The sequence below is a fragment of the Stenella coeruleoalba genome (assembly GCF_951394435.1).
Source record: "Stenella coeruleoalba genome assembly, chromosome: 16".
Classification (NCBI taxonomy): Eukaryota; Metazoa; Chordata; class Mammalia; order Artiodactyla; family Delphinidae; genus Stenella; species Stenella coeruleoalba.
The window spans coordinates 10,648,830-11,767,179 of record NC_137162.1 but is presented as its reverse complement, the minus strand read 5'-3'; the positions used below and the strand labels follow the sequence as shown (position 1 = coordinate 11,767,179).

At 42.9% G+C, this 1,118,350-nt stretch overlaps 8 protein-coding genes and 1 pseudogene across 43 annotated transcripts; 6 read left to right on the top strand and 3 right to left on the bottom strand.

Annotated features, from left to right (window-relative positions):
- Positions 1-41,259: 41,259 nt before the first annotated feature.
- Positions 41,260-77,549, bottom strand: RGS10 (regulator of G protein signaling 10). Of its 2 annotated transcripts, XM_079900119.1 has the most exons (5): positions 77,456-77,549; positions 66,842-66,960; positions 65,366-65,452; positions 55,435-55,578; positions 41,260-41,677 (listed from the first exon to the last, which is right to left on the bottom strand). In XM_079900119.1, exons 1-5 carry the CDS (start codon positions 77,502-77,504, stop codon positions 41,531-41,533), a joined length of 546 nt encoding a protein of 181 aa, XP_079756245.1. In that variant the 5' UTR covers positions 77,505-77,549; the 3' UTR covers positions 41,260-41,530. The 2 variants fall into 2 exon arrangements, with proteins under 2 accessions (XP_079756245.1, XP_079756246.1); XM_079900120.1 differs by lacking the exon at positions 55,435-55,578.
- A 23,234-nt stretch (positions 77,550-100,783) lies between these two features.
- TIAL1 (TIA1 cytotoxic granule associated RNA binding protein like 1) lies at positions 100,784-124,543 on the bottom strand. Of its 11 annotated transcripts, none has more exons than XM_079900860.1 (14): positions 124,269-124,400; positions 122,106-122,173; positions 121,551-121,612; positions 116,523-116,619; positions 110,569-110,667; positions 110,275-110,329; positions 110,030-110,117; positions 108,064-108,139; positions 106,024-106,132; positions 105,266-105,361; positions 105,075-105,159; positions 104,747-104,870; positions 104,270-104,409; positions 100,784-103,431 (listed from the first exon to the last, which is right to left on the bottom strand). In XM_079900860.1, the coding sequence occupies exons 4-14, from the start codon at positions 116,532-116,534 to the stop codon at positions 103,305-103,307; spliced, it is 1,011 nt and encodes a 336-aa protein (XP_079756986.1). In that variant the 5' UTR covers positions 116,535-116,619; positions 121,551-121,612; positions 122,106-122,173; positions 124,269-124,400; the 3' UTR covers positions 100,784-103,304. The 11 variants fall into 11 exon arrangements, with proteins under 11 accessions (XP_079756986.1, XP_079756990.1, XP_079756989.1 ...); XM_079900864.1 differs by lacking the exon at positions 121,551-121,612 and adding an exon at positions 111,803-111,935 and having other exon boundaries at positions 124,269-124,399; XM_079900863.1 differs by lacking the exon at positions 121,551-121,612 and adding an exon at positions 111,013-111,095 and having other exon boundaries at positions 124,269-124,399.
- Positions 124,544-163,633: 39,090 nt separating this feature from the next.
- On the top strand, positions 163,634-186,405 carry BAG3 (BAG cochaperone 3). The gene is made up of 4 exons (XM_079899546.1): positions 163,634-164,126; positions 179,238-179,564; positions 180,940-181,344; positions 184,793-186,405. The coding sequence occupies exons 1-4, from the start codon at positions 163,941-163,943 to the stop codon at positions 185,606-185,608; spliced, it is 1,734 nt and encodes a 577-aa protein (XP_079755672.1). The 5' UTR covers positions 163,634-163,940; the 3' UTR covers positions 185,609-186,405.
- Positions 186,406-229,588: 43,183 nt separating this feature from the next.
- INPP5F (inositol polyphosphate-5-phosphatase F) lies at positions 229,589-322,878 on the top strand. Of its 4 annotated transcripts, XM_079899539.1 has the most exons (20): positions 229,589-229,928; positions 249,489-249,569; positions 269,878-270,014; positions 288,346-288,474; positions 288,699-288,866; positions 288,983-289,039; positions 291,121-291,319; positions 291,864-292,043; positions 292,938-293,005; positions 298,052-298,176; positions 298,939-299,016; positions 299,920-300,040; positions 301,616-301,744; positions 307,489-307,606; positions 309,973-310,171; positions 316,040-316,111; positions 317,089-317,162; positions 317,579-317,707; positions 318,301-318,388; positions 320,176-322,878. In XM_079899539.1, exons 1-20 carry the CDS (start codon positions 229,832-229,834, stop codon positions 321,329-321,331), a joined length of 3,405 nt encoding a protein of 1,134 aa, XP_079755665.1. In that variant the 5' UTR covers positions 229,589-229,831; the 3' UTR covers positions 321,332-322,878. The 4 variants fall into 4 exon arrangements, with proteins under 4 accessions (XP_079755665.1, XP_079755667.1, XP_079755666.1 ...); XM_079899540.1 differs by lacking the exons at positions 229,589-229,928; positions 249,489-249,569 and adding an exon at positions 251,311-251,913 and having other exon boundaries at positions 320,176-322,877; XM_079899541.1 differs by lacking the exons at positions 316,040-316,111; positions 317,089-317,162; positions 317,579-317,707; positions 318,301-318,388; positions 320,176-322,878 and having other exon boundaries at positions 310,026-310,170.
- Positions 322,879-322,931: 53 nt separating this feature from the next.
- MCMBP (minichromosome maintenance complex binding protein) lies at positions 322,932-390,973 on the bottom strand. Of its 2 annotated transcripts, none has more exons than XM_079899544.1 (16): positions 390,627-390,973; positions 369,321-369,406; positions 368,569-368,709; positions 368,396-368,437; positions 358,335-358,436; positions 353,004-353,148; positions 350,030-350,181; positions 348,224-348,324; positions 341,897-342,075; positions 341,434-341,557; positions 340,144-340,261; positions 334,811-334,976; positions 333,736-333,869; positions 332,634-332,798; positions 325,471-325,559; positions 322,932-325,076 (listed from the first exon to the last, which is right to left on the bottom strand). In XM_079899544.1, the coding sequence occupies exons 1-16, from the start codon at positions 390,682-390,684 to the stop codon at positions 324,950-324,952; spliced, it is 1,929 nt and encodes a 642-aa protein (XP_079755670.1). In that variant the 5' UTR covers positions 390,685-390,973; the 3' UTR covers positions 322,932-324,949. The 2 variants fall into 2 exon arrangements, with proteins under 2 accessions (XP_079755670.1, XP_079755671.1); XM_079899545.1 differs by having other exon boundaries at positions 322,933-325,076; positions 341,903-342,075.
- LOC307174937 (Y-box-binding protein 1-like) lies at positions 343,429-348,172 on the top strand (annotated as a pseudogene). The gene has a single exon. The product of its transcript is annotated as a Y-box-binding protein 1-like (transcript).
- Positions 390,974-402,096: 11,123 nt separating the features above from the next.
- Positions 402,097-492,393, top strand: SEC23IP (SEC23 interacting protein). Of its 5 annotated transcripts, none has more exons than XM_079900081.1 (19): positions 402,097-402,309; positions 407,622-408,154; positions 410,998-411,220; positions 412,022-412,215; positions 416,400-416,489; positions 420,347-420,467; positions 421,456-421,545; positions 423,312-423,453; positions 424,676-424,884; positions 425,250-425,368; positions 425,762-425,914; positions 427,399-427,494; positions 431,904-432,098; positions 436,300-436,455; positions 436,841-436,943; positions 438,242-438,427; positions 439,106-439,268; positions 440,091-440,192; positions 492,294-492,393. In XM_079900081.1, the coding sequence occupies exons 1-18, from the start codon at positions 402,147-402,149 to the stop codon at positions 440,170-440,172; spliced, it is 3,018 nt and encodes a 1,005-aa protein (XP_079756207.1). In that variant the 5' UTR covers positions 402,097-402,146; the 3' UTR covers positions 440,173-440,192; positions 492,294-492,393. The 5 variants fall into 5 exon arrangements, with proteins under 5 accessions (XP_079756207.1, XP_079756206.1, XP_079756208.1 ...); XM_079900080.1 differs by lacking the exon at positions 492,294-492,393 and adding an exon at positions 470,392-470,626; XM_079900082.1 differs by lacking the exon at positions 492,294-492,393 and adding an exon at positions 447,413-450,470 and having other exon boundaries at positions 439,109-439,268.
- Positions 492,394-524,212: 31,819 nt separating this feature from the next.
- Positions 524,213-1,015,812, top strand: PLPP4 (phospholipid phosphatase 4). 14 transcript variants are annotated; one of them, XM_079900493.1, is made up of 10 exons: positions 537,311-538,588; positions 538,690-538,795; positions 590,107-590,345; positions 740,438-740,496; positions 853,184-853,292; positions 862,210-862,300; positions 867,097-867,160; positions 869,476-869,600; positions 914,552-914,722; positions 925,182-926,011. In XM_079900493.1, the coding sequence occupies exons 5-10, from the start codon at positions 853,287-853,289 to the stop codon at positions 925,379-925,381; spliced, it is 657 nt and encodes a 218-aa protein (XP_079756619.1). In that variant the 5' UTR covers positions 537,311-538,588; positions 538,690-538,795; positions 590,107-590,345; positions 740,438-740,496; positions 853,184-853,286; the 3' UTR covers positions 925,382-926,011. The 14 variants fall into 14 exon arrangements, with proteins under 14 accessions (XP_079756623.1, XP_079756619.1, XP_079756617.1 ...); XM_079900492.1 differs by lacking the exons at positions 537,311-538,588; positions 538,690-538,795 and adding exons at positions 571,997-572,090; positions 581,103-581,209; XM_079900494.1 differs by lacking the exons at positions 537,311-538,588; positions 538,690-538,795 and adding exons at positions 582,615-582,932; positions 585,231-585,383.
- A 46,131-nt stretch (positions 1,015,813-1,061,943) lies between these two features.
- WDR11 (WD repeat domain 11) lies at positions 1,061,944-1,118,003 on the top strand. Of its 3 annotated transcripts, none has more exons than XM_079899229.1 (29): positions 1,061,944-1,063,835; positions 1,064,826-1,064,937; positions 1,071,158-1,071,311; positions 1,072,278-1,072,451; positions 1,074,510-1,074,696; positions 1,077,386-1,077,551; positions 1,077,978-1,078,092; positions 1,078,957-1,079,152; positions 1,079,491-1,079,591; positions 1,082,628-1,082,804; positions 1,085,541-1,085,625; positions 1,091,372-1,091,478; positions 1,093,840-1,093,915; positions 1,098,359-1,098,467; positions 1,100,455-1,100,579; positions 1,101,278-1,101,425; positions 1,105,588-1,105,694; positions 1,106,120-1,106,234; positions 1,106,615-1,106,786; positions 1,109,112-1,109,220; positions 1,110,159-1,110,221; positions 1,111,344-1,111,409; positions 1,112,186-1,112,363; positions 1,113,030-1,113,125; positions 1,113,658-1,113,823; positions 1,114,340-1,114,437; positions 1,114,879-1,115,024; positions 1,115,794-1,115,874; positions 1,117,075-1,118,003. In XM_079899229.1, exons 1-29 carry the CDS (start codon positions 1,063,750-1,063,752, stop codon positions 1,117,229-1,117,231), a joined length of 3,672 nt encoding a protein of 1,223 aa, XP_079755355.1. In that variant the 5' UTR covers positions 1,061,944-1,063,749; the 3' UTR covers positions 1,117,232-1,118,003. The 3 variants fall into 3 exon arrangements, 2 of the variants coding, with proteins under 2 accessions (XP_079755355.1, XP_079755354.1); XM_079899228.1 differs by having other exon boundaries at positions 1,079,488-1,079,591; XR_013824169.1 differs by lacking the exons at positions 1,113,658-1,113,823; positions 1,115,794-1,115,874; positions 1,117,075-1,118,003 and having other exon boundaries at positions 1,079,488-1,079,591; positions 1,114,879-1,115,017.
- The last annotated feature ends 347 nt before the right edge of the window (positions 1,118,004-1,118,350 follow it).

Sequence of the window (1,118,350 nt, the reverse complement as noted above, 5' to 3'; positions counted from 1 at the left end):
TGGGACAGAGGGGCCAAGGGAGAAACTCCAGCCCCACACACCGGCCACCCGTCCCTGATACCTCTGGGCCCCTTCCCAGGCAGAAGGGGCGGGCCAGGGGCAGACGGCCCCTCCCTGACCTCCTCTCACTACGGACAGCCGTAGACGTGGTAAGTGGGGGCTGAAATGGCCTCCAACTGACTTATTTTCAGCGAGGCTCAGCGTGGGCACCCCCAGGACACCAAGAGCCTCAGGACGCTATCCGTCTGGCAGGGGGCCTGTCGGGGTGGCGGGATCTACCTGCCACCCCTGGAGACTGAAGAGGAAGGAGACAAGGGACCCTCGGGGACGGGCACTCGAGCCGTAGCAGGTCAGGGCTCCTGGTACCACTTTGGCTGTCCCTCAAGCCAAGCACTGCCAGGCCAGGTTGGCTGTTGGGGGGTGGGGACAGGGCGGGCGGAACTATAGGAAGGAGGCCGTTCACTTGGCTCGAGGGCTCCCCCCTCTCAGCCATAAATCAGATAAAGGCCCTGCCTGTCCAGCTTGCATTCCAGGGGCATCAGTCCCCCCCCACACACAGATAAACCAGGGGTTGTGGAGACTCAGGCCAGTGCCTCTCACACTTAGGGAGCATAGCCTCACCTGGAGCTTCGTAAGCTACAGATTCTGATTCGCTAGGCCTGGGTCAGGGTCTGCATTCCTAACAAGCTCCCTGGAACGGCTGCTGGCCCACGGGCTATCTTTGAGGAGAGAACCTCAAACTGGGAAGTCAGGCCAAGGTCTCTGGCCAAGCCAGGGCCTACGTTCCCACTGCTGTCCCCTTCAGGCCCTGCATTCAGAGGTACAGATATCTTAGGAGTACTCGAGTGTGTCTGCCCTGCCCTCAGAGGGGCTCAAGCTAGTGGTTCTCAATGTCTGGTCCCCGGACCCGCAGCAGGAGCCTCCCTGGGAGCTCGTGCAAATCCTCACCCTGACTCCAGGCCTACTGAATCAGAAACTCTGGGTGGGACCTGGTAACAGGCCCTCCAGGTGATGCGGGGGCACACTCAAGTTTGCGGAACCCTGATTTACAAAGTGCTTTCATCTCCTTAAAATCTTGTTGAAGCCCACGGTCTCCCTGTGGACAGCTTGTTAAGCTGAGACGGTGGAGGGTTCACGTGGGTGAGGTTCATACCTATAATGTGGTTGGCTGCCCTCGTTCCTCAAAAATGAGAGCGAGGATGTAACATGTGGTCGTATTGCCTTATCTCTCTAAAAATGAAAGGATAAGCCAAACACTAAAAGAGAGAAAAAATTACCTAGAGGGAGAAGTAGCCAACAGGGACGTGGGGTGGGGGAACAGATATAAAAGGCAGACTTCTCTGAATGTGCCTGTCTCGTAGATTTGACTTTGAAAGCTACGGGTCAAACATAAAATAAATCTGAACTTAGGGGAGATTTTTATTCAAAAGGATTCTTGCCAAGGAGGAAAGAAGGGGTTATTGCCAAGAGGGGGATGGAGAATATCGCAGAAGAGAGGCCGCTTTGACCCTAAGATCTGCAAGGACTCAGGGGTTTTCGTTCTGGAGGAGAGTAAACACGCCGCCTCCCATCCCACTTCCCCACCCTCGTTCTTTCCAGAAGAGAACACTATAGAGGCCAGCGTATTGTCCAAGGGGCTGTGTGCTGGCTCAGGCTGAGGGCGAGACAGAGTTCAGGGTCTGGAGGAAGGAGACAAACGTAACCAAAGCTGGGTTGACAAGCATTTTGTTCCGACGGGCCAGTGAGGACCGACAGTTCAACTATTCATTTAGGAGGCAAAGGGTGGGAATTTGGAGGGTCTGTATCTGGCCTTGTCCTAGGCAAACGAGGGGGACATCCATGGGTCTTATCCAAGTCATATGGAAAGGGAGGTTCTTTGCAGTGAGCTGTTTTTTTTTTTCCGGAACTCAAAAGGGTGAGGGGTTATTTCTTTAAAGTCACTGTTTTGCAAGAGCCCAGGGGCTCAGATAAAATTCAACACTGTCACCTGTAAACGCTTTAGATGATTATAAAACAAAACTAGTATCTTTAAAAGCATTCCCTAAAAATCAAAAGACAAAACAAACCTATCTGGGTATGCAGCTGGTGGCGTAATCACACAGAGAACGCTCCTAAGTGACTTTGAAACCGAACAGGACCCCGTGGGGCCCTCCCAGCTACAAAAGCCCCTCCATGTCCCCTGTTTGCAGAAAAAAGGCTTTAGTCTCCTAGGCCTTCCCCAAGCTCCAGAGAGCAGCTCAGGCAGTTAATAGGACGGAGTCGCAGGACTTTGGGTTCCCCTGAAGGGATGTAGATAACAATCTAGAACATATTTGAGTTTTTCTGCAGAAACTAAGACACCCACCCAAGGGGAGGATGGTGACTACACGCTGACCACAAGCACGCAGACCCCAGACTGGTAGGAACCAGAAGGTTGAGGTTCTGGGGACATCACCCTGTTACCACCAACCAATCAGAAGAACGTCACACGCCCTGCAGCCACCACCCCAAATTTTACCTTTAAAAAGTCTTCCCTGGGATTCCCTGGTGGCGCAGTGGTTGAGAGTCCGCCTGCCGATGCAGGGGACGCGGGTTCGTGCCCCGGTCCGGGAAGATCCCACATGCCGCGGATCGGCTGGGCCCGTGAGCCATGGCCGCTGAGCCTGCGCATCCGGAGCCTGTGCTCCGCAATGGGAGGGGCCACAACAGTGAGAGGCCCGCGTACGGCTGAAAAAAATAAACTAATTAATTAAAAGTCTTCCCTAAAAGCCGCCGGGAATTTGGGTTTTTTGAGCACCAGCCGTCTGTTCTCTTTGCTTGGCCCCGAAGTAAACCTTTCTGTTCCAGATTCTGACATTTTGGTTGTTTGGCCTCACTGTGCGTCAGGCACACAAACTTGGGTTTGACCACAGCAGGGAGTCCTGTGGGACCCAGACCGTGGCCTCCAAATGCCATTTCCCACTAAAAGGACCCAGGGCTCCTGGGGAAATGGCCGACTCCAAGGCTGGGGGAGAAAATGCCCAGGAGAAACCTGGAGTATCTTGTTGTCCCAGAAAACAAGGAATTTATCAACGACTGCTAGGGTTGTGTCCAAAGTACTCAGGAGCAACTTGAAGGAGTTCCCAGTGGCCAAATAGGGGACAACTGGAATATTAGTAAGAACGACAGATTAAAACAATCAAACATGTTGAAATCCAGGAGTTTCTAATAATATTCAATAATTTTTTTTTTAAAGAAAAACATCATCAGTCTTTTTTTTTTTTTAGCTGCACGGCTTGCGGAATGTTAGTTCCCCAACCAGGGATTGAACCCACGGCCTCAGCAGTGAAAGTGTGGAGTCCTAACCACTGGACCGCCAGGGAATTCCCCATCAGTCACATTTGGAGGATTCTAGAGAACTAATACATTTTTTGGAAAACTAATAAATAATGGAAAAGAAGCAAGTCCCATTTATCGTCCAATAGAGTTTATGCCAGGAATGCATTGATATAGACTTTATGTCTCGCATTAGCTCTCTTAGCCACCTAGAAAGGGTTGAATACTCTTATGATGCCCATTTACAAATTAGGAAACCGAGGCCTTGAGAGAGTAATTTAACCAAGCTCTCCCAGATACATAAATAGAGGTGCTGGGACCTGAACCAGGCCATTGGGCTCCAGAACTTGTATGCTTGGCCACTGGGTCATACAACTGCTATAATGAAGACACTCTGCTTTGCCCAGCCAAAGGCAAAGACTTCAGAGAGACAAAAGCTCAGACAGGAAATGCCAGGGCCTGAGGCTCATTGAATCTTCGATGTCTTGTCCATGTTACTTTACAGAAAAACCTCACACCACTTCAAGCATGAGAATGTTCTCACTCACCTGATAATGGGCCTGGCATCCAGGAGACATTTTTTAAAAAATTATTTTCCTCGCTTTCCCGTCTTCCCCCCATAAAACAATAACAATGAAAACTACCAACTACATAAGGCCGAGCCAGAAAACCCTGTTTGGGGGTTGGGCTGATGGCTGAGTATTAGAACAGAGCCGTTCCCAGCATCAGTGCCCAAGTTTCTGCTAACTTGAAAGAACATTTGTCGTTGGCTTGGGCAGAAACCTCATCTGAATAAACCCTCTTGTGCAGATTTTGATGGTGATATTTTGAAGACGTGTCTACACTGGGAGTGTGAATTTCAGAGTAGGGTCCTGCATAAGCTAGCTAAGCACTGCACTTCCACGCATGTGTTATTTCACTGTTTATACCAAAGCATTTCAATGTAAATTACACACAAGATAACATTTGAGTGAGGCAAAAACCCCGGACCCCAGTATTATGGAGCTCATCAAAGCCTGAGAAAAGCTGAACTTGACTTTGGCACAAACTCCAAAGTAAGGATTTTCAAATAGGTTTTTCAAATAGGTTTTTCAGGCAAGGGGAAAAATTACACTTAGCAAGCCTGTGAAAACTGCCTTATATTTAAAGTGGGTTTCTTGTGGACCACATAGAATTGGGCCCTCCTTTTTTATCCAATCGGACAATCTCTGTCTTTTAACTGGCATGTTTGGACTACTCATGTTTAAAGTATTGTATTGGCCAAAAAGTTCATTTGGGTTTTTAACCAACCCAATAATTTCTATGAATATGGGTGGCTTAAAACCTTCCATCTTGTTAGCTATTTTCTATTTGGTCCGTTTGTTCCTATTTCTTCCTCCTTTTCTGCCTATGTGAGTTTAATTGAGCATTTTTTATGATTCCATATAACTCTTGAGTTATTATTTATACATCTTTTAAAAACATCTTAGGAGTTGCCATAGGGCTTACAATATACGTTTTAAAATAATCTGAGTCTACCTTCAAATAATATTATACTGCTCTGTAAGTCATGTAAGGATCTTAAAACTTTTATTCCCATTACTCAGCCATAAAAAGAAACAAAATTGATCTATTTGTAGTGAGGTGGATGGACCTAGAGTCTGTCATACAGAGTGAAGTCAGAAAGAAAAAACAAATACAGTATGCTAATGCATATATATGGAAGCTAAAAAAAGAAAATGGTCCTGATGAACCTAGTGGCAGGGCAGGAATAAAGACTTAGACATAGAGAATGGACTTGAGGACACGGTGGGGGGCTGGGCAGAGGGGGAAGCTGGGGCGAAGTGAGAGTAGCATCGACATATATACACTAACAAATGTAAAAGAGATAGCTAGTGGGATTGTTGGCAATCTGTATATCTTCTTTGGAGAAATATCTATTTAGGTCTTCTGCCCACTTTTAGATTGGGTTGTTTGTTTTTTTGTTGTTGAGCTGCATGAGCTGCTTGTAAATTTTGGAGATTAATCCTTTGTCAGTTGCTTCATTTGCAAATATTTTCTCCCATTCTGAGGGTTGTCATTTGGTTTTGTTTATGGTTTCCTAATGCTCAACATCATTAATCATTAGAGAAATGCAAATCAAAACTACAATGAGATACCATCTCACACCAGTCAGAATGGCCATCATCAAAAAATCTAGAAACAATAAATGCTGGAGAGGGTGTGGAGAAAAGGGAACCCTCTTGCACTGTTGCTGGGAATGTAAATTGATACAGCCACTATGGAGAACAGTATGGAGGTTCCTTAAAAAACTACAAATAGAATTACCATATGACCCAGCAATCCCACTACTGGGCATATACCCTGAAAAAACCATAATTCAAAAAGAGTCATGTACCAAAATGTTCATTGCAGCTCTATTTACAATAGCCAGGACATGGAAGCAACCTAAGTGTCCATCAACAGATGAATGGATAAAGAAGATGTGGCACATATACACAATGGAATATTACTCAGCCATAAAAAGAAACGAAACTGAGTTATATGTAGTGAGGTGGGTGGACCTAGAGTCTGTCATACAGAGTGAAGTAAGTCAGAAAGAGAAAAACAAATACCATATGCTAACACATATATATGAAATCTAAGAAAAAAAAAAGTCATGAAGAACCTAGGGGTGAGACGGGAATAAAGACACAGACCTACTAGAGAATGGACTTGAGGATATGGGGAGGGGGAAGGGTAAGCTGTGACAAAGCGAGAGAGTGGCATGGACATATCTACACTACCAAACGTAAGGTAGATAGCTAGTGGGAAGCAGCCGCATAGCACAGGGAGATCAGCTTGGTGCTTTGTGACCACCTAGAGGGGTGGGATAGGGAGGGTGGGAGGGAGGGAGACGCAAGAGGGAAGAGATATGGGAACATATGTGTATGTATAACTGTTTCACTTTGTTATAAAGCAGAAACTAACACACCATCGTAAAGCAATTATACTCCAATAAAGATGTAAAAAAAAAAAAGATAGCTAGTGGGAAGCTGTTGCACAGCCCAGGGAGAGCAGCTCGGTGCTTTGCCAAGACCTAGAGGGGTGGGAGGGAGGCTCAAGAGGGAGGGGATATAGGGATATATGTGTGCATATGGCTGATTCATTTTGTTGTACAACAGAAACTAACAGCATTGTGAAGCAATTATACTCCAATGAAGATGTATTAAAATAAAACCTTAAAAAACTTTTATTCCCAATTCCTTTCTCCCATCTTGTGTTATTGTTGCCATATATCTTATTTTTACACATGCTGTAAGCATACAATGCATTGTTGCTATTTTTCTTTAAAATTTCATTTATCTTTCAGCGAAATATTATAAGAAAAAAATACTTGTTTACCTTCACTTATTCCTTTCCCAGTGTTCTTCATCTCTCTGTGCAGATCCAAGTTTCTAACCTATATCATATTTTTTCTGCCTGAAGAACTGCTTTTGTCATTTCCTAAGTAAGTCTGCTGGCAATGAATTCCTTCATTTTTTGTTTGTCTATAAAAGGGCTTTATTTTTCTCTTCATTTTTTAAAAGACATTTTGCTGGGTTGAATTCAGGGTTGACAATTTTTTTCCTTCAGTACTTGAAAGGTGTAACCCCACTGTCTTCTTTCTGGAATGGTTTCTGATGTACTTTTTACCTTTGTTCCTATGCAGGTAATTTGTCATTTTTATTCGTCTGCCTTTAAGGTTTTCTTCTTTGTTTTTTAGCAGTTTGAATATGATATGCCTAGATGTAGTTTGGCTTTGCAATTTGTCCTGCTTCATGCTTTCTGAGCTTCCCAAATCTCTGATTTGCCTGTCATTAATTTTGGAAAATTTCAGCCTTTACTCCTGTAAACATTTCTTCTGCCCCACTCTCTCTTCTTCTAGGATTCCAATTAGGCATATATTAGACTGTTTTGAATGCTCTGGTTTTTTTCTCTGTGTTTGTGTGGGTAATTTCTATTGACCAATCTTCAACTGCACTGATACTTTTCTCAGCTGTGTTGGACCTAGTGGCGAGGCATCCTTCACCTGTTACCAAGTTTGATTTCTAGCATTTCCATTTAATTCATTATCATTTCTATCTCTCTGCTGAAATAACCTACCTGATCTCCCATTCTCCATTAAAGTTGTTCATATATTAATCAGTTATTTTAAATTCCCTGATAGTTCCAACATCTGTGTCATATCATCATATTGGATCATTGGTCTCTTCAGATTGCAATTCCTTTTGCCTTTTTGTATGCCTCAGTTTGAAAGCTGGATACATTGTATAGGATGGCAGATTCTGAGGAAACTGTTTTAATGCTTGGAGATGCGTGTGCTATCCCTTCAGTGTGCCTTTAGCGTGTGGGCTGTGTTCATCCAGTCAGTAGTTGGGCTGGGGTGCGGAGTTTATTACCTTCAGTTGCCAAGGCTTCACATTCCTCTGGTGAAACATTGCATTTAGCGAGTGGGCCAATCCACCAGAGGGATTCTCTCAGGGGCTGCTGCTGGCTTGGATTTTGGATCTGTCTTTGTACTGCCCTCCAGGGAACACCTGTCTCAGCCTTCTGAGCTGTATCCACTCGTTCCTTCTACTCCGTGCTTGAGTCATATGGTGGTAGAATGAATAGGGGTGGGGAGTGAGGTTGCATTCTCTGATCTTCTCATCAACCTTCAGTCTTGGCAGGCCTGGGGGAGCCTGGATCTTGAAGTAGGGCTCTCAGGTGGTCCACCCCACCTCCAACTTGAAAGCCAGGCGGGGCTCTATCCTGCATCTTCCCCGGGCAATGGGGGTGGGTCAAGCTTTTTTTTCCTAGTCCCTCCCCCAGCTGCAAAGGGTCTTTGAGTGTCTTACAGCTACAGTTTTTATGACCCTTTCCCTTGCAGTTGAAGGTTTTCGTTTCTTAGGGAGCCTGGAGAGCTGGGTTTCAAAGGAGTTTCCACAGTGGGAGCCATTCCCCTTCCCCCTGTGGCCCCTTGCAGAAGCTTTCTCAGGCTTCCCCCCATCTTCCCAGTGACTGTCTGGTGGGATCCTGTAGGAAAAGCCTGCAGGAAGGCATGAATCCCTCTGTGTTTGCAGCCCCAGTGGCTTCATACTCTCAGCCCGTTGCAGGAAGTTAAAAGTTTCTAGCTACATTTTCCTACCAGCATATACATGGCCAGAGGCACCTGCCCCCCAGATAAGAAAATGCTTAGGTCCTGTCTCTCCCCAGATTTTAGGTTAGTTGCTTGCCCTGCAAGCTCAGTTCTCTGATGGGTTTAAGAAAAGTTGTCGTTTGTAGTTTGCCAAGCTCCTCTCCTGTTGCTGGTGGGAACTATACTCTGTCTGGCTCTCTACAGCTCTGCACTGAGGCCAGAGGCTGGAAAACACTTTGAAGGCTCTAATGTGTGTCAAATCCTGACCGTGAGTCACGCTCCCCTGCAGGAATGCAGGCTGGGTTCCTTTTCCCAGCCTCTGCAGTCAGGAGCGATTCAAACAGTGACACCTGACCCCACTGAGACCTTGACCGAGGAAGAACAGAGGGCAGCTGGGGCACAGAGGTGGCTCTGAAGTGCCTCTGGGTGCTGGAAGATTCCTGGGCCAGGGAGGGGGTGCTGGGTGTGCCAGACCGAGGTGGAGCGGGGCCCCTTCCACCAGTGAGCCACAGGGCGGGAGACGGGAGAAGGGTCTTCCTGCCCCACGCCCGCCTCCTTCTAATTCATTCTCAGAAAGGCAGCCAGAGACAGCGTTAAACTTACTGTTCTAACAGGCTTTTCCCCTTATAACTGTGACCTGAGGAATAAGCAGTTCTTCCCCCACATCAAGGGTTTGCCCCAAAGTGGAGACTCATACATCCTTACGTAGTCTCCATATAGAAACGGGGTGGGAGGGAGGCGAGGACGCCGTGGTCAAATTAACCCAGCTGCAAGTAGAGAAAAAGCTCTCATTTCCAAATTCCTGCCAGAACCTGTGTATCCAGCAGGGGCCCCCCAGTGTGAGGGCTGCTGTGGGCCTCCGTCCTGCTCTCTCCACCCGTGGCCCTCTGCCCGTGGGCTGGCAGCTGGAGCAAGAAGCAGAGGCTGCTGGGCACCATTGTGTCCGCACCCGGTCAAGCGCAGAGGAGTCTGGGCAGCTGACGTTGTATCACAAAGGTCCCCTTCCTGGTGATGGATTCAGGTTGCCTGGCTCTGAGGATCAGTCTCTGGGAGACGGGGCGGGGGGTGAGGGGTGAGGGGCGGCGATAGTGTCATAACAGATCACTAGGTGTATGATCAAGCCACTTAAGATGGCTGTTCCGTTGCTCTCTGTACATCCCCTGCTCGACCAGGCCCTGCTTCACTCACATGACTATCCAACTTCTCTTAATTATATGGCCTGGTAACTGAGCCCACCTGACGTCAATTCCCCCATAAATAAATGGTAACCTCCTTCTCTCCGGAGTAGTAAAGATTGCTGTTGTGTTTGCTGCCTACAGTGGGGTCTCACTTCAGGACCCTTTGTGTAAGATTCCCCATCCAAGAAGCCACTGATGTCTCTGTCCCTGTCTCTGGGCTCTTCGGTCTTGAGGCTGGGCAACTGCTAGGCTTGCGGGCCAGCGGGGTGCAGCCCAACGCTAGTTAGCGCACCTGAAGGCCGGAGGAAGCGTCTGGAGGAGGCATATTTGCCGAAGGGCTCGCATGGGTGACTCGGTGGGCACCATCCAGGGAGATGGAAAACCCACCGGGGCAGTCACACTAAAGTCCCCCCAGGCGGGAGAATGTTCTAAGAAACTCAGATCCTTCTGAAGGTGCCAGGTCTTGGATTGCCCTAGTGGGTGAAGGTGACTAGGTTGGAAAATAAGACCAGTCTTCCGTTGTGGCTGAATGTTTGAAAAGTGTGGGGAAGGGAGGTGGACTGGCTCTAGGGCCGCTGCCAGGGAAGGGTCAACTTGAGACGATACTTGGCTCTGGGCTATGTCCTGGGGAGCCCTCTGGGGACATCTTTGTGGCTCTTTGGGTGATGGGAACTTTTTTTTTGCTGCACCACGAGGCTTGTGGGGTTTTAGTTCCCCGACCAGAGGTTGAACCCAGGCCCTTGGCAGTGAGAGGTGGAGTCCTAACCACTGGACCACGAGGGAATTCCCTGATGGGGACATATTTTAGGTCAGTTAAAAGCTGTGTCCTCCCACCCTGTGATGTAATTCCCTCTGTGTCCCACCTTCAGAAAAGTCTGTTCCAGATGCAGGGCCTCGTGCTGGGGTGGAGAGGAGACTAAGGGACCTGGGGCCTTCCTCACAACGCCCCTCTGCTGAGGCTGACTGGTGGAAGTGGCAGCATTCAGGCGGTTCTGGAGATGAGGCAGGAGCTGGTGGCAGAGGGGCAGGGGCCCAGGACAAGGACCCATGAGCCTGGGAGGGGCCCTTGGCATGAGGCAGCTGCCCAGTGGATGACCCCACCCCAGCCCTTTCTTTTTTTTTTTTAATTTATTATTTTTATTTTTGGCTGTGTTGGGTCTTCGTTTCTGTGCAAGGGCTTTCTCTAGTTGTGGCAAGCGGGGGCCACTCTTCATCGCAGTGCGCGGGCCTCTCACTGTCGCGGCCTCTCTTGTTGCAGAGCACAAGCTCCAGACGCGCAGGCTCAGTAGTTGTGGCTCACGGGCCCAGCCGCTCCGCGGCATGTGGGATCTTCCCAGACCAGGGCTTGAGCCCGTGTTCCCTGCATTAGCAGGCAGATTCTCAACCACTACGCCACCAGGGAAGCCCCCCAGCCCTTTCTTTAACATACTGAAAGAAGTGATCCTTAAAGAGGGGCGGGAAGGGATGCAGACAGAACACTCATTCCAGAGAGAAAACTGATTACGTGGTTCCCTGTGTCAGACCCTCTGTGGCTTCCCCATGCCCTGCCGCCTCTCCCCTCTCACTTTCAGGCCTTTGCACATGCTGCACCCCTCCCTGCACCACCCTCCACCCCTCTTTCTTATTTTTTTAATTTATTTTTAAAATTTTTATTATTTTTTTTGGCCGCACCATGTAGCATGCAGGATCTTAGTTCCCTGACCAGGGATCGAACCCACGCCCCCTGTGGTGGAAGCACAGAGTCCTAACCACTAGACAGCCAGGGAAGTCCTCTTTTTTTGGCAGGGGGGGGGAAATCCTCTTTTTAAAATTATTATTATTAATAGACTTTCTCTTTTACTAGACTTTATTGTTTTAGAGCAGTTTTAAGTTTACAGAAAAATTGGGCAGAAGGTACAAAGAATTACCGTATGCAACTTCTGCCCCCCCTCCCCCAGCTCCAGGACACAGTTTCCTCTGTTATCAACATCCTGCATCACTGTGGTACGTTTGTTACAATGGCTGAACCATTATTGATACTTTATCATTAAAGTCCACAGTTTACCCAGGGGCTCTCTCTCTCTGTGTTGTGCAGTTCTATGGGTTTTGACAAATACGTACTGTCATGCTTCCACCAGCAGAGTATTGAACAGGAGAGTTTCACTGCCCTGGAAGTCCCCTGTTCTCCACCTATTCATCCCCCTTTCCTCCCCCAGAACAAGTGACATCCCTTTTAAAATTAATACCCACTTTACTCTTTGACCTAGTTTACTTTCTTTCTGATTCCCTCATTGAGTTTACAAATCTTTGACATAGGTTGGGTCTATATTTGCATGAAGTGATTTATTTAACTTTTTGAAGACGATGCTTTGACAATGGAAGAACACAGGGAAAATGACAACAGATAGTTTGTACTTTCCCTTTTATAAAGGCTGAATGCTGTTACTGTTCTCTCAAGTGACTGGTACAACTACCCAGCAAGGCAGGAGCTCTTACCCCATTATAGAGATGAGCAAACCATGGTTTTAGTTGCTTAATCACTCACCCAAGGTCACACAGCTGGGAAGTGGTAGGGCTGGACTTGAACCCTGCACCGTCTGGCCACAGAGCCTGTTCTCTTTCAAGCATAACCAGAGTTGAGCATCTGTAATGTCACCTTCTATCCGTGAGCTGTTTTTCTTCCACAGCCTCGCCAGGCCTGACACTTACCTTGACACGGCTGGCCAGAGCAGGCTCTGCAGGCCTACCCACCCTCACTGCCTTCCTGGGCTCTTTGCCAGGATAACCATTGCTTCTGGTGGCTTCATTCGTGCTGGGGACTGAAGAGCCTATGTGGCCACAAGAAAGACAGGAATCTTGTGGGACTCCAAAATCAGAATATAAGAGGGACTTCCTGACGTCTGGACCAGGCTCCACGGTGGCCCCAGACCCCTGCCGTCACACCAGCGGGGGCCTCCCCTGGTGGGTGGCACACTTCCTCCTCTCTAGGCAGTCAGCTTCTCTTCCTGTTCTCACCTGTCCACCTCAACCTGGACCTCAAACTGCTGCTCCTCAAACCCCCAGAGCCTCGGCTGACTCCTGGCTGGTGTCTCCTGTCCGCATACAGCCTCCCTAGACCATGGGTTCTAGATCACCCTCCACTTCTGCTGCCCACTGCCCAGCTCTCCACGTGTCCTGCTTCAAATCCCGGAGAGAGCGCTCGATGGGGAATGAGAGGAGACAGCACGGAGTGGCTCTGTTTGGAAGAAATTTGTCCCCAAAGCCATCTCATAATTCTAGTAACCTGCCCCTTGACTGCCTGTTCTCGGTCAGTCCCTGCAGCCCCACAGTGAGAAGAGGGGGCAGAGAAAGTGGGCTGGCATCACATGATGTCAAATATGTTTGCCCAGGGGCATCCCCTCCCCCCAGGGCTGTGGGCAGGTTCCGACCTTGGCACCTGGATACCCCTTCTGCCCCCTCCCCACATTCCTGCCTGCTGTCTGGAAGCTGGGGGGATAGACACGTCACAGGTAAGACAAAGGACTGGAGTCCAGTTGAGTCTCCTAATACAAAGCTTATCTTCATTATTTTACAATGTTTTATCAATGCACTACAGGCCAATACAATACAGGCCACAGAGTACAAAACGTTAGCGGTTTTCAACTCACCTTACCCTACCTGCCTGTCCCACCCTACAGCCCTGCAAGCCTGTTTTAGATTTCTGACCTCTAGAATAGATTTGTGTTGTTTTAAGCCACTAAGTTTGTGGTAAGTTGTTACAGCAGAAATAGGAAACTAATGCAATCAGTGATATTCATATATTAATAGTGTCTTACACTCATTGTGCTTTACTATTTTTTTTAAATTTATTTAATTTATTTATTTTTGGCTGCATTGGGTCTTCGTTGCTGCACGCGGGCTTTCTCTAGTTGCGGCGAGTGGGGGCTACTCTTCGTCCTGGTGCGTGGGCTTCTCATTGCGGTGGCTTCTCTTGTTGCGGAGCACGGGCTCTAGGCACGCGGGCTTTAGTAGTTGTTGCTCGCGGGCGCTAGAGCACAGGCTCTGTAGTTGTGGCTCTCAGGCGCTAGAGCACAAGTTCAGTAAGCGCATGGGCTTCGTTGCTCCGCGGCATGTGGGAATCTTCCCGGACCAGGGCTCGAACCCATGTCCCCTGCATTGGCAGGCGGATTCTTAACCACTGCGCCACCAGGGAAGCCCCTGTGCTTTACTATGTACCCAGCATTTTACATCCTTGTCTCCCTAACTAGATTATAAATTCCTTAAGGATACGAACTGTCTTTTCTTCTTCTCTTGCACCCCAGTACTGGGTGGATGGGGTGGATGGGGGTTCCACACCCTCGGATACCAAGGGCCGACTGTGGTGTCTAGTATCTAATGGTTCTAGGAACTCGGTAAAGGAGGAGGAAAGAAGGAAGGAAGGGAAAAAGTGATGCTTATTTCCATACATTCTGTCCCAGGCACTATCCTAGGCATTTTACATGCTTCACCTCATTAAATCTTCACACTCCTTAAAGAAAGGCGGGGCGGGGGGGATGGAAAGAAAAAGAGAATCTCTCTATTTCATAAGTTCAGCGTTTCATAAGTCCTCATGTTTCCCGTGTTTATTTCCCTTTGGGCTTCACGGGTTGTCAGGAAAGTTCCATTTGAAAACCTCTATCCTTTAAGCCAAGGGAAACACAGAAATGCGACCACTTTGCCCACGCTTGGCCAGAGAGAAGAAAGAGCCAGGTCCAGAAGTGGGTCGAGAGTGAGGCTTTGAACCAAGAGAGTTGGGTGCAAGACCAGCTCTGCAACCCACTGGCTCCATGAACTTGGGCAGCTTACTTACGTTCCCCAAATCTAAATCTCTTCTGCTAAAAAACTCATGCAACGTTCACTACACAAATGAACACAAAAGGCACAAGTCCTGCTCTCACGGGGCGTACTTTCTAGAGGGGTAGAGAAAATAAATAGGACACATAAATATGCAGTATGTTTGTCAACAATGCTAACGGGAAACAAATGTCCTTCATAGGTGAGTGGTTAAATAAAGGGCAGTACATCCAATATCATGGAATATTCTAAGCAATAAAAAAAGGAAGAAACTATTGATACACACAAGGACTCTCGTGGATCTCAAGGGCATTCTGCTGAGTGAAAAGAGCCCATCTCAAAAGGTCACATGCTGCATGATTGCATTTGTATGTCATTCTCAGAATGCCAACATTGTAGAGATGGGGAACAGATTAGAGGTTGCCCAGGGTTAGGGGCGGTGGGTGTTTGGGTTTGACTACAGAGAGCAGCATGAGAGAAATCTTTGTGGTAATGGAGTATTCTGTACCTTGGTTGCAGTGGTGGTTACACAAATCCACACATGTATTTAAAATGGCCTAAAACTACACACACATTGGACCCGTGTCAGTTTCCCGGCTTTGATGTTGTACCATAGTGACGTAAGATGCCACCATTGGGGGAAACTGGGTAAAGGGTGCATGGGACCTCTCTGTACTGTCTCTCCAACTTGCTGTGAACCTATCATTATTTCAAAATTAAAAGTGTTTTTTAAAATATGTAAGAAAATATAAACTACAGTAGGGAGGAAGGGTAGGCACTATGTGGGCAGCGGGTGTTGAAATTTTGGATACAGCATGACAACCTCAGAGGGTAGAAGGGTGGTTTAAATGCAATGTGACACGAACCTAGAAATACTGCAGATACTCAGTAAATGCCAGCTTATTATTGTTTTCATTAGAGAGCTTAGGGTTCTGTTTAAATAACTCCTTTTTTATTTGATAATATTGCTGTGGTTATTTTTTTCTAGGTCCATAACTTTTGAAGATGCACACTGAGATATTTACAGATGACATGGTATGAGGTCTGGGATTTCAAGATAAAACACAAGGCAGAGAAGCGGAGGGATGTGGATGGTCAGGATTGGCGAGGGTTTCGGCTGTGATGGTGGCAGGGGTCCCTTGAATTCCGTCTCTAGCACACAGCAATCTCTCATCCCAGAGGGACCCCAAGCACAGCAGGAGCCAGTTCTCCTGCGGGTCCCTGAGGTCAAGACCACGCCCACATCATCGGCTTTTGGTGTTGCAGAGAAGAGGATGTGCCCTGCCAACCCGGTAGACCCACCTCTTTGGCTGGGGGTCTGTAGGAGTCCATCTGAAAGGGCTTCTCTTTCTGCTTTTGGAGTTGAGACCATCTCCTGGTTTGCTGTTTAGAGCTGGTTTTAGGGTTCGTCCCTGTGTTGTTTCTTTTTTTTTTTAATTTATTTTATTTTTGGCTGTGTTGGGTCTTCATTGCTGCACGCGGGCTTTCTCTAGTTGCGGCGAGCGGGGGCTACTCTTCGTTGCGGTGCGCGGGCTTCTCGTTGCGGTGGCTTCTCTTGTTGCGGAGCACGGGCTCTAGGTGTGCAGGCTTCAGTAGCTGTGGCGCACGGGCTCAGTAGTTGTGGCACACGGGCTTAGTTACTCTGTGGCATGTGGGATCTTCCAGGACCAGGGCTCGAACCCGTGTCCCCTGCATTGGCAGGCGGATTCTTAACCACTGCGCCACCAGGGAAGCCCCCTGTGTTGTTTCTTAGTGATCTGTTCACTTAGAAAATCGGGCTCTGAGGGCAGGCAGTGCAGCAGGATGATGCGTGTTTTTCCCAAACTTGTTTTAGCAGCAGAAACTTTTCTCCCCCCAAACAAATCCTTATGTGGCAACCAAATGTATGAAACAGACCACCTTTCTACATTTCTACCGTGTGATCTTGAGGAAAGTGCTTCTCCTCCCCTTCGGTTTCTTGGCACAGCCCTTTACAGTTGATCAGCTCAGCTCCCAAAAGTAGACGGGCTAGATGAGGTCCTGTCTTGGAGCCAAGGAACCTGGGAGGAGAGGGTTCCGTTATTTGCTCCAAGTCCTGTGGTTGAGAAGCTGCGGGGCCACTTTCTCCTGAGTCCTCCACTGTGCCCTCGGAAGGCTGGAAGTGTGGTCTCGTCCCTGCAGCCCTAAACATGGGGTCCAGTGATGCGTGTAAGTGAAACGCCTGTGCACGCTGCAGGCAGTCAGAGCCAGCCGGTCTCCGGCTGGAGAGAGCCACCTAGTTCCTGCCCTCAGCCCGCCCCTGGCCACCCAGGGGACATTCATGGCAACTAAGTTTCTTCCAAAGAGGGGAGTTTGCCACTGCCTTCGGGCCTCTAAGGAACAGTGACTTGTGCGAGGGGTCTTTATCAATAAAGATAATAACAGTTAACAGTATTTATTGGGTCAGGGCTCAACATGCATTTCTCACTCAATCCTCCCAACCACCCGACTGTTTGGGTGTCACTATGATTATTATCCCTATTTTACAGATGGGGATGCTGAGGTCTAGGGAGGTGAAATAACCTACCGGAAGTCAGACAGCCAGTCAGTGATGGAAGCAGGCCCCAAAACTCAGCTCTGTCTGATGCCATAGGCCTTGATTTTTCTTTTCATTTTTTTGCTTGTTTGTTTTTGGTAATAACTATCACACAACAATCCCCCTTCCCAGTGGAAGAGAGTTTTCCTTCTGGTGTAGGTCTCTGGAGCTATTCCCTGCGTATGTATTCCTTTTTAATCTTACTCAAAATGGAGGCTATACACATTACTCTCCACCTGGCTTTTTCACTCAACAGAGCATCTTGAAGATGGTTCTGAATCAGCATGTAACGATTGGCCTTGTCGCTTTTTTTTTTCTTTTTTTTAAATTAATTAATTTTTTTTTTTTTTTGGCTGTGTTAGGTCTTCGTTTCTATGCAAGGACTTTCTCTAATTGTGGCAAGCGGGGGCCACTCTTCATCGCGGTGCGTGGGCCTCTCACTATCACGGCCTCTCTTGTTGCGGAGCACAGACTCCAAACGTGCAGGTTCAGTAGTTGTGGCTCACGGGCCTAGTTGCTCCGCGGCATGTGGGATCTTCCCAGACCAGGGCTCGACCCCGTGTCCCCTGCATTAGCAGGCAGATTCTCAACCACTGCGCCACCAGGGAAGCCCGGCCTTGTCACTTTTTATCTGCTCAGTATTCTGTACGTATGGCCATATCGATTTTTTCTTCTATAAATGATCACTCAGGTGGGTTCCAGAGATTTCTCACCCTTAGCACTGCCAGTGCCTATGCCCACATTCAGCCAACACTCCTGACTGCCTCATTGTCAAGCAACACGGCCACGACCCCTCTCTGGGCCAAGATTCCTTGCAGTCCTAACCACAGCCTCTGATCCTTCAGTTGGGGAAGGGCCGGAGCAGGTGTTCTCAATACCTCCTGCCATGGGTCAAAGGCCCTGCAGGAGAGTAGGAGGGCCGGTGAAGGGTCACCTGGTCCATTTGCATCCTCCAGGCCCAGGCGAGTACAGACCTCCCAGAGGAGACCCACCCACCTGGCACACTCCTCCCTTAAAAGAAGAATCACATGGGAATACACTGGGGTCCAGTGTTCAGGACTCTGCGCTTTCACTGCCAAGGGCCCAGATTCAGTCCCTGGTTGGGGAACTAAGATCCCACAAGCTGTGTGGTGTGGCCCAAAAAAAAGAAGAAGAAGAAACACGTGGCACGTGCAGGTGGCCCTCACACCCCATCACTGTTTCCTGCTCTTCCCACTTGGGTACCAGCTTCTAACCCCGTTATCTATCTTGTCCCCTCAGGCCAACTTTCCTTCCTCACGTTCTCTCTGTGGAGGGTGGAGCAGATGGTGACCTTGTTCTCCAGGGTCAGTGCTGCCTCTCCTGGGAGGTGGCCTCAGATGACCCAGGGACTCTGCATTGAGGAGGGGGACCTGGTAGGCAGCAAGCCTGGGGCCTGTGACAGGAGCCGCTTGGACACGAAGCCAAGGCAGGAAGATGGGGCCATGAGCAGACTGGAAAGTCACTTCAAACCCAAAGTGCCCTCAGTGCCCCAACCAAGTCAAATGAAGCACTGACTGAACACGACAAAGCTGCAGTTGTTTTCTTTCTATTCCTACAAAGCTTAAGAGAAGCAGGAAGGGGGAGAGGAAAGACTGCATCCTTCTCAGTGTGGTGCTAATGAACAGGCACCTTGGGAGCAGAGAGATCTGTGTTTGAATCTTAGCCCTGCAACACACCAGCGACACGACCCAGGGCTACCCACTTTAGGCCTCAGTTTCAATAGCTGTAAAATGGGGATAAGGATACTAACCTTATCAGTTGCTGTGACAAGCCATGTAGAGCAATTTTTACTCTGCCTAGCACCGAGTAAAAACTCAATACATGTTAGCAATGTTGCTGTTTGTCTTGGGGCAGGTTCTCTAGAAGCAGAGGCTGAGACCAAGGTTCCTGTGCAAATGCAGGTATGGGCATACCTTGGAGATACTGCAGGTTCCGTTCCAGACCACCGCAATAAAGCGAGTCACGTGAATTTTTTGGCTTCCCAGTGCATATAAAATTTATGTGCACACTACACTATAATTTGTTAAATGTGTAGGAGCATTATATCTTAAAAAAGGTAAACCAATGTGCATACCTTAATTTAAAAATAATGCTGTTGGAAAAATGGTGCCGATAGACTCGCTCAGCCTAGGGTTGCTACAAACTTTAATCTGTGAAAAGAAAATGCAGTATCTGCAAAGTGCAATAAAGCAAAGAGAAATAAAACGAGGTATGCCTGTACTGAGGGAGTAAAGGAAGGAGGACAGGCAGCTGGGCAAAGATACCGTTTCGGGGGAAGTCCTGCCTCAACCTGACCCCACAAGGAAATCTGGAGTTACATTATGCAAAGAGGTGTCCTGGGGCTGGACTGTGACAGCTTTGCAGCCGTCAGCCATTGGCCATGGATATGAGGGGAAGGAGAGCTGCAAACCTGCCAGGTATCTCTGGTTGAGACTGCCGGGGCAATCCTCCAAAGAAGAATGTAACTGTGAGTCCTTAGCAGCCAAGCTCTGCAGCACTTGGAGTGTGGGCACACCCACCTGGTGAAGGACACCTGGGCAGGGCACCAGCAGCATCTGCTAGGTTGTTGTTATCATCAATAGAAGTAGTTGCCCTGAGCACTGTGTTGAGGAAGATTGTGAGGCTGAATGGTGGCTCAGTGGAAAAGGATGACTTGATCGGGACTACCCTGGTGGTCCAGTGGTTGGTTAAGACTCCACACTCCTGATGCAGGGGGCCCAGGTTCCATCCCTGGTTAGGGAACTAGATCCTGCATGCCGCAACTAAAAGATCCCGTGTGCTGCAACTAAGATCTGGCGCAGCCAAATAAATAAATATTTTTTTAAGTGACTCGATCAATTAGTAATGTCTGCAATGGGTGTGGGAGGGGAAATGATGGCAGTGGATTTGCTCATAAACTTGAGGACCTTTCCGGCTCTACCTCTCCAGAATAAATGCTGACCAACTACTCATTCATTCACCGTATAGTGATAGAGGAACTACTGAATGTGAAGTACTGCACCTTTGCAGGGCCTTCAAGGAGCTTACTGTCCAGGAAAGAAGAGAAGACGTGTGCACACAGAAAAGGTACCGGCTCACACACGAATGAGCACAAGCTAATAGTGGCTGAACCCACGCCCTCACTGCCAGCCATTCGATAGGGCCTGACAGGAAGGGCTGTGTTTTCCAGCAATGCAGAGCCATTCTCAAAACCTAACCTAAACAATTCAGTCCCTGGGTTTTGCTCATTTCCTCTTAACATGTGTCTAACTCTATGAGCCTCTTCCATTGTTCTCCAGGTGCCATACAACACGTTTATTAAGGCCTCGGGCTTTGGACCAAGAGAGAGCTGGGATCGAATCCTGGCTCTGCCACTTACTAGCTGTGTGACCTTGGGCAAGTTACTTAATCTCTCTGAGTCTGGTTCCTCACCTGCTACACTGATCTAACAGCAGCAGCTGCCCCATACGGCCAATGCGACATTTGCTGAGGTGGCATCTGTGTGCCAAGGAAGACATATGTCCCAAGTGAAAGAAGTGTTTCTGCAGAAGTGGGGGCCTCCCAGCTCACTGTGGAAAGTAGCACAGTAAGAGAGGCTGGTGGGATGGCCACCGAGAGGATGGGGGAGGGGTGGCTGCCTCGGCTACCTTCTCTTCCAGCTCTCTCTGCCTCTTTCCCTCTGCTGGGTCTCAAGTGCCTACCCCTGCCTCAGTGACCTGAGAGCCCGACCCCCCACAGGCTATGATCTTGGCCCAGTCGGGTGAGTTTTGAGCCTCTGTACCCTCAGTGCTGTCTGGGCTGCAGCAGGAGCCCGGGAGCCGCATCCCTGCTGAGGTTGCCGACACGGCCCCCGAGCCCCGAGAGACCCTCAGTGCTACGCCAGATTTGCAGGGGGCTCAGAGAGCCTGGCAGGGCCCGGAGGGGTGCACCCCATTCTCCCAGTGAGAGGAACTGGGGCGGCAGCTGGAGGGAGACCTCACCGCAGCCAGGCTTGCCTCCCTCTGGGAAGCGCCAGGAAACAGGGGCAGTTGTGGGGAGGAGGGTGTGCAGCTGGGCTGGAGGCGACCCAGGCGTCCCCGAGCCCCTAAGCGTCCTTCACACACCCCTAGAGGCCGCTGGGGAGGAGAAGGGGCCTCCAGCCCCCTGTGGACATTCTCAGTCAGGAGCTCCAGGGACCGCAGCAGCCTCATCAGACAGGAGCTGGGAGGGTCTGAAGCACGCCTGCACCTCCCCCTCGCCCTCTTTCTCTCTTGCAGCCTCTCTTGCTCGCTTCGTCTCTGTGGGTGTCAGTCTCTGTCTCTGTCTCTGTGTCTCCGCCCCGAGTCCATTTCCTCTGTCTGGCTCTGCCTCTCGTTCATCTCAGCCTGTCTCTGGCACCCTGGCCTCCCTCCCTCCTGCCCCACTTCCCTTTAGCCTCCTCTCACCTCCCAGGTTTTTCTCTCTCTCAAAAGAACCCCAGCCCCGTGAGGTTTCGGGAAGGTGGGGTTTGGTGACTCAGAGGCCAGGGTCCCAGAAGCCCGGCAGTGTGGAGGCCACGGCCCCAGGAGCTGCGGCTGTGACCACCACCCCTTCATTTGGTCTATTGAACTTCCTCATTTCTGACGCGTCCCACATGGAGTGGCAAACAAGCAGTCCATCCTCTCCCCCAGGGTCCCTTCCTTCCAGGGAACTTTGTCATCCAAGAGCATCTTGTCTCCAGAACAGGGAAGGGATGGAGCAGCGTGGTCCCAGCCATCAGGGTCTGGGGCAGCTAACCGGGCTTTCTGGGTTTTTCCCACAGCTCATCCGGCCCGGCTCGGTTTGGAATCGGCCGTGTTTGGCACATACTGGGCTGGAATGGCGTCACGTGTCCTGAGATGCCAGAGCCGTGAGGATGGGGCGTTAGGTGTTAGGAGACCCTCCTCATCTGTAGAAACATGTCTGAGACCCTGGCCGTCGCTGAAACTGGGAGCAAAGGGTGGTCCCCAGCGGGAGGTCTCGCCCAGCCTTGGCCCTGGATTCAGTTGGCAGGGTTGGGTCCTATTTGTTCTCTCTGCACCACCTGGTGGCATCCAGTGCCACCTGGCACAACGGACGCTACCCCTGGCACCTCTCAGCCGCTGGCCAAGACCTTCCAAGTTCAGCCCTTTGTAATTTCCAGGTGTCCAGCTGTCTGGGCCCCATTTTAACTGGAAGTAGGCTGGCACAGAGCTAAGCGGGCACTCCCGGCCAACTTCCTCACCGCCTAGCTTTTGATTCTAAAGCCATCTTTATGCCAATCCCACAAAAGGAAGCCCAGAGCAGCAACAACAAGAAGGGAAAGAACAACAGTAAAAATGTGATGGACTCAGTGGATGTTCACAGCAGGTCTTGCGGGTCCAGAGAGGTCCTTTTGTGCAGTCTGGGCTCAGCCCGTGACCAGGACGGAGCATCTGGGCCGAGTTACTGGCCCAGCTACAAAGGCGTCCCCTTCACAGTGGCTCAGGACTCGCCAAATATTCCAGAAACAACAAGAGGGTTTGAGGTTGAAAAGTGCAGTTCAGGGATTTTGTTCATGTTCTTGTAAATGATACACAAGCATTCATCCGAGTGAATGGGAAAAGCTTAGGCAATTTAAACACAATGCAGCAAACAAGGGCAAGGCAATGATGACAGTCTTGGACTCAGTCCCTCGCGGGGCCCCAGCCGTGGGCAGTTTTCGGAAAAGGCCTGGTCCTCTCTGTGGCTGGTCTTGAAGTTGGGTGCTGGGACATTTCTAGAGGACTGGGAGGGGGTTAGTGGCATCACACCTCTTTGTACCATAGTTTGTGCAAATTCTGAAAGGAGTGAAGGAATGAAAGGAAGAAGGAACACATTTTTTAAATAATCTTTTTATTCTCTAAAGAAGTATGGATTTGAGCTTTGTCTCTGTCCTCCTAAAGCTGCTTACTAGGTATTTCTCTGCTCATTTTCCCCCTGTCCTTCATGCACCCACCGCCCAGGTCTGAGGTCACCATTGGCGATGTTTTTCTGTTAGCCCATTGCCCAGTTGAGGATGTGTTTATGGTTTTTTTGAATGACCTCCCCCACCCCGGTCCTATGAATTAAAGAGAGATAGACAGACAAATGAGATAAATAGAGAGAGATAAATTGATATTTATATGTCTCTCTCTCTCTCTATCTGTATCCATTGATTGACCTAGAGACAAAGGAAACGATCAGAGACCAGGAATTGAAGGCTCTGTCACTTAACTGCCCAGAGACCCCTGCTGGTCTTCAGCGATATTAGGGACCACCCCTGCCTAGGAGCGCTCAGGGGTGTGCTAGAAAATAGTTAACAGCAGGCTCCTGGGGGAAGGGGAGGGGGGAAGCCCTGAGTGTAGCCTTTGCTGATTTCTGGGGTGTAAACATTCCCACCATGGCTGATGTCACACTACCAGTGTGATGTCACTGAGTGTGGAGTTGGGAAGAGATGCACCTAACTGGCTCTCACATAACTGGCTGTGTTTGCTGCATCCAGCACACCACACGGGAGATCATTATGGGGTGAGTACAGATGGCCTCTGTCCACTGCAGCCGCAGGGGTTTGAGGCCCTTTGCTCTCAGCCGGCTCTGACCCTTTCCCCTCAATTCCTGGTCCACCTTCGGCCCCTCCTCTTCCTCCAGCAAGTACAGACTAGAGGGTCAACCGTCCCTATCAATCTGCCAACCAGACCACAGCCAGAACAACGGGCCATTTTTTTTTTTTAGGACAGAACTATAAACCAAACCACATAAATGTATTATTTTCCCCAGATATGTAAAAAGAAAGTGTATCCTTGTTACTGAAAGCAGACAGTGAGGGAAAGGACTGGGTGGCAGCCGCTGAGGGAACAGACCCACTGAGGTGGCCCAGCCCCGGAAGGTCATGGCCTGTAACTTGTGGAGTTTGTGGTTGATGGGGTGGGGATGCCTCAGGAAAGGAGGATGTGTCAGAGTGGGCGACGGCGGGCCAGCCCAGAGCCCTGGGAGGTCCCACAGGGAAAGGGAGGCCGTCGCATGGATGCCGGGCCGGGCTGGGGAAAGGAGCCCCAAGCACAGTCTGAGGTCACCTCGGAAGCTCATTTAACATAGAGGTTCAACTCCACGCACTCAAGAGACAGAAGTGACCTTTTTAACAGTCGAGGCAATTCCACGAACCGTCCCACGCAGGAGCATACACTCCCTGAGCGAGCCTAAGGGGGACACGTGGGTCTGATCGGCTAGTGTTACTGCCCTACTTGGGGAGATCATCTTGCCCCTGTGTGTAAGTCTGCTGTTTAAAGACGTGCTGTTTAAAGACGTGACCCCTCCGTAGAGGCGACCTCTGGGCTAGAACCTGTCCTCAGACCCAGGAGTCTTTCCCATCCTGGAGGGAAACAAGACTGATCTGTCTTCAACATAGTGCCTTTCTGCAGGGGTTTCCAAGGGAAATTTGGACAAAGCACGATTTTCATCTGATGGAAGGAGCAGAGAGAAGGGGGCAATGAGGCTCACGAACATGAGGGAGGGAGAGGATAGGAGACTGTGGAGTAAAGTCAGTCCCAGCAGAGCAAAAGTCACCACTGTCTGACCTCGTCTTGACCCTTAGGGGGCTGAACAGCCCCCATCTCACCTTTACTGAGACTTTCACCCCTCTCCACTTTATGGTGAAATGAGGAGCAGAAGGCTCCCCCTTAGACAAATGGGGGACCCCTGAACCAGATGTGCACTCTTTCTCCAGCATATAAGATGCTTTGTGGTGGTGCTCAGACACAAACAATATTGTCAACATTCTAGGAAAGTGATTTCCTTCCCATTCATTTGTGAATCTTTCTGGCTATCTTACAGGGAAAGCTGCCACACCTAGTCCCATGGAGCAGGGGGCTTAAACAACAGAGATTCATTTTCTCACAGTTCTGGAGACTAGAAGGCCAAGAGCAAGATGTCTGCAGGGTTGGTTCCCTCCTGTCTCCTTGGCTTGCAGACAGTCGTCCCGGCTTCTCCCTGTGTCATCACATGGCCTCCCCTCTGTGCACTCCTACATCCTAATCTCCTCTTTTTAAAAAGACACCAGTCTTTTGGACTAGGGTCCCCCCTAATGGCCTCATTTTAACTTAATCACCTCTTCGGATTTCAACACATGCATTTCAGGGGGACACATTTCAGCCCATAACACCTCAGTTTAGTGCTGACATCACTCTCTCCCGACCTTCTCTCCTTTTTAGAAAAGAGAGAGAAGACCTCAGGCTTAGAGACTCGAAGGCAAAAGAACCTGAGTCAGAGCTAATCATGTCATGTTTCCATCAACTGTACATTGTCTTCTAGGACATTTGACACTGATTGGCCACTTATAGCAGTGATTTAATTTTTTAAAATAAGTACACTTGACAAATGAGTGAACTCTTCAGTATTATGAGGTGCATTATGAAGGTGGTACACAGAGTACTAAGGTTTGGGGAAATGTGATCTAGCCTAAGAGGCGTTGCAAATGGGATTGGATTGATGCCCAATGGCTGGCTGTGTTAGAGCAAGAACTGGAACCCAGGGCCCTACCCCCAAGCCAGATCCTTCGCAGCAGACCCAGTGCTATGCCAATGGGCGTTTGGTGTCATGCTCAGGGGGAGTGGAGCTCTGTGGTTTGGTGTCTTAGTCTGTTTAGGCTGCTATAACAAAATACCATAGACTGGGTGGTTTGTAAACAACAAACACTGGGCTTCCCTGGTGGTGCAGTGGTTAAGAATCCTCCTGCCAATGCAGGGGACACGGGTTTGAGCCCTGATCCAGGAAGATCCCACATGCCGTGGAGCAACCAAGCCTGTGAGCCACAACTGCTGAGCCTGCATGCCGCAACTACTGAAGCCCACGTGCCTAGAGCCCGTGCTCCACAACAAAGAGAAGCCACCGCAATGAGAAGCCTGTGCACTGCAACAAAGAGCAGCCCCCGCTCGACATAACTAGAGAAAGCCTGCGCACAACAACGAAGACCCAACACAGCCAAAAATAAATAAAATAAATAAATTTAAAAAAACAACAACAAACATTTATTTCTCACCGTTCTAGAAGCTGGAAATCCAAGATCAGTCTGCCAGCAGCCTTCTTCTGGGTTACAGATTACTAACTTCTCATTGTTACCACATGGCAGAAGGGGCTCAGGTTCTCTCTGGGTCCCTTGCATAAGGGCACTAATTATTGATGAGGGCCCCACCTTCATGACCTAATCACCTCTGGAAGACCCCACCTCCTAATACCATCCCCCTTGGGGATTAGGATTTCAACATATGGATTTGAGAACTGGGAGAACACAAACATTCAGACCATAGCATTTAGAGAGAATGGTCTTACAGGTGAGCCCACCACGTCCAGGCTGCAACACACTGGACACATTCCTTAAACACTCTGTGCCACTGTGTCTTTATCCACAGGGCTGTGGTAGAATTTAAAATGCTAATATACGTATGTGCTTAGCCTAGTACCTGATCTGCAGCGAGGCCTTGATTAATATTAGCTATTGATCATGACCATAAAAAGAATCATGGAACATCCTCTGAAACAACTGAACCCCAGGTGTGTGTGTTTATTTTTAAAGAAAAAAATCTAGAAACAAACATCCTGTGAGCACTTCCCATACATGTACTCAAGCACATGTAAGCACCCACTCTGGGTAATGAATGGAACCAGTGAACGGTGAATGAGTAATCAGTTCCCATCTGATGCTCCTGGGGCACATGTTAAAATGCAGATCCCTGGACCCAGAACAGGGACTCTAGGAGGAGGGCTTGGGAACCTGTTTTAACAAGTGCCCTGGGTCATTCTGATGTGCTCTATGTGTCAGAACCACTGACCTAGAGCCAGACCTGTCTGCCTGTATGGCCTGTGGGCTGGTCATCCTTTTGACAAGGCCCAGTGTGGGCCCTCCTAGCTACAAGATGAAAACAACCTTTCTCAAAAATGTACATTGTTGGAAGTATTTTCCCATAATTGGCTGTAATATGGAGATGTGGGGGGGGGGCGTTGTTTTTGCTTTGTTTGTTTCTTTTTTTTTTTTTTTTTTTTTTTTTGCGGTATACAGGCCTCTCACTGTTGTGGCCTCTCCTCTTGCAGAGCACAGGCTCCGGACGCACAGGCTCAGCAGCCATGGCTCACGGGCCCAGCCGCTCCATGGCACGTGGGATCTTCCCAGACCAGGGCACGAACCCGTGTCCCCTGCATCGGCAGGCGGACTCTCAACCACTGAGCCACCAGGGAAGCCCTGTTTCTTTTTTTAAGTGAAGTCTTTTATTTTGAGAGAACTGTAGATTCACACACAGTGGTAAATAATAGAGAGAGAGAAAGAGAGACCCCATGTACCCTTCATCCAGCTTCCCCCAGCAGTGACGTCTTACAAAACTCTAGTACAGCACCACATCCAGGACGGTGACATGGATGCTGTCAACTTACAGGACACATCCATCGGCACAAGGATTCTTCATGCTTCCACTCCTGCCCCACTGGATCCTTGACCCCTGACAGCCACGAAATAGAAAGGGAGGCCACTGCAGAAGGCACACACAGCAAAGCCACCAGCTCAACGGTAGGAAGGAGAACCCGTGGGCTGAGGGCATGGCAGCCTGAGCCACAGGGGCTCATTTTTTTAGGAAAACACTTCAGAGACAAATCTGTTTAAGGGAAAGCCTTAAACAAGGTGTGCGTGAAATTGAAATCTATAAAGACCCAAGGGTGAGGTGGAAAGGATGCAGGAATGGGCATCAGGGTCCCATGCTCTCTGCCGGCCTCTAGTGGGGGGGATGGCGGGGGGAGACAGAGGCAGGGGGAGACAGGGGTGTGGGGGGGAGTGGAAGGGGAGGCTGGGTGGAAACCCAGGGGGAGGTCAGATGATTTCTGCTTCTCAACATCTCAAACGAAGGAATCAAGAGATCAGCCAGCCCCTTCCCTCTCTAGACCTCTGTGATAAAGTTTTGCACAGTGAGTAGCATCTTGGAACCTGTTTTTTCTACAGTTAAAGAAAAAAACCAGTCCAGTGAACTGGTTTCACCTCTGAAGAAACTCTGTGGTTTCTACAGCTTGAACTTGAGCAAAACTGGAACATCAGAAAATTCTTTCCTTCTGTGGCATCTCTTAAAATCTTCCAGTGAGATGCCTGATCTGTTCCCTCACCCCATTTCCATAAAGAAAGCTGGGTGAATGAGGTTGTCTCAAAAAATATATTTTATTGTCCCTCCTTCTGCTCCCTCTGCCCCCTTCCACCGCCCTTGCCTCCTCTGGGACCCACAGAAGGAGGGTTCCTGCTGGAAGGGGTGACCTTCAAGCCAGTCTCTTCTTGAGATGAGCTGCCCAGCAGTTTGTTTGCTTTTCTTTTTCATCTAAACTCCAAATACCACAGAACCAGCACCTGCAATTTTCCCTAACACATCCTTTGAACTTGCTGCAAGTTAAACCATAGAAGGTTTCATTTCTCAGCTGCAATGTATGTCGCCTTCCCCCACCCGATTTGCTTCCAAGAAACACCCCATGTTCCTCCTTTCCTACCCCGCCTCCCAACAACAACAACAAAATGGAAATACAAACTTCAACAGCGCCCTTGCTTGACTCTATGTAAACAGCATAGCGAGAATAAAGCCCAGGCTCCCTCGCCCTTCTTCCTCTCACTTCTGAGCCGGGAACACCATAAATAGGGACCTCGCTGAGGGGCAGATAAGGCACATCCAGGCGGGAGAGGTGTAATTAGCGGCATCGTTCCTTTGTCTGTGCAGAAGACAGCAGAATGCCGCCACCCACATGATGCTTTGGCAAATGTACTGTCACTCATTTTCACAAACAATTCAATGGGTTTTTTAAAAGTGCCTACAACAGGCAAAGGAAGGCAGGGAAAAAAAACCAGAATGACAATTCAGCCAGTGTTCCAAAGTTACTTGAGAGTTGCTTTGGGGACAGCGAAGCCAAACTGACTTGATGACTCCTCAAGCCAAAGTTCAGATGGTCAGAGAGCCTAGGCTTCACGGGACAGGCAGGGGGCAAAGCACCAGATTCACAGTCAGGAAAATTAAGCTTGAATACCCCCGTGTTCTTCGTGCGGCTGTCACATGCCTCTGAGTCTTACTTTTCCCATCTGCTTAATGGGCATATTGATACCAGTGTTTTACCTCTAGACTTCTGGTGATCACTTGGAAGAGTGAGTGCTTTGGGATCTATAGGATAGGTACTGTTGTTTAAGGAAGCCAGAATGGCAAATCGCCCTGCAACACTGAGTATTAACTCTTCCACAGAGGCAACCCCTCTGGCCTCCCTTCATTAAGAACAAGGGTTAATAAAGTAACCCAGAACCTACACGCTCCACTCTCAGAGCAGCTGCACAGTTGATGAGGCACAGTCCAATGTGTTTTCCTTTTATTTCCTCCAAACCCTGAAGGAGATCCAAATACCAAGTTCTGAGAACTTGTTAAAATCCCTGTTTCTCTCCCACCCTCTCCCCGCACCCCCGGCAGTCGCCCTGGCACTCCTCCGTGCTCCTCTCTCCCCTCTTCCCCACCTTTCTGTAGGATGGAGCTCAATCTAGCCTCTCTGGGCTAGAAAGAATCCTTTTTACGTGTGAGGTGGTGATCCAGCTGGCAGTGATGGGATTCTTGAGGGCAGCTGGTTACAGAGGAAGGCTCTGGGGTTAATATTTATTTTTTATACCAAGGCGATTGTTTCTTTTGATGGTGTCCTCAAAGCTCTCCGGGGCCCAGACTTAAGAGTTTGTGCAAATGTTGAAAACAAATTATGCCTTTGGGGATTTTTTTTTCTCCTAAATCTCCCTTTTAAGCTCATTTCCTGCTTTCCCTCAGGGTGAAAATGAAGATTTGAGTTCCTGCCTTTCTTGAGAAGCATCTTCCAGAACATAAACCCACACAGTCTCTCAGAGCTGAAAGAGGCTTCAGGGTTCAGCTAGCCCAGTCGCAGGTGATGTCTGAAGGCCCTGTCCCACGCCCCACAGGAGGGTGCCCGGCCTCTGCTCGGATGCGTCCAGGGAGGGGGGATTCTCCTCCTACTTGAGGCTTAGCAGATGATGCCTCACTTCTTCCCAAGTAAGCCCTCCCTGAGGGGTACTCTGGCCTCTGTGTCCAGCCTCCACACCTTCCCACCCCACATACCCAGCTCCCAGGGGAGGTTGTAGGAAGGAAATGACCCAGAAATACCCACATCTCCTGTACAGGAGATGCCCCAAATGTCTGAGGAGATGCAAGTTTTGAAGGAGAATGACTTAACCTTGATCAACCAGAATTCCAGTGGCTTCTTCTCAGATTCACAGCTGAAGTTGTTTCCGAGAAGGGAATTGGAAAAGCACTGAAGTCAGGAGCATGGGCCGCAGCTGGGACTGCTGAGAGAGGCCAGCTCCCAACATTTCAATTGAGACGCTTAAATAATTCACCGAGGAAATATTGATATTCTCATGGGAAAAGGGCGCTCAACTCCCCTTGCCTACTGAGATTGAGGGAAATGGCCTCTTTGGTGTGGAATGGGAGGGGAGAGTCAATATCCCTGGAAAACTGCAATGACAGGGTTTAAATCCACCCTGATGTTAAGTCATGCCTTGGAGATACATTATTTATGTCCCTTTCCTCTCAGTGGCTGGAGAAACACAAGGGCAGGGCTGGCTTTGTTCATCTCTGGGTCCCACACTGCCTGGAGCTCAGGGACTGTCACATGAGATGTATTCAACCAGCACCTATTCAAGAGAACAGGTTTTCTAGAGAGGGGCGTTCACAAGGCCACTGAATCACTCTATTGGCTGGATTAAGACCCAGGCCTCGTTCGTTGAAACTTTATATCGTCTTTTTCCATTTTCTTCTCTGAGAGTGAACTCTGAGTCAGAGATGACCTCAGAGGACTTGTCCTAACACAGTGTCTTTGGGTTACTTACACCACCAGGGATGCTCCCTTTTTTTTTTTTTTTTTGGTACACGGGCCTCTCATTGTTGTGGCCTCTCCGGTTGCGGAGCACAGGCTCCGGACGCGCAGGCTCAGCGGCCATGGCTCACAGGCCCAGCAGGATCTTCCCGGACCGGGGCACGAACCCGTGTCCCCTGCATCGGCAGGCGGACTCTCAACCACTGCGCCACTAGGGAAGCCCATGGGATGCTTCCTTTTTAAACAGGTACTTGAAACCCCCCGGGTCAGTTTCCCTGGGGCAGGGTTCAGGAGTGTTCATTGCAGTAAGGTTCCCAGATGTTTCTGATGCGTAGTGAGGTTAGGAAGCACTGCTCTAGGTAAGGAGGTGGTGTTCTCTGTTCATTTAGTTGAGACAAACCTGTGCTTGTTCACTTTGTCTTCTGGCCACTTGCAATCCTTGCAGCTGAAGTTAGCAGATGCTGGATTCATACTGTGGTTCCCAAACTGCCCACCGAGGCACCCAGAGGCCACCGCAAACTGACAGGAGTGCCAGAGGATATCTTACACTTTCAAGGGAAACACAGGGATAGCTGACACTGAATTAACTCAAGGTGGTTCATGGTTTCAACACTAGATCATGCTACATTCCTTCTGATGGAGCCATATCTTTCTAAAGCTGGGTTTTCGGTGGTTGCCGTGATAAAAAGGAAGTACCGCATGAAAAGCGCTCTGGGACAGGATCTAAGGGTGGTGGCGTCAATCTGATTCCAAGGTTTGAGAAGCTGGCTGGAGCCCACAGGCGCACACATTCCATTAGTAAGTAATTTTGGTTATTTTTGAATGAAATAGAAATACTCTCTTTAAACGTTGATGTATGTGTGTGATTTTTTAAATCAATTATGAAGTTGTTAGGACACAAATACTTATTAAATTGTTTGGACCTGTTTAATAAATGGAACAGTTAGTTTGGGGTTTGTTTGCTTAACCTAAGAACACTGAAAAGATTTATGAGACTCCAAGGGCATCGTGAACTGAGAAAATTCAGGGGCCTCTGGACTAAGGAGAAAGGTCAGCATACATAATGTTAATTTATTCTCAGAAGTAAAGGAAATACAAGCTAAATGACACCATGAAGAAACAATAAAACAAGTCAGGAATGGGGAGCATTTTATACTATACTTAGCCTGGTTTCTTCGACAAAGGCAACGCCATTAAACAAAAAATATAAAAGATTGGGAGACTGGTCTAAATTACAGAGAGACATTACAATGCTAGCTCCTTGATTGGATCCTGGTTTGAAAAAAGGACACTTCAAAATGTCCTGTCATTTGAGAAGTTTTAATACGGAGTTGTTATTAGATGATATTGAGAATAATTGTTCAGTTTACTAAGTGTAATAAATGTTATTACTTTAGGTGAACCATTACATCTAATTTTCTTTAAAATAGTTTGGCAAAAAAATATGAACATATAGAGGAAACATGGCTAATAATTATTAATAATAATTAGTGGTAATTATTAACAATGATTAAATATAGACAATGGTTTTATTGTAATCGTATTTTTACTTTTCTGAATGTTTTGAAACTCTTCCTATAAGCAGTTTTTTTGTTTTTGTTTGTTTATTTATTTATTTATTTTTGGCTGCGTTGGGTCTTCATTGCTGTGCGCGGGCTTTCTCTAGTTGTGGTGAGCAGGGGCTACTCTTTGTTGCGGTGCACGGGTTTCTCATTGCGGTGGCTTCTCTTGTTGTGGAGCACGGGCTCTAGGCACGTGGGCTTCAGTAGTTGTGGTTCGTGGGCTCAGTACTTGTGGCTCACGGGCTCTAGAGCACAGGCTCAGCAGCCGTGGCATACAGACGGCTTAGTTGCTCCACAGCATGTGGGATCTTCCCGGATCAGGGCTCAAACCCATGTCCCCTGCATTGGCAGGTGGATTCTAAACCACTGTGCCACCAGGGAAGCCCTATAAGTAGTTTTCATAATGTAACAGGTTAGTGGTAAACTGAGCAATGCAACTGGTCAGCACTGAAGAAGCAGGGATGTAAAGACATGGACGAATCCACTGAAATCCCTCCCAACTTTGCCACAAAATTGTACAAAGGCAGAATGGCACCTTGGCTAGTAACTATTTTGCAAAGTAACTAATTTTCTTAATGAAAAAAATCAGAGGAAAGTCTCAAAGAGTTCTGTGCATGAAGGAGGGGCCACTTTATTCTCACTCCACACAGCTGGACAAGGAGTTGGGGACAGGGTACCGAGATCTCCATCCGTGAGAACCGAGACAGGAAATACAGAAGGTAGGATGAAAAAGCACAGCTTCTTGAGAAGGTGCCCCTTAAAAGCTGTCCCCCAGACGCTGGCATTTTTCTGTAGCTAGACATGGTAGTGATTCCATGTGTGTAAACAAATGTGGACAGTCACTGAGCTGCCCACTCGAGATTTGTATATTTACTGAACATTAATTATTCCTCAATTTAAAAAAAGAGCCATCCCCTTACCCGTAAAATAATAATGCAGCCCAGAGAGCTGGGGAGGAAAGAGTGAAATTTTAACCTCTTATCTTGGAGGCTTCAGAAATAACCACATTTCAGAACAAACACCAGAGATAAAAGATGAGGGTTTGGAGATATACTTTTAAAATCCACCGATTAGAAAGACAAATTTAATATCTCAACAATTTTAAACCTTTAAGCCTCTGTGCACAAAGCTAGTCATTTCTTGATCTCTTCGTTAATGCAGCTTTTGTACCAGGCAGTTTACTGTACAAAGTCCTGCAGTTCTTTAATAAACTCACATCAAAACATTGTTTCCAAGTGCTTAAAAGAAAATTAACAGTGACTTTAGAAATGAATGAAATGAACAAAACAGTTCTCTCCTGATGGCCTGTCTGGGTCTTTGGGGCCAGCAGAGGCCAAGGTGGGGGGCTGGGGGGAGCGAGGCCGGGGGAAAGAGGCAAAAGAAAACCTCAGTGTAAATGCAGGAAGTGCCTCATCCTCCTGCCTAAACAGCTGTGGGACCGTGGCGGCTAGGAAGAGTGCCCACCTTCCTGCCACTCACACCTAGAAGCCAGGGCGGTGGCCCTGGTCAGCGGGCATGGACCTGGCAGTTCCAGGGCTGCCCCATCCCCAGACCCGGGCTCTCGGAAGGTGATTAGCACAAAAACCCTTTTACAAGTGGACCTGGGGAGGGGGCACCGCAGGGCGCCTCTGGGGGGGTGGGGGACCCCTCCCTGGGGGTGGGTGTGGTGCCCAGGGCCTGGTAGGGTCCTGCCCCGCTGCCGGCCCCTCCCTGCAGAGAGCCCAGCTGTGCCCTCTCTCCATGGCTCAGCAGCTCCCCCGTGAGCCCGAGCCGGGAACTTCAGGAAAGCTGTCCCTGTGCCGGGTTCCCTCCTCTCGCAGAAGCAGAGTCGGGGACATTCTGGAAAGCACGAGGGCAGCTCCTCCCCGGGGAAACCATCATTCTCGCAGGCCGAGGGAAAGTCGCCCAGGATACGAGCAGCTCCCCAGAGGACATCTGCTGGATTCCCTTCCCTTTCCTTCAGACGCAGAGGGGCTCCAGAAGAGACCACCAACTCCCTGTTTTCACCACTTTTCCCTGGTCAGAACCCCTTCTGTCAGAGACCCTCTCTCAGACTTCCTGCCCTTTAACTTGGCCACTTGGCTGAACTAGGAGCCTGGCTCCAGGTTGGCAACGGAGCCCCCTCCCGGCCTTGACACCCAATCCCAAGCCCATCCTGGTCTCCCCTTCCCGCCCCCCACCAGCTGCCCTCCACGTCCTCTGGTGCTGACCCTCTCCTGCTCTGAGACCCACTCACTTTCTACATCAATCATCTGAGCAGTATTCAGATCCAGCTCCCTGGCCCTGGGGCTCTTCCTGTGTTCACTCAAATGACATAGAGGAAGAGCCCTAGCCAAGGACTCAGGAATTAGCCCAGACTAGGAATCTGCTACATCTTTCCTTTGTGACCTTGAACAGACTACATGACTCTGGATCATTAATATTTATGGACCCCCCTATGGGCCAGGAACTGTGCTATGTACACTATATGTATTATCTCATTAAATCTCATTGAGTCAATGTTATCCCCATCTAACAGATGAGGAGATTTAGGCTTGGAAAGATATGTGACTTGCCCAAGAGCACACAGCTAATAAACATGGGAGCTGGGTTAGAATTTAGGCAGTCAAACTCCATGACATGATCTTAATCAAAATTCTCATGCTAGTCAATAGTAAAAAAGTAATAATAATAATAAAAATAATTGAGAGAGATTCTTCCACTGCTAAGATTCTGGGGAAAGCTGCAAATTCAGTAGAAGTGGACCCACATTTTCATGTCTCCAGATGGGCCATGACCTTAACCACCTAAGAAAATTCAGAGAAATACTGCCTCCAGGAGGGGAAGGGACAGCCCTCCTGGGAGATCAGGGTCTCACCTCTGTAATCGCCAGGATCTGTAAATACAGATATTTACAAGGCAGCCAGTGGCACTATATTTCTTCCCCCATTCATCTGACGAGGGTACGAGAGGGGACATGTGGACCAAAAGCCACGTACTTGCAAAGGCATCCTTCCTCTGGAGACCAAGAAGCAGCAAATTCTTTTCCTGGGAACATCTCCATCAAGCAGACATCTGTTACTCTTAGGCGATCTGTATGCCATAACAGTTTAAAAAACAGAGTTTAAATGCTTAAATGAGAAGGAAACAGTTTGCCCGCGTTGCAAAATAGAATATAAACTGTGCTGGAATTAGCACAAGGGAAACATTTATCTTCCCTAGATAATCTTGAAACTGGACTTTTTTTTTTGGATGGTGTATAATTATGTTTACTGGCATGGAAAGATGGTCATGATATATCACTAACTGGGGAAAAAAACTGGTTGCAAATACCAAACCAGACTTTTTAAAGGAGCATTTGCCTCTACCTCCCTTGCTGGGGCAAAGTACTCTCTGCATATCCTGCGAGGGAAAAAGAAGGATGGGTCAAGACCAGCTGGGTGGTGGCCTTGTCCCTGAGAGAGCAGAAAGAGAGTCCCATTTTTTAGCTGGAATGGCCGAAGATTTGTCTGAGCTGAAATCTGGCCCAGCCTGGTATAGAGAAAGATGGTGGGCTGGGAGGGGGTGTGTGGAGGGGTCTAAAAGACCTGGGTTCCAATCCTGGCAGCACCAACCATAAGCCATGGTGACCTGGTGCAGGTTCAATGCCTCCAAAGGTCAGCCCCCTTTGATATAGTGGAGGCCACACCCACTGCCCAAGTTTGACACCCTCTGCAGTGCGCCTTGCACAATGCCTGGCACATGGGAGGTGCTCAGGAAGTGGTGGGCCTCCTAATTCTGCAATCACAAGGGTTGACCATCACCAAAGGGCAACACTGGAGTGCCAGGCTGTGAATGAGACCAACCAAACTTTGAGATCCTGACCCACTTGACATTCCTCTGCTCATGCAAGGAACGTTTATGGAGGGCCCACCACGTGGCTGCTCGGGGCCAGGCAGCAGACTCACCTCTGGGAACTCAGTGAAACACATCCCGTCCCTGTCCTTGGGGAGAGAGCTCATAAGCTGGTAACAGAGAAATAGCCACGTGCCAGGGCTCTGAAGGCGCTGGGAAGCGGGCAGGGGGATGCTTAGTGGGGTCCTCGGGAAAGGCCTCTCCCAGGAGCTGACATTTGGCCTGAGAGCCAAGGAGCCGAGGTCAGGAGGAGGCAGCCTGTGCAGAGGCCGCAGGAAGCACCGTCCGTGCCCTGCTCACATCTGAAATGAGCTGTAGAGGGACAGAAGGTGAGCTGGGGCGGGGCTCAGCTCTCCTGGCTTTGCAGTCCTGAGGCCATGGTCATGATCTGAGCTTTCATTCTGAGCACAAAGAAAGGCCCAGAAAGGGCTTATCCAGGTGAGCAACCTGGTCAGCGTTTTGCTTTTAAAAGGTGGATGCTGGATGAAGATGGGGAGGGGACGTGCAGTGAGGACTGACCTGTGCAGAGGCTCCATCCGGCAAGACACGAGAGAGGCAGATTGGCCAGGGCCCAGGGCTGTGGAGGTGGGAAGCATGGATGCACTCAACATAGATTTGGGAGCAGAATTTAGAGGACTTGCTGATGGATCAGACTAGAAGTCAGGAAAGGGGAGACCCTCAGGCCACTTCCAGGTCTCTCGACCCAGTGGCTTTCTGGGAGTTGGGAAAAGGTCCCCCCTTTCTCCAGGTGGATGCAACACTGTGAATGCCCGTGCAAGCACCCAGCCAGTGTACCCTGCAAGACCCTCACTCAGAGGCCCCAAGGAGGGACCCCCAGGTTTCTGCTTCAGCAACTTTGGACTTGCAAAGTTTGCAGTGCCTGTGGGAATCCAAGGAGAACAATTTGGGGACCATTTCGACAGAGATTCTACCCCTGCCCCCATCTGTGTGTGAGGTTTCTCCCCTGCCTGCCCAGGCATCAGTCCTTTCACAGTGCTCACTGCAGTGTATGAGAAGAAACACAGTTTTAAAACCCTGGAAGCTAATGGTACAACAAGACCACTTAGCACTTAAATAAATGTAAGTTCTAGAACATCCGCGGCCAAAATGAAAGTAAATAATGACAGAACGCGAGTCATGACTGCGCTTGCCTAGCATTTGCCAAGCGTATAAACAGTGTGCTCACAAATTCAGGGCGGGGACCTGGGAGTTGGGTACCAATTCATCAGCTCCCGACTCTAACACAAGAAAGGACATATTAGCAAAATCGTAATGGGAAACGTAGTTAACTAATTCTTCATTCTCTGGAGTTAATCTGAGACTGGAATTTAAAAAGTTCATCCCCCATCAGAACAGAGAGTACTTATTCTCATGTTTTTCAAATGAAATCACTTCACCGCCAGTGTCAACATGAAGCTTAATTAACCCCCTGACATTTAGGGAAAAGACAAAACAACCGAGCATGTAAACTTAAGAGATGAACACAACCGGCCAGCCCTGTCCCCTCAGTCTCTCTCCCAGGGGCTGGTCACTTTCTTTCTTACAGAAGAGTTTTTGGATAAAAACCCCATCTCATCTCCCGACCAGCTGCTGGCACGGTTGATGCTCCATTCTTTCTTTTTTTTTGAACTGTGTGTAGTATGACTTTTGTCTATTTTATGGCTGCACGTCACAGCCTGTGGGATCTTAGTTCCCTGACCAGGGATCGAACCCATGCCCGCTACAGTGGAAGTGCAGAGTCCTAGCCACGGGACTGCCAGGGAATTCTCCATGCTTCACTCTTTAATTCCCCTACATTCCTATAGCTAGTATGTGGCCTGGGATGTAGTAGGTGCTCATTAAGCATCTGTTGTATGAGTAAAGGAGCATCTTTACCAAAACGCCAGTATTCACCCCAGCGCTGGGCCTCCCTGGGGCCCTGTCCAGGCAGAGGATGAACCAAAAAGGGAGCTGGGGTCGGGAGATGGAAGGTTTGGTTCCAGTCTCAGACTCCACCACTCACAAGCACGTGTGAGTCATGTCCTTTGTTTTGGTTTTCCCATCTCTAAAATGGGAGAAATAGATGTTCTCCCACTTTTTAAGGTTTTGTGTATGAAGCAATGGGAAAGAAGCCTTTGGAAAGGTGTTCTTCAAGTGTGAGGTGACACCCGCCCTGCCTTGGAGGGGAGTTCTGTGATTGAGAAAGCAAGATGGTGCAGGAGTGTGAACCGCAACTGACTCTGAGAAAGCTGGGCGGGTCAGCAGAGTGGATCTGGAGGTATCATTAATGACTGAAAAGTCACAGAGGAAAATGTCACCAAGGCCGTGCTCTCTGCATACAGGAGATGGAGATCAGGGCACAAACTGTAAAGCCAGCAGAAAATGTAAACTGTGAATAGCCTGTTAGAAGGCAATAGGGAATGATGGGGCTTGTAGCCAACTGGAGATTACATTTGCGCTCTGCCCAAGGCAATTGCACTGAAAGCTTTCAGACACATGCCCCATCAAACACAACATCTATGGCCTGCGGGTTGAGATTTTGAGACCCTGCAGACTGTTGTCATAAGCGTGTTTTACTCTGAAGCTTTGACCTCTGGGTCCTGGCTGGCACTGGCGGGACTGCCCCTCCCAGCGCTAGCTGATTCTTAGAGACAGAAAACAACTGACAGATGCAGAGCTCACATCCCCAGGTCCCTTCTTTATGGGGCTCTCACACTCTGGGCCGCCTGCCCTAATGACTCAGGCCCAGGTACCAGTTAGGGACAGTCCCTAAGCCCCAGAGCCCACGGAAATGATACAAACTAGCCAAACCTACCCTTTGCCCTGCCTTTTCCAAGGGAACCACAATAAAGGCTTTTGCCTACGTTTCCCTCACTCTCTCCACCTTCTGACCGACCCTGGTGATTCCCCACGCGGCCCTGCACGGTGTGACCTGCTCCTTTCTCTTAGAAACTATCCTTTCAATGATAGTCGTCTCCTGATCTGCTGGGCTCACCACACCTGAATCATAATAAAGCCTACATTTTAGAACACCTGTGAACTAGAGCATGAATCGTCATGGCTGCTATCCTCCCCCCATTGAATCTTGGCACCTAACACAATCCCTAGCACATTGCAGACACAATTTAAATATTAATCAATAAATGGACGGATGGACAGACATAGGGTGAAAGTGAAAAGCTGGGTAGAAGCATGGGTCTGGCTACACAGATTCCCTACACTTCTGTCTCACTTCTGCAATGGCTTTAGGAAGCTGAATTCTGTACCTGCCTCAGTTCCGCGATTGGCAGGGATGCAGGCAGCCCGGCCAGAGCGAGCTGGGGGAAGTGCTGTGAGAAGTGAGCCGTGGCTGAACACGGGCAGCTCACCCTCCCACCCGCATTCAGCTCTTCAGGCAGCTCCTAAGCCAGAGGCTTTCTTCCGGCAGACAGTCTCCCAGCTAACTCTGGCTGCTTCCTTTATGTGCTTATGAAGAGCTCACCACCTCAAAGGGCCTCTGAACCCAGGGGTAAAAGGGTAAAAGCCAGAAAGAGCGTTCCCAGCCCACCTGCAGTCTCTGGGACCCGCCCAGCACAGGCTCTCAAAAGAGAGCACCAAGCAGCTCGCTCAGTTCCCTGGCACCTTGAAATTATCCTGCAGCTGCGACAGTGCAGTGGGTGTGTGGGTCCGCATCCCTGCACTTTTCTGGCTAGTAAACTGCAAGTGGAGCTAGAGAACCCATGTTGTTTTTATTCCTTACTCTTTCAAGTACATCAGTCTGCACTGCTTGAAGATGGACTGAATTTCCCAGATGACAGGGCCCTTGGGTGTCATTCTCAGCATTACTATCTCATCCCAGGCAGAGAGAAGGCATGTCGGGGATGACCTGGGGGAGGCAGAAAACCCCCTGTCGGGGGGATCAAGCATTTGCTGTTTCTGACGAATGCTCAGTTGGGTGGTTTGGTTGGCAGCAGTGAATGGCTTCCTAAGACCATCCCTTCCCCAGGTCCAAGGTGGAAGGACAGGGGGCATTCGACCACAGTGAATGGACAAGGAGAATCTGGGGAACTGCCCAAGTGGTCGCCCTAGGAGAGAGTGGTCAGTAGGGTGACTATGCAAACTGGTTTCACCGGGAACAGAACCAGCTGATGCCTATTATCCCAGCGTGATGATTAAGCTCACTCCCCTTCTCTCTCAAGTGTCCCGGCTTGATTGATAAATCATACAGTCAGGCTCATCAGCAGGGAATTTTGCAAATGGGAACGTCTGACTTGGAAGGCTCTCAAGTAAGAGTCTGGTTGCTCTGTTTGTGCAAACAGGAGCTTAAGGTTTGGCAAACATGCTGGAGAAGGTCTGGCAGCAGCAGACGGCAGGAACAATGAGCAGAAGGGAACCGTGCCTGACCTTGGGCTCTGCTGGGGGCGCCTGGGCCCAGCAGGACTTCACTCACAGCCTCTTCACCCAAGAGGGGGCTTCCAAAGACAGCATTTCCTTCCTCTGGTTGAAGTCTCAAGCCCAGAGTTAACAAGTCTAGCAAGGGGTAGGCATCAAGAAGAAAGGGTTTCACCAAAAGGGCTGCAAGAGAAGGGAACATCCCCCCAGCTCCATCATCGGCACGGGCCAGTGTCACCATCCCATTCAGCACCACCTTGCATCACCATGGGGACCCTGAACAGTCTCCCATTTGTCTTTCTTCCTGGTTGAGATCTTGTTTCTGTCAAAATGAACTATTTATCTTTGTTGCATGAAATGTCACGGATTACGGGCAAAACCAGAACAAACCCACGCGCAAGAAATAAGAGCCCTCTGACGATACCCACACGCAGCTCCCCAGATCTTTAGAGGCTGTGCTGAATTTTCTTTTCCCAGCACTGAACTTACTCTCTAGAAGTATTTAACCCAAGAGGCACCTGACAGACAAAACCCCAGTGACCTGAGCTTGTCAGATCAATTCATTCTTGAGCTGGTTCACCAAGTGAATCTGTGGACACATGTGACCCACACACAGAGGCAGGGCAAAGACTTTAGAGGTAAGAGGGGGCTGTATGTTCACCTGGTGGCCTCACATGACGCTTAATCAAGCTGTGAAATACTCAAACTGTCCAGTGTTTTAAGGACTGTCCCCCCTTTGGGTGTGTGTGAGAACTAAAACTTCAAAGCTATTTGTCTTTTTATGTAAGATTAGCCATCATGCAAAACTTACTGGTCAAGCAGGTAATAAAATACACATATTCCATGGAAGCGTTTTGCACATTTCAGTCCTTGCAGAAAACAAAGAGGTTATAAACCCTGCACGGTCCTGAGAGCGAGTTCCTTCGCTTCTGAAAGCTGCCAGTCCTGCCAGTGTCTTGGGGGCTCATGTATTATAAATTCTCGAAGCTCTTTTAGCTGCAGTCTGGGCATCGGGTGGACCTTCGTCCTCTTCCTCCGTTCGCTTGTGTTTTAAGAACAAGTCAGACTTTAAGAAGCGGCTGTAGCTGTCATACTTCATAAGGTTGAAGATCTAAGGGGAAAAGGAAACAAAAGCTGAAGGGTGAGGCTAATCATCTCATCGAATATTTATTAAATACCGATCGTGTGCTGAGGAAAATACGTGCCAAACACACAAAGAAAGTTAAGTACGTCGTGTGCTAGACAAGCTGGATTTCCTGGGTGTTTTGGGTCATTTTGAAATTTTCTCAATGGAATATAAGAGCTTAGAGAGTCACACGAAACAAACCTATCTATATCTTCCACGGAAGTATAGGTTCGCACAGCACTGATTTATACCTTTGTATCAAGAGGTCCTTTAAGAATTTCCACTTTATTTGGGTAGATAATACAGGGATGTATGGCTCCAGGAACTTGAGATAGCAGAAGAGAAACCATTTCTGTAGAGACGACAGTGTACTAGGCCACTGTCACTGTCATATCAGACGATCTCAATATTGTTAAGACCCCCGGAAGTCTGGCATCCCAGATCTCAAACAAACCTATCATTATGCCCAGAAACAAAATGGGGCTTATTCAATGCAGGTCAGGGAAGTGAAACGGTAGTCCTGGCGAGCAGAGGCTTCGGGAACAGGCCTTAATGAAAGAAAATAGCGGTCAGCTGCGGAATGCAAACACCTGCTTGCTCACACAGTTCCAGGAGTGCATCTCTGGGAGAGAAATCATTCCAAGGTACGTGCTCATCAGGTGCAAGGGGAGAAACCCTGACAGATTAGAGGGCTGCCGCCTGCCTCACCCCAAGTCCTCCGAGAGCTGCCCCCTCTCTTCCCAGCATCCCCTCTCCTCCCACCCCATCCTTTGCCACCACCCTCCTCCCTTGCCCTGCAAAGGGGTGGGAAGAGGAGAAGCAAAAGGGAAGCACTTTCTGGTGGTCGAGGGATACAGTCTCTTTTGAGAAATCTCTCTCCACCTCTCTCAGACCTTCAACCGAGCTTTCAAGGCATTCTGCAGACCGAAAATCCGCCCTGCGCACCCTGGTTCCTTCCCTTATTGCACCACCAATGGGCTCAACGAGTGGAAAGTTCCAGGGGTGTCTAGAATGCTGCTCACTGCCAGGCAGGGTTATCAAGTGGGTGGTAAAACGTCTTTTCAATCTGTCCTCTCTCAACAGGCACACAAACTACTTTGTAAATGAAATGTCTGATGGTGTCCAGGGACTCAGAACATCTACCTGGGGGCTGGGAGAACTGGACCTCAGCCTTGACACCTTCATTTTCCCAAGACGGCTTCAACCATGGGAGAACCGCTCAAATCATTTTGCTTTCAGCAGAGTTTGGGTTTTCTTTAAACTCTTCAGCTACTGCCTGCCCTTCCCTGGGTGTCCTTCCAGTCTTATCTCACTGCTCAGAAAGACCACGCCTCTGTAAGCTCCCACCTTGTGCCTCTCCATGGCAGCCATCTATTTTGTAGCCATCTTGTAATCCTAGACTGATTTGCTACGGTTTGGAGAAATTATTCATTAAAAAAAAAAGCACCTCCCAGAAAATACTAGAATCATAGCCAGGGGTGAGACGGGGGATGAGGAATGCCATTATCATTTCGTGCAGGTGTTGCCATCCCTCACCACCTGCATTATTCGGCCCTTCCTGGCACAAGAGCCCCCAAAGGGAACTCTGAGATGCCCACCAAGTTCACAGTTTGGAACGATGCTCGAAAAGTGACTAATGAAAGCAGCTTCGCGAGTGCCCCTCCCAGCCCCCAGCCCCGCACCCCATCCCGACCAGGTCCGCAGCGGATGGGACCCAGCTCTGCCAGCAGGATGCGGTTCGACCCAAGTGTCTCGTCTGAGTCTCCACGTGTGGGAGTGGAACATCCTGTTTGCCTGCTGTGGCTCTTCAAAGAAGAGAAGCAAAAAGGCTGGGGCTGGAGGCACCTGGGCCAGGCCGGAGGCAGTGGGGGAGGGAGGAGGGGAGGTGGCTTCAGCCGAGCGCCTGGCAGGACTCACTCGGCCTCCAGGAGATGCCAGGACACCACAGGCTTGGCTGCCCCTTTGGCACTCCTGGCATCAGCAAGCGTGAGGGGAGGGGGCTGCGAGCTATTTAACAAGAGCAGACGGGCTGCTCCCTGCCGTGGGCGGGTGTGAGATGCCCGTGAAGGCCTTCAGGCTGGGGCTGCCCTCTCCACGAGCCCTCACCTGCTTGCAGGTGCAGCTCCTGGTGCCGCCGAGTCAGGGGGTGGCAGCTGCAGCCATCAGACTGGGACAGATTTGAAGAAGAAAAGGGATGCTGATCCCAAGAGTCTCATTTTCTGGGGCTGTGAGCTGCCTGGTATCTCTGCACGGGGTCTTCACCGCCACCGGCAAAGGGTCTCCTGGGCACTGGCCTAGGAGCTCATGGCAATAGGCAGCTCCCATCCCAGGGCTCCTCGTGGTTGGTGCTCAGTGAAGATGGCTTAGAGGATAGAGAATGTCCTAAAAATCTCTTTCAAGAAAGTGGCCAGGACTTCCCTGGTGGCGCAGTGGTTAAGAATCCACCTGCCAATGCAAGGGACACGGGTTCGAGCTCTGGTCTGGGAAGATCCCACATGCCGCGGAGCAACTAAGCCCGTGCGCCACAACTACTGAGCCTGCGAGCCACAACTACTGAGACTGCGTGCCACAACGACTGAAGCCCGCACGCCTAGAGCCCGTGCTCCGCAACAAGAGAAACCACCGCAATGAGAAGCCCATGCACCGCAACAAAGAGTAGCCCCTGATCGCCACAACTAGGGAAAGCCCACGCTTCAAAGAAGACCCAACGCAGCCAAAAATAAAATTAAAATAAATAAAAGTTTAAAAAACAAAGTGATTGATAAATTTAAGAAAAGAAAAGAAAGAAAGTGGCCAAACACCAGGTACCCAGCTGCTGACCACAGCCTTCTTTATCATGGGGCAAATGGCCATGACGGAGGCCGAACAAACATTCACCCAGTGAATGAATAGACTCTACCCACCGAGCAATGACAGAGGGTTGGCAAAACAATTCAGGGTGGTACCAGCCCCACTAAGAGCACCTTCAAACCACACGCCAGGCAATGCATGGAGCATCCTCTCTAATCCTCACCGAACCCCAATCACACAGGGGAAGGACGGAGGACTTGGAGATTTGGTGTTTTGCCCCAGTGGCTGGTATGTTGTCAGCTCAGCTGCCATGACAAGTACTAAGGACTGGGTGGCTTGAAAATCAAAAATTTCTTTCCTCAGAGTCCTGGAGGCTGGAAGTCCAAGATCAAGGTGATGGCAGCGTTGGTTTCTCCTGGCTTGTAGGTGGCCATCTTCCCCAGGGTCATCTGGTCTCTGCTGTGTGTGTGTCTATGTCCTAATCTCCACTCCTTATAAAGACACTGGTCAGGCTGGAGTAGGGCCCACCCCAAGGACCTCATTTAACGTTAGTCACCTCTTTAAAGACCCCCATCTCCCAACACAGTCACATTCTGAGGTACTGGGGCTTAGGAGTCTGACATATGAATTTGAGGGAGACACAATTCAGCCCATAACAGTGAGTAAAAGAGGGTGCAAAAAGGATGCAGGATGCAAACTCTGGCCGTCCGGCTCTCGAGCCCACACTCCTAACCTCCAGGCTATCCTGCCACTCATGTGGCAGAGCAAGAGGCAGTCATTAAAAATGAAGACTGCATAGGAGTTTAACATGGAAAAATGTACGTGAGTGTTAAGTGACTGAACACAGAATTTTTAAAATGCACGTAAACTAAAAACAATGATCCTAAATACGTTCTTTAACGAGTGCTTGTGTGTATAAGTGGGAAATAAACATCCCCAAAGGTCAGTATAGTAGGTTGAATGGTGTGCCCCCCGAAGTTTAGGTCCACCTGGAACTTCAGAATGTGACTTTATTTGGGAATAGGGGTAGTTGAGGATCTCAAGATGACATCATCCTGGACTTAGGGTGGGCCTAAATCCAAGGAGTGTTGTCATAAGAAAAGGAGAGAACACACAGAGAGACACACACAGAGAGAGGAAGGCCATGCGAAGGCAGAGGCAGAGATTGGAGTTGGAGGGATGCAGCCACAAGCCAAGGGACACCAAGGGCTGCCAGCGGCCACCAGCAGCTGGAAGAGGCCAGGAAAGAGTCTTCCCTCCAGCCTTTAGAAGGAGCACAGCCCTGCCGACACCTCAGTTTCAGGCTTCTGGCCTCCTGAGCTGTGAGAGAAAAAAATGTCTGCGGTTTTAAGCCACTCAGTTTACAATAATCTATTACGACAGCCCTTGGAAATGAACACAGTCAAATTATTGATTTCACCTCACTCCTGCTTGTGCACAGAAAATGAGATGGCCCTAGGGGTTCCAGAAGGTTCCACAAAACCAGGACTCTCTGATAGGGAGGACTGGCCTCACTGGGGCTGGGCTGTGATCATCCCCTGACCATGAGCCTCTAGTTGTCTGCAGGGAAGCGAAAGAAGAAGGTGGAGACCCAGGTGGGCAGGGGCCGGGCCTGCAGGCTGCCGACCAACATCCCTTGACCAACACCCCTTCGGGGAGACAGGCAGCCTGCGGAGCAAAAAACTCAAGTTGGCAGCTAAGTTGCATTCCCTACCTTTTTTTTTTTTTTTTTTTGGCCATCACAGCTGTGGCCCAGCAGGTTTCAGGTTTCAGCAGCCCCACATCTGGGGGCTGGACGCCAGGACTGTGAATTGCTTAATGTCGTGACCTTGGGAGCCAACCCTCAGGCTGCTGGCAGTGGGACTCGAAGTGAAAACAGAGAAGGGGGTCTTCCTGCCAGGAGGTCTCCCCACTCAAAGTTGTTATACAAGACGCCCCGCCCTCCCCAGATCCCAGACCGGGCGACCGATTAGCATTCCCCTTTCTGCAAAGGAAAATATCCACGTGGTGCTTCAATTTGAGACTCTTCCGGGTCTGCTGCTCCCGAAAAGGACTCCCTCACAGACGCATATTCAGCCATATAGACAATGAGAAGCTTAACCAGCCTTGAGGGCCCCTCCGTGAAGGTTTCATCCCTGTCTCAAGTGCATTTCAAGTCTAATAAATCTTTTAACCCGTCTTAGGGGACAAGGCCATTAAAGACCTAAACTAAACACGTATCCTACCTCCTCTTCAAAGCCCTCCACCATGTTATTTCAACTGGATACCAGGAGGAAAAAACATGAATCCTTTACTGCAACAGAAAATTTTATTAATGGGATTTCATATTTGCTTCAAGAACCTGGTTTAGTTTTTACATGAAAAGGACTGAAAGAACACATAACTGTCCATGAATTGCAGTTCTAGAATGCAACTGCACACCTAGACCTCAGACATGCTTTCACACCACACGGACAGACACAAAGTGTGAAGAAAACCAGCCTCCACCTCCAGCCCTCAGGCAAGGATCAGCGGGGCGCCGCAGAGGCTGCTGGGGCCAGGCACAGATGGGGACGTCCCCACCCCTGATGGAAGATCACCTCCCGCTCTGGGGATGGGGGGATGGGGGAGAAGGCCTGAGGGCAGCTGGCAGAGAGCAAGTAAGAAGATAAAGCTCAGGCCAGCCCTTGTCCCAAAGCACCAGGGAAGGCCACACAGAAGGTTCTGTCGCCTGGACAGTGCTGCTTCCTGGACAGGCCCCCCACCGAGGTGGACGCCGTGCCAAGGTGAGAGCAGAAATCCAGAAAGAGGCCGAACACGGACAGAGACAGAGACCCCTGCCCGGCGAGCAATCCGCTCGCACACCCATGGGTTTGGTGCTGTCTCACTGCCAGGGGGTGGAGGGGGGTGATTTGTCCACTTGATCCTGGAGTCCTTAATACTCAAATCCAAAGCTGAAATGACATGCTTTCGACGTGGGGTGAAGGCGTTTTATTTTCGCCTTTGGCCGTCAGGGAGAAAGTTCAATGCTCTCTGGCACCCGTCCCCTACCCCCTCTTCTTCCCCTAAACACCATTTTAAAGTTGTAAAAAAACCCCCAAAACTCAAAGTATTTCAAATGCTGTCCTTGCCTCCCCACCCTCAGAAGCCATAGGGCCATGGCAAACGCCAGGATCCAATGCTCCTTCCACTTGAATGAAAACCCATGAACCGCTCTTTCTGGCTTTGCCCGTTGGAACATGTCATTCTCCGGACTGGGCTTGACCGTTGAGAGCAAAAGGCAGCTGGCACCAAGACTGAGGTGCCCAGTAAGTCCAGCTCCAGTTCCCACCACAGGCAGACTTGGAGAAGCAAGGGGCTAGGAGAGGGAGTGGACTCCTAGACGACCCTGGTAGGCGTGGCAGCCCCTCCCCCCACCCCTGGGTCCTCACCAGCTGGCCCAACCCTTCTTACTGAGGTCTACAAAGGAAGCACTTCTCATTTCTTGGGTTCTGGGGAAATTCAAAGAAACGACACTGCTAAAAGGGGGCCTGGTGCATGGTTCCTTTCGCTGTCAAGGATGTGGCTGGGAGTGCTGACATCTCACTGAAGTCTTTTGATATTTTTTTAAACATCAGAGGTTGAGGACTTCCTTTTCAGTGGAGAAAACCACCTCCACTCTGCCCTCCCCAGACCAGACTTAGCACCAACCCTGAAGCCTGGGTGAGGGCATCCTGGCAACACGCAAAATCTGCAGTAAGTGTAGGCACTGGGGTCCCTAAGATTTATGGAAGAAGAATGAGCCCCCCTGCCCCCCTCAAACCTGCAGGCTTCTCTTTCATGGTCCGAGAGAGCAATGACCTTGACCCTTCCCTCTTCTCCAATCTCCTTGCTATTCCAGGGAACCCATCATTCTACGCTGTGGAATTCAAACCAGAGGCTTCAGAGCAAGAAAGTTGTGTAAATTGGTGCCCAGAAACTTGCAGGAGCAGAATTCTGTTTTAAATCTTTCATATGGCACAAGCTCAAGTCACTGAGCAGATTTCAAAGTGTTCGGTTTTCAAACATTCGGGGGAGGGTCTGGAAGGATACACAACATAAGGCGGAAAGTGAGAGGGAAGAGGCAGGAACTGGGGGATTTTAGCTTTTCATCTCCTCTTGGATTATGTGAATTTTCTTCTCTTCATCTTAACAATGCATATAGTAATTTAACAATTAAAAATAATTTTTAAAATTAACTTGTCCAGAATCCTGGGCAAGGCCGTAACAGGATGTGCTCGTGGCTAATGCTGGCTGTGTTGGCCTTCCTCCCTGGAGTTCTAGCCACGTAGCTGAGCAGGACACATGTGTCCAGGCCACCAAGCTGACAGGGCCAGAACAGACTGGCACTGTCATTTCTTGTACATGTTAGGCTGCTGTGACTAATTTGATCCCTTCATGTCGTGGGTGACTCTCAGTGCCTTAGTGACTGATGGGAATATTCCAGAATCAGCCAGGGCTGGAGGTACAGGAGAGCACTACTGAGCAAGGGAGGCGAAGGTGGGAAAGGAGAAGAAGGTAAGAGTGTTGGCTGGTCTTTAATCGCCAAAGACCATGCCGCTGTACCAGCGCCCAGGAAAGGAAGAAGGCGGCACAGACCAGAGGGAGAACAGTAAGAACGAACACCACTGCTTCCCGTGGACCATGGGCCTCAGTGTGGCAGGAGGAGTCCGGCTGAACCAGAAGCGCCGGGTTCATGCCCCGTTTCCCCTCTTCCAGCTCTGGGACCTCAGGCCAGTCAGGTCACCTTCCCCTCAAGGGAACTTTCTCTCGTAAAGTGAGGTACCAGGTTCCACCTTTCCCGAGCCTACTTGATAGTCAGATAAGATGCACACACAAAAGCACAGTGTAAACTGTGAAGAGGTTCCGCCTTAATGCTTCCCCAGAATTCACTGAAGTGTAGAAAACTGACAGACATTATTTGGTGCTTTTTTGAAAGGTGGGGACCTAGCGAGGGTAAGGCACGTGGATTCTGCTACATTTCTGAAAGTTACGTTAAGCCAGGGTTTCTCCACCTGGGCACCACTGCCATTTTGGACCAGATATGTGTGTGTGTAGGGGGTCGTGGGGCGGTGGGGGGGCTCAGGGCTGTCCTGTGCATTGCAGGGTGTTTTGACAGCAACCTGACCTCTGCCCATTAGGTGCCAGAAGCGCACCCCCCACTCCGATCATGACAACCGAGAATGTCTGCAGACATTGCCCCATGTCCCACGACAGTTAAGAACTACTGCATTAAGGCAATTTAAAGGACATGCACAGTTAACACCTGTGGAGGGCTGGCTGCACGCCAGGTGCTGCACCAAGTCAGTGTTTCACAGACATGAGTGCATTTCATCCTCACAACTGCCTTATCATAACCTGCATTTCACAAATGAGGAAACTGAGGCTCAGGGAGGGATGGCATCTTAGCCAAAGTTTCAAAGCTGCTAAAGTCAAAGAAAAGTCGGCTCTACGGAAACAAGGTTGTGGCCATCAGGGAGCAATTTTTTAAAATGGGGCATTGGGACTTCCCTGGTGGTGCAGTGGTTAAGAATCCGCCTGCCAGTGCAGGGGACATGGGTTCGAGCCCTGGTCCAGGAAGATCCAACATGCCGCGAAGCAACTAAGCCCGTGCGCCACAACTACTGAGCCTGCGCTCTACAGCCTGCGAGCCACAACTACCAAAGCCCATGCTCCCCAACAAGAGAAGCCACCGCAATGAGAAGCCCACGTACCACAACGAAGAGTAGCCCCCGCTCACCGCAACTAGAGAAAGCCTGTGCACAGCAATGAAGACCCAACGCAGCCAAAAATTAATTAATTAATTAATTAATAAAATGGGGCGTTGAAGGCTTGTGGACTGCTTTGCTGCTTGGAGAGGTAGCCGTGTTTGCCGAAAGCCCCACGTTACCGATGAGGCCACAGAAGCCACACCAGGAAACAGGACCCACCTGGGGTCAGATGGAGGCAGTCTTGGAACATGAGCTCCCACTTCCCCCTCCAGCCTTACTTAACATGCAGTGACAGTGACAGTAAATCTGAGCTCAGCGTCCAGGAAGTGATGGGCAGGGAGGAGTAAGGGAGGGGGTAGGGGGTTAGGTCATCAGGGTACAAACAATGAGCCATGGTCAGGAGACTGCGGCTTCGCAGCTGAGTTTCTAGAACAGAGATGGATCTGCACCGAGTCATCTGCATTCTCCTGACTGGCTGAGGAGGGACGGGCACAGCCGGAGCTGGGGATCAGAGCCAAGGTGCCCGGCTTTCAAGAGAACCAAACCTTATGAGCCCAGCCGGCACATTCTACAGTCACTGTTGAAATTAAACTGGTTGCCATGGCCTCAGGGCCTAACCCCGGCCAGTCCCTTCCAGCTTAGCTTCTTCATCTCCCTCGCTCACTCCACTGCAGGCACAGACCCAGTGGATTCCTGCCCCAGGGCCTTTGCAACTGCCATTGGCTCTCCCTGGAAGGTCCTGCCCCCAAGTCTTCTCACGCAGCTCCCCCTTGCCACTCCGATCTCAGGCATCTCTTCAAGGAGTCCTCCCTGACCACTAGACCCAAAATAGGCCCCTCTCAGTCACTCTTAACCCGTCATCTGTTTTATCTCCTTCTTCGCATTTATCTCTGTCTGTCCTCTTGGGTGGACAGGTGCTGATTTCCTCACTGCACACACAGTTCCTAGCACAGTCCCCGGTACATAGGAGGCCCTGCATCAATATTTATAGCATAAAGGAATGAAAGAAAAAACAAGTTCACACACCAGCAAACCAACCAGAACTGAACTAGACCTCCCAGGGGAGTTTTTAAGACTAAAAAGCCACTGCAGTGAAGTGCAATCCATTGAAGAAAACAGCTCTTTGTAAGATCACCTCCTCCTTCCTGCTTCCCACAACTTAAAATTGTCCAACAGCAGCCTTTGACTGTAGGCTAGAGTTCCAGGGAGATGCCCCCAGTGCTACCCTCACCTCTCCTGGCTTTACAGGCACGTGCCGGGCACACACCTGGGCCACGTTGGCAGCACAGGATTAAATCAGAGAACAGTCTCTCTAATTATGAATTTTCCAGGTAACAAAGTTTTAAGCCCCCCAACTTCTCTTAAGATATAATTTATGGGGACTTCCCTGGTGGTCCAGCTTTAAGACTCCACGCTCCCAATGCAGGGGGCCCGGGTTCAATCCCTGGTCAGGGAACTAGATCCCTCAGGCCTCACTTAAAGATCCCGCATGCTGCAATGCAGATGCCACGTGCTTCAACTAAGACCCGGTGCAGCCAAATAAATAAATAAACAAACAAACAAATGAATAATTTTTTTAAAAAGATATCATGTATGATGAAATTCTTTTTTTTTTTTTTTTTTTTTTGCGGTACGCGGGCCTCTCACTGTTGTGGCCTCTCCCGTTGTGGAGTACAGGCTCCGGACGCGTAGGCTCAGCAGCCATGGCTCACGGGCCCAGCCTCTCCACGGCATGTGGGATCTTCCCGGACCGGGGCACGAACCCATGTCCCCTGCATCGGCAGGCGGACCCTCAACCACTGCGCCATCAGGGAAGCCCTATGATGAAATTCTTATTAAAACGCCTAACACATTCTTCAGTGAACACACTGACCACAATTTAAGTTTTGCTTTATAATCTGGGGTCATTAGGATCACTAACTGCATCACCGTCCTGTAGCACAGGGATGCCCCCAGTGCGGTGTGTGGGGCTGTGAGATTCCCCACGCTCAGTGGTTCCCAATCACTGTGCTGTGGTTTTGTGTTTAGTATCATTTTTCTGCTTCCTCCCTGGTTGTCAGCCATCACTTCTTGCTGCCTCTCACTCCACAGCCTCTACCAGCACTTCAAATGGGCTGTGAACTGAAAAACCAGAACCTGTTAGAACTGTGTGTAAACCAAGAATCAACAGGATCTGAATGAAGACCCGAGAAGCTCTCCTTTAAATGAGATTCGTGGATGTCAAGTCATCTCATCTGATGCTCAGGGAAGATCTTCCCATCCTTCTGCTCCAGCTGTGCCCCAAAGTCCACGCTGCCCTCTCAGCAGCCTCCAGGGCTCGGGGCACTGCCTGCCGTGGGAAGGGGCTGAGGCCTCTGGAGTTTTCCTGGTGAGCCGGTGCTGAATGCAGCCAGCTCAGACAGCTCGGCGATAAAGCCAGGCGGTGCTCAACGAAGCCAAAGCCGCTGAGGAGGCTTTTAAGTTACGTGAAATCTTATGGTTCCAAACACGCTCCCCTCAGCTTCACTCTCCTTCACTTAGGAAAGCAGGGCTCTTGTGAGGGCCTTTGGGGAGCAGAGACCCATAGACTCTGCTGAGCACACATTTTGACAGTTGCCAGCAAGGGCCCCAAGAGGCAGAGGTTTCTGAAGTGAAACAGAACCCAGAGGCCTTTGCAGGGACTCACTGTGGACTCAGCTCAGATTCCAAATACCTTCTCTCCACCCAATTATGCCCGAGGAAGATAGTTAGTACCTCTGTCTTCCCCTCAAATAAATGACTTTTAACAACAGGGTATAAAAGTATTTTATTTACAGTAAGTAGTTTGAACTGCATTGTGCCACATTTGTTAGACGTGTGTGCACATGCATATTTATAGAAAAAAAATGATGGAAGGTCTAGACGTTAAATGCTATCTCCAGGCATAAAATTATGAATTGTTTTTATCTTTATATTTTGGTTTTCCAAGTTTCTTTTGTTGAGCATGTATGATTTTTCTAGTTAGGTCAATAAAAGTTTTTCTTAATAAAAGTTATTTTAAAAATATTTTGTCGCTTAAAAAAATTGTCCTTGGTCCCTTGTATTTCCTCCTTTCTGCACCAGCTAAACCTCCCACAGTCTGAATCCAACGGGGGTGCCCTGGTCACAGAGGCCTAGCTCCATTTTGAGATGTGTCGTAGGCCTGACACAAGGAGAGCTGGTGGGACAGGAGAGCTGTCCCACCGCGTGGAGAGACAGCAGCCCACCTCATTCCTTGCGGCTACCTTGCCTTCGGCGATCCCAGAAAAGGATCGTGTTCGCGTGGCAATCCCTCTGCTCCAACCGGTCTCATGCGGCTTTGAGAAGCCATGAGGGGCTGCCCACGAGGGCGGGACAGCTGCACAGGCTGTGAGTGTGTGCGGCGTACAGTCTCTGAAGGCAGGTGCATCGGCCTCCAGCACGCCCTGTACCTATGGGACTTTGTGCTAACAAACCACTTAGTCTCCTGGAACCTTGCTTTTCTCATCACCAAAATGGGAATACTACTACTCACTGGAGATTAAATGAGATAATATATGCCAAGGGGGCACAGAAGGGCACCCCTGAAGGGTAGATATTGTTCTTATTGAGAATACCGAGAACACAGGGGCTTCAGTGCAGGTTCTCAGTCCTGGCTGCATTTCAGAGTACCCTAGGAAGTTTGTAAAAGATTCTGAGGTCCGGGTGGGGCAGACACCCCCGTGTGGCTACAGACACAAGAACTGCCTTTAACCACGCATCCCTTTCCCTCCACAAATCTATGTCCATGGCATCCCTCCCACTGGCTCAACATCACTACCTCCAGGAAGCCCTCAGCAAGTCTCCCATGCTAACTGGAGTCCCTTCAACACTCAAATTTGATTTAGAATTCATGTGGAATTTGCACTTGCCACTGTACCAACTGGAAAACCTTCTCAAGCTAATATTTGTATTTTCTACCTATTTGTTTTCTATCTGATGCTGAGCAAATGAGGCCTTCTGCATGCTGGGACATGGCTCTGGGCTCTGTGCAAACTCCAGGTGATCAAAAAAATGCCAACTGATGCCGTGGGCCAGTGGTTTTCAAAGTGTAGTCCCAGGACCTGCAGCATGAGCACCACCTGGGGACTTGTTAGGACGGCAAAGTCTCAGCCCACTTGGGAACCATCAAGTCCACTGGTTAACTCTGGGGGTGGGGCCCAGCTTCTGTTGTAACAACAGGTGGCTCTAGGCTTGCTCATGTTGGAGGAATGCTGAATCAAGCTAAGAGCTGGTCTCCACTTGTGTGCCAAGTAAGGCCTTTGCTTCCCCAATAAGAACAGGGCCAGCAGAAGTTTGAAATCTGTCAGTGTTCCATGGTCCACATGTGTGCATACAACGTTTCATAAGAACAGAGCATGCTATGAATAGTCACATCTGCAAATTCATGCCTAAAAAACTCTCTGCGATGCAGTTTCACCCCTCTTGCCTATTTTACTGCTGGCATTCCTCATACGAAAATTTGCCAGAACACTAAAGTTTACCCCTTCTAGGTCCTTTTTTTTTTTTTTTTGCGGTACACGGGCCTCTCACTGTTGTGGCCTCTCCCGTTGCAGAGCACAGGCTCCGGACGCGCAGGCTCAGCGGCCATGGCACACGGGTCCAGCCGCTCTGCAGCATGTGGGATCTTCCCGGACCGGGGCACGAACCTGCGTCCCCTGCATCGGCCACCTCAGCCACCAGGGAAGCGCGGCCCCTCAACCACCACACCACCAGGGAAGCCCTAGGTCCATTTTTTAAACCTAACTTTTCCTGCTTTAAGTGGACTACGTTGGCAAAGTGGACTATGGGGCCAACTGAAGTAGGAGGCGATGTTTGCACAAAAGCCCCAGGTTCCCCGCCACTCCGAGTCCACGTGCTTTTGCTTTTCTAGATTTTTCTGGCTGCTCCTACCTTCAGCGGTTACCACTCGTTGCTTCCTCAGTGTGGGTTCCTCAAATAGCTCCAGCTTCCCTTCCCATCTGGTTGAGAAGACAGATAACCCTGCTCGGTCAAACTACGTGTAGACCAAGAGGAACGAGGCCTGAGGGCGCCTCCAATGGGTCAAATCCTGGGCCTGGCAGGCCAGCCTGCTCTTTCACCAACCACGGCCCCCTCACGTGCCGCAGCCTGCCCGGTCGGGTGGGACGGCTTCTAGGGTGTCGAACATTTGGTTTTAACTGAATTCTTCCCGGCTGGGAAAAAAATGCCCGTTTTCCAATCAAGGTGCATGTAGGGAAGTCAGGTTACCTGGTCCTGGAGCTTCTGGAACATCAGTGGGTGCGGTTCCTCCAGTATCGTCTCATTGAGCCGGGACTGGCCCTCGACGTTGACTTGTGAAGAGGCCTTGCTGGACAGAAAGGTCATGTAGATCTCCTTCGCCTTTTCCTGCATCTGGGGGAGACACGGAGAGCCTGTCTGTTATCGGCGAGCACAGCCCTTCCCGGCCTGAGCCCAGAAGGAGCGCTGCTGTGAGAGCCCTGGGGGATCTGGCTGTGGCTCCGGAGCTGAGCTGGATGGGAGGGCGGGGGGCGGGGGGGCTCACGGTCGGCCTGGCCCCTTCCCCTCCTCTTCCATGCATCTGTAGGCCACACCTCCTGTCTCAAAACCACTATCCATTCCGAAATGATGTCGGAAAGAATCCCAGCCCGGAGTGAGGGACATTCGGTAGCATCCACAGCCATCCTGTGACTGCCCCAGATCAAGGCCTCATGGGAACATTACTCAGCAATAAAAAGGAATAAAGCACCAACATATTCTACCACACGGATGAACCCCGAAAGCGTGACGCTCAGTGAAGGAAGCCAGACACGAAAGGCCACACGTGACATGATTCTATTTCTGTGAAATATTCAGAAGAGGCAACTCCATAGAGATAGAGACATGAGTGGTCGGCTGGGGGAGGGGGAAACGGGGAGTGGCTGCTTAATGGGTAAGGGGTCTCTGTTTGGGGTGATGAAAAAGTTCTGGAGCTGGATAGTGGTGATAGATGTATAACACTGTGAACGTATTTAATGCCACTGAACTGTACACTTTAAAATGGTTACAATGGTAAACATGAGAGCCCTAAAAACTGGTCAGTGTGGTAAGGTGTGTGTCGTGTCTATCTTACCACAATACAAAAAAATCAAGTTAAACCATGAACACATATCCCAACCAGCGGTCAAGCCCCTACTATGTGCCAGACACGTTAGGTGTTTTACAACTATGGTCCCATTTCCTTAACCCCTTGGGCGCCCATGAAGTGCCCCATCCCTGACGAGGACACAGAGGCCAGGAGAAGTGACGTGGCTTATCCAGGGAGCCCACAGGGAGACAGAGGACCATCTGACTCCAAAGCCTGGCATTTCTGCTCAGGTCCACGCCTGCGCAATACATTATCCTCCCAGCAGGCGATGCACTGTCAGCCTTCCAGGGCTGGGGGTTGTTTCCAGGGAAGGAGGTATGAGAATTAGCAAGAGAGAGAACACTTGCTGCCTGCCCAAGGGCCGTCGGGCCGGAAGGCATCAACCCTACGGAAGCACTGCCCTGGGAGGGCTTGTCAGTGGAGTTCGAAAAGGTGTGTGCATCTGCACTTAGGTTGCACCAAAACCCAGCAGTGGCTGGTACGGGAATGCTCTCACGGCGGGTGCTCTTAAACACAGCAGGCATCCGTGCTGGGGTCCTGCAGGGCGTCCCCTGAGGATTCTATGTTCTCTGACTTCCTGTGCTCGCACCTCACAGGTGGCAAATATGGGGCTTTTCTCCAAACATTAGAGCCTCAGTGTTAGCTCACCCTACAGAGGAAGCCAGACAACATATGCCTCTGTCATGGAGCCACGGAGCTATGATTTGCAGGGGGATGCAAGGAGGCTTTTCGGGGTCTGCCTAGAGACTGCCATTCTCTCCAGAGAGCCCACCTGGGGCCTCCCACGTGCTGCAGAACTTGGCTTAGGAACCCTTTGGCCTCGTGGAAACCACCAGAAGGCTTCAATAGCAGGTGCTTGATAGAAGGCAAAAAGCAGTCCTTTAACTTCTTTAGGTACCGGGACTAGTTGACAAACGACCCCACGAGATGGAGGCCTGACCACCTGCCATCCCCCCAGAAAGAAAGCCTTGGCAAGACGTGCAGGAAGACCGTCCAAGTCGGGGCCTTAACATGGCTACTCCAGGGGACAGGCCTGGAGACAGCTGTGGAGACCGGATGGGGCAGTACTTTGAGGCCACCCGCCTCTTGAAGACCCACTCCCTCCAGGAAGCCATGAGCTTCCCTCCCACCACCCCCATCTGTCAGGAAGGAACGTTTTTGGAAAACCACTTCCTGTTTTAACAATACTTCATGAAAGTAGACTTTCAGCCAGTCAGATTAGCAAACTCCATGTGAGGCCCTGGAAGCAGAAATCACTTTAGGCCTCCCCTCCTTCTTCCCTCCCCCCCGAACACACACACACACACACACACACACACACACACACACACACACAGAGTTTTCCAGATGGATGCAGGCTGTCTTGGGTGGTTCTGAAAAGAAGAAGTACAACGAGTAGCTTGAGGCTTAGACATGGGGCGGAAGGGAAGACAGGAAGCAGGTTCCGGGGAGGCGGGGCCTGTAGGTATATCAGCCTCGGGCCTCTCAGCACCCCCCGAATGTCCCCAACACCCCAAGTCTCTGGGAAGAGTGTAGGGCCCCCGAGGCGCCCAGGCCAGGGCCACCCTCATTTCTGACTGATCACTCAGAATGACGGCTTCGTGGGCAGAGCTTATCTGGCTGGGCTAGGAAGCGTGACTGAGAAGGAAAACCCTGAGACTGCCAACCGCAGGCCGGTCATGGGAAGGCCTGGTGTCCACGCCAAGAACACTTAGCAAAAAAGAAGAACCAGGTCTCTTGAGTTATTTTGGTATATTTTCCAGAGCTTGGTTAACCCTATTGCAGCTCCCGTCGGGACAGGGTGAGAACATCCCCCACTGGCGAGGCCGCCTGGGTCTGGGACCCTCGGTGTGACCTGGAAAGATGGTCAGCCGCTCTCCTAGCAGACTCTACGGACTCTACCAGAGCAGCTGCCCCGCTGTGGACAGCAGCCGTGCCCAGCACCCAACCCTGCCCCAGACGGTGCCGGAAAAGGATCCCCCCTGGGTCTGTGTGGTGACTCCCGGCATCAACCTGAGGAATGCCCGTGGGAGCGTGTGCACCCAGGTCTGCTTCCCAGACACCCCGCCAGCCCGGGACCGTCCTCTCCGCCTGGCAGTGCGTCAGCCACAGCGGTGCTCAGCAGAAGTCAGCACTCCAACGCTGCTCCCAGGAAGTGCACACTTAGGAGAAGCAAATTCCCTTTAGTATCAGCCCCAGAAACAAAACTCGACCCAGAACAAAGGCAAAGGCATCGGCAGCCCATGCTCCGACGAGCGCTCCTCTCCACGTTCTGCCTCCTCTCCCTCATCCAATAAACGTGCTTTACATTTTTCCATTGGGAAAATAAAACAAAACCTTTTACCCACATCCCCCTATAGTTAATGACTTCTTACTGAAACATCTCAAAAGAAAAAAATGTGTATTTGTGTCTCCATTTTCTCCCTCCCACCTGCTCCCCAGCCCCTGGCTTCTGCCCACCCTGCCAGCCCACTGCCGTCCTTCTCCTGGACTGCTCTCTGGCCCCTGGCCCTGCTCAGTGCCACTGCCCTCTCAGGATTCCCCAACACCTCCCTGCTTCTGTCTCCTTCGCCAGCTCCTGTCCCTCTGTCCCCCCCACCCCCATAAATTCTGGGGGTTCCCAAGTTCTGCCCTAGGCCGAACGCTTTCCTAGCCACATGCTCTCCCAAGATCTCAGCCCATCCCTCTCCCCGAAGCTACTGACCATGTAGCCAACTGATTTCCAGTAATGTGGGCTTGGATGTCCCACAGACACCCCACACCTAACGCCAAGGAAAGAAGTGGGCCCCTCCTGGCAGGGGGTTCCTGCCGTCTCTACTCCAGGAAGCCGGGAACAGTGATCCCCCAATGCCTCTCTCACCCCGCACCCTGCCTGTCACTGAGTCTTGCTTATCTTGCCAGCCCATTCCCCTCTGTCCCCATCACTCTGCCAGAGATGGACAACGGGACAGGACACATAAGGAAATTAAAGGATCAAGCCACTACCTTCATTAATATCAACTTCAGAAAGAGAATGAGGCAAAGAAAATGTCAAGTAAATGATTTGAGAATATTTCTGAGAACAGACTCAGGAAATGGAACGCAGATGGAGGGACAGCGAATGACTCTGCAGAGAGCAGCAAGGAGAAACCTAGGCGCCTGCAAGGTTGGTGAGGGGAGGTGGCAGGGCTGGGGATGCAAAGAAACGTCCCAAAATGGCAGGAACTCAGGGGCATCTGGGAACCTAGGCAGGAGGGATGAAGAAGGCAGCAGAAAGAAGCCGTTAGACCCCCAGGTCCCGACCCCCAGCTCTGAGCAGTTATCCACGCCCCACCCCCGAGAGCCTGGAGTTTTCTTCTCTAAAGAAATTGACTCAGGGAAGCTGCAGACAGAGACACGAAGGAGGGCAAGGAAGAGATGCCAAACCGAACACAAGGGTTAAGTGAAATTCCGCACACAAACGTCCAGCAAATTTCTCCCAACCCAGCTGATTGGAGGTATGTTTAGTTTATAAACACATCGGGGGACTTGCCTGGTGGCGCACTGGTTAAGAATCCACCTGCCAATGCAGGGGACATGGGTTCGTGCCCCGGTCTGGGAAGATCCCACATGCCGCGGAGCGGCTGGGCACGTGAGCCATGGCCACTGAGCCTGAGCGTCCGGAGCCTGTGCTGCACAACGGGAGAGGCCACAACAGTGAGAGGCCCGCGTACCGCAAAAAATAATGATAATAATAATAATGATAATAAAAATAACAATATAAGAACATCTCCCAGAACTACAAATTTCCAGATTAAAAGGCTCCACCAAATGCCCCACACGATGAACGAACCTCATCCCGCTTTAAGCCTCTGACTGTACAGTTTTAGAATACTGCTGGTGAACAAGCAAAGAAAACAAAACAGATTACAGGTAACATACTGGTTCTTAATAAAAATGGAAGATAATGGGACAATGTCTTCAAAATTCTGAGTGAGTTTTAACCTAGAATTCAATTCTATGCTCCATCAGATTATCCATGACGCAGGAGAAGAGGAAAAAAATAGCATTTTCACTCAATACGATTCTTTAAAGGTCTACCTGCCATGTACCCTTTCTCAAGAAGCTATTGCTGGTCATGCTCCACCAAAATGAGGGAGCGACTCCAGACAGATGAGGATCTGGGTCCAGGAGGCAGGGGAGGGACAGACGGAATGGCCACTGGTGGCAAAGGAAGACAGGGGGGCGCCCCAGTGGGTGGGGTAGTCAGGGGGCCCCCGGAGGAGTCCCCAGGGGAACTCGGACTGCAGAGATGATCTGAGAGACCTGTGTAACACCGTATCGAGAAGCATTTTAAAGGGCTATCTGAGAGTATAAAAATAAGAAGAGCAAAAAATGGTCCAAGAAGAAAAAAATGTAATCGTAGCATCCTCTTTGGCTCAGCAGCAAACAGTAAACAGTAAAGTTTTAATAAGGAAAATGCAGTAGACAGGGATGTAAAGTAAGTGAAACCTTGGTTACAGTAAGAAGACAGTAGAGGACGTCGGAAAGTTACACAGTGAGGCAGGAAGGAGTGGAGATGCCGGGCAGGCCCATGCCAGACCCCAGCCCACACCGTGAGCAGCTGAGCTCCTATCCGGTCCCGCCTGGACCTGGCCAAGTCCACGTCAAAGGTCAGAAAGACACAGCCCAAACCAGAGACAGAGTGAAACCTGGAGGGTGCTGAGGGAATGAACCCTTCTTACTGCATCTGCTTGTGAACTGAATGACCTTCATATAAGGAACACTCATCACTTTTGGATTTTTAAGTAGTTTTTTTTTTTTTTTTTTAAATAAAGAAGATGGTGTTTTAGCCTTTCAGGAAAACCTTTACTATTACTTTAAATAAGAACATCAAACACTCTAAAACCCTGGATCAAGTTTTAGTGTTAAATAAATACAATAAAATTAATAAATACCATAGACCCCTCCCCCCATAACTGTTAACTCTAAAACACTATAAAAATGCATGGTACTATTATATTTAAATATCAGTGCAAGTTGCTCTCAGAGTTATGATTATTAGACATCTTGTACCACCCCACCACTTCCCCACCCCCACTCGGTTTGGTTTTTACAAATCTGTACGAGCCGCTGTATCCATCTTAATCCTTGTTACACGGTAAACAGGCCCAATATGCATGTGCAGATGAATGAATGAATTAATGAATTAATGAATGAATTCAGGGATAGCCAAAGAATGAACACCTTCTTGGAGCTTTTTCTGAGGTTTTATAAGACATAAAGTTTGCTTTATGTTAAAAGATAGATGGATCTCACATGCTAATTCATGGGGAGGAGGCTCTTCATAGAAAAATGTTAAACCACGAAGAAATAGCAAAGGGAGAGAACTGCTTTGAAAGCTGATTGTGGAATATGAACACCTGGCAATTACAACCCCAGGGAGGGAGGGTGGGAGGCATCACCCTCCCAACATCCTATAGCCCCAGCATCCCCACCATAAACACAGAGCGTTGAGACCCTCCCAAACTGAAGGGCTGCTTTCCTGTCTGCCAGGGGGCAAAGCAGAGACCAAGGAAGGCAGCAAAGACACAGCACCAGTCCACTGTTTGGAGCTTCTGAGAATGCAAAGCCCCAACAGAAAGGATGGCACGCTCCTCCCTCAAGTCCTCCCCTAAGGCTGCAACTGCAGCTCAAGGTGAGCGAGAGGGCGGGACCCTACCCACGGCAGATCCTCAGGTGTCAGCTGACCTAAGTGGAAATTGGGAAGGAAACAGTGAGCCCGGCACTGTCCTAGGCACACAGTCCCAGTGGGGGAGAAGACAGACAAAGATCACAAACCTTATAGAGCCTGCATGATAGAGGGAAAACCAAACTGTACAGAAGATAAACAAATTATACAAGGTACCAGAGATCTGGCTGGATAATGATAGTAAAAAATGAAAAAGAAAAAAAAAAAAAAAAACCAGCACAGGTCTTATTTAAATAGATGCAAAAGTGAGATTTGCATCAATCCCACAACTGCCTTAGTTCACTGTAGAGGTAAATGGTCCACAAACTTCATGCTGGATCAGATGTAATAAGTCTGATTGCGAAATGCAGTTGGGCTGACTTCTCCCTGTGCTATGTCCTCTCTGCTTCTTAAAATCAGTGAAACAGAACTTACTTCTGGTTCTACTTCCCCTGCAGCCAGACCCACTACATGGTCTGGAGCGGAGACCTGGGCTGCATCCTGCCTCTGTCTGCACCGAGCTGGACAGCTGTAGGTGAGCCACAGCTTAACCTCCCAGATCACAGACCAGCATCTGGAAGGGTGGGAACTGTCACGATGCTGAGTGTGATGACCCAGACCAAGGTGTGGACCCCGCAGGCCTCACACATGCTCCCCTCTTTCCCAGCTCTGTCTGCATCCTTGAGCAGCTGACGGCGAGGCAGCAGTCATTGCCCAGAAGCAACATCCAGGCCTCAGGACACAAACCTTCAAGGAGTCATATGCTAGGTGTCAGGGCTAGGGGAGCAGAGAGGGGCTGCCAGATTCTGGAAGCTCTGGCTGTAGGATGTGGACGGGACGGTGCACTCCAACCCCGTGGCTTTTCAGTGTTCACCTTGACACCCCGGTTCTCCAGCTGTGGCCCCAGTCTCAGACACAGCAGACCCAGCCTACCCCTCAAGCACAAGCCTCCCGCCTTCTGGTCTTCCTTCAGCTCTTCTCTCCAGGCCTTCCTCCCCACAGGCTGTCCCCTCTTACAGGAACACTCCCCCCATCTCCAAACTCCACTTAGATGTCAGCTTGAGAGTCACTTCCCCAAGGACCTTCCTGACACCCACTGCCTGTGCTCCCACGGATCCTGCACTTCCCATTTCTGTTCTCGTCACACTTGCAAAGGCTTGTTTAACAAGCAGCTTCCCCTCTAGAGGCCTGTTCCCTAAGGAGTCTCAGCTGTCTTGTCCCTGTGTGTCACCCATGCTTTTCACGAGGCCTGGCCCCGAGCAGGCGCGCTGCAAAGATCTGGCAAAACTCAACTGAATTGAAGGGCACGTCAGCCTCACGTGCAGTGAAAACGACTGGGCAGCTCATGGGGCAGGTTCAAGTCCCAGCTCAGCCGCGCGGTACCTCAACTGCCTGGTTTGTACACTGCAGGGGTGGCTGGCTGACCTGTCAGCCCCTCTAAGCTCCAACACGCAAATGAAGGCAGAGACATGGACATCTGTCTGCCTGCTTGACTCTGAGCTAGGGTTTTAGGGTGAGGCCGGATGAACCCATCGCCCAGGCCAGCATTTATTGACAGTTGTCCCTGGGCCCTGTGCTGGGTGCTGGGGGCAAAGGATTGCGATGGGCATGCCTGCCTGAAGGGGCACAGCCAACACCTGAGACCATTCACCAGCCCAAAGGGCTCAGATAAAGTCATCCAGGGTGAAGAAGCAGGAAGGAAGCAAATGCCCAGCATCATGCCTGGGATGGCTTTCTGGGCTGACCTAGGAAGTTCAGCTCAAGGGATCTTGGAATCCATCCTTGCCTGGACAGAGGGGAAGGTGACAGAGCGAAGGTCACACTGCTCCATCTTGGGGAAAGGGTGTCTGAGGTGGAAAAGCCTTTGAATAAACCAACGAGAGACATTTTCTGCAAACGCATAATGGCTTTTGGCCTCATGGATTCCAGCTTTTGGAACCAGAGGCTTAAAAACTGGCAGCCCACAAGCCACATCTGCCCATGGATATGTTTTTTTTGGCAGACAAGGTTTTACATTTTTAAAAAATTAGTTCCATCGTTTATAAAACTGGATGGTTTCACATAAGAATCCAAATGTCCAGCTTCTCTGCAAAAACAGGCAGCGTCAGACTAAAGATGGGAGAAGATGCCTGAGGAAGCAACGTCCCTCAGGGTTCTGGGGCAAGGGTGGGCAAGCGAAGACCTAGGTGGGTAGAACCCAAAGCTGGGAAAGCTCCGACGGCCATAGACCCCAAAGCGTTCACTGCCGAAGTCAGCTAAACAACCAGCTACAGCCTCTGGAGGCAGGGCAGGCCACCCCCTAATGGCCCCAGTCCCCACCACTCCCTGCAGCCTCATACAACAAACCTCACTCGTGCACATTGTTACCGGCTCCTGTAGGCATCTAGCCACTAGCCTCTTAGAAATACACAGGCATGAGCGTCGTAAACACACCCAGTCCACAAGCCTCCTTCCCCATAGTCTCCTCCACCACCCCAACACCCAACCTCCAGTGGCAGAAAATCTGGTTGGCATTGGAGCTAAAGGCTACCTCCTGCAAAGAGCACACCTCCACCTCCACCCAGGAGAACAGTGAGAAACTTTCTGTGTGGGATGCCTGCCAACTACAAGGTGTCTCGTAAAGATATACTGAATAATTGACAATCCATCGGACGTGCGTTGGCTTTTATCACCACACATCTGCTTGACGGTGTCCGTAAAAAACACAGACACGTCCAACTCTGGGGGAAGCATGCACACAACTTATTCATGAAAAAGCAATCATACTCGATGAGAAACTCTCAATGACTTAAATCATTATTTTTACTTTAAACATTTGAACAGCTCCATTTGAAAATAGATTAACAAGGCTTCCCTGGTGGCGCAGGGGTTAAGGGACACGGGTTTGAGCTCTGGCCCGGGAAGATCCCACATGCCACGGAGCAACTAAGCCCGTGCGCCACAACTACTGAGCCTGAACTCTAGAGGACGCAAGCCACAACTACTGAGCCCAAGTGCCACAACTACTGAAGCCCGCGCTCCTAGAGCCTGTGCTCCTCAACAAGAGAAGCCACCACAATGAGAAGCCAGCGCACCGCAATGAAGAGTGGCCCCCGCTTGCCGCAACTAGAGAAAGCCCGCGTGCAGCAACGAAGACCCAACGCAGCCAAAAATTAATTAATTTTAAAAAATAGATTAACACACTTTTTAAAAAAATTGTTAATATTTGATCAATACCACATAGGTTATTCTGAAGTTTAAATCTTCCCCCAAATCCAATATAGATCAGATTTCCCTAGGCAATTTCAAAATTTATTGGAAAGGCAAATGTAACTTTATAAGGAGAGAAGAAAATTACCAAGAATGTGATTATAGAGTAGAAGTACCTGCTTTTTATCTTGTGTTTTCTTAAAATCTTCACATGCTAGCCAAAATAAAACATTTTCTTCACTGAATTCCTTTTTTAAAAATTCCTGTGGATGAAAAGAAGAAAAAATATCAAACAGTATTCTACTTAAAAAACAAATAATCATTTCCCTTCAAGAACTAAGTCAAAATTCAACAAACGAGGGTGTTCATTCACCCTGTAAAAGCTCTACCCTGAAAACAAAGTGTATGTTTAATGTTAAAGCTGGAATTTCATATGCATTTGAACTTAATGGGTTTGACACTCTGAAAAAGAGTAAACATGAAGTAGGAATCTACTCACCATTCTCAATTGACAATAAGTTACCAAAAAGTAAATTAAAGTGGAAGATATATTAGTTCCTTCCAGACAGTGTTTAAACAAAGTACATTCCTTCAAAATCAGGCTCATTTTTTAAACAAAAGAAAAGAAAACATACTAAGCATGTCTAAAAATGCCACAATGAAAACCATTTCAAGCTGGAGGTGTGCTTTCTTTTGGCAGGTGTTGGGGGCTTAGTGGCACAGCCAGCTATCCTGCTGTGCACGGAAAAGTTTTCTCCCCGAGATCTAGACGGTGCTCTAGATGGTGGTCCTATGCCCAGAAATGCCTGCTACCCCCTCCTTGGAGTCTGCTACAGAGACCAACAGCATCAGGGCTTATCCTGGCCTGACCCAGGACTTAAAAGACAAAAGTCAGTGGGACTCAGGCAGATACAAGGCATTCTTGAAATTCACCTGTGCTTCTTTTGACACTTGGGGTTTCTGCAGGCCATTTCTAGGCAGCCCTGACACTTCCCCACCCACCTGCTCTCCTCTCTGAGTTCATCTTCACTTTGTCAGCTGATGTCCAGCCTCTTTCACTCTGTTAATATGTATCCTGAGAATCCCCAACATACAAGTGAACAAATCTTCACACCAGAGAGACCCAGACCACCCCCTCCCAGGTGTCACAGAGCTGGAAATTCTTTGTAGATTCTGCCAATGAGCACAGTACCTCTTCCTCATCACCCCACCCAGCTCCCATCTAGCTATATAAAAACCAGAAAGAGGGACTTTCCTGCTGGCGCAGCGGATAGGACTCTGCGCTCCCAATGCAGGGGGCTCAGGTTCAATCCCTGGTCAGGGAAATAGATCCCACATGTATGCCACAACTAAGAGTTCGCATGTCACAACTAGGGAGCCTATGTGTTAAAACTAAGGAGCCCGCCTGCCTCAACTAAGACCCGGTGCAACCAAATAAATTAAAAAAAAAAAACAGAAACAGTCTGTGCACGCCCCTCCGTGCTGGTCCACGACTGCCCAGGAAAGCATTTCCATCTTGGTCATGACAGGTGAGAAGGTCTGCTTCTCAAGTTGGGCCAGACAGTGTTAAAACCTGGCCTGTGCTCCACCCACAGGCTTCTAAACTTCTTTGTATGTGCGTCGAGCCCGGTGAACAACGAAAAAAGTCAAACCCTAAATCTTTTCACGCCTTCCGGGTCTTCAAGCAGATTCTCCAGAGAAGCCGCCCATTTGTCTGCGCTCTTGGGGTTCTGGTGGCTGCTGCTGGAACTCCCATCACTGTCATGGATGTCTGCAAAGCAAAGTTTAGACTGTGTATGTGGCCCAAAGATACTGTCATCTTATAATGGGCATTATGATCATCACCATCACCATTATGGCTAAGATGTAATAGTAAGTTATATGCCAGAATCTGCTCTCCGTGCTTGACACAGTGAATTCATTCTAGTCCTGACAACAACCTTATGAAGGGCATGCTGCTATTCCCTCCATTTCACAGATGCGGAAAACTGTGGCTCCGAGTTGAGAAGGGACTTGTCATTTCCCAACACTCCCCATATATCCTTCCCCCACCCACGTGTCCACTGGCTGACCCACAGGCAGCCTTCAAGTCTCCCTCAAGCCCTCCTCCCAGGGACCTTGACTCAACAGCAACTCTTCCCCCATTACATTCTGTGCACAGTCTTATAATTATCCTGCTGTGTTGTGACTGCACGACCGGCGCTCACCAGTCTGAAAGCTCCTCTGCATCTTGATCTTGTATCTCCAGCAGGTAGCTCATTGCCTGGCACATAGATTAAAGTGTGTACCAGGGCCGGGACTAGGGTGGGGAAAGGGAGGCACTGGCCAGAGGTGCAAAATTTAAGGGGGTGCTCAAAAAACTCAGGCATCAGGTAAATGAGGTTTTCATGCAATATTCTGAAAAATCAAAATTAATGCAAAAAATTCCAAAATGAGCAAAATACCAAAAATTTAAATAAAGACAGGATCATTATAACTGATTTTTCCTTGTGCCTCTCAGGCTCCAATATGTCTCGGCGGGACGCTGTTACGAAGGGCATAGGCTAAATGAATCAGTGACTTTGCACCTGCACATCTGCTGCACTCTCTTACTCTTACCTCTAAAAAGAGCCTCTTGACTAAAGGAAAGGGGACGGGGACCTCCAACTAACACACTCTGGCTACTTGCCTGAAGGAGGAAGTAACAACACAAACACACCTCATCTACAGAATTTGGCCCCTTCCTGGAGTCAAGGGAAAATCCATGGAATGTCACTTCGGATGGGCCCAGGTTCCAAAGCCAGTTTTGTCAATTCGAACTATGTGAACATGGGCAAAACTCTGTGTAAGATGAAGATAATCCCCCTATCTCTTGGGGTTATCAGAAGGATTAAAGGAGGAAACACATCAGGCACCTAGATGCTCACAGTGTACCCTCAAAAAATATTAGTTCTTCTCTCTGCTTCCTTAAAATAATGATTTATCAAGTGAACTATTTTTATAGCTAATACTTCTTTTCTCCACTGCTTTCTTTTTTTTCAAAGTAGAGACATGTCTCTCTAAAGAAAAGTTTGAATCTGGGAGAAAATAAACTTTAAATTAAGAAATCAGCAAAACAATCATTTTAAAAGGATAAATTTTAAAAGTCTTATGAATATTAATTGCTGCAAGTAGCTAGGTGGTCATATGGTTTCAAATGTTTTTGGAGGAAAGTTGTATCAGAATATGTTGAACATGGAAGTAATGCAGCTTCTGTGATCTACTGTATTCTATTGGAGGTCAACAAACATATTAATTTCTCAAGCAGCTGAGACTCGGTCTCCTAGCATCTGGGAAAACTCCCTGGGTTCTATACATTGATTGGCTGATTTAGGCTACATAAAGCAGAAGCAATATGCATTGGTGATGGAGCACATAAGAGAGTTGTTTGGGACAAATCCATTCCTTTACTTGAGAGGCAAACTCACTCAAACACCACAAATGGACCTGACACTTCTCTAAAGTGAATCTTCAGTTCGTGGAGATTAAATTAGTTCTCTGCTCTCTTTGCAAATGTTAAAACGGCAAGCTTCTGAACACTGCATTTCTTCCCAATGAAGTATAAATCAAATTAAAAGATCATTATCGTAAGAAATTTCTGCAACAGGGTTCATTCTGCCAAGCATTTCACAGATTTACTCCCTGTTCTCTACCCAGAGAATACAGTTTGACAGTTTACTCCACTCCCCTAGCAGATCTTCTCTTAAGTAAATAAATTAGAGACACAAGTTCGCTGTTCCGGAAAAATCGTAGGTAGCCAGAAATTTCTCTCGTCATTGCAGAACAACTGCTTTGGCTATAACTCTTCAACCTTGGCCTGTAGTGATTCCAAAACTCTTGACGTTCTTTTCAATAATAAACCAAACCACATTTGGGTTTTCACAGCCTCACTGTCTTGCAAATAAATACACTTGGTGGATTCCCATTTAGCCAATAGAGTGCTCTGGTTAACTAGGTCTTCTGGTTAACTGAGAGATAAGATAGCCATCCCCACGGTGAGACAATTGCTCCCTCCTCACTCCCCTCTTTTATTTCATACTCTAGTCATTTTGCATATTAGGTTTCTGTGCTGGCTTTCGTGTGAACAAAAAGTTTTACAACTCAAAACCCACTCATCTGATCTAGTCTCCTTATTTAACAGACTGAGAAATAAAGGTCCAGAGGGTAAGGTGACCCAGCTAAGGAACTGCTGGATGGAACCAGTACTGGGACTTAAATATGCGGGCAATTGTCCCCACCAGGACCACCTCTATGGAACCCCAGGGTGCCTCAGAACACAGGAGTTTGCAGATGGGTGGCCCTTCCTTTCAGTTCCCTCCTAGGCTACCATTTCCCTTCCATCGATATCATGAAATACGTCTATGGCTGACACTGTTACAGAGGCAAAGAATTTTCAGAGCTGGCCCAGAAAGCATATACCAAGACACAGAAGGTATCTCCATAGCCATGGTTATTAGTTTCGGCTTTGGTGCCATGGATAAAGAGAAATTTCTTCTTGCCCTTCTGCTCACCTTCTGCCCTAGCATTCCTTTTACTATAGGAATCTTCTACTCAAACTCTACTGCCATGTGTTTTCACTTTTCCAGAAATACTGACTTGAATTTTGCCAAGACTTCCTGATTGTCTTTTCATTTTGATTAAGGCCTTTGGCTATGCCTTTTTTTTTTAATCCTTCTTGATTGGTATCAATATAGATAGATATCTCTAGTTAGAGCAACATTTGCAAACTCCATTCACTTAATGATGTCTCTCCTTTCCAAGTCATTATCCCCAACCTCCAATGAGACTGGCAGAGGTCCACTCCATTTGGCAATGCCCTAAGAGACTGCCCCCTAACCTGAGGCATTTCCATTTCTCAGGATCCTCGTCGGTACAAGTAGACTTGCCCTATTTTCCGATGCATGTAAGTAAGGGCTTCCTAAGACAACTTGGTTCACTTTAAATGTTACAATCAGTCCAATGATGTATAGGAGAAAGAAATAACCTTTCTTCACAGCAAGCAAGTTTACTTCTGAGCTTAAGAATAAAGCAAAAACAAGAGTTCCCAGCTTCCCAACTCCTTCCCAGTTCCTGGCACTTGGAAACACAAAGGTCCAACACTCTTCTTTCCTTTTTCATTGATAAAAGTTTCCATTTTAGATAGATTACACAAGAAGGTAGGTTGGGAATGCACAGCTGGAAAAAGAGTTAAACCTATCTTTCTAGCAGCTTTAAGATCACTCAAGCTAGTAAGGAGCAGGTGGTGATGACATTTGTTCGTTCCCATTTTGTCCAGCCCTGCTCATTTGTTGTTGTCATTTAAATCATCTGTAAAACATTTCTGCAATGAAAAAAATAATTTTTTTTACCTCCTGGGCCCTTCAAAGCATTTTAAATCTTCAGATTTTTGCAGGCATGATACTTACGTTTCAATATACTCATCTTCAGATGAATCTGTCATTGGCTAATAATAACCATTAACACTTACGAATCATTCACAATGTGCTGGGTACTATTCCAAGTTTTTTCCATGGGTTAAATCATTCTGTTCTCACAACGACCCTCAGATGTGCTTAGTATTATCCTCACTTCACAGATGAGGAAACGGAGGCACAGTAACTCGCAAGGGGCACCCAGCTAGAAACGGGGAGTCACGGTCCAAGCCCAGGTAGTCCTGCCTCCAGAGCCCAGGTCAATGGGCTGCCATTGTTAGTTTTGATATCTGCTGATCTTCACATTCACAGAAGCCAGAACATGATGGCCTTGACAAGAATGATAACACTTATGTGTGAGAAGACTGCAAAAACGAAGAGTCCAATTCCTTGCAGACAAAAACCCACCTACGACTGGGCCAGAATCATCCACCACATAAACACAACGGGCAGACGCTTTCCATGTACGTTTACGTTGTTCTGTGTGGTAAAAGCTGTTATTTCAAAGCCGGCATAGCATCCAGGTACAGAGGGCTGAGGCTGACTGCTTGCAGCACATTGTGTGATGCATTATTTATAGATGCCATGATGTCATATCTAACAGAGACCTTCTCCAGACAGTAATTCCTTGGAAATCCATACTCAGAAGGCATCTCTAACACTCATCAGAACAAATTCCTGCTATTAGTCTTCAGGAAGGTCTGGCTAATGGTCCTGCCTAGACAATTTCCCCAAGTCAAAGATTTTAGTAAACTTTCAATATCCAGCTTCCTCAACAGCAGAGTCAACTTACATCTTCAGAGGGTTTGTCAAAGGCACCCCCCAAACGCACAGCACATTAAAGAAAACAAACTAAACCTTCAAGCCCAGGAAAAGGCAGAAATGTTAACCCTAAATTCTAATGTGGTTTGGTACCACACACACACACACCATACTCCTTTAAAATAATCAGGGAAAGTACATACCCCACAAAACTGATTTGAAACCTCATATCACCTATATCACATCAAACATCACATTTTTTAAAAAAGTCATCCCACTTAGAAGCAGAGAATCCGTTTTCACAACTGGTGATCCATGTAAGGCTCCAGAGAAACTGGGTCATGGAAACCCTCTATCTAAATATTACTTAAGTGTTTATCAGCTCCAGTATCTAGCTTCTGAGAATAATGAGCGTTCAGCATGCAATTCCCTTGGTAGGGAGGTTTGCATGAACTGCCATTAGCAGAAAATAAAAATAAAATCGTTTTGAAATAATCATACTGATAGCAAGCATCAAAGACCAGAGCAGGCCAACAGGCTGGAGAGGTCAGCTGGGCTCGGAAATGGCCTCATGGCAGTTTTCCCACGAGGTCTGAGGCCTCAGAAAAAGTCAAGTTGCTCAGCCGAGCCCTCCAGAGGCCCCCTGTGCACCTGCATCTGCACCACACACACCCCTACCTCTACCCTGCCCGCCAGCACCCAGTGATGGGTGAGCTGAGGGCATATCTGATAGCCAAAGGGGTGGGAACCCTTCCTTACGTGCCATGCTCTGGGGTCTGCCTGGGGAGGTCCCCGCAGCCCAAAACTCCGCTGTCTTCTCAGAGACGCTTTGTGCGAGACAGACGGGGGCTGTGGGGCTCCAGAGCACCCTTTTGGATCCAGAGGAAAAGCAAACCTCAACATCCTCTTCTGAGTGGACTAAACAACAGATGGCCCCAGTTTCCACTTTCTACCAGAGGGAAGGAAATAAGGACGCCAGACTGTCATCTGTAGCTTCCCTAGAATCCTCACTTTCTAGGCAAAGGCCCAGAAAAAATAAAAACTACCCAGGAGCCCAATTCTGGAGGTGAAAGTGAAGACCCTGTCCGTATTTCTTCTCACTTTCCAGAAGCCCCCATGCTTCCTCTGGGACCTGACTTATGCGGAAATGTGCCCTTGCTCTCCCCTGGCCCCCACCTCAGGGAAAATAAGTAACTTTTTCCCTCCGGTGTCAGTAGGGTAGACTGTGTATTTCTTGAGAGTAAGAGCTGTGTCTTTCTCAGGGTCTGCAGTGCCGGGCACTCTTGTATAGATTTATAGTGATAGCTGTTTTCTGATAGATTGTCAGGTTGAGCGGGGGACAAAACAGAGAGGAGGATGACGGTTGTAAAAAGAGATGGCATTTACTGACCACTGACTACATCCCATCTCAACCTCACAGCCCTTGGAGGTTGGGTCCATCGGTGGCCCATTTTACAGATGAGGAAACTGAGGCACAACAAGGTTAAATCACTTGCTCCAAAGGGGAAAGCCAGGAAGTCGATGAGCTGGGACTCAACCCTAGGCTGTCTGGCTGCAGAGGCTGTTAAGGGAAGGGCAGGGAAAGACGCAAGAAATAAAAGGCGGGTCCTTTTTCTCAGGGAAATTAAAAATAATTGAGAAGATGAAGCCAGGCATTCCCAGATGGCACCTGGCTGCAATGCCACACACTGCCATGAAGTTTTCTTCACTGGTCCATGAAAGAATGAGAATAAGCAGAAGGAAATATTTACCAAGTGAGCTGTGCTGATCGAGTGGGACAGTGTTGGGTTGTCTTTTTTAAGTAGGTAATTACATTTATTTACAGGGTACAAAAGACAAGAGCTACACAAGGGAGCACAGTGGGACAGGTCTTCCTATCGCCCCTGTCCTTCAGCGACCCAGAGCCTCTCCCCTAGAAGCAACAGCCTCTGGAAGATTCTTGTGTATCAGGACAAGTTCTTTACGTGAGATTTTATCTCTCCTACTATTTGGGGTGTTGAAACATCCTTCATTTGTGGGATGATAAAGACAGTTGATGATGGTATTGTTGCTTTTTAATGTCCCAACTGGAGAAAGAAAGAAAGAAAAGAAAGAAGGAAGGAAGTGGAGCAGAGAAGCAGGGAGGCGAGGAAGGAAAGAGAAAAGCCCACCGCTCCACACTCACTCTCTAAATACACACGAGCAAGATGACACACTGGATACTGTGTGAGGTCACGCAGGCAGCTCTGGGCTCGGTCAGAGATCTGAGTCCCCTGGTCTGTCCCTTCTGAAATGGGCGGCCTCTGCAGCTGTCCGGGGAGAGACAAGATGGGCAGGCTGCATTTCACGTGCAGAGAGGGAGGCAGGAGGCCTGGAAGAGCGGGCCTCCTGGAGCTTTGGGAGAGGACACAGGACAGAGGTGGGAATGTCCAGCCACCCAAGGGCGGGGCGGGCAGTGGGGGGACTGGGCGAGAAGGCAAGCCAGATGAGGGGTCCCTGAGCCCACCACAGAGCAGGGACAGCAGAGCCGACCCACAGGCACTCGGCGGGGCCCTCGAGAGATGGGAACCTACTGGGAAGGGAAATTGGTCCCCGGAAGTCTGCAAGGGACTGTTTGGCTCCAGTGTGCGCCTCCTGACAGCTCTTATCGAGGAGCTGCTTCTGTCGCCTGCCTGGGCCCCCGCTGCCACCCCCGGGGCTGCTGCCGTGGAGAGCTATCTGGGGGAAGCAGAAGAAACTGGTGAGCGTAAATTTAGTACAATTTAAACAGCAAGTTCCCAGAGCCCAGCGGCAGGGGGCCGAGGGGATTACTCAACCCCAGGGAGGGAAATGACTCAGTTCACCCAGAAAGCCCTAGGAAATGGCCCAGCCAGGCACCTGCCTGGTTTCCACAGTTTCTAACAGTGAGTAAAGGAGACATCAGTTCTGTGAAGGCAAGTAAAGCACCCCGAGCGCCCGGCACCCACCAGTCCGCGAGCTGCCCGCGGTGGTGTTCAGGTCGCCACACGTGTATAAACCACGCCCCTCGCTCAGCCCCGTCTCTCTGTGCCCGCTTCGTTCTCCCTGAATCTGAAGGCCCGGCTCAGTGATGTTCGGCAGGGAAAATTTCCCCCAGCAGCCAAGCCGGCCATTAAATTGTATGTCAACTGTCATCTTTAAATAAAAACTTAAGCCCTGCCATAAATCTGAAACTGGTCCCAGAGGTTTAATGGGATAATGTATAACAGGCTCTGGGCGGGGGAGCGGGGAATTCCCCTGGCGGTTCAGCCCGTGTTCTGCTCGCAGGGGGCGGTGGAAGGCCGTGGCTCTGGCTTTGCTTTTCAAGCGAAGAGCATCCCATGTACCATCAACAGTGCAAGTCGCTGTGGGGGGCAGGGTGGGTGCACAGAATGCTTGGCGGGGTCCTCACACTTAAGTGGCGTAAGAATCAACTGTCAAAAATGCAGCCAACTCTCCCTCCCACCTCGGGTCCGCAGGACTGAATCCGGGACGGGGCGGGGTCGGGGGGGGCCTGGAAAGCTGCATTTTGTCGAGCCCACCTCCACTCCCACCCCCTTGTGGTTCGTGAACACACTTTGAGAAAGCTCAGGAAGGAGAATATCTGCCCTTTGAATCGCACTTTGAAACTTGGAATTAAGCATTGGGAGCACCAAACTTCAGTTTAAAGACATTGTCTCCAATAAGATTTTGCAGAAAAGCAAGAAAGGTTTGGAGTAAAAGGAGCTGGGAGGCAGGACTGCAGCCAGGCTCAAATCAGGGTCCAGCAGGGATGGATCCGGGTTTTGTGAGGCCAGAAACTTACACAATCTGGAGAGCCACTTTAAGAAAAATAATTCAAAATCACCAAAAAAACACACACAAAAATCAGTCCAGGGTCCCATGGATCACTTGGCTGGCTTCCCAGTGCCTTTGCCTCGGGGCCCACATTCCCCCTTTCTCACTGCTGGGTGGTGATGACCAAACTGGCAGGGGCTCATTTGTCCTTTCCCATCAGGGGGTAGACATTAAACCTAAAAGTCATAAAGAAATCGGGCTCTTGGAAGTCTGGCATTTAATACCAATCCATGATTTTTAGCTACTGATCTTTCTATCAGTGACCTAACCACATTTCATCAGACTTAAAATGTGTTACCCTGAAAGAGGTACACTCCACTGGTGTCCCTAAAACTGCCACCAGTCTTTCTGGGGTACAACCTGCCCACATGCAACAGCACCCCAAAACCATGTATGTCAAAATTCATGTGTTCTATTTGGAAGACTTCAACCCAAAAGCGAACTGTGCAGGGATGTTCAAAGCAGCTCTATTTATAATAGGAAAAGGCGGAAAAGATAAGAGCTAACCATTATACTCAGTAATGCCATGCACTGTACTAGGGACTTCATATATATGCTTTCATGTATTTGATTCCACAGCTCTAATTGAACCCACTTTACAGATGGGAAAACGGACGCAGAGGTGTGCTGGTAAACCAGCTCTCCCAGGGAAAAACAGAAACAAAAAAGCTTGATTTTTAGCATCTGCTGATTTCCAAGGTGTAAATGGCCACCGGTAGCCAATTTCAAGCTACCTACGGTTTAGCAACCAGCTTCCAAATTTCCCCATAATTTAGCAATTGGCTCGGAGGTAAAGTAACTTGCCCAAGGTAGCTGAATGATAGAGTCACGGTGGGAACCAGGAGTTTAACTTCAGAGTCCAGGCTCTGACCACCACTCCGTAGGCCTGTGAATATCTAACAATAAGGAATGGCTAAAATGAACGCCCACAGGGGAATCCTTTGACCCACAGGTAACACAGAAAGGTTTACATGACCACTAACACTAACTCTGATATAAGCAATTTATAACTCTATGAAGTCCTACTTTATTAGAGTTGTCCTAAATGGTAAATGCAATAATTTGCAAAATTTGATGGATGAGAAACCAGCTTTGATTTAGCATTTAAAGAAGGGTATCTTATTCTCATTTTGCGGATCCTTATCTACACAGAGAGGCTCCACAGCTAGTAGTGGTGGAGGTGGGATTTGGACCCAGCAACCTACTTTCAGTCCAGACTCTTCACCACAGTGTCCCTCATAAAATACATTAGGTGAAAAAAAGATACGGGCCAACGCGTACAGCCTCTTGGTACTAGCAGAAGCGTCTAGGGGTGGGAGGCGGCAGAAAAGCCTCTGAACTCCAGAGTCAGGCCGAGCTGGGTTTGAAAGGTTCTCCATCACCTAAGTGTGACTTGGAGCACGTTACCTAATAGCTCTTGGCTTCAGTTCCCTTCTCCGTAAAGTGGGGAGAACAATGCCTATCTCAATGGGTTGCCCTAAAGGTGAAAAGAGAATTCACAAAACAGAGTGAACACAGACCCGGGCCCACAATTAGCGCTCAAAAGGGGCTTAGCTATTAGGAGCAAAAAGGGTAAGATGGTTGGAATCAAGGGCATGGTTTCATCTTCACCACGGGTTCTTTGTCCTATCAAATCGTTCCAAATTGTGGCTGGTCCAGAGTGACAGCCAAACTGTATCCTTTGTCGGCTCTTCCCTGGCGCTAACTGCAGATGCGCCCTTCACCTGGTATTTATTCACCCTCCTTCTCTGCCCCATAGTTCGGCTCCTCGGCGCAGAACAGGCCTTGACAGCCCTGTCGGATGCCTGGGGTCCAGGCGTGCCTTTCCTGGCGCCGCGTGGGCATCATCCGCACCAACGCCCGCAGCGGAGGCAGAGGACTCCCGAAGGGAGGGAACTCGCGCGACGTTCTGCTTTCGGAATCTAGAGCCCATACTACCTCCAAAGTTTGGATGTGTTTTGGATCTCCTTTTTCTCCCAGATCATCACTAAAAAGAAAACTGCTGTTGTTCCTCCTTTCAGACAAACTTCCTCCCCAGCGCGCCTCTCGGGGCTCTGCGCTCCCGCCGCGGCTGGGACCGCAGGGGCGCTGGACGGAGCAGGGAGAAGTGGCGCGTTCGGCCGGGGCTCCCCTCCGTGCGGCATCGCAGAGCCGCGCCCGAGCCTAGTAAGGATGCCCTGCGAGGGCAGCGCCTGCCCGGGCGGTTCATCGCAGCCCCTGCGGGCGCCCCAATCCCCAGCACGCGGGGTCCAGGGAGCTTACCTGACGGCGGCCGCTTCCTGCTCAGCCGACTCACGGCGCGGTTAAACATAGCCGCGGGCAACCCAGGGAGGAAGGAGGATCCGCTGGGCAGCGCGGCGGCTGAGCCGGAGGAAGGCGAGGAGGAGGAGCCCGCTCAGCACCGCCCCGGAGCGTACGGCCCCCACCCTGCCGCCCTCCTCCCGGCCAGACGCCGCGTGGCGCGCTCCGTGCGCCCTACCGGCCCGCCCAGGAGGGGGCCCTGCGGTCCCGCCCCGGGGTGCCTGGGCGGGCAGGGCGCTCCCGGGTGACACCCGAACGCCGGGACCCGGCCCAGATCCCAGGACGGAGCGCACTCTCTCGGAAGTAGTCCGCGCCGCCAGGGACTTAGGAACCCTGCCCAGGTGGTTCGCGGGTCCCGGGGACCCTTCGCCGCCCGGCGGGGTTCTCCAGAGAAGCCGCCCGAGCCCCGCCCTACCCTGCCCCCAGCTCCAGCGTCCATCCCTGCCTCCCGCCCTCTCCCTGCAGCCCTGGGAAACTGACGCGGCGCCTTCAGCGCACTGCGCTTCGTGGCTCAGCACGCTTTTGCCGGGCGGCCGGCGAGGGTCACCTCCTGGTTCAGAGACCGGAAAGCTGAGGCCTCGTGGTTCTGAAAAACCCAGGTGCGGCCCACGGCCTTCACCTCCTTGCCCTCGGGTTCCTGGATCCCTGCGCGCCCGGGCTTGCCCGTCCCGCGACTCCGTGGGCGCTGGGCCTTCCCACGGCCGCGAAAGCCAGCGGGGCATCGCCAGGACCCGGGCCGCGGTGTCCGCGGGCTGAGCGAGCCGAGCCGGAGCAGGTGGGCGCCCTCTCCCGGGCCGCGCTGCGCGGGCGCCGAAATTTGGGCGCCTTCTGCCCTCGGTCTTGAGGCGGACCTCGGGGGAATTCCGTAGGAACCCCTCAGGTTCCAGCGCGGAGCTGTGCCTCTGCCCCGCACACCGGCTGGCCGGAGACACTAACTTTCGGGACACGTGGCACACCTTTCGGCGGGGCCTTTGCGCTCAACGCTCGGAATCACTCGGGCCGCACTGCGCTCTACTTCTGATTTCTCCTCTCCCGCCGCCAGTCACCTGCTTAGGGCCGCCAGCTCCACTCGAATCTATTATCTCATTTCTTCTGCAAAACAGCCCAAGAGGGGGTATCGTTAGCCCCATTTTCTTGAGGATTTGGTTTACGAGTAATTGTCTTTCTGGCGAGTCCTACTTTTCTCCTGTGTATCTGGCTTTGTCTCTAAATTAGTCTTTATTTTTAGCTGTACTAATTGCTATTTTTCTAAACTGTTCCCCAGTCGTCGGTCCCCCCTCCACCCATCCTTTCTCAGTATTTTCACTAGTTGGCATTTTCTTTTGTGTCTTCTATTCTGAGCTTCCCATTCCGCTCATTTTTCCTCCCTCCCTCTACCCACCCCTTCAGCCCCAATCCCACCCCCATCTCTGGCCTTCTGTGGTTGTTTCTCATTTCTCTCCCTACCTTTCCTTCCCCTCTCAAAGTATTTTACTCAGAGTGTTTCTAAGCACCCTGCCCCTCTGCTGCGGGTTTTCAGCTGCAACTCGAGGAGGCAGGCTATTGTGACCAGGAGCAGAGTTAGAATCGAGCTGAAAAGCTCGGTTTTTAAAGCGTCTCCTGTCGCCGGCCTCCTGCCAGCTTCCTCTCCGTTATAACGGGATTGAACCGTGATGCTTAAACTCCAGGCAGCATGTTCAGCCATTTTAAGAGTAGGACTTTCAAACTCTAGAGAGTTCTGCGTACAAATGAGGTAACAATAACCAGGGAATTTGTGCAGCACCTCCCCAGGAAGCGTCTCCAGAGACCAAATTACAAGTAATTCTAACGCAGGAAGTAGGGAGACTGGCACAATGGGTGAAAGTTAGGCACAGCTAAATGTTAGGCCACTTTCCAGGTCCACCCCTGCTGTGTCCGGAAAAACACCTGCTGTGGCCTAGGACGTCCTTATGCATCTGTCCTGAGCTAAGACTGCGGCCAGACTTAGCTGGGTCAGCTTTCTGAAACGAAAGGAAAATAGAACAGCTTCAAACCACTTTTACTGTCCTGTTAGCACATCAGATAGTGAGTACAAAAATAAAGACCCATGATTTAATGTTCACAGTTTAAAATCTGTTTCAGGGCATGAAAAGACTGTCTTTATGAAATTGCTATAAATACCTGTTTCAAGTGTCTGAAGATCCAAAAGCCAGTTTTCAACATGTGCTGTGCAGAAGACCATGTATAGGAGTATAGAGCCTCACAGTTCCTAAGGCTTGCCAAAAGAAAACACACACACACACCCCTCCCACGTGATTCAAGTTCTGCCTGTGGTTTGCAATGGCTGAAGGTACTCTCCATCCAAACCGCATTGCTCAGGGGCTTCCCCTTCCCTTGTGGTCCAGTGGTTAAGACTCCTTGCTCCCAATGCAGGGGTCCCCGGTTTGATCCCTGGTCAGGGAACTAGATCCCGCATGCCGAAACAAGGATCCCGCGTGCCACAGCTAAGACCCGGCGCAGCCAAATAAATGAATATAAAAAAGAAAAAATAGCATTGCTCACTTTCTGTAGCTCATCTCAAGCCTTTACAAACACTGGTAGCCAGTCTGAGTAAGAAGAGGACAAGTGGTTTGGCCCCTTCCTACCCCTGCTGGTCTCACCTTTGGTTGAATAACTTTCACATGTCTTCTGGTAAAGCAGAATTTCAGAGTGATCATTGACTCTAGAGTTTGACTTTTTTTTTTTTTTTTGCGGTATGCGGGCCTCTCACTGTTGCGGCCTCTCCCGTTGTGGAGCACAGGCTCCGGACGCGCAGGCTCAGCGGCCATGGCTCACGGGGCCAGCCGCTCCGCGGCATGTGGGATCCTCCCGGACCGGGGCACGAACCCGTGTCCCTTGCATCGGCAGACGGACTCTCAACCACTGCGCCACCAGGGAAGCCCGAGTTTGACATTTTTAATTCTCAAAAACTTAAAAAAAAAAACTGGTAAGCTGTGAATACATTATAGTCTTTTACAATAAAATATATTTTAGTCTCTTATAAAGAATATGCTCAGCCATTTGAAGCGGATGAGATATAGTAAACTAAGTAAATACATAAGTGCGCAGCTTGAAGCCAAGAGACCTGGTTACCAATCCTGGCCATATAGCAGACCAGCTGTGTGTCTTCCCACACCCCATCCCCCCACCCCACCCCCACCCCGCAGCTTGTGGGGTCTTAGTTCCCTGACCAGGGATCGAACCTGCGCCCTCAGCAGTGAAAGCGCAGAGTCCGAACCACTGGACTCCCAGGGATTCCCCAGCTGTGTGTCTTTAAACACAGCCTCCTAGGATTGGACAAGGAAAGGATGCCACCCACATTCTAAGGGTGTGGTGTTCACTAGCAATAAACAAGAAAACACCTGGTATAGTGCCCAGCACATGTAGGCACACAAAAATGTACTGGAATCTGACTTACTCACTCCCCCTACAATGCTGTTTTAATAAATAATAAACTTTAGCTTACATGTGGTGAAAAGTGGCATTTTAGAAAGGAATTATAGGAAGTTGGCAGGGTTAGTAACAGCATGATGCAATTGACACGCACAGTGAAGGCGGGAAAGTAAATTGTTAACAACCTCTCTGGAAGGCAAGAGAGGCAGATGTGTTAAGATGATGTTTGGCAACATGCATTAAGAGCCTTCAAAATGTTTATACCCGTTGGACCAGTGAATAACTCTACAACTGGTAATTTATGCCAAAGAAAGAAAAGAAATACAAAGATTTGTGTGCAAAGTTGAACATCATAACACTTCTTTTATCAGTGCTATTTATGGTAGCTATAAATGTCCATTAATAGAATGACTAAGTTACAGTATATTCCTATGATGGAATATTGAACAGTTTTAAGAACTGAATGAAGAGTATTTGGTGATGTAGGGCAGGGGTCCCCAACCCCCAGGTGGTGGATGGGTATCAGTCCGAGGCCTGTTAGGAGCCAGGCCACACAGCAGGAGGTGAGTGGCGGGTGAGCAAGTGAAGCTTCATCTGCTGCTCCCCATCGCTAGCATTACCGCCTGAACCAAACCCTCCTGCCCCCGCCCTCCCTCCCCCATCCACGGAAGAACTGTCTTCCACAAAACCGGTCCCTTGTGCCAAAAGGGTTGGGGACTGCTGATGTAGGGAACGTGCTTGTGAAGCTGTCATTGAAAAAAAGCAGGATACAAATATAGAGAGTTTTCAGTAGGCGAGGAGAGGAAATATAGTATACTTATGGATAGAAAGCTTTGTGGAAACGATTCCCAAATGTTACTAGCATTTATCTCTAGATGATGGGATAATGGGTGATTTTAATTTCCATTATTGTATTTTCGTGTTTTACGAAATTTCTGCAGTGAATATGCTTTTCAGTGGGGTGGGGGGGAAGGGATCAGTAGTTGGAAACATCAAAATCTCTACTAGGTTTAATCTACAAATATTTAAGCCCACATCTTTACAACGTTAGTTGTGCTTTCTTTAATTTCCCGTGGAAGAAGCAAGCAGACATTGACTGCCTTTCCCATCTTTGATCTCCCTTGCTTTTCAAGTCACATATTCATGGCATATCACAGCTGGATGGATCCTTGGAGATCGGCATATTCCGCTGCAGATCAGGAAACTGAGGCCCAGATGGCTTTGGCTAGGATTGATGCTAGGTTTCCTGAGTCATAGGAAAGTGGTCTTCCTGGCACAGCACACTCTATCTTGTACCATGCTGCATCCATGAAGATACACCTGAAAAAGGAAGACCTTTATGTACGTTTAGGATTCAAGTCGGGATTCCTGCTAAACAAAGGCAGGTTAATTATTTCAGTATGCAATCATACTTGAATTTCTCCAATCTCAAAGCAAAAAAACACAAAAAAAACCCAAAAACAAAACAAAGCAGTTCTCTATTGCTCTATTTCACTGCAGCACTTCTCAGCAAAGTGCCTCAAATGAATTGTCTGTACTCATCGTCTCCCATCCCTCTCCTCCACTCTCCTAAGCCCTCTCGGTCTGCTTGCTTCTCCACCACCCCACTCAACTGCTCTTGCAAAATCACAGTGGCATACCCCTTGGGAAATTTAAGTCAGTTCCATCTCCATCTTACTTGAGCCACTGTCAGCATCGGACCCTGTTGATGCCTTCCTCCCTTGAACCACTTTCTTCCTTTGACTTCCAAGACACCACTCTCTCCTGGTGTTCTTTCCACCACGTTTGCTGTCCCCACTGCCACCTCTCCTTCCACTTAAAGGTGAACACTGCATCCTTAATTTTAGGATCTCTCGTCTTGCACACTTACTCCCTTGACCATCTCATCAAGTCTCATGGCTTCTAATACCATTAAAAAAAAAATAGACTTTGGGGACTTCCCTGGCTGTCCAGTGGTTAAGACTCTGTGCTTCCACTGCAGGGGACTCAGGTTCGATCCCTGATCGAGGGACTAAGATCCCTCAAGCCGTGCAACGCTGCTAAAAATATAAAAAATAAAAATACTTTGTTTTTTAGAACAATTCTGGTTCCACAGCAGAATTAAACAGAAAGTACACAGAGTTCCCATGCACCCCTCACTCCCCGCCCCCAGTACAGCCTACCCCACCAGGGTGGTACATTTGCAACAAGCGGTGAATCTGTATCGACACATCATTTTCACCCAAGTACGTGTGAAATACCATTTTTAACTTTTTAACTTTTTTTTTTGGCCGCACCACTTGTCTTGTGGGATCTAAGTTCCCCGACCAGGGATCGAACCCGGGTCCTCAGCAGTGAAAGTGCTGAGTCCTAACCACTGGACTGCCAGGGAATTCCCTGGAATACCATTTTCAGACCACACAACTCCCACCTTTCCATCTCCAGCCTGGACTTGCCTGTTTGACATCTCCTCTTGGATGCTGACTAAGACATCTCAAACTGAGTGTGTCCAAAACGGATCCGCCTCTTCCTGCCCACACCCACACTACCCACAGCCTTCTCCTCTCCCCTGAAGACAGCTCCACCCTTGCAGTTGCTCAGAGCAATTATCTCGGAGTCCCTTCTGATCATCCTTCTTCTCACACCTCACATCTAGTCCATCAAGTAACTCTGCAGGTTCCACCTTCAAAATAAATCCAGAAGCCCAGGCTTGCACCATCTCCATCTCCACATCAGCCCCGTCCAAGTCACCATCCAGTGCCCTGGTTTACTACAGCATCCTCCTAACAGGTCACTCTGCTTCCAATTGCCATAGTCTATTCTAAACGAACCAACCAGAGTGAGCCTTTAGAAACAAGGGACGTCTCACCATGTCAACCCTCTGTTCAAAGCTGCAGTGGCTCCCCATGTGGCCCCAAGAGAAAGCCCAAGACCTTATAAAGACTGACAAGACCCCACATGACTGGGACCTCTATTCCCCTCTGACCTCCTTTCCTGTTCTCCTGCCTCACTCATCTGTTCCAGCGAAACCTCCCCCTATCCCTCAATCGCACCCCCGCAACAATCCCACCTCATGACCTTTGCATTGGCTCTTCCCTCTGTCTAGGGTATGCATGGTGCGCGCTCTCAGTTTCTTCAGGTATTTAACCAAATGTCACCCCATCAGTGTTTAAAATGGCAATCCCATGTCTGTATTTCCACGCCCCGTTTTCCTCCACTCCTGCCATGTTTCTCTATAGCGCACACCACCTTCTAACGTGCTGGAACTTACTTCCTATGTATCTGTATTGTCTGTTTCTCTGTACAGTACCTAGACTCGCTCTACTCTCCACTCTCCCTAGAATGTAAGCCCTGCTGTCCCAGCACCTAGAAGAGTGCTTGTCACATTTGTCACATAGTGAGCACTCAACAAAAATGTGCTGATGAATCAGGACGAGAAATACTTATCCCCTGTCTCCCAAAACTCCACTAAGATGACAGAAAAGACCTTACAAATACAGTAATATATATATATATATATATATATAATTTTTTTTTTCGGTACACAGGCCTTTCACTGTTGTGGCCTCTCCCGTTGCGGAGCACAGGCTCCGGACGCGCAGGCTCAGCGGCCATGGCTCATGGGCCCAGCCGCTCTGCGGCATGTGTGATCTGCCCAGACCGGGGCACGAACCTGTGTCCCCTGCATCGGCAGGCGGACTCTCAACCACTGCGCCACCAGGGAAGCCCAATACAGTATATTTTTATAATAAGGTACAAACCTGCCTGGACGAGGGTACTGGCAAGGAGGCAATAATGGGAGAGATATTTCTTCTTTTTTAAATTGAAGTATAGTTGATTTACAATATTATAAAATGTCAACCAATCTGAAAGCAGATGGAGCAGCAGAAACTGCTTTAACACGATAAAGGAGCCACCACCAGAGGCGAGCAGCTGGGCACTGGTGAGGGCCAGTGTACACTGCAGAGACGCACATGAGTTCCGGACCACAGGGCAGGCAAGGGCTGAAAACGGGTTTTGGATCAATCTCTGTATAAGGAGGCCTCACTCAGCCTCCCTCCCACCCTAGCCTGGGAAACCAGAAATTGTTGTGGGAAATGTGGAGGCACAGAGGCTGTGGACTTACGGACCACTGGCCAGGCTGAGGTGCATATGAGACTCTGGGCTGTATGAGAGTTAAGTGAAGGTCTGCATCCTGAACTGGGAGGCCCCTTCCCCTCCCTGCATCCAGAAAGCCAGCAGCAAGTTGCTGATAAATAAAACAAATCATAATAGATATGAATGTTTAGGGATTCCCCAAAGTTATCACATCTAACTAATCATAAAGAAATACACCGTCCACAAGCCTCTTTCACACACATACAGCTTCTGAGAGCTTTTGATGCCTCCCTCTCCAATATGAGGGGTATGCGAGGATCACAGACGTTTAATGCCTCTGACATGAGAGACCAGAACAAACAAGATAAGAACTCAGGGGAAAGACAAGAGAGAGAGTAGAATAAATCTTTTTTAAAAACTGTATTTACCCGAGACAGAGTGAAGTTATTGCATCCATAAAACAAGAAACAGAGCTTGGAATATAAATATAAAAACAAAATATTTTTTAAAGGGGGTTGGAAGAAAAAGTCAAGGAAATCTTCTAAAAAGTAGAACAAATGAAGAAAAATGTATAATAGGAGAGAAAGAAAACTAGTAGAGAATCAGTCCAAGTAATAGGAGTTCTAGAAACACATTACAAGGAAAATAGTGGAGAGGAAATTAAAGATACAATTCAAGAAGATTGTCCAGACTAGAGAAAACTCATCTCCAAACTGAAAGAGCCCACAAAGTGGGCACGATGACACACCTACAACAAAGTACACCAGCATGAAATTTCAAAACAGACAATTTCCAAAAAACTTACAAAAAAGCATACTGCTGGTGGGAATATAAAATGGTATAACCACTTCAGAAAGCAGTTTGGAAGTTTCTTTAAAAGTCAAACATATACCGAGTGTATAATTCAGACATTCCACTTCTATGTATTTACCCAAGAAAAATAAAAGCATATGTCTATCCAAAGATTGTACATGAATGTTCACAGCAGCTTTATTTGTAATATCCTCAAACCGGAAACAACCCAAATGTCCATCAACAGCTGAAGAGATGGACATTCTGTGGTATATACATACAACAGAATCAATATTAAAAAATAATGAATTATTGATACATTCAACAGCATGGATGAATCTCAAAACTATTATGCTCAGTAAAAAAGCCAAAAGGGGTACATACTGTATGATTCCATTTATGTAAAATTCTAGAAAACGCAAACTAGACTATAGTGACAGGAAGTAGATCAGTGGTTGCTCGGGGATAATAGCGAGTGGAATGGGGTTGGGGGGGTCAGGTGGGAAGGATGGATTTCAAAGGGGCACAAGGGAAGTTTAGAGGTGATGGATATGTCCACTATCTTGATTGTGGTGATGGCTTCACAGGTGTATACGTTTGTCAGAACTTAAATCGCATACTTTATGTATGTGCATTTCATCGTATATCAAGTATACGTCAATAAAGCTGTTTGTAAAATCACCTATGAGTTGAGAATGTAAAGTGGTGTAGCCCCTTTGGAAATAGTTGGGCAGTTCCTCAAAAAGTTAAACATGAAATTACCGTATAACTCTGAAATTCCACTTCTGTGTATCTACCCAAGAGAAATGAAAACAAATGTCTGCACTAAAACTTGTGTGTATGAATGTTCAAAGCAGCATTATTGATAATAGCCAAAAAGTGGAAACCCAAATGTCCATCAACTGATGAAGGGATAAACAGATGTGGGTGTCCATACAAAGGAATGAACCCTGATGTATGCTACATGCATGAACCTGAAAAATATTTCACTAGGTGAAAGAACCATCACAGAATACCACATGCTGTATGATCCAGTTTAGATAAAGTTCGAAATAAGCAAATCTGTAGAGACAGAAAGTAGGTTAGTGGTTACCTAAGCCTGGAGGCAAAGAAGGAATGGGGGGTGACTGTTAATAGGTACAAGCTTTCTTTTGGGGATGATGAAAAAGTCCTAAAATTAGGTTATGGTGACAGTTGCACAGTTCTGTAAATATACTTAAAATCATGTAATTGTATGCTTTAAATAGGTGAACACTATGTCAGCGGTCCCCAACATTTTTGGCACCAGGGGCCGATTTCGTGAAAGACAATTTTTCCTCCGCGGGGAAGGGGGGGATGTGGTTCAGGCGGTAATGCGAACGACGGGGAGCGGCAGATGAAGCTTCACTCGCTCGCCCCCCACTCACCTCCTGCTGTACGGTTCGGTTCCTAACAGGCTGCGGACCAGTAGCGGTCCGCGGCCCGAGGTTGGGGACCCTTGCTCTATGGTATATAAATTACATCTCAGCAAAACTGTTAAAAAAATTTTTAATTGCAAAGATCAAAACCAGCTCACATACAAAGGTTCAGAAGTCAAACTGTCACTGGACTTCTTGGAAAACTACTGGAGGATATGGTGCAATATAAGAAAAGGCAAAAAGAGGGTAAAACTCAGGCTCCTAGGAACAGGGAACCCAACATCAAAGAGAGGCAAAGTCCCTGTTGGGATGCCGGTGGGCATGTGGTAAAGTCAGGACAGCCAGTCCAGAGGGAAGCATGACAGTGAAGCCTCCAGGAGCCTCATCTGATGAGTCTGAATGTTTTGACATTGTACTGAAAAGCATTTGATACATCTGTGGCTCTATTTGGTTAAAATTAGTGACAAGTTTATAGAAAACTAAGTAAAGAAAAATCAGTCAATTATTAACTCCAGGAAAAACCCCAAAGAGTACAAGAAAGAAAACAACTAAAATATACGACTTGTAATTAGTAATGACAGAGTCATAAATGCTTTTAACTGAAAACGGATACATTTGGGGGAGGGGGATTGAGGAGAACGAAAAGTAAGACAGCGAAATACTCATCTACCATAATGGGAAGTCAGCAGCAGCAGTATTGTATATTGTTCCTGTTATGTGGAGGTAAATATCAGAAGAAACAGTTAAAATTTTTAAACGATGGCCTCTGAGGAGTAAGCCTGGGAGAGGATGGTGAAGAGGAGTGCGCTTTTACTTGACTTTTTGTACTGTTTGACTTTTTAAGCTATTATATATCATTTTAAAATAAAAATTAATTAAAAAACTTCTAGTAGGGCTTCCCTGGTGGCGCAGTGGTTGAGAGTCCGCCTGCCGATGCAGGGGACATGGGTTCGTGCCCCGGTCCGGGAGGATCCCACATGCTGCAGAGCGGCTGGGCCCGTGAGCCATGGCCGCTGAGCCTGTGCGTCCAGAGCTTGTGCTCCGCAACGGGAGAGGCCACAACAGTGAGAGGCCCGCGTTCTGCCAAAAAAAAAAAAAAAAAATCTAATAATCATCATGTGTCTAGTACATAACAAAAGAGGTAAGAAGACTTGGTGATATCACCAGTAACAGCTAGATTTCACTGAGCAGTTTGTATGTGTGTGGCACGGTTCTAAGTACGGTTTTAAATACTGTTCTCATTTAACAACCCCTTGAGGGGGTCTTAATCCAGCTGCAAGTAAAATTGTGAGTCTCCATGGATTAAACAAGCACATTCACACACATTTTCATTTGATCTTCCCTAAACCTCATGATACGGGAATATAGATGTAGAAAACTGAGTCTCAGAGAGGTCTGGAGAACGGTTCAATGTCACAGGTACAACTGAAAAACAGGACTGGAATTCAGGTCTTTGGGCTCCTGGTACTCTTTATACACATGCCTCACATCCACGAAAAAATGATTTTTAAAAATCGCTGTTCCTGGTGTCTACTTTGTAACACTGTTCCCTCATATTTTTATTTTTTGATGTAGACCATTTTTATTTTTTAAACATCTTTATTGGAGTATAATTGCTTTACATTGTTAATTTCTGCTGTATAACAAAGTGAATTAGCTATACGAATACATATATCCCCATATCCCCTTCCTCTTGCGACTCCCTCCCACCCTCCCTATCCCCCCCCCCCAGGTGGTCTCAAAGCACCGAGCTGATCTCCCTGTGCTATGCAGCTGCTTCCCACTAGCTATTTTACATTTGGTAGTGTATTTATGTCACTTCGCCCCAGCTTACCCTTCCCTCTCCCCGTGTCCTCAAGTCCATCCTCTATGTCTGCGTCTTTACTCCTGTCCTTCCCCTAGGTTCTTCAAACCATTTTGTTTTTTAGATTCCATATATGTGTTAGCATATGGTATTTGTTTTTTTCCTTCTGACTTACTTCACTCTGTATGACAGACTCTAGGTCCATCCACCTCACTACAAATAACTCAATTTCGTTTCTTTTTATGGCTGAGTAATATTTCACTGTATTAATGTACCACATCTTCTTTATCCATTCACCTGTTGATGGACACTTAGGTTGCTTCCATGTCCTGGCTATTGTAATTAGAGCTGCAATGAACATTGTGGTACATGACTCTTTTTGAATTATGGTTTTCTCAGGGTATATGCCCAGTAGTGGGATTGCTGGGTCATATGGTAGTTCTATTTGTAGTTTTTTAAGGAACCTCCATACTGTTCTCCATAGTGGCTGTATCAATTTACATTCCCACCAACAGTGCAAGACGGTTCCCTTTTCTCCACACCCTCTCCAGCATTTATTGTAGACTTTTTGATGATGGCCATTCTGACTGGTGTGATGATACCTCATTGTAGTTTCCATTTGCATTTCTCTAATGATTAGTGATGTTGAGCATCCTTTCATGTGTTTACTGGCAATCTGTATATCTCCTTTGGAGAAATGTCTATTTAGGTCTTCTGCCCATTTTTGGATTGGGTTGTTTGCTTTTTTGATATTGAGCTGCATGTGCTGCTTGTATATTTTGGAGATTAATCCTTTGTCAGTTGCTTCGTTTGCAAATATTTTCTCCCATTCTGAGGGTTGTCTTTTCTTCTTGTTTATGGTTTCCTTTGCTGTGCAAAAGCTTTGAAGTTTCATTAGGTCCCAATTGTTTATTTTTGTTTTTATTTCCATTTCTCTAGGAGGTGGGTCTAAAAGGATCTTCCTGTGAGTTAAGTCATAGAGTGTTCTGTCCATGTTCCTCATCTTATTTTTAAATGTTAAAGGAGAAAAGGGTTTGGCATTTTCAAGTTTCTTAACCAGACCTTCCTTAAAATCCAGATGAAAACTGCTCTCTGAAAAGCCAAAAAAAAAAAAAAAAGGGAGAAAGAAGTGCATTTTTGCACACAAACTCATGCACAAATAAGGAATGACCATGACATAATAATTTTTTTTTGAACAATCATATTGCAACACACATCTCGCACTAAATGTGGTCCATTCTGTGTGATCATGCAGACACTCCTCAGCACTCCTGAGACAACGGGGTGCTGCGACTGCTCAGACCTTACAAAAAAACTTCTCCCTGGGTACGTCTAATGGTGAGCAATATCTTGCAGCCGTCACCAGTTTTGGGAAACTGCTAAAAGCCATTTGATGGAAATCAGCAGAATGACATGGGTGATACAGTGGTGAAATGCTGGTGGGGGACTGCGATACACAGCTGTAAAATAGCTGGGCCAATTTTCGGGTGTGGCTTATAAACCAATCTCAAAAACGACTTCAAAAGAATCAGCATTTGCCAAGAGGATTACAGGTGACTTTTTTTTTTTTTGCGCTACGCGGGCCTCTCACTGCTGTGGCCTCTCCCGTTGCGGAGCACAGGCTCCAGAGGCGCAGGTTCAGCGGCCATGGCTCACGGGCCTAGCCGCTCCACGGCATGTGGGATCTTCCCGGACCGGGGCACGAACCCGCGTCCGCTGCATCGGCAGGCAGACTCTCAACCAGTGCGCCACCAGGGAAGCCCAGGTGACTACTTTTTAAGACAAATATATACTTCACATTTTGGACATATAAAATCTGGCATGATTAAAAGAAATTCATTTTATAAAAGCAAAAGGTTACAATACTAAAGTTTACGGCCATCATATAACACACCCACAAATGTTCCTTAGTACTTAGTAAAAAACAATGGACATTTTTTGAACTAGTCAGTTCCATAAGACAGAATTCAATGAAGAACAATTTAAAAATTATTTTTTAACCCAAGCCTAATTGATATTGAAAAATACAAAAGTTTTAACGATTTTAATTAAAAGTATCTGGTTATTCATCTACACTTATAAACTAATCTCCAGAACTCTTTTAAATGCTTTTAAAAATCATAAAACCTAACCAAGGTAGAAAGCAATCTTCAAAAGACAGATCATTTATCAAGATGTTCCCATTTACCATTTCCAAGTACCATTTAATCAGCCATCAAATTTCACCTAAAAGCTATTTTATAGCTGTTTCACATGTAGTTGAAGAAAATGTTAAAAATGGTGGTAAACATATAAGAAAATCATCTGACAAAATACAGAGACTGCAGATCATGTCGTTCTTGCCTACATTTTAGCCAGATAGAAACTTCTGTGAATCACTACTTCTTAGACGTTCACTGACCAAATTCTCAGGAAATGTACTTTGGCTCACAAGTTTGATATTTTTATCAGATTTTTTTTTTATCAGATTTTAAAGGAACATTACATGTGAGTTTTTGCACCTTAAACCAAAAAGAAAAAAAAAAGCTGAAATAATATACAAAACCATAAGTCAGATCTTGAAGATACTTGGGGTGGAAAAATACACGTGTGTATACACAAATGAACATGTATGTACATATTCACCTATATGTATGCACATGTATGCATATATACATATTTAAATGAGTTTTTAAGCAAGCTGAAAAGCAGTGCGTTTTGTTGGCCCAGCAACTGGATAAATGCACTTTAGAAATGGTCTGCACAGCTACACCTCTCCAGAGTAGGCATTAGTTCCACACAGAGATCTGGCAATCATCAGATCCAAAGTTTTCAGCCCATAAAAAGGAGTTACCTTTATAGGGAGGCAAATACCACAAATTTCTGTTTATCAGGATTGTTAGATGATCTCTGTTGATAAAGACAGGAGAATCCACTAACAGTACCTAGTTTTACATGCTTCCAGTCATAAATACCAAAATACCTTCTTTAATAACTGCTAATCCCACACATTTACATCATAGGCTATAAAGTGCCATTTTTGATCCAGTCCGTATTTTGAAGGGATTTACAGATACAGGTAAAATTTGTAGCCAGGCACTATTTACAACCTTGAACAATCTTTCCAGATGAGGCCACGTCTGTTCTCGGCCACTACTACCCTCAACCTTTTTCAGTCAGGGTCACCAGAAAGTTTTTTCACCCTTAGCATAAACAGCAGTAAATTCTCCAAGGGCGAACATACCATATTCCTGACTTTATAGGATAAATGGATACGCGGCGGTTAAGGAAGACTGTTATCTGCTACTGCTACATTTTGCAGGCATTGTTCTCCTAGTGTTGCTGAGGTTGATGGCCTACCTTATTTCTTCATGTCTAATATTTTTATGTCATTAGGTTAAAAAAATGACAGTAGATTAAAATCACCTTAAGGCAATGTAAGAGGAAACTCACTAATAAGCTGATGACTAGCTGAGATCTTAACTCACCTAATGTCTTAAATAACTAAGTTCTGTCACATAAAATGAAAACTTGACAAAGCAAAGATGTGGAAGAGTACTGTTTCTCAAAAGGAAAAGTATCTAAGAACAGTCATCTAACAAGAAGAAAGCTGAGTAAATTTACACATTCTAATTCTGTCAGAGAGAAAATGAGAAGGATTCTGAGACCAGTTACAAATCTGAAAGGAAAATAGTGCCTAGGCCCAAGCAGTAACGACTCTGTTTATTATTATTATATTATTTATTTTTATTTTTATTTTTTGGGGTTGCGGGCCCCTCACTGTTGTGGTCTCTCCCGTTGTGGAGCACAGGCTCCGGACGCGCAGGCTCAGCGGCCATGGCTCACAGGCCTAGCCGCTCTGCGGCATGTGGGATCTTCCCGGACCGGGGCACGAACCCGCGCGTCCCCTGCATCGGCAAGCGGACTTTCAACCACTGCGCCACCAGGGAAGCCCTCTGTTTATTATTTTTTAATGTGAGCTATAAAATTCAAAACTTATATACTTTATTGTGTCGAAAATACACAACATAAAAATTTCCATCTTAGCCATTTTTAAGTGTACAGTTCAGTACGATCACATTGTTGTGAAATAGATCTCCAGAACGTTTTCATCCTGCAAATCTCAAACTATACCCATAAAACAATTCCCCTTTCTCTCTTCCCTTCAGCTCCTGGTAACCTCGCCTTTACCTTCTTTCTCTATGAATTTGACTACTTTAGATACCTCATATAAGTGGAATTACACGGTGATTTTCTTTTTGTGACAGGCTTATTTCACTTAGCACAACTTCTTCAAGCTTCATCCAGGTTACAGCGTGCATCAGAATTTCCTTCCTTGTAAAAGGCTGAAAAAATTCCATTATATATATATACGTTTTGTATAATCCATTCATCCGTCGATGGACATCTGAGTTGCTTCTATCTCTTGGCTATTGTGAACAACACTGCTATAAACATGGGTGTACAAATATCTCTTTGAGAATCTGCTTTCAACTCTTTTGGATATATACCTGAAAGTGGGATTGCTGGGTCATGTGGGAATTCTCTTTTTAATTTTTTGAGGACTCTCCAGATTGTTTTTCATAGCGGTTGCACCATTTTACAATCCTACCAACAGTGCACGAGTGTTTTAATTTCCCCACATCCTCATCGACATTTGTTTATTTTGTTTTTCTTTTTTATGGAGTAAAAAAAAAAAAAAAAAGCTATATACTTTTTACGTCCACAGTATTCAGTTTAAGGTAAGTTAGAAAAATGGAAATAACTGTCTAAAAATTTTCAAAATTTTAAAATGTATATAGCCAACTAGATCATTGTTCCCAGAACTTAAAACGTTTTAAACTCCAAGTTATTTTTACTTAGATCTTATTCTTATTCTTTCTTTTGAACACCCTGTCCTTATTCTAGCCCATCCAGGAGCAGAAGATAAGTAAGGGTGCATTCAACTGTAAACATGGGAACAGCTGCCAGTGGTAGAGAAGGGGATGAGGCGGGCGTGCATGACAGGAGAAGGGCAGAAGGGCAGATCTGGCACCTAGACCGGCTTCCCTCTTGAAGATTTCCTTTCCAATCACTGCCACAAGTACGTTCAGGAACATCAACAGCAGCTCCTGAAAGGAAGCTGACTTGCCTTTTCCCCAAAACAGCTGAGAACTGAGAGGCTCCCATCACCAGCAGTAGCCACCTAGACTGCCAGAGGAAGCTCTCAACGGCCCACTTGACTTTGGGAGTGACAAGGTGGAAGGCACAGCAACTGTGCCTTGAATAATAATAATAAATGACCCACACTGCTTCCTGTAGCAGTGCATTTCCCTCATTCTAACAGATCTAACCAGACCCAAGCTCCAATTTTGTACACAATGCATCTCTTTCCCTTCTGTTCCTACTTTATCATCATTATTTGCCATTAGGTCCTTTGTAAAGTTTGCAAATTTACCTCATAAAAACTTACTCATTCACTCAACAACTATTCATTAAGCATCTGATACATAGGTACTGTGAGAGTCGCAAACGAGACAAAATCACTACCCTCGTGGAATTTATAATCTGGTAGAATGCCATTAATCAAATAATCACATAACTATCTATGTCTATCGTTTCAAGGACCATAAAGAAAAAAATAAGGGATAATGCAAGTATAACTGGGCAATCCTTAAATTAGATGTGGGAATGAGGCAGTCAGGGAAGACTTATCTGAAAAAAATGACAAGTTGATACAAATAGCCAAGTAGAGAGTGGTAGGAGCTTTCTAGACTAAGAAGGCATATGCAAAGGCCCTGAGGTGGGAAAGCTCAGCCAGGGTGACTGGAGCTTGTTAACAGGGGGGAGGGGGAGAAGGGCTAGATGGGTAGGAAAGCACCCAGGGCTCTAAAGCATGTCAAGGACTTGAGATTTTATGCTAAGTCCAGTGGGAAGTTATTGAGGCATTTTCAGGCTACATGTTAGTAAGTGTTTATTAAAAATTAATGCAACTGTATACTAAGATTTATTAAGTGAATAAAGAAAGGTGCAGAAGCATATATACAGGGCTTCCCTGGTGGCGCAGTGGGTAAGAATCCGCCTGCCAATGCAGGGAACACGGGTTCGAGCCCTGGTCCGGGAAGACCCCACATGCCGCGGTGCAACTAAGTCCATGTGCCACAACTACTGAGCCTGCTCTCTAGAGCCCACGTTCCACAACTACTGAAGCCTGCACACCTAGAGCCCGTGCTCCTCAACAAGAGAAGCTACTGCAATGAAAAAGCCCATGCACTTCAATGAAGAGTAGCCCCTGCTCGCCACAACTAGAGAAAGTCCACGCACAGCAACGAAGACCCAATGCAGCCAAAAATAAATTAATTAATTTTTAAAAAGTGTATACAATACACTATCATGTGGAAAAGGGAGGGAGAATAAATGTTCATATATAGGTATCTCTGAAAAAAATACAAAACACTGATAACACTAGTGTCTCCTGAGATGGGAACTAGATGGCTAGGAGACAGTGGGAGGAACAATTTTCTACTGTATACCTTTTTTTTTTTTTTTTTTGGTGGTACACGGGCCTCTCACTCTTGTGGCCTCTCCTGTTGCGAAGCACAGGCTCCGGACGCGCAGGCTCAGCAGCCATGGCTCACGGGCCTAGCCGCTCCACGGCATGTGGGATCTTCCCGGACTGGGGCACGAACCTGTGTCCCCTGCATTGGCAGCCAGACTCTCAACCACTGCGCCACCAGGGAAGCCCCCTGTATACCTTTTTTTAATCTTTTGAATTATGTATCACACTTAAGAGTTACCTATATAACAGTAAGTTAAAAATTAAAAAGTCACTCTGGCTGTTGTGTAGAAAAGACTAAAAGGGTTAAAAGCTTAGGTTAAGACATAGGTAAGATATCGGAACAGTTAAAAATGAAAAAGATTGATAATATCTAGTGTTGAGGAAATGCGGGGAGTAACTGGAATTTTCACATGCTGCATGCAAGTGCAAACTGATGCAACCATTTTTGGAAATTATTGGGGAGCATCTGCTAAAACTGATCAGACACATATCCTATAACCCAGACTTCCATCCCTAGGTATACTCAACAGAAATGTGTACTATGTTCCCTAAGATTTATAAAAATTCATTACAGCACTATACATAACTCCCAAATGGAAAACCAAGTGTTTAAAGGAGAGTAGAATGGATAAACTGTAGCACATTCACACACTACTAGCACACTGAAAAACAGCTATATGCAACAAGAAACCCATTAACAGTAAATCAGAAACAAAAGAATATACACGGCTTAATTCCAGTTACATAGTCCAAAAACAAGCAAACTGATTTAAGATCATAGAAATCAGGCTAGTGGTTATCTTAGGGGAAGAGTGGAGGTCAGAGACTAGAAAAAAGCATGAAGGCTTCTGAACTGCTGTCAATGTCCTATTTCCCAATCTTGGTGGCACTACATGAACGTGTTCGCTTTGTAAAAGTTCAGAGCTGTACACGTGTGTGTACTTCTGTGTGTCGTGTCCTAACTTCTTAAAGCATAAATACCAGGTAGGAAGCTACTGTAGTAGTTGAAATCGAAGATGGTAGGTTAAACTAGCATAAGAATAGAGAACAGGGCTTCCCTGGTGGCGCAGTGGTTGAGAGTCCGCCTGCCGATGCAGGGGACATGGGTTCGTGCCCCGGTCTGGGAAGATCCCACATGCCGCGGAGCGGCTAGGCCCGTGAGCCATGGCCCCTGAGCCTGCGCGTCTAGAGCCTACGCGTCCAGAGCCTTTGCTCCACAACGGGAGAGGCCACAACAGTGAGAAGCCCGCGTACTGCCAAAAAAAAAAAAAAAAAAATAGAGAGCAAGTAAAGACGAGATTTATAAAGTGAGATCTACTTTTTTTTTCCCTGCTTTTTCTTTTTTTCACCAGTCTAGTAGGTCTAATAAAAGCATCAGCAAATTGAAAGTCAAGACAAAGCCATTTGCTTGAATGAGGTTAACAAATTTGAGTAAGGTTGTAAAGTCCTGGGAGTAAACACAAGTAATTTCCAGATATATTAGAATTTAAAACCTTTGCGTTTGACAGCACTAGTTTCAGGACACATTTAAGACCCAATCAAACTAGAAATACAGAATATAGGGCATTCAATAAACATTTACCCTTCGTGATAGAAGGGGAGACTGAATTTTAAATACACTATTTTAAACGTGCACTTGCAGGTGATACCATACCACAAGAGATCAATACTATTAAAATTATTACCTACTGTTTTCCTACAAGTCTTTTATAAACTGTCTTATTCTCACGTAATTAGGAAATTTCCTTATATCCTAACCAGTTTATCAGTATTGCTGAAGCACACACAAACTTTAGATGTCTATGTGATATATATATATATAGCAATTATATACATAATCGCTACTTGAAGAATCTCAACTGTGTCACTTCCTATGGTTATTTCCAAGTAGTCTATTATACTCAGATGCTGCGTGGCCAGGAACCCAATTCTGCCTTGCTGGTAGCCCCTCTTCTGAGAAAATAATGCTCCCCAAACTATCTGACACCATGGCCCAGTATCACTCATGTCCTTGAAGAGTGCTACACAGGAGTAGCTATGGTTCCTACCTGGTACATCCAGGTACATTACCATCAGGTGTACATTCTAATCACCTCTGAAAGATGCTTAACAAACTATACTGGGTAGCAATCATAGTGATCATGCACTCTAAAAAACTAGTTTTTCTGGGAAATGTGTGACCACTACCCATGGGATTTTCTTCCCCTGACAACGGCTAGAAAAGGAAGGAAACCATGCCAATGAGTTTTATTTCAGATTACATTCACCCACAACTGTGGAGCCTCAGAATCTGCATTTTAACAAGCACTCAGTTCATTCTGATCAAGTTCTAGTCAAGTAGAACACCAAGTGGTATTCTGGTTCTAAGAGGGAGACTAAAATATTCATTTACTTTTACTTCCTCAATCATGTTCATGCATTAAACATTTACTGAGTATTTACCATGTGCCAAGTATTCTTATGTAAGTCCTAGGGTTTGTGTAGTTACTAGAAGGTCCTGCCCCCATGGAGCTTACATTCTAATGGAGGAAAACTGACATAACCAAAGACAGAAAAATAGTGAAGCAACCTGGGAATGAAGTTATCCATTTTTAAAAATAAAAGATTCCTGGTTATAATAAACTAAATGTGGCTTTTGAAGGATATTGTAATCCCATCATTTTACTGAAAATGCTCAAAGGCAGTATTTTAAAAACAGCAGCATGTGCCCAACATTCTAATACACACACAGATACAAAAATAAAACACACATTAAAGGAAACTGAAAAGAAATGATCAGGGCCAGTAAACGACACAAAGATGTTGGTAATACTTTTTCAATAACCTGGTAAAGTCTCCTAGTCTTCTTGACAAAATGTGCAGTTTGAGCCAACACATTAAATATCTGCACCCAAATTCTGATTATCACGCATGGTTTACTACACTTGCCCAAGACTGTCTATTCCCATGTCAATGCTCTTCAGAATCAAGGACTTCTCCCCTCTTCATTACCCTAGTCACCACTCCTTTCCCAATCTCATTAAACAGATAACCAAGGATGAGCTGGTCAATATGCTAAAATATAACCTAGCCAAAGGAAGTTAAAAATGTTCTTCCAAGTTTAGTCCTTTTCAAAAAAAAGCAGCTAACTAAAATTATTGTACCTATTTTGTTTAGCTATGTTAAGATTTAAGAATTGGCTTTATTTTTGTGAGCAAAAGCAATCATATAAACCACATATGGAACAATTCAACTCACAACTTTTTTTTTTTTTTTGCGGTACGCGGGCCTCTCACTGTTGTGGCCTTTCCCGTTGCGGAGCACAGGCTCCAGACGCACAGGCTCAGCGGCCATGGCTCACGGTCCCAGCCGCTCCGCGGCATGTGGGATCTTCCCGGACTGGGGCATGAACCCGCATCCCCTGCATCGGCAGGCGGACTCTCAACCACTGCACCACCAAGGAAGCCCTCAACTCACAACTTTTAACCAGTAAAATGAACTGTGAAAATCTGAAATTTATGCAATATTAGTATCAATTTTCATAACAGGCACAGTTGCATATGGCTACATATTTCACGCCCATTTTGTCCAGATGGTGTTGGACCTCTCTTCATTGGTATACCAAAACCCAAGGAAGAAGGATACAGGAACAGGAGAAAAAAAAAACTTGCGGGTGGACAAGTTATGATATCCACCAGATATATATATATAGCAAAACCTGGCTTACCTCAAAAATACAATTCTGCTGCACCACCTGATAACCACACTGTTTGCAAACTCTTGTCAGTTCACGAGAACGACACACACAGTCAAGCTAAACCCAGCTGCAAGATCGACAAGTGGACAGCTCCACCCCAATACTTTTCAACGTAAAATTATCCTGGCTTTCCTCTGACAGCTATCCAACAGCACTTCGGTTTTTGTCATGTTTGGCAAACTTTCCAAGCTGACTTCAATATATTAGATGTGGATCACTTTGCCAGAGGAATATCTCAGAGCAACAATGGTTATTGAATTTTGAAAAATGCAACAATCTGGAAAAGTGAAAATTCAGCATTATGTATTAGAACTAGGTTGGAACGCTAAGGAAATCGTTTACTGGATACATACCTTTTGTCAACTGTTACTCTAACTGACACTGTTCAAAAGCCAAACTATGAACGTCATATGAATTAATCTTCTCTTCCCTTGAACAAAACCCTAATTCAACAAAAGGGTCCATGAGTATTAGCACCCCCCGCCCCACTTTTTTGTCTAAGATAAACGACTACATATAATTCCCCCTCCTCTATTCACATTTGGGCAATTCTAAAATCAAGTTATTCTCGCCCCTAAAAGAGATACTTATACAAAGTATGTTGTGAATTAGTTTCTAGTTTATCTGCACTTAAACCCACTCATTTGGACCTCTTAAGAAGGCTTATATAATAATAAAAGCCTAAAACATTTTTGCATCTTTCCAATGCCTACTAAAAATGCAAATTCAATGTTTATAACATATTAAGTGGAAGCCCAAATGCTGATTTTCAATGAATAGGTAAGAGATAATTTGGGTACACCTGCTAGAAAGGTGTCTAGATAATTTATTAAATTCTTTTTCTACTTTTTCTGTTTGTCGAGTGCAATCTTTACTCATAGGTACTACCAAAGATCAATCTAGAAACGGTAAAATTATGGTTCCCATTATTTGTGGTCTCTAATGAGATTTTACAATATTAATATTCAAGAGCATACATTTTTAAGGATGCAAATTTCTACTCCTCCATACCCAGAAATTAAATTTTATTTTATTTTACTTTATTTATTTATGGTTTTTTTGCAGTACACAGGCCTCTCACTGCTGTGGCCTCTCCCGTTGCGGAGCACAGGCTCCAGACGCGCAGGCTCAGGGGCCATGGCTCACGGGCCCAGCCACTCCACGGCATGTGGGATCTTCCCAGACCGGGGCACGAACCCGTGTCCCCTGCATCGGCAGGCGGACTCTCAACCACTGCGCCACCAGGGAAGCCCAGAAATTAAATTTTAATCCAACAAAAGCAAATAGACTTTTATCACTTATAGAGAACACAGAAATAGGTCCTGAATATATGTATACTCCATATACTAAGAACTTAAAAGAAAATGGAATTACTTATTTCACGGCAGGCTGCAAGGAATAATTATGTAATGAACGACAATAAGAAAAAGCCTCTTATCATATAGTCTAGTCTTTATTGAAAGACTTACTTCAACTGTTGTTTACAGCTTTGGCTTACGTTGGCCAGTCATTTTAGCCTCTCACTGCCAGCAGACATAAAAATCAAGTGGTAATGGCACGGGGGGAAATACTAGTAGAGAGATGAGAGCAAAGAAGATGGCAGTCAGAAACACATCACCAAAATAAATCTCAGAGTGATTATGAAATAAACATTTTCTTGCCTGCCGAAGAATCTCTGCTGCTGTTTTTAATGGACATGGAAAATGCAACGATTCTTAGGCTTAAATTGGATCAAGATAGCACTGACTTCACTTTGTGTTATAAAATAGTCTTGAATAGCTTGACAGTCGTATTTTAAAACGGTGCATTTCATCTGGGTGAGTAGCTTTATTTTTTAAAAACCATTTAAAATGAAATAATTTCCATTAATTGAACTGAGCATGTAATCTTGTTCTTTCAGATAAGATGAAGGACACTTCAATCATATGTTTACTATGAATATAACTAGTCTGCATCATTTTATTAAATCATAGAATGTACAAGCAGCTATATTTAGCTGGTACTGTATTTAGCTACTTAATTTACTGGCAGACCAAAAAAGGTAAATTGAGACTTTAATAGGCTTTTCTCAATATATATATAAAAAAAATCTTTAGTTCAAGTTTCATATATATTTAAGAAATTTTAACTAGGAGGTATAATTAATTTGAGCGTTCTCCTTATAAAATATAAAGTAACTTTTCCATAACATCCCCCAAAGACACTAACCATGAACAAAAGAAGTAAGGGTAAATTTTATAAGAGAAGAGTGTAATAGATGAGTACTGTGGTTAAAACTAAAGTGCCATAAAAAATTTGGCCCGAAGATGAACAACTTCAGACCCTGTAAATTTTCATGTTCAACACATTTCTAAATGGGGGAAGAAGGAAAATACCAAAATTATTGTGGAGATCAATTTATAAAACCATCATTATTTTAAAGCTAACTGTAAGACGTCAAAAGTTTAAAAAACAGTAATCTGTGGGTGCTAGCTGAATCTTATTACTTAACTGTAAAGAGTTTTCTCATTTTGGTGCCCAGACCTCAGAACATTTCAAATACGCTGCCTAAACATTTGCACCCCCTAGCTGTCAGAACTCAAAAACAAAGGATTTTTATCTCTTTTACATTCCTGCTATGATAGAAATTTGAGGCAGATTTTATGCACATGGCCTGAAAAATACCTCAGAAGCAAATGTCAATCTTACCCAATCAATTCATTTACAAACTCTGCACTCATACAACTCACAGCCTCTGTTCAGGTTTGTCATCCCATGCACACTACCCACAAGGAAAAAATTAATTAAAATAAAAGTCACAACTCTGTATACTATTTAAGTTGAATATCCAATTATAAATTGGTACATCAAACTGTCTAAATAAGATGTTTTAGCAATCTTGTTAAAAAAATTCTCGGGCAAAATATATCTAATTTTAAAAAACACCCCAAGATTTTTTAAAAACACTGTACTATACAACTTATAGGAACCTTGAAATAGGTTTACAAGGTTTTAATCAAGGTATTTACATACCAAATGATATAAAGCAAAAAAAGGAAAAAAAAAAAGAAATCTAATTTCCAATGACATTTTAAAATGTACTAATGCATCAAAGATTTGTATGAAATTAAAATTAAGGCTTTTTCTGTATAGTAATTTGTATAATTTTAATTTTACATAGTAGCCAACCTTGGAAATGTCAGTCTTAAACATTCTTATTCATCCACTGCATTCAATGCAGTGGAGTGTGTTAAGTGTTACTTCAAATAATTACATTGCTGCTACTTCTATGTTGAAGCATGCTTTTTAAACACTGTATTCAATATTTACAATGTATATCATTTAAACTTCATGTAAAAGCATAAGAATGACTGTCTGACTTTAATACAAACACCATACTTGGAATTTTCCCCCCAAAATGAAATGTAATTTACTACAGTTTTAATAATCAACACTTTTTAAAGTTTTAAAAATATGTCTTAATCTGGACCACCAATATTTGCTCAAGTAAGTCAGACAATGCTGTTCCTTATTTAGGTTGCAAAATTTCTTTTATCAGTCTGGCTTCAGTTTCTTTAGGCACAGAGAAAGTATTTCCTCCAAAGCGACTCCAAAATCATGCATTTCTTCTCAATATCACACTTTCTTTCTGCTGACTTCAAATGTGGTCCACCTTGGGGGAGGGGAGGGGAGTATCAAGGTTCAAGATGAACTTATTTGTGATTCCCAGTTTTCCATGATCCTCCCTTTTTTGCTCTTTTAAAAACACAGTGAGTTAAAATACTGAACAGCAAGATAAAAATGGAGTATCTAAGAATCAAAATGTATTACCCATTTCTCCTATTATATCAAAATTTGTAGTCAGAATTGTCTTAATTGACTTTATTGTAGTTTTTGTACACAAAGAAAAATCATGTTCATATCCATCATGAACAAAAACTTAAAAAGGCAGAACTAGAAGACATGTGTCCTTCACCAAAGCAAAGCTGTGCTAAAGGTTCCAAACATTTCAATTTTTAAAATAAATATTTTCATTTTCCGATGTCTACTTTCATGTCTTCAGAGTGTCACAAGGAAATTGAAGCTATCATGAATTACATTTTGTTTAGAGTCCCAGCTCACTGTGTTTGGTAACTGGCCATGCCATATCCAGCCTGGTTGGGAGGAGGTATTACAGGGGGAGGGGCTTGTCCTTGGGGAGGCTGAGCACCAAATCCACCCATCCAAGCAGCTGAAGGTGATTGACTTGGAAGAAAAAAAAAAAAAAATCTTCAGCAAATGCAAAGAAAAAATTATCTATACAGTTATACAAAAGTCAAGCAGAGTCTAATCATAAACAAGAAATCAACATACTTAAAACAGAGAGCAAAGAAATAAATCATATATATCCATATATGCAAAATATATATTCCAATATTAGTCTTAAATTTTTGCTAAGATAACATATGACTTCTCTGAAAAGTATCTCAAAACTGATTTTTTAAAAATGACAAATGATTAAACTCATCATCTACCCACCATATATTTGCACACATGGTATATCAATTTATAAACAATTTTAAAAACACCAGTTTACTTTGTAAGCAGGAGGAAGAACTGGTGAAAACAAAGGTTTGGGCTGGCTAGAAAAAGCACAAGGGACCAATGCAATCTATCAACAAAGGAAAAAAAGCGAGCTACTTTATATTAGATAAATTTCAGAGACTTCTCACACAAGCCAACAGGCATAAATCATTAAATTGCTGAACATATCCAGACAAAGATCTTTTCCATGAAAAAATAAACAAGTAGATAAAACAGTGTATTAGAAATGTAAATCAAATTCTACCAACTGCTCATAGAGATAGGAGGACACATCACATGTTACCCCAAACTCCCTTTCCACCTAGATAATAAAAAGCAAATTTTTAGCATTATAATTCATTTTTCGTAAGGTTTCTACAATGCTTATAAATGCCACATAGTTAATGCCACATAGTTCAATGTATTTAGCTTAAATAGATTCTCCCTAGGAAAACACACTTTTTAATTCCTTTTGTCAGAACTATGTGTTTCTATACTGGAAAAACTCAAAACAACTTACTCTACTCCAAATCCTTGTTGATTCCATGGTTGCCCATATACTCCATAAGGTGGTACTTGCCACCCATTTGCCATATACTGTCCATACTGTTGTGGGTTTCCATAAACTTGGCTCCACTGGCCCCACTGACTATAGTCAACCTAGGAAAAAGCAAATTACTGTTTTAGGGAACAAGTAAGAAACACAGTATTTGAAGAAAGTGGGAGACAAGGAAGAGAAAAACTAAGCACCCTTATGTGAATAGGACTCTGTTATTTATCATTGTCTAAGTTTATTGGGGTGGTGACACCTGTGAAAAGAAAGTATTAAGATTCAGTTAATACCGCAAAATAATCACTTTTGAAATAGCATTAATAAAATCAACTGAAAGCAGCTATATGCTTTACTTTTTTGTTTGCTTTCTTTTACAATTTCTAAAGCTTTTATGTAGATATGTAAGAAGGAGACCTTAAAAAGTGCTATGAAAAATTGGATTACCTGTTGGAAGTTTTTAGTCATATCAGGAGATTCTTTACCCCAATAGCATTTAACAACATGTCCTTCAATTGTAGTACCATTCACCGAAACAATGGCATGGGCCGCACTTTCATGGGTAGAAAATCTAAGAGAAGATGAGAATGAAGTTTTTTGTTTTTTATTTTTTTAAGTACTTAGTAAGTAATACAGAAACTCCTTAATTTATAAGTATCAACTTGGTATTTTCCTAAAGTACATCATGTAGGAGTTTAAAGTTCTACATTGCAAAGAAGTACTAAAATAACAAACTCTGATACCTGAGGGGATCAAACGTAAGGTAGGATTTTACCTGACAAATGAATAGCCCTTCTCTGGAAAAACTCTGATTTCCATAATTTGCCCAAATGGTGAGAATGTCTGTCTCATAAGCTGATCTGAAAAACAAACATACAAATAGAATATTTAAGGTTCATGTTATCATGAAATTGCTAATAATGATGAAGCTCCAGAGAAGGGGATTAGAAAAACCAGACACTGTACCTGTTAACCCAGAAGCAATTCCTCCACAGTACACAGTACAATTTTTTGGGCTTGACTGGTTTACTACATCTTCAAATCTCAACTGCTTAGTGTTATCTATATGCAGAAAGAAAACAAAAATGTTGATGGGGCTTCCCTGGTGACGCAGCGGTTAAGAATCTGCCTGCCAATGCAGGGGACACGGGTTCGAGCCCTGGTCTGGGAAGATCCCACATGCCGCGGAGCAACTAAGCCCATGAGCCACAACTACTGAGCCTGCGATCTATAGAGCCCAGGAGCCACAACTACTGAGCCTGCGTGCCACAACTACTGAAGCCCACACGCCTAGAGCCCGTGCTCTGCAACAAGAGAAGCCACCGCAGTGAGAAGCCCGCGCACCACAACGAAGAGTAGCCCCCACTCGCCGCGACTAGAGAAAGCCCGCGCGCAGCAACGAAGACCCAACGCAGCCAAAAAAAAAAAAAAAGTTGATGGTTATACAGCATTATAAAACTGATTACCATATACTATTAAGGTATGCCTCATTGTGGGGAGAAATAGAATTTTTTCTCCTTGACACTATGATCTGACCTATAAAATCACCTGGTTCACAGCTCCAAATATATTTGCATCAAAGCCCAGTTATTTTCCCACAATTATACTGAAGATAAAATGAGTCTTGAAATGCTAATAAAATTTCAATGTTAAGAAATTAAGACTAAACTAATACATGATTTTGTGAAGTATCCATAAAAACATATAAAGGAGACATATCTTACTTTCTTGTGTACTTTTAGGTGCAGGTGGTTTACGTGTGGCCCAATTGGTTCTGATTTGACGACCACCCAACCACTGACCTCCCATATGCACAATTGCATTTTCTGCATCCTACGGAGAAAAAGAAAAAAAACAGCAATTACAAACACAGAAAAGAGTGGTTCATAAGACTCATTAAGATGAAATAAAACATTGGCACTTCTGGATCCAATAAATCTTATCAGTAAGTGACTCATTAAAGCAATATTTATTTATAGATTTTAAAATACCAGGATAGGGACTTCCCTGGTGGTCCAGTACCTAAAACTCCACGCTCCCAATGCAAGGGGCCCAGGTTCAATCTCGGGTCAGGGAACTAGATCCCACATGCCGCAACTAAGAGTTCGCACGCTACAACTAAAGATCCTGCACGCTGCAACGAAGATTGAAGATCCCGCGTGCAGCAACTAAGACCCAGTGCAGCCAAATAAATAAATTAAAGTATTTTACAAAAAAAAACCCAGGATAGCATTTAATCATCAAGGGAAATTATAATTCAAACATAAAAGGAGAAAATTACAATCCCACTGATCACCAAAAAAAAGGACAAAATTGTTTTCAAATATCTTAATTTTATGGTTGATTTGTAATATGACTTTTACTGAAGTATCTAAAAACTCTTTGATACTATGGTCTAAATACCACCTAACTCCCCCAATCTACATTCTAATAACAATGGACTATGACACAAGATTTAAAACTTAAGACGGAAGACTTCTGCATTATGATTTAGAATGCTGTAAAATTGAGTTCTACAATAAACTGAGTAAGGTATGGAACTCATGCCCCCTACAGTGGAAGTGAGGAGTTGTAACCACTGGACTGCCAGGGAATTCCCAAAAAATGAATTTAGGAAGTAATGTGAATTTGCAATGAATCTAAGCAAAAAAAGGATACAACTCCTGCCCTTTATCTTACTGCTTCAATAAAATGTAAATAATTTAGGTTGTTGAAACTGTTCCAAAACATTAATACCAAAGCCCATTTTATTATCTGATGTTACAGTTAATGCAAATGCTTAGATATTTGGTACCTCGTTCTTAAATACATGCAAAAATCAAGACGAATTGCTTAAAATTTCATTTACATAATTTGCTGTAGTCATTAACGTCCCAGCTACAAAAATATGGATAATAATTAAAAAGTTAAGGGACTTCCCTGGTGGTCCAGTGGTTAAGAATCCGCCTTCCAACGCAGGGGATGTGGGTTCAATCCCTGGTCAGGGAACTAAGATCCCACATGCTGCGGGGCAACTAAGCCCACGCACCACAACTAGAGAGCCCGCGTGCCCCAGGTACAGAGCCCACGTGGTGCACTACAACTGGAGAGAAGCCCATGCGCCACAACTAGAGAGAAGCCCACAGGCCACAACTAGAGAAGCCTGCATGCTGCAACAAAAGATCCTGCACGCCGCAACTAAGACCCAACGCAGCCATACATACATACATAAATAAATAAAAGCATTTTAAGAAAGTTAAAATTGAGATTTTCATGGTTAAGACAAATATAATTTTTAAAAACATTTATTTATTTTATTATTTATTTGGTTATGCCGGGTCTTAGTTGCGGCAGGTGAGCTCCTTAGTTGCGGCATGCGAATCCTGAGTTGCAGCATGCATGTGGAATCTAGTTCCCTGACCAGGGATTGAACCCAAGCCCCCTGTGTTGGGAATGCAGAGTCTTAACCACTGTGCCACCAGGGAAGTCCCAAGACAAATATAATGTAACTTCCCTTCAAATTCTGAGATTAGCTCATTTGTCCTAGTTGTGAGTTTTACTTCTAACACATCTTACCCTTACCAAGTCACAAATGCAAGCTTCAACATACTTCATTATAATCAGCCTATTTTTCCCAGTTATTTCCAAGCTTATGAAAAAAAAAGAATGAACTACACCTTATTATTAAAACAAAATTACACAATAGTTGTTTGTAGTCAACATCCAAAAATATTCATTAATAACTAAATTTTGCATTAAATTCAAATTGAGTTGAAAGAACATACCAGTTTATTATAAAAAGATACAAAGCCATAGCCTTTGGATTTTCCAGTTGCCATGTCTTTAACTACTCGGGCATCCCTGTGAAAAGAAGCACAGCTAAATGAGGGAAGTAAAAGTCATCCTCAAAATAAAAACTAAAAGGAACCACACACACTGTATTGTGAGCATTTTTTTAAATAAAATTCCAGTTAGCCCTAATTAACTACAGCCATTCCTGAACTCTCCCTAACGCTTCTTTACCTGTTAGAAAAAAGCAGTAGGACAAAAACATGTAATAAACATGCAACCTAATCAAACAGCCTGTGCTTTCTAAACTAAATGCTCAAATTTGAAGATTAATAGGAACAATAGTTTCCTTTTCTAATATTCTATTCGCTAGTGTCCTCTAAGGTTTACTGGTTCTATAAATTACTGTAACAATGCTAACTACTTTACCATGCAATCTCTAAATAGTTAAATGTCTTCTGCCTAGTGATACAAAATATATGAAATATTAAAAAATTGAAAAAGAGGAAAAAATAGGAATTAAAAAGGCATACATGGCCTGTTAACAGATTTCTTTATTTTTCTTGGTCAATTCTCTACCATCATTTTGGAGTTTGGGCAGCTGTAAATTTTGAAAAATTGACATTTTCAGAAATTTAAGAAAGGAGAATAAAAAACTAACAACAATGCTAAGCACACCAGTACGAAAACAACAAATTTACACAGAAATTTTAGTGAGTAAGTTAAAATGATTGGAAATATAGAACTCCACTGAATATAGAATGTTAAAATGTAAATACTAAAATATGTATATATAAATAATGTATAATAAGAATAAATAGAAATGAGAAAAAAATCTACAACTGAGTTCCAGTGTGCACAGTTCCTTGCAGTTAGCCTTCAAGATCCTGTCCATTCTTATGAGCAATTCTGCAAAATAACCAGAATGCTATTACTTTTAATTGTGACTTGGACTTTAGAAAAACTGCAGGTCTCAGGTATAAATATAGATTGAAAAACAGCAACCTGTATTATTTTTTATACTGATTTTTAAAACAGTACTACTTACCACATCTAGATTAAAAAGCAAAGTAAATATCAAAATAGAAAATTAAGAATTAAATCTATCAAATAAATTAAATCTATAGAACAACAAATTGCAGAGAGAAATACTGTTGTTCTTAGGTGAAACGTATTTTTGTAAAGTAGTACTAAAACGTTTAACTTCAATCTATAGGAAATAAATACATAAAATAAAGTGATTTTAAGCAGATAGATAAATTGTGATAAACATTTTATAGAACTTTTAACACTTTAAATTTTCCAATATATTTGATCAAGTAACATACAGCAAAATCTGAGCACCAACTTTGTTTAAAAAAAAAAGAAAATCAAACCACAATTGGGCCCTACCCTAGCAGAATCAAATACCACTAACAGAAATATCTACTAATTAATCCCACATTTATGGCTCAGACATTGAAACATTTTACTACTATAATAATGCTACTTTTCAGCTAAAATATCAAAACACATTTATCATTATAATTAAACATGTACATTTCCAATTTCACAATATATCCAAGGATTTACCTACTTTCCCCATTTATAAATTCCTCCTATAAAAGTTTAATACACAGTATGAATCATTTATTTTTGGTTAACCCATATCTTTAACCACCAAAATTTGAAAACACTTGACAAAAAGCTGGACTTTATAATAAGTTTTACCACCCAAACATCTGCTTTAAAGATAACAAACAGAATCACTTAATTTTTAACATGTTATACACAGGATTAGATGAAAACAAGACCCCAAAACACTGAAATGACATTAACATTTTCAACAACATCTACTAATCAAAAAAACAAAACAAACAAAAATCACACTAACTAGGGAAAGAAAATCTTAATTCTGATACAAGTTAATCATGTACAATTTTGCCTATCACTACTGAATATAGTATTGATTATGATACTTACGATATTTTACCAAAGGGGGCAAATGCTGATTTGATATCTTCTGTTGTAATTTCTGGACTCAAATCCCCAACAAACACGTGGAAATGATCTGAAATCAAAGCATTTGGTAATCAAATACTTAAGAAGTCAGGTACTAAACCTTTTTTAGGCAACACTAAAGGAAGAAAAAAACCTATTTGAGCTGGTAATGCTGCCAAGGATAATTTCAGAACTCTTCCACAGTAAAATGCAGCAGGAGTACTTACTGGAAGTATCTTTTTTCTGGCTACTTGGTGTTGTTGCCCAGTTTACTTTGACCTCCTAAAAATAAAGATTATATTTAATAAAATTATTAGGCATGTCATTATGAATCACAACACTTACCACTTATTAAATCATTTTATCAAGCAGGATTATTTTGGTAAAAGCACTAGGCTGAATAAAGCAAAACCATCACTTGGCAGAGCTGAACATTTGTTAAAAACTTGCTAAGAAAGAATACAAACTAATTTGACATGCAAATATATATACTCATAAGATGCCATCATTTATTATCTTACCTTTCCCAAAATTTTTCTCCCATTCATAGCAGCTAATGCAGCAGCTGCATCTCTGTGTTCATAAAATTCCACAAAGCAATATGGGTCATTGCTTGTATGCTGCAAAACAGAAAATCCAACAGAAGAGTTGACCCTTCTGCTATCGGGTTGCTGAGAAGAAAATCCAGGAAAAAACATTACTGATAGCTAGGCATGTACGAGGTGAGATTGCATAAGCTTATGAAAGCCTAACACTTTAAAAATAAGATTTACACCTATACCTGACTTTGCACCTCAGAATACTGTTGTACTCAAACAGAACTACAAAGCAGTACAGAATCATGACTACCAGCATTAAATCAAAGTACAGAGTTCTGGTGAAGTATGTTAAATATAAAACAGAAGTTTATATTAGACCAAACAAAACCTCAAGTTCAGATTTGAGAGATAAGGACCACTCCTTACCACTGCTCTTCTCTCCCAACATTATTTTCAAAGGGATGAATTCTATTTATGCATCATAATCCTTCATAAACTGTATCCCATGACTATAAAAAAAATACAGAAATGAACCAACTTTACAAACTTTACTCCTGATCGAAACTAGGATTAGTACTATTGATACATATAATAAGACGAGATTATGTATTTCTTTTCTGTACAAGGAAGGAATAAGAATGAAAAAAGAAAAATTTCAGATTTATAACCAGCTGTTGAAATGAAATCCCTACCTTTCAAAATCTTCTGAAGCTCTGGAGAGTCTATACACTTTGAATTTGGTCTTCCAAAGACCAGAAAAATATACTAGTGATTAAGAAAAGATTTTCTGAAAATGTGTCTGAATAAAATATTCCACAACAAAGCTAAAATTTTATATCACAAAACACCAATATAAGAGAGTGAATACCTAAAGAGTGGATATAAGTATATGTATAACTGATTCACCTTCCTGTACACCTGAAACTAACACAACATTGTAAATCAACAATACTCCAATAAAAATTTTAAAAAAAAGTGAGTACCTAATATGACACCAATGAATATAAAACACCAATATAAGATGAGAAAGTACCTAAGATATAACAACTGTAACACCTATGAACCAAAATGGAAATGAATTTTATAAGACTGCAACCTATATTGAACAGCTATACAGTTGTACAAATATATTTTTTACATAAGGTTAAAAATATCACTATTCAATGTAAAATATCTAAAAATAATGTTTAAAATGTGGAATTCCAGTTGCACTTACAAGGGATTAAAAATACCAGATAAAATAAAGCTCTTTTCAACAACCACTGTTTTTCATTCCAGGGAAGTTTTAGCAGAAAAATCCAAAATAAGACGTCTAAAACAATAGTGGTGAAGCAACCAGAAGGCATTTCCTTGAGGGGGGAAAAAAGCGTAATCATTAATACTGACAAGAAAACTACTACGGGCTCTCATACAAAAATCCTATTGTTGTAGCCACGTGAATGCTGTTCTCAGGAGGCAGAGAAAGGAAATAGGGAAAAGACTCCAAACATTCCTTTTGTAGAAGAGTTAACGTTTACCAGTAACACTCACTGAAGAAAAGGTTTAAAGGTAAATATGAAGCTAACACTGTGCTAGTCAACTTTTCCTTGTACTCCTACCTCTTCTGCCCTGATGGTCTCTAAGGAAAACACTGTTAACCACAGCAAAACATACAGGAGTCCAATTGTAGAACTATGATAACAACGGGCTTTAGTAAACTAGTCTACTCGTGCATACTGACTTCAAATTTATCTAACTAGTAGTAGGCCAGATCCCATTCGATGTATGTACATACATGTACACACACACACACACACACACACACACACACACACACACATATATTCACATCACACTGCATTTCATCTCATTTAAGACACCATTTTTGGTCACTGTCAGAGATGTTAAAATTTTTTAACATTTGCCTTAGAATTGATAATATACATTTATTATAGTATACAGGGAAAGCTAGAATCTACGATAAACAGTATCTAAAGTAAAACATCATAAAACTAAGGGGAGGAAAGGGATTTCTCATACCCTAAAATGAAATTTATGAAAGGAAACGAATAGTCTGTACTAGAGTTCATGAGTTCATGCCCTTTGAAAGTTTCCCATTTACACCACCACCAAGTGACACTCTGAAATCAACTGTGTCCTTACCACGGTGTTGTCACCAATTTTTGTTGGATGACATAAATGTCAAGACAAAGAAATATGAAATTTTACAACTATTTACAAGTTCAAATATAGGAGTTGTAGAATACAGATAAATTATGAAAGTTCACTTCAAACTCCTCTACCCCTTCATATGGCTGGCTGTGCACACAGGTTTTAAAAAATATATGTATCAAATGTTTCTCAAAAATTTTCTAGCGACTCTCCACTTTCTCACATTTCATTCTTTCCTAAACCCACTCCAGTCAGTTTCCAACCCAACCATGGAAAGGAAACTTCATGTTGAGCTCACCAATGACCTCCCTGCCATCTCTGTGATCCCTTTTCTGTCCTCACCTTGACTTTCAAGCAGAATTCAAAACTGTTGACAACTCTCCTCCTCTTCTAAATATTCTCCTGTGGATTCCACCATACTCTCTTGGTTTTCCTGTTTCTTCACTGGAGGATCTTTCAGAAAGTATTTCTTCCTCCTTAACTCAAACTATAAATGTCACTTAAGTGTTGAGATGCTCCAGGGCTCGAACCTAGGCCCCCTCTACTCTCTTCTCTCTCAGCGCTCTCTCTAGATCTAGGAGCTAGATCTTATCCAGTCCCATGGCTTCAAATTATCACTGTAAGCTAGTATCATCAACACTGGTTTCTCTAGAGTTCCAAAACAGTTTATCCAACTGCCTACATATGACGTCCATTTATATGTCTAATGCACATCTTAAAATTAACATTGCCAAAACAGAGCTCGATTCCCACCACTCCCCACCCCCAATCAATCCTGTGTCTCCCTCAGTCATGCCATGCCCATTTTAGCAAACAGCATTAACATACACACAGCTGCAAACAAGAATCTAAGGGGTCTTTCTTGATGTCTTCCTTTATGTCCCACGGCCAATCCAGTCCTACTGATTCTACCTCCAAAATGTATCCCAAACTTATCTACCTCTATTTCTATGGTTATGACTCTAAAGAACATCATCCCCTACCTAGGCTAGTGAAATAAACACAGCTGGTTTCCCTCTCCTTCCACTCTTGCCCCCTACAATCCATTCTCCATATAATAATCATTTTCCGGGCTTCCCTGGTGGCACAGTGATTGAGAGTCCGCCTGCCAATGCAGGGGACGTGGGTTCGTGCCCCGGTCCGGGAAAATCCCACATGCCACGGAGCGGATGGGCCCGTGAGCCATGGCCGTTGAGCCTGTGCGTCTGGAGCCCGTGCTCCGCAATGGGAGAGGCCACAGCAGTGAGAGGCCCGCGTACCACCAAAAAAAAAAAAAAATCATTTTCCAAATAAAGTAACATTAAAAATGCAAATAAGGGGCTCCCCTGGTGGCGCAGTGGTTGAGAGTCCGCCTGCCGATGCAGGGGACATGGGTTGGTGCCCTGGTCCGGGAGGATCCCACATGCCGCGGAGCGGCTGGGCCCGTAAGCCATGGCCGCTGAGCCTGCGCTCCACAACGGGAGAGGCCACAACAGTGAGAGGCCCACGTACTGCCAAAAAAAAAAAAGCAAATAAGAATACTTCATCAGGACGACTTCCCTGGTGGCGAAGTGGTTAAGAACCCGCCTGCCAATGCAAGGGACATGGGTTCGAGCCCTGCTCCAGGAAGACTCCACATGCCGCACAGCAACTAAGTCCGTGCGCTACAACTACTGATCCTGCGCTCCAGAGCCTGCGAGCCACAACTACTGAAGCCCGCGCGCCTAGAGCCCGTGCCCCGAAACAAGAGAAGCCACCACAATGAGAAGCCCACACACCGCGAAGAAGAGTAGCCCCCACTCGCCGCAACTAGAGAAAGCCTGCATGCAGCAATGAAGACCCAATGCAGCCAAAAACAAACAAACAAATAAATTAATAAAAAAGAATACTTCATCGCCCTACTTAAAATCCCCACTGCAGAGTAAAATCCAAACACTGTGTCATGGCTCATACTGCCCTATGTGATTCCAAACCCTGCCTGCCTACTCTATTACACTCATTTCCCACCATTCACCAGGTTCCAGCCACCCTGGTCTTTGGTTCCACAAATGCACCAAGCTCATTACCAACACAAGGCCTTTGTATGGGCTGTTCCCTCTGCCTCCAGCTCTTAATGTAGATGGCACCATCTTGTTATTCCTATCTCAGCTCAAAGAGGTGATTTCTGATAGTAGTCATTACCATGTTGGTCCCATACCAAACATCCATAGTCTAAAAAAGACTCATTTGATCTTTTAGAATTTGGTTGAGTCAACTGCCCACTGATTACAGATTTCTAGATCACAGATCATAACCAAAAAGCCTCAACATTCAATTATGCAACTTCAGTTCCCATCTCCTTAAGAACCTACATTATTACTTTCACAATACAGATGCCAATTGCAGCAAGACGTCATCCCTCACCACCTAGCCTATACAGCACCAACATTGCAATCACCATCACAGAACTGTTATATTCTCTTAAAAGCTCTTACTCCTATCCAGAATTATCTTGTTTACTTATTATTTACAATACTCCCACTAACATGTAAACTCTTGTGAACCTCACTGGTCTAGCTCTGCATTATATCCCCAATGCTTTGAACAGTGCCTAGTACAAAGTAAATTTTTGATTAATTAAAGAAAGAATGAATAAATAATCAAAGACAGGAAGGAAAGAAGAGATAATATACCAGAAAAGAGTGATAATTATCCTTATTAGTTAAGAATGAAGATCAAAAGGCCACTTTGCTTTACATATTTCTAATAGTTCCCCTCCGTCTCAGAATATAACACAAACTCCTTAGCACAGCTCTGGCCCCTGCTGAACACTCCTGCCTCATCTCCCGGCATCTCCTAAGACTAATCCCTTTCGAAACTCCAACCACATTATGGTTTCTATCTTTCCTTCTATCTCACAAGCACTCCCGCTCTCTGTCTACCAGGCTTGATCAACATTCTTCTCTCTACCTGGATTCCCTTCTTTCTCAAATTCCTGTCTAGCCAGTTTCCATTACTATCCTTTTCGGTTTCAGCCTAGACACTGAATCCTCCCCTGACTGAAGACTGTACGGACCTACAAGCTCCTATAGCACTTGAAACTATCAACTTCCACACTATTTATTATCCTATATCATTAATGCCTATTATTTCCTCTGTCTCCCTCATAGACTGGAAAATTCTATCGCGCCAGGAACCGTTTTATTCACCACTGTATCCCTAGCACTTACCATGGTATCTGGTACATACTAAATAGTTGAAAAAGCAAAGTGTTAATAAATAAACTGAAAACCGAGTCATTGGGCACTGCTCCAGAGTCTTAACCAGGAAAGTATAAAAAGTAAGATTTTTTTGAAAAAAAGGAAAACAAATTATCCTAACAATTTAAATTCCTATCTACATAAAGTTGTTCAGTCAGCATTTACTAAAATTGCTGAAGATGCTTGTGTGGCACTATGCTCATAATAACCTAATGTTCTTCTACACACACCAATTCTTATTGGAAATATATGAAATATAACATTCTTATTGGAAATATAACCTAGTTTTTCAACATTCTGAGATAAGCTCTAACAACTTTACATAAGCAGAATCACTTGAAGATAACTACATCATGAAGGACCCTTTGAAAATAACAGCACAGAAACTCTGTCCTCTCAGATAAACTCCATTCTAAACCTAGTTTGTCAGTCAAATCAAATAAGTCAACACAACATGAATCTATCCATCTAGTAACTTGAAACTTAAAATGATACTAATCAACTCATGTATCTCAAAATGTTAAACATTATGCTAATTGTCAGCACAGGGAACTGGGAAGATCTTACCTCTGTTATCATTTTACAGCTTTTACAGGGTCCAATCTGACTGAATAACTGAAGAATAAGAACTTCTGTCACATCTCTGGAGAGGTTACCTACGTATCTGTACAGAAAGAAAGAAAAAAATCAGCTATTTCCCTTCAGCTCTAGCTCTAAAGCATTATCATCTACTCATCATCTTTTATTTCATTTTAACTTCCTCTGTCTTCAGTAAAATTTTTCCAATTAAGCCTGATCCTTTGAGTGTAAGATTAACTCTCATTTAGGAAAGCAATAATTATTCTTAGGTCACTAAAATATCACTTCAAAAGACTCTATTAAAAACAAATCAGGGGCTTCCCTGATGGCGCGGTGGTTGAGAGTCCGCCTGCTGATGCAGGGGACACGGGTTCGTGCCCCGGTCCGGGAAGATCCCACATGCCGCGGAGCGGCTGGGCCCATGAGCCATGGCCGCTGAGCCTGTGCGTCCGGAGCCTGTGCTCCACAGCGGGAGAGGCCCATGTACGGCCAAAAAAAAAAAGAAAAACCAAAACAATATGACCTTGCTTCCCACCCAAAGCATATTATTCTGTACCTATATATCATTTTCTCATCTTATTTGTTAGAATAAAAATTTAAATCAGTCTCAAGATAACTATAATTTTTAGATATGAAACACAATTCAAAATAACGTATAACACACACACATAATACCACAAATACTGATTCATTAAAACACCTGATCATAGAAGGATATCAGACACAAGGTGAGTTTACCTTAGACCCCCAACCAAAGCAATTACATGAACAAAGAAGAGAATTAAAGTTATAGCAAAACACAAAGATTGAAGGATTTTGTTCTTTCTACTTTGCTAATAAGATTGTTATCGATGGTAGGTCTTCATAGTTTTGTTTTAGGAGAGCAGGGTAAAATAAAATTCACACTCAAAAATGCATCAGAATCAACCAAATACATCTTAATGTAGATAACAAAGCAAATATAAAGATTTCTCTAGAAATTCAGAGAAAATTTAAGACAAATCCAGGTATACTTTTCTCCTCTGCGGTACGCGGGCCTCTCACTGTTGTGGCGTCTCCCGTTGCGGAGCACAGGCTCCAGACGCGCAGGCTCAGTGGCCATGGCTCACGGGCCCAGCCGCTCCGCGGCATGCGGGATCCCCCCAGACCGGGGCACGAACCCGTGTCCCCTGCATCAGCAGGAGGACTCTCAACCACTGCGCCACCAGGGAAGCCCCCAGGTATACTTTTGACTATAACATATCTAAAGATTTTTTTAAAAATTACAAATTGAATGTATGTATTTTGTATAAGAAACTTAAAATACACATAAGTTTAAAAGAAAAGAACACCACCACCCAGAGATGACCATCTTGTATCATGGATCTTTTTTCTCTTTCTTTTCTTTTTTATTGGAGTATAATTGCTTTAAAATGTGTTAGTTTCTGCTGGACAGTGAAGTGAATCAGCTCTATGTATACATATATCCCCTCCCTCTCCCCCATCCCACCCATCTAGGTCTTCACAGAGCTCAGAGCTGAGCTCCCTGTGCTATATAGCAGGTTCCCACTAGCTATCCATTTTACACACGGTAGTGTATTTATGTCAAACCGAATCTCCCAATTCATCCCACCCTCCGCTCCCCCCCCCACCCTGTCCAAACAACCGTTCTCTATGTCTACCTTTCTATTCCTGCCCTGCAAATAGCTTCATCTGTACCGCTTTTCTAGATTCCACATGTATGTGTTAATATACAGTATTTGTTTTTCTCTTTCTGACTTACTTCACTCTGTATGACAGACTCTAGGTCCATCCACATCTCTACAAATGACCCAATTTCATTTCTTTTTATGGCTAATATTCCATTATATATATGTACCACATCTTCTTTACCATGGATCTATCTTAATTTAGCTTAATAAACTTTAAGTCTTTCTCGCACTCAGCATATAGTTCCTAAAACTCACATCAGTTATGATCCTCATAAACCAACAACATTTATAAAATTTAACATATTTTCTTCTGGAAAGTAAAAGGACATAAGTTTTATTTTCCTAACTATAATACCTAACATCTGGAAACAATGTACTGAGACCAATATAAGCCTTGTATCTACAGTTGCCATAGTTTAAGACAGGATACTCTGAAAGGGAAAAATAAGACTAAGAAAGGTAAGGTTAAGTGTTAAAAAGAAAAAAAAATTTGATTAAGAATGAATAGCAATTTTCTTTTCACCTAAGAATTTCACTGCAATGGGTGCCAATAACTTTAACACGCTCTAAAAATGAAACACGAGTCCAATGTTACTTAAATGGAAGACTAAACCAGTGACAAACTGGTTTAGGTCCACTATGCCACCTTTTTGTTATATTTAAAGTAGAGCAGACCCATCAGTAGGCTGTGCAGTGACATACTTTTCCCAGCAGTAGTGAAAGGTTATAGGCTTCTGAGCTAGCCAGACAATTGCCTATTTTTTTTTTTAACTCATAGGGGTTTGTGAACCTGTATCCATGGAATTTCTTTTTGTACAAAGTAGACCTATCTGTAAAGAAAATGAACAGTGACCTTGGTCTCTGAAGTGTTAACACTCAACTAACCTAAAATGCTAATAGTTAGCTCATTTCTAAGAGAATAGGAGTGGATAAAACTGATTTTCACATATCAAAGCTAACTAGCAACAAAGTTAAAATTATCACTTGAATGTAACAAACGGTAAATGATTTAAATAATTTTAATCTGTATGACTGTTTAATGATTTTTCCAGGAAAAAACTGCACGGGCATTAACTACCTTACATACCTAACAGTCACAAAGCTGTTACTGTTTCACAGGATTTTTATTCCAAGTCAACCAATTTCTAATCAACTACAGATTCTGAAGAATTTCTAGAGGCACATTTAGATATATTAATTTATATTTCAAGCACTGATAACAAAGAGCAAAAGGTTAACGCAAGTTTAGAATGTCATGAAATACTTAGAGAAAAAGTTTAGTTTTAAGGTTTCCTACTTTTCAAATATCTCCACTAAAAGTTCAGTTGGTAAAGTAGCAAACTCCAAAAACTAATATAAGAATGGCCTTCCAGGGCCTTCCCTGGTGGCGCAGTGGTTGAGAGTCCGCCTGCCGATGCAGGGGACGCGGGTTCGTGCCCTGGTCCGGGATGATCCCACATGCCGCGGAGCGGCTGGGCCCGTGATCCATGGCCGCTGAGCCTGCGCGTCCGGAGCCTGTGCTCCGCAACAGGAGAGGCCACAACAGTGAGAGGCCCGCGTACCGCAAAATAAATAAATAATAAAATAAAAATAAAAATGGCCTTCCATAACAACATGTAGAACATCTTAATTTGCCAGGATAAAAAGGAGATAATTTGCCATATAATTTCACCTAAATTATACAGAAACCTGAGACTGCCTTTTCCTTTACTCAGAGTTCTGTAATTCATTCACCTACATTTGCCTTCATCCATCATAACACTTAATACAGAAACATTTTACAGCTTTTAAAATACTATACAGCTTAAGTACCTTTACGTTATCATAAAATTATCTGTCCCAAAATAAATACTAACAAAAATATTCAACTCTTGACCTGGTAAAAACATCATCTCTTGGTAGCATATAGAAATATTTACTTTTTCTTTCTAAATCATCTACACTTCACTTTCTTTCTGCTTTGGTTATAAAATCGTCAACACATTCTAAAGTTCCAAGGGTTTAAATATAAAATTTCTACTTGAAGAACACATACAAAATAACAGAAAAAGACAAATGGCTCAAATTATTGTAGTGAGATCAATCCAAAGAGTAAACACTTAGGAAATTCCAAAACGATTTTTAACTCAAGGGGGGAAAAAAAAGCAAACCTTAGGTCTATTTTGTCTTCTAAGAACAGGAACTGTAGGAACTAATGCATTAAAAATGGAAAATTATGTCTTTATCCCTAAAGTCAGGGTTAAAATCAAATTTGAGACTAGAACTTGGCAGTTTCACAGCAGGCAAAAGTTCACATTGCCAAACTACTTCCTATGTACAACCAGGCAGAATTTTAAGTTAAGAACATCATGCCTTTCAGAAGACTAATCACACTTTTCAATACTGAATGTGCTCTCACTCTGAGAAGATTAGCCCTACGAAGGCTGAAATTACCAGCACTTTTACACAAGACACTATGGCTAAGTAATATTTTTACTTTTGTTCTTGAAAATTCCTATATAAGAGGAGATTTTGCAACAATATCCTTCAATGGGCCTCTAATGTGCTGATCAATTTGTCGATATTTCATTTTAGGAAGGAGGCAGGGTGGAGGAAAGGTGCAGGAGGTACAAGTGAACTGACCAACTATATAAGGAATATCAACACACATACACATACATTTTAAAGAAACAGAAAATATGATTAAATTGTATGAGAGGTTTAATTACAGCCACAATATAGCCAAATGTATGGTACAGCTAATCAATTTTATAATGGGATTTAACAGTATTTACTGCTATTGCCCTTAGATGTTCAGATTATACTCTAAATGAATGGCTTATTTCCTCCTTTTGACTGAGTCTCTATCGGGGGGAAAAAACGGCCTTAAAGATGGCATTGCACTAACATGGTATAATTCCAGATCCACAATTCCTACTCATTTTGGTGCATCGAGTAGATGAAGAAAATAAAACTACAATAGAACACCATTACAATTTAATGTTGTGTAACAGATTCAGATATACCATGGATCAAATCACTGTACTCAAAGCTACACACAACACAAATCTGAAATGTGGGTCCCACAAGGTAGGTGTCAGGCAGTTCACTTCCAACACCAGTGTTATACAGCATGATCTCATTTGTTTTTTTAGATCCCAAGATACCCAATACATTTACCCCCCAATACAAAAAATGTTAAATGGGAGCAAAGAACATCAGAAAACAGACCTTCAAAGAAACTATATGACAAATTTTAGGCTCAACATCAAAGCAATTCTATATCACTTTAAATACCATCAAATAAATTAGTAATACTGTAGGTAATGAATATTTAAAGACCTACCTAGGCTATAAACACCATATTGTTTTCTGATGATAGAACCATATGTCTTAGCTTGTGTGTGTCTGCAGGAAAAAAACCTCACTAGTAACACACAGGCATATTAAGGAAACAGTTTAAGATAAGCTTTGTTAAGAGTACATTCTTTTAAAACATACCAGCCACTTGAAAGCCTAATCCAAAGATCACGATGTAAAATAAAAGAAGGATCTCCATAAATAAACAAAAAACCCTACTAGGTATCAACCTCTAAAGTCACCTTCAAAGTTTTTATCATGTTACCTGTATCTAAAAGAACCCTTTGAGAAATATGTAAAATGAACACTTTAAAAAATACGCATTTTTATTAAAATCTGACAAAAATCCAAATGTGAAACATTTGCTTTTATCTCAAAATTTTACATTTCAAATTTCAAAAAATATAAAAATCAACAGACCACACCACATATGACCATCATGTCTGCTTATATAATTTTAAATCAATCAGGACTTTTTTAAAAACGGACTTAATATTAATTTAATGAAAGGAAGTATAATCATTGTAAAATATTTGAGTACCTCTTATGTTCCAGGCAGTGAACTAAGTGCTGCAGGGTTAAGACCTAGGAAGATGTAGCAGTCCTTGTCTAAAAAAAAAAAAAAAAAAATCCTTCCCATGGAGAAGAGTGGGAGAAGGAAAAAGGAAGACAGAATAGTAAACATATACTGACATACAGGTACAACGAAGCTCAAGATGTTTCTTTACTTATATGTATACATGTCACATTTTTAGATAACTGTAAACATAGACAACTTAATTGTGTTTCTGAGAAAGAACAGGAGACTGGAGAAGGTAGAGGTAGGAAATAAGTGACAAAGAAGTTAGCTTATTAGTCTACGGTCTAAGATCTGATGGAGATGAGAAGGCAGACGCAAAGTGCTTGTATGAATTAAAGGTACTGCAATAGCATTTTGTTTAGCATGACAAAACAGGAATTCTTCATAAGGAACAGATAGATACAGTTAATGAGAAATATGCCTTGAGGATTTACCAATTATTCAGTAACTATTATGATGTGATGACATTTCAGATTTTTAAATACTATGTAACTTTTATCGTTGTTAAATACATGCTTGCTAGGCCTAAATCCAGCTTTCCCAGATGCTTCCATCAAAGAACACATTGCTAACTAAATACCAAGTCTTGGCTTCAACAGATGTTAGAGGACAAATTTCAAGTTTGTCCCAATCCTCTCTTTTCTGGGAAAAGAGAGCAGAAATGGAAGACAGCACAAAACATAAATATTGATACAAAACTTCCTACTAAGCAGACTTCCCATTCAAGCATTTGATGTACTTAAGTTGACCTCAAATTCTCAAAAGGGATAGCAGATACTTTAGTGAGACATTAGAGAAGTAGGAATAAAAAAGTGTAAGCCCCCCCCCACCAGCCAAAAAAACAAACTTGTATTAATGTTGAACATAGACATCTACCTTCTTTACGGAGCAAACTTTCTTTGGTAGGACTAGAGATGAGAAACTAGTCTAACTGCCTAAGTACCCATTCACCTTCATCTGTTCCCCAAAAAGTAATTTCCCCATCAGATAGCAGAGCCAAGTGAACTATGATCGTATCAATACCAGGCAGAGGCAAGAGAAAACAAAGCAGCGACCTGACTGACTCCTTGCACTCGAGGCAGGTGTGCTGAGCTTCGAGAGGCTAGGAAGACCCAAGGTGCCCAACTTAAACATTTAATTAGAAATTACACTTTAAAAAATGCAGGAAAAAAGAAAGGACTGCCACACTATTTGGAAAGGAATGCAAATGCTGAGTCATCACTCTTCATTAGGAAGGAAAGGAAACTCGAATAAGCGATTCAAAGACGAAATTCATTCATTACACTGGGCTTCAGAGTAAAGAGCAACAGCAAGATAGAAGAAAAAGTGCTCAAAAGACACATCGAATAGCTGATAAAAACATCATTTTATCCAACTCTGAAGGTCTCGATCCACAGATTAGGAGAGGGTAACACCACTGTAACAACTGGTTGTCAGTTTAGCGCAGGTAGCGCTCAAAGTAAACTTCTTCATCCAAGAAGGGAAAGATGCTCCGGCGGCAAGAGGGATCCCTTTTGCACTTTAAAAGTAGCGGGCGCTAGGCAAAGTGTTTCTGACAGCGTGGGCGGGGGCACGTGGGGCAGAAAGACAGTAGGGGCTTGAGTGGTGTTAGAATGTCCGTCTTCCTCGGAGAGCTCAACTTGGGATAAGAGCAGGGAGCGACTGGGGACTTGGAGGGCGTGAGTGCTAATTCCTCGCGGCCCGCAGGGGATGTGGCTGCGGTCCCACCCCCAGTCCCACCCCCACCAGGCCCAGCCCCCGTGGGGGACCGGCAGCTCCCGGCCCGGCCCAGGGCCCCCGGAGCAGAGGAGTAGCAGGAGCTCTCCCGGGCCTGACAGGCTCTGGCGTGCAGAAACCCGGCTTAGGAGGAGGTTGCAAAGAAGGGCGCGAGAGGAAAAGGTCGAAATAAGCCCCGGACCCCAGGAAGTGACTGTGTTTGGGGGAAGGGAGAGCTTCCTTTCTAAGGAAAAAGGGACAGATGAGGAATGCACTTCGCGTCCGCGCCACCGCGGCCAGGGAGCCGCCAAGAGTCCCGCCTTCGGCCCCGCTCTCCTGCTCCCTCCCACAGCGTCCCGCGGTGCCCGGGCCTCTCGGCGCCTGGCACCCCTCGTCTCGGGTACTCACAGAGTCCGGGGCTGCCCGTCGTCTTCCATCATGGTGGGTGCGACGGAGCGATCCCGGGACAAGGGGGAGGGCAGGGCCGGGGAGGGGAGGGGGTGGGGAGGAAGGGGAGGGGGGCTACGGGCACCGGCTGGGGACAGAGGAAAACGCACCGAACCCCGCTCTCGGGCTCTCTCCCCCCAGCCCGCTCCGGACACTGCGCTCCAACCAGGAGGAGCAGGAGGAGGAGGAGGATGAACAAAATGGCCGCCGCCACCAGCCAGGCAGGAAACGGGGCACAGCGCAGGCGCAGCCCGCCAGGTCACCGCTCAGGCCAGCCGCGACAGCCTGCAAAAGGGACAACTGAGTGAGGAGGAAAACAGGCCGCTGAGGAAACCCTGTGCCGGGTCACGACGGATCACGTCGTGGCTGTGCGCCGGCTGGTCGGCGAAGCCCGGCCAGCTCAAGAAGAGATAGAGTAAAAAGAGAACCGCCAGGAAGCTGAAGTCTCTGGGAATTGTGGTCCTGGAAATGAGAGAGGGAAGCACTTCCCCAGAGGGCTTCTGGGAACTGCAGTCCAAAGAAGGCGGCCGGCGCCCGCGGCGCGCTGGGACGCGAAGAAGAGAATTCTGGGGAGTGTAGTCGTACGTGAAACGTGTGGCGACCCGGAAGCCGGCGTGCTAGGAGGGGAGGGGAAGAATAAAAGCGACGTTAAAAGGCGGGGAAACGAAGCGAGAAAGACTGCTGTCCGGGAGGTAGACTACGACTCCCAGAGTGCCTCGCGCTGGGGGCTGTCCTAGGGCTGCTCCAGGCATTTTAAGGCTCTTCTGTTGGCTCAGCCCGAGCTGCTGCTCCGCCTCCGTCCAGCCCGAGAGCGGTTTCTTCAACTGCGGCTGAGGCAGTGCTTTGGCTCCGCGTGGTGTCTGAGCCCTCAGGCCCTTGCGGCCCTCCTGTATTCATCAAAACGGCCGGCCCACGGTCATCAACCGCCGCCCCGCGCGAAGGGCGGAGGGCGTGGGGTGGATCTCAGGCCCTCGCTGAGCTGCAGGCTGCGCTCGCCGGGGCTCTTCCCGCTTTCCCTACGGCCGGCAGCGTCCTGTGGGCGCGTTTTCCCGCAAATAGGTATTCTAGCCTGGGTAGGCGGCTTGTAGATTGCTTTACAAGTTTCAAAGGTTTCCCCATCCGTTAACTCATAGGATAAGGACGTAAGAAGGACAGCCCTCAATTCAAATGACTCTTCGAGTCAGTGCACAGGGGGTGATAATGCCCTCCTACCCCCTTATTTAGTTCTTAGAGAGGAAGTCTTTGGGCAGAGATGTGCACAGACTTAAGGTTATGTTTACAGACATCCATCATATGGACGGGGAACGAAGTCTTGTTCGAACGTGTGGGAAACCATGTTCAAACTGGCTACGTAACACTAGAATTTGCTTTGTCGCCCGCAGCAGTTCACGGTATGCTTCCATCCCCACCGCACCTCCCTCTCTAAGCATCTTTAGGAGAACGTGATTGAGTTCGTACCTGCTCTTGTAGCCTAGTGAAGGGTAATGGTGAAGAAAGATTTTTCAGCCTGTTGCCGGAGCTTGAGGGTCCCAGTTAAACAGTGCCTTGAGAGTTGGTTTTACAAACACTACCAGTGAATCCTAATCCTGTAAGGGGAGTGAACCGTGCAAGAAAAGCGTTGTAAAGTCAATATGAGGAGGAGGGGGTATTTCGCTCTGGGAGGCTTCATAGAGACCGTGAGGAGAGAGTTGAGCCCCATGAATCAATAGGAACAGCAAAAGGGCACAGAGGCCAGGACCCATGGCTAAAATGTATGGGTTTGGGGGAGGGAGGTGTGGGGGAAGACATGGAGTAGGGATATTGAGAGCTAAGTTAGAGAAAGCGAGCAGGGGCTTTATAGAACCGTGTTGTTAAGGATTGGTACCAGGCTGAGGAGTTTGAGCTTTATCTTCCAGTCAATGAGGAGCTATTCAAGGGTTTTATTTTTTTAACCGGACCTGGGTATAGAACTGTATTTATCATAATCCAATTCATCATTGATCCATGCCTGGCCCACTGTATTAATTTCCTATTGTTGCTGTAACAAACTTAGTGGCTTAAAACAACAGGAATGCATTATCTTAGTGTTCTGGAGGTCAGAAGTCCGAAATCAGTTTCACTGGACTAAAACCAAGGTGTTGGCCAGGCTGGTTTCTTCTGAAGTCTAGGGGAGAATGGTTTTCTTGCCTTTTCCAGCTTTTAGAAGCTGTCTGCATTCCTTTGCTTTTGGACCCTTTATCTTCAAAAACAGCAGCATAGCGTCCTCTTTCCTCTGACCTCTGACTGCCTCTCTCCTTACCTCTCTTTCTGACTGATCATCCTTCCTCCCTCTTTGACTTACAAGGACCCATTGTGATTTCATAGGGCCAGGATAATCTCCCCACTTTAAGACCCTTAAACACATTAGCAAAATCCCTTTTGCCATAACATAGTAAATTCACTGGGTCTGAGGATTAGGACATAGACATCGGTGGTGGGTCATTATTCAGCCTACTTTTAAAAATGTAATAATAACTGAGCCCTCCACCCTAAAAAAAAGTTATTAGGGCATCAATTTGCATCTAACTCTTCGGTTTGCCTCACACACACACTAACCCATCCTCCTGCCTCCCCTCACCTGGGTTAACCATCGTCCTGAATCCTGAATTTACCATTTCTTGTTTTCCTTTTTACAAAATTTTATTTTATATATATATATACATATATATATTTCCAAAAAGTGTGTGTGTATACACATGTATTCTTGAATTGTTTTTAAAGATGTTATAAAAAAGAATATGCCTATTAGAATGGCTAGAATGCCAAACACTGACACCACCAAATGCTGGTGAGGATGTAAAGCAACAGGTACTCTCATTCAATGCTGGTGGGTGTGCAAAGTGACACAACCACTTTGGAAGACATTTTGGCAATTTCTTACAAAGCTAAACATAGCTCCTAGGTATCTCAATGAGTTGAAACCTTATGTCCGCACAAAAACCTGCACGTAAATGTTTACAGCAGGTTTATTTGTAATTGTCAAAACTTGGAAGCAACCAAGATGTCTTTCAATAAGTGAATGGGACAACTATAGTACATCCAGACAATGGAGTGTTATTCGGTGACAGAAAGAAATGAGCTATCAAGCCACAGAAAGACATGGAGGAAAAGCCAGTCAGAAAAGGCTACATACTGTATGATTCCAACTGTGTGACGTGCTGGGAAAGGCAAAAAATATGGAGATGGTAAAAAGATGAATGGTTGCGGGAGATGGGGATGATAGGTGGAGCACAGGGCATTTTTAGTGGTGAAACTATTCTGTGTGGTACTGTAATGATGGATCCCATAGAACGTACAGCACAAAGTATGGACTTCGGTTAATAATAATCTGTCAACATTGGTCCATCGTTTGCAACAAACGTACCCATAAATGCAACATAGTAATAATAGGGGAAACTATATGCTGGTAGAGAGAGGATGTATTGGAACTTTGCACTTTCTTCACAATTTTTCTGTAAACTTAAAAACTGCTCTAAAAATAAAGTCCATTACAATGGGAAAAAAACAATGCCTTTGTATCCTTTTGGACTTTTTTCACCCACTGTAACATGGGAAGAGTCAGCCATATTTTATGTATTTAGTTCATTTATTTTCACTATTGTATGATATTCCAGTGTGTGAATGTGGCACATTTTGTCTGATTTCTCGTTAATGGACATCTGGGTTGCTTCCAGGTTTTTACTGTTGTGAGCAGTGCTACTATGACTATTCTTGTACTCCCCTGTTATAGATGTACAAGGGCTTTCTTTTGTTTATTCGAGTCTACACCTAAAAGTAAAATTGTTGAGTCACGGGGTATGTGAGTATTCAATTTTAGAAGATAATGTCAAAAATGTCAAACATTTTTTCCAAAGTGGATACATGGATTTGTACTCCCATTAGCATTATGTAGGAGGGCTAATGAGTGGATCCACAACCTCTTCAACACTTGTGTTTGTCAGACTTTTTACATTTTTATCTGTCGAAGTGGTAGCTCAGTGTGGTCTTAATTTGCATTTACCTAATCAATAAGATCGAGTGTCTCTTCATATTTAATAGCCATATGTGTTTCCTCTTCTGAAAAATGCCTATTGATATATTTTGCCTATTTTTCTATTGGGTTAAATGTGCTTTTTTTCATTGATTTTAAGGAATTCTTTTTTTAAAAATCAATTTATTTATTTATTGGCTGTGTTGGGTCATTGTTGCTGCACGCGGGCTTTCTCTGGTTGCGGTGAGTGGGGGCTACTCTTCGTTGCAGTGCACGGGCTTCTCACTGCGGTGGCTTCTCTTGTTGTGGAGCACCGGCTCTAGGCGTGTGGGCTTCAGTAGTTGTGGCACGCGGGCTTCAGTAGTTGCGGCACGTGGGCTCAGTAGTTGTGGCTCGTGAGTTCTAGAGCGCAGGCCCAGTAGTTGTAGTGCATGGGCTTAGTTGCTCCGCGGCATGTGGGATCTTCCCGGACCAGGGCTCGAACCCGTGTCCCCTGCATTGGCAGGCGGATTCTTAACCACTGCGCCACCAGGGAAGTCCCTTAAGGAATTCGTGATGCTAATCCTTTCGCAGTTATGTATATTGCAGATATCTTCTCCCAGTTTACAACCTCTCGCTCTCTTTAAATGTCTTTAATGAACAAAAGTGCTTAATTAATTAATTAATTATTTGGCCGCACCGTGTGGCTTGCAGGATCTTAGTTCCCGGACCAGGGGAGAACCCGCGCCCTTGGCAGTGAAAGTGCAGAGTCCTAACCACCAGACCATCAGGGAATTCCCAAAGGTGCTTAATTTTAAAGTGGTCAAATTTATTTGGGGTGTGTGTGTGTGTGTGTGTGTGTGTGTGTCTTGTTTAAGAAATATTTCCCTACCTCGAGGTCTAAATTATAGACTCTGAAAGATACTCATCCATAGAGTCTACTAAAAGTTTTTAAACTTAGTATTTGAAATTTAAGTCATTAATCTACCTGGAGTTAAATTTTATACAAATGTAGGGTAGGGATCCAATTTCATATTTTTCCATGTGGATAATCATTATTTTAAAATTCCATTCATTGAACAGCTCCACACGACCTTTCCCAGTGGATCTGACATGCTCCTTATGTCATCGTGTAATTTGGGTCCTCTAAGAAGGTAACAAGATGGAATTAGATGTGCAAGAGATGCATTGAGGGGAAACTCTTGTGAAGGATGAGAGAATGGGAATAGGCAAGAGTCCCACCATACAGGTTGGACACTTATAAAAAGAGAAGGGAGGAAGGAGGATAGCCTAGGAATTGCCTTCAACTTGTTGCAGCTGTAAGAAAGGCTTGGCTAGGCCATTGGGGACCCTCAGAGAAAAGTTTGCCTCTTAGAGGAGACCCATGTCAGACAGAAATGGCCCATCTCCTGTACCCCCGCTGTCTCAGTCACTGGCTGAAAGCAGCCTTGGGAGAGAGCATGGTCTCTACGTGAATGCTACAGTGGATATAAAGTTGCTGTCTTCTAACCTGGGCAAGCCCTGGAGGCTGTCCACTAACTATGCTCCTTGCCTCGCTGAGTCAGGAAATACAGGAAGAAGAACAGGTTTTAGGGAAAGTTAGTTTGGTTTTGCACTTGCTGATTGCACGTGTTCTTAAAGCTGCCCAACGTTCAAATGGATATGGTGGTCCAGAGCTCATGTAGGGACCAAGACTGGCTACGGGAGTAATTAATCTGTAGGTATAACTGAAGTCTTAGGTGAGAGAAAGTGTCACCTGGGGAGGGTATGGAAGGTAGGAGGGCTGAGAATATGAGAGGACACTAACACATAAGGAGAAATCAGAGGAAGAGGAAGGAAGAGGAAGTATACCTTAAAAATTGATAAGGCACAATCAAAAGGAAAGGCTACTACCCAAAACCCATTAGGATGGCTACTATCGAAAACGCCAAAAAACAAAACATAACAACTGTTGGTGAGGATGTGGAGAGATTGGAACCCTTGAGCACTGTCGATGGGAATGTAAAATGGTGCAGCCACTGTGGAAAACAGTATGGCAGTTCCTCAAAATTAAAAAGAGAAATAGCATATGCTCCAGCGATTCCACTTTTGAGTGTATACCATAAGGAGTTGAAAGCAGGATCTCAAAGAGAAACAGTACACCCATGTGGATAGCAGCATTGTTCACAATAGCAAAAGGTGGAGGCAACCCAAGTGTCCATTGATGGATGGATAAACAAAATGTGGTATATACACGCAATGGAATATTATTCAGCTTTAAAGAGGAAGGAAATTCCAACACATGCTACAACATGGATGAACCTTGAAGACATTCTGCTAAGTGGAATAAGCCAGTCCCAAAGGACAAATATTGTATGGTTCCACTTATATGAGGTACCTAGCATAGTCAAATTCAGAGAGAAAGGAAGTAGAAGGGTGGCAGCTGGGGGCTGCGGGAGGGAGGGATGGGGAGCTAGTATTTGATGGGCAGAGTTTCCATTTGGGATGATGAAAAAGCTCTGGTGATAGATGGTGCTGATGGTCGCACAATATGAATGCACTTAATGCCACTGAACAGTACACTTAAAAACGGTTAAGATGGTAAGTTTTGTTATGTATATTTTACCGCAATCTTTTAAAAAGACTCAGAGAGATTTCTTCAAGAAGATGAAATGTAATGAATACCTAATTTGCTTGATCTCATTGAAAGGAGACCAAACAACTGGGGGAAAATTGGAGGATAAGTTAATAAGTACATGGAAGACCGAGTGAACAGGAAATAAGACATTTACCAACTCCTTAAAAAGAAAATTATATAGGAAAGGAGAAGTATTGATAATTACATTGTATTATTTGGCTCAGCTGTACATGGTCATGATAATAAAGACACTGAATATTGATTTAACCAAAATTATGGTACATATTGGAGGATGAGAGGACAGAAAATATGTATTTGTATGGTAGATGAGGGGTGAAAGAGAGATAAATTCATATCTTTTATAGGGGCAAGTCAACAGATAATACCTAAAATTGAGGAACCGGGAAATGGCAATATAGTCAAGCTATTGAAAGATAGGGACGTAAATACTGAAAATGCAGTTGAGTTGAAAATGGATGATTCTGGGAATAGGAAATGAGAGAGGTTCCAGGATAGAATTTCTGGTTTTCCTAACAAGCCTTAGAGATTCTGATCCTTTAAACGATGTATATAGATCTGACAAAAATTAGAATTAATCTAAAAAGAAAAGAAAGCATCCATATGGTTGCACCAGTGGAAAAACTAACCCTCCCCTTCCCAATACTAAGCTTCAGACCTGAGAGTGCCCTGTAGATGATGAAAGGCCCTACTTTTGGTAAAATCAAGCAACTAAAGCATATATAGTGAAAGGCTGATCTAAATTTGAAATCAGACAAATGAGGAACGCAGACACACTGAAAACCTAGCCCGTAGCAATCTCATCCTCTACTGCATATAAAGTCATTTGGAAACAATTTCAAAAAATCACAGACCTCGGGCTTCCCTGCTGGCGCAGTGGTTGGGAGTCCGCCTGCCGATGCAGGGGACACGGGTTCGTGCCCCGGTCCGGGAAGATCCCACGTGCTGCGGAGCGGCTGGGCCCGTGAGCCATGGCCGCTGAGCCCGTGCGTCCGGAGCCTGTGCTCCGCAATAGCAGAGGCCACAACAGTGAGAGGCCCGCGTACTGCAAAAAAAAAAAAAATCAAAACCTCTGATCTGATGAAAGGTAAAGGGTTCTCAAATCTGTGGTCAGTTACAGTTGGGGACTGGGATCCATTATGTCCTCCAGAGGCCTTAACGTGCTCCTTCCTGTAGTGCTTTAACTCCCTGATCTCAAGTCTGTTCGATCAGGACCCTAACGTGGACACAGTCATCAGTTAAGAGACTCTACCTTAAGTTCTCACCCCCTTAACCACTTTGAAAAACAGTTTGACAGTTATCTATAAAATTAAACATAAAAATTGCTATATGATCCAGCTGTCCCACTCTAAGTTATTTACTCGAGTGAAATGAAAACTTATACTCACACAAAACCCACACCAGGAATGTTTATAGCAGCTTTATTCATGTTCATCAAAAACTGGAAGTATCTTGTGACAATTTTACATGCCAACTTGGCTAGACTGTAGTGCCCAGTTGTTTGGTCAGACATTAGTCCAGATGTTGCTCTGGGGGTATTTTGTAGATGTGAGTAACATTTACAATCAGTTGACTTTAAGTGCTAGAGATTACCTTCATTAATGTGGGTAGGCCTTGTCAAATCAGTTGAAGGTCTTAAGAGCAATCACTGAGGTTTCCCGGAGAAGAAGAAATTCTGCCTTGAAAATATAACATAGAAGTCCTGCCTGAGTGTGCAGCCTGCTGGCCTACCCTTCATATTTTGGACTTACTAGCCTTACAATCACATGGGCCTCAATAAATTTTTTGTCTCAGTAGATAGATAGATAGACGTAGACACAGATATTGATACGGATGATGTAGATAGGTATAGAGGTATATATGCATGTGTATATACGTATAGGTATATGTATACATATATACATATATGTATATCCTACTGGATCTGTTTCTCTGGAGAACCCTGACCGGTACATATCCTACATATCCTTAAACTTCTGAATAGATAAACTGGTACAATATTCATACAATGGAATCACACTTAACAGTGAAAAGGAATGAAACAGCAAGCATGCAACAACAGCAGTGAACCTCAAATGCATAATGCTAAATGAAAGAAGTCAGGTTCCAAAGTCTGTACTGTGTGACTCCATTTATATGAAATTCTGAAAAAGGCAAAACTGTAGGGACGGAAAACAGATCAGGGGTTGCCAGAGGTCGAGGGCTGGAAGAGGAGTTGACTGCAGAAGGATTAAGGGAGATTTTGGGGTGTGATGGAACTGTTTTATAGCTTGATTTTATGATAGTTACTTGACTGCATATAAATTATACCTTCATAAAAATACTCTAAGAAATGAATAGGAGGCAATCATGTAAAGAAAATTATTCTACTGAGAAGAAACTGTATGGTAACACAAAACTGCCTACTTAAATATATTAATGATACATAGAATTTGAGACTAAATCTGCAATATAATAATTATCTTAAAAATAATGTCGGGGCTTCCCTGGTGTCGCAGTGGTTGAGAGTCTGCCTGCCGATGCAGGGGACACGGGTTCGTGCCCTGGTCCAGGAAGATCCCACATGCTGCGGAGCGGCTGGGCCCATGAGCCATGGCCGCTGAGCCTGTGTGTCCGGAGCCTGTGCTCCGCAACGGGAGAGGCCACAACAGTGAGACGCCTGTGTACGGCAAAAAATAATAATAATAATGTCGGGACTTCCCTGGCAATCCACAGGTTAAGATTCTGTGCTTCCACTGCAGGCGGGCAGAGGTTCAATCCTTGGTCGGGGAACTAAGATCCTGCATGCAGTGTAGCCAAACAAACAAACAAACAAACAAAAAACCACACAAGGCAGTTAATAAAAATATTTTAAAAAATAATAGGTCATGTACATTAAATTTAATTGAGATATGTACCCTACATAAATTAAATTTAATTGAGATATTTAATTGAGATAAATTAAATTAAATGTAATTTAATTGAGATATGTACACTACATAAATTATATATTTTTTTATTGAAATAGTGTTATTTAAGAAATTTATATAAAAAAACCCAAACACCAGTAAACTGAGACTGTTAAAAACAAAAAATCCATGTTGTTGCATGTGGCTTTAGTTTTTTTTCTCTTCTGTGTTACATTCCATTGTGTGACCATTGCAGTGTATTCATTCTTTCATTAATGTGCACTTTATGCTATCATGAGTAGTGTTGCTCTGAATATTAAAGTATTATTTAGTAATAATAATTACCTTTTCCTGAAAATTTACCATTATCCCTATTGCCTACAAATAAAACCCAAAGGGACTCTTATGGCTGCATCAGTAGCTTGTCCTGGGCTCTGGCTTCTGCCTGCATTCAGCCAATGGAGAGTACTGGCTAGGTTTGCCTGATAAAATACAGGACACTCAGTTAAATTTGAATTTCAGTTAAACAACAATACTTTAGCATAGGTATTTCCCATGTAATCTGGCAACCCTCATATTAGCACGTAGGAGGAAAGAGAAGACAGTATTTATTCCCTCAACTTCCTGCCCACTGGGTGGCTACGCTACAATGGGCTGGCTGTGACACACCCCCGCTTCGGCCATCGGCTCTCAACATACAGCTCACCAGGTTCTAGTAACTGGTCCTTCTTGCTCTGTCAAGCCTAAAGTGGTAGTTGATAGCTCCCAGCTATTATTAGTACCAGGGTACTGTACCAACTCCCCCTTGTTGCTGTTACTAAACCCTGCCCACACTTTTGAAAATAGATCCCTGATTCATTTCCTTTCAGTTTCCCAGTTTGATTGTGTTGTCTGTGTCCTGCAGAGATGAGGCTGTTCCCAGCTTTTTGAGACAGAATATGTAAATCTTTCCTTTTTTGGCACTCCCACAGCAATTTGTGTATACCCTTCTAACTCCTGGAGAGGCCAGAGTATAGGGCCCCTCCTGCAGGCCCAACATAAGCTAAGCCCCTCTGATTCTTTCTCTCCTGCTGGTTTGTCACTATCATCTCCTTTAGGGCAGGAAAAACAACAAAAAACTGTTCCAGGGACCTCAGGGCTTCCTTTCCTCTCTGTGCTTTTGGTATGAGCTCTGTATTCTGAACCCTCCACGCTCTTGGTCTCTGAAACCTCAGGAAACCTTTTCTCTCTCAATAAGCCTAGCTCTTGCAATTGAAAAGTATAGCTTTCAAGACCATTGTCTTGGTTAAATGTTTGAAAAATCCACTCAGAAGCTCTGTGAACTTGTGACAGGCCTAGCCCTGACACACTCCCCCCTGAGATGATAAATGTCACTGCCTTTATGGATGAGGGCCAGAGAGCAGTAAGAAGATACTGGGATAGAATAAAGCCTCAGTTATCTCCACATTTTCTCTCATTGCACGGTACCTAGTATAGTGAGAGTTCAGTGCAATTGTGCTTAAGAAAGATGAAAAAAGAGTTAATAACGTAAAAATAGTTATTGAACATTTCATCTGGGCTGTGCAAACAATACCAGTCTTCACCACGCCTGCAAGGCAAGGGAGATTTCGTTTCAGCTCTCACCCGTCTACCCTGTGCTCTGTGATTCATGCCAGGGCTGGGAGTCTGCAAGGTACATTTCTCCTTTGTCAACTGGCCAAAAAAGGGCCACTAGGGGGAGTTTGGAAGGCAGAAGGGACTTGTTCCTTCTTATTTGCTTGCCAGGAACAGCAGATGGTTCCAATTTCCAACTTCTTTCCACATTCCCGGCATTGCTGGGTGGCGCCCACTTTTCAGCAGCCTGTGCCCCAGCTCCGTGAGACCCCTCCTCCAAAGTCCTGAGGCAGCAGTAGTAGCTGGAGCCCCCTCCTCTAAACTTGTAGGTTCTTGTGATCAACTGTTACACCAATGACCCTTGATGGATGACGCCTCTTGAAGTCAATGCCCTCGTGGAGTCCCCGCCAACATAACTTGGGCTAGGCCAGGTGATCTGCTGTGGCCAGTGGGATATCAGCTAACACAAAGCAGAGCCTGGATCAGAACTTACGCTTTGGGACTCACTTTCTTGGACTGTTGCTGCCACCATCACATGAGGGAGCCCCGTTTAGTTTCCTTGAGGATGAAAGACAGAGACAGAGAGAGAGGCCAACCACCAGGATGTCCCAACCTACTTTCCAGCAGAAGACTGCAGCATGAATGACCCCAGGTGAGACCTGCAGAAGAACTGTCAGGCCAGCCCAGACAATGTGAAGCCTCTAAGCTTTGGGTAATTTGTTGAGCAGCAATAGATGGCTGAAGCAATTCTAATAACCCCAACCTCTTCTCTCCACCAAAGGAATGGTAGCTGCCTCTTGTGGTTATTATCTGTAGCTTCAAAATACCTGTTTTGTTTTTTCAGTCTTCCAACACATGTTTAACAACTTCCCCATGTTCTCTCTGTTAAATCAACTAGTGTAATTTCTTTTGCTGACTGATACAGTATTATTATACCCATTGTACAGATGAGAAAACTGAGGCTCAGAAATTAAGAAATATGCCAAAGGTCACTGCTAATAAGGGTCCCAGGCTGACTCCAGAGCCCTTGCTATACTTCATAGTAACATTATTAATCTATAGCAATAGATAATTGTACTAGATAGTAAGCAAATTGTTATAGATTGTTATGATGACAATTATTTGAAGTTGATGTCACATAAGAAGGGTTTTGTTCAACATCTAGAAGTCTCCAGCTTGTGAGCCAGCAGAGGGAGCTCTGTCCCCAAGGACCCAGCCAGCCACTGGCTGGCCCAATGGGGAGTAAGGGTAACATACCTCTCACCATCAAAGGTTTGGGCAGAGGAGACTGTGGGCTCCTTGAGGAGAAGGGAAAGGAAGCAATGTAACATTTATTAAGCCTCAAGAGCCGTGTCAATTTAAATTTTAAAATATTAAACTAGAGCCACTTGTTTTGAGTGGATTGTCCTCCAGGAGAAGGAATCCAGGGTCCCTTCCTCTCCTCCGCCCGGCCTACGCCTGATTCCACCCTGAGGTCAAGAGGAGTTTCTCTGGAACTCAATATGGGCCACACTTGCCAGTGGACAGATTTACTGAGTTAAAGGGACCTCGGGTACAGTGTGGCTCTTTCCTCAGTCTCTTCCGGTAAAATGATAGCAGGAGTGGGAAAGGGCAGGCCTGCTCCCTCCCCAAGAACATGTGACCAAACTGCCTCTGATCGCTCCCCGCTTCTTTTCCCGACCTGCACCAGCTCTGCACTTGGCTCCTTGGCTCTTGCCCTCTGGCTACATTTCTCCCTGATGATGAAGGGTTTGTGTGAAGCCAACTTTTCCTCATCACGGTGGCAAAATCTGAGACTCAAGTCTGAGTTCTGGGGTAGGAAGTACTAGACCTCAGAACCTGTAAGCAGGCCTCACAGCCCAACCAACCCAGGCAAGAGAGGGAATACCGGTCCAGCCCAGCTTACCTCCTCTCCCTGCATTGGGGTTTAGAGCAAACAATCAATGACCCCTTGGCCTCCCAGTTGCCTGCCATTCCCTCCTGTTTTGGAACTAGGTCTAGCTAGAGCTGATAGGCCAAAGGTAACATTTGGGCATTCCGGACTTCCCCTAGCTAAATGCCATTTTAAAACATGAGGTAATATGTAACACATACTAAAGAATATATATAACATATGACAGTGTCAAGGATAATAAAGTGAATTCTTAGGAACCCACCACCCAACCTAAGAATTAGTACATAACCCACCCCCAGGTTTCTATCTATATGCTCCCCCTCCTCTCATCTAATCTCTACTCCTTTAAGTTAAGGGTTAACTTAAACTAGGCTGAATCTTTTTCCATTCCTTCTTCTTTCAAATACTAATTTATCACAGTTGTATTTCTTCTTTAATTACATTGACACTTTTTAAAGGTTCAGGCTCTCGATTTGGATTTGTCTCATTGTTTTCTCATAATTATATTCAGGCTAAATATTTTTGGTAGGAACACCTTATAGGTGATGCTGTGTCCTCAATACATCCCATTAGAAGCTACATGGTGTTGATTTGTCCCATTACTGATCATATTAAAGAAGATGCGAAGAAGATAACTGGTGAAGATGTCCACCAGATTTTTCCTTTGGAAAGGAAATTACTGTTTGTAATTAATAAGTAATCTGTGAAGTAATCATTCGAGTTGATGTAAATATCCTTTTCTCCAACATTTTTTCAGCAGTGGTTTTAGCACTTATTGATGATTCTTCCCTACAGTGCTTCCAAAGTTTTCTAGTAAACTCTTTTTCACCAACCCTCGTGCTCTCCCAGTATTTGATTTGAAGTCATATCCTTTTGTTCCCAGTTAAGAGCCATAAAGTAATCAAAAAGCTTATTCTCTTATTTCACCTTCATTCTTTAGTTTATTTTCTCCCCGTATTCTGAAGGTATTGGCTACTCTTTGCTGGCTTCTATTATTGGAAGTGAGAAGTCTCTTGGCACCTAGGGCTGCCCTAACAAAGTACCACAAACTGGGTGGCTTAAACAACAGAAAATTTTCTTCTCCCAATTCTGGAGGCTAGAAGTCTGAGATCAAGGTATTGGCAGCATTGGTTTCTCCTGAACCTCTCTCTGTGGTTTGCAGGTGGCTCTCTTCTCCCTGTGTTTGCACGTGGTCTTTCCTCTGTGTATATCTACATCCTAATCTCCTCTCTCATAAGGACATCAGGGCCTATGTGCTCAGGGCCCTAATGACCTCATTTAGCTTAATTCTTTAAAGACCCTATCTCCAAACACAGTCACATTCTAAGGTACTGGGGCTTAGGACTTCAACACATGTACTTTGTGGGGGAGGGAGGGTGGGGACATTTCAGTTCATAGCAATAAGAATTACAGTATATATCAGGTATGGTAAAAAAAAAAAAAAAGAAATCCACACCCAACACAATATAGTGCAGTTGCTGAACACCGAAGACAAAGAGACGATTGTAAAAGCAACCAGAGGAAAAGTTACGCCTCATTTAACAGTAGAAGGGCTCCCTGCCAGGCATCCTGGAATCCAGCTTCTAAAAGCTGTCAAAGCTCAGCTGCGCCCCGCCCCCCGCCGGATGTCTTGTCCTGAGGTTTGCCTTCTCTGAACTTACTCAGCACTAGTTTAGTCCCAAGCCTGTAATGTGGCCTTTCTGCTCACCTGCAGTAGAGGGGTTCTGGCAAAAGTCCCCAGGTGGAGCCAGACCTTAAATCTCTCTCCCACCCAGACCAAAAATGAAAAATCCACCTGGGTTACAGCACAGCTTTAAAAAGTAGATGGGGGACTTCCCTGGCAGTCCAGTGGTTACAGCTCCGCACTTCCAATGCGGGGGGTGCGGGTTCGATCCCTGGTCAGGGAGCTAGGATCTCCCATGCCGTGTGGCGCAGCCAAAACAATTTTAAAAATAAAAAAATAAAAAGCAAATGCGTGTTGGGGCCACGAAAGCTGGCAGGTGGGGTCTGAGTAGAGGGTCACTGTGGGAGATGAGGTGGGTCTGTATTCCTGGCTGGGGAAATAAAGGCGGCAGAGACTTTATAGAGTTCACAGTTTTGCCAAGGGTCGCAAAGGCAGATGTCTGTGCAGCTAATGAAATCATCCCTACTGCCCCTGACTTTCGTGCCCACAGTCACAAGTGCCTGAGGCCTGGCATCTTATGATTCAATTCGTCAGGTGGGGATGTTTGGTCTACCCATGAGACAGGTGTCTGTCTTAGCATTTCCTATAACCCCTATTTCACCAGGCATCTGTGTCTGTGCCAGGCAAGTGCTCAGCAGAGGACTGATGAGTGGGTTGATTGGAAACCCTGGAGGATCTTTGTATCCTGGAGCCTGCAGGAGTTCTGACCTGTTGGAGGAATTTATAACTTAGCTGTGCATCTGCTGCTGTAACAACTGTCTCCACCACTCTTGCCTGGAATATGGGCGCCACCTTCTCCATGGCGTTCCTTCCCTTCAATGAATTCTCCACATAGCAGTCACGTGGTCTCTGTGAAAAAATAGGAATCAGACTACATCACTGTTTTGCTTAACATCTTCTATGGCTTCCCATGGCACTGAGAATAAAATCCAAGCTCCTTGCTATGGTTTATACGACCCTGCTAGATCTAGGCCCCATTGGCAGAGTTTCTTCTCCTCCTCTTTGTCACTATGGTCCAGCCACCTGGGCTTTCTCAGTTCACCAAACATACCGAGCCCTTCCCCACCCCCAGGACCTTGGCCCTTGTTCATCCTTTTGCCTAGAATGGTCTCTCTCAGTTCTCCCCAGAGCCAGGCCCTTCTCATCTATCAAGTCTCAGTTCACATGTCCCCTCCCTAACGTCCTATGGAAAGTGGACTCTCCCAGTTACTCTCTATTTCATCACTTTATTTCCTTCTGGGTGCTAACCCTAAGCTCTATCCATTTTGTTTCCTTGCTTGTTTACGTCTGTCTCCCCAGCTAGAACCCTACAGTACAGGGACCCTCTCTCATTCTGTTGTCCATTGCATCTCTAGCTCCCAGCACAGTGCCTGGTGCATTCAGTAGGCTTCCTGTGCCAGGTGAGGTCTGCCCTGGGTCCTGGACTCTGTAGCAGAACTCTTTTCTTACATTCCAAGGGAAGCCAAAGCTCAGCAGAATCACCAGAGCTGCAGCCCTGGTGCAGTCCAGCTCCTGAGCATCCAGTCTATCAGAATTTAAATGGACCCCAGGAGCCAAAAAGAGTTGAAATGCAGAGCTAGCAACTGTTTACCTCCATAAATTCACCTCCCCATTGCTCACAGTATTAACTCTGGTTTCAGGCACTTCCACTTCCATTAAGACTTGGCACAATTCAAAATACCTCTGAACAGCGGGACACTGATTGAATTCCAGGTGCCAGGAAGCCAAATGGAAAAATAACAGTAAAACCACTGGTCCTTTGACATTATAGTTAAAAGCTTGAACAAACAACTATTACACTTCCTTTGATGTTGATTCTGTTCCAGATTAATCTGGAATAAGTGTAGTAACTTACACTGTTTTTAACAGGCCCCATTAGGCACGTCCAGTCCGGTCCACAGCGCTCTTGATCTGAGGTTCCAATTTGTCTCTCTGCACCACTGTTGGTACACAGGGCCGGTCAAGTCTATAAGATTTGTAAATGTTGTAAAGGATGTTTGAATTATTTCAGTGGTTCTTTGCATGTATGTTCAAATATAGAACCTCTGGACAAGTTTGTAATTATATATTTTAAGTGCTCTCCTTTCATCATATAAATTATGGTACCTATTCAATGAAATACTGCCCAGTTATTTAAAAAGAATGTGGGAAATCAATATGCATTAATATGGAAACATGCCCAAACTATTGTTAAGTGAAAACAGCAAGTTGCAGAGGGTTAAGTATAACATCTCTCTGTGAGCATGTGTATGTAGATAAATTTTGTTGTAAGCATGGAGTATTTCTGGAAAGAGACCCTACATCATCTCTGGAAGTACAATGGCTATGATGACTATCATTAACATATGTGAGGTGCTTGCTCTCCTCCAGGCGTTACACCAAGCATTTTTCAATGCCTTCATTTAATCTCCACAATAATCCTAAGAGGAAGATATCGCTATTATGCCTCAATTACAGATTAGGAAACTGAGGCCAGGAGAAGTAATGTAACTCAGTTTCGGTGTCCTAGATTTTTTCTTTTTTAACTTTGAATCTACATTACTTCTCTCATAAAATCTTTCCCTCTTGGATTTTGAAACTGAGAGGGACAGTAGAAATGTTCAGTCCCAACAGGTTCTATTACGACAGTGAATGAAAATCCAGGTTGCATCACTTCTCGCTGAATGCACTTTCTTCTGGCAGCCTTGCATGGAGAAGGTGATCGGGAGCCCCTGGAGTCATAGCAGAGCTCAGTGGAAGCAGGAAGGAAGAGAGGCCGGTGTGAGGCGCTTCAGGAGCCCCCGACTCTGGTTTCCTAAGCGTGTGATTATGGACGAGCTGACCCCACTGCCACTAGGGCGACATTAAGGAGGCCTCAGAACTGAAGAGTAGGGGCTTCCCTGGTGATGCAGTGGTTAAGAATCCGCCTGCCAATGCAGGGGACATGGGTTTGAGCCCTGGTCCGGGAAGATCCCACGTGCTGCGGAGCAACTAAGCCCGTGCGCCACAACTACTGATCCTGTGCTCCAGAGCCCGTGAGCCACAACTACTGAAGCTGCGTGCCTAGAGCCCGTTCTCTGAAACAAGGAAAGCCACTGCAATGAGAAGCCCGCGTGCAGCACAACAAAGAGTAGCCCCCGCTCTCCGTAACCAGAGAAAGCCCGCGCACAGCAATGAAGACCCAACGCAGCCAATAAATAAATAAATAAAATACTTAAAAAAAAACAAAAAAAAAAAACTGAAGGGTAGCACTGTCCCCCAGTAGCCTACATAATTTAAGATTACCCACTGACTGCAACCTTTTATCCAGTGGTACCTGGATAAAACCCATTACCATTCAACACTCATTGTGTTGCCAGGCCTTACATTAACAATTTGTTTGACACCCACAATTACCCATGAGCCTCCTTATCCCCATTTTAACAGCAAGGAATCTGGCACTTTGTGCAACTCAATAATTTAAGACCCACAGCAAACTGCAAGATTCGGACTTGAACTCAGGTCTGTCTGATTCCCTGCGAACTTCCATTGTGGGCTTCCCGTGGGTGACCTGATGGTGGACAGGTGTCACAAATTTCATAGGTTCAGCCCCCCCTTACTAAGCATCCTTCACCCAAATTGTGTAGGATACAAAAAGTGAACAAGTGCAAGGCTCCTGCCTCTTGAGCCAGCCTCTGTCTGCTCTCAAGTCTTCTTCGTTGGAGGAACATTGAGCAAAGTGGCCATCTGCTACCAGATTGCCCTATGGCCACCTGCCTAATGACCTCTGAAACTGCCCTGAATCTTGTTCCTGTGGTCTACAGCTGAGATCTTCCTGGACTGATTGTTGTGTCCTGGAATTTTCACCTGGGCTCTGGTGCCTCAGCCTCCATGGACTGGCCACTCTGCCACCCGTGGACCTTAATTTTAATTACTCAGGCCCCATTGCACTCTAGAGATCCAGCTTGGAAATGCAACTGCTTGGCCTCTGCAGAACTTGGGAGGGTTCATCGTGTTCTGAATCTCATGCTCTAGAAATCTGGTGTCTTGGAGATAAGATACCGGGGCAGTTCCTGAAGGATTTTCTGAGGCTAAAAATGATGGTGATGGGCAAAGCTAGTCTCCCAGCAATCCCACTTGAACATGGGGCTGCCTGGAGGCACAGGCACACACACGTGTGTGCACACACACACACACACAGCCACGCTCACACACCACGTTTCATACCTCTGGGTCCTGGCTTGCTCTTCCCTCTGCCTGAAATGCCCTCTCTTCGCGTGGCTGACTGTTACTTAATCTTGGAGATTCAGCTCGGATGTCATACCCTCAACCCCCAAGCTGAGCTAATGCTTTCACAGCACCAGGGTTTACCGCCATGCCAGCCTCCTACAGTGAAACACACCTTCCTCTTTGGACTGCATGTATTTAAGGATGGAGCCCAGGTTCAGGTCCCCTGCGGTTGCTCAGGGTCTCACCTGATGTCTGGCACGCGCGGGCACTCAGAGCAGGTAGTTGGCTCTGTCCAGCAGTTGTGTTCTGAGCCTCCAGGTGGCCTCTTCGTTGTGCTGCCACAGGTTCCCATTGTGTGGAAACGTTACCTAAGTGCAGGGCTTGTAAGTTTGCGGCTTATCTGAGGTTCCTCTGCAGAAGCCGCAATTAAAACAGCTTCCACGATGGAAAAATCACTTCTAGAATTCAATTTCCAAGCCTGTGGCCTGGAGCGTTCAAGCTGATTACCGGAAACGGATGGAGTGCTAATGTCCCTGTGCCGAATCCAAATGGGTGCGTTTACTAGGCTGAGAAATGTTAATCCTGTCTTTGGCCCCAGAAATGTCTGGCCTTCACTTTGGAGGAAAATAGAAAAATAGAGTAGTATAGCCAGCTAGGCTCAATTATATTCCTCTTAGGGAATGTTTTTTCAAAACAAAGCTGGCAGGGGGTGGCAGTGGGGTCCTGCCAATTCTAACCTGGGGCTGCTGGGGGACCTTTGCTGTTCAGGAGATAGTGTGTTACTGACATTGATTTTAAAAATTCAGAAAAAGAGTTGTGAGTAGTCAGTCTTTAGCGCCATCACACGGCTGGCCAAACGTCAAGAGAGTCTGAATGCTGAAGGAGGAGTGCGCCTAGGGGAAAGAGCAGAGGTCTGAACCTGCTCTCCTTATGTAAGTAAGAGGGCGCATGTGATCAAATGACAACAAGAAGAATTGACTGAGCCCTGGCTTCTTGCCAAGCATCATGCGGGGCGGGGGGGGGGGGGGGGGGGGGGGGGACTCTACATCCCTTACATCATTTGATCCAATAACTCTTGGAGGTAGATGCTAATACTAACTCCATTACAGCCAGGGAAATCAAGGTTCAAAGAGTGGCCTGTCCGAAGCAGTAGGTGTCCTACATGCTTTGCAAACACTTTTCACAACTTTAAACAATTTTTTCATCCCCCATCTATGGTAGGAACGCAACTGGCCCTGCTTCTGTGTGGCCGCCCCTGTGCTGTGTAGTGAGAATTCAAGTTGATCTGACTGAAAGATTGGCAGGTGCTCCCCAGGTGGTAGGGCAGCAGGTGCCCTTTTCTCCCCAGGACTCTTCCACGCAGAGCTCAAGACAGCAGAGACAACAGATTCATTAACTAAATGAGTGACCCGCCACCTGCTTGCCCCGTCCAAGCTCTGTGAGGGTCTGTCTTGGGTTACGAGTGCAGGGAGCAGCCATGGAGAGGAATAGACCTTTTGAAGCCCCATGGCCTGGCGTGGAAGTATCTCTGGGCCTCCCCTACCACCTTCCCACCAGTGCTAGGGAGACAGCAAGGAGGGAAGAGTCCCTCTTTGTCAATCAGGAACGCCGCCTCCTGGTGCTGGCACCAGAAGAGAGCGCTGAGCCTACCTCTGGCCCCTGGGCTCAGCCCTGTGACCCAGCCCCAGAGCCCCTGACTTGCATACACGGTTTGTGGAGCGCTGTAATTAGCTAATGAACCATCTGAATGATATTTCTCTAGTCGTTCAACCAGTCCCTCTCCTCAGGGTGGTAATTGTATTTGAGGTTATTTTGAAATGTTGCTGTATCCAAATAGAGTTTACATCAGCAGACAGCGTGATTAGTAATCCTGCTCTCCCTTGGTGTTTCTAAGCTGTGCTATGAACTGCCTGGTGAGTCGTGCAAAAATGGCTTCTCCAGCCACAGGACCCCCAGGGGGGCTTCTCTGCCAGAAATAACCAACCATCTGAGAGGGGAAGTAGTAAAAGTAACTTCTGGCCAGAATCCAGTTGACCTTGGTTTAGAACAGGTGTTTCCAGAAGAGGTGCGCTGCTGATCTGATCATCGTCTTGAGATGTGAACTCACTCTCCTTTATCTTTACAAGAAAATGTTCTGACACTAATCTCAGACTACCTTCCTTTACCACCTTTTATGGAATTATTAGAGTGATACAGTAAAAGCATGTAACCCTGCTTACTAAACATCTCCAAGCCTCCATTTCTTTGTCTGTAAAATGGGGATCATGGCAGTGACAGTAACAGGAGTTAACATTTTAGAGCTTATCATGTGTCAGGCACTGTTCCAAGTATTTTACATGAATTGTCTCACGTGAGCCTCAGGATAGCTCCGTGAGATAATATGATTAGGTAATATAACCAGATACCTATGATTATCCTCACTCTTCCTGTCGGGAAACTGAGTAGTGGAGAGGGTCAGTAACTTCTCCAAGATCACTCCCCTGCAAGTAGGAGTGATCCAAATTCTGGAGACTGATTCTAGAACCTACACACTAACCACTGTGCTACTCTGCCTTTTTCATAAGGTTGTGAGGACTCAGTGATATTCACTAAAGAAATATTTACTCTGTGCCAAATACTGTCACGGGTGTTAGAGTTAAGGACAAGTTCCCCCCCACCCCCAGCGCCCATAGATGTCACATCCAAGTAGGGCAGATAATCCATTTAAAGCTTTTAGTGTAACACTCAGGAGAAGGCCAGTGCCCAGTTCCAGGTGTTAGGGCTTTAGAAGTTTCTACATGGTATTTTAGTTATTTATATACATGTTTTAATGCTCCTGCTAGACTGTAAATTGCCTGAAGGCAAGATTAAATTCTGATTCCTTTCTATATGTTTTCTAACTCCTTACACATAGTAGGAAGTCAGTAAATATTTGTTGAATTAACAAACCTGTAGATCCTGAATGTATGTGAAAGAATTGCAAAAAGTGCTTTATCCATGTAGTAATGCAAACGTTTTCAATGTAAAGTTAATCTATAGTGGTAGTTATATCTGAAATGTATTCGATAGAATTACACACCCATGTCAATTGCTAAGAGGATCAGATGAGAGGTATATAAAATGCTCTTTGAAAACTAACACGCCAAACCTAAGTAACATGTCATTGGTATAAACAATACAGAGAGATGTATTATATCTCTTCTAGGCTTTCAGTGGAGCAGATGCTAATCCTAGGGCATAAAATGTCCCTAGAATGTGGATGAGAACCTACCAACCACACAAGGTAGCAGTGAGTAAATAGTGAGTGTTTACACACAAGCCAATACAAGAGATTTTTAAATTTTATTTATTTTTTTGGCTGTGTCGGGTCTTAGTGGCAGCACGTGGGATCTTTTGTTGCAGTGCGTGGGCTTCTCTCTAGTTGTGGTGCATGGGCTCCAGAACACTTGGCCTCAGTAGTTGCGGCACTTGGGCTCTCTAGTTATGGCACACGGGCTTAGTTGCCCCACGGCATGTGGGATCTTAGTTCCCCAACCAGGGATCCAACCTGCGTCCCCTGCATTGGAACTCAGATTCTTAACCACTGGACCACCAGGGAAGTCCCTACAAGGGATTTCTATTGTAAGAAACAAAAAGCTGTATTAGTCGTCTATCACTGTATAACATATTACCACGTTCTGTGGCTTAAAACAACAGCAAACACTTATCATCTCACACAGTGTCTGTGGGTCAGAAATTTGGGAGCAGCCTAGCTGGAGGTTTCAGCTCAGTGTTTCACGCAGTCAAAATGTCTGCCAAGGGCTTGACTGGGGCAGGAGGATACACTTCCCATGTGACTCACTCACAAGTTGGTGCTGGTTGCTGGTGGGAGGCCTCAGCTCCTCTCCATAAGGGCCTCTCCACAAAACTGCTTGAGTGTCTTCTCAACATGGTGACTGGCTTCCCCCAGGGGGAGTGATTCAAGAGACTAAGGCAGAATCATCAATGTCTTTTATGTTCTATCTTGGAAGTCACACACCCTCTCTTTCTCAATATCCTATTGGTCACATGAGTCAGCCTTATTCAATGTGGGAGCGGACTATACAAAGGCAAGTACCAGGAGGGGATGGTCATGGGGCCGTCTTGGAGGCTGGCTACCACGAAGGGAAACTGGAGCTCAGAAATCAAGAACGGTGGCCACAGCCAGGCCTCCCTGAGACAAGAGCTAGAGGGTATCCTGGAGCCAAGACAGCTCTGGACACTTAGGTAGCAGACATCCTTAAGTCTTCACTCTTGTTCTCTGCCCTTCATGTGACTCAGTCACACCTCTGTCTTCTGCCAGTTATTTCTATGTTTCTTACTTCACGTTCCTAAAAGCAAAGCTTGAGGGTTCAGTTCATCTTTGTTTCCCAGGTCATTGCAGGTCACATACCAGCCATTGAGTTGGCTTCTGGGGACCCACTCCTAGCCCAGACATTTAGGGGAGTTAAGGTTCACATGGTCCAAAACATAGACACTTTAGCATAGAGTTTAGTCCGTGATCAGGATAGTCTTGCTAAGATGAGATTGGGGGGAGGTGGGGTCAGAGCTCAAGAAGCATCGTCTGCCCAGTGTGGCTGTTGCTCACCAGGCACTGTGCTGGACAGATGGGCCGCAGATGGGGAGAAAGAAGAAAAACAAATACAAATAAGTTGATCCTTGGCCTGTCTGTTTAACGAGGAAGACGCCCATAACCAAATAATTATAATTTGTGTATCATAAAGTATACTAGTAGTACCTGGGTCAGGTGGGGAAAGTTTTCTAAGAAGACCCGTCTGCCGAGGTCTTGAAGGATGAGATGGATAGGATCCAGATGAAGAGAAGGGAGAAGGGCATTCCTGTCAGGAAGGAACCCATATAGGATATTTTGTGGGGAGGTGAGACTCTGTAGTGGGACTGGCAGGTGGGGTGGATGGGAGGAAAGCTGGCAAGGTCGGCTGGGATGACACTGCGGTGGGTTTGGCGGCATAGTGAAGAGTTTGGGTTGTTCCCCGAGAGTGGTGGGAAGTTCTCGAAGGTTCTGAAACAGGAATGAGGACTCCTGTGGGTGGCTCCCGGGGCTGAGGCTTCCTTCGAAGGCTTGATTAAACACACGCGCATCCATCCCCTTCAGGTTCTAGATCACAGGGGGTTGTGTATGATTTGAGGAAAGCTGTAGTCTCCATTACGCAGAGACATCCGTTCTTGTGAGGAACTAATCACTGCCCCTCCGCTGGCTTCGTTTAATAGCAGCCAAATATAATTCCACAGGCGTCCAAATTGAGCAAAGGTTTTTCAGCACCAAGAAGGCCACATCTGCAGAATGAAAAGATGTCGTCAGAAGTCTGCGAAAAGTCTCCCTGTGGACTCCTCATCAAATAACTTGTCATCCTCCTACCATAAAACCTCCCAACCAATTCAGAAAATAATATTTGGAAAATAACCCTTTTTAGCAGTTCAGGTCCTACCAATAAGCAGCTTACAGCAGACTCACAATTCCTATGTAAGTGAGCAAAGCCCAGAGATGCTAGTCGCAGGTTTTATTACTTAAATGTCCATGAGCCAATTTTACGTCTGAGCTTTCACTCTGTGGTTGCTTTGGTGAAGCCTGGTCCTGCGTAGGGGAACCATTATGCTGCAGAAGCTCCTGGAAGCCGCATGGCCCATGGTTAAGAGCCTGCCTCTGCAGCCAGCCTGCCTGGGCTGATGTCCTGGCTCTGACACTTTCTACTCTGTGACCTTGGGTAAGTTACTTGAGGTCTCGGCACCTCTGTTTCTCATCTGTGAAATAAGAATGGTCTTAGTCTGTTTGGGCTGTTCTAACAAAATAACAGACTTGGTAGCTTACATGAACAGAAATTTATTTCTCACAGTTCTGGAGGCTGGAGTCCAACATGAAGGAGCCAGTATGATCCGTTCTGGGGGAAGCCCTCTCCATTGTTCACAGCTGGTGCCTTCTCACTTTGTCCTCACGTGGTGGAAGATGGTCAGGGATATCTCTGGAATCTCTTTCATAAGGCCCTGATCCCATTCAGGAGGGCTCCACCCTCATGACTTAAGCACATCCCAAAGACCCCACCTACTACTACCATCATCGTTGGGGGTTAAGATTTCAACATATGAATTTTTGGGGGGGAGACACAAACATTCAAACAGAATGAATTAATCCTCATGGAAGATTCTGAGCATATGGCATATAGCTCCATGTAAGTATATGCTGTCATTATTACCCTAGTATAAATTAATTGATATGCAACTTTTCTCCCATTAAGCTGTACCTATAAATTTTTTTTTGTTTTGAGTTAGCTGTCCCAATCATAATAAATAGCACCAATCATCTGGTTGGGTTCATGGAAGAAACCATCCAATCAATCACCAAGTTCTGTTATTTCTTACTCCTAAGTATATTTTGAGTCTTATCTATTTCTTTCTAGTACATATGGTACATATGGTCATTAAGCCTACAGGCTTTGGACCCAGAGTGCCCAGGTTTAAATCCTGACTCTCCATTCACCAACTGTGTGACCTTGAGCAGATTTCTTTTTTTTTTTTTTTTGCGGTACGCGGGCCTCTCACTGTTGTGGCCTCTCCCGTTGCGGAGCACAGGCTCTGGACGCACAGGCTCAGCGGCCATGGCTCACGGGCCCAGCCGATCCGCGGCATGTGGGATCTTCCCGGACCGGGGCACGAACCCGAGTCCCCTGCATCGGCAGGCGGACTCTCAACCACTGCGCCACCAGGGAAGCCCTTGAGCAAATTTCTTAAACTCTCTGAGCCTCGACATTCTCTATAAAACAACAAAAATAATGATACCTACTTCATAGGTGTTTGTGAGGATTGAATGAAATAATGCAGGTGCCTGGCACTTAGTTATACATTCAATAAAACCTAATCTTCATTAATATTATCCCCATTCTAGTCCCAGCCATACCATCTCTCACTTAGATGTTCATGTTGGCCTCTTAACTTAGTCCCCTGACCTCCAATCTTGCTTTCCTATGAGGCATTCTCCACATGGCAGCTAAACGATTTCCTAAAAACACAAATCTGATTGTGTCACTCGCGGCTTAAAATTCTGCAAATGACGCCCGTTGTCCTTGGGATAAGATCCCACACCCTAGAGAGGCCTTGCTGGTTAACACAGACCTTCACACATACTGCAGAACGACTCCTCTGTCCAGCTAACTCCTATTCATCCCACAAGGGCCAGCTGATGTGTGACTTCCTCAAAGATGCCTTCCCAACCTTCTGGCTAGGATGGCTGTTCCTTCTTGGTGTTAACAATTGTGACTAAATTCTTATCTGTACAACTTTTGTGCCCATGGTCTAGAGTTTGTGCTGTTCACGGAAAATCCCCCGAGCTTGGTGTGGTGCCCTGTCCATAGTAACCACTCAATAAATATTTACAGAGTTGTGAATGAATGAACGGACAGATGTGGCATTCCCAGGGAACTAACCCTCTTCTGCAAGTGCCACTCTGCAGAGCCTTGATTCACTTTGCCTTCTTTTGCTCTCTGGGGCAGCGGTGGGGAAAAGGGACACACTGTTTAAAACCCAGCAGGCTGAGGACAGGTTGTCCTGTCACAGAATCAGAGCAGGAAGGCCCTTTAGAGGCTGGTCATTCAGTCCCCTTCCTTGTTAACACTGCCAGTGACCAAGAGCTCACTCTGAACTGTTAGCACGTTCTTCCCCATCTCAATCTTAATCCCGTCTCCTTAAAAGTTCCCATCCAGGGACTTCCCTGGTGGTCCAGTGGGCAAGACTCTGTGCTCCCAATGCAGGGGGCCCGGGTTCCATACCTGGTCAGGGAACTAGATCCCGCACGCTGCGGTGAAGATCCTGCGTGCTGCAACTAAGACCCAGTGCGGCCTAAATAAATAAATATTAAGGAAAAAAAAAGTTCCCATCCATGTGTGAGACTTTCATTTTCTTCTGTGACTTCTGTATTTTCCAACTTTTACAGAGTGTATATAAATTGCTTGTGTAATTACAGAGAAAACAATAAGAATCTTTAAATTCTAATCACAAAATCTAGTTATGCTTTTTACACGAACAAGAAAGAAAAAGAGAAAGAAACCTAACTGCTGGCCTCCTCTCCCACATGAGGTTGGTAACGGAGTCCAGCGTGAGCACAGCTTGGCCTCCCTTGTCTTTGGGACCTGCCTGCTATTGGCACGGACAGTGAGCTGTTAATAACTAGCATATGCTTTTCCCGACTTTCAAATGCACATTTACCAGCCTAGCGCTGTGGGCAAGGAATGCTGTATGGACTCCTAGGGTGCTACCAGGCCTGTCCCAGAGGGTGCAGGCTGCCTCACCATGTTGTAGATGCCATGAAGGCAAACACTGCCTGCTCCAGTTCCCAAGTAGGTCTTGGAACCTTGTGGCCGATCAACAGTACAGGATAGCTGGGTGGGTAAAATGAATATAATTAATCTGGGAAACAGAGACATTTTGGAAAATCATAACAGATTTTTCCCAGGTACAAGTGGGTTAAGATCTAGCCTCCACTGCGTAAGAACAACCCTAAAGAATGCAGAGAAAGAACAGATTAAGACATTGGATGAAATGCTTCATTTATACTTGAGTTTAAAATTTAAAACACATTTTCAAACAATGGTATATCTTGTATATTATTTATGTACTTAAAAAATAACACTAAAAAACTCCAAACATAAACAATGGAAATGCTGCTAATTATTCCTCTCTATTTACTGAGAATAATGCTTCTTTTTGTGAGTGAAGAGTGATAAAAACTAAACCAGTTTGGCCTGTCAGGGTGAAGAATGTGATCTTTAAACACAAACAATAACCCCCAAAATCATAAAACTAAAGAGGCTGAGTTGCCAGAGGGATCCACAGAAGAAATGAAAAGGGCCCTTCAAATTTAACAACCTATTTTGTGTAAAATGGGAATGGCTCCAGAGAAATGCCCTGAGAGATTTGTTCTCCACAGCCTCAGAAAGGGAAAGGAAAATGTGTATTTCAAGCACAGCAACAACTAAAGACCATGTGTCCAGCGGCCAAGAGGTGGTACAGAAACACCCAAGTTGGGAAAAGCTTTGATTCTGTGAGACTCTCTCAACCCTCCCGGAAGGCAGGGGAACCCTGTGTCTCTCTACTTTACCTTTGTATTTCAGTCCCTAACACACAGCAGTAGGTGCTTAATAAATATGTCGGTCCTGGTTCAAGAGCAAGGAGAGATCTGACAACGTGGCAATAATAACGTATCACATTCTACAGTTAACCATGATTAAAAAAAAATTTATTGGTGCATAGCTGATTTACAGTGTTGTGTCAGTTTCAGGTGTACAGCAAAGTGAATCAGTTATACATATACATACATCCACTCTTTTTTAGATTCTTTTCCCATATAGGCCATTACAGAGTATTGAGTAGAGTTCCCTGTGCTATAAAGTAGGTCCTTATTAGTTATTTATTTTATATCTAGTAGTGTATATATGTCAATCCCAATCTCCCAATTTATCTCTCCCCCCCCTTCGCCCCTGGTAACCATAGGTTTGTTTTCTGCATCTGTGATTCTATTTCTCTTTTGTAAATAAGTCCATTTGTACCATTTTTTATATTCTACATATAAGCAATAGCATATGATATTTGTCTTTCTCTGTCTGACTTACTTCACTAGTATGACAATCTCCAAGTCCATCCATGTTGCTGCAAATGGCATTATTTCGGCAGTTAACGATGATTAATGTTATTTCATTTCCATCTCATCTCTGGGCAGCAGGACTACAGATGTTCTATTTTCTATTTTTCTGCATTGTCTGAATTGTTTATGAGTATGTTTTGTGAAAAGAAAGTAATATAATTATTTCCCTATTGGGAAAAAGTAATTCTCTTAACCATCATCACCAATTTCTTGACCCCTTTTGGAGCAAGGTTGGGAATTCATTCTTCCATAGATTATAATTCAATACAAGGACAAAGTGAATACATTAACTCCATCAATAAATTTATTCAGCACCAACTTGTGGTAACAATTTAGGTAGGCATGGGGAATATGTATGCTTAAAAACCACCAGGTTATGGCCTAAGAGGGAGTCAGACATTAAACACATACTTCTACTAACAAGGTCCAGTTGCAACTCTGACAACTGCAGTGTGGAAGGTACCTGGAGCCAGGAGCACCTGTGTCTCCGGGATCATTCCCCTGCTTAGGCCCAGCTTTCCTCTTCCTCTTTCACCTCCCAGAAGGCCCTTCCTCCCTCTTCCACCTATTCGAACTTGTCCTTGCTTCAGAATCCTGCTCACCTCTCCAGTTCCTGCTCAAGGCCTCCCTGATGGCTGAGGCCCACCTTCCTCCCTCCCCTCAGCATCTCTCTCAGCTTGTGCTAAGTCAGATACTGCCTTGAGGGTCACACAGCTCACTAGTAGTTGTATTAGTCAGGGTTCTCCTGAGAAAGAGAAAAACAGAGTCTATCTATCTATCTATCTATCTATCTATCTATCTATCTATCACAAGGCAGAGGAGAGATGGAGAGAGAAAGAGATATTTATTTTAAGGAATTGATTCACACAATTGCGGAAGGGCAAGTCCACAAGCTTCACGGTAGGCCAGCAGGCTGGGCACCCAGGAAAGAGTTTTAGTCCAAGTCCAAAGGCAGTCTGCTGGCAGAACTCCCTTTTGCTCAGAGGACATCAGTTTTTGTTCTGATTAAGGCCTTCAAGCATTAGATGAGGTCCACTCACATTATGGAGGGCAATCTGCTTAACTCAAATTCCACTATTTTTAAAACTTCATCTCATCCAAAATACGTCTTTACATAAACATCCAAAATAATGTTTGACCAAGTATCTGGGCACCATGGCCCAGCCAAGTTGACACATACTATTAACCATCATAGTAACCTTATTTCCCTAACTAGAGTCTACCATCTTGGAAGGCACAGGTCAGCTCGTTTTTTTTTTTTTTTTTGCGGTACGCGGGCCTCCCACTGTTGTGGCCTCTCCCGTTGCGGAGTACAGGTTCCGGACGCGCAGGCTCAGCGGCCACAGCTCACGGGCCTAGCCGCTCCGCAGCATGTGGGATCCTCCCGGACCGGGACACGAACCTGTGTCCCCTGCATTGGCAGGCGGACTCTCAACCACTGCGCCATCAGGGAAGCCCCACAGGTCAGCTCTCGCATGTCTGTATCTTCCCACAGGGCCAAGCTCAGGGATTATTGTCAGGAGGTGTTCCATAAATCCCCAAAGAATGGAAAAATAGAACAGCAAGACTTGATAGACTCTCTGGAAGCAACCCTAGGCACCTTCTGGAAACAATAGGGGATGCGTGACCAACATCTGCTTAATCCCCAGAGTGCAAAACACGCGGCTGCAGAGAAACCAGAAGCATAACCCGGATCCTTTCTCTGTTCTGAAAACAGCTCTTCAGACATACTCAGTTACACCTTCCAAGATAATGACAGATTGAGACAGAACTGGCTGTTCGTTTGAGTTTGAACTCAGCACAGCCCTAGCCGGTGAAGAAAGAACAACACAAAAGCATGCTGTGGCCTAGGGAGGAATTTCTTAACCTGGTCTCTGACTGTCTTTTTAGGACTTATGTACCTGTTTCAAGCCTCACCTTTCTCCTAAACCTGTTCCAAATTCAAGCAACAAGCTCCCACCTTTTATGCCCCCTCCCGGCCCCCACCAACTTTGATCAGCCCCCTGGAGATAAACCAGGCTCAAAGGAGGGGCCCAGTGCTTTCTCAGATGACTCCCAGTCCAAGCTCAAATGTGCAATTCTAAACCCAGAATCTAGTTTCCAGGCTTCCCCTTGGCTCCTGAGCAGCCCCTTGCTTAGGCTGGAGAAGGAAGAAATCTCAAACAGCTGGAGAGGTGGTAGTTCCTCCAGCCATCCTCAGGGCCAGTCCTCATCTTCGTGTGCCCCACAATTATCTGACGCCCCTTTAAAACTCCATCTTTCTGCTTCTGTAAAAACCCTTTTCATTCCTCCTCAGTTTCAGCAGAAAAAAGGGCAAAGGATAGCTACAGGCTTAAAGAAAGGGAATACCAAATGTCTCTTAAACAGATGAAAAGTTGCTCAATTATGCTCATAATAATAGAAATGCAAATTAAAAATACAAAGCGAATATATCAGATTGGCAAAGGTCAGGAAGTTAGGTACACAGTCTGGTAAGATTATGGGGAAACAGGCACTGTGAACACGGCTCGTGCGAGGCTGACCTTTTCTGACCTCTTTGGAGAGCAATTTGGTAAAACAGCTCAAATTTTTTAAATGCCCTGATTCGATGACCAAGCACTTTCACCTCCAGGTATTAATAGATGTACTTGTACATTCATGCAAAATGACGTGTGCCAGAGAATATACATTGTGGCATTGTTTGTAATAGCAGAAGCCTGGGAACTATCTAAATGTTTATTAAGAGAGGACCAGTTAAATAAATTATAGATTGTTGTACAGCCACTTAAGGGAATAAAGAAGGTCTGTGTGGACTGATATGGAAAATTTCACAGGGTATTAAGTGAAAAGAGTAAAGAGGATGCCAGTGCACATGATGTGCTAGTATTTGTGTGTGGGAAGAATGCACATACATGCTGAGAGATGTATGGCAGAATACCCAGTAACCTGGGATTACTGGTTGCGGGCACCTGGGAGCAGGGACCTGGGAGGCTTGGGAACATTAGAGGAAAGGAGATTTATATTTTTCTGAGTACTGTTACGGGTTGCAATGTGACCCACAAAATTCATTTGTTGAAGTCCTTACCCTCAGTATCTCAAAATGAGACCTTATTTGGTAATAGGGTCATTGCAGAGGTAATTAGTTAACATGAAGTCATACAGGAGTAGTGTGGGCCCCTAATCCAACGAGCCATGTATCCTTATACAAAGGGGAAATTTGGAAACAGACAGGCACACAGGGAGAACATGGTGAAGAATGGAGATATTTTTGTTGAGGAAAAATGATGATAAAAATTTTGTCCTACAGTTGGTTGGGTGGGAAAAAAAGGACAAATTTGTATGGATCCAAAAAGTGATAAAAGGTTTGTGAAAAAGGAACTTTGAGAAAAGAATTTTGTATGTTGTCAGGATTAAGATTAGACTGAATTTAATTAGGTAAATGAATTGTGTTATTAACAGTAAATTGGTACAAGACTAAATGGTTTTCTCTCTCTGTTAAGAAAATTTTTTTTTCTAAACCAATTAGGATTATTTGGTATGTTTAATTATATGGAAAACATTTGATAACTTTCAGATCATACTGTTGAACTGGGTAAGCAATAAAAAAAAAAATCTGACCGAACGCTATTGTTTTGTTTCTAACCATACTTTTGACCCTGATGTTCAGGATGGAAAAAACTGTCCAGTGAGGTTGTCACAGAGTATAACTACTCATGATGTGTATCACTGCTGGCTCTAAGTTTACTGCTTAAAGCACATGTACAGTGTTTGTGTGAGAATTGGATATAAATGGTAAAGTGTATGGTCTATAAAGCATTTCCCGATTAACATACCTCTGAGTCTGTTCATATCTGATTAGTTTTCTCTCAACGTGGACAACTAGGCAAATATACAAACAAAAAGAGGCCTAGCACCGAGGGACATGAATCGATCCAGAGCAGGCAACTGAGCCACTCTGGAAAAATATATTGCATATCAGTGCTTTCTATGGAAAGAGTTACAATTAAAAGGGGGAAATGATGGAGGAAATTTTCACATATTGAGGTACGGGGAAGTCATTCTGGCTTATACATGATTTAACTTGAACTTCAAGCAAACCAAAACAACCTGTTTATGGCCTATTAAACATACATTGTACATCTGCTTTAACCATTAAGAAAAAATACATTCAGGGGCTTCCCTGGTGGCGCAGTGGTTGAGAGTCCGCCTGCCGATGCAGGGGACGCAGGTTCGTGCCCCGGTCCGGGAAGATCCCACATGCCGTGGAGCGGCTGGGCCCGTGAGCCATGGCCGCTGAGCCTGTGCGTCCAGAGCATGTGCTCCGCAACGGGAGAGGCCACAACAGTAAGAGGCCCACGTACCGCAAAAAAAAAAAAAAGAAAGAAAAAATACATTCAGAGAATAATACAAAGATGCATCTTGATTATTATCTTCATTGTAAAATGTCTACATATTTTCACGTGTTTGTCCAGGTACTATGAAAAGGAATCAAGGAGAGAGGTAATGTTCTCATAATACAAAATATGGATGCTAAGCATGGAGCTCGAGATTATTTCCAATTCTGTCCATTTCCCAAATTAGGCAGGACTATGCCCCACTTCAGCAAGAAGTAACCAAGAGCGGTCGTTGCCCCATTCCCTCAAACAGTTGGGGAAAATTGAAACAGAAATGGAACTAAACCCGAGCTCCTCTGCCAAGTTGATGACTAACCCTCTACCCAAAACCTTCTTCCCCTCTTGTTCTGTACCCATCCCTCCTGAAGATTGAGGAGTATCAAAGAAAAGAGGGCATTGAAACGGAGCAGGACCCTATGGTCCTTGCCCCCCATGTCCTCCGCCTGCCTTTTGTCTGCGGAAAAACTTTAGCCAAAGAATAAGTTTAATCAGAGAACTGAAAAAATGCAGAAACAGAGGAAAACAGTCAAAGGAGACCAAATAATAATAGTTTAGTCATTAAACATAGTCAAGACCTTTAGTTCCTCCTTAAGGGCTACAGATAACATTCTGAGCCACATCCTGCAAGCTGTCTTACAGGTACTGAAACCCTCACCAGGTAGAAGAAGCGAACTACATGGTGACCAGACTGTAGCCACGGCATAAGCTGCCACAATTCCGAGAATTGGCCTCAAAGAAATGGAAACAAACCGACCCTGGAACTGAAGATTAACTGTACCTAAAACAATCGAGATGACGCTGGTCAGATCACCGATGACCAAATTTCAAGATGACTGTCAGAGCTGGTTGTGCTGTTTCTGCTCGCAGCCCCTCCCTCCGTCTATAGACGCTCTTGTCCACTGATTGTCGGGGGAGGGGGGAGTCGGCCTTTGGACAGGCATCCGCCCTCCCCCCTGCTTGCCGGCATCCAAAACAAAGCAAACTTTCCTTTCCACCAACCTGGCCTCTTTATTGGCTTTTGAGTAGTGAGCAGCCGGACCCCACTTTCGGTTACAGGTTGATGCCTGCCTGGTGGGGAGATGAGGAATCAAGAAATTCTACCTCCCTGCATGGCTGTGTGTGATGAGGGACAAATGAAACAATTTGTCAATCATGCGCCAAAGGATGGTTCTTATTATGGATTACAGAAGCAACGTTTGGGTTAGACAATGAAGACTGGTAGTATGGCTGCTGTATTGGTTTCCTAGGGCTGCCTTAACGAAGTATTACAAACTGGGTAGCTTAAAACAACAGAAATGTATTGTCTCTGGGGAGGATCCTTCCTTGCCTCTCCCAGCTTCTGGTGTTTGCTGGCAATCCCTGGCTTGTCGGTGCATCACTCCAATTTCTGCATCACACGGCGTTTCCCCTGCGTGTGTGTGTGTGTCTGTGTGTGTGGCCGCATTTTCCTCCTCTTATAAGGACACCTGTCATCGGATTAGGGTCCTCCCTAATCAAGTATGACCTCATCTTAACTTGAACACATCTGCAAAGTAAGGTCACATTCTGAGGTTCTGGGTAGATATGAATTTGGGGGGAACGCTATCCAACCTAGCACAGCTGTTCAGCTGGGACTCACTGAGGATGGAGAAGCAGCAAAAGGCAAAGGCGTGTTTAACCTTGTCATTAAGCACAGGCCATGGAATCAGACAGATTTAATTTCAGATCCTTATTCTACCTGCTGATCAGCCATGTGAACTTGGGCAAGTTACTCAATATCTCTAAACCCGTTTCCTCCTCTGTGCAATGGGCTTAATGCATCCTAGAACTGCTGCGTGAGATAAATAAGGTCAGGTCCTGGTGTGCTTAGCACTGTGCCTGATATTTTTAAAAACTTAGCTTTTGGGACTTCCCTGGTGGTCCAGTGGTGAAGACTTGGCTTTCCAATGCAGCGGGTGTGGGTTTGATCCCTGGTCAGGGAGCTAAGAGCCCACTTGCCTCGCGGCCAAAAAACCAAAACATAAAATAGAAGCAATATTGTAACAAATTCAATAAGGACTTTAAAAATTGTCCACATCAAAAAAAAATCTTTAAAATAAAATTAGCTTTTAACACTAGCGTCCCCATTTCCACGGCTCCTGCCATCCTTTCAGGGAAGAACATAGACCGTTAGATAGCAAAGCAGAGTAGTTTATGATTAAAGGCCCAGATGCCTGGAACAGGATGTGCCTGGAACAGGGTGTACCTGCCACAGGAGGTCAGAGAGCACAGGGCGGCCGGGCTGGAGCAGGCGCAGACTATAACTTTTAATAACAAACAGATGCATAGTTAGTGCTGAAATCTGAAACTCTGAGCTAAGCCATATTGATTTTCCCCTCCCCCTCCACAGGGTGTATATCTAGAGCTTATCATTGAGGTCTACACAGCATAACCAGACCAGACATCTCCTATTCATCTCTCTGCTCTACCACCTACTGCCTGTGGCCCCTCCCAATGAATTTGACCATCAAGACATTCAAAAGAGGCCAGAGCTTCCATCCAGGTGGGCCTGGATGCATGTGTTGTTCTCTGATCACATCTCAAAGCAAACAGAAACAACCTGGGCTGATCAGCATTTTGCACAGATTGAGGAGAGCTGGCTGTCCTTCTATGCCAGCTCACATGTTCCATTAGAAATGGATTAAATCATCCAGACACTGAGATCTTTCAGCTGACATTTTCGTTTAGAACTCTCCTTTATGGCTGGGCTTGAGTCCGCTCTCTGTGACCTGTGTTATGAGTCAGCCAGGCCCGTCCACACCATTGACAGGACAGACTGTGATCGTCCCCAGACGTCTGCTGCTGCCCTTGTTTCCTCGGCATTGAGAAAATTATGTGCACAAAGCTTTGTTTCTCAATAGTAGCTTTAAAATTTTTTTTCCTTGGTGACTAGTGGGACTAAGCCATTGATTCACTTATTGTATTTATTGAGTGCCTGGTTAAAAGCGTAGGCTCTAGAATCAATTGCCTGAACTTAAATCCATGAGCTTTGTGACACTGAGCAAGTTACTAAACCTTAATTGCTTCATCTGTAAAGGGAGAATCTTAGTAACACTTACCCATGAGGCTGCTGAGAGGTTTGTTCCAGGTTTGGTTCCTCGGGAAGCAGATTGTGAGACAGAAGTTAGCCAGCAGGATTTTATGAAGGGATTCTCTTAAGAGCAACAGGGGTAAGAGGGAGAGCAGGAAGCGGGCCTGGACAGAGGGAGAAGCAGAGCTGGGATGCAGTCCCAAGAAAGCAGCAGGCAAACCCAGAGGGCGCTCTGGAGCTGGGAGAGCACGTTAGCCCCTACCCCGAATTGAACCCAAAGGACAGGGCAGTGATGCCCCTCTGTTGATCAGTCACTGGATCCAGGCTGCCCCTAGAAGGAGGTGTGACCATGTGCAAGGCAGTTTTCTTCAGCTGAGCCAATCCCCAAAGGACACCTGAGACTGGGTTTCCTGCAGTGTTCGCAGCATCTAGGTCCTTCATTCCTGAAAGGGGATCACAGGCTCCATCACAAAGATTAAATGAGATTATCCACATAAAGCTCGTAACACAGTACCTGGCACGCAGTAAATGCTTAATAAGTGGTCGCCATTACAATTGTTGCTGTTTTTATAACTGTTATTTGCCAGGCACTCTGCTATAGGCTGGGGACTCAGTGTTGATCAAGATTCTGCTCCTGCCCTTAAGAAACTCAATCCATAGCAAATCAGACCATCAAGCAAGCAATTGTAACGCAGTGCACTTGATAGGGTGTCACAGGATTTGTATGGGAGCATCCAGAAGGGACACATGACCCAGACTAGGAAGGCGAAGGAAAGTGATACCCAAGGTGATACCTGGAGGTGGAGAGGAAGGAGTCAGCCAGGCAAAGGGAGTGCGAGGCGTCGGGGGCGGGGAAGAAGGTTGAGGAAGCAGTGTGCGCATGATGCAGTCCAGCAGGGCCAGCACGGAGTGGGCGCCAGGAAGAGGGGAAGAAGGGTCTGATATACACCAGGGTAAGGCGTGTTGGACTTGGATATAAAGAGGGCCATGGGGAGCCATTAAAGCATACTAACCAGAGAAAGGACATGGCCCATTTGTGCTTGAAAAAAGTCACTCCGGCCACCATTTGGTCAATGGATTGAACATGGACAACATTAGAGGCTGTTTCCAGGGTCCAGATGAGAGATAAGGATGACCTGGACCAGGATGGTGACACTGAAGAAAGAGACGGGTACCCAAAGTCAAGGAATACTGAGGTGGTGGAATCTACAGACTTGGTGACGATTGGATGGTAAGAGAGAAAGGAAAATTCAGGGTCATGTTTAAGCTTCTGATATGGGCAAGTGAATTCCAGAAGGCCTGGTGTCTTAGTCCATTCAGGCTGCTATAACAGAATAACACAGACTGGGTGGCTTATATACAACAGAAATTTATTTCTCACAGTTCTGGAGGCTGGGAATTCCAAGATCAAGGCACCAGCTGATTCAGCATCTGGTAGGAGCCAGAGGAACAGCTGTATTCTCACTGTGCCTTCACATGGTGGAAGCAAGCAGTGAGAGAGATCTCTGGGGTGTTTTTTATAACAGCACTAAACCCATTCATAAAGGCTCCATCCTCATGACCTAATCACCTCTGAAAGGACCCGCCTCCAAATAGCATCACACTGGGGATTATGTTTCAACGTATGAATTTTGGAGGGACACAAACATTCAGTCTATAGCCCCTGGGGAATGTGTGTCCTAAGGCCTAGAAGAAAAAAAGCCAAGGACAGACATGCCCCTAATTATTCAGCATGGCTCAAAGGAGCTTCTTCCAGGCAGTTCTCCAAGACTTACAGCTCCTTTTTAGACAAACCCACTTGAAGCCCCCGTGGAATATAACTCTCAGAAGCAGCTATGTTAATCCCAGAGGAACCTGCCTCCTCCCTGCTCCTGTCTAGCAAATCTAACAAACAAACAAATGAACAAAACACCAGCAAAGAATGCTCTCAGTGTTTAAGCGTAGTTGTAGTGGAAAACAAATTGAGCAAAGGAAGAAGACAAAGATAAAAATTCACTTTGGAATCAATCTTCAATAAACATCAATATTTATTGAATATGAACTCTGGGCCCAGCCTTGTGCTCAGGGTTTCAGAAATAAGGAAGAATAAGAGAGCCACTGACTGGTGCATTTGAGGGTCTAGCTCCTTCAATAGTAATACTTCTTATGGTAAATTACTGCACTGGCATTTGGGTTTATACCCCATTCTCCTGTGTTTGGTGACCCAAGTCAGTCCCTGGGGCTTAATCATCTCTGTGTTTTCACAAAACTGAGTTTTTGTACTTTAAAGCTGATAAGTAGACCTATGTAAGTGAGAATCATTCCATTGGAAGTGATTGACAGGCCTCTCTAGCATTTGCTCCAAAAGGAGTAATTTGAGGGCGGGAAGACACAAAAGGTGTTGTCTCTGAGGTTCCAGAGTATTCTCTGCATTTGAGTTGGAAAGCTGGGCCCAACATTAGCCCAAGACAACTTCTCAAAATGTTTCTGGCTAAGGGAATGAGTCTGCGTGCCTAAGGATCTAAAATGGGACCCCCCCAAACATTCTGCCTCTGGGGGCGCACTTTCTCTCCCAGAGGAATTGAGGTGCTTGGCTGAGGTTACAAGTGCAACCCACCACTGAATTAACCAAACAAAATTTTTTCCTGATTTGAATTCTCCCCTACTTTCCAAATGAAGGTCAAATTAAGATAGCAAGAACCAACTTCCACCATAAAAAAGACCCAAACCCAAAAGAATATTTATTTTTCTTTAAAGTTGTTCAATGCAGTGATAGTTTCTACATTTGAGATTTGAGGTTCGGGAGCATAAAACCATGCGCTGATGCAATCTTTCTTTAGGTTTCGAAAGAAAGGCAGGTGAGTTTCCATTTGTACTTCCATTTTCTCCCTGGCTTGGTGATGGTGTCGGATCAACATTCCAGAGCTCCTTCCGGACCGCCCTTAAGCCTATGGAAAAAAGTGATTAAAACGTAACTGAGGGACGCCAATATCCTGGTGTATCAGTATATGGGGATGCAAAGGGGAGGTGGGACAGACTCGAGTTTAAATCCAGCGACTTTAAAGGTTAACGATGACTTTGTTTTTATACGAAGGAGCCAGTCCCGGGAACACCCGTGCGGCTCGAAGAAGAGGGAACGAGTCTGAAAACCGAAACCGGCCCAGGACACACAGACGATGTCCGCGGGGCTCGCTAGTCCTGCCGGCCGGCGGCACGCGGACTCCGCGGATGCACCGGGCCCACCCCAGGGCCATCTCGGCCGGGCGACCCCCGCCGGGGAAGCTGGGGCTGGGGAGGAGGTGGAGGGGTGGAGGAGGGGCGGCCTGGCCGAGGCCCCGCCCACGCCCTGCCCACGCCCCGCCCCGCCACGATTATAGCTGATGACTCAGGGCGGAGCTCCACATCCAAGCGGCGCCGCCGCCAACTTATCTGGATGGGACCAGAAGTTTCTAGCCGGCCAGTTGCTACCTCCCTTTATCTCCTCCTTCCCCTTTGGCAGCGAGGAGGCTATTTCCAGACGCTTCCAGCCATCTCCGGCCACGTCACCCCCTCCTTTAATTCATAAAGGTGCCCAGCGCCGGCTTCCCGGACACGTCGGCGGCGCGCACGACTCTAGCTCCGGTCGCGGCCAGCGAGCGACTCTGCACCTGGAGGTCCGGCACCCCGCGACCCCGTGACCCGGCACCCCGCGATCCGGCACCCCGGCGGCCGCCCCTCTGGGCCGACCCCGACCCAGCATGAGCGCTGCCACCCACTCGCCCATGGTGCAGATGGCGTCCGGCAGCGGCGCCGGCGACCGCGACCCCCTGCCCCCTGGCTGGGAAATCAAGATCGACCCGCAGACCGGCTGGCCCTTCTTCGTGGACCACAATAGCCGTACCACGACGTGGAACGACCCGCGTGTGCCCCCCGAGGTCCCCAAGGTGAGCAGGGCCCGCGCCGCGGCCGCCGGGTCAGCGCCTCCCCCCCCCCCGACGGCCAGCGGTCGGCACAGGGCCGTAGGGGGCGGCTGGACTGGGCCAGGCTGCGGGGACGCGAGGCGCCAGGTGCCTGCCGGCCGTAGCCCGCCTGAGCTGGTGCCCCGGAGGTCAGTGAAGGCCACCTGGGACGCACGGACCCCCCAGAAGGATACCAGCTCTCAGGGGGTCTGCCTGCTGCCCCCCCCAACGAGCCCCCTCCCATGGCCGGCGTCGGGGCGGGGGTCAGGTCCCGGAGAGGACTGTCCTCCCTGGGTCGCGTTTGGTTTCCGGGGGTCGGGCGGGAAGTGGGACCCGCGCGCTGGCGCCGGGTCTGGTCCACCGGCTCGATTCGAGGGGCCGTGGGCCAGGAGACGAGGGGAGGCCGGCCTGGTCAGCATCGGAGGCCCGGGCCAGGCCCCGCCGCGGCCTCCGCCCGGCTTCCAAGACCGAGATCCTGGTTTCACCCTGCTGACCGTACTTTGGCGGACGCCGGGGGGCCATTGGCAAGCTGGGGTGGGGGTCTTTTAGGGTCTGTTAGGAATTTTACCCCCTAAAGTTCCTGAATTCGATTGAAGGTGTCTTGACTTCACCCTCCCATCTCAGGCACAGAGTGACTCAGGAGACTGGATGTAAATTCATTCCTTTTTTTTTCCCCATTCTGTATTTGAAATTAAAATTGTATTATTGGTTGAAACTGTTTTCACTAAGAATATATTCTAGTATGACTTGTTAAAAACAAGATGCTGTTCTTCCAGGCAGTTTCTAAACTAAAGATGTGGGACTGTCTCCTAGTTGGCTATTGCCTTAGACATTGCCTCACACTGGCAAGAAAGAGACTTTTTTTTTTTAAATGGCAATACATTCCCTTCCTGGTTATGTTACTAAAATACCTAGGATTTGTTTCTAATACACAAATAACTGTGTAGTAATACTTTTGTTTTAGAAGGATGCCTCATTTACATATATGCAGGGATATATACTACTTAATCCTTAGAAGCATGAAAATTTGAAAATAGGAGCTTGGAATGAGTGTTAAAAAATTATAACTAATCGTACTACTCTTGTAATTTTCTATAAATTTGAACTTTTTCAAAATATAAAGCTTGACAAAAAGAAATATACTTAAAGGGTAGTGTTACGTTGTCTGGGCAAAATAAAAATAAAAGTCATAGAGAGTTAATAAGTTATTTTGAAGATTTAAAAATTCACAAAATTAAAAATGCTTTATAAATCATTATTTTAGAAGAAAGATCTGTGTTATCCACCTTCATTTTTATGCAGTTTTTTCTTAAAAATATTTATAAGACTGGTGCCCAACAGTGAGACATTGTAAATTCAGCAGCTTACATTTATAAGAAATTAATTGTATATTTATTTCTGAAAATTAGTACCAGAGGCTATAATTAGCTGGGATGGGCGTAACCATATATACTTTTTTGCTTGTCTGTTCGGCCCATTATGGAGTGAAACTGATGCTCATTTCAACCAGCTCTGTTACTGTGGCCTGCAAGGACCTAGATCTTTACTGTGGGCAAAAAAACACAAAAAACAAAAAAAAGTATCATTTTGAGGCTTCCTTCCTATAGAGACAGGGACAGTCGGAATCCGCTGGCATCCTTGGTGGTGAGCGAAGATCAGGTTTGGACACATCCACTGTGAGTGCAGGGTTAAGTCCCGCCTTGCTGGCGCTTTGTTTCCAACATGAAACTCACTCAGCACGTTGAGATCTTCGTGCATCTGTACAGTGGATGGGTTAGGCTGTGGTTTTATAAACTTTTTCAAGGGGGAAGAAAACAGGTTGAGTTACTATTATTGTTCTCGACAAGTAGAAAATGCAAGCTACTAAATCAGAAGTCTGATGCTGGAAAAGTTGATTTGAAAATTTAACAGTCAGAATTTTAAAGTGGAAAAAGGTCCTTAAAGACCTTTTACCCCAGCCTCTATTTTTCTGAGAAAGAAACCCAGAGAGGGGCTTCCCTGGTGGCACAGTGGTTAAGAATCCGCCTGCCACTGCAGGGGACACGGGTTTGAGCCCTGGTCCGGGAAGATCCCACACACCTTGGAGCAGCTAAGCCCGTGCGCCACAACTACTGAACCTGGGCTCTAGAGCCCGTGAGCCACAACTACGGAGCCCACATAATAAAAAAATTTATAAAAAAACACAAAAAGCAACCCAGAGAGTTCAAGTGTGTTTCTAAAGGCCACTCAGCTAGTACCAAGAGCAAAGAGAGAACTACACTGAAAAGTCGATAAGAGGCAGTGTATCTGTTCAGAGGAAGGTAGAAGTGTCTTAAATTTTTATGAAACTATGAAGCGTGCAGGCTGGAATACTTAATAATTTTTGTGTCCTCCCAACCATCAAGTATTGGGTGGCTGACTTCTGTTCTGTGACTACTTAGATGGTGATGGCTGGATGTGATCAACTCAAGAAAAGAGCTCTCTTTACCAAATTAATTACTTGAGATTTCTCAGCACGGTACCAAAACATAGGGAGAAAACTAACATTCAGTTCATTAGCTCTGGGCTTCATTGCTTTCAAGACTGTGCTTTGATATACACAGAACATCTGTGTGACTAATTCACTTTCACGTATATGAATGACACCTTACTTCAGAGTAAATACAATGGAAAATCCTTCACTGTTACTTTATATTCGAAATTTGGTTTCTTAATGTGGAATGAGAAAAGGGCTCTGGCAGAAAACAAAGGGTGATTTTAGAGGAACTGAGCTAAGAGGACCCTCTGAGCGTCCTTACTTTCAAGAGGAGATGCTGTCAATCAATAAAGAGCTATTCATTGAGCATGAAAAACAGAGAAAGCCCTCTTCTGGAGAAGACAGCTTCTGGGTGTTTACAGTTTAACCATGTAGGTACAGAAATGGCTTTCGCGGAAGGAAGATAAAGATTAGAACTTTGGTTTAGTCTTATCCTCTGTTGTCTTACGATTGATCCTCTCTCATTCCCCTGAGGTGGTTAGAGTGACTTTTCATCCCATTTTTACAGAGGCGGCAACAGAAAGCGAGTGTCTTGCCCTTCATTGCAGAGGCAGGACAGCTAGAGGCAAAGGCTTTGGGCTTAATCCAGCTCCACTCTGAGCAACTGAACCTGCAGTCTTCCCGGATATCGATTTTCTGCACACGTGGGCTTCCCACTAATCTCCTGGCAATTTCATACCAGTCCAGGCCCCGTCTCTGGCAGAGAGCTTGACGTCCACTTTGGAATCAGGGGATGTGCAGTTTCTGTGCAGCCACTCCTCCAGGCTCTCTTGCTAAATAAACAGAGGCCAGATATTTTGGAGTGTGGCGCTGTGCTGCTCCCTCACAATCCTTCCTGCGACCAGAGCGAGACCCTCCTCCCTGGAGGAGCAGGGCTGTTCTAGCTCTGCTGGTCTTGGAGGTCCCCGGCACGGATTCCCAAGCCCGGCAGTCTCCAGGGAAGCCTTTTAAGAACACACGTTGCCAGCTGGGTACCCCCTTGTTCAATGCGAGTTGCTCAGGGTAGGGCCCAGAAATCTGTATGTCAGAAAAGCCTCCCTCTTGGTTCTTGGTTCCGGCAGTCTGGCATTTGGGAGCCACCGAAGGACAAGGATCCCACTTCTTAGGGGGGCGGGGGAGCTGTGACTTCACGTGCGCCTGCGTAGGCCTTGGCATCCTCAAGGGGCCTGCTCAACATCTAACCTGCAGAGCCATCACCGGAGCCTCCCTTCCTTCGTGGTGAAACTCACCCGGTGCGTGGCTTCTGGGAACGAACATAGGGGTGGCATGGGGAGGGGTGGAGCCGGGTGGGGTGCCAGTGCCGGGTGTGGGGAGGTGGTCCCGAGACCCTCCTGAACCCCAGGAAGAAGCAAGCCAGAGTCTCTCCCTCTTGTCTTCCGCTGCCGGCAGAATCTCACCACAGTAATTTGACAGATTATCCTCAGGCTCTGTGCGAGACAGGAGCATCCTTTCAGAGGAAATCGGAAATGTTTTGAATGTCGACTGAAGTAGAGCCCCATTTCTTCCCCTTAATGTTCAGCGGAGCTTCCTGAATTTTCTTAAAGATGAGATCACCTTGTTCTTTGCAGATTGACTGCAAGCTCCTGTGCCTCTTAGAATTGGAACACAGTCAGGAAGTGAGCGGCCATTCTCTCCTTTGTATCTCCAGCAAGTTGCAGTTACTCTGGAGCCCATTTCTTTATGACTGATGAATAGTGATTTGCTGGGGGTGCATAAAGGACATGGCCAGATGCCTTATGAGTCCAGCTCATCCGGGACCTTCATTTTCCCTCTAAAGAACAGTCTGTGTTTGGCTTATGCAAGAACTGAGCAAAACTTGTCTCCTGTTTTGTGGAGTACATTTACCCTTTACAAGGGTAGAGTCAGTGCCTGGGAACCGTGGCAGCGTTTGACGTTAGCCAGGGCCGGGAAGGCTTGGTTGTTTGTTGCTGTTGGGCTGCCTGTGAGTCAGAAGGCTTCATACCACCCATGAGGCTTGATTAGCACTGTCCTCGTTTCTGGAATGACACACAGTTGCCTTATATAAACCACTCTGCATGTCTGTTACTTCCTATTGACATTTTAAAATGATCTGGTATTTTTCATAAAAATTAAGAAACCGTGCGTAGCCCAAACCTACTCTTTCTCCTTCCTAGTTTTGCTGTTTTCATGTTGCTCTTACATATTTAAGACACCTTATATAGAAAAACGGGGAGCAGGAGACAAAGGCCTTGCTTATTAGGAGCCTCCGAGGACCCTCTAGTGCTGATGGACACCGAGCAGACCTCTCTCCTACCTGACTGAGGAACTCTCCAGCCCCTCCCGGCTCCCCATTGCTCGGGAATCAAGTCCACACACCCTTTTGTGCCTCAGCCCTCAGACTCACAGCTGGACTTTTGAAGCTAGGCTCCGGATCCCCTCCTTCTGCAGATGTGGAAGCTGACCTCTAGCCCTTGTTCGGCGTGTGCAGCTGCGGGAGCTATCTGGTGTCTTAAACTCTTCACATATTTCTGCGACGATTTCTCTGGGGGCCTCGGCAGCTTCTCAGCAAGCCAGGCAGCTTGTAAAAGCTTAAGCAGAGAGAATTTCTTCAGGAAGGGATGAGCTATTTTTTTGTCTGTCAACATATTTATAGCTATGTGCCAGACGCAGGTGGGTGCTTTTCCAAACCTCTCTTTAAATCCTCAAAGCAGCTCACTAAGGTGGAAGCTGTCAGGCTCACCTTATGCATGAGGAAACAGACTTGGAGAGAGAGGATGTGCCTGGCCTGTCAGCTGTGACGAAACAGAAAGGCTGTTGTAGCCAGAGGTTTACCACCCCGCCCCCACCCCCGCCCCAGGTGACAGACAGGCTTGCCGCTAGTGGACCTGGCTGCTTCTCTATACTCAGTCCTTTATGCTCCGAGCTCGCCAGGCACAGTTCTGCGGATAAACAGCCTTGAGTCCATCTCTTACAGCCGATCAGAAATGTTGGCTCGTTTCCTGAGCCTGGGTCTGAACCTAGAAGATGGCCCCCAGTCTTCACTCATTCATCTCTTCCGACATTTTTGAGCACCTGCTCTCTGTAAGTCATGGTGTTAAAGGCCACACAGAGGACAGCGCTGCCTCCTCCGGTGCCATTTTCCACAAAGCATTTATTCCGTCTCTCCGGTGAAGTAGGCTGTCCCTGCTCTGGACTCCACATTACTTCCATTCTAATCTTTCTTCCAAAAGGCAGCACTTTTCTAGTTTGCCTTGGGGTCACGTCCCTGTGGGCTGGGAGTCCCAGAGGCACAGTCTGCGTCTCTTTCCCCTTTCTGCCTCTCAGAGCCCGGCAGGGTCTACAGGCTCAGTGTGTGAAGGATTCTGCGTGCGGAAGAGTAAAACATGGGCCTGGGTTCCAGAGTGGACAGGCTGGTTGAAGGAAAGCATCCCTTACTGAAGAGTGTGTCGCGGGAAGCCTCCTGTTCGTTCCTAAGCAGTGTTGTCTTTTGCTCCCCAATGTCTCCCGGGAGCCGGTTCCTTTTTATTGAATTTCTGAATGGCCTTTTCTCCACAGGGGACTTTGGTATTGATTCCCTAAATTCATCCTTACGGGTCTGGAGAAGCTCTTTTTTGTCCCCGCCAGTGACACAGCGTCTTGGAGCAGGCCTGCCGGGGAGGCCGGTTGCTGGCAACAGCCAGACGCCACTAAGCCACAGCGGCAGAGAGCAGCCCCGGCGCCACGGAAGGAGCCTCTCTCCAGTTTTTTTGTCCATGAGGCTGGCAGTAAGATCAGACGCTGCAGAGCGAAGCCTCTTATTCACTGTCAATTCTGAAGCGCCCAGGATGGTAGATTGCCTGCTGCCTACATTAGGAGCCTGTAAACAGTGTGCCTCCTGAGTCCCTGCGCAGAGCTGTGTCCCCAGTGATTGAGGCGAGACTTTCCCCTGAAAATGCCTTAGCATCCTTTTGAAGAGCAAACATTTCCTATTTTGAAGTAACTTCCTCAGTTTCTTGAAAATTTAATTTAATTTAAAGTAGAATTGTTGTTCTTTTCAGTTATTTTAAAAATTCTTCTTGGACAAAGAAAGAAAGAAAGAATGAATAGTTTAGAAATGGAAACGGCAGGAAGAAAGGAAAGGACGTGTGTGGCAGAGAAGGCAGCCACATCGCTTTTGAATCTTCCAGATTATCCCATGGACCCTGAGTGTCAGAGCAGGACCCGCTCTCCTGCTGGGCTAGACCTGGGTTCTGTCCCTGCAGAGGCCCCATGCTGGGCTTGTGTGGAGTCTTGGGGCTGTGGTGACTCAGGGGTGCGCCCCGCTCCCGCTGCCCTGCCTCAGCCAGGCAGTGACTCAGCATCAAGCCCTGGCTCCCTGACCAAGACCACACTCGAACTGAATGTTCCAGGTCTGCGCCTCAGCCCAGCTCCAACCGGGCGAAATGAAATGCTTTCCCTCCTGCTGCATTTCACCCCAAGAAAGTGAAGGGTTTGGAGACATTAGCCAATAATTATCACACAGTGTACAGGGGTGGCAGGAATAGTGAAAGGGTTAACGTACCCCCGGCCTTGGCGTCTGACAGACCTGGGTTCTGGTGATCTCAGGTAAATCACTCACCTTCCCCGAGCCTCAGTCTCTCCTTCTGAGAAATGGGCATACACCAGTACCTGTCCAGCAGGGTCGTAAGGATTGGGAAAGTGATGAGCCAGGGCCTGACCTGAGGCATGTGTGTGGTCCGTGGCGACAGTCCCAGTCTTCGCCAAGAAGTCGGAGGGGATTCACAGGCGCTTGGCTTTCCCACAGAGTGGACAGTGCTGGCTGGACGTGGGTCTCTTGGTTCCCAGATGGGTATGAAGTCTCGTTTCCCAAGACAAGGCCTCTTCTTATCGCCCCTGGACCACTTTAGCTGACACTCTCCTTCCACCAGTGTCCAGACACCCTCAGCACCCTTCCCGGGGGTTTCCTGTGTCCCTCGTGGGGGTGGTAGGTGCTGGGCAGTAACTCAGTATGAGGGCAGATGAAGGCTCTCAGCCAGACCTGCAGCCCACAGCCTCATCAGCCTGTGGACTCACCCCAGATCCCGTGCCCAAGATGGGCCAGCAGAATTGTGTATCCTGTGTTCTGCAGGGGGCGCTGTGTTTACCCTGAATCCCGACTGCTTGAGGCGGGGCTCTCCCTCCAAGTCTCTGCACAGGCCTGAGGACCGACCAGGTGCCCAGTGGTGTTGCGGGGAAACGGAGCCACGTTAAACGAGGGGCTGGCCGTCTGCACAGGTGTACTGGACCCTGCCCTAAGTGGGGGAAATGTCACCGTGGGTGGAAGGAGAGAGGCAGGGGGTTTCTAATTGCCACCACCCTTTTGGGGGAGGGTGGTTGCTGAGGAAGGAATGCTTTGAGAAGCTGCTTAGGGTGGGGGAGGAGTCCCTCCAGCAATCCCCCCAAGACTGCCACCATCTGTCAGAGTCTCCCCTTGCCGCAGCTGTGGTTGATGAATTGGAGATTTTTTTCTTTTGCGAAACGGTGTTTTGTACAAAATACATGTCCAGTGAAGCCCAGCACCCTGATAACAACAGATGCTTTGCATGGTTGACATCTCACAGATGGAGGAGCCCGGTGACTGAACAGTGTTCTACCTGAGTCTGAGAAAGAACCTTGAGAAACCCATGGAAATGTGTCCATGGGGATGAAGAGGTCTCTTTATCTAAATTCAGACAAGATTTCGCTTCCTAATATGGAAATTTCAGGTACTTTTCCGTTTGTGATTTATGCCTTTAGATTGTTCCCTACCCTTTTTTTTTTTTTTTTTTTCCTGAAGAGGAAGTAGGTAGTCTTTAATTTCCCTGAAGCCATTGAGCTCAGGAGCTGAACCCCAGTGACCGGGATTCTCTTCCTGGTTCTGCAGTCACTTCCCATGTGACCTTGGGCCACATCTGCTCCATGGTATCCTTGAGGAGGGGTCCAGGGGGCCCATGGGGGACTCTGAGCCCCGAGCGCTCTCCCCAGCAGGGGACATACCCAGCTGTGGCCTGGAGACTGCTTATATGCCCTGGGGGGACACACTGAGAATATTAGGGGGACACCAGCAGATGTTCTACTCCCAGACACCAGCCTGGCTTGGCTCTTTCCCCTGGGTCTCAGGGGCATGTGTGCAGGAACCACAGTCACTGCAGGTTGCGTGTTGATTCCTCAGGTGAGTTTGTCTGCAAGGCAGACCCCTTCAGCGCCTGGGGCCTGTTGAAGGGAGAGGGGAGTTTAGGGCTCAGGCCCCTAGAGTTGTTTTTAGCTGTGTTTGCTTCCAGATTGTGAAACTTTAGATACATTTCTTAGCAGAGAAAGTGCCATCCCTGCTAATTAGGGCTCTTAAGACTCTCAATAAAGGGGCTTCAGACTCTAACAGGCTCATTACCAACTTGGTGAGATCACTGAAGAGTTAAACCCAAATTCACAACTCTGTAAACAATAGGCCCAACCAACTGTTGCTTGGGAAAAGCTGGGTTCGTCAATAACTATTTGTGGCATGGAGGAACGTAGTTGTATAGGGCATGGGACAGCTCAGAGTTTACAAAGACTTTCTCATGCCTTATTTCACGTAAATCTTGCAAAAAGCCCTGGAAGGCATGGGGATTTTTATAGCTGGGGGAACTGAGTCTTAGTAGCAAGGAGTCCTGTCCGAGGGCACACACCTGGCGAGCAGCAGGGCGGGATTGGAGTCCCGAATGGCAACTTGAAAACAGGGGCTCATCTCTCTCATTGTAAGCACATCTTTAAAATGTGCTTTTCCCTAGCAGAAGCACATAGGGACACCCATCTGAGTAATCCCAGGATCAACTATACATACTTTTTTTTTTTTAATTTTTATTGGGGTATAGTTGATTTACAATGTTGTGTTAGTTTCAGGTGTACAGCAACGTGAATGTGTTATACATACACATATATCCACTCTTTTTTAGATTCTTTTCCCATATAGGCCAATACACAATATTGAGTAGAGTTCCCTGTGCTATACAGTAGGTCCTTATTAGCTCTCTATTTTATATATAGTAGTGGGTATGTGTCAGTCCCAATCTTCCAATTTATCCCTCCCCCATCCCTTACCTCCTGGTACCATAAGTTTATTTTCTACATCTGTAACTCTTTGTAGATAAGTATACATACTTTAATAACAGGGCATATCAGTTAAAACCTCCAAGCACCTGGGACTACGTTGCTTACAGCACAGACTCTTGTCTCACTAGGAGTGCTGTAAACAGACTTTGGTGGATGTGGACGTTACTTATTATGCAGAATATGCCCAAAGTCCATTACATGCCCCAAACAGGGCTGGGGGCAGTGGAAGAGACCCTTTACCACATTCCAGTGGGAACTTTGAGTTCGGCTGTGGGGATGTAGATATCTCTCTATATTATCACATTGGCAATACCTTATTTCATGTCTGTGGCCTGTAATGCCAAATGGAAAGTTTTGGTAGAATGTTGAAGCTCAGGTCTCTATGTGTGCTTTAGAAGGAAGTTTTTCTTTTGTTTTGCTTCCTGCCTGAAAGAGGCAAGCCAAGCCACTTTATTTTATTTATTTATTTTTTTTGCGGTACGCGGGCCTCTCACTGTTGTGGCCTCTCCCGCTGCGGAGCACAGGCTCCAGACGCGCAGGCTCAGCGGCCATGGCTCACGGGCCCAGCCGCTCGGCGGCATGTGGGATCCTCCCGGACCGGGGCACAAACCCGCGTCCCCTGCATCGGCAGGCGGACTCTCAACCACTGCGCCACCAGGGAAGCCCCAAGCCACTTTATTTTGATCCACGTCCTCGCTAGATGGGGAGTCCCAGGATTCTTATTGCCCGCCATCTTTTTTCCTTGTTTTAGGAGTTCTGAAGTGTCTTTAGTAAAAGTCGCTGCCTGGCAGGCGTGAGACTCTTCTGGCCTAAAAACCCAGTTGATAGAATCGGTGCCCTACTTAGGACTCCAGGCTGTTGAGGCGGAGGTGCTGCAGGGCAGCCCTCAGAGTGGCCTTTGTCGCTGTTCCCCTTCATTCAGACCGTGGTCTGTAGGTGTCGAGCCCCCGTTTGAAAGAGCACTGTACCGTGGAGCTGGGGTCGGGGCTCACAGGGGCGCCGCCGTTTTCAGGGTTTATGGTTCCGCCCTGCTTTTAAGGTGCAGGGTCAGCGGCTTCCTCCTCTTCACTTGGTTCGTGCAACTTTGGGGCACCTTGAATTCCAGAGAGTTCTAATGTGATTTAACTGGGTGCAGTCAAGAGTGGTCATTTTTAGATTTCCGCCACGTCAGCTTTTCCTTGTTTTTGAGCTTTATGTAGGTGTTTAGAGCTAGAAGAGATCTTGGAATCGGAGGTCACGGAGAACGTCAGGGCTGCAAGGAACCTCCTTTAGGTCAGTGCTCCCAGTGCCGTGGGGGCTGGACTTGCCCACACACCTCCTGAGTCAGACTTTGTTGGGGTCTGAACTTAGCGTCTGCACCGTTTTGCGTTTCCTGGGCGCTCCGGACGCCCCCTAGAGTCTGAGGACCACTGCTTTACAGAACACCTGGGCCTCCCCTTCATTTCGCAGCTGAGGAAACTAAGGCCCAGGGAGGGGATGTGAGTTGCTTGCGTAGCACACGTATTTCAGAGCGGAGTCAGCTTTAGGACCAAGCGCAGCCGCTTTCCAAGTCTCCTAGCTGTCCCCTAAGCACCCACATTGTTACTAAAACTCAGTAGTGAAGTTTAGCTGTGCTCTTAAGCAAACAAGACCTGTGTGAGCCGCGGGCTCATCCAAGCCCAGAACCTGGCCCCAGGCTTGTCTAGTAATAATACCTTGTGCTCGATAGGGCAGACTTTGGCTCACCTGAGGTAGTTTTCCCCGCTTTTCGTCCCGGCCTTTCCATGGAGTTGTTTGGCACCCGCAGGGGATTTTAATGCAACGCACAAAGAAGAAGCTTGAACCAGTTCATTTTATAAATTAATGCAGTGAGATAAGCCGTGGAAGTCAGGCTCTTATTTCCTAATTGGATTTCATGTGTATGTATTCCTGATGGCTCTGCCCACAGATAAGGATAATGAGCTGAGCTGATTGGAAAACGCTTCCTGTAATGCCGTCACTGCTCCTTAGGGAGCTTAGGCAGGTGGTGATGAGGAAGCAGGGCTGGCCGTCATCTGCGTGGTGACTGTGATGGCACCCCGTCCCTATCACGGGGTCACACAGAAGTGCAACCCCCAGGAGACGGAGTCCCCAGTCCCCAGCGAAGTCAGGGTGGGGCAGGTAGTGCCTTTCCTCTATGAAAGATGCTGGTTGGTATAACCCGTAGGCTTGGGCTTGAACTCGAGGACACTTCTTATGGGACTGAGGAGACATGTTCTAGTCATATTCTAGGAGAATTATAAATATTAAACATTTAAAAAACTTTTTTCTTGGACTTCCCTGGCGGTCCAGTGGTTAATACTCCGCCCTTCCAATGCAGGGGGTGCGGGTTTGATCCTACATGTCGCGTGGCGTGGCCAAAAAAAAAAAAAAACCAAACTTTTTCCTTGGAAAAAAATTATGTCTTTTTTTTTTTTTTTTTTACTAGACTGTGATGAAAACACCACAGAAGGTAGGAAGGGCAATTTAACTCTCTTGGGCAGTGCTTTTTGGTTAGTAAAACTGAAGCATTTGTTGTTGACAGGGCTCTGATGAGAGGAGAGTAGAAACAGAGGTGGTGTCAGCATCTGGTGCAGACCTTGTTATGGGTGGGCGTGTCATTTTCAGTTTAAATTATTCACGTACAAGTGTTAGTTTTCTATTCTGTAGAAGTGAGGTGGTCTTTTTAACTTACCTAAAGCAGTGTTTTCTAAACAAAGCCCCCACCAGAGTGGCAAGGCAGCCCACCTTCTTTCAGAGGCCATCATGAGAGATGTGTGGGTTTTTATCACATGACATAAATGGGTCGTTAATTCACACGGAACCAGGAGTGCAGACCTCAGGACTGTAGGAAAGCAGCCTCCAGGCCTCCCGTAGCCACCCTGCCTTCCAGCTTGGGCCCCTGACACCCCCAGCCCTGCCTGCGGTGACCGCACGCTCCCTCCACTGACCCGGACCACTACTCCCAAGACCAGGTCAGGTATCGCCTCCGCTGTCGCAGCCCCTGGGGCAGGTGGAACTGCTCTCCCGCCCGCCTTCCCTTCTTCCTTCCTTTTTCTTCCCTTTTCTTTTTCAGCTGAGGCACAAAATATGCTCAGGGAGATGCATAAAAAGCACAACTCGTGGCAGGCCCGCTCCAGTACCTTCTGGATCCGGGGGCTTCCCCCAGGAGCGGGCAAGCCTCAGCCAGGCCTCTGTATGGCTTCCAGGCCCCGGGAGGGTCTGAGGTGGAGGCCCAGCCAGCAGCTGGGGGTGGCAGCCCTCACCTGTTCGGTCTGGACAGTGTGGGTGGAATGTGGCAGGGGAGGGGCAGTGTGGGGGTCCCAGGGAAGTGGACGGTGTGAGAGACTTCGACACGGATGTACACCCGTTTACCACGACCCAGAGAAAGACGGAGAACGTTTCCATCCCCTCCAAAGGCTCCTTCCCAGACGACTCCGTTTTCTCCAGGTGCAGTCACCGTTCTACTCCAGTCACCACCAGTTAACTGCGTCCTTCAGCTTTGATTCCTCTGACACTTTGGGGTCTGAGGAGCATAATCATGGGCCTGTTTAGGGGGGATTCACATGCCTTTTGGCCTTCCCGGCATCACTCTTTTTTGTGTGTGTGCGTGGGGGGGGCGTCCCTCTTGACGTGCTCTCGTAAAACCTCACGACAGTCCTATGAAGTGGGTGTTGCTAGCTCATTTTCTAGAAAAGGGGATTAAGGCTCACCGAGGTTAAGAGAATCACCCCAGATGAAAGAACTGTTACTAACAGAGGTAAGAATGAACTTGCATCCTCTCTAGGAAAGCCCTCTCCTACTAGGAAAGCCCAGGCGGTCCCCCATCCGCAGGGCCTCCTGTGCTTTCCAGGTAGTTTTGCTTCCTGTTTGTTTCATGCAGCCCCCAGTTGGCAGGGATCGTGCCTTGCTGGTTTGGTGATCCCATGGTACCAAGCAACTCGGGAGCAGGACGTTGACCAGGGGCCAGTCAGCGGATGAGGGCCGCTGGCTGCTCAGCTCTGCTTTTGTGCGTGGCCAGGAGGAAGCCCGCAGAGACGATGCCCCGGCACTCGTCCAGGCCCCTGCTCCAGGCTGGAAGGAAGGTGCCCAGCGCGTGGAGAAAATGCCCGGACGGCCTGTTGTGAGTCAGCTCCGAGCAGCATGGCGTTTCTTCGGTCCCTCTTGCTGCCTCCCTTGTGGTGTCCCTCTCATGGCAGGAATTTGGTTCTGAATGTGAGGCCTGGACCCACTCCCTGCTCTTGGGTGACCTGAGTTAAGCAGGCTAAAATCATGCCACTGCCCTGAGCACGTGGCTATTCTAATCTGAGAGCGCCTGTCTGCTGGCGTCCCCAAGGGCATGGCAACACCCTTGCCTCTCCTTCTGCTGGAGGCCCTCTGGGGCGGGGCTCGGCAGGAGGCAAGCAGTTCATGGGTCTGAAAGGGCTAAGTTCCAGGGTCAGCCCTTGGCTTTCCCCACTTGTGACCAGTTTCGCCCCACTGGGAGTTACACCCTGAGGCTCCTAGAGCCTCAGCTCTTGGCGCTGCCTCATGAGGAAGGATCATGCTCCTTCGTAATAGTTGACCCACTCGGGTGTGTGTCAGCGGCACAAATCCTCAGCCCCCTCCTCTGTAAGAGGACCCTCTAGTGCTCAGGAGGTCGTCAGGACCGGAAGCCGTGGGGGTCCCTGGTTTCAGTTGCCCAGCCTCTGCTTGGGGAGAAGTGACATTGCCCGGCAAGTGACGGGCCAGCCTTGTTGTCTGAAACAAGATCTTTCTCTGTGGTACATCTGGAACTTGGCCTTCTCAAGGGTCCCAAAATAGCCGGGCCGCTGAAGGGAGAGCTTCGTGAGAGGACATGAGAGAGACCCAGCCGCTCCTCGCCAAGCAAGCTTTGTTGGCATCACAGGACCAGCACAATTAATCCCCGGGTTTTGTTCTCATCCTGTGCTGCTTCTGCATTCCTTGTGTATCTCCCTTTCTCGCAGCTTGTTCTGAAAATATTCCTGAGGAGGCAGCGTCCCGCTGCCGCCCCTTCTCGGCAGACTTCCAGGCTGTGGCCTGCGCTGGGGTCCAGCACGAGTCTGTATCGCTAGGAGACATGAGGACCTTTTAGAAAGCAGAGAAGCTGGCTGTGGCTTAGGGAGCTGGAATTGAATGCTCCTCGCACCTTCTGATCTGGGTCTGAAGATTTGGGAGGCGGTCAGTGACTCACCTATATGCACTGCCGCCGTGTCACCCAGAAAAGAAACCTGTCTTACCAGTTTGGGAAACTGGGACTTCTCTTATGCTCAACAGTTACCTTGGCTCCCCTGCTTCCTCTGGATGCTTCTGATTCTTAAACTGCTGCCCATACAGCGGCTTCAGTAGGGAGGGGGCGTCTGGAAGAAGTGGGGGGTCAGGGGAGGCACCCACACTCTGTGTGCTCAGCTGCCCTGGCTGGCACTGTGGGACCCAGGGTCACTCTGGAAGGTCGGAGTGCTCGGCGCCATGCTTGCCCCTGTTCAGGGCTGTCTCCTTCCCAGTTTCTAACAGGTCTGTGTTTCTCTTTATTTTAGGAAACCGCATCCTCTGCAAACGGGCCTTCGAGGGAGGGCTCCAGGCCGCTGCCCACGAGGGAAGGCCACGTTGTGTACCCCCGGCTCCGGCCAGGCTACATTCCCATCCCCGTCCTCCACGACGGTGCCCAGAGCCGGCAGCCACATCCTGTCTTCGCCTACCCCCAGCCTGGGACGCAGCGCTTCCAAACCGAGGTAGCCCCGGCGGCCCCGCAGAGGCCCCAGTCACCTCTGCGGGGAGTGGCGGAAGCCACCCAGACAGATAAACAGTGCGGACAGGCAGTAGCGGCTGCGGCAGCCCAGCCCCCAGCCTCCCATGGACCTGAGGTAAGGAGAGGCTTGGCTCGCGGGCCTGTGGGGTGCGACCCGGGGGTGCCAGGTTTTGTGCTTCCTAGGCTGCCCCAGACCCTGATGCGGTGCCCAGGGCAACGCCTGGTGAGATGCGGGGCATCTGGGCCTGGCCCGCAGCGTCAGAGGTCACCCAGCAAAGATCGCTTACAAGACAGCCCAGCGTCCCCCCAGCGTTTCACAGGTTGGTTTTTCAGGTGGGCAGGGATCATGGTTTATTTTGGTAGTTAAGGAATTGGGGCTCAGAAGGGTAAACAGCTTGGTCCACAATCACAAAGTTGGAAGTGGTGTCACTGGGACTGGAAGCCTGGCCTTCTGGCTCCTCACGTACACCCACCGAGCTTTCTATATCAGAAATACAGAGATACTCTGTGTTATTTCATTCAGTTCAGTGTTCACAGGTAAGTATTAACTGCTTGGAGCTGTACTGACGTGAAAATGAGACCGCGTACCTGCCCTTACAGTGTCCACAGTTTCAAAGGAAATGTAAAATGAGGAGTCAGGAAGGCAGCTGCTTTTCAGGTTTTAAGTCTGAAGCCGACACTTCTTGCACTAATGTCTAAAGAATAGTTCTTAATCCAGTTCTTAGCTGAGATTTGAAGGCCAGTGGACCCCAGTAGGAATCCTGAGCCATAAGCCCTCTGGGTTTTGCAGTCTGCACAGCATCCCATCGTGTGTCTCCTGCACTGCTCTTGAGCACAAATGCTTGCTCCGGGGATGAAAAATCACAGGAGGCTCTTTTCCCTTCCTTGGAGAAGCGGTACCTGAATTTGTAATGTTTTTGTTGTAAAAATCAAAAGTGACACATCAGTCAGAGAAACCTGAAGAAATTTAAGCTAGCAGGGCCTGTAGAAGCCAGCTGCGCAAACACCCTTCTGATTTTCTAGAACGGAAAGTAGGTGGCCGGGAAGGGAAAGGGGCCTGGCCTGCCTCGGTCCACACAGGGGACACAGTTCCCAGTGCCGAGCTGAGTTCTCTGTGGATAAGCAGGAAGAGAGTTACGGAAAGAGGAAATGCAGTGATAACAATAAATAAAATGTAGCGAGCGCTTCCTGTGTGTGGCACTGGGGCTGGGACACACGCACAGATTATTTTACCGAATTGTCAGGTCAGCCCAGTGACTGGGCTGGGGGTTAAACGCAGCTCCTAAAGCTATTGAGCTGTTAAGAATTTGAGCCCAGGCCTCTTGACTCCTGAGCTCCCAGTCTTAACACTACATTTTGAAAATGGAAAGGCTTACAGACGGGAGGTCATATTAAACCTGCTGCCCAGAGCAGGCGCGTGACGGGGACAGAGTCGGAGGGCCAGACAGCGGTGGCTCACGGGGCTGTGTATCACCCTTTGCGTCTTGCAGCGATCCCAGTCTCCGGCTGCCTCGGACTGCTCATCCTCGTCCTCCTCGGCCAGCCTGCCCTCCTCCTCTGGCAGGAGCAGCCTGGGCAGTCACCAGCTCCCTCGGGGCTACATCTCCATCCCTGTGATACATGAGCAGAATGTCACCCGGCCGGCAGCCCAGCCCTCCTTCCACCAAGCCCAGAAGACCCACTACCCAGCTCAGCAGGGCGAATACCAGACCCACCAGCCTGTGTACCACAAGATCCAGGGAGATGACTGGGAGCCCCGGACCGTGTGGGCAGCATCCCCGTTCCGGTCACCCGTCCGGGGTGCGTCCAGCCGGGAGGGCTCTCCAGCCAGAAGCAGCACGCCGGTGCACACCCCGCCGTCCGTCCGCGTGCAAACCGTGGTCGACAGGCCTCAGGTATGGGAGTCGGTGTCGGCAGACTAGCTGGGGCAGCATCTCTCCAGGGCCTGAGGAGCTCTGTGCAGGTGCCCTGGGTCCCCCCACCCCACCCCGCCCCACCAGCCCCTCCTGGTTTACGCATGTAACTGGGGGGGAGAGCGAGACCCTGAAAACGGCTGGTCATCAGCAGAAATGCAGGCGAGGGCTGTGAACCTCCAGTGCTTTCTACAGCTTTTGCTCATTTTTCGCTGCAGCTGCCTCAGGGGCAGAGCTCCAGCCACCACCGTGGGCAACGGCGGGCAGAACACAGCGTCACACACCTGTTGGGGGGGCCCAGGTGTCTCAGTGCCCACCATACCCTTGCAGTGCCCTGCAGCCCCTCCACACCCCACCCTCAGCCTCGTCTCCTGCCTCACTCACACCCCTTCCTGCACTCTGCAGGCCCTTCACTCTGTTGTCTCCTCTTTTGTGCCTTTGCTTGTGCTGGACCCACTTCCTGACATGCCTTCACAATCCAAGCTGTCCCCATCCTCCAGGGGACAAGCCAGCCTTGCCACTCCCACGAAGCCTCCTCATCTTTCCCACGGTGCCTAGTATGAGTCCCTTACAGTTCAGCTCTGATTATTCTGTGCATTTATTCCAAAAGTGTTCATCCACTCTGTTCAGCTCTGCTCTGACCTTGGCCACAGGGAGCATGTCTTACTCCTTTCTCCTCCTTTGCGGTAGAGGACCACGTTCCCTGGCCGATGCCTGGCTGGCTGGGCGGATGGGAAGCCTTCCTTCCTGCCTGGTGAAAGTTACAGGCAGGGCCCACTTATCCTTCAGTAGAGACGTGCAGGCACTGGTTCCTGGGGGAGGAAGTCTTCTAGTTTTAGCCGAAGAACACTCGGCAGCCGGGGCCGCTCAGCTGCTGAGTGAATTCTCGGCCACAGTTTTTATTTTTTATTGTTATTTAAATATTTATTTATTTTTTCAACATTGTGGAAGTGCCTTTACATTTATTTATTTATTTTTGGCTACGTTGGGCCTTCCTTGCTGCGTGCAGGCTTTCTCTAGTTGCGGCGAGCGGGAGCTACTCTTCCTTGCGGTGCGCGGGCTTCTCACTGTGGTGGCTTCTCTTGTTGCGGAGCACGGGCTCTAGGCGCATGGGCTTCAGTAGCTGTGGTGCGTGGGCTCAGTAGTTGTGGCTCGCGGGCTCTAGATCGCAGGCTCAGTAGTTGTGGCGCACGGGCTTCGTTGCTCCGTGGCACGTGGGATCTTCCCGGACCAGGGCTCGAACCCACGTCCTCTGCATTGGCAGGCGGATTCTTAACCACTACGCCACCAGGGAAGTCCCTTGGTCACAGTTTTTAAAAGGAAAGTGCTCTGTAAACAAATGCAGGGCATCTTCTTACTACAGATGGTGACACTGTTCAGGGCCCTCAAACAGAACTCCTCCTTTTATGGTTTTTTTGTTTGTTTGTTTGTTTTCCTTTTTATTTGGAAATGATTTCAACCTTACAGAAGAGAAGTCCAGTAAATATGAAGGTCATGAAAGCAAAGATTCACCCATATTTACTGTTAACATTTTGCTACATTTGCTTTGTCATCTTTTCCTCTCTCCATATATTATCTGTATTTTTTGTTTGAGGTTTAGTTGTAAATATCATGTCCAATACCCCTAAATATGTCAGCAGATATTTTCCTAAGAGAGCGACCTTCTCATTCATACCCACAGTAGAATTATCAGATGCAGGAAGTTTAACGTCCTTAAAACATTGTTGTCTCATACGCAGTCCCTTCTCAGATCTCCTTTATAGCAATTTCCTCCTGTTCCAGGATCTAATGTAGGATCATGAGCACTGCACGCAGATGTCGTTTTCCTTTAGTCTCCTTTAATCTGGAAAACACGTTCTCAGTCTTTCTCTGCTTTCATGACCTTGACATTTTTGAAGAGTACAAGCCATAGGACACCCCCTCTTAAGTGTTTCCAAAGTCACTTACTCAGCCATCGTTTTAAAACCCAAGAAGAGGCGTGTGGCTGGTTCATGAGTGCTAAGGGCCAAAGTTAAGCATTTCTGGTTGGCAGAAGAGATTTGATGGAAAAGGAGGCTACTGGTGTTCAAACAAAACAGCCAAGCATCCATCAGATCCTTACTCAGACTCAGTAATCCTTTCAAATGGGAAAGAAGTGCCCATTTGCAAAGCTGGAGATGTTTCCTCTCATGCCTTTCCCATATTATCAATATTTTCTGTAATTGGTGGAACAATATTTAATCCTATTTCCACTTAACCCTGTTTGTTTGTAGTGGCCTCCCTTTTATAGCTTGTCTAGAAATCCCTTTTTAGAGGCTTGCAGAGATTTGACCTAACTGAACATTATAGTGGGATTTAGTGTTTTTAATATGGAGTACTTTAGAAATAATGTAGTCCAACTCCTATTTCCCAGTTGATAAAATCAGTGTGTGAGATTTTTAAGGGGGTTTTAGATGTTCACTTAAATGCTAGGTGAACCAAGATGTTTCTGTTTCAAGCATAGTTAATTTTTTAAAATATCGCTATAGCTTATAGTCACATTAAAGAGTATCTCAGCCTCTGTAGCCGATGTAGTCAGTGCAGAGATTCTGCACTGCTGAATGTTAGCTCTGGCACAGATGTGTCCAGGCAGAATTCTTACTGCATTACCCATTTTCAGCATCTTGCTTATTCTCAAAAAATACATCAGTCTGGGCAGAAACCACAAGGCTGTCATAGGTTTTTTTTTTTTTTAAAAAAAAGACGATTATAACTTTTCTGAAACAGGAGATGGGAAGGCCACACCCTGAGCGGAGACTGTCACACAGGGTGATGAAGGGGGCCAAGTGGCCATTACTACTCCCTGGCTCCATCACCTGAAAGTCTGAGTCACCCAGGACTTTGCTTTGAGGTAAAGTAACTCAGCCGTCAGCATGCGTTTTTGGTATTTTCATTTTTGAAAATTATATTGGTTTTCTTTTCATTGCCGTAAGAATACCATCTCCAGAAAAATTCAGTGAGAGATGACAGACCAAGAGACCAAGGTTAACGAACGGAAGCATAACATGGTTTGGTCACATACATGATGAATATCATATTTTAATTTTGTAACAGGTTTGGCTGACTTTGAAAATCCCTCTTATACTATTAAACTTTAACAAAGTCATTTCTGGGCTTCCCTGGTGGTGCAGTGGTAGAGAGTTCGCCTGCCGCTGCAGGGGACATGGGTTCGTGCCCCAGTCCGGGAAGATCCCGCATGCCGCAGAACGGCTGGGCCCGTGAGCCACGGCCACTGGGCCTGCGCATCTGGAGCCTGTGCTCTGCAACGGGAGAGTCCACAGCAGTGAGAGGCCCGCGTACCGCCAAAAAAAAAGTCATTTCTGTTTTCTTCTAGTCAGTACTAGCTACAAACGACTGCCTGTGACTCTCAGCCAGGTATTAAAACTATCTCTGTGTCCTTGCCTCTTCTCAGCAACCCATGACCCATCGAGAACCTTCACCTATTCCCCAACCTGAAAACAAACCAGAAAGCAAGCCAGGCCCAGCTGGACCAGATCTCACTCCTGGACACATCCCGATTCAAGTGATCCGCAAAGAGGTGGATTCTCAACCTGTTTCGCAGAAGCCCCTGCCTCCCTCTGAGAAAGTGGAAGTAAAGGTTCCCTCTGCTCCGGTGCCTTGTCCTCCCAGCCCGGCCCCTTCTGCCGTCCCCTCTCCCGCCAAGAACGTGGCTGCAGAAGAGAGAGCAGCCCCCAGCCCTGCCCCTGCAGAAGCCACACCCCCAAAACCAGGAGAAGCTGAGGTACCCCCAAAACATCCAGGTGTGCTGAAAGTAGAAGCCATCTTGGAGAAGGTGCAAGGGCTGGAGCAGGCTGTGGACAACTTTGAAGGCAAGAAGACAGACAAAAAGTACCTGATGATAGAAGAGTATTTGACCAAAGAGCTACTGGCCCTGGATTCTGTAGACCCAGAAGGACGCGCTGATGTCCGCCAGGCCAGGAGAGATGGCGTCAGGAAGGTTCAGACCATCCTGGAAAAACTTGAACAGAAAGCAATAGATGTCCCAGGTCAAGTCCAGGTTTATGAACTCCAGCCCAGCTCCCTTGACACCGATCAGCCACTTCAGGAAATCATGGAGATGGGTGCCGTGACAGCAGACAAGAGCAAGAAAAGTGCTGGAAATGGAGAAGATCCCAGTACTGAAACCCAGCAGCCAGAAGCCAAAGCAGCAGCAGCTCCAAACCCCAGCAGCACGACAGACACAGCTGCAAACCCAGCAGCACCTTAGTCTCCACGAAATAAAAAATCAGCCCCGGAGACCGGGAACTGATTGTGTGCTTTAGAGAATTTTAAGTTGCATGCATTTCAGGGCCTTAAAACCAGTTGGTTTTTACTCTTCGTAGCTGCTTGGTAGGCAGTAACTTGGGTGGAGGCGAAACACACTAATAAAAGGCCTAAAAGGAGAATGATGCTTTTCCTGTGTATTCATATTCTGTACAAATAAAGAAGTTGCTTGTTACAGAAGTTTAACCCCATAGCTTGCTGTTTTGGAGCCCTCTCTGTATGGATCCCACATGTTAGTCATGGATGTGAACTGTCTTTCTACAGCTCTGGACTGAAGGAGTTTTTGCAGGGGTAGATGGGGAGTCGATTTCTCATCAGTAAATATGAAACCCATTTTTCAGAAGTGTTGCCATTTTAGTGGGATGATTTTTGTCATCTCATAGCTAAAATACTTAACTTTAGATAGAATAAAATGTGTAAGGAGCCGTAGGAATATCTGTATGTTGGATGACTTTAATGCTACATTTAAAAAAAGGAAAATAAAGTAATAATGTAACTCAAAATGTCTTCTGTGGTTTCTAAATTTTGAAGAGTGGCGGCATCAAGATGGTCTTTCACTGGCTTCAGGAAAAATAAACAGACACATTTGCAGGCCTGCTCTGGGATTCGTAACATCTCTACTGGCCCGACCCATGAGAAGATGAGTCTTGGTCATTTTTCATTCTCAGGTTGCAGCTGCAACCTGGGAAGACTCAGAGCTGTGAACCCAGGTAATGGGAACGTGCCCATCACACCTCTTCCGATTGCTCCAGCAGAGGTGCCTCTCTGCCCACCTGGCCCCAGGCCATCCGCAGACCTCACTGAAGGGCCGAGTGGGTTCAAAAGTGCACAGTTCCCAGTATTGTCTGAGGCTGGCCCAAGCGTTCCCTGGAGTCCAGCTCACTGGGGGTTGGGCACATGTTCTATGAGAGTCTTGGGGTCATCTTTATCTGACACTCCTCTGAGTCACCAAGCCAGTCCGAGACCAGGTTTATCTTCCCACATTGGGTTCCTCGAAGTCACTGGGGTTAGGGACCAGATGCACTGTGAAGCCACTGGGGGGAAGAAGGTTGTTCTAGGCAAAGGTTTTTTAAGGGCTTGGGAAGGACCACCGCCCAGAATGTGGACACGTGCAAGATTTTGTTTTCTTAAGTCCTTTGCCAAATAAACCTGAAATTGAGAAGGAAGAGAAAGATGGGTCTGAGATCTTGGAACTCCAAGGGAGCCCTCTGGCTTAAGAGCCCCTGGGCTGAATTCCTCATGACTGTATTGAGTTTAATATTGGTGCCTGACGATGCTGCACAAAAATAACACGCCAGCGTGCTCGCCACTCCCAGCTTCATGAGAAAGGTTGAAGTCATTCTGATGGGAATCGCCAACATCTTTACAGGGTGAACTCATTTGAGGAGTAAAAGCTGACTGCTAACACCACCACCGATTCTAGAAATGCAAATTTGTAAATAGGAGAAAAGCTTACTGGACTATTTCTTAGATGAATCACAGATAAAGAACGTGACCATCTTTTTGGCGACTTGGGCATCTACTCTCAACGGATCTCAACGTTAAGGCTTCTTAAGTGGTTACTGAATTAGGTTGATGTTTTATCACTGAAGATCATCAACAGGTAGCCCTTTAACGTGGTTAGAATGTTTTCAATCATCCAAATTAGATGGTACGTGGATATCAGGCAGGAGTTACCCGACCTGTGTTGGTGGTTCCTGGGCCTTGCATGGCGGCAACCAGCTGGGCATAGGGCTGGCTGCAAGGCTCTTGTTAACGTGCCTGTCCCTGTAGGAGTCAGGGGACATATATCCACTGAGTGTCTCCTAGTGTCAGGGGAGTTCGGCTTATTTAATCATCCCAGTGCTCTTTAAGAGAACATTAAAAAAAGAGAGAACATTATGGGCTTCCCTGATGGCGCAGTGGTTGGGAGTCCGCCTGCCAATGCAGGGGACATGGGTTCGTGCCCCGGTCCGGGAATATCCCACGTGCCACAGAGCGGCTGGGCCCGTGAGCCATGGCCACTGGGCCTGCGCGTCCGGAGCCTGTGCTCCGCAACAGGAGAGGCCACAACTGTGAGAGGCCTGCGTACCGCAAAAAAAAAAAAAAGAGAACATTATACTTTAGAACACAGGCTTGATTCAGAACTCCTGGGTTCAAATCAGAGCTTCACAGAAAAGCTCTGGGACGGTGGGCAAGTTACATAGCCTTTTCTTTCCTGGTTTCCTCGGTTGTAAAATGGGGCCAGGGGAGCGGTAATGATTAAATGAAATCAGACATGGGAAGCAGTGAAAGGAGTGCCTGCTGGCACATTAGCTGTAATTAACGTCCTGGTGTAATGGGCGCAGGAAGTGACTTGCGCTGGCCAGGCCAGGAGCAGGGGCAGGATTGAATCCAGGCCCAGGAGACACTGAAGTGCATGCTAGTCTCACCATCTTCTTTAACACCGAGAAGAAAAGGACTCCGCGTGAGGTACCACAGAAATTTGAGAATAACCTCTCACCTCTTCCTTGGTCAGAACGTCGGTTCTTTTTTTTTAACATATTGCGTCCAAATCCTATGAGATTATTCCTGTCTCTCAGATAAAACAAGTGACTTAGAACTATTTTTTTTTCGGCTGCGCCACGCGTCTCACAAAATCTTAGTTCCCCCGCGGCAGTGAGACTGCGAGGGAATTCCCAACTTGGAACTATTAAGTAATGGCGTCTATACTAGAGTCACCAGCAGACTCAACGCTGGGCGCCCAGACCCCTGGGTTTGGTTTCCAGAGGTTCCTGGAGCTCCCCTCCCCCTCTCACCTTGCCTCTGCTCCCCTCCAGCCATTCCCACCCAAGTCTGTGCCCACCCTTGAGGCCTACCTGTCTGTGAGACCTTCCTGGCTCAGACAGTACTCTTCTTCTCAAACTTCCATTTCCCGAGATTCCTAACAGCCTTCAATCTGTTTGCCAGGGGACAGTTGTCTTCCAGCTGTTTTAGTATCTTTAGTCACTTACTAAGCAAGACTGTAAGTCCCCTGAGGGCAGGTCCATTCTGACCCCTTATTCCCACATTGTTGTCCAGACCTGGCACATGGGCACCCTGGACGGCCAAGGTCCCTTAAAGTTCTTTTGACATAAGGTCTTAGGATTCCAAGGCTAAATTGACGTTTACTCAGAAATAAACATCGGTATTAGTTGACGAGAGTTTAGAGCCAGCTCTCCCACCAGCTTTCTCTTGTAATCCCCAGAATGTATGTTTAGGCAAATTGATTCCCTCTCTGGGCCATTTTCTCCCCATCTGTGAAAGGCAGGCGCTGACCCAGGCCCTGGCTGGTGGTCTGGACAATTCCAGCAAGTTGGCACTTCTTCCTGTTGTGGTCTCTGTGCTTCCTTTTTCTCCAGCCATGCAGCACGGAGCTCCGTCGTGGGCTGGGCATTCCTGCAGCGCCTGTGTGAGTGTGGCCGCCACTCTGTAACGTTATACAAACGTAATCATATGCCAAGGGACAGGATCCAGGGTTGCAGTTATTTTGGGACGTGCAGGAGCCTGTGGGAAAATGCTGGAACATGTCTGAGTCACCCAGGCAAATACCTTTCTTTCCGTGTTCCAACATGTTTTGAACTTCCAGGTGGCACAAAAGAAGCCCCAAGCAGGGCACACACGCCCTTTGTGTCTTTGTGCCCTTCCTGGGCTGCACCTCTGTTTCTCGGCTGTGTCCCTACATCCTCTGAGCACTGAAATGTTTGCATGTGGAGGGGTGCGAGGCGGGGCTGGATTAAGCCCTGGGAGGCCCTAAGCGTGGAAAAAATTGTGGTGCCTCCCCACAGTGTAATTCAAAATAAAAACAACCGTAAGCCTCAAAGGAGGAGTAAGGATGATCTGAGTTTGCCCTGCTCTATACTCTTGTTGCTTTTTTAAAAATTAAAAAATTCCTCCAGCTGTGTGTGTGTGAGGTTGGGCGGGTCCCTACTTTCCCGATACTCAAGCTGCCTGTTGTCCAGCGCTGCCCACTAGCAACCAGTGGAGACCAGGAAGGGCTGCTTCAGTCCCGGGGGAGAGTCCTGAGCAGGACGAGGAGGGTCCAGGAGCAGAAGAGAGAGCAGGAGAGGCCAGAGCTGGTGCCATCCGCTCTCAGTGGGAGGGGGCGGAAGGCAGCCACGGGTCATGTGCTCAGGTCCCCGTACTCGGGCGCCCAGGACAGTGGGGGGCAGAGTTCCTGGAGTCTCTGGAAGGCAGTCTTTTTTTTTTTTTGTATTGCTTTAATTTTTATAATAATTTATTCTCATGGCAATAATTTGTGTGGCTAAAAAGGCAGTCTTAAGGAGGTACAAGGAGGTGGGGAGGGCATGGGAAAAAGAATTCCAGGCAGACAGGGCCTTTTTCTAGAACACTCCCTTTCCTGTCCTTTCCTGCCCTAGCCAGCCCTCCACCCTGATGCCCTGGGTTGTCCACAGCCCTGTTGCTGAGGAAGCAGGTCTCTTCTGATCCAAAGAGAAATCCTACCATCAGCCCCTCCCTGTTCCTGTCCACCTCACCTCTCTTTCTCTCTCACCTGGCTCCTTCCTTCTCCTGAGCCTACAAAGTGCAAACCAAAAAGAGGCATTTCCTCCTCGATCCCCAGTTTACCCCCCTTATTATTAAATACCTGGGAAGAGCAGCTGAAGTCTACCTGGCCTCCCAGGCTCTGCTCTTCCTGCTGCAGTCCGTCCCCTGCCCGCGCCTGTGGCCCGGGCTGCAGTCCCGGCACAGCGGCCTGGACTCGCCCCCTCCCCTGCGCACTCTTACAGTGAGGTCGCCCAGGCTCCTGTCCCCATCCCACAGCTCCTATCACTGTGTGACGCTTAGTTTTCTGTGTCGGCTTGGCTGGGTGATAGTACTCGGCTATTAAGCAGACACTAGTCTAGGTGTTGCTGTGCAGGTATTCTGTAGAAGTGGGTGGGCCTCATAAAATCAGTCGAAGGCCTTAAGACCACTAACAGATTTCTTGGAAAAGAAGACATCCTGCCTCAAGATTGCAGGGTCAGCTGCTGCCCGAGTCTCCAGCCTGGGGACCTAACCCACAGATTCCCCACTTGCCTGTCCCCACAATCGCCAATTCCTTAAAATTTCTGGGGAACCCTGACTGATGATACATACTGTTTACATTCTCACTGGGTCACTGGCTTCTACTTCCCAGACCCCAGTCACCTCTGGGTCTGTGTTTCTGGTACCTACTTTCTCCTGAGCACCAAACTTCTATGCACAGTTGCCTTCAGGGCACACAGGAAAGTGAGCAGTCACTTGATACCCTCCAGGAAGCTAGAATCTAAACTCCAGGGTTCCTTCAGCACCATCAGCGCTGTCACAGCACAAGCCTTCCGTGGGGCACAATCCCAGATGCTCACGGAGGCCACCAGCTGGAGGAGCAGCAGAGCCAGCCATCCGAGAGGGCATGGCTGGGGGCAGATGCCACCCTCCTCAGTCCCAGCCCATGGTTGCCATGTGAGGACATGGGTCCAGTGTTGTAAGAGCTTTCCAATTTTCAAGCAAGGCCAGAAATCTGTTTCTGTGAAGTCTCTCAATTTTTAAATATTTTAAAATGTTAAAATCCCCCAGCAGGCCCAACAAAACCCATCTGCATGCCAGATCTGGCCTTCAGCTGCCAATTAGCAAGGCTCAAGTCCAACTGTGCTATAAATACTTAATTCTGTCTCGGTCCCTCCGTCCTTCCCTCTGCCCCTGGGAGTTGAGAGAGCAAGGCCTGTGGCCCAGGTTCTTGGACCACTGTGCCCCGCCTGGGGTGGACCACGTGACCGGGAGAAGTGGCAGCAGAGAGGCAGGGCTCAGCTCCCTGCTCCCCTTCTCTCCATCTTGTTGAAATCCTGCTTTATTCCCCACCGCATCCACGGCTTTCATCCTGCCCCTCAAGACCGCCAGCAGTGCCCTGTGGTGTCTGCTTCAGAGCTGGCCTGCCTGCGAGTTCTCCAGCCCCAACCGCTCTGTGCCAAAGGACTCAGGGGCCGTCTCCTGGCCCCCTCGTGCAAGCACATTCAAGTCCCTCCTCTTTTCCTGGCCTGCGCTCTTCACACACGGTTTAAGGGCAGCGGTTGGGAGTCGGCGCTGGCGTCAGATAGGCTGAGTCCCAATCCCAGCCTCATCACTCAATGGCTTTGTGACCTTAGGACAGGTTCGCTAACCTTTTTGAGCCTTGGTTTCTCCCTCAGCTAAATGGTGGTAATAAGAGCACCTCACGCTACGTGCCTTAACACATCTAATCCTGGGGACAACAATTTGTCCAACTGAGAACATTGTTTCCACCATCCTTCCCTACACACCACCCAGTGACAAGGAGAAGGGGCCAAGGAACCGTTCCACAGGTCCTTCTGGTCTCCAACCTCAAGATGGTATCTGGGCAGAGTCCAGGGGAGGGGTAATCAAACACATCTCGGTTTCTTCTCTCCCAGCCCTCCCCATCCCTCTCTGCAACCCCCCGCTCAGGCCTGGATTATGTCATTTTACAGTGCGTTCCAGGCGGGGAGGTTACAGTTGCGAGGAACAGGGAACAGAGACCCCCTCCCCGTATAAGATCTCAAGCAACAGGGTTTACCGCAAAGATCTTTGATCCCCAGAACCCAGGCAACACCCAGGCCAGGCCTTGAGAGGATCAGAAGCTGAAGGAAGGCTGGGATCCAGAGTGGCCCAGGATCTGCCATTGGACTCAGCTGCCAGCTCTCCCTGAAGTTGCTCTGCTCTTCTCTACCCAACAACGATTAGGACATAAGAATCAGGGCACATTATGCCATCAGGGAAGCACTCAAGTTGGCAACTACTGGCCATTCCAATTGCCATGAGATGGAACCTTTGGGGAGAATGACCTCAGCAAAGAGACCAGGAAACAGAGTGGTTCCTGGGAGCTGGAATCTGCTCACAGCTTCTGGAATCTACACACAAGAATATAGAAACGGGGGCTGTAAGAGCTCACTGACCCTTAATGCCCCGGCAGTTGGTATCTAACAATGGCAGTCACCCTTCAGGGCGCTTCAACACTATGTATATGGAAGGGTAATGTTTAAGGGGACAGTCCAGTTCCAAAACTGAGACACAAAAAGGATGCCCCTTTACACATTTCTAAACAAAATGTAAGCAAAGTCAATCCTAGGTGGTGGGATGTTGAGCCAGACAGAGCATGTGTGAGGACCAGCTCATGACCTAGATCCTTAAAGGCATACATGCCCAGCCTCAGAAAACCCCCCATGCCTTCCTAGCATCCTCCCACTGATACGGGAAGGGTGTGACAGAATAGACAAACTTCCAGCAAAAAGGCCTCGGTTGGGAATCAGTTACATGGAAATTCACAGTGGACAAGCTCCAGGAGGAATACCTACAATGTGGCTCTTTATGACCTAGAGATTCTTGGAACTGCTTAGCTTCGAATCACCACGCCAGTGTGGGAATAATGTGAAAAGCAGTGAAATCACACAGCTTTAGGAGACCTTATCACCTTCCTCCTCCTTCCATCCCTCCTAGCGATATAGCTTCTGTACACCCAGAACTTCAGTTTACATAGGCTCCTCATGGCCACATGGTCTTTCTTCATATCTGAACCGTTTAGCTTCCTCTCCCATTGTTCGCTGTTTCATTATCTACATGTCTTTTTCTTTTAAATTCATATACCATACAATTGACCCATTAAAATGTACAATTCAGGGCTTCCCTGGTGGCGCAGTGGTTAAGAATCCGCCTGCCAATGCAGGGAGCACGGGTTCAATCCCTGGTCCAGGAAGATCCCACATGCCGCGGAGCAGCTAAGCCTGTGCGCCACAACTACTGAGGCCACACGCCTAGAGCCCGTGCTCCACAACAAGAGAAGCCACTGCAATGAGGAGCCTGTGCACCGCAACGAAGAGTAGCCCCCACTCACGGCAACTAGAGAAAGCGCGTGCGCAGCAACGAAGACCCAACACAGCCAATAAATAAATTAATTAATTAATTAATTAAAAAACCAAACAACAACATTAGAACATTTTCATCACCCCCTAAACAAAACTCCACACCCATTAGCATTTACTCTCCCTTTCCTCGTAACCCTCTCCCCACCCCCAGCCCTTGGTCACCATTAATCTACTTTCTGTCTCTACCGATTTACCTGTTCTGGACATTTCATATAAACGGAAGCATTCAATATTTGATCTTTTGTGACTGGCTTCTTTCACTTAATGTAACGTTTTCAAGGTCATCCACATTGTAGCATGAATCAGGACTTCCCTCCTTTTTGGTGCTGAAAAACATCTGTTGTGTGGATACACCACACTTTATCCATTCCTCAGTGTATGAGTATTTGGGTTGTTTCCACTTTTTGGCTATTATGCATAATGCTGCTATGAAAATCTGTGTGTAAATTTTTGTGTGGACATATGTTTTCATTTCACTTGAGTATATACGCAAGTGAATATACTTGCTGGGTCACATGGTAACTCCTATGTGTAACTTTTTGAGGAACTGCCAGACTGGTTTCCAAAGCGGCTGCACCATTTCTACATTCCCACCAGCAGTGTAGGAAGGTTCCAATTTCTCCACATCTCACTCTTTACATATCTTAGTTAAAATGTTTGAGTATAGATTTGGCTGACAGCTCATCCCTTAGCACCAGGAGATACAGTTCACTGACTAGTCCACAGATTGTCTGCCTTGGGTTGGATATTCAGCCTTGGTCAACTCAGCGAGGGCCAGGGTGATGAAGCAGAATAACATGTTCAAAGCAAGGCTGCAGAACGCCCACACCTTCAGCACAGTCCGTGGGGAGGCAAGAGGTTTGAATGACGCAATTCCCTAAAGGCAGAGTGCTTGAGGATGAGACCAGCTTCATCTCAGGACCACACACACCCAGAGGGCAGCTGGCTACAGAAACAAAATGGTATTGCTTTTCTTGGGACTCTAAGCAAGGCAAATTAGGAGACCTTGTAACTAGTTTTATCTGCTTCAACCAATGCTTTGGGGTCCACATACAGTCAGGTCTCTAATTTTTCCAATTAGTTGCTGGGGCACCTGCGTGCCCTCATGGGCAAGAAGCCCCGTGTCTTCATCACAAGGCCTCTCCTTTCCTCCCTGAGTTATCCAAGAACCTCAGGAGGCACTCAGGTACAGAAAGAGAGAGAGAACAGGAGGTGAGCTTTTTTCACCAGCTAGTGCCTCAAAGTCACCCCGGTGTTGCCATTGAAAGCAGGCCCTTCCTTTTTGGGTGGACACTTGCTCCTTTTGCAGAGACCTGGCCTGGATCCCTAAGGCCACCACCTTGGGGCCACATTCCAGGCTCCAAGTTCATGGCTCTCTTGGATCACACTGATACAGCCAACAGCTGGATCCAGGACTTTCTCCTCAGCCATACCCTGTGCGGGAATCAGCATGTGGTCCCCATGAAGATGCAGCCCAAGCTTGAGGCCTAGGAGTAATGGACACGGACCTTTCCAGCTCATTGGATCGCACACTCACACACCTGTTAGCATAAGCCCATAAACAGTTTACTTAACACAAAGAACATGGCTGCTGAGAGGGGTTCACAGTTCACCTTCCTTCCCAGGTGTGATGCAGAACAGGTGTTTATCACCATAACAAGACTCTTCTGAACACCTTCACCTGAACAAGCGTCTTAGCCAACTTCAACAGAACGCAGCTGAAACAGTCAAGCAATTTTTACCCATGGACCTCCCCCTTTGGGCCTCCAGGTATGTCCTCCTGTGAACCTTCGCTAAGCTCCTTGCCGCCCCCCAACAATCTCCCCACCTTCACACCCCACACCCCTGGTCTCCAGTTCAGATTTCTCTCACAGAATTTCCCTTGGGGCCTTTGGTATTCTTTTCTGTCGGCAACCTTTCATCTATCCCAACAGGTTTCCTGTCTTTGAATCTCAGAGAGAAAGGCCTGGGATCTGGAGATTTCGCCCCGGCAAAACTCCTTAACTGTCAGGCAAGTTTATATTCTTTCTCCCTGGCAACCGGATTTACTTATCAGGAGGTATTAAGGGAGAAACGGGCTTCAGCAACCCTTTATAAACAAAGTTGACGTCACTTTCCACTCATGGCAACGAGTGCCTACTTGCACAGAATCTTCATAACTAAAAGAATCTACACGGAGACTCTTGCCTGAATAATGAAAGTTCTAAGATTACTCTGGGTCCGCCCTCCGACACAATCATAATTATGGCATAATTTATAAATTTCTCCCAATAGGTGCCAAGTTATATTTTTAAAAAATTTAAGATAATTTTGGTGAATTATTGGGTCACAAAGTTCTTTCAGACAAAAAGAGACAAAATGATCATTAGCTCCTATATATATATATTTTGTGTGTGTGTGTGTGATACACGGACCTCTCACTGTTGTGGCCTCTCCCGTTGCGGAGCACAGGCTCCAGACGCACAGGCTCAGCGGCCATGGCTCACGGGCCCAGCCGCTCTGCGGCCTGTGGGATCTTCCCGGACCGGGGCACGAACCTGCGTCCCCTGCATCGGCAGGCGGACTCTCAACCACTGAGCCACCAGGGAAGCCCCCCCAATATATTTTTAAACCCTGAGGGTTTAGAAATACTAAAAATATGGTAACTCTTCCATTTTGTTCATTATATTTCACCCTAACGATCAAGATTTTATAAAATACATAGTTTAAAAATAAAGTAACATTTCATAATAATGAAATAACATTTCATTCATTTCATGAAAGGTTTTAAGGATTAAGTTTCTTCGAATGATAAGAGAAAAGAGGAAGTAGGAGGTAGGAGGAAGGAGGGAGGAGGGAAGGAAGGAGGGGGTCCCAAGAATAACATTATCAATTAGTACAAAAGGTATGGCCGAGACGGTTTATTTTATTATAAATGTGATTTTATTTGTGATACATTGGAATGTGAAGCTCGAAATACTTCTTTAGAGCTAAGGCTTTACCAAAAGCTATTTGAAACTTGGAAATCTCCAGGGAAGTTAATTTATGAGCACAGACTAAAGCTGGCAGCTTCTGGCCTGGGTGGACTGTGGCTATTAAATTAGGCCCTGGGGTCCTGAGATCCTGGCTCTTCATCCCAGCATCCCCAGTAACTCACTCCGTGTATTAGCAAGCCGCTTCCCCTTGGATTCACGAAATACAGCTTCAGTTCCATGATTGCTAACAGAGGACTGAACGCCACAAATAATTAAAATCTGAGGTCAGTGATTTAACTCCATTGAGCGGTAGGGGGCGACTCATGACTGTGCTTTCCATTTTTACCCCAGCCCGAAGAAATCCTTTCCTGCTTTCTCACGAAGTCATTCTTGTGACTGTGGGCTGCATTTCAGAATGAATTCCTTCTTTCATTATTTTTTTATTTCTTATAATACAAGTAATACACTAACAGAGATCAAGGCCTTCCTTGAAAACCAAGTAAAAAAAGCAAGTACAGGATGTGGTGCTGGTCTAAGATTAGAACACAGCCATGCATTCATTCATGTTTTCATTCCATGAATAAATGAGACACCCCCATTTTCTAAAATTGGGGAGATTTGTGAATCATAAATAATCTAATTCACAATCTGATTAGAATTCTATTCCAGTAATGGAAACTGACCACACCCGTTGAGATGAGATGATATGGCCCACTCATATCTTGGTTGGTTTCCTAGCAATGTAAGCCTGACTTTGGGGGGAAAATGCAAATGGTCTTAGCACTTAATGCCAGGCTTATTCTTTCATAAGGAGCAGGGTCAAAATAAAATTTCCTCGTACAAGACAGAGCTATTTTATCCTTGTCTGAGAATGGAAAAATTAATGATGAGTCATGTTTACTTCTTAGATGACTAGTAAGACACCCCACCACCCCACAGCCCTCTCCCGTTGCTCTTGATGGTGGCAGTAATTATGGGAAATCAGAGCACCCATCATCATTCCTGCCACTGGGACTAGAGATGCCCCTCTCCAGGCAAAATGGGCAAGGTATGGGCAGAGAAGAAACTCAGCATCATGGTAAGCCCTAAAGCCTGCCTTTGAAAGACTTGAGAAAAGAGTCAGAAGCAACTTCCTCCCTCTGTGGAAAGCGATGGTTCCATAATGGCAGATCGGCAGATCAACCCTCCTATCGAGAACAGCGAGAAAAGCTGAACAAAACATCCAAGACATGTGTTTGAAGGTGAGCTACCAAGATGGTGAGGATTTGAGGGCCAAGATCCTAGAGAAAAGGGTTAACAGAGACGTTAGTTTTGAGATATTTTCTCATTCTTAAGAGGCAGAGAAGTTTCCAGCATCTTACGCTAAGGGGACAAAAATTGGAGCCCAAGGAGGAGGAGCCCAAGTGATCACCTTAGGCTTTCAGCTGGGGCTTCCAAAGGGCTACAGCAAGGAGTGGGGTGAAAATAGAGAAACCCTCGCAAAGATTGAAGTTCAGCTTCCAGTCAGCTCTATTTCTGATTGGCAAGTTTATATTCTTGCAAGGTTTCTCAACCTGAGCGCTATTGTCATTTGGGGGCAGCTAATTCTCTGCTGAGGGGACTGTCCTGTGTCGTAGGATGTTTAGCAGCGTCCCTGGCCTCTACCCACTAGAGGTGCCAGTAGTACCCCCTCTCCCAAGTTCTGACAACCAGAGCTGCCTCCAGGCATTGCCAGTGTCCCCTGGTGAGCAGAATCACCTCTGGTTTAAAACCAGAGTGTAAGGGTATCTGCCCAGACCCTACTGCCTGCCAGAAGCAAAAATAAATCTTACCATCATCCAGAGCCTCAAATTATATCTGTAAGTTTTCCTACATGATATCCAGCACCTGATAAAAACATCACTTTAAAATAGATGACAAAGTTGACAGACATAAAAACAAATAGACACAACCACAATCATAGCGGGAGATTTTAGGACACGTTTCTCAGGAATTGATGGAATAAGCAGGGGAAAAAATCAACAAGATTTGGGCAACAGGGTTAATAAACTGTGAAGAAGGGAGAGTTTCTAGAAGGAAAGAATAGGGCAGCAGGTCCAGTTCCACAACGGTGGGGTGCGGGGGCTGGAGGAAAGGGAGGCATTAGGGGAGATGGACAGAGATGAGGAGAAAAGGAGTGTCTTTGTGGACGCCCTTATTCTGAAGGCCTAATGCTATAAGACCTCTTCACTGTGGGTGGTACAAGGGAACTGCCTAAGTGCAGACATTTCTTTTGTTCCTTCCTCTAAAATCTATACTGGCTGCTCTGTGAGATCTCCCGGCATCTCAGTCCACAACTGTGGCCTCCATCACATTTAGTGATGTTTGTGTTAGCAAAGACTAGTAAGGCAGGCAAAGGAGTGGTAAGCACTTTCTGATCAACTGGGAGTGTGTCTCCAACAGAAGAGAAGCTGAAATTCTCCTCCTCCCGGACCCCTGCCATTGAGGTACCGTTGAATATCACCAGACTTAGAGTCCTATTGTCTGAGAGCAGTTTCCAAATTGGGAGACAGTAGGACTATCTGATTCCTGTTACCACTCTCCCCTCAATATGTTAGCAAGAAGCGCTCCAGGACACAGAAGAGGAGCCTGTCCCACCTGGGTTGCACAGGTATTGTTGATACCTGCTATGTGGCAGATGTTATTCTAATTGCTACCATGACACAGAGAGTATAATAAGGCTGGGATACAGAGATGGATGAGACCTATCCTTTGCCTCCAGGGAGCTCCTCCCAGTCTAGCAGGGGTGAGGGCCTGAGCAGCAGCAAAACAAGCAAACCAATAGTTTGAACACGGTGTGCTGAGGCTCTGCATGACGGAACATAGTATGCTAATAAAATGCAGGTGTAATGGGACTCGAGTGGTTCGTGGAGAGAGAGGACAGTAGATATGGGGAAGCTGGTTTAAGCATCTTCTGGGGAGCAGGAATAAAGTGAACAGAAGTCTGCAGGTGGAAAAGTATGAAGTTCATTCAGGGAAATTTTTACTCAATAGTTATCGAGTGCCTACTCTATACCAGGCCTCATGCTAGGAGCTAGATGTACGTCAGCAAGCAAGACTCAGCCCTTCCCTCTAAGTTGCTTAGGGCTGATCCAGTCGGGAAGTTTGAAAAGGAAACAGGTGATTTCTGGGCCTTGCTGGGGAGAAATGCTACAGTGAGCTGTCTGGAGTAGCTGGAGCATGGAATGTATACAAAGAAGTAGTGGGAAATAAATACATCTGTCAGGTTCCCTAGGGGCCATATTACGCCTTAAAACTCAAGGTGAGGCCTTTTTTGCCAAATTTGACTGATAATAGGGAGCTACTGAAGTCTATTGAGCAGAGAATTGGTGTTTTACACATGTGAACTCATTAGGCAAGATGCTGTCTTATCCTCGATCCCTTCACCCGGGCCAAATCAGAGCTCAGGGTGGAATGGACAGCAGCACGTGTGTGATTGATAGGATGGATGTTGAGGCCTGAGTGCAAGCTTGTGGGGCATGGAGGTCCCCTGTCAGTATCCATCCTACTCCCACTGCCTGGGAAGATCAGGTGCCTGGCCTGGTGGAGGGGGAAGGCTCAGCAGCTGACACCCTCAGCGTTTTTCTGGAAAAAAAAATTTTTGTGACACTGACTCCTTATAGCTAGAAAGGACATTAGAGATTTTGGGCACAGCTCTCTCATTTTCAGATGTGGACATCAGTGTCCAGAGAGTTTGGGTGACTTCCCCACAGGTAAGGCAGATCTCAGAATAAACCTGATCACCAATATGGGCCTCTGATGTTGTTGCCTGCTCACTGTTTCCCCTTCTGCTAACAGAAGAACCGCAGTTTTACTTTGGGAAAACTCTGATCCCCCACTATCAGGCCACCTGGCTCAGCTGGGGCCTTTTTCCTTTCTATACCATTTCTCAGGCTTGGCTCATCAGAGCCCCAGCACCAGCTCTGTGGCTTTTGCTGAAGCTATGAGAATCTTTTCCTGGAGAACCTGGAGCTTCCAGGGGTCACTGTGCAGAGAGAACATCCCACAAAACCGTCAATCAGGGGAGAACAAAGCTGAGAGGTGGAGAGAGTGAGACCAAGGTCTGATGACATAGTTTGACCCCTGGATCCAGCCATGCCTGATGGATATTGACTCCTGGACATTTTTTTTTTAATTAATTAATTTATTTACTTTTGGCTGTGTTGGGTCTTTGTTTCCGTGCGAGGGCTTTCTCGAGTTGTGGCAAGTGGGGGCCACTCTTCATCACGGTGAGCGGGCCTCTCACTGTCGCGGCCTTTCTTGTTGCGGAGCACAGGCTCCAGACGCACAGGCTCAGTAGGTGTGGCTCACGGGCCTGGTTGCTCCGCGGCATGTGGGATCTTCCCAGACCAGGGCTCAAACCCGTATCCCCTGCATTGGCAGGCAGATTCTCAACCACTGCGCCACCAGGGAAGCCCGACTCCTGGACTTTTCAGTATGTGAACCAATACATTTTCTTATTTGTTTTGTGCTGTGTTTCATTTGCAAGTGTGTCTGAACTAATACATTCCTGACGTGTGTTCCTTTTTCCTTTTGAGCCACAAATGCTAATCCTTGGGTTTCTCTGGCAGGGTCACTGAGGTCTGTGACACAATTTCTTTCCCCATCTATTATTGCCTTCTGCTGTGGAGACTCTCCAAGCAGGACAGTGATGGCAGCAAGGAGTGAGTGAGGCAGTTAGCCATGGGCCTGCAACATAGAGAGGAGGAACACCTAGGGAGTTCCCTGGTGGTCCAACGGTTAGGACTCAATGCTTTCACTGTCGTGGGCCCGGGTTCAGTCCCTGGTTGGGGAACTAAGATCCCGCAAGTGACACATGGTGTGGCCAAAAAATTAAAATAAAATAAAGACTTGAGCCTGCATTTCATTCATCTCAGTGGATTTCTGTAGTAACATCAACGTTAGCAGAAATACAGGCAACTTGTTCAAATGAGAAACTAACCAAGATATAGATAATTCATCATTTTTGTCTCTTGTTTTCAAATTATATGTATAATATGTGTGTGCATGTGTGTGCAGGTATACATATTATACATATATTAATATGTGTGTATATATGTATGTATATATAGATTATACATATATGAGTAAGTGAGATATATATATATATATATATACACACATATTCTGATTTTAGAAGTAATATACTACTTCCATTGAAGAAAATTCAGAAGGCAAAAAACATATGCAATGAAGAAACTCTTCCATAATGTTAACACCCAGGGAATACTGCTATTGGCATTATGTTATATTTACCTTTACTGTTTTTTCTATACATGTATAATTTACAAAATTATCAGGTTGTATATTCAGTTTTGAGTATTGTTAAATGAAAAAGCAAGCTGTAACATGTAAAAGAATGAACTTAGAACACTCCCTAACACCATACACAAAAATAAACTCAAAATGGATTAAAGACCTAAATGTAAGGCCAGACACTATAAAACTCTTAGAGGAAAACATAGGCAGAACACTCCATGACATAAATCACAACAAGATCCTTTTTTGACCCACCTCTTAGAGAAATGGAAATAAAAACAAAAATAAACAAATGGGACCTAATGAAACTTAAAAGCTTTTGCACAGCAAAGGAAACCATAAACAAGATGAAAAGACAACCCTCAGAATGGGAGAAAATATTGCAAATGAAGCAACTGACAAAGGATTAATCTCCAAAATTTACAAGCAGCTCATGCAGCTCAATAACAAAAAAACAGACAACCTAATCCAAAAATGGGCAGAAGACCTAAATAGACATTTCTCCAAAGAAGATATATAGATTGCCAACAAACACATGAAAGGATGCTCAATGTCACTAATCATTAGAGAAATGCAAGTCAAAACTACAATGAAGGGCTTCCCTGGTGGCGCAGTGGTTGAGAGTCCCCCTGTCGACGCAGGGGACATGGGTTCGTGCCCCGGTCGGGAAAGATCCCACATGCCGCTGAGCCTGTGCGTCCAGAGCCTGTGCTCTGCAACGGGAGAGGCCACAACAGTGAGAGGCCAGCGTACCACAAAAAAAAAAAAAAGAAGAAAGAAAAAGAAAAAGCAAGTTGTAGAAGAGAAGGTGAATGGCAGCTTTTTTGTTGTATTTATGTCTATATCATATGTTGGTACTCTCAGGTCTGGGAAATATATGTCATACTATTGATATAAATAGATTCTCTCTGGAATTGAAACACAGGAAACTTTTACTTTGTAAGTTCTACATTACTATAGTCCCTGAACTTTTTGGAAAAACTATGGGTTTCCCTTTGTTTTTGTTTTTTGGAGATTTTTTTAAAGCATTTTAAAACAATTAATTTATTTATTCTTGGCTGCGTTGGGTTTTGTTGCTGCGAGTGGGCTTTCTCTAGTTGCAGAGAGTGGGGCTACTCTTTGGTGCAGTGTGCAGGCTTCTCATTGCGGTGGCTTCTCTTGTTGTGTAGCATGGGCTTTAGGCACTTGGGCTTCAGTAGTTGTGGTTCAAGGGCTCTAGAGCGCAGGCTCAGTAGTTGTGGCATGCAGGCTTAGTAGTTGTGGCATGTGGGCTCCAGCGCACAGGCTCAGTAGTTGTGGCACACAGGCTTAGTTGCTCCGCGGCATGTGGGTTCTTCCCAGACCAGGGCTCGAATCCGTGTCCTCTGCATTGGCAGGCGGATTCTTAACCACTGTGCCACCATGGAAGTCCCTAAGTGTTTCCTTTGTTATCTAAATAAAGGTAAATAGCAATTTCTTTAGCATTAATTCCTCATTCCTTGTTTAATATCATTTATGCAGCTGAACATTACTATTTTTTTTTTTTTTTTTTGCGTTATGCGGGCCTCTCACTGTTGTGGCCCCTCCCGTTGCGGAGCACAGGCTCTGGACGCGCAGGCTTAGTGGCCATGGCTCACGGGCCCAGCCGCCCTGTGGCACGTGGGATATTCCCGGACCAGGGCACGAACCCATGTCCCCTGCATCGGCAGGCGGACTCCCAACCACTGCGCCGTCAGGGAAGCCCTGAACATTACTATTTATTTCCCAACTCATCTGCTAAAACCAGTGTTTAAGTGAGCTGTATCAAAACAGCCAGAATATAACCAACTCCATCGTTTTTTTTCCCTTTGGCTGCGCTGCGTGGCTTGTGGGATCTTAGTTCCCTGACCAGGGATTGAACCCGGGTCACCTGTAGTGAAAGCACTGAGTCCTAACCATTGGACCACCAGAGAATTCCAGCCAACTTCATCTCTGAAGCTCTTTATTAGAGCCGGGTGCTGATAAAGTCCAACGGGAAGCAATCACATACAGCAGTCAAATGTTACCAGGCAGTGACTTAGCAAGTCTGTGAGGCATTTGACATGACATATTATACATCGAACCCAAGCTGCTAAAGGCCTGATAGAATGACATGGTGGATTAAGACAGAGCACAAAGTCTTTGTGGCTCCTCCCTTACTAGGAAGCATGATCAGCGGGGCAGCTGAGAAGAGACCCACTCTGACCTGGGGAGCACATGCAGGTCAGATGCATCAGTGCCAATGACACTGGGCTCATGGGCTCTGTTTGAGGATGATCTCACCACCCACCTCTTCTGAGACCTTGCTTTATCCATTATCTCAGCTCTCTCGAGTGTCCAACTTCTCTCTCTCTCTCTTGATTTTCCCATCAGCATTAAAATACCCTTAAGTCATTCTCATCACTCTATCTAGTTAGTGCCCCATCTCTCTCCTCCCTTGCAAAACCAAGGTTCTGGAGGGAGTTGTCTACACTCACCACCTCTACTTCCTCACTTCCTGTTTTGCTCAAGTTCCTCTGGAATAGAGACACTTCTGGCTGGTACAAGGGAGCTGCCTCTTGCAGGAACACACTAGAAACCATGTGCAAATCTAGACATAAGACACTGAAACAAAGCTGGTCCCATAGAAACTTGGAATAAGAATTGCAAGCCCATCAGGATCAGATGTTCCTCATCTTTCCTCCCTTCCCCTCCACTCTTCTCCCTTCCCCTTTCCTCCTCTCCTCTCTCTCTGTTTCTCTCTGACCATCTCTTCTATTCTCCCCTCTCTCTACTTCTCACCTAGCACCATCCCATAATGACCACTCCAGCTCCAGTCAACCTCAGAATCTTTAACCCAGCTCCCACTGTCAACAGACAGATGCCCAAGAGAGATGGAACCTAATTAGCCTGGTAATTTCCTCAATAGAGGAGACGAGTCAGGTCTCTGACCTCATATTACAGGATGTGGCTATTTAGGGCCAAAGGATCATGCACGGGGCAGCCTCCCTTATAAGGGGCTGCGGAGGGGGAGAGCAGGCCATTAGAAGCATCTTTGTTTTCCTCCCATTCACTCTTCAACCCAAGGCAATTGGCTTATGTGCTCAGCAGTCCAGAAGCTGCTCTCACCAAGGTCATAAACAAGGTCTTCGTGGTTGAATCCAATGGCTAGTATTCATTTCTTTCTGTCTATGAACATTCCGTGGCTTTTAAAACTGTTGACCCTTTTCCTGTTCCTTTGCATACAACTTCCATGACATTGACACTCCTTAATTCTCCCCCTACCTTTCTGGCTGCTTTCTTCCAGCCTGTCTTGTGGGCTCCTCTTTCTCTAGCTCTCCTTTCTTTTTTTTTTCTTTTTATTTATTTATTTTTGGCTGCGTTGGGTCTTTGTTGCTGCACATGGGCTTTCTCTAGCTGTGGCGAGTGGGGGCTACTCTTCATTGAGGTGCGCGGGCTTCTCATTGCAGTGGCCTCTCTTGTTGTGGAGCAGGGGCTTTAGGCGCTCAGGCTTCAGTAGTTGTGGCTCAAGGGCTCTAGAGTGCAGGTTCAGTACTTGTGGCGCACAGGCTTAGTTGCTCCGCGGCATGTGGGTTCTTCCCGGACCAGGGCTCGAACCCGTGTCCCCTGCATTGGCAGGCGGATTCTTAATCACTGTGCCAGCAGGGAAGCCCTAGCTCTCCTTTCAAAGTCAGCCTTCTTCTGTGCTCAGATTTCCTTTCTTCTCCAGAGTCCTTTCTTCCTGCTGGTCCCTCTACAGGCACCCACACGGCCTTAATCACCTGCTCTATACTAATAACTTTCTCTACCTGCCTGACCTCCTCCCAGACCTCTTAACCAACTGGACAGCTCCACCTACGTGCCCCACAGGTACCTCAAAGTCATTGTGTGTACATTTGAACTCACCACCTTCTCCCTCAAACTTTTTCCTCCCTGGATGTTTTCTTTCCTTTTTCTTTTTTTCCTATTTATTTGGCTGTGCCAGGTCTTAGTTGTGTGTTCAGGATCTTTAGTTGCAGCACACAGGATCTAGTTCCCTGACCAGGGATCAAACCCGGGCCCCTGCATTGGGAGCACAGTCTTAACCACTGGACCACCAGGGAAGTCCCTCCCTGGATGTTTTCTACTTCAGAAGATGTCACCACCCCCTTGCTCAAGCCAAGAACTGGGCCTCATAATTTATGCCTCTCTTTCCATCACTCTCCACACCCAACCAAATACCAAAAAAGAACAGACAGTAATTCCTTAATATATCAAATACCTGGTGCTCCACCTTCTAAGTGTCTCTTCGTTTTTTTTCTTTTTCCTTCCCACCATCACCATTACTCCTAGGGTCATTCAAACAGCCTCTAAACCGGGCTCTCCACCTTCAGTTTTCCAACCACTCCAATCCAGTTACCCCACTATAGCCAGAGTAGTCTTTTTCCTTTTTAAAAGAAATATGGTTTTACTACTTTTATATATATACAAAAACTCAAACCACTATGAAAAATGGAGTCAGGCCTGCTTTACTATAAATATGTACTTTTATTACTTTTAACCTTTTTGCAGAATTTTGAATGTACATTAAAGAAGACAGAATACTATAATGTTCCTGTGTTCCTATTCCCCCAGCCCTAAAAACCATCAACCCAGACCAGACCTGTTGTATCCCTATCCCAACCTGCTCCCCACTCACATAATATTTTGAAGCAAATCCCATATGTCCTATGATTTCATTCATAAATATTTCAGTATGGATTTCTAAAAGGTAAAGACTTTTAAAATACCATTATCACGCTTTAAAATAATTAACAGTATAACTCCTTTTGCATCCCCATCGTGTCATTTAACTAGATCCTCAGTCTTCTGTATTTGCTATATATTGGTAGTTGGACTTAGGAGATATTTTAGTCAGGTCGGGCTGCCATAACAAAATACCATAGGTTAGTTGGCTTAAACAAGAGAAATCTATTTCTCTAGTTCTGGAAGCTGGGAAGCCCAGGATTAGGGTGCCAGCATTGCTGAGTTCTATGAAGGCTCTATTCCTGGCTTGCAGACAACTGCCTTCGTGCTATGTCCTCACATGGTAGAGAGAGAGCTCTATCTCTCGTCCTCTTCTTATAAGAATATTAATTCCATCATGGGGACCCCACCCTCATGGCCTCACTTAAAACTTAATGGGCCCACCTCCAAATACCATCACATTGAGAGTTATGGTTTCAACATATACATTTTGGGGTAGGGGGGGTAAGGGGGACACAAACATTCAGCCCATAACAGAGAGTATCGTATTTTATTAGCAGTATCATTGCATCACACTCTTAATATTCGGGTCTTAAGGTTAATTGGTTTTCCTTAGCATCAATAGTTTGAATTTCCTAGACAAGTAGATGTTTCTAAATCTGATTCTGAGGACTTCCCTGGTGGTCCAGTGGGTAAGACTCTGCACTCCCAATGCAGGGGGCCTGGGTTCAATCCCTGGTCAGGGAACTAGATCCCACACGCTGCAGCGAAGACCTAGCACAGCCAAAATAAATAAATAAATACTTTATCAATCAATCAATCAATCTGATTATGTCCTCCCCTACTTAAAATCCTTCAGCAATGCTCCCATTTTCCTCAGGCTAAAGGCCAAAGGAGTGATCATGTGATTATTCTCTGGCCATTACAGTTGGCTAAGGGGTGAATATGTGACCCAAGCTAGACCAATGAGAACGCTTTATCAGCTTTTTCTGCCAGAGCTGCTGGGACTCTCTTTTGCTGTCCACTGACCCTAGGTGAGGCTCAGAGAAATTCCTCTGGAACGTCTCTTGTTTCCATGAAGGGACCTCTGCTAGCACCTGGTTCTTAACCCTGGCTGCACAATCAGAGAGATGTTTTAAAAATACACTAGCCCATGAAAGAAGCCAGACACTAAAGACCACATATTGTATGATTCCATTTTATGAAACGTCAAGCAAATCCATAGAGAGAGAAAGTAAATTGGTGGTTGTCAGGGGATAGAGATAAGGAGGAACGGGCAGTGACTGCTAATGGATCTGAGGTTTCTTTCTGGGATGATGAAAATGTTCTGGAATTAGATGGCAATCATAGATGCACAACTTTGTGAATATACTAAAACCACTGAGTTTTACACTTTTAAAGGTGCGTTTTATGGTATATGAAGTATTTCTCAAAGAAGCAATCCACGAGTCCAGATGCCCCCCCAAGGCATGGACAATTTTGGAAAGCTCCCCAGGTTATTCTAACGAGTAGCAAGGCTTTCCATCCACTCTTAGACTAACACACCTGCTCCCTCCCTTCCCCACTCCCTCCTCTCCAGGAGAAGTAGAGAAGCTAGGGAGAGAGCTTTTAGCATGCCTGCTTGACTTGTGTCTCTGTCTCTCTCCCTTTCTCTTTCTCTTCCCTCTCTCAGATCAGTTCCCCTGGGAAGATATCAAGAAGCCCAGCTATGGCCATAGTCTCTGTTACGGACTGAATTGTGTTTCCCCCCATTTAAATGTTGGAATCCTAACACCCGGTGTGAATTTCTTTGGGCATAGGGCCTTTAAAGAGGTAACCAAAGTAAAATGAGGTCGTAAGGTGGGGCCCTGTCCTCATCAGAAGAAGAAGACACACCAGGGATGAGCTCACACAGAGCAAAGGCCATATGAGGAAAGAGAGAGAGTCTCAGGAGAAAGCAAAACTGCCGACACCTTGATCTTGGACTTCCAGCCTCCAGAACCGTAAAAAAATAAACTCCTGCTGTTTAAGCCACGAGTCTATAGTATTTTGTTATTGCAGCGCTAGCTGACTAATACAGTCTCCAGTCCAGCTGTTCTGGTGGTAGAGCACGAGGTAGGCAATCATATCTGTACATAATGATAATTTTGTCTTACCTTTTCTAAGTGTTATGCCTCTTATTTTTAAAAATTGTGTTATTGTGGTGTCTAGAACTTCCAGGAAAAATGCTGAATAATATCTGGAATAACAGACTTCCTTGTCCTGTCCCTTGACTTAATGCCTCTAGTATTTCACAGATAATATGATGTTTTCTTTTCATTTCTGATTGCTGAGTCAGGTTGCTATAACAAAGTATCACAGACGGGGTAGCTTATAATCAACGGATATTTATTTCTCACAGCCCTGGAGGCTGGAAGGCCGGGTGCCAGCATGTCGGTGTGATGGCTCTCTTCTGGGTCACAGACCTCTCGCTGTATTGTTATGTGACACAAGGGGTTAGAGACCTCTCTGGGGCCTAAGAGCACTAATCCCATTCATGAGGACTCCATCCTCATGACTTAAGCACCTCCCAAAGGCCTCACCTACTAATGTCATCACCTTTGGAGGTTAGGATTTCCACATATGAATTTGGGGAGGTTACAAATATTCACACCACAGCAGACAATTTTCTTCAAGTTAATCCAGCTTGACAAACCACCTTGTTCCCACCCAGCTGTCCAGACACTTCTGGGGTTTCCTCTACACACTCACTAGGCTATAAACAAAATGAACTACAGACTATTTCTTGGACTTGCCATTCTCTCTTGTGGCTCCGTGCCTTTGTACAACCTCTTCTTCATCCCAGGAACACCCTTCCCAACCTTCAAATGTCTGGCAGCTTAAAGAGAACCAGATAAAATTTTAATTCCTCTTTAGGCCCAGGACATAGGGAATAAGATTTCTCCTTCTCTTCCCATTTGGGAGAATATCAGAGGAAGCATTCCTATCACCCTTGCTCTCTCCTAGGGCAGAGGTGGACAGTCTGATTGCACCACTCTCAGCAGTGGGTGGGGTGAGTGATCTTAAAGGCAGGGCCCAAGCTGCACCCTTCTTTCACTTCCTGAGTTCACACATGATGCTGACCACATATGTGTGGTTAGCGCCCCTTGACAGGGCCACCCTCCTCGGGGTGGACCAGGGAAGCAGGGATCTGTCTTTCTCTCTTTTCCAACATCTCCACTGTGACTGAATGGGTAGATCCCATGACCCTTGCCCTGGGGTCCTGCTATCTTCAGCTCAGCAGAGAGAGAGGAGGACTACGTCTCCCTTAGGCCTAGGTTTAAGCATGTTCACGTCAGCTTTTATCGGAGCTTTGCATGAAGTTTGGTTTTCTATTTCCCATTTAGCTGGAGATCCTCGGACATGTCTTTAGCTGGTGTATATCCTGGAGTACGGGGAAGGTGAGAGACTCTCACGCAGTGCTCTCATCAGATGTTTGCCAGGTAAATAAGGGGATTGATTTATGTACCCAGCCTTTCCCTCCTCTGGTAATAGCTACCGTTTACTGAGTACCTTCCAGGAGCCAGGCCCTTACATGATCTCACTGCATTGTGCCAACGACTCTATCAAATATGTATCATTATTTCCATTTTATAAAAGAAGATATCCTATATACCACTACCATATTAACTCTCCTGGAGAAAATCTCTGCTTTAAAAAATCGACCCCCATTCCTTACAAAATCCAGCCCCAGTGTCATCAGTCTTCACTTCGGCTGACTCCTTGGGAGCTCAGAACCCACCACACCGCTGTGTTGGCCGTTGTGTTACTGATCTTGCTGAAACATGCACTCTCCTCCCTAGTTCCTTCATTCATTCAATCACACATATTTATTGAGCACCTACTATGTGCTGGGTACTGAATCAGGTGCTGGGACATGGCGGGTGATGAAGATAGACAGGGTCCTTGCCCCCAGGGGGCTTTCCTGTACCAGGTCAAGACTTGAACAAGCCCAGTGAGTGTTGTAGAGGAGAACTGAGGGCTGAGTGGGTGTGAGACAGAGAGACGTAATCTAATTTGGGGAGCCAGGGAAGGCTTTTGTGAAGAAGTGATGGATTTAAGCCTACATTTCTGTGTGCTTGCTCAGGCCGCCCCTTGGGCTGGAACACCCTTCCTGCTGGTTTTCTCTGATCTCCTTTCATTATTCAATATCCATGTCCATTGAAATCTCCAGAAGTCTGTCCTTGATCTTTTTGTTAAAATATGAAGTAAGAAGATGATAAGAAGTGCAAAAAAAAAAAACTTTAGAAATAATTTCATCATAGAAGTAGAGACTGTTCATTGTCTTCCAGTATCTCTTCTCCTCTTCTCTTTGGTAATAGAAACCTAAATTTTAGCTGAAGACTATTTCCCCACCTCCTTTGCAGCTACGCTTGGCTGTGGGCTGTAAGTGGAAGGGGCAGGTGCTACTAATAGATGTGCCCTTAAAAGGAGGAACGAGCTCCTTTTATTCTCCTTCCCATCCTATTGCTCAGTGGACATGAAGGCTGGATATCCATCTTGGACCGTGATAATGGGACCACCTCCTCAGGATGGGAGAAAAGAAGCTGCAAGTAGCCTGTGTCCCAGGTGCCTGGAGAAACACTGTTTCCTGTGGCTGCCATAACAAATTACTACTAAGTGTGTGGCTTAAAACAACAGAAATTTATTCTCTAACAGTTCTGGAGGTTAGACGTCCAAAATCAAGGTGTTCGTAGGGCCAGGCTCCCTCTGAAGTCTCTAGGGAAGAACGCTTCCATGTTTCTTCCACCTTCTAGTGGCCTCAGCTGCTCCTTGGCTTGTGGCAGCATCCCACCTGTCTCTGCTTCAGTGTTCACATAGCCTTCTCCTCTGTGTGTCTCTCTGTCTTCTCTTCTTATAAAGACACCAGTCATTGGATTTAGGGCCCACCCTAAATTGAGGATGATTTCGTCTTGATATCAACATAATTACATCCACAAGGACCCTATTTACAAATAAGGTCACATTCTGAGGTTCCATGTGGACATGAATTTGGGGGAGACACTCTTCCACCCACTATACCCACTATCCATCTCCAGAACTTTTTTCATCTTCCCAAACTGAAACTCCATACCCGTTAAACAGTAACTCCCCATTCCCCCTCTCCCCAACCCGTGACAACCACCATTCTATTTCCTGTCTCCCTAAATTTGACTCTTCTAGGTACTTCATATACGTGAAATCATACAATATTTGTCCTTTTGTGACTGACTTATTTCACTTTTCAGGATGTCTTTGAGTAGGCAGCATCACTCTTAACTGCTTCAGCCTAAAAGTGACACGTGTCGCAGTCCATTGGCTAGATTTAGTTACATGACCCCAGAGGAACTACAAGCAAGGCTGGGAAATGTAGAGGAGGACATGGAATATTTGGTGAGTACTAGGTTCCATGACATACACCCGTGTCACGTGACAAATTCTCTTTTTACTTAAGCTAGCTTGAGCTGGTTGCTGTTACAACCAGGGAATTCAAATCATACCCATTCTGTACATGCATCTCAATATCTGGTGAATGAGGAAGCTCAAAACTGGGGACTCTGGGGTTTCCCTGGTGGCTCAGTGGTTGAGAGTCCACCTGCCGATGCAGGGGACACGGTTTTGTGCCCTGGTCCGGGATGATCCCACATGCCGCGGAGCGGCTGGGCCCGTGGGCCATGGCCGCTGAGCCTGTGCGTCCGGAGCCTGTGCTCCGCAACGGGAGAGGCCACAACAGTGAGAAGCACGCATACTGCAAAAAAAACAAAAAACAAAAAACTGGGAACTCTGTAAACAACAAGGTCCTACTGTACAGCACAGGGAACTGTATATTCAATATGCTATGATAAACCATAATAAAAAGAATATATGTATGTATAACTGAATAATTTTGCTGTTCAGCAGAAATTAACACAACATTGTAAATCAACTATACCTCAGTAAAATTTTAAAAAATTTTTAAAACTGGGGACTCTGTTACTAGCTGGTAATATTTTTGTGCTGCTATTCAAAATCAGAAGTATAGGTTGTTGATGTTAAAGAACCCTGAGTCCAGAGTTAAGGTAATCTTCTAGTTTGACTTTCTGTAGACACGTACCCATTCGACCAGCATTTATTAGACAAAGTGCATTGAGCACTTATGACGGATGCATCAAGAACCATGAGGACTGTGGTGACACCACACCGAATAAAATTTGGCTCTATTCTAGTTAATGGAAAATATTGTCTTTCCTCTGTTGATTATAATTACTTGCTTGACCTATGACCCACATGTTTTATTATTAGACGGTTCTCTTGATGGAAATTTATGAGTATACCATGAGTATATTTTTGAGTTGTGTAATTTCACTTCCTTTTTCTTTCTCAACACTTTTACTATTGATAATACTGTATCAAAATTTCCCCTTTTTTCTTTTCTTCTTTTCTTTGTATATGTGCTGCCGAAGCAAGCACTCTTCTTTTCTTTGTATTTCTCTTTTTTGTGAAGTTAAATAACAACAATGCCACATTTCATAAACTTTTATGAAATCTTCTGCCATCTAACCGGGAATGACTTCTCAAAACTTTTAAGCAATGGAATAACTTTTCTAAATCTGTACTTGATGACCCAGAGCCTATGATTTGACATTACTGCACAGTGTAAGAGATCAGCATGGCAGTGATATGTAAATTTCTTATATGAATGTAGAATTAGGTACAAAGAAGGAATCAGTGATGTGTTGAGGTGATCAAGACACCTGGGTTCTAGTCCTGGGTCTGCCCACAAATTAACTGCATCACTTTGGGCAAATTCCTTAAATTCCCTAGACTTTGGCCCTTCATCTGTAAAATAAAGCTGTTAAACTAACTGGAAGTCCCTTTTCCCCTTAAATTTCTATGCTTTTATGATTCTAGAGAGAGCCATAGGAAGAGAGAGTGAAACAGCTGGGACAATTAGGAAACTGTTTGGAGAAAGAAAAAAGATAATGAGGGGAAAGGAAAATTCCAAGGACAAAGAAGCAATATAAAATAATTCAGAACAGCAGAAAGCAAAGGAGTAAAGTAAAACAAGGTGAAAAGGAGGAAATAGAAGCTTAAATTTTTTTTGGAATTGCAAAAGATAAATCATGTGAAGTTTTAAGCCAAAGAGGAAGAAGAAATCTATTTATATTTCTCTTCCATTAAGACAAATCCTTCAGAAGTTACTATGAATTGCCTCTCTAGGGTTTAGCAATTCTAAAGAAAAAAAAAAAAGAGCTGGACTTCCCTGGTGGCGCAGTGGTTAAGAATCCTCCTGCCAATGCAGGGGACATGGGTTTGAGCTCTGGTCTGGGAAGATCCCACATGCCGCGGAGCAACTAAGCCCGTGCGCCTCAACTACTGAGCCTGCGCTCTAGAGCCTGCGAGCCACAACTACTGAAGCCTGCATGCCTAGAGCCCGTGCTCTGCAACAAGAGAAGCCACTGCAATGAGAAGCCCTCACAGCAACAAAGGGTAGCCCCTGCTTGCTGCAACTAGAGAAAGCCCATACGCAGCAACGAAAACCCAATGCAGCCAAAAATAATAAATTAAATAAATAAATTTAGTTTTTAAAAAAAGAGCTGATATCTAGCAGTGACTTTGAGCTATCAGCTTGTTAATACTAGCGCATTGTCATTATTGAGTGAATAAATGCTTTTTAAGGAGAAGGTAGACAGAGAATGTTGTGGGCTAAAGTGAGACAAAGTGGGGTCACCCATGAATGAACCATTCAACTTTGTTGGTTCTCCTCCAGCCTAAGAAAGAGCGATTACATTTCATGACTTCCTCCAGCCTTCCAACAAAGCACAGTACAGAGGAGGAGAACAATGCTTAGCTCACAGCCACCTGACTCACATGACAATGGGGCCCTGTTGTAAGGTGTTGTATGAGTGGCTTATTCTGACTGTTGGTGGGTCAGAGGCAACACTGCACAAGCAGAAACAGCAGCCCCTAAACAAACCGTGGCTTAGTACAGAAAGAAGGAAGGAAGTGTCTATTCCTGGCTTTTCCCATCCTCTCTACTCTTCTTGCTGGTCCCAGTTGTCTTGCTCTTGTGGTCAGAAGTAGGGTGCATCTGTCCGTCCCCTTTATCCTCTTAGGGCCTCTGAGATGTTGGCAAATTCCTGTGTGCTCTGCCTCTTATCGTCCTCATCCCTAAATAGGGATGATCATGTACATCATGTTAAGTAGACTGATGGTGCCTACTACAGAGTCTCATGCAGAATGAAAGCTCAAAAATGTTAATCATTCTTATCACATGCTTTCCCTCCATGGAGAGCCTTTTTCCTTTCCAAAGAGTAGATGAATTGTTTAGAGCAGAATACCACATTTTGGAAGAAGTTTCCTCTGAAAAATGATGTTACCAGCTTTAGGGATGGGAATGTGAAATTTTTGTAATGGAAAAGTCACACAAGATATTACAGATAGAGTCTATGGGACAATAAGTTTTAAGTCATAGAATCATGAATCTTGGAGATGGAAAGAACTCCTAGAGAGCTTATTCAGAAAGGGATTCTGGGCTATTGCACCAGTAAACACGTTGTTATTCTCCCTTTTTGCCTGGAGAGTCATGGCTTTTGGTGGTTTTGAGAATATTTACCCTAGGTAAGGATATTGCTAATATCCTGTTCTTAAAATGACCATTGTGGATTGAATTGTATCCCCCCAAAAGATATGTTTATATCCTTACCCCTGGTATGTGTGGATGTGACCTTGTTTGGAAATAGGGTCCTTGTAGGTGTGATTGAGTTAAGATGAGGTCATACTGGAGCTCTAATCCAATGGCTGGTGTCTTCATAAGAAGAAAAAAATTTGCACACAGACATACAGACCCATAGGGAGAACACCACGTGACAATAGAGGCAGAGATTGCAGTGACGCATCTACAACCTGAGGAACACCAAGGGTTGCCGGCCAGCACCAGGAGCTGAAAGAGGCAAGGGAAGATTCTCCTGTAGAGCTTTCAGAGAGAGCATGGCCCTGCCAACACTTTGATTTTGGACTTCTAGCCTTCAGAACTGTGAGAGGATAGATTTCTGTTGTTTTAAGCCACTCAGTGTGTGGTAATTTGTTACAACAACTGCAGGAAACTAACACATTGACCAAATAACATCTCTTTGTCCCCTGTCTTATCTGTAGAATAGAACTAATTCTTGCTCTCAATAGCTTTGAAATTTCTGATGGAGATAATTATCAATACACAGTATTTTATATTAAAATAATATACATTTGGACTGGGGAAGCTTTCTGATGGCTGAGTTGGTAAGCTCCTAGGAGAAAGAGAGACACTCTCTCTACAAGTCCTCTTCTGTGCTGATCCATCCAGGGCAGGAGATCCTGTTGGGAGAAGCCAGGCCCCACCAAAACCATCTGTGAGCGCTACTGATATTTACTCCCTGCTACCTCAAAATAAAAATACGTCTTTTAAGTATTTTGAGCTCTATAGAGGCTGCTGTGGAAAATTAGAGGTAGCAGTAGCTTCCTTTGCCTCGTTTTTTTTTTTAAACTGAATTTCCCTTCCTCAGAGCTTATTATTCATATCTTTTCCCTCAGGACATCTTCTCCTTGGTACCTGATGATAAATAATTCTTGTTCTGATGTCACTGGTGATTCCACACCTGAGCAAGGTATTATTTTTCCATTCTATCAGGAACTCAGCTATTTATTTCCATTCGTTCATAGACTTGTAACCCAGAAGGATATTTTGGTTGAATATATTCCCTTACATGTAAGGTTGTAAAAATGAATTAAATGGAATACATCCCTAGCACTGTGGGGGTTTTTTTCCTTTTATATGTGAAACCCTGTTTTAATAGGTAAACCCTGTTGACTTCATGCTTTTTTTTTTTACATCTCTCACTGCTACAGTGAATCACATAGAACCTGCAACTGCCACTAAGCAGATGACTGGAAAAGGATCTGTTGCTTAATTACATCTTCATTAGTGATAAGCTCTCTGGTCTCATACTTTCTAACTCCAAAACAGGTTTTGTCTTGGCTGTTGAAAGAGAAATCCTCTGTCCTGGTGTTGGGAATATTTTTCTGTGCTTACTTTCTGGCTTCAGCGTTCATCTTCCTCTAGGGCATTGCTAATATTCTTTTTCTTCAAGCCCTAAAGAGAAATATGAATAGTTATTTGGTTTTATTTTTTTCTCCGAACACAATCCTTTGGCTCTCATTGTGCCTCTGAAATGTAGGCTTTTTCTTTTGCCCATCATTCACCTTTTTTCGTGTGCTTTAAGAAGACACTTTCTCACATTAGGGGTTGGTTATAATTGAGGTTTTTATGATTTAAAAAAAGTAATTATTCTCAGTCATCTTGCTAATTCACACTCTTGGTGCTATTTTTAGCATACAGCAAACCTGTTGTTTTAGATTAATTAATAATGGAACTGAATTTCTCAACTCTGGTTTTTTCCATTTTCTCAGTTAATGGAATACTTGTAATATGTCTCTATAATCATCATTTTTAATAGGTACTTTCATTTATCCAATAACTTTACAGAACATATCACTCATGGGTAAATTGTAAGTATCTGGTTTATATGTGTCTATATTATTTCATATATTTCACATTATACTTAGAGAAAAGATTCCACATCTTGTAGGGTGACTGGATGGATGGACCCCAAGAATGGGTAGGGGCTGATGGGAAGAAGAGAGAAGAGTAGGTAAGCTGACGATGAGCTCTTTGGCTGGTGTTTTTGCCTGAATTGTGTTCCCGCCAAATTCTTATGTTGAAGTCCTCAGACTGACTGTATTTAGAAATAGGGCCTTTAAAGAGGTAGCCAAGGTAAAAATGAGGTCATCTGGGTGGGCCCTAATCCCATGTGAGTGGTGGTGTCCTTATAAGAAGAGATTAAGACATATACAGCACACAACAGAGAGAGAATCACGTGAGGACACAGCAAGAAGGTGGCCAATTGCCAACCAAGGAGAGAGACCTCAGAAGAAATGAACCCTGACGACACTTTGATCTTGGACTTCCAGCCTCCATAACTGTGAGGAAACAAATTTCTGTTGTTTAAGCCACTTAGTCTGTGGTACTTTGTTATGGCAGCCTGAGCTGCTAATACAGCTTGGTACCAGCTTCAAGTCCTTCCCTCTAGCGGAGGTCAGCTTGAAGGGCAGTGGGAGGGGCTTGAAGGAGAAGGACGGGTGGCAGAGCTGTCAATTTGGAGATCTGCTTGGTACAACTCTGAAAGCTCTAAGTATGTCATCATATGTAGGCTGGCTTGCAGAAATGGGGCCCTTCTTGAGTGTAGGGAAGGGGAAGCAGTGCAAGTAAGAACAACGCATACTCAATATACAAACACACACTCCTGGATTTGGGGGGTGCTGGGGAATGGCTGCAAATATTCACACTTTAATAATTTGGTTGCTGTCATACTCGAGTCCCTGGTGAATGATGGTTTACTTTCCTTAGGAGTAAATAAATCTGGACTTTCTAGAAACAGAAGGAAGCAATACAATTAATTTGCGCAGGCTTCTATTCCTCTGTATGGCTTTTTGTTTCTGAGTGACATGAGGAACTGGTGTATTAAAAAGGGCAGTAAAAGAAAATCAAGCCATCCAAAGAGCCATCCACCTGTAAATCTCCCTTGGGCAAGCGCACTTGGTTGAATAGTATCCATCTCGCCCCCGCAAATTCACACCCATGAGGAACCTGTGAATGTGACCTTATTTGGCAATAGAGTTTTGGCAGATATAATTCGTTGTTAAGGTGATGTCATACTGAGTTACAGTGGGTCCTAAATCCAATATGACTGGAGTCCTTATAAGAAGAGAAGAACCGAAAGAGACACGCAGAAGCAGAGGGGGAAAAGGCCATGTGACAGAGGCGGCAGAGACTGGAGTAATTCAGCTGCAAGCCAAGAAATTCCAAGAGTTGCCAGAAGTCACCAGAAGCTACACAGAGGCAAGAAAGGATCCACCCCTAAGCCTTCAGATGTGTGTAGACCTGCCAGCACCTTGATTTTGGACTTCTAGCATCAGGAGAGAGCGATTTCTGTTGTTTTAAACCACCTAGTTTGTGGGGCCTGGTTACAGCAGCCCCAGGAAACAGATATAGAAAATGAGCAGGGCAGAGACAAGCACAGTGCTTGACAAGTGCTGGATGGCTTGTAAGTGTCATACAGTAGCTACAGGTCCCAATGAGAGATTTCAAACCTGTGGTGAGTATTACATAAGTGGGAAAGTGTCTAGCAGAGACCCTCAGAAATAGCTCCCCCCTTCCTTTCAACACATGTATTGTAAATGGAAACTGCCAATTGAAGTTCCATGAGGACATCTTGAGGGTATCCATTGTCTCAAAAAAGATAACACATGTAAAGAGCTTTAAAACCAGAATGCCTCATAAGCGGGGAGGTGATTAGTGCAGCTCCAGTGTAAAAAAATCTTCTCTACTCTTATATAGAATAGCTGCTTTGGGACATAAAGTCAGCTAACTTTTGAGAGAAATCTTTCCCTTTATGAGAAGAATGATCGTTTAGCAAAAGGTACAGAAAGGGGAGTATTGGAACTGCAGTGTTTTCTTACATCTTTCAGATGTAAACTTGAAATATGAAGCTCTGGTTTTAACGTTTAGTGTATGGTATGCTTGTCTTTTCTGCCAAAAGCAATCGTGTGAAGATGAGCGAGGTGTATATCTGAAGCTGATTGGGAATGAAATAGCATGGTTCCTAGGTAGGGAATTAGAGACAGGCTAGGCAGTGTGGTGGGAATCATACTGGATTAGAAATTCCTCACAGCTGGTTTCTATGAGGCCTGATGTCAATAATGTGCTGCCTGATCCTATGACAATTTGCTCCAGCTTGTGGAGTCTTCATGAGGCTAGATGATTGCCGGAGTCCTCTGCCGTTCCGCCACTGAGTGGGAGGGGTACGGCCCCTGCAGTGGGTTGAATAGTGTCCCCCCAAAAAGATAAGTCCAAGTCCTAACACTCAGTACCTGCGAATATGACCGTATTTAGAAATAGGGTCTTTGCAGATGTAATTAATTTTTTAGGTTGATTTTTATTTTATTTTATTTTAAAAAATTTTATTGGAGTATAGTTGATTCAGTTACAGAAGAGTGATTCAGTTATACATATACATATAGTCATTCTTTTTCAGATTCTTTTCTCATATAGGTTATCACAGAATATTTCGTAGAGTTCCCTGTGCTATACGGTAGGTTCTTGTTGGTTAACTAATATATAGTAGTGTGTGTATGTTAATCCCAAACTCCTGATTTATGCGCCCCCACCTTTCCCTTTTAGTAGCCATAAGTTTGTTTGGTTTTTTGGGGGTTTTTTTTGCGGTACGCGGGCCTCTCACTGCTGTGGCCTCTCCCGTTGTGGAGCACAGGCTCCGGACGCGCAGGCTCAATGGCCATGGCTCACGGGCCCAGCCGCTCCACAGCATGTGGGATCCTCCCGGACCGGGGCACGAACCAGCGTCCCCTGCATTGGCAGGCGGACTCTCAACAGCTGCGCCACCAGGGAAGCCCTTTGTTTTTGATATCTGCAGATGTAATTAATTTAAAGATCTCTGGATAGGGTGGTCCTTAAATCCAATGACAGGTGTCCTTATGAGAGACAGAAAAGGAAAAGATACACAGAGATACAGGGGAGAAGGCCATGTGAAGATCCACATGAAGACAGAGGCAGAGATTGGAGTTCTGCAGCTACAAGCCAAGGAATGCCAAGGATCATGGAATCTACCAGAAAGTAGGAGAGAGACATGGAAGGGATTCTCCCTCAGAGCCTCCAGAAGGAAACAATCCTGCCAACGCCTTGATTGTGAACTTCTGGCCTCCAGAATGGTGACAGAATAAATTTCTGTTGTTTTAAGCTACCGAGTTTGTGGTAGTTGGTATGGCAACCCTAGGAAACAAATACAGTCCCCTGCAGGTCAGGAGGGGTCCTGGCACAGTAGTCCTCTTCCCTGGTAACCCATGAGGAATCATTGCTGCATCTGATGACTAGAAGCCAGTGCTGCCTGTCTCTGCCAATCTTTGCCAGACCGAACACCTGCAGAATTCTAATGGAGATTGTATTAGTTTCCTATGACTTAAAACAACACGCCTTTGTTAGCTTATAGTTCTGGTGCTCAGAAGTGCAGAATCAGCCTCACTGGGTCAAAATCAAGTTGTCAGCCGGACCCTGCTCCCTCCTGGAGGCTCTGGGGCAGAATCAGCTCCTTGCCTGTGTAGCTTCTGGTGGCTTGGCATTCCTTGGCTGTGGGCATATCTCTTCCATCTTCAAGGCCAACATCTTCAAGTGTCTCTCAGCTCTGTCTTCATATCACCTTCTCCTCCGTGTGTGTAAAATCTCGCTTAGCATCCCCCTTTTTAAAATTGAGATGTAAATGACATATAACATTGTATTAGTTTTAGATGTACAACATAATGATTTGATATCAGTATATATTGTGAAATGATTAGCATGAGTTTAGTTTACATCCATCACCACACAGAGTTACAAATTTTTTTTCCTCGTGATGAGAACTTTCAAGATCTACCTCAACCTCCTTCTTGGAAGGTTACATGTGACTGCATTTGGGGCCCACCTGAGTAATCCAGGTTAAGAGCCTTAATCACATCTCAAGATATCCCATCATATTTTCAAAGATACTTTTTCCATATCAGGTAACATTTACAGGTTCCAGGGATTACGCTCTCATATCTGTTATCTGTATTCTGCTGGCTACAGGGGTCTAGACTGAGCTTTTATGGAAATGTCAGATAAGCAACCTGAAGCCGTCCAGTAGTGGGGCTGGAAGCTTTGCCTTCATCTAACTTACTCTTTTCCTCCTGCCACTCAGGGTCGTGGTGGGTGAGGCCCACCCGCTCAGTTCAGGCCTTCAGGGAGTATTCTGAATGGTTACTACCTGGCTCCTCGTTTCCATCTCCCATTTTTGAGGGTCTGTCTCCTGCCTTCCTTTAATTCCCCTTGCAGTCTGACGTCTCCCAGCCCCAATTTTGAGAATTCCAACCCTTCCAACAGGTTAGGACCTGTGCTTTATCTCCCCAAATACCTGTCCCTTCAGGCTTCATCCTGATGTGACTGAGGATGTTCCTCTGGCGGCTCTGGATCGCGTGTGGGAGCAGGTGTGGGGGAGTGAGCCAGGGCTCCTATGAACCGGGGAAGGACTGTGGTGCCTTGCTTGCTCCCAGGGATTTCCCTGACTAGGTGTGGTGTAGCCAGGTTCCTTCTGAATCCCTCAAAGATAAGCACACCTGGTACATGGAGTGCTACTTTTCTTCCAAAGACAGCCTAGTCTAATATCACATGATGAAAACACTTTCTTCCTATTTATAGTACTTTTGAATCCACTCTTGGAACATGTACAACCTTAGCATTATTGAATGAAAGAATTCTTCCTAGCTCTATTTTCACGGTAAGGGCTCCACATTAACTGGAATAGCTCTCTCTGAGTCATTTGGGATGAATGGTGCTATCCTTGAACACACTGTTTCCAGTCTCTAAATTTATCTCTTGATAGAAGTCAGTGTGTGTGTGCGTGTGTGTGTGTGTGTTCACCCAGCTATGTGAGTGTTAGTGGATTAGTGAATTAGGGGTAATAGAAAGTATATTTGAATTTAGAAAGAGGGGAGGAGCTAAAATGATACAAGAGGATGACCAAAGAGGGAAGGACAAATTAAGAGAAGACTAAGAGCAGGCCCCAAATTCTCCTGGGATGTAGAGCCCAGAACATTCTTTTATGCTAGTGTTGGGATCAAGGTTTGTGGCACCTGAAGCTTTTTTAACGTATGGCAGGTCCTCTTTAGAAAGAAGAATACAAAATAATGAATACAGAATTATGTACAGGGCTTTGGATGAAATCCAAGAGCCCTGAAGCTTAATGTAAAATAAATAAGCAACAAGGTTATATTTATGGCACAGGGAAATATAGCCATTATTTTGTAATAACTTGAAATGGAGTATTAAAACAAACAGAACTCCTGAAGCTTAAGTTTCATTAGCCTCAGGGCAAATCCTCTGTCTCTGGTTGGAAATCTGTGTGGTTAGGTCATTCAAGATGGCTGTTCTCTTGCTCCCTGTACATGCCCTGTTCGACCAGGCCCTGCTTCTCTCACATGATTATCCAATCCTCTTAATTGTAGGGCTTAATTAGTAACTGTCTACATGCTTGCCCCCTGCCCCAGCCGCTGGTTTCCCTGGTAACTGATGAACCAACCTGACATCAATCCCCCCTATAAATGGTAGCCTCCTTCTCCCCTGAGTAGCAAAGATTACTGCCTTTTACCACCCACAGTGTGGGTTCCCTCTAGGACCTTTGTTTTGGATGCGTGAGATCTCTTATCCAATAAATTGTTGATGTCTCTGTCACTGTCTCTGGGTTCTTTCTTCAGTCTCAAGGCTGAAGAAGACTGAAGGCTTTCTTCAGTCTTTGGGCTGCGGGGTGCAGCCCAAAAGGAATCAAGACTAAACATCCTTCTAGTTATATGATTAATATCTATTACTTTTATTTCCCAATGATTTGAGCTAAAACATCTGAATCATACCTATTAACATATTTCTTCTTTAATATATATTAATATATACGTATTAGGTATGTAATATATATGTTAAAAATCTATGTAATATGTTAGAAATCCATCAAATAAGCTGAGATCTAGAGGGGAAAACTACACATAAAGTACATTTAAAAAAAATTATACAATAACATTTCTTTAACACTTCATAGTTTGGGACACCCTTTCAAAGACAAGTTCATTTAATCCTGGCAATAAACTTGTGAAGAAAGTTTTCTATTTTATCTCCATTTTACATAAGGGAAACTGACCTTCGGGAGTTGGAGATTTGCCCAAGTACCTCAGGCTTAGGTAAACAGGGGAAGTGGGCGGGGACCCAGGGCTCTGTTAGCCTCTTGCTGGGAATGGGGGAGGGGGTAGGAAGAATAAGACAAGCGAGTTCATCTAAACTGCCTGCCTCCTGGCACTGATCCTTCCTACCTGTCTCTCTTCATCCCCCGCCACCCCTGGATTTCTCAGCTCCAAGCTCGACAGGCAGAACAGTAAGTAATTTGCTCCAAATAGGCCGGGTCAGCAGCAAACAAGGAACTGGCGTTGCTTTGGGGAATGCCTTCAGATCCAGTGCGTGTCCATCTCTGCTGGCAGATACCAGTTCCCCGAAGCTTGCTCTCTTTCTCTGAGCCAGATACTTGAGTTCCAATTGTGAAATCATAAGGGAAGAAAAGTCCAGATAGTAACCTGGGGCTTTTTAAATGTAAGGGCCCCAAATAAAATTGTTTACAGGCCATATTTTTTCCCATTCAAAATGAAAATAGTTTAACCAAATCCCAAGGGAGAAATAGGCTCATGCTGAAGTGATGGGATAGACTTGTTAGTGTCTGAGTGTTCCCAGCCTGTCCCCTTTTCCCCACAGCTGGAGAGCTTTCTGGCGTAGTCTTCCATTTCCTCCTCTCTCCCATCCTCCAAGGAAGGCCAGGCCTCTCCAGGGGAGATAGCCCTGAGTGGTCAGATTTCACAGCAAAGAGCTGAAAAGGGGAAAGGAAGCTGGAGAGGAGGTTGGAGAGGAGAGGTATGGGAGTATCTGTGCCATAGGATGATGATGAGCAGAAAAGAAATAGATTAAAAATAAACAACAAAACAAAAACTTACAGAGGCCTTTATAGTATTTGAGAAATACTCAAAGGACTGGAGCTTTCTCAGATATGTATGGAATGGCTCTTTTTTCAGCTTTGATGCTGCCATGGACTGAACCGCTTGGGTTGTGGCTTTATAAGCATCACCCCTACAACCTAGAATCCCTACTTGATTAAATCATAGAAGAGTGATGTGAAAAACCGTGAGAAGTGGTCCACTGCTCACAGGCAACCTCAATGCTAGTATCTCACCATTTTCGAGAAACAGCAACTATTAGAGTGATGGCCAAATTTCGAAGATGTATTTGCTACATTTGCAGCTGGTCTCTGGTTACCCATCATGGGCCTCATCATGGAGACTTTGCAAATCACACCGCATCGCTTTCTTCCCCCAACTACATAACCCCCACTCCCTATGCTCACCTGGTCAGGAGCAGCCCAGCACCCTTCCCCCAACACACACCCTTCACTGTGCTTCCTCAGGCTCTTTGAAGAATTGCTGTAAAGGGCTTCCCTGGTGGGGCAGTGGTTAAGAATCTGCCTGCCAATGCAGAGGACACTGGTTCGAGCCCTGGTCCGGGAAGATCCCACATGCCGCGGAGCAACTAAGCCCGCGAGCCACAACTGCTGAGCCTGTGAGCCACAACTACTGAGCCCGTGTGCCTAGAGCCCGTGCTCCACAGCAAGAGAAGCCACCGCAGTGAGAAGCCGGCGCTCCACAGCGAAGAGTAGCCCCCGCTGGCTGCAACTAGAGAAAGCCCGCGCACAGCAGCGAAGACCCAATGCAGCCAAAAATAAATAAATAATAAGTAAATTTAAGAATTGCTGTAAAATTGAGGGCAAACGATGGAGTAGAATTAGAGAAACCAAAACCCTATATTTCCTGTTACTAAGTGCTATTCTTATGAAATGGTGAAATGCTGTGAGCTGTTATTATTTATCTTTAACCAGGAGAAGAAATTCCACTGGGCAGCTTTTCCAAAAGATGTACCAAGTTCCTACAGGAGTAATTCCAGCCCACCCCCGCCATTGTTTTCTGGTACAGCACAAAGCATTCTCTGAAAAATCTCTAAAATGATTATCTAACAGAAGGCACTTTTGACAATTGTTATTGATTTACGATGGTACAGGCCCCAACAGGCCATCAGCCTGAGAGTTGCAATTGGCAGAGGAAGGAGAAGCCACAGCTACTGCTGTGGTTTAGAAAAGGTGTCAAAGAAAAATACTCTTCCTATATTCCGTGTAAAAGAGGATACAGTGCAGAAAAATGGCTTATATACTTAACTATAGCTCACTTTGACAGCATTTAAGGTTTTAGGAAAGCTCAAAACTACTAAGCAGTGTGTGAAGAATAGAAAGAGCTTTGCCCTGGACTCCTGGCTTGTCAATGCAAAAGGTTCTAAACCCCTAGGTAATCAGTTACCTAAAAATATGTTTTTGTGTGTGGTGGAAGAATGTGCTTTAGACACACACATATTTAACTATTTTTTTTTAATTTAAAGCAATAAAAGCACACATACACACAAATCAAAACAGCATACAGGAATATAAAGTGAAAAGGAAGTTTCTACCCTCCTTCTTGCCATTCCTGAGTATCCCCCCACCCCCATTTCCATTCCTCAGAAGTAACCACACTTCCTGTGTTTTGTTTCAGAAATGTTCTGCGCTTATAAAAACATAATATCTCTTCCATTCTCCCCTTTAAAAACCCAAATGGGATACGTTAAAATACAACTCTGCAGCTAGGACTTTTGCTATTTAACAGTATACCTTGGACTTTTTTCTTCAAATTAGCTTATTTAGAACTCTCTAATTTTTTTTTTTTTTTTCTCAGTATGCGGGCCTCTCACTGTTGTGGCCTCTCCCGTTGCGGAGCACAGGCTCCGGACGCGCAGGCTCAGTGGCCATAGCTCACGGGCCCAGCTGCTCCGCGGCATGTGGGATCTTCCCAGACCGGGACACAAACCTGTGTCCCCTGCATCGGCAGGCGGACTCTCAACCACTGCGCCACCAGGGAAGCCCCCAGAACTCTCTAATTTTTAAGCTATTTTTAAAATTGGAAAGTAAATACATAACACAGAGGAAGTGAGAGACAGCTGGCTTTAGACAAATATGAAATTATCACTGTAAAAGGCTAATTATCTTTCCTCTGGAAGGAGAAAGATTAGATGCAGAAAACATATTTCATTTTCTCTCTCTCACACACACACACACGCACACACACATGCAAAAGAACTATTATAGCTGGTTTAAACAATAACTTGGGTCCTTGACAACTTTATCAGACTGTACAACTAAAAAGCCAGTACTTATTAACCCCCAAAGTATAACAATGGAGGAGAGATGATCTCTATTAAACAAAAGTATCTCTCATTTAGACCAATGCAACAGACTTTTCCCTTTTTGTTCCATGGTGCTTCTCAAATGAACAATTTTACATATGTCAAAGCTCCAAAATGGTTGTTACAATTTCCAGTTGTAACTTCATGAAGTTATGGGAGGAGGTATGGCAGTCAAATCCAGGAGATATCGGCTGATGATTGGTCAAATGTGAAAATTTGGCTTGTGAGTATCTTGGGGTCTTAACCGCTCTGACTGCTGACTGAAGAAATCAGCAGCCTCCTGGCAGGCAGAACATGTATTTAAAAAAATATATCTCCTTTGGAAGATTTCTCATATACAAACAATACTGAAGAAAGTTCTCGTAGACAAACAACATACAAGACTGTAGACAAGTAGACAGGAGATGATGTTAAAAGTCAAATTTCACCACAGGACACTAGAATCTAATCATAACCCCCAAATCTCAGAAACAAATAATAAACATGACATTGAAGGCCAAATCGATAATCAGAGTTGAGTCTTTTACCATCCTTATTTGCCTGAGTTTAACTATGTGGACACATTTCCTCACATTCACTGATTTCAGGGCTGGAAGAACCGTTAGTGGTAATCTCTTTTAATAAATAAGGAAACTGACACTAAAAGAGATTAAGTGACTTGACTAAGATCAGATAGAACAGGCTAGAACCTAACTTCCTAGTGGATATACTTAAACTAGTATAAATATATGATACATGTAAAACATATATAATACACATGATGGTCATTCATGTTTAAAAAACAGAACAGCATCACATGAACTTTCTACCATAAACTGGGTGGCACCATTCAAGGGCAGGAGGGCCTTGAATTAGGAAGCTGGAAGAGAGTGATGAAGGTTGGCAGATAGCCACAGGCCAAGGATGGGGAGGCCAGCCAGGGAGTAGAGAAGCTGCAGTGTCAGGAGCACCTGGCAGGTAAAGAGTATTTGAGGTTCAGGAAGTCCTTAGCAGGAACAAGACAAGACACCTGTGGCAGGAGACTGAGGATGTGATATCTGCTAGGGACACAGTATTTACTCTTTTCACTCATTCTGCTTGGCCAGGCCGGGCTCTAGCATGCATTCAGAGTGAGAGGGAGAGAGCACTGTGCATCTGGGTCAGATAGATTCCAGGAACATCTTCAGGTTTTCTCTCTCCTAAGGGCTCTGCTTGTTAACTCTGGATTTACAGGTCATCACCCGCATACACTGGTCTGAGTTAATGACTGACTGGTGTTTTCTACTAAGCTGCTGTCAGGCAGATTTTTCCATTTAATTTCATTTAAAACAGTGGTGCTTAATCCTGGCTGCATATCAGAATACTCTGGGGAGCTTAGAAAAAAAAATACTGTTGCCAGAGCCCATCTCAATTAAATTCTGCTTTAATTGGCCTGAGGTCCTAGTATTGGTATGTTTGAAAAACTCCCTAAGTGATTCCACTAGGTAGCTATGGTTGGAACCACTGATTTAAAACATCAGGGAAAGTTTCAATCAACTAAGCAATTGTTTCAAAAGTTACAATAGCATTATTTTCCTCACATCTGGCAATGTGATTCATTAAAAAATAAAGAAGTAATTTGCAGAACACCCTGTCTTCATAAGACTTTCTCATTATCTATTCATTTTTGCTAAGGAAAGTCAACCCATGGCTGAATTCAACAATAAATCCGAAACTGATGGCTCCACTGAATCTTCTTTCCACCATCTTATTGCCATTTTCTTCTTTGTCCAACTCACCTCATTTGCCATAGTAATTGCTCCTATTGACCTTTAGGTTGAGATGTCTGGACAGTCCAAAAGGCATAGTACTTATCACAGATTCCAGGACAGTTTGTCATCATGGGACTTCCTGTGCTATGGATATTCAACTGAGAAACCAGTGTGGGCTGGAATAATTAGTAATGTGGAACTCCTTCCTGCTTTTGGGCCCTCTCACTTTTATCTAGCAGAAGGTTAAAAGCATTGCCTTGCTTTTCTTCTACCTCGTTTTTGTTTGTTTTTTCCTTCTTCCTTTCTAAGGCATTAGAAAAGGCAGGAGATAGGAGTAGAAAGATTCATTTACTCATAAAACTGGGAGTGTAATTAAAGGTCATTTAGTTCAACCGCCATCTGAGACCAAGAGACTTTCCCAAGATCACACATCTAGATCACCCCTGGCGTGGGGCCTGGAACTGAGGTCCTGACTCTCAAGCCCCATTCAGTTCAACATACCACCTGGCCTTTCAAGATAGCTCGAAGATACTTGGGAGGGCTTCCTCCTTCCACAAGAGGTTCTCCAGCCACCTTATCCTTGTCAAACTAGACCCCTTTTACTTCCTTGACATTTTATTGTCTTCTCACATGCGTCCTGCTTAATTCGGGACATGATAGCTTATGGACTTTGCTCTCTTCCTTCTCATTATTTAGAGCCCCGTGCTGGTAATACTTGTTTAATTTCTATTGTTACATGCTTCTCGTTGATATGCATTTATTGAATGTTTGCTGTTGTCAAATGTTGCAAGGTTCTAAGAGGAAATTCCAAAACAGAAGACGCCCCAGCTCTGTGGAGAGCCTGGCTGGTGACAGACCCCTGCAACCAGCCCCTTAGGTCGCATTTCCCAGCTCTCCTAGTCTGGGTCTCTGCGGGCAGTACAGGCCCGGGGGAAGAGGGAGCGGGTTTCAGGCTGGATTTAGGGAGTCGGCCTGGCTTTTCTCAGGGCTGCTGAAAGTAACGAATAACCTGCTGGCATGGGAGGGGAGGCCCCAGAAGTGGGCTTCTGCTCCAAAGGCCGCAGGGCAGTAAGGCGGCCAGCCTGTCTCATCCAGGCCAGTGTTCTGCCCGCAATCCCCGGGGTTGGGAAAGCGGGCCCGCCAGGGGCGGGGCCTGGAAAGAGCGGGAGGAGGAGGAGGGGGCTTGGATGGGGAGAGAAGAGGGAGGAGGAAGAGCCTCGGGGGAGGAACCAGGCGGAGAAACCCAGGAAAAGCTGGAGAAGAAGGCGGCGGGAATGGGCAGGAAGAGGAACGGAAAGGAGAGAGAAGCGGGGAGGAGACGGGGAGGGGGTGGAGCCTGGGAGAAGTCAGGGGAGAAGCCGGGGAAGGGGTGGGGCAGGGGGAGGAGCCATGAAGGGGAGCGGGGGCGGGGCCGATCAAGGGGCGGAGCCGGGGGGAGAGGCCTCCCAAGGCCGCCGCCGCCGCCGCCGCCGCAGCACGTTCTCCTCCCGCGGGTCTGGCAGCCGGGGTGCTCCCTCAGCCGCCGCTCCCCGAAGCGCGGGCTCTGGCGGCCCCGGCCGGCGAGGACGCCCCGCGCGAACCGCCGCCTCTGGGGTCGCGGGGTCGCGGGGCTGCAGAGCCGCTGGCGCGCCCGGGCCGCCGCCGCCTCCCTCAGCGTCCGGGGCCGGCATGGAGCTCTTCCAAGCCAAGGACCACTACATCCTGCAGCAGGACGAACGCGCGCTGTGGTGCAGCCGCCGCGACGGCAGCCTCCATCTCCGACCGGGTGAGGCTGGCGGCACGGGGTCGCCCTGGGCGGGCGGGGGGCGAGGAGGGGGCGCGGCCGGGGCCCCTCGGCCGGGGGCTGCGGATCTGGCGCCTCCTGCGGCCCTGGCGGGCGGGGCGGGGCGGGCTCGAGCGAGGGCGCGCGGTCTGTCATTATTTCCTGAGAGGAGGGAGCGCTGCCGTCGCCCCTGCCCCTCTGCGGGGGACAAAGGACTGGCGACCCTCGTCCCTCCGAGCGCGCTTCCGCGTCGCGATCTGCTCCGCTGCCCGGGAGAGGGGACGTGAGTCGAGCCGCCCGCAGTCGGGGTCGGGCCGGCGCCCACCAGAAAGTTCGAGCGAGGTGCGCCTGGCCTTAAAGGCCTCTTCCTCTCAGGAGTGGCCTCTGCCCGTCCTTCGGGACAAGTTCTGGGTTCGAATCCCGATCTCAGGCCAGAGGCGATCACGCCAGTTCAGTGGAACATCCTGCCGGAGCTTCAGTGCCTGTGGACATCTATGTGTTTCTGGTGGTCCTTTATCATTAAAGGCGTGACTTCATTCTGGTTACCTCTAGGCACTCGATTTACAGCGCCTTTTTTTTTTTTAATTTTAGTATTACAGTTAAACTGTATCGTAATGTTCAACTTTTAATATTTTTGTGTGACTCAGTATTGTGAGATACACTCTTGTGGGTCCATGTTTGGGTGTCATGTAAGCTGTCATGAGATGTCTAAGTCTACAACGATTAGTCTGCATTAGGAAAACTAGGTCACAGTGGTGAGTTAAACAGGGCAGTCGCTGCCCTCAGAGAGCTGACAGTCGGGGGGGGCGGTTTCCCTTGAGGGGGCCCCGGAGCACCTCCCCCTTTGAGGTTGCCAGTCCTTTTTCCTAATCACTGCAGATCTTTCATTTTAGGAGAAGTAAGAGAACAGAGTTCTTGAAAGAAATAGCCAGAGCATTTCAAGTTTACTTGTAATTCTTGTATGTAATCTAGACAAAAGAATTTACGTGGTATGAATTGGAAAGTATGAAAGGCACAAACGAACTTTTCATATACATCACAGCAGTTACCATTTATAGGAGGGTTTCCAAGGTCTGGTCCCTTAATATATTATTCCCAGTCCTCACAACAACCTTACAAAGCAGGTGGTGAGGTGATATCCTCTTTCTCAGGTGAGGAGACAGGTGTGAAAGGTTGAGTAACTTGACTGAGGTCACAGAGAGTAGAATTGGCCCCCAGAACACTTTCTGGCCTGTCCCACTGCTTGCCTAGGAAGGCCTGCTCGTTGATTTGCTAGAGCAGTGAAGGAGAACTTATTTTTTTTTCTAGGTTTTGGATGTATTTTCTTGCTATTACATTTTATTTCCTCTATTCAGAATGGAAGAGAAACTACTGCACCCAGATAAGGTTCTTTGATAATCTTGAGACAGGAGGTGTTGTAGATAGGCTAATTTTGGCCCGTCTCCAGTCATTCTCTTCTCCCTGTTTTTCCTGATTTGATCATTTGCCTGGTCTTTCTCCCCTCACCCCACCCACAATGTTTGGATAAGGCTTCAAGTGCAGACTGAAGAAAAGTAGATTGCAAAATTCCCCAGGCTGTCAAAGAGCCGACTCTTTGGATTCTTAAGAGCTTAAAATTAACTATGGCAGCTGGATGGAACTTGACATCACCTCTAACTCATTGGACAGAACACTTTTCTGTACTTCATTTCCTCAGCTATAAAATGAGGGTTGGACTTTTTGGTCCTTGTGCATAATGAAATGTTTTTGAAACAGTGCCAATTTAAGTGTTTGTTCAGTGTACCTCTTTGAGGACAAGAATTGATGTGTTTCATGAAAAACACTCAGGAAATCTCTAGGTCACCTGTGTATTGGGACAGTGAATTGAAGCATATGTAGATAGAGGTGGATGTGGTTGTCTCCATTTCTAGGGCTACTCTCTCCTTTCTCTTAGCCTCTAAGATTGACAGAGATGAACCAAGCTGGTGGAATTACATGGAAGGAGGTAAGGTCCCAGGAGTCCTCTGAATAGATGGCTTTAAATGAATTATGTGTCATTCTGTTTGGTTTGTGTTCATTTCTCGTACACAGGAACCTGTCCAGTCCTAACAGCTTTAGGGATAAGTTGCTCCCCTCAAGAGAAGTAAGTCAACTCTTCTAGGGTGCTGGCTAGTAGCTTACCTTTCAGTGGAAGGACACTTAAACCCAATCATCTGAGCTGAAGCTCAGATGATCATGCTACAGGCTTAAGCCTTTAAGGAATATTCACAGGGAAACCTGGGCCTAGATTTTGGATTAAGCCATGTGGTTTGAATTACTGTTTATATATCCAAAGTCCATATCAGAAGGCAAATTAACTTTTTTCTGAATAAAATGGTTGTAGCCTTTGCAATTAAGTTTATCACACTTCTTAGGATACAGCCTACCACAGACTAAAGCAGACCAAAAATATAGAGGAAGGAAGAGGCCATTATCTTTCAGAACAGCCTGTTTTTGATCTTCAGGTGTTCAAGTACATATAGCCAATGAATAAAGAATCTCACACACCTGACTTTACCAAATAGTTTATCCTATCCAATACTCAAGAGCCTTTCTAAAGAATGCCTATGGAATAATGGCATTTAATTGTTAAATGTTTTCCAGGTCTTTTTCTGTAGACTTATTTAAAATTCTCCATTTTATTGGATCATCTCCCTCTGCTTTTACAGCCAGTTTTGCTATTGTTTGTAATGAAAGCATTTAAAATCTTTCATAGTTTCTTACTGGTTATTCAACTGAATAAATTACTGGCCAAGTCCTTTTCTTTCTAAAGGGCAGTATCATAAGACCAAAAAAGCCTGTGAGCCTTGTGATTTTTATGTTTGTGGTAACTTGAAAGAGGACTTTTCTTCTAGTGGCATCAGGAGGATCAGTATTGATATTTAAGTCTAAAGTGACCACTTCCTTGGTCTGGAATGTTTGTTACTGTCAGTCTCTTTTCCTGCCTAGTTTATTTTGTAAGACCCAGTTCAGATGCCACCCCTACTCTGTGCTCACCATAGCCTGCATTCCTGGGGCAGAATTATTGGTCACCTTTTTGTGTTTCCAGGTGCTTTAGACACTTGGTACACACGTTAGTTATAGCCCTGACTGTATCATATAATAATGGTTTGCTTCCTTCTTCCCCAGTGGACAGAGCATTCCTCAAGGCAAGGACCACGTTCTACTCATCTTGGTATCTGTGAGCTTTAGAGTGCTTAGGACACAGAAGGCATTTTTGGTTGAGTTGAGCCAAATTAAATTTAAGTCCAGGTTTCTCTCAGTACTATCATTGCCACAAATATGGGATGTTGTGTTATGCTTATTACTCATTTTAGGCCCTGTTTTAAATGTCTTCTAATTTAGGTGGAAAATCTCTGTCCAGCTGGATAAGGAAATAAATGTGAGGAAAGGTGCATTTCCACTTATGTTGTTTTTCTATCTGATTTAACATCATTTAAAAAAAAATCTTTGTGATGGTATTCCGTATTTTCTTTAACACTGTTTAAATTTTTTCTTCTAAGTAGTTGAGTATTTTTTCTGGTTTTCCATTTTTTTAAGGTTAGTGAGTGTCTGTATTCATACTTAGAACTGCTTTTTTGGTGGCTGCTAATATCTCTTGCAGGGTAATGACCAGCAGAGGAAAATATTTAGACTGTTTTATTTTCAACCAGGGAAAATGATAAAGCACTGTGTAAACATTCAGTAATCTCTTGAGCGTGGAGTTTCACTATCTGAGAATAAGGGCTGTAATTTAAAGACTTAAAAAGCAATATAATATAGTCCACTGTTGAGCAAGGGTGATATAGTCTTATCTCTTTAATCTTAAAACTGCTTCCACTTGTCCTTGTAGCTTTGTCTGATAGGACAGTGTTATATAATTTACTGCTGCGTATTGCTTCATTCTATTCTGAGACTGACCACGAAAAGATGGTAGAGCATCTGTCATACACATAACATTCATAAGCATGTAAACTATTTAGAGAGAGATGAAACACTGAATGATACATACCAGTGAACAGTTTTTGGAGGGGGATGCTAGTTATCAGAATGTACAGAAACATAAAAATGCATTCCTGTTTTACTTAGTTATTTTTTGATAATGAAATTATTTTTAATATGTCATATGAAAACTTTTTTGAATGAGAAATTAATTACAGAATTGAAATCTAAATAGAACTTTTATCTGTTTTGCGGAATCATATTTTATGCAACTATATCCAGTTTAGACTTTTGTGTTATTTGGTATTTACTTTGAAAAAATTTTTTAACTTTACCTTTTTTAGAAAATCATGTTTGCTAAAAATTCACCGCTTACCATGACAAAATGTAATAGGGCATTTTAATTTATAAATTAGTTATTAAATATATTGTAAAAATCTTTTTAACCATTTTTGTTGCTGTTGAATAACCAGTTTTTTTCCTCTAGTGTCTTTAGTTTTCAGTTTCTTTAAAATGGCTTACCACTTTTATACCTTGAACACTTCTTACCCCATATTTTATATTCTAACAGGCTAGCAGTTGGATTGAACAGATCTGTAAACTTATTTTGTGAACATTTATTGTTATGCATGCAAGATACAAAACACATCTTTCCAAAAAATTTCCCCCTTTCTTTGGCTTAAAAAAAAAGATAGTCTTTGTAGGGTGAATGATGACAATTTTTGGAATCAGGTTTTACAGCTAGAGGGAAGTTTTTGTGCATATTGTCTGCTTTGTGAACTGAGATTAGTAGTAGCTAATAACAACCGCTTTTATTTACTAAGCATTTTTCTGAACCAGACACTGTTCTAAGCCCTTTTTGTGTACTGTTTCATGTCATCCCCACAATAAAACTTAGGCGGAGGGGTTTTATTATTATTTTACAGGCACAGAGAAGTAATTTGTCCAAGTTCAAAGAATAAGAGGGAGAGCCAGACTTCTAACCCCATATTAGCTCCAAAGCCAAGTTTTTCTCAATATTGACAAAAATGTTTTATAAACCTGTCTACCTTCTTGACCACAAAGTTGTAGGATTTATATTTTTATGGGTAATATCTGAAATGTATTTAGCTGTCATAGTCATTATAGTGTAGCCTATGTAGAGAATAAAATAGCCTCTGAAATGTCAAAGTATGCACATTGAGGAAGGATCTATGTAGAATGAAAAGGCTGATGATGGGACTATTGGTTAGTTCTTTGACCTTTCACCTGTCCTCACTCTTTTCTTGCAAAACTAGTTATATAGTTACAGGGAATATCGTTATATAATAGGTTGACTCGTTTTTCCACGGTCAGTTTGTAAGGTTTCTCTTCTTAAGTTTTTAGAACATTTGCAGGTTGTGGAGGGAATATATAGAGGGAAGATCTTGGAGCAGAAACACTGATATGTACTGGATGGGAACTATTTCAGCCAGTGATGAGCAACCTGAAGCCTTCTCAGTCTAACTTTGCAAGAGTTCCAGATCCAGTTCCAGATCCAGTTTCACAGACATCCTTTCAGAGCACATAAAGCAGAGAGGGAATGGAGGAGAAAAAGTCTTCAGGGCAACCACTTCCGAAGAGGGGAGGGACTTTGTAGCATCGCTGATTCCTAGATGCTTGTGTCCTGGCCATGCCAGCAGAGGCCAGGACTCGCCAAAGGCTGGCTTCAGAGGAGAGGCAGTATCCAGGCCTTTAGGATAGAGCATGCAGGTGCCAGAAACAAAGGTGCCCTGACAGCTTGGTCTTTTCGGAACATGGCTACTTTGGTGCTGCTCCAGGATGCCCAGCAGCATGGCTTCCCCTTATCCCACCTGCCCAGCCTAACTCAGCCCAAGCAGGGAGAAGGAGATGTAGATTCATTACTATATGCCTAGCACCTGGCCCACTGCAGGTCTTCTGTAAAAATTGTATTGAATGAATTGAAATAATTCTAGTTTCTGGTTGACTCTGTGTACCTTGAGCAGCAAATAGGTTGTTGGGAGGATTAAATGAAGAACATAAGAACAGAAGACTAAAACGCTGCATCTCTTACCAACTTTAAAATATGTACTAATTTCTCATTGTCGTTTTATTCAGGAAACGGGGGAATCTAACTTTTAATTCTGTGGGATTCAATAAATCTTTTTTTAATGAAAATAAATGAGGCCCAAAGACATTTTTATTTTTCTCTAACTGGCCCTATGCCAACAAAAAAAAAGATTGTTGGCTGATTTTGGTTCTTATGATTTATGACAAAATTAGCTGATGTATTTGCAGATAGATACTAGACTATCGGAAAATCGAACTAATTTGGCTATAGTATTGATTCAGTGCATTCTCAGAGCCATAGTCTGACCTTGATGTGGTTTTATGGGGATTTAAATGTGTTAGATCTTTATAAGCTGCATTACTATCTCTCTGTAAACCTTTTTGTAAACTGTTCTATTCCTGTTCAAATATGTTTTAAAATATAAACTTTTAAAATCTAGTCTTGCAAACACAAACCTGAGAAGTAACAGCAATCTCATAGAACCTGTAACAAATTACTCATTAGCTGGACTAAGTTATAATCATGTGTGTCAGACGACCATAAACGAGCTGAGAAGAATATTTGAATTAGAGTATGTTTACCAAAATAGAGAAATAATACATTACTTTATTAGCAGTAGCTGTTGATAATACATTAAGTAATATTTAAGTAGTATTTAAAAAGTGAGGGTGAGCACTGCACATTTAGCATCATAGTACTATCAGAACACATACTGGTAGTATCTTAATTAAATCCCATGCTCTGTTAAGATGACTCATTTTCTGGTTGCTGTGAGACCCTTAAAGGAACTGCTCTCATTCACAAAAAAGCATCCACTCCTGCCAACTTTTTGGTAAGGCTGTTGAGGGAAGTACAGGTTGATTTTAGGTCAGTGTTCCCTGTTGTTTTTTTCTTTTTAAGTTACCTCATTTTAATTGCAGATTCTTTCACATTTAACCTTGAATTTCTTTAACTTCATAGTGGGATATTTAAAAATACATTTAAAGTACCTTAATTTTTCTTTATGAAAATTTATGAATATTATTCTTTGAAACCTCTTTTTACTTGTACTAAACTTCAAATTCCAGTTTCTGCAATGGTCAACATATATAATTTGAAATAGTCCTAACATGTAACTGAAATGTTGGGACATTTTAAACATGCCACAGTGCTCTTAATTTTAGTAGTTTGTGTGTATAATATTAATGATGCTTCATGGTGTCATTATACATTGCTTTTATGCCAGATATAAACACTTTTCTCCCTATTTCCAGCATAATAACCCTCCCCTCCCCCAGGGAACAGTTGTGGTGGGTAGACCAAAGAGTTTGGCAGAGTTTCTAGTTTGCTAGTCTCCCTCTGGGCAGTTGTTCTTCTTGACTTCCAGGATTCACCTCTAGTAGCTATTGCATTTATCCCCCTTTGCACCTTTCAAATACTCACTTTTCTCAAAGAAGCAGCCCTCCGCCCTGACAACTAATTTAGTATTCTATTCCTTTCTCCTTCCAAATTATATTAAGTCTGAAATTCTGTGAAGTCATTTATTTATTATTTCAACAAACATTTATTGAAGATCTGTCTGCGAGGCATTGTGCCAAGGTAAAAAGATGGATAAAATACTGTCTCTACCCTATAGCCCAGGTAGTGGTCCAACAAGGGAAAGGCATACAGAGGATTCTAGAGTGACAGATACTGTGATAGAGCTGAGTTCTGTGGGAGATTTGAGCTGGGTCTTGAAGTTCAAAGTCTCTGTTTTTTTCCAAGGTAGTGAAAATCTGTTTTTCTTCCTCATAAAGAAATGGGAAGAAAGGTGTTCTTTTATTTGATTCTCTGAAGTTCCTTCTAGCTGTAAATTGTCTGTGATTGTTTCTGTCTTATTTAAGAGTGGAAAGTCCTGGAAGAAACTGGCCGTGTGACTAGTGGACTTTAATGGGTATATATATATTTTTGCCTTGCCTTGCCAGAAATAACTTTGTATGCACAGTGCCTTGGTTCTAATTAAGTACTCAAAAAAAAAAAAAAAGAAAAAAAAAGAAAAAAGTTTATGAGAATGAATAGTGCCTAACTGGCCAGACTGAAATAGTACAGGTTCTCCCCTGTACCTCCCACCCCACAGGACACTCTGCTGTGGCCCTTGTTTGATCTAGAAGCAGTTCTACATTTGAGGGCAATTAAAATGGCAGATCCTAGACCTGATGGTGTGTTTGAAGGTAGAGCTTTTTGTTGGTAAGGACCTATGGTATCAGAATGACTATACAGACGATCCTAGATGGAAGAGAGTAAGTTTTGAACAGAGTTTTCAGGAAAAGCTAGGAAATTATTTAAACGCCAGCAGAGACAAAGGTTGCATCTATTTTATGTTCGAAGTGCTAATTTTATGCATCGCAGTTACCGGCTCTAAAATGAGTTAAGGAAAATACCAACTGTTAGATCACCTGTGCTCTTATTTAGCTTTCAGAATCCTATTTCTTTCTCTTGTCTTTTTCTAAAGATTTATTTATTTATTTTGGCTGCCGTTGGATCTTTTTTTTAAAATTAATTAATTTATGGCTGCATTGGGTCTTCGTTGCTGTGCGGGCTTTCTCTAGTTGTGTTGAGCGGGGGCTACTCTTCGTTGCGGTGCGCGGGCCACTCATTGCAGTGGATTCTCTTGTTGCGGAGCACAGGCTCTAGGCACGTGGCTTCACTACTTGTGGCTGGCGGGCTCTAGAGTACAGGCCCGGCAGTTGTGGCGCAAGGGCTCAGTTGCTCCGTGGCATGTGGGATCTTCCTGGACCAGGGATCAAACCCGTGTCCCCTGTGTTGGCAGGCAGATTCTTAACCACTGAGCCACAAGGGAAGTCCCTGCGTTGGGTCTTTGTTGCTGCGCATGGGCTTTCTCTAGTTGTGGTGAGCGGGGGCTACTCTGTTGCTGTGCACGGGCTTCTCATTGCCATGGCTTCTCTTGTTGCGAGCACGGGCTCTAGGCACACGGCCTCAGTAGTGTGGCTCACAGGCTCTAGAGTGCAGGCTCAGTAGTTGTGGCACACGGGCTTAGTTGCTCCGCGGCATGTGGGGTCTTCCCCGACCAGGGATTGAACCCGTGTCCCCTGCATTGGCAGGCGGATTCTTAACCGTTGCGTCAACAGGGAAGTCCTATCACAGGATATTGAATATAGTTCCCTGTGCTATACAGTAGGACCTTGTTGTTTATCCATCTTATGTATATTAGTTTGCATCTGCTAATCGCACACTCCCAGTCCTTCCTTCTCCCCAACCCGCTCTCCCTTGGCAACCACAAGTCTGTTCTCTATGTCTGTCTGTTTCTGTTTCATAGATATGTTCATTTGTGTTGTATTTTAGATTCCATATATGTGATATCATAGGGTATTTGTCTTTTTCTTTCTGACTTACTTCACTTAATGTAATAATCTCTAAGTCCATTCATATTGCTGCAAATGACTTTATTTCATTCTTTTATGGCTGAGTAATCTGTTATGTATATATATGCCACATCTTCTTTATACATTCATCTGTCAGTGGACATTCAGGTTGTTTCCATGTCTTGGCTATTGTAAATAGTGCTGCTATGAACATAGGGGTGTATGTATCCTTTTGAATTATAGTTTTGTCTGGGTATATGCCCAGGAGTGGATTGCTAGCTCATATGGCAACTCTATTTTTAGTTTTCTGAGGAACCTCCATACTGTTTTCCATAATGGCTGCACCAATCTACATTCCCATCAACAGGGTAGGAGGGTTCCCTTTTTTCCACACCCTCTCCAACATTTGTTATTTGTAGACTTTTTAATGATGGCCATTCTGACCAGTGTGAGGTGGTACCTCATTGTAGTTTTGATTTGCATTTCTCTCATAATTAGTGATGTTGAGCATCTTTTCATGTTCCTATTGGCCATCTGTATGTCTTCTTTGGAGATATGTCTATTTAGGTCTTCTGCCCAAAAAACAATTTCTAATATCCTTCATGCTGCACTGTAATTAGATCCCAGTTTTTTTTTTTTTTTTTGCGGTACACTGACCTCTCACTGTTGTGGCCTCTCCCGTTGCGGAGCACAGGCTCCGGACGCGCAGGCTCAGCGGCCATGGCTCACGGGCCTAGCTGCTCTGCGGCATGTGGGATCTTCCCGGACCGGGGCACGAACCCGTGGCCCCTGCATCGGCAGGCGGACTCTCAACCACTGCGTCACCAGGGAAGCCAGATCCCAGTTTTAATAGAAAAGTCTAGAAATTCTTAGGATCCCTTTCCTAGGTACTAGGTAGTATATCTCATCTTTTAACTAGTCTTAGGGTTTTTTGGTGGTTGTTTTTTTTTGCCCTTAGGGTTATTTTTTTAAACGTATTTTTTTATAGTAGCTTACACCAACTTTTTGCTTACTCACTATATATTATGAGCTCTTTATTCAGTTTATGGTTCTTAATTACATGAAAGAGTTTCAAGCTGTCCACGGCACAGGCATCATCTTTGAATCACTCAGGTAGGATAAAACTAAAGCTACTAATGCAGGTTCCAACTAGTAACCTATAATCACTTTGGCCTGTAATTCTCAACCTGGGTGTACGTTAGAATCACCTGGGGGAGATTTACAAAATACCTGTGCCTGGGTCCCACCGTAACCCAACAGTCAGACTCTCGAGGATGGGGCCCAGGCATCAGTATTTGTACAGCTCCCAGATGGTGATATTGAGCAGCCGGGATCCAGGACCGTTGAGCTGGAGTTCACACTGGGAAAGCAGCAGCTGCTAGAACTTCTAAAGTAGATTAGCTCTTTAGCTTGCTGAATGCTGGAAAATAATTACTATTAGAGAGTTCAGAGAAACATGTATCAAATTTTGCATTTATAAGATGGCATCTGAATCAAATTATTCCTTAACCTTTTTTTCTGGCCTAATTAAATTTTGAGAATTTAAGTATGGATGAGCTAACCATTGGAACTTTTAGTTCCTCATTGTAGAACCCTTTTCCTCATCTGTTTGACTTTGGTGTTGGTAATTGTCTTTTCAGAGCAATAATGTCCTTTTGTCTTTAGCAGGAAATGAAACTTGGGTCTGATTATGTATGCATACACTAGCACCTTTTTTTTTTTTTTGACACAAGTGAAACTGCCTGTAAACTTCAGCAGCTGTGCAAAACCCAGGCTTGTTCTTGGGCTGAGGGAGCACCATCACTCTGGGCTCTTGGAATGAGTGAGTCATGCTCTCTGCAGGCACACAGTACTTAATCACTTGTTTTCTGTGTACCAGGAAGAAGAGGGCATATGAAAATAGAAGCCATGTCCTGCCAAATGGATCTGAAATAAGAGTGGAAATGTTGACCTAATGGGTCAAACAATTGAGCTTATGACAAACTACTTATGTCTTTGGGTGTATGTTACTTTAATGGTTTCACTAATTAAAATTTGGCATTATTTCTAAAATACTATGCTTTTGTAATTTGTAAGCAGCTCTACTCTTTACTAGATAACCTTAATAATCCTAAATTTTAAAACCTATTTGCAAACTTCAAATGTTTCTCTTTTGAAATTGTGTGCCACATTGGAATATACCTTTCGAAGGAAGGATTAGAAAGCAATATGTTTGTTGGAGCAGATCAATTACATGGCTCTTCTTTGTGGAAGGAAGGGACAAGCCCACTGGCCGTTTCCCCTGCCATTCCAATGCCTTCTGCCTCCGGAGTAGGCATTAATAATGGTGACAGAGTGTCCATTACTAAGCATAGTTGCTACATATGCCGAGACCAGTATGGTTCATACATGTCCTCTATACAAACACTCTGCTAATGCTTTTATTTATTTTTATCTCCTTAATGAAGAGTAACAGATTAAAAAATACACACACACACATATTTTGAAGTGTCTGTTGTGTGCCAGGAACTGTACCAGGCATAAAGTCGTAGCGGCTCAAAAAGACACACTCAGCCTCCATTCTGGTGCCCGTTATATATAGCCTATTTCAGGCCTTCCTCCACTGGCTTCTCGCTATATTGGTGTGAGAAGCTGTGGACACCTGCTAGAGATTTTAAGATAATTTAAAGTTTCCCAGAATTTTTAGTTAAGCCTTTCATTGTGAGAAATCACATGCTCATCGTTTATGATTTGGTTCAGTAACTATTGAATGAGTCCCTGTTGTGTGTCAGACACTGTGCTAGGCTGCAGGCATACAGTGGTAAACAAAATAGGCCTAGAATTAAATAAACCGATAGAAGAGTCGAGACTTAATAGTCTGTCTTTTAATTGGTAAGTTGAAACTTTACGTTTATTTATAATTATTAATATGAGTTATTTTCACCTTTTATTCATGTTTTCCATTTATTGTGCTTTTCTCAGTTTTTTTGTTCTATCACCTTTTACTGTGTTCCGTAGGATGGTATGAATTTTATTTTTACTTTAAAATTTTTTAAATTTTCTGGATGGTATGAATTTTTATCAGATGTCTTTCTGTTGCTGATTAAAAGCTACCCATTCTGTTTTTTGTTCTTCTATGGTTTCTCAAAACTTAGGACCCTAGTACTTATTTTCATGTATATAACTAAAGTCTACTGATGTCTGTGTCTTTTTCCCAAGTATATTTTAACCTTCATTTAGACTCTACTGCTTCTAAATTTCCCCTCTCCAGTGTAGGGGACTTTAGGGGAGGGGAGGAAGCTGGCAGTTATGCTTGATTTGCCATTTGGACCTGAATTGGGTTGCTAGGACTGTTTCTGCTTGCCTAATTTTGAGCTGCATCAGAGCCCTGTATCTGTTTCACATTCTGAAGAAACAGAATTTTGGGGGCATATCTAAGCATTGAGATATTTTCATAAAACATTTATTATTCTCAGAAGGCTTTTAGGGATTATGGCCTTAAGATTTAATGTAAAAAACAATCGAAGTTGGGTTTTTCCTTTTTTATCCTTTCCTTTTTAAATAAAAAGCCGTAGGTAGACCCTTGAAATAAAAATCTGTAGAGAGATTTAGTGAGTGCTAGGAACCTGGAATTTTAAATGCATATACATTTCCCAACTTGAGGTAAAAGTTATTGAACATTTATGTGCCAGGCATTGTGCTGGGTACTTTCACATAATTCTTCCATTTAATCCTCATAAAAATCCTGTAAGGGGCTTCCCTGGTGGCGCAGTGGTTGAGAGTCCGCCTGCCGATGCAGGGGACATGGGATCGTGCCCGGGTCTGGGAAGATCCCACATGCCGCGGAGCGGCTGGGCCCGTGAGCCATGGCCGCTGAGCCTGCGCGTCCGGAGCCTGTGCTCCGCAACGGGAGGGGCCACAGCAGAGAGAGGCCCGCGTACCGCAAAAAAAAAAAAAAAAAAAATCCTGTAAGTTAGATGGAATTCCCGCTTATGAAAGAGGGACCTGAAGTTTTGAAAGGGGTTCCAAGACTGCAGTAGAGCTGGGACTTTTCACTCAGGACATGGAACGCAGGCTGTGCCCATGTCACTCAGAATCTCTTGACTCTGTCCAGCCTTACAGTTGCAGATTTGGAACCAGGTCACCCTCGTGCACACTCCTGTCACCTGGATCTCTGGCTTTAGGCTTGCCTTCTCCCATCCATCCTCTGCATACTAGCCCCAGTGTTCAATCTGAAATGCAAATCTGCCCTCTCTGGAGGAAATGTCTCCTGAATTTACTGCTTGTGGGCCTCCTGAGTTGGTCCCTGTTTGGTTTTTCAGCCTCATTCTTACAGCTTCCTGCCTTTTACCTTAAGGGTTTACAGTACCAAACCGTTTAGAGTCCTCCTTGCATTCAGTAAATATTTGAGTGCCTGTTATGTGTTATACAGTCTGCTGCATGTGGGCCTGCCCAGGGCTTTTCTCATGATCTAGATGGAGGAGGTCTTGGCTCTGGACAAGGATAGTGGCCACGGGGATGGAGAGAAGTGAAACATTCATCAGATATGAGGAGGTAGAATCAACAGGACTTGGTGAGGAAGAAAGCTGTTTTTTTTTTTTGGCCGCATCATGCAGCTTGTGGGATCTCAGTTCCCCAACCAGGGACTGAACCCACGCCACAGCAGTGAAAATCTGGAATCCTAACCACTAGGTCACCAGGGAACTCCCAGGAAGAAAGCATTTTGAATGTCTCCCAGGTTCTGGCTTGTGTGGCTGGAATGATGATGGTGAGCTGAAAGCCCCATACGAACTTAAAATGAGAGTATGATGTCTGAGTAGTTACACATGGTAGGGAAACTTACGGTGTTAGAGGTAGGATAGAGCCCTGGACTGAGAGTGGGATATGGGGTTTTGATTTTAACAAGCTGTGTAGTTAATATTGGACACTTTACCTCTGCCAGCCATGATATCTTTATTTGAAATAGAGCAGATGACTTTAACTTTGTTAGTTCAAATACTGAACCCTTCTAATGTGATTCAGTGCAAATTATCTGACTCCAGCCTGCTTCTGCATTCTGTGTCGTTCGTTCATTTGTCTGTTCAGCATTTGGAGCCTGCTGTATATCATGCACTTGGGACGTAAAGCTAAATGAGATCAGGTCTCCATGAATTTTCTGTTCTTGATGAGCTTCCTGTTCAGTCAGGGAGACAGGCAAGTCAGTAATTAGGTGCATTAAACCAAAATGAGATGCCACGATGCGTATACGAGCAGGGTTCAGGGGGATCACAAAAGAGAACCCGATCAGTTCTGCTGGGGGAGTGGAATGGGGAATGTGTCAGGGAACACCAGTGACCCTTGTTCTGAGTCTGGAATGAACAGCATGCCGAAGTGGGTGGGGAGCAGCATTCCAGGCCCAGCCTGTGCACTCTTCTGGATGACTGTAGGAAGACAAGGATGCTGGGGTGGGGAGGCGGGAGGAGGGTAGACAGGAGGAGCCCACGCTGGGCCTTGAGAGCCTTTCCAAGGAATTTGGACTTTGTTTCTCAGGCTCTGGGGGGTCGGAGAAGACATATGACTGGATTAACAATGTTCTATGTTGTATGTATTTTTTTCATGCCTAATGTATTTCTTTTACAATATCAATGTTAGACAAACTAGACTTTAGGGCAAAGAGCATTATTTGAAATAAAGGCAGTTATTACATCCTGATAAATGGAGCAATTCACCAGGAAGATATAATAATCCTGAATCTGTATGTGCCTGACAACATAGTCTGAAAAAATATGAGGCAAAAATTAAGAAGGAAGAGTACACAAAGCATGAGATTTAAAAAAAAAAAGAACACTGTCAAAGTATTAGGCTAAGCAGTCAAAACATTAGCAAGTACATAGAGCAGTTGAATAAAATAATTAATAAAGTTGATAATGAGCCCTCACCCCAGAGTTGAATAGTGTATTCAAATGTTTGAAGTAAGAAATACTTTTAAAAGCATGACTTGAACAGACATATATGTATATACCTATAACTTCAGAAGCAAGAGTTTTGTGAAGTGTTTCCCCTTACATGGTACATGGTACAGTTTTTCTCTTTTCTGTTTCTTTGCTGTTAGTGCTGGTCTCGTTGTACAAAATTGATATAATGACCCACCAACGGATTGAATTGACACCCTTTTTCTTGAAAACACTAAGAAAATATACGTGCTTTTCAAGTACACACAGAACATTTGCAAACTGGCTTTCTGGATTCCCCTCCCCACACCAAGCGTCTGGTACTCCTCTTGTTCTGCCTCTTGTCCTTCCCCCGCTAAAGCAAAGATGACTTTGACTCCTATTTTTACTGAGTCAAGGCCATACGATACATCCATCTGCTTCTCATCTCCATTTCTATATTTAGCCTTTTCATCTTTTCTTCTAGACTTAGAAGAAAGTAATATCTTTCATTTCCTAGGTTAACTTTTACACCTGTACTTTTGATTTCATTTTGTTTTCTTTTCCTCCTTAAATAGCTCCTGGTTTTTATGCCTAGACATTTCTCCTTGACCACCCTATCATGAACTCAGTCTTAATGGCCTAACTAGTTCTCTCTCAAATAACCTCAAAGATTATTAGTGGCTATTATTTTTATTTTTATTTATTTCTTTATGTGTGCCGGGTCTTAGTTGCGGCACGCGGGATCTTTTTTTTTTTAGTTGCGGCACGCGGGATCTAGTTCCCTGACCAGGGGTCGAACCCGGCCCCCCTGCATTGGGAGCGCAGAGTCTCAACCACTGGACCACCAGGGAAGTCCCAGTGACTATTATTTTTAGTCGTTAGACCGCAAAACTTAGTCATCTTTATAGTTTTTTTTTTAAGTGAAATTTTAATTTTCTTGAATGGCTGCTATAGTCACATGGTTCAAAATGCCAAAGGTGCAAAAGGGTATTACTGAGTTAGGAGGTTCTCGCCCACCTTTTCTCCTGCTGCTGTATAGCCTGCTTTTTCTTCCTTCCTCCTTCTTACTCAACTATGTCCTCATCTTATCCCTCTCAAGAGAAGATAGACGTTTCACTGTCATTTCAAAATTCACCCTCTTCCTGTCCTTTGTGTAGCTTCCTTTGGGGTGTTTCATGTTAATCTCCTTTTGTACATTCTTCACCTACTGCCCACCCTGCTCCCCAGGCTACCATATCCTTTCAAGCCAAGGCTCTTGTGATAAATAACCTTCTAGCTCCTTTTCCTGCTCGCAGTCTCCACCCCCGTTCAGTGCTGTCACCTAATCCCTGGCTGCAGTCTTGTTTTACTTTTGTCATTGTCTGCCTGCCAAGGCCTCCAGGAAGTAAGGCTCATTAGTCTTTTATTCAGGTCTCTCCTTATTGGCCTCAGTTTACTTTTTCCAGTCTTATCAATAAAGATCTCCACCATACTAACGATACTCATTGGTCTTCTGATCTATACTGTTTGCTCCTTTATTTTTATATCTTAGCCTGATAACAGTGCCTGGTTCTTGGAAGGTACTTGATAAGTGTTTCCCCAGTGAAGGGACAGTTTCCAAAACAAACCTTGTACTTTCTTTCCGCTGCATTATTTTTCTTTCTGATTTCCTTATGCTTGAAGTTCCACTTCCTCTATGTAACTGTCCATGACTGTTTTAGCTCTAACTTTTTCATCCTCCTCCATATTCCTAGAGCTCATCTGAAACCCAAGGGATAGAGTCTTAAAACTGTGGTTGTTCATCTGAAGTCAGGGTAGGGTTATGAGTAGCTGGAGCTGTTTCCTTAGCAGGGGCACCTGTGTTGGCAGATGTTGAGATTTGGCCTGCCTGACAGGGATTCTGGTTATTTGAAAAGAAATCAGGGTACTTTTAGTTTGTACACCAACATGAATTCCAGAGTTAGAGTTAGATTTTTATAAATTAACAAAGAGGTAAAATTAATAAATACATAATTGATAATGGGTAAGGAACAACTTAGATAATATGATAAGCAAAAAAATAATGAAAAAACAGATTTGTATAAAAATTTAAAACTGAAAATATTTACAAACACGTCAAAGAGTTGATGTTCTTAATATAAAAAGAATTCGTAAATCAATAAGGAACATAAAGAAAAATTGTTAGAGGATATGAATAAGAAAATCATAGAAGAAGAAACATAAGCAGTCAGTTTTATAATTAAATGTTTAATCTTACCAGCAATGAAAAGAAAATAAACATCATTTAGGCAATGGATGCCATCAAATTAGCAAAATTTAAAAAGAAATTCTAAATGATGGCAAAGCATAAGAAGCATTTTCATATGCTTCTGGCAGAAATCTAACTTGGTGCATAACCTTTGCAGAAAGCACTTTGGTAATATTTGAAAGCTTTCATTTTTTTTTAATGTTTTCACCTATTAATTTCATTCCTAGGAACTGTTCTAAAGCTATTAATTAGGGAAATAAAGTATTTGCATAATGTTCATCATTGATCACAGTATTGTTTATAATAGAGAAAAATTGGAAATCACTTAAATGTCCAAGAGTGAGGAAGTGCTTCCTTAAGTGGAAAATTAGCCATGAAGTTATAATTTTGGAGAATATTTTAAAGATGTGAGAAAATACGAAATGGTATAAGAAAAATTAACATATAGTCTTGTGTTTGCAATATTGCAGTTGGATATGCACACAGACATATGTGAAATGTAGCAAAATAATGTTATCTCTGGGTGGCGGGATGGAAGTGATAAAATTTTTTTTCCAATTTTATACAGTATTTATAATAAGAATGCATGTTATTTAAAATGTAAATATTGTCTTACTGATTAGTTCCATATATAAATTCTGAGGGAGGCACTGTAGTTGGATGGTTAAGAGCACAGGCCATGAGTCATGCAGACCTGGCTTTGAATTGCAGCTCTGCCCTTGATCCGTTGTATGACATGGCCACTTTACTTTTCTAAGGCTTCATTTCCTCATCTGTGAATTGGGACTCCTAATACCTAACTCATAGAATTGTTAGGGTTAGAAATGATAATGTGTATAACAGCCTTTAAAAAAATTAATTCCCTATTTTACTTTAATTCTTGAAATAAAAACAGAAGGTAACTTCTTTTTGCCTCCCATTGACTGTATCATTAACAACAGAGATGTTCAAGATACAATAGTCAAAAACTCTTCTGTAATTACCCACATGTGTTACAGATTGATTATACATTTCATTAAAATAGAATTTAAATGGTAATAACTAAAATGTAATTTAAATTTTCTGCTAAGAGAAATGCTGTTTTCATTCTTGCTAATTTTTTCCTGCTATTGAACCACCACTAATGTTACCTTTATCTCCATGGATATAACAGCCTTTTGTAGCCTGGGTTCCACAACAGAATTATGCCCTAATGTCTTCAGGCATCCTTTGCATGTAATGAATTAGCTTCTCTTCTGTGTGTCTAGAATGGTACAAACTATGTACCGTCCTTGGGAGAATTGAGAAAACAGTCATCCAAATCATTGTCTTGTTCTGTGGTTCAGATGAGGAACCCTGATTGGATGCCTGGCACATATTAGGCACTCAGTATAAATGGAAGCAATTCCTATTGATTTTTCCATTGAAGTCACATAAAAGAGCACTTGCTTTCTGGGTTTCTTTGCTTGGTGTTAGCTTCTTTGGGAAAAGGTAAGTGCACATCTCTGTGGTGGTTTCTCAGGCCTTGTCTTTGGATCTGGGACTGGCCATGGTGACAGCACCTTGGATAACTCCTCTTGTTTGCCCTCTTGTGATGTACCAGCCTCCTTCCTCCACTGCAGGGCGCCAGAGTACTGCCTCCCATCTGAGTAGAGTTTTAGAATTTCAGTTATCTCCCCATAACTGTCCGTATATTAGAAGGCTTATTCAGGTCGGAATTAATACCTGTCCACAAAGTGCTCGATAGTAATGTATTCAGTTCTGGGTGTTGAAAACTGCTCTTTTGGAAAGCTGATCATTTTTTAATATACTGCTAAAGATACCTTTTTTTTTAATCGTCTTGTGACATTCCTGTGACATTTCTTTTTAAAAATTTAAAAATTTTTATACAATTTAAAAAGTTACTTTCCATTTACAGTTATTAGAAAATATTGGCTATATTCACCGTGTTGTAAAATACATCCTTGAGTCTATCTTACACCCAACAGTTTGTACCTCCCACTCCCTCACCCTTATATTGCCCCTTCTCCCTTCCCTCTCCTCACTGGTAACCACTAGTTTGTTCTCTATAAAGATACTGTTTTAATATATTTTCTGATGAATATGTTTTCATGATTGCTTCTTATTTTATTTTAGCTACTGATCTACTTCTTGCCTGGAATCCCATTTGTCTGGGGTTGGTAGAAGGTGTTATTGGCAAAATTCAGCTTCACTCAGGTATGTTTCTGTAAACTCCTTAAACTTGTCAAATTTAATGTGGCATTCTATGACATTTTCTTCTTTGAGGATAAATGTAGATTCTGTAATGGCTTTGATTCCTTTACCTTAATTTTGGGTCTGCCCAAAGTGGGTATATTTCCATATAAGTGAAACAAAAATACAAGCATACCTCATTTTATTGTCCTTTGCAGATATTGCGTTTTTTTACAAATTGAAGGTTTATGGCAACCTGGCATCAAACAAATATATTGGTGCCGTTTTTCCAGCAGCATTTGCTCACTTCATGTCTCTGTGTCACATTTAGGTAATTCTTGCAATATTTCAAACTTTATATTTGTTATGGTGATCTGTGATAAGTGATCTTTGTTACTACTACAACTCACTGAAGGCTCAGATGATGGTTAACAGTTTTTAGCAAGAAAGTATTTTATTGTTTTTTGCTTGTTTGTTTGTTTTGGCTGTGCCATGCGGCATGTGGTACCTTAGTTCCCCCACCAGGGATCAAACCTGCGCCCCCTGCAGTGGAAGCATAGAGTCTTAACCACTGGACTGCCAGGGAAGTCCCAATAAAGTTTTTTTTTTAATTGAAATATAGTTGATTTACAGTGTTGTGTTACTTTCTGGTGTACAGCAAAGTGATTCAGTTATACATGTATGTATTTATTCTTTTTCATATTCTTTTCCATTGTGGTTTATTACAGGATATTGAATATAATTCTCTGTGCTATACAGTAGGACCTTGTTGATTATCTATTTTATATATAGTAGTTTGTATCTGCTAATCCCAAACTCCTAATTTATCCCTCCCCTCCCCCTTTCCCTTTGGTAACCATAAGTTTGTTTTCTATGTCTGTGAGTCTTTCTCTGTTTCATAAATAAGTTTTTTTTTTTTTTCCGGCCACGCCACGCAACTTGCAGGATCTTAGTTCTCTGACCAGGAATTGAACCTGGGCCCTGGCAGTGAAAGCACCGAGTCCTAACCACGGGACCACCAGGGAATTCCCTTGTGTCATATTTTAGATTCCACATATAAGTGATATCATATGGTATTTGTCTTTCTCTTTCTGACTTACTTCACTTAGTATGATAATCTCTAGGTCCGTCCATGTTGCTGCAAATGGCATTATTTCATTCTTTTTTTACGGATGAGTAATATTCCATTGTATTGATTTTTTTTAAAAAAAATATATAATCATATATGTATATACATATCACATCTTCATTATCCATTCATCTGTTCATGGACATTTAGGTTGTTTCCATGTCTTGGTTATTGTAAGTAGTGCTGCTATGAACATTGGGGTGCATGTATCTTTTTGAATTATAGTTTTCTCCAAATATATGCCCAGGAGTGGGATTTCTGGATCATGTGGCAACTCTAGTTTTTTAGGGAACCTCCATACTGTTTTCCATAGTGACTGCACCAATTTACATTCCCACCAACAGCATAGGACGGTTCCCTTTTTTCCACACCCTCTCCAACGTTTGCTATTTGTAGACTTTTTAATGATGGCCATTCTGACCAGTGTGAGGTGGTACCTCATTGTAGTTTTGATTTTCATTTCTCTAATAATTAGCGATGATGAGCATCTTTTCATGTATCTGTTGGCCGTCTGTTTGTCTTCTTTGGAGAACTGTCTACTTAGGTCTTTTGCCCATTTTTTGATTGGGTTGTTTGTTCTTTTGTCATTGAGTTGTATGAGCTGTTTGTATATTTTGGAAATTAAGCGCTTGTCAGTCACATGGTTTGCAAAGATTTTCTCCTAGTCTGTAGATTGTCTGTTGGTTTGTTTATGGTTTCCTTTGCTGTGCAAAAGCTTATAGGTTTGGATTAGGTCCCATTTGTTTCTTTTTGCTTTTATTTCTATTGCCTTGGGAGACTGACCTAAGAAAACATTGGTACTATTTATTTCAGAATGCTTTGCCTGTGTTCTCTTGTAGGAGTTTTATGGTGTTATGTCTTATATTTAAGTCTTTAAGCCATTTTGAGTTTATTTTTGTGCATGGTGTGAGGGAGTGTTCTAACTTCATTGATTTATGTGGGCTGTTCAGCTTTCCCAACACCACTTGCTGAAGAGACTGTCTTTTCTCCGCTGTATATTCAGCAAGAAAGTTTTTTTTTTTTTTTTGCGGTACGCGGGCCTCTCACTGTTGTGGCCTCTCCAATTGCGGAGCACAGGCTCCGAACGCGCAGGCTCAGCGGCCATGGCTCACGGGCCCAGCCACTCGGCGTCATGTGGGATCTTCCCGGACCGGGGCACGAACCCGTGTCCCCAGCATCAGCAGGCGGACTCTCAACCACTGCGCCACCAGGGAAGCCCAGAAAGTATTTTTAATTAAGGTATGTACATTTTTTAGACATAATGCCAGTCCACTTAATAGACTACAGTTTAGTGTAAACAACTGTACACTGGGAGACCCAAAAATGTTGTGTGACTCATTTTATTTGCTTTATTGCAGTGGTCTGGAACTGAATCCACAGTATCTCCAAGGGATGCCCAAAAAGCTTTAGAGAAAGGGGGGCATAATATTAAAATCCTTTCTTCCTCTTAAAAAAAACCCCACAAGCTATTAAATGCCTGTTTTTAGGAATTGTATCAGAAACTGTGCTAGTCGGTGGAATACAATAATGAGCAATAACTGACCTGTTCCCACCATGAGCGGAGCTTATGGTTTAAGAGGGAAGTTAGACATTAGTGAGTAATCCTTGAAATAAATGTATAATTATTTGTGAATTGTGTTAGGTGCTCTGACAGAAAGATACACCAACCACACTGATTTTGAGGGAGAGGACAGTAAGAACAAGGCTGGAGAGGTAGGCAGGTGTCAGACCGGGACTGGTTGGCTTTGGGTTAGCTGTCCATTCCTAATATAGTCAACTCTGGCCAGGGAGGAGTATGGGTCTGTTAGTACACAGTGCAGTCCTTTCCGGGAGCTGTATCCAGGGCGGGCAAATTCATGGAAGCTCTAGATCATTCACTAAGCCCTCCATTTGAAGAACAGGCACCTGTGCTGAGTTCAGAGGGAATTTTGTTTGTAAGAAGGTAGGTGTTACGTAGGCAGGTCCCAAAAAGTCATGAAAAGGACTGAATGAAATATTTTAAGCACTAAATTTAAATATCTGTTTTTCCTTTGGTAGCAATTTTAATGTGAGTTAAGAGCTATAGGAAGCTTTGCTGTTATTGCTGTGTTATTGGGAGTGTAGCTGCCTCTGTAGTGTGCTTTTAAAAATGCTTTAAAAATAAAATTACTGAGCGTTTGGAAGCTAGGTAATTTCTGGATGATATAAAGCACAAATTGCCGGAGACAGTCTAATATTCTTTTGCTAATTCTTGTGGTTATTTTCTGAAATGTGTCATCTATTTTATAGACACGAAAAGCTATTTATCACGGATATGCAGCTTGCTGAAAAACAAGCTGCATTTATCTACCACCTAGATTAAGGAATGAAACATGACGAATGTCTTTGGAGCCCTCACTGCCTTTCTCCAAGTATATCCTCTCCTGCCTTCTTCCCTTCAAGAGAGTCTGTGATTTTGAATATTGTACTTATTCGTCCCTTGATTTTCATTATTGCTGTTGTTACACATATATCCCTCGACAATATGTTGCTGAGCCTTGTGTTTGGGGAATTTTATATAAATGATATTAAGCTGTTTGTGTTCTTCCACTTCTCTCCACTCCCACAACTTGATGCTTTGTGATTTATCCACGTTGATATAGGAAACTTTAGTTCCTTATTTTCACTATTGCATGAATATATCATAATTTGTCCTTTTTTCTGTCATTGGGTAATTTTTGTCATTGTTGTTTGTTTTTTTGCCATTAGAAATAATACCACTGCGAGCATTATTGTACGTTCTGTCTTTGGTAGTTTTAAAATTCTTTCAATACAAAGGAGAAAAGCATTAGACATTGTGTAACATGCTAAGTATTTTAGTCACACTCTCCTACCTGTCCACATTTACATACGTATATCTTTAATTCATTTATATGCTGACAGGATAATTTCACAGTTGAATGTTCTGAGCTAAAATTCATTTTCTATTGTTTAAGTGAAGCTTATGAAACTTTGGAGTTATTTTTCTCCAATTTCAGTTATATCTTGAAACAGTGAATAAATCACTGACATGAGTCAAGAGACCTGAATTCAGGCTGTATTTATTAGCTTTCAGATATAGGAGAAGTTACATAACATCTGTTTCATCTGTTGCTGTGTAAAAGCTGTCCCAAAAGTTAATGCCTTAAAACAACAACGTATAATAGCTCACGATTCTATGGGTCAGCCACGCGGCTCTTCTGCCCTTTTCTTCTGTTGGCTGGGGTCATCCATGTGGCAACATTCAGCTGGGGGTTTGCCTGGGGGCATCTCAGTTTTCCTTCATGTGGCATCTCTGTCCACGTGTCTCATCTCACAAGGCCTCTCCTTGGGGCCTGTCTCTCCTGGATACCTTAGCATCCTTTCAGGGTGCTAAGACGACAAGTTCCAATGTATAAGGGCTTATCAAGCCTCTGCTTGGGTCACTGAGCTTGCTAATATCCCATTGGTCTAAGGAGGTCACACATCCAAACATAGAACTAACGTGGGAAGGGGCTTCACAAGGGTTTCCATCCCAGGAGGCTGGTTCATTGGGGGCCACAATGCCCCAGAGCCTCTACTTTATAAACTGTAAAACAAGAGTAAAACTAACTGCCCACTTTTTTTCCTTAGGGTATTGTGAATCTCAAATAAGATAATATACCTAAAGGTGCTTAGTAAATTATCACTATTTCATCAATTCTTTGGTTGCAAATACAAACCTATCAGTTTATGCAAACAAATTTTTATTAGGAATTCAAGGGAACAAAACCAAGAAATGGATTTGTTCAGGATCTGAGATTACTTTTGCGGCAGGTGGTATCTGACCACCACTTCCCCCCGTACAGCTCCTACAGTCTTCTCTTCTTTTGGCTGTCTCTGTTTCTGTGTTACATGGGACAGAATTTATGCATTTATGTGGTACTCAAACCAACCTCAGTCCTCAAGCCAACCAACATCTGATGTTCCCTACAACTCCTGGAGACTGACTAGCCATCTAGTTCAGACCCCTACGGAAGAGACTTTTTGGCTTACCTTGAGCCAGGGACCGTCCCTGGTCACAAAGTTCAAACATGCCCACTGCTCTAAGCGGGACAGGCAAGCAAAGCAGGAGGGTTTGTCCTTGGCAGACAACCCAAAGTCATTTCCTACAAGCAATGTACAAATATGTTACTGGCTGATGAGTTTGATGCAGTCAAAGTATGGTCATTAGGAGGTAGCGGAGGTGTGGGCAGTTCCTGTGGTCAGCCCGTTTACATGCACTTTCTCTCCTTGCACCACGTGCCTTTCTTTGGACCAAAAACAAGAAGTTGGTAGGCAGTGTAGATATCTGTTATATAGGATATTTTGGAAGAGGGAAAGGTGGGGAATAGAGTGAACTAGAGAAAAAAATACTAAAAAGAAGTAAAGAAGGGCAGGGAAGGTGTCTCAGTTTTTCACTCTCCTAACCTGTCCCTTTTTTTTTTTTTTTTTTTCTTTTTTCTTCCTCCTGCCCCATCACTTCTAAGGTTTGGCTGTTAAGAAAGGGTGTGGGGAGGAAGCAAAGGAAAGTTTTTTCTGGGCCCCCTGCTGTTCTTCCCCTCACCCACAAGAGAACTGCAGCCGCACCCTGTGTATCAGTCCACCCCCAGCTCCCACCCCCTGAGCATCCATCTTACTCTTGTCACCTTCTCTTTCTTCATCCTCTGTCCTGGGCATGCCTCGTCTCCTGCCCTCCCTGTGTCCCATTAAAGCTCTTGCTCTGATCACACTACCACCTTGGCCGATGGGCAGTGTGTTCCTGGTATGTGTTATAACGGAGATAATCACTCCATGTGCATTTTCCTACGGGGGCATCTTACCTTCTGGGGGTAGAAGATGAGGGGAATAAAATGTCTGTACTTAAACTTTTTCTCACTGCTGTTTCCCTCCTACTTAGTCTCTACATATTAATGCACGAATTTTCTTGCCTAGTGAGATGGGAACATAAGTTTACTTGAATAGTTGTCATTGACAGTCTAAAAACGGCGTGGGTGAGCCATGACTGTCATCAAGCTCATGGGATGTAAGCAGTCGTGACTTAGGAACCGTTAGTAGTTGGCTAGGGCTGCTGCAGCAAAGTTCCACAGACTGGGGGGGCTTAAATAGAAATTTATTTTCTTGCAGTTCTGGAGGCTTGAAGTCTAAGATCAGGGTTTCATCAGGGTTGATTTCTTCTGAGATCTCTTTCGTTGGCTTGTAGATGGCTGTCTTCTCCTTGTGTCTTCACATCATCTTCACATTGTCTTCTCTCTGTGTAGTGTCTGTCTTCAAATTTCCTCTTATAAGGACACCAGTCGTATTGGATTAGAGCCCTCCCTAATGACCTCATTTAACTTACTTACACCTTTAAAGATCCCACTTTTTAGAATAGGGTCACATTCTGAGGCACTGGGGGTTAGGATTCAAACATATGAATTTTAAGGGAACATAATTCAGCCCTTAACAGGAACCTAACATTCACTGGAAAACTCACTGCAAAAGCATGTCAAAGAGAATTCCCCCCATTGCTTCTGACCCTTTGTTTTACAGTGGAATAGGCCATTCCCCAAATGTCACTGAGTAGGCACTGGCCCCAGCAGTGGACTAACCGTAAAATCACACAGTTGCCTTGGATCAGGTTACTTCATCCAAGCCTCAGTTGCCAACTATAAGACAAAGATGATGACACCTCCTAGATATGTTTATTGTAAGAGTTAATAAAACTTACATGAAGTGCTTAGCATAGCTCCTGTTAATAGTAGGCATTCAATAGATGCTGGCTATTACTAGTTTTTCCTTAGTTTTAAAGGTAACTTAGAGGTGTCACGTATATCACTAGAGAACCACTTAAGTTCTAGCTATACAATTTTGAACAAATTTTAAACTTAGACTTTTTTTTCCAATAATATTAATGTTTACTGAAACTAATGACACTAACATGTCACTAAAAGGTGACATGGTGGGGATTATAAAAAGTAATGTTTTTAGAAGTGAAATATTAGTAGCATTAGTGAAGGTTATATTTTATAATCCATCTGCCCCTTTAGAAAAATGTGTGTTGGAAGAATTTAAAAGTATTATTTGGTTGTGGTATCCTTTGCTGATAATTGCCCTTCCTTTTAGCAAGCTCTGTCCCCAAAATTGTTCTATTAACCCTGGTGCCTAGAAAACAACAATTTAGAACCATTAGCCTTTCTTCAGTTTGGAAGATGTCTTCCCCAGACATATGCAGGCAGGTGGACTTTCAGCCAGGGTCTAATGCAGCCTATTTTTGACAACCTGAAGGTGTCTGACTTTGGTTTGATCACTTGGGATTTATTAAGATGAGGAACAGAAAGTAGAAGGGACATGTAATGTGCTAAATAGATGAAGGAAAAGCAAAGCTTCATGAAAAATCATTGTCTTCTATTCCTTGTAGTGTCCAGGGGGGAGTAAGGATGATAGTCAAACTCTTACCACAGTTGTAATTACACATTAATTTTTTGTTTTCTTCTTTTTCGTTTGTCCTCTTCCACCCATCCTCCTTCCCCAGGGTATAAGCTCCAAGACAGGGGCTATGTGTGTTTTGCTCACTGCTGTGTCCCCCTGTGCAGTGGCTATTCAAAAATATTCAACAAATAGTTATTTAATAAATATTGACGGAGTGCCTATTATGTGCTGGGGGCTGCAGGATGAACAAAATTCAAAGCTTCCAGGAGCATAGAATCGAAGCCAAGAGATAGACATTAATTACCCCATCAGAATTTTATCATTAAACATAAGCTTCTGAAGAAGAAAAATGTAGGATGTTGTGAAGCACATAGCAGAGGGGCCTGACTGGTGGTAGCGGGGGCTCCTGGATGGAAGGCATCCCTGAGGAAGTGATGTCTGAGTTGAGGACTGAAATGTGTTTTCTCAATCACGGGAGTCTTTTTGCACAGCTGCTAACTCTGCCAACGACTACTTTCCTCTCATTCCCCACCCCTCACCTTGGCCCTGTCCAGATTATCATACTAATATTTCAGGCCTCAACCCAAACACCACTTCCTTAGGGATGCCTTCCATCCAGGAGATAGCTGTATCATCACAGAGCCAGGAAGAGATTGCTCGAGGCTGGAGGCTGTAAATGGATTACACAAACTCTTTAAATTAAAATCTCCAGTAGTCCCCCCCTTATCCGTGGTTTCACTTTCCAAAGTTTCAGTTACCTGCGGTCAGCCATGGTCCGAAAATATTAAATGGAAAATTCCAAACAATTCATAAGTTTTAAATTGCACGCCATCCCGAGCGGTGTGATGAAATCTCACTGTTCTGCTTCCTCCTGCCTGGGATGTGAATCGTCCCTTTGTCCAGCTTATCCACACTGTATGCTATCAGCCCATTAGTCATTTAGTAATCGTTTCAGTTATCAGATCGACTGTTGAGGTATCACAGTGCTGTGTTCAAGTGATGCTTATTTTACTTAGTAATGATCCCAGTGTTCAAGAAAGAATGTATATATAGGGCTAGGTTCTACCTGTGGGTTCAGGCATCCACTTGGGGTCCTGGAACGTATCCCCGGGGGATACGTGTTTTGAAGACTGAGAAGAGGATAAGCTCGTTAGGGTAAGAAATATCTGAATATAAAATGCAAAAGTATTTTTCCTACAGTATATTCAGAAATAGTTTGAAGAGAGAATTGTCAGGAATCCTGATTAATTTAGCAATAGAGGCTCTTAGGTTAGTAGTAATTAAGTGAATTACTACTCCTAGTATTGAGCAGCTACAGACACAGTTCACTCAAGTCGCTCCCATTCATTCAAGTAGTACACACCATCTGCTGTTTCTTCACTTTTAAAGTGGTGAGGATATCTCGATCATTAAAATGCTAAAGTGTATTATGAGTATGATTTAAAAAGTTTGAGTTTGGTCCGTGGCTGTCAGTGGAGACCTTGCTATGACACTCAACGACATGAAATATTTTTATACTTTAGTGTTTAATGAATGGAGTGTCACCAGCGTTGCCTTAGTAGTTTCCTAAAAAGCCATTAGAAAACCCCACTGCTCAAGGGCACTGGAGAAAAAGGAAGAGAAGCCTGACAGGGTCCCTGCAGAGCTCTCAGCCTCTGCTGGAGCCCTGCTTCTCAGGCACGGTCTTTAGATAGTGCTTCTGTTTAAATACAAGTTCAATTGTCTGCGTACAGTTGCACTTGAGAGAAGTGGATTGTTTTATTGTCTACTGACAACTCATATAATAAAAACATGTAAGGATTGCGATGATGGTTGTACAACTCTAAATTCTTCAGAATCGTTGACTTGTTATACTTAAAATGAGTGAATTTTAAGGTATATGAATTATATCTCAATAAAGCCATTGAAAATATTTAAGTCAGAGAATAGCTTTTGTTGTATCCTGTTGTCATTACTTCTGATTTTAACTTAATTTAAAAATTAAGTAATCTACCTTTTGGTAACAAAGATGACTTTTTTTCACGTACTAAAGTTGATTTGAAGGAAGTATTTTAAAGAAACAGTGTTATTCGGGACTTGCCTGGTGGCGCAGTGGTTAAGAATCCACCTGCCAATGCAGGGGACACAGGTTCAATCCCTGGTCAGGGAAGATCCCACATGCCGCAGAGCAGCTAAGCCCGTGTGCCATGACTGAGCCTGCACTCTAGAGCCCGTGAGCCACAACTACTGAAGCCCACACGCCTAGAGCCTGTGCTCTGCAACAAGAGAAGCCACCACAATGAGAAGTCCACGCACCGCATTGAAGTGTAGCCCCCCGCACCCCGCCGCAACTAGAGAAAGCCCGCGGGCAGCAACGAAGACCCAACTCAGCCAAAAAAAAAAAAAAGAAAGAAACAGTATTATTCATAACATAACATTTCTACCAAATAATCTACAATGTAATTTAAAAACAGTCATTTTATATTCGCTTTTTCATTCACGAGGGTCTCAGAACTCCTTATTTTGGAGGTAAGATTTACATTGGTGACTAGGTTCCTGGTTAATCCTTAAAAGATTCTTTAATTGTAGTTTAGCTGACCTATTCTGTTAATAGCTTTGGGTCTTGGAAGCAGGCAGCTAAGTGGTACAATTGGTTCCTTTCTTTGGCATCTTCTTGTCTCTGGTTTTTGCTTCCCTCTTCCTTTTACTCTCTTCCCAGGTACCTCGGTGCTGAATGACCCTTCCCTCCTCTCTTTGCTCCCCTCAGCCTGCTCCATTACTTTATGCTTCAGAATTTTCCATCACCTCCCTTGTCCCTGATCTGAGCTCCAATCTCCTTGGTGCAGATGGTTCCACCTCCCCGGTAGGAGCAGTACTTGAACTGGACACATGAAGGTGCCCCATAGTTCTGAGCTCTCTCAAGGGTCATCAGATAAGCATGCTGCCTAGTTCTGAGCGTACCTCTAACTGGCAGATTTTTATATCCTCAGGCAGAGAGAAACTTTAGAGGCAAGCCAACTTGCCTCTTCTGTTTCACGATCGTTCCTTTTTCTAGTTATAAATGAATTTGTTCTTAAACTCTAGTTGTTTCCCTCAATGATCCCTATGGCAGTGATATTAAAAGTTTTTTTACTCCATAAAGAGAAGAGGCTTGTTAAGGTAAGATTGACTGACTGTATGGGCCAGCTATAAACGTGCTTCCTATATTTATTTCCTCCTTTATATTCTTATTGAACATTTTGAAGTGATTACAATCAAATTATTATCAGGTCTAATTGTGTTTAAGAAAGAAGATCTTGGTTCTTGGCTATCAGGTTTTTTACAGCCGGTAGGCTTGGGTCCCTTCATGCACAGGGGCCAGTCACCTCCAACCTTGAAGCATACTTATGTCACCCCCCAAAGCAGTAATTTATCTTCATGATGATAAACCTTCATCATAAATAAAAATCCCAATTATATTTAGTATGCCTGGGTTTAATAGGTAGGAAAGTATGTAATATATTAACATTTTAAATAAACGTGTAAGAAAACATCTTAGCACTTTAGGAAGATAAAGATATAGTTATCTGGAAAATGTACTTTTTATTTTTATAATGTTGACTTTTTAAATTTTTATTTTATTTTATTTATTTTTGGCTGTGTTGGGTCTTCATTGCTGTGCACGGGCTTTCTCTAGTTGCAGCGAGCGGGGGCTACTCTTCGTTGTGGTGCGCGGGCTTCTCATCGCGGTGGCTTCTCTTGTTGCAGAGCACGGGCTCGAGGCGCGCGGGCTTCAGTAGTTGTGGCTGGCGGGCTCTAGATCGCAGGCTCAGTAGTTGTGGCACACAGGCTTAGTTGCTCCGCGGCATGTGGGATCTTCCCTGACCAGGGCTCGAACCCGTGTCCCCTGCATTGGCAGGCAGATTCTTAACCACTGTGCCACCAGGGAAGTCCCCACTTTTTGTTTGGCCGCACCATGCAGCTTGTGGGATCTCAGTTCCCCAACCAGGGATTGAACTCATCCCCTCAGCAGTGAAAGCGTGGAGTCCTAACCAGGACTGCCAGGGAACTCCCTGGAAAATGTACTTTTGTATAGAAACTCATTTTGCCCATGGATACTCTGTAAGTTAGACTTTTATAGTTTTCTAGGACTATTATAAATAGAAAAGACTTTATATTTTTATGGCGTATAATAGATTATTTCATTTTATGGCAGGTCATTATTAAGGATTTTATTATTAGGATGAATTTAAATTCATAGGTTAAGCTGAAGATGCTTCTGATTCCACCATTTGATACTTTTGAAATGGAGCCTAATAAGTGTACCTCTTGGCCCTAGATGCTGTTCTTATGAGTCATTGTCAGTTTTCTATATACCCAGACTTAGGAAACTTTAGTAGGCAACAGAGTGACCCATCAAGAAACACTGAGTAGTTACTATGCTTGGAAAATGAACAAATTAATAATTGGCTCTTTGGTCACTGAGAGTATTAGAAGCCCAATATGATGTACTTTGAAAAAAATAGCTCTGGTGTGCTGGTACTGTTACTTGTATTTCTACTTAACTGATGTATAATGGTGTACGTTGCTCCCTGAAATATATTCAAAGATGTATAGTGCTCTATTTCCATTAGGAAAAGAAAGCATTTTTCTTAATGTAGTTTTAAAAAATAGAAATAACCTTAAATATAAAGCAAAATATTATATTAAACATACCATGAATCCATATCTTTAGTAGAAATCTAAATTCATGCATAAGTTTGCATAAAACCTATAGACTTATGCTCATATTCATTTAAAAGTACTAAATGGCCAATTAATAGCTTATGCAATAGGTATCAATGAAGTAGGTTTTATGCACACATTGGACTGAATTTAAATTCCTACCAAAGATTTGTTTTAAAAAAAAAAGAAAAGCAGGATCCTTCAAATTGGAACATAATTTATCTTGAGATAAGCCGTTAAGACATTACCCAATTATTAGAGTCTCTTAAAATGCATAGTGTGTTAATATATTATATAACGGATCATTTAACGATACTTCGTACATTTTAAAAAATGAGATCAAGAGAAACTAGACAGATTGTTTCTGACAGCAAGAGACTAGCAGTACTTGAAGAGATAATAGCCAAGAATTTTCGAAAACCAACTATAAATACAAGTCACAATGTCAAGAAATACTTTGAACTGCAAGGGAAAAAATACAAAGAAAACCACCCTTAGACACCTTGTAGTAAAACTGATGAAAACTAAAGACAAAGAAAACATCCTAAAGCAGCCAGAGAAAAACCACACATTAAATTCAAGGGCATTCAATCAGCCTTGATAGGAACAATGGAAGCTGGAAGACAGTGGAATGCTGTCTTCAAAGTGCCTGTCTAGAATTTTATACCTTCAAAAATTAAGGAAAAAAAGACATTTTGAGCCAAACAAAGAATTTGTCATCAGCAGTATCTGCACTAAAAGAAATACTAAGAATTCTTCAGGTAAAAGGAACATAATTCCAGATGGGAGTGTGGAGTTGTAGGAAGGAGTGAAGGTCAGTAGAAAGAGTAAATGTGTTGGTAAATTTAAATAAAGTTGGCTTTATATGAGGTTTAAAATTAACGCAGAATGAAAACACACAACAATAATAGTAACAATAGTGAGCTAGAAAGGGCTGGTGTTCTAAGGTCCTTTCACTGTCCAGGAACTGGCAAAAATACTAATTTACATTAGGCTTTTGTAAGTTAGGGCTCGTATTATCAGACCCTACAATATAACCACTAATAGCATAATAAAAGATTGTAAAAACCTAATAAAGGGGGAAATGGAATAATAATAATTTTAACACTTAATAATCCAAAAGAAGGCAAGAAAAGAAAGCATGTAGAACAGGTGGGACAAATGGTAAGACGGTAGAATGATTCTTAAGTTTACCAACAATTACATTACATACAAATGGACTTAGTACTCAGTTAAAAAACAAAGCTTTTCATAATGGAAAAACAATAAAATTCATCTACAAGCTGCTTTTAAGACAAATACCTTAGGTATATGTGTATGTATATAGAATGGTCCAAAGTAAAAGGATAGAAAAAAAAGAGAAACCAAGCAAATGCTAACCTACTGAAAAATAATGTGTCTATCCCAATATCAAAACAGACTTTAAGACAAGAAGCATAAAAAAGATATACATTTCAAAAATAGCAAAAGTTCAAGTCACCAGAAAGATATAGCAATTTTAAATTTGTACACACCTAAGCCTTAAAATATAAAAAGGGCAATGAGTCATTTGCCTTAAACTTATTAGTTAGACTGTCAACTTGAAACGGCAGAGAAACATATGAGTATTCTTATTATCAGCTTGACACAGAAGAAAGGAAAGGTGAGCCAACTATAATCCCCTTTCCTAATTCTCTTTTTTCCTTCTTACCGACACATCTCCATTCTCTGATTCATCTGGTGCAAATGCAGACTCCGAGCATTTATTAGAGTCGTAATCTACAGACGCTCTTCAAGAATTTAAATATTTGTTACTTGAATATTATGTTACAACTTCGGAGTATGTAGTAACCACCTGGGTTAGTATTTATTGGCATGCGGATATAATTATAAATTCTATTGTGCTGATTTCGAGTGTTAAGGCAGCAGGGTTCTCTCTGCTTTGTCATTTCCCAGCTTCTCCTGTTGGACACTCCAGGTGACGTGGACCTAGGAGAGGTGAAGGAAGTGCTTTGTCCTCAGGAATATAGTCTGCAGGATTGGGACAAGCTAAAGGAGGAAAACATATGAGAGTCATTATCAGATCCACCTTCTTTTTTATTTTTGCCTTTGGTCGTAACGTGAATGTTTATAGAGAGACACAGAGAAACTGGAAAGTGTCCAAAAGAGCAGTGAAAACAGAACCTTTGTATGCTACAAAAGTAAATAAATAAGTTTTTTTTTCTCTAAAAGAATTAAGTCTTAAAAAAAAATCCCATTGAACCAGTTCAAATCAGAACCAGTCTTTGGAAAAGGTGAGCCAGAAGAAAAATATCAGAAAAGCAAAATCATTTTCACGCAAATATTTCATTCACTTCAAGTGTCTGGCCCACAGAATACGTACTGCCTATGTATTTCTATCACTAGGGGCTCTTTTAGTTGAATCTCACTTAACCTGTTTGCCAGATTAACCAACATGCCTTACTGCCTCTGCAGAGTCTGTTGGTAGATGCATTGGATGCTCTGAAGGCCGGGGGAGACTGGGTAGGAAGCCCTCTCCCTTCTGGTGGATTGTGTTTATTTCCAATCCTGTTCATACTTGTTTTACTCGATATTGTAATTACATAGTTAAATAAGCCCATCAACTATGAGTATTGATACAAAAAGAAAGACTTCCTGTTTCTATGAAGGCTAAATTGAATGCTTTGGAAAGACTAGATAAAGCTGTGTTGCATCAGAAGAAAAAAAAAATGGTAAATTACCCCACCAAATACTTATTAGGGGCTCATTCTCAAAGAATGTGGGAATTTAGTTCCCCGACCAGGGATCATCGAACCAGTGCCCCATGTAATGGAAGCGCAGAGTCCTAACTACTGGACCACCAGGAAATTCCCTAAATTATGTATGTTTAAAAGGTCATTGTTAAACTCTCAAGTAAGATTAAAAGGACTAATGCCAACAATGGTAACCAATTGCTCTCCTAGTCTCTGCTAGTCTCCTTATATGAGAGAACTCACAAGGTGGGGTTTGGATTAGATTTAAAGAATTGCCATGGAGTGGGGAACAATGGTCAAAGGGAACATTAATTGTATATGTAATGTTTACATTTTTAAACAAATGGAATGTATTCCTTTATTTCCTATCGAATTAACATTAATAAAAATGAAAAGGATTGCTAGACGTTCATTGTTGGATCAAATGCTTATCTTTTCTATATGTCAGTAGGATGGATAGTCATGTTGAGAAATATGTAAGATGCAGTACTTCCTAGAGGTGAGGTCACGAGTAGGGAGAAAAGAGTTTCATCCAATTTTAGGAAAAAAAAAATTTTTTTTTTAAATGAAAATCTTTATCCTGCCATTACTTATCCTCTTTTAACTGAGTCAGTTATTGTATAGGGCAAGCAATTGAATCTTTTCCAGGACTATTGTTTTAGTTTGCCCTAACTGGTCATGGTTTTCAAGATAATCACTTCCTAATCAGTTTTATTATCTTGCTGGGGAAGTCAGATTTTCCTGTCTGTCTTTTCCTGAAGGAGTCAGGGTTACAAAATTGACCTTTTTTCCCATTGTAAAATGTTTAAAAAGTTGAAAAAATATCTTTATGCTGAAAGACCTTGCTAGACTAAATTACCTTTGACACATGGTTGTACCGCATATCCAGAGTTCAGTGTGGCAGCTTTAATTGAGCCAAGTTTCTTCTGCTGGTGGGTGATATAAATTAATGCGGTAACCTGCATTTGTGCTTTTAAAAACTTTATTACAAAACTATGCCTGACTGGATACTGGGATTGCTAAACAGTAGTGATGCTATATATCAATACTTTTACATTTTTCTTGGCTTAAAGCACAAACTAGAGAAAATATATTTGGATCATTTAACCCTGTAACTAACATGCTCATTCTTGCCGAACTTCCAGGCTTCTATGTCTTTATTATTGTGTTTTGTTTCACCTAAGGCAAAATAATTACAGGAATACATATTGCTATTTCTCATGAGGTTTTTTTTTTTTTTTTTTTTTTTTTTTCTCATGAGGTTTTTTGTTTGTTTTGTTTTGTTTTCTAGGGGCAGCCTAGAAATATCTTAGTGTCCAATTCAAATTTTTCATTTTCTTTCCATTATGATTTTAATGTTCCTTTGAACACTATTTCAAATACCTGTGTCTCTGTGTTTGACAGGAAATACACTTTTTAGTTTTTTTCATTTATTTATTTATTTATGGCTGCGTTGGGTCCTCATTGCTGAGTGCAGGCTTTCTCTAGTTGCGGTGAGCGGGGGCTACTCTTCCTTGTGGCGCACGGGCTTCTCATTGCGGTGGCTTCTCTTGTTGCAAAGCACGGGTTCTAGGTGCGTGGGCTTCAGTAGTTGTGGCTCACGGGCTCTAGAGTGCAGGCTCAGTAGTTGTGGTGCATGGGCTCAGTTGCTCCATGGCATGTGAGAATGTTCTCGGACCAGGGCTCGAACCCGTGTCCCCTGCCTTGGCAGGCGGATTCTTAATCACTGCGCCACCAGGGAAGCCCACTTTTTAGTTTTTTACTCTCTGCTGTGGTAGATAAGACTCCTAACAAGTTCTTTTGTTCTTTAGAAGGAGTTTGTTTTTTAAAAAATGATTGAGACGTAGTTCACACACCATAAAATTCACTCTTAAATTACAATTCAATGGTGTTTAGTATCATCATAAGGTTGTACAACCATCACCACTATCTAATTCCAGGACATTTTCATCATCCCACCTTACTTAGACTATAACTAGTAAATATCGATTTCCTTATCTATCTTACCCTTAGTTTTTTCATTTTGATCAGTGTGTAAGACTGAAAACAGTAAGACAGGAAACTGTATATTAAAAGACTTATGAGATTTTAACCCAGTGCAATTTGTAGAGCTGGTTGGAAGTCAACTACAAAAAGACATTTTTATTCATGGTCCCCACACTCCCAGCGTCTAAATTATTTCAAAGCAGATTCCAGATGTTTTTCTGCAGATACTTCAGTATGTATTTCAACACTAATTATTGACACACCATGCTTTCCCCCTCTTTATTATCATTTACTAGATGCCCATATTTACATGGGTCTGCGTCTGTCTTCTCTGTTCTTTTCTAGTATTCATTTGTCCATTCTTGTACTGGCACCACATTGTTTTATTTACCATAGGTTTATCATATGTTTTGCTACCTGGTAAACATTAGCTTTTAGTAATAATAACAGGAATTATAAAAATTATTTAGTCCTCATAGATACTCTCTGAAATAGGTGGTTTTATCCCATTCTACAGATGAGAAAACCAAGAATTGGAGCAGTTAAGTATTAAGCTGAAGTACATGACAAATAAATAAGGCAGCTAAAATTTGAGTCTGAGTTCTGACCTCAAAGTCCAGAACACTGAGGCTTCTCTGAAAAGGGAAAGCTACTGTTTACAAAATTTTTTCTCTTTTGTTTGAGATCATTTACATGGTATTTTCTCAGATTTAGTATTCATTATAATCCCTCAGGCATATTGAACTTAAGTCTGTAATTTTTTTTATAGAAGCACCTCAGTTTTTCAGTTTCTGTGTATGAGTTTAGCTAGCTAAACTCTAAAAATATGCGTATTTTATTTTTAAATGTATTTGAGTTTGTAAGTTGAATTTCAGTATTGACAATACCAATGTTTTTGTGGAAAAAAGCATGCCTTTCGTTTCCCAAGTGAGTCTATGTGTGGGGTAAAACCTCTGTGTTTGAAATTTAGTATTTTTATATTTTTGGTACTATACCATTAGATGGCTTATTGGAAAGACATTTATTACATTTGATTGTGCACATTGTGTTTTTGTCATTGCTGTAATTTCTTAAAATCGCAATTCTTAATGTTAATATGAAAGCAAGAAGGCATAAACTGGGAAGAGGGCTTCCTAATGTTGGCTTGTCTGATCATCTGCCAACACTAAATTGTTCAGTGTAAAATAGAAATTATTCCTGTGAGGTTAAGAGACCTGTGGTAAGAATTTCTTTTTATTCAGCAGACTGTATTAGCATTCAACAGTTTATTATGTATTATGTGCTTTATTTATTTTGTGTTAGGTTTATTGTGTGTTAGGTGCTTGGTAACCTTAATCTGTGCCTGACGTACTTCCCAGCACATGGTAGGTCCTTGGTTAAAGTTTAATGATATTAATGAAATGACCTGCAAAAGCCTTGAAACTTTGAAGTAGATTTCTACCCTATTTTATAAAGAACTATGAAACGTTTCCAAATTCTTGCATTTATGAAATGCTTTAAGCACATCTCCAGAGCACTTTCCCTCAAATGAGAGTTGACTAATATTTGGGGGAAAAATGGGGGAAATTAAAATACTATATATCTTTTAAAAATATTTTTTCATAAGGGGAATATATATCCATCATGCTATTTTTCTATAGTAAGAAATTCCTGAAACACTGTTTCAATTATTTTTATTTTTGGTACTAATTAGGTAGTATTTTTAAAGGGTGTAGAGTCTCATAAAATGAAAAATTGCTTTTGGATGCTGTCTTTCATAGACCATTTCTCAGTTAAATAGAAATCTTTTGTGAGAAGTAGAAATTTGGATTGGAAAGATAACTATTGGGCCTCTAAGTGTTTTCTTTCCTTTCTTTCTTGTAATTATTAAATACTTCTTTCATTTGTTTTACACCCCTCCCCCACTTTCTTCAATATATTTACTTATTTGCTCAGTCCTAGTGTACACATAAAGTAGTTTTGGAATTGCTAACTCATACTCTTCTGAAAAATAATTCACTAACCAGAGTACAATATTGTATACAGTTCTTTTTGTCTTTATCCTTGCAAAATATTGTTTTCCAAAGTTATTTAGATTAGTTTATTTCTTCCTTATCTCCTACATTATGGTTACGTTTTCCATTTGTAACAGAGTTGGGTTACTCTTTGCATTTTGTTTTGGGTTCCCTTCACATTCTGGTTAATTTGAACTACTTGTTTTTGAGGGGATGTGAAACATTACCATGATTCTAAGAGTCAGAACTACGTGAAAGGGTATACTTGGAGAGATGTCATCCCCCTGATCCCTTTTATGCCATTCCTGTTTTCTCTTCCTTCCATGTCATTTCCACCTACTCCTTGTTCAGTAACCAATCTCATTAATTTCTAATTTCTCTTTCCTCTTTTTTTTGTACAAATGAGCAGATATGTGCATATTTTCTCATCTTTCTTACAGAAAGGGTGGCACACTCTAGATACTCTTTTGTGCTTCAATTTAATACTATATCTTATTATGTAATACCCTTATTGTATATTAATAATATCCAGTTTATCCCCTTAATGTATCGAGGAATCACTTCTTAGCAGTTTACAGAATGCTTTTTTACAGCTGCATAGTACTCTACTGCATAGATGTGCCATAGTTTATTCAGCCATTCTCCTATGTCTGGGCATTCTAGTTGTTTCCAGTATTTTACAGTTGTAAACTGCTGCAATGAATAGATTTGAGTATGTGTACTTTTGTGTTGTTGAGGTGTGTCTTCAAGGTAAATTCACAAGAGTGGGATTGCTAGGTTCAAAGGTAAGTGTGTATGTTTTATTATTAGTTATCACAAAATTTCCCTCCAGAAAAGTTGTGTGCATTTGTATTCCCACCAGCACTAGGAGAGTGCCTGGTTTCCACAGCCTGGCCAGCGAATGTGCTGTCATACTTTTTTATTATCCCCAAGCTGATGGGTGAGAATGATATTGCAACATTTTAATTTACATCTCCATTGAAAATCTTTTCATACATTTAAGGGTCATTTTTGTATCTTTGTTGTGCTCTAAAAGGTACCAGTCCACAGCCTGTTAGGAACCGGGCCACGCAACAGGGTGAGCGGGGCGGGGAGGAGGGGGGAGCAGGTAAAGCTTCATCTGCCGCTCCCCATCGCTTGCATTACTGCTTGAACCATTGCTCGCGTTGCTACCTGAACCATCCCCCCCACCGCTCACATTACCACCTGAACCACACCCCAACCCGCCTCGGCCGTGGAAAAATTGTCTTCCACGAAACCGGTCCCTGGTGCCTAAAAGGTTGGGGACCGCTGCTTTAAAGGGTTGTATCTTTTGCACACTGTGTTTGATTATTCACCTTCAGCTTGCCAGGACAGTACCACTTTATAGAAGCCAGACATTAAATATGACTTTTCTCTTTCAGATCTACCATGGTGGCTTATTTTAATTCGGCAGAAAGCTTTGGTGGGCAAACTTCCAGGAGACCATGAGGTCTGTAAAGTTACCAAAATTGCTGTGCTATCACTTTCTGAAATGGAACCTCAGGATCTTGAGCTAGAGGTAAGGTAAAGTCTCAGGAAATTTTATGGAAACTTGATATAGATGTAATGGCAACTATGGGGATTTGGTTTAATAGACCAGAATCATAGAGTTTTAGAGCTGGATAATATCTTTAGAGTAATTTAATCCTGTGGTTTTTAAGTCTCACTTTGGTAGTGGAACCTTTGTTTTAAAATCTGTGAAATCCAGTATATAAAATGAATAGAAGCCAGAGCTGCTTTTGTTGAGGTAGTGATAGGAGAAGAGGGGTTCCTTGGGGCCCTGCCTACTTGGCTTCTGCTGGAAGCCACCTTCTGTTTCTAGGGATCCCTAAGACTGCACAGCACAGTTCAAAAACTGGTTTGGGGTAGGGGAAGTCAAGGTGAGATTTAACTTTTATTATATCTTTTATCTATATTTCTTGAAATTTCTCTCAGGCTATATTTCTCTTGTAGTTTTTTTTTCATTTCTCATTTTATTGATTTGAGTGCTCTCCCTCTTTTTCTTGATGAGTCTGGCTAATGGTTTATCCATTTTGTTTATCTTCTCAAAGAACGAGCTTTTAGTTTTATTGATCTTTGCTATTGTTTTATTTCTATTTCACTTATTTCTGCTCTGTTCTTTATGATTTCTTTCCTTCTGCTAACTTTTGGTTTTGTTTGTTCTTCTTTCTCTAGTTCCTTTAGGTGTAAGGTTAGATTGTTTATTTGAGATTCTTCTTGTTTCTTGAGGTAGGCTTGTATAGCTCTAAACTTCCCTCTTAGAACTGCTTTTGCTGCATCCCATAGGTTTTGGATCGTTGTGTTTTCATTGTCATTTGTCTCTAGGTATTTTTTGATTTCCTCTTTGATTTCTTCAGTGATCTCTTGGTTATTTAGTAACGTATTGTTTAGCCTCCATGTGTTGGTGTTTTTTATGTTTTTTTCCCTGTAATTCATTTCTAATCTCATAGCGTTGTGGTCAGAAAAGATGCTTGATATGATTTTAGTTCTCTTGAATTTACCGTGGCTTGATTTGTGACCCAAGATGTGATCTATCCTGGAGGATGTTCTGTGTGCAGTTGAGAAGAAAGTGTAATCTGCTGTTTTTGGATGGAAGGTTCTATAAATATCAATTAAATCTGTCTGGTCTGTTGTGTCATTTAAAGCTTGTGTTTCCATATTAATTTTCTGTTTGGATGATCTGTCCATTGGTGTAAGTGAGGTGTTAAAGTCCCCCATTATTATTGTGTTACTGTCGATTTCCTCTTTTATAGCTGTTAGCAGTTGCCTTATGTATTGAGGTGCTCCTATGTTGGGTGCATATATATTTATAATTGTTATATCTTCTTGGATTGATCCCTTGATCATTATGTAGTGTCCTTCCTTGTCTCTTGTAACATTCTTTATTTTAAAGTCTATTTTATCTGATATGAGTACTGCTACTCCAGCTTTCTTTTGATTTCCATTTGCATGGAATATCTTTTTCCATCCCCTCACTTTCAGTCTGTATGTGTCCCTAGGTCTGAAGTGGGTCTCTTGTAGACAGCATATAGATGGGTCTTGTTTTTGTATCCATTCAGCCAGTCTATGTCTTTTGGTTGGAGCATTTAATCCATTCATGTTTAAGGTAATTATCGATATGAATGTTCCTATGACCATTTTCTTAATTGTTTTGGGTTTGTTTTTGTAGGTCCTTTTCTTCTCTTCTGCTTCCCACTTAGAGAAGTTCCTTTAGCACTTGTAGAGCTGGTTTGGTGGTGCTGAATTCTTTTAGCTTTTGCTTGTCTGTAAAGCTTTTGATTTCTCCATTGAATCTGAATGAGATCCTTGCTGGGTAGAGTAATCTTGGTTGTAGGTTCTTCCCTTTCATCACTTTAAGTATATCATGCCACTGCCTTCTGGCTTGTAGAGTTTCTGCTGAGAAATCAGCTGTTAACCTTATGGGAGTTCCCTTGTATGTTATGTGTCGTTTTCCCCTTGCTGCTTTCAATAATTTTTCTTTGTCGTTAATTTTTGCCAGTTTGATTACTATATGTCTCGGCGGGTTTCTCCTTGGGTTTATCCTGTATGGAACTCTCTGCACTTCCTGGACTTGGGTGGCTATTTCCTTTCCCATGTGAGGGAAGTTTTCGACTATAATCTCTTCAAATATTTTCTCGGGTCCTTTCTCTCTCTCTTCTCCTGGGACCCCTATAATGCGAATGTTGTTGCGTTTAATGTTGTCCCAGAGGTCTCTTAGGCTGTCTTCAGTTCTTTTCATTCTTTTTTCTTTATTCTGTTCCGCAGCAGTGAATTCCACCATTCTGTCTTGCAGGTCACTTATCCGTTCTTCTGCCTCAGTTATTCTGCTATTGACTCCTTCTAGTGTAGTTTTCATTTCAGATATTGTATTGTTCATCTCTGTTTGTTTGTTCTTTAATTCTTCTAGGTCTTTGTTAAACATCTCTTGCATCTTCTCGATCTTTGCCTCCATTCTTTTTCCGAGGTCCTCTATCATCTTCACTATCATTATTCTGAATTCTTTTTTCTGGAAGGTTGCCTATCTCCACTTCATTTAGTTGTTTTTCTGGGGTTTTATCTTTTTCCTTCATCTGGTATATAGCCCTCTGCCTTTTCATCTTGTCTGTCTTTCTGTGAATGTGGTTTTTGTTCCACAGGCTGCAAGATTGTAGTTCTTCTTGCTTCTGCTGTCTGCCCTCTGGTGGATGAGGCTATCTGAGAGGCTTGTGCAGGTTTCCTGATGGGAGGGACTCTTTTTTCTTTTTTTTTTTTGAAGAAAGAAAAACCACTGATCTTGTAAGACTTTTTCATTTTCCAAGAGGAAATCAAGCCTTCAAATACAGTGACTTAGGGCCAAGATAATGAGATTGCCCAGGGCCAATGTTTGTCTCCACACTGTGCCTGCCACCGCCTGGCTGAAGTAACCCATGAAAGCATTTGTATCATGCCTGCTGTCAGTGTGGGGATGTGGCATCTAGGGATGTCATCACTCTGTCATAGTCCTAGCCTATTCTGGTCACTGTGTGATGTGCCAGACAGGCCCTGAGGGTTAAATGGATTATCATATTTAATCCTTTGGACTATCCTATAAAGTAGGCACTGTTACAGTCCATGTTGTACAGGTGAAGAAAGAAGGCTTGGAGAGGAGATAATCACACCTGGACTCAGGCCGTTTGGTCCTGTATCACTCTGCTGACCTTGCCTCCCTGTTACCTGAATAGCAGGTAACAGGTAACATAGTTCCCACTACCCCACAGCTCAAATACGTGTTTTTCTAAGGTGAGTTGTTAGGAAGAAAGTTTGGGGACAGGGTTAAATTGTTTAAAAAAATAAGTACAGAGATACCTCAGAGACATTGTGGGTTTAATTCCAGACCACTGCAATAAAGCAAATATCATAATAACATGATTCACATGAATCTTTTTGTTTCTCAAGCATATAAAAGTTATGTTTATACTGTGGTCTATTAAGTGTGCAAGGACATTATGCCTAAAAAATAATGTACATACCTTAATTTTAAAATACCATTGCTAGAAAAATGCTAACCACCATCTCAGTTTTCGGTGAGTCAATATTTTTGCAATAACATCAAAGGTCACTGATCACAGATCACTATAACAAATATAATAATGATGAGAAAGTTTGAAATTGTGAAAATTAACAAAATGTGGCACAGAGACATGAATTAAGCAAATGCTGTTGGAAAATCCTGCCAATAGACTTGTTTGATGTAAGGTTGCCACAAACCTTTAATTTGTTTAAAAAAAAAAAAAAAGAAAAAATATCTGCGAAGCACGGTAAAATGGGTATGCCTGTGACAATACAGTTATTTTTATGCTGGAAGTTTGACAATCTAATTTTAAGAAACAAGCATTAAAATGAACTTAGGAGGACATTGATATTCTATTTGTTGCAAGTATCAAAAAGAGATTAGAGTACTTCTTATTTCCTTTAATTGGTACTAGAGATGGAATACTAATACTATTGCTGATCTGAGACAAGTACCTTAGGTGGCAATTGGGCCTATTAAAAACAGGTATTGGCAGGTTTTGTTTGCATTTTATTTTAGTGAAGAACAGCCAGACTAAAAAAATTGTGTCAGTTTGCTAAGCTAATAAACTTGTGTCCTTTGGATGACTGCTGACAAATTGAAAGGTCAGTGTGGCTTCTTGTCACCAGCCTTTGCCTTGAGGGCGAGCACCCCTTGGGCAGCATGCTGGTTTGAGCATTAAGCCTGGGGGCCCTGACAGTTAGAGTTAGAGCAAGAAACAGCTTATCCAGCACCTTGGTCACCTGCTAGTCATCAGTTTGTACATCTAGTACTCCCAACCCTGGGGAAATGAGCTGTCCTCATCGGAGAACTGGAGCTGGACTTTTCAGGGAGGTTTTCTTATGCCCTTTGTGGCCACCAATCCGTAACATTTGAGATTAGTAGCTGACTATTGTGTAAATGGCAGGGGTGGAGGGGGAGGAATCTTTAGGAAATAATATTTAATGGAATTTTAAGACACAAAAATGTGAATATGATGAAAGCTTTTAAAATGTCTTTATTCTGAAGATCTTTCCTTTTCTCTCTTGATACTCTTAAGTGAATGAGATTATCTTCAAATACAGGTGAAAATGAGATATGGCCCCACATAGCTGAGTATTTTTACAGCACAGTTGAACAGTCTGAGCTATGGCATTTGCCAGGGTACTAAAAGTTAAGAGTTGGAAATATGTAATGACCCTTGCTAATTAAGGGTAACCGTGATTATAGATAAAGTATTTCCAGATCCCATTTTAGTGATAGTTTGGCATGCCTTTCTCTCAAGAGAATAGAATTTTAGAAATTTGCATTTAAGCCTTTTTTCCCTTTCCTTTAATCCTATTTTATGGTAATGGAGCTTTACAGTGAACAATAGGAGGAAGGGAAAGAACAGCTATGTTGAAAATCACAAACTGTTTGCTTATTTTCTGACACATTAATTTAAATCTTTGGTATCTTTAATTCAATTTCCGTATAACTCCAGTTAAAAGGTGCATTTAGAAGCATGGTAATTTTTTTTTAACATCTTTATTGGAGTATAATTGCTTTACAATGGTGTGTTAGTTTCTACTTTATAACTAAGTGAATCAGTTATACATATACATATGTTCCCATATCTCTTCCCTCTTGCGTCTCCCTCCCTATCCCACCCCCCCTAGGTGGTCACAATTAACCGAGCTGATCTCCCTGTGCTATGCGGCTGCTTCCCACTAGCTATCTATTTTACGTTTGGTAGTGTATATATGTCCATGCCACTCTCTCACTTCGTCCCAGCTTACCCTTCCCCCTCCCCATGTCCTCAAGTCCATTCTGTACGTCTGTGTCTTTATTTCTGTCCTGCCCCTAGGTTCTTGAGAACAATTTTTTTGTTTTTAGATTCCATATATATGTGTTAGCATACAGTATTTGTTTTTCTCTTTCTGACTTACTTCACTTTGTATGACAGACTCTAAGTCCATCCACCTCACTACAAATAACTCAGTTTCGTTTCTTTTTATGGCTGAGTAATAGTCCATTGTATGTATGTGCCACATCTTCTTTATCCATTCATCTGTCAATGGACACTTAGGTTGCTTCCATGTCCTGGCTATTGTAAATAGAGCTGCAATGAACATTGTGGTACATGACTCTTTTTTTAAATTTTATTTACTTTTTTATACAGCAGGTCCTTATTAGTCATCAATTTTATACACATCAGTGTATACATGTCAACCCCAATCTCCCAATTCATCACACCACCAGCCCCACCCCGCCGCTGCTTTCCCCCCTTGGTGTCCATACGTTTGTTCTCTACATCTGTGTCTCAATTTCTGCCCTGCAAACCGGTTCATTTGTATGACTTTTCTAGGTTCCACATATATGCTTTACTATACGATATTTGTTTTTCTCTTTCTGACTTACTTTGCTCTGTATGACAGTCTCTAGATTCATCCATGTCTCTACAAATGACCCAATTTCATTCCGTTTTATGGCTGAGTAATATTCCATTGTACATATGTACCACATCTTCTTTATCGATTCATCTGTCGATGGGCATTTAGGTTGCTTCTGTGACCTGGCTATTGTAAATAGTTCTGCAGTGAACATTGGGGTGCATGTGTCTTTTTAAATTATGGTTTTCTTTGGGTATATGCCCAGTAGTGGGATTGCTGGATGATATGGTAATTCTATTTTTAGTTTCTTAAGGAACCTCCATACTGTTCTCCAGAGTGGCTGTATCAATTTACATTCCCACCAACAGTGCAAGAGGGTTCCCTTTTCTCCACACCCTCTCCAGCATTTATTGTTTGTAGATTTTCTGATGATGCCCATTCTGACTGGTGTGAGGTGATACCTCATTGTAGTTTTGATTTGCATTTCTCTAATAATTAGTGATGTTGAGAATCTTTTCATGTGCTTCTTGGCCATCTGTGTGTCTTCTTTGGAGAAATGTCTATTTAGGTCTTCTGCCCATTTTTGGATTGGGTTGTTTGTTTTTTTAATATTGAGCTGCATGAACTGTTTATATATTTTGGAGATTAATCCTTTGTCTATTGATTTGTTTGCAAATATTTTCTCCCATTCTGAGGGTTGTCTTCATTTTGTTTGTAGTTTCCTTTGCTTGGCAAAAGCTTTTAAGTTTCATTAGGTCCCATTTGTTTATTTTTGTTTTTATTTCCATTACTCTAGGAGGTGGATCAGAAAAGATCTTGCTGTGATTTATGTCAAAGTGTTCTTCCTATGTTTTCCTCTGAGAGTTTTATAGTGTCCGGTCTTACATTTAGGTCTCTAATCCATTTTGAGTTTATTTTTGTGTATGGTATTAGGGAGTGTTCTAATTTCATTCTTTTACATGTAGCTGTCCAGTTTTCCCAGCACCACTTATTGAAGAGACTGTCTTTTCTCCATTGTATCTCCTTGCCTCCTTTGTCATAGATTAGTTGACCATAGGTGCATGGGTTTGTCTCTGGACTTTCTTTCCTGTTGCATTTATCTGTATTTCTGTTTTTGTGCCAGTACCATATTGTCTTGATTACTGTAGCTTTGTAGTATAGCCTGAAGTCAGGGAATCTGTTCCTCCAGCTCTGTTTTTATCTCTCAAGACTGCTTTGGCTATTCAGGGTCTTTTGTGTCTCCATACAAATTTTAAGATTTTTTTGTTCTAGTTCTATAAAAAATGCCATTGGTAATTTGATAGGGATTGCATTGAATTGTAGATTGCTTTGGGTAATATAGTCATTTTCACAATATTGATTCTTCCAATCCAAGAACATGGTATATCTCTCCATCTGTTTGTATCATCTTTAATTTCTTTCATCAGTGTCTTATAGTTTTCTGCATACAGGTCTTTTGTCTCTGTAGGTAGGTTTATTCCTAGGTATTTTATTCTTTTTGTTGCAGTGGTAAATGGGAGTGTTTCCTTAATTTCTCTTAAGATTTTTCATCATTAGTGTATAGGAATGCAAGAGATTTCTGTGCATTAATTTTGTATCCTGCTACTTTACCAAATTCATTGATTACTTCTAGTAGTTTTCTGGTAGCAACTTTAGGATTCTCTGTGTATAGTATCATGTCATCTGCAAACAGTGACAGCTTTACTTCTTCTTTTCTGATTTGGATTCCTTTTATTTCTTTTCTTCTCTGATTGCTGTGGCTAAAACTTCCAAAACTATATTGAATAATAGTGGTGAGAGTGGACAACCTTGTCTTGTTCCATCTTAGTGGAAATGGTTTCAGTTTTCACCATTGAGAACGATGTTCGCTGTGGGCTTGTCATATATGGCCTTTATTATGTTGAGGTAGGTTCCCTCTATGCCTACTTTCTGGAGGTTTTTTTTTTTTTTTTAATCATAAATGTGTATTGAATTTTGTCAAAAGCTTTTTCTGCATCTATTGAGATTATCATATGGTTTCTCCTTCAGTTTGTTAATATGGTGTATCAAATTGATTTGCATATATTGAAGAATCCTTGCATTCCTGGGATAAACCCCACTTGATCACGGTGTATGATCCTTTTAATGTGCTGTTGGATTCTGTTGCTAGTGTTTTGTTGAGGATTTTTGCATCTGTTTTCATCAGTGATATTGGCCTGTAGTTTTCTTTCTTTGTGACATCTTTGTCTGGTTTTGGTATCAGGGTGATGGTGGCCTTGTAGAATGAGTTTGGGAGTGTTCCTCCCTCTGCTGTATTTTGGAAGAGTTTGAGAAGGATCGGTGTTAGCTCTTCTGTAAATGTTTGATAGAATTCGCCTGTTAAGCCATCTGGTCCTGGACTTTTGTTTGTTGGAAGATTTTTAATCACAGTCTCAATTTCAGTGCTTGTGATTGGTCTGTTTATATTTTCTGTTTCTTCCTGGTTCAGTTTCAGGAGGTTGTGCTTTTCTAAGAATTTATCCATTTCTTCCAGGTTGTCCATTTTATTGGCATATAGTTGCTTGTAGTAATCTCTCATGATCCTTTATATTTCTGCAGGGTCAGTTGTTACTTCTCCTTTTTCATTTCTAATTCTGTTGATTTGAGTCTTCTCCCTTTTTTTCTTGATGAGTCTGGCTAATGGTTTATCCATTTTGTTTATCTTCTCAAAGAACCAGCTTTTAGTTTTATTGATCTTTGCTATTGTTTTCTTTGTTTCTATTTCACTTATTTCTGTTCTGATCTTTATGATTTCTTCCTTCTGCTAACTTTGGTTTTTTTGTTCTTCTTTCTATGATTGCTTTAGGTGTAAGTTAGGTTGTTTATCTGAGATGTTCTTGTTTCTTTTTTTTTTAATCTTTTCAATGTCTGTTTATTGTGTAGTGATATACTTTTATTTTTTTTATTTTTATTTTTTAACATCTGTATTGGGGTATAATTGCTTTACAATGGTGTGTTAGTTTCTGCTTTATAACAAAGTGAATCAGTTATACATATATATATGTTCCCATATCTCTCCCCTCTTGCATCTCCCTCCCTCCCACCCTCCCTAGAGATGTTCTTGTTTCTTGAGGTAGGATTGTATTGCTATAAACTTCCCTCTTAGAACTGCTTTTGCTGCATCCCATAGGATTTGGATTGTCGTGTTTTCATTGTCATTTGTTTCTGGGTATTTTTTGACTTCCTCTTTGATTTCCTCAGTGATCTCTTGGTTATTTAGTAACGTATTGTTTAGCCTCCATATGTTTGTATTTTTTACAGATTTTTTCCTATAATTGGTATCTAGTGTGATAGCGTTGTGGTCAGAAAAGATACATGATACGATTTCAATTTTCTTAAATTTACCAAGGCTTGGTTTGTGATCCAAGATATGATCTATCCTGGAGAATGTTCCATGAGCACTTGAGAAGAAAGTGTATTCTGTTGTTTTTGGATGGAATGTCCTATAAATATCAATTAAGTCCATCTTGTTTAATGTGTCATTCAAGGCTTGTGCTTCCTTATTTATTTTCATTTTGGATGATCTGTCCATTGGTGAAAGTGGGGTGCTAAAGTCCCCTACTATTTTTGTGTTACTGTTGATTTCCCCTTTTATGGCTGTTAGCATTTTTCTTATGTATTGAGGTGCTCCTATGTTGGGTGCATACATATTTACAATTGTTATATCTTCTTCTTGGATTGATCCCTTGGTCATTATGTAGTGTCCTTCTTTGTCTCTTGTTATAGTCTTTATTTTAAAGTTTGTTTTCTCTGATATGAAGATTGCTACTCCAGCTTTCTTTTGATTTCCATTTGCATGGAATATCTTTTTCCATCCCCTCACTTTCATTCTGTATGTGTCCCTAGGTCTGAAGTGGGTCTCTTATAGACAGCATATAGATGGGTCTTGTTTTTGTATCCATTCAGCCAGTCTGTGTCTTTTGGTTGGAGCATTTAATCCATTTACATTTAAGGTAATTATCGAGATGTATGTTCCTATTACCATTTTTTAAATTGTTTTGGGTTTGTCATTGTAGGTCTTTTCCTTGTGTTTCCTCCCTAGGGAGGTTCCTTTAGCATTTGTTGTAAAGCTGGTTTGGTGCTGGTGAATTCTCTTAGCTTTTCCTCATCTGTAAAGGTTTTAATTTCTTCATCAAATCTGAATGAGATCCTTCCTGGGTAGAGTAATCTTGGTTGTAGGTTGTTCCCTTTCATCACTTTAAGTATGTCCTGCTACTCCCTTCTGGCTTGCAGAGTTTCTGCTGAAAGATCAGCTGTTAACCTTATGGGGATTCCCTTGTATGTTATTTGTTGTGTTTCCCTTGCTGCTTTTAATATTTTTTCTTTGTGTTTAATTTTTGATAGTTTGATTAATATGTGTCTTGGCATTTTTCTCCTTGGATCTATCCTGTATGGGACTCTCTGTGCTTGCTGGACTTCATTGATTCTTTCCTTTCCCATATCAGGGAGCTTTCAACTATAATCTCTTCAAATATTTTCTCAGTCCCTTTCTTTTTCTCCTCTTCTTCTGGGACCCCTATAGTGCGAATTTTGGTGCATTTAATGTTGTCCCAGAGGTCTCTACGACTGTCCTCAATTCTTTTCATTCTTTTTTCTTTATTCTGCTCTGCAGTAGTTATTTCCACTATTTTGTCTTCCAGATCACTTATCCATTCTTCTGCCTCAGTTATTCTGCTATTGATTCTTTCTAGCGAATTTTTAATTTCATTCATTGTGTTGTTCATCATTGTTTGTTTGCTGTTTAGTTCTTCTGGGTCCTTGTTAAACGTTTCTTGTATTTTCTCCATTCTGTTTCCAAGATTTTGGATTGTCTTTACTATCATTACTCTGAATCCTTTTTCAGGTAGAGTGCCTATTTCCTCTTTGTTTGGTCTGGTGAGTTTTTACCTTGCTCCTTCATCTGCTGTGTGTTTTCTCTGTCTTCTCATTTTGCTTAACTTACTGTGTCTGGGGTCTGCTTTTCACAGGCTGCAGGTTCATAGTTCCCGCTGTTTTGGTGTCTGCCCTCAGTGGCTAAGGTTGGTTCAGTGGGCTCTGTAGGCTTCCTGGTGGAGTGGACTAGTGCCTGTGTTCTGGTGGAGGAGGCTGGATCTTGTCTTTCTGGTGGGCAAGACCACGTCCAGTGGTGTGTTTTGGGGTGTCTGTGACCTTATTATGATTTTAGGCAGCCTCTCTGCTAATGGGTGGGGTTGTGTTCCTGTCTTGTTAGTTGTTTGGCATAGGGTGTCCAGTACTGTAGCTTGCTGGTCGTTGAGTGGAGCTGGGTCTTAGTATTGAGATGGAGATCTCTGGGAGAGCTTTCACCGTTTGATATTACATGGAGCCAGGAGGTCTCTGGTGGACCAGTGTCTTGAACTCAGCTCTCCCACCTCAGAGTCACAGGCCTGACACCTGGCCGGAGCACCAAGACCCTGTCAGCCACACGATTCTTTTGGGAAGTCTGAGGTCTTCTGCCAGTGTTCAGTAGGTGTTCTATAGGAAGTGTTCCACATGTAGTTGTATTTCTGATATATTTGTGGAGAGGAAGGTGATCTCCACATCTTACTCCTCCACCATCTTGAAGGTCCCCCCAGCCCCCCAATTGACTTTTTGCTTTAGTTATATGGCTTGTTTGCCAGTTTTAAAAATAATTTTTATAGTATACAGTTTACTCATTTAAAGCACATAATTTCAGTGGTTTTTAGTATATTCACAGTTTTTTAACTGTCATCATCACCACAATTAATGTTAGAACATTTTCATCGCTCTAAAAATAACCCTGCACTCATTAGTAGTCACTCATTTCCCCCCAAACCCCAGGCAAATCCTAGGCAACCATTAATCTACTTTCTTTCTCTGTAAATTTGCCTATTCTGAATATTTCTGATAAATGGAATCATAAAATATGTGGCCTTTTGTGACTGGCTTCTTTTATTTAGCACCATGTTTTCAAGGTTCGTGCTTGTTGTAGCATGTGTCAACACTTAATTCCTTTTTATTCCATTGTATACCACATTTTATTTATCCATTCATCAGTTGATGGACATTTAGGTTGTTTTCACTTTGGGGCTGTTATGAGTAATACTGCTGTGAACATTGTGTACAAGTTTTTGGGTGGACATTTGTTTTCGTTTCTCTTGGGAGAAAGAGAAATTCCATACCTAGGAATGGAATTGCTGGGTCATATAGTAACTGTGTCTAACCTCTTGAGGACCTGCCAGACTGTTTTTCAAAGCAATGTGCCATTAAAGGAAAAAAAAAAAGATCTAGGGACTTCCCTGGCAGTCTAGTTAGTGGTTAAGGCTCTGCACTTCCACTGCAGTGGGTGCGGGTTTGATCCCTGGTTGGGGAACTAAGATCCCACATGCCATGCAGCATGGCCAAAAAAAAAAAGATCTATACAAGGGTATGAAGAATCTGTGGGTTTCAAATAAATGAGAACATAGATGTTCTTTCTTTTGAAAAAACATCCTTTAAAGTTTTATAGGCTTATGTTCCATATCTGCATATCTTATTTGCTGTATCTCGTTGCCTTAATAGATAACTGTATCATTTTCCATATTTGGTTTCCCATTAGACATCTGTTTAAAATTTTAGCTCCAGATGGACATAGATAGCTACCAACCTTTAAAGTAAAATCATTTAGTTTCCTTTTCCTATACAGCAGCAACAACATCAGCCCTTAATCTTGGTTGTGAAATGTAAGTTGCTAGAGTAGTAGAAAAACTAGGGGAGCACTGTGGCGCTTGCAGTGGTGCTTTTCTTTTTGAGATGGTGTGTATCGATGTTGTGAGAAGTGCCTAAGCACATATTACACAGGACTGGCTGGGCCTCTGGAAAAGGGAAGGTGATCCTACTGTCCACACTGTATGTTGTAATCCCTAGAGCTCTGTCTAAACAAAACATCTTAAGACTGGAAGGGATCCCAAGAAGTAGTTTTCTGTATTCCTGTTTCTGGGTAGGCCTGAATTTAACCTATTTTAAAAGATAGTGGTCTATACTTTCTTTTCTAAAGTTAACTTTATATATGGAAGATTTTTAAATATTCATTGAAAATGTTTTATGTTTAAAGTATTTTAAATTTCTATTTAGAAAAGTCAGTTTTAAGAGACAGAGACAGACTTCTGGATAAGATGGTGTGGTGACTTTGTGCTTTGTAATGCAGATCACAATCCTTATCTGAAATCTTTGAGGCTGTATTTGTTTTAGAATTCAGGTTTGGGGGGCTTTCTAAAAGGTTATTCCATGTACTTGATATATGCGCAGTGAGTCTGGGACATTACCCTACAATTTTACACATTCAAACTTCTTAAAGAATCATATGAATATTCATTCTAAGGAAGGTAAATGATGACTATAAATTGCCTCATATCAGTTCAGGGATTATTTTGTCATTAGATGAGCTTGTAGCAAACTTTTAAAAACTTTCAGGTTTCAGAGTTTTTTGGATTTTGGAGTTAAGGGATATTGGGCCTATACCAACTCTGTTTCAAGCCCAGGAAGAGGATAGATTAAAAAAAAAAGAGGGCTTCCCTGGTGGCGCAGTGGTTGAGAGTCTGCCTGCCGATGCAGGGGACACGGGTTCGTGCCCTGGTCTGGGAAGATCCCACATGCCGCGGAGCGGCTGGGCCCGTGAGGCATGGCTGCTGAGCCTGTGCGTCCGGAGCCTGTGCTCCGCAACGGGAGAGGCCACAACAGTGAGAGGCCCACATACCGCCAAAAAAAAAAAAGAGAGAGAAAAGAAAAGAAAAACAAGACATTCCCAGGCCTAGAGGGAAACCGCATCTTATCTTCATGGACCATAAACGGAATAGTGGGTCAGACAGAGGCCTTCTAGTTTCTGCATCCATAAGCAGGCAGTGGTGCGTGGAGATTTGGTCCCTACACATTAAAGGGAACTAAAAGGGCTATATTGGAGATGGGTGTCTGGAGCCATGTTCAGTACTTTAAGCCTGGTGCTGGAGTGGGACCCCCCAGTTCGTGAAAGGAGGCTCTTAGGTTATCTGTTCTAAGTGGGATAATTGTGCCGAAAAGAATTCTCTTGTCTGTTAAGCCAGTAGCACCTCCCTTGAGAAACACTGGTCTTGGCAAAAGATAAGGATCTGAATTAACACAATAACAATCAGCATGAAGTAGTTGGGGTTGATAGGAGAGACTTCAGCAGGTAGAATAATGGAAGATGACTCCAAGGTTTCTTGCTTAAGTAATCCAGTGGGTGATGTAGTCATTGCCTGAGATACGGCATACCAGAGAAGGAACAAGATTTGCTAAACAGACGTTGGTCAGGTTTGGAGATGCTGAATTTGAGAGACTAGTGTCTCATTAGTGGGGAGATGTATTTTGGGGTCATGAGCTCAGAGCAAAAGAGTAGAGTTAGAAATGTAGAGTTCAACATAGTGGTAGTTAAAAATGAGGAAAGAGGATGAAATTTTCTTGGCAGAGCATGAAGAATGGGAAGAGAACTAAGGGTGGAACATTGGGAGCCACCATTATCTTTAGAGATAGAGATGCCAACAAAGAAGACAGAGAAGGAACAGTTGGAGGTGGGGGAAGAGCCCAGAGAGACGGGTGTCATAGGGGCCAGGTGACAAGATGGCAGAGAGTGATCATTAATGTCACATTCTTAGACACACATAAGGTTTGTCCTTTTCAGAGCGAGGGGGTCCTTGTTTCACTCTGCCTGAGCAGTTTCATTGGCCTTCACTCTTTGACCTACTCCAACCAGACTATAGTCCTCACAGTTCCAGTGACTGTGACACTGTACCCTGCTCACTCATGGAGATTTCAGGGTTGAGGGTTGGATTTAGAGAAAAGATTCTGGTAAACTTGAACAATGTTAAAAGGTGGTAGGAAAGGGACTATTAGAGAGAGAGGTTGGAACAGAGGAGAGAGGGGGTGAATGATGGGGCAAGGTACTATTAGAGAGAGAGGTTGGAACAGAGGAGAGAGGGGGTGAATGATGGGGCAAGGTCCTGATCCTAGAGGAGACACAGCATTGCAGAGAAAAACAACTCCCGTCCTTCTAGACTGAGGAGAGTGGGTGCAGACTAGGTGTGCTGATGCAAGATTACTTTAGAATAGCTAGATATTTAGAATCATCTTTGATATATTCCTGGGGGAAAGTCTTGCTGGCTTGAATGCTCTTAAGGAATAACTGTGTCTGACAGAGGCATAATATCCTGTTTGAATATTAAAATTGCAACAATCTATAACTAGGTTTAAGGCATGTTTTCAGATCTTTTAAAGAAGGTGTTATTAATATGACTAGATGATTACTAACAAACAATCTGCATAAAAATCACTAGCCGGCAATTGCTCAGTGCCGCAAGCAGCAGCAGCAGCAGGGGGCTAACGGGAGAGCTCCTTTGCTGCCCCAATAATTCCGTACTAACCAAGGCTGGAGGGGTATGAGGTGTATTCATGGAAGAAGGGAAGTGATGGTTTTCTAGGACTACTTTTATGCCCCATGTGTGAATCTGGAGGTTACCACTTACATTTGTAGCGTCAGAGCCCATCCATTCACTTAACAAAGGTTTTTTGAGACCTCCTGTATCAGGTACTGCTAAGGCCCTGGAGATAATATGAGTCAGTAAAACAAGGATCTCTGCTATTATGGAACTTACATCATGGTGGGGGTGCGGCAGACAGTAAACATCAACATAATTATATTATGTCATATGTTGGAAAGTAGTGAACGCTATGGGAAATAAAAGTTGAGTGCAGTAAGGGTGGTGGGTGGAGTGCCCAGGATTGGAGATTATGGTAAGATATCTGAGGAGAGGATGTCTGGGCCGAGAGAACAGCCAGAACACAGGCCCTGAGGTGGCAGTAGTCCTGGCTTGTTGAGGAACAGCAAGGAGGCTGTGACATGGGTGGAGTGGAGCAAGCAAGGGGAGGAGAGCCACAGGAGATGAAGGCAGAGGAGAGAAGATGAGGGTCTAGTTTTGAACATGTTGCGTGTGAGGCACCTGATGGAAATCCAAGTGGAAACGTTGGGATTTGTGATTCTAGAATTTTGGGAAAGAGTGGGGTTGGAAATGTACTGCTGGGAGGGAAGGGTTGGCATGTAGATGGTATTTAAAGCCATGAGACTGGATGAAATCGCTGAGGGAGTGAATGCAGATAGAGAAGGGGGTCAAGGACTGAACCTTGAGGTGCCAAGACATTAAGAAGTCAAATGGTCAGGAAAGAACCAGTAAAAGAGGAAAAAAGTGACCACTGGAAGCCAAGTAAGACAGTGTATCAGAGAAGATGAGGGAGAGATGAACTGTGTCAAATGCTACTGAGCAGTTAAGATAAGGACCAGGAATCCACCACTGCATTTAGCCAAGTAGAGACCATTGGTCACACTGAAGATAAGGTTTCGGTGGAGTGGTGGGGGCCAAAGCCAAGTTGGAGTGGGCTGGAGAGAGAATGGGAGGAGAGGGATTGGAGGCAGTGAGGAGTACAAAGAAGTAGGACCCTAGCTGGCACAGGAGGAGTGTTAGAGGAGAGAAATATCAGTGTGTTTCTGTGCTGGTGGGAATGATCAGGCAGAAAGAGGGGAGAGGAGAGAATTGCTGGAGCAACGTCCATATGCTTGATTCTTGCTCCTTCCCCATTATCTCAAGATCTGGTTAGTTTTGCTTACTTGAAGGGAAATTAAGTTAACTTGGTTTTGGCCGGATGACTGTAGATTTTTTTTACTTCACCTTTGGTTCCCTTGTCTTCACTGGTAGGCCAGGAGGAGTGTAAAGTTTCAATCATGTTTTGAAACCCATGTGAATAGAGTGTTTGGTAGCCATAGCTTTGAAAAGACATAAAACCCGTAAGATTGCAGTACATCCGAATTCTTCATTCAGTTATCAGTCTCCACTTCCAATCTGATAAAACAGGAACAGCCCCCTTCCTTTTTTTAAAAAATTAATTAATTTACTTATTTATTTTTGGCTGCATTGCGTTTTCGTTGTGGTGTGCGGGCTTCTCATTGCGGTGGCTTCTCTTGTTGCGGAGCATGGGCTCTAGGTGTATGGGCTTCAGTAGTTGTGGCATTCAGGCTCAGTAGTTGTGGCGCACGGGCTTAGTTGCTCCGTAGCACATGGGATCCTCTGGGACCAGGGCTCGAATGCGTGTCCCCTGCATTGGCAGGAGGATTCCCAACCACTGTGCCACCAGGGAAGTCCACCCCCTAACTTTTTAAAAAAATTTATAATCAAAACTCGAACCAGGGGACTTCCCTGGTGGTCCAGTGGTTAAGAATCTGTCTTGCAATACAGAGAACGCCAGTTCGATCCCTGGTCGGGGAACTGAGATCCCACATGCCGTGGGGCAACTGAGCCCGGGCGCCACAGCTAGAGAGCCCATACACCACAACTACCGAACCCATGTGCTCTGCAGCCCACGTGCCTGCCACAACTAATGAGCCCGTGCTCTCTGGAGCCTGAGCACCGTAATAAAAAAGATACTGTGTGCCACAACTAAGACCCCAATGCAGCCAAAAACTAAATAAATAAATAAATATTTTTAATAACCCCACAATCTTGAATTAGTTTTTTCTCCTCATTAAGTTTTTTTATCCTGTTTATAATCTAGTAATAGTTATTTTGTAAGTAAGACACTACTAATGATAACCATTTAGTAACTGTTAGCTCTTAACAGGTGTCTACCACTTAGCATAGCAATAAAACCAGTGTATTGAAAAAATGGAATTAGTCTGCATATGGTTAATAGAATCCTTGTGTCCCTTTCAGAATATTTGCTTTGTGTGTTGAGCCACATGAAATTATATGTAAAACGCTTGACTTTAACCAGGTAGTCCTCTGTAGAACCTCTGTGCCCTTCTCTTGTCTTAACACCTTCCCATCCTCTTCATCACCTTTGTTGGTTGGACTGCATATTTCCTGCAGCCCCTACTTTCTGCTTCAAACTTAATCTCTGGACCCAAAGAGTGTGTTTTTATGCTGATTTCATTAGTGTGTGTGACGATAGGAGGCGAGAGAGTGGTTGAAACGTCCAGCTTTTAACATTCTCAATAGAGCAGACTCTTGGCAACTTCTCGCCCAAAACACTCAATTAACTAGCATGAATATTTAGCATATATTGCTCTAAAGAAGTGTGACTAGAGCATAGCATATGTGTATTTTGCACTATTTTTAATCTTTGATGCCAATTTTTAAAGCGTTAATGAATCCCAACCAGAGCATTTTATTCTTCAGTTATATTACATAAGAACTTACTATCATCCTAACCTGAATTTTCTACCCCTAAATCCTAAGTATATCCTGCCCTGTATTCTTTGCTTATCCTCTACTGTAGCTTTCTAATCCTTGAAACCACAGCTGTGTTTTCTAATATCAGTTGTCTGCTGGGTCATTTTACCTGCTCTTGATGTTTTAACCACAGTGCTTGAGGAATAGTGACACTTCTGCACTCACACTTGAACATTAAGCAAGCAGATATTAGTAATAATGAATTCTCTTTCTCCTATTATTTAGCTCTGTAAGAAGCATCATTTTGGAATTAACAAACCAGAGAAGATTATACCATCTCCTGATGACTCAAAGTTTCTACTGAAGACCTTTACGCATATTAAATCCAATGTGTCTGCTCCTAATAAAAAGAAAGTAAGAATTTAATTGCTATGGGCTTGGAATTCATCTTTGATTAGTTTTCAATTGAGGGGTGACTTTCCTGCTAATAAACTTACTTTCAAACTATTTGTCATATTAAAGAACCATCTCTGCGTATCCTTGGGGTTATTTTTTACTTTGCTCCTAGGGAGTTGTGTGGTATCCACACAATGCTTTACATTTAATTCCTGCAGTAATAGTAGATTCATTTCTTACAGGTTAAGGAAAGTAAAGAAAAGGAGAAGTTGGAGAGAAGATTACTTGAGGAGTTGCTGAAGATGTTCATGGACTCAGAATCCTTTTACTATAGCTTGACCTATGACCTGACCAATTCAGTGCAGAGGCAGAGTGCTGGGGAGAAGGACCCCTGTCCTCTCTGGCAAAAGGTACCTCTCACAGCTAGAGCAGGGTTTGCCACCAGAACAATTTATGGACCCGTTTGGCTTCTATAGGAGAACTGAAACAACATGTTTCTGAACTGTTTGTTTTCTACCTTTTCCAGGTTGATGACCGATTTTTTTGGAATAAATACATGATACAAGACCTTACTGAGATTGGTGTGAGTAGTTGTTTCTGAAATATTCTAAGGTAGTTTATAGTTGTTAGGCAAATATTTTTAAGTTGTACTAAAAAATTTTAAATCTCACGTAATGTTTTCCCCTGTAGAATGAGAATCATTTAGCTAGGGAAAACCAGGGCACTACTTTAAATATTCATAGTTCATAATTTGACTATATAGCCACAGGCTTATCTTTTTAGCAGGTTTCCATAGAACAGTCATAATTTAAGGCTGTGGAACTAATATCCATAGAGTTCCTGTAAAAGATATTTTGTTTGTACCCATTGGAAGTGTTGAAGCCCGGTTTTCCTTTAGTGATACCAGTCATTTAATGTTCCTGTTTCCTCATATGGAAATTGGAGTAGACAAATCTCTAAGAACTTTCCAGTACTACAAGTATTCGAATCAGGGAAGACAGGGGGTATGATGAAATTATTGCATGAGGTTCCTTCAGGTTTAATGATTACCTTCTTCCTTTACTCTGTCATGTATATTGGAGAATTATGACTGTCCAAAGACAGTTCATTTATTCGGTCAATCAACCAATATTTATTGAAAGCCTGCCATGTGCCAGTTACTGTTTTGGACACAAATTGAGCAAAAAGTTGAATAGGGTCACAGATTATCTTTTTCTTAACCTTTGAGAAAGTTCAAACCTTTTTTCTTTCTGTTTCTCCCTATTGGTGGTGGTTAGTATAAATGATTTTGACCTATTTATCTGGTGGTGTCTAAAACTAGGTATCTATCATGGCTTACCTCTCTAAAATGTTCTTGCCTCTCTATGATGCTGATCAAACCATGACCACCAAGACTTAATGATAGGGGGAGAAAAATAAGGGTGTCTGTAATGAGTATTTGTCGTGTTTGCTGACATATTGAGCTCTAATGTGTTTTGCAGAGTTTTTGTCAGACACGTAGCATTACCATTTAAAATCGATGACTTACAATAAAGGTGGCATTTCGTAGCATACCGATCTCTGTTCCCGCTGAGAGTTTTGTATTTATTGCTAAAACAAAAATATAAATAATGAGAATGGTGATAAAAGTAATGAATGCAGATAGATCCTTTGCTTCACTATTTTCAACTCTAACCACCTTCCTAAGATCCTATCTGCAGCCTCCATAAAACAAAACTGTGAGATAGGACCTGGAGTATATAAGTAGTGTATTTCACAGCTACTTTAGACTGTGAAAGAAGGGGTGGATTTGAAGTTGATGCTGAGATTAAGGCTAGATACAGATACGGAGATAGGAGGGAAGGAGGGGCTAAGAACAGCTTCTCTGGAGCACTTTTCATCCTTTACTGTCCCTGCATACAGTCAGTTGAGAAATCTGAGTATTCTTAGTCGGAAAGACTAAGAGGAAATCTCTAACTTTAATTAATACTCTCCTAATTACATTGGATGACTTTTTAAAATAAGATATTTATGGAAAGGATTCTTTTTTTGGTTCATTGACTACTTGGATTTTAGCTTGGCAGAGCAAGACTTTTTCTAAACTAGAAAGTAGAATAGACCTCTGTGTTTCATAATAAAGTGATCAGAGTTGGTTGTATTTAATTAAAGGCTTAATACAATTGGGAGTTGAAAATCAACCTTTAAGCTTTATTTTCTTCTATACCAGCAGGAAGAACCATAATAGCCACATTTATTAAATCCTTACTATTAGGCAGGCACTATGCCAAACACTTTTTAGATTTTACTCATTTAATCTTCACAACAACCTTATGAGGTTGTCGTTTTTCTTATTTCACAAAGCAGAATGCCGAGGCATGGCAAGGTTAAGTGATTCACCTGCGTCAGGAAGTAAGTGGTGGAGCTTGAATTTGTACCCAGCAGCTGTGGTCCCTTTCAGGCAGCTCTTCTTATGAATGACCACCATAAACAAAAGGAAAGGCTCTCACCTCTGCCCCCCCCCCTCCATTCCTTAGTGTTCTCCAGAAAGCAGAAAATATAGTTAAAGGATGGAAGGTTTCTGCTTCTAATAAACTAACAACAAGTATGTGCTAACTACTGCTTGGGTTTAAGGAAGTAGCAGTGCTGTACAGAATAGGAGCAACATGATGTTCATATTATTTTCAGACACCGGATGTGGACTTTTGGATTATCCCCATTATTCAAGGTTTTGTGCAGATTGAAGAACTTGTGGTTAATTATAATGAGTCATCTGACGATGAGAAAAGCAGCCCGGAGACCCCCCCTCAGGAGTCCACCTGCGTAGATGACATTCACCCACGCTTCCTAGTGGCTCTCATTTCACGCCGAAGTAGACACAGAGCAGGTGAGTGGAGGGCTGTAATAGTGTACAAATTAAATCCAGGCGAGAATGCAACATCTGCAGATGTATTGAAATGGTAATGACAATAATGGATTTGGAAACACAGTTGGCTTCAAAGTGCCCAGTGACTCTCAATAGTGTGATATAATTGGGGACCAAGTTTTTGGAGAGAAGTGAATGGGAGAGAGTTAACAAAAGGGAAAAGAAAAGGAGGTATATATGTGGAAAAGAGCAGAAAGTCACTTGGGATGTGCTTCTAGATACCATTGTTCCTACTGACAGCCTGTATCACAGTAATAAATCCTTCCCGAGTGCTAGCACCTTTGGGAAAAACCTCCTCTTTCAGTTCACAGGAACTATCTCAGCTTCAACTTTTAAAAAACGATGAATACAGGCATGATCTGGGGTAAGTTGATACTGTTCTGCCTGGCAGTTGCTCATTAGATCCCCAAGGCTGTCCTGAAAGACACAGATTTGGTTAAGAAGCATATCTAGTGAGAGTAATTTTTTTTTTCAATGTTGCTGTTTTGTTTTAATTTTCTTTTAGGAATGCGTTATAAACGAAGAGGAGTGGATAAAAATGGAAATGTTGCAAATTATGTGGAGACTGAGCAGTTAATTCATGTGCATAATCATACCTTGTCATTTATTCAAACACGAGGCTCTGTGCCTGTGTTTTGGAGCCAGGTTGGGTATCGATATAATCCAAGACCTCGGCTGGACAGAAGTAAGCCTGTCAGTTATTTGGTTTGCAGACGATGATTTCAGAGGGAGTTTTTAAAAATATTAGATACTTCATAGGTTTGGATTTGTTTTGCCAGATACTTCATTTAAAATAATAACTCATGGTAAAATTTAATAGTGATATAATAATCACAAAAGTAATAATGGTTGTTGACAATTTAAGTAATTGACAATAAAAAGATTCCAAAAGAAATCAAAACAGAGCTTAATTCACAGATTTTAATTTGTTGTTTCTTTAAAGAATACTTTATTACATGCTTAATTTTGGGAAAGTGTAAATATGGCCAATATTTATAGAAGCAGGAAATATCTTAAATAAGACAGCATCTACAAGGAATAGATAGGATGCCTTTACTCACATGTTTTGCTGGGAAAGGTTTGTTGTTGTTTTAAATATTAAGGACTTAATTTCTTCCAGTATTTTAACTTTAGCACTGGAATAGCTAAGTCATGTCAATCTAATTAGATTACTGAAAGAGGCTGATTTTAAAAATTGTTTTCAGAATATTTTTCTCTCAAAACAATTTATATTTGTGAGAATTCAGTAAAACTTCAGTTTTTAACATCCTTGTTTTAAAGGGGTTTTTATTAATTTATTATGAACTACATGAAACCTTTTCTGACAAGTTGGCTGGTTATATAAATAATAAATGTCATTTCATAGTTGCCACCTTCAGTATTTCAGTTTAGTCTAATTGGGGGAAAAAATCAGAGATCTTCTGCTTAGCATTTCATTTTAAAATATTGGTTTTAGACAATCTTAGTTACATTTGGGCTGTCAATAAATTATGTAAAAGTAAACGTAAAGGTGGAATAGACACTAATTTCTGTGTTACACATGGGAAGGAAAAAAAGATTTTGTATCACTTCTTTGTAGGTGAAAAGGACACTGTCGCCTATTTCTGTGCCCATTTTGAAGAACAACTGAAAATTTACAAAAAACAGGTGGGTTTTGATCTGTAGTAATAAGTGTTCCTTCATATTTTTAGAAATGGTTATGCATGTTTCTTTAAATTTCATGAAAATAATATACGATTCATAATTAAGCAAAATGGCATTTCTCGTGAAGTTAAAGAACACATAGCTAAGAGTGTTCTTTATATTCTTTAAGAATTATCATTGAGTCAGCTACTTTAGACTGTTTTTAGATGAGATTAATCTACTGTCAGTTACTACAATCTGAGAAGTATCTGGAGTAGGATAGGAAAAGCATCTCTCAGTACCACCTATAGGTCCATCTCTTTGAGGTAACAATTTGGTATGTATCCTTCAATATCTTTTTTCTCGGCCCACCGTTCTTATTTATTCATACATTCATATGTAGGTATGTGAACATATAAACCAAAATCAATTGAGAACTGTTAGGTGAAATACAAGTTCAATAAGATGACCAGATTTCATACAGATTAATATAGACTAATCAGTAACTCTCTTATTCATTAGCAATGACCAGTCTGAAGGTGTAATGCCATGGGATGCATTCTTCTAACAGTAACAAAAATAGGAAGAAACAACCTGAAATCTACCGAACGTACAAAAAAGATAGCATGTATATGGGGGCAAGGGTGTTGGGAGGGGAGGATTACTGAAAAACGTAAAAGAAGACTTGAATAAACGGAGAGAAAATACCATGTTCCTGGAAGGAAAGACTCAATATTGAATAGATTTCAGTTGTTAATATATAAATTTTGTGCAATCTCAAAGAAAGTCCCATCAGGGAAATAAAAAGCAAACCCTCATATTGAAAAAAAATATAAAGTTTGTAGTAAGAGATAAAGGCAGGTAACTGGGGAAATGAGAACGCTCACACATTGCTGGGAGCAGCATAAGTTGCTATAGCCATTTTGAATGGTATTATCAATCAAAATAAAATATGCTTGGGCTTCCCTGGTGGCACAGTGGTTGAGAGTCTGCCTGCTGATGCAGGGGACACGGGTTCGTGCCCTGGTCCGGGAAGATCCCACGTGCCGCGGAGCGGCTGGGCCTGTGAGCCATGGCCGCTGAGCCTGCGCGTCCGGAGCCTGTGCTCCGCAACGGGAGAGGCCACAACAGTGAGAGGCCCGCGTACTGCAAAAAATAAAATAAAATATGCTTATACTGTTAATCCAGTAATTTGTCTTTTGATATCTATCCTACATACCATATACAGAAATCAGTTCCAGATGGATGTGGATCTAAATGTGAAAGGTTAATAAGCCTTTTAAAGGAAAATATAGAACATCTTTTGACCTTGGGTCTTAAACAGGGCTTTAAAAGCACTAACCATAATGAAAAAAAATGACTTTACTAAGTGTTTAATTTTTACTAAAATTTTATTTACTGAAACTTTATTGAATGATCAAATATTTTGAATATTAAAATACTACTATATGTTATAAATATTATTTATTAAAATTAAATAGGACTTAAGCACCAACCATAATGAAAAAATTGATAAATTTGACTTCACTGAAATAAAAGAACTTCTGATTATTAAAAGGCACCATTAAGAGAATGGAAAGGCAATTCACAAAGCAGGAGAAGACATATATAAGACAAAGGACTTTTATCTAGAGTACATTAAAAAGTCCTATAAATCCATAAAAAAGGTGTACAGCCCAAAAGAAAATTGGACAAAAGACTTGAGCAGATTCTTCATGAAAAAGGATGTCCAAAGGCCAATAAACATGAAAAGGTGTTCCACGTCGTTAATCATCAGGGAAATGCAAACTAAAACCACCATTCACAAAACCAGAATGACTAAAAGAAAAATGGCGGGAAGTACAAGTTTTGTCAAGGATGACAAAAAAATTTAAATCTCCCTGAGAGAAACATGTGTTCAATCAAGGAGGCATGTATAAGCCTCCTTATTGCAGCATAAAAAAACCCTTTGTTCATCAGGAGGTCAGTGGGTAAATAAAGTACAGCGTATCTAAAGTGCTGCCTACAAATGCTTAAAAATGATGAGGGGTCTTCCCTGGTGGCACCGTGGTTGAGAATCTGCCTGCCAATGCATGGGACACGGTTTCGAGCCCTGGTCTGGGAGGATACCACATGCCACGGAGCAACTAGGCCCGTGAGCCACAACTACTGAGCATGCGCATCTGGAGCCTGTGCTCCGCAACAAGAGAGGCCCACGCACCGCGATGAAGAGTGGCCCCCGCTTGCCACAACTAGAGAAAGCCCTCGCACAGAAATAAAGACCCAACACAGCAAAAATAAATAAATTAATAAAAACTCCTACGCCCAACATCTTCTTAAAAAAAAAAAATGATGAGGTACCTCTGTGTGTACTAATGTGAAAAGATCCTAAACTCATATAGTGGAGTGAGAAAAAGTGCGTAACAGCATATGGCATGTTACCATTTAAAAACTCCCACAAAACAAAACTGTCATATGTAATTCTCTTCCATATATATGTGTTCTCACCTACATATGGCATGCACATTTATATAGGAACGCACTTAGATGGCCTGAAAGGGTACACATCAAACTTGTAGTGGGAGTTACCTTCAGGGAAGGCTGTGGACTTAGCTTGTGGTCAGGAAGGATGTGACCTTTATCTACGTTTGAATTTTTTACAATGTAAATAAATTTCATGTATTCGCAATATGTGTAATTATAAGTAGCATTGAAGAGAATAAACCATAATTTAAATGTAACACGTAATCACTGTAAAAATTGAAGTAATTGTGAGGTATGTAAAGGAAGTAGAAGAAATAACCTCCTCTCCACCCTCATTCCTGCTCCCTGTTGACTTTCACAACCTGTTTGTACACATTATACTCATCAACTTTATAGGCGTATGTGTTGAGGAGACACTTGTTCCTTTCTAACAGTACCCCAAGAGTGTTCTTTTATCCACCCTCATCCGCTGGGTAATTGCTCTCTGGGAGGTGGGCGTACGGTCGGTCTGACTCAGTCATGGTGTCACTACTGTTGCTCTTGCCTGTATTTGGTACAGGCGTGGGCTTGTGTTTGTTCTTGGCACTTTGGCCAATGAGGTCTGATGTGAAGGGAAGTCTGCTGGGAGGCTCTGGGCAAGATTTCCTGCTCTAATAAAAAGAGATACAGGAACCCACAGTCAATCCCTCTGTGGTGGTTGTGTCTGGATTTGGTTCGTACTGCTGCAGCTGTGTCAAGCCTAGGTCATTAGCCTGAGGATTGACTAATATGCCGAGGATGGCAGAACAAAAAGATAGATCTGGTTTTGGTCACCATTGAATGAAGCAGTTCTGGAACCGTGCAACCTCGACTTCTGAGGTTCAGAACAAATTTCTGTTCTGAGATTTGAGTCAGTAATTTGTCATTTGCAGCAAAAAACATCTTGACACATAAATATTACACATTCAAAATTTAAGTCAAAAGAGGGCTATAAGCTATGGGATATACACTATTCTGCAACTATTTTCACTTAATAGCTCATGGCTATTATTTAACCATTTCTCCATTGGTGGACCTTTAGGATATAGTTTTTGCTATTCTAAAATTCTCCAGAAAACATCCTTTATATATTTTGGAACACTTGTGTGCTTTATAAAGTTCTAGAGGTGAAATGGCTGGATCAAACATTACATTTCTTTTAGGTTGATACCTACCATTCAGTTGCTTCCAAAAAGATTACACCAGTGTACAATCTCAGTAACAGTGGGAGCCAGTGCCCATTACCCCATATACTCACTAATGCTGTCTACATTTAGTGTTCAGCTTTTGCCTGTCTATAGGTGAAAACTGGTTTCCTGTTTTAAAATGTACGTTTCTTTAAAGTTGTAGTCTCATGTTTATTGGCTATTTGTTTATCTTCTCTTGTGAATATCCTCTGTATCCTTTACCCATTTTTTTTCCTTACTGAATTTATAGCACTCTTTATATATTAATGGTTTTTATGCTGCAGGTATATTCCCCTAGGTAGTCCTTTATTTTTTTTTTAACCTTTGCTTATTCTGTCATTTAGTACACAGAGGTTTTATGTTTTTATGTTGTCAAATCTGTCCATCTTTTCTTTACGCTCTCTGGTTTTTGTTATGCTTAGAAGGTCAGTGCCATCCTTCAATTAGGGAAAAATCATCCCAACATTTCGTCTAGCTTTTTTATAACTTGAAGAAAAAATATTTAGATCATTAATGCATCTAGAATCTATTTTGTGTATAATGAAGTGTAGAGGGCTAACTTAAGTCCCCCTCCATGTAAACAGACAGTTATCCCAATACCATTTGTAGTATACCACTATAGTATAGTCCACACATAGTCCACATATAGTATAGTCCATATTTCTCTCAGAATGATGTAACCATAGCTTAGATTCCTCAGAGTACATACGTCTGTCTCTAGGCCATCTGACCTGTTCTGTTGAGTCATTCATTTTTCTGCACTTGTACCACAGTTTTAATCACTATACATTTAAAGTATGTTTTGCTCTCCAACGGGACAAGTCCTTTATTATTATTAGTGTTCAAATATTTTCCTGTATTATCCACTCTTCCAGATAAACTTTAGAATTAATTTTCCAAGTCCATAAAAAGATCCTGATTGAATTTTGATTGGGATTGTTGAGTATATAGATTAACCTAGGGAGACTTGACATCTTTACAATATTGAATCTTGCCATCTAGCACCATGGTGTGTCTCTCCATTTATTTAGGTTTTCTTTTACATGTTTCAGCAAAGTTTCAGAGTGTCCAGTGTGTAGGTTTTGTATATTTCTTTAAAAATTATTCTAGAGATTTAAAATACCTGCTATTATAAAGGAATTTGTTTTCATTTTATATTCTAAGAGGTTATCGCAAATGTATAATGTGTAAAAAAGCTATTCATGCCATTGATGTAAATTCTCATAAACCTAAATGTAACAAATGAAAATCTTATAGGGAAAAAAAAATTGATGCTTGAGTGGATTAATTTCTGAGTCTGGCTATAAATTATTTCTAAAACATAATTCTAAATAAATTCAGTAAAAATTATGAGTCTAATGTCTGATTAAACTAAATTTTTTCCTTTTCTTTACTCTCACAGGTTATTATTAATTTGGTAGACCAGGCAGGAAGAGAGAAAATAATTGGCGACGCTTACCTGAAACAAGTGTTGCTCTTTAACAACTCACACCTCACTTATGTTTCATTTGACTTCCATGAGCACTGGTAAGATGGCTTCCTGAGAGGAGTTTTGATCAGTTCCAATGTTTGTGGTAGACACTGCCACAGGGACCTTAGTTTTTCTTCTCTTTGTTGGGAAGAAAATCTTGTTCTCCTCATTGTTAGAGAGGAAAGGACTATCATTTGTTTACTTAGTTCCATTTACATACGGGTTTTATTTTGCCTAAAAATTTAAGTTAATTCTTCCTGAAATATTTACAGTCTTTTTGTTCCAAAATGACTTGGAGACTTAAGAGTTCCTTTTTTCCTTTTATCCTTCAGTAAAAGAATTTCTGGAACTTTCCCTGTCTGCTTGAGTTTGAGCCTGGCAGGAGTAATAGTGTTCCCTTACTTAAGGCTCATCTTTATACTGTTAGTAATACTGCTCTCCCTTAGGATAACTCCACTGGAGTTTGCTCTGGAAAAACAACAATCATTTTGATGGTAATTTTAACTTGTGTGTATTCTGAAAGCAAGTTTCTTCTGTCATAATCCTGACTCTAATGTGGGTTCATTTACATAGGTATTGAAAATTTTGGTGGGGAAAGAAGCTTCTGATGGCTGTGATATGTTTCAGTGTATTCTTAAGCATATTTTCTTTCATAATGAAGATTAGTTATAAATATTTATATAATTGCCTATTTAAAGTAGTGTTATTCTCATATTTACAGTAATAATTTTCTTTCATTTTTCCAAGTAACCTTAGGTATCATAAGCTTAAAAAAATTATTAAAGTTTTTTTTTTTTTCCTTTTGGCATGTATTTTAGCCGAGGAATGAAGTTTGAGAATGTTCAAACACTAACAGATGCCATTTATGACATTATTCTTGACATGAAGTGGTGTTGGTAGGTATTTCGTAAGAAATCAGTTTGACAGACTCTTGGTCTGTGAAATCATATGTATTTGTCTAGTACCACTAAGTGTTAAAATAATAGCAGGCTGAGAAAGGATTTTTGTTTTTCTTGTTTTGCTTCCCAATTCCTATTCTCCTTTTCAAAAGGGTGTGAGTCATTAGGCATTGTTAGCTTTGAACAGGGCAAAGGTGTCAGGTGGTCACAGCAAAATGGAATGGAGTGCTCCGTGACTATTCTTTAATTCCTTCTGACGCTCCATGATCTACATTTCTTCTTGGTCCCTAACATGGGAATGAAGGTTTAGAGGTATTTGGTCCCAGTTTTGAGACATTTAAAAATTATCAGAGAAGGAAGTTGATTCTTCAGGGGAGACGTAGGAAGAAGAAGTTGGCTTAAAGGACAGGAGAGAACATTTGATTAGATTTTAAGGCCACAGGTGGCTAGAGAAGTTAGATGAGTGAGGCATGCTGCATGACTTCTCACTGGGTGATAGAGTGAATTCGTCTGTTCAAGCTAATTTAGATGCATTTCTACTTGAAGTCAAAAAGGAGGAATGGGATGGTGTTTTAAAGTGCCTCTGGTTTTAAATGTGTAGAAAAGCATAACTAGGGTTTGTATCAGCTCTGCCTAGTAGTTGTGTGACTCAGGCAAGTCACTCTTTCTGTACCTGTTTCCCCCCCCCCCAAAATGGGGATAATATCTTCTTTGTTGAGTTATTGTGTAAATTAACAATAACGTCTACAAAGGTCTCAGTAATGCCTGCCACATAATAATATTCTAAGCAAATTGATAACCAATGTTGCTGTTGTTATTATTATACTGTGAAGAATTGTGGGTTTTGAAAACTTTAAAGTATTTCATATTGTAAAGTAATTCCATACTGTTTTTGAAAAGGGTTGATCAAGCTGGAGTAATATGTAAACAAGAAGGGATTTTTCGAGTTAATTGCATGGACTGCCTGGATCGCACCAATGTGGTCCAAGCTGCCATTGCACGAGTGGTCATGGAACAGCAGGTAATTTGGGGTCCACTGGATTGTAAATATTCATTTTTAATTTTTTTCACATGTAAACCAGTAACTAAAATCTTTGTTCCATAGAACATTTACAGCATGCAAACATCCTTGTTGCTTTAAAACCTGGAAAGTACAGCCTTTCCTAGAAATCAGTTGAATCAAGTGGCGTTTTCTTAAGTACTCATTTCAAAAATGTGAGGCCCAGCATTTAAAATTGTACTGGGTGGCACTGTGTAGTCATTTACCTTTTTCTCTCAGCTCCAAACACTCGCTTCTGTATTGGGGCATGGGGTCTGCACACCACCTTTCTGCTCAACCAGCTGGTTCCACGTCAGGCTCTGCCAATAGAGGGCATTAAAGGAAGACCATGAGGCTGGAGGAGGACAAGGGGACAAGTTCCTTCACCCGTGTTATATTCCCATCATCAGCACCCTCTCTGTGGCTTTGGTTCCTTTGGCACCACAGAACCAGCCTCTTCCCTTTGTGCCCCAACCCTGCTGTTTCCTGGAGTCATTATATCTCTCACCTCAGTGTCCCCTTTTAGATCTTTCAGCCCTGTAACGCCTGGATAATGAATTCCCAAGGTTGACATTCCTAGCATGTTTTTTTCTCCTGATAGAACCTTGTGACTATCCTTTGGGGATGCCTTCTACTGTCACATTGAAGCAGCCAGGCTTTGGAGATCAAGCCCTGGCCCTAGCACGTACAAGGTGTTGACCCCATGCAAAGAATTCAGCCTTTCCAAACTTCTATCTCCTCATCTATAAATGGGGGTAATAAGAGTATTGATTGCACAGGGTGGTTATGAGGAGTAAATGAGATAATTTATTTTAAAAAGCTCGGACTTCCCTGGTGGCGCAGTGGTTAAGAATCCACCTGCCACTGCAGGGGACATGGGTTCGAGCCCTGATCCGGGAAGATCCCACATGCCGCAGAGCAACTAAGCCTGTGTGCCCAAACTACTGAGGCTGCACTCTAGAGCCCACAAGCCACAACTACTGAGCCCACGTGCCACAACTACTGAAGCCCGCATGCCTAGAGCCCATGCTCTGCGACAAGAGAAGCCACTGCAGTGAGAAGCCCACACACCACAACGAAGAGTAGCCCCTGCTCACCATAAATAGAGAAAGCCCACGCTCAGCAACGAAGACCTAATGCAGCCAAAAATAAAATAAATTTATATTAAAAAAAAGTTCTTAGAATGTGGCACCAGACTTAACATTTATTGGGCACTTACTGCTCTGCTACTATTAATATTATTGTTGTTTCTATATGGTTTTTAGATGGTTAGTTTCACTTCATAGCCAAATTTAAAAGAAAGACAAAATATAATAGTATGAGTCTACACATTAAAAATTACAGCAAAACAGTATAAATTTTTTATTCTATTTATTCAGACGTAGCAATTCATAAAGCTATCTTTCAAGTGGTGCTTAATTTTGAAAAAGTCTGAAAACATCATTTTTTAAAATTTAAGGGTCCTAAATTGTACATGCATATGCTTCCTTTCTCTGCAGTATACATTTTATGTTATAGTGTTTATATGCAGTTAATCTACCAATGTATTAATTTTAGCTGAAAAAATTAGGTGTGATGCCCCCAGAGCAGCCACTACCGGTGAAATGCAATCGCATTTATCAGATAATGTGGGCCAACAACGGTGACTCCATTAGCAGACAGTATGCTGGGACAGCTGCCCTGAAGGTAAGTACCTGCAGCCAGCATCTGTGGGTCATTATGTGGGACACAGGGTATAGTTTAAAACCAACTTGGTTTTTGAGAGGAAAGTACATGGGTTTCAGGTGGTAGGTGTAGTTGACTCCTTTCTGGAATGTTTGGGTAAGGCAGGGGTCACACATTCAAATTCCACAGATGCCAGGTAATGTAACCCATTAGATTAAAGGGAGAGATGGGCTGTATGGACCTGAGGAAGAGCATATGTTGTCTTAGGAAGGTGCTGTTCTGCTACTTCCTAATGGGGATGGAGGCCCAGTGTTGCTAGATCTCACAGTTTTCAAGGGAGTTTGGAAAGTTGGAATTTTAAGTATAGCGGTTAAAACTTTATACAGACAAAATAAAACATGTCTATATTGGTGGGATTTGGGTCCCTGGTATAATTTGCCTCCTCTGAACTTGAATCCCAACCCTGCCTCTTACTAGCTCTGTGACTATGGGCAAGTCACTTAACTTCTCTGTGTCTGTCTCTTCATTTGTAAAACAGGAATAATACTAGACCCACTTCAAAATATTGGCATGGGATTATATGAGTTAATAACATGTTAGAGCTTAGACCATTCCCTGACACATAGTAAATGTTGAAGAAAAGTTTCATTATCTTTTTGTGATTGTTATACATAAAGTCTTTTGAAGATCCCACCTAGCTGATCTTCACAGAATTTAATGTAAATGTAAACTGTAGTCACTGGTCACTAAATAACTCCCTCTGTGGGCAATAGGAAGTGGTTGAATTAGCTTAAATTAGGTTTTTGTTAATTTTCCTTCAAGGTAATAGTTCACCCCAGGATATTTGTTATAACAAATTGTACCATCGAGAGCTCAACAAGCATCAGATTATCCATCTTTTAGTTGGGTGATGAATGTCAAAAAGCTTTTTGTTAATTAAGGAAACTGAACTTTAGAAATCCTTGTGCAACTTATTGTTTAAAGAGAAGTACTACTTATGCACTCAACATCAGAGCACCTAAATATGTAATGCAAATACTAATAAAACTAAAATGAGAAATAAACAGCATTACAATAATAGTAGAGGACTTTAACAGCCCACTGTCAACAATGGATATATTATCCAGGCAGAAAATCAATAAAGAAACAATGAATTTGAACAACACTATAGACCCTATGCACCTAACAGACATATACAGAACATTCCATCCACCAACAGTAGAATACACATTTTTCAGAAGCACAAACGAAACATTCTCCAGGATAGATTATATGTTAGGCCACAAAACAAGTCTCAGCAACTTCAAGAAGATAGAAATTATATCAGGTATCTTTTCTGAGCACAGTGGTATGAAACTAGAAATCAGTAACAGGAGGAAAATTGGAAAATTCACAAATATGTGGCAATTAACATACTCTTGAACAACAGATGGATCAAAGAAGAAATCAAAAGGGAAATCAAAAAATATCTCGAAACAAATTAAACTGGAAACACAACATACCAAAATTTATGGGATGCAGCAAAAGCAGTTCTAAGAGGAAACTTTATAGCTATAAATGCCTATATTAAGAAAAAAGGAAGATCTCAACCTAACAATTACACCTCAAAGAACTAGAAAAAGAAGAAGAAACTAAACCTAAAGTTGGCAAGAGGAAGGAAGTAATAAAGATTAGACCAGAAATAAGTGAAATAGAAAATAGAAAAACAATAGAAAAGATCAACAAAGTTAAGAGTTGGCTGTTGAAGAGATAAACAAAATTGACAAACTCTTAGCTAGGCTAACCAAGGAAAAAAGAGAGAGAACTCAAAATTATAAATGAAAGAGATATTACAACTGATAACACAGAAATACATAGGATTATGAGACTACTATGAACAGGCGTATGCCAACAAATTGAACAATTTAGAGGAAATGGATTAATTCCTAGAAACATACGACCTACCAGACTGAATCATGAAGAAACAAAATCTGAATAGACCAATGAGTAAGGAGATTGAATCAGTAATCAAAAAGCTCCCAACTAAGAAAAGCCCAGGACTAGGTGGTTTCACTGGTGAATTCTACAAACATTTAAAGAAGAATTAATACCAGTCCTTTTCAAACTCTTTTCAAAAAACAGAAGAGGGAACACTTCCAAACTGTTTCTATGAGGCCCTGATACATAAACTAGATAAAGACACAACAAGAAAACTCTGAGCCCATGTCCCTGATTACTGTAGATACAAAAATTCTCAACAAAATACTAACAAACCAAATTCAGCAGCTCATTAAAGGGATCATATTCCATGAGGAAGAGGGACTTACCCCTGGTTCAGAATTTGAAAATCAATAAATGTGTTACACCACATCAATAGAATGAAAGATAAAAATCATAGGATCATCTCAATAGATGCAAAAAAAAGCGTTTGACAAAATTCAACATCCTTTCACCCAGTGGTGAAAACTGAAAGCTTTCCTCTCAGATCAGGAACAAGACAAAGTTGCTCACTTTCACCACTCCTATTCATCATAGTGCTGGAAGTCCTAGCCAGAGCAATCAGGCAAGAGAAAGAAAGAAAAAGCATCCAAATTGGAAGGGAAGAAGTAACATTGTCTTGATTTGCAGGTGGTGTGTTCTTATGCAGTTGACTTTGAACAACATGGGTTTGAATTACACGGGTCCACTTTATATGTGGATATTTTTCAGTTGTAAATACTACAATACTACACAGTCTGTGGTTGGTTGAATCCCTGGATGTGGAGGAAATGTGGATACAGAAAACCGGCTATAAGTTATACAAAGATTAACCTCCACATTGTTAAAGGGTCAACGTTATATAGAAAATCCTAAAGACTCCACCAGAAAACTGTTAGAACTAATAAACAAATTCAGTAAAGTTGCAGGATACAAAATCAACCTACCAAAATCTGTCGTTTCTATACGCTAATTGAGATTATCTAAAAAAGAAATAAAATAATCCCATTTACAGTAGCATCAAAAACAATAAAATAGTAAGGAATAAACTTAACCAAGAAGGTGAAAGATCTGTACACTAAAAACTGTAAGATGTTGATGAAAGAAATTGAAGAAGGCACAAATAAATGGAAGATAGCCTAGGTTCATGGCTTGGAAAAATTAACATTAAGATATTACCCAGGGCTTCCCTGGTGGCGCAGTGGTTGAGAGTCCGCCTGCCAATGCAGGGGACACAGGTTCATGCCCTGGTCCGGGAAGATCCTACATGCCGCGGAGCGGCTGGGCCCGTGAGCCATGGCCACTGAGCCTGCTCATCCGGAGCCTGTGCTCTGCAACAGGAGAGGCCACAACAGTGAGAGGCCCACATACCAAAAAAAAATTACCCAAAGCCATCTCCAGATTCAATATAATCTCTATCAAAATTCCATTGGCATTTTCTACAAAAATAGAAAAAAAATCCTAAAATTCATGTGGAACCACAAGAGACCCCTAATAGCCAAAGCAATCCTGAGAAAGAACAAAACTGGAGATATCCCACTTCCTGATTTCAAACTATATTACAAAGCTGTAGTAATCAAAACAGTACTGGCATAAAAACAGGCACATAGACTAATGGAATAGAACCGAGAGCCCAGAAATAAACTCACGCTATCAGTCAACTAATAATTTGACAAGGGAGCCAAGGATAGTCAATGGGGAGGTGATAGTCTCTTCACTAATGCTGTTGGGAAACTGGATATTCACATGAAAAATAATTAAACTGGACCCCCTATCTTACACCATTCACAAAAATTAACTTGAAATGGATTAAAGACTGTAAAACCTGAAACTTTAGTTTACTCCTACAAGAAAACATAGGGAAAGTTCCATGACATTGATCTTAGCAATGATTTTTTGGACATGACACCAAAAGCACAAGAAGAAAAGTAAAAATAAACAAGTGGGATTACGTCAAAAAAAAAAGCTTTTGCATAGTAAAATAAATAATCAACAAAATGAAAAGACAACCCATGGAATGGGAGAAAATATTTGCAAACCATATGTCTGAGAAAGGGTTAATACCCAAAATATGTAACCAAGTAGTGCAACTCAATAGCAAAAAACAAATAATCTGATTTTACAACAGGCAAAGGATCTGAACAGCCATTTTTACAAAGAGGATATACAAATGGCCAATAGGTACATAAAAACGTGCTCAACATCAGTAATCATCAGGGAAATGCAAATCAAAACCACAGTGAAAAAAAAAAAAAAAACCACAGTGAGCTATCACCTCCCACCTGTTGGAATGGGTGTTATCTAAAAGACAAGAGATAACAAGTGTTGGGAGAAAAGGTAACCCTTGTACATTGTTGGTGCGAATGTAAATTGGCATATCCACTATGGAAAATGGTAAGGAAGTTCCTCAAAAAATTAAAAATGGAGTTACCATATGATCCAGCAATCTTATTTTATGAGTATATATCCAAAGAAAATGAAATCAGTATGTCACAGAAATACCTGTACTCCTGTGTTCATTGTAGCACTATTCGTAATAGTCAAGACCTGGAAACAACCTAAGTATCTGACGGTGGATGCATGGCTAAAGAAAATGTGTGTGTGTGTGTATACAAAATGTGTGTGTATATATATAATGGAATATTCAGCCATAAAAAAGAAGAAAATCCTGATATTTGCAGCAACATGGATGAACCTTGAGGACATTATCTTAAGTGAAATAAGGCAAACAGAGAAAGACAAATATTGCATGATCTCACTTATACGTGGAATTTTAAAAAGTCAAACTCATAGAAACATTGAGTAGATTGGTGCTTACCAGAGGATGGGGAAAATGGGGAGATATTGGTCAAAGAGTACAAACTTTCAGTTATAAGTTCTGGGGATCTAACGTACAGTATGGTGACTATAGTTAACAGTACTATATATATACACACACATATATCAAATCATCACATTGTACACCTTAAACTTATACAGTGCTACTTGTCAATTACACAAAGCTGGAAAAAAAAGAGGAACACTTTTTTTCCTTTGATATTAAAATTCTTTGGATGCAGCATTCATGTCTCTCTCTTCTATAATAGATTCATGTTGCTAAATTAATACTTCCTGCGAATGACCTAATTGGCAACGTGTTCTTCCTAAGTTGTCAATTTTAGGACCAGACTTGTTTCCAAGATTGCCTTGGATAGAAATAGTGGGGTTGGGATGCGGGAGAAAGAGACTATGCTTTCCTTGCCTTAAGTTTAAGTCACTACCTCTCTAGGGACTTGCTCTGACACCTTTGTTGTGAAAACCAAGAGAAACAAAACAATTAAATCTTCATTGGATCATTCTACAGGGATTGTAATGTGCAGCAAGGTATGGAAACCTCTGCTCTCTCTATATATACACACAACCACATATGCAGGTTAAATTCCATTATAATAAGCTCTAGGGAACTGTCTGCATTTTCCCACATCAGAAATTTGTGTGTTTTGAATATCATACCAGTTGGAGGTTTGAAAATCTTTTTGTTTTGTTTATTATATGATAAGTTTTGACCTGTAAATTCTAGATATTCTACAGATTGCCAAGAATGGCTTTACCTTAAGGCACAATCTAACTGTGGAGACTTTATGCCACCAATAGCATGTTTAATTGTTTGACATGCTTGGATCCGAGTCAAATACTAGTAGATATTTTAATTACATTATTTGGAAATTATAAAACCCTGTAGATTTCCAGTCTTGAATCAAAAGCCCACATTGACTTCAGGAACATTTTTGTGCTTGAATAAATTGTTAAAGTGACTTTTTCCTTGACAGGGTGACTTTACAAGGACAGGAGAAAGGAAGTTAGCAGGAGTTATGAAAGATGGTGTTAACTCAGCAAATAGGTATTACCTGAATCGATTTAAGGATGCTTATAGGCAAGCCGTTATAGGTAAGGAACATAAATGCCTTTCTCTCTCTCAAATTTGTTATTCTTTCTGTGACTAACCTTTTACAGTAACCAACTTCATTAACATAGTTCATATGTTGTATAATATATTTGTGTCTCTGTGTTGAACATCTTACCCAATAAATCAAATTTTTACGAGATTAGAATTTTTTAAAAATATTTTATTTATTTGGCTGCATTGGGTCTTAGTTGCAGTATGTGGGACCTTCGTTGCGGCATGCAGGATCTTTCGTCGTGGTGCACGGGCTTCTCTAGTTGCGGCACGCAGGCTTCTCTCTAGTTGCAGTGTGTGGGCTAAGTAGTTGCGGCGTGCAGGCTTAGTTGCCCCATGGCATGTGGGATCTTAGTTCCCCCACCAGTGACTGAACCCACATCCCCTGCATTGGGAGGCGGATTCTTTTTTTTTTTTTTTTTTTTAATATTTATTTGTTTGTTTTGGTTGCACTGGGTCTTAGTTGTGGCAGGTGGGATCCTTAGTTGTGGCTTGCAGGCTCCTTAGTTGCAGCAGGTGGGCTCCTTAGTTGCGGCTCACTGGCTCCTCAGTTGCAGCATGCAGGCTCCTTAGTTGTGGAATGCGAACTCTTAGTTGTGGCATGCACATGGGATCTAGTTCCCTGACCAGGGATCGAACCTGGTCCCCCTGCATTGGAAATGTGTAGTCTTATCCACTGTGCCACCAGGGAAGTCCCTGGAAGGCGGATTCTTAACCACTGGACCACCAAGGAAGTCCCTACAAGATTAGAATTGACAATTTTTTTAGGCTGGAGCAGCAAAAGAAACCGCTCATTTCCATACGTATTTGTCAATTTGTTATTCATGTAACAGAAGGCAGGGTTGAGGCTCCTGGAGTATGGAATAAGGTGCCCTAAAACCTCATCGACTAAAAACTCCATATTCTATTTGTTTTTCCATTACTCAAGGCTGAGAGAGAAAAACGAGATGATTTTCTTTCTTCGTATAATGTTTACCATGTGTTCTTGCTATGGACAAATATAGCAGCCTTTCTTATAAGCATGATTTAACAGGGTATTAGGGTATCAGATTTAGAGATTATCCTAACCAATTCCTATCACTATTTAAGAAAAGAAATGGAGGGTAGATTGCCCAGTGGAATTCATGCCTTGGCATATTTTAACTTTAATTTTCATGAAAGTATTACCTTTTAGGATTAAAGTAAATGTAGAGTATTCTGGATTAGAATCAAATGTAACAGCTTGTCATATGGTCTCTAAGAATATTTTTTAAATCCTATTTTTTAACCTGATTATTTATTATAAATGAAATAGTAGGGCCTATGCATAGGCAATTTAGGAATTTGAGAAGTCTGGTGTAATTAAGTTTGGTCCGTTTGCCCCACATAGGGTGCATGCTGATAGGAAAATTGGATTTTAGCAGTTTATTCAAGGAAAACTAAGATACCTTTCTTTCTCTTGGTTGATCTAGCGCCTCAGTTATGTCATTGAGGAGGCATGTTCTGTTCCTCTCTCATTTTGACGATCAGTCGCATCAGCTTCATCCTAACCCTGAAGCTGGATCTTTTCAAGTTTAAGAGAGAGGGGCCAGTAGCAGTCTGGGCTTACTGCTTCCCTGAAAGGGTCAGTGGTTGGCAGATCTCTCCCAGAAGCCTCCTCCAGGCTTACAGTCCCAAACAAGCACAGGGAATGGGATTACAATGATTTTGTTAAGCCTTGAGCTGCGTGCTGTACCAGGACGAAGTTAGCTTGTCTGTTCAGTTCCTTTGCCCGTTTTAAAATTGGCTTATTTGTCTTTTTATTATTGAGTTGTTGGAATTCTTTATATATTCTTGGATACAGGTCCCTGATCAGATAGATGATTTTTAAATATTTGCTACTATTCTGTGGGTTGCCTTTTAATTTTCATGACATTGTCCTTTGAGACACAAAAGTTTTTAATTTTGATGGTGTCCAGTTTGACTATGTTTTTTCTTTTATGGCTTGTGATTTTAGTTTCATATCTAAAAAAACAATGCCTAGTCCAGGGTCACAAAGATTTATGCCTGGGCTTCCCTGGTGGTGCAGTGGTTGAGAGTCCGCCTGCTGATGCAGGGAACATGGGTTCGTGCCCCGATCCGGGAAGATCCCACATGCTGCGCAGCGGCTGGGCCCGTGAGCCATGGCTGCTGAGCCTGCGCATCCGGAGCCTGTGCTCCGCAACGGGAGAGGCCACAACAGTGAGAGGCCCGCGTACCACAAAAAAAATTTTTTAAGAAGATTTATGCCTGTGTTTTTTAATGAGTCTTCTTATTTTAGGTCTTGTATTCTCTTTTGCTTTTTAAAAATGCATTAGTAAACTAAGAAGATGATAGATATTAACACTTTCTACTCTAGATTTGATGCAAGGCATTCCAGTGACAGAAGATCTTTATTCCATATTTACCAAGGAGAAAGAGCATGAAGCTTTGCATAAGGAAAATCAGAGAAGCCACCAGGAACTAATTAGTCAACTCTTACAAAGTTACATGAAGTTACTGCTGCCTGATAATGAAAAGTTCCATGGGGGCTGGGCCCTCATTGACTGTGACCCCAGGTGAGTTGGAGTGGTGTCCTGGTAACTAACGTGCTTTCTGATGTTGTTAAGTTGTCCTAATTATTGCTAGCAATTGTCCATAGAGCTGTGGTCATGGATGCGTAGTTCATAGCAGTTCCCAAATACACGGCTGGTACTAAGGCAAGCTAAGATACTCACCTTGGCCGTAAAATTAAGGGGGCACTAGCAATATTTGATTTTTTAAAAACCCAAATTGTGAAACTACAGTTCAAAGCTTGTTTCTTGAGTTCTCCCCTGCCCCCAACCCCACTCCATGACCCAGAATCTAGGTTTATTGTATTAATGCACAAAACTGAGTGTACCAACAGGTTTAATGATGCTAGTTACTTTGGGTTGTAAAGTGGTCCTGGTCTTTCATAAAATAAATAGGGCAACTAATACTTAACGTTCTTTTTTAAACAAAAAGCATCCAGTTTCAAGTGGTTCTTTAAAATATCAACTGAATGGCAGGATCCAAATTTATCCACCAGACTGAATGCTTGCTTTCAGGCTAAAATCTAAAATTATAATTTTCAATATTATGAATCAGAAACACTTCAGAAAATTCTAGACCAAGCTCTGAGAATAAAAGGCTTTATTTAGATTTTATTTTACATTTCATATGTTTTTAATAAAAGGGGCATAAAATAAGCTTGAAAGAACAATAGGATGCAAGGTAGTATACATATATTAAAATGAGCGAAAGGCAACATTGACTGTAGGTTCAGAGGGAAACCTTCCATGACTTTAATTCCATGGATTATTTCACTTTGATAGTTAGTATTATATGTATGGATGCAATTTTTGGACTCTTAAAAGATGAGGTTTTCCTCACACACAACTTAGCAGAAAATTTCTGTGCTCTTATAAGCCATTTGGTAAAAAATTTTTATTCATGTACGTTAGTTGTTGTTTTTAAAATAGCAGTCCAACATAATGCAGCATGAAACAAACAAAAACTCCCAAAAGGTAGTACTTTTAATTCCCATTCAGAAATAACTGCAGGTATCACATCTGCATTTTGCTTGAATTTTAACTTTGCACTTCACTTTTTTGAAGGTGTCATGATTGTCAATATCATTTTCCTTAGATCAAGTGTTTTTTTTTTTTTAATTTATTTTTATTTTTGGCTGCGTTGGGTCTTCGTTGCTGCGTGCAGGCTTTCCTCTAGTTCTAGCGAGTGGGGGCTACTCTTCATTGCGGTGTGCAGGCTTCTCATTGGGTGGCTTCTCTTGTTGTAGAGCGTGGGCTCTAGGCACGCGGGCTTCAGTAGTTGTGCCTCACGGGCTCTAGAGCGCAGGCTCAGCAGTTGCAGCGCACGGACTTAGTTGCTTTGGGGCATGTGGGATCTTCCCGGACCAGGGCTCGAACCCGTGTGCCCTGCATTGGCAGGCGGATTCTTAACCACTGCACCACCAGGGAAGTCCCAAGAACTGTCCTTCTTATTAGAGATACTTTGTGGTTATCATCCTTTCTAACACTGCTAAGATTTCTTTAAATTTGCTACTGGTATTTATCTTCATTTGCAAGGCGTAAAGATTTTCCAGATGGTGGATAGTTTTCCCTTTCTCTTGAAGAGAGATGTTTGGAAACCTGCTCTTTGGCTCTCTGAGTTTGCTATAGAGCTTTTGTACAGTCCGTCTACTGAGCCAGGGATGTGGACCCAGAACAGGCAGCCCCTGGTGGAGGACAGCAAGAGGTAGCTCTGGGAATGGCTTTGGGGGCTTAGGTCCCCAGACAGCCAGCGGTGAGTTCAGCCCCTTGAGCTTGGAGGCTTCAGCAGTCAGCACCTGTCTGCCTCAGGCTGTGTGTGTGGTTTTTAAAAACACCTTTATCAAGATGTTATTCATATAGCATACAATTTGCCCATTTAAAGCGTACAATTCAGTGGCTTTTAGAATATTCACAGAGTTGTGCAACCATCACTTTGGTCAGTTTTAGAACATTTTTATCACCACAAAGAGAATCCGCATACTCTATCCCCACCCTCACTCCCTAAGCAACCACTAATCTATTGATACTGCTATCTCTCTGGACTCGTGTATTCTGGACACTTTATATAAATGTAATCATGTAATATGTAGCCTTTGTGACTGGCTTCATTCACTTAGCATAATATTTTCATGGCTCACGGGCGTTGTGGCCTGTATCAGAACTTCATTCCTTTTTATGGCTGAATAGTATTTCATTGTATGGATAGACCGCATTTTGTTTATTCACTCTTCCTTTGGGCATTTATGTTTCCACCTTCTGGCTATTCTGTTGTAAATAGTGATGCTGTGAAACTCACGTACAAGTTTTTGTTTGCGCACCTGTTTTTCTTTTGGGTGTATACCTAGGAGGGGAAAGTGCCAGGCCACATATAATTCAATGCGTAACTTCTGAGAAACCACCAAACTATTTTCCACAGTGGCTGCACCATTTTACATTCCAACCAGTGATGTAGGAGGGTTCCAGTTTTTCCATGTCCTCACCAATACTTGTTTTCCATGGTTTTTTATCGTAGTCATCCTAGGGGGTGTAAAGGAGTATCACATTGTGGTTTTGATTTGTATTTCCCTAGTGACACATGATGTTGAGCATTTTTTTTTCTTGTGCTTGGCGGGCATTTGTCTTCCTTAGAAAAATGTCTGTTCAAATCCTTTGCTCATTTAAAAAATTGGGTTGTGTGTCTTCTTGTTGAATTGGGCTACATGTTTTTGTAAATAAAGTTTTACAGGAACCAGGGCTGAGATTAGGGTGAGGCAAGTGAGACAGGGTTGTACAGGTTGCAGGGTCAGATCCTATCTTTATTTGAAATGTTGATGTTTTATCATGTTTGCATTAATTTTGATTTTTTTAAAAATATTGCACTAAAAACTTACCTTGATGGCTGAGTTTTTTGGCATCCCCTTAGATTTTGCGCCAGGGACCAGTGCCTCACTCACTTCACTGCAATCACCGCCCTGTTTAAATACCTGGTAGAAAAAGTTACAAATGCTCCGTCCCGCGCAGCTCAGCAAGAATGGCTGCCGTTCCCTTTTTCTTTACCTCGCAGCACCCCAGCAGGAACTGTCCAGCACAGCTTTGTGCCGTTTGTTTGGTTTGTGCCCTCCTTCGTGCTTACCCGGTGCCCACCCCCGGCCCCGAGCCTTTTTCTGTTAAACACTGAGCACAGCTCAGTTTGTTCCCCGCGGACAGCCCCTGGCGCATACAGATCAGACCTCTCGGGCCGTTCTGTGTCCTTTCCCTTCCAAGCGGCCGCAGTGGCTGCAAGGAAAGCTGACTTGAATGACAGCCGGTAAGCGCCGGCTGGCGCGCTGCGGCCGGGGGAGGAATCTTTAATGTGACGGGAAATCGGCGGTACCGTCCAGGTGCCCTTCAGCATCAGCACAAAGCCAACTCTTTATTTTGTCCCACTCGGACTCACTTTTTCTTACACCGAGAGCACATGACCACTTGTACCCGCGTTAGTGGACTAGTGAGGTGCGCTGCAGCCCGCCCGCTAGCAGCCCTCCGACCAGCAAAGATGGCCCTTCGCAAAGGCGTGCGTGCGCTCTCACGGGAGCCGGGCTGGGGGACCATAGCCCGCGGCCACCTCGGTACCCCTCTCCGCCGGCCCGGGAACCCTCCCTGCTCGCGGCGAGGGCGGTGCCGGACCAGCCGCGCCTGCGCACTAGGCGCGCGCCGCGGCGGAGGCGGGCAGCGGAAGCGGGCTGAGGTTCTGGGCGTGACCCCGGCACGGCCGCGCTGCAGTTGCCGCAGTCAGCGCAGTCGCTGCAGGTGGTAGTTCTGCTGCCAGCGGCTCTGACTGAGCTTCGACTCGTGGACGGACGGACGGACTGACGGGATGCCGCGCTCCCACCGGCCTCCTCCGACCGCCCAGCGGCAGGCGAACGCCACGGGCAGTGCCGCCGGCAACGCCGCCGAGCCCAAGCCCGAAGGCGGCAGCCTGGCGATGACTTTCAAAATTGTTCTCCTTTTTGCAGGACTTATGGTTAAAGTTCCCGTGGGGTTGTATTTTTCCTGTAAATTACTGCTTTTCCAAAGCCTCCTGTTAATGTCGCCTGATGACAGTGGCTTTTACGCGACCATTGTCGCGGTGGTGGGGCTGCATGTGGTGCTGGCGGTGGTCGTGTTCTTCGTGTGGAAGGAGGGGATGCCTGACTGGTGGGAAGAGAAAAGCGAGTAGTGCAGCGCCGCTTCCCAGCTGCAGGCGCGGGGGCGGGGAGCCCTGAAACGGGGTTTCTTGTTTTTCTTGTCCGTGTTTAAAAAAAAAAAAGTGTGTGTTTTCTGTTTTCTGGTTTTTTTTCTGTTTAAGTGGGGCGGAGGGTGGCGGGGAGGGAAATTAAGTATTTACTGCATCTTATACATCGATAAAAATGCGGGGGGGGGGGCTGACATTTTTCTCGACTGTCATGTGCCAAGTGCTTTTCGTCCGGACAGGATGCTTTTGACGGAGATCATGTTTGACCGATGTACATATTAGTGTCAAAATAGAAACTAAGATATAGTAGAGTTAGAATTTATTTCATATTACAGTACGTGTCGTGACGTAATTTTTATGGCTTGGCTCAAGCGACAATTTTAAGAGTGCACGTAAGTACCAATGCGCACAACTAAATTACGTTTTACGTCATTAGTCTGTTCTCAGTGAGCCTCTGCCAGAATCATAGAATTTGTGGTTTTTTCTTTACCGTTGGTTGGTTATTGCTCATATTTTGGATCAGTCTGTGTATTCATTGGGTTCTGGCTTCTGACCTAATCAGTTGTATTTTGGGGGCATATTTTTGGTGAAAATTGAGGTCAGTTTGTTATTTTAGATTAAGACTGTTAGAGTTAACGATGCAGCAACGTGCTGCCGAGGTAAAATCCTGCACTGGAAGATCTTGGTAAAGTTCTCTGCAGTACCTGTTAAAGAGTGACCTCATTCTTAGCAGGTTATGTACGTGACTTAAACTCCATCTACAAGTGATTTTTTCTCCCTCCTGTTTTCCATTTGTTTTTCAGTAGCATTTGGTAAGTCTTTGCAAATAGCTATGAAATTCTAAGGTAGAAATATCCACTCCAACAGTGGAATTTTGAGAAACAGTATAAGAGGTGTGGATTAATTTCACCTTTTGATTGGAAATGCTGTTTTAATAGATGACAGTTTGAGTTCGGATTCTGCCCGTGTTATCTGTTGACTATGTGTAGATTTTATGTGTTGACCTTTTTAAAAAAATTAGTATTTGGTTTAATGGTTAATCCCTTATTCTGATACTTGATTTTAGAGTGGAAATAAAATATGGTAAAATGGACTTAGAATAAAGAAATGTTTACTCATTCCTTAAAAGCTGAGTAAATCTGTAGTAAGAAAAATGCAAAGTAGTTTGGGCTGGGTTCCATTTTTGCACATAAACACTACATTTATGTAAAGTTCTTTCAAAGGATGCATTCCACATGAGTGTAAAAATACCCTAAATGTGCAGTGTCATTTTGAAGGTTAGGTCATGTGAGATGATCTAGACAGTCTCTTTTCTCAGCCTCACATTTTCCTTTCTTTCCAACCCTGACCCCCTCTACCATCATCCAGTCCCCCGCCCCCATTATCCCATTTCCCCTGAGCACTCTCTCCTTGGCTACCTCTCTGAGAAGGGACCTCTTCTCAGCTCCAGTCCTTTCCTTCACCTACCCCACCTTCCTAAGCTGGGTTCTTGGTTTTTCGGATTTTTAAAATTTCCAGATGGACAGATTGTATATATTTAACTGAAGAAGTAGGACTCGTTGATTACTTGATTTTTTCCCCCACCCCAGCCCCTCCAATCTTTTATCATAAGTGGATCTGCTGTAGAAAAAAAAGGTAAATGAAAACAAAAATATTTAATTCCCTGTGTCATGTTTGTTTAGCCTCATTGATGCTACTCACAGAGATGTGGATGTGCTGTTACTGCTTTCTAACTCTGCCTACTACGTGGCCTAGTAAGTTGCTTATTGATTTAAAGCTTTTACTTTTTTTTTTAATGCGAGTAAATTTCCTTTTTAGAATTTGTAACACAAAAAAGTTAAGAATCTAGTTTTATGTATTTTAAGAAATTTCACTGAACCCCTTTACCTTACATAATTGTTACATCACTCTGACTTCAGTTTGAAAGTGCTTTATAATCAGTGTGTTTATATAAGTGTTCTTTTAGTATTATTTCCTATAGATCTCAAGTTTTGATGTATTCCACATATTTTTATTGTGAATGACCGTATAGCATTGTTTATTACTATACCTTAGTTAAATGTTTCCCCATTGTTAGGCATTAAAATACTCCCATCTTTTTTGCTATTATGAATGATACAGCTGTCTATGTGCAGGTAATTGTGTGTGTGTGCACATGCACTTCTCTGATTATAAGGGTATGATGAATTATATGACTTTTGTGCCTTATTGCAAGATTGATCTCCGGAAAGACTACCAGTTAACAATGCCACTAGCAGAAATACAAGTACTTCCTCATAGCCTTACCAGAATTGAGGTTTATTTTTTTCAAAAACATATATATTTACTTTCTTTTTGGCCTTGTGTGAACTGTCATTGGCCCAGGTGCCTATTGGCACTGATCATATGGATTTCTCATTCTTGATTTTGGATATCAGATTTATCTGCTGTATCAGGAATACATAGCTTCAGTATATGTATGTGTTTCTCTCTCCTTTTAGGTTAAGTTTTAGGTTTGTTTTCTTTTAGTGTAAGATGTATAAACTGATTTTCCTTTAGCTGTTGAACTATATATTTATGTGTGTGTGTATATATATATAAATATTAGTGTCAAAATAGAAACTAATTTACCCCAGAATGTATTGTGCTGTGGAAGATTTTAACTGCATAGTAGTTGCTGTTATACCTCAGCTGACAAGCCAAATATGCTTTTGATTTTAATCCTCTTCTTACTCTCTTTCCCTTTGTCTAGTTATGATGATGAAGTTGACAAAGTAAACCAGTATCAACGACTAAGTCTAGAAGATCTGGAAAAAATTGAAATAGGTAAATTTTAACATACTAACCAAGTCATAGAAAGCAAATATTGTTTCTTCTAAGAATGGGTCATTATTTAAGCACATGGTATAACATCTTATTAGAATCAGAAGGGGATAGTCTAAGTAGTACATTTCTTAGGATTCCCTTCTGATTTTGAGAGATTAGTGATGGATATAGTCTAATAATAACTATATTTCTTTCATTACTTGCCTTGTGAAGATTAACCCTGGGATCGAGACAGATTAAATATTTGAGACTGAAGAATTTTTATTTATAATCTCATGAAACCAAATCATAAGCATGTGCTCTCATTTAGATTATGAAGAAAAATGCTAAATAATTGATGAATGTCAGTCTTCTGAAGATACAGAAGAAAATGAATGTTATGTGAAAGATTTACATGTATTCATTTGGGTCTTTAGGTCCTGAACCCACTCTTTTTGGTAAGGCAAAGTTCTCCTGCATGCGACTGCACTACAGATATAAAGAAGCAAGTGGCTATTTCCACACCTTGAGAGCTGTAATGCGCAATCCAGAAGAGGATGGAAAAGGTAATGGAGAGAGATGAAAGTATTCAGTGATAACTTTTTCTCTGCTTTTATAAGCCCAAGTGGACTTGGGGACTGTACATCCCCAGTACCAACTGAATGATCCAGGCAAACAGCTTTGTGATTTGAGATCTTGAAATAGCAGCTTTGTTCCCAGCAATGCAGGGACATTATTTGAACTGATGATGTAGTCTGGGGCAAGGGAATCTATTATGGGAATTCTCAGTGTGTTTGGCCTTATGGGTGTCATGGCTTTTCCTACCACATACGCCTCTCATGGATAGTAGTCAGAAACAACACCTGTCTTGTTCACGGCTGTTGTCTCAGCATCTAGCAGTGTTTGGACCGATGAGGGTTTCAGAATAAACTTTTAATTCCAATTGATTTGGTTATTTTGTTCTTTAGTCTTCTGTTGAAATTTTACAACATTTTGAATTAGTGAGGGGCGTGATGAACAAATAGCATTTTTCTGTAAATTATAACAAATAAACTTGTATCTAATTACAAGACTACAAATTTCATTTGGAGTTCTGAGAACTGCTAATTTTTAAATATGTTTTTGGAGAAACTGGCAAGCAACTATATTTGGGTTTCAGATACCCTTCAGTGCATTGCAGAGATGCTGCAGATCACCAAGCAAGCCATGGGATTAGATGTGCCTATAATAGAGAAAAAGCTTGAGAGGTAAGTATACTACTTTGGATAGTAATGTCTTTATTCTTCAGAGAAGATTAAAGTTTTACTTCTTTTAAAGTATTTGCAAAAGGGAGAGAAATCACATTATGATACTGTGTCAGTATTTAGAGGGATCAGAAAGTAATAATTACTTTCGTGGATCAGAAAGTAATAATTTTGTTTAAATTATGGCCATGGGACTTCCCTGGCGATCCAGTGGTTAAGAAAGACTCCGTGCCTCCACTGCAAGGGGCCACTGGTTTGATCCCTGGTCAGGGAACTAAGATCCTGGATGCCGCTCGGCGTGGCCAAAATAGTAATAATAATAAATAAAATAAATTATGGCCACAAGTGATACATTTTGAAACGCTTAAATATACTCTTAAGAGAGGGAACATTCAAATTTAAATAACTTTTTAGAGAAAATAACCAGCCAGTATGTTTTAAACACTAGGTTTTTGAATTTTGGAAAAGAATGCCTGTAAACAGATTATTTTACATTTAAAATCTGTGGGTTTTCCATCTAATGAGCAGGTTTTAAAGTCCACATTCCACTAGAAAAGAGTCATTTGGTCATCTAGAGGAAAACTGTCTTGTGTTAGAAATAATTATTTCAGTGGTTCCTTTTTTTTTAATTGAATGAGATTATTTAAATTTTATAGAATCTATAAAGAGCTACTATAAAGTAGCTCTTTAACATCATAATTTTTATGAAATATTCTCATGACCAGTGATCTTGCATGACCAAGTGTGGAACCAGTGTACTAAGACGTGTGGTAAATAGCACTGACTTTTTTCTTTATAGCAGCCATGAGGGATGCCAGAGAAGAAAACACTAAGTGCAGTTATGTTAAATGTCCCAAGTCTTCTAAAATAAATCCAGGTAGCCCACAGGAAACATAAGGAAACGGCGTTCTTTCCCCTCCCCGCTCTGCCTGAATTCAGCAGAATTGGAATGGGTAGACACCTTAGTTAAGATGCTGTAGACACCTGTCTATAGTTAGTGTTGCCTTTGCTGGTGGTTTAGATTGCTGATGTGGTGGATCTGTGCTGCCCCCATTTGTAGTCAGTCACCACATATGGCTGTGGAGCCTTTGAAATGGGACTAGTCTAAATTTTGGGTGTGGGGTTTTTCTGGAAACATTTATTCTCAGAATAGTGCAAAAGCAGAGGTTGAGGCTACTGTTAGGAGGCTTCCCTCCCCTCCTCCATTACCTCCCTCTCCTCCCCGAATGCCCAAGAACTCAACATAATTCATCTAATTACTGTGAAGCGCTTCATTAAGTAGGATTAAAATATTGCAGATGTAGTGTTTCCACAGGGTGGTTCTTCGGTGCACCAGGTGGCCTGCTTGAGAAAGATGATAGCACATGTGGGAGATGTCTGTGGCCTGATGGCTGAACTTGGGGTTAAAGTCACACAGCTGGGCCACCCATTCCATTCGGTGCCTGGGGGTGACTCATCAATGTCACTTACAAAGGCTTCTGCTGCCCCTGTTGTAAAATATAAAATACTGTGCATTGGCTGTTCCAAAGACTTAGTTTAAGAAAGATTAAAATATCTGATTAATCATCTTTTAATACTGATTATATGTTGAAATGATATTTTGTATATAAAATTGTCTATAGCTCACATATTTGTATTGGATATTAATGTTCTTGCATCAAGTCCAAGGGGTTATCTGGGTTTATCATTTAGCAGTGTACTGAATTGGGGCCATTTTAAATAAGAGTTTTCACTTACATTAATAATTGGCCTCCATGGGGAAATTAACTTTTTTCTTTTCTAATTTGTAGGAAGAGCAGCAAACCTCATGAAGACATCATTGGCATCAGATCTCAAAATCAAGGCTCTTTGGCCCAGGGAAAAAAATTTTTAATGAGCAAATTTTCATCTCTAAACCAAAAAGTGAAACAGACCAAATCCAATGTAAATATTGGCAATCTACGAAAGCTAGGAAACTTTACAAAACCTGAAATGAAAGTTAACTTTCTAAAACCAAACTTAAAAGTAAACCTTTGGAAATCAGATAGTAGTCTTGAAACCATGGAAAACACTAGTGTGGTGGATAGTAAAGCCCAGGCAGAGTCAGATGGGGAAATGTCTTCAGATAATGACTCATACCACTCTGATGAATTCCTTACAAATTCCAAGTCTGATGAAGACAGGCAGCTAGCTAACTCTTTAGAGAATGTAGGGCCAGTAGACTATGTTCTTCCTAGTTGTGGTATTATTGCTTCAGTACCTCAATTAGGCAGTCGATCCCAGTCTATGAGCAGCACTGATATTAGCGTTCATGTTCCTTCAGAGGTTACTCTTGCTCATGAAAGTGGGCCTGGAAAAGGCTGTGAGTCTTCTCAGAAGAAAAGTCCTTCTGCTGACAACATACACACATTGACTGGCTTTGCCAAGCCCGTGGATATTTATTGCCACAGATTTGTTCACGATGCACAAAACAAAATGAGCCAGCTGTCAGAAACCAGGTCTGTTTCTCAGCAGGCTAGTGAGGAAGGAAATCACGTGACCAATCAAGTTTCTAACGAAGACACTCAATTTGAATCAGCGGAACAGATACCTTCTCGACCATCTCAGTTAGATGTGTCTTTTTCTGCAGCAGGCCCACAGCTTTTGTCAGTTGAACCAGTGCATTCGGTTGTATCTCAAAAGACCCCCGGCTCCGAATCTGGCACACTTGAACTCGAGAGAGGGCTTCACGTAACTCCTTCTCCTTCAGAGAGCTGTAGCAGCAGAGCAGTCTCTCCCTTTGCAAAGATTCGAAGTTCCATGGTCCAGGTTGCTACTATTACCCAAGCTGGATTAACCCAGGGGATAAGCTTTGCAGTGGCAAAGGTTCAGAAGAGCCCTGCAGAACCTGAAGGAGTTAATGAAGTCCAGCAGAATGAACTTAAAAATATGTTTACTCAATGCCAGACACGAATAATTCAGATTTAGTTTTTAGCCACACAGAATCCTGTGGCTTTTATTTAATCCAAAAAAAAAGGTGTCATATAACCTGTACTGTCTTTGAATCTAGGGATCACAAATTCTAATTATGTTTATTTTGGAAAGGTTTTAAAAGGAGACTGAACCTGAGCAGATTTCCAAATTTGAGAGCTAGGACAGTGGAAGTGCATCATCCTAGAATGTAGACCTAAGTAGCTTATACACTACAGAGCAGTTTGTCTCTTTAAAAGTAATTCAGGAATAGATTACTTTGGGATGTAATAACCTGAACATTTTTTGGAGTTGGGTGGGTGGGGAGAATGTATGAAGTAGACACAAAGGGTGGACATGGATCCATTTAGGTGATTAGCATTTTTCGTAACTTGTTTTTCTGTTTGTCAGTTCATTTCTGTGTGTTTCCTCTACAAGGTAAATACTTAGTTTTTAGTGACTTCAAAGTGTTACTAGTATGGCAAAGCATTTTAATATAAAAACTGTTGGTTTAAGTTTTTAATGGCTTAACCATTCCCTATAAAGAGTTAATTGAGGGCTAATGGCGTTACAGTCAAGAAATGAATGCCCATTTGATGTTAATTTTCCCCACATTCTACTTAAATTTAAAATACTGCTTACCTTGTACACTCGAAAGTCTAGGAGCATTAAGACTTGTCAGTCATAAAACCTGAGCTGTCAGATGTGAACACCAGCACCTATTAATTTTGCTCTCTTTTCAGAAATGTTAAGAACGTATACATATTGGATACTGGTAATGTTTGAAAGAAGTCTTTCAAGTTGTAATTTTTTGCAGGGGGCAGTCCATAACATCCTGTGTAGTCGAGCACAACTACTGAAAGTTTAATCTGAAGCACAACTGTGCTAAAACTTTAGGTTTTATGACTGTAACCTTGACCACATGGAACCGGGGCCTTGTGTGTAAGCCTATACAGTAAGAAAGTTGCACACCTTATTCCAAACAAGTACTGGTTTGTCTGATATCTTTAGAGCCTTACTCTGTTGAAATGATTCTCAGCTAAACATTATGTCTGTTGTAACTTTGATATTTCCACTTTTGTTATTTATTAGTGCTATCTTTTTTGAAGTGTCAGATGTCGTGACTATTTAAAATAAAATATCATCATAATTTAAAGTGACAATGTCTATGAGAATTCCTTGAATAATATTTTGAAGATAAAGGTTTGATATTTTATGTCAGACTAAAGAATTTGGAAACAAGGTAAGTTTGCCATAACTGAACACTTGGTCCCAGCCTTTCCTAATACTTTACTCTTTTGAAGTGTTTGTTTTCATGACTTTAAAAATGATGAAATGGATCACAAACCATCAAATTTTAAAAACCAAACATCGAAACTGAATGCTTTTTTCTCTTACCACCTTTTCTTGAAACTATTAGATGTCCTACAACATGAAAGAAAATAAAGTCAAGGTCAGGTGATAAAAGTATGTGTTTTTAAGCTCCAAAGAAATTAGTTCCAAAGAGATTTTTGAAAACTAAAATTAAGGAATTAAAATCAAGTTAATTAAAATTAATTTTAAAACTAAAATTAAAACTAAAATTTAATCTCAATCAAGGTGATAATATATAGATGTCTGTTCAGTTTCCCGGTGCTTCAAATAGGATTAACATTGCATTAGAACAACAAACTTCACTGTCCAAGGAGAAAAGGATTTCTGAAGCCCAGAGTACTAATCTCTTACCTGAATGGGACTTCAGAGGGAGGACGCCGTGCTGCACCACCTCTCATACTGAAGTTTACGTCTGGTAATGGTTTTCCACACAGAAGATCACATGGGGTGAGTCTCATAATTCATGAAAAACAGCCCAAAGTACTAGTAATTTAGGAAGTTTTATTTATTTGAAAGGGTTTTCCTTTCAGGGGAACTTCTCTGTAAGACCAAGCAAATTATGTACTTCTCTTTGGTAAATTACAATTCACACTGGCACAATAAACACACAGTAACTCATCTACTCTGTTGAATTTTATTCCCACAAATCCAGTTGAGCCTTTGTTTTATTTCTAAAAGTTTAAGGAAGGTCTAGTCTACCAGTTATAAAAATGAAAACCAGTTAGAATTCTAAATATAAACAGATTATTTACATTAGTTTATAAAAATAGATTTGCGTTTAGGAAAAGTTAAACAACTAGTAATTTTCACTTCAGTTCATGAGGCATAATAAACTCCTCCATTTTCAAGGCTGACCCTGTTTTCTTGGTTAGCAATGTCACTTTAGGCCTTGGGGGCCAGGGGGGTGCAGAATTTAAGTAATCATTTAACTGATTTCTAATGTTTCCGACTAAGTTACTAAGAGAAACTAATCTTTATATATAACCAGTGATAGCTTAAAAGTAGTGTTCTAACCTTTTCAAAGATTCTTGATGCCACTTATACTACTATACTGTATCAATTCGCTTTCTAGCTATGGATAATATTTTTATTCCTTTGAAAATTTGTATTAAAACTGTAATTTGTCTGGGGAAAACCTACCTACATACAGTTTTATCAGGGCATTCCTGGACTAGCAGATAATATTAGTTCATCTAATACATCTGGAACTAATTGATAAATTGATATAAAAAGTGCAAAATCCAATGTAATCACAGCAACTAAATGACATTTATTAAGGAAAAGAATTAAAAACCATTTTTTTCTAAAGAAGGCATTTTTTAAAAAGTTAAATAAATTTTGTCCTCTTCCTATTTGGGCAAAACAACTTCACAGGGCAGACAGCATTCCCTTAAGCGAGTCCATAAAACAGTGGTTCCCAAATGCACTGGAGTGAAATGAGAAAAATAAGGACAATGTAGTGTTTTTTCAAAAAGCTACATTTATTCCATTTAAAGGACTATCTCTTGTTCTGAGATTGTCCTTTTATGAAGGAAAAAAGAGTGATAATACAGTGACTTCTTTCAGATTACTTGGCAAAATAAATCGGCAACTCTGTCAATCCCGACAATTTTTAGAAGTATTACTGGTCCATGAAACCCAAAACGTCTGGGAACCACTGCCATTTAAAGACTTGTTTTGCATGTTGTTAACAACTGTTAAATGGAAAAAAGCTGTGGTCAGATGTCTGGGAGATAATATTATAGAATTTCACATGATCATGTGAATTATGGCAAGTATGCTCCATTCCCCAAACTTGGACCACTGTACACATTCACACCCACTGTTCATTGGAAAGACATAAAAATCTGAAGTGAACAATTCCTCTGACTTTGGAATTGCAACCATTTTCTTCAAATGATGTTGATGTTAGCATTTCAACAGAGTCTGGCCTATGACTTAGCTGAAGCTACGGAAACTAAGGAAATGGTATAATCAGCAACATTATCAATATTAAACTTTTAATATCAAATACAATTTTGTACATTACTAATTTATATAATTATAAAACAAACTTCAAAAGCTCCGTAAAATCAGTAAGGAAAAAGCCCTTACTGAATATTATATAAACTTTAGATGTTACCAGGTGTGATTTCAGGAAAAGACATTGGTTTTTTCTTTTGATACAAATTATCTACAAAACAGTGTGGTATAAATGATATTTGAATTTTACAATAATGTGGCTACAATTCGCCCATTACTCTTTCATAGATGTCAGTACCTTCAAAGTTCATTTCCATTCACACATTTCTGCTGTTGAAGCCTGGTTCTTCTTAAAGACTCTAGCTGCTTTGCTCTTAGCCATCGTTCTCTTGACAGTGTTGTCTGACCAGCACTGAGAGACAGAAACCTGGTTTGAAATACAGAAACAAATTTAAGTCTAGACCTAGAATAATGACTATTTTTTTTTTAAGACCTACTGGTTTGTAAGTTTTTTTTAATACTGTTGTGGGAGACAAGACCATCTGGTAACTACAGAGCTCAACAACCAAGTTAGACTTCTACAAAGGAACACTTTGTCATATTTGGAGGGTGATTCCCTCTTTGAAGTGTGGAGAACAGGGAGCATGCCTGGTCCACTGAGGTGATCCCTGGCCACTGATTCCCTCTCAATGAGTCATTCCACAAGGGATTTTTAGAAGGAAGAAGTTCATTTCCATTTTTCTAAGTCTGCCTCAGTTACCCTAAGTAAGCAGATTTATCTACAGCTCAATGAAAAGGCAATCATGGACATGTACACTCACCGAGCTACAATGAGCAACTGGTGGAGATCATCGGCAGTGATGCTCTGAGGATCGTTCTTGCGCATCTCCACAAAATCATCTTCAACTGCCTTTATCAAACAGTAAATGAACTTTAAAATTATTCCTTATGAGGAAACGACATTTGCATTTTGTAGGGAAAAGGAAGGTAACATGGTGCCTTGCCTGATGTGAAAATGAGGAAGTCACCCTGCATCTTAGACAAATGAGGTAATAATATGGGTAAAAGGACTGAAAACCAAACTTTACACATAAGTTATACCACTGAGGAAAGTACTCTAAACAAAGTAACAAAACTCAAGATTCATTTGAGAACACCAGGCAAACAGATAAAAGCCAGCAACGTGCATAGCAAACATGATGCCTTTAAACACAGGGAAGAGAGACGTCAGCAAAAATTGCCAAGTAAGGACCTCTGAAGATCCTCACCACCATTAAAGGGAACAAGAACACAGGCAAAAATGATCAAAATCAGCTTCTTCAAAACTCTACACATTAACCAGATGCTTGAAACAATTCGGGGAGCATTTTTTCAAGAAAGATAGGAAGAACAGTGAGCTTTGAGGCATTTAAATTTGCCCTATTCCTCTACCCACCTCCAAGCAGCCCTGAAAACAGCCAGCCTGGCGACCACTGGAGAAGGCTGTGGGGCTGGAGCTGTCAAAGCACCATTCCCAGAGAACTGTTATTATTTGACTGTCTGGTAGTTCCCAGGAAGAATCCATTTGCAAGCCTGTCTTTATTTAACCTGACTTGGCACTTGCCCACTGTGAGTAGCCTATTCCCCCAGAGAGTTTATCAAAAGCAATCAGAAGCAACTACTGATCATCTTAGCCATCCCAGACATTGGGTAACAGCTGGGGCAAACAGCAGGCTAGCCAAAACCATTAAAAAGAAAATCTAGGGAATGAGAGAGATTGGTTCAGACGGCGGAGTAGATGGACATGTGCTCACTCCCTCTTGCGAGAACACCTGAATCACAACTAACTGCTGAACAATCATCGACAGGAAGACACTGGCACTCACCAAAAAAGATACCCCACATCCAAAGACAAAGGAGACGCCACAGTGAGACGGCAGGAGGGGTGCAATCACAATAAAATCAAATCCCATAACCACTGGGTGGGTGACTCACAAACTGGAGAACAATTATACCACAGAAGTCCACCCACTGGAGTGAAGGTTCTGAGGCCCATGTCAGGCTTCCCAACCTGGGGGTTCAGGAATGGGAGGAGGAATTCCCAGAGAATCAGACTTTGAAGTCTAGAGGGGTTTGATTGCAGGACTTCGACAGGACTGGGAGAAACAGACTCCACTCTGGGGGGGAACACACAAAGTAGTGTGTGCATCAGGACCCAGGGGTAAGGAGCAGTGACCCCAGGGGAGACTGAACCAGACCTACCTGCTAGTGTTGGAGGGTCCTGTGCAGAGGCGGGGGGTGGCTGTGGCTCACCGTGAGGACAAGGACACTGGCAGCAGAAGTTCTGCGAAGTACTCCTTGGTGTGAGCCCTCCCAGAGTCTGCCATTAGCGCCACCAAAGAGCCCAGGTAGGCTCCAGTGCTGGGTCGCTTCAGGCCAACCAACCAACAGGGACGGAACCCAGCCCCACCCATCAACAGACAAGCAGATTAAACTTTTACTGAGCTCTGCCCACCAGAGCAACAGCCAGCTCTACCCACCACCAGTCCCTCCCATATGGAAACTTGCACAAGCCTCTTCGACAGCCTCATCCACCAGAGGGCAGACAGAAGAAGCAAGAAGAACTACAATCCTGCAGCCTGTGGAACAAAAACCACATTCACAGAAAAAATGGACAAGATGAAAAGGCAGAGGGCTACGTACCAGATGAAGGAAAAAGATAAAACCCCAGAAAAACAACTAAATGAAGCGGAGACAGGCAATGCTGCAGAAAAAGAATTCAGAATAATGACAGTAAAGATGATCGAGGACCTCAAAAAAAATGGAGGAAAGATCGAGAAGATGCAAGAAGTGTTTAACAAAGACCTAGAAGAGTTAACAAACAAGCAGAGATGAACAATACGATAACTGAAATGAAAAACACACTAGAAGGAATCAATAGCAGAATAACTGAGGCAGAAGAACGGATAAGTGACCTGGAAGACAGAATGGCGGAAATCACTGCTGCGGAACAGAATAAAAAAAAAGAATGAAAAGAAATGAAGACAGCCTAAGAGACTTCTGGGACAACATTAAATGCAAAAACATTCGCATTATAGGGCATAGAGGGACCCTACCTCAATATAGTGGGCATAGAGGGACCCTACCTCAATATAATAAAGGCCATATATGACAAACCCACAGCAAACATCATTCTCAATGGTGAAAAACGGAAAGCATTTCCTCTAAGATCAGAAACAAGACAAGGATGTCCACTCTCACCACTATCATTCAACATAGTTTTGGAAGTCCTAGCCACGGCAATCAGAGAAGAAAAAGAAATAAAAGAAATACAAATTGATAAAGAAGAAGTAAAAGTGTCACTGTTTGCAGATGACATGATACTATACATAGAGAATCTTAAAGATGCCAGCAGGAAACTACTAGAGCTAATCAATGAATTTAGTAAAGTTGCAGGACACAAAATTAATGCACAGAAATCTCTTGCATTCCTATACACTAATGATGAAAAATCTGAAAAAGAAATTAAGGAAACACTCCCATTTACCACTGCAACAAAAAGAATAAAATACCTAGGAATAAACCTACCTACAGAGACAAAAGACCTGTATGCAGAAAACTACAAAACACTGCTGAAAGAAATTAAAGATGCTACCAACAGATGGAGAGATATACCATGTTCTTGGATTGGAAGAATCAATGTTGTGAAGATGACTATAGTACCCAAAGCCATCTACAGATTCAGTGCAATCCCTATCAAATTACCAATGACATTTTTTACAGAACTAGAGAAAAAAATCTTAAAAGTTGCATGGAGACACAAAAGACCCCGAATAGCCAAAGCAGTCTTGAGGGAAAAAAAACAGAGCTGGAGGAATCAGACTCCCTGACTTCAGACTATACTACAAAGCTACAGTAATCAAGACAATACAGTACTGGCACAAAAATAGAAACATAGATCAATGGAACAGGATAGAAAGCCCAGAGACAAACCCACACACCTATGGTCAACTAATCTATGATAAAGGAGGCAAGGAGATACAATGGAGAAAAGACAGTCTCTTCAATAAGTGGTGCTGGGAAAACTGGACAGCTACATGTAAAAGAATGAAATTAGAACACTCCCTAATACCATACACAAAAATAAACTCAAAATGGATAAAAGACCTAAATCTAAGACTGGACACCATAAAACTCTTAGAGGAAAACATAGGAAGAACACTCTTTGACATAAATCACAGCAAGATCTTTTCTCATCCACCTCCTAGAGTAATGGAAGTAAAAACAAAAATAAACAAATGGGACCTAATGAAACTTAAAAGCTTTTGCACAGCAAAGGAAACTACAAACAAGACGAAAAGACAACCCTCAGAATGGGAGAAAATATTTGCAAACAAATCAACAGACAATGGATTAATCTCCAAAATATATAAACAGCTCATGCAGCTCAATATTAAAAAAACAAACCACCCAATCCAGAAATGGGCAGACGACCTAAACAGACATTTCTCCAAAGAAGACATACAGATGGCCAAGAAGCACATAAAAAGCTGCTCAACATCACTAATTATTAGGGAAATGCAAATCAAAACTACAATGAGGTATCACCTCACACCAGTCAGAATGGGCATCATCAGAAAATCTACAAAGAAAAATGCTGGAGAGGGTGTGTAAAATAGGGAACCCTCTTGCACTGTTGGTGGGAATGCAAACTGATACAGCCAATATGGAGAACAGTATGGAGGTTCCTTAAAAAACTAAAAATAGAATTACCATATGACCCAGCAATCCCACGACTGGGCATATACCCAGAGAAAACCACAATTCAAAAAGACAAATGCACCCCAGTGTTGACTGCAGCACTATTTACAATAGCCAGGACATGGAAGCAACCTAAATGCCAATCCACAGACAAATGGATAAAGATGTGGTACATGTATACAATGGAATATTACTCAGCCATAAAAAGGACATAAATTGGGGCATCTGTAGAGACGTGGATGCATCTAGAGACTGTCATACAGAGTGAAGTAAGTCAGAAAGAGAAAAACAAATATTGTACATTAACGCATATATGTGGAACCTAGAAAATGGTACAGATGAACCGGTTTGCAGGGCAGAAATTGAGACACAGAAGTAGAGAACAGACGTATGGACACCAAGGGGGGAAAGTGGTGGGGTTGTGGTGTGATGAACTGGGAGATTGGGATTGACATATATATACTAATATATATAAAATGGATAACTAATAAGAACCTGCTATATAGGGCTTCCCTGGTGGCACAGTGGTTGAGAGTCGGCCTGCCGATGCAGGGGACATGGGTTCATGCCCTGGTCCGGGAAGATCACACATGCCGCGGAGCGGCTGGGCCTGTGAGCCATGGCCGCTGAGCCTGCGCAGCCAGAGCCTGTGCTCCGCAACGGGAGAGGCCACAACAGTGAGAGGCCCGCGTAACACACACACACAAAAAAAACAAAGAACCTGCTGTATAAAAAAAAAAAAATTCAAAAGTCACTGTGGGAAAAAAAAACAACAACCAAACCAAAAAGAAAAAAAAAGAGAAAATCTGGGGAATGACATATCCTTAAGGGGATCTGGAGGGGGAGGAATACACATATATATGTATATATACATATACACACATATGCATATATATGTATATATACATGTACACACACACATATATATTCTTTTATACACATATACATATACACACCCACACACACAAATATGTGTGTGTGTGGGTGTGTATATCTATCCCCAACCACCAGGAATTTAGAAGGTCACATGCATGCCCAGGGCTGGGCACATGCTCAGAAGATCTGAGCCTGAGTAGGCAGGCCATAAGCTCTCACCACTGAACAACCTTGAGGCTCTGTGCAAGTAGAAGGCAAAGGCTAGGGGGCAGCTGTAAACTGCATGGCTGAGTGTTAAAGGATTGCTCCAACATGGATACAGAGTCCCTTAGCTTAGACTGGGAGACTGCTTCCAGGCATCTAAGGAAATTAAATTTCTATCCAATCACTGCCCACTGAGCTAACTGAGCCAAGACTTCAGTGCCCACATACAACTAAGAATACAGACTTTTAAAAATCAGTTCAGAAAAGTCACTAAACAACAAAGAGCAACAACAACAAAACCCTGGGGGGGCAGGTGGGGAGGGGGCAGAATCTGCCAGAGCAGAGTTGCCAAATTACATTATTTACAACACCTGGTTTGGGCTTCCCTGGTGGCGCAGTGGTTAAGAATCCACCTGCCAATGCAGGGAACATGGGTTCGAGCCCTGGTCCGGGAAGATCCCCCATGCCGCGGAGCAACTAAGCCTGTGCGCCACAACTACTGAGCCTGTGTTCTAGAGCCCGCGAGCCACAACTACTGAAGCCCGCGCGCCTAGAGCCCGTGCTCTGCAACAAGAGAACCCACCCAATGAGAAGCTTGTGCGCCACAACGAAGAGTAGCCCCCACTTGCCTCAACTAGAGAAAAGCCTGCACGCAGCAATAAAGACCCAACGCAGCCAAAGATAAATAACTAGATTAAAAAAATAAATCATCTATAAAAAAGCTGGTTTTCAATACAAAAAGTAGGAGAAATACAAAGAGACAAGAATGTGTAGCCCCCTTCATTGGGAAATAAGGCCTTGAGGAAACTTAAATATTGGAATTACTACACAAAGACTTTAAATTAGCTATTTTAAATATATTCAAAGAACTAAAGGAAACCATGAATAAAGAACTTTAAGTATGAGAATGATGTCTCACCAAATAGAAAATACCAGTAAAGCGATAGGAATTATTTAAAAAGCAAACAGAAATTCTGAAGTTGAAAAATACAACTTAAATTAAAAATTCGCTTGAAAGGCAGAAGAAAGATTCAGCAAATCTGTAGACAGGCTGACCAAAATTATCTGGTCTGTGGAACAGAAAGCAAAAAGAATGAGGAAAACTGAACAGAGCCTCAAAGACCTGTGGGACACCATCAAATGTACCACATACATACATGGGAGTGCCACAGAGGAGAAAGGGGCAGAAAAAAACTTAAAGAAATAATGGTCAAAAACTTACCAAATGTCTTGAAAACTCCCCCCAAATGTGCATTAATCTGCACATCCAAGAAGCTCAATAAATTGCAAGTAGGATAAACTCAAAGAGATCCATATGTAGACACATTACAGCTAAACTGTCAAAAGCCAAAGAGAGAATCTTGAAAGGACAAGAGAAAAATGACTCATTGTGTACAAAGAACCCTCACTGGAAACTGACTTCTCCTCAGAAAATCCACTAGGCAGTTGGAGGACTTAAAAGTGCTAAAAGAACAAGCCTATGAACCAAGAATTCTACATCCAGCAATATTAGTCTCCAAAAATTAAGGAGAAATTAAGACATTCCCAGGTAAGCAAAAACTGAGAATGTGTCACAAGCAGAGCTCCCCCATAAAAAATACTGAGAAATACGAAAGAGAGTTCTCCAGGCTCAAGTGAAAGTAACTCGGATCCACGTGAAGATCACTGGTAAAGGTAACTACACAGGTAAATATAAAAGGTAGTATAAATGTCTTTAAAGACAACTGCATAAAGCAATAATTACAAATGTGTTGACAGACGTATCAGTGTATAAAGACATAATGTGAATGATAATAAAGCACAAAGGAGCGGGAGAAGGAATGGAAGTATAAAGGAGCAAAGTTTTTGCATACTATTGTGCTTAAACTGGCATAATCCTAAATTAATCCCAGATTATCATAGTTAAGATGTTAGTGTAGCTCCCAGGGCAACTACTAAAGAAAAAAAATATGTCATAAAAGAAAAGACATGGAAATTAAAATTGTACACTAGAAATATCTATTTCAAACACAAGAAGACAATAATGGAGGACTAGAGGAACAAAAAAGACATATGACACAGAAAACAAATAGCAAGATTACCTTACCAGTAATTACAATAAATGTAAATTGATTAAATATCCCAATTCAACACAGGGAAATCCTTTGTTTTAACCCAAACACACCTTGGTTATTTCATCAGATATGCTATAATCCAGGAACCTCAAAAGGGTCAGGTAAATGCGGAATTTATTCAGCACGGAAGGCAGCACCGCAGAGAGAAGGCTGTTCATGTACTCCTCCATGTTTGGTGGAATTAGCTGTGGCTGTAAGTGGATCTGGCAGTCTGCCTAAAATGAGAAACAGTACACATCATTTTCCAAGTTCCTAAATCAACCTAGAATTTCAAGGGGATGCATTATCTCTATCAGCCCCTAAGGGAATTAAATACAATTCATTATTAGGGGGAAGTCACTTTTTAATATTAATTTCTATGCACTGTAACTCAGCAATAATTACAGAAGTTAGCCTTTTCTTGGTTACTTATGTTTCCTCAATGGTATCAGTAAACATATAAAAAGATAGTGAATCTCTAAAAAGCAGCTAATTAAAATGTTATAGATGTTTCCTTAATCATGGAACATGTACTCTATTTCTTACTGAACTGCATTTCTAGAAACCACATATAGCAAATCACACTTTCCCACAGAAATTTACCACTGGGCCATTTCATTCTCATTCACAGGCAGTTCCTCATATATCAAGGGTGAACATCATTATACAGAGCAACTGTACGCCTTTTCAACAACTGGGCATACTTCTCATCATTAATGACTCAGACGTAAAAGCTCTCTTCATTAGTCACTGATGATTCACCAGAGCATTTCATGATAAAGCATAGAAATAATTACCAGGTGATTAGGAACATTTTAAAAGGAACTCTAAAATACTTCTCACGTAAGATTGGCAGAAAACAATGGAACAGAGGCAGCAAGAACAAAGGTCTGGATGTTAATCAGGCAATTTACAGACAGTTTCTACTTTCTCTCCCTACATGTGGGAGTTTTCTGCTGCCAAGAGTTTTCTTTGCTTGTCTTGTGATTTTCTTTACAGATACAAAGTTTTCATCCCAGAGAACAAAATAAGCAGTTCCCTCATTAATAATCGGCAGCCACAACTCTGAAACAAGTTTAACTTATTAATAATAAGCAGTACCAAGAAACAAAGCAAAAATATAGATATCTTTCCAATATAACCTCCGTCCATTTAAAAATGACCCTTCATTACCGGCAGGAGTGATCTCCCCTCCGAAGTAATAAAAACATTAATATTGCAGGGGAATTCCATCTGGTGGTAGCTGAAGTCATAATCCACCTTCTGCCAAGTTATTAGGTTGCTCAGGGCAGTCACATTATGAACACCTACAAAAACAAGGGAATAATTTTTCAGTAACTTGATTTTAATCACCTAACCAAATTAGTTTTGCTGACATTAATAATAAGACATGAGATTTCTACTGCTTTAAAAAAAAGTATATGAGGCACTGTTCAATCTTCTAAATGGTCATTAATTAATAGGCTTCACAGATAATATCTGTCAAGCTACACAAACGTACTTCTGGAGCCAAGATTCCTCCCCCACCCACCCCAAATCTAATACCAAGCATCTGGTGTGCAATTAGATATAAAATAGTTCCCGATAAAAGTATGATTATTTTGTATGTGGCATCTTCACAGGGCTAAAATAATCTGGTAGAACCAAAATTATTTTTATACAGAGATAAAGTTACTGAATTTTACTGAATTTATACTCACCTTTGCCTTAATTCTACCCAGTCTACACTATTTTTTCTATTTTTACCTCTTGAACTTACACCAGCGAAGTGTCTTAATTCTCATTTGAGCATAGATAAAGCAATCTGCTTTCTTGTAATTTTATAACATGTTCCATAACTGAGGTTAGTGCAAGCCATCTGATCTACTAAATATTTTTTCAGAGATTCTTTGAAAAAAAATTTTTAAATCACATTGGCTGGTAGAAAATGTTTTATTAGATCTTTTCTACAACTTTTCTTTTGAGGTAATATAGGACTAAAGGCAAAACCTCCTCCCTTTTCAGCCTTTAAAAAGCTACCTGCTACTTGGTGTATTATCATACTATTTTCAAACTATCACAAAACATAGTTGATGTACACAACTTATTTGTTAATGATATATGCTTTAACCAAATTCACAGAGCAAGCCTTTGTCTTAAGTACTTGTGAAGTGTGAATTTGTCTTTGTTCAGTTATTCCTTAGAAGATCATTACCACGCCTGGCTTTGCTGGGAGTTAGAAATGGAAGGACAACGTCCGTGCACACACCTGGCGTGTCCAGCTGCCCCTGTTCCAGGAGAGTTTCATCAATTACAAGAGAAGTATTGCTGGGCAGCTGGAGGAGCCCGCTGACCAAGCGATTGGATGTGTAGTCTTTGTGGGGAATGAATTTCAAGTGGTTCATGTTCGCTATAGTCATCTGCAGATGAAAAGACTGCAAAGAGAAATTTTTTTAATGATCAAGGAACTAAGTTTCCCTCTTTTAAGAAAACATATATTTGGAGTTAAACACTACATTTTATAATGGAAAGAAAGAGCTTATTATTTCTAAGGGAGTAAGCAGTCTCATGGTTTCTTGAGCTCTTAGAAACAAAAATTTCTCCATCATAAGAATTTCTGATTCTATGAGCTGCTTTATTTTCAGCTGTCTTGTTCAGTATTCTTGAAGAATACTTTTTATTTTACCAGTGAACCAGAAACAAATGATAGACAACTGATATATATATCAAATATTCAGAGGCTTAACTTCTTTAACTGACCACAGGCTAACAAAACAGAAAATAAAATGTTTATTTACACATCAAGACAGAGAGAGAAAAGCTTAATTTTCCTCTGTGCTCCCTGAATTAAAATCATATTCATCAGTAAAGGCAAACATAGAGTAGAAGTAGGAAATCATCCATATACAAATACGATATCTAAATCAGTAATCGTGAGAGGAGAGGACAAACACCAAATTATATTGCCCAAGGTGATCTACAAATTCAATGCAATCCCTATCAAATTACCAATGGCGTTTTTTGTTTTTGTTTTTGTTTTTTTTGCGGTACACAGGCCTCTCACTGTTGTGGCCTCTCCCGTTGCGGAGCACAGGCTCCGGACGCGCAGGCTCAGCGGCCATGGCTCACGGGCCCTAGCCACTCCACGGCATGTGGGATCTTCCCAGACCGGAGCACGAACTGAACCTGTGTCCCCTGCATCGGCAGGCAGACTCTCAACCCACTGCGCCACCAGGGAAGCCCCCAATGGCGTTTTCTATAGAACTAGAAAAAAAAATTTTTAATTTGTATGGAAACACAAAAGACCCCAAATAGCCAAAGCAATCTTGAGAAAGAAAAACGGAGCTGGAGGAATCAGGCTCCCTGACTTCAGAGTATACTACAAAGCTACAGTCATCAAAACAGTATGGTACTAGCACAAAACAAAAATATAGATCAGTGGAACAGAACAGAAAGCCCAGAAATAAACCCACACACATATGGTCAATTAATCTACAACAAAGCAGGCAAGAATATACCATGAAGAAATGACAGTCTCTTCAATAAGTGTTGCTGGGAAAACTGGACAGCCACATGTAAAAGAATGAATTAGAACAGTCTCTAACACCATATAAAAAAATAAACTCAGAATGGATTAAAGACCTAAATGTAAGACTGGATACCATAAAACTCCTAGAGGAAAACATAGGCAGAGCACTCTGACATAAATGGCAGCAATATCTTTTTGGATCTATCTCCTAGAGTAATGGAAATAAAAACAAAAACAAACAAATGGGACCTAATTAAACTTAAAAGCTTTTGCACAACAAAGGAAACCATAAACTAAATGAAAAGAAAACCTACAGAATGGGAGAAAATATTTGCAAATTATGCAACTGACAAGGGCTTAATTTCCAAAATATACAAACAGCTCATACAGCTCAGTATCAAAATAACAAACCCAATCAAAAAGTGGGCATAGGGCTTCCCTGGTGGCACAGTGGTTGAGTGTCCGTCTGCCGATGCAGGGGACACGGGTTCGTGCCCCAGTCCGGGAGGATCCCACATGCCATGGAGCGGCTGGGCCCGTGAGCCATGGTCGCTGAGCCTGCGTGTCCGGAGGCTGTGCTCCACAATGGGAGAGGCCACAACAGTGAGAGGCCCGCGTACTGCCAAAAAAAAAAAAAAAAAAAGTGGGCACAGACCTAAGTAGGCATTTCTCCAGAGATGACATACACATGGCCAAAAGGCACATGAAAAGATGCTCAACATTGCTATTAGAGAAATGCAGATCAAAACTACGAGATATCACTCACACTGGTCAGAATGGCCATCATCAAAAAGTCTACAAATAATAAATGCTGGAGAGGGTGTGGAGAAAAGGGAACCCTCCTACACTGTTGGTGGGAATGTAAGTTGGTGCAGCCTCTATGGAAAACAGTATGGAGTTTCCTCAGAAAACTAAAAATAGAATTACCAAAGGATCCAGCAATCCCACTCCTGGGCATACAAACAAAACTCTAAACCAAAAAGATACACGCACCCCTTTGTTCATAGCAGCACTATTCACAATAGCCAAGACATGGAAACAACCTAAATGTCCATCAACAGATGAATGGATAAAGAAGATGTGGTACATATATACAATGGAATACTCAGCCATAAAATCCAATGAAATAATGGCATTTGCAGCAACATGGATGGATCTAGAGATTATCATACTAAGTAAAGTAAGCCAGACAGAGAAAGACAAATATCGTATGATATCACTTACATGTGGAATCTTAAAAAAAAAAAAAAAAAAGATACAAATGAACTTATATACAAAACAGAAATAGACCCACAGACACAGAAAACAAACTTATGGTTACCAAAGGGGAAAGGGCTGAGGGGTGGGGGGATAAATTAGGAGTTTGGGATTAACATAATACACTACTGCATATAAAACAGATAACCAACAGGGACCTACTATACAGCACAGGGAAGTATACTCAATATTCTGTAATAACCTATACGAGAAAAGAATCTGAGAAAAAAATAGATATATATGTGTAACTGAATCACTCTGCTGTACACCTGAAACTAACACAACACTGTAAATCAACTGTACTTCAATTTTTAAAAAATCTGTGAATCACTATATTGTGTACACCTGTAACTTATATATCAACTATACTTCCATTTTAAAAATTTTTAATAAATTTTGAAAATAAAATAAAACTATATTCATTCAGCACAGACAGCTGCAGACCTCTAAACAAACTGCTCCAAGGAGGCCTGAGGTGTGGAGGACTCCACACTGTCATCAGCGCTGTGGGTCTCGGAACCTGCTCTACCCGGGAGAGCCACCTCCTCACCCAGTCTCAGCAGCAGAAAATCAGTTAAGTCCACCTGCACCTCCCTCCGTCTTCCTGAGCCCACCACCCAGTGCCCTCTGCACCCTGCATTGTACTCCAATCTAAGATCACTCTGGACCATAAAGAATTATGTGTGGTACGGGTGGAGACTAGGGTGGGGAAGGATGTCAAGGAAAAGAGAAGATGTATTTTCAAAATGCAGAGGATTTTTGTACTTTGGCTCAGTAATTCAAAGAAAGCGGGGGGGGGGGTCATATTATAGATACAAGGAAATGACCCCGAAAGAAACAGAGTCTGTCGAAGCAAAAGGTGGCATAGAGCAGGGTGCAGCTCCATATAAGCAAAAGTAGGTCACTCACACTTACTGCTACGAAAACTAAATAAGATATTAAAAAGGTAAGTGTTTAGAAAAAGTTCAGTGCTAAACACAAACATAAGAGTAATATAAGGGAGTGGGATATGGTAAAAATGAAACAGTAAAACAAACCACTACCAAGTGATGTAGAATAAAAAGAACAAAAAGGAAATACCTTACCATGCAAGAATCCTGAGTACTTTCCTCATATCACTTTCATACTTAAAAATATAATTCACGTCCCAAGTATGTGCTACTTAAATGTTGGCCTCAAGCTTTGAGTGGCCCTAGGCTGCCACTCAGACCCCACGTCCTACGCTCCTCCCCAGCACTCATTCCATGGCAGTACACCGGCCCCTCAGGCTGGTGTTCCTCAACATGCCCAGCACGCTGCGCTCGGACCCTGAACTTGTTCTCTGCACAGGACACTTTCCCCAATACGGCCCTGTGTCTTGATCCTGGGTTTGCATCAAGTCTCTCCCTGAACTCCACCCTGGAGAGGGCTTCCCCGACACGCTGTAGATGTCAGCAACTCCACCCTGGCCTACCCCCAGCACTCCCTATCCCCTTCCCCTGGGCCTTTACTGTTCTCCACGGCACTTCAGTGACATACTATATATATTATTTATTATTTGTTGGTCTTCCACCACCAACAAAGAGTGATCCAGGGCACTCCCAGGGAGTTGCTGAAACCCTTTTATGGGGTCCATGAGGTCAAAATCACACATGGATAAAAGATCCATTCAATGTGCAAGACAGACCAATGAATTTACGATAGCAGAGTATAAAAAGTTCATTGATGAGATTACAGATTTCACACAACTATCCCTGAAGAAAATGCCATATGGACAGTTTTGGTCTAGTATCAGAAGAATATCTACAGTTATCTGAAAATGCCATTAAAAGTCCTTCCTTTGCCAACTACTTTTTCATCTGTGTAAGGCCAACATTCCTTCATATACTTCAGTCAAAACATCATGTTACAATAGACTGAATGCAGGAAGAGATATGACAATCCAGCTGTCTTCTATTAATCCAGACATTACAGAGACTGGCAAAAATTTAAAACAATGTCACTTTTATCACTAATATTATTTTGTTTGGAAAAATAGCTATTTTTTACAAAAATATTTTACTTTTGCTCATATGTAATTGATTTATTTTCAATGAATATTTTAATATGTTTTTAGTTTTAACTTCTAATATGGTAAATTGATAATAAAAACCCAAACAACATCTCTTTAAGTTCTCAATAATTTTTTAACAGTGTAAAGTGAGTCAAGGAGAGTGAGAAATGTTGGTCTATTTAGTCCAATGCTGTTTCTTAAGAGCCCAGAAGACACTCAATAAACACTGGTTAAATGAATGATCTGTTTCAACCTCTTAAATTTCCAAAGAAGTGATCGGCATTGCCAGTCACACAACTAATCAGAAGCTATTCTCCTGTCCCCAAGATCTTAATACCACACAAACACTGCGTTCCAGATGTCCTGGCAAATAAAGGTAGCTTGACTTTCCAAACAGGAATTAAAACTGGGGTAGGAGAGATCAAGTTATTACCTCAACTAAAAGAATTATGCTCCTATAATTTAGAGTTTACTTAGATTTACGATTTTAAAGCACACAAAGGATACCAAATTGTACAAACAAACTGGCATCAACGGAGAGTACAATGTTAAGGGAGTTACTACAGTTGTGTTGTTACTTGAAGAGACCTGTGCTAAGGCAATAAAGGAAATGTGAAATGTTTAGGAGTTAGTACATTTTAAATTATGACACTAGGCAGGCTTTGTTTCCCCTTAATGAGGTCTGTTAACATCTCAAAGTTAAATGTTTGGGTTGAATGAAAGACAATTAGATGGACTTTTAAAGTGTACTTAAGCTTATAATACATATTTATATTGATCTTACTGCTGGAACTAGATGTTGAATAATTCGATATAAGTGTTCGGTGAAGGTACTATTCCGTGGACACCCACTCAAGTTAACCGTAAATTTTCCTAGTGGAAGAACATCTCTTCTTGTATATCTAGAAAAAAAAAGATATCAACCAATAAGATACTCACATGATTTCCTGATCTCCATCAAAAAGCAAACGAAGAAAAATTAGCTTAATACTGTCATTAAAATTAAAGCAGATTATTCTGATCAGTTGTTTTTTTAAGCAGAAACAACAATAAAAATAATAGCCAATATTTAAGTGCTGGGCATGTGCCAGGTACTGTTCTAAGTACTTAAATGCTTTCTCATTTAATTCCCAAACACTCTGAGGTAGGTATTATTGTTTTCATTTTACAGATGAGAAACCTGAGATACAGAAATTTTAAGAAACATGCCCACGTTCACGTATCCAGGAAGTGACAGAGCTGAATTTGAACCCAGGTAGTTTGGTTCCAGAGTCTATGCTCTCAACCATCATGTACTACTGTCTCAAATCCTACCTGAGGAAAGATTTATAGTACAAAGATGTTTACTGGAGGATTATTTAAACAGAGAAAAAGTAGGAAAACCTAACATTTAGGGAAAAAGTACAACTGTCTATAATGAAATACTGCACAGCCATTAAGAGGTTCAAGAAGAATTATGATAGGAAACGCTTAACATAAATGATAAAAGCAAGATAATGATCTGTTTAGAGTATAACTGAGATCTAAGTAGGGATGGATACATATGTAAACAAAAAAAAGATGATATGAACAGGTACCAAGATCTGTTAACTGAGATCATCTTTAAGTGGTGAGATTACAGACAATTTCAATTTTCTTCTTTATGCTCTTGGAACTTGTTGAAGGCACACATGTTATTTTGAAATCAGAAAACAAAGAGCTGTAGTGAAGTGAAAGGGAGAGGGGCACATGTCCACATACAAGTGAGATGTACACCAAATGGACCTCACAGAGCCTTGGGATGTATAAATAGAGAATTCAGAATGCACAAAGGATAAAACAACTCATTTTACTCATTAGCCAGGTTCTTTATCTGATTTTTGCTCTTAAATTTAAGAAGATACAATCAAAATGCTACATGTGACACTGAGAAAAGTGAAAAAGGAATTTCTGTGATTTGGTATAACACCTGTTATACACTAAATAAATAACCATCTGGTGATGAAGCCTGATAAAAACAGAAACCTTTCTGTTCTTTTCCCCTCTCAACAAAACACCAAACTCCCTTAATTCCCACCAAGAACAGAGCACTTACACTGTAGAAATGAGATGTAATATAAGATATTCAGCAGCCAAACTGTCTCCCAAAAGGGCGTGAGTGAGGAACCCCAGCAGTTCTGCTCTGACTGGAGACAATTCAGACATGAAACTAGAAACAACTGGAGAGAGAAAGGAGACCAGATTCAGAACACAAACCAGTTCCTCTCGTGTCTCTTAGGTTAAAAAGTAACTGGAACAAAGCACTGCACGTCAGTAGATGACTAGTATGGACTTAAAATATTGGTCAGTAAGTGATGCCAGCTGTCAAAATAAGACAGCGTGTATACCTTTTGGGGGGCCTCATTTTAATGAAGAGAATTAACATAAAGGAAAGTGGGGCAAAGAAATGGTGATCGCTGGAGAAATTTATTCTGACGACCAAGAATCTGGCTGACAGCTCCACCGTGCAGCTTTCACATGCTGGGTCAGTCTCTGGGCCACGAGGCTTTAGCACTTACACTTACAGGTTTTGCTCTCCTCCTTGTTAAGGCAAGCAGGCAGTAAAGGGTTGATGTGCTGCAACTTCTGGGCTAAAACCACATGGATTCTTGGCACTAAGGAGGCAGGAGGACTGTGTACTCTCTGTTCTTCGGCTGTGTCTGTGCATTCCATTGGATCTAGCAGCGAAGAGGCATCCCTGCGGAGAGATGACAGAGCTTCAGTTCACAAAGGCGGCAGCTGTACAGATGTAAAAATAACACCCATCTCTGCAAATCAAATGAGAACTCAAGCCAAGAACAATTTCACCTGCACGTCCCCTTAAAGAGCAGAAAATGCTCCTCTTCCTTGTGAACAGTTACATCACAGATTTCAGGCTACTTTGGTCATATTATGAGAGAATGTATTTATTCTATTCTTCAAGATCAATAACATTTTTACTGGGTGTGTTGTAACTGCAACAAATGGGATACAGCATATCACTCATCAAGTTACTTCAGACACCCTTTCTTAAGCTACTAGCTGGGACATCAAATGCTTCATCACGTGTCTCAAAAATGGGGGTCTCTTCCTTAAAAGCCATCAGGTGTCTACCATTCAGTGTGAAGAATCCATTCATCTCTCTTGCTAATTCTTTTCCCTAAATTTTATTCTTACATGATACCTCTCTTGAATAGTGAATAGACAAGCAGTGAAAAGGAAGTGTGAGTTTTTCAGGTTTGCTAAATAAACTAGCAGATGATAGATTTATTGTGAGATGATTGAAACAAATGACTAAGATGTTTTTAGATTTTACAGACTGACTCTAGAGAGTAATCAATTCATACCACCATCCTCCTTAAATACAAGAATGATACCAACAACCTTTATATAGTGTGTACCATGTGCCGGGCAACGTTCTTCACTTTGCACACACAAATTCATTAAAACCTCACAACCACCCTCATGTATAATGAGGAAACCAAAGCCACTGTAGTAGTTAAGTGTAAGGTCACAAAGCCAGTAAGTGGCCAAACCAGGATTCCAACCCAGGCCATCTGGCTCAGTCTGTGTACTAAAATGCCTCCATAAATGAAGTAACTCAAGCAGGAAATTCACCATAACCAGAAACAGCCAAGACAAGCAATTCTGTATGCCATTATTATGGAACTGTTTATTTAAAGTTGTTTAAAACGTCTGTTTTGCATCATTTTTTAAGTGTGAAAAAATAAGTTCTTCCTATGGAAAACCAAGATGAATGTCCAATATTTAACAAAAAACTCTACTGCAGGGGCAGAATATAATTCCTTTCTTTCGCCAACCTCAAAACAAAAAAAAAAAGAATGAGGATGATCCGGATTTTCAGAATATATTAAGTGAGGGGAAAAAATATGTAAAAGAGCACATATACCATGCCCCCTTTTATATAAGGCTAAGTGAGGAAAAAAATATATATGTATCTGTTTTTGCAAAAAAGAGATACAGGAAGGATAAAAGCAGAACTGAGGCTGGTTCCCTACAGCAGCAGTCCTCAGCCTTTTTGGCACCAGGGACCCGTTTCATGGAAGACAATTTTCCCACGGATGGGCTGGGGAGTGGGGGGTGCAGGGGTTGGGGGGGATGGTCCAGGTGGCAACGCGAGCAAGGGGAGCGGCAGATGAAGCCTCACTCTCCTGCCCTACAGAGCATGGGTGGGAGCAGGGTAGAAGAGATGAGGGTAGTGGGGAATGACATTCCTACATTCTTTTTATACAGTTTTGATTTTGGCAACAATTTCCATGTTTTCTATACTTAAGTACAGAAACCAATAAGGACAGAGGGAAACTCTGCAGTGAAACACAATGGAAACAAATGAACCTAACTATGTATAATGAATAACAACTAGCAGAGCACTGAAGTGGGAAGAAGTCACCCAGGTAACTCTGGAACACAGCTGACTATATATACACTCTCATTCTAAAATAAAAATTGGAAACAAATAATGAACTCAAGTTACTAGGTTTGTTTTTTGCAGTGGTATGGGTTATCAATTCTGAAATTACCTTCTCTGCATAGCAGTCTCCTCTTATCAGCAGGGAATACATTCCAAAACCCCTAGTGGATGCCTGAAACTATGGATAGTACTGAGCCCCACATATAATGTCTTTTCCTATATATACATTCCTATGATAAAGTTTAATTTACAAATTAGGCACCGTAAGAGATTAACCATGATAACTAATAATAAAAATGAACAATTACAATGATATACCGTAATAAAAGTTACGTGAATGTGGTTTCTCTCTCAAAATATCTTATTGTACAAATTTAATGCCTTCTCCATCTTAACTAAGCACTTATCACATACCGTGACTGTAACTTTTGCAGGTTGAGATGCAAAAGCAAAACTAGCACTAATTTCTTTTTCCATCTCAACAATTTTACAGAATCTTCTACTGTTCTTACTGTAGATCTTAACAACCTCAGCATACGATTTTTTTTTCTTTCCGTATAAGTCAAAAAATTTTACCTTTTCACTTCAAAAAAAGCATTTTACAGCTTTTCTTTGGCATACCCCAATTGCCACATCACTACTCTTATGCTTTGGGGCCATTATTAAGTAAAATAAGGGTTACTTGACTACAGGCACTGTGATACCTGGAAAGTTGATCTGATAACTGAGATGGCTACTAAGTGACTAACGGATGGCATACCCTGGACAAAGGGATGATTCACGTCCTGGGCAGGACGGAGTGGGACAACTCAAAATTTCATCACACTACTAAGAAAGGTATGCAATTTAAAACTTATTGTTTATTTCTGAAATTTCCCAGTTAATATTTTCAGACAGCGGTTGACTGTAGGTAACTGAAACCATGGAAAGCAAAACCAAAGTGAGGGGGACCCTACTATATCATAGAACTGAGCAAAGAAATATATTGAGGATACTAGGAGTCAAGTTTCTTTCTGTTAGAAAAGGGAACGACAAATACGGAAAGGAGGAAGACTAGAATGACACCGAGTTGTGGAGCTGAACTGAACTGGAACCAGGAAGACAGTGTGAGCTCATGGTTTCTGATATTGTAAATAATATAAAAATATATGTAGATGTGTGTATACAAATGTGTGCATGTGTGAGTATGTATATATTTATTTCCTAGCTCTGCTGAAATGGCATAGAAGCAATGCCAGCTCAGTACCAATGAGCACACCAGTACTCAAATCTTGATTTTTTAAACAAAATTCCTCACAGGTGCTCCTTGGGAAAAGGGCTGAAACTGAGGCTGAAGCATGGGAAGTACAAGATGAGGCTGAAACAGCTTAATGCATCAGAAAATATATGTTCAAAAACGGTAAGATAAGGTCACGTCAAAAAGAACCCACTGGTGGCGCAGTGGTTGAGAGTCTGCCTGCCGGTGCAGGGAACACGGGTTCGTGCCCCGGTCCGGGAAGATCCCACATGCCGCGGAGCGGCTGGGCCCGTGAGCCATGGCCGCTGAGCCTGCGCATCTGGAGCCTGTGCTCCGCAACAGGAGAGCCCACAACAGTGAGAGGCCCGTGTACCGCAAAAAAAAAAAAAAAAAAGAACCCACAGTTCCATCGGTAGCAGGAGCAGACCCCGGAGAGCCCCGAGCAGCCCCACTGCCACCGTCCCCACTCACCATCACCGCAACCATGAGCAGCGAGGCCGAGACCCAGCAGCCACCCGCCACCCAACCCCCCGCCCTCACTACTGCCGCCGCCAAGCCCAGCACGACGGGCATGGGCAGGACTGGCAGTGGCTCAGGCAGCGGTGGCCCCGGCAGCCTCACATCAGCGACGCCTGCTGGTGGGGACAAAAAGATCATTACGGCGAAGGTTCTGGGAACAGTAAAATGGTTCAATGTAAGAAACAGATATGGTTTCATCAACAGGAATGACACCAAGGAACATGTATTCGTACACCAGACTGCCATAAAGAAGAACCCCAGGTAGTACCTTCGCGGTGTAGCAGATGGAGAGACTGTGGAGTTCGATGTTGCTGAAGGAGAAAAGGGGGGTGTGCAGGCAGCAAATGTTACAGGCCCTGGTGCAGTTCCAGCGCAAGGCAGTAAACATGCAGCAGACCGTAACCATCATAGACACTATCCACGTCGTAGGGGTCCTCCACGCAATCACCCGCAGAATTACCAGAACAGTGAGAGTGGGGAAAAGAATGAGGGATTGGAGAGTGCCAGGCCCAACAGCGTTGGCCCTACCGCAGGCGAAGGTGCCCACCTTACTGCATGCAGAGACCCAGTGGGTGTCGACCACAGCACTCCAACCCTCCTGTGCAGAGAGAAGTGATGGAGGGTGCTGACAACCAGGGTGCAGGAGAACAAGGTAGAGGAGACAGAATACGCCTTCCTCGCCAAAGATGCCCAGAGAGGACGGCAATGAAGAAGATAAGGAAAATCAAGGAGATGAGACCCAACGTCAGCAGCCACCTCGACATCGGTACCGCGGCAACTTCAATTACCGACGCAGACGCCCAGAAAACCCTGAACCACAAGATGGCAAAGAGACAAAAGCAGCCAATCCACCAGCTGAGAATTCATCCGCACCCGAGGCTGAGCAGGGCGGGGCTGAGAAAATGCCGGCTTACCATCTCTACCATCACCCGGTTTAGTCATCCAACAAGAAACAAATATGAAATTCCAGCAATAAGAAATGAACAAGAGATTGGAGCTGAAGACCTTAAGTGCTTGCTTTTTGCCTGTTGACCACATAACTAGAACTATCTGCATTATCTAAGCAGCAAGGGGTTTTTATTATTTTTACCTAAAGACGTCTCTTTCAGGTAATGACAAACGTGTTTAAAAAAAAAAAAAGAAAAAGCCTGTTTTTTCTCAATACACCTTTAAAGGTTTTTAAATTGTTTCATATCTGGTCAAGTTGAGATTTTTTTAAGAACCTCATTTTTAATTTGCAATAAAAGTTTACTGCTTGATTTTTTCAAAAAAGTCAACAAACTGCAAGCACCAGTTTTAAGGTCTTAAATAATAATAATTTAAAAAAAAAGAAGAACCCAGAGCCTGCTTAAAGTGGCTCCCAGTAGCCAAATATGGGAAAATTTGAGCCTCAAAATAAATAACAGATTAACATCCACACTAACATAAACAAAAAGTACTTGAATGAATAAATAGGAGAGAAATCTTACAGTAGAATGCCAATGAATAAATGTAGAGGGAATGACTGAACAGAAAATCACCATCAGAGTAACAACTGAGTCTAACAAGAATCATCAATGAATGCTAAAATAAGTGGGTGAAAATTAAATGAAACTGAAATGATATGGTCTTGAAGTAGCTCCCTCTAAACTACCTGTTAACTACAAAGTGAAAAATAGTAACTTTACAGTAGAGAAACCTGGTAGACCTTAACCTGAGCAAAAGAATATATTGAGGATACTGGGAGTCAAGTTTCTTTCTGTTAGAAAAGGGGATTACAAATACAGAAAGGAGGAAGACTAGAATGACATTGAGTTGTGGAGCTGAACTGAACTGGAACCAGGAAGACAGTGTGAGCTCATGGTTTCTGATATACCGACTTGTAAATAATATAAAGACTGATGTACGTGTGTACCACAAGTAACCAAGTGGTCAAAAAGAACTTCACCAGGAACGGGATACTGTACCTGCTGGTGTGATACACTGAGAAAGATACATCACTTTGTAGTTTCCTGCCCAAAATGTATAACCAGAATCTAATCACACGGAAACATCAGACAAACCTAAACTGAGAGACACCCTACAAAATAACTGGTTTCTACTCTTTAAGTGTCAAGGTTCTGCTCTGCCATGTGAGGACACAGCAAGAAGACAACCATCTGCAAACCAGGAAAAAGGCCCTCACTAGACACTGGCGTCTTAACCTTGGATTTCCCAGCTTCCATTACTGTGAGAAATGAATTTTTTGTTGTATAATCTGAAAGAACAGAAAAAATTGTCAAGGCCTCGAAGGACAACAAAGAGCTGGAGACTGCTCCAGGTTAACGCAACGAGTGATCCTAAGGATCCTGGACCAAGAAAATGACTGCCAGAAAGAAGAGCAATGAGACAATTAGTGAAATTTAGTGTGGTCTGTGGTTAGTGTATTGTGTATTCACAGCAAATTTCCAAACTTTGTAGCTATACTCTGATTATATACGAGGTCTTTGTTCTTAGGAAATATGAATGCAACAAGTATTTAGGATATGACATACGTAACTTACTCTCAAGAGTTTCCAAAAAGTGTACGTATGTATAAAAATAAGCAAATGGAGCATAAGGGTTAACAACTTGTAAATTTGGGTAAAGGGAGAAAGGGAGTTCTTTATAATTTCAAACTTTCAGAAAAGCTGGAGGGTAATTATGTCAAAATAGACTCACCTTTCATCATTATTCAGTATACTTAGCACAGGATCCACAGATAGTATGCCATATAACTCAAGAACATCATTTACTTTAAAACAATCCCAGTCTTCATAGACCTAACAAGAGGCCACACAAAATCACATTGTTAGGACTAAATAACACCAAAAAAGCACACGATGTTAGTCTTAAAGTAATAATAATATCTTAGCATTTTAAATCAGAAAATGAACCTCAAAGCAACTCCTTTATTTGATAAATTGAGATCAAGAGAGGTAAAGCACTTACCTGAAGTCATTCTGCAACGAGCAAATACGTTAACAACTAAAACATGAGCCCTCCTGACTCCTGACCAATGTCTGTTTCCCCACTACATTCAGAGAAAAGGCTTTCCCCCAAGGATGATGGTCAACTAAAACTAGAAACATGCATTACCTCAAAATCTATTAACTACATCAAGAGAAGGGAAAACCCCACGATTATTAACTTTGGACTTATTCACAAGCTATGCAGTGTTAGGAGGACTAACACAAACTTAGAATGGCCATGAGGTTTCTCACAGTAAAGAGCCAAACTTTCAAAGTTGTCTATCATGATGGATATTAGAAACTGTCAAAGCCTCCTACTGGTGAGACCTAAGAGAAGCATGGAAGGAAAAACGTGCTAATTCTTGCTCCTGTGCTACATAACTGAAGTGCCATTTAAGTTAAAACCACAACAACTAAGAACAGAAATTCTCAATGATCATTTCTGAAACTTGTATCACTTGTTCACCTCTCATGATTAAAAAACCAGAATAAGCAAAATAGGGGAACAAACTATTAACAGATTTTTTTCCTTCTACCTTATTTTAAATCTAAGTGAGAAATGGCTTTTGATAAGAAAAGGAAGAATGATGAAAATAAAGCAGATAGGGACTTCCCTGGTGGTCCAGTGGTTAAGAATCCGCCTTCCAATGCAGGGTACCCAGGTTCGATCCCTGGTGTGGGAACTAAGATCCCACATGTGGTGGGGCAACTACGCCCGCACTGCAACTACATAGCCTGCGCGTCTCAACTAGACAGCGGCCAGCGCACCGCGACAAAGATCCCGCACAACTAAGACCCGACGCGGCCAATAAATAAATATTAAAAAATAAAGCAGATATTAGTAAGTTAGAAATGATATAGAAAGGAAATAGATATTAATTTAAAAGTTGTTCCACATCTATCTGAAATATCCACTTTTTGTAAACAATGCCGTGGTAGACAAAATAATGTCCCCCCACCACTCCGACCAATATCCACTTCTTAATCACTGGAATCCTTGAGTATGTTGTTACCTTACATGTAAAAGGAACTTGTATAAATTAAGGACCCTAAGATGGGGAGATTATTCTGGATTGCATGGGTGGGCTCAATTTAACCATACATGTCCTGAAAATCGGAGAATCTCTCCTACCTAAGGACAGAGGGAGATGTGACTATGAAGAAATGGTCAGAGGGCTGCATTATTGCTGACTTCGAAGACGGAGGAAGGGGCCACAAGCCAAGGAATAATGGCAGCCTCCAAAAGCTGGAAAAGGCAAAAAAACAGACTCCCCCCTAAAGCCTCCAGAGAGGAACCAGTCCTGCTGTCACCTGAATTTTACCCCCAGTGAGATCCATGTTGGACTTCTGGCCTAAAGCCTGCAAAATGATAAATTTTGTTGTTTTAAGCCACTAAGTTTGTGGTGATTTGTTATAGCAGCAAGAGAAAACTTGCTAATACAAATGCTAAGAGATTTCTGTTTTAATTTCTGAGACACTTAACACATCTTTGTCAGCATCAGGTCTATGATATTACCTTCACGAGGCATGCAGGACCCTTCTCTCCTGGCAGTGGAAAATTCAGATCAAAAGGAGAAGAGAGGTTTAGCGAGTTCAGCTGTTGTCCAGAAGAAGCTTCAGTTTCTAAACGTTTTGGTTCTCCACACCACTGAAGACCACCAACACTCCCTAAATTCAAAGGGACAGCATTGCACATCATCATTGCTAAGGCTTCCTGGAGATAAAGAACATTCCTAAACAGCCTTTTGAATTTGATAGAAATGATGCTTCTGAGCTTACAAACTTCAAGTTGTTACAGTTTTTAAGGAAATAACACATACTAGAAGCCCTCTGACCTATCAAGAGAACAAAGATTATTATGAAGATCTGAAAGTGTAATCACTTTCCACCTGCAATAAAATGGCAACAAATTCCCCCCCCCCATCAAATCTCATGTAAGTAACTTTAAAGTTAATATTTAACATCGTTACTTGACATCTTTGACCCAAGGAGTACACGGGTCTACTGACAACAAAAACACCTTTGTAGAACATACTTCTTTCTACTTATTAAGTAGAATAAAACCATATAACAATAAATTCATTTACCAAACATCTATTAATGTCCACTATGTACCAGGAATCAGACTAGTTGCTGGGGATACAAAAGATCATTTAAAGATAGCCTCGGGGGCTTCCCTGGTGGCACAGTGGTTGAGAGTCCGCCTGCCAATCCAGGGGACACAGGTTCGTGCCCCAGTCCAGGAAGATCCCACATGCCACGGAGCAGCTAGGCCTGTGAGCCATGGCCGCTGAGCCTGCGCGTCCGGAGCCTGTGCTCCGCAACGGGAGAGGCCACAACAGTGAGAGGCCCTCGTACGGCAAAAAAAAAAAAAAAAAAAAAAAAGGTAGCCTCGGGCTTCCCTGGTGGCGCAGTGGTTGAGAGTCTGCCTGCCAATGCAGGGGACACGGGTTCGAGCCCTGGTCTGGGAGGATCCCACATGCCGTGGAGCAACTGGGCCCGTGAGCCACAACTACTGAGCCTGTGCATTTGGAGCCTGTGCTCCGCAACAAGAGAGGCCGCAACAGTGAGAAGCCTGTGTACCGCGATGAAGAGTGACCCCCACTTGCCACAACTAGAGAAAGCCCTCACACAGAAACAAAGACCCAACACAGCCAAAACTAAAATAAATAAATTAATTTTATAAAAATAAAGATAGCCTCTACCCCTACAGTAGTCACAGTTTAGGGCTGATAACTAGTTAGAATTAAAATACAGCTTCCCATACCACACAATATTGCTCAGCAATAAAAAGGAATAAACTATTGATATAAGCAACAACTTGAATGGATCTCAAGGGAATTTTGCTGAATGAAAAAAAGCCAATCTACAAAGTCTATATACTACATGATTCCATTTATGTAACATTCTTAAAATGACAAAATTATAGGGATGAAGAACAAATTAGTGGTTGCCAGGAAGAGGTAGAGAGGCAGGAGAGGTGGGTATGATTATAAAAGGGCAACATGAGAGATCCGGGTAATGAACAGTTCTGTATCCTGACTGTGGTAGTGGTCACATGAATCTACACATGTGATGAAACTGCACAGAATTAAATACATACACATGCACAAAAATAACTGCATGTAAAGATGTGAATTCTGAATAAGGTCTATGGACTATATCAATATCCATTTCCTGGTTATGATATTCTACTATTAATTATGCAAGATGTTGACCCAGATGAAACTGGATCAAGTATATACAGGATCTGTCTTATGTTTTACAACTGCATGTGAATCTACACTTATCTCCAAAACAGCTTAAAATATATATACAGCCTGAAAGATTGCTTAGAAACCAACAAACAAGGTAAACTTTACATAAATAATGCACTCAAATGTATTCAAAAGCTCTGAAAAGTATGATATTCAAACAAAAGGGGCAAGAAATAGAAGCACCAATAGCTTAAATGATAAGAGAATTACCATGTGTTTTGGATTCTAATATGTTATTTATTGTTATGATACACCGTTAATTTTAATAAACATTTGGGGGGTGAGTGGAGAAAAAGAATACTATCACATTTGTATACATTTACTGTAAAACATTCCAATTTTAAAAACATTAAAATATGCCTTAGCATTAAAGAAATACGGTAATATGAACTTATAAAGTAGAATAATATATGATAAAATGAAATTCAGTAGTAAATCTTTGTTTACCACTGAGTGTTATATTTGCCCTCTCAACCCATCCTTCACATTCAAATTAACTAGACTAATTTGTTTTTACCTCCTCTGCCTTTAACTTGTCCTTGGATTAAAGATGCTAAAGAGAAATGACTGGACACAAAAGGAGAAATAAAGACAAACTTATCTACCTGCCATATGAAGGAATTCAGTGTTCATAATAACTGTGATTGGAGAAATCAATAATGATATATACCAATTTTGAAATTCTCTCATTCTCTTGGAAAATTTCAACTTTTGGTCTCCTTGTTTTAATCAGAATTGTGTTTTAATTAATTTTAAAGTTTAGGAGTAAGTAATCCAGTATACCACAATTTCACATTTTTCCTCCAATGTTTTCAGTCTTACTAATTAAAAGCATCACTATTCCAAAAAGAAAATAAGAAAGGATGTTTCAGATATAAATAAGTCACTTTTAGGGTAGAGTACTTCATATTACTTAAAAGCTGAGATAAATAAAATATGAAGAAAGATAAAAGACCTTTTCCAGCTACCCAAATTGAGACCCTTAACAACTGACAGTAGAGTAGCCACTTCTCACTAAGCGATGCCTAACTGCTCAATTATGAAGCACAGTGTGACCAAAGAGTAACTGTTCAAACTCTCAGAACCGTCTATAATTCTGATAAACCTCAAAGCAAAGTTGTCAAATTACTGCCAGCTCCTAAATCTAGAGCTACATTATACAACAATTAATTCTGAATATGAATCTACTGCAAGAGACCAGAAGTCTACCGAAAGCCCAATGGCACACACTACCTGCTTGCCTGGCACCCGCGTGCTGCTCTTTCTGTTTATTCGGCTGTAGGTCCATATCTTCATCATCTTCATAACTCCTCTTGTGACGACTGGGAGTGTAGGACGTTGAAGGGCTGACTCGAGCTTGGTTTGTATTAACATAGACGTTAAATGAAAGGTTAAGGAAAGATTTTCATGAACTGGGGAATATCGTAAGTTACCCTACCTAGGTGACTAATAAAAGACTATTACTTTGGAGGGAAGAGATATGGGAACATATATATATGTATAACTGATTCACTTTGTTATAAAGCAGAAACTAACACACCACTGTAAAGCAATTATACTCCAATAAAGATGTAAAAAAAAAAAAAGACTATTACTTTGGCAGTTTGGTTAAAATAAAAATGTATTTTTAAAAGAAGGTTGATGTATACAATAAATAAGCTATACGGATATATTGTATAGCAGCAGTCCCCGACCTTTTTAGTACCAGGGACCAACTTCATGGAAGACAATTTTTCCCGGACGGGTGTGTGTGTGTATGGGGGGGATGGTTCAGGCGGTAATGAGAGCGGCAGGGAGCGGCAAAATGAAGCTTCCCTCACTCGGCCGCCGCTCACCTCCTGCTGTGCAGCCCAGTTCCTAACAGGCCACGGCCCAGGGGCTGGGGACCCCTGTTGTATAACACAGGGAATACAGCCAACATTTTATAATAAATATGGAGTATTATCTATCAAAATTTTGAATCATTATGTTGTACACCTGAAATTAAAACATTATTGTAAATCAACGACACCTCAATTTTTTAAAAAACCCAGAATAACAAAAATTTATTTTCAATAAAAGAAGGCTGAACTTCCAGTTTGGGTCATAAGAATTAACAGCTCAAACTTATGCCCCCTACCTTGCTGTAAAGAACTGTAAAACTGATCTCCCAAGGCAATAGAAATAAAAGCAAAAATAAACAAATGGGACCTAATCAAACTTATAAGCTTTCACACAGAAAAGGAACCATAAATAAAATGAAAAGACAACCTATAGACTGGGAGAAAATATTTGCAAAAGATGAGACCTACAAGGGCTTAATTTCCAAAATATACAAACAGCTCATATAACTCAATAAGAAAAAAACAAACAACCCAATCAAAAAATGGGCAGAAGATCTAAACAAACACTTCTCCAAAGACGGAATATAGAAGGCCAACAGGCACATGAAAGATGCTCAACACTGCTATTTATTAGAGAAATGCAAATCAAAACTACAATGAGGTATAATCACTTCACACTGGTGAGAATGGCCATCATCAAAAAGTCTACAAATAGTGCTTGCTTCGGCAGCACATACACTAAAAAAGTCTACGAATAATAAATGCTGGAGTGTGGAGAAAAGGGAACCCTCCTACACTCTTGGTGGGAATGTAAATTGGTGCAGCCCCTATGGAAAACAGAATGGAGGCTCCTTAAAAAACTAAAAATAGAGTTACCATTATGATCCAGCAATCTCACTCCTGGGCATATATATAGAAAAGACAAAAGCTCTAATTTGAAAAGGTACATGCATCCCAATGTTCAAAGCAGCACTAGTTACAATAGCCAAGACATGGAAGCAACCCAAATGTCCATCAACAGATGAATGGATAAAGATGTGGCGTGTATACACACACACACACACACACACGGATACTACTCAGCCATAAAAAAGAATGAAATAATGCCATCTGCAGCAACATGGATGGACCAAGAGATTATCATATTAAGTGAAGTAAGTCGGACAGAGAAAAACAAATATTATATGATATCATTTATATGTGAGATATAAAGAAATAGTACAAATGAACTTATTTATAAAATAGAAACAGACTCACAGACATAGAAAACAAACTCGTGGTTACCAAAGGCAAAGGGTAGGGGCTGGGCGGGGGAGGGATAAATTGGGAGTACGGGACTGACAGATGCACACTACCATATATAAAATAGATAAACGACAAGAATTTACTGCTTAGCACAGGGAAATATATTCAGTGTCTTGAAATAATCTATAATGGAAAACAAACTTTAAAAAAGAATACATATATATATATATGTATAACTGAATCACTTTGTTGTATACCTGAAACTAACACAATATTGTAAATCAACTATACTTCAATTAAAAAAACAAAAAACCTGTAAAGCTGAACAGAAGGCATGAAGCAACTGTTTTCAGTCTTTGGACAACAAAGAACATAAGGTTATGATCCTTGAATGAGAAGAAACACCACAGGTAAACTCCACATTCTCCCCAGCTCTCTCAGGGGCATTTTCCAAATTGCAGCAAAGGGAAGTGGAGGTTCTGCTCTTGCTGGTAGAGAAAACAGAGCACATAGCTCAAGGCTACTGAAGCAACTGGAATTTGCAGAACAGTTAGAGAGCAAAGAGCTTCAAATAGAGCCCTAGGAGAGAACAGCTGCTGCTTGGTTGGGAGCTTAGCAGAGCTTCTGGAAGTTACACAATACTAGAACTGGACCCTGCTGAGAATCACGAGCATTTAGGTGAGACCCGGAAATAGCACATCTCGCAAGTAAGGACTACATCCTACATTGTAAGTGCCACTCATACCTACCTTAACAAATCCCAAAACCAAGCCTTGGCAAGATCAAAGTGACCCACTTAAATTACCTGCCTGCCAGAACAAAATTCAACACTCGTGAAGACAAAACTGTCAACAGTGTTGTACATCAGCATAACTAATCATAACACATGATTAATTATGTGAAGAAGCAGGAAAGTATGGCCTATAAGCAGGATTAAAAACAGTATCAACAGAAAAAAAAAAAAAAAACCAGAGACAACCTGGACATTGGAATTAGCAGACAAGGGCATTAAAAAGCAATTCCAAAATTTACAATTTTAAAAGAAAAGATGAGGACTATCATCAGAAAAATGGAAACAAAGAAAAAGAACCAAATGAAAAAATCTAGAACTAAAACATAAAATGGAAAAAAAAAACCCTCAATCACCTGAGAACAATAATAATTAGTCTACAATCATGTGATTTGAGCCCCAGAAAATGAGAAAAAGATGAGACTGGGACAGAAAAATATTTGAAGAAATAATGGCTGAAATCTTCTGAAAATATCAACCCACAGATCTAAAAGCTCAATAAAACCCAAGCAAGATAAACACAAAAAACCCAGACGTGGGCACATCATAGCCAAGCCGCTGAAAACCACAGAGAATATTAGAAGCAGCCAGAGGAAAACTAAAGACCCACTACATACACGTGACAATGATAAAAATGATAGCTATCCTTTTATAAAAAAACAATGGAGGCCAGAAGGCAATGGAACAATATCATTAAAGTGTTGAAGATGGGAGATACCTGTCAATCAAGCATTCTATAACCACTGGGAGAAAAAAAAGCATTCTACAACCTCCGAAAATATCCTTCAAAAACAAAGGTGAGGGACCTCCCTAGGGGTCCAGTGGTTAAGACTCCATGCTCCCAATGCAGGGGGGACATAGATCCCTGATCAGGGAACTAAGATCCGGCATGCTGCACAATGCAGCACCATGACACACACACACACACACACACCGGCATGCTGCACAATGCAGCACCACGACACACACACACACACACACACACACACACACACACACCCCGGCATGCTGCACAATGCAGCACCACGACACACACACTCCGGCATGCTGCACAATGCAGCACCACGACACACACACACACACACACACACACACACACACGCACACACACACACACCAAAGGGTGAAATAAAGACATTTTCAGTTAAAAAAAAAGCTGAGAAAATTTATTACCAACGGATTAGTACTTAAAAAAAAGGCTCAGTGAAATGATTCCAGACAAAGACAAAAGAGCTAGAAATGATCAATATTTATGCAACATAAAAGACGTAATTTTCCCCCCTTATTTCTAAATTTATGTAGGAGACAACTGTTTAAAAGATCAACAGAAGTATATTGTAGTGAGGCTCAAGGATCAAAGAAGAAATCACAAAGGAAATTAGAAAATATTTTGAACTGAATGAGAGTAAAAACAAGTCAAAATTTGTGGGATCCAACTAAAGCAGTGATTAGAGAGTATTTTATGGCCTTAAATGCTAATATTAGAAAAGGAAGATATGAAATGATCTGCACACTAACCTTAAGGTTTAAAAAAAAATTAAAACCATTACTAAAAACGAAGGAAATAAGAGCAAACATCAATGAAACAGAAAACAAAAAATTAAAGTAAAAAGTTGATTCTCTGACAAACCCCTAGCAATACTAATCAAGGATAAAAGAGAAAAATAAATTAACATTTTGGAAATGAAAGGAGATCACTGTTAGATATGCCTTAGACATTAAAAGGAAAATAAGGAAATACTATGAAAGTTTTATGTCAATAAATTCAAGAACTGTGATTCAATGATTGTGAAACATTCCTTGAGAGATACACAACTTTATCACAACCGACACAAAGTATCTGTTAAAAAACTGATTTAGTAAGTTAAAATCTCACCAAAAAAATGCCTGGCCTCAAACTGGAAACAACCCAAATGTTCATCAATTGGATACTATATAAACAAATACCATCAGCAATAAAAAGGAATGAACTATGGATACACATGGATGAATCTCAAATGCATTATGCTGAATAAAAGATATCAGACACAAAAGACTATATGTTATATGATTCCATTTGTATGACATTCAACAATAGGTAAAATTAAGCTATAGTGAAAAAAATCAGAGCAGTCGTGGGGAGGAGGTGGTGACGGGAAAAAGGCACAAAATTCTTTACTTCCATGGGTGTGCAAATTACAGGTGTATGCAAACCACTTAAGTATACCTTTAAAATCTGTGCATTTCAGTATGTGAACAATGCCTAAAGAAATTAGTAACTAAAAAAAAATAAAAATGAGAATGAGATGTCTCCACAATCTCTCAAAAGAACAAACATATTGTTTTCCCTTAATAAAATTAGAATGAGTTCTAATTTAAAACCAGTTTTTTTACTTAATGATTGTGCAACTCTCTTTTTCAGTCCCTTTAAATCCACCTCAATCCTTTAAACAGTTTTTCACTAGCAGAATGCACCTAATTTTATCATTTCTCAGTGATGAATACTGAAGGTTGTTTTATAGACTTTCTTGTTTAGGACAAAGGAAACACATTTTATAAAAATAAAGCCAAGCTCTATAAATGAAGAATAATTTTCTTTTCCAGCTACCTTCACTGAGGTAAAAAGACTAAGTTTAAAGAAAAAATCAAAATGTGAATTGTGCTCTCTTCAATTAAGAAAATAATCAGTAACCATTCAACACATAAGAAGGTTCAGATAAAGGATATTTCTTTTACCCACGTGGATTCTCCAGGCACTGGAACACAATAGAAAGTCTGTCTTTCCAAAGTGGTAGTTCGTGGAGAGTTTAAATCAACTTCTTGCTGAGGCTGTGATATATACAAAATTTTGTTTTATTTAAAAAAATTTATTACAAAAACTTTAAAAATTAGCAACCATATTTCCATGTTATTTATAAAATCACAGTAAATACTTTCATATTAAGAGTTAATTAACAAGCAACTACTAAATACACACTATCATTTTTGAAAAGAAAACAGACATAAAATCATTTCAAATGCAATAATCAATACAGTACCTTCCTTCAAATCCAAATATACAGCACCCTAGGTTAAAAAATTAAATCCCTTTGAATATTAATCAGAGTGAGGCCTCCCGGAGGTCCTCATTTCAGCACCAACACCAGCTCTATCCAACTGTCTGCAAACTCCAGTGCTGGACGTCTCAGGCCAAACAACCAGTAAGACAAGAATACAGCACCACCCATCAAAAGAGAAAAAGAAAAGAAAAGAAAAGAAAGAAACAACAAAAAACTATGTTACAGACGAAGGAGCAAGGTAAAAACCTAAAGACCAAATAAATGAAGACGAAATAGGCAACCTACCTGAAAAAGAATTCAGAGCTATGATAGTAAAGATTATCCAAAATCTCGGAAACAGAATGGAGAAAATACAAGAAACATTTAACAAGGATCTAGAAGAAATCAAGAGCAAACAAACAGTGATGAACAACATAATTACTGAAATTAAAAATACTCTAGAAGGAATCAATAGCACAATAACTGAGGCAGAAGAACAAATAAGTGAGCTGGAAGATAAAATGGTGGAAATAACTGCCAGGGAGCAGAATAAAGAAAAAAGAATGAAAAGAATTGAGGACAAGGGCTTCCCTGGTGGTGCAGTGGTTGAGAGTCCACCTGCCGATGCAGGGGACACAGGATGCAGGGGACACAGGTTCGTGCCCCGGTCTGGGAGGATACCGCATGCCACGGGGCGGCTGGACCCGTGAGCCACGGCCACTGGGCCTGCGCGTCCAGAGCCTGTGCTCCGCAACGGGAGGAGCCACAGCAGTGAGAGGCCCGCGTACCGCAAAAAAAAAATAAAGCAAAAAAAAAAAAAAAAGAATTGAGGACAATCTCAGAGACCTCTGGGACAACATTAAACACACCAACATTCGAATTATAGGGGTCCCAGAAGAAGAGAAAAAGAAAGGGGCTGAGAAAATATTTGAAGAGATTACAGTCGAAAACTTCCCTAACATGGGAAAGGAAAGAGTCGATCAAGTTCAGGAAGCACAGAGAGTACCAAACAGGATAAACCCAAAGAGACACACCAAGACACATATTAATGAAACTATCAAAAATTAAATACAAAGAAAAAAAATTAAAATCAGCAAAGGAAAAGCAACAAATAACATACAAGGGAATCCCCATAAGGTTAACAGCTGGTTTTTCAGCAGAAACTCTGCAAACCAGAAAGGAGTGACAGGACATATTTAAAGTGATTAAAGGGAAAACCCTACAACCAAGATTACTCAACCCAGCAAGGATCTCATTCAGATTCGATGGAGAAATTAAAACGTTTACAGATAAGCAAACATTAAGAGAATTCAGTACCACCAAAGCAGCTTTACGACAAATGCTAAAGGAACCTCTCCAGGCAGGAAACACAAGAGAAGGAAAAGACATGCAAAAACAAACCAAGGAACAGGATAGAAAGCCCAGAGATAGATAAACGCGTACACATACTGTCATCTTATTTTTGATAAAGGAGGCAAGAATATACAATGGAGAAAAGACAACCTCTTCAATAAGTGGTGCTGGGAAAACTGAACAGCTACATGTAAAAGAATGAAATTAGGGGCTTCCCTGGTGGCGCAGTGGTTGAGAGTCTGCCTGCCGATGCAGAGGACACAGGTTCGTGCCCCGGTCCGGGAAGATCCCACATGCTGCAGAGTGGCTAGGCCCGTGAGCCATGGCTGCTGAGCCTGCGCGTCCGGAGCCTGTGCTCCGCAACGGGAGAGGCCACAACAGTGAGAGGCCCGTGTACACCCCCCCCCAAAAAAAGAAGAATGAAATCAGAACACTCCCTAACACCATACACAAAAATAAACTCAAAATGGATTAAAGACCTAAATGTAAGGCCAGACACTATCAAACTCTTAGAGGAAACCACAGGCAGAACATTCTATGACATAAATCACAGCAAGATCCTTTTTGACCCACCTCCTAGAAAAATGGAAATAAAACCAAAAATAAACAAATGGGACCTAATGAAACTTAAAAGCTTTTGCACAGCAAAGGAAACCATAAACAAGATGAAAAGACAACCCTCAGAATGGGAGAAAATATTTGCAAATGAAGCAACCGACAAAGGATTAATCTCCAAAATTTATAAGCAGCTCATACAGCTCAATATCAAAAAAACAAACACCCCAATCCAAAAATGAGAAGACCTAAATAGACATTTCTCCAAAGAAGACACACAGATTACCAACAAACACGTGAAAGGATGCTCAACGTCACTAATCATTAGAGATATGCAAATCAAAACTACAATGAGGTATCACCTCACATCCATCAGAATGGCCATCATCAAAAAATCTACAAACAATAAATGCTGGAGAGGGTGTGGAGAAAAGAGAACCCTCTTTGCACTGTTGGTGGGAATGTAAATTGATACAGCCATTATGGAGAACAGTATGGTGGTTCCTTAAAAAACTAAAAATAGAACTACCATACGACACAGCAATCCCACTACTGGGCATATACCCTGAGAAAACCATAATTCAAAAAGAGCCATGGACCACAATGTTCACTGCAGCACTATTTACAATAGCCAGGACATGGAAGCAACCTAAGTGTCAATCGACAGATGAATGTATAAAGATGTGGCACATACATACAATGGAATATTACTCAGCCATAAAAAGAAACGAAACTGAGTTATTTGTAGTGAGGTGGATGGACCTAGAGTCTGTCATACTGAGTGAAGTAAGTCAGAAAGAGAAAGACAAATACCGTATGCTAACACATATATATGGAATCGAAAAAAAGAAAAAAAGAAAAAACCCAAAATGGTCATGAAGAACCTAGGGACAGGATGGGAATAAAAACACAGACCTACTAGAAAATGTACTTGAGGATGTGGGGAGGGAGAAGGGTAAGATGGGACAAAGTGAGAGAGTGGCATGGACATATATACACTACCAAATATCAAACAGATAGCTAATGGGAAGCAGCCACATAGCACAGGGGAGATCAGCTTGGTGCTTTGTGACCACCTAGAGGGGTGGGATAGGGAGGGTGTGAGGGAGGGAGACGCAAGAGGGAAGAGATATGGGGATATATGCATAGCTGATTCACTTTGTTATAAAGCAGAAACTAACACACCTCTGTAAAGCCACTATATTCCAATAAAGATGTTTAAAAAACACCCAAAACAATTAAGAAAATGGTAATAGGACCATAAATATCAATAATTACCTTAAATGTAAATGGATTAAATGCTCCAACAAAAAGAAACAGACTGGCTGAATGGATACCAAAACAAGACCCGTACATATGCTGTCTACAACGGACCCACTTCAGACCTAGGGACACATACAGAATGAAAGTGAGGGGATGGAAAAAGATATTCCATGCAAATGGAAATCAAAAGAAAGCTGGAGTAGCAATCCTCATATCAAACAAAATAGACTTTAAAACAAAGATTACAAGAGACAAAGAAGGACACTACATAATGATCAAGGGATCAATCCAAGATGATATAACGATTATAAATATATATGCACCCAACATAGGAGCACCTCAATACATAAGACAAATGCTAACAGCCATAAAAGGGGAAATCGACAGTAACACAAAAATAGTAGGGGGACTTTAACACCCCACTTTCACCAATGGACAGATCATCCAAAATGAAAATAAATTAAGGAAATGCAAGCTTTAAATGATACATTAAACAAGATGGACTTAATTGATATTTATAGGACAGTCCAGCCAAAAACAACAGAATACACTTTCTTCTCAAGTGCTCATGGAACATTCTCCAGGACAGACTATATTCTGGGTTACAAATCAAGCCTTAGTAAATTTAAGAAAATTGAAATCGTATTAAGTATCTTTTCTAACCACAACGCTATGAGACTAGATATTACAGGAAAAAAAAAACTGTAAAAAATACAAACATATGGAGGCTAAACAATATGCTACTAAATAACCAAGAGATCACTGAGGAAATCAAAGAGGAAATCAAAAACTACCTAGAAACAAATGACAATGAAAACACAACAACCCAAAAGCTATGGGATGCAGCAAAAGCAGTTCTACGAGGGAAGTTTATAGCAACACAATCCTAACTCAAGAAACAAGAAAAATCTCAAGTAAACAACCTAATCTTACACCTAAAACAATTAGAGAAAGAAGAACAAAAAAATCCCGAAGTTAGCAGAAGGAAAGAAATCATAAAGATCAGTTCAGAAATAAATGAAAAAGAAATGAAGGAAACAGTAGCAATGATCAATAAAACTAAAAGCTGGTTCTTTGAGAAGATAAACAAAATGGATAAACCATTAGCCAGACTCATCAAGAAAAAAAGGGAGAAGACTTAAATCAACAGAATTAGAAATGAAAAAGGAGAAGTAACAACTGACACTGCAGAAATATAAAGGATCATGAGAGATTACTACAAGCAACTATATGCCAATAAAATGGACAACCTGGAAGAAATGGACACATTCTTAGAAAAGCTCAACCTTCTGAGACTGAAGCAGGAAGAAATAGAAAATATAAACAGATTAATCACAAGCACTGAAATTGAGACTGTGATTAAAAATCTTCCAACAGGGCTTCCCTGGTGGCGCAGTGGTTGAGAGTACACCTGCCGATGCAGGGGACACGGGTTCGTGCCCCGGTCCGGGAAGATCCCACATGCCCCGGAGCGGCTAGACCCGTGAGCCATGGCCGCTGAGCCTGCACGTCCAGAGCCTGTGCTCCGCAACGGAAGAGGCCACAACAGTGAGAGGCCCGCATACCGCAAAAAAAAAAAAAAAAATCTTCCAAACTAAAGCCCAGGACCAGATGTCTTCACAGGCGAATTCTATCAAACTTTTAGAGAAAAGCTAACACCAATCCTTCTCAAACTCTTCCAAAATACAGCAATGGGAGGAACACTCCCAAACTCATTCTATGAGGCCACCATCACCCTGATACCAAAACCAGACAAAGATGTCACAGAAAAAGAAAACTACAGGCCAATATCTCTGATGAACATAGATGCAAAAATACTCAACAAAATACTAGCAAACAGAATTCGACAGCACATTAAGAGGATCATACACCATGATCAAGTGGGGTTTATCCCAGGAATGCAAGGATTCTTCAATATATGCAAATCAATCAATATGATACACCATATTAACAAACTGAAGGTTAAAAAACCATATGATAATCTCAATAGATGCAGAAAAGGCTTTTGACAAAATTCAACACCCATTTATGATAAAAACTCTCCAGAAAGTGGGCATAGAGGGAACCTACCTCAACATAATAAAGGTCATATATGACAAACCCACAGGCAACATCGTTCTCAATGGTGAAAAACTGAAACCATTTCCTCTAAGATCAGGAACAAGACAAGGTCGCCCACTCTCACCACTATTATTCAACACAGTTTTGAAAGTTTTAGCCACAGCAATCAGAGAAGAAAAAGAAATAAAAGAAATCCAAATAGGAAAAGAAGAAGTAAAGCTGTCACTGTTTGCAGATAACATGATACTATACACAGAGAATCCTAAAGATGTTACCAGAAAAATACCAGAGCTAATCAAAAAATCAGGTAGAGTAGCAGGACACAAAATTAATGCACAGAAATCTCTTGCATTCTTATACACTAATGATGAAAAATCCAAAAGAGAAATTAAGGAAACAATCTCATTTACCACTGCAACAAAAAGAATAAAATACCTAGGAATAAACCTACCTAAGGCGACAAAAGACCTGTATGCAGAAAACTATAAGACACTGATGAAAGAAATTAAAGATGACACAAACAGATGGAGAGATATACCATGTTCTTGCATTGGAAGAATCAACATTGTGAAAATGACTATACTACACAAAGCAATCTACACATTCAATGCAATGCCTATCAAACTACCAATGGCATTTTTCACAGAACTTAGAACAAAAAATCGCACAATTTGTATGGCAACACAAAAGACCCCAAATAGCCAAAGCAATCTTGAGAAAAACGGAGCTGGAGAAATCAGGCTCCAGGACTTCAGACTATACTACAAAGCTACAGTAATCAAGGGTTTCCCTGGTGGTGCAGAGGTTAAGAATCCACCTGCCAATGCAGGGGATATGGGTTCGGGCCTTGGTCTGGGAAGATCCCACATGCCACGGAGCAACTAAGCCCGTGTGCCACAACTACCGAGCCTGCGCTCTAGAGCTCCTGAGACACAACTACTGAAGCCCGCATGCCTAGAGCCTGTGATCCACAACAAGAACCCCATGCACCACAACGAAGAGTAGCCCCCGCTAGCTGCAACTAGAGAAAGCCCGCGCACAGCAGCGAAGACCCAACACAGCCAGAAATAAAATAAATAAAATAAATAGATTTAAGAAAAAAAAGCTAAAGTAATCAAGACAGTATGGTACTGGCACAAAAACAGAAATATAGTTCAATGGAACAGGATAGAAAGCCCAGAGATAAACTCATGCACACACAGTCACCTTATCTTTGATAAAGGAGGCAAGAGTATACAATGGAGGAAAGATTGCCTCTTCGATAAGTGGTGCTCGGAAAACTGGACAGCTACATGTAAAAGAATGGAATTAGAACACTTCCTAACACCATACATAAAAATAAACTCAAAATGAATTAAAGACCTAAATGTAAGGCCAAACACTATAAAACTCTTAGAGGAAAACATGGGCAGAACACAGACATAAATCACAGCAAGTTCCTTTTTGACCCACATTCTAGAGAAATGGAAATAAAAACAAAAATAAACAATTGGGACCTAATGAAACTTAAAAGCTTTTGCACAGTGAAGGAAACCATAAACAAGATGAAAAGACAACCCTCAGAATGGAAGCAAATGTCTGCAAACAAAGGAATGGGCGAAGGATTAAACTCCAAAATATACACAAGCAGCTCATGCAGCTCAATATGAAAAAAACAAACAACCCAATCCAAAAACAGGCAGAAGGCCTGAACAGACATTTCTCCAAAGAAGATATACAGATGGCCAGCAAACACATGAGACGATGCTCAACATCACTAATCATTAGAAAAATGCAAATCAAAACTACAATGAGGTATCATCTCACACCGGCTAGAATGGCCATCATCAAAAAATCTACAAACAATAAATGCTGGAGAGGGTGTGGAGAAAAGGGAACCCTCTTGCACTGTTGCTGGGAATGTAGATTGATACAGCCACTATGGAGAACAGTAGGGAGGTTCGTTAGGAAACTAAAAATAGAACTACCATATGACCTAGCAATCCTACTACTGGGCATATACCCTGAGAAAACCATAATTCAAAAAGAGTCATGTACCACAATGTTCATTGCAGCTCTATTTACAATAGCCAGGACATGGAAGCAACCTAAGTGTCCATCGACAGATGAATGGATAAAGAAGATGTGGCACATATATACAATGGAATATTACTCAGCCATAAAAAGAAACGAAATTGAGTTATTTGTAGTGAGGTGGATGGACCTACAGTCTGTCATACAGAGTGAAGTAAGTCAGAAAGAGAAAAACAAACAAATACCGTATGCTAACATATATATATGGAATCTAAAAAAACAAAAAAAAGTTTCTGATGAACCTAGGGGCAGGACAGGAATAAAGACACAGACGTAGAGAATGGACTTGAGGACACGGGGAGCGGGAAGGGTAAGCTGGGACAAAGTGAGAGTGTAACATTGACATATATACACTACCAAATGTAAAGTAGGTAGCTAGTGGGAAGCAGCTGCATAGCACAGGGCGATCAGCTTGGTGCTTTGCCACCACCTAGAGGGGTGGGATAAGGAGGGTGGGAGGGAGGCTCAAGAGGGAGGAGATATGGGGATATACGTATGCATATAGCCGATTCACTTTTTTATACAGCAGAAGCTAACATAACATTGTAAAGCAATTATACTCCAATAAAGATGTTAAAGGAAAAATGAAAAAAAAATTAACTCCCTTTAAATAAACATGTTATTTTATTAAATTTTTTCAAAGACAGTGCTCATGGTAATCCCACTGTCTCTCTCATAAAAAGCTATCAGAATTAGCCCATTAAATAGGAATTTAGTGAAATACTCATTACGAGGTAGCTCTGAGATGAGATTTAAAAGTCAGATATTATTCCTTAGAAAAGGCATATTCTCTATTTCAAATATACTTAGAGATAAGAGGCAGAGAGGACCCAAGATGTAATATTGAAAAAATTATTTCAACAAACACATATTACTTTTAGAGTACCAAAAAAAAACCCTTAAAAGTAAGTAAAATCTATATTCTGTTTTTTAAGAGAAAAAGAAAGAAAGAAAGGAAACAAAGAAAGAATCCCAGAGATATCAATTGAGCCTGAGATAATATATATAAGCTAAGTTTTTTCTGTATTTCTTTCCAGGGCCAAAGTTCCCTTTTCCTGGTGTGGTGCTTTTACTTATGACTCTTTAGCAACGTAGTACAAAATAAAAACTCTTTGCCTTTGGGAGTGTCACAGATAGACAGTCTCACCTATTTCATTTTCCCATTTCCAGGGGCTGAGATTGTTGAGCTATAGAGACACTGCATTATTGTGTACTAGGAAAAAAAATGTGTATTAATTTATTAGCCTAATATGGCTTAGGGCCCCTCAAACAAGGGATGCAGGAAACCTCAAGTTGATTCATTAGACTTGCACAATGGTGCATGCTATGGGGCACCCTAAAGGAAAAAGACATGGGAGAGCTGGAGGCCATCATGTGTAAGATTAAACGAATCCATCATTCGTGAGTCCGTTACTCTAAATAAGTATAGGAAGTTATCATTTTTTCTTTATAGCAACCTTTCAAATTAGGGCTTTTCTTCCATACAGATCAGCCCGCTGGGCTAAAACATTTATTCAACAGAAACAATTTATACTGTGAATTAACAGGCTGGGATTAGGGTTTATATATTAACCTCTTGAGGTTTGGGTAAGCAGGAGACAGACTCCCAGAATGTAAAAAGCCCTAAATAACCCGATTAAACTAAGATTCTGGACTGCAAAGCAGAAATCTAATAGATCCAGAATGGAGGTAACTACTGAGGTTCACCTTTCTACTGGGGTCGTGCCTCAGCACCTGCCTGGTCAATCCCTACCTGTGATACTTGTTTTCTTTCTAACAATTGAAAATTACCACCTGTGTTTCAATAGTACCACATGAAAAACACACAAAAAGCAAAATATGAGATATTTTTAGTTAATATATTTTGACATGCTGATAATCTTCTTCTACTATTAAACCAGAAATAAGTTTTAAACTTTCCCCAGTCACAATGCCAGCCATGTTGAACAGGTGTCTGAATGAAATTAAGTTTAATTCTGCATGTTGTTCTTCTACTATCAGAAAAGCAATACCAAAGAAAATGCAGATATACTGTGGTTCCTCTAATTGCTTTTCTAGTAAGTTTCTATCTCAAAACTACCCCTTTTACAACTATAATTATATCCAGGATTCTGTCTTCTTCCCTTTCCCATTACTGATATGTAAGAGAGTTTCTATTACTTCCTTTTATCAAAGAAAGCTTAAGTTTACTTTTTTCCTCCCAGGAAAAGAGGGCAGGATTTAATCAAATTTAATTAAGCACGTGTAAAGCCCTAAATTAATCTTCTTTCATTTTTCTTCTACTTTTCATTTTAAAAGAACTTATCATAACCTGTAATTTTAAAAAGCAGGTATATAGGTATTAGGAAAAGAAAGGAATTTTTTCATTTACAATATTCCACCTTCTAAGAGATTTTTAGATCAAAAAAAAAATCATATCAGTGAATATATTTTAAGTATACATACCCCACACTCTGCTACATCTCTATATTTTCCAAAATGAAGAACCTATGACCCAAAGCAAAAAAATAACAGTATTATATCAATCTATCAGAATGAAAATTACCATAAACAACACAAGGACAAAATTAATACTACTAATTGTAAACAGTAAGTTTCATGAATAAAGCAATACATACACGTGCTTTTGTGTTTCGGTTAACGGTTTCATAAACTCCCATGTAAAATTCAGGGTCAAACATATCCTGAATCATGCAACGGAACTTGACAAAACTGTTAGGTTTCAAATAATGAAGGGGAACTTCATTCAATGATGGTACCTTTAACGAAAACGAACAATCAAGTCAAAATATTCTGTGTATAAAACATTAAGTACATATACATAGACATATATATCCAGACTCAAACCGCAATTCCCACACACACACACAAAATCAAGGGAGCCAAATGATCCCAATGGTTAATATAACACAATTGCTAAAAAAAAGTACTTCCTGTGTTCTCGCAAGTTTGTATGATGACATTTGACTATAATGTAAAAGGATGCTTTTCCTTCACAACACTTTCCAATTAGCAGAAAGGCATTTGCTTTGTTGAGTTCCTCTCTTAAAACTCGTACATGTCAACTCTTTTAAAATGAAGGTAATAAAACAAAAGATAATCGAATCTCTCACAACTACCCATTTTTTTCATGGTCAATTACTGCCACCTAGAGGCGCCAATATAGAAGCACTTATTTGCTTGAATTTAAATTTAAGTTGCAAAAGAGACCAAAAACCTTTTAATACATATGCACTTAAAGCACAGGGCAGTGAACATTAATTTATATATATTTAAACTGTATGTGGATTACTGCTCTACTGTGAGAAACTGCAAGTCTGCCCAACCCTCGCCACCCCCCTCCCCCCCCCCCCAATAGCAATGAGCTCACCCATTTAGGAGCATTATTTTCCTTCAGCTTTTCCTTAAAATACTCAATTACTTTCTTCTCCCAGCCAGGATTAACTCCATTTTGAGCTGAAAGAAAAATATACTGTTCAAAGCTGAAAGTACAATCTATAATAATAGACAATGTTCACACATTAGTTTAGTGTGCACCTTATTGGAAGCACTGAACAAGACACCAGAAGCTGCCCTGTTGGGGGTTTGGATATTACAATCAGGGCGAGGCTGACCCCCTGCAGGCTCTCAGGAGCTAACAATCTCCTGAGGACACCCACAGCATGAGATACGAGACTCCCCAGACAAAGCAGAACAGGAACCATCATTTGAAAAGCAGACTGATCTTTGAAAACATTTTTATACAGATTTAAAAAAATTTTTACAATTACCCTGAAATGAAGAGCAGAGAGTGGTGGTGGTTTTTTTTTTTAAGTTTTTATTTGGGAATAATTTCAAACTTTCAAAAAGTCACAGTGAAAAATATGTCACAATGATAATTACAAAGAACACCTGTAACCTTGCCCCATTTACTTTATTTGCTTGCTCTCTCTCTCCCACATATTTTTCTGACCTACCTGAGATTACATTACACACATCATTTATTTTTACCTTTAAATAGTTCAATGTGTTTCCTAAGAATAAGGAGATTATCTTATATAACCACAGTACTTGTTATCAATCTCAGGAAATTCAAAATTGATACAATACATTTTATCTAATCTACCATCCATATTCCAACTTGTCATTTGACCCAACACTATCCTTTATTGCACTTTTTCCACTTCAGTACAGGACCCAGTCTAGAATCACATACTGCTTTTAGCTATCGTGTTTTTTTAATCTCCTTTATTCTGGAACAGTTCCTCAATCTTTATCTCTTATGACACTGACACTGCAGAATACAAACCCTTTATTAAAAAATAGAAATCTCCTCACTGGGTCTGTCTGACGTTTCCTTATGAGTAGATTGCAGTTACGTGTTACCAGTCAGAGTGCTACATAAGGATGCTGTGCCCTTGTAGGTACATCATTTAGAGACAAGATGTCCATCTTCCCCTCATCGATGACGTTAATTTTCATCACCCAAAGTGACAGCCAATTTCTCCACTGTAGTTACTTTCTTCCCCTTACAACTAATAAGCAATCTACAGGAGATACCTCAGACAATTATCATGAAACTTGCCCTGCTCCCAAGATTCAGCATCCATTTTATGCTTCTTGCAATGATGATTGCAAAATCAGAGAAAGGTGTTTTTAATGTCATGTTAAAGAAAACCAGACTTTGAAAAATTATGGGAATTGGTCAAGACCAAAGAGTGAATCATCAACAGAATTAGGAATATATGTTTTCATGAACTAGAACTACCTAACCATAGCTGGTCAGTACTTCCACCATCACACAGGTACCATACTCATCACACAGGTGCTATGGAGATGTGGCGTAAAGGAATTTTGTCTATATTTGTTGTGGAGCTGATTCTGTTAGAAATACTCATAAAATCCTGCTAACACCATGCTGCAGCAGAGATTCCAAATGCTTTCACTTAACTGAGCAAAGGACAGTTCTTAAAAAGAACTCGTGGAGGTGAAAAACGAGGAAGTGATTCTGATGTGCAATGAGGGTTAAATCTACTACTAGTAAACCAGTCCTCAAAGCTTGGTCCCCAGACTAGCAGTATTAGCACCACCTGAGTGGTTGTTAGGCAAATTCTTCAGCCCATCCAAGACCTACTGAATCAGAAACTCTGGAGGTGAAGTCTAGCGATTCATGTTTTAAAATACCCTTGAGGTGATTCTGATGCACACTAACATTTGAGAACCACTACTCTACTAGACACATGCCAATAAATGATTACTGAATTGGACGGTGGGGGGAGGGGACCAGAATAGGTATTTTTGCGTCTAGTCCAAATGGATGTTTAAAGAAAAGACCTACATGCAGCCATGACTGTGAACACCACTATGCTGACTGCATTTGTGTAAGAAACTTGAATATACCACATCACAGGTGATGAGGCTACATCAAAGAGTGATTGGGAAGCAGTAAGTTACTTCTAAGTAACTTACATGCATACAAAATGTTCTTAAGTAAAGGCCAGCTTACTAATATCTGGTACTGCTGGACAATTAAAGGACTGCAATAGATAATTCCAAAATTATCAAGAGTACAATAACTGGGCTTCCCTGGTGGCACAGTGGTTGAGAATCTGCCTGCTAATGCAGGGGACACGGGTGCGAGCCCTGGTCTGGGAGGATCCCACATGCTGCGGAGCAACTAGGCCCATGAGCCACAACTACTGAGCCTGCGCATCTGGAGCCTGTGCTCCGCAACAAGAAAGGCCACAATCGTGACAGACCCACGCACCGCGATGAAGAGTGGCCCCCGCTTGCCACAACTAGAGAAAGCCCTCGCATAGAAACGAAGACTCAGCACAGTAAAAATAAATAAATTAATAAACTCCTACCCCCAACACCTTCTTTAAAAAAAAAAGAATACAATAACTATCCATTATTTATTAAGCCTACTGTGTGCCCAGCACTCTGCCAGGTGCTATCAGGATATTTAAAATTGAAGGAACTTAAAGCTAAGATAAGCTATGGATAGAATAACAGGCAAAAGCAAAGAAGAGAAACTAACGTAGGTCAAAAAAATCTCAGTGAGGGCTTCTGAAAGAGGTGTTTGAGCCAGGCCTGGGAAGAAGGGTAGAACTGAAACATGTTGAGGTATGAGGGATGGGCATATTCCAGACGTAGAGCACTCTGGGGGAAGAAAGAGTAATGGTAAACCAAGGACAAGGATGGACACTACCAGAAATTCAAATACATGGAGCACAAAGTGCCTGGAAAAGAATAAAGCTACTGAACAAAAGGAAGAGGAGGCCAAACACATCACAGAGTTTTCAATGCCAGGCTACAGATCTGCTCTCTATTCACAAACAATTCACCTTTACATTTCCAGGGTCTAGCAAGGGCCTGGGACATAGCTATCGGAGTTAGAGAAATAAACATTAAATAAGTACAATGTAGAGAAAATAGGTTGTTTCGCAAGACTAGCATCCATTTCCCCTTTTTCTAGTGACAGTGCCTCTTTTTGAGGGAGGAACCACAGCACTGTTACTCCCAGCCCAAGGGTGGACCTGACCTAGACCTCACAGTGGTTCTGATGATCAGTTTAGGGATGCATCAATCAAGGACAATCCTGGGAATAAGGCTTAGTAGCTGGGCTCAACATTATAGGTTATAATCCCGCAGCTGCATGTGGCCACAGTGACCAAGGTCTGTCTGAAAACTAAGCCATCCCAGAGGAAAGTGGAGTAAAAAGGCTGATTTCTGTAGACACAGGGTGAAGTATTTGGCTGTAATTGAGCCTGACGTTAACCCTCTCAGGAACCGTTACCTGAGACAACGTATTCATCTTCTCTGGTTTAAGCAGAATCGAGTTGGGCCATTTGCAACCAAGAGACCTGCTGAGCACACACATATCACTCTATTATATTTCCCATGAATTCCTGGCCATCTGAATGTGGGCACCACTGCACTCAATCCTGCCCTAGTTTAAGTGGTCAGGGGAACTGAGGAACAAAAAATATATACACTTTCACACTCTCACCAACAGCATATGAGGGTTCTATATAACCTCACCAACACTTGGTCTTGTCAATCTTTTTAATCCTAGTCATTGTGCTGGGTATGCAGTAATATTTCACTGGGGTTTGAATATGCATTTCCCTAAGGACTAGTGATGTACACCTTTTCATATGTTTATTGACCATTCCAATAAATCCTTTTGTGAGGTGCCTGCTTATTAATTTTGCCCATCTTTTAAAAAAATGATTTTGTTGGGAATTCCCTGGCAGTCCAGTGGTTGGGACCCCACGCTCTCACTGCCAATGGCCAGGGTTCACTCGCTGGTTGGGGAACTAAAATCCCACAATCCACGCAGTACGGCCCAAAAAAAAAAAAAGATTTTGTTGTGGCATCAATGATTTGTACAAATTTTGTGTATTCTGAATGCAAGTCTTTTGTCAGATATATGTAGGGCAAGTATTTTCTCCTAATCTGTAGCTTGCTTTTTGACATTCTTAATGGTGTCCTTTGATGGGAAGTTTTCAATTTTGACGAAGTCCAACTTTTCAATTTTTTCTTTTATGTTTACTGACCCCAAGGTCATAAAGATATTCTCCTGTTTTTCACTTTTCACATTTAAGTCTGTAACCCATATCAAATTAATGTTTTTGATTATAGTGTGACATAGACATCAAGGCTCATTTTTTTCCAAAAAGATATCCATTTGTACCAGCATTATTTAATTAAACAACTTTCTAGCAGTAAATTGCTTTGGCAAACAGAGTAACAATTAACTGTCACACATCTACCAAAGAGAAAATATGCAAAAAATAACCACTCACTAAACATATGCACTCACTAAACCCATGGTCAAAGACAGGAACTTCACTCATACACTGCCAATCTTTCCTGCTATAGAATTAGCAAACTATCAAAGTTCCAAGTCCATCAGTGATGAGAAATAGATGTTGTGACTGGGGGAAAGTCTCCTGGTTGGTCCTCAGCAGCAATAAATGATAGATTTTTTTAAAATAAATAAATAAATTGCTTTGGCACTACTGTCAAACTCAACTCATTGTATTTACGTTAATGTATTTCTAGACTTTCTGTTATGTTACACTGATCTAGTTGTCTATCCTTATGCCAATACCATATTGTTTTAATCACTACAGCTTGATAGTTAGTCTTAAAATCAGGTAGTTATGTTCTTCATCTTTGTCTTCAAGTCTGTCTTGATTATTCTAGATCCTCAAGTTTTCTAAATAATTTTGAGGAACAACTTGTTGACTTCTATATAAAGTCTGCTGAAATTTTGATTAGGTTTATATTGCATAGTATAGATTTGAGGAGAACTGAAATCTTAACAATATCGAGTCTTCCAAGCTATGAACTCTCCCATGGGAGAGAGCATAAGGAAACCTATGTATAAATTCCAAGAGACTCCATCTGTCTTTTCCCCTTATGATCCGGCTGTGTATCCTTACCATGCTGCTTTAATAAATCTTAGCCAGGAGTACAACTACATACTGAGTCATATATGTCATTTTAGTGAATCTCCAAACATACGGTTGGTTTTGGAACCCCCAACACATAAGTGTATCAATAGTTCATTTCTTTTTTATTGCTGAGTAATATTCCACTGTTCAGCCGAACTACAATTTGTTTCTCCATTCACCTGTTGAAGGACATTTAGATGGTCTCCAACTTTTGATGACTATAAATAAAACCATTATAAACACTTTTTGTGTGAACATAAGCTTTCATTTCTCTAGGGGAAAAACCTAAGAATGCGACAGTTAGGTATATATATATATATATATGTATGTGTGTATGTATATACACATACATATATATATGTATATATTATTACAACTAACATTTTAAGATTCTGCCTATTTCCCAGAGTGGCTGTACCATTTTGCATTCTCACCAGCAAGGTATAAGAGATTCAGCTGTTTGCATTCTTACCACTACCTGGTATTGTCAAAATTTTTTAAAAATTTTAGCTCTAGGGCTTCCCTGGTGGCACAGTGGTTGAGAGTCCGCCTGCCGATGCAGGGGACACGGGTTCATGCCCCGGTCCGGGAAGATCCCACATGCCACGAAGCGGCTGGGCCCGTGAGCCATGGCCGCTGAGCCTGCGCGTCCGGAGCCTGTGCTCTGCGACGGGAGAGGCCACAACAGTGAGAGGCCCGTGTATCGCAAAAAAAAAAAAAAAAAAAAAAAAAAAATTTTAGCTCTACCAGTAGTTGCGATATCCCATTGTGCTTTAAATTTGCATTTCCCTAGTGACTAATGATACTAAATTCTTTTCATGTGGTTATTTGCCATCCTTATATCCTCTCTGGTGAAGTGTCCATTCAAATCTACTTAAATCTTTTGCCCCTTTTTAAACTGGCTTAATAATCATTACATTTTCCTTATATATTCTAGATATGTCCTTTATCTGATATATGATTTTCAGGTATATTCTCTCAGCCTTTCATTTGCCTAACAATGCTTTTGCAAAACAAAGTTTATAATTTTGATGAAGCCCAATTTATCAAATTTTTGTTTTTATGCATTGTGTCTTTGGAATTATGTCTAAGAACTCATAGCCAAACCCTGGGTCATGAAGATCTTCTCTTTATTTCTAAAAGTTTAACAGTTTAAACACTTAGATCTATGACCCATTTTGAGTTTGTTTTTCTATAAGGCATGAGATTTAGGTTGCAAGTAATATTTCTGCATTTAAATGTCTAATTGTTCCAATATCTTAGTTGAAAATAATCTTATTTTTCTATTGAATTGGCTTTTGTATATTTGTCAAAAGACAATTACGGCAACAAGAATGTGCCTTAAAAACATGCTAAGTGAAATAATACAAACAAAAAAGACAAATACTGTATCCACTTATATGAAGTACCTAGAATAAGCAAATGCATAGAGACAAAAAGTAAAACTGAGGTTCCAGGTGGGCAATGGAGGGAGAGTGGACCTGAGAGGAGGGAACTCCATTTTATCTTGAGTGAGTCTGGATAGTAGGTGGCCGTGGTAGACAGAATAATGCACACCCCCCCCCCCCGCAAAGATGTCCACATTCTAATCCCCAGAACCTGTGAATATATTGTTACATGGCAAAAGGGAATTTAGGCAGAGCTGACCTTAAAACAGGGAGATTATCTGGGGGGATCCAAGGTAACTACAAGGGTCCTTAAAAGTGGTAGGAGGCAGAAGAGGAAGTCTGAGTAAGAAGATGTGAGAAAAACTTGACCAGCTGTTGCTGGCTTTGAAGATGGAGGGGGGCCACAACCCAAGAAATGTTGGCAAACTCTAGAAGCTGGAAAAAAGACAAGGAAGTAGATTCTCCCCTAGAGCCTCCAGAAAGGAATGCAGTCCTGCTGACAACTTGATCTTATCCCAGTGAGACCCAAATCAGACTTCTGACCTCCAGAAGTGTAAGATAATAAATTTATGTAACAAACGCTGGAGAGGGTGTGGAGAAAAGGGAACCCTCCCACACTGCTGGTGAGAATGAAAGTTGATGCAGCCACTATGGAAAACAGTATGGAGGTTCCTCAAAAAACTAAAAATAGAGTTACCATATGATCCAGCAACCCCGTCCTGGGCATACATATGGACAAAACTATAATTCAAAAAGATACATGAACCCCTATATTCACAGCAGCACTATTCACAATAGCCAAGAAATGGAATCAACCTAAAAGTCCATCGACAGATGAATGGATAAAGAAGATGTGGAACATATATACAATGAAAACTATTTGACTATAAAAAAGAATGAATGCCATTTGCAGCAACATGGATGGACCTAGAGATTATCATACTAAGTGAAGACAGAGAAAGACAACTACCATAGGACATCACTTATATGTGGAATCTAAACTATGACACAAATGAACTTACCTACAAAACAGAAACAGACTCATAGAGAACAGACTTGTGGTTGCCAAGGTGGAGGCAGGTGGAGGAGGGATGGATTGGGAGTTTGGGATTAGCAGATGCGAAATAGTATACATAGAATGGATAAACAACAAGGTCCTACTGTATAGCACAGGGAACTATATTCAATATCTTGTGTAAACCATAATGGAAAAGAATATAAAAAAGAATGTGTGTGTGTGTGTGTGTGTGTGTGTATATATATCTGAATCACTTTGCTATACAGCAGAAATCAACACAACATTGTAAATCAACTCTACTGTAATAAAAAAATAAATTTATGTTGTCTTAAGCAACTAAATTTGTGGTAGTTTGTTACAAAAGAAATAGGAAATTAATAGGGTGTTTTTTAAGGAATTGGTCGATTTCATCCAAGTCGTTCAATTTATGCCCAGAGAGCTGTTTGTATTATTCTTTTCGTGTCTGTATTATTCTTTCACATGTCTCTACCAGTATCTCCCATTTCGTTCCTGATGTCAGTAATCTTTGTCTTCCTTTCTTTTTTCTTTGCCAGTCTGAAGATGCATATGAATTTTATTGATCTTTTTGGGTAAAAAAACAACAAAACACCCAACGAGCTTTGGGTTTCATTGATTTTCTTTTTCTTCTGTTTTCAACTTCATTCATTTCTGCTCTATATTATTTCCTTTGTTCTGTATGATTTGGGTCTATTTTGCTCTTTTTTTCTAGTTTCATAAAGTATAAGCTTAAATTATTGGTTTGAGACCTTTCTTCTCTTCTAATAAATGCCCTTGAAGTCTCTCAGTACATCTTTGGCTTACCTCACAAATTTTGATATGTTGTGTTGTCATTTTCCTTTAGTTTAAAATATTTTAAAATTTCCCTTGTGACTTCTTTTTGATCCACAAATTGTTCAGAATGTTATTTTCACAAGTCTGAATTTCTTGTTATCTGTTACTGATTTCTATTCTAATTACATTATGGTCAGAGAACATACTTTGATGATTCCAATTCTCTTAGGTTTGTTAAATATTTGTTTTATGACTTAGGATGTGGTTTACCTTGGTGAATGAATGTTCCATGTGCACTTGAAAAGAATGTGTATTCTGCTGTTGTTAAGTAGAGGGTTCTACAATAGTGAGATCTATTTGACTGATGGTGTTCTATATCCTTGCTGCTTTTCTCTCCACTAGCTCTGGTACAGTTCTGAGAAGAGTAGTAGCATGTCCGACTATAATTGCAGACTTGTCTATTTCTCCTTTTAGTTCTGTCAGTTTCTGCTTGTATTTTGAAACTCTTGCTAGGTGTATTTACATTTAGGTCCTCTTGGTGAATTGACTATTTTATCATTATGTAATGCGCCTCTTATTCTTCTTCTCACACAACCTTTCCTAAAAAGAATTTAAAATTTAAAAAGACTCCAATAAAGAGGTAGACACAGGATCCAAGAAACAACAGAGTTCATGAACGCAATGGAAAAAAAAAAAATCCCAGTATGAAAACTAAGCAACAAACCTAAAAAGCAACTGACACAAATTAAAGGAGTGATTCAACAGGCTCATTAAAGAACATCCACGAAAAGATAACAGTCTGGAGTAAAAAAATGATGTGAATAAAATGCCAGGAGAACTTAGTGAAAATGATGTCAAAATTCTCTTCAATAGGGAGAAAATGCAATAATACAAACAAATATAAGTAAATTAAATTTTAACATAAGAAAATAAGATACATATATACCTGACATAGCCTCCAAAATACATAAAGCAACAACTTTCAAAACTAAAGAGAAAAAAAATAAAACAGCAATCACAATTAGACTTTTCCACAGCTCTCTCAAAACATAAATTAAGCACAAAACACAAAAACAAATAATATAGCAAAATGAATAAGATAATTAATAAATTCTCTAATAAATATATAAATATCCAAACAGAGAGTGCATTTTTTAAGTACACAGGACATTCACAAAAAGTTCTATGTACTAGCCACAAAGGAAACCTCAATAGATATGAAACATACAATGTTTTCTGACCAAAATGTGACAAGGTAAGAACTCAATAACAAAAGGAAAGCTTAAAACAACTGCATCCTCATGTCCTTGATGATTTAAGAAAAAACAAATAAACTTATACTATTAAAAAATCCTTAGTTTAGAAAGGAATATGGAGTGATAATTATCAAATACTCTTGGATGACAAAGAAACCTGTACAGGTTAATATCTGTGGGCTACTAAAGTGGCGTTTAGGAAGAAAGTTACAGATTTTAACACATTTATCAAATACCAAGAGAGATAAAAAAAAAAAAAAATACCAAGAGAGAATGGAAATAGATGAGTTTATTAGCATTCAAGTTAAGAAGCTAAAAAAAGAGCAACAGGGACTTCCCTGGTGGCGCAGCGGTTAAGAATCCGCCTGCCAATTCAGAGGACACGGGTTTGAGCCCTGGTCCGGGAAGATCCAACATGCCGCGGAGCAACTAAGTCCGTGCGCCACAACTACTGAGTCTGCGCTCTAGAGCCCGTGAGCCACAACTACTGAGCCCACGTGCCACAACTACTGAAGCCCGCGCGCCTAGAGCCCGCGCTCCACGACAAGAGAAGCCACCGCAATGAGAAGCCTGTGCACCGCAACAAAGAACAGCCCCTGCTCGCCGCAACTAGAGAAAGCCCACACGCAGCAACAAAGACCCAATGCAGCCAAAAAATAAATTAATTTAAAAGAAAAAAAATTTTAATTAAAAAAGAAGAGCAATAAAACAAACCAAAGAGTAAGAAAGGAAATAAAGCTAAGGGCAGACATCAATGGAATGGAGAACAAAAACACCAATACAAATGATTAATATTAAGACAGACAAATTTTCTGGCACGCCTGTACAGGAGAAAAGATAAAAAGAAAGAAAGAATAAAATATACAAATAAATAAAAACAACAGGATACAAATAAGACACAGAACTATAAGGAAAAAGTAACAAAACTTTAAAAGGAGAAATGCTATAGATAAATACTAAAAACTATATATAATATCATGAAGTATGAACTAATAATTTTGAAAATTCAGATAAAATGGATGAATTTCTGAAAAAATATAAGTTGCCAAAATTGGCACAAGATTAGAAGACTGAGTTCTTATTTTTATCACAATTTGGTCAAAAAAAAATTGTAGGTCCAATATCAATGAGAAACAAAAGAAACAGTAGCTAATCCTTCCTCCCAATCCCATGAAGTCCCAAGTCCAGAAAATTCTGCAAAGATTCAGGGCAACTTCACAAAAGATAAAGAAGCAAAACTCCTATATTAACTTCTGAATCCAATGGAATATATATTTAAAAAATCATGTTCAAGCAGTACTTTTATCCCAATAATGCACAAGTTTGTTATTAGAAAATCTATTAGTGTAATCTGCCACACTAAAAGATTAAAGAAAAAAAAAATGACCTTCTCGGGGGATACAGAACCAAGCATTTGATGAAGTCCAAGACCTATTTTATTATGAAAAACTGTAAATTATGGCTTGATATTAAACCTTGGGGTTTAAGAGAAATGATTTGACCTTGTTCTTAAAAGACTATTCTTAAACCAAAATAATTTAATGACAAGATTGTACTCCAGCTTACTTAGTTTATACATGGTAGTTTGCACCTCTTAATCTCCTACCCCTATCTTGCCACTCCTTCCTTCCTCTTCCCCACTGGTAACCACTAGTTTGCTCTCTATATCCATGTATTTCTTTTTGGTTATATTCAGTAGTTCATTTATTCTGATTTTTAACCTTTCTAACATGATCAGACAAAGCACAAATTATAGTCACAGATAGAATATAAATATTATAAACTTTGGTAATATACAATGACTGACACAAATTGGGTAGAAGCAATGGAGGGCAGTAAAGAGACACTAATTTCCTCAGTGAAAGCCTTGAATTAGTATCTAAAATTGTTGGAGGAAAAAAGAACATGCCTGTAAATCTAAAAGGAAAGCAACAGAAGAATTAAAAATAGTATAAGTGAGAAACCAGAAGCTTTTTCACTAAGAACGGGAACAAGGTAAGGATGCCCCCTCTCTCACCACTCCTTTTCAACATGGTACTGGAGTCCTAGCTAATGCAGTAAGACAAGGAAGGGAAATAAAGGTATATGGATAGGAAAAGAAAATAATAAAACTCTCTGTTTGCAGACGACATGATTTTCCACATAGAATACCCAAAAGAATCAACCAAAAAAACCCTCCTGGCACTAATAAGCTATTAAAACAAGGTTACAGAATGCAAGGCTAACATACAAAAGTCAATCACTTTTCCTATGTACTCCCAGTGAACAAGTAGAATTTGAAATTAAAAACATAGTATCATTTGTAGTAGCATTCCCCAAAATTAAGTTCTTGGGTATAAATCTAACAAAATATGTATAAGATCTAGAGGAGGAAAGCTACAAAACTCAAAAGAAATCAAAGAAGAACTCAATAAATGGAGAGATAGTCCATGTTCATGGAGAGGAAGACTCAATATTTTTAAGATGTTGGTTTTTCCCAACTTGACCTATACATTCAATGAAATTCCAATCAAATTCCAACAGGTTATTTTGTGCATACTGACAAACTGAATCTGAAGTTATAGAGAGGCAAGAGACCCAGAATGGCCAGCAATAGTGAAGAACAAAGAACAAAGCTGGAGGACAAAGAACCCTTAAAACTCAATAAGAAAATGAACAACCCAATTAAAAAATGCGTCAAAGACCTGAACAGACACCTCACAAAAGAATATATACATTGTGACCACCTAGAGGGGTGGAATAGGGAGGGTGGGAGGGAGACGCAAGAGGGAGGAGATATGTATAGGAGATATGTATAGCTGATTCACTCTGTTATAAAGCAGAAACTAACACACCATTGTCAAGCAATTATACGCCAATAAAGATATATTTTTAAAAAAGAATATATACAGGTGGCAAATAAGCAAAAGATGCACCACATTGTATATCATTAGGGTAATGCAAATTAAAGCAACAATGAGCTACCTCTACACTCCAAAATCCAGAATACTAACAAATGCTGGAGAGGATGTGGAACAAGAGGAACTCTCATTCATTGCTGGAGGGAATGCAAAATAGTACAGCAACTCTGGAAGACAGTTTGGCAGTTTCATATAAAACTAAACATACTCTACTCTACCCATACCAATGGCACTCCGTGGTACTTACCCAAAGGAGTTGAAAACTTATGTCCACGAAAACCCTATACACAAATGTTTATAGCAGTTTTTATTTGTAACTGCCAAAACTTAGAAGCAACTAAGATGTCCTCCACTAGGTGAATGGATAAGTAAATTGTGGTATACCCAGACAATGGAATGTAGTGCCAAAAAGAAATGCACTTATCAAGCTAGGAAAACACATGGAGGAAACTTAAATGCATATCACAAGTGAATGGAGCCGATCTGAAAAAGCTACATACTATATGATTCCAACTATATAACATTCTGGAAAAGGCAAAAAAAGCTATGGAGACAGTAAAAAACAGATCAGTGGTTGCCAGGGGTTAGAGGGGAGAGGAGAATTAACAGGCAGAGCGCAGAGGATTTTTAGGGCACAGAAACTATCCTGTATGCTGCTATGATGAATGTATGTATGTACATATTATTATACATTTGTCCAAAGCGACAGAATATACACCACCAAGAATGCACCATAATGTAAACTATGGACTTTGGGTGATAATGATGTGTCAGTGTAAGTTCACCAATTATAACAAATGCACCACCCTGGTAGTACATGTTGATAACAGAGGGGAGACTATGCATGTGTGGGGCAGGAGGTATTTGGGAAATCTCTATGTCTTCTGCTCAATTTTGTGGTGAACTTAAAACAGCTCTAAAGAAGTCTTCAAAAATGAGGATGGGGGGAAAAGTACACACTGAGACTCAAATGGAAGTAAAATATATATTGTTTAGAATAATGGTTGTAAATTATAAATTTTACCAAAGTATAGTAGCTAATGTTTAGTGAACACTTAAAAGACTGTGCCAGGCACTATTCTAAGCACTTTATATGCATTATCTCATTTAATCCTTTTAACAGGCTTAAAAACTGGATTCTCTTATTAGTCCCATTTTATAGATGATAAAATTGAGGTAAAGAAAGGTTAATTAATTTGACATGTTCACACTCAAAGTTAGGAAGTACGAGGGGCCAAGCAGTGACCTACTACAGAAGTGGTAGGAGTAGTCTACCCTAAGTGCTAGCAATAAGAGATACATTTCCTGCAGAGAATTTAAAAATAATAAAACCAACTAAAATTCATTCTGCTTCTACCATCACTCTGAATTGGCAATTCTAAACCATGTCAGTGATAAAATATTCTTCCTTGGAAAATCTTTTGTTGGTATTAATCCCAAACAATTGTGGGAACTAAACTAAAACTACTGCTGAGTTTTAGTAATGTATGTGGTAGTGTCAAATTAGCACATTTTTACTACTTAACCTTTAATGAATATTGCATTCTACATAGAAGGTAATTTGAAGAATCCTCAGTTACACACTTGGCTCCCAACAGACACAGCTACATGAATATGTCTGGATAGTAAATTTCTCAGTGGTACAGAACAGTCCAAATTTGGTTAGAGCAGTTAGTATCCCCCAAGCCCTGTGGTACTCTAGAGTCCTACATGTATACAAAAGATTTTAAATAAACAAACAATAACCCAGTGATTGTAAAGATGAAGAAGGAGAACTTGAGTTACTTCAATTCTATCTTCCATGGGACAACTTGTTGGAATTGTTATTTGTGTTTAATAAATCAGTGAAACAGTGAGAAGTGAGAGGTGCAGTAGGTGCAAATTTTACTCATACATGAAAATTTTACTAAATCTGAATCATATCTTAAAATTGAAATGTATTCTTCTTAAATGGCTATTTGTTTTAAAGCTAAAGAATGAATTATGAAAATATGTTAGTAACATCAGTGGAAAGATTTGGTATCTCTCTAATTTGTGTCTTTTGCAGATGTTTCAGTTTTATCAAAATTCACTTATTAGTCATCAGACAATTCTTTATATAAAATATTATGATATCAAACTATAACTAAAAGACCAAAATTCAAACTATTAGGTAGGTATAAACACTACCAAGTAAACAGTTGAGTTTTGTCTGCTGAAACTTGCTAATACAAAGAATTCATTAATTATACAATTAATACAAACTTATTCAAATCTAAAGTGTGGTACCCATACCACATGAAACAACATCAACATAACAGAACTCAACAACAAAAAATTCTAAAATGGGCAGGGAGAAATTGATAGAAGCAATGTCTAGATCTATTTTGAAAATATGTAATTACCTTAAGCACTGCATCTAGCTTTATTTCATGATTATTACTGAAAATAATTCTGTAGTATAAAGAAGGGAGATATTAAAAAATGATTATAGACAAATATCCTGGGTATGGTCCTGTAGTTAAGAAGCAGTCTGGCTCTAGAATCTGTAATCTTTTTTGTTTTGTTTTGTTTTTTGTTTTAACATCTTTATTAGAGTATAATTGCTTTACAATGGTGTGTTAGTTTCTGCTTTATAACAAAGTGAATCAGCTATACATATACATATATCCCCATATCTCCTCCCTCTTGCGTCTCCCTCCCACCCTCCCTATCCCATAGAATCTGTAATCTTTACTATTCTCCATTACCAAAAGAACTAAACGCACTACACATTCAATGCAATCCCTATCAAAATGCCAAGTGCCTTTTTTTTGCAGCAATGACAGACTGATCCTAAATTCATATGGAAATACAAGGGATTCTGAAGAGCCAAAACGATCTTAAAAAAAAAAACAACAAATTTGGAGGACTCACATATCACTTCAAAACTTACTACAGGGCTTCCCTAGTGGCGCAGTGGTTGAGAATCTGCCTGCCAATGCAGGGGACACGGGTTCGAGCCCTGGTCTGGGAAGATCCCACATGCCGCGGAGCAACTAGGCCCGTGAGCCACAACTACTGAGCCTGCGCGTCTGGAGCCTGTGCTCCGCAACGAGAGGCCGCGACAGTGAAGAGGCCGGCGCACCACGATGAAGAGTGGCCCCCGCTTGCCGCAACTGGAGAAAGCCCTTGCAAAGTAAACGAAGACCCAACACAGCCAAAAATTAAAATAAAGAATTATTCTGCAAAAAAAAAATAAAAACAACTTACTACAAACCTACAGTAATCAAGACAACATAGTACTGGCAGAAGGGTAAACATATAGATCAACGGAATGAAATTGAGAGTTCAGAAATAAAGCTATACATCTATGGTCAAATGATACACACACACACATTTTTTAAACAAAGTTGCCAAACCCATTCAGTGGGGGAAGAATAGTTTTTTCAACAAACAGTGCTGTGGGGCTTCCAGACTGGTGAACACAACCACATACTGAAAGGGTAGCACACCCAAGTTCCATGGAGACAGAAGCTCTTCCACAAGGGACCCTTCCACACCTTGCCCTATGTACCTCTTCATCTGCATCCTTTATGATATCCTTCAAAATAAACTGGTAAATGTTAAAACACAAACACACACACAACATGCTGGGACAACTAGATATCCACATGCTAGAGAATGAATTCGGATCCCTACCTCATACCATATACAAAAATTAATTCAAAATGGATCCAAGACCTCAATGTAAGGAGCTAAAACTTAAAAATTCTTAGAAAGAACATAGGTGTTAATCTTTGTGACCTTGCATAAGACAACGGTTTCCTAAATATGACAACAAAAGCATAAGCAACTAAAGGAAAAAGAGATAAACTGGACATCATCAAAATTAAAAATTTGCATCAGAAGACACTATCAAGAAAGTGAAAAGACAATTTATAGAATGGTAGAAAATATTTCCAAATCATATATCTGATAAGGGTCTAATATTCAGAATATATAAAGAACTCTTATAACTCAACAGTAAAAGACAAAACCCCAATTTAAAATCTGCAAAGGGGAATTCCCTGGCAGTCCAGTGGTTAGGACTCTGCGCTTTCACTGCAGAGGGCGCAGGCTCAATCCCTGGTCGGGAAACTAAGATCCTGCAAGCTGCGTGGCGTGGCCAAAAAAAATAAAAATATCAACAAAAACCTGCAAAGAACTCGAAGAGACATTTCTCCAAATGAGATATATAAATGGCCTATATGTATATGAAAAGACACTATTATACTATTATCATTACAGTAATACAAATCAAAATCACAATGAGATACCAGTTCACCCCCATTAGGATGGCTATTACTAATAAAACAATAGATCATAACAAGTGTTGAAGTGGACTGGAGAAATTGGGACCCTCACACATTGCTGGTGGAAGTGTACAATGGTGCACACACTTTGGGAAAAAGTTCCAGCATAAAATTACCAGATGGCTCAGCAACCCCACTCTGAGACATATTCCCAAGAGAACTGAAAACATATATTCACACAAAAACTTGTACATGAATGTTTACAGCAGCACTATTCACAATAGGCAAGTGTTCACCTATGGATAAATGAATAAACAAAATATGGTATATCCATACTATGGAACATTATCTTTGGTCATAAAAAGGAATACAGTACTGATACATGTATCAGTACTGTACAAATACAGTACTGATACATGCTACAACATAAATGAACCTCGATAACATTATGCTACGTTAAAGAAACCAGACACAAAAGGCCACAAGTTATATGTGCCCATTTATATGAAATGTCCAGATTAGGTAAACCATAGACAGAAGTAAATTAGTGGTTGCAAGAGGAGGGAGGAGGGGGCAGTTGGAAGTGGCTGCTAACAGATAATGGGGCTTCTTTCTGGGGTGATGGAAATAATGTGGTGATAATTGCACTCATAGTGAACATACTAAAACCCAATGAACTGTACATTTTAAAACAGTGAATTTTATGTTATATCTCAATGAAGAAAAAAGAACTATAATCGGAAACAGTTAAAACTGGTGACCTCAGTGGGAGAAGAGCAGCATACTTCTACTCTTCATTTAATACTATCATGCTGGCTTTTTTTAACCATAGGCAAGTTATTATTCAATAATTTTAAAATGCATACATGTACACGTATATATATCTACATATATGCACATGTATAGATATATGTATTTATGCTTCTGCCACAGCTGCCCAATCCATTCATCTTCTCTGAGAACTTCCCCCACTGCTGAGGTATGGGCGTCAATAGTTACGACTATCCTACATAACACTGCCCTGGCCATAGCTGACTAGTGGACCCCTGACTCCACGGTGGGCCAATCAGATTCTCTAACCCTGGAATTTGGGATTGAGATAAAGATGCTAGCTCAAGTGGGTTGGAACTGACAGGTGAAACTGGGAGCTGTGGAACAGAGAAAGATAAAGTTTGTGTGCAGAGATGAACATAGCCTAAGGGAGAAAAACTGAGAAGCACTGCTTGGTTGGATTCCTGCTAGTTTTCCAATTCCATTCAGCAGTCTCTTGGGATACCAAGCCACCCTCCCTGCCTTTGGGTTTTATAGCCTTATAACAAATCACTTTTTTTTCAGTGGTCTAACAAGGGCCAGGTGGTAGGAGAGATCGAAGGTGGATACAGACAAAAGGGGGTGAACTGTCGGTACAGAATCATGGTGACAATAAAAAAGCAGACAGACTTTTAGATGATTTTATTATTGCTTTAAATTCTCTAAACTGCTAGTGATAAAATACTACTCCTTTCCCTCCTCCACACACCAACGTCCTTTTTTTCATGAGCTAGTCTAGTTCTAGTTCTGTTAGATATGACCAAAGTGCCTTGAATATAATCAGAACTAATAATCCTGACCCAACCAGCAAAGTGAAGAGAACGTACATAAAGAATCAGTTGATAAGCATTCCTACTTTTCTGAAATTAACAGCAGTTATTAATTCACAGGAAAAAAACTCCTTCTTTAAAATAAAAAATGATTAAAAGAAAAAGAAGCATACAAAACTTTTTCTCATCTAAGATTCCTGCTCTTGTTTAAGGGAAGCAATTTAATATGGGTCAGTAAATGAACAAGCACTGTGGGGACTGAGCCATCAGCATTATGCACATAACAGAGCCCAATAAAGTATTCCTAAATCTTAAGCCTTTGGCCCTCAAGAGTCTACATATAAAATCTTTTAGAAACTGGTACAGAAACATAAAAGGCATTTTATGAAGGCTTATAGGAAAAAATTTACATACGAACAATTGGAATATGGCAGATACAAATTCAAAATATGGATTGGTTCACAAAGATGAATTATGATTCATACAGTTATGATTGGCCTCTAAGAGAATTTCAAAGTTTCTTATCCAAACTAAGAAAAAAGAATTAGGATTTGCATGTGAGAGTAACTCATACCTGGTACGATCACATCGCATTCTCTGAACCAATACAATGTCCACCAGGACTGTCCTTAGTTTAGATTTGTGGTCACAGTAACCACCACAATTTATACCATTTCTGATTGATTAATCAGTCTTTCCACTGCCTCTCCTCAGCAAATGTTCACGGAGCCCTTCTGATGTACAGGTATATTCTAGGTGAATAAAGCAGATACACGGCCTGAATTCCCAGGGTTAAAATACAGCCGAGGAACCCAAGAAACAAGTGATTTCAACAACATGCTTTACAAGCTAATTTCTAGGCCACACAGGATCCTATAATTACATGCAGCAGGAGGTACCTAACTGAGGTTCCCAAAGGAAGAGTAAGATTTAGCCAGGAAAGTGGCCCTGGGAGAGGAAGTGGGGACCAGGCAAAGGAAATAGCCTATGCAGAAAGCCTAGAGGCAAGGTTCAAAATCAAAGAACTGAAAAAAGGTTCAATATGAGGGGGAATATAGTGATGAGGTCTGAGAGCTGGGCAGGGGCGGGGCCCAGAAGCTTCATAAACCACAACAGACGGGCACTCCTTTTCTATCTGGGGGAAAGATGGATTCAAAACAATTTCCTACTAAACCAAAAAGAGTCTACAAGTTTAACACCTCACTTACTTCTCACCTGTAAATGCTGTTATGATAAAGTTATTCAATATATTCACAGTGATAGGAAAATATAGCAAAAATATATACTATACATCAGAACAGCTTCTACAAAAACATCATGACTGTAAGTATTAGTTGTTTTCTCTGTAAGACACACCTGTATGAGAACAAAACATTCTGGAGGGAAACACATCCACAAGGTCCAGGTTCCCACAACACTACACAAACTTTACAAAATACTGTGAAGCCAATATTTTATATCCAAATTACACCTTTTGTACTATAATGAGTCGTCTGCCTCTTAGGATCATACACGCAGGAGACAAAATCTGACACAAATACATTCAAATATATACCAAATATAAAATCATCTCATTGATCCAGCAAGACTAGGATAGGGGTATTTCTCATAAATAAATTTTCTAAACATCAATAACGGGAACTTCACCCTTTAAGCACCAAAACTTACTTTTGAAAGATTTTTCCTAAAAAGTACTTACGCCCCTGAACCCTCCTAAATCTACTGTGCAACTTAATCTTCACTCCACATTTTGGTGCCATCACTTTGGAAATCAATTATTAGTTCCAGTATTCATTACGAACATCAATCACTAGGATTCAGTGGAGAGGTATATGCCCCTTCCTCAAAAGCACCCTTGATGGATATACAGTGATTCAAAAAAAAAATTTTTTTAACAACATATGCATAGTTCTAAATTTCTTCTTTATCAGGTTGTCGGTGTTCACTGCCTACAGTCCGGTTGCCTATCCAGCCCTTCTCCTCATTTGCTGCTTCTAGTTTCAGCCTGGGAAACCAGCTAACTAAACTAGTTCAAATTATAAGGAAAATGAATGAAGATCTGTTGAGTGAGCCTTTCCTGCAAGAAGTACACACATCTTCTGCCATCGGTTTTGGCTGCTGGGGACTACTGAGCTTCTTAATAGGCGTTCTCACTAATATCGCACAACGTCTTAAGTGAGGAAGGCCACTCAACAAGTTTAAGTTACCTCCTGACACGTCAGGTGTTCTGATCTAACACACTGATTTCTGGTCGGGTTTGCGTCTACCACTCCTAAGCGCAAAACACATGGGGGTTGTGGCCAAAATGCCTAGTTAACTGCAAACAAACCTAAATTTTCCTTACCAGAAAAGTGGCATTAGCAATAATTGCAGCTAAAATTTACTAAGCTTGCCTGCCACATTCTAAGCTCTTTCTATGTAGGAGCGCGTTTGAGTAGTTCAACATTTCTTGCTACCTCTGGCACAAGAGGAGATGGAGACCCGACTGGTTTTAAAGGCACCCTTAAAGAAAAAATAAGCTGTTAACACTATATCTTATCTCGAAAAGAGAGGATGTGTGTAATACAGGAGTTAGAGCCAACTTCTGCTGCGAGGGAGCGAGTACTCTCCCGACACACCGGAAGTTTTGAAATATCCTCCAGGCTTCCCCCAGGCAAAGTGCTGTTCCTTCACCCCATCTCCGCCGGCCCTCGCGAAGGTTCAAGGGCCCCTCCGAGCTGTGCCGCACGCGGGGCTCGGGCCGCCAGCAGGGCCAAAAAGGGAAGCGAGGCCGTCAATCACGGCCGCCCGCCCGCCCGCTCCTCGCGGCGTAACCTCGGCCGCTTGCGAATCGCGAATCGGGCAGGTGGGAGGCACCTGCGGCCGGGCCCGGGAAGCCGCGGCCCGAAGTTCGCTGTGTGGAACGCCGGCCGGCGCAGGCCCGGCTGGCCGTCTCGGCCGCGCGAGCCCTCGAGGTAGCCCCGCGTGGGGCCGCGCGGCGGGGCCGGGCCCGGGGCTCCGTCAACTCGGCGGCCCCCCTAGCCCGCCCCCGGCGCCGCCACTCACCGAAGAAGCCCTGCACGATCCCCAGCGGGTGGCTGAGCCAATCCTCCCCACAGGGCATCTCGCAGACGGGCCGGAGCCGGCGCGGCCCGGCGTCCCGAGCCGCTGCTCCTCTTCGCTGGCTCGGCCGCTTCTCGCCCGCGCCCTCCCACGCAGGGTGAGCCTCGCGGCGCGGGCCGCCCGGCCTCCCCGCGCCTCAGAGAACGGCGGCTGTGGTTGCGGCAGCGAGGCGCTGCCGGAGACGGGCAGGCGGCGCGTGCGGGCCCCCAACCTCCACTTTGCACAATGGCGGGAAATAGGCGCCGCCGACCGCGCTGCCTGCGACCTGGGTGGAGCTCGCGCGGGGAGAGGCGGCGGGAGCGCGCTGCGCGGTCCCGCGGCGGGGAGGCGGGGCGGGCCTGCTGGGGGGAGGGGGCGGGCCGGGGAGGGGCGGGGCCGCGGCCGCAGAGCGGCCGCCATCTTAGAAACGGGCGAAAGGAAGGGCAGGCGCGGCCTCAGGATCTGGAGCCCGGCGTCGCAGGCCGAGGGAGGTGTTTTGCTGGGTGTCACTCCGCAGGACCGAAGGGGGAAACCCCCGGGGTCCGGTTTATACATTTATAGTGCGAGCCCTTGCACAGGCTTTGCAACAGCCCCAAAGCACAAACCCAAAGAGACCTTAAAGTTATCGCGGGGCAAAACTAGCGTGTAAAGCAGCCTTTGGTGTCCGCCCACCTCATGGCGTGCTCTTGGTGTTTTTTTGTTTGTTTTTGCCGATGGCAACTCTTTTTTTCTGGTTCCCTGCCCGAAACCCTATGTAGTGACTTTCCTTCAGCTGGATCAAGTTTTACCCCACTGAGGAAGGTGTACATTTAGATAAGGGGGACTTTGAAAAACCCCAAGCTCTCTTTCTGTTATCTCAGGCACTGCGGAGGGACTAGTTCCTGATTGAGAGGCAAGTTCATAACTGTGAAAACATACCCTGGCCTGTGTCTGCCTAGAAGCTGGAAACAGCCGAGGAACTTTGGCGAGGTTCCTACAGGACATGTGTGTCAGGACACGCTCAAAATGAAGACGGTGGCATCACCACACACAAAAGATCAAGTCAACAGTAACTTTTGAATGAGGAAATTTGGGAAATATGCAAGTTCTGTAATGAAACAGCCCCTAGGCCTGGAATATATCTGAGAAATCCCAGTCTTATCAGCTGAAATACGGCGTATTAACGGAAGGATCTGAATGGAGTCTAGAAAGTGGGGAGCTGGAGAACCTGAACTCAGGTCTCAAGCCCTCCTTAGGGCAAAAGGGGTTATTTTGTATTTGTCACCGTGAACTGATTACATTCTGCACCCGGTATCCAGGGGTCAAGGTTGTTTGAATCCACAGATGTAGAAACTGCAGGTATAGAGGGCCGGTCACCCAGGGCCACTGTTCTATGCCATTTTATATAAGGGACTTGAGCATCCGCAGGTATCCGTGGGGTCCTGGAACCAACTCCTTGCAACTAATACCCAGGGATAACTATGACTGGCGTACTATATCGTACATCTGGCTCTGATGAGTTTGGGGGAGCTGTTTCAAATTTTTGGCATTACCACCACTTTGTTCATTCATTCATTGAACAGAGGGGGTTGCCAAGTCCCTGGTATTGAACGGAGAAACCCCCTCTTTAGCTTTGTGGCCAGTAATACACAAATTAAATATATGTCATGAACATCTGCTTTTATTTATTTATTAATTTATTTAACTTTTTGGCTGCACGGCAGGGCGTGTGGGACCTTAGATCCCCCACCAGGGATCGAACCCCTGCCCCCTGCATGGGAAGCACAGACTTTTAACCACTAGACCACCAGGGAACATCCCGAACATCTGCTTTTAAATTGTGATAATTTCAGATTTACTTTATATGAAATTTCAGCTGGATAGCAATTCAGCAGTGGCTAGTAACACTTAAGCTTTTGGTTTCTACCTCTGTATTCAGTGATTTGTAAGCAAACAATTGCTCAGATTTTACTTAAAGAGACACTGTGATTCTACTGAAATGTAATTACTTTATAATGTTAATAATTTCACCCTCTAATTTTCCTGGGGCAAGATGTTTTGACACTACTAATAAGTAGTTATGAAAATTTAAAAGGCCAAGGGAAGGTCCATGAGAGTACTTCTCTATGGCAAGTTTTCTCTTCCCACCACTGGTAATCACACTTCTGCCCCCACCCCAAGTCCGTATTTTTAAGGAGGATGTTACGTAACACTGTCTACAAGTAATTACCAAAGGCATTGGAAATACTGGGGTGAAAAAGGGAGATACCATCCCTGCCTTCATGGTATGTATGGTTCAGTGAGAGACTTATTACTAAATAACTATTCGTTTACAACTATGATAGGTGCCAGGCAAGAAAAAGTGAAGTTCTATAAGAGGAATGAACAGCACTATCTATTCTAGTGAGGGAGTCTTGTGGGGAAAGGATCCTTCAGGGATTTCTTGAAAATGTAACATTTACACTAGGACTTGAAAGATAAATAAGAGTTAGCTAGGTGAAAAGTGTGAGGGAAAAGTGTTCCAAGCCTTAAAGGTAGGAAAACAAAAACTTGAATAGAAAATTAAAAGAATCACAATTTATTGCATGATATGGCTATCAATAGTGTTTAAATAGCATAATAATGTTACAATTTCAATATTAATCTAACCAACATTATAATTTTTTGTGTGTGTGTGGTACGCAGGCCTCTCACTGCTGTGGCCTATCCCGTTGCGGAGCACAGGCTCCGAACGCGCAGGCTCAGCGGCCATGGCTCACGGGCCTAGCCGCTCCACGGCATGTGGGCTCCTCCCGGACCAGGGCACAAACCCATGTCCCCTGCATCGGCAGGCGGACTCCCAACCACTGCGCCACCAGGGAAGCCCCTAACCAACATTATAATTTTTTAAAATATTTTTTAATTTATTTATTTGGTTGTGCCGGGTCTTAGTTGTGGTAGGCAGGTTTCTTAGTTGTGGCATGCGAACCCTTAGTTGTGGCATGCATCTGGGATCTAGTTCCCTCACCAGGGATCAAACCCGGGCCCCCGGCATTGGGAGCATGGAGTCTTCTTATCCACTGCACCACCAGGGCAGTCTGTATAACTTAACTTTAGGAGGCTAGGGGGATGAGGATATATAGGATTCATATATGTGATAAGGACAAAGAAGACCAAAAAGAGCAAAATCCTCATCTTTCATCTGGGAAGTCCACACATAATGCAAAGGAGAAAAAAAGGAACAGAAGTGACATGTAATCATGTTAATTTAAAAATATAGAAATACAGAAAGAATCAGCAGAAAGAATTGAATGTAGTTGCCTCAGGATGGGGTAAAAGTTTTTTAAACATTTGCTTGTTTTCTATATACTTATCACAAATTCAGCCTCAGCTGCACTAAAATTTCCACCAGATCCTTAAAGCAATGATTTTGGTATTTGTATGCTGCCTTGTTCCCCGGCACCTAGAACAGTGTCTGACATCATAGATGCTCAATAAATATTTGCTGAATGGGTAATGCACACTTTCCATCAATTGCCCAAATCTCCCCTCTAGATATTTAGAGACATCAGCTATTTTATATACTTTATTTTCTTGGACGTCTTTCCCAAAGCCCTTTTTCCTATCCCACTCTGGCCTTTGTTGCCTTCTACTTCTTAGGATCTTCTACCACCATTATCCTAACTCTTCTTTAGGATTCATCTGTTCATTGAGACTTTGAAAAAAAGTCTGTTCTTTCCTTCCAGGGCTATATAAAGTTTTCCCAGGGAAGAACTGCATTTCCTAGCTACAGAAGTGTAGCTGAGGTTGGTTGCCTGGCTAGGGACTACATTTCCCAGCCTTCTTTGATGCTAGGTAGGGCTGTGTGATTAGGTTTACCAAAGAAACATGAGGGAATGTGACATCTGGAACTTCCACTTCAATTTCTTAAACATTTGGCCCTGGATATGTTCTTTGCTCCTTCCTGATGGATGGGATGGTGATGACTACAATGACCTTGTGCTAAAGTCAGCCTGGATTTTTATAGGAACATTGCATTCCGAGATCTCTTTCTTAACAGCTGCTAGCATTACTCTAAATAATACAAAAAGTATTATCAGAAGTGGTGTGCTGTCGTAACAAATAGAAAATAACGTGGCTCTAGTTTAGTGGTTGGATAGTGGATGACAATAGGTGAAAGACAAAATGCCTCAGACCATGAAGGAGGTGATTTTATTCAGCCTGTTGCAATAGGGAGAACACGCATTCAGGACATTTTTAAAGAAGAGGGGTAAAATTTGAGATTTTATAAAACAAGGGAGTCATTGAGGATGGGTAGGGGTGAGTCTTATTTTGGAATGTGCAAGAGCAAGGTGGTCCTTTACAGTTAACCCTTTCTTAGAATACAAAAGGGAGCAGGAATTTTTTGTTTGTTTGTTTGGTTTGTTTTTTGCCTTGCCCCCATGACTTGCAGGATCTTAGTTCCCAGACCAGGGATCGAACCTGGGTCCCTGCAGTGAAAGCGCCGAGTCCTAACCACTGAACCGCCAGGGAATTCCCAAGGAGGAATTTCTTAACCATTCCTGTTTTCTGGGGAGTGAAGGAAACAAATAGGGAAGTTGGCACTCATCAACCAAGTCCTGACCTTTGTGAACCAATTGCTCTACTGACAGAGGATACAGGTTCTATTGTTAAATATGGTCTGACCATTGTTTGTGTATTCAGTCTCTCAGATATACCTTGCAAACCACATATGTAATTTAAAAGTTAAATTAAAAAATGTAAAAAACAGGTAACACTAATTTTAATAAAATATTTAACCCAACATATAAAAATATTATAATTTGAACAAATAATCCATATGAAGACTATTGATCTCTTTTTAAAATTAATTCTTCAAAATCCGGAGTGTATTTTACACTTATAGCACATCTCAATTCAGACAGCCACATTTCTAATGATCAATAGCCACAGGTGGCTATTGCTACCAGATTAGGCAGCAGAGGAGAAATTGGGGCCTTCCAGGACTGGAAAAACCAATCAATTCGGTGTTCAAACTCAAAGGTATTTTCAAGGGTCCTTGAAGACTTCTCAGGTAAACTAGAGAATCTAGCCCTGTGGCAAAGATCAGATCAAGGTTGTAGCCTGGTTTCAGATGACCTCAAGTTAACCAACATTAGGCTGAGAGAAAAAAGAGCTCAGGTCAGACATGGAAGTTATTGGAAAAAAAAAAAACCAGGAGAGGGGCTTCCCTGGTGGCACAGTGGTTGAGAGTCCACCTGCCGGTGCAGGGGACACGGGTTCGTGCCCCGGTCCGGGAAGATCCCACATGTCGCGGAGCGGCTGGGCCCGTGAGCCATGGCCGCTGAGCCTGCGCGTCCGGAGCCTGTGCTCCGCAACAGGAAAAGCCACAAAAGCAAGAGGCCCGCGTACCGCAAAACAGAAAACAAACAAAAAAAAAACCAGAAGCCTGGCCTGAAAAAGTCTGCAACTGTTCAAGCTTGAAAGCAAGTCTCAGGCCCCAAACTCATACCAGCAGGAAGTAAATTGCCAAAGCTGTACAGCCCCCAAAGAGGGCATGCTTCCCAGCGCTAGTTCACATATGGCCTTGGATGACCATGGTCAAGGAGAAACCCCCAGAGGGCAAAGCCAGGGCCAGGAAGAACTGCGCACTGGGGAGTTATTTACAGAGGACCAAACCAAAGACAGTCAGGACTAACCACAAACATTCTCCACTGTCAGGGCAAGGAGTATTTTCAATTTATGCCTAGCAGGATTCAGTCATTTCTATGGAACCGTGATTACTGTGTTTTCCATTCCTCTTTTTTTCCCAGTGGGAGTCTCCATTGCAGTTACCCTGTTTTTGCTCCACAACTGTCTATTGGGTGTCTTTTAGTCGTAGCTCCTGAGGAACCACATCCAGATGCATTGGAAAGGGCTGAGCTGCCTAGAGATCCTGGACTTTTAAGCTGGATGCAGCTGGTTACGCCTTGGGGCATGACTATGTTCTATTTGTGAATAAGGGTGGGTACATTATGGCCAGAGGGACAGACTGCCATGGCAACTGCCATTTGCCCACCAAAATCTTCTTCCTCGATAGTTACAGAATTGTAGTTACGATGTGGGTACCCAGGTGGGGAGTGTATTTTCCAGCTCTTCTTGCACCCCAAAGGAGTGCATTTTGTCGAAGTTCACACTAGTGGAATGTGAACAAAAGTGATGTGTGCAACTTCTGTCTCACTTGTTAAGATGAGACATTTGTCCCTGAACTGCCTGACCCCTTCCAACTTCCTTGGGTGGCAACAACTTGAGCAGCCTCAGAAGCCCCATGTTGAAGACAAAAGCTGGTCACCAACATGTACTTTTGTGTGAGTGAGACACGAACATTTGTTTGAGTCCTTGCATTTTGGGGTCTGTTTGGGAATTTGCTTGAATTCCCCTGTACACCTGTGTTGGCTATCATGTTACCTGCATCCCCCCATAGGAAGATTTTCTTAGCCTTATTCTTTTACTTTTGGTGGAGCAAGTCCTTCATATTTTCTTAGAAAGTGTGCTTGAGAGGTAAATATTTTGGGAGCTGAATTTCTTTGCATTTGACCTGTTTTTATCCTTCTGGAACCTTTAGAGATCTTTGTCTCTAATGCTCCAGTATGTATGTTTTCAACCATTGTGCTGGGTACCAATGAGAAACTTGTATACTTCATTTCTGGGAATTAAAAAAAATTTTTTTTCCCTTGATGATTCCCTCCCCTGTACTTTCTGTCTCTCTTAGCAGAGCTTTTAAAATTCAGATATTGGATTTTCTTGCATGGCAATCTAATTTTCTTAGGTTTCTCTCCTAGCTTCCATCTGTCTTTTTGCTTTACTTTTTGAGAAATTTCCTCATACTTTTTTTCCTTCTACTGACTTTCTTTTTTGTTCCCTAAATATTTCTTGTCTTTTCTTTCTTAAACATCATCTGATCTTGTTTCTTGGTTGCAGATCCCTCTGAAGATATTATTGATAGATTTTTGAAAGTTCTTGCCTTCTTGTGTCGGTAATTTCTTCTAAATTGCCATTTTTTGTTCCTTTTGTGGGTCTTGTTTGAATCACTATCTTCCAGGTTAAAGAATCTTCTCGAGTATGTGGTAATCGTATTTAAAGTGTGGGGACTACCTCCCACCTGTGCTTTTTCTGATCACATCTGTCAACCTGACTTGGTGCCCAGCACATCACCTTGTACAGAAAGCAACACAAACCTTCCTCCAAAAGAATGGCCATTTCTGACAGTGACAGAACACGAGGCTCTTTTCCCACAATTTCTGAATCACCTACATGTGAGCTGATGCCTCCTACATCTCATTTTAAGCCTGGACTTCTTTCTTCAGTTTCAGAGCCATATATCTAATGGCCAGGCATCTCCATTTTTAGGTTCCAGTTTGTACTCCTGTTCCACTGTGTTCCTTGAATCAGAAATTAGCACACTTTCCCTTCAGTCACCTGTGTCTCATCCTCCCAGTTCACCTGCCTTGCCAGGTGGAGGCGAGTATGGAAGCAAGAGAGGGTGGCTGTCCCCTAGAGTGTGAACTGTCACGGCTCTGCCCATTTGTCCACTCTTGTATCCCCCGTGTCTGGCATAGGAGCAGGTTCACATAATAATATTTGCTGAATGAATATCTGAACAAAACAAAAAGCATGGGGACTAAAAAGGTGATTGGGAGCTCAGAGCATATACATGGGTCTTGTTGGTTTTTTGTCTAGATAAGTTTATTTTCTTACAAGTATTTCATGGAAATAGGAATGTAGCAAGCCGGTCAGGGTAGTAGGAAACAAATTTTAAGGGCAGGTTCACGCATGTTGTTCTATTTACACCTGGGAGCAGGCTTTCGCAACCTCGGGCGCGGCAGCTGCCCTCGTCCGAGGCCCCTTTGCAGACGCAGCCCTGGGCACACTTGGCACAGCTCACGGGGCAGCAGGGGCAGCAGCTCTTGCAGGAGGTGCATTTGCAGGAGCTACAATAGGCGCAGGAGCCACCAGTGGCTCAGGGGCACTTAGGGTCCATTGTGAGCCGAGCTGACACCAGAGGTGCAAATCAGTGACCAAGAAGAGGCTCTTGGGTTAGTGGAGGGTGTGTTCCTGGGGCTTGTTGATTGTGAGCTTAATTAGGGGGTGATTCTGCTCTGGGCTGTCTCATTGCGAAACCCAGATTTAATTCTCTCTAGATCTTTTGTTCCGTGACCCCAACAAGATGCTTCTAATCTCCTGCCTAGAGGTTGAAGACCCAGCAGCTAGTGTTTTTGGAGCTGAGTGAAGAAATTGGGCTGGGTTTGTGGAACAGGGTGTTTTATTACTCAGTATGTACGTATTTGCTTAATCTTCCTTCTGTTTTACCCTCTCCAGAAGGGAAAACTCAGCTCTTTTCCTTTTTTTTTTTTGCGGTACACGGGCCTCGTCCTGCTGTGGGCTCTCCCGCTGCGGAGCACAGGCTCCAGACGTGCAGGCTCAGCGGCCATGGCTCACGGACCCAGCCGCTCCGCGGCATGTGGGATCTTCCCGGACCGGGGCACGAACCTGTGTCCCCTGCATCGGCAGGCGGGCTCTCAACCACTGCGCCACCAGGGAAGCCCCAGCTTTTTTCCTTTAAGGAGGATGGTCAATAGTCCAGTTACTGAGAGTGGGGGAGGGGGTCTGTTTCTTAAACAGTTTTAACCAATCCTCCTAATTATAGGACCTCTCTCTTCCACTGGACTGCCACTTCCAGAGGTGCCTGAGGTCATCAGGTCCTAAATCTTTTGGTGATCCTGTGGTGCAAATAATGTTGCCTTTGAGTGTTCCCCATTACTGGTTTGCTAAATCATCTACTACTTGCCTACTTTTTGGTGCCTTCCAAAATCTGTTGCTGCCAAATCTTCTCCCATTTTCCTCATCCTTATGGGTTTATGCCTAAAAAAACAAGCAAATCCATCTGTGTTTTCAGCAGAGCTTCAGGAAGAAGAAAATGAAGATACAGCTGTTCAATCTGACATCTTTCCCCAGAAATTACTCCTGTTTCTGTTCATTCCTACTCCAATCGCTCTAATTTGAGCCACCATCATTGCTCAGCTGGTCCGCTGCATCAGTCGGCCAACTGTTCTTTCTGCTCCCGAAGCTTGCTCTTTCCTTATCTATTTTATTACACTGAAGACAGAGTGAACTTTCTACAGAGCAAATGTTATTTCTCCACCTTCCTTTAAATCCTTCTTTCAGTCCCTTTTGCTCTTAACTTGTAAGGACCCTGTATCATCTGGCCTTGGTCTACTTTTCATTCTTATCTCCCAGCTTTCTCCCAGTTGCTCACTAGGCTCCAGCCATGGGGTAACCCATGTTTCTTTTAACATTAAAATATGGCATCTTGGGCTTCTCTGGTGGCGCAGTGGTTGAGAGTCTGCCTGCTGATGCAGGGGACACGGGTTCGTGTCCCGGTCCGGGAAGCTCCCACATGCCGCGGAGCGGCTGGGCCCGTGAGCCATGGCTGCTGAGCTTGCGCGTCCGGAGCCTATGCTCCGCAACGGGAGAGGCCACAACAGTGAGAGGCCCGTATACCGCAAAAAAAAAATATGGCATCTTAAGGTAACCCTACATACTGTAACTTTATCTGTAATTGTCTCTCACCACTTCTTCCGGTCCCTCTCCTCCAAGCTTTTCCGGTTAACTTCTACTCATTGGCTTTCAGGTGTCAACTTTAATATTTCTTCTTCAGGAAAGACTTTCATGTCACTCCAGATGAGGTAGGTCCTTTGTTGATGGTCTGATTGTTCTAAATAGTTGCTATCCCTCCCCTAAAAGGGTTACACCTCCCTCTCCTGATGGTGTCAGTATTCCACACAACACACTTTGAGAAATTGTACATTATTTTCATCACACTTCAGTTTATTGTTATTATGTGTTTAGTTGTCTGTCTTCCTTACCAGACTGTAAGCTCCAAGAAGGAAAGGTCCTGTGTCTATCTTGTATACCATGGTACCCCAATGTTTAGTATACTGCTTCGACCACCCATAGTAATGACAAAGACCCCCTTGACCAAACTCTAGAATGGCTACCAACAGCTTAAGGCTATGTCCCCAGGATGAACCCTGTTCCCCTTAAAATGCCTGCCTGAGAAAGCTCAACACTGCCAGGAGAATTTACTGTTTCTTCCAACCCAAACCAGGTGATAGGCATATAGGCCCTGAACCTCCCTTAAAGCAGTTACTTTAGAAAGCTTGCGATTATAAAACCTTTCTCCACCCCTTTCGGATATAAATCTTTTGTCACCCAGAACTGCCTTCTCAAGGACCTGAGAGCTGTCTCCTCCCAGCCTGGTGGGTACCTTGCTCTAACTTGTACCACTGCATGTCATAAAGATATGAGAAGTTAATTTCTGCTCCATATAAGTGCCAATTAACAAGCCCAGTCACATGGACCAACACCCCTTGGCACCCTTCGATGCCTTTGCCTTAGCACACGCCAGTCTTTAAAGTCTCCAGCCTTTTGTTTTTGGGAAGTTCAGTTCACGATGAACCCCTTCCTTAATGCAATAAAAATCTATCCTTATTGCTTTAAACTAGTATCTGGCTTTGTTTTTGTTTTGTTTTGACAGTAAGCATACTAGTTGTTGAATTAATAAATAAACAGATACTATATAGGTGTGAACAGCTGGGGGAGAGGGTAGTTTCATTATTTGAAAGCTTCTTTTGGGTTTCTTCTATCCCTCTCCCACCCTCCAAGAAGTTGATTATCTGTTATTTTTTCTTTCATAATCTCTAACTATGTGAAAGATGACAATTATATCCAAATTATCCATAGTGCATTTTAGGATTAAACTAGTCAGATTATTTTAGACAGGTGTAGAAAACTATTTAAAAAGTCACACGCCTATTTTAAATGTCAATTCCCTGGTTTCACTTTTAAACTTTTTTTTCTTCTCTTTGGCTTAAAAACTTCAAAAGTTCTACCATTTCTATTTCTGGGCGAATGACAAACAAGAGTTCAATTCAGTTCAAAACAACGTGGGCGGGTTAGATGCGGGTGTTTGGTTACAATTGGTGAGTTTGGCTAGACTTTAGCTGCAAATGGCCCCCACACCTTTTCCTCCCTCTGTCAGCAGCTAGCACTCTGCTACCTGCGCCTGCGTGCTTTCGCTGTTCCTCCAAAATTTTATCTAGTTAGACGCTTCTGTGGGTACTTTTAGGAAGCCTAGAGAGCCCCCCGCAAGCCGAGATTTTCAGTGCCGATTAGTACTTTGATTCACAACCAGATGCATTCCCTCTCCCACGCTCCAACCTCAGTCGCGGCCTCCACCTCTGCCTCCCTTCCGGCCCCGGCAGCGGCCGAGGGTGTCACGTGCTAGGACCCGGGCGTGAAGCCTGCGCCGCCATGTTGGTTCCTGGCGGCATCGTAGGAGAAGGCAGAGGGAGGCTGACCAGCCGTCCGGAGTTCCGGCCCTTGTGCGCAAGTGCGGAAGTTTGTTGGCCCCGACAGTGACCGGTTTCCGGCTGGTGGTTCCGCACCGGCCCCCAGTAGACGTGTAACGGAAGGTGGGCCGCAGCCATGGCTGAGAGGAAACCTAACGGTGGCGGAGGCGCAGCTTCCAACTCCTCGTCGGGCACGAACTTACTTTTCTCCTCCTCGGCCACGGAGTTCAGCTTCAACGTGCCCTTTATCCCAGTTACCCAGGCTGCCGCTGCCTCGGCCTCCCTGCTCTTGCCCGGAGGTAATAAGGAGATGAGGATCCGGTGGGGCAAGTGTGTGCGGGGAGGTGGGCGGGCGGCGGGCGGTGGCGAGGGTCGGAGGGGAGGTTTTCCTTGTGCCTGGACCCGACCCTCTGGTACCTTGCCAGGGCCATCAGTGGCCAGGTTTGAGTGTCCTGAGGACTTTGGGATGTTGGGGGCGGGGGCCAAGCTCTTCGTGGAAGGAACTGTTCCCAGTGCTGGACACTCCTGAACTGGCATTCCACAGATTTTTGTTGAACACCTCCTGTTGGACACTCAGGTGCTTGCAGGGAATGCAAAAAAATTAGTGCCTCCTCCTCTCCTAGGATACTGTAGGATATCTTTTAGGATAGACACGTAGTATTTGCAAAGTAGAGGTACAGAACGCAGTCATCTTTCAAGGCGATGCATCATTTTCTCTAAGGAGCCCTTGCTTGTTCTCAAGTCCCTACTCCTGTGTGCATCTTAGCACTTTGTACATATCTTTATTATTGTCTAGGGAGATTGCTTTTTAACGATTACGTGGCATAACCCAGACCTGGTGTTGGGGAGCACAGACTGTATTCCAGCCCTAGCCCTGCCAATTACTTGCTGTGTGACCTCAGGCATATTACTTTACCTCTCTGTTCTTCATTTTCCATATGGACTGTGATGAGAAGTGAACTGATTTTTGTCAGGCACGGAATATAGTGCTTGGCACATAGTGTTATATAAATGTTTGAGAAATAAACATGTCTGCCTCTCTATTTGGACTGTGGGCTTCTTGAAGTTTGCAGCTATAACTTATTTACCTTTTTATTTCTAGGATCTTGTTTAGTGCCTAGCACATAGATCCTCAGTAAATGTTGAATATTTTCCTGTTGAATAATTTATTCTTGTTTGGAAGACTGAGGAAAGTTTCATGGAGAAGTGAAGAAGGGCAAATCAGAGACAATACATGATGGTTCCTCTTCCCTTGTGTTATGTTTCTTCTTGGTACTTATCACCACCTGATGTGTACAAATATTTGTTTATCCTTTTAAAATTTTTAAATTTATTTTACTTTTTATTTCTGGCTGCGTTGGGTCTTCGTTGCTGCACGCGGGCTTTCTCTAGTTATGGTGAGTGGGGGCTACTCTTCGTTGTGGTGCGCGGGCTTCACATTGTTGTGGCTTCTCGTTGCGGAGCATGGGCTCTAGGCGCACAGGCTTCAGTAGTTGTGGCACACGGGCTTAGTTGCTCCGTGGCACGTGAGATCTTCCCAGACCAGGGATCGAACCCTTGTCCCCTGCATTGGCAAGTGGAGTCTTAACCACTGCACCACCAGGGAAGTCCCATATTTGTTTATCTTATCCCACTAACATGTAAGCTCTATGAGGGCAGGAACTTATGCCTAGAACAGTGTCTGGTATGCTGTAGACCGATTTTTCAATAGAAACTTATTGAATAAATGAAAGGGTGGCAGTCAGGAATATGTATGTCTTGTTTTGATAGTGTGGCTGAAAGGTTCATCATTGCCATTTTTGGTGGAGGACTAGCATGGCTGCAGCAGAATGCTTTGGGAGGTTGCAGGAATAAATAAGGCTGTACATGGGGTTTTCATGTCATCCTCTGCTTCACAGATGTTTGATTCATGCCCCATCTTCCTTGCTATATAATTTGTTTGTGTCTGTTACTGCCCGTAAATGCTAAACATCTTCATTGCTAAGTAACAGGATAACTTACCTGTCTTGAAAACTATTGTTTCTTGGAGATGATTTATTTTTTTATTATTTTTGTTTTTTTTGCGGTATGCGGGCCTCTCACTGTTGTGGCCTCTCCCGTTGCGGAGCACAGGCTCCGGACGCGCAGGCTCAGCGGCCATGGCTCACGGGCCCAGCCGCGCCGCGGCATGTGGGATCTTCCTGGACCGGGGCACGAACCCGTGTCCCTTGCATCGGCAGGCGGACTCTCAACCACTGCGCCACCAGGGAAGCCTGGTTTATTTTTTTAATAGGAAAATTAATACTTTTTAGAACTAAAATTCTGTAACAAATATTTTTCTACCTTTAAAAAAGATTTGATCATTAGAAACCCATTCAGATAATTTCCAGAGACAAAAGGAGAACCTGTCACATTGGAAGCAACAGTTAATCATGTCAGTGAAAGAGACACATAGGAAGCAATTCCATTTCACAAACCTGGATTGAGCAGCTTCCGTTTGCCAGGCCCTGTTCCCGGTGTCCGGGAGACACAGAGGAGCAGACAGCATTGCCCTCACGACTGCACAGTATATACAGACGCAGTGTACCCAGCTGTGTAAGTAATTGTGATACAGGTTTATGACGGCTGGAAAGAGGGATTGATAGGCTGCTCTGAGAGCTGTGGCTGTCAGGCTGGCTGACCAGGGAGAGGATATCCCTCGGGCCTTCAGGACCTCACAGAGGAGGCAGTTCTTGAGCTGAATATTGAAGGATACATAGAAATTAGGGAGTCTGGGGAGACAGAGATGTGAGAGTCTGGAGGTGTGAGAGAAACCTGCTGATTTGGTGGGATTTGGTGGTAGGTGCTCACATTCTCTTTCCATCCCGTGCTTTTTCCCTCTCGCCCCGTCCCTCCCCCGCTGCATCCCTCCATGTGACTAGAGTGAATGCAGGGGAGTGCTTCAAGTGGTCAGCGGGGCCCAGATCACGAAGGGCCTCAGACACCACACTGAGGAGTTTGTAGTTTACCCTGTGGGGTGTGGAGGGTGCCCTTGAAGGGTTCTGAACAAGGCAGTGGGATTAGAGGTGTGTTTCAGAAAGACTGGAGTTTCCTGAGATTGCAGAGATTGCACCAGAGTGAAGCTGACCGTAGCAAGAGCGGCCGATCTGGAAGCCACTGCGAGTCAGGCAGGAGCCTGTGGCACTCTAGCCCTGGTCAGCCACACTGGGTGTGAAGAGCAGGGAACAGATATGAGAGATTTCTACACAGTCGAATTGATGGTATTTAGTGACTCACGGGGGTCCAGGCTGTGCAGTGCAGAGTCCCCTTCTCTTTGTTCAGTTTCAGCCCCAAGACATAGCACCACCTGGCATGTAATGGATACTGTGTACATATTTCTTTAATGAGGATCTGAATGATTAAATGAAGGGTGTGAGGGGGAGGGAGCAGTCTGAGAGAGGAGATTTCTGGTTTGAGTGTCTGGATGGATGTTGGCAGACATCTGTTGAGGTTAGTGATATGTGTAAAAGGGGGGACATGAAGGGGGACAGTTAAGATGACAAATTCAGTTCAGGCTTACTAAGTCTGAGGTATATGTGGCTGAACCTGTCAAAAAGTATTGAGGAGGCAGTTGGAAGATAGGTTCTGGGACACATAAGATCAGTCTCAGTTTGAGACAGAGTTGGGAGTGTCACAAGTATACAGGTGCTTATTAAAGTTATGGTTCTTGATGCCAGATGTGTCCACATGTAATTAGAAAGTGCCCCTGAGGTGAGGCTGGCAGCTTGTTGAGATCAGTATTTTGTTTGTAATTAATGCTAATCAGAAAAAAGTCTCTTGGATCAGGTTGATCCCAAGTTGTCTTAAAGGATGAAAGACACCACAGAGGTTTTCTCCTCTGCTTTTAGATGTTAAGACATCAACTAAGAAATCTGAGTCCAAGTGAGGTTCATGTGACTGAAAAGAGAGGGTAGGAATCGGAAATGTATCAGAAAAGTAGAACGATATAAGCAGACAGTGCCTGGGGTGCCGGGGGGCGGGGGGGGGGGGGCCCTTGTGCAGGAAGATATTTTTAGTTACAAAGAAACAACTCAGAGGAGTATTTTGAATAGTGGAGTATCTCAGTTAAATTGATGTGTGTGAAATGTAATGAGAGCAGTCTAAGAGCTGAAGGCCTCATTCAGTAAAGGTCAAGAAGGAGCTCAGAGCTTGAAAGGCCACCCTTTGGCAGGTCTCAAGGGCAGGGACTAGTGTGCCTGTGTGCTGGGAGAGGGTCCACCCTCCTGATCTGCTCTATGCCTCCAGCAGTGGGAGATAAGAGGGAATTGGAAATGAGAGGGAATGAGATGGGAGAAGGAAAAGATTAGGAAGAGGAAGACAACGTTAGAAGCTAAGGCCTCCTAAAAGTTTCCTGAGGAAAGGTAGACTGGGCTTTTTTATTTCTGTTTATTTATGTATGTATGTATGTGTGTATGTATGTATGGCTGAGTCAGGTCTTTGTTGTTGCGCGCGGGCTTTCTCTAGTTGGGGTGAGTGCGGGCTACTTGTTGCAGTGCACGGGCTTCTCATTGCGGTGGCTCTCTTGTTGCGGAGCACGGACTCTAGGCGTGCAGGCTTCAGTAGTTGTGGCATGCAACCTTCAGTAGTTGGGGCTCGTGGGCTCTAGAGCGCAGGCTCAGTAGTTGTGGCGTACGGGCTTAGTTGCTCTGCGGCATGTGGGATCTTCCCGGACTAGGGCTTGAACCCATGTCCCCTGCATTGGCAGATGGATTCTTAACCACTGCACCACCAGGGAAGCCCAGACTGGACTTTTGAGGCCATGTAGAAGGAAAATGTTTTTATCACTATTTTAGGACTTGGTAGCAGAAGAGAGGATAAATAGTTTGATGCTAATAATACCCACAGTGAAGATCAAGTTGGGCAAAGGGAAGTGAGGAGAACTTCCCTTAGTTAGAAAATGACTTTTCCAGTGACTTGGCATTCTCTAATGACTATCTGGTTGTGATACTGTGTGGTTTTAGGGATGGCAATTAACGGTTGACCTACTTTGCCTCAGGAATACAAATACCACATGTTCACTTATATAATGAGTGCTTTGTAGGTAAGAGCCCTGACACACCCCTTGTTGTCAACAGAGTTAATATCTGTACTTTAGTTTCTTGTCCTTACTGTAGAAATAAAGTTTTGTGTGTTTGGGTAGCAGAACAGTATTTGAATTGTCTCTTACCAGGAAAAAACAGTATTCAAAATAACATGTAAAACTAGGAGTATAGATTTTGTTTCCATTTTTAAAACCTTCTCCTATATACATATATGTCTACATAATTTATACATGTCTACAAAATAAATAGTATATAACTATATTTATTTTAAAAGTGTGGAAAGGTATGTATCAAAATATTAACCGTGTTAACAGTGATTGTCTCTGGGAGGTGAGCTTACGAATGAGTTAGTATTTTTCCCTCTTGTTTCTTATTCATGTTTTCTAGTTATTTATTTCAAAGAAAAAAAAGTTTTTCATTATTGTCTTTAATGCAGAAATGTAAGTTTGAACAACAAAATAAGAGGTATAATTGCTAGATCTGCGGTATAGAATCTTATCTACAGAGTGATGGCATACCTTTAAACCATGTACCCTTCTGTTCCCTTTCAGAGGATTCCACAGATGTGGGTGAGGAGGACAGCTTCCTTGGTCAGACTTCTGCTCACACGTCTACCCCACAGACATTTAGTTACTTCTCTCAGGTATCAAGCAGTAGTGATCCTTTTGGGAATATTGGACAGTCACCGTTAACAACTGCAGCAACATCGGCTGGACAGTCAGCATTCTCCAAGCCCCCAACTGCTCTCCCTTTTACCACCGGATCCCAAGATATGTCGAATGCATTTTCACCATCCATTTCGAAGGCTCACTATGGTGCTCCACCTGCTTCACAAACGGGAATAAATACTTATCTGCCTTCTCAGCCTAGTAGTCTCCCTCCTTCAAATTTTGGGAGCCCACCCCAAGGAACGCCCCAACAAGGATACAATCCATATCGCCACACAGCTGTAAGCAGCAGGGCTAATCCTTATATTGCACCGCCACAGCTGCAGCAGGGCCAAACACCGGCCCATCCTACCCATCCCCCGCCCTCTGGACCCCCTGTTCAGATGTACCAGATGCCTCCAGGATCTCTGCCATCGGTATGGAAACATGTTTTTTATATCCTAATTATTCACTGTAATTTTTAATCGCTCTCATCTTAACCTGTGTTTTTGAAAACACTGTGCTTTTTTTTTTTTTTTTTTTTGCCGTACGCGGGCCTCTCACTGTTGTGGCCTCTCCTGTTGCGGAGCACAGGCTCCGGACGCGCAGGCTCAGCGACCATGGCTCACAGGCCCAGCCACTCCACGACGTGTGGGATCTTCCCGGACCGGGGCACGAACCCGTGTCCCCTGCATCGGCAGGTGGACTCTCAACCACTGCACCACCAGGGAAGCCCAACACTGTGCTTTTAATAATCAATATGATGACAAATTATTTTCAGAGGGTATTTTTTTTAAGCTACATGCTTTGAAGTAAACAATCTTTTAAAGATAGCTCATTGAATGGTTCATATTTCAGTTTATATTATCTATTTATGGAAGTAGTAATTGATTTTAATGAGTTAACCATATGCCAATATTTCCAGATTTAATGTAACATACCAATAACAAATGTCATCTAGGGACATGTGAAAGTCGGAGCAATTATTAGCAGACTGCCAGCTTCTCATTTTTTAATTATACTACTCAATCAAAACACTCAATTGGTGGGACTAAAATTGATTACTCCAATAATTTCTTTTATTTACATTTATGGAGTTTGGATCTAGACAGTCAAACTCTGTCTCAGGGGAGGAATGGAATAACTTTTGCATTGGGTAAATTTTATGAAATTCCTTTATGCCTTTTTTCCCCACTAATTATTCAACTGACTTCCAAAGGGAAGTGAACTGAATCAAAAAAAAGGGAAATGACTGAAAGGAAGAATTAAGAACCCAGCCCAGTGTGGCAGAGATAATAGTATTTCGATCAGAGTGTAACCTGACTTCTCTCTTGGGGATGAAGAATGGGTTCCATTTTACCATCTAATTTAAATCTTACCAATACACAAACTCTTGGTAATGTTGGATTTCAGCATATCGGAAAGTAACCAGATTTGTAGCATGTAATATAAGTTAGTATACTTTGTTTGCTGATGAAATTTTGTAAAGATTCCTAATTAAGAATTTTTAAAATGACAATTTTAAATATAAAAAAAGGTTGCAGGGCTTCCCTGGTGGCGCAGTGGTTGAGAGTCTGCCTGCCGATGCAGGGGACACGGGTTCGTGCCCCGGTCTGGGAAGATCCCGCATGCCCCGGAGCGGCTGGGCCCGTGAGCCATGGCCGCTGAGCCTGCGCGTCTGGAGCCTGTGCTCCGCGGCGGGAGGGGCCGCGGCAGTGAGAGGCCTGCGTACAGCAAAAAAAAAAAGGTTGCAAAAATAAAAATAGGACAGAGAACACCCCAGTACCCTAATCCAGGTTTACCTGTCATGAACATTTGTTCTGTCATTTGTGAACGTGCACGCTGACACGTGTTGGAGTATCCTTTTCTCCCCTCCCTCCCTCCCTCCCTTTCTCACTCTGTACATGTGCAATCTTGGGGGGAAACATTTGAAGATCAGTTAAATACATTATGATTCTTTACTCCTAGATTCTTCAGTGTGTATTTCCTGAGAATAAGGGTATTTTTTACATAACCACAGTACAGTTATCAACCTCAGTACATTTGCATTGATAGAATATTCTAAAATGATTTTTAATAAAAATTTAAAAAAATAATTGTATTCTGATTTTAAAAGTATTTTCAGTACAGAAAATTTGAAAAATGCCGAATAGCCAACTGAATAGAAATTGCCGCTAGAAAACCCTGTTTTTATTTTGTTTTATGTCTTTCTTATCCTTTTTTCAAGATAAAAGCATAGTGTTTTTTTTTTTTTCTTTTTTAATTAATTAATTAATTTATTTTCGACTGCGTTGGGTCTCTGTTGCTGTGCATGAGCTTTCTCTAGTTGTGCCTGAGTGGGGGCTACTCTTCGTTGTGGTGCCCGCGCTTCTCATTGCGGTGGCTTCTCTTGTTTCAGAGCATGGACTCTAGGTGCGCAGGCTTCAGTAGTTGTGGTGCACGAGCTTAGTTGCTCCAGGGCATGTGGGATCTTCCTGGACCAGGGCTCGAACCCGTATTCCTTGCACTGGCAGGCGGATGCCTAACCACTGTGCCCCCAGGGAAGTCCCAACACAAGCATTATGTATGTTTTTTATGAACAAGCAAGCAAGCATTATGTATGTTTTTTGTGAACATATTTTAGGTGTTATTAAGATTTTTTCTATAACGTTTTTAATGGTTCTAGAGAATTCCCCATATGAGTAAAAGATGATTTATTTAATCAGGTTTCTATTAGACATTTAGATTGTATCCACTGATTGTCTATTATAAATAACTTTTTGATATACATTCTTATGGGTAAATTTTTACAATTATATCTTTAGGATAAGTTCTTAGAAATGGAATGTCTAGGTCAAGGAATATGCACATTTTATTTTTATTTATATTTATTTATTTATTTTTGTCCATGGCGCTTGTGGGATCTTAGTTCCCTGATCAGGGATTGAACCTGGGCCACAGCAGCGAAAGCGCCAAGTCCTAACCACTGGACCAACAGGGAATTCCCAAGGAATATGTATATTTTAAAGATTAAATAAATCACAAGAGACATACTGCTAGGTTGATTTCTGTAAAGGTATTAGTTTACTTTGCCACCAGTGTGAGAAAGTCCTGTTCACTTTGCAACTGATTTTGGGGTTTGTTAGATTTTTAAAAGTTTTACTTGCTTTGGAGCCTGGTTATTAAATAGTTGTCTAGAGAAATATTTAGGATAATCATTACTATGTTAGTTTGTGTGTGAAACATATACAGAATTGTTCCTTTGGACAGACATGATGGTCCTAACTTTTGTCCCCCCCAGATTCCTCCTTCAGTGCAGCCAGGGCTGTCCCCTCCAACCCAGCAGCAGGCACCTGCTAGACCTGCGGGTCCCTCTGTGCAAGCGTCATCTCTTTTTCTACTTCAAAACCAATATGAACCTGTCCAACCCCACTGGTTTTACTGCAAGGAGATAGAATACAGGCAACTGTGGATGCCTTTCAGTGTGTTTGACTCTTTGAATCTTGAAGAAATCTATAACTCAGGTAAGCACAAATCCTGCATCATTTGTATCTGATTTTAGGAAGAGAGAAATGAAGAGTATTCATCCATGGCCTACTTTTTATGAATGTCAAATTCTTTAATCCTTGTAGAGCCTGCCAGTCTCTGTACCTTAAGATGATAATATTAATGTAAGTTCTGAGTTATTTGAGCAAGGTATTTGAAGAAATGTTTTAGTAATTTTCCTTTTTGTTTAAAGGTAGTTTAAATCCAAGAAATAGAGTCGTTCATATAACCCAGGTGTCAGTTTTCTTATTTCCCTTATTTGTTTGTAGCTATAGGGCGTTTATAAAGCATTTTCTATGGAACTCTTGTTACTGAAGATGCTGTGAAAAAAGTGTTCCATGGTCAGATGAGTTTTGGAAGTGCTGTAACTACATCCATCTCTTGAGATAGTGCATAAGAGTGTGTTAAGACTCTGAGAAGTCTTCACTATAGAAGTAGGTTTCTTTGTTTATCCTGATGATAGTTCATCTTGGGACTTAAAAATCACCTATTCTTTAGAAGTATGCTTCATGGAGCATTGCTGCTTTGATTAAAAAAAAAAACTACCAATTATTTGAATTATTTCATGATCATGCTTTTATATTTTACCCTCGTTATTTCTTCTCCACTTAAAAGAATCATCATTTTGAGCAGCACAGATTAATCTTAAACTTCTGTTTTTTTAAAAAAATGAGCTTAGTTCTTTGTCTTTAAGGATAGACAAGTCACCATATTCATTATTTATTACTTTTAAATGTACCTTGTAACTGTAGAGTTAAAATGTGGTCTTTGTGCTCCAGTCCAGCCAGACCCTGAGAGTGTGGTTCTAGGCACTGATGGAGGGCGCTACGACGTTTACCTCTATGACCGGATGAGGAAAGCCGTGTACTGGGAAGAGGAGCCAGCTGAAGTGAGACGCTGTACTTGGTTTTACAAAGGGGACACAGACAGCAGATTTATTCCCTATACAGAGGAGTTCAGTGAAAAACTGGAGGTACGTGGGCTTTATTCCTTTATGCTTTTCTTTAAAACATATAGACTCTGTATACGTTGGAGCCTCATGTAACACCACTCACAGTGGAGCAGACTTTATTTACAAGACAGCCTATCTTGATCCTGTGTGCAAAGAAGATTGCCTTTTAATTGGTGTCATCTTTCATGAGGTACTAATTGTGGCCTGGTGTCTAAAGATAGAATGTTTTTCAGGGGAACATCACAGATCTAATATAATAAGGTACTTATATCAAATCTTCAGAAGAGCTTAGGCTGCTGTGATATGCTGCTGACAACACATGCCAAGGAGATGGATGCTTTTCAAATTAATATTCAGTAAAAGGCTTGAAATTCACCTCTGGTTTATGAAAACAAATATAAGAATAGGAACAAATATTGTGAGACTTTTTAGCCATCTTAAAATTGGTGGTTAATGTTGTTTTACATAATTGTGTTAATTTCTTGTTATAATTCTGCTTAATAATTGAGTAATTAAATATTTGAAATAAGTTAAATGAATTCATCTGCATACATGGGAAATGGAGTATGGAACATTTTAGTTACTATTTTTTAATGTATTAACTAAAACTTATGTAACCAACACTAACATTAAACATTAAAACACTAATATTGACATTAAAAGGGACCTCTAAAATGTTAATCTTCCCTAGATTCATATTTTGAAAGCTTCAGGCAAGGACTGGGCTTTATGTTCTCTTTAGGAGCTGACAGTCAAGTTTAGCAACTGACTGTTAATTACTAAATTTTTTTGTCCTTGAAGAACATATTGATATAATTAATAGAAATAAGAAAAAAATTAAATCACAATCTTGTCATCCTTTCAAATAAAATGTTACATTTTAAAAATATTTTTTTAAACTGTTCTTTATTCATATACGTGTTTTTCTTTTTTTGTGTGTGTGTGTGTGTTTTTCTTATAGCTATAATAGTACAGATTTTTTGTGGAGTATTTTGCTTTTTCAAAAGAAAATTTGTAAATGTAATCCTTAGTCATAGTCATTATCAATTGTGCCTGCCCTAGAAATATTAATCTCAATCTCTATAATAGTGACTATGAAATATTGTTCTATAACCAAAACAGTACAAAAAGGTGAATATTGGCCTGAAGTTAAGACAGATGTTAGTTGGGGTTAAGTAAATTGGAAAAGAAGCTTGTTGAGAACAGAGACCTCAAATGTTTTTCATTTCAACGTGTAGTAAGAATACATTTTAGATTGGATTTAGTACACACATTTTACACACACACACACACACACACACACACACACATACACACCCATGAGTATGTGTGTTTATTTATCAGAGGCAGTGGTGTTTGGTAAACTGGCTCTCCAGGGAAAAAAACCCTGATTTATAGTGTTTGCTGATTTCCATGGTGTAGATACTCCCACCATGGCCAATAGTAAGCTAGCAACATGATGTAACTAGACACAGAGTTGGGAAGCGGTATGTGTGATCAGCTCTTGTGAGCTGGTATGAGTGAGCTCTAACGCACCATTAGAAACAAAGAAAGGTACATGGAACAACACTTACCTCACTAGGTGTCATTCAGTTAGATATTTTCTATGTCATTGAAAATATTAATTTTACAATTTGTTGCTGGTCATGACCCACAGTTTGAAAAACACTGATTTAGAGCTGAGTCAGAACCCAGGTAAGGGCAAAGACTGAAAAGAAGGCATAAAATTAATTTTGTTCCTGGAAATACCAAATATCAGGAGGCACCAGTCTACTAAAACATAATTTTAATCATTTGAATAAGGAATAAAATATGTAAAGGAATGCTGGTATCTTTGGCTTAATTTTAGACCTAAATAAATAAACAAATGTGTACTATAATTTTTGGTACCCTTGACAAGACCCTACTGAAGGTATAGCATCCCAAGGTTGAATGTTTAGTCCTATTATTTTGAAGCTAAAGTATATGTTTTCAAGTCTAAGCAGTATTTGAAAGTGTATACTATATTTGATTATAAATGGGTGACACAGGCTTCGAGGATGGAATTCATGTATTGACCGTCTCAATAGCACATAGCTGTTCTTAACTTTAGGAGACCTTAGTTCCTGTTCAGCCTCTACCCAGGAAACTCAAGCCAGATCAGGGAAGAGGCAGAGGAGTTTAGGAAATGAAAAAGCCAGTGAGAAAATGAGAATCAAGTGATACATATTGCTAGTGTTGTAGATGATCCTAGCCTATCAGAGCACTAAAACAAAACAATAGAAGAGTTGGAAACAAAAAACACCTTAATTTGATAATTACATCAATGTCTGCATAGAAAACTAGGAGAACCTCTAGAAATTCCATTAGTACCAGTGTAAGAGTTCAGCAAGTCTGTGGATATAAAATCAGCGTATAAAAATTAATAACATTCCTACGCAATAGAAATAACCAATTAGAAACCATAATAATAAAAGAAGACTATAACACTAACAAAACTACAGGCTAAGTAGAAAAATCGTCCAACAAAAGGTATATATGAACTTTATGGAGAATAAACTATGAAGCAGAATTGAAGGATGTAAAAGATGACCTTAAAGAAATAGACCAAAATATTACATTCATAGATGCACAGTCTCAACATAATAAAGATGTCAGTTCTTCCCAAATTGTTTTATAAATTGTATGTAATCCCAATCAAAGTCACATCAGGGTTTTTTAAGTAAAATTTGCAGACTGCTCCTAAATTTTATATGGAAGATCAAAGTATCAAGAATAATCAAGACCATTTTGAAGAATGAAAAGTAGAAACATACTCTACCAGACAAGATTTATTATAAAGCTGTGGATTGAAAGGGAATACGAAGAAATGAAAATAATTCTTAAGATGGTGAATCTTTAAACATTTTTGTTTGTGATCTTGCTTTTAAAAAATGTCAACAAATATATTAAAATTTTTTTAAAAAGTAGTGAGGAAGAGGGTCAGCTGGATAGAGGCTGATGGAGAGGAATTGTTACTGAATGACTGCCCAGGAGACAAAAAGAAACACTTCTACTTTGACATGATTGTCAAATAATCACTGTTACTCATTTTAAAAAATATTTATTTATTTGGTTGCACTGGCTCCTTAGTTGAAGCAGTGGGCTCCTTAGTTGTGGCATGAGAACTCTTAGTTGTGGCATGCATGTGGGATCTAGTTCCCTGACCAGGGATTGAACCCGGGCCCCCTGCATTGGGAACGCAGAGTCTTCACCACTGCGCCACCAAGGAAGTCCCACTGTTACTCAGTGGGTGTACCAGAGGTTCCCCCTTACCTGGTCTTGAATCTTTCTCCAAGAGACCCTCAGACTTTTGCCTTATAGAGAGCAGAATAGTGTCTCTGGAAGGAGAGTAAGAAAGTGGTGGGACAGTCAAGTCTTTGGAGTCAGAAGGTCGTGGGTGGGAGTGAACCACAGTTCTGCTTTTGCTCCTTACCTCTGTGATCACTGTATGGTCTCGTGCAACTGTGAACTAAAACTGCCTGCTAGCATTAGAATTGTGTCTGCCCCCCACCACCAAAAAAAAAAAAAAAAAAAGATAGGTTGAGGTCTTAACTTCTAGTACTTCAGAATGTGACTTTATTTGGAAATAGAGTTGTTGCAGATATAATTAAGAAGAGATCATACTGGAGTAGGGTGGGCCCCTAATTCAATATGATTGGCATCCTTATAAGAAGACAGTCATGTTAAGACAAACATAGAGGGAGAAGGCCATGTGAAAGTAGAGGATTGGAGTGATGCGTCTGTAAGCCAAGGAATACTACAGATTGCTGACAGACCACCAGGAGCTAGGAAGAGGCGAGGAAGGAATTCCCTATGAGTTTCAGAGGGAATGTGGCCCTGCTGACACCTTGGTTTCAGACTTCTAGCCTCTAGAACTGTGAGGCAATAAGTTTCTGTTTTTATAAGCCACTCAGTTTGTGGTACTTTGTTATGGCAGCCCTAGGAAATTAATAGACTGTTTAAACCTTGGTTTTCACCTGTAGGTAATGGGGACAATATTATTTAGGGCTGATTGAGAGCAGTTATGTGAGGTACGGTATGTAAAATGATATTAAGTATGGTAGCCAGTTAGTACAGGAGAGCTGCTATTACTATTATTTTTATTACTATCATAGTTATAATTTTCTTCCACACTTTCTCTTAATAGATTTGTCTTACTGGATCATATGTTGTTTCCCTTGTAGGCTGAATATAAAAAAGCTGTAACCACGAATCAGTGGCACCGCAGATTAGAGTTTCCGAGTGGGGAGACAATTGTTATGCACAATCCAAAGGTAGTGATGTTGTTTAAGATATTAAAGTGTTTAGGTTTTTAAAAGTAATTATTTTACTGAATGTTTGATAAATGTTCATTTTTACTCTGCAGTAGGGATATATTTATAACTAGTGTATTGCTTTTAAGTTTACTACAGGTCATATCAATGATAGAAACTAAAATGAAATTTAAATTTGTCTCATGAAGTTTCTGTTTATGGTAACACAGTAGCTGAAGCTTAGTATGCATCGTTGAAGTTAAGCTTGATTATTTTTTGTACTTGATCCAGGCTCAGCAGACTTTTCTGTGAAGGGCCAGAGAGTAAATATTGAAGGCTTTGTAGGCCGTGTAGTCTCTGAAAGCAGCTACAGGCAGTATGTAAGCCAATGGACCTGGCTATTTTCAATAAAATGTTATTTATAAAAACAAGTGGTGGGCCAGGTTTGACCTGCAGGCAATAGTTTGCCTACCTTGCCCTTGATGATGGTTTGTTTCAACCTTTAAAGTAAAAATAAGTTCTTCCTCTTTATTTGTATCATCTCTGGAAACCTTTCTTGTTTTTTTAAAGATATTGGGTGTGGTGTTTAGAGTCTTCCATTTACCATCCTTAATCTCTCTAAGCTCCAGGTTCCTCACTCGCAATAAATAAGATTTACCTCCCAGGGTCATATTTTTGATGAAGTGAGGTAATTTATGCAAAAGCATTTAGCATAATGCTAGTAATATGGTAGTTTCTCAGAACATAGGCTATTTATTACAGAAAAGTGTAAAAGAAAAACAAAAACCTATATTCTAACCACCTCTATAGTCCTTACTGATGTTAAAATAAGTAAAAATAAAAACATTCATATGCCATCAAAGTTTAAACAGTATAAAAGGGTATCAAATGAAAAACAAAAGCCTCTTACCTCTGCATTCCCCTAGTTTTGCCTCTTAATGGTAACCACACTTACCCTTTTGTTTTTTAATTTTTTTTTTTAACTTTTGTTTTTTATATAAGCACACAATTTTACATATCATCTTGCATGCATTCGTTTTTTTGGGGGGGGGTGGAAGGTTAATGTTAAACTATTAATTTTATTTTTTAATTGAAGTATAGTTGACTTATTATATTTGTTTCAGGTGTACAGCATTGCGATTCAGTAGTTTTACAGATTATACTCCATTAAAAGTTATTACAAAATAATGGCTATAATTCTCTGTGCTGTACAATATATCCTTGTTGCTAACCTATTTTATACGTAGTAGTTTGTGTCTCTTAATTCCATACCCCTATCTTGCCCTACCCCTTTCCCTGTCCCTACTGGAACCACTACTTTGGTTTTTTTTTTTAATCTGTGAGTCTGTTTCTGTTTTGGTATCTATTGATACATCCGTTTTATTTTTTAGATTCCACAAATAAAGTGATATACAGTATTTGCCTTTCTCTGACTTATTTCACTACACACATTTTCTAGGTCCATCCATGTTGCTGCAGATTGCAGAATTTCATGCTTTTTTATGGCTGAGTAATATTCCATCGTGTGTGTGTGTGTGTGTGTGTGTGTGTGTGTGTGTGTGTGTGTGTATGTGTACCACATCTTCTTTATCCATTTGTCTGTTGATGGACACTTGGGTTGCTTCCATATCTTGGCTGCTGTAAACTGTGCTGCTATGAACATTGGGGTTTATTCCCGGGTATTTTATTCTTCTTTTTTTTTTTGGCCGTGTTGCACAGCTTGTGGGATCTTAGTTCCCCAACCAGGGATCGAACCTGGGCCCCTGGCAGTGCAAGCCCAGAATCCTAACCACTGGACCACCAGGGAATTCCCCCTAGGTATTTTATTCTTCATGATGAGATTTTAAGCAGGATTGTCTTTTTTTGCTTTCTCTTTCTGATAGTTCATTTTTAGTGTGTAGAAAAGCAACAGATTTCTGTATACTAATCTTATATCCTGCAACTTTACTGAATTCATTTATCAGTTCTAATAGTTTTTTGGTGGAGACTTTAAGGTTTTCTATATATAGTGTCATGTCATCTGCAAATAGTGACAGTTTTACTTCTTCCCTTCCAGTTTGGATACCTTTTATTTCTTTTTCTCTGACTGCTGTGGCTAGGACTTCCAATACTATGTTAAATAGAGGTGGCAGGAGTGGGCATCCTTGTCTTGTTTCTGAATTTGGAGGAAATATGATCAGCTTTTCATCACTGAGTGTGCTGTTAGCTGTGGGTTTTTTCATAAATGGCCTTTACTATGTTGAGATATGTTCCCTCTGTACCAACTTTGATGAGAGTTTTTTTTTTTTACCATGAATAGATGTTGAATTTTGTCAAATGCTTTTCTGAATCTGTTGAGATAATCGTGATTTTTAATCCTTCCTTTTGTTAATGTGTGTATCACATTAATTGATTTGCAAATGTTGAACCATCCTTGCATCTTTGGAATAAATCCCACTTGATCATGGTGTATGATCCTTTTTATATGTTGTTGGATTCGGTTTGCTAATATTTTGTTGACAGTTTTTACATATACATTAAAGATATTGGCCTGTAATTTTCTTTTTTCTGTAGTGTGTTTGGTTTTGGTATCAGGGTAATGGTGGCCTCATAGAATGAATTTGGGAGTGTTCCCTCCTCTTCAATTTTTGGAATAGTTTGAGAAGGGTAGGTATCAGCTTCTCAGCTCTTCTTTATATGTTTGATAGAATTCCCATGGGAAGCTCTCTGGTCCTGGACTTTAGTTTGCTGGGAGTTCTTTTTATTAGAAATTCAGTTTCACTACTAGTGATTGGTCTGTTCAAATTGTCTGTTTCTTCTTGATTCAGTCTTGGCAGGTTGTATGGTTCTAGAAATTTGTTTCTTCTAATATGTCCAATTTGTTGGCATATAACTGTTCATAGTATTCTCTTATGGTTTTTTTTGTGTCTCTGTGGTATCAGTTGCTATTTCTCCTCTTTCATTTCTTATTTTGTTTATTTGGGTCCTCTCTCTTTTCTCCTTGGTAAGCCTGGCTAAAGGTTTATCAATATTGTTAATTTTTTTCAAAAAACCAGCTCTTGGTTTCATTGATCTTTCCTGTTGTATTTTTTTTTTGGTCTCAATTTTATTTATTTGCTCTCTGATCTTTATTAGTTCCTTCCTTGTGCTGACTTTGGGCTTTGTTTGCTCTTCTTTTCCTGATTCCTTTAGATGGTAGGTTAGGTTGTTTATTTGAGATTTTTCCATGTAACACTGGACTAAATTTAATACAGTTGATTTAACAGAATAGTATATGTCTTCCTGAAAAGTGGTAGGTAAATCCGTTTTGGACATTGAAATTGAATTTGCACGTTGTTATTTAGAGGATTTTGCCTTATATGTATTTATAAAACAAGGATTCCTCTACTTCTTTTATTTCTTATGTGTAAACCTGAATTTTTTTTTTTTTTTTTTTTTTTTGCGGTACGCGGGCCTCTCACTGTTGTGGCCTCTCCCGTTGCGGAGCACAGGCTCCGGATGCGCAGGCTCAGCGGCCATGGCTCACGGGCCCAGCCGCTCCACGGCATGTGGGATCTTCCCGGACCGGGGCATGAACCTGTGTCCCCTGCATCGGCAGGCGGACTCTCAACCACTGCGCCACCAGGGAAGCCCTGTTTGTTATATTTTTAAATCAAGGCATACTACCTCTGATTTAGTTGTATTATTTTCCAACATAAGCATTGGAAATAATGATATTGATTTACTTAGTTTTAATGGTTACTGAACGCTAGCAGGACTGTTACAAAATTGATTTTGGAGGAACAGTACAAGTATCTGATTATAAACTATACTATGAAGTAGTTTATTATGTATTTAGCTTATAGTGGGAATGAATTTGATAGTGAGCTCTGTCATAATCCTTCTCTTGTATCTTGAAGGTTATTGTTCAGTTCCAGCCCTCATCAGTGCCAGATGAATGGGGGACCACACAAGATGGACAGACAAGGCCCAGGGTTGTAAAGCGTGGAGTTGATGATAACCTTGATGAAATTCCTGATGGTTCGTACAGTTTGTTTAGGACTAAGGTCATTTTTAGACTTCTCTATTTTAGAATGATGAAAAAAGGAAATAGTTATTAGGATTACCTGCCATAACATGCAGAAATCAGCTAGGTTGGCACAGATCTTTCCTTTTTATTACTTTTATATCTGTTTGTTCTTTAATTTAGAATTCTGTTGAAGGTGCACAAACCATGTAATATAGATTCTAAAATATATATTGTTGTGAAGAAGCACTTTGCTTGTTGAAACTAGGCTTTGGGCAATATTTTTGGGCTTGTTTTGTCATGCCTCAACTAGTTTGTATTACTTTAGTGCAGGAGTGGTGAATTTTTTCTGCAAAGGGCGAAGTAGTAAATATTTCAGGCTTTGCAAGCCATGCAGACTCTGCTGTATCTCTGCTCAACTCTGCCATTGTAGTGTGAAAGCATTTGTATGCAAACAAATGGGCCTAGCTGTGTTGCAATAAAACTTTATTTATAAAAACAGGCAGTGAGCAGGATTTGGAAATAAATGTACTCATATTATGAATCTGTATGAAATAACCAGAGTAAAATAGTAGATTTAACTTGGAAATGTTCATGTGTAGTATGTGTGAATCTAACACAGAGAAGGATTTTGGGAAAAGATTTTGAAGTTTTATATTGACAAGTGGAATCTCCATGTGGGGCTTAGTGCCCTGGGGAGTTCTGAAGAAATTACAAGGTTATGGAGCCTCTATAGGTACAAAACTGATGATCATCATTGGCTCATAGCTTCTGGGATCAGAAATGGCCTGCTTCCTCCACTCCTTGGTCTAGTTCACTGTTATTTGCCAAAAGGTGGACTTTGAGCTGCGTTCATCTGATTTTGGCAAGTTTATGATGACAAAAGGGGTATTGAATATTGCTATTCAATTAAGAAAACCTAAACAGTCCCCAGCTTGTGTGTGTGTGTGTGTGTGTATGTATATATGCATGGATGAATGTCTTTCTTTCTTTCTTTTGCAGGGGAAATGCCTCCGGTTGACCATTTGGTGTTCATGGTGCATGGCATTGGACCTGTGTGTGACTTGCGCTTTAGAAGCATTATTGAATGTGGTAAGCGTTAGTCACTTCATTTCATGAAATGATTGGAGAACTACTAGAACTTTTAAACCTTCATTTTTAAGATGGTTTCCAGCTGTATACTGTTGGCTGAGGGACTGTAAGAGGAGATTTAAATGATCATGGGCAATACTACTTTGTACTTCATTTGCTCTTATGACATTTATAACTCATAAAATCCTAGATTGTGAAGAATTAGAAGGGATCTTGGAAATAATTTAGGCTTTTTGACAACCTCTGCCTGAGCACTTCCAGCCACTAGGAACACCTGTGCATTGAACTGATTTATGGTGAATTAGTTGTGAGAAGTTGTTTAAAGGAACTGTGAATCTGCCTGGTTTACTTAAATTTTGGAAGTTTTATTTTTATGTTTGTAGTAATAGTTCATATTTATTGAATACTTGGTATGTCCCAAGTATGTTGCATGAGTTGTATCATTTAACCCTCACAATAACTCTTTGGGGTGTAGGTGCTGTTACTGTTATCTTTACTATTAGGTGAGGAACTGAGGCCCAGAGGATGAGTTAACCTCTCCCATGTCACGGTCTGTAGGTTCTGGAGCAGGTAATTTGATTCCAGAGTCTACCCACAGTGCATTTCTGCCTCCCAGTAATGGTAGTTGAGCTAATGTTTTTCAGTCATTTATATATTTCTGTAAAATAATGAAACATGAACAAGAACTTCCGAAAGGTTGTTTTTTTATCTTTTCTGGACTGATTTTGTCATCTTTTTTTTTTTTCTTGAAAAGTTTGTGTTATAAAAAATACTGGCATAAAAGAGGTAATTGCTAACTACTTAATCAAGCTAGGAAAATTTAATCAAGTTAATTTGTCTTCCCTGATTTTTTTTTTTTTACATCTTTATTGGAGTATAATTGCTTTACAATGGTGTGTTAGTTTCTGCTTTATAACAAAGTGAATCAATTATACATATACATATGTTCCCATATCTCTTCCCTCTTGCGTCTCCCTCCCTCCCACCCTCCCTATCCCACCCCTCTAGGCGGTCACAAAGCACCGAGCTGATCTCCCTGTGCTATGCGGCCGCTTCCCACTAGCTATCTACCTTACGTATGGTAGTGTATATATGTCCATGCCTCTCTCCCGCTTTGTCACAGCTTACCCTTCCCCCTCCCCATATCCTCAAGTCCATTCTCTAGTAGGTCTGTGTCTTTATTCCTGTCTTACCCCTAGGTTCTTCATGACATTTTTTTTTTCTTAAATTCCATATGTATGTGTTAGCATACGGTATTCGTCTTTCTCTTTCTGACGTACTTCACTCTGTATGACAGACTCTAGGTCTATCCACCTCATTACAAATAGCTCAATTTCGTTTCTTTTTATGGCTGAGTAATATTCCACTGTATATATGTGCCACATCTTCTTTATCCATTCATCTGATGATGGACACTTAGGTTGTTTCCATCTCTGGGCTATTGTAAATAGAGCTGCAATGAACATTTTGGTACATGACTCTTTTTGAATTATGGTTTTCTCAGGGTATATGCCCAGTAGTGGGATTGCTGGGTCATATGGTAGTTCTATTTGTAGTTTTTTAAGGAACCTCCATACTGTTCTCCACAGTGGCTGTATCAATTTACATTCCCACCAACAGTGCAAGAGGGTTGACTTTTCTCCACACCCTCTCCAGCATTTATTGTTTCTAGATTTTTTGATAATGGCCATTCTGACTGGTGTGAGATGATATCTCATTGTAGTTTTGATTTGCATTTCTCTAAAATTTTTTTTTTTTTTTTTAAGTGGATGATTTTAGGGTGGTTTCTCTCAAATTGCTGCAGACACATTTCAAGAAATCTTTAGATGATCGGAAAGTAAGCAGAGTGGAATTCCTTCCGGTTCATTGGCATAGTTCCTTGGGTGGGGATGCCACCGGTGTTGACAGGTTTGTGGATTTTGATAGCTTGGTTTTCAGATTAGTCAAACTTAGATTCAAATTTTAAACTATAGTATAAAGTAATTTATTATGACTTCAACAGATACACTTAAAAACTTTATATACTTGCTCTGACATATGATTAAACACTTAAGTTTATGTGCTACTTTGTGTGTGTGTGCACATGCACGTATATACGTACATACGTATGTGTGTGTTCCTATTGTAAATATTTAAGAGAATCTAAGAAACTTAAGCTGGTTTTAGAATACTGATCTATAGTGGTTCACACATGGGGCTGTCCTGTACACTATAGGATGTTTAGCAGCATCCTAGGCTTCTACCCTCTAGATAAGAGTAGCACGACCTTACCCTTAATTTAACAACCAAAAATGTCTCTAGTCATTGCCAGATGTCCCCTGGGGATAAAATCGCCCCTGGTTGAGAACCACTGATTATTGTTTCTCAGTGCAGACTCTTCTGGCAGGACAGTTCTGTGTCATGTAAGACTGTTCTGTGTATTGTAGGCCATTTAATATCCTTAGTCTAAATGCCAGCAGCACTTACCAGGCACTGTGACAACTAAAAATGCCTCCACTCAATTTAGAATGCTTCCAGTTGGGAAGCACAGATTTAGAAAATATTTATGCTGGGGACACAGGGCTAATGACATACTTGGATTTTAGTGAACATCATGATGTTTCAGGGCACATGCTTTAATAAAACTAACGCTACAAACATTCTGTTCTCTCCATGTGAAGCCCTGTTATGGGGGTGATTTCTCTCTCTTTGGGTATTCCTGAAGTATGGCCATTCTCAAATCAGGAGAGATTCTCATTCCATTAAGCTCCTTTTTTACTTCTTGCTACATTCTCTATTGTCCTGGCCACCCACAATTTTTGTCAGGTATCCTGATTTCCAGTAAACTGGAAGAAAAATGGAAGAGTAGGCTTTCCTCTTTAAAAATAAATTAAAAATCTTCGCTTTGGCCTTATTTTGTATGATAACTTCAGAGAATCCCCAAGTTCATAGTATAGTTATAGGCACAAATGACAACTTTTTTGGTTTATCTTGATTTGTTTACAGTAACTGTCTATAAAATCAACTCATAATTAGTCCGTGGGATCTTTTTTTACTTAGTGTATTTTCAGGATTCAAAATTGAAACTTTTAGAAACCGATAAATTTAAGGTGCTTACTGACTAAACATACTTCTTTTTCTTTCTGAACAGGAATATTAAGAAAATCACTTTACCAAGTATTGGTCGGTTTCGTCACTTTACTAATGAAACCTTGCTAGACATTTTATTTTACAACAGCCCCATCTACTGTCAGAGGATTGTGGAGAAAGTGGGATTGGAGATAAACCGTCTGTATGCACTCTTCATGAGTCGGAACCCAGACTTCAAAGGAGGGGTCTCTGTTGCTGGTCACAGTTTAGGTAAAACTTCCAAATATCCACATTTTAAATACAATTTTTGTTGAGTCATCCCTGCTTTCAATGTGGGTGACATTGTTAGTTCAAGACTTAGAATTATAGATTTTGAGTTTTATAAAGGGTAGAAATGAATGCTTTGAGTTTACATTCTGCCTTATTTGCCTTTCATGTTACCTAGGAATGCTTTATATTTTAATTTATTCTACTACTTGGTAAAACAAGAATATTTATTATCAGATCTTGATTAACATCTAACTTTATGTGACTTCTGCTTGGGACTTTGAACAAAAAAAAGGAGGAGAATTTATTTAGTGTTATAAAAGCACCTAGTACATTATAAAGCAAAATGCTTCTTTTTTTTTTTTAAGGTTCTTTAATATTGTTTGACATCCTGTCTAATCAAAAAGATTTGAATTTATCAAAGTCTCCTGAGCCTTTAGCTGTTGCTAATGGAGTTGTGAAGCAGCCACATTTCCAGGAAAAGCAGGTATGGCCCAATTGACCTCTAGATTCAGAGTTGGAGCTGAAGAGTTTTCCACAATCTGAACTGATTCTATGTAACAAAATACCCTGAGCTTTAGGAGTGCAGTGGAATCATAGAGCTCATTATTTGAGTTTCTCACTCGTCTTCCTTATGTATTATAAATTTAAATGTGAGAGACAGTTTATGGTTTCTTTAAAAAATGTGAAGTAAATTATTGTAGGAAATGGGAGCATGCGTGATTTACTAAATTTATATACTTTTTCAGAATATTCAAACTTTGGATAGCAAACTGCCAAAAATTATGATTTGTGTATAGGACAGAATTAAGATTTTTCCATAGATCAGAAGACATTTTATGGGAACTTTGTAACGTTCTCCCAACTTTTTTTTTAAAAGATACCTGAAGAGCCAAAGCTGACGTTGGATGAGTCTTGTGACCTTGATGTTGAAAATGAAGAAGTCCTGACTTTGCAAGAAACTCTGGAAGCACTTAGCCTCTCTGAATACGTTAGCACTTTTGAAAAGGAAAAGATTGATATGGAATCTCTGGTACTGATCATAGTTTGATTCATTTTTGTCTAAAATTGTTTTTCCTTTGTATGAGATTGAAAATTAATAAGATTTAAACACTTTTATATCACAGTGCATTCAGATAAGGCAGAGACTTAAACGTTTAAAAAAAATTGGAAAAAACAGGAGAACTTTTTTTAATAATCTGGGAAGGCTTTTCTAAGTATGACATAAAACCCAGAAGCCATAATGGAAAAAAAATTGCATAGCAGGGGATGGCATAAACAACACCTAAAGGCCAACAAAAGGTTAAGAAGACTGTTTGCAACACACATTATAAACAAAGGGTTTATTTTCTTATTATTCAAAGTTTCTATAAGTTAGTTACACAAAGACCATCAACACAATAGGAAAATAGGCAAAGAATATGAACAGATGATATTCAGAAAAGAAAATAACAAATGACTTCTTATCATATGAAAACTCTTAAGAGAAATATAAATTAAAAGTGCAGTGAGGGACTTCCCTGGTGGCGCAGTGGTTAAGAATCAGCCTGCCAATGCAGGGGACACGGGTTCGAGCCCTAGTCTGGGAGGATCCTGCATGCCTCATAGCGGCTGGGCCCATGCGCCACAACTGCTGAGCCTGCACTCTGGAGCCCGTGAGCCACAAGTGCTGGGCCCGTGCGCCGTGGCTACTGAGGCCCTCGTACCTAGAGCCCGTGCTCCGCAGTGAGAGGAGCCACCACAATGAAAAGCCCGCGCACTGCAATGAAAAGCCCGCGCACCACATGAAGAGTAGCCCCCGCTCGCCGCAACTAGAGAAAGCCTGCTCGCAGCAACAAAGACCCAACGCAGCCAAAAATAAATAAATAAGTAAATTTATTTTAAAAAAAAGTGCAGTGAGGTTTTTTTAACCTATTAGTTTGGCAAGAATATTAAGGGTTTGATATTAATATACTATGTGGCCAGGATGAGGGGAAATAGGAACTGATGATAGTTTGATTCATTTTTGTCTAAAATTGTTTTTCCTGTGTATGAGGAAAGAATTCTGTACAACATGCATGTATTTTCTGTTAAAAATTAAAAGAATGGGGCTTCCCTGGTGGCGCAGTGGTTGGGAGTCCGCCTGCCGATGCAGGGGACACGGGTTCGTGCCCCGGTCCGGGAAGATCCCACGTGCCGCGGAGCGGCTGGGCCCGTGAGCCATGGCCGCTGAGCCTGCGTGTCTGGAGCCTGTGTTCCACAACAGGAGAGGCCACAACAGTGAGAGGCCCACGTACCGCAAAAAAAAATTAAAAGAATGACTTAGATGTGGAGGCCTAAAATTTTACAACCTAAATTAATTCATGATTTAAAAAAAATTACCTGAGGCTGGGGACAGAAAAGAAATTAACTTTAAACAAATTGGATATTCAGTTGCCTTAGATGATACGGTTTCTTTTCATAATTTCCTTTTTTTAAATTTCACTTCATATATCATTAGATTGACTAATTAATGTGCTTGTTTGTTTTCTTTTAAAGCTTATGTGTACAGTGGATGACCTGAAGGAAATGGGGATACCACTTGGACCCAGGAAGAAGATAGCTAACTTTGTAAAACATAAAGCAGCCAAACTGGTAAAGTTCATCTCTGCACCTAAAAGAAAAAACTCATCTGTGACTAGCTTGTTTATATTTTGGAAGTTTTTGTTAATACCATCATGGTTAGGTCAGCTACTGTGCTCCCTGCCCAAGGGCACAGTAATGGAGTTGATGGAAGGCCTGACTTGGGAGTCAGCCAGAAATGGATTCAAATTCCAATTAAATGCCAATTCCTGGTTTTCCTGGGGCTGAGCAAATTCCGGGATGAAGGACTTTCAGCCTTAGAATTGGTATTTGAAAATTTCCCAGTGCAACAACTGGTTAAGTCCTGGACAAAAAGATGACTTGGTCACCCTGATTCCCAGTTCAACCACTTATTAATTACATATTCACGAGCAATTTGCTTAACTTTTCTGGTCTGTGGTTTCCTTCATTTATAAAATGGGAGTGATAATGCCTTCCTGATAGGATTGCAGTGAGGATGAAGTAATGCATGTGTACCTTATCATCCAGTAAATGTTAGCGCATTTTCTCTTCTCCCAGTCCTTCTCACCATCTAAAGAGATAAGAAGGGACACGGATACATTTCATTAATTAATAACCAAAAACAAAAAGTTGTCAACAATCCAAATCAGAGCAATAACAGCAACAACTAGAAAACATTTCAAAAGAATAAAACTATTGGGAATAACTCGTTTAATTTTCATTAAGTTAACTTTACAGAGATTTTCTGTATACTTAGAAAAATTAGGTAGCACTTAGGGTGGCTATTTTATTTTTATTGTATTAACATGGTCTTCGTTGATCCTTCCATCTTTTGAACTTCTGTGGTTCTTTAATTTGTGTTACTTCTTTGGAACTTAACATACGCCACTTCTTTATATGTAATATGACTGTAAAGTCATAGGACTGATTTGTTATGATTAGCTTAAGCAATTGAGTTGTTCTGTATTTTATGAGTATATGTTTTAGATCAGGCATGTGCTGAGTTCTTGGGATTTGGAGATGAACTGAGGGTATGCTGTCTAGTTAGGGGGAGAGATTTGACCACAGATGATGCATCAGTGCTGCTTGTGCTGTCAGAGCCAGGTGAGGCCTGCCCGGGAGAGAAGGGGCTGGGGCTGGTGAGAGAAGACTTCTCCAAGGTGTTGGTACTTGAGCTTGAAGGAAGGGTAGGGCCAGGGGAAATGGCCTTCCGGTAGTGGGCAAGTGTTTTTCTGCAGCGGAAACAGCAGTCGAGCTGAGAATAAGGTAGAGCACAGGGTTCCGAGGGCCCGAATGGCAGATGTGGCAGATTTCAGTTACGAGGGAGTGGTCCGCAAACACGTTCTTATGGCTGTAAAAGTCATGGTGCTTTTAAACTAACATCATGAAATGCTTACTTACTTATTAATTTTTATCACAAATTATGATTTAGCACCAAATCATCTGTTTAGTCTAAAGTTTAATTTTTACTTCAGAAATGTTAAAATTGAAAACTATGTGCTGTAAGTCACATAAAATTTCAACCATGAGCAAATGTGCTTATAATAAGTGAGTTTTTAGACATATTGATTCCTTCCTGGTTTTTCCATTAATATTTGCTGTCTTTTGCTGTTGGCTAGGGCCTACTGGCTGATAAGGAGTACTAAAGGAAAAAACAATTGGAACAAATCTTAAAGTTGAGACAATTCTGTTATCAACTTGAATTTTACGTTAATTTTGTGTGTGTGTGTGTGTGTGTGTGTGTGTGTGTGTGTGTGTGTGAGAACTGGGCCACATTTTTAGCAGCAGTGTAAACCACTGGTTCAGTTCTAAGGGGACATGGTGTGAGAACCACTGCTGTAGGTCAGTGGAGCAATGAGGGCAGTTCCATGACTGGGCCGGTGTTTTAGGGAGTTCACTTGGTTACAGTGCGGGGATGGAGTTGGAAGGGGATGAAGCTAGAGGCTGTTAGGAATCTCCGGGCATAGTCACTGTAATTATGCAGTGACTGATTGAGAGATGATAGGGGTGTAATAGGAAATGGAAAAGAAAGGTACAACTCAAAACACATTTTAGACACAGAAATAGTGTTTTTGATGGTTGATTGAAGGCAACAGTGAAGATTGAGTTGAAAGGCAACATCTCTGGTGAGCACAGTGGTCACACCAAAACCATGATGAAAGCGTGCCAATGTTGTTCCTTTCCGCCAGGCTGTGTTCTCCAAGTGTGAGCATGTTCATCTCCATGTGCACATCAGTGAAGCACAGGCCTGTAAAAACACAAAAAGAACAAATGAGAAGCTATGTTTCCAGGTCCTACATCTGTCCCTGATTTTATTTTGTAAATAAAAGGAAAAAAGTAGAAAAGTATTCTATAGTTCTTGAAGAATCTCTAGAAGGAGCCTGTTTTGGCTCCTGTAGTAGCTTGGATATATAAGTAATGGCATTATAAGAATGTTTTGAAAGGAGTAAAACTATAAAGTCATCTTATTTTTTAAACTCAAAAGTAATTGCCTCTGGATGAACCATGAAACTTTCTCAGCCGTGTTGCCATTGATTGCTCTGTTATTCCTAGTTAACAAGGTGCTGCCAGTTCAATAATAAGATAAAATGGTGTGTCCTATTGACTTAGTGTAACCGAAATAATGGAACCAAAGTTAGTTAGCTTGTTATTTTAATAAAGAGGTCAAATATTTGTGGCCTGAGCTTTTCTTTCCCCTTTGTAAGCCATCTTATTCATTTTCCTTTGAAAAGGAATAATTTTTGGTGCTGGGAATATTGATACTCAAGTATGTGTATTTTGGCTCACTTTGTTTTAAAGTTATAGCATGTGTCTAGGAGGGGAAACAGAACAGCAGTTCGCAGTAGGACAGTTGAGGATCTGTTTAGACAGCCCTCTTAACAATTTAGATTGTTAAGTTCTATGAGTATAATGGGAGGTACTTGCAAGTAAGAAAGCAAATTTAAACTGAAGAACCTTGAACATGTTCTTCATTTTGGGTTTTAGGTTTAATCTTGTGGTTCCTCCAAAGGGCAGAGATAACGAAGCCTTCCAAGACTTTAATGGTGGAATCAGTTCCCAGCTGGCTGGTGGAGAGTTTTCTTTATTCTGTATTGCCTTTGAATTAACCAATTGGACTTATTTCCAGGTTTTCTAGTATTTGGAATTTATTGATAGACAAGACCAATTTGGCCAGCTGTTTTGTTTAGGCACTGTCAGTAGCTCTTCTTTTTTTAAAAATTAATTATTTAATTTTTGGCTGCGCCATGAGGCTTGTGGGATCTTAGTTCCCCAACCAGGGATTGAACTCAGGACCACGACAGTGAAAGCGCCGAGCCCTAACCACTGGACCACCAGGGAATTTCCTGTCAATAGCTATTTAAACAGAGACTTAACACAGTCATTCACAGCTTGGGGAATGAGGGCCAGTGAATGAATCCACCATGATGGTTGTTCACATTCCCCTGACATTGTTGCTGCTGTATCAGGGTGTGATCACAAACCCACACAAGCAGATTTTATCTCATTACTACAGAGGTACGCCTGATCTAGAGACGCTCCCAAGAATTTTCTTTGCTTATTTATGAAATGCATAGATCTTGATTTTCACTACAGTAATTAAGTTTTGACAATTTTTGCGGCTGTGTAATCACCAGCTAAAACAAGAACTAGAACATTTCTGTCACTCAGATAGTTCTCTCATGCTTCTTTCTGGTCCACTCCCCCTCCCATACAACTACTATTCTGAATTTGATCACTATAGGATAGTTTTGCCTGTTCTAGAAGTTTATATAAATGGAACCAACACTGTACACTCTTTTGTACCTAGCTTCTTTTACTCAAAATAGTGTTTTTGAAATTCATATAATTGTTGTTTTATTTGCAGTTTACTCCTTTTTATTTCTAAATAGTTATTCCATTGTATGAATGTGCCACAGTGTGTTTATCTGTTCTTCCCAGAATGCTTTTGAGGAAAATTTGTCAGTGGCTCTGTGTAGACATAATGGTGTAAAGATGTTGAATGAATAAATTTCTCTTAAGTTACACGTCTTTATAGGAAGTATATATTTTACAGTTATATAAAGTACTTCTAAATTATCTGGCTGAAGTTGAGATCACAAAGGAAGAAGTTGGCATTTTTAAAAACTTTAGTAAAATTTTAAATTACATAGAAAAGTGGAGAGCAAAGAATATACTAATAGCAAATATTTAGATTTAACTGTAGCTGTTTTGCCACATTTTGCTTTTGTTCTTAATTTTCTTTTTCTTAAGAATTTTAAAGTAGATTATAGACATCATGGTATTTTTTTCCTTAAATATTTAGTATGTATATCTAAAAGGACATTTCCCTAATAATCACAATACCATTATTATGCCTAAGAAATTACTAACCATTCCTTAATATTGATATAGATATTTCATAGTGATAGCTGATAACTTTTTTCCCCCCAGTTCTATTATGAAAATTTGGTATTTCACAGGAACAGAAAAAAGCATCAGAAAAGAAGGCAGTGATGGCTGCTTCGACAAAAGGACAAGAGGAAAGTGCTCAGAAAGCTAAAGAAATGGCTTCTCCGCCCTCAGAATCTAATGAGTCCAAGAGGAAACTCCCACTCGGAGTTTGCGTTTCTTCTGTGCACGTTGATTATGAGTCTTTTGAAGTTGGCACTGGACAGGTAAGTCAACGTATTGACTTGGGCCATGTATTTTATGTTGGAATCACATATCTGTATTATTTGGGTTAGCTTTAGATTCTTTAAATATTTATTCAACAGTTTTTTTTGGTCGGGGGGAGAAAACTGAATTTCTCTTAATAAAAATTGTATGCTTCTTTCACGATGTTCGAAATGAGGGACTGAATGTGTACTGAACATATCACCTAGCTTTTGAAATTGTCCTTATTCAATTTTTTTCACCCCTCATAATTTTATAGCATTAGTGTCTTAGCCACTAGCAATGGAAGTGGTGATAGTTAGAAAATTATTTTCAGGATATAGTTAAATTTCTGTGAGAGATGCTTGCTGCATTCCCTCAACTTATGTTTTTTATTACTCATAATTCTTCCCTGGGGGAAATATTCCTGTAAAAACCTACCAAGTAGTTGATAATGCTGCATTTAATGATATATTGTTTCTCAATGGCTTAAAAGTATTAAAATCTTTTTAGACAATATTACTGTCAGTATATTTATAGTTGTTTATATGGTTCCATTCTCTTAAGTGAGTTCATGACTGATTTAAAGAAGGCAGGAAATGTTATTGGATGTTTGCTGTAGCCTGTTAAAGCTTTTAAGCCTAACTCATCCATAAAATTTGCATTTTATTTATTTATCTATCTATCTATCTATCTGTTTATTTAGGCTGTGTTGGGTCTTCGTTGCTACGCGTGGGTTTTCTCTAGTTGTGACGAGTGGGAGCTACTCTTTGTTGTGGTGTGCAGGTTTCTCATTGTGGTGGCTTCCATTGTTGCGGAGCACGGGCTCTAGGCACACGGGCCCTCGAGCACAGACTCAGTAGTTGTGGCGCACAGGCTTAGTCGCTCCATGGCACGTGGGATCTTCCCGGACCAGGGCTCGAACCCGTGTCCCCTGTATTGGCAGGCGGATTCTTAACCACTGCACCACCAGGGAAGCCCCAAAATTTGCATTTTAAAAATGTCTTTTTTTTAAACATGAGCAAACTTGAACAGATTCTAGCAAATTAAAGGCAGGTATTTCTTCACCTACCTGTGAAGGTTGGAATGTCAGAGTTGTGGAACCAGGGGCTCCGCGCCATCAGGACACTCTCACCCGCCTGCCTCTCCCTGGGAGTTGGCCTTCTCTTCCAGTGAACCTGGAATGGTGGGTGTCAGTGGCTCTGGGCTCATCTCCTTATAGCTTTATTACCATAAGAGGTAAAGGAATGTACCCCGATAGGTCCAATTAGGAAACTTTTAAGGAGGGATTTTATTTGACCTCGTTTGAGTCTCAAGTCCATTCTGGACCAATTCTTGTTGCCTGGGGAATGGGGCATGGTTTGATTGATCCAGCCCAGGTCACATGCCATCTCCTTTGTTACCCAAAGTGTTGTGGTAATCCACAGTGTGCATCGTTCATTGCCAGAAAGCCAAGAAATACTGATTTAAACAAAAGAAGAGGGGGGAAAAAAATCTCTTAACCAGGACTAATCACCATTAGCAGTTTGAACAAGGCCTTATACACTTTTATTTGAGCATATATTTACATATATATTTTAACAAAAATGGAAAATACTAGAATATCATACATATCTTCCTTGACTTACGATGGGGTTATGTCCTGATAACCTATTGTAAATTGAAAATATCCAAAGTGAAAAATGCATTTAATATACCTAACCTACCCAACATCATAGCTTAACCTCACCTACCTTAAACGTGCTCAGAACACTTAAGATTAGTCTATAGCTGGGCAAAATCATCTAATACAAAGCCTATTTTATAATAGGCTGCCATATAACAAAGTATCACAAACTGGGTGGTCTTAAGCGCCAGAAACTTACTGTCTCACAGTTCCGCGACTGAGGTGTCAGCAGGGCCTTCTTCCTCTGAAACCTGTAGAGGCATCCTTCCTTGCCTCTTTCTAGCTTCTGTTGGTTTGCCGGCAGTTGTTAGCATCCTTTGGCTTCTGTGTGCATCACTCCAATCCTCCATCTTCACATGGCAGACTCCCTTTGCCTTCACATCATCTTTCCTGTGCATGCCTGTCTCTGTGTCCAGATTTCTCCTTTTTATAATAACATCAGTCATATTGGATTTAGGGCCCACTGTAATGCTGTAAAGACCCTATTTCCAAGTAAGGTCTGAGGTAGTGGTACATTTCTCTTTTGGAGGGAACACATTCAACCCATAATGTTGGACATGTAGGCAATTTTTCATTCTTTTAAGCAATCCAGTGATAAACAGTTTTAAACCAATTTTCCGTGTACATTTTTTATCTTTCTTTCAGTTAAATAACTGGAAGTATTTATAGCTGGGCCAAAGGACGTGCACATGAGAATGTTAATAGTTATTGCTGCTTGCCCCTGGAAAGGTTGTGCCGGTTTGTACTCCAACTGGCAGTTTATAAGATTGATTGCCTCTCTCTCCTCTCCCTCACTAGTACTGATATTATCATTCTCCTTTAAAAATATATAGTATTCTTACTTGTGTAACTTCTTCTAAAGAAATAATTTTTTACATGAAAATAGATTTTAATTTTTTTTTAGTATTTCATTTATATCTTTGATAACTGTACCTCACTGTATTTCTTTGAGCACTAGAGAGGTTAGATGTTTTATCACCTAGTTTTTAGGGGGTTTTTTGTGTGTGTGTGAGGTGCTGGTTGACCTATTTTTCTATTGGGTTGCTTTTCTCTTACTGATAGTTAAGAATTTATATATTAAGGATATTGGCCCCTTGATGTAAATATTTTTTCCAGTTTATTATTTTTTTAACTTTGTTTTTTCTTCTCTCTTTTTTTTTTCTGGAACTGGGGGAAGATACATAATCTTGAGAGTATTTTGTGGCCCTCATCAGTAGCAGAAACTATTGAATTTGCAAATATATGGGCAAACAAAGGGATGTGAAGTCTAGACTTTGTTAGAAGGGCAGCCTAGTTAGTAGAAAGAGCATTGGTTTGGGAGTTAGAAATCCTCATTCTGCCACTCACTGTGTGCTCCTGGGTAAGTGACATCACCTATTTGGGCTTCACTGTCTTCGTCTGATAAGCGGGAACAAGGGTTCCTGCCATGCCCTTCGCTCTCAGTGGACCTCTGTCATGCACTTGGATTATGCCATTCATTGTTCTTCATTCTCAGGATACTAAAATGATGAAGACTCATATTCTGTCACTGAGCAACAAACAGAAGAGCTTTGTAACTTATAGAGTGCTGTCCGAATGTGGGTGCTTTCTCTCACTCTAGGCAGTTCTCAGTGAACTGAGACGTTTCCCCCAAACGAGCTCTTTTGGGATAAATCACATTTCTTTTTTTTTTTTTAAACATCTTTATTGGAGTATAATTGCTTTACAATGGTGTGTTAGTTTCTGCTTTATAACAAAGTGAATCAGCTATACATATACATATGTTCCCACATCTCTTCCCTCTCGCGTCTCCCTCCCTCCCACCCTCCCTATCCCACCCCTCTAGGTGATCACAAACCACCGAGCTGATCTCCCTGTGCTATGCGGCTGCTTCCCACTAGCTATCTATTTTACGTTTGGTAGTGTATATACGTCCGTGCCACTCTCTCGCTTTGCCACAGCTTACGCTCACATTTCTAATGGAAAGAAACAAGCCTAATGAATGAGGATGGTAGTTATAATAGAAGTAACAGTCATTGGATGCTTAAAATATGCTAAGCACTTTATGTGGATTAGGTTATTTATTTTTCAACCACATTATGAGTTTGGCATTGTTATGATCCCCAGTTTACAGATGAGGAAACTGAGGTGGAGGCAAGAGAGGTTAAGAAACTTGCCCAAGGTCAGTCACACAGTGGGGAATGGAGTCAGGATTCAAACCCAGGCAGTTTGATTCTAGAGTCTGTAGTTTTGACCACATTTATAACTAAAATGAATATAATGCTTCCATACACTATATTTTATGGTTTTTACTTACTTCTTACTTACTTCTTTACACAGTAAGTAAAAGTGTAGTCACAGGATGTATTAGTATGTAAAGATTTCAAAAGGAAATGTTTTGGTCCTTTTCAGCTGGCAGCAGCTGTCTGTGACTGGTTATCAGCACTGAAGCCACACCTGGAGGGGCATCAGCTATATTGGGATGCTTTTAATTAAGTGCAGTTCCAGTTTGAACTTTTGAATTTTGTATTACATGACATTGGAATGACCATCTTTCATTGTTTTCTGATCCTTTCTAGGTTTCTGTTGTTTACAACTCCTTAGACTTTGAACCAGAGATTTTCTTTGCCTTGGGATCTCCAATTGGTATGTTTCTCACTATTCGAGGAGTGGATAGTATAGATGAGAACTACAGGCTTCCTACCTGCAAAGGGTTCTTCAATATTTATCATCCAGTGAGTGAACTGCATTTACTTCTATTTTGAAGAAGACGAAGCGCCAGTCCTCTTTATCCTAATAGATTCTCAGATTCTTATTTCTTAGGAATTAATACTGATTTTGATTTTGTACAACTCAGCTCTCTGACCTAAAAAATACAGTCTGATACTTTCCGATAAACTTTTCTACCAAAAAGACTTTGTTCAAGGAAATAATTTTCTTGCTTTGCTTGCCAAGTAATTTTACCCGCAAACTTGGAAGTCTTCTTATAATTACCAGTATTTGAATAAGGTGTGAAAAGAAAATCAAAATCTCTGGTTTGCCAGTTACCTGTTTTCTCACTCAACTAAGATATATAACTCAAAACAGCTTTTCATAGATTTCTAATTCTTCTATTTGTAGCTTGATCCAGTGGCATATAGATTAGAACCTATGATTGTACCAGATTTGGACCTAAAAGCAGTTCTCATTCCGCATCACAAAGGCAGAAAAAGACTTCATTTAGGTAAAAAACAAATACTATAAAAACTTGTTTCCTTCCTGTCATTTTGTAATCTGTCATTTGTAATGAATTGTGTCCTTCCTGTCATTTGTAATGAGTTACGAAAATTTTAACACTAAGTTCTTATTTATTTAAATGCCTACATTGTTCAGAACATGTTTACTAATTATTTGCAGGAGCTGTAAAGTTATGAATGAGTTCCTTCTCCTTAATGATTTCTCCTTGATAACATTCTAATTGTTGACATAATAAGGAATGGAGAAAGTTGGTAATAAAGTGATGAGGTGCATAGAATTTGGTTATAGTTTTTGGAATTGGGAAGCAAAGTAACTTTTGAACTAATGACCAAACCATCAAGAAATAAAAATTTGATGATAAGTCAAGCAAGCTGTTTTTTCCTTGCTAACTAAACAAACTTTTCCTATTAAAAAAATTCATTAAACAAAATGGATTGATAATAATTCCAAGTAAGGTTTAGGTTTCTTTTATGCCTGCTAATGGTGTATAGTACTTCTTATCCATAGGTTTAAAAGAAGGAACAGTGATCATGCCCTCTTATTTAAAATATCTTTCTTTTTTTTTCTAACGTTGCACCATGCTTTATAAACACAATTAACTCTTTTGAGTTAAATGAGAAATTTGATACGCTAAGACTATGAATTCATGTATTTTTTATTAGACAAAAGCAGAAAAGGTGAAGGGGCAGGAGTTCCTTCATTTTTAAATTAGAAGTTTAAATTGTGGTTATATCAGAATCTCAAATTCTCAAAACCATTTCACCAATACGTATTAGAAAAACAATCATCTTTTTAATATTGTGGGCCCATTTTTTAACTTACAGTAAAAATAAAGCACATAAATGTGCTTATTACATTTTTATGGTATTTGAACTCCTTTTTTTTTGGTGAGAGGAAATGTATAGGTTTAGGCTGGATCAAGTTTAGTTGTTAAAAAAAAATGACAATAAGACTCCTCAAAACATTTTAATACATTGGAAGTTCTTGGCTGAGAAACTCCATATATTTGACATTTAAGAGAAGAGTAGGAAGATATATGGGAATATATGTATATGTATAACTGATTCACTTTGTTAAAAGCAGAAACTGACACACCATTTTAAAGCAATTATACTCTAATAAAGATGTCAAAAAAATTAAATAAAAAATAAAATAATAATTAAAAAAAAGAAAGAGAAGAGTAAGAGGTCTTATCCTGTCTGAGAACAGTATAACTTTTAATTTTTGTGGTGCAGAATTTAACCCAGTAACTAATAACTTGATATGTCATCTTAATCTCTTTAGAGTTGAAAGAAAGTCTCTCTCGTATGGGATCTGATTTGAAGCAGGGTTTCATTAGCTCTCTGAAAAGTGCTTGGCAGACATTAAATGAGTTTGCCCGTGCTCATACCTCTTCAACTCAGCTGCAAGAAGAATTGGAGAAGGTAGCCAATCAAATCAAAGAAGAAGAAGAAAAGCAAGTAGTTGAAGGTAAATTTGACATTTGAGTCATTTTCCAGTACAAATATTATTTGTGAACATAGCACACATAAATTATTTGATGATGGTTTTCCATTGTAGTCTTTTTTGTTGAAGTGTAGAGGCTCTTCCTATAAAGGAAAATCAGGATAAACTGTACTTCAGAATGCATGTCATCCTTTTTTTTTTTTTTTATAGGTTTTGGGCTCATAGTTGCTGAACTTTTTACCCTGCAGGCTTAAAATTTTGTTGAGATTCATAAGGCCAGAGTGGAATGTTAGAGTTGAGAACTAAGTTAGTATTCAGGCATCTGAATGACCCCCTGTGAGAAATGTTCTCCTGGTACTGTGTCTGACTGTACTGTGTCGTTGTAGACTGTACACGTAATGTCAGGTCGTTGTGCCGTGATGTTTTTGATTCTTTCAGATTCTAATTCTATTTCCTTTCTTTCTACAACGCTCTCTCACCCCTTTTCTTCAAAACTTCTGTCGGCTCGTTGGCTCTTTCTCCTCTGTCTCGGGAAACCAGCCCCTCTTCCCCTGGCTCTTTGGAGGAATGGGAAGTGAGCCTGGTAGTTCCCCAGGTTGCTACGTGTGTCAAGCAATATTCTCTTGAGCCCAGAAGGTCAGCTAAAGTCAAAGGATAATGATTAAGTGATTGACTTTGATATTGAAATGGTTTAAATTCTAGCAGAAAAGACTGTTGAAAGCCCAGATTTTTCCAAGGATGAGGACTACTTAGGAAAGGTTGGAATGTTAAACGGAGGCCGCCGAATTGACTATGTTCTTCAAGAAAAGCCAATAGAGAGTTTTAATGAATATCTTTTCGCTCTTCAGAGTCACTTATGCTATTGGTAAGTATTTTCATCTTTGATAACATTCATGTGGCCTTTACGTTGCAGCACATACAGCAGTTTTAGTGAGGTTCTTGCTGATTTACCATTTGCAATTTGAATGCCCATATATTCAAAATCAGTATTTTCCCCCTTTAGTTTAGTTATCCACAAGATGGCAGCATGTCATCTGCCTTTGACCAAAGGCCTTTGGTACTTGCACACCGTTTTTGCAGGGATGCCTTTCACAGAATGGGAATGGTAGGGACTTTGAAAGCCATCCTTTTGTGTATCCTCCGTCACCAAGGAGAACTGCAGCACAGCTATTTTGGAGCTGATTGGTATTCATCCAGTTTTTAAGGACAGCTCTGAGATTACACTACTTTATTTTCATTTGCCCTTCTTAGGTAGAATTGAATAAAACCAAAGCTGCATTCTCCATCTTTATGCATAGAGGTTAATTTCTTTCTTTTTTTTAAAAAAATTAATTAATTTATTTTTGGCGGCATCTTCATTGCTGCGTGTGGGCTTTCTTTGTTGGGGTGCGTGGGCTTCTCATTGTGGTGGCTTCTCTTGTTGCGGAGCACAGGCTCTAGGCACACGGGCTTCAGTAATTGTAGCACGCAGGCCCAGTAGTTGTGGCTCACGGGCTCTAGGGCGCAGGCTCAGTAGTTGTGGTGCACGGGCTGAGTTGCTCCACAGCATGTGGGATCTTCCCGGACCAGGGCTCGAACCCTTGTCCCCTGAATTGGCAGGCGGATTCTTAACAACTGTGCCGACAGGGAAGTCCTAGAGGTTAATTTCTAATTATCTCTTAAGTAAATGTGCTTTTCTTTGTAATAGGGAATCTGAAGATACTGCCCTGTTATTACTTAAAGAAATTTATCGAACAATGAGCATTAGTCCAGAGCAGCCCCAGCATTGATTGGACTTCGGCTTCACTGTGTGAGTTTATCTTTATTGTGTGTATAAATTCTGAATGTTTCATTCTGAAGCCTCTTTTATGGAGTTGATGTTGACTATAATTTTTTCTTTTTTCTGTTTCCTCTGAGTGTTTTTCTTTCTTTCTTTTTTTTAAAATTCAGAGTAGAGACATTAAGGAACTGAACTCACAATACCTTAAAAAAATAGAGGTTTATTTTTCTTACATAACAGGAAGGGTTCGTCTGTTGAATGATGTCACTAGATCGTTTGCATCTTTTCACCTGCCTGTTGGCTCTTGTTGCCTCGTAGTTATTAGATAGCTCCCATAGTTCTAGATATCACATCTGTGTTCGGGGCATGAAGAAGGTGAGAAAGGGTAGTATGGGTTATATCTATCTATCTTAATTAGGAAAACAGAAGCATCTCCGAAAATTTACTCATGCCTGTTGACTAAGCCTGTGTCACATATCCCATGTCCCCCCTCAACCCCAAACTGCTTGAAAGATTGTAAAGGTTTTATTTTAAGCATTCCCAGTCATTATCAAGGGAAGGAATAGAGAAGGGGTTAAACCTATAATGCATAAACCAACCTGCAAGTTGGCCACACTCTGTAACCTGACTGTGCTCCTGAGACAGCTGATGCCAGGTTTTCCTCACTAGATTATACATCATTTTAAAAAACAGGTAATGTGTTTTTTAAAAAGAACTTTTATAGCCTTTGATAGAGTGAAATGCAAAGTGGTGAGCTCTAGATTGCTGAAATCAAAAGTGGTTCCTGGCACTTTTTGGTTTTTTAATCATAAATGATAAGTTCAGTCTTCACCTTCTTATTTTGGAGAGGTAACCACGTTTAGTAGGATTTTCTTAAGAGAAATTTTCCTGTGCATGTCCAATCAAATATGTGTTCATGTCAGAACAAAGGGATCTCATTGACTGTATTGTTCTGCAGCTTGACGTTGTTGATCAGCCGTACAGCTTGCATAGTAGCTTGTGTAGATCTTTTTCATTCTCTTTAATGGCTACATAGGAGTCCATTGTATGGCTGTGCCCCATCATATTTAGCCAGCTTCCTGTTCATGGATATTTAGGTCATTTCCTAATGTGTATTAGAAAACCTTAACAGAGTAGGTAAGAGGTATAAAAGGCCATTTTGTAATCAGGCTTTTGATACAGTTTTATCAGTTCTCAGCATTTCTGATATTATAATATTAAAATAAGCTAAATGTAATGTCAAGAGTTACCTCAGTCCAGATTTTCAGTTATGAAATAGTCATTCAGTTGGTTGACAGATATTTATTCAGCACTGACTATGTGCCAGACGCCAGTTTTCATCCTGGGGATAAGTGGTAAATGAGGTTGCATTCTCACCTTTAAGGAAATTGCCTTCTGCTGGGAGGAGATTACAGTAAGCCTGTACTCTAATTCAAAAGTAAATGTCAGCTATTGATAGGTTCTGTGGAAAAGACAAAATAGGAAGAGGTTGAGAGTGACTGGTGGTGCTTCCAGGAAAGGCCTTGCCAAGCTGATGATATGTGAGTTGAAATTTGAATGATGAGAAGGAGGTGGACACCTGGAGATATGGGGAGAAAAATCCAGGCAGAAAGAAGAGCAGTTGCCAGGGCCATGAGATGGGAGCCGATGTGTTGTGTTTGAGGGACAGAGAGCAGACCCGTGTAGCCAGAGGGGAGAAGAGGAGAGAGGTAGGTGGGCCTGACTACGAGGGATCTGGTAGGACGTTTACATTTTATTCGAAGAGTAATGGAAACACCGGGCGTTTTTAAGAAGAGGAGTGACATAATTTGGTTTATACTTTAGAAAGATTGCTTTGGGTGCTGGGTGGAGGGTGGACTGCTGGGCAGGGATGGAGGGACAACAGGTAAGAGGCTGGTGGTGACTCCGACTAGGGTTGTAGTGATAGGGATGGTGAAAGATGATTGAACTCAGGTCTAGTGCGGGGGTAGCGATGTCCAGGACTTACAGATGAGTTCAGTGAGGGGAGTGCGGGAAAGAAGAGTTAAGGATGGCCCTTAGGATTTTGATGCGAGCAACTGAGTGGTTGCTGGTACCTTTTCTTGGGAAGGCTTGTTGGGGGAGCAGGGTTTCGGGGGTTGTGGGGATGGAGAGTTGGTAGTGGATGATGTTAGTCTGAAGATAATAATAACCTTAGAATCATCAGCACGTACTTGCCACCTGAAACCAGAAACTGGATGAGGTCACTTAGGAGTGTGTCAGTGGAGAAGAGAGAAGTCTGTGAAGTGAAAGAAAATCCAGGGGCTCGTGGTCTCAGGGAAGCTGAGAGATTGTTTCAAGGAGAGAGCAGTCAGCCATGTGAAATGCCACTGAGAGGTCAAGTAAGAGGAGGACCAAGAATGGGCCACTGGCTTGAAGAGGACATAGGACATCATTGGTGACCTTGAGCAAAGCTGTTTTAATACAGCAGAGGCTCAGTGGGCTGAGGGGAGGTAAGGGATCAGAGGAAGGAGTTTCGCTGTGAAGGTTAACAGAAATAAGACAGGGACATTTTATGATATTAAGGTGCGTTCGTTTGCTAACGACAGTGATCCAGTATTGAGGGAGAAGTTGAGAATGCAAGAACTAAAGGGGATATTATTGGAGGAAATACTTGAAAAGTCAATGGGGGATAGGGCCAGGGCAGATCGAAGGGTTTTGTCTTAGAAAAAGAGCAGGGCTGCCTCTTCCATGGGACTGGAGGAAGGCCGAGAGTGAGGGCACAGTATGGGTAGTGGGTAACGGTGGTGGTGGGTAGACCGGGGTTCTCTGGCCTCCTGTCCTAAGTGTGTGAGAGTAAGGTCACGGTCAAGGGCTGTGGGAGACGTGAGGAGAGAGGGGAGCAGAAGAACACTCACCTCAGAGTGTGGGGAAAGGGAATTTTCCAGCAAAGTGTGGTAGGATTGTATTGCAGGCTTGAGGGCCCATTCAATATTCTGGTAATAAATTTCAAGTGAGTGCAGTTAGCACGATCGCCTGACTTTCCTCTGGCCATGTGCTGCTACTTGGTTGAGGTGCACAGTAAGAGATAATTGGGTTTACTAGGATTAGGGTTTTGCCGGGTGACCAAGACAGGAGGAGAAAGACAAGGAAGCTAAGGGAGGTGATAGAGACTGAAAAAAGCGAGAGGTCAGTGCAGGATGAGGTCGGAGAATCACAGGAGTGAGGAGTTTCCCAGTGGGTGACCCAGAGGTTGGGATGGGAGACGCAAAGTGAGGATCACTGAGGCAACGCTGGGAGGGAGTCACTGTGCCCTGGGATCTGGGTGCTGCGACCCTCTGCTAAACAAGTGCTCGGTGTGCTTCAGAAACCATTAAAAAATTATAAAACGATAGTGCCTCATACAGAAACTAAAGAAAAATGTAGAAAAGAAGCAGCAGAAATCACCTATAATCTTGCTAACTAAAAGTGTTAGAAGTTAATCCTTCTAAGCTTTTTCTAAGTCTTGGTGTATTTCATATATTTTTTTAACATCTTTATTGGAGTATAATTGCTTTACAATGTTGTGTTAGTTTGTGCTTTATAACAACGTGAATCAGCTATACATGTACATATATCCCCATATCTTCTCCCTCTTGCATCTCCCTCCCACCCTCCCTATCCCACCCCTCTAGGTGGTCACAAAGCCCTGAGCTGATCTCCCTGTGCTATGCGGCTGCTTCCCACTAGCTATCTATTTTATGTTTGGTAGTGTATATATGTCCATGCCACTCTCTCACTTCGTCCCAGCTTACCCTTCCCCCTCCCTGTGTCTTCAAGTCCGTTCTCTATTCCTGTCCTGCCCCTAGGTTCTTCAGAACCATTTTTCTTTTTTTAGATTCCATATATATGTGTTAGCATACAGTATTTGTTTTTCTCTTTCTGACTTACTTCACTCTGTATGACAGTCTCTAGGTCCATCCACCTCATCGGTGTATTTCATATTATTTGCTATTTTGTAGCCTGTTTTTTTCCACTTGCGAGTATATTGTATAGTTTTTCCACCTCAGCCTACAACATGGGTGTGTGTATATTTACCATTTTTATTTGTTTTTCTGAGTGGGTTATACATACAGTTGGTTCAGCTTTTATTTATTTATTTTTTAGGAAGAGACTCTTCCTTTTTTTAAAAAATATATATATTTATTTAGGCTGCGCTGAGTCTTAGTTGCAGCATGCGGACCCTTAGTTGCGGCATGCAGGCAGGATCTAGTTCCCCCACCAGGGATCGAACCTGTGCCCCCTGCATTGGGAGCGTGGAGTCTTACCCACTGGAACACCAGTCTTACCCACTGGAACACCAGGTCCCTGGTTCACCTTTTAGAAGTGACAGAAGAGAGGGCCCTCCCTTTTACACTTCTTCCCCAGTGTCGCTACCCGGAGGCAACCAGCGTTCCAAGTTTTGTGTATCCTTCCAGACATCTGCTAACACATACATGATTTTTTCCTTTTTAAAAGACAAATACTAGCAAAATAAGACACGCTTCTTATGTTTGTATCTTTGAGATTTTCCCATATCCATCCACCCATCCATCCACCCACCCATCATCTATGCATCATTCGCTGAGCACCTTACCTACTGCCAGGTACTAGTGTCTAGGCCCCGGGGTTCACAGCAGCGGACCAAACAGTCTCTGCCCTCAAGGATCTTCTTTCCTCTGGGGGAGGACAGACTGTAAATAAACAATGGCAGTGTGCCGGATGGTTAAAAATAGAGCAGCAGGAAAAGGGCAAGAGGGAGTGCATTTGGGATGGGAACAAGTTGCTGTTGTATAAAATGGCAAGGGACATTCTCACTGATAGAATGTCATTTGAGCAAGTGAGCCAGGTGGATATCTGGGGGAGGAAGATCATCTCAGGCAGAAAGAATATATATCAGAACAAAAGAGCCGCCTTATTCTTTTCAGGGATTGTGTAGTATTCCATTGACTGTTACACCGTAATTTGTTTAACTGTCCCTTACCGATGGGCCTATAGGTTATCTAATCTTTTACTAGTATGAACAGTGCTTCAGAGATACATGGATATTTAATAGTTGCATTATATTTCATTTTATAGTTCTATTTATTAAAATCCTTAATTTATCTACCACTGTTGCACATTTAGGTGATTTTCCAACTTTTCACTGTTATAAATAATTCTGACATGTAGTTGTACATACTTTCTGCACATCTCTGACTGTTTGCTTGGCATAAATTCCTAGACGTAGCGTTGTTAGATCTAAGGATAGTCACATTTTTAAAAGGCTTTTGATCTGTATTTGTTGTAAAGTTGCATTTCAGGAAGGTTGCTGAAGTTTCATAGCGGCCGTCCATATAAGTGCTGCACCCTTTTGCCCACACTGGGTGTTACTGGTTTTTTTAAAAGTTTTGCTAATTTGATAGCTAGAAATTATTATATCATTGTTTTATTTTGCATTTCTATTACTAGAAATTGAGCATGAAATTGAGCATGTTTAATGTATTTAATTGGCCATTTCTTCTTTTGTCAGTTGCCAGTTTTTGACCTTTGTACATTTTTCTGGCAGTGTGGGGTGGGGTATTTCTGTTTCTGGTTGATTTATAATTATGACAGTTAAGGGTATTAACCTTTGGTCATTGCAAATTTTTTTTCCAGTTTGACATTTGCCTTTTATTTTTATGCTTTGGGTTTTTGAGGGGTGGGGCGGGGAGCATGTTTTAAAAATATGTAGGCCAGTCTTTTAAGATTAATTATTATTTAGATAATTATATTTATTCTCTTTTAGTTCTTATATGGTTTTGTTTTTTTCATCTAACTTTATAGGTTAGAAGGATATGGTATAGAGAGGGATTGAACTTTTTTCTTAAATAGTTAATCTCTTTTGTCTGTGCCATATATTGAACAGTGTACCCTTTTGTCGTTGGCTTGATGTTTTTATCATGTGCTATTATTGTTTGACCTTTTTTTAATCATATGCCCAATATTTGTTTTCTTGGCTTTCTGACATCTCTTCTATTGAGTTATTTATCTGCCTACCAGAGAAATAAGTGATGTATCTGATTTCATATTATGTATTTTCCACATTTTAGCATCTTTAAATATGGAGTGCATCTTAAAAATCAGCTGTTGCCTTAATGGAAGTTGAGTTCTCCCTGAGAGGGTTTGAGTTTTCTTCTGCTAGTCACTTGGGGGCACTATCAGTCTGAGTCTGTTGAAGCTAATATCTCTGCTTGAGGTTTTCTTGGCCTTTGCTGGTAGTGTGAACTCAGAGCACAGAATTTGTAGGCAGGTTGGGGTGGAGGTACCAGTGCAAATATCAAGGAATTATTTCCCCCTCTTCCTGTTGTCAAGGAAGTGGTATGCAGGCTTCTTTGCCTTCTCTTCTGGAGGAAGCGTTGTTACTATTATTTTTTTAACCCCTCATTGAGGCTGTTGCCATTTGGTATCCCCACTTTTTGTGAGGGTCTCTGTCTGCTTTTAGATTCCATACGCTGGACATCTTTTCTTTGCATGGTACATAAAACAATATTGCATCTTACAATTGATGCTGTCTTAGAATCAGTGAAAGTTTTGAATATCTGGCAGTGCAAGTTCTTGGTATACTATGTTCTTGGCTATTATTCCAAATGAATTTTGAAATGATTTACGTTCCCCTGACATTCTCTCTGCACAAAACAAAGCAAAACAAACTCCAAACAGTAGTATTCCTGCCTGGGACTATGATACATCTGATATGAAAAATTAAGAACCTTTTATTTCACACATGATTTGTTCACTGTAATTGTTTTACTTCTTATACGTGGTTGTGAAATTTAGGCAAGAAGTTAGTTCCCAACGTTATCCTGGTACTATAAAATAATTAATTTAAAATATTAACAATCCTTCTATACTTGGTTCATTCAAGCATAGACAATTTTGCTGAAGAATTTTTTTCTGCCCTTTAGCCCTTTTTAGGATTGTTCTTTAAAAAGCCTCAGATTAACCCAACAGATAATTCACTTCCTATTTTGTATTTTATTTTCTATACTCATTTTGTTATGAAGGTTATCAGGCTAGTTTATCTCACCAAACACTCCCTGATGCCCTTTCATCCCTCCAGAAGGCCTGTCTGAGGACTTGTGCTCGCAGGCTCTTCTTCAGAGGCAGTTTGCAGTGTTTGTTTGGCACTTGACAGTGTGTTTGTTTTTTTACTTCAGAAAGGAACGACAGTGCATTATTGTTTTACTACTATACGTTTGTAAAGCTGACCGAGGATTCTTTTTCTTCTTTTAAAGACATTCTTGTCTTTACAGAAAGTTGCAGTATAAATTACATTGCTGAGAAAATCCTCAGAGGACATCCCCAGTCTGCTCCTGTGATGGATGACAGAAATGTGATTCACCGACAGTTACTCTGCTGTAATTCTCAGATGTAGGGCTTCATTTGAAAGAAAACATACAGAACAAAAAGACAGTGAAATAAATCAGTACCACATTTGGGCTGTATAGATGAGAAAAAGAAATTATTAAAATGATGCAGTTAAAAACTCCTCAGATCAGTTTAGTTGTACAGTTGTCAAAGTAATATGTGATATCAATGAAGAAATATTTGTAGCATGCAGACGGTTGTTTCTGTTTCTTAAAAAACTATTGTCAGTGGGCTATTGAACTTGCATTTTTTTTTTAATTAATGTAGTATGTTCTATGGACTTCTTGAGAAACTATAATAATACAGTTTTTTAAAAATTTATGTTCTACTTTAAATGTGAATTATAGTTCTGAGCTGCTTTTATGCGGGGTCATTTATATCTGTTAGCGGAAGTAACCAAGATCACTTCTATTCCAAGCTGAACTGCTGTCTTTAAGAAGCCTTCCAGGCTGTTGCTGAGAGCAGAGCTGTGGAAGGAAGTGAGATGCTCTGCACTTCACAGAAGACTTGTGAAGTGCTCTCCCAGCATCATTGCCACCAGCAGTGGGGAGCAAATGAGAAGTTTTTCCATTTGTCATCTAAGGTAGCTGTGCAGTCGCCTCATTGCTAAAGTTCCAATCAATATGAGAACCACAGTAGAATTTTTTTGGATTTTGGTTTTTTTGCTTTGTATTCATTTCACTTCTACCAAAGTATTTGAAAGTATGAACTGTATTGGCTTTAGACTATAACTATTTCATGAAAAGACTGTTCTGTGATATTTTACTTCGTTTTACTGTAACTTCAAATTATCTAGATATTTTCCTAATACTACGTGGAAATGCTGGTTTTCTTTTGTTATGCAGTAGGAACATTTTACACTGTTTACATAGTTCTCATGGAACATAGAATTTTTTGAAAGCCACATATGATACACATTTTTTGTGTATATATTCTAGTTAGTGTGAATAAAACAGTAACATCAATGCATTTTTTTAAAGCAGAGAACGTCTGTATTCTTCTTGTCTTCCTTAAAAGTACTCCTGTGAGTTCAGTGGTCATTTACTCTTCATTGTGAACACCTGCTCTGTAGTTAATACATAGCTGTAGCATTTGCTCCTAATAATTAGGACAGAATTCGGACAGTAGAGTTTTTGAGCTGCAGGTGACCCCAGACCGCATATATTCCAATCACCTCATTATGCAGCCGACGACACTAAATGCCTTTCTCAGGCTGCTGGGTGGCAGATCTGGGCTGGAATACAGTTTCACTGACTCCCTTTTGGCCTTCATTTCTCTACACCAGTGCTATTACCTCCCGATTTCCTCTTAACTTCCCCAAACTGATGAAATAAAGAAAAATAAGGGTTATTTATGTATATTTTAATAAAATCCAGTTTGATTTTTCAACTTACAACTGGTTTTGTCTGTATTATTCAGCCTGTATCTTCTGAATATTGGGCAGAGGGGAAGAAACACTTGAACCAGTGTCCATAGTAGAAACGTGTACCAGCTCAGTTTTAGGAATCTTGTGATTTTAACACCTGGGAAAATATAAAATAGAATTTTAGAAGGTAACTCTGCTGTGGACAGTTTATATCACTCTTCAATTTCTTAAAAAAAACAACCAAAACCAAAGCCAAAACAGTAATAGGTCTGAGGGCAGAGTCTGTATTTATTAGCGTACTGTTCACTGTTGTGAACACCATGCCTACCACAGAGTTGTCACAAAGGAAGGCACTTTCCAAATATTTGTTGAATAAAACAATTTTAAAAATCAGAAATAGAATTAAATACTTATAGACCTTAGAATGGCCATTCAGGTCAGTGGTTTGCAAACGTTTAAAAAGTAGCTGAACCCTTTTCAAATTTCAGTATATAAACCATAGATGAGAGCATAGCCGCTGAGTAAAGCCTGACCTCCTTTTTCCCAGTAGCTCGTCGCCTCCTGGGACCCTCCTACCCAGCCCTAACCTGGATTAATGCCCTCATCTTCCTCAGATGAGGAAAGTCAAGTCGCTGGTTATTCTGAAATTGTTTTCTGTGCAGAGTTTGGGACTAAAGTTAAAAAGCATCAGTGTCTGAAACTGAAGGTCAAAGAGTCGTCGTAAAACCAATGAGGTCAGCCTGGGCCTGGTTTGGTAATGTGGCCATAACGAGAGGAAACTCCTTTCCAAGTCTGATGGGCCTGTGTGGTTCATGAATCCACCAGATAAGGATTTTTCTCAAAACCAGAGTGTGATTATAGTAGAAGGACTTAACAGATTATATTGATTTTTGACGTAAGTATGTTATTGGAAAGGTGTGCTCTACGTAGACCCTTGAAAATGAGGACATTAGAGCGTAGATACCACTACTCTGTCAGGGAGGATCATATATGCAGAATAGCAACTCACAATACTATAAATAGCGTGCTGGAGATCAGGACTGTCCCGGAAATTCCAGAGTGGTTGATCTTGGTATATTACCGTTGTTTCAGGTTTTTATGACTTGAGGTGTCATACCTTAGTGCTGAGCCTTAGTGTTTACCGAGCAACGTTCTGGTGGTGACTTGTTTCCCATGTAGATTTTGCCATCTGGGAACAGGGTGAATTGAGCTGCAGACACTGAATGTTCTGGTTTTCCTCCAAGTTAATGGGTCTCATTGTAGCAATAATTACCAGTCAGTATGAGTTAGTTCCCCAGGGCGGGTCCTCTAAGGTGAGTTGATAGAATTCATTTCTTTACAGCTGAGGTGCTGACACGGCATTCCTGCTGTTGTCTGTCTCCCTGCAAAGCGCTGGATGGACTGTCACTTGACTTGTCTCCTTGATATTTGTATAAGACTTGCAACAGGTTGTGAGTCTTGTCCTGTTATTTCACCCCTAAAGTGAGCTTACCAAAAACTTGACAGCATGTTGAAGAGCTCTGGTGCCCACCTGCCTTTGTGTCCAAGCTCTCTACCTTTTCTTAGCTGTGGGTCCCGTGCAAGATTGTTTTCCTCTAACCTCCCGGCAAAGTGTTTCTGATTTTTGGTCAGTTTCCTCTTTCATGAAATTCCTCAACCTCATAGAGTTATTGTGAGGCTTAAATGAAAATATGAGTGAAGATCACATAGCGATGCTGGGTACATAGTAAGCACTCAGAGCATTAGCTAACTGTCACTACTGCTACTCTTTTTATCACGACCACTCAGGTTCAGGGAAGACCCACGTCTTTGTTGCTAGGTCACTGCCACTTCCAGGCCTCCCTGGGTTGCAGTTGGCCAGGTCTCTTGTCCCTGAGAGCTGCCAGAGAGGGCTGAGCATCCTTCACAGAGGCCCAGGTGTCTGCAGGTGACTGGAAGGGAGGACAGGAGTTGTGGAGCCAGTCGGGGCGGGCGCGGGGGGATGGTAATGCTCATGTGGCTGTCTTCACACAGATCAGTGGGACTCTTGGAGAGCAACTTTGAGTAACTTCTACATGCCTTGATTCTCTAAGTTCCTTTTGGGATAAGGATCCAGAAAACATGTTTTCTTCCTAAATTCTGCCTTCTTTTCACCCTGGTATTTATTTTCCTGCTTTAAACATCAACGCTATTGCAGGTTTCCCCAAACCTATCAGCCCCACAGAACTCTGAGAATGACTTTATGTTGTTGTTGACACTAGTGGGCGCTCGTGAGATAGTGCAGCCTCTCCATTTAGTGCTTCCTTTTTTCAGTCTCAAAGCAAGTGAAACACGTTTGGGCAGTATTCACACTTAATATGACAGTAAACTATCACAATATGTGTCCAATATAGGAAACTTACAGCGACCTGTAAACTAGACCAGGGATTAATTAGCAAGGACGCATCCGTGAGAAAGTAGGCAGTGCTGCGTATTTGCTAGGGGGTGAGCTGCAGTTCAGGTTCATGGACAGGTGGAATTGGTGTACCTGGGATGACCCACCATGTTTTTCTTTCATTTCTTATATTAAAGAGTGACTTTGAAAGGTTTTATTGTGGAAATTTTCAAATACTCAAAAGTGTGGAGAATGGGTAGTGAATCCCCCTGTCTGTACCCCTCCCCTAGCCTGAGTAGGGGTGCCAGGGTTGGCCTCTCTGTAACTTAAAAGACAGGTAAGCAGGGGCAACCAGGGACAAGGTGGGAAAGAAAGTGCATTCAAGAGGTGGAAAGACCTGAGGTGGGAAACAGCATCACCTGTTGGGGCAACTGGACGAGATTAAGTTGTTCATGAAACACAAAAAGGGCTGTTTGAATGTGTTGAGAATGGTTTTCATTAAAGTTGTTTTAAAGACAACATTTCTTGTGGTGCCTTTTCTTTCTGTTAAGTCACTTAATAGCATTCACTCTTGTTGAAAGGAGCATGGTTTGGACTATTGGGAAGTGCTTACTACCAACTAAGAGGCGTTCCTTTCCTGTGCCCCTCAAAGCCTGTGCTCAGCTGTATCTCTGAGACTCGTTTGCTTCTCTTTCCCAGGAGGTGAAAAGGTGTTTTGAACAGCACTTCTGACTCCTGAAGAAACTTCAGGTGGTAGTTCTCTGAATGTTACTCCCTGGAATAGAACGGGGGAGGGGAACTCGTGCTTTTGGGGTGTCAGTTGTGTTTTGGGCACTGTGCAAGCTCTTTCATGTAATCTTTACAGAACCCCCATGGAGGTAGGTTTGTTCTCCCCGTTTTACAGATGAGAGAACTGAAGCTCATAGAAGCTAGCCATCTTGCCAGGGCCACTCAGGTAATGGCAGGGGAGAATAAAGTACGCTTAAGCCTCAAAAATAAAGGGAAACCTCTACTATAGAAAGATGCTTGCAGATTGACTGTCTGCCTCTTTCTGGAAACACCTAGGCAGTCACAACACTGCTCCCCACCCCCCAGCTTGTTTTTTCACAAGCAAAAGCATTTTCAAAGGATAACCTTTGAAAGAAAAAGATAAGTTTTAGGAGATGTAGATTATCATTTGCTCTGTTGTTTTTGCCTGAAGTGCTTTTTTTTTTTTTTTATGTGGGGCGTAAAACCTCGTGTTAATGAAGATTCCCCAATATTGGTCTAAACAGGACCTAGATGTTTGCTACCCTTTGAACTGAAAAGGAAGGGATAAACACAAAAATGGTCTTTTGTCCTTACAAAAGAGTGTTTGTAGACGTGTTCTAGCTTGTGTGCCCTCCTGAGGGTCTCAGTGAACACCCCAGGTTTTATTGTTTCTCTGGGGTTGGTTCTCCATTCTCACTGCCATCACCCCGGCTTTCCTTAAGCCTAGGCAGCCAAGACACCGTCCTAACTCTGCAGTCCATCCTGAATCCTCTGCCCTCCCAGCTTGTCCTCAGAAGACGTCTCCAGCTCCCTTCTACCTCTGGGTGGCTTTCCCTGGTTCAGAATTTCCTGTCCTCCCTGCTCTGCTTCCCCAGCCTCTCTCCGGCCTTGCCTGCTGCTCCCTCTGTATGAACCAAGCTGGTCATTCATCCTCCCAAATTTGCTCTTCCATTATCATCCTTTCCAGATGCTGCAGCAGACCAGAACCTCGGGCTCCTGCCTTTTCCGCAAAGCCTCCACCCTCCAGAAACCCTGAGTGGGCCTGCTTCCTCTGTACCAGTGCCGCTCAGTGATGTTCAATTGACATTTGTTTTACCCTGGTTTGGTCTCAGGTGTCTTAACTCAAAAAGCACTGTTCAACAGGGGAAAACGACTAACGGGATTCCATTCTCTGCCCTCAAAGGGAGGCAAACCCCGAGGGCACAGAAACGCGAGTAAGAACCCCATTTCCATCCTCTTCCCTGACACCTACAGCCTCTGCCACACTGTCCTCAACCTGCACCCCTCCCCAAACACAGTGAGAATGTGAGAGAGTTTCTCATAGTTAAACCTGGACCCTCGCGGACATCCATTAGGTAAGAGGAAGGCACCTGCATGAGTAGATTTCAGCAAGCAGCTGGCGACGGAGGGAGATGCCCATTTCTAAACGTGCAGTTACCTGGCAAGGTGTCCTTTTTAGGCTGGAAGTTCACTTTCACCTTAAGGATCTGTATTTAATGTTTTTTGTTCCTCCGAATAAAAAAGAACAAAGCTTTCCCAGTGGAAAGATACATATAAAATCCACCCCCACCCCCTCATCTTGTGTCAAAATACTTAGTTTCTTCAAATAATACCCATGATAGCTTTTACTAGACAGGCTTCCAGAAATTCTTAATTTGCCAGTTTTGAAGTAGCTTTTCTGTCATTAGAAGTTCTCATTAGAACTTCTTTAGGTCATGTTTGCATCAGGTGCATGAAAGGGAGAGATTTTGTTATTCAGCATTTGGGTTGGCAAACTCTTCAGTCTTATATTGGAAACATACAGTTGTAATAGGAAGTTACTTTTTTTTTTTGAGACTATACCTCATATCTTTTAGCTCAAATACTTTTCATTTAACTTCTTTCAAAATTCATTTTCTGATGCCATTTTTCATTTTCCAACAAATTTCAGAATCAAGCCCTCGCCGTCTCCACATTGTTTCCTCTTTCCCAAATCAGTTTTGTCAACCCCTGAATCTCTAGTAGGGCCGTGGTCTTCGGATGACTGTATATGATTCTCTCCCTCTTTCATGACTTCTTATTGCCTGGGGCCTGTGGAGTTTTATTCTCTATAAAATGACAATATTTTGCCAACTGAAAATTATAGTTTACCTCGACTGTTGTCAAATCTGATGAGTTTTGAATTGATGAGTTTGAGCCTCAGTCTCCTCCAGAAGAAGTACGTAAAGATGAAGGTTTCTGAATCCTCGGTGTCTCCAGTCCAACATGTGCTGCTGATCTGCAGAGAATTAAATCTAGTCTGCTGGCTGGATTGTAGAGTCATGTCTGTCACCACTTTCTTTGGAACTGAAAGAGGAACATCAAGGGACTTCCCTGGTGGCACAGTGGTTAAGAATCCGCCTGCCAGTGCAGCAGACACGGGTTTGAGCCCTGGTCTGGAAAGATCCCACATGCTGTGGAGCAACGAAGCCCGTGCACCTCAACTACTGAGCCTGCACTCTAGAGCCCGTGAGCCACAGCTACTGAGCCCATGCACTACAACTAGTGAAGCCTGTACGCCTAGAGCCCGTCCTCGGCAACAAGAGAAGCCACTGCAATGGATAAATAAATAAGTAAATAAATAAAATTTAAATGAAAAAATGTGAAAACTGTTTTGTTTTTTTTTTTAAAAAAGAGGAACATCACATCTACTCTTGGCATATCTTAAAATTCCGGAAAGAGCTTTCTTGAATTGCAGGAGTGATCGTGTGCAGTAAGCTGGAACTAAATTCCCATTTGCCAGGCCCCAAAGGGAAATGAATATTTAAAGAAGTTTTCATTTTATGGATGTTGCTTAGTTTTGTATAGTTCAGATCCCAGCCAACTTTAAAGTGGTTAGTTTTTATCTTATTTTACTTTGCTTTTGAATTTTATTTTATATTTCATTTTGACTGAAAGTGTCACATCTAAAGAGAAGTCACAGTTTTTCATAAAGTGGATTTAGAATGGCAAAGTAGAGAAAAAGATCAATTTTTCTTAAAATTGCTTTAAGGTAAAAAATATTTTACAAAAATGGAAGTGTGTATGCCTTAATTTCTGTAACCAATATGTGTGTTAACAGGATATTTAGCTAAAGTTTTCATTTCACATTAATCAATTTCACATTTCTATTTTTGTGTCTAGAGTTAAGTCTCCCACCCTGTTTAGCTATGGAAGGAATTGCTTCACAGATTTTCTTTGATGAACTTAAAAAATATGAAAAGGACACAAACATATAATTCACTGAAACAGAACAAAACAAGCCAGTACACTTGAAATAAAATCTTCATCCTTGTGACTTATCTCAAAAATACAAATTAAAATATAAAAGGGGAGACTTTTTTTTTTTTAACTGCTCATACTGGCAAATGAACAAAACAAAACAAAACAAAAGGATGGGCCCACGGCTTCATACATTGCTAGCAGGAATATCAATTGCTTGTTCTTTTCCAGAAGACAATTTGTTGTAGTGTGTATCAAGAGCCTTAAAATGGTCTGCACCTTTTAACCCAGTAATTTTACTTTGAGAAATAGTCTTAAAAAAATAGACAAAGATTTATATACACTGGATTGTTCATCATGGGAGAGTTAAAGAGTGAAAATCTGGAAACACATGTTCAGTGTTGTTAAAATTAGACAGTCAGTTTGGGAAGAAGTTGGAGGAGAAAAGGGAGGAAGACTTGGAATTTCACAGATTTCTAGTCTTGGCCACAAGGAGTCTTATCGGAGAGTAAGGGCCCGTGGACAGGTCGATGTAAATCTACGTATTTCTGTAACTATAAAAACAGCCCTATCGCTGTCAGTGGCAGGCTGGCAGCACTATCTGTACAAGTTCAACTTGTCAGACAAAGGTGGTGTCCTAGCACAGATGCCACTGCAGGGGGAGGGTGGCCACTTGATATAAACAGCCCAGTCTGGGAGAACAGTGGATGTGTGTAGCTTGAACTGTGGCTAGGTTGGGAGCTCAGGAATCCTTCTAACCCTTCCCAGCAATCTGAGGATTAAAGAGGAGGGGCCTTGGTCACCGTTGCAGATAATGACAAAGCCAGCGTTGGAGTCCTGGTCTCCTGTGCCCAAGTCCATTTGTGTCCACCTTGAATCCCAAGTGGAATAACAGCTTCATAGGTCACTCTGACATTTGTGGCATAGGAATGGCACAGGCCCATTTTATAGATAAGGAAACAGGGGTCAGAAACATGGAGTGACTTGTCCAGGATTACATAATAAGTAACTGGTGGAATTGTGGTCAGAGTACAGAAAGCAAAATTTTAAAAATAAGATGAAAATTCAAGCTTTTACTTTTCCTCCAATGTTTGGACAAACTCTTTCAGCCTGTTGATCAATATTCTTTCTTTTTTTTTTTGGCCGCACTGCACGGCATGCAGAACTTCCCTTACCAGGGATCAAACCCGTGCCCCTGCAGTGGAAGCACGGAGTTTTGACCACTGGACCACCAGGGAAGTCCCAAGATTCTTTTTTTTTTTAGTGGATTTGGAAGGCAGGGGAGTGTGTTATCATCTTAAAAAATTACCTCATTCTCATACGTGGATGTCTCTCCCACTACATCCTTACCTTGTCTTCTGCTTCATGTAACTGTTGACAAGGTACCACCAGGGACCTGGGACAGCTGTTTCTTCACTCCAGTGGTTTGTGAAAAACATCTTGTTTTTTCTCTCTATGGGCTGATACTACCTACCTGTCCAACACTCCTGCTTTGGTGCTTTGTCAGGGTCCCACCTGAGGGAACAGGTGTGTGGCAGTGATGGCTATTTTTTCTGAAACAAAATACAGAGCCTTTAACTTTATAAGCTTGAGTCAGATCCACAAGAACTTTAAGAGCATCTTTGGTAGTTACTGATTATTCCCTTTTTTTTTTTTTTTTTGTGGTACGCGGGCCTCTCACTGCTGTGGCCTTTCCCGTTGCGGAGCACAGGCTCCGGACGCGCAGACTCAGCGGCCATGGCTCACGGGCCCAGCTGCTACGCGGCGTGTGGGATCTTCCCGGACCAGGGCACAAACCTGTGTCCCCTGCATCGGCAGGCAGATTCTCAACCACTGTGCCACCAGGGAAGCCCTGATTATTCCTTTTATTGAACGTCACTTGCCTCTTGGCAGAAGGCTTTCATGAACTTTTTTTTTTTCATGAACTTTTTGTGTTTGACCTTTACACTAATTAAGGGATGAAGGCGGGACAGGGATAAGCATCTCCATCTTTTTTTTTTTTTAATAAATTTATTTATTTATTTATTTTTGGCTGCGTTGGACCTTCGTTGCTGCGCGCAGGCTCCCTCTAGTTGCAGTGAGTGGGGGCCACTCCTCATTGTGGTGCGTGGGCCTCTCATCGCAGCGGCCTCTCTTGTTGAGGAGCATGGGCTCTAGGTGCACGGACTTCAGTAGTAGTGGCACGTGGGTTCAGTAGTTGTGGCTGGCAGGCTTAGTTGCTGCGCGGCATGTGGGATCTTCCCAGACTAGGGCTCAAACCGGTGCCCCTTGCATTGGCAGGCAGATTCTTAACCACTGCGTCACCAGGGAAGTCCCTCCATCTTTATAAATGAGAGAACCGAGATTCCCAGAGGTGCTATGACTTGTCCAAAGTGACTCTGAGGAGTGAGCGGTGAAGCTGGGACTTGAACTCAACTCTTCTCCAAGTCCAGTCCTCTTTCTGTGGCACCATTTTGTTTCTGTGTGGAAGTACATTATTTATCCATATAGGTAACTCTGACAGGCCTTAAAAAGTATAAATATGGGGGCTTCCCTGGTGGCGCAGTGGTTGAGAGTCCACCTGCCGATGCAGGGGACACGGGTTCGTGCCCCGGTCCGGGAAGATCCCACATGCCGCGGAGCGGCTAGGCCCGTGAGCCATGGCTGCTGAGCCTGCGCGTCCGGAGCCTGTGCTCCGCAGCGGGAGAGGCCACAACAGTGAGAGGCCCGCATACCGCAAAAAAAAAAAAAAAAAAGTATAAATATGAAATAGCTCTTGGCATTGTGTTGGATTTGAAAATTTGGAAAATGCCAAGAAGCATAAATGAGAAGATAACAATCACACGTATTCCACCCTCACCATTTTGCACTTTTCCTTAATAAAAATGGGATCACATTATAATATTTGGAACTTGCTTTTTTCATTTACTATTATCTTGAGTTTTTTCTATGTTATGAAAACAGTCTTCTATAAAATCAAATCAGTTTTTACTTAGGCACCTATTTTTTGATTGTTTCCAATTTTCCAAATATGTATGTATATATAAGTGTGTGTGTGTATGGATAGAAAGATACATCAGATAGATCAACCTTTTGATGAACCTCCTTTCAGAGAAAGCTTTGTGAACATTTGAATTAGGTTTTAAATTCAATCACTGAACAGATATAAGATTTCTCTGAGGCCAAATGAAATAGGAAGTTGCTAAGAAAATCAGACTTTCTTCACTTGATTTATTATTTTTTTCCTTCACTTGATTTTATTTGAGTCTTTGTACAACCTCTTTGCAGGCTCAAAATCACCCTCAAGATTCTGTTCCCTAAATGGTAGTGTTTGTATCCCCCCAAACTTACACTTCAAGTAGATTTAACTCTCAGTCACTGAGCTATCTAGTAAAGTGGTTTTTTCTATTTTTCAGCCAAAAATAAATCCTGCTAAAAAGCTGAATTAAAAAAAAAATGAAAGTTAGGAAATATGAATTCTAAAAGGCATTCCTCTGTTAGAACACATTGGCTTTTTTTTTTTTTTAACCAAATGTGGTATTTTGTGTCTAAACCACAAACTGATTTGATCAGTGGATGCCATGTAAACCTAATGATCCAGTTTCTGAACCTTTCTGAATCTTCCGGAAAGGCTCCCTAGTTCAGGAAGTTTTGAGTTGTCTTGTTTATGCTGTGTATATGATTTGTATTGCATTTATTTGTTTTCATTCAGGTCATATGTCTTACTTTAGAACTTGGTCTGACTTATGTAGCCAGTGTTAGCATTAGCAATATTTAAAATTCCTTTTGTAGTACCTGTGGCATTTCACTTATTTAAAAATGAAATTTGCCTTTGGACATAAAACTTTAATTTCAGGAAATGTAATAATTGGCTTTAGGTATTGTTTCCTCACAAACCTGTTCAGACTCTCTATTTACCTTCCAAAATTTTTAAAAATCCAAATTATGTGTATGAGAGGGGAAGAGGGGGAGCAGAGTAGCCCATCCAATGTTGCCTCTTGACAAGAAATCTTACCTTCCAGAATATTCTTGTTACTTTTTGGCTTTTTTCCCCACCCAGTTTTTTAGTACCCAACTCATCACATTTTTCAGTTGCAATGCCATGAGGGAGATTTCTACTTTCAGTAATGGTGGCCTAGCTTATTGTACACCAGCCCTTCCACCAAAAACAACTAGAAAATATAATAGATGGGAAAAATGTTTGAAGGTAGCAGAGACGTACCAAAGAAGCAAGGACTTGAGAGATCAAGATCCCAGAGAGAAGGGAAGGCTGACATTTGGTGCCACTTCTCCCCTCGAGGTAATTGCCAATGCAGAAAGTGCCAACTGAGATGCTACTAAGCTGAGCTCTTCTGGCATTCTTATGACTGAGGAGACAACAATTAAAGTTTAAGGCACACCAAGGATGAGGGATTCTTACAAATACCTCCAGGATTTCAGCTGGGACTTCTGACAGTCTGTTCCATCAGATAGGGATGAACCAGAAGAGGAGCAGCCCTCACAAAGACTAAAGCCCAGGTTTAAATCAGCTTAATCCTTGGTTGTAAGGTGATCTACCCCTCTCCAAACTACCTGCAAGAAGAAAAATACATTTTTGGGGAGAGGAAGATAACATCACCCAGAGCTTCAAATTTTCTGTATAATTTCTCATACCTAATGACCAATCTATATGACTGAAAACCAAAACCAAACAGACAAAAAAAATGGTAAAGACAGATGTATAGTAGATCCAGACATTGGAGTTATTAGACACAGACTTAAAATAACGGTGATTAATATTGTCAAGAAGTTAGATGACAATTTGGAGACTTATTTTGCAGAACTGGAGATATACAAGAAGCTGAATGGCAATTCTAGAAGTGAAAAATATAGCAGTGGAAGATAAGAATTCAGCAGTGGGTTTCACACCAGATAAGACATAGTTGAAGAGAGGAATAATGGATTGGAAGGTAGATCAGAAAGAGATAGACTTATGCTCACAGAGGCAAAGGATAGAAAACACAGGAAAGAGTGTAAGAGATATATGAAATATGATGGAAGATATAAATATGTGTAATTGGAGTCCTTGAAGGCAAGGAGGACAGAGAATAGGGCAGAAGCAATATTTTAAGAGATAATGAGGATTTTCCAAAAGTGATGAATGGTTTCAATAAGCACTACAAACCCCTGGCTGGATAAATACAAAGAAAACCACACACTAAGGCACATTGTGGTAAAATGCTGGGTGGCTTAAAATCACTGCTTAAGTCACTACTTGACAGGAATATCTTCACCTCAATGGGCAGCACCATGGCTATGAATTTCCACAATTGCTTACATAGCTTTGCCTTTAATTTCTTACCAGACACATCTCTCTTTGGGGGAATATTTTCCAAGGACCAGCTTTTGCCCTTACTAAGGTCTCTGTGCACCCAGAGCTGGAGTTCTCCTCTCGCTGCACTTTTGTCTATAATCCTAGGAGAAAAACACTCAGTGCCTAGTGTGCCCTGGCAGGTCTCCCACTGAGGGGCTGGATGGGGTATAGGGTAATGGCTAAGAGCACAGGCTGTGGAAAGAGATTGCCTTTGTTTGTTCCACCACTTACTCATCACGTAATCTCACTTCTTGAAGCTTTACAGCCCTAAAATGTACAATAAGGATTAAAATAGTTACTTACACTTTTTAGGGTTGTTATGAGAATTAGATGAGCTCATGGATGTAAAGTATTTAACATACAGGAATTAATGGAATTAATGAATGAGTTTCTTTTTAAATCTCCTTGACCCATGTCTTCAGCCTGATTGGTAGCCATGTATTCCTTCCTTAATAATAGCTGAGGCTTCTTCAAATTTTTGTGCCTGACTCGCCCCAGTGGGAACTAACATGAAAGGAGAGGAGGTGGTGTACATTTTCTATCAGAGGAGAGAGCTTAAAAATTAATCTCCTTAAGTATGTACAAGAGTTGGTGGACTTCGCCCTTCAAAGGAAGAAGTAAACATTAAAGGTAGAAAAGTTTCTGAAGAACCAGAGAAATCAGACCCTGATTGGATCAAATAAAACACCTGGATGGGTTAAAGGATTTTTTTTTTTTTTTTTCCTTAGAGTAAATATTGCCACTCTCACTACCCTGACCCAATTAAAAAATTTTTTTTTACTTGTTCAATAAGTTTATTACTGTCTTTATCTGAAAAATCTTCATAGAAATTGTGGTTTGGTTTATTAACTCTCAGCAGCCCATTCCTGAGCTCTAAGGAAGCTTGCCTTCTTCTTAGCTACCCGATCTTTCTTCTGGGCAAGTGACATTTTGGGACGGTTCCACCTGTTCTCTTCCTTAGCCTATTAAAAAATGCAGTAATTGACAGTTACAATGTACTGGGATAGAATGGGCCACCTCTGTAGCATCCAAGGCTAATACATTTCTATCACCACAATTACTTTAGCAAACCTGGTTCCCCTCACCTCTGCAACATCATGCAGAGCTAGTGATCGAGTTTGCACCCAATTTAAATTTAGTTACTATTTCTGCCTTAAAAAATGCATAAAATGTACCATTTTCTCTATCATAAAATTCTTTATTAACAATTATATTAATTAACTCCTGTATTCCCAATTCAACTGCCTTCTAACTACTGTTAAGTTCTTGGTTAATGCATTTTAAATATATCCATATGAATTCATACATCTTTCCTATAATTTTTTACATATACACACACTAGGTATTTTACTGCAATGTATTTTATTCTCATTGTGTTCCTTCTCCTTAGGTAAATATATATTTATACAAATCAAATTGTAATTTTAACTACATTGAAGAAGATTGGAAATCTGGTCCTCACAGCAACTTGGAGAGGTTTTTACTTTAGGCCCAGGGCATCATTTTTCTTTTTCACTAGGCAGAAATTTCATTTTAATATGAATATAAAATTATTATTATTATTATTTTTGGCTGCACCACATGGCATGCAAGACCTTAGTTCCCCAGTCAGGGATTGAACCCATGCTCCCTTCAGTGGAAGCGCGGAGTCCTAACCACTGGACCACCAGGGAAGTCCCCACGAATATAAAATTATACAGAGGTAGTACTGAGTGTTTTAGTCTGTTGGGGCTGCTATGCAAACTACCACAGACTGGATGAATTATAAACAGCAGAAATTTATCTCTCACATTTCTGGAGGCTGGGAAGTCCAAGATCAAGCTGTCAGTAGATTCAGTGTCTGGTGAGAGCCTGCTTCCTGATTTATAGAAGACTGTCTTCTCACTGTATCCTCACATGTCAGAAGGGGTGAGGGAGCTCTCTGGGGTCTCTTTTATAAGGGCACTATTCCCTCTTGTGAGGGCTCCACCCTCGTAACCTATTCACCTTCCAAAGGCTCCACATCCTAATACCATCACATTGGGGGTTATGATTTCAACATATGGATTTGGGGGGAACATTTATGTTCAGTTCATTGCACCAGGTAAAAAGTGAATTTTTCACTCTGTCCCCTTGTCCCAATTCCTCTCTTATTTATATTTCTTCGGTAGATTTTTTGCAATATTTCCCCAGTATTTTGAAGTTTTTGTTGTTGCTGTGGATGGGATGATTTTTTAAAAACAATTTTGAGTTGGAAATTTTTGGTACATGGGAAAGTGTTGATTATTTTTCATTTATCTCATGTCCCTTGCCTAACTCCTCACTCTAATGAGTGCTAATAGTTTTGCTGTTTTATCTTATGGATTTACCGAACATCGGTTTTCTCATTTGCAAAATGCAGATAGTGTTGACCTTGCAGAGCTTTAATAAGGGTTAAATGAGATAAAGGAGCCGAGCTTAGTGGGGGCTTGATTAATATTAACTTGTGGTCTCACTGCTATCGTCCTCAGGATAAGATCTTTTTCTGTGCGACTCCACTGACTGTGGAGAAATGGATCATGGAGAAATGATTTGATCAGAAAAGGCTCTGCTTATAACTGCTGATACAGAGAGACTGACATCAATCAAGGGGCTGCCAATAGTTTATCTTTTTTACCCTTTAAATTTTTTAAAAATTGTGGTAAAATTCACATAACATACAACTCACCATCTTAGGGACTTACCTGGTAGACCAGTGGTTAAGACTCTGCGCTTCCACTGCAGGAGATATGGGTTCGATCCCTGGTCGGGGAACTAAGACCCCACCAAAAAACAAGACAAAAACTTACCATCTTCACCATTTTTAAGTACAATATTGTCTCATGAAGTACATTCACATTGTTGTGCAACCATCACCACCATCCATCTCCAGAACTCTTTTCATCATGCAAAACTGAAACTCAGTACCCATCAACAATAACTTCCTACTCCTTTCTTTCCTCCAGCCCCTGGCAGCCACTGTTCTGCTTTCTGTGTCTACGAATTTGTTGACTGTATGTACCTCAAGTAAGTGGAAACATATAGTATTTGTCCTTTTGTGTCTGGCTTATTTCACTGAACATAATGTCTTCAAGGTTCATCCATATTGTAGTACTTGCCAGAATATTCTGCCTTTTTAAAGCTGAGTAACATTCCATTTTGTGTATATACTACATTTTGTTTATCCATTCATCCATCAGTGGACACTGGGGTTGCTCCCACCCTTTGGCTATTGTGAATAGAGCTGCTTTGAACATGGGTGTATAAATATCACTTTGAGTCCCTGCTTTCAATTCTTTTTTAAAAATATATTTATTTACTTATTTGGCTGCGCCGGGTCTTAGTTGCGGCACATGGGATCTTTGTTGCCGCATGCAGGATCTTTAGTCGTGGCATGCAAACTCTTAGTTGCGGCATGTGGGATCTAGTACCCTGACCAGGGATTGAACGCAGGCCCCCTACATTGGGAGTGTGGAGTCTTACCCACTGGACCACCAGGGAAGTCCTCCTGCTTTCAATTCTTTTCAGTATATATGCCAGTGGATTTTTGAAAGCACTGAGGAAAAAAATTCCTGTGTGCCTTCTGTGGTTTCCGTAGCCTTTGGAAGAATGGCCTGACCAGCACACCCTGGGCATCTTAGGCTGCTGTGGCAGAAAGGAGGTGTCTGCAGCTGATTGTCACTGTGTGTTGAGCTTTCGAAGTCTCCACCAGCCTGCTGTCTCAGCACTCGGAGCTGCAGAAGGCATTGGACAAATGCAAGATTTGCTGCTCTCGTTGCTACCCACAAATGCACATTTTTCTATTTTACTGTGTAATTCCAACTGCTAAAATGACCCTGTACAATGTGGAAACTGCAATCAAGCATCAACATGAAGCTTCCAGGAAAATAAAAATGCAGCAGGAAGAAACAGCGGCAGGAGAAATAAGTTACTGGGAAACACTCACAAAATGAAATACCTTGGCTGTTTTTTTGTTTCCCCCCCTTTGTTTAAACGCTCTGTTTTATTCAACGCAGCATTATTGGTAATAGGGGAGACCGTAAACAACCTCGATGTCTGTCAGGGGGAGATGTTAGATACATACTGTGTATGTATACTGTGTATACATACTGTGTATGTATGTATCATACATCTCCCACAGTCCTCCATACTGTGGGAGACTGTAGAGCTATAAAAAGGATGCTCAGCCTTTCAGTAGAGAAAGATCTACCAGAAAATTAAGTGAAATAACAAAGGCAAAATGCTGAGTAGATTGTCCTTTTCTGCTGTCCTTCGCAGAAAAAGGGAGCAAATAAGACAGTGCGTGCGTGTACATATAATACATTCTTATGCTTCTTGTGTATATATATATATATATATAGTGAAACTCTGGAATATGCATAATAAACCAATATCGGTGGTTAGATTTGGGGGTGGGAAGGAGGTTTTCACAGTGTCACTTTTTAGATATTCCTGAGCCGTGTGAATAGATCACCTTTTGAAAATCAAGAGAGAAAGGGCTTGTATTTTTCCACCAGCTTGACCATGGGAAAGGCTCAAAATCTAAATTAAGTTGATTTATAGGCAACGAACAGCGGCACAGTATCTTGCAAGAAAAACAAATGTCTGTTACAGGCTATTCAGAATTTGTCTTCTGGTTAGGGAAACCAACAACTTCTGATTCCGACACTGGAGATGCCGAGAGGAGATAGGGAGGGAATGGTGCTCAAAACCTTACTTTACAACTGACCCTAAACTCTCAGGAGAAAGGGGAGAGTTGGGTTCAGGGCAGGAAACCAAAGCCAGGGTTGGACTGGGACTGGTTATACTTGGGCTTTTTCTCTGTCTTACACCACCAAACCAGGGCAATAGCAAACCTTTGATTGTATGGCTGGACCAGAACTTTGGGTGCTTGAAACCCTAAAATCTAAAGCAGCTCATAAACTAGCAGGCAGATGAACACACTGATTGATTGAGTTCCCACCTCCATGTGTCCAGAGCTTCTATCACACCACAGGGTGCCCAGGCAGGAATTGCTTGAGCTTGGAAAGCCGAAGTTGGGGCTTTCTGTGTCTGTACCTCCAACTCACCTGGAGAAGCTCAAGGTAGGGCCTCTTCTCACTACCAGAGAGCCATCACTGGCCAATGAATAGTCTTAAGGGAATAATGGTGAATGCAGAAGAACAATTAAGAGACATTTGGGGATCAGGAGCCCTGTGAAAGAAGGATGACTGCCGAAGTCAGAGACTCTGGGTGGGCTGAATGAGAGAATCCTGAGATCCAGTGACATTTTATCTACCAAGTTGCACTTGAAACAAAAGGACACAGGAAAACTGAAAATAAAGAGGTGAAAATAGATACACCAGGCAAATAAAGCTCAAGGAACAATTTTAGTGTCAGACAAAACAAACTTATGGAAAAAAAATCAAAGACAAAGCAAGGTGTTGCATGCTGATAAAAGGCACAATAGACCAAGAAGATCTAATGATCATAGACATATGCCCCTAATATTATACCTTTGGAACATATAAAGCAACATATGGTAGATTTAAGACGAGAGATAGATAAATCAAGAATTATAGTTGGAGATTTTAACATATACTCAAAAGCTGATAAATTAAGCAGAAAAAATAGAAGAGTTTAATAACATGATTACTTAACCCAGATTAGCAGAGATAAATTTAAGCAACACAGAATATACATTCTTTTGAGGACACACAGAGCAGGCACAAAGAGATTTATGTATCATACCACAAAGAAAGCCTCAGTGAGTTTGAAAGAAATGGGGTACAAAATCAATATTAATAGCATCTCCCTTACTCTAGAAATAACTCATTATAAAATGAAAAAAAAAACAATTAAAATACAGAAAAAAACTTCAAACTCCACAAACCTATAAAGTTTCTAGGAATTAACATAATAAAAATTCTCAAGACCTTTATGAAGAAAAGTCTGAAACTCTATTAGAGGATATAAAATAAAATTAAATAAAAGCTGTGGATGGGATGAAAACATTATAAAACTATTGATTTCCACTGAATCTATAAATTCAATGCAACTCAAATTAAAATTCCAAGAGTATTCTAAGGGGACTTAATAAACTGATTCTGAAAATTAGATAGATGAATAAAACTTCAAGAATAACTAAGACATTTTTGGGGAAAAAAAGAGCAAAGAAAGGGGACTTGCACTACCAGATATTAATATAGAGCCAGGCATAAAACCAGGTTCAATGGAACAGAAAAGCATCCAGAAATTGACTCTGTATAAATGAGGATTTGGCATTTTATAGAGCTAAGGAAGAGGTGGATTATTTGGTAAATAATCTTGGGAAAATTGGGTTGTTATCTGGAGAAAAATAAAGTTGGGTCCTCATCTCTACCATATCCAGAAATAAACTTCTGGTGGATTAAAGACCTAAATTTAAAGATAAAAGTGCAACGTTATAGGAAAAAATGTAGATAATTCTTTGTGATCTTGGGTGGGGGGGATTTCTTAATAGATGCTCAAAGTGTATACAATAAAGAAAACAATAGATTTGAATACATTAAAAATAGGCTTTTTTGGGGCTGCTGTTAACAGGTAAATGCCATCATCAGAGTAAATGAATAGGTGACAGCTGGTAATGTATGTGCAACATCTATGACTGAAAAAAAATTAGCTTTAGCTTCTAGAGTGTGGAGAAAGACATCTAAAAATCAGTATGGAGAAAAGGGAAACAGAGGAAAAAATTAAAAAGGGAATTATATGAATAAGCAAGTTACAGAAGGGGAAGCCTGAATGAATGATAAGTATCCAACGAGATGCTCAATATCAGTCAGAAAAACACAAGTTTAAATAGTAATGGGATCCTATGTCCATTTTATAGCAAAGAAAGCCCCAAACAAACAAACAAACAAAATCTTTATGCTTACGTCACTCCCCTGTGTAAAAGCTTTCAGAGGTTCCCTATTTAGGAGATAAAACAGATGGACCACACACCCACCTCTCCACTCTTCTCCTTTGCTTCCTCCCATCAGATTTGCATTTTAGTATAACTCTAATAACTATGGAGATTGGACAGAGAAGATACTAGAAAAAGAATGACTACTTAGAAGACCATTGAAATAGACCAGGAAAGAGATGCCTGAATTGGGATACAGAGGAGGGATCAAAGCGAAGAAACACTGAGAGAGAAGGAAGGATATACAGACCTTTGTTGGGTGGCAGGGAGTGGTTGTGAATGGCTTCTAAGATTTGTCTTGGGCAACTTGTTGCATGGTGGTGCCATGCATCGAGAAAGGAGAAAGTCTAGATCAGGGTTCACTCTGTTGAGGCTCAGACAGCCATGGGAACTTCCGGGAGAGATGTACAGCTGCAGTTGGCTATGAAGGCTTGGCATTTAGAAGGGTGATCTGGACAGAGGTGTTGGTTACGGGTGTCATCAGTCCATAGGAAGTGGTTAACACCATTGATTCAGTGAGACTGTTGCCTGAACCATAAAACACAATAGCTCCCTTTGTTCATAAAGGTGCTTTCTGATTACCGGCATGACTTTTTTTTTTTTTTTTTTTTTGCCGGAATACGATGATTCTCCACCCCCAATTTGACCATCTCCTCATTTTGTTTTTTTTTGGTAACATGATAAAATTTGCCTCTTGTTTCAAACAAACTTCATTTCTTTGAAATATTACTGATTGAAGTTAGTGGTGGAGATAATTAAACCAGTTTACCTGGAGGTTCAAATTCATGACTTTGGCCTCTTTATTACTATTGCTTTAATAAGCCAGAGATTTAATATCTGAATACAGTATCTGGCATGAAAATAAGTGAACTTGAAAGTGAAAGAGCCTTCTTAATGTACTTGTTTATTAGATGACATTTTGAATGAGTTGTAGGTTAAACTGATAATTGCTGTTGCTGAAACTTCCAGGCTATTGATATTCAAAGATTTATGATCTAGGGTTACTTTCTAGCACTAATAAGTATACAAATTCAAGTTGCAGAGGTTCCAGAAAAGTGCCAACAGCTAATTAGAGGCACTTGATGTATAAACTATTGTGACATAATAGGAGCCACAGGTATGATTTTTCCTTCAGGCTGTTTTCTGGGGATAGTCTTTCAGTGTAGACTATGAGCTAAATAAAGAACATGGGATTTGGGACTTCCCTGGCGGTCCAGTGGTTAAGACTCTGCGCTTCCACTGCAGGCGGCATGGGTTTGATCCCTGGTCAGGGACCTAAGATTCCCACATGCTGCTTGGAAAAAAAGCAATTTAGAAGAAATAGACACCACAAGAACAAAAGCTTCAAAGCCATATTTAATATTCTCAGAGCAATAAGAGAATAGTTTATCTCCATGAAATTAGAACAGGATGCTATAACTATGAGCACAGAGAATAAAAGAAAGGGGGGGTTCCCCCTTTTTTCCCCTTGGGAAAAAAAAATAGAACGTGGGCTTTGGAGGTAGACTTGAGATCTAGTTCTTCCACTTATCAAATGTGTGTCCTCTTGCGCTGTGTGTTCTGTGGTTCAAAGATGGCTAAGGCAGTTCCGAACACCCAGAAGCAGCAAAAGGGAGTCGTTCTTCCCGCATCTATGTGAGTTATTAAGAGAAAGCTTATTAGCTTTCCCAGAAAGCTAATGCACACTTCCCTTCATGTCTCAGTGACTAGAATTGCACTGTACACCCAGTCCTGAGCCAGTCATTGGCAAGGAGGGGAGTGGAATTAACATGTTTGGCTAGACCATGTCTCTCATGTTTCAGAATGTCATGATCCTGTGTCTGGGTGTGGGTCTATTTGTATCCATTGTCAGTTGATCCTTTCAACCTGCAGACTCCTTCTTTAAATTATGGAAAATGTTCTTGAAACATAAATAAATTAATTTTCTTCCCTTTGGTTTTTCTGTACTCTCCTTCTGAGGGCACCCCTCTTATTTGGGTGTTGAACCTCCTGGACTATTCTTCCTATTTCTCTAATATTTTTTCATCCCTTTGGCTTTTTGTCATCTGAGTTTTTCATTTTGGCTGCTAAAACTTTAATTTCCAAGAGCACCTCCCCTTTTTTCTTCTTTGTGCTCATTTTTATAGCATCCTGTTCTAATTTCATGGAGACAAACTCTTCTCTTATTGCTCTGAGAATATTAAATATGGCTTTGAAGCTTTTGTTCTTGTGGTGTCTGTTTCTTCTCAATTGCCTTTTACTGTTTCTGGTGTCTTTCATGTTAAGGATTTTCCTCAAATATCTGGTAATTATTTTTAAGATTGAGACACTAAGAACCCCAGTGAGATTGGGCTTGTTGATTGAGAGCCTCACCATGGGTGGAGGGACTATTTCATCGGGGAATTTCTCCTATTCTCCTAACTATCCTTGTGTCTTTTCTCTTGAGTTGGCCAGAGAAGAATTTTCAAATACCCTTCTTGGGGTGTAGAAGCCTTGTTTCCTCTGGGTTCTGAGTCAGGGAGGGGAGCTGAATATTTCAACATTAATATGTAAATTCTTACTTAATCTTATTTTCAGTATCTTACTCTGTCCCTTAACTATGGTTGGTGCTTCCATCTTTTTTACCCACTCCAGTGAATAAACCTTTCATTTTCTGCCCGGGTGGGGCAGGAGCAGCTGCTGAAATACATCAAGTGGGGGAGAGCATCCAGGGGACCTGAACAAAACTGAGATGGTGGTATAATGTTTCCATATACCCAGCACTCAGTTTCCACTACTATTAGCATCTTACATTGGTATGAACATTTGTTACAATTAATAAACTGATACTGGTACATTAACTAAAGTCCATAGTTTAGATTCCTTTAGTTTTTTTTTAATGTCTTTTTTCCATTCTAGGATCCCATTTAAAATACCATGTTACATTTAGCTGTCATATCTCTTTAGGCTCCTCTTGGCTATGGAAGTTTCTCAGACTTCGCTGGTTTCTGATGACCTCGAATAAACACTGCTGGTAAGCTGTTTTGTAGGGTGCCCCACTATTGAAATTTGATGTTTTCCTCATGATAAGGCTGGGGTTACTGGCTATTGGGAGGAAGACCACAGGTAAAGTGCCATTTTCATTGCATCATATCAAGCGTACGTACTATTAACATGATTTGTCACTGTTGTTGCTGCCCGTGATCACATGGATGAGCTAGTCCCTATTAGCTTTCTTTACTGTAAAGTGACTCTTCCACTGACCCCTCCCCATTTCCATACTGTGCACTTGGGAAGGGAGGCACCGTGCACAGCCCAGGCCTATGGAGTGGAAGCTACCCTCACTAGTTCTTAAACAGACTTTCAACCTCTACTCCACTTCCACGAGTACCTGGTGCTGCCAATTCATGAGACTTTTTGAGGTTCTGAAGCACAAATTACGTGGCATCATTGTTTTTCCCAGTGTTGACTTAGGATTCAACTTCCTTTGATCTGCTGTTGGATTTGATTTCCTGATTTCCCGGTTCTGAATTTTTGTTGCTGTTGTCTCTTCTGTTTTCCTTGTCCTTCTGGATTTATACTGGGTTGTTTTTTTTTTTTTTTTTTTGGATCCTTTTCTGTAAGTTTAGTGAGTCTACTAGGAGGGAGTAGAGACAGTAGTTTTAAAAACATGTCTACAAATTCTTTGATACTGTTCCCTTCAAGAGTTGGAACTGAATTCCTCTCTCCTCGTATGTAGTCTGGACTCAGTATTTTGCCTCTAATAAGTAGAACATGGCAGAAGTGATGATATGTCACTTCTGAGATTAGGTTATAAAAAGACTGTAGCTTCTGTCTTGGATATGTGTTCTTGCTTTCTTGGATGACTTGCTTTGGGGGAAGTCAGCTGCCATTTTTGTGAGCATCCCTATGGAGAGGCTGGCGTGGTGAAGAGCTAATGCCTCCAGCCAACAGCTGCAAGAAACTGAAACTTAAAAACAATTACATGAGCTTGGAATTTGATTCTCCAGTCCCAGTTGAAGCTTGAGATGAGTGTACAGTTGAGGCTGGAGATGAGTGTACAGCTTGACTGCAACCTTATGAGAGACACTGAGACAGATTCACTCAGCCAAGCCACTCTCAGATTCCACGTCCTCAGAATCTGTGTGAGGTAATAATTATTTGCTGTTTTAAGCTGCTAAGTTTTGGGCTGATTTGTTATACAGCAACAGGCAACTAATATAAGAGGTAAATTACAAAGGAGACTTTTATAAATGTTAACTATCCCTATATTTAGATACCATCATGAATTTTTTGAGAATTCAAGTAAAGATATGAACTATTTTTCTAAATACGTTTTTTATTTTGGAAAAATTTTAAATCTATGAAAAAGTTGCAAAGACAGGGAAGGTTTCCATCTACCTCTCACCCAGTTGTTAACTGTTCCACTGTTGTTAACATCTTACATCACCACAGTACATTTGCCAAAACTAAGAAACTGACTTGGGTACATTGTCATTAACCAAACTCCAGACTTTATTTAGATTTGCCAGTTTTTCCATGAATATCCTCTTTCTGTTCCAGGATCCAAATCCAGGATACTATATTGCACTTAGTTATCACATCCCTGCAGCCTCCAAATGTAGTTTCCCAGTCTTTCCTTATTTTTCATCACCTTGACAGAGATCTGAGCTATATTAAAATTACTTTCATTTGTTGGGTTGTGTTTCTTTGTGACACTGCTAGGAAAATGAACAACAGGAACCCAAGCTTTATAAGAATTACAACACTTATCCCATTTGATAATTAGTTTTGTATTTACTTGTGCAATTCTTTGGTTGTCTGCCTTCCCCAGTAGCCTGGAAGATCCATGATGGTAGGGGCTATGTTTGCTTTTGTAAACCCAGCATGATGTCTGGCACATAGTAGTTGCTCCATAAATACATGTTGAATGAATATGTTCACTTATACATATTGGCACACATCCAGAGTTAATGATCTTTAAGTTTTTTTTTTTTTTTTTTGGCCACGCAGCATGTGGGATCTTAGTTCCCCAACCAGGGATCAAACCCACACTTTAACCACTGGACCACCAGGGAAATCCCATCATAAGCTTTTTTTTTTTTTTTTTTTGCGGTATGCGGGCCTCTCACTGTTGTGGCCTCTCCCGTTGCGGAGCACAGGCTCCGGACGCGCAGGCTCAGCGGCCATGGCTTACGGGCTTAGCCACTCCACGGCGTGTGGGATCTTCCCGGACCAGGGCACGAACCCGTGTCCCCTGCATTGGCAGGCAGACTCTCAACCACTGCGCCACCAGGGAAGCCCGCATCATAAGCACTTTTTTTTTTTTTAAAGAACAGGAATCTTTTTTTTTTTATAGTTTTGTTTGTTTGTTTGTTAATTTTATTTATTTATTTATTTTTGGCTGTGTTGGGTCTTCGTTTCTGTGCGAGGGCTTCTCTAGTTGCAGCAAGTGGGGGCCACTCTTCATCGCTGTGCGCGGGCCTCTCACTATTGCGGCCTCTCTTGCTGTGGAGCGCAGGCTCCAGACGCGCAGGCTCAGTAATTGTGGCTCACGGGCCTAGTTGCTCCGTGGCATGTGGGAGCAACCCATGTCCTGCCATGTCCTCTGCATTGGCAGGCAGATTCTCAACCACTGCGCCACCAGGGAAGCCTCATAAGCATTTTTAATGAATCAATGAGCCTCAGTAGTCCTCCGAGGACTTAGAATTGTGCCTTAATTATAGTAAGTCCTAAACAAATAATAACTGTTTGCCATACACACTGCCAAATGCTTTACCTACCTTAGCTGAATAAATAAGCATACAATTAAGTTACATAAAATGAGAATTGCAAAATTCTAAGAGACAATACTCTGCCTCTTCCAGATGAGGAGCTCTTATTTAATGCCCATGAATTGTTCCTTTCAGTCAAGCCTAATGCAGTTGAAGAGAAGAAAGATGTCAGAATGGGCACAGCGGCTGCTCTCCTAGAAAGAGCACACTGAGTAAGTATGGTGTGTCGGGGTGCCACGGAGTGGAAGGAGAAATTGTCGGTTTCTCAGGAGCAATGTATGCAGAGAAAAACATCACAAGGGAAGAAAATACAAATTCCTAGGACTCACCTCTGCCACTTTGAAACCTAACACCTAAGTTCAGAAAACTTTATTCTAATTAAATGCAACTTCATTTTAATTCACTGCAAAACTTTCATCCAACTCTTAACGTTTGAATTTTAAGATTTCACTCTTTAGTATTGCTATTCATGTTACTATTCACGTTTTAGTTAAAATGATAAGAGTGCAAATCATTTGTTGGACTTTCTTGTGGAGGGCGGATGGCACCATCTGGGAAGTTCCATCTTAATGGAATTTGGGAAATACGAGAAGCTGAGCTGGTGGTGTCCACGGCGGAAAACAATAATGCTTTCCAGTGGCAGCTCAACTGACATTATTACTAAAAGCTTTACATGGTGCTTCATATATAATTCAGAAATAATCATAAATTGGAGTTGGACTTTTGGCTCCTCTCCCAGATTAAATCCCTTGAGTGTTTAATGTTTATCTTATAGAGACACACAAAGAATTCAATTTTAGACCTGTATATTTATCTAAATGCAGTGAGTGACCACTTTTTGTGTGTGTGTGTGTGTGTAGGGAAAAGTAAAAATGTGCTTCAGAGCAAAATACAGGAAAAGTCATTAAAGTAAAAATTCAGGATTGGGACTCTGTAATATATTTTGCTAGTAGCAGCATAGCCCAATAAATCAGGTCTATTTGTTTAGTTTCTTTATAATTGATTTTCCATATTTTTCAGCAAGCCACAAAAATTCATCTTTCAATATGTCTGTTTTTATCTATGACCTTCTATGGGAAGAAATTACATGTGCCCGTATTTTAAATTATTTTCCCTCATGAAATTTTCATGGCCTTACTTGCAGATTGCTCTTCCATAAAAGGGCTCATTCATTTATTCACCCATTGTTTGCAAACGCTTTACATTGGAGTCCCATTGATTAGCTCAGTGTCTGACATATAGTGGCATTGGATACATATTTGTTGGATGAAAAAATATTGTCTGCATGCACGCAACATCGTTTTGGATGTATTTCCTAAGCTATGGTCACTTGAGATGCTCATTTTCTTTCACTACATGTTCTCCCTTTCTTTGATAGTGAAAGAACTTTTACCTTGGCTCTGCCTTTAGAAGGAAGGGACTTTCCCTCTCCTTGCCACCATTCCCCCTTCTTACTGGTTGGAATGTAGACGAGGTGTAGAGCCATTGTAGACAGATAAAGGCCATGCTCTGAGGATGGCAGAGTCACAGGTGGCAGGTGCTTGGATCCCTGCTCTCCAGCCCCACACACTGCATCTGTACCATTATGTAAGAGAGAAATCAACTCCCATCTTTTTAAAGCCATTGTTATTTGGAGGTGTTTCTTATGCAGCAGCCGGATCTGTCTTTTAACCATACTGTTCTCAAGGCACTTAATTCTAGAAGGGGTTAGAGGTTCTCAAATAACCATAATATAAGCCAGGATGTGAGAAATTCCATGAGAGCTCAGTAAATACTCTGAGGGTTTGGAAGAGGGAGGGTCCACATCCATCAGGAGAGCAAGTCAGGTGTGCTTTAGATACTAGGATATCTGAATTTTGAGAGCAGCATTACTCTAGTATCTGATGGCCATGGATATTCTTATTCATGGTACCCTAACTGCCTGGCTTACCTTGTCTGTCTGGCACAGAGTTGCCACCTTCAGACTTGGGAAAAGCAGACAGATATTCCTGAGGGTCTGGGGTGATGGGTGGTGGTGTCAGTGTGCACTCAGCCTGCACCAGGACAAAGAGGCCGACTGAGCTTTCTCTAGGTAAATGAATTACAGCCCTCGCAAATTATCGAGGTGGTCAGGAGGTTTGGGGTCAGACAAATGTTGGGGTTTAGATTCTGCCTATACTACCTCCCAGCTGTGAGCAAAAGACTGTAGGAGCTGAGATCTGGCTCTTTGGGTTCAAATCTCTGTTCCACCAGTTAGGACCTATGTGACTACAGCAATTTGTTTAACCTCTCTGTGACCTGATTTCCCGTGGGATGAAAGTACCCACTTCTTAGGACTGGTTGAGGAGTGTTGAGGAGATTAAGGGAGAACTCCTGATGATATTGTCTTTTTCTTTAAATTAATCAATTGATTAATTTATTTTTAGCTGCGTTGGGTTTTTGTTGCTGTGTGCGGGTTTTCTTTAGTTGAGTCCAGCGGGGACTACTCTTCGTTGCATGCATGGGCTTCTCATTGTGGTGGCTTCTCTTGTTGCAGAGCACGGGCTCTAGGCACACGGGCTTCAGCAGTTGTGGCATGCAGGCTCAGTAGCTGTGGCTCATGGGCTAACAGTGCAGGCTCAGTATTAGTGGTGCACGCGCTTAGTTGCTCCGCAGCATGTGGAATATTCCCGGACCAGGGCTCGAACCCATGTCCCGTGCACTGGCTCGAACCCATGTCCCCTGCATTGGCAGGCGGATTCTTAACCACTGCGCCACCAGGAAGTCCAATAATATTGTCTTTAACACATATTTAATGTTTAGTATGTGCCAGGCACACAAATATATTTATATATTTATTTAATGTATATAAAGAGAATAGTGTCTGGTATATAGTAACTACTTGATGAATATTACCTGTGACTGTTGTTTTTAATGACACAACTTCTTGTGATTTAATGGCCTCAGTTTTATGCATGTGTAAAACAAAGGTGATAATACTAATCTTCTTGTCATAAAATTAGGGTCATAAGATTATGTCTATAAAGCACTTGCAAAATGCCAGGTTTTAACAGTAGGATCAACACATTATTAAGCACTTTTTGAAGTAAGTCTCCAAAGTATATTTCCCCGTACATTTCCTATGTACTTCACACGCAGTTTTGTTAAGTGCAGACTTGAGGGAGGGAGGAAGCCATGGGCACAAGTGAAATAGTAAGTGTCTGGCTAAACACCCTGCTGCACTGGCGATCTTTGTAAGGATTTTGCGGCAAAGATACAGAGAATTTCAGTTGGTGTCAGGGGAGGGAAATAGGAGTAGCTGCCCTTTATTGAGGCCTTCTCTGTGGTTCACCACAGCCCTGGGAGGTGACTGTGTCCCTTCTGACGGTCAAGAAAAGTGAGGTTCAGAGAAGGTAACCCAGCTGGCCTGGAACTTACTGTACACACCCTCTGAGTTACCGTTCAGTCTCGTTCTGGCTGAAGTGCCAATAGCAGGGCCAAGGAAACAGGCAGGAATGGTGGACGGTGAGCTTGACTCACCTGGAGGTCCCTGCCCACCTGTGGGTGTCAGCAGACCCCCCCCCCCCGCCCCTCTGACAGCCTTCGACTGTCCCACAAGGTGCCCAAGCGAAATAATCCCAGACCCTGTGATGATCCCTTGGGGGCTATTCCCCTGGATCTTCCAGGCCCTGGTCATCTCTCAGTCCTTTAGGGATAAGCACCTCCTTTCCCTCCTCAGCTAGAGTGGGAGAACTCTTACTGTGGTGTCTCCCACATGGGGCACACACAGTCTCGTGGTGTCACTGGGAGCATTGCAATCGTAGGGAAGAGCGCTCTGAGTTGGCCACACTTTTCCGGAGCTCTTTGAAAGCATGGCTCTCTTTCTCTTGCCTTTCTGGGTCTCTGGGAGGGTTGTGATGGACTGTGAGGGCCCTCTCAGTTCCTAACCATTCTCTCTGCCCTCCCCGTGCTGTTGTTTCCTGGCTTTTATGGCACAAGGGACAAGGTAGAAGGTGCCCAGGGTTCCAGGTGGGACAGGTGACGCTCGTTCTCTCCACTCTGGGATTTCTAATCCATCTGGGTCTCTGCCAGCAGATTTCAGCACCTTGTCTTCTGGGAGCAGAGCCCAAAGCCAGACTGTTTCGGTTCCCTTCCTTCCTCTCCAGCGCTCTGCCACCCTCCTTTTCTAGCTCCAGGGTAAGAGAGTGCGTGAGGGCTGCGGAGGGCACGGGACGGGGAACCGCTTCTGCCAGGCGGCACCTCTTTTCAGATATTTTTTTCTTTTACTTGGACTGTGCCCTTTGCACTTAGAAGCAAGTAATTTGTTGTCTCCATTCTCTGGACGTGACCTGGTCACAGCCCCTGGGACATGAACATGGGCCACTTTTCATGATCCAAAGAGACTGTATAGAGGGAGCCTGGGGCCAAAGGGCGTGATTCCTATCTCACAAGATCATCCTGCTGCATTTCTTTGCTTGGAGTGTGTATGTGTGTGTGTGTGCGCACGCGTGTGTGTGTGTGTGTGTGTGTGTGTGTGTGTGTTGCAATTCTTCCTTTGCCTCACGGATCCTTAAAATGATGAGACAGATTCCGCCGAGTCCCGCAGCTTTGTACAGAAACGAGTGTGGCTATATATGTTTCTCTTACTTTGTAACCAGTAGGAATTTTTCTGTGTTAAAGAGTTTTGGAGGCATTTTCCCAAGAGCCCACAGGCCATCTTTCATACCAAACACATTCGTCAGAGCTTTATAGGATGTAGGACAAGCCCCAGCAGCAGGTTTCATGAGTGAGGGTAGTGCATCGTTCAGCCGTATCATCTAGTGCAAGTTTACCATACACTTTTTATCCAGAATCTACTCTAGATAAAGCCATGTGAAACTCCAACAGCCCCTGACTGGGGGATATCACAAAATAGGACTGCTCTGGGGGGATTTGCTTTTTACTGATGGTCTGTAGTCATCTTCAGTATATGCTTTGAGTCGCAGATCTGAACACAGTGGCTGTGGACATTTGGGACAAGGAGCAGAGCCTGATGAGCCCTACATTCCTGAGCCAGTTGCCTCTAAAGCTTTACTTCTGTGCCCGTCCTAATGCTGAGATTCTGTTTGAAAGTTGTCACTTGCTGGCCATGTCGACAGAGGTTGTCACGAGACGGATAGCTGCGAATGCTGACCTGTTGTAGGGGGACACAGGATTTGAAAGTCACTGGCGTGGGGCAAGGGAGGCCAATGGGTGCTTTCCGTTTTAATGAAGATCTTTAGCAGTGAGAGGATGAAGCTGAGAGGTGATTTAAGGTACAAAACGTACCTTAAATTTTACTGTTAATGTTTATTATTTTCCCCAGATAATAAAAGTAGAAAATTTGGAGGATACAGGTAATTATAAAGAAGAAAGCAATTACCCACCATTCCACCACCCAGAGCTAAGCTTTTATCTATGCACATATTCCTACATGTAGCATATATTATATTATATAAGAATATCTTATACTTAATATTTTATAAATATTTTATATAGAGGAATTTTATAATGATGAAAGTGATGCATGCTTGTTGTAGAAAACTCAAGCAGAGCAGACCGTGTAAGCCAGCAGTCTCCCCTACCACCTCCTGGAGGGTCAGCGTCAACATCTGGTGTGCATCCTTCCAGATATTTTGTCCACACGTGTACTCTCTGCAAATTATTTTATCCATATTCTTTCTCATAGCCACCTGGCCCTAGATTTCCAATATCTTCTTCCAGTTCCCTGTGCTGGTGCCTGACTGGCTCCATTAACGAGCTCACCACGCTGAACAGACTGAGGCCACTGGTTCCGTACCCAGCTAGGGTCCTTTGGAATCATAGCGCATAGGGGCACTCCCAGTGGCCTGGCCACCGAACACGGATGGGATGGTTTCCAGGGCATGAGAAGAGAGCAAAAGTCCACTTTCCTTTCTGGCAGAAAGAACTTCTCACAGGGATGTCTGTAGAGGACCCCAGGAGCAAGGTAGGTTCCCCCACCCCCGTCCTCCCTGTGCACGGCCATCGTGCTCAGTAATTCCCACCCTGTCACAGCGATCCTCTGTGTGGTGATTGTGGCTTGCTTAGCAGAGGCTACCTGCAGTTAAGTTGATTTAAAGAAATGAAAGATATGTTATGTCTCAACGTTTGTAGTTGCACATTCGTATGTATTCCAAACTTGTACAGCTTCTCAGAAACTCTAGAAAGGTAGCTTCTGAGTTGACGTCTAACGTGTCTGAGAAGTATTGGTGGTGTCTGGAAGCATGGGAAAGTTGGACAATCTAATATCTCCTGGCAACACATTGTTTACAAACATTACCCACCTCCTAAGAAGGATGGTGGCAAGTGTTCACGCTGGCTTGGCCACTGACAGAAGAACGGGTGATTCCCAGCGCTCTCTTAATTCTGTCACCAGCTGGTGACTTTCTCTCTCTCTCTCTCTCTCTCTCTCTCTCTCTTTCTCACTGTCCCCCGCCCCTCCCCGCTTCCCCTCCCTTCCTCTCTCTGACATGCTGGAGGGTAGTGTAGTTGGAAATCCACATTTTTCTGTATGCTCTCCCAATTTTTAAATGCAAGCTATTAACTTAATTTTCCAAAACTCCATGCAGGTAGAAAAAACCCACATCTGTGGGCTACATTTGGCATCTGTGGCCCTGCAGGGCTAAATTCCACCCTACCCATCAAGTTACATTGTCTTTTCATAATTTCAAAAAAATCTATCTCTGAAATCCCAAAGTCCTTATCTTGCCTATCTCATGTGATTTATGGGCCAATCAGCTAAGTAGTTATATTCAACACCCTTTAGCTGACTCTTTAAGAGGATTAAGGGGCTGACTTTAAAACACTTAAAAGGTGGCTGTTTTGGATATACTTTTAATGTATGCTAAAAGGATGCTAAAAGGATTTTGGTTTAAGGAACAAATTCTGTGGTTTTGTAAAGAGAGGCTAAATGGAAATTAAACTTATTATAGAAATATCAGTGAGCATGGTTACCTTCCTATAATATAAATTCAAGCCTACATTGATTTAAGAGTGTTACGATGCTATTTATCTCTTTGAACAGAGTAAAATGGTAATATACATGACAAAGTTAAAAGGTTGTTCAGTTCTTTTTTCCATTATTAGAGTCTAAAGCTTCTTTTTCTATGTGGAACAAAGATGTCAATTATACAGAAAAACATCAGATGTTTTCCCTATTACCTGCTCCCCAACCCCCATATCTTTCTCTTAGTTGCGGCACGTGAGGTCTTTGTTGTGGCATGTGGAATCTTTTAGTTGTGGCATGCAGAATTCTTAGTTGCGGCATGCGGACTCTTTAGTTGCAGCATGTGGGATCTAGTTCCCTGACCAGGGATCGAACCTGGGGCCCCCTGCATTGGGAGCGCGGAGTCTTACCCACTGGACCACCAGGGAAGTCCCCCTCAGTACGTTCTAAACTGCCTGCAGGGTCCACAGGAAATATATTGTGGTCTCCAAGCTGTCAGTACTAACTACTGATTTATCTATTTTCTGGCTCATCACCTTTTTCTTCGGAGCGATTAATCAGCTCTCAGGACTCTAAGAACTAAGAGTAAGTCTGATTCTGTAGGATGATAAGAAAAATGAGTGAATGGTATTTGGCGATAGCTGCTGGCTTCACTGCTTTATGTTCTTGTCACTGGGGTGACACACTATGATAAAATCCATTTCTTTTATGGGAATTTTTTTTTACAGGAATCTGGAGGCTCCATGTGTCAGTAACTCATTTCCCAGATCAGTGGAGACCTTGAATCTGTGCCCCTCTATTGAACAATGGGAAGTTTCCCTTCCAAAGTCAACTCGAATATCTGACAATTAGAAAAAAATTCTAATTTTGGGGGGGGTGGGTAGAGCTTAATAATATCTAATTCCGAATGATATGCAGTATTACATTTAACGTAAGGACAAACCATACATTAGAGAGTCACAAAGCCTGTTCCTTGGAACCATATTTATTTTTTCACAGTTCTTCATGACAATCAGTTGTGGCTTAAAAGTCACAGATGGTTGGGCTGAACTTGTGCTTGCACTTTTCTTTATTGGTAAAGACGTTCTCTAAATACAAGGTTCCTATCAGCATCCAATGAAGACTTTGTTGTTGCTCTTTTAACTCTATCATAGTTCTAGAAGTCACAGGTTTTCAACTGCAGTGTGTTCCTACTGTGATATATATTGCCACTAATATAACAAGAAATGATCTTAGGAGATATATGAATGCTTTTTTAAATTTAAGTGGCTATATATTTATTTTAAGGTAGTTGAAAAAAATACAACTAGCACACCAAACCAGTGAATTCAGATCTTATATCATTCTTTTGACATAAAGTAGATGATTTAAATGAAATTATTAAGTAAATAATGGTTTGGGTGATACACGAATATAGCAAAAATCATATGAATGGGGCTTCCCTGGTGGTGCAGTGGTTAAGAATCCGCCTGCCAATGCAGGGGACATGGGTTTGAGCCCTGGTCCGGGAAGATCCCACATGCCACGGAGCAACTAAGCCCATGTGCCACAACTACTGAGCCCATGTGCCACAACTACTGAAGCCCACACACCCTAGGGCCCGTGCTCCACAACATGAGAAGCCACTGCAATGAGAAGCCCGTGCACCACCATGAAGAGTAGCCCCCGCTCGCTGCAACTAGAGAAAGCCTGCGCGCAGCAAGGAAGACCCAGCGCAGCCTAAAAAAAAAAAAAAAAGAAAGAAAAATCATATGGATGGTTCGGAAATGATTGAAGCACGAGAAACTGAATTAATGAAGTCTCACTGGGTCTGTCAGCGTGATTCTATCTTTTAACTTTAAAATTTCAATCAAATTAGGATTAGATGGACCTCAAAGGTTAACATAGATAATCCTAATGATTTAACATGGAGCCTGAAAAGAATAAGTCACTTGTTGAGCTTAGCTTCCCGTTTTACCATCTTGTATCTTAGGTTCTATTGTTGTAGGCACCTTATGTTATATAATAGTGTACATTCTGGACTCCTGACTCTACCACTTAATTTTTGTGTGAACTCAAATTTATTCAACTGCTATGAATCTATTTCTCTCACCTGTAAAATGGGGAAAAAATAGTACCAGGCTTGGGAGGTTCTTCTAAAGATTAAATAAATGAAAACACATTAAGGATTTAGGCTGTTACCTCATGAAGCACTGAATGAATATTAGCTATTATTATTTTACGTTTCTGAAAGGTTGTGTAAATATAGTGGTTTACACCTAAAATTTCATTTATCATGCCACAGAAGAGTCTATTTAGGGACTCCCCTGGTGGCGCAGTGGTTAAGAATCCACCTGCCAATGCAGGGGACATGGGTTCGCTCCCTGGTCCGGGAAGATCCCATATGCCATGGAGCAACTAAGCCCGAGGGCCACAACTACTGAGCCTGCATGCCACAACTACTGAAGCCCGCGTGCCTAGAGCCTGTGCTCCACGGCAAGAGAAGCCACCACAATGAGAAGCTCGTGCACCACAACGAAGAGTAGTCCCTGCTCGCCACAACTAGAGAAAGCCTGCACATAGCAACGAAGACCCAACGCAGCCAAATAAATAAATAAATGTATAAAAAAAGAAAAAAAAAGAAATGCTTGGTGAGCCCCGTTGTGAAGCAAAGAATTACTGTGAAATGTACTGCTTTTTAAGAGCTGTATTTTTGGATGGAATGGGTTGAATGTGAGGCTGTTTTTGGAAACATTTAAGTCCTATAAGATTTGACAGGCATTTCTTTTCACTGGTTCTCACTGTGACTTGGCACAAAGAAAGTTACTTCACATGGTAATGTAAATTAGCTCAGGATTCTTGAAGGCAAATATTTCAAACAGTATGTGTAATACTTTAGGATGATAGTCTGTATATCGAGAAAAAGAACTACATTTCTCCTGGGAATCTTTTAGAGGAACTCTAGATTAGGGCACTTGAAAATGAGGTTTTGGTTTCCATTCTCTTTAGCACCACCTGAATAGGATGCAATTTCATTCTTAAAAAAGTTTGTAAGATATCAAAGTTTTTGCAGTTAAGCATGTTATATATTCTTACCTGGGAGAGTATTTTAAAAAATCTGTTTATTACTTGCTTGACTTTATGCTTAATCTTTTTTTTAACTTTTTATTTTATATTGGAGTGTAATTGGTTAACAACGTTGTGATAGTTTTAGGTGTACAGCAAAGTGATTCAGTTATACACGTACATGTATCTATTCTTTTTCAAATTCTTTTCCCATTTAGGTTGTTACATACTATTGAGCAGAGTTCCCTGTGCTATACAGTAGGTCCTTGTTGGTTATCCATTTTAAGTATAGTGGTGTGTGCATGTCAACCCCAAACTTGAAGAGTTTTTTGATTGTAGCTGTTTAGGTAGGGCTACATGGAGAATTGTAGAGTTTTTAGAGTTGGATGAAGCCTGAGGTATTGTTTTTCTTTTTTTTTTCTTTTTTTTTTTTTTTGCGGTACGCGGGCCTCTCACTGTTGTGGCCTCTCCCGTTGCGGAGCACAGGCTCCGGACGCACAGGCTCAGCGGCCATGGCTCACCGGCCCAGCTGCTCTGCGGCATGTGGGATCTTCCCGGACCGGGGCACGAACCCGTGTCCCCTGCATCGGCAGGCGGACTCTCAACCACTGCGCCACCAGGGAAACCCTGAGGTATTGTTGAGTTATCTTCTCCTTCTTGTTCTTTCTTTCTCTCACAGAGCTGTACAGAAGTTCACCAACCTGTTCAAATTGCCCAGCTTGGTAGTATTGAATAATTCTTTTAATTTAGTACCCCATGCCCAATTCTGTTTAGATTCTTCACTCATTAAGCATCCAAAGCCTACGTTTCTTTGTCCTGTCAATTCCTCACAAATTTATTGTTTCTTCGTCTAAAAAGTATAAAAGCTGCCTGCTTTGTCCACTTCTTAGGTCCCATTTCTATAAGACCTTGATGTGCACAAATTAAAATTAGTTTCTTTTTCTCCTGTTAATCTGTCTTGTGTCAGTTTTACTATTAGTGCAGCCACAAGGACTCAAGAGGGGTAGAGGGGGAAATTTTCCCTCCCCAACAATGCATAAAGGTGAGGGAGCCTTAAAACCATGGAGAATTACCTAGACACAGGACCTAGATGGCTGAGGTGTTCAGGAATTTTCTTTTCCTAACTGACTCTGGGTGAGGGTGGAAAACTCCCCCAGTGAGAATCTGGGGGCAAGTAGGTGTTAGAAAAATTATCCTGGTACTTCTTTTCATGAAGAAACAGAAAGGTTCTAGCATGCTAAAAACCAAACCCCTGATTTATAAAGGGGTTGAATTCTACTTTGCTATTGCAAAGAAGAAAGGATAAAAATATCCATTTTGAATAAATCTCTGCGTATTGTGCCCCATTTCTCTCTTCCTCTCTTGCCTGCAGGTTGGTCCCAGCAGCCTTGATTAGTTCCTGATGCTCACTTTGTTTATTTATCTTGAGCTCCACTCTGTACCTCTCTCTGGGCCCAACTTGTTTGATATATCATAAATATTAATGAGCTAATCTTTCCTACTGAAAACAATGAAGAGGAGGAAGTATTTGGGTCTTCTCTCTGTCTCTAAATGTCTCCCCAAATGAGTCTCAATTCAGCAAATAGAGCCTTTGGATTAAAACAAGCCGTTCTTACCTATATGGGAAAAGGATCCCCAAAAAAGTGGATATATATATATATATATATATATATATATATATATATATATAACTGATTCACTTTGCTGTACACCTGCAACTAACACAACATTGTAAATCAACTATACTCCAATAAAAATAAAAAACTAAAAACAAAAACCAAGAAAACCAAGCCATCCTTGAGACAGTTCTGAAAATGGAAGTATCAGACACTCACTTATTAGTGTGAAATACTTAGATTATTTTTCTTCCAATACCAAGTTGAAAGCTACACTTAGGAAGAGATTTGTCTATTGGTGAGTGGGGAAGGGGTCGTTGTGGCTCATAGGGGAGATTTTGGCAGTTCAGAATGCACCAGAGAATTGCTGGTGGTGCTGGTATGCTGGCGCTGGGAGGGGCTTGAGGAGGCTGGTGATTTAGCCCAGAGTAAGTTTAATTAAGAAATAATTGTATGGACATAATTTCTGCTCCTTTGTATTTATTAGATCCTATGCATAGTAATCCTGTGTGTTTATTAGAAAATCCTCCTGAAATAGCCTTGTGAGACTTTTGTCCTTTCATTTAGAGAGCTGTCTGGTGGGGAAAAAATGATGCACAGCAAATTAGAGGTTTGCACAGGGAAGCTTTTGCCCTGGCCAGCTGTGCCATTAACCTTTCACCTGGTGGCTAATTGCCTGTGGATCTCAGAAGCTGAAGCTAATTAGAAATCTCAGTAAATGGGACATTCTGAAAGTCTTTAGGAAACTTTTGTTTCCCTCCCTAGGCCAATTTTGCTTACATTTACCTTTTTCTGTTATGAAAGAAAGTATGATCTAAATGTCCTAACATAAGTAGATCTCCAAGATATATTAAGTCAACAAGATAAATTTCAGGACTAAGCCTTAAGTATGATACACACACACACACACACACACACACACACACACACACACTGCTATATATCCTCTGTAAGTAAATACTTGAATATATGTATGCAAAGCAGCTGTCTCATGAGGTTGTTATGAGGATTAAAAAAAGATGATGGGTATAAAATTCCTAGAACAATGTCTAGCACAGTGTAAATACGTCACAAGTGTTAGCTATTACTATGATGTAATGCATTTAGAATGACTTGTACTGAACTTGTAGCCAAACTTGTAACAGTGGGGTGGGGTAGATGGATGAATTGGACTGTAGCCTGATCTTTAATGTTTCAATACTTGTGCAATAAAGAAATATGTTCACAAATTACTTGTAGAATTAAAAAGGAATTTAATAGATCTTAACATAAAAGCAGATATATTGAATAAAAATTTAAGAGAGATATCACAAGCAGGGCTGCCATGGGACCTGGGCAGAGGGGATCCTGCCTTGAGCCCCGTGTTCTAGAGAGTCCTGCATCTCAGAGAACACATCGGCAGCTCTGTCACTTAGGAACTGGTACCCAACGTGGGTATGGTATGATTTAATGCTAATTAAAAACCCAAACACCTGCTTTTGTGACTAGCTCCATTCAGGCCCCAGGGAAATGCTTCTCCATGCCTCTTGCCCTTGAACAAAGGCGGCTGCCCCCAAATGCTAGGAAGGGTGAGGCTTGTGCTGCTGCCTGTGTGGGAGCTGCTTTGTTGCCTAAGGATGATTTGAGCAGCAGAGCAGTGAGGTAAAGACGAGACAATTTAATTAATTTATCTTTAATTAACTTATAATGGATTCTTGCATAAAGAGTTATTGTTTCCCAGTAGTGCCAACATTCGTTTTCTTGCTTCTCTTTGTGTTCCAATTCTTGCTTCCAGAGGTACTCACAAATTAGCGCAGTATTTGCAGTAGTTATGCACGGCAGCTGAGGAATATTCTGCAATATTAAAACAATGCATATATTCTTGAATTTGTATATATGGAGGTCTAGATATAACATCATGAAGCATGTCTATTTTTTTTTTTTTTTTTTTTTGCGGTACGCGGGCCTCTCACTGCTGTGGCCTCTCCCGTTGCGGAGCACAGGCTCTGGACGCGCAGGCTCAGCGGCCATGGCCCACGGGCCCAGCCGCTCCGCGGCATGTGGGACACTCCCGGACCGGGGCACGAACCCGTGTCCCCCGCATCGGCAGGCGGACTCCCAACCACTGCACCACCAGGGAAGCCCAGCATGTCTATTTTTTATATAGGCAACTAGATGGAAATTGAATGCTAGAATTATGAATAGTTTTACTTATATAAAATATATTTAATATGCTTTGATTGCATTTTCAAAAAATTAAATGACTAGTTTTAAGAACTTTTGACTTAAAAATTTTATCTTCATTAATTAAAAGTTTTATTTTGTCTGTATATACCCTACTCCCCCACCACTTTGGAATGTTTTTATTAAAAAACCCTATTTTGAAACCATAAAAATAATTCTAATTTTCAAATTTTAACGTTTTCTTTTAATTAAATCAATTTTATTGAGATAAATGTACATAAAATAAAGTGCAGCAATTTTAATTGTGGTGAATTTTATGAATGTATACAAATAACCACCACCAAGATCGAGACAGAACGTTTCCATCACGTCCAACTTCCTTGTGCCCTTAATTGTCAATTTCTCTCTCTACCTCACGCCCCAGGCAATAACTGATCTGTTTCTATCACTATAGATTTGATTACATTTTCTAGAATTTAACATTATATGGAATCATACAGGATATATGTATTTTGTGCCTGGCTTCTTTCTTCCTGCATAATATTTTTGAGATTCATCTATGTTGTGTGTATCAGTAGTTTGCTAATTTTTTTTTTTTTTTTTTTTTTGGCCACGCCACACAGCTTGCAGGATTTCAGATTTCAGTTCCCTTACCAGGGATTGAAACCGGGCCACGGAAATGAAAGCCCGGAATCCTAACCACTAGGCCACCAGGCTCCCAAGTTTGCTCATTTTTATTGCAGAGTAGTAGTCTTTTGCATGGATATACCAAAATTTGTTGGTCTGTTCACGTATTGATGGCTATTTGGATATGATGAGTTTTGAGCTCTTGTGAGTAAAGCTACTTTGAACATCTGCATGCAAGTTTTGTGTGGACATATGCATTCATTTCTTTTGGGTAAGTAACTAGGATTGGAATTTCTGGTTCTTATAGTATCTGGTATACTAACTTTATAAGAAGCTGTCTTATATCATTTTACACTCCCATCAGCAATGTGTGTTAAGTTGCTCCACATCTTTGTCAACATTTGTTACTGTCAATCTTTTAAAATTTTAGCCGTTTAGTGGGTGTGTAGTGGCATCTCATTGTGATTTTAATTTGTATTTCCCTGATGATTAATGTGCTTATCTGCCATTCATATATCCTCTTTGGTGAAGTGTCTATTCAAATCTTTTGACCATTTGTCTTCTTCTTATTGAGTTGTAAGGGCTCTTTTATATATTTTGGGGAGATATAAGTTTTGTAAATATTTTCTTGCAGCCTGCGGCTTGTCTTTTTATTGTCTTAAAGTGTTTTTTGAAGCAAAATATTGAATTTTTGATACAGTCCCCTTTATCGATTTTTTAAAAATGGTTTGCTGTATTTTTTTAAAAGATGTATTTATTATTTATTTTATCTTATTTATTTTTGGCTGTGTCGGGTCTTAGTTGCAGCACGTGGGATCTTTGTTGAGGCATGCGGGATCTTTCGTTGTGGTGTGCAGTCTTCTCTCTAGTTGTGGCGTGCGGGTTTTCTCTTCTCTAGTTGTGGAGTGAGGGTGCCAGAGCACGTTCACTCTGTAGCTTGTGGCACACGGGCTCTAGTTGAGGCTCAGAGCTCAGTAGTTGTGGTGTGGAGCTCAGTAGTTGTGGCATGTGGGCTTAGTTGCCCTGCGGCATGTGGGGTCTTATTTCCCTGACCAGGGATCAAACCCAAGTTCCCTGCATTGTAAGGAGGATTCTTTACCATTGAACCACCAGGGAAATCCCTTGATTTTTAAAAATTTAAAAAACAGTTCTTGCTTTTTGTGTCTTCAGAAATCTTTGCCTAGTTTAAACCCTAAAATTTTCTTCTGTGTTTTCTTTTATAAGTTTTATAGCATTAGCCTTCATATTTAGGTCTATGATATGTTTTGAGTTATTTTATTCTGTGTGGTCTGAGGTAAAGTTTGAAGTGTGCATTTTTTTTTTTTCTTTGTGTATGGATGACCAATTGCTCCAGGATCATTTCTGAAAAGATTGTTCTTTTTACCCATTGAATTACCTTGGCAACTTTGTTAAAACCCAACTGATCATATATGTATATGTCTAATTCTGAACAGTATTTTATTTCATTGATATCTATGTTTATCCTTTTGTAAATGCTACTCTATCTTAAATGACTGAAGTTTGGGAAGATACTAAACAGGAGAATAAAAAGCCTCAGGGACCTCAGAAATAAAACTCGAATGAATGAACGCCAAGTGGCCAGTGTGTACTTTGGGGCATCCCAAATCACACTGATGATCTCATTTGCAGTGAAGAGAATTTCTAGTCTGGGATTAAACCTTCAGGTAAGTTTTTCTATAAGGGGGCTCTGTGACATCCAAACTCAGGGGTACCTGTGTATTTAGGGACACCTAAAATAAATCAAACCTTAAACAATGACACTGAGCTTGGAGATATGAAACGGCAGGAAGTTAGTGCTTGCTGCCCATCAGAGGTGACGTGTTAGGGGTTAAATTGCAATCTCTCTGCAGGACTCCTTATCAAGTAAAGAAAGACGGAGTAGGCATCCGTCTTGCTGATATGAACAGTAAAAATATTTATTGCTCTGTTTACCAGATGCCTAGGATCCAATTCTACGGTCTTTGATTGACAGTGTGACCCTTTCCTGTGATGCATCCCAGTTTCAGTGGATAGGACAACATAATTGTGTATTTATTTGCCACCTGCCTTCCATAGAAGCAGGTTGAACTCAGGAGCTGAGTACAAAGCTGAGTCAGGTCAGAAGGGCATCAGTGTTCATAGTCTGAATCTATTTCCCCAGAGCACATGGTCTATTTCAGGAGACAAAGACATGATTAACCAAGCTGGCCGCTGGTTCCTTTGGAAAACACAGAGCAAGAGTGTCACGGCAGGGCACACAGGAAAGGTGGGTGGGTCACATGATATACTACTTGGCAAGTTATCTGAGCCTCAGCTGTTCCCTTCCCCAACATCAACATGGGAAATGGGGCATTCACAACCATTTTGTTCCACTTATTGAAGCGTGCTAACAGATTTTTGTTGACTTGAATTGTCCTGCACTGCATTCCTTCACCAATCAATCCATTACACAAAATTCTACCCTCCCGTCTTCAAGTGGCAACGTGGTAGCACAGTTAACAGGGGCCTTGTTCTTTAGAGCAGAGTCCCATTGTTGCTTGTGTCCTGTCCTATCTTATCTAGCCTTCCCTAGGCGCATGTCTGGGAGATGAGGGTTACCATTCCTGAAAACTATCTTTTGATTGTTATCAATCAGTTTATTCCGCCCCCCATTTTTTGTGAAATTGATTAAGACTGGCTAAGTAAAATTAGGAAACATTAAAACTCTGAGCGAATCATGGTGAAAAAAGAACCACCAAGTAGTAAATTTATCTTAGAGTATATACTTCCAATGAATTTATATCTCAAATGAAAAATAATGTGTAGCATGAGGTTTTCCCCTAAAATAAGAAAACTTCGTATGGATATGCATAGGTATGTGTTTGTATAGGGTGTGTGTGTGAGTGTGTGTGTGTGTGTGTGTGTGTGTGTGTCAAAGCAAATCAAACTACTTCAGTCCTTATCTAAGGAATAAAACTGTTCAAATTGCAGTGGCTTGTAAATTCCTGACTTTGGAAGAAGGAATCTGTACTGTCTTTGGAAGAGGGAATAAACATTTTCTGCAATGCAAGACCGTATTCCATTCTCTTCACCTATAAGAAATCCAGCCAAAATTATGACAGTGTATGTTAATGTAGTGGCCGCTGTACTTGCCTGCCTGGCCCCCTTTACCCTCTTCCTCTGTTAATGGACCACCTCCCCCTTCCTTGGGGTACAGCCCTTTCTCCCCTGCAACCGTAATACTGGGGGCTGCCCTTCATAGTACTCCACCTTCCTGACCACTGCAGTGGGCACCTGGTCAACCTGGGCCCTGCATCTCTATGAGTTTCTCAGGGCTGCTGTAACAAAATGTCACAAACCAGGTGGCTTACCATAACAGAAACTTACTCTCTCACCGTTAGAAGTCAGAAATCAAGATGTTGGCAAGGTTGGCACCTTCTGGAGGCACTGAGGGAGACTCTGCTCCACGCCTCTCAGGTAGCTTCCGGTAGTTGCTGGCAATCCTTGGCATTCCTTGGTTTGTAGATGCATTACTCTAATCTCTGCCTCTGTCATCACATGATGTTCTCCCTGTGTGTGTATATCTGTGTCCAAATTTCCCTCATCTTATAAGGACACCAGTCATTGGATTAGGTCCCATTCGAATCCAGTATGACCTCATCTTAACTTGATTAGATCTGCAATGACCCTGTTTCTAAACAAGGTCAGATTCACATGATACCAGGAATTAGGACTTGAACATGTCTTTTGGGGGACACAATTCAACCCACCACACCTTTTTTCCCATAGTGATTGGTCCAATGATAAGCATGGTACCCAAACTGGGCCAGTTGGAGTCCCCCCCTTGAAGGTTCTAATTGGAGCTTTGGGGGACATTCTTGCTTTTTGCTTGAGAGAATCGTGATGGTGCTGCTGGCCATGATGATTCCAGCCTGGGGAGAAACTTGTCTGAGAGAATGGAGCCCAGGAGCAGAGAAAAGCAGAGAGAGGAGGAGACAGTCTTGACAATGTTCAGATCATTACATCCAGACTCACCTTTCCTTGGTTTGCTCACATGAGCCATTAAACATGTTTGAGGACTTCCCTGGTGGCTCAGTTGTTAAGAATCCGCCTGCCAATGCAGGGGACACGGGTTCGAGCTCTGGTCCGGGAAGATCCCACCTGCTGTGGAGCAACTAAGCCCATGTGCCACAACTACTGAGCCTGGGCTCTAGATCCTGCGAGCCACAACTACTGAGCCCGTGAGCCACAACCACTGAAGCCCGTGTGCCTAAAGCCCGTGCTCTGCAACAAGAGAAGCCACCACAATGAAAAGCCTGTGCACCGCAATGAAGAGTAGCCCCCGCTTGCCGCAACTAGAGAAAACCCGCGCACAGCAACAAAGACCCAACGCAGACAAAAATAATAAATAAATAAATTTATTTTAAAAAGTGTGAGATAATTTTTCAGTCATTTGCCACCAAAGGGCCCTAAATAATACAATTTAAAGATGTTCTAAGATTTTGTGAGAAAGGACCCTAAAATGGAAACGCTATCTCCCAGAAAGCAACTTAGCCAAGTTCACTCCAATGTGCCTGTGTTTACTTGGCAGGTAGTGACGTGTGCGTGAAGGGACAGCTCCCACCTTACAGGCCACGTGGAGATGCCCACTTGCTCTGGATCGCCACAGTAGCAAGCACAAGCTCTGGCCTCATTTCATTTATTTTTCTTTTCTTCTCACAGGCTTAATCTGACCCTCTATCATTTTCATATGAATTTACGAAAGAAGACTTTTCTTGAGTTCCTAAGAACAAAGGAAAAATGTGGAATGATGTGCTTTTCCCAGGATGACAGAAGGAGTGCTGTAATAACACGTGAGTATCTTGTGCAGTTGCCTGATCCATTGCAAGCATACGAAGGTCACATTGCAGTATCACTGAAAAACTCTCTGCCATAAAGTGATATTCAGCAGGCAGGAGGCTGGCCTCATGTGGCACCTGCTGGACACTTTTGGCTGCAAATAATAACTTAAATAATAAGGAGCTTCTTATCTTACATAACAAGAAATGCAGACATAGGTCTTCAGTGAAGTCATCAAGTCTCTGTTGCTTCCTACCTTTCAGCTCTGCCATTCTCAGCTTGTTGGTAATATTTCTCCCCATAGTTGCAAGTTAACCTTGGGAGGTCTGGGTTCTGAATGCAACAACATTCAGAAAAGGGGACCAACGTTTTCTCCCTTGCATGTCTTTTTATTGGAAGGAAAACTTTCTGTGAATCCCCCCATTCCAACCCTGGACTTTCCCCCAATCCTAACAGCCATGATGGAGTCTCATATTCAGGGTTGTACCAATTGCTGCAGAGGGAATTGGTTTCCCACTATGGTTTACGAATCAGCATTCACCCCTTGGGGCTGGGGAATGGCCTGTGAAGCCCAGGACACTCAATACCTGAACGAAACTGGGGGTCTATTAGCAAGGAAGGGGCAGGGGAAAGCATCAGGATCTGCCGAAGCACTTGGACACCATTGATGGACACTCCAAATGCCCTGATGTCAGTCTTACCCAGCAGGCTGCCCCAGAACAACTTGGGGTAAGTGGTGCATGAGGAACTGGTAAAATATTAAAACTTACTTAGTGTTTCTTAGAAGGAAGTTGATAGTGTTAATATTTAATATACTATATTTAATATACTATATTAATATAGTTTATTTATATGATATATTTCTATAATCATATATTTTATGTATTAATAATATGTGATATATCATATATTTAATGTATTAATATTTAATATACAAAAAAGAGGGCTCAAAATGAATGAACTAACCATTGAACTTAAGTTAATAGAAGAAAAGTAGAATAAACTCATAGGAAGAACCACAATGATGGAAGTAATAGCATAAGAACAAACATTAACAACATAGAAAACATTAGAATAACAATAAGAATAGGAGAACATTTTTATAGAGAGGATCAACAAAGTCAATTTGTTTCTTTGAAAAGGCTAAAAAATTTTCAAGCTTTTCGTAAGAATGATCTAGAAAAAAACAAGAGGAACACAAATAGTATCAGAAATGAAAAAGATTATAAATGCAGACATTAAAATGTAATAAAATAATATAAACCACTTTAAGTCTATAAAAATGAAAGTTTAGATGAAATGGAAAATTTGTAGAAAGGTAGAGCTAACCAAAATTGATTCAAGAAGAAATGTGTACTGCATAGGCTTATGATCTAAAGAAACTGAACCATTTGTTAAAAATCTTCCCCGAAAGGATATTCCAGATGGTTTTTACTAGCAAGCTCTATCAGATATTCAAGAAACAAATAAATCTAGTTTTATACAAATTATTCCAGATATAGAAAAAGTGGGAACAATCCTCAACTCATTTTGAAAGTTGGATAACTTTGGACAAGGACTGAATGGGAAAGGAAAATCATTCATAAACATAGTTATAAAAATCCCAAAGAAAATATTAGCAAAATCCTTTATCAATTAAATGTGTAAATCATGAACAAGTTGGGTTTGACTTAACATTATAAAATAATATAAATTATCATATTAAGAGATTAAAGGAAAATAGTTTTAGGATTATCTCAACACATGCCAAAAAAAGCATTTGATGAAACTTCTGTTCATGGTAAAAAAAATTCTTAGTGAACAGAAGACTGATGATGCCAGTTTGGCTGGCCCATTGGCTAAGTAGCAGTTTCTCAGGATGTTCCCTGATGCTCTATTGAAAGCTGACCACAGAACTCCTCTGTCCTGTGGGGCTCCTTTCCCGAGTTTCAGCTTTGTGCTGTTGTGTGAAAGTCTTGTAAATAAAAACAGGCACATGTTATATATACTGTTCTCATCCTTACTTAGTTCCATTTGACATACTTATATAGACATATTTTCTCTTCAATATGCATAGATCTACTGCACTCTAATAGCTACATAGAAATCCATTGTATTTAAACCATAATTCATGAACTTTGTTAAGAAAACATAGTTCAGCAGCCTGAAGACTGAGGGCAACTCTTAATACATACAGAATTATTATTGAGTTGGATGGAATGAAAACCATATAACATAAAAAACTGGACATTCTGGGCTTCCCTGGTGGCGCAGTGGTTGAGAATCTGCCTGCCAATGCAGGGGACACGGGTTCGAGCCCTGGTCTGGGAAGATCCCACATGCCGCGGAGCAGCTAGGCCCATGAGCCACAACTACTGAGCCTGAGCGTCTGGAGCCCGTGCTCCGCAAAAAGAGAGGCCGCGATAGTGAAGAGGCCAGCGCACCGCGATGAAGAGTGGCCCCCACTTACTGCAACTGGAGAAAGCCCTCGCACCGAAACGAAGACCCAACACAGCCAAAAATAAAATAAAGAATTATTCTGCCTTCCTCACTGAATTACTTAAAAAAACGAAACAGGGCTTCCCTGGTGGCGCAGTGGTTGAGAGTCCGCCTGCCAATGCAGGGGACACGGGTTCGTGCCCCGGTCCGGGAGGATCCCACATGCCGCGGAGCGGCTGGGCCCGTGAGCCATGACCGCTGAGCCTGCGCGTCCAGAGCCTGTGCTCCGCAACGGGAGAGGCCACAACAGTGAGAGGCCCGCGTACCGCCAAAAAAAACAAAAACAAAAACAAACAAACAAAAAAAACTGGACATTTAGTAGATTTCCACCACCTGAGGAAAAATTTGGGCTCCTCTGGGCTGTAAAATCATCACCCTGTGAACTGAGATTTGGGCGAATGTGACAAAAGCAACTTCTGAAGGTCATCTTTCTGTATACGGGTCCAAAAGTGAGGAGAAGATATTCAGCAGTGCTTCTGGGGATGTGACCCAACAGAGAGAACGTGACTACAAAGTCCATAAACCCGAGGTGCTTTCATTCTAGAAAAATCTATAGTCACTCCAACTACCCGCCCCCCATCCCCCCAGGAAATTTGTTGGGATGTTTGTTTTAAACAATACCGTCTGTGACTCCCAGTTTGGTGGACTGACTGTGGGGCAGGAAGGGGCTGGCCAGGCACCTTCCAGAACAAAGGGGACCTGGCTTGGGGGGGAGGATGGGAGGTCGGGGGTATGAGAATGCAGGTCACAGGTTCATCACTGCACTCTTTGGCAAGTGACTTGGGCTCTCCTGGGCCTTCTTTCCTCTTCTTTAAAATGGGCAGGATGGTGTTTGTTAAATGGTGTTTGTGAGCCTTAAGTAAGATAAGCTTCCCTGCCAAAGAAGGGTGGATTTCAGAATATAGCAAACATCTTGCCGTTTGGGGAATGTGTTATTCCAGGGAATAGTTTTCAAGTGGAGTCAGACTGTGTCCTTCCTTGTGTTCAGGGGTTGCACTCAGAGTGATAATAAGGAAAGTATCATAAAGTAATTTCTGGGTTAACCCAGCTGTTAGCCATTCATTTTTCCTTTTTGCTGGGTTGCCCCCTCTAAGACCCTCCTCAAACCACCAAGCAGCAGTGGGGCAGTCACTGGAAAGTGCCCAGGGGAGACTGGGAGAGGACTCTAAGTACCTCCCTCACCCCATAAGCAACTTAAACAACCTGATTAGACATTTCTATTCTGTCCCCCAAATCTCTCCTCTCTTGCCAGTAGGGGTTTCTCCCTCCTTGGGCAGAGCTCAGCCTAACTGGCTCAACCACGTAAAAACCTGGGGTTAATAGACCCTGTCCTCACCTGAAATCAGTTTGGCAACCCTATCCTTTTACTAGAGCATAACCTTAGGGCCTTTACCATACTGGTCCATGCCAAATTCTTAGCAAAACATTTTTTCCACAAGAGAAGATGTCGTGCCAGTTGCTACGAGATTCTGTTTTCCCTCCATATTTTTGCATCAGCAACATTGTCGTGGGCATGTGAAGCTGGCAGGAGCCTCTTCTGTCACTGCCAGACTCCTGATAATGTTGCATGTGTTGCCTTGGCCGCCTCTGGCTTCCTCAGTTATGTGCAGCTGCTACTGGCTACATGCAGATCCCTCTTGGGCCATGTCCAAGCTCTTCACAGCTCCCTCCACCCTTTCCAAGCACTCGCCCTGGTGGTAGGGAATTCAGTGCGGAGGCTTGAGTGCCTGTGTGATGGGGCCATTGTAACTCCAGGACCCAGCGCTGCACCTACCCAGGAAAGCTACCCCCAAATTTTTGTGGAACAAATCCATGTATATCCATCGACTACCGAGTGTTATATATTACCCTCCATATAACCTTCTACACTTTCTTGCTGTGGAAGGGTGTATTAGTTTTCGAGGACTGCTATAACAAAGTAGCACAAACTGGGTGGCTTAAACAACAGAAATTGTCTCTCAGTTCTGGAGGCCATGAAACTGAGCAGAACCCTGTAGGGGTTTTCCGGGTACAAAAGCCCTTCTGTGTTGCCTGTTTCTTGTTTGTAAAAAAAAGCCTTTAGTCTCCTAGGCTTTCCCTGAGTTTCAGAGAGCAGGCTCAAACAGTTAAGTAATTAGCGAAGTGAGGGAATACAGAAAGGGAAATCAGTCAAGCAAGAAAAGTAGTGATAGCTTAAACAATAGTTCAGATAAATAAAACATAAATTAAATGAAAAACTTAAAAATTAAAAAAAATAAAAAATAGTTCAGATAATGAAACAGAGTCCTGCCTCCCCCTCAAGGGATATACATAACAATCTGATGCGTATCTTTGAGTTGTTCTGCAGAAACTAAGACACCCACCCAGGTGGAGGATGGTGACTACATGCTGACCACAAGCACGCAGACCCCAGACTGGCTGGAACCAGAAACTGATGATTAAGGTTCCTGAAACACCACCCTGTTACCTCACCACCAACCAATCAGAAGAAAGTCATGTACCCTGCAACTCTCACCCCAAATGTTGCCTTTAAAAACCCTTCCCTGAAAGCCATTGGGAGTTTGGGTCTTTTGACAACAAGCTGCCTGTCCACCTTGCTTGACACCTGACTTCATTTTAACTAATTACATCTGCAATGAGTCTAAGTCAGGTCACATTCTGAAGTACTGGGGTTAGAACTTGAACATATGAATTTGGGGGTCAGGATGTCATTCAACCTATAACAAGGGTTACCAAGTGGTATAGTTCCTTTCCTTTGTTCTCAATTCTGTTGCTCTTTCTCCATTTATGTTAGAAGAGGTTGAAACTTACATAGATTTCTTTAAAGTATGGACAGAACTTTCCTTGAGGAGGACCAAGGAAATGTTCCTCACCTTAACAAACCTTATAAGAATTTTGGGTTTTGTCTGAATATGACAACTGAGGCTAAGAATCTTAGTGATCACATAAATCGTGCTATTTCATCTCGACCTTGTGTATCTGCGAATAAACCATATTTTCTCTTCGGAATCAGTGAATTGTTGGCACCTCATTTTTAGCTGTGTGACTTTAAGTAAAATGTAGTGCTGTCTTGTGACCGGATGGACACAGCTGACACAACGTTTGTTAGAAGAAACCGGAAACGATAGAAATGGCAAACCTTTTCTCTACTGCTTGCTCAGACAGACGCTGCTCTAAGCACGGGACTCATCCAACCGCCCCCAACCCCACCAGAGGGCTGCTGTTAACAATCATCCCATTTACAGGTACAGAGACCATGCACACAGAGCGGCCAGCAGATGGCGCCAGAGCTAGATTTGAATCCAGGCAGCCTCATTCCCACCTGGGAAGGCACGGGGTGATTCTGACACTGTAACCAGGCTAGAGCTTGTATGCCCGTGGCAGCTACAAAGTAAGTTTGCAGCAAAGTAAGGGTTTATTGCAGGGCGCCGAGCAAGGGAGTGGGAGACAAGCCTCAGATCCATTCCAACTTGTTCTTTGAGTTAGGGGGTTTTTTTTAAAAGGGAAAGAACAAAGAGGCTGGGATTAATCATGTCCTGTGACATTTCTTTGACATTCCTTATTTGAGGTTTCGGAGTAAAGATGTCTGTGGTTTACGATTCTCTGGCGGAGTGGTCCATGGCTTGGGGGTCTGTTAGTTCATCTTGCCCTGGAGAAACAACCTGAATTTGTAGTTAAGGGTGATATCTAAACAGCATCTTTAGCACATTAACGATGTTATTGACAACAGCAATTTTCGTACAATAATGACTATCGACAGCAGCAGTGTTAGTCATCTGACTTGTGGATTAGTGTTCAGTTATCCCAGGGTTGAGGTCAGAGGGGACAAGAAAGGGAATAAAGTTTTAGATAGAGAGGTTCATCATAAACGCGGCTTTAGGGGGGACTCGGTTTGAACACCTCACTCTAATCCCGGCCATTGCCTAGAGCCTCTCGGGGAATACACAGCCCCCGTGGGAGAACAGCTATCTTTCAGGGAGCCTTTGAAGAGCATGGTGTTGGGAGTGGAAACTTACATGGATTTAGTTAATTTTTCCCACCTACATTTCTGGCCAAGAAACTGTCTTGGTAAGATGCAAAACTCAGTCATGTGCCTGCCAACAGTGCCATAGCCTCGGGCCGTCAGGCAGTTGGCCCTGCCCCACGCTGGCCCTGGAAGTGTCACCTCTTCAGGTGCCCGGTGGAGCCTGTTCCCTTTGGAAGTCCTCCAGCTCCTGTCTCCCCCCGCCGCCGCCCCCCCCCCCCCCCCCCCCCCGCCCAGTGGCTGACGCTCTCTGGGCAATTCTCCATTCATTAACCGTTCCCTCAGGGTTTAAGGCAGAGGAAAGAAGCTAATACCTAGTGTGGAACTTGGCAGAGGGAAGGATGGCAGGAGCGAGATTGGAGCCAGTGGCTTAGATGCACGGAGGGGATTTGCCGCCCTGCTCTGCTGGCTTGGTCTCCAAGGTCATGGTGAAGATGCACACATTTTACTTGGGGAGAGAGAGGGAAAAGGGCCGGTTGTGGAGGACATCTCTGCTTCCCATGAAGTGACAGAGAATATGCCCCAAGGAACCCTAGTCAGGACACACCAGGGGCTGGGGCAGTTTTCAGAGCCCAGAGGATCTGCTTAAAGAATGGGCTTCTGGTGACTGGTTAAGGGGGGCGGCATTGGGAAGAAGAAGAAAGGGGAGGGACTGGACGTGGTGAGGGGGAGAAAAGCCAAAGGTGGCCAGGCTCACCGTCTTGCCTGAGGCTCACCGTCTTGCCTGGGGCTTACCTGGAAATTTTGCCTTGGGGTTGACTCATTATTACGGCTAACAGTTATGGAGGAATGGGAAGAACTGGCCTATGAGTGGCTAAGTCATTTTATGGACAAATATGTACCTCTATTTTCCTAACTGTAAAATGGGACAGCAGCTTTCCAGGATGGCACTGGGCTAGGAATGTGGGTTTTGCAGCTGCAGCACTGCTGGTGTTCCCGTCCAGCTCTGATGCTTTCTGTGTGAACTTGAGCATCTCTAAGCCTAGACAATCTCTCAGCAGCGAATGAGAGAAACACACTGGGGTTGGGGGATGGGGAGAGATCTCTACGGGACCCACATGCTGAGGACTGAGACCTGAATTCTCCATGCTGGAACATGATTTTATAAACTATGCCCATGTAGATCTGACTCATGCTTTCTGGGTTTGTGTGGATAAAACAGAAACTAGCCAGAGCAGATTCTAGAGAACAGAACTGGTTCTGCTTGGAATCATGTGAGACAAATCAACAGTAGCTTGTCAAAAAACTGTAGGACTAGAGTCTTGGGAAACCACCGTATGTTAATGACTGAGTTTAGTTTTGTGAGTATCTGCATACATGTGATGTAAATTTAAATTCTAACCTTCTCACAATGTATATCTATCTGTGAAGTGTTAAAAAACAAAATTCAAGTGAGTAAATTTGAAGATCTAATTGAGTTTATTAAGTGACTGATGAGTTGGGCAGCATCCATTCTACCAGCTAGAAGGAGACTCGGAGAAGCTTGTACAAAATGGAAAGCTGTTTGTTTTTTTTTTAAATTTATTGATTTATTTTATTTATTTATTTTTGTCTGCGTTGGGTCTTCGTTGCTATGCGCTGACTTTCACTAGTTGCAGCGAGCGGGGGCTACTCTTCGTTGTGGTGCAAGGGCTTCTCACTGCGGTGGTTTCTCTTGTTGTGGAGCACGGGCTCTAGCCACGTGGGCTTCAGTAGTTGGGGCACGTGGGCTCAGTAATTGTGGCTCGCAGGCTCTAGAGCCCAGGTTCGGTAGTTGTGGCGCATGGGCTTAGTTGCTCCGCAGCATGTGGTATCTTCCTGGACCAGGGCTCAAACCCGTGTCCCCTGCATTGGCAGGCAGATTCTTAACCACTGCGCCACCAGGGAAGCCCTGACCCTCTTTTTAAATGTTGCAGTTAAACACGACAGTTTGTAAAGAATTTCCAGAGAGTTTATAAACTCAGGGGGTCCATCTCTGTTTAAGAAACTGAGTGCACGGACTTCCCTGGTAGCTTTCAGGTTTGCATTCCTGCTTTCAACTTTGTATAATTACTTAGGGATTACTTTGTATGTACTCTCAGATATGTCTATTTGCCAGCCACTGCCCGTGCAAATATTCGACTTGAAAAGAGTGTGTGTATAAGGCCGCGTGTTTGGATAACACTCCCAGATCATTCCATGTGGGAAGAATTCCACTAGAAAACACACCCACTGTTTCTTCCACTGATTCAGCTTTGAACCTGCTTAAGCCAATTTGTTGCTATTCTGATCACGGTCAGCAGTTATATTAAAGTCCTGATAAATCAATTTACAAGTCAAGCAGTTTCGCACTGCAGGGTATTACTTTGTGGGGAGAGAAGAGATGGGAGTAGTAGCTTGGGATTCATAATCGATGCACCTCTCTTGTATAGACCCTCTCCTTAGAGTAGGATTTTGTGCAGGCATGCTATAAAGCAAATCTTATGAAGCCTGAAACAGCACAAAGTGAACTTTCCAGGTTCTCAGAATCCCTGATTGTTAAAGGTCAGGTTTCTCTCTGTGGGGAAGTTGGACCCTGAGTACAGAGCCAGGTTTATGCCTTCAGATGAACTTGTGAGTGCTATGGTACCCAGTGCTTCCAAGAACCAGAAGAGCCATCTGGGGTGAGAGCACAGCTTTGACCTCCCACCCCCAACTGGCTCAACAAGAGACAGACATAGCAAAGAAAGAACCTTCTTGGAAGTGTTGCCATTTGCAATTTTTTTTTTTTTTTTTTTTTTTTTTGCATAGTAGGTGGTGGGTAGAATATTGTGGCTGGGAGTTTTCCTGCTCAACTAAAGTCATGGTTCTTTGATTAAATCCATATCTCCTCAGAAGATTATGACCCATCCAGAAGGCTTTATGCTTCACTTTTGAGTGCTGGGGAGGACAGGAGGCCTGCTCTCATAATTTTGTTTTTATTAGAAGCATTTATCACACTGTCGTACCTCTTACTTTTGTATTAAAATTTCCACATGGCATTTTTAAAGTAAAAGCTTTGTCTTATTGCAATTTTTTTATTGAAGTGAAAATCACAGGACATAAAATTAACCATTTTAAAGTGAAAAATTCAGTGGATTTAGTATATTCACAGTGTTGCACAATCACCACCTCTGTCTAGTTCCAAACATTTTCATCACCCCGTAAGGAAACACTGGACCCATTAAGCAGTTACTTTCTATTCCCCCCTCTACCTAGAATCCTGGCAGCCAGCAATCTGCATTCTGTCTCTATGGATTTATCTATTCTGATATTTCATATAAATGAAATCATATAATATGTGGCCTTTTAGGTTGCTTCCTTCACTTAGAATAGTATTTTCAAGGTTTATCCACATTGTGGCAGGTATCAGAACTCCATTCCTTTTTATGGCTGAATAATATTCCATTGTGTGGATCTGCCACATTTGGTTTATCCATTCATCTGTTCATGGACATTTGCGCTGTTCCCACCTTTGGTTGAATGCTTTGTTTTGGAATTAGACACCAGAGCATACGGCACTAAGTGGCAACTCATATGGTGGCAAGATTCTTTGATGGAAGAGTCACTCCATGGTACACATAGCAAGGGAGAAATGATAATTCTATAGGAGACAGAAAGAGAAGAAAGTTCCTGGTAATTGTCTAGTCCATGATGAAGACTGGAATGGCTCTGCTTTACCGCCCCTGATTTACCTTGGTTCTCAAGATTGATTAGACAAGGCATAATATACACTAGTTAGAAATATTTCCAGCCCTGCCTTGCTTCACAGTTACCATTTTAAAAAAATCATCCATAGTTCAGTAGAACTTAAACATTTCTTTTCATTTGTATATTTGCCTGCCACAAAACATTTGTCTTTATTTCAAGATTTTTTTCAAGTCAACTTTCCTCAAACAATCCATGGTGAAATTCAACAAATAAACCACATTTCCTGTCACTTATGGAGACAAAAAGTCGAAGATGGAGGAACACTTAGGCTTCAGTTTTAATTCCTCTAACGGCAAGATTTTTCAGTGTGTGGCATATTCCAAGACCTTACCACTGAGAACTTTTCCTTGAAAAAAAAATATAGGAGCTGGCCTATTTTCTGCTGTCAAATCTTGATACACTCTCCTGATTCATTTAAGGTACGTGGACTCAGTGCTTTTAGAAATTTTCCTTTTCTGACCCAATGGAGAAATCCACCTGGATAAGAACCAGTCAGGCAGATTGCATGGTCAGACTCAGACGTGGTGTTCTTTGTTTTTGTTTTTGCTTTTTTACCAAGGAAATCTTCACTGGCCATTTGTTAGGGCATAATTTTTAGGGATGTAATTATTACTGTAATTTTTAGAGATGTGTCCATAGGAATTTTTAGGGATGTGTCCACAGGAATCCCAGGTGGGGTTGCATAGAACAGTGTTTCTGTCTACGGCTCCAGAGGGAGCCCCCAAGGAGTCTTCTTTATCTTCCTAAGTCTTGGTGATTTATCGTTTGCATTCTAGTCTCAGAGAACACAGATCTCATGAACCCCAAAGTGGTTTGCTTTGCTGCTGGTAATCTAGTTTGCAAAGTTATTGCTTTCAAGAGATTCCTAATGTGGTCTTAGATATATGGTCTCATGTCAAATTCCAGTGGAGAAACGAGGAATAATGCTCTCCCAATCGCTCCTAGCCTCGGGTTCCAGTTTCCAGTTTTATGACAGGTAACAAGAGAATAACGAAAGAAACAGATATTCTTAGAGCAATTAAAAATGTGCATGGGAACAAAATGAAATGTAGCCACTTGTTTTTAGTCAGTTTTCTCACCATCCTTTTGGGTCCTCATCACACCCATTCTCAGTCCATCTTTTTCTTAGGCGCCCATTGATAGGGACCGTGGGTGATTTTGAATCTGATGTCCTTGGTTCCGAGCTCTACCACTTACCATCTGCGTCACATTGAGCAAGTTACTTAACCGCTCGAAATAGCAACCTCCTCATCTATAAAGTGGCAATAATTCCTAGGGGTTATTGTGAGGATTAAGTGAGATCATATATGTAAAATGCTTAGCCCTGTCCTAGCTACTTAAACAAGGTACAGTAAAAAGGTCCATATTATTGTTATTCAAGTAAATGCCGAACATGTCACTCAACTTCAGTTCTTTGAGAGAAACATCCATCCGAAGCACATGAGATGGTTCATAATTAAGTGTTCGTGTTACCAGGTAACATCAAGACCATGACAACGAGTGTAGCCTTATATTCCAGAACAACATAATGTGGATAAATGGAGCCATCCCAAATTCAAATGGAAAATCTGCTTTGCTGGAAGAGATTCTAAGCAGGATGAATGTGTGTGAAATTGACTGCTGAGAAATAGGATTCCATGGGCAAGAGCAACTGCTCAGGAATTTAAAAAATATATGGTTGACAATGATCAATAGCCATTACATAGGTTGCCAGCAGGAATTTACCTTTTTGATAATTCATATATGTGTCCAGCAGACATTTATTGAATTCCCAAGACCGGCCATGCCAAGTACTGACACTGGGGAGCAGAGTCCCTGTCCTCAAGGAGCTCGTGATCTGACTGTGTGCAGAACACATCTGGAACAGAGCGGCGGTACACATAACCCTGCAGGGCCCCGCTGGCTGCCTGAGGCAGGGTACCACAGGGAAGGGGGAGATTTCCCCTCTACCCCTGTTGAGTTCTTATAGCTGCACTAATAATAAAATTGACACAAGACAGATTAACAGGAGAAAAAGAACCTTTTTCGTTCATGAGCATGGAGGTTTTATAGAAATAGGACCTAAGAAGTGGCCAAAGCAGGAAGCTTCTATGTTTTTTAGACAAAGAAACAGTACATTTGAGAGGAATTGACAGGACACAAAAACTTAGGTTTTGGGTGCTCAATTAGTGATGAATTTAAACAGAATTTGGTCTTGTAGTAAATGAAAAGAAGTAACAAGGTTTGTTTATTTGTTTATATAGGCTTCTCAGCCCGAATTCCCTATCTCTGGCAATAAGAGTGTCCTTCTACTTCCAGATGCGGCGAGTGTCCCTTTCACATGAGAGATTTATTTCCTCCTTTCAGGGAGACAGAGAGGAGGGTCAGTATGTCCCTCTTGCATTGGCTGTTTCCTAGGTCACTTTCATTCAAAATAATCAATATGTCACGAGGCACATTTTGGGGCAGCCTGCTCTGGGCTCCAACAGTACCGGTGAGCTGAGGGTTGAAGAAAAGAAGCAGGTAAATAAGCCGGGGGGTTGGAGAGGCGGGATCCTTCCAGTGGATTCTCTGTCTGCTGAAGGAAGCTCAGCAATTTTTGTTAGTTGCAGCCAAAAGAGTATTAATTAGAAGAGACATCCAAAGAGGAAAAGTTGATTGTTCGAGGACCTTGAAGTGAAAAGAACAAAGTGCTCAAAAAAAAAAAAAAGAAAAGAAAACCAAATCTGCATTACCAAGGAGGGAGATGTGCTGGAGGCTGACCACTGGGAACAGAGGCAAAGACCATCGTGGTGAGTAGGTGAACCTCGCGCATTTGGTGTTGCTGGTGCACAGGGCGGGTAGGCTGGGGTGGTGACAGTGGAAGCGGGCCAAGTGGCAGGGACCACACGTACAAATCCTGAACTCTATCCATAGGTGACAGGAAATCATAGAAAAGCTTTACGCACAGGAACATTGGGGTCAGATTTCTGGACGCTGTTAATTTTTTACTTCAATTTTAGAAAATTGCTTCTCTTTCATCAGTTTCCCTCTCTCTCTTTGTCCTTCTACATGTTCAGTAAGAAAACGGGGTGATGAAAATTAACTTGATTTCTCTCCCTTGCACTGCATGAGTGATTGCAGCTTTGCAAAGCAACTTCCCATCTGCTGCGTCATGGGCTCCTCCCAGGAACAGTGCTGTTAGCTGAGAGATTTGGGAATAAGCTTTTGAGGTATAAGTAAGGGAGGCCACCCCCGGGACAGTGCCGTTGACTGGAGTAGACACAAGATCAAATGTCATTCATTTGACTCTTTGCTTTCCTAGAAGCAGGTCACTTACTATAAGGAAGTTATTAATTCCTTCCCAAGCCTCAGTTTTAAAAATTGGCCCCTTTCTGCATGTTCCCAGGACACTTGTCAAGTGTTGGTTTCCTTTCTTACGGTAATTGCGCCTTTCTGTCATCTTGACATTTCTAGCTTTTGGGGAGAATTCTGTGCCCATGGTCCTCCAGCATCTCTGCTTCCTTCTAGACACAGATTTGGTTTATCTATCTATCTATCTATCATCTATCTATCTATCATCTATCTATCTATCATTTATTTATTTAGGATCCTTTGCTCTTTTCCTTTCATGGTCTTCTCATAATCATCTTTGACTCATTAGATGTCTTCTAATTAACACTCTTTTGGTTGCAAGTAACAAAAATCACTTGAGCTGGTTTCAGCAGGCAGAATTCTTTGGAAGGGCGTTGGGGCCTGTGGCAGAACCAACCCAAGAACAGGGACATGACGGGGTCTCAGCAGAGACTAGAGCCAGGTTGCTGCCAACATCTCCTGCAATTTATAACTCCCCACACCCACCCTAGTAAGGCTGAGCGGCCTCTCTTTGTCTTCATCCCAATCCCTGGGGTAGAGGCTTTTGGTCTGTGGTTGGGGGATGGGAGAGAGGTCATTCTGTGTCAACATGACCATTCCCACTGCAAGCCTATGGATAGAGAGGAGGGGGCAATCCCTCAAGAATGGCACTGGGCAGAAACCAATGAATTTGACCACACGAAAGTACAGTTTGGCTATGTTTTTAAATAGAGGCTGGAATTTTGTTGTTGTCATTGTCATTTGAAAAGAAGAACTTGTTGTCCTACTGAGTCTTGTAAAAGTCGTTCAAGTTATTATATTGATATTTATTCTTCTCTTCATCTTCTTTGCATGGATCTCCTTTCCCTTGACCCTTCCAGTCAAAAAATTCTACGATCCTTTCCCTTGGCTTTTTCTCATTACTTTAAATTTAGAAGTACATGCATTTGTGTGTGTGTGTGTGTGTGTGTGTGTGTGTGTGTGTGTGTGTTTGCAGACTGAGCTGAACCTGGTGTTCAGACATATCTGAGCATGTGTGATAATGGGTGGGCAGAGGGCTATAGACTGGAAGTGGGGGGAGGAGAGATTTTTGCATTGGAGCAGAGGGAGAGCTTGGGTTGAGGAGGACAGCAAGGCTCACACCTTGCAGATTTGTCTCCAGTTCAGAATCAAGAACTTAGTCTCAGCCCCGTAGAGAGTGTGGCTGCCGGCAGAAGCTGTAGGAACTAGTGAGGCCCTGGGGTGCAAGCTGCACTTCAGTGTGTGATGCACTTCCCTCTCCTGCATGGAACAGTGTGGCGTGGATGTGGTGAAGACCCCAACGACCTTCAAGCAGATTTGACGCCTCCAGGGACACAGGACTGAGAGCACCAGGTGATGGCACTCTTGGCATATTGACAACTAACTCCATTAGCTGGATTTGGTTACAAACGGAAGAGACCCCGTCAGACTGGCTCCAGCACAAAAGGGGACTAACCGGTGCTTGCATCTGTCGAGTCCAGGACAGATTTTTGGGCCTGGATGGATGAAGAAGTTCAAATGATGACCCTTGGGCTCTCCATCTCTCTGAGGATTGGCCTCATTAATAAGGGCTTTATCCAACTTTAAGGAAACATGCTGTGCTCAGGTGAACATCCTTCCAGGGTAAAAAACTCAGTGGAAAGTTACCTTTTCTCTCCCGTTATTTGTGGAGAAGAACTCAGAGTGGCCAGGTTGGAGCTGTGCCCACTTTTGGACCAATCATTGTTGCTGGGGAATGGGATCTGTGGTTGGCTGAGTCCAGGCAGGGTGCCCCGTCTTGTGGCTGTGACTGAAATTCTACCAGCACGATAGGGAATGGGGGAAGGGCCTTGAGCAGACAAGACACACATTTCCACTACAGCATTGTCCTGAAGGGCGTCCTGTCAATGGCCCGCCCTAGGGAGGAGCTACCTCAAGGGGCTTTTGGAGAGCAGATATCAATGACAGGAGGATGCAGAAGATGATGTTACAAGGACTATACAAGAGCACACGTGAGATACCCCTAGGGAGCCCCAGAAATGCAGAAGAGTCTGAGGTCCCACGCTAGCCTGCAAAATCTGAGTGAATATTGTAATTGGACCCCACTGGTGGCCAGCCAGAGCCTGGGCAGCCTGGGAAGTGATGCTTAGTTATAGCCTGAATTGTCTTAGTTTACGTAACCGCAGAGGGTGGGAAAGCGCATTTACCTGAGAAGTGTAGGTGAGTGCCTGTCACTGTTGACTGCACATTTGATATTTGCGGTCATAAAAACTTGGAGTGAGTCCGGTCATCCCCGCCACGTGAGTCTCTCCAGAAATGTCCCACTATGTACCTGGGTTAAACAGGGTTGGGGTTTTGCAAGAGGAGTACAACGGAAGGAAAGAGCAACCAGGGAGTTAAGGGTATTTGCAAGGAAGTGTTTCTACTGCTGGACTGTGGAATTTAGCCTGGGCAAGGAAGTGAGGTTAGGATGAGGGTTCTGGATAGGGAAAAAAATGGTCAGCTGAATGGACTGCCCGAGGTCTTTGCTAAAGAGGGAGCACTAGAGAAGGTGAGGGGAAGGATAAGAGGGGGTGGTCAAAGAGTTTGGATGTTACATTGAGATTTTGGTGGGGGCAGCATTATTGGTGATGATTCCAGTTGTGAGGCTGCGATGCAGTAGAGGAAAAGATGATTGAAACTAAGATTAAAAGAAAGAAACTGGGTGGTCAGAGTGTGGGGTGGGTCATCCAGATAGATGTTGAAGTCACTGAGAATAATTGTAACAGTAGGCGGAGGAGAAAGGGCGTGAGGCAAATGCCCAAGTCATCAGAGAATGGGGAGGATCGACCCGGAGGTTGGTAGGTGAAAGCCATAAGGAAAGGTAAAGTCTGATAATGGATGCTCTATTCCCAAGAGCTTCAGCACCTCCAGGCTTTGTGGGATGTGAAGTGCAGAGGAAAAGCGGTCTCCACTTGAGAGGGCTGCAGACAGGGCTACCTCCTTAGGGTCACGTGGAACCATCATCGTACCACATTGTCATCTCTAGGAATGGCACCCTCTGAACTTTCTCAAATGGTGGGCTTGGCTTCAGGGAAGGGGTGTTATTAGAGGCCATCAGATTCCCCGAGGAACAAGAAGGAAGTGTTCCGAGAAGAGGCTGAGGGATTTAGGGGTGTGTTGATAATGGACGTGAGAAGAAGGGTTCTGGAGGGGGCAGTGAGGTGAGGGATGGAGAGTTGAGGGGCGTGCATGGAGCAGAATGAATGTAGAAACTTACATGGAGCCTCTGCTAAACACAGAGTTGCCCGTGTAAGAAGCAGCCCTTTTACAAAGCAACAGCTGCAACTTATAGCCTCCAACCTAAAAAGTTTGACTTGGTCCTCATGTTAGAAGCCACTGTGTGTTTTTTGTGTTTGTGGCATCATGGAATATCTGGGTTTTTTTTGCCCAAGCCACGTGACATGTGGGATCTTAGTTCCCTGACCAGGGATTGAACCCGTACCCCCTGCAGTGGAAGTGCGGAGTCTTAACCCCTGGACCGCCAGGGGAGTCCTCAGGGAACATCTTTTACAACAGATCACCCCATGGACTTCTTGCTGGGATTGAGTCTCAGTAGTCTTGGGGGGTGACCCTAGGAACCTCATAATCAAACCCTAGGAATGCTACGAATGCTATTTTAAGTCAGGCCACCCAAATGTGCCCCCGTATCACTGTTTTTGTATAACATGGTAGCAAACTGCCAAAATCTTAACTTTTAAAGTGTAGACTCCCTGCCTTATTCCAGAAAAGATACTAGAACCTTTATAATAATACATTTAGTTTAACAAGATTTAAAAAAAAAAGATGAGTAAAGAAATTGAGGTCAAAGGAAAATAAGGGTATGAAAGATATGACAAAGCCCAAGGTGAGGTTAGCACATAAAGTGCCCTTTGTTATGATCCCAAGTGTGTGGCTGTGCTTCTTAGCCTCCAAAGCTCAGGAATAAACAAGATTCATGGCAGGTAAAAGATTAAAAACAAACCAGTGGTTCGGAGAAGTGCACCTATTTTTGTTACCAAGAGCTGAGACATTTCTCCTGTGGGTCTTCAGTAGGAGGCCCAGTGTGATGTAGCAGATAATGTCCTCAAAAACATTCAGCTAGAATATATAATAATATATAATAATGCGCTTCCCAGGGTTGTTTCTCACGGTATCTTTCAACGTCAGTCAAATACAGTGGAAAAGTATAGTTCAGTAAAAACTTGTATATGGGAAGCAAAAATGGTTCAATTATTCTCTCTAAGGGTCTGGCTGACTCAAAAGGTTGCCTTTAAAATTAAAGGAACGAATGAACAGTGTGTTCTCTAAGCAGTCCTTCATCAATATTATTTCTTGCAATTAAGTTAGAGTTGCTAAGTATAGGCTAGCAGTGAGTTTGATGGTCTGTCCTCTGACAAGTAGTGACATAGCATCGACCAAGTCATCCTTCAAGGGCAGATTCCTGGACTGGAGAGGGGGTGGGCATCCTCTTAAGAAAACTGAGGGTCTGACCAGGACATGTGCCTGAGTTGGCGCTGGTCCACCTGCCCACGGAGGTGGGTCACAGAAGTACCTGTCAGCAGGGCCAAATTTTTCCTTAGAAAGCAATTCAGGGTGTGTTCTAACACCTGGATAATGGGTGAGTAAAGGCCCCAAATTTTATGTCAGTCTTAGCTAGGAAAGCCTTTAAAGCAGATCTATGCACTGTGCATTTTTGAGGTCCTGTGCTGCGCTGAGTGTTAATGATAAGGGCAAACTCCTTACCTTCATGGAGCTTGCTTTCTGGTGGATGGAAGATGGAGAGCATTGACGTAAATGAATGGATAAATAAAATGATAATTACAAGCTGCGCTAAGGGCTTGGACGGAGGAAGATAAGATGAGGTGAGGAGGCCCTTCTGAGGAGGGAACGCTTAGGTTGTGCACTGAACAAGACACTGACCTTGCAAAGGTCTGGGAAAAGAGCCTTCAGGAAGAAGCAATGACAAGAGCACGGACAGAGCCAGGAAGGGCTCGATGGTGAAGGCACTGAGGACAGACCTGTGTGGCCGGAGCCCAGGAGCTGTGTGGGGAGGCGTGAGATGAGGCTGAGAGGCAGTGGAGGCCTGGCGGAGGAGACCTTAGCAGGACACAAGACAGTCTTGGTTGTCTACAACTTTAAGCATTGTATCTTGTTTGTATCTTCTTTAAAATGACTTAGTTGCCAAGTATGTCCTTAGGGAACTCAATGAGTAAATTCACTGTCCAAGTTGGTTAGTACAGTTATAGTTAAAATTGGGAGGCAGCACAGTGAATTTTATGCTGTGTGAATTATATCTCAATTAAAAGAAATTGTGAGGGCAAGGGTCACATCTTGGTGACCAATGTGTCATATATCCAGTTGGTGCTCAATAAATGATTTTGATGAGAAAAAGAAAGATTAACTTTGGGAGGGTTAATGTTTAGTCCTTTGGTTAGTCCTTATCTAGCGTGGTCAGTTGTTTATTTTGACCCCTTCTTATTTGTGACAACATCCTGTTCGTGCAGGGAATGCTATCTTTTGGTTAGGTAGTCAGAGTCGTTCTAAGGATTTTCAGTCTTCCATAAGGTGTCAAGTCATTAGGGAACAAGTGAAAAAAAAAAGGTGGTGTTGGGGGAGAACTTACTCCTGTATCATTCTTCTGGGAAAGATCTACTTTTCTAAAGGGAAATTCTTACCAATGCCAATTGTTGAGGTCCTGATAAGGTAAACGATATAGCATTGAGTTGTCATAACCCAAAGCTGGCACCATAGACTACCTTACAAAGGGAGCCCTACTCTTCTTTGTGCGCAGTTGGTTTCAGGAGTCCTTACAAACAATTTCTTTGAAGTAGATTAAAACAAGTTCTCTGCTTTCTTGTTCATAGCATAGTTCTGTTTAGCAAACACTTTCTTCTCAATTAGTATAATACACAGGGAAGCTTTAGCTGGGAGCAGTTCATGATCACAGATGCCCAGGGAGAGGCCTGTGTGCTGTTGATGGGCTGGGCTGGGCCTCTGGCTAGTTTCATCTCTCTCTTTTTTTTTTTTTTCGGTACGCGGGCCTCTCACTGCTGTGGCCTCTCCCGTTGCGGAGCACAGGCTCCGGACGCGCAGGCTCAGCGGCCATGGCTCATGGGCCCAGCCGATCCGTGGCACGTGGGATCTTCCCAGACGGAGGCACGAACCCGTGTCCCCTGCATCGGCAGGCGGACTCTCAACCACTGAGCCACGAGGGAAGCCCTAGTTTCGTCTCTTTTGTGTTGAATCTCCTCTCTATGGCACTGATAAAAGCCCCATCATTCACTTAACCCTGAAGGGGTGGTGTATGAAGTGATGGTCTTCAATTTCAAATGTTCGCCCCTTTTCTTAACTTGCTTTATTTTAAATTCTAGAATGGAAAACAAAAGGTAGTGCTCTTCAAAGATGGACAAATAGGGGGCTCTTTGGAAGACGTACTTTTTTGGGAAAAGGTAACTTTAAATATTACATAAGTGACACATGCTTTGTTGTAAAATATTCCATCAATACTGAAGTTGATAGAATTATAGAACTATAGAGTACAATACCTCTCCATTCCTCTCCCAGGATTCAGGAATGCCCACAATAGACGGCTATGCTTTCAGTTTCCTGTGCATTTGCAGATACTCATGTCCATATGTGTATATATACACGTGTATATAGTTTTATTATTTTTCTATTGTTCTACATGATTTAAAAAATTATTTTGTGTTTATTTTATTTACAAATTTTAAAAATTTTGAAATAATTACAGATCCATAGGAAGTTGCAGAGTCAGTGCAGAGAGGTCCCCTGTACCCTAACCCACTTTCCCCTGAAGGGGAATAGAATATACCACCCCAAAATATGCCACTTTGATGTTTGTTTATTTATTTATTTTGGCTGTGCTGGGTCTTAGTTGCACCATGCAGGCTATTTGTTGCAGCATGCGGACTCTTAGTTGTGACATGCACATGGGATCTAGTTCCCGGACGAGGGATCAAACTCATGCCCCCTGCATTGGGAGTGTGGAGTCTTAACCACTGGACCACCAGGGAAGTCCCCCAAATATGCCACTTTGGCATATTGATTATTTTGAATTAAAGTTACTTAGGAAACAGCTGATGCAAGAAGGACACTCTGACCTCCTTTGTCCCCCTGAAAACAGGAAATACATCTCCCCGGTGAAAGGTACCAATCCTGTACCAGGAGGGTGGAAGGCATCCTTATCAACAGAGACTGGAGTTTAGGTCCGAGAAAGCTGTATAAAAACAAACCTTGTGGGCTTCCCTGGTGGCGCAGTGGTTGAGAGTCCGCCTGCCGATGCAGGGGACACGGGTTCGTGCCCCGGTCTGGGAAGATCCCACATGCCGCGGAGCGGCTGGGCCCGTGAGCCATGGCCGCTGAGCCTGCGCGTCCAGAGCCTGTGCTCTGCAACGGGAGAGGCCACAGCATTGAGAGGCCCGCGTACTGCAAAAAAACAAAACAAAACAAACCTTGTTACTTCTTCATTAATTTAATATGTCAAGCCCAAACCCCTTTGTCTTGTCAATTCTTTGCAAATTTATTGTTTCTTTGTCTAAAAGATATAAAGGTTACCTGCTTTGGCCACTTCTTTGAGTCTCGTGTTTTTATGGGGCTCCCATATATACAAAATTAAATTTGTTTTTCTCCTGTTCGTCTGTCTTATATACATTCAACTATTAGACCAGCCAAAGAACCTAGACGGGAAAAAGGGAAAACTTTTCCACCCTACACCCCCAATATCAGGCAAATGACATTTGTACAACTTAGTTCTATGCCGTTTGATCACATGTGTAGGTTTGCGTGACCACCGCCTCAGTCAAGATGCAGAACTGCTCCATCACCACAAAGATGTCCCTTGTGCTGCACTTTTATAGTCACACCTCTGCCCTTCCCGTCCACCACCATCTTTAACCCCTTGTTACTGTTTTTCAAAAACACGAATTGTTACATACTATACCTATTGATCTACAATTTTCTTTGTTTTCCCCTCTGAACAACTAGGCCTGGAGAGTTTTCCACATTAGCCTAGAAATTGTTCTGGGAATGCCTATCCACTGCATTTTATTCTGTGTGGGTGGGTCATAATTACTAAATTACATGTATTACATGTTTTTGGGTTTTTTTTGCATGTTTTGGGTATTATCAACAAATGCTGCATTTAATATCTTTGTGCAATTAACGCAAGTATGTGTGTAGGATTGAGTCCTATGAATGAAATTTCTGTGTCAAAGGGATGTGTATGTTATTGATAGATACTGTCAATCTGCCCTTCAAGAAGCCTGTATCAGGGCATACTCCCCTCAACAATTTATAAGAGCAGGAAGTCCTGCTTTACACAGTGGTTATTAAAGGCTGGTGGCAAGTTTTATTTCATATTTTTATGAATTTTCTCCCTTTGAGTGGAACAGGGTCTCAGACAGTATATTATTACACTGTGGGCAGATTCTTTTTGCAGTAACCTAGCTTTTCTACAAGTGTATTCATTTCCTAGGGCTGCCACAACAAAGTACTGTAAACTTTGGCTCAGAGCAACAGAAATTAATTGCCTGGCAGTTCTGGAGACTGAAAGTCTGAAATCAAAATGATGGCAGGGCCGTGCCACCTCTGCAGGTTTGGGGGAAGGATCTGTTCCAGGCCGCTCTCCGACCTTCTGGTAGTTCCTTGGCTTGTGGCATCATAACCCCAGTCTTCATAGGGCATCCTCCCTGTGTGCATACCCATGTCCAGATTTTCCCTTTTTATAAGGACACCAGTCATATGGGATTAGGGGCCTACCCTACTCCAGTATGACCTCATCTTAACTAAGTTCATCTGCAAAGACCCTGTTTCCTAATAAGATCACATTCTGAGGTAGTGGGGGTTAGGACTTCAACTTTTGAATATTTGGAGTGAGGACACAATTCAGCCCATAACAACAAGTGTTACAGATAAGAACATGCCACTCCAAAACACACAACAGAATACTTTCTTTCTTTTTTTTTTTTAAATTTATTTATTTATTTATGGCTGTGTTGGGTCTTCGCCTCTGCACGAGGGCTCTCTCCAGCTGCGGCGAGTGCGGTGCGCGGGCCTCTCACTGTTGCGGCCTCTCTCGTTGTGGAGGACAGGCTCCAGAAGCGCAGGCTCAGTAGTTGTGGCTCACGGGCCCAGCCGCTCCACGGCATGTGGGATCCTCCCAGACCAGGGCTCGAACCCACGTCCCCTGCACTGGCAGGCAGACTCTCAACCACTGCGCCACCAGGGAAGCCCCCAGAATACTTTCTTTTTTCACTCTGGACAGAATTCTTTTCTCATCCCCTGTGTCTGATGGCAGGTCCCACGTTTGACTCAACCACCCAGTGAGAGACCATTAGTGCTTTCCCTTTCTAGTTGCGTGACATGGAGCACACCTAGAAAGAATTAAGTCAAATTGAGATGAACTCAAGAGACCTGTGTTCATACTGGGCAAAACCAGAGGAAGATTCCCCTGAGAGAATTCTACCTGTCCAGTAGGGCCCACCTAGTCCAGGTGTGCAAATCTGCAGAATTCATAGGAATGCCTTGGCTGAGGTCTTTATGACAATGACCAAAGTCTAACTTAAGGCTAATAAGCACATACTCTGAAGCAGCAATCTTAACAGAGCACTGGTATGTGCTAGGCACTGACCTAAGCTCTCGACCTGTATAAACTCACTTAGTCCTCACAATGACCCTACAAAATAGGTTCTGTATTAATAGAACTTAAATAGACAAGTACATTGAGGTATGTCTTTGAGTCATGTTCAGTTCCTGGCCCTTAACTGGTGAGCCCAGTTCTGCTTTCCCCTTTCTACTCATTTTAACTTAGGTAAAGCGATGAACACTTAATTTCACAATCAGCTGCCGGTGCTGGTGTGAAAGTAACTCAAGAAAACATGGCCTTTGCACAGCTGGGTAGTTGTAAAGGGCTAGAGGGAGAGAGGTCTCTTAGCCCATATCAAAGTTCTACTTTCTAATGAACTCTAACATGTGGAAATAAATGAAGACCATCTAAATGAGAACAAGCAAAGGCTACTTCTTCAAAGCTTGCAGAAAGCAGGGAGTCAACCTCCATCACTTGCGTCCGGCTGAGACTCCAAGGCAGGCAGGGGAATGGGAAAGTTATACAGTGAAAGGAAGGAGAAAGCTTTAGGTGTACTCTGGCTGGAGGCTGTTGGCTTGGGGGAAGCTGGAGGTGGGGCTAACTAGAAGTATACATCTTAAGTAATTGGTTTGAGAAGCTTTGAGGGGAGGGGAAAAATATTTTTCCTCTGATCCAACTTAGATTCTCTGACTGGGGTCCTATAAATGAAACCAACAAAAGACAAATTAACAAGAGAAAAGCAGGGGCTTCCCTGGTGGCGCAGTGGTTAAGAATCTGCCTGCCAATGCAGGGGACACAGGTTCGAGCCCTGGTCCGGGAAGATCCCACACGCCACGGAGCAACTAAGCCTGTGCGCCACAACTACTGAGCCCGCGTACCACAACTTCTGAAGCCCGCGTGCCTAGAGCCCGTGCTCTGCAACAAGAGAAGCTGCCGCAATGAGAAGCCTGTGCACCGCAACGAAGGGTAGCCCCTGCTCCCCGCAACTAGAGAAAGCCCGTACACAGCAACAAAGACCCAATGCAGCCAAAAATAAATTAATTAATTAATAAAAAAACGAGGAAAACAAACAGGTTATTAATGCACGCAGCACATATGTGGGAGAATCTTCAGTGATGAGTAACTCAGAGTGGTTAGAACTTGGGCTTATCTAGCATCTTCACAAAGCAACAATATATCTGTAGAGAAGAAACAAGACAAAGGAGAGGGTTTTAGGCTTCTAAGGGCATCAAGTTGTGGGAAGGTAAATATATGGGAAACTAATGGAAGATAAAGGGTTATATGTGCAGAGAAATCTTGGCATCAAATTTCCATCTTCTTCGTGGCCATAAGACTTCTTTGACAGAGGGGATTTACAGCATCCTCAATTTCTCAAAAGTTTCTGCTTTTTGTCAGATAAGGGAAACTCTGAGAAGACTTTTTTTCTGAATCTGTTTATTCTCATTTACCTCCAACTCAAAATAATTGTTATGTCAAAGTGATGTATTTCAGGGTGGTGGATTCTGATCTCCTACAGCTTTCTCTGTTTGGTCCTGACTTGGAAGCCGGCAGTCACTGATCAAGTGCTGACCGACCTGGGCAGGTTACTGCAGAGGATGTGGGTCAGAGTTTTAGTATCAAATACGGTCCAGCCCTCATCTGTGTATTCTGTCTCGCAAACGTTATACAGTAGGATCTGATGGTATATTAGGAGTTCTCCATAATGAGGAGTAAAGACAATAATCCTTATAGCATGTGTGGTTAAAAAAATAATTTGGGTCTAACTCGGAGTCTCTTTTTCCATGTGGTCCTATTTTATGATATTTGCTATGCTTGCCTCTGGGTCCTGGTTACTGTGGGTGGCTTGAAAGGCCGTGCTTGTATTAGATGCTTTCTGTGGCAGGCTTGGCTTCCTTCCAGTCTCTTCTGTAAGAGAATCTTCTCCACGACTGTGTGATGCTGGAGCTCTCTGCCTCTCCCATCTAAGCCCATTGTGGCTACTGGCAGCCTTATTGTTTCCAAGCAGCACGTGGCAGCCATATTCTCCTAGATATGGTATTTGGAGGCGATGTTAGGACCCCTTGGGAGGGTCTCTTCCTATCCTAAGGGAACATGGATGCCTAAACTCTGGGTTTTACACATGGGGCTTTGCTGACCAATCACACCACACTGAATGTTGCAGGGCCTCTATTCGTACTTTTGTTGTGGATTTTGTTTTTCTTCTACTTTCTGCCCTTGCTGTGACATAAGTGAGTCTCCGCAGCATTGCTCTGACACCCAGTGTATTGGACCAGCGCAGGACCAGGTGTGGGGAGCCGGGGAAACCTGGGAGCATCAACAGCCCTCTGGATGGCGTTTCCTCCCAGGATGCAAGGTTTGAATACATGGATGGATTTGAGATTTTCAGAGGTGGAAACTATTTGAAAATGATTCGGCTTGATGAACAAATGGTGGATTTATGTCAAAGAATATTTTAAGTCAGCCGGAATTTATTGAGGGCTCTGTGGCTCCAGGGTAAGAGTGGTGGATTTGGGACTGGCAAAGGCTGGTCAGGACCCACAAGAACCTCAGCGTTTGCTTCAGAAGAGAGACAAAAACACCAATATCTGTGATCTTAAGGACCGTTGTGTGGAAGAGGCCCAACTTTCTGAAGGCCACTTTGCTGAAAAACCACTCTCAGGGTGGTCAATTAATTAGCCAAAGGCCAATGGCCCCAAGAAAATGTAACTGCAGAACCAGCCCAAACTGGCTCTATCCTGTTTTTAACAAGATATTGAGTTGTTTTTCAGAGACAACAACAAAACTGCAAGTCATGCAGCCAAAGCAGGCGCAGAGGAGACAATTTTGCCCTCAATTAATACCCAGAACCAAGTTTCTACCCGCAAAGGAACCAAAGAACCGGGACTTTACCAGAATCTGAACACAGATCCCTTTCAGAAGTGAAGGGTCCATTGTCCAAGAAGATGTGGTGCTGAAGCCCCTTTCCCACACCTATTGTAGATGGCCAAGCTCCAAAATCCTTGTGTTGTAACCTGGCCACCAGCGCTTCTGCAGACCAGCCTCCCTCCCTAACTCACAGAAGTTTGACCGAACCTCAGATCGAGGAGACAGACTTGAGCCGTGCCGCCTGTCTCCTTGCTGGTCCACCTTGCAATAAAGCTTTTTCTTTTCTCAAAAGCCAATGCCATAGTATTGGCTTTTACCTGCATCGGGCAGTGAGCCCTTTGCTTGGTGACAAAAACAAAGCATTGCTGTCTGAAGGTTGGCAGGTTTTGTTTTTAAAATAATTGTTTTCGCTTTAGCAATGGCGGCTGCAAGGGGCTTGACAGAGCTGGGGCTTAGTTTTTGGTGAGATGATGGGGACTCAGACACTAGTGACGATGTTGAATTTTATCTGAGCCCTGGGCTTCCAGAAAGCCGTGCTGATTGAGAAATCTCCCAGCCTTTTGTGTTCTGAGAAAGGAGTAACTGTAAATGAACACTCTGCTCTTGCATATTCCAAGGTAAGAGCCACCTCCACCCTTCCTCATGACTCCCATGAGAGTGGGGGATGATTCCCTTGCCTACTTGCCTCTAGAAAACCCCAGCCTGAGGCAGGAGATAGATGGGCTCCGGGCTAGGCACTTAAAACTGGCCTCCTGTTCACACCTCCTGGGGTGAGAAGAAGATGGGCTCCAGGCTGGACATTCATTACCAGCCCCCTGTTTACATTTCCTGAAGCAAGAGACAAACAGGCTCCAGGACTACATATTTATGACCAGACTCCTGTCTGTATTTCAAGATCTGCACCTCATTATAAAAACCAGCAACAGAAATAGGGTAAATAACCGGGCATTGGACATTTTTATGGGAGGGACAGAGCGGGACTAAACCCTGTTAAAAGATCAAGAGGTCATACATTTCCCATCCTTGGGGCAAGGGAGACATTGCACATGTGCAGAAAGGCTCCTTGGGGGTCAAAAAGGAGGGAGCACCACCCCATAATAGGTGATGCTAAGGCCGTCCCATAGGCCTCTGGGCTGGAATGCATCTTGGAAAAAAGTTGCGCAAGCATGTGGGGAGGGTCCTAGGGCAGGGCAGTTGCGGAAAAAGAAACCAGATAATTGGCCAGAGGTAAACAGAGACCCGGAAGAACTGCCCTATATAAGTGACTTACCCGCCTCTTCACTGCACTCCTCCTCGTTAGGGGGACGCCCACACCCTTGCTCTCCGGGTGTGCATCTCTGCCCTGCTTCTGTCTTAACAGTTTCTCTGTGTGCTCTCCCACTTGTTGTTGTGCTATGTCTCTTTGTGACTGTTTTTACAGTTTTTGCCTCCGTGAGAAATGCATTTTTCACCGGGGGCAAGAGCCAGGGGCTGTGGTGGCTGGGATTCCTGGTTTTCATCCAGGCGACCCAGGTTCAATTCCTGGGCCGGGAATTAAGATCTCGCTTCACACCACCACTCACTGCAGCCTCTCCGAGATCGAGCCCTCCTTCCTTTCCTTTGAAATGTTCCTCATTAGTGAACATCTTCCTTATAACAATAGCTTGAATAAAATCACCTTAATGGTTCTGGGAATTCTGTCTTCCCCTCTAAACAAACGTCAGCAGGGCCTGGCAGGGGGAGGTAGGATGGTCACAGGGTCACCTGGGAGCCTCGGCAACAACACATCGCGCGGAGCAAACCTGAGCAGGTGTGATTTGCGATGAGGAAGTTGGCCAGGAGGTGGCAGGCGTCCTGACCAGAGATGGGCGTTAACTGGAAGAACTTTTGTCTGCGGTTATTCTAACAAGACCAGGCAGCGCTCCACTCCAGTCTTAGAAGAACCAAGAGCTGAGCTTTCTAATGAGCAGTGCCCACAGCCAAACGTCTCGGTGGAAAATGATAGCAAATACGTTGGTTCAGAGTTAGGTGTAAGATACACCATTGAGATGATTCACTGAATATAACCTTTGGCTTTGTACCTGGTGCCTGGTAAATACAGACTTAACAACTTTAAGTGATTTTCAGTTGGGAGAAAATACGGGGTCAAGAGAGATTCTTTTTCTCCTTTTCTCTCAAGGACAAAGTTCCATGGACAATTGATGTGGTTTCATTCAGGATATTGCAATAGGGAGAATGTTCATTCATGAGGGAACATCTCTAAGAAGAGGGAGAAAAACTGGGGTTTTATAAAATAAGGGAGTCATCGAGGAAGGGTGGAGGTGGGTGGTATCTTGGAATATGCTAGAGAGTGGTGGTTCTTTGTAGTTAGGCCTTTCCCAGAACATGGTGGTGGTGGGGGTGTTTCTCAACCAACACTGCTTTCTGGGAGCACAGGGATCACACAAGGCTCGGCATTGTCACCTCCAACTTATATCCTTTGAAAAAGTACCTTTCTCTTACTTTCAATTCCAAGTGTCTGGGCACTGGAAAAGTGTAAACATTTCCACAGAACTGCCATGATATATTTTTTAAAAAGCAGAATTATGTTGTTCCCTAGGAACTCAGTTCTGGCACCTGTATTATCACCAGCAAATGAATCCTCTGTCTCCAAATGCATAGTGAATAAACCTTTTTTCCCCACATATAATGATTTCTTTACAAAAACTACCTTTATAATTAGCACTTCTTTAGAAAGGAATGAAAGTAATTATGGTTAAATTCACAAATCTTATCTGTGTAATGATTTTAACCAAGAGTTTTGTCTCCAAATTCTTTGGTGCAGCAAATTCAAATTCCTTTGTAATTAGGGGCATTTAAATTCTCCTTGTGAGACTTCCCTGGTGGCGCAGTGGTTAAGAATTCGCCTGCCAGTGCAGGGGACATGGGTTTGATCCCTGGTACGGGAAGATCCCACATGCCGCGGAGCAGTGAAGCCTGTACACAACAACTACTGAGCCTGTGTTCTAGAGCCCGCGAGCCACAACTACTGAACCCCACGTGCCTAGAGCCCGTGCTCTGCAAAAGGAGAAGCCACTGCAATGAGAAGCCCGCGTGCAGCAACGAAGACCCAATGCAGCCAAAAAAAAAAAAAAAAAAAAAAAAGTTGTGAGTCTCCAATTTCCAGAAGTTTACCAGATAAGTAGAGAGAGTGCAAATGACAGACCCAGACTTATTTTCCAAGGGCTCATTGAATTTGCTTGGTTTTTCCTTGAAGTACCATTTGCTTGCTTCAGATCATGGTTACTTTTAGTTCAGAGCTAGGTTTGGCTGAATGCAGGAAATAATGGGAGGGGCAAAGTCTGTTAAGTCATTTATTCTAAATTTAAGACTGAAGTGGACCATTCCAGTGAAGTCCGGATCTGAATCTCCTGCGAGCCAGTGGACAGTCTTCAAATGCCCTTGAATCCATAATGATGGTACCTTTCACCAAGCTCTTCTTATATGCTAGACTTTGTGCTAAGTGCTTTTGTGGGTTATCTCATTTAATCCCACAACAGCTTTAGCTGGGAAGTACAATTTTCGGACACTTTACAGATTGGGAAACTGAGGGTCAGAGTGGTTGAGCAAAGTTACACAGCTCAGAAGTAGCTGGGTCAGACTGTAGGCCTAGGAAGCCTAGGAAGTCTGATTTCACATATGGCATGCTCAAATGCCTTGCTGGACAAATTAAGTGGATTTTATCCACGGTCTTATCATCTATTGAATTATCTGAATTATCTCATGTACAAGCTCATGAGTGAACAATAGCATTTCATTATGGAATGTTAGAAACTATGGCTATAAAAGCGGAGCCAGCTCTTATTTAAGGGAAATAGACTTGTTAAGAGTGAAGCTGGGTGGCTTCCCTGGTGGCGCAGTGGTTGAGAGTCCGCCTGCCGATGCAGGGGACATGGGTTCGTGTCCCGGTCCGGGAAGATCCCACATGCCGCGGAGCGGCTGGGCCTGTGAGCCATGGCCGCTGAGCCTGCACGTCTGAAGCCTGTGCTCCGCAACGGGAGAGGCCACAACACTGACAGGCCCGCGTACCGCAAAAAAAAAAAAAAAAATGTGAAGCTGGGAAAGAGATCCAATAAAATTTCCTCCCCGCACCGCCGCCCGCCCCCCCCCCCCCCCCCCCCCCCCCCCCCGCCGTCTACTCCCCAGCACAGGAAGTTACAGCTAGAGGGCACTGTCTGCAAAATAGAAAACTGGCACCTTGATTTTGGTCTTCCCAGCCTCCAAACTGTGAGAAATAAATCTGTTCTTTACAAAAAAAAAAAAAAAAAAAAAAGAGTGAAGCTAGGGCTAGTGTAAATACAAATAAGATATAACCCTTTTCAAAAATCTGCAGGGCTGGTGGGAAAAGCCATTTAGGACCATGCAAGTGAGGATAAAATACTTGAGTCAAGGTGTTTTCAGGTAAGGATTCTGCATGGCCAGATGGAACAAATGGATGCAAATTCTCCAGATGGCCCAGAGATATGCTGGTCATGATTCAGCATTTAACCATTTGACTTAACTACCTGCTGCGGGGGCTCAGCTGGAAGCAGAATATCTAACAGGTCCTCTACTGGTCTAGCTGGACATTGTCCTCCCCAAGGCCAGAGAAAGAAACACAATGGATTGTTATTTTCATCCTAGTGCCTAGGAGAGATTGGATGGTAAAGTGACAGTGGTGGCAACCTTGAGAAAAAGATGTTAGCTTTTGGTGCCCTTGAGGGTGGTTTTTGAATATGGAAAAATAAGTAGTTCTTCCTCAACCTTTTCAGTTCAGTTCAAGTCTAGCAATTTCTAATAAGTGCATACTTAATTCTAACCATTCCTAAGATTGAAAGATATGTACCCACTAAGGAAACTAGTATGTCACCTCACACAGTTTTGGACAACTGCCTTCTCAGCTTCTTTGAGCTGCTCAGTGAGCAGACCTTAATCTGGACTCTGTCAGGACCCACTGAACACTATGTTTATTGGGATGTGTTGTCAAAAACTCCACAGTGTCAAAAGGGATGTGTCACCCAGCCCTTGTCCTGAATTCAGGTTGGGCATTGTGCATTTCTTCATTTTTCTGTCTCTACACAGTCCTACCCAATTTGATGGCCTGATTGCATTGTATATATCATTGACTTTTATATAAATGTCTTTCCCATTTGACTCTAAAGACCTTGGACCTTGACGGAATATTGCATTTTTTCATATAATTCTTAAAATCCAGCTCTCGCAGATTTTAAAATGATCTCTGCCTGGCTTTGTCTATTTGATCACCACCTCTATCCTACTGATATCAGAGAAAGACAGGGCATAGGGTGCATACTGTAGACTTGAAGGAGGTGATTTCACAAATTTTAGAGAAAGAATAAGCACAATTTCCTGGTCACCAGAAGAAGGTCCCTAGTCAATGTAGGGAGGAAGGAAACGGAAGCATCTAAGGGATCCCAGAGAGGGTTGATTTTTGCTGACATAGCATTTGAATGGATAACCATCCATAAAGGAGGAAAGGAAAGGCACACAATCGATTACGACACTCTAAAGATAATGTCAGAAAGGTCAAATCTGAGAGTGATTTGAGATTTGAAGCAAAAATGCCAAGGACAAAAGGACATTTTTGTTTTGTTTTGAAACAAAAATGCCAAGGGCTTTCTACTGATAGCACTGCAAGGACAAAGACAGCTTGGGTTCAAGGGTAATGTTAGTCATACATTATGCTCTAGGGGGCGCTCAAGGACTATCCCTGCTCCAGGTACAGCTTTTTGGTGTGAGCCTGAACTGAAGGGGAACCCTCAGGTGGGCACAACAGCGCCTTTATTCTAGGAAGAAGAGATTGATTTGGGAGGGGTAAACGAATTTCATGTAAAATGGATTCTGACAAATCACTTTTCTCTTTTGTGAGTCGTTCTGTGACAGGTAAGAGCCAAATCCAACTACATGTTGGATCTGTTTCTTTTACTTTAACCTTTGCCTTCTGCTGCTTTGTTCACTAAAAGGATCCTGTCTCTACATAATGGCCTGCCTCAGGGAACACTGCCCCTCTGCCTGAATGTTAAACCAAAGTTCCTTTGTTCAGGGAAACATCCCAACCCTCTCCACCTGTGGATGGCTGCAAGAAAGAAGAACACATCCCCTCCCTGAGGCTGGCCATTCCAGGGGACATTTGCAAAACTTAACGGCCTTTTTACTTTACTTCCTCATCTCCTCCCCTTCAATGTGCTGTAAAAGAAACTGGCATCCAAACCCTGATAGGATGGTTATTTTGAGACTGTAGTCTGCCATCTCAGTCCGCTGGCTTTCTGAATAAAGTCGTATTCCTTGTCTCAACACCTCGTCTCCGATTTATTGGCCTGTTGCGCTGCGAGCAGAGTGAGTTTGGACTTGGTAGCATTTCTCCTTGTTCATTCTTCCTTTACCCTCTTTGATCTAATGCTGCTGGGTCAGTAGGCCTTGAGGATTGGGAGAAAAAGCATAGGACATCCACGGGCTCTGCTAGCCTTGGCCTGACATTGAAGGCATTGCTCTGATGTTGGTGCATTGCTCACCCAGGAGCTGGGGAAGGAGGTCAGATATGAACGTGGTGCTGCAGCCCTAGTCCGTGAAAAAGAGTGTGAAATTGTCAGTGTGTCTCTTGTACACATTCCCCAAGAAGCTGGAGGTGAGCTGGGACACAGAAAGGAGCTGGAAGTGATCTTGGGTGGCCTCTGCCTGCAGTAGCTTAAAGCAGGATTTGGTTCCCCATTCCCGGAGAGTGAAGTCAGGCTGCGGCTGTGAGAGTGCTGAATCCTAGCCACTAGACCGCCAGGGACAGTGGCCAGTGACAAGGCCCTGGTCCATTGGCTTTGTAGAAATGAATTTCCACAAAGAGACGGAAAGTAGTGAAACAAGTAAAGTGTTTATTAGGAGGAGAAAGAGTACGTGTGAATAAATACACACGGGCGGGCTCAGAGAGAGAGAGTCGCGTGCTCGTGGTAGTTTAAATCACTTACATGGAGCATTTCTTCTTCTGGGTTTCCTCTGGCCAATCATATTGCTTTGCCTGGCTCTGAGTCCATACTTAGTTTATCTCAGCGTCCTCCCCTGTGTGTACACACATCTCTCAGCCAAGATGGATTCTAGCAAAGAGTAGACCTATGGGTAAGTTGACATCACTTACTATGGGGTGGTGCCCCCTCCCTTTTTAGCCCTGAGGAGCCTTTCTGTGCATGTGTAGTCGCGAAGGTGAAGGTCTCGGCAGGGCTCAGCTCCACCTCACTCCTGCTACTGTTTTTATCTTGGAGTATCTGTCCACAGGGGACAAAATCCAGCTGCTCACCCTGGGGCCCATCTACCTCCTGCCTCAGAAAGACTCAAGGCATCAGGAACCTGCAATTTCTTTCCAAAAGAAACAACTAACTGCTCTGAGAGATGCATGTGGTGAATATAATTAACACGGGGGAAGTAGAATGGCTCTATTCTTATTTTGCATCTCTTCTCTCTTAAGGAAGAGGTTTTCAAAAACAATGGTAGAATACATACTGATAAAAAGGGAATCAAATCTAAGAGCCCGAGTTTCTCTAAATGATTTCAAGTATCTTGAGGCAAAGGAAATATTTTCCAGGGGATCTCCAAGTGGGGACACCCAACCACTGGGAGTGGATTTGAGGAATTGCAGTGTCAGAAGTTGGAAACCTACAAAATAGTTTTGAGTTTGAAAAAGGAAAGATGGCTTTTCTCCCCACGAATTATAGAATAGTGAGCTTGACAGTGGAAACCAGCCAAGATTCTAGAATAAATTATTAAGGGAATTACTTGTGACCACTTAGAACTAAAAATGATCAATAGTTAGTGTGGATTTCCCAAGAATAAATCAAATCTGATCTTATTTCCTTTTTTTCTAACAGTAGGCCCAGCTGTCAATTACCTAGTTAGAGTTGAAGGAGGCATCTGACAGGGACATAATCTCTGGACAGAACAGCATATTGTGTCAGGGCTGAGTATAATTAGGTGGATTCATAACAGAATCACTACTCAAAGGATATTGATTAATTACCTTGGTCTCCCTGTAGAAAGTTTCTAACGGCGGCTACAGGACATTGTCTAACATTTAGAAATGTTGTACTTGGCATTTTCATCCCAAAGCTCAAATGCTAGACTGCACAAATAGCAAAAGGAGGGAACATAATTTGAATAAAAGAATGATTTTGGAAAGATCCCATAGATTAAGCTATGAATCAAGACCAAAGGATTTAGTGCTGTGTTTTATATGTAGAGTAGGTCGTGGAAACAAATAAACCTAGAATGTTATAATGGCACATACAGAATAGATATTTCTTGTTCACGTAGCAGTCTGAGGTGGATGTCCATGGTTGGCCGATGACTGGTGAGGACCCAGGCTCCTTTCCTTTTGTGGCTCCTTCCATCCCTAAAGGCCTCATTCACATCTTTCCCTAGATGTACATCCAGAAGGAGAAGAGCATGCTGGTTTTTTTTAACTTTATGTTTTACTATGGAATATTTCAAACATATATAAAAGGAGGGAGATACTAAAGTTCATCCCCCATCCTCATCATTCCGATTCAACAATGATTGATTTAGGGCCACTCTTGTTTCTCTTGTCCAGATTCACGTTGATTTTTGGGGCAAGTTTACTTCGTAGATGGTGGTGTGTGTTTTGACTATTAATGATCATTTAAAGGCTTGTACATGGTGATATTCTATCTTTTCTTGCTCATTTGTTAGCCAGAGTTCCTCTTAAAAAAGAAACACTTCTCATTAGCTATTTGGTTATTCTGATGTCATACCTGTTTCTTAAATATGTTGACTTGTGTTTATAATATATTGGCTACGACTAAGTCATGTGGCCACACCTAGCTGTAAGGGAGTCCGGGAAATGTAATCTAGCTGTATGCCTGGGAAAAAGAGGAAATGGATATTGACCAATAGCTAGCAGTCTCTCCTGCAATTACAGAAACAAAGTGAAATCTGTCAGTGCTATACTGGGTTGGCCAAAAAGTTCGTTCCGGTTCTCCCAACATCTTACAGAAAAACCCGAACGAACTTTTTGGCCAAACCAATATTTAAGGTCCATAAATCCTGCTGCCCCATTTAGAATGGGATGGACATGGCTTGGCAGCAACAAAGATGGAAAAGACTCAGAGGAGGTGGTTGACCTCTTTTACTAGCTGCCAGAAGAGCTGGGTGCACCAGTAGCAACAGTTTATTACACTTGGGGAGTTGTTGACGAACCACACAGTTGCTGTGAAGGCAGTCAGGACGGTTGGCAGAGCTGGGGATACTTAATCCAAAGACTCAGATGGGACTTGAGAGGATTCTGAAGGGCTGTTTTCTAGAAAAGGGATTAGGCTGGATCTGAGTGGACCTAAGGTTGAACCAGAAGTATTGGGGAAGAATTACACGGAAGCAGATTATGGTTGGATATAGGATACTTTTCGCTTATTTGCTATGATTCATTGTAATTATGGCAGAATGAGCTGCCTTGGAGAGACTGCGGCTTCTTGGTCCGAGGTGGGTGTGAGGAGAGATTGGGGCACCACTTGACAGAGATGCAGGCGGGGAGCTCAAGAACACGTGGTTGTGCTTCTCCCCAGAGAGGCTGAAGATCAGATGAGCTCTGGGAAGTCTCGTGTGTGTTAACTGAGCAGAACTGCATGGGGTATGCCGTCCGTGGGCAAGATTTTATATTTAATCATTCCATTTGAGGTGATTTTTTTTTCTTATAGAAAGCAATTATTGTTTAACTTTTGAGTGAACTTTTTACTTAAAGAAAAAAATTGGGGAGGGTGTTCAAAATGTACTTGATAGCCAGTTTTTTTTTTTTAATTTATTTATTTTATTTATTTTTGGCTGCTTTGGGTCTTCATTGCTGCGTGTGGGCCCTCTCCAGCTGTGGTGAGTGGGGGCTGCTCTTCGCTACAGTGCACGGGCTTCCCACCGCAGCGGCCCCTTCTGCTGCGGAGCACAGGCTGTAGGCGCGCGGGCTTCAGTAGTTGTGGCTCGTGGGCTCTAGGTTGTGGTGCCCAGGCCTAGCTGCTCCATGGCACGTGGGATCCTCCCGGACTGGGGCTCGAACCCGTGTCCCCTGCACTGGCAGGCGGACTCTCAACCACTGCACCACCAGGGAAGCCCAATAGCCAGTTATTTTTGAGTGTTACCTCAACGGTCATTTGCTTATTCATTTCTGCTTCATGGAGCAAACCTAAGTGCCCGCTCTGTACTACGTTCAGGGAACAAAGGTGGATAACAGGTGGGACTCACTCTTTAAGATTTCAGTTGGAGAGGCAGATGTACACAGGTGTAAAGGTGCTTTCATGTGGAGAGGAGAAAGGATGAACCAGGTGGGCTGGGATATGTGGGGAGGTCCAGGGGATGTCCAGGGATTCCCCTGGAATCATTCAGGGGAGATGACATAATAAAACCTCGAAGGCTCAGTAGGAGTTAATCAGGGCAGGGGAAGGACATCCCCCGGGAGTCCCTTCTCTGGGGACAACTTGAGGAAAGGGAGTGAAGATGTGAGTGTGACATTTTTGGGACATGGTTGTCCAGGAGCATGACTGGGACTTGCACTGGTTGGACTGAAGTGAGACTGGAGGGCTGGCAGGGATCTGGACCCGGTGGGTTGCAGAAACCGTGCTGAAGACTGGGGATTCTTCATGAAGACTTTTTACTCAATCCTTTAGGTGAAGGAACCCTGTAGGAGGACCCTGAGCTGGGCATCGCCACCCCCGATCCTGGGTCCTGCTTGCAGTCATCAACCATCTGAGCGCACACAGCCCACTTTCCTGTGCTCAGCCTGCATCTGCAGGACAGGGAGGATGAATTATGAGAAATATGGTGGCTGGTTTGAAGTCAGATAGCCTGCGCTCGAATCCTGCCTCCAACTCGTATTAGCTGTTATTTAACCTATGTGCCACTTAATTGGTAAAATGGGAATAATAATGGTACCAACCCAAGAGGGGGTTATTGTGAGAATTAAATGAGAAAATCCTTGTAAAGTGGTTACTTTTTACACTGCTCGGATTTCACTGGGTATTCATTGTCAACACCTGGTAGATGTTACTTACACTAAGTAATTAATGGTAACAGGTACCGTTTCTGGTCACACAACAGGGTGGGGCAGCAGTTTCCAAGCTGGTGTGGAGGAGTCTCGGATTCTTAGACACACCAAGGGGCTGCCCAAGGGGAAGCACGTGGGCAGAGTGTGGCACCTCCCTCTGCAGTTATTAGAGAAACACCTCTTTTACCTGTTTTAAATACTAGGCTCAAGTAACATGTGAAAAGTCAGTTGCCAACGTACCTTAGAAAACCATTGTACTAGATGATATCTAGGTTTCCTGCTGGCTTTAAAATTCTATGATTTAAAATCAAAAGAGGATAAGTTACCTTTTCCTCCTCAGTTCCTGTTTATAAATTTTTCTGTCTGCTTCGGTCTGTTTCCTTCCTTGCTACTGTTCACTCTTCTGGCTCTCACTGCCCCTTTCCCCAGAATATCTCCTTTTAAAAGTATTTCTTCATCCTATAGTTACAATTACCCTGAGGACCTTTACGTCAACCTTCTGATAAAATCCATTTCCACAAAGATGTTCATATCTGATAACAACTAGGTGTTTGTTTTCACCTCTTAAAAGAGGAGGTCTGGAGAGGCAATGCTTCTCCCCAAAGGAGTGAGTCCCTAATGGGGGATTTGCAGACTCAGACTTGGGTGGGGGGGTGTTTGGGCACAGAATAGCCTTTCAAATTTCAGCCTACCAGCAGCTGGTGCCTCAGTTGGGATTTGTCCTTTTTTCCACCAAGGGTCCCGTGTGTGCAGAGGGTGTGTATGATCCAGGTGTCAGTGTTTACTGTAGGGAGAAGCTCTGAGCCCCATTTAATCAAGTGTCTGATTGTGTTCCCCAAATTCTTACTGTGGAAGAAAATGTCAACTACTAGAATGTCCAGGAGAGTACAACTGTCCTCAGTACACTCCAGCTTCAAGCCCACTGATTATGCTGGTTGTACTTATGGGTGTGCCGTTCTTTCCGAAGTAGGTCCTGGGCCAAGGACTCAGGCAGAAGTGATTCATGAAGATGTGCCCCTGGGAGCAGGAGCTTTGCTGCCTTTGCGCGTGCCTTGCTTTGCTGGGAATGTACTGGTTAATCCACGTTCCTCAAGTAAGAACCGTCAGTCTTCTGTGCCTTAGTTTTCCCATGTGTAAAAAGGAATGGTGAGCTGCAAAGTTTCTTCAAGGACTGCAGTTCTGCTTCTAATATTACGTCTGAGCAGGAAACACACTGTACTAAGGGAATTTCATTGTCCACTTTCTAGAAGGGGAAGAAGCCAGATAAACTGTAATTGAATGACAGATCTAATAATAACAACGACCTATTGATTACCTGGAACTATGCTAGGCATTTTATACAGATCATTTCTGGTTTAAATCACGGCTTTACTGAGATATAATTTACATACCGTACAATTCATCCATCTACAGTGTAAGATTCAATGATTTTTTAGTATATTCACAGATAGGTACAGCCATCACCATAGTTGTTCTTTTTTTTTTTTTTTGCGGTACGCAGGCCTCTCACTGCTGTGGCCTCTCCCGTTGCGGAGCACAGGCTCCGGACACGCAGGCTCATTGGCCATGGCTCACGGGCCCAGCCACTCCACGGCATGTGGGATCTTCCCAGACCGGGGCACGAACCCATGTCCCCTGCATCGGCAGGCGGACTCTCAACCACTGCGCCACCAGGGAAGCCCACCATAGTTGATTTTAGCTATCATCCCTCCAGCTCTCATCCTCCCCAGTCCTAAGAACCACAAATCTTTGTCTCATAGAACTTCCTATTCTGGACATTTCATATAAAGGGAATCATAAGATACATGGCCTTTTGGGCTGTGTTGGGTCTTCATTGCTGCTCACAGGCTTTCTCTAGTTGCGGAGAGCGGGGGCTACTCTTCGTTGCAGTGCGCGGGCTTCTCATTGCAGTGGCTTCTCTTGTTGTGGAGCACGGGCTCTAGGTGCACAGGCTTCAGTAGTTGTGGCGCGTGGGCTCAGTAGTTGTGGCACGCGGGCTCTAGAGCCTAGGCTCAGTAGTTGTGGTGCACGGGCTTAGTTGTTCTGCGGCGTGTGGAATCTGCCCGGACCAGGGCTCGAACCCACGTCCTCCACATTGGCAGGTGGATTCTTAACCACTGCGCCACCAGGGAAGTCCCTACTTCATTGCTTTTCATTGCTGAATAATATCCCAATGTTTGTATATACCACATTTTGTTTATCTGTTCATCAGGTGAAGGAGATTTGGGTTGTTTCTACTTTTTTGGCTATTTTGAATAAAACTGCTGTAAATATTCATATACAAGTCTTTGTGTGGGTAGACACCTAGGAGTGGAATTGCTGAGTCATATGGTAACTTTTATGTTTACAAATATCATTTATGATTCTCCTAAGAATCCTGTAAAGCAGGAATTATTATTTCCATTTTACTGATGCTAAAACTGAGTCTGGAGGAGGTTAAGCATCTTGTCAATGAAACACAGGTAGGAAGTGGCTAAGTCTGGATTTGAACCACAATCTTTCCAATTCCAAAGCCTGGGGTTCTTTCCACTGTACTCCGTAGCCAAGGCTTAGCTCTGTTTCTGGTTTGCATGTGTTGATGTAGGAAGGCTACCATGAGCCTGTGGAATCAGCTTCCTACATGTGGCTCTCACTTCCTTCAAATCACAGGGCTGTTTCTGCTAGGAAGCCCATGGTGTAAAGTCCAACAGGAACTGGACTTGCATGGAATTCTCTCTCGACGGTGACATTTAGGTGTTTAAAACATGACTGGACCACCACCTAAAGTGTAGATGCTTTCCTTACGAATATCCAAGTTGCAAGTTGCCCATCGCCGACTGTTGATTGCATTTTCATCCTGTCCTTTCTTCTTTCCCCCATCAGTTCTGGTCCAGCAGCCGCTACGCCCTGACTAGAGGAAGAAAATGTCATGGAAGAAAATGTCAACTACTGGCATGTCCAGGAGAGTACAACTGTCCTCAGTACACTCCAGCTTCAAGCCCAGTGATTATTCTGGTTGTACCTATGGGTGTGCCGTTCTTTCCGAAGTAGGTCCTGGGCCTACTGACGGTTCTTACTTGAGGAACGTGGATTAACCAGTACATTCCCAGCAAAGCAAGGCAAGTGCAAAGGCAGCAAAGCTCCTGCTCCCAGGGGCACATCTTCATGAATCACTTCTGCCTGAGTCCTTGGCCCAGGACCTACTTCGGAAAGAACGGCACACCCATAAGTACAACCAGAATAATCACTGGGCTTGAAGCTGGAGTGTACTGAGGACAGTTGTACTCTCCTGGACATTCCAGTAGTTGACATTTTCTTCCACAGTAAGAATTTGGGGAACACAATCAGACACTTAATTAAATGGGGCTCAGAGCTTCTCCCTACAGTAAACACTGACACCTGGATCATACACACCCTCTGCTCCACTGCTGCCGCCAGATTGTTACTACAATAACATGCACCTCTGACAATTCCTGGCAGCTTTGTGTGCTTCTTGTTGAGTCATTCTGATTTCCAAGTCTGCAGAGCACGCAGCAGATGGCATGGAGACACTGACTCCATAATTGTGTGTTCAGGAGTCACTGAACAGAGGTTCCAGTCATAGGAGCAAAGCTAGATACTATGTGTGGGGCAATTTCAGAGGTGAAAATATTTAACTACATTGATTTTTTCCCTCCAGAATATTGCTATGTGTAAACAAGTCATTTTGCTAAAAAAACTTAAAAAAAAACCTCATAATGATACTTTACATTTATTTATCATAGTGCCCCTCTCTAAGGAGCCAGCTGCTTTGCTAATATTTAGGACCATTAATTCTACGGGCTGAGGCAGGGAGCAGACAGGATTATTAGGCAACCTTATTTTCACTATGAAATTTATATGAGATAAGGAAAATTTACATAAGACTCTCCCAACACAATCATTTTAGCATTTTGATGCAGTTCCTTCCAATCTTTTTTTCTTTATGCACAGGATTAAAAACAAATCTAGTTCATACTGTGTACACAATTTTATATCACCTCATGGCTTATTATAATTATGCAATATCACATGTATTATAATTTCCCCCATGTTTTTACATTATTTTAATGACCATTTTAAGAGGTGCCAACACTTGATCAAATATGATTTCTTTTATTATTTGCCTGCATCAGACATTTAGATTGTTCTTGTGCATTAAAGTCATCTCCTTAGGAGGAATTCCCAGAGGTAGAATTTAGAGGGATCTCTAATATCTATTGCCAAGGACAATAGATATCCAAGGACAGCTGATTTGTTCACTCTTCTCTGGGCAGGACGGGAGTGCTGGTTTCAGCACGTCTTCACCAGCCTAGCCTGGCTGGTGTTGGAAAGTTCAAGTGCAGGGGGTGAAGTCGTGCTCAAAGAGAAGATAAAAACTGTCCTGCATCTCTGGGGAGGGTGTCCTGGGAAGGCAGGAAACATCTTTAGGAGGGGGAAATTGGGATACGTGTATAATAAAAAGCAATTTGTATCAATTATGCTAGAGGAAAGACTGAACGCTTCCTATTCTCCCTGTAGAAATTGATGGAAAATTCTCCCTGTTGAAATTGTCTTGTGGAAAAGTGAACAAGGACTATGCAGCCAGCAATGGAGGAAAATAGGATTGTAGACATACAGCAGGCAGTTAGCTAATAAAAAATGTGGTTTTATAAATGGGTTCTGGCTGGTTTCCAGCTTTTAAAAATTCATAATCTGTCATTTCTTTTCTCATTCTAAATATCCAGTTTTGTACTGAATTTTGTGTTTGCATTTTTTAATTGTGGTAAAAAACATAACATAAACTCTACCCTCTTAACAAATTTTTAAGTGTACAGTACTGTATTGTTAACCATATGCACCTTGTACAATGTATTGGCATTTAAAAAATTATTTTTCTTGAAGAAGGTTCCCCAAATTGTATACGTATAAGGCTTACAAACCTAAATCCATTCCTGTTCTCAGACTTTCCTCCAAGAGGCGCCTTTTTTTTTCTTCTGTGCCGTGTGGCATGAGGGATCTTAGCTCCCCAACCAGGGATCAAACCCGTACCCCCTGCATTGGGAGCGCGGAGTGTTAACCACTGGACCGCCAGGGAAGTCCCCCAAGTGGCACTTTGAAAACAACGTATTTCTTTATATTTTCCTTTCTTTTCTCTTCTTTTTTTCAAGAACAGTTTTATTGAGATATAATTCACATACTATATGTTCACTCTTTTAAAATATGCAGTTCAATGGCTTTGGTATTTTCACAGAATTGTGCAAGTATCATATGACAATCTCTAGGACACCTTCGTTACCTTCCTACTAGAGAAACTCTATACCCATTAGTAGTCACGGCCCATTTCCCTCTCCCCCGGGAACCACGAATCTAATTTCTGTCTCTGTGAATTTCCCTATTTTGGACATTTCATATAAATGGAATCATATAATATGTGGTCATTTGTGACTGGCTTCTTTCACTTAGCATAATGTTTTCAAGGCTTTTCATGTTGCAGCATGTATCAGTACTCCATATTTTAAAATTACTGAATAATATTCCATTGTTTGGATACATCACATTTTGTTCGTCCATTAATCAGTTGGTGGATATTTGGGTTGTGTTCACCTTTTGGATATTATGAATAAAATTGCTATGAACATTTGTGTGCAATTCTTTGTGTGGACATATGTCTTCATTTCTCTTGAGTAGATATCTCAGAGTGGAATTGTTGGTTATATGGTAACTGCATATTTAATATTTTGAGGAACGTCCAGACTATTTTCCAAAGTGGCTGTACCATTTTAAATACGACCTCATCAATTCTCGCCAACACTTGTTATTGTCTGTCTTTCTGAATTTAGCCGTATCGGTGGATATGGAGTGGTTATCTCCCTCCATATTTAATTGGTATTTAATTTACACACTGCATCTGTTTTAATGTCATTAATACATGGAGGGGCTTCCATTACACCAAGATTGTAGGGTTAAGAACATATACATTCATAAGTGGATCTGGATACTTATAAGTTTAACATATAAATAAATTTAAACTTGTGTTTAAACCTTCTTTGAGTCATTGGCTTGATTCGTTAAAACTCAAACTATATTCTTGATTTACTGTATTCTTATAGTTTTAAACATCCAGAAAATATGTAAACCATTTTTTACATTTCATTGCAAGACAGTCTTTTTGAGCAGGGGCTATTCCACCCACCCCCACCGAAATTTCCAGCCCAGTACATTTTCTTTTCATTAGTACCAATTTCATAGGAGTGTTGTAAGGATTAAATAGACTATGCACATCAAATGCGTAACATAGTAAGTCTTCAACAAATATTCACTAAAAAAACCCAGATAGGACGTGCCTGTTGTGAGGAGAGAGATTTCATTTCAGGTCAGTTCCTAGTCTTTTGCACCCAGATTATATCAACTACGTTGAAATAGGAAGTAGTTCTATAGACTCCCTCCCATGGTTGGTTTGTTTCATTGGTTGGGGTCTAAACATCATCTGAGTGATTTCAGTCCTTAATTTCTCTGATTAACTAAGTTCCCCAGAGCTGGAAAGCCTGCAGCTATAAAATCCCCACTTGCTGCCTGGCGTCCTAGTCACCCTCTAAAAATTTCTTGAGCTGGAAGAATTATTGGGCTTCTCGTGGGGAGTACTTTTTGCAGCCTGTGTGGGAACACTGCCTACGTCTTCTGAGTCTTTTGCTTTCTGAAGACTAACTGTCAGCTCTATTGCTCAATAAAATGAATCTTCCAGCCAAACTTTCCTGCAAAGGCAGTAAGCCAAACATCACCTTTAATGATCCTCAAACTATAAAAATCCAACAATACCCATGTTGAAACAGTGAGGAAAAACTAAAAAACTTGGTTGGTATTCTTTTGAAAGGGCATGCACATACTCCTGTTCAAAAGAAATCTTGGTTTCAGCATTCAAATGTACACTCTCCAAATTAAACTTGTAAATGCTCTAAAACTGGTCATTATTTGTTGATTACATTCCATGGGCAGAGCCCTGTACTAGCTTTACTAAGAGGGTTAGAGAGATGTAGGTTGTATAAAAACAATGGAATCTTGTGATCTTGGCTTGCAGAAAATCATGTGTGAAAAATAACAGCTAGGCAGAAAAACATAAATGAAGACAATTCAAATCTTTACCCAGTCTCTTGAGAAATGTCAAAGGGGTGAGGAGAGTCTTGATGTGCAGTGAGACTTCTTAAAAATCCTTTTAAAATATTTCTTTCACTCACAGTTTTTCTTATACCAGATGGTGGCTCCTGAAAAGCCTCTCTGTCCTTCCTCTTTCTATGTCCTCAGACCTTTCCTGGAAATCAAGTGCAATGCACTGCTTCCCTTATCCCAGTGTTTCCCACTACGGCCGTCCTAAGCATCTCTTCTCTCCCCTCAGTGTTTCGTCCCTCCTGTTCACTTCCCCTTTTACCTGGTCCTTCTTATAGATGTTGGTCTCCAAATATGATCCCAAGGGACCATGCTTCTGGTATTATGCCCGGTGTGGGCTCTTCTTCTTAAATCAGAGCTCGCCCCGTTGCTCACGTATAATCAATAGAAATGTTGCTGATTGCTTTTGAGGCTGGGTCAGACAAAGCCTTGCAGCTTCTGCCTTGGTTTCATGAAAAATCTTATTATGAGGGAAACCAGCTGTAAAGGGTTAAATAATGTCCCTTAAAAACTCATGTCCACCCAGAAATTACTTGGAAATAGGGTCTTTGCAGATGTAACTAGTTAAGGATATCTAGATGATACCATCCTGGATTTAGTTAGATTGGGTCCTAAATCCACTGGTCTCCGTATAAGACAAGAGGACACAGAGAGACACAGAGAAGAAAGCCACGTGAAGATGGAGGCAGAGATTGGAGTGATGCCCACTGAGGAACTCTGAGGATTGCTGACAGACCCTGAGGGCTGAATGATCCTTTCCTTCATTTACTTCTGTATTTATTTCAGAAGTACCAGGTATTTGACCGAGATGTTTTGCAGCTGCGCTTTTAGAGCTTTGCAGTGGTCAACTGCCCCAAACCTGCGCTGACTTGACCACAGGAACGCACCTGCACGACTGCGCATGCCCCGGCAGCCCCGGGCCGTCTCCGCCCTTGTCTAGAGCCCTGGAGGCGGGCCTGCCTCCTACCCCTTACAATTCCCTTACTCCCCTCCCTTCTGGGAGAAGGTGTTTTTAAAGCAGAAGCCCTCCCTTCTCCATTCCTTGATCAGTGAATAAAGTTTCCGCTGTGCTGTACCCAACCCGGTGTCGCTGGATTGACATTTGTGACTCTGGGCAAAGGAACCAGTGAGGGGGTCACTGACCCTTTGGGGATTGTAGCCACCACAAGTTACAAAGAGGCAAGGAGGTCTTAATCTTTCAGAGCCTCCGGAATGAAATTCTATCGTTTAAGCCAGCTGCCATTTACGGCAATTTGTTACGACAGCCCCGGGAAACAACCCCGAGCAAAGGGCTCCCTGCCCAACGCGCATTTGGCACCAGCTTTTGAGAAAGGAAGAAGCTTCCTGGTGAGGTCCACCGCCAAGGAGACAGGAGGCCCAGCTCAAATCTGTGTCCCCGGTCGAAAGATGAGGTGGATATTTAAGGGTTAGGGTTTGGGGGCGGTGAATCAAGGAAAAACGCAGTTGTTTACAAAGTTTAACGAAGTGACGGCGTTCTGGCGCTCAGGTGCAAGCAGGCGGCATGTTTCTTTCTGGGGCACATGTGCTCCTTCATGGGGTCTTGGTATGAAACACGCGGTGGAAATCCGGGCTGTGACGTCAGAAGGCCGCCCGTCCCGCGGGCAAGTCTGTTCTGCGCAGACTCGGGTCAGCCATCTTGGCTTCAACTGGTTCCGGCCGGTTTTGTCCTGGTATAAGCGGAGGCGTTTTGGAGCAGATGCTTCCTTTTCTGCTCTCCTGGAATACGTGCTCAAGAATTTCTGGTAGTCACCCGTTTCTTCAACCCTGTGGGGCACGGTTTAAGGACACCAGCTGTCATGTAAGCAGTCACACTGTCCGGAGACCACAATGCCCTGAGGAGGTCCAGGCTGGTTGGGTGTAGTCAGGTGCCCGGCTGGGCAGCCACCGGCTGTGGGCAGGAACCAGTCACATGAACATCTGTCCCAGTGAACCCTTCAGCCAACCCCAGCGAACATCTGATTGCAACTGTGTGAGAGACCGAAGTAAGAGCAGCCGGATGGAGTCAGGTGAATGAATGCATAGGACTGTGAGAAGTAATGCCACAGACAGTGGTTTGAAGCCGTTTGATTCTGTGGTGGTTTGTTACATAGCCAAGCTCTTGATACAGGACCTTCCCACTGACCACTGCCTCCTGGAAATGGGGTTCATCTCTCCTCATCTTTCTCCTGAGAATCAGCTGTCACGCCCCTCTGCCCCCACCAGCCGGAACTCAGGTGAGTAACATTTTCTGCCTCTTCCCACGTCCATGATAGACGGGTTCGTCTCTTCAGGTTTACAGCCGGATTGTGGGGCAAACCTAATTTAAGAATGCTGTTTACAGTTCTTTCTAAGCATCGTGATAACAAATTGAAAATTACGTGCAACACAAATACGGAGAAGACACATGGTAAAGATGAGGAAGAGGCCCCTCTGGGAGGAGTCTCTGAGTTTTGAAGGAGGTACTGGGTTTGAATAGGAGCAGCTGGGAGGGCATTTCAGAATGGGAATAGGTGTGGGTAGTAAGCAGCGTTGCTTCCTTTGAGGAGCAGACTGAAGGGAAGTCCGTCGGACTCCGAGTGGCTGCCATGGCCATGCCCTCTTGGAGGAGATTGGGCCACAGGAAGTTCTCTGTATGCAGATTCCCGCGTTGTGCCACGTGAACTGGCTACTAGGCTTTCACGCCAACCTGAGTTCCTCACCCTCAGCGGTCCACAGATGGCCTTAGCCTGGGTGAGCAACCTAAAATTGTGTGCAGAATTTTCTATTTCCCTTCCCATGTTTTTCTGGTAGGAGTATCTATACTTTTATCACATTCATAAAGGAAGTGGGGCTTGACCCTGAAAGATAATAACCAGGATTTCAGGAAACAGAATGAGAGATACAGCATACACAAATGAACTTTTATGAAAATGCACATATAATTATGATAGGCATTTTGCAAGGACACACACACAGAAAAGATGCACATTAAACAGTTTAGAGTGGTTGCCTCTGGTGGTGGCAGGGAGCCTGGAAACGGGAGTGTGGTCTGGAGATAAAGGAGGAAGAAAAGAACCAGTGTGTAGGCCAATGGTGGCCTTTCAAGTGACCTGGCTCAAGAACTTTGGCCAATAGGGCACTCTGTGTTGGAAGTTACAAATTGACAAATGGAACTCTTTCTCCAGGGACGTTTTTAACGTGAGACGTGGAGAGCAGCATAAATGGAGGCACTCGTGGAGTGAGAGCTGGGTGTGGAGGAGCCCTGAGGAGGGAGAGTGAAATGCCCAAGGTCGCGAGGCCCCTCCACAAGACCACCAGAGTCGAGAGTCAAAGCCAAACGGCAAGGGTCATTTATTGCAGGTTCGAACCTGGACCTCCGCACACTCGTTGCCGGTGACGCTAAGAGGTCCTGGCGGAGTTTAGTACAGCTCTTTTATAGACCGGTACAAACATAGTCGCCGATTGGTTGACTTTTAAACAAAGACACTAGTCGCCGATTGGTTGACTTTTAAACAGAGACACTAGTCGCCGATTGGTTGACTTTTAAACAGAGACACTAGTCGCCGATTGGTTGACTTTTAAACAGAGACACTAGTCGCCGATTGGTTGACTTTTAAACAGAGACACTAGTCGCCGATTGGTTGACTTTTAAACAGAGACACTAGTCGCCGATTGGTTGACTTTTAAACAGAGACACTAGTCGCCGTCTGATTGGTTGGACGGTTGCGGGGGGGGGGGTCAGCAAGCGTAATTACAGAAGCGAGAGCGGCTGGTTAAGTTTCGGTTTCCTGAGGTTTTGTTTCTCAATTGGAAATACTTAGGGCGGGGCCATGGTCGCAAAAAGAAATAGTGCAAACAGGAGGACTGATGCAACCCTAGCAGTGCTGCGGCCTCCACCAGCCCAACGGCAGGGCGGCGGGAGGCTGTGCGCCCAACTTCAGGCGGCGCTCCCAAATGTGGCAAGCCCAGCGCCGCGCCCTGGAATGGTCCTTTTTCGACCCTTCTCCTCCGGAAAGAACAGAAAAGAAATTCCAGGAAAAGCACAAATTGAATGCAGGGCGTCAACTCAGTCCTATTCCCACCAAAGTAGAACATAGCCCCCTCAAGAGCAGGCGACCGCCTCTGCTGAGCTAACAGGATGCATGGGCTGCCAGAGCTGCTCTTGGGTCACCACAGTGGCTTGAGCTAGTGCAGAGGAGAAGCTGCCTCATTATGCCTCCTTCAGAGCAGTCTTGCTGCAGATCTGGGAATGCCAGTGAGGCTCGGAGGACTTCCCTTCCAGGTCACTCCCAGACAGCAGCAGTGGAAGTGATGCTCAGGTGGTGAGAAGACTGTGAGCCTGTGAGTGTAGGAAGGGTCCTGGGGCCTCAGGAAGTCCAATGCCCTGTGATGTAGTCTCAGCCTGTTTCTGTGTCCCCGAGCCTTGGCCAGCCATGGGGCAAGGTGCTCGTTCATGCCCCCTGGGCTAATGTGGCTGGTTAGAATGCAGCGGGCTGAGTGGCTGCGGAAATAATAGCTGTTTTCTCTGGCTCCCCCAAGCAGCACATCAGCTCGCTGTTGGCAGGAGGTCTGGGGCAATGTTGTAAAATGTGCTCCAGGTTGAAACAAAATTAGACCATTACAGGAAGAGTATTTCTCTGTGGAGGGGCTGAGGAGCACAGCTGGGGCTCCGTGTTGTTGCTTGTCTGTTTTGGAAGGAGAGGAGACACATTTTTGCCCACATGAATTATACCTCAGGTTCAGGACAAAGTACTTGTTTCCAGGCTTGATGGAATGCCATAGTTCCTGCCTGCAGCGGCCCCCTGAGATGCAGGTTGCCATTTAAACATTCTTAATTAGTGGTGGGCTGTGATGCAGTTGTTGCCAGCTGTTCCCAGTTTCCTGGGGAGAGCCCATGTTCCATAACACTCGTGATTCTCTGCAATTTTATTTTTTAGTGATTCTCCGCAGTTTTATTTTTATTTTTATTTATTTTTTTTTTGCGGTATGCGGGCCTCTCACTGTTGTGGCCTCTCCCATTGCGGACCACAGGCTCCGGACGCGCAGGCCCAGCGGCCATGGCTCACGGGCCCAGCCGCTCCGCGGCATGTGGGACCTTCCCGGACCGGGGCACGAACCCGTGTCCCCTGCATCGGCAGGCGGACTCTCAACCACTGCGCCACCAGGGAAGCCCCGCAGTTTTATTTTTTAAGTTGAGTAGTTTGATCCTCTGATATGTTCTTTCTCAAGAGTAGAAGCATCATAATGGACCTTAATTTAGTCAAGAAAAGACATGATCATTAATGTCATTTTTTAAGTGGCCAGACAATATGGTCCCATCAAGACATGATAGGACTTCATGGTGTGAGCCAACCATTCACTCAAGGAGGAAGATTAAGTGGGATACCTCATGACCTTTGGGGTCAGTCAGACTGGGGTTCAGTTCTTGTTTGATTTTCTAGCTGTGTGGTCTTAGATTAGTACTGCACAGTACTTGGAACACATTATAGGTTCAATCTGTGTTGGTCGTTGTTGTTATTATTCATTTGCAAAGCAAAATGTCCCAATTGTCTTTTCTGTCTCTCTCTTGCATCCCAGACAGTTGGCTCTCCTTTGCTAACGTGGGGAATAACAGCCTCTCGGGGCTGGAATGAAGTTCAACCCTCTACCTGAAGTATAAATTCTTGAATCCTTGGCATCCTTGCCAGGTTGTCTCATAGTTTCTTCTTGATTACCTGACATGATGAGCAACTCACTTCTCCCGAAGGCAACCTGCTCTCAGGCAGCTCTGATGAAGAAATCCAACCCCATCATGAAATCTGTCTTCTTGCTCCTACTCTGATGCAGAATCAACACATGTTTAGTGAGCAGTAAATATTCATTGTGTAGGAGGTACCCGTAGAGGATACAAAAGTTTAGTCCATGTTCCTTGACCTTAAAGGGGAGTGAAGAACTATGCCCAAGGAAAGAAAAATGGAATGGAAGGTAGTTGACACAAAAGAAGCCCTGGAGGCCTATCTCCCACATCCCTGAGCTTCAGTCATTACTGTTGGAAGGAGGCAGGGGATTTGGCTTTCTCTTTCTTTCTTTTTCTTTTTAAATTTTGTTGAAGTATAGTTGATTAACAATGTTGTGTTAATTCTTGCTTTACAGCAAAGTGACTCAGTTATACATATATTATTTTTCATATTCTTTTCCATTCTGGTTTATCACAGGGGTATTGAGTATAGTTCCCTGTGCTATACAATAGGACCTTGTTGTTTATTCATCCCTTATATATACTAGTTTGCATCTGCTAATCCCACACTTCTAATCCTTCCCTCCCTCACCCTCCCTTGGCAACCACAAGTCTGTTCTCTCTGTGAGTTTGTTTCTGTTTCATAGATATGTTCATTTGCATCATATTTTAGATTCCACATATAAGTGATATCATGTGGTATTTGTCTTTCAGGATTTGGCTTTCTAGATGGAGCTGCATGTCCAGTAACTCAGGCTCCTGGGTCAGTGCAGAACATTATTAAGAAAAAAAATTTTTTTTTAAATTTATTATTATTTAAAGAATTCACCTAAGGATTATGACTATGGAGTCTCTCAGCCTGGGATCTCTAGAAAACAGGCCTGAAGCAAAGCTCACAGGCTGCAGTGGGGGCTGGCAAATTTTGGCCTGTGTCACCTGTTTTTGTATAGTCTGTCAGCTAAGAAAGCCACCCGCTCAGTGATTTAAAGCAGGGGTTGGCAAACTATGTGCCAGATTCAGCCCACTCATTGCCTGTTTTATATGATCCATGAGCTAAGAATGGTTTTTCCATTTTTAAATGGCTGAAAAAAAATGAAAAAAGGATATTTTGTGCAATGTGAGTATTATACAAAATTTAAATGTCAACATCCATAAATGTTTTCTTCAACAGTCACACCCAGTCATTAACGAATTGCATTGCCTCGTGCTTTCAAGCTATAAGGGCAGAGTTGAGTCGTTGTGACAGAGACTCTATGGCTTGTAAAGCCTGAAGTGTTTACTGCCTGGCCATTTACAGAGAAAGCTTGGTGGGGAAGTGGAGAATGGTGAAACCCCAAGGAGAAAAGGAGAATTGAGTGAGGCATACAACGATAGTAAATACAAGCTGGTGTTCGACAGAGTGGGTCAGAGTTTGTAAGAAACACAGCGGTGCCGGACATCGCTGGAGCAGAGGCTGGGAATCACTTCAACTCAGAACCGTCCAAAGCAGGAAAGAAGGGCGAGGAGTTTACCAGCCGGCTCCTTCCTCCCTCGGCTGTTGGGCGTTAACATTCCTGCACTTCTGAGCTGTGTTTCCTGGCCCATCCAGGGAGGTGCTGGGAGAGACAGAGCTTCTGCGGTCTGGTCTGGCCAGCATGTGGGCCAAGCAGACTTTGTCAATTGATGTCAGTTAGAAGGGGCTCCTAATTGATGGCAGGAAAGGTGGTGGCAGCAGAGCTGGGCTGTACAGCTAAGAAAGTGGCATGAACCCTCCCTAGGAAGGCTCTGGGGAGCAGGAGGGGAGGGGGTGGGTGGAGAGAGAGGAAGGTGGGTGGGAAGGTCTGGAGTGGTGCATGAACAGGGTCTAGTACTTGGAATCAGTCCTAGTATCCGTTCTCTCGTCGATTGCAAGCAAGAGATCAGGTGATGCTTGCTAGAATTAAGCATCACCTGAAGTCTGAGCACAGGTTGATACTTGGGATGTTGGGTAAGGTTGCGGTAAGGGAGGTCTTGGTGAGTCTGGAAAAACCTTTCTTAACTTGACCTCACCCAGCGTTCCAGGCCCCGGATGTCAGAAGGAAAAAGCAAGCTCTCGCTACATGGAATATATATATATATATATATATATTTTTAAAGAACCTTCAATTCAAGGAGCCGATAGGCTAGCTGAGAAGAAGGGATAGATTAGGGGCAAAGTCTGTAGATACGGAAGCTCTAGTTGGAGGAGGGTTGATTTGATTTTTTTCTTCAGCCTAGGGACCAGTGAGTAGTGTTGTATTGGTCATCAGTGAGTGGATATATCAATGCACAGTGTAGCTGTACAATGTAGTGTGTTTGATAGACTATTTTTTTAGAGCAGTTTTCGATTCACAGCAAAATTGAACCGAAGGTACAGAGATTTCCCATATGTGTCCTGTCCCCACACATGCATAGCCTCCTCCATCATCAACACCCCCCCTCAGACTGTAAATTTGTTATAATTGACTACCCTACTTTGACACATTATTATCACCCAAATTCCACAGTTTACAGTAAGGTTCACTCTTGGTTTTGTACATTTTATGGGTTTGGACAAATGTACAACACGTACCCATAATTATAATATTATACAGAGTATTTTCACTGCCCTAAAAATCCTGTGTGCTCTGCCTGTTCATCCCTCCCTCTCCCCTAACCCCTGGCAACCTGTGATCTTTTTATTAACTGTATAGTTTTGCCTTTTCCAGAATTAATTATGCTTTTCAGGTTGGCTTTTTTCACTTAGTAATATGCACTTAAGCTTCCTCCATGTCTTATCATGGCTTGATAGCTCATTTCTTTTTAGCACTGAATAATATTCCATTGTCTGAATGTACCACAGGGAATCTATTTATCCATTCAACTACTGAAGGACATCTTGTTGGTGGTTGTTCAGCAGTTAGTTGTGATTCTGAGGTTTCCGTAAGAAGGGTGAGCTCACTTTCTACTCCTCTATCTTGTCTCTAAAACCAGCATTCATATTCTGATGTGTAGTAATGTTGATCCTTTAAAATTAGCTTCTGCCACTCAGATCTTTAAATCAGACACAGGACTAGGGCCAGATGTTTTGTTTTGTGTTTTTTCTTTTCCTTTGTCTAGTTTCACTTGCTCATAGGGTGCCGTACGCAGAGGCCTTGTACTGGGGCGCTTCAGGTCAGGGCTCCCAGTGTGAAAAGGCTGCTCTGATGCTTCAGTCTCAGTGGGCCGTGTGCAGAGATGCTGTGCCCAGCATGGCGATCTGGAGTCTGACTGAAGGACATCGTGGTTGCATCCAAGTTTAGGTCACTTCTTCATAGCCTCAGTTTCCTCTCTGTTAAATGTGCGTTCGAACAGGTCATCTTTATGTTTATTTCCAGCTCTAATACATTTCTTCCAGAATGTCCAGACCAAATAAGGGACCCAGGCTGACCTAGGGTCCTTGGCAGTGGGAAACGTTGATGATGGGAGAGATAACTGTGGAAGTCTTTTCGTGCACCTTAAACCACTTGGATGATTATTGCTGTTTTCTGAATTTAATAAGGGAGCCCTAATGCCTAGGGAACTATGTGCTGGCAGCTTCATTTCTTCAGTGTTAAGGTTTTTGTTAAAAAAAAAAGACAAAGCCAATAAGAAACAAGTAAAGTTTAAATAAAAAGGATAAAACACCATAAAGCCAACGTATTTTTGCTAGATGATGCACAATCCTGAAACTGTCCGAATGGCTTTAGAGACTTTATGGAGACGGTTTGTGGGATTTTTGAACACTCTCATCAGCACTTGTAAAATTATGAAATTTAGCAAGGAAAAAAATTGGTTTGCCTGTTTAGCAAATAATAAATCAAATAACTCCCACACTGAACCAAAAGCTGAGGAAGAGAGAGAGCAAGCAGCACAAAGAAGAAAACAAGGGATAATGAAAAAGGCCCCAGGCAAGCAGGCAGCAGGAAAGCGAAGTTTCCTGCAGAGCCCCTGTCCTTCAGTAAGAGGGGGGAGTTGGTGGCCCTGTGGCAGCAACTGTTAATCCTGGTGATGGAGGAGGCACACGTCCCATTACCCTCTGCAGCAGATGACAGTGATAATAATGATGGCCAACATTCCTTGTGTGCTTGTTCCGGGCCATGCGCTGGGCTGAGAGCTTCTGATGTGTTAACTTCCCTGAAATTTCCAGCTGAGCTCCCTGCTCTCTGATCTCCAACATCCTTGCTTTGTGCCATACAACACGTATCACCCCTTCCTGTTCTCCTGCTCTTTCACCTGTGCAAGTGTGTTTCCTTGGCGACACCGTGAACAATCTGAGGGGAGAATGTGTCTCTCTCATGTGTACTGTCCTTGGCACTGAGCAGTCAGGACCAAACTGCAGGCTCAAAAGGGACTTGATGGAATAGCTTGCAGACTCCTTTGATCTACGAATGACACCTGGAGCTTATGAAGGGCTGTGTGCTGGACCCTGAGCTCGGTACTTTCAAAGCATGACCTCATCTCATCCTCACAGCATTCCCAGGAGGTGGGCAGTTTTGTCTGTACTTCCATCTAGTGGGTTGAGGATCAAGGAGGTTATGCTGTCTGCCCAAGGTCATTGCCAGAAAATGGTCAAGGTGGGTTTTGAACAGGGGTGTACCAGACACCCCAGCTGATGCTCTTCATCACCAGGACACATGCTTTTGCTCTGGGAAGGCCCCTGAAGGGAGGAATAGAGAGCTCTTTTGCAGTTAATGAAAGGCTAGGGTGTACATGCAGGGACTTTTTATCAGTCCCTGGAACATAATCCTAAACAGTCTCCTCTGCCGTTGCTGAAAACCTATTACCTGGGGTTGTTTAGGAATGAACTGAAGAAGAAATGACACCAATGGCTGGCAAGGTGGAAGGACAATGCAATGGAGAAACAGAACTAAAGAGAAGTCGCAGAAGTGATGCTGTGCTCCCTTCACTTAAAAACAACCAACCAACTTGTGCAAAGCATTTTAAATGGTTCATATAAAGTGTGTGCATGTGTGCAGGTGCCCACATGTTTCTATGCAATGCATAGCAAACAAGCCTGTGGGTTCTAGAAATAATCCAAATGATAAATGGTCTCTGTCTACAAATATTGTAAGCAGTGATGCCAAATTATTTGGGCAAGTTTGCTAACAGATGTGATGTGTTTAGCTAAACAGATATTAATTTCCAGCTCTTAGACCCGCTGATAAATTACATCCTGTTGGAGATACATTGCAAGTTACAGTAAAAGCTGATGTTGCATGTGATTGTCAAGACATAATTCAAATGAGGTGAAGACTGTCCTGCCACATACGATGTTCTTTGGTTAGAAAATATCCACAGTGCTTTTGATACTGTAGATTTAAGAAAGGCTATTTTATAGAACAAGCAGTAAAGCCATTTATTATACTTAAAAATAATTTATTAATCCCAGTGGTTTTTTCAGTATTTTGAACCATTTATCGTTTCTGGGACAGGTTTTGGAATTTGTGACCTGCCTTTTGGAAAGGTGCTTTTCTCTAGCACTTATGTGGAATCTTTTGACACCAAGTACCTGGCTTGAAATGTTGCTAGGCTACCAAATAAAGTCACTTGGGGCTGGTTTAGAATACATGCTGCTTTTGTGGGATATATGATCATGATTTGGAGTTCCCAGTGATTTGGAAAGTTGCTGTTAATCTCAGCTGATGCTTTTTTTGTCTATGAAGAGAGTATTTCTCAACCCTGACACTGTTGACACATTAGACCAGATAATTTTTTTGCTGTGTGTGTCTGTCTTGTGTATTGTAGGGTATTTAGCATCATCCTTGGCCTGTATGGGCTAGATGCCAGTAGCACTTCCCCAGCTGGGACAATTAAAATATCTCCAAAGGTTGCCAGCATTGCTCCCCCTCTCCCCTGCCTGGTTGGGACCCACTGATACAAAGCTTTGGAAGGTCAGATGTCTGCAAAGCTCTGCATGTTGCCCTGATTTTATGGATAGTTACAGAGTATTTCACATGTGCTTTCTCTTCACAGCTGCTATTAACATAAATATTCTTATTTGTAATTCTGGCTATAGCCTGGCAGCGAAGATTAATGGAGGGGAAAAACGCAAAAATATCCTCCTGCGATATTGCAGTGCACTGAATTACGTGCTTTCGAGCTGCCAGTAAACCTTCAGTTAAATGCTGCGTTCCCTGCTTCCTGTTTCATGTGTCCCTCACTATAGCTTATCTTTCTGGATCAGTTAATTGTATGTTTCTCTTTAACCTTCACTGATATCACCCAGAGTTGACTCTCTAGTATTTTATTTTTTATTCTTGTTATCAATAAAGCTTTACTATCCACTTTTCATTAAAAGCGTCAGTTTGTTTTTCATTCCATATATCTGACTGACTTCCTGGTTGGATGAATGGAAAAAAAATCTATTTGACTTTGATGGAGCTAAGATTATATTGCTGTTTTTTTTAAAGATTGTAGTGCTATTGATCAGTGTCTTTTGCATGGCAACTCTAGTACAAGTAAAATCATAGAATTTTAGCCTTTGCAGGTGAACAATAATACTAAGGACAAAAAATAATACATATTCTGTTATTAGTCTGAGAATAATCTCTTCAGCTAGACCTCAGAACATCCCGTCTGGTTTACATGATAATATAATTTGGACTGTGAATCTAAGAGTTTTACCGTTCTAAAGAACTACTCCAACTCCCTCACATTGTAAATGGAAAGGTTAAGGTCAGGTGAGAAAAAAAAATGCTGTCAAGACCATACAACCAGATAGTTCCAGAACTGGGACTAGAACCCTCTGTGGAAGATGGCAGTGGTGGCTCTAATTCAGAGGTTGGCAAACTCCAGCCCTCAGACAAGTTTGGCTTGCTGCCTCTTTTTCTAAATACAGTTTTATTGGAACACAGTCACACCCATCAGTTTACTTATGATGTATGACTTCTTTCATGCTGCAGTCACAGAGCTGAGTAGTGGTAGCAGAAACAGTATGGTCCCAGAAGCCAAAAATATTTACCGTATGGCCTTTTATAGAATGAGCTTTCATATACCTCCACTAATTCTTCATTCCCTTTGCTATATAATATTACAGTGCCCTCCCTCCTCACTTCCCCGCTTCCTGACTCTGGACTCAGCCATATGACTTGTTTCGGGCCTGCTTGTTCTTGGGCCTCTGCCGTTGCAATGAGAAATGCCCGCACCAGGCTGCTGGAGGCTGACAGACGTGGAGCGGAGTCCAGTCATCCAAGTCCTCCTAACCGAGGTCAGCCTCGATCAGCTGTCAGCTGGGCAGACCCCAGACAAGTGAGCGGGGTCAGCTTCGTTTTATACAAACAGGAAGGTCGTATTTCTCTGCCTTCTTGAAGATGGGCATGGCTATGTGACTTCTTGTAGCCAGCAGACTCTGGGTGACAGTAAGTGTGTCACTTCTGGGTGGAAGCATTAATTGCTAATGCTTGTTCTCCATGAATTCTTCCCCCATGTAGGCATCTGTGGAAGAATGCATTGATGGAGGTCAGTGCTGAGCCACCACGTGGTGGACAGTTTCCTTGGGGAGTCATGTGGACCCACAGTGGACTTGGCATGAGTGAGAACTTAACTTTTGTTGGGTTAAGCCACTGGAATTTGGAGGGTGCTTGTTACCATAGTTGAGCAAATATTTTTTGAGAATTTAAAAATTTTTTCGGAAATGAAAATTACTACAAATGGAAGAGTCATGGTGGAGAGAATGGGGTCCCTGTGAGTTCATCAACAGCTATTTATCAGAGACCTACTGTGTGCCAAGGAGTAATGCGGAAAATAATGCAACTCCTGGGGTAAAATCGAGGAATCACCACTAAATAATCTGCATGACCTATGGTGGGATTGTCTTCATCCTTTTGAGCTTCAGTGTCTAAGATTGGGACAAACCTGTTTAACCTTTTCAGGATATTGTGAAGGATTCAATAGGGTAACATAATGATGAAGTTTCCAGAGTCTTGGGTGAACTGTGGGGACTGTTATGTGCACAGCAGACAGGATGGAATGTTCTGGGGCCTGGGCCAGGCTGGGACGCCCGGTAGCCCAGTGGCTATGGAATTTGGGATGTAGCTGGGGAGACCCTAGGTAACTTCCAGGGTGGGCTAAGAAGGTATACAAGAACTCTGAAGGTCATGAGGCCAGTGCAGGGGGAGCAAGGACAGATGGGGGACACTGGTGGGCACATCGGGAACCACAAGAGGCAGAGTAGAGGCAAGTGCAGGGCTTTGGAGTCAAAGAGGCCTGGGTTGGTACCACGGATCTGCTCTTTGCTTACTTGCTGTGTGACCATGTCAACTTATTTAACCTCTCTGGGCCTTCATTTCCTCACCTGTGAAATAGGGATAACAGTAGTGTTAACCTTGTAGGGTTGTTGGGAAAAAAAATGAGAGAATAACTGTAAAGTACACATGACAAGTAATTAATTATTGAATGCCATTCTTACTTTTATTGTTGGTGTTAATCTACAAAGTTAGAGGGTGTGCAGGCCTGCCCAATTCAAGTGGTGTCCACCTAGTACATATCTACCCAGTACATATGGTTAGGGTTTCTTAAAAGGAAAATACTGGGGAGAGAGGTGGGGTGGGCAACCAGTCTTTCACTTGGCTAATGTGATGGTGAGGCTGCATGGCCAGTATTTAGACCTTAGGGGAAAGATATATTGGAAATAGACTGAACCTGCCGAGTTATAATAAGTTCCCTGCCTGATGATGCTAAACAGAACTAAGCCCTGAGGGGGCCATGAACACCAAACAACCTAATTTGATCTGCCTGAATATCTCTGTAAAGGATGTGTGAATGCCTACTCATGATCTCTATCTCTTAGCCCAGAGGAATTCAGTGTGAACTTGAAATCTCTTAGCGGCTTTAAAGTTTTAACTTCTTTTAGGGGAGGATAAAAAAAAGAAAATAAACTTCTTAATTTATTTTCTTCTAGTTGCATAAAGGAAAGAATCCTGCACAGATTAAATTATGTGGCAGTTTCCATTTCTAGCTGGGCAGTGTTAGCAATATGGAGATCATGAAAAAGAACAATTAGATTTTATACCCAATGTACGTGTTCCAAACGAATACCTCTGGTCTCTTAATTGTTAAGTGCCTCTGGGGTTTTAGCTTATTGGAAGGATCAGGAAGCAATATTCTAAGCGGGCCAAGTTCCAGAAAGGGAGGATGGGAGCAGGAAAGTTTTTTCTCTTTCATTTCCCTGGCAAGTACCATGTGGGATGCACATAGATAAAATGACCAACTTAGATGTAAGCAAGGACTAGTGGATGAACTGATGGGAGCCTGCTGGGAAGGCAGAACACACTGCTGAAGGCTCTGAAATGGTCCTCAGCTCAATAGCTACCAGTGGGCATTTGGGGGGCCCCTTTCAAGTTTATAATTATATTCTGGGCAGCAAAGTTATAGACTACTTGATTAAAGGTGTTGCAATTAAATTTGCTTGAAAAGAAGAGTTAGTGTGTCGTGTTTAGGAGAAAAAAATCTGTTTATAACAGAGAAAGGTAACTTGTGAATTAATTTTCCAATTCATTCTTGCTGTGGATATCGCCCATGCCTGAGAGCCGAGGTATAAAACTCAAAGAACTGAAATAGTGAAACAAAAACTTTTTGCGATTTTTAAGCTCATGTGATGGGTTTGTATTCTATTTGGAAGTCTTTAAATCTAGGAGTTTTCATCTCCATTGCTAAGTTGATAATGCATTCAGAGTAGATATTAAAATACTTTCATGCTTAAAACACAAAAGCAGATGTGGCTCTGGTTGTGTATTGGTTTTATAAGCTGAACTCCTACCATCAGCCTCAAAAGAACCTTGTTATCTAGGCATTCGGATGACTATTTTAAAGAATATTCTAAAAAAGTATCCAATATTATCAAATAAAAATGCCTCATATTTGGAGATAACGACTTCTTAGGACAGGTTTTACTTTTGTCCTTTTATTTTGCTTCTCTTCTCCTTTTTATGTCTTTTCAGTTATTTTGGGGTTTATGATCTTTTTGAAATGTTTTTCTAACTTAATGTAAAAGAAAAATAAAATTTAAACTATCTTTTTTTTACATCTTTATTGGAGTATAATTGCTTTATAATGGTGTGTTAGTTTCTGCTTTATAACAAAGTGAATCAGTTATACATACACATATGTTCCCATATCTCTTCCCTCTTGCGTCTCCCTCCCTCCACCCTCCCTATCCCACCCCTCTAGGTGGCCACAAAGCACCAAGCTGATCTCCCTGTGCTATGCGGCCGCTTCCCACTAGCTATCTACCTTACGTTTGGTAGTGTATATATGTCCATGCCACTCTCCCGCTTTGTCACAGCTTACCTTTCCCCCTCCCCATATCCTCAAGTCCATTCTCTAGTACGTCTGTGTCTTTATTCCTGTCTTACCCCTAGGTTCTCCATGACATTTTTTTTTCTTAAATTCCATATATATGTTACCATACGGTATTTGTCTTTCTCTTTCTGACTTACTTTACTCTGTATGACAGACTCTAGGTCTATCCACCTCATTACAAATTGCTCAATTTCATTTCTTTTTATGGCTGAGTAATATTCCGTTGTATATATTGCCACATCTTCTTTATCCATTCATCCAATGATGTACACTTAGGTTGTTTCCATCTCCGGACTATTGTAAATAGAGCTGCAATGAACATTTTGGTACATGACTCTTTTTGAATTCTGGTTTTCTCGGGGTATATGCCCAGTAGTGGGATTGCTGGGTCATATGGTAGTTCTATTTGTAGTTTTTTAAGGAACCTCCATACTGTTCTCCATAGTGGCTGTACCAATTCACATTCCCACCAGCAGTGCAAGAGTGTTCCCTTTTCTCCACACCCTCTCCAGCATTTATTGTTTCTAGATTTTTTTTTTTTCTTTTGCGGTATGTGGGCCTCTCACTCTTGTGGCCTTTCCTGTTGCAGAGCACAGGCTCCGGACGCGCAGGCTCGGTGGCCATGGCTCACGGGCCCAGCTGCTCCGCGGCATGTGGGATCTTCCCGGACCGGGGCACGAACCCGTGTCCCCCGTGTCGGCAGGCGGATTCTCAACCAGTGCGCCACCAGGGAAGCCCCGGTTCAACATTTTTTAAGGGAAGGCATAATTCAGTCCATTGCAAAAGATAATAAATGTTTTTCACAAAGAACCCAAACACTGCAGAAATAATGTACAAAGTGAAAGCTCCTCGTAATTCTATTCTCCATAAAAAACCACTGCTGATACTTGGTGTATGTTCTTCCACATATTATCTGTGTGTGTGTACTAACATTTTTTGGAAACATGCACTTAAATGCTGAGCATCAATGTGTTTTTTAAAAACCCTGCTTTTTACTGTGACTTCCTGGGAGACAGCTTCTCAGTCTGCTTTTCTTGCAAGAATCAAAGACTAGTGCCACTGCCAGGGTCATGGGAGACTCAGCTAAAAGAAAGCCCTGAGTGAATCCTGGCAGTATTTGTGGGAGAGGGTGTCTGAGGCAGAGAGGCTAACGCACACATTGGCTGTGATTCTGCTCTTTTGAATTTCTAGGCTTGCTGCTCTGCTTGCTCTCAGAAATCATCATTGATCATTCATTTTCTAATGTAGGCCTCTTACATGCTCAGTAATAGATATATAATGCACATACATGATGCCCAGTTGAGGGACCTGGTTCTGCCCAATAAACACTTGTAAACCAAGCCCCGCTGACAAGAGTGAGTACCCATAGGGACTGTGCCTCATCTTCCAGATGCACCTGCCCATGACCTTGGGAACTTCCTACGTTTCCTGTATTTTTTTTTTTTAAGATTTTTTTTTTTTTTGTGGACCATTTTTAAAGTCTTTATTGAATTTGTTACAATACTGCTTCTGTTCTATGTTTTGGTTTTTTGGCTGTGAGGCATGTGGGATCTTAGCTCCCCGACCAGGGATCGAATCCATAGCTCCTGCATTGGAAGGCGAAGCCTTAACCACTGGACCACCAGGGAAGTCCCTCCTGTATTAAACGTTTTTTTAAAATTATTTATTTATTTATTTATGGCTGCATTGGGTCTTCGTTGCTGCTTGTGGTCTTTCTCTAGTTGCAGAGAGCGGGGGCTACTCTTTGCTGCGGTACGCAGGCTTCTCATTGCGGTGGCTTCTCTTGTTGTGGAGCATGGGCTCTAGTAGTTGTGGCCCACGGGCTTAGCTGCTCCGCGGCATGTGGGATCCTCCCGGACCAGGGATCGAACCTGTGTGTCCTGCATTGGCAGGCGGATTCCCAACCCCTGCACCACCAGGGAAGCCCTGTATTAACGTTTGTGATGTTTGGTCTGCCTGTCTGTATTGATGGCCTATTGAAGTATACAGGTGATTCTTGTTATTCGTGGTAGTTATGGTCTATAAAGTTGCAGTGAACACTGAAAGAGCAAATACTGAACCATCTCTCCTAGAGAAAATACAAGGTTAGGCTCCTGCAAGCCTTGGGTCACAAGAACTTTGTGAACCAGTTAATACATAACCTTGTTTTATGTGTGTTTCTTTTAAAGGCGTCTTATTTAATATAGACTGTTGATTATGTAATACTGAACTCAGTGAACAGCATTGTAACTCATGCCTGAAGGAAGCTTATGTAACACATGTGTTTTTTCTGTAAGTCACATCACAACCTTCTGCCCTTAGAAACACTTGCTAGACAATGCTTCAGCACTATGCCACTTTAAACAGTGAAATCACCAACAAAAAGCACAAAACTATAAAAAAGTGGAATGAAATAGGGCACCTAAAGGACATTTGTTTATAGTAGAAAAGCTGCAACAAGGAGGCAGAGGGCAGCTTTCTTTGACCTTGGCTGAGAACATGCATGTCAGGTGGCACAAACTTTTTGCTACTCTGTGTGCATATCCATGAATGATTGTGAAAGTGCTGCGAATATTGATTTTGGGGTTACAAATACAGTGAGTTTGCAAATATGAAATCTGCAAATAATGAGTGTTGCACTGTATCTCCAGCTCATGGAGGGGGAGACTTTTGAAAGAGCAGCAGGTGGGCGCAGAGAGCACTGGACCCAGAACCAGGTGATGACCTTGGATGTAGGCTGGCTCTGCCCCCAGATAGCTGTGTGGTGATGGGCAAAACCCATGTCTACTGTGAGTCTTTGTCTCTCATTTATAAGCAAGGAGCTTTGACTTAAATTACATTTTAGGTCCTTTTTGCCTCTGAAGTTTGGTGATTCTGAGTTGTGCTCTCAGGTAGAAGCCACATGGGTATAATGTGAATCACTATGTTCATCTGCTCCTTTGTGTTAAAGAGATAATCACCTTTCTTTCTGTGCCAGTCCGGTGGCACTGTTTTTTTTCTTTTTTTAAAAAAAATTAATTTATTTTTTTACACAGCAGGTTCTTATTAGTTATCCATTTTATACATATTAGTGTATACATGTCAATTCCAGTCTCCTAGTTCATCACACAACCACCACCCCCCCCCCCCACTTTCCCCCCTTGGTGTCCATACATTTGTTCTCTACATCGGTGTCTCTATTTCTGCCCTGCAAAAGGGTTCATCTGTACCATTTTTCTAGGTTCCACATACATGCGTTAATATACGATATTTGTTTTTCTTTTTCTGACTTCATTCTGTATGACAGTCTCTAGATCCATCCATGTCTCTATAAATGATCCAATTTCGTTTCTTTTTATGGCTGAGTAATATTCCATTTTATATATGTACCACATCTTCTTTATCCATTCATCTGTCGATGGGCAGTTAGGTTGCTTTCATGACCTGGCTATTGTAAATAGTGCTGCAATGAACATTGGGGTGCATGTGTCTTTTTGAATTATGGTTTCCTCTGAGTATATGCCCAGTAGTGGTATTGCTGGGTCATATGGTAATTCTGTTTTTAGTATTTTAAGGATACTGGTCTCCATAGTGGCTATATCAATTTACATTCCCACCAACAGTGCAGGAGGGCTCCCTTTTCTCCACACCCTCTCCAGCATATGTTGTTTGTAGATTTTCTGATGATGCCCGTCTAACTGGTGTGAGGTGATACCTCATTGTAGTTTTGATTTGCATTTCTCTAATAATTAGTGATGTTGAGCAGCTTTTCATGTACTTCTTGGCCATCTGTATGTCTTCTTAGGAGAAATGTCTGTTTAGGTCTTCTGCCCATTTTTTGATTGGGTTTTTGTTTTTTTTAATATTGAGCTGCATGAGCTGTTTATATATTTTGGAGATTAATCCTTTGTCCATTGCTTCATTTGCAAATATTTTCTCCCATTCTGAGGGTTGTCTTTTCGTTTTGTTTGTAGTTTCCTTTGCAAAAGCTTTTAAGTTTCATTAGGTCCCATTTGTTTATTTTGGTTTTTATTTCCGTTACTCTAGGAGGTGGATCAAAAAAGATCTTGCTGTGATTTATGTCAAAGAGTGTTCTTCCTATGTTTTCCTCTAAGAGTTTTATAGTGTCCAATCTTACATTTAGGTCTCTAATCTATTTTGAGTTTATCTTTGTGTATGGTGTTAGGGAGTGTTCTAATTTCATTCTTTTACACGTTAACTGTCCAGTTTTCCCAGCACCACTTATTGAACAGACTGTCTTTTTTTCATTGAAATCTTTGTCATATATTAGTTGACCATAGGTACATGGGTTTATGGCTTTCTATCCTGTTCCATTGATCTGTATTTCTGTTTTTGTGCCAGTACCATACTGTCTTGATTACTGTAGCTTTGTAGTAGAGTCTGAAGTCAGGGAGTCTGATTCTTCCAGCTCCGTTTTTTCCCCTCAAGACTGCTTTGGCTATTTGGGGTCTCCATACAAATTTTAAGATTTTTTGTTCTAGTTCTGTGTAAAATGACATTGGTAATTTGATAGGGATTGCATTGAATCTGTAGATTGCTTTGGGTAGTATAGTCATTTTCACAATATTGATTCTTCCAATCCAAGAACATGGTATATCTCTCCATCTGTTTGTATCATCTTTAATTTCTTTCATCAGTGTCTTATAGCTTTCTGCATACAGGTCTTTTGTCTCCTTAGGTAAGTTTATTCTAGGTATTTTATTCTTTTTGTTGCAGTGGTAAATGGGAGTGTTTCCTTAATTTCTCTTTCAGACTTTTCATCATTAGTATATAGGAATGCAAGAGATTTCGGTGCATTAATTTTGTATCCTGCAACTTTACTAAATTCATTGATTAGCTCTAGTAGTTTTCTGGTGGCATCTTTAGGATTCTCTATGTATAGTATCATGTCATCTGCAAACAGTGACAGTTTTACTTCTTCTTTTCCAATTTGGATTCCTTTTATTTCTTTTTCTTCTCTGATTGCTGTGGCTAGGACTTCCAAAACTATGTTGAATAATAGTGGCAAGAGTGAACATCCTTGTCTTGTTCCTTATCTTAGAGGAAATGCTTTCAGTCTTTCACCATTGAGAATGATGTTTGCTGTGGATTTGTTGTATATGACCTTTATTATGTTTAGGTAGGTTCCCTCTATGCCCACTTTCTGGAGAGTTTTTTTAATCATAAATGGGTGTTGAATTTTGTCACAAGCTTTTTCTGCATCTATTGAGATGATCATATGGTTTTTATTCTTCAATTTGTTAATATGGTGTATTACACTGATTGATTTGTGTATATTGAAGAATCCTTGCATCACTGGGATAAATCCCACTTCATCATGGTGTATGATCCTTTTAATGTGCTGTTGGATTCTGTTTGCTAGTATTTTGTTGAGGATTTTTCATCTATATTCATGAGTGATATTGGTGTATAATTTTCTTTTTTTGTAGTATCTTTGTCTGGTTTTGGTATCAGGGTGATGGTGGCCTCATAGAATGAGCTTGGGAGTGTTCCTTCCTCTGCAGATTTTTGCAAGAGTTTGAGAAGGATGGGTGTTAGCTCTTCTCTAAATGTTTGATACAATTCACCTGTGAAGCCATCTGGTCCTGGGCTTTTGTTTGTTGGAAGATTTTTAATCACAGTTTCAATTTTATTACTTGTGATTGGTCTGTTCATATTTTCTATTTCTTCCTGGTTCAGTCTTGGAAGGATATACTTTTCTAAGAATTTGTCCATTTCTTTCAGGTTGTCCATGCTTGTAGTAGTCTCTTAGGATGCTTTGTATTTCTGTGGTGTCTGTTGTAACTTCTCATTTTTCATTTCTAATTTTATTGATTTGAGTCCTCTCCCTTTTTCTTGATGAGTCTGGCTAATGGTTTATCAATTTTGTTTATCTTCTCAAAGAACCAGCTTTTAGTTTTATTGATCTTTGCTATCATTTCCTTCATTTCTTTTTCATTTACTTCTGCTCTGATCTTCATGATTTCTTTCCTTCTACTAACTTTGGGTTTTGTTTGTTCTTCTTTGTCTAATTGCTTTAGGTGTATGGTTAGATTGTTTATTTGAGATTTTTCTCGTTTCTTGAGGTAGGCTTGTATTGCTGTAAACTTCCCTCTTAGAACTGCTTTTGCTGCATCCCATAGGTTTTGGATTGTCGTGTTTTCGTTGTCATTTGTCTCTAGGTATTTTTTGATTTCCTCTTTGATTTCTTCAGTGATCTCTTGGTTATTTAGTAACATATTGTTTAACCTCCATATGTTTGTGTTTTTTACGTTTTTTTCCCTGTAATTCATTTCTAATCTCATAGTGTTGTGGTCAGAAAAGATGCTTGATATGATTTCAATTTTCTTAAATTTACTGAGGCTTGATTTGTGACCCAAGATGTGATCTGTCCTGGAGAATGTTCTGTGTGTACTTGAGAAGAAAGTGTAATCTGCTGTTTTTGGATGGAATGTCCTATAAATATCAATTAAGAGTATCTGGTCTAATGTTTCAATTAAAGCTTGTGTTTCCTTATTAATTTTCTGTTTGGATGGTCTGTCCATTGGTTTAAGTGAGGTGTGAAAGTCCCCCAATATTATTGCGTTACTGTTGATTTCCTCTTTTATAACTATTAGCAGTTGCCTTATATATTGAGGTGCTCCTATGTTGGGTGCGTATATATTTATAATTGTTATATCTTCTTCTTGGATTGATCCCTTGATCATTATGTATTGTCCTTCCTTGTCTCTTGCAACATTCTTTGTTTTAAAGTCTATTTTATCTGATATGAGTATTGCTACTCCAGCTTTCTTTTGATTTCCATTTGGATGGAATATCTTTTTCCATCCTCTCACTTTCAGTCTGTATGTGTCCCTAGGTCTGAAGTGGGTCTCTTGTAGACAGCATATATACGGGTCTTGTTTTTGTATCCATTCAGTGAGCCTGTGTCTTTTGGTTGGAGCATTTAATCCATTCACGTTTAAGGTAATTATCGATATGTATGTTCCTATTACCATTTTCTTAATTGTTATGGGTTTGTTTTTGTAGGTTCTTTTCTTTCTCTTGTGTTTCCCACTTAGAGAAGTTCCTTTAGCATTTGTTGTAGAGCTGGTTTGGTGGTGCTGAATTCTCTTAACTTTTGCTTGTCTGTAAAACTTTTGATTTCTCTGTGGAATCTGAATGAGATCCTTGCTGGGTAGAGTAATCTTGGTTGTAGGTTCTTCCCTTTCATCGCTTTAAGTGTATCATGCCACTCCCTTCTGGCTTGTAGAGTTTCTGCTGAGAAATCAGCTTGTTAATGTTATGGGAGTTCCCTTGTATGCTGTGCCGTTTTTCCCTTTGTTGCTTTCAGTAATTTTTCTTTGTCTTTAATTTTTGTGAATTTGATTACTATGTGTCTTGGCATGTTTCTCCTTGGGTTTATCCTGCCTGGGACTCTCTGCTCTTCCTGGACTTGGGTGGCTATTTCCTTTCCCATGTTAGGGAAGTTTTCAACTGTAATCTCTTCACATATTTTCTCGGGTCCTTTCTCTCTCTCTTCTCCTTCTGGGACCTCTATAATGTGAATGTTGTTGTGTTTAATGTTGTCCTAGAGGTCTCTTAGGCTGTCTTCATTTCTTTTCATTCTTTTTTCTTTATTCTGTTCCACAGCAGTGAATTCCACCATTCTGTCTTCCAGGTCACTTATCCGTTCTTCTGCCTCAGTTATTCTGCTATTGGTTCCTTCTAGTGTATTTTTCATTTTGGTTATTGTATTGTTCATCTCTGTTTGTTCTTTCGTTCTTCTAGGTGTTTGTTCTTCAATTCTTCTAGGTCTTTGTTAAACATCTCTTGCATCTTCTTGATCTTTGCCTCCATTCTTTTTCCGAGGTCTGCATCATCTTCACTATCATTATTCTGAATTCTTTTTCTGGAAGGTTGCCTATCTCCAGTTCATTCAGTTGTTTTTCTGGGCTTTTGTCTTATTCCTTCATCTGGTACATAGCCCTCTGCCTTTTCATCTTGTTTGTCTTTCTGTGAATGTGGTTTTTGTTCCACAGGCTGCAGGGTTGTAGTTCTTGCTTCTGCTGTCTGCCCTCTGGTGGATGAGGCTATCTAAGAGGCTTGTGCAAGTTTCCTGATGGGAGGGACTGGTGATGGGTAGAGCTGGCTGTTGCTCTGGTGGGCAGAGCTCAGTAAAACTTGAATCTGCTTGTCTGCTGTTGGGTGGGGTTGGGTTCCCTCTCTGTTGGTTGTTTGGCCTGAGGCAACCCAGCACTGGAGTCTATCAGGCTTCTTGGTGGGGCTACTGGTGGACTCTGGGAGGGCTCAGAACTTCAGCTGCCAGTGTCCTTGTCCTCACGGCGAGCCACAGCCACCCCCCCCCCGCCTCTGCAGGAGACCATCCAACACTAGCAGGTAGGTGTGGTTCAGTCTCCTATGGGGTCACTGCTTCTTCCCCTGGGTCCCGATGCGCACACTACTTTGTGTGTGCCCTCCAAGAGTGGAGTTTCTGTTTCCCCCAGTCCTGTCGAAGTCCTGCAGTTAAATCCCACTAGGCTTCAAAGTCTGGTTCTCTAGGAATTCCTCCTCCCATTGGCGGACCTCCCGGTTGGGAAGCCTGACATGGGGCTCAGAACCTTCACTCCACTTCTGTGGTATAAGTGTTCTCCCATTTGTGAGTCACCCACCCAGCACTTATGGCATTTGATTTTATTGTGATTGTGCCCCTCCTACCGTCTCATTGTGGCTTCTCCTTTGTCTTTGGATGTGGGGTATCTTTTTTGGTGAGTTCCAGTGTCTTCCTGTTGATGATTGTTCAGCCGTTAGTTGTGATTCTGGTGCTCTCGCAAGAGGGAGTGAGCGCACGTCCATCTAGTCCGCCATCTTGCTCCAGCACTGTGTTTTCTTTTGTCACAGTCTTGGGCCTCACAATAAAGTGCAGAAAAAGGTTTTCATACCTTGACTTGTAAAGAAGTAGCCCAGATTGCAATAGCATCAGGAGCAGGGTGACAAGAGACTTTATCACGTAGAAGGAATATGCAGTTCTAGAGCCGAGGGTGCCTTTTTCAAGAGAAGTAGCAATTGAAGGTGTTTAGCTTGGCTTCTGGTTAGTAGAGGTGAGTGGTATGGTTAGCTCTTCATGGTGGAATGTGTGTAATTTTGGTCAGCAGGTAAAATGGCAAGAATAACTTGGCACTGTTTTTAGATGGAAAATATCCAAGATGAGAACTACAATGCCATGTTTATTGTGAAGTGAAATTATTTGTTAGAGGAATTAGTGAACACCCAGCATGTGGATATTCGGCCAATAACTTTTAATTAGAGTGGGAAATGTTGTCACAACACAGGTTTATTAGATCATCTGCTAATTAAATAAAATATTATGCAGTAGGAATTCCCATTTTTCTTTCTCATAACTATGAGGGAAGTTGCCAAGGATGGGCTGGAGAGGAAGGTACCCTTCCAGGTAGGCAGGTGAGAAAGCTGCCAGGGGACATCCTGAAACTCATGCTTTCTACCATATTTTTAAGTAACTTGGCTCAGTTCCCATTGGAAGGTGAAGAAAATCCATAATGTGTTAGAGGGCTTTATTTTTCTTCTCAAATCAGAACTCAGTTTATCACTGCCAGATAAGAAGTGAAAAGGTCATCTTCTTGCTTTGAAATTTCTGAATCACTTAATAGGTAATTTGTACTGCTAATTACTACCTTTCACTTCTGTAATCATTTTGAATTATTGTCCTCCTGCTATTATTAATGGGTAAGACAGGAGACAATAAAACATGGCTCTAAATTCCAGTTGGTTAGCCTGGCAATTGTGCCACTTTGAAGTGACTGGCAGAGAAAGATTTGCTATTTCACTCAGCTTTGCTGCGTTGGTGACAGAAAACCAACAGCTGAAACATTATTTGCATTTTCCTGTTCTGGAACTAGTTTTCATTAATATTCTGTATGGCAACTCTCTTTTGGGCTGAACACCAGCAATAATGAAGTTAAGCAGACTTTCCCTGCTATTCTAATTGCTTTTGTGGGCCCCAGATATATCTGAAACACCTGTAGGGTTAATCAAATATCTGCAGACCTTCTGGAGTTAGCTTACCAGCCACGTGGCCAGAGAGCTTAGGAGAAATCTTGGTCAGAAGAGGACTAATTCGATGACATCTTGGGAAGATTTTCAATGTTATGATTCTGGAATGAAGTTTTTGTGGACTTAGCTATGGTGGCCTCTGGGCTTCTAAGGCATTGCGGTGAAATTTGACAGATTGACTTTAGACAGACAGTCATGTTGGTAGGATGCAAAAGATGCCATAAGAGTTTTCCTGTCCCAGATTTCTCCCAGGCAGTAGCTAGGGAGCTAGATTCATTCCTTAAAATCCAAGGGCTCTTTTGGTTCTTAAGAATGCCCTATTTATGAGCAGATTTCCCCAGAAAGCCCAGCATCTTAAAACATTATCAGCTACCACCTCCCCAGGGCATTTAGCTTAGATAGGGCTCTGGTGAGGGTGGGGTGGCCCCTGAAAAAGGGGAAAAGTTGAGAACAAACTTACCTTGCTCTGTAATTTTGCTTAGGGTAAACACCTCATAACATTTGAGGGCGTTAACTGTAGTGTCTTTTATTGGTGCACTTTCTACATTATGCAAATTTATTGATTTTTTCCAAATAAATTGAGTTGGCTCTTAGTAGGTATAAGTGGGAAGAAAAATTTGGTGTAGAGATACCAGATGGAGGTTTGAAAGTACAGAATTTGAGAAGTACAGTTTGGGGTAGGGTACCTTACAAGCGATGGGCTGAAGGGTTAACATAGTATGAGATTCATTTGCTGTCAGAAGTGGCAGCATCAGAGACCGTAATATCTTTGATTGTTTTCTAGCATTAATCATTACCATCTGTCAGCTGCAAAGAGGCTTCATGGCATTGGAGAACAAGTATAGAATTTGGAATAATAAATATAATAGCTTCTACTTATTATGCTGTTGCTTCTAAGCTGTTGTTGGACTCAGTTCTTTATATGCATTATCTCATTTCCCCCCGCTGATGGAGGCATCATGATTATTCCATCTTATAGACGAGGTAGTTAAATAAACTCTACATGGTCACACAGCTAGGAAATGGCAGAGTTACTGAACTCAAGTTTCAGACTCAGGTTTCTTTGTCTCCGGGACCCACATCCCTAAACAATATGCTGCTATTTTGAGGGGTCCAGAAAGTTCTTTCTCTAGGTAACAGGAAAAGGAATAGTCAAATTGTAAGAAATAAAAGGAAGGCTTGTGTGTATTAGAAAAACCAAAAAAAAAAAAAAAAAAAAGGTTGAGGAATAAAGGGCTTGAATTTGTTGCTGCTGTCTTGGAATAGATAGAGGTCTTCCAAGTATCCTATCTTGGTCTCCCCAGTACTTCTAGCCCCAACATCAGTAACCATTTCATTCTCCATCGTGCTAACCCATGGAATTCAGTCCCACCTGGCTCTGGGGAGACACCTCCCAGGAGGGCTTAGTTATCGAGGTAAGAGAAGGACACCCTAATATAAGTCCCTTCTACCTGGTCTTCTGATATTTTTCTCCAACACCATGATGTAGTCGTGAGTGTGTATGTGGTGCATTGGGAAGAGTCTAGCTCCATGGGTGAGGGCCTTTGAAAACAGAGCTGCTCCGGTCCCACTTCTTTAAAAAAATTAAGAGACTATTGTTTAGAGAAGTTTTGGATTTATAGAAAAATCAGAGCTGAAAGTACAGAGAGTTCCCTTATTATGCCACCCACTCACCTATGCCCCAGTTTTCCCTATTATTAACATCTTGTGTTAATGTGGTACATTTGTAACAACTGGTGAACCAGTATTGATATATTATTAACTACAGTCCGTATCTTACATTAGGGCTCACTCTTTGTTTTATAGTTCTATGAGTATTGACAAATGTAAAACGACATGTATCTACTGTTACAGTATCATACGGAATAGTTTCACTGCCTTAAAAATCCCCTGTGCTCCATCCATTCATCCTTCTTTCTTCTTCCCAAACCCTTGTTAACCACTGATGATTTTACTGTCTCTATAGTTTTGCTTTTTACAGAATATCATATAGTTGGAATCATATAGTATGTAGCCTTTTCAAACATTTTTGACTTAGAAAGATATATTTTAAGGTTCCTCCATGTCTTTTTGTGGCTTGACAGCTCACTTCTTTTTATCACTGAATAATATTGCACTGTATAGATGTATCATAGTTTATCCATTCACCTATTGAAGGACATATTTGTTGTTCCAATTATTGGCAATTATGAATTAGGCTGCAACAAACATTCGGGTGCAGGTTTTTGTGTGGACATGTTTTCACCTCATTTGAGTAAATCAAGGAGCAAGATTTTTGGATTGTATGATAAGGGTAAGAAACTGTCGGACTTCCTGATGGTGCAGTGGTTAAGAATCTGCCTGCCAATACAGGTTCAATCCCTGGTCCAGGAAGATCCCACATGCTGTGGAGCAACCAAGCCCTCTCACCACAACTATTGAAGCCCATGCACTCTCGGGCCTGTGTGCCGTAACTACTGAGCCCACGTGCTACAACTACTGAGCCTGCGTGCCACAACTAGTGAAGCCTGTGCGCCTAGAGCCCATGCTCCGCAACAAGAGAAGCCACCGCAATGAGAAGCCCCTGCACCGCAATGAAGAGCAGCCCCTGCTGGCCTCAACTAGAGAAAGCCCGCGGACAGCAATGAAGACCCAACAAAAAAAAAAAAGAAAGAAAGAAACTGCAAAACTGTCTTTCAAACTGTCTGTATCATTTTGCATTCCCACCAGCAATGAATGGGGGTTTCTGTTGTTCCCCACCCTTGCCAGCATTTGGTGTTGTCAGTGTGTTGGATTTTGGTCATTCTAATTGGTGTGTAGCTGTATTTCATTGTTGTTTTAATTTGCAATTCTGTGATGACATATGTGGAGCATCTTTTCATATGTTTATTTGCCATCTGTATACTTTCTCTAGTGAGATGTCCAGATCTTTTGCCCATTTAAAAATTGTTTACTTTTGTTTTCTTATTGTTGAATTTTACAAGTTCTTTGTATATTTTGGGTACCAGTCCTTTATCAGATATGTGTTTTGCAAATATTTTTTCCCAGTCTCTGGTTTGTCTTTTCTTTCTCTTAATGGTTCCATTTTTAAAAGATACTTGGGTTTCTCTTTCTGGGTGAAATAGCTAGTAATTGTTTCCAAGAAAGCACCAACTTTAGCATTCTTTTTTTCTACCCTCTCTTTTGCAGAGCTGTGTCTGCTTTGAGATTTCTAGTTGGCTGCTTGTGGTGGTGGTGGTGTTTTTTTAACGTCTTTATTGGAGTATAATTGCTTTACAATGGTGTGTTAGTTTCTGCTGTATAACAAAGTGAATCAACTATACATATACATATATCCCCATATCTCCCCCCTCTTGCATCTCCCTCCTACCCTCTCTATCCCCCCACCCCTCTAGGTGGACACAAAGCACTGAGCTGATCTCCCTGTGCTATGCAGCTGCTTCCCACTAGCTATCTGTTTTACGTTTGGTAGTGTATATAAGTCCATGCCACTCTCTCACTTTGTCCCAGCTTACCCTTCCCCCTCCCTGTGTCCTCAAGTCCATTCTCTATGTCTGCGTCTTTATTCCTGTCCTGCCCCTAGGTTCTTCAGAACCTTTTTTTTTTTTTTAAAAATTCCATATACATGTGTTAGCATGTGGACCTCAGACTATACTATAAAGCTACAGTAATCAAGACAGTATGGCACTGGCACAAAAACAGAAATGTAGATCAATGGAACAGGATAGAAAGCCCAGAGATAAACCCACGCACATATGGTCACCTTATTTTTGATAAAGGAGGCAAGAATATACAATGGAGAAAAGACAGCCTCTTCAATAAGTGGTGCTGGGTAAACTCAACAGCTACATGTAAAAGAATGAAATTAGAACACTTCCTAACACCATACACAAAAATAAACTCAAAATGGATTAAAGACCTAAATATAAGGCCAGACACTATAAAACTTAGAGGAAAACATAGGCAGAGCACTCTATGACATAAATCACAGCAAGATCCTTTTTGACCCACCTCCTAGAGAAATGGAAAGAAAAACAAAAATAAACAAATGGGACCTAATGAAACTTCAAAGCTTTTGCACAACAAAGGAAAACATAAACAAGACAAAAAGACAACCCTCAGAGTGGGAGAAAATATTTGCAAACAAAACAACTGACAAAGGATTAATCTCCAAAATTTACAAGCAGCTCATGCAGCTGCATATCAAAAAAACAAACAACCCAATCCAAAAATGGGCAGAAGACCTAAATAGACATTTCTCCAAAGAAGATATACACATTGCCAACAAATGCTTGCATTGTATTTCATACGCAATATTGTAGTCAGTTTCTCCTTTGGAGAGGGAGAGTTTAGGGGTTAAGGTTAATTGAACTAATATTTGTTAAACTTCTGTTATGTGTGCTGCACCCAGGACGGTGCTGGGGTGATGATGGTGAGTAAGGCAGGCAGAGTCCTTGTCCTTGGGGAACTTACAGTCGAGTGGGAGAGACATAATGAACCAATTGCAGCTTGTGTGGAAAGGAAAATGGAAGGGGAAGGTGGAAAGTTCTAGCGCTAGGCAGTTAAACATTTGGATCTGAAGGTCAAGACAGGAGTAGGTCAGGAAATGGGATTTTTAGCACTTTTCTAGGTAGTTTAAATGTAAATAGAGAATGTCAAGGAAGAGTGAAGTATTTCAATTAGTGTCTTTTAAAGCCATGGATTCAATAGGATCATCATGAAAACTCAAAAATCTTTATTTAGGTAGGGAGTAAGGGTAATACACAGATGGCTTTATATGCAGCTAATCTGGGCAAACTCTCTAACAATATGTGGGCAGGTGGTTACTGTTGTTGTACTTTTAAGATTATATCAAGGTGCTCTTGACTCACCTTGATCACAGGATGTGACTGTTGATGTCATGTTGTGCACAGTTTTCAAGTAAGTCTATATGTTTTTGGACTATCTTATATTGGTATTTAAATCATAAACCAGAAACCAGTAAACCGATCAGTCCGTTAGGAGTAACAAAGAATATGTGCTGTTGGTTCTTATGTCCAAAATATTTATATTTGAGATTTGAATCTCTAGGTGGTGTTGATCCACACATTATTGAACCTGAAATGAATAAACTATGATGTCTATTGCCTTGGATGTTGGTGATGCGTAATACCAGGCAACACCATGGTTTTCATGTTAGCACATGGAAACCATGTGCTAACATGGTTCATTAGGGGTGTGTGTTTTTTTTAATTTAATTTAATTTTATTTTATTTTTAAGTTTGGGGAAGGATTTGTGACTTATTTGTTGCATGATCTTGGTCAGTTAATTTAATTAATTTTTAAATTTTTGCTGTGTTGCGTCTTCATTTCTGTGCGAGGGCTTTCTCTAGTTGTGGCAAGTGGGGGCCACTCTTCATCGCGGTGCGCGGGTCTCTCACTATGGCGGCCTCTCTTGTTGCGGAGCACAGGCTCCGGACGTGCAGGCTCAGTAGTTGTGGCTCACGGGCCTAGTTGCTCCACGGCATGTGGGATCCTCCCAGACCAGGGCTCGAACCCGTGTCCCCTGCATTAGCAGGCAGATTCTCAACCACTGCGCCACCAGGGAAGCCCGGGGGTGTGTGTTTTGAGTAAGAACATATCTATACCTATACATATAGGTATACTTATACCTATATATGTTATAATTGGAATATGTAGGAATATGTATTATATATAAGTGTTTTATATATAATATATGTTTTATAATTATAAGATATAATTAAATGTAATTATATATAATCGTAATATATTGATGTAGTATAGTAGTTACGTATAACATATATAATAATATATATTAGAATACATAAAATGTATATATTCCAATTACAGCTACCTCTTCTTTGTCCTTCAGGTTTGGGGTTGTAACAGCTCAGCTGCTATTACACTATCCCTTTTGGTTGCATTAGCCACACCTTCATAAGTAGAACCTTTGTAAATAAACCCTCCTCAAATTATCCTGTCTTGAGAGTGCTATTTCCTTGTGGGACATTTTCCTTGTGAGCTGATATTTGGGCCAATTTCCTTCCAAGACACTGTGGAGTTTTCCCAAGAAAGGACAGAAGAGGATAGTGTCTTCGGATGAACTCAGTATTTCTGTGTGCTGTTCCTCTTTTCCAGACCTTGTGACAAGTTAGATATCAGCATAATTTTTCAAAGTTTTAACACTGGGGGCTCTGGAGGGCAAGATTTGTGTGGGACCAAGGGCACAGTACTGAGCAGAAGAGGGAAGCCTGGGAGAAATCCAGATCACTAGATGCAAACTGGAGCCATTCTAGGCAAAGGAAGAACTGCTAGGATGGTCTGAGCTGGGGGATTGGTCTTGGCAGCGGCCAGGGCATTTACAGGGTTATTTTCTCTGTCATGTCCTGCAGACTACTTAGGCAGACCAATTCCCAGAGCCTCTGCTATGTGATATGGATACGGCCACCTTTGTTTTTGCATTTGATACTGGCTGGAAGGTCTTTTTCTTGTTCTCTCATCTTTTCAAGAGGATTGTCTTTAATCTGGGTCACCGTGACAAATTTTTTTCCAGATCTTTTTGAGCAGTAAAGTCAATAAAGCAAGAGTCAAGCCCCTGCTGCCAGAGCTGGGAGGGGTTGCAGTGATTCTTTCATGTAGTGGTTCTCAGTCTTGGCCAATTGGCAGAACTCCGGGGGGTGCTTTCAGAAATCCCTATCTGGGTTGATCTGGTGCAGAAGTGCCAAGCCAGAGGTGACCCCAAGAATGTGACTCCCCAATTCCTACCATTCTGAAAATTTGTGGAAATCTTAGGCATAGCTTTGGACTTTCCACAATTTGTAGGTAGAAAAATCCCAGTTTGCATCTGGATCCAATCCCCTCAATTTACAGATAGGGAAGCTGAGGCCCACAGAACAAGATCACATCCTTGGACACATGTCCCGGCTTGGACCAGAAGCCAGGTCTTCCAGCTCCAATCTGCCTCTCCCAGGTATCTCAGAGTTAACAAATTTTGAGGCAAGAGCTGGTGAGGAGGCTGTTAGGCCCATTCAAGTATCATCTTAGTTTACCCTGGTCAGTCGGACAGAATCGGCTCTTGAGTTTGCACGTGGGAGGAGGGGCAACTCCAGCTCCTCCCACTTCTGGTGCAGATGTGTCTACCTCTCTCAGTAGCCAAGCACACCGTGGAGTGCAGTGCAAAGACCATGTAGCCCAAGATGGATGGAAATGAGGGTGAAGCCATACCTGTTGCCTTCCTCCCATCTTTTTAATTTATGTTGTTGCTGTCTAATAATTCTCCTTTTACCAAGCAGAGCAGCAGCACCTTTTGGGAAAAGAAAAAAAACCACCTTTGAATTAAATCCTTTGAATATGTATGCTTTGCAAAAAGGATAGTAGTTCACTGGCTGATGATATGTATTTGACCAGTGAATTTTACACTGTTAATGAGGTGGGTCAGAAGAGCTATTTTAAAAAAGGCATTAGTTATGAATATGATATGCATATATTTGGAGATAAAAGGGTTTTATTTTGATGAAAAATTGAAATGGGAAGAGACAAGGCAGAAACACTGTTAACCCAAAAGACTCCTGATGTGGTATAAATGTTACTGCTGGTGACAGAAAGTTAAATGAGTTTTAAAGAAAAATAATTAATTTCATTGCTTCCTGGTTAAAGAGACTGAGAGCACAGATGCTCCGTAGGACCACTGTGCAATTTGTAATTTAATTGTACCAGATTTCTATAAATGAGATTTAGAGCTGGATTTTATATATTAAAAATTGAGTGCCACGGATAAAAAGCAATTCCAATTTCAATTACTTGGGCTTTTATGGTCCATGTGGTGAATATTTAATGGCCAGAAGTGGAGAGCTGTTTTCACAGGTACTATATTCACTTAACTTGACTGGCTGGGTCCCTTGGGGACCTTTTTCTTCCAGTTAGAAATCTTGTTTAGAGCACAGACTCTTCTTTTGTCCTCGGAGTCGGGTTTTTCTTGGTCACTGAGGCTGGCATTTCCCATGAATTGGTTATGGCAAAGACATCTCTTGCTTGCCAGAAAAGAGAGACATGGCACTTCTGGGTATTGGTGCTTCAGATTAAATAGTGGACTCTTACTGCTCTGAGCATAATTCTTCCAGGAATGTGTATGCTGTTGGCCATTGTTCATCTTTATTTTTTTTTTAAAGTTTTAGAAAAATTCCAGTGCAAATAGTTTTAGCATTTTTTGACTATAATAATGTGTATTGCAAACATTTTAGAACTTATAGAAATGTATATTTTAAAAAACACCCATAGGATTTCCCTGGTGGCACAGTGGTTAAGAATCTGCCTGCCAGTGCAGGGGACACGGCTTTGAGCCCTGGTCCAGGAAGATCCCACATGCCGCGGAGCAGCTAAGCCTGTGCACCACAACTACTGAGCCTGTGCTCTAGAGCCTGCGAGCCACAACTACTGAGCCCGCACACCTAGAGCCTGTGCTCCACAACAAGAGAAGCCACTGCAGTGAGAGGCCCGTGTGCCACAAGGAAGAGTAGCCCTCGCTCACCGCAACTAGAGAAAGCCCGCACACAGCAGCGAAGACCCAATGCAGCCAAAAATAAATAAATAAATTTATAAAAGAAAAATTAAAAAAGATAGAAAACACCCATAGACTCTTCACGCAAAGATATCTGCTCCCAATATTTTGATGTATAGTCATTCAGGATTCTTTTTTATGCTTAAAAATATCTGAATCTACATATATATGTTTAAACATAAACATGGTACCATATAATATATGCACTTTTGAAACTTGCTCTTTTTTTTTTTTTTTTTTTTTTTTGCGGTACGCGGGTCTCTCACTGTTGTGGCCTCTTCTCCCGTTGCGGAGCACAGGCTCCGGACGTGCAGGCTCAGCGGCCATGGCTCACGGGCCTAGCCGCTCCGCGGCATGTGGGATCTTCCTGGACCAGGGCACGAACCCGTGTCCCCTGCATCGGGAGGCAGACTCTCAACCACTGCACCACCAGGGAAGCCTGAAACTTGCTCTTTTTATATAACAATTGTTGTGGCTGTACTTTGTTAATGCTATGATTTTTTAATGCCTGCATTGTATTTCATTGTATAGATATTCTGTAATTGAATCAACATCTTGGTGGATGTTTGGGTTATTTTCAGTTTTTCATATTAAAAACAAGGCTGCAGTGTATATCCTTGTACCTGCATCCTTTCAGACTTCATAGGACAACTTCCTAAAAGAGGAATTTCTGCAAAGTAAGTGTGCAGTCTTTCAAGGTTCTAAAACGTATTCTACTGCCCGCTACACAATATTTTAATCTTTGCCAAGAGAAATGAGAACTCGTTGTTTTAATTTGCATTCCCTTAATTGTTAAGGTTTTTGTTTTCCCCACTTGTATTTATTCTCTATTTACTAGATCAGCTCATGCATGTTGAGATGTTCATCTGTTTTGTTTCTTTTCTGTCCTCCATTCCTAGAAGAGCTTGACACGCAGAAGGAAAAGGAGCTCAAGTATTTGTTGAATGTTGAGTGAATCACCTTTCCTGTCCTTGGCTCATTTTTTCCCTAAAAGGTGCTTGTCTTTTTGTCATTGCTTTTGAAGAGTTTTTTATATCCTAAAGATATTAGCTCTGTGTCATTTGTAGTGCAAATATTTTTCCCAGTTTGCTTTTTATGTCTCGACTTTGGGAATTTAAAATTTTGCCTGTGGAAATATTTATTTTTTTACAGGGTCAATTGTGTCAATATTTTCTTTAGTTCTACCTGTCCTGTTCAGCTTGAGAAAGGGCTTTCTCATTCTAGAATGATAAAACTGTAACCTTGATTTTTTCTAGGTACTTTTTAATGGTTTCATTTCAAACCTTTAAGTATTGATAATTAATTTACCTGAACATGTTTTGATAAAAGGTAGAGATTTACCTGGAAGATTTTTTCTCCCGAATGATTTACCATAATCTCTCCTTCCTCCATGTTGTAAGACCTTTGAAGACAGGGAGCTGGAAGGAGGGAACTAACGTTAAATTGGGGGTTATTTTCTAGACGTGTGATATTTGCTATACAGATTTCCTGACCTAGCAGTGCAAGGTAGATGTGGTTTCCAGTTTGCAGACGAGGAGACTGAGGCAAGAGGTGACATTTGTCTGAATCACTTAGTAAACTCAGGCCCTCAGCCCCTACTCTTTCCACAGCATTCTGCTGCTTCCTCCCTCCCAGCCTCTGCATGTCTCAGTGTCCAGGTATTCTGCTCAGTAGTAGGGCCACAGGCACCTAATGATGCTACAGCAGACCTAAGCCATTAAAAAATGAAATTCTCAAGTTAAGAAGTTTAGAGAAAAGTAGTATTTTGGTGGAGGAAGCAAAGATGTATTTATAGCCTCTCTTTCTATTCCTAATACCTGGTAGAGTCCTTCAAATATGTTTTTCTTGGATCCCAGACTTGATGTTGTCAAACATAAGTAGAGCAGTTGGCAGCAGACAGTTTGAATTGTAAGTACTTAACATGGAATGAAGGTTACCGTGTGGAAAATGACGGTAATGATTATGATTTAAGATGTGTGAAATGCACTCAAAGTCATAAATGTTTGGCAATTCTAGGATGGCAGTCATTATTTTATTGTTAAAACGCAATTTGCTCCGTTGAGTTCAGGCCCAGGACTTAAAGTGATGCTATTAAAGAGCGATGTTTTGTTCAGTAGTTGTGCTTTGTGTGTATTTTTTGTGCAACAGCAGTATTTGATCATAATGCTTTTTCCAAACCGTGAGCTAAATGTGAATAATCACTTGAGTATACTTTTTATGATGCTAAGAATTTAAATTCTGCAGCAGTGTTAATCTGACAAGGCCACACACTAACACTTAAAGCAATGTAAAACAGTCACGCATTTTTAGAAGCTTGTATTTATGCATATTGGCACATGAATTTGCATTTTTACATTCATTTATCTTAATTATGGGACACAGTTAATTTGATACATAAACTTGGACAGAACAACTAATAAGTTTGGGTTTTATAAGAAATGTTATGAATTATATATCTTATTTTCATAATTATAAATATATAGTAAATAATATAAAATAAATAATAAATACATATAATGGATAAGAGAAAACAATACATAAATATCTATATTATGTATTAAATATATTATATAATAATTATAAATTATGTAAAATAGGTTATCAATAATAATTAAATTTTAGAATTAAAACATGATATGTTGTCATTTTTTGCAAATATTTTCTCCTGGTGTGACTTGCTTTCCATTTTCTTAGCAGTGTCTTTCTAAGAGCATATGTTTCAATTTTTAAGATGTCAGTTTATCATTGTTTTTTCTTTGTACTTATGTCTTTTGTGTTCTAGGAATTGGTTGGTTATACAAAGATCGTGAAGACTTTTTTCCTGTATTTTCTCCTGTAAGCTTAATGGTTTAGTTTTTACCTTTAGGTCTATGATCAATTTCAAATTAATCATTGTGTATGGTGTGAGGTATGTGTTAAGGTTCATTTTTTTCCATATGGGTATCAAATTGTTGTAGTACTATTTGTTGAAAGATTCAGTTTTCCCATTAAATTACCTTGGTGCCTTTATCAAATATCAGTTATGTGTATGTATAGGTCCATTTCTGGACATTGTATTCTGTTCCATTGCTTTATGTGTATGTCTTACGCTAAAACTGCAATAATTTGAAGGTTATTTTCAGTGGGTATAGAATTCTCAGTTGACCCTTTTTTTCTTTCAGTACTTTAAAGGTGTCATTCCATTGTTTGGGAATCCCATTATTTCTGATGAGAAGCCAGCTGTTTGTATTATTGTTTCGTTGTATGTAGTGAGTCTTTTTTCTCGGGCTGCGTTCAAGATTTTCTGCTTATCTTTGACTTTTAGCAATTTGACTATGTTGTACCTAGGTGTGATTTTCTTTGTATTTATTCTGCTTGAGTTTTGCTGGATCTGTTGCTCTTTTGATTTTCAAATTTAAATCATTTTTTAAAATTTCAGGATTTAAAAATGTCAGTATTATTTATAATTTGTAGTATCAAAGTACCAAAGGTAATGTTTTCCTATTCAAATCTTCTTGCTTTTATTTGGTGCGGAGGAGGAGCGGTTTACTGGTTATGTGTATTTTGAATCTTTGTCCTATCGTCCCTTTAATAATGTTGATATCTTTGTTCCTTTTTTTTGGGGGGGTGGGGTACGTGGGCCTCTCACTGTTGTGGCCTCTCCCGTTGCAGAGCACATGCTCCAGACGTGCAGACTCAGCGGCCATGGCTCACGGGCCCAGCCGCTCCGCGGCATGTGGGATCTTCCCGGACCAGGGCACAAACCCGTGTCCCCTGCATCGGCAGGCGGACTCTCAACCACTGCGCCACCAGGAAAGCCCCCTTTGTTCCTTTTTTAAAGATGGGATTCCCAAGTGTTCTCTGTGTTTCTGTTCTCAGTCACATTTGTTTTCTTTTTGTGGCTTCTAACATAGCTTTAAGGAAAACAAATCTCTGAAAATATTTCTCATTTATGTTTTGAGCTCTGCCACTGGCTTGCATTTTCTCCTGTTGTCTGTCTCTTCTGTGTTCTTTTGTGTGTTTTATTTGAGCCCTTTTCAGAGATATGAGGTTATCCGTCATGTTTTTGAATTTATGTAGAACTGTTCGTCTACATTCTTCGTCTGTTTTTCTTGCATTCTTTTTCTTTCGTTCTGCGTCTTGTCACCCTCCTGACTTGCTGTTTTTTGTTGGTTTCTTGTTACTACTCATCTTTGTACATGAATGTCTCTTTCTCCCACGTCCCTGCTAAATAGTAGGGCATGGGTGGGGGTAATGAGCTAGGACTCTGTAAAACTTATTTTAGGACTGTTTTCATATATAGATACCACATTCTGTTAGGTTTTCAATCTTTGGGACGTGTTTCTGTTTTACTTTTGGCATCGAGGGAGCAGTGTGCTCGAGGTGGAGCCCCTCAGGTCACAGGCCTTCTGAGCCATGTGTGGGTGGAGATCCCTGCCTTCCCTCCCTCCTTCCAGCCCTCCAGATGAAGCACTCTGGCTCAGTCAGAATGGCTCATCACATGGCTCCTTTAGCTCCTTCTCCCCTGCCATTCTGCACTGACCTTCTGAGAATCCACAGGAATATCATTCCTTGCTTCTTGCAAGGCTGGCCAGGCCCTTCCCGTCTTGGTGTCCAATGGGTAAATCTTTCGGTAACACTTTCTGGGAGATCTGTTCTACTCTGGATCTGAGTAGTTATGTATTAACCCTCAGAGTCCTGCTTTATCTGGCCTATATTTTACTGTATTTGGCAGCTATTCTTTAAATTTTGTATTTTAGAATTATGACCATTATCACCTCATTTCCTTAACAATGGAGTTCTCTTCTTTTTTTTTTTGGCCGTACGCGTCCTCTCACTGTTGTGGCCTCTCCCGTTGCAGAGCACAGGCTCCAGACGTGCAGACTCAGCGGCCATGGCTCACAGGCCCAGCCGCTCTGCGGCATGTGGGATCCTCCCGGACCGGGGCACGAACCCGTGTCCTCTGCATTAGCAGGCGGACTCTCAACCACTTTGCCACCAGGGAAGCCCTTTTTTTTCTTTTTTTTGTCTTTGTTCTTTCTTTAAAAATAAATTTTTTTTTGTAGGTTTCAAGGTGAGGCATAAAGTACAAAATGCCTTTCCTTTTTCATATCTAACTGGGAGTCCACACATGGGGTTTCAGATGTCTTTGGTCTAATTAGTTGCTGCAGATGGCTTTGAAGAATAGAAAAAGGGCACATGCTGTAGAAGCTTCTGAACAAAATATTTAACTGTTTGTAATTTTGTTATTTGGTCAAAATTATCTGCTTCTTACTCTAAAATTTGCATTGTGGCAATTCTAACTATAATCAGCTCCCAATAAGATGTATGTCACTCATGCACCATCTTATTTATTCTAAAGGTATTCACTGAGCACTGTGTATGCCAGGAACTGTTCTAGTTGCTATTCCAAAAGGGCAGCATCAGAATGGGAATATCGGGATAATCTTTACAAATGAAAATAACAACTGAAGGTGCCTGTAGTACCTTGTATAGAGCTGCACACATATGACTGGTTAATGTATGTATTTCGTGGTTGATTTTGGAACAGGAAAGATGACATCTTTCGTCTGTTGTCCTTGGGGTCCTCACGCACTATTCATAATTTGATGCTAAGACCTTATTTTCACTTCGTGGTATTTTGACATAACTCCTAAATTTTGAACTTCTTGAGAGTAGCAGTCGCATTGCCCCAAAACCTCTAATACATGTGGTACACTCCTATAAACTCAGGGGAATCCAGTGCATCTTTAAGATTGATGACAGTGGTGTTATGGACCTGGGAGAGAAAGACTTCTGAATAGACACTAAGTGGTGTATGTAAATGAATGTTTATAAGCACAACATTTTTGCATTAGTGAGCCAGGTAGCGTAAGGAATTCACTCCCAGACATTTTGTCTCAGTTCATTTATCCTTTTATCAGTCTTGTTTTTGCAGCCTTTTATTTATTTTCATTACTTTCTTCTGGATGCTTTCCATATGTCTCTTAAACATCTTGCTCCAAACTTTGTTGGTATCCCACTGATAATAGTCTGAATTCAGTCAGAACCCAAGAGAAACATTTGCTCTAAGTTCAAAGGAAAAAAAGCAGTTTCTTTGGGATGCGATTGGCTCCTAAGCAAAATACTGAATCATTTCTTAAAAAGCGTGAAGGTAAACAAGTCGCCTAAAACCTTCAAATGGATAGCTCATCTCGCCATTAAGCAGGCCGTGCGTGTGAAGTGGGAGATAAGAGCACTACCTGGAGCGTAAATCTTGAGATGTGTCACTGATTTGAGTTAAGCGGAGTGGAGAGATGCTGTTTATCCTCACAGTGAAGGAGGCGGCACAGTGAACGCAGGACTGTTAGAGCTCTTGAGCGGTTTATGAGTTTTTCTACACCAGGAGGTGAGGCAGGCGCTTAAAATTACTGAGGTATATCCTAACCAGTTATGGAACCCTTGAATGAGAAGCTCTGATCAGTTGCATTTGGAAGAAGAACTTTCAATTAAACTGTCAGGCTAGGCAAACAAAAGACAAACTTAGAGCTGCCAGTCAAAAATATATTTACACCAACCAGGTTTGAAAGAACATTGTTACTCCTAAAATATCTGAATATAAAATATCTCTCTCAGCACAGAGAACAGACCCAATAGGATCTCCTCATTAGAAAGCTAATGAGTATTTTAAAAAGTATAGTAGGGGGCTTCCCTGGTGGCGCAGTGGTTGAGAGTCCGCCTGCCGATGCAGGGGACACGGGTTCGTGCCCCGATCCAGGAAGATCCCTCATGCGGCGGAGCGGCTGGGCCCGTGAGCCATGGCCACTGAGCCTGTGCGTCTGGAGCCTGTGCTCTGCAACGGGAGAGGCCACAACAGTGAGAGGCCCGCGTACCGCAAAAACAACAACAACAACAAAAAAAGTATAGTAGGAACACGGAGAATGGTCAGCAGTGACTTGAGCATAAGTTGAAATATGGAAAGGAGTGCTCATGTAAGCCAAGTTCACAAGTCATCAGGGGTCCTCTCCAAGCTACTTCCTGCAAGACTTCATCTAGAATCGGAGCGGGGGGGTGGTCCCTTTCTACCTGGACTTTAAATTCCATGACGAACATGTTGACCAGCCTCTAAATGCATGCTCACTTTTTTCCTTTCAGCCTTCTAGAGTTGTCACACTTGATCTTCTTGTCTCTGACCTGCACATTTTGCCTGACTATACTGAGACCCTCCTTGAATAACAATGGCAAAGATGTTCAAATCCTCAACAAATGTTATTTGAGCATGTGGGTCAGTCTTCCATGGATTCTTTATAATAACTTACCATTTTGGAATGAGTGCTGCAAGCTTAAGGAGATTTATGCAGCACTTGACCTCTGAAGAGCTCTCATTTTATGGGGTCTCCAGGTCCCTGAGTTGCCTGAAGATAGTACAGTTTTCATAGTTACAGGAAAAGAGGTTTATAATAGAGCCTGGGGTAGGTGTAAGTTCTGGATCTCAGAGATAAATTTTAGAAAGAATTTCTTTCCATCCTTATTTTCTCCCCTCCCAGGAAGGACCCTTGGAAATTGATTCTTCAGGTAGGAATTGCTGCGCTAGAAAATTGGTGATGGTAGTGAGTTTTGCTGGCTCTTGTCCTGTTTTCCCAGTGATTATCAAATATACTGAGGGCAGATGGCCAGTGAGTCAGGTGCTGGGGCTTAAAGCGGGTTTGGAGATAAACACATTCTGAAAAAGTGCACGGGAAACAAGCAGTCATTTTACTTCATGGTGTTTAAGATCTCATTACTGTGTTAAGCTTGGAATTATATCTGTGGCTTTATATTAGCTCAAAGAATTATTGTCACCTTGCAATTGAACAGGCTGTTGTTGTTGTTTTATAGATTCTACTGTGTATCTCTTGGCAGGTACCCTAGCAGTGGAATTCTTATTTGAAAAATAATCTCAATGTAATCTGGAGCTTAATGGGTATTGGATTTATCTACTGATTTTAGTATATACTGACCCTGTTTTCCCTACGTTTTATAATAAACCTAAATGCAATTGTTTAGTTAAAAGTTCTTTCCCCCACACTAGGTATAACATTTATTTAAGTTTCCTAATATTTGCATCTATAAAATCAGTAATTTTCACCTTTTCTTCAGTTTACCTGACTACTAACAATGTCTTTGTGCATATTGTGTGAACACTTTCTGGCCTGATGTCTGACTTGGGGTTGACAAGGAACAAGGACTTTGGCAACCACAACAGAGTGGGTTTATGGAAAATTCTGGACACTGTGATAGGCAGGACCTATTTCATTTTTATTCCCATTTACCTTCCAGTGACTGCAATTGTGTATCTTTCTTTTTTTAAAAAATTTATTTATTTCATTTATTTATTTTTGGCTGTGTTGGGTCTTTGTTGCTGCACGTGGGCTTTCTCTAGTTGTGGCGAGCAGGGGCTACTCTTCATTGCCGTGTGTGGGCTTCTCATTGTGGTGGCTTCTCTTGTTGCAGAGCATGGGCTCTAGGCGCACGGGCTTCAGTAGTTGAAGCACGCGGGCTCTAGAGCACAGGGTCAACAGCTGTGGTCCATGGGCTTAGTTGCTCTGAGGCATGTGGGATCCTCCCAGACCAGGGATCAGACCCGTGTCCCCTGCATTGGCAGCGGGATTCTCAGCCACTGCACCACCAGGGAAGCCCCCACGTATCTTTCTTAAAAATTAAGATAGTTACATAAAAATCCTAGAATATGATAATATAGACTTGGCTTTGGCAATAAATAGAGTAAAAACCATAAAGACTCAGGTAAAATTTTGGCTTCTGCATTAGGGTTCGTTGAAGAAATAGAACCAATAGGAGATGTATCTATATTTATATCTCGATAATGAGGAATTGGCTCACGAGACTATGGAGGCTGAGAAGTCCCACAATCCCATGATCTGCCATCTGCAAGCTGGAGACCCAGGAAAGCTGGTGGTGTAAATCCTAACATGAGGGCAGGAGATGCGATGAGATGTCCCAGTTCATCAGTGGGAGCAGATAAAGGAAGGTTGAGTTCCTCCTTCCTCTGCCTTTTGTTCTATTCAGGTCCACAACGAATTGGATGTCCACCCATATTTGGGGAGGGCAATTTATTTTACTGAATCTGCCAACTCCAATGCTAATCTCATCTGGAAGTACCTTCACAGACCCACCCAGAAATAATGTTTAGCCTGGGCACCCCATGGCCAGTGAGGTTGTTATAGAAAATTAACCATCACAACTTCTTTTTGATGGTCTAAAGTAGTGTTTTGATTTCATTTATTTTTTTAAAGGAAGTTTTATAATCCGCAGTCAGCCTGTTAGTGCTGAATTTGCATTATATGGTAATTGGCAAACCCTTGCTAGTTATTTCAGGTAGATCATAATGAAAACTTCCTTCATCTCAGGTTAAAAATTGGTTTTCAGCTGTGCATACCTGGCATATAGAGAAATAAAGCACTGAATACTTACCCAGTTAAATAGGTCATTGTAGACAGCCAATGTGAATAATAGAATATGGTGCTGAGAGAGAGCGGGGGAAGGGCTTAAGGGTCCCTGGTATCAAGAAAGAGGCAGCAAGACAAAGTAACCTCAGTGTAAGGCCACGTTTTAAGTCCCCCAGACTCCTCACTTTCAGCAGATTATCTGCCTGCAGATCTAGGTCAGCCAAGTCCTGGGAAATAAGAGGTTTTGGACCAGGATGGATTCCCTTAAAAGAGCTGGTCTCCTCGGTGCTGGGCACTCACATTTGCTCTCTGAGCATCTTGTCTTGGTTCTGTAGCCTGTGGGGAATTGTTACTATCTCCTTCCTACCCATGCTGATGTCATGTGCCTTTACTATTTCAGATCCATCACCCTGGGCTAATGCCCAACTTTGTTTTGCTCACTTGGACTCTGACTCATTCCTCTTGTGAGATCTTTGATTATTACGTGTGCGCACAGGCGCATGCCCTTTAGGGCCACTTACCATCTGTTTGCTGACTTACCCAATTTAGCCCAAACAACTAGTTTTTCATATTTCCAGGTTTCCCGTTTTTGTGCGTTTCAGGCACCCCAAGATTCCAGTGCAGATGGTGGAAATGGTGAGCAGTTGTGTGTGGTTATGACATCTCTCCCAGGCCAGCGTCCTTTCGAAGTACTTTCATTACTTGCAAGGCAAGTGTCTGAAACGTCTTTCCTTTCTAATTGGACCTAGTTCCTTCTCTATCACCAGACGATGTCTTCACTCATAACCACTGGACATCTGAATGAAGTGAGACTCTCCAAATTAAACGTCATTGCTCAGTTTCTGGTGATAAGCCAGTGAGTCCCTATCCTGTGTGATGAGAGGCAGGTGCAGAAGAAGCTGCTCTAATCGAAGCTAAATGCATACGTCTTACTAAAACCTGAGTGTGCTGTGCTTTACAATACCATGGTTTGATGGTAAATGCAAATAATAAAGAGAATATCGTAGGCACTCATTAAAAAGTGTGCTGTAGCTCAGTCATAACTAATGATAATGAAGTGTCAGCTAATCACCAAGTACTAATACCTGATTGAACTGGAGAGCCTCCAGCTGTCTCGGTGATTTTATGGATACAATCGAAAATAGATGAGACTCTCCCCAAAGAGTGCTAGGACTCCATTACTAAATGCTTTGTTGAGATATGTGACAATATTCCTGGAATGGTAGAATAACACCTTGGTTTGCTATGTTAATGTTGAAATGTGCATGAATGTTAATTTTGATAATGTTTTCTGAGGTATGAATGGTATGGGAGTTTACCATTTTCCTACCAGTCATTACTTGGTGTAATTAATTTTTATTTAAGTGATTAGATTAGAAGATTCCATTTTGATTGGATTAGATAATCATGAAAAAAGATTATAGTACTATAGGGTAGAGGTTAAGATATGGAGGGTGGAGTATCTTCCCCATTAGTGTAGTGGTGAGTATGCCTGCTTGTCACTCAGGAGAGCAGGGTTCGATTCCCCTTAATGGTAAGGCTGCATTCTTAATTTCTGATACAACATTATAAACCCAACTATACTTCAGTGAGAAAAAAATAAAAGATATGGAGGGTGGGAGTCAGAATTGCTTGGGTTTGAAGTACATTCCTACTACTTTTTGGTTACGTAATATTAAGCTGTAGTTTCCTCTTCTGTAAAATTTGCATAATAACAAAACCTTCCTTCTCGAGCTGTCATGAAGATTAAATTAGACAATGCATCATTGTTATAACGACTGCAGAAGAACTGTACCTCCAAAATTGGGTTATTCTGGTCTATCTAAATATGACCTGAGGAAAATAAACCAGAAACTTCTGCATTGGACATTTAAATCTGGGGTGACTTTGTAAATGGTGTTAATGTCCCAAATGAAGTTCAGTCCAGCTGAAGGTGATAATAACACTTCAGATTCAATGAGTTCTTTAGACTCTAGACTCCACTGTCTTTGCTTATGTTGCATTCTTAGGACCTAGCGTAGTACTTGGCATGTAGTAGCCATGAAAAAATCTAGTCTTTCTGCCTCAAGTTTTGCCTTCTTCTTAATCTTCCTTTACTCTTCTTACTAGAGTTTTCTTCCAAAATGTGATCCAAACCTGTTTCTTGCTTGATTTACAGTAATCAAGAGAGAGGCTCTCTCTTTGCTGGGAGCACCAGCTGTTTGGATGATCTTGTTCTAGAACTTCCAGGGCTCAGCCCATTGGTGAAGCTGGAAGGGGAGGATCAAGGATGTTAGCCAGGGACCTGGCAGGAAATGGATGGCTCATAAATGGATCATTTGTAGTGGTATAGGGGAGGATTTAGGGAAACCAGCAAGGGATGATACAGTACTCCAGGCTGCTGTCACCATCCCTATTCCTGAAGAGCAAGGAGGAGGCAATTACTGGAATTTGTAAGTACCTCCTGATAGGAGCTGGGGACTTTGGCTGTGGCACCTGATGGGAAAGGAGCTGGGGAGTAAACTCTTCGACCTTACTTTCCTCCTGCCTTTGTTCTGCTACTGGTGACTCCCATGGGGCGCGGCCAACTGGAAGCCAGAATGCCAGGGAACTGTTAACACAGGCCAGACTGGTCAGCTTCCCAGGGCTCAGAGCAGGGTGGGGAAGGGTGGAGATTAGATTTGGAGGGCCAAGCATCAGATACCCAGCATCTTATGCAAGTAAGTAAGGGTTCATTTTACCTGAACTCTGCTGAATGGGCTTCTCGCGAGGGGGAGTCAGAAAAGCATGCCAGGCAAACAGAAACTGTCCAGTGTTCTTCCACTGAACTTCCCTGAGGTTTAGAGCTTGTCCCGTGACCACTGATGTGATATTCTATCACAGACTCTTCAAAACTTACACCTGAACTTTTATATAAGACTGGCTTTTAAATGCCTATAAATAATTTATGCTGTATAAATCTCAGAGTATATTTTTAGTTATTTTTCCACATGTCTTCCACCTCCTATAGGTAATTTATACTACTTAGTATTAAAAAATTACCTATTGAATACCATGGTTCTTAGATCAATCTTAGGTAAACCTCTGGGTATAATTTTATGTCTCTGGTGTCAGATTTATATTTTTCTCTTTGGGTCCTGTGTGCCCTCTTCTATAAAGCTTTCAGGTCACAATTGATGGACTTGTATAGATATCCAACGCAATCAATTTCTTCTTGTATAGAGAGAATTAATCTGCTGAGTTTTCTGGACATTAGCAATACATAAAAATCCTATAATAAAGTATGCTATCATCTCTTTTTGAAAGTGAGTAAAGAGGCATGACAGTTTCTTTCTAAAGCAATAATCAAGAAAGAGAGCCCTGCATTTAATTCATTATGTGAGCCCATAGAAAGAGCAAAGGAAAAATAAATATTTTCACCCATTTGAGTCAACCTCAAGGCTAAAATTATAGGTTCTTGCTACTTGCACTTAATTGCCGTCACAGAGAAATACAGGTTGCTGTGGTCAGGTTGTCTCATGGGATACAAAAGCACAAATCTTTGATATTTTGGAAAGTAATATAATTATCTTTGACCCAACCTGAACTGATTTATATTCACAGTGAATTTTTTTTTTTTTTTTAAATATCAGAAATGGAGACATACCCAAACCTCAGGAAATTTAAATGAAAGTCTTGTTCCTGAAAGACAGTCTGTAATAAGTGATAAGAACTTAGGTCATGCCCTTTCCCAGTATCCACATTTATAATAAGTAATGAATATTCTTATTAACATCAGGACTTGGTTAATGTGAAAGTTACACACTTTCTTTATACCAAAAATTTATACCACAAATTTTAAACTTCAGTCTTTCTGTCCTGTTATCAGAGTCAGTATGGTTGGAACATGGGTTGTGGGTCCCCAAACTGGCCTCAGACTGGGCAGGAGAAAGGCCCGCTCACAAGGTCATGCATAACCCAGGGAATGAAGCAAGGTACGTGGCCATTGGAGTGGGGAGGGGAGGCTGACTGTGCTCCCCTCGAGGTTTGTGCCCAAGGGAATTGCTTCTGCATCGTGGGGTCCTCTTCTGACTTTATTTTTGTTTTTAATGTCATAATTTCATTCATTTTTCATCATTTATGAGCTCTACAAAAATTATAAAATATTTCAAGCATGGAAAAAATTTCAGAAAATAAGTACATGTGCCCACCACACGTTTCTTAAATATTATGTTTTACCATGGCTGCTTCAGATTTTTTTTTGTTTTTTTAAAGAAAGAAAACCTCATTGTATTCCTGGAAAGGGTATCTGGAGGGGAGCAGGGGAGGACCTCCCTCCCCCAACTTCCTGAGATTATACAAAACCATGTGAGGGGCCTTTCTCCTGCTCAGTCTGTTGTTATTATTTCTGGGGCTCAGCCAGCCCATGTTCTTAACCACCTGTATCTCCTGGAGGCCATTTGCTAACCCCACAGTATTAGTGGGGCTGAGCATCATTTCATCTATTTTTTGGCAACTCAGGCTCCCTCTTCTGGGTTGTGGTTTTTTCTTATTGATTGTAAGGAGAAAAGTTTTATCCTTACATATCAACATGTGTAGGCAGTAGATATTGTCAGTGAAATAAGTTGCAATTCTCTTTAGCTGTGGCTTGCTTTCTAACTGTATTTATACTCTCCTTTTTCATAAAGACCTTTAAAGTTGTGAAATATTTAACTGTACCAGTCTTTCCTTTTATGACTTATTGTTTCTGTGTTCCTTTAATTATAAGCTAGTGAGGGAAATGCTGCAGAGGCGCTGAGTCCACGCTCTGGGCCTTTCCCAGCTGGGAGATGGTCACTGAAGTGCCGGGCTGTTGGGAGCAGCACTGCAGGCTGGCAGTGGCGGTGTCTTATTATTGCCTTGGCCTGCTCACCTCATGGCAGGAGGTGAGGATACTGCAACATGGTTTGAAGCAAAGCTCTGTGTCCCAGGCCACCCTCAGAGCTTCAGGACACGCGGAGATGGCAGGCTGTCAGCCCTCCAGCCATGGCACAGAGCCCTCGAATGAGGGGCCTGCCCTCCTGAGCAGCTCCCAGGACCACCCACCTCCTCCATCGCCCCTGCAGCTGCCCCTCTCCCGTGTCCCCATCGCCCCGCGGTTCCCCAGCACCTGAGCTGGAGTGCAAAGCCCCTGCCTGACCCAGAGCTGTAATTCCAGTCGCTTCAGCGTGCAGGGGCAGGCGTGGGTTGGGAGCCACGCTTGCCTTTTCCAGGCCCCTGTAGTCCTCAACCAGTAAGAGACAAGGCAGACTTCACTTTTTGGAAGGAGTAAGATACAGCCAAGTGTTCTTGGGAGAAAGCCTTTATAAAAAAGCAAGCAACGAATCTATACTGAAAATATGACTTTTCAAGGTGATCCTAAGATGTAAATTTATGTAATCAGCAGCTGAATTTTCCCTTTCTCCTGAGCGGCTCTGGGCTCAATGCAGTCTGCACGCTCAATAGAGAAGCGTTAGCCTCAAATCAGTGCTTTGAGCCAGGGGACCTGGGCTATCTTTCTGTCTTCTGAAGCGTTCATACAGGCTTCATATCGCAAGGGGTGAGGGGCTTTTTTCCTTCCTCTACCCGGTGGTGGATCTATGTGAAGACAAAGATTTCATTTATCAGCTGGCTTGTCCCAGCAGGCCCAGCACAGGCCTCGGCCGGAGGTATTACAGCTGCAGCCCTTCTTGGGGTTGACTTGTTTCTGGTCAAGCTCCCTGTTGCATTTGAGAGGACAAGCAGCTCCTTTCTGCTGGTAAACAAAGTGCAGCCTCACTCTGACATCCCACTCGCCTTGGGCATTTGTGGGCTCTCTGCTCTGTGTCTGAGAACTGCCCTGACGTGTTCCTGAATGAGATTGTGAGACAGTTTGGGCTTGGGGTATGGGATAGTCTGTACAGTCACACCCACCAGTTTGCTTTTGTTTCAACAAGTAAAAGGAAGCTAACCATTGTTTACTTATTCGTTTTTCAATTATTATTATTATTTAGTGTTATGGGAGACTTCTGGAAACAAACTTAAAAATGGGTGCTGGTATCTAAGACTGGTTAAATAATGAATTTGGTGAAAAAGGAATAATGTGGGGATAAATAAGTATGAAGAAAGGGTAAAATGGGGAGACTGATTGAGCTCCCATTAAACCAAGATTTGTTCTTGGAACTTTCAGTTGTCTTACGGCTTCTTAAAGAAACTAATATTTATTGAGAGCCTTGGGTATGTCACTTATCTTCCCATACGACATCTCTTTGAGCCTTCCAGCATCCCTGTGAAGGAGGAGGTGTGTTTCCATTTTTAAAATTTTAGAGCAGTTTTAGATTATAGAAAAATTACGAAGACAGGATAGAGAGTTCCTATGTACCCCAGACCCAGTTTCTTCTACTGTTAACATCTCACGTTAGCATGGTACGTTTGTCACAATGAATGAATCAATACTGATACATTATTAACTAAAGTCCATACTTCATTCAGATTTCGTTAGTGTTTTTTTGTTTGTTTTGTTTTTGTTTTTTTAAATCTGATATCCCTTTTCTGTTCCAGGAAAGCATCCGGGAAACCACATTCTGTTTGACTTTCAGGGCTCCACAGGCTCCTCTTGTCTGTGACAGTTGCTCAGACTTCCCTTGTTTTTGACAACCTTAACAGATTTGAGGAGTACTGGCTATGTATTTGTAGAATGTCCCGTAATTGGGAACATGAATTGTCTAATGTTTTCCTCATGATTAGACTAGGGTTATGGGTTTTTGGGAGGAAGACCACAGAGGTAAAGTGACCTTCTCACCACATCATATCAAGTGTACTCCATGTTTACTGTTGAGGAAACAAAGGCTCAGAGAGGGGCAGTGACTTGCCCAAGCCTCCTGCAGGGGCTGGTGCCCATTTGAACCTGCTGTGTCTGGTCCCCAAGTCCACACTCTTTTTACTCCATGACATCACCCTCTCGCAGGCCTTGAGGGAGGCAACCAAGTCCCAGAAGTGTAGTCCCCTTTCTTGAATAGCCCCCTCTCCCCATGGTATGCCCCTCCCTGGCTCATCTATCTGTGTTACTGGAATAGGTGTTCAGAGTTCGGGGGAGAGTCAGGATGATGGCGAGGTGTGTCTGAAGTGGGGTTGAGGTGTCAAAGGCAGCTGGACAAGCCGGACTCCCCTCTGCCCTCAATTAAATGCCCACCCCACCTTCAGTTGTGTTTGAGATTAAAGCGCCTGTTTCCTTCAAGTTTCCATTTAACTTGCCACACCTGAAATAATGCTTCCTTCAGCGTTATTATCCAAGGCAATGTTGTCCTAGGCTCTAGTCACATGACCACCAACCACCTCCATGATTTTTTTGGTATTCCTATACTACCCATACTATTATTTACTTTAAAAAGTTAGCCTCATCCCAAGCCATAACATGACTGTAAAATCATAGATTTTATGTGCCAGCTATGTATTTTTCCTGGTGCACATTGAAATAAATAGTGAACTACTACTAACAAACCTTCATCCTTTGCTCCTACCATCCATTTGGAGACCACTAGTATCGTGAATATCCCACTCCACGAAATGCTGAGTCACCCAATGAGGAGGCTGGGGTGGGGGGTGCAGTGGGCTCCTTTTTTCTTTATAAATTAAAAAAATTTTAACTCAATGTACATATATTTTGAAAGTCCAGTGGCACAACAAGGCAAACTATAGGAAAAGTAGCAGTCCCTCGGCAGAAGCTCCACCCAGAAAGCACTCTGTTTAGCTGTTGCTCCTGCTCATTCTTCCATCTTTCTACAGCTTAGCCTCGCAGGTGCTGTTGCTGCCCCACTGATACCCCCGGCTCTGCCACTTTAGTGCACAAGGCTGGACTCCTAACTGCCAGCACCTGGGTGATTTCTCCTGCCCCCGAGCCTGCTGGTCACCCACAGAGCAGGTGGAAAGTTCTGGGGAATTAACGCCCTTGGGAGCAGCCCCCAGCAGTGACTGATGGGCTTTCATGCGTCAGTACTCCGACTCTGCAGCCTCTTGGGTGGGATACCTCTGCTGTCTGAGTTTACACGGGCTCCCCACATTCCCATGAGGGGCTAAGCTGCAGCGGTCCTGAGGGGGAGTGGTGACACTGCACCTTTATTACTATCTTCTGATGGCCACCTCAGCCTCCTACCTTGCGTCTCAGTTAATGTGTGCAAGCCTTGATTTCTTCCGAGGCTGGACACTCATTGAGTGCTTTCCCCCCAGGGTCTGGTGCAGTGCCTCTCATCTAAGAGCCACTCAATAAACGCCTGTTGAATGAAGGGCGGGCTGTGTTAGCAAGGGGGACGTGATTTCCTGGGTTGGTTGGTACCTGCTGGTTGATGATGCTGCACCAGGGTAGGCAGTCTAAAAGCTTTTCTCTATAATTGTATTTTACTTAGGTTCCTTTGATTGCAAGCCACAGGAACCCACTTTGAATAACTTAAGAGAAGGGAGTATATTGGAAGGCTGCTGTGAGAGCTCACAGAATTGAAGGAAGGGCAGGGGCCCTGTCAGCTCCCCGATGGAATGATGACAACAACTGGGGTAATAGTAGCTGACATTTCTTGAGCACTCCCTACGTGCCAGGCCCTGGGCCAAAACCGCGTTTTACTTAATTTTCATAGCAACCCCATGAGGTTGGTCGTCTTATTGCCACCTCCGGTTTGCCAGTGAGCTACTTGGGCCACAGAGGCTAGAACTCAGGCAGGCTGACTGCAGAGCCTCTGTTCTTAACACACAGTGATGCCTCAGCAGCAGGAGTTCTGGATCAAGCTTTCTAAGCTGATCCTTTGAGACTTGGCTACAATGACTTGTAGTTTCTGTCTCTCTTCGAAGTTTCAAGTTCTTGGGAAAAACCATTAAATTGGTCCAACTTTGATCAGCTCTGAACAAGTGGCAGAGTCAAGTAGCACAAACATGGCTCTTGGGACCCCACCCTGTGTGTTGGGATCCGAGAAGGGAGGATAGGATCTGGAGAATAGCCCACACCCCTAAACTGGTGTCTTCCATCTCTATGTTTATACTTCTAATGTACAATGATGGTTTTCAAAGTATGGTCACGAGACCAGCTGCATCAGCATCATCTGGGAACTGGATAGAAATTCAAATTCATCTGCCACCTCCCAGACCTACTAAATCTGAAACTTTGGGGGTGGCATTTGGATCCAGAGGTCTTAGTGCTTGGAATGTATTTGACTTTTTGCATTTTGTGTCCCTGGATATTGAAAATAGAGTCTCCCTTAAGGCATACTCAGAGCCTTTGCATTAATAGGTGTGCTGTTAGGTTGCATTTTTTTGGCAGGAGGCCGGCTCTGCTGTCTGCTCTGTTCTTTCCCATTCCCTCCTGGAAAGAGGCTGACAGCATTTGCTTAATAAGAACAAAACCTAAACCAGAGCCCAATGGTCTGCTTAAATGCTACTAAGAAAAGTATGTAGGTCAGAAGTTTTTACGTTATAAAGGACAGAAACAAAGAACTTAAAATTTGTCAAGCCCCAGAGGAATTTTTTCACTCATGTATCTGAAAACTCTAGGAATTTGCCTAATTTCAGGTAGAGCTGGATCAAGGTGCTCAAATGATGTCACAACGGCTAACCCCCTTCTCTCTTACTCGCTCATTCTGGTTTCCTTTTGTGTGGTTTTTCTGACAGATTCCTTCCACATGAAGATCCCCAGCAACTCCAGGCTTAAAGGTACCTCCAGCTTATAATCTCAGAGAGAGAAAGATCCTCACTCTGCCGTCATTTGCATTGAACTCCTCTCCAAAGATCTCTGATCGGCCCTGTTTGGGTTATGTGACTCTTCCTGAGCCCATCGCCGTCTCCAGGAGCTACAGCCGCTGTGAGGAGGATGTGCGGCCTCCTGCCTGACAGCTCTACACTGGAGGCAGGTGAGAGCCAGTGCTGTGCCCCTAAATGTCCAACAGCCTTTTCTGGTGTAGGGGCATGGGAAGCCCTAATTTGTGTCATTTACTGATTTCTGTGGGGTAGTTATTCCCACCTGGCTGATTTCAGGCTACCAACATGCTGTCCCTGATACCAAAAATCAGCCTCTGTACAGCGACACCAAGTTTAATCTCGGAGACAGAGTTTGGGTGAAGTAGAAAAGAATAGCTTTATTGCTTTGCCAGGCAAAGGGGGCCAGAGCAGGCTAATTCCCTCAAAACTGTGTGTCCCAACCTGGGGAAGGAGAGGTGGTGGTTTGTGGCAAGTCTTATAGTCAAGGGGCAGGGTTGCCGATAAGGATCAGGGTGCCTGCAGGGCCTGCGTTCCTTCAATCTGGAGATCATCTTGTGTCAGGTGGTCTCATGATGGGCTTCTGTGGTTCTCTCGAGGTTATTGAATTGTGACCTTCTCTCTGGAATGAAGAATGCTTCATCAAGTAGTTAATGTCTTCCATTTGGTTAGGGTTTTAGTTCTACAGAAGAGCTCAAAGATACTGTTATGTACATCCCTTGAGGAGGAACCAGGCCCTGCCCCAAGGCTGTACTATTGTTTCTTGACTGCTCCTCCTTTGTCTCCTCAACCCCTCCCTTCCTTGATTAGTAACTACTTGAACCTGCCCTTTGGAGCCCAGGGAAGGTCATGGAGGCTGAATGAAGCCTATTTCCTACAAACAAGAAACGGGGTACACAGAAAGGCTCCTGTGCCCAGGAGCCCCACAGGGTTCGGCTTGATTTCATCCCTAAGGTGGAGTTGGGAAGGAATGCACAGTAGCACAGCCTTCTAGAGCATTCTCTCTGTGTTGATACAATAGATGTAAGTAACCCCAAGAGCATAGATGATTGATTGTTAGTAAAATAATTAGGACGTGATGAGTTTTGAGAAGCCATTGCCTTTGTTTTTCTATAATTTGTTTAATTGTAAATTTATATAACTTGGATTTTAAATAGTGACTGTGGTTAAAATTTAGCTCACAAAATTCCTGAAAATGTAATGGTCACCTCTCTCGTCTGGTATAAGCTAGGTCCAGCACACCACTGGTCAGAACCCAAGAGGGCAGAACAAGAGTGGTGTGTGCCGTCTCCTTTCCATTTTCCCTCCCACTCCCGGGTGGGGACAGTATCAAATTGACTTCTGAGTGCTCCCTTAGGTGGCTCATCAGGGTTGATGGGTATTAATAGTCCAGCAGTCCACATCCTTGTAAACACCCTGCAGCCTGTGGCCACCTGCTTTTGAACAGTTCATTGTCAGGTAGAGCTCAGATGTGGGAACAGAGCATTAGTAGCCTTTGGGCATAAAGTAGAGTTCAACATAAATTTCTCAGTAAAGAGAGATAGCATTATTTTACTTAAGTGAGTTTCACAACATTTGAACTAACCTAACCTCTTGCTGGCGCCCAGCTGGTCAGAATGAAAAGTTGTTTGTTGAAAAGCATTTTTACTTATAAAAATTCACATGTAGAAGGAATATTGAACATGTGCCTATTAATCCTTTCTTCACTGTTCACAGTATCTTGCTTTGCTTGAATTCACTGGGAAGGAGTAATACTTTGCACCCACTGTTTACCCCACCCCTGAAGCTTTCCTCCAGCTTAGGGGGCCTGCGGCTGGCAGCAGGGAGTCCGGTAGGAAGCTGCTGTGTCAGTCTCCAGACAAGAGATGACAGAAGCCTCATCTTGATTGTGGCAGTCGGGGTGGGGAGGGGACCTGATGTTAGGTTGAGCCACAACAGTGACCCCGGGATCTAACTTTTAGCTGAAGAGCATAGGACAGTGATTTGTATGCTTCGAAAATGTAAATCACTTGGGTGTGAATGTACTCTGTACGCGAATAAATTTAACACATTTCTTGGGAAAAGCTACTTAACAACAAGAACTGAAGATACTATTTTATAACAAAAGTCAGATCCACTCCAACTCCCACTATGCTGCATAAAAATTTCACTTACATTTTGTACTGTAGGATTTGGAGGTGCAAAAATAATGAAGCATGATTTTGCTGGGGATGTTTTCAATAGGTAAAGTTAAGAGAACTTGTGGCTTAAAAAAAATCAGTGCACACATAGTAGGTGGTATGTCTCAGTAAATATGCACTTGGAGATGATTTGTTGTCTACAAGGTACCTTGTAAAGGTCAACATTTAGACATTAAATCCATTTTAGAGGCTGCAATAAAAGAAAACCCCTAGGGCAGCTTGCTTAAAAAAGAATAGTAATGTAACAAAGCTGTGTTGCTTTCCTCTTTTTTTTTTTTTTAAGAACAGAGTCAGAGAAAAGGGGCTTCAAATGCTTGGTTATTTATTTATTTATTTATTTATGGCTCTGTTGGGTCTTCATTTCTGTGCGAGGGCTTTCTCTAGTTGTGGCAAGCGGGGGCCACTCTTCATCGCGGTCCATGGGCCTCTCACTATCGCGGCCTCTCTTGTTGCGGAGCACAGGCTCCAGACGCGCAGGCTCAGTAGTTGTGGCTCACGGGCCTAGTTGCTCCGCGGCATGTGGGATCTTCCCAGACCAGGGCTTGAACCCGTGTCCCCTGCATTAGCAGGCAGATTCTCAACCACTGCGCCACCAGGGAAGCCCTGCTTTCCTCTTGACTTGGTTGAAACCAGCAGATCATTTCTTCTGTGGAGACTGGGTCACCTTTTCATCTAGAGAACAGAGTGGTCAGATAGGGACCAACATAAGGTATAAATTCAAAAAAGACACCCAGTGTTTCCGCCAGAAGCAACACAGCTCCGGCTAAATAATGTTCTCATGATGTCTATTAAATACAAGTTGAAGGATGAAAGAATAATCCTTTAGTGCCTTTGAGAAACTGTTGAAAGTCTTTCTAATGTCAATCAAAAGCACTACAATGTACATCCTTGTAAACCACCAGCAAAAACCCTTCAGATGCACCCTAGAACTATCTTTATAAAGTGAAACCTTCTTGGGAATATGGAAATTTACCAGCAACATCTAACAGATCAATGACTGAATTTTTAAAAAGTGGCTGGTACATCTTTCCTTAGATCTTATTTGTTTCCATCAAGTTAATGAATTAGTATCAATTTTCTATTTTCAGATTTGGCTTTGGGGTTCCAGTAAATTCTGCTTCTAAAGCAACATGGTCAGATATTAGTGCTAGTTTATGTTTATGATAACAACTCTCACTGGTTGTCGCTGGCTGGGTTCCAGGCAATGTGTTAGAAGTTTATGTGTGTTCTCTGTGACATACAGACCATATTTCATATATGAGGTCACTGAGTCTCATAGAAGCTAGGTAACCCCCAAAGTCAAGAAACAATGCCTTTGGGCTTTGAACCCACATGCCTCACCCTGGAATTTGTCATCTTAATTACTGCCTTATGTTGATTGCCCTGTTGAGTGATAATGCTACCCAACACATGTGGTGTACTTTGTAGTTTGCAAAGTGCTTTACCAAACACTGTCTAATTTGAGCATAATTCCATGAATGTGGTGATGCAGAATTATTCTTTTTTTTTCTTTTATAGATAACCAACAAAGACCAACTGTATAGCACAGGGAACAATACTCAATATCTTGTAATAACCTATAAAGGAAAAGGATCTGAAAAAGAATATATATATATATATATATATGTGTATATAACTGAATCACTATGCTGTACACCTGAAACTAACACAACACTTGAATAAAATTTTTTAAATGTTTGAAAAATATTTTTAACACTTTTACCCATTTAAAGAACTGTGATGTTTTTATTTGTAAAGTGCCATTATTCTGTTTTTGATTTGATAAAAATGACATAAAGAACACAAAAGCCTCAAAACCAAGGGAAGTATTCTAAGTTGGCCATACAGATGATTAGAAATGGCCTTTATTATTTTTTTTGAATTTTATTTATTTTTTTTATACAGCAGGTTCTTACTAGTTATCTATTTTATACATATTAGTGTTGGTAATGTAGAATTATTCTTAATCTCTGCAGTACTCATTTAAATTATTGACCTCCTTTATCCACAGAGAGAAAGTGAAATGATTGAGTTCCAGAGCGAAGGGTGTGTGCACAGTCACCCTGGGATGACAGTGGTTTCAGCGGGGGGCTCTCTCTTTGACTGTGTCTCTCCCCATCTCTCTGTTAAGATGGTCGCCATGTTTGGCATCACACCCAGATGTTAGTCTCCATTATTTGCTGGCTGATTGCTCTGTTGTTTTCGACAGTGTTTTGGGGCATCAATTGCTCCATCTCTGATACAACTTAATTAGGGCAGGGGTAGTTTTTGAGGCCAGTCTTTGAGGTTTGTTTTGACCTCAGTAGGGCTCTTCTTAGCTATCTCTTTTCCTGGTTCTCTCTGGTGAACTAGCCGGCCTGTGGTTTAGCTTCCTGCAATTAAATAAGAGAGGCTACCAGTCTCCTCTTATTTTCTGATGATCAAAATCTCCATTGTTTCCAAGAGCACTCTTAGGCCTGAACTTTCCCACACTCTGTTTCAAATAAAATAATTTCCTTTGGGGACTGCTTCCTCCCCCAGAAAGCTCTGAGCACTACTCCATGCACTGGGTGGGCAGTAGCCTCTGGTCTTCGCAGCTTGCCTCCCTCAGTGTGGAGTCTCTGCCCTCTGAGTGAGGAGGGGGCAGGTGCAATTGGGGCCCCAGTATTCTTGGCTTGATAAGCTCGGGTTAGAGCATCCATCCTGTGAATGGGAGATGTGCAGAGGACAGGAGCCCCGATCTCTTGACTGAACTCACCAGGAATTTACCCTCTTCAGCTGTAGTTGGAGGCACTAGAAACGCTGGCAGCCTTCTCCTCCCAGTGCCCTGTACCCCTTGTTTAGGAGCTGAGGGGAGAGGACGCCCTCTTCTTGCCCAGAGTGGATGGGTGGAGGTGGGGGCTGAACTGGGGGGGGAGGGAGGGGATCGTGGCTCAGGTGCCACAGTCTTAGCAAGTTGTAGTAGATTTTCTTGAATAAGTGTTTCTTCACTTGCTATGTACCCTTAGGACAATTTTCAGAGACTTTAAATGGTCATTTGTTTTGAAATAGTTTTCATCAGTTATGCTTGCTTCATTGGGGAGTGGGGCTGCAGAGCTCCTCACATTGCTATCCCAGGAGTGGACTCCCCAGTACTCCTCTTGCATGTCCATTTTACAGATGAGAAATCTGAGGCACAGAGCGGTTTAGCAACTTGCCTAAGGTTACACAGCAGATAGCAAAGCTGGGCTACAAAACCGTGTAGTCTGACTCCTGAGTTTGCACTGGGCTGAAAGGAAGAAAGTTTCTGCAGGAGATGGCACATCCATATCTTCAGGTGGAGGAGAGGATCAAGAGTAGGAAGCTAAACTTAATTGCAGGAAGTTCCTATTGGGAACTGTAATAGGAACTTCGATGCCCGTCCAGACACATCTGTGTGCTGAGACCTGTGCCACTTAATGCTGACTTTCTTTGATCAGCCCCAGGGCATCCTCAGGGGAGCCTGTGCATGTGGAAATGGATTCTGCCTAAGCTAGTATTCCTGTCCCCCTGTGGATGACAAGCACCGCACAGAAATCTCAGGTGCTTCTCTTTAATTGACATCTTTGTCTCTGCAGTCAGGGATTCGAGCTGAACAGAAGGTGGTTTGGTGCAGATCTTTCATGCAGGCCCTAATTGACAGTCTCCTCCTGAGATGCCTCCTGCTCCAGCCACCTCCCAGGGCCTGGCCTGGGCTTGTCTCTCGTCATCAAAAATGTCGCAGCCTGTCCCTTCCTCCCTCCCTCCTGGCTCACAGCCTTCTAAGCAGGGAGCTTGCAGACATGGGACTGTAATGTTATGTGAGAGTGTGGAGCACATTGTAGGCCATTGGATAGCACCCTCCTGGAGACCCCAAACCTTTCCCTAGTGAGAGGAGGCCAGTGATGAGAATTTCAAACCATAGTGACTGCTGGAAAAATCTTTTGGGGTGAGTAGAACTCTGTGGCATCTGCCTGCCTCCAGAAACATGTGTTACCTATTTTATAGAGAGCTGCTTAGATGTCCAGTAGCCGTCTCAGCAACATGTGTCCACGGCTGAACTCTTGACCTTCAACCCCAACCTGTTCTTCCTGCTGTCTTTCCTTCTTACTCTTAACACCCCTCTCTGTGCCACCTGCATCCAATCCATCAACAAGTCTGCTCTAAAGCATGTTTCGGATCTCCTTCCCTCCAGCTCCACTGCCGCCATTATCACAGGCCAGAACTGTCTGGCATCTAGACTACCCAGTAGCCACCGAACTGGTCGCCCCACTTATTTTCTTGCCCCTCCCCCATCCATTCTCTACCCAGCTGCTAATCATTAAAAAAAACGTGAATCAGACCACATTCCCCCTGCTTAGAAGCCTTTCATGGCTTTCCAAAGCACGTAGAACACAATCTCAAACCTCTTACCATGGCTTGAAAGGCCTGTGGCATCCAGGCCCTGGCTACCCCTCCAGCCTGGGCCGACCCAGTTCTTCCTTGCTCTCCCACTTGCTCTCCTCTGCCCACACTGACCTTATTTTAGTTTCTATGCCAAGACCTTTGCGTGTATTGTTCCCTCTGCCTGTGTGGTAGGCAGTGGGGCCTCCAGAAATATTTAAACCCTAATCCATATAACCTGGGTTCACACGATGAAACTGGACGAGAGGCCACTCTCCCCATTTTATGGTCTGTAGCATTAATGTCACCTGCAAAGTCCCTTTGACGGTGCAACAAAATGTATCACAGGTTATATGGATTAGGGTTTAAATATCTCTGGAGGCCCCACTGCCTACCACACAGGCAGAGGGAACAATACACGCAAAGGTCTTGGCATAGAAACTAAAATAAGGTCAGTGTGGGCAGAGGAGAGCAAGTGGGAGAGCAAGGAAGAAGCAAGTGGGAGAGCAAGGAAGAACTGGGTCGGCCCAGGCTGGAGGGGTAGCCAGGGCCTGGATGCCACAGGCCTTTCAAGCCATGGTAAGAAGTTTGAGATTGTGTTCTATGTGCTTTGGAAAGCCATGAAAGGCTTCTAAGCAGGGGGAATGTGGTCTGATTCACGTTTTTTTAATGATTAGCAGCTGGGTAGAGAATGGATGGGGGAGGGGCAAGAAAATAAGTGGGGCGACCAGTTCGGTGGCTACTGGGTAGTCTAGATGCCAGACAGTTCTGGCCTGTGATAATGGCGGCAGTGGAGTGTGAACACTTTATAGCAGAAAATGTCCTCCAGCTGGGGGCAGGAGGGATGCAGTAGAAGAAGTCAGAGAGAGTCGACGTGTGAGAAGGACTCAATGCACTGTTTAAGGACAGAAAGGGCAACAGTATGAGGAATCCTGGCAGCCTAAGGAGTTGAGAGAGGCTCCTGGCCAGTGACCAGCAAGGAGACAGGAGCTCAGCCCTCCAACCTCAAGCAAGTTCTGCCGAAGACCTGAGTGAGCTTAGCAGCTGATTCTACTCTCAAAGGCTTCAGATAACAGCCTGGCTCGCTGACACCTGGATCTGGGCCTTGTAAGACCTGGAGCAGAAAAACCAGCAGATGCCCTGGATTCTGACCTACAGAACTGCCAGATGATAAATTTGTGTTGTTTTGAGCTGCTCGGTTTGTGATAATTTGAACGGCAGCAATAGAAAATGAATAGAGTCTCTTAAACTGTCCTCGTTTCTTTTTATTCTAGAAGACATACAGATGGTCAAAAGGCACATGAAAAGATGCTCAACATCTCTAATTATTAGAGAAATGCAAACCAAAAGTACAGCGAGGTATCACCTCACACCAGTCAGAATGGCCATCATCAACAAGTCTACAAATAATAAATGCTGGAGAGGGTGTGGAGAAAGAGGGAACCCTCCTGCACTGTTGGTGGGAATGTAAATTGATGCAGCCACTATGGAGAACGGTATGGAGGTTCCTTAAAAAACTAAAAAATAGAGCTATACCATATGATCCTGCAATCTCACTCCTGGGCATATATCTGGAGAAAACGATAATTTGAAAAGATACTGAAATGCCCAAGGTCGCGAGGCCCCTCCACAAGACCACCGGAGTCGAGAGTCAAAGCCAAACGGCAAGGGTCATTTATTGCAGGTTCGAACCTGGACCTCCGCGCACTCGTTGCCGGTGACGCTAAGAAGTCCCGATGGAGTTTAGTTCAGCTCTTTTATAGACAAGTACAAACAAGTTCGGGACGTTTTGCGGGGCTTTCCAGGGGTGGGGAGTACTGATTGGTTGATTTATGAACAAAGACACTAGTCGCCGTCTGATTGGTTGGACGGTTGCAGGTTGACTTTTGAACAAAGACACTAGTCGCCGTCTGATTGGTTGGACGGTTGCGGGGGGGGGGGTCTGCAAGCGTAATTACAGAAGCGAGAGCGGCTAGTTAAGTTTCGGTTTCGTGAGGTTTCGTTTCTCAATTGGAAATACTTAAGACGGGGCCATGGTCACAAAAAGAAATAGTGCAAACAGGAAGACTGATGCAACCCTAGCAGTGCTGCGGCCTCCACCAGCCCAACGGCAGGGCGGCGGGAGGTTGTGCGCCCAACCTCAGGCGGCGCTCCGAAATGTGGCAAGCCCAGCGCCGCGCCCTGGAATGGCCCCTTTTCGGCCCTTCTCCTCCGGGAGGAACAGAAAAGAAACTCCAGGAAAGGCACAAATTGAATGCAGGGCGTCAGCTCAGCCCTAGTCCCACCAAAGTAGAACATAGCCCCCTCATTCCCCCCTTTCTCATGAACCAGAGGAGCCAATCTTGGGTCCTCAAGGCTCAGTTTCTTCAATTTCTGAGGCCTCGCAGGGCTGATATTGTGTTCTTAATATCATTAGCTGGACTGCATTTATTCTTTCGCGAACAAAATCCATGACTTTACTGAGTATACAGGGGCCTATAGTGAGGAGGAGAAGGAGGCATAGTAGAGGGCCCAGGATGGGGAGGAGGAAGGGGAGCATACCATGAAATCCTGACCAAAGGGGATTATCCGCTAATTCCTGCCGGCAGCGAGCTAGGTCTTCCTGGAGCTGGTGGATCTTGGTTCTTACAATGCCTGATTTATTTGCATAGAAACAACATTTTTCTTTTAGGGCGAGGCATATTCCACCCTGTTCAGCTGTCAGCAAGTCTAAGCCCCTCCTATTTTGTAGGACTACCTCGGCCAGTGAATCTAATTGGTCCTGTAAGTCCTGAATGGTACCAGAGAGGGCTTCTACATCTTCTATTGCCTAGACAGCTGACTATAGGAGTGAAGGGAGACCCCAAGACCTGTACTCCCTGTGGCCACAGCTCCTGTAATTCCTAATCGTACCAGGAGGGGTATGACTGTAATGGCTCGTTTGGTTCTCCCTGCCCAGAGGTCAAAGCTGGGAATGGGCAATGGGGTGTCTCCCGAGATCAGGTCTACATTGGGGAGGAGGGTGGCTAGGGTGCAGACCCCTGTCCAGTTCGGGGGTAAATAGGTGTATGCTAGGTTATTTGCACAGACAAAGACAGTGGTATTAGGACTACAGAGGGAGGAGTTCACGGGGATATATTGACTACATCCAGTGGATGAAAGGATTCCCAAGTCAATACTGGCGTTAGAGAGGGAATCGTTCTTGACAAAGCATGAGGTATTAAAGGTGGTTGAAAATTTTGAAAATTGTATGGGGAACGGCTCGGGGAGTGAAGTAGGGTTACATCGTTCGCTGATGTTTAAATTGGCGAAGGTGGGGATGGCTATAGGGCGGGGCGGTCCTTGAGGAAGGCAGAGCCAGCAATCCTGTGCTAAGTTGGGGTTGGTGGCATTCAAAAGCGCAAAAGTAGCTTCTAGTATAGTCATGGTCTGGGAGTCCAATTCAGAGGGATTGACCTTAGGGAGAATTAGGGGGTGGTAGCTGAGCTGTGGGTACAGATGCCGATAGACCTCTTCTATTTGTCTTCGGGTTTCTATCTGGCGCACTGCGTCCTGGGGCCCCCCACCGTCTGACATATGTGTGGGGGCCCTGGTATTCCAGCATACCGGGGTCCCGGGGATGCCAGTGCCTCCAGCTGAAGGTATTTATTATCATCACTAATGGTGGGGCTTTTATTATTCTGTAGTATGGCTGTGAAATAAGTCTTGTTATTGGCCCCTATACATTGCTGGTAAGAGGAATAGCACATGCTATGCATTGATTCCTGGAAGGTAGAACAGGGGCAAGTAGCTCGAGGGGGGAGTGGCTTAGGCTTATGGTAGCATTGCCAGCTTTGAGAGGCCCCGGTAACCCTATATTCCTGAACAAGATACGCAGTTATGCCCCCGCAGTCCTGCATATGAGTATACCCTCGGGGAACAACAGGAGTCTCCATAGTACCTCCCCTGCACTCGCACGGTGCACCATATAGTTGTTGTATTAAAGTATTCTTATCGGGGGGAGGGCTGAGTCCTACCCTCGTGGCCCGAGGGTTGAGGGTTAGGACTATCATTAGGGCTATCAGCAGTACCTTGGTCATCATGGGGGAGGGTATGGCGCAAGGTCAGTTTGAGGGGATTGTCCTTACTCCGGTCAACAGTCCAGGTGACGTCAGCTTTAGTGGACTTGATGAGGTCAGAAAATGGGTCCACCGGCTTGACGTGGGTGTAATGGATCCAGGCAGCTATGCTGTCCACCTTGGTGGCCGTCGGCGTTGACAGGATGATCTGGTAAGGTCCTTTCCACCTGGGTTCTAGGGTCTCTTGTCGATGGCGTTTGACAAGGACCCAGTCACCTGGCCGGAGCTGGTGTGGAGTAGGCGGGGGTCCTGTTGCATATAGCTCTTTTAGTTTGGGCCAGATTGTCTCGTGTATCCGCTGTAAGGCTTGGAGGGAAGACAGGAGATTATTTTCTGGGTCCAATTGGATAAGGCTAGTCTTTAGGTTAGGGATGATAGGAGGAGGCCTACCATGCATTATTTCGTAGGGAGTAAATCCTAGCTTATAGGGGGAATTTCGCACCCTAAACAGAGCGTAGGGGAGTAGGACTACCCAGTTAGCGCCAGTCTCCATGGTCAATTTAGTTAAGGTCTCTTTTAGAGTTCTATTCATCCTTTCTACCTGTCCTGAACTCTGGGGGTGGTATGCACAATGTAATTTCCAATTAGCCCCAAGTATGGAAGCCAGATCCTGACTTACCTTAGAAACGAAGGCTGGCCCGTTGTCGGACCCTATCATAACTGGAAAGCCATACCTGGGCAGGATCTCTTCTAGTAGCTTCTTAGCTACTATTTGTGCAGTCTCATTCTTGGTTGGGAATGCCTCAGTCCAACCTGAAAAGGTATCTATAAACACCAGTAAATATTTATACCCATATTTGCCAGGCTTTACCTCCGTGAAGTCCACTTCCCAGTAGGCTCCGGGCTGGTTTCCTCTCTCCCGGATGCCAGTGGTTGGCGGGTGGCTGCTGGCATTATGGAGTTGGCAGACTGCACAGTCAGCAACCAGTCGTTCAGTCTTCTCGGAGACATTTTTAATTTTAAGTCCAGTCTGCCTGATGAGATCCTGTAGCCGTCGGGCGCCCAAGCGGGTGCTACGGTGGATCCGTTCAAGGACCAGGGTTCCTAGTTTCTCAGGAAGGAGAATATTGTTCTTAGCGTCCCGCCACCATCCGTCTCTATCCTGGGTTAGAGGGAGTTGCTCATCCATCTGATGTCATCCTCCGAGTAGTCGGGTTGGGGCGGTAGTTCCCGGGGCCCTGGATCCGGCAGTTGCAGGGGAAGTGATGGTATTGGAGTGTGTGCCGCCTTTCGAGCCGTCTGGTCTGCCAAATTGTTGCCTCGGGCGACTGGATTCGTGGGTTTTTGATGCCCCGGGCAGTGTACAATGGCTAGCTTTTTGGGTTCCCATATGGCCGCTAGCAAGGCCAGGATTTCCTCTTTGTTCTTGATGTCTTTGCCCTCTGCTGTGAGTAGTCCCCGCTCTCGGTATATTGCCCCATGTATATGTGCGGTAGCGAAAGCATACCGGCTGTCTGTGTATATGGTGGCTTTTTGGCCTTTGCTCATCTTGAGAGCTTGGGTCAGGGCAATTAATTCAGCTTTTTGGGCTGAGGTCCCCGGGGGGAGAGTCTCTGCCCATATCACCTCAGTTTCTGATGTTACCGCTGCCCCCGCATACCTCTGACCTTGCTGGACAAAGCTGCTGCCGTCAGTGAACCATGTGGCTTGTGCATCCGGTAGGGGTTGGTCACGTAGGTCTTCTCGAACCCCATGGATCTGGGCCAGTACCTCTGCACAGTCATGGAGTGGGGAGTCCAAATCTGGGTCAGGTAATAGGGAGGCAGGGTTTAATGCCCGCGGCGGAGTGTAGCTGATTCTGAGGGGATTTAACAGTAGACCCTGGTAGTGGACCAGTCGAGCATTGCTCATCCATCGGTCGGGAGGCTGTTTGAGAACCCCGTCGATGGCGTGGGGGGTGGTGACATGCAACTCCTGCCCCATAGTTAGTTTGTCAGCATCCTTTACCATTAGGGCCGTGGCGGCGATCATCCGCAGGCAAGGAGGCCAGCCGGCAGCCACTGGGTCCAATTTTTTTGATAGGTAAGCAACAGGCCTGGGCCAAGGACCGAGGGGCTGGGTCAACACGGCCTTAGCTATGCCTTTGCTTTCATCCACAAAGAGGTGGAAGGGTTTGGAGACATCAGGGAGACCCAGGGCAGGTGCGGATAGCAAGGCAGTTTTGATCTGCTGAAATGACTGCTCAGCCTCCTCTGTCCATTCAAAGGGCGTCTGCTCTTTGGTGGCTAAGTATAGCGGTTTGGCCATTTCAGCAAATTTGGGTATCCATAAACGGTAGAACCCAGCTGACCCCAAAAATTCCCTCACCTGTCGAGGCGTGGTGGGTCTGGGGATGCGGAGGACGGTTTCCTTTCGTGCATCTGTGAGCCATCGTTGCCCCCCTTTCAATAGGTACCCCAGGTAAGTTACCTCAGGCCTGCAGATCTGCGCTTTCTTGGCAGAGGCCCGGTATCCCAGGGTGCTGTAGGAGGTTTCTGGTTCCCTGCAGGCAGGCTTCAGCGGTCTCAGCAGCTATTAAGAGATCATCAACATACTGCAGGAGGATTACATCGGGGTTTTGTCTCCGGTACTCACTGAGATCCTCGTGTAGGGCCTCATCAAACAAGGTAGGCGAATTTTTGAATCCTTGGGGAAGTCTGGTCCAGGTGAGTTGTCCGTTTATGCCTCTCTCGGGATCCGACCATTCGAAGGCAAAGAGTTCTTGACTTTTGGGCGCCAAGGGTAAACTAAAAAAGGCATCTTTGAGGTCCAGCACAGTATACCATTGTTTTTCTGGACAAAGGGCGCTCAAAAGAGTATATGGATTGGGCACAGTAGGATGGATGTCTATGACCCGTCTGTTAACTTCCCTCAGGTCCTGCACTGGGCGGTAGTCTTTACTGTTAGGTTTGCGGACTGGCAGCAGGGGTGTATTCCAGGCCGACTGGCAGGGACGCAGTATCCCCAGGTCAAGAAGCCGGCGAATATGAGGAGTGATACCAGTCTTGGCCTCTATGGGCATGGGATACTGTCGGACACGTGCAGGATCTGCCCCCGGTTTGATCTCTATGAATAGGGCTGGGCGATGTTTGGCTAGTCCCATCCCCCCTGTTTCTGCCCATGCTTCGGGGAACTGCTGAAGCCATGACTCTATATCTTGATTTTGGGAGGGTGGTTCCTGGTGAAGTCGGTACTCATCTTCCAAGTTCAGGGTGAGCACAGATATGGGTTGGTCGTGAGGGTCTGTTACGATTGGCCCCTCTGGCCGAAAATGAATTTGTGCTCCCATTTTAGTGAGTAAGTCTCTCCCCAATAAGGGGCAAGGGCTATCGGGAATGACCAGAAAGGTATGGGTTACCCTTCCCGTGCCCAAGTCCACAGTTCTCTGAGTGGTCCAAAGGTAACGTTTAACTCCCGTAGCTCCCTGGACCCAGGAGGATTTGTTAGAAACTTTCCCGTGGGGCTTAACCAAGACCGAATGCTGTGCCCCTGTATCCACCAGGAATTGGACTGGTTTCCCCTCCACTTGTAGGGTTACCCTGGGTTCGGGGAGGGGGTCAGAACCCCATCCCCCCTACTCTACATCATGTGTAAATAGGACTGGGGTGGCCTTCGGTTGCCATTGCCTCTGGTTGGGGCGCGGCTGCCTTTTCTTGGGGCATTCCCGAGCCCAGTGGCCCTTTTCCTTGCAATACGCACATTGATCTCTGTCCAATGGTCGCCTGGGAGGTCGAGTGGCTGGGGGGCCCTCTTGGTTTCTGAACAATGGCGGCCAGGACCTTAGTCATTTTCTCAGTGGTTTTAAGTTGTTTATCCTCTGGGGCGTCTCGGTTATTAAAGACGCGCTGGGCGATACGGAGTAGATCCTGTATCTGTTTGCCCTCCAGATCTTTTAACTTCTGGAGTTTCTTTTTAATATCAGGGGCTGCCTGGTTAACGAAGGACATTACAATGGCAGCCTGATTTTCGGGGGCCTCTGGATCCATAGGGGTATACTGCCTAAAGGCTTCCATTAATCTTTCTAAATAAGAGGAGGGACTTTCCGTTTTACCTTGTACAATTGAATATACCTTGGCCAAATTAGTGGGCTTACGCGCGGCAGCCCGGAGACCCGCCATTAGAGTCTGGCGATAAATGAGCAGTCGTCCCCTACCTTCTCCGGTGTTATAGTCCCATTCATCCTGCGGGGGGCGAGTTAAGGGAAAGGCTGCATTGATGAGGTCAGGGTTAGCGGTGGGTTGACCATCATCTCCAGGAATCAGTTTTCTCGCCTCCAGCTGGATTCGCTCTCGCTCTTCGGTAGTGAATAGGATCCGGAGGAGCTGTTGGCAGTCATCCCAGGTGGGCTGATGAGTGAACATAACGCTATCTAGAAGAGCTATCAAGTCTTTAGGATTATCAGAGAAGCGGGCATTCTGGGTTTTTCAATTATATAAGTCACTGGTAGAGAATGGCCAATACTGGAGTCGGGGGTTGCCTGTCTCATCGGGAGGGCCTATTTTTCGCAGGGGTAGGGCTATGGTGGAATCAGGATGGCGGAGCCCTGGGTCGCGCTGAGTGCGTCCACGAGTGCGCCCAGCCGGCCCATGGGAATTATTTTCATTGGGCAGGAGGACCGGTAGTGCCTCTGCCTCTCGGTCCTCCGGTTCTGGCCTGGGTGGCCCTCCGGGAGGGGCCGCAAGAGGTTCTACCAAGGGGAGAGGAGCAGGAAGGGGGACCGGTTGTGGGGCCAAAGGAGGAGGTTGATATGGGGGGGGGTCTAGGAGAAGGAGGTCTTGGCTGTCAGGAAGTATGGGTGCAGTTGGGGTCTGAGGCTTGGGAGGTTTAGTTGGTCGGGCCGCAAGGATCTTACATGACCCTGATGACAAAAAGGGGGTCATCCAGGGAGGAGGGTTTTCTACCAGGTCCTGCCATACCAGGATGTAGGGGATCTGGTCCGGATGGCCTTCTTTTCCTGGCAAGAAAACTCTAGATTTAACTTTTAGGATTATAGGAAGACAAAAGGTACCCTCGGTGGGCCAGCCAACCCCGAAAGTTGGCCATTCAGAGCGGCAGAAGGTAATTAGTTTTCTTCTCCGGATGGCCAGACTGAAGTTGTGTCCTCGGGACTTTACATCCCCGAAATTAGCGAGAAGGAGGGAGAGGGGGGTACTCTGTGCTTGGCCCATGTCTAGGTCCTGGAAGAGATTGGTTAGAAAAGGTTACTCTGAAAACAAAAGTGATAAAGAGCAGTCCCAATAGCGGAGCCTGTAAAAGGAGGAAGGGGAGGTTATCGCGTGCGCGCTTCAGATGGGCTGTCAGCCCCAGATGGGTCGTGGTGGACGTCTCCAACCACACCCGACTAGGTGTCCTATAGCGCGTCCGCCAGGACCGTCCCAGTCCCCAAAACAGAAGGTACCCTGAGCCGGCTTACTTACCGATCGGTTGTCAGCGATGACCCGTTGACCTGATGTCTGGTGGGCTTGGGGGCATCCCGGACGAGCCCTCAAATGAAATGCCCAAGGTCGCGAGGCCCCTCCACAAGACCACCAGAGTCGAGAGTCAAAGCCAAACGGCAAGGGTCATTTATTGCAGGTTCGAACCTGGACCTCCGCGCACTCGTTGCCGGTGACGCTAAGAGGTTCCGATGGAGTTTAGTTCAGCTCTTTTATAGACAAGTACAAACAAGTTCGGGTCGTTTTGCGGGGCTTTCCAGGGGTGGGGAGTACTGATTGGTTGATTTATGAACAAAGACACTAGTCGCCGTCTGATTGGTTGGACGGTTGCAGGTTGACTTTTGAACAAAGACACTAGTCGCCGTCTGATTGGTGGGACGGTTGCAGGTTGACTTTTGAACAAAGACACTAGTCGCCGTCTGATTGGTTGGACGGTTGCAGGTTGACTTGAACAAAGACACTAGTCGCCGTCTGATTGGTTGGACGGTTGCAGGTTGACTTTTGAACAAAGACACTAGTCGCCGTCTGATTGGTTGGACGGTTGCGGCGGGGGGGGGGGGCGGTCAGCAAGCGTAATTACAGAAGCGAGAGCGGCTAGTTAAGTTTCGGTTTCGTGAGGTTTCGTTTCTCAATTGGAAATACTTAAGACGGGGCCATGGTCACAAAAAGAAATAGTGCAAACAGGAAGACTGATGCAACCCTAGCAGTGCTGCGGCCTCCACCAGCCCAACGGCAGGGCGGCGGGAGGTTGTGCGCCCAACCTCAGGCGGCGCTCCGAAATGTGGCAAGCCCAGCGCCGCGCCCTGGAATGGCCCCTTTTCGGCCCTTCTCCTCCGGGAGGAACAGAAAAGAAACTCCAGGAAAGGCACAAATTGAATGCAGGGCGTCAACTCAGTCCTATTCCCACCAAAGTAGAACATAGCCCCCTCAATACATGCACCCCGATGTTCAGTGCAGCACTATGTACAATAGCCAAGCCATGGAAGCACCCTAAAAGTCCATTGACAGAGGAATGGATAAAGAAGATGTGGTATATTTATACAATGGAATATTACTCAGCCATAAAAAAGAACGAAATAATGCCATTTGCAGCAACATGGATGAACCTAGAGATTATCTTACTAAGTGAAGGAAGCCAATTAGAGAAAGACAAATATCATATGATATTGCTTATATGTGGAACCTGAAAAAATGATACAAATGAACTTCTATACAAAACAGAAATAAACCTATAGACATAGAAAACAAACTTATGGTTACCAAAGGGACCATAAGTCCTTTTATAGAGTTTGGGATTAACATATACACACTACTATATATAAAATAGATAACCTAAAAGGACCTACTATATAGCACAGGGAACTATACCCAATGTTTTGTAATAACCTATAAGGGAAAAGAATCTGAAAAAAAGATATATATGTATGTATAACCGAATTACTTTGCTGCACACCTGAAACTAACACAGCATTGTAGATCAACTATACCTCAATTAAAAAATTATAATAAAATATCTTTCATATAACTTAAAAAAATAAAACTAATAGTGCCCAGAATGTTCTCTCCTCCCCCTCCGCTGGGTGACCACTTCTCATGCTTCAGGCTCAACCATTTTCTGATTGGACCATCGAACATAGGTCCACCTGTTTCATGCCATCCTGTTCTTTTTCTTCCTAACGTTTTAATCACACCTGACCATATCCTTGTTGAGAGGCAGTTTGGTGCAGGAGAGGAGTGCAATGCAGTAGTCACGTGTGCAGGCTCTAGACCTGCAGGGTTCAAACCCTATCTCATCCTGTTTGCTACTTGTGTGATTGTGGCTGCATTATCAACATTTCTATGCCTTAGTTTTCTCATTTGTAAAATGGGCATAATAACACTAGCTCAGAGGGTTGTGAGGATTAAATGAGTAAATATCATAAAGCATGTCAGACAGTACTTGGCACATAGCAGGCTCCAATTATTACAGTTTTAACTGTGTATTTGTTGAATGGCCTTCTAGACCTGGGGATGGCAGACTACTGCCTGCCTGCAGGTCAAATCCAGCCACCACTTGCTTTTGCAAAGTGTTATTGGAACACAGCCATGACTGTTCATTTACATATTATCTTTGTTTACGTATAGCACTATCGGGCTGCTAAGGTGTGACCGTGCAGCCTAGAAAGCCTAAATTATTTATTGTCTGTACTTCTAAAGAAGAAGTTCACTCTAGAGTAAGCCCAGAGAGTTAGGACCACATCTGTTTCGTTCATCTGTAGGCTTAGTTCTTAGCACATGATGTGGCACATAGTAGGTGCACAGTGCAGCAGGTTGAGAGGATGGATTGTGTGGTAAGCCAGGATTCCCTCAAAGGAGGTGGGATCCATCCATGATGCAGAACCGTGCACACACTCAGTGACTCCTCTCGGTCACTGCTCTATCCCTTCTCTTTCCCAGCCTCATTAATGCTCTCCTGTCAGGGGATCTTAGGTTTATTTATTTATTTATTTTTTGCGGTATGCGGGCCTCTTACTGTTGTGGCCTCTCCCGTTGCGGAGCACAGGCTCCGGACGCGCAGGCTCAGCGGCCATGGCTCACGGGCCCAGCCGCTCTGCGGCATGTGGGATCTTCCCGGACTGGGGCACGAACCCGTGTCCCCTGCATCGGCAGGTGGACTCTCAACCACTGCGCCACCAGGGAAACCCGGGGATCTTAGGTTTTAACATCAGATGCCATTTTTACTTTCTCATTAAAACTGCTTTGTGGCTGTAGCTAATAAGCTCAGTGACCTTCAGCAATTCATCTCCAGGGTCTGTGCCTGAGCTGGACTGTCTGGGATGTTTCAGATTTTAAACTGGCCAAGTCATATATTGGTAGGAGCCGTGGAACATACAGTGCTTTATTGCAACTCTGATATGAGCTTTAAATTGCCCCTTAAAGAGCTTGAGTTGCTCCTTTAGAGGCCCAAATACAGCACCAGCCTTTGACCTGTGCTTCTGTTAGTTTCATCAATTACATCAACACCTTTCTTGCAGCTGTGCTTTCAGGGCTGGTCTGCTTTGCCATCCATCATGATATTTTCACGTTTCTATTCTCATACTCTTTAATTATTCCATGGGGGCTTCTAGAGTTTTTAATGATCAAATATATTATACTTGCAGGGAAATCAGATTACCTTTTCATGAGGTGAAGAGACATATGATTACTAATTGAATCATGTGCCACCAGGACCAGCTGTGTCAGCAACAACCCAGTTGGTATGGGGGTGGGGCAGAGACTGGGAAGGTCTTTGTCTCAAGTATTCTCCCACTGATTCCGGAAAGCCTACCATTGCTGAATAATTCCCCTGTGTTATGCCCTGTCTGCTTCAGGGCTGTTCTTTTTTATCTTATGCAAATATTTCTTTGAGTGATAATAAAGTTTCAAAATTCTGTGCTTCCTTCTTGAGTGATTTGGGCAGCTGAGGGCAGAGCTGTGAGTGTTGGGGGTCCTTAAGGATGGAGACTACTGTTTGGGAGATCAGGGAGGGAGAAAAAAGGGTGGGAGATGGTTCTACAGCTTTTTTTCCCCCTACTTTTCTACCAGGGTCAGCCTGGTTGTGTAACCATAGTGGGCTGGTGGTGTTTTTAGGAGTTGAGGACCCAGATACGTGTTTGTGCCAGTCACTCAGGAAGTTCAAGCAGCCACTTCAGCCTTGAGATGGCTTTTGTGTCTCTCAGTCTCCTCTCACCTAGCATACCAGGTGAGCTGAAGGTCGGCCGAAGAATTTCCACCTGTTATTTCCCAGGTCACCAAGCAAGAGACCTCATCTCCCTCTAGGAAGGCAGACAGAACTTTGACCTTCTCTGTTGGTTTATCCTTTGCTTCTCAACTTTGGCAAGGATGCTAGATCTCCCCGAGTCGATGGGGGTGGGTGAGGTGACAGTATTACAGTCTCAACTTGAAAACCTTCATGAACCAAACTCAGAGCACTTAAAGTGTTTGCAGACACCACCTAGTTACTTCATATAAGTGAGTCCACCCAAACCTTCAGTGCATCAGTTTATCTTTACGAGCATTAAAGTAGTATTTACTTCATACTGGGATTGTGTAAATTAAGTTAATAGTAAGGGCTTAGAACAGTCTTTGGCTCATAGTAAATCTTCAACAAATGTTAACAATACTAACAGTATTACTGTATCTGTTATATAATTTGATATCATGCTTTTCATTTTGTTATGGACATTTCTCCAAGTACTCACATTTTGGTAGTTATAATATTTGTTTCAGTTGACTATTTTTAGTCAGATTTCTCATTATTCTATGTAAAATTTAGAAAAGTTAGAAAATTTATTATTTTAACATAAATCATTAAAGAGATTTTAAAATATTTCAGCGTGTTAGATTTTTAGCAGTAAAATTACTGGGTGAAAAAAATACAAAAAACCAAAAATGTTGTAAAATTGGGTGACAAAATGCTTTTCTTGTATTCTTAATGTGCATTTAATTTATTGTGGCTGTATGACATCATTCCAAAGTTTATGAGTTTTATTTCTTTCTGGGACTTAGATATTTATGTTTGCTCATTTTTCTACTGTTTGTCTTTTTCTTCACTTAGAGAAATGCTATATATATAATAAATTTTATGTATTCATGTTTTATACATTTTAATTTTTTGCAGTTATTTTCTCTTCATCTTTCTCTAATATTTTAATGTTGCTTACAGAATCTTTTATCAAGTTTTAAGTTTCTATGTGAGCAAATAAGCCAGTCTTTTCCTTTATAGTTTCTGGGGCTTGTATGTTTCTTTACTCTGCCAAGGTCATAAAAGCAGTGGTCTAGAGTTTCTGCTACTGTTTTTATGACTCATTTGAATTTTGTGCTTGACTAATGTGGGGTAGGTATATTTTAATTTTTTCACAAATGGATATTTGATTTCTGCAATAACAGTTACTGAATTGTCTGTTTCATCTCCATTGATCTGAAGAGCCACCTATATCTGATACAAAATTCCTGTTAGTACATGGATCTGTTCCTGATCTCTCTGTTTAGTTTTATTATATATTTGTTTATTGCTGTCCTAGAGTTACACAGTTGTATTTGCTATAACTTTCTTAGCACATTTGATAAGGAAAGTGCCTTCATTGTTTTTAAAAACTATTTTCTTGGAAATTCTTGGGTGTCTTGACATGAATTTTAGTATTACCTTGACTTAATTAATAGATTCTTGGCATTTTGATTGGAATTACTTTGAATTTATAGATAATGTTTTAAACTAAAATCTTAACAGTATTAAATCTTTTCGTTCAGGATCATTGTAATTCTTTTCTCTAATAAAAAAATTTCTAGTTTAATCATTTTTGTCTTATATGTTTCCTGATAAATTTATTCCTAGATATCTGACAGTTTGGTTTGCTTCTGGGAATGGAATCTTTCTCCGTGAAATTTCTAATTACCTTTCTAGTGACTTTGTTGGCCTTGGATTATGGCCACTTTCTGAAATTCCTTTGGTTCTGATGATTGTAATTAATTCTAATATTAGTTGATTTCACTGGATTTTGTAAGTTGATGAACACATGGTCGTAGTTATGACATCCCTTTTTCCAATACTAATAGTTCTTTTCTCCCCTGATTCTTCTTGCGTGGGCAAGGACTTCCAGTACAGTATTGAATAGTAGGGCCAACAGTGGGCATCTTTCTCTGACTCCTGGTTTAATTAGATTTTCTCTAACATCTTTATCATTAAGTATGATGTTAGTAGAAGGTTTCTGGTTGAAATTTTTATAAAGTTAAAAAACCTTGTTATGTCAAGTTAATTAAAAGTTTTAATGGGAATATGTGTTTAAATTTATTAATTTTTCATTTATTGAGATGATTTATTTTTGTAGCTTGTTAACGTGGTAAATTACATGAGCAGACAATGTTGAACCTAGAATAAGCCTTTCTTAATGTTGTTCCAGGACACTCTTGGATTTGATTTGCCAGAATTTAGGACTGTTGCATTTGTACTCAGTTTTGAGATAGTTCTCTAGGATGTCGTATTAGTTTTTTAGGGCTTCTGTAACAAATTACTCTTTCAAATAAGGTCACATGCACAGGTTCAGGGGATTAGGAATGGACATATCTTTTTGGGAGCTACCATTCAACCCACTACAAATGTGTTATTAGTTCAGACTTGTGAGCACATGGTGGGATTGCATTTCTTAGATCCCTTGGTACTGGGTCCAGCCATGTTAGTAGTTTGGACCAATGAGTTGGAAATGGAACTAATGTCACAATTCCGGGCCAAGTATTTTATTGTTACAGCAAGATGTCCAGGGCTATTTTTTCTCCCTTTAACTTAGTGACCAGAACAATCAAGGCCAGCCTGTGCACAAGGCCAGCTTGCGTAACTGTGATGAGCATAGCGTACTGCTAATCAGCAATGGACAGGGAGCATGAGGGAGAAGATAAATGATACTTGTTTAAATGAAGCATTGGCAAGTTTCATCTGTAAGGACTAGATAGTAAATATTTTAGACTTTGCTGGCCAAAAGGTGAAATCAAGGGTATTATGTAAGTACTCAGAAAACAAAAGAGAACAAATTTCCACATAGTTTTGTTGATGAAATCCAAAACATAATTATTAATAGTAATAATAGAGTATAATTTTTTGTTATACAAGTGTCCTAATGAGAAGAATGGAATTCTTTTTAGGGAGGTAATATTTCACTTAATTGGAGCTCAAAAGTAATGTTTCCTGTGATCAGTTACAAATGTTTATTTGTTAATGCTGATCTGCAGTAAAGCTTTGTGTATTTCACTTTTAAAAATGTCTTTTCACACAGATAGGGACTGCCAAATACTGGTAGCTATCCATGAGCATAGGCTTTGAATTGAGCATATTCATTGCTTTGAAGGCAGATAAATTAGGAAGCTCCCCTCTCCTAGGAGCTCACAGTCTAGAAGGGAGACAGACATGTAATATCTGCAATAGTAGAGGTACAGAATGCGATCCTCATCTTTCAAGGCAGTACGTTCCTCTAAGACATTTTTCTTGTTCTTAGGCCCCAACTCTGATGTGTGCACCTAGCTCTTCATTTATATCTTTATTATTGTCTAAGTAGATTGCTTTTTAATGTTTATGTGGCATAACCCAGAACATGGTGTTTAAGAGCACAGACTGTGTTTCACTCTTGTCTCTGACAGCAATTTGCTGTGTGACCTCAGGCATGTTACTCTACCTCTCTGTGCTTCAGTTTCCATATATGTACAGCCCATATGGCTGTAATGAGAAGTGAATTAATTTTTGTATATATTTCACATAGGTACTGTTTTGCCTTGTAATGTTAGGTTGAACTCATTAAGAAACATGATCAAGTCTGTAGCAAAATTAAATTTCCAACCTCTAAAAAAGGTAAAAGCCATTTTTAGCTGTGGACCATACAAAAACAGTAAAAGACCAGGTTGGGTGTATAGGCTGTAGTTTGCTGACTCCTAGTCACTGAGATGTTGGGATTGTGTTTTACTGAGGTTTGTATCTGTCTCTAGCTCTAGCTCTATTTATATCTCTGTGTGTATACGTGCTTTCTTGTTGGAATTTGGTAGCAGAGTTAACTTTGAAGAAATAATTGGGAATTTGGGGATCTTTCTATACTTTGCAAATCTATAACATTGTTTATGAATGTTTAGTAGAACTTACCTATTAAACATCTAAGGCCGGAATATATTTTAAAGTATATCTTTGACTGCTCTTTCAAATTCTTTCATAGTGTTTGGACTAAGAAAATTTTTCTACTTCTTAACTTCCATAATTTTTTTTTCTAGAACTATGTTATCTATTACAGTTGTCACCAGCCATATGTGATTATTTAAATTTAAGTTAATTAAAATGAAATAAAATTTAAAAATTTAGCTCCTTAGTGGTACTAACCATATATCAGTTGCTCAAGAGTTGTACATGGCCAATGGCTAACATATTTGACGGTGTGGATACAAAATATTTCCATCCTTGTAGAAAGTCCTATTGGACAGTATTAGAAAATTATAATTTTAATTGCATATTCCAGTTTGGGGCATATTATTATAAACAGTCTTTAAAAAAATAACTCCAGATAAAGAGATTCAACTTATGTTCTTCTTTGCATTCCTAATGTTTAGTTACATCTTCTCTCTCCCTTTTTTGCCAGTTAGAAATTAGAAATGCCAGAAGTTCTTCTCTTTTATTGGTCTTCTCAAAGAATGTTGGTTTTATTGACTAAGTCTACTATTTAAAACATATAACTTTACATTCTAAGGTTAATAACCAACCCATTTTTACTTTTTGGAGTGTATTATTTTTGGGTTCTTTTCATCTAGTTTCTTGAGTCAAGTGCTTAGTTCATTTCCCTTCAGTCTTTCCTGATTTCTAATAAATACTAGATTTTTAAGCTAGAAATATTTCTTAATGTATATGGCTGCATCCCATGGCTTTTGATATGTGGTGTTTCATTTTCGTTCATCTCTAAATAGTTTATAATGTCAGTTTGACAGCCTTCTTAACCAAGAATTATTTAAAAGTGTTTAAAAATTCTAAGAAAGATTTGTTGTTAATATGTAATTGTATTGCTTTCTGGTTAGGCAAAGTAGATTGTATAAATTTCAGTTTGGGGACTTTTTTTCCCTAGTGGCTTAGTCATTATTTATTGTTGTGTCACAAATTACCCCCAATACTTAGTAGCTTAAAACAACAAATATTTATTTTCTCAGAGTTTCTGAGGGTCAGGAATCTAGAAACAGCTTACCTGGGTGGTTCTGTCTCAGGACCTCTCATGAGGTTTCAAAGCTGTTGGTAGGACTCTAGGCATCTGAAGATTCAACTGGGGATGGGGGAGCAGCTCCCATCGTTTGCTCACATGGCTGTTGGCAGGAGGCCTCAGTTCCTCACCAGGTGGGCTTCACCATATAGCAGCTGGCTTCTCCTAGAAGGAGTGTTCAGAGATAGAGTGAAAGCAACACCAGACAGCCTCTTATGACCTAGTCTCTTGAGTCATACACCATTACATCTGACTGTGTTCATCAGAAAGGAATCAATAAGTCCAGTCTGTACTTAATGGGAGGGGACTGCACAAGGATGAGATTACTGGGAGATGAAGATCACCGGGAGCCATACTGGAGGCTGCCTGCCACAGTCAGGTTTTTTTTGGTACTGGTTCATGTGGTTTAAAAAGAATGTTTCTGTCTCTGTTCGCTGGAATGTGTGCCATGTAGGTCTACTGGATATTACTTGTCATTTGTGTGAAGTCCTCAGAATTATTTCTCATTTTTGCTTGCTTCATCAGTTGGTTTTGGTCTGGGAATAGGGTCTATCTATATGACTATTCCATGTGCACTTGAAAAGATTGTGCATTCTACAGTTGCTGGGTGGGATGTTCTAGAAATGTCAGTGAGGTTGAGTTGTTAGCTGGTGTTATTCAAGTCTTTTATATCCTTAGTGTTTTTCTGTCCATTTTTTCCATCAGTTGCTGAGAGGGGAATGACAAAATCTCCAACTGTGATTGTGGATTTATTTCTCCCTCTGGTGAGGCACTTCCCTGTGAAGTAGTTTTTCTAGCACCCTAGAAGACACCCACCAATGTCTTCTCTGCCATCCAGTGAGCCACAATTGTGCCCTTTCTAACACGGTCAGATCCCAGCTCTGAGGTGAGCTGAGAGATGCTCTGTCTCAACTCTGGAGGTGGTGGCTTCTCCCTCTCTCTGCTAGTCCTATATTTTTTAAAGTTCTTTTCCCTTCTTATTAGCTGGTCTCTTGTAAATCTAATCCCGTTTTATAGTTAGTACTCCTTTACATTAACCTTTTACTGTTCAAATTACTCTATGGTTTCTCTCTCCTGATTATACTCAGACCACTGAATCTCTGATCATTGCGAAACAGATCTCTGGCAGTGTGAAAAGGGAAGAGAAAATGACAAGTGCATGGAATGGGAAGAAAACAAAGAACTGGCCTCTTTATTTCTCAAAGTCAGTTTCTGAATTTAGGTCATTTATCACAGGCTACTGTTAGCCATGTTTATTGATTTCAGATCTGCAGTCGAAACCAAAACAAAGGGCCAGCCAAAGATCTGCTCCTGGATTCCACTTCCACTCTCTATCTTTTCCCAGGCTGCTGTTATTACTCTCCAATTTCTGTGTCCTAAATTTCTGTCTTTAGCTCTGATTATTCTTCTGGGTCTCTGCCCCACATCACCAGTCTCCTCTTGGAAACGTGAAAGTCGAATGCAAAACCATGGTCTGGATTCAAGTCTCACCTCTGCCATTCACTCCCTACATGGTGTTGGCCTCAATTCTTCGGTCTGTAAAAGGGGGATAATATACCTGTCTCACGGAGCTTCCATGACAGTTACATAAGGTGCATAAAGGGCTTACAACGCTGTTGACCCATGGCAAGCTCTGAATAAATGAGATTCTTTTAATCCTGGACATTTTTCATCTAAAATCAGAAGTCATCATATTTACTCTCCTTGAATTTGCAGTGTTTTTGATTAATGTTCCCGGTTATTTGGACCTAAAAAAAAAATGCAGTGTCTGTTTTCTGTCTCTGTCCTCCCTATCCAATTAGCCTCTGAGCCAAAACATTCTTTTCAGCACCTCTTACATGCCTCCTTCCTTACTGCTCCCCTCCTTCGCCAACCTGGCTTATGCCTGATCTGTTTTAGTGGACTTAGGCTGGTTGCCCACCTTGTATTTCACCACCCTCTCTGCATTTTGCACAATGCAGGGACATTAATCTTTCTAAATCATCCCTTGCTCAGCCATCTCTGTTGTCTCCCAGTTGCCTCAAGGAAATGATCTAGGCTCTTTTAAGCGTGGCATCCACAGTCCTGATTCATTCTCTTTCTCTACTTGTATTTCTAGTTACATCTCTACCTAAATCTTCTACTCCGGTTAGAAGTTCTGCTTTCTGTATATCTATGAAGGCCCGGTGCTTTCTTTTTCTTAAACTCTTTCGTCTTTCTTCAAGACAGCTGGAAAGTCCTCTTCCTACACCCTCTTTCCAGCTCCTTCCCTTTCCTATTCCTGCCCATTCTGTCCTATTCAGCCACAGCCTACCAACCTCCTGAGCACCGGGGAGGAGAAACATTGTTCATCCACTGTGGTGATTTCTGCTGATACACTTTTACACAGCTGTCGATTTTCCTGACAAGTTTCACAGGCATTCAGCAAAGATTTGCAGACCTTTGACAGCAGAAAGTTTTTCAACTTTATGTCTTCCACAGAGCCTCACTCATTTTTGGTGTGCTGTACAAATTAGGTTGAATTAAAATGTTCTCTACATCACAGGGTCTGCAGTTTGGGAGCCTGCATCCACTCCTGACTATCTGACCATGGGGGAGTTAGCTTAATCACTCTGTGTCTTGGTTTCCCCTTTGGTAAAATGGAGATAATAGTACCTCCTTCACAGGGTGGTTGTGAAAATTAAATGTAGCAAAAATTCTAAAGCACTTAGAAAGTGCCTGAGTAAGAGCTCGGTAAATGTTGGTTGCCTTTATTATGATTGCTGCTGAGTTGCAGGGCCAGAACTCACGCCAGGTCTGTATGAACCTGAAGGATGTGGTCTTTTAATCCTCTCAGACTCACCACACTACTAGACTTGAATTCGGAATGTTGGGTTCAAGCCACCTTGCTGTGTGACTCTGGGCAAGTCACTTCACCTCTCTGGGTCTCATTTTCTCACGTGTGTAATGAGGAAGGGTGGGTTGGGCACCATGTATTCTCATGTTCCTTCCACTTTCAGCACCCACTGTTCCCATGAGTGTGACCAGAGGGTTTCTGAAATGTCCAAATAGGCCACTAAAATGTGTGATTCCTTGTGAGTCTTCATTGTCACCTGTTAAGGGTGGAGACAAGAAGCAGGAGTTGTCCGTGAGTCCTCAGTGCTGGCCAAGAGTGAGGGGGCTCTGTCCATGGGTCATTACGGGGGACACAGCAGAATTCCATTATCCAACTCCAATCCTCTGAATTGATGCTCCGCAGGTTACTTCCTGGTAGTATTTTAATTTCTCCAATAAAGTCTAACAATGAAAAAAAAATCACATTGATTTTTAATCATTTGATTGAAACACTGTTTCCCTCAGTATTTGTTTATTAGTAATTCAATAATTTGCTGTCCTTTAAGCAATAGCACTTCTGATAATTTTGTATGAAAATGTAAAACTGGGAAAATTGTGCCTGTCTTTGTTTTCCCCTTTGTGAATTAGGAAATGTTTGCTGATGTTAGAAGCATTTAGTCTGAATCACAGAATACCTGGGCTCTAAAAGGCAAAATTTGACAGTCACCGGTATGGGTATAGATTAAAAAAAAAAGGAATTCTTAATTGCAGAGAACATATTTAAAGCTATGAGGTAAAATGAAATGGTATCAAAGAATTTTGGACTTGTGGCAGCAGAGTCCTTTAAATTTCTAAAGAGACATTTGGAAAATTGCATCTAGAGGGCTATATGTTTTCATCCAGTAGTCCATTTACTTAAGTTTTACATGTAGATGGTTACCATTTGTAAACATGAAAATTATCATTTGCAAATGAGGAGCAATTCCAAGGGCCAGAATCTTGAGCAGTGTTACTCAATAACATAAATGGCAGACAGGAGGAGAGGGCCCTGGGTTCCTGCTGGCTGTGAATGCGTCGCAGTTAAAAGCATGCTTGGTCATTGTCTCAGAATAGGTAAGGCCTGGGGTAAATCCTGTCTCCATCAGGCCTTTGAATCTGCTCTTCGTCTGACTTCCCATGTTGATCTTTACCTCCCGAAAGGAATAGGAAGGTACCTGTAGTGATTTTGATTAATAAAATAACACCAGATAACTTCACAAATTAAGTTTTATTAGAAGCTTATAGATTTTCATAGAGAAGTCTAATTATTTTGGAAATCCAAATCAGACTCCATAATTCTTGTTATAAATGGTTTCTGTGCTCAGGACCGAGTATGATGCTGACAACCGGCTTTAGAAAAGTCTTTAAGTTATATTGAGATTCAGCCAAAAATGGGGTGCTCCAATCAAAATCTCTGCAGGTTGCATTTGTTTACTGGACTAGGGCAAGTCTCCTTGACAGTGCGGGGCAGCTGGGGCATCGACCACCATGATGAGTCCTTCACTTCCACCCAAAGACTAGACCAAAACCAGCAGAGGGGAGAGAATAAACCGGGCTCCAGGAAAAATTCTTTCCTGTACAACTTTTCATGTGTTATCATTGAATTTATACCTGTGGAGATTCAAGTTATGGATATAAATGGCAAGATTTTTAGAAAGTCTTTCTAAAACCTTGATGAGCCAGGAGAAGAAAGCTTCTCTAGGAGCCGTTTGAAGTTCTGAAGTATGGATGTATTGATCATAATTATGAAATTCAGGCATACAAGTTATCAAAGATGGCTTTTGAATTATGACTTAAGCTCATTAAACAGATCAAGTCAAATCTGCACTGATGAAAACACATAAAACACTCAAAAAATGCAATCTGGATGCCAGGACTTATTCGATGAATGGCTCCCCTGAGGGAGACGCTTGGGCTCCAGGAATCTCATGTTCAGCCCTGTCCCGTGACATTTTCATCAGTCAGCTGTGTCGCATGAGAGGTCATTACTTTCTCACTACTCAGTTTCTTGGCCCATTCATTACTCAGCCGGGCACTGGAGATGCAGAGTCGAGCAAAATGCGACTCCTGCCCTCCAGTAACACATGTCTAGTGGGGAAGATGGGTATGGAGACAAATCACTAGAACACAGGGCAATAAATACTGAAATGGAGATGTGTCCAAGAGCCAGTGGAGTATAGAGAAGAGAGTGATCAGAGCGGACTTCCCAGAGGAGGTGGCACTTAGGAGGTGACATTAAATCAGTGATTGCCTAGGGACTTTTACGAAGTTAGTTGAAAGTTAAGTAAAAGATATGTAGAGTTACAGAATCATCTGAATTTATAGAATCATCACTTTAGAGGTTATTTCTTCATTTTATAAATGGGAAAAGTGACTCAGAGAGTGATTTATCCAAGGTCACACAGGCAGTCAGTCTCAAACCCCAAATCTGGTCCTTCTCTCCATATTCTGTGCTTAGGAGTCCAATAAAGTAGGACCTTTTCTTCTCAACTGTTATACTTTATTAAATTTTTTTTTTTGAAAGAAAGAATTGATTTAAATTCAGTAAGTTGGCATCATGGAGAGACACCAAAAAGAAAACAAATGCAGTCTTGGGTTATATGTTAGTTTCCTATTGCTGCTGTAACAAATTATGACAAACTTGGTGGATTAAAACAATAAGAACTTATTTTCCCGTGGTTCTGGACGCCAAAAGTCTGAAATTGGTATCACTGGGCTGAAGTCAAGGTGTCTGCAAGGCCAGGCTCCCTCCGAAAGCTCTAGGCTCTTACTACTTCTAGCTTTTTGGTGACTGTCCTCATTCCTTGGGCAGGGGATGGGGACTGAACTCTAGCAACTTTGGGATGCCAAGGGATTCACTCACTCTGGGAGAATTTGGGGGCATCAAAGATTTTTTTGGGGAAAAAAGACAGGATTCAATATATTTTCCACAAAAGTCTGTGTGACCATGTAAATAAATGTAATCACTGAGGAAATGACTGATACAAAAAGTATTAAGTATATTTGGGAGTGCTTCTTTACTAAGAATTGTCTGTTGTCAAAATGATTTTTCTAGTATCCCTGGAGGACTTTTAAAAGATGCTTTCCTGAGGCCATAAACAATTTCAGATTGAAAAACCATAGAAAAATTATTTAAAACAATATAGGCATACCTTGGAGATATTGTGGGTTTGGTTCCACACCACCACAATAAAGCAAATATCACAGTAAAGCTAGTTCACATGAATATTTTGGTTTGTAAAAGTTATTTTTACACTGTACAGTAGTCTGTTAATTGTGCAGTAGCGTCCTGTTTAAAAAACAATGTACATACCTTGATTTAAAAATATTTTATTGCTAAAAAAATACCATCATCTTACAATGCGGGGTTGCCAGAAACCTTCAATTTGTTTTAAAAAATGGATTTGCAAAGCATAGTAAATCAAAGTGCAATAAAATGAGGTATGCCTGTATATATTTAGATATAAAAATATATAACTATATATAACTTCATATATAAAAACTATACGTATATACACATTTGTTGTTCCAAAAGATCCCAAATGTAGTCTTCTGTATGGAAAGCCTCACTGCTGATTTCTGTCTTCTCCAAATAAAATGACTAACGCGCCATATGCCTGGTGCTCAGTAGGTCACAGTGTCCCTTGAAGCAATGATTTGGAAAATCTCTGTGTTGTCCTTCAGGCCACACATCTGGCGGATAACGGGGAGGTGAGAGGACTTGTATCTTGGCTAAGAGACGGTTACCAAGTGTCCCCGGTCCTGGTCTAGAGGTCAGTGTCCTGACTACAGTGTATAATGTAGTTGTATCTAGTTAGGCTCGAATTTCAGCTGTAGAAAGGTGAACAGTGAGGATCAGCTGTCAGCAGTGGGTAGACAACCTACTAGGATCATCCAGGTCCCCGGTAATGCCCTAGCAGCATTACGGTATCTGTACAGGAGTCAGCCATGCCTTGGGAAGGCACAATTCCTGAGCCCAAGGGGTGCAATTCACTTATTTGGTGAGCTTATAGTGAAGTATACTTACGAACAAGAGCACAAATTCTAAATGTCCATCTCAAATTTTCTCTAAGGGTATTTACCCTTACTTGAGCACCCCGCTCAAATAAGACAACATTACCATCACTCCAGCGACTCTTCTGGTGTCCTCCAGTCACTCTCCCCAGTCAGGAGCTCTGCTGACTTTTGACAGTGTAGATTAGAACAGGTTTGCCTGTTTTTGTACATGATGCAAACACGATCAGGCCCTGTGCCCTCTTGGCTGTCAGGCTTCTCTTTTCAGTGGTGTGCATGTGAGATTCATCCAGGTTCCTGTGGCTGTAGTTTGTTCATTCTCACTGCGGGATAGTCATCCATTGGTGAGTACAGCACAGTTTGTTTATCCATTCTGCTATTGATGGAGCAGTCAGTTTCTCTTTTTTATTACTGATGGCTGGGTAGTATCCATTCTGCTCTCTGGGTGGTTTCCAGTTTGGGGATATTATGAAAAGTGCTACTATGTACATTCTTGCACTTGTCTTTGGTGAACATCTGTACACATTTCTGTTGGGTATATACTAGGAGTGAACTTGCTGCCATGGTGTATGACTGTGGTCAACTTTAGTAGATGCTTGGGCCTAAAGTCCATGGGGGTATGAATGAGACCCCTCAGCAACACTGACTGTAAAGGGAGTGAAGATGAAAAGTAACCCACAAGAATGAATTCTTCCCTCCTTTCTTACTGTACACAGGTTTCCATTCCTTCTGCTAACTATCTCTGAGCACTTGCCGTGTGCCCAGGACTCCATATGCCATTATCTTGTTCCTTGTTCAGTCTTCACAATAACCCTATGACTCAGGCACTCTGTCAGATCTCCACTTTATAGATGAGAAAGCTGAGGCTGCTGCTGGTGGTGCCAGATTCAGACTTGGCTGTGAACTCTTATGTGTGTGGTACTGCCTCTCATTCCATCTATGCTCCTTAAAATAATCCATGAGTCTAATTTCTTGAGAGAGTCCAGGGTATATATACCAGTGACTCTCCCTCTTTATATTGTCCTCCCAACAGCCCTAAATGTGTCCGTGTAAAGATGAAATGGAAGTCAGGGTAGGTTTATTTTAATTTAGTAACTCATTCAGAATATGTCAGTTTTTAAAAATAAAGAATTAAAACTATGACGTGGGCCCATGGGACTTTTCTTCGCAGCCGTCGGTCTGTTTTCCATTTTAGCCAGCATCCAGTTTTCTGCACATACGCTCTAGGATGATGGACATTAAATTGTCTTGCCAGTTTTATTACTAAGCAGCACATGGGTGAAAGGAAGCCGTCACCTGCCCTCTGCACCTTTCAGCAAACTTGCCTTATGATATTTTGAGCTGGGAAGTGAAAAGATAATTACCTATCTAATAGAGTTTATAAGAATGAGTGCAAATATTTCAGTGGTGCCTGTTTAAAAAATAAGCCACTGAGGAGAGTTCAGGAGTCGGGCAGAAGTCACACTTTTCTTGATACAGTTAAAGTGGAATTATGTGTTAGGCTTGTTTATTAAAAGTTTGCAGGATTTAACAGGTTGTAGTATTCTGCAATATCTCATACTGCACAATAGTGTCTAGATGTTACTTGCAAGTGAAACATGTAATTGGTGTTTAAAAAAGGCAGTAGGCCCGCATAGCAGAGGGAGATCAGCTCAGTGCTTTGTGACCACCTAGAGGGGTGGGATAGGGACGGTGGGAGGGAGGGAGACGCAAGAGGGAAGAGATATGGGGACATACGTATATGTATAACTGATTCACTTTGTTATAAAGCAGAAGCTAACACACCATTGTAAAGCAATTATACTCCAATAAAGATGTTAAAAATTTTAAAATAAAATAAAATAGACTTTAGAAAATAAATAAATAAATAAGGCAGTAGGTTCATAGGCAAATCATAGATTAGAATAGCCTAGTTAAGGATCCTAGGAGCCCTGTAAGTGTGGGAAGAGAGACATGGAAGACAGCCAGTAAAGGGTGTGCTAGTTGCTGCCATGAGCATCTGGGGCTTGCTTCTGCTGGGCAGTTCTGAGATGGTGTGGAGAACCCCGCATGTCATTATCCTCACGGAGCTCTAGAGCTGAGTTATTTACCAACTCCCAGTCACTGGTTGAGAGTTTTGAGGGGGCATCCTCCAGCGCACCTGACCTTCTCTGTGAGGCAGCCAGAGAAAGCCCTCAGGAGAGGGCTTCGGGTGCTGGCAGTAGGATGCCATGGGATTGGTGTGTACAGGAATGGTCAGGGGAGGGGGCATGGGCAGGATACCCACAGTTCCCCTTGAAAGGCAGACCTGGGCAGATGGACTTGTCTTAGGGCACCCAGTAGCCACAGTTGAGTGGACCAAGGGTGCACCTGACGCAGGAGGAGGCAACATTGCTGGTTCAGAAAATGGGATTCTTTGGGAATTTGAACAAGTGACAGAGAGACACGGTCAGGTGGTGGGGAACAGTGGTCTCCCAGGAGAGTGGGAGCTAGACTGGGGGCCAGAGAAAGACTAAAGGCTAAAGGTGGGGCAACATGGGCAGAGAGGAAGAGCTTTGCTGAGGATGCCAGTGGAGGGGGGAGAGAAGAAGGGAGGGAAGAGGAGGGGAGAGCAGGGGAGCTGAGAGTCCAGGTGGCCTTGGGGGAGCCAGCAGCCTTGAATCCCTACTTGGTGGCTTGGGTCCCTGTGTAGCTTGGTTGTCCTTTGTTTCCTGTCCTTAGAAGCTGGTGAGACCCCCTAGTGTGCCCTGTGTGCACGTCTCCTTTACCTCAGATAGCATGAGAGGGTTTTTGCTCTTTGTAACCAGTCAGTCCCTAACTTAGGCCCAAAGTGTCATGGGTCCTGGCACAAGAGGTGGACTCTAGAAGTGATGTTTGATCCAGCTCTCAGTGCGTGAAAGGGCATTTTGCAGAAAGAGGAGTGGGGAGGGCATTCCTGGCAGAGGGACTAACACAATAAAAGGTATGAGACTGTGCCTTGGAGGAATGCAGGGAGACATCCGTTTTGGACGTACCTTAGGATCTTAGAGGGATGTGGTATTGGGACCCAGTTGGGAAGAGCCTTGAGGGCCATGTAGGAGCTTTTCCTGTGCTTAGTAGGCACCAGGGAGATGCTGGAGCTTTTACGGGAGGAGACTACCACAGTGGTTAAGATCAAGGCTTGGGAGTTAAGCAGACTCGAGTTCCACTTTAGGCTTTCCACTAGTTAATAATGTGACCTTGGACACAGTTGTTCATCTCTCAAACCCTCACCTGTAAAACGGGGATTAATAACAGTTTCCTCATCTGTAAAATGGGGATTAATAATAGTGCTTACTTCATAGAGTTCTTGTGAGGCTCATATGTGATTATGCATATAAAATACTCAAACCAGGGCCTGACACCTTGTAAGTGTTCCATAAATGTCTAATTAGATATCATTCTCCAAGCTCTGTGTGGGAGAGTTACAGTTGAAAGCGTAGATATTTCAGGGGCAGGTAAAGTAAGTAGGATACTATCATGATTCAGATGAGGGCCTGAACTGTTAGTGTGGATGAGGAGAAGGGAATGGATTTGTTTTAGAATTATTTCTGGTTGAGAGGAATGGAAAAACCAGCTCTAACTTATAAAATAACGAGAAATTATAGATATATTTAAGTAAAGAGTTCAGAGGTGATGCAGTCATCAGGCAAAGCTTGATCAATCAACAGTGTTACCAGGGACCTGGCTCCTTTTTATATTTCTGATCTCTTCCAGTTGGGTGTTCTCCAGACTGCCTGCCGGGGGGCTGCAAGATGGCCACCAGCAGTAACTGCTCCCTCATCCGTCCAGTGGGAGAGAAAGTGTTCATTTCAGTAGCTCCCATGGAAGACTGAGGATGCTCCTTTCCCAGGAACCTTTCAGCAAACATTTCTTTACATTTCATTGGCCAGAACTGGGTCTCGTGCCCATCTCCTAAAAACTGCTGTAGCCAGAAAGGGTGAGCCATGCTCACCATTTACACCAGTTGTTGCCCACTCCTGGGGCTGATTTGGCCAGATCCACCCAATTCCTTAGCATGAATGGAAAATTCAGGGTCCTGTTAGGAAGGGGGAAGGTGAGGAGTAGAGGGTGGGATCACAACCACTGCAGGAATCAAGACACATTTCCTCGCGATCGTCAGTGTGGCACGGGGTCAGGCTGGGCGGGAGGGAGGTAAGAGAGAGGTGGAAGACAAAACCGAGGTTTCAAGCATGGGCACCTGATGGTTGGATATGCTACTGGCTGATGGTAGAAAGTGAGGACAGGTCTGGTGGAGGGCGGGTGGGGAAGAGGCTACTTTAATTCTAAATGTATTAATTTCTTGTCACCAACTGATCACTCATTGGTTGCCAATAATATCAGAGATTACTTTTAATCAAGAGGATGGACACACTATCCACCCTGACGAAGCACCTCATACCCACTTTGAGGTGGAAGTCATAAATGTGTAAAGAAGTGAGGTGTTCGTGCGCTTACAGTGTCAAGCTTTTGTGTGCTTGCAGTTTTAGAGCAAGCGTCCACTGGCACGTCAGCACAGTGTTCTGGGTTGGGTCTCTCTCAGGGGCTTTCTTGCTTGCTACTGTCAGGATTTTGCACAGATTCTTTGAAAGGTCTAGGCCTTACAGAGATCAGCCGGAACAGAATAGATCCTCTGGGGAGATCTGTCCCGACACTGAGCTGTTCCCTTGATGTAAATGGTGCTTTGGTGTGTGGGCTTTTGAGAATGGTCTGAGTGCTTACTGTGTTCTCATAAATCATTATCTGGCACCTGAATGGTCTGAGAGACTCTGCTTTCTAAAGATCAGGGAATAATTTGTTTTCAGTGGTTGAAGTCCAAGAACATTAGACTTCACATCGTGCGGGGCAAGGAGCCCTGAACTAGGAATCTAAAGGTATGACTCTAGCCCTGATTTTATCACTGACCAGCCTTACAGGTGTGGGCAAGACCGTCCAGCTCTCTGCACCCCACTTTTCTGTATGCAAAAGAACAGCAATGAACTAGATTTTTAGTGTCCTTTCTAGCTTTCAGGTGTGATGATTCTATTATTCTGATGCTTTTCTTAGCCATAAAAACCTCACCCAGGAGAAGCGGAGGGCTGAGTAAATGCAAGGTATGGGCTGTTTGATACACATACCATAGAAAAAGAACAAAAGGATATTATGGAAAGACAGCCCTTATGTTCCTCTGTGAGTTAATGGTGCAGCAAAATTACTGTGTGTGTATCTATTTAGAAATAAATACATTCACTGGCCAAGGAGCTAATGGATCCGAAACAAATTTATGCACACGAGAAGCATGTTATTTATTCCTGAGGACGTGGAAAGGTGCCCATTACTGAACGTGATGGAGGAATTATTACTAGTATGAAATCCATCAGGAGACCACATTTCGATGCAGTGTGCTTACAATCTCGTTAAATTGTTCAGATTTCAAAGATGTTATGGAGAAAACAGTTTCTTGGGATGTTCTCTCCTCCCTGTTTTTTGATTATAATATGGCTCCTGAGTGGGGAGAGTCTCTGATATGGTCATTACAACCTGATTAGGATCTTATGAAGATGGGCATGAAATAGTTAATGGTAAAAGCGTATGTTGCTGCACCCTAGGTCGTGATCAAACAACAGTAAAGTCATCATAGAGTCCATGAATTCTTTTACTGGGGTTATATATAATTTAGATGTTCACTCTTGCCAAAGACTAAGGATATGGAGCATAGAACTCTTCTCAGACAGAGAAGCCGGTTTCAATGAGAAGCATGCATTTTACAAAGCTCCCATTAACAGATTCCGTAGTTGTAGAGATCCTTCAAATGGGGATGCTAAAGCCAGAGAAAAGTTAGTTCATAATGACTTTGTACTTGAAGTCTAAACTTTGAGCAACTCAGAGATCAGAGATGAAGCATTCCTGACAGCTGTCGTGAAAAGCCCAGCCACAAGGAGGAAACTACCCCTTCCTTCCTTCCTTCCTTCCTTCCTTCCTTCCTTCCTTCCTTCCTTCCTTCCTTCCTTCCTTCCTTCCTTCCTTCCTCCCTCCCTCCCTCCCGCCCTCCCGCCCTCCCTGCCTCCCTGCCTCCCTGCCTCCCTCCATCCAATTTGATGATTCATTTTCAGACATGTTAGGTTTGCATTTCCTCTGGTACATTCAAAGAGAGATGACAAATAGCTATAAAATGGCTACTACTGCCCATTGGTGAGCGAGTGTCCAACAGGGCAGTGAGGTCCAAGCTTCCTGAGAGTTTACTCCTGGCCAAGCCACATTATCCCCACTTCTTAGAAAAAAGGGCAGAAACTTACAGAGGTTAGATACCTTGCCCAAGTCACACAACCAGGAAGGTGGCAAACCCAGGTATATTTTTAAGAAGAATTTTTTGACATTTTATTGTAGAAAGTTTCAAACATACACAAAAATAAAAAAATAATGTAGGGCTTCCCTGGTGGCGCAGTAGCTGAGAGTCCGCCTGCCGATGCTGGGGAGACGGGTTCATGCCCCGGTCCGGGAAGATCCCACATGCCGCAGAGCGGCTGGGCCCGTGAGCCATGGCCGCTGAGCCTGCATGTCCGGAGCCTGTGCTCTGCAACGGGAGAGGCCACAGCAGTGAGAAGCCCACGTACAGCAAAAAAAAAAAGAAAAAAAAGAAAAAAAAAGAAAAAGAATTTAATGAACCCTGATGTGTAGCATCACCCAGCTTCAGTAATTATCAGGTTATCTTGTTTTATCTATACCTGCCATTAGATTATTTTGGTAGCAAATACCACTTCATATGTAAATATTTCAATGTGTATCTAAAAGATAAGCGTTTAAAAAGTAACTCCAATCCATTATCATATCTCCGCAAATTAACAGTAATTCCTTATCAGCAAATGTCCAGTGTATGGATTCCTCATTGTCTCATACTTTAAAATTTTGTTAAAATCAGGGTCTAGTAGGGTCTGCATGTTGCAATAAATTGATATGTCTCTTGTCTGTTTTAATCCATGGTTTCTCCTCTCTTTTTCTCTTACAGATTGTTGAAGAAACACATGATAATTCCCTTCTCTAGTTCTTTCTTCTTTTTTTCTCCTCACAGGGAACTACTTTCAAGTATTTACTCTTTAGCCTTTAAGATCTTTTAATGCTATAGAGACATGCACATATAAAGTACCTATATTTTATGTGTACTTTTTTGCAGAGTTATGCATGGATTGTTTATGTATGCCTTGTTGCTCTCTGTGCGTTGGAGGATAAAGAGCCACCCCATTGCTACATGGTAATTCCGTGGCGTGCATTCCTGTACTGCAGTGTATCCCAGTGATGCACATTTAGATTTTTTTCTCTCTGACCCTGACTTTGGAGCGTAGTTGGAAAGGCAGGCTCAAAATCTTTCTGTTCTGTTGTCCAGGACATGATAGAAATAATAACCATTAGTATTTGTAGAGTGCTTTATTCTTTACTGAATATTCTCATCTTCCTTTTCTGATAGAACTTTGTGACTCAGGGGTTAAAATATTTCTCTTACTCATCGGAAAGTAGGTTTGGTGTAGGAATGAAAATTCTATTTTAGATTTATTATTACTCCAATCTATTTTTTTTTTTTTTTTCGGTACGCGGGCTTCTCACTGTTGTGGCCTCTCCCGTTGCGGAGCACAGGCTCCGGACGCACAGGCTTAGCGGCCATGGCTCACGGGCCCAGCCGCTCCGCGGCGTGTGGGATCTTCCAGGACCGGGACACAAACCTGTGTCCCCTGCATCGGCAGGCGGACTCTCAGCTACTGCGCCACCAGGGAAGCCCTCCAATCTATTTTAAAGCATTTATCTACCCAACCTGCAATGGTATCAATGGTTCATTTGTGGGACCCTGCTTTGAGAAGGAGGAGGGCAGTGGATCAGGCAGTGAGAAGTACAAGCCAGCCACAAGGGAGCAGAGCCAAAGGCTGGTCATGTTTGGCAAGAGCCAAGGAAGGAGATCGTTTATTCTTAGGGAACATAAAGACACATGAGGTCTAATCAGTTCAGGAGCCAAAGCTGGGGCAACTGAGGCTGACTCTGCCTTTCTTATACTTTTACTGTAGGGCTGCACTCCACCTCCATCCCCACAAACAGGGCGTCAGATGCTGTTACCATGATCCAGCTTGCTCTGCCTGATGGTACCTGCTGCATGCAAGGAAGAGCAAGAGTTAGTCTAAAGTACTGACAGTCCTGAATGGTATCATATTAATATAACGATGTATTAGATTGAACCATATGAGATTGTCAGCATGTCTACTTTTGACCTACAAAAATACCAAGTTTGTTATATATATACACCCACACACACCCACACACACTAGAATGTTATTCAGCCTTAAAAAGGAAGGAAATGCTGACACATACTACAACATGGCTGAACCTTGAAGACATTATGCTGAGTGAAATAAGCCACTCACGAAAAGACAAATACTCTTTGATTCCACTTACATGAGATTCTTGGAGTAGTCAAAATCATGGAGACAGAAGGTAGAAAGGTAGTTGCCATGGGAGAGGGGAACGGGGAGTTACTGTTTAACAGGTACAGAATCTTAGTTTTGCAAGATGAAAAGAGTTATGGAGATGGATAGTGGTAATGGTTGCACGACATTTTAAATGTATTTAACACCAGTGAACTATATGCTTAAATCGTTAAGATGGTAAATTTTGTTATGTGTGTTTTACAATAAAAATTGGAAAATGCGCCAAATTTCATATTTAGTATATTTCTAAGTACAAGGAATTACTTAAACCATAGGCATTTTTCCTAGGTATAATTAGACCAGCTATTTTACCTAATAAATAGACTGAATTAAATGAATGGAAAAGACTGAGTTGCCACATTTATTCTCTGGAGTTAAGTAATAATTTTGAACCCCTAGAGATGCATACAAATAATTGGTACTTGAGTAGTTTATTCTCTCAGTAACTATAACCTCTCTAAAGGATAACCAGCTTAATTGTCATCTGTAAAATATGAATGATAACACCTACCTTGTAGTATAAGAATATATGCTCAGAGTTTGACAACAGTAATATCATTAATATATCAGTAATGGAAAAATAGTTTAAATCTGAATCGCTCATTAAAGAGACTCTGACATAGAGGAAATTATTAAATTAAACTCTCTGGGAAGATGATGGTAATAGCATTTAAAAAACCTTTTGAATAGACAAAATTCTTGAAAGCTGATGGAAGCATGTTAAGTGTGTTATTCATAGACTTCTAGAGATATGATTAAAAATGTTTCAGGTGACATTAATGTTAAGGACTAAAATTGCACAAGAGGTAAGAGGTCAAAATGGAACATATTTGTGTTTCAGAACACATTTATGTCTTAATGAAGTCTCACAGGTAAAATGAGAAAATCTACCAGCCTACTGTGCCTTTTTTTTTTTTTTTTTTCTTTTAGGCTCTGAGTTTCTGAGCTGTTTTTCTCCTCCTATAGACCCACCCAGGCTCTGTCTTATATATAACATCAGATGTATTCTCTCCACCTGAGTATTATGTAGGTCACATCCTTAAATGTGCTTTTAGGAAATAAGTCTGAGTCTTCACTTTTTCCTTTGGGTCTGAGGGAGGAGGAATAGAAATGAAGTTTCTCACCATGTCATTCAAGAAAAACTCTGACCATTTTCCTTTCCTGAGAATTCTAGGGTCTCAGACAGGACAATTGAACCTGTAAAGAAAAGCAGCAGTTGGGGAGGAAGGGCTGGGGTTTTACCCTTAAGAACTGAAGACCGTGTTGGGGCTTTGGTGTGTACTCCCTGGAGTTCTTACTCTCCGGACCTCTGCTAAGCAGTGCCCTGTGGGTCTTCCAGCTCTGCGAGAGTTGCTGACTTAAGGGCCTTTTGATCAAGGGGGACCTTGCAAATTTAAGATACAGACTCTCCTTAACCCAGTTAACATACTCCATGTATCTGAAATCAGATTTCCCCAAATCAATGGAATAGTTTTATTTTAATTGCAAGATTTATTGTTGTTGTTATTTTTTTCAAGGAAGAGTTGAAACGGGGACATGCAATAGTGATGATTGTTTATTGGATCTCTGGAAGAAAAATTACATTGTGTTCAAGTTTTCATGAAGAAAAGTTGATTCTTTTTTTTTTGTGTGTATGAAACCATTCGGGATTACAGTTTTGACATGGTAAAGAATATTTTCCTACTGTGTTAAATATTCACTGTACAAAATTACCATGAACTATGAATAAACATTAATGGGATGTTAGAATGGTTATTCTCTCAAATCCTCAGGGTGTGTTTATGGAAAGCTGATTATTCTAACCGTCTTAGTAAGTTTTAATTCTTCTAATAAAACAAGGTTGTTGAGAAAGAGTGGCTTGAGACAAGTTTTAGATAAATGAATTGGTTTTCTGTGAAGGTTTTAAAGGATAATTTTGTGGGGTTCAAATTTTGAAAGCCTATTATAGCTCTCCAGTGCCACTATGGATTTCTTTTTCTGCATTAAGACACTTTAGGTGATTTCATAAAGCACATTGGACAGGTTTGTAGAGTAGGGGACATACAGCTTATACTGATTTGTCTCTACAGGTGAAATTAAATACCTCTACTAGGTGTAGAACAGGCCAAATTTTGTGTGCCTGGCCATCCGCATACTTTTCATGGACCCATTTCTAGCTATGAGATGTAGGCCTGGGTGGACACATTTGGTCTGAAAGGTTCTCCATGACCTATTTTGTACTGATTTTTCTTTTATCTCTTTATGGGAGTTGACAATTATTCCTAGGTGGGTAGCAGTAACTCCCAGACAGAAAACTCTTGAGTTCCAGTGAGTTAGTGTTTTACCACTAACCGAGTGGGGCCAATTTTATTTCAACTTTACAGCTAAAGCATAGTGATTACTTGAGTCACCTGAAAGACATAAGAAAAAGCTACTTAGGGAAGAACAAGTTTGGCAAATGTATTTTCCATATGCCATAAATAGTGATCCAAAAAGTATATCTTAACCCAGAACACTGCTTCCCCCTCCTGTCCAGTGACTAATGTTCTTGTCGGGAAAGAGAATTTCAGAATGGGTCTCTTGGATTTCTGTCATTCATAAATTGTTATAGTTCTTTTGGTAACCTTTCTCACACCAGGCTTCTATATCTTTTTTTTTTTTTTTTAAAGGCCAAACACCTAGTCTAGCCCCTTTTGCACATTAATTACTTTTAAGATGATAGTTGCAATAGCATCTAGAATTGACTTCTAGAATTTTCTAATCTTTAATCAGTAGTGTAGTAATAATGTTTAGTGATACTTTTAATAATAGAAAGTTTGGCTTCTGACTGTAAACTTATTGAGAGCAGCAATAGTGTCCTCTTTATCTTTGATTTCTCCATACTTAACAGTTTCTGGAATCCTTTAGGCATGTCACAGGTGTTTGTTGAATACAGCAAATCTTACTGCGTAGCTGATGTTGTAGGGAAAAAAAATTATTTTTGAAAGAGAAAAGTAGAAGTGGAATAGAAATGTATGTATGAGGATTTTCTTTCGTCTGCAGCATGGTAGAATCTGTGCTAGAAAATGATGTGAGGCACGTTATATGAAGTTGCTTGCCTCTTCTTCCAACTGTTCTTTCAAAGGCACATCCCTTAAATTCTTTGGTAAAGAAGAGACTTGTAACAGAAAATTAGTCAGTGGTTGACCTCTTCATCCCCACACTGGGTTCCTGTGGAATGCAGGCATATGACTAATTGTCACTGGTTCAGATTCAGCGTGTTTCAAATCATGTTCCCTAAACAGAAGGAGCTCAAGAATGTGGCAGTTGCCGCAGGGGTGTGTATGTGTTCCTGTTTGAGGTTCTCACCTGTGTAACTGGGGGATTGTGGGAACTCAGGGAGGAGGAAAAGGGAGGGTAGATTCTGCCTTTCAATGGGAAATTTTTGGATCTCTGTTTTTTAGAACAGGCAAAATTCCTTACAAGGACTATCTTAGCTATTTTATTTAACTCTGGGACTTTGCACTAGTTATCTAACCTGGCTGGATAAAATTTCTTCCTCAATTTCTATGACAGACATCAATTTACATGGCTACATCAGATGTGGTCAGAACGAATCCCTTTTTCTTCAGTGGTTTAAAAATAATGTGACTTTATTGTTTTGTAAAAATTATACGAACTCATTAAACTAAAAAGTCAGACAATGCAGAAAAATACAAAGATGAAAACTAACAGATTATTAAAAAAATCTCACCCCTTAGAGATAACCAACTTTCATTAATATTTGACAGACATCATAGGTACAAACAAATGGACAAAAATAAATTGGGAAAAACGGGGTTATGGTATATTTTCTTTTTATTTAAAAACTATTAAATTTCAATTTGCTTAAATTTAATTGAAAAACGTGAAATAAAATGAAAGGGAATTGTTGGGTTTCAGAAAAATGTCTCTCACAGATTAGAGAACAAACGTATAGACACCAAGGGGAAAGCGGTGGGTGGGGGGAGGGGGGATGAATTGGGAGATTGACATCTATACACTAATATGTGTAAAATAGATAACTAATAAGAACCTGCGTTATTAAAAAATAAAATTCAGAAAAAAAGAAAAATGTCTCTGTGCCACCGTTGATAGGATTCTGATAGCTATGTCCCACCTTGCAATACCTTGTCCAAAGTGATGGCCCTACAAATATTTGTTAAATGAGTATGTGAATAGGTTTCTGTATTATTTGTTTTTGAGAATTGATTTTTCTCAAACTGAGGTTATAATTCAGCCTTGTGTGGCTTTGAACTCAAGGTCGATTTGTGTGTGTGTTCATGGATTATTGTTTTGCAAACATTTATTGAGACATTATTTCTCAGGCACTATACTAAGGACTGGAATTCAAGTCAGCAGGTCACCCCTGCCCCCTGTGACCTGATGCAGGCTAAAACCTCTTGCTAGACCTGCCTTTGCCCCTTTGCAGCCTCATCTGTGGTTGCCCAGATCCTCGCTCTGGGACCCCAGCCGTGCTTGCCTTCTGTTCTTCCCCTTAAATACCCTTCTTGCCTTGAGGCCTTGAAGTGCTTTTGTTTATAGGATTTTCACAGTGTATAATAGCACATTTATATTTGTGGTTACTTTGTTATCTTTCTCCTCCACTAGATTCCAAGTGCCATGTGGTCAGGATGCCTGGGTTCTCACATCGTATCCCCATTGCCTAGCAAGGCTTGGACATGTAGTAGCTACATAGTAAACATTTAATTTTTTGAATAACTCATGGAAGTTAAATAAGACATGGTCCTTATCCTCAAGAAGATTATACTGTACTGAGAGTAATTGAATTAATTATTGTAGCAGAGTGTGAAAAGTGCTGTAATAGATGTATATTTGTAGATATATGTAGGTTGTTTTGAAGGGTGGGTAGGGAGGTGCTGGATAATGAAGTGTTTGTGTATATGTAGAGGTGGTGGTGGTGGGAGAAATGGGATGAGATCGTGCGGGACCAAAGCACTCTGGCCAGAGCCACTGAGGGTAAAGGCTCAAAAGCATCATTAAAGAGTGACATGTTCAGGGATCTGCAGGTCATTCAATGTGGTGGAAGCGAAAGTCAGGTAGTGGAAAGGGATGAAGTTGAAGAGGATCATGGAAAGAATATGATAGACTTTAAATTCTCCTAAAAACTTATGCTGCATAATATAATGGAAATTTAGGGAAAAAGTATGTGTAGCATGAGAAAATTTATTTACAAGTTACAAAAGGTCACTTGGTTTGTCTCACTAAATGTGAAATCTAATTTCTTATAATCTCAGATTTTATTCAGATATTTATATGAAGCCATGGTAGTAAAGTTTGTTTTAGAACCTGTGAGTGAGGCATTTAAAAGTTAAATTTAGGTAACTAGCCATAGAGATAATGTGGACACCCAGATAAAAGGCAAAAGGAGAGGTTGAGGATATTTAATTTTTTCATGTAGGAACTTTAAGAAAAAAATTTCCATCTTGTGTCAAATGGATTCTTGCTGGTGATAATTTAGAGGATTCTAGCATTATTCTGTGAAAAAACTGGCAAAGTGGAGCAGTTGGAGTCCAGACTGGTAAGTGGAAAACCTTTGTATGAAGGAACATCACCCAGGAAAGTAATGGCCTATAGTGCATGCTTACTGTTCATTACTTGTAATTGGGGGACTGTTAAACCATACTTTACTCATCTTCTTTTGACTGAGAGAGTAAGTTTCATGAAGGTATGAAATTGCTTCCCAGTATTTTCTGCCACTAACATTCTCTTAGGAAATAAAGCTTCTCATCCTGGCTCTGCAAATAACTAGGGTAGCTAGACCCAGGGAACATGATAAATAGACTTCTGGGTCCCACATTCAGAGTTTTGGTTCAGAAGGTCTAGAATGGAGCTTGAGAATCAAATATTTTAAAACTCCTGACTGAATCTTGAGGTTTTAACACATACTAGAGGATAAGAGACAAAGTCTCAGGCCCATGAACGATAAAGCAGTCTGTAAGATGCTGGGAGCCATGAAATGGGGTATGAGAAATTCCATTCACCTTTATGGGGAAGCAGCAAGAAAAGTGGGCCTCTGTTTGGAGTGGGAGAAGGGAAAAGAAGTATTTGTGAGAAAACGGGCACTGCCCAGAGCATTAGGACACTCATAGAAAATGATGTCACTAAAGGTAAGCTGCCCATTTAAAGCATAAGCATCTCACACAAGAAAACACCATGAAGGAGACTTATCACACTGGAGAATTCATACCATAAGAACTAGAGATAATAGCATAATCAGATATCTAAAAAGATAAAAGAAGAGCTAGAAACCATAAGGCAAAAGTAGGACAATACGATAAATAAATAGAATTGAAAAGGAACCAACTAGAGATGATAGAAAATAACATAAAGCCATGGCAGGGGGAAAAAGTCTCTAAAATGGTGAGTCTTAATGTAGGTTAGACACAGCTGAAAAGAGACCTACCTACTTGGAGAAGGAGCTGAGGAAATTATCCAGGATGTAGCACAGAGAGATAAAGAGAAGGGAAACATGAAAGAGAAATTATAAGGCATGAAGCAGAGATGGAGGGTGTATAATGAGTCTCCAGCAGGAAAAATAAAATGTATGTACACACAGACATCAACATAGTGAAATGATAGAACATGAATGTCAAAGCAGAAATCATAAAAGCTGCTAGAGGGGCTTCCCTGGTGGCGCAGTGGTTGAGAGTCTGCCTGCCGATGCAGGGGACACGGGTTCGTGCCTCGGTCCGGGAGGATCCCACATGCCGCGGAGCGGCTGGGCCCGTGAGCCATGGCCGCTGAGCCTGCACCTCTGGAGCCTGTGCTCCACAACGGGAGAGGCCACAACGGTGAGAGGCCTGCATACCACAAAAAACAAAAAAGCTGCTAGAGGTAAAATACAGATTATCTACAAGGAATGACAATAAACTAGTAGTAAGGTTCTTGTCAGAAATAAGATGCCAGGAGACAATAGAATGACAGCCATCTGTCATTCCTAATGCTGAAAATAGAACCCGACCTAGAATTTTATATTCAAATTACTATTCAGGAAATGATGAAACAAAGACACCTACAGGCATACAAAGACCGAGAGAGTTTGCTCCTCGTAAACTCTGCTGAAAGGAATGTATGACATATAGTTCCCACTTGCTGCAGCACAGTACAGATGGAAAGAGAAGGATGCAAGGAGCACTTGATGGGGAAATTGATAAGAATGTTGGCAAATCTAAATATGAGTTGGATTAGAAAAGACTGATTTGTGGGGATTTTAAAATGAGTGTAATCTAAACACAGATAATGGCAACAAATGTAGAAGAAGGGGTTTGTGAGTTTGCAATTAAAATGTTCTAACTTTGTATTAATTGTGAACAGGATTGTTACTTACTAATTTTAGATCTGTTTAATTAAATGTTTATTAAAAATTTAAGAGTAACTACTGAAAGAATAAAAATAGAAAGCATGACTTCTAAACCAGTATATGGGAAGAAGAATAAATAAAACTCAAAATTGTATAAGGCAAACTAGCAAAAAAACCCCCCAAAAACCATGGTAAATAAAAAACACAAAATAAGATTGTAGGTATAAGTTAATTATGTTAGTATTCATGACAAATGTAAGTAGATTAAAATTCTTAAAAGACTCAAAAAGACAAAGTAAAAAAATAAGATGTGGCTTAAAAGAGAGAAATCAAAAATATGACTACAGCAATGAAAATGAAATGCATCTTCATGTATCAATGTGGACAAATCTAAAATGTTGAGTGAAAAATTCCAGTTACAGAATAGGTACAGTACTCTATTATTTATGTATATTTTATTTATTTATTAATTTTTGACTGTGTTCGGTCTTCATTTCTGTGCAAGGGCTTTCTCTAGTTGTGGCGAGTGGGGGCCACTCTTCATGGCGGTGTGTGGGCCTGTCACTGTCGCGGCCTCTCTTGTTGCGGAGCACAGGCTCCAGATGCACAGGCTCAGTAGTTGTGGCTCACAGGCCCAGATGCTCCGCGGCATGTGGGATCTTCCCAGACCAGGGCTTGAACCCGTGTCCCCTGCATTGGCAGGCGGAGTCGTAACCACTGCGCCACCAGGGAAGCCCTATGTATATTTTAAAACATATAACAATATAGTATGTTGTTTATAGACACACATATATACTAAAACTATAAAAATACATATAGGAAGGGAACATATTATTTTCAAGATAATAGTTGTTCTTGGAGAGAAACAGAGAGAATGAGACTGAGGAGGGGTACAAAGGATAGTTGAAATGTATCTCTAGTGACTTTGTATGTAAAAAATCCATATAAAACCTGGAAAAATGATGAAAATGCATAAATGATCTGTGCTGGGTACTTGGCTATTTAAATATATTGCATTTCTCAAATTTCTATAAATTTGAAATTTGTAGGGATATTTCCAAGCTCTAGAGTGATTCTTCGTGCTACCAAGTTTGGGAATGAGTAGAGCAGATGACCCTGTGTCCTCTTCTAGTTCAAATCTTGTTCAAGTCCATATGTTATTTGAAAAGTGCCTTGTTGGTGCTTATGTAGACCCAAGTCTCTTTGTTTCTGGAGAAGTTAATAAGGATTGAGCCACAAAACTGCCGAAGACTTAAAGGGAGCAATTTAATCTTGGGCTGTCACGTTGAATTGGTGGCTTCTGTTAGAGCCATCTGTTCCAGTCACAGCTCACCGCATCCCATCCTGCATGCTTGGCAGGGTCTCATTCCCATCATTATCCTTCAAAGAGCTTTAGATTAGAATTTTTTAAATTTCAAATCAGATGTGAGGGAGAAATTGTCGGAGGGCGTTGCGGTGAACGGCTTTAGATGACATGTTTTCACCCCTGGCATTTTTCATGGGGAAAGAAGGGGTGTAAAAAAGTATAATTAGATGATACTTCAAAGTTTTGCCCAGTAGAACTCTGTGGGCAACTTTTTCCCCCAAGCTGAATTATCTGCATTTCTTGCCAATGTATTCTTTTCAGTCACTCTTAATATCCCATCCAGAATTAGAGATGGAGGAAATAATTGGGTCAGCTCATCTTTGCTTTGCCAGTGCAGGTGTTTTCCAACAACATGTTTTCCATGGTGGTGCCCAGCTCTTAATAACAAGGCTGTGCACTGTGCAATTATTTTGATAGTAGAGAGAAGATGATAAACAGTGCCTGTTTTCATGCTATGAGGGCCCTTTCATCACAGCTCTTGTACACAGCATCTTTGGGGAAACTGATGGATTTCCACATCTGCATTGAAGACTCTTGACAAACTCCCCTGCACATCAGGAGTGAGAAGGATCTGGATGTTTTGGGGGATGGGCAAAGCTTCAGGTTGCCTTGTTTGTGAAGGGTTGGATCTAGCCAGATGTGGTGTAGTCACAGGAAGCAGTAAAACTGTAGTCTTAGAGATTTAAGGCCAGCCTTGATTAGATAGGGTTTATCTTGTAGTTCTCCTAGTATTCAGCTGATAATGGTCATTGTAAGTGTATTTCCTTCTGAAACAGAACCAGCCCTCTTCAGTTATAGGTTATGTGCCTCTTAGTACTTATTGTGGCATATATCATTTTGTATTATAATGACCTATTTGCCTCTCCGACTATACTGAGCCCCTTGAGAGAACAGAGATTGTGTCTTGTTTGCTCATATTTCCCCAGGACACCAGCATGGTACTTGGTACATAATTGGTGTTAGACGGATATTTTTGAATGGATGAATTAAGCCTTGATCTTTGGTCCTCATGAAAGGGAGATGGTTATGATGCCCCAATCTGTGAGGAGTGTCTTGGCTAGGTGGCATGATTAGTGCTGACAAATAACTTCAGAAAATGTACAAATTTTACTAATCATCTGTTCTTCCATTAAGAATTTAAGCATTTTTGAGCTAGTAAGGTATGGTTTTAAGGGTCGTGGAGGGTACAAAAGAGAAGACGTGTTCCTGCCCCACAGAGGAGATAGGACAGAAATCAAATAATAAGGGATGAAAAATGCTGCTAATTGAGAATGTTGACCAGAACATTTAAACAGGCTGGAAGTTGACAGTAGCTTTTGGCTAGTTCAATATAAATTGATGTTATCTGTTTAGGTGTTTTCCCTGTTCACGTTTTGAAAAATATTTTAATGTGAACAAGAATACTTTTCTACATGGCCACAGTATAGCAATTGTACCCAGGAAATTTAAAATGCGTACAAAAATAATATCTAATGTAACTTTAGTTACCCAATAATTTCCTTTAAGCTGATTTTTCCATATATTACATTCATTTATAGTGTCTTCACAGTTTCCTTTCATCTAGAACAGTTTGCCTGTCTTTCATTAAGTCAGTACTTGGAGAGTCCTGATGGGGTGTCTTGTAGGACATTCCACAATCTGGATTTGTCTGTATGTTTCCTTATCATTAGATCAGATTTTGTCCCAAGAATACCATGCAGGTGTAGTGTCCTTCCTGTTGCATCACAGTAAGAGGCACACGGCAGCAGTTTGTCCCATTGATAGTAATGACGTCTGATCACTTAGTTCTAGTGTGCTTCGAGAGGTGACTCCACTGTAACAATACCATTTCCCTGGGCAATTCATAATCTGTGGGGTGATGCTTGGACGCTGTGTGAGTACTCTGTCCTCAATAAGCTTTCGCCCAACGAATCTCACTCAAGGATTTTAGTATCCACAGATGATCCTTGTCTACATCAGTTATTACAATGATGGTGGAAAAGGAGCGTTTTCTAATTCTATCCTTTTACATTTATTAGCTGACCCTTTTCTATAAAGAAGAGCTCCCTTGCTTATTTTTTAGTGCATTATGGATTAATAGGTTTATTTTGTTTTATTTTTTTTGTGGTACGCGGGCCTCTCACTGTTGCAGCCTCTCCCGTTGCGGAGCGCAGGCTCCAGACGCGCAGGCCCAGGGGCCATGGCTCAAGGGCCCAGCCGCTCCGCGGCATGTGGGATCTTCCCGGACCAGGGCACGAACCCGTGTCCCCTGCATTGGCAGGCGGACTCTCAACCACTGCGCCACCAGGGAAGCCCAGTGGGTTTATTTTTAAATCAACGTGTCATTATTCTTTTTGATGCTCAGTTTATTTCAGATTTGGCCAATGGAGCCCTTTCAAGCTGACTGCAGTGTTCCTTTGATATATCCCATCATTCTTTGAGCAGTATTCATTCATCTTTGTTTTTTTGCCCAACAAGATGGTCCAGGCTGATCTTATACTTTCCCTGCCCCAGATCTGGAATCAGTCATTTCTACAAGGAACCCCAGTTCCTGTTATTGGAAAATGATAATTAGAACAAGAACTAGGTGTGCTTATTGCTACAAGGGTGTCTTTGGTTCTAGACCCTTTCAGTGGGCAGACCAGAGAAAAATGTTTACTTTAACTCCTGAGTTTATCTTGGTACCTCTAATTCAAATAGAACACCGTAGTGTTCTTCCTCACTCTCTCTCATTTGATATTTGTTATCTCCCTCCTGCTTTTTGACATTTGGTTTCCCCCAAATCAATATATGTATGAATTTGCTCAGACTTTAAATAAACACAAAGTAGTTCCAGGATTACCACACTAATATCACTACCAATAGCAAACTTACCAAGTCAAATTCAAGACTTTTTGGGTGGTTTCTTTCTGTTCTTAAAATATATCCTGCAGAGTGTATGCAGTCAGAGGACAGTGCTAAAAAATTACTTGACTTAATTCCTTATTTTTTCTGTGTGGCTTTATTATCAATTTTATATACAGTTATGTTAATTTATTTCTGTTTGTATTTAACTTCAGAATTTATTTTTTATCCTGTTGGTTTAATATTAATTTTGAAAAAGAAAAACAGCTACAAAAGGTGTAGTCAGACAGTCTTTTTGCCATCTTTACTCTTTCTACCTGTGTTCCTCCTCTCCCCATAGGTTACCTTTTATTAGATTCTGGGCAATCTTATGTTTGCTTATAAGAAATGAAGTAAGTACATACATGCATGCGTGTATTCTTCCTCTTTACTCTTATGCAGAAATAATCATACTAAATAAATCTTTTGAACTTTGCTTTTTTCATTTAATAATAAATCCTAGAAATTATTCCATATTACTTTATAGAGCTCTTTCTCATTCTTATTTTAAATGGTTAATATTAACCCTGTTACGTGGACGTACCATAAGTTTATGCAACCACTCTTCTGTGTATGGAATTTGGGCTGATTTCAATAGTTTGCTATTTCAAACAACAGCAATGAGTAATTTGTGCATTCACTGTTTCTTACTTATAGAAGAGGCTTCTCAGGGTAAATTTTATTAGAAGTGAGATGTCTGGGTAAAAAGTTACCCACTTGAATTGAGTCCATTTAAAATGGAGAAATCAGGCAGTTGGAGAGGAGAATATCAGTTTTGTTACTCTTAGAGCAGTTGGAAAATGTGGCTTAGGTGTTTCCTAATGTGAACCCCAAATTGGGCGGGCTTAACCACCTAGTTTGGGACATACTGGAAAACTGCGGGTCCTCCCTGTATGGGCGGAACCTCTTTTCTAAGCTTACAGCTTTGTGCAGGGCAGATGAAAGCACTTACACTCTGCAGGAGGGGAAAGCAAAGGGCACAGCTACAAGGCCCATGTCTTTATCTCAACCCCACCAGTCAGGGAAATCTCTCCTCCTCCCACACGGAGGAAAAAGTGAGGGGCAGAGAGAGGCTGAGGGTGTTAACTCTAACTGATGTTCCTCCACATGGAAACATGAAGATGGAGGAAAAGTTCCCCTTTTTCCCCAATACTCTGTAGCCACTAGTATCTGACTCCGTTAGTGGACTCTAATAGAGTGGGTGAGAGCTAGGAACATCTGAATGATGGATAAACATGAAAGAGCAAAAAACCAAACAAGTAAAACCCAGAAAGCTCGGAGACTGCTATACACATGCTCAACTGAATGGCCTAAAGAAACTCTGTACCATTTCCCTTTGCTTGGGTTATGTGGTGTAAGTTAAAATTTTAAATTCTGGCTCATCTCTGCCATGTTGGGGCCTGTAAGGCGGGGATGGAACGGCCCTGGGGCACCGCTGTGCCGGAGGTTGTGTTCTCTGCTCACGTGCTGTGTGTCTAGCATGATCTCAGGAAGGACTCGTCATGTTACACATGGGTTCTATTGGAAATGCCCTGCTCTGTGGATGGATAGGTGGAGGGGGAGGGCATATATTCCTTCTTGTCTATAAAGTGTTGCTGAAGCATTCAGAACTTGCAGGGTGGGGACTGTTTTTGGTTTAAATTTTCCAGAGGCAGTTTGGCAAATAGCTATGCTTTTAAATATTTTGAGTAAAGGAGGGCAATGCTTTGAGTTGTCAAGCTAGTACGTTTAAGAATTCCAGACTCCAGAAGGGTTTAAAGAAAATATTTCCATATTTTCCTGTAGAGTGGAATATTAAAAATTAAACATTTTCAATAATGTTTTATTGCAAATATGAAAAATTCATACCCAGAACCTGATGAGATTTTGGATTTCTGTGAAGTTTTATCTTGAAATATATGATTTTTTCTACTTATATGATGAAAGTTGAAACCCTAGAGAAATGTGTAAAGGAGAAAGTGGGAGTTCTCCACAGTCCCTAGCCTCAGAGGTCATCTTTTATATAGTTTGGTATAGAGCCCTCCAACTTTTCTTTCTATTTTCTTTCTGGTTGTTCTTTCATTACAATTGAGTTGTTCCATCACATTCCTTTTCCTTGGGTTGTTAGAGCCAATAACTTTTTCTTTTTTCCCTCAATCCTAGTTTGAATTGTGTTTCTTGCCATTTATTCTCAAAAGTATCTTTACTAATACATATTTTTATGCTAATAAATATTGTTCATTTGTTTTATTGGATAGATTTCATTGATCTATAAACTCATATCTTTTAAATCTCCTGTTTATAGTCATTTGTATTTTGGAATTTTGAGTTTAGATAATGCTGCAGTGAGCATTCTTGTACACTTGCACAGTAGTTGAACATATCTCTATAGAGAAAAAAATCCTAGTAGAAAAATTGAAAAGGTTCAGACATTTTGATTTTAGTAGATTATATAGAATTATCATGCAAAAAATGGTACCAGTATATATTCCCACCAATAGCGGCAGACAGTGCATATGAACATGTACTCACAACTTTAAGTTATCAATACTTTAAAACTTTTTAAATATAATAGAAAAATAATATTTTATGGTTTTAACTTATATTTTAAAGTTATTCCTGTGAAGGAACACCTTTAAGTATGCTTATTACATACAGAGTGACAAAGATGAGGATGATAGCAGATTTCTTGTTGGAAATGATACAAACCAGAAGACAGTAAAACAGTGTCTTAAAAGTACTAAGAGAAAACCCATCAACCTAGAGTTCTACACCCAGTGAAACTATTCTTCAGAAATGGAAGTGAAGTAAAGACTTTTTCAGATAGCGGAAAGAATTAATCAGCAGTAGACTTGCACTACAAGAAATGTTGCAGGAAGTCCAATGGGCAGAAGGAAACTGATACCAGAGGAAAATCTGGATCTACACAAAGTAATGAAGAGCATGAAAAATAGTAACTACATGGGTAAGTATAAGACATTTAAAAAATAATTATTAAAATCTCTTTATAAGATAATTGACTGTTTAAAGCAAAAAACCCAGCTATATGTTGTTGTGTTTATAATGTGTAGAATTAAACTATATGACAACAATAGTACAAATGTCATAATGGAAATATACAGATATAAGATCCTTATACTATATGGGAAGTGGTGTAATATTACTTGAATGTAGAATGTCGACTGTGATAAGTTAAAGATGCATACTGTAAACCCTAAAGTATCCCCTGAAATAATGCTCAAAGAGTTACAGCTAAAAATCCAACAAAGGAGATAAAATTGAGCCATAAAAATACTCCATTAGTCCCAAAGAAGGCAGAAAAAAAAATGGAACAAAGAACAATAATACAGAAGACTAATTGCAAGATAATAGATTTAAACCAGACCATATCAGTAATCACATTAAGTGTTATTGGTCTGAACACACCAATTAAAAGACAGAGATTGTCAAATTGCATAAAAAAGGAAGCTCAAACTACATAAGAAACTCACTTTAAATATATAAAGATATAAAAAAATAAATATAAAGATATGAATGTGTTAAAAGTAAAAGGATGGAAAGATATACAATGTTAACATTAATTAAAAGAAAGTTGGCAGTGGTACTATTGATATCACACAAAGTAGGTTTTATTTTATTTAATTAATTTATTTAATAAATTTATGTATTTATTTTTGGCTGTGTTGGGTCTTCGTTGCTGCACGCGGGCGTTCTCTAGTTGTGGCGAGCGGGGGTACTCTTTGTTGTGGTACGCGGGCGTCTCATTGCAGTGGCTTCTTGTGGTGGAGCACAGGCTCTAGGTGCACAGGCTCCAGTAGTTGTGGCACGTGGGCTCAGTAGTTGTGGCTCACGGGCTCTAGAGCGCAGGCTCAGTAGTTGTGGCTCATGGGCTTAGTTGTTCCACGGCATGTAGGATCTTCCTGGACCACGGCTCGAACCCGTGTCCCCGGCATTGGCAGGCGGATTCTTAACCACTGCACCACCAGGGAAGCCCAAAGTAGATTTTATAGCAAAGGATATTACCTGGGATAAAGAGGATCATTTCATAATGATAAGAGGGTCAATTCATTAAGAGAACATATGGATTCTAAATGATTGTGTAATTATTAATAGAGTTTCAAAGTATATAAAGGAAAAACTGAAATTATAACAAGTAGGCATATCCACAATTATAATCAGAGATTTCAAAATTCTTCTCTCAATAACTGGAAAAAATGTAGAAAATCAACTGGGATTTGGATGACATGAACAACGCTATCAACCAACTAGACTTAATTGATATTTCTAGAATATAGGTATCCCCTGCCCTTTGAAAGTTGACTTTACTCTGCTTTATAAAGATCTACATTAGTACCTTTCTGATAACTAAAAGGAATCCGAAGAGGACTTTTGCTTTTATGAAAAGTGGAAATGGTGTTCAGCACTTGTTTTGTATTGAGCTGTTATAGAGGCAGTGCATACCCTGGGCATGAGAGAGGCACCCGCCAAGCTCCTTTCCTGGGAACTACACTCAGCATCTCAGCATCAAGCCACAATAGCTTTGAACTGTGTCTGTGAGCATCTGTGCTTATCTTGACTTATGTTATGCATCCATTAGCAAGACGTGTCCCAAGGCAATTGCTTCTCCACTTTATGTCACTTGGGCTTAGGAAAAGTTTCATAGGAAAGCTGTACTCTTGGATAGCAGGGGAAACCTGTACTCCATCTCACAAAAGCAGAATACACATTCTTTTCAATTGTATCAGAATCTTCATTAAAATAGACCGTATTCTGGGGTGTAAAACAAGTCTGAATAAATTTTAAAGGATTCATAAAAAGTATGTTTTCTGATTGCAATGGAATTACATCAGAAATCAATATATCTAGAAACTAAATAAAGCTTACCTAAATAACCTATGGATCAAGAGAATAAATCAAAAGAAAAATTAGAAAGTACTCTGAATTGAATAAAAATGCAAACAGTATATCAGTATCAATTGGGATGCAGCTAAAGTAGTGTTTGGAGGAAAATCTAAGTGTCTGTACACTAAATGTCTACAGGAAAATGGAAGAAGGGAGAAACAAAGAAGGAAAATTTTAAATCAGTGATATAAATGTCCAACTTAAGAAACTAGAAAAAGAACAGCAAAATAAGCCCAGAGTAAGCAGAAGAAATGAAATAAGAGTGATTAGAACAGAAATAAACCAAATAGAAAAAAATTAGGAAAAACAATGCAGCAAAAAGCTGAATCTTCAATAAGATAAATAAAATTGATAAGTTTCTAGCCAGATTGATCAGGGGGGATAAAAGGAAGGCAAAATGATCAGTATTCTGAATCAGATGACATGACTTCTGAGTCTACAGATACTAAAAGGATAACGTGGGAATATTTTGAACAACTTTATGCTAGTAAATTGGACAATTTAAATGAAATGGGAAAACTCATTGAATGACAAAAACTCTGAAAATACACTCAAGAAAAACATAATTCAAATAGCTCTATATTTTTTAAATAATTTAAATTTGTAGTTATATGCCTTCCTATAAAGAAAACCCAGGCCTAGATAGCTCCACTGGTAAATTCTCCCAAATATTTAAGGAATAAATAATATCACTTCTACACAGATACTTCCAGGAAACTAAAGAAAACAGAAGATTCCTCTACTCAGCTTATGAGATCAGCATTTTTTCTGATTCCAGTTCTTGATAGGCATTACAAGAAAGAAAACTACAGACCAATATCTGTCATGAAAATAGATGCAAAATTTCTCAACAAAATGTTAGCAATTTGGCTCTAGCAATGAGGGCAAATACATCCTTACCAAGTGAAATTTACTCTGGGAATCCAAGGTTGACTTAACATTTGCAAAGTAATCAATGCAATTTACCATATTAACTGGCTAAAAATACAGAAAAAGCATTTGAAAAAAATCTAACATCCATTCCTGATAAAAACTCTCAGCAACTTAGAAATAAAAGACACCTTCCTCCTTTTGGTAAAAGTCAGCTACAAAAAGCCTACAGCTAATATTATACTTAATTATGAAAGATCAAATGCATTCATCTCCTAAGAGGAATGAGACAATGATGCCTGCTTTTACCGCTTCTACTAAACTGGAGATTCTAGCCAGGACAATAAGTACCCCCCACCCCAAAAACATCCATATTGAGACAAAAGAAGTAAAATTGTCTTTATTCACTGATGACATGATTATATATGTAGAAAAATTGACGGAGCCTACAAAAATGTTTTAATAGGTGAGATTAGCAAGGTTGCTGGATACAAGATCAACATACAAAAGTAAAATGTATGTCTATAAACTAGAAACAAGCCATAAGAAATTGAAGTTAAAAAATGCCATTTACAATAGCATATAATGTGAAATAATACTTAAGAATAAGTCTGACAAAAGATGGGCAAGGTCCATACAGAGAAGACCATGCTGAAAGAAATTACAAAAGATCTAAATACATGAAAGTTATACTGTGTTCATGGATCAGAAGACTCAATATTATTAAGATGTGAGTTACCCCCAAATGACTTAGAGATTCAATGCAATCCCAATTAAAACTCCAGCAGACACTTTCTTGTTATTGTAAAGGCTGATATGCAATTCCAATCAAAATGCTAGTAGGTTTTTTTTTTCTTTGTAGAAACTGATAAATGGATCTCAAATTCACCTGGAAATGCAAAATACCTAGTTTAATTAAAGCAACTTTGTTAAAGAGCAAAGTTGAGGAACTTACACTACAGCGAGATTTATTTTAAAGCTATAGTACAAGGTAACGTGGCATTGGTCTCAGGACAGACACTTAGTGATTGGAACAAAATAGAGAGTCCGGTAATAACCCACAATGTATATGGTCAATTCATTTTTGACAAAGATGCAAAGGCAGTTTAATGGAGGAATGATAATCTTTTTCAACAAATGGTACTGGAATAATTGGATAGCCCTATTTAGAAAATTAACTTTGATTCCTATCTCATACTTCTACAGAATTAACTCAAAATGGATCATAAACCTAAATGTAAAACTTAAAACTATAAAACTTCTGGAAGAAAATATATAAAAATATTTACGACCTTGGATTAGGCAAAGATTACTTTAAAATGACACCAAAAGCACAATACTTAAAAGAAAAATTGATAAATTAGACATTGTCAAAATTAAGAACTTCTGCTTTTTGATAGGCACTCTTAAGAGAGTGAAAATACAAGCTACTGCCTGAGAAAATATTTTCAAATCAATATACTTTCTGGTAAAGGATTTATGTCCAGAGTATACTTAAAAGATTCAGAGCTCAACAGTGAAACAAATAACCCGATAAAAATGGGCAAAGATTTGAAGACACTTCACTAAAGAAAATATATGATGGCAAATAAGCATATGAAAATATGCTCAGCGTTATCATTTAGCAAATTGAAACCACAAGATGTCACTTACACACCTTTTAGGATGTCCAAAAATTTAAAAGACTGACGATATCAACTGTTGGCCAGGGTGTAGAGGAAGTGGAACTCTGATACACTGTTGGCAGGAATGTAAAATGGTAAAACCACCCTGGAAAATAGTTTGACAGTTTCTTTAAAAGTTAATTGCACACTTGTGACCCAGCCACTTCTCTCCTAGGCATTTACCCAAGAGAAATGGAAGCATATGTCTGTACAAATACTTGTACATAAGTATTTATAGCAACTTCATTTGTAACAGCTGAAGTTTGGAAACCCAATGTTTATCAATAGGTAAATGGATAAATATTTACCTGTGGTTTATTTGTCTAATGGAGTAGGACTCAGCAGTGAAAGTAATGAACTGTTGATGCATGGAACAATATGAATGGATCTCAAAAGGTTGAGTGATAGAAGCCAGACCAAAAAAAATATATGATATTGTATGATTCAATTTATATAAAATTCTAGAAAATGCAGTCTAATCTGGAATGACAGCAGTGATAGGTTGTGGGGAATGGGGATGGGTGGTGGGTGGGAGATAGGGCAGAGTACAGGGAAACTTTCGCAATGTGTAATGAATACATTCATTATCTTGATCATGTTGTTGGTTTCTTGGGGATATACATGTGTCAAAACCTATATGTGGAATCTGAAAAGCCAAACTTGTAAAAAAAAAAAACAGAGCAGAATGGTGGTTACCAAGGGCTTGGGGGTGGAGGAGGAGGAGAGATGTTTAAGTGTATAAACTTGCAAGTAGGAGATAAATTCTGGAGATTTAATGCATAGTTAGTGATTATAGACACACTACTGTATTATAAACATCAAATTAGCTAAGAGACTAGGTCTTAATTATTCCCTTCACAAAAGAAGTAATGGTTATATGATGTGATAAAGATGTTAGCTAATACTACAATGGCAATCATATTGCAATATATAAATGTATCAAATCAACATGTTGTAAACCTTAAACTGACACAATGTTATATGTCAGTTGTATTATATTTCAATAAAAATTTGCGTTATAGCAATTACTTAGTAATTAGCCCTTTTTATTATTATTAGCAGACGTTTGGAAACCAGAGGGATAATTCTTATGAAATAGGCTTTTGACTCAGTGGGAGATTGGTGTAGTGAACTCAAATGAAAGGACTCAGGAGACTGGTTTCTTTAAGTGATCACACCACATTTTGAAATTAAGCCTTTTCACTTCTGCTCAGAAACAAGGCTGCAAATATGCCTTGAAGCTTTGCAGAAAATGACAAGTTTCTCTCCTATCAGTAGCCATTCCCTTTGGAATCTCTGCGTTGCTGGATTGGTTCCTAAGAGTTCGGTAAAATAAGTTGTAAACAAGATTCTCTTTCGGTGGCGAATTCTTGTCAGCTGAAAATAAGACCAGCTTCTAGAGCCTGGCTTAGAGATCATGATTCCTCTGCTGTAATAATCCTGACTTGTTCCAGAAGAAACCCTTTGATCATGGGTTTTGGGGGTTGATTGAAGGAACATTTAACACAGACAACAGAAAGGGAGATGCCACTTAATTTAAGCCTGACCCCAAGGGGCCTCATGAATGCTGTCTGTACTTTTCCATTTTAGAAATTGCAGCACTCGAGACGATGTCTTGGATCGGGTACCATTTGTGCTAGATTGGTAGGAATGATAGCAATATATCATTTAAGAATGTTTAACTTGGGTACATTGTGATCAAATTTTGATCCTGGTACCAAAGAAAAATGACTGCTATAGAGGAGAAGGTGAACTACAATATTAAAAAAAAAAATGATAGACGTTTTAAAATTTGTGATGCCTCCATCATAGTGTTACTCTTGTGTTTTTTTCCACCGGTAATTGAGCCACAGCACAGATCCTACTCAGTGCGCATCAAGAGAGCAGTGATTTGACCATGTCAGTTACATGGAGACATAGAGACCTTGTGCTTTCTGGGATGACTGCACTGAGGGCTCTGTGAGTGTAAGAACCAAGCTGGACTGCTTATGATCTGATCATATCCATGGCAACAAGCCCAGAGCCTGCCTCTTCCTAGGTGCTAAATCAATCATTGTTGAGTGGCTGGTTGATCTCTGAAGTCTGCTACTTTCTCAACTATTAAAAAAAAAATTCTATGTATCGTCTATCTGTCCACCTGTTACATCCCTTCCTCTGTTAAAAGTGCTCATGTATTCATTCACTGAATTCTCACAACAACCCTATGAGGTGGGTGCTGTGATTATCAACATTTTACAGATAAGGTAATTGTAACACAGAGAGGTTAAGCCATTTGCCTGAGGTCACACAGCTCATGAATTGTAGAGCATGCATAACCTTATGGTATTTCTATGCTTCAGCATCATTCATTCATTCATTTTTACAAAGATTGTCTTTCTCTAAGGCCAGGTCTTTGGGATGTGGGAAGAATGGTGTAGGATAGATTTTCTCTTTTGTATACTTTCCCTAATCTCATGATGCTAATCAAAGCTGAAGGCAGAAAAGATGAAGGCCCAAAGAAATTCAACTGTGTGTTGTGTGTGTTGTGTGTGCATGAATGCATGGCCTGCTCAGGAGGGCATGATGGAGAGAGGCATAGAGGGCAACCTCAGGATCCCAGTGAGAACTTGGCAATGACTCTTTCTGGAAACTTAAGAAGAAGACTTTTCCCAAGTTAAAAAAATTCCGTTTGTATGTCTTGGGTGATGGCATTCCCCTCGAAGATTAACAAAATAACATAGCTGAAAATTCTCTTGAAGTTGAGAAAAAGTATTTAACATTTAATAACAAAATTTGACCCTTGAACATTAAAATATATGTGAGTGACTTTACATAATCAATCCGATTTTGCTTTTCTATAGCATGAACCATGGGGATGTTTGGATGTTAAGGAAAAAATAATTAGGGTAAAAGGGGGAGTGGACCCTAATCCATATTCCAACTTACTAAAACTTCCCTTAACAGAGATAAACTTCCCTTAACAGAGGTGATTTGGTTTTGCTGATGGCATAATTTCAATAATGAATAATTCAAAGAAGCACACAGCGAATGTTGGCTGAAGACAGAGAAAAGTCTTTGAATTCCTGCTCCTTTTATGGGCCTTCAGAAATAGCTAGCTACCGATGTAAAGCTTCTCTCTGAGGGAGAAATGGGCACTGTTTTTAAGCTAATGGGAAGTAATGGAGTGATCAGTGAAGCTCTTTTCTTGGAAGCCTAAGATAGAGTTTAGCTACCTGAAACTCTTCACATCACTACTCTGGTATCTGGAATATTATCAAATGAGGGATGTCCAAATGGCAGGCATTTTCAGGGGAAGTCGGCCATCTACCTGAAGCAGTGCTGGGGTCTCTGGTGTGCAGATCTGGGAGGAAAACCAAAGTGAAAACTGACAAGGCATCATTTCATCCAGAAGACAGTGCAACAGCGATTCCAGTTAGGTCTGCTGTTCACCAGTTTCTCCACGCCCAGAATGAAAATCCTTTTACCATTTGGATTCTGAGACTGTTAGGCAGCCATGCTCACTGCTGGAGGAGAGCTGATAGGGACGGTGTGTCATCAGTCAACGAGCCCAGCCTCCTTCTCCACTGATTAGGGGCACAGAGCTCCCATTTTAGCTGCCCCCACTCTAGTTGCTGCAGGCCCCCCGTAAGTGATTTCCTTGCACTTTGTTGAAAACACAAATAGAAACAGACAGAGGTGAATGGGTATAAGTGAATCAGATGGATGAAAAGCTCTCTCTCCACGTGTTCGTACTTCTACCTTTGCTACCAAGCTCCAGTTTGCTCACCTCCAAGGTATTTTAGGAGCCTTTTAAGCTGATGAATGGGCACCAACTGAGAGCAAGTGGTAGGGGTGATGAAAGCTTGAGGTGTTGGGGCAGGAAAGAAATGTTTGCCTGTCCTCCGGGCAGTTGTACTAAAATGGACTGGATGTTCCCTTTCCACAGTGAACATTTCAAAACGTGAGGGTGTTTCTGATTGTCACATGACTATGGGGCCCTCCCAGAACCCACTAGGCAGGAGCCATGGATGCAGCGTGTAGTCGTGTAATGTGGGGACAGTCTTTTTTTTTTTTTTTTTTTAAAGAAGATGTTGGGGGTAGGAGTTTGTTAATTAATTTATTTTTGCTGTGTTGGGTCTTCGTTTCTGTGTGAGGGCTTTCTCTAGTTGTGGCAAGCGGGGGCCACTGTTCATTGTGGTGTGCAGGCCTTTCACTATCGCGGCCTCTCTTGTTGCAGAGCACAGGCTCCAGACGTGCAGGCTCAGTAGTTGTGGCTCACGGGCCTAGTTGCTCCATGGCATGTGGGATTCTCTCAGACCAGGGCTCGAACCCGTGTCCCCTGCATTAGCAGGCAGATTCTCAACCAGTGCGCCACCAGGGAAGCCCAGCTCTGGGCTTTCTATCCTGCTCCACTGATCTATATTTCTGTTTTTGTGCCAGTACCATACTGTCTTGATTACTGTAGCTTTGTAGTATAGTCTGAAGTCCAGGAGCCTGATTCGTCCAGCTCCATTTTTCTTTCTCAAGATTGCTTTGGCTATTCAGGGTCTTTTGTGTTTCCATACAAATTGTGAAATTTTTTGTTCTAGTTCTGTATAAAATGCCATTGGTGGTTTGATAGGGATTGCATTGAATCTGTAGATTGCTTTGGGTAGTATAGTCATTTTCACAGTGTTGATTCTTCCAATCCAAGAACATGGTATATCTCTCCATCTGTTTGTATCATCTTTGATTTCTTTCATCAGTGTCTTACAGTTTTCTGCATACAGGTCTTTTGCCTCCTTAGGTAGGTTTATTCCTAGGTATTTTATTCTTTTTGTTGCAGTGGTAAATGGGAGTGTTTCCTTAATTTCTCTTTCTGATCTTTGGTTGTTAGTGTATAGGAATGCAAGAGATTTTTGTGCATTAATTTTGTATCCTGCTACTTTACCAAATTCATTGATTAGCTCTAGTAGTTTTCTGGTGGCATATTTAGGATTTTCTATGTATACTATCATGTCATCTGCAAACAGTGACAGTTTTACTTCTTCTTTTCCAATTTAGATTCCTTTTATTTCTTTTTCTTCTCTGATTGCCACGGCTAAAACTTCCAAAACTATGTTGAATAACAGTAGTGAGAGTGGACATCCTTGTCTTGTTCCTGATCTTAGAGGAAATGCTTTCAGTTTTTCACCATTGAGAATGATGTTGGCTGTGGGTTTGTCATATATGGCTTTTATTGTCTTCTTCTTTAAGCTTTGTGCAAAGTCCACGCTTTTTCCAATAAGCACTTTAATAATTAGAACCTCCTCTACCAGTTTCCTAAAATAACAACCCAAGTGCATCTGACCTGTCCTCTATGACTTAACTTTCCTTTCCAGTATGAAGTGTGCCTTTTCTTGTTGCTGTACTGGATCTTATATTCCACCTTTTCTGTAGCACCCATTCATTCATTCATTTGCAGCTAATTTTTAATTGAGTGCCTGCTATGGGATAGGCCCTGTGTTGTCACACTGATAATATATATTGTTTACATTTCTGTCTCCCCTTGTAGGTTGTGAGTTCCATGTGAAGTATAAATGTATGCAGACTGAATCTCTAAAAGCTATACTGATGTATAGATATCAAGTTTACTACTAGGCAGGAGAAAATACATTTTCTAGTAGGAAAACAAAATTTATAGCTAGTCACAGAGTTGGCATGCTGGTTTGCTGTATAATAACATGACTATGTAATTGCCTCATGTTGGTATGAAGCACTGGGCTTGAGATATCCATCTAGATTTTGGTTTCTCTGCCTTGGTGTTTTTATATTGATTCTGAGGTCAGAATGACATTGAACCCCTGGTTGAAGGGCCACCTGGATAAGGCCTTGATATAGCTCTGGGGATGAAAGTCAGGCCTATATATTGAGTCAGGGACCTATCCAGTCCCAGTTCCACCCCTGCCCTTCCCTGGGAGAGCCCTTCTGCTGGACGGACAATGTGTAGATAAGTGGGGTCCAACAACAGACCCAAGGGAGCAGAGCTCTCTTGGCCACCCTGGACCATCTGGGACTTAGGTTGGCTGAGACCTGTCACTAGAACCCACCTCAGTGGGACTGGCCAAGGTCTCAAGACCCCCAGTCTGTGATAACTGTTGTGTCCCTGGCTTTGCCCTTTCCTTATCCTGTGCTTCACCTTCCTCAGATCTACTGATGGGGTAATTGACCTCTGTGGCCTCTCATCGGCCAGCATACCCCTCGTCTTCTCTTCCCTTCCCCTGCCGCTCTCCTTCCTCATCTTACCTCTTCCTCTCCTTCAGACATTTACTGAGAAGCTACTCGTGTGTCGGGCAGCCTATGGATAGGCAGTGAGGGGCCCAGTAATTAGCTGATTGATTGATTTGTCTGTTTACCACATGGGTATTGAGGAGTTGCCACAGGCCAGACATTGGGACTAGCATGCCTGGAGGAGAGGACGTGAGAGGATGGCAAACTTGAGGAACTGAAACAGGTCCAGCATGGCTAAGCATAGAGTAGGAAGGAGGGGGAAGGGCACAATGGTGAGAAATGATGCAGCGGGTGTTTGGACTTTGTCCTGTAAGCCCATTGCAGCATGTAAGCTGAGGAGCGACTTGGTCAGATTTGCATTTTAGAAAGGTTGCTTTGCCTAGAGTGTGGACCACAGACTGGGGAGGGGCAAAAGATAGAGGCCAGGAGACCATCGAGGTAGCTGTTGCTGTGAGTAGCTGAGCTAAGAAGGTGGATTCAACTAAGGTGGGGATAGTGGGAATAGAAAGAAATGCAAAGATTAATGATGTGAACAGATATTGAGGAGTGGATGCCACCACCCTTGGGGAGTGGAGCACACAGGTGTGGAGGAGGGTCCCTACCTCGGAGGAGCTCATAGTCTAATAGAAGTGATTCCCAGTCTCTGGGATGGGATAAGGAGGGGGTGCCAGGAGGGCCAGTGAACCTCTGGGGAGGGACATGTGGTTAAAAAAATACTCTAAAGGGGGGGCACATACTATTTATATAAAAAAATACTCTAAAGGGGGGGCACATTCCATTTATATAAAATTTTAGCCACACACATTAATGTGTTAAGTGAGCCTATCAAAAAAAACTAATTAAAATAGGGTTGTTTTAATCTTAACACTGCCCCAGCATAGTTAATTTAACATAGTTAATTTAATTATGCTTCATTCTGGGCCCTCTCTGAGACAAAAATAATTTTTTTGAATGCTCAATACCAGAGAGCATGGTCCTCTGTAGATTAACAGAAAAGTATTTTTTTAGAAAAGTATTTTTTAATATTAAAAATTCAACATTCTGAAATCTAGTCTGTATAGCATACCTCACATGGTGCATAAATGTGCATTTTAGGGCCAGTGTTTCAAAATTTCTAGCATTGCTTTAAATGTAAGAGTTTTATTAGCCAGGGTAATATATCTGTTCAATTTTTAAAAGTCAATCATACAGCTATTCTTAGGCCAAAAGTAGTTCAGGCAATCAACCCCCTGTTGAACTCAACAAACCTTGTATATAAACTTAACAAAAGAGTGTCCAATAACAGAAATAAATGCAAATAAAATGATTCTGAAAATTCGAAATAAATAAATAAATACTCTAAAATGCCCAGTTTGAACACAATCTACAGAAAGTGAAGTTCTACAAGATCTTGGTTGGTTCTACAAGTTCTACAAGACCATGGGAAAGCATGCAGGAGTTGTGTGTTATAAAATGGGTCAAAATCCTGGCATAGTTGGAAGCAGAACATTAGAACAGATTGTAAAATGATGGGATCCATGAATGGTTTGGACCAGGGGAAATGCTAATTGTGAAAACCTCAAAAGGTTCTTTAATCTATGATGGAAACAAAGCCATCTTTGGGGAAGATGCCCTTTGTTTTGGGAGACCACTTTGGTGAGCCCCTTCCACAAGGTGGAAGTCAAGGACTTACCCTGGGCTACTGGGGGCACCTTACTCACCTATTGGACTAAAGATTCTCGTAACCTTGAAGGAAAAGTTATTCAAAGCGTTCACATTCCTTGTGTTGCCAGAGCCAGAGGCTTGAAGAGGGCTCAGGGCTCCCCACTTTGGGGGAAATTACTATTTGATGCATCTGACTGTGCAAAAGATGAAACCACAAGGTGAGTTGGGAACGGGCCACAAGGCATCCTTTGTACAAGGATGGAGACTCCATGGAGGGCGTGGGTGGCTGCAGAGATTTTATCCCTTGATAAAGGGACGTGACTGTGGAGGTTTTGTGTGGGGATTACGAGTAAACCCCGGCAACCTGGCAGCTATCTTGGGGCTTAGGGAAAGGGGCCAATGAGGAAGCCCCATGAAATATTTGGTTCAGAGGGCTGTAATATGACTTCTTCAACTTTGGTAACAGCTCTGCGTTTGTGGGTTCTGAGGCTGTGCTCACAAACAGGGACTGAGCAGATTAAAAGGGGAGTTGGGGTAGGATGGCAAAGCAAGTAAGAGGCAGCCGGCTCTGAAAGGTGAGAAGCTGGGGCAGAGTGGAGCTATGGGACCTGCACATACTTCCTGGGTGTTCTTGGGAACACTGATGGAGGGGCTTTTTGTAGTGATGTGGCAGGGAGCTCTGGTTCTTATTCCTTGGTTATTAAAGGAAAAGTGGTCCCTAGAGGGCTGTAAGACTTAGCTCACAGATGTTGTCCCAGAGGACTCCCAGGTGGCAAGAGGAAGGAGTCACTGACTCCGCTTGAGGCAGGCATTGCGGAAGAAACGCCAGTTTGGTTCCCAGAATGGGGAGTTTTCTGGCTGGGCCCAGCCATTTGTCTTTCACAGGAATACAGACCCTTGGGACTGACTCAGTCTTCCAGCTGTTCAAGACTTACAGCAGCAGGAGTCAGAACCTGGCTCGGAAGCAATAAGAATACTGATGGCAGGACTTCCCTGGTGGCGCAGTGGTTGAGAATCCACCTGCCAATGCAGGGAACACAGGTTTGATCCCTGGTCTGGGAAGATCCCACATACCGCAGAGCAACTAAGCCCGTGTGCCACAACTACTGAGCCTGCCTTCTAAGAGGCCGCGAGCCACAACTACTGAAGCCCGCACAACTAGAGCCTGTGCTCCGCAACAAGAGAAGCCACTGCAATGAGAAGCCCGTGCACTGCAACGAAGAGCAGCCCCCGCTCGCCACAACTAGAGAAAGCCCGCATGCAGCAACGAAGACCCAATGCAGCCAAAAATAAAATAAAATAAAATAAATTAAAAAAAAAGTAGCTGCCGCTTGCCACAACGAGAGAGAGCCCACGCACAGCAACGAAGACACAATGCAGCCAAAATTTTAAAAATATAAATAAATAAATTTATTTTAAAAGAATGATGGCAAAGCATGGAGAAGTCACCCGCATTGGGTGTCTGTGCCAGGCGCTGTGTGTGTGTTCCCATAACTGTCCTCTGAGGCTGGTGCTGTACCTTCCCACACAGACGGCACATGGAGGCTCCGCAGAGGCAAGAAGCCACCTGACTATTGGGCCGGGACTGTCTCACTCGGACCCTGAGGGCAGGTTTAGGTCAGGGGAGTTGATTAACTGCTCAGGATTTGGAAGAGTAACCCCAGAGCCGGAGGCCCCAGCTCCAAGTCTGGGGTCAGTTCGTTCATATCCAAGAACTGAACTCCAGCCCCAGGGCCCTCTGGTGGGACCCTAACAATCCCCATCTTCTGCTTCCGCCACTGACTGGCTGCCGGCGTGTGTGCCCAGGCTGAACCCTGGCCAAATAGAAGTGTTCTGTGGGTGGGCTCAGCCCGTGCTGCCCACTGGAAGGCATCCTCCGGGAATCCTGCTGTTCAGAAACCCCATCACACTCATCTAGCTTGAGTTCCACCTCCCAGGCTCTGGAGCCATAGGGGCCCTGAACTGGGTACAGCCCAGGTAAAGGTCACTCCTGCATAGAGGGAGATCCACAGAGGCTTTCCAGCTCCTGCATGAAAACAACCACCAAATCCAGTCTTACTTAAGGATATTATAAATTGGGTCCCGTTGGTGCCTTTGTGAAGAAGACAAACCCTGTGAAAAGTTGGCAGATCGTGCCATACGGGAGCTGATTTACACTTAGAATGCTTACTGCAAAATTAATGGACCTGGTTAAAAGAGATGTCCATAAAATGTAGGTGACCACAGTCCCAAGAGTGGAGATGGAAAGCGATCACCTCTGTGGCAGTATGTAATTTATTGAAGGCTCTAAGTTCACAAGACGCTTTGTAAAATGTATGAAAAGATGAGGTTCCTGGCCCCAAGGACTGCAAGCAAGCCTCACTAAGACTCATGTTGTTGAGGAGCGAAGTTCAGATACACGACAACCTGTGATCGCTCTCGGAAATACTTGAGGCAGAAAGGCTAAAGATAGCTGTTTGCTTTCACGAAGTGTTTAAAGGAGATTAAGAATGATGGTCTTGGAAGAAAGGCATGATGTTAACTTAGAGTGAAAAGGAAACGAATGTATGTCTGGAATGCCTCAGAGACAAGGAGAGATATTAAATGTCAAATTAAAAGACAAGTAACTGATGATAGTAAATGCCTGCATCTATTAAAAAGTAGAAGTCTGCTATGGGCTTGGTGAGGCATAGATGGCTTCTGTTCTACTGATTACATTACCTTGGTTGTATCTTCTCTGGGGGCAAAAGGCTCCACATTTGGATAGATTGTGGTTAGACATTTAGGTGGACCTCCTGACTTGAGGTAAGACTTTTACACGAGGAAAGGAGCAGTTCTTAACAAACACCCCCAGCCCTGAAAACACACACACACAGAACTGAGCTGTTGTACTCACAGTCTGATAAACCATAAAACTCCTGCCCCTCCTCACTTCCACACAGTTTCCCTTCTAGAAGTTATGAAAAGTTAACTGACACTTGATCATGCATCACCTGATGGATGTGACACATCTCTCAGTTGTATTGCAAAACCTCAAAGTATATTAGCTGTGCTTAACATTACCTGCTTAAAGCCAGGTTTCCATTTGGAAAGCTGCAGTTTTCCAGCAAATCGATATTCCCGAGCATGTGCTGGGCCGATAGCCCATGACTTCACTCTAGCTGAGACTTCAGTATCTCCAAAAAAGGAGAAAGAAAAGCTCACTTCTCGGTGCCCATTCGCTTAGGAAAAATCACATTAAAATTCTGGGCACAGGGTTCTATGCACTGCCCTCATCCTGCCATGTTGAACTTTGTACCTGCAAACGAGTCCATGGAATTGGAATTACTAATGTTTCAAAAGCTCTGTGTGGAAATGGTTAAAAAGGGAAAAGTGCTGGCAAGCAGTGCCCAGGCATCTCCTCCTGTGTGTGTGTGCACCCTGGCTCTGACACTTGGGGGGGCGGTGCTGGGTGTCCTCCCGTGGGTCCGGAAGGCGGTGCAGACTGTGTGAGACTCCCATGGCGGAGAGGCTGACTGGCCACTGGTCAGAGTGATTCTGTTTTCCCTCCCTCCTCTCCCTCCTTCCCCACCTCCTTTTTTCCTCCTTTCTATCTTCGTTTTCTCTCCCCACATCTTTCCCCTGTTGCCCTCTTTTTCAGATATTACAGTTTGAGGGGTAGGTTGGATGGCTTCTGGAAGTTGATTGTGGTCTCAGGACTCCCCTGAATCAGGCTTTAACCCCCTGTGCCCCTTCACGTGATTTCTAGAGCGTATTGGAGCACAGTGGTGGGGAACACCTTGAGTGGTGGTGAAGTTTGTGTGTCAGCTTGACTGGGCTAAGGGGTGCCCGGTTAACTGTAACATACTTCTGGGGGTGTCTGTGAGGGTGTTTCTAGAAGAGAGTAGCATTTGAATGGGTGGACCTGGTAAAGCAGGTGATCCTCTCCAATGTGCCCCGATAGGACAGAGAGGTGGGGGAAGGGTGAATTCACTCTCTGTCTTCTCCTGCCCTTGGACATCAAGTGCTCCTGGGTCTCAGGCCTTCAGACTTGAACTGAATTATTCCTCCAGCTTCCCTGGTTCTGCAGTTTGCAGAGGGCAGATCATGGGACCTCTTGGCATCCATAACCATGTGAGCCAATTCCTATATTAAATTTTCATATATAGATAGATAGATAGATAGATAGATTGGTTCTGTTTTTCTAGAGAACCCTGACTAATACACTCCGCTAGTACTTGATTGTTAACTGGCCTTTGGACCTGAGACCCAGTGCAGATCTCCTTGATAAGATGGGTTTGGCCACATAGAGAACCTTTGTTTCCTAAACCTAAACTGCTTCAGAGGAAAGCCAACCTGACACTGCCACCAGCTCCAGGGGCACTTGTACCCAGAGAGAATGAAATGGCAAGAGAGCCCTGTTGGTCCCCATGCCCAGGGCTGACCTGGTGTGGCTGCTGTGTGGGCAGAGCACAGGACCCTTCAGTTCAGACAAGTGAGAGGCGAGACCTCTTAACCAGACCCTCTAGGTAAAGGTGGTATTGACCTTGCTCTGGAGGCTGAGCACGTGGCCTAACAAAGTCTCCTCTTCGCTGGGGGCTGACGGGGATGGAGTGTGATGAGGAACACTTGCGTTTCTTCTACTAAAGCCACTAAAAATCACCCACCTCTATTATTTATATCTTTCAGTACAACATCTACCCTTTTATGAGGATCTCTATTATTCCCATCATGCAGGAAAGTGACTAAGTGTGAATTTACACAAATCTAAAAAAATTTGAGTACTGTATATTTAGATACTGAAAGACATATAATTAGCTATTAAAGTCAAAGTGTTTCTAACAAAATAAGGAGGTTTTTTTGGTTTTTTTGGTTTTTTTGCTGTACGCGGCCTCTCACTGTTGTGGCCTCTCCCGTTGTGGAGCACAGGCTCCGGATGCGCAGGCCCAGTGGCCATGGCTCACAGGCCCAGCCGCTCCGCGGCATGTGGGATCTTCCCGGACCGGGGCATGAACCCGCATTGGCAGGCGGACTCTCAACCACTGCGCCACCAGGGAAACCCCATAAGGCATTTTAAAAATATTAAATACCAGTTTCCAGTTTTTCTTGTGACATTAAAAACAATTTCACTAGCTTCATAATGTTTTGAGACATTCTCTGAAAATAAGATTGCTTTGTCAAGATTGTTTTAAACAGTCAGTCAATGTACACAGCTTCATTTTCTAAAAGGTGCAAATCAAATCTGTTTTATACAATTAATAATATGGGTGCTCACCTTATTTCTTTGAATTTCCACCAATTCTGCATTTGTGAAACTTCAGGGGTAAATTAACGGTTAGAAACCAGTTGTCTGTTTACCTTCTTGCTTCCTCCCCACTTCTTCCACCGAACAGGCAGTGGCTCTGCCCACCCAACCCGGAGACATGGGCTGGAGCAGGTCCTGCAAAACCCACAGAGTGCTCTGAGGTCAAGATGCCTGACCCCTCAGCCCTCGCTGACCATGTGAGTTTCCTATCACTGCTGTAGCAAACGACCACAAAGCGAGTGGCTTAAAACATACATTTAGTCTCTCACAGTTCTGTAGGTCAGAAGTGCCATGTGGGTCTCACTGGGCCAAGATCAAGGGGTCAGCAGGACTGCCTTCATTTCGGAGGCTCTAGGGGAGAATCCATTTCCTTGCCTTTCCAACTTCTAGAGGCTTCCCCATGTTTCCCTTCTTCCAGCTCCAAAGCCAGCAGCCGTCGGTCAAGTCCTGCCCACACTGCATTTTTCTCTCTCCTCTTCTTCCACTTTTAAGGACCCATGTGATTAGATGGATCCCACCCAGGTAATGCAGGATAACCTCAAAGTCAGCAAACTTCACTGCATCAGCAGCCTTAATCCCCTTTGCCATGAAAACCAACATATTCCCAGGTTCCGAGATTAGGATGTGGGCATCTCTGGGGGGACCAGTCTTTTGCTTCCCATACCAACCCAAGCCTGCCCGGGTCTAGCTCTGAGTTCCTGTGTCCTCCACGCTGCTCAGTCTAACTGTGCTGGCCTCCTAGATTCCTCCCTTCTCTGATGTAGGTCAGCTTCTCTACCAGGCAGAAGAATTCTCTCAGAGTTGGAGCAGGAGTAGCTGAAGCCTGGGGAAGCAGGGTGAACTTGAACAGGGCCCTGGGACTGGAGGGGTGGGAGTTCTGGGCCCTCTACCGGGGAAGGTGGGAGGTGGCCCGAGGCCGTGGTGGAGGGAGTGCGTGTGTGGGGTACAGACCTGGGCCCGTGCAAAGCCCCTGGGGAATCTGCAGTGCCGAGAGCCTACTGCTGAATAATGATGCTTTCACTGCAATGCCAGCCCACCCATCTGTTCCCACAGACCCACGGCGAGGTGTGTGCAAATTGTTGAAAAGTCACAGCAAATGTTCAGGTTATAAAGTATAGCCTGACGGCAGTTTAACCTTGGAGAATAATTTATTTAACTCTGGATGGCTAGGGGCTGGGTGTTCCCCTTTCCATGTACAGGAAAATCTGTTCTTAGCTGAAGCTAATATTTGATTTTTCCTTTTATGCTCTTAACATTCCTGCAGGTGATAAATAGTCTTTTAGCAAACGCTGACTGTCTCTGAAATCCTGCTGACTGTGGCCTCATTTCCTTCTTCTTGTGCATTGATGAGACTCCCCACAGCAGAGATTGATCCAGCTTGTTCACAGTAGGGTTAAGCCATTGATTTTAATCAAACCCTCTTTTTAGAAATCAGCAGAATGTATCCATTTTGGGTCCCTCCTCTCTCAGAACATTAATCAACTCGTTAAGTAATTTCTTCCAATTTATGTGTCCCACTTAGCCTCTCTCTGGAGAGACAGAGAATTAAGTGAGACATACTGTTCATTTCCAATATCATTGAGTCATTAATTTTGAATCCTCACGTCCAAAGTTCAGGGAAATTATTCAATAAGATTTTAGACCATTTCCCAGTGTTTTCACTTTACATTTTATATGTCAATAATTGGCTTACAGTTAGTGGGTGAAAGTGCTTTGGACCAGAATCTCTTCGTTGGAAAGGGTCACGTAGGGAGAGCTCCTGCTCATCCAGTCTCCTCCACTGCTGGAATTCTCCCTCCGACCATTTCTCTAAGTCAGTGATCTTCAAACTTTAATGTGCATAAGAGCTATATGGAAAGCTTGTTAAAACAGTGTCATGGACCTTGATTCTAATTCAGTGGGTCAAGGTGGGACTTGAGAATTTGCATTTAAAAAATTATTTAAAATACAAATTGTGTATACTTAATGTGTACAGTATGATGATTTGATATATGAATATGTAGTGAAATGATTAGAACAATCAAGCTAATTAACATTATCCGTCTCTGTACACCATTAACCATTTTTTTCCCTTTTTTTTTGTGGTGAGAGCACCTGAACTCTCTTAGTAAATTTCCAGTATTCAATACAGTATCATCAACTATAGTTATCATGCTGTACTTAGATCCCTGGACTTACTCATCCCACATAACTTCAACTTTGTACCCACTGACCAACACCTCCTCATTTCTCCCACCTCCCTACCTCTGGTAACCACCTACTCCCTGCTTCTGTGTATTTGACTTTTCTAGATTCCACATATAAGAGAGGTCATGCAGGTTGTTTTTTTTCCTTTCTGAGTCTGGCTTATTTCTCTTAGCATGATGTCCTCCACGTTCATCCATGTTGTTGCAAATGGTAGGATCTTCTTTTTTAAGGTTGAGTAATATTCCATAGTTTATATAAACCACGATTTCTTTATCCATTTATCCATCCACAGACATGTGGGTTATTTCCGTGTCTTGGCTATTGTGAATAACTGGCAGTGACACGGGAGTGCAGACATTCCTTTGAGACACCTATTTCAGTACCTTGAGAATTTGCATTTCTAATGAACTCCCAGGTGATGCCGGTGCTGCTGGTTTGAGGACCACGCTCTTGACAGTGCTGCTCTAGACAGAATGTTTTGGACAGCTGTGCGAGGAGAAGCTTTGACGGGCTGCGGGAAGGGGGGCAAGGTGATTCTGTGTCACCAGACATTTTAATACCACAAATGGTTCGTCTAAATGGCTCCTTCTGGGGGCCTCTAGGCAGAAACACAAGACATTGGGTCCCAAAGAGGGTGGGGAAAGAGAAACGGAGGTGAGGTGAAAAACAAAAGAAATAAACTTCATATAATTCTTAACTTTGCTAGGCCAGTTTTCTCCCTTTATAATCGTCTCCAGGAAGAGTATCTGGGTATTGTCTCTGGTTACTTCTGTAAGTTTCTTCATAAACTAATAATTGCCACACATACTGCACCTTCACCATTGCCAAGAGCTTTCCTGTTAATTCACATTCATCTAAATTCATCTGTGTGTGTTGCCTTTTTTCTCTATATTGTTTCAGTGAGTATACTTTGGGGAAGAAATGGAATTTCACTTGAAAATATAACTACCTTAAAAAGTTGCCTCTGAGGTAGGTAAAATTATAGTTGGCTTAATTTTCAGAAGTGCCTTAGAAAAATCATCCTGTCACCAACTGATTTCAGTGAACAAGGAAACTCCTCCAAGTGTGAAATCTGCCTGCACTTTCTGTTTCTTATAGAATTTTGGAAGCTGGTATTGTTTGGAAGCTGGTATTGTTTTGGTATTGCTTTGCCATAATTTTGGTAGAATGCAGCTCTTTGTAAGGTTTAATATTAATGATAACCATCAGTGAATATGTATGACATGCTCCTACAAAACTTGAAACATGTAGAAAGAATGGTATTCTGATTTTTTAATACACTTAAAATATGATGTATAAGTGAATTTTTAAGGAGGCAAACATTTATAGAACATTTCTGTTTACTTTATAAAATATTTCACCAAGAGTTTTCTCTATGTAGAAAAATCCCCATCTATAACTTAAGATCTGATTTACTTTTTAAAAATTGAGTAACAATATTTTTGGAACATCATTGTGAAAAATGAGGTAAGGGGGTGCTGGGCATTCTGAGAGATGAGGTAAACAGAAAATCATAATTATGAATTTGTTAAGTGTCAGGGTTTCAAGTTTTTCACTTCACTATCCTTTCTCATGTAAACGAGAAGAGTTTAAAGGAAGAAGTAAAACTTGAAAAAATGGGCCAGGGCTACTCAATGGATAGATTAGGAAAGTGCTTAGAAAATTTGCCGATGACTTGGGGACGTGATAAGGACCGAACATAGGAAACAAAGAGGAGGAGGAAGTTTGTAGAAGGCTACGTCAGCTTGATAACCTGCTGCTAAAGATGACAGTGCACGTGATTCTCACTGTACATTATGGCACAGTTCTCTTGACTTCGAGGCCCGATTTTAGTTTTCTTTCCATATAGTCTTTTAATAGTCATAGTTTAAGTATAATTCCAGATTTTCGAAGCCTCCTCTCCAAGGCTCTGTGTGAATGCATGTAGAGCCAGGCCAGAAGGAGAACCAAGCAGGATTCTTTAGTTCAGGTAATGACTTCCTCACTTCTTGCTCGTTCACTTCCAAGCTTCTTTATTCCTCCCTTTTACCCCCCTCTTTTTTAGAGCAGCCGTATCTGGAGCAGGAAGCTTCTTCTGGGCTCCAAATGTGGAGTGGCTGTGATATAATTCCTATCAGCATGTTAAACGCTCGCTGACCCCTTTCTTCTCGGCTCTCAAGGAGTACATGATGGGTGCCCACATGTTCTGGGACTGAGCATTTTTTGACTCATGGCTGTATGATAGAAAAGCTGTTTTCCATGCTTGATTCATTTCACGGCCCAGCAAGGCCACAGGTGCCTCACCTCAGTATTGCTAATGCACATCACACCGCAGAGGAGCAGACTTGCTGTCAGTCTGGCTTATTAAAGAGGACCTGACCGTTCGCAACACCAGCCAAGAGCTGGTAGCTTTCCAGACTCTCAGGAAGCAGGGGAAGCCGACTCTGGTGCTCTCAGACTTTCCTTTATTTCCTAAGGTTTTACCTTAAATACACTTCCCCTCTTCCTTCCTTCAGTAGTGAGCTCCTACCATGTTTTGAGGCTCATTTCAAAGAGAGCTTTCTCTGAGGAGACTCAGCAGTTCACCCAAGCACAATTCAGCGCTCTGTCATCTGGATCACCCTGAAATTTCCACACATATCTGTAGTGCAGCAGTGACCTCTTTGTTTTATGCTGTTTGTGTTTCTGAGTTTCCAGCTCCTACTTAGCACAGAGCCAGGCACGTCGTGTTTATTCAGTAAATGTTATTGAGTGCATCCCATTCGTCCATGTTCAACACACATTAGCATAGATCCCAACACACCCCTTCATCCTGACCAAGCCAACGTCTAGTGGCACAAGTACCCAAGTCAAGGCAAGGTTTAATTCTCTGGGGAAAAAAAAAGGCTAGTGTTAGTAGATAGAAGGACAGAGGTGTCTGGAATTAGACCTCAGTTCAAATCCCAGCTCTTCCCTTAGCCATGTGGTTTGGACACACATTTCTCCTGCCTAAGGCTGTTTCCTCATCTGTGGAATGGGACACAGCACACAAATGAGCTTAATGTAAGGATTAGATGAGAAAATGCACGTAACATGCTTGGTCTACTGACTGGGATCAGTTAACGGAGGCTGTTCTTAACATGGGAGCCGTGGAGCTTGGATGCTTACCCATATTAAAATCTCTGCAGAAAACGCACACTCTCTCACACACACACAGCCCTCACACACATTGCTTTCGTTTCTTTTTTTTTTTTTCAATTGGGGTATAGTTGTTTTACAGTATTGTGTTAGTTTCTACTGTACAGCGAAGTGGAGTTCCCTGTGCTATACAGGAGTTTCTTATTATCTATTTTATACATATTAGTGTATACATGTCAATCCCAGTCTCCCAGTTCATCCCACCCCCCACCCCCTGCTTTCCCCCCTTGGTGTCCATGCACTTGTTCTCTACATCTGTGTCTCTATTTCTGCCTTGCAAACCAGTTCATCTGTATCATTTTTCTTTCTTTTGGTAATGTATAGCTCAAGCCATTTGCTTTTCTACTCAGATTACTTTCAACTAATTTGCTTTTAGCTCAGTCCTAAAAATGTTTAAGAATCACATGCCCTTTCATTATATTCAGTCTGCAAACTTTTCTCTGGTCTTGAGAATACTTTGCCAGCGGCTCCTTCATGTGTGAAGTGAGTCTGTCTTCCTAATGTATGAACTATCCTATCACTGATAGTTTGGGGCTACTGGCTCCCACTGGGGACAATGCTCTCTTCCCAGGGCTGGGTCAGGGACCAGATTCTCTTGGGGCTCAGATGGAATTGTGATTTCAACCCTCTGGTGGCCTTAAGGGAAAATGGCAGGGAAAATGGATCTGGGTGAATCTATCACTGACGCTGAAAAAAAAAAACCACGACAGAATAAAAATCAGCTAGAGCACAGCAGTGGCAGCATCCTCAGCAGTATAATTCAGCATCAAGAGTGTGCTTCCTGAGTGGGGTTAGGACCGCCCCTCTTTGTATGAAAACGTTCAGTGTCGTAGAATGCTAGATTGTTAGAACTGTAGAACTAGAAAGAAAATCCTCAGGACCCTCCCTCCCCCAACTCCATTTGAAGAGCTGGAGATCTAGAGAAGAATGGAAGTAGATCCCCAGTGTTACAGGAGAAACAGGAAAATGGGACCCTGATCTCATGACTCCCTTGTTTTTCCTAGATTTCCATGCAATTCCAAAAGTGGAGAGAAAGGAAAAGTGAAGAGAAAGGAAATCAAGCTAGGATGCCATTTCTCTTCCATCACCAAACTTGTTCACTGGATTTTTCCTTCTCTTGGATACTCATCCTGCCTGGCGTTCTGGTTTCTAGTAGGGGAGATGCCACACCCCCTCTCTCGATGCTTTGTCTCCCCTTGTAGACTTGACACCCTGGCAGGGCTTCAGTCTCTTTTATGCCCTCAACCTCTTAGCCACACAGTGCTCTTCCCAAATATTAGCTAAAGGAGTGAGTGAAAGAACATGTAAATATACATTTCTCTTGCCTTGTTTATCCAACACCTCATCTGCTTTACTTTAGCATTGCTCTCATAGACTACACAGCTTGAATACAAGTATATTATTTTGTGTCATAATGCTTTTTAAAACTAGAGCTGCAATCTTACGCCCCTCTGGGGATTTGAAGCAAGTTATGGTACCCCCTGGATTAAGTGTAAGTGATGCATCATTTAGATTTTTTTGGTTACAAATATTCTTTAAAATGTTCCTTTTTCCTCAAAACCAAATTCATACAGAGATTCTATGTGTTTCATTTGTGTTAAGGTCTTCATTAATATTTGGATCCTGTGTGATGTTAGGAATATTATAGTTTAGTGGTTGAGAAAAAGGACACTGGAGTCAGACTGACTCTGTTCAGATGCCTGCCCAGCCTCTTACCCTCTGTATGATCTTGGGAAGCTCTTTCCTCCCTCCTCAGCTTTAATTTCCTCATCTGTACAATAGAACCTACCCCATAGGATGATTGTGAGAATTAAGTGAATTAAGAATGCAAGGTGGGCTTCCCTGGTGGCGCAGTGGTTGAGAGTCCGCCTGCCGATGCAGGGGACGCGGGTTCGTGCCCCGGTCTGGGAGGATCCCACATACCGCGGGGCGGCTGGGCCCGTGGGCCATGGCCGCTGGGCCTGCGCGTCCGGAGCCTGTGCTCCGCAACAGGAGAGGCCACAGCGGTGAGAGTCCTATGTACTGCAAAGAAAAAAAAAAAAGAATGCAAGGTAGTTGACTAGTATCTGTCACATAGTAAATGTGCAATAAATGTTAGCTGTGATGATGATCATAGTAATCAAACATAATACCTGCAGTCCAGTGACTATGAGGATCAAAGAAGAAGAAAAGAGACATTGAGTAGAAAACTTATTCCTGAAAATTTGTTCCCAGTGATTTCAAGCAATCTAAGAAATGATTTCCATCCTTGTTTTGGCTCTGTATCATGTCAAAGCAGGTGGAACTATGTTTCCAAGGCCGCCTTGCTGTGTCTGGTTCCGGATTAGGGTTGGCTATAAGAGGATTTCACAAAGGATGTAGGAGCAGAAGTGAAGTGGTGGCCTTTGCCCTATGAAGGTCAGTGCAGGGAGCACCTGGTGGCCCCTCGTCTAGGTGCTGGCACCCTTTTAGTCACGGGACTTCAGGTGAGCCCATAGCTCCTCCCGCTCTCACCAGACCTCTTCCACCAGCTTTGCCAAGTCCTGGGGCAGGTGTGTGTGCAACTCTGTGGCAGGGGACACCAGATTCTTCTGCCAGTTACCACATCCTCAAGGTTAGTGCGGTGAAAGACAGACACACGTTCTGGTTGTGTTGCAGTTCCCAGTTTGTTCTTGTGTGTTCTAGATCATCTCTACTGGCTTCATTGCATCCTTGATCTCTCCCTCCTCATGCCCAGCTTTTCTTCCTGACTTCCATCCCTGCCGTCCCACAGGGACTTCAGACCCATCACAGATGCAAAGTCGACAACCTTCTATAGACTACTTCACGTGCTCCTATAGGTTTATAGGTGACCAAGTAGTTGTCATCACAGAACATTTTAGTGAAAATATGGAGCATGATGGATTTGGTTGGTTGTTTCTAAGTGCAGTGGATAACTTGAGGGAAGTGGTTCTTTATTGCAGGTGTCTACAAGTGCTACTGGGCAATACCAAATGCTTGATGGCAGGCCATCAAGTGGCCATGTGACCCCAGCTGCCTATCATGAACTGGGCGTTGCCCACTAAGCCATCAGGTTGGGTGTGCATAGCAGCATTCCATCATCCACTGTAAGGAGTATATGTGAGATTGGATTTGAGCAAATAAAGTGTGTCAGTAGACTCATGTTCATGGAGTTCATTGGTTTGACTGTGTCCACATCAGCCTGAAGCTGCTGAGCTGATAGGCACTAAATTGCCTTTTTGCAGATCCATTTACAGGGCCAGTTGGGTGAAAATATCTTGCAGGGCTGAGATTATGTGCTCTAAACCAAGAGTCCATATATGTTCTGTTTTCCCCATAATATTCATGGGACTGGGAATCAGAGGGGGAATATGGAAGTGGCTCTTCTCACTATTATTCCTAGTGACCCAAGAATGAATTTGCTTTCCATCTCTGAGACTTTGGGTCTATTGGTCTAGAGATCTTAGTTCCTAAGGCACAAATGCCTCCACCAGGAAACACAGCATCAGTTCAATTAAATGGGAAATTGAGGCTGCCAGCCAGCCACTTGAAGCTCCTCACGCCAGTGAGTCAGCAGGCAGAGAAGAGAGTTTCTGTACTGACTGGGGTCAGTGATCCTGACTATCAGGGGTTCCTTCTATGCAGCAGAGATCAAGAGGAGCACTTCCCAGAACCTCTTAGAACTACCGTGTCCTGTGGTAAAAGTCAGTGGAGAGCCACAGGGATCTAATTCAGCCAGGACTTCCAATAGCCCAGACCTTCAGAAACGAAGGTTTGGGTCACCTCCCCAGGCAAGGAATCATGACTCACTGACATGCTTGCTGAAGGCAAAAGGCATACAGAGTAGACAGTGAAAGAAGACAGTTATACAAGGTCTTACCAGTTGCAGAAATAAGTTGCAGAAGCTGTAATAGTTGTGAGCATTTTTTCTTTATTTTGGTATGCCTATACTTGTGTATGGATTAATTACTTTCTACTCCTCCTTCCCATGCCCCTACCATCTTATGTAAGATGTGTTAACAGCAGTTAACTTTATATCTCAGTATTTAAGTTACAGCATATCAAGAGAGGAGTGTGACTCAGCTAGAAGAATGAACATGACTCAGAGATAGATAAAGGGGCTCTGTATCCTCTTTTTGGGAGTGTGCTTTCAATTGTTCAGGGTATAAGTACATGAAGTGCATGGTGAGAGGTGGAATGCGTGATTTTGCTATTGTCTTTGTGAGTTAAATATGGTTAAAAGAGATGTGTATGCATGCCCAGTTGACAAGAATTGGACTGTGGTGGCTTTATACTCTACGAGCTTAACTAAGTTAAAATAACACTAACCTTTCAAGAAATGAGATGAAATTATTAAACATTGAGCTGCTACAGATAGTTTTCACAAGGAGACAGAGTTTAAGCAAACAAATAAAATGTAACTTTAAAAAGAATATCACACATGTTCTGCTGGAGTCTCCCAAACATTAGGAAAAGGAAAAAATAAAATCAATTCTGATTAGTAAGTACCGAGAGGATGAAATAAAACCTGTTCAGTTAAGTTTTGGCAAAGGAAATTGGCTTCACAAGGTTATGGAATGAGTGGAGGATTGTTTCAGAAGTCATGGAGAAACAAATGGAGCAAACCTGATTCCCAGTGGTCAGAAGGCTGAACTGAGAACGGTGATTGGAAGCAGAGTCAGTGCTGGGTCTGAAAGTGCGAGTTTAACAACGGCCGTGAAACAGAGGCTCACAGTGAAAGAGGCAGGAATTAAACTCATTTCTTCCTCATTCGTTGGGCCTTCTTGCATCTATTAAGAGAACTCTAGCAGCCTTACTGATCCCCTTCTCTTAATGAGGAAAGTCAAAATGAGGTGAAAGAATCTTCAACACCTGGTGCTGGGAAACTAGATTTCCTAATGCAAAAGAATGAAGGTGGAACTTTGTCTTATACCATATACAAAAATTAACTCAAGAATGAATTACAGACCTACATGTAAGACCTAAAATCATAAAACTCCTACAAGAAAATATAGGGAGAAGCTTCATGACATTGGACTTGGCAGTGATTTCTTGGATGACACCAAGAGCACAGCCAACAAAAGCTAAAAAAAGGGGAAGGGGAGTACATCAAACTTAAACACCGTTGTGCATTAAAGGATGAAATCAACAGAGTGAAAAGTCAACGTAGGAGAAAATATTTGCAAACCATGTATCTGATAAAGGGTTAATATCCAGAATATATAAAACACTCTTGCAACTTGACAACAAAAAAATCAAATAACCCAATTAAAAGATGGGTTTAAAATGGAATAGGCATTTCTCCAATGATTATATACAAATGGCCAACAAACATATGAAAAGATATTCAACATCACTAATTATCAGAGACGTGCAAATCAAAAGCACGCGGGAAATCACCTCACCACCCATTAGGATGTGGCTACTGTAAAAACACCAGAAAATAACTGCCTTGGTAAAGTTGTGGAGAAATTGGAACCTTGTGCACTGTTGGTGGGAATGTATAACGGTGCAGCCACTATGAAAACAGTATGGAGTTTCCTCAAAAAATTAAAAATAGAACTACCTTATGATCCAGCAGTCCCACTTCTAGGTATGTACCAAAATATTGAAAGCAGGGTCTCAGGTGTTTGTATACCCATGTTCATAGCAGCAGTATTTGTAATAGCCAAGAGGTAGTAACCCAAATGCTTTGTAGCATAGATGAGTGGATAAACAAAATATGGTATGTACATACAATGAAATATTATTCAGCTTCAAAAAAGGAAAGAAATCCTGTCATATGCTACAAAATGAGTGAACCTTGAGGACATTATACTAAGTGAAATAATTTGTCACAAAAAGACAAATACCATATGATTCCACTTACATGAGGTATCTAGAGTAGATACCTCAAATTCATAGAGGCAGAGAGTAAAATGATGGTTGCCAGGGGCTGGGGTAGGGGGGAGGAGGGAAAAAAGAAGCGTCATTGTTTAATGGTAGAGACTTTCAGCTTTGCAGTATGAAAAAGTTCTGGATCTGTTTCACAACCCTGAATGTACTTAACACTACTGAACTGTGCAGTTAGAAATGGTTAAGACAATAAATTTTATGCTATGTTTTTTGCCACAATAAATTAAAAAAAAGAAAACCACGGTGAAAGATAGTGTTCTCTGGATTTTTTTTTACTCTGCACTGCCTCCTAAAGAGAAAGGTTTATAAATCTTCCTCCTGGTAAGCCTCAGGGAAACTTGATCAGAAATGCAACAATTCGTATGCAAAACAACTTGCTCTGTGGCATTTCACCTTCCTTTTCCAGCTGTTGCTCATCTTGAAGGGCTGTTACCAGGTACCATCTGCTGGCTCCCAGAGCCCTTCTGTTATCTGTGCCCGAAGATTTCACTGCCTCAAAGTCAACTAAAAGTAGGTGTCACTTCTTTGTACTGAAGCCAGGAAACTGCTGAACCCTAGTATTTCTCATTGATCAAAGCATTTCAAGATGTTTTGATTCACACAAGACGCCATGATCTCACCTTCCATCAAGTTGAATAGACCGGGATGAGCATGAGTGGTAACGGTCTTCTGAAACCCAAATTCAAAAATTGATCAAATGCTTTGCCCAGAAATAAGATGGAGTAAGCTTTGTTTAACTGTCCTTACCAAGGCGTCATGTCTGGAAGCCATCTACCTGGATATACTAGCTGATCAGAAATTCCCCCTGCATTCTGTTTCATTTATTTAATAAACTTAAATAGTACTTTCTGTGAATGGGTATCATTCTATTTTATAAATACTAGCTCATCTTATCCTTATAACAATCCTGTGAGTTAAGTACTGATATGATTGCCTCTTAAGATGAGGAAATTGAAGTACAAAGAAGTTAAACTTTTGCCCAAGATCACATAGCTAGTGAGTGGTAAATCTAGATTCAAACCCAGGCAGTCTCGTTCCAGAATTCATGTTCTGTATTTGAGGAGAAAAGAGCAAATCTTAAGGAAAGCAAACATCAAGGAAACAGATCTGCTTTAAAAATAAATTACTACTTTGGGATTAGTTTACTTTCATCTATTTCCTTTACCAGCTATGGTATCATCTCAATAATGATTATTAAGTACTATTGTAATTTTGGCTAATATTGATTGAACTCCTACTACTTGACACTAATTTTGCTGTTTTTACCATACATTTGCTCACATAACTATACTACAGCTGCTGAGTTACTTATCCCCCTTTCGTACACTGCAAAACTGAGGCCCAGAGAAAGAAAATGATTATCCCAAAGTCACACAGAGCGGAAGCATAAAGTCACACACTACAAAATTATAGCTGGAGCCATTTTTGGAGCCCACGCCACACACACAAACTCTTCAAGAAATCAAAGAAAAACTGGCAGTCCTGTACTTTCACATGTAATGAATGCATTTGTGAAAAATGAGGACAAGTGTTAGAGAGGGGCCATTGGTCTCTATAGGGGGGCACCAACTAGAATGGTGGCCCCATGAGAGGTGGGGAATGCACCTCTTCCATTGCAGACCCCAGACCCTATACATGCCCAGTACTCCCTGGGCCAGCAGGTGCTGGGCATGAATAGGGTCTGGTGTCTGCAGTGGAAGAGGTGGGGTCACCACTTGTGCAGATCACCACCTGCAATCTTTGCTGGAGGAGTTGGCAGTGGCATCACCATTCATTTCTTTTATTCATTCATTCATTCATCTATTTATTCGACATTTCGGGAGCACTTGTCCTATTCCAGGCGAGGTATCAGACACAGGAGGTCTCTGCCTGTAGATCTCTTTTGAAAATTAAATGGGCCAGTGCAAGTAAAAGTCTTCACATTGTTTACTCATTGTAAGTGCTCAGTAAATCTACTAATTAAAGCACCCAATCCTAATTCCAAATTACACATGTTCTAGATCCCAACAGTATTAGGCACCAACTGGAACTGCAAGATGCACTCACAGTAGCTCCTCCAGGACAGATGCTATGATCACCTCCATTTCACAGGTGAGAAAACTGAGGCATGAAGAGGTCTTGTAACTTGCTCCGGATTGTACAGTTTAATGAAAGATTTTCCCCCTCCTCCACCATAGCTGATTGATCCAGGGGTGGAGACACCCTTCTCAGCCAGGCTAATCCAGCAACTCCTTCTGGGAAATGTAAACTTACGTGGAGATTTACAAGTAGGGGTGGGTGATGGGGTGAGCTACCTTGAAACTCTCAGAAGGACCTTGAACCCTGGCAGCTGTGTTTCGTGCAGTGCCCCAGTTCTGCTGTTTCCAAGCCCTGGCAACTCAGTTCTGTAAGCTTCCTAGTATCCTTCTGGAAACCCTTCCCCTTTTGTTTTTCAAGTAGCCACAGTCAGATTCTTTATTTGCAACCACAGTTATCTTAATGAGTATATATATCTCTGTTGAATTAGAAGTCTGGAGGATCAGCCTGGACATTATTTTTGGAAGAGGCTGCTGGAGTGACTCTGCCCACGGTTAAGAAACACTGCCCGAAATGACTGAGAAATTGTTCCTCGTGCATATTTAGAGATTCTTAACTGCAATATGACATCTCTGCATAAATTGAGTCCAGCTAATTATTTGCAATGAAAATACATTGGTCTCATAAATGCTCTGCATCACGTATACATGTAATTTCATTTATGTGACTCTGCTCTTGGAGGGAAATGCCATTTAAATCAATGGAATTTAGTTGGCTATGGCCTGTTTACCAAAGTTCATAGCCCGATCACCACAAAGCAAAAACAGGCCTCGGTGACACTTATTTAGAGAGAAGAATTATTGGCTGCAGTCAGGGCTGCTACAGCAAATTTATTCTCTGAGGTTAAAAAACAAAACAACCTAAGTTCTAGGAGATAACTGAGTAATTCACTGCACGGGACGTATTCGGGTCCTAGCCGTGTCACTTAGTGATGAATTGTGCAGATAGTTTTCTGTGTCTAGTACAGTCTGACGGTGCTGGGCTCTAGGGGCTGTGTGGTAGAATTGTTTACTCTTCAGTGCCTATTGCATTGTCCCCAGCCCCACCCTGTGTATCCCAGCCCCCGGCACTTAGGTATCTTGTTCTGGCCAGTGGGTCATGAGTAGAAGTGACAGGTGTCACTTCTAGGCTGCAGCATTTAAAAGCTGGCGTGCAAGCCTCCACCACTTGCATCCCCTGCCTTAGCAACTTGGAAACCATGTGCTGAAATGGTGTGTCAGATGATGGATTGATCTGGATTGCAAGTCACTACAGAAAGGAGAGTTACCAGCAGACTTCGCAACAGCGAGTTGCAAACCTTTGATGAGTTAAGTGTTAAGCTATTGAAAAGTAGGTGGGTTTTTTTTGTTTTTCCTTTTTGCCATTGCTAAGTGTTACCCTGACTGATGTGGTAAATAACTCCATTTTCACCAGATCAAGGTCTCTAAACCTTGGTGCTACTGACATTTTGGGGGCAGATAACTTTTTTTGGGGGGATGGAAGTGGGGGAGCTGTCCTGTGCATTGTAGGGTATTTAGCAGCATTCCTGGCCTCTATCCACTGGCAATCCCCCATCACTTTTGACAGCCAAAAATGTTTCCTGGCATTGCCACATATCCCTTGGGGGTGGTAATGGGGTAAAATTACCCCTGGTTGAGACCCACCACCCTAGATAATGAATGAGACTTATATTCATTGTATCAGCCCTACCGTCTTCTCTGTGTTGGTCAAGGTATTAGTATTACTTATAACTTGTTCATGCCACAGCACAAAGAACACTAGATTGAGTTAAGAGACCTGTGTTCAAGACTGAGAGCTTGGGCAAATTACATACCTGTTGCTGAGTGCTTTGGTTGCAAGTGGCAGAAACTAACTGTGATTAAGTTAAGGACGGAAAGGATTTGTTAGGAGGAGATGGGGAGGGTAAAGGAAGAAAGGGAGATTTGAGCAACTGGGTCGGTCACTCCAGGGATCTTGGCAGCGGACATTGTGGGCTGTCCCTTGATTCCAACACCCTTCTGCCTGGAAGTTCTCTGCTTGATTCAGATTTCCAGAAGACAGGGCGTCTCATTGGCTTTTCTTAGTCATGACTCTTGTAGCTTAGGGAGGTAGTAGTGATACAGGCAGCTGTTAGCAGTGTGCTTTGATCAAAGCTTCATCAAAACCAAATGTGATGTGGGAAGAGATGTTTCCTAAGGGGAAGGGAGATGGCAATATCAGAAGAGGAGGAGGAGGGGGGACTGGGCAAGCAGAAGGAGCAGATGTCTGTTGCAGGGCCCTACTTTCTGTATCTCTAAGATGGGGATGATAAAACCTGCCCTGCTTACTTCACAGAATGTTAAGGGTCCAATGAGATGACTGTGAAAGCAGTAAATATCAGAGAGGAACCTTGAGATGTCAGGAATGAACATGACTCAGGGACTAGAGTTAACAGGATGCAACAGGATGCCCCCTGATGCATACATGATAAGGCAGGACTCTGGGACATGCTAGAACTTTCTCATTTCAGCGGTTGGTTATAGCCAGAAGCTTTGGTTTTGGGGTGGAGTTTTATGGGATTTGGGGCTCCTTAGGACATCTCTGGGAGAAATGAGGAACATGAGAAAATTTCATCTGCTCTTTCTCTTCTCTGTGCCCCAACTTCAGACCAGAGAACCAGGCTGTGGGGAGGTCAGAATATGCAGAGCAATGCTTTGCCCCTTCTGTTTGGGAAACCTTTATCCTACCCTGTTCTGCTTCTCGCTCCTGTGGAGCAATGCATACAAATGGTGTTAGAGCAAAATGAGAGATTGCTAGAAACTCACAATCTAATCCCTTGGGCTAAAGAAAGGAAAAAATAAACACAAATGCCAACAGGAGGAAGTTAATTTAAACCCAACCCCAAATCCTGAAAGCTATCGGAATGAGATGAACTCATGAGAACCAGGAGAAGGGGCTTGGGAGGTTGGAGGATTGGAAGACCATGGCCTCTGCAGAGTCTGATTTTGGGTCAGTGCAGAACAGAGAATGTTTACCTGAAATCTATTTGGCCTAAGACTTACCGTCTTATTATTTCTTGACAATGATAAAGTTAGATGAATGAGAGACCCATTGTTGTCTTCAAGGGAAGGGAGGCATAAATGAAGCCAGCATCAGCTTTTCCCAAATGCTAAATGCATTTACACTCATTTGGAATGACCACTTTTTTTTTTTTTTTTTTTTTGCGGTACGCGGGCCTCTCACCGCTGTGGCCTCTCCCGTTGCCGAGCATAGGCTCCGGACGCACAGGCTCAGCGGCCATGGCTCACGGGCCCAGCCACTCCGTGTCATCTGGGAACCTCCCGGACCGGGGCACGAACCCATGTCCCCTTCATCGGCAGGCGGACTCTCAACCACTCTGCCACCAGGGAAGCCTCCTGGAATGACCACTTTGATTCAGTTGTGCACTGTCACTCATCAGTAATCCCATCAGCCCAATTTCATGTACGTAAATCTGGAGCTCCAGGGAGGATGTGCTCTGTAAATCTGTTTAGCCGCAGAGGCAAACAGGAGACCGTCGCAGTAAGGCTACATCAGTGGAACAGTGCCAGACATCAAAACTACGGGTATTTGATCAATTTAATGTGGAGTCAAAGAATAATTGTTAAAAGAAATCATGACCAAAATACATTAGGGACTGTGTCTCTCTGAGAACTAGGACTGGCAGATGCCCCCTCAGCCCTTTGATCCCTCAGACCCACGCAGGATGCTTCCTGGGAAAGAGAGAGAAAAATGTCCGGTGAAGGATGAGAAAGCTAATATTGTTATTTTCTAGTCCGTATCATCCACGTTGCACTTGGATTAGCAGGCTTATTCAGTCACTTACTGAGTGAATGCCTACTGAGGGCCAACTATAAGCAACAAGCCAGGGATGCAAAAGTGAGCAGAGTAACTGCCCTCAAGGGATTTACAGTCTAGTGTAGTAGATCAACACTAATAAAAAACCATACAGTGAGTACAATGCTGTAATTGTGACCAGGGTTACGGAAGGGTAGGCATGTAACACTCTTGGAAATTATAATGGAGGAATGGCTCATTGGGCAGGTCAGGGGTTACTTTCTTGAGGAAGAAAAGATTTAACTGAAATCCAAAGGAAGAGTAGGAATTAACAAGGAGAAGAGATTTGGAGGTGGGGACGGAGAGAGAGGTCTGTATGTCTGGGTTCCATAGGGTCAATGAGTATGCTGTGAGATGTACCCCAAGTACAGGGTTTTAGTCTTTATCCTATTGAAAAGTATTAAACAGGAAATGACACAGTGAGATTTGCATTTTGAAAAGGTCACTCTGTGACATGGTGAGTGCCACATATAGGCTAGTACTGGGGGTACTTGGGGGTCAGGGTCAGACTGTGCAGAACGTCAGGACTCCCAGGTAGGTAAGAGAGAATCCAGGAACAACAAGGCAGTCTCAGCCTAGGTGGCAGGTGAGCAGTAGAGAAAAGGTTGGAGGTGACCTCCTTCTGAAACAGTGGCTAGTCCAGCCATGGACTTCTTAGGTACACCTGCCCAGGAAGTAACTGGAGGTGAGACTAGGGAAGTAGCCTCACCTGGTGGGAAAGGGGATTAAAAAAGGAGTGCTGGGTTTGCCAGTCTCCATATTTTAATTCTTGACTCAGAGAAGCCATGGCCTGCCCCTCCTCTGTTCTTCTTCTGATGGACCCTGGGTTCCTATTATAGATCCAGCTCTCTTGTTTTACCATAGAAAATGCAGAAAAATCTTGGCTATTATTACTGAATACTTCAGGAGTTCAGAAAATAAATTGTGTTATACCTATGGGGAGCAGAGAACTCTTGTTGGATGAAATTGAGATGGCTTTTGAGCTGGGAATTGAGAGATGCCCAGATGGAGAGGGCAGGAAGAGCCAGTGTCTGCCCACCAGGAAAAGACAGGAAGAGCACATGTTTAAGAGGGCACAGCCTAAGCAGGGACACTAAGGGAGAGGAGCAGGAGCTCTGAAATGGCCAGTGGCCAGAAGAAATGGGGTTGAGAGGCAGGAGAGTAGTACCTAAGAGCACAGACTGTGGACCCAGACTGCCTCAGCGCAAAGTTCCGCTCTAACATGTCTTAGCTTTGTGACCTCAAGTAGATTCCGTTACTGCGCTTTGGTTTAGTTTCTTCACCTATGAAATAGGAATAAAAGCACCTACATTATAGGGTCATTATGGACACTAAATCTGGCACATGGTAAGCACTATATAAGTTTCAGTTATGATTACAGCAGTAGGAGGCACTATTATAAACACAAGTTGAGTCTGTATAATGAAGGGGTCCAAAACCAGGCTGCAGAGTTTGCAGAAGGGAGGGTTTTCCACATATTCTGCTATAGATTTCTAATTTAATTCCAGTATGGTTAGAGAATATACTCTGAATGACTTGAATCCTTTTAAATTATTGAGGCTTTTTTCATGGCTAAGGATATTAGAAAGTGTTCTATGTGCATTTGAGAAGAATATGTATTCTATGATGGTTGGATGGAATGTTCTATAAATGTGGGTCAGATCAAGTTGGTTGATAGTGTTGTTCAGATCTCCTATATCCTTACCAATTTTCTCTCTACTTGTTCAATCAACTGTTGAGAGAGGGGTATTGAAATCTCCAACTATAATTGTGAGTGTTTCTATTTCTTCTTGCAGTTCTATCAGTTTTAGCTTCACGTATTTTAAATCTCTGTTATTAGGGGCATATATATTTAAGACTGTTACATCCTCTTGATAAATTGATCCCTTTATCATTATAAAATGACTTTCTTTGTTCCTGGGAATATTCTTTGCTCTAAAATTTGATGTTAAATATGCCACTCCAGCTTTCTTTTGATTGGTGTTAGCATGATATATGTTTTTCATCTTTTTACTTTTAACCTTTTGGTGTCTGAATATTTAAAATGTGTTTCTTGTACACAGTATACAGTTGGGCCTTGCTTTTTTTTTTTAATCCAATGTGATAATCTGTACCTTTTGATAAAGTACTGAGACCACTTACATTTAATGTGATTGTTCATATGATTGGGTTTAAATCTATCATTTTGCTGTCTTTTTCTATTCCCAGTATTCACTGTTCTCTTTTTCCTTTTTTCCTGCCTTCCTTTCGATTCATTGGATTTTTAAAATTACTATTTTATCTTCTCTGTTGGCTTATTAACTATAATTCTTTGTTTTGTTTTCTTAGTGGTAACTTTAAGGTTTATGGTATACATTTTAACTTATCATAGTCTATCTATATTAAAGTGATATTATGCCATATAAGAACTTGACAATAGTTTGCTTTCATTTCTCCTACCTCGATCCTTTTGCTATTTTGTCATACGTTTTAGTTTTACATATGTTATAAGCCCCGCACTGCACTATTATTTTTCTTTAAACAGTCAGTTATCTTTTAAATAAATTTAAACAATAAGAAGAAATTGTACAATTTACCCAGGAAGTTCCATTTCTGGTGCTCTTCATTCTTATGCATAGATTCATATTTCCAACTGATGTAATTTTACTTCTGCCTGAAGGACTTCCTGTAACATTTCCTGTAGTGTGATTTTGCTGTTTGTATATTCTTTCTACTTTTGTATGTCTTAAAAAGTAATTTTTTCATTTGCTTTTGAAAGATATTTTTCACCGGCCAACGTTGTTTACTTTCGGTTCTTTACAGATGTGCTGTGCTGTCTACTTGCTTGCACTGTTTCCTATAAGAAATCTGCTGTAATTTTAAAGGATCTTTGATCCTGTATATTTAACATGTCTTTTTTCTTCTGGATGCTCTTAAGATTTTATCTTTATCATTGGCTTTGAGCAATTTGATTATGATGTACCTTGGTGAAGTTTTCTCCTCCTCCTCCTCCTTTTCCTCCTCTTCCTCTAACTTCTCCTTTGTCCGTGTGTGTGTGTGTACACGCTTGACGTTTATTGAGATTCTTGGATCTGTGAGTTATAGTTTTCATTAAATTTGGAAAAATATAGCCATTATTTCTTCCAATACTTTTTCTGTCTCCCCTTTTCTCTCCTCTCTTTGGGGTCTCCAATTACACATATATTAGGCCACTTGAACTTTTCTCACTGTTCACTGAATCTCTTAATTTTTTAAGTTCTCTGCTTCTGCTGTGTCTTATTTTGGATAGTTTTTACTGTGATATTTTTGGGTTCACTAATATTTGTGTCTGCAATGTCTCATCTGCTATTAATCCCATCTGGTGTATTTTTTATCTCAGCTATTGTAGTCTTCATCTCTAGAAGTTTAATTTTGGTATTTTTTGTTTCTTCTATATCTCTGCATAACATTTGAACATATGAATTCCTGTTGTAACAACTGTTTTAATGTCTGTCTGCTAATTTTAACATTTGTGTCAGTTGTGGGACAATTTTGATTAACTGATTTTTATCCTCTTTAGTAGTTACATTTTTTGGCTTCTTTGCGTGCCTGATAATTTTTGAATATATGCTAGTCATGCAATTTATTTTGTTGGGTGTATGATTTTGTTTTTGTATTTCTATAAGTTTTATTGAGTTTTGTTCTGTGACAAATTTAGGTTACTAGGAAACAGTTCAATCCTTTTGGGTATTGCTTTTAAGGATTTTTTTAGGTAGGTCCAGAGCCATACTCAGTCTGTGTTTAATTACTTCTCATTAATAAGGTAAACTCTTCTGTGTTCTCTACCCAAGATCTCATGAATCATGGGGTTTTTGCAGTCTGACTAGGAGAGGCAGACATATTTTCAGTTCTGTTAAGCACTAGGCACTGTTACCACTAATCCTGTCAGGTGGTTCTTTTCCTAGTCCCAGGAAGGTTCTGCACACACGTGTGCTGATCGGGACTCAGCTGACTACGTGAAGGGAAGGAACACTCTACATATCTCCAGACTTCTCCCTCTGTGAAGCTCTTTCCTCTCTGGTACTCCATCCTATGAATGATAGCCACCTTGGTCTCTCTCGGCTCTCAGCTCTGTCTCCTGAGTTCAGAGAGCCTGCCAGATGCTGTTTAGTATCCCCAACCTGTGCAGTGGTAAGGAAACTCTCTCAGAGTAAACTGGAGCACTTGTAGGGCTCATCCTGTTTCTTTCCTGTCTCTCAGAGATCACTGTCCCTCATTGCCTAATATCCAGTGTTTTGGAAACTATTATTTCCTATATTCTATCCATTTTTTGGTTGGTTTGGGTGGGAGGGTAAATCTACCTGTCATTCTGTCTAGTCCATAAGTATAAGTTCTAGGCTGCAAAGTTTGAATGTCATTCTCTAGGCAATGCAGAAGCATCAGAACTGGAGAATGATCATTCCTGGGTGTCCAGAAGGTAACTCTAGTAGTGTTTGTAGGAGGGACTGGAGAAGAAAGTCAGAGACAGGGAGGCTTTGCAAAGCCGTAACAACTGGCAGTGAGGACCCAGAGAAGACATGAATTTAAGAAATTCTAAAATCCTAGTATGGAAAGTATCCTAAAATAAAATGCAGAAGTCCAAGCTTGCATAATGGAAACATCATCTGAAGTAATGTGTTAAGAATTTGCAGCATTTTGTGTGCTCCTGACAACTCAAAGTGAAGCCTGGATTAAGTTAGAAATAGTGTTTTCTGTAATGCCCCCCAAACACTAGGTACCTAACACCCTCAAAACTGGAGATTGTGGGACTCATCAGAAGCATCCCCAAAGGCCCTGCGGAGTCTGATGGCTAGAGATTCTGTAGAATTACATAACCTCACAGGGCTTCTGGAAGGTTGTTCTTGTTTGGACAACATTTGAGGATATTTCCCATGAGAAATCACCATATTTTATTGACATACATTTGGGAACTTTGTGAATAGCAGAGAATATTTTAGGCTTTTAGGAAGCAGATCTCCAAATGTGCTTATCACAAAGCCTTTGAGTTTTCAAGTCACTTTGGAATGAGAATATTTTTCTTCCAAACCACCAAAGTCTAAATCCAGCGGGGGTTTTTAATAGGAACATTGTCTTACCCCAAGTTACTGGTGTGCTTAATGCTAAAATAATATATTTAGGATAATAAAGTAAAGTGGGGAATAAAAAAGCACAAGGCATAGTCGAATAAAATTAGTCTTGAGAAAATGTGCCCTTCCCACGTTGAGGGAATGAAGTCTCTTTAAACTTGGTATGGGGAACGATTGAGGAGCAAAGATCAGGGAATATTAACAAGTTAGTGTTGGAGAAACGCTGTTAGAAACCTCTGAGCATCCCTGCTCTGGGGGAGCAGTTCTGGTTGTAAAAATGCTCTCTCTGACCAGGAACGAGGACAGCCGAGAAGGCGGGTGTTAGCAGCCTGTGGCCGTGTGCCAGCTTCCTCTCACGGTAGGAGCCTGGGGCCACAGCCGTGCCTTGACCTTGAATTCCTTTAGGTTTCAGAATGACTCACAGACCATCCCCCAAGATTCTTGCTGATAGCCCCATAAGGAGACCTTCAGGAGCTATAAACACCCTTATACACAAACCCTTTACAAAGTGAATGTCAACCAACAACAAAAAGTTACCCTTCCAGAAGGTTAAATTCAGGAAAGATGGCCTGTGATTTCTCAAACATTTGAATACAGTATAGCTACTGGAGAATTATTTTTATTATGAAGAGGGAAATGGGTGATCAAGGTGGCAGGAGAAAGAAGAATAATACAGAACCTAGAGAAACCAGTGAACGTAGTAAAAAAGAAAATCCCAATCTGCGTTTAGTGTGGTTGCTGATAACGTTAAGTCTGACTACCCCAAACAGTGAACGTTTTGTCAGCTACTTTACAACATTGCTACAGACTGTTATCCTCTGTGTGGTGCTTTTGAGGCTGGTACGGTGAGCTCCCCTTCCCATCCTTCTGATGCCTTTGGAAACGTGTTTGGAGGCTGGCATGATCGGTCATGGTGGGTAGAGCTTTGGCTGCTTAGAGGGCCTTTCTCATTCCTTGCAGACCCAACCCTACTCCTATAGTCAGGATCCCTTATCCCTGCCATAGGAATGGGTATTTGACCCAGGCCAGCCAATTAGGAATCCTTTATGGAAAGGCTGTTAGGTGAAGGATAGGCACATGACCCAAGTAGGACCATTCAGAGTCTTCTCTGGATGGGTACATAGATGTTGGGAGAGAGAGTAAGTTCCACTTTCCGCAGAAGGTTACTAAGCTTGCAGGTATAAGTTAAGTTGCTGGCTGAATGCAATTGAGCAGAAGGAGGATGCCACCAGGGAAACGTGAACGGTGGAATCAGAACCTGTTTTTGTAATTTTGTTAAGTACCTAAATGAGGCCCGTTTCATGACAGATGGAGGATTTGGGGGATTAATGATTTTTTTTTAACATCTTCATAATTGCAGACACTTATTTTTGATACAAATATGCTTTCTATCAGGTGGATTAAAACTATCATTCAATTCCTTCCCAGTCCTCCTGTCAAGATGACAAATGACCCATATCAGAAAAGTAGCAGCTGGCAGAGACTGTCAGTTCATAATTTCACCAGCACCAGAAAGAGTGGTGGCAGCGGCGGCTGCTGCAGTGTCTTTCTTCCTCCAGGAATTGGATTTCTCTGTGGAAAATCATCCCTTAACTTCCAGTGCACATGGATAATTTGAACAAGAAGCAGTCCTCTTACATAATTGGGGAAGGTTAATGAAAACTGGCTGCCCATCCAGTGGTTGGCTGTTCTTCGTGAATAGTGTTAGCTGGGAAGAAAATAGAAATCTGCAATTCCTGCGCAGCTGGAATTTAAAGCATCCTATAAATGCAGGATTGGCCAAACCTCTTCCTGAGCAAAGCCAGGAGAAAGATGGTTTCCAGTTTGGTTTCATCTTTGAGTTTGTGTAGGGATGCAGTGACTATGGGCTGGGTTTTTGATACTTGAGGAAAAGAGAATCCTGTTAGGTATTATTGGAAAGGCCGTGTGTTATTGGAGGAAAGGCACAGATTCATTCTCTCCTTGGGCCCATCAGAAACCACTAACTTTGCTCTGTCCTGCAGGAATCTTCCTTTTCTTGGTTGGCTAAGCACGCCCATGGGAAATCTCTCAGAGTACACCCCACCCCATTATCTATAATTGTCACAAGTGCGAAAGGTCTCTTTCTCTCTCATGTAATCACACATGCGTGCACACACACACACACACACACACATCAGAAGCACTTTCCTGGTGTGTGGCAACCTGGGGAAGAGTCAGAGAATTTGGAAGATGTCATGAAAACCATTTAGTACAGGGGTTGGCTAACTTTTTCCATGAGGAGCCAGACAGTATTTCTTTTAGGGTTTGTAGGGCATACTGTGTTACAGCTACTCAGCTTTGCCATTGCAGCACAAAAACAGCTCCAGACATTATGTAAATAATTGGTGTGACTGTGTTCCAATAAAACTTTATTTACAAAAACAAGTGGCAGCTGGATTTGGCCCTTGGGCCCTGGTTTTCTTACTCCTGGCTAGTCCTACGCCTTAGAGGCTTCTGAAAGTCAAAATGATCTGCTGGCCACATTGCTAGTAAGGAGTCCAGATTTCAGACCCCTGGAGCCCAATCACTTCCACTCACACTGCCTTACACTGCAGCCTTTGCAGGCTTGAATCCAGGCAGGGGAGTTGCCTAAGCCCTCCTTTCTCTGGAGGGCTACACACAGGCACAAGGGATGAATTCTTTGAAACAGGGCTTCTCGATTTAGGTTTGGTGCTGCCACCAGGGTACTCATGGCTCCGTTCCCACATGTGTTGGAGGCTGGGCCGCGTCAGGTCACCGCACAGTCTTCAAGGGAAACCCAAGTGCCAGAAGGGCAACACTCACGTTGCCCCTTCCCGGTGACTGAGAACAAATGCTCTAAAACATGTATCTTGGGGACTTCCCTGGTGGTCCAGTGGTTAAAATTCTGAGCTTCCAATGCAGGGGGGTACGGGTTTGATCCCTGGTCATGGAATTAAGATCCCACATGCCGCAGGGCGCGGCCAAAAAAAAAAGGTTAAAAATCAAATAAAACACGTATCTTGTAGGCTTGCTGGTGCCAGTGTCCTTGTGGTGGGATGAGCTCCCGAGGGTGGCTGAGACCATATCTCTGTCCATGGCTGCCTCTCAAAATCCAGGTGAGAGAGTGTTACACACCACGGGGGGTGGTGATGGGCTCACACATCTCCATCAGCCTTGTCTTCGGAGAGAGGCTGAGCACCATGGACAAGATCGGCCTGATGACCATGAAGATTCTCCGTGGTTGGCCTTCCAGGAGGGTGTGTCATCCTGCAAGCCCCATCCCGGGATATTTGGAGTCAAGGGGAGCAGAGGGAAGGAAGACGTAGACCAACAAGCTTCATGGGACTAAGAGGGTTCCAGAACCTCCTCACCCCGAGGAGGGTCACCGTTCTTTGACCTGACAAACCAAGGGCTGCCTGTGACTCACTGGCTTGGAGCAGGATCTGCAGGAAAACATCTTCTGACGGTGCTCACCTGGGCTCGGGATGGAGCGCAAAGGACGTAGTATTGAAATAGGATCTGTGAAAAGTCTGCATTAGAGGACGTTTGAAAGGAATTTTATTTTGTTCAATTAGATGCATTAATAAAGATTGATAGCCATAAAGATGGAAAAAAACCCACATCTTATCCCTGCTTATCTAGATCAGCCTCAGAAACCACACAGTTAATTCTGAAGATAATTCTGCAAATTCCTGCAGAGGGATAATTCTACCTTCTAATGGAATAGCAATATTCAGGACATTTTTTTACTGAGCCTTCCTGCCCTCTTCTTACCAAACACACCTCACCACCATCCCCTAAACCTCATCACTCAGTTGCTTGCACCTTTCAGGTAGTCAGACATGCTTAGCTCCGCACCTTTACTCTTTATTTAGCTTGGCTGTAGCATTAATTATTTTAACCTTGTCTCATGAATCACACTCCCCTGATTTTGTATCACTAGGTTAACTTTGCACTGAATATTTTCTGATTCACTTCTATTCTAGAAGGGAATTTGAACTGTAAACAGCTGTAGGAAAATACATAAAAACCCACATCATCTTCTTTCCACATATTGGAGTTTTGTCTTATGGGAGACTTAAAGATGTTTTATTAATTTAAGAATTTGCAGTTGAAATTATATCCCAGAACTCAAGTGGCCCATTTGATGTCTCCTTCAGTATAAGCTGGACAGAATTGGAATGTCATTGAATCTAATTCTGCTGCTAATTTGTTTAGTGATTGTTTGGTTGTAAAGAACAGATACACAGCCAGGGTAACTTAAGCAAAATTCAAAATGAAATTTATTGGAAGAAAACTGGGCCCAGACCACAGAAGGCCAGCTGGGTGTCTTCAGGGGCCCAAACCAGGACCTGGCATGTCGGGGCTGAGATCACCTTCTGTGTCTCTGGGGCTCTGCCTCTCATATCTCTGCAGTTTCCGAAGAAACTGGATAGAGCCTGGTCTAGAGCTCAGGCCCTGAGCCCCATCCTCTGAGCTCTTTACCAGCGCTTGTCACACTCAGCAGGGGTGCCACAGGACATCTCCAAATACTCAAGAATTTATCCAAACCAGAAAAGATGTAGACCACGTGGAGAAGCCCCCTCATCCGTTCTCTTGGCTTTATATATCAGGTTCTATGTAAGAGAAACATGTGAAAAAGGGGTTCTGCTCCTGTAGCATCAAGTACTTGGAGTAATTGATCAAAGCAAACAACAAAACAGCAAGAACTATAACTAGTGGGGCAACTTTCTTTGACAATTGTACTTTATTTGGTGGCAAATGAGCTAGTAGCCTTGTTTACCTTCAGAACAGGTTTCCTTTTGGTTTCTCAGAACAAAGAAGCCCGTTAGTTTTCTGGCTCTCTAAACGTGGGGCAAAACAGAAAGCAGGGGCTGGAAAACTCAGGCTACGTGCAATAGCGGCCTGTTTTGTCAGTAAAGTTTATTGGAGCACAGCCATACCTTTTCATTTGGCAACAATGGCAAAGTTGAGTTGTGACCAACGCCATCTGGCACACAAAGCCTAAAACATTTACTACCTGGTGCTTTACAGAGAGTTTGCTGATCCCTAGGCTAAAGAGATAAGACAAAAACTATTTTTACTTCAGTATGTCACAGAGAGATGTCTCAGATGGTTCTGCAGCTAAAAGACAAATGGTGCAGGAGTCTACGACGAGGAAACGCCTCGGAGATCCCGCATCTCAAGTTCGTGGTGGAATCTGATCGTGGGATTGTTCCAAAGAGTGTTAGTAAACCAGGGGCCACTCAGGTAATGTGCTCGATCAAATGTTTTCAAGTACAAGCCGCAGTTCAAATAGTTTGACAAGAGATGGACAAGCTACAGTCGTGTGTCAGTTATGACTAGGATCTTGGTGTATGTTGTTGTGACACCACAGCTATGGATTAGACAATAGCCTCTCAAGGCTTGCTGGAACTGTTGAGTGGTTCTAAGGCAAACCCTGATGGAAAGTAAAGAGAAAATACACACTTGACAAGAACTGAGAATATAACTTTTAGAGGGCAAACTGATGATTCAGAAGAGAATTTTGACATTTCAAGTTAAGGAGCAAACCTTGCTTGAGGCTGGCAGGGAGAGGCTGTGTTGGTTTCCGTGACAAAGTGTAGCTACTGCTGTCCTCTTCCGGTGCCTGGAGGTGCTGAGGGGAGGGAGCGGAGCATCCAAGGGACACAGTGTTGCCTTGGTCACTCTTCCTTCGGACCCCTGGTTAGCACCCCAGCCTCTTCTTCCTTGACGGGAAGTCCCCCCACCTTATCCAGTTTACGTCTCTGTGCCTTCATTTTAATCTGACAGGCCTCCCGTCTTATGAAACATTTCTCCAAAAGTCTCTTTATCATGTGGTTTACCTTTAAAATTGTGCTCTAGCTTTTCTTTTTCTTTAATATTTGAATAAATTAGCTCTTGTGTCAATAATGTCAATGGTAACGATATAAGTTATAACCTGGTATTCATCATCTATTGCACACCTTTTTATAAGTCAAGCATTTGAAATACTTTTACTCATTTGACTGTCATATCAGTTCTTGGGAAGTGAATATAATTCCTATTTTACAAATGATGAAGCTGAGGCTTAGGGAGATTAAGTACTTAAACAGAATAATTCATTTATTCATTCATTCAACTAATATGTTGGCTGCCACATGTGCTTACTAGAGCGCTGGGTGTACTGCAGTGAGCACATTGTCATGAAGCGTGAAGCTTGTACTGCGTAGAGCAGCCAGAGAACAAACAACAAACACGTGATTCCGAAGTGGGACGTGTGATCAGTGTGAAAGGACAGGACAAAGAACAGTAAGCGGACACCACAGGCACATGGCTGTCTGGCCCCCAAGTTGGTTCAAACTAAAGTCTATCTCTGAGATCTATATTCTTTGATGTTTAAAAAAATTTTTTTAACATCTTTATTGGAGTATAATTGCTTTACAATGCTGTGTTAGTTTCTGCTGTATGACAAAGTGAATCAGCTATACATATACATATATCCCCATATCTCTTCCCTCTTGCGTCTCCCTCCCACCCTCCCTATCCCACCCCTCTAGGTGGTCACAAAGCACTGAGCGGATCTCCTTGTGCTATGCGGCTGCTTCCCACTAGCTATCGATTTTACATTTGGTAGTGTATATATGTCCATGCCACTCTCTCACTTTGTCCCAGCTTACCCTTCCCCCTCCCCGTGTCCTCAAGTCCATTCTCTAGTAGGTCTGCGTCTTTATTTCCGTCCTGCCCCTAGGTTCTTCATGACCTTTTTTTTTAGATTCCATATATATGTGTTAGCATACGGTATTTGTTTTTCTCTTTCTGACTTACTTCACTCTGTATGACAGACTCTAGGTCCATCCACCTCACTACAAATAACTCAATTTCGTTTCTTTTTATGGCTGAGTAATATTCCACTGTATATATGTGCCACATCTTCTTTATCCATTCATCTGTTGATGGACCGTAGGTTGCTTCCACGTCTGGGCCATTGTAAATAGAGCTGCAATGAACATTGTGGTACATGACTGTTTTTGAATTATGGTTTTCTCAGGGTATATGCCCAGTACTGGGATTGCTGGGTCATATGGTAGTTCTATTTTTAGTTTTTTAAGGAACCTCCATACTGTTCTCCACAATGGCTGTATCAATTTACATTCCCATCAACAGCGAAGAGGGTTCCCCTTTCTCCACACCCTCTCCAGCATTTATTGTTTGTAGATTTTTTGATGATGGCCATTTTGATTGGTGTGAGGTGATATCTCATTGTAGTTTTGATTTGCATTTCTCTAATGATTAATGGTGTTGAGCATTCTTTCATGTATTTGTTGGCAATCTGTATATCTTTTTTGGAGAAATGCCTATTTAGGTCTTCTGCCCATTTTTGGATTGGGTTGTTTGTTTTTTTGATGCTGAGCTACAAGAGCTGCTTGTAAATTTTGGAGATTAATCCTTTGTTAGTTGCTTCGTTTGCAAATATTTTCTCCCATTCTGAGGGTTGTCTTTTCATCTTGTTTATGGCTTCTTTTGCTGTGCAAAAGCTTATAAGTTTCATTAGATCCCATTTGTTTATTTTTGTTTTTATTTCCATTTCTTTAGGAGGTGGGTCAAAAAGGATCTTGCTGTGATTTATGTCATGGAGTGTTCTGCCTATGTTTTCCTCCAAGAGTTTTATAGTGTCTGGCCGTACATTTAGGTCTTTAATCCACTTTGAGTTTAGTTTTGTGTATAATGTTAGGGAGTGTTCTAATTTCATTCTTTTACATGTAGCTGTCCAGTTTTCCCAGCACCACTTATTGAAGAGGCTGTCTTTTCTCCATTGGTATATTCTTGCCTCCTTTATCAAAGATAAGGTGACCATATGTGCATGGGTTTATCTCTGGGCATTCTATCCTGTTCCATTGATCTGTGTTTCTGTTTTTGTTCCAGTCCCATACTGTCTTGATTACTGTAGCTTTGTAGTATAGTCTGAAGTCAGGGAGCCTGATTCTTCCAGATCTGTTTTTCTTTCTCAAGATTGCTTTGGCTATTCAGGATCTTTTGTGTTTCCATACAAATTGTGAAATTTTTTGTTCTAGTTCTGTGAAAAATGCATTTGGTAGTTTGATACGGATTGCATTGAATCTGTAGATTGCTTTGGGTAGTATAGTTATTTTCACAGTGTTGATTCTTCCAATCCAAGAACATGGTATATCTCTCCATCTGTTTGTATCATCTTTGATTTCTTTCATCAGTGTCTTATAGTTTTCTGCATACAGGTCTTTCATCTCCTGAGGTAGGTTTATTCCTAGGTATTTTATTCTTTTTGTTGCAGTAGTAAATGGGAGTGTGTCCTTAATTTCTCTTTGATTTTTCATCATTAGTGTATAGGAATGCAAGAGTTTTCTGTGCATTAATTTTGTATTCTGCTACTTTACCAAATTCATTGGTGAGCTCTGGTAGTTTTCTGGTAGCATCTTTAGGATTCTCTATGTATAGTAAATATCATGTCATCTGCAAACAATGACAGTTTTACTTCTTCTTTTTCAATTTGGATTCCTTTTATTTCTTTTTCTTCTCTGACTGCTGTGGCTAAAACTTCCAAAACTATGTTGAATAATAGTGGTGAGAGTGGGCAACCTCGTCTTGTTCCTGATCTTAATGGAAATGGTTTCATTTTTTCACCATTGACAGTGATGTTGGCTGTGGGTTTGTCATATATGGCCTTTATTATGTTGAGATAAATTCCCTATATGCCTACTTTCTGGAGGGTTTTTTTTAAATCATAAATGGGTGTTGAATTTTGTCGAAAGCTATTTCTGCATCTATTGAGATGATCATATGGTTTTTCTCCTTCAGTTTGTTAATATCGTTTATCACATTGATTGATTTGCGTATACTGAAGGATCCTTGCATTCCTGGAATACACCCCACTTGATCATGATGTATGATCCTTTTAATGTGCTGTTGGATTCTGTTTGCTAGTATTTTGTTGAGGATTTTTGCATCTGTGTTCATCAGTGATATTGGCCTGTAGTTTTCTTTTTTGTGGCATCTTTGTCTGGTTTTGGTATCAGGGTGATGGTGGCCTCGTAGAATGAGTTTGGGAGTGTTCCTCCCTCTGCTATATTTTGGAAGAGTTTGAGAGTTAGAGGTGTTAGCTCTTCTCTAAATGTTTGATAGAATTTGCCTGTGAAGCCATCTGGTCCTGGGCTTTTGTTTGTTGGAAGATCTTTAATCACAGTCTCAATTTCAGTGCTTGTGATTGGTCTGTTTATATTTTCTATTTCTTCCTGGTTCAGTCTCAGAAGTTGTGCTTTTCTAAGAATTTGTCAACTTCTTCCAGCTTGTCCATTTTATTGGCATATAGTTGCTTGTAGTAACCTCTCATGATCCTTTGTATTTCTGCAGGGTCAGTTGTTACTTCTTTTTCATTTTGAATTCTATTGATTTGAGTCTTCTCCCTTTTTTTCTTGATGAGTCTGGCTAATGGTTTATCAATTTTGTTTATCTTCTCAAAGAACCAGCTTTTAGTTTTATTGATATTTGCTATTGTTTCCTTCATTTCTTTTTCATTTATTTCTGATCTGAACTTTATGATTTCTTTGCTTCTGCTAACTTTGGGAGTTTTTTGTTCTTCTTTCTCTAAATGCTTTAGGTGTAAGGTTAGGTTGTTTGTTTAAGATGTTTCTTGTTTCTTGAGGTAGGATTGTGTTACTATAAACTTCCCTCTTAGAACTGCTTTTGCTGTATCCCATAGGTTTTGGGTTGTCGTGTTTTCATTGTCATTGTTTCTAGGTATTTTTTTGATTTCCTCTTTGATTTCTTCAGTGATCTCTTGGTTATTTAGTAGTGTGTTGTTTAGCCTCCATGTGTTTGTATTTTTTATAGTTTTTTCCTGTAACTTATATCTAGTCTCATAGCATTGTGGTCAGAAAAGATACTTGATATGATTTCAATTTTCTTAGATTTACCAAGGCTTGATTTGTGACCCAAGATATGATCTATCCTGGAGAATATTCCATGAGCACTTGAGAAGAAAGTGTCATCTGCTGTTTTTGGATGGAATGTCCTATAAATATCAATTAGTCCATCTTGTTTAATGTATCATTTAAAGCTGTGTTTCCTTATTTATTTTCATTTTGGATGATCTGTCCATTGGTGAAAGTGGGGTGTTAAAGTCCCCTACTATGATTGTGTTAGTGTCGATTTCCCCTTTTATGGCTGTTAGCATTTGCCTTGTGTATTGAGGTGCTCCTATGTTGGATGCATAAGTATTTACAATTGTTATATCTTCTTCTTGGATTGATCCCTTGATCATTAAGTCGTGTCCTTCTTTGTCTCTTGTAATAGTCTTTATTTTAAAAGTCTATTTTGTCTGATATGAGAATTGCTACTCCAGCTTTCTTTTGATTTCCATTTGCATGGAATATCTTTTTCCATCCCCTCACTTTCAGTCTGTATGTGTCCCTAGATCTGAAGTGGGTCTCTTGTAGATAGCATATAGACGGGTCTTGTTTTTGTGTCCATTCAACCAGTCTATGTCTTTTGGTTGGAGCATTTAATCCATTTACATTTAAGGTAATTATCAATATGTATGTTCCTATTACCATTTTCTTAATTGTTTTGGGTTTGTTATTGTAGGTCTTCTCCTTCCATTGTGTTTTCTGCTTAGAGAAGTTCCTTTAGCATTTGTTGTAGAGCTGGTTTGGTGGTGCTGAATTCTCTTAGCTTTTGCTTGTCTGTAAAGGTTTTTTTTGTTTGTTTGTTTTTGCTGTACGTGGGCCTCTCACTGTTGTGGCCTCTCCCGTTGCAGAGCACAGGCTCCGGACGCGCAGGCTCAGCGGCCATGGCTCACGGGCCTAGCCGCTCTGCGGCATGTGAGATCTTCCCGGACCGGGACACGAACCCGTGTCCCCTGCATCGGCAGGTGGACTCTCAACCACTGCACCACCAGGGAAGCCCGTCTGTAAAGGTTTTAATTTCTCGAATCTGAACGAGATCCTTGCTGGGTAGAGTAATCTTGGTTGCAGGTTTTTCCCTTTCATCACTTTAAATATGTCCTGCCACTCCCTTCTGGCTTGCAGAGTTTCTGCTGAAAGATCAGCTGTTAAACTTATGGGGATTCCCTTGTATGTTAATTGTTGCTTTTCCCTTGCTGCTTTTAATATTTTTTCTTTGTATTTATTTTTTGATAATTTGATTAATATGTGTCTTGGCATGTTTCTCCTTGGATTTATACTGTATGGGAATCTCTGTGCTTCCTGGACTTGATTGACTATTCCTTGCCCATATTAGGGAAGTTTTCAACTATAATCTCTCAAATATTTTCTCAGTCCCTTTTTGTTTCTCTTCTTCTTCTGGGACCCCTATAATTCGAATGTTGGTGCATTTAATCTTGTCCCAGAGGTCTCTAATACTCTCCTCAATTCTTTTCATTCTTTTTTCTTTATTCTGCTCTGTGGTAGTTATTTCCACTGTTTTACCTTCCAGGTCAGTTATCCGTTCTGCTTCAGTTATTCTGCTATTGATTCCTTCTAGAGAATTTTTAATTTCATTTATTGTGTTGTTCATCATTGTTTGTCTGCTCTTTAGTTCTTCTAGGTCCTTGTTAAATTTTTCTTCTGTTTTCTCCATTCTATTTCCAAGATTTTGGATTATCTTTACTATCATTACTCTGAATTCTTCTTCAGGTAGACTGCGTATTTCCTTTTCATTTGTTTGGTCTGGTGAGCTTTTACCTTGCTCCTTCATCTGCTGTGTATTTCTCTGTCTTCTCATTTTGCTTAACTTACTGTGTTTGGGGTCTCTGTTTCTCAGGCTGCAGGTTCGTAGTTCCCATTGTTTTTGGTGTCTGCTCCCAGTGGGTAAGGTTGGTTCAGTGAGTTGTGTAGGCTTCCTGGTGGAGGGGACTGGTGCCTGTGTTCTGGTGGATGAGGCTGGATCTTGTCTTTCTGGTGGGTGGCACCACGTCCGGTGGTGTGTTTTGGGGTGTCTATAAACTTACTATGATTTTAGGCAGCCTCTCTGCTAATGGCTGGGATTGTGCTCCTATCATGCTAGTCGTTTGGCTTAGGGTATCCAGCACTGTAGCTTGCTGGTTGTTGAGTGGAGCTGAGTCTTAGCATTGAGATGGAGATCTCTGGGAGAGCTTTCGCCATTTGATATTACGTGGGGCTGGGACGTCTCTGGTGTACCAATGTCGTGAACTTGGCTGTCCCACCTCAGATGCTCAGGCCTGACACCTGGCCGGAGCACCAAGACCCTGTCAGCCACATGGCTCAGAAGAAAAGGGAGAAAAAGAGAGAAAGAAAGAAAAGGAAGGAAGGAAGGAAGAAAGAAAATAAAGTTATTAAAATAGAAAAAATTATTAAAAATAAAAAAGTAATAAAAAAGAGAAAGAAAGAAGAGAGCAATCAAACGAAAAAAGAAATCCACCAATGATATCAAGCGCTAAAAACTACACTAAAAACAAAACGAAACCCAAAATGGACAGTCAAAACCCTAGGACAAAAGGCAAAAAAAAGCTTTTTGGAAATCTGAGGTCTTCTGCCAGTGTCCAGTAGGTGTTCTCTAGGAGCTTTTCCACATGTAGATGTAGTTTTGATGTATTTGTGGGGAGGAAGGTGATCTTCACGTCTTACTCCTCTGCCATCTTGAAGGCGCCCCTTGAGATCTATATTCTTGAACACCTTTTCTTTCTGTCCTTCCTCCCTCAGTGAAACACAGTAGCCTAGCATTGGATGGGGCTTTGAGATCCCCTGGTCCTGCCTAATGTGTCTTACAAGGTGAATTTCTCCACTCTCTGTTTTTGTCTCAGTCTTCTTCAGGTACAGAGTCCCTACAACCTTCCCTAGAAGACTTTTCTATTTTTTGTTTCTCACTACAAACAAAGAGCAAGTCCCTTTCTCTCACCTTCTTCCTTCCCTCCCTCCCTCTCTCTCTCTCTCCCTCCATCTGTTTACATCATTTTATTTCTACCAGGGAGTGTTATGTATTTAATTCAATTCATAAACTATTTATTAAGGATGCCTGGGGCTTAGCAGAGTGCTCTCCATAAATATTTATTGAATAAAGGTATGTGCTAGGCTAAAAAGAAGACTAATTTAAACCAGACAGGATCCCTGGCCTCAAGGAGTTGCCCACCAGCTAAGGAAACTGACACAAAAACAGTTCCTCACAGTACAAGGCAGGGAGAATCAGGCACTGACGAGGCCGTTCACTTGGGGAGGCTCTCCAAGGATTCTGCCCTGCAAGGTTCCAACAGGTTGGGTTTGTTTCACGATTCCATTAGGAGCTCACTTCAATGGTCAGCTTATCTTAAAGCGCTGATTCGTAGTTTGCCCCAAACTGTGTCTAATGATCTTTTGCCTCAAAAGAAGGAAATTTTTTAAAAACTCATATAAAGCTCTTCAGGCCATTGTTCAGGATGGATTTAATAGCACTGTTTCCAGTGGCATGAAGTGGTTAGGCTGGCTTTGCTGGCAGTAGTGAGCAGAGAGGTGACAAAGCAGGAAAGAGAGTGTGGACGTGTGAGACTCACTCAGCTGTGTGCGTTTGACTTCGTTACACAGTCAGCGTCCCCTAAGTCAGTGATTTCCACTTGCATCGTTAGCACGTCCAAGAATTGGATGGACATTTGCAGGTGAGTGTGTAATTTCTGACCTCCTCCGTAGAACGCTCATTCCACCAGTCAAATATGTGTGCCCTTTCCTACAGCTCTGCAAGACTCCCTGCCGTCCCATAACATGCTCTTCTCTCTTACCACCTGGTGTTAGCTTCCCAGGGTTGCCAGAACCAATGACCACAAACCGGGTGGCTTAAAACCACAGAAATTTATTCCCACACTGTTATGGAGGCCAGAGTCTGAAATTAAAGTGTCGACAGGCCTGTGCCCCTCTGCAGGCTCTAGGGGAGAATTCTTCCTGACCTCTTAGCTTCTGGTGGCTCCAGCCATCCTCGGTGTCCCTGTCTTGCAGCTGCATCACCCCAGCTTCCTCTCCTGTGTTCTCTGTGTCTTCACATCTTTCTCGTTTTAGGAAGACAGGCATTGAATTTAGGGCCCATCCTAATCCAGTATGACCTCATCTTAACTTGAATACATCTGCAATGACGCCATTTCCAAATAAGATCATGTTCACAGGTATTGTGGGTTAACACTTGAGCATATGTTTCTGGAGGGACACAGTACAACCCACGCAAACCTCACCCTCCGAGATGTAGCCGGACTCTGAATACTTCTCAGCATCTCCAGTGTTACCACCGCAGTCCCGACCACCTGGGCGAGGGTAAGCCTCCTGAGGAGCTTCCTGCTTCCTCTCCAGTCTCCACCGTCCGTTCCCTAACCTGCAGCCACAGCTGTCTATCGAAAGTACAGGTCACTGTGTTTCTTTCAGGAACTGAAAACCAAACCAGAGCCACCACAAGTAACCCTGCAGTGGCTTCCCACTGGCCTTGGAGTAACACCAAGTCCTTATGAGGCCTCTCCCTTGGTTCACTGCCGCCTGCCACTCCCTCCCACTCCTCAAATGCCCTGAACTTCCTCCTGTCTCTGCTGTCGGCACTTGCGGTGGCCTCTGCCTGGGAATCTCTGCATGCCCTTTGCAAGCCAGGCTCCATCTTTCTTCCACGTCTCATTTCCCGTGTTGTCTTTCCGAGAGAGGCCATCGCTCATCTGATCCACAGTATCCCTCCTGCCCTGATCCCCACCCTGCGTCCTCCCGTCCTTCACTGTTTGCCTTTCTGCCCAGCAGGTACAGTCGCCTGCATCATCTTATTCATTTACTTTAGTTAGGTGTTGTCTACCTCTGCTTCCCTTTAAAAGGTAAATCCCGTTAGAGCAGGAGCCTGGTCTCTCTTGGTGCCCTTGTGTCCCCAGTGCCTGGACAGCATCTAGCACAGGTAGGTGCTCAAAATTGTCTGTTGAGAGAATGAATGGAGGGATGGAATGACTACATTTTTTTTGATCACAGCAGAGCTTTTCAAGTAAGTTGATGGCACTGGGTTTTCTGATCTCCCAGACATGGAAGATGAAGAGGAGGCAATTAGAAGAGGAAGGGGGTGCTGTAGGCAGTGAGGAGGGAATCCAGTCAAAAAGCACCACCAGTGTTCAAACACGTAGTGTGATTGGGGGACATTTCACATGGGGGCAGATGGAGCTAGCCCCCCAGCAGCCCAGGAAGGCATGCATGCACACATGAGGCTGTGTGAGCAGCAGGGACTCTGACCCCTGCCCCTGTCCCCTCCCAGCTCCTGCTGTGTCCCTCCTCCCTCGGCCGCCTGGCCCCAAGCCTTTCCGGTTTCCCCCCGAGTCTCTCCCATGAAGTGCAGGGCAGGCAGTACCGCCTGCGGGCCTGACGGTGGTCTCTTGATGCTGCCCAAACCACTGGTCGCAGGGGAGCCACTCTGTGCTGGGTCCCAAGCAGGGCTGGAGGGAAAGGCCCTTGCTCTGGCTCTGGTGAGAACAGCAGACATTCCTTGGTTCATTCTCTGTACCAGACACTTTATATACATAAACTCACCACATTTGACCAAAGATGGTTTCCTCCCATCCCCCACAGTGTAACATTTCTAAAATGGAGATGTGTCTTACAATCCGTGACATGATCGACCCAGTGAAATCCAGCCTTCAGTCCTGCCAGCAGCCCTGTGAGGAGGGCAGTATCATTCTTCCACTTAAGGAAGGGGCACAGGGGCTTACGTCACTGGTGGTACGGGGTCGAGCTGGGATTAGGCTGGAGCCCAGAGCCCAAGCTTTTCACGGCTACACTTCATGCCACACCTTGTTACCTGGACACCAGACCACACCATTATCTGCCCCTTCCTCCTGTCTGTCACTTTTGTGACCAGGAGGTCTATGAGCACACACCTGTGTTAAAAATTAATAAACAGAAACCTCAGTTAAATAGAGTAGGGAGACCAGAATGCAGAGCTCTCATGCCCTGTGAGGAGAGCGGAGCCCAACAGGAAGAGGAAAGGCTCCTCTTCTTTCCTGACAAGAACTCAGCCAATGACAAGCCATAGACTCTTTGTGTACTATATCCTCCGCCTTCATTGTCCTCTCTGTAAAAGAGTTCTCCTTCCCTCCTTCCCTTGCTGTGTGGGGACTTGCAGGTGGCTTACCGTGGTTTTAGACCCCAAGCTGCAATTTTCTGCTGATGCTGAATGAACTCATCTTTGCTGGGGAGAGAGCTGGCAGTCTTTCTGTTCTAGATCACCATCCGCAAACAAACTCTCTCATACTTCTCAGTCCAACAAAAGACCACCCTGAATGGTCTTTTACACACTCAGAAGGGCCACTGGGTCAGCTGCTCCACAAAGAGGTTGTCTCTGGACTCCAATCTGGGCTTTCCTGGAGACCTTGCCTATAAGCTAAGTGCTCTTAGATGCAAGGAAAGGATCCCTGGCCTGCATCGACTTCACAAGAGGACACTCATTTTCTCACTTACCCAGAGATCCAGGGTAGGGGGGAGGTGGGGTCCTGTCCAGGCTTAATTCAGTGGCTTACTAATGCTTCCAAGGACTCAGGTATCTGCCATCCTCAGGGTGTTGTCATGGCTCCCCTCATGGGGGACATAATTGTGTCCCAAAGAGAAGAGAGTCCTTATCTCCTTCTCATCTCTGTTAATTTGGACACAAACCAAACCAAACCAAAATAAAACACGCAAAAGAACAAATGATCAACCGTCCCCACCCCTTCCCTGAAGTCCCCCACGATGTCCCATTGGCCGAGTTTGGGTTACGTGTTCAGGCTGTAGCTGTAAGGCAGTCTGCGAGAGCTAGTACCTGGCCATATCGGGCTGGACAGTATGATGTGATAAATAGCACAGTTTTGTGCAGTCATGGATATTCAGTGATGCCGAACTTGAATCCCCAACAAGGTTTAACTGAGCTCATTATCCTCAGTATAAGCAGCTGGGGAAGTAGGCTGTATATTTTAGAAAGCGTTCTATCCTTCAAGCTTAAAAATAAAGGGTTTTGGGCTTCCCTGGTGGCGCAGTGGTTGAGAGTCCCCCTGCCGATGCAGGGGACACGGGTTCGTGCCCCGATCTGGGAGAATCCCACATGCCGCGGAGCGGCTGGGCCCGTGAGCCATGGCCGCTGAGCCTGCGTGTCCGGAGCCTGTGCTCCGCAACGGGAGAGGCCACGACAGTGAGAGGCCCGCGTACCGCAAAAAAAAAAAAAAAAAAAAGGGTTTCATCTTTATGTGTCACTTGTCTGGGAAATTCATTAAGTAGAACCCCTCATCTTCTGAAAATTCCATATCAATTAGGTATTATTTTAAGTGAATAACTTGATCTTCCAGTTGGCCATTCATGGCAAAGAAATCCTGGTGCATGATTGCAGATTTTTGAGCTCTGACAAATTTGTACAGTCTAGCTGATTCTTTAACAGACTTCACGGATTGCTTTTAAGATGCCTCCATTGTTTTCCTTTTCTCTTGATTTTTTTAGCAGAGTAGAGAAAAATGGACAAAAACTGAAATTTAAGTAATGCCCAGGCGTTTTTGCTCTGGGCAGAGTATTGGTGGAATGAGACGCACGGTTTCAGAAAGTTTTGGGCTTATTCTTGAGCAGTTGAATAAAATATGTCCATTTTCTCTTGTGATTCTTAGATGTCCCTCATCAAATTGATAGAACTGTTATGTTTTACAGTGGAAAGGTACATCAAAAATCCAGAGATAGTTTCATTTCTTAAATGAATAACAGTGTATCAACGTGCTTAATATTCATATAATCATATATATATTTTACTACTGAAGAAACTGAGGCCCAGATGACTTATTTAAAGTCACAGGTAGTTACTGGCAGAAGAGCATAAACCTAACCAAAGCACATTGCCACACCGCCGCCTGGATGGAACATTTAACAAGCATTATAGTTATGATGACTTCTTTGCCTTTTCTCTCATTTTCTTCTCGTGTTGTATCAGGAAATGCATCTGGGAAGTGCAAACACTATAACCCAAATTATATCTAATGATGAATAAGAGTCACAGTAGCCTCCTTGCCAGTGAAACTTGTTTGCTTCTAACCTTTACAAATGCACTGACCAGAATAAATGAAGCTCTGGAAGGGTCTGTACAATCATATTTAGTTACCTTTGTGACCTTATCCCGGAAAACATTATAAAGGCAGGTTTTTCTGTGTACAGGGAATGTGTAGAATATGAGATTTCTGTCAAAAAGCACTTGAATGGTCTTTAAACAACTGATGCTCAAATATGACTGTCTGCTTAGGATCATAAATATTTACAAGGCTGACATTTGATATTTTTTATGAAAGTAGAGGAAACGCTTGAGCTGCCATTTAAGCTTTGGAGAGGAATTTGCTTTTGCTTTTTGGAGATGAATGTGTTTGTGGTAGTCCTTGGTATTGATTGTCTCATTGCTAGCTTTTAGGAGACTTCCACCTTGAGGCAGACACAAACGTCATTAACATCTTGGAAAAATGTGCTGGTATAAGCTCCCCGAAGGTCAGCGGAATATCATACTCATACTCAGAGACCCTGCAGCACTTAGTGCTCCATCTAGTTAGCAAAAGTGTTTATTGATTCTCTTTTATGGGCCAGGCCCACGCCGTGCTGTGGAGTAAGGGATGAGTGAGACATACCCAAACTTTCAGACTTCACGGGCCCAGTGTGCAGCGTGACGTTGACCATGCCCCATTCAATTGGACCACTGCTACTGACTGGTTTTCCAGCTCCGCATCTAGCGACTTCACGTCGTTAGTTTGATATCGGCCTTGGTAGGAGTACTTACGTTGTGGAAATCAGTAAACTCTACAGATCAGGCCCTCCCCCAACCAGAGCCAGTAGTTAAATATTTACTAGCACACCTTTGGAAAAGACTGAAAGTCACCGAAAATCACTTTAGCTTTAATTCCTTCCTGAACAGCAGGATGTCCCTGCTCTGGAGTCAGGCTCCCAGATCCCAGCCACAATCACCGCCTGGCACCACTGGTTTATTTTCCTCCTCTTAATCACCTCTCCTCTCTTTCTGAAATTCCATTGTAAAGGTTCCTCCATACTTTCCCGTCTCCATCCCAATGCTTCGACCAACTTCTGGGCTCTCCTCTGGACTGTGGTAACAGCTTCCTAGCTTGTGCCTCTGGACCAAGTCTTGCCCTGTCCAGCAACTGTCAACACCCTGGTTAACCAATGGAGTGTGATCTTTCTAAAACACAAGTTCGATCTATTGCTTATCACCTATTTTAAAGGAAGCACCCTCACTCGTTGTTGGCTTTTCAGATCTGTTTCTACCCTTCGTATCCAGCTTCCTCTTGGGCTGCTCCCCCTGCACCACCATATATTTTAGCCTCACTGAGCTCTGCTGCTGGAAGGGGTCACTCTGAGTCCCCACAGGATTTTGTACAGGCTGTGATGATCATACTCACCCCTTATGTTGAAATCTGTGAATTCCTGTGTCTTTCTCTGATCTCTGTGGTCCTTGCGTGCCAGGAAGATGAGTTACTTAATCACTGTTGTAGGTATCCGTTGGTTTGTTTACTCCTTACCAGTCCATCGTTTCTGGGGGGAACCGATCATCTGACCCCAACTCCTCCTCTGTTTCTGTGGTTCTATGTGGCAGCACTTTTGAACCCCCGGCCAAGATGATACAGGACCTTGGTTCAAGATGGACCACGCACTATCTTTCCTGATATCTTGGAACTGAAAGACAGCAAGAGCGAGAGAGAGAGAGAGAGAGAGAGAGAGCAGGGAAAGGAGAGCAAGCTCTTAATGCCTGGATGGTGGGATGTGAAATTCAGAATATGGCAGCCATATTCTGAAGAGTGGCCCCAGGTTAAAAGGAACCTAGTCTCCAGTGGAAGACACGACCTGCTGATGTATACAGCAAAGCATAGATGAGAGACTTGAAAAGAGGGATTCCTAGCTGTGTTCTGTCCTCGAGGCTGGGCTGCCATTAAAATACTGTGATATCACAGCATCTTTCCAATAAAGAGAACTGCTTGGTTAATCTAGTTTGGGTTGGTATTCTCTAGCAATCTCTATCAGGTAGGCAGAGTAATACCTGCTCTGAGATAACCACATCCTAATCCCTGGAATCTGTGAACATTTTACATTGTATAGCAAAGGGGAATTAAGGGAGCAGATCAAATCAGAGTTGTTAATTAACTGACTTTAAGATAGGGAGATTATCCTGAATTATGTGCATGGACCCAGCATTATCACAAGGGTCCTTAAGTGTGGAAGACGGAGGCAGCAAAGGAGGTCAGGGTCCCCAGGTGTGGGGAGGATTCAGTTTGCTGTTGCTGACTGTGAAGATGCAGGAAGGGGACACAAGGAAAGCAGGTGGCCTCTAGAAGCTGGAAAAGGCAAGGAAATAGATTTTCCCCTGGAGCCTCCAGAAGGAACCCAGCCCTGCATTCCTTGATTTTAGCCCCGTAAGACACATGTTGGACTTGTGATCCACAGAACTGTAAGACAGCACATCTCTGTTGTTTTAAGCCGCAAGGTTTGTCACAGCAAAAATAGAAAGTTAACTCTAGCAGCCTTACAACCTCGGAGAACATTTCTACTCTCAATATTTCAAGCTTTAAAATTCTTTCTCTGAACACTTCTCTCCATTTTTGCTCTGTGGTCTTAGCAAGTTCCTTAACTATTGTTTATGTTCTTCAGTCTCTGCCTCCATACGCACATATTTCACTTTCCTCCTAACTATGCCAATCTTCTAACAGCATTGCTGGCACATGGAGAGATATCCAGTAGAGTAGCGATAGTAGCGGTGCTTTTTGCTATTATCATAACAGAGGGATTTCTCGTCTCTATAGAACCTAGAGTAATGCTCCTCTTATAAGTAGTTCCTTAAAAAATATTTGTGAAATTGAACTAAGAGTATGTTGATAAAACACACAAAAACAATTTCTTACAATTTCTGGCTAGCTTTAATTAAGGAAAACTTTAAAATGTTAAAACTGGTCAAACTCCCACTCACCACATTTTTAGGGAAAATTATAAAGCGGCATCAGCATATATGTCTTACATCTCCTGTGTATTTCTTTTTGAGAACTCAAATGTTTGATATTTATCCTTCTTTTCTGGCTTTTCATCTTTAAATACAAAATATATTGGTTTCTGTCTTATGATGTTTCAATGACAAACTGAAGCCATCTGTGTTTCTTAAAGATGAAATGAACCTATCAGCACATACAATTTGTTTAATTAAGAACTCCTCCTGGGGCTTCCCTGGTGGCGCAGTGGTTGAGAGTCCACCTGCCGATGCAGGGGACACGGGTTTGTGCCCCGGTCCGGGAAGATCCCACATGCCGCAGAGCGGCTGGGCCCGTGAGCCATGGCCACTGAGCCTGCGCGTCCGGAGCCTGTGCTCCACAACAGAAGAGGCCGCAACAGTGAGAGGCCCGCGAAAAAAAGAACTCCTAATTTATATTCAGCCGACCAACTTATATGTCTTAAGACCTTCATATTGATTTTACTTTTATTTTTCTTCAATATTTTAAATGAGCAAGATACCCCATAGCTCAAGAGATTTAGTAGCTGTTCCTTCTCTCTAGTTTTATTGCCTCCTGAAGTCTGTCTATACGTGTTTGTCATTAGTGTGGGACTTTAGTTGCTATTTACAACATTTAATTACATTCTGAGTTGTCACAAGTTTGTAAATAGCAGCTAAATTTTTATAGTAAAATAAGCATTTTGTTTAAATTTAATTCAGAGCTCTGCGTGAGCTACTATAGATGGGATTAAGTTAAGTTGCTTGGGTTTTAATTAACACACTACTGAAAGGAAAGGACACATAGTGAAGTTTGTAGCCAGGCTCGGGAGCTGGAGTTCAGATCTCAGTTTGAACTCAGTTTCAGTTTGATGTAAGAAATAAAACATTGCAGATCTATGTAAAATCCCTGTTTCTGCCCCCTCCCCCATCCTACTTCTCTCCTCCTTAAAGAATAACTTGTCATAAAGTTGGTGAGTGTCATTCTTATGCTTTAAATACTAATCTTACATGTTTTTAAACTTTGCATAAACGGTATCCTACCATGCATATATTTTTTTCAGCTTCCTTCTGTTATATAACATTTTGTTTTTGAGGCTGATCCATTTCAATGTAGCTCTTATTCATTCATTTGAAATGCTTTGCCATGATCGTTTATTCTTCCGTTCTCCTATCAGTGGATTTTGAAATTGTGTCCAGTTTTTCGCTTTTAGAAACAATGCTGCAGTGAACATTTTTGTATATGACCTTGAGAGAGAGGTTGTCTAGATTGGAAACACAGGTATGAAGATGCTAGACTTCAGCACGAGTACATCTTAAACCTTCCCTATCTGGTCAGGTTGCCCTCCGAAATGATTGGCACACCAGCTGTGTGTGTAAGTCCTGTTTCTCCACATTCTCACTCTTTCAGGGATCCCAAGACCACTTCTTAGTTCATGGATTTCCTAGAAGGACTCACAAAGTTCAGAAGTAGTTTTTACTCATGGCTATGATTTATTACAGTGAATGAATACAAAGCAGGATCAAAAAAGGAAAAGGGCACTTGGGGCCAAGTCTGGGGAGACCAGGTGTGAGCTTCCAGAAGTTCTATCCCATTGGAGTTGTACAGGACATGCTTATTCCTTTGACAGCTAACTGCAGCAACATGTATGAGGTGTTGTGTGTCCAGGGAAGGTTTACTGGAGCCTAAGGGTCTGGAAATTTTAATGAAGGCTGGTCATACGGCACATATTGCCTTTGTGATTAGCCATAGTTACTGAAACTCCAGACCTGCAGAAGGAAAGAAGCTGTTCACATAAATCGCATTGTTTTTGCATAAATTATCTAAGCAAGCTGTGCAACAAAGTTAAAGTATATAAAAAGCCCTTATCAGTTAGTAGCGTAGGGAATAATCCAATATCCAATAGCTCAGTTCCCAGGAGCTAGCCAAGGGCTAGTCATACAAGCGGGCCCCCCTGAGAATGTACAAGATTTGAGCCATCAGGCCTGCTGAGTTAAGTTTTCTACACACTTGCCAACACTGATATTTTCATTTTAAACTTTTAGCCAATTTGATGAGTGTGAAATAATCTCATTAGTATTTCAATTTGTATTTTCTTGATTACAGGTGAGACTGAATGAGTTTCCTCTTCCGTGAATTGTCTGTTCATATTTATACCTTTTTTTCCATTAGGATTTTGGTCTTTTCCTTATTGACTTGCAATTCTTTCTGCATTTTGAATATTAATCTTATGTTGGATATGTGTTTCAAATAGTTTTGTTCCATCTGTAAGTTACTTTTTCCTTACATTCCTAGTTTTTAAACGTTATTCTATGAACTAGTGTTGAATGTTAGAAAAAGATTTTTCTTCATTCCTTAATGTATTAGTTTCTTGTGGCAGCTGTGACAAACTGCCACAAAGTGGATCACTCAAAACAATACAAATGTATTCCCTCACGATTCTGGAGGCCAGAAGTCTGAAATTAAGGTGTCAGCAGGGTTGGTTCTTCTGGAGCCTCTAAGGGAGAATCCATTCCACGCCTCTCTCCCAGCTCCTGGTATCTACCAGCAATCCTTGACATTCCTTGGGTAGTAGCTGAATTACTCCAGTCCAGTCGGTCTTCACCTCATCTTCTCTGCTCTGTCTTTCCAGTGTGTTTCTTATAAGAACACTTATCATTGATTTTAGGGTCCACCTGGATAATCCAGGATGATTTCCTCGTCTCAGAATCTTTAACTATATATGCAAACACATTTTTTTCTAAGTAAAGTAACATTCAGAGGCTCAGGGGTTAGGACAAGGACATACCTTTTGGGGGGCCACCATGCAGCCTACTAAAATTGAGGTAATCCTGTCATTTTCTCCCTTAATCTGTTAATGTTGTAGACTATATTTATAGATATTCTGACTTCAAAGCATTCTTGCAATCATAGGATAAATCCTAGTTGGCCCTAAGTTTTAATAGAATGTGTGTGTATGTATGTGTGTGAGTCAAATGCAATTTCCTTCTATTTTATTCAGCACTTTTTTTTAGAGGTTTTTATTTTTTGCGGTACGCAGGCCTCTCACTGTTGTGGCCTCTCCCGTTGCGGAGCACAGGCTCCGGATGCTCAGGCTCATTGACCGTGGCTCACGGGCCCAGCCGCTCCATGGCATGTGGGATCTTCCAGGACCGGGGCACGAACCCGTGTCCCCTGCATCTGCAGGCAGACTCTCAACCACTGTGCCACCAGGGAAGCCCTTATTCAGCATTTTAAATTTGTGTTCATAACTAAGATTAGGCTGTAATTTATTTTCTTTTCCAGTTTTCTTTTCAAGTTCCTATAAAATGATTCAACAGCCTTCCCTCTTCTTCTGTTCCCTGGAATTGTTTGCCTAAGGCAAGGACACTTGCCTTTCAAGCCAGTTTGACCTTACTGGGGCTCAGTTTCCTCATAGGTCAGATGAGGATAATGCTGGTACCAACTTTGAGGATGGTTCACATTTGATGAGATAAGACTTCTGGTGAAGAGCTTGGCACACAGTGAGTGCCCGGCAAGGTTGGCCACTGGTACTGAAGGTGACACCTCTTTTGCAGAACACCTGACTTTGCAGGTGTTGATTCCTCCTGAAACTGTCCTCGCTTGAGAATTCTGTGACGTTACCCCAAGCTTCAAGTGAGAAGCAGCTGGTTTAGAGGAAAGAATATTGGACTAGTGGTCAGAAAATCTGGCACAGTGGTTTATTGCTTGGGTAATTTTGATCAAAACACTTATCCCTTTCTTTCCTGTTTTTGAACAGTTTTGTCTCTACTGCTTCCTGTACAGGGTCAGCAAGGGTATGAAAAAAGGTTCCAGGGACTTCCCTGGTGGTGCAGTGGGTAAGACTCCATGCTCCCAATGCAGGGGGCCTGGGTTTGATCCCTGCTCAGGGAACTAGATCCCACATGTATGCCACAATTTAAAGTTCGCATGCCATAACTAAGCAGCCCTCCTGCCGCAACTAAGGCCTGGCGCAACCAAATAAATATTTTTTTAAAAAGTTCCAGAGAGATTTTCTTTTACAAAAACAGCTCTAAGTCCCACAAAATATTCCTAAGAGGTGTTGCTACTCTCTGAACCTTAGCCCATCCTCTTCCTGCCTGAAGAAAGAGCCTCATAGATTGCTTTGTCCCCATCCACTCAAGGAAAGGGATTTACCTTATCCCAAGGTGACAAGGAACTTTGTCCATTAATGGATCAAGCAGATTTAGTTTGTCTTCCGAAAGGATTCAAGTTGATTAAGAACAATATTTAATGAATAAGAAGAGCTAACTGTTGATTAAAATACTGTTCAACCCAAGGAACCCTGCTGAGGTCACTACATGCATCCCACCAGCCCTCTGAGTCAGGTACTTTCTTATCCTCATATTATTGATGGGAATGTCAACACTTGGAAAGATGAAATAATTTGCCAAAGGTCACAGAAATGCAGACATTTATCTAATTCTTAAGTGTATTCCCAAATTTGACCACGACACAGACTTGCCAAAGAATAGGTGATGGAAATCCCAGAAAGTCTCACTCAAAGAGGAAGAGACTGGGAACCCCAGGCATCCCTGAACAGCCAGTGTGGTGAGCTGGGGTCTGACCAGATGGTGGATGGAACATTAAAGGGCCTGCTGGGTGAGTGACCACTGTTTACTACATGCCATTCCCCACGCAGAGTGCTTATGTACATCTATTCCCTTGATCTGAGCATCGATGCTAAAGAAATACAGATAACTAAGCTCATCCAGGAGGATCCAAAGCACAAGTTCAGACTGTTTGTTCCCAGTAGTCATTGCCCTACTCAGAAAATGGGAGGAGGGGCAACAAACCGTGAGCATACCATTAGTAAAACATGAGTGAAGACCCTAACCACACCTCACTTCGTTAGAAATTTGACACATAAAATATGACGATGACTGTGCAGCCTGCTCCAAAGATGAACAGACCCTTCACTGGTGTTCCCCAAAGCTCTGGGGACTGATTAATGGGCTCATTAGCCACTGTAATCGGGTGTTATGAGAGCTGCTGCTTCTGCCGCCATGGGAATAACAGTTGCCGGCGCAAATGTGTGGTTCAGCCCTGCTATTAATGAGGCTCACAAAAGTTGTAAGGCACTTTTAAAAATTACAACTTATCTCCTATTTGGGTTGGTTAAAAGAGAAATGAAAACAAATTGCACTGTCAGATTGGGTAGCCCCTTACGGCTGGTGTAAAGGATTCAGAGAAAGTCATTATCTCAGTTGCAGAAGGCTTTCCTGTTCAATTTCTTAACAATGGTAATGAGGAAAATAAATGTGAAAGGAATGGCTTAGTGATGATATATGTCATCCTGAAGCCGTTTTATCACAGGGTGCCAGGATGTCCCAAAGCCTGACAGTATTGCTTCTGGAAGGCAGTTCTTCAAGGAGCAAGGACATTTTAGTTGCTATTTGTTAAAAATAGCATCTTGCACTTAACTAACCTAATTTCTGGGGCTACCTCTTTGGCCTTTCAGACTGACCCTTGCAGAATTTCTTTGGAATCAGTGCTATAATATATGCTGTCATCAGAGTTGGTCTCATAAGTGTTTGTTGAATGACTCTTAAGATTCTGGACGTGGAAGACCAAGTCTGATTTGGTTCTGTATTCCCACATTGTTGGGGAAGGTTTGATGAATGTATATTAAAGTTCTGGAGTGGAAAATTGGTCTAAGTCGCTTTCTGTATCTGAGACAGGGGTAGGTACTATATGGGATACAAAGATGCAGAAGACATGGTTCCTGCCCTTCAGAAAGCTGACCGTCAGAATTAGGATGAAAGACAGGCTTCATGTCACATGCCACTGCCATTTGGTTGGTCAGTTGGTAGTGGCTGCCTGGAGTGTGTGTTGAGAAAATGTTGAGATCTAGTCTGGGCTCAGTGGTAAAAACACTGTGATCAAATATAACATCTCTCATGGGTGAGTGGGGAGGAAGGTGGCAGAGTGCTACATCCATCCCTGCTTCAAAGAGCATAAATAGCATAACGTAAAATAGCATAAATAGCGTAATGCAGTATAGCAGGTGTCAAGGAGCGCAAGAACTACATAAATAATACTTGGTGGTAGTTCCACTGAGGGCAGGAATACCTTCCCTCTTGAGGGCAGTGGTTGTCCTGGCCCACTGTGGACAGACTGCATGCACATCTTGGGGAAGGTGGCAAGTATCACTGTGCAGTTCAGACACATGTGATAGCGGCTGGACTCCAGAGATGGTCCTGAGAGCCAGGTAGAATAGCTTTGTGGTCATCTTGTAACTGACCCTATACCCTCTTCCCAATGCTGACAAGCCCCAGATGTTCCTTGGTCTTTGGAAGCTTCATAGAATTTGTCACATAGAAGAGCTTGCCCTTTAGAATCAGATGAAGGGGTTTTATTTCTTATGCCTAAAATGCAGCTTTGAGAAGCCCTCCAGGTTTGTTGATGGGAACAGATTAGAAACTCTATAGACTGAAAAGCTTACCATGCCATCGGCATATGGAATTCAGAGTAAGACTGACATTAAACCACAAACCATTATTTTTCAATATGACATGACACTTACATACATGTTGACGTTCGGCTTCTTGCTGGATTTTAAAATTTCTCCTCACTCTCCCTTCTTTGCTGCTGCCTTTGCTCACTGGATAATCCAGTCCTGACTGCAGACCTCCCTCACAGACAGGCAAGGGGGTGGGGTGGGACCAAGAAGAGCACCTTCTGTCACTCTTGGACCATGCCCATATTTACTCCATGCTTCACCTGTTCCAACTCCAGTCTCTGAAATATATACCTTCTATAAACTCTTTTTGATGCTGTTCCCAGTGGCTTTTTCACTCTGCCCTCAGAGATAGTGAAGGGACAAAACAGAACAGGGTCAGAGGACGTGCTTGGCACCCAGAAGGAACTGTAATTCATCCTGACACCTTTGCTTTCAGGAGAGCTGAGGCTGCCAGAGAGGGGCATCTCCTGGCAGTCCGGTGGGCATCTTGGCGCTACTCCCACTCGGCATTAAAGCCTTCTCGAGTCCTCATAAGCCTGCTTGACTGAAACTAGACTTTGGGGAAATTCCTTGGCTCTAAATAATTCCAGTTGTAACACTCTGAAAAGACAGATGTCTCCCCCTAGGTATCAGGAGATATAAAAAGTTAATTCCATCTGCCGCCGCATTCGTGAGCAAAGAGGCCATTAGTATCCAGCACTTCTCACATCCACCCCTGGAAGAAGAGTGTTAGTGGTGCCTGGTGACTTACCTATCCAGAGAGGAGAAGCTGAGGGCTGGATGGAGATTCTCTCCCCGCCTCTGCCTAGTTTTCCCAAGTGATGCCAAAAAGCCCATCTCGGTCCATTAATAAAACTCATGGCTGAGACACACTCATTCCAACCATCAGACTCAACACACATTTCTTGCTGTGTGTCCTGCCCTAGGCTGGACATTGGGAATCCAAAGACAGCTTCTGTCCTAACCAAGTCACAGTCCAGTAAGAGAGAAAGACACATAAATGAACATGTATGACCCAGTACGATAAGGGCTGTCATGGGGGAACGTACCCCAGGACCATCCTTTATCATATTTCATAATCTATCCAATAGGAAGTCCTGATAAGATATTCAGAATTCCGATCACATCTGCTCAAAATCCTCTAATGTCTCCCCATTTCTCTTGTCACAAAACCCCAACTCCTCAGAATGGCCAACCAGGCTGCCACAGCCCGGTCCCCATGGCCTCTGTGAGCACTGTCTTGCTCATCACTTTGCCCCGGGCAAACGGGTCTCTTGCCCTAAGCCCTTGTTACTATCTGGCCCTCAGCCTGTAATGTTCCTCCCCAACATGGGTAACTCCCTATCCCCCCTCAGCTTTGTGCTCAGATGTCATCTACTCAGTGAGGTCTACCCTGACCCCCTCTTTTACATTGGAAGGCCCTTCCTCACCCCTCTGCTCTGGACCCATCTTCCCCTGCTCTAAATTTCCCCGTGGCATTCATCATTGTCCAGTGTACTGTATTTCATTTACAGGTTATGTTTGTTGTTTGTGGTCCCCAGCTGAAGTGTAATCTCCACACGGCAACATTTTTGTCTGTTGGTTCCTGGATGTATCCCAGGGCCGAGGGTGGTGCCTGGCACATGTGTGGTAGATCCTCAGCGAATATTTGCTGGGTGAATGAGTGATGGCACATGCACACGCTGCTGTGGGAACAGGAAGAAACAATCACAAGGGACTGGTGTGGATATCCGAAAGATTTCAGGCACGAGGATGTGGCTTCTGAACCGGGAGTTTTACAGGCAGCTAGAGCCATGGTGAGGAGAGAGGGGTTGGGCTGCTTCTCAGACAGTGGGAATAGCGATCATAAAGGCACAGGGGCCAGGAAAAGAAAATTAAGAGAGTGCACTTGTTCCAATGACAATTTTATGACATCTAACTCTGCCTATCCGCAGACTCCTTATCTTAAATGATTCATCATGTTCTTTTAAAGTTCTGATATCTTGTAGGTTTAGCTGAATCTGAGTCAAAATTCCTTGGGTTTGCCATACTGCTCTGAAAACCAAATTTCCTAGCAGAAGATTGAAACTTGAAACCTGAAAATATGGGGTATTCTCACCCACTCCAGACAGAATCCTAAGATATTCAAAAGCATGAATCTATACATCTAAAGCTGTGTAGCCAGAAATCCGGAGATTCAGATTTATTGGAATTGATTCTCACAGGGAAAGGGAATGAAAATGTCCATTAAGGCAACTGATTGGTGGTGGAAATCTCTCCACCCTGCCTTTCAGAGAGCAGAAGCTGGTTGAGTTTGACAACGTCCAAGCCACATCTTTGAGGAATGTGACAAGATGCAGCCATATGGAATGTTGGCTCGGATTTCACTCTGTGGGGACTCAGACAGCGCAGGTGAAGTGATATTGCCCAAATTTCTTCAGGATTATAAAGAAAATTATATTAAAATTCAGAAATTGTGTATGTGAAACTTAAAAACCAACAGCAGAACTCTACAAGGTTGGGGTGTGGCATAGTAGAAAAAGCACTAGATTTTGAGGTCTAAACCCAGTATTAAAGTCCTGGCTCCACCTCCAGGACCTTGACCAAATGACTTCACTTTTCCGAGCCCAGGTTGTCTCAGTAACAAACAGTAGGGTTGTTGTGTGAAAAGGCCCCACCAGGTGCTCAAAAATTATTAGTGAAATTGGAAACTGGAAGTTATAATTCAGGCAGGCATGCATGGATGTTTTGTAAATAAAAAGGAAGCTAAATCTAGAAATTACTTGTCAAAATGATGGAATGCAAAGATTACAGAAAGAGATGACAGTGACTTAGAGAACACCATTTTATATTCCCTAATGTTATTGATGAAGTTGGTATTCATTACTATAACACCGATTCACTTGGGATTGAAATGGGATGCCGGATGCCTTGCTGAGGGAGCAGAGTCATAATTCATTACTGTTAAAATAAAATCATTAGGATGACATATTGCCAACGTAAGGAACACAGTCACAAAGCTCTAGAAAAATAAATAGCTCATGAGCGAGCTTCCATTGGTAGGAATGCTTGAGTGATTATGATACTATAGCTCATTCTTTATCCCAAACTCATCACCAGACATTGGGTGAAGAAAACAAGAAGAGAAAGATTATGTTTAGGGAGAAAAGGCTGGAGCACTGTGTGCTTAACTGACCTGTTTATAATCTGTTTGCTGTGCAACTTGTCCTCTTTGGCTGAACAGTATCCAGACATCTTCTCATGTTTGAGCAACCTCCCACCTTCTGTGGCTTGGGAGGAGGCAGGGTCCACTGGGAGAGGGTGACAAAGTCACATCCTCCCTTTTGATGACCCCAGTGACAGAGAATGATCTCTGGTTTCATATGCTTCCCCCGGGTATGGGATAAAGAAAAGCTCATGACTGAACAGCATTTGGGAAATATTTTGGGGGGTACTTGGGGTGGGCAAGACACCTGTATTTATGTGAACGTGTGAAGCAGCACATGGGATTTAGAGGATGAAAATACATTGCTCTTTGCGTATGACTTGCAAGGGAGTGAGTGACAGGATTTGAGCATTAAAACAGGGTAGATAATGCAAATGAAATTTGCTTTGCAAATTGTAAAGTATTGGAAAAATAATTTTCTACCTTCCAGGACTATTTACAAACTATATGAGACAGTATGTACCTAAAGTTGCTTTGTGGGTAATACCAAGTGCTGGCAAACGTGCAGGAGAATGAATGGGAAACCTCATCCCCTTGCAGGAGCATGGTCAATTGGTGCTGCTGTTGGGAGAGCAACTGAATATGCACATATTCTAAGACCCAGCCATTACACTTCAAGGGAAATTTCTTACCTCACAAAGAGACTTGTACAAGGATGTTTATCACAAGGTGGTTTATAATAACAAAGGGTTGGCAATAAATTAAATAGGCAGCAGTAAGAGGAATTGATAAATGTAGTATGTAAAAAGGAATATCATACAGCTGTTAAAATTACCATCTATGTACCAATCAAGCCCAACAGAAAAAATGACAAAAGCCTCGACCAGTCACTTCACCAAACACTGAATAAACATATAAAAAGATTGTCAAGTTCATTGGTTAGCAATTGAAATTAAAGCCGTATTTTACAACATTGGCACAAGTTTAACTCTGACACTGTTGAGACTTTGAGAAGCTTGGTGCCATTGGAATACTGATTCTCTGCTGGTGGGAATGCCAACTGCTGCAACCACTTTGGACAATAATTTGGTATCTAGTGAAGTGGACGATGTGTGTACTCCTAACCCAGCAACTCCACTTTGTGGCATAGAGACCCTCCTGTACATATGCTTAAGAGTATTCCTACCAGCTTTGTGATAGTAAAAATCTGCAAACAACCCAAACGTCTGAGGATGGGAAATGGATAAATAATGATGTACAGCTATGAAAATGTTATTACAACAGTTACAACCATCTGCAGGAATGAATCTCACATACATAATGCTGATTTTAAAAAGTTGCATAAGAATACATATAATTCTCAATACTCTGTAATAACCTATATGGGAAAAGAATATGAAAAAGAATAGTTATATGTATATGTATAACTAAATCACTTTGCAGTACACCTGAAACTAACACAACATTGTAAATCAACTATACTTCAATATAAAATAAAAATTAAAAAAAGAATACATATAATTCCATTTATGTAAAGTTGAAAATCATGCAAAAGAAGATAACACATTATTTTGGAGTACATAATATATATGGCAAAAACCAGTAAAGAAAGGTAAGGAAATAATAAGCAAAAATTTGGGATTCAGTTACCTATTGTGTGAGGAAGTTTGGTCGGATTGGGGGCACCTTATTTCTATGGTACTGACAATCTAACAGCAGGTGATAGATCACCAGGTATTCATTTTATTGTTAATCTCAATACTCTTTATATATATTAACATCAGTAAATCTCAAACATGTAATACTGAATGAAAAAAGTAAAAAGCCAAATGATATACCCAGCACAATACTGATTGTGGAACAAGAATCATCCACACTAGTCATGTATTGTTAAGAATGCCTCTGGGTGTAAATGAAGCCATATGGGGCAGCTGTATGTTAGATAAACAAGAGTGTAATAGAGCGGAATGGGAAGAGAATCAGGAGCTGGGTGAGGAGCCAAAATAAATACGTTTGAAATATTAATGATAAAATGGGGCTCTTTGTGAGCTCTTGATGCTAATATGGCACAAACTGACTTGAGGTGGGCATATTAACCACCACTCTAATTCTGTGATGCATTTGAAATCCCAAAGGAAAAGAAAGATTTCTTTTCAAACTGGAATAATCAAAATAAAGTGGTAATTCTTATAACATGTTTTGCTTGTTGGTAGGTTAAGAGTTATACCATGGAGATGGACCTAGAAACTGTCATACAGAGTGAAGTAAGTCAGAAAGAGAAAAACAAATATTGTATATTAACACATATATGTGGAATCTGAAAAAACTGGCATAGACGATCTCACTTGCAAAGCAGAAATAGAGACACAGATGTAGAGAACAAACATATGGATACCAAGGGGAAAAGGGGGAGCGGGTTTAGGATGAACTGGGAGATTGGGATTGACATATATACACTATTGATACTATGTATAAAATAGATAACTCATGAGAACCTACTGTATGGCACAGGGAACTCTACTCAGTGCTCTGTGGTGACCTAAATGGGAGGGAAATCCAAAAAAGAGGGGATATATGCATACGTATACTGCTTCTCTTTGCCATACGGTATAAACTAACACAATATTGCAAAGCAGCTATACTCCAATAAATAAAAAAAAGAGTTAAACCAAGGATACACAGTAGAAAAAAAAGCTATTTGCTAGTTGTCTCAAATTCTTAGTTGTAAGTCTGCCGTGAACTGAAATGCATACTTAATTTCCTTCTCACCTCTTTTAAGATAAGTTATAAGGGATACCAGGGTTGATTCAAAATAGAGCTCTTTCATGGTTATTGTCAACGGAACCACCAGCATTAGGAGCCGTGGTCTACATTGATTTTGCCTTCTCTTATCACAATCCAACATTCTTTCATCTAAAATTTCTTTCAGATATGTCCCTTCTCTCTGTTTTCTCACTCCCCAGCAGTCATTACCATGTCACACCTTGAAAGGCTGATGTGGCCTGTATTCTGTTTATTCTGATTATAGCTGCTCTATTCCCAAATCTGTCATTTCCGGGTGGTCAAAAATTCACCACCGGTATCTTCATTGTAAAGAGTATTTGAATAATTTAATAAGAGCCAAAGTGATAAGGCAGGGGGAGAAAAACCATTATAGCAGTTAGAAAGGAAAAAATAAAAGTGTCCTTACTTTCAGAAGATATTATGCATCTAGAAAACCCTGGTGAATTTGTGGAAAGCTACTAGAACTAATAAGACACTTCATTCAGTGAGGTGGTCAGATATGAAATAAATATGCAAATATCAGAGGCTTCCCCAGATGTCAGCAATACATTATTTAGGACGCATGATAAGAAAAAATGCCATTCCTGTAGCCACTCTTGCCGGGGATGCTGGGTTCTCTTGTTTGAGCCCAGAGTGCCACAAGGTCTCTCATGAAAATGATCCCATCCACCTTTTGCCCTCAGCCCTTACCACCCCCTTCCAGAGGGCTTGGGGAGGGCAGATGTCACAGGAACTCCTCCACTGTCTTTGGCACATTTTTCCCACAGCACTTAAGAGCTGCAGCCCTGCCTCCAACACAGAGTCCTTCAACATTGTCCCTCCCAGTACGTTTAGCCCCTCAGAGTCACGTTTCCAACCACACTGCCAATTCAGAAGGCTCTCTATTCGCATCACTAAAAGGTCCACTTGGCTGGTTTTCCTAGGAAAATGGAACAGTCTCCTGAGATGGACTGTTGAAATCTCTTTCTCCTGCCAGACAGAAGTGGCTCATTTAGAGCTCTTAAATGACAGATTTCTTTCATTTTTTTAAGGCTCACCATTTCACAAGCGATAGTCCTGGAAAAAAATTCTCTGTGATGGTAGAAACTCCGGCGTCATGTGTGCTGGGGGAGGGGGTTAAGTGGAAAGGGGCAAGAGAGGGTTTTCTGGGGTGATGGAAGTGTCCTACACCATGTTTTGGGTGGTGGTTTCACAGGGGTACACAACTGTCAAAAATCACTGAAGAGAATACTTGGGATCCATACATTTTATTGTCTGTAAATCATATAAAAATAGCCACAGCTCTCAAAAGTTAGGGTGCCTCACTATTGCCCAAAGGCTTCTTAATGCAGACATTTGGGGGGCTTGGGCCTCTCCCAGTGGAGTTTGGCGCTGTTCTGTGTGGTCTCAGACACGTGGACCTCTCGGGATGCCTTCACTGCATGATAGAGTGCTGAGAGCATGAGATAAACAATTAAACCCTAAATGGCTGTAATGCACAGGCCAGAGATGAACTCTGAAAGACAAGTACCAGTAGATGGTCGATCTGAAATTTAAGTGAGGCAGAGAACTAGTTTCTCTTCCAAGCTCCTGAGAAATATTAATGTTATGTTAATGTTAAAATATTAATGTTATGTGAAAATCACAGTGATCAAAAATCTCATTGTTCATCGGCCAGGTACATAACTACCTTTTTTTCCCTGTTGAAAATCTCTCTTATTAAGGAAATACTCTGAATAATGCATGGTCCAGGGTTCTTAATATGAAGTGGTCAAGACAGAATGAGCCCCCTAATTTTAAATATATTAAATATACATCATGGAACTTTAAAAAAAAAATAATGCAGACATTTAACCCCAGAGATTCAGTCTGTGGACCATGGATGGGGTCGGGGAAGCTGCGCTTTTAACAAGCACTCCCAGGTAGTTCTTCCACCCTTTGGGAAACACAGACTTAGGCTCTGGGTTTTAGTCTGAGCGCCCCAGACACGGGTCTTGTTGTTTACAGGCTCCTGTGCAGTGTGTAAGCATCACGTGGGCCTGCATCCTTTCCCCACGATACCCCTGACCCTGCTGGGCCTGGAAGCTTCTCTGGGCACATTTTAGAAACACAGACCTGGAGTCATTGGCCACCTCTACTCTGGGAAGAACAGAAGCACAGCCTTAGCTAAGTCAGAAGAACTGTCACCTACAGGAAGGGTCAGGTCAGTTTGCTTTAACTGTCCAGAAAATGCTGTTGTCTCAGCAGGTACCCCACCCTTCTTCTGAGGTGGGATTTGAAGTTTGCCCACAAGCTTGCCCTCAATCACAGGCCTTTCTAACTTCTCCTTCACCCTTGAGACATGGCTAGAAATTTCTACCACTAGTCACTGCCGTAGGGTGAGATGCAGTTTCTTTCCAGTAGGTCTATGCTAGAATGTAGAAAAGTGGCAAAGGGCAAGAAGAGGCTAAAGAAATTAGATTCAGGAAGAGACGCCAGGGTATCTAAAAGAGAAATAATCAGCACAAGAAAGGAAGAGGTTTGCCACATGATGGACCAGAACCAGTAACGGGGCCTCAGCGCAGAAAGAAAACAGGGGTTAAGTTACCCCCAACCCACCCCTGTCGGGGAATCACACACATCTTGGGGAGAAGAAAAGTTTGCAAAGTAAAACTGAAGTCAGTGGGCCCCCGGAAGTCCAAGTCATTCTCCTAGGGGTTTCTGTTAGTTATGTATTGCTATACAACAAATCACCCCAAAACTTGTTGTCCTGAAAACACCCAAACCTTGTTTCGTAGTTTCTGTGGGTTGAGAGTTGTTGAGCAGCTTAGCTCGATGGTATGGCTCAGGGTGTCTCACGAGTGATGTGCTGCAGTCAAGGTGTCAGCCAGGGCCACACTCATCTGAAGGCTTGGCTGGGCCTGGAGGATTCACCTCCAAGGCGGTGCCAGGCTGTGAGCAGAGGGCCCGAGTTCCTTCTACATGAACCTCTCCCCCAGATGCTTTGGTAGTCACAGCCTGGTGGTTGGCTTCCCCCACAGCAAGAGATCCAAGGAGAGCAGCAAGGAGAAAGCCATAGTGTCGTTTATGACCTAGTATTGAAAGTCACACACCATCATTTCCACCACATTCTATCTGTTAGAGGTGAGTCATTAAGTACAGCCCACACTCAATAAGGGCGGAATTCAGCTTCGCTTTTTGAATGGAGGAATATCAGAAAATTTGTTGATATATTTAAAAACCAGCACAGGATCTCACTCCTTGCTCCATCCCCCACAAAGAGAAAGAGGAATAAAAGAGGAAGAAGCTTACCTACAGTTTAGAGAGGTAAACATCTGAATTATCCCTTACGTGTAACACCTGTTATGATACGAGTCAATAAACCTCCTCATTGTTAAAGACATTTGGGGTTAGGTTTTCTGTCCTCACAGCCGAAAACATCCTAATGCTACAGAATGTAGCATGTCAGGGCTCATCATGCAAGTGGGCAGGTCGGATGGAGGTCAGTGAGGCAAGATCCTGTGCTCAGGAGAGCCCATCCTATCCCCAGGCCAAGGGAACGGATCATGATTAGTCTAAAGCCAAGCATGGTAATTCCATTCCCCTTGTCAAATTGGTTGGCTTAGGCCAGTGGTTCGCAAACTGGAGCAAGAGAATCAGCCTCACCCCAGGATTTCGGATTCCGTAGGTCCAGGGTGGGCTGAGAAATGGCATTGCTAAGACGTTCCCAGGTACTGCTGCTGCTGGTCAAAGGACCACACTTTTGAGAACCACTGAATTAGGCCAGTGGAATGGTAAAGGGGGTCGTCTTCTGGGGGCTCCTGGAGAAGACTTCATACATGTTAAAGAGACCAAAAGAGAGGCAGGGTTTTGTTTGTCTGTTGCTCTTGGATGTTGGTGTGTGCAAGTGGGCTGCCAGGAGCCCTTCTGTGACTGTGAGGACCATAAGCCAGCAGACTCATGCTGGCAGAGTGGAAAGACGGTGAGAACGTGGGTCTGTGCTGACGTCCTGGAGTTTCCGAATTGACCAGGCCTGAAGCGCTTTACGACTACGCTTGATTTGTGAGATTATAAATTTCCTCATTGGTCAAGTCATTAGGAATTAGGTTTTCTGTTTTGTCAGCTATAAAAAACCCTCAAACTCATACATATACAAAATTTTAAGTTTATAATGCGTGTTGGCACATTGTCTTCCAAAAAACTGCACCAATTTACACTCCCTTTAACAGAATGTCCGAGTGCTTCCTTCCCTACACCCTTGTCAGCACTGGGTAATAGCATTTTTAAAATCTGTACTAGTTTGACAGGTGAAAAATGACACCTCTTGGTGTTAATTTGCATTTCCGTGATTACTAGTGAGACTGAGAATTTTTTTAATATTCATTCTTCTTGAAGCAGCTGCAGTGTAGACAAGAGACTGAGCTATAAGCATAATGTCTCTGTGATAATCACCATTGATTACTTTTGGTTACTCAGTTGGGACTGAAAATATGTAGCTTAGGCCATGAACTCTGTTGCAAGCTTGGGTCCACTGTCACACTTGGCAGTAGCTCTGTTTGGGCAGAGGCTTCAGATCTGTCCTGATCACCTGCAAAAGGAAGAGTCTCATCTCCGAGTTTTATATTCCCCCCTTTGGATCTTTTTAGCTTGAGTTACGTGCTTCTGTGGCTGCCATTTCTCTCCTCTCCAAAGCGGTCAAGAGTATAAACAGTGCTGACAAAGGCTTCCTTTCTGAAGATGTGTTAAAAATTCATTCTAAAAGCAAGAGGGAAATCCTTAGACACTTTGCTGCTTCATAAAGCAAAATGCAGCAGATGACTAAGGCCAGATACGTGTCAGGTTGAAGATCATTGCTCACAGCAGGCTATTTGTATACAGCTGTACCTCCAGCATCATGTATTGGAGTGATGGAGCTTTAGAAATGATGTTTCTGACAAGGAGGCGTGGAGGCTTGGAAGCTGGTACAGTTTCTGCCAGTTCCTAGAAACAAAGACTTGTCAGGATTCTTGCTCAAAGTCTGCTCCTGATGTATTTTTTCCCCTGTTTGTGTTTGAAGTTGGAGGCAGCTTGGTAAACAAAAGATTGCCTTAAGGAATATGATTCTTCACTGGAGAGGTCAAAAAGTTAGACTGAATAAGCCACAGTGAGGGCATAAATTGTGTTTTCTTTATTAAACACACACACACACACACACACACACACGCACACACACACACACACACACAAACACTGCCTGGCACACACTCAGTGCTCAAGCCTATATGCTGAGTGAAGGAATGAAAGTACACAGACATCTCTGGGCATTGCCGTTCTCTCATTGATCTGTAGTATGATGAAATCTCTGTTACTGGTTTTGAATTGAAGCTCCCTGGCTCATCAAATAACTAAGTTGTTGAGATTATCCATGACGTTCGTGGGAAACTGGGGCTCCAACCTGGCCAAAAGAATGATCTTGGGGTGGCTTGTTGCCCAGGGATGAAGGTTACTGGGTTGGCTGTTTCAACAAGGCTCCCAGGATATCTGCTGCTTTTACCAGGACGGGGCACCTGGGCATCAGCTGTGCGAACTGAAATCCCTGGTGTGGGGAAGCTCCTGGAGCGACTCTGCCTGTCAGGAGTGACTCACACTGACCAAGCACACAGAGCAGAGTCTTTATGAACTGACACCGAGGACTGTTATTGTGAAGAGGTGTCAGGCAACTGAATTGTGTGGCCAGAATGTTCTCTCTCGATGTGAAGGCACAATGGTAAGCCAGTTAGCATCAGGAGAGGTTGTTTGTCAAGTTAGAAAGTTAAAGGACATGTCAGGCAGGGACAGAAGCACCTGGAAAGCACAGAGGTATGAGAGAATGTCTCCTGTTTGTAAAGCCACAGTTATTCCAGTATTATCCGTGGGTGAAGGACCAGGGTGGGCAAGCAGGAAAGGAAACTGAGGGAGGTAGGCAGGGGATAGATCACGAGTGATGTGGATCAGGTGCAAAAAGTTGGAGTTTTTTCCCTCTTCCCACTCCCCACAGAGAGAAATCCCTTTACTTATGTCTATTATAAAAGCAATACATGTCTATTACAAAATATATATATATATATAGTTAAGCAAAAAGAACAAAAAAAAATCACCAACCATCCCTTCCACCCACAGATGACCAATCTTATGTCTTGTTACTTGTTCTTCTATGTATGAACAATAAAATGCTATTTTCTAATTAGACTTTTCATTTAACAGTATATCCTGAACGTATTTTGTATGTCGGTTTACATATTTCTGCCGTATCTTGTAAAATGATACAAAGTATCTCCTTGCATGTACAGATAAAAGTGAGTGGTGGCCATTTAAGTTATTCCAACTTTTTCCTATTATAAATAATGCTGTGATGAATCACCCTTTGCCTGTATCTTTGGCAAATGACTGCTGATTTCCATAGGATAAATTTCCATAAGTGAGATTGGTGTGTCAAAGGGCATAAATAGAGTTCAGACTTTTTGTCATATCCAAACCCTTTCCAACATTTTCTCAGAAGCAGCCTCACAGCACAGAATAGTAAACACATTCTGCAGGCTGAGTCCATACAGCCAGCCAGGAACAGCGTTATTTTAAAGTCTTCGGTTTTATCCCAAAGTCTTATACAACCTTTTCAAAGTAACTCCATGTTATATATACGTTAAAAGAGAGTTTTCCCTCCCAAGTTTTTAAGTAAAATCATAGCTTCAGGAAGGTGTGCTGTATTTGTTCTTTAGCTTCCTGTAGACCTAAGAGTTGGCACAATGCTTAGTATGCACTGGGGAGGTGTACCCCAGTATTAGAAGCTTGGTGTAGATGCTGAGGATGTCCACTGGACAATGATGTGATCAGATGGTCAGATTGGCAGGTGGAGAGAGGCACCTGGAAGGCGCTGGGGCGGGAAGCTTGAGAAGTGGTTACTGGAAGATTGAAGGGGAGCTGTGCTGAGGCTGAGTTGGAGCGATTGTGGTGGAAGTGGACAGGAGGGATGGAAAGAGCGAGATAGGGTGGTTACCCTTTGCCTAACTGGTTATGAAGAACGAAGGATACTGAGGAATCTAGGATGATATGTATGTTTCTGTTTTAATCTGACAGATGATCAAGTGAAAATTTTGTTCCTTCCCATCATGTTTTACCTTGACCAACAGAAAAGCTCCTTGGTCACTTAATGGTCAGTAACAGTATTTGTATTACTTGTGGTGGTTGACTTAGCTGGTTTTGATATTCTGTTTCTGGAAAATGTCTCTGATACGTATATGGAACGAGGCAGTGCATAATATGTAGGTAAGTAACAAATAAATACAACCTGGCTCTTAATCTAGGCAAGTCCTTTCCATGGGTGACATGAACCCAGGGGGAAAGAACAGCCAAGCATTTGGATTAAAGCCAGGCATAATGGGGCAGGAGAGGGCGGGAATTGGTTGTGAATTGAATGCACAGACCTCTAATCTCAGATACACTGGTCTGATACAGTAATACTTTTAAAGTATTTAAATTTTTAAAACTTAATTCAACCAAGCAACTCTTTCCTCAGTTCTCCCTGTTTACCATTACCAAATAGCCAGTTTTACTAATTTTTGACACTTCTTTAAAATGTATGAGATAAGCTCATTGGAAATCTGCTTTTAGTCCTAATCTTATTTTATTTTAAATAGAGCTTTGAGTTGGAGTTCTGGAAGCTTTCATTTGATTGGATTTGATTCTTGTGGGGTAGCCCCTCATTTACTTGTGCCTTTTTAATTTTCACTTTTATTTTCTCTTCTCTTCTGTTAACTTCTGGAGACAGAAAACAAGGCTCTAGCTTGATGCTGGGTTACTTGAAGCCTGACACTTGGAGAAGGAGCTACTTGTCCTGAGGCAGGCATAGGATCTTCATTCTTTATTTCCCTTTATTAAGAAATGTTTTCCCCTTTCTTTTTTTTTAAATTGTATTTATTTATTTACTTTTGGCTGCACTGGGTCTTCGTTGCTGCTCACGGGCTTTCTCTAGTTGCGGCGAGCGGGAGCTACTCTTCGTCGCGATGCGCGGGCTTCTCATTTCAGTGGCTTCTATTGTTGCAGAGCACAGGCTCTAGGCGCGCGGGCTCAGTAGTTGCGGCACGTGGGCTCAGTAGTTGTGGCTCGTGTGCTCTAGAGCACGAGCTCAGTAGTTGTGATGCTCGGGCTTAGTTGCTCTGCAGCATGTGGGATCTTTCCGGACTAGGGCTTGAACCTGTGTCCCCTGCGTCGGCAGGCGGATTCTTAACCACTGTACCACCAGCGAAGTCCCTCCCCTTTCTCAGTGTTATCCCCAATTTTATTTTCAAAATGGCAAAAAGTAAATTGGATTTCCTCCAGTGATGATGCAAAAGATGATCCTGTGCCTCTCTGCTCTCTCCCCCCCTCCCTCCTTCCTCCCCTCCTTTTCTCTTTCATGTTTTTGCTCTTTTGTTTTTTCTTAGGGGGATACTGACTATCCACTTTTTACCAACACTATATGTACCCCCAAAGAAAGGTCAATCCCAGCTACTTAACCTTGTATGAGCTTCCCCATCACCAGCTATGTTTTTTTTTGCTGAGATCCTTCAGGAAAAATTGTTGTCATACACAATATTTGTGTTTAGTTGTGCTTATCAGTTCAACTGTTGAAAATCAGCAGCTAATTCTTTGTAAACAGAATCTCTGTGTCTTGTCCCCAAGAATTACAGAGGAGACTATTCTAGAAAATGTAGATTATTGCTCAGATGGTTCACATACTGATATATTGATAGCTACAAAAGAAGAACTTTTTATGCCCCTCTAATGTTTCCAAGAGTGTGGACAACTCATCAGTTACTAAAGTGAAATTAAAAAATACATATAGATTTTAAATATGCGCTCTGACCAACTTGAAAAGGTGTCAGAATTTTGTAAAAAAATATTTGGAAGTTATATTGTCCTTTGAGTGTCTCATCAAACTTAGTTATCTGATATTTTGCTATTATTCATTCAGTGATGCGTCTCTCTGGTATGGAGGGACTAAACATGTAATAAATGTAACATATTTTAATAAATAAGGGAAGCAGTTTGCCCTGGTTAGGATGGTATATACTTATTATAAGGGTCTCTGGAGCCATTCTGTTTTCAGATTCATCCTCCAGTTATTTAATTCCTTAAAACCATAGACAAACATTGTATAAACTAGTAAATCTTTCTAAATATTGCCTTGTCGCAAAAACTTTCATTAGTTATTTTCCAGATCAAGTGGAAATAATTAAATAAAATAACCCCAAATTATTAAAACAAAACAAAACTTCTAATTATCTGGACCATTCCCTGATGAAGCAAAAAGAGTTCCAAGCTCATCCTTGAGATCTGAGGCAGGCAAACTATTTGGTTTCCTTCAAGGCAACTCACAGGCAAACAGAGTTAGACGGTGTCTGTACTAGCACAGCTTTTATACTGATGAAAAGGACCTAAGTAAATACCAATTCAAAGGAGAGAAACATGTTTTGGGAAAAAACAAGGAAGTATGTTTCTGAGACAATATCAGTGTGTTTGAGTATCAGCTGGACCCAAAGAGGGTGTCGTTCATCACCTGGTGGGAGGTCTAGGGAGAATAATGCATTGGAAACTGAAGATGGAAGAGGCTGGTGATATTTCTTTGATTTTTATGAGGTTCCAGAGGTGAGAGTTATAACCAGGCATTCCGCATTGTAGACATTTGCCAGTTTATGCCCTGATGTTGCAATGAATCTCCAGAGGGACTAATCATGGGCAGGTGTTATTATTAAAGCTAATTAAATCACCCTGCGTTATGGCTTATCCTGGGCATTATCTAGCAGAATGATCATAATAAAGTCTGGAGAAAACAAATAGATGAGGCTTGGTTAAGGAAGCAGTTCCACTGGTTTTTCTTTCACTTCAAAAACAAGTCCTCCCCAAATACCAGAAATTATTAAGTCTCACTCACTGTGCTTTGAATTTTAGTAGTAATGCGTAATTGCAGTCTGACCTGTGTTTATCGTGGAGAAGCAGGAACTGATTTTCTTGTCTAGTTTTTTTTTTTTAATCACATTTGCCAAGGTAATTAAATAAGAGGTTAAATCACAATAAATGTCCTGGGGCACTATAGTCACATCTTAGATGTGAAATAACGGTGTCCCTCTTTCTACATCTCAATATAGCAAAGTCATTGATGGCTGAGGGACAGGCAGGGAGCAGATTAGTTTTCTAGGCTCTAAACAATAACTACATAATGGTTTGAAATGAAAATGCAAGTTAAATATCATCATTATAACAAAAAAAGGGGAGATGTAATGAACTCAGAAGCATCATCCATAGGAAAGCAATTTAAAATGTTCACTTAAAATACAGCCAGTTTGGGGAGGCCATGAGCAGGGGAAGAGTTTTGGAGCAAATACATTTTTTACTGAGGAATAATTGACACACAACATTATATTAGTTTCAGATGTACAACATAATGATTCGATATTTGTATATAATGTGAAATGATCATCACAAGTCTAGTTAACATCCATCACCATTCATAGTTACAAAAATTGTTTTTCTTGTGATGAGAAATTTTAAGATCTGTTCTCTTAGCAACTTTCAAATATGCAATACATTTGCCATGCTGTATGGAGCAAACACATTTGAAAGTTATGTAGTATCAGATTGTGTGTGTGTGTGTGTAAACGGATGCCTGGGTCATATATATGTATGTGTGTATGTGTATATGTACATACACACACATTATATATATATATACACACACACACATGCATACATGTAAAGTTATAAGTATATTGGCAAAAATGAATGAAATAGAGGACATCGTTAATTAAATTAATTTTTATGATCCACGTACCTTGCCAAATAATTCACTTGGCTGGATATGGCATGGGGAAAATGTTTGAAATGAATGCTGGGTTCTGCTAAGCCTGTGGTGATTGTTAATTTTACATGTCAACTTGGCTAGGATATACTACTTAGTCTAAGTGTTGCTGTGGAGGTATTTTTGTAGAAATGGTTTTAACATCCACAGTCAGTTGACTTTAAGTAAAGGAGAGAGTGGGGTGGGCCTTATCCAATCAGATGAAGGTCCTAAGAGCAAAAACGGAGATTTCCTGGAGAAGAAATTCTGCCTCAAGGCTGTAGCATCCTGCCTGAGTTTCTGCTGCTGGTCCTATGAGTTTCAAACTTGCCAAGCATCACAATCACAAAAACCAATTAAAAAAAATAGATCCCTGTATATATTCTGTATACATACATGCATGTATATTTGTACATATCCTACTCCCTGATTCGGTCTCTCTGGGGAATTCTGGTTTGATACCGTCTCAGTTAGCCTTCCATATATCAGACAGTTTCAATCCTCCTTATACGTTTCTTGATTTGAATCTGAATTTTCAGTGACCTCATTTGATCATATTTAAATTATTTTACATTGATATAAACCCAAATATTAAAATATGGATGGAATTCTGAAGACAACTTTTATCAGGGAGGAGGATAACTGCGGTGATAAAGTGAAATTCCATACTGTACTTTTTCGTCAGAGATCCAAATTTGGGATTTTTTTTTCCTTTGAGGTCTACGTTCTGATCTAGAAATCCAAAGCATGCATTTCTATGATAGTATGATTTAGGCAGCTTTTAGATTTTCTGTGCATATATTTAAGAGAAATATGGCATGGTCAGTTTTCTTTCAAATGGAAATAGATAGAAAGCCAGGAGTTTTGACTTCTCCCAGGGGTTTTGAGTTCTGTGGTGTGAAGCATTAAATGAAAACTGTTTCTCTGCTCACAACGCTTCTGACATCAAACGTGTGGGTTTTCTACACCACGCAGTTTTGCAATTCTCTGAGGACACCAACTGGGTATCCTACAGTTAATTCAACATTAACTGCCTGGCGTTAGAGCAGACCCCATAGGTTGAGAGCTCAGATCCACAAGACTCAGATGCCAATTGCAAATAGTGGGTCGCCAGGTTACCCACACCTTGTGTGACTTGGCTACACATCCGGAGTTCCCAAGACCCCCTCCTCAGGTCCACTGATTTGCTGTAACAGCTCACAGAACTCAGAGAAATCTTTTATTTACTATTACCAGTTTGTTATAAAGGATATTACAAAGGATACAAATGCACAGCCAGATGAAGAGGTGCAGAGGGTGAGGTCCAGAGGAGTACCAATGCAAGAGTTCCCGTCCACACAGTTTGGGGAGGGACATGATTGCATTCACCACCCTGGAAGCTCCCTGAACCCCTTTATTTCGGGTTTTTGTGGAGACTCCATTACGTAGGCACGATTGACTAAGTCATTGACCACTGGTGATTTTTTTTTTTTTTTTTTGGTGGTACGCGGGCCTCTCACTGTTGTGGCCTCTCCCATTGCGGAGCACAGGCTCCGGTCGCGCAGGCTCAGCGGCCATGGCTCACAGGCCCAGCCGCTCCGCGGCATGTGGGATCTTCCCAGACCGGGGCACGAACCCGTGTTCCCTGCATCGGCAGGCGGACTCTCAACTGCTGCGCCACCAGGGAAGCCTGACCACTGGTGATTATTAACTCAACCTCCAGCCCCTCTCCCCTTTCTGGAGGTCAGGGGGTGAAGCTGAAAATTCCGTCCCCCTAATCACATGGCTGGTACCTCTGGCAAATAGACCCCTTCCTGAAGTTATCAAAAGACATTCCTATTACCCCTGTCACTAAGAAAATTCCAAGGGTTTTAGGAACTCTGTGCCAAGAACCAGGGAAGAAGACCAAATATATGTTTATTATGTCACAATATCACAGTGATAGTGTTAAATTTGCTACCCTACAATAAAAAGAAAAAGCTTGCCAGAAGTGATATGACTAAAAAGCAGATGATATTTTAGATAAATGCGCTAACCAGTCAGCAAGGGTCTGCCATTTACCCGTTTCCCTTGCTGCAGGCTTCTGGGTGAAGAAGCCAGCCTGCCTGGAGCAATGGTCAGGAGGTCGTGGACCAACCCACCCTCGTGGGCCGCTAGTTGGAGGATGACCACACGCCTCTTGGGATGAGCCTGCTTTCAGGCAGGGTGTGTTCTGTCCACCCTCTGCTTTCTCCTAGGTGGTGAGGGCCCCCATGGTGCTGAGCTCTGTGTGTGCCTGTGTGCCTGAGCTGTTAGTTTATTTCTAGAGGATTCAGAGCCTCGTTGTGGTCGCACTGGAAAGCCATGCCGTCCAGCCCAGCATTTGCAGTAAGAGAATAGAGTAGACGTGACATTTTGATCTCTGTCTGTCGGTTATCTGGGTCTTATTTGTCAGTTAGTTCCTAACTCCAGAGGAGAAGAAAAGAAATGTCATTTGTGAACTCCCTAAAGTCCCAATGGTATTAGCTCAACAGTTCTTGAGCGCTGTACCAGATGGGGTCTCCACTAAACAGAAACCTACCCTGCTTAATTTCAGCAGAAAAGGAATGTATGGGAAGGAGATCAGGAAGCAAAATGGGAAGACAGGGCACCTTCATTTGGGTTATGGCCTGGAGCAAGGGCAGTTGGGCAGCCAGAACAAATGGTCACCCACAGTTCTAGTCTGGTTAGAGTCCCCGGATGCCCACTGGCCCTGAGACCTAGGACATGGCCTGTTGCCCCTGGACCTGAGATGCAGCCATGGTCACCAACAGAATGGAGTCTACGCTGCCCTCTCTTTTTCTACTTCCCTCACTCCGGAGTCACAGGTTTAGGATGGGGCATCTGAATGGCTGAGCTGAAGTGACGCTTCCACTGCCTCAAGGACAGTGGGAGCAAGTGATTAGCCTTTGATGCTTGACTTCTGTAGCAGGAGGTCCTTATCTGAAAGGAGGGCATTAAAATAAACCAGCGAAGAAAAATCAACGAACATCACTAACCAGGGCTGGGTTCGCACATTAAACTTCATAGTTACTATCATTATGCCCATTTGGCAGATGAAGACATTGAGCTTTAGAAAGGTTATGTGCCTTGCCTATGGCCACACAGCTAACAAGTGGATTATAAAAAGGTGGAAGGTGGTTTCAAACTCAGATCTGTCCAAGTTCAAAGAGCAAGTACTGAGCTGCACCAACAGTTGCCCCTGTGATCTTAATTTTCATTCGGTGTATTTAGAGAAACCCTCTACTATATGATTAACGCCTCCTGGTCTTGGTGGTCTGCAAAACAATCTCAAACCAAAGTGGCTCATCTCCTAAAGGCTTTCCAACTTTTTTTTTTTTTTTAAACGTGGCAAGAACATCTTCTCACCAGATAGTTTGGAAAAATCTCTTAACTTTAACCTGAGGATGTGCGTATATTTTTTGGTTTTGGATTAAAAGTGTTCTCTCTGTTGCTGAGTCATCTCTTCAATGTTTACTTGATGCTAGACCTTGCCATTCAGTGCAGGGAGGTGAAAAGATTGGAAATTGTAAATCAAAGCCTAACCATATCCACCCCAGAAAAATCTCATCATCACGAAAAGCTTCCTCCCAAGCCCTGAAACTGCCTCCTTCTTGCCTTCTCTCCCTGTGCTTTTACTGCATGTCTGATAAATTGCAAGAGTTACTCTTCTGAGCATGTCTGGAAACTTAGCAGATGGAAATAGTTATGTTTAGTTAATTCCCCTGATGTATAAGATAGTGTTAACTAAAAAAAAAAAAACCCATTCTGCATTTGCCTCCCATGGGATTTGGCCTCCTCTTTGCTCATCACTGTGTTTTTGGAATTGAGTGCAATGCAGGTGAAGCCCGTATAGGAGGCATCCCACACACAGATCATGAGCTTTACTGTCTGAGGAGGCCATCTCGTTCTGCTTAGCTGGACCCCCACCCAGAAACCTGAGACATCACCCCTCCCGGAAAGGGGTCCCTTCTGTGACTGCACTGACCACAGCATCCAAAGGAGGAAAATCGGTGCAACAGATGCTCTGTCCACAGATGTCAGAGGAATAGGTAGGTAGAAGAGCACAAGTGGCAGGAGTGGGCATAAAAGCTGGTCACGATGGCTCAACATGCTTCTAGCTGTAATCTGGGGACAGAGTCAAGCTTGAAAGCAAAAAGAGAAGTTATAAGATAGTTTAGCTATGAATAATGTAGACTCAAAAAAATGGTGTCATAAGAAAAATGGGGGGTTATTTTTCTCATCTAAAGAGAAATCTATAAGGTGGGAAGTACAAGTATGGAAGGAAGTTATCAGGGACCCAGGATTCCTATACCTTTCTGTTCTGTCAGTGTATGACTTTGAATCTTAAGGTGGCCTCTTGGGCACAAACTGGCTGCTGGATCTTCAGCTGTCACATCTAAGTTCCAGGCAGGAAGGATAAGAAGGGTAAAAGGTGCATATCAGTTGGATTAGCTTCTTCCTGCTTCTCCTTCCACCTTCTAGTAAACTTCCCCAGAATCTCCAACTCCCGTCATCTACTCAATACTCTCTTTCTGCTGTATGTATAGACCAGAACTTGGTTGTTCATAGGCCAAAAATATGGCTACTCCTCTCTGCAGGGGATGCTGAGGGATATAGGTTTTTTTAGCTGGACATATTGCCTTTTTTAGCTGGACATTTCCCCTGATGTTACGCATCAGGGGAAATCAATATGCTCTGTGGGGTAGCTTGAGGCATTTGCCAAGTTGTCTTCTCTCCTGGTGCTGTCATTTATAAAATTATCAAAGCAAACTTTGGCATACAAGTTTGCTATAAGCTGACCTCTCTACTTGTCTCAAATTTTACGCTGTTTTTTCTGTCCCCTGCCCCCCAATAGCTCTCTTTCCAGGTCTCTATGTGGCTGGCTTCGTAAGTGTCACCTTTTCATGGAAGCTGTTCCTGGAATTTAATGTCCCTGCCTGCCCAGTCACTCTCTGATCACACCACTCTGTTTTATTTTCTTCTTGCCACTCTCAGCCTGGGACAGGTTTATTTGTCTGTGGTCCATGTCTCCTCACCAGAGTATGATCCGCTGGAGAGCAGGCACTTTGCTTCTCTCGTTCGGCCATTTCAGAATTCCTGTGGAAACATAGTTTGAGATTACGTGACTTTGAGAAGAAATGACATTTCACAAATCACTGCAGTGGCACCTACTTCCTGTGTGGCGATGGATGAAGAACAATAGCTTGAAGAATGCTGGGTCTCTGGGGTCTCTCTTGAGCACATGATCTGCCTCACTGCTCTACATTTGCCCCCAGCTCCTGGTTCAGATTTGGACCTCAGCCAAATTGCAAGTTGGCACCTGACTTTGACCCCCAGGGTCACTCTAGAAGAGAAGGAAACTGGACTACAAAATCCCAGTAAGGTACAGGTGTGCCAGGCACCCGTGCTCTGTGATGGTGGGAATGATGGCTGAGTCTGTGGTCAAGAAGAGATGCGTACATCCCTCTGATGGATGGTGGCTGCCCCCGGAGTGCTGATGGTTCAGGAAACGATTCCAGGCCTGGGCCTGGGGAGGCAGCTGTGGGGAGGTTCAGGCTGGCATCTGGCCTGGTAGGGCTGAGAAGCAGCTGAGATTCAGCTGTGGAAGTCAGCAGGAGTGCTCCATGCAGGCAAGAAGTGGAGCGAGGCCCTCGCCTCCCCAACTTCCCGCAGCCCTTGGATGTGGGAAAGGCCTCCTGAGCCTGCACTTTTCTTAGGCGGTCCCTTCTAGGGACATATTTACATGTTCATTTTCTGCTTTCTGAAGCCTGGAGCCTTCATCATTATACGTTTGGTGTGGGAAAAGGTAAAATGCCTCTATCAGTCAGGGTTCTGCAGAGAAAGAGAAACAGAACCAGTAGGTTCTCCATAAAAAACAGAACCAGTACGGTATATAATAAATATCTATACTTATATCTGTATCTATCTCTATACACATATATGAAATATATAATATACACACATATATGCACGTGTATAAATGCATATATGCAAATAGATGCATGTCCACGTATGTATGTAAATATTAACATACATGTATGTATATATTTACATACCTGTATATGCAGAGAGAGAGAGAGTTATTTCAAGGAATTGACTTATGTGACTGTGGAGGCTGGCAAGTCCAAAATTTGCACGGCAGGTTGGAAATTCTCAGGCAGGAGCTGATGCTGCAGTCTTGAGAAGAGTTTCTTCTTTCTCAGGAAACCTCAGTTTTTGCTAAGTCCCTTCCACTGATTGGATGAGGCCCACCTACATTATCAAGGATCATCTCCTTTATTTAAAGTTAACAGGTTGGAGATGTTTACCCCATCTACAAAATACCCCACAGCAACATCTAGACTAGTGTGTGATTGAATAACGGGGAACTGTCACCTAACCAAGTTGACACGTAGAAGTAACCCTCACAGTGCCCCTGGGAAGAGTCCTGATTCAGCCCTATGCTTCGCTCTCTGCACCGCTGAATGAGGAGGACAGCATCACGGTCACATTTCTGCCTGACCGAATATTCACACACTTCAACCAGGAGGTGAGTGACACCCCTCCCCGCGTCTCCTGCTTAGTTTGAAGCCCTGGGTGCAGCAAGAGCCATGCCACAGAGCTGTGGGTGTTCCAGGGAGTGTTGCCCTGCAGCTGTGCTTCTCAAAGCTGATTTCCCTAGCCACCTGCATCAGAATCACCAAGTGTTGTTAAAGTGCAGATTTCTGGGCCTGTCGGTACAGCTGAATCGGAACTCTTGCACTTTGCACAAGCTTCCAAGGTGTTTCAGAATCATTTCCATTCATGAGCCAGTGAAGATCTTGTGGTTTCACCATCCAGCAAATTTCTCTCAGGCTGGGCTGAAATGTATTATTTTAGGGTAATTTTCCTGGCATATTAATGCTTAATGATTTCCTTTAAACTTCTTCCCCCTTTGAATCCAATTTCGCAGAACCAATTGAATAATTCAAGTTCACGTAATTATCTAGAGATCAGCCTCCCGTTCTTTCCTTGGAGATGGATGTAGGCGAGAAATAGTTAAGTGGAAAACTCACTTCTCTCCTTCTCCAAGCAGCTCTTTGCAGGCATGAGCGTTCTGCAGAAAACTCAGTGCCTTTGAGATGGAGAGTGTGCACTTATTTTATTCCCACTGTGTACCGGGCATGGGTCTGATTTCTGTGTGGGAGCTTCTTCCTCTGCTTGCCTGGGGCTGCCTAGTTTGAGCCTCCTCAGCACCCCAAAGCCCAGAGCCTGCAGTTTGTGCATAATTCCAGTATTCATTTGAGATTCAGTTTATTTCCATGTAATATGCATGTACCTACTATGTGTAAGCACCATGCTAGGCTCTGGGGGAAGAGGAGGAAACAGATACAAACGTAAGGAAAAGGAGGTCCCTGCTGTCTGGGAGCTGTGGACCAATTGAGAGAGACATTATTAGAGTGCAAGAAAATATCAAGTCAGTCTAAGCCGAGGAGCAGACTGCTTCCTTCACAGAGTGGGGGGCAGGCTGTATGGAGGCAGTGTCGTCGCTGCAGGGTGAGAGGGAGCAAGTCGTCCAGAAGTCAAATGGGACCGCAGGGGCGAGAGCAGGAGGGTTGACAACCATGGCAAGCCCTCTGTGCATAAAAGATGTCAGGCTGTATTTTTGTAACCGGTTTTAGCTTGTACGTCTGGACTGTGGAGATGAATGGGCTTTGAGAAGCTCAGTACCTGGAACAGAGGCTGTTAAATGAGCACTGTTCAGTATGCGGCCAGCTGTGCTGACCAAACCCTGGGCAGGCTGCTCTCAGGTCTTCTCTCTCATCGTCACCGCAGCCGGCATGCTGCCCTCAAGCTCCCGGGACTGACAAATGGAGCAGGAAAAGCAACCTCCCAAATCCAGTTTTCTCAGAAAAGAAAGGTTCTCCCAAAGAAGGAGTATTGGATAGACATCCTGTGACCTCTGAAATGTCTGGGTTCTGTCTTCCCAAGTAACAGGCACTCCCGACATTTGAGGTGGTGGGCATGTGAGCACTTTGCCTGAGGTGGGGGATGGGAATTCTTTCAGTTCCACTGCCCTCCTTTTCAGAGTGACTTCAGACCTCAAGAGCTGCACACCTGCCTTAGAGAGAAGAGAGGTTTCTATCCCAGGTCCCTGCACTGGCTTTGAAATCCGGTGTGGCTCTAAACAGGGCAGGACAGATGCTCTCCTGATGGTCCAGTTGATTTTTCAGCTTCAATCCTGTTAACCTAATGCTACCCCTTGGGTTGCTGAGTAATCCCCACCAGGGTCTTCGGTACCTACCTAACTTCTGTTTGAGAGATTTACATGTGAGTTTGGGCACGTTGTTACCATGTGCAGGCACTCAGCAGTGTTTGCGAATTAAGACTGATGACATGGTTAGCCACCTACACAGATTGCTTAAAAGTCATTAATTCATGACATTAATGTGTTTGACGAATTTCTTCAGATACGAATCAGCTCATTTCTGGGAGGGTGGGGACATGTTGCCTCTAGCGTTTCCACATGACAGATCACCAAGTGATGGGTTTTCCCGAGAGTGGTCCCTCTACCACCTGCTCCTCAGGAACCCAAGGAACTGGTTCAAACTGCAGATTCCAGAGACGCACCCAGATGAACGGAATCAGGCTCTCTGGGAATGGGACCAGGAACCTGTATATTTATCAAGCTCCCCAGGTGACGTTTGAGGGCCCTGCCCTGGAGGTTCCCTATGCTGAACTTTGGCTCTTTCAAGGATGGCAACATACAAGAGGAGGCTTTCTGGTCACTTGAGAGATGTGTGGCTTGCTAAGAAGTTGCTTTGCTGGGTGCACAGTCAGGCAATTCAGAATCAAGGAATGAGGACAGACAGAGAAGAAAGAACAGAGAGACACAGGAGGACCCAGCCCACGCTGCTCACTAATTTTGTAGACGTGATGGGCCCAAAAGTTTGAACTTTGCTGTATCTTGGGATCCTCCAATCAGGTCAAGGGGGAGGAGCCAGCAAGCCTGGAATTCCTTAAAATAGTGCCCCTCAGACTTGAGACTGCAGAGTAAATCAGAATCACTTGGAGGGCTTGTTGAACCGCAGTTTCTTGGGCTCCACTCCCAAAGATTCAGGTTCAGTAAGTCTGGGGAGGGACCAGGACAAACAGCGGGGCCCAGGTGTAGGGTGCGGATGCAACTTCTTATGAAGGGAACAGAGCTCTTGATCCTGAATAGGATGCCTGTTTTGGGGGGTGTAGAGGAGAAAAAAAAATCCTTTTCTCTCCAACTTCCTAGATTCTCTGGCTAGGGCCCTGGAAATTAACCTGACTGATTAACAAGAGAGAAAACCAGAGCTTATAGCACGTGCAGTATGCATACACACAGAAGAAACTCAGTGCTGAGTAACTCAGAGGGTTGGTTAGAACTTAGGCTTATATAGTTAACATTTGAGCAAAGAACAGTAAACGTGTAGAGAAGTGACAAGGAACAGGAAAAGGGCTTTAGGCTTCCAAGGGTAGCAAAGAGCGGGAAGGCAAATATGTGGAGAGAACTAAGAGAAAATAGGGGTTGTTCCGGTAAGGTTTGTTATGTAGATTCCTCTGGGTGCCATCTCTGGGCTGGTAAGTTCTCTCCAGTGATTTAAAGTCTGAGGCTGCTTTTAGGCAAATGTGGGGCAGGCAGAGAGCGATTTTTCGGCATATTAGCTTTTTCTCAGTAGTCTCCAACTCAAAAACTCCTTACACCAAAGTGGTGTATTTTGGGGTTGCATAGTCTGATCCCCTAGAAGGGCTGTGCTCACTCTTGGCCCCATCTCTGGATTTCCTCTTTCAGAACTCCTTGTGGCCAGAGTCAACCTGGTGTCTTCTAAGACGAGTGTCCCTCCCCTCATTCTGTGCTCCGTAAGGCAGGAGTCCCCAACCCCCTGGCCGCGGACGTGCAGTGGGCCACGGCCTGTTAGGAACCGAGCCGCACGGCAGGAGGTGAGCGACGGGGCGAGCGAGTGAAGCTTCATCGGCCGCTCCCTGTCGCTGCCCATCGCTCGCATTACCGCCTGAGCCACATCCCCCCCTTCCCCAGCACCCAGGTCCGTGGAAAGATTGTCTTCCACGAAACCTGTCCCTGGTGCCAAAAAGGTTAGGGACCACTGCCATAAATTATATGGAATATAATAGTTTTTCATATAGCCTGGAAATTTCCTAAATGTTATAAAAAATTATAAAGGACTGAGTACTAAATAAACATTGTTAAGTCAAAACATTGGCAACCTGTTAAATTCTAAAAATAATGAGTAGATTCTGCACTATCTGTAATTTAGGGTTGTAACTAGTGATTCATTTATTTCACTAAAAAGAGGGGAACAAGATAGCTTAATTTGCAAATACTCAAGTACCTGGCATTTGCAAATATAGAGCATGTATCACCTTGTTGAACCCTCATCTCCCACATCATTTTGATGTGCTGTCAGCCCCCAACGTGTACACTTGCTACTATTCCTGCTGAATTTACAGTTCTCACATGGGGAAGCTGCATTCCTTATGACCATTAACCAAAAGCTTTGCAGGGTCATGTCCAAAGTGGAGAACTGGCTAAGTCCAGCATAGAAAGCAGAGGTCGGTAGAGAGACCTCTCACTCCTAATGCCGGCCGAGGAATTAGGAATTCCTTCCAGCTCTCACACTGAATGCAGCTTTGTCTACTTTCCATCATTCTTAGACATCAGGAAGAAGAATTGAGAAACTCAGTGGAGGTGATTCCCACTGGAGGTGGCAGGAGGTTGTACTTGAGAATCCTGCCACATACCTCACATCAGCTCCTCAGATAATCTCACCGTTCTTCATTCTCATTTCATCCTTAACCCCACTCTTCTCTCTCTCTGTGGTTGTTACTTCTTTGCCAAGCCCTCAAGGTGGATAAATTTGTAACTTTAATAATGTGGTAAAGAACCTGCAGTTATTTTGCTCGGAAAAGGTGTATAAAGAAGGCTGCATAATTTTTGTTTCGTGTTTCCCCATAAGCAGCCCATCTGCTTACTCATCATGGCTTTTGGAATTTTAGCCTTTGCATTGGAAAAGTGTTCGGATTACTTTAAGCTTCAGGTATAATTAAGTCTATAAAATGCATGTTTGTTGCTTTTTTGGTTGAAAGTAGTAAAAAGGGAGAAAACTGGAAAATGGGATGAAAATGTTCTAGAAAATTAACTCATAGTAGATCTGTTAAAAATTCTGTGGCGGTATTAAGATACAGTTTCCCAAGGCTGCTTCTGAATAAGAAAAAAGAATGCATTATAGTAATTTGAAAAAAGAATCTTCTTGTTGAAGAAAACATAATTTCTGACCTTTCATTTATTCTTAGCTTTCCAATATAATACCCTACGTATAATACATACACGTGTGCACGCGTGCATGCGCGTGCGTGTGCACACACACACACACACACACACACAGATATACTCACATACTCTGAGAGACCAACTGGGAAAAATTTTGCTGGCTAAGGAAGTCAAGATCTTACAGATAGTCTATTAAGATTTCAAATTCACATACAGGAGCTTTGTATTAATAAGTGGAAGTGGATTCTTTACTTGAGCTTGAATAAATTGGAAACAATTTAGAATTAAGATTCGAAAACCATGCTTTTTCTTCTCTTTAGATCGGATTCAGACTTGCTTTGAATTGAGCACTGAATAGTCCCATAATGTTTGTATTAGTTTATGCCTTACAAACTGCTTTCCCATTCATTATAGCTTTGGATCTTCCTGCAATTCTAAGTCACATAGTGTGGTGATCATGATTATTTTTTTCTCTCCATGTTACAGATGAGGAAACAGTGCTCCAGAGAAATTGATGACTGTTCAGCATGAAGCAGCAAGTAGTGGTAAGGCTGGACATTGAATCCAAGTTATCGTCACATTTTGTCTGTTATTGTCTAGTATCCAGTGTTTGCTCTGGGTTGGGTGCCAGACTGGGCACAGGGGCCAAAGGCAATAGAACTAGTCTGACCACAAGGACTCTGAACAGTAGAAGTGCAGAGTATACAAACTATGTGAAACTGTTGGATTGGGGAGGATTTACTGATTGATTCTGTCCAAGGGGAGCTGAAGGCCCTATAATGCTCCCCAGAGTGATAGGCCCCCTGGGGGTTGAGGATGAGTGGGGTCGTTGGGTGGGGAGTTGGAGGACAGAGGGCAAAGAAAGGGAGACACAAATGTCCAGCGGCTGGGAAGACACCAATAGTCCAGTGGGACTCAACCCACAGTTTTGTGCCTTTTGAGCACTTCTATTCACTAAAAGATGAAATTACTATTGGAATCTGTTCTTATTTTCTTGCCACTCCAAACTATACAATGGAACTGGGAATCCCTGAGAACTGGAATTTCTTATTGACTTCAGAAACACTAATTCTCATGAGGCCAAGCTGTATGGTTAGACTCCTGGCTCTTACTGATGCTGTCAAAGAAGAAAACTTGTCTCTTTGCAAAGTTTCAGTTCAGTTTTTCCATTATTTTCTTTGACATAAAAAGGTAAAATCAATCCAAGAAGAATATTGGCAAACTCAAACCTGTCCGATTCATTAGTACATCGGTTTGAATAATACATATTTACTGATTGTTTTGTGACAGGACCACAAAAAAAGTTATATATGATATTCTTAAATTGTATTGAAATCGCTGTCAGGTCTTTAGGGTTCAATATTCCTTGAGCAGCAGGTGATAAAGTTCAAAATATCAGTGCATGCAATTTTCTGGGCTCTGCTGGAATGATTAATGGTTTGGCCTCGATTTGAATTGGGAAAGAGGTATAAGGCAAGATCAGTTATAGGTGAACTTGGACTTCATTACCATGGAGCAATTGGTAATTCAGCGCTGTTCTCTGAACGTATCTGGAGCTAGCGGGAAGGGGACAGTGAGTGAGGAATGCATGGTCTGGACCATTGGGTTCCAACTGGGCTCAGATGGGGCTTGCTGGCACGTAGTCTTCTAATTGAACTGATACTACAGCATAAACTCCTGGCCTTATTAGCTGCTTCATCTGTTATTTTCTGCTTACAGAAGTATATATCCTCACTGCTAAACATTTGCATATTATGAAATATCTTGTTGCTAAGTGAGAATTCACCACCCCTCTTGCTATCTCAGAGAAAACCACCATTATGAATTGGGTATTCTTGCAATTATTATTTTTTTAATTTTATTGAAGTATAGTTGATTTACAATGTTGTGTGAGTTTCTGTGGTACAGCAAAATGACTCAGTTGTATATATATATATTCTTTTTCATATTCTTTTCCATTATGGTTTATCACAGGATATTGAGTATATTTCCCTGTGCTTTAGAGTAGAGAACCTTGTTGTTTATGCATCCTATATATACTAGTTTGCATCAGCTAATCCCAAGCTCCCAATCCCCGACCCCCCTCACCCTTGGCAACCACAAGTCTGTTCTCTGTGTCTGTGAGTCTGTTTCTGTTTTGTAGATATGTTCATTTGTGTCATATTTTACATTCCACATATAAGTTATATCATACGGTCTTGCAATTATTTTTGTGCTCATACTGCCACTCATTTATTTATTAACATAGGAAAGATCAAGTAATATATTTTGAGCTTGATTTGTAACTTAATATCTCTCTGCATTAAAAATAAATAAATAAACAGTCTCCATGGGTCTGGGCCTGGTTCGCCTCAGGCTGTCTCTGGTCAGCAGCTGCCTGGCCCCCGTCCTCACTGTCCTCCGGTCAGGCCTCTTTCAGCTGCCAAAATAGCATTGTTCCAGGATTAATGTTTTCCTCAACTGGAGTCACTTAAGCGCACTGGGCGTGGGACAAGAGGTTGGCTCAGGCACTGGCTTATTCTTGCTGTGTGTGCCTGGTGCCCTGGGACCTTGCCTGGGTTTTTGTTTCTTTCTTGGCGGCTCTTCCTGCTCAAGGAGACTAAATAGTGGAATGGATCAGAATTTGCATTCTGGAGTTGGTGGCATCCAGGTTTCTTAATCTCAGTAAGCCTCAGTTTCCTTGTCTGTAAGTGGCAGTAGTAATGGTACCTACATTACAAATTTGTGCCTGTGAGGATTAATTGAAATCCTTTATGTAAAGCACTTAGCCCAGTGCCTGTGACATTGTAAGCTCCCAGTAAATGACAGTTTATATCCTCTGACTAGGTGTGCAGGCTCAGGAGGACAAGGACTGGCTGTCTTTTCCCTGCTGCATCCCCAGTGCTCGGCTCATGGAAGATTCTAGATAAATATTTGTTGAAGGGATGAATTCCCACTGGTTGCCTGCACTGATCAGGGGTCCTTTAAGACCCCTTTAAGATCAGGCCAGTCCTTCAAGCTGGAAGGAGAATCTAGAAAGGAGAGTTGGAAGGTCAGAGAAAAGTCATTAACCAGCCCTCCAGAAGTACTAACCTGGGTGGAAAAGTCGGAGCTTGCGGGTGAAACTGAGAAACTGCCGCTTAGGTCCCGCTGCTGGCGCGGGGCTACCCAGAGTCGAGGCCAGGGCAGAAGTCTCTTGTCTCTGTCTGAGGTGGGCCTGGACGTGCTGTTGGTCAGCAGGGTGGCATTTGGGAAGAAGAGCTGGATGCACTTTGAGGGGAGAGCAAGGGGAACTGAAACCCAGCTGCACTTCAGCCTCTCTTTTCCCCTTGCGTAGCCATGATGACCTTCCCGAAGCAATGGCGCTGCTTCCCTTCCCCATTGCAGATTGTAGCCAAATTTCTACCCTTGCCAGCTCTCCTCCAGATCCATAAATATGCCCCCAGCTCAGCCAAGTTGATTCAACCAATGAACCACTCTTTGAACCTGATGCCTGTGCTGGAGTAAAACACAACACTTCGGTCATCAAGCTGCTGATGAATCCCATGGCTTTTTGCCAGGGTGATCGGAATGGCTTCCAACAGCCGGCTCTACCACGCTAGATCTCCTTACTCATGTGAATGGAAGGTCCAGGGCCCAGGATGGGTACGCACAGATGTCCACTGTGTGGGTCTGTCTCCGAGTATAATGATGCTGAAGCTTATGAGCTGTGGTAGCAGCAAGGTCTTCTGGGATTTCGCTCGTCTGTAATTGGCTTTTACTGTTGTGGGTTTTGTGAGTGTCAGAAATAATGAGATGACATTAGGTTCTGACATGGCATCATTAGAGGACTGGTAATGTAGATTATGAACATGCATTCATATAAAGGAGGGTAATAAATCAAGTGGACAAATGCTCCAGAAGTAATGAAGGTCGTGTCCAAATATATACTCTTCTGAGGTACATTAACACCAGCAATGAATAATTCATGGCCCTATCCTCCGGAGGTTTGTAGGTGCCCAGCTAAAATAACAGTTCTCTGGCCATCAGAAAAACCCATGGTGAGCGTCTTTGTTAAGAAGTCTGAAGATCGTTTGTGCCACGGATAGGGTTGGGTGGGATGCTGATTAGTTCATCAGGAGTGGGAGGCAGGGCTCGTGACGACACAGCTTTCCAAAATGGAATTCTCCCGAGCACAGTCTTACGTGCCTCTACACGATTCCAGCAGTATTATGGTTCTCGAAAAAAAAATTGTTTAGCAATTTATGACAGTCATTAAATTGCTCAGACTCATGAATGAGCATCATTTTCCCTTCCAAGAAACACTGCAAGCTATGTATTTTACCGCACTCGAGAATGAACCAGTGCAAATGTTTGTCTCTGGATATAGAAGCCCTTTTCTCATGTGCTGGGTATTTATGAGAATTTGCACTGCTCTGCTCGTTATAAAATTCAGAACTTTTAGCACCATTGTTCAGAGGAAAGGGAAGGCTGGGAGCTACATTTGTGGGTTGCCAGTTATGTGGCAACCTTTTCCTACAAGTAGACTGTCAATCCAGATAAAGTGTTTTCAAAGGTCATGTCTTTTGCCCCCAAGCCAATATATCTCGTACTATCCCAATGATAGCCAAGTAGCACAAGCTTTTGGGGAGGGTGGAATGTCCATCAGTGCTGGTCCCTGCCTGTCCCTGTCTACCTCCATCTGTCCCAGTGTATCTCTTTCTGTCTCCATCCTTGTCTCTGTTCACTCTGTCGGAAACCCTCTCCTTACCTTATATTTTTTTTTATGCTGAAGGATGATACACATACAGAAGAGCGCCCAAATCACGAGAACTCAGCTCAGGGCATTCTCATAAACTCTAATCAGCATCCTAGAAGTCCCCTTCTAGTCCCTGCCTCTCTGCAAGGGCAGCCACACCCTTGCCTTCTAACAGCATAGACACATTTGCCTGTTTCTACACTTTACATGAGTGGAATCACGTGGCTTTTTTTCAACGGACATTTTGCTCATGCGGCTCGTCCACATTGTGCGTAGCTGCAAGCTGCTGGTTCCCATTGCGGGCACTGTGGCCCTGAGTGCGCACACCACAGTTTATTGATCCATTCTGCCATCAGTAGGCCTTGGGAAGTTTCTGATTCGGGGCTGTTAAGGAGAGTGTCCCTAGGAACATTCTAGAACGTGTCCTCTGTTCAGCGTATGCCCACGTTCCTGCCATGCACGTATTCAGAAGAAGAAACGTTGGCTTCCTGTTCTTTTTATTGCAGTGTTTACCTATCCTTCAGCCACCTCAGTCCTCATCGAAATGAAGAGGGAGACAGTGCTGCTTAGGCCATAAACTCAGGTGTGCAAGAAATATCACTTTATGTTTTTGCTCAAATCTAAACTCTTAAGTTCTCACACTACCAGGCTGTGGGAATCCCATCCTAGTCATTTAGGGATTCCCTTTATTCCCAGGATTGTGACTGGAGCCAAGAAGGGGAAGGGGTCTCTAGCCGCCGTCAGTCCCTCTGCCGATCAGGTCACCGTTCAGGCCAAAGACTTGTTCTGCGCTGTGCTGGGGGTGTGCAGCTGCGGGGAGGCTGGGACCCTCGCCACCTCTGACCATCTCCTTCAGGGCCCCCTACCCTGGGTCTGACTGCCTCCCTGGGGGGCGCCAGATCCCTGCCGCTCTCCTCCTCACCTCAGGAAACCTCTTCTTCAGCGGGAAGACCCTCACTGCATCATCCTGCTTCTCTGGAACCCCTCTGCCACTTCCTCACGTTTTGCCCAACTTGATGGGCCCAGGATTTGGGAAAACAAAAGCCAAGATGTTTCAGGCTCGTTGCGTTCTGCTCTGGCCCATTCCTGCCACCTGCTTCAATAGGGAAAGGTGACAATTCAGGAGAAAAATAGAAATCATCTCCAGGTGTCAGTCTTTGCTTGGCTAACAGGTCGGGAGGGTGGTGGCTGGAGGCACATGTGACGTGGGTGGTGCCACTTGATAAGAGCTGCTGTCTGTGGCCTCAGGCCCTGCCCAGGTATGGCGGTCTCTCTTTTATGGGACTCTTGTGATCCCTGTTTGTCCTGTCCCAGGAAGTGGGGAAAGGGTCTCAGGTGGAGAGAAGGAAGGCATGAGAGACTGCGAGTGAAGAAAGAGAAAGATGGAAGCTGTTGGGGGAACATAGGCACGGAGAGATTGTCAGCGAGAAGACACAAGTGTCAAAATACAGCAGTTACCAACCTGGGACATGTGCTAAAGTGGCTGAAATGTTGACAGTCTGACAGCCTCATGTCCTGAGAGATGCCTGCAAGCTCCCGTGGTGAGAGAATGCTCACCCCTGTTTTCATTTTCTAGGACTTCCAGGACAAAGTACCACAAACCAGGTGGCTCAAAACAACAGACATTTATTCTCTCACGTTCTGATGTCTAGAAGTTCAGATTCAAGGTGTTGACAGGGCCATGCTTCCTCAGCGGGCTCTGGGGAAGAATCCTTCCTTGTCTCATCCTAGCTTCTGGTGGTTGCCAGCAATCTTGGCCTTCCTTGGCTGGCAGCTGTGACACTCCAGTTTCTGCCTGCATCTTCACATGGCCATCTCTGCATGTGTTTTCTTCTAAGAATGCCAGTCATTAGCTTAGGGCCCACCCTAATCCAGTGTGACCTCACCTTAACTCATTATATCTGCAAAGACCCAATCTCCAAATAAGGTCTCATTATTATAAGGTATTGTCTCATGTGATTATGGAGGCTAAGTTCCACAATCTGCCCTTCAAACTGGTGACCCAGGAAGGCTAGTGATGTAGTTTCAAGGCCTGAGAGCTCTAGGGCCAGGGGCGTAGATTCCAGTCCAGGTTTGAAGGCCTGAGAATGAGGAGCAGGGAGGACAGGAGAAGATTGATGTCCCAGCTCAGGAGTCAGGCAGAGGGAGGGCAAAGCCAGCCTTTCTCTGTCTTTTTGTTCTCCTCAAGCCCTCAGTGGATTGAATTGGTGCCCATCTACATTGGGGAGGTCAGTCTGCTTTACTCAGTCCACCAATTCAAATGCTAATCTCTTCTGGAAACACTGTCACAGACATGCAGAAATAATGTTTAATCAGATATCTGGGCATCCGATGGCCCAGTCAAGCTGACACATAAAATTAAGCAACACAGAGGCTGTTATAAAGCTGCGAGCAGGGTTAAGAGAGAAAACTGATGCATAGTGCAGGACCCTGGTGTGTTTCTATCACCCCTTGGCTAGAGAGGGCAGTCGCTAGAGCCCAGAGGAGGAGCTGAAGCTGGAGGAGAGGGCCTCCCAACAGGAGCCGTGGCCTTTGGTCGAGGGACCTGGTGAAACTGCAGAGACCAAGAATGGGCCGGGGGCATGGATGCCCCAGCCTCACTTTCCTCCCTCCCTCCATTTCCTGGCAGTGCCTCTCATGGTGGAACCGAGTGCCAGTCCCGTGGGCACTGTCCCTGAGGAGCTTCCAGGACACAGTGCGGAGTAGAGGAAGGTGGAGGGTGGAATTAGTGGGGGTTAGTGTAAACCATCCAGACTTGAAGCTGAGGTTCTTCTGCTGGTGTGAGCATGGGGTGAAGAGGAACAAGCCCAGAGAGTGGACGGAAATCCATGCCACTGAAAACACCCATTTGCAACTAATGAGCTGCAATTCATTACAGGCAATATCTGCAGGACAATTTCTAGTTTTCAACCGGCAGAATCAGTTCCTTTCTTTCCATGAAAGAAAAAGCAATCTAGACCTTTTTGGATAGAGAGTTAAGAAAACACCAAAATCTTACGGCCACAAATGGTTTTGCCAAGAGTCGGAGCACTCCTAGAACAGAGAATGACAAAGATACTCAAAGGACAGCTGATGGGATTATATTATATAAGTAATTCAAACCATTGCACCTTAGATTGAGTCTAATAATCTAAACATTTCAAATGGATACTAATTTATCTGGATAATTAACTCAGATTTTCTCCTTGGAGCATGGTCTCCCTTTTTTGTATAGAATATCTGATTTATGAGAAGTAAAATTAAATCAATAGATTTTTCAGTAATATGGCACGTCTTTCTTTTTTTCCTTTTCTCCTTTTGACAAATGAACTCAAAGGTGACATACATAGATTTTGTTTCCACCCGAAGGCATTTAAAACACATGTTTCATGTGTAAGTCAAATGAAACATTACATGTTAATCTGTACGGTGAGATTTATTGAGGTTTCTGTAGCTGTTAGGAGTTTTCAAATATGTGCTTAAAAACTTCTGGGTCATTTCTGTGATTTATTGTGAGGTAATACATAAATACACGTTTAGGTGCCCATTAAGAATAGATTTGAGTCCCATAATCTGGAAATTACTCAGTTCTTTGTACTCCGTAATACATCACATTAGCTGGTGGTATAGAACCATTATGATATTAATGGTAATAGAAATATACTTACAGGAAGGTTAAAAGACAAGATCCACTTCTAACGGCTCTTTGAGCCACTTGGAGCAAGGTAATGCTTTGTTGGCATATTTGTAAAAATTTGAATAATGAGATTGTAAGATTTAAAAAATATTGCTGAGTGCTATTTTAAAATACCATATCTTGTAAAGTATTTTAAAATATAAGCTTTCGAAATAGCCAGATGGGGCTATTTTTTTCCTTTTCCGCTGTGAAGATGTCCAGGAGTCTGTGAAATGTATGTGTGAAGGGAATCCCGAATGAAGCATGCCAAGGGAGCTGTCTTCTGCCCTTCTGGGGATGGATGGATGCTATGTGGAAACTGGCAACTGCATCTACAGAAGCTGTGGGAACAATGGTGTGGGGTGTAGTATGAAGACCAATGGGTCACTTGCTAAAATATGAACAGTGGGGGGCGGGGGGGTGGGGAAGTATTTTGCCCTGAGGGTACATTAAAGCTCTAATAGTCCGCAGGTTCTCAATTTAGTTTGGTCTTGATCATGTTGGTTCTGTTAGTGCTTTCCCCCCCCTCCCCCCGCTGAACTCTGTTGAGATGAGTAAGCTTTTTCAGTTTTTTCATTGTGGATGAAGCAATGCGGAAGCAATGCAGAAGCAATGCAGAAACTGAGACAAATACCCTAGGAGAATTGCAGATTCTTCACTCTAGGTACCTGGTTCAAAAACATCTGAATATTGGAGGTACTGGGACCCAAATTCTTCTGGGTCTTGAGCTCACATTTAATAGTTTAATATGATGGCTAGCTGGTTTGAAAACAATCCTTGGTATTCGTGATCTTCTTTTCTTTTCTAGAAGGCTTAAGGTGATAAAATATGCTGACTTCCTCCTGGCGGTAGGGAGCACGGAGGCATTGCTTCTTGGCTGTAGATGCGTATTCACATCATTTAAGGACGTTCTGATGAATAAGTATCAGTGCTTAGCCACCTCCCCAAACCTATCGAATGAGATTCGAACGGCAAAGGCGAGGTGGGGTGTAGACCACTCCTTTCCCTCGAGTTTAGGCCCTGGAGGTGTTTTGTTGAGTGGGGGGGTTTTGTACAGAGAATAAAAGATTAGGCTGGGATGAGTCTCTGACATTGATGGGACTGATCTGACCCATGGACTGTCTGAGTCATAGAGAGAAAGGCTATGGGGAAAGAATGAAGTGATGAGACATCATGGCATAGCTTTGGGTGGGAGCCATGACAACATATGAGGAAGAGAGGATGTCCCCCCTCCCAACACCTATGCATGGGGCACTGCGTGGCTTCAGAGCAGGAAAAGCAGCTTGTTCTGGCCCACGAAGGCTGGTGGCATTGGGAAGATGGAGTGACTTCCCCCTTTACTGCAGAATTAGCATCAACACTGTGGACACTGGCCTGCGGTGGAAGGACAGAAGAGAGGGCATGGACTGTTGTGAGCCTATCTGAAGACTCCCTGGTGACTCTTCAAAGTAGGGACGTGTGTGTGTGTGTGTGTGTGTGTGTGTGTGTGTGTGTGTGTGTGTGTGTGTGTGTGTGTGTGTGTGTAGACATACACGTGCATTTCTTAAGGAGTTTGAGGGCCTGCATTATGCACACGGGGAAAGAGCTAGGGACACCTGATCTGATGCCCCTACTGTGACCCTCACTTGCAGCCACAGGCTGGGAATGCCAGGGTCGTATGTTGATCTAGTCTTGGTCTTGGTTCCTACGTCAACTCGTGGGTGGACATGACCCACAACGACTAAGGGGAAAAGCAGAGGAACCATTGACATTTGTACCTGTCTTTAGTCTCCAACAAGTCCATGCTCCGTGAGGTGCATACAGATCCCAGGGTCAATGCTACATTCTGCCTAAGTTCCGACTCCTGCCTCTGCCAGTAGCGATATGAAATTCTCTTCGTTAAAGACCGGATCAGAGGTTGCTTTCTCCAGGCAGTCTTCTTCAAGCTCCAGCAGCTACAAACCGCTCTCCATCTTCTGGTTTACTGGGACATAGCATTTGTGCTTCTCTTACTGGGGTCTACCATTTTCTTATTTCGGTAACTGTCAGTCACATACACATGTGGGACACATAGTGGGGCTCATCATTTGTACTCTTGCACTTTGCTACCAGATGGACACTCCTTGAAAAGGCAGAGCCCAATTGTCTACTCTATGGTACTTGTACTTTCAGTATCTGTGAACTGAGAATGGATATAATGACAAAATACTAGGGATAACTTGAGGGATACTTTCAAAGTAGGTTTTTAAAAAGAATTTCTATTTAGTCTTAACAGTGTCTATAGGCTTATACAAATCTGGTGTCATTTTATTTTTTGTGGGCGTTAAAGAAGGATAAAAATGGTGATGTCTGTTGCCACATGTGTTCACGAACTCTTTAAAACTACTCCTCCCCCGCCCCTCCCCCGCCCCCTCAGACCTGTGGCTAAGGATTACCAGTCATTGGGCTAAACTATCCTTTTGATGAAATCACATGGTCAAGATATAGCACTTTTGGGAGTTCCCTGGTGGTCTAGTGGTTAGGACTCGGAGCTTTCGCTGCCGAGGCCCGGGTTCAGACCCTGGTCGGGGAACTGAGATCCTGCACGCCCCACAGCGTGGCCAAAAACAGACAAACAAAAAATACAGCACTGTTGAGGATTTGACCAGTGGCAGAACCCACCAACCTCCTGGCTTTGTGCAATTGCTTTGCTTTCCCACTGCATGTATTTTACTTTCTGTATGTATGCACGGGTTAGAACCAGCTTGTCTGCAAAAAGGAAAAGGTGATGTGACTGTATCTGTTTGAAGATAAATCCCGCCAACTGTGTAATGCTACCTGAGACCAAACTAGAAACAGTGCCTTGCTGCCACCTCTATTGTAGCTGGGAGTTTCTTATCTGCTCTGGTCCTCACTCCTTAGCTCTCCCACCTGGGCAATCTCTTGACTGGCCAACAAGCCACTGAACTTGTAAGAATAGAAACCTGATATTTATTCCTCAAAATTAGAATGAGGGGAAGAATATAGATAGTCTTCTATGACTATAGCATTGGAAAGGAATCCTCCCAAATCCCATTTGTTTACTAAGTTTGATGGTGGTTGTACAGGTCAATGTTAGATAAACCAGTGCATATGCTGAGGAGCTCATGGGGTACCACATGGGCATCAATCTTTATTTCCAGGTGGACTTGACAAGTTGGAAAAGGGAAAGTGTGTCATAAACATAACAAGATTCAAGCATCCAAGTGTTTTGTGGCCATTTGTTTCTAAAAGGGAAATATTGCTTCCTTATCAACTCACTTTATGGACTGACCACGCATAGCAGTTTCTGTGGGATAAATGATTAACATGAGTCAAAGCATAAAAAACCTTCTGTCTTCAGCTATTAGCACTTTTGTGGGATTTCTCCATTCTTGTCTGGTATTAATTTGCCTCTGTGTGTTCAGGCAGGACAATGCCATTGCATAGTTTCAGCTTTCTTTTTTAATAAATTCACACAAATTTGCTTCAGTAGTTCAAACATATGCAATCTTTTTCCTTTATCCTCAGCTGTTTTTGAATTTAGAATCTTGAGAGTGATGGGTGTTTCCTAATATAAATTTTCCTAAATTATTTTGTAAAATTGAGGACCAAATGTAATTTCTGAACTTCACACAATCAATACATTCTTGCTGTTGCTGTAGCAAGATTGAAGAAGGTTTCAATTACTTGAAGAAAATGTTCTAATTTTAATGAAATACATTGTCTCATGCAAAGTTCTAGCCTCCACAGTTTTCTCTTATCACATTTCTGACAGGTTTTATAATGCTTATTTCAACTCTGACAGTGTTCTAAGGATATATTCAATTATTCATTAATAATATATAAATTACCTTTTTTTCAAGGGAGTAACTGGGGTCGGAACCCAGGTTCCAGGCTGCTGGACAGTTGATTTGGTGCTGTTCATCAAGGTCTAGTAGACACCTGTAAGGAGAGGTGGGGGAGGGGAGGAGGCTGTCCCTTCCTCTCAGAAATCTCCCTTGTAGCAGTTTACCCTAGCAGCTTGGTTTCTGCCCCTTGGTTCTCTAGTTTATTAAACTAAGAGTGAATTCTAGACCCAAGCTGGCCCAATTAGATTTGTTCTCTTGAGAAAACAAATGCAGAACCAGAAGCAGGTCATGGAGAGATGTTGTGTGATAGAGAATTTGGCCTCTGTCCCTAGTTCCTGGGAGGGAGCTTCTAAGCTCCTAGAGTATCCTGAGTGGCAGGAATGTCTTTGTTATTCATGGTGGCCAACTGGACCACACCTCAGTTTATGCTAAAATGACTCCAGATGGGGCTGGTCACACCTGAAAGCTCAACCGTGTAATTAGAGGGTTGGGCATTGGGCCAGGTGATATCATCCCAGCCTCTGGAGAGGTGGGCTGGAGATCAGGTTCTGTCATGTGGCTGATGATTCAACCAATCACGTCTGCCAACTGTAACCCCAACACAAAGTCTGGTCACCCAGGCTTGGATGGGCTTTCTGGTTGGTGAGCATGGATGTGCTTGGAGGATGATGTGCCCTGATCTCATGGGGGAGGACCTAAGAGCTCTGCATTTGAGACCCTCCCTGATCTTGCCCTGTATGTCTGCTCATTTGGTTAGTCCTTTAAAATGAAACTGCAGTTGTGAGCATAGTGCTTTCCAGGGTTCTGTGAATTATTCTACTGAATTATTCAACCTGAATGGTTCGTAAGAAACTTCTGAATTTGTAGCCAGTTGTTCAGCAGTGCAGGTGGCCTGGGGACCCCAGAGCTCATGGCCGGTGTCTGAAGTGAGAGCAGTCTTGCTGGGGACTGAGCCCTTGCCCTGTGGAGGCTGTGCTAGGTCCTGAGGGTTGACGTCAGTACCGAGTTGGCAGTACAGCAGTAACCAAGCTGTATTAATGTAGAAATTTAGAGAGAAGACTTCAGGCTCCTTAGCTATACCACAGCTCATGAGACACTGCAGTATCCTTCCAAGAACGCCATTTTATCCTTCCCCCACACTTCCTTCTAGCTGGAGTGGGACTACCATTTGCAAATCAAAGAAACTTTGGTAGTTCAGGCAGGAAAGGAGGCCATCAGAAGCCTGTGGTGCCCTCTCCCAGCTGGGATCTTGTTAAGTCCTACCTGTTCTGGTGCCTTAGGATCTGGCCAGGTGTAAGACCGCAGTTCCTGCATGACGCCATCCCATCTTGCATCCTCTGCCCCAAGTCTGGTTTAGGGCTGCAACCTGACTCTGCTTTTCCTTCCTGGACAACTCTGCTGTTAGCCTGTACTGTAGTAGATGCTTGTGGGGAATATGGACAGGAGGACCTTGGGATACTTCCTCCAACTGTGACCTCTAGAGGCTGCCCTGGGCTGCGTTTATGTTAAGTTCTTCCATGTGCCATCAACACCATTTTCTGTTTGGCTACTGTTTGGCCTGTGTGCTCACATTTTTGGTGTTTTAGTTTTATTTAATGACAGAATAGAAGAATTTTATTGTCTCCCTTTTTTCTGTAATTTCTAAATATTAAAGGCCGATTTATGGGTTACTAAGGGATATCCAATGATCTGTATTTCCAATATGCACTAATGGACAGTACAATTAATATTTAAAATATTTTCTAAAATATTTAAACTAAATTTTAGGCATAAAATGGTACGTACTGTTTTTTTTTTTTTCCTTTGTGGCCTCCCCTTATTTCCTGCTCTTTTCAGATTCCTTATGTTATTACTGGCATGCAGTTAATTGGACTGTCAGTACTCTTTTAGCTTTCTACTGAATTTAGAAAATCTTCCAGTGATTTCACTAATCTAAATTACATGTGAAAAAATTTTAAATGTACATGAAAAATTTTATGTGACCATATATCAGTGTTAGGAGTCTTTAGGAATGGAGACATCTGCAAGTTTCTAGAGCATTTCCGATAAGTACCAAAGTTGGAAAGACTGCTTAATGGTTTTATAATTCTTCTAAGTGTATATTTTTATAATGCCCCTATGTGTTCCTCATAGTTAGCAATAGACTTCTTCAAATAAACAAAAAGGGGGATTGTAGTGCTTATTTAAATAGTCAGGAAGTAACCAGCTTGTATTTTATACCAGGGCCAATCTTGGAACAGGTAGAAGAACCCAGAAGACTGATTTGGAGGAGGTCACTGAAGAGGAAAGAGCAGAGCAGTGTGAACCCTGGGGGCAGGGGGTAGGAAGCCCTTAGGAGGATTTAGAGGAGTTATGACAGAGAAAAGAAGGGAAAGGAGGTGTAAGCTACCCTACAGTCACCTGTTACTGCCCTTGGTGTCCTTCCTAACCCTGGCTACAGTTTGCTGCCCAGGGCCTCCCAAGTGAATAAGCATTTATTACGGGAAACCCCTCCCTGGTGGATAGATTGTGTTCACAATGGAACTGTTGGTTAGGGTCACTCATCCCAGAGCTTCATCTCAAAATTCCAGTGACAGGTAACCTACGTGATTTTTTCCAGTTACTTCAGGTGGATAAATTGATTTCTGATGCTTCACGCAAAGTGATTGGCCAGGGCTCAGCCTTGAGTTTATTAAACCTCCATCCCTGCCCATGCATCACCCTTGTCCTGTGGCCAACAGTCAAGCCTGGCTGACATTCAAACCTGGAACCCCAGGAGAACCAGAGAGAAAGACCAGTGTCAAGGAATGCTGCAGTTTCAGAGAACTGGAAACTTGGAAACTTGCACAGCTGAGATCTCACTTGATAAGTCAACAGGCAACAGATTTCATTTTTTGTATTGTTGATATGCTTTTTAATTACAAACTTAATACACATTGATTGCTAAAAATTCACACCCAACAGAAGAGTATAAATAGTGGAAAACTTTTATTCGGTCAACCCTCTTTTCTGTCCAATTCCCCAGGCATAGCATTGTTAGCAGTTTGGTGTGTACTCTTCTGGGCCCTTAGCCGTGCCCATGAACAGAAGCACACAGATACACACACTTCCAGGGCTTTTGTCCTTTTCATTTTGGCACGTGTTTTAGAGTCGACCTTTGTACCACCGTCTTGCTCTGCCTTAATGTATTTCGTCATTCCCTATTGGTGGATATTTGGGTTGTCGCCACTTATTTGGTCATTCAGTAAATATTTATTGAGCATTTATTAAATGCCAGCCTCCAGTGGAGGCCAAGATTCCTGCCCTCATGGAGTTTCCTGCAATGGACACATGCACCGCCTTCTTGATCACAAGGCACATTTTGGGGTACAGTGTGTCAGACAGTATGAGGATTTCACATGTTGAGGGTCCTGCCCAAATACCACATACCTAACTCTGGATTGTGTCTTTTAAAACTCTGTAGCTTTTATTTCTATGCAGAAGAGTAGTTTCTTTTCCAGAATCCTGTCTCCTGTGGACCTATGTGAAAATGATTATATTTTAATCAGAAATGCTGAAAGAATAATTGAAGTCATAATGGAAGAGATGGCAGAGTGAATCAGGAAAAAAAGGGGTCGTTATCTAAGTCGTGGACATCATTTCTCTGTCGTCAACCAGGTGCCTGGAGAGGCGGCCAAGTCTATTCGGCAGTTTCCTCAGAAGAGACACTCCCTGTGCTGAAACGGAAATCATGATTCTTGGAAGACATTCCCCCAGTGTTCCAATGAATGAATCAGTGCAAATAACCTCACTAAACAGTTTCATCTAAGTTGCCTGGGAAGCATTTTCAACCAGTGCCAACTGGGACGGCAGGCCCATGTGGTTTGTTCACTCACGTCCTTGTAGCTGCAGTGGTTGCCCTACTGAGATTACTTTATGACAATTTGGGTGATCAGTAACACGTTCCTTTATACATTGACTAAGACAAATGGTCTCCCCTGCTCTTTGGTGCAGGATGTTGGAATTTCAATCAAGTAGGCACCAGGGCAAGTACAATGGCATGAGTTCAGTCATTCATTTATAATAGTCATTCATCCATTCAACAAACATTTACTGTGCCCCTGTGGCACTGATCTAAGTCATGAGGAAGAAACTCATTGCCTGCCCTATGGAGCCTACAGTGTAGTGAGAACCATGTATCAGATAATCAAACAATGAAACCCTAAAACAGAAACTGTTTATCATATGTGCTAAAAATAAGAGGCACATGGTGATGGAGAGGCTGTAGAGGGAAATCTGACCTATTCATGAGGGATAAGGATGTCCTGAGAAAGTGATCCTTGAATGGAGATCTGATAAAGGTGGGCTTTGAAGCAGGTTCAAGGTGAGAGAAAAGCATTCCAGAAAGATGAAGCAGCAAGTACAAAGAGTCTGAGGTATGAGGGAGCATGCGCGTTCCAGGAATTGCGACGAGGCCAGTGTGGCATTGACCGAAGGTGAACAAGTCAGGATGGGTCTGAAGAGGAGGCGCTTAAATCGGTTATGCAGAGCCTGGTAGACACTGCTGGGAATTCCTGCTTTTTTATCCTAATACCAACGGGAAGCTGTTAAAAGGTTTCAAGAACAGTGTCCGTGTGTGTGCAATATACATGATTTAATTTCCATCTGGAAGGCTCTCAGCTGTGGTGTGGGGAGGGGGCGGGGACAGAGGTGGAGGAGCAGTTCAGTAACCAGTGAGAGATGATGGGAAGTCGGACTGAGAGAGTAGCAGCAATACCGACCTTTGAATGCAGTTCAGGAGATAGACGTGACAAGATGCAGTTTTGGATTTAGAAATGGAGGTGATGCAGAGGTTCAGGGTGAAGGGTGGCATTTAAGTTCCTGACTTGTATACCAGATGGACAGTAGAGTCATTCACTGAGATGGAAAACACTGGAACAGAACCAGGTAGACAAGGGAGTTGTCATAACTCTTGCAAAACAATGAGTTCTTCCTTTCGGTGCTCTCTGGGGCTTGCTTGTACGTGCCCTGCAGCTCCTCTCCACACAAGGAAGAAGCTACCCCTGAATTTTATGCCACCAGCACCTCTGGGAATAAGCTCTCAGATTTCTCTTCCATTAACATCACCAAATTGCTATATTTTTCATACTCCTCAGGGAACTCAATTTAACCTCTGGGACTTGAGGGATGATCAAGAGTTCCTGAGGTAGAGAGGATGAGGGAAGGACATTTTGGGCACAGAAATAAGTCAAAGTGCAGGGTATGTTTGGGGAAGGGCAGATGGCTGGGAGCTCCTGGAATGCAAGAGCACATGGACAGGGAAGTGGTGAGAGAAGAGGCAGAAATTTGAAAGGACCAGACAGTAGAGGCCCTCCTGTGCTAAGGAGGTTGGATTTGAACCTGCAGATGGCCGGAGCTGCGACAGATTTCTGAGAAAGGGAGTGGAAGGGGACCGTCTTATCGTTTAGAAAAAAATGACTCAAGGGACAAATTGAAGAATGCATTGGAAAGGTGAGATTTTAGAGACAAGTTTCTAGATTTAGGCAGTTGTTATGGGTTGGATCATGTCTCCCCAAAAACATATGTTGAAGCCCTAACCCCCTGTACCTATGAATGGGCTCTTATTTGGAAATGGGGTCTTTGCAGATGTTATCAAGTTAAGATGAGAGCCTTAGAGAGGATATTAATCCAATATGACTGGTATCCTTATAAGAAGAGGGAAATTTTCACAGAGACACACACAGGTAGACACACACAGGGAGGATGCCATGTGACAGTGATGGAGATGGAGATTGGAGTGATGCAGCTGCAAGGAATACTGAGATTGTCAGTGACATGAGAAACTAAGGGAAAGGCATGGAACAGATTATCCCCTAAAGCCTTTGAGAGAGCATGTTCCTGCCAACACCTTGATTTCAGGCTTCTGACCTTCAGAACTGTGAGAGAATACATTTCCGTGGTTTTAAGCCACCCAGGTTGTGGTAATTTTTTAGAGCAGCTACAGGAAACTAATATAGCAGCCTTCAATATTTCCCAAAAACCAGCTAGCCTGGGACTCATACTGAGAATCTTCACAGAGATGGATGTCCAACCACAGGGAGAATTCAAAACTCAAACTTTATTGGTCAAAGGAGGTCCTTACAACATTCAGTCGTGCAGGCAAGTCCTCATGAGCCATGCTGCTACCGGCAGTGGAACCATGATCACCTTCTGCCTCAGTGGACTCGATGAAGCCACCCTCAGGGGAGAGGGAGCAGTCACACTGAGACAGCCACGTGCTCCACTGAAACCCCAGCTCACGCCTGGAGTGCTAAGAGCTATAATGGAAATGCAAGAGTTATGACATACTCCGGATGCTTCTGAGGCTTCATAGCCTGAGGGTTGGTCTCTCTGACAACTAAAGTTGAGTCAGACTTGCCACTTGCCTCGCATGGTGAGGTTGCTGGTGGGGTGAGAAGGAAGCTTCTCGTCCTACCTTCGGGTTTAAGCTGCTGCCTCCCCCATCACTGACTGTAGTGACGGGGTAAAAATGAAAGTGAGAACCTCACTCCATAATTAAAGAATGCAAACCAGAGCAACTAAGGGAAGCCATTGTTCACCCATCAAATTGGAAAACAGTGAAAGGAAGTGCCTTTGGGGACAGGGGAAAGAGGCTGTGTGGCTGTCAGTCTCAGAATGCTGGCGGGAGTGGAAATGTTTGCAGCCTCTTAGGAGGATAATCTGGTAATGTCTGCCAAAATGTTTAATGCAGGTACACTTCCCTGTACATTGCAGGTAAGTTCCTACATGAGTATGAATTCACCCTATGGTTATGCTTGCAAAAATTTGCTAATTCATATGTGCAAGGATGCTCATTGTAGCACTGCTTATAATGGACAAAAATAACTAGAAACAACTTGTGGTAGTTAGTTTTACGTATCAACTTGACTAGACTAAGGGATGCCCAGATAGCTGGTAAAATCATTATTTCTGGGTGTGTCTTTGGGAGGGTTTCTGGAAAAATATTAGCATTTGAATTGGTAGACTAAGTAAAGAAGATCTCCCTCACCAATGCACCTGGGCATCGTCTATAACTAAAACAACCCAATTCAAAAATGGGCCAAGGATTTGAATAGACATTTCTCCAAAGAAGAGATAACAAATGTCCAATACACACATGAACAGATACTCAATGTCACAATCATTAGAGAAATGCAAATCAAAACCACAGTGAGATACCACTTCACACCCACAGATATTATCAAAAAATGGAGGGGCTTCCCTGGTGGTGCAGTGGTTGAGAGTCCGCCTGCCGATGCAGGGGACGCGGGTTCGTGCCCCAGTCCGGGAAGATCCCACATGCCGCGGAGCAGCTGGGCCCATGAGCCATGGCCGCTGGGCCTGCGCGTCCGGAGCCTGTGCTCCACAACGGGAGAGGCCACAACAGTGAGAGGCCCGCGTACTGCAAAGAAAAAAAAAAAAGAAAAAGAAAAAAAAAAGGAAAATAGCAATTGTTGGTGAGGATGTGGAGAAAATGGAACTCTTGTACATTTCTTTTTTTTAATTTATTTTATTGAAGTCTAGTTGACTTACAATGTAATTTCTGCTGTACCGCAGAGTTATACGTATGTATATTCTTCTTCATATTCTTTTCCGTTATAGTTTATCGCAGGGATATTGAATAAAGTTCCCTGTGCTATACACTAGGACCTGTTGTTTATCCATTCTATATATAATAGTTTGCATCTACTAATCCCAAACTCCAAATCCCTCCCTCCCCCACACCTCCTCCCCCTTGGCAACCACAAGTCTGTTCTCTATGTCTGTGAGTCTGTTTCTGTTTTGTAGATAAGTTCATTTGTGTGGTATTTTAGATTCACACATAAGTGATATCATATAGTATGTGTCTTTCTCTTTCTGACTTAGTTCACTTGGTATGATAACCTCTAGGTCCATTCATGTTGCTGCAAATGGCATTATTTCACTCTTTTTTATGGCTGAGTAGTACTCCATTGTATATATATACCACATTTTCTTTATCCATTCATCTGTTGATGGACATTTAGGTTGTTTCCATGTCTTGCCTACTGTTAATAGTGCTGCTATGAATATAGGGGTGCGTGTATCTTTTTGAATTATAGTTTTCTCCAGATATATGCCCAGGAGTGGGATTGCTGGATCATATGGTAACTCTGTTTTTAGTTTTTTGAGGAACCTCTATTTTTAGTTTATTTTTGTTTTCCATAGTGGCTGCACCAATTTACATTCCCACCAACAATGTAGGATGGTGGAACCCTTGTACATTTCTGATGGAAATGTAAAATTGTGCAGCTGCTGTAGAAAATGGTTTGGTAGTTCCTCAGAAAGTTAGACGTAGACTTAACCGTGTGATCCAGCACTTCCTCTTCTAGCTATATGCCCCAAAGAATTAAAAGCAGGGATTCAACAGTACAGAGCCAAAAGGTGGAAGCAATCCCAGTGCCCGTCACAGGTGAGTGGATAAACAAAATATCGTCTATCCATACAATGGAGTGTTACTCAGCCATTAAGATGAATGACATTCTGACACATGCTACAGCGTGGGTGAACCTCAGGCATATTATGCTAAGGGACATAAGCCAGACACAAAAGGACAAAAATTGTATGGTTCCGTTTGCATAAGGTATCTAAAATAGACAAATTCACAAAGACGGGTTACTAGGGCCTTAGGGGAGGGAAGAAGGAGAAGTTACTGTTTGTGGGTATGGAGTTTCAGTTTGGGATGATGAAAAGTTTTGGAAATGGATAATGGTGATGGTTGCAAATGGTTACACATTCAACGTTGTGACTGAATTGTACTCTTAAAATGCTAATTTTTATGTTATGCGTATTTTACCACAGTAAAAAAGTAAAGTAAAACATAAATTAAAAAAAATAGAGATGTATGTGATATGAAATCATTTCCACACATATATTAAGGGAAAAGTCAAGAACAGCATATATATATTTCTATATAAATATTTATATATATATTTCTATATAAAATAACCTTAATTGAATATTTTTAAAGCATATGCAAATATACACAGTTACATGCTTTAATATTTTACTGGAAGAATGTGCAAGAAATGTTGATAGTGGTTGTCTTTGCAGAGGACTGGAAGTAGGAGGGGAGAGCAAATGGTCCTTTTTTATTTTAAACATTTCTCTGTATAGTTTGAGGTCTTCTTTCCCCTTTTTGTGCATGATTATCTTATTAAAATAATGATAATGTAAGGTAGGAGCAGGGAAGCTGGTGGAAGTTCCCTTGGACTCACTTTCTCACAGTCACAGGCCAGTCCTCTGTGGAACAGTCCTGAGCCTGGGGGCGGTAACGAGCCCAGCAGAGCCACTGGCCTCCCTGGGCCTGGGGTCCTTAGTCCTCTCCAGGACCACATGACATGGGGCAGGCTGACTACTGAAGTTACATCCTGGAATGAAGTAAACCCATTAGCCTGGGGCTCCAGTTTATGGAAGACCAGTCCATTTCACTTGATAGGCCAAATTACAGAAGTATAGTCGTTTCAGTAATAGATAAAAGGGCACCATACATTTACTGAGGTACCTTGCCCCAGTAAGAGAGTGAGAGAGAACTAGTTATGTCTTTGAACAATCATCTGTTGTATGTTTAATGCCTGCAAATCAGTGATGTTAGCAGAGTCAAGTTTCCTGGAAGAAACATCCCATGCTCCTAGATGTGTATGGACTTCGCAGAGATTCAGTGGAACTGTTTACGTTAGCATCAGTGTGAGGTGTAGTCATCATTCCATCTAACCTGTGACAATTGTGACAATGGAGTGGGGCCCTGATGTCTCCTAACTGCCTTCTTGCGGGAAAACAAATTCCTTGGGCCTGAGCTATTTGGTTCAAGGAGTTGTTTGCTAAAGTATATCACAGCCTAACAGGAAAGCAGTCCCACGTTTTCCTAGAAATTCAGAGAACCTGGTTGTCACTTGTGTAGGCCAGCTGTTACACTGAGCTTTTTGAGCTGGAGCTTTTCACACTGTCAAATGGCCCCAAGAGACACAAACAGACACCACTCCAAAACCACAAGGATGGGATTTTATTGAAATACCTGATTAATAAGAAGTTTCTAATTGATTCAAAAGTTTAATTTCCCTTTGGAGGAGGATTGATAATTTTAGAAATTAAAGTGCTACTGAGTGGGAAAAGAATCAAGTTTTTCAACAGTAGGTTTCGAAGCTGGAAGAAAAATATTTTATTTTGCTTAAACAGAAACTCTTCATTGTACTCAGTCAGGGGTGTTTCAAAGCACACAGTGTATCTCTGGGGTACATGTTGTAGCTTCCTTGAGCAATCTCACCATAAAGTTAGTTCTAGTCAGGTCCTCCTGGAGGCTCCAGCCTTAGTTCCATGAGATATTTCAGTTAGGATGGTTAATAACAGAGCTGGCATCGCCAGAAATCCACATTGCAGCTAATGCTTAGATGCGGGAGCCTTTTCTGTTAGGAAGGAGGTGCTCATGCATTTCATTTGAAGAGGCATAAACTCCAAGTAATGATCACTTCTCCAGTTCCACTTGACAAGGAGGGCGTCTAATCATCACTAATTCCTTTGGTGTCTGCGCTGTGGCACCAGCTGTGTGATGAGCATGTTTGGAATTAATCTGGATGTAATGCGGCATCCTTGTCATTAGCACTGGTTAACCTCCTCAGAACTAGAAGCTCCTGGGTACACTTTCTATGCAAATGCCTAAGACAGAGGGAACAGACTTGGCATCGGCATTTGTGGGGAGACAGGAAGGTGACACAAACCTCATTTCTGTGATGCTTGGTGACTCAGATGAAGTCCTCAGTGCAGCCTCAGAACGGCATCATCCCATCCCTAGGAATGCAGTCAGGATGAGATGGGAAGAAGGCACTGGATAACAGGGACTGAGGAGAGGGCCGGCAGATGATCCTGTGAATCAGGTCTCGCTGCTTTCCATGTCAGAGCTGTGCTCGAGGAAGTTGGTCTCATCTGAGACGAGAAGAACACAGTGGGCCTATTAGCCAGTATAAATTAGACTAATGTGGTAATGACTGCCTGCCAGTCCTTTTAGGAGTTATACCAAGAGAGACAGAGTATAGCCTTTTTTTAGTAGAATATTCTGGAGACAAATCATGATTCACTGTCATGTGCACTTTCATCAACTGTGAGGTTCCCCCCCTCGTGCATCTGAAGCCATAATTTGCATCATTTCCTTGTTTTTATTAACTTTGTTTTATTTTAGACTCAGCGGTTATTTAGTTTTTTTTGTTGTTGTTGTTTGTTTGTTTTGTGGTATGCGGGCCTCTCACTGTTGTGGCCTCTCCCGTTGCGGAGCACAGGCTCCGGACGCGCAGGCTCAGCGGCCATGGCTCACGGGCCCAGCCGCTCCGCATCATGTGGGATCCTCCTAGACCGGGGCACGAACCTGTGTCCCCTGTATCAGCAGGCATCAGTGTCAACCACTGCGCCACCAGGGAAGCCCAGACTCAGAGGTTTTGTTTGCTCACTGACTCAACCTTTTCCTAAAGAAGATAAAAGGAGGAGCAGGTCCTTCCAAGGTTTAGATCCACAGGTGTTAAGAGGGGGGCCAGGTCCCTCATTCCCCATCAGGCAGTTTCCTGGGATCATCATTCTTGATGTTACGCTGTGTCTTTGCCTGTGCTGATGTCCTGAACAGCCCCGTCCTCACCGTGCACACCTGGGAACCTGCTCTTCTTTCCAGTGTCTCCCCTGTGGAGCCTTCTCTGCCTCCCCCCAGATACCTGTTCATTCAGAAAACATTTGAAATGATGTAACAGGCCCTTGCTGGAGCACTGGAATAGCGCAGTGGTTACAGCAGACCCAGCATCTGCCCTCCTAGAACTGAGAGGTTGGTGAGGGTTTTAGACAAAAAAGTAAGTAAATAAATAATCATAAATGGTTTAAACAGTGGCAGTTCATAAAAAGATAACTGGATGCTAGGACAGAGAATGATAAAGGAACTCAGAGGTAAGGAGGTGAGAGGAGGCCTCTTCGAGGAGGAGACTTGTAATCTGTCCCTCGGAGAATGAGAAGGAGACTGCTGCCCCTAGAGCAGGGGAAGGGAAGCAGAAGGAAGGAGCTCGAGGAGTCTGAGGGACTGGAGGAAGCCAGCGGGACGGGCGAGAGCGTGGATTAGGGGCTCCTTGTCTGGGTCTGCAAACCTTTTGCGCATGTTCCCATACAGAGCGTGTTACAGTTCCCTGGGTTTGGTGTCTGCAAATCTGTCACCTGTCTCTGTGATCCAGTCATCTGGCGTCATCAGCTCTTGGTCGCCTACTGGGCGTGTGGTAGGTACACAGCAGGTTTTTGAACGGAGGAGTCAACTCAGTGTCCTGTCTGTGCTGGGGACTGATTGTGTGTCTCCTTCAAAGCTGCTGCCTGTAAAGGTCCTCTGGGCATCAACGGGCTGTGGTGCCACAGGTTCCATGGCTGGGATCGTCTCTGGTACCCTCAGTAGACACAGAACTGCCCAGACTGTGTTTCGTGGTTGGTGCGTTGATATTTCTACCTGCAGTCCTTGCTCTGGCTGACTCTGGTTGCTTGGATAACTTTGCAGCAACTTTGGCTTAATGCTGTAAATGAATTCCAGCGATGTAGTAATATAGATATTCCAGGATTTGGGGCTGGAACAGCCGCGGGAGATCATCAGCTCAGCTTTCTCATTTAATGAAAACCAGAGGGTGAAGTGACTCATCCAAGGTCACATGATGAGGTATTGGCAGGAAGGAGACTTGCGCCTGGAGCCCTTGACCCCCAGGCATTGCTATTTCCACTATATACCTGGTCTCCAATTAGGCCTCAACTCTCCGTGTAGGAGAGTGGCGTGAAAGCATGGGCTTTGGAATCAGGCTTCCTAGCTGCCTCTGCTTCACTGCCTATGCTTGGCTATGACATTGAGCAATGCCTCAGTTTCCCTATCTGAAAAATGGGGTAACAGCTAAATTTATCCTTTAGTGCAGTGACAATTAAATAAAATAATGCATACAAAGAACCTGGTCCTTAGTAAGAGCTTCTTAAATGCCAGCTATTATTATCTTTTCTCCAGGCACTATGCTGGAGTCAGTCAGCACATATTTTCAACAATCCTTTCCTCTATTTATGCATTTTTTTTCTAGCTACTGAACTGGATTTTATTTATCCATCTCTCCCTGGGCAAATGTCTGTACTGTTGGAATACTTATAAATCCCAAGCTATTGTTTCCTTATTAAATTTTAGGAAATGACACAGTGCTTATGATGTATTCTTGCCTAATGCTGACAGTGTTGGAAGGAGGCTTATCATGATTAGGGAAGTTAGTCGTGCACGAGCAATGCAAATCGCGTGGAGGAGAAGGAGGTCTCTGTGGGGAGAAAAATGGCTTGAACTGTGTTCTTGAAAATGAAATTATAAATGAGACAAGGGATTTACATGCATAAAATCCATCATGATAAAGAGAAATGGAGAAAATGCAATTGGAAATGAAAAAGTATGAAAAGGCTTCGGTTGTCTAAATGAAACACTAAGCCTCACGTCTTCCATTTATCAGGTGCTTGATAAGGGTGTAAAGGGATGGGTAGATAGGTTGGGAGTCGGCAGATGGGTGGACAGCTGGATGCATAGGTGGGTGGATGGATTTGCGGATGAGTAGATGGATGAGTGGACAGATGGGTGGGGGACGGATGGATGGGGAGGTGGATTAAAACCGAAGGGTCACCTGATTTTTGACAGTAAGACACCTGGGGCTCCACACCTCTGGCTGTAACACTGTCCAATATACATTGTAAATTTCCAGAATGACCTGCAGAGGAGGCTGTGATGACTGCGGGGTCCCCACCTGCCCCCAGGAGAGCCTCAGGCCTCTTCACTCCTTCATGCCTTATGCTCTGATAGGCCTCAGTCACCACCGGAGCTTCCCAGGGGAGCATAGCCGCTGTGACGGTTCTCCGCGCAGCACTTTGTCCTTTGACCCAGCTCTCCACCTCACCTGCCTCCCCAGCTTTTCCCCAGGACCATCTGGGACACTGGCATTACCGTCAGCAAAATTCCATACAACATCAGCCTCTTCTCTGAATGTTTCTTCCACCTTCTATCAGCAGAAGTTAAGCTGTTCCTTGAGTATCTGGCTTCTCCTACAACCCTCTCAAGAGTGGGCTATTGTTTTCGTACCGCATTTTCTCAGAGCCCAGAGAAGGGTTAGGTGCCTTGCTCGCTCCCGTTGCGGGCTCTGCCCGCCTCCCTTCAAAATCCCAGCTTCTCTCCAGCACGCCCCTCAGGCTGGCTCCCTGCTGTTACTCAGTGCCGCAGCCGTCATCTGCTCGTGGTCCCCTGCCTTTTCCACCCCCTCCTTCACTGCAGGTTTTGGCACATAATAATCACAGCTAACATTTGAATAGTGTTTCCTATGTGCCAGGCACTGTTCTAAGTGCTTGCTATATTAACTTATCTTCACAACAACCCTCTAAGGTAAGTATTATGATTATCGCCATTTTAACGGTGAGGAAACTGAGGCACAGACAGGCTAAGTAATGTGTCCACGGTGATGCACTGCTAGTCCTTGATGGAGCCAGGATTTGAACGCAGGCAGCCTGGTTCATTTTTCTATACCCCAACGCTTTGGTCATAATTCTTACTGATTTCAGCATCTTCTAGAGTAGCGCTATCCAATAGAATGTTCTATCACGGGAATGTTCTACATCTGCACCTTCCAATGTAGTAGTGTGGACCCTTAAAATGAATTTTTAATTTGAGTTATTTTAAATGTGAGTAGCCAGATGTGGCTAGTGGCTGCCACACGGGACAGTGCGGCTCTGGAATCCATGCAGTGTCCAGCTTTTTAGTTCCTTGTCTTGTTAGTGCCCAGCAATCGTTGCTTCCATCCTGTGTAAGCCCCAGGATTCCCATGGTCATACTCTAGTTCTTGTTTCTGTTGAAATGTCACTAAATCCAAGACCTTGGATTCAGGCCTCTCACCCTGAGACCTACCTCACCTGTATTTCCAGCACATTGTCTCCAGTGCCATCACATCAACAGTTTTCAACATGATCCACACCTTCTAACATTTACCCTGCCGTGTTTTTACTGCCCAATACCCCTAACATCCAGACTTCTCATCTAGCTTAGAGATAAGACGACCCATTATTACAGTTACGCCTTAAAGACATGTTTGACTGCGTAGCTAGTGACATCCAGGTCCTGGGGTCCTCATTTGCAGGGGATCCTTCCAGGACCCTGGGAGAGGCCCTAGAAAGGTCAAAAGGTCACACGTTATTGCAAAATTTGCAAAGTGAGATATTAAACCACAATCAGTTAAAAATCACTGTCTTTTTCTATTCACACTTCCCCTCTGTTGCAAATGCCTTTTTGTTGGGTAGGGTTGAATTGGCCACAGGCAGTTTTCAGATGTGGCTAAGGGGAAGTTGAGTTGGCGATGCATTTATTTTGGGTAAGTGGGATAACATCTGTGTATAGTTATGATATTACTAGCTGTCCTCATGTAGACGTGGCTTCTGGAATATTCCTACTGCCTTCTATGCTGACCCATCCATCATCACAACACAAGGGGTCAGAGCCTGAGGTCATATGGTGATATGAGCGTGCCTTACAGTGCCCAGTACAGGAAATGTCTGGGTAGTGGGGGAGAACCAAGCTTCAAAATGTGTGGACCCAGAAAGCAGTCTGTGGAAATTTCTCATAGATGCCTTGGAGGAAAGAATATCCTCAATGACACAACATTTATAAAAAATAGTGGATTTATAAGGGTGAATTCATGGGGAAAGATGCTGTGTGTGGGCAAAGGAGAAACTCCTGGGAGTTGTGAATGCTTAATTTGGGGGAAAGATTCTGTCAAGTTCTAGAGAAGACTATATAATTCTTCCCCCAAATTTGGCCTCTTCCCAAAGCAAATTCATGCAAGAAGCTAAAAGCCTCAGTTAGTTAGTTTGTTCCATGGAATCAGCTTTGTTCCGATGCTCGAGACATCAAGGAAACCTGCAGAGGACTTTCTCCGATAAGTGAAAGCGCATTTTAAATTTAGACTTTTTTTTAAAACAGAGGCAGGAGCTAATGTTTTTATTATGTCTTTATGAGTATAGGTTGGTGTAACTTCTTAGCATTGCCGCATATTTTAAAATAAATTTATTTTCCATGTGTATCTACATATATACACACAGGCACACATCTGAGGGATTTGTTCATAGTCATAATTGAAGAGGATTTCTTAAAAATAAATAAAACTTTAAAGCAAAAAAAACCAAAAACACTTATAAATCCACTGTTTTTTTGATGGGCATGATATATATAATAGAATCTATCACTTTTTCTGTATTTGTAGCATAAAACCTATAGCAGTATTACACACAGTAAGTATATCTGTGTGAAGTCACATGTTTTATTTCTGCAACCCTCATAAGAAAACAGATATCAATCAACCTTGTTAGAGGAAAGACTGACTTATCTTTCTGTTCTCTAAGATTATTGTCACATGAATAGGCAAAAGAGGGCAGGAAAGAAAGTAATACAAAGTTGTAATACAAAGTAATACAAGCTTTTATTAGACAGCTAATAAAAAATCATGTTATTTTTCTGGATTTTTGTGATGTCTGTAGTAAGTATTGAGTTTTAAACTTTTTTCTCATTCTAAAAAATTTCACTTTTGTATTTAATTTTATATTTGTGATTTCGTAAACTTTCCCTTAAAGAGGGCACCCAAAACGTCTACATTTCAGGCCCCCCAAACCTGGATTCCTCCTAATGCCAAAGCCTAACCCTTAACTCTCTGGTCCCGCCCCCCCAAACCCCGCTTCACACACACCTGACAGTGTTCCAGCCCTGATTAAACCAGACTTCTTGTTTACTGCCACCTGAGTGTCGCTGGAAGAAGACACATGACTGGGATGGCAGCTTCTGACCTCAAAATGGCTCTGGGCACCATCCTGACCCACGTTGTTTCTTGGTAGATGCACCTCCCTGCTCTGTTTGATGACCATTTCACACCTGTGCTTTGTCAAGCCTCCAACACCTTTCCCTGTCCACTCCCTTAGCTGTTCTCATGTCACTGAGAATACAGACGAGAACCTCCCGTCTTCCCCTGTCTGCCAGCCTGACTCCTCTGTGTTGTCCCTCCCGTCTTCGGTGACAGTGGAAGAGCTCCTGTTACCGTCTAAGGCAGCTACTCCACCAGGGCGGTAGCCCAGCTCTTCTGGCAAGTGCAAGACCTGTGAGCGTAACAGGGGCTGTGGGTGTCCCGCCCGTTCCCCTCAGCCCACCCTGGGCTGGAAGCCACAGGGAACAGCGCTGTAACCTACCAACAGTCCCCAAGGCTGTTCTTTGGCCATGAGTGTGGGGACGATGTGGAAGGGCCGAGTAGCCCTTGGTCAGTAGGGGGCAGGAGTGAGAGGATAAATGCTCCAGCCCCTCACCCTCCGTGAAGCGGTTCTGATTCGGGGAGTCCCTGGCTGGACTGAGCCCCACGTCCACAGCCGTCAACACAGCCTCTGTTGACCTCCATCCCTTCCATGTCTTACTTTCCCAGGCTCTCACTGTGCTTCATAAGACCAGCCTCCCGAGTTAACTACTTACACCTGAATCTTTGCTCAGGGCCTTCTGTCTTCAAACGGTGTCCCAAACCCACTTGGTTCTTACCACCTCCACGGTCACCGCCCCAGCCTAAGGCACCTTCTTCTCGAGCCTGTAACACTGTGATGGGCTCTCAACTCCTCTCTGCTGTTTGTGCCCCATGTGGTCTATTCTGCGCAGAGCAGCCAGATGGTCTTGATCTTTAAAATGCATAAATCAAATCATGTGACTTTCTTGCTGAATATCCTTGGATAGTTGCCTGTCAAATCCAAGCATCTCACCACGGTCCCCTCTGCCTCTCTGACCCTGTCCCATGCCCTCTCCCTGTCACCCAAGCTCCAGTAACACGTGTCTTTGCTCTTGAACATGCCAGTCTGCTTCTGCCTCAGACCCTCTGCTTCAAATCCTCCACCTCCGTGCCTTCCTGTGGCTGAGTCCTTTGCATAAATTAAATCTCTGCCTGAGTGTTACCTCCTCAGAAAGGTGACCACTCTGTGATAGAAGGAATAATGGTGCATTAAAGACGGCATATCCTAATCCGCAGAACCTGTGAATATTTATCTTACCTGGCAGAAAGAGACTTTTGTAATTCAATTAATGATCTTGACATGGAGATATTATCCTGAAATGGATGGCCAGTGTAATCACTATGTAACCCTTTTAAGGCAGGAGGATCAGAGCAAGAAAAGGCAATATAACAAGAGAGAGATAGAGCGTGGTGGGGAGAGAGAGGGGGAGAGAGAGAGAGAGAGAGGTGCTCTGCTGCTGGCTTTGGAGGTGGAGAATGGGGTCAGGAGCCAAGGAGTGCAGTCAGCCTGTAGAAGCTGGAAATGCAAAGAAATGGGTTCTTCCCTAGAGCCTCTGGAAGGAATACAGCTTTGCCAACATCTTGAATTTAGGGCTTTTGCCCCTCAGAAATGTAAGAGAATAAATCTGTGTTCATCTAAGGCACTAAGTGTGTAGCAGTTTGTTACAACAGCACTAGGAAAGAAATACACCCGCCATGAACTTTTATCCTGTGTTATCTTCTCCACAGCACTGATCACAATCTGATCAGTAACATTTATGGTTTATTTGTTTGTTTACTTGTTTGTTCCCTGTGACCCCCATTAGAATGTAAGCTCCACGAGGGCAGGGACTCTGCACTGTCACTGCTCTGCTCCCAGCCGCATGTGGACGTGGGGCTGTGTCTCTGCACGGTGTGTGTGGTCATACATGTGGCCCTGGCAATCCCATGCCTGATGCTGCTTGTTGAACGCGTGATGAAGACCGTTCTCCAGGATGACCATTGAAATATGCTCTCCTTTACCTACAGAGACAGGCTACCCTCCCTCCCTTAGCTGAACCTTCGTTTGAGTGTTTTTCTTCCCAGTATCGGTAGGTGTGCCCTGAGCCAGCTGTGCCTACCACCTGATCTCCTCATGGGACCATGACATGGGCTTGGATCTTTCACTTTCCAGGACCATTCAGGTTACGCCCAATAATGTGCATGATTATAAGTATACTTCCCAATTAGAAAGATAAATCAGAGGTAGAGCTGGGCCTCCTAGGGGGACCAGGAAGCCATTTGGATTCCAGTGTCATTCTCAAGGTCACATTCTTAATCCCCCCACTCAAGGTGGCCATTCACTGTTCCCTTTTCTGGAGTTCAACCCTCATGGTAATGATACTTTCTGCCTGTTTTTACTACTACTGTGAATGTCTTTCTATCCTCATAGCTTCTGTGCACATGGACTTTCTACTATCTCACATCACCTATGATGGCTACACTCTGCCTTTCAGAGTGGAGTAAATGCCTGATTTACATGCACCAAGGGGGTTCTTTGTTGTCACCAACAGTGAAGGAAATCCAGGTTTTGTAGGTTTGCCATGTAAACTGCTCTTGATCAAATTAGCACATAGATTAGCGAGGCTGCGAACTGAGCCCTGAACAGTTTGCATTGGGAGTCAGAAATTTACCAACTCATCTCCTCATTAAAGGAGAAATCACCTTGAACAGCCACCACAGGCTTGGTGAAATTAGCATTTTAAAACAATTGAATGCATTTTTTCATCTTTTAGGTCGTTATAGGCTTTAATGGAGTAAATAGAGAAGGAAAAGTTAGTAAAATTCGAAAGGGAGAAATTAGGCTGGCTGCTAATCCTTAGCAGAATTAAACACAGACGCCTCAAAGGTATTTCTAGGCTGCTTTACAGAAAATAGCTAAATAATTCACTTGATGAATCCTCTTGTGGCAGCAAATGCCATGTCTTTAAAATGTTGTAACATTTCTTTCCGAGTTTCTCTGGAAAGTTACACAAGGAAGGGTTTTTAGGTGGCAATGTTCAGAATCTCTAAGACGTTTTAGCCCCGTCATTTAGGGGAAGTGGAAATTGTCCCGGTGGACGGTGCAGCTACCCTTGGCCCTGGGGGGTGTGCTAGATGGAGGAAGAGGAAGCAGATCGCTACCACTCTGATTTTCTGGGAGAAACGTCTTCCAGTGACAGAATGGTAAAGATATGTTGCGTCTGTGAAACTGTATACTTGGTTCTGGGATTGTGGGTCTTTAAACGGCGGAATCATCAAAGGCAACCCTGGGGAGTGGATGGGGCTTGTTACCCTGAATCTTTTCCTCAGGGCAATGCATTCGTTCATCAACAAATGTTTCTGAGCACCTGCCTGGCACGGTGCTGGGTGCTGGCGCGATTTGGTGGTCAGCATGCCAGGCCTGGTTCCTGCCCTTTGGAAGCCTGCATTCTAATGGGACCATCACTGAGCACAAAAACACATTTTGAGAAGTGCTGAGGAAACAAACTGTGTCGTGATGGAGATCAGCAGAGGAGGCTTGCTTATTACGTTTAAGCTGAAACCTGGAGATGAACTGGGTGGAGATGAGGAGTCATTTCTAGCGGAGGGATGGATTTGTGCAGAAGCCGAGAAGAGCTCCGTGCATTCCAGGAGCTGGGGAAGGCAGGCCTGCCTGAGTTAGAGCAGGCAACCAGGAGGGTGTCAGGGAAGAAAGCCTTTCTTCTACCTTCTTAGGTTCAGTGCCTGGGGCCTGTGAATTTAACTGAAAAGATAGATTAACAGGTTAATATTTTACCTGCACAGAAGTATGCAGAAGAGAAGTGAAACTCAAAAAAACACCAAGACTCAGGGACTTATATACCATTTTAACAAAGGAAAAGGGGGTTTGCATTTCAAGGGATGATAAACTGTGAAGAAGTGACTAGGAAATGTATGGGAGGAGCTAACAGAAGGTAAGGGTTATTTTAGTAAGGCGCGGTTATGGAGGTTCGTCTTCGTGCTGACTCTCCATCTCCGGTAATAAAGTATAGGAGGGGAGGGCACCTTCACAAAAGGAAATTTATGATCCGCTTTTATGAAGAAAAGTGAGGTAAGAGAACTCTTCCTGCATCTGTTGATTCTCAAATCCTTCAGTTCAAAGTCATCTTTGTGCCAAAGTGCATATTTTGGCCTGGTTTAACCCAATCCCCTTCAAGAGGCACAGATGATGGGGGGCAGAGGACAGAGGCTATACAGTGGAGGGCTTGTGGGCCGTGGTAAGGCTTTTGGATTTTATTCAATATGTGACAGGAGGTACAATTGAAGCAGTTTAAGCAAGGGAGTGACATAATCTGATTTACATGTTAAAAATGTGCTCTGGGGGCTTCCCTGGTGGCGCAGTGGTTGAGAGTCCGCCTGCCAATGCAGGGGACACGGGTTCGTGCCCCGGTCTGGGAAGATCTCACATGCTGCGGAAGGAAGAGAAAGAAATGAAAGATACTTCTAACAAATGCTTTGCTATATAGAGGAACTTAAATTCAGAAAAATAAGAGCTTAAAGAAGAGATAAAATATAGTAGTAGATATTGGGTTATATATAGGGGAGATATTGAACTTAAAATAATAATGAACCCGCAAGAAAGAATACAAAATAAAACAAAATAAGAGCTAGAATAAAAAGCTGACTTATCATAATGAATGCAGAGAATAAAAACAAAGATATTGAAACAGAATGATCCAATTCAGAATAATTGGCATCCTTGACAAAGAATCCAATAAGTGGAACAGAAATATTATTCAAATATATATTGGGGAAAAAAACCCATTTTCTTCCTAAAGTGAAACCTCTCCTGATAAAAAGGCAGTAATGATCATTGTGTCTTTTTTACTGCCCAAAATAAAAAAATACAGAATGATCAATCCTAAGACATCCCAATAAAGATAATAAAATGCAAAAGGAAAGAAAGAATTCTTCAGGTATCTAAGGGGCAAAGCAGGTCACATCTAAGGTGGAGCTTGGGCAAAAATAGATAAATGGGGACAATGTGGCAAAAGAGCTGGGTGAGCATTGAACTCGTGGCTGCATATAAAAAGAGCAAGTTGCATACCATAATTGTAGAGGGCAAATGTCGTAAACCTTTAAAATGTGCTCAATACTGTGACAGCAACAACGAGAGTAACAAAGAAACAGGTGAAGGAGATTAAGAGGTACTAACTTCCAGTTGCAAAATAAATGAGTCACAGGCATGAAATGCACAGTGTGTGGAATACAGTCAGTAACAGTGAACACCTTTGTACGGTGACAGACCATAACTAGAATTATCATGGTGGTCATTTTGAAATGCATAAAAATATCAAATCACATGTTGTGTTAACAGGAACTAACACAGTATTGTAGGTCAATTATACTTCAAAAACAAACAAACAAACAGAAAAAGAGATCAGATTTGTGGTTACCAGAGGCAGGGCATGAGGGGAGTCAAAAGGTACAAATTTCCGGTTTAAGGTAAATAAGTACTTGGGATATAATGTACAACATGACAAATATAATTAACACTGCTGTATGTTATATATGAAAATTGTTAAGAAGAGTTCTCATCTCAAGGAAAAAACTTTTTTCTATTTATTTAATTTTGTATCTATATGAGCTGATGGGTGTTCACTAAACTTACTGTGATCATCATTTCATGATGTACGTAAGCTGAATCATTATGCTGTACATACATAATACATACAGTATTGTGTTGTCAACTATATCTCAATAAAACTGGAAGAGAAAAGAACAGTAATATTGTAAATGAAAATTAGGGTTGTATTTGTGTACGAGATGAGAAAAAGGAGAGATAAATGTTTTTATTCATGGGGAGGATTAAATAGATGTATCAGATATTGGTAGGTCAACTAATAGAGACGTTCAAGCTTACTTATAAATGTATAAATATAACCACTTGAAGAACTAAAAGCAGATGAATAAGACTTTAAAAATATCGAAAGAAAAAGCAAATGCTCTAAATAAGACTGAGAAAAGATAACCCATATAGCAAAAAGAAGCCCTGACAACTTAAAAAGAAGCACACACACAAAAGAAGATGATGGAATGAGGCAAAACAGCACCAGTAACTATAAAAGAGCCAAACTCATTCACTAAAGAAGAAAACCTCAGGCTCAGGTTTTTAAGAATTCAATTTTTGAATGAAAGACATTCAAAGTAAGTGATTTAATAATGTTAAAAGCAAAGGGCCCTGCCAACACCTTGATTTTAGCCCAGTGAGTCTTCAGATCTCCAGAACTATAAGATAATACATTTGTGTTGTTTAAGCCACTAAATTAGTAAACTAATACATGTACCAAATAACAAAGCATCAAATTATATAAAGAATAAAGGGCAGAGACTACAGTGAGAAATACACGGAAACGTAAAAGAGATTTTAACTCACTCCTGTTAGGGTACAAAATTGAGTCAGAGATTGCTAACTGCTAGTCAGAATCTGTGTGCTCTTTTTCCCAAGGTCACAACTGGACTACATTTCCCAGATTCCTTTGCAGCTAGATATGGCCATGTGACTAAATTCTAGCCAACGTGATGTAAGACATTTCTGGGTCAAGAGTTTCAAGAAACGCACTGTGCTCCGTCTTGCCTCAAGGCAACGATGAGGCCTTGGGTGATGGAGGAGTCTCAAGGTGGAAGGAGCTGGGGTTTTGAACCACTGACTGGAGGAGTACCACCTTGTGACCAGGACATTTTATGAAAGTGAGAAATAAACTTCTAGTGCATTTGAGTCATTGTATATTTGGGGGTCTTTTTGATACAGTAGTCTAGTTTAAGAATTAGGTAAAATAGAGGAAAATATATTTAAGAATTTTAAAAACCTGGGAATTAAAATTAATCAGATCAGTTTAATACACATTGGCATATCAGCTAATGGAGACTACCCTTATTTTCAAGTGGTCTTTTCATATTTATAAAAAATGACCATATAATAATCATGGAGAAAATCTCAATAAATTCTATTAAGTCAAAAGTGTAAGATTATATTTTCTAACCACTATGCAGTAAAGCAAAAGTAACTGACAAAAACAATAGGTTTCCACTTTTCCTTCCAACCCCAGTACTTTCACGAAAAAGAAGAAAGTATTTCTTAAATTACCCTTTATCTCTCCTTTCATACTTTTCTATAATATTTGAAATTTCTTACTTGATTCTTATATTATTTCTTAAGAATCGGGGCAAAAATGTAGGGGCAGAAATTGGGTTAGTGATTTCCAGGGACCAGAAATGGGGAAAGGAGATGACCTACATCTCCTTTAGGTAATGAAAATGTTTAGGGGTAATGAAAATGTTCTGTATCTCAGTTGTGGTGATGGTTACATGGCCTTATCCAAACTCACTGAACTGTATACCCAGAAGGGTACATTTTGCTGTATGTAAATTATACCTCAATAAACCTGAATTTAAAAAAATAAAAGTAAATTGAGATAATAAATTTATGGGCAATAAAACAGTGAGGTTTTTTTCTTATTCTTTTTTATATCAAAAACCACACTAGTAATGTAATGTAATGTAATTTAGAATGCCTGTTTGAACCCAGTGCAGTCGCCCCTCCATATCTGCAGGTTCCACATCCTTGATTCAACCAACCATAGATTGAAAATATTTGAAAAAAAAATTCCAAAAAAGCAAAACTTGAATTTGTTGCATGCAGGCAACTATTTACATAGCGTTTACATTGTATTTACAACTATTTACATAGCATTTTACATTGTATTATGTATTATAAGTAATCTAGAGATGATTTAAAGTATATGGGAGGAGGTAGGTTATATGCAAATATTGCTTCTACACCATTTTATATAAGGAACTTGAGCATCCGTGCATTTTGGTGTCTGCTGTGGGTCAGGGAACCAATCGCCTGCAGATACCGAGGGACAGCTGTAGTGCACCGAATCATCTGGGTTTCACATCTGGCTGTGTTGCATTTGGAATTAACCATGGCGAGTTGGTACTGCATCCGTATCCTCTAGCATGGTACAGTGCCAATATCCAGGCTGTATTTCAGAATCCTAATATCAGGGAACATGTGGTTATTCTCTCACTTGAAGAGAGAGACAAATCACCTCTGCATAAACACATTCCAAACCCAAGATTCAGCAGGATGGAGAGAAATCCTTTAGGGCACATCCTGAGACTGGCACCATCGCCAAGCTCTGCATTTACCTCCTTATGACTGTAAGCCATATCAATGCGTGGGAGGCTGACCCTGAAAGTCAGTCATCCTGGTGCTCATTATCTAGAACTTTCTAGAAGTGGACCACTTTATTTTATTTTAGAAAAGAATGTCAACAAGAATTTCAAATATAGTTTTAACCAATATTTTAACACTATGACATCTCCCTCCCCCAACCCATTTGAATACAATATGGACTCAGTGTAAAAGTGCTAAAATCGGAGGATTTTGGAGGGTCACTCCTGAAATGCCAGGGGGTGTGTTCTGGTGCAGTGGAAATGGTCTCAGCTGGATTCTAGGCCCTCTGTTGCCTGGGCCCTGCCTTCCTCTCCCGTGCCAGCTCCGCCACAGTCACATCAGTCATGGCCAATGTTTGAGCAATGTCAGTCTGTTCGTTTCAAATCTCCAGGTGTCCACTCATGATTTTCCCTCTGCTTCCTCATCTTTCTCTGCCAAGATACTCTTCCTCACCCATCTGTCTACTCCAGGAAGCCTTCCCAGAATTTTCTGTCTAAGCTAAGGACCCCTAATGTTTGTATTCACAGCTCCTTGTGCATACAACTATTTTCATCACCCACCAAATAGTATGTGTTCCTGTGTCAGTCTTCGAAACTGGACTAGAAACTCCAAGAAGGCAAGGTCTCTGAGAAGTAGTCACTACTTTGCCCAAGCAGTCCAGTTCACGAAGACGTTACTTTATTAATGCAACTAAAAATTCAACCAACCAGAAGTGATTTTGCTTCCTTGTATGTTGAGCTAATCTGGAAAGAAAATGGAAACCACATGGACAATTTAGCATTACAGTAGGGAAAGGGGAAATTCCAGTGGAAAACTTAGTCTTAACCTTATCACCAGGTTATGCTATGAATGTGTCCTTATCTCATCTATAGATGTGCTGAGTTTCTTTTCTCTTCAGCTCTGAGACTAAAGGGCTGAGGAGGACACTTTACCTTACTTCCTGGTGAGGGTACAGGAACCTGTGGACAAGGAAAGTGAAACTACATTGACTGGTGCAAATCAGGGCCAGAGTTGTATGGTGGATGCACAGGCAGGCGTTCTAAACTCTGGATGAAGCTCAAATGCTGAGTCAGGAATAAGCCAGCGGTTAGAATGCAAGAACCACTGACCCAAGTGAATGAGGAAGCAAATCAGGACAAGCTGGAAACCCTAGTAAGGTGCTTCAGGTCAAGCTGTGTGGCTGGGAGGGTTTTGGCTGGGTGGGACCTCTATCGAACCCCCTGGGGATACTCTCAGGGGAATTTCTATTTATAGTAATAGCTTTTATCTTTTTATTTCAACATGAGATTTTAAAAAAATCACAGCAATATATGCCTACATTTTCATTATAAAAAATCAAACATTTCAGATTGTTTACATTTTTTAAAGCCAGAATCTTTTTTCTCCTTCTGTTTCCTCCCAGGAAATCGCAGATAAGAATTTGCTGAACGTTCTTTCAAACATCCCTAACGTTTGAGACGTTCATTTATATCTGTGTGTGTATGTGTGTGCGGTGTGTGCACACATGCGTAGCTTCGATTTCTTTTTTTTTGTACCATTTTAAATATACGTTCAAATCGTTTGTCCACTTTTTAATTGGATGCTTGTTTTCTTAAGAGTGAAATTGGCAAAAGAAAGAGATCAATAGAGCATAAGAACTTAGAAATACACTTACACGTACATAATCAATAAATTTTTAGCAAAGGTGCAAAGGCAATTAAGTGGAGAAAGGATAGTGTTTTCAGCAAATGGTGTGGAGCAATCAGATATCTAATTTTGATCATACCTCACACCATATATAAAGATTAACTCACAATGGATCGTAGAGCTAAATGTAAAGCCCAAAACTCTAAAATCTCCAAAAGCAAACAAAGGAGAAAGTCTTCTTGGGTGAGGTAACAGTTTCTTGAATGCCACACCAAAAGCACGATACACGAAAGAACAAGTTGATAAATTGAACTTCATCAAAAATTTAAAAACTCCGGCCCATCCAAAGACACTGTTAAAGAGAACGAAAATGCAAACTATCCACTGAGATAATATTTGCAAGTCATATATCTGGATAAAGAACCTGCATCTATCATATGGAAAGAACTCTGAGCAGAGTTTTAAAGGACAAATAAAAATTACCTGGGCAAAGGAAGACATGGTATTCCAAGGCAGATGGACAGGGCTAGTAAAGGCAATAGATCAAGAACACCACAGTACACAGACGGAAAGGCAGGATGTAAGACTGGGGAAGAAGCTAGGATTCAGATCATTTTTGTAAAATATTACGTTAAAGAGGTTGAACTTTATTCTGGGGGTAGTGGAGTAATTTAGAATATTTTTAGTAGAGTTATGACATGGACTGATCAGAATTCTTAGGTAGCTCACTCTGAAGCCTATGTGTAAGATGTATTTGAAGGAGAAAAGTATGAGCCAGAGCTGTTGCAGCAGCCCAGGTCAGAACTAAAACAGTAATAGTAAGAGTGAAGAGGAAGGGGAAAACACAAGATGTTTAGAAGATAAATTCTACAAAATATTTTATTGCTTGGATATGCGAGATAAATTTAGGAGGCAGGAAAATAAATACTGGCTCTCAAATTTCTTTGCTAGTGATACACAGAATACAAAAGGAATAGTTTGACAAGTTACAATCAGTTCAGTTTGGGATACATTGAGTATGAGTCTGAAACTCTAAGAAGAGTCCTAGATATAGAATTAAGTTGATTTTTTTCATACAAAATTATCTAGCACAATATACTGATTAATCAGTATAATGCCAGTTTATAAAAACACCAAGTTCTTATTATATGTGGGTCATTACTTGAGCACTCTGAACTGTTACATTGACATACAGTACTTGCCCACTCCTATGCCAACATTACACTAGTTTTATTTTAAAAATCTTGTTATTGCATAAATAAATCTCCACACCTTATCACTACATCTTCTTCTCCCTCTTCAGAATTGTCTTGGCTGTTTTGGTTCTTTTTTTATATATATATATAGCAGGTTCTTATTAGTCATCCATTTAATACACATCACTGTATATATGTCAATCCCAATCGCCCAATTCAGCCCACCCCCACCCCACAACGGCTTTCCCCCTTTGGTGTCCATACGTTTGTTCTCTACATCTGTGTCTCAATTTCTGCCCTGCAAACCGGTTCCTGTACCATTTTTCTAGGTTCCACATATATGCATTAATATACAATATTTGTTTTTCTCTTTCTGACTTACTTCACTCTGTATGACAGTCTCTAGATCCATCCACGTCTCAACAAATGACCCAATTTCATTCCGTTTTATGGCTAATATTCCATTGTATGTATGTACCACATCTTTTTTTTTTTTTTTTTTGCGGTATGCGGGCCTCTCACTGCTGTGGCGTCTCCCGTTGCGGAGCACAGGCTCCGAACGCACAGGCTCAACGGCCATGGCTCACGGGCCCAGCCGCTCTGCGGCATGTGGGATCCTCCTGGACTGGGGCACGAACCCGCATCCCCTGTATCGGCAGGCAGACTCTCAACCACTGCGCCACCAGGGAAGCCCCCACATCTTCTTGATCCATTCATCTGTCGATGGGCATTTAGGTTGCTTCCATGTCCCGGCTATTGTAAATAATGCTGCAGTGAACATTGGGGTGCATGTGTCTTTTTGAATTATGGTTTTCTCTGGGTATATGCCCAGTAGTGGGATTGCTGGATCATATGGTAATTCTATTTTTAGTTTTCTGAGGAACCTCCCTACTGTTCTCCATAGTGGCTGTATCAATTTACATTCCACCAACAGTGCAAGAGGGTTCCCTTTTCTCCACACCCTCTCCAGCATTTATTGTTTGTAGATTTTCTGGTGATGCCCATTCTAACTGGTGTGAGGTGATACCTCACTGTAGTTTTGATTTGCATTTCTCTAATGATTAGTGATGTTGAGCATCTTTTCATGTGCTTCTTGGCCATCTGCATGTCTTCTTTGGAGAAATGTCTATTTAGGTCTTCTGCCCATTTTTGGATTGGGTTGTTTGTTCTTTTAACATTGAGCTGTGTGAGTTGTTTGTATATTTTGGAGATTAATCCTTTGTCAGTTGATTCCTTTGCAAATATTTTCTCCCATTCTGAGGGTTGTCTTTTCGTCTTGTTGATGGTTTCCTTTGCTGTGCAAAAGCTTTGAAGTTTCATTAGGTCCCATTTGTTTATTTTTGTTTTTATTTCCATTACTCTAGGAGGTGGATCAAAAAAGATCTTGCTGTGATTTATGTCAAAGTGTTCTTCCTATGTTTTCCTCTGAGAGTTTTATAGTGTCCGGTCTTACATTTAGGTCTCTAATCCATTTTGAGTTTATTTTTGTGTATGGTGTTGGGGAGTGTTCTAATTTCATTCTTTTACATGTAGCTGTCCAGTTTTCCCAGCACCACTTATTGAAGAGGCTGTCTTTTCTCCATTGTATATCCTTACCTCCTTTGTCATAGATTAGTTGACCATAGGTGCATGGGTTTATCTCTGGGCTTTCTACCTTGTTCCATTGATCTGTGTTTCTGTTTTTGTGCCAGTACCATATTGTCTTGATTACTGTAGCTTTGTAGTATAGTCTGAAGTCAGGGAGTCTGATTCCTCCAGCTCCATTTTTTTCCCTCAAGACTGCCCTGGCTATTTGGGGCCTTTTGTGTCTCCATACAAATTTTAAGATTTTTTTGTTCTAGTTCCGTAAAAAGTGCCATTGGTAATTTGATAGGGATTGCATTGAATCTGTAGATTGCTTTGGATAGTATAGTCATTTTCACAATATTGATTCTTCCAATCCAAGAACATGGTATATCACTCCATCTGTTGGTATCATCTTTAATTTCTTTCTTCAGTGTCTTATAGTTTTCTGCATACAGGTCTTTCATCTCCTTAGGTAGGGTTATTCCTAGGTATTTAAAAATATCTATAAATAGGATCCTTCTGTACATAGTGAAGTGTTACTTGACTTTTTCCACTTGGCACTATGTCTTGTAGATGTTAAAGTGCCATTGCATCTTGACAAAAATCATTTAAAAAATTGTTCCGGAATATTCCACACGATATGGTAGTACCAAAAAATATTTAATCTATTTTTCTCTTGATAAATATTTGTTTTTCATTATTCAATTTTGGGCCATTTAAATGGCTACCTTCCTTATACATACACCTCTCTACAGATGGGCAAGTATATTGGTAGCATAGCTAGTTAAAAGTGAAATTGCTGGGTTGAAAAGTGGGTATCATTTAGTCTGCAAACTGTTTATAGATAGCATGGATTCTGCAAATTGCCTTCCAGAAAATTTAACCAATTTTTGCTCCTACTTTGATATACTCCTTGCCTGTTTCTCCACATCATTACAGAGAGATATTATTCTGAACCTGAGGTCTGACACTTGTGTTCAGCTGCCTTCTGTTTCCAGTGTCACCAGCAGATCACCTGATGAATGACCCTCTTCTTCCTCTACCTCCCACGGGTACTTCACACTAAGTGTCACTTCCCTTGTCTGGTCTCCCCTGATGCACTAAACTAGGTTTGATCTCTCTATCAGAAACTCACATTATAGTGTACACTTTTTGTACTTACGTATATGTCAAATAATTATTTGTTTAATGTTTGTCTTAGATTCATTCTTTCATTCTTATATTTATTCATTCAAAACACTGGGTGACAGATTCAGTACCTGTCAGGTGTAGGGGTTAGGAGCCCAGCCATTGGACTCAGACTTCCTGGGTTCAAAAACCAACCTCGTTTCTTACTAACTGTATGACCAAGGTACATAACTTCCCTGTGCCTCTATTAGTACCCACTGCATAGGCTTGTAGGGATGATTAATTGGGAGAGTGTATAAAATACTCTAAAGGGCAACTGGTATATAGTGAGTGCTAAATAAATTTTATCTATTACATCTTATTATATGCCAGGCAGTGTGTCAGGTGCTGGGGATCTAGCAGGGAAGAAAACAAAACTGTCAGAAAAAATCAGACTAATTTCACATTGATTATAAAGAAAATAAATGCAGGGTGGTGGGGAAAGGAAATTTCTCTTACATAGTGTGATCAGGGGAGGTGTCTCTGGAAAGGTGACTTGTGAGCTGAGGCTAAATGGTTAGGGGTTAGCATGAGCTCTACAAATAGTTGGGGGAAGAATATTTTAGGCAGAGGAAATAGCAAGTACAAATGTCCTGGAGCAGGAACATGCTATGTAAGAACATAGCCCATGTGATGGGAGAATGGAGAGCAAAGGTGAGAGTTCAGGTCTGGGTCTTGTTCACTATAGGATCCCAGTGCCTACTCTGGGGCATATCACTGTGTAGGTATCTGGCAACTTCAGAGAATAAGTGTATTAGTGACAAATGGATTAATGAGTGAAGAAAGGATGATATGAATGGGTTAGAGGCCTTCTTTTGCTCATAGGTACCATCTACCCATTTTCATTTACTCCAGCCTCTGGAGAGGAAACAGGTGAGCATGGCCAGTTGGAGAGTGGGAGCTGGGGGTAAACATTTCAGTCTGGATAGGATTTGAAGGTCCCTCAGATCATGCAGAGCACCTAGGTATGGTCACCTGTCAAGAAGCTGATATGCATCTGGAGGAAGGAATTTTTGTGGATCATGTGCACAGAAAAGGTGACAATGGACATTTCAACCAGACAAGCCTGGAAGGGTTTTCACAGAAACCTCCTATTTCCAGCTTTGAGTTTGCCCGAAAGCAAACTCAGTGAATGCTCAGAGTTCAATCCCCAGGCATTTGCTTCCTGTGCCAGGATGGCCTGGGGTTTCTGCCCAGTGACTGGTGTCCCGATTCTGTGTCCACTCATGCACAGACGTGCAGCCAAGTGCCCACAAAGGTACCCCCTCTGCAGACTGCATGCTGGTCTAACCCTCTGGTTGGAGGTGATTGCCTAAGGCAGCAGAATAGCAATATTTAATAACCATGTAAAAGAGAAGTAGGGTCCAAATTAGCAGAAACGCAAGAACCCAAGTCTGGTGAGATGGGATTAAACAAAAACTATTAGCATTGGTTTAGCACTGTAGATTTTCCAAGCTGGTTTTAAGCATATGCTATCTTATTTATTATCATGACCACCTCAAATGAGAAAAATACCTCACTGCTAGACTATGATCCTAGGCCAAAATCCCAAGCTTTTCCCATCAGTCAATGTTCATGTTCTAATCATAAATTACAGTGCATCAGAAAATCCAACCTTCAGAGCTACTTTATTTTTCTAGGCAGTTTTAGCATATCTATATTATACCTATATCTATTAATAAGAGAATTCAATTTTAAATTGTCAGTATTAAAAACACTTCTATTTTTATGAATTGAAATATTTTAATCAAGTCAATATTTAATAATATTGCTTTCTTCATTCATACATTCAACATGTAGTTTTTGAACCATCTGCATGCCAGAGCAAAGGTTTTCGATTTTCACAAATCCTTAATAAGTGGGATGAAAAATAAAGCAGTTAGCATTGTTTTCCTGTTCATATTTACCAGCCTTCAGAGTCCTTTTATCTTGCGGCTTGCTTTAGGGGAGAAGTCCTCCAAAGAAAGTGTACCCCTCTGCCCCAAACCTGGGGTTGAGTCAGACTGGTTTTTTTTTGTTTTGTTTTTCATGAAATCTTTTAACAATGGGGTGATCTTGTTCATGAAACTTTCTGAATTTAAAGGGCAGGGTTGCCACGGCAACTAGTGTAAATGGACAACTCCTGTAACCGGATGAGCAGCTGCCTGGAACATTTCTCCCACTGGGGTCTGCCTCTGCCTCCCTGCAGTCATTGCTTTACTGGGGCTTTGCAAGAGCTCAGCTATATATTCCAACCCTGAAACAGGCCATGCCTAAAGTCCCTGCTATCCTGCAGCCTCGGGGCCAACTCTGTGAATACTTAGGTTTTCTAGTATCTTCACCACAGTTTTTATTCATGTCATCATAGGACTTGCCAATAGGATGAGAGACTTATGTGATGGTAGAATTCATGTTCTATCTGGAGAGATGAAAAAAATCTGTTCTAGGCCTATAGGAGCCACAAGAACCAGAGAAGAATAGGAGAAAAGCTCATATTTTCTTATGCTTTGTTTTTTACAAGACAGATGGCTCTAGAAACACTACAAACTATGCTCTCTAAAAGGGGAAAGAGAATGGACAGTCGTTCACTTAACAAGTATTTACTGAGCACTACTGTGTGCTACACGCTGTTCTAGATGCTGGAGAGTCAAGGTGTAGGAGTCGGGTGGTTTCCAGTTAGCACCTTGCTAGCCATGTGTGAACAAGGGTGCTTTATGACTTCCTCAGTGGAGACAGTGCCCTGGAGTCTATCTTGCGTGGTGTCCTGTATACAGTAGGTGCTTGACAAACGCTGTCAATGACAGTAATGAGGATGGGGAACAGGAAGGTACAATACAACGGATATCAAAGAGGCCTGGTGACCCCGGGCCAGTCACTTCGGCCTCTCTGAGCTGCTTCATTTTAAATGTGGGACTAGTAATATCTCCCTTGCAGAAGTATTGTGAGAATTTACCAAGGTAACGTCCCTGAAAGGGTACAGTGTAGTGGCGGGCAGTAAGGAGCCGCTGGAGGAATGTCTGTGAGGCTGGAGCAGGCTGTTGGGGAGGAGGTTGGGGAAGCAGCAGGAGCTAGATCAAGCAGGCTGCCAAAGGGGGCGTATTTGCCATTTTGGACCATAGGGAGCCCCGGAGGGTTCTAAGTTACAGGACCAGCTCGGTTCTGCCTTGTGGGAAGCATCCTCTGGCTGCAGCCTGGACAGCAGCCTGGAGCTGGGAAGGACAGCCGGCAGGCTTCTGCCCTAATGCGAATGATTCCTGTTGATGACCTGTGCAAGGGAACATGGCCTGTGTTGGAGAGCAGTGGTTGCATCCAGGTGGGCACGCTGGGAGGTAGAATTAGCAGGACTTGGCGTTGGTGAGATGTGGGTGGGAGATGAAGGAGCTGTTCAAACGCAGAGGAGACAAGATGACATCCTGATGTTTTGCTTGTACAGCTGGGTGGAGAGCGGTGCCTCCAACCTGAGACGTGGGGTAAAGGAGGAGGACTGAGTTTGCGCGACAAAGGGCAGAGTTTAACCTTGTACACATGGAACCTGAGGGGTCTGCAGGCTGACCCCCAGTGGGGTGTCCAGGAGCTGGCACCGAGCCAACAAGCTCTGAGGGAGAGTGTGCTTCTCCACTGAGTCTGGAGTCCGCTGGTCTGTGCTTGTCTTTCAGCACATGCCTTACTAATCACATCACTCATGTTTCCTCGGGTACCCCCTGGCACACAGGTGAATGAGACAGATCTGGACCCACCGGGGTTTCCACTCTAGTGTGGGCGGCATATAGCCAACGGGTGACCAGGATGTGGATGGGATAATTTACCCCCATTTGGAAAAATGGAGGCAAAGAGCTTGGAGTGTTTGACAGTAGCTGGTGTGGGTGGTGCTAGGGTGACTTTATTCAGGGCAGTTAGGGAAGACATTTAGTCAGGTGACTATTTAAAATCAGGTCAGGGGACTTCCCTGGTGGCACAGTGGTTAAGAATCTGCCTGCCAGTGCAGGGGACACGGGTTCGAGCCCTGGTCCGGGAAGATCCCACGTGCCACGGAGCAACAAAGCCTGTGCGCCACAACTGCTGAGCCTGCGCTCTAGAGCCTGTGAGCCACAACTACTGAGCCCGCACACCTGGAGCCCGTGCTCTGCAACAAGAGAAGCCACTGCAATGAGAAGCCCGTGTACTGCAACGAAGAGTAGCCCCCGCTCGCTGCAACTGGAGAAAGCCTATGCACAACAATGAAGACCCAACACAGCCAAAAATAAATGAATTAATAAATTAATTTAAAAAAAATGAGGTCGGAAGAATAAAAGGCCTCGGGCAAGTCACATCGTCTTCTGGAGCCTCAGTTTCAGCACCTGCGGGAATGATGGTGCTTTCTTTACAGATCAAATGATACTGTCTATCAATGCAACTCTAGGTTCCATGATCATAAGGTGCTGTTATCAGGTAACAGTGGAGGTGTGGGGAGGTTTGGGCCCTCTCCTAATGTCCTTGATGGTACCAGAAAGAAGGAAGGGCATTTGCTTACTGCCCAGCAGTCTCCTTAGAATCAGAGGTCCTGGCCTGGTGAAGGAGTCAGGCCTTAAACTCAACACTCTGGCCCCCAGCTCTCCTCTAGGACCAAGGGCTTGGGGTGGGGATGCAGGCCTTGGCTGCATTGTGCTTTGTGGCCACAAGGGGGCTCACAGCTCCCAAAGTTTTCCTCTAATCTTCCTCGCTCTCTTTGTTTCACTGACTGTTTGAAACGAGCATCAGTCAATTATAAGCACTTCCATAATAGCTAAACATTAATTTTAGCATCTTAATTTTATAAATGTTTAAATGCATTACTCATGCATAGCTGTTCAAATGCAGATGGTTAAATCAAATGATTGCGTTTGTAATCTTCCGGAAGTTTTTCCTTTGAAATTAATGTCCCTATTAAGAGTTTTCTTTTGCTGTCATCCTCAGTCAGCTGTTTGGTTCCATTCTTGGTGGTGATTGTTCTCTCCCCACCATATGCATGTTTGTGCCTTGATTTCCGTTGCCATATCTGTTAGGCATGTGGCGTGTGCATCAGTCCTGCTTAATGATTCGCTGTCTGACCCTGCAGTGTCAAGCTGGAAATCAGCAAAAAGAGGAATCTCCAACAACGGGAGCTCTGGGAGTTTGGAAAGCTCATCACTGTGCGATAGAGTTCATGGTTTTCAGGTTGGCACACGCAGAGGCAGGGGAATTTGGATGCAGTGCCAGCCTTTGCACAGATGGAAAAAAAATTCCACGGTCATGGTGACTCCTTCTGTTGATAGGAGCTCAGCAGATGGCCATGAACTTCCCCCTCTAGAGGTCACTTTCCCGCTGCAGTTCCTCTGAGCATTGGTCACAGAGAAGAGCGGTGGGCCCAAGGCAGTCATCAGGGGGAGACGTTTCCAGCCCACTGCCTCCAGAAGCATTTGATCATCGTCCTTGGCCACTGCACGGCCATCACTTGTGATAAGGACCTTGTCACCTGGAGGGCATTGGAACCTCAAGTCTCAAGCCCTCCTGCGTAGAGGGGGCCTTTTCACAAGGCTGTTGACACTGGCACCAAGGAAGAAGGCTTCAAGGGCAGTCTGAATCATTAAAGCTGAACCATCCCCTGAGGAGGCACATGCTGGTTTGCTTCTGTCTTGGACCCCTCGCCAGCTGTTTTCATTCTGGGCTCGCTGATCTTCACGATCTCTGTCGACCTGGCACGGGGCGGGTCTGTGCAAGTCGACCTCGGCAGCCGTTGTGGACGGCGTGGATTTGGGAGGAAAAGGAAGGGCATCCTGTGTTGTGTGCGTCTTGGTGGCAGAGAAGATTCTGCCAGAGATTCTAGAAGCTGAACGAGGGTTTGTCCCTGGTCCAGACTCAGCCACTCTGATGCCCTACCTGAGAGTATGATACACCGATGGAGGGACACTGGGAAGTGACTCAGAGCCAACAGTGTGCAGCTGAGGGTCCAGGGATAGAGTCCTAATCGATTGTTCTTTGGTGTGTGGGCACCGTGTATTCCTTGCTGCTTGGATCCCATTTGTTCATGCTTATTTTTGTTTTTTGAGTCTGGTTGTCTTTTCTGTCGATGTTATAAAATCCATTCAAAGAATTGCTGCTAAGAACTTTGGTTTCCTCTTCTTTACCGAAACCCTTGATTGATGTAGCTACTGAGAGAGCAGCTCATCTTCTTCACTCTCAATTCTTTTGTTTTCATCTGAGACTGTTTTCTTTTTTCTGCACGTGCTGTGGGCCCAGGTTCCACAGACTTTCTTCATCTCACGCAAATCATTTCGTGAAGCTAAAACCACTTTCCCAGCACTTAGTGAACCTGCCAGCCAGCACCACTCCCGGCTCTCCCTGGATGGCTGCTGCTCCCTCTTCCTGGAAACTCAGTGCTTGGGACGGTGGATTTTCTGGTCAGTCCCTGGGTTCAGCTCCAGCTTCTGCTATTTACTGCTGTGTGACTTCGGCTCCAGTTCTTAATTTCTTGCTGTCTCAAATTCCTCATCTGCAAAATGGGCATAGTAATGGTCTATAGCTTATACAGTTGTAATAAGAATTAAACTCAGGGCTGCCCGGCACAGTGGTTGAGAGTCCGCCTGCCGAGGCAGGGGACACGGGTTCGTGCCCCGGTCCGGGAAGATCCCACATGCCGCGGAGCGGCTGGGCCCGTGAGCCATGGCCGCTGAGCCTGCGCGTCCGGAGCCTGTGCTCCGCGACGGGAGAGGCCACAGCAGTGAGCCGCGTACTGAAAAAAAAAAAAAAAAGAATTAAATTCATGAAGATATGTCAAGTGCCTGGGCCAGTGCTTGGTACATGGTGAGTGCTCAGTCGATCACAATAGCTCTTGTTATTGTTGCCTTTGTCTATTTGTTAGGAGGCTTCACTGACGGGGTGGATGTAACGTGTTCAGCGTAGTTCCTGGCACATCGTAGGTGCTCAGCTGTCGTTATTATTACTGTCCTTCATCTGATGGATTATTTCTCATCCTTCAGCTGTGGGTCAACTCACCTCTGACCTAACTTGCTGACCTTATCTGCTGTTGGTCAGCAAATGTCCTGACCTTCCTTGCTGTTGGTTGAACTTAGCCCAAAAGGAGCAAGTGGGAAGAACGAAGAGATGTAAGTTAAGGTTAGCAATTCAGACACGACAGCAGAAGCCTGCAGACCAACGTGGGCTCCCCTTGGATGGTGGCACTTCACTTGGGATGGGCCCGTGATTCCAGTTTAATGGGAAGAATCAATCCACAGGTACTTGTGGAGGTGTTGTTGTAGGATCAGACCCCCGTCCTTGGTGAGCACCACTGGTTTTCTGGGGTTTGTATTTGTTTCTCTGATATCTTCATGTTTCTTTTCCTTCCCCACCTCCTTCTCTCTCCTTGGGATTTAGTACAGTTTTGGTTGGAAAATTGCTGCCTGTGTGGGAGGGTCTGAGGGAAAGGTTTGTGTCCAGGGACAGGAGAGTAGCACATTTTAAAGGCAGGCCACGGTGGCTGCAGGAAGACAGAGGTGAGGGGCCTCGGAGGAGTGGGGGAGGAGAAGAACTGGGCTCTGCCCAGGATGGTCCCACCTTCCTCTTCATCCCCATCCCTGTCCACCCTGTTCCTCTCGCAGCCCATGGCCCTCCCCACCCACTGTTTTCAAATACTTCCTTGGTAGAGAAGAGTCTGGCTAGAACTGTCTGTTGACAGGACCATCTCTGCATTCTACGGATCTTCAGAGTCAGGGATGCTGATGCTTTAGGCTGATATCAGGCCAGTGGGAAGAAGAGTTCGGCCAGGCAGGCACATATTTTGAACAAGATGGAATCTGTCTACAGCCTTTGCCTGGATGCTCTCTGAGAATTCTTACCCATAGCACGATCCTTCTCCTTTGAAAATATTCCTTAACAAATGCCATTGCACCCATAAGGATGCTAACAGTAATAATACCAACACAAACATATCTTGAGCATTTGTCATATTCTGTGTGCTGTCAGCATTCTGGTTGCATTTTTTCCCAGGTAACATCCTATATATCGTCTCATTATTCAGATTTGCAGAAAAGGAAACTGAGATTTACAGAGGTTACATGACTTGCCTAAAACCACATAGGCAGTAAAATGTAGAGCCAGTATTTAATATCAGATAAGCTCTTAGAAACCTAACTCGTGGTAAGAAATTGACATGAATTTTTTATTAAAGTATGCATGATATTTGGTAATTATTTTTCTAGACCAGTTTCCTCAAATTGGGAGGACTAGTTAAAACACAGAACATTGGGCTCTATTCCACAGTTTTTGATTCAGTAGGTCTGGGGTGGGCCAGAGAATCTGTACTTCTAACAAGTGCTCAGGTGATGCTGTTCCTGCTGGCTCAGAGACCACATGTTGAGAACCACTGTCCTAGACCAACTGATGGCTGTGCATTGATTGGAAATGTTCAACTATAAAAGCATTGTCAATTTAGACTCAACTTGCAGAGATTCTGATCACGTGACTAGGGCGAAGATGTCAGTTTGCACGAAAAAGATAAGGTCTTGTCAGTGAATCCACAGCATGCATAGTTATGAAGAAGAGGTTTAAACTATAAGAAAAGAAACTGCTCTCTGGCGTTCATAGGTGGGCTAAGTACAAACCAATGATTTATCAGCAGGTTGTTTCCCTAAAAGGTGCCATAAACTGTGCCCTTGGTGGCATTAAATAGCACTGTGACCCACACAATGAGAAAGTTACTTGTTTTACAGTTCTCTCTCTGTTCCAGTGATGTCAGTGAGAGAGCTTTAGTTTTGTGCTTCTTCCTTTAACACCTCTCAAAAATGCTCTTTAATTTCCTCTTTCAACAAAGCCTCAAGACAGGGAACAGTAACCAGAACTTAACACACTGTTTGTTTTTATTGAAGTGCTTTATTTTATTTTTAACTCATGTATACCTTATTTAAACAGCTTGGCACAGATTGTGAAGACAGACTGCCTTGGCTTTAACCGTTTCCACCAGTTACCAACTGTGGGCAAATTTCTGAACCTCTCTGTGCTTCAGTTGCCCCAGTTTTTAACAAGGGTAAATAGTCTCTGCTTCAGTGTTTTTATAAGAATTGAATGAGTTAATATTTATAAAGCACTTAGAAGATTGTCTGGAACATCGAAAATGCTATATAAGTACTTGTAAATAAATACGTGAGTAGATAATTCACAGAGGTATGAAAAATATTGTCTTAAAGCAATTAGAGGGCAGAGAGGGTGTGCTAGGAACCGGATGCTGCCTTGCCCCTCTCAGCCCATGCCAGGCATCGCAAATGCAAGGTAGCCACAGCAATAGTTGAAACTTAATACTTCAGACAAAGATCCTTTTGCTCACCCTGGTCCAGCCACTCCAGCAGGCCCAGAAGGGGGCTCAGGTTGAATGAAGTGTGGCCTGGCAGCAACTCTGGTCAGGGAAATGCCCACAGTGGTGAGACCAGTCAGGGAGGCTGAAGGAGGGCAGTTGAGGCTCCTGCCCAGACTGGCCATTACTTTTTTGTCCTCATTAACTAAGGGTCCTGAGGGAGCAGTGGTCCACTGTCCACTCAAAACCAACCAATGGGAGTGTCTCAGGATACTGGAAGTGGAGGTGTTGGGGCTATGAGACACATGGGATGGGCACCAAGGTCAGGGGGGTACTATGGAGCCAGACAGGCCCTGGGTCCACATGTCTGCTCCTCATTAGCCAGCCTTTGGACATGCAGCCCTCCTGGCCAAAGCCCAACTGTGTCTTGTCCACCATCTTGCTTTAGGCCAGGCTTCCCTTAGTTACCAGGGACCTTGTTTAATAAAAAGTGGGTCCAGAGCCAGTGTTCCCAGAGATTCTCATTCAGTAGGGCATCTGCGTCTTTAATCAGCACATTTGTGATTCTGATACTTCCAGAAATCCTGCTTCTGTCTCTTTTTTTTTTTTTGGCCGCACCCTGTGGCTTTTGGGATCTTAGTTCCCCGACCAGGGATCGAACCCAGGCCCTCGGCAGTGAAAGAACGGAGTCCTAACCACTGGACTGCTAGGGAGTTCCCTTCTGTCTCCCCTTAAAGGGGGATGTTCCTTTGTCTTTATTGTTTTAGAATTTTCTGTGTAATTTTTTTGCTGGCACCACGTCCCCTTTGAAAGGAAGAAATTGAAAAAATGCTGCCAGATAGATACGAGTGATGGCATTAAAATGAAGGATGAATTTATAAAGTGCAGAGAGCTTTGAAAACATTAAGTTACTTTCTCCATTTGACCTTTTCATTCCTTGCATATTATGAAAAATTAGATAAATTGCTCTTAGGTTATTAAGCAGAAAGTTCTGGGTGCCTAAAATCTTTAGCCAAAAGAAAAAATCAGAGCTTTTATGCTTTTATTATCCTATATTAAAAAGTTTAACCCAATATGAGTTTCTGTGCCAAAGTATTGAAGTAGGAAGCCTGGCGTGTTAGGATATTACAACCCAGGTTTTTGTTTGTTTGTTTACATCCAGTAGAAAGTGTACTCCATGGCGCTTGCGATTTAGAAAAAGTCAGTTGCCAAAAAGGAACACATGGTCAGGCACAGAAAAGAGGAATTGAAAACACAGATGAGAATGGAAATGAGAACAAAATGGTAAACAGTATTAGGTTTCAGAGATGCTGTGAATCATTGCTGTGCATGGTTCTTTCGTTGATGGAAAAACACCAAGATGGGAAATTCTTCCAGCGGGGGATTTTTTTTTTTCACTGTGGTAAAATAGGTATAACGTAAAATTTACCATTTAAACCATTTTTAAGTGTACAGTTTTGTGACAGTCAGTGCATTCTCATTGTTATATAACCATCACCAACATCCATCTCCAGAATGTTTTCATCCTCCCAAACCAAAACTCCATACCCATTAAACCCTCATGTTTGATTTCTCTCCCCACCCCGAGACGATGCTACTCTCCTCCCGTGAATTTGACTGTCCTGGTACCTCGTATTGTAAGTGGAATCATATACTTGTCTTCTTGTTTTGGCTTATTCCACTTAGCATAATGTCCTCAAGATTCGTCCATGTTGTAGCAAGTGTCAGCCTTTCTTTCTTTCTTAAGGCTGAATAATATTCCATTTTATGTATAATCACACTTGGTTTATCCATTCGTCTGTCTGTGGACACTTGAGGTGTTTCCATCTTTTGGCTGTTGTCAATAATGCTGATATAAACATTGGTGTACAAGTCCTCCAGCAGGGGATTTTAATAATAAAAAGCAGTGACCCTTTTCCACCTCCCCCTGGCAAGTCTGGTCTGATATTCCAGAACTGGCAAGGCTGCAGCTGCTTGAGTGACACTCAGCTTGAGGTACATGGAGTGAATGGCTGAAATCCCGGAATCACTGGCCAAGCTCTTCCTAATTTCTCAGGAGGCTGAGTTTGCTCATGCAGTCTGTCAATTTAGAAGTTCTCACATTTTTCCCCACAAGGAGAATGTGGGGAATGGTCGTCAGACTATTCCTTCTGAAGGCAGTTTTCAAAGTCCTTGACCTCTTGGGAGCAGTGATGGGTGGTCACACGAGAGCACCTGCTTTAAAGATGCCGCTTTCTTGGTTCTGGCCCCTTCAGGGTGCCTCTGCCTCACTCCTCCCTTTAAAACTGGCTGGCAGAAGTGCTCCCCTGCGGCACTTCCCGGGAGGTCAGACTGTTTTCAAATGCAGTTTTTGAAAAGGGCTTTGAGGATAAAAGGGGGTGCCTCCTCTTCATGCTATTCCCCCCTTAATTTAATCTGGTCTTGCAGGCTCTCCCTAAAACAAGCCTTCCGTCCCCACCCCGCCACGATGGTGGGAGCTGTCAGCTAAGATGCTGCTGCACCTGTCCTGGCAGCCCTCCTGGTCCTGGAGTGTGGCCTCGATTACACCCCAGAGGCTGCACAACCTTCCTCTCAAAATGATCCCCGTGGCCCTTCAGCCATTTCTCTCCGTCTTTTCCAAACTCATCTCACTGGCTTAGAACTTTTGCAATGGGGAACCCAGCTCTGCCAGGGCACGGATAATCCAGATCATTGAAATAGCCTCTTTGAAGCACAAACCTGGACAACGCTCATGATTCTTATTGGAAGTCTTTCAGAAACCACATAGCATCCTTAGGTCCTGTTTTTTTCTTTTTAACATCTTTATTGGAGTATAATTGCTTTACAATGTTGTGTTAGTTTCTGCTGTATAACAAAGTGAATCAGCTATATGCATGTGTGTATCCCCATATCCCCTTCCTCTTGCGTCTCCCTCCCACTCTCCCTATCCCACCCCTCTAGGTGGTCTCAAAGGAGCTGATTTCCCTGTGCTATGCAGCTGCTTCCCACTAGCTATTTTACATTTGGTAGTGTATATATGTCAGTGCTACTCTCTCACTTCGTCCCAGCTTACCCTCCCTCCCCCATCCTCAAGTCCATGCTCTACATCTGCGTCTTTATTCCTGTCCTGCCCCTAGGTTCATCAGAACCTTTTTTTTTTTTTTTAGATTCCATATATGTGTGTTAGCATACGGTATTTGTTTTTCTCTTTCTGACTTACTTCACTCTGTAGGACAGACTCTAAGTCCATCCACCTCACTACAAATAACTCAATTTCGTTTCTTTTTATGGCTGGGTAATATTCCATTGTATATATGTGCCACATCTTCTTTATCCATTCATCTGTCGATGGACACTTAGGTTGCTTCCATGTCCTGGCTATTGTAAATAGAGCTGCAATGAACATTGTGGTACATGACTCTTTTTGAATTATGGTTTCCTCAGGGTATAGTCCCAGTAGTGGGATTACTGGGTCCTATGGTAGTTCTATTTTTAGTTTTTTAAGGAACCTCCATACTGTTCTCCATAGTGACTGTATCAATTTACATTCCCACCAACAGTGCAAGAGGGTTCCCTTTTCTCCACACCCTTTCCAGCATTCATTGTTTGTAGATTTTTTGATGATGGCCATTATGACCGGTGTGAGGTGATATACCTCACTGTAGTTTTGATTTGCATTTCTCTAATGATTAGTGATGTTGAGCATCTTTTCATGTGTTTGCTGGCAATCTGTATATCTTCTTTGGAGAAATGTCTGTTTAGATCTTCTGCCCATTTTTGGATTGGGTTGTTTGTTTTTTTGATATTGCGTTGCATGAGCTGCTTGTGTATTTTGGAGATTAATCCTTTGTCAGTTGCTTTGCTTGCAAATATTTTCTCCCATTCTGAGTGTTGTCTTTTTTCTTATTTATGGTTTCCTTTGCTGTGCAAAATCTTTGAAGTTTCATTAGGTCCCATTTGTTTATTTTTGTTTTTATTTCCATTTCTCTAGGAGGTAGGTCAAAAAGGATCTTGCTGTGATTTGTGTCATGGAGTGTTCTGCCTGTGTTTTCCTCTAAGAGTTTTATAGTGTCTGGCCTTACGTTTAGGTCTTTAATCCATTTTGAGTTTATTTTGTGTATGGTGTTAGGGAGTGTTCTAATTTCATTCTTTTACATGTAGCTGTCCAGTTTTCCCAGCACCACTTATTGAAGAGTCTGTCTTTTCTCCATTGTATATTCTTGCCTCCTTTATCAAAGATAAGGTGACCATATGTGTGTGGGTTTATCTGTAGGCTTTCTATCCTGTTCCATTGATCTATATTTCTGTTTTTGTGCCAGTCCCATACTGTCTTGATTACTGTAGCTTTGTAGTATAGTCTGAAGTCAGGGAGCCTGATTCTTCCAGATCCATTTTTCTTTCTCAAGATTGCTTTGGCTATTCAGGGTCTTTTGTGTTTCCATACAAATTGTGAAATTTTTTGTTCTAGTTCTGTATAAAATGACATTGGTAATTTGATAGGGATTGCATTGAATCTGTAGATTGCTTTGGGTAGTATAGTCATTTTCACAATGTTGATTCTTCCAACCGAAGAACGTGGTATATCTCTCCATCTGTTTGTATCATCCTTAATTTCTTTCATCAGTGTCTTATAGTTTTCTGCATACAGGTCGTTCATCTCCTTAGGTAGGTTTATTCCTAGGTATTTTATTCTTTTTGTTGCAGTGGTAAATGGGAGTGTTTCCTTAATTTCTCTTTCAGATTTTTCATCATTAGTGTATAGGAATGCAAGAGATTTCTGTGCATTAATTTTGTGTCCTGCTACTCTACCAAATTCTTTGATTAGCTCTAGTAGTTTTCTGGTAGCATCTTTAGGATTCTCTATGTATTGTATCATGTCATCTGCATACAGTGACAGTTTTACTCCTTCTTTTCTGATTTGGATTCCTTTTATTTCTTTTTCTTCTCTGATTGCTGTGGCTAAAACTTCCAAAACTATGTTGAATAATAGTGGTAAGAGTGGGCAACCTTTTCTTTTTCCTGATTTTAGAGGAAATGCTTTCAGTTTTTCACCATTGAGAATGATGTTGGCTGTGGGTTTGTCATATAAGGCCTTGGTTATGTTGAGGTAGGTTCCCTCTATGTCTAGTTTCTGGAGAGTTTTTATCATAAATGGGTGTTGAATTTTGTTGAAAGCTTTTTCTGCATCTATTGAGATGATCATATGGTTTTTATCCTTCAATTTGTTAATATTGTTAACAGTGATTAAAGGGATATCTGGCTGCCCTGCCTTGTGGGACCACTGAGACGTTGTCGTATTATTAACCTTGTGCTTCAACTCACCAGGACAAAACCAAAGAAACTCTTCTGGGTTGTTGGCATCTCTATTTTGCTTTCTCTCTGTGTAGATTAAGGATGTTGTTGTCGTCTAGATCTACTGATGATGAACTTAAAAGGGAGGGAGGGCTGTTACCTTACTACTTGGACAAAGGTTGGGAAGAGGGGAGATACGGCACCCATTCTCATTAGCACCCTTGGCGTGGAGAAGGGGAAAACATCTTGTGAATATCACCTATTACTCAAGTGTCAGAACATCTTGTGTCCTGGAAAGTTATAAAACAGACCTGTGAACTGAATAAGGAGGTGAGCTTCAGGTAAAGTGGGAAGGGGCCAGCTTTGTCCTGGTGATATCACTCTCCCCTACTGTCCCTTGCTGACAATTCCTGGTCATGCACGTGGATCGCTAGAGGCTAAGGAGAGAGGGAGAATCATTCTGGAATGGAATTTTATTCTATGGCTGATGGATGGACAGAATGGCCACTCTCAACTATCCTTGCTAGTGCTGGTGCCATTGACTGTAACCCTTAGTCATTGGCTTTTTGCTTCATGGGAGTTGATGTTGCTCACTAAACTTCTGTAGCCCCTGTACCTCTTTGTCCCCCACATATCCCTCAACAGTGCTTGGCACATGGTAGATATTTGGCAAACACTCTGTGATTGATATAAGAGATTTTAATGATTCAGTTAGGTCTCGATGACAGAAAAAAATCCTAATCACTGTCTTAACCAAAACCAGGAATGCTGTGGCTTAGAGAACTGGAAAGTCCAAGTATTAGTAGCTTTAGGCCTGACTTCCCCCAGGGCCTCCTACATTGTCAATGGGGCCTGATCTCTCTAAATCTTATCCCTTTTCTCCTCCATACTAGCGTAATTCTCAGGATCTTTGTGGTGAAAGGGGCCAGCTCTAGTCCCACCTCCTCCAAGGTCTAAGTTGAAGCAAGAAGAGAAGTGCCTTTCTCAGCAGTGGGAGGAGATGTTGCATTGTATCTCATTGGTTCTAACCAGGTCATGTGTCCATCCCTGACCAATCACTGTGGCCGAAAGAATGTATACTCTGATTGGCCAGGCCTGAGTCAAATGCACGTCTTTGAGGCCAGGGTGAGGTCAGCTTTACCGGAAGCACAAGATGTGAGGGTGGAGATGCTGATTGTCTTAATCACCTCCTATTCCCCTCTTTGGTGAGGGAGGGGTTCCTGACCTGGGGTTATAGGGATGGCCAACATAGGACACATGACCCCTGGCACTGGATAGGTGAGGTAGACAGTGGTTTAGTAGTGACATGCACTCATAGTCCCGGGAAGGAGGACACTGCATGGCACACAGGACTACATGAGGGTTGCACCCAGGAATAGCATGAACAATTGGAGTGACCCCCAGTTTCCATGGGAAGATGTGATTGGCCTCTCTGAATAACTTTGCAGGTTGGTAGGGAACTGAAACCTGGCACTTGGGATAAGCAGAAACTGTGCCTGGTTCCTGAGTGACAGGGTGGTCATTGTCTAGGGGCCTTATCCACAAGAGCAGAGCAGAGAGGGAAATTAGCAATTAGGCCTTTCGAAGCCCTCCTGGTTTCACCAGATGTCCAGACAGCACATAATATTGGATCTTAATTTTAGGCTCTTACACCACAGTTGTCCCTAGAAAAAAATGAAGGACTATTAGCGTAAGAAGGACAGATTGATGCTGGGTAGAAAGACGAGAGACATCCACTATCCCTGAGTCAAGAGACTTCCAGAAAGTGGTCATTGGCAGCCGGTCATCAAATGCCAGTTCTTTTGGACTGGTTTTCCTTATCCTGACCCAGTCTTGGGAATCTTGTATAAATGCCTCTAAGGTCTTAATGGAGAAGGTTAGGCAAGAAAGTGTGGATGGCACAGGACAAGGCCCTGAGGACACCTGTCCTGCGAAGGTGGGTCATGCCTTCTGGGAAGAGAGCCCTAGTTATAGAAGTTTCGAAATGTCAGCCTTCAGGGACACCCTGGATGGAATACACAGCTCCACCCCAGGCCACTTCACTCCTCTTTCCTCATGTTCAGGGGCCCTCAACCCATCCAAGTGTAGGTTGGGTACATCAGATGCCCAGGTGGACCTGATTCCAAGTCTGACCATGAGAGAAAATCTTTGTTATCCAATTGGAATCATTAATAAAGAAGCTGTTTAATGCCTCTGGGGCACAGGGCTGGAGTTGCTGCTGATCACAGCTTACCAGGGTCCTAGGTGATTTGATCTGATAATTACTAAAGCAGAGGTTCTTGAATTTTTTTTCCTATGAAGCTTTCCGAGAATCAGATAAAAATTACGGACGCTCTTCTCAGAAAAATAAACACATATTCCAAACTTTACAAACAATATGAGGTCTTCATGTTATCCTTGAAATCCCATACATTATGATTAGAGAACTCCATGGCCTTGGGAGCTGTATTTGGAGAAGTTGGTGAGTAGCAAGTCAGGTAACGCAACCTTTATTCCCAGTTCCATCTCTGCAAAGGCTGTACATCTACAGGGTAATAGCTTTTGGAAATCCAGAAGCCTGTGCTGTTGGTCACTGGAAGTGCTGTTTGGGGCCCCTGTGCCAAGATGTGTGCATATCTGTCCACTGCTGCTCTATACACATTATCCCCTTGCAGTAGGGTCTCCTTAAGCTCTTTGAGGAAGAACGAAGGACACAAAGGGTGGAAAGATTTCTTTAGAAATTGGGCTCCAAGATGCAGTCTTAATACGTATATTAACTTGTGAAACTCATCAATGTCACTTGCACCATGATAGAAAAGACACGTGTTGTCTGCTTTAAGCTCAAGTGGCAAATGGACTTTAAGGCAGATGGACGTCACACAAACAGGCATAGCTGCTGGAGGTGGCTCTGCACCCAGCTCTCTCCTGAAATCCTAGTTTGGGCCAAGGAAGTGATGAGCAAAACCAAACCGTGTGATACCATGCTTAGCAGCTTCTCTGAAAGCTTGAGTTTCGCTCATTTATTCATTTGTATGATAAATATCACTATTTACTGAGTACCTACTATGTGCCAAGTATTTTTCTAGGGGACATAGCAGTGAACATGGAAAATATCCTGTCCTATTGGAGATTACCTTCTAGTGAGATCTATGTGGTGGGCATCTTATTGCATGGTGGGTATTTGAAATTTGCCTTCTCCATATCCATTCACCCTTCTTTGGCCATAATAACTGACTTTAGCTCAAGGTTCTACCCGTTTTCCACTCTTGTTCCTCTTGGTTTAAGGGATGGGTTTATGACCCAGAGTTATCGCAAGCATAGTCCCCAAGCATAGTCCCCCACCATCATGGACCCATGACGCAAGCTGGTTTAATCAGAGCAAATCTCAGGACTTTGGCAAGAACTATTGGAAAACAAATACACACACCCATATTTTTTTTCTTTGCTGAACTTGAACCTAGGAGGCTGTAAGATGGAGCTGCCCAGCAAGGAGAGAACAGATCTGAGTATGAAGACAACAGGGAAGTAATATTGAGTGATGTGCAAAAGACAGCCTGAACCCAGCATTCCCCTCTGGTCATCGTCCAGGTCAATTTGAGTTGGGTTTTCTATCAGTTGCTACTAGAGGAATCATAATTGATTCACCCTGCTGGCCTGGAAGATTTGGTGAAGTAGTTTCAGTTACAGGCATGTTCTGAGTTCCTGGTGTGTTTAAGGTTCTCTGAGGACATACATGCCAAACTACAGAGCAGGTGAAGGTGGGCCTTGTCACCCCTTCCTGCCTATCGTCAACCCCTCTGCTCACTCTCCAGTATCCTGCCCCAGGCAGCCTTCCTGCCTTTGCCAGGCACCGGTCCTGTGTTCCATTTCTGCTCTCCCAGCATCCCATCAATCCCCACTTGGATGGTGAGGGCCAGGGGCCTTGGCATGCTGGAAAGGACACGGAGCCTGTTACTGGAAGACTTGTCCTTTAGTTCGGCTCTACAACTGACCATCTAGGTGGTCTGGGTGAGCCACATAACCACAAGCTTTATCTTCTAAAAAAAGTGGTGGAGATAATAATAATAATAATAAAAACTTTTCTTCCACGTGTGATCTTGTGGTGAGGATCAAAGGAGGTAATGCATGGGAGTGTGTGTTGTAAACAGCAAATTGACATATGAAAAAGCAGACCTTTCCGTTTGGGTCTCTGAAAGACAACCATGGCAGTTGTGCTGAGCGCGTCTGACCCCACTGCAGTCAGAATACTTGGACGAACTGAGGAGTTGGCATTGTTTGCTTGGGGGATCCCACAGAGAATTTTCTCCGCATCCCATGACCTAATTTTTTCCTTTGTTTTCCCTCTTTTTAAAAAAAGTTAGGATATAACTTACACACAATTAAATACATAGATTTACAGTTGGATGAATGCTAACAAATGTATGTACCCATGGAACCAGCATCCTAATTAAGCTAGAATACTTCTAATACCTCAGGAAGCTCCCCTGTGCCACTTGCTTGTCGCCACCCAGAGGAAACCACCGTTTCCCTCTCTATCACCATAGCCCAGTTTGCCTGTTCTAGAGGCTCATATAAATAGAATCATATGGTATGTTCTCTTTTATGTCTGGTTTTTTTTGTGTGTGTGTGGTACGCGGGCCTCCCACCGTTGTGGCTTCTCCCGTTGCGGAGCACAGGCTCCGGATGCACAGGCTCAGTGGCCATGGCTCACGGGCCTAGCCGCTCCGCAGCACGTGGGATCTTCCCGGACCGGGGCACGAACCTGTGTCCGTTGCATCGGCAGGCGGACTCTCAACCACTGCGCCACCAGGGAAGCCCCTATGTCTGGTTTCTTTTGCTCAGAATATGTTTTTCAGATTTATTCATGTGTTTGCATGTATCAGTAGCTCATTCCTTTTTATCACTTAGTGGTATTTCATTGTATGAATATGCCACCATTTATCCATTTCCTGTTAATAAACATTTGGCCGGTTCCAATATTTGGTTCTCATGCATAAAGCTGTAATGAACATTGGTACAAGTCCCCTGGTGTGGGCTAGCACAGAGCAGGACCCCGAAGAGATGGGTGGATAAAATGAAAAGATTCGAGGGGACCAATACAAATTGTCAGTTTTTGACAAAGATGTCAAGGTAATTCAACCTGAAAAGATAGTATTCTTAACAAGCAATGCTGAGTAACCGGATATCCTTATGAAAAAAAGAACCTCAGCCCCTACTTTATACCACATGCAAAAATTAATTTGAGACATAACATAGACCTAAATGTGAAAGCTAACATTATAGAGCTTCTAGAAGAAAACATAGGGGAAAATCTTCACAGATGTGGAGCAGGCAAATGAACAACCATGAAAGAGGAAATTGATAAGTTGGACTTCATCAAAATTAAAAATGAGTGCCCTTCGAAAGGTACTGTAAAGAAAATGAAAAGTTAAGGCACAGGTAGGAGATATTTGTAATATGTATGTCTAAGAAAGGATTAGGGTTCAGAATATATTAAAAACTCCTTCTGGGCTTCCCTGGTGGCGCACTGGTTGAGAGTCCGCCTGCCGATGCAGGGGACGCAGGTTCGTGCCCCGGTCTGGGAGGATCCCACATGCCGCGGAGCGGCTGGGCCCGTGAGCCATGGCCGCTGAGCCTGCGCGTCCGGAGCCTGTGCTCCGCAACGGGAGAGGCCACAACAGTGAGAGGCCCGCGTACCGCAAAAACAAAACAAAACAAAACAAAAAAACAAAAAAAAACCTCCTTCAAATCAATAATAAAAACCAAAATCCAATTAAAAAATAGGCAACAAACACACAGAGATACTTCACAAAAGAAGATGAAAGAATGGCCAAAACTCACATGAAAAGATGCTCAACATCATTAGCCATCAGGGAAACACAAATCAACATAACAATCAGATTTCACCCAAGATGCAGCTAGGTGCCATTAAAGAGCACAGGACTGCGAATGAGGGAACTTGGGTCCTGCCCCTGACTCCCTGAGGCAGGTCTTGGCAAGGCCCTGGACCACCCACAAGCGAAGGAGCAGAACTGGCTGTGCACTAAGAACAAAGACTTCTTAATCTTTAATTTTTTTCCCTTGCACTAATATTCCAAGATTCTAATTTGTGACAGAGCATCTGTGGCAATGAGAATCCTATTGATGGCTCCCTTACAAAGATTTCTTTTTGGACAAAGTAAAGGTAGTGTTACTCTGACTTTTCGCATGATGAATTTGAAAATAAGAGACAAAATCCTGCTAAAAAAGAAAGTTTCTAACTTAAAGCTTTCTAAGAACTGAAGTAACGTTTTTCCCTGAAGACTTCATTAATGCGTACATTTTCTCCTTTGATGGCCTAACAACTACTCTGAAGATGTTAAAGGGTTAAATCACTTTCAGTGTGCTTTATCCCTTTCCCGGGAGTAGGAACATTGCCTTTTATTATGTGGAATTTGGCTTAATGCACTTCAGTGTTGGGTCTGCAGTGCTATATCCTCAGAGGTCTTATAAATATTACTACCAGAAGGTGAAAGAACTGAGAATATTTAACTTGGAAAAGAGAAGACCTACTCTCTCTCTTCCTCTCCGTCTCTCCCTCCGTTCTTATCTCTATCTCTCTTCCTTTCCAGTTGTAGAATAATTAAAGAGCCATAACATAGAAGAATAGGCATCGAATATATTCTGTGTGGTCCCCAAAGCACAATTTGGGGCCACGGATGTAGGCTACAGTCAAGTCTGTTTCTACTCAAACGTCAATGGCAATAGGTCTCTCCAGAGATGGAATGAGCAGTGAGTGAGTTCCTCATCCCTTGAGGTGTTCAAGCAGACAGATATTTATTGAAACCCTTGTGGAAGATATTCGTGAACCAAGTTGAACTTGATGACCTCTTCTGAAATTCCTCTCTTGATCCCTGGTGTTTTAGGCACATCAGCAGGTTCATACCAGGCAACCACAGTGGAAAGCCTGGATGTGTGGGTCTCCATAGGGAAGGGTCACCATGCTGGCTGCCTGTTTCCAGGCCACACTCTTAGAGCAGCTAGGTGGGTATCATGGAGATACAAAGTATAACTTTTGGAAATGACATTATAAGAAATGGTTGCAAATTTGTGTTTTCTGAAAGTGGCTTTGGTTTTTAGAAATAGCCAAAAATCTGATCAATATGGGATCATCATACTGGACAATACCATTTGGGAATTTAAAGAAAAAATCCAGCAGCAGAGGCATGACTACGAAGGGATGAGGGTGATTTTCTTGGCATGCCCATCAGCTCAATATGAAATACGAGAGATTTTCCCCAAGTGGCACTTTGAAAATGTGTGCAGCCACAGAGGCACTGAGGGAAGCTGCGCCCATTCGAGTGTCTACGTTCTGAAGTGATTTTGCAAAGATCAATCTCACATTTTACAGTTGTGGTGCTCACTTTATCTTGGTAAGGGATTGGCGTGTTTATTTCTAATGATAGAATGTTTCTGAGACTGCTAGAGCCTCTGACCCATGCTTCCTTCTCTAGAGAACTCATCACGTTCCATGGGAGTCTTCTGAAGACCCAGCAGGGGCTGCCAAGCTGGGCACCTGGCTGGATTGCTTTTTGTAACCTGCTTTTACTTCACTCGCTTGTCCACTCATGCATGTGCTGCTGCAGCACCATGGCGCTTTGAGGGTCTCTACTCTCTGGCACACGTTCACAGCTAGACAGCTGCTGGAGCTGGCCACCCCACACCCATGGGAGTGGCCTCCCGCTTTGTGGGGTTTGGGACACCGAGGATGGCATCTTTAGTCCCTTTCATGGGGACTGCCCTTCAAGAGGGACCTGGCTTAAATAATAAATTCTCTGTGAGAGAGAGAGAGAGATGGACAGACACACCATGGAATATCCTGATGCAGGTTTATGTAATGAACAAGGCTAGAGCTTTCCCTTGACAGCTGGCTTTGGTAAACAAGAAAGGGGATTATTTGAGCAGGTGACAGAGTTGCCAAAAGGCGTGGAGATGGAAGGGACCGGGCAGCTGAAGAGGAGCCTCTGGGTGACATTGAAGCTTTGTTTAAAGGCAGTTCTGTGAGTCTGCATGACAAAGCAGAGGCAGGGCAGCCTTATGGTGGATAACTCCTCTACTGGTTAAAGACTGAGGGGCAGGACAAGAACTCAGGGAAGCACGCTAGTTTTCTGCAGTCTGCACGGTTGTGGCATGGAAGGGGGGTATCCTGGCCTATGTTAGTTTGCTCTACCTCCAACATTTTCCCTTCTCCAAAGCATCAGCCCTGTATTTGTGGGTCCACTTTCTCCCATTCTCAGCTCAGGGGCACTGGGTGAAGGTTCCACTCCCAGCTTAGGGATGAAGCATGTGACCCAGGCCTGAGACAATCAAGCCATCATGATACCCAGACCATGGTGATTGCTTCAGGGCTGGGCAGTGCCAGTGACATTCAGTGACACTTTTGTTGGGACTGCTGGCATCAAGATAGAGGTCTTTCCCGTTAAATTTGATCCTGAGAGCATGGAAAGCTGGATTTCTGGCAATCATCTTGTAACTACCAGGAACCCGAGACTGAAGCCAATACAGTGCAGACAGAGCAGAGGTGGAAAGAATCAAGTCCTGGTGACATTGCTTAGATCCTGAATCCAGCTGTGCCTGAAGCCTGATCTTCCCCTGAACTTTCAAATTCTTCTTCTTCTTTTTTTTTTTTTTAATGAATTTGGGTTGAGCCAGCTGTTCCTTGGCGCCCCAGAAGTTCTGACGGTGTCAGTTCTGTGCAGCTAGCAGGCAAGGGGCGGGAGCAGGCGGAGCAGGACTAATGCATTGATACAAGTTACAGGACGGCGTTTTGTTGCGATTCCCTTTAAGGAAGAGATTTCAACAGAGCTGTCTGAAGAGGGTACAAGCTCCCTCAAGGGTGAATTCTTTATCAGTGGCAGGATTTCCAGTAAGTACAGGATGACCACGCTGTGGGGAGAGCACAGAATCGGTTCAAGCATCAGATGGGGAGTTGAACTGGGCAGCTCTTTAGATCTGTGTTTCAAAGTCACTTCTTCATGACGGCAGCAGTGAGGTCACATGCCCTTTCAAACTCCTTCTCTAGGCATCTCTAATACAAGCAAGAAATGATCAAGAAAATGTTACACAAAGATTCTAATTCTGTGATCTTTTTTTTTTTAAAGAATCAATTTTATTTATTTACTTTTGGTTGCATTGGGTCTTCGTTGCTGCACACGGGCCTTCTCTAGTTGCGTCGAGCAGGGGCTACTCTTCGCTGCAGTGTGCGGACCTCTCATCGTGGTGGCTTCTCTTGTTGCAGAGCACAGGCTCTAGGTGCACGGGCTTCAGTAGTTGTGGCATGCGGGCTCAGTAGTTGTGGCTCGTGGGCTCTAGAGTGCAGGCTTAGCAGCCGTGGCACACGGGCTTAGTTGCTCCACAGCATGTGGGATCCTCCCAGACCAGGGCTCAAACCCGTGTCCCCTGCATTGGCAGGTGGATTCCCAACCACTGTGCCACCAGGGAAGTCCTTAATTCTGTGATCTTGATAACAGTTCCTGGTGGGCAGGACCAACACAATTAGGTCTCCACCATGAATTTAACCTTCAGCTCTGCCACGAGGTCAATCCACTCTGCCCTCCATACCCCTTCCACCTTCTGCCCGCTTCACCTACTTGTGCTTTTGCCCTCACTTGGAATTTCCTTTGCCTTTTAAGAACCAACTCTCCTTGACAAGGCTTTGTGCTCTGGCCCCCCCAGACCAAAGGAATGACTCCAACCCTGATCTCTGAGTGATCCAGTTTTCTGAAGCACTCCTTTGGGACTGTGATTGGTACTGCTTTGCATAGCTCCTTAATGTTTCTTCATGGTTCCTTGTCTGCCTATCTGCTCAGTTGATGCTTATAGGTAAGTGATGTGTTAATATCGTGGGCTCTTGTTAGTAATCTGGAATCTGGCCACCTGACAGTCTCGGATCTGGGTCATTAGAGTTCACTGAGTTACTATGGGCTCTCCTACACCACAACCCAGCCCAGTTGTGTCCAGGGTAGTTGTAGGGCCCAAGGTACAGAGGAGACAGACCCACACCTCCTTCCTCCAAGTCCTTCCTACTCTATCCACATCTGACACCCCACGTGACTGATTTATATAGTCCATTCATTCATTCATTCACCGAATACTTACCAAGCACAGTGTGCCAGGCATTGTGTATACAGTGACAAGCTAACTAGATACAGTTCCTGCCTCTGGGGCTCCCAGGATGGAGTCCCTTCCACACAGAGCCAGGATTGTTCCTCATCTGTCTGCCTCTCTTTCCTAGATCCTGAGATGTCTTGGATCCATCATATGTCCCTTTGGAGGTAGGGTCTCTTTGCCCTTTGCTGATGCCTAAGGCCTCCTCCTCAGGTCTTCTTTCTTCCTACTCTCCCTCTTGTCCGAGGCCGAGCTATGGGTCCTCGTTCCCAGGAACTACATTCGAATCCATTTTCCCAGCTCACAAAACCCAGAAGAGATCTGGGCTACCCAGAGACAACCTAATGGTTATGGTTAATATGAGTTTTGCATCTTGAATGTCCATTTGGTTTAAATTAATAAAGACAAGTGCAAATTCTGAGAAATATACACAGTCCTGACAGGTGATGGGAAAGCAAAGCCTAACCCTCGCTGGGCTCTGGCTTGAGGTCCCGACCCTCAGGTCACCAGTGAGGATCTGGCCTTTGACTCAGAACCCTGAGGATGAGGCTTCTGGTCCTCCCTGCAGCCCCTGCTGCCTCGGGTGCTGATGACAGTGCTGTGTCAGCGATGAGCGACACTGACGGCTGGGGTAGGACACATTTCACAGCGCGGTCCAAAGCTGCTGGGGGCTGCGCGGGAGGGGTCCCCTGGCCTGGCGCTGGTGGCATGGCGAGGAGTCAGGCTCGCCTTTGCTCAGTCTGTGCCAGGACCCTGGAGTGTGGCTGGCTCTTCCGGAGGGCAAAGCAATGCCTGCGAGTAATCTCGGGGGAACTTCCTAGAAAAAAAGAAATGATTCCAGGTTAGAAAGATGTAGGAAGGGCAGAAAACGGATGGGAGGCAGCGCTGGCTGGCACGAACAGTGAGTACCAGGGCTGTCTGGAGCCGGAGGGAATTCCCAAAGCGCTCTCCTACTACCTGCCCACGTGCGAGCGTGTGCCAGGGAGCGAGAGACCCGAGAGCGAGAGTCAGAGGCCGAGCGAGGAGACGGGCCGCAGGCAGAGCCCAGGGAGCGCGCTGCCCGGGCGCCGAGCCCAGGGGCCGCCCACTGGCGGGGAGCGCGCAGGGGAGGCGGCGGCGGCGGCCGGGCTTCCCCGGGCTTCCCCTCGCCTGGCCGCGAGCGCACGGCGAGGGCTCAGGACGCGGAGGCGGTGCCCGGCGCAGGGAGCGGGAAGTCCCCGAGGCGTCCTCCGCTCGGGCCCGGGAGCGTCGGGAGCGGCCAGCGCGGTGTCCCTGAGCCCCGGAGCCTCAGGCAGGAGGTTTGGGCTTAGCCCTCCCCGCCGCCCGCCCCCCTCCCCCCGCCCCCGCCCGCGGCCTGGAGCGCGCCTCCCTCGCCGCCCGGGGTCTGGAGAGCCGGCGCCGGCCGAGCTGCGGGGGAGCCGCGGATAGCACCAGCAGCAGCCGCCGCGGGAGCTGCTCCGGCCGCACCATGCGAGAACTGGCCATCGAGATCGGGGTCCGAGCCCTGCTTTTCGGGGTCTTCGTGTAAGTAGTGGCGCGCCGCGGGCGGGGGCGCCCGGACTCGGGGATCCACGGACCGAGCGTCTCGGTGCCCCAAGTTTGTTTGCGTCCTGCCGGGGCCAGGATTCGAGAGTCCCTCTCCGCGCTAGGGATGTGTCCTAGGGGACCAAGAGAGACCCTCCCGGTCTCCCTCCTGGGACTCTGGGCGTGAAGGGACCCGCGTGCGCGAGGCTGAGACCTGTTCCCGTCACCCGCGTCGCGCCGGGGAGCGGCTCCGGCTGCCGCTCGGGTCCCCTCGCCTGCGCCTTTCACCGGCTCCGCACCACCTGCCGGGGGATTCTGGCTGCTTCCCAGGACGCAGACGCGATCCTCGTTGGCGTCCTCGGGAAGTTTCTCCTTGTGTGTGATCTTCCGAGCCCGACGTTTGCAGCCTCCGCTCCTAGCCGCATCGCTCATTGCCCGCCGCGTGCGCGTCCCTGGCTTTGGCGCCGCGGGTCCGGGTGAGCGTTTTCCCTGGAGGCGTTTGCGGTAGTTCTCCCGCTGGAAAACTGTTGCTGCGGAGGCTCGGAAGTCCGGGGCCGCAGCCCCGGGGTGCGGGCTTCATACGCCCGGAGGTCTGTGCCGAGTCCGTATCCGCTTAGGGCAGCAGCGGAACGCCCGGTGGGGCCCCGAGCAGTGGGTGCCCGGAAAGAGCGGTCTCGGAGGGGGCGCTGGCGCAGGTTCTCTCAGAGACGTCTGAGCCCCAGTGCGCCACGGGGACCCGCCGCCCGCCTCCCGGCCCCTGTCATGTCGCTGCCTTTCAGATCCAAGCCCAGAACACCAGCTCAGACCCACTTCACAGCCTCCTGTCATCTCCTGTCACCTAGGCACCCACATCTACACTTGTCCCTCCATTAGGAGGTCAGATTCTCTGTCCTCCCGTGCCCATGGCTGTTTTCAGACACATTTTGCATATTTAAGTTGCATGAACTTTCTGGATTTGACTTCTTTTTAAAGCCCACTGAGCTATTCCAAACAGGAGGCCCCTCTCTGGATTTCTGCCCCGGATACGGAGTCATTGGTGGCAGGTGGGAGGCTGTGAGATGACTTCTGTTCCGTGCAGCCCAGGGTATACACATACAAAGAAATGCCCTTTCTTGCATGTTCTTTACGAGGGGCGAAATTCATCTAGAGTGTTTATTCACACCGCCAGAACAAGCCGTGAGCTCCCTCAGGTGCAGAAAAGACCCCTCTCCTAGCTTCTGACTAAACACTAGTGTTACTCAGTGGGAAGAAGGAAGGAGAACTTCGGGTGTGTCCTGATGCACTTGGGAAAACAGAAAACACTTTTCCCTCCTCTTAATCTATTTTTCTACCTTTGGAATATACATTAAAACTAGTACTTGCCTTGTGGTCAGTTGGGGACAATTTCCAACTGGCAGATAGGCTAAGCCCCGTTAAATTACTGTGTGATAGAAATGATAAAATAGTGTTCAGTGCGCGGTAGAATTTACCATTTGTTGGAATGTTTGTGTGAGTAACACTGAAATAAAGTGCGCAGGCTCTTTTGATTGCCGCTGGGAATTGTCAGATAAAAAAAGGGTCCAATAATATGTAAATATTTATATTATTTTCAGATATCCCTTCAAACGTCCCCCCAGACATTCTCGAGATGTTTACAAATATATAATGAATGGTCTATGCAGTGGATTTGGGAATTTTTGATAATTGTTATTTTATGTGCTTCTTGCTTCCTCTAAGGATGTTCTGTAAAAACCAGGCAGTTTATATTCTTTTCTCCAAACTTCCCCTTTGTATGAATTACTTACTGGGGGATCTGCTATCACCCAAAGGGATACTCTTGGGCGCTGATGGCATTTTTGGATGATCCCCTGGTTTCATATCAAATTGGAAATATTAACAGTGAGTCCAACTGTGGCTCTTTTACCTGCAAAGACCAGCTTTGGTATCTGTGCAAGACTCCCTGGGAACCTGGGAAGCTCAGATGCTGTTATCATCAGGCAGATAATGACTTCCGGAAGAACCGGTTTGGAGCACACAGATACAGATGACCCTTTGTTTTCTCAGATAAGCTTCTGGCGAGATGACAGAGGCTGACTTTCGGGGGGAGTTTTATTCTTCCTTTTGCCGGCGCTGGTCTGATGGCAAGCTTCAGTGGCTTGAACTCCCCCCTGCTTATGAAGGTGGTGGTCTCAGTAGCAGGGCTTCACTCCAGTAGGCTTAGAAAGTCCCTCTGGGCAAGCCGAATCCAGTTGCTCTGCTGTGGGGTCCAACTTAGTTGATACTATCTGGTTCTGCTTGGTATAGCTACTTTATTTCTCAGGATAAGAGAGTAATCTTTGGGGGGGGATACCTTACGTCTTTGCAAACTTGTGCCTCTGGGGGAACATCATCTGTGGATGCACTTGTTCTCTGATCGGATTTGCTCTGCATAAGAGTAGACTCCCTCCACCCAGTGCCCACGTGCTCCCAGAGATTTGAGGTTAGTGCTAATGCAGTGCGTTTTTGGATCCATAGGTAGTAGGGATATCTGCTTTCCCTTGTTCTCTTAAGGAACTGGTTCTCTGTCTGTAGATGAGGCTTAGTGCTGAGGTTTGATGATTCAGGATTCCAAGAGGAGGCTTTCCATGGGACACTCTCCATAGAGCACCCGAGAAGTACTTGGTCCTGGCTGAGAAGCTCAAACCACTGAGAAGAAAATTAGTAACGAGTAACGAAAATTAGGGCCGGCACATAAAGTTTAACCTAAAAGGAAATAAATTGGTTTGAGGAATCAATGTTTAAGATAAATCAAATTATGAGGTGTAGCTTTGAGGCTGACTTTAGTGCTGGGAGGCTTGTGGGCCTAGAGGTCCAGTGCTGGCTTTAGCAGGTGCAGAAACACTCAGAGAACCCCTGCTGGCGTCCTGGGTGGCAGCAGGACGGAAGGAGCCCGTGGGAGCGCCTTCTCTCTGCCTTTCCCGCAGTCCCTAAGTAAGAGCAAAGGGGCCTCTAGGCAGGACCTGGGGTCTTCAATCTCTCCCTCTGTGCCTCCGTCCCTCCCTCCTTCTCTCTCCCTCCCTGTGGCTCCTGGAGGCTCCCTGTCTGGCATGTCCTTCCAGGGGCTGGGGGTCTGCTTAGGATGCCAGGCTGCTCAGGAAACAGTGTTTGCCTCACCTCAGATCCACCCAGCATCCTTCTTTGAGCTCTTCCTATGCAGGAGGCGTGTGCAGGTGCCGGGGATGGTTGGAGGCTGAAGGTCGAGCGCCTCCAAGGAGCTCGAAGTCTGGCAGAGCAAGCACACCAGGCACCACTGTTTGTTATCCCCCTGCCTCCCCATCCAGTCGGCAGATGCATGTTTGGCCTCTTCTAGGTGCCTGCAGTTGTAGTCATTTTCTTTCTCTATCATTAGTAAACTTCAGTATGTGTAATTCCAAACAGGCACAAGGAAACTTGGCACTTTAGCCGGTTCAGGTGACTTGCTCCAGGGCCTTGGCTGTCAGGAGGATTTTTGGAATATCGGCAGTAGCTAGCAGATCTTTCTTCATTACCCCTAAGAGTCCAGTCTAAGACTCTAGGTGGGGGATGGTTATGGTAGGTGGAGCAGAGTGCTCAGTTTTACTTGGAGGAATTAATTAGTCCTAGGAGGAATGACAAGGAGAGACAGTTGCCAGGGAAGGTTGCTTAGAGCTGACCTCTCTCACCTGAGTCTTGAGCAGTGCATCGTAGGTGCAGAGCGCCTGGGCCCAAAGACATTCCTGCAGATAGAGTGTCCTGGAGCAGAAGCCTGGAGGCACATTTTGGGTGGGATCAGGTCACCACGTGTGGCCTCAGCACAACATGTGGGTGGTAAGAGGGGCAGGAAGTGATCCTGGGACAAGAACGTGGATGGTCTCAGTGCCCTGTCAGGAAGCGTGGACGTTCCCTTATAGGCACTCACAGGGGAGCCCTGGGAAGTTTGAAACAAAAAAGCACCGTGATCAGATACATGCCCAGTGGGGGGAAACGGCAGTTCCCTTGGGCACCTAGGCCCTGTTTCCTTCTGGGAGTGACCGTGCACAGCTGTGCCGCCGCCGCTGGGCCCCTCTGTGCTCTCCGGGAGCCCACGGTTTATTCCGCCTTCTGTGCAGGTTACATGTCTGGAGTCTGCATGTCTGTCTTCTTTGCTTTCCGTATTCTCCCACCTGGGCCTTGGGTGGTCGGCACCTCGGGAGAGCTCCCCAGAGGGCACTCAGCTTCCGATGATTGTGTTTATAGACCTCTGAGTGTTTTGCATCTATCCAGAGCAAGGCTTCCTGAAGTGCAGTCTGCTGACCACCTGCACCTGGATTACCTGGGGCTCAGTTCAGACTTACCTGGATCAACCTATGGAGTGGAGCCCCGGGAATCTGCATTTTCAACAGGTGAGCCTTCTCTCCACCACATTGGGGAACTGCTGTGCAGTCTACAGTAGCTTGAGACCCTCTTGTGGTCAAGTGTTGCCTCTATTTCTTTTCTCCTTTCTGGCTACACGGAAGACTAACGTTCCCAAACCCCTGCCTTTAGGTGGGACCGTAGGGAACATGGGAAGAGTGACAGGTGTCACCTCCCGGTTGAGGCAACATCATTCCCGTTTGGTGGCCTGTCATTGTCCTTCTGTGTTGACGGCGAGCATGGAGCTCTGTGTTGAGATGGCAGAGCTGCCAGATGCCAACAGCAGGACAGCTGCTATTGGAGGTGAGCTCTGTGGAACGGAAGGAAACTTTTTGCATTTGGGGACTGATTAGCTCCAGTAGCAAACGTCTATTCTGTTGTATCTAACTAATACACCTGTAATAATTTTGCTCCCTCTCTAGAGAGAGTTGTTTGAGGCAAAGTGTAAACGTTAGACCTTGGGCTTTGGAGCTGGAAGGTCTGGGTTTGGATTTTGGTTCTGCCACTAACTAGCAAGTTTCCTAAAATCTCTGAACCTCAGTTTTTTTCATGGGGGAAGTGGGAATATTTCCTACTTCATTGGGTTTTATTAAATAAGGTGCTGTGAGTGCCTGCAGTACATATACCAACAATTAGGTGTCTTCTTCCCACTCTTGTGAATTCCTGTTACTTATATGTAGTGTCTAAGGACGGCAGTGTAGTGTAGTGGTCACAGTCATGGCCTCTGGCACTGGGTTACTGGGGCTTTAATCCTGGTTTTGCCACTTAGCTGTGTGAGCCTTTTAGCAAAGTAGTTATCCTGCTTCAGTCTGTGCTTCTCCGTCTGTTCGACGGGAGTATTAACTGCATCCATGGGTGTAAGCCTTGCGAGTATTAAACGAGAGAGTCTCAACAATGGTAATGTGATTATTATTATCCTTTTACTAAGATGAAACCATAATATACACTAAAGAGAAATGCCATAGGTAGCTAATGATACTCTTATTACAAATGATTTACTGCGGGATTTCTATAAAATAATAGACTCTTTTCAATACATTTCAGATGATTCCTTTTAGCCCCCCAAAGTAAGGTATGTAACTTCCCATGAGTTCATTCAGTGAGCTGTACCCCCATTTCTCAGCGTGGGCTGCTGTCTGTCTGATGGAAGGTGGCAGCGGGTATCTCAGCCCTGTAGCTTCTCAATGGTGACAAATTGCTGGCCTTTTACAGCAGTGATTCTAGGACATTGAAATCAGAAGTGTTATCAGCCTAACAGCATTTGATAATGTGTAAGGAAAATGCTGTGTTCCCATCATTTACTTCTGAGTCTGTGTTCATGTCATTTACTTCTCAGTCTGTGTTCACCATACAGAGTTCTGCTAGAAGCCTGGTGCAGACAGTTCTTCCATCAGACACCCCCTCCACCCCCAGCTGGTGCATGCTGGACCAAGTATGCCCAGCACTTCTCCCCCGCCCGGGAAGGCGTCTGCTTTGTTATCTGATACATGGAACATCCTTCTGTTTGAAATATTATTTGCCACTGTAAAATGAGTCGGCTGTACCCGGAATTCTGAGGATTGTTGATGTTTTTCCACAGGGAGATAAATGCTTATAACACCATAAAGGGAGATCATTAGTTTCATAGCTTTTGGATAAAGTTATCTCAATTAGTTATAAAGATTATGCCTTTTATGACCCACACAAGGCTTGGAAAAGCTCTGTACCTCTATTTTTCTGTGATTGTGTTTTTAAATATGAAAATCATCTTACTAATATTGCTTCTTTAAAACGTATAATCTTAGTGTTCTGTGAATGAATTAGCAACACTGGTTCACAGTGAGGAAGTGAATTCGTACAGGACTTGGAGATGCCCGGGATGGGTGAGCAGGAAGCCGGGAGGGGCTGGGTCTGTGGAGCCCGGGGACGGCTTCATCACAGTCTTTTAATGTGTGACTGTGAAAAATTGTCCCGCCAAGGTGAGGCACAAATTGTTACTATGTCTTCAGCAAAAACAAAGGAGCAAGAAACAGGGTCAGAAGCTGCAGTAGCATCTAGGTTGGTTTTCAGAGAGGGTGCAGTCTGCTGATCAATGCTAGATATTTCTTTTCCTTTTCCAGAGGGTTTTTAAAATGTGTTTTTATTGAAATATTAGTTTGAAACATATAAAATTGCTGATATTTGACTGTTTTGACCTACAGAAATGGGAATTTCATTTTAGTCCAACCTAAAAATAATATACACAAAGAAAAGTGTATGATTCATAATTGTACAGCTGCCCAGAATACCTTCCACCCTCTGAGCCCCCTTCTGCCACGCTGAGGGTCTCCATCACTCTGACTTCTAACAGCATTTTTGAACTCCGTGTAGGTGGCATCATGCAGTGTGTACTTTCTTCTGTGGCTTTTTTGGGTTTTGTTCCCGGCTTCTTTTGAGACTCATCCATGTCGTGCATAGCTGCAGTTTGTTACTTTTCTTTGCCGTAGAGCATGTCATTGCATGACGGTACCTCTTCGTTTACTCAGTTTATGGATATCATTTATGGATATTTGGCTTATTTGTGGGTTTGGCTATTAAGCATAATGCTGCTTTTGTTTTTAATGAACATATTTGTAATTCCTGTGGCGTATGTCCTGAGGAGTGGAAATGCTAGGTTACTCATCTGAGGTTTTTAAAGAGGATTTGGTCCTTTTTGTCTGTCTCAGATTCTGAAAGAGAGCTGCAGTCTGTATGCTGCTTTAGTCTCCATTCGTTGGTCAGTTACTTTGTGTAAAGTATGTGGTAGCCCTGGTGAATGACATGAGGATGCCTAGAACCGGGTCCCTACTCTGCAGCAGGGTGGGCAGCATGGCACCAAAGTCAGCTCATGGGCTTTGGAGTTAAATCCTGACTGCTGATGATAAAGATGTGCCTCGGCTTCCTCATCCGTAAAGCGGGGACAAGATATCTGCCCAGGAGGCTTAAAGATGAAGGTATGTAACATGTGACACATGGTAGTTGTTTAAGCCAATCTCCTTTGCTTCCTCCGTCTCTCTTCCTTCCTTTGGGGAGGCCGAGATACAGGTCAATAAAAGATATCTAATGTCACAATGTAATAATAATAATGAGTGTAGATTTCAGTGCCACAGCAGCGATGAACCTGGAACTGGGATTTAGGAAGTTTGGGGAAAGTGTTCTGAATAATTGTCCAAGAAGCCATTGAGAAAGAGAAGTGGTTGATATGCGTAGGTATCCTTTAATAGACCTGTTTCTCCATCTTGGTTAAAGGAAACAAGTTTCAACACTAACAGTGTGCCAGCCAGCTTTGTACTAGGCACTTGTCACACCCTAGATGACTTAATCTTTGCAGACCCCACCCCAAGAAGTGATACTGTTGTCCTAATTTCCAGAGTTCAGAGTTAATGCTTCTCAAATACAGAGAACTCTTACCAATCAGTATGAGAAGAAAAGAGCTTTTCCAAAAAAAAATAAATAAGGACAGCGGACAGAACATGGAACTAACAAAAATACAAATAACCAATCTTGTTTAAATCTTCGATTTCCATAGAAGTGCAAAATATGCGTCTAAAAACAATAAAATATATTGCATATAGATTAGCACAAGCTTTTTATGGACTACAATGAACGAATGCAGCCACCGAAAGTAGGTTTGTAGATAATGTAGATAACTATTTGTTAGCTTGGAGGATATCCATAAACTGTTAAGTGATAAAAAGCAGGTTACATAAGTATGCATAAGGCTACTGTAATGTGGTAATTAATAAAATCAATTTGTATTTATGTCTGTAAGAAAATAGCTATAAACAACAGTCTTAATGGTGATTATTTCAGGCTGATGGGATTATATAATATTTGCTTTTTCTTTATGCCATTTGTTGTGTAATTATTTTACAGTAAACATTTATTACTTTCACACAAAATTAGAAAAATTGATTTAGAGTCTTCCTGTTATGGGGAAAAAAAAGAAGCTAATGAAATATCCTAGATAGGATACTGGATGATTGTTTTGTGATTGTTTTAGAAATATCTGAAGTGGGAATGTGTCAAAAATTAACCCTCCTATATTTCATATCAACTAAAATATTTAAAGGAAAATCAGAAGGTAAGAATTAACACGCAGGATGTGCAAGGTGAAACGGATATGATCAGATGCTGCAGGTGGAATTGCAAATTTGCAAATTGCAAAATTTGCAAATTGCAAATTTTGAAGAGCAATATTGCAATGCATAGACAGTCATAAAGTTATTCCTGTCCTTTGACTTAGAACTCTTAAAAAATATGTTGAAACACTGATGTAAAAAGTGCAAAATCCTAAATCCTCATGTATAAAGATGTTCATTACTGTGTTTCATACAAAACAAAGTAAATATATTTGTCAAATAAAAATAAATTAAAACTCAAGTAGTCAGCATTTGAAGAATGGTTTCATAAATTATGGATACAAAGAAATACTATATAGCTATTAAAATCATCATTTTGAAAATCAGGGTAAAATTTTATGATGTTACAGTTAAAGAAAGCACTATAAAGAATATATCGTATTTCCAGACTATTGGAAATATATCTGATCTGGGCAAATGTTAGAAAGGATTACACAAAAGTAAATGTGATGGGAATGAATGTGTTTCTCCTCACTTGAACATTATTTTAAGATGATGAAATAGTTTTAAAAATTAAAACAGTACAAAAAGTGTAAGTTTTCCTGAACTCCGTCACTTATCTCTGCCAATTCCATTCCCTTCACTTTTAAAAGTTAAACTTTTAAACACATATTTATATATTTTAAAAACTGAGAACACATTTTATCTATAGTAATTTTTTTTTTTTTTTACTTAATGTATCGATATCTTGGAGATATTTTCCATCTCTATAGATCTACTTGTTCTTCTTGCTGGCTGCGTGGTGTTCAACTGATTAACCTATGCAAGGAGTTATAGGGTGTTTTCATCTTTTGTTATGACAAACAGCATGGCAGTTGTGCATATATTGTAATGTACCTGTTCAAGTACTATTGTCATAAACTTGTGCAAATGAAATTTCTGAGTCAAAGGCCACATGTATTTTGAGTTTTGATGGGTACTGCCAAATTGCCACCCAAACTGTTGGTTTACATTCTACCAATAGTTCAAAGGTGTCTACTTTTTGACATTCTTGCCAATGTTGGATATTATTAATGTTTTATATTTATACCATGGGAGAGAATATGACATTTATATCTTTTCACTCATGTATAGGAAATTTGTATTTTTTTTAGGTGAAATATCTTGTATTTCCCTTTATCCATGCTTTTATTGGATCTTCAAATTTATCTTACTGATGTGTAGCAGCGCTTTATTCCTTATAGTTATTGACCTTTTATTTCATAAGTTGCAAACACTTTTCCTCTGTGGTTGACTTTTAAGTTTCTTTGCAATTTCTGTTATTGTGCACATTTTAATGATGTAGTTAAATATATCAGTCTTTTCCTTTATGGTTTCAGAGTTTCTCTTCTATTTAGAAAATCCGTTCTCATCTAAAACAGAAATATTCTTCTGTTTTGCTTAGTATACTTTTATTCTTTAATTTTAATTCTTTAATGTATGAGAATTTTTTAAAATTTATGGAGTGAGGTAGAGAATTTAACTTTTTTCTTGCATGTGGTTTGTCAATTATGAAATAGACATTGTTTTCTCAGTGACATCTTAATCACGTACAAGCTTCCATATATCCATGGATTGCAAGTGAATTCTATTCTGATTATCTGTTTGCCTGGTTGCTCAATCTAACATTTTAATTATTGTAGTTTTATAGTTTATTGAGATATCTGAGGGGAAATGGCCCCTTCTCCCTGAGAAGGGACATAGGATGGTGGTTTAGACTACAGGATCCAAAGCCAGGATGCCTGAGTTCAAAGCACTGATCTGCTATTTACTAGTTATGTGAACCTGGGCAGGTTGCTTTATCTCTCTGTGCTTCAGTTCCCTAGTCTTAAATATGGGGGTAATTATAGTGCTAAAATGGTTTCATTGAACTGAGATCAGAGGCTGTGGCTTGCGTGATTTCTATGTTTTATAATTTGTTATAACTTTCTGTGTGGCCACATACATAGTCAATTTTTAAATTTACATACAGTGTAAATTTTTGTAAATTTATATAGTTTGAACATAATGAATAGTTTCTGTATGGTGGGTACAAACCTCTAAATATATTAAAGCAAGTTAGCTGTGATATTCAAATCCTTAATCTTTTAAATTTGTTCTTTTTAATTTGTTCTTTTTAATGTGAAGATATGTTCCCTCTGTCAAACTGGGGTAATTAAAGCTTTCACATTTTTTGAGATAACTAATATTTCATCGTATTGCTGCCAACTTATTCTCTGTTTTCTTTAAGTGGTGCTTCATTTCTGTGTTTTTTCCCTTTTTGTTTCTTGCTTTAGCTGAATAGCGTAAGTTTTCCTTGTTACCTCCCTTTTTTTCCTTTAGTGATTTGGAAGTCAAATTGCTACGTCTACACTTCTATTTAGTGTTCTTAAATTTTCTTTCCTTCTGATGAATTGAACATTTTATTATTATGAAGTTTCTATCTTTGTGTTAATATTCCTTATCTTAAAGTCTACTTTATCTAATATTAATATATAGCTACATTATCTTTCTTGAGATTAACGTCCGCACAGAATGTATTTTTCAGTCCTTTTACTTTCAACCTATCGGTATTTTTATGTTTAATGTATGACTCTTGTAAACAGCTTTTAGTTGTACCTTTTAGTTTTATCCAGTCTGGCCAGTCTCTGCCATTTAATTGGAGTGGTTAAGTTATTTACAGTTAATGCAGTTGATATGGTGGGGTTTAAGCCTACCACCTTGCTATTTGATTTTTATTTGTTCCATCTGTTCTTGTTCTTCTTTTTCTTTTAGGCTAATCAAACACTTGCTGCTACAGTAAATCCCCCACATACGAACGAGTTCCTTCCAATAGCACGTTCCTACATCCAATTTGTTCGTAAGTCCAACGAAGTTAGCCTAGGTACCCAACTAACACAATTGGCTATATAATACTGTACTGTAATAGGTTTATAATACTTTTCACACAAATAATACATAAAAACAAACACAAAGAATTAAGAAAACATTTTTAATTTTACAGTAGAATACCTTGAAAAGTACAACAGTACAACAGCTGGCATATAGGGGCTGGCATCGAGTGAAGAGGCAAGAAGAGTTACTGACTGGTGGAGCGAGGGGAGATGAGAGATGGTAGAGCTGAAGGATGGTCAGCAATAGGAGACAGAGGGCAAGATCGAATGTCACTCACGCCTGATGTTGGTGGAACGCACATTCGCATCTTTGAAAGTTCGCAACTTGAAGGTTCATATGTAGAGGACTTACTGTATTCCACTTTATCTCCTTTATTGTATTTTAGTTTTACCTCTCTTAAAAGTTTTTAGTAGGTTCTCTACACATTACAATATGCATTTTTTTTACTTGTCACCATGAAGTCAATATTACACCATTTCACGTACAATGTAAAAATCTTTCAAAAGCATTTTTTCCCCATGTCTTTGGTACATTGTCATAGATTTCAATTTTATGTATAAGTCCCATAAAACATTTAAATTTTGTCTTTAGTAATCAATGTGCTTTAACAGAAATTAAAATTTTAAAATAGATTTACCTACATATCTACCATTTCCAGTACTCTTTATTTCTTCTTTTCATATTTGGTTTTCCCTTTAGGATTATATCCCTTCAGCCTGGATAACTTCCTTTAGCATTTCTTGTAGGGTAGGTTTGCCAGGAATGAATTCTCTTGGCTTTGGTTTTGTCTTTATTTTGCCTTTACTTTTGAAATATTTTTGTTGGTTATAGAATTCTAGATAGACAGTTTTCTTTCAGTACTTCAGAGTTGGCTTTGAATTGTCTTGTAGATTTTATTATTTCTGATGAGAAGTCAGCTGCCCCTGTTTTTGTCACTTTCCTAAATGCCACATGTTTTTCCTGTTAGCTGATTTTAAGACTTTATTTTTGGTTTCCAGTAGTTTGGCTATGATGTGTCTAGGTTGGTCTCATTTGTATTTTTCCTGCTTGGGTTCATGGAGATTCTTGGAGCTATGGTTTGATGTCCTTCATCAATTAATTATTCTCAAAACATAGTTTTTCAAATATTTCTTTTGCCCCACTCTCTCTCTCCTCTCCTTCTGGTTCTTCTATTACACATGTATCAGACAATTTGATATTGTTCCACAGGTCTTGGATAATCTGTTCCATTTTTTTAAAAAAATTTTTCTTCCCTGTGACTTAGTTTAAGATAATATCTATTGACTTTTCTTCAAATTCACGAATTCTTTATTCTGTTGTATCTATTTTTTCTCTGGTAAGCCCATGTCATAAATGTTTTATTTCAAATGTTCATTTTTTTCAGTTATATAGTTTCCCTTAGATTCTTTCTTTAGAGTTTTAGTTTCTTTGTGATGTTATCTGCCTGTCCACCTATTCTTTTCATCTTTCCCTAGAATTAAACATATTTATAGTAGAAAGTCCTTTTCTGCTATTCCCAGCATTAGGATGATCCATGGTTATTTTATTATTTTTTTTGTTGATTATGGGTCACAGTCTCCTGCTTCCTTGCTTGTGTACTAATTTTTAGTTGTATATTGGACACTGAATCACACGTTGTGGAGATGCTTGATTGTTATTGTCCTCTAAAGAGTGTTGAGTTTTATTCTTGCATGCAGTTAATTTACTGTTGGGTCACCTTCATCCTTGGAGCCTTGGTTCTAGGCTGTGTTTGCATAAGTCTGTCTTGGTTTTGCCTTAGATCCTAGGGTGCATCCTTTAGTCCTAGGATGTGTTTCTTACTCCTATGGTTTGGCCCTTCTGGTTTCAGGAGAAAATGTATCTTGGGGAAACTTCATCTCCAAACTCTATCTCCTAGTACTATCTAGCTGCTGAAGTCTCTCCTTCACTCTTTAGACTGTGACTGTTGCTTTCCATTGGGGTCCTTGTAGTCTCCTGCATGTTGCAATTTCTGAGTTTGCCAGTGATTTGAAGGAAATTTGTACATTCAATTTTGTGTACCCGTCTCTGTCTAAACTCCTTAGAGGGTTGTATCTCATTTCTTGTATCATCCATTACTTTCTTCCCATATGCTTTACGCTTTATCTTTTCCTTAATTTTTTTCATATTCTGCTTTGGTAATTGGCACCCCTTGAGGCTCTTCAGCTTAGCTCTGTATTTTATGTTTTTCATTCTTTTTAGGGAGGTTTTGAGAGGGAAGGAAGACAAAATGTATGGGTTCAATTAGCCATCTTGAACTAGATGTCTCTTTAACAGGGCTTCCCTCGTGGCACAGCGGTTGAGAACCTGCCTGCTAATGCAGGGGACATGGGTTCGAGCCCTGGTCTGGGAAGATCCCACATGCTGCGGAGCAACTAGGCCCGTGAGCCACAGCTACTGAGCCTGCACGTCTGGAGCCTGTGCTCCGCAAATGGAGAGGCCGCGATAGTGAGAGGCCCGCGCATCGCGATGAAGAGTGGCCCCCGCTTGCCACAGCTAGAGAAAGCCCTGGCACAGAAACGAAGACCCAACACAGCCAAAAAATAAATAAATAAATACATTAATTAATTAAAAAAACAAAAACATTTTTCAAATTTTTCTTTGATACGTTTACATTTTTCTATTTAAAATTATATTAAAATCCATTGATTCTTTCACACATGAATATTTTTATGGTTTTCTGAGTCATCATGTAAGTGGCCTCTTCTTTGCCCATCTAAAATCCTATTTTCCAAGACTTGGTTCAGAATTTGCTTTTTTGTGATATCTTGTCTAAATATATTAGCTCTGACTAAATGTATATAATACTGATGATAGAGTTATATAGAAGTCCCACATATATCTTTTTTTTTCTTTGATGATGGAAATAGTTGGTTTTCTGGATGTATTGTGTTTTAATTCAGTCTTGTGGACCAGTGAAAATATCTTCAGTCATGTAATGAGAACATATTAAATTAGAGTTAAAAAATATTAATACCTTATTTATGAAAAACCACAAGAAACAAAGATACTTTGGTTTTTTTCCTGATGCAAAATATCCTTTTATTGTTTCCTAAAAATAGCAAACTTGGGGTTGTTTGGCTCCAGGGATGATGATGATGATGATGATGATAATGATGATAGCAGTAACTAATATTTATTGACCACTTAACTGTATGCCAGGCAGTGTGCTAAGGCAGTTTACTCTTTAAATCTTCAAATGATACTATGAGGTAGGAATTTTATAATTCTTCGTATTTTTGGTTGAGAAATCTAAGGCTTAGCGAGGTTAAAGAACTCACCCAGTGTCACGCTGTTAGTAAGTGGGATGAGAGTGCTTTCAGTGAAACGTTTAAATTGAGTGTTTAATGCAATGGAACAATTTACATCAGATTTGGGTAGAGAGGGGAAGAAAAGGGACTGGTGGTGAGGCTTTCTGGTAATTAAATGACCCCGACAACCTCAGTGAAGTTATGGACATGAAGGGGATTGACGTACACTGAGCAAATGGAACTCTGACATTTTACCAGAAGGCACCACAGAGTGAATTATATTCTACCCGGTGTCTGACCTGGCAGAGTCTCTAGACCTTGTCTCATCTGTCTTCCCCTCCTTTGTGTTTTTTTAAACAGAGGGCGTTAATCAGACCCTCCCTGTTCAGCGGCAGAGGTGAACCTAGAACCACAGTCTCTTGACTCCTGGCCCCAGGGACTGCTCAGCGTGTCACTTCCTCTGTTCCTAAGAAGGCACAGGTCCTGTGCATTTAGGATCGTCTTTTCCCCATCCTGTCGGGATCATTTGAATGCAGCTGTTTCTCGACAGCCTCTGAGGGGCAGCTAGCGGGGGAGCTGCTTTTTTTTTTTTAAATCAAAACACACTGTTGCTCAAAAGGAGCAACATCTTTGTCCGACATCTCCCCTCCCCATCCCCGCTTCCGGTTATGCGATAAATAAATTCTGGGGATCTACTGTACAGCATGGTGGTTACAGTTAATGATACTGTACGATATACTTGAAAGTTGCTCAGAGAGTAGCTCTTTTTTTTTTTTTTTAACATCTTTATTGGAGTATAATTGCTTTACAATGGTATGTTAGTTTCTGCTTCACAACAAAATGAATCAGTTATATATATACATATGTTCCCATATCTCTTCCCTCTTGCATCTCCCTCCCTCCGACCCTCCCTATCCCACCCCTCCAGGCGGTCACACAGCACCGAGCTGATCTCCCTGTGCTATGCGGCTGCTTCACACTAGCTATCTACCTTACGTTTGGTAGTGTGTATATGTCCATGACTCTCTCTCACTTTGTCACCGTTTACCCTTCCCCCTCCCCCAGAGAGTAGCTCTTAAATGTTCTCTTCACAGAGAGGAAGTGGTGGTTATGTGACACGATGGCGGTGTTAACTGGCATTACTGCAGCAAGCATTTTGCAGTATATGCATTATCAAACCAGCACATTGCACACCTTAAACATACACGATATCAACTATATCTCGATCAAGCTCGGAAAAAAAGTCCTGACAGCTCCCTCCCACGTATTTTTCACGCTTCCACAGGACACGAGAGAGAGAGGTGTCCCCAGGCCGCAAGAACATGAGGTGACGAGCCAGCCATGCCTGAGGGTGGTGTCCGCTCCTCGTGGCCAGCCTGTCCTGAGGCTTGCTGTGGACTTTGTTCTAAGTGTCAGGACAAGGGACGGATCCTAAAGTTCAGGGTTGGGTGTTTCTGGAGGTGTTTTCTCTACAAAGCCCAGCTTTAAAAACTGTGGCGGGGGGGCACCACATGTTACACTCAGAATATCTGTACCTTGGGCAGAGTATCTGTAGATGGTGACACGTAGCTTTCTTTGGTCCAGTTCCCTTGTCCTGGGAGCAGAAGTGGATGACATATAAGGGAGCCATTGCCCTCATTTAAGGTAGCGTTGAAATCCCCTCCATTCCTTCACTCCCGTAGCCTCAGAGGTACATGGACTGTGTCCCATTGTGCCAGGCCCTGGACACAGAGATGAAGAAGGCCACATGCCTCACTAGCCCAGGTCATGTCCCAGTGGACAGCAGAGCCCGTGGATATTGGGATACAGCCGGACCAGTCTTTCTGGCCTGGGGACCTGCCAGTGCAAGAGGACTTGCCAGGAGTTCGGGGGTGCAGTTGGGGTTGAGGACTTGGGTGGAAGAATGGCAGTGCTCAGAGGGGGGTGACAAAGTAGAGTGGAAGACATCAGGGAACAGCTCTGCCGGCAGCCAGCCATGCCCTCCTCTCAGCAGACCTTGCCGCTGGCTCTTCAGCCCCAGGGCCTGCCCTTGGAACTGCTTTGCCATGAGAAATAACAGCTTCTTTCTTTTCGAGTGCTTACCCTGTGCCAGGGGACGTTCTTACGCTCTGTGGGCAGTTAGCTCATCGCATCCGTACAGCATGATGTGGCTGCTGCCATTTCTTCACTTTGCAGGGCTTGGGGGGTGAAATGCAGGGAGAGGAGTGATGTGTCCGCGGTCATTTGCGCGTATGTAGTGGAGGTGGAATTGGAGGCCAAGCCCGCCGGGCTCTGCTCTCTGTTCCCATTGCTCTGCTGCTACAGCTGGGTGGGGGGGTTACTTTGTCCCGAGTCTCCCACACAGTGGCCTTCTGCCCACCGTGCCTGGCATGGATCTTGGTCACAACAAACCTGCAGTGCACCCGAGTCCAGGGTTGAGGATCCCAGGCTGCCGGACGTCCAGTGCTGCCTCCATCTTGGCTTGGGTCCCTTTAACCTCTCCTTCAGTTTACTGATCTGCAAAGTGGGGATAGAAATAGTACCTGCCAGAACCTGACAGGGTGTAAATACTCGCAGAGCGGCGCCTGGCACGCAGGAGCACACACAGATGTAAGCCGCTATCGTCATATTCGCAGGTGCTCGTCTAGAAATTTCCCTTCCCTTCTTCTCGCCCCGTCTTCAGAGCAAAATGTCTTTTTCTGTGCTCTTCTGCAATGGCCCTCTTATCACCCTGACCTTATCTTGCCTGTGAGAGCCATTTGTTTATAAGAATTACGTGTCTCAGTTCACCGTAATCACTGTTTCTTTCTTGACCAAGTGGAACCTCTCCCTCGATGTCAGCAGGCATTGTTGGAAAATAGTGCCTGCCTTGGAATAGGCAACATAAAAAGCATCGGGAGCCTCGGAAGAAGCTTGATTAATTATCTGTGTACTTTATGCCTGAAGTGTGAATTGTGGTTTTCATTTTCTCAAGAATGTGCGCCGCCTGCTTTGAATTAATCCGGGAGAACAGTGTTTTTTAAAAAAAAAAACAAAACTCCCCACTGCTGTGTCAGCACTTAGAATTACTGCCTGAGGCTTTTCTTTTTCCTTCTTAGAGAATCTAAAGGTATGTTGAATAATTTTTGGATTAAGTTTAATGTTTTCTTTTCTTTTTTTTTTTTTGTGCCGTACGCGGGCCTCTCACTGCCGTGGCCTCTCCCGTTGCAGAGCACAGGCTCCGGACGCGCAGGCTCAGCGGCCATGGCTCACGGGCCCAGCCGCTCCGCGGCATGTGGGATCTTCCCGGACCGGGACACGAACACGTGTCCCCTGCATCGGCAGACGGACTCTCAACCACTGCGCCACCAGGGAAGCCCTAAGTTTAATTATTTCAAGTTTGAAAAAAAGAAGGGAAAAGAACTTTGTGAAGACTGTGCGCAGGAAAGAAGTGTTCCCGTTGTCAATTTTTTTTGTTTGTTTCTAAGGTGTTTTGAAAATCGCTCTGGGTTTTTCTGCTGGTTATGCTGGAAATCACAAGTCCTTGCTTACATCAGGAAATCAGAAAGCAGGGCTCACTCTGGATTGAGCCAGGTTCGATTTAACACTGAACGGAGTCAAGTCCTAAGTACAAATCAATGTCAGATATAAATAAGTCCAGGCACAATTTCTCTGTGTGGCCTTGGGTTATGAAAGCATTTTCCCACTTGACTACAAGATTCTCAAGAGGAGAACCCTTGATTTTTGTGTCCACCAGTCTGTCTCCCACCCCTGATATGTACCTGGCACATAGTAGCTGCTCAGGAAGTATTAATTGAGTGAATGACGTAACTGTGGTGAGGTGACTTCAGGTCACACTTTCACCTCCTGGAGGAAAGAGCTCTTCCAGCTGGGACCCCCTGGGCCTGCATACAGGAAGACAGAAGCCAAGGCTTGTCCTTTAGATGCACAGAGAAGCTCGGAAGAAAAGTTGCGGGAGAACATGTGTCACTAAATGGAAGACAACTTTTCATCCCCAGGAAGAAACACAATGAAGAAAAGGCCAGGGGCTGCATTGAGACACCCTGTGGGTTTGCAGCTGTGTCAGCTCCCTGGGAAGCATGGCAGACCCCTCATTGGGCTCTGTCATTGTTCCTTTTGTAGGAGCAAGCAGGGAGGTGGCAGTGGGGTAGTGTGGCCTTGTGTGCGTTTGACTAAATGTCCAGACGCACACCAGGCTTTGCCAGGTCTCCACTGCGGCAACCCCCCACCCCCCGTCCAGGGCCCACGCCCACAGCTGTCTGCACAGCCTTCTCGTAAGGGGTCCCTAGTGGAGTCATGCCTGTTTCCCCATGTGCAGACCCCACGCTCAGTTACGTCCCATCTCTTCTTGGGGGTTAGCTGCTTTGTGTGGTTGCATCACCTCCGAGCTGAGGTCTTCCAGGACCTCAGCTTTTAAACAAGTTATCCTTGCTAGTCTTCTTTCTTTTTACTTTAAATAAATGATTATTTAAAATTATGAGACAAGTGTAGGCTCAGTGCAGGAAACTTAATAGAGAGAAAAAAACTGAAAGAAAATGGAATTATTTATGATCCTACAACCCAGAGAAAACCAGAGTTAACATTTTGGTTTGTATTCTTTTAGTCTTCTCCTGCTCCGCCAACCCCCCACTCATGCCATAAGACATAATACTTTTTATGCACAAAAGGTATGCCTCGTCCGAAATAAAATTTTATAGGCTGCCTTTTTCACTGGACATTACACCCTCAACATCTTTCTATACCAATAAATATTCTTCCCCAACTTGCTTTTTTAACAGCTGTGAATGGTGACAGAATATGCTGCCCCCAAATTGGCATAAAGATTATTTTGGGAAGAGGGCAACTGAGAGGAGGCAGGTGCAGGAAAGGCTCCCTGCCCTCCCCCAGTTTTCCTAAAAGCAGGGCATTAACTTTCAAGGATGTCCTTCCTCCCCTCTCTACCAGGAAAGACAGAGATTGGTCACTGGAGACAGCACCAGAGGAGTCTCCATAACAAACTGCACAGTTAGCCTTTATCTACCATTAGTTTCCGTCTATGTATTGACTTTCCCACAGTTTGCTGCGCTTAGAAGCCTAAAACTTCTTTCATTTGTCCTGTCATTTCTTCACTGATTCATTGCTCTTTATTGGGAATAAAGCTATATAAGCTGGAGTTCTAAGCCACTGCTTTGAGTTACTCATTTTCCCCTGGGTATCCCCTGTGTATATATGAGGTATCCATGTTAATAAACTTCTGATTCTTTTCCTCTTAATTTTTTTGTCTTTTGTTATAGGGGTCCCAGCCAAGAACTCAGAATGGTAGAGGGAAAATTGTTTTTTCTTCCCCTACATCTGCAACACAGTCCATTAAATTAGGCAAATAATCTACTACAATAAGTAGACTAGAGTTGGACATTAGTGGTCTGTCTCTGGTTCTTGGTTGATGTAGACAACCCTGTGTTGAACATCCTGGCTCATGCCTTGCCACGCACATCTCTGATTAGATTCTTAGGCTTCATTCCTGGATGAGGAATTTCCCTCTGCTTTCATCAGCTTGCCCTCCAGAAAGTTTGTGCTAATTAACATCGCTGCTTGCCTGCTCTGCTGCGGCTCCTCTCCGTTCCTGCTCAGGCGGCTCTCGATGGAGAAACCTCCGCTGAACGTTCTGTTCAATGTCTCATGCCCCATCCTATCACGTTATCCTATTACCCCATTTTATTTTTTAATAGCACTTATTTTAATGTGAGATGATGCTGTCCATTATTTATTGGCATCCCCGTTTATTGGCAGCTCACTCTGTGAGTGCAGGGACCTTGCCTGTTGGGGGTCAGTGCTATTTGCCAGTGCCTCTCAACCATTCACCCATTTCCACCACACTTGTGTATCTCGGTGTGCAGGACAAGTCTGCTGAATGAACTTATGTTTACCCACAAGGTCAATGACACTTGTATTATCATGCATTAAAAAAGTTGTCATTTTTATTCTAAAACAAAGGATGCCAAACATAACTTAACCCATTGCAGATGACCAGTGGCCCTCAGGTGGTCCCGGGATCCTTTGGTGTACTAAGGTATAAGGCCCCTTTCCCAAGCAGTAACTGGGTTTTGTAATTACTGTGGTTTGTTTCTTTTGGCTTATTTTTTTTCTCTGTTCTTGAAAGGCTGTAGACAGTATGCTTACTGGAAGCAAGTTATGTTTCCACTTCTGATTCGCTGCTACTAATCTGCTAAGGTTTTGAAAGGAGAGACTCACCTTACTTAAACAGTGTATAAGACAAGAGTGAATAGGTTTAGCTTGAAGGACTGAATAGCTCTGCTGTGTTTAAGTGCTTGGGTGTTCTGTGTGCCCAGAGGCTTTTTTGACTGTTTTCTGTTTCTTATAGAGGGATGGTGTTGATAGCTGAGTTCTATGAGCGAAGTATTGCAATTCTTGTTACTGAGTCTGTCCTTCCCTTGAGTACAATGAGAGAATGGCTAATATAGTAGTTAGATGTTGAACAAGTAGTGTATCCAGAGAATACTGGCAGTGGCTGTGCATCTGGGACATGGCTGGGCGATGCTGTCAAGGGCCATGCCTCTGGACTCTGAATCTGGCCTCCTCCGTCCAAGGTTTTTATCAGCAACTTGGATAAAGACATAGAAAGCAGGCTTATCAAATTTGCGAATGAAACAAAACCAGGATGGAAGGCTAATACGTAGGGTAATAGAATCAAGATTCATAAAAACCTTGGCAGGAATGATGGGTCTGAAACTAACAAGGTAAGCCCTAACAGGATTACATGTGAAGTCCTGCGTCTCACTTCAGCAGAGCCAGCCACAGCTGCCAGCGATGGGAGGGGCCTGGCTTGAAGGCAGTTTGTGTGCAGAGGACTTCATAAGGCCTGTGGGTTTCCTAGATGCTAATTAAAAAAACTAATTATGCCTTACATACTATTAACAGCAGTAGGACCTCCAGATCTAAGGATGGCAAACTGCCTCATAGCAGTTCCTTCCTGGAGCACTTCTCCCAGCCGTCCCTCTCCCCACAGCCTTACCCAACGCACATGGTGTTCAGGCGCTAGCTGGGCTCCTACTTTCCCTGAGGAACGTTCCCTGAGTCTGCAGGATGAAGTGAGTTATGCTCTCCTGGGTGCTCAGATAGCACCGTTTCTTCCCCATTACAGTCTCCCCAGACCTCATGGCCATTGTCTGTCTTATTGTCCATCTTCCTCTTTGGACCCAGGGCTCCTGGAAGGCAGGGACTGTATCTGCCTTCTTGGAAGCTCCATCCCGAGCAGTGACACTGTGACCGGCACACAGCGGATGCCCAGTGGATGCCCTGGTTGGGGGTGTGTCCATTTTTGGGATATGGGTTAGGGTTTTGGACTCCACACAGTTGGATCTCGTACCCCCATTACCACCAGGTAGTGACAGGTTTGCAGACCTTGTTCTGTGGGGAACAGGTGATGGAATTGTGGCAGCTTAGCCAAACCACGCTCAGGTGTGGACCGCCAAGAAAGGAGGGTGTGGACCATCGCAGGGGTTCCAGGGCAGTGCAGGGAATGGTTCCTGGAATGGAAGAGCGTGAAAACGATTGGAGCTGCCCAAGTGCATGCGACCCCTTGCTTGGTAGGAGTCTCCCATCGACTGTGAATGCTGAACTGGGGAGAGGATTTTTAAATTGACAGTGGAGGAGTTGAAAGCTAATGATAATAACAACAGCTAACCTCTCCAGGGCCCTCCCCAGGCATCGGGCGGTTTGCTTAGCTGAGTCCTCATGGCCTCCCTGTGGGGTTTGGTGCTCCTCTTTTCTCTGTTGGGCAGATGAGGACTCCAGGACCTTGTGTCAGGCCACCCAGCTAGTAAGTAGCAGATAACTAAAGTCTGTTCCCATGCTAAGGGCGTCTGATGCTGGGATTCTGCTGTCTGGGGGTTAAGCAGTGTCTCCTCCAGGCTCTGGTAAGTGTAGAACTCAGTGGCTGTGGAGTTGTGCCCGCCTCGCAGAGTCCCTCCTCACCTCCCCCGTCCATGTCTTTGGGTCAGCAGCTCATCCTTCGCTGGCTCAGTGTATGACCCACTCTGGTAGGACCCCCCCCCCCCCCGCCCCGGGAATGGCAAGTAGCCAAGTTCGGCTGCATTGTTAACACGCAGATGTTGGTCTTCTGTGGGCCTCGAGGCATTGTGGGGTGACGGAAGACCTCACAGACCCGGAAGCCAGACAGCCCTGTGTTCGAGTCCCGGCTGCCACTTGCTGGCTGTGGGACCCCGGCCCAATCGCTTAATCTCTCTGAACCTCAGCTGTGAAATGTAGAATTCGTCTCCAGTTCTGTAAAGCACTTGACCCAGGAGGCCCCCTGACAAAAGATGGCTCATCTGCTGTCGGGCTCTCAGCTGTGCTGCTCATGGCTGAGGTGGTTAGAAATCTGTTGTCCGTGTAAGCTGAGCCTGTCCAGGAAAAAAAATTGACTTAAAATTTCCACACCGTGTATGTGGCACATGGAGCTTTCCCTGCCTAGTAGGTGTCAGGGCAGAGGAAAGGGGGAGAATCAGATTGTTGAACTCTGCGGGCCTCGCGCTGCCCGGAAGGGTTCCGTGTCCAGGCCTTGCTGCCTTTTGTCATCCTGACTGCCCTTGGCCTTCGCAGTTGTCTGGGTGTGTGTGTGTGTGTGTGTGTTTCCTCAAGGTGTTTTCTATATCTCTCTTCTGTAGCCAGAAACATGATTACAGACCATTTATTAGAGGAAATATCAGTAAATATGTGAGTGGTTTTTTTCTCTGAAATGATAGAGGAGGATCATTCACTCCTCAGCAAATTCTTCTGAACACCTGTTAGACATCAGGCAGAGCTACAGACCCTGATGATATAGCAGTGAACAAAACAGAGTCCTTGCCTTCATGTAGTTTATATCCTAATCTGGTGAGAAGGTACCAGATTAATAAGGATACAAGTAAAAATACGGTCTGTTGGATGGTGATGAAAAGTAGAAAAAATATATGGGTGAGGAGGAGAGAAAGGACTGATTTCTGGGGATGGGGTGTTGCTGTTTTACGGAGAAATGTTTGAGAAAACCTGGTGGACAAGATGTTCCCTGAGCAGACGCTGAAGGAAGTGAGGAGTGAGCCGCGCAGGTGTCGGGGAAGAGCATTCCTGGCAGAGGGAACAGCATGGACACAATTCCTGACGTCGGGCCTGCCTGGAAGGTTCAAGGAACCTCAGGGGGACCAGTGTGATCAGAATGGAGTGAGGGAATAATGAGGACGATGGCAACACAGACCGACTGGGCAGTGGATCCTGGGCCCGGGGTCCAGCTGCCTTGTGCATCTCTGCTAATCCCCACTGCCCAGAGGCCCTGGTTCTCCACCAAGAGGCAGGGTGGGGAGGTCACATACCCGGGTCACAGCTCCGAGTGGAAAGCCCAGATTCTAACGCAGATCCACATGGTTCCAGTATCCTTGCACCTCCCCGTGCTGGGCTGGTGGCAACTCCACTCTTCTTCTGCTCTGCAGAGCCATCCTACTGGTTCCCTGTGCACCATCCCCAGCCTGGGGCTCGAGTCCTGCAGAGGCGTCCACTGCGCTGACCATTAACAGAGACCCGCTCCCTCCTCCTCCCCGTGAGGCGCTTCCTGCCCAGGTTTCAATCTCATCCCTGTGGAAGTTCTGTGGGAAGAGTATTTATCCAGGTCAGAATTGGAATAAATTAGAAATTATTGTTTGAGGACAGGACATGGAGTCAGTACTGGCCTCTGTTAGCAGGGGTGGGTGAGAGTGCCAAGTGACCCTTTCCAGGGCCCCGAGGGTGCCTTCGAGAGCGGCAGGCTAGGGTGGTTTGCTCTTGTGCAAACAGTGGCACGTGACAGGGCCGTGCTCTGAGGGGTCTCATGAGCACTGAGACAGTTCATGCACGTAAGGCGCTCAGGACGTGCTGGGCAGGGCGCGAATCCTTGGTCAGCGTCCACCGTGGCCACCACCATGGGCCTGGCACTGCTCCGGCCCCCGGGATGGTGGGGGAGAGACAGACGAGGGCTGTGTTCTCATGGTGCTCCCGGCCTGGCGGGGCCCCCGGCAGTAAGCAAACATTTGCGTGGTAGTAAGTGGTGCGGTGGCAATTTACAGCGTGATGTCATAGCGACCGAGAAGAGACAGCTGTGTCAACATTTGGGGGATTTTCTTCCTGTCCCTCGTTTTATCCTTTGAGTGTTTGCATGTCATATAAATACCAACAGCAACACAAAATGGGAGAACACAGGATTCTCCTTTCACCTAGGCAGGCAGCATCTGGAAAAGGCAAGGAAGTGCATTTCCCGTCAGAGCTTCCCAAAGGGAATGCAGCCCTGCTAGCGCTTTGATCTTCGCCCAGTGAGGTCTGCATCAGACTTTTGACCTCCGGAACGTGTGTTGTTTAAAACTGCTAAGTTTGTGGTGATTTGTTACATTGGCGATAGGAAGCTGATACAGTCGGTTTGTACGCCCATGCCTCCCCCTAGACTGTGAGCTCCCCGAGGGCAGGGGCTGGGCCTCATTCACGCTGGACCCCAGCGCCTGGCACAGCTTCCGGGCTCAGCAAACAGCGACTAACTTCTTCGCACCTGCTCAGGAGCTGCCCCTCGGAATTAGGGCTGGCGTGGCCCCTTTGATTCTCTTCCCCAAACCCAAACTCTAGTCTTGGTGCTGCCCATTGGGAAAGGCCTCCAAGGCTTAGGGACCTGCTGCCAGGCCAGACCAGTCTCAGCCCATAACAGGTGACGCGGATGGAGAGAGCACTGCCTGCTTGCTTAGCTCCCATCTAACGGGGCCACCTCGAGAAGGGGAGTCCTCATAAAGTAGAAGGATTCATGGGCAGAACTCAAAACATGCACGTGCTTTTTGATGTTGGTCACTGTGGATTCCTTGTAACGTTTTGTAAAGGACCATTATTGATTCATTCAGCAGGGAAATAAATGAGGTAAAGACAAGCCAAAGAGAGAATCCAAACAAAAGAAAAAAGAACAGGAAAAGTGAAAAGAATGAAGAGATATGTCCCGTTGACCTTCCGAGCTGCCTCCTGCCTGCCTCACTTTGTCAGGAGGCTCCAGAGCAGGGGTGCCTCACCCTGGATGCCCAGAGAGTCGGATGTAATTGGTCTGGGGCAGGGCAAGGGCAGTGATATTTTTTGAAAGTTCCTCCAGTGAGTGTACTATGCAGCAGGGGTTGAGAACCACTGCCCCAGGGCATTCTTAACTTGGCTCTGTTCTCCTGTTAGAAGGTCTCCAAACCCTAAAAGTCATTAAATGATATTTCTTAGAGGCCATTCAAGCATTTTACAAATGGAAAAACCAAGGTCACAAGGCACTTGGTGGCCCAGTTAAGACCAGGGCCTCCGTCTGTGGACTTCTCATGCCCTCCATAGATCCAACTGGTGCTGCCAACAGCCTCAAATCAGGATGATCACACCAACTTCCATCTGTCAGTGGCTTTCTTTCAGTTTTTCAAACTTTTTTTTGCTTCTTCCCAAATGTTCCTTTTAAAGATCTGCTAATGCTTTGATATGAACATGGCCTCTCTGTCTCCACCCTTCCCTTGATCAGGCAGGACCACTTGTTGAGTATATGAGCACAGGCTCTGAGATCTTGCTGCACTAATACTGTGTGGCCTCTGAGAACCTCAGTTTGACCATCTGTATAATGGTCAGATAGTACTAGAAATACTCCATAGTGGTTGTGAGGTTGAAAAGACATATGGTACATTCAGAATGACCAGAACAGTGTGTGGTAGATGAATGCCAGATGTTATAAATAATATTATTGTTTTACATTACTGTTAATATAGGGAAGAGAATGGGAGTTCAGGCGTCAGAGCCAGTAACAAGTATCGACGGGCACATTATTTTTCACTGTTGCTCTTTGGCTTGCTTTGGACTGTGTCTGGTGGTGGTCACTCCTTGACTGGACATGGTGAGTCCTCCCTTGGAGGAAGTAGTTGTGAGTTTCTAAGCGAGTGTAGGTGGAGAGGAGCCCTCACTTTGGAGCGAGGTCTCATTGGGCATTTATCCCGATTTAACCTACCTGTCTTGAGGTCAGCCTGCCCAGGGCCGTCTCCTGTAGGGACCCAGTCTCCTTGGGCAGAGCTGAGCCCCTCCCTCACTGTAGGATTCAGAAGGGACCTGCTGCCTTCTCCTGTGTGTCTCCATTACATAAAAATTTTCCACGCAAGTAATTGCAGAATGGGGGAACAAGGAGGATAATAGGGAGGAGATGATTGTGGATAAATCAGCTTGATTACACACTTTCCCAAACTTGATTATACAAATTTGCAGGGCTGTGCAAAATCTTGAAAGCCAGTTAAGACCTTCCAGTAATGACTGCAGATTCCAGGGAAGTCTCTGTCATATGTCTAGCAGGTTGACCATTGAGAATGGTGAGTAAAGCTCTTCTGCTTTTGATTTTTTATATTTCAGAGACAGCCATGGAGTTTTACTGTAATGTTTTTAAACAAAGCAGTTACACTTACAGGTGGGAAGGTACCCACTCTTCTGCTGACTGGGCATGGAGTGATATAGACGCACCTTTGGTATTTCGCAAGGGGATCATTCTGGTTGGTAATATTACCAGTTGCACTGGGTGCTGATCCGTTTGATCCATTTGATCCATCACCCCCCGATGATACCATTGGTAAAATGAATAAAGGACTTTGGGAGGTCATTTAAGGCAAGAAGCAATAGTTGATTTATTTAGTAGCATACTATTAGCGTCCTTTTACCAATGTTACTTAGCCTTTAAATTCAGGTTTTTGTCCTTTTTTCAGCTTTACTGAGATACAGTTGCCGTATAACATTGTGTAAGTTTAAGGTGTACAGCATGTTGATTTGGTACACTTATGTATTGTGAAATGATTAGCGTTAGCTAATACCTGCATCACATCCCATAATTAATATTTCTTTTTTGTGGTGAGAACAATTAAGATCTACTCTCTTAGCAAATTTCAAGTATATAATACAGTATTATTAACTATAATCACTATGCTCTACATTAGAGCCCCAGAACTTATTCATCTTAATAGTTGGAAGTTTGTACCTTTTGACTAACATCTCTCCATTTCACCCACCTCCCTGGCCCCTGGTAACCACCATTCTAGTCTCTGTTTCTATGTGTTTGGCTTTTTTAGGTTCCACATGTAGGTGAAATCATATAGCATTTGTCTGTCTCTGTCTGACTTATTTCACTTAGCTTAATGTCCTCAACGTCCAGCCATGTTGTTGTGAATGGCAGAATGTCCTTCTTTCTCAAGGTTGAATAATATTCCATTGTGTATATAGATCACATCTTCTTTATCCATTCATTGACAGACAAGGGTTGTTTCCATATCTTGGCTTTATAATCCTGTATGAAACATGGGAGTACAGATATCTTTTTGATATCCTGTTTTCATTTCCTTTGGGTATATACCCAGAGTGAGATTGCAGGTTAACACGGTGGTCCTTTTTAAAAAATCTTTTGAGGAACTTCCATACTGTTTGTTTGTTTGCTTACCAGTTTTATTTTTAAAAAATTTTTATTTTAGTATAGTCGATTTACAAATGTTATGTTAGTTTCAGGTGTGCAGCAAAGTGCATCAGTTAATACATATATCCACTCCTTTTATTTTAGATTCTTTTCCCATATAGGCCATTACAGAGTATTGAGTAGAGTTCCCTGTGCTATAGAACAGGTTTTTATTAGTTATCTATTTTATATATAGTAGTGTGTATATGTCAGTCCCAATCTCCCAATTTATCCCTCCCCCCTTAGAGTCACGGATGTAGAGGAACTTCCATACTGTTGTCCATAGTAGTTGCACCAATTTACATTCCCACCAGCAGTGCCCAGGGATTCCCTTTTGTCCATATCCTTGCCAACACTTATCTCCTTTTTTTTTTTTTGCGGTACGCGGGCCTCTCACTGTTGTGGCCTCTCCCGTTGCGAAGCACAGGCTCCGGACGCGCCGGCTCAGCGGCCATGGCTCACGGGCCCAGCCGCTCCGCGGCATGTGGGCTCTTCCCAGACCGGGGCACGAACCCGCGTCCCCTGCATCGGCAGGCGGACTCTCAACCACTGCACCACCAGGGAAGCCCTCCTGTCTTTTTGATGATAGCCATTCTCATAGGTGTGAGGTGATATTTAATTGTGGTTTTAATTTGCATGCCCTAAACTCAGTTTCTTAATAGGCAAAAATTACCTTGTAGGGTGTGGTAACATCTGAATGAAATGATATATGTTAAGTGCGTAATTCCACAGCTGGAATGTAGGTGGTCCATAATCGTTAAATTCTGCATTGTTTGGGAGGGGAGATTTGCAGCATTTGGACAGAAACTCTGAAGTTATCCAGTCCAGTTCCTTAATGAGAAAAATGAGGAAAAGACTTACTCGAGTTGATTTACCAGCCAAGCCACAAATAGGTGTTCTGGCTCCCAGTGTTGGTGGCCACTGCCTGCCTGGGACTGGTTCCCAAAGCCAAAAGGAAACCCGTGGCTGTCAGCTCATGAGCAACTAGAGATTCAATCCAGGATGGGGAGTGAGAGCTCAGGGTTGGAGATGTCAATTTGGGAAGACCAGAAGTCAGGGGCAAGCGTGGCCGTGGAGCAGATGTGGTCCCCACTGCCTGATGGCCTTTGCCTTGCGGGGCCAACATTACTCATGAAGGGCCTGGAGGGAAGGAAGGGAGCTTGAGAAAGAGAATGTGAGCAGGGAGAGGGATGGAAGAACAAGAGAATGTGTCCCAGGAGCCCAGGTTCACAAAACCCACTCAGTGGGTGGGGTGTCAGTGCTTGCCGAATGGATGAGAGGAGTGGGTGATGAGTGTTGGGCCTGCTTTCTGTGTGCTAGTCATCTTGTTTATAATAATCCTTCTGCAGATGAGGCACAGAGAAGTAAAGTGATTTGGCCAAGCTCAGGCCCAAGGAAGTTCTTTCAGAATCTGCTCTTTTCATTTAACTACCTTGCTGTAACTGCAAATGAATGGATGAATAAGTGATTGAATTTCCATTTTACCTATAAAGAAGTAACAACATTGAAGGGCAAGTGACTTTCCTATAATTACAGAGTAATCAGTGGTAGAGTCAGAGCTAGTTAGCTCTTTTGATTCCTAGTTCAACGAGCTGCTAACTCGGGCTGTGTCTCTGTACCACCTGGGCAGGCCCTGGGCCCTCCCACTGCCCCCTCCACTGAGCCAAGTTATCATCTGCAACGCAGCCGTGGCCACACGTCCCCCTCAGAGCGCTCTTGCCCACGTTTCCAAAAGTGGGGGCAGTGGAAAGAGCCCAGGATTATGGTTAGAAGATCTGAGTTTGGGTTCCAGTTTGGCTGAATGACCTTGGGCAGGTGAAGAAGACTCTCTGGGTCTCAGTTTCTCTCTCTGGAAAATGGGGATAACAGTGCCTCCTTTTCGGTTGTGAGGCATGATTGAGAGAAGGTGTAAGACATGCCTGGCAGGCTGCTGGCAGGTAGGAAGCACTGGGAAAGTGATCAGTTTCGCTCCTTCAGTTCCCTCTCTCCCTTCTTCTCTTTCTCCTTTCCTCTGACTTAAGATTCCATGTGGCAGAGGATTGGCTCTTTATTGAAACAGCTGGATTTCTTTGTTTAGTCTTGATTCAACAAATATTTATTTATTTTTAATTGAGGTATAATTGATTTATGATATTATATTAGCTTCAGGTGTACAACAGAGTGATTCAATATTTTTATAGATTATACTCCATTTAAAGTTATTACAAAATAATGGCTGTATTCCCTGTGCTGTACAATATATCCTTGTAGCTTATTTATTTTATATGTAGTAGTTTGTACCTCTTAATCCCCTACCACATCTTGCTACTCTCTGCTTCCCTCTTCCCATTGGTAACCACTAGTTTGTTCTCTATACCTGTGCGTCTGTTTCTGTTTTGCTATGTACATTAGTTTGTTTTATTTTTTTAGATTCCACATGTAAGTGATATTTGTCTTTCTCTGTCTTACTTTACTAAGCATAATACTCTCTAGGTCCATCCACATTGTTGCAAACGGCAGAATTACATTCTTTTTGATGGTCAAGTAATATTCCATTGTATGTATACCGCATCTTCTTTATCCATTCATCTGTTGGTGAACACTTAGGTTGCTTCCACATCTTGGCTATTGTAAGTAATGCTGCTGTGAACATTGGGGTGCATGTATCATTATGAATTAGTGCTTTCATTGTCTCTGGATATATATCCAGGAGTGAAATTGCTGGGTCATATGGTAGTTCTGCTTTTTTGAGGAGGCTCCATACTATTTTCCTTAGTGGCTGCACCAATTTACAATCCTACCAACAGTGTACTAAGGCTTCCTTTTCCCCGGATCCTTGCCAACATTTGTTATTTGTAGACTTTTTGATGCTGGCCATTCTGACAGGTGTGAGGTGATACCTCATTGTGGTTTTGATTTGCATTTCTCTATGATTAGTGATTGTGAGCATCTTTACATGTGTCTGTTGGCTGTCTTCTGTTGGTATATCTTTTTTGGAAAAACTACCTATTCAGGTCTTCCGGTTATTTTTTAATTGGTTTTTTTTTGTTTGTTTTTGATATTGAGTTATGTGAGCTATTTATATATGTTGGATATTAACTCCTTATTGTTCATACTGTTTACAAATATTTTGTCCCATTCGGTAGGTTCTCTTTTTGTTTTGTTGATGGTTTCCTTTGTTCAACAAATATTTATTGAGCACCTACTACATACCAGGTGCTGTTCTAAGCCCTGAGAATACAGCTCTGATAAAATGTAGACAAGAATCCAGGGTGCCTCTTGGAACTGATGTTCCACTGTGGCTCTTACTCTGCCTCGTGCTGCTGTATCTTTTCAGCTGTGATGAGGACCTGGTTATCTTCATCCCTTTCTTAGGAAGATTTTGAGTGAGCAGCTTCATCCCAGCCATAGAGCCCGGTTATACCAAGGGGAAGCTGTGGCTTGGTCCTTGACTCAGGAGCTGGCCATTGTTGGGGCCACAGACGCCAGCATGGGGGTGTCTCCAGCTGTCCAAGGTCAGGCCCATGTCCACAGGCCCCTGGCTCAATGTGACTCTGTACTGAGGAGCCCAGGGTTTGCAGGGCAAGTGGCTACGAAAACACTTAGTGATGCTCACCATCAGCAACAAACTTTGAGGGCAAAAACAAGGCTTTATCTGCTTAAAAACCACAGGCCTGGCCATTCCTGTTCTCAGTGCTGACCTGGGCCCTGCCATCAGCCTCTCGTCTGAGCACTACTGTCCCTGGCCCTCAGCTCTTTGATTCATGGCTGTTCCGTCTCACGCATCAGCCTCCTCTCGCCTGCCAGCCTCACTGAAGACCGTTTTAGGAGAACATGACCTTATCCCTCCACCGGGGAAAATTGGTCGTGTAGAGAAGGTCAGGGGCTTAGTCCAGGTCAGGACTTGGCTGCTTTCTGCAAAGGACTCAGGTAAGAAAGGCCCGATGCTGCCCTTCGCTGTTGGTAATGGACACCAGGGGAAATCAGATGAGGTTATAAGGGAGGGGAAATCTCAAAGACATATCACAGTCTCCTGTTTAGAAACAAGTGCTCTCTGGCTGGTGTATTTTTTTTTTTTTTGTGGTACTCGGACCTCTCACTGTTGTGGCCTCTCCCGTTGTGGAGCACAGGCGCCGGACGCGCAGGCTCAGCGGCCATGGCTCACAGACCCAACTGCTCCGCGGCATGTGGGATCCTCCCGGACCGGGGCACGAACCCGTGTCCCCTGCATTGGCAGGCGGACTCTCAACCACTGCGCCACCAGGGAAGCCCTGGCTGGTGTATTTTAATTAAAATTACAGCTCCGAAGCCTCTTAAAATGTAAGTTCTGTCTTCACTGTGTTTTGCACTGAGTGTTGAGGGGCATTTCTTCTGCCCCAGTTCTCTGCTCAGTGGTGTGTCCTGGGATATCTTGCTGTGACCTGGTCTGGGGATGGGTATGTAGAACGTTCCAGAGTGCTTTACGCTCTGGCTAAATTCCTAAAGACTCCTAATTAATCCAGGAATGAACGGTTCACTGGCCATTGTAGAGTTGAAGATTAATTGGAGACTGAGGTCTCTTAGCAAAGAAATTACACACTTTTCTCCCACTTGCATCTTCTACTAGTTTTTTCTTTGGAGTGGCTTTTGTTTGCCTGTGGCTCAGATACAGCACAGTGGTTTCTGCACCAAACATCATTTTCCAATGGGAAGGGTGTCTGGCCCAGAGAGTATTCAGTCCTGGATGGCTTTGTGTCGCTGGCCCTGCTGGGAGATGAGGAGCTTGTGCTGGGCTGGGGATCTGGGCTCCAAGAAGTCCTGGCAGCCAGGTTTCCCTGAATCCCAGACTCAGTGGCCTGGCTCTGCCCCTAGTCACCGGCCGCTGCAGGGCTCATTTCCACAGGCCCTTCATTATCCTACTTACTAGGCACCTGCTTTCCAAGGCAGCATCTGAGCCAGGGAGAGGGCTTCTCATCACCCCAGGCTCTGGGGCACCTTTAACCTGAGGGTTTCCAGGTATGTCGAGGTATGTGGCTTTTTGAAGACTGCTCCATTTCTCTCCTTTCTTCTTTCTGTTTTTTTGCATTAATCTTCCCATTGTCACCCTTTACTGAAATCCATTCAAAGCTAATAGTACTTTTCAAGAGTATCGGTTGCTTTGGCTGGTAAGACACAATTTCGTAGGTGTCTTTATAGCCAATGAGTGAAGTCATTAGAAAAAAAAAATCCTTTTTGTTGTGGAATTTTACAACACTGTCCACCAGTTATCAGCACTTTTGTTTCATTTGTTTTCCTCCACTGTCCCTGTCTTTTGGTCTTTTTGTGGAGTATTTTAAAGCAAATTCCAAATATGGCATCATTTCACATCTAAATACTTCAAAAAGTAATTTCAACCAGTGAGAACTAAAAAATAAGATAAGCAAAACCTTCAATTGCCTGCCCCCCTCCCAAACCACAATACCATTTGTAACACCCAATAAAATTAACGCTGATTTCTTCGAATCAGGATCCAAATAAGGTCCATACACGGTTACTCGGTGTGCAAGTATTTTAGGAATGATTTCTTTTAATTTGGAGTTTTTCAGCGATGACCGTGTCAGTGCCAGTTGTTGAGTGCTCCTTGTGGGCCCTGATGACGATACCGAATTCTCACTACATCCCGGCAGGGTGTTCTGCCCATTTTATAGATGTGGAAGGGGATTCAGCAGCTTGCCCCAGGTCATGAAGCCCCAACTGGCCCCGACGTGTTAGCTTTTGCAGCTTGAGTTTATGTAGAACAGGATTTTCTGTGTGAGTGCAGGCAGTTAAAACATTTCCAGTCTTCTGCTGCTTCCTTCCGAAGGGAAGGCACCCTCGGTAGAAGTGTTTGGACTTCTGGGGTGAAGCATATGGTTTCTGAACATTGTGCTTCTGCAAACTAAGCTTCCATCTGTGCCTGTGCTCCATCGCAGGCATGTCCGAATGTGTTCTGCTTCTTCTGTGAAGCAGTAGTTTTGAATATGCCACTGCTGTTGGCGATGACTCCTGGGGAGGTGACAGCTGAGCAGAGAGCAGCCCGGTCTCATGCTGAGTCCATGCTAAGTCCTCACGTTCATTCCTCATCATGGCCCTCCAGGCAGGTGGTATGGTTATCTCCATTCCCCGAGGAGGCAGCGAGGGCTCAGAGCGGAGATGGCACTAGCCCAAGGTCAGAGCTAGTAAGTGGCAAGGGTAGAAGATAGGCTTTTCACTCCACAGCTCTGGATGCTACCGTTGCACTTTCACGGCAACATTACCTTCTGTGCTGTTTCCCCCACTCACGGTCCTGCTCCAGGACCTCACTATGCCAATGTTTTATCCTGGAAAATTTTAAACATACAGAAAAATTGAGAGAGCAAAACAATTCCCTGTATACGCCACCTAGATTAAGCACTTAACGTTTTATCCTGTTTGCTTTATCTCTGTATTTATGTTTCTATATATAATTTTCTGAACTATTTGAATTAAGTTGCTGACGATCATGACCCTAAATACCCTGGATGTTTCAGCTCCTTCTCCAAAAATATTCTGCCACATTTTTGACCACATTGAAGGAAACTGTAACATTCCCTTACTGTCACCTAATATGCAGCTCATTCTCCAGTTCCAAAATTGCCCGAGTCATCCTCAAAGTTTCTTTTAAATAGTTGAAGAAACATTTTTTTTTGACCTAAGATCCAGTCAGAGCACAGCGGTTACACTTGGTTGTCTTATCTCTTCCAGTTCTTGTCACCTGGAACAGTACAACTTTATTTCTGGGCTTGTCTGTTCCTTTGCCCCTGTATTTCCGACAAGCTGGCAGCTGAGCCCAAAGTTCTGATTAGGTTCAGAGTATACATGTCTGGAAGAATGCTTCATGGGGATACCGTGCGCTCCATATAGCGTGTGTCAGTGGTCCACAGGGGTCTGTGGTCCCAGCATTGCTGACCACAGGTAGAGCATGCAGGTTAGTGGCATTTTTCTAAAAGCTGAAGAAGAGTTGGTGTGAGCAGAGCATCTCCGAGTCAGTAGCTTTGCGTTATCCATGCAGCCTGTTCCTGGTCCTCTCTCTTCTTTCCTGGGCACTGAATAGATGGGGGACATCTCCAGGCTTGGCCCACACGTTTCCACTGTCTCACCACTTACCCCATCCCACCCCATCATATTTAGGAGGGCATAGCTGAGGAGTACCTGTTTTAATCACCTCTTATTTGCCCCCTTGGCAAGGGAGGGATTCCTGCCCTGGAGTTGAGTTATGGGGATCCTGACCGTTCATGACAGCCAACACTGGACAGATGAGGCTGAAAGCAGTTTATTAGTAACAGATTCACAGCCCACTGCATGTCACACAGGGTCACACAGGAGCACACTAAACAGCCGGGGGCAATGGGAGGCAGGCTTTGTAGTATCAAGGGGGTGGGGTGCCCACTGCTTCCTGTAGGAGGATGTGATTGGCTTGTTAGAATAAGTCCACGGGCTGGCAGCGGACTGAAACCTGCTGCTTGGGGATAAGCAGGTACTGTAACTGGCCCCCTTGATAAGCAGGGTTGTTTGGCTGAGGGAGCTGAGTGGGAAGGAACTTGTGGTTAGGACATTCGAAGCCTTTGTGGTTTCAGATGTCAAGGGAGGACATCATATCAGGCCTTAATTTTTGGCTTTTTGCTGTAGTACAACAACGCGCCTACAGTATACTCTCTCCATGCAGGCCCCCCCTCAGCATTTCATCTTGGTCATTCATCTACTGGTCATACCAACCCTCTGAGGCAGGTGCTGTTATCAGCACCACTTCATAGATGAGGAAACTTAGGTCCAGGAGGCGAAGTGCCTTGACCAAGGTCCCACAGCTGGAAGGGATGATTGGAAAGCTCCTCCAGGCTGCCCTCGGGAGTCTGCGCCCACACAATTGAAAATGACGTGAGATCTAGAGTGAGGGGAGGAGGATGAATCCAGGCTCCGCCTCGGTGGGCAGTTACACTTGCTAAGCCCCAGTCTTTTCATTTATTGTGCAAGAGCGAGAGGGACCATCCCAAGAGGGTGCTGGTGACTCTGGGAGATGCTCCTTGTCTGGTCCACGGCTGGTCTCCTGGATGCAATTCTCCTCCATCCAGGTGAAGGGCAGGTTGCTTTGATTAAGTCTACTGCTGCGGGGAACCTGCTTTTCCGAATGACAGGGAGAAGGGAGGTGGTGGGAGCGGTTTCTTGGGGGTCTTCATTTCTCTTTCCACCTCCTTCCCAGTGTGTTATTCTTTCCTTTTCTCTTTCACAACAAACAGCGAACTGCTCTCTGCAAGAATCTGATCTCAGTCGTTCACACTGCATGAGAATTGAGATCGACATGTTGCATTTTCCCAAGAGTGAGGCTGTATTTCTAATTGTGGAAAATTATATCTCTTAATAAAATAATTGCAGATGCCATTACATTGGTGGTGGTGTGTGTGTGTGTGTGTGTGTGCGCATGCGTGCATGTGCTTGCATGTTCCTTGACCTCCTTAGAATTCCAGACTCTGCGCTGAGGAGGACGTGGAACAGTGGACATTCTATAGCCCATAGAGCTGTGCAGACTTAGGTAAGACACCCTATGTCTTGTAGCCTCAGTGCCCTCATCTCTAAAATGGGAATACTGTAACAGTAATTTCTACCTCCTGGGGTTCTTATGAAGATTAAACAAAGTAATGTTGGAAAGCACCAAGTAAAGCACTTGGCACAAGACGGCTCCAAATGTGATAAGTATCTATTATTATAATATAACTGTGATAAATTGTTATTATTATAATCGTTACCCTTGTCTTTGGGGGTGGCCAAGCTCCCCGACCCAGGGTAAGTCCTGTCCGGTGGCTGGTCTCCAGTTTACTGGCTCACAGAGATAATCCATCAGTATATTCTTTCAGTGGCCTGTCCCCAGGACTAATGGAAAATCCCAATGCCTCCTCCCTGCCGGTGGAGCTGCCTGCCTGTTCTGCTGACCGTTTGTAAGTGTTTTCCCTCTTGCATAAGAGAGGCCCACTAGAGAGGAAAAGTCAATAGTGCAATTAAGAAACATGCTTTGCTTTTTGCTGTCGCCTGGAAAGCATATCATGTTTTTTCCTCAGTCGGATCTCTCAAGGTTCAAAAGTGACCTTCTGGGCCATTGTTTCCTCATAGAATGGCTAAAGGATGTGGTAGTTGTTGACATTCACCTGTGCTGTTATGTCTCCTTCCTGCAGCATGCAACCTCACTGCCCTGGGTGGGGCAGAATGGGGGAGGGGAGAGCTTCTTAGAGCCGGTCATCATGTCGTCAGCATCCTTCTTGTTCATGTTTGCAAGAACAGCGGCCACCTTTGGCTGAGCCCTTTGGTGCCCCAGGCGCTGTGCCAAATCCTAACATTTATTACTGCTGACGATAGCAGTATTATTACTGCCCTGGGAGGTACGGCCATCCTGGGATACGAGGAGGGAGATCTTAAATCTCAGAGAGGTTAAGTGACTTTTTTCAAGTCACCCAGCTGGCAAATGCCGAATCAGAGATTTGAACCAAGTTAAAGGTCTGATTAAGTGCATATTCCCATACGATCTTGTGTTTTTTATGGTTGGGGGAAAGGATGTTGAAATCTGAGTCTAGTATGTGACAGAAATGTTAACCTATCTTGAAAGAAGCATATTATCAAGGTACATGAGTTAAAGGTCATTGACAGATCTATGGAATCCATTATCCTTTAGTTAATGGGGAGACCCTGGGGCTTTGAGAACTTGACTTTGAGTCAGAAGAGGCACAGGGGGCAGTAGCATCGTGGTCGCTTGTTCAGGGTCTTGCTGTTCCTGATACTGTGATGTCAAGGGTGGCCATTCCTCTGGGTTCCCAGATTTGGGCTGAATCCCTTGCTACATTCAGCAGGTGGACAGTAACAGATTCACATCCTGGAACATCCCTAGGGGCCCAGGGTCCTCACATGCAGTTCCAGGTTGGAGGCCATCTCATGGGTCTAACTAGTGAGGCCCCCCAAAGTAGAGTGGGGTGGCGAGCTTCTGTGTAGTCAGAGTTCTGATACCTGTAACTAAAGACCTTGACATCTCATTCCTCAATCAGGTGGCACTTAGCAACTCTTGACTGTAATCTCCATGAGAGTGGGACTGTATGTGTTCTACACACCAGGGTTCACAGGACGGTGCCTGGTACATCACAGGCACTCAGTAAATGTTTGTTGAGTGAATAAGCAATAGGCAAAGATGGAAGTCCGCTGTCTGTCCCTACTGCGCCCCTTCCTCTATAAGCAGACATGTATCCTAGGCTGCTTAAGGGCAGGGTGAGCTATGCAAACAGGACCAGCCACCAGGAGAGAGTGTGTGTGTGCACATGTGTATGTGTGTTTGCGAGCGTGTGTGAGCGTGGTGTGTATCTGTCACCACTCTAAATCTAGCTGGCCCTGGTCTGGGAGTCCTCCAAGGGGCAAAGTGATGTTTTTATTTGATGCCCGGCTGGGCCTGGAGAGCCTCCCATGGTGCAGTGTGTGACAGTGGAATTGCATCCACTTCTCCTTGGTGAGGTTTAGGGGACCACAGAAGGGCGACAGGCCGTGTGTTTGTGATTTGGGGAGCAGGAGTAACTGGCTGCCTACTTGAGAACACCAGGATGTTTTTATCTGCTTGGCGGTGGCTTTACTTCTCCTTTAGCCTTCTGCCTGGGGGAAGAAGTCAGTTATTTTGAGGCTGGACTGGCCCTGGCTGCTGAATCAGAGTTTATCAGTAACAGTGGAGAAAACACTGCTTTCACACCTGTGTGGTCTCATTAACTAGCATCTGTTCTTTGGAACAATTAATAAATGATACTTTCTGACCTGTTAGATTTCCTTCTCACATAGAGCTCTTCCTTTCTGTTTACTTTTGGTTGTCAAGTCTGACCAAGTCTTAGGAGTCTTCTCTGCTCTTCAGCCTGTCAGGAGTGCAGATGGATAACTGGGCCTGTTAGCCACGTCATTGGAGTACTGATCGTCACACCAAATCTCCTTTTTTCCATGAGTCTCTGCAGTGACGCAGAAATGCCATTCACAGTGAGGACAGTTTTGATTCTCAGCCTCAGACTATGAGGAACTCTGCATCTGTGGATCTGTCAGACTCCTTCTGGGCATTGAGATGTTTTTCTCTGCATTGAATTTATTGGAAATGAAAGTAAGCAAAGTGGTTTTACACACCTCACAGTGGTCAAAGAGTTGCTACACTTTCTTCATCCTTTTCTTGAAAACTCAAGGACATTGGTCATTATACTGGCCTGGGGTATGCTGATGCTTGCAGGCATTACTAAGACCAGTGGGGCTATTTTCTTCTCTACCGAATGGCCCCAGATTGCTGTGCTTTTGAGTTGTCACCTTTGTTTTTCATCTTTTTTCTGCCTTTCCTGTGACACAAGTGGTGCTGGAGAGGATTGTAGGGGCTTTGCAAGGTGGATTTAGATTACACATGGATGTGATCCACCTGACTCGACACCACGGAGGGGGCGCATGCGCCCCGCCTCCTCTCCTTCCATCACGGAAGGTCTTGTTGACCCTCACGGGGAAGGCAGTCCTCCACCCAGAGGCAAAAGCATCAAGGTAAAATTTAAGAGCATGCTTTTGTTTTCATTGTATTTATTCTGACGTTTACCAGCTGTTTATAGAGGGAATCCTGATTTCATAATTCAACAGTGTCATGAAGTTTCTTCTAGAATAACCTCATTTTAGTTTACAAAGTCTGAAGAAAAATCACAGTACAGGTGGAGGGCGGATCAGGCCACACCGGCCAATTTGGTTCTTAAATGGCCGAAGTTGGGAAGCGCTGGCTTTCCCCGAGAGCTCTGTGTCTCCAGCTGTAGCACTCACACCAATCTTGTTAAAAATGAAGCTTCTGAGTCAGTAGATCCCGGCTGGGGCACAAGATTCTGCATTTTTAACAAGCTCCCTCCTAGGTTATGCTGCTGCCCTGGCCTCTGGCGACTCCAGGTTTGATCCACGGACCAGCAGCGTCAGCATCAGCGGGAAGCTTGTTGGGGTGCCAGCCCTCAGTCCCATCCCTGGACCTGCCGTATCTTCAGTCACCGGACCCCCAAGTGGTTCCCGGGCACATTAACATTCGGGAAGCCCTGATCGTACATGCTGCTGCTGGGGGGTCCTCAGTGTGTAGTGAGGCCTGCCGAGCAGGCAGTTAGAGCCCGTGCCTGAACTACTCATGTGGAAGCGGGGTTTCCATTTCCTTGTTTCCAAATCACTTTACAAAGAGCTCATGGAAGGATGTTTCCAGGCCTGGCATGCCCTCTCTTAGGAACACACCTTCCAGAGCTTTCCATTCCACCACATGTCCACCTCTGCTCCTGTTTGCACTTTGAGACCCATGTCCTCTGCGTAGCTGCCTCACTCTCTGGATTCTCAGAAGCTGACGCCTGTGGCTGGTGCATGGCTGGACAGGGGACATCTATCTTTCTTGGCACTGCTGCTCCCAAAGGTTATAATTGGCTTGACAGATGTGTTCTGGCTGCAGCCACTCAGGGTGCGGGTGAGGAATCGTGCAAAAGGCTGGGTGCGCGAGGCTTGAAAAAATGGCCACGAGGATAGTGTCCCTGGGGAGACAAAGGAGGTGAGGAAGGACAGTGCTCAGCGGTGTGCCAGCTCCCTGTTCCTGCGGCCAGCTGTGTGGGGAGGACACAGGAATCAAGGCTCTGGGGTCTCTGAGAGTGGGAGCTGCAGGACCATTACAGTGATGACAGCCTGTGGGTGGCAGATTGTATATGGAAGGTGGCTGCAGCCATATCTCTTATCTTACCTGCTTTTCTTTTTTTTATTATTATTATTATTTTTTTTGTGGTACATGGGCCTCTCACTGTTGTGGCCTCTCCCGTTGTGGAGCACAGGCTCCGGACGCACAGGCTCAGCAGCCATGGCTCACGGGCCCAGCCGCTCCGCGGCATTTGGGATCCTCCCGGACCGGGAACCCGTGTCCCCTGCATCGGCAGGCGGACTCTCAACCACTGCGCCACCAGGGAAGCCCTTACCTGCTTTTCTGTAATGCGGACTTTGCCACACCCCAGCCAAGAGGTAGAGTAGGGTCCCCTCTCTTGAATCTGGGCTGACCTTATGTAACCCAGTGATGCCACAGGACTTCGGAGGCTGGGTCAGAAAAACCATTCAGCTTCTGCCTGGTCCTCTTGGAACCCGCAATCTGGATGAAGCCAGCAGAATGAAGAATTCTGACTATGCTGAGACTGCGGTGCTGGAGAAGTAGGTGAGGTGCTCCAGGCGGCAGCCCCAGCTGAGCTCCTGGCCAACAGCCGGCACCCATGGTGGCCACGTGACAGGCCATTCTGATGTCCAGCCCGCTCAAGCCTGCAGGTGATGCAGCCCCAGCTGACATCTAACTGCTGTGACCACATGAGAGATTCTCAGTGAACTCTTCCTAGCTGACCCTTCTCAGTTTTCTGATCCACAAAATCATGAGCAAAACAAAATGGTTGGTTTCAGACATTAAGTTTTGGGGTAATTTGCTATACAGCCAGAGTAACTGGAGTGTTCTGGAAGCTTTGGTTTTTACAAGTATATTCTCAAAAACAACTCTAAAACAAAATTCTTTTTCCTTAGTTATATTTAAAATGTTTTAAAAACACTGGGGCGCAGTGAGTAGGTTGTTACAAAATGAATCCCCCCACCCCCCACAAAGAAAGCCTGAAAACTGTCTAGTAAAAACTTGCAGATGGAGGCAAGAGTAAAATGATAAGGGTGATAAAATGCTGCTTTCTGTTCATGCTCTGTTAGGTACTTTATATTCTTTCATTTTATTTTTACTCCCACACTTTAAGGAGTGCCCATTTTATAGATGGGACGACTGAGGCTCAGAGATGTTAAGGAACTCACTAAGAGCCACACAGCCGGAGCTGGAGTTTGAACGTGGATGGACCTGACTCCATAGCCTGTCCTGCAGCACATGGAAGAATTGTTAACATGGAGAGCTAAATCTCTAAGTCTCCTTTCCTTAAGGACAAGGGCTCAGGACCCTTTGGGATCATTCCGTTCAGTGCTGGGCCCTTCAGGGTCACCTGGGGAGTGTTTTAAAATCCACATATCAGGCCCAGTCCATACCAAGACTGTAGGTCTGGGGTAGGATGTCTCCAGTGGTTCTGACCCATCTCCATTTGTCACCTCTGGCTTAGCCCAACCTCCCGTGTTGCAGGTGAGGGCACTGAGGCCCAGTGAGGAGAAGTGGCTTGTTCTGAAGCCCAGAGCAGCTTAATGGCAGAGCTGGGGCAGAGAGCAGGTTTCCCAGCGCCCAGATGGCATGCTCCCCCGTGTCTCACTTTGGAGGAGGCTTGGAGGGCCGTTAGCAGAAGTTACCTTACACATCAATGACGGGATCTCAGGGCACTTGCAGTAAGATCCTGCAGTAGAAATGTTCTGGACACAGTGCTGAACAAAACAGTCAGGAGCCGGCACTGCTTTCTTCTTGAAATTACATAAATACACGGACGGAGGGACAGAGTTTTAGGACTTAAAACCTCCACTGGGGGGAGAGGGAGGGGAGGAGAGGAAGAGAGAGAGACAGAGAAAGAGGGAGGGATATGTATAGAGAGACACAAAAGGCAGGTTGAATTTTAGGTCTCTTGTAGGTACGTGATAGGATTCAGTGTGAGGCTGATCAGACTGAGGGTGTTTTCTGTGGCAGCTGTTCAAAGTCCTGAACAGACATCAGATTCTGCAGTCACTGAGAGTCCCATCCTGCTGGGCTCTGAGGACACAGGCCTGGAGTGACCCCCAGCCTCTACACCCTCCCAGTGCAGCTGGACATACAAACAAATCATGATCATACAAAGGCCCAAGTCTAGGGTAGAAACCAAGGCTGTGAGACCCCTGATTCTGTCCCAGGGCTGGGATGGCTTTAAGATGACCCACCATCTAGGTTTTTCCTAAGACGGGCTTTTCCGGGGACACAAGGCTATCATTGCTAAAGCCAGGAGAGTCCTGGGCAAACCCAGACTGTTGGTCACCTGGGTGTGGTTCCCTAGACGAGAGGACAGCTTACCTCCGCGTCCTCCCCATCCTGGTGATGGTACCGCTTTTCCTGGAAGCCCAAGCCAGAGCCCTTGGAGTCTGCTTTGACCACCCACCTCCCATGTGCACGTTCTTCCATTCTGTCCTGCCCTTTCTTTCACTCTGCAGCAGTCTCTTGCTGGGACAGCTGCCGTAACCTCCTAACTCTCTCTGCCTTCCCTTCTCTGTTCTGCTGCAGTTCCCCATCTTCGCCGCTATCTGGAATGGGGAGTTTCATTCTACACTTCTCAGTAGAACCAATTCTCAGTAGAACCAATTCTCATTCTACACTTCTCAGTAGAAGCAATTCATCATTGGTTCAAAAGCCAAATTCCTTAGCCTGGCACTCAAGCCCTGAGTCACCTGGCCCCTGTTCTCCTTCCGGCCACATCTCAAGCCATTCTGAACTGAATTCACCAGGTGAAGAGCTGAGCTGGAGAGCTGGGAGGTGGCCTGATGGCCAAGAGCTGACAAAGCAAACCTGCAGTCTCTGTTCTTCCCCCCAGGTTTTCTCTTGGTGGTAGTTCTTTTCATCCGCCTGGATGTTGTGGGCTCCCAGGATGGTTGAGGGGTCGGGAGGTGCCGAGATGAGGAGGTGGCTGTTTAGAGCCACCAGTTTCCTGGTAGCAGCCCCAGAACGTACCGCATCCCCCTCTTCCTTCCTTCTTTCCTCTCCTCTGTGTTTCTCTCCTGTCTCTACCTTCTGTCTTCTCTTGAAGCTCAGTCTGCCTCCTGGTGGTGCTGATGGTGGCAGGGTGCCGTCTGGGGGAACGTGGAGGGAAGAACACCGCTGGTTCTTCCTCTGGTCCTGCCTGCTGCTCCCTCACCTTTGTTCCAACTCAAGTCCATTTCGTTCCCAGAGACTGTGCTGCTGGCCTGGCCTTGCCCCAGTCTGAGCCACCATTCTGGACTTCGACTCCCAGTTCACTTTGGATCCCCAAGTTTCTAGAGTCTTTGTATGTCAGCCTCATAGCCGTTCTCTCATGCCCACAATTAGTCTTAGCTGGCCAGTGGTGACAGAAGATTCTACGATCTTGGTAACTACCTCCATCTTTCCCCGGTTGAAACTGGCCGAGAGCCGTCAGCCGGGCAGCCTGTCCTCCCCCCGGCCCCCCGCTGCCCCAGAGGCCAGATCGTCCGCCTGAGCGTGTGCAGGAGCCACCTTCTCCAGTGCTCAGCCCTCACGCCTCTTTCTCTGTTTCGTTTCAGTTTTACGGAGTTCTTGGATCCATTCCAGAGAGTCATCCAGCCGGAGGAGATCTGGCTCTATAAAAACCCTTTGGTGCAGTCAGACAACATACCTACCCGCCTCATGTTCGTAAGTACCATGATTTCATGGCTGATTTGACCGCTCTCCCACGTATGAACCAAATGGCTTTTCATTTCTGCATTTCCAACCCCTGCTGGTGATGGCAAGCAGCCTGAAAAAAAAAGAGGCGAGCTGCCCATCAAATTAAAATTCAGTTCCAGATCAGGATGGTCGCCGCTTGGTCATGTGAGAAGCAATTGCCCGACGCTTTGGAAAAGAAGGGCCCTGCTTACCTGAGCTAAACCCGACTCTTTCCGAATACTTAGAGTAAAATAAGATGAGCAACTAGTGAACAGAGTTTCCTGCTCCATCTGTTTTTAAAAAAACCTCAGTTTAGCTGTGCTCAGGTAACCACTTTTCTGGGTTTTGCTGGTCAGTTGACCAGTGATGAGACCACTATGTGTAATTCACCCCTGACAGCATCTCTGGTCCTAGGATAAATGGGCAAGCATCCACATAGCTGGTGGATACACTGGGACATTTTTACCTCCTCGCTCTGCCCCTTGTCGATTACAGTCGCCTACACTTCCTCTACTATGTGCCGGGCCCTCGGCTGAGAGCTTAAGAAAGGATTATCTCATTTAGTCCCACCCAGTATCCCAGTGAGGAAGACGTCATTATTGCCCGAATTTTGCAGGTGCAGACCTGCATCCCAGAGAGATGAGGGAACTTGCCCAAAGCCACACAAGCTAGAGAGCAGCAGAGCCACGACTCACCTCCGAGCAGCCAGCTCTGAGCCCTGCTCGCAGCCGGGACGCTGCTCTGCAGTCAGGAGCCGAGTGTCCAGGACTCCTTGCTGGAGCTCACTGGCTCCTGGAGAATTGCCGTCAGGCCTTTCTGCAGCAGAGGAAGCATTGAAGCTGCCTCTTGTTACAGAGAATAACGCAGCTTCTGGACGGGCAGCCGTGTAGCTTGAAGCTTATTCCTATTGAGCAGCCATTGTGTGTCTTGCCTCTGGGAACTTAAATGACTGTTCCAGAGCTTTTATAGAGGACATGAGGAATATTGTTGCATTTTGAAACAAATCCCTCTGATTTTGTGGAGGAAATCTTGTTCATCGGTGATGATTGGAAAGATCTTTGTGTCTGCAAACATCCCAAAGTGCCCGGAACACTGCATGAGTATCACAGTATTATTTTAATTGCTTTCTCATAATTACTTTTCTGCTGGAAAATAAACTGGATTTTTGTAAATATCGGGGAAATTGAAAAAAGTAGGGTGCTTGTGAGTAGGGTATTACCTTACACTTGAGTATTAAAATCAGATTTTTTTCCATTTCTGCTCTAACTCAAATCTTCCATAAATCCTAGAAATAAAGTAACTAGTGTGTGTCTAACTAGCTTACTCCGTGGTTTTAATAGGGGAAGCTTCTGTTGATCACTGGTTTCCGTTTTCAAAGATTTCACGTTTCATGTACTGTAAAACCCAATTTGGAGTGAATGTTCATTTGGGATATTGTGAGAAATTTGTGGCTGTGTCCTAGATTTGTGAACAATGGATTGTTTTGAAGTCTAGATAAAAACCCCGCAAATATTCTGGCTGCAGACACAAATAGGATGGAGCACATTTGCATGCTGGCAGTGAAGAGAAGGAGGCAGTAAAGGAGTTCTTCAGTGCTGTGACTCTCGGAGAATAGAGGGGTATTCAGCCACAAACACTGATTCATACCCTCTAGTCTCCTAATGAAATAAGTTCAGCCTTTTGTTTTGTTAATAGTAGTTGATGAATTTCATTCATTTGGTCACAAGATTTAGTACGATTCCATAATAACACAAGGAAAGCAGTAGATACATTTAGAATATGTGTAACACAAGATGAAAAATGCTTTGTCACCACATAAATTAGGTTTGTTCTCCTGGGTTTTATTAAGAGTTTAATACAAGACATCATTTGTCTGCTTTTGATCCTTTTAAACATTCTGGTGTTTATAGAAGAATTTGTAATAGAACATATTTTCACTGTTTTTAAAAAATAGCTTTGTTTCCTTAGAAAGCTCAAATTTCATTATTTAATGCATAAACAGAATCCTGGGATCTCCTCTACTTCTGTTTAGAATGTTTTACTATAAAGGCAAACTTGCTAACTGTCTAATAACCAAAGTGTTTTTTAAAGGCAGCTGCTATAACCCAGATGTTTCTTTATTTGGGAAATCAGTGTCTCTGGAGTTGTGCCTATTTGCACACGTGCGCGTGCATGTGCGTATGCGCGCGCGCGTGTGTGTGTGTGTGTGTTTTAAAGGAGCTACTTGTTCAAATGTCACAAAAATAATATCAGAATGTTAGGGAATTAAGTGAGCAGTAATGACATCACCAAGAAGCCCCTGGCTGGCATCTCCTCTGTCCTTGGCACCATCAGCTGAGGTGACTGTATCTGTCAACATGAAACTTGGGTGTGGTTGGACCGTTTGATTCCAGGAGCTTGTCTCCCTTGATGACTCTGAGCTCCTGTGGACCAGAGAGGCAGGCTGAGCACTCTTTTCTCGCACGCTGCGTCCCGACTTAACGTTCCCTGGATGTTCCCAACCGTCAGCTGCTCCCTTATGCACAGAGGTCATGCTTCCTTTCTGAGTGTGTGGAGGTTATCAGATCATCTTTGAAAGCCTACTTTTTGGTGTAGGAAGACTCCCTTGGTGTCGGGTGTTGCTTTTCAGTACTCTCTTTGTGGTCTGTAGTAGTCGTGTCTTTGGGTGTCCAGAGAACACTCCCAGGAGCTGGATGTGGGTGAGGAAAGCCGTAGGAGCTGCAGGTGATGGGAAGTCAAATCAGATTGAACCCCTGCAGGCTCCTGGGGGACACGGTACTCTACAGCAAAGTGGAATCTGGAAGGAGGCGGCGGAGAGGCTCAGGTAAACTTTTAGGGATGTTCATTATCGCCCTCCTCCTTCTCGTCATGGTAGTAACAACCGCAGGCAGCATCTCTTGAGTGCAGGCACTGCGCTCATCGTTTTACAAACAGCATCTTAGTGAATTCTCTCAGAATCCTCTGAGGTTGGCACTTCCGTTATCCCATCATTTCAGTGGAGAAAATGCAACTGTCATGAGGTTAAACAGCTTATCCAAGGTTTACAAGCATCAGTGTCTGGACCAGGATCTGAATGCCAGCAGTCAGAGTGCAGACGGCCTTGGAGCCACTCGCCTGTGCTGCCTCCTTGGGGGCTCAGGTGAGGTGGCCAGGTGGTGAATGCAGTGTGTCACACACAGAAGAGCAGGTGTAAAGGCACAGACACAGCAGAGCCAGGGCCGCGTGGGCCCCACGAATAGGCATTTGCTTGGAGTGCTGTGTGCTGCAGGGGGCCAAGGGCGGCAGGGATCCAGGAAGATTGTGGACAACTTCACGTAAGTTAATTAGTAGTTCATTCAGCAGAAAGTTACGAAGCACCTTCCTTGAGCCAAGCCCAGCGGCGGGTAGTGGAGGCGCGAAGCTGAATAAGGTGTGGTTTCTCGTCTAGTGGGGGCACAGACATGAACATGAGTCAGACGGTTGAGCATCACAGGAAAGCCCTTGAAGGACAGGCAGGACTCAGGTAGGGAACTGAAGGAACGGTAAGTGTTTCCCAATTTCTTTCCCTGGCTTAAAAAAAAATGTACCCAAGACCTGTCCTTTGCCCCTCGTTTTGCTCTGGCCATGATACTGATATGTCCAGAAGATTTACTTCTGTAGAATATCGTTGAGATTGTGTTGATTTGCTAACCGGGGTTTCTATTCTGGAATAGGATGCTTCTAAGGAAGATGGAAATAAAGTCAATTTGGGGGGAGGAGGGAAGGAAAGGAGACAAAGCTGGCTTGTGATAGTTTAATTTTTAGACACCTTTGAAAAGCCTTCACTCTTGGCTTTGTGACGGGCTATAATTGTTTGCCCACAGCAGGGCCTTTCCCAGGCGTTTGCTTGTCCTGAGTTGTTAAAAGCACCGCGCAGCACACCTTTCTGTCAGATGCTGGGAATTAGGGCACTTTGGGCCCACTGTTTTGTCTGATGTGGTTGAACCCCAGGGACAAGCTCTTCTCTGGCTAGCGCCCTAACATCAGGTGTCCTGGCTTCAGCCCCTCGGTGGTTAAAAGTGCTTGGCACACTCATGCCCTTCCCTGCGCACACACTGCTCCATGCCTGGCAGATTCCCAGAAGCATGCTGGCCACACAGTGCCTTGTATCAGTGCCCAGGTTTACCCACTGTCTGCGTGTAGCAATGGCCGGGATGGACGGCACTTCCTGTGTTGGTTTCATTGGTGCATGCACAAGGCAGGGCCCTTGCTGGAGACACTGGTCCTGTAGGGCACGGGCAAGGCGCCTGGAGTAATGGGGCTCTTCCCTGCACCTGACCTCCCTGCACAGATGGGCTGGAGCTTAAAGTGCTCTATTCCCATATGTCTGGTTACAGGATCCTGGCATTGGTCATCTGTTCACAGGTTTCCCTGGGAACAACAATCAGAATTTCCTGGATACTAACTAACTCTCTGCTGGGCCTCGTGGGTGAGCAGTTGGCAGGGGCTCTAGAGTGGACTGCCTCGGTCCACTCCCAGCTTTGCTAATTACTAGCTTCGTGAATTGGGAAAATCACCTCCCCTCTCAGTGCCTCAGTTTCCTTATCTGTAAAAGGGGGCTTTAACAACACTTTCCTCCCTCCCCAGGGTGTTGAGAGCTTCAAATAGGGTGATAGACTTACAACACTTCACTTAGGGTGTGATCTATAAGAAGCATTCAACAACTACTCAGTGAATTTAAATCCTTGCAACCATGCTTTGCTATGTATATCATCACTATACCCATTTGATAGATGAGAACACTGAGACTGAGACTCAAAGGTGAATAGGTTAAGTGACATACTCAAGGTCACAGAGCTGAAAATATCAGAGCTGGGGCATGAGACTGGTTCTACTAGATCTGAGTCTGTTCCCCACATTCATTTTGCTCCACAGGAGCTCTGGCTTCCTTGCCTGTGGAAGAGCATCATGCAAAACCAGCCACATCCCAGGCTCTGCTTAATGACTTTCATATGTTATCTTGATATGTGGGTGCTGTGTAGCGCATTTGCTTAGCAGTTTACGAGACGTTCTTTGATACAAGGTGATCTCACGCTCAGTTTCCCCATCTGTAAGATGAGGCTGTGGGGCTAAGCTGATCACTCTGATTCAGGACTCCAACCCAGGCAGCACGGCAGCCCAGATCGGAGCGTCATGGTCCCAGTAGCTGCAAGCAATTGTGTGTTCCCTTATCTCCCTGAGTTCCAGTTTTGTTTTCTGTACAAGGAGGATGTTTCCCCTAACGGAGTAGCTAGAGGATTAGACAATGTGTGGAAAGGCCCTAATACGTAGTAGGTGCTTAATCCATGACAGCTGCCACTAACACTTCTGTGACTTATCCATGTTCCTGGAAACACGCCCCATTCTTTCCTTCTCCAGCTCCAGAGTAAAGGTGTTTACCATGCTTTATTAATGCTTCTTGCTTCTGAGGTGAGAACTGCTACAGCACGGGTTAGAAGCACAGAGCTTGATTTAAACAGACTGAGTGCAAATTCCCACTTTACCACTTATTAGCTCTGTGACTTTTAGCAGGTTGTTTAACCTCTCTGTGCCTTAGTTTTCTATCCATTAAGTAAGGAGCCTGCTTCCTAGGGTTGCTGTGAGGATTGAATGAGTTAATTTACCGAAGTGCCTGTAGCAGACCATGTCATTAGTGAGTTTTCGGAACATGTCATTAGTGAGTTTTCAGAAGCGCAGCCCTTTTCTCATAACTAGTGGGGAAAACTCAAGCACAGAGAAGGGGTCAGTATGTTCCCTGCATCCTGAAGCAGTGAGTGGCTGGAGTTCATTGTCCTGGTCTCTCTCAGGTCCCACTTAATAAGCACAGACGATTAACTGTCTTCCCACTGGGCCATTCCCAGATTTTCCAATTTTTTTAAGCCATGGAAACATTAATCTAAGGGAAACAATCCCAGGGGAAATTTTGTCTGTCCCTTTCTGTGCTCCATCTCCACACCTGTTTGGAGGTAGAAGTAACCACTCCCACCCCTGTGTCTCTGTGTCCATCTTCATCTCCTCCATGGGCTTGGGCAGCAGAACAGTGCCTTCGAAAGGCGTTTGTCAGAACGTGGAAGGGGCAGGCATTGGTTTAACTCAGTCCGGTTTGCTGAGTGAAAGTGGGGTGCTTCTTTTTTCTTCATTCTTTCACTCGGTTCAGAGGTGCTTTTGCCCCAGAGGAAGTTGTTTTCCTAACGTGTTGGCTTCTGGGGCTCATCTCTTAATTCCAACTTCTGGTTGAAAGGGAGTTATAAAAAGTTGGGGGCAGCAGGTGGTAAATGTAAGTAAGTCTCTGTCCTGATCTGAGGACTGCGCTGCCCAAGGATACGGCAGATATGTTTCCAGGAAGAAGGAGCGAGACCAGAACCCAGATGTCGTTAGCATGAGAGGAGCAGAGAAAGACCCCTGACAGTCACGTGCAGACATTTCTGTTGCGGCCGCCTGGGCGGGGGCTGGGACCCTAGCCTGGTGGCTGCAATTCCTCACCTGCGAAGCTCGTGAGATGGGAAGCCCTGGGCCCTCCTGGTGCTTAGCCTTGGCCCAGGAAGCAGTTTGTCCTTGGTTCTAGAAGACAGACCAACGTGCATCTGCCTAGGAGAGTTAAAGTGCTGTCTGGTTGGGCAAGTCTGGATGGGGATGTAATTAAGAGCGGGAGAGCTGAGGCAGCGAGCAGTGCTAAGAGGGACCCCCTTGGCCTTGAAGCTGTGAGCTTGGAGCCACCGGGCAGCTCTGATGCCTTCCCCGGCTCCGACTCCCGGGCTTGGAGCCGCGGTCTCCCACGCGGCGCCCCATCTCCTGTTTGGTCACCACAGTCCTGCTCGGGATCATCTCCTGTAGGCAGCCTCTGGAGCCTTGGAGGGAAAGTCTTCCGATTCATATTTTCTCTGCGGTTCCATTTCTGTGTAACCTCAGACTGTGCCAGCTGGGATTGTCCTACAGTGTTTCCTTCGGTTCTCCATTCTCATATTTAAGGTGTGACTGTGGGTGGGGTCATTGCAGCTCTGTTCACTGTTCAGTGAGCTGCTTCCTCCTGTTTGGGGTGGTAGCTGGTCTCTGGTGCCCAAAGTGAGAGGAAACAGAAAGCTCAGGACTTCTTTGACCTCGACCGTAACTTCGGACTTACGTAAGCAGGGACTTCAGCCATTGCTCTCTAAACACTGAATGTGTGAGTCAAAACTGATGCAGTGTTTCTCAGTCCCCAGCATCATTTGAGATGCTTGTTACACAGTATGCTTGTTCTTAACTCACAAGCGAGTGTGGCCTTTTTGAGTCGCCCCTGGGGAAATCCCCTGCTTCAGTTCTGAATCTTCTCTTAGAGCTGTGTCACAGTCTCTTCTGAACACCCTCTGTGGTGATGGGACTTGCTGATGTGGCGTTTTAATAGCCAAGTCATTCGGGGCCACTGCCGATAAGGAGGCTCATCAAGCCGGTTACTACCATTTGTGCTCAGAAAGAAACCAGCCAGTAAGGAGAAGCGTTTTCACGTCTCAGGAACTGGCTCTGAAGACAGCTCCCAAAGAGGAGCTCCCAAGATGCTTTGAGCTCTGGCAGTCTGGCTGTAGCAAGTGTGCAGGGCCTCCGAAATTATTTTGAAAGACTGTGCATTTGGATGAATTCTGTTTTTTAAAAAAGGAGAGTATCTTCTAGCCATGCCTTAGTCTTGGAAAGCCCCTCTCCAGAGTGACACCGATCAGAGCCCAGGTGGAGCTTTCCCAAAGCGGGAACGCTGTTTGGTTAATAGTGACACACCTCACCACTCCCACCACCATCTGTGAGCCAACTGTAGATTTGTGAGATATTTAATCCCTTTTGATTGTTATCCTGAGACGTTATAGTCATAAGGAAATAACATAAATACCTTTTTTTTGATTGTTGGAATGTTGAAAACAATGTACTAATTATAGAATGCTGACTAAAGATTAGACATGAGAGGCAGAAAACCTGACCTCCAAAGCTTGGCCTTGCTACTCACCAGCTGTGTGTCCTTGGGCACATCATGTAGTCCCCAAGCCTGGCAAGGAACTGTCACAAAGCCAGCGTGAGGATTTAAGAGACTCCAGTACCTGACGGTACCCAAACATAGTTCCTGCCTCATAGAAGGTTCAGTAGTGAGTGTCGCTTGCATCTGAATCCCACCAGCTTGGTTCATTAAGCGCTTACTGCACTCCCAAGTGCTTTGGTCCAGGGGAAGAAAGGGGGTGGAGGAAGGGAAGAGGAGAGACTTCATGGAAAAGGACTAACCTCTGCTTTGCAGTGGAAATGAATATTCGACAAAAGAACACCAAAGGGGAATGAATCAGGCGACTCTAAGCAAGTCCCATGTGCTCCCATGTTGCCAGGGAGCTGAGGATGGAGGCCAAGGGTTCTTCCGCGCCTCTGCAGGGGAGGACGGGAGGAGGGTTACTGGCAAAGATGAGTCAGTATACTTATGGACTGGTCTTTTCTGTTTAAAAAGCCACCACTTGGGGCTTCCCGGGTGGCGCAGTGGTTGAGAGTCCGCCTGCCGATGCAGGGGACACGAGTTCGTGCCCCGGTCCGGGAGGATCCCGCATGCTGCGGAGCGGCTGGGCCCGTGAGCCATGGCCGCTGAGCCTGCGCGTCCGGAGCCTGTGCTCCGCAGCGGGAGAGGCCACAACAGTGAGAGGCCCACGTACCGAAAAAAAAAAAAGCCACCACTTAAAACGTGGCTCCCAGCAATTACAAATCAGTTATAACCCATAATCAGACCTCTGATTTTTCAGGTCTGTGGAGTCTCTAAGTATAGATATAAATCCTTCTTCGTTTGAGGTCAGGAGTTCAGTAAGATCATTCAACTAGTGAGTCTAAACGAAGCTAACTGGAACTAGTTATCAATCAGCCCTCTGATAGCAAACTGCTGTCCTCATAAGGGATTCTTTGTTATTTCTTCCAGGCAATTTCTTTCCTCACACCCCTGGCTGTTATTTGTGTGGTGAAAATTATCCGGCGAACAGACAAGACTGAAATTAAGGAAGCCTTCCTAGGTAGAGTATTCACAGTTCCTGCTTTAAGGGATGGGGCTGAACTTAATTATTTAGGTCGCTAGATTTTGAAAGTCTCAGTTGCACCCAGCTGATTTTTCTCTTCATCAAATTAAGTTTGGAAACACAAGACAAGGTAAACTTTTACCCCTAAGAAGAACCAGTGCACGGGTGGTTTAAGTACCCCGTCTTCAGGGTCAGCCCATTGCCGCTGTCCCTTGTGCTGAAAGTGAGTGTCAGACTCCCCATCAGAGCTCTGTGCTTCCCCGGCACACCAGAAGGGCAGCTCTTGGCTGTAAGGGAAAGTGAATCTGAAACTTTGTCACCACTGACTGTCCAACCCCACATTTGTGGCTAATAGGCCCATATTTAAGGGCAATTCAAAAGTCAACCACAGACTCCTTGACCAATCACCATTGGCTAGAGACAAAAATGTGCAAAAGCAGATGTAAAATATAATATAAACTGGAAACAAACTCCATAACTCTTCTTCAGTTTGGGGACATTTGGGCAGTTAATCAACTGTTATTATGTGAAGAATGCTCCAGTCTTTGCCATTGATTATAACACCATTGTTTTCAGTTCTCCCCAGGCTGAGCCATATCTGCACGTGACATGAGGCTGACATTTTTAGGGTTAAACCCATGTTTTTTCTGATCTGCATCTTAATCAAAAGACTGAGTAAATGACAGCATTGAGAGAAAGCAAAACTAGTTGGCTTGTTTAGCAACCAAAATAAACCACCTGGAGGCCAGGTTTTTAGCTTTTTGATGGTTGGGAAAACTGAATTAGGTTTATTTTTTGACATGACACGTTAAATTTACCCAACCCGTCCGTCACACACATTGTGTTTGTTGGTGTGTTGTATAGGCTCACCATTCAGTTAGGTAGTAAATCTGGAAATATGAGATTCTTAAGTAAAGGTTATGTTTGTTAATTACTGAGCTTTGAGGAAATGAAAATGTAGCGAAACATGGTCTCCCTTGTTCTTTGTAAGGGAAGGAGGGTGAGGGTGAGATCTAGGGAATGCAGAGCAGTAAAGGGACAGGGAACATTCTTATATAATCAGGCTTTGGTTAGGCTCTGTCTAGTTGAAAAGAACAGAATTCCTCTGAAATTACATCAAATAAGTTAGAGGTTTGCTTACAGGGCTATAACAAGCAATCTCACAGACATCCAGGAATAGGGAGCAGAAGGACAGAGGAGCCTCGTGGGGACGGAATTGGTATCCAGGCCACGAGGGGTGGAGGCGCCCCTGCCACCTCACGGCCCCTCCTCTCTGCGATGTGCCCTTCCTCTCCTCTCACTCCCTGCCTCAGTCCCCTGTCTGGACATCGTTTCTGCTGCCTGCACCTTTGGTCTGTGTGAGGTTTGGGCTCGCAGTGGTGGGTGCCCCTGGCCCACCCCTGTATGACCGTTCAGCTCCAGTGCCACCTCGAAGTTTCACTGCATCTCGTGGTCTAGACTTCCCAGGTGGAGACTCTGGCTCGACTCATTTCTCACAAAGCCTGGACACAAAAGCCCCGAGTCTCTGGCCAGCCTGTGGACGCCTTCCCTGAAGTCAGGTGTGGACCCCTGGCTGCTTAAGTGCGGGTTGATGCTTTGGTCATCACATGGTCTCTGTCTCCACAGCTGAGGTGGTGGAAAGGTCAGGTTTTCCAGGAAGGGCGTAGGTGCCCTCCCACATGGAGCTCGAGCATCTGGACAGATATCACTGTGGTCCCCCGAATGTCCCTTCAGGAGCCCTCTCAGTTGACCTGGAAATCCCTCTGCTTCACTTGTCATTCTAGTCGCTCCCTTGACGCGGAGTCCCGAGATATGTGACTGTGGGTAGGAACTGTCTTTCATGGTTATGGTTATAATTTACTGCCCGCTCTTGGAGCTGGGCTGTTGTTATGGCAGTGAATAGCTTACAGTTACTTTCCCTAGACCTTTCATTCTCTGCTAAATCTCCCTTAGGATGACATCTCAAAATTGCACCCCATACCCGGCCTCCTATATGTTAACAGAGAAGGCGGAGTTATTGGATGTTCTGTTTGCCTAGATAAATGAGAGCCTGCCTTGTAAAAATGATGAAGAACCTCCCATTGTACACAGTTTGTTTTAAATTGCTGCTTTTAGGAAGCCTTGGAAGTAGCGGGTGGGGAGAGTGATCTTTAAAAACCAAGGACAGAAAACTAGGTGTAGCTTTTCCACCGTTACCTGGGATGCAGGACTTTCTCAGTGAGGGTGGTTTAGTGCTGAGGTCCCTTCTTTAGCCAGGCATCTTCAGCAGACCCGAACCCCCAGAGCTCCCCTGATCCGCCTGTCCACAGCAGCCCCCCTTGTGCATCTGCTCTTGGACAAGTGAGGCCTGCCCCGCCCAGCATCGGGCTCTAAGGGATCTGGCTGCAGAACAGCCAGGTCTGTAAATTGGAGAACCCTGTTTTGGAAGGACTGTGGTGCTGAATTCCCAACACCAAAAGTAACAACAACAAAAGCCCCTCTTAATCCTCTGGGGTGCCTGTAAGCAGGAGTGCCCTCCATATAGGCCACTTGCAGGCCAACTCACATGACACACTGCTTTGAATTTCTTTATCAGACACAGTCTGGCTTGTCTTTCTGACTCTTCTCTCAAGCCCGCAGTGCTGTGGGATGCTGTAAACACAGCCCTTAGGAACCAGGCCCACTGGGTTATTGTTAATCAACAAGCCACCCCCTGCCCCCATGATTGGCGCCATTCATTTCCCGCTTGGCCAGCCTGTCACACATCTAATCTCAGCCCAGCCTTCCCTCTGGTATCAGTGAGAGGTCCCCTATCTTGGTCCCCCTGGGGGTTGTGCTATTCAGATGAACATAATAATCAGTTCATTTCACTTCCGGAAGGCTGCAATGACTCCCACCCTAAGTACTGTCGTTGCAGATCCCCACTCTCTTCTGTCCCCTTCAGGCTTTTGGATCAGAGAGTGAAGCTGCCAGCTTATATCACATCCACACATTTTCTAGCTCAGCTACTTGAAGCTTTGCAGAGAACTGCTCTGTGCTCCAGTAAATCCAGCCGGTGCAGAGGTTGAGGACGCGTATGGTGTTTCTGGACTGGTGTAGCAGTCTCTGAAGTTCCCCAAGGGCATTGGGAGATCAGCTAGTGACGCTTGTTCCCAGAGACCTTCTATGTGCAGAGGCCATGCTAGGACCAGGATACGAGGGAGTCTGGCCCCTCTGGGAAAACACAACAGTGAGCCCGCTGGACTAGCCCTGAGAAGAAAAGCCCCTGTCATCTCAGGGCTATTTCACAGCCTGTTAATTGTCATAGCTGTGGGAGAATTCTGCAGTGAAGATGACCCAGGGAATTTTCCCTCCTCTCTGCAAAGGAGACCTCTCAGCAGTGCTGTGAGCTTGTGAGAAAGAAGGGAAGCCAGCGTTTTAGGAAGGAAGGGTCTGTGCGTGCAGAATGTAATCATATCTCTCCAAGTCCCCCCACTCTTGCTTCCAGTTTATATACCCCAGTTGCGTGCTCGGTATTTTAAAGGTGGTGCCGCGCTGCTGACGCATGCTCTGCTCTCCACCCCGGTGGCCCATCCCTCCTTTGCTGCCACAGTCAGATATGGCACTGCTGCCCATCCCGCACTTAGGGGATTAGTTTCCCTTTGACAAAGGTGTTCATTTGAACTGGTCCCTCCCGTTCTCTTTGCTTCCCATGACTTGTTAAAAGCAGGTGGGTTCTGTCTCCACCTCAGTGGCCTGTGCCCTTGGTGACTGTTGACGGTTCACAGTACTTTCCGTTTGTAGAATAACACATTTGTCTCCCTTGATGACCATGAATTGCTCCAGGCAGCTCCTTTCCGAAAATGGCTCTCCGCTGCTATTTTCTTACGTAAATCTCAGCTAGTATTGAACAGTTAATACTTGCCAAAGGGAAATCGTAACTCATATGCTTTATTATTCAACAAAGCAATGGAACGGGGCATCAATAGGTTTTTATTGCTTATGCAAAGCATTTGGCCTTCCATCGCATTGACTTGCCTTTTGTGCAGTCTTGATAAACACAGGAGAGAGGTGCAGGGTCCTTGCAGGGAAAGCTCCATGACTCATTTCATCTGCACGCTTTGGACGATCTGTGCTTCATCCAGCAAAGTCCTTCCAAGCTGCTGGGAGAAAGTCCCTGTGCTGCCTATTTTTAAAGGATGTAATCCAGAAATGCCTACTGTTTTAGGTGGCAGGAAGCACCACCTGGGCAAATCTTTTCAAAAGCGAGCGAGGTTTTGGGGACACTTCACCTTCTCGGAAACGGTGATTTGTTTGATAACAAGTGGAGAGCCGTCAGCAGGAGACGCGGGTCAACAAGGAGGTGACAGCTGAGTGGGCACGTCCTACTTGCAGTAGGATTCCAGCAGCTGCTCTGATTAGAATTGTGTCTGAGAAGATTGCCAGAAGGAAATAAAAAAGTTATGTTTCTTGCTACCAGTAGAAGGGATTCTACATGCTGTCCTATTAAATCTGTTCCTATCAGGCCAGAAGATGATAGATGGGCTTCTCAGTGATATTGAAAATTTCATTCAAGGAGGAGAGATCAATTTCATGTCACAGGGGCTTGGAATTTTATGAGTCACTCTCCAAAGTCCTGTTCTAATTACATTTTCCTTTAGCTGCTCAAACTTGCCTCCCTTTTTTAGAGTATTCGCTCATATTTCTGTGGTCATAAATTAAACAGTAGTATGATGGAACAGAGGTGATGGTGACGATGATGATAACGATGATGACGATGGTTTTGATTTGCGAGCCCGTTGGTTATTTTTCTGTCTGTTGGTTTTGTTTTGTAGCCGTGTCCTTGGCTCTTGCTTTGAATGGAGTCTGCACAAACACTATTAAATTAATAGTGGGAAGGTAAGTTCCAAAAAAGAAACAAATAGTGACTGATTCTCAGGGTTTTCTACGTAGGAGCCTTGGCCGCAGGACACTGGATGGGACAAATTTGAGCTCTTCTGGTTTTCCCTTAAGTTATCGTCCTTCTGAGATTTCTGTCCTCAGCACAGATCTTTCCTCTCCTTTGAATTACAAACTCAGTATTTCAGAAAGCAGGGCATCAATAGTAAAGCGGTATCCACTGACTATACTTTCTTGTGGACCAAAGCCCACTGCTGGCATCTCTGGTCCATCCACTGATGTTCCAGGGCCTCACCAGACACCCGCTCACTTGCCAGTTTGGGCCTCCAAAAAATAAATAAGCTTTCTTCCTTATCGTTCTCTTTGGAATAAGAAACCTGGATTGGCGTTTGAGCTTTGGCTCATGGCCCATTTCTCTTACTCCCCTGGGAAGTGATTTCTCTTGTCCATTTATCTTGCCTCCTCCCTCAGCCGCTCTGGCAGTGAGCTAATCTCTGTAGAGATGAACCGTCAAAAGACCCGAATTCAGGACCTGACCTTGGCCCTGCCTGGCTGTTGGCCCTGGACAGGTTGGTTCCCCTCTTGGAAGCTCAGTATCAGTGATCATGTAAATACTTGGTGCGTGGTGCTGGCCAGGCATCACGGGGGCAGAAGAGGGATACAGATTGCGCAGTGCGTGGCTTGGGGCTGCAGTGTCCTTGCAACTTTCCAGGCTTAGAGTTGCTGTGGGGCCTGATAAAATGCCGATTCCCAGGCTGTGTCCACTCTGAGGTTCTGGTTCAGTAGGTGAATAGCCGCACTTGGAGGAACACTAGCCACATAGGGGAGAGACAGTAAGCCAGCAGTTCTGGTAGATTACTGATAATTGGTATGTTACAGATATCGATAGATTGTTATTGGGCCCAGATCCCAGAGCTGGAGGACCAGTGAGTCAGTCTGTGTGAACTGTAACCCAGTACGTACAGGAAAGGGGGATTGTGTTTACAGTGCTAGCAAGACCTTGTCCACGGCAGGCATTCGGCAAAGGTTAGTTGAATTAATGTGAAGTAATTCACCATCACACATCTGTGTGAGAGTCCACACTTGAGTGAGGTGGACAAGCGTGGGGTGAGCTGTGTAGGCACAAGAATCCAATTGCTGGGGTTCAGAGCTTGTCTTTGCCACTTACTGGTTGTGTGTGACCTTGGGCAGTAGTGTAATCTTTCTGAGCCTTCATTTTCGCACCTGTGAAATGAAGGAGGTCCGAGGGCCTGCCCCAGGGTTGTCATAAGAATCGTATGACACATAGAGTCATAGATGTAGAGAGCAAACTTTCGGTTACCAAGGGGGAAAGAGGGGTGGGACGAATTGTGAGGTGGGGGTTGACTTATATACACTGCTATGTATAAAATAGATAACTAATGAGAACCTACCGTTTAGCACAGGGGGCTCTACTCAGTGCTCTGTGGTGACCTCACTGGGAAGGACATATAAAAGAGGGGAATCTATGTATACATGTAACTGATTCACTTTACTGTACAACAGACACTAACACAACATTGCAAAGCAACTATACTCCAATAAAAATTTTAAAAGGAAATAAAATTTAAAAAAACATGCACCCATGGGCGGTGCTTAGTGCTGGGTCTGGTATGCAGTACGTACTCAGTACACGTTATCCGTGATTGTGGCAGGAGGCTCGGCCTCGGGGCCGGCTTGTAACCGCCTCCCTGTAGAGCCTCCCCCGCAACCTGGACCAGGTGCCGACCTGGCGACCGTGTGCTCTGCATCTTGGAGCTGGGCTTCCAGGTCCTCTCAGTGAGCTTAAGTGAGACTGCTATTTAAGAAAGGGCAGGCAGTTGGCCATCCAAATTCAAGCTACAGGGCCACGAGGAGCCTGGAGGCTTGGGTCCTGGAAGCAGCCTCCGAGTAGCGGACCCATAGGTGGAGGCAGGAACTACCCTCTACTCCGCCGGCCCTGGGCTTAGGTGGCTCCTGGAAGTCACCTCACTTGACCTGCAGGACCTCACCTTTGGGTAGGTATTGATCTCCCTTTTTTACAGATGTGGAAACTGAGGCTGGGGTGGGGGATGGCTACATGACCTTCCCAAGGTCATAAAACTAGTAAGTGGCAGAGTGGGAGTTCCAACCCAGATCTCTCTGACCCCAAAGCCTGAGCTTTGCCTAAGCCCATAGTGTCTTCGGGGCGGGGCAGGCTGCGCTGTTGATGGCAGGCAACAGGAGGAGCTAGGACAGCAGGGGACAGCGGGGTTAGCTTGGGGTTTGTTTGTGATGGCAGCGTTTTATATTGAAAATGTCCATGGTGTCTTTTGTAGACCTCGCCCCGATTTCTTTTACCGCTGCTTTCCAGATGGAGTGATGAACTCGGAAATGCACTGCACAGGTGACCCCGATCTGGTGTCCGAGGGCCGCAAAAGCTTCCCCAGCATCCATTCCTCCTGTAAGTTCAGTGGCTGGGCCACTAATTCCTGGGTCATGTCTCCTCATCACTTTCTTCGGGAGTTGAGAGAAAAGAGTTGATACACGAAGGTCGAGCACCGTTCACTTTTCTTCACTGGTTGGCTTAGAAACAAGATATTTAATAGGAAATAATGAGCCTGAGGACAAGGCTCTGGAGTTTACAAAACATTGTATATGTTGCTTTTGTGAACTTGGCGGAGTGTGACATGTGACACTTTACCCTTTGGCAGTACCAATCAGAACTTAACAGTGCGAGGGAATTAACCATGTTCCCTGGGACCGTATGCCTTTCAGCTCAGTATTCTCTCTAGTTTACTCCTTCAATGAAGGTAGTGTATGTGTGTGTGTGTACCAACATATAGTATGTATGTGTGTATATATATATAAATGAACATACACCCTCCCTAATATATAGTCTGATTATGGGTATGTGAGCTGGGACCAGCCTTAAGCAAAGAATAACATGAATCAGGTGCAGGGTGGTGTAGTGCAAAGCATACAGCTCTTTAAAGTGTGACACATCCTGACTCCGCCAGGTCCTAGCTCTGTGACTTAACCTCTCTGTGCCTCAGTTCCTGCTGTGTAAAGTGGGAATAAGGCCTCCGCTATTGGTTGGAGTGAGGGTTAAAATAAGAGATGGGCATCACTGACATTGCTGGGGCGTCTGCCGGGCCCAGATGTTAAAAAGGTGCATTATCTTGTTTAGTCCATTCAGTGTCTGTCAAGTACTTGGTATCATGCTTCAAATAAACCCCAGTCATCCATGCATTGTTTGGTCTCAGGGCTGAGGTTCCCAGAGTGTTCTGGTGTGTGTCTTCATTCGTTCCATCAGTGTTTACTGAGTGACTTAGGTGCCGGGCACTGACTGTGATAGGTGCTGGGGACACAAAGATAAGTGAGACACAGCGCGTGTCCTGGGGAGTCCCCGGGCAGTGCAGGCTTTATATTTAGGTTGGTGATTCTGGGATCATTGGAGAGGAACCAGGCCCACAGGTGACCACCTGGGAGAGGACAGCCTGCTCTCCTGACCCAGAGTCCTTGATTCCCCACAGGTCTGATCGTTGTTTAGCTTTGGCGAGCCTGTTACCTTAGTCTTTTCTCTTTTTTCTAAGTACCCGATACACACCTGATAGTGGCTGGATCAGGGAATAACTGGACGGCCTTTCCTGCAGGGTGCTTGTTGAGCATTTTGCTCAGTCATTAGAGATTAGGGCCTGTCAACAATATAGAGGTGCCCGGCCGTCTAAGTGGATCTCCATCAACCTGTGCCACAGCCCTGCCAGGTCCGGTTGTCCCCACTTTATGTACAGGGACAGTGAAGCTTAGATGGACTCAGCAACTTGTTCAAGGACACTTAGCCGACCTTCATGCCAGCCTCTAACACGATAGTGTCTTGGGCTTTAGGTGATTAAATACAACAGGGTGTTCACAGCCCACGTGCATTTAAATAAATAACTCATTTTCTCCTCTGGTTTACTGGAGACTTTAGTGGGTTGAATAATGGCCCCCAAAAAGATATGTCCAAGTCCTAGCCCACAGGACCTGTGAATGTGACCTTATTTGGGAAAAAGTCTTTGCAGATGTAATTAAGTTAAGGATCTCGAGATGAGATCATCCTGGCTTTAGGGTGGGCCCTAAGTCCAATGACAGATGTCCCTACAAGAGAAAGGCAGAAGAACATTGAGACTTAGAGATGCAAGGAAGAAGGCCACGTGAAGGCAGAGGCAGTGATTGCAGTGACGCAGCCACAAGCCAGGGAGCACCTGGAGCCACCAGAAGCTGGAAGAGGCAGGGAAGGAGCCTCCCCCGGAGCCTTCACAGGGACCGTGGCCCAGCCAACACCTTGATTTTAGACTTCCGGCTTCCAGAACTGTGAGGGAAGAAATTTCTTTCATTTTCAGCCACCAGGTTTGTGGTAATTTGTCACAGCAGCGCTGAGAAAAGAAAAAGGAGACTTAGATTGAACACATTGGCTTTGGAGTCATGGGGGAGACTGAGAGAAAGCACACTCCTGGGCATGCTTCCTGAAATGCCCTCTGAGGTCAGTGTTGCCAGGGGCACAGCCTGCATGACGGTGTAGGGTGCTCCAGTCACTCCCGCTGTTTAAGGTCACGCATCCATTTGGGTTCACTTCCTGTCCGAGTTTGTTCTTCGCCTCTGAAGTCATGTTTTGTTTTAAGTGAGTCTGTTTCGGAGGCAGTGTAGGTGCCAGCTGGAGGAATGTCTGCAGTATTGATTTCCTATCTCCTTACTGTCAGGGATTCCTGTGCTGGCATTGTTTAGAGGTACCTGGGGTGGTATTCACCTGGGGTCCGCTTCTGTCTGGTCTCCATCTGTATCCTGTGGGGTCACTCAAGTTCTCCATGGTTTTAAGACATGTTCTGTTCTCCCAAAGACTCGGTGCTGAGCTTCAAGGGGCTTCAAAAATTATAAGCAGTAAGAAGTGAAACCCTGTGGGAAAACCTTAATCCTGGCTTTCAAACTGTTAACTGAGGACTGCAGCACAATTTCGTAGCTACTGTTGCATTTGAACTTGGGAGGGAAATAGGTCTTATGTGACTAACTCAAGCTAGAAGACTGCTGGACCACAAAGAGTAGAGGGCAGGCCCCACAGAAGTGTTTCTTTCAGAGGCGCACCCTCCCTGTCAGATGCGTTTCCTGACAAGTCTGCCCACCAGCTGCCTTGTCGAATGCAGGGCTGATGTCCCATCTGTGCTGGACAAGTGTTTTGACAGAGGCTATTACTATCTCTTGCTTAAGATGTACTTATAATGTTACAGATTTTTACTACTTGCCAGACACAGAATCCTCCCCAGTCTCTAGGCTTTGGTGAGTATTTTCATCTGCTCTCTTGCTCTTTTATGACAGGTCAGAGGTTGCCTTGCAGGGAGCTGCCGTGTCCACTTAGAAAAACCACCAGCGCTGTTTCCTGGATCTCTTATTGTAGCTGATAGGAAGCCTAGTGGTTGGTGTGACTCTTTGCTCCTCGGAGAGGTGGCAGGCCTCAAAGGGGGCGACCTCAGTGGACTCACATTGTATGCACACTCTTTCTCCCTTCAGTAAAATCAACTTCGTGGGTTGCATTTGGGGGAGTGGACACAGGGGCTCTAGACCAAGGGATCTCCGGAGACGAACTCCCCATTCTAGGTAAACGTGGGTTTGCTTCTGTTCTCTTCACGGGTAATTGGTGACTGGAGGGTCGTTGAGGTCCACATGTTGTTCTGCAGAACAGCTGGTTTTCTTTGAACACAAGAACAAACGTTGATTACTTTTGGAAACAAAAGATCTTGTTCTCAGTTTACCGTAAGCAGTCCAACGGCACTGCCCTGAAGGGCTCACGTGCCAGACTTTCAGCAAATGGCACGTGCCTGTGGTAGCCACGCCCTGGGACTTGCTCTGTGAGGCAGCCTAAGCCGCTTGCTGGAAACGCGGAGATCAGTTTCAAAGAGCAAGTGATTTCCTTCCGAGTTTTGAGAAGCTTGGGGTTTAAAGTGGAGAAGGGCAATGTGGCTTCAGAGCAGGGATGTTCTGAAAAGGGGATTGTCTGTCAGCATACCATCTCAGCTTTTGATTGGGTGTTGTTTCAACTTCCAGAAAGAGGATAGATTTCAGAGAGAAAAATTGAAAACAAAAACAAAACCAAAAAACCTTATTATTGCCAAGTCAAGCTATTAAGAAACTTCTTTTCTATAAAATGGTGGGAATGAATAAAGTGATACTGTGTCCAGGTGTCGGCAGATGACAGCATGTGGGCTGCCTGTTTGGTGAATAAAGGTGTTACTGGTGCACAGAGATGCCCATCATTTACGTGTTGTTTATGGAGGCATTTACTTTACAGTGGCAGAGTTGAGTGGCTGCAGAGAGACCTGGCCCACAGAACTGCAAACATGTTGCCCATACTCCAAACAAATAGTATTAAAAAGCATTACCACAGGGGTCCCAGTGGGGGAGGGACGAATAGGCAGAACACAGAGGATTTTTAGGGCAGTGAAACTACTCTGTATGACACTGTAATCGTGGATGCCTGCCAGGATACATTTGTTGAAACGCATAGAATGTACAACACCGAGACCGAAGCCTAATATAAACCGTGGGCGTTAGGTGATTATGACGTGTCAGTGTAGGCTCATCAATTGCAAGAGCTGCTGGAGGACGTTGCTAATGAGGGAGGCGTTGTATGTATAGGGGCTGGGAGTCTATGGGAGGTCTCTGTACCTTTTAAAATTTGCTGTGAACCTAAAACTGCTCTAATAAACTAACGTCTGAGAAAAAGGCTTTACTAAAGCAAGACCAGTGCTCCAGAATTGTGCACATAGATGTTTCATTTTAAAACAAGTCCATTATCGTATAAAAGGTGGGCATTTATGGGCTAATCAGTGCTTGTGGGATGCATTCTTTAAATGACAGACAAAATTTCAAGGCGTATCTGGCCCATGGTGATTTAACAGGTTCTTCTTGAGTACTTAGTGTTTTATAGGTACAGGCTTGCACTTGGGGAGGGTACAGGATGCTCAGACGTGGCCATGTGCTGTTTGGGGCCAGGGCAAATACAAGGTGCTTTAACACAGTGCTCTGGGATCGGGGAGCTGGGAATTCCAGTTGGGGAACAGGGAAAGCCTCTGCAGGACAAGCTCTTTCTCCTGTCATTTCCCAGGAGAGTACGCATGAGCTAGGTGTTTGGGTCATTTATGTTTGAAGTGTCTTTATTCTATTTTCTAGCTGAGTGTAGAATTCTAGGTTGAAAATCAGTTCTGTGCAGGATTCTAGTTTACCGTGTGCTTCAGAGAGACCCAATGACATTCCCTGCTTTCATTTTGCTTTTCTCTTTCTCTCTCTGGAACCTCTCAGGAGCCTTTAGCTCTGGTCATCTGAAGTTTCACAATGATGTGCCTTCCTGGGACTTTTTTCTTTGTATTTACTGTTCTGGTCTCTCAATGGGTCCTTTTATTTTGTAACTTTGTGTACCTCCCTCTATATTCCCTATTTCTTTTCTCTGGATCCTGTATTAGGCAGATACTGAATCTCCTGAGTTGATTTCATCTTTTAATTTTATTTCCTATTGTCTTTGTCTTTTTGTTCATCTCTCTAGGAGATTTAAAAAATTTTATTTACCAGCCCTTCTATTGAATTTATTATGATTTTTATATTCTTAATTCCCAAAAGCTCTTTCCTGAACTCTGATTTAAAAAAATATAACGTCGGGTTCTTTTGTCATAAGTACAGTGTCTTTCTTCTTTGTCTGCAGGTACCGTCTGCTCTCACCTTCTCTTCATCTGCATGTTCTTTGGTATCTCGCTTTCCTTAAATATCTGCTTTGGCTGGATGTTCTTATTTAACGTGGGAGCACTGAAGCTAACTGGACAGAGCCCATTAAGTGGACTTCACTGAAGGGTGGGTGGGGAGTGAACTGGTTGACCCTGAGTGTTAGCATCTGGCCTTTACTTAAAGGCCGTTCTATTCCCTGGAGGAGGCATGCCCCTTCCCTGTCTCTGGCCAGGTGTACATGAACCTGGCATTCTGGAAACCAAGCCCAGGGACTTGGTTTCTCACAGGTCACCTTGCAGACCTTCCCTCAGGCCCCTGTTTTCGGTCTGATTGTTCAGCCCTGTTTTCTACTTGCCTGCTTTTTCCGAGCCCAGAGCCTTGAATGGTTAAATCTTCTGCCTCCTTCAAAGGTTGGGGAGGTGACAGTTTCCTGGTTTGAGGATAGGGTGGGGACCTGGAGAGTTTAACCGCTCTCTGGGGACTTGCCAGCTACTTCGCTGTCCAGCCCACGTCTCACCCCTGCCTCCTGCGGTACCGGTTCAAAGCTTTGCAGGGCCCTGCCTGGTGAGTTAGCGCTTCTCATCAGCGCCACTGTCCGCAGGCGTGGAGGTGCGCCTTTCCCCCACTCTGCCAGCTGCTTCCCATCCTCATGTATTGTGGGGTGCAGTTGAGGTGCTTCTAGCTCCATTTAAGATAGAATTTGTTTCCCTATTTGCATTAGTCACGGTTCTCCAGAGAAACAGAACCAATAGGGTATATGTATAGAGAGAGAGGGAGAAGAATAATTATTTTAAGGAACTGGCTCACAAGATTGTGAGGGCTGGCGCGTCTGAAATTTGTAAGGCAGGCCGGCCGACTGGAAATTTGGGTAGGATTTCTCTGTTGTAGCCTTGAGGTAGAATTTCTCACTTGGGAAACCTCAGTCTTTGTTCCTAAGGCCTTTAAATGATTGGATGAGACCCACCTACATCATGGAGGGTGAGCTCCTTTACTAAAGTCAACGGATCGTAAACGCTCATCATAGCTAAAAAATATCTTCAGAGCAACTTCCAGACCGGTGTTTGACCAAACATCTGGGCACTGTGACCTAACCAAGGTGACACATAAAATTAGTCATCACGCTATTGTCCCTTCCTTCCCCTATCATTTTAAATTCAGAAATACCATCATGATGCCCTAATACCTAATAGTTGCAGGGGCACCATATGTTAGAAGATTCTCATGCAACCTCAGCGTTACTTTGATGACCGAGTCCTTGAGAGTGGAGTGCGTACACCAAAGGGTCTTTGTAGGCTGAGTGTCCGGGAGTTTGCTTTTGTGGAACAAATCTAAACGGGTTGTAACTCTGGATTGAGAAATTATCATAAGATATCATCTGCGCTAAGCAGCCAGGTTTAATTCCATCAAGCATGAATATTTACTATTAGAAACCAGCTGGTTTTTGGCGAGGTTAGGCAGGCTTTTGCGTAAAGAAACAGGAAATAGGAGAGCAGAAGACATTGCAGGATTTGTTTGTTTTGCATCATTTAATGAAATGAAATTGCTATCCAGGGTCTTTGCTGGTAGATGGGAAGCTTCTTCTTCTTTAAAAAATGGTATAAAATGGCATGGGCTGCTTTGGGTCCTTGGTTCAACCAGCACAAATTGCTGGTCATTTGTCTGAGGTCAGTTCCATTGGTGTGGTTTGTCTTCTAACTGAGAAGTGAAAGCTTCCAGATTCACCATCATGTCAAGGGATGCATCAGACTTGGCAAGAGCCTCTCCTGGCTTTCTTCCTAATTTTGTATTGTCCTTTATCTCAAACTTCCAAGACGGTTTCCGAGGTTCTGGGAAGCAACTGCACTTATTTTGCAGCTCTTTCATCGTTCAAATGAAGACTCCCCTGAATGCTGGAAAGACCTTCTTTGGGCATGCCCAGCCCTTGGAGGCAATGATTGCTTTAAGAAGAATCAGACCTCTTTGTAGGACGATGTTCCTCAATCTTTTATTCATTATCACCCTTCCTCATTTTATAGGCTTCCCCCCGCCCCCCGCCCAGTTTCTCTTCTCTACCATGAAATAGGAATTCCACAGGTAGATTGTATATCTGTTTATGTACGGTAACCTTCTGGAGGACCACAAACAATTGTACTAGCTAAGATTTTCTCATCTCCCCAAGAACCAATTTTTGTCCCCTTGGGGGCAACATTGTCTTGGTGGGGAATGGTGTTCTTGGTTTCTCTTACAGGCAGTAAGCTTTCTCCTCCTGAGTACAGGTAAGACTTTCTTGTTTCTTTGCATGTCTCATAATTTTGTTCTTGTTGTTTTTTGACATTGGGTCGTTTGGGTAATATATTGGAGCAGTTGTGGGTACCGATCATTCCTCATTCTGGGGCTTGTTTTTGCTGTTTGCTTATTTATTTGTTTAGTGACTGGTTGGGTTATTTTAGTGAAGCCTGTTTACCCTACTGTGTGAAGCCTCAGTGTGACGTGGCTCCTCAGAGGCGTGTGGAGCATGCCTTTGGGCATGTGCACACTCACCTGGGGTGACAGTGGTTTTAGTAGGGTTCTCTTTGACTGTGTTTTTCCCTGACCACACCCCAGTGCTGGGTTCCACTGATTGACGGCTCTATTGTTTTCAACAATGCTCTGGGACATAAATTCCTCCACAGACTCATCCAATTAAATTCAAGCTCCTTTTCAGGGATAGTTTTTGAGGTCATGTTTGAGATTTGTCCATCCCCCAAGATGAACATCCCCTTCTTCTTTCCCTGGTTCTTGCTGGTAAACTAGCTGGCCTACCATTTAGTTCATATCTCCAGTGAAGTTACTGTTCTCCTTTTAATTGCTTTTCGTCACAACCTTACATACAATGTTTGTGAGAGTACCCTTAGGTTTGAACTTTACCAAGTTCCAATAAAGTCAGTCCCTTTGGGAAGAGCTCCAGAACTCTCTATTTGAAGGTCTGCCTCTCCCCGAACCTTGTCTCTGAGGCTGAAGACAGGGACAGTGGCAGGTTCTTTCTAAGTGATGCTCATGCCTAGGACTTGGGCACTGGGTGGAGGGGAGCACAGTAGCTTCTGGTCTTCTTGGGAGGTGCTAACAGCCTGTCTCTCCCAGCAAGATAACATTGCCCTTGACTAGAAGCTGTGGGAAGAGGGAGAGGGAGCCCTGTGTTCTGGGCTGTACCCATCTGGAATGGACTTTCCATCACCCTAGGCTGGGAAGGAAGGAGGAAGAATGGATCAGGGTTCAAATGCCACAGATTCTCACTGTCCTTACTGAGTTTTAGTATATCTTCTTAAATTAATGTTTCTTCATTTGCTGGATGCTCTTAGGACCACTTGCAGAGACTTAATTATTTTTTCTGTAATTTTCTCCAGTTTAGCTTGGGAGCGGGGTCCACAGAGCCATTCTGGAAATGGAACTCCCTTATGTCAGTTTTGATAAATTATGTTTTTAAACTAGTTTGTACATGCATCTAGATTGTTGAATTTGTTAGTATAAAAGTGTTCATAATATTCCTTTATTGAATTTTTTTTTTTTTTTTTTTTTTTGCGGTACGCGGGCCTCTCACTGTTGTGGCCTCTCCCGTTGCGGAGCACAGGCTCCGGACACGCAGGCTCAGTGACCATGGCTCACGGGCCCAGCCGCTCCGCGGCATGTGGGATCTTCCCGGACCGGGGCACGAACCCATGTCCCCTGCATCGGCAGGCGGACTCTCAACCACTGCGCCACCAGGGAAGCCCACCTTTATTGAATTTTTGATGTCTGTTAAGAAAGAACAGTAGTGATAGGCCCTCTTCCATTTCTGATATAGTAACTTGTATTTTTTCTCCTTTTTTTTATTGATTAACTTTATGCGTGGTTTATCAATTTTATTAAACTTTTCAAACAATCAACTTTTGTCTTTATTTTCTCTATTTTCTCTATTTTTGTGTCTTTACTGCTTTGTTGACTTTGGGTCTTATCTTCACTGCTTCCTTGTTTTTAGTTTGTGTTCAATTTGCTCATAGTCTTAAGTTGGAAATTGAAATAATAGTTTTTAAAGTCTTATTTCCCTTCTAATGTAAGCATTGAAAGCTATAAATTTCCCTTACGTCCTGTTTTAGCTGTATCCCACAAAATTTGTTACATTGTATTTTTATTGTTATTATGTTCAAAATATTTTCTAACATCCCTTGTGGTTTCTTCTTTGATCTATGGGTTATTTAGAAGTGAATTTTTCCAAATATTGAAGGCTTTTCCAGCTATTTCAGTGCTATGAATTTTTAATTTAGTTTTATTGTGACTAGAAAACATACTGTACAAAATTTCAGTCTTTAGGAATTTGTGGAGATTTGTTTTAGAGCCTAGTATATACTTCATCTTGGCGGATCTTTCATTCACACCTGAAAACATACTCTGAATTTGTCGGGTGTGGCATTCTATATGTGTCAATTAAGTTAAGATGTTGTGATTCAGAGATTTTTGATTCTTTCTTTTCTTCTTTTTGTCTCGTTCTGTCAGTTGAGAGTAGAGTTTGATAATGTTCAACTATGATTACAGATTTTGTCTGTTTCTCTTTTTTGTTTTGCTGGTTTTGCTTCTTATGTTTTGGAGCTCTTTTTATAGGCACTTACACATTTATGATTGTTATATATGCTTGTTATCTTGACCCTTTTATCATTATGAGATGTCCTATGCTCTTCATTCTTTCTCCTCCTATTTCATGTAATGACTTCTTGTGGATGTGAGGCCCCTAGGCCCATCAGAGATCTTGTTCTTGGCCTGTGGTGATAGAATGGACTTGAATTGTAAAGGAATTGTTGGATAGGCAGCTGTTTTGTGTGGGTTCCTTTTATCACTGTTTCAAACCATTGGCTTTTAACTCAGTCTTCCAAATTTAAGCTGAGAAGTCGTTTAGGATGTTAGACGTGTTCTAAAACTAGAAATTCAAATGACCACATGTCTTCTGTAATGGACATCTTTTGGGGTATAGATAGATGGGAGGAAGGAAGGAAGGGAAGTAGGTAGATAGATATCATGAGACAACAGTGTTCCACAATCCCCTTCTCTGGAAATTGTTCCGGTCCTGATGTGGGACTCAGGCTCAGCTGGGGCACCTGCCATAGAAATATTATCTTTTGGGTTCGAACCACCCCAGGTCCTTTCTTTGTGTTTTCGCAGATTCATATCTAGTGTGCATATCCTTAGAACCAGTGTGTTTTCTTTTCCCTTTCGGGTAGAACTCATAAACATACATACGTTATTCCCATGAGGGTCTCTACAGCACATATTTCATTCCAGACTTGCCTCCTTATGCCTCCCACTGGGCCTGGGGGCCGTCTCTCTTGCCTCTGTTGGCATCTACTTGGAAAATGCAAAGTCATTTGAGTGTTAGCTGGAGCCAACTTAATTAAGAAGTTAAGTCCGCTGAAGGAAAATGAAACATCGTTCTGCAGCCAAGCGTGTGCAGTTGTTGGACGATTCAAGCCGATGCTTGAACACACTCAAGCTGTCAGAACCCACTCATGTTCCTTTAGCACTTCTATGTAATACACATCAATTTCTAACTACCAGCACCTGCTTCTCTCTCTGGGGGCTTCTGTGGTTGCCAGAACCCTCTCTGCCTGTGCTTATGACAGACTGGGCACATAGGGAATGAATGCTTACCCAGTCCCCTAGAGCAGTGGTCCCCAACCTCTTTGGCACCAGGGACCGGTTTCGTGGAAGACAATTTTTCCAAGGACCCGGGGCTGGGGGGATGGTTTCAGGATGATTCAAGCACATTACATTTACCGTGCACTTTATTTCTATTCTAATTACATTGTAATGTATAATGAAATAATTATACAGCTCACCATAACGCTGACAGGAGGCGGAGCTCAGGCGGTAACGTGAGTGATGGGGAGCGGCTGTAAATACAGATGAAGCTTGGCTCGCTCGCCCGCTGCTCACCTCCTTCTGTGCGGCCTGGTTCCTAACGGGCTGTGGACCGGTACTGGTCCATGGCCCAGGGGTTGGGGACCCCTGCCCTAGTAGCCTACAGCCAATGATTACTGGGGGATGATGTATAAATACCCCAGCTACCTTACCCCTTAGGTGGAACAGGTCTGAGGTGTGTGTTTTACACTGTCTCCCAGAGTTCCCCGGTGGAACTGAGCCCTTGCTGCCCACAGTGGTAACTTGCTTGATGTCACACGCTTTGCTGGCTTCCTTCCCATCCCTCTCACTTCCCCACTGATGTTTCCTGGGACCATCTTCCTATTAAACTACTTGCACTTGAATCCATCTCAGGGTCTCGTACTGAGGGAACTCAGACTAAGACATTACCGTGGCTATCTCCTGCTTATTCTTGAGTTTCAGCCTAAAGGTGGCTTTGTTTAAGAAAACCACCCGAATACCCCGAAACTCCTATCATCATTCTTTGTCATAGCACACAGTTGAGTCCGTCATCATCCTGGTTGTTTACCTGTGTTTTGTCTGCCTCTGCTTCATGAGAGCAGGAACCTTGATTATCCCCACCACTGATGTGTTCCCAGGGCCTAGCACAGCGAGTGGCTCATTATAGGTGCCTCCAAATATTTATTGAACTAATTGATTTGTTGGCTTAATTGAAAAAAGACTCAAGTGAAGCTACATTTATGCTATAAAAAATGGGTCCCAAATTCACCATGGACGCTGAGTTCTCAGAACACCCGTGCCTTCCTTTGTCTAGAGTAAGAAAGAGACCTGAGCTGTTAGGGTAGTGTGGTCAGCTCTCCTGCTAATCAGCAGTGTAATCTCACGGCAAACCCTTGACTGCTCAGCCTTCTCTTTTACTCTTAGAAGATGAAGGGATATAGTTGGGATAGGGTTTCGTAACTCATTTTTAGTGATGGAATTCTGGGTCTTTTGCAACCTCTCTGTCATCAGCTTTAGAAGAGGGTTTAAAAATACCTCCCAGAGGTGTTGTGAGTATTGAAAAGGATAAAGGCTGTGAAGCCCCTTGTACTCTGCCGGCACACAGTAGGTGCTTTGTGACTGGATCCCCTCTCTGCCCCCTCCAGCAGAGCTGGGGACCCCGCTAATGCCTGCAAAGACCAAGATGACACCGTGGGACAGGGTCCTTCCTGCTTGGAAGCCTGGGGTGGGACCTTGGGACTGGGGACTCCTGGGAGGAGAGAGCAACAAGCTTCTTTACTCCAGAGCTTAGATATTCCAGAGTCTTTGTTTCTTTTGTAAGCAGACATTTTCAGAAGTTAAAACTTCTTTGGGAGCCTTTTTGTACTTGTTTCCACCAATAAATGATTCAGTTTCAGTTGGTTGTCTCTCATAGGATTTTCTCCCTCAGTTTTCTAGGCCATGAGGATCTCTACAATTTTTCCTCAAAAAGAAAGGAAGGAAGGAGAGAAGGAAGGAAGGGGAGGAAGGGAGGAAGAACCCTTGCTTTCGTTGTGGTTCATTTACTAACTAGAAGCTAGGTGAAACTTGACAGACTCCAGATCCCGCGGTGATTAGCAACTTTGTAAAAAAATATGGCTCATATTTTTGTCCTTCACTAATATGGCCTTTTGGTCAAATGTTTGAGTATTTTGGCCTGGGTGTTATTTACCACACCTTACAAATAACACAAGATTCCATTTATTTTCTTTCAAAACTATTCCCTTCTGGAAAAGAAGAAAAGTGACTGGCATTTGCTGACTGGCTCGAGCCAGGGAGCCCAGTGAAGAACTGCCCGTGTCTCCCCATTTCGTGATCTTATGGTCAGAGGATTCGTTTCCTCTGACCGTTTATTAGGGTTTAGCTCTAAAACCAAGTGAGGTGCTGCCATGTATTTCGCGATCCGGCCTTTGTCATGATGTCTTAGGTGAAACTCCCAATACTCTCTAAGTGCTTCAGAAAGCATTCATTCACTCATTTCTTTAGTGATTCCGTCATTTATTCAACACTAGTTTAGTGGACCTACTATGTGCCGGGTCTGCTGTGGTATAAGAGGAGACAGATGCCATCCCTGTCCCAGCAGCGTTACAGGACACAGCCACTGTGAGCCATATGGTGCCTTATGCCAATTCGGAAAAGGTATCTCTTGCTCCCAGCAGCTGCAGTCCCAGGTACAGGGTATCATCAGGGTGCCTTATCAGCTGGGCACCCTTGGGCAGTGAGTATTCTGAACAGCCATTCTTGGCAGCCCTGATGGACAGCGATGGACATTAAACAAATCATTACTCAAATAGCTAATTACAAGCCTGCATATACAAGTAGGAAAAGTACATAATAACTAAGTGGTGTCTCTTACATAATCAGAGGCATCTGGGACAATTAATTCTGAAGGAAGAGTGAGGCAAGACCAGAGGAGAGGGGCTGAGAACATTTCTCACTGGGAGAACCCCAAGCATCCCTGCCTGGTGCCTATGGAGAAGAGAGCCAGGACACTTAGATAATTTTAAGACTTTTGGATTTCTAGTTTAATCACCGTGAGCATTCATTTATTTTCTCTTTCTCTATATGTTCATAACTACATATTGCTGAATGTCAAAAGAATGCTATTTTAAGACCTATCCTGGGGCAAAAAATGATAAATTTGCTTTTATAGTCATTAGATTTTTCTACATAAACACTTTGATATTTAAGAACATTTCTATATTGGTTATGATAGAGAATAATTATTTTCAGATTCAGACAGACCTGAGTTTGGCCTGGCTCCATTACTTAGTAATGATGTGATCTTGGGCAAGTTGCTTCATGACTTTCTGCCTCAATTTACTCATCTGTAAAATGGGAGTTCTAATCTCTACCTTTTAAGGTGTGGGGAAGATTAAATGAGATGATTTAGTGCCCATTCCCCCTTGAACTCTGATGCTGGGAAAGATCGGAAGAGGCTGGTCTCTGTTCTCTTTGGCGGAGATAGGAGGGCAAGAGTGAAACAAAGTCTGCCCACATGTATCTATGCAAATGCGTTTGTTTCTAATACAGTAGGACAGCAGGCTACAGATGCATCCAGTTGAGTTCTCTACCGAAAGGTGTGTGTTTGATTATTAGATTCTTAATAATGTCCTTCATGGTATGTGTTTTACTGTGAGAGTCGTGCAGTATATTCAGTCAACATATTTTTTTGTGGTAGTTCTCGTGTCTATACCTATGATATTAATTTGATTCTACATACAGATCTGTCCACTTCAGAAACTCACTGTCTTATAATTTTTCAAAACAAAAGTAAAAAGTTGAAAAAAACTTTTCTCTTATCATGGCCTGCTGTGTATTTAAGAATTATGGCGTGCCACTTAGATTATTCCTGAAAACCAGTGTGTGTTTCAGAGAGCCTCCCTTGAGCTGGGCTTATGGACAAGGCCAAATCAATGACCGCAGCATGGCGCCCTTGCCTGCCAGCCACAGGTTTAGAAGTGGGAGGCCTGCTGGAGATTCATTTCCAGGAAGGTTGGTTGGCAGTTGTAACCACACTTAGAAAGGTCCCAGAGGTGGGGATACCCAGAGTGAGGTCAGCCAGAAGGTCAGCCAGCATGGACCCAGGTAGAAACTGCCAGAGACATAGCCTGACCTTCGACCGTGGGATTGGAGTCATCACCTGCTGCTTCATCCATTGCTTTCCTGACCTTCGACCACGGGATTGGAGTCATCACCTGCTGCTTCATCCGTTGCTTTCCTCGTTGGGTGGTGGCTAAAGCTGAAGAACAGAAGTACCAGTCAGTCCTTTAAGCAAATAACAGTTTACAGAGGCACAGGAGGGCTCTGGGTACAGCTAGGATGGTTCTAAAAAGTTGGAGGCAACCTGGGAACCACTGGTTACTGGGCCTCCTTCAGTCTGTTTATGAGAGTTGGGATTGGGGATAGCACAGGCATCGCAGTGCAAGTTCTTGCAGAGGAGCTGGCCACCTCCCCCAGGAAAAAAGAGGTGCTTTTGAAGGCCTTTGGCCCAACACAGGAACTGTATAAGCCTCGTGACTTTGTAAAAGTAAATTCAGTTCCTTTCATGCATCCAGCCCATCTGTGCTCTCATTCTTCAATTGCCACTGAGAAATTAACTGGTAAAAGCTTTTCATGTGGTAACAAGGACCACAAAACCCACTGCAAAGTGACTCTCCACGATGCTTCGTTCTCATCCCCGACATTTGGAACAGTTAGACCCCTGGTTGTTGGTAAATGATGTCTTCATTTCTCAAAGTCCTCAAAAATTCTTCCACGCATGTGCAACACTCACTTGGATGGAGTCTGTATGTCCTTCCTGATCAGGCAGCACTGTCCTTGCCTGTAGATGCCCGAGGCAGAGGAGGGGTGGAGGCCAGGTGACCCTGGCACCCTCACAGCTGCCTGTCACAGAGTGCCCTGCCTGTGTGGTTGGCCGGTGGCCCCCTGCCAGTTCCGGTGTTGGAAAGAGCTGGAGCCTGTGTGGCCTGTGAGACCCAGAGGTGGGTCCTTGGCATGCTGTCTCTTTCCTTCACTCTGCCCTGGAAGTGGCAGTGCAGCTTAAAGGTGGGTGGGATGAAGGCTTGGCTCTCCTACAGTTTTTCATTTAAATCCTTCCTGAGAAGACCTGGATTCTGTACCTCTTCAGTCCCCAAACTCACTCTACACCCTTCTTCAGTCTCTCATCCATCATGGCACCAGCAGCCCTAAATGTTCCTCTGTGACACCAACTTTGAGAACATAGGGGTCTGCATCACTGCAGTCACTCACCGATTTCTGTAACAATTCATTGGGGAATTCTAATCTGGGTATTTTCCCAAGCCGTGCTTGAACCAATGTGAGTTCTTCAGAGAAACAGAACCAACAGTGTGTATATAATGAGATTTATTAAAAGGAATTGCTTCACATGAGTGTGGTGGCTGAGAAGTCCCACAGTCTGCCATCTGCACGCTGGACCCAGGAGAGCTGGTGGTGGAAATTCCAGTTCAAGTTCGAAGGCCTGAGAACCAGGAACGATGATGTGAGTCCCGTTCTAAAGGCAAAAGGCTGACTGACGTCTCAGCTCCAGCAGAGGGAGAGGGCAGACTCTCCCTTCCTCCACCTCTCTGTTCTGTTCAGGCCCTCGACAGAGTGGATGATGCCCACCCTGCTGGGGAGGGCCATCTGCATTACTCAGTCCACCAATGCAGATGCTAATCCAGAAGGACCCTCACAGACACACCCAGAAGCAACGTTTAGCAAAGTATCTGGGCGCTCTGTAATCCAGTCAGCTTGATACATAAAAGTAACCATCACACGCTCCTACCCTCTTTGGGGAGAGCATGTTCCTGTCCTTTCCAGCATGTACCCTTCAAACCAATCAGCCTCAAGACCCCATAGTCGCTGCCTTAGCCAGTGGTTCATTTTCTTCCCCTCTGGGAAATGTCCCCTTGGCCCTTCTCTGACAGTCCACCCTGCCTGGCACAGAATAGTGTTCAGAAAGTGAATGTACATCCTACCTACTCATCTTTCAAGGTTGGACTCATTTTCCCAACTCCTCCTGGTAGCCGTCTCTGCTTATCAAGGTCCACATCATTCACTTCTCCATATCATCTACTTCGTTTCTCTTGCAGAGTGGATGATGCTAGAGAATACACGAGAAAGCTCTGCCCATTGTAAATTTAAACGTAAAGAAGAATAAGTACAGTTCTGACATTGTTTTTAGCATTAAATAATTCGTTATTTGCATTGAATAACAGGTGAAATGAATAACAGAAATTCACAAGGAAGAAATAGGTCTAACATGTATGTCCAGTATTTTACTGGAGCTCAGGAAGACTGGACAGCATATAATGGATCCTATAATGGATGTCCCTGAAACTGTTGCCTTTTTTTAAATCTTTAAAAGTTATGAGCAAAGATAATGGATAGGAAAATTATTTTTCTCCATTTTCTAAAATAAAGCAGTCAATAAGTACTGAAATTAGTGTTTAGTTAAACTCTAGTATTTCTTTTTTTTTTAGGTCTCACTTTTAAAAAAAATTTATTGAAGTCTAATTGATTTACCATGTTGTGTTTAATTTCAGCTGTACTACAAAGTGACTCGGTTACACATATATATATATTCTTTTTCATATTTTCCATTATGGTTTATCACATGATATTGAATACAGTTCCCTGTGCTATACAGCAGGACCTTGTTGTTTATCCATCCTCTATATAACAGTTTACATCTGCTAATCCCAAATTCCCAATCCTTCTCTCCCCCACCTCCTCTCCCCCTTGGCAACCACAGGTCTGGTCTCTATATCTGTGTAAACTCTAGTATTTCTTGACTAAGAGGAAATAAATGCCTTTCAAAGAAATGTCTAGAAATTAAAGGAGAAAGCATAACTCTATGAGGACCTATTATTAGATAAACAGAAATGGCATGATTTTGATCAAATATAGCATGACATAAGCTTGCCAGTGACATTTCCCATCCCCATCAATCATAATTTTTGAAGTGAAGGTTGAAAATTGTATTTAAAAAAAATAAACAATTGGCAATTTGGAGAAGAAACCCAGAAAGAGAATGATCGATCATCAATAAGTCAAAAAAAAAACTACATTCATTTCAACTTGGCCAAAATGTTGCTTTCTGTAATTTCCATCAACAATAGCATTTTATTCAGTACAATGTAACCCTTCTTGGCCATGTGAAAAAAGAACTGAGGGACATTTTTTTCTTGTTATGTTCCTTTTTCCAGCTGCATTTAGCCCTGTTTCATGAGGTACGATACCTTTCCAGAGGCAGGCTGCTCAGGTGCTGGTAATATCCTGAATCACTTGCTCATGGAAGCTTCATGGTTGAGTTGAAAGTTCATGGGTGTTAGAATCAGAAGGACAAGACTGTGAATCCAAAATAGCTTTTGTGACTTTGGTAATTACTTAATTTCTCTAGCGTTCGGGTCTTTGAAGTGGATGCAATAATATTTCATAATATTATTGTGAGGATTGTATCATTGAACTTTCAAAATATGCTAATTTTAAAATTTGAGTCACATTCTATTAAATTTAAGGATAATGAGTACATACGGTCCAAGATTTTTGGTGTTAGATTTGGGGGATTGATTTAGATGTCAGCAGTTGTTTGGAATGCCAGCAGTTGTTTGTAGGTAAAGGATTTCCAGTTCTAGCCATGGGGGAGAAACCAGTATTGGACTTGCCCTTATTGTTATTTTTATGGTTAATAAAATTGATAAACTCCTAGCATGACTGATCAAGGGAAAAATAGAGAGAACACACAAATTCCCAATATCAGGCAAGAAAGATGAGCTACTCCTATAGATTCTAAATCCATTGAAAGAGCAATAAGGGGGGCTTCCCTGGTGGCGCAGTGGTTGAGAGTCCGCCTGCCGATGCAGGGGACACGGGTTTGTGCCCTGGTCCGGGAAGATCCCACATGCCGCAGAGCGGCTGGGCCCGTGAGCCATGACTGCTGAACCTGCGCGTCCGGAGCTTGTGCTCCTCAACGGGAGAGGCCACAATAGTGAGAGGCCCGCGTACCGCAAACAAACAAACAAACAAAACAAAAAACAAACAAAAAGCAATAAGGGGATATTGCGAACAGTTTTATGCCAATAAATTCAGCCCTGTATTTATATAGAATGGTCAAATCCCTGGCAGACCACGGCTCACCAAAACTGATAGAAAGATGAAATAGGAATCGAATTTGTAATTAAATACCTTTGTAGAAAGAAATCTCCAAGCTCAAATGGTTTCACTGGTATCTTTCATCAGACATTTAAGGAAGAAGAAATATCAATCTTACACAAAACTTTAAGAAGAATAGAAGAGGAGAGAACACTTCCCAACTGGTTCTGTAAGACTATATAGATAAGGTTATAGAATAATTCTAACAGCATCTGACAAAGACATTGCAGAGAAGAAAAATTATAGGCCAATATCTCTCATGAACATAGACACAAACTTCTTTAGTAAATTATCAATGTAAGTCCAGTAATATATAAAAAGGAATTGGAATTTATCCTAGGAATGCAAAGTTGATTTAAAAAATTGAAAATCAATCATTGCAATTGATCAAATTAACAAAATGTAGGAAAAAATCATGTTGTCAATAGATGTAGAAAAGGCAACACCCATTCATGATGAAATCTTTCATTAAACTGGGAATAAAATGGAACTTCCTCAGTTTGATAAAAGGCATCTGTGAAAAACCTACTGCTAGCTTCATACTTGATGGTCAAAAGCTTTCCCCTTTTGATTGGGAACAACATAAGGTGCCAAGGTAATTCAGTGGCAAAAGGAAAGATTAAGGGCTTCCCTGGTGGCACAGCAGTTGGGAGTCTGCCTGCTGATGCAGGGGACACGGGTTCATTTCCCGGTCCGGGAGGATCCCACATGCCGCGGAGCGGCTGGGCCTGTGAGCCATGGCTGTTGAGCCTGCGCGTCCAGAGCCTGTGCTCCGCAACAGGAGAGGCCACGACAGTGAGAGGCCCGTGTACCGCAAAAAAAAAAAAAAAAAGGAAAGATTAAAATGAATGGACCAGAAAACCTGAATAAAGGTATGAAAAAAATTAACTTTGACCCTTACCTCACTATATGTAAAAATTAATTCAAAATGAATTATATACTAAAAGTTAAATCTATAAATCATCTAGAAGATGATGTAGAAGAATGTCTTTGGTACTTTGAGATAGAGAATTCTTAGAAGGAACACAAAAGCACCAACAATAAAAAAAGTGATAAATTGAACTTCACCAAAATTTAAAAGTTTTTGTTCTTCGGAAGATATCGTTAGGGGGCTTCCCTGGTGGCACAGTGGTTGAGAATCCACCTGCCAATGCAGGGGACACGGGTTTGAGCCCTGGTCTGGGAAGATCCCACATGCCATGGAGCAACTAAGCCCATGCACCACGACAACTGAGCCTGTGCTCTAGAGCCCGCGAGCCACAACTACTGAAGCCCATGCGCCTCGAGCCCGTGCGCCACAACAAGAGAAGCCACCGCTGTGAGAGGCCCGTGCACCACAACGAAGAGTAGCCCCCGTTTGCCGCAACTAGAGAAAGCCCGTGCGCAGCAATGAAGACCCAACGCAGCCAAAAATAAATAAATAAATAAATTTATTTAAAAAAAACCAAAAACATATCATTAGGAAAGTAAAAAGGCAAGTCAGACTGAAAGAAAATATTTGCAGTTCAGATATCTCACAAAGGACTTGTGTACTCATATTCAGAATATATAAAGAACTCCTACAGATAAGCAATAAAAAGACAACCCAATAAAAATGTAGGCAAAAGACCTGAACAGAGACTGCATAAAGGGAGATATATGAATGGCTGGTAAGCACTGTGAAAAGGTGCTTGATTATTGTTCATTAGGGAAATACAAATTAAAGCCGTAACAAGATACCACTTCACAGCCATTAACTAATGGCTAAATTGAAAAAGACTGACAACATCGAATGTTGATGGATGTAGATTGAAGTGCTGCTGATGGAAGTAAGAATTGGTATAACCACTTTGTAAGTTGGTAGTCAGTTTCTTATAAAAGTAACCATATATTTACCATATGACTCAGCAAGTCCACTCCTAGGTGTTTGCCCAAGAGAAAAAAAGCACATGTTCATAAAAGGACTTGTGTAAAATGTTAATAGCAGTTTTATTACTAAGAGGCCCAAGTCAGAATCAATTCAAATGTTTATCAGTAGAAGAATGGGTAACAAAACGGAACAAACTACTAATATATATAGCAGTATAGATGAATCTCAAAAACATATTGAGAAGAGGAAGCCAGACACCAAAGAATACATACTGTACTGTTCTGTTTATATGAAGTTTAAGAACAAAGCTAGTCCATGGAGTAGAAATCAGAGTGGTTGATCCCGGTAGGGGGAGAGGTTGTAGGCTGGGGGAGGACTGAGTGGGAAAGGCTATAACTATCTTTTGGGGGGTTTTGCTTACAAGAGTGTCTGTGTTTTTCAGGACTTAAGATCTGTGCATTTCACTGTGTATAAATTTAATCTCAGTTTTAAAAAAATTAGACCAAGACACTTTAACATACAGTATTTTCAGACACTTTAACATACTGTCTACATTTTTATTAGTGACTCTCAAGGATGTTTTTAAGAACAGCTTGGTAATTGATGACGGCTTTCCCGTAGCATTTATTTTAACTTGAAAAATAAGCAGGTTGTAAATTGTGATTATATTTAAGCGCTATTTGAAATGACAGTATGAGATAGCAGGGTGACCTGAGGTCAGTTGCTGTCTGCAGACACGGTTGTCCAGACCAGTGCGCTGTTATTCTGTCTTCCGTCTTCCATTTCACTTCCCAGTCATTCACACAGCAACCAATTGATTTTCTGCTACTCTTCTCTTTAAAAGTCTTAGCGTAAAAATCCAACTCTTGGAATAAAATTCAGGTGACTTTTCATGTTCCACAAAGCCCTGTAAAAGCCTAGGCCCTGCCTCATCCTCTAGCTTCATGTCAGCCATGCTCCACTCCAACCTACTGACTTGACAGTTCCTTGCCTGTACTGAGCTCTCCCTCTCCTGTTGCTGTTTCCTACCTTGGACACACACTAATGCCCTGTATAGCTCCTTCTCATCTTTCAGATGTATATAAATGGTGCCCCGCTCCCTGGCCTTATCAGCCATTCTCTCTTCCAAAAGCCTGTTTGTTCCTTTCCTAACACTTTACACAGCTTGTCATTATTTCTATTTCTAGATTCCATAAGGCCAAGAACCAAATTTGTCTCATTATCCTCCAGACCTGAGCGTAATACTTGGCCAGGCACGTAGAAGGAACTGAATAAATATTTGTTGACATAATGGCTTCATTATAAAACTCTCAACCTTATCGCCCTAGGTGGTGGTGTTTTGAGTAAATGTATGTGTATGTGTGTGTCTCTCATGAAGTCCACACATTTTTTTCAAAATCCTGGCGGTCCAAATTCTTATTCGTTGACAAAAACTTGCATTATCATAGGGAATAAAGTCATCTTTCTCTAAACTCGGATATCTGACTACCTACAGTTAAGTGACCTTTCACTTCTTTATCTAATGGATGAAACACTGAAGCCAAAATCGGGGCAATACAGCATCATCCCTCTTCTGAGTAGAAAGTTGGAATCTGGTTTGATTGTAGGTTTTTGCTATTTTCTATCTTCATTCTATCACCATTTGCCATCAAAGAGTATCTTGGGAAGGCTGAGGAACTTCATCATTTCCTGCATTTCAAATGCACATACTTTAGTGCTCATTCCCAGGAAAGCAGTCTGGCTGGTGGACCAGATGGACCATTTTTTTGTTGTTTTGTTTTGTTTTTTTGCGGTACGCGGGCCTCTCACTGACGTGGCCTCTCCCGTTGCGGAGCACAGGCTCCGGACGCGCAGGCTCAGCGGCCATGGCTCACGGGCCCAGCCGCTCTGCGGCATGTGGGATCTTCCCGGACCGGGACACCAACCCGTGTCCCCTGCATCGGCAGGTGGACTCTCAACCGCTGCGCCACCAGGGAAGCCCACTACTAATATTTTTGTTAAAAAGATCTTCCTGGTGACTTTGAGGGAAAAACGTTGTATTTCGTGGTTGCACACTTTTATTTTTTAAATTATGTCAAACCCCCCAAAACTTGACTTATTCTGTTCTAAAAATTAGCTTAGTTGCAACTATGACCCACATTTTATTAAATATAAGACAAAATTAGTTTTATAAGTTTTAGTTTAATATTTTTAGTTGAATCTCAGCAAAAGCTTTTTTACACTGTTTAATACAAAAGGTTGCTCTTGGTTTTGAGTGAACTCACATTAAGTAACTTTTTGCTGTCAAGGAGATTGCCCGTCCCTGACAGCAACCTGGATTCCATGTACCTGGGGCCTCCTGATGCCTGTGGGTGTCTGAGATTCCTGGAGAATCACAGAGGTAGAGAGAGAGGTCTGAGAGGACCAGTGCAGTGGCCTGAGCTGTGACCCAGACTTGGCCATTCCCCTCGGTGTCCCCAGCACCTACCCACCCCTAGATCCATAGCAGACAACGCTGCCTGCCCACTCTGGGCAGCATATGACTTCCTTGCCTGTCCTCAGACCTACCTTCAGGAAGTTCTGGGGATGCTGATAAACTGCCAGAGGCTGGGAGTTAAACTGAGTGTGAAATTTGAGGGTTGGGAGTGGAAGGGAATGGAGAATAGTTCTAGTAAGGCAGAAACAAACCTGAGACACTAAAACCAAGCAGAACCCAAATAGCAAAGCACTTATTTTTGCCTCTCAAGAAGAAAAGGGAAAACCCAGCTCCACGGAAGAACTTATACTCCCATAGTTAGATTGGAAAAAACTGACTTTGTACTATGGTTGACCTGAAAAATGTAGAAGCTTACAAATGGTGAGCTGGCCCCAGTTGGCTTTTTCCCTTAGTGTCTGAGTCAGATTTTCTATTGTCCTTGCATTGTACCCAGGGCTTGTGAAACTGCTTAGGTAAAAAGAACTTTGACTTCTCGTCAGCATCACAGGGGCTTTATTTGGCACCTCCCTTTTCAACCTCTTTTATCCAAATCATCCAGGAAGACTTTGGACAGAAATAAGACCAAGGGCTCCTGGTCAGGTTGGCATAAGTACTCTTCCAGTTTTGTTTTTAGGTCAGCTACTGAAACTCCAGAACAGCCCTCTGTTGCTCAGCCTAGTAAAGTTCTCTCTCAGCTGTGGCTTTGGCAAATGCCTCACTAAGATTAAGACCCACCGAGTGTCATTGTGCCAGGCGGAAAGAGCATGGGACTGGGGAGGTCTGACTAGCCTAGGACCTGTTTGCCTGAATGAATGGACGGATGGATGGATGTACTTTTGAGTCTTACATCATTTCCAGCGGTGACCTCGAGCAGGTTACTGACTCTCATTTATTCACGCAGCAGATATTAACTGATTGCCTTCTGGGTTCCAGGCACTGAATTAAGTGTTGAGGCTACAAAGGTGAATAAGACATCATTTGTCCTCAAGGTCTTGTAAGGTGATAAAGACAATAAAGGAGGGATTCTTCCAGGACAGTAACCGACTCTGTGTACTGGGAGACCAAGTTATAGATGTAGTTACCCCCGGATCTGTTGTTTCTGCAGGCTAGTGGCTTGCAAGTCTCACTCATCTTTGCCTTAGGAAAGTGGTGAGCGCTGTTAGGAAATAACACTCCCTTCTGTGAATATTTCCAGAGACTGATATCAGATATTTCAGTCTTTAACTTCCAGAATCTAATTTCTTCTTTAAGCATTTTTTAAAAGACAGATCAGGATATTTCCCTGTCATCAGGCTTCTGGCACCTTTCCTGTTATCCATGCTTTTGCAAAGATTCCTGGAAATAATTTTTCATCAAATAGGGAAGGGCTCTTTTGTCCTGGGGAGAAACTGTTCTCTTTCTCATGTTGGAAATCACAGCGGGAGGGGAAGAGTTAAACTATTTCTCGTCCAAGCATCTGTGGATGCAGGTATGTTCAGATTTCATGGGCAGAATGTCAAATGGTGTGGACATGATAAAATTTAAGCTTGCCATTTGCAATAGTGGGAACACAGAAAATTCAGTCTCCTTTAGAGCATATTAAACTAAGCATAGAGTCTTTCTACTGACTTTATACAGCTGTTTATTGATTCTTTGCAGTTACAGAGCTTTTACTCTATTCTGGGCATGCATCAAATGTTCTACATGCCTTAACCTATTCAGTCCTCAGGAAAAACCCATGAGGTAGATATTCTTGTTAATCCCATTAGACCCAGAGGGTTAAGTGTCTTGCCCCAGGTCACAGCTAGTAAGTAGTGAAGCTAAGATTCAGACCCAGGCACTTAGATGCTACTTTGCCTATCTACCTGTCTGATGTTTAATTCAAGACATTAGTGAAGAAATCTCCAACTGATGATTCATGCAGGAAGGAACTGTTTCCTTCCTCAAAAACTTTGTAACAAAAGTATTTTATGTTATGTTCATGTTTGTGGGGCATGTTTCCTTGATAATAATTTTCAAAGAAAATAAATAATCCAAGTCCTGGCTTAGCATATTTCTGAGCCCATGCAAATCACGCAAAGCATCATAGCAGATGGCACAGAGCTGCAGGCCTGTGTTGCACTGAACAGGACTGCAAGGGTTGAGGTCTGCCTTTTCACCTTTAAGAAGTAGCTACTTTGGAAAAATAAAATAGCAACAAAGTTTGAAATACGTCATGGTGTAATATCTGTAACAGGCAGCCTGGCCAGTTTCATTTATTCTGTATTTATTCCCATTACAAGCCTTGAGTGCTCCCTGGGCTCACTCTTGCTAAATCAATTTTTCAGAATTCTCAGTGGCTTGAATTTTGTAATCTGAGAAATCAATCAAGTGCCTCGGGAGAGTGCCATGTCTTATTCTGCTCAGAGCCTCCACACGTCTCTTATAATTAAGTATTAGGTGGAGTTCATTGCACTTGAATAATGAGGTGACGTTTGGGTAGGCTTCCTTTGTTGTTTTTTCTTGAAGAACACTGCTTCTGTTTCTGGTTAAACAATCACTGTCATCATAAAAGTGCAATTTACAGCCTGCATAATCATGACACTTAGCATCTCCTAAAACCAAATCCAGTAGTTCACGTTCCCTGGTGAGCCGCTTGAGCCAGCGCACGTAGCCGTGGCACGCAGAGCGCCTGCCTGGGATCGCGGAGCTTTTGCAAGGAAAGGAGACCAGGGTTGGGGGACTTGAACTTGTTCCTTTTTTAATGGCCTGACTTGCTTAATGACCAAATGAATGGCTGAATAGTCTCTGTTACAGAGACTATTACAGTTTGGTGACTGGTTCTAATTCTGCATTTGCTCCTGGACCATATAAATTTCTTGGTATCCTGCTGTTGTTTTACAGGGATAATTAGTTAACAGTGAGAGATATATACGAAATCATACATAAACCATAATCTGTAATAATATTATGCAATAATATTGTTATTACTGTTAAATAATATTAATAAATGTTAAATAATAATAGAAAACAGACCCTCATGTACCCACCACTTGGATTAAAATATAGAATTTAACTATACCCTTAGAAATCCTGTGTACCCACACCCCCTCCCCCCCCACATGGCTTATTGTTCTTACTCCCAGTATAGCCATTGTCTTGAAATTTTAAAAATATTTTATTTGCTTTTCTAGATAGTTTTACACACACACACACACACACACACACACATTCCCAAGTAATATATTGCTTAGTTTTGCCTGGTTTTGAACTTAAATGGAGTCATATGGGATATATTTTTGTGATTTGCTACTTTTGCTCACTGTTGTTTTTGAGGTTCTTCTATTTATTGATGTACGTAACAGGAGTTTATTCATGTTCATTGCTGTATGGTGGCATTTTAAGACATAACTATACCACAGTTTTTAAAAACTCATTCTATGTTAATGAAAATTTGGGTCATCTCCAGTTTGGAAAAGTTATGAACAGTGTTGCTATGAACTCCTTTTTGCAAAAGTAATTCTCAGATGTATTCCTGGCAGTGAGATTTCTGGGGCATGTTATCATCTTCAGCTTTAAGAAATAACGCCATATTTTTTTATATTCTCGCGCGCAAGTTATGAGAGTGTTCGTCACCCACAGCCTTGTCAGCACTTGGCATGGTCAGAATTTAATTTTTGCCCATCGGGAGGGTCTGATAGTAGCTCCAGGGGGTTGTGATATGTATCTTCCTGATGACTAATGAGCTGGACCATCTTCTCATAAGTTTAATGCAATTTAGTTTCCCTGTTTATATGACATTACTATTCACGTTTTTGCTGATTTTTCAGTTAGGTTGCCTGCCTTTATATCATTGACTTACAGGGTTAAAAAAATTGTGGATATTAGTTATTAGTTGGTTATGTGAGCGGCAAACATCTTCTCCCTCCCTGTGCTTGTCTTTTTCATTATCTTTATTTGTTGGTTTTTGCCTTCCACAGTTTGTATATTCATTCTTTCTTTAGTTTATTTATTCATTCATTTATTTTAATACTTTTTATTATTACAGAAGCAGTACATGCATACTATAGAAAGTTAGGATATACAAAGAAGCAAACATTTTTTTTTAAAGAGAACTTATATTCCTACTGCCCAAAGGTCACCAACCTTAACATCTTAGTTCATGTTCTCCTGAGTTGCATTTGTGTGTGTGTGTGTGTCTGCGTGTGTGTGATCAAAATGAAAGTGCAGTTAACAATTTCCATCTTTGCATTTGAGTAAATTTTCATCTCATGGCATACGCAAACCATCAGATTTCCCCCATTGACCACCAATATCCTTTACAGCTGTGGTCAAACCAATATCCAGTCCAGGATTTATTGTGTATTTGGAAGAAACAAGTTTTCCGTATTAAGTGTAGTCAATTTCATCAGTTCTTTCCTTTATGGTTAGTACTTTTTGTGGCTTTTGAGACATGTTTCCCAAGCCTAAGACTGTGTTATCTTCTAATTGCTTTTCAGTTTTGTTGTCTCTTTTAGGTCTGTAATCCATCTGGAATTGTTGATGGTGAATAGTGCCCAGTACTGGTCCAATTTTATTTTCCCTGTGGATACCCATCTTTCCCAGCACTATTTATTGATCTATAACACAACATCTACCGCACCTTGCGTCCACACAGGATGGGTCTTTTACTTGGCTCTCTCTCTTCTGATCCATGGGTCAGTTTGCTTATTTCTGTACCAATGCTGCAGTGTTTTTATCCTTATAGCTTTATAAAGACTTGAAATTTAGTAGGGAAAATCTCCTTGTTAGCGAGGATAGGTGGGCTATCTTTGAATATAAATCTCAGTGGCTTAAACCAAAAAGGGTTGTTTCTTGCTTATGTTACGTGTATAATTGTAGTCACTCAGGGCCCAGACAGACAGAAGCTCCATTGCCGTATCACCCTGTGCTTCCAAAGGGGAGAAGAGAGAGTGAAGAGTCAGCCCTTGACGCTTCCTCCCAGAAGGTCTGTTCTCCTCATGCTTCATTGGCAGAGCTAGTCACATGACCACACCTAATTTCAAGGGTGTAAGGGAATATAGTTTTTCTATAACTAGAACTAGAAGATTGTCTGCCCTCTCCAACTTTGTTCTTTTTCAGTAGTATTTTGACTCTTCTCAGCCCTTTGCTCTTCTGTAGGTATTTTAGAATCAGCTGATCAAGTTCCATGAAAATCCTTATTGAGATTTTGATTGTTGCTTTATTGAGTCTAAGGTTTACTTTGGGGAGAAATGATATCTTCCTATCTAAGTGCATGGTATATTTGTCTATTTAGGTCATAATATCTTTTAGTCATTTTATACTTCTCCCTTTAAAGAACTTGCCCATTATTTATTACATTAATTCTTAGGTACTTTATATTCCTATTGGTATTGTTAATTTTATTTATTTAATTATTTTTTAAATTACTTTTTCTATCCGATTTTTTATAGTGTCCAGAAATACAGTTGACTTTGGTATCTTGATTTTTTTGGTGCAGAATTTTACTAAACTTTCCTAGTAATTCTCATTACTTTTTCATAGATGATTTTGGGTTTTCTACAAAGAAAATCATATTACCTATAAATATTTATTTTTTTCCTTTCCAATTCTTAAGCTTTTTATTTAGTTTTCTTATCACTTCATTACCTAGGACCTCCCTGTAAAAGGTTCTGGAAGTGGGGATAGCAAGCATCCATGTCTTATTACTGATACAAAGGGAATGCTTTAAACATTTTACCATTAAGTATGACTTTTTTTTGGTAGACATTCTTTATCAAGGTTCTTTTATTCCTAGTTTGCTAAGAATGAATTTTGAGTTTTGTGCATCTGACAAGTTGGTATTTTTCCCTTTAATGTGTTAATGTGGTGATTAACTTTAAAAATATTAAACCAGTGTTAATTTCTACAATTAACCCACTTTGACAAAGATGTATTCCCCTTTTTACCTAGTGCTAGTCACTGTTATCAAACCAGACAGAAGTATAAAAAAGAAGTACAAGACTTACAGAATTCCCCAAAATGGTTGGAAGCTTGAAATATTCACTTCAGTGACTAACAAATCAAACATAAATGGGAAAATATATAAGACTTGAACAGCACCGTTAACAGGCTTCATTAAAATGAGCGTTCCCTCATTTTTAATTCTCTGTAAAGAGTCTGTGTAAGATGATTTATTTTCTTTTGGGGTGTCTGGCAGATATGCCCATAAAATATTTGGTCGTAGAATTTAAAATACTGAATCAGTTTACTTAAGGTTATAAAATTCTTGTGTTTTAAAATTTTTTTCTTGAGAAATTTTTGGTAATTTCTATTTATTTTTAGAACTTAGTTCTTTCACATAAACTTCCAAATGTATTGACAAAGTATTTCTTAATATCATTTGTTTTCAATTTATATCTGCATTATTCATCTCTGTATTACTTATATGTACTGTCTCTCTCTCTCCCCTAATTTTTTTTCGTGCTAATCTTGCCAGAGGTTAACCTATTAGTCTTTTCAATGAGCCAACTTTTGCTATGAGCCTCTTTACCACGTGTTTGTTTTATTTTTCGTTATTTCTTCTGTTACCTTTATTATTTCCCTCCATCAACTTTAAATGTATTCTGTTCTTTTGTGAATTTATTAAGTTAACTTAAATGCATTGCTTAATAATGCTAGTCTGTCTTCTTTTTCTAACTTAAACAATTTGTGCTATAAATTTTCCTATAAATGTTTCTTTAGCTACATTCTATAAGTTTTAATGAATATTTTCATTAAATTTACTTTTGAAAATTTTCTAGTTTTGATTTTTCTTCTGTGACTCATAAGTTGTTTAGAAGAGCTTTTTAAAAAAAAAAAACCCTAAACATGATTTTTTTCTTGTTATATTTTAAAAATGATTTATAGTTTAATTACTTTGTGGTCAGATAATGTGATCTGCAAAAATTATCAATCTTTTGATCTTGAGGCTAGCTTTGTGGCTTGGCATATGGTCAGTTTTCATAAGTATTCCATAATGGTTAGAAAGAATGTAAAGTTTTAAACTGCTGGAAATAAAGTTTTATATATGTCCATTGGATTAAGCTTGTAAATTGTGCTGTTCAAATTTTACATATCCTCTCTAAATTTTCTGTTTATGATTAATTAATGCTTAGTTTATACCATTAAAGTAGTCATATTAATTTATGCTTAATTTATTTAAATGCACATTAAAATTTTCCACTGTTAGAGTAGATGTTGTAGTTCTGTGGTCTTTGTAATTTTGCCCATTTTTGATTCCTATATTTTGAAGTGATGTGTAAACATAGTTTAGAATTGTCATACTTCCTATTATACTTTCTACGACTTTTATAATTAAGTCCATGACCATCTTTATTTCTAGTGCTGTTTTTTACAATAAAGAACGTTTGACTTTAATATTGAGGCCAGAGACTTCCCTGATGGCACAGTGGTTAAGAATCTGCCTGCCAATGCAGGGGACAAGGGTTCAATCCCTGGTCCAGGAAGATCCCACATGCCACGGAGCAACTAAGCCCGTACACCACAACTACTGAGCCTGTGCTCTAGAGCCTGCGAGCCACAACCACTGAGCCTGCACTCCACAGTTACTGAAGCCCGCGTGCCCTTGAGCCTGCATGCCACAACTGCTGAGCCCACACACTGCAACTACTGAAGTCTGCACACTCTAGGGCCCACGTGCCACAACTACTGAGCCCATGTGCTACAACTACTGAAGCCTGCACGCCTAGAGCCCGTACTCCACAACAAGAGGAGCCACCGCAATGAGAAGCCCATGCACCGCCATGAAGAGTAGCCCCTGCTCGCCACAACTAGAGAAAAGCCCGTGTGCAGCAATGAAGACCCAATGCAGGCAAAATATATATATATATATATTGAGGCCAACTTTCTATTGGTTAAAGTTTGCTTCTTGTATCTTTTTCTGTCCTGTAACTGTTTGTACTCTATTTTTTTATCTATATATTTTTTTAACTTTTACCTGGGGAGTTGTTTTCAATTATACTTACTGTTATTACTCATATATTAGGATTTATTTATATCATTCATTATGTACTGTCTCCTCTTCCTTCTTGCACCATTTTCATCTTCTCATTCCATTATTTTCCTCCTTTTGTTTGCAAGTTCTACCAAGCCTCTTGGTTAACACATGTAGTTAACAAAGTCTCAAATTAATTAATATTTTTGTTTTTCTTCTTCTGAGCAGCATAAAGACTTTAAATGCTTTAGCTCTGATAAATGCATTCTAATATATCTGGTAATTTTCTTTGGTGTTTAATTCTAGCCTGATTCTTCCTCTCTCTCCCCCAACAAAACCACCAACCTGTGCATAGTTTAAACATATACATAACATTCTCTTTTCCATCTCAGCCTTTCCGCTTTCTGCCAAAAATATATCCTTTAAATTTCCTTCTTTTGATATATCTTTTGTGGTAAATGCTCTGTTTTTGATTTTTCTGAATTTTCTTTGTTTGACCTCATTCTTGAAAGATAACTTTATTAGATATGGAATTCTTATTTGACAGTTTATGTCTCTCTCAACTTTTTCACCATATTATCCTTGTCACTCAGCCTCTCTTCATATTCTTCACCTCTCTCTCTCTCAGTCCTCCTCTCCCTCCCCCTCCCCTCCCGCTCCTTCCCCTCCTTCTCCTTCTCCTCCTTCTTCTTGTTTTTCCTCTTCAAGTGCATTCTGGAAGAATTTTGAACCTACCTTCCAATTTACTAATTCTCTATTCAGCTTTGTCTCACCTACTATTTAATCTATTTATTATTTAATCCTATTTTAAATTCAATACTCATTTTTTATTTACAGAAATTCTATTTGGTCTTTTTAAAAATCTGCTTCATTATTTTTTAGAATGCTTCTTCTTCATCCTTATTTTCATGCTTCCGTATAATTTCCTTAAACGTATTGCAAGTAATTACTTTATATTCTGTGCCTTATAAAGGTTGTTGTGAATATGTTTTTCCTTTATATGCCCTGGAATCTTTTGTGTTTTGAGTTTTCTTATGCTGGGCTTTTAATTTTTCCTAGAACTTTATTTTGGGGAGTATTTTGATATCTGGGTTGAAGATGCATTCCTCCAGAGAGCACTACCTACTCCAGGGCCATCCAAAATTAATTCTCCACTTTAGGTTTTTTGGGGACCATATGAGAAGCATGGATGGGACAGCAAAAACCTACAAGAGCTGTATTTATGAAATCTCTCCACACAGCAGAAAAATGGAGACAGCCAAATTTCCTTGCTGTTTCTTTCTGAAAATCAAGCTTCCTTTCTTACTTAATCTAAGGCCTTTAGGACCTAAGGTTTATTCAGGGGTCTTCTGTTATATTTTCCCACTTGGATAGGCCTGAGACTTTGTTTCTTTACTCCTGTGCCTCAGGGAGACATCAAAGTGAAGCTCAAGGTCTGCAGGTTTCCACAGACACACTCAGGGCACCGTCTGGCTTTGCTGTTTCCTGTGTCTAAGACCCTTGTTTGCCTTTCATTTTGGGAAACCTTGCTTTCAGTAATTCTTCTCTTAATGTCAACTCAGGGATAGGTTTAAAAGCTTGTTTCTTTGTTTTATATTTCATCCAACATTTAATTATTTCCATCAGGATATATAGCCTGCCACATCACTGGGAATAAAGTCTTGAGTTTGGAAATTTCTGGATAATTCTGTATGGGAAAAGAGGATTAAACTTGGGCTTAGAGGCGGTCAGATCTGGGCTCGAGACCAGCTTCAATATTTCTGGTTACCTGTTTCCTCAGCTTTACTAACACCTTCCATTTGTTTCTTGAATTTCTGTTTACAAAGTACTTTCACCAATACCATGTGTTTTGAGAGTTCGGTGATGTTGTTGTCCCCATTTGGTGAACAGATGAGACCACTTGGGGGGACACCACCCTGACCTGGAACCCAGATCTTCTAACACCTAGAAGAGTTCTCTTTTTGTTCTAATTTGTGCTGTCCTGGATGAAATGATTTAAAAGCCACCAGGGTGGATTCCACCTTGTTGTGTGGGGCAAGTCACTGCTTGGACACTGCCTTGACGGAGTTTCTGAGTCCACAACTGGCTTCTGGACGAAGTCCCTTGCTACCAACATCACAGGAGATGAAATGCCTTATATTTGCTTTCCAAAATTTAAATGGCCTTTCTAACTTAAAAAAAAATCCACAATTCTTGTATGAACATAAAACAAATCTTTTTTGAAGTAATAACAGGGGGAGAGACAGCCTTTGTGTACATTCGCTAAACGAAGCTCTTGTCCTGTTTATGATCAGTTTCCTTAGGGGTGTAAGTGAGAGATGAGCCTGGTTGGTCTTTGGTGATGGGAGTTTGGTGTCAGAGAAACAAGGATGTGGGGGAAGGTTGGGAAGCCACCTGATCGGCCACCATGTCACCTGGGGCTTCAGTCCTGGGACTGGTGGTGCAGTTTTCTTCAGTAACCAAAACACTGACCTAGCCTAACGTAGGGCAGAAATGTGAAGTCCATTTGTCTTCCCCTTTTCCATTTACGCAATATTGGGAAGGTTTGATTGGGCTGTGTGGTCAGCACCCATCACAGGCTGCCCTGGTAGTCAGCGTTTGAGCCAACTACCTTGGAGGTGGTATAGATCTTTTTTTTTTTTTTTTTCAAGTAGATGATGTACTTTTTGGTAGATCTTCTTAATGCTTAGCCCATTTACAGTCTGTGTCAAAAACCCAGTCTTCCTCCTGTGTTTCTTCTCTCTTCCATCACACTACTGTCACACTCACAGTGCTTCTGACGCCAGATGTGCAGGGCTTTCCCCACCAAGCAATTCTCTGCTGGGCGTCCTACAATTTAACTCATTTCCAACACTCTCTATCTGGAGAGAGCCTCAGATCCCACAGGTGAAGGGCGCAGTCCCACCAGGCTGCCTGCATTTCAGGCTCCAGTCACAACTCCAGGTTTTCACTTGTGTTTCTGATCAAGCAGCTGCAAATCTGAGGTTCCCATGACCCCCTCCTCCGGTTTGATTAATTTGCTAGAGCAGCTCACAGAACTCAGGGAAACACTTCCTGACATTTACCATTTTATTAAAGGATTTGATAAAGGATGCAGATGAGCAGCCAGAAAAAAAGATACATACGGTGAGGTCTGGGAGAGTCCTGAGCATAGGACATTGTGTCCCCATGGAGTTGGGGTCACCCTCCCGGTACATGGATATGTTCACTAACCTGAAAGCTCTCTGAATCCCCTACTTTTGGGATTTTTGTGGTGGCTTCATCATGTCGGTCTGATCATTCATGAACTGTTTCTAGTCCCCCTCCCCTCTCTGGAGAATGGGAGATGAAAATTCCAAGCTTCTAATCATGGCTTGGTCTTTCTGGTGACCAGCAAGCACCTCTCCAGGAGCCCCCAGACTCTGCTCAGTAGACCAAAAGGTACTCTTCGTGCTCTTACCACTTAGGAGTTTACACAGATTTTAGGAGCTCTGTGCCAGGAACCAGGGGCAGAGAGCAAAATATATATTATATATATTTTTTCTATTATTTTGCACATTCCCTTCCTGTTCAGGCTGAGATCCCCAATCAAGGCTGCTAGGGGCAAGTTAGAAGGGTTGTTTTCCCTGAGAAATCATACTGCAGGTGATACAACATTTCACAAAAGGCAGATGTCGTTGAGGCCGCTTCCTTAGAAGACAGCTAGGCAGTAGCAGTCATTAAGACTTCCAGAGTTTCTCCTGGAGACCGTAAACCCCATGGAGAGGCTAATCAGATGAGCATACTGGGCAAATTAATGGCTACTGCCTTTTTAGTTGTTTCTCAAATGTGTACCTTACTATTCAAATCTCGCCATCAAATTTATGCTCTGCTAAGGCCGTTGGTCAGAGGTAAGATAAAGTTATTTCCCATTAAAGTGTATCTTTATCTGAATCCTGCCCATGCTTTTATCAGCTCCCCTAACAGTGTTATGGAAAAAGGTGATTTCTCCCTTTTGAAGGCTTACTCTTATATTTATGTTTCAGGTCATTGTGGCATATAATCAAGACTGAAAAAAAGCAAAAGCTGTCCTGGGGATTTAGACCTTCAGTAGATTAGGATGTTGTGATATGCAGAATCACATCCCATCGTGGTGACTGTTCTTAGCTCTCTCTAGCGTGAGGAGTAATATTTATGATTCCTAATAAGAATTTTTCATCAGTCAGCATAGGGTGGATGCGGGGAGCCAAAGTGGCTTCTGTCATTTAAAAACCCTTAATCCTCCTCAGCGGATGCTTTGCTGCTTCCCAGGATTGGTGCTTCCGGGGCTTGACAAAAGGACCACCATCTTCTTCTCCTCAAGTCAGTTTCTTTCCCTACCACTCGTGCTTCCTCTGCACTTCTCGCACATTGTGCCTGGGTTGGTTCTTTTTTTTTCTTTTTCAGAACAAAATCCTCTTTGGAGATGCAGACTGGGGTTATGCAAGGAATTTGTAGTCTGCTTTACTCTGTTTGTATTTCCTGCCTCTCACATTTGCTTTCAGACTAATTATGAGCTTTTTGCTACCTTCTCCTTTTCCCCATTGCTCCTTCCTTATTAAACAAGGCTGAGCGGTCCTTTCCATCATGAGATGGAAATCTCGTCTGGCTCAGGTGGCTGAAGAATCCCCCTGCCTAGAAACAGGGAATGGAGGACGTGACCTTTCATGGCCATATAATGTCTTTCTGTCCCCAAGGACCTTGGCCTTTTGCCAGAGTACTTAATTGAGTGAAGTTATGTTTGTGAAAGAATAAATAGTCTCTACCATTTATATATTCATTCTGTCACCGTGTTTTGCTGACTTCTCCTCGCAGGCAGTGTGCTGGGTCCTAGGGCGTCAACAGTGACCCTGATAGTCACATGCCTACAGGGGCTATAAAACAAACAGGCAGTTAACGTTGCTATAACTACAACTATGCTAGGAAAATCTGTGATTTTTTTCTCTATTTAGAAACAATTCACAATTTCTTAAGGACTGCATTAACCTTCGGTAGGTAATTTGACCTGAGCCTCCATTTCTCACCCATGTAACAGGCCCAACTTCTACATCATTGTGTTGTTCTAGGGATGCAGTGAAGCCAGGTAATGAAAGCTTCCTAGCACAGTCTGGCAGATGGAGGCTCTCAATGACTGATGGTTTTGTTGTCCTTTTGATGGAACACTCCTGGTACCTGGTAAACAGTTTCCACTTTTCTTCTTTTCTTGTTCATTGAAACAGCACTCCACCTGCCCTTCCTTCAGACCCTTAGAATCTCGTGTTGCTTCCCTTTCTGTAGCTTCTTAAATTTTTCCCCAGTATTTAGCCCAGATATCTGGGAGGTGGCTGTTAGTCTCTGGAGAACAGAGGGACTCCTGCTCTGAAGGCTCTGGGAGGATTCTGGGGTCATCCTCATAGGATGAGCCCAGGGAAGTGTGTGTGTGTGTGTGTGTGTGTGTGTGTGTGTGTGTGTGTGTGTGTGTGTGTGTGTGTGTGTTACACACACCGTATGTCTGGAGGGTGGGCTGTGATAAGGAAGAATTCAATGAGGGCCCAGCTCACCTCCCTCTCTCACGTTATCCTGAGCCAGTGAAGTTCCGAGCCTGACCCTAACCCTTCTCCTCCGTTGGATGCAGCCCTGTCTTCTTCCGTTGTGAAACCTCCCCTGATTATCAGGTCTGTAGCCATTCATTCAGTGTGTACATTTATTGAGCACCTAGTGAGTGCAGGCACAGGGTACACAGCCTCTGCCCTCGCAGAGCTGAGAATCTAGTGGAAGGGAGATAGATGCTAGACAATCACATAAATGAAAAGAGTGGTGCTAAGTGTTACGAAGGACAGGTGCAGAGGGCAGTCAGAGCCTGTTACACCTGCTGGTGGGGCCAGGGAAGGCCTCTGAGGAAGTGACATTTAAAGAGACTTGCAGGGTGAGTAGGAGTTTGTTAGGCAGAAAAGGGATGCTCATCACTGTGTTTCCTTAGAGCCCTGAAGAGTACACATCATCTGGTCCAGTTTTCATATTACCCTTCATGTCATTAATTTGTTCATTCACTTGTCTTTATTGAGCACCAATGATGTGCCTGGCACTGTTCTTGATGTGAAGGATATAATGGCAACAGACACAGACACCATCTTGGTGTCTTGGTCATGGAGCCATTCTGGTCCGTGGAACTCACATGCTTGTTATCTTTGTATGTGCATTTGTTTTGTTTCCTCTTCCATGTTCTCAGATGCACTGTGGGGAGGTAGCATGGTTTTGAGAAAGAGCATAAGTAGAAAAAACAGGTGAAAGGGAAAAGAGATCAGATTTTAACTTAGGGCCTAAGGCGTGCCAGGCGCTTTGTCCAGTATGCCATGGACACTCTATCGTTGGTTCTCTCAATTGCTCTGTGGACAGCTGTTGACTTATAGATGGCAAGGCTGAACTTCAGGAGTTAAGCTCCTCTCCTTAGGTCACACAGGTAGGAGGTGATGGGGTCAGGTCGCCTACCTGGGTCCATCCAGCTGGGCTACAAGAGCACTTCTTACCTGTGCTCAGTCCCTACTTCACCTCTGCCTCACTGTAGGTTCTCAGTTCATTTTACATCTCTGTGGTTGTATCCACTAGGTCTTCTTGGCTACCTTCAGTGGGCCAGGATGGTTCTCTCCATCCCTCTGGATCAGGCGGTCAAGTGGTGTTGACTTCAACAGCCTCAAACTCTGCCTGCCTCCCCCAAGGAGCTTAGGACCCCCCCCATTCTCCTTTGTCCCAGCTCCTTACCAGCTGAAAGATTTAACTCTTGTTAAATCTTAAGGCTGATGGTACCAGAGTAAGTCATTCTACCTGAGGCTGTTGGCCACTCTGACCTGCCTGGAATCACAGACAGCTCTACTGCAGGGATGAATAAACTTAACCCCCCACCCTTGGATTATATCAATTGCAATGGACTCTTGTTTTTAAAAGAAATTTTAGAGGAATCATTGGCGTGAAATTCAGAAGATTTCTGGGATTTTGAGAATTCTCTTCATTCCAGCCAAGATAGACTTTTTGTCTCCTACATCAGAGCAAAACAATTGCATTACTGCTGGATTAGAGAGAAGGAGAGACTTAAAAAAAAAATCACTGTGGGTACTGAGTCTGTTCTGTAATATTATCAGAATTTCCCCTCGAAATTATAACTCTGGTTCGGTAGCTACATCAGATGCTAATGATCTTCTGTCAGTCATTTCATGAGGAATAATAACTGGCTTTCCTGTTCGGTTGAATGAGTTAGGCTACAGATGCACTGTGGACCCACGTTCTAAGATTTGTAGCGATCTTCTTTCATCCTTTTTTGAAAGTGAAATCTCTTAATCAGTAACTTAGAATGTTAATGAATATAGCTTGTCATAAAAAAGAAAACAGAACGGGCATCTTAGCTAGAATGAGCTATGCATTGAGAAACTATGAAACTGAAACTATGAATGAGAAACTAATCCTCTTAAGGGATTTGGGGCCACAGGGACATAAAAATAGGTTTCAACACAGTGAAACTTGGAATCGTAGAAGCAAGCTATGCGATGATGGGTCATGTAGCATAAGAATGGCCTGCTGGTTGTCTGACGCTCTCATCTGAGAGCTTCAGGCGTCTGCAGAGTGGGGTGGGAACAGTATCTCCGCTGGCTCCTTTAAGTTTGTTCATTTGACCAGCTAAGATCATTTTACATCTGCTGAGGGCCACGGGGGCTGCAGAATTGTGAGAGGCTGAGAACCCAGTTCCAGAATTCTCTGTGAGCAAGCATGCAGTTATGTAACTGAAGAGCTGCAGATTGCAAGAGTGGAGCTTGTGAAGGCTTTTCTTTGAGGATGGAACTTTACAGAACCAGGCCGGGTACAGCAGGAGCATGGCAGCTGCGGCAGCCAGCAGTGTTAGGAGAGCGATCACCCGGCGCCCAGTAAGGACGCTAAGCATGTCACAGGTCCTCCTGAACGCATCCTCAAGATGGCTTTGTGGGTTGAGTGCTACTAACCCCACTGCGCAAATGAGGAAACTGAGGCCCCCAGAGATGAGCTCACATGGGAGAAAGTGGCAGAGTTGAGTCCACATATGCTCGGTTTGCCCGAAAAGCCCGCTTTCTTCAACAGCGCACAATACTCCCTCCGGCTGAATGGATTATTCAATCCTCAAATCTCCTGTGTAACTTAATTTGTTGTTGTTATTGGTTTAAACAGAACCACCCCAAACTTATCGAGTGCTTCTTTGCTCTAGTGTGAAGAGAAGGGATGAATTGGTGTGCGTCATGCTCAGCGCAAGCTTAGGAGGTCATTTAAACAGTGGACCGTTAGCACCGGAAGGCAGGTGAGCTCTCGAGTTGGCAGCCTGCAGACCCAGCCCCCAGCCCTGCCGGCCCGTGGATGAGTTCATTTGGTCTGTACTGTATTCATTTCTGATGAGTTGTTAATATTTAAAATGGAGACATTTCCCATAAATATCAGGGTTTCCTTCTTCTGTTACAAGATCAAAACTTCTGAGAACACTGAGCCCGTGTGGCAGACACCAGCTTGAGCAGAGGTGGGGCTGCACCTTTAAACAGGCAGGTGTTCCCCAGTTTGCCCCAGTCCTCACTACTCTCAGATGTCTCCCAACAGCAAGGCCAGGTATTAGTTGCCATTTATAATCACAAATGAAGCATTAATTTTTTCTGGAAGTGAAGTACTTCCTGGATCTGAGCGTCTAGAAATAGAACCCGGGAGGGTTTTCTGTTGCAAAAAAAATTGACTCAACATCCAACTACTACTAATGTTCCCCATCTGCCTGGCTCCCCCGGGCGTGATGTGGTGGCCACTTGTGGTTCAGCCTCTTATTTTGCAGAGCAACCTGAAGCCCAGAGAGGGAAAGCAACTTGTCCAAGATCGTGCATTCAGTTAATGGCAGAGCCAAGGTGGGAACCTGGATCCCTGACTCCCAACAGCCCTGTCCTGCTTGTCAGGGTCTGCAAAGTGCTGACTAGGCATGCTTGTTCCCACATCCTTGGTTTTGGGTGGTCTTGTGGAGATGCACTGGCAAACTCAAAACACCCTTCAACATGAAAAGTTACTCAACCGCCTGGTATTGCCCTTCTCCCTCTTGGAAAAGAAAATACTAACTCTTTGAGGATCATATAATGAAAAATTTGTACAACCGCATTAGAACACAATTCCATTTGTGGTGCCAGGAATTATCAGTTTGTCTGGGGAAATTCATTATAATTAGCAGAAGTGAAAAATACAACACGAAAAGCTGGGTCTGTCCCGATTCTTATCTCGTTTGCTTTTAAAGCTTTTTTCTTTGGTGCTGGTTTTCTTATTTCTTGCAATCCTTGGGGTCCAAACCTCTTCCACTTGGTTGAAAAGTCAACTGAGGAGGAAAAAGCAAAACAACATTCTTTCACCTAAGCTGTCTCAGTAAATAGACCTTTCTTTGCAAAGGGAATGTTGTAAACCTGTGACAATTCATCTATGCAGCTGGAGAGAAGAATCAGTGATTTCCTTTCAGAATCACTGGGCAGGCAGATAGACCTGTTAATGCGACACGCCTGGCATCACCACCTGGACCAGCAACTGGTACTGTGATGCTTTGCTTATTGACTCTTCATTGATGACAGCCAAGTGAGCACTGAAAATGCCAGAAACAGGGTGGGGAAGCCACACTCTTTCATCTGCTTCCTAGTTTAGAGGCTCCAAGAGCATCTTTACTTTTCACAGCCAGATCAACATAGAAATATTTACAATCAGCTGCTTCCAGCCAAGAAAACCTGCTACAAGCTCTGAAAGGAAGGGGCATATGCTCTTCCCACCATCACCATGAGTGCTTGTGTGTGTGTGTGTGTGTGTGTGTGTGTGTGTTCTAAACTCTGTTCTACCCCTGAAGAGGTAGACTCAGTTTTCTCTCACACCACTGGCTTGGGACTGTTCTAATCATATTTCTGTTAATAATGTTAGCAAAATATGAATGCATTTATCCTGTTTTATAATCCCGATCTTCCAAAATGTCCAGTGCTCTGCCTGCATCTTTGCCCAATTCTCAGTTTTATTTCCTAATCACGCTGGAAGCAAGGACCGTGTTTCAGGGGGAAGACGGTCACTTGGAACGAATGTCATCTCACCTGCCCCTCACTAGCATAAAAACTTCTACAGCCCCTCAGGGTCTCAAATGCATGTTTCTTTGAGAAGAGAAGAGGGTGGTGTTTGGCTAGAATTGGAAAGAAGTTCTTTAAAAACCTTCTGTTTTCTTTTTCTCCCAGTTGAACTTGAATCTGAGCCTTGGTAAGTCCCAGGATCTCAGAGCTGGAAGGCTCATGGGAGATTACATGCTGGTCCCAAACCCCCAGCCTCACAGGAGGAAGTGGCAGAAAAACTGGGGGATCCTATGAATTCAGGATGGTTTGATAGAGCCTAATTCTTATTCAGTTGGTATTTGGGAAAGCAGGAATTTTGACAAAGCGCCTGAGCTGCCCACAGCTGGGACGTGCCTCCTGGGCCAGAAGGAAGTGCCTCAGAAGCCCTTTGCCAAAGGACATCATGCTGGTTCAGTAACTGTAGGAGTATCAGTGAGAAAGTGACAAGCGTAAGGTCTAGCATGGAATCCGAGTCTCTCATGTCAGCTAGACAAGGGTGCACAGTGCTGCTTTAAAGGTGCTGCCCGGAGGCCCAATAGGATGTGAGACTGGCTGCTGCTGCTTGCCCACGTGATCCAGGCTGTTGAACGCAGCCTTTAAAATGCCTTTGAATTCCTCCTCCTTTTCAAAGAAGTAGATGCTTCTCCAGTTTGGAGGACCTGCAGCGTGGGCCCCACTGAGCAGGAGAGAACATGCTTTACCTGCTCTCCAAAGAATGAGCCACAGCCTCACTGTCAAAACTGGCCAAATTTGAGTTCCTGGGGGCAAGGAGGTGACCGGGTGGAAGCTGAGGGTCTGGCCTCAAACCACCTGCCCCAGGACTTGACCTTGGAGGGTTTTCAGCGGCCCCTTCTCTTGTCCATCTTGTGAATATGCCCAGAGGCTCAGGGCTGTTGGCTGCTGAGCCGGGACTCATATGTCTTAAAGTCTCCAAACCATTTTTTATGGGGACACATACAAATTCCTGCTCAACATCCCCTCTATGCTCATTGACCTTCTTTTTAATGAGACTTCTTTTCCCAAGAGATGACAACTTGGCAACACCCAGGGCTGCCTCTTCTCTGATTCAAATCTTGGAAACTTTCATCCATAACCCTACAAAGCCCCAGGGCAGATCTTTTAGGCTCGCCACATTCAATGTACAGTCATCCCTCAGCATCCTTTGGGGAATGGTACCAGGAGCCCCACAGATACTCAAATCCATGGATGCTCAAGATGCTTATATAAATGGAGTAGCAGTAATTAGGTGGGTAGACTGCTAAACTGTCAGATTTGAACGAAGTCCGTTACTCCTCCTGTAAGAGCTCAGAATGAGGCCGGTACCCATCAGAATCAAGTGTCCAGCCCTCCCCCACTCTGTTACCTCAGGGCAGAGTGTGAACGAAAAGCAGAGACAGAGCAAAGTGGGTGAGGATGGGCAATTAAGAACCCGTTGCACTTGCTAGGAGGGTGATGGCCAAATGGGGCCGCTTTGGACACCCTGTAAATCATTTAATGCCCTTCATCATAGCAGACAGTCCAGAACAGGCCTGGGCAATGCAGTTGGCGCCTAGTTTTACTTTAAACAGAATATTCAGTATATGTTGGCACTGCTTCCTGTTTGAGCACAAATCATTATTCAGAAATGTTTAAGGGCTTCATTTTTATTCCTGAGATAAACCTGGCTTAATATCCTGTTTAAAAACAAAAATACTCTGTTACTTGTTTAATTTGATTGCTGAGAAAGTTCTGCTTTGGTACAAGCTTGTGTTCATACTTGGGGAACCCCGTTTAAGAAGACATATTATTATCAGAGATAATTTGTTAAAGTTGCAGGTTATTCATTTTTATGTACTATAACCATGATTATCTTGAACCTACAATTTAGGCTCTTGCTTTTTTCTCTTAACATCGTGTCCTAAGTATTGTCTGTAGTGCTACATAGTCACAGTAATTTCCATGGTTGCATCATAATCCGTTGAATGGAAATATCCCAGTTCTTTATCTTTACATTTTCCCATAATTATAAATAACTTTGAGCAGAATATCTTCTAGATTTCTCTATAGTTTTGTATTATTTCCTGAAGATGGACTCTCAGAGATGTTGTGTAACGAGGATGAATGTGCTGTAGGCCAGACCTTCTCAGACTTTGGGGCACACACAGCTCGCTTGTGGATCTGGTGAAATACGGATTCTAACTCAGTAGGTCTGGGGTGGGCCTGACATTCTGTATTTGTGACAAACTCACTGATGCCGAGGCCGCTGCTCAGGTTTCAGACAGTCTCTTAAATCCTTGGTGTTATGACGTTAGACCCATTCTACCAAATCTACCAAATCACCGTGCGGTCTGGTTACCTAGGAGCTCTGCCCCTCAGGCCTCAGGAGTATTTTCTCATCAAGAGAAAAGTTTTGAATAGGCTGGTGTCTAGAGAAGGTGGGAGCTGTAGCCCCTGCCTTCAACAAAAGCATCTAAACTCACTCCTGGCTGCCTTTAGACTCACCTGGGGAGGACTTCCCTGGCAGCGCAGTGGTTAAGAATCTGCCTGCTAATGCAGGGGACACGGATTCGAGCCCTGGTGCGGGAAGATCCCACGTGCCGTGGAGCAACTAAGCCCGTGCGCCACAACTACTGAGCCTGCGCTCTAGAGCCCGCGAGCCACAACTACTGCGCCCACATGCCACAACTACTGAAGCCCACACGCCCTAGAGCCCGTGCTCCACAACAAGAGAAGCCACTGCAATGAGAAGCCTGCGCACTGCAGTGAAGAGTAGCCCCCACTCGCCGCAACTAGAGAAAGCTGCGTGCAGCAACAAAGACCTAACGCAGCCAAAACTAAATAAATAATTAATTGTTTTTAAAAAATAGAATCACCTGGGGAGTCCCCCCCCCCCACCCACACACACACACACAGGCACGCACGCACGCACACCACTAAGGTCCACTCCAGACCAGTGCAAACAGACTGTCTGACAATGATACCTGGCTACCAGTAGTTTTGAAAGCTTCCCAGGTTTTAAAGGTGACTCCGTGTGTAGCCGGGGTTGAGGACCGTTGTTCTAAGCCCACAGAAGACCCACCTTACTCACTGAGTTCAACTGTGGTTTAAACCTGACTGGATGGAAAGCTTGGGGTTCACCTACTACCCCCGACTCCACACTTTTGACAATGGATTCAGCACAGCTATGAGTTGTCTTTGCAATTCTAAAAATTAATAACCATAATCTGTAAGAGAAAATAAGGAATTTGTCATCATTGGTTTCTCTGTCAAACTCACTTCTCCACAGCACTTGCTGTTCCAGCTTTACTGAGTGCCACCAAGCCAGAAATCCCTTACTTTCCCTCCCCCTCCAAAGCTATGCTGTCACCACAGTCATTTGTTTTGCATGCACTCTTTTTTCTTGTAGAAATCAACACATTGTATTAAAACTCTCTATTAGCGTGGCCATCACCTTCATTCAGACCGTGAGCCCCTTGAGACCAGATATAGACTCTGAGGCTTCTTTTTATTCCCCCCCACCTTGGTCAGTGCCTGTCTAGCACACAGTAGACACCCATTAAGTCATTGTTGAATGAATGAATGAATGAAATAGAATAGATTTTGATCACATGCGAGCCTGGAAGGTCATCCTCATTGTTGACCTATTCTCATTCTCATACCAGCGTGGTTCTAGCAAGAGCACAGATTGCCTAGATGGTGCCTGGTGCCAACATGGCCTTGGCCCTGGTAGTGTGCAAGATGGCAGACAGAACGCTCAGGGTGCCCTGTTCCCTGCTGCTTCCCGCCTGCTAGAGTAACACCTGCTGTTTCTCTTCGGCAGTTGCCTTTTCGGGACTCGGCTTCACGACGTTTTACTTGGCTGGCAAGCTGCACTGCTTCACCGAGAGTGGGCGGGGGAAGAGCTGGCGGCTCTGTGCTGCCATCCTGCCCCTGTACTGCGCCATGATGATCGCCCTGTCCCGCATGTGCGACTACAAGCATCACTGGCAAGGTGAGTTCCTGCCTGGGGCCCGCCCAGGCCTTGGGCCGTCTGCCCCTCTCCTGCAGGGAAGCGGGGAGACATACACCTGCTGGGGAGAGGTAAGTGCCCACTGTGAGAAGCCAGAGTAGGCTGAAATGACAGAGCAGACACAGTTTTAAAGAAAATGCGCCTGTTCAGATGAGTTCTGGCCTTCACACTGTCCTTGCTGGGGACAGAATCGGAGTTCCTCCCCCTCCTTCATGCTCCAGTAGACCCCTCAGGTCCCGCTAGGATGGCAGGCGCTCAGTCACAGACTCAGAGGGACTCCCTGCTGGACCCCTGGCCTCCATCTCAGACGTGATGCCCGGTGGTTGTTGGCTCCTTTCCATCTCAGATCCATCCCACAAGGACATATCTGTCACCATGTCCAGGCCAGGGATGGATGCCAGCAGCCACTGCAAGGCTGAGTGAGGCTTACCTGTGTGTATCAGTCCTGGGGAATCTGTGCAAAGTCAAAATAACACAGAACAAGTGAGGGGCTTGTTCCTGGAATAAAACTAAACCATGCCACGCGCCTCTGCAGATCGGCTGCAGCTCTCAGCTTGACTGGAACACAGTAGCATCTGCCACTGCAAGAACGGGAGCAGAGGCAGAGGCGATGTCCACAGGATGTGTGGCCTCTGGGAGCGCAGGGTCTAGGGCTGTGTTTCCCAAAGGCCGATCCTCAGATCACCTGGACCAGGCCGCTCTGAGCTAGGAGCTGGATTCTTGGGGGTGGGTCTGGAGTGGCGGCCAGGAATCTGCATTGTTAACAAGCCAGTTTGTTAATTCTGATGACATCTGAGAATTACCGTGGAGAGCTCCACTGTGTCCGCTTTCAGCAAACGCACTGAATTAAATGCGCCTAATCCAGCTTCCCTGGACGAGTGGCCTCTTCTGCGATTGGTCTGTGGCCTCCACCTCCTCTTCCCTTCCTGTCTTCCTACTGTCAGCAGGCGCCATTCCCCTCCTCCCCCTTTTCTGACCGCCCTCTTCTCACCTCTTCCCAGGTGTTCCAGTAGTAGTGAGGCGACAGTTGAGGCTAGAGGTGAGGGGAACTCCTAGTTGGAGGTGCCTTTGCCCCACCTTCTCCGGAAGCCTTCTGCTCCGTCTCTGGCCTCAGCTCCACCCTCCACCCTCCTGGAACTCACGTTCTGGGTGTCATGAGCCTCCAGCTTCAGCCTGGCGGGTGAAGGGGGAAAGGGAGACTGATGCGCGGTCTGGACAGGTGGAGGCATCAAGCACTGATGGGGGTCTTGAGGCCATGCTGATGGGGGCAGTCAGTCGAGGCCCATCAGGCTGGACCCGGAGCCCTCCCTTGTTCTCTGCTTTTATCAGTGACTTGGATGAAGTTCTGGATACATGAGACCATGTAATGAGAGAGGGGCAGGGAGAGGATCGCTGAGCCAACAGCACAAGGGCATAACCATTGCACCCTTGGAACTAGGAATATTTTCCAACAGAATCATTGTGGCGCGTATGATTAGGGCATTTCCCCATGAGAACTGTTATGGGCTAGATGGCATTTCACGGACCGCTTCTCATTTATCCTTGTAAACTGTAGTTTCTTCTTCTGAACATGGGAACAATAATCCCCCGATATTTCCCAGAGCCGTTTCACAGGCTGAATGAAATAATGGATCTGAGTGTACTTTGTAAATGAAAATGTATTGCACCAATGTGAACCGGTATGTCGTTGCTTAGAGCATCATTTCTAAAGAAGGATGTGTGTGTTTCCCAAACCACTGATTTCGAGGTGGACATGCTTTTGGAACGTGGTCTGTTTGTAAGCCGTGAATCCCTGGCTTCCCCTTTTATTCAGCCACTTAGGACCTGAGAAATGATTAAGGGTTTTAGACTTGAAGAGATTTTGGCTTCATCTTGGAAGGTAGTAAGAGCTTTTGGGTAGTGATCTTGTCTTGAAAACCTAAGACGTGAGGTTGGCCTCTATTAAATGCTCTTTTGTTACTCATTACCGAGCTGCGGCTGGCGTGTCATGAAAGGATGAAGGATCACAGCTCTTGGCTTTGGGGAAATGCTGGACTCCTGATGCAGCTGGTGCACTCGAGGCCTGCTGGCAACAGGGCTTCACACCCATTCTATCCAACTGGCACAGAAAGGAACTTGGAGCAGTAGAGGGAGAATATTAATGCTCTGTGGGCTGGTGGGAAAGCAAAGCAAGAGAATCTATGATCAGTGATGTTTAGGGCCATACTTGGGATGGGGGGGGCAAGCCAAAATTGCATCATGGTAGACTCCTGCCAAAACTGAATGTACCTCAGTTGGTACAGGTCATGGGTGTGGCCCAGCTATCCATTCGGCTGTGCCATCGTCTGTTCAGTTTGTACCCAGGAGTCAGCCAGGAGTGGAGCGTGCCTTTCCTGGGATCCTCTAATGGGCTCCGAGTCAGGCTTATTTCACCTGAATTCCCCTTTATGAGGCCATCCGTCACTGTCTATACCAGTGGTCTCAGTGGGGGCAACTGAATCTCCCAGGGGACATTTAGCAATGACTGGAGACATCTTCGCAAGTAGAGGTGGTGTCTGTGGTGGGTGCTACTGGCATCTCGTAGGTAGAGGCCAGGGATGCTACTAAACATCCTACAGTGCACAAGACAGCACCTTCCCCACAGCCCCGAATGTCTGTTGCTGAGGTTGAGAAAGCCTGACCTGTAGCCACATCTCAGCTCCATCTTTCTTTCCCTTATTACGTCTTAAGAAGACGCAATGTTCAGTGAGTGGGAAATTGTATTCATTCAACACTCACTTATTAAGGGAGAAATCAAAGAGGCTGCCAGGGTTTCCAGAAGGGATGGATAGTGAGGCCTTCGACTGCTGTGCAGGTGGGTGTTTGAGGCAGGATGCCCGACCGCGATTAATAAGTTGTTGCTCTTTGGTGGACTGAGGTGTCCAGTGCCCGTGGGCGGGGGTCATCTGTCATGATGAGAATTCACGGGGAGACCCACAGGCAGCAGCACAACCTGAGAACCTCTCATTATAGACTTTAGTTAACAACATTAATATTACGAGACTTTTATGACTCCATTCCAATTTTGATTTAAGCAACTGCGCCTGATGTGGCAGGATATCCAATTACTCGATTACATATTCATATACAGTAAATAGCCCATAATCTCAAACGCTTTGCTCTGTTCATTATCATAGGGGTTTTCTGTTATCGACGCCCTTCTGGTCTTTTCTGCCTTTCCAGCTCCACTCCAGACACACAAGTCTGTTGTTTCACTAAGTGAGGAAAATGGAGGGCACAGGCCATGGTCTGGAGGGGCAGTGAAACAGTTAGCAGGACCTCTTCAGAAATAAAAGCACTGGCTGGATAATAAATCTTTATCTGGCTAAGGTTCGCCACGTCTTTGTGACATGCTGGCTTTCGGGTCAGCCAGAAGCTAGAGAGTCCATGGGTGAGGCCGACCACAGGGCCAGTGCTTCACAAAGAAGCTTACCTTTGTGATTAACTGTGTGTTTTCAGAGTTAAAACTTGTGGAATTTCCATGCTGGGAAGAACATCTGTAGAGAAAAACGCACAGAAAGAACAGAGCACCTCATTGAAGCCTCTTCTGCCCCAACTCACAGTCTTGTGTGAGTGTGGTGTCCAGTCAGTGGACAGTTATAGCTAGAAGTGGCAGGAGTGTGTTGTTTTTCTCCATTAATGGACATAATGAGGAGCTGCCTCTGCCCTCAAATCCCTGGATCTGGGTCCAGGCTTTCCTTGTGTGACTCCAGCTTTCGGGTAGCCTTCTAACCAACGCTGATTCTCTAATCATAGGTCATTTTAAGCAGCGCTGAGTGCCTGTGTAGTGTTTCGTCCTAAGAAAGAGCACCTCCCTCTGAATATAATCCAGAAAACCATGTCTCAAGGGAGGAAGCAGTCATTTGTTTCCACCCAGCCTGAGGCTGGAACGCATCCATGTCAGTCACAGATGCCATGCTTGACTGGGCTGAAAATTTCAAGATGGTGCCATTGCCTTTGCCAGGTTTCTCTGACTGGGCTGTGAAGGGTCTGTGATGTGAAATGAATTTATGTGTAGTTTCCAGTCTCTGCAGATGCGGTGTTTGGGGACAGAGACACAGCGCCCGACTGTACGTGAGCCACACTAAAAAGCCAGGTAGAGGCTGCTCCCTCCTGTCCCCCCACATTCACCCTACACACACACGCACGCACGCGCACGCATGCACGCACGCACGCACACACGCGCACGCACGCACACGCACACACACACATGCACGCACGCGCACGCACACACGCACACACACATGCACGCACGCGCACGCACGCACACACACACACACACACACAGTTGAGGCACACACACTGTTCACCAGGCCTCCCTCCCTTGGGCTGTCAGAACCAATCTCTAAACTTTCTAAATGAAGTGACTTGAAAAGGAGACTTTGAAATGAAACCATTGTTCCCACCAAAACCCACCAGCCTTACATAGAACAAGAACACTGAGATTCTCCCTCCAAGATCCTCTGTCCTGAGTGAACTGATCTCCCCTCATCTTCCCTCTGCAGTCAGCTGTCCCGGGTGGTGGGGTGTGCGTTCACATTTGTCTTCAGCTGCCAATGCTGCTTGGGGTCTGGGGACCTCTGAGCCTTGACTGCCCATGAGTCTGCCCATCTCTGCCTTCATACCCAGGGCATCCCCGAGAGAGGGCTCGAGCGCTCTGCAGCCCCAGGCCGCCCCCTCCCTTTTAATCAGAACCCACTGGACAGGGAGCTTTGGGCCTCAAGAGAGGCTTTCTCAGCCAGGCCCTCTGCCCTCTGCCCTGGCGTCCCTCATTCCTTAGTTCCCAGGGAAGATAGGTTTGGGCTGCTCCCAAGTCTCGTTGACCACCTGGCTTCACTTATTCGAGGGAATGCTCTCCTCTGTTTTCTGTGATTTTCTCTGGTTTCTTCTGTTGGCTCTGTGTTCAGAATAGTTCCAGAATCCAACTTCCTTTTCCCACTGTAGTCCACCCTCACCTGCGCCTGGCTTATTGCTGAAGCCCGGCTACCATTCTCCCTCCTTCCTCCTTTGCCCCTCACACTGCAGCCAGAACGAGCCTTTAAAGCCCTGTCACATGTGGTGCCTCACCTCCGTGAAAAGCCCCTGGTCACTCCCCATTGCTGTCAGCGTCAAAGCCCAGGTCCTGCAGTGGCATTAAGATCTGGTCCCTCGGTTCCTGCCTCCCTGTTAGTATTCTGCAGTGCCCCTCCTTGTTCATGCCAGTGCTTTCCCACCTCAGGACCTTTGCACTGGCTTTCTCCCGTGCCTGGAATGCTCTTCTCTCAAATGTGTGTGTGGCTCCTTCCCTTCCCCCTCCTAATCTTAGGTTGAGTGAGGCCGTCTTAAGTGACCATTCTGCTGAAATCGCAGCTGGTCCACCACACTCCCTGTGGCTCTCACCTTTGCTCATTTATTACCACCGTCTGACAATCGCCTTTGCTCGTCTATTACCACCGTCTGACAAACTAAGTCATTTCTTAGTATTGATTATTGTCCGGTCTTATCTACTTGAGTAGGAGTCTGCAAACTTTTTCTGTAAAGGGTCAGATAGTAAATATCTTAGGCTTTATGTGGGTCATACAGTCTCTGTTGTAGCTACTCAAGTTGGCAGTGGTGGCGTGAAAGCAGCTATAGACAGCATGTAAATGAATGGTGCACATAGTTTGCTGAGCTCTGTACTAGAATATACTCTCTCTGTGTGCAGGGATTTGTGTCTCTTTTGTTGGCATGACACTTAGTAGGTACTTGTGTTAGTTTCCTAGGGCTGCTGTAACAAAGTTCCACAAACTGAGTGGCTTGGAAGAATAGAAATCATCTCATGGTCCTGGAGGCTAGAAGCGGAAAATCAAGGTGTTGGGCGGCCACACTCCCTCTGACGCCTGTACGGGAAAGAGCCTTCCTTGCCTCTTCCAGCTTATTAGTCACAGATATTTCTTGGCTTATGGAAGCATAATTCCAGTCTCTGCCTCCATCTTTACATGGTATTTTCCTTGTGTTTCTTCACATCATCTTCCCTCCGTGTGTGTCTGTCCCTGTGTCCAAATTTCTCCTTTTTATAAGGACACCAGTCATAGTAGATTAGAGCCCATTTTACTGATCTGATTTTAATTTTCTCATCTTTATACAGACTCTATATCCAAATAAGGCTATATTCTGAGGTACTGGGGGTTAGGACTTCAGCATATCTTTTGGAGGAACAATTCTTGATGCATAACAGTGCTCAAAAAATATGTGTGGAATGAATGAATGAATGATTTTGACTAAATCCTATTCCTTTCTTACTAGTATCTTTTTTTCTATACACTGGTTTTTTCACCCATTCTCTCATGCACTATGTTGCCTGTGTCCAGGCATTCTCTGGTGGAGGCCATCAGTATTGAGGGAGACAGACTTGGCTCTGCCCTGCCAGCTCACAGTGTACCAGGTGGATTGTGCATTCTCTGTGCTATGTAAGTTCTTTTATAGAAACTCAAAGTCACAAAAACAGGATGCTTCATTAGTAGTAGAATAAAAAGAACAGAAACAATCATGTGAGGTTGTTGAGTTATCCAGAGCTGGTATTTACCCTAGGGTCTTGGGTCATAGAGCCCAAGGCACACAAGGTCCCAAGTCACACCAGCTGAGTGATGTTGGATGTTGCCATGGCAACAGAGAGGGCTGTGTTCCTCCCAAGGACTTGACAGCACATCTTCAGAAGCCTTTCTGCTTGTTTGTGTCGGAGCAGGTGAGCAGGACTGTCACCTCAGTAGACCAGACTCCATGAGACCCTTTCCTGTCCTTTGACCTCATAAGAAGGGGTTGGGGTCATGCCCATTTTATGGGTAAGGATTCAAATCCAAGTTGCCTGATTCAAAGCCTAGCCCTCTTTCTACTACCATTGGAGCATACTAGGTGTTGATTCTAACCTCCCCTTTTAAATAGCTTTGTTGAGGTATAATTCATTACTCATAATTCATAAATTCTCCCAATTCAAAGGTTTTTAGTATCTTCAGAGTTGTGCAACCATCACCACCATCTAATTCCAGAAAATGTTCATGTCTTCCATCCACTGCAGCCCCTGGCAGCCACGAATCTACTTTCTTTCTCTGGATCTCCCTCTTCTGGACATTGCATATTCCGGGCATCACACAATATGTGGCCTTTTGTGGCTGGTGGTGTCTGTTCTTTAGTGCATCTTGTAAATGTTGTTCAGTGTATCTCAGTTCACCAAACATTTACTGAACATTTGCTGGGCTCCGGGGAAATGAAGGTGAGGCAGTCAAGGGGGGAGTCGACACCGAGAGGTAGATGTGGGCTGAGAGGTGCACAGGCAGCAGCCCAGAGAGCCAGTGGGGACCCTGGTCCAGGCTGAGGGGACGTGGAACACTCTTCTTTTCCAGCCCACACCAGAAGCCTAGTCAACTTACGTCCTATAGACTTACAATGACACCACCCCCTGAGAGAAGATGGACCTTCCTTCAGTTTCTCAGACTTGCCACGCCCCTTCCTTCCTCTGCCTAGAAGACTGCGCTGTCCTCCCTGCCTCCACTTCCCCCTCCCCCAGGTTCACACCTGGTTGTCCTGCAGGGCTGGCTGGTGGGTCTTGTCCTCAGTGAAACTCCCCCAGTCCAGACAAGCCAGGCCACTCTCTGGCTGATCTCACAGACCCACCTGCTCCCTCATGGCGTGCACTAAGTGACACTGATAAGACTGTCACTTCCCCTAGGACTGGGAACGTGTCTGTTTTGTTCAGCCTCGTGTCCTAGGACCGGGCATCACGCCTGACACCTGATCCCTGTGCAACATACGCGATGGATGAATGACATGAAGGCCGAGTGAGGAGACTGCAGCGTGTGTGCTCCGGGGACACGGAGCTCCACATATGCCCGCATTGAATCACAGCCCCACCTTGTCCCATGCTACCATATTTGGGGTGAAGTCAAACCCAAGTAGTTTCTTTCCCTAATAAAGGCCCACTTGTCCCCTGCCTGCTTTTCTGTCAGCACACGCTCTATAGAATGTGAATGTGATTTCATCAAGTGGCACTTGGTGGCATTCTCTCTCATAAAGTAAGTCATTTTGTAAATCTTGTTCACCACCTTTGTGATGAAAAAAGCCCCGGATGAGTTTGTTGAGAAGGCGCCTTCGCTAGACCTTTCATTGCCCTGGTTACTTCTGATGACTGCGGTGGCACCTATGATACCACTTTTCACTCATTCCATTAAATGGGAAAACAACATTGACAGCAATCACCATTCTCTGGCTTGCTGCCGCACCAGTCAACCTGGGGAACATATACTCAGAATGATTTGATGTCTTTTGGTCAGTGATGCACCTAATAAAATGCCTTGTCACAGAAAATAGAAAGTCAAATGGCATTATTTGTAGGTTTTGCTGTGTGGTCTGTTCAGTAGTCAGTGGCTTAAATGCAGGTGTCCTGGATCATTTCAGATACTAATAAAAATAACACTCTGCGGGGCTGTTCTCTGGGGCTATTGGAAAAACAAAACAATAGTGTGACTCTAAGACCTTGAACTGGAAAAGGCCCTGGCACATTTCACAGGCTGCTGGCCACAGGCTGTGTGAAGAGTTTCTCAGTTTAAGGAATGTGATTTAATCGTGTTAATTATGCCTCGTGACTCCAGTGAGGAATTCATAGTACATATCATTTTCCAGTTTCTTGGGTGACAGGTGTTTTTTAAGTTCACGTGTTTATTTAAAATGCTGTGAAAGTTTGGCCATGCTGAAGAGATGATAAATGTAGACGGCTGAGTTGGTGTGTGAGAAGAAGGATGGGAAAGGACTAGAAAGGCCCCAGTAGTGCCGGAGAGGAACAGAGGAACAGTGATAGACACTGTTTTTTTAGACAATGTATTTTAAGGTCTTGTTTTGTGTTGTGCTCTGGGATATACTGCTCAGAAGCAGTTCTCATTAAATCATTGTCACGACTCACGTCTTCAAAAGATAATAAAATACCAAAATATTGTCCTTTTCCTCAAAGATGATCCCAGTTATTCTAGATGGAGCCAGAATACCTATCACAAAAGGGCTGATACGTGGGGTGCAGATATCTAAGCGGTGAACGGTTTGTTTTCTTGGAAGATATACTTCTTTGACAGCCACCCCAAATTCCCCTGCAGGAGACACAGGAGAGTCAGCTTGTGACTTAAACTGAGGTCAGTACACAGTGTGTTGCTTACTGGGAAGGGTCTGGAGACTTAACATCCCCGACACTGGTAAAGGAAAGCTGCTGTCCCCCGTCTGAACCCAGGTGCACCGCCCTTCAGTCATGGCCTGCTGTCTTCTGAAAGCTGGGACAACAGAAAGCCTGGGATGAACCCGCCAGGGTTCGAGCACAGCCCCGAGAAGCAGTGCAGGCCAGAGTCGGGACGTCAGAGTTCAAGGCCAGTTCCGTCATCAACAAGGGGTGGGGCCGTGGAAAGTTCTGTTGGCCTCTCTGAGCCTGAATTTCTTCTGTAAAATGGGGCTGATGCTCCCTGCCCATAGCAGGTGTGGGCGATTCAACAAGGTAATGGAGGTGAAAGTGGAAACCCCCAAATGGAGGCTGACAGTTCAGCCTGGCAGCAACTCTCATGAGAGTGCAGAGTTTCTCTTGTCAGGGGAGGTCTTCCATTATTTTAGGATCTTTTTGGCAAGAATAACCCGTAGTCAGTTTAAGGGGCATGCGTGCACACGACACACACATGCACACACACACACAAACACACACAGTGAAGATTGTTGGGATGGGCTGCTTTCGTGGGGTCTCTACTGGGAACCAGCTGAATGCCCTTTTTGGCAAGGGGCCGCCACAGAGGTGGTGAAGAGGCCTGTTTCACCTGCAGATACCCTCTCCTGCCTTGTCTGCCCCCCCAGCGCCCTCCAACTTGATAGAATCTGCAGCTTTTTGGAGGCATTGGGCCCCTCCCACCGGGACTGTCGAGTTTGCCAATGCTGGTGTATAATAAAATGTTTCATTCTCTTTGTGACTCAGAAGTTTCATTTCATCCCTGGGAAATCACTGACTGAGGCCCTACTGGGTCTCTGTGGTACACTGGCAGCATTGCAGGAGTCCAGTGGGAACTTGCTAAAGGAAAAGAAATGACAGCCCCCGAGGGTATCCAGATCCCATGGAGATGGCCGGAATTCTTCCAGAACTTGGAATTGATTTTCAAAATCAAGAATGCAAATCTGAGTTCATGCTGTGTTCAGCTGCATATTATATAAGGAGAAGACTCAAGTACACACTTAAAAGGGATGTTTAAGCTCTAAAAAATGATAAGAGTTTGCGGAGGCCACAAGATCTATAGATCCAGTGAGGTTTCTCTTTCCTTTAGTCTTTCAGGGGGTCCAATCAGCAAACCAGTCATTGCAGCCGGTAGGAAAAGCGCTTTCTGGAAAACATAACTGGCCACATTTGAATGAATCATAACGCGTTTCTCCTGGTTTTGCTCTTCTGTCCTAGATTCTTTTGTTGGTGGAGTCATTGGCCTCATTTTTGCCTACATTTGCTACAGACAGCACTACCCGCCTCTGGCCAACACAGCTTGTCACAAACCCTACGTCAGTCTACGAGTCCCGCCGTCGCTGAAGAAAGATGAGAGGCCCACGGCCGACAGCGCACCCAGCCTGCCCCCTGAGGGGATCACCGAGGGCCCCGTATGACTGGGACCTCGGAGGATGGTCGCTGAGCCCAGGCCACGCTCTACCACCTATCATAACACAGTAGAAGAGGTTTTCTGTAGTGTGCTCCTCATCAGTTGTTTATCCAAGTTACCCTCCTGCTTCCATTTTGCCGACGGTGTTCCTGCTACTTTAAATGTCTACTTTCAGCCCTCCTGAATTTGCAAGGGAAGGACCCAGGAACGTTCTCGGAGAGACCTGTGGGTTTGGAAGGAGGCTGCAAGGGTGGGCGGGCACAGCTTGGTCGATTCCTCCATCTGAAATGTTTTCTATTGCAGCCAGCGTCCTATGATTTCACGGTTGTAAAGCATAATAAAATGTCGCACCTGGAAGACGTGGCATTGGCCGTTCGGCGCACAAGTCATTCGGGGCCGCAGTGAGTCTCACATCCGCCGCCGCGTGAGCGTCTGGCCCAGCACTAGCTCTGGCTGTGGTCATTCTAGGTGCTGAGCTGGGGGCAAAGGCTGAGAACCTTCACAACAGTCAGCCACAGCTCATGTCTCTGAAATGGACTTGCAACTTGGAGATACAGCCTTAGTATCTCCAGGGCTTTTTGAATCGCTGAATCTAAAAGGAAGTGAGATGAAGAAGCTCACGCATAGGCTTCCACCAAACACGATGAAAATAGAGATTCCAAGTATGGGGAGGGGGTCACTGCAGTTTTCTGAGGGCCCTGGCTACCACATCCTTTCAAGGGAACGGCTGGGTGACGCTGAAGTAAGAAGCAGCCTCCAGGTAGGAGCTTTTCCCCTGTAGGATCCCAGTGCTTGAAAGCTTCTCCAGGTGGTGGCGGCAAGTCCCCATTCCTATCTGGCAGGTGGCGTTACAGCATGAGAGGGCGCGGGCAGAAGGTGCCGGAGCACGATCGGCAATATGCTGTCTCTTGCTCGGCTCTTCGAACTGTTTAAAAGCGGCCAGTCGAGAACCGTTTTTAGTCTGAGTACAGAGCCTGCCGCTCCTCGGCCAGCTGGTTCTCTTCAAAGCAGCGGGCGTCCCTCCATTCAGTTCTGATCACGCGCACCAAGTGGTTCTCCAGATTCCTGGGCCTGCTGCGATGGGAAGCGTTTCTGGTGTCTGAAGACTGGCACTTTCCAGCAGTCCATGGAACAGACTGCCTTTGGAAAGACTCGAGGGGCTGTACCAGTGGTCACCTGCATAGCTCTGCCCTGGGTGTGCCAGTTGGAACCATCAGGATGTCTTTGATCAGCCACGTCCACTGCGGGCTCAGCCTGGGAGTGTGTGAAGATCTTATCAAATGAGCCCCAGTGCAGCCCTGCAGCTGTGGTCCTTCCAAACCTGTGTCTGCACTGAGCCAGGGAGCCGCCGTCCTGTTGCGGGGTCAGGGGAGGGGAAGTCTTGAAGTGACATCCTTCCAAAGTCAGATGTTTTTAAATTGCAGCAGTTACACTCACAAGCAACTTTGAAAACACATGTGAGATGCTTTAAAAGCTAAGCCATAGCAATTCATGAGATCATTTTAAACCCAGAGCCAAAATTCATGTAAAATTTTAAACAATATTCTGATCTAACTAAAAATTTCGTAATTTTCAAAATAAAGTCAAAAATAAAAATGCAGGAAAAGGAGCCTTTGCTACCTACTGTTTAGAAAAAGAACACCCAATGCAGCCCGTATACTTCTTTGATTCCAGTTTTCCCCATACTCTGCATAGCAAGCAGAATGAAAGCGAGAGAGTTACACTTCAGTTAATGATGGCAAAATTCTGGACCATGAAATGTACATTTAATATAAACACATTTAAAGATAAATGGAAGGACTCTGAAAAGTAACAAAGAACAGAGCATTGTTAATGCTGATGATTATTCAGTTGAAAGTCCTAAGACAGGCCATGTAAATGCTTTCATTAAATTGTAATTAAAATCACAAAGGACGTAATAACCTGAAGTGTATGGCAGGATCCTTCGGAGACATAATTAACAGTATGAGCCAGTTCACAAAAGGCAAGTGTTTTTGTGGATCCATATATTTTAATTTCACGCTCCATTAAGGTGAAGGAAATGCAACATCGCAAGGCACTAATAAAACGGCCAAGAATGGAGACATTTGCTCCCCGGCCCCCGGTCTGTTTTGGATGTGAGGGGTTACTAATTCAGTCTCTGGCAAAGCAAGCTGCAGACGGTGCAAATGGAGCCCAGCTTGAACGCTGTGCTCCGCGAGACTCTTCTTCCCGCCCGAAGTGAACGTGCTGAGAGTCCCTCTACACTGGCCAGCGCTGTGTCCTCTGTCCTGTGGCCAGCCCAGAAGTAAGGGGGCTTGGAAGGGAGAGTCCCCAGCATTTTCCCTTGTCGCCTTTCTCCAGGTCCTCAGGTTACCTGTACACGGGGGCCGGGTGGTTTCCTTGTTCATTTTATTTTATTTTAGTATTTCAGTTTTGGCTGTGTTGTGTCTTTGTTGCTACGCGCGGGCTCTTCTCTAGTTGCGGTGCACAGGCTTCTCATTGCGGTGGCTTCTCTTGTTGCGGAGCATGGGCTCTAGGTGCGCGGGCTTCAGTAGTTGTGGCACGTGGGCTCAGTAGTTGTGGCTCGCGGGCTCTAGAGCGCAGGCTCACTAGCTGTGGCGCTCGGGCTTAGTTGCTCCGCGGCATGTGGGATCTTCCTGGATCAGGGCTCGAACCCGCGTCCCCTGCATTGGCAGGCAGATTCCCAACCACTGAGCCACCAGGGAAGGCCCCCTTGTTCTCTTAATTACTGATTCCCTGGTGCCACCCTGTAGCTCCTGAGTTAGAGGGGAAGGAGGGACCCGGAATCCGTAGTGAAGACTCACAAGCAATTCTCAGGCGCTGTGGCTGGGAGCCCTGCTCCTGCCTCCCTTTTTCCCTGAGGACAGGATAGGGGAGAAGGGGACTGTGCCATGGGGCTGTTCTTAGGGTGTCCTCTACTCTGGGAGGAAAAGATCTCGGAAGCGATCACGTTTTATTTTTGGTTGGTATTTCAGTCAGTGCTGCGTACTGTGTCCTGTAGGGCCGCTATCAACTCATCTGCTGAAGCCCCAGAGTCCCAAGCATCTCCCTTGATGGTGTCTTTTACCCGATTCCCTTCGTCCGACGCATAAGCAACTCCTCTTGGTTTTACCTTCAAAATACACCTCACACCTGCCACTCCTCACTTGCCGGCTCCTCCCCTCCTTTGCTGTTGCCGCCCCAGTCCAAGGGGTCACCCTCTCTCACCCGAACTGCTGTGATGCCTCCTGCCTGCATCACCACGTCCACCTCTGCCCCCCAATCCATGATCCACTCGGGAGCCAGAGTGTCCACGTGTGTGCACATGCATGTGTGTGTGTGTTGGAGGGCCCAGCATTGAGGCCAGGTAAGAATCATGACCCTGGAGATGTACAAAATATAGTCAGTATTTAATTCACAACTTACACGGTTTATCGCACCCAGTCAGCACACAACACAGGTCAGACGGAGTAGGGTAAATAGAAAAAGGGGGTAACGAGCCCTCCTAGGAGAAGTCCAGGAAGGAGGCGTCTCAGCACAAGCGAAGGTCCCGGGTCAGGCACAGGTCACAGGGCCTTGGGCAGCTCCATCTGGAACAGCTCCCAGCAGCCTGGAGTCAGGTCCTTCCAGCAGAAGGGCCTTCCAGCCGCTTGGCGTGGGGTCTCTTTTTAAGGAGCAACAGGGGAGGGGTTTGGCTCTACCAGTTGTTGCTTGTGTTCCAGTGATGTCCGTGGTGCATCAGACTTCTTATCTCAGTACCGCTCTTAGTTTATCCCTCTAAGACACTCGCAGTCCTACAGCAGACGTTTCAAAACAACTACATGGACGTTTAGGTTGGCCGCTGTGACTCCATTTTGAGCTACTTAACATGTCTTAGCATGGCTTAAATCCTGTAAGTATCACACAGAAGAAATCACATCATCACCATGTGTTCTTTTTTTATTTGGGTATTATTTATGTAGAATCCACCTCACCTATTTTGAACATCCAGCTTTTTGAGTTTTGATCATTGTACACGGTTGTGTAACCACCACCGCAAGATACAGAACTGCTCCCTCCTCCTGGAAGTTTCCTTTTCTCCTCTGCTCGCCACGCCCTCCTCTGTCCCTAGCCCCGGGCAACCGTGGATCTGTTTTCTGTTGTTAAGGTTGTACCTTTTCTAGAATGTCATATAAATACAACCACACAATACGAAGGTTTTTGTTTCTGACTTCTGTCTGTTTTTGAGATCCACCCACCTCATTGCGTGTCTGCTCCAGGCTCCCTCCCCTCTGTTCATACACCAGCTGAGCAGTTTATTCCCTCTGCATCCCTGTGCCTTCTGCACCCAGCAGCTCTGCCTGGGCTCCTCCTTGCCTGGCTCTTTCTCTTTCTTCTGATCTCAGATGCCTCCTCCTTTGAGCATCCCTCACCACGCCAGTCCTCTACTCCTCTTGACACATGCACAAACACACACACAATTATTTTTCTCTCAGATTCTCCTATTAAGTTCCTTCATGTCACAGTTATATTATTCATATACTCTTGCAGGTTGAATTGCATCCCTCAAAATTCATCTGTTGAAATCCTAACCCCCAGTACCTTATGATGTGACCTTATAAAGAGAGGGGCTCTTTACAGAGGTAATCAAGTTAAAATGAAGTCATTAACTTGGGTACGAATCCAGTATGACCTGTGTCCTTTTAAAAAGGGGAAGTTTAGAGATAGACCTACACAGAGGGCAGACTGTGTGAGATGGCCATCCACAAGCCAGGGAGAGAAGCCTGGGACAGACCCTTTCCCTCACAGCCCTCAGAGGAGCCCACCCTGCTGACACCTTGATCTTGGACTTCTAGCTCCAGAACTGTGAGACAACACATTTCTGTTGTTTACGGCACCCAGTTTGTGGTACTCTGTTACTGCAGCCCTGGCAAACAAATACATTTTTTTTCCTTTCTGCCTTCACCAGAGTGTAGGTCTGGTGGGAGCAGGGACCCCTCTGTCTCATGCACAGTTCTGTCCCCAGGGCCCAGCACAGAGGAGACCCTTGGTATGTTGCTGAATTAAAGAATGGGCACATCCTCTTATTTTTCCTCACCATTTTCCCTCCAGGGTTGGCTTATCAAATTTAGGTTACCTATTTGAGGTGGAGGTGACACAACTAAAAGCGAGAGAATTCTTGATTCCTAGTCCCGTGTCATTCCAATTACTCCACAGTTCCCTAAGAGCCAGCTTGAATAAAAGAAAATCTACCAGCCTTCCCTTCTTATAGAATACAGGGTGCTTGTTCTCCTGAAAGTGTTTCAGAAGGTTCAAAGCTATCACATTTGAGCTGTGGAGAGAGAAGTAAAAATAGCAACAAAACAGCAACCAAACCCAGATACCTTGAAGGAGGCTATTTAATTAAACAAAGCAAACCAATCAACTTAACAAAAGCCTCTTTTCTTAACCTAAGTATCGATCATCACACTAATACCCCAACCCATCCTCATATAATATAATTTATTAAAATTTGATTCTTTAAAATTTTTATTGAAATATAGTTGATTCACAATGTTGTGTTAGTTTCAGGTGTACAGTAAAGTGATTCACTTATACATATATATAAATATATACTTTTTTTACATTCTCTTCCATTATAGGTTATTAAAAGATATTGAGTATAGTTCCATGTGCTATACAGTAGGTCCTTGTTGGTTATCTATTTTATGTTTAGTATTGTGTATATTTTAATCCCAAACTCCTAATTTATCCCTCTTCCCCCTCCCCACCCCTTTGGTAACCATGAGTTTGTTTTCTATGTCTGTGAGTCTATTTCTGTTTTTTAAATAAGTTCATCTGTGTCCTTTCTTTTAAGATTCCACATGTAAACAATATCATATGATGTTTGTCTTTGTCTGGCTTACTTCGCTTAGTATGATAATCTTTACGTCTATCTATGTTGCTGCAAATGGAATTATTTCATTCTTTTTTTATGGCTGAGTAATATTCTATTGTATGTATATATACCACATCTTCTTTATCCATTCATCTGTCGATGGACACTTAGGTTGCTTCCATGTCTTGGCTATTGTAAATAGTGCTGCTATATTACAATTTGATTGACAAAGATCTTTCGAGAAGCTGTCCATCGTACACTTAGAGCTGCAGGCCTATTGATTAAAACATACCTGTAAACTGTTGACCTGAAACAAATAGACCACCAGGTATTTCTCCAGCAAAGATGGGTTTATTTAGGATCAGCAGAGAATTGCAATTCAGGGTCTGCAACCACAGCAAGCCACGGGCAAGTCCCCCCATGGCAAAGGAAGGAGAACACTTCTATAGAGGGGGAAAGGAAATTGGGAGGGCCACAGTAAACAAAAGGTCATGGCTTTCCACTGGCTGAGTCCTTGCCAGGAAAGAAGAGTCTTTCTTCTTCTTGTTGGGCTCTGCTCTCCTCACAGGGTGATAGCTCCCCCTTCTGGTCTCCCAACTCTATTTAATTGAGGCTTCTGTTTATTAATTTTTTACAAAACCAAGGGGCATTTGCCAGAAAGACAAGAAAAGGAGAGGACAGAGTAGTTTTTAATTTGATACCCGAAGGGCTGTGAGAGAGCAAATTCAAAACACCAAGTACAGGCATGCCTTGTTTTATTGAGCTCTGCTTTTTTTTCCCACCATGGAAGGTTTGTGGCAACCCTGCATCAAGCAAGTCTATCGGCACCATTGTTCCAACAGCACTTGCTCGCTTCGTATCTCTGTCACATTTAGTAATTCTTGCAATATTTCAAATTATTATTTTATTATACTTTTATGGTGATCTGTGATTGATGGTTAGCAGTTTTTTAGCAATAAAGCATTTTTAAATTAAGATAGGTACATTTGTTTAGACATAATGCTACTGCACACTTAGACTACAGAACAGTGTAAACATAACTTTTATACCTACTGGGAAACCAAAAAAATCCAAGTGACTCGCTGTATTCAATATTTGCTTCATTGTGGTGGTCAGGAACCAAACCCACAATATCTCCGAAGTCTGCCTGTCCACGTGGAGAAGTGCCTGGGAGATGAGGGCAGGCAAAGGACAGCAAATATATTATTTCTTTAAGTGGCTGAACCTTGAAGCAGGTTTGCAGTGAGACAGCTCATTCAATGAAATCATTTTTTCTCAAGGTGCCTAAGTGGTATAGCTACTACTTTAATGTGAAATTAGTTAAGTCTGGGGAATGATAGAGCATTTAATTTGAAGTTCAGCACTGGTGTGTTCTAACTCTTGCTATTTTCTTTTTAGTGGTTCCTTCTCCTCTGTCTCTATGTACTTCAGAGTGTCTTCTGCATTTCTGTACACTGGTGTACGTCTGTGACTTCGACACTTATCTTTCCTTCTGCCAGGTACCTCTGCCTCCCTCCCTCCCTCTCTCTCTCTCCCTCTCTCTCTCTCTCTCTCCACGTACACTGATGGTGCTGAGCCTGGCAGTTTGTAGAGAACTTCAGCAGTCTCCCCCACATTGAAAGCTGATCTCTTTTGTTCCACCGAAGAGAGAGAAATCCCTCTAAGTGTACGAGTGCTATCTCATTCTCCTGGGGCTGGAGAGAGGAACTTCTCAAACTTTGTCATTTCAGTAAGAAAGACCTTTGAAATCTTTATAATTGTCTTCACACTCATGTCTTTCCTCTTTTTCCCAACAGCTAAAACATAGGTAAACAGTGCTGAAATCTCATTGGCGGGTCCACGAAGGGTAGGGTGATTTATTCAGATATTAGTTTGGGTCCTGTCTTTGCTGCAGGGGAAATCAAAAAGAATGAGAGCCTTTATCATTCTGTACTCTGGGTTTCTTTCTCCCCCAGGTCCCGAGAACCTGTTTCTCTTGATGGCCTTAGGTTACTGTGGGGACAGTGTTGGGTCTTCCGGGGGGACAGGGAGGCAGGAAGGGCTTTCTGGGGGCGGGGGAGCAGAAGCAGCAAAGTCTGCGTGTTGAGCTCTGGCTTAGGCGTTGAGGAGACATCAGTACACGAAACAAACGTTCCTGTACGTGTGGAGCTCACATTCGGTGGAGACTGAGAATGATGGTCTCAGTGATGAGAAGAGAGCCTCCTGGGTAACGTGGGAGAGAAGTGGAGGCTTGGCTGTGTGATCTGCCTGGAGAGGGGGGACCCGCACGTCTTGGAGCCCTCGACCTCAACCAAGATTGACAGGTACCGGGGCTGTAAGAAGGCAGCAGAATCTCTATACCTGAGGAGCCACGTGGGTTTGAGCAGTGAGTGGGTTGGCAAGGACTGGAAGCCAGGGGCCCCCCTAAGCATTCTCCTCTGTGTAAGACCCCCAGCTCCGGGTGGGGACAGGCCCCAATTCACTGGGCCTGGATTCCTTGCCACGCCAGAAGGATTGGGTTGGGGACTCAGAATCAAAATTAATTTGAGTTAAAGAAAATAAAGTAACTTGACATGTATTGCCCACTTAAGTTCATAATTTCCAAGTCTTACCCAGACTTCAATGGAAGGTGTGTGCTCAATGGCATTGTACAGGTATGTGACTTTTTGTCTTTCAGAATATTGTCCGTTACTCCTTATATATTTGTTAACTCAGGCCTACTCAGTTTGGGTTGAAAAACTATAGCTGAGTGTGTAAGAGTGACACCTCTAGAATTATTCAGATCTTAGCTCAAACACAGATTCATACCCATAGATTTATATCTCACCTGTACCATGTGGCCTTGGGCAAGTTACCTAGATTCTCTTACCTTCAGTTTCTTCATCCGTAACGTGGTGATAGTGATAGTATTCATCTAAGAGATTACATGAGAATTAAATCAATGCACGTAAAGCCTGTAGGTAAATGTGCTTGGCAGCTGGCAAGGACCTGAGAAATGCTGACTCTAATTTTTACTTTTTCTTACTGACTAATCTTGGAGAAAGGGACCATTAGCGATCACCCACCATGAAGTTTTGAACTAGACGACTTCTAAAGTTCTGTCCTTCTCTAAATCCCAAGGGCGATGGGTCTCTCATAGGGCTTAGTCTCTTCTCTTCCTTCAACTTACACTGGGTTAAAGCCATGATTGCAAATTAGACTAAGAATACAGTGGCTTCATCCTTTAATGAGGAGGATCTGGGGTTTGCAGGAGACCAGCCAACAACCTGCGTCATGTCAGGGAGAAGATAAGGCAAGGTCTGGGGTGTGTACACTGCAGCGTTCTCAGCGCGGTTCATAAACACACCTTCCCTTCTTTGGAGCATTGTGCCTTCCAGTAGGTAATGAAAATTGCCCCGAAGAGTGAGTAACTAATTTGACAAATAAATGAAAAAGAAAAAGAAGAGCAGAGAAGACCTCGAAACAAGGAAGTTGGCTCATCTTAGTCCCAGAAAATAATTTGCTAGAGGGCAGCTGCTTGAGGGATGGACATGTGGCCCAAAGTAGACCAATCAGAGCTGCCAGGACTCAGTTTCAGGATTTCTGTGAGAACCACTGAAAGAGAGAAGTTCTCTTTTGCTTGAGACTGCCGTGAGGATGCGATGGGAGCCTCAAACAGCTACAGCCATCTTAGCAGCAGAAGAGGGCTTCTGCTTGTAGGTGGAGCCCACACAGAGGAAATCAGAGCCCAGACAGAGAAAGTGAAACCGATGACATTATCTGCGCCTCTCGACCCATCTGTTCCAGAAACCAGTCCTGCCCCTGGCTTTTTTTTTTTTTTTTGCGGTACGCGGGCCTCTCACTGCTGCGGCCTCTCCCATTGCGGAGCACAGGCTCCGGACGCGCAGGCTCAGCGGCCATGGCTCACGGGCCCAGCCGCTCCGCGGCATGTGGGATCTTCCCGGACCGGGGCACGAACCCGTGTCCCCTGCATCGGCAGGCGGACTCTCAACCACTGCGCCACCAGGGAAGCCCCTGCCCCTGGCTTTTTAGTCCCTTGAACCAGTGAGTTCCCTTTTCTTATTTAGCCAGGTTTCGTTTCATTCTGCATCCCAGGTGACCAACAAAATGGACACTGCTTTCAGCAAGGGCCAGTAACCACAAAGCCCCGAAACACAAACAGTGCCCGCTTCCTCCCTGCGCACTGGTCTCCTTTCTCTCGAGTGTGAGTCTGTCTGAGCCTTGCATTTCTTTTATGAGTTTCATTTGCTCCTAGTCCTATTTCTGGCTCAGCTTCGGCCCTCAAGCCAGCCGTGGCACTCCGTTCTCCTGGCTGATGCCTGGAGCCTGTCCAGTGGAACTTTGTGTCATTCAACCTTCTCCCTCATCAACACGCTGTTTTCTGTCTTGGGTGATGCAGGCTGAATGCAGAGCACCTCAGCATGCTGGTTAGAATTCCACAGACTTCCTTCATCAGCCTGAGTGTGTCCATGCAGCTGGGCTACGACTTCCATTTCCGGCTGGTGGCTCAGAGCCACAGTTTTACCCTGTTATTGATACCTGCTATGTCCTTTTAGAAAATGTTGGGATACGGCTGTCCAATTTCTCCAAATATGTGTATATAAATCCATAACTACACACTTAAATCCACCCTTACTTTGACGTGATATGAAGAGAAAAGGCAGTCCTCGTAGTTTGTTTTCCAAAGAAACAAGAAGAAAGTTAATACACCATCAGTATCACGAGCAATGATGAAACACATTAAATACTATTTGAGAATTATTTTTACAAGTATGATGTTAGTTTTCCACGAAGAGTTGTGACACTTGCCTTGATTTGTGAATGACATATCCCCCTGCAGGCAGGTGGGGAGTTTCTAGGGTCCCAGTTCATGCTTATGAAAAGAGAAGCGCCACATTTAGTGGGTGAAGGAGTCACCGAGCCTGGTGTGCACTCGGAGGCCGCGCCTTCCCCTTGTGCTGTGGTGTGCAGGCTTAGCACACTCATCAGAAGACCTCATGTTTATAAAACTCCTTTTCTTCTCTCAGCTGCTATAAGTGACCAGAAATTTGTCATCTGAATTGAACCAAGTGATTTCTTGACTCTCAGCTCTATTTCGTGCTCAGGAGATGTGTAGTGAAATGAAAAGTGGGGACCGGAGGCTGACATTCTGGAAAAAATATGATCCCAAAGCAACATTCCCACCATGCTTCTCTGAGTAAGTAGGATCCAAGAGTCTATTTTTATGGAGCAAGAGAGCTACCACATTAGCAGGTCTGAGTCTAGTACTTCCAGAGAGACTCGGGGAATACTAGAGGCACACGATTGGCGTTTATGAACAATGTTTCAACTTTATATGTGTGTGTGTATGTTTATTTAAGTTTAGTTGTACAATATTATAGAAGTTACAGGTGTACAGTATAGTGAATCATAATTTTGAAAAGTTATACTCTGCTTGTGGTTATTATAAAATATTGGCTGTATTCCCTGTGTTGTACAATATATCCTTGTAACTTATTTTATACCTAATAGTTTGCACCTCTTAATCTCCTGCCCCTGTGTTGCCCCTCCACCCTTCCCTCTCTTCACTGGTAACCCTTAGTTTGTTCTCTATATCTGTGAGTCTGCTCCTTTTTTGTTATATTCACTAGTTTGTTGTATTTTTCAGTAATATCACACAGTAATTGTCTTTCTCTGTCTGACGTTTTTTAGTAAGAAAGGAAGGAAAGAGGGAGGGAGGGAAGGAAGGAAAAAGGACGAAAGGAAGGAAGAATAGAGGAAAAACAGAAAAAGAGGGGAAAAGAAAAAGAAACTGAGAGGGTCAGAATTCTATTGCAGTGTCACTGTCTCGAGGGGAGGACACTTGGGCTGTGACCGGGTTTGGGGCATGGTTGAAGGGGCTGGAGCAGAGTATAACACAAGAGCTGTCATTTGGAAGCCTGAGTAGACTGTTTCTTGCATGAGAAGAAAGAATTAGAACCAGTAAGCAGGAGAGATACTTCAGTTCCATTTTAAGAACTTTCTTAGTAGAGAAATGGGCTTCCAAGTGAGGTAGTGCGTTCCTTATCTGGAGATGTGCAAGCCGAGACCAGACACGTGCAGGGTGTGTCTATGGGAATTCATTCACTGGGGAAAATGTAAGACTAGCTTACTGCTTAGAGTGTGTGTTTCAAGTTCGACACTTGGAAATTGAGGTGATCTTAATGGGATACCTAAGAGACGCTCAAGCCTTTGGGGAACAAATACAGGCAGACCTCAGATATGCTGTGGGTTCAGTTTCAGACCCCGCAATAAAGTGAATATTGCAATACACAAAATTTTTGGTTTCCCAGTACATATAAATATTATGTTTACACTATACTGTGTACTGTAAAAAACAAGGTACATACCTTAATTGAAAAATACGGGGCTTCCCTGGTGGCGCAGTGGTTGAGAATCTGCCTGCTAATGTAGGGGACACGGGTTCGAGCCCTGGTCTGGGAGGATCCCACATGCCGCGGAGCAACTAGGCCCATGAGCCACAACTACTGAGCCTGCGCGTCTGGAGCCTGTGCTCCGCAACGGGAGAGGGCGCGACAGTGAGAGGCCCTTGCACCGCGATTAAGAGTGGCCTCCGCTTGCCACAACTAGAGAAAGCCCTCGCACAGAAACCAAGACCCAACACAGCAAAAATAAATTAATTAATTAATAAAAATACGTCATTGCTAAAAACTGCTAACCATCATCTGAGCCTTCAGTGAGTTGTAATCTCTTGCAATAATATCAAAGATCACAGATCAAAGATCATCATAGCAAAAATAATCATGAAAAAGTTTGAAATAGTATGAGAATTACTGACGTGACACAGAGACATGAAGTGAGCAAATGCTGTTGGAAAAATGGTGCTGAGAGACTTGCTGGATGCAGGGCTGCCACAAACCTTCAGTCTGTGAAAAACGCAATAGCTGTGAGGTGCAATAAAAGGAGGTACGCCTGTAACTCCGGCTCCTGGAGAGTTCAGAGGAAGACACAAATATGGCAGCAACCACAAAACACACATCAAGCAACACTTTGCAATAATGAGGAGGTGATTACTTCCCTTCAAAAACCCCACAGGGAACAATAGTCGGTAAAAGTTAAGTCACAGGCCTTTCCCCTCATTACCTAGGCAATTACTTGAGTTGCCTTTCTAATTAGCCCTGTGCTGTCAGCTCTGGAGAGCTCTCAGGACCCAGTGAGATGGCTGTAAAGTCACTCAGGCCCAAACTGTGTGTGGTCATTGTTGGCCAGAACCCCGCTACCCACACAGTGACGTGACTAAGAGGCACAGCAGAAGCCACTTCAACTCCAGCATGTATAGTATAATAACATTTGGAACTAGTGAATGGCCCTGCAATTCAGTGTGCCCAGCATATCAAAGAGGGGACAAACATCCTTCTTAGGGTTAGAGATTTGCTTTCACACTCAAAATCTACACATCAAGAGCCTTGTGTGTGTGCTAGTGGTGGTGGTCAGGGTGGATGACATTTAAAATAAATGCTTAAATTTGAACTGATTACTTGGTTAAATGAAGCTAAGCAAAAGCTAAGTTCCTAAACTACCGCATAGAAGCTGAGATGGAAAAAATGTCCTTCTCCCACCTGTTGTTCGCACTCTGTATCCTGTGTACTTGGTGACTGCCACTTTCTGCAGGCTGTGCTAGGTAGCTATTTGTAAGATCATAGTGATTGAAAGTTGGGTAGCTTTTCAATGTACTTGTTAAAGTAAAGAAATAATTTGGCACAGTTCCCCAAGAATAATAGAGAAAACTGAGGTACAGTCCAAATAGAGTCTCATTTTGCTTTTCCCTCCTTTCATCTTTTGGGCTCTTGCCAATATTTGCTATGTGTGTTCTCATTCATTGGCTTTGAAATCACTGTAGGCATGGAGATGGGGGAGTAGGAGTGGGAGACAATTTTACAAAGCCCAGAGAAGCTGAAAAGGAAGTTGGCGCATCACCTCCCTGGAAAGAATTTATCTAGTACTTATTATTGTCACATCTGGGGATGAGCAACTTTTCTTTATCTCACCCGTGCAAGCCCAGCCTTTGTTTCTTCCAAGGCAGAAGCTATCAGGTGGCCTCTGAGGACTTGTTGTAAATTTTTAGTTAATTACCTGTCAAGCACATCAGATGGTAGGTAAACAGGAGTGGCTTTGCATTTAAAGAGTCTGACAGGAGTAAAGTAAGTTGCTAATTATGAAAAGGAGAATTTGGATAAGAGACAAAAATACACCTAAAGGATTTAGGCTCTTACTCTCTATTTCTGTGAACTAATATTTTTCTCCTGGTTATAGGCCACCATCCTTGCCTCCTGACTTGTTTAGTAATTTTTAATTCTATGCTGGACACTGTAAATTTTACCTTGTTGAGCATATACATTTTGTCGCCTTCCTTTAAAGAGAGTTGGTCTTTGCTCTGGCAAGCAGTCAACTTATTTGAAGAGCAAACTGTTCCTTTGGAAGATCCTTTGTGTTTTAAGTTTTATTAGAATGATCCTAAAGTAGCCTTTGTTCGAAGGCTAGTTAGACCTACTAAATGTTGTGGCCCTTGTAAAACCTCTATTAAATACCCTGGGTATTCACTGTGGTCTCTCCACTCTGGCTGGTGGAACTAAAGTGTCTCCCAGCCCTATGTAAGCTCTGGGAATTGTTCATCTCACAGTTCACAGGTTGCTGTTCCTTACCCGGTCCCCTGGAGTTTCACTCTAAAAACACACAGCTTAATATCCAGTCAGATTCAAAGGGATACCTAGACAGGCTTCTGGAGCTCTTGCTTTCCATAGTTCCTTCCTCTCCAGTGCTCTGCCCTGAAAGACTGCCTCAGTCTCTCCGAACTATGATTTCTGTCTCTTCAATTCAGCAGGGTTGCTGTGTCCTGCTTGGGATCTGTCTCCCTGCACTGAGATCTGGGAAGTGCCTCCAGGCAGAAAACCAAGGTGATTGTAGAGCTTTACCTTGTTCACCTTGTTTATCTCCCTTCTCTAGGGGTCACATTCTTATGCTGCCTGTTATCCAGTGTCTGAAAACCGTTGTTTCACATATTCTGTTTGGTTTTCTAGTAGTTCATGGTGGGAAGATAAGTCTGCTACCAGTTACTTTGTCATGACCTGAAATAGACGTTCTCCGTTTCCTAGTCTCTGGGTGCATTTTTGCACTGTTTCTGCCCCAACAGTTCAACAGAAAATAAGCAGTTGAATGGAAAATAGGACCCTGTAGTGGGAGGAGATTATAACTCAGCGGGAAGACAGTCATAAATAACTCCACCGTGGGGGAGAACAGTAGAGACGCACAGGCTCACCCTGCCCTGAGCTCTGTCCAGGACTCCCACACTGATATCCATCTAAGCCTGGCTTAAAGAATTCTTCCTCTTTCCCATTGTTGATATTGGCCCACCCTTTTCCTAGTCATTCTTTTCTAAGGAGTGATAACAGGTGCTAATTTGGAATAAAGAGAAGTTAGCTCAAAGGATGAAAACACGTCTGAGGAAATTCCACAAAGCAGTAAAAATAATAAATATTAATTACCATCAAATGGACTTGCATGATGACTGTTAGTTCTTTGCAGTTTCAGCTACAAGTGTTGGGATTCCATCTTTTTAAAGAAGGTAAATTCCAGTTCCATCTCTGGGCTGCATTTGCAATTCCCAGGGCTGGCTGAAGAGTGTTACAGCATCTTCACATTAAGAAAGCTTTCCAAAGCCTTTCCCTGGGGAAGATCACCCTGGGGGGTGATGCCTGTATTGACACAAAGTCTCATACCCAGTTAATGTGGTCTATAGATATGTCTGCCCTGAGTTTCAATCCACGGAAAAAACAGAAAAGATCCGTATTTTTTCTTTATATGCTGTATTCCACTCAGAAAAAAAGAAGCCTTATTAAGACAGAATTTGTAGCAGTTAACCTGGTTTAAGCAGCTATGACTTTCAGAATCTTGATTTAATAAGACTAATAGGGTCCACCCAGATGCTGTGTCTACATACTTGGGTGCTTGTTAAAGACATTATGGAGGTACCAGGAGAACGTCTGAACCTGCAACTCCGGAAGGAGAACTAGGCGCAGTTCCTATTGAGACTACTTATGTGCCAGGCTATGTGTCTGAGCTCTAATTTCTTTTTTTTTTTTTAATTTTTAAATTTTATTTATTTTTTTATACAGCAGGTCCTTATTAGTCATCAGTTTTATACACGTCAGTGTATACATGTCAATCCCAATCACCCAATTCATCACACCACCACCCCCACCACCCCGCCGCTTTCCCCCCTTGATTGGGATTGACGTTTGTTCTCTACATCTGTGACTCAATTTCTGCCCTGCAAACTGGTTCATCTGTACCATTTTTCTAGGTTTCACATATATGCGCTAACATACGATATTTGTTTTTCTCTTTCTGACTTACTTCACTCTGTATGACAGTCTCTAGATGCATCCACGTCTCTACAGATGACCTAATTTCGTTCCTTTTTATGGCCGAGTAATATTCCATTGTATGTATGTACCACATCTTTATCCATTCGTCTGTCGATGGGCCTTTAGGTTGCTTCCATGACCTGGCTATTGTAAATAGTGCTGCAATGAACATTGGGGTGCGTGTGTCTTTTAGAATTATGGTTTTCTCTGGGTATATGCCCAGTAGTGGGATTGCTGGATCATATGGTAATTCTATTTTTAGTTTTTTAAGGAACCTCCCTACTGTTCTCCATAGTGGCTGTATCAATTTACATTCCCACCAACAGTGCAAGAGGGTTCCCTTTTCTCCACACCCTCTCCAGCATTTGTTGTTTGTAGATTTTCTGATGATGCCCATTCTAACTGGTGTGAGGTGATACCTCATTGTAGTTTTGATTTGCATTTCTCTAACAATTAGTGATGTTGAGCAGCTTTTCATGTGCTTCTTGGCCATCTGCATGTCTTCTTTGGAGAAATGTCTATTTAGGTCTTCTGCCCATTTTTGGATTGGGTTGTTTGTTTTTTTAATATTGAGCTGCATGAGATGTTTATATATTTTGGAGATTAATCCTGTCGATTCATTTGCAAATATTTTCTCCCATTCTGAGGGTTGTTTTTTCGTCTTGTTGATGGTTTCCTTTGCTGTGCAAAAGCTTTTAAGTTTCATTAGGTCCCATTTGTTTATTTTTGTTTTTATTTCCATTACTCTAGGAGGTGGATCAAAAAAGATCTTGCTGTGATTTATGTCAAAGAGTGTTCTTCCTATGTTTTCCTCTAAGAGTTTTATAGTGTCCGGTCTTACATTTAGGTCTCTAATCCATTTTGAGTTTATTTTTGTGTATGGTGTTAGGGAGTGTTCTAATTTCATTCTTTTACATGTAGCTGTCCAGTTTTCCCAGCACCACTTATTGAAGAGGCTGTCTTTTCTCCATTGTATATCCTTACCTCCTTTGTCATAGATTAATTGACCATAGGTGCGTGGGTTTATCTCTGGGCTTTCTATCTTGTTCCATTGATCTATGTTTCTGTTTTTGTGCCAGTACCGTATTGTCTTGATTACTGTAGTTTTGTAGTATAGTCTGAAGTCAGGGAGTCTGATTCCTCCAGCTCCATTTTTTTCCCCTCAAGACTGCTTTGGCTACTCGGGGTCTTTTGTATCTCTGAGCTCTAATTTCTGACTGCAGTTTTTTCTTCCTAAGAAGTTGGTTAACACACACACACACACACACACACACACACACGACCACCACCACCAACAACAACAATTAGTTTGGATCTCCTGGACTCTTCTTTTCCCCAGAAATGGAGCCTCCCGTATGCCCCAGACCATCACGACCCATCCACACTCCCCCTGTAGAAATATCCGCTTCTTTCCTTAGGGCCACAGGATGTTGCCTGTGCAGTTGCTTGAAGCACATTCTCTAAATGACCATGCCTTTATCACATCATTTCTTTGGAAGTTGTTGCCTGTTGTAACATGCCCTGCAGGATGCTAGTGACTTGCTGGAAGGCGATGGATAAGTCCACCCTGGTCCGTGGAAAAATTGTCCCTGGTGCCCAAAATGTTGGGGACTGCTGATTTAAAGGGTGACCATGGAGAACTCTGAATGCCAAGGTTCAAAAGAGTAGGCAGTGGAGAGTGGCTGATGACTGTTGATTAGGTTAGAGAAGTGGCAGATGAATGAAGAATTTGGGGGATACCGATCTGGAGGAAAATTGTCCCATGGATGAGGAAAGCAATGAGACCAGTTAGGAGGCAGTTGTAAGAGGGTAAATCTAAGGGAATGAGGTTCTGAGTTAGACCATGCGACTGGGATTGATAAGAAAGGGAAGGCAGCTGGAGACCTTGCCGTGAACAAGTAAGCAGGCTTTAGGACAAGCTGGGGTCCGCAGAAGGAGAGGGGAGCAGCCCCACACTGAAGTTTGGTACGGGAGTTGGGTGAATGATGGTGTTGCTGGCAGAAAGAGGAAGGTCATTTGGGGATGCTGGCTTGGAGAGAAAGAAAAAGATCTCTGTTGCAAGCATGTTGCCTATGAGCAGGCAGCAGAAAGAAATGCAGACAAACAGCTGGCGATGCGGGATTTTGTTTAGGAGAAAGTTTGAGGCTGGAGTCATCCCCACAGAGGTGAGAGCTGAAGTTGAAAAGTGAAGAGTCACTCATTCATTCAACAACGATTTGGTCTGTATCTATAAGTGCCAGGCACTTCCAGACATGCTGGGGATACAGCAGAGGGCAAAGGAGACACGTCCCTTTTGGAACTCGTATCTTATTGCAGGAAGCTGACCTTAAACCAGCAATTTTACAAAGATCTGGAGGAAGGAAGCTGAGAGAGAGAGGAGGAAGAGGTAATTCCATTTTTAGGAGGCGGGAAAACAAAGCAGGACTATTGTGGAAACCAGGAGTATTCTGAACTTTCCCACAGAGGACTCAGAGAAAGTGGAAACTCACTGCCCTCTGCCCAGGGCCTCTCTGGGGCCCTGCCTGCTTGTCTCACACGCATGTGTTTTCAGGCAGAGGCCCTGCAGTCACAGAGGCAGCTCCAGCTCACTTCTCTCCAGAATCTGTTCCCACCTTAGATTGTGATGTAAGTGAGGAAGCTGTGTGACTGATGTCTCCAAGTGGGCTACCAAAAAGCGGCCAGGAGAAAAATCCCCGAATGGCAAGCAATCTTTATTAGCCTCATGCATTTAAAAGGAACCGGTGAAGCAGTTGGAAAATGAATCCATCAGTGGTGTTCCGCACATGAACTCTTCACAAGGTCCAGTGATTCCTCAGAGCAGCCGGGGGTGCTTCCTGATGAGAGCTGGGCTCATGTTCCCATCAGCTAAATGAGGCCTTGCATCCCGTGGTTCCCCTCAGAGGGAGTGATGTTCCTGTGACTGATACACAGGCATCAACTGATTAATCGTAACGGCAGAGAGCTGAGATCCTCGTCTGCATTGTGCATGAATCCGTAACAGTGACAGGAATCAGTGATGGATGGCAGCTCTCCCCTTAGCACAGCTGGCCCTGAGCAGGTGCGTGGGGTACACTGTACGGCAGAAGAGGAAGAATTCTCCAGAATTCCAGGAGACCCCTCTACCTCTCTGCAGCCTGTGTGTCAGAACCCCCGAACACCTCTCTCACATGACACGTGGTCCACAGTCATGCAGTGAATCCTTATTTCCCTCTCTTGCCTCCTGGTCTTGAGGTCAGGGACTGTGTTTTACCAACCCCGGCATCCTCAGTACTTAGTTCAGTACCTGGCGCTCAGCACAGGTCCTCAGGATATGTCTGGAACACGTGTGAGCCCCGCTGGACGCCTCTCCTGGTGGAGGGGAGGAGTGTGGAGCAGCTGCAGGTGCTATTGCGTAGTCAACCCCGCCAAAGGAATCTTGGAGCAAAAGGTTCATCTTTTCAGATTCAGGAGTTACCTTTCAGCCCACCTAGAGGAATAGGTGAGAGAGTGTGCACACGTGCAGGGAAAATCTCAAACACCACGCAGCCCTGGGATGACTCAGCTTCTAAATTCCTGCTGGGAAAGGGGTGTAAAATCTGGGAAGTGAATGGGCTCAGCCGTGCATGAAGGCTGCTGGGTAAATCAGGACCACGCACCATGCACAGGCTGGTGACACCAGGGGCTGTGCAGGAGACCCCAGGACCCTCTGTAGCTTTCCTCTTATTTGTTAGTCCAACTCCCTACTGGCTTGCAGAGCACTCAGACAGCCTTGTATCAGCTGCGTGCTTCACCCCCACTCCAGGCCAGGATCAATGAGGCCAAGGACCCTGGTGAGAAGCAACAGCTACGGAGGCCGTGTGAATGGAAGGAAGCGGGCCATTCTTGGCAGTAGCTGGAGAACACAGAGGGCACCAGGGGACAGAGCTGGGGCGGGGGAAGGTCTGCCCAGGGCTTTATAGCAGGGGCTCCAGGGCTACCCAGGAGACCCAGGGGACTGGGGCAAAGCACTAAGTTTCATGTTAGGGATTTAGCAGAAAAGAAAAACAGAAGCAAATGTCCCCTCCCCAAGAATATCTTCCACTCTGTGTCTTGGGCTAAGCGAAGAATCAGCCCAACTTACCGTGCCTTTTATGTTCATTTTTAGGAGACCCAAATTTTTCCATTAAGTAATATACTATGCTGACATATTCACTATTGTATGTAATATGGCAGAGATGCGGGTGCTATAGATTTTAGAAGGTTATTACAAAGATTGATATTTTAAAGCAAAACAAAGGATTCCTGTGTAATAGTGATAGATACCTTGGATTCTTTGCTTACAAGTAAAAGAAACCAATTTAAAAAATTTAAGATGAAAGTAGGGATGGGGGTAGGAGTTCATATTATTGGAAAGAAGGAATTGAAGGTACAGTGGGACAAACAGTCCTGAGAAGGACAAAGCCCATGGCCCAGCCCCAGGGCCTAGAGGTAGGAACTCAGGGACTGTTTTTGAGGGTCCAACCCTGAGAATGACTTACTCCTGCTTGTGTAATTTTGCCCCAGAGTTGGGGCAGAGAGCTAGTAGTTTAGCTCAGATTAGGTGGCCCTCCCTTGGTCATTGATACCATCCAGGGAAGAGGCCAGTGGCAGTGCCCCAGCCCAAGGCAGGGGCTGTCCTCCCAGTGGAGAACTACCATCTTAGAGGCCTAGGTACGAAAACCAGATCTGCGTCGAATTTTGGAATGAACATCCCTGTACGATGGGGATGCTAACCGTCAGAGGGTTTGTGTGAAGATTATTGAAGATAGTGCCTGTGAAATGTCTATTACCGCTCCTGGCGTGAAAGAAGTACTCCAAAAGCGTAGCTTTTAGTTGTAAAATAAAAAATGCCATAAACTTCAGTTAGACTAAACTCCTCATTCCATAGGATTTCTGGCAAATCAAGGCTTTACTTTTCTAACTTGTTTTAATTCCTAGAATTTAATTGCACCTCCCCCAAAACACACGGAATCACAAAGAAAGCATTTAAGATTCTTGAAGTCAAAATGTTTAAGCTGATGAAAAGATAAAATGTCCCCAATATCGTTATGTGGTTTACACAGAGAAGGAGCTTGGTCTCGGGGTCTGGCCTCTCCCTGGAGCCCCAGCTTCCAGGCATGGCTCTGCCATCTTCCTGCTGCTGACTGGAGGATGACAGTCCCCTCTCTGGGCTTCATTTTCTTCATCTGTAAGAAGGGGTTTGAACTGAATGGCCCCAAATAATGACTAATGTCTCAGTGCCACTTTTCAGGGTGAAAAGTTCTTTGACATCTATCAGGATATTTGATTCTTCAAGTATAGCACTCAGTCACTGCATGAATTTGGTTTAAACCTCTACAACTCATCACTTATCAATGAGAAGAGCCGGTGTCTTGCTGTTCTAATGGTCCGTAAGCATGTGGGTTACTGCCATCCTTCCCCATAAACCTGCAGACAGGACAGCCTCATCTCAGTCTCATAGAAAAGTAACCAAGGCAGGAAGAAGTTGAGCATGACAGGGTCCTGGGGAAATTCATCTGAACTAATCAGCCTTCCACACACACCCTCATCAGGAAATGAGGCGCTCTTGTAGTATCTCAGAAGCAAGACTCTTCACATTCCCTCTCATAAAAAGTAACAAGAGGTTCATTCACAACAGGATCTGTTTCTTTTTCCAGGTGGGCGGGGAGAACTTCCTGTTCTCTATCAAAATTAAGTTTACCCTTGGACCTTTGCATATTCCTAATTTGACTTAATTGTCCTGGTGGTGAACGGTAGTGTGAACTTGCCCTTGGAGACTCTCAGAATATAATTCACGCAGCTCAAGGAATGCCTCGGCAGGCAAATACTTCCTCCTTACTGGTCCTGGAAACCCAAACCCTTCGTTTAATTCTTCCACAATAATGGACTTTTGGTTTTCCCTACCATTATTCTTTGCAAACATTTCCTGTTCCCCTACATAGGGTTATAGATTTGGGGGCTACAAGGGATCTTAGAGATAATCCACTCCCTTATTAAAGTTAATTGAATTCCCAAGAGGTTAAGGGACTTGCTGAAGGTCACAGGGCCCAGCGTTCAGGTTTCCTGACACCCATCCAGAGCCCGTTACACTTCACCGGTCTGCCCGGGAGATTGCAGGAATCCTCTTTTATCATCTCAGGTGTCATTTCATGAACAAATAGTGAGAAAGAGCCAGAGACGGGAAAGAGTGGAACAGCGGAGGGAAGGCGTGGGATGGAGGACAGTGTTATAAAATTAGACGTGGGTTATAAATTACAGTAGGGCAGCCGACAACCCTAAATTATAAAGTCTCACATTGTAAATCCCTCCCCCAAACAGCAGTGTGGGATGAAGGTGATTTCAGCCCCAGCTTTCTTAACTTTTCCACACTGCGTTTTCTACCTGCTTTTGAATCCCAGCAAGATGTTTTCAGGCACCTGTGTTTAAAACTATCTAGCAAGGCACTGGGCTGAGAGTTACTTGGTGTATGCTGTGTTCCTGGCCATCCTAGCAGGGATGTATTCTTTCTCTCCTGGGCTGGTATGTGGGTTCATCAGGCAGCATGGAAGAATGGCCCCAGCCAATCTCTGTTCTGGTCCTTTAAGGAAGGGGGCAAGAGGAGATCGGGCTGGCCCCTCTCCACCCAGCCCTGCTTGAAGGCACCAGCTCTATGGCGGCTCCTTTTGGGAGGGAGAAGAGAGGAAGAAAACGAAGCCAAGTCCTTTTCCCTGTGCCCAAGAACCGTGGGGTTTTGCACTTTGCAAGGGTCCTGATGGGGCTCGATACTTGCACTACTGGAGGAATTTACCTCCCAAGCAAAGTTTCATTCCCATCCTTGCCCTATTGGCCGAAGTCCCTGGGAATAATTTAAGGATCCTGGGCACCTGAAATCAAACTTGGACCCTTGGTTACTATGCATTCTTTTACAGGACTACCTCTGTTTTACTCTCTACCCCTGCTTTGTTACACAGCATAGAAAAGTAACACATGATGAAACTCCAAATGTTTTGAGTCTGTAAACAACACACCACTGACCACCAGACCAGCTGGGTTCATTTTCACGACAGGGATGTTTTCCAGTCGGAGCCCACCCCCAGATGGTGACCCAAACATCCACCCCCCCAAGCCCATAAATATGAAACCTCCCCTTACCGTACCCCAGAGAAGGCCCCTCCGGGTGGTTGCCTTTGAGCCCCTGAGGCAGACAGAGGGTTTGGGGTGGGCTCCAGAACCATTCTATAGCAAGAGGATTTGGAGCCTGTCTACCTGCCCTCAGACAATGGTTTACCTTTCCCCAAAGTGACTCCCCATAAAAATAGATGTGATTGCAGCAAAGGAATGCCTGGTGGTGGGGATGCTGCCCAGCCCCACAGTTCACTTCAGTCATCCTGGGTCTCTAAACTAAACATGGAAGGTAGGAGACAGAGGAAGGAAGGGAAACAAGGTCCCTCCTTGGGTGGTGGGCTTCTTTAGGCTGTGAAGGTGTTGGGGATATGAGAACTCCGATTGCTCCCTGCTGGTTGGGGGCAGCAGAGAAGTTCTCTCTGGGGACAGGCACTGGAAGTCATCCTTCAAGAGATGCTTACGGTGACTGGCCATCTGGTCACTGCAATGTGGCTCCTTTGTAGGGGGGCTTTTTTCCCCTTGGGGGCCGTAGAGGAACCCAGGCTTACAGAAGAAGCCAGTTACTTTTCCTTTTTACAAAAATATAAATTTTTACAACCAATACAAATGCTTAAGTACTTAAATCATTCAAGAAGCACTTGTAATCAAACCCCTTATACTTGAATATGCAGTTCCTACCAGAACACAGTTTGAAACCTCACTTTAAATAAATAATTTGTTTACGATGATCAAGTCTGCTAATGGTGAGGCTTCTTGCTCTGTCGCTGTGCTCCTAAAGTGTGCCAGCCACCACCCCGCCCCAAACCCCACCCTGGGCTAAGCAGCTAAGTGCTGTGGCCGGGACAACATTAAAAAAGCGCCCCTCCCCCCAAACACCACCCAGGATGAAGTAACTCCTGGGAGGCAAATGCCCAGCCCTGGACTGCTTTGACCAGCCTTCCTTCTGTGCAGCTGTGGTCATGAGACTATTCCCACACATACAGCGAGTTTGTAAAACAAGCTGATTTCAGAGCCAGGTTTTAAGTGGGTATCCCTTTTCCACTATTTTTTTTTTCTCCTTGTATAGTTTCAGCAGGAAGAAAAAAAGAAAGAAAAAAGTGGTTTCAACCACCACCTATTGAATCGAAAGTTTGCCTGCAGCTCAAAGGGTAGAGGAAGCCCACCTCAGTCCAAATGAACTTGGAGTCCTCTTCTTGCAGATATAGGTCACACAGCTTTGACTGAAAAGCTCTAATTTAGGCTCCTGGACCCTAACTTGCTTCTGTGGAAGTTTTCTGGAATGTGGCTCACATAGAAGGGAGTCAAATTTTAAAATACAGAAGAAAAATAAATTGAGGGTGGAGATGTGTGTGTGTGTGTGTGTGTGTGTGTGTGTGTGTCCCTCCTGTGTCCTTATGGCCCAGCTCTGTATGAGTCTAGCATGCAATTATTTTTAACTAATTAATTAGTTTTCTAAAAAATAAATTTATTTAAACTAAAAAATCAAAACCAAAACCAATTCACCCGTTTCTCCCACCCCCCAACCCCCATCTCTGATCAACCACCAATCAGTTCTCTGTACCTGTGAGCTTGGTTTGTTTGTTTGTTTGTTTTAGATTCCGCATTTTTATTTTTTAAAAAGTAAAGCTAAACCACTTACAATTAATTACTTAAGTAATTTCTGTATGTTTGGTCTTAATTCTTCATCTTTTTCTCTATTCTTTGGGGATTTTTTGGATGGGGAGAGGTTCTGTTTGGTACCCTTGCTATTACCTTGGTCCTGTCCTCTGTGTCATATTCTTTGTGATTTGTTTGACTTTATTTTCTAGTATGAATGAAAGTCCTACATCCTGTTTTCAAGTCTTTTAAGGAATAGTTAAACTATAATTTCTCATTATCAAAGTCAGGAGTGAAGCTGTACCTTCTGACTTGATCTGGTATAAAAAGGAAAATTAGGTATGTTTTACTCACTCCATTCAGGTTTTGGTAATGTAATTTTGAGATAAGAACCATTATCTTTTTTAAAAATTGTACTCAAATTCCTCATATTCATCCTTTGAGAATGGTTGTCTTCATAATTAGTTGAGCCACTTGTCAGAATTTTCCAGAGTTCATCATTTTTTTTTTAACGTCTTTATTGGAGTATAATTGCTTTACAGTGGTGTGTTAGTTTCTGCTTTATAACAAAGTGAATCAATTATACATATACATATGTTCCCATATCTCTTCCCTCTTGTGTCTCCCTCCCTCACACCCTCCCTATCCCACCCCTCTAGGTGGTCACAAAGCACCGAGCTGATCTCCCTGTGCTATGTGGCTGCTTCCCACTAGCTATCTACCTTACGTTTGGTAGTGTATATATGTCCATGCCTCTCTCTCGCTTTGTTGCAGCTTACCCTTCCCCCTCCCGGTGTCCTCAAGTCCATTCTCCAGGTTCTTCATGACCTTTTTTTTTTTTTTAGATTCCATATATATGTGTTAGCATATGGTATTTGTTTTTCTCTTTCTGAGTTACTTCACTCTGTATGACAGACTCTAGGTCCATCCACCTCACTACAAATAACTCAATTTCGTTTCTTTTTATGGCTGAGTAATATTCCATTGTATACATGTGCCACATCTTCTTTATCCATTCATCTGTCGGTGGACGCTTAGGTTGCTTCCATGTCCTGGCTATTGTAAATAGAGCTGCAGTGAACATTTTGGTACATTACTCTTTTTGAATTATGGTTTTCTCACGGTATATGCCTAGAATGGCCATCATCAAAAAATCTACAAGCAGTAAATGCTGGAGAGGGTGTGGAGAAAAGGGAACCCTCTTACACTGTTGGTGGGAATGTAAATTGATATAGCCACTATGGAGAACAGTATGGAGGTTCCTTAAAAAACTAAAAACAGAACTACCATATGACCCAGCAGTCCCACTACTGGGCATATACCCTGAGAAAAGGAAGCTTCTTAAAATGTTTCAGTTCTTCTAAAATGTGAAGCACAAACAAGTTTCTTCTGGAAAAATAATGGGCATGTATTGACTAATTCAGGTTTGTCCCCATCTACTTGTATTATGGGGTATGTGGGGATGTGTTATCACTTAATGTTTTTGTAAATATTGTCCATGAGTTTTTGGTTTGGTGTCTAGTTTCTTTTATGTATTTCTTGGTGGGCATTCAGGTAAATTCAATGACTATCCCACAATGTAGCTGTCATCCTATAGTGTAACCATCTTCCTAATCATATTTTAAAATATTTTCCAAGGGAAGGATAGATTATAGAATTCGCACTGTCATGATGAATTTTCTTGAGTGCAACAGCAGAGGAAAGAAAAGTATTCCTACGTTCTAAGAAGGTTCTGTCTAAGAGAACTTTCTGTGATGATTGAAGGAAGTGAAAGGAGGCAATGGGGCATCTGAAGGTCTTGAACGAGGAGAACCCCAAATACCTGGCGGGTATTTGCTGGAAAATGAAATTCTTTCAATTTGTGAACAGTAGATAAAACTGTTAGTGAGTAAATGGAGGAGTTCCTTGGCAGATTCTGAAAGGAGATGAGGCAGTTTGAATGAACTTGAAATTGATTTATCAGGACCACCTTCCAGGACAGAAACCTACAAGGAAGAGAAACACCTGGGAGTGGAATCAAAATTGGGCAGAATATGGACAATAGAGAAAAAGGGAAAAGAAAGTCCAGATAGAAGTAGAAGAGGGGAAAACACCAAGAAAATTCAGGAAACCAGCCATCAGATGTTTGCACACTTTTTAAAAACAAACAAACAGAAGTGGGAACTCTGAGAAAAGCTGTTCTGAACCTTGCCGCCTGCTAAAGGTTCAGGAGAAAATAAATTCATATAAAAATGAGCAACAAGTACAATCCAAGGTCAAGTCTATTCAGAGTTAATAGAAGAAACACTGAGAGTAAGGAGCAAAATAAGATCCCTAAAGACGATGAACGCGTGCCAGAAATGCAAGCCCGGAAAACTGTAACCCACTATTTCAAAATGAGCAAAACGACATTTGGAAAATGATACATGACATGAAATAACACTATACATTAAAATTGGAGAAACTCAAAAGGAAACACCAAACTCAGAAAAGATTTAGGAATAAAATAAAGCTAGCAATGTCCTATCAACATGCAAGAGCTCAGTGAATATTGTTTACATGCTCCTTCCTGAAAAATATACCAGAGAATGAGCTTCAGATCATCAAAGGAACTAGAGATGCATTTACATAAAGCCCGATGGTGAGCATTGAGTATACAGTTATTTGTAGAAAGAATACTAAATGAGGGTTAAAAAGGAGAGAGTATTTACAGGTACATATCTGCTGTGACAATGTAGATATGGTACAACTATTCTAAAAAGGGAGAGAGTGAGAAGAGCATATGTAAGAAATTCATTATTTTTCATAATCATACTGGGAGTTGTAGTACTGGTATTGGTATTCTGAAGTTGGTGGGTGTATATTGTGAAATGAGGCAAATCAATAAGCCTCTGGTTCTGAGGATTTCATCAGGATTCTTAGGGTGGAAAAAAAGAGATCTAGATCTACATGTAAAAGGACCCTATAGTCCTTCATTTAAATTAGACATATCTATATCATCTCCTGAAGTATTTTATCTTTTAAATATAGATAGGGTCAGCCAAGAAGTTCATTCAGGTTTTCCATAACATCTTATGAAAAAACCTGCGAACTTTTTGGCCAACCCTATATTATATATATATTTATTTATTTATATAAATTTATATATAAATTTTTATATATATATATATATATATATATATTTAAGCTCTTTCCACTTAAAGCCTAGAAACATGACCTACCCACAAGTAGTCTTGAGATTTCATTCCCTATTAAAAGAGATCTTGACTGATCCCAAGTCTGGGGCAGAAAAAAAGGCCAATAAGCCTAGAATATATTGTCACGCCAGTTGGCAAGAAACTTATCAAAGACCACTAATGTCGCGTCAAAAACATTCATCAGCCAACCTGATTAGCCTCCCAATTGACATATATGGTACTATTTTTGCTCTAAGAAGGATAACAATTAAAATAAATTAAGACCCATCAAATATGTTTTAGGTCCACGAGTTAACAATAATAGTTTTAACAAAAACTAACTGGCTAACTTCATGGGCTTTCATTATCTTAAAAACTGGTCAATAAAGAGAAAGAAGGATGCATTCATTCTTCTTTTCCTGCATGAACTGTCTTAATGGCTAACCAAATAGTTGATGAGGGAAAGCATCTCTGTTGTAAAAACATTCCAATTAAAAGCAAAAAAGAAATGATAGAATTAGAATACCTCCATTTTGAAATCCCCAGGGAATGAACAGACCTAGGCATTATGGATTAATAACTGCTAACATCACAAAAAGAGAGACACTAGATGTGGCCTCCTAATGAAAGAACATAGCCCGCCTATAGTCTTACTGATGCGATCAACCTGGAGTCCATTCAAGCCTTTGGACCCGGCTGCAATTTTCAAGAAACATATAGGAAAGAGGGACATACTAACAGCAAGATAAGCACACAACCAACAAAATCCAGACTGTTGGAAACCACAGATTAAATGGTCTGGGTTTTTCAACACATAAACATAGGGAAAAGAAAGGGATGGAGGTAATTCTGAAGATTAAAAGAGATTTAAAAGCTGTATCAAATAATTTTTGAAATGGCAAGACGCAACTAGTGTCTAGGGATACATAAGTATAAAACAAAACAAAACAAAAAGAAACCAAAGAAGTGATTACTGTAGAAGTCAGGATGGAGGGGGCTGTGACTGGGAAGGGGTCGGCTCTGGGTGGCTGACCAAGTTCAATTTCTTGACCTGTCTGGTGGTTACGAGGATCCTCACCATTTAATAATTCACTGAGCTACACTTTTGTGTGCTTCTCTGTACCTATTTTTTATTTTTTAAAGGTGGTGCGAGCATCTATTTCAGCGAGGTCAGTTTAGGTACTGTGTCAGGACAGGTTACTGTGTCTCCTTTAGCCCTAATTAAATCAGACACAGGGGGAGGAGCTCCGGGTTGCCAGCTCTTAAAGATTCCGCAGGGGATTCTAACGCACAGTCAGTGTTGAGCAGTACCAGGCATACCGTGGTTCTCCAAGTATTGGACCAGCAGCTTCAGGATCACCTGGGAAGATTGCAAGAAATACATTGTCCTCACCTGAGAACTTACTAGAACTGCCAATGCTCAGGCCTTACTTTACCCACAAAATCAGAAACCCTGGTGATGGTCACAACAATGTTGTTTTAACAAGTCTTCGGTGATTCTGAGGCGAGCTCTAGCTTGAAAACCACTGGGCTATTCCAATCAGAGCTTCCTGCGACACGTCAAAAAGACCCACACCTATGCTGGGATGAAAAGGCCAAAGGCTCTAGCAAATGCTTGGAGTGGCCACGATAGAGCTAATTCATCCGTGGAGAGGCACTCTGGCTTGCCTTCCCAGGACGACAAATACTAGAGGGAATGCAAATGCACGTTTCGGCCATTTTTCAAATTACGGCAGTCTGGTAGGTCCTCTCTGCTCTGATAATGTGATATATGGAGATAGTGATTGTTGCTTTAGAGCAGGCATGTGTTCAACTCTAAGCTGGTTCCATTACTGAACCTAAATAAATCTTAATGGTAACATCGCCCAAATCTATATGCAGATTTAACATGGAGAAATTATCTTTTTAGAACAACTAAACGGCAACAACAATCCGTGAATCTGTGCTCTCTTGAGTTCTTAGAACGTGGCCCCCTCTGAAACCAACGGGAGGCAGGCACAGCGGAGGCTTAGGCCTCACAGGCTCAGGTCTCGGCCAAGAAAGCCGTTTCTCACTTACTTGTAAATGCTGGGGCAGGCTTTATACAGTCTTCATCTGAGCAGTGTGTAAGTGAAAAAAGTCTGAAAATTGCTATTTTTCTCTCAAAGTACTTTTTAGAAGATCTGGCTTTAAAATGGGGCAGCTTCATTCCATTTGATTATTTGCAAAGGGAGATATATTTAAAAGTGATGTCAGGGAAAAAATATAATTATCCCCCCTCGGCTTGCCTTGTTTGTCTGGAGTGATTCACCCGTGAGGGATGGATGTTCTCCACTGACCACACTCTAGGAAGGCACGGGCTTTGCGCTATTTCTCCAGGACAAGCAGAGATTTGCATCGATCTTTCCAGAGTCTGCTGAGTCACAGATCCCCAACTCCAACCCAAGCCTGAGCCACAGCACACCTGTGCTGCCTGGCTCCTACCCTCCGGTTGGTGCCAGTCACTTCTTCGTAGCACATACAGACCCTGAGATGCCCCTTCCAGAAAGGATCGTAGAAGATGTCAGGGAGAAAAATGACTTCCTCCAGAACCATCTGCCTCACTGTTTTCTGGTTCCTGAGATCAGGGGCAATAATTACATCAACACATATTTATCAAGAGCCTAGAGTGTAAGCTTGCACAAGGATCTGTGGGTACCATGGTAGACAGAGGTGATCCCTAGTCTCAGGGATCTTGCAATCCAGTGAGTAGACAGTCACTAAAACGAGAACAACACAGCGTGATCATTGCTTGGTGGTGGCATGTGCCTTAGTTCAGAAAGAATGTAGGAGAGATGTCCCTCCTGGGGGGAGGGGTGGATCCAGCGAGGTTTCACAAAGAAACCAGACTTTGAGCTGAGTGTGAAGAATGAGGGATGTTCAGTGGGAGGGTGCTCTGGACAGAACGATTAGCGCTGACCAAGGTTTGGAAGTGTGGAGCAGCATCTAACCCTTGGGTTCAATATATTCATATGTAAACTACAAGGTGAGGGACAGCAAAGATCTCGTAGGAAAAGGTTCTGTAGCTGAGTCAGAGGTAAGTTTCAATGTAGCATTCAAGGGAAGCGCCTTTGAAGAATCCTGAGCAAGGGAGGAACGTGAAAATGATAGTTATTCTCAGCATTATTATTACTGTCTATGCTACACCTGTCATGTGCTAAGCACTGTACTGAGTAGTTCAGTTAAATAAATGACTCTATGAAATGAATATTAAGTTCCTTCTATATTTGAGGAAATAAATTCAGAGAAGGTAAGTTGCTGGCCTATAATCACTAATTACTAATAAGTAGCTTAGTCCTGACTAATACCCACATGGGTCTGACTCCAAAGGCTGAATTCTTTGGAGTAAACCTTTTGGCAGTTTGAAGAACAGTCGGCACTCCATATCTGCTGGTTCTGCATCCACAGATTCAACCAACCATGGATCTAAAATACTGGGGAAAAATTTTCCAGAAAGTTCCATTGAATTTGCCTCACACCAGCCAATTATTTACATAGCATTTACACTGTATAAGGTATTATAAGTAACCTAAGGATGATTTAAAGTATACAGGAGGGTATGCATAGGTTATATGAAAATACTTTGCCATTTAATATAAGAGACTTGAGCATTTGAAGAGTTTGGTATTGACGGGTGTCCCGGAACCAATCCCCCATGAAGACTGAAGGGTGACTGTACATGGGGTGTTGAGACGACAGAGCTGGGGGAATTGCCACGTGAGTTAGAACTAAAGACATGTAAATGTAGAATTTTTCAATAAAAATGATGTCATGCTAAACTGTGCAGAAGTTACATAACAGGACTCATTCCTTCATTCATCTGATCTACCATATGCCAGGCACTGTACAAGGTGCTGGAGGCTGAGGGTAAACAAAACATGCATAGCTGCTCCTGCCCCTCCTGGGAGCTTATATTTTAATACGAGATTCAATCATTGATCAAATACTTACACACATAAGGTAAGTATTTATATTAATAACCACGACTTGTTCTCTGAGGTCAAGTCTTTCTGAGCTTTGAGGCCATGTAACAGGTGGGAAGAAAGTAGTCTAGTCTAGAGTGGGGGGCATAGAAAGACCTCCCTAAGGTCAGCTCTGAAGAGTGGGCTGTAGCTGAAATGCGGCCTGGTCAAATGGGGAGGGAAGGATGATCTCCACAGACAGAACCCAGCGTACCAGTGTCCTGTAATGGGAGGGGTGTTGGTAATTGAGAAACAGAAAGAAAGCTAGTGTTGCTGGAAAGCCAGTGGAGAGAGAGTCGGGGAGTGGGATAGGAGAGGAAGCTGGAAGGCAAATGGGGGCTATTCCATGAGGGTCTTGTAACCATGTAAGGATCTGGGCATCTGGATTAAACCACTGGGTCTCAACTTTGGTGCACATTGGCGTCACCTGGCAAGCTTTAAAAATGCTGAGTCCAAGACCCTGCTTCCAGAGCTTCTGATTTTAATTGGTCTGGGGTACTGCCCGCAAATCAGAATTTTTAAAGGTGGTCACGTGATTCTAATGTGAAGATAATCTTGTGCACCACTGGATTAAAATGTTTTAAGTGCGTATAACCATCTGATTTCCATGTTGAAAGATCAGTCTGGCTGTCGTGTAGAGGATGATGGGCTGGGCAGGGTAGATGAGGAGGGGACCCCGGTGGGGAGGCCAGAGCAGTATCCTTGGCACCTGTTTGAGCGGATTCTTTGAGGGCATCTCACTGTCTAGCAGGGCAGTTAGGAATTTGTCTGTAATTGTTAGAAACTTGGCGGGTGGGGTGGGGGTGGTTCTTGTCCTTCTCTTTCTTCTTTTTCTCCTTTTTTTGAAAGAAATGTTAAGTCCAATCTGTCTCCTTAAAACTTAAAAAAAGTGTTCTAATTTCTGCTTCTTGAGATAAGGCAGAACAAACCTTCTTCCCCTTCCAAGGAACAGTTTGTCAATAATGGAAGATGATTATGGTGCCCTAAAGCCACCTCTTTGTACACTAGATGCTTGAACTTAGAAACTATTTCTCATACCATGGGTTCTAGATCCCTCCACTGAGTATGTTCTAATTTGTCTCTAACAAGTTCTCTTAAAATTTGCTACTTTTTTGTTACACAGTTGTTTCTTTCTCTATTTTATTTTAATAAGCCGTTTCAGTGGCTAAGGAAAAATGCTAAGAAGAATGATCATATCAAGAACAAAGCTTTGATTTTAAAAAGTTACCCATTTATTTTCTATAACAAATGATATTTAAATGATATACGTAAAAAGTTACTTAAAATGTACTCTTGGCTTCGGAAAGAGTTGAAATCAGCATTTGAAATGCTAACTTTTATATCTGGTCTCTATGCTTAATTAACATAATTCCTTTTCAGCAAGAAAGTGGAACCTACAGGGAATTTTCCCCTTCATTTTTCTCAAAAATTAAACATTCTTGGCTTCCCTGGTGGCGCAGTGGTTGAGAGTCCACCTGCCGATGCAGGGGACACGGGTTCGTGCCCTGGTCCTGGAAGATCCCACATGCCGCAGAGCGGCTGGGCCCGTGAGCCACGGCCGCTGAGCCTGTGCGTCCGGAGCCTGTGCTCCGCAACGGGAGAGGCCACAACAGTGAGAGGCCCACGTACCGCAAAAAAAAAAAAAAAAAAAAAATCAAACATTCTTAATTGAAGAATTTGAGAGTACAAAACAGTCTTCCTTTCTTCTGTCTCTAAGTGTGGAGCAGTAGCATTAATCAGCATCACTGCTGTTTAGTGAGTGGTCAGTGTGGCTGGCATTGCGCTCCTGAGTTGCCATGTGTTTGTATCTCATTTAACTTCTATCGAAATTCAAGAGAGAGGCACGATTCTTATCTCCCTTCCAAAGATGAAGAAGGAGTTGGAGGGTTTGCCCAAGATCACACCAATCATTAGCATCCCGACGTCTGTTCCTCCAGCCTAGCACCCCTTTCTTATCCTACAGGTGTCTTTGACTTCCACCTTCAAAAGAAAGTTTACACCTTGATTAAAGAACAAGGGGCAGGTTGGGTCCATATTTCTTCTGGAAACTTCCCCAGATGACCCAGCATCTGGGTCCCTCCACCTAGACTGTAAGTTTCCTGGGGAAGGACTGTGTCTTATGAGTCTTTGTTTTCCCATAGTGCCAAGCCCGTTTCTCTCTCTATCTATGAGACAAGCTATGTTATTTGAATAAATAACATGAAGAACCACTAGTTCTTCTGGAAAACATGATATATATGCTTTGGTAAAGTGCCCTGAAAGGCTAACTGTATAGGCATAGGAGTTATACACTTTGGGGTTTGTGCTGTTTTCAAACCAGGGAAGTGGTGTTCATTTTAAGTACACTCGTGTGTGGATGTTAACGTAGCTGTAGCCATTAGCTTTGATCTGTCTGATGCTAAATAAGCCTGAACAAACATGAGGCAGAATAAAATTAAGCCCTGTTTGATTCCTCACTGTGTTTACCATTAATGAGGAACTGTGAATACTAACTCAAAAGAACTGCAAATCTTTTTTTTTTTTGTACACATCACACATTCTTTATCCATTCATTTGATGATGGACATTGGGTTATTTCCATATCTTATTAAGAGGCCCCTTTGAGGCTTTGTTCCTCTTCAGTATGGCCTGAGGTAAGGAAAAATGGCCTTTGTGGTCCAGGGAGATAAGAGAGATGGGGAAAACACATAGAAACAGGGAAATTTATACAGTGAGCTATAACTCTGCCCCACTAGCCGTCACCCATAATACTACTTCCCAGAGATTACTATTTTGTTAACATTTTGATACATTTCCTTCCAGTATTACATAGTATATATTTTCTGTACTTGGTAATCATTCTTCCTGTATAACTAAAAATCATTACCCTTATTGCTGAAAGTTAGAAAGACAGAATATCAATGGTTGGTAAAGATGCAGGAAATTGGCAACACAGTCTGTAGGCGTGTGCCTTAATACAACCACATTGGCAAACAATTTGGAAATCATGAGTAAAGTTGAATTTTCACAAACTCTTTAGAAAAACACTGATGTCCCTAAAAAGGAGGTTAAGTACAAGAATGTTTCTTAGATCATTGTTCAACAAATTTAGTGAGTACCTAGTATGTTCTAGGCATTAGATACATGGCAATGTATAAAAAACAGAAAAAGCCCTGTACTTACAAGGTCATGCAGGCAGGTAGAGGAAAGACAAATGAACAAAGAAATGTATGTGATGGGAGGTGCTGGTAAGTGACATTTAGAAAAATAAAGCCAGGTAAGAGGAATGGGGAGAGATGCCTATTTTATCTAGTCAGAAGAGGCCTCACTGAGAAGATGACAAGTTGACATTTAAGCAGAGACTCAAACAAAGTGAGAGATTCAACCGTGCGGGTACCTGGGGGAAAGGCTTTCTTGTCGAGAGGCCAGCCCCAGCCCCATCCATTTTCTTACTGTAGCCTGGGTGGTCTTCCTAATGTGCAAACCTCCTCATGTTTCTACTTTTATGCATCTCTGTATCTTTGATTATGTGGCATTTAGGAATAAGAGGGGTCCCAGATGGCTCTTGTGTTCCAAATACAAGTAATTAAAAGAATGGTGGTCGTGTTCAATGGGGAGTGGAGTCCCGGATTGGAATGGGGAGTGGAGCTGGTTTGGAGGAGAAGTGGCAAGGTACACATATACAATGCATTCGATTGAGTCTGGTGATGTCAGATGATCTGAGCTGTGTAACCATGCCTGCCAGTCTCCCAGACAAGGAGGACAAGAGGTGGGTAATAGGTGGGGGAAAGAATAGAACAATCAAAGTCATACTTGCAAAAGAGCTACAGAATCCAATACCTTAGCTTCCCCTTTCTAGGGGTTTTCTCACCTATACAATGACTGGGTTGTAGCAGATGGAGCGTGAGGACCACTTCAGGGCGAGAACTGTACGTTGTGTGGGATTCAGTGATGCTCAGGATGGTACTTAGGGAGCAGACAGTGGGTGTTCGGAGAGGTGGATGTAACAGTGACCAACAGTGAGCGCACACCCAGTTGTGGTGGGACCGTGGGCAGCCCTCCTTTCTGGCTGTCACTCCTAGGCAGGGCATCATAGTGCTCTAGAGGTGGGGTGTTCATGGGTGTTTTACACACACACACGTGTCTATGTTCAAATAAGCTTGAAAAACACTGTACTAAATAAAGTTAGAAGACTTCTTTATAACTTTTTTAGCCTTTAATATGCTTATTTTCTCTCTAGGATGTTAATGTATGGGCTACAGTTCCTTAAAAAAGAAAGGAAGGGCTTCCCTGGTGGCGCAGTGGTTGAAAGTCCGCCTGCCGATGCAGGGGACACGGGTCCGTGCCCCAGTCTGGGAAGATCCCACATGCCGTGAAGCGGCTGGGCCCATGAGCCATGGCCGCTGAGCCCGTGCGTCCGGAGCCTGTGCTCCGCAATGGGAGACGCCACGACAGTGAGAGGCCCACGTACCGCAAAAAAAAAAAAAAAAAAAAAAAAAAGAAAGGAAGGGGGCTTCTCTGGTGGCGCAGTGGTTGGGAGTCCGCCTGCCGATGCAGGGGACGCGGGTTTGTGCCCCGGTCTGGGAAGATCCCATATGCCGCAGAGCGGCTGGGCCCGTGAGCCATGGCCGCTGAGCCTGCGCGTCCGGAGCCTGTGCTCCGCAGTGGGAGAGGCCACAGCAGTGAGAGGCCCGCGTACCGCAAAAAAAAAAAAAAAAAAAGGAAGGAAGGAAATTGTAATCAGGCAAATCTCAGCATGCAGAATAGGGAGGGGGCAGCTGGCTGCCTGCAGGCTTGTTGAAAGCCGTCGATGACCCCTTCAGTGACATGGCTCTTGGTGGCTTCATTGAGGATGAGGATCAGGAGGGAAAGCACTCTCGCCTTCTGGACGCATGTGCCTCTCAAAGGCTCAGGGATGCTTCTGTGGATTCAGCACGTCCATCTGCCCCCTGCGTCCTGAAGAGAGATCAGGATACGTGAATGCTCCATCTTCCAAATGCATTTGGCTCCCAAGAGTTCCATGATGTCAACCATTCAGCCACATTCACCTCCAAGCACACATCTTCCTCACTCCCATCCTGCCTCCTTTGCTCATTTCTTATTCTGTGGACACTTATACTTTTGCAGCATAGAATAATGAGGACCCTGAAGACCTTTAGCTCTGAAAGCTGGGATGGATTCAGAAGGTCCGTCACCAGGCAGCAGTTTTCCGAGTGGTGTGCTCGCCGTCCACTTCCGTTCGGCCGGGGGCACGCTCGGGCGTTGGCCTTTTATGCCTTTAGCATAGGGGGTAGATGACGGCTGGGTACTTACGTGCTATTCGATTGCTGCCTGTGTCTGTGGTCCTGATTATTTTGGGCATGGGATGAATGCCATTAGTCAGAAACAGAACTTCCTCTCTGAGAGCTGTTTGTGAAATCCAATCAACGAGCACTGGCCCAGAACTACTGAAGTGGATCCCTGCTATTTTGTTTCTCTCTCATCCCTTCCCTTTGTGAACCTGTCCCTCTCCCACCCTATGAATTCCAGAACCTACTTATCATAATTCCCACAGGACTCTGAGAGGGGAGAAAGCCCTCGGATAAAAGATTTTCGGAAGCTGGGAGAGCAAATAGCGATTATAGAGAGGGATGTGCAGCTGTGACATCCGGGGTGGGACACACAGGGTGGGTGGAGGCCTGAGGGGGGAAGTCGTATGCGTGCCCTGAAATGGTGCCTGAAGTCTCCATCCCAAACAGTCAGAGGGCTTGTATTAGGCATGGAGCCACGTGGTAACTATGGTAACTAGTGTCTGATTCATTTCCGTGTCCCCTGGCGTGACCACTTAGTAGGAGGCCAGCAAATATTAAAAGCACCAATAGATAAACACCAATCAATAGCTGCCACTCATCACACTCTGCACGCCAGGCTCAGGCTGAGCACATCATCACCTTGACTCTCACGTTAACCCCAGGCAGCAGGCATGAGAATCACCTTCCCCGTTATACAGATGAGGAAAGAGGGGATAAGAGAGCTGAAGTCACCTGCTGGGGCACAACATCTACAGTTGACAGAACCAGAGTGGAGCCCAGGTCCCTGAATACAAAGCCAGTCCTCTTGACCACAGGCTGTGGAGAGAGCAGGTGGGGAGGAAGTGCCGTAGGGTTGGGTGGGGAGGGGAAGTCTCTTCCTTAAGCCAAGTTGGAGGTCACCACTGGGAACGCAATGGACAGGAGGGGAGTTCCCATCACCAGGCATATGCTGGAATCCTCGTTCTCAGCCTGTATCTGGGGCCCCTCTGGAACTTGTCTCCTTATCCTAGCACTTCAGTGCCTGGGTGTCCCGGGTGTGTCCACGCCTTTCCCCGGGGCAGACAGCAGCATGGTATTTTGTGCTTGGGCACCTGGCTTTTTGGGACACTGAGAGGCAACGTGGTCAAATCCTTCCTTGTTTTATCACGGGTGGCAGTGTTTCTCCTAGGGTTCGGGCCAAGGTCTTTCCAAAACGAAAGCTATCAGTAACATGCCTGTCTAAAATACTGATGGATGTTTTTATTCAACTTTGATGTAGTATATTTTATAGTCAATATTTTCAGTGGCAAATATCCAACAGAATTTAGCCAGACTGAGATTGCTACCTACAGACTTAATACCTGTCAGCTGGCAACCATCTCCTGAATTACAGGAACAAAAATTCAGCAATTCACTTTTTCTCAACGAAAAAATACAATAATGGCAGTAAAATAATTACCATTTTCCTTTTCACTGAGTTCATATGAGGGCATTCAGACTTTGCCAAAAGTATTTTCTTTGTCCATAGGTCTTCCCTGCCTTTGACAAATATCCCTCCCCAACCCCAAATGTTTTTCAGTTGTTATTTTCATTAAAACTTTTAGCTGAACTTTAGTTTTATTTTATTTTCATTAAATAAAGTAGTCCTAAATCAAGATAGTTTTATTTTAGTTTCATTAAAACTTTTCATTTAGTCCATTAGAACATTTAATTAACAAAGTCCTTTCCCCAGTGGGAGAAAAACGTTAAAATGATAATTAAATCTCCAAAAATGTAACAAGGAAATGATAACCTGGTGCAGTCCTCATACAGGTAGGTCTAGGATATAATGTAGATTTTTCTCCTCTTGTCAGAGTTGGCAACAGAATACCAAGGTGAAGTGTTGAATTTTTCTATTTGCATCAGCTCTGTGGGAAAGGCCTCCTGGTCTGTTCTGGGCAGCCGCTTCCTATTTTAGAGGAATGGAGAGAAAATGATTTTGATATAAATTCATCTCTGCATTTCAGTTTCAGAGCTTGCATTGTATCCTGTCCCTACTTTGAAATGTATTTAGCTCAAGAAGATGCCACCAAAATGAGTTACGTTGATTTATCTTTCTGCATGAAGGTGTTTCTAACTGAGCAATTATATATTTGCCTAAACATTCACCTCATTTCCATCCAGAGCTTCCTCTACTTTGCTTGCAAAATGGAAGATACAAAATTAGTTATCTCAGTTCCAAGAACAGAGGATGTGTTTAAATTACATACAAGATCCTTTAGGCCAAAGCATCTAGAACGATGACTGCAAAAGTAAACCAGCCAGAGGAAAGAGTTAGCACTGGATCGTTTGCTATCTCAGGGTGAATTTTACTCTATTTCCTCTTTCTATTCAACAACCTTTCTCTAGAAAATGAGTCTACTGAATCTTAATGTTCAGTCTATCCTCATTCTGATTGTGTGACTTTCTCACGATAAAAAAAATTAACAAATGGAAAATGGGAGTCAAGTATATACTCCTGTTTCTTAATATTATAGGAACTGGAAATAGTACGGGGTGATTCAGTACTTAAAACCTTTTAAATTAGACCCAGAAACACAAATAGGGCAAAGCAAAATTGGTTTGGGGGACAATATAAAATCTCCATTTCATAGTTATCACACACTTGGTAAATTGTTCCATAATACTAGCAAAATTAGATTTCACCACTTCAACTCAGGAAAGTAGTGGTGGTCAATATTCTCTGGCTCTTGAAAGTTGGGATGGTAATAAAGCACAATTTGACATTTTGCAATTACTGCTTAAAGGTATTGAATACAAATTTAACATCAGCTATCTTTTTCAGGTGATGACACTTACCAAAGAGTTAAGCCTGCAATTCATTTAGATGATATGACATTCAGGAATTTATTTACAGTACTATTTCCTCAGTTATCTGTGTTAGGCAATACTTACTGACTTTCTACTGTAGTAATTGACTATTAGCTCTTTTACCATCACTAGCAATTCACCACCTCCAGTTGTCCCAATAGAATTGTTTCACACTTCCTGGTAAATATCATATATTTAAAATGCCTAAATTGTGATCGTCTACATTGCTTACTACTGCACCAAGTAATGACATGATGACTGTTTACTCTCTTGCATAGAGTTCTGTCTTCCTTGGAGTTGATAATTTGCATAATTTTCTATTATTCGATTGCCAATTCACTCCTAAACTCACCTAACGGTGTGTCATATTAAAAAAAAAAAAACCCATACACATTGGATAATTGTCTTAGTCAGTTTGAGCTGCTATAACAAAGTATCAGAGACTGGTGGCTTATAAACAACAGAAATTTATTTCTCATAGTTCTGGAGGCTGGAAGTCTGAGACAGGTGTCAGGATGATCCAATTCTGGTGAAGGTCCTCTTTCAAGTTACAGACTGCTGACTTCTCATGGTGTCCTCACATGGCAGAGAGAGGGTGAAAGAGCTCCTTTGGGGTCCCTTTATAAGGGCACTAATCCCATTCATGAGAGCTCCATCCTCATGACTCAAACAACTCCTGAAGGCCCCCACCTCCTAATGCCATTGCATTGGAGTCTAGGACTTCAACATATGACATTTGGGGGAGGGGACAAAAGCATTCAGTCCCTAACAAAAATCTGTCAGTCCCAGTTTTTGCTGGGGACATTTTTCCACAACTCTCTATGTTCTTGTCCCAATGTCCATGTATTGTTCTCTAGGACTCTGTCCGGTTGTCCCTAGACTGCCCTTCACCTTCCCCTGGACTGGAATTTCTGCTTCCAATGTTTTCTTTGGTTTGCTCTCTCATTTTGTGAAAGCACATTCTCTAGCAGCTTTCTAAAGAAATGTGCACTTTGGGTAAATCTTTGAATCCTTACACATCAAAAAAAGTTTTTATTCTACATTCAACCTTGAGTCAGTGTAGAATTATAGGCTGAAAATAATCTTCCCTCATCATCTTTTAAAGGAATTTCTCACCATTGTCTAGCACCCAGTATTGCTACTGGAAAGTCTGATAACATTCTGACTCCTGCTTCTTTGCATACAGACTGTTATTTTTCCTCCCTGGATGTTTTTAGGGTTTTCTTTTTATTCTAGTATTCAGAAATATCATCATGATGAGCCTTGTTATGGGTGTTGTGCTGTCTATAGGCCTGGACACTCAACAAACCTTTGCAGTCAGGAGACCCAAATTTAGTTCTGAGAAATTTTCTTGTGTTATTTCCTTAATGATTTCTTCCTGTCTGTTTTCTCTGACCTCACTCTTAATAGAACTCCTATTGCATAGACCCTCACAGATATATCCTCTCGTTGCATTTCCTCTCTCTTCCTTTATTCATATTTTGGTTTTATTTTCCTAGGTGACTTCTGGGTTATTCTTTAAAACTGTCTTCAAACCCTTCTCAGATTTTTTTTTAAAATTTAGGTTAATTGTATTTTTAAGAGTTTTATCTCATTTTCTATTTGTTATTTTCTAAAAGCAATTTATTCTGCTTTATCGGTAGGATAGCTTCTTCATCTCCCTGAGGACAGTAAAGTAATAACTGTAATTTTAAAAAAACCCACAGCTTTCCTAAATCAAGTATACTTCAACTAAATTTTTTTTCTCTTGTTTCCGCTTCATCTCTGTTTCCTTCCACCTTCATTTTTCTCAGATTGTTTTCTTTCATCTTTCATTTTTCTCAAATTGCTATTCTCCCACCTTTTCTTAAGGGATAAGCTCTAAAAACACTCACTTAGATCTCTGTTTGCCTTAGATTGGGGGCAGAGGGCTGATTAATTTGTAGGTTCCAATGTGGGTGATCCGTCCGCTATCCCTGGGGGAACTCAGAATGGTGGTATGTTAAAGTGTTTTCTCTGGGACTAGTAAGTGTTTTCTTAAATTAATACGCCAATCTCCAGCTTAGGAGAGTATATATTTTGATTTAGGGTCAGGGGAGCAGAATTTGGCAGGCGGGCTGGGAATTCCAATATTCAGAATGCAGACCTTGACTTAACTTACTCCATCCTATTTTTATCCCTATGCTTCCTTCCTTCCCTCCTGATGTGCCTGAGCTTGGAGATTTCTGGATACATTTCTCCAAATACTAAGCAGCCCATTTTCTATAGAAGGAAGACAGGTGGAGCTAGTTTGTGGCTGTGTGGGATGACAGAGAGGAGGTTGTGGTGGTAGGTGTGGGGACAATTGCAATGTGCAAAGGCAACCAACCACCCCCTTTTGGATCCACGTCCTCCCTTTGCTTCCCATAGCCTGTGGTGCCAAGCTTGAGCTCCTTGAGGTTCTGTAGGATGATCTGACTCTCGTATCATGAGCATCCTCCCCTCTCTCTACGTCTTCCCTGAAACATACACACACAGGTGGTAACTTCCCGCCCTCTGCTATCATTATTTCATCTGCATTCTATCTTCCAAAAACGCACTGAAATCTTTCAACAGCTACTTCCTCTTTCCCAGTCTCTCAGGACTTGTGGCTTTACTACCAGCAATTTAGTGAGTTTAGTGGGATTTAGTGAGAAGAGAGAAACATGGGAAGTTTATGTATCATGTTAAAAAAAAAAGGTCCCTTTAGTTTTCTAAATCAAATTAACATTGACTCTAAGGGATCCATGGTGGTGAGATAAGTGATCTCGGTTTGTGTTAAGATCATTCCCTTCCCCAGGGCTTAACAGGTGCCTTGGTGCCTGGAAAATAGAAGACAGCCTGTAGATTTCTGTCCCTTGTGGTCACCACCGGGATTTGCTTCTTTCACAGCAACATCACAATGTGCAATTGCTTTATTTACTTTTCGATTATGACAGCTTTTACTTTTTACCATTTTCCTCACTAAACTGAATATTCCAGTAGGTCAGGGATGATGTCTGCCTTGTTTACTGTTTTGTTCTCAGCTCCTCACACTATGCCTGTCACATACATGAAATCAATATGTTTGTTCAATGAATGAATAAATAAATGAATGTGGTTGGGGTTTTTTGTGTTTTTTTTTTGCGGTACGCGGGCCTCTCACTGCTGTGGCCTCTCCCGTTGCGGAGCACAGGCTCCAGACGCGCAGGCTCAGCGGCCATGGCTCACGGGCCCAGCCGCTCTGCGGCATGTGGGATCTTCCCGGACGGGGGCACGAACCCGTATCCCCTGCATCGGCAGGTGGACTCTCAACCACTGCGCCACCAGGGAAGCCCCTAAATGAATATTTTTAAACAAGACTTCCAGGTGATTCTGATGCAGTTGTCCACTGACCACACAGATTGATGCTACAGTGTATTTGCTTTGCCTCTTTTTGAAATCAGTAGTCCTCAATTAAATTCAGTTTGAGTCCATTCAATTCAACCCACCTGAGAGCAGCACCACAGGGCAGGAACTACAACCCTGCTGACCTCCTAAGAAGAAGGGTCTTGGCTCCCCCAATAGACTCCCCCATGCAACAGTCAGAGCACAAACACACACCCTCCAACCCCGAGGCACTGGCAAAACAGGTGTACAATGCGGGTGAATATTTGGGGTTTCTGGCCTCTTGGCATCCTCCTCCTTCCAAATGGTACCATGGATTTTTTTGGAGGAGGAAGGCTTTCCCTTCCACACTCATGTAGACCTACTCTGGTGGGCCCGTCAAGTGCTGTCTGTCTAAGCCTGGAGCAGCCTCCTTATCTGCACTTGGCTACTTGGACTCTTCCCAGCCTCCACATCTTGAGCTAAGTGATGCCAGGACAGGCAGAGCCAGCCAAGGGCTTCCACTTCAGTGCTGGCACCCAGGGCAGATGGTCGAGGAGTTCTTCCTGCCCTAACACCCCAGACCCTCTGCCTGCCATCTTGTCACTGTGCCTTCTCCCAAGTCTGTGCTCTGGTTTCCCGTAATCCTGCCTTCTCTTTCTCTCTGGCGTGGACTTCTAGCTAGGTTCTCAGTATCCTTCTGCTTCAAGAACAACTGATTGAATTGGGTGTGACGGTGTATGCTCCAGAAAGTGATATCTCCCTGCTTCCCTTGCCATCTGCCACAGTTCTAACCAGTGAGATGTGAGAAGTTGTAGGTAGATTTATTACTAAAGTTCATTGAAAGAATAAATACTCTCTTGAGTATTCATATCTCTGCCTCATTAAGGAAAGGCCCCAGGGCGAGGACAGATGCCATTCCTCCCCTTAGCTCTGGCCACGTGAGCACATGCCCCATAATGAGAAAATGGACAGTTGCAAAGATATTAACTTATGCAACAGATGATCTGATTCATCACATTACAAAGTGTTTCATTTTACCCAAAATACTACTCGTTTGGTTTCTCTGAATATCATGTCTCCCTCCCTCCCTCAGTTACATTTAAAATAAAATTTCAGGGCTGCCCTGGTGGCGCAGTGAATCAGCTATACGTATACATATATCAAAGTGAATCAGCTATACAATATATCAAAGTGAATGAGCTATACGTATACATATATCCCCATATCCCCTCCCTCTTGCGTCTCCCTCCCTATCCCACCACTGAGCTGATCTCCCTGTGCTATGAGGCTGCTTCCCACTAGCTAGCTATTTTACATTTGGTAGTGTATATATGTGCATGCCACTCTCTCACTTTGTCCCAGAAATTTTATAAAGAAATTAATTAGATAACAAAAGTTAAGACTAAGGAGATCAAATGGTGGGAAAATTAAAATTACACTTTGTGCTGAACATTATGGGATGGGTGGGTTAAGTACATAGAATGAGCCTGACTCTGCTTTCAAAGTCCAGCTCTCCAGGAATTCTCGTTTCCTTTATTGACTCTAACTCAACCTAAATTTTGGATTCAAGTCCCTCAGTTGTTTCGAAGACTCCGCCCACTCTGCCCCCTGGTCATGGTGAAGCTCCGGCTCGTCTTCAGTGCCATGGCTGGTGAGGTAACGGGAGGGTGATGGCTGTAATTACAATCGTCTTTTCACACCGGTGACCACTGAGCATCCTCTACCCTGAACACTGGCCCCCTCAGCTGAGAGGCTCCTGACTGACCTTGGTCCACCCAGGGATGAGGTCTCTTTGCTGATGCTGGGAGCCTGTCTCCAGGTTCTGTCTTTTTGAACGCATCATAAGACCATTCCCTCTCAGCTCTGGCCACCTCCTCAGGCTCTGCTCCCACAGGTCCCAAAGGCCTCTTAATACCCACCCCTTCCTCTCTCTGTTGTTCTCTCCCTGACTCTCCTTTCACCTGATGTGTCCCTCTGACTCATCTCAATTATCACCTTCAGTGGGCTGAGATCTTCAGAAACAAATTCCAGGACAGGAGATTTTTGATGGTAACTTCTTTCTCTCTGGCTGCAGACTCTTACTGGGATGAAACACAGAGCTTTCTCTCTGCTTTAAGGGTGGCGGGGGGACCAGGGTAGGGAGGAAAGGATGGGGAAATATAGGGAGGAGAAAAAGAAATTAATCTCTTAAGATATCATCCAGCTTTGTACGTTACGTTAAAGTTAATGACATGGAGAGATACTCAAGATTTATAAACTGTAAAGAGCAAGGTTAAATGAGCATGTGTCCTATGAGAGCATTTCTGAAATATATAAACATATGCACATAGAGAAAAACAGGATATAAATATAATGTTTATATAAAATATAAATACGGAGAGAAAAGACAGAAATGAAATCCAGCTGTGTTTTCTATAAGGAGCAGCGTACCAGATTCTTCTTCCCTTTTGACTTTTCTGTATTTTTTTAAACTTTTCCACGGTGAGCTTCCTTTAGCTGTAAGATAAAACAGAAGAAATAAGACCAGATAAACATATATATTAGCCATAAGAAGAGAAGATAGCCTTATAATACCTACTCTTTTCTTTCTGTGTCTTCCACGCATCTTTTCAGGAGAGGATTCAGGAAGCTAGGCTAATGTCCTGCAGGGTGACTGCTTCTGGTGGATTAATGTCCTTTGCTCTGGGAACTCTGCATTTCTGCTGGTGAAGAAAAGGACCCACTGAGTCTCTGGCAGCCACATCAGGCCTGTCTTACTACCCAGGTCTAATATGCCGTTCTGTGCTTCCCGCCTGCTTTAGGAAGAACTCACGCCCCACTACACACTCTGCAGGCTGGGTGGGGTGGGGATGGGAAGCCAACCTCCCTCAGTGGTGAGGACCCACGGCGAATCCACTACTGAATCACTGTAAAAATACGCAGATGGCAGCCAGCATTTGGCTCCAAGTGTGTTTAGTGTCCGCCTGTGGGCACGCTTTGCTTTTAGGGCAGTGGGATTGCATGGGACTTAGAGCAGGAAGCCTGCCGTGCAGCTGCTCCCAGCTTTACCTGGTGACCTCAGAAAGCCCTGCAGTGAAGCACCAGCTCCTACCTGGTGAAAATCCTCTTCCAGCTAAAAGCTAAGTGGCCTCCAGCAGACAGTGATGGAAATAACAGGCAAATCCCACTTACGCTGCGCCTTGGAGCAGAAGCCGCTAATGTGTCTAATCCACCCACATTTCAGACGCCTCAGCTCTCTGCATCTCTCCCTCAGAAGGGCAGAGGCACACAGTCCCCCTCTTTAGATGTCCATTCATACACAATCCCCCTCTTTGGATGTCCATTCATTTACCAGCGATTCCATCAAACCCAGCTCCCCAGATTACATTTTAAATGATGGAGTGTTCCAGGCTTCTCTCTGCAAACCAAACCAGGCTTTGTAAATGTGAAGGACGATTGTTACTGGCATCCATAGCTCCGAGGGCACATTCCCAAGTTGTAAGATTCTCTGTTTCAGGCGGACTTTGTCCTCCTCCACTGCAGCCGGGCTTCTGACTGCAGGCAGCATGATTGATGGAAAACTCTGATGAGAAGTAATTTCTTCGAGAAGTACTAGGACCCCTCCTTCCTCCAGCTTGGACTAAAGTGCAAAGAAAGCAGCAGCTCACTTATAGTTTTCTTGTTTTGTTTTGGTTTTTTTTTTTTGTAGTTTGGCATTTTTGGGAGCTCTCAAAATTGATTTCCTTTCACCCTAAGCACTGTTGCTTCCCTGACAGTCAATTTCAAGTCGATATCTGTCTGTTCATCATGTGATATGACTGTCCACCGCATACCAGCAATGGCTTGGAGCCTGGGGGCCACTGAAGCTTTAAGACCATCTGGAGGAGCTTCCTGGCTTGTTCGTTATTCCAAGTCTCACAACCACTTAGTTGAAAGTACAGTAAAGGAAATGAAAATTAACCCCATGTTAGGACAGCTGGTTTCTGGGAATTCAGTTTGTTGAAAAGAAAGAAGTAGATTCGTGACTGATTCCTCAGCCATCCAAGGAATTTAAAAATTATTTCTGGAATGTCTAAGGCTGAAAGTTTTTGCAGATTCCAAAAGCAGGTTCTGACAGTGAACTCCACCTTACATGCCACCCGGAGTACATGCTAGATTATCATGGTGTCTTAAGGATGCAAAATGCTTACCAAGCAACTTCTGGAATTGCAAAACACACTTCCTGCTCATAACTCTGCTAAGGGGATTTTTTTCCACCAACAAAAGGTAATTAAATTATTTTTTCCATTTGGGATAGGAAAAGGAGAGAGAGTAGGAAACAATTAGGATCTAACCTCATAGAGTCTTCAAATATTTCATGAAGTTATTTCTATTTTGCAAGGTTTATGATTAAAGAAAATATGTATGTGCTCTTAATTTGTCTAGCAAGGAAATAAATCCAGTGGAGAAGTTTTTTGTTTTTTTCCTGGTTTGGTTTTTTTTTTTGGCCGCACCCCACGGCTGGTGAGATCTCAGTTCCCCAACCAGAGATCAAATCTGTGCCCCGTGCAGTGGAAGCACGGAGTCCCAACCACTGGACCGCCAGGGAAGTCCCAGAAGTTTTAAAACTGGCTGAATTCAATCTCCAGAGGATGGTTTTAACAAAGCAGTGTAATCGTCATCATCATCACCATCGTCATCATAATTTTCCCTTTAGTACCTCAAAGATCCATGTCAAGATGAGCTAATACATGAGGAAGGCTGTATTAAGCTCTAAAATACCGTTTACACGCAAAAGCTTATTATTATTATGCCACAGAGTCAGGCCCTCTTCTTCGGCATGCTTCTGTGTGTGCTAAGAAACTAACAAAAGATTTTTTTTTGGTTTTCAAGAAAATACACTGGTGTTTCCACACAAAGCGGTTACACGTGAGTGTGGATCTCCTGAACACAGAGCCTTATTCTTCTGACATGACTGGTGGTTGGCTCCCAGTCCTTCCCACACAGGTAGGAAATCACAGAGCACTGTCTTCTGTATTTATTTGCGTTTAATGAGCAGCTGACACGTTCCATTCAAGCAGTGGTTTTCAGCCAGGGGCAAATTTGCCCCCAGGGACAGTTGGCAATGTCTGGAGGCCTTTTTGGTGGGCGTGTGCTCCCGGCCTCTAGTGTGTAGAGACCATGGATGCAGCTAAACATCCGACGACGCGCAGATGCGCAGGACAGCTCCGCACAGCAAAGGATGATCCGCTCAATGTGCCACGTGTGCTGAGGTGGAAAACCCCCGCTTTAAGACAGGAAGCTTTCTGCCCAGTCAGTCCCTGGCCTCACAGGAAGCAGAGCAGGGGAGAATCAAGCCTCCCCCGAGAGCAGCCGGCTTGCTGTGCTGGGACAGAGTTGAGAGCAAAGAACTGTGCTGTGGGAAAACAAACATGAAGGTCGATGAGAGCCTTGAGCTGACTGGTGTGATAAGCCAGCCCACAGGGAATGAGAGACACAGAGATTGCTTAAAGGAGATGCGAACTCCAGAGTATCGAATCTGAACAAGAGGCTTGTAGGCAAGAAGGCGGCCCACCCTGACAGGATTCCTTGGCCTGGGAGCGTAATCCTTAGCACGTGGCACGAAAAGGAAGGTGGTGAGAGGTCAAAACTCTGAAACGGGCGCAGAGAGTGTTCCCTTTTAATGAGAATTTGCTGAATTAGCAGAAAGGAGAAAAGAATATTGCAAAAGACAAAGAAGAGTTGGTAACCGTCAGCTTAGCAAATGCTGTGTTTTACAGCTGAAAACATTCCTCCGAGGAGAAGCTGCAAAGTTCCTTTCATGGGAGAAGCTGTAGACACTTCTCAGAGGCTGTGGAACTTCCGCTGAATCTTGGAATGAAAGTCGACCCTAGCAGGGAGGACCCTGAATGCACTTTCCCATCACTGATCTGCTGAAAAGTCTGTTGATTTTTTGAGCCCCAATATCCTCCTTTATCAACTGGGATTATGGTACTAAATCTGATTCAGAAAACTTGTTGAGAGCCTCAACCTTAAGCCAGGAGGTTGTGAAGTATGCATAATTCAGCAAGACCCTGTCCCTACCCTTGAGCAGCTCAAGTCGACATGATCTGGAAGCTTCCAGCTCTTGAAAGTCCTTGAAGAAGTAGAACTTTGTTTATGATTCCATGGTAGAAACACTATAGGCAATTTAGCATTCGTTAGGTCAGATTTTTATCCTTAGGAAATTGGAAATCTGGGACTTGCAAAAGGGAGAAAGAAATGGCATCAAAACCCAACAGTAGCTAAGAGCGAAATGACAAATGTCCACCAGCAGAAAGCAAAGAACAGGCTGATCTTGTCGCATGAGTGATGTGCATGGGGTCTGCAGACCGGTCCCGTTGCCAGCAGCTCAGACGTTCAAGGCCCTGGGGCCCGGGAGCCCATCAGTGAAATGTTCCCATAAGTTACCAGAAGGTCTGTGCAATTACCACATGGGGTCAGGTGGTGGGTCCACAGTTGCACTCACCTGTCAAGGTTTAAGAGTAAGTCTGGGTACCTTTCCAACTTCACCCAAGCCTGAAAGCCAAAGACAGTAAAAAGGGAAGTGACCATTTAGTATCAGAGAGCAATGAACAGGCTGGGAGTTCACGTTTCTGTTAAAATGCAAGTGTATGCAGGAGACCATGGTCAATCCACTATATAGGCCTCCTAACACACATCATAAAATTGATGAGTTTTCCTTGCTAATGAGAGACAAGTTGAAGCAGTAAGTTGTGACTGTTGTATAGTTTTTCACTAAGTCCCATCAGGCCCTGTGCCCACCTTTCTCTGAAGTATAAATTTCTCATTATTGCACCAGATGGTTCACATGATGCTTGCAAAGTTCCTACACGAAATCTTTGCAAAGTTGCGCCAGCTGTTTGCCAGGCAAGATGGAGCAGGACCTGCCCTTTATCTGTCTGGGACGAGGTTCTAGAGTTGTCGTTTGTGTCACGCTGTCCAGTAGCACACTGACCTTCTGTCCGTCCCCTAAAAAAATGAATGAGTCCAGTTCTGCTGGGACATGTGAAAATATTTGCCTCACTATCAGAGGGCTGAAATCTGTGCATATATCTCTAGAAATTGGATTATATTGTTTTATTAAGAAGAAACGAGCAGCAGAATAATCCTTTGGTGGTTCTCCGGGTCTCCTGGTGTCATGGAATTGCCTTCTTTTTGCTTATTTCAAGAGAAAATAAGTAAGCTCAACCCAGAGAAAGAAGTTGGATCCAATTTTGTCGTGTCTGATACAGTAAGCTTTGAGTTGTAAATTTTTTTGTGTGTGTGTGGTAAGAGGGCCTCTCACTGTTGTGGCCTCTCCCGTTGCGGAGCACAGACTCCGGACGCGCAAGTTCAGCAGCCGTGGCTCACGGGCCCAGCTGCTCCGCGGCACGTGGGATCTTCCTGGACCGGGGCACGAACCCGTGTCCCCTGCATCGGCAGGCGGACTCTCAACCACTGCGCCACCAGGGAAGCCCGAGTTGTAAATTTTGATACATCCTTGTATGACTCTTCTCCCAACTGAAGTAACGCTAGGCGATCTTAAGGATCATTTATGACTAAGATTTTACGGTTTTTCAAGGCCTGATAATTAATGTGACGCTTACACTGAAGCTTGATAAAAGTGAATACTTTAAAAAATTCCACCTACAAATAAATTATATACATATTAAAACAAGTTTATTTTTTTAAATCGGGGTATAGTTGTTTTACAATGTTGTGTTAGTTTCTACTGTACAGTGAAGTGGAGTTCCCTGCGCTATATGGCAGGTTCTCGTTAGTTATCTATTTTACATATTGGTGTATATATGTCAGTCCCAATCTCCCAATTCATCCCACCCTCCCTTTCCCCCCTTGGTGTCCATACGTTTGTTCTATACGTCTTTGTCTCTATTTCTACCTTACAAACCAGTACTGAGATGGGAAACTTAAACCCAACCATATCAATAATTACATTCAATGCAAATGGACTAAACATTCCAGTTAAAAAACATAAATTGTCAAATGGATTAAAAAATAAAAGACCCAGTTGTATGCTGTTAATAATAAACACATTTCAATTACTGTTAAAAAGCTGGAAGAATATATTATGCAAACACTGAACCTGGGAAATCTGGTGTGGTTATCTTAGTATCAGATTAAGCAAACTTTAAGAAAAGACTCTTAGCAAATGTAAAGGGCGCACTTCTTGCTGATGAGAGGATCAGTTCATCAGGATCAAATACAGAACTTCTCAGTGAAGCAAGATGACTGGTGTGAACTCTTCAATAAACTCCAAAGCAAAAAGCATTACAAGTTACCAGAATACATCCATATTCAATTGCTTAATCTTAGAAGTGAATTTGCACTGTCTGAACTTTTATACGGCCAGACAAAACATTGTCTTGGTAACAAGAAAATATCTTCCAACAAAAGAATACAAATGAGCTAAAAACTGCTCTTTGCTTACTCTGAATATGTCCCATATGGCAGAGAAATAAAGAATTAAGATGAATGGACTACTGTTCATCTCAGAAGGAAGGCTTTGGAGTTACTGAGTGTATGTGTGCGTGTGTGCGTGCGTGCGTGCGTGTGTGTATGTGTGTGTGTGGTGCAGTCTAGAGGTGCTTAAAGAAGCAGAAGTACCAGAGAGAAAGGATTCCTTGTCCCTGACTCAAACAGGGGAGGCGGGGACTTCCCTGGCCGTCCAAGGGTTAAGACCCCGCGCCCCCTGCAGTGAAAGCGCGGGTTTGATCCCTGGTTGGGGAAGTTCCTCATGCCGCGCAGAGTGGCCAAAAAGAAAAACAAAAACAAAAACACGGGGGGGTGTGAATAAGGGAATTGGCTCAAGTCCAATATTTTCCAGCCTAATGGACAAGATTTTCTGGATAAACACTTAAATCCACAAAGGAAATGAATAAAGTTTTGTAAAACAACAACAACCCAGAGTAGGTAACGTAGGAAGGATGCAAGCTGGGGCAGATTGTAACAGACCCGCACAGAAATGCAGGGAAAACGAAAGCTCAGTGACAGAGAACACAGAAGCAGCGGGCAGAGATGTAACCCGAGCTAAAGACCAAGAGGAGAAACAAAGTGAAAGTGTCAGAAAATGGAAGAGGCTCTACAAGAGAAAAGGCTGGTGGTCAAGCTGGGCAGGGGAGTATGTGAGCACAGTGAGACCACACCTACAGGAGACCCGGAAGCTTGCACCAGCTCAGAATAGATGAGGAGAATAAGGGGCTGAAATGACCCCGTGGAAAGAAAACCCAGTCTGAGGCATGTAAGTAAAGCCCTGGTTTCACCAGGTATTGGCTTCCTGTAGCTACTGTAACAAAAGACCACAAACAGGGAGGCTTAACAACAGCAGACATTTATTGTCTCAGTTCCAGAGGTGAGAAGCCCCAAATCGAGGTGTCGGTAGGGTTGGTTCCTTCTGGAAGGAGCCTCCACTGCACAGCTGTCTCCAACTTTTGCTGGCAGTCAGCAAGGCCTGGCTTTCCTTGGCTTGCAGATGCATCACTCCAATCTCCACTTTCCTTCTCCCATGACCTCCTCCTCTGTATCTCTGTATCTCAAACCTCCCTTTCTCTTCTCCTATAAGGACACCAGTTGCTGGATGTAGGGGCCACCCTAAATCTAGGATGATCTCATCTCAAGATCCTTAACGGCATCTGCAAATACCCTTATTCCAAATAAGGTCACGTTGTGAGGTTCCAGGGGGACATCAGTTTGCGGGGGACACCGTTCTACTCACTACACCAGGTGACTTCTTGGTAACAGGAATTGATCCAAATTACCTCAGACTCTAGACCAGCACTTCTCAAATTTGAATGTGCCTATAATCCCCTGGGGATGTTGTTAACGCGCCGATTCTGATTCAGTAGTTCTGGGCTGTAGCTGAGAATCTGCGCTTCTACAAGATTCCAAGTGATGCTGGTGCTGGCGGTCTGGACCACGCTGAAGAGCGAAGCTTTCGTGTATATTTGGAAACGTACGCAATCGGCCGTGCTTCACCCCAATAAACCTGGTATAACCGTGAATCATTTGGAAAAAATAAACTGGCACTTTTTTTCTGTGAAAAGTAAGAAATAAACGGAAATCTGGGTGCGGGACAAACAGTTTTCCCTGAGTGAGAAACAGCAAGTTGGGGGAAGACTGTGCGATGTATATTGTACCCCTCAATCTTCATTAAAATTGTGAGACCGGCACAATGCATCGCGCCCGTGAGGCTTTCAAGGGAGTCCGAATGCACGGAGCCTTGAGTCCAGATTTTGCTTGGGAAAGGACAAACGTCCGTGAGGGAGAAGGCTCCGAGAATTTGCAAAAACTGGGACAGGGGAAGCGTCAGGGCTCCCATGCGTTGTGAAATCGAGGGTTTAAATCAAGTAAACAATACCTGAGAGGCAGGGAGGCACTAGCTGATACCTGGGTAAGGACCACTAGGTCCCACGTAATGGGTCTTCAGCGGCACAAGATTTAGGAGACTGTGCCTCTAGCTTTGTCATAGTAGAGTCTTTTTATCCATAGGTCAGAGAAAAGGGCAGCATGAAAAAAATAGATTTAAAAATAGTCAATTGAGAGAAGTGGTGGATGCGACTGGTTGGGTCTCAATATTTTGAAATCGATATCCTGTCTCAGTTACCAGGAGGGACACTGCAGCCTCCCGACCCACTTTTAGACTTGGTTTAATAAGAGGAATCTTGCAAAATAAATTCCTCTTCTTAAAGGACTTTTCACAGAAAGGGCTGTGGGACAGGGAAATGAGGGTTAATCTTTAGAAACGGTACCAGTAAATGCCCCATTTTGCTCTGACAATATTGACTTTGCTGGTACCCTGCAATCCCAGAAAACAGAGATGGTTAAGAAATTCCCCACTCCTTTGTGTTCCAGAACTGGCTTCCTGCCAGGAACCTTGCCTCCGCATAGGGCCAAGATGATACCCACAGATGCCCGCCTTGTTTACCTAGAACAAGACTAGACAGAGACCCTCCACATTTCTATTCTTTGCTTCATAATTGTTAACGGAACTATCTGTGATCAATCTGAACAAAATGCTTATTGACCAAATTCTGGTTAAGATTCCCTTGGTACCCTAAGGCCCTGAATTCGGCCGCACCCTCATCCTGAGCCAGCATACCACCCTCCTTAAAGGCCTGTCCTGAGGAATAGGCTGACCGCAGGGTAGAACATCCTCTGATCTAGTGACTTCACCTCTGCTCATCCCACTGCCCCACATCTGGTTCTTTCTAGACTTGCTTATTCCTCCCCATAAAAGGAAAGTCCTTTACTAGATGGCCTTTGAGACGCTTGTAGAGCTACTGCTTGTAGATCTACTCCCCTAATGCAATAGCTTCGCTTTTCCTGCAGCACTAGCCCTCTTCTCTTTGCTCTAATCCTTTGAAACACAGTCTTTCCTTACCTAAGTCTGGATTTGTTTTTTGTCTGACAGCAAGAGAAATAAAGAGAAATTCGTGCCTGAGTCATTGTTTGCCTATGACTTGAGTTAGTTAAGTCAGCACAATCTCTCTCCCCCTGGGTTTCAGAAATGGTCCTTGGGTCCCCCTCCTTGAGCCTTCTTAGGGTAGCGGTGGCAGAGTCAAGAGAGCATCAACCTGGAAGACCGGACCCCAGTCTCTATTCCCACATCCACCAATTACAACAGGAACCTTGTGGCTGTGGATCCCTCCTGTGGCTTCCCGGACCTCAGTGAAATAATACCTTAGAGGAAACCTTGAGTCTTTCATTTCAGGTCTAACTGCTGCAACTTGGTGATTGATTAGACTTTCCAACCACTAACATGTTGAATTCTAATAGTGTTGTTGATCTTCCACCTAGGCTCTGAAGGTGCACCAGAGCCCCTTGTGTGGTCCCCTGACCCTCCTGACTTTTAGAGTGAATTATTCTAGAAGAAAGGGAGGGATGAAGGTAGAGAGGGATGGTAGAAGATCAGTCATTTTTAAAAGGTATTGAAAGCACTAGATTTTAGCTATCTATGGCTCTCAAACATTTTGAAAATGCGACTTAGAAATATGAGAGTGATGTTTGCTATTTGCTGATTGACAAAACATTATTTTAGGATCAAACTTCAGTCCGTTTTAAAAGTGGATTTTCATTTCAAAGAAAATAAATCCTGTTTCAGAATTATCAGGATCTCTCTGAAAAATACCAGAGCATAGGTATGTAAGCATTTGAATAAAAATTTAAGCTTCACATTGCATCATTAGTAATATATTCCTGCAGGCAGCTGTTACTTGGTGGCAAGACATACATCAGTGCCGGGAGATCAGGAAGTGAAGAAGTGGCGAACATTTTGCAGCTTGGTGAATTAAAGAAATCTATCAGGCTGACTTAGGGCTGTTCCCCAGAGATACCTGAAGCCATAAATATTTAAACTTATTGTATTTGGCTTGAATGTGCCAGTTTTATAAGATGGTCACACACAAGATCCACTTCTCCTGCTTCCAAAACCCAAAGATGCAGAAGCAGTACTATTTGCGGGAGTCTCCATGAGCTCCCTGGCATTCCCCACTTCCTGTGTAGGTAGGTTGGGACCATGTGGCTAGTTTGGGCCCTAAGATGGAATAGCAGGTGTCACTTTCCAATCTGAGACATTGAACAGGAAGGATGTCTCGATGCCCTCCCTTTTATGGGCACTCTGGAAGTTCTACATGGAGGTGGAAGCATCAGTAGATGAAGACCACAGAGGTAACGTGCCATTTTCATTACATCGTATCAAGGGTACAGACTATCAACATGACATCACCTTGACGTTGACCTTGGTCGCCTGGCCAAGGAAAAGTTTATCGGGTTCCTCCAATGTTAGCTTACTCTTTTCCCACCTTTTCGTACTCTGTGCTTTGGAAAGAAGGAATAAATTCTCTCCCATTTATTTATTTATTGAATCATTTACTTCTATCAACATGGACTTGTGGATGTTTGTTTAATGCTTTGGGCTATAATCTAATACTTCTTTTTTGTTTCTCAGATTGTTCTAGCTTGGCCATGAGAGCTCTTGAGAGGCCCCTGTGGCCCTTTACACAGGAAGTTAGTCCCTTTCCTCTAAAGTTTTCCCAGGAACTGGCACTGTGGGATTTGGTTCATCTTGCAGGATCTAAGTAGTATTCTTTCTTTGTTTGTTTATTGAAGAATCGCAACGGATTTATTTCTCAGAAAATAAAGAGGATTTCCAAGTAAGTAGGGCCACTGTGTACAAATTAGAGTCAGGAAAGGACGCTTCTCAATGGCTCAGCAGTTTCATAGGCCACTTAACATACAGCCTGGGTAAATAGGAGTCCTCATCTGCAAAGGGTTTTTCTAAATTTATAGCTTCTAAGCAGCCATGAATTTTGCTGCCAGATGGGTCATGAGAGGCAAGCTGCTAAATCTTTCATCTGCGGTGGATCATGTTTGCTCACATGCATGTTTATTTTCATAACACATGTGTATTTCAGCCAGGTACAGCTGATCCCCCCCGCCAAAAAAAAAAACCATGCTGGTGAGCGAGGAGGAATCACTCATATCCAGTGCTCACCTGATTGTGATAACTTCTGACTCCTTGCCTTTTTAAAGGAGTATCCAAGGTGATCCTGATTCTGCAGATCATTATATATGACAAATTATTGTCAAGTTGATGCATAATACAGCTTAACCTTTAAGCAGTCAATGATTTCCATCAAAATCAGTCAACAGGGCTTCCCTGGTGGCGCAGTGCTTGAGACTCCGCCTGCCGATGCGGGGGACACGAGTTCGTGCCCCGGTCCGGGAAGATCCCACATGCCGCGGAGCGGCTGGGTCCGGGAGCCACGGCCGCTGAGCCTGCGCGTCCAGAGCCTGTGCTCCGCAACGGGAGAGGCCACAACAGTGAGAGGCCCGCGTACCACAAGAAACAAAAAAACAAAAACAAAAACAAAACCAAAATCAGTCAACAGTGATCAGGCCTTAATCAAAAACCATAAAGAAACGAATGTTTGAAGTTCGCCTTTTTCTTCCAGAACTGCAACGGGATTGAATCATTTTTCACTGCTATCTCATAATAGCCTAAATCAGCCCCCCCAGATATTCACTGCCAATTTAGACCTGTTACACAGTAAATACTAAACCACACAGTTTTCTGCTCAACACAGTCGTCCCTGACTATAATTTGCATGGCGTAACTTGAATGTAACTTCAAGTACATGGTCCAATCAATATAACAAGAACTAAATGATACCTGCATAAAGGACAGCAGGATTCATACAATCATCAATGTACTGCTCCCTCCAGGTGTTCTGACACTTCATATAGGTGATTCCTTTTTTTTAATGAGGAATGAATGAAAGATGTCTTGCAATTCAAACAGTATTTTATAGTTTGCCAAGAGTTTCCATGCCCTCTATTTCATGTTTTTCGAAAGAAAGAGTAACTCTAAGAAATAGTTAAGATGATTTCTATTTTCTGAGAGAGACTGAGGCTCACGGAAGCTAATGACACAGCCAGGGGACACAATCTCTAAGCGTGGACCTAGGCTCAGGCTCTGGTTTTCTGCCCCCCAAGTACAATGTTCTTTCTTCTATGCCATATTGCTTCTCCAAACCTTGTGCTTGAGTATTTTTTTGCCCGTTAGTTTTAACAAGCCCCGGTCTAGGGTACTCTAAACACACTGGCATGCACTGTCGTTTGCAGTTGCTGTTCTAACATTTCAGGGCAACTGGTATTGTGCTGGGATTTACTTTATGGTAACTGTACCATGTGGACGGATGCCTGGGGTATTATCTCCAAGTGTCACTGGCCATCATAGACTTGTGTGCTCTGTCCTTGGTCAAGGTGAGAGGAGCATTTGGCGTTGAATCCAAAGGGAGAAAGAAGCTGCCCTTTCTTTGTCAGTAGCTCAGAACATGTCCAAGTTGTCTGGCTCATCTCTATACTTTTCCTTTTTGTAGCTTCTTCAAAAGGATAAATTAACTTCCTACAAGAACATCTTTAAATAAACTATACTTGTGTCGGCTTCCTTGCATTTACATAGAAATTAAAGGAAGACAGTATTTTTGTTACCAAAATAACTTCTTAATAACAGCTTGATATGAACTAATTGCTTGCATGGCTTTGCAGCAGTGGCAGGAATTATCACTTTGTGCCCTTAAGCTTCAGGCTTGTGCGTACTTGGATGAGGGCTCAGCTTCCACAAGAGGCCCCCAAATTTTCATCTTTCCAGATAAATGAACTCTAAGCCCCCTTTGCAATGGATATGAGAATGGTACAGGCCTTCCCCTAATAAACTGGTTAGGTTTGCCTAAGTGCTTGGTATGCAATGGGACACAAACTCTGAATTCAAACTATGTGAGCTTTAATCCTTCCTTCTCTACTGACTCGATGTGTAACTGTGGTGAAGTTACTTAACCTTATCATGACTCAGTTTCTACATCTGTAAAATGGGTACGATAGTAGTACCTACGTTACTTTTGGTGGTTTTGAGGGTGAAATGAGTTATGACATGTCAAGGGCTTAAACAAGTGAGGGTCCACAGTTGGAATGGAATAAATGTCAGCTATTGCTGTTATTATAATGATGATACGGATGATGCTAAACCCTCCCTCTAACCACCTGAGAGTCAGGTAATACGTTTACCTCGACTTTACCCTTTCATCCCGACTTCAGGAAACTGGAGTCTTAGACAAAATTTTGGTGACTTGCTCAAGGTCTGACAGCTTGTAACTGGCTAAGCCAAGAGGAGAACAAATTTATTTGCCCGGAACTGTCACACTAACTGATCAAATCAGCCAGTCCACTGGCCAAAGTAGTCAAATAGCCAGTAGTCAAGACCTGAAAGGCTGGGGTGGGGCAGGGTGTCAATGAGCTCGGTGGTGTCACAGGACAGACGTTGATTTGGAATCAGAAGATCTTGTCTTGACTCCACCTTTCACTAACTCAAGTCAATTAACGTCTCTGAGTCTCAATTCCTTCATCTGTAAAATGACCCCTGAACTAACCCATTCAATAGAGTTGTTGTAAGACGGAAAGAAATAATACATTTGTGGGACTTCCCTGGCGGTCCAGGGGTTAAGACTCTGCACTTCCACTGCCGGGGGCACAGGTTTGATCCCCAGATGGGGAGCTAAGAGCCTGCACGCCGTCTGGCGTGGCCAATATATATATATTTGAGACCATTTTGTAACTTAAAATGTCATGTAAGTTATCATGTATTAATTTTTGAGATCTTATAGAATGAGTTTTACTTTTTTGCTCAGCAGTTGATTAAACTGACTAAGTAAGTCATCTGGTTATTTCTTGTCACACAGATGGAATCCAATAGTTTTTTTAACCCGTAAGCACAAATCAGCTGTGAAACAAATGTTGGGAAATGTCCCAACCCACAAAAATGGGGACTCGGATCCTCTCCCCCAGAAAATGTACAGCTTATTTTTTACCTATTACTTGAATAATTCATCCATTTGCTTACTGTACTTCCTTCTATGTTCCAGGCGTTATGCTGGGTAACTGGAGGAATAATGCACAATCCTTGCCCTCAGGAGGTTAACCAACCTCATAAACGATTATGATCCACGGCATTAAGTGTAGTAGTAGATAATTGAACTGTGCTGAGGAAACATTTAGTGGCATCTAAGTTGAGTCTTAAAGAAAAACAAATACTACTTTTAGGTAATAGCTTATAGTAATAGCTAAATACTATTTAGAGTATTATCTTATAATACTATGAGTGAGCTTTGTGACCTTCCAGGGGCATATGGCAAAACCTGGTCGATGGACTGACCTCACCGTGAGCTCCAGCCCTGTGATGGCTGAAGAAAATTGATGACTTGGCTGAGAACGTCCTTCAATAATCTGTTGACTGCACGGGGCTTCTCTGTTGCCAATATCTTAGGGCTGATGGTGGCAAACGTGGCTTATTTCATGTGTGAAGTTACTACAGTGGACCATGCCTGCCTTTAAAGTGTGAATGGTGCCCCTTTCTCTCCTCAAGTGACCATAAAGAAGCACTCACGTTTATGTAGTGCAGCTCCGTGCTGAGACTAAGAGTGCATTCAGATGACATTCTTGCAGGCACCAAAACAAAATGAAAGGAATAAGATACAATCGGACCAGAATTCATGGAAGTGAGTCATATATGCATCTCCACCTACAAAGAAACAGTCTCATTATCATTTTAAAAGATTTTTGGCTTGGAACACCATACTAGTATATTTCCATAAACGCCACTTACTATACAGTACAAACAGTTGTACTTGCCCCAGCATGGGAGTTTATTGACTCCCTAAAGACAAAAGCTTTTGGTCTTAGGATGGAGAGAGGGGAAGATAGAGATCAGAGAAGAGACCTGAGGAATGTCAAGGTCACACCAATCTACTCCACAGTTTGGGTCAAGCAGAGCCATTACTGGTTCCAATTTTTTTGCTTAGAACTGGTTACAAAGTTGGCCGAACTTTGGGCATCTGCAGGCTGAGAGCTAAGAAATGTATCTCCCAGGACCAAAGGAAATGGTGTGGTGATGGATGGAGTAGGGGGGCCTATTGCCGGCTCAGATCTTAAAATTGGTCTTGGATCCTTGACCCCCGACTGTATATATGAATTGATATTCTGAATAAGTATTCCTGTGACTAGTGTTTACATTGTAGTGAGTGGTGTGTGACAAATTCTGTAATCACTCTATAGAAAATGTACATGATACATGCTTTGAGTTAAGGGCTTGCTCTGAGGTTCGGTTTGTAAATTTAGATGCGCCATCTAGCGGACAGAGGAGAGATTTTACATTTATCAAAGCGGTCCTTCTAGGTACGAGGATTATTTCTCCACAGCTCTCCTAAATGCTTCCTCTCCAAGGCGCCACCGGGGTGTAAGCAGTGAAGTGGTGGGACCAGAGCTGAGCTGAAGAAAGATAACGGTGTCGTGCAAGGAGAGGCCAGGGGAGTACTCCCGTGTGCCGCGTGGGACGGTGGTCCAGCCTAGAGTGGACAGGGCCTGAATTACAGACGTGCGACGGAGAAGGGTGGGGACGGGGTGGGGATCTTTGAGATGGGATCCGCAGAGCGAGGTGACTGTTGGAATGTGGAACGTGGCTCCCAGAAGCCGAGTGAAGGACAGTCGTTGTCACCATTGTGTCCTGGAGCCTTGAGTGTGGCAGCAGCCTGGATTCGTTGGCAGGTGGAGCAGTAGGCAGGGGGAGTCCCTCCCGGATCACCTCCTTTTTCTTTTTTTCTTTTCTTTTTTTTTTTTTTGCGGTACGCGGGCCTCTCACTGCTGCGGCCTCTCCCGTTGCGGAGCACAGGCTCCAGACGTGCAGGCTCAGCGGCCATGGCTCACGGGCCCAGCCGCTCCACGGCATGTGGGATCTTCCCGGACCCGGGCACGAACCCGCGTGCCCTGCATCGGCAGGCGGACTCTCAACCACTGCGCCACCAGGGAAGGCCACCTCCTTTTTTCTTAACGAGAAGGGGAGTGGGGTGTGCAGTCCGGAGCTTAGGGAGGGGTCAGAAGGGGGATCTGAGACGTGAAAGCTTGGTCTAGTTGTACTGCGGGTCCTGCTTGGTCTGGACAGCACTGCAGTGACGTGTCTGTTCGCCGGGGTTGTGCTCTTCTCCCAGGTTACACTGGGCTTCCCAAGCACGGGGGAAAGGGTAAGGTTTGCGGGAGGCGGGAGAGGGAGGGGACACCTCTCCATCATCACCCTCAGCCCTGGCCTTTGAGAACAAACCATTAGCTGCAATCAGGCTTTGTAATTAAGACCTGATCCCTTCAGCTATCTGCAAGGTGGTCCTAGCCTCTCTAAGCTTCGGTTTCCTCATCTTTAAAGCAGAGATAAGAACGGAATTATTTATGCCACACACAGCATGGCTCTAGTGCAATGTGACCATTCATACAAAGTGCTTAGCAGAGAGCCTAGCACTGAGGGTGCACGCTGATGGTTCTAAGTCGATAGTAGCTATTTTTTTTTCTAGAAATGAGCATCTTAAGAGCACTCCATCGACGGCCCATAAAGAAAAAAGAACACACTGCATTGTTCCAGAATTTAATGTTTCCTCTGGCGCTTGAATCTCCGGGACTAGGACGGAGCTAATGGGTGATGCTTCTACCACTTTCCCCCCCTGCTTTGTGTTTTGTTGTTGTTGTTTTGTTGGGGGGTTTTGGTTCGCATAATAACAAGGAGAACTCTGTCATTCTGAATGTTTAAACGTGCTACATTGACTCTTATTTACTCCCTTAACTTGTAGACAGACATTCTTGCACTGAGGCAATCTCCCAAGTCAAGAAATTAAATCCAATCTTGGCTAATTTGGTAGTTAGCCAAGGTTAACCACCAAAAAACGCTCGTTAGGCTTTTCATGGAGGAAAGAAAACAAACTTTCTGCTTCTTTCTGCGTGTGCCCGTATGGATGGGAAAAAGGAATTACTGTCATTAATGCTGAATTTTAAAATATCAACACGGGAAGATAGCATCTTCCCAACAAGGTGAGAGTGAGAACCTGGGAGATGATAAGGTGTTTAGATAAATGTGATTTATTAAGTACAAAAAAAAAACCACTTAAGAAAAGCAACAAATAGGGAAATGAAGCCACGCACTAGTGTGACAATGGAATAGAGCTGTTGGATGAGCGGATTTGTAACTCTGTATTAAATTTACATATTCCTATCAAAGAAAGGGCAAGCGTTTTGTCCAGTATGATATCTACCCTTCTTGATTTCTGGGTATCGTTTGATTTCTACTTTTCTGACTCAAGGTAATTTTCCTGGGGGCCATGCTTTGGAAAGAGTTTGTACCTCTACACTCACTAGACCTCCACCTACGGATTGCGGTAGCATGCTGGAGAAGTAAGAGTTGAACAATCTCCTTAACTTCACAGGGCTCTGGGGACTGCTCCCCAAAGAGAGGAATAAATCCTTGTGGATTTTTTAAAGGCCATTTTAAGGACAATCAAAAGAAGTTTCAGGAGAAAAAAAAAAACATGGGAAGTGTACAAGCTAAAGAACTTAATATGAGATAAAGTGAAGGATGTGGATGAAGGACTGGAAATAAATCCTAGAAAAGCTACAATCCATCAGGTTCAAAGTAAGTGCTTTTTCTGCTGGTTCATGGGTCATCAGTTTGTAAAACAAGAAACAAAGAGAGATAGGAAACCTGGTGCCCGACACAGACAGCTCATCACTCCAGCACGCTGCCTGGAACCTGCCTGCATCAGGACGGGAGCGAGGTGGGTGTGGGTAGCAGCAGGAAGCAGGGTTTGGAACCAAACACACATTAATCAACAGGCTCTGGTCCAGGGTTGCTGGGCTTTTTTTCCATTATCGTCCCCTGCACCTTAAGGAGCCTTTTATGATAGCATTTTCCTAACTGCCCCCCCCCCATGAAATTTAATCCCACAGATGTGCTAAATTGTTGTTTATGTACTGTGACCTTTGGTGGACCACAGATCACTGTAAAATCTAAGACCTGTGCCCTCCAAGACCGAATTTTCAGCCCTTGGAAGTGATATTGCCCTAGGTCCTTATTATATACCTGACCCTGACATGCATTATTTATGTAATCTATTCCCTTTTGGGATGTGAGGCTTAGATGGGTTGAGTAAATTGTTCCAGGACAAAAAGGAAGGATTTGAAATCAGAGCTGCCCAATCTCACCTTCTTCTCTTAACCACTATTTCCTGCTCACAGCAGGATCCGGACATGCCCTGCCCATAAACACCCTGCTCTCCTGCCCCTCTTTCTGAGATGTCAGACCATCACGGCTGGGATGCAGAAATAAGGTCCCTGTAGTCAGGTTTCATGGGAACATCACTTGTGCCAAGGGGCTCCCTTTTGAGCATCTTTCTTTGGGGCTAAAAGCAGTGGTTGTGAAGACAGATCCAAGCTTTGGTATCTGGTTCCTGATCACTCAGTGAGATGCTGAGCTCTGCAGGACAGGAAGTGATGGCGAATGCAGTCAAGACACAGGAGCGGACACACGGGAGGATGTTACCCTGACACTAAGAAGAATGAAGCCAGTGCAGTAAGTGGGAGAAGAGGGGGATGTGGCAGCTGAGAAGGAGAGCATGGGCCAGCTGAAGCATCATATTGCCTAGTGGCGCTGGAATGTGGGAAACAGACCTCAGCTTGACACAGAGACTGAATCATCACTCCACTTGGACCCTCCATCATCTGGATAGAAGGATGCAGCTAACAGATGCTGAACACAGTGGAAAATGAATCTCACCCACATGGACTGAGTTAATTTGTCTGGGGTGGGACCTGGGCGGCATCATCATCATCATCATCATCATCATCATCACCACCATCATCATCATCATTTCATCATCATCACCATCATCATCATCATCATCATCACCACCACCATCATCATCATCATCATCATCATCATAATCATCTCCATCATTTCATCATCATCATCATCATCATTATTTTTAGCTTCCAAGGAGATTCTGATTGCAGCTAGGGCTAGGAGTCTCCAAACTAGACCAAGATTTTCTCCATTCCTGAGACATATAACACATTCTTATCTGTAACTGTGGATGACCTCAGTGATCCTCATGGTGAAAGTGGAGAAGGACTGGTAAAAAACTGTATTGATCACAAATGCTCTTGACTACAAATAACAAAAATCCTGACGAGAGTGATGTAAACCAAAACAGGTTTATTTACTTGTTTTTTGTTCATATTGAAAAGTCTGCAGATGGGTGATAGCTGGCACTGGATCCAGTCACTCACAGTGTCAGCACCAAAGTATCTAGAATTCTCTTGACTTTGATTTCATGGTCGCAGGATGGCTGCTGAAGTTCCAGCCATCATGTTTATACTTCAGTGGAAAAAAAGAAAAGCACCTGTAGAAAGACTGCCATTTATATCTTATTGGCTAAAGCTGGATCATAGAGAAAGGGATTGAGAATCAAACTGGCTGACCTTGGTATGTGGCTTGGAGGGGGAACATCTTTAGTTTTAAAGACCCTCTTGGGGATTCAAATGTGCTCCTCCCCAACTGCCCCCTGTTAATTAGGAGTTACTGATCTTCTAGAACAACGGTCTCAACCAAGGGCAGTTTTGCTCCCCACTCCTTGGGAGGTGGCACCTGGAAATGTTTGGGGACATTTATTACTGTTATGACTGCAGGGGTGATACTGGCATCTAGTGGGTGGAGGTCAGGGATGCTGTTAAACATCATGTAATGCACAAGCAGTCCTGCACAACAAAGAATTTTCTGGTCCAAAATGACAATAAAGCTGAGGCTAAGAAACCCTGTTCTAGACTATTACAGAAATCTCCTGCTCAGTCTCTCTCGAGTTCTGCCTTACAATACAGCCAGCAGTACACCATTCTTCCTGAAGCACTGCTCTGATCCGAATATCCTCTATATGTTTACCAAGTGAGGAGCCCAACGCGGATCTTTAAATCCTAAAGTCTTAATGCAAAGAGACCTTTATAGCATTCCTAACAGCCATCCATATTCTGCCTGAACACTTAGCTCTGGGAAGCTCATTCCATTTCTTTCCTGCACCTCCTCTTCTCCCTCTTTTCCTTTTAATTGAGATATAATTTCCATAAAGTAAGTTACACGATTCTTAAGTGTACAGCTCAATAACTGTATACATATGCAGGAATCCATGCATGGATTGACCATGACCCAGATAGAACCTTTCCACACACCCCCCCCTGCCCCGAGAAAGGTGCCTGTGGTCCTTCCGAGTCATTCGCCTCTTGGAGGTCACCACTATTCTGACTTCTTAACCTATAAGGATGGAGCTGGGATTTGAACCCAAGTCTGACCTCAGAGCCCATGCCCACAGAAGAAAAGATTATACTTCTACCTAGGATGAAGTTTATAAATTATTTTTACCTGAGAGTAAGCTTTAAAAAATATCCCCCTCCTGCCTGTCCTCTTGTCCTCTAAATTTCCCTTTTCAACAGAGTAACTTGGAATTTGTGTGCTGTGACTCGCCTTTAAGACTGTCATAAACCTCTAAGTCAATACTGAAGGCAACAGCTCCATAAAACTTATTACAGTTGGGAGGCAGCCCCTCTCCCCAGGTATCCACTCCGAGTGAATTTGCATTTGTCTTTCCCGTTGGGGCCTGTGCATAAAGGCATTTCTCACCAACCGACACAAGCACATCATTTTATTCCAGCTGTCATTAGGAGCTAGAATCTTCCTGCTAATTTATGATCACCACGGTAAAGCAAGTTTTGTACCTCCAAATTCTTACCCTGGGGAAATGAAGTTGAAGTGAAGGTCAGGGACAACCCAAATTCGAGCTCTGGTTAAACGATGCTTCTTGCTCTTCTGCAACGCAGGAAGGAATTGGTTCAAATCAGTAATGCAGAGAAATGGAAATAAAAACAAAAATAAACAAATGGGACCTAATGAAACTTCAAAGCTTTTGCACAGCAAAGGAAACCATAAACAAGACCAAAAGACAACCCTCAGAATGGGAGAAAATATTTGCAAATGAAGGAACTGACAAAGGATTAATCTCCAAAATTTACAAGCAGCTCATGCAGCTCAATAACAAAAAATCAAACAACCCAATCCAAAAATGGGCAGAAGACCTAAATAGACATTTCTCCAAAGAAGATATACAGACTGCCAACAAACACATGAAAGAACGCTCAACATCATTAATCATTAGAGAAATGCAAATCAAAACTACAATGAGATATCATCTCACACCAGTCAGAATGGCCATCATCAAAAAATCTAGAAACAATAACTGCTGGAGAGGGTGTGGAGAAAAGGGAACCCTCTTGCACTGCTGGTGGGAATGTGAATTGGTACAGCCACTATGGAGAACAGCATGGAGGTTCCTTAAAAAACTGCAAATAGAACTACCATATGACCCAGCAATCCCACTACTGGGCATATACCCTGAGGAAACCATAATTCAAAAAGAGTCATGTACCAAAATGTTCATTGCAGCTCTATTTACAATAGCCTGGAGATGGCAACAACCTAAGTGTACATCATCGGATGAATGGATAAAGAAGATGTGGCAATATATACAATGGAATATTACTCAGCCATAAAAAGAAACGAAATTGAGCTATTTGTAATGAGGTGTATAGACTCATACAGAGTGAAGTAAGTCAGAAAGAGAAAGACAAATACCGTATGCTAACACATATATATGGAATCTAAGAAAAAAAAATGTCATGAAGAACCTAGGGGTAAGTCAGGAATAAAGACACAGACCTACTAGAGAATGGACTTGAGGATATGGGGAGGGGGAAGGGTGAGCTGTGACAAAGCGAGAGAGAGGCACGGACATATACACACTACCAAACGTAAGGTAGATAGCTAGTGGGAAGCAGCCGCATAGCACAGGGAGATCAGCTCGGTGCTTTGTGACCACCTAGAGGGGTGGAATAGGGAGGGTGGGAGGGAGGGAAATGCAAGACGGAAGAGATATGGGAACATATGTATATGTGTAACTGATTCACTTTGTTATAAAGCAGAAACTAACACACCATTGTAAAGCAATTATACCCCAATAAAGATGTTAAAAAAAAAATCAGTAATGCACAGGCAAGAAAACTGAAGGTCCCAATAAACTCTTGTAATGACTGGTGGAGAAACTTCAAAATATTTCCTACTTTTCCCTTAAGATTTAAACTGTTTTCACTATAGGGGGAAATACATGCTGATGCTAGGTCAAACTCATTAAAAGTTATGTGGAAGTGACTAGTGCTTTATCCACAACGCATAAGTTGCTCTAACCTGATGGAATATGAAAGTAATTAGAATCCAAATGGCATCCAGACTCTCTCATGTGGATGAATAGATGGTCCAGGATAAACCTTGGACTTCATCTTTATATTCAACTGTAATAACTCTTTCTTTATGCATAGAGCTCCTTCTGATTTCTTCTGGGTTAAATGGTAAAAATAATTCTGGACTTGGAGTCAGAGGCCTGGGACACAAGCCCTTACGTGATCATCACCCCATATGACTTCTCCAACTTTATCTCTTGCAACTTTCTCCCTTGCTCTCTCTGCTCCCGCCCACTGGCCTCACCCCTCCATTGAACCTGGAAGTCCTGGTATTGCCTTCGGCACTTTGCACCTCTTATTTCCTCTGCCTGGAGCACACTTCCTTTAGATATTCAAGGTTTTGCTCCAATATCGCCTTCTCAATGAGACCCGCTCTGACCACCCTGATTGAAATTACAATCCGCCTCCACTCCCCATACTTCACACACCCTTTGCCCTACTCTATCACCTTCTAAATCTCTCTACAATTTCTTTATGTTTGTTGTCTGAATAGAAACAAATGGGATCTAGAAAATCTCTTATCAAATGCATTACATGTATTTAATTCTTAACTGTGATGGGATCTAGAAAATCTCTTATCAAATGCATTATATATATATGTGATTCTTACCCTATAAATTCCAATATTTTAATAAATTCTCTTTTCCCCAATATTACGCATTATCTATCTTGTTTAGTGATGTATCTCAAGTGCCTAGAACAATGCCTGGCCCATAGAAGCCACTCAGTACATAATTGTTTTGGTTGTTGCCGTTTTAGTTTCATTTTGACCCCTTATGTGTTCAGAGACTTTAAGCAAAGCCATTACTTCCTCAGAGCTTGAGTTTGTTTCAAATTTGTAAATGGCAATAATAGTAAGACCAACAAGGCTGGGTTGTTAAGCAGATTAAATGAGATCATGTATATTCAAAAGTTAGGTATAATGTTGATGAGAAGAGAATTTATTGTGTTAAAACAGTGGAATGTATAGGTTAAGAACTAAGCATATATAATATATTTGGTAAGACAGCTTCCAGAGGTAAATGCACCGAGGATGTTTTGTACTTTATGTTTTATGGGTAGAAACACAGCATGTAAAGGAATATGGAACACTCGGCGTGAGATTGGGAGACACAGACATAAAGAGACAGAGACTAGGGTACGATTGAGGGAGGGAAGAAGCCAGCCGTGCGGAGTAGAGGGTCCCACTCCTGGTTCCCCCGAGTACATGGGTCTCCTTCCAATTTTTTTATTCCATGAAAAATAAAACACAAAAAATGAGGTCCATAGTAATCACACATCACATGATTGTGAGAGCTCCATGTGGGGAAAAACAGGATGAAGATCGGGAGGGACTTGTCTACAGGACACTGGCTGGAATCACGTGGGAAAAGGGCCATCCTGGGGCTGAATGGGGACAGTGTCCTCGAGGGTCCTGTCTCCTGTCTATTGTGTTATGCCCAGCGTGGAGAACCCGCCGGTTCGTGAAGCCACCTTGCCCCACCTTCCTGCTAGTTGCCATTACAGCATGGAAGGAAGCGCTCAGACTCTAGGCCGCTTGGTCAGCAGGCGTAGGTGATTAGCATTTGTTAAACTTACTGTCTCCATTTTTCTCTCTGCCCTTTTCTATGGCTCCTGAATTTAGGGTAAGATTGTCCAGAGGGAACAGGGAAGGGAGGAAATAAAAAAGGTTCTGTCAGCTAGGAAGGGATGTGCAGACGTCAGTTATTTTTTTTTCCCAGCTGGTCATCTTTAGTAGCTGTTCTCTTCATCTCCTAGGATGCCTGAGGTTCATTAAGTCATGTAACATCAAAACAAGAATGACCTGTAGAGATTATGTTCATTCATTTATTTCAACACACATTTTCTGTGCATCAAATCTGTGTCAGACTTGGGGCTAAGCACTGGTTATACAAGAAATAAGTGTTGTTTTCTTCCTCAATGAGTTCACAGTTCAAAGGGAGAGAATAACAAGTAAAAAAATGTGCTAGTGAGACATCTACTATGACAGAGGCACACACAAGGCGCTGTGGGGCTTAGAAAAAGGATGCTTAATGCAGATAGAGGGTGCTGAGTGACAGTCAATGGGAGTGGCACTATTCTAAAGGCTAAGTAAGCGCCTACTGAAGCAGAGAAGGGAGAAGACATCATTTCAGACAGAAGGATGGAGGAGGGATGGAGGCACGAAAGGGCAAAGTTTGTCTCAGGAACCGCCAGTAGTTTGGACCAGCTGGAATGAAGTGTACATGCAGGCAAAGTGTCCAGACAATGAATCTGGGCAGGTTGGCAAAATATAACTAAAGGAGAACCTTATGTCTCAAGCAAATGACTTTGAGCTTGATCTTGAAAAGAGAGGTGAGCCAAGGAAGTATTTGCAGGTAGAAAAGGATGAGACTGGGTTGGTGTTTATAAAGATTATTTAGTCCACAACATGGATTCAGGAATCAACTTGGGCAGAAGTAGTCACTCAGGCAAGTAACTAAAGAAAGTTTGGATTAAGGCAGTTGTTATAACAGTGAGTTTGGAGAAAAGCAGACAAAGTCATGAGATCTTCACAAAATAGGACTCAGTTTTCTACACTCTGGGTTTCCACGAGAAAGGAGTTCCCTAGCACATTCCTGGACTCACACCTTTTGCATTCTATTCCTTCTGCAGGGAGGTAGAGTGACATTTAATGGGTGAATTTGGGAAGAACTGGGCATGCTCAGTTCAGCTCAGCTCAGCCTTTCTCCCTTGGGAGTGAGCCTGTGCAGTAAGAACACAAGATCTCTGCTTCTCCGTGCGCTTGGTCTTCTTACCTGGACAAGAAATCCGTGTGGGATATCCTGCCCCACTGCTGTGACTGAGTGGGTGACCCTAACAAATTGTGAGGTTCAGTGTTTGCAAGTCTCTTTGGTCCACAGATCTAAAGCCATGTCTTCTCCTGAGCCGCTCCCCAGAGGAGATTTTGCTGCTCCTGCCATCTGCTCCTCTCTGCTTTCGTTCTCCATTTCTTCAGACCTCTGGTGCAGAAGGATGCTCTTGAATGGCAGTCTCTGAAGCCCAACGTTAGCAATTGTTGAAGGAGACAGCAGGCGAGAGACCACATCTAAACACGACTCCTAGTTTCTGCTTGGTTTTTCCCACTCCTGGGTTCTCATGAGGAAAGACGGGGATGCCTTACCCTGGCTTGGGAATACAGGGGGAGGAGGGGGTTATGGGATAGAAGATGATGATTTAAGATTTGGCCACAGTGATTTCAAACTGTCTGTGGACCAACCAAATAGCTGCGCCCCCTCCACGTTCCCTTCCTCCCGTTAGATACACCCCATCTCCCGTTAGCACGCCTGCTTGTGTTTCTCATCACATGCATCAGAAGATGCAGCTGCTCACCTGTCTATATTTTGTCTTTGACTTCCCCAGGGTATGGTTTGTGTTTTGGTTTTGTTTTTTTTTTTGCGGTACGCGGGCCTCTCACTGTTGTGGCCTCTCCCGTTGCGGAGCACGGGTTCCGGACGCGCAGGCTCAGCGGCCATGGCTCACGGGCCCAGCCGCTCCGCGGCATGTGGGATCTTCCCGGACCGGGGCACGAACCCGTGTCCCCTGCATCGGCAGGCGGCCTCTCAACCACTGCGCCACCAGGGAAGCCCTGGTTTATGTTTTTAAATCTCTCCAGAAATGAATCAGTCATACTTGCTGAATGAATGAATGAATTCAATTAACTTAACCACGCCTTTGTGTTAGTTTTGATGTGTTTCTTCACCCGGGAGTGTTTGGCAGTATAAGGCAGTATGGGGGGTGGGGCGGGGAATGCACGATCTGAGGGACTGTCCCTCCTCTGGCATCAGCAGCTCCCTCCCCTAGTCCTTCTTCTCCTTCAATCGAACCCTACTCTTCTCCCCACAGCATTTCTATGCCCCATAGTTTAATATGAGTATGGGCACCATCGCCTTGTCAGCAGAGCCCTGGAAGCTGTCAGTGGGCTGCAGGCTGTGCTGAACAGTGATCCTCCTAAGAAACATGGATCATTTAGGAAAGACAGGCACTGACACTAGGAAAAACGTGAACTCTGCTGATGACAGGGAGGACATCATCAGCTAATCGTTCCTGCCTTCTGGGGCACAGCTAAATGCAGCCACAGCCCCTGGCTGACAGTGTGAAGATACCCAGGCATCGGGGATAGAGGGAAGCATGTCTAAGAAAACCCTGACAGGCATAAGTCAAAAGCACTGGAAGATAGTTCCAAGAAAGGGAGATACTTTCTCTTTATTTGAAATATAACAGACATACAGAAAAGTGCATAAAAACGTATACACAATTTAATAGTAATCAGTGAAATACCTTTGCAACTACTACCCAGGCCAGGAAACAATACATATTGCCTGCCTATCCTCTCCAAACCCCTGTGCTCTTTCCTCATCACAACTGGAATGTTGATTTTCATAGTAATCATTTGGTTGGCCTTCTTCATATTTTTAACACTGAACAATATAGCTTAGTTTTCTCGTTTTGAACTTTGTATGAATGGCATCCTACCGTATGTGAACAACATGTTGCTTGTGAAATTCATTCACACAGATGTGCATAACTGAGGTTTATTCTTCTGATTGCTGTCATAGGACACTATGTAACCGTGACGTGATGTATCCGTTACATCATCCCTGAGCTGAGGGACAGTCAGGTTGTTTACCTTTTGCTGCTAAGCTCATTCTTGCTCCTGTACATTGGAATACTTGTGCAGAAGTCTCTCTAGGGTATTTGTCTTGTGATAAAGTTTCTGGATCATTCAGTAGGTATATCTTCAAATGTAATAGGAATGCCAGATTTTTTCCAAAGAGGATGTACCTATTCACAGTCCCACCATGGGTGGATTTGGAACATGTAAAGTCACCTAAAATCCTAACTGCAGGACCTCACAATAACGTGCATTACTTGCAAACAGGGAGCTAGTCCTTGGAGCTTGTCTCATGCCTGGAAATGTGACCTTTGGTATCTTGCTATTAGAATTTAACTTCCGCTCCCCCCGCCCACTCCCTGCCCCCCAGAGGATGGAAAAACATCACACGTTATTTTTTTTAGTCAAAGTATCATTTGTCCGATTTGGAAAGGCAGAGGGCAATTTAATAGCTATTATATACGTGCTTTTCAATCTAAAGTTGTAAATACAGAAGTAGGTTCATAGCAAAAAATAAATAGAAAACTGAATGCCTAAAATAGTACTATACACTTGACCCTTGAACAACACAGTTGAACTGCATGAGTCCACTTATACACGGATTTTTTTTCCATAGGAAATACTAGAGCACTACGCGATCCAGGGTTGGTTGAATCTTCGCGTGCAGAGCAAATACGGAGAGACCAACCGTAAATTACAAGCGGATTTTCTACTGTGCAGAAGGTGAGTACCCCTGACCCCAACATTGTTCAAGGGTCAACTGTAGGTTCTTTCATGGGCTTGGCTGATTTGCTCCCTGTACCTCTGCTGAGAAGAAGAGAGTTCAGATAATATATTCCATTCCAGGTCTGAATTAAGCACCCCCTGGTACTCCCTAGTTGTGATGGGGTAAGGTAAGCAAAAAGCATATCTTGAGAAATTCAGCACTGTATCCGCTCAGGGAATTTTTCTAAGAGAAGGTACAGATTTGATTTGATTCTTTCTCAGAGTATGGTCAGAATGAAAGATCTTACATATTAGAAGAGCTTCGGAGAATTCTATTACTGTCCTTTTTCAGATAAACAAACCAAGATACTTTGCCGAATATCCCCAATACCTAGCATAAATCTCGCATGTAATAGGTGCTCAGTAAAAGCTGAATGCATAAAGAAGTTCTTATAACCTTGAGTTGAGGAGAAATTTACCCAAACGGAGAAACACAATTTGTTAAAAAGCCTGTCCTTTAAGATTCAATCCTATCCAATTACTGCCTCCACAAAAAATATTGAGTCTCAAGAAATTTGATGTCACTTTTGTAGAGAAACCTTAATGCAAGGTCTAATTATGATCCTTCTAAGCATCAATCATTAAATTCAGTTACCCCAAAGCATAAAGGAGATTCCAGGCCTCCCATCGCCCTTCCCCAGGCTGTTACGGTGAGTGTTCTCCCATGTGATTCCTGAAGTTATTGCTTGCAGGCTGGTGCTATCACCAAGTCCCCCTGGAGTAAAAAATACCTTTCCAAGTGGAAACCCAGGCTACAGAGTGCATCACAAAGGCAGTTTAACTAACTCTAATGAGAAGCTGGTAAGATGAAGGAAATAAATCCTCTCACCCTAATGAATCTGTGACAGCAAAGGGCCCCACGCTGTCTCAGTGCTGTGAGCCTACAGATTAAATCAGAGGAGACGTCTTGTTGATTGATACTGCAGGTAACCAGATAATTGACCAGGCATGAGCTGATAATGAGACACTTTGGGCTAATTAGAGGATGACCAATGAACTGAATTCAGATGAAAAGCTGTAATAAAAGCCATTGTGGAGAAAAAGGCAGGTAACTGGAGAAATGGGAGCAAGTGGTCCTTCAGAGTGGAAGTTATATCATTCTAGTTATGAATCATCCTCTTATTCAATGAACCAGGCTCAGAAACACCAAAGGCATGGAAACTTCCCTAGGATGGTTTGTAATCCAAAATCTAATGGTCCAGGAGAGGATTTGGAAAAACATAGTGGAAATGATATCCCAAGAATGCCTTTATAATTTGCATTCAGCAATCCCTAAAGCGTGACTTGAGTATGGAAGGGTCCAATTTTGAGGGGGAGCCACTGGAAATAAGACCTTAAATTGAACATGGATTTCAGAAATTAGGTCCCAGAGGAGGCTCATTTGATCCAAAGGGACACATTCTCAATGATTTACATGGTTTATATACACTTGAGAATGTATTTTTTTACCCCAAAGATTAATAAGGCAACAGCTCCCTCCCATTCACTCTTCATTCCATCTCCCCTCCCCCTACCAAAATGCATTATTTTTATTATATAATTTATTAATTAGATTTTATCTGCTATTTGCTTTATTATTATTGGTGGGTTTTTTTCCCTTAGAAGAACATTCACACACTTTCATCCATCTTGCATTACTTCCCCCTTGTCTTGTTGGTCTCATCTAGAATCTTTGTTTTGGTTGTCATGGCTATGCTTTGGTTTGTACGGGAGAAGTAATAGGAGGTCGTTGCATATCAAAACAAAAATAAAATGAGTTAATTCCTTTACTCACCCATACTTCCCACACCTAATTTCTCTCTCCTGAATTAGTCTCTCTTCTTCGGATGTATCCATTCAGCTCTCCAACTCATTTATTGGGTTCTTCACTTCTACACTTTCATTTTTCACGCTCAAGATCTCGCATCTCTTATTCACAACTGCGTGTTCTTACTTTGTGTTTCAAATATCCCTTCTTCCTTTTTTTAAAATGATATGTATCAGGCTTCTTTAAAATTCTCCAGTAGAGGTTTTCAGTATGTTGCCTTTCGGGGTACGTGTGCTCTGCAGAGGTCTCGTTATTTCTGCCCGACTGTGTGTCTTGCCTTGGGAATTTCGGTTGATGTAATGTGTACCTGAGGGAGAGGCAAAGGCTTAGGCTGTGAGGTAGGGGGCGGTCCTGGACAGACTCTGGCAGATTCTGCAATTAGGAAGCAGCCACTCCCAGTGTGTTTCTCCCCCTCCTTCCTACCCGTCACCCTCATACCCCCCAGGGACCCGCACCCTCAGAGAACCTTGGGAACTGGTCTTTCCCAAAGACTGTTCCTCTTTGCTTTGGTATTGGTATTGGTTCCCTCAGAGAACCTTGGGAACTGGTCTTTCCCAAAGACTGTTCCTCTTTGCTTTGGTATTGGTATTGAGGAGGAAATATTCAGGGGATGACCAGCCTCGCCATGTTTGTTATCACCACAGAGGGGCTCCAGCTCTGCCCCACTGTCACCCAACTACCTCTGATAAGTGCTGGGCTGGGGAAGTGATTTGCCACTAAAGCAACAAGCGAGGTATGAATTATTTTCAGAGTGGGAAGGATCTTTTATAGGTTTAAGGCTATTTTTTTGCAGGAAGACAAGTTATTCACCTTTTCTGAATGATATTTAATTATTTGTGGTGACCCTTTATGTGTAAATATTAAATCTTAAGAGCCTAGATAACTAAGTTTCATATTTGAAACAAAATATAAGTAACCTCAATAATACTTCAAGGATTTTGTGTCTTCAGGGAACGGGAACAAGGTAGGGGCATGTGGGAGTGATTCTCATCTTTATGGAATAGTTCAGTGGAAAAATGAATCTCCTGGGGATATTTTATATATAACTTTGCCTCTGAGAGTCTCTTAATTACTCTCATAGGGGTACAGCTGTGAATATCACAGAATATTTATTTTCTCTGAAGATGTCGCCGTTTCTAAAATGAAAGAGTAGTTCAAAGAAAATAATCACAGATTTTGTTCCTCTGCCACATGGCCCAGAGAAAGTAGGGTCTCTGGTTGATTGCAAGCACAGATGCATGTGGTTTATCACACCCAAGAGATAACGGGTTGGCAGAGTTTTAAATGGAGAATAGACTTAACATTTACATAGAGCTTTACGACGTCAAAGGTATGTTCACGTATGTTATTCCTTCTCCCAGCTCCTTGGGTAAGATGGGGATTCTGATCCCAGTTTGCAGATGAGGAAATCAAAGTCCTGACAGTTGATACTAAGTAACCAAGTATCCATCCGTAATAAAGGCAGACCCAGGGTTAACACCTAGGCCCCTGACTCCCAGCCAAAGGGTAAGTCTCATTCATCTCCTTCCAGCCCACTGCAGGCAGGTGATTAGCTAACTGCAGGAAGTGGTCTACGGCAAAGATGACAGGGCACAGGCATGTAGGCAATCACAGGCATACTACGGCAAAGATTGTTCTTTTAAAAGGACGTATTTGTAACATGATTCATTCTTGGCAGTCCCTTTACAAAAGGCAGTAGGTATTTCCAAGTGGAACCCATCACCCACCCTGGCCAGCCGAATGTTCCATTGAGACAGACTCCCCAGGTGCTGGATGAAGTACTATTGGTGTGCCTTGCTAAAGCTCAAAGGTATCGCCTATGCGACTTCTGGTTAGGATACCAAGATCCAGAGAGGGGAGGTGACCTAGGAGCAATATTATTAAAATATAAGAGGAATGGAAGTTTCTACCCCTCTAGAGCAATAACTGTGCGTGGAGAAGACATTTGGGGGGTGTCAGTCCAGTCACAGATCCCTGAGGACCACCCCCTCCACCATGGCACCCCTGGTCACACATACCTAAACACGCCTACACAAAAACACGTACACACATACACAGGCGTGGGCCCCCAGCAGCCATGGTTCTACAGTGAGACCCTGCTTTCCCGGTCACAGGTGATGGGAGTAGGCGTGGACACCTGACCCAAGCTGGACCACTCTCTCTCTCAAGCACTGAAACCAAGAAACAATGCAAATGGGAAAAGAGGGCTGAGTGATGAGGCTCAGAAGGAAAGCCCACAAACTGGGGTTTAGAGGTTCCTCCTTCACTCCTCCTCTCCTGACCCCTGGGTCACCACAAACTGTGGTTTAGAGGTTCCTCCTTCACTCCTCCTCTCCTGACCCCTGGGTCACTTGGCCTTTTCTTTGATTTCAGGAGTGACTACCTCAATGTCTTCCAGTAAATTCCACTCTGCACCTAAGCTAATTTGAAGTGAGTTTCTGATATTTGCCACCAAAAGAAACTCAACAAAACTGTGACAGATCCCCAGGAAAACGACAAACACTCTCTCCTTATGCTCCTCTGTGATGGAGTAAGTTAATTAAGTGCTGGTCAGTCCCAGGAAATCAATTAAAAAACAAATAATTTATGCAAGTGACCATCATAAGCTGAAATACTTATAAAAAGGTGATCTCTTTTCTTGGAGCTTTGATACTCTTAAATAGCAGCTATTAGAAAATATCCTTTTTATGCTTTCAAGCAATATGTGTGTGTGTGTGTGTTTATGGGTGTACACGTTTGGGACACATACACACAGACCCATTAGTTGAATTCTCAATTGTGGAATAACTGAAGAAATTTTAAATTAGAAGTTTGCATTTATTTTCTGTCAATTATAAAATACTATTTAGTTCCTGTAGAAAATTTGGAATTGTGTAACAATTAATGTGTCACCCATTATGTTAGAGAACTTTATCTATATTTTTTCCCATCCTAACCACTATTTGTAAGATAATTATTATCCCTGTTTAAATATGAGAAACTCTATGTGTGTGTGTGTGTGTGTGTGTGTGTGTGTGTGTGTGTGTGTATCCAAACCATCAAACCAAACAAAAGTTTGTAGTGTAGACTAAGCATAAAAAATATGGAAAACCATAATGGTTACTATAAAGCAATTCATAACACTTACAATCATACAGAGCAAATGCATACAGAAAAAGGAGAGCTTACTTTGGAGAAATCTATTCAGATTTCCTAGCCTGACAAGGACCCCTCCCACTGGTTTCATTCTTCTCTAACCAGACCCTGGGTCTGCTTCTTTCTTTCTTTTTTTCTTTTTCAAATGGGACCTAATGAAAGTTAAAAGCTTTTGCACAGCAAAGGAAAACATAAACAAGATGAAAACACAACCCTCAGAATGGGAGAAAATATTTGCAAATGAAGCAACTGACAAAGGATTAATCTCCAAAATTTATAAGCAGCTCGTGCAGCTCAATATCAAAAAAACAAACAACCCAATCCAAAAATGGGCAGAAGACCTAAACAGACATTTCTCCAAAGAAGATATACAGATGGCCAGCAAACACATGAAAGAATACTCAACATCATTAATCACTAGAGAAATGCAAATCAAAACTACAATGAAGTATCACCTCACACCGGTCAGAATGGTCATCATCAAAAAATCTACAAACAATAAATGCTGGAGAGGGTATGGAGAAAAGGGAACCCTCTTGCACTGTTGGTGGGAGTATAAATTGATACAGCCACTATGCTTATTTCTTTCTGAATTTTCTGTGAGACCTGGAGGCAGACTCAGGCTGAGCAAGGGCCATTGTCTATTTGAAATACCAATTGTACCTCTGAAAACAAATGCAATCTTTTAAATAATGAATGGCACCTGTGGTAGAATTTGAAACAATAGCTTACAATTTGCTTGAATTCCTCTCCTACAGATGGCAGCAGGACTTTTCTCTGACAGTCAAGGGTGACTGTCCGGTCCCTGGCTTCTCCCCAGAACTGTATTGGGTTGGTAGGAGTTGGGGTGGGGAACAATAAATTGGAAACAAAGTTCCCAGGTTTGCTACTACAATGACCCCTTCTTCTCCCACCCACCTCATTAACCCCTGGCACTAGCCATGCTGCAGTATACTCCACCTGGGTGTCTTCCACATCAGTGTGGCATAGAGATTTAACACACAGGCCTTTGGAGTTGGGCGCACGTGGTTATGAGCCTAGACTCTGCTCCTCTGCAGCAGCTTTTGTAACCTTGGACAAGTGGTTTCGCCTCTCAGAGCCCCCATGTCCTCAGGAACAAATGGGGATAATAAGGAGGCTCTGCCTCATCAGGTGATGGGATGAAATTAATGAAACAAACGTATGTAAAGAGCTTATTAGCGAGTGTCACGTAGCAGGAAATCATTACAGCTGCTCTTATTACTATTATTAAAGCTGTGTTCTATATATACACACAGCTAATACCAGGCAATCTGTGATGACTTCTAGGGCGGAAGTATAAATGCAGCTATTACTATTGGGCAGGCTTCTCGCTTGGGGAACACAGCTTATACCCACATCTCCACCAGCATTAAGAAAGCAATTGCTGTGATAAAAAAAAAAAACACCAATACTGAGAACCTTGTATTTTCATGCCCCAAAATCCTCTTTAAAAATATGCAATTGTCCTTCATCTCTGTCAATAAACCTTAAAGATAAATGAGCTAAAGCTAGGACTGGGGAATGAGAATTTTCTGTCTCCAGGTGTAACCTGCCAAAGGATGATGCCAGACTCCTAGATCTGAGCTCTAAGCTTGAACAGAGATAACTAGCTATTGGGTAATGGCCCTGGACAGACCTCCCCAGTGCTAACATTCCATAAAGCCACAGCTCTGGTACATTCACTAGTCATTTTCCTCTGATCCTGAGGAAATCTGTGCTGCTTCACATTCAGAGATTGTACTCTAGGCATCGTATTGATTTTGCTCCCCTCCACCGTACTCACATACCCTAAAACTGTAAGATTAATTGAGCTGCTAAGACAAATGGAATTATATTCACCAGCTCATTTTCCAATGGTCAGCATGACCTTTTGTAAAAGTGTCTGTTCAGCATTTGAAAGAGCGTGTTTTCTAACATCTCAGAATGAAATATATATGAGGAAGCAAAGCTTTACAACAGTTTTCTTTTGTGCTGACAAACTGAGAAGTATGAAATGTTCATTTGCCTCAGAGTCAGAAAAGGCACAACCAATTACAAAGTCTGAAAATAGCAAAATTGACTTATAACAGCAAATAGTCATGCCTATATAATTCCATTTAACTGGCTACTCAGCTCTTTTTGAAAGGCATTATTAAGCTTGTTAGAGAATCTCAAAGGAAATCTCTTTCATTAAGCAGTTAAACAATTAGGCCTTGGAGTATTTAAAAAGATTACAGGCAGATGAATAATCCTGCAAAGTGGCCCTGAAATACATCTAGAGCTCAATAGACAGAAAGGAAGATTTATAAAAGTCCTTTCACAGATTGTATTCTTTTTTCCAATTCTTATTAACTGGTTATCTTTCCAGTGTAAGACATTCATATGTTATATGTTATATACAAACATATTTATATATAAGTATATACAGATATTTATATATAAATATGTTATATACATATATAATTCTCTCTATCTGTATATATATGAATTTTATATAAGATATGGATTTTATGTAAGATAAAATGGGTTTTATATAAACAGATAAGCTTAAAGAAGAAAATGACCCATTTCAAGAATGGATTTAAAGCAAGAAATAACCACTGTTAATCTTGCTTTCAACTTTGAGGAGGTTTATATAGTATAGCCTGGTGGCTAAGAGCATATGCGGGTCCAGAGTCAGCGCCCCATTACTTACTGACTCTGTGATCTGGACAATTCACTCAAACTTTGATTCAATTTTCTCATCTGTATAGTTGGGATAAAAATAGTATCTTCCTTACAGTGTTTTAGGAGGATCCAATGAGATAACATGAGTAAAATCTTAAATCAGTGCCTGGTACCTAGTAAGTGTTCAATAAATATTAGCTATTTATATCCTATATTACAGTATACAATTAAAATGGGATTGTATTGTATATACTGTTTTATAGCCAGCTTTTTATTTAATAGTTTATTGTACATGTTTTTCTGTATAAATGCATGCACATCTTTTCATCTTTCTTAATGGCTGTATAATACTCCATCACATGAGTGTTTGATAAATTACCAGGTAGGACTGAGCATGGTGGCACTACTTGCCAAGCTCCAGCAGGGTTTGGGTGCTGTCTTTCTACATCTGTGTGTACTTGTGCACCTAATTGCATTTTTAAGTTGTTATATAAAAATTAATGGAAACAATCTAAATGCTCATTGACAGATGAATGGATAAAGATGTGGTACATATATGTAATGGAATACTACTCAGCCATAAAAAAGAACAAAATAATGCCATTTGCAGCAACATGGATGGACCTAGAGATTATCATACTAAGTGAAGTAAGTCAGAAAGAGAAAGACAAACACCATATGATGTCCCTTATATGTGGAATCTAAAATGTGACATGAATGAACTTAACTATGAAACAGAAACAGACTCGCAGACATAGAGCACAGACTTGTGGTTGCCAAGGGGGAGGAGGGGTTGGGGAGGGATGGATTGGGAGTCTGGGATTAGCAGATGCAAACTATTATGCATAGAATAGAGAAACAAAAAGGCCCTACTGGGGCTTCCCTGGTGGCGCAGTGGTTGAGAGTCCGCAACTGGGGGCAAAGACGATATATATTCTTGTCCCAGGAACCAAAACACTCTTTCATTGTCAGAAACCAGGTTGAAATAACATGGCTAAGAGAATGGATTCTGTGCCTAAATTCTATCCCTACTGTTCTAAAATAAAATGAGGAAACATTTCAACTAATGCAAGAGTTAAAGGAGAAAGGCTTGGGACATAGTGCTTTATCCTAACCGCCCCCCGTCTCATCTTCCTGCATTGACAATAACCAGATAATATAACCTCTTCAAGGTGGACCACTTTCTACCTTCTTGGACTTTTTCATACTATCCAAGAGTCTTGACTAGACCCCTCTGCTTGTCCCATAGCTTTCTACTTTCTTTCCAACATATCTTTTCATCAATCTGTGTTTAGTAAAACTGATGTGTGGCAGAGTTGGGAAAGTTTTACTCTTGGGGTGAAGGTCCTCTAATCACCAATGTCCTCAGGGCCCTTTCCTAAGATCCATGAGTGGGTTGCGTGAGCTAAAGGCCTGGGGAGGTGAATTGCTTGTGAAGACGCCTGACAATGTGTGGCCTTGTGGAGATAAAACTGGCCGAGCTACTAACGCCTGGCAGCTCCTTTGCTCCCAGAGGACGTTCTGTATCAGCCTCTGGAGTCTTCAGCCTGAACAACCTCCATACATACCCCAACAGCTCGCTGATTGCTGCCCTTCTTTTCCTCTCTTCGTTTCAGCCACCACCCAGGGTTAAGTAACAGCCCAATGTCCCAGTTTAGCCTTACTTATAAAACAATCACTAGCCAGGTGTGCTCTGCTACTATCCTCACAACACACTCTTATGCATGGCTATTAATGTTTATACAAACCCCCCCAAATATTTACCCCCAACCATCTACTGTGTTCCTGGCATGGGGATGGCCACAGGAACAGAGGAATAAATGAGATCAATACATTGGCCCAGCGTTCACAGAGCTATTGACTGACTCTGCAAAGAGAACTAGACACGTAAGAACAGAAAGACTGCTGAACGCTGCATGTGGCTTCAAGGGGAGTTCACAGAGGAAGCTATGAGGATGTAGAAAATAGGGAACCATCCTAATAGAGACTTGAGGAAGGAGATCAGAAAAGTTAAGCAATTACCTTAAGGTCATGTGCCAGGGTCCTGGGGCCACCATAACAAATCATCACAGACTGTACGGCTTAAAACAGCAGGAATTTATTCTCTGACAGTTGAGGAGGTCAGAAGTCTGAAATCAAGGAGTCAGCAAGGCCGTGCTCCCTCTGAAGCCTCTAGGGAAGAAGCTTGCTGGCCTCTTCACAGCTTTCGGTGATGGCCAGCAGTCCTTGGCTTGCATCACTCCAGTCTCTGCCTCCGTCGTCACATGGCCTTCATTCCTGTATGTGTCCCCAACTCCAAATCTCCCTCTCCTTATAAAGATGCCAGCCATTGGATTTAGGGTTCACCTTAATCTAGTATGACCCCCACCTTAACTTGATTACATCTATAAAGACCCTGTTTCCAAATAAAGTCTTATTCACAGGTACCAGGGGTTATATCTTTGGGGGGAGGATACAGTTGACCCATGAGAGGTCATAAAGTCAACTAATGCAGAGCCAGAGCTGTCATCAGAGATTTGTGGCTGGATTACAAAAGCAAAACTGGACCACCACCAACTATGTGACTGTTAAAATATTAATCCTATCTCTCCTGCCCCTTTCAAGGGAAACTATTGCTCTTCTAGTTTAACATTTTGATGGAGTAAAACTTTATGCAACTGAGTGCTTGTAACATACTTAGTTATAAGGCTATTTAGGGCCCTAGGTACATGCATTACTTGAACCACCACCTTACATTTGGCTAACTACCCACTCGGTGTCCAAAGGGCAGTGCAAACACTTCAACCTGGTGCACATCTGGACTTTCCTCTTCTTTCCAGGCTCCTTCTCTGTCTCACCACCACGATCACCCGCGGTCCTTTCTCACCCTAGGGTTCCTGGCTGCATCCCAGATTTGTAAGTTGCGTCCTCAGGCTCTGAGCATCGCTCTAGGCTCCGTTCTGCAGAGGAGGTGTCAAGCACTTAGTTGTGGGAAGCTTTGGCTCCTTTTGATTTTTTCAGACTGGATCTTTTAGAGGACAAATAAATGCACCTGCTTAATTCTAATGTGCTTTTATGCTGCCCACCCCACTGCCACCAAAAACAGTTTTTCCATCTTTTTATTAATCTTGTGAGAGACTCCCAGGAACTCTGCCAGGAGTGATGCAGGTTGGCAGAAATGGGGCAGAGAGGGAAGCTAACCCATCTTGCCACATGTATAAAGTTCTAAGCTTTGGGAATTCCCTGGCGGTCCAGTGGTGAGGACCCCGCGCTTTCACTGCCGAGGGCCCGGGTTCAATCCCTGGTGGGGGAACAGAGATCCCACAAACCACGTAGCCAAAAAAAAAAAAAAAAAAAAATTCTAAGCTTTCGTAGATAATGAACTAAAGTTATAGAATTTAGTTAAACATTCCTCATTCTGAGAGAGAGCTTAAAGAGTCTTCTCTGAACTACACAGAGGGGGGTTGGAAAAAAGATGTTCTGATTTAATTCCTACATTATAATGAAAGCAATTGTCTTGTGTGTGTCATTATTTTTCCATTATCTTTTTTTGCGGTACGCGGGCCTCTCACTGTTGTGGCCTTTCCCGTTGTGGAGCACAGGCTCCGGACGCGCAGGCTCAGCGGCCATGGCTCAGGGGCCCCGCCGCTCCGCGGCAGGTGGAATCTTCCCGGACTGGGGCACGAACCCGTGTCCCCTGCATCGGCAGGCGGACTCTCAACCACTGTGCCACCAGGGAAATCCTTTACGTTATCTTAATGCCTCGGTTAATGAAGACTTTCAGAGTCCACTCACGCTGCTACGGGAGCGGAGCAGTTAGATTCCATCCTCGTCCCTGTGGTTACGGATGCAGCCTTACTGCAGACGTGGTTGTGTTCCTCACATCACAGTTGCGTCAATGCTGCTACCATCGCCTGGACTGCAGATGCCAGCCTCGGAGGTCAAAGCGACTTCCGTTTCACCCACGTGGGCTCCTCGCCCCCATTTCTCTTCCATTTGTAATATCACTGCAGGGGCAGCCCATTTGGAAGGTCCTCGCTGTGCTGATGATGGCAGATTGATGGCCCCGGGGTACCATGGGCACTCAGGGTGCTAGACATTTCGTGCATGACACCGACCACGGGGACGATACCTCCCTCTGTGTGAGAGGGCACACAATTTTTAATGTGTGGGGATTTTCAGACTCATCCTTCCCCTACCTATAACAATTTCAGGATTGCCAGCGTGGCTTTTTCTTTCCTCACCCCTCTCCCTGATTTCTGAGAGCAGAGAGGGCAAAAATCTATGCAGAGCCTCCTAAGAAAAGAGATCAGACAGAACATTTCATGCCATGCACGAAATGACCCCCCAGGTAGCTTCAAGGGGACAGAAAGGATGTGATTGGTCAAATGGGTCATGACTGGGGGACAAACACGTGGCGTTGCAGGACAGGCCTGCATGCATGGGGGGAGGGCGCTCTTGATGCAGGAGAGTGAGGAAAGCCCCGAGCATTTGGGGGTAGCAGAGGAGAGAAGGACACAGAGAAGTTATAAAAAGTTGTGGATTTTGCCACTTTGCCACGAGTGGTCGAGAGAGCCCTAAACAAACTCAAATCCTCTACAAGGCTGCAGTTCTTCCTCCGAAACTGGGCCACATGGGACCTAGTTTTATGAACAGAACATCTTGTTTGTACACTCAGTGCCCATCTATCATCCCAGCACTGGGGCTAATGAGACGGGGTGAGAACACACAATTATAGGCTTTGAGAGAATGAAGGCACATGAGAGATCATCTAGTTTAACCTCCCATTACAGGAAATACAGGAATACAGGAAACCTCCTGCTGCCCCCTAGCCTCACCTCTGCTGGGAGGGTTCCAAGAAGGAGAACCTCAGGTCCAATTGACAACCCCCTTAATGCTCGTAAAAAAGTCGTGCCTCGTAAAGGGGTGCAAAGGTGTGGCCTCCAGACATTCATGAGTCCTCAGCTGTTGCTCCCTGAGTCTCAGGTCCCTCTTCTGGAAAAATGTCACAACAGTACCTGGCTCAGAGTGTCTGTGAAAGGACTAAATGACGTGATGGATTTGGATGTGCTTCAGAAAGAACGATGCAGGCTCTAATTATGAGTACAGCCTCTCGACCCTGTGCCCTTGGATTCAGTCGACGTGTTAAAATAAGTCCTGCTGACATGCTAATACCCAACTACGTTTAATTGATTTGGAGAAGCATTTTCAAAAGTCCATCTACACCAGGCGGAGAGAACCTTAGGAGCACAATACTATTCCAATCAAAATCATTCCATTTATAGATAACCAACAAGGACCTACTATATAGCACAGGGAACTCTACTCAGTATTCTGTAATACCTATAGGGGAAAAGAATCTGAAAAAGAATGGATATATGTATGTGTATAACTGAATCACTTTGCTGTATACCTGAAACTAACACAACATTGTAACTCAACTATACTCCAATATAAAATAAAAATTAAATTTAAAAAATCATTCCATTTATAGTACATTTTAGTAGCTACTTTACATATCCTTTTATTTAATGATCCTGGTACCTAAGTAAGAATATATCATAGGAATTAGGAGTCTTGGAAAACCTGACAGTAAAAATAGAAAAAAAAAAAGATTGCAAGAAAAACATTCTAAATAATTACTTAAGAGTGGAGCAATTAGGGGTGAGTTTATTTTTCTTCTTTCTGCATATTAACTTTTTCTACAATGAAGTTACAATATCTTGGGTAATACACAATTTTGTCATGAGAATTCTGAGGACAATTTAAGTCCTAGCTTTGTGTGTGCTTTTATGTTAATTTTTCACCTTTACTGCCTTAGCATCTGTAGCTTCAAAGCAAGGGAATTCAAATAGGTGCTACAGGAGGGCCTTTCTTAGAACAACCCTATTATTTTAGAAGGTGAAAATTTCACTTACAAGCAATAGATTGTCATCCACTCCAAAAAGCTTTTACCTTCCCAGCCAGATGATTTTCTGTAGAAAAATCACACATTTTGTGAACAACTATATGCATCTTGCCTCAGAAATAATAAAAAAGTGACAGATAGATGTTCTGAGGTTTAGAAATTTGGAGCGAATAGAAGAGCTCTCAAATTGTGACTTTGACCATGAGCAGGTGGGTGTTATTATCCAGCACATTTATGCCTGGTTTATCAAGTGAAAGTTGGCAACTTTACAGATGAGTTGTCATCCTTTGAGTCCATCCCCTTTCTGGTGGGCACGACTGAGTGCTTTTTTTATCCCAAGGTAGCTGCGGTTGCTTGAGCCTGACTGAACAGTCCAGTAAGCCATTATGCAGACTGAGACACAGTTGCCATGCACTGAAGTGCCTTGTCATTTGCATAAATATCAAACTACATCTCATGTGCAAAACTAAAAAAATAAAAAAATGACAGGTGCTACTGGGTCTAATTTTCAAATATAATTTACATAAAATAGAACATTCACTACACACTTGAAGAATTTAAAGAAAATCTCTGTTAATCCTTAGAGTGTTGGGTTTTTGTTGGGTGATGCGATTAAAAAAACAGTACTTGGGACCAGACAGATCAACATGCTAAGTACTTACCACCAATGAGTTTCAACATGCTAAGTTTCAACATGCTAAGTACTTACCACCAATGAGTTTCAGTTAGTTTATCTGTAAAACTGTCACCAAGTAGGTTCCTTTCTCCTTCCTTGGATAACCTTAGGTATTTTTAATTTGGTGGTATGGTTCCTAAAATCTTAGAAAATACTTCCTATATTTTACACATTTCTATATTTCCTTTCAGACATTTTCTGGCTCACATGATAGCAACACATCTCCATCTTAAGCTGGGCTCCTTGCCTGGTGGTGAAAGGAATCAGGAAGAGACGCTAAGCTTTCTCACCACTGTGGTTACTAATTTGCTAAAGCATTTAAATTCGTAGCAGATCCCAGGTCCAAATCCTCTGATTCAATAAAGGGATAAGGGTGTTTATTTTCTACCACTAGTTAGGTATGCCATTTTGTTTCTTCTTTGAAAATGAAGCTAATTCTTGGATGTGTATATAGCCCACATCTTACACAGAATTTTCATACATGCACACCCGGAGCTGTGCTGCAAATTTAATATATTGTCCCTAGTGAGTGGATAGGGAGAAACATATATAGGCATTTGCAAAAATATTCTTAGAGTGTATTGGGGTAGAGGGGCAAAAATATCATGCCACCACTCAAGCCCTCATAAATGACAGTGTCGAGCACCAATGCTGTCTGCTGCCTCCCCAGTCGCCAGCACCCACTGTATCTTCTTGCTGGTGGATCAATGATAAACTGAGGCTGAATATGCCAGAAACTCACTTTCCAGCTGCTCCACTGGCAGTCAGGGGACCTAATTTGGTCCAGAGACTTCAGAGGAAATATTCTGAGAATCTTCTTGGAAAGATTTCCCTCCCGGAGAGATACAGGATGAAGCTTCACCCTACTCTTACTTCTGGACTTTTGGACTCAGAAAGGAGCAGAGGCACCACCTCAGACACCACTGAGTTGTTGAACAAACCCCCCAGATCAGCTCCTTTTGGATTTCTTACGATGTAGGGGGAGAAAGCCCTTGCTGCTTGAAGTGCATTTAGTCTGCTTTCAGGCACTCTATTCCTTGCAGTCAGAAATATCTCCCTAGGGCCCTCTCCTATCTCCCACTCTTGCTCTGGCCTTCCTACTTCTTCCCCTTGGTCCTGGGGTAATCCCCAGCACATACAAGTAGACTGCCAAGAAAAATGATAAAAAGTTGACTTTTTCTCCATCTCCCCAGATGCACTGCTCCCAGTGACCTGACAAAGTACATGAGGGTTGGAAATCAAATTCCCTTAGGAGCCCCCAGGGGTGGGGCAAGGGAAGGAACAGAAGAGGAATGTCTTAACCAAGTCGGTGAGGCTTCAGGTCAGAACAAGAAGGAAGGCAGGAAGAGGTGTGTTGACGACACTGTATAGCTGCCTGGGAAGCTATGCCTGGTTCCTTGAAGGAGCTGTGAGGCACCAGAGCTGCCCCTGGACCCTCAGCAGGAACTGTGTCATGAGCTGTGAGCTGCAGTCACTCCGACCACAGAGATAGCCTCTACAGAGGATGGCTGAGTTGTCTGAACCCTGAGACACTGTAGCAGAGAGAAATGCTACAGGGGCTGTCCTGAGACTCCGGAGGCAGCTGCGGGGAGCCAGCATCACAGCAGGGAGAAGCAGGTCTGCAGCCTTGGCCTTGATAAATGATGCTCTGTGGGGCCCCACTGAAACACTGCACAGGCTCCACGCAGGACCCAGCTAGAGGGAACTGCTGAGATGCCTGCTGGGGGATCCCGCGGCTTTCATGCCCGCAGCTCTCCACGTTTCCCTGTCATGATTTGTCCATAGAGCTGTGCCCTTGTAAACATCACAGTGTTAAGGATGATAACAGCCAACATGACTGAATGTGCCAGACACTGATAATTGGTCCTGAACTGCCCCTGGGAAACCCCACCTTTCACTTACACATCCCTACACAGTCTCCTCCATGACAAGTGACCTTTATGAAGGTGGCCGATCGATAGACTGCATCCTTCTGGTGACTTGAGAGGGCAACTGCAGACTCATTAAAAGTCAGCAAGTTCGTGGAAGCTGAAGCTCCTGAAAGGTCACCAGCAGTGTTGCAGTGTCAAAGCATCCGCCTCGCATGGCTCAGCCCCAGAGCCCAGCACCACACGGCTGCTCCCACACTCCTCTGCCTCTCTAGTGCAAGTCAGACTAGAGTTACGTTAGTCAAATAAAATAGGGAGTTACTGATTAAATATCCCAACAACATTTTAGTGTGTGTGTATTCAGTGGTGCGATAGCATAAAATGATTTACATAATATAAATGAGACAAAGGGAATAGCATTACTTTTATGAGCACAGCAATTCTTTATGGCCCTCCCATCACTGGGGAGATTTATGCTTTAAGGTCTAATCTATACTTTATAACTCAATAAAGCCATGTAAATTAAGCCTGTATCACAAAGCTTTTTTTTTTTTTTTGCAGATACCAATCTTCACGGCTGGCCATAAATTAGATTCTGGTTAATGGTACACTTAAAATCCACATCAGAGATCTTCCCAAAAAGGAAAATTGGATAAAAGAGTAAAATAATCAATGGTGAATACTTTTCATAAGTAAATCAGGATACCCAAAGGCCTAACGTGCACCATTTGGTCCTCACTGGGGCAACATTTTCAAGCCAGCAAAAGAACATAAGAGAATCTGCAAAATAACCCTGGAATCAAACCTCACTTTCTAGACTTGCTAAGCTCATAATTACTTTTTAAGAGGAGCTGTCTGTGTGTGTGTGTGTGTCTGTGTCTGTGTGTGTACGTGTGTGTTGGTGAAGATAAAATGAATACTCCAGGCTATTAGGGTAGAAAAATTTTTTTAATGAATTTCATTTTCTTTTTTGTGCTGCGTTGGAGAAAACAGCCATGTAAATTAAACATTTTGAAGATCCAATTACCTTAAAAAAAAAAAACCTCTAAAAGAGCCTGCAAGACCAAATTTTAGTAACTCAATAATTTGGGATGGCTCTTCTACATTTGAACACCACAAGCCAACAATATATTATAAAATTTCGCAGGTTGTCAGCAATATAAAAGTTGAGAAAGCATGTTAAAAACACACATGTGCACCCAAAACTTAAAAAAAAAGCCCACTTTATTTTGCCTTTCCTTTTGGTTGAATATCATTAACATGATTTTATTTTATTTAAGATAAAAATATGAAAATACCATTTACTAAGCAAGGGAATGATCTGTTCTAAATCATTAGTAATTATAGAGAGTACACATATTTCATTATGCAAGACTGGCTATAACTTCGTTTCTCAGCCCATCCATTAATGAGAACTATTGGCTGTACGTATTAGCAGCTGTGTTCAACAAATGATTCATATTTAAATACTCATTTTCACTTCTCAGAAGCACTTTGGAAGTGACTGCTTTGTTTATGCTGGAAACTGTTGCTGGTTTGTGTCTCTGAGTGTTTCAGACAGACTCACCAGGCTGAGCGGGCACCATGTGTTAGGTGCGCTTGAAGGATTCCAGATTTTCTCCCAATCAGGCAATTAAAAAGCCACTGGAACCTCCCTTTGCTCTGTATCAATAGAAGTAGAATGGAAACCAGAACTCAGCCATTATGGGCTGATTATTCATTTGTTGAAGCCCTAACCACCAGTATTTCAGCATGTCATTGTATTGGGAGATGGGGTCTTTCAAGAGTTAATTAAGTTAAAATGAAACCATTACGGTGGGCTCTGCTCTAATCCTACTGGTGTTTTTATGAGAAGAGATTAAGACATGGACACACACGCACACAGGAAAGACCGCAGTGAGAAGGCAGCTGTCTACAAGTCAAAGAGAGAGGCCTCAGGAGAAATCAAACCTGCCAACACCTTGATCTTAAATTTCCAGCCTCCAGAACTATGAGAAGATAAATTTTTTTGGTTTAGGTCACTCAATCTGTGGTATTTTATTCTTCCCCTTGGCAAACTAAAACATCAGATAGATCTAGAGTTAAGCTGATGATTCTCAAAACGTGGTGAGAATGTCAGTGTCGGCTATGTCCCCATCACCCTAATGGAGAGCCATCTTCTGTGAGTAATGATTTCACCGAGAATGTTCGTTAATATTTTGAGAGATGATATGGGACCCAGGTTATTATAGCAACTTGTTAAGCACTTGATTAATAATGATAGCAGTAATCATCACCAGCACTTACTGGGAGTCTATTATGTCCCAGGCTCTGTACTGCACACACCATGTGCATTATCTGATCACCATCACCACAATCGTATTAAGCAGATTTTATTGTTATTGTTATTCCAGTTTTATAGACAAGGCTTGTATCTTGCCCATAGTTCCATAACCAGAATCCCAGACTTAGATATAGGTAGCTCAACTCAGGGGTTTATGTTCTTAATTTTTGTTTTATATTCACTGGTAATGTCAGTGACCTTAAAATGAAAGTCTGAAAATGAAGTAACACTCCTATTTTTTCCTCCAAATGAATTTGTTATTATAGGGAAATCCATCCTCTTCTGAGCAGGACCTGTCTTCTCCTGTCCACACCACCTCCTCCACGAAGCCTTCCAGACCCACCCCAGCCCTAAGGACTCTGTTGTGCTTCTTTACTCCTACATTGTTTATTGTCTCTCTGACCGTATTGATTATGTTCTCATGAGACCCTGTCATATTTTACCAACTTTTATTCAAGACATGGGTGTGGGTTTATGTAATAGGCACTCACTGTGATTTCACTTCTTTTTTAAAAAAATTTATTTTATTTTATTTATTTTATTTTGTGGCTGCGTTGGGTCTTCGTTGCTGCGCATGGGCTTTTCTCTGGTTGCGGCGAGCAGGGTCTACTCTTCCTTACGGTGCGCGGGCTTCTCATCATGGTGGCGTCTCTTGTTGTGGAGCACGGTCTCTAGGCACATGGGCTTCAGTAGTTGTGGCACACAGGCTCGGTAGTTGTGGCGCGTGGGCTTAGTTGCTCCGTGGCATGTGGGATCTTCCCGGACCAGGGCTCGAACCCATGTCCCCTGCATTGGCAGGCAGATTCTTAACAACTGCGCCACCAGGGAAGCCCGTGACTTTCACTTCTTCATACAAGACAGGGTGGGGCGACAAGCTGGTTTGTCTGTGAATGACCACAGGAACTCACCTGGGGTTGGCTCAATAACGAGCCAGCTGGACCAGGAGCTCCCCATTTCTCTGGTGGGGGAAGGAGTCTGGGCAGGCTGCAAAGAGCTGGCATCTCAGCTCAGAGTGCCTGGGCCCCACCGTGAGCTTGTGCCTCACTGGCCAGGCTGCTCTCATACTGGTTCTGTTCGAAGGGAGTCATCTTGCATGTCAGTTGGGCAAATCACGTTTCTCGTACATGCCAGCTAGATTGGCTGCCTAGAGTTTTGCATTGAGAATCCTATAGGTCTGGTCTGGGATCCATGGAAAAGAGTATCCCAGATCAACTAGAAGCATTTTTTAGGCCTTCACCCTACGCTTGGGGGATGAGATGTTGGAATCATTGTTTTAAAAGCTGCCCAAGTGATTCTAACGTCCAGGCAGGAGACTGGCTGGAGACCAGGAGAGAAGCACTCCCACTCCCCTCTCCCTAGAGGTAACACCTGGGGTGAACCGGGTGAACTGGTTGGTTTTGTGAAGTGCTGGCCACACAGTGGGTTGTCAATAATGTCAGTTCCCATCGCCCTTCTTTGTATAGCCCACCCCAATACTCTGCTAGACTTGAAAGAGGGCTCAGTAAATACTGCTGGTTGATGGAAGTGTCAGCCCAAGTAAAAGGGAAGAGCTTCACCACAAGAGACCGACAGAGGGCCCTCACGAGTAGAGTGGCCAACTTGTCCCAGTTTTAAAACTGAAAGTTTTAAAGCCAAATCCGGCCTCTATACCCCAACATCGAATTAAATCTGAGACAGGAGTTTTGGGTGAAGTAGAAAAGAATAGCTTTATTGCTTTGCCAGGCAAAGGGGGCCACAACAGGCTAATGCTCTCAAAACTGTGTGTCCTGATCTGGAGGGAGTAGTGAGTTGTTTTGTAGTAATGGTTCAAGAAGGGCGTGATCAGCTCGTGGACATTCTTCTGATTGGTTGGTGGTCAGGTAAGTGAGAGTCAGCATGATAAACCTTCCGGTTCCAAGGGGTCTGAGAAACCAGACCGAGGTCGGCAGCATCCGGTTAACTTCTCCCACCTGGAGGGGGTTTCAGTATCTGTAAAACAGCTCAAAGGTACTGTGATGTGTATGCCTTGAGGGGGAACCAGGACCCTGCCCCAGGGCTGCACTATTGTTTCTTGACTGTTCCTCCCTGTCTCTGCTTCCTCTCCCTTCCCTAATTAACAACTGTTTGAACCTGCCCTTTGGAGCTCGGGGAAGGTCACGGAAGCTGAATGAAGCCTATTTCCTGTAATCAAGAAATGGGAGACACAGAAGGGCTTTTGTGCCCAGGAGCCCCACAGGGTCCTGGTCTGTTTCAAAAGTCCCACGTCCACTCAACCTCAGGGAAACCCAATGGCTGGTCACTTTGCTGGAAGAACAGATGAGGTTTCTGCAGCATCTGTACCTCCTACCTAGAGCGCTGAGATTCAACATTGGCAGCCCTTGAACTTCTCCCTGCGGGCAGTCCGAGCTGGGAGGGGGCTGTCCACTTTCCTGGTCGACACCTCACTGTGACCTTGAGTGTCCACCAGAGGGGAAGATGAGTCATGCCTCCAGCAGTGGGAGAGGTTAGACACGTCAGCATCAGCTACAATAGGTAACAAGCCCCGGGAAAACCACCACTGAGTTCTAAATATTAAATTTAACTTGTACACATGACGCTGCCTGATTGTAGGTGCATCTTCTATCTGGCCGTGAGGTTTGGTTTTGTTGTGTTTCAGCGAGGAGCTTTCACTGGAGTCATCGAACCTCTTCTGACACCCTGCATGGGGGCATGCCTCCAAATGCCAGTTTTCAGACAAGATCAGCTATTTTCTCTCATGGGTAAGAATTTCTAAAGAGAATTTGACCAGCTATTTCTGGGACGACTGGGGAAATCTGAATATATAGATGGACTGTAGGATGACATTCATTTTGTCAGCTATAATTATGGTGGTATGGTTAGATGGGAAAAGGTCCTTATTTTTTAGAAGGATGTACTGAAATATTTAAGGGTGATACCTCATATTGTCTGTAGTTTACAACAATCCAGCAAAAAATGATAAAGTAAATATAGAGGCAAAAATATTCCAAATCATAGCAGTTGAGGCATTGTGTATAGAAGTGGGTCCTCCCCACCTCTATATGGTGAGATACGGTGATGACAGCTCATAACGATAAATTGGATCACGAAGCGATGGTTCATGTTTGACCTATTTACTGTTACAGGATAGGAAAGTGTGTAATTTTTAATTTTCCAAATCTTTTGTCCAAAAAGGGGCTTAAACATCAAAGATTTTACAATTTTTCAGAACCCAAAGCTATAGAAAGCCTGGCCTAGTGCACAGGATACATTTTAGGGATCACAGACTTGGGCGCGGGCAGGGAGCTGCGACCCCAGCACCACCATTCACTAGTTGTGTGACCTTGAGCAGGTCACGGAACCACATGGAGACTCAGGCTTCCGCTCCATGAAATGGGATTAATAATGCCTTCCTCACAAGGCTGTCATGGGGAGCACATCCAATACCAGGGAAAAGGAGCTTTGCTGAGACACGTTAGACAATCAATACATGGAATAGCCTCTTATGTGGAAGGAGGAAGGAAATTTTATTTTTTTTGTACAAAAAATCCAAAGAGCCCCACAGAGAGACCTGACTACCAAGTTTAGTACTAACCTTCCCTGCCCGTGGGCTAGATGTATTGACATGTTGGAACTAATAGTTTTGGAAACTCAAAGCTGTTTGGGAACTACATGTCATAAGAAATAGCCCTGTGACATTTACTTTATAAAAATGATTTTAAAGGAAAATCAATATAAGCAGGTTTCTGTTTTTAGTTAGTCCAACCTGTATTTATATATAAAGCAAATTAAACTTAATATAAGTTGGAATTCATGTTTATCCCATTTTCAACATGTAGCCTAATAAAAATGACTCCATTTTTCAAACAGAAACTATGGGCCAAGCATGACTAGATGTGATTAATTTTCATCTTTATCACAACCTAGTGAGGTAGATATTATTGTCGAATTATCCCCCATGTAACAGAAGTAATGGATATCAGAGGTGAAGTCTCATGCCCAGAGGTCGTAGCTGGAAAGGCAACACAGCCTTTGACGAGAAGCAATGCAAACTTGCCGTGACCTAACTCGGTCCCCCTCCCGGCCCCACTGCCTACAACCCATAGAACAGGAACATGGACTCAAGTGTTCCCGGTCCCAGTGTCTTCCAGGTAACATGAGTGTGATGGTGGGAACAAGCCCATTGGATCCTGAGGATTAAATGAGATAATACATTACTATGTGCAAAGCATTTAGAAGAGTTCTAGCATGTAGCCGATGTTCTGTGACATGCGTTAGCTTATTTAATAGGTTCAGGCTGGCCAGCTGACCTTTTACACTGCCTCACTAGTGGATAAACTCAACTCTCACCGCTCGCCAGATGTCATTATCAAGAGAGGGCTGGAGATGGGCTTCTGGTCCCAAAGACAATTTCTCAGCCCCAGCATGCCCTTGGATTGGTTTCATCAAAGCTTCCTCTGCAGGACAGCTGGTCAAGATCCACTGTGTTCTTTCCGTTGCCCTTTAGAAGTGCTGTCTGGCTATAAAGATGCCAAATCCAGAAAGCTGGTCAGAGCAGGAGTTCAAAATATCCGTGAGTGAAGGGGGAATTTCTGTGGCTGAGCATATCGTGAAAGATAGAGTTGAGCCAGAAACTCCTGAGGATAAACCAGGTTATAAACCACTTACATTGTAGATGCATAAATAAACATCAATTCCCTCCCACATACATTCCTGCCATGCCACGATGGGTGGACTTCAGCTGGCCTAGGGTTGGAGTGTTTTTCAAAATGTTTTTGTGTTTGTTCCCCAGCCCAAGGATTTCAGGCTGGATTTGAATGTAAGGTGTGAGGGTGGTTGTGCCTTGTAACGTCGCAAAACACAGAGGAAACGATTCAAAGAAACAACAAGAGAGAATGGTTCCTAAAGTAAAAAGAGCAGTTTCTACTAACCACAGATGTAAGAACAAACAGTTCATTCATTCACTTGCTCATCTGTTCATTCAACAAATGTTTATGGGCTTCTACATTGAGCCAAGCTGTGTGTGGGGCTGGAAGGTAGATGGGTCCCTGCACTTGGGGAAGGGTGTGATGGGATGGACCAGTGATCATGCATGACCTTGAGTGGCCATCACCTCCGTGTCCTGGACCTGCTTTTGGCTCTGCGTGGATGGAGTTGGGGCGTAACATCATCCCACCCACAGGGCTGGTAGTTTTATCCCCCTTAGAGCTGGTGAGCCAGTCTGACCTTCTTGAGTGTAGAGACTGTCAGTGCCCACTGTCACCCCCCCACACCCCCAGCCCCGAAGCTCTGCAGCGCTCCGCCCAGCTCCTTCTTACTGGAAACCGCTCTGGGGAATGGCCAGACTGGCCCCTCCTAGCAATTCACTTTCTTTCTCATTCGTATTCTCTCTCTCTTCTTCCTTTTCTCCCTCTAAAGAATGAATTATATATACCATAAGCACATATAATTAATTAAAGAAAATTAAATCTATTGTACCCTCTACCCATCATGTTCATGCTTATTTACCCTCTGTGCTCATCCTTTGCTATTAATACTCTAACTGATTATAACTTATACCATGAAGAAGAGGGTAGGAATATTAGTTACAACTGATAAGGGAAATAAGTACCCTTTTACCGAGCTTGAAATGCAATCACGTGATAAGCATTCGTTGTGCACCTGCTACATGCCCTGACTCAGTACTAGAAAGGACCCAGATCAAATATAGGTACGTCCTCTTGTCCTGCTGGCCAACTGTCTGGCCAGCAGCCCCAGGACAAGGACAAGCAATAAACTAGCACACAATCCAAACAAGCCCCCCAGCACTCACCTCATTCATCCTTTGTGTCTTGAATCAGCCCCTTGAGCCATCTCACCCTCTGCTTTCTAATCAGTCCCTGATCCAAAGCAGGACACTGTGATACAGCTGTGTCAACGTGGCTGTTTTGTTTGGGGGGATGTTTTATAACACAGTTACATTGGTGATCCTGTCCAAATCTAAAATCAGCATTATGCACAGTAAACATTTCCAATCTCTATTTCTTCTCCATTTCCCCATCCTCACCCCCTTCATTAGGGGATAGTTTATTCTTTTTTTTTCTTCTTCTCCTGTATTGTCTAAACTGGAGTCTGTTCTTTTATCTAGTGGTGTTTTCTAAAAATCTATTCAAATAGAATTAGTCTCCATGGATATGTTTCTGCTTTGGAGAGTCATTACAAAGTAGGTTAATGCTATTAAATATAATTTATGTAGTTTCTGTGTACTGAGAGGATGATTGGAAATTTATTTGAGGCCTCCCTCTGCAATTTGGAGAGAAGAGTCAACGTTCATTTTGATGAGATTGAAGGGTGAGTCGTGTGCTAAGACAAGGTGAGGGTCGAGTCCAGCTGTTCCTGTCTGGTTGGAGGGGTAGGTCGGGATGATTTTTATTTTAGGAATTCTGATTTGTAGGAATGGTGGAAATTTCTGGCGCTTATTGAGGTATGGCCTTGACCAAGTCCTTAACTTCTCAGAACCTCTGTTTTCTTATCTGTAAAATGGGCATGACGGTACCTACTGAAACTGGGAGACTTTAGGAGAGAATGAACCCCAAGATCTTTTAAACCTTAATGGAAGAGACTGAAAAGAAATTGGACTGAATTTAGCTGAGTCTTGCCTCACCTGGGTTAAGAGGTGTCCCACCTGTGGGATCATGTGCGGCTGCACAACTTAGAAACAGAGTGTGCCTGGTATAGGACTATTTCACGGGTCTCTTGTGCAGGCTGGAGGATTCGTCCGCACCCCTGCAGACCTTGAGGCTCCCACTGCCAGTCATTTTAAGAAGAGGTTGGTCCAGGAAATGAAGACTCAGGAGAGGAGGCTTAGACACAGCTGAAAAAGGGAAGTGAAAAACAACTTTTTATCTCCATCAATCCAGGGAATGTCTGGAGCTCCCAGGTGGTCGGGAGCCTGGGTATGCCCTGCAGAGGCAGGCTGGGTGACTAGTTATTCTCTGTGCTGTATTTCTCTTTCATTTTCCCCCAGCCTTCAGTGATGTCACTTGCCTGGTTGAACTGAGGAGTTTAGCTGTGAGGGGGAACAGGAAACAGTTTTTCACAGTAACAAAGTAAGAGAAGTAAAGAAAAGAATAAATACAGAGTATAATTATCACCATAGTAATGACTATTATATTGATCTTCATATTTTTCTGACTGTGTAGATAAAAGTTTTAATTCAGTCTAGCAATTTGAAAGGTTAGACAGTACACATCGGTGATGGATAGGAAAGAGTGCAGGTACATAAGGTCATTTAACTACTAAAGATTGTTTAATTTCAAGACATCTATTGTTTAGAGTGGAATAATTGCTTTGCTCTCCCTTCTTTGTCTTTTCATCTCAATTCTCATGATAAGCGCTTCAGTGAGCTTCATCAAACTGTCAGCAGATCCTCTGAGATGCTGCAAGATGATGGTGTTGGTTCAGAGCTAGCAGCAAACAGTTATAATCTCATTTCATTCAAATGATGTTATTATTGCAAGACGTAGCACCAGCAACCCAAACTATCTCTGACAGTCTCATATTTCTACTGTTTTAGGAACAGCTGTCAAAAGGTCTGGGTGAGCTGAGCGACTGCCCAATTATGGGGAGATTATATTTTTAATCAATCACTTGCCTAAATTCGTAAAAGCTAATATTTGGTATGATTAGCTTACGTCTGGATAATAATGGTATTATTATCCAGACATAATACCATTTAGAAACCCTTCTTTCTTCACAAGTCATCTAGTAATTTTTATGATTTTCCTTCCTATGCAATGGCAAAACAAGTGTATAAAAAAAAAGATGCACTTTAAATATAAAGATTCAGATAGGCCAAAAGATGAAGGATGGAAAAAGACATATCATGCAAAGCATGAGCACAGAAAAGCTGCTGTGGCTATATTAAGACCAGTCAAAATAAATGTCAAGGCAAGAGCTACGAGCAGAGAAGAAGAGGAGCATTTTACGGAGATGAAAGGGTCAACTCATCAGGACACAGGATACATGCGGAAATATCTAGGTATCTAGACAATCTTCCAATACCTGGAAATTAAACAACATACCTCTTTACGGTGTACAGGTAAAGAAGAAATCATAAGCAATAAGAAAACATTTGCACTGAAAGTTGATAATAAAAACACGACATATCAAACATTCAACGATTCCAGTAAAGCACTGACTTAAAAGTATGGTTTTAAATCTCAGATGATTGATTTAAAATCTTCTTCTTTTTGAACATAAGTTTCCACATTATGGGACTAGAAAAGTGTGAGTGAATTAAACTCAAATACACAGAAAGGAGGAAAGAAATAAAGATAAGAGCAGCAATTGAAGAAATAGAAAATAAATAATAGAGAATATTAACAAGGACAATAGTCAATTCTTTGAAGAAATTGGTAACACTGATTATCCCTTAGCAACACTGATTTTCTCAGTTGGGGGTTGATCGGAGAATCTGAGCCCATATGAGCCATATAGAATACGGGATGTAGGAATTTGACCTTATGTAACTGGGGGAGCTGGTTAAACAGTCCATGTGAAGTAATGCTTCCGTGACGGAAGCCTACAGGGGCCTTGGTCAGGAATGAAAAGGGGACATTAAGTGGGAGAAACCAGGACAAGCAAGGAGGACCAGCTGGAATGCAGCAGCGCAAACTAGAACCTCCACATTCATCTTCACCATCGCTAAGCATCCACCTTCAGTGTCTCAAGTGACCGACCCGCTGGTGCACTTGGACCAGGATTTGAAGAAACTGAAGGGGGAGATCCAGCAGGATCTGGAGGACCTGCAGGCTTGTCTGCTGTCCCCACACATCAGGTGAGCCTACAGAGAAGCAACAACGAGCAGGAGCTGAACAGTGCCTGTCTGCCTGTGAACTGGGCGCCGCTTCCTTCTGCCTTCCAAATCTCATGTTAATTTCTCCTGGGCCCAACCATGACCCGGAAAAAAAGTAGAGAAGGAAATCCTGGGAAACGTAGTTTTGCTTGGACAGTTTGACACAGTCCATACCCTCAATGATTGAGAAAACAAAGAGAGAAAATACAAATCACCAATATCAAGATTGAAAGAGGGGACATCACTACAGAATTTAGTGTTTCGATGTTTCCTAACTGTGTGTGCTCGATGTTTCCTAACTGTGTGTGCTCCCTGGAGAAAGGTTTACATTAAAAAAGAAAAAAGACATCAGATTATCTATCCTACTCACTTCCTTGCTGAGTAAAATATTTCAATGTATTAAAGCAAAAACAGATACAACAGATCAATTAGAGTATCAGGATTTACTTTGCAAAAGAATTCTTCAGGTGGCAGAACTTGGACATGTTTCGTGGAAGATCATTATTTCATTGACAAGCTCAAGGGCAAGAAGAACGAAAGTTAAAATCGTTAGCCACCGCACATTAAAGAAAGAGGATAACATTTCTAAAATGAAAATTGATTTGCCCCTAATACTCTCAAGAAGAATTGCATACAACCTTAAGACCCGTTTATCGCCCCAAATGGGCATCTCTGTATGCACTCCAGCTCCTTTGTTTCCTTATAGTATAGGTTCTTTGCCGTTCCTAGTCAGGAATGTATGACTCGACATTTTTCACTATGCAGAGCTTTCTGTGAACGGTGATCATGAGAAAGGGGCCCATGAATTAGGTTTCTGCTTTCTCTGCCCTTCCAGAGAGAAGAGAGGCTGCAGAGAATGGCTTTCCCAGAAATATAGCAGAGATTATAATATTATAATATACCGTTATAATATTATTTGTTGTACAACTTAGCACATGCTGGAAGGTCATAATGAGAAGGGTAAACAAAGGCTTGGCCAATGAGCTACCACTCAAAACTCAATGACCTACCCATTTGCCTGTACCTCTACAGCCAGAGAGGAAATGTATCTGATCAACTGACTCACACTGGGAAATAGAGATGCTGTCTCAGAGTGTTTACCTTTCTCAAAAGATAACTGGCAAAATCAACCACAGTACGAATTTGTGATGAGGAGATTTCAGGCACTGGGGAGGCTGGGTTGAGAGAGATTTGGGGGCTGTGGGGAGAATTTTCAGACTCTGTTTGAATCCTTACTGTCTCCTTCCAGATTTCCTTCACTGTTATTGAGTCTATCGAGTGTAAAGTATCTCATAGGTGGGTGGGTTAATGCCTGTCCTGACTGGAAGCTTGATATCTTTAGCACCCTGACTGACTGTGTTTTAATCATTTCCAACAAAACCATTGTTTCTGACCTCAGATAGACCTGGGATGCTAGTTAGTAGCGTGACTGCGTCGGCTGCCACATTTCATGTCTTTGGGCAGAACTTAAGATGTGGCATTGTTCAAACAGAAAATGCCCAAAACCTCTCCAGAGGAAAGAGCTTCCCTGTAGTCACTGAGTTGTAAAGTCATCACTTGGAGAAGAATATTTAACACGGATCAGAAGACACCTGAGAGGACCTTGAAGGAGGGGAGAGTTAAATGAGAAAGGAGGTTGTGCAAACACTCTACCGAAGATGCAGCCAGCGTGATTTGATGAGCCTTCTCTTCCTCCTAGAATTAATTACGACTTTAAAGCCTGGCAGCTGGATTTTATATTGCAACTTTCCTCAATTAAATCTACATGGTTTTGGTCTTACTTCACGTCATCCCGCTAATTGGTTTCAGCATCTACTTGTGCCATTTGCCTCCATGATCGCGTTTTAAAAAATAAAAAGGCTATTCTCCTAAAAGAAAATTAAAAATGTAAATGTATCTTATCTCATATTTTGTCTTCATTTTCTCAGGAGATGGGAGCCAGAAGAGAGGGGGAAATAATTAGTCAGCAAAATCCAGCAATTCTCACACTGGAATTAAATGTTAGCAGTGTGATGGAGAGCATGATCAGGCTGGGACACTTCTAGTGCCCTGGGCTCCTTCTTATTCAGCCAGTGCCTGTTGAGCACCTACCACGTGCTAGACCCTGTTCTAGACACTTTGGAATCTAAGCAAGTTCAGCAGAGTGTCCATGAGAGCAGCCCCCAACTTCCACTTCCCAAAGATGGAAGAACCGTCATTCACACTCAAGACTCTGTACTTCTGGCGGCATTTTCCCAGACACTTAAAATCATGGCAACATCAAGTGAACAGTTGTTTGCTGCTGTGCTTTTTCAGTAAATGCTGGTGTAGCGACTGTACTACCGACTGACGTCAGAAAGGCCTGTAAGCCCACTGTGTGCAAAGGAGTGCAGCCAAAGGCTCTTAAGAAAGGGATTTGAAATGACCGAGACCGCTGGTTTTCGACCGGGATTGCAGGAGCCCTAGAGGCTCAAGGGGATGCCTCCAGGCCACTAGGGGGAGCTGTGCAGCAGGAGGTGGACAGACTGCAAAGCTCCAGTTCCCCACCCGTCCCTCAGCCAGAGGGCGTCCCTTTCGTTTGTCTTACAGGTCAGTCTCCTCTGGGAGGTTCGATGTATGGAGACGGGTCCATATCTTTGAAAGTAATTGAAAACCACTAGCCTACACCCTGCTCCAGCACTCAAGAGCCTTGCTGATCAAGTATTCTCTTTGGAACCAACAGAGTTTGAAATAGTAAACGTTTTGATGAATGACAAAGTAAGACCCAGATTGTGGTTGACTCTGTTATGTTGGTTTCTTTTGTCCTGGGTCTGGTGGCCCTTCTCAGCTCTAGAGGGTTGTGCAGAGGGAAAGCTCTCCAGCAATAGGAGAAGGGCATTCTCTCCTTGCCTGTGGTTCTTCACCCCCCTGCCCCCTCACCCCGCCCCCCAACCTGAGCATCTCATGCCAGGAAGCCAGGCCAGCATAACCTACCCCGAGACGCTCCCAGACGCTCAAGTCCACATTTCCATGCAGGTCTGCATAGTGTAAGCTAAGCTAAACTTACTTAAAAATAGATGCTATGGGGCTTCCCTGGTGGCGCAGTGGTTGAGAATCCGCCTGCCGATGCAGGGGACATGGATTCGAGCCCCGGTCCGAGAGGATCCTACATGCTGCGGAGTGGCTGGGCCCGTGAGCCATGGCTGCTGAGCCTGTGCGTCCGGAGCCTGTGCTCCGCAACGGAAGAGGACACAGAGAGGCCCGCGTACCGCAAAAAAAAAAAAAAAAAAAAAAAAAAAAAAAAAAAAATGGACGCTATGGTTGGATAACACACTGTTTTTATTGCTGCCATAAACCAGGATTCAGTGAATGGAGCACTTAACCATTACTCTTCTTGCTCGTTCTTTTTCTCAACCCATGAAATAGTCAAGGATACTTTCAGGGAAAAGTTAATAACAATATGCATCTAATGGGTACTGCAAAATGTTTGCTTTATGGTGATGGATAAAGCCATTTTGGAGCAGTTCCTGCGTAGCCACGATTCCTGGGTGTCTGTCAGGGTGGAGTCCAGAGGTGAAGCCACCCAACCCTCTAGCAGAAGCATGGGCCTATACAGAAATTAGAAACAAAGCTGCCCTTTATTGAATATCTGGCCTAAGTCAGGACTTCTGTAAATGGCATCTCTCATTCTCAAAACAACCTTTCATGTTAGGTAGTCTCATTTTACAGACAGGAAACTGAGGCTCAGTGAAGTCATAGCCAAGCCACTGAGCTTTCAAATCAAGATCTGCCTGACCTAATCTCTTCCCATTTCCCACACTACAACTCAGTTTGCACACCTCCAGTGATGGGGAACTCACTGCCTTACCTGCAACACAGCCCTGTGCTGGATGGCACTGACAAATAAGAAGCACTTTGCATTGAAATGAATTGCTTTATTCTCCTTTCCTATTTATGCCTCTTTACCCAGAGCCTTACCTCCTTTTTTCCCAATCATAAATGATTGTTGTGTTTCCAATTATAAAGGAAAATTGGTAGAATGTTCCAATTTGCAGAGTAATCAGATTGATGTGAGTCAAACACATTTATTATGCAACCAAAGATGCCATCCCTGGCTTGTTTTCTCCATCCTTAGTCCTAAGATCTCTAACAGGAACATCACTAGAAGAAAACGTGGTCTATAGCTAAGATGGATGAAACTGCAATTTGTATTGATTTTGGTAAGACAACCAGTTAATTACATCTTTAATTACCTGGTCCCAAGGGTTATGTTTGTATTAACTAGATTTTTGGTTTTCTCTCTTCTGGGACACTGTCTCAACTGATTTCTATTGATTATACAAGGATCAATAGATAAACGTGCTTCTAACTAACTTTCATTGCCTATATCACTGACAGCAGTGGTTCTCAACCAAGGAAGACTTTGTCCCAGCGGATATTCAGCAATGCCTAGAGACATTTTTGGTTGTCACAACTGGGCGTGGGGGGCGGGGAGGGTACACTGTTAGCGTCTAGTGGGTAGAGACCAGGGATTCTGCTAAACATCCTACAGTGCTCAGGAAAGCCTTCCCCTCCCGCCACAGAGAAAGATTTCCCTCCATGTCAGTAGTGCTGAGTTTGAGAAACCCCGATCTACAACAATACCAAAAGAATACAAATAGGAAGGGGGAAAAAAGGGTTATTGACTTCACAGTAGAGAAAATAATTTAGAATTATGACTTAACATTGGGGCCCACCGTAATATCAAGAATCAGTTGGAATGAATAATAATGCGTCATGACTTAGTTAAAGACCACAACTTGAACAGAGTTATCAATATCCAATGGAAACACTCCTAGCCCTCCTCCTTCAATTTTAGAGATTGTTGAACAAAAACCAGTCATACCATGTTTCTGGGAGGCAGATAGCTTAATCCTCAGATGTCTTGAAGACAAGTGGAAAAACTAATTCAAGGATAAGATGGAGTCTTGGAATTCACATGACAACAATGGAAGGAGACTTGACTTTTAAACCTGAAGACAAGTGAAGGAGCCACCCACCACCAATGAGCTTTGGCAGCTCGTTTAAGCCTCAGGCTTCTGGTTTCCCCAAACTTAAAATGAAAATAATGGAAGAACGTCTGAGATGAGACATTAAAGTGATTATATCAAATAAAACAGGCCAGCCCCCTGTTAAGTATAAAATGCTATCTGTGGAAAGTTTTACAAGGAGATCTATTATTATAAGTGAAAATAGACACTTCAAACAGCCCAAAGAAATTGCCCAATAATGTTTAAATTCTTAATAACAAGCCCTGAAATAGTTATGCCCCAGTCAATTCAATCCAAGATTTAGTCATTTTTTCCAAGTCAAACACAATTATGTGAATTAAATGCTTTTAATAATATCCTGAAATTAGGTTACAGCATTGCACCTGGAGCTTTCTCTATTACCAACAGAATAGCATTGCTTTGAGAAGCAAAAATGGCTGAATGAGTTCTGAAATGAGACTAGAAAGAATGAAAATAGATATGAGGGAAAAAGAAAAATGTATGAAACAGTCTTTCAATTAAGTAAAACCAAACAGAAGGAAAGAATCATATAGGTCAAAATCTAGGGTAGAGAGTACTCTTCATTTATTGTCTGACATTAGACAACTTTTTCATGTTTCAAAAGGACAGCAACATGCCTTTACTAGATTGAAGCCTGTATTGAATAATTAGAGTAGACATAGAAGGACAATTAAAAAAAAAAGATAAGCACAATGTCCTAAAGAATATGTTTGATAAATAATTTGATTTATTTTTCTGAGTTACATGGAAACAAAATCACCTAGAACTGCATCCCTCTGTAAAACTATGTTAAAAACACACACACACACACACACACACACACACACACACACACACACACACACACACACACACACACACATATATATGTTTTAGGAGCAAGGGACCTCTTTGCATTTGTAAGGAGATGCACTTGAAGAATTGAATACAGTGCTGGTCCAAGACTGATTTTCTATATTGAGTAAAATGAAATTCAGGGGGAAATTACACCAAAGTAATCTCAAAAGCACAAATCTGATTTACTCACTTCCTGCATCACAACAAACGCAGAAGCCAGCACAGCTTCCCCCCAGAGCAAAAGTCCACCCCCTGCCCCATTCTGGCCTAACCCCACTCCCCGCCTGCTTTCTGCTGGTCTATAGCTGCTCGTATACAAAACTCTCACTGAACTGAGCTTGCTGTGGTTCTGTGCTTTCCTCTCTCCTGACGGCTGCCCTTGCATCTTTCCTCTAGATGCCCAGCAAGGCCAGTTGCTTTAAGCATCCCTGAAACACCACTTGAAGCCACTGGCTGAACCCCAGGCTGGACAACAGCCACTGCCCCAGCCCCCAACCCACCTGAGCCCCCTCTCAGAAATGGACTTGCTCAAACTGAACACAGGTCCTGGGCCACCCACATGCTGCCATGCGGTGTCTTCCACCACAACTAAACAGATAACGTTTTGCCATGTATGTTTGGCCTCCAAACTCTCTCAGAAATAAGACATTGCAAACACAGCTAAATCCCAACTGCACCTCTCATTCCCCCTGCGCATTATTCCTTAAAGGTATCCACCATTCTAAAGCTGATATGAATTATTGCCTTGAATGTATTTTACCATTCATGCAATAGCATGTACACTACTAGATTGCATATTTTTAAACATTTAGACAAATAGTATAACACTGTTCCTTTAGTTTGCTGTTTGCTTTTTTTCATTCAACATCATGTCCTAGAAATGTACCCACTTTGATTCCATGTAGATCGAGCTCAAACTTCCATTTAACTAACAGACCTCAGATTATTTATCAGTTCCTATACTGTTGGGTGGTTTCCACTTGTATCCTATGAAATAACAGAGCTGCAGTGACCAAAGTGTGCATATCGGTTGTGTGCAAATGTGAGTTTCTCTGGAGGAGAGCGTACTAGATATGCCATATTGCTCCCTGGAGTGGCCACTCCACCGACCGGCACACCCACCACCTTCGGGACAGGCACCTTTGACAACACTTGGTTTGAACGGGCTTATTAATTGTCCTAAACTGATGCACATCATGGTATCTCATTGTTGTTTCATGTTTAAATTTGATTATGTGAGAGGGTGAGAATATTTTCATATATTTATTGACCATGAAGGTTTCCTCCTCTGGGAAAACTTGCCTTTTCATTTTATTTTCCCTGTCTTTCTATTGGGTTTGCCTTTTTTAATTTTTATTTTTTAATAAACTTATTTATTTATTTATTTATTATGTATTTATTTATTTTTGGCTGAGTTGGGTCTTCGTTGCTGTGCTCAGGCTTTCTGTAGTTTCAGCGAGCGGGGACTACTCTTCGTTGCAGTGCACGGGCTTCTCATTGCGATGGTTTCTCTTGTTGTGGAGCACGGGCTCTAGGTGCTTGGGCTCCAGTAGTTGTGGCTCACGGGCTCAGTAGTTGTGGCTCACGGGCTCTAGAGCGCAGGCTCAGCAATTGTGGTGCACAGGCTTAGTTGATCCGTGGCATGTGGGATCTTCCCGGACCAGGGATTGAACCCATGTCCCCTGCACTGGCAGGTGGATTCTTAACCATTGCACCACTGGGGAAATCCCTGGGTTTGTCTTTTTAAATAAGAATTCCTTATATATTCTAATAACTGACATGTTGTCAATTACTTGGATCGCAAAATCTATTATCTTTACATGCTTTTTCCTGCCTCTTGTCATGAAAGTTTATTGTCTTAATTAAACAGCTTGATGAGACTTTTTATTTGGGACTCATGCATTTTTTCTATCATTAAAAAAAATCTGTCCCTTCTCCACTGTCATAATGATATTTGCTTGTGTTTTCTCCCAAAAGTTTTATAGTTTTGTTTTTGACATGTGTGTCTTTTACACAATGGAAATTAATTTTTAATATGGTACGAAATGACCTAATGTTATCTTTTTCCAAAATAAAGACATCTCATTATCCCAGGATCACTATGTATGGCTGTTAGCATAACCAGTGCCTTCTCGGGCTGTCGCAGTTTCTCCTGTCTTTCCGCTGACCCTACCCAGGACTTTATGGTGCGTTAAACCACTTCTCTGTCGTCAAGGGCTTTGTAGTTAATAGATATTGTTTAATAATCATTAGGACCAGGTGGCCTTTATGCTCTGTTGGTTCTCAAACAATGATGAAAACCTTTGCTGATGTATTCCTGGCACCCATGAGACTAGTTACCATTTATAAATCTTGACTTAGGAATGCACTTCATGTTTCCAAGCACCTACCCCCATACCCTAGCATAACAGTAAAATTGTCCCAGTAGCCGCTCGGCAGTGCAGAGTGCAGCTGTTAATGCTTCCAGACAGCTGACTGCCCTATCCCACCCTGTAATTTACCCTCTAATGAACAGATCCGTTGATTATAGGGAGCTACCTGTCTCATTTTTCAGTCTCAAGATGGCTTCTCAGTTCGGTGGGCACTTTTGGTTCCCTCCAATCTCCAACACAATAGTTGTTTGAACTACTCTTTCCCTACCGATTTTAAAGCCACCTGTCGTGTACCAGCTCAAACACACATATGTGGTTCTGTTTCCAGGCTGCCTGACACGGTTCTTTGGACTCCCTGCCCAACGCTGAACCCATTTATTTACAGTGCCTGCTTTACTAGCAGATAAGTTATATTCCCCCAAATTTCTCCGTTTCCACACACATGGCCACATTCTTCAAATTTGTCTTAGCATTTTGTCAAATTCTGTGAAAAACGATGTTAAGACTTATATTGGATAGGCAATGAAATAATAAAGGTAATATGTCTTCTTTATAATATCAAATCTTCCCACCTACAAACTGGTATTTAGATCTTCTACATCTTCCAATGAAGTTTTTTTGTTTCCCTTTTTTCTTTTATCTGCAAAGGCCTGTTACAAATATGAAGTTCAGGTTTCTTTTAAAATTACACGTTCTATGCAATAGTTTCTGGGATATAGGGATGATATTGATTTTTTATATTACACTTCTGTCCAGCAACTATATAGAACTGTCTTATTTGTTCTTGTAGCTTCTCTGTAGACCCAGTTAAAATTTTGTGTCAACAGAAATTTTGTCTGCAAATAATGGCAATTTTGTTTCTGCCTTTGTAATTCTCATACATTTTGTTTCTTTTTCTTATTTTATTATACTGACTTAAAACTAATGCAAAGTTCAATAGAAGCAGTGGTTGAAGCAGTGCAGGTTTTACTGAATTCAAAAGGAATGTGTATAGTGTTCTACTCCTTAGGTGTGATATCTCCACATATTTTAGGCAAACTCTTTATCAAGTAATGATGTTCCCTCCTATTCCTAAATTTCTATTTTTTTCTTTACAAATGGATGTTAAATTTTGATTTTTTTTTTTTTACCTTTGAGAAGCAAGGCAGTCACATATGTAGAGAACAGAACTCTGGAGTCAATATCTGGAATATAATAAACATTGGGTGACACGTTCTATTCACGGGCGCATGGTTCTCAATCTTGTTGGTGTCAGCATCTCTTTGCACTCTCTTTTTTTTAAAATTTAGAGACATATTTTGGTTATTTTTAATTTTATTTTATATTTTGGCCGTGCTGCACAGCTTGTGGAATATTAGTTCCCCGACCAGGGATCAAACCCAGGGCCCATGGCAGTGAAAGCACTGAGTCTTAACCACCAGACTGCCAGGGAATTCCCTCTTTGTACTCTTAAAAAGATTGAAGACCGAAGGAGCTTTTGTTTTTGTGGGTTACATATCAATACTTACCATGTTAGAAATTAAAACTGAGAAGTTTTTAAAATATTGATTGATTCATTCATTTTAAAACAATGATAAGCCCAAACAACAAAAATAAGCCCAATCCATATTAAGTAACATAATTTTTTATTTAAAACAACATATTCTCCAAAACAGAACCAAGGGGAATATGTGTCTATACTATACTTATGAAATTTATTCCAGTCTATGTTCAAGTATTACTACAGTTCTGCACGATTACATATAGCATCTCCCAGCCTTCGTGCTATTGTAGTCGTACATTTTATTTCTACCTATGTTATAATCTACATAATATCTTGTGATTATTTTTGCTATAAACAGTTCATTTTACTTAAAGAAAAATTGAAAATAACAACCACAGGAAAGGCTTTTAAACTGACTCACATGTACACAACCCTGGGATCTGATGGCAAGCTTTGATTTCCAAAGCAACCTTTTCAGCTGCATGTGCATTAGTTGTGACAGTTGCATCACGCAAGAACCTGCACAAAAACAACGTGCTAAACGGTGGAAGGCTAGGGAGGGCTTCTCTTGATGGACCATATGCACTCTTCATGTCTTAGTTTTTCTGACTTAGAGGAAGCAAAGAAGAAAGCCTTACTCTGCAGTGTTTTCTTAATTTTCTTCCAATTGCTTCCTTGACCTACCCTTCGAAATATAGGTAAACAGGGGAAAGAGTTGCCCTGCTCCAACAGTGGGTCACAGCCACCACTTCCACAATGGCCACGGGACCCCTAGCTCCTCGGGACTTATTGCTGTTATCCAAATTCTCTCCCTGCCCCGTGTCCTGCACTCCAAGCGTGGCCTAGCCTACAAGGAGTTTGATGAGAGGAGAGAGGAGACGGTCAAAAGAATCACAGAGGCGCCCTGCCACCACCCTCCCCAGCATGTCCCTCCCCGGGACCGGGAGCTCTTCCAAACAGCCTGCCTTTCCCAGAACCCTCTCCTCAATCATCAGAAAAATCAGTGGATCAGAGAGTCTTGGAGGGAAACACTACGCTTTGTCTTCATCTCGTCTTCTTTCTCCTCTCTTCCCTTCCTTCCTTCTTTCCTTTAGCTCTCTCATGAACATACATTGAGTACCATGGAAGACGGAATAGTGGTCCCCCAAGGTGTCCATGTCCTAATACCTGGAACTGTGACTAGGTTACCTTCCGTGGCAAAAGTGATTAAGGGGGAGCACAGAGTCAGAGAAGGGAGCCATGTGACAACAAAGCAGAGAGAGATTTGAAGATGCTGCCCTGCAGGCTTTGAAATAGAGAAAGGGGCCAGGAGCCAAAGGATGTGAGGGACACAGTTCTAGGAACTGGAGGAAGCGAGGAACCAATTCTCCCCTAGAGCCTCTGGAGGGAGTGCAGCCTTGTCAATACCTTTCAGTCCAATGACACGAGTCTGAACTTCTGACTTCCCAGAACTTTAAGAGAATAAATTCGTGTTGTTTTAGACCACTAAGTTTGTGGTCATTTGTTACAGCAGCAATAGGAAATTAATTCAAGCACCCAGCGGTGTATCTGGTAAAAATCAAAGCTCAGAAGGAGGGCCTGGGCTCGGATGGACCAGTGGTGCAGCCACTGCTACAGGGATTGTCAAAGCCACAGGAGTGGACAGAGTGGATGACAGAGAGAGAGGGAGCTCCGCACACCGCACCCTGATGCCCCGAACAGGGCTGAACTCTGGACAGCACCGTGGGCTGTAGGCAGTGGATGCAAAAGAAAGACATGACTTGCAGCTAGAGAAGAGAGAGTCGGGTATTGTTACTTTTCAGAAGTCAAGAAGAAGTGTCATGAAAATGGTTTTCCATCTTTTATCCTGGGCCTTAATTTTTCCTTTTCTTGGCTGTTAATGGGTAGGTCTTTAACTGCAAAATGTCCAAATCCATGGAGACAGAGAGTAAGTTAATGGCTGCCAGGGACTGGGGAGGGTAGCGCAGAGTGACTGCTAATGGGCACGGAGTTTCCTTTTTGGGTGATTAAAATGTACTGGAATTAGTGGGAGTAGCTGCACAGAACCCAAGAGGAACCTGATGCCTCCAAGTTGCATGTGCTCCTTCTGACACGGAGGCTCTTGGCCAGCCCTGCTCTTGGCTTTTCTCAGGGTTCCCTCGGTGACCCTCTCCTGCATGGAGGAGAGACAAGTGAAGGGTAGGCAGGGTGAGGTGTGTCACCTGGAGAACTCTTAACATGGGGGAGGTGTTTCTTCCAGGCAAGGTGACAGATTGCCATAGGACACCAGCCAAATCCTTTGGGTTGACTTCCAACAGCAGGTTGTGGTTGCTAATCAGAAAGGAAGGCGTGCTGCAGTGATTCCAAAACTAAAGAACAGATGGCACATGGTGAACCCCTCTAAAACCCAGGACCCACGGAAATTGTCCAATCAGACACCCCTTCCAACATGTGGAGTCCCCAGAACTCTGAGGATCAGTTCAGATGACTCTGCTTCTGGCTGGTTCTCTAATCATACTTCTATAAGGCACAAAGTACCTCAGTGTTTCCATCTGTAAAATAGGTTCTGGGTTGCCCTGGAGCAATTCTGAAGATGTTTTAATTAAATTTAATTAAAACCAGGGAGATGCCGACTTCTCGGACTGGGTCATTAACAATACGGACAGTGGCATAAATTTCATAAATATCTGGTAATGGAGGGAAACCCTATTCTGGGCAAAATATTTGGAATCCTTAAAAATTTTGCTCTATACCTAATAGTTGCTCAATAATAGTATTATTGATAGACTATAAACAAGAAAATATGTTTCTCTAGTTAACTGTGCCTCACTTGAGCTGGGACTTATTTCCGGTCTTCTGAAAAGAGAATGATTATTTAACAAGAGCAGTCGCAGATTTGTCAAAATCATACCTTTTTCTGAAATTATTTGCCTGCCCAGGACACCCTTATAAATCCACAGTAGTGGCTTTCACAAAAGGGAGTTTATTTTGATTTCTTTATCAGCTGGATCAGTAATCGGAAAAATTATTTTGAGGGGCTTATTTCAAGGTCATGTCAAATAACACAGGGATCCTTTGGGAGGCATTTGCATAAACTTCCTGAAACCTAACTTGTAAGCAGCAGCAACAGCTGACCACGGTGGGGACAGCGGAACCCTTCTCTAACCACCCAGCTTCCGCCCTCTTAGCGTGGGTTTCCTCCTCAACATTTAATTCTCCCTGTCCTCACTGTAATCAGTCCTGGATGGAGACTTGCAAAACACATGTGTTCTAAGCATGATTAGAACCTTCTAAGAGGTGACCTTCATCACCTTCAAGTCATGGGAGAATTAAAGAGTTGTTTGTTCCCTCTCTTCTGCAGTGGAAGCAACAAGAAAACATGGCAGAGATTAGAATCACCGGATGCCGGGCTTCCTCTGCGTGATGGCTCGCTCTCAACAGGTGAGGCGGGGGGCTCAGGTGTAACGCCCCACAGGCCCTCCTCTCTGCACCCCAGCATCTCAGACAGACACCTCGCCCACACAGACTCTTCCTTTCCAAGAGTAATCTCTCCACCATACTCCAGTGTCCAACCCCTCCTTCCTCCTCTCACATTTGGCCCTTAGCCCAACCCTCTCCGTGACTCTCCTTCACATTTTATCAACACTTAGTGACTCTCTGCTATGCGTCAACAGTTAAAGAAGTGACAGTCACCCAAGGGATCTAGGAATACCCAAATTTATCTGCCAGCAGCCAGTCTTTTCTTGAGGTTCCCAAGAAATAGATACGGCGGGAAATGACCAAGTATTGGACACTTTTTGTTACTTCTTTGGGATTGTCTTCAAATAAGGTGACCAGCTGTTCTGGTTTGCCTGGGACTGAGGAAGTTTCCAGGACATGGAACTTTAAAACCAGGAAAACCTCAGGAAAAACTGAGGCAAATTGCTCACTGTTATGGATTCAGTGTGTCCCCCCCCAGATTCATATATCAAAGCTTTAACTCCTGGAACCTCAGAATGTGACCTTTCTTGGAAATAGGGTCATTGCAGTTGTAATTAATTAGTAATTAGATGAAGTGATCTTTGAGTAGGTTGGGCCCCCTAGTCCAATATGGGGATATCGAGAGACAGGAATGCACGCAGGGAGAGCACCATGTGAAGCTGAAAGCCGAGACTGGGTGCTTCAGCAGACGCCAAGAAGGCTAGCTGGCTACCCGCCAGCAGCGGGGAGAGGGGCCTGGAGCAGATTCTCCGTCCCAGCCCTCAGAAGAAACCGCCCCTGCCAACAGCTCGGTCTTTGACAAAAGTCTGGGCTCATTTTGCAAGCGTGGTGGATGCTTGCAGACAAAGGAAAGGGATAAGGCAGGCTTTGAGGAGTCAGGATGGTGAAGACACAGACAGGGGGCAAGATCACGTAGAGCTTCCTTAGGCTCTGAGAGGGGCTGGGGCTTTCGAGGATTGACTGGGTAGTAGGAACCCGAGGCCTGTTCCATGTGGCACGTTGGGACTGGGGCTGTGGGTGGGGCTTAGGCAGGACTTCCCACGGGAATGAGTCAGGCGTGAGCCTGACGGGTCCTAGCAAAGGTCTCCTGACAAGGAAGCTCTGGAGCCACCTGCCCTCAAGGGCACCTCGATGCGTTCCTTAAATAAGGAATGTGACCCAAAGGCCAGAGGAGCCTTCGATGAACGTTCTGGACCCTGCCGTACCTTCCAAGCCTGGACACAATCCAGAGGAGGGGAAGGGGGACCCCTGTTCCATGAGAGGCTGAATTTCCTGCCACTCATGTTGGTGGGAGTGCAGAGCCGATGAAAGTTGATTTAGGAGAATAAGAGCACTGTGACATTTCTTATGTGCACAGATGTAGGGTAACATGCAAATCCACTGCGTTCATTGATTGAAACAAGATGTATCAATACTTTCAACTCTTGCACTCTTAAGGTCCAACAGGCCGATGTCCCCAGGCTCATTCTTCTCCCAGCTACCTTGCCTCAGCTGACCCCACAGGTCCTATGGAGAGAGACACTTCTTCCCATAAACCCCAAACAGAAGTTAGTTTAGGGGATTCCTGCAGTGCTACAGCTGTGCTCTGAATCACAGGGAGAGTGTAGCCTGGGAAGGGGGGCGGATGGGAGATGAAAAAGAGACGGAGAAGCCCCAAAGAATGGGAGACAAGAAGAAGAAAGCTGATTTGTAAAGCTGCCCTCCAGAGCTCTTCAGGGCCTCTCTAGTACTCCAGGAGGCCACCTCAACTCCATGACTTGCCTTTCTGCCTACTATTTCTGGCTTCTACTCACAGGCCAGGGTGCCTATCAGGCTGGATTATAGCCCATAGCTCACTGCACTGTCACATTTGCCATATGCAAACAGAAGGGAGTGTGTTTCAGCTGGGGACAGGGAGAACTCAGGGTCCATGACAAGGAAAAATGGAATGGAGCAGAGGAGAAAACTCCACTGCAAACTCTCTGAGGAGCTGGGATCATCCATCTTCCTCTTCTGGTTGTCAGTGAGCAACTCTCTGCCTACAGCTTCCACCATCTCTCTAGAGGAGAAAGAAACACAGCACACTTATTTCCCTCTTTTAATTGCAGAATTAAAAGGATGTGTGATAAAGCCCCACATGAACCTCACAACCTAATATTTTTACCTTATCAGCATCACGTCCTCCAGATTGGGTCGGGGGAGCTCATTTCTTTTCATAAGACCTCACGTCTAATTGTACCCTATTTACCTTTCATGACTATTTTCTAACCACCAGCCCGTTTTTCCATGATTAGTCTTAACACAGCCAGACACTTTATGCCTCAAAATATCTACTGTTACCTTCCCCAAACCCACGAGCTTTAACCACAGGATTTGATCTTGAGTTCAAAAGAGAAATCAAGAACAAAACAATTCTAAGATAAGAACTAAACTAATGACAGTGTTTTATTGCTTGCTACTTGTGTTCGTTTCCCCAGAGACGGAGCACAGTGGAGGGGAGCCCCACGCTGGAGCACGGTGCCCAAAGCCCCGGTGAGTCATGGCCAAACAACAAGATGAGTCACAGGCAATTACCGCGACACATTAAAGCTTGTGACTAAATCTTTTTTCTAGTAAAACAGAATGCAGCCAAGGTTATCCTTACAAGGAAATAACTTTCACTCGCATTCTGATATGCCCTCCTGAGTGGAAGAAAAAAAGGGGACGCTCTGTCAAGTGCAGCAGCGCATCCCAAACCCTGCGACCACCTCGGCTCTTCCTTGCCTCGGGACACACCTTCACTGATGCCTGTTAACAATGATGGTAGGTAGATATGGTTGTAGTAAAAACATTTTTCAGGTTTTTCTTGAAGTCTAGTTATACCCCTGGGGGTGTATTTATGTGACGCCATCTGTCTCCTGTCTTATGACAGACATAAGGGGCTTGGACTCGCTTTGCTCCCCAGAGGCACCAGCCTCTCTGTGTCTCACTTTACACTTCTTAAAAGTGACCATATCACATGGCCTCCCTCACAGGGTGCTTGCCAAGATGAAATGAACTGTAGAAGATCCTCGATTGCCAAAGTTCAAGTGACGGGCTTTCAAAACTGGCTGCAGAGCAAAAGCTTTTCAGCTGTGTCTGAAAACCAACAGATGGTGCTAGATGTCACTTGTGTGGATGACGGAGAGACCCAGAACAACCTCTGGGAATCTAAAGTGTTCGGGAGTTCTTGGAAAAAAATGCACCTTTAAGTTGGGAGGGTTTGAAGTCATTGCCAAGACACACGAGGCAGCATTTCGTCTTTACTGCTGCACGAGCCTCTGCCACGAGCATGTTTTAACAGTGAACTCAATAGTAGGGGGCCATTTGTCCAGGTATATGCCCAGTGTCTTGAAGTAGTTGTAAATAGCGTCTCCTTTCAGAGTCAGTGTCCTAATTTGCAGGATAACATATCTGGTCACCCTACCGAGGAGGACCCTTGAGAAGCCATTCATTTCAGAGTCGGTATCTGATGGCTGCTTCCAAAGCTGTACTTTGCTTCCTTGACAAATGACACACTGCATCAAGAGGGGCAAGATAGGACGATTTTTCTATTTTGACTTAGAATCCAAGTGCTAGTTTATGTAGTACAGGAGTTCTCAACCTCAGCACTGTTGACGTTTGAGGCTGGGTAAAAATTCTTTGCTGTGGGCGCTGTCTCGTGAGCTGTAAAGTGTTTAGGGGCACCCCTGGCCTCTTCCTGCTAGATGCCAGTAGCACCCTCTGCCCCTGCCCTGTTTGTGACAGCCAAAAATATCTCCAGACATTGTCAAGTGTCATTTGGGAGGTAAAATCATCCCTGTTGGAAAACCATGGATGTGAAACTTCTGACAATAGAATTCAGTGTGCAGATCTGAGTCGCTTCAGCCTCGGACAGTCACGGTTCCTGAAATAGCACTTGACTTCAGAGGATAAGAAACACTAACGTTTAAGGTTTGGAAGAATACACTGTTCGTCATAAGCTCCAGATTCAGAATCAGACAGATTTGGATTTGACGTGGCTCTACCACTTACTATGTAGCCTCGTACAAGTCACTCAACCTTTTTGAGCCTCAGTTTTCTTATCTGTAAAATAGATTTAGGGACTTCCCTGATGGTCCAGTGGCTAAGACTCCGTGCTCCCAAGGCAGGGGGCTCAGGTTCAATCCCTGGTCAGGGAACAAGATCCCACGTGCCGCAACGAAGATCCCGCAGGACACAACTAAGATCCCGCGGGACACAACTAAGATCCCGCAGGACACAACTAAGATCCCGCGGGACACAACTAAGACCCGGCGCAGCCGAATAAATTATTATTTTTTAAAAAATAGATTAAAAAAAATTTCTATCTCCCAAGGTAGTTAGGAGGATTAAAAGAGACATGACATATAAAGTATTTTAAGTGTTTCAGGAGCGCAATAAGCATCCAATAATATTGTAACCACGATGATGGTTGCTATTAGCTGTTATTGTTATTAGACGTTGGGCAGACTCACATGACGGTTGAATGGGCTGCTATGTTCTGAAAGGTACTATGGGCAAGGCAAGTTTCTTAGGAACAGGCCCTTTAAAAGAAAAATAATTATACATTAAATAATTGGACCTGTCATACCATTCTACTGGAAACCTGCTTCCCAGGTGTCTCATTTGGTAAACAAGTGGGTATGTGTCTATTGTACTAAAGGATTCTTGAGACCCATGGTGTATGAGTCTCAGTATCACCTGGTCTCTGTGGCACAACCCCACCTCTCCCAAGATCTAACCTAAGCCCCAACTGAGGAGGGAGTCACTGAGCCCCTGAGCCCAGGACTAAACTGTCAACCCTTTATCACACACAGTGGTCCATGCTTCAGGTGACAGTCCTTTCGTGTCAAAGTCTACGCCAGACAGTGCTATGCCAAGAGGGCATGAGTCATCTGTGGTCCTAGGAGAGTCCCTGAGACTCAGCTTCTAGTAATGACCAATCCTGCACTTTGCGTCTATCCCTGGCTGTGCTCATAAATCTTTACTTAACCCTCTCTGAACATCGACATCTTCACCTGTAAAATAAAGACAAATAATACCTACCTCTCAGGTGATTATGAATATTAAATAAGCTCAGTAGAGTGTTCGGCATGGCACCTGGACATAGTAAAGGCCTTACGCGTACTTGTTGTCTGACCGCCTCTCAGATGTTCATGGATATGAAACGAAGCAATGCTAACACAGTGCCCGCCGTGGCCCAATAGCTCATGGGTCCCCTTCTGCCCCTTCCCTCACCCCTTGGTCCTTGTTCCTTTAACACCCTCGGTGAGGAGTTTGCTGGGGAACCCAAGGTGCCTGGACTGAGCTTCCTCGTCCTCTCCCCGCTGAGTGCAGGGGAGCAAAGAGAAAAGGGGACACAGAGTGAGATTCACCACGGCCTCAGCCTGAGCACCAAGAAGGCCACGCTGTGAGGGAGGCCTCAGAGGTGGAAGACTCTCTCTCCACTGACTGAAAATCCCACCTCACTCCGATATAAAGCAGGATGGAGAATGTATTATCTTAACAGCAGGGCCAACTTAGCCAATAGGAATGGTAGGCTGGTGCCCAGGGCCCACGGAACTTTTAAGGACCCATGAGCAAGTGTTAATTTCTCTTAAAATCAGAATTAAAAAAAAATACAATCCAGCTAAAATTACATTTTTCTTATACCAACACAGTCATGAATATGATTATATATATATATATAAATATATAATATATAAATAAATATAGATAGATAGATAGGTGATAGATAGATAGATGAAAGAAGTGGCCCACGAAGGCAAACATTCTTTAGGCCCACGAAAGCTGTAATGTGTCCCTGCCTCACAGCTAAGTGTTCAGTTGGTCTTAGGAAGACCTTGATGTTTGGCTTGAAGGCTGGATGCTAATTTGGGAGTTATTTGTGGGGCTCCAAAATCACCTTCCTTATCTCCCCCTCAACTCATCATAATGTAAATTTTGTGCAAGTGGAATTTAAGTGAAAAAGAAATCAAACAGGAGCCAAGTTCCAAATTGACACAAGTGATGCAGAGTCAGCAGCACAACCTAAAGCACCAGGGTGGCAGCCTGGGGACCCTGCTCCATCAGTGATCTGCAGTAATGGTGGCAAAGGCTTTGAATCTGGGGTTTCAATGACAATCTTATCCAGAATGCAAGGGGCGGCAGGTCCCTACCCACCATGAGTCATGTGCTACAACCAACTCGTCGCCTTACACCTCTTACTGTCACTTTCACAGTTGATTTTCTAATTCCTAATTTGTTTCTATATGTTTAGATACAACAGAGAAGGCACTCCTGGATGTGAATTATCCTCAGTGTATGTCCTCAACGATCCTCATGAGGACCAACGCTGTCCCAGGGCAGGGATGGAAGCCAGGGAGAGGAAGACCTGAAGCTTGAGTGAGCAATGCTTCCACCTGAAACCTGTAGGGGCTGGAGCACTGATCTGTGGTTGCAAACGGCTACTAGGAACAGGGATGGGGAGTGACTGCTAACGAGTTTCTTTTGGGAGTGATGAAACTTTCTGGAGTTAGATAGTAGTGATGGTTGCACAATCTTGCAAATATTAAAGGAAAGAAAAGAAAAGAAAAAGGAAAACAGCTGAATAATTAAAAAAAAAAAGTAAAAGTGGGGCAAGTCCAGTGCGGACTTTGGGAACAGCTGGATGTGGGGCCTCCACAATACCCTCAGGCCCCGTCTCTTTCCATCTGCAGCTCTGCTCTGCTCTGGGTGGCTACATTCTCAGACTGACCGCTGTCTCCCCTCGGGGGCTCCTGCAGCTCTAGGCTTACATCCTCCCGTCTCTGAGTGGAGCCCAGAGAGGAGTTCTCGTTTCTTAACCTTGCAGAAATTGTTGTTTTCAGCTTGATTGTGCCCATGGCCTTGTCCCTGAATCAGACATCGTGGAGGTGGAATTTGCTGATTGGCTTAAGGCTGAGTCACATACCCACCCATCTCAGTCGCTGGGGGTGGGTTGCGGATGGGACAGAGGGAGGTGACAACCTCAAGCAAACCACAGGCAGTGAGAGTGGGGGATGGGTGGGTGGCTCCCAAAGGGTCAATGAGTGTTGTTACCAGAAGCAGGAATGGAGATTAACTAGGCAAAAACAACGGAGATGGAGTAAGTAGCTGGGTGACCTTGAATTAGTCTCTATGCCTTAGTTTCCCCATCTGTAAAATGAGAATAATAGTAATACCTGCCTCCCCAGGTAGTGATAAGGATTACATGAGTTAAATGATATATACCACTTAGATAGAACATAGCAAGCACAATGCAGTGTTAACTAACATTATTTTTATCTGTAATATCATCTGTTCTTAAATTTCTATAATGAGCTCCAGTTATTGACTTCCTCACCAGAGTGGCTCTTGCTTTAGTTGTCAGCAATCTTTGAATGCTCTTTAGCAAGAGTCTGCCAGCTCTTGACTTTTGGTATAAAAAATGACTAGAAAGCAGTTTGCCAATTTCTACATAAAACTGAAGTAATCATAACAGCCCCGGTAATTGCTATAAGATTACTAGGATGGTGTGATAATCCTGGCCAGCCTTTCTCCTAAGTCTAGATTCCAGGCATTCTTGGTTTTAAAGGGTTCCTACAATGAGAATCCAGAACCACACAGCAGGGGATGTTCTAGATCAGGAATCTACGTGCCTTGACCATGAGAATGCGCAGCCTGACTCTTCTTGCAGTTCCTTGGAGATTCACAGTGTCTCCAAGAGAAAAGCAGCCTTTTGTGATTTTCATTGCTACCAGAGCCTTTCTTTCCCCCACTGGCTGCTCAAGCCAGAGAAAAATGGCAGGATTCTGGGTCTATACATGTCACACTGCATTAGTGCTTATTTCTAGAGACAAATGGCTCCATTAAAAACTGGGAAAGCTTTCTTATACCTGGACAACCAGCTGAAAATATTTAAATTGAATTTCACTCTCATAGCAGAAATCCATCTTTATAATACAGTCCCCAAAACTACTTCAGATGATTTTGTGTGAATAGTTTCTGAGATGTGATGATAAGAAATGATTGCTCTGAGGGAGAGGGGCAGTGGACGATTATTTCATTAGCTGTGTTAGCCTTGGCACACCATGACATTATGAAAGGAATTAGCAGCCCGGTGGACTACTCAGGGTACAGATAAATATTTTAATATAATTTGGAAGGTACTGCAATAAGGTCCAGCCTGGAAAATCCACTGCTTTCATTATGATGTGCTTATGGTTGAAAGTCAAATAACTGAAAATCAAAAATTAGTCCTACTCATTTTAGAGAGAAAATACAGTATATGACAACTTTCCAAACAAGGATTTATACAGGTGCTGCTGACCTCAAGGCCCAGGCAACATGGTGGGCTTGGTTAGAGCCCTCTCAGGCAGATTCTGGGGGCAGGGGCTGAAGGTGGCTTCCAGCTACCTGGGCAACAAAGGGGGAAGCACAAGTATTTATCCTGCGTCTAGACCTGCTGTATTACCTAGTGGGCCAGGGAGGATAGGGGGCAAGTAATTCCTAATCTGTAAATATCCCCCAGAGATTCATTAAGACTCCTTCACAAGGGTGGCAGAAAGAAGTATATTTTCACCATATCGGGGCTGAGCAGATTCTCAGCCAGCTGCCGACATCCCCACCCCTCCTACACAGGGCAGGTCCATGGAGACGGTCTTTAACCAGCTGCCTGCCACCAACCCCAACCCTTATTTACTGGGTGAACTTAGGCAAGTTATCTTGTTATACTGAGCCTCAGTTTTCTCGTCTGTAAAATGCGTATGCTTACTCGGGATGTGCTGTGAGGATTAAATGAAATGAGGAACGTGAAACACTGAGCACAGCGTCTGCCCCGTGAGAGCTGTCCCCCACCCCTTTCCTGTTTTCTAACATAGAGGAAGGAAGGGATTCTCAATTCCTCTTTAAAAAGCAATAACAAACTATCATAGGCTACACATTCCTGTTTGTTGTGAGTTTATAAAAAGCTGAGAAGTATAATTCTTTTGAAGAGAATGACACTCAGTTTTTCTGACCTCTAATTTTCTGTGTGACCTTTGATGAGCCCCCTGGTCGGTCTGATTCCTGGTTACTTGGACCAGTTGGTCCCCATAGTGACTCCCAGCCCTGTCGTTTGCTGCCTTGATTCTCCCACGTAGCTGAGGCTCTGCAGAGTGAACCTCTCAGGGACTGTTTGCAAGAACCTCTTTTTATTCCAGAAGCCTTGGGCCATGCACACAACTATATGGGGGTCCTTTACGTTATTACACAGCCTGGCTTCCTCTGGCCGGAGGGGGTTCTTCCAGGCACCCAGCCTGAACAGGTGAATCCAAGTGCCTCTCCATGAGTTGCTCCGGAATTGGGAAAGAGCTACAGGAAGCAGTGAAATCTAGCTCAAAGCTGCTGACAGCCACGTTGCGAGCAATTTGGTGGAGTACAGGCTGCAATGAGAGAGAAAAAAGCCAACACAGAGAGAGAGGCAGAGAGCAAAGGTGTAGAGAGGGTCCAGACTCTAGTCAGTACTTGACTTGCTAATTTTAATTCCTCCAGATGCCAGCTGCACCCCTCTCCTTCCTGCAGTTTAGATGTCTCCTTCCTTAGTTTCCACGAGCCAAATAATTCTCTTTTTGCCAAAGCTAGTTGGAGTTAGATTTCTGTCCTTTGCAACCAAAATTCCTGACTTGGAGCACCATTTTTATTTGATGCAAACATTTCTCATGTTTATTTGGGAGGTCATGGTTGTTTGTTTGTTTGTTTGTGTGGGTTTTTTTTACATTTTATTTTATTATGGTGAGGACATTTAACATAATATCTAACTCTTAACAAATGTCTAAGTATACAATAGTGTTATTAACTACAGGTACATTTTTGTACAACAGATCTCTAGAACTCTTTCATCTTGCATAACTGAAACTTTATGGCCAATGATAGACAGCTCTACTGTTTTCCCAACTCCTGGTCCCTGGCAATCACTATTTCATTCTTTGATGCTATGAATTTGACTATTTTAGATACCTCATATAAGTGGAATGATGCAGTATTTGTCCTTCTGTGAATTCAGTAAAGTTGCAGGATACAAAATCAAGATACAAGAATCAGTTGTGTTTTTATACACTAACAACAAACTATCAGAAAAGAAAAGTAGGAAAACAATCCAATTTACAATAGCACGAAAAGAAAAAAATATTCAGGAATAAATTTAACTAAGGAAGTGAAAGACATGTACACCACAAATGACAAAACCTTGCTGAAAGAAATTAAAGAAGACACAAACAAATGGAAAGACATCTGTATTCATGGATTGGAAGAACTCATTGTTTGAATGTCCATACTAGCCAAAGTGATCTACAGATACAATGCAATTCCTATCAAAATCCCAATGGTGTTTTTTACAGAAACAAAAAAAATTTCTAAAATTCATATGGAATCACAAAGGACCCCGAATAGTCCAATCAATCTGGAAAAAGAAAAACAAAGCTGCAGGCATCACACTTCCTTATTTCAAAATATATTACAAAGCTAGTAATCAAAACTATATAGTACTGACATAAAGACAGACATATAAACCAGGGGAACAGAATAGACAGGCCAGAAATAAATGCAAAACTTTATGGTCAACTGATATTTGACAGGGGTGCCAAGAATACACAAGGGAGAAAGGATAGTCTCTTCAATAAATGATATTGGGAAAACTGGATATCTCTTTGCAAAAGAATGAAATTGGGCCCTTATCTTACACCATACATAAAATGGAATTCAAAATGAATTAAAGAGTTAAACTTAAGACCCCAAATTGTAAAACTCCTAGAAGAAAACATAGGGGAGAACTCCTTGAAATTGATCTGGACAATGATTTCTTGGATATAACACCAAAAACACAGATTTTAAAAAAAGCGAAAATAAAGTGGGACTACATCAAACTAAAAAGATTCTACACAGCAAAGGAAACAATCAGTAGAGTGGAAAAGGCCACCTATGGAATGGGATAAAATAGTTGCAAACCAAATAAGGGCTTAATTTCTAAAATATATAAGGAACTCCTATAACTCAAGAAAAAAAAAGCCCTAACAACTCTTTTTTAAAATGGACAAAAGACTTGAATAGATATTTCTCCAAAGAAGACATACCAATGGGCAAGTATATGAAAAGATGCTCAAGATCACTATAGTCATCATCAGGGAAGTGCAAATCGAAACCACAATGAGATATCATCTCACACCTATTAGGATGGCTATTGTTAAAAAAAAAAAGACAGTAAATGTTGGCAAGGGTGTGGAGAAAGTGGAGCACTTGTACACCTTGGTGGGATGGCATGGTTTTTAATATTTTATTAAACCTGCTAGCATGCTACCCTTGAAATTCAGCTTCTGTTGCAACATGCTATTACTTCAAGGGAAAACTGGGAGTTCCTCAGTGGTGTACAATCCTCCATCTCCAGGCCCAAAAGATATCTTTTCCATGAGGGTCTGATAAAGAAGAACATGCTACCACCAGCCCAGCAGGTAGAAGACAGAACAGTCTGGAGTCCCTCAGAATTTGTTATCTTCAGTTATGCCTATAAGTGTGGAGTTGATTACAGAGTAGATTTAACTTTCTGAGTAAGAAATACAAAGTGTTCCTCTAGCAGTTTGGACACCCTCAGGCAGAGTAAAAAAGTCAACCATGACTTCAGGCTCTGGAGTTCTGCATTCTAGAACAGTTGGGCAGGGTTACCTTGGTGGTTCAGTTCTTAGATGGAGTGTTTTGTGAAGCATCAAAGACCCAACGTTTCTCAAAAAGTTCCAGGAAGAATCTTTGTTTCCCAGGCAAGAGCTTTTCTATTGCTGCCTCTCAGCTGACTCCCCACAAATTAATCATGAATATAAATGAAAGTGCTTCTCAAGGTAAGTGACAGCTGCCCTCCTTGGCCAGTTAGGATAGCAGTGGAGAAATCAAGAGTTGAAAAAGGTCTTAAGAAAATCAATGGCACAAGTCAAGGCTAAGTGTCCAGACTATAGCTGAGTGGCTGAAATGCTGGTCAGAACAGGGTCTGCCAAAGTCAAATGCTACAGGAGCAGGAATTGCCTTCATAAGAGCCTGATGCTTCCTGATAGGAGGCAGTATGTACCTTCTGCATTTAATGACATCCTTGATGGGAAGTGTGGACTGCTCATTGGTTCTTATCAAAGAATGTCTTCAGACACTGCTTGCACCAATATTTCATGCCATGATTTAACTTTTGGAGTGTGTATTATTTCCTGTGTCAAAAGATGTCAATCTGGGCACCTTAGGCTGCAGTAACAGAAAACCAACTCAAACTGGATTAAACTGAAAATCCACTTACATAAGAGGAAGTCCAAAGATAGGGTGGGCTTTGGGGTAGCTGATATCAGGCTCATGATATAATTGAGACCCAGGCTCTGTCCATGACTCTGCTCTGATGTCCAGAGTCAACGGCATCCTAAATCTGGTTTTCCTCCTGGTCATAGGGTGGCTTTAGCAGCAACCAGGACTACATTCTCCCTTGTTCATATCCAACAGGAGAAAAGGAGAATCGTTTCTGAAAGCCTTTCAGAGGAGCAAGGAAGAAGGTTCACAGAAATTTGCAACAAAACACTTCTCATATTGCATTAGCCAGAATATTTCATGCCAATTCCTGAACGAAGCCCTGATAAAGAGGATGGGAACTCACTTGAACCAATCAGGCCCAAGCCTAGAGCCAAGGGTAGTGAAGTCAGCTTCTCCTGAGGTTTATGGATTATTTGGGAAGGGGTACATAGCTGAATCAAGTCTGAGTTCTATTAGATAAGACACAAGGGAAATACATGATATTTAGCCAATGTTAACTAGCTAAAAGTTTGTACAGCTCACTTTCCTTTCAGATTGCACTGTCAACACAAATACTCTTTTTAGTTTAATTCTTAAACTTCTACCTCTATATTTGTTATGGATGGAATGTTTGTGTCCACTCAAAATTCATATGTGGGAATCCTAATTCCCAATGTGATGGGGCCTTTGGGAGGTAATTAGGTCATAAGGGTGGCGCCCTCATGAATGGGATTAGTGTCCTTAAAAGAAGAGACACAGGAGAGTTTGCAGTCTCTCCCTTTGCTCTCATCTTTGTGAGCATATGGTGAGAAGGTGGCTGTTCTACAAGCCAGAAAGCAGACGTCACCAAACACTGGATCTATCAGTACCTTGATCTTGTACTTCCCAGCCTCAGAACAGTGAGAAAAAAATGTTTGCTGTTTAAGCCACCCGATTTATGATATTTTTGGCATAGCAATGCACACTGACTAAGATAACATCCTTCACTCCACAATAAGCAGTAGGAACTCTCATCAGGAGAGGCAGGATGGGCAAATTGCTCATAGTGTCCTGAGAGCTCTTGCTGGGTTTGCCTTGTGGACCGCTGGTGTGGGACGGCAAAGTCCCAACTGGACAAAGGCATTGGCAACATCCCAGCACAATATACTGACCAGAGCAATGCTGCTCACACTGCAGTGTGCAAAAGAATCGAGGTGGGGGAATGACCTGCTTTAAAATGCAGATCTCTGAGCCTTGAACCATGGGGCATTGCAATAGGAGAGAGTCACAAGGAGGCTTCTTATAGGATTGGGGCTTGTGCTGGATGGTTCTGAAGAGAGCGCAAGGAAGCAGAGGCTAGTTCTGGATTGGATGTTGCCAAGAAGCCGGGTCAGTTCACCCATCCAGTATGTCAGCAAGCTTTGTTCTGGAGGCAGGAGGAATGAAGGTAGGGGGGACAGCACTGATGAGAAAGCAGCCATCCCCTGGAAGGGATCCTTAGTCATTTCGGCTGCCCAGGTTCGGCCTCATATAGAAGCATTGTTTGCGTGGCCTTGTCCCTGTTCCGTTGGAAACAGTGTTTATGTTCTGTTAGAAACATGACTATCTGATGACCAGAAGGGCTATTTTCACTTTCTCAAGGGTCATTATGTGCCAAACACTGTCAGAAAAACATCCAATCCCTACGACAACACCGTTAGTAGGTATTTTTCTCACCATAACAGATTAATAAATTCAGGTTCGAAAAGATGATGTGATTTCCTCAAGGCCACATAATTAGTGGTCGAGCAGAACATCAAACATAGGTCTACTCGGCTCCAAAACCCACATTCTCAATCACTCCACCTTAATCCTGCTTATAGCAAAGTGTAGAGCGGATTGTGGTATCAATTTCTATTTTTCAGAAAAATCAAGTATGATACTATAAAAAAATTTTAATGTTTCCATTCCTATAACTCCTTCATGGTTCTAATATTATTTCTGGGTTTTTTTCTTGCTTTTTTTTTTTTTAAGGAGTGAAAGAGGGTTATCCGTTTATTGTTCTTGTTTTCAAAAGAAGACTACTTGGATTTATTAATCCCGCTCTCTTTTCCTACTCTATTTCTCTTTTGCCTTCATTCTATACCTCTATTTGAAAGGAGGAATTTAGGTCTCTTTTCTAACACCCTAAATAAAATGCTTAATTTGGTCTTTTTTTTGGTATCAATAAAAGCATTTAAGTGAATTAATCTGGTTGAGTTCAACAAATATGTATTGAAGGTCTACTCTGTGACAGGCATGGAACTAGGTAGAGGAAGGCACGGGATGACTGAGACATGAATATATGTCCCCAAGAGGCCTGGAGAAGGGAACAAGCATATTAAAAGATACCTTTTAAAATATATAAATGTCACGGTTATCTTCAGATGGGATTAATACTGACTTTTTTGTACACTTTTTAAAAATCTCATTTCTTGTAATTTCTTTTATTTTGCCTTATCTTATTTATGTATTTATTTTTGGCCGCACTGCATGGCTTGTGGGATCCTAGTTCCCTGACCAGGGAGCAAATGTGCGCCCCTGCATTGGAAGAGTGGAGTCTTAACCACTGGACTGCCAGGGAAGTCCCCTCTTTTGTACATTTTTGTATTTACCAATATTTCAGTGATCATTTCTTTACTTTAGCAATATTTCATTCATGAACATATGCTACTTATATAATCACAAGAATACAGGAAATATATTTTTTTTAAAGAAAAGCTATTTTGGCATAAAAGCAATGATATTTAGCCTTGAATCTGGAGATTCTAGAAAGACCTGGCAGAGAAGAGGACACCTGAGCTGAGTTTTAAAAGAGGAGGAAGAAACAATCAAAAAGACAAAGGTTTATTTCATGAAGAGGAATCGGCATAAACAAAGGCCCAGAGGCAGGAGAAAAGAGGCGTTACCCCAGGTGATGGTGAGGTCCCCAAAGCCTGCCTTGGGGTCTGCCTGTTTCACTGCTATGTCCCCAGTGATCGAGGATGGACAGATAGACTCCAGCTGGGTCTGCAGCACTAGCTCTAACAGGCGCTCCGTGAACATGTGTGACGTGGAATGAGGGTGGGTTTGTAGCAGCAGGAGGGGTAGGGCAGCGGTCAGGGGAGAACACGGTTTCCCAGGAGGATAGATTTGATCCCGGGGGCTATTGAGAACCCTGTGCAGTTTTTAGAGCAGAAAGGAAATTTTTACTGCACTTGGCACACTCCATTTTAGGAATAGCTGCTGTTCAGGGATGGACAATTTCTCCACAATTTAAAAATTGATGTGTTATTATCACTTTCTTGAATCACTAAAGTTCATATTAAGGAACCTCCTACCTCCTGCTGTAGATTAATTAGCCCTAATGCAAAGCCTGCAATACCAATGTAGCCCTGACATGACTATATTACCATGTAAAAGACTGTTCTTATGGGCTGAATAAAGCCGACAGCCAATGGATTCCTCAATCATAGACACCATAAATGTCTTCGATAATGGCTGCTCTATTGGCCCTTTCTGTTCCGGCCTCAGCAGTAACTCACGTCCTCTACCTCCTGAGCCCCCAGAGAGCACTCAGCTAGGAAGGGCAAGACTCAGAAGGACAGCATTTTAATATCACTGCCGCTTTACCAGATGGCAAGTTACGGTAGGAAAGAAAACATTTCCCGTATATGTGTGTGTGTGTGTGTGTGTGTGTGTGTCTCTCTATATAGTATTTGTATTTGTAATTATGCACATATACATAATCAGAAATACAAATTTTCTTTTAGTGTACTACTCCTCAATAAGTAACACTGTTATTCAGTTCATCAGGATTTATAAAATGCCCCTTTATACAATTATGCAGGAATCCTGTGGTTTTCCCTTTAAAATATATTAAGTGAAATTTAATCCTGTATCCTACAGGGAATTAACTTTTACAACCGCTACATTCTGCCACAAGGAAGATTAATGACTTTTCCTTGTCTACTTTCTATTGAAACCCTTCATGCAAATGAGACAGATATGAGAGACTTGGCACATAGCAAAGTCAGATATGACTTTCCTAATGAATTTGGCTGGAAACCCCTAAGCATTAACTTTACCCTCAAAACAGCATCCTTCAGAGGTAGGAGCTGAATTCTCAGTAATCGACTTGTTTGGCGACCACCTATTAGGTCTGTCTTGAGGCAGATGAGTGGGTCTGGACCAGCCTCCCAGGTGTTGAGCTCAATGACACACAAAGGACCAGGAAAGGCAAGGTGAGACTGGGAATCCCAGGCTCCCCACAGAGGCCATGTAGACAGTGAGTACAGATTCTGGGAGACAGCTCCTGCTGTACCCAATGTCCCCTTGGAAACAACATCAGGCCAGTGAGAGGAGCAGGATAAGCAGGAAGGAGGGATGACACCGCCCAGTCCTGGCACCTGGCTCAGCTCCAGATTTGGAATCACCTGGGGACTTCAGACAGGGCTCCTTTTCTTTGGTTTCTGACATCACGCCTAGAGTCAGGTGTGTTATGACAAATACAGAACATTGTGTTGTCAAATGGTAATCTGTCGGTCAAGCAATGAAAGACATGCTTTCATTGTATGAAAACGGCATACGATGGGCAGTGCATTTTATTCCATTAGAAAATGTTAAATTTCTGTATTTCCAAAAAATTCACAAAATAAAGGGCAGATTACATTAGGGAAATATTTGCAAATGATTACATCTGATTATTGAGTGGAAAAGAGGAGAGTAAAAATAGTTCTTATAGTATGACCTCAATTTTATAAAAAATAAAACGTATGCATTTTTTAAAGGAAGAAATATTTAGTCACTTAAAAGAAGCCAATATTACCAGGGATCATATATTTTTTGTATTTATGCTTTTCTGAAGCTTTCATACTTTCTACAATAAGTACTTATTTATTTTGTAATTTAGAAAAAATTTAATAATAAAAAAGAGACAGTTATACTCACTCCTGTGAATTATTTTAGGGAAATAACATAAAATTAAAACCAACTATAAGCATGAAGATATTTACTGTAGCTTTATCTTTGTTATTAAAAATGGAAATAACTTAAATATCAGGCACTAGTGGAGCAGCTAAATAAGTTATTGTATATATATTCTGTGAAATATTGTGAAATCATTCAAATGATAATTATGATGACTATATAAGTATTACAATTATGATAGAAGTTTCAAAGAAAAAGATTAAGGGCTTCCTTTGTGGCGCAGTGGTTAGGAGTCTGCCTACCAATGCAGGGGGCACAGGTTTGAGCCCTGGTCCAGGAAGATCCCACATGCCGCAGAGCAACTAAGCCCGTGCGCCACAACTACTGAGCCTGTGCTCTAGAGCCCACGTGCCACAACTACTGAAGCCCACGCACCTAGAGCCTGTGCTCCGCAACAAAGAGAAGCCACCACAATGAGAAGCCGCGCACCACAATAAAGAGTAGCCCCTACTCGCCGCAACTACAGAAAGCCCGCGAGCAGCAACGAGGACCCAATGCAGCCAAAAATAAATAAATAAATTTTTAAAAAAAGAAAAGAAAAAGATTAATAAAATGTGTGTGTATCATGAAATTGTGTAAAATATGTCTTCATTTGGACAGGATTGGGAGAAAAATATGTGAACATAAAAAATTACATTAGCAAGTGATTGTGGATAAAGATTGTGGATACATTTTTCTCTTTTTAAAAAAATTGTAATATTGTTCTTTATATTTCAAAGGAGTAAAACTAGATGCTCTTAGATAAACACTTTCAGTATATGTCAGAGGGCTACGAGTGCCCTGCTTTGTCTTATGGCTTCTAGGCCTCTTGATTTAGTCTGTCCACACTCAAGGCTTATTACAGGGAAGACTTTGAATTACAAGTCAGTCTTCTACCCTGAGTAGAAATACAAGTATGACGCTTAGAGATTAGACGTATCAGTGGCAAGTTGGCATTTGTTTTTAATTGCAACAATAGGAGGATTCTGTGAAAGACCAGACAATGTGAAAGCCTGTTAGAGTGTCTCACAATCTATTTCCACCAAGGTCCAAGCTTGTTAAGAATGTGAAAATCCATAGAATCATTTCTTCCCAAGAAATCATGGTTGCCTACCACATACAACCTCGTGGGCTTAATCTAATTTATGAAATGCTATTCCATGAGCACAGTATTAAGACATTGTTTATTTGGACTAGTAAAATTCTGTTGAATAAACCAAATAAGGAAGTCCTCTAGTTTATTCTTCCCTTAGAAACAGCCAATAACTGGATAAACACACACTGACAGAACTTAAGTGGCCTCAGGAATGAGATTTGCTGGCAGGTCCATTACGTGGACCCTCCCTGGAAGGAGGGAAAGGGTGAGAACGGGTGCTGACCTGGCTTCTCGTCCTTAATACTCAGGACAACTATCACACTGGAGAATCTTACACGCAATATTTTTAACCTCTAAATGTGTCCAAAGTCACAGGGCTAGGAGGCGGCGGAACCAGAGCAGGACTCCTGTCTGTGTGTCTGGCTGTCTGTCTAATTGCAAAGCCCTCACTGTCTCCAGCAACTCCTAACTGCTTCTCCTTGTGTGCAGGATGAAAGAGAAACACATCCCTCACACAGCTTCCTCGGGAGAAATCCATTTCATCATGACTGCTTTTCTCAGAAACATCCTTTAGTCTAATAAACCTCAATTACCATGTCATAAGGTGCAGTGACTGATCCATTATATGTAATAATTATCCATAATATGTAGGGACATAAAAAGAGACTAATAACGAGAGTAACCAGATAATAAATCAGACTGATGATTATCCGTGAGGAAGTAAGGAGTGGGCGGAAGGTGTTTAAGGAAAAACTCAAGGAAAGATAGGCAGATGCCAAGTCTAGGCTGTCAGTCTAGTACCCCTCCCCTTCAGCCAATCCCCCGCGCAGCTGCCGACTGTGCCTCCCACGTTACTGGGTGCCTTTCCTTTAAAATGTACTGACTGCACATGCACTCCTGGTCCCCTTTCATCCCCTTTGACAATGTCACAACCACTCCTAAACCTCACATGAAAGCAGCTCTGTATCCTGGACTGAGTCCTAACCAGGTAGAGGTTCGCCTCTGTCACTGGCCAGAAATATGATCTTGGGTAAGTCCCTTCCCCTTTCTGATGTTGAGTTTCTTTATCTAGAACATGGGGTTGGCGATAGCTACCACTGACGAAACAAGGTTGGTTTGGAATTCAAATGCTTTCATTTAAATAAGACAGGATTGACCAATTTAAAATACCAATGTTATAAGGAAAATACTCTAACAGATGCAGTAAATGTCTTGGCACAAAGTGATGCTAGAGTTAGCGGGAGGCTGAGTGACCAAGGGTCAAGAGAAGGGTCTCAGTAAAGACACAGCCTGAGAAGGGAGGCTCAGGGGACCCAAGCCTGGAAGAGAATGAGGCATTGTCATCCTGAAAGATACACAAGCTGCAGCCCCTCTCCTTTAAAAGCTAACCCCTGAGGCCACCGGCCCTGAGCTTCAGACAGCATTGTAAGCACGCTGTGATTGCAGGGCGGTCTGCAGAGCACTGGTTGGGGCTGGCCCGGCAGCTCAAACAGCCTGTGTCTCTGGCTATGTGTGAGGACAGCCTGGTCTTTCAGAAAGAGCTGAGTTAGCCCATTCAGGCCAACGTCATCATGGTCCATTCAGAACGTTGATTCCCCAAACCCTGTCTGATGTGTTCCCTTAAAACCCTGGTCTTAAAGCTGGTCACTGTGGTTTTGGTATCCTGGTGACTGACACAGCAAATTCAACTCCACTTTTACCCAAATCCTCATTACTTCTTCTCTTTGCAGGATGAACCTTAGGGAGGGAAGATCTTTCTTCAAATTCAAGGTGATAAAGCTTAGAGGGGCCAGTGCTATCAAAAAAAAAAGGCCTAGATTTATATCCCAGGTCTGTCAGTAAATTATAAGGTACTTAGGAACCCAAGTGCTGTGTTAGGCTCTTTTAATGTATTATCTATTGTAATGCTTTTAATCATCCAAGGATAATTACCAACCCCCTCTAAAAAATAGAAGAAAAGGAGGCTAAATCAACTCAAGTAATTTGCCCAAAGTAACAATAAATGCCCTCCTATTACTGGTGCTAACCACCCATGACTCCCTAGGACCAGAAGAAGGAAATCCAGTATGAGAAGCAAAGAAAAGGCTTAGCTCACGTGGAAAGTCCTTAGCTCACTGCCTGACACATGGTTAATTCCCAGCAAATGACACCTGGTATTAGTAATAGAACTGAGTTAAAAGAACCTTTAAAGGATCACATACAGTATGTGGATACCATGGACTTGTGCACATAGAAGCACGTGGTGTTAGAAGACATTTGGACAAGCGTGAAGGTCAGGAACTGTGCAGGACTACCAACAGCGTGGCGGAAGTTGTTCACTATGCGCCATCTTAAGTGAGATAAGACAAAAACACAATTAAAAGCTACGTAAATAGTAAAATATGCAAATAAAACAGAACATTTTTTAATTCCTAAATTTTCTCTTTGACTAACTTCATTATTCCTAGGTGTGTACCCCGTCCTTATACACCATGTTTCAGCATCAGAATTATGTTCCTGTCCCTTTCCACAATCAGGCCACAACCAGGCCAGCACTATCCTTCTTAGTTTTGGAAATAAGACCATGACTTCCGTGCTTGACCTTATGGGGTATATGTGCCCAGCCAAGCGGTTCAACATTCATGTTGCTACCTATAGAATGGGAGAATTTTTAGGTAAATCTGATAAGGGATTTGTGTCTAAAGTAGGTAAGGAAATTCTATAGCTCAATAGTGAAGAGACAAATAACCCAATTGAAAAATGAGCCAAAAATCGGAATAACATTAATCCAAAGAAGATATACAAGTGGCCAATAAACACATGGAAAGATGCTCAACATCATTAGCCATCAGGGAAATGCAAACCAAAACCACAATGAGAACCACTTCACACTCACTAGGATGGCTACAAAAAGATAGAGAATACAAAGTGTTGGGGAGAATGTGGAGAAATGCCATCCTCATACACTGCTGATGGAACTGTAAAACGGTGCAGCAGCCTCTCTGGAAAACAATCTTGTAGTTCCTTAAAAAGTTAAACATTAGAATTACCGTATGAGCCAGCAGTTCCAGTCCTAGGTATATACCCAAGAGAAATGAAAACATACGTTCACATAAAAACCTGCACAGGAATGTTCATAGTAGCATTATTTGTAATAGCTGGAAGATAAAAACAACACAAATGTGCATTAACAGATGAATGGATAAGTAAAAGGTGCTATATCCATACAATGAAATATTATTCAGGAATAAAAATAACAAAGTACTGCTATATACTACAAAATGGAAAAATTAGAAAACATTACACTAAAGGAAGAAGACAGGTACAAAGAACCAAATGTTGTATGATTCCATTTCTATGAAATGTCCAGAATAGGCAAATCTATGGAGATAGTAGCTTGGTGGTTGCCTAGGGATGAGGACGGGGTCATGAGGCCAGGAGGAAATGATGACTGACTGTTAACGGGTATAGGATTTCTTTTCGAAGTGACGAAATAGCCTCAAATTGATTGTGGTGATGGTTGCAAAGTTCCGTGAATATACTAAAACCAACCAAATTGTGTGATTAAGTTGGTGAATTATATGAATTATATCTCAATAAAAGTATGATTTTTAAAAAATCCTATGCTTCCCAGGCAGCCGGCATTCATTGCAACTGGACTGTGGTGTGGATTGTGCCGTGGAGGGCAATGTGGTGTTCTCAGTAGTTAAAAGTATCAGTTCTGGAATCAGATTCACCTGGGTTCCAACACTGCTCTGCCTTTTATTGACTGCATAACTTCAGGCAACTCTGTGAGCCTTAATTTTGTCATCCATAGGATACTTGTCATAATACAGCCTTATGACTGAGTAGATCCCGTGGGATGATGCAGATGGGGTGAAGGGATTGGCATAGTACCTGGCATTTTATGAGTGCTCCATAGTAAGCAGTTGACTTCATCTCCTTCATCCTCAACATCTCCATCCATGGTCAAACCAATTTACCAGCGCTCTCTCTGATATGACCTTGGAAATTTCACTTACAAAGTAAGTGATTTATTCAGTAGTATATTATTTCTGTCTTCATCCCTTTCCTCTGCTTTGTCCCACCCAAGCAGAGTAGTAATCGGAAATATCACCATTATATTCTTATCTCCACCAACTTTAAAAGAGGAAAAATAGTTGTCCTAGTTTACGGAAGCAAATGAGACAGCTGTGGAAGGATGCTCTGAGCCCACTTTACCTGGCTTTGGAGTTGACGTCATTGGACGTGGAGTGAAATGGTAGTTTTTCAGGCATAGAAGAGGAGCTTAGGTTCCTTCCCATGGAAAGAGCAATTGTCCAATGTGTTTATTCTGTCTTCCACACTGGCCAAGACAGACGCTTCAGAGAAAGCCGTAAAAACCCAGGAAACATACTTAATTCACACTCTTGTACCATGGGAGACATATTACTGTTCCAACCCCAGCTGTTCATCCATCCTTGCCCTGAATATTCAACATTCATGTCCTCAAGGCAGCTTACAGATTCAAACTAATTAATTCCTCTTACTACAAGAGGGTTCCCTGCCCCCTTCTCCATCTGTGAGCTTCTGCACCGACTCCTTACTGCCACCTCATGCCTGGTTGACCTTATGCTTAAGGCCATTTAAAACTCTTGCACCATCAGTCATTTATTGAGGACCAGGAAGAGTGTTGGGCATTGGGGAAAAGGAATATTGAGATTTGGCTCCTTTCTGAGACGAGCTCTAAGTCTACTAGAGTGTATTTATTCTGCTATAACACAGTTGCCTAAAAATGTGTTAGTCTCCCTTGCTAGACAAACATACCTACAGATAACCATAATGTAGGGTATAAATATTGAAATAGCACAGAACAGCACAGAAGAGTGGTTTCTCAGAGGTCACTACACATTTCCATTTACATCTCATTGGCCAGAATTTAGCCTTATGACTTGATCTAGTTGTAAGGGAAGCTGGGATATGTATTAATTTAATGGAGTGATAATGTGCCTGGAAACAAATTGTGGTTACGTTCCTAAGGAAGAAGAGGGGAATAAATTCTGGGAGACAATTAGCAATTTCTGTCACAGGAGGCACCAATGATTTTTAATAAGGCAGTGGTATATTTAGATCTGTGGTTATGGGTATCTCTGCTAGCCCCAAAGTATCATCAGTAGGGAAGGATGTGGGGCAGGGAAGGCAGGACAGCAAGGGAAGGGAAGCAGCCAGAGAATAACTAAAAGCCAAAATGTATTCATTAACTTTAACAACTAAGAGGACGTTGTCGGTAATCTTTGAGAAATCTATTTTATAAGAGTGATAAGGTGGACACAACGACCCATGATGACAAAATTACCATTATCTTTGTTCCTTTTGTTGATTAAGGAACTAGCAATGTATTTGCGGAGATACAGAAGGCTGCAAAAATTATAAAGAAATCATTGTGTCGAGTGTTAAAGGATTTAAAAAAAGTGTGGAGTACAGAGGAGGGAGTCATTGCGTCTGACTTGAAGGAGAGCAGCAGAGGAGAAACTGGCAAACGAAAAGCTACCCCAACAAACAGACACAGGCAAAGGGCATTGGCCTCAGGAGAAACGCTATTTTGTTGTTGCTTTTTAAGTATTTCCAAGGCCAGATATGGAGTATTCTCCATATTTGCAAATTTTTTCTGTTCCGGCCATTCTTCTCATTCACTCTCTCCATTCATCCAATTAACTTCACACATGCATTTATTCTATCAACTCCATGAGGGCGGAGACTTTGTCTTCTTCATCACCACATCTTCCATGCCTACAACAGTGCCTGTCATTGGTAGTTGCCCTAAGTGAACTAATCCAAGGTAGCAAGGCTAATTGGGGCTTTTAGCTCCTGCTTTTCACCATTTCCACCAGGGCACATAGGTCTACGCAGTCCCAGTGTGAACAAACCGGACGTAACCGGCGTCAGCACCTCTTTCTTCCGGGAACCACCGGCTCCTACGCAGAGCTGCGGAACCGCTACAGCGGCGGCATCCTGAAGCAGCCGGAACATAGTCGTGGCGGAACCTGAAGGAAGCCGTATCTGGGGGCTGTGGAACCAAACTGCGGCGCCCACGAAGCCACCCGGACTCTGTTTGGAACGGAAGCGTAGCGGCCGCCGCTTCCTGGTTGCGGGTCGGCGCCGAGGGCCGGCCTTAGCCGCAGCGATGTTACCCTACACGGTGAATTTTAAGGTGTCGGCGCGCACCCTCACCGGGGCCCTCAGTGCCCACAACAAGGCGGCGGTGGACTGGTGAGGGCGCGGGGCTCCGAGGCCGCCAGGCTCGGCCAGGAGTTTGTGAGGGGAAGGGGACAAAACAAGAGGTTTCACCCCCCACCTCCCGCTTAGTTCGGCCTCGCAAAGACTGGGTGCCGCCCTCACACTTGGAGTTTTCCCTTTAAATGCTGGATTTTTGTTGTTACGATAAAAGCTGTAAATGCGCCACGTGGGAACTTTACCTGTGTGGATATATTTGCCCTCGTTCTACCATCTGTTTCTCTTTGCTCTTTTCCCCACACCTTCCTCACCCTCCCAGTCCCGTCTCTGAACCTGTCTCCAGTCTCCAGCCTTCTCTCCCCAATGTCAATTCCCCTGACCACGTTCTCGTCCCCATTCTGTCTTCTTTCTCTTTCATCCCTGTTTCTTACCTTTATTCATTCAACAGTGTGCCGGATCCTGTGCCAGGCTCCGGTGCTCTCGCCGGCACTTCATTTCACCTTTATCGGTTTACTGTAAAATGACGCTGCAAATGAACAACTGGACAGATATAACGCAAACTGCGGTAGCTGTGGCTACTGGGAATGTTGGCAAGAGTACCGAAACCTCCTGTTCACTGTTTGTCTTTCTTTATCTGGTGGGAAGGACCGGGGCTAATCACAGATACCGGGGGGCATGATCCCACGCACTTTGCGGATGCTCAGTATTAAAAGTTGAATAAGACAAGGTATATGCCCTCAAAGACAAATAGACGACAGGAGTTGCTTGATACGTCTTCACGGCTCTACGTGCATGTCTCTCAGAACCTTCTTTTTTTATCTGAAAGAAAAACTAAACAAGCGTTTTTAAAGCTAAACTAGACATTTTATTTAAATGGTATAATGTCAAATACTAGCCTTTGGGCTTAAATAATTTTATTAATGGTGGTGCATGTTAGTTAGATTTCTCACTTATTTAGGCTGCCTCTTGGCAAGAGTGAAGTTGCTTTGCTTTGCTTTTTACTTAAACTTTAACACTTTTTGTTAGGGGCTGGCAAGGTTTAATTGCTTATGGATGTCATTCGCTGGTGGTAGTGATTGATTCCAATACTGCTCAAACGCTTCAAGTTTTAGAAAAACATAAAGCTGATGTTGTCAAGGTAAGTCAGATCCCGCTTTGACCCTATAACATGTTGTCTATTCCAAAGTTTTAAATATCGCTAGAATCTCAGTAAGTCATATGTACACATGTTGAATAGGTTTTAAGTATGATACTCTATTTGGGGTAGCCTAGTATTTCCATATATAATGTCACATCAGGATGAGCTAGTATGGCTCAGATGAGCTAGAATGAGCTAAAATGCTAGTTCTTAGGTCATTTCAAAGCTGGTGGAAAACACTAATTCTACCATGTACTGGACCACTCATTCACTCATCAATTTTGAGCACCTAACATGTGCTAAGGATATAGAGATGAAAGCCCTCAAGCAATTCATTGTCTAGCGAGGAAGAATGAAAAGAAAACATACAAATACAGTGTGGTAAGTGAGACCTGCCTAATATGCTGTGGAAAGACAAAGGAGCTACAGGACATCTCGTTTTAGGGACCAGAAGAGGGTCTCAGAAGTCTTTTCATTTTAGGGACTGTAAACAGTAGTTGGCCAAGTGAAAATTGGGAGAGGTGCACTGCAGGAAAAAGGGAGGATATACACAAAGGGAAGTAATATGTGTAAGGATGGCTAAAAGATGGGATACACATGTAGGAGTGATGAAAGAAGGCAGCTGGAGAAATTCACCTGCCCCAAAAGGTTTGTAAGATTATGAAGGAATCTGGATTTTTAAGTAGGAGATTGATATGATCGTATTTGCATTTTCGAAAAACTCATTCTGGCAGCAGTGGAGGATCTGTTGGAAAAAGGGAAGACAAGGCAGTGGGATCATTTAGGAGAATTGCAGTAATTTGGGCAGGAAATTCTTAGGGCCTAAAATAAAGCAGAGGCGTGAAGGAGTTCCATTTAGGAGCTAAGAGGTAAACTTGATAGCCTTTATAGTAAACAGTCTTAAGGGAGAGTCAGAATAGAATGACTCCAGGGTTTCTGTTTCAGTAGTTGAATGGCAGTGTTGCTTTGATGAGGTGAGTGTGTGAGAAGTCGGTGAGTTTAAGTGTTTAACGTGCAAAGTCTGAGACACCTGGGGCAATTGAATTATACTGATCTGAAATTTTAGGGGAGTTGTTACAATTGGAGATAGAGATTTGGGGTCTTTTTCATTGTTAACAGGTTTACTGAGATAGTCATACCATTTAAATTCACCCACTTAAAGCATACAATTCCCTGGCTTTCAGTATATCCACAGGGTTGTGTAGCTGTCACCACAGTCAGTTTCATAACCCCCAAAAGAAACCTTGTACCCATTAGCAGTTGCTACCCATGCCTTTTCCCCGTCCCTTTCATCCCTAGGCAGCCACTAATCTACTTTCTGTCCTGTAGATTTGTCTGTTCTAGACATTTCAAATAAATGAGACGATACAATATGTGCCTAGCTTCTCTCACCTAGAATAATGTTTTCAAGGTTCATCCATGCCGTAGCATATGTCAGTACTCTGTTCCTTTTTATTGCTGAATAATATTCCACTATATGATATACAACATTTATTTATTGATGGACATTTGGGTATTTCCCACTTTTTAGGTATTATGAATAATACTGCTGTGAACATTTGTACACAGTCTGTTTGTGTGAACCTATGTTTTCATTTCTCTTGGGTATATGCCTAGGATTAGAATTGCTGACTCATGGCAACTCTATGTTTAACTTTTTGAGGAACTGCCAGACCATTTTCCAAAGAGGCTGCGCTATTTTACATTCCTATAGCAGCGTACGAGGGCTCCAGTTTCTCCTCATCCTGAACAACACTTGTTATTATATGTCCTTTTGATTATAGCCATCCTAGCAGATATGAAGTTGTTCTCATTGTGGTTTTGGTTTGCATTTCCCTGATGGCTAGTGATGTTTAGCATCTTTCCATGTGTTTTTTGGCCATTTGTATATCTTCTTTGAGAAGTGTCTGTTCATTCCTTTGCCCATTTTAAAATTGTATTTTTAAAAATTTTGGAGTTGTAAGAGTTCTCTATGTATTCTAGGTACAAGTCCCTTATCAGATATATGGTTGGCAAATATTTTCCCTCATTCTGTGAGTTCTCTTTCACTTTTTTGATAGTGCCCTATGAAGCACAAAAGTTTTACATTTTGATGTAGGGATGATGTTTTCTTTTGTTGCTGTATCCAAGAACCATTGCTCTTCCCAATGTCAATAAGATTTACACCTTTGTTTTCATCTAAGAATGTATGGTTTTAGCTCTTATATTTAAGTTTCAGATCCATTTTGACTTAATTTTTCTGTGTAATGTGAAGTAGAGAAAAATACAGGTGATTTTTTTTGCGGTACGCGGGCCTCTCACTGCTGTGGCCTCTCCCGTTGTGGAGCACAGGCTCCGGACGCGGCCATGGCTTACAGGCCCAGCTGCTCCGTGGCATGTGGGATCTTCCCGGACCGGGGCACGAGCCCGTGTCCCCTGCATCGGCAGGCGGACTCTCAACCACTGCGCCCAGGGAAGCCCCAGGTGATTTTCTTTTTTTTAATACTAACATGTATCTTGTGATCTTGCTAAACTTGTTAGATCTGGTAATTTGGGTGATTTTTTTTTTTTTTTTAACATAGACAATCATGTTATCTTCAGATAACGACAGTTTGGGTTTTTCACTGATAATCTGGTGTCTTTTATTTCTTTTCCTTTGTGCTATTGTGTTGACTAGGACCTCTACTACAGTGAATAGAAGTGGAGGGAGGATACTTTTGTCTTATTCCTGAGCCTAGGAGGAAAGCATTCATTCAATTCTGATGTTAGGTATAGGGGGGTTTTTTGTTTTGTTTTTTGGGTTTGTTTTTTTTTTTTGAGAAAAAATATATTCTCCCCCCCCACACCATTTCTGTCTTTTTGGCATTTCTGGAGTTTTCATTTCTTAGTGTAGATCTGTGTTTCAGTCTGGCGTCATATTCCTTTTGCTGAAGAATTTCCTTTAAGTCCTTGAGGCACGTATCTGCTATTGGTTGATCCTTTCAGCTTTTATTTGGCTGAGAAACTATTTCACCAGTTTTTTTTTTTCTTTTTCTTTTTTTTCTTTTAGTGCTTTAGAGATATCACTCCACTATCTCCCAGCTTGGGTAATTTTTAATGAGAAATTTTTGTCTTTGTTTCCCTGTATGCGTTGTATCTTTTCTCATCTCATCTCCTTATCTTGATTTTCAGCAGTTTGATTATGCTGTGTTTAGGTGATTTTTTTTAACATTTTTATTGGAGTATAATTGCTTTACAATGGTGTGTTAGTTTCTGCTTTATAACGAAGTGAATCAGTTATACATATACATATATCCCTAAATCTCCTCCCTCTTGTGGCTCCCTCCCACCCTCCCTATCCCACCCCTCTAGGTGGTCACAAAGCACCGAGCTGATCCTCCTGTGCTATGTGGCTGCTTCCCACTAGCTATCTATTTTACATTATATATGGACATATATACACTACCAGTCTCTCACTTTGTCCCAGCTTACCCTTCTCCCTCCCCGTGTCCTCAAATCCATTCTCTAGTAGGTCTGATTTTTTTTTTTAAATATGTACACTGCTTGACATTTACAAAAATGGAATTCAAGTACTACACACTCACACACAGACACACACAACAATAATTCTTATCCGTGGTAGTTTTATTCTGTAAAATTGTTGCAAACACTGAGTTAACATATACTGAAACATTGATGGCTCCTCAGGGAAATACACGGTGTGGTTCCGAGTGAGCCTTTAGTCACAATATTTTCATCAACTGATTGATACATAACCTTGTTTTTTATGTGTTTCTGTTAAAAGACATTATATATTGTTGATTTATTATCATTGAGCTCATGACCGATAGCACTATAATTCATGCCTGGACAAAGGTTATTTCACGTGTCTTTTTTCTGTAAGGCACGTCACACTTCTTGTGGTTAGGAGCACTAGAGAGCACTTCACTGCTGCGCTTGAGGACCATTTTAAACAGTGAAATCGTCAACATAGTAGCACAAAAATGCAAAAAACGTGGTACTTAATAGACCTCAGAAAAGACATTTGTTTACATTATGAGAACTGGAACAAGAGTGCCTCATTCAACCACAGCTGGGATGCGGTTGCATGTTGAGTGACTCAGATTTTTCACTACCCTGCACATGTCCATGAATGACTGCAAAAGCACTGCGAATACTGATTTCGCAAATAAAATCACAAATACATTTTAGCGAGTAAGCAAATTCACAAATACAGAATCTGCAAATAATGAGGAGGGAGAGTATACATACATTCATACATGTGAATATACGTATATACACATTCAAACATATATGCATATATATATGGCTACACACACATTTTATTAAAAAAATTCTTGCCTGAGGAAAAGATGTGTTGGAGTAGAAACCTAAGGCTTATTTAACACTGGAGTTCAGAAAACTTTTTGTTTCCATCTTTTTCATGAAGGCTGTTGGAATTGGTTAGCATGCTTCCCTAACCTAGCATTTTCTATGAGTGCTTACTTACAAATACACACATCTGTGTGTCTGTGTACACGTGTCTACATAGGTATATATTTGAAGAGTCTGTGGTGTTAAGTTAGTTTACTGAACACATACTCGAACGTCAGCTGCAGGCACTGTGTTAAGGCTGGGGGATAGAAATGTGAGCGAGCCCTTGGTGATCCTGCCCTATGGAATGAGATTGGTGATAGGGTTGGTGATAGGTCAAAAGAAAGTAAACAGAATAATTAAAAAGTGTTGTGTGGGAAATGTTCTGAAGTAAGCAAGTAGGATGCTGAGCTAGAGGGGAGGGGAGGTTGTGTCCAGGGAAGGCCTTGGCTCAGGGTAAGGACTCTGTGTTTTATTCCTTACTCTGCCAGTATTCGATGCTCAGTTAATCTCTTGATTTTGTGCTGGGATTCTTGTGTTTATTTTTTAAAAAAACTATTCTTAATGATATTACTAAAACTGTGATGCACAAATTTGTTTTTTAGGGAAAAAACTGTTAACGTTATTTTCCAATTTTATGAGAGGGATAGCCAGAGTTTTTGTTTGCTTTTGTTTTTTCCTTTGCAAGGTTTTTGTAGCTGTAAGTTGTCTCCTTTTAATTAGGAGAATAGAATGCAGGAAAAGATTCTGCTTAGCAATTTAGGATTTTACATGTTATGTCAGAATTAGGTTTTATGGTTATTACTGTGATCAAATGATATACCAATGATCATACCATTTTAAGATATGGTATTCTGGAGTTTTTTACCTGAATTCCCCATATTACTAAGGTTGTGCATCATTTTTCATATTTTAAAGGCAGGAACATTGTGATATTTTCAAAAATATTTTAATTGCAACTTTTAAAAAATATAAATAATAAAAATTTCTGACTTTCAAGATGGAAGCTAGTTTCCTTTTTTAAAAATTTTTATTGGAGTATAGTTGATTTACAATGTTGTGTTAGTTTCTGCTGTACAGCAAAATGAATCAGTTATACATACACACATATCCACTTTTTTTTTTTTAGATTCTTTTCCCATATAGCCCATTACAGAGTATTAAGTAGAGTTCCCTGTGCTGTACAGCAGGTTCTTATTAGGTATCTATTTTATATATAGTAGTGTGTAAATGTCAATCCCAATCTCCCAATTTATCCCTCCCCCTGCCCTTATCCCTTGGTAATCATAAATTTGTTTACTATATTCGCGACTCTACTTCTGTTCTATAAATAAGTTCATTTGTACCCTTTTTTAAAGATTCTGCATATAAGCAATATCATATGATATTTGTCTTTCTGTACCTGACTTACTTTACTCAGTATGATAATGTCTGGGTCCATTCATGTTGCTATAAATGGCATTATTTTGTTCTTTTTTATGGATGAGTAATATTCCATTGTAGGTATGTACCACATTTTTATCCATTCCTCCATTGAGGGACATTTAGTTTGCTTTCATGTCCTGCCTATTGTAAATAGTGCTTCAATGAACATTGGGGTGCATGTATCTTTTTGAATTATGGTTTTCTCCGGGTATGTGCCCAGGAGTGGGATTGCTGGGTCATATGGTAGTTCTATTTTTAGTTTTTTAAGAAACCTCCATACTGTTCTCCATAGTGGCTGTACCAATTTATATTCCCACCAATAGTGTAGGAGGGTTCCCTAGTTTCCTATTTTTATAATATAAGCGTAGAATGGAGTTTGGGTTCCAGTTGGCGTTTTATGAAAATTGTGTATAGTTTCATCCAGTGCAAGTATTTACTTGATTTGATTTCTTCTTGATACTAGGTTAAATGGGCCAGGGAAAATTATCACCATAACATTGGCTCGCCATATTCCTTGCGCTTAGCTTCTGCTGATGTCAATGGAAAGATCATCGTTTGGGATGTAGCAGCAGGAGTAGCTCAGTGTGAGATCCAAGAGCATGCCAAGCCTATTCAGGGTGAGGAAAGTCTGTACTCTACCAAGCGTCTGTATTAATACACTTACTCTTAGAGTGGTTGGTTTTTCCCTTTCGTTTAATTTCATCACTTCTCAGTTAACTCTTGATTGTGTTTAGCCTGTTCTGCTGATCCGAATCTAGCTTTCTTTTCCTTATCAGTACGCTTCTGGGCTTATTTCCTCAAAGCTCAGTTGATTTGTGCTTTGGTAAAATGCATTAATTTCAGTCTTGCCCTCAGTTGAGCATGATGAGAAAAATTAAGCTGCTGTAAACAGTCTTGTAAATGTAAGCTAGAATATAAGTAAGCTGGCCCGAACCGCTCTTTTGAATTAGCCCTCAGTGCTTACTTTCTCTTAATAGAGATACAGTTTTTTCCTCATTTTCATATAGATCATTTGTTTGCTTGCTTATGTTACTGACCTATAATCAATACAGTATTCCTGGGCTCTTCAGGCTTTGACTGAGTGGCTCTCTTGACTGAGTGAATCTTTTAAATGACTATTTAAAAAATACTTATCAAGTACTTACTGTACTATTGAACTAGATCCTTATCCTCTTTATTGTTATGGAAAAACATGAAATTCTGTAAAGTCCCATTAAGTAATTCCACAAAAACATTAGGAGAGTCTGACATTGATCATGGCTAGGACAGTCTTTGACATAAAGTTTTAAATAATGAATAGTGTAAATTGCTTTGTATTTTCTTTGAAGTAATATTTCAGATTACTTGGAAATTTTGACCTCTAGATTCTAATGTCCAGACAGCTCATTTTTATATAAAATTAGCTTTTCCTATCAATCCTGACACATATATGCAACATTGAAGGGGGGTAGTTAAGATTTTAAGGACTATGTAAACACACACACACATACACACACACACAACTAGATATCATGGACACATTAGACAAGTAATTTGAAGTGGGTGATTTCTGAATTTTGCCTTTATTTTTCTGGTCTTTACAGATGTTCAGTGGTTATGGAATCAAGATGCTTCCCGAGATTTATTGCTTGCTATCCATCCGCCAAATTATATTGTGCTCTGGAATGCAGATACTGGCACCAAACTCTGGAAGAAGAGCTATGCAGATAACATTCTTTCTTTTTCTTTTGATCCTTTTGATCCCTCACATTTAACTTGTGAGTACTAGTTTCTTGTGGAAAATGAGTTGAGGTGTTTGTAACATATATGGTTAATGCTACACACACACACACACCCCCTTCATACACCTATAATGTTAAAATGAGAAACACATCTAGTTCATATATTTTCAGCTCTTATTAAAGATACTATGATGGTTAGAAATTTAAATCAGCAAGCCAGACCTTCACTGTGTGGAATTCGTGAACAAAATTAGATTAGTCAGAGAAAGAGAGTAGCTGTGTTACTCTAATTCAGACTTAATTAAATTTTTTTCTAGGAACATCGAAAGAACCTGAGTCAAGGGTTTCATTTAGTCTGTGGCCAAATTCATTTCTTCCTTTTTAAAAAACTGTTTTAATTCATGCCGTGTATTTTGAGTGCCATAAACAGACGCATGTCAGGAAAAGACCAAGCCCAAGGGATTTTTTTCTCGTGGAGGCAGTTTTTCCCAATGTGCTTTTGATATTTTACTGAGCTACTGATCTAAAAATCAGATTCTAGACAGATTTTTTTTGTGACTAAATTATGTAGAAAATATTTTTTATTCAGTTATCCAACAGATATTTCTTGAGCTATTATTATACGCCAGGAGGTAAAGGGAGTGGGGGAATGGGAGTGGGCAAGTTGTTGTATTAGATAAAGTGGTCAAAGTAGGTTTTATTTTGATATTTGATCAACGACTTGAGAGAGGTAAGGGGATTAACTATGGTAAAGAATGTTTTCCCTGGATTTGAATGACTCAAAATTCTAACATGTATCCACCAACATTTATTGAGGGGTGTGTGTATGTGTGAGTTGATGGAGGGAGAGTAGGTGTATGTGTGAGTTGATGGAGGGAGAGTAGGTGTATGTGTGAGTTGATGGAGGGAGAGTAGGACAGACAAGTAGAAATTAAAATGGGAAACACAGCTGTATAAATAATTGCAATACAACGTGTTTAGCCTTCGTATATATAAATGTGTGTATATGAACGTATGTGTACACTCACTCACTCATTCACTCACTAGTTTGCTGTGAAATGCAGTGCTGTGGGAGCACAGAGGAGGGCTGGCCTAGCTGGCAGCGCCAGGGAGTGAGGGCATCACAAAAGAAGGGGAATGACTGGGACCTTGAAGGGTGACTTCTGTAATCTGAAAGGAGACAAGGCTTCCGGCTAATATACTGCATCTCTGTAATTTGGTTGATGAAAGTACTATATATTTCAAAGCATCAGTTGACCTAACATCTTTAATTTGCTCATTGAATGTGCTGGGGTTGTCATGATTCTTGAATGCTGCTTTGTTCCCTGTGTTTAAAGCAGCCTTGCTGATTGCCAGGATAGATAAGACTTTTATAATCAGATATGTATTAGTATTAGCCCGTTTTGAGGGGGATTATTTTTTCATTCATAAAAAGGCCTAATTTATATTGTTAAATGTGGTGCTGCCTCCTTGAATATTTCCATTTTCTGTACACTTAGTAAACTGCTGTTGGCACTTTAATTTTACTCTAGATGTAAAGAGAAAAAGAACACTCTTTACACATCCCGAGGTTCAATTTGATACGCAAGAAGAAAAAGGAAAATATATTTAGACTGAGTAGCTCATGATAATGATGAAAAATTAGTATCATCAAGTCAAATATTTGAACTTACCAAGTGTGGTATGCAGAGCCTCTTACATATGGGATTTTTTATTTCTTCTGTGAATTTTATATTCTGAAAGTCTTTGGATTTTGAAGTTATGGGATATAATGAGGAAAGGTTTTTAATGAAAGTCCATACACTGAATATATTTGGAAGAACAAACATTTGTTCTTTCTGCCAGTAACCTTCTGGTATCTTTTTAATTAAAACATTAATTTGGAATGCTGAGCTTGGAGGCCTCTGATGAATTGTAATGGACCACCAGTTTCACTTTAATTTGGAGAACATTCCCGTTATGTTATGACTGCATAACACTGCCAGTTCTATATTATTAAAATTATCATTACCTTGCTCTCAAAATTGTATTGGAATAAAACTCTATGCTATACTTGATTAAACTTTAATTAGAGTTTTGTTTCTCTCAATACAGTACTCACCAGTGAGGGCATTGTATTCATCTCAGACTTCTCTCCATCCAAGCCACCCTCAGGCCCTGGGAAAAAAGTGTACATATCCAGCCCACACTCCAGCCCAGCTCACAACAAGCTGGCTGCAGCCACAGGGGCCAAGAAGGCTCTTAATAAAGTGAAAATCTTAATCACGCAAGAGAAACCTAGGTAAGTTACAAGTGTAAAACTAACAGCAACATTCATTTATTTATTCAACATTTATCTAGTTATAATCTATTCATGAAAACCTCATTTTTGGAGATGTACTAAGATTAATTTTCTTCTTCATGTTACCCTTTCTTGTTTGTAGTTTTGAATTTATAAGAGGAAAAATGTTTTTGGTTTCTTCCCCGAAGAGATTGAGCATTAACGTGGCTCCTTTGTTTCCAGTAATGTGGTAAACGTCCCCCATTGATTTTGACACATGAAAAGTTTTGACTTCTGAAAATAAGAGATAAAGATTCTAAAATTATGGCCATTGAACACATTAAAAATTGGGGGACAAAAGCTGGATTTTCATTTTAAATACATTTTCCTGACTTAAATGCTGTGTAATCTCATTAGCCAATAAAATACAGGTGTTTTTCTCATGCATGTAAAGATGTTTCCCGTACTGGTTAAGGGCCAAGATTCTAAGGGAAGCTGTAGCTCTGTGACTCAAAGTATAATTTAATCGTGCTCAAATTTCACTCTCCCAATCTCTAAGATAGTGTTTGAAAGGATTTCTTAGGGTTGTAAGGATTAATAGGTGCAATAGCTTAAGTACTGAACATAGTGTCTGATACTCAATAAGCATCTTTTGGTAGAGGCTAGCTATTATTATTTATTTCAGAAATTTCAACTGAGTACAATTTTATTTTAAAGAACTAATTTTATGCATTAAAAATAGATTTCTGTCATTTTCCTAGTGATATGGTAGTTCTTATATTTTTATTGCTTTGGTAGTTTTTTTGGCATTCTTTTTTTTTTTTTTCCTCGTGGTACACGGGCCTCTCACTGTTGTCGCCTCTCCCGCTGCGGAGCACAGGCTCCGGACGCACAGGCTCAGCAGCCATGGCTCACGGGCCCAGCTGCTGCGCGGCATGTGGGATCTTCCCGGACCAGGGCACGAACCTCTGTACCCTGCATCGGCAGGCGGACTCTCAACCACTGCGCCACCAGGGAAGCCCTGGCATTCATTTTTTAAAAGCTTTTATTTTTAATATGCTAAGATTATTCTATCTAGTCTTTGTGGGTAATTACCTAAAGAATGTAAAATACAAATTGCTCTACAAATACATTCTGAATTTATATGTAAATATAATTTTTATATAGTAAACCATAGGCTGATTAAATTCACTAATTTATCCCTCACCCTGTGCTGAAATAATTTAAGATTACTCCTTAAATATCTTGAGAACTTTTTATTTACTTTGCATTGATTCTGTATCATAATTATTTTTTGCCTGCATAGTTTTATAAGTTATGATTTATATACATTATATTTTCTGTCATGTGAATCATATGTTCATCTTGAGTACTGGGGAAATGCATTATTTATCCCTTCAAATAGAACTACTCTGGGAACTTTCACATACATTATTACATATAATCTTGCTACAATCCTGGGCAGTAGTACTGTGCCCACATTATAAATGAGGAAGCTGAGTTTCACATTGTTTTAAATATGCTACTTAAGCTCACCCAGCTAGGAAGTGCAGAGCCAGGATTTTAATGCAGTCCACATCCCTGTCTCTAGTCCTCTAATCTATTTTAAGTTTCAAAACCTTTTAATAAAATTGTTGTGTAAGAAAAAAGGTACATAATTGTATGCCCATTCCTACTGAAATATATTAAATATAAATTTATTATAAAATAAAGTTGTGATTAAATATATACCACAATCACAACTTACTAAAATGAGTTTTGAGTCTAACAGTCTTTATAATCCTCATATCATTTCATCTCTTTTATTTACACAGAAGAAAATGCTGTGGTAAGTGAATAAAGTACAAAGCTTTGTTTCAAGAAAGCTTTAAGACAGCTGAAAAGTGAATGAAGGCGGAGTAGAGGAAGTGCCTTCCTTGCCCAAGCCATGCAGAGAGTGCAGTGACTCCTGATCCAGTTGCCTAGCCCTAACTGCCCTACGTGCTTTATGTTTTAGTCCTGAGGCTTCATTTCAGCAGTCTATCTAGTACTTCTAATTACAAAATAACAATAAAACTACTGTCTTAAGAATGCCGTATAGTATTGTCACTGACCATCTCATACCACAGACTTACTACTTTACTTTACATTTTCACATATTCAGAAACATGTTTCTATCCGACCTATACAGTATCATTGTCGTAATTTGGATTTTGGCACAAAGAAGAGATCTAATTTTTAGATGCTAGCCTGTGTTGGTCATTTCAGGAAACAGTTGTACATTCTCATTGACAGTTATTATATGGAAAGTACAAAATTCAATTCTTTTTTAGCTTTTTCTGGTATGAATAAAGTCTGACTCATTTTTTTAAATTGAATTATGGTTAATTTACAATGCTGTGTTAGTTTCTGGTGTACAGCAAAGTGATTCAGTTATACGTATTATATTACATGTTCTTTTTCAGATTCTTTTCCATTATAGTTTATTACAGGATATTGAATCTAGTTCCCTGTGCTACACAGTAGGACCTTGTTGTTTATCTGTTTTATATATAGTAGTTTGTGTCTGCTAATCCCAAACACTTAATTTACCCCTCCCCTACCTCCTTCCCCCTTTGGTAACCATAATTTTGTTTTCTGCTTCTCTCAGTCTGTTTCTGTTTCATGAATAAATTCATTTGCGAGTCTGACTCATTTCTTGGTGCCTGAAGTAAATGTTTACTTTTTTCAGTGCTGAATTCATGACTCTCAATGATTGCCTTCAGTTGGCATACCTGCCTTCCAAAAGGAATCACATGTTGCTGCTCTATCCTCGAGAGATTTTAATCCTTGACCTTGAGGTGAATCAGACAGTGGGTGTGATTGCAATAGAACGAACAGGAGTTCCATTTCTGCAGGTATCTACAACTTATAAATTATATTACCACAAGTTGATTATGAATTATATAGAGAAAAACCATAATTTTGCAAAAGTCCTTAGTCTCACTTTCTCTTTTTCTATTTATTTAAAGATTAACAATGTTATTTTATATTCCTTATTTTTCTGCACTTTAGATTGGTTTGATTTAACCCTAGAAATTCTTCTGACTGATCTGAAGATATGTACTGAACTATTTAAGTTACATGGATAAAGACAGATTGTTTTAGGATTATTGATGGATATTTTAAATGTTCATTTAGTTTTAAAACTAGGGGATTATATGTGTATTTTTGTGTTTGGGGGTTTTTTCCGCCCATATTCTCTAAATATGAGTTTATGAATCTCACCGTATATACTTTTAAAATCTATTGTTTTTAAAAACAAATACATCATCTATTTGAAGGTAATACCCTGCTTTCAGCGTGATGGTTTATTTTGCCTACATGAAAATGGTTGTATAACCTTACGTGTTCGAAGATCTTACAATAGTATTTTCACCACTTCAAATGAAGAACCAGGTGAGTTTATATCTCACAATAATGTTAATTATATTTTTCTTCAGAATGATTTTATAAAGCTTCATGTGGCAAATACTTACCAAAGCATGGAGTTAATAATAATCCTTGCCTTAAGAAAGTAGAATATGGTTATAACATGAGGCATAAAAAAACCCAGGCCCAAGATAATCTCTGAGTATTATAACAGTGCACCTCTTGTATGCTGCAAAGATAGTAATATTTTGTAATCCCTTCTTGATTATATCCATGAGCTAAGTGGATGTTATCTTTTGTGATTATTTCTTTAGCACAAGTCCAACCTTGTATATACCTTTATTATTACACCCCTTTGACTTCTCTGCTTTAGGATTTCCATGGTAAAGTAACAGGTTAATAAGTCTCCAGGGCATTCAGTTGTCAGTTTCAATCTTATCCTGGAGAACAAAACTAATGTTTTTATGGAATGATGTACTATGTAAAGGTGAAAGTGACTTTCACATCTTTTATAAAGTATAATTATTTTCAGGCTTATTGTAGACCACAGTAAATTATGTTGGGCTACAAGTGCACTGTTAATTATTTAATCATATATTACTGTTGATCCTTTTTCAAAGAATTTCCTTTATTTTAAAAATATTAAATAGACTATTTTGATGATAATTGTTATTTTGGAAATTAAACTTGGTATAGACGGTCATTAAGTAAATTTTCTTTATATCCTGAAGAAATTAGTAATTGTAAACAGGGAAGCCATTTTTGACAAACTTTGCATTAGTGAAGGGATGATATTCTTTTTGGTTGAGGTATTATTTAAATTAAAACAAGTAGCAGTGACATTGATACGTTTGCTCTCTAATATTTAAAAGAAAACTATACTCTGTTAAGATCCAGATCCTGTCCAGGAGCTTACCTATGATTTACGAAGCCAGTGTGATGCAATCAGGGTGACAAAAACTGTCCGTCCCTTCAGTATGGTGTGTTGTCCTGTCAATGAGAATGCAGCTGCCCTCATAGTGAGTGATGGCAGGGTTATGATATGGGAACTGAAGTCTGCTGTTTGTAATCGAAATTCACGGAACAGGTAAATGAACCAATAGGATCTCTTTTTTGTTTTGCTTTGTTTCCCCCTTTCTTTAGATTACCAGAATCATATAAAAATAGCAGGACCTTTTTTCTGAAAAAAATATTTTTAAATCGATAATTAAGACTTTAGATTATTAGGAGATTATGTAAACCTGCTAGAGATATTTCACCTATGGGTTAGATTAATGAATACTGTAAAAATTGATAGAATACTATGATCTAAAATTAGTATTTTGAGTTACTAACATGTGATGCAGGTTTTAAATATGTAAGAACCAGGTTTTAAATATGTTTTAAATATGTAAGAACCATCTAATTATTATGTCTTTGCAGTAGTTCTGGCGTGTCACCTTTATATTCACCCGTGTCTTTCTGTGGAATTCCTGTAGGAGTGCTACAGAATAAACTCCCAGACCTCTCCTTAGATAACATGATTGGTAAACTGCTTTTTTTTTCTCTCACTTTTATGTTAGGTATACTTTTTGAAGGGCAAAATTAATAGTCAGTGGTTGCAGTTATTGTAAAGTCAAAGTTAATACTTCAGAAAACTAAAATGTAGACTTATTCTTTCCTAAATAAATCAGAGGGGTATAAAATACTTAAGCATAAGAGTACCTGAAGTAGTATAGACTATTATTGTAGTGCTGGAATTAGAAAATGTTCATTCGTGAGGGACTCTGATCTAAAGGAAAGAGATGGCATGAGGCATCTGGATGCTGCATATATAGCCCTTGCTGGGCAATACCATACCTCCTCCTCCATGCTCGCTGCTCCCTCAGCTCAGAATTGAACACACTCTTCCTCCCTCTCCCTTTCTGCTACTTATTCAAAATTCAGCTCAGGTGTTGCTTTCTTTAACCTCCCAAGCCTGATTAATGTGGTCCCTAATAGTCATCAGCTGATTGTAGTTGTGATTTGACTTGTCTTTTTCCCTACAGTAAATTATAAGCTTCACAAGGGTGGGACAGTGCTTGATTCAGCTTTGCATCCCCAGCGCTCAGCCCAGGGCCTTGCGCATTCTAGATGTGTGATAAGTATTTATTGAAGGAATAAAGTAACTGAGCAGTATTAGAAAAAATCGTCTTAACTTTTTGACTTGCATTTTCTTATTTTCACGTTGGGAATTCTTACTTCAACAAATATTTATTTGCAGATAATATATTGCTTCAAAGTTAATTATTATAGGACCACTGTATATTCAAGGAAGAATGAGGATTGGTGGTTTCAAATATATACAACTAGAAATTGTAAATATGCCAAGCAGTACCGACGTCTAATTCTTTTAAAATTGTGGCTAGTGGTTTATAAAGGATTTTCTTTATCACTATTTGTTCTCCCACAGTGTAATTGAAAATGGATATTATTTACTAGGTTCTTTTGTTTAAATGCTGTAAAGATCCATGATATACTAGAAAGAGCATTAACTTATTAATCTTCTTAATCAGAGGTGACATTTATTGAGTGCTTAATACTATGTTAAATACTGTGCCAAATTCTCTTTAAGTATTAGCTCAACAACCCTGCAAAGTAGGTACTATTATTATTATTACTTCCATTTTATGTATGTGGGAACTGAGACCCAGGGGGATTAAAAAACTTGCCCCGGACTACACAGCCGATAAGTGGAAGTGTGAACCTAGTCATCCCAGTCTGGAGTCTGCTCCCTGGCCATGGCGTCTAGTCCCGGCTGCTTCACCGTAATCTAAGCAAGACCTCTCCAGACCCTGGTATTCTCACAATTCCTGCCAGCCGTGGAATCCTTGTGCTCAGGGACACTAACTTTTATACTTAAAATTCTTTTCACCTTCTAGACATAAATCCATAGGAGGAAGTTTAGACACATAATTGTTTTGCAAAATTTATTTTATTAGTTACACAATTTTCCAAGTTAATTGACCTTGTCTGCACTTAATATAAAATATTAAAGTGAAAAGAATTATAAACACACATGCACAGAACTAATCAGTAATACAAAGCCTGTAGGAGTTTGTAATTTTATGCTGTTTAGGTATCTAAGTGATATAACTTACATTTTTTAGGAGACAAAATGATACAGATTGTATAGCAGTTCTTGACAGTGTTGTTGATTTAAAAGTATTAAATAAATCTTTGTTACTTGAAAACATTTTAATTAAAACTTTTAATTAAACTTTTAATTTGAAATTCACTATGTACTTAGTGGTAATTGAAAGCAATTCAGTTAAATACAGAGGCCTGATTTATATTCATTGGGTAAAGGCTGCTGCTTAGTAAGGCCTAATCTGCCCTACTTTGTGAATCATCTGCCCTACTTTGTGAATCACCTCACATGGAAGATGCTTGAAGAGAAATATGGCAGTTTCCTGAAGTGAACTCCAAGCTGCAAGGGTTGGTAAACATGGTACCTACCTGTAGAACTTGCCATTCCTTTAGACCCCATCTTTGTTACTAAGATTGATACCAGTTGTATGGCTTATCCTAAGGGATCATTTATTTGGATTCAACTGATGGCCTTTTTTTCTGTATATCTTACCGATTTTACAATAACATCATTACTAAAACAACTTTACAGCTTTAAAAGGTTTAGTTAGAATCCCGTCACCCACTTCTAGTAATTATTTCATTCTTCCCTTTCTCTGTGTGTGTGTGTGTGTGTGTGTGTGTGTGTACATATATATATACTCACACATATTCCTGATATGTACTTTTGACAACTTTATCCCAGTATTCAGTAGTGCTTTAAAGGAAGAAAATTTTTATACCGTTATTAGTGAATGGTTTTGATTTTGTTGCACACTTTGTATTCACATTTTGTGAATGGTTTTTATTTGAATCATATTTTTAGTTTGAAATTTGATACCTAAGTACGAATGCTGTATCTAAAAATAATGCCATTTAAGACAACTATCACTAGTGACGGTTTATATATTAGTAATTATAAGTATGTATTTAAATTTTATTTTACTTATTTGTATAAAAATATGTAATTATAAAGCTTAAATGTTGTAATTACATTGACACATTAAGATTTCTTATTTGAAATCTAAATGAGTTCTTTGAACCTGCTATTTGTGATTACCAATTTTATGTGCACTTTAAAGAGCATCAGATTGAAAAGTAACCCTTTAGAAAGGCAGTAAGACAGGAATGCTCTGTAATATCTCATGCTACAGAAACTGTTCTCTAACCCTAGTCCTCTTGATTTGCCTTGGGTGCCCTAATACCAGGAACTTTGGCTAAAATGGTGTTTCTTAGAAGACACAGGTCCCTGAATTCTGGATAGCAATACTCTGGAGTAACCTATCCTTTGAGATATTAGATGATGCAGTTTAAGTCCCATAGCCAAGTAAGACTCGGTGTATAGCTACAGGCACTAGAGTGCTACATTACACCTTCTAGACCTGAAGAGTATACTTCCACTGTAAAGTTCCTTTAGATTTTTAAGAACAGCGTATGTTACAGTTAACATATTTGTATTTTTTATTACAAATCAGGGCAAAGTGCAATTGCTGGGGAAGAACATCCCAAAGGCTCCATGCTGCAGGAAGTGCAACTCAAATTCCTGCTAACAGGTCTGCTTTCAGGACTGCCCTCACCACAGTTTGCTATCCGTATGTGCCCACCATTGACCACAAAAAATATCAAGATGTATCAGCCATTGCTTGCTGTTGGTGAGTATTGGACCTGTTCTTTTTCTAATTCTTAATGTCTATTTTACATTTTAAAGATATTTAAGTTTCCTGGTTACTAGAAAATCCTTTATTCTCCTTTAAAATGCTTTAAGAGGAGGAAGAGGCTAAATGAAATTGTATAAATACTCATCTTGAAATACTTTTTTTTCTGTTCTATTAATCTTTTTTAATCATAATGATAACTCATTCACCTGACACCAGATGACAGAGACCCTGACACCATGAGTACATCTCTAAAATGTCAGGAGGAAAGTCCCTGTGTAATGCTGAAACCAGACTCCTTGTCTTTTCTTGGACCATCTCAAGCTCTTCCTGTGCATGTCATTTTGTTATTAGTTTTTGTTAACTAATAATATAGTCACACTTAATAGTTTAATAATAAGTTTCTTCATGTGCTAAGAATTGTATGTTAAACCTGGTTTTATTGTGTTTAACGTGGCTATTGTCTTTATAAACTAAAGATTTGCCTTTTGGGTTGAAATTGCATATTTTTATGTTGTAGATAAAAAAAATTGGTCTGGGTTTCAACTTGCTGTCACAGTAATTTCATGGTAATGGGATTAACCTGATTTCTTTTACAGAGAGGACCAAATTTCTATTTGCTACTAAATACATAAGGTTAAAATTCATTTCTCTAAAATTTTGAACAATAATATATTTGTTTGAAATTGTCAACATTTTTCTTAAGATGCTATTGGTTTGACTTCTGGCTTTTTCCCAGAAGGTCTATAAACATGTGATTTGCGATTCTTTTTTTTCCTAAAATGAAAACCCGACCTTATGGCCAGTGTGTCTCAACTTAATGGCTGATTTGTGAGCCCTCATGGCTCATTTGAGTATTACTGTTTGGCACTACTCTTATTTTCCCATTTTTTCCATTATTATCTTTTGAAAGTGATTTGAATTTTAAGGTTCAGTGGTCTGCGTTTACAGGTGTCCAGATTTATATAAATGCAGATAGATGTTTAATTTTTATTTTAGAAACTATTGATATTAAAATTCTCATTGAGGTTTCAATTGGGATTGGTCAGTGTACATAGTATGTACATCTCTGTACAAGGTCAGTATACCTTCTCTTTCAATTTAGGAATTTATTAATTTCTTGGAGAAAATTACTTCTTGGGATAGCTAGATAACAAGAGCTGAGTCAGGCTCTGAGATTTCCATTGTAGAATAAGCTGTATTGTGCTGGTATATAGTGAATAGCAAGTCATTTATTGAATTTAGTATAATAACAAAGTAAAAGCAAAAAATATAAGTGCCTAAAGTCTTGCAGAGTCATTAGAAAAGAGAAGCAGAGTTCAACCAGAATTACTTCTTCTTGGGCCCCTTAAGTATTAAATCATAGTTTCAACATCATCAAAATGTGCAGAATGTAGAAATCATATGATTATTATGAACATCTGATAATTGAAAAGTTTTAGTAATTCTTTAGATATTTTCTCAGTACTAGAAGATACTGTAGAATAGGTGATAAAAGTAAGTAAGTGTAATACTGTATTTCTCTAGAATAGTTTTGCAAGAAATTTCTGAAGCTTTAATTCAGCAAGTTAACTAAAATTGGAAATTGCCTAGCATTTTTACATTTATTGTTATTATATTATTATTATTTCTACAGTCTATTACTTTGTATGAATCCATTAATTCTTTTAAGTCATGTGCAGTGAGAAAGTGATTGTGCAGTCACTTACATTGTTCACTTTTCTTGCTTGACTTATAAAAACATGTTAAGGGCTGAAAACGTTACTTTCTCAAGAAAGTGTTACTTTCTCAAGTGGCCATGTCCCTTCTAATTAAAATTTAGACATATTACCTGAGACCACGAAAAGCTTTAGGCATAATAATAGCTACAAATCATAATTACAGTGATAACAGAAATAGTAATAATCATGTACTTACTTTGTGCAGAGTGTTGTACTAAGTGTTTTACGTATGTTTCTCATTTAATCTCCAACAAATAGATTTTCCATTATTCCCATGTTAAAGGGATACTAACACAAATTTAGTGTGGGCAAGTAATTTGCAAAAGTATAGGGCAGAGCCAGGGCTTAAACTCAGGCTTCTTTAACGGTAAAATCCACAGTGAACCACTGTACTTCGCTTTACTTTATGATGTATTTAATGTTAAAGACAGAACAAAACCAAAATCTTTGTAAAGAAAACTAGAGAAATCTGGTTAATGAGTTCTGCTAAGTTGCCTTTTTGAGGATCAGTTATAATAAACATTCAAAAAGCTTAAGAAGGTGCATCTTCAGATTTTGTGTGTATTGAATTAGGTTGTGAAGTCTTTGAAAATCTGTCCCTGGATTTAGGTAAGATTACAGAGCACATGAGATTAAGCCCTTTTTTTTTTTTGCGGTACGCGGGCCTCTCACTGTTCTGGCCTCTCCCGTTGCAGAGCACAGGCTCCAGACGCGCAGGCTCAGCGGCCATGGCTCACGGGCCCAGCCGCTCCGCGGCATCTTCCCGGACCGGGGCACAAACCCGTGTCCCCTGCATCGGCAGGTGGACTCTCAACCACTGCACCACCAGGGAAGCCCTAAGCCCATTTTTGATGAGAGGGAAGACAGAGAAGTTTACTCTTTCTTCACACCTAGCTTGGGTTCCTTTTATAAAATATAGATGTTGTAAAATAATTGAAATCTTGAGAAAAGACTTTTGTTAGATTTGGAACTTCCACTAGATTAATTCTCCTCTACTATGTCATTTTAATAGGTACAAGTAATGGTTCTGTCCTGGTGTACCATCTCACCAGTGGGCTGCTGCACAAGGAGTTAAGCATCCACTCGTGTGAAGTCAAGTGAGTCTGTCATTGGGATATTGAAATTATAAACATATGTAATACCAGAAAAAAGTTCTTGTGGACTTTTCTACACTGAATACTCTGCAGTGGTGATTATTTGACTGAAAACTTTGAGTAATGCATATTCATGTCCAACTAATGGCTATGTTCATTAAGGATGAGTACTAATTGTTTACTTTGTAGAGAACATTATGCAGTGGAGAATTTTTTTCTCACTTTATTTCTGCATCTTATTTATTTCTCCTAAGGCCAAGGCTATTTTCTCACTGGATATCACTCTGTTCCCTTGTTCCGGTTTATATAGTTTGTTTTCCTTTTCTGTAAAGATCCCTCAGTAGGACTGCTTGTGAAAATTTTGAATAAGGTCATTTAAATTGTTAATTAATCTCATTTATTCTTTCATTTTGAGATGTGATCTGTTTTATGAGTTCTCTGTATGCAGAGGTATCTGAGGGAAGGCTAACAGAACAGAAGGATGACTCTTGCTTTCTGTTTTAAAGTACATACATGCCACTCCAATAAAAATTTTTTTAAAATAAATAAAAATAAAGTACATACATACCTGCTCCATAGCATTATCTTGCTGATCACATGACTATATTCCTTTCTTTGCCCTGGCAATAATGGATTGTAAAGTTACACATATATAATATAAATTTATTAATCTTCAAGTAGTTTTTGATGATGTTGGAACAGATGTATCCGAAAGGCCATTTCTCACTTCTGTACATTATATTATAGTTATAGTTCTCATGTGTACGTTAAAATTCTTAGTGAACCCTTAGTGTGCACATTATTCGGAATAAATGCGTTTTCTAAATGGGGAAGGGTCAACCCTTGAAGTATCACAACTTCTGATTGTGATGGAAGTTTCTGAAGAGTTTATGTTGCCTTATTCTTTCAAGTGCATGATTTTTTGGTACAGCCTGAGTGACTGTTTATCACCACCTTATGCTGTGCCCCTACAGTATCTCCCTAAATACATCTACATGGAGGATTAATGTCTTCAAAAGTGTTAGGCTTTTGGGGTGCAGAGACACAGGTAACTGCTTGGATCCTTCCAGGCTGTTGTTCATCTTTTCTCTCTCCTTCCAGTAGTCCCTGCTGCCACTGATACCTTCTCTCTTCCTTTCTTTCCTGTCTGCGTTGCTTCTCTTGACGTTTCCTTTCACCCCTGGCTTTTGTTTGCAGTGTTCCCTTTTATGGCAAACACCAATCAATCAAAACTCACCATTTAATCAGTATTTGTTCTAAGGATTATGTTAAGTGTTAATACTTTTCAGGCATTGTTTCCTTGAATCCTCACTACAACTCTATGCAGTAGGCACTATTATTATTCCCAATTTACAGAAGAAGAACTGAGTATTGTGGAGTCATGAAAAGGTACATGGAATTCAATCCAGGCGTTTCACGCTTCAGAACTGAGCTCTTAGGATACATGTGCTAAATCTCCAGCTAAAAAATTCACATAGATCAGTTGGGAACATTTTGGCAATAAGATAAAAATGTTGACTAAGCCGGGATTAATGCCAGGAATTTGGTACATGCTTCTGGAAAGTCAAGCACATTGTCATTTTTTTCGGAACACTGAAATCTTATTTATTTATTTGTTTGTTTATTTATTTATATTGAGGTATAGTTGAGATATAACATATTAGTTTCAGATGTACAGTGTAATAATTCAATACTTGTGTATATTGTGAAATGATCACCACAGTATGTAATCTTTAATAAAGACAAGATAGCTAGTTAATCAGTGAGCTATTTGCTGTAAGTAAGATTGTTATCCTGGATTGTTCAGGTCATAGATGTCACTAAATACATGACTTACACGTGTTATGATAATATTTGTTATTGACACCAAAATTATTTATAACGTGTTACTTGGGGTACCGAATAGCTCTAAGGGGTATGCTACTCAGTCAGGCTAGTGTTGTGAACAATCACGCAAGTATGCTCCATTTTTTTTAAATATAAATTTTCCCTCTTAATTGCCATTTTGAAGATAATTCACATTTTACATCCAGAGATGGTGCCCAAGAGGATGCTAAAATACTGCTGTCTTTGTGTTTCAATTAATGCAATTATAGTATTACAATTAAAAGCCATTATGAGAATTTCACAGATGTGCTATAAAAATTGCTGAACTTATTAGCAGTAAACCCAATATGTTCTAGATACTCATATGCAAATTAAAGGCCAACTTTAGAAAGTTGTTTTTCTACTTAGTACTAAAAGTGTTTTTAAAAACCACTTCATCTTAAGTACTTCAGTCTTTAGCATACATATGGCCTGGTACTGCCTAACTACAGATAGTTGCATCTATGCGTTTTTTGAAAGCTATGATGTTTTAACCAGTTATGCTTTACAAATATGAAATATATATTGAGCCTCTTCTGTATGCCTGTAAACAGACAAAACCTGGGAAGCTTATAATCCAGTGGAAGATACCTAGAACTAAATAATGTAGAGTGGTACATATAGGTTTTCTTAGATTATTAGAGTTCTTATATTATTAGTTGGTGTCTTTGTCCAGTAGGCTAAAATTACAATAATATAGCCCAATACTATTCAGTGTCAAAAATTGTTAAAACAGTAGTTTATATGGGTATCAAAACACTGATTGACTCAGTATTGCTTTGAGCACATTGAGTGATTTGTGGAAAGTAAAATGATCTCTATTTTGTCTGTCTGTACATTTGCCGAAGTTAGTTTCATATAACGGTAGGATTTCAAGACCTTTCAGAAAGTGTTTGCTCCCCCCAGCCACCCAGTGTTGAGAAGTAGCTAAGGTAGCATCCCCAATGCAGGTGAACAGGCCCAACTTGGGAATCCATAGGAGTCAGAACACTGAATCCCTATTGGTAGATTCTAAGGTTACAATTGTTCAGTAGCAAGGAATGCTACAAAACAAACTTAGACTGAGTCAGAAAATGAGCTGCTGTTCTTAAGAGTTTTTATAGAGCTCAGTGTGTGGTTAAACCTAGACAATGGTTTTCTAATCCTGGGAGCAGTGTTGTGCTCAGCTGTGTTTGACAAGAGTTTTCATTCTTTTCTTTTGAGAAATAATCCCCTCCTTATCTAATACACTTTGAAGTCCAACTCGATTTTTATTTTCTTTAGTTGATCAGTAGGAGTCAGATGTACAGGCTGCTGCTGGAATCTGCTCAAAGGCAGCACACTTGTGGTGCTCGATTATAAATAAGCGACCACCCATGTTCTGCTATATCCTGAACACTGGGACATCCTGTAAACTGGGGGGAAAGCACTTCTCTGAATATGTACGTCACTTAGAAACATAAGGAGGCACGGTAGGCTTTTTTTGGACATCATTCTTTTAATCTAACGGAATTTGCTGAGTGCCTGTCACGTGCTTAGAGAGACAGGGCATGGTACCTCCCTTCTAAGAGACTACAGTCTACTGCAGTGCTTCTCCATCAGTCGCACTGTCGTTTCCACTGAAAGCTGTTGAGGCTTTCAGGCAAAACCCTATTTGCCCTTTGAGTCTCAGCTTTAACGTTTCCCCAGGAAGCCCAGCCTGGCCCCTGAGACCAGATTCCATGTGACTCTTACAAGGTCCTGTTGAACTCAGCACTGTTCTCTTTTGAGATAGATAATACCAGATGCACTTGTATAATGTCTCTTTTCTGCTAGATTGTAGGCTCCTGAAGGACAACAGTTACCTCCATCTCATTCACAGCTGTATTCCCTAGCCTAGCAAACTCGCTAGCATGTACTGGGTACTTAATAGCACAGGCACCGGCATATATGGGGTACCTAACAGATGTATTTTTAAAAATAATAAATGAAAAGTGGGAGGACTGAAATTTTTACTGTCCAGAGGTAGTGGCATTACTATACTGGAGTATAAGTAGTTCAGATTGCCAGCAGCAAGACTTGGAAAGTATATCTTAAGGTTTCTGTGGGTAAACGGATCTGATTGAAGCTACCAGACTTATTTAGAGAACAGAAGTTCAAAATGATTCTTGTCTCCTTTTGTTCACTCTCAGTAGAAAAATTAATGAGTACTATGTGTTAGGGAAAAGAAAGAGAAACAAGACAAATTGACTTTTCCAGTGAATAATTAACCAACTTATATTGTAGTCTCTATAGGTGCAGTTTGAGTATAGTAAATGAGGAGGCCTAGTGAAGAAAATAGGGCTTGAGTTAGATCTTGAAGTAAGAGTAATTATTGATGGTGATTATGAATACATACAGTGCTTACTCTGTGCCATGCCTTCTCTATGCACTCAGTGTTATTACTCCTGCACAGCAGATGAGGAAACTGAGAGGTAGAGGAGCACAGAGCTAGTAAGTGCTGGAGCTGGGACTTGATACTAGATAGTATTTGAACAGGGAAGGAGAGGGGTCGTTCCAGTCATGGAAGTTCTCAAGAGTTCTCCGTTTTTAGCAGCCTAATCTGAGTGTTTCAACACAACTTTACATTTGAAGAGTTATAAATTGATAACTACAGTAATTCCCTGCTGTTGCAAATATTATTTTCAGTTCTCTTGGGATTATCTTTGCTCCTCTGAGAAAAGACAAGTAGGTGGGTACACAGGGGTCAGTGAGGAAAAGCTACTCTAGTTAAAATAGCAAGGTTTTTAACATCTGAACCTTTTTAACACAAGGTTCAGATGATTGAGAGGTAAGTTTCATGCCGAATGGCTTTGGAAGTCACACAGAAGAGTTTGGATTTGATGCAGGAGCCATTGTATTGATACCTTTTCTTGCGCAGGTGAGAGACATGTTCAGAGCAGTATTAATGCTAAATCTAGCAAGAGCATTCAAATTGGAGTAGAAGTGGAAAAACTAGATCAGAGGTCAGCAAACATTTTCTGTAAAGGACAGATGGCAAATATTTTAAGCTTTGTAGGCCATAAAATTTCTGTCACAATTACTCAGCCCTGCCATTGTATCGTGAAAGCAGCCATAGACATTATGTCATTGTTAAAAATGGTTGTCCTGTAAATGCTGATGAGCAATTGCATATAGAACAGAGGTTTAGACTTGCCTCCCAGTCAGCTCCATTACCTTGTAAGCAATGCAGGGTAATAGTAGTGTTTCTCACTTCTTTTTGTGACTCTGATGAATTCGCTTGTCCTGGGTCCCCCCCATTTTCCATTGATGGTGAAGCCAGTTACGTTAGTGGGAAAAAAACATGGACTCACCTACTATCAGTCCCAAATAAAGGGGACTCCCAGGACATTAGGTTGATAGGTTACTTACTTGTCTGATTTTTCTTTTATGCTTTTCTCTAATTGACATACTGTTTGGAACGTTCATCCACTTCCAAATCTAATAGCTCAGGTTGTATTGTTTGCTTCAGGAATTTCTGCTTCCTAACCAACTAAGAATTTTGATAAAATTTGATAAAGTTCCTACGTGTGCTCAACTTTAAGCAGTCTGCTCAGAATATTTCTGTACCACTTGTTTTTAACCAGTGGAATTCTTGGCAAATACTGTGATGTGACTCCTTTGCCAGATTCTAATAGCCATTTTAGTGCTATGAATTCTGATAACCTGCCTTCTTATTGGATCTGGAGATAAAGTTTTATTAGAAATAATTTTATATATGTTGGAAATGTATGATAATATAGCCTCAAATAAATGTCATATTAATATAATTCCTTAATTATCTTGTATAATAAAATTTAGGTCATAGAAAAAACTTATTTTTCAAATAAATTTTTCAGACAAAAAAAGAATATTAGATTAATCTTTGTTTAATTTCTCATTATAGGGGTATTGAATGGACGAGTTTAACTGGTTTTCTTTCTTTTTCTACCTCAACACCAAACAACATGGGATTAGTGAGGAATGAACTTCAGCTGGTTGATCTTCCAACAGGTTTGTGTATTTAGACTATTAAGATATTTAAAATGGTACCATCATATTGATCAAAGATGTTGCTATTTATAAAACATGTTCCAAAGTACTTTCTTTCACCTTGGAATTTTTTCTCATTTATATATTCATTTTTATATATTCTATGTTTATATATTCATTTTTTGGTTGTTCTATAATAATTGCCTTAGAAAAGACTCATCATTGTATGCAAATTATGTTAACACAAGTGCATGGTAAATGGAGTACCATTAGCCTGAATGGACAGATTCATAAATATGGTATCAGTTGTACTTTCAAGTACATTGTTGTAGATAACCAGGAGTACAGTTTTAAAATCAATCTTTGTAGTTACATTTTATTAGATTCTCTTTTAAAAATTTTGGCCTTTGTGTGAAACCCTTAAAAATCTTATAAATAAGGATTCTTTTTAAATGCTTAAATTTAAAACTTTTGATAATCTCTGGCTGGCTAAATAGGAAAACTTAATTTCGGAGTTTAAAGACTTTACAATAGGAAATATTCCAGTAAAGTAACCTGTTCACAATTGTTAAAAACCTATAGCCCAGTGAGTTTCAAAATACGAACTTGAAAATAGAGTAAGGTGATGGTTTTATATTATTTTATATATAGCACATGGAATGATTTCAAATAGTTTTTTTTTTTTTTTTTTTACAAAATTGTGGGGAGTTTTTTTTTAAATGGCTTATCAATATGAATATATGTAGATAGTTTTAACCAATAAGTTACCTGTGTGTATAATAAATCATATATATGGTTGCTTCCTTATATTCTCAATATATATTTCTAATTTATAGTTGTTCTTACTTATCAGAGTATGTTACTAAACCTCAAAGAATTAGCCCCACTTTAGTCCAGTGTTGCTCTAGTCTAATTGGAAATGACCTGCCTGGTGACCCCTATCCCTACATTCCTGAGCTGCCAATAAACTGGCACTGGTCACTGTAGGTACATGGTAGCCCAGGGATGAAATGCTGTTCTGTAGTATCATTCACTAAAAAAATGCCTGTTCAGTTTTTTCCAATCAGCTCAGGTCTAGGACTGTTAGATAACTTAAAATCTCTCTTTCACAGATTTATTTTTGAGGAACAAATTTCTAAGTAATAGTTACTGACTTTTTAGGTGGGACATTTAAATTCATAGATTATAGACTTTTACAGCCTTGTCTTCTAAGGAGGGCAGCCGACTAGCAGAGCCAGGAAAGGATGTAGGGTGTTTGGTGAATAATAATAGTGAGCTTCTGTTTGATGGCATTGAAGAGCAGGGAGGCATATAGGCATCCACTTGTCTTTGAATTGAGTATGTTCTCTCTTTTGTTTAATGTAATAGAAATCTAGGAAAAGATATTAAAATATATTTGTTCAGGGACTTCCCTGGTGGCACAGTGGTTAAGAATCCACCTACTAATGCAGGGGAAACGGGTTCGATCCCTGGGCCGGGAAGATCTCACATGCCGTGGAGCAACTAAGCCCTTGAGCTACAACTACTGAGCCTGCGCGCCACAACTACTGAGACCACGTGCCGCACCTACTGAAGCCTGCACGCTCTAGGGCCTGTGTGCCACAACTACTGAGCCCGTGCGCCTAGAGCCCATGCTCTGCAACAAGAGAAGCCACCACAATGAGAGCCCAGACACCACAATGAAGAGCAGCACCCGCTCGTCACAACTAGAGAAAGCCCATGCACAGCAACAAAGACCCAATGCAGCCAAAAAATATGTATATTTGTTCAAACATAAAGTAGAACTTGCATTTTTTAAGTTATAGAAAACCATTTAGTTTCTTTGGCTATTAACTAATTCTTAATATTCCCCAGTTTCAGTTTATAGAGACCTTTTGATAGGAACATGTCAAAATATTGTAGTTGAGTATTTTGCACATGGGACAAGAAATCTTAAATACCTGTTCAAAGAGTGTTTTCTCCACTAATTAGTATTTGTAAACATGAAAATATTTATATTACCTTGAATGTACCAGTAGTTTTTACAGTAAGCAGTTGCTTTACCATAGATGCATTAAAACTTTAGAAATTGGTATTTCTAAATTTCTAAGATTAAATTATTTGAAAGAAACCACAGAAGGACTTCAAGAAATTCTATAAAAAAAGAAAATATCTTTTTATAAAGTAGATATTTGAATGTAAGTAATATACTGTTGGTCTTTAACTTGTAATAGTTTTGAATACTTGAGAATACTTTTGAATTTAGATTATTAGAAACAGCTTAGAAGCAAATGGAAGAGGGAACAGGAATAGAGGGTAGCACTGATCAAATTACATTGGTACAGCTTTTAGTTTCTTACATGTTTTATGTGCTTTTTTACCTTTTAATATTTGCAATTAAAGGTAGGAGCATTGCTTTTCGTGGTGAACGAGGTAATGATGAATCGCCCATCGAAATGATTAAAGTATCTCATTTGAAGTAAGTGTCATCCTAAAAAAAAATTCTCTGGTCTTCTCACAAGGTAATCTCAAGGATTTTTTTATCTTTAAGAAAGTGAGAGTATGCATGCATACATATAGAATTTCTTAGTGATAGCAAACTGTGATGTGCAGCCATATCAAAGAAAATATTTTAATCGCAAAATTAAGTTGCTATTGCTTTTAATTCTCCACTTCTAAAAAGACAAGGTAATTTATCTGAACCTTAACATTTCATTAGATTGGTAAGACCAGTAACCCCATTGTGTTCCACTATAGCTATGTTGATATAAATGCCTGTCACTCACTAAGAAATGTTATTTGTTATCTGGTGAAATTCTTATTTCAACTTCCACCTCAGTTTGGGTTTACTGAGTAAAAGAATTCATTTTCCTTATTTGTAATTTAGATCTAATTCCAGTAAGTTTCTGAGTTTTTTGTTCCAAGGGAAAATAAATGTAAAGCAGGATTATTGACAACAGAGACTGAATGAAAACTAATCAAAAGAACAAAGAAAGGAGTAAGCACTCGGAAATTGTTTTTAAAATTGCTTTAGCTTTTCGAGGCTCTTTGCATTTCCATATAAACTTTAGACTCAACTTACCAGTTTTACCACAAAGCTTCCTAGAATTTTGATTTTCATTGCATTGCATCCATGGATCAACATGGGGAGGAATTGACGTCTACCGAGTTTTGTGATTCATGAACGTGGTGTATCTCTCCACTTATTTAGTTCTTTAATTTCTTTCAATAATATTGTGTAGTTTCCAGCTTATAGGTCTTACACATCATTTGTGAATTATTTTTTGCTTGTTCTTTGATGCTACTATAAATGGTGTATTTTCTTTTTTTATTTCGATTTTCAATTATTTATATACTGAAATAGTTAATTTTTTACTGAGGTAATATTTATTTATAACATTATGTAAGTTTCATGTGTACGACACTGTATTTATACTTCTGTGTACCCTACAGCGTGCTCACCACCAAAAATTTATTTTCCATCGGTCACCATACATTTGATCTTCTTTACCCATTTTGCCCTCTTTCCTACCTCTTTCCCTCTGGTAACCACTACTCTGTTCTCTGTATCTACTTGTTTATTTTTATTTGGTTTGGTTTGTTTTTTTAATTTTTTTATATTCCACATATGAGTAAAATCACATGGTATTTGTCTTCCTCTGACTTATTTCACTTAGCATAATACCCTTATGGTCCATTCACATTGTTGCAAATGGCAGGATATTCTTTTTATGGATAAATAATATTCCATTGTTTTATATATATATATATATATATATATATATATACCACATCTTCTTTATCCATTCCTCTGTTGATGGGCACTTAAGTTGATTCTGTATCTTGGCTATTGTAATTAATGTGATGATGAACATGGGAGATGCAGGTATCTTTTCGGATTAGTGTTTTTGTATTCTTCGGATAAATACCCAGAAGTGGGATAACTGGATCATACGGTAGTTCTATTCTTAATTTTTTTAGGAATCTTCATACTGTCTTTCATAGTGGCTGCACCAATTTACATTTCCACCAACTGAGGGTTCCCTTTTCTTCACGTCCTCACCAATACTTACTTCTTATCTTTTTGATAATAGCCATTCTGACAGGTGTGAAGTGATATCTCATTATGGTTTTGATTTGCATTTCCAAGTAATTAGTGATGTTGAACATCTTTTCACGTGCCATCTGTTTGTCTTTGGGAAAAAGTCTGTTCACCTCCTCTGCCCAGTTTTTAATCAGGTTGTTTGTCTTTTTGTTGGGGAGTTGTATGAGTTCTTTGTATATTTTTGGATATTAACCCCTTATTGGATATATCATTTGCAAATATCTTCTCCCATTCGGTAGGTTGTCTTTTTTGTTTTATTTATTGTTCCCTTTGCTGTGCAGAAGCTTTTTATTTTGATGTAATCCCATTTGTTTATTTTTGCTTTTCTTTCCCTTGCCTGAGGAGACATATCTAGAAAGATATTGTTGTAGATACATGTAGATGCCCTTTATCAGGTTGAGGAAGTTTTTTGTTCCTAGTTTGTTGAAACTCTGTATCATTGAGTATGTGTTGAATTTTGTCATATGCTTTTTCTGCATTTATGGACATCATCATTTGGTGTGTTTTTGTTTTGTTCTTTAAGTTGGCTTAATATGGTGAATTATATTGCTTGATTTCTCAGATGTTAAACTTGACATTCCTGGGATAAACTCTGCTTGGTCATGGTATATTAGTGGATTTGATTTGCTAATATTTTGATACATTGTTGGGTTTGATTTACTGATACTTTATTAGGGATTTTTGCATCTGAGTTCATGAAGGATATTGGTCTAGTTTTTGTGTAATATCCTTGACTGGTTTTGGAATCAGGGTAATGGCCTTGTAAAATGCGTTGTGAAATATTTCCTCCTCTTCTTTTTTCTAGGCGAGTTTGTGTAGAATTGATATTATTTCTTCCTTAAATAGGGCGAATTCACTGAGGAACCCATCTGGGCCTAGAATTTTTTTTGCAGTAAAGTTTTTAAATATAAATTCATCTTTCATAGATGCCAAACTATTCAGGTTATATATATATATATTTCTTTCAGTGCGCTTTGGTAGTTGGTGTCTTTCAAGTAATCTGTCCCTTCATTTCATTGAAGTTGTTGAATTTATTGATATAAGCTTGTTCATAATAATTCCCTTATTCTTTTAATGGCTGTGTGATCTGAGTAATGTCTCTTTCATTTCTGATAATCAGTAAATTATGTCAGTTTTATTAATTTTTTCAAAGAAACTGCTATGGTTTCTTTGATTTTTCTCTGTGGTTTTCTGTTTTCTGTTTCATTGACTCCATGCGTATCATACCCTTTTGATTCATTGATTTCTTTATCATTGTTAATATTCTTTGTTCAGAAGTTTGTCCGATTTGTCTGATTAGTATAGCCACTCTAGCTTTCTTTTGATTAGTGTTTGTATGGTATATCTTTTTCCTTCCTCCTATTTGTAACTTATCTCTGTCTTTAAAGTTGATTTCTTACAGAGAGCATATAATAGGGACTTGTTTTACTGTTTGATCTGATAATCTTTGCTTCTAATTGCATTGTAAATTATTCATATTTAATGTAGTTACCAATATGGCATATGTTTTCATCTACCATCTTGGTAGTTATTTTCTCTTTTTTTCATTTTGAGTGAATTAATATAGTTTATAATTATATTAGGTTTAATTTCTCATATGCAAAATATCAGTTAGTATAACCCACATAAGAACAAAAGTTCTTTGGAGGAGAGCCTCAATAATGCTTTTAAACGTAAGGGAGTCCTGGGACTAAGAAGTTTGAGAATTGCTCAAACTGTTTGGACTCCAGTCTCTTCTATTTCCAGTCAGTCTTGACTCTACACAAGCCTACCAAATTAATACATCTTAAACAACTGATCACATTATCACCACTGCTTCAGAACTCAGTGATCTGCTCTTCTCTGCAGGATGAATCTCTGCACATGCTAGCATTGCATTTTAGGGTGTCTTAGGGATTTTATAATGTGAATCCAAAATTCACATTTTAGCCTTCTTTCTCATGATGATTGCTCTCACATACTTTGCATTTCAAACAGCATGTTCCCCCAAACACCCTGTGTCCTTTCCTGTCTTTTGCCATTTATCACACTTGTAACTCTGCCTAGAATGCCATTTTCCTATTGTCAAAATTAATAACTTTCATAGTGAATCTCTATAGCATTTACCAGATTCTCTTTTATATTAGTTATTTACATACACTCCTTGTTTTTATATTAGATATAATAAAAAATGTAACATTTTGCATTTGTATAATCCATCACGGTTTATAAAAGTCTTTCACGTGTGCTGGTCGTTTTTGTTTATTTTTATCCTTACAGTATTTAGTGAGGTATGTAAGACAGGTGTTGCCATTTTAAAGATAAGCAGAATAAAACTCAAAAGGTCACATTGTTTGTCTGAGGTCACATAATTATCAAGTGGGAGTCCTTTGATAACACTGCGCTACAGGGATCTTCCTACTCTGTCACATTTCCTCACTGTCGGCATGATAGAAACTTTACTTACTTTTTCATTTAATTTTTACCGTAACCTGCATCCCGGTCAATCCATTGATGTAAGTAGTGGTATTTTCATGTGTTGATGAGAAAATCGAGCCTCAGGAGGGTTATTGTAATATGTGGCACCAGGATGTGAACTCATGCCTTTTCTCATCATTCTGAGCTGGGCTCCTTGCCTACTTATGGCTATGTGGCTCTCACAGGTCATTTTAGAGCTTTACCTTCTTAGGACTGTTAATCATGAGGGCTAAAGGTTAGTTTAAATTCTCTTTGTTTAGAATGTGTCATCTGAGTTTTCTGATTTACTGAACTTTTTATTTGCACTGCTTGTGAAAATTTTGCAAAAAGAGGTTTATTTAGTAATTTTGTTTATTTTAGACAGTATTTGGCAGTTGTATTCAAAGATAAACCCCTGGAGTTATGGGATGTCAGGACCTGTACCATTCTTAGAGAAATGTCCAAAAACTTCCCTGCAATAACTGCTTTGGTAAGTTACAATTTAAGAAGTAAACAGTTTATTTAGGTATGTATATATGTGGTGAATATTTTTCTTTAGCTTGAATTGAAATCATTAATCCTGTGTATTTTCTTGCCAAAAATGTGTATTCAGAGAAGATGATCTAAACAAATGGAGACAACTCTTATTTTCTTGGATGGGTTAAGCTAATATTATATTAAATTCCAATTTAAATTTAATTTAGATATTTTGAAGAACATGATAAACATATTCTAAAATATTTATGGAAAAATAAAGGTCATAGTCAACCTTGAAAAAAGAGGAGTAATGTAGGCAGTATGGGTGGGGGTCGGACGCGTCCTACCCCATACAGTACATATTATTAAACCGTAGAAATAAAAGCAATGTCATATTGGCCCGAGAAAGAGAAATGGATCAGTATAATAAAGACCTCATTAACAGACCCATGAATGTTTGGGAACTGAATGTACAGTAAAGTAGCTCACAAACCTAAGAGGAGGGACAGACTGTTTAGTAGGCAGTATTGGGGAAACTGTCTCACTTTATGGAGAAAAATACTGGATCTCTGCATAATACCATATTCAGAGGTGGGCTTCACAGGATTAATGACCTAAATGTAAAAAAAAGTAAAGCTATAAAATTAATACAAATACAGAAGAATATTTTTCTATTCTGGGGCAAAAGAGGATATCTGAAGCTCAAACCAAAAGGCAAAAAAATTGAATGAATTTGATTATATCAAGATTGGTGCTTTCTATTCAATGAATCAGACCATTGTCAAGGTTAAATATAGAAGACAAGTTGAAAAAAGAAATTTTCCAGTGTCTAAGATGGACAAAGGGTTAACTAATCCCTCTAAGGGATTAGTATTGTAGGAACTCCTGCAATGAAGCGACAGCAGCCCCAGTGGAAGGACGAACAAGCATGTGAACAGTTAATGAATGGCAGGGAAACCTAAAAGGCCAAACAAGCATGTGAAGAAATGTTCAAACTCATAGGTTTTGGGATGTGCAAAGTAAAATAACCATGATATACCTTTTAGACTAACAAAAAGTGGAAAGCCAGGTAGCATCCCATGTGGGTGTAATATGGGCTATAGGAATTCCTTGGCGCTGCTGATAGGTATCTAGACCAGTGCAGCCATTCTGCAGAGCAAACTGGCAGCACTTAGGCAAACACAGACATCCTCTGTGTTCCAGCTGATCAGCTTCTGGTCATACAGGAACTTTTGTGAGGATATTGACTGCAGTGTAATTTGCCGTGAGGAGACTATAGAGACAATCTGGGTGTCTTTTGCTGGGAAACTAAACTAAACTAAAAACTAGGCTAAAAATTGGCAGATATACCTATGGAGTGTTACATAACATGCAGAAACAACAGAGGTGGGACTTGAATACATTGCACTGAGTAAAAAGAGTTAGAAACAGGATGAGATATATAACACACTACTGTTAATGCAGATCACAAATATGTGCATGTAAAATAACTACATGTTAAGAATTCATACATATGAGAGGATATTAGATTAAATGCATTAGAATAAGCAGGAATAAATAAATAAAAGGAGAGGTTTGGGGTGGACCTACAGATGATAATGGGCCGTGATTGGAGGAGTGTGATCATCTCACCTTGTGTACCTAAGGGGGAGGTGGGGAGGTAAGGAGTGGGAGGTACCATAATTAAATGTATTATTTTCATTCTGTAAAAGATGAAAGCATCAAAAGTTTAAAACCTGTTGGAGTTGGCCATTAAGCTCTTTTCCTTTAAGCTGTAATTGAAGATTAGAGGTAGATCATTAAAATATTCTACTATAAGCAGTAATGAAGATGCATTCATTCAACCTTTCTGAAAAAAGTAAAACCTAAGAACAAATTGTGAATTCATGTGTAGTAATAATAAGTGACGCTGGGCAATGGCGGGTATGCCCAGCTCTTCTGGAAGCGTTCTTTGACAGAGAAACTGATCACTTGCGGGCATGTCTGTCTTTGCTTCACAGGAGTGGTCACCTTCTCACAACTTGAAGAGCCTAAGAAAGAAACAGCTGGCTACCCGAGAGGCCATGGCCCGCCAGACCGTGGTCTCAGATACAGAGCTGAGTGTTGTTGAGTCATCTGTGATCAGGTACCCTGTTTCCGCCCCTGTCATTTGTAATAGCCAAGTCATGGTTGCGAAATTGACAAGTGTCATCCCAAGGCACCTCTAGTCTGCTTTTGAACATACGTTGATGTTTCAGTACATGCTCATATTACTATAAGGTTAGTTTTAGTATTGCATTGCTTGGTGCAGTTTGCAGCAGTAACTTGTGCAGTAACGCCTACACATCAGCACCCGTTAGTGAATGTGATCATTCTCAGTGCCCTTCTGCTCCATAAACTTCAGCTTCTGAAATTCAAATGAATGTAGCATGAATATCCAGATGGGTCCCATTGTCATTTATGTTCACCAAAGGAAACGTATTAGGGATTCTAACTTAGGTACCACCCCACCCCCATCCCCACTAAATTTACAAATAAAAAACTTCAGAGAGAATGATGAGTCGAGGTAAGGCCTCTGTTCTGCAGCAGAAACAGCAAAAAGGATTTTTTTCTTGTGTGAGGTCTAGATCACCACATTTTTCTGTTCAGGGTAAGTGTTCACTCGTGGCATTCGGAGTAATTTGTGTTTTCCTGTTATTACTAGGCAAAGATTAGTTTCAGCCTTTCTTTTTTTTTTAAATGGTTTTGACCCCCTGTTAATGCATCTGTATTTGGGGTGAGTTAATTAATTATGTCACTTGAGGGAAAAGAAATATCTTTATCTTATTTTCCTCTATCCCAAAGCTTGTTGCAGGAGGCTGAGAGTAAATCTGAACTCAGTCAGAACATCTCTGCCCGGGAGCATTTTGTGTTTACCGATAATGATGGCCAAGTTTATCATCTCACTGTTGAAGGAAACTCAGTGAAAGAGAGCGCTCGGATTCCACCAGACGTGAGTCCAACCTGTGACTAAACCTTCATTAAGATTTCTTATTAAAGTCCTTATTGGTTTTATATCCAGTGAAGCCATAGTTGAGTTTGAAAACTATCTCAGAAAAGTGTAATGTAAATAAACTTTACTAAGGAGCTATTAGCACTGATTAAACTTGTTCCATACTGCTAGAGAATAGCATTATAACTGTTTCGATTAAATACTTAACCGTGTGTTACTCATTTTTATCACTATAATAATCCATGAGGAATTATTTACATTTTATCTATGACAAGACTGAGGGAGAGTGAGTCACTGTCCCCAGGTTGCGCAGCCTAGTGATGGCAGAGCAGCATTTTAAAGCCAGGTCTGTCTGTCTGACTCTAGTTTCTCTTCTTTCCATTTCAAGCATTACCCTGAAGGATTTGACTAAAATCTAGTATTACTTTTGGGTAATAGTAATCAGGTTTTAGGTATAAAAATATTTATTAATATTTACTAACATATATATCCTCCTGTGGGCTTGTGGAGTTCTCTAATCAAGGTTTTGTGGTTAATTGTGTCAATGTGTATCTCACAGGTTGTTTTTAATGGATGGATGAAGAAAATGTTTTTGTTAACGAATAATACTATAACCGTTAACTGGAGGATGAGATGGTTTTTTAAATATATATATATTGATTTAAAATTGCCATCTAAAAATGGAATGTTGTAGGCGAATGCCAACCCTCATGAGGTTGCATGAGGTTGTTGGCTGGGGCAGGGGATCCCCTTCCCACATGGCTCACTCACATGGCTGTTAATGCTGGCCGTGATGAGAGGCCTTGGTTCTTCCTCACATGAACCTCTCCATAGGGCTGCCTGAGTGTCCTCAGACATGGCAGCTAGCTTCCTCCAGAGCGAGTGATCAAAGAGAGAGCAAAAGAAAGCTGCAGTGTCTTTTAGGACCTCGTTTTCAGAAGTCACATTTTCACAGTATGCTGTTGAGTCACTGTTCATTGTGAGAGGTGACTACCAAAGGACGTGAATACCAAAGGCAGAATCAGGTAGGGGGGTTGGCCTCTTAGGGGCTGGCTACCACATCTTCCTTATTAACAGCTTTAGAAGAATTGAGGGCATCCAAAAAACCTTCATTGATAAAAATTGAAACTAGCATGCGAAAGTGCTTTTCAAACTGTAATTACATTTTTACTGTTATATAGAACAAGTCATATCTGAGACTTAGTAATGTCTATTTTAAACTCTCTAATATTGCCAAAAGTTTTCACTAGTGTGAAAATAATGCAAATGTGAAAAATTGATATTTGGTAGTTATAAGTAGGAGCAGTAACTTTAAGTGTGTAGCAAGAAGAGCTGCGGTTAAAGGGTGTGGGCATAAGAGTTGCAGTGTAATGAGCTGTCCTCTGGAAAGTCAGTTTGCTTTCTTAGTAATATTCAGAGCTCCTCTAGACTCCAGAGAAGGACCCATCTGAACTCCGATAGTGGCACTTGCAAATAGCTCAGTCTCTTTGTTTTCTAATCACGTCACATTTGAGATTAGAATAGAAATAATCCAATAATTTTTGAGATTCTAGTTCCCCCCCACCCTAAAAAAAGTTAAAAATTTTTGAACATTAGACACATGAATTTTTCTCTTTGTAACTGCTTCTTTCAGGATTATCGCACCACACAGCTTTTAAGATTCTACACTGTTTTATGGAGATCTGAAGTCAGGATATAGCAAGTCTCTATTCTGCCTGCCAGATCATTTTATTCCACAGCTAGAAGCAGCTGCCTCAAGGAATGACCATCCTAATAAGGGTCCAGCCTTATTAGTGAAATTAGTGCATATTTTAGAGCACATTATTTTTAGGGAAAGAGAATTAAGCATCTACTATATAAAACATGAGAAATTGGTTTTGGTTCATTATTTTTATTTGCAGTAATCAAAATATTTTTCAATGACTAATAAACATGTAGAATTTAGGCAGAGGTTTTGTTTGTTTATTTTTTATTTATTTATTTATTTTTTTGCGGTACGCAGGCCTCTCACTGTTGCGGCCTCTCCCGTTGCAGAGCACAGGCTCTGGACGCGCAGGCTCAGCGGCCATGGCTCACGGGCCTAGCCGCTCCGCGGCATGTGGGATCTTCCCGGACTGGGGCAGGAACCCGTGTCCCCTGCATTGGCAGGCAGACTCTCAACCACTGCGCCACCAGGGAAGCCCTGTTTGTTTATTTTAATCCAATATTTATCTTACCTTCCTCCCAAATGTAAAGTGTTAAACATTTGTTTTGAGTTGAAACTTCCCCTGAGTTTTGGCCCCAGAACTAACAGTATATAAAAATGGAAAAGAAGCAGAAAGCTTGACATTTTAAATTATGTTCTCATGGAGAGTTTATAGTTGACTGACTGCCTTTATTCAGAAAACCAGACTAGCAGGAGAGAATGAATATCTTTGCTTTGCTGCCAGCCTTACTTCTGATCTTTTGAACATCATATTTTCCACGTAGGCAACATATCAATGTCAACTAATAATACTCTATCATAGAGTTTTAAATCTTACACTGGCTCTCTTGGGATTATTTGGAGCCACAAAGCGAGTTTGTGCCACATCCTCTGAAAGCACCTTAGGCTTTCCATACGGTTTATATCCCATCAACAAGCTCTTAGGTAGAAAGGTCTGAGCTGTTTAATTGTGCAGTTGTATTAATACATCACTTGTAATTCTAAGCTGGTAACACTTATTTCTGGGCAAATTTAAACTTTAATATTCTAATTTTTAGAAGTTAGAAACTAAGATTATAAAATGTAAAAAAAAATTTAAGACTGAAAAAGTAAATTTAAAGGCAAATTCTTAAACATTCTGTTAATATGGTCAGGAGAATAGAAATAAGATCTTTATACTATACAGAACTCTATTTAACATAGCTTTCTAAGTTTTTTATTAATTGAATTCATTAAAATACTTAATCCAGTTTTTTCTTCTGTTTCTTGACTAACACTATGATTTACGCAGTATTTGGTGTGTGTGCAAGTCTACTAATAGCCAATTTGGTAAACCCTTGGAGCTTTCCTCCTTACTATCGATGGCACGAGAGCTAAACACGTGAAGTTTTACATTGTTCTATAAATTAAGAAACAAGATTTCTTTTAATATAAGTAGAGAATAAGTAGAAAAGTAATTGAGCAATAATATTATTTAATAGCTAACATGTATTGACTGTTTACTCTGTGGCAGGCATTGTCATAAAGCCTTTACCTGTAGAAATTTATTAACAGTAATAGGAACTCCTCAAGTTCTGTGAGCTTACCGTACTTTATTGATGATAAATTCTAGACACAGAAAGATTAGTAAACATGCCCCAAATCACACAGCAAATTAAATGATAAAGCTTGGATTCAAGCCCAGGCAGCTGACCCCAGAGCCCAGGCTTCTCGGCTCTCCATCACATGACCTCTGTGCATGTGTTAGATCTTGAAGCTCCTTTCTCCCCACTTGGATTTATTACAGTAGTGTTTCATTCTTATATTTGTGTTTCCCTGTGTAACTTCTCTGCAGAGACTTCTGTGAATTCAAATTGTGCAGATGCCTTTAATACCCAGTATCTCTTCACCTTCCTTATTCCAGAAGGTATCAGTGAAGCTCTGGATCCCCTTTTTCTTTCTTTTGTTTTAATTGAAATATAGTTGGCATACAATATTATGTTAGTTTCAGATGTACTACGTAGTGATGGATCCTCTCTTTCAATAGAAAAATTGCTGAACAATTAGCTGTGAAACAGCTTTAAGTTTCCCCCAGAATAGATTTATTTATCCTTTTGCAGTGAGGGATAACTTGGAGACGGGAGCTCTCTTGAAAGGGTGTCCTTTCCTTCTCTTTTTTTCTTCTTTTAATTTTCTTTTCTCTGAAGTAGTTCTCCCTCAAAAGACATCCCTTTTCTATAACCCTAGTTCAGATAACAATGTCTATCTAATTGAAATCTCCTGGTTCTTCTTAGTTGAAATCGAAATGCTAGGTAGCTCTCGTAGTGTCTGAACTCTGTTAGTGTTTGATGACATTCTTACTAAAGCAAAACCATTTTTAATTAGGTTTTATTAAAATATCTTTATTACTTTATCACAGTTATTAAATAAAAATATTTCTCTGTTATGACTGCTTATAAGTGGTGAAATTGATGTGTATTTGTTGCTGTTGTTTTCTAGGGAAGTATGGGTAGTATTACCTGCATCGCTTGGAAAGGTGATACATTAGTTCTTGGAGATGTGGATGGAAATTTAAATTTTTGGGATTTGAAAGGCAGAGTATCCAGGTATGAGTCAAAAATGCAATCGTGTTATTTGGTTTAAAAAAAAATCTCTTGGTACGGTTCCATTGGAGGCTTGTGACTTGGTAATAAGCAGGGTCACCAAATATGGTCATGTGGAGCTTGGACCATTGGGTCTCTTGTCACTGAACTTGGGAGGAAGGGCCTTGAGCCAAACTCTGGAACATTCATAGAAGACCCTTATCTGCAGGTGGCTCATGCAGAAGTCCTGGGACACTATTCCAGCCATTGTTAAAGAGCAGACACTTTCTGTTATACGTGGCCCCTGTCCCAGAAAGCAGAGATTCTCCTGTCACATCACTAGACCTTGTCAAAAACAGAAATAGAAAGAGACATTGGACATATCTCTTGATGATGAGATATTACTCTACTTCATATTGGTGTTTTGGTTTTTGTTTGTTTGTCCTCAGAGGAATACCTACACACCGAAGTTGGGTGAGGAAGATTCGTTTTGCCCCTGGTAAAGGAAACCAAAAATTAATAGCAATGTACAATGATGGAGCTGAAGTATGGGATACTAAAGAGGTAGGCCCAGCTCCACGTGGGTACACTGCAAATGAAGCTGCTGGCCACAGGAACTATGTATTTTTTTCTTCCTTCTGATTTAGAAATGAAAACTATGTAATGGGTTTGTCAAGCGTATTAAAAGTTTTCTTCCTTTAAAATTTTTCTTTCACAGTATTTCTGTTTTAAAGGTGATAGCTCAACAGATTTTTAATGTTATCACTATCTTTGGGACCTTTAAAATGCAGTCTGCATGTGGAAGGTAGACTGCCAAAGACTGTTCAGTTTTGAACGTAAACTGGACCTTTGCCACAGGCGCTGTCTTTCCTTGACTGTTTAATCCAGAATGATTAACATCTTCCTTTTCTTTGTGAAAGTGACAATCAAATTCACTCTTGAAGGTTCAGATGGTGAGCAGTTTAAGAAGTGGAAGAAATGTAACCTTTCGGATACTGGACGTGGACTGGTGTACATCAGATAAAGTGATCCTGGCTTCAGATGATGGGTGTATCAGGGTCCTGGAGATGTCCATGAAGTCCACCTGTTTTAGGATGGATGAACAGGAGTTAACTGGTATGGAGTTCTAGGGAAAGGATGCTTGGAAACCTGTCTTTATTTTGCACCAGCTGCTCTCTTCAGGGGAGAGAGATGCTTCTGTTTCATCTCAGTCTTGCTTTCTAGGAATCTGAGTTTAAGAAAATATTATATATTAACTTAAAGCTTGAGTGTTTTTATTGCTGAGATGCTAGACTCTTTGTAACTGCAGACGTCAATCATTCCCTGACTCTGGTTTACCAAGCGCCCCTTCCTTGACCCTTTTCTGAGTGCTCTGTCAAAAGATCAAAGATGTTTACATTTATAAAAATGGCTTCTTCAGACTTTAGGAGAACTCATTAGAGGACATAAATCTAGTGATAAGGTGCTGCTGGCTTTTTAATAGTGAGCCTTATATCTTTCTCAACCATGCATCATGGAGAAATCACTTTGGAAAGTGTTCTGAGTATCATGAATTTTGATGCCCATCTTATGACTTGTTAAAGGGCCAGTCAAAACAAAATTAGATGATTGCACTACCTTACCCTTTTTTGTATGGTTTTGTATGGTTTATGCTTCGAGATTTTTTTTTCCAGGATGAAAAATATTTTAGCAAAAATAACTGTGACTGTAAAAGAAGGATGAGAAGTTTGTGAATGCACCCATCAATCTACTTGAAAATCAGACTTCCTTCATTAAGTTTTCTCCAAGCATATATTTGGTGTACACTCTAAGCTATCTGATCTGTAAAAAATTTCATTAGAGAATTGTTTAGTCATTTATTGAGTTTCATCTTAGAAACTGTCAGCTCTGGGAATTGTCTGTACCTTTGTAGAGTCAATCTTCGGCACATTCAGAGGCAACAGTGTTTTGAAAACCTGCCCCTTCATGTTATGTTTGTGCTTGAGGCACTACCAAGTTGTTGTTTGTGTTGGCTGGGCTACCTTACGTTAGGAGTGCTTTTGTTTTTGTCACTGCCCCACCCTGCCACTGTATTTGGGAACCACCACTTCTTATTCTGTAACCGTGTCTGCCATCTGCTGAGGCAGAAATTGAGCATTGCATTCCCATATCTGTCCTTGAGACACCTGCCAGCTCTGCGGAAGTAACAGGACTTCCTCCTAGGGAAGGACAAGCATAGATACTATTTTAAACATAAAGTTATTAAGGAAATGGAGGGAATTTCAAGGATGATTTTTCTTTTAGTTACTAATTCTAGGTAAAGAAGTGTGCAAATATAATCTAAATGTTTGAGAAGCTTTTCTTTGACCTTTAACTTAAAATTTGTATCTAGAAATCTCCATAGCCAGGGTACTTATTTTTAAATTAAACTGACTACAGAATTAGAGCCCGTCATTAGCACATGTTTAATACCATACCCGAACGGCTGGCCTGCAGCCAGATTTTAGATCACAGTTTTCTTTTAAAGTTTTCCTAATACTAAAAAAAAAAAAAAATTATTCCTATCCAATCTCTGTTGGTGTGACCTCAGCCAGAAAGGGAAAAATTTTTAAATTATAATGGGGAAAGGACAATAAAATTGTGCATATTTCCACATATTGAACTTTAAACTCAGAACAACACTCAATAAATGTTAAAGAATAAAAACTGGTGAGAGTGTAAATATGGAGTTAGGAAAAAGATGTCTGTGTTTGCTGCCAGATATGTGCTGATTTGAGCTTGGAAAAATATCAGTCTGTTTGATATAATATTCCTATTCTGAGGAATTAGAAATGTATTTTGGACTTACTGATGTCGGATAAAAATAAAATCATTTGAGGTCATGTGCAGTGATATAATATTTAATATATTTTCTTCAACTCTCCTTGATGACAAGTAGAAAAATCATAATACATCGATTCAAATACGTTTTCTTAGAATAGCTTAGATAGTCTTCTTCTTCCACCTGGCCTTTATTTACATTTGTCTGATACCTCCCCCAACCCCCCATAAAGGGGGAGGTCAGACAAATGTAGAAAATTGGAATCCCTGTTTTTGAGTTGGAGAATCCTTCTTGCCCATACTGCCTATTATCAGGGGCATAAAATGGCATAAAACAATATTCTTTTTAGCAGCATCTAAAAGGAATTCAAGAGTATGAGACTTTAATAACATTTAGTATGATGCTGTTTCCAAGCACTTTAAATAGTATCACTATGGTGTCAGAGACTCTTCAATCTTGCTTTCTCCCCAACTCTTAGCCCCTGTGTCGTAAGTAGTGATTACATTGAATATACTCTCGATGAGTTGCCACCAGACTTACACACCATTCTCTGCTGACTTCTCTGTAAACTGTCTATAGCTGAAGCTTTATAGTAGTATAAAATTTTACTTATTAAAAGCAAAAACTGTTTTCTTGTCTAGAACCCGTGTGGTGCCCGTATCTCCTTGTTCCAAGGGCCGCCCTCGCCTTGAAAGCTTTCTTATTACATCAGCCTTGGAATGGACGGTATTCTTTAGACATTTCTCATGTGTAAGTTTTTTTGCATTTTTGTTTTCCTTTCCTAGTTGATTTAAGATTGAAGGACACCCATGAAAATCAGCAGTGACCTGTCTCCAGGGCCTATAGGGATTGCAAACTTAAAACCGAGCTGAGGCAGTAATGGCAGACACACTAAAAGAATCACTGATTTGCCTCTTGTCTTCACCCCTCTGGGGACTTTGGGGAAGCGTGAGCCTGTGGACAGCTGTGAGTACACGTGCTGCTCTCAGGTGGCTTTGTGGTAGTCTTACTGTCTGAACATGGGGCATGGCATACTGAGTGTGAAGAGGGCCAGTTGAGACCAAGAGGAATTTGGGGACAAGATTAATTCTTTTTAGAAGCAGCATGAAGGGGCCTACTTCAGAGGTATTTTATGTTTTATAGTCTGCCTCATTGCAAAAAAATATTCACATTATTAGTGGTTATTAGTTAAACTACCACAGGTGTTACAGGACTTATGCCATGTGGAATGCACAGATAGGCCTGGGTTAGGGGAATTAAAAAGATAATAATATGATGAGGTATCTTTTCTCCAAGAAGTATCTACTTAAAGAAATGAATGGTCATTTTGCAGAGCAGAACAAGCAGATTCCTTTAGTCATTGCTAAGTTCCTTATTAACATGAATCTAAATCTAATAGTTTTTAGAGCTCACTGATCAATTTTCTGGTTTCTTGAAGGCCAAGGAGACTTTACTCATTTCTTGGTTTTGACTAAATAACATAAAAGCAGACATTAAAGATGATTGGTAGGTTCCTGAGTAGACTGTTGCTGTTTTGGTCTACAACCAGGTTTTTAACCAAGGACTACAAAGAAGTTATTTCTATATTAATACAGCTTTTTTTCTGGTGAAGAAATAAATCGTAAGTGAAATAAATAAATTGTAAGTGAAGAGAAAATGAACTCATTTAAAATCTTTTCTTGGTACAGTGATTATCCAGAAAATGAAGAAATAAAGAATCTCCTTCAAGAGCAGTTGAACTCATTGTCTAAGTAAGCACTCTAACTATGTTTTATTAGAAGATAAGGTTATGAAAAAGAAAAACATAATGATTTAGGCTTTTTAAAATTAAAATAAGCTTTGTTTTAGAAAATATTTAGTAGCCCACGGAGAGACCATTCTGTTCACAGAGGTGACTTTCGAATCTTTGTCTTGTGGAAGTAAGGTTCAGATTGCTGTGCAGTGGACGTCTTATAGCCCAGCCTGCCTCCAGCGCAGGTCCCCTGCGAAGCCTCGTGTTAGAGGGTGTACACAGGGCGATTCTTGTGTGTCCGCTTCCCTCTCCTAAAGTGAGCTCTCTGTGTCAGGAGCTGTGTGTGCACTATTCTGGCTAAGAAATTAACATGCTCCCTAGAGCCAAGAGCATTTAAAAATATGTACTGGGAATAATATTGGAAAGGAAGTAGAAAAATATGGGTCCACAAGGAGTTCTTGGTAAAACATAACATGTTTTTGCAATCTAGACTCTGCCACATGTATTTTAATACTTAATAAATTAACGATAATAGAATATTTTATTGATGTCAAATTCGAAATAATTACTTTATTGTTTTCTCTCTTCCAAGGTTAGCCTTTATGTTTAAATGGAAAAGAATAGATTTAAAGACTATCTTCCCTTCTTCCTGATTTATAAATATTCTATATTTGGCTATTTTAGAAATAGCAATTTATAAAAACACTAGCCTTTCTTCCTTAAATATTTTAATTTTTGAATACGTTCAAGAATAAATTCTGAATGCATCGTCTCTAAAGTATGTACTGTTCCTGATGATTATCAGCAAAATCGTTTTATCAACAATGACATTCTTGTTCCTATAGTTAGACAGCTGTTCATACTTTTAAAAACATGAGTTGAACTGCTTCAAGAAGCAAGAAGGTGAATCACAATTAGAGCCTTAAGCTGTGGTGGTTGATGGGTACTGCTTCTCCAAACCTAGATACACTCTAAGCCCTGTAAGCTTTTGCAGTTTCAGGGTCACAGCAAAGTGAGTTCTTTTGTAAGTTCTAAGCATACCCTTTGGGTAGGATGTTTCATTTTAAGAGTTACTGATTTATCTCCTTTGTTGTTGGATTCAAAAATATCGTCTTGCCTTTGTCTGCATTCCTGTCCGCAGTGACATAAAGAAACTCTTGCTCGATCCGGAATTTACTCTCTTGCAGAGATGCCTGCTTGTTTCAAGGTAACTGTTTGAAATGTTTTGTGTAAGACACAGGGAATTTCAGGTTAACTCATTTCTTTTATTAAGGTTGTTAGTTAAGACCAGACTCTTTCGGATTTTAGAAAATATATCAGTTCATCCTTTATAGTTGGCTTACAATTAATTTTGAAAGTAGTACTACAAATAGGAAAAAAAACCCTCACATTTTAAGCATGAGATCTAGGCCTTCTCTATTGAAAAGACTCCCTCCTACAGACAGCTTTTTAAAATATCAGCTACAAAGTGCATAAATATACCTATATATATTGGTGTACCAATATTGGTAATAAATGTACCAATAACTTATATTTAGAAGTAATAATCTCTACATTCTTACTGTACAGTAGAGTTGTCCCTTATAAAAAAAGACATTTCCCTCCACTCCCCAGAGAATAAATAGCATATTATTTCCACACCTTATCTAGTCAGTTATTCCAGAGGAACTTCTTCCTTAGTTGGTCCAGATTGAAAGGTATGCTAATGGCAAACCAGGTAAATAATGGCCCAGGCTTAAGAACCATGGTGTTCCTCTTAACACAGAACAAAGGGGGATTTGGGTCTGAAGGGGCCTCATGCAGTCAGAGCCCTGTGCTGTTTGAGACCCAGTAACAGGGCTGGAGGACTTGCAGCTTCACCTCTTCCACCCAGCCTGGCACGTGGTCTTTCACATGCCAGCACCATGCTCCCAGCACTTGAAGCTACTGTGGGAAGTAGCTGCTGTGTGAGTTCAGCGGAAACTTTGGTTTCACCCTTGCCAGGCTTTACGGCGATGAATCGGAGCTGCACTTCTGGACTGTCGCTGCCCACTACCTGCACAGCTTGTCCCAGGAGAAGGCAGCAAGCACACCAGCTGCTAAAGAAACTGCTCCTTGGGACAAAGTGAACAACCCACTAGATATATGTTACGATGTGCTCTGTGAAAACGCCTATTTTCAGGTATTATGTTTCATATATTAAAAACCTTTAAAGCTCTGTCTTTGTAAGTATCTTAACCTTAGGAAACTTTCACACTAAATAAAGGTCCATGTGATAGAAATGAGTCCCTTGGCACATTCACATTAAAGGATTGACTCAGTACTTGAAAAGCTCATAAATGCTTACAGAGTTTTTTAATAGACATTAAAATTTTATTAACAGTCTTCTAATTTTTTTGGTCTTAAAATTTTTTTTCAACTTGGTTCATTTTAATTTTCTCATTTTATTAATTTTCTGTAAATAACAAACAGTTTACTTGGTTTAAATTTGCTGTTCTATATATATAAAGGTAGTTTCATAATTTTTTTAACTTCCAGTAGAGTTCTAAATTACACACAGAGATGCTTCTTCCAGCCCTACTGAAGTGGCAGTTTCTGTAAGCAGACTTGCACACAGACTAGAATACATTCCAACACTGTTTCTCCTTAGATTCTTATTAAACTTATTAAACTTATTAAACTCCTTAGATTCTTATTAAACTTATTAAACTTATTAAACTATGAAGCTGATTAATAACCTCAGAAGTCAAAGTAATGTTTACTAAAACGACTTTAAGTATAATTTAAATAAGTCAAAAGTTTTAAAATCCAGCCTCAATTTTCTCTCTCTTTTATTTTTCTACTCTAGAAATTTCAGCTGGAAAGGGTTAATCTCCAGGAGGTGAAACGGTCAACTTATGATCATACCAGGAAATGTACAGACCAGCTACTTCTCTTGGGTCAAGTATGTTAGTTTTTATAACTCTTTTCATGTTTCAGGGAGTTCCTAGTTGATTAGTAATTTACAGCATTACTTATGCCACACACACACACACACACACACACACACACACACTATATAGTGTTTCCTTAAAAGTATAAAAGTATAAGTATAAATTATGCTTTCTTTCGAAATAAGACCAGCAAACATTCTGAGAAAGCAAAGATATATATGGTTAACCAGCTTGTAATTTTGGCTTCCATAATGTCACATGAGGCCTAACTAGCTTTGTTTTGTTTTGGTTTTGTGTCTTTGAATTGACTGGCGCAAAGCTTACATAAGCACCTGTATAAACCAGAATGTGGTTTTACATTTGTCCTAAAGAAGCAGTGTTGTACTTTTGTTCAACTTGTATATATGCAAACAAAGTGTCCACGAACATTTTTGAGAAAAGTCCTCTTTAAGCTGAAAACTTCAGTGTTCCAAATTATGAATATTAAAAGGTTATGTTGGAGGAAAATGGCCTCGTAATTAGAAGAACTGTTTCTCTTATTAGACAGACAGAGCTGTGCAGTTGTTATTGGAAACAAGCGCAGATAACCAGCATTATTACTGTGATTCACTGAAAGCCTGCTTGGTCACAACTGTCACCTCGTCAGGTCCCTCCCAGAGCACCATTAAGCTCGTGGCAACTAATATGATTGCCAATGGGAAATTGGCAGGTAAGGCATGTTTTGGGATATATTCGTTAATACTCTGGAAAATCAGACCCACTCCTGGAAGGTAATTGGTTATTAGGGATATTTCTTTCTTTTTTATATACACTGGAGAAAAGTAGAAAGATTATTGCTAGCAGTTGATAAGATGACCATATAATTTAATCATCTAGACCAGAGTGCTTTTTAAAGAGTAAATGGGGCACTATTAATAATTGCCAAGACAATAGGCATAAATTGGATAAACCTGGGCACCCTAAATGCTGAAAACCAGTGAGTGAGGTAGGCTTTACTTGTTTGTTTTCTGCACTGTGTTTGTACTTCCAACCCTGTTCATTTGAGTGGTAACATTGTAAAGCCCTATTTTAATATTTTATTTTAAAATTTAAGTCAGTAATGTCTCCAATAGGTAGGTATAAAATGTCCAAGACCAGATGAAGTCAAATGGTGATTTTATCCTTTAGTGACTTGTCAGAAAGACAGCTCCAGTGTCACTTGTGGGGCTGCTGTTCTGTCTTCCAGAGGGTGTTCAGTTGCTCTGCCTGATAGACAAAGCTGCAGATGCCTGCCGCTACCTGCAGACCTACGGCGAGTGGAACCGGGCAGCGTGGCTTGCCAAAGTAGGTGATTCTAGTAGGTGCCTTGAACATTTGGGATAGAAAGTTCAGTCTTGAACTTTGGACTCAAGATTTAGAAGCATTTTTGTGGCTGCAAAGCAGCTTTGCGAATATTTTCTTGCAACTTTCATCCTCTTATTCTTTGAGTATAAATTACATTTCTTATTGCAAATTGGAGGTTGCATTCGTAGCAATTAAGTGAAAGCAGCTGCCTCCTCTCCCTACTGGGGTGTGAGCCCAGACTCAGCCCAGAGGTGTTGCCAGGCCTGTCGGTCCCGAAGGTGTGGGTCCCCGTCACTGCTGGTCGTGGTGCTGCAGCATCAGGGGGTGTGTAATAAAGCAGAGCCGAGCTTTGTTTCATAGGAACAGATCCCATTTCGATTCAATTCTTTTCCTTTCTGTAGTGCAGGATGTCTCTGTTTTTAACGTGGGCGTCTTTCCCAGGTCCGTTTAAATCCAGAAGAGTGCGCTGATGTTTTAAAGCGCTGGGTTGACCACCTTTGCTCCCCTCAAGTGAACCAGAAGTCAAAGGCCCTCCTGGTCCTCCTCTCCCTGGGCTGCTTTTCCAGCGTGGCTGAGACGCTTCACAGGTACACCCAGTGCCCACAGCTGGTCAGGACCACCCGGGATTAACCACCTTACGCTGTCCTGAGGCTCTGCCGGGTGGAGGGTAGTCCTCGGTGTCGGGAGTGAAGGGAGAAGCATACATTTTAGGTTTATTTATAAAAGAAACCTAAAGGGATGGAACAGTCTGTGTTTATTAATTCTTCATTTGGTCTAGGAACTGTGTTATTTTCCTACCAATATGCTAGTCACACCTAACAGGTACCTGTTGAAAAAGAATATTAAACAAGTCTTCAGAGAATTGGGGACAATTCATCTTTGAGTAGAGCAACTGAGATGAAGGCTAGAAGGCAGTAGGAAGGGTGAAGAAAGTGTGGCGAGTTGGAGGTGTCCCCTCTGACAACCTTGAAGGGTAATTAATACTCATCACTTGTTATAGGACATTTTATTTATTTAAAATCTAAGGGAGGTAGGTTGAGGCAAATACTACAAAAGCTTACTTGTTAAATCTGGGCAGTGGGTACGTGGATCTTTGTCCTATCTCTGTAGATTTCTGTGAAATTCAACGATTTCACAATTTTTTTTTAAGTATTAATAAAAAAGAGCGGGAGGTTGGGGCGTGAGAATTCTCCCTTCCTTTCCTCTAAGCCGGGGCTGAGAACGGTGCTGGTGTGACTTACGCAGCACTTGGGCTTCCGGGGAGAGTGTGTACAAGTCTTTACATAGAAACACGCCCTGGGACGGTTCTCTCAGATACCATAAATTACAGCACCTAACTCGTGTTCTGTTGAGCAGCATGAGGTACTTCGACAGAGCGGCCTTGTTTGTGGAAGCTTGTCTCAAGTACGGTGCGATTGAAGTCAGCGAGGACACAGATATCCTTTGCCGGGACATTTGTGCTGAGGAGGAAGCAGATGCCGTAGTGGGTTTTAGAATCTCTCTCGGTTGTGCTGCCGGGGAAGAGCTATTCTATCGAGAAAGATCTGTATTCTGACCCTCCAGAGCCAGGAAAGAGGGAGAAACGAGAGGGACGGAATCAGAAAGAAGGTGGTTGCACCACCGGCATCAGCTGTGAGATAGACGGAGGGTCAGGAAGGGCTGTAAAGGGGAGGGAGCCCGAATTTTGTAATGTTTTGTTTGAACTTAAAAAGAAGATAGAGGAAGACTAGTTTAGGAAAGGTAAAGGAGGCTGCTACTGGAATAAATGCATATTGGAATAGAATAAAAAGAAAGACTTGCTGTTATCCATAGGGACAGTCTAACATGGAACAAGACACAGCAGCACTTCAGAGAGACGTGTCGTGCAGGCAGGTCACTGTGGTCCACGTATGACCAGGAGCATTTCAGTTCTTCTACACGTCACTTGAGTTACATGTGTTTCTTTGAAAAGAATGAGCTTGAGAATCCAACTCCCAGGTCCTTGTTTTTGCAGAGGCCTTGTTGTTATATCATTGCACTTCTTCTTGAATTGTTACATTGTGGCCTCATTTCTACATGTCATGGTTTTGATTTTCTGTATAATTTTTTACAGAAAATTAAGCTGAACTCAGTGTCATATATCTAGGCACTGGGGAAGTTGGCTCTAGTTTGTAGGAGCCATTTTGGATATCAGAGCACAGTGGAACAGGGCTGTCTAAAATCCCAACACCCAGCTATCTGGAGCTCTTGCCTTGGGGCAGGCTTTGTAAATAGAACCTCTCAGTGAAGCTCATCTGCCTCTTAAACCACCAGCCTCTCCGACTTTCAAATGGCATGAGGGTATGCATGTGAGTTTCACTTCTGTCATCTTTCTTTCTCCAGTCATTAAGTGCATTTAGACCTTGGAGAATCTGGGAGGATGTTAGTTGGGTCTTGTAGAAGGACAGGCTCTGGGCTCAGCTGGTGCAAGTGCAGGGACATTACACACTGAAACATCGCCTCCCCCCGCCAGGAGTTGCCCTCCCCCAGGGAAGAGGTACCTGTGCTTCTCCCGTGCTGCCCTCCCGTGGACACTCCAGCAGAGCTGGTCATTGTTTCTGGCCTGTGGGAAGCTGGTGGAGCCCTTTTTGCCCTTCTTTTCCTTAACGGTGGTTTACAGAAACTCATCTCCGCTATATATGCGGATTATGCCCGAAGTTTGAAGAACCTCGGTTTTAAACAGGGAGCGGTTTTTTTTGCTTCAAAAGCTGGAGCAGCTGGCAAAGATTTATTGAATGAGCTGGAGTTTCCCAAGCAAGAACTGACTGAAGAGTGACAAGTCAGCATGTACCATGGCACGCGGCCTCACGAGCAGTCGGCCGGGGCATTGGTCTGGCTGTGGACGGTCACAGCCCAGGCTCATGATGATGCCGTCCCTGCCGGGGTCCTTGTGGGCTGTTTCACTACATGTGCACAGCAGTATGTGAACGTTTATGCTGTCAGGAGCAGGTTCTAGGACCTGTATTTATCTCAGACAAAGATGGGAACGCTTCAGATTTTGAAAGTATAACATTTTATACTTTTGGAGACAGTTTTAAGAGTCCCTGGAAACACTTTTAATTTTTTTAAAACTTAAGATCCAAGAAACTGAATTGCTTTTCTCATTGACTAGATTAAAATCTATAGTAAAAGGAGTTTGTGAGACCTATTCTGAAATCTGTGCTTTGCCTGTGTTTATATACAGTCATTCCAGGTACAAACAGAGCAGAAACATTTAAGCAGTAAACGTGACTTACCATAGCATTCCTTGTTTTCTTACCTTGAAAACAGAACTGTTGATTTCCTGATTTAGGCAGCTGCTAAATTTTGTAATTTCAGGTTCATAGGCTCATAGAGAAATTGTAAGCTTTATGTTTTGTCCAGTATGTGGAGTCTTGTATATTTTGGATTTTAACTCCAGTGATGTGTCACAGTAACCTCCTCTCTGAAGGCACTGTTCTTTAATATTCTTTGTTTTCTTCCAATGACTGAACTATATGAGATGTGACTGCTATAAATTATCGCTAAAAATTTAAATGTGTATAATTTACAGAAATGATAAATAAAAAGGGACTTCATTCCAGCCAGGCCTTTGTGTTCTCTGAGCTGCTGCGCACCAGGCCGGGTGCTGGGCTGGTGCCTCAGGAGTCCGTCGAGCTGCCGGCCCTCCAGCATCCGAGCCACTTTGCTGAACCCGGAGAACCTGGGCTGCGGGGGCTTGGACCCCAGCATAGAGCTGCCTCTGAGTTCCTGGGTGGGCAGGGCTCGGCTTGTGGCTCTCAGAGGTGAGGAAATGGCCTTCCTTGTCTTCTCCTCCTGGATGTCCACAGTGGCACGTATCGTAACACCCACCAGGAAGTGTTTTTAGATAAAATCGTAGTCTCTACCCTTAGATATCAATCAGTCTGCCCCATCG

Bases quoted from the DNA above. Each gene is read 5' to 3' on its own strand.
- TIAL1 (XM_079900855.1), bottom strand. From the start codon at position 124,300: ATGATGGAAGACGACGGGCAGCCCCGGACTCT. The intron at 116,620-124,268 runs GTGAGTACCCGA...CTTTCTGTACAG, and splicing joins GACGGGCAGCCCCGGACTCT to ATACGTAGGTAACCTCTCCA. The intron at 103,432-104,269 runs GTAAGTTGTTTT...TTTTCTTCCAAG, and splicing joins CAACAAGGATTTGGAGTAGA to TCAATCACCTTCAGCTGCTT.
- INPP5F (XM_079899539.1), top strand. From the start codon at position 229,832: ATGGAGCTCTTCCAAGCCAAGGACCACTACATCCTGCAGCAGGACGAA. The intron at 292,044-292,937 runs GTAAGCCTGTCA...ACTTCTTTGTAG, and splicing joins AAGACCTCGGCTGGACAGAA to GTGAAAAGGACACTGTCGCC. The intron at 316,112-317,088 runs GTAAGTTGCTTA...CCCTTTGTCTAG, and splicing joins TCTGCCTACTACGTGGCCTA to TTATGATGATGAAGTTGACA.
- SEC23IP (XM_079900081.1), top strand. From the start codon at position 402,147: ATGGCTGAGAGGAAACCTAACGGTGGCGGAGGCGCAGCTTCCAACTCC. The intron at 416,490-420,346 runs GTAGTGATGTTG...TGTATCTTGAAG, and splicing joins TTGTTATGCACAATCCAAAG to GTTATTGTTCAGTTCCAGCC. The intron at 436,944-438,241 runs GTAAAAAACAAA...TAATCTCTTTAG, and splicing joins CAGAAAAAGACTTCATTTAG to AGTTGAAAGAAAGTCTCTCT.
- MCMBP (XM_079899544.1), bottom strand. From the start codon at position 390,684: ATGCCCTGTGGGGAGGATTGGCTCAGCCACCCGCTGGGGATCGTGCAG. The intron at 334,977-340,143 runs GTAAGATCAATA...TTCTCTTTGCAG, and splicing joins TTCAACATCTAGTTCCAGCA to TCTTTTCATCTGCAGATGAC. The intron at 333,870-334,810 runs GTGTGTGCACGG...TTGTTTTTGTAG, and splicing joins GGGGCAGCTGGACACGCCAG to GTGTTCATAATGTGACTGCC.
- PLPP4 (XM_079900484.1), top strand. From the start codon at position 808,858: ATGCGAGAACTGGCCATCGAGATCGGGGTCCGAGCCCTGCTTTTCGGG. The intron at 853,293-862,209 runs GTAAGTACCATG...TATTTCTTCCAG, and splicing joins TACCTACCCGCCTCATGTTC to GCAATTTCTTTCCTCACACC. The intron at 869,601-914,551 runs GTAAGTTCAGTG...TCTCTTCGGCAG, and splicing joins CCCCAGCATCCATTCCTCCT to TTGCCTTTTCGGGACTCGGC.
- BAG3 (XM_079899546.1), top strand. From the start codon at position 163,941: ATGAGCGCTGCCACCCACTCGCCCATGGTGCAGATGGCGTCCGGCAGC. The intron at 164,127-179,237 runs GTGAGCAGGGCC...TCTTTATTTTAG, and splicing joins TGCCCCCCGAGGTCCCCAAG to GAAACCGCATCCTCTGCAAA. The intron at 179,565-180,939 runs GTAAGGAGAGGC...TGCGTCTTGCAG, and splicing joins CAGCCTCCCATGGACCTGAG to CGATCCCAGTCTCCGGCTGC.
- RGS10 (XM_079900119.1), bottom strand. From the start codon at position 77,504: ATGTTTAACCGCGCCGTGAGTCGGCTGAGCAGGAAGCGGCCGCCGTCA. The intron at 66,961-77,455 runs GTAAGCTCCCTG...TTTGCTTTGCAG, and splicing joins CAGGAAGCGGCCGCCGTCAG to ACATCCATGACAGTGATGGG. The intron at 55,579-65,365 runs GTACTTCTACTC...TGTCTCCCCCAG, and splicing joins AAACACAAGATAAAAAGCAG to ATGCAGGAAAAGGCGAAGGA.
- WDR11 (XM_079899228.1), top strand. From the start codon at position 1,063,750: ATGTTACCCTACACGGTGAATTTTAAGGTGTCGGCGCGCACCCTCACC. The intron at 1,098,468-1,100,454 runs GTAAGTTACAAT...TTTGCTTCACAG, and splicing joins TCCCTGCAATAACTGCTTTG to GAGTGGTCACCTTCTCACAA. The intron at 1,109,221-1,110,158 runs GTAAGTTTTTTT...TTCTTGGTACAG, and splicing joins TCTTTAGACATTTCTCATGT to TGATTATCCAGAAAATGAAG.